At 39.9% G+C, this 857,076-nt stretch overlaps 3 protein-coding genes across 9 annotated transcripts; 1 reads left to right on the top strand and 2 right to left on the bottom strand.

The window, feature by feature from the left end:
* Positions 1 to 20,341: 20,341 nt before the first annotated feature.
* tbl1xr1a (TBL1X/Y related 1a) lies at positions 20,342 to 96,886 on the top strand. Of its 6 annotated transcripts, XM_051672425.1 has the most exons (18): positions 20,342 to 20,636; positions 39,063 to 39,173; positions 54,518 to 54,566; positions 76,575 to 76,640; positions 88,867 to 88,969; positions 89,566 to 89,711; positions 90,906 to 91,125; positions 92,194 to 92,326; positions 92,462 to 92,603; positions 92,709 to 92,772; positions 92,855 to 92,952; positions 93,552 to 93,612; positions 93,748 to 93,869; positions 93,971 to 94,045; positions 94,225 to 94,352; positions 94,830 to 94,995; positions 96,290 to 96,391; positions 96,507 to 96,886. In XM_051672425.1, exons 5-18 carry the CDS (start codon positions 88,912 to 88,914, stop codon positions 96,531 to 96,533), a joined length of 1,542 nt encoding a protein of 513 aa, XP_051528385.1. In that variant the 5' UTR covers positions 20,342 to 20,636; positions 39,063 to 39,173; positions 54,518 to 54,566; positions 76,575 to 76,640; positions 88,867 to 88,911; the 3' UTR covers positions 96,534 to 96,886. The 6 variants fall into 6 exon arrangements, with proteins under 6 accessions (XP_051528385.1, XP_051528387.1, XP_051528384.1 ...); XM_051672427.1 differs by lacking the exon at positions 76,575 to 76,640; XM_051672424.1 differs by lacking the exon at positions 39,063 to 39,173.
* A 2,392-nt stretch (positions 96,887 to 99,278) lies between these two features.
* si:ch211-51h4.2 (uncharacterized) lies at positions 99,279 to 255,713 on the bottom strand. 2 transcript variants are annotated; one of them, XM_051672422.1, is made up of 18 exons: positions 255,539 to 255,713; positions 249,812 to 249,853; positions 249,120 to 249,193; positions 247,751 to 247,819; positions 247,464 to 247,566; positions 213,281 to 213,416; positions 206,563 to 206,628; positions 199,861 to 199,984; positions 172,754 to 172,853; positions 169,866 to 169,924; positions 169,724 to 169,788; positions 152,873 to 153,004; positions 137,208 to 137,250; positions 106,520 to 106,634; positions 103,117 to 103,240; positions 102,858 to 102,927; positions 101,949 to 102,052; positions 99,279 to 100,374 (listed from the first exon to the last, which is right to left on the bottom strand). In XM_051672422.1, the coding sequence occupies exons 1-18, from the start codon at positions 255,672 to 255,674 to the stop codon at positions 100,212 to 100,214; spliced, it is 1,725 nt and encodes a 574-aa protein (XP_051528382.1). In that variant the 5' UTR covers positions 255,675 to 255,713; the 3' UTR covers positions 99,279 to 100,211. The 2 variants fall into 2 exon arrangements, with proteins under 2 accessions (XP_051528382.1, XP_051528383.1); XM_051672423.1 differs by lacking the exon at positions 206,563 to 206,628.
* Positions 255,714 to 276,431: 20,718 nt separating this feature from the next.
* Positions 276,432 to 768,456, bottom strand: LOC127425860 (inactive N-acetylated-alpha-linked acidic dipeptidase-like protein 2). Its single transcript, XM_051672151.1, has 22 exons — positions 768,325 to 768,456; positions 601,411 to 601,909; positions 544,451 to 544,716; positions 529,412 to 529,535; positions 521,806 to 521,969; positions 472,812 to 472,937; positions 462,220 to 462,312; positions 459,854 to 460,059; positions 457,829 to 457,957; positions 418,661 to 418,804; positions 379,765 to 379,860; positions 339,501 to 339,594; positions 318,775 to 318,973; positions 304,638 to 304,689; positions 304,119 to 304,187; positions 302,724 to 302,823; positions 302,545 to 302,634; positions 302,284 to 302,352; positions 300,846 to 300,886; positions 285,491 to 285,549; positions 285,170 to 285,292; positions 276,432 to 276,618 (listed from the first exon to the last, which is right to left on the bottom strand). Exons 2-22 carry the CDS (start codon positions 601,899 to 601,901, stop codon positions 276,432 to 276,434), a joined length of 2,922 nt encoding a protein of 973 aa, XP_051528111.1. The 5' UTR covers positions 601,902 to 601,909; positions 768,325 to 768,456.
* Positions 768,457 to 857,076: the final 88,620 nt, after the last annotated feature.

Raw genomic sequence — 857,076 nt, forward strand, 5'->3', positions numbered from 1 at the left:
GAACCACATTATAGCGACCATGAGGATGTTACCCCATGTGCCTCTACCCTCCCTAGCAACCGGGCCAATTTAGTTGCCTCAGACACCTGGCTGGAGCACTCAGCACGCCCTGGATTCAAACTCACAACTCCAGGGGTTGTAGTCAGCATCTTTACTCGCTGAGCTACCCAGGCCCCCAAATCAAGAGTTTTATATATTCCCATAGTTTTTTATTCAGTGACATCAGTTTTTTAAAGTAAAGCAATAAGCCATGAGAGGCCGTGAGATACAGTGATTTTACCTTTGGCACAATGCGAAGCGAATTCAACGGCTCAACCAGAATTCAGGGTCGGAACTATAAGTTTTGTAATGTATCATTTTTATTTTACATTAATAACTGAAAAATAGTTCATAGTTGTCTCATTCTCTTAACAGTCTTTCCACAAGCTGTCTTTAACACATGAAAAGTTGCAGCCTTGGAAGGAAAGTAGTTGTAGGATGGTTTTTAATTGAGCAGCCACATGGGAGCTCACACTCTCTCAGATCCTGCTTAACTAGGTCAGCGCAGAAATGCCATCTGTGGATATTTCAGTTTGCATATAGACGAGTCGTGTCCCATCACAGTTAAAGGGAACTTTATGTAACTGCGCCGACTACGACCTGTTAAGCAAAAAATTATTATGTTCCAGTGAATTCACACTGCAGAATTCAGATTATGTATGTCTGAGGTTTCCTCTGCCTTCACTGACGTCTTCGCAAATCTCCGCCGGTGTTTATCTGGGCTTCTTTTTGTGGTCTCCAAACCCAAGTATGCAAACAGCAAGTAGTCTGAATCTTTCAGCCATGAAATTACCAGCCTTCCACATGTAGCTTACTCAGCAGCTAACTGAATGTGTGTGCTGTAATATAAATGCTTCATTTTAAACCCAGGGTGCCGTGGTCACTGTTGCGGTAAATATTTTTTGTGAGCTGCCAGCCAGGCTTAATGAAAAATGAATGACAGTGTGATCGAATAACATGGCCTCAAACTGTATCCTTATAAATATGGAGCCATATGCAGTTAAATGCAGCACTGGGCAGAACCAAGTGATTGTATCACATAAAAATGTTCTTTATTTACTGTTGTTTATATACTGTTATTTATAGTCGAACTTGTACCTTTTTCACTTTAAATTTACACAAACAATCAAAATGCACAATTCAGATGGCACCTTCCACAAAAAGGGTACAAAATATGGTATAAAACTCTTTAAAAAAATTATCATTATTATTATTATTATTATTTTATTTATTAAACTTAAAAAAATGTAAACCTCAAATTCATTTAATTTGTTAAAAATGAAAAACAAAATAAGACAATTAATTTAAATTGTTGTATGGTTTTAATTATTGAAAACAGTCGAGAGGGTACAGACATTTGATGTTTTTAAATCTACCTACTTTTCATGCTAGGTCGATCAATATGTACAGAACACCATATACTAACACAGCACACACACACACACACACCAGAGGTAGTCTCACCTCATTATGGCTAGTGCTGGAAGCCTGCCAGCAGAGTGCTTCTTTTGAATCTTTAAACTCCATCTCCTCTGTGATAGACAAGGAGGGCGGCTAACCCCTCCACCCCGCTTCAAGGATGATGGGTTTAGGAAGAATAGTGTTCCCCTTCACCTCCCCCCTCAACATGCATAATGCTTCCCCAGCACCATGGCTGCTTTTTGCCCCTCAATGCCTCATCAGTACAGATAGCGTTTTGCATAATCACAATAAACCCTTTGATAGCTTTGAATGGGTTCGTGTAGCCACGCTTGGTGCTTTAGACAGGGCTTCCCCAGCTGAAAACACCAGCATGAATTTCTATGCTGGTCCATGCTGATTTATGCTGGTTAGTAATGATCAAGCTTGTGGAGCAAGATAGTCTTGCGGGTTAAGATGGTTAAGAAGCCTGGTGGGGACACCAACACATCATAGTGAGCAACTATGCAGGTCTTTTCAACAGGGTCATGAGATCTAATTCACAAGTCAATGACATCCCCATTCCACCAAACTAAAAACCCCCCAAGGTTCCCCTGTTTTGACAAGTTTAATAAGCAACATCCTGCCAAATGTCCCGGATCTTCCAAATTTCTACCTTTGCATTGCATCATTTTCAAAGTGTAACATTTGCTTGTGTAACTGTAATTTGCCAGTTTCCTCAGGTTGATGGATTTGGGAAATGAAAAATGTAAATCCTGAAGTGACACTCTGGGTGTTTCTGGACAGTCAGACAATTTAGACAAAATATTATCAAATAGCTTGACTCTTTAATATTATCCTAACTCAGACCTTAATTTGGAAATCTGTCATTTTCATGGGAAACATTCAATACATGGTTTGTAATCAGTATGACATATTGAGATAGTGTGGGCAATTACCCATTTGCCAGAAGGAACAGTAATGACATCTCCAATACTCTCCAGTTAGTATGCAATATTTTTATTGTATAATTTAAAGACACATCTAGATTGCACAAGTGGGTGTAATGAAGACAATGAGTGCCATTACATGCACTTTAAATGTTCGATTTTAGTCAGACCATCGGCGTAATTTTTCCGGGGCTTCAGCCCCGAATGTTTTGACTGTAGCCCCGAATGTAATTTTAAATGTAGGCTACGCAATAATATTGCTACATTTTGTTTGAAGTTAATGTGACGTGACCCAACCACCCCCCCCCCCCCCCCCGCTAAGCCCCGAACCTTAGAAGTCCTAGAAACGCCCCTGAGTCAGACTAAAGCTATAATTTGTCTTTGTAAAATGTCATGTAAACGCTGAAGTCCGACTGAAATTGTACCAGCCCAGTTTTCGCAAAATCGAACTAACAGATCTAGATAATGCGATTGTAGCTCGTCTTTGTCCAGCATGTATTCACGTTAATCAGACAACAATTGACCTCGGCATTATGCGCATGCTAACCCTAACAGAGATGTATTTGACCCACGCGATGTGTTTTTAACCTGGAAGTGGGACACAACAATACCAAGGACACTAGATATTTTAATTTTTGGACGGATCAGCAGTCTGTAAGCCATTCCTGTGACACACTGATTTGCATCTAATTATTATTCTTTTATTTGTATTCTGCCCATTGACAACCCTTACAAAAAACTTCTACAGAACTACAAAAAAGTTCTGACAAACTTGCTGCAAGCTTCCCAGTCATTATTTTCACATGTAAATGAGCTTGCGATTAACCGCAAATGTTTGCCAGATGTTTGCAGCTCTTCATCTGTAGTGGTGAACCTACAGCAAATCTTTGGCGACATTGAAGAGTTTTCCACAAAGCTCATTTGCCTATGAAAATAATGAGTGGTGAATTTGTGACAAATTTGCAGAAAGTTTGCCAGAACTCATGATTTTTGTAAGGCAGTCAAATTCCATCATAAACCACAATAAAAGAGGGTAACAGGTGCATACTACGGCCAAGGTTAGCATTCTAGCATCAGCATTAGCATTAGCGCCATGAATGCAGAATGTAAACATTACAAAATTACACATAATCAACTAAATATATCTTACATTCAATTATCACTGAGTGGTTATAACAACTTTTACTTATTTCATGTGGATTCCATTCATAGAATAAGGCAGAAAGCATGATATTTATAGAATATGCAGCTTGAAGCAAATGACAGGTTCAGTGACAGTTGCAGAACTGTTCAAGTAAACAGACAACAAACCTATTAAATACCAGCGATTGCTAGGAAAATATAGACAAACCATAGCCTATATTTTCTTAATCGTCTATTTATTCACGACATCTCTTCACAGTCTAAATGTTATTATTATGCTTTACACTGAGTTTATAAGGATAATATCCTTATATATTAAACAAGCTAAGTAATGCAAAGCAGAGCTCGTACAGTTAAACAATACAGGAGCAAATTGCATCGTCTTCTGCCTTTAGATCACCATAAGCCCAAAGGATAACATACATCTGATCTGCACCAAAATCAATGCATAAACAATTTAAGAAATGCATATGGCTGTAAAGTTTTCCATGTTGTTGTGCCTGTTGTGTGCGTCTCACTGTTAAGAAACTAGTTAGCTGGCTTCTTCAACGAGCTAATATGACGCAGCTGAAGTCCTTTCTTTAGCTATTCGATTACGCATGGTGTCAAGTATACTTGGACAGGGGCCTGGGTAGTTGTGCGTGGATCGCGGAGGGTAGCATGAGCCTCCATATGCGGAGTCTCCACGGTGTCATGCACAAAGAGCCACGTGATAAGATGCGCGGATTGACTGACTCAGATGCGGAGGCAACTGATACTTGTCCTCCACCACCCAGATTGAGTAACCGCGCCACCATGAGGACCTACTAAGTAGTGGGAATTGGGCATTCCAAATTGGTAGATAAGGGGAAAAAAATAAAAAAAGTATACTTGGACAGAGAGATGAAGACTGTAGCTTCTACACAAGACTACACAAAAACTCGCGGTAGCTCGATTATAACTGCCCATATTAACATACTCAATGGGATAAAGGCCTCTAGCTGAGAAGTCTCTAACTATTGATTAGTAACTGCAGCCCAGTGATTCAATAGTCTCTCCCCACTGCACATTGTCATTGGTAATGACTTCCTGGATTTTTGAACTAATGAATGTTGCTTTGGGAAATAAGGGATAGTTTTAATGCACAAACTGAGGAAGTCTGTTACGTCGTTGATGAGTAACTTTAGTATAGAAATCATTCAGCAATTACCATGTGGAGGACACATTGCTTGTCATTACTGTTTAAGAGTCATGCATGTTCTTTCTGTGCCACTAGCATCACCAAACTCAATGGCTAAAATAATTGTTTTCAAGCAGTTTTCCTGACCAATCCCCTGTCGGCCATTGGCTGAACAAATAGTCCTGCCCCAAACTCACACCACTGGTTGGGACAGCCAGAGCAATGTTTTGATAATGCCACAGAGCCATAGTGTTTACACTTTTTGGGGCAATTAACCTATGGATGGCTGATAGTTGTTTTCTTATAGTTGTTGCCCATCTCGGATAGAAGTATTTTCAGATAGAAGAAATTACACATTTTAGTTGAAAGTTATTAAAGCTGAAGTATTAATTTTAAGAAAGAAAGAAATAAAGAAAGAAGAGCATCCTTTCTTTTATACCTGCAAATGCATGTGATTCATTTAATTTCACTGCATTCCACATGCTTTTTAATGCACAGTGTCACACTTCCTTGTCCAGATCTGGCTGACCCAGTCTCATGGACATTGAGGTGAGCTTTGAAGAGCAATTAGCAATTAGATCAAAGAGGTGGGCGAGCATCTCAGCATTTCAGCCTCACAGGAAAAAAAAAATGAAATAGAAGGTCTGGTTTTCTCAGAATTAAATGCGTATACCTTATAACAGGTGCTCCAGAGACTCTGTTCAGGGGCCTCTTGATATATTGGTGTCTCTGGCTCTGGCAGGGTTGAGAGGATAAGACTCCCCTGCTAGCTGCTGGAGTGAGAAAACAACCCCAAAAGACTGGAATGTTGAGCCCCACTGTGCCTAATTGATTGGAATTCTGTTGACCATGTGTGTCTATACTGGACCAGCAGAAATGAGCCGTGTTAAATCACATTCCAGGGGCTATGTCAGCCCTCGGCTTTGCACAGGCTACAGCATCTGGAACCAACCTCTTCCCAATACTCTCTATTAGACTCCTTCATGTCTGGCATAAAGGTGGACTGGCTCTGCTAAATTTATGATCTCAAAGAAGATAAGACACTACAGGTGAATTATTAATGTTGACAGTGAAAATGGAACACTCACTTGAGGAGGATTTCAGAGTGTTCGATGTGGTTTTGTTGGAGAAACCCTTGTGGCAACTAAGAAATTAGACTGGTTTCTGTGCAGTTACTGGTCAGTGACACTGCTGAAGAGATTTTGCATTATTCTGAGGCACAATTCTTCACATAGAATCATGTTACTATAGCAACATTTTTAATAAACACTAGGACATAACATGATTTTAATTTGTGCGCTGAATGTTAACGGAATGACTTTTCCTACTTCAGATTGTATTGGTTTTTGGTATCTGAGCATTTTTACAAGCATGAGTACAAAAGTGCGGTATCTGACCCATTCCGATACCAGTATCGGTATCGGGACATCCCTAGTTTAAAGGTATACTCAATAATTTTTTTATAAAAAAGTTTTAATCCTAAAGAAATGAATTGTAATTTTGAAACATATATATATATATATATATATATATATATATATATATATATATATATATATATATATATACATATAATCATGACCACTCACATGAGATGAAGATATCAGTTATATCAGTAACCTTATAAAAGCTGTTTTATTCTACATGGAGAGGGTCCCCCACATGGGGCTGCCATGTTAGAATCACATGACCAGTCGAATCCTATTTGCCAAATCTCAGTAACCACACTGTTATTGGTCAATTTTATTCTTACCTCATCTGTAACTAAAAACTATTGATTTTGAATGATGCTGCATCCACGCAGCTAGGTGTCACTATAAGTCCAAGATGACACAAACAAAAAAGTTACTGAGTGCACCTTTAAAGTTTAGGGTAGGGAGGTAGGTTCTGTTGATTTAAAACTTTGGAGCATTAACCTAAAAAAATCTAATTGTTTTTCATCTCACATTTGCTTTTTATGACACTATCACTTAGTGTTAGGTTTAAGGTTTAGGGTAGGGAGGTAGGTTTTGTTGATTAACAATTTGTTGACAATGTAATATTTAACTTGCATATTAAAATTTATCTTAGAATTAAAAATATATAAAATAGAAAAATATAAGATGTCTCATCTAAATGTCGACTTTTAATTATGTGGAAATATCTTGAATAATACTAAATCATCTGCCTATAGCGGAAGGATTATTGGCTTAAAAAATACGTAGCATGAGTTTGTCACTGTACACTACAAAATACATTGCAACAAATAAGATCTTATCAGCATACGTTACAATAAATACCTTAAAAAAGAGCATACACACAACAAAGGTATATATTGCACATATTTAGATACATTGGTGTCCTCTTCCTTGCATAAAAATGCATATAACATGTAAACGGAACAGTTGTATACAAAGGAAACATTTGTGTATAGATAAAACTAAATTGTGGATTCAGGCCTAGTTCCACAGAAGGTCAATATCTCCTCTGCCCATGCACATAGTAGATGTATTGTAAAGTTTTACTGCAGCGGGCACAAATGACCCTCTGTAGCGCTCCCTGTTGCACCTTGGCTGGATCAGTCAATTGCTAAACGTGCTCTCCATTCCAACAAGCATGTCATGGAGGGGGTGGGAGATGTTGTCCATGATAGCCAACAGATCAATTGTACTAATATATCCAGTATATCAAAATCTTTTCAGAAACATTACCCTTCCATTGTAGTTCTCATACATGTTTACTATGGAAACTTGGTAGTTTACTATGAAATGCCACCACATGATCCATAAATAATGTTATTTTAAAAGGTTAACATTTCTGTTGATAATCCTGTTTCACAGTGCCTGTTTTACCCCAATTTCCCCATATTGCTGTACAGCAGTCAACATATGCAAAACATGAAATAGGTCTGCTGTTTTATTTGTCGCTTTAACACATATAGCCTTTTCCAGAAAATTAACAGCAATTTTCAGATTACAGGTTATGCGTGAACACAACACGTTCGAAAATACAGGTAAATTTTGCAGTTGCTCTTTCCCTAAATGAGAAGTTGTAACATTACCTGAAAGCAGTGTTGGGTGTAATCTAATTAAAAAGTAATTAGTTACTGTAATTGAATTACTTTTTAGTCAAACTAAGTAGTTTAATGCATTACATTTTAAATTCTTGTATTAAGAGTACAGTTACTGACTTTCAATTAATTTAAGTACATTATGCTTATTTTTAATATATTATTTATGTAGAATACATGAATTATGGATATACATAAAATATCGTAGTGTATGATGCTCCATGACTCAAATCTGAAGTCATACAGGAAGTAGCCAATGAAAATCGACCGTGCGCGGCATAACACTGGACCATGAATAAATGGAGATGGCGAACAAGTGCTCAAAGTGGAGAAAACATTTAACGGAACTTACCTCCAACTCGTGCCGCAGTTTCATTCTTTCCTCCCAAGACCGCACCCAAATGCGTTTGGCCCGTTTCTTTTGAGAATCGGAAGAGAGAAGCAACATCAACGGCAGTGCTCCCGTACATCCATGTTTGTTTACATTGGTCATCCGTCTCATAGCAAGTGTTTCAAAGTGAGTTCTTGATCGGATCGACTTGACAGCTGGAATGATCCTCAGTCGTTTAGTGTGTAATACCCAGTTTTTGTCTTTAGCCATTTAGTTAGTTTGTAAGTGTGTGAAAATTAATATTTTTAGACTCGGTTCATATTTTAGAAGTGGTGTAGTGTAATCCAGCCTAAAAGCGCTTCTCTTCATCCGAGCGGTTGAAGAATTTGTCGACTGATAAAATAACTAACTACATCTTAGAGTTTTAAAGGCATTTCAGTGCTGATGCATGAATGTTAGCAAAAATGGAAAAAAAGATGGAAACCGTAGGATGTGTGAATAGCAGATGTGGTACATTTACCAGTAAATGTAATCCAACAATTTTACTGCAATTTACCAGGTTGCATGTATGAAAGGGGATAATGTGAAAAAAGCTGTCATGAAGAAACATAAGGAAAAAAAAATAATGATTAAAGGTCTAGCCTTTGTTCTTTGGAAATTTTGTCCCAGTTCAGTAGCATTTTCATGTTGGTAGCAATGTTGCACAAACAAACTTTCCAATTCTGACCATGATCATAAAAGTAGGTCAATAATAATCTTGCTCTGGTATGACATGACATATTTCCTGTGAAAGAAGATATCACAGACACTTTGTTTATTAACGTGTGCAGTTCCTTTATTTGACATTGTCCCATCATATTTTAAAGTGATGTAATGATTTTCCAACAATCAAGTTTCAAAGTACATTTTGTGAGGTGCCAAGGCCGAGATTACCATTGTATATGTTTGTAAGCAGCATATTTTAAGTGTCACATGGGGTTTGAGAAAGGGTAGTGCATCTTTTATCTGCAAATAATGGTTGCTATAAAGTGTGTGATCTTGCACCCTGAAGCAATACACCAGCCACAGGATTATTGGACCAGTCAAAATGATTCCACATGTAACCATGTGAAGGTCAGGCAGTAATGCCAAATACTGCTCCATGCACAGCCTGCTCAACAAAAGCCTTCACACATTTGTGGTTTCTTCTCATTTTTTGAGCAGTACATGTACCTTAAACAAAGGTGATCTGCTTTTAGCAGATAGCTGGTCTGAGAGCACCAGAGTAATATACAAACCAATGATGATGTCAGCTTGTTATTGACTTTCCAAGTCTGAATGACTGAGCAAAGGAGAGGGGGTGGGGTGGAATCTATTGCAGGCAATGCCCAGCCTGGCAAAAATGAGTTGACAAGCCAGTGTGGGGGATGGGTGGGATTCTGCAGAGTCTCACAGCCCCAGACATAATCTCCAACTGTAGCTGCACTGCTTTTCTGTAGTTTACAATGCTCTGGCCCCATTTTTCTGATGTAAACTCAATTTAGAATGGCAAGGAGGGGCTTCTCAACAGAGGAAATGGCTATGATCTATTTGCATTAAATGATGGAAATATGTTTAACCTCAGAGTGCTAAAAAAGGAACAATCAAAAATATGTGACGTTTGACTTCTGAAGACGATCTGATATAAAATAGGGGTTGAACTGGGTTTGAAAAATGGAGAATTACTTGAGGTTGTTCAACAGGAAATGCCTTTCAGTGTCTGCCAAAACCACAGGCCTGCCTTTTAGACAGTATAACAGGAGAGAAGGGGCGGGGAGAATTTTACATTTCTGCCCAACCCCCACCACACACACACACACACAAACACACACATGTTGGTGCAGCTATCATTATGAAGACTCTACATAGACATAATGATTTTTATACTGAACAAACTATAGATTCTATCCCCTAAACCTAACCCTCACAAAAAACTTTCTGCATTTTTACATTTTCAATAAAACATCGTTTAGTATGTTTTTTAAGCGATTTTAATTATGGGGACACTAGAAATGTCCTCATAAACCACATTTATAGCATAATACCCTTGTAATTACCAGTTTGTTACGTAAAAAAAGTCCTCGTAAACCGCTTAAACCTGCCCACACATACATACAGTACACATACACCTCAGCTAATGGTGCTCTAAAAAATATTACACATCCCATCCATTCTAAGTAACTAATGGTCGTTGGGGGTGTAATTTTTACTGTAATATTAATGCGATTCATCTCTGAAACGGTGCATGTGAGTGTTTGAGTGGATTTATTTTTTCACTACTGCTGTAGCATAGCACTTGTTAAAAACATAACAGTAACTATGAAATATTAGTAAATTATAGATGGCTATTTATTTTGTTCATTAAATATTAAGGTCAATACAAATAAAAAGTGTTAGACAGTTATTTTGTTAATATTACACATTTGATTGAATGCTTTTCTACAGGGATTAATTGCAACACTGAATATGTCTGTAAATTAGGTTTAGGAATACAAATAAAGTGTATATTAAAGGGTTCAGTACAAGTTAAGCTCAGCTGACAGCATTTGTGGCATAATGTTGATTACTACCAAAATTAATTTTGACTTGTCCCACCTTTTCTTTAAAAAAAAGCTCAAATCTGGGTTACAGTGAGTCACTTGGAATGTCAATGGAAATGAATGGGGCCAATCTGTAAACATTAAAACACTAATTGTTTCAAAAAATATAGCAACCAGACGTAAATAATACGCATGTTAGCAAGATTTTAGTGTGATAAAATAGCTTACCTTTTCTGTGTAAAGATACAACTTTACAACTTTGTTGCCATGACAACATGACATAGTCAACCCTAAAATGACCATAAAAACTATGATTTAAATAAGTTTACAGCTCAAATAATGTACGGGTTTTAACAGAAGAATTAATGTTAGTACTTTTACAAAATTGTAATCTTCACATTTCTGTCTTTAAAACCCTAAAAAACATTCCCCCCACCAACAAATTCTGTTGAGCTTAATTTCCATTGAACTTGGAATATTCTTCTGTCAATTTTATGCATTAGTTTCCTTAATAGATAACTGTATTCTCAAGCCAGCAGATGTGAACATACTGAAAGTGTTCTAGAGATTTACTAGATTTTTATGTCAAAGTACAGTCTTAATCTTATCTCTGTGTGTTTTGTCTCCATGATAATGAACCAGAGTTCTCAAAATAAGAGCAAGCACTATCTAATTTCCATTTTCTGTCCTGTTATTTTAATGTACTTACATGAGTTCTGTTACGCATGTTGTTGATGTTGTAAAATGTTCATAATTGTATAAATGCTTTTACCCGCCAGTGGTTTCTTTTGTAGTGTTTTACAATGGCTCTGTTTCAGAATTGTAGCCAATGAATATACTGCTAAGGGCTATTGTACACTTTTCCTCTTCTGAACAGGATGTATAAAACTTTTAATAGACTTGTCATGGTGGTTTTGAGAGCTGGGCAGACTACAAGTAATTGTCAAGTGCTGATTTTTGTCGTCTTTTCTAAACCCAGGGTTGTGCAAGGAACTATAGGACATTCACTGTAGTCTTCTGAGCCAAAGCAGAGACTGTTAAGCAGAGACAGACACTTCTATTAAAATGAATGGGAAAAAATGGAACACCCAGTGGTCAAGAGATGTAAAAAGGAAGTCCCGCCTTACAGGTAAAAGAGCCAAACACCTTTTAGATATAGACTCTGCCTGTCAATCAACTCGAGAACGCGCATGTGCATTAGCTATAGAAGCCGGGAAAAAAATTTTTTCTAGCGTAATCTGAGGTAAAGAAGCACAATTTATGTAACCGGTGTTGTTAGATTTTACTGCTGATTTGAAATGTGTTCTTTGATCATAATCTTGACAAACCGTTTTGGAGATTTCGGTATTTCCCCATTCAAGTAAGTAGGAGCTGCACTTGTATAGCGCTTGTTTACATAACAGCTGCCTGAGAGTGTTCCAAAGATGACCTCCAGTGGACTGACTAGTTGATGCTCAAAGAACATACAGCACAAACACTTTTTCCCTTACAAAAAATTTAAAGTTCTGACAAACTTGATGCAAATTTCCCACTCATTATTTTCACATGCAAATGAACTTGCGATTCACCGCAAATGTTTGCTAGATGTTTGGAGCTCTTCACCAGTAATGGTGAACCTGTAGCAAACTTTTGGGGACAATGAAGAGTTTACTGCAAATCTCAGTTGCATATGAAAATAATGAGTGGCGAATTTGCGGCACAATTACCAAAACAGCCTTTTCTGGTTCAAAGATGCATTTTAATTATAGATGCTACTGCGCAGTAAAGCAATATTTGTTCATTATCCTACTTTGTCTAATTCTGCTTAACTTTATGACTGATCTTCGATATCAATCTTGTCTTACTGTAAATGAAGACAAATTTACCTCTTGAAAGAATAATAATATGAAACCCACATAGGTTTTATAAAACCGTTATTTTACTTGATATTCTTGATAACATTGTGCAAACAGTTTAGCTTGATAACATTGTGCAAACAGTATATGGTCATTCTACAACTATCACATAAGTCATATCATGCAAGTTATAACTACTTACATAAACATCTGGACTTCTGTATACCAGCACATATGGCTCAACATGCATCTACAAACAACATAGAATGGCAGCATGCCCTCATCCACTTTCATTCATTTCTTGTTTGTTTTATTCAGGTTCCAGGGCGTTTGTAGATTAGTGGTTCCTTTACGACTCAGTGCACTTCACATTGTGTCAGGAAGCTGACGCTATGGGGAGTGTCCTTCTATACGACCTAGTTGAAATCTTTCTACAATAACGGTAATTCTAAAATTGGCTAAGGTGTTTAAGCCCCGCCCTTTTAGGCATGAAGCTGTCAGGTATAAAAGCAGGCGTGCAGACAGCATTCCTCAGAATTTTCTTCATTCAAGACAGCGATTCATCTCTCATATAGAAGCCTTCTACTACTTTGCCGTTAACATACACGAGTCAGTGGGTGGGATCTCTGCTCCCCTGCAGTGTTCTGGTGAATATTTACTCCGCCTCGTTGCTTGACGCTTCGCTAGTGAACAGGTGGCTTCTGCATCATGATTCCCCGTAGCACTTCGGCAGGAGTTTTGTATCCTTATAAGCTATTGTGATATTGTGTGTGTGTGTATATATATGTTCTGAGGGACGATTCAGCCTCTCGCTCCCTCCCACCAGCCTCTTCTGTGACTCCCGAGGTCGAGCAGGATGAATTTGAGGTGGATCTCGTGCCAACACACGCCCCTCGAGCCACTCAATCTCCATATACTGTATCTATGCTGATACAGTATACACGTGACGAGCTTCGGCCCTCTGCAGGAGCGCATGGCCAATGACAGGAACATGGAAACAGTTCTATTAATTGCACCAAAATGGCCCAATCAGTCCTGGTTTCCGGAGATGGTAGAAATACTGGACGGGCCTCCATGGGAAATACCGCTGAGGAGAGACCTTCTCTCTCAAACACAAGGCACGATTCAGCATTCCCAGTCAGAGCTGTGAAGCCTACACGTGTGGCCTCTGAACAGAGCACAGTGGAGGTAAGAGCTGGAATTGCTCAGTTATGAATGCAATTTTACAGCCTAGAGCACCGTTCACGAGACGACTTTATGCATTGAAATGAAATGTGTTCACTAATTGGTGCTTTTCAAAAGGCAAAGACCCAGTGAACTGCCCCATACCTAAAATTTGCCAATTTCTTTAAGAGTGATTGGACACAGGGCTCACTCCGTCAATGCTCAAAGTTTATGTATCTGCGTATCACGCACCTGAAGCCGGCACTTCTATAGGAAAACATGATTTAATCATAATTCCTTAAAGGAGCGGGGTGGCTAAATCCCCCTCGCCCGGCTACAGCCCCGACTTGGGACATAACTTTGGTCCTAAAAGTGCTCACGGGGCCTCCCTTCCAGCCTCTGGACTATGTTAAATTGCGTGTGCTTTCTCTTAAGGCCGCATTACTGCTGGATTTGGCCTCAGTAAAATGAGTCAGTGATTTTCAAGCACTGTCAGTTGACAATTCATGTCTGGAGTTTGGTCCGGGTCTTTCAAAAACCACTGTCAAAGCCAGAAAAGGCTATGTGCCTAAGGTTCTAACCACAAAGAGTGCAGGTGGTTCACCTTCAAGCCTTTTTCCCTCCTCCATTTAATTCGGATGAGGAACTGTCCTTGCATTTGCTATGCCCTTTGTGAGCGCTACACACATACGTTGAGCACACCTGCCAATTCAGACTGTCTGACCAGTTCTTTGTGTGCTATGGAGGACGCACAAAAGAAATGTCCATCTCCAAGCAAAGACTTTCTCACTAGATCGTTGATGCGATCGCCCTGGCTTACGAGTTGTAGGGTGTAAATTGCCCGATTGGTGTTAAAGTACACTCAGCAAGAGATGTGGCCTCTTCAACAAGAACAGTGTGTCCTTACAAGACGTATGTTTTGCAGCAGGAACACAAACAACATTCACAGGTTTTACAGCCTAGACGTAATGTCTCTCTCATAGCAAGTCAAACATATACTTATGCCCCTCTTTTTAATTACGGGCTCCCTGACTTTTTACACAACCGCCTGCATTCAGACCGTTGCCTTTCCCAAAAGTCACAGGCACTTTCATTACAAATAAACTTCCTTCCCGACTGGGTTCGTGAAGGCATGATGGGACTCTGTTCTCCATAGCATTAGCTTCCTGATGCAATGTCAAGTGCACTGAGTCGTAAGGGAACATCTCCGTAACATATGTAACCTTGGTTCCCTGAGACGAAGGGAATGAGACATTGCGTAAGCTGGCCATTTGCGCGCTCTCTTTTATACCAGACAGTTTCATGTCTAAAAGGGCGAGGCTTAAACACCATAGCCAATTTGAGAGTTGCCGTTATTGTAGAAAGGTTTCAACTAGGTCGTATAGAAGGACACTCCCCATAGCGTCAGCTTCTTGACGCAATTTCTCGTTCCCTTCGTCTCAGGGAACCAAGGTTACATACATAACCGAGATGTTATGGACCGATCAGATGTCTGCATTTTTTCACTTTTCCTTGTGCAAAGGGCAAAATGGCACATTTACATATTTTAATTAATATCAGATGCTAAAACGACATCGAATTATAGTCCTTACCAGGAATATACTTTAATGTCTGCTGTTGTTTATGCTTGAGGACTTGCTATTGGTTGTTGTCATTGCATAACTAATGAGGTACATCTGTGCAGGTTTTGAGGACTATTTGGGGGTGTTATTAATTAACATTTAAAATGTATTGGGGGTTATAGTTATGTTTTAAGTTCCATTTAATGTTAATTATGTCGTTTTAAGTTATGACATGTTTTTAGTTATCGAGGGTGAGATTAGTGATCCTTTGAGTTAGGTGTGATACTGTTTGATGCAATGATGGCTACTACAGTGCTTTTCAAAGCTCTGAATCAAGTGAATCAATTGATTCGGTAATCGAATTGGTTAATGATTTTTGTTTTGAAGTGCTCAAATCGCCACACACTGGTGACACCTGCTGGTGATATCACATGACTTCACCAGTGTTGTGTACGCTTAGAAGCATTGGATTTGGAACAAATTGTTTATTAAGGTTTCAAAGCTTTATGAAGTGTGTTTCTTTAGCACTCATCACTTGTTAAAGTTTGCTGATGCCTGATCTTTACATTGCTTTAAGGAGACATCAGTTGATAATTATTTTTTATCAAGAATAGGAAAGCAATAACTCAAAGCAGCTAGTAGTCACTCCTTTTCAGTCAATTCCCATACTATACTACTATTAATGTGTGCGCCAGAAGTGCACATATTTTTATGTCAGCCGAAGTTCCGTTGAGGTGTAGGCTAAAAATCAGAATCAGAATCAGCTGTATTGCCAAGCGTTCTCACGTACACAAGACATTTTTTTTGGTGATAGGAGAAACAAGTGCACAGAACATTACAGTGAGACACAGAATATAAAACAAGGTGAGAGTATAAATAGACATACAAATAATAGGACATATAACAGAATGGCATATGTACATGTGCAAGTGGTAATGTACTGTATGTGCAAGGTAGAGGTACAGTGCATCCGGAAAGTATTCACAACGCTTCACTTTTTCCACATTTTGTTATGTTACAGCCTTATTCCAAAATGGATTAAATTCATTATTTCCCTCAAAATTCTACAAACAATACCCCATAATGACAATGTGAAAGAAGTTTGTTTGAAATCTTTGCAAATTTATTAAAAATAAAAAACGAAATAAATCACATGCCTTTGCCATGACACACAAAATTGAGCTCAGGTGCATCCTGTTTCCACTGATCATCTTGAGATGTTTCTACAACTTGATTGGAGTCCACCTGTGGTAAATTCAGTTGATTGGACATGATTTGGAAAGGCACACACCTGTCTATATAAGGTCCCACAGTTAACAGTGCATGTCAGAGCACAAACTAAGCCCTGAAGTCCAAGGAATTGTCTGTAGACCTCCGAGACAGGATTGTATCGAGGCTCAGATCTGGGGAAGGGTACAGAAAAAATTTCTGCAGCATCGAAGGTGCCAATGAGCACAGTGGCCTCCATCATCCGTAAATGGAAGAAGTTTGGAACCACCAGGACTCTTCCTAGAGCTGGCCGCCTGGCCAAACTGAGCGATCGGGGGAGAAGGGCCTTAGTCAGGGAGATGACCAAGAACCCGATGGTCACTCTGACAGAGCTCCAGAATTTCTCTGTGGAGAGAGGAGAACCTTCCAGAAGAACAACCATCTCTGCAGCACTCCACCAATCAGGCCTGTATGCTAGAGTGGCCAGACGGAAGCCACTCCTCAGTAAAAGGCACATGACAGCCCACCTGGAGTTTGCCAAAAGGCACCTGAAGGACTCAGACCATGAGAAACAAAGATTGAACTCTTTGGCCTGAATGGCAAGCGTCATGTCTGGAGGAAACCAGGCACCGCTCATCACCTGGCCAATACCATCCCTACAGTGAAGCATGGTGGTGGCAGCATCATGCTGTGGGGATGTTTTTCAGCAGCAGGAACTGGGAGACTAGTCAGGATCGAGGGAAAGATGAATGCAGCAATGTACAGGGACATCCTTGATGAAAACCTGCTCCACAGCGCTCTGGACCTCAGACTGGGGTGAAGGTTCATCTTCCAACAGGACAATGACCCTAAGCACACAGCCAAGATAACAAAGGAGTGGCTACGGGACAACTGTGTATATCCTTGAGTGGCCCAGCCAGAGCCCCGACTTGAACCCAATTGAACATCTCTGGAGAGATCTGAAAATGGCTGTGATAACGCTCCCCATCCAACCTGATGGAGCTTGAGAGGTCCTGCAAAGAAGAATGGGAGAAACTGCCCAAAAATAGGTGTGCCAAGCTTGTAGCATCATACTCAAAAAGACTTGAGGCTGTAATTGGTGCCAAAGGTGCTTCAACAAAGTATTGAGCAAAGACTGTGAATACTTATGTACATGTGTGTTGTGTGTGTGTATGTGTGTGTTGTGTGGTTTTTTTTTTTATAAATTTGCAAAGATTTCAAACAAACTTCTTTCACATTGTCATTATGGGATATTGTTTGTAGAACTGAGGAAAATAATGAATTTAATCCATTTTGGAATAAGGCTGCAACATAACAAAATGTGGAAAAAGTGAAGCGCTGTGAATACTTTCTGGATGCACTGTATGTACAGTTATTGAATTAAATATGTGAATTTACATATGTACATGAGATTATGTATTTACATTTTTGCACTATGGAGGAGTCCTGAGGCAGTTTAATTGTTCATGAGAAAAATGGCCTGTGGGTAAAAACTGTTCTTGTGCCTGGATGTCCTGGTGCTCAATGCTCTGTAATGAGGGTTACTTTTGAAATGTATTCCATTACAGAATACATGCTGTAAAATTTAATTTGTAACGTATTCCATTAGATTACTCAAGGTCAGTAATGTATTCTAAACACTTTGGATTACTTCTTCAGCACTAGTATATTTTTTTCACTTGTTTTGACTATAAAAACTCTGCCAATACAATAAGACAAAATACACATGTTAAAAATACGTTAACTGAAAAACCTAAATATCTTATGCAGTGTTGTTTCTAAAACAAGATAAATCAAATTGATCTTGTTTTAAGGATTTTTAGATATTTTTACAGGAAAACAATAAAAAAATTATCAAGAATATGATTTTTGCCCTTATATCAAAGGTCTTCCTAGAAAAAAGGAATTATGATCCAACGTGAATTTTCTTGATAAAAAAGATTTCGTGCCTGGTAACGTGCATGTAAAATAGCTAGAAATAGCATTTCAGCTTAGAGTAAAGCTGACAATTTACACAAGTTTTATTATAATATATAATGTTGTATATTAGATATTAAAATGGGTTTTAAATCAGAATCAGAATGAGCTTTATTGCCAAGTATGCTTACACATATAAGGAATTTGTCAAGGTGACAGAAGCTTCCAGTGCAAAGAGAATGCAACCATATATACATACATACAAACATATACATTAAAACATATATACTGTACATATAGTGACTTAAATATAATAATAATAAAAAAGGTATAACAGATAAATAAAAAGAGAAATATACAATAGAGCAATAATGTTGTTCGAATATTTTATATACATATATACAATTATGTGCAGGTGATGTATTGAAGAAGAGGTAGGATATGTTAAAAAATATAAATGAAATATAGATATAAGTAGGAAAGTATTTGGGAGCAGTTTTAACTGTTCATGTGGTGGATGGCCTGAGGGAAAAAAACTGTTCCTGTGCCTGTCTGTTTTGGTGCTCAGTGCTCTGTAGCGCCCTGGAGGGCAACAGTTTGAAAAGGAAGTGTGCTGGGTGAATGGGGTCAAGAGTGATTTTACAAGACCTTTTCATTACTCTGGATGTGTACAGTTCTAGCAGGGTGGGTAGATAATCATGATATAATCATAGGCCTATCATTTGACATTCATTCATAAATCATGCCCCTCCCCCACAATATAGCCTAGACACACCACATAACCCAGGATTAAGAGTAAAATATTTTATAAATAACCAACAACACAAAATACCAGTAATATAATGTTGCTTTTTACTTATTATAAATGGGTATTGAATAATAAATTATATAATCTTATTAACTGGAATGTATTTATTAGTCATGCCCCTCCCCCACACTACTTACACTTCACAACCAAGGATTAATAGTAAAATATTTTATAAATAACAACACAAAATGCCAGTACTATATAATGTTGTATATTACTTATTATAAATGGGCTCTAAGTAATATTTATATAATCTTATCATTTCGCATTTATTCATAATTATGCCCCTCCCCCACACTATACACACACACACACACACAACACACCACACACACACACACCACAAAACCCAGGATTAAGAGTAAAATATTTTATAAATATACAACTGAAAATACCAATAATATATTATGTTGTTTATTACTTATTACAAATGGGTTTTTACATAATAAATTATTTAATCTTATCATTTGGAATTTATTTATAAATCCTGCCCCTCCCCCACACTATTTACACCTCATAACCAAGGATTAAGAGTACAATATTATATAAATAACCAACAACACAAAATACCAGTAATATATAATCTTGTATATTACTTATTGTAAATGGGCTTTAAATAATATTTATATAATCTTATCATTTTGAATGTATTTATAAATCATGCCCCTCCCCCACACTGCATATACCACATGATCATGGATTAAGAGTGAAAATTACAGAAATAACCAGCTGCACAAAATACCATTAACATTTAGTGTTTTATAATTACATATTGCACATTTTTAATTGTTGTTTTTTTCAGCACTATCACTGCTATTGTTACTTATTATGTAGAGGGTTTCTCTATACATCAGATTATTATAAATTTTTTATTTAGGTGATCTTAAAAATGAACCTAAAAGGTAAATCTTCACATACCACAATGTTTAGCAGAATCCCTGCTTCTTGTGTTACTGAAATATACAAATCTACCCATTTATGTAACCCCCCCACCCACTGGAACTCATTCCAATGCAGTGACGTAGATCACGAAAGCGATAATACTAGTTTTAATCATACACCTATAACGTGGTTTACGGTCAAATCTCCATTAAAACTGAACGAACGGGCATATGTTACTGCGATGTCTGCGTTCCTCCTTCAGTTTCAACAAAGCTGCAGAGACAACCGCCCAGGCCTCCCCCATTTTCGCTTGGAAAGTCACCTCTCCAGTGTTTGAGTGTCTGAAGCCGTTGGCTGGTCCTGAACCGTTTGGCTCTTTCTCCACTAGCAAACAGCCCCACAATGAATCTCAATCGCGCTTAAATCTATTTTTTAAACGATTTTATTCAGCTCCACGCCGATGCGATTAGGACCAGACGCTTGTTTGGGAATTTATCTAACGATCTGCCGCCTCAAATCACCTTTATAACGCTTTGTTTGAGCACTATTTTACAAAATAGTCGAGGAGGAGGAAATTCCACACAAGCAGTTCAGCAGTGAAAGGCACCCCTTGCGCTCATCCGGGTATTAAAGTAAGTATTTTCTTCGTTTTTAATCGTAATATCGATAGTAATGTAGCATCGGTGCGTTTATGAACCACTAGGATGTTTTTATAGTGATATATAGCGATTTATAATTTGGCAAGGGCATTTCTTTTAGTGGATCTGGGTAGGTGGGGGATGGGCAGCAGTGTGTGTGTGTGTGTGTGTGCGTGCGTGCGTGCGTGCGTGCGCGCTCATTCGTGTAAGTGTGTGCGTACATAATTGCAGCACCACTTCAGATGGTTTGGTGTGCACAAAAACATATTTCGTCACAAATTGCTATATAATTCTGACATTATTCAAAGTAAAAAAAAAATAAAATATCTATTTTTCATCTCAGGTGTTAATTTAATTATTGGTGTATTTTAATATAATTCAATATTAGTGTGACTCCAAGGCAGTTTAATTGTGATATTTAGTCTGATGGCTGGATCATACATGGGACAATCAGTCTGAATGTAGATATGACTAAAGTTTATCTACTTAAATCAGTGCAATCTCTAGTATTCTGTGGAAGCAGTACACAATTTAAAGCACCAGTGTCCATGTGTGAGTTTGACTCCCTTAATGTGTATTAAATTAATAAAACAACATGTGAATTATAATTCATGTTATTAAAAAGACTGTACATGATAGACCAGCTGAAGCACATGACGGTGTTGTATGAGAGTGGGGGAGGGGAGCTCAACTCACATTCAGATTCAGACAAACAAGAGTATGTTCAGGGATTGGATTATTGATTCTTAATTATAAACACAAAAAGGTGATATTTCTAACTGTGCAGTTGTCAGCATGCAATGCATATGACATCAGTTTACATCAGAACCCAAGAAATATTTGAAATGTCAGATTTGCTAATTTATCTAGTCATTTAGAGAGTGTAATTTCACTTTCATTGTAAAATGCTGATCTATATGACAAATAGGACAGATCATGAAAGGTAAGTGTTTACTTATTACATTTGGATCATAATGTGCACTAGTGTTCAGTTTGTGGTGGGGGTGGGGAGCTCCTGAGTGAGTGAGTGAGTATGTGTAGTCTGAAGGCCATGTGCGTTGGGAAACTCCCATTGTAATGGCTCACATGTAACCTACTTAAATCACAAACCCCAAAAATAATTTATTTGAGTGTTAACCCAGCTCTCCTTAACACACAGCCTGTAAAATGATTCCTGGAATAATGCACTTTAACAAAAGAAAATAAAGGATTTATTTTGTATGAATATGGTCCATCTGAACTTCTAAATGATTTCATGTCTCTTGAGTCTTGCTTAAAATCTGCCTTTCTCTAAGTGGAAGAGTGACATGGTTATGTAACTTGTGCCTGAGAGTGGATTGAAGCAAGATGTGGGGGATGGGACAGACAGATCTGATCTGTTGCATCTGTTTTTTCCCTTCTGCTCTCCGTCATCAAGCAGAATCGCAGTGGGCCAGCCGACGTGTTGAATCGTGACGTTTCTGTGTTTGTGTTCTGTTGCAGTGCAGTGGTGTTGACCCTATTTCTGTAGCGCCTCAAGGTTGTGGGCTAGATACAAGATGGGCAGATAGTGGTGTGAGTTTGAAAATGCCTGCCATGCTTTCTTAAACAAGGCATGTGTTATTTTCTGCAAGGTCATTGAGGAACGCTGTTGGTGTAAATGTTGTATAGTTATGCAGCTGCGCTGTGATTGATACAGTATTTATACTGTAATTGATCATTAATAGAAACTGGCTTTATGCAAACTGGATTTTTGATTTTAGGACTTTTTGCTTGCCTTTTTCGTTAAACTGTGATAAATATTGTTTGATCAGTAGTCTCGATTAGAGGTTGGCCACACATTGTGATAAAACTGAAACTAAAACAAGATTGGTTCATTTTTGGCTTTGTCCCATTTGGTTCGATAAATACCTATGCTGGATTAAAAATAAAACATGGTGAGAGACTTGCTAAGGCTACGTCCACGTTCATCGGGACAAATTTGAAAACGTTTCAAATTCAGCATTTTAGTTTTCGAAACGCTTTCCATTCACACTGCCGTTTTTAAACATTATCCAAAAGTCCAAACTGAAATGTCACATGGCAACAAATACGTCATTGTTTTCGAAAATATCTCTTCTCCCGGTCCACACTACAATGTGAAGACTGCGTTTTCAAATTTATCCACTTGGGAGAGTGTTTCCGAAAAGCTCAGTTTTCGCTGGACAAAAACGGCATCTCAGTGTGGACGGAATTAATACGTTTTCAAACGAAAATATATTTGTGTGGACAAGGGTTGTGCGGTATACCAGTACTAACAAAATATCGCGATACCAAAACATTTGAAATGGTACGATATCATCTTGTTGTTAATTTCAGTACCATATTAAAGTATGTTGCCATTAGCATTATAATTTAAATTGAAATGGTTCTTGGAAAAAAATGTATTTCATCATAAAACACAGCATCTTTTGAATGGCTGTCTATGGAGAAACATGCTCTTTGCCATCTGGTGGTTTAGTTTCAGCTTCTACCAGCAGGTGCTAACAGGGACCTGCCAACCAGCCAATTCCTGACCCCCTGATTTTCATGCAGTGTGTCCAATAGTATCCATCTGCAGAGCGTGGGGCAGTGGGTTTAGTGTATAATCGCCTGTGAACTCTCAAATTACCGTTTTCACCGTTGCAGCTCGGAGATTTCAGCTCACGAGTCGCGGGAAGCTTGATATAACGAACCCTTCACAAACAGGAAGAACTTCAGAGGTCTTTCAAAATAAAATTCCTGCTGAAATAAGAGCTCTATATAACTGGATGAGTGAAATTGAAGACATTACGACAGAAAAATATGATTACTGTATAAAAGTAGTATTCAAAGTAGTCGCAAGAATACTCATAATAACAATAATAAATGGTTATATTATTAATATTATTATCTGTAAGCAATACCGCAAAAGCAAGTGTACTGAATTTTAGAATGTTTTGATATATATATATATATATATATATATATAATATAATATTTTATTGGCTCTATATTTTTGAAAATTATTATATTTTCATTTGATTAAAGCTGTACAGAATGTATTTGATTAAACACAATTTGATCATAACATTAAAAACATTTAACATGATATCCAGAAAAAAACAAAAGAAAAGGCATAATTTGTATCTATAAGACATTATGCAGTTCTTTTAGTCAAGTAATTTTCTGTGTAATCGATACCGATCTACCAGGTCTGGTATCGTACCGAAGCCAAAATTTTGGTATCGGAGCAGCCCTAGTGTGGACATGGCCTAATACTCTGCTGTGATGCTACTTTGGTCAATAAACTTAGGCTAGGCCAGTAGTGTAGTCTGGTACATACGCAGTCATACGCAGTATGCCCACCTATCTTTCTTAGGATTTTGCGTATGCCCAACTGAAATGAGTGATGATAGGTATGGCCGCCAGAACAATGAGTAGTCTTTTGACCTGGAACTTTTTAAATCTACTAATGCGATGCTGCAGCACCGTTGAGTGAATTGTTTATTTTATTTTAAAAAGTGTACGGAGATTCTATCTAAACGCACACAGAGCTGCGGGAGAGATACCGATTGAACTGACAAGACAGACAGTCCGACTAAACTGATCCACCAATCTGAACATTCATTTCAGACATGATTGGATATCTGCAAACCAGTGATATTTTCCGTTTCATTAAGGGGAGGGACATTTCCAGCGTCTGATGCACAAGAATCCCTGGAGTAACCATAATTTGCACTGTAAATTTATTTCCCTGCTAATTTTATTTTTGTGCCTTTTACTGCTATCGGTGGTGCCTTTTTGGTCTTTCATAAATTCACAGTATGCCCACCTCTTCGGACACTACTACACCACTGGGTTAGGCCATGTCCAGACTAATATGTTTTCATTTGAAAATGCATTGATTTCGCTACATTTACGCCTCTCATCTACACTTGAACGCTGTTTTCCGCCAACAAAAACGGGAGCATTTCAAAAGCTCTACATTACCACATACTTTGGAAAATTATGATGTTAGGAAACTGAAAACAGAGTTTTCAAATGAAAATGAATTAGTGTGGATGTAGCCTTAGAAATAAAGATGGAGTTTGAGTCAATTATTTCTGTGTTAAAATGACGTTCGGGTCTGTTTATTCAACAGTTTGTGAAATATATGGTTTGCGACCTGCTATCAGCTGTGTCAATCGTATAGTGTTTTACAGCAGAGTACTGTATCAGTGTATATACTGTAGAATACAAACCTGATTTTTGAGCTAGTATACAAATAGGAGCATAAGCTAGTGAGCTCTGGTGTGATATTGCAAATTTTGAATAATATAGATTGTCATCCAGGTATGTTGCTTATTCTGTTAACTGCTTTTTCTTTCAGTTGTAGTTTGAGTAGTAGGCTATGCCATTTCAAAGACTTGGGCCATGGTTGTGAAACATGCAGGATGAATTTCTGAGTAAATAGTTCATAAATCCATTCTTGCTTAAATTGTTGCACTGAATTATATGTGACCACAAGAATGGGTTTTATGACAATTTACACAAATTCATTCTGCTTGTGTTTATGAATGAGGCCAGTTGATTTCACAGTTACATTAAGGTTTTTGTTTTGTATATTTTTTTTCCTCTAGCTGTTACTTTGTGGCTGCAGTGAAAGAGGGAATATTTGTGAAAATATCAAAATGTTTCAATAAACAGGCTTTTTTATCTGTAACATTATTACCTTCTCGAGAACAGCTCGCTAGTAATTCTAGCTAGTAATTTGACATTTTTCTCCAACTTTGTTACAAATGTAGACAAAAATGTAGGCAATTAAAAAAACAGATGTGAGGCGCTGACATGGAAACTCTACATTAAATTCATGGGACCCTTTCACAGACTGTGATGATGCGTTTTGGCCTGATTTAGAAGCATAAATGTAGTGAAGTTTTTTTTTTTTTTAATTTGCTGTTTTTAAAGGAATAGTTCACCCAAAAATGAAAATTTGCTGATAACTTACCCTCAGGCCATACAAGATGTATCTGAGTTTCTTTCTTCATCAAAACAAAATAAGACTTTTAGGATTTCATTTCAGATCAGGAAGGGCGTCATTGTTTGCAATAGAAACTTGTGCTGTTCACAAACCAAAACCGTCCAAAACAATTTAAAAACAATATAAAATAAAAATAAGAAAATAATTTCCAAATAATAATAATAATAATAAAAAAAAAAAAACAATGTAAACAATGACGCGCTTCCTGACTCCTCCTCCACATGATGCGTGACCTTAACAACAAGCTTACGTCATCCCTCTCATGAGCGCACGTCACAGAGATGTACGGAAGTGAACGTTTGTAGTTAAAAAGTATATAAGTATTGTTTTGTTTCTAAAAATAATCAATCGTTTGCGTTCAGAAGAACTTTATTTGTCGACTGGAGTCGTGTGGATTATTTTGATGCACCCTAAATATGCATTTTGGACCGTCAAAAAATGGAGGACATTCACTTGCATTGTTTAGAGGAGGAGGTCTGAAATGAAATCCTAAAAATCTTAAATTCTGTTTTGATGAAGAAAGAAACCCAGATACATCTTGGATGGCCTAAGGATGAGAAAATTATCAGCAAATTTTCATTTTTTGGTGAACTATTCCTTTAAATTATTTAGTGTAAATTTATAACATTATACTTTGTAGTGTATTAACCTGGAATTAGTTTTAAAAAACGAGTTACCACAGCTGCGATGAGGTTTCTATTACAGCTGTGAGGGAGCGACAGAAAATGTTGCTTCTTTCTCTCTTTTGACTGCTATAATACACCGCGCTTTACTTTTTTCTTCTTTGTGGAAAGTTGTGATGAAAGCGTAATGGTGATTTATATATTTATTTATTTTTTTCAGTATCTGTTGGTAAACTGTTGGCATAGCACGACGTGACAGACACGTCAAGTGTCTACAGCGTCATTGATTACAATTGGAGCGATTTGCATTTGAAGCGAAGTGTTGTGCTGCTCGCTTCCGGTGTTGGCAGGATGTCGGACAAACAGATAGTCCCACCCCAAACTCTTGCGATTGGTTGAGCCAATGTTGCTTTGTCGGGCTGTTTACGATGCTCAAACAAACGGAGCAATGTTTTGATAGCACCACAGTGTTCAGACTGTCTGGGAGAATCACCCTACGAACGGGTTTCTAATAATTGTCTCTGCATATTAAGCTGGGATTGGAGAAACTGTTAACAGTAACACCAACAAAATTTTACTCCTCATCTTTAAATTGTTTTAAGTGCTTTTAAATGGTTAGTGCTGGTTATGCTTAATTTGACACCTATTCTGATAAAGCCTTTTCCAGCATCCCGCTGCAGACTTGCAGTACTGTCCTTGGTGTGATTGACTTCACCATGGTCAGCTTCTCCCTGTGGCTGATTCCCAGAAGCTGCTAGTTGACTAAATTTAGCAATCAGTTACACCGAATTTAAATGTGCTGTTGTGCACAGTTTAGGTGTGTTGTGAATGTGCAAGTATAAAAGAAAATAGTGCAGGATGAGGTGGGGGGAAAAATTCAGTTTGAGGGGGAATAAATAACATTGGCAAAATAAGATAATTAATGATATGTATTTAATTTTGAATGTCTTTTGGTGACTTAGATTGCATATTGGATATAAAGTTTAGATGTGTTTTGCTTTAAAAGAAATGGAAAATGTCAGTTAAGCTTGTAAACTGTTTGGGTGCTTTATAATGGTCATATGTCACTAACTAGCACAAATATGAGGCAGTAAAGCCTCCACCTCCTTTCAGATGTAGGGAGTGATTTTATTGAGCTAGGTTATGATCCAAAATAATGAATCTTGGCATATTATCTTGTCTGGCCTCTGGCTGTTTACTTTAATCTATGCTGACTCAAGTTCTGTGAAACACAGACGTGACGGTATGAGGAAGTAAAATTTTGCAAAAGTGGCTTCCCATCGCCAGTGAGTTAACACAGGCCACTTGTTTTTTTGAAAGGTCTCTAAGATTGTTTGATTATTAATCAGCAGTCATATGATCTCCCACCTCCTTATCAGTCTTGATTTGGATGGTGTGGTATCGAGGACTTTTAGGATGTGTCTAACATTTTTGTATGATTCTGTATGACTTCCACTGCCTGGTTTGTCATTAATGAACTTTGTGTTTTCTTACTCTGGATTCAGTCGAAGCTCGAATGACATTGGATCTACACAGTTCCAGTGATAGTATGCTATGTCAGATCATGTGTTTAGGAGACCAATGTCTTGTTTTGTTTCCCAGAATGAACGTTATACATTAACTGAGAGAAGAGCTGTTTGAATGGGATTTGCTTTTTCAATTCATCAGCTGTGGTAGTGATTGGGGGATGGGCGAACTGAAAGCTAGTCTTACTCCTGACCGGTGCTTTAGCTGTTAATTTTTCTTTTCCTGCTCTCCGACAGACTAAAGGAAGCTCTGTAGAACACCTCCCCCACCCAGATGCGGTTGCATACTTCTGTTGTGTGTGACCTGAAGGTCAAGTTCAACATGTAAAATTGCAGCAGTCCAAAGTATTCTTCCTAGTATAGAGGGCACATTTTGTTTGAGTAATTAAGAGAGAGTTCAAAGGCAAGAAAGCTTTATCAGGAAACGTAATTTTTTTTTTTTATAAACGTGCCAATTCACCTTAGATGACATTTGTAGCCATTTGTGAACATGCAGCCTAATACATTGAGGTTTAGGCTGTGTCTGGGTGGTATTTTGAATATTAATAATATTTTCTTGATGATTTTGCTGGCAATATAAAATTAAGTAACATTGTTAACATTGAGAATTTTATTACTCTTTTTATGTGGTCTTAGGAAATAGGTGTCATTAGACTTATTTTGCAATCCCTTCTTTTATGATGTTTTGAGCATATGAGCGTGTTAAGACGGATATTTTAATAGTAGGCCTGTCGCGATTATTTATTTTCTCCCCTTTTCTCCCCAATTTGGAATGCACCAATTCCCAGTGCGCTCTAAGTCCTCATGGTGGCGTAGTGACTCGCCTCAGTCCGGGTGGCGGAGGACAAATCTCAGTTGCCTCCGCGTCCAAGACCATCAATCCACGCATCTTATCATGTGGCGTGTTGAACGTGTTACCGCGGAGACGTAGCGTGTGGAGGCCCATGCTATTCACCGCGGCATCAATGCACAACTCATATATATATAATTTTTTTAAAAACTATAATATAAATATATATAATAAATTGTTTTTCTTTTTTAAATATTGCCTTAGTCTTTCTTTACTGTTACTGGATGGCCCCAGACCCAGAGACTACAAGAGTGCAAATTGAAAGAAATTCCAGATGCAGTTTATTGTGCTACTCCAATCCCAATCAATAATTAATAGAAGGAGAAAAAAAGTGGTACACAGTACGGGACTTTTAATTATAAAAAAGCCTGAAATACACTTGGGAATCTTATTTTGAAATGTCTGCACACCCAGATGTGAGGTGAAGTGAATCTGATTCAAACTGCTAACCAGAGCTCCTGATTTCAAACCATCAGTTCTTTTCGGGTGATTCATGAAAAAGATCCAGTTCAAAAGAGTCATTTGGTCACGACTTTTGCGCTGGGTTTGTTGTTGCGTGTGGTAAAGCAAGCTCTTCAGAAACAGAACGGGTGAAAAGTGATGCGAGACACACTGGTGGTGCGCGCTCTAAAGATGTATTCAGTAACTCACAAGATGATGTCTGACAAAACCGCATGTGAACGCACACCACCCAACTGTCGCCAGCGGCGACTAGATGTTAAATTATTGTTGCAATCGGTTATTTTTGGTCGCATTTGCAACCGTTTTAGTCGCAGTCAGTCGCCCTGTTAACCACATCTAAACCGGACTTGCTGTGATACCGATATCCAAATTTGTTTTTACATTAAGATCGGCCGATACCGATTTAAAAAAAAAAAAAATGTAATCTTTGCCACACTTTTGCAAGTTATATTGTGCAGTTATGTTTATGCCCCACACAGTTAAATTATGGTAACACTTTACAAAAAGGTTCCATTTGTTAACATTATTTAACAACATTACTGTAGTTATCATGAACTGATGAACTTAATGTTAGTTACAACATATACTATTACATTTTTAAAATCAAAAGTTGTATTAGTTACATTAGTTAATGTACTATGAGCTAACAGTGAACAATTGTAATTTTATTAACTAACATTACAATTAATAAAGGCTGTAAAAATGTATGCTGACTACCACCCCTGGAGTCACGAATTTGAGAGTTCCAGCCAGGTCTCCTAAGCAACCAAATTGGCCCAGTTGCTAGGAAGGGTGGAGTCACATGGGGTAACCTCTGCGTGGTTGCGATTAGGGGTTCCCTCCCTTAGTGGGGTGCGTGGTAAGTTGTGCGTGGATCGCAGAGAGTAGCATGAGCCTCCACATGCTGTGAGTCTCCGGTGTCATGCACAGCGAGCCACGTGATAAGATGCACGGATTGACTGTCATAGAAGCGGAGGCAACTTGTCCTCCGCCACCCGGATTGAGGTGAGTAACCGCACCACCACAAGGGCCTAATAAGTAGTGGGAATTGGGCATTCCAAATTGGGAGAAATGGGGATAAAAATAAAAAAAAAATGCTGTAAAAATATATTGCATTAACTAATGATAACGAATAGAACCTTTTTATAAAATTACCAAAATTGCATTAAAATACATTAATTGTGAATTGCTAACATTTAATTGTTTAGAAACAGTTATGAATAGTTCTGTTGTCAATATCAAAAGGTCATTGTGACATACTGGTAAGTATTAAAGACCATGAGAGCATCACACACAGAAGAGATACATTAAAAAAAAAGAAAGAAAATATCCAATACAAGCTCTAAAACTGCTCCAGTGAGAAATCATTAATATCTATGATTTGTTTATTGTCTTTGGCGTTTTGCTGTAACACATCACTAATTATTAAGCAAATGCGTGAAGACGTGGTGCCGTTATGGTCAAATTGTAATTGCTGTGATTAGTGGTAATGTGACCAACATTAGTCTAAATTGGGATCCTCACAGAATAGCGCTGAGATGACTGACTGATGAGATATTGAGAGCACCTGGAGAGCGCGCATGTTTGATTGACACCGCGAGTGAGCATATTGAAGGGTGTGAAGCTGAAAGTGCTCATGATCGCTCAAACAGTCTCTATCACACAACACAACGTCTGATTGTCACGACTCACATCACATACTCAGATTTGTATGCGCATGATTATTTGTTGTTTAATTCGTTTTTATACCCGTTTGCAGTCTATTTATCCTCTCCGTGCTCGCGGTGCAGCGAGTCAGAATTACTACCGTAATGACTCTAGAAAATGGGCAACTTAATATTCATACACGTGCAATTCTTACACATTTTTAAAAACAAACCTGCAGATTCATCTGAATAACGGCCTGTCTGAAAGATACTTAGAACTGCCAACAATTCATCCTCCAGAGGCCACACTGTCATGCATCAAGGGCTGAGAAAGCACTCATTCATTAGAGGAGCAGTGTATGTGTGATTCCCTGCATGCTGCAAAAAAGATTGGCCCTGATTCTAGGCACGATCGGGCCGATCACAGACTTGAGGCAAAGATCGGCTGATTTAGATCAGTGGCCGATCGACCAGTGCACCCCTAGTTTCCAACTATAAGGGCATGTATCAAGAACCATTATTGTTGATGTAAACCAAAAAGTTGATGAGCCTTTTTATTTATGAGCTGATTATATTTATTATCTAGTTTCTTTTCTAATATTAAACATCATTCAAACAGAACATACTTTACACAGGAGGAAAAATTTGTCCATAATTTAAGTCTTTGAAGTCCAGACTTTAAAGCCCTTTATTAACTTGCCCAAATAGGCCTAAGCACAGGCAAGACCATAGATGGCTTCTTATTTCTGTGGTTAGATCACTGTAGCTAGTCTTTCTAAAATAATAATAATACAAAATTATAGTGTTTAAGGAAAGAAATTGAAGTCTAAATACATTTGGAAACTAAATGCCACAGTTGTAATAAAAATGAGGATAATATATTCTACCTAATAGATTGTTTAATATGAAACTTTCAATTGTTTTTCAGAATATCACAGTTACTGTTACTGATGTGAAATCGTGATCAATTTTAGTAAGGATGATAATGTGAAAAAAACTTTATTTTGCCACATAGCACAGCGTTGCTCTTTTCCTCAGTGCTTTTTAGCATGTCGGGGCTGTCTACAGTTTGAGAGGTTTGACTTCCTCTATGGTGCTTTAAACTAGAAAATTCGCACTAGAATTCAAATGGGTCGCATCGGTTTTGTGGTCTGTGTCGTGATGTTGAGGGAAGCCCACGTGCCATGTGTGCACTCCAGAGATACAGAGTAGAGCACATCATTGGTATGAGTGGATTCTGTGATGGCCACGCGAAAACCAGGCTTCTCGTGCGAAAAACCAGGCTTCAATCGCACCATGAAAATATTGTGTTGCAGATGAGAAGCATATTTAGTGCAAACTCAATATTATCATTAAATTTGCCTTGGTGGCCCGAAATTAAGCTTGGCCAGCTGCTGAATATTTTTAGTATTGGGAGAACCATGGCATTGTTTGTGGAGAGTGACGAATGGTTGAACAGGAGAGGTTGTGCGAAAAAGCCTTAACTGTGGGCACATAAGGATGGTCGATATATATAATATTCACAATGTAATTGCAATGATTTTGCTGATGATATAAAATTAAGTAAGAACGAGCTGCAGAATTGATCAAAATAACACCAAGGTAATTTGTGATATTAAAACTGCAAAAGGATGTGTTTAAAGACAGATAAACATGGTCTGTGTGCGCTTCAGAATAATTGGGTGACATGCTGTCCTGTGCATGCGCGGGGCTCATGGACTTGTGTTTTTATCACTTTTAGAGCAGTTCAGATACATTCTGAAAGAAAAGTACTGCAGGTTCATGCGGATTATTGTAGACTACGCACAGCACTTTCCGTGTCAAAATAAAAGCTCCAGGTAAAGGTGAAGTAAGTAGGACAGATATATATTACTTATACATAAAACAAATCTAATCATCAAAATAATAACAATGATTGACTGGGTCCCACAGTAATAATTTATTATTAAAGGGCAGTCACACTAAGCTTTGAGCATGCAAACTAGTTTTTCGGACAACGTAACGGACCAGGATATGATGTCGCGCTGGAGGGTTTCTGGTGTAAGTAAATAATACATCACAAATAAAAAAGGAATAATTGACGACAGACCGTTGAATTATTGAAAAAATAAGGCACACCAGAAGTGGTAATGCAGTCACGATGTGCAGGGTGTGCATTATTTTTCAGTAATTCAATGGGTCAGAGTGATCTTGTGTTTTAAAGTTCACATTTTTGGTCAGTATTTTCTGCTTTTTTCCACTTTCGGCCAAAAATCGAAAATATCATTTTTTGCCATTTTCGACCGAAAACTTTTGGTGCATCCCTGATGCAATTAATGCAGTTGTTAATGACCCAGTGCATCTTGTTATCTTCACAAGACCATGAGGATGATTAAGGGTCATTGGTTAAACTTATCTTTTTTTCTGAATACATTCACCTCTTCTGTGCTTTTGACTGCACAGAGGAATTTCTAATGCATTTTGTCAGAAAATAATTGAATCAAGGTGCTTAGTCTCCCTGGTTCAGGGTTGGAGTTATTGAGGCATTTGCTAGTTCTCATGAGTTGCATGGATTGGTGGATAGGAGATAGTAAAACAATCACTGAGTGGACTTTACCAAATAGTAGCTGATGAAAGTGTTTATAAAAACTCATATCAGTCTACTCTGTAGTTGGGGTTCCTCAACTGCCACACTGGTCAAACCTCCTGAAGGTCCTCCAGACAACCTTTTAGTTGTCTGAGAACCTTACTCAATAGCCCCTTTCCCACCTAGGGTTCTGGTGCTCCCCAAGAGGGACTTTCACGAAGGACAGCGTTTTAAAGGAAATACATTCCGGAAGAGACTATACTTCTTGCAATCGCACCTGCATAATACCCATTTGATGTTGTAATGTAATGTGGATAGTTTTTCTTCTTGCATTGTTTGCACGTGCGATATAATAGCAACAACAAAAACAACACCGATGAAGGATGCCAGGATTGGAGATGAGCTTTTGTTAGGGTTGTTTTAAGCAAACTGTGTCTGCAGGTTATAATGGGCACGTGAGCTGTGTGGTGCTGCGTCTCTGAAGCTGCAGTGAGAGGAGAAATGGGACGCTTAGCCTATTTTTAACTGCGCAGCACATGCTGAACTCAGTGGAAAACATGTTGAAAATGTGTAATTAACCTATTTATTAACACTATCTTTTACAATATAGGCTTTTATGACTCAAAATAAAATATTGTACTGAACTACTCACCCATTGACTGAAAAAAGACATCTTGATGCAAGCAACATTTCCCACAACACTTTCCTCATTTAAATTAGATTTATAATAGTTCTCAATCACCCGCTCTTGATAAATATATTCATATATGTACATACATTCTAGGGCTGTCAAATTGAAATTTGAATATTCGTTGAATTTAGGAAATATGCACATTCGAATGCTAAAACTGTGCATTCGATGATTCAGACCGATCGCATTCTTGCGCTAAAAAAGTGCAATAAAATACAGTTTAACAGAAACCAAGTGTCTCGAGACATGTTTGAAAGTTCTTTTTAACTTGACACTGCATCTAAAAAACAGTGCTCCTGCACGAGACGCTGAATAAACAAACAAAGTGAAAAAAAAAAAAGACGTTTGTCTAGAGATTTCGACCGTGGCATGATTGTCAGTGCTAGACGTGCTGGTTTGAGTATTTCTGTTACTGCTGATCTCTCGGGATTTTCACACACAACAGTCTCTAGAGTTTACTCGGAATTAGGGCTGCAACTAACGATTATTTTGATAATTGACTAATGTAATGTTTATTAGAATGATTATTTGACCATTCGGGTGATTATTGCAACGATTAATCATTAGCTCTTAACCGACTATTCAGGCCGACTTAAAAGGTTGTTTTAAACATGCTTGCTAACAATAAAGAGGACAAAATCATCTTTTAAAAATACCTCTAAATGACATTCACTGAATTAAAGGGGAAAAAAATGCTTTTTATTAAGTTTAATTTAGTAAAAAATGTATTGCAAACAATCCTATTGCAGGGCTCCAGACTGCGACTAAAATGATTGCAGATGCGACCAAAAATAAATGATTGCGACGATAATTTAAAATCTAGTCGCCATTGGGTTAGCGTTTGAATTCGAGTCACTTTCTTAGCAAATTAGCCATCATTGAGTTCACAACTGGGTGTGCAGACATTTCAAAATAGTAGTCCTATGTGTATTTCGGACTTGTTTATAATGAAATGTCCTGTGTTATGTATCAAATGTTTTTTTTTTTTATCCTGGTTATTATTGATTGGGATTGGAGTAGCACAATAAACTGCATCTGGGATTTTATTCAATCTGCATTCTTGTAGTCTTTGTGTCTGGGCCATCTAGTCACCGTAAAGAAAGACTAAGATGTTTTTAAAATTTATATATACACCAATCAGCCACAACATTAAAACCACCTGCCTAATATTGTGTAGGTCCCCCTCGTGCCCCCAGATTAGTGCCAACACGCATCTTGTGGCTGATCGGTGTATATAATATACATATATATATATATATATATATACACATATTTATACAGAGTGCATCCGGAAAGTATTCACAGCGCTTCACTTTTTCCACATTTTGTTATGTTACAGCCTTATTCCAAAATGGATTAAATTCATTATTTTCCTAAAAATTCTACAAACAATACCCCATAATGACAACGTGAAAGTAGTTTGTTTGAAATCTTTGCAAATTTATTAAAATAAAAAACGAAAAAAATCATATGTACATAAGTATTCACAGCCTTTGCTCAATACTTTGTTGAAGCACCTTTGGCACCAATTACAGCCTCAAGTCTTTTTGAGTATGATGCTACAAGCTTGGCACACCTATTTTTGGGCAGTTTCTCCCATTCTTCTTTGCAGGACCTCTCAAGCTCCATCAGGTTGGATGGGGAGTGTCGGTGCACAGCCATTTTCAGATCTCTCCAGAGCTGTTCAATCTTGTTCAAGTCTGGGCTCTGGCTGGGCCACTCAAGGACATTCACAGAGTTGTCCCGTAGCCACTCCTTTGTTATCTTGGCTGTGTGCTTAGGGTCGTTGTCCTGTTGGTAGATGAACCTTCCCCCGTCTGAGTTCAAGAGCGCTCTGGAGCAGGATTTCATCAAGGATGTCTCTGTACATTGCTGCATTCGTCTTTCCCTTGATTCTGACTAGTCTCCCAGTTCCTGCCGCTGAAAAACATCCCCACAGCATGAGGCTGCCACCACCATGCTTCACTGTAGGGATGGTATTGGCCAGGTGATGAGCGGTGCCTGGTTTCCTCCAGACATGACGCTTGCTGTTCAGGCCAAAGAGTTCAGTCTTTGTTTCTCATGGTCCGAGAGTCCTTCAGGTGCCTTTTGGCAAACTCCAGGCGGGCTGTCATGTGCCTTTTACTGAGGAGTGGCTTCCATCTGGCCACTCTACCATACAGGCCTGATTGGTGGAGTGCTGCAGAGATGGTTGTTCTTCTGGAAGGTTCTCCTCTCTCCACAGAGAAATGCTGGAGCTCTGTCAGAGTGACCATCGGGTTCTTGGTCACCTCCCTGACTAAGGCCCTTCTCCCCCGATCGCTCAGTTTGGCCAGGCGGCCAGCTCTAGGAAGAGTCCTGGTGGTTCCAAACTTCTTCCATTTACGGATGATGGAGGCCACTGTGCTCATTGGGACCTTCAGTGCTACAGAAAATTTTTTGCAGCACTCTTGCCTGGATACAATCCTGTCTCGGAGGTCTACAGACATTTCCTTGGACTTCATGGCTTGGTTTGTGCTCTGACATGCACAGTTAACTGTGGGACCTTATATAGACAGGTGTGTGCCTTTCCAAATCATGTCCAATCAACTGAATTTACCACAGGTGGACTCCAATCAAGTTGTAGAAACATCTCAAGGATGATCAGTGGAAACAGGATGCACCTGAGCTCAATTTTGAGTGTCATGGCAAAGGCTGTGAATACTTATGTACATGTGATTTTTTTTTTTTTTTTTTTTTTTTTTTTTAAATAAATTTGCAAAGATTTCAAACAAACTTCTTTCACGTTGTCATTATAGGGGGATTGTTTGTAGAATTTTGAGGAAAATAATGAATTTAATCCATTTTGGAATAAGGCTGTAACATAAAATGTGGAAAAAGTGAAGCGCTGTGAATACTTTCCGGATGCACTGTATATACACAGTACAGTGCAAATGTTTTAGGCACTTAAGATGTTTCGCAAAAACATTTATCTTAAGATAGTTATTCATATCTTCAGCTTTAGTGTTTCAATAGGAAAAATATATTTTAGACTCCCAAACACTACTTTTGCAAATAAAAAAGATTAGAATAGAAAAACAGGGCGCTCTGCAAGAGATGACATTGCCCCCACAGTGCTCCCCACTGAACATCTTGTCAGTCTGGGATTACATGAAGAGACAGAAGCAATTGAGACAGCCTAAATAGATAGGAGAACTGTGGTGAATTCTCAAAAAAGCTTTGTATATCCTATCTGCCAACAACCAAGAAAAAGTGTGTCCAGGTGTACCTAGGAGAATTGAGGCTGTTTTGAAAGCAAAGGTGGTCACACCAAAAATGTATTTAGCTTTTTAAAAAAAATTTTTTTTATGTTTACTGGAATTGATAAATGAAAACTATTTATGGCATTATTTTTGAAGACATCCTCACTATGCAACATTTTTCACAAGTGCCTAAAACTTTTGCACAGGACTGTACATATAATTTATTTATTTGTGATATGAGATCCAGCTTTTGAAACTTGGGGCCATTGAGGGACTCATACACAATGATTACACAAGGTGCAAACATTCACCGATGCTCAAGAAGGCAACACAGTACTATATGCATATTATACTTTATGTAAATACCTGTTATGTAGATTCTGAATGGCAGTGCTAAATAATAAAAAAATATCTTGTATCTCTTATATTTGTCTAAATTCTGAAAGGGGTGTGAAAATTAGACAATTTGTGCACTTAACTACAGTATCTATATTAAACACCCGATTAATGAGCTATCAGCTGTATTTTCCTTGGCTTTCTATCTTGTTTTTTAACAACAATCTAAATTGAGCAATTCTGTGATGTGGCAAATAAAACAGCCATTTGGCTCCTAAATGTTTCAGTTTAGGAGCCAATGGCTCCTTAGTTATTTTTTTTAGTCAGGAGCTCTGTATTGTTATCAAGTGTTTTTGTCTTGTTTTCCATTTTAAATAGTTAAAAAAATCCTTAAAATAAGATACATTTACTTGAGAAGCAACATTATATATTTAGACTTGCTTTAAGAGAATGTATCTTAAATATGCGTATTTTGTATATAAGTGTATATCACTTGGTTATACTTCTGCGAGTGCAGTAAAGACTAAATATATTTATATTCAAGATCTGTTCTCTAAAAGCTCTAAATATTTTATATGCTGCTTCTCAGGTGAATGCATTTTTTTTTTTTAAAGGATTTTTAGATATTTTAAAATATTTGTATTTTTAATATATTACATTCTCAGATAACAATTTTTTTTTCATCTTGGAAAACAAGTCAGAACAGTTCAAAAACTTATTTTGTTACAGTATAGAATGTGGCGAAGACTACCCTCTCTCGCCTTTTTGTTCACTTCAATCCATCTTTAACTCGCAAAAAAGCAAACTTTCTCTTATTAATAAAGCTGCGTATTAGCAGTTTTCTTCACGATAAGAAATGCATATTGACATATATGATATGATATGATTCAATAAGTTGCGAGCGATCATGTTATAATCCAAATGCAGCAAGCGCACATGAGGGGGCATCAGGTGCAGTTTCAATCTCTTCCCCTTGGATCGGTAGACTCCGCACAACTCATAGAAGAGGCGCTGACCGAACAGAAATGGCAGTTTCGGAGTTTGTAGTCATTTACGTGATCTGCTTCCGTATTATTTGAACTTTAATAAAGCCATAACGCATTCAATATAACTGCATTAAAGATGTAACGCCGGTTTGTTTCCTTTAAAGACGCTCGACACGCAAGTTTTGCTTAAGCGGAGCGGCAGCTCCGGCTCCACTTATTCCACAACAAGAGTGCTCCTGTATTTACTTATTTGGTATTTTTGTATAATTCCCTCAAATTTTGCGATCTACATCACCTGAAGCTTTTTTGAAAGTTTAGAGTGCGTCTGGACTGTGAGCTGTGTTTTCTTCCTCTCCTCAGTCAGGCATGAGCTGCAGTGCTGCTCTCGCGCGCCATCATTAGAGTTTCAAGTGATCTCATGTTACGTGTGACTATTCGACCACTTACATTTTTGTTGACAATTTTTTTTTATTTTATTGCTGACTTTGTGGATATCGTTGACTAATCATTTCAGCCCTACTTGGAATGGTGCCAAAGGCAAAAAACATCTGCGAACAGAACCACCTTGTTGATGAGAGAGGTCAATGGAGAATGGCTAGACTGATTCGAGATGACAAAGGCTACGGTAACTCAAATACTTTACAATTTTAATGAGCAGAATAGCATCTCAGAATGCACAACATGTCGAACCTTGAGGCAGATGGGCTACAACAGCAGAAGACCATGTCAGGCATTTCATTAGGACCGTAGTGTTCCTTAAAGTGCTAAGTGAGTGAATATGTCATTCAGACATGTGTCTTTGGCTGGTGCGTTGAGTCTCGTTGTTCCAGTCTCTTTTCTATTCATTATTATAGGTTGTTAAAATGTAATCTGTAACAATAAGTACAAAAGATGGCATAATCTAATTATAATGCATCATATTTGACATTATGTAAAGACTCCAACTCAATGAAAGCATGCTCAGAAAGCGCAGTTCTCTGCTCTTCCTTTAGGTTACCATAATTATCTTAGCAAGCATGCACCACTGTTTTCATCACGACTGTCTGAACTGTGGCTTGACTGGAGATGCCATAACCATTGTGTTTTTAAAACACCATATTAATTTAAAAATAGTTTTAAAGACCTAGTGTTCTGTTCAATTCAGCTGCGCTCAGGCTAGCTGTTTTGAATGAAGAACTCTCCTGGTGTGTGTGCGCAGTGTTGAGCACTGTCTCTGCCTCGTACAGAAAGTCACGGTGTACTGTGCTCTGTTCGAGTTTATGTGGATTATTTTTATTCTGCTTTCCATTCAACTCGGATTTGTAAACTTTTTACGGGAAAATAGTGCAATGGAACGCCACTATGTTGGACTTAAAACTTGGAATCTCGTGCATAAATCTACAACTTCAATTTCACCGAGATACACGTGTGTGACGTCATGCAAACATGTCGGCACTCAGAGAGATTTATAGAGTCAATGATTAACATTCACTTTTATTAAATTATATACATTATGAGTCAATGATAATAAAACTTGTTTAACAAACCTTTGCAGAGACAGGTGTTGAAAACATGGTTAATTTTACTTTCGGTTGAGTGTCGTAAATCAGTAGAACAAATGCTAGCATTGCAGCATTGATTATCAGTTTGGTTGCAATGAGAATGTCTCTGTTGACAATCAAGGTACTGTTGAAAACCACAGTGTAATCAATCTCAAAATTAAAAATAAGGCCTTTGACACAGATGTCACAAAATATAAAATTGGGTGAAAAGTCTAGCATTTTCATTATCAGTCATCGTTTTTATGATCGATTGTTGCTGTCAATTCTGAATACTCGTGCCCATCCCTGCTTGAAATATAAATTTAAGTTCCTTGAGTACATAGGATATTTGAGGCTCCTTTTTAAAGGGTGTCTGGAGGATCTAAAGAGAGTTTTGCCTGGGTGGTTGACTATTTGACTAGTTGTCCAACATCTGACTAGTTTAGTAGTTAGTAGGTCGACTACAAACATTTAATATTTTTAGTGGTGGTGGTTTTAATGGGAGACACATTTTTTATAAATAAAGAGACGCAACCTCTTGGAGAGCGTTTTTGCATGATGAACACTTGCTATGCTTAACAGTGAATAACAGTAAGCATGGTAAAACCTTCTGCAAGAAGATTAGTTTCTTTAATGCTATAGCTTTAGTCCTTTTTATATGCTGCTGTTCCAACAATCAAAGCACCGAAACAACAATATATTTTAAGATGATCACTGTCGGACATTTAATCCTTTGCTGTGAGTTATACTCCCATATTTGTGAGGTGCTTTGGAGAGATTAAAGTCTTTGCTGATTCTGTCTGACACTGCTTACATAGTTAAAGGTTTAAACTGCTTGATATTGTGAAATAGATGTGTACCTGCAATATTATCTTGCAGTTCTGCACTTTTGAATGCACAGCAAGGATCGCCCTGAAGCACTCCTGTTACATTGAAGCCCTTCATTCTGTGTTCAGGATGTGCATAAGCAGTTTTGTGCAGCTCTGTTTGTGAGCCTTTCTTATTTCTTAGTTTTCTTACTATGACGTTGCTATATGATGTTATAGTTATTTAGCCTATTTATTTGTAGAATATCCGTTTGTTACCATGTTAATGTACTGCGCTTAGCCTTATATCCCTCTGGAACACATCTGATCAGGGTCACATGAACATAACAGAGCCTAATTATACATTATCCTTAACACGAGTAGTCGTTTAAACAACCGACCAACTAGTCGATTATGAAAATTGGTAGTTCTGCACATTCCAAGTTCTGCCAATGTGGACAGACCTCAGACCTGAGAAACCTCAAATGGTGCCTCGTGTATATTTTAAATTTTTAGTGTAGGTTTGACACCAGCCATCATAGAAAAAGTAGTTGATGTTACTTCATCAACAAAACATGCTCTGAGAGAGGGAATCAGATGTAGGTTGAAGGTTTAACATTTTTGCTTGAGGCTTCGAAAACTGGTGGTTTAGTCCAATAAGGCAATAAGCTTAGGCAACATTAGATGGCTCTATAATTTGTTGACTTCCCGTAAAGTGCAGCCCAACCTTTCCCTCAGATTTTTTTGTGATACAACCCCAGCAATGCGATAACAGCACATCCTTATTTATTTATTTATTTTTTTGTGTGCAAATTTTCATGGGTTTATCAGTAGACATTATGGAGGGAGATTATTCTCTCTCTCACACACACACACACACACACACACACACACACACTGTGTAAACGGATAGATATGGTGTATTGTCTGTCTGCCTTCTGTTTTAAGTGAGAGTTTTTGTATTATTTGCTTTTGCCGGTGTCAAGATGTTCTTTTCAGTACTTTTCAGTTGACTAGACCATTGTCTCTTGGATGGCCATGTTGTCTAGACCACAATATCTCGGACTTGCAGATAATATGCATTTAACAATTGCAAATAAGTACCACTGTCACTTAGTCTAATTACTTTTGTCCATTAGACTTGGACAAAGAATGCCAGGCTTTATTATAGGGTATTTGCACTCTGTGTAGGGAATGGGTAACCTTCTTACTAAGCTGTGATAGATGGAGATCACTGTATCAGTTCTGTGAAAGCAAAGATTAAAAGGCCAAGCTTCAGTAGAAGCACATCAGTCATTTGGCATTAGGATTCAGAAATGATTGGCCTAATGTAGCCATATTGCGTGGATGACACCAGCTCTCTAAATTTTTTGCATGTTTTAAAGATTCAAGACCTGGTTTTGAAATGATGAAATCACAAGTAATTGTGGTTATGTTGGTTGTTGGTCAGGAGGCCTATGATTTGGTCAGTGAATTGCATGTTTTTTCCCTTTTTTTTGCGTGTGTGGATTTTATCCCGTTCTCCCCAATTCCCAATGCACTCTAATTCCTTGTGATAGCGCAGTGACTCACCTCGATCCGGGTGGCGGAGGACAAATATCAGTTGCGTCTGCTTCTGAGACAGACCGTGCATCTTATCATGTGACTTGTGCACGTTACCGTGGAGACCTTGCGCGCGAGGAGGCTCGCGCTATTCACCGCGGCATCCACGCACAACTCACCACACACCCCACTGAAAGTGAGAACCACCTTATAGCGACCAGAAGGGAGGTAACCTGCTTGACTCTACCCCCGGGCCAATCGGTTGCTTTGGAAGCCTGGCTGGAGTCACTCGGCACATCCTGAATTCGAACTTGCGATTCCAGGGGTGGTAGTGGCTGTCATTTGCTTGCTGAGTGCATGTTTTTTCTGACCTACATTTTGAAGTTTTAATGAATAAAAAATAATTTAAAGAAAAACTGCTGGTCAGTTTTGCCATGTTTTTATCATTGAGGAACAGTGTTTGCCAAAGAGAATAACAGGCCATTTATACAAGCTGTGGCTGTAGGAGCAAGCTAGAATCACAAACATTATAAGTTGGGAGTTCATGGATTTGTTGTGGAAAAATGAATTGGAGAAATGGGAACATGTGTATACAGGCGTGAACTTACATCAGTTACGCTTAATAAGTGACTGTGTGTGGTCATGTGAATGCCTTAAACAGCTTTCCTTTATCAGGGTTTAAGCAAAAACCGATCACCATAGGTAGATTTTTTTTTTTTCCCCATCAACCTGATTTTGCGTTGCATGTAAACACCTTAACCACCATTCTTGCCCAACTTGATCACACTGGAAGTTGGCATGTTGTTTCTAAGATTTCCAGTACCCTAGGATCGGCTACATTTTGCAGACTCATTGACAAACGGCATCTCCTATAAGAAATGTTTGCATTTTCTCCAGCGTGTTTACCTTCCAATGGGGCGTGACCGAAAGCACGTTGCGTCAGAAGTGTGGGAGACCTGGGTTCGGATCCTGCATTGAAAAAAGAAAGTAATCGCATTCACATAATCAGTGACGCGTGATTCGGGGGTTGCATTTTTCCATTTAACATTACATTTTTAATTCACTGATGGTTACTTTTAGGTTCAGAGTTTGGTTTGGGGGGTTAATGTTTATAAAATGTGCATTCCTCTTCACTGTATCGTAACCTGTACATCTGGAAACAACTCGTTTCATAACTTGCTTTTAGCACCCCTCCATGGACATTACATGTGGAAATGGAACTCACACATGCCTGTACGTCCAACAGCACTTACAACTTTGCCCATATTTGCAATGAATTTAGTTTGGATTTTGATTACCAGAATGATCATTTAAGGTGTTAAAATACTTATTTTGTGTGGAGCATCTGCATTCCATATCCTTTATGTAGGCTTCACATCCAAAACAAGTTGAGAACTGTGTTCCTTAACTACATGATAGCTATTTTACACATCAGTAGGTCAAAACATTGTTTAAATGTTGAACGGTGGCCCTATTACCAGCATGATAATCAAAACTATTATTCAAAATTGTAATCAATTATAGATATAAAGTGTGAAACAGACTGTCTGTGATTGGTTACAATGCTCAAATGTGGCAAAAAACACATTTTGATGGAGTACAGGTGTATACCTAAAAGGAATGCTGAAATTAACACTTTTCACCATTAGTTAATTGTGACAGCTTTAATTATCTTGATTATTTATTCTGTTAATTTTGCAGCCCTACTTATTCCCCTCAAAAACATGGACATGCCTTTTGGTTTCATGGGCACCATGTCTATTTCAGAAAAATAATAAAACCCAATACTTTACCATTGTGAAGTAACACAAGACCTATGCCTGATTACTGCATCACCTCTGATCATGCTCTAATTTTAGTGGCAGATTCACAGCCATTATTTTAACATGGTTATGCTCTTTTGTTTAGCTTTTAGGCAGAATAGCTCTACAAATATAGCTTCTCTTTATCTTGAAACTATATTTAGGGCAGCTGTATTTCTCCCACTTTTCTGCACCCAACAGATATCACCATGCGGTCTAGAAATAAAACAATGATACTATGTGAGCAGATTCTGTAAACATAAACCTGATTTGACTTATCTCTTTCCAGGTTCTTGCAACGTCCTCAGGCTAATCCAGCTCGGTTGCTCTGTAAACAAGATATTAATTGCTGTGATTTTTGATTTAGGGTATCTGATTGTGATTGACCATGGTTTGGTATTTTCACCAGCAAATGATAATTACAAGCATGTGCCTTTTTAAATGGGGTCTAAATACAGACTGTTCAGATAAACAGCTTCAGTGGTAAGGCACCAAACCCTGTTTTCGTTCAGGTGTTTGTGTGTTGGCATAACACAGAAAATCAATCTTTAATCAGTGGACTGAAAATTTGCCAGACCTACTTCTGAAAGTCAGGGTTATAAATAAGAGGTTTACAACAGATTTGATATCGATGCATATGGGTATATTTCAGTTATAATGTCCATTTTGCTTACATACAAAATAAATGATCTCTCACCTAATGCTGTTAATTATACAGGGGACCTACTAACTAGGTACATTACGAAAATATGAATTTTAAAAATTATATTTTATCATTAGTTTTTTATAATATTGGTCACATTTGAGCTTTTTAAAAATGCACACATCTATGTTTTTCATGAATTAATGTGATGTCTAGAAATTGCGTAAATACATGCCACATCCGTGCCTTGTGTGTTTAGAATACATTTTTTATTTGTATTTTAAATTTGTAAAGAACAGAAAAGATAATAAGAGACATTATTCAATGACAAATTGATTGCGTGGATCTCGTCTTTGGACAAACAGAACAGGTCCAACTAAACTTTTACTCTCAGCAGTGAAAGGATCTTAGTGCTAAACTTTTTCTCCACTAAATCATCACTGGTGAGTGAAATCTGAGCATTTACCAGTCAGTGGCTAACCTTAGACATTTGTAGGCACATTGTGCGAAATTTGGTCAAGGTTGCGAGTGATTTACTCACATTGTTGTAGAGGGTTGCGCAACAAGTAAAAGATCGATCTTGGGATTTTAGAATCGATAGCGAGATGAAATGAAGATTGCGATGCATCGGAAAATCAATATTTTTACCCAGTCCAAGTTTACAACTCAGTCGCGTCAATGGTTGAACCAGTGTTGCTATATCTGGCTGGTGTGGAGGTTCAGACAAAGCAATGTTTTGAAAGTCAACAATGTTTATACTGAGGGAATCAACCTATTAAATCAATCAATGACTTATTTTTTATTTTTCATATTAAACTGTTATTAAGTATTTGAACCTTTTTTACATTGTTAAAAAATGACACTTCACCCATGCCATTCCAGAAAATGCATTACATTTTAGACCAATGCAAGCTAAACCTGTAGCTGTTTCATTTGCAGTTTCTCATCGCATCACTATCTGATTCATAATTTTAAGTCCAATTAGAAACCATAATTATGTACTCTGCTCTTTTTGTGGCATTTTGTTCAGTTCTGTCCGGCCCCTCGACCAGTGTGCCTCCTCGTCTTTTTTTCCTCTGATAAGCAGTTTTAAGTGTGAGCCACCTTATCGTTTTTTGCCTCCGTTGACCTTCATCAGTCCCACACGTCTCTTCTGCAGGTCTCCGATGACCCTATTAAACTCTTTCTCTCATTCCACACTGTCGCACTCACCGGACTGAAATCTCAGCCACTGAAAGGGTGAGAGTAAAGGTTCAGGAAAGGGCATCTCCATGCTACTGTGCAAGAAAAATTATGCGGTAATGAAAGTCTAGTTAGAATGTGAGATGCTGTCATATGCATAGATAACCCTGTTTTTTTCTAAATGGGCAGGAGGAACAGGCTTCAGAAGAATTGTTTTAGATGTTTTTCAGAAATCCTGATCCCATAGGATTGGGATGAGAGAGTGAACCCATTGTCTAAAGTTACCAAGATGCTTTTTTCATCTTTGAAAATGTGTTCAAACGTTAAAGGTGAATTGTGGAATTTTTGCACTTCCAGCACCACCACACAGAATTGCAAAAATAATATTCTGCCGCAAACTCATGCCATTGGTTGAGTCTGTGTTGCTATGTTGGACTAGCAATGTTTTGATAGCGTCATAGTGTTTACACTTTCCACAGGAATCAACTTGCAAATGGCTTACTTTGTTGTCTCTGCATATTAAGCTGGGATAGGCTATTTTAACATTTAAAAAATTACACACTTCACCTTTAAGTTTCACTTAAGTTTAATTGGAGAAACAATGTTGGTGGATAGACAGTTTTATATTTCTTCGGAGCACTGTACGCAAATGTACATTTTTGTTTTGTGCAGTGGCACTTTGCTGTTTTCAATTTATTAGTGAGACTGAATTGGAATGAAAGCAGTACTTTTGAATTGCTCAAGTGTGCAAACAGATGAACATTTTTACAAAGAAATGTCTTTGGTGTTCAGGCCAATATCAATGCAAAAATAAAAGAACTATGGATTGTGAACAAATGTGTTTGACAGTTGAAAAGAGCATTATCAATCAAAAGTAACTACTGTCATTTCTGGGTATTGAAGAGGCTTACTTGCTTGGAGAACTGCAAGGTTATATATCCATGTCTGGCTCAGATAAAATACTCAATACAGAATTTTTTAAATAATTGTCAAACTTTTACAAAGGAGCACTACCAAAACAAAAAATTAGTGATTCACCAAAATGAAATTTCTAGGTCGGATAACCAGTAATTCATAGCTCATTGTGGCTGATATCGATAACCGATAATTTGCCTTTTTGCCTTTTTAACCTTTTAAACTGGAGCTGCTAGCTAATTAAAAACTGTTCACTTGGTAAAAAAAAATAGGTGTCATTCAAAAGCTTGGAATCTAGTCCTCACAATCTGACCAACTCTTAACGGCTGCTATTTAAGGTTTTGCAGATGTAATGTGAACCCATAGTATGCCTACATAAAAGATGTATGCTGAATTCAAAGAGAAATAAATGACATTGAACATTATATTATTTATAAATAATATTGGTATTCATGGTGCCCATTTATATGAGTATTTACGGTAATCATGATGAATCGCTTATCACCAAAATGAAATGATTAATTAACAACATGCAACAGACATTAAAGCTGAAGTGTGTAATTTCTGTGCCACTAGCACTACCTAACGTAATTGCCACAATAAACAATGTTTTCCAGGGATTGTCAGAGTAAAAAAAGTTATTGTCCGGAGAGAAAAAAATGTTTTGTAAATATAATTTATTCAGAAGCAGTATTCTCATCGGTGTTCTATCAGTTAATTACACTTTTCACTTTAAAATCCAACTTAAATCTGCAATGGCATGGTCAGATCATGGAAAGAAGACAAATGCAAATACTTAGTTAAAAAAACAAAAACAAAGATGATGTCAAAGTCAGGTGTTGGTTATTTTCCAAATTGAAAACATGGTCTAGCCCAGTCAACTGCCTACTCTACACAAATTACTGAAGTTCAGCCATGTAACTGTGAGGCAAACTGATAGGTTCTTTAAACTTGTTATCTGTTAGCCAATCGGGTTGCTCACATGTGACATGTTAAGCCAGTCGGCTCACATGGTGTAAGCTGAATGGTCCTTTGACATGTAATTGGGTATACAATTAACTTGAGTCTCTCTCTTTGTGTAACATATAATAGCTCAGTTCTGCAGATAAGCCGGTTTCACTGTAGCATTGTAAGAGTCTTTCTCAAATGCTCAGGTGGTTGCTGGGGCTTTTTTCACCAGCTTGCACGATAAGGTCTGCTCTTGGCCGTGACACACAGAAGTGTGTCTTTAACAAGATAAGCTCTGGGCTTTCCAGGTCCAGGTACACATTATGAGTCGGGTCACTAGCTGTTTAAGCCCTTCAACCAAGCAGGCCAAGGCACACATAAAAATGAAGTTCATTTTACTCCTTTAGCCCAAGGGCCATGGCACACCTAGCTTGCATACACTCGGTGCACATTACTTTTTGGAGCAGCAGAAGTACGCAAGTCTTGGCGATAGATGATCTTGGTTGGGGGTTGTTTTTCGTGTTTGTGTCGTGCATTTGTGCAGCTTCCCTGCTTTGTTGGGGGATCGTATGCATGTCTATTTATGTAGCAGCATGTCCTACATGCTTGATACAGCATGTCTTGCATTTTGTGTAATTGAGCAGCAGCAGCATGTCCATGTGCTCAACTCAGTATGTCTGTGTTTGTTCTAGCAAAAGCAAGTGTCCATACTTGCTCTGCAGCAGCAGCAGGGTAGCAGATCTAGTCTGCCAAGACCAATATCCTATCATTGTTTACCCACATTAACATGATACATCTTTACGAGATTGAACTTTACCGAACTAAAATTAACAGGATGGTAACTACCTTGTCATCAAAGTTGGGATGCATTCGACAGACATTTCAGAACAACACTCTGTCCTCCTCCTCATACCGCACACAGTCAAATTAATCCTTCCAGGTAGGGATGAATTTTCTCTCTCTTTTAGATTCGTAACCTGCTGTGTTTGATTCAGTGGTTCTCTTTTGGGGTTTTGCCATTTTAACAGGTGCTTGGCCGGGCTACAGAGGATTGAGAAACATTGCTGCCTGTTGCTAGATCGCTAGCTAATTCGAAAATTAAAACTACGCGGCTCGCTGACGCTGCCTGAAATAATGTCGAATTGAATTCTGATTGATCAAGCAAGGCATTGTTGTTTCTAATCATCTGTTAGTTCCAACCTGTGTGTTCAAAAGACACCTCTGGCTTCCACTCTTATGCAGCAGCCTACGTGCTCTAGAGTATTTTCAATAGCAGAATAAGAAGTTTGAATAAGTGACAAATATCTAGGCTATATCACACATATAGCTGGTTATTTGTTTGATATTGACTTTTAATCAGGCTACTTGTCAGGCAAGTAACATTCTCTTTCACTTGCCCCTTCAAAAATCCAGTTGTTCCGGACAAGCGGATGAGCATTAATATCGAGCCCTGTTTTCAAAACAGCTATCTGAATGCACCCCATGTATGCCGTTGATCGAAGAAACTGAGAGTCCCGCCCCCATTGATTGAGTCAGTGTTGTTGTGTAGAACTAGACAGTTGCTCAGAGCAAACGGGAATTTTCATAGCACCACAAAGACAGAATTTGTTTTTTTTTTTTTGTTTTTTTGTGACAAAATTAACCTATGAATGGCTTACTTATATTTGTCTCTGCATATTAAGCTGTAATAGGAGACAGTATTTTAACACAGAAAAAGATACACACTTCAGCTTTAACCAGAAAATGCACAATACAAACACAAATCTCTGTAATATTTATGCCAGCAGCCAGACTGTATGTGCAGCGGTGGTTTGTGTGTTATGTGCGTGCCGCACACATGCACTTATTCAGTCTCGATTAAAGCCGCTTGTTTCAGCGCTCATCTGTGACAGTTCCATTTTATAACTTATTAAATGTGATCATAATAATCATAATGGGAATGGGTAAAACATCATACAGATCGGATAGTCATGATGAGTCATAACGTTGGAAAAGTCTCAACTCGGTCTATGCACCGTGATATGCTGTCTTTGGGCTTGTTTTTATCGGGATCCTGCTGCAAGTAACGATATGCCATTTATATATTCTGTGTGTTTTGTCACGTTTTCATTTTCATTTTCTGGAAACTTGAACAGAATATGGGAAATGGCTTACAGCGGATGATCCAGAGACCCAAAACATCATTACGAGGTGCAGAGATGTTAAAATAATATTCCCAAAGCGACATGACTTTGCTTGCAAGTAGCAACACTGTCACACACGGTTTGTGTGCGCACACGCACTGCTGCTTGAGTGCCTGCCTAAAGGAGAGAAGCACAAACAGTCAGAGATTCTCAGCCACAAGCAAAAAAACTAACAAATGATCAGCGTAAATCTGCAGTAAATTCACTATCTGCGGAGTGATGATAGTATTTAGATTTTCCCAGTTATTAGTCAGTAATATATTGGCCACCGACATATCTATGTACATATATGTCAGACTGACATCTTTGGCTGCTGCATTGTGTCTTGTTGTTTTTCCAGTGTCTTGGATATTCATAGTTAAAATGTAGTCTGTTGCAAAAAGTACAAAAAATGGCATAATCAAAATATAATGCATTATATTTTGTCATTATGTAAAGACTCGCTTGCCAACTCAATGAAATAATGCTCAGAAAGCTGGTCTCTCTGCTCGTTCTTCAGGTTACCGTAATTATCATAATAAGAGCTCACCACTGTTTTCATCATGGCTGACTAAACCGTGTATTTGCAAACCGCGGTTGGCTTGACCGGAGACACCATAACCATCGTGTTTTTAAAACATTGTTAATTTGAAAATATTTTTTGAAGACCCTGTGTTCGGTTCCATTCCTCTCCTGGTGTGTGTGCACTTCTCCAGAGGGTTGTACATTTGTCTTTGCCCTGGACAGAAACTCAGGGTTTGCTGTGTTGGAGCTTGTTGCTGTGATGATTCAAACCACAAGCTACCGCCAATAATCATGACATAATCAACCTCAAAATAAAAAAAATAAGGCCCCTCTTTGACATGTTTGTGTATAGTTGTCTCTGAATTTCGAATTTAGTGAAAAGTCACGTCACGAATGATCATTATCGATCATAATTTTCATGACCGATCATTGCTTTTACTTCCAAATGCACGAATACTCGTGCCATAACCCATGCTAAAATGTTTTTATCTGCTATGATGCTTGTTTTGGCTTGACAACATCTGAGCATATGTCATACACATGTAATGCATTTCCTTTTTTGGTTAATGCAAGCCAACTGTGTTTTATTTTATTTTTTTTAGTTAGGCCTAAGATTTCAAATCACTGAAAAGACTGGCTAGTGGTTGGTAATTTAGTCCCACCATGTCTCGCAAGAGTCTAGATTTCAGAATATCGACATAAAGTCTGGTATGCATTATAGCTTATTCTGGCCAAGATGATAAATATTGTGTGTTTTATTGATATAGCACTGTTAATTAAATGGAACATTAGGGCTACATAATTCATCGAAAAAAATAATCGAGATTACATATTAAATTTAGGTGCACTCCCATTGTGCCAAAATGTTCTATTTACAATTATTATTTTTTTTTAAGCTGTTGTGTGCATGAATGCACAGGCAAATCTGACGTCTTTAAATTAGTCTGAAGGCATAGCCTGTCAGTAATGCTTACTATCTAAATTATACTGTGTACAATGCAACACTTGTGCAACACTTTAGTTTTTCATACAATTAAAATATTAATGCTATTTAGGAACACGGTTCTCAAGTTGTTTTGATACATAACCTAGCTGTTATTAGCGACTTGCACGGCGATCTCGTTATAGGCGCTTCTGTTTGCTAGGGTGATCTTATCATTGGTGGTGGTGGTGTGTGTCCTCCACCTTGTAAATGCGACGCCATTGTTCACTCTGGTTTTACCCTGTTCTCTGTCTCTGTGTCTTTTAGCAAGTCTTCAAATTTTGGCAAAACTAAATTTCTTTTCCTGTGTACACGTCTGCCATGGATGTTCATATTCCCTAGGCTGAACAAGTAGCCACTGCCCAAACTCATGCTATAGGTCTCACACTACTGTCAAAAATACAAAAAGCAGAAAAGCCTTCACTCTAAAACAAAAGCTTGATTCAAAAAGTAGATGCATGAAATTGAAGAAATCGCGACAGAAATATTTTACTACTGTATAGTATAATATAGTATTTACTGTAATAATAACAATTATTATTATATTTAAGCAATATCTCAAGCAAGAGGGCTTTTTGTACCGAATAGAGGTTTTCATCAATGTTTTCATTTATTATGTGATGCTCTGATGTGTAGCACTTTATTTTGACAAAAATAAGACCAATGTAGTGTTTTAGATTATGCTTTGAGGATCTTTACTAAAGCATTTCATTTGATAAAAAAAAATGCAATGGTGTGTTGAAAAGTAATGGTTCTATTTTCCTTTGATTTAAAGTTTTATGAATTCATTTGATTAGACACTATTTTGATGATGACATTTAGTTAAACTCTAAAACATGGAACGGAAAATGCATAATTTGGGGGGAAAAAACTGAATTTAGAAAAAAATAAAACTGATTTCATAGGGTCCTACTTAAAGAAGCAATATTTTACTTAATTGAGAAACACTTCAAGGAAACATGCAATTGTTTTATTATTTAAATTGACACATTTAACTATGTAAAAGAGGCTAATGGAGTACATTCAATAGCATATTACCTGTTTTTTGTGGGATCGAATAGGATATAAATAATTACCAATTTTCATAAATTTGAACAACTAGCCGGTGTTAAGGATAATGTATAATTAGTAGAGGTAGACCGATATATCGGTTTTACCGATTAATCGGTGCTGATAGTTGCTTTTTGGAACTATCGGTTATCTGCAAATATGTAAGCCAATAGTTGCAGATCTTTTTATTTATTTTATTTTTTTTTAATTCCTACAATATAACAGCAGCATCTAGAAGTTAAATAAAAAACAATTACTGACACCTTGTGGGGATTTATTATATATAAATCTTTCATCATTGATAATATTCATCCATATTTTTATCCTCACTTCAATGCATATTTTGTTATTTTGATTAGATAAATCAACAAGTGTTCTAAATTGAAGCGAGAGCATGCAAAGAAAATTGCGACTATATAGAAAGTGGCACATACATCATGTCTCCAACTTTCTTCTGAATACTAATAAAAATAAAACTCACCTAATGATATATATATAAAATCCTTAATCTGGTGAATATAGGCTATAAATGTTTAATTTGGTAAATACTTAAATATAGAGCATTCTAAATAAGCCAATTCTACATTTCAAAATAAGAGTCCCAAAATAAATAAGTGTATTTCGGGCTTGTTTATAGTTAAAAGTATTTTAAAAAAACTTCCTGGGGATTTTGGTTGCACAATAGACTGAACCTGGAATTTTGGACTTTTGTTGCCTCTTTCTGTGCCTGACATAGTAAGGAAAGTCTGAGAAAAGTTTTTAACATTCTATAAATCGATTTTTAAAAACTATCGACCGATTAATCTGTTATCGGCTTATTCGATTACCTTTAGTTATCATATCAGCAAAATCCACTATCGGTCGACCTCTAATAATTAGGCTCGGTTTTGTTCACGTGACCCTGATTAGATACATTTCTGAGGAATACACGAATGGTTAGTGTGGCACGGATATTCAACAAATAAATAGACTAAATAACTATAACATCATATTGCACAAAACAATCAAAGTAAGAAATAAGAAAGGCTCATACAGAGCGTCATGAAACCGCTTATGCACATCTTGAATGCAGAATGACACGCAACCGGAGTGTTTCAGGGTGATCCTCGAACTGCAGGATAATATTGCGGGTAAACATATAGTTCAATACATTAAGCAGTTTAAACATTTCTTACTGCAACTGTTTATTCAAGCAATGTCAGACAGAATCAGCAAAAGACTTTACAAATATGGGAATATTACTCACAGCAGAGGATTTAACATCCGACAGCAATTGTCTTGAAATATATGGTTGTTTCAGCACTTTGATTTGCTGTAACAGCAGCACGTTAAAGGACTAAACTTAAAAACATTAAAGATGCAGCCTCTTGCAGAGGTTTTACTGTGCTGACTGTTATTCACTGTTAAGCTTAGCAAGATATCATCATGCAAAAATGCTCTCCCAGAAGTTGCGTTTCATAATTCATTTGAGAAATGCTTCTCATATTGAAACCACCACCACTAAAAATAATAATGTTAGTAGTTGACCTCACTAACCGACTAGTTAGTTGTTGGATGACTTGTCGATTAGTCAGCCACCCTGGCACATCCCTAGTTTTGAAATTGGTATTGAGAGTTGTGAAATTTTACTGGTATTGGTACCGACTACTGAAAAGTTGGTGTCGTGACAGTCCTAGTCTCATGTTCTGTAATTGGAAAGAGTAACCGGTAGAGAAACCGATATTTAGATTTGGATGTGATATTAGTTGTTTACAATGCAAGCAAGATTATTATTTACTTTTATAATTTTTTCATTTGTATTTGACACTTGTATTGATTTCAGAATAGCGGTCTTGTGACTTAATTTTAACATGCCACCAAGTAATGGTTTTCTTTTTCTCTTTTATGTCCAGCTGTAGATTCTTGCTAAAGGTTCACATTGGAGCAATACCTGATCACATGGTAAGCCAACAAAAGCTCTCTCTTTCATTCCTGAACTGCAACTGTTTGTTTTTGTTAACTTCAAGGCACCATGAGCCACACACACATATCTTAACTATGTCTTTAGAGCGTTGGAAGTATAGTGGTAATTTAATCATTGGATGCCTGAGGATGCAGTCAGGGTTAAGCCTGGCAGTAATTCATCAATTTTTTTTAAGTCAGAGTTAACTAAATGTCTTGTGCACAAAAAATGCAGACATGGGGTAAAGCAAATTTTGTACAAATACTGTACTTTAAGCAGTCACACATCGTATCACAAGAGATGGTCTATAATTGCATTTAAACATCCTGTACACAGTAATTCACAGTAATTGTTAAATTTCAAGAATCATCTGTTAAACCCAAGGTAGCACACATTTGATAACCTCACCTAAAATTGATATTAAGCATGTTTGATGTCAAAAGCAATTAATAATCCAATGATTTTAAATGTCATGTAAATGCAGGTTTCTTCAATTGCTGTTTTATTTGAACAAGCAGATTATTATTATTTTTTTTGCTTGTAAATGCACTCCACTATTTGCATTTTTAATGTAAAAGAAACCTTAAAAATGATTTATTCCCGGAAAACTGCTTGTTAAGTTCATTCTTGTAACATGAGTCCTTAATTACCATATTTTATGGTAACCAAAAATGCACCAAATGAGTGTTCTTGTTTCACAAGATTTTTGCTTGTACAGTCGACAAATAAAGGTTAGTTCATTATCTGTAAATGCAGGGAACAGCTTCCTCCTTGTTGTTGCCCCGTGCACTACGCAGCCACTTGAGCTTGCTTTTTGTTGTTGTTGTTGTTGTTGTTGTTGTTTCAGAATGGTTCTACTTGCAAGTTGTATTTCATTACAAAGCGAGTTTGAAGCTTGTCATGCATAGTTTGAGAACAAATCATGTACACTAATGAATGAGTTTTTGTGAATGAAGTGCTTGCCATCTAGGCAACAACAGTTTTACTGCATTTTTTTAAAGCTAAAAGTGGTTCTCAACTGGTTTTGCTTCTGGACTCAGATTTTACATTGGACATCAAGTGGTGACCCAACACAGGAAAAAAATGTAACCAGGTTTTAATGTATATTGGTTTGCATTTTCTTTTATCTTGAATAGTTTTGTTCATGGTTCTTTCTGGAAAAATAAAATCATAATAATAGTATTTTGTTATAAAAAGGGTAATGATGTGTAATTTGAAAAAGTTTGAGGTAAAGGGTTCACCCAAAAATGAAAATCCTATCATGATTTACATACCTTTAAGCCATCCCAGGTGTGTATGACTTTCTTCCTCCTGCAGAACCAAAGTGAAGATTTTTATAAGCACATTTCAGCTCTTTTTGTCCATAAAATGCAAGTGAATGGGTGCCATTAAACTGTTGGCTATTTGATGGTCCAAAAGGCATATTTATGCAGCATAAAAGTAATCCACATGACTCCAGTCGATCATTTAATGTCTTTTGAAGCAAATCGGTAGGTTTGTGTAAAAAAACTAAATCGATAATCAAAAAGTTTTTAACTTTCAAAAATCGCTTCCTGCCAGCAGTCGATGCACCAGTGGCATAAGCACAATGGCGCATTGATGCAAGGAGTCGGAAGTTCATGCTTTGTATATAACAGAGGAACGAACGTCATGTGAGTGTTCAAACAGCAATACAGCGCTGGGCATAAACAACGATTTAAGTTTAAAAAAATTTTAATTTTATATTTGTTTCTTACACCAACCTATCGGTTTGCTTCAGTTATTATATGACAATAATTGATCGACTGGAGTTGTGTGGATTACTTTTATGCTGCCTCAATATGCCTTTTGGACCGTGAAATAGCCAGCAGTCTAATGGCACTCATTCATTTGAATTGTCAAATCAAATCAAATCACTTTTATTGTCACACAACCAAATACACAAGTGCAATAGTGTGTGAAATTCTTGGGTGCAGTTCCGAGCAACATAGTAGTCGTGACAGTGATGAGACATATACCAATTTACAATAAACATCAGATTTACACAACACAATTTAAAATATACTATACACATAATTACACACAACACAATATACAAATAATAACAGACAATGTACGGTATACAATACACACAATATAGAATACACATTATACAATAAAAATGTATATATAGTATATATAAAATGTACAGTAGGTTGTATTGTACTGTATTGACATTCAGGCTGTCGGTTGATAGTCAGTTGCCAGTGTGTTGTTAAGAGAGAATATAGTATAATAATAATATAATTTATGACAGTCCGGTGTGAGATATAAGAGTAATAAAGTGCAGTGCTGATGTATTTTGATCGTGGGAGATCAAGAGTTCAAAAGTCTGATTGCTTGGGGGAAGAAGCTATCATGAAGTCGGCTGGTGCGGGTCCTGATGCTGCGATACCGCCTGCCTGATGGTAGCAGTGAGAACAGCCCATGGCCCAGGTGGCTGGAGTCTCTGATGATCCTCCGAGCTTTTTTCACACACCGCCTGGTATACATGTCCTGGAGGGAGGGAAGCTCACCTCCGATGATGTGTCTGGCAGTTCGCACCACCCTTTGCAGTGCTTTGCGGTTGTGGGCGGTGCTATTGCCGTACCAGGCGGAGATGCAGCCAGTCAGGATGCTCTCTACAGTGCAGGTGTAGAACCATGTGAGGATGTGGCGGTTCATTCCAAACTTCCTCAGCCGTCTCAGGAAGAAGAGGCGCAGATGAGCCTTCTTTACAACGGCTTCAGTGTGGACCGACCATGTGAGTACCTCAGTGATGTGGACACCCAGGAACTTGAAGCTGCTGACTCTCTCCACTGGTGCTCCATTGATGGTGATGGGACTGTGTTCTCTCTCTCTTCTCCTGAAGTCCACCACAAGCTCCTTTTGTCTTACTGATGTTGAGGGAGAGGTTGTGCTCCTGACACCAGTGTGTCAGAGTGTGCACCTCCTCTCTCTATGGACCAAAAGAGCTGAAATGTGCTTATAAAAAAACATCACTTCGGTTCTGCTGAAGAAAGAAAGTCATACACATCTGGGATGGCTTAAAGGTGAGTCAATTATAAGAGAATTTAAATTTTTGGGAGAAATATTCCTTAAATGAACAATATGAATTAATTACAATAGAAAAACAAAAATGATTTAAAAGTTGACTCCAACAAGAACCGAAAACAAAGAGTAGAATTCAGTAAGAATCAAAAAATTGCAATTATTGCCATTATATCTTCTCTCATCCAACACTTTGACGACACGCATCCACTGCGCCCCCCAGTGGACTCAGTTGTAACTGCAACATTTGGAGCGAAGATAAAGTGTAATTCAGCGCTGCTCACAGCAGGCAAATGCAGAAAGGAAAATTAATTTGCAATGTTCTAATAGTAATTTTAATACTCAAGTAGCTGTTGCAGAAAGATTACTTGATTACTCGTGCACATCCCTAGTATAAAGTGCCAGACTCGAGATTAATATCATTACAATTGCCTTGGCTGCCTGAAATTTCGCTTGTGCAGCGGAAAAATTTAAATGGATGAAGAACCCTGGCATTGTTCTTTCACTTCTGTCTGAGACCCAATCCGAGCGACCCATTTTTACAATGGCTTAGCCTACCTGTAAGTAATGGTAGTAGTGTCAGTCCATCCTGTTGGACCACTTCACAAATCCCTCAAAGACCCCTAAACCCTTCACAAGGGTTTGCAGATCAATCTGTCTGTTGGCTATTCTCTGGATAATTCCTACCCAACTGGGTATATTGTTTCATGGATCAAGGTGCAAGTGTTTAAGCACTTTAAAAACCAAGTATCATTCCAAAGCAAAGTGCAATAGACGTCAATGTTTTGATCTCACTACATACTACAGTATATAGTGCTCTGCTTTAGCATTCTTGTACGTGGCAAATTTATATTCTCTTTAGTTTTGAAATTGCTATGTTCTATGTGTAATTTTGAATTGTGATAAATGCTATTTTCATTCCAAACTCCTTTTTTCAGGCTTTCTTGAGAGTGTTGCCATAGAAACAGAGTATGTGAGGCAGAAATTGGTTTGGCTATAAGCTGGTGGAGAATGGAGGAAAATAGAGGCCTAATATATCTCTTAACTCTGTGTTTGCTACAAACCTTTTACAACATGATCAACCTACAAAAACATGGGGGTTGGGGATGTGAATGAGTAAGTTGGGACATTTTATATTTATATTAAATTTAAGTGTCATCATAGCCATTTTTGAAATATTCCTTATGTGGTCTCACAAAAGTGTGGTTTATTAAAATTCTCCTGAAATTTAATGAAAGCCAAATTTGACCAAAGCAAAGATACACATATTTTTGAATTGTAAAGGTGCAGTGTAGAATTGAACCCAGAGGAGTTTGCCTTGGTTTATATCCTTTGAGTAATTCATGTGCTGTACACCAGTATTGAATTTCCATGCTTTGGCTTTGGGCAAAAAATTACCTTCATGGTAACCGCACCAGGTTTTGACAGCAAAGTCAGGCTTATCTGTGTCTGGGTTGTTTTTACAAGATCAATCTTTTAGAGATTTGACCATGAAAAGTTCATCCTTATACCCTGTCTATACCAGATGTGTCTGTTTGATGCAAAGCAATGGCTTGAGGTTGTCTACACTGAAAACATCAAAGTGAACATTCTAAATGACGCACAGACAGCATGGACCAATCAACTGTGAGCTCGAGTAGACTTCATCAACATTTGAAACGGCGAATGAAACTAGTATAAACATTTACTTATTATAGAATTATCATTGTAATGTTATCTTTACTAAAACTGTGTACACATTTGGTTTGAAACAAAAGTATTATTAGTAGACCAGAAACATCACGAGCTGGCTTTAATGCAACACTCAGAATTTATTAATAGGTAATAAATAGAATTTATGGCAGAAAGATTAACCTGTAGGGTACTTGGAAAGTAAAATCAATTTAATTCAGATGGACGGGGTATCCGTTTACTGTCGCAATAGACGCTTCCAATTTAGAGACTAAACAGCTTCATTAATAATAATGGGAAAGATTGGATTTTGATGCGCGTTTCACTCGATTGTATTTATTTGTTTTAGTCACTAAATTAGGGCTGGGCAAATGAATTAAAAAGATAACGTGATACTTTTCAGCCTTTCGACAATTTTCAGTACGTATCTCTCTCTCTCTCTCTCTCTATATATCCCTATTTATACATTCGCTCAAATTACTTTATAGGGTGTTTTCCTTTTTTAATCTTTGGAACCATCATTTTGACCAATTCTAAACATTTACTAAAACAAATTGCTACATGAGAACATTTTTACATTATTGGGTGATGCAAACGAATTGTTGAAGAAGTCACTTTTCCACCATCAAGCTGAACAAGTCGAGCACGATTCGACACTACTATTACAAACCTTTCCCGGCACGAGTTTCTCAGCAGTGTTAGCTGACCATACTCAACCGTGCTGGTGAAACTCCTTTAGTGACACGGCGACACACGATTGGTCACTTGTGCAGTCAGTCCATTCTAATCCTGATTTTGTAGCACCATGATGGAAAAAATAAACTAACCGTGTCAACAAGCCCGGATCGGTATGGAACGGCATGGCTCCGCAAAAAGAACAGTTTGGCCCCAGGTTGGAAAAGCAGCTAGAGTGAAATGGACAATTTAAACTGATTCACAGAAATGAATTAAACGTACCAATTCAATTTTGCTTTTGAAGTTGCTGAAATCCGAGATACGACACTTTCATTCTCAAAAGTATGTATTGCAAAATTAATCTAATGACAAACTCTTTAGGAACTTAAGGCCAAATAAAAAGAATGTTAAAATCATTGCAATATTCACAATGTTTAATTCTAAATTGCAAGCAAAATCATTAACATATTGTAAATTCTGCCCACCAAAATAGTAAATACTTATTTAAATGCATATCAGTTGTTGTCGCCCAATCAAGTACTGCCACTATTCAATGAAACATCAATGTCAGTCAAGTACTGTTTTCAGAAAGCTTTTTTTAGACTGTGAAAGGTCCCCCCCCACTCAAACCTTTTGCTCGCCTCAGACGTACTTGCCGTGATTCGTTTGCTGCTATTAGCTTCCCAGATTACTTAGAAGTAATGTTAAGGCAACCGCCATTTAGTGATGAATATGCAAACCATAACCTTTGTTCCTCAGCTGCGGCAGCTCCATCTAAATCACATGATTACAGTCTTCTTTATCTGTCTACTTCCTGTCTGATATAAGATACTCTGAACAATAGAGAAGGTGTTTGGCTTATCATGCAGGTGCTTCAGCAGCCCCCCTCTTTACCCTACTGCTTGTGATGGTGGGGAGAAAGCTCCTGTCGGATGCTCCATTTTTCCTTATGAGCAAAGGAAAGAGTGTCTGTTCCACTGAACCGTCACTTTTGAGCATACAGTGGTGTGTAGGTGGAAGACTAACTGCTCTTTGAAAGGAAACTGTGACATCTGTTTCCTTTAAGCAAGGTAGTATTGTAAAGATTGCCAAAAATGTTTTGTGTGATCAAGTACGCAGAGTTTCATTTTCGGTGGCAGACTTTCAGGGCTCCAAACTGTGACAAAAAATAAGTAATTGTGACCATAATTTACAATCTAGTTGCCATAAAGCTGTTCAGCTTGTAGTACAAAAACCCAGAAGAGAATTCACCATGGGTTCTGGATTTTCCTATGGGTTTTTATAATGGGGTTTTTGAACTGATGAGAAAAATAAGGTCTGTGGTAAACATTACTTGACGATATGTGGACGTTTTGTTCTACAACATATATGACACACTTTCATACCTCAAGCGTGAGTTTTGAAGCTGCTTTGTTTAAAAAAAAAAAAAAAAGGTATATAAGTATGTAATTCAATACAGCTTCAGAATTCACATTTGAGGTATAAATGTGTAATTTATTAACAAAATGTCCACGTATCATCAAGTAATGTTTGTCACAGACCTTATTTTACTCATTAGTTCAAAAACCCCTTTGTAAAAACCCATAGGAAAATCCCGAGGGAGCCCATGGCGAATTCTCTTCCGGGTTTGTGGACTACAACCTGAATTGCTCTATTGGTGACAATCTCGAACAGTTGTGTGTGTTCATATGCAATTTTGTCAGATATCATCTTGTGAGTTATTGAATTACATCTTTAGATCACACTCCTATGTGTCTTGCACCGCTTTTCACCATTTTCTTTTGAAATAATCCCGCAACATTAAACCGCGTGTGCCATGATGTCCGTTTCGTGAACAAATTACTCTTGTTATTTGAAAATGTTCACTTGTATTGTTTACATTGTAAATAGGGATGCATGATATATTGGCGGCCAATATATTGTTGTCTCTCAAACAGGAAAATCTAAATATTATTATTGCGCCAGTAGTGTAATTACCGGCAATACTTTAGCAGTTAATTTGTTACCATTTATTTGCGTGTGGCTGAAAATCTGACTGCCTGCATCTTCTTTCTTCCGGTAGGGACTCAGGCAGTCTCAAACCGCAGTGCGCATACGTACATGCAGCATGTGTCAGTGAGAGCCAGCCTGGTGTTGCAAGCCAAGCTCATGTTGCTCTTTGAAGATTGTTTCAACATCTTTGCACCTTGTTACATTGTTTTGGGGCAGGTTTTAATCTGTATCTTCTGTTGTAAGTAACGATATGCCATTTACCATGTTCTGTTTATGTTTCATGAAGCAATAACCGAAAACGCGACAAAATCATGTAACTATGTACGTTACTCGGGGGCAATAATTTTCGCTTATTACTTCACGAAACATAAGCAGAAATGGAAAATAGCTCATCGTTGCCTACAGCAAAGGGAAGATAGTGTAATGCGGAAAGGACAATTTAATTTGCGATTATTCTAGTAGTAATTTTACTACTCGAGTAGCTGTTGCAGAACGATTACTCGCGCACAACCCTAGTATGAAGTGCCACACTCGAGATGAATATCATTACATTTGCCTTTGGCTGCCTGAAATTTCGCTTGTGCAGCGGAAAAATTGAAATGGATGAAGAGCCCTGGCATTGTTATTGAACTTCTGTCTGAGACCCAATCCGAACAGACCTGAGACCCATTTTTGGGTCGCGACCCACTACTTGAGAAACACTGGCTTAGCCTTCCTGTAAGTAACTGTAGTAGTGTCAGTCCATCCTGTTGGACCACTTCACAAAGACCCCTAAACCCTTCACAAGGGTTTGCAGGTCAATCTGTCTGTCTGGCTATTCTCTGGATAATTCCTACCCAACAGGGGATATTGTTTCATGGATCAAGGTGCAAGTGTTTAAGCACTTTAAAAACCAAGCATCATTCTGAAGCAGAGTGCAATAGACTTCAATATTTTGATCTCACTACATACTACTGTATATAGTGCTCTACTTTAGCATTCTTGTACGTGGTAAAGTATATTTTTGTAAGTTTTGAAATTGATATATTTTGTGTATAATTTTGAATTGTGATAAATGCTATTTTCATTCAAAACTCCTTTTGTCAGGCTGTCTTGAGAGTAAAGGATCGCGATTAAAACGAGCCCAAACACAACACAATATAGTGCATAGATCTTGAAATAATCCTCAGTGTGACATGAGATGGCTAAAAGCACTAGTTTGTGAGTGAAACTAATTTTTATGTTGTATTTTATGAGTTAAGTCTTTTTCTAACGTTATAACTCATTAATATTCGATCTGTCTGTATGATGGTACTTATTTCCATTATGATTATTGTGATCACATTTCATAAATTATTTAATGGAACTGTCACAGATGAGTGCTGTAATTAGGGCTGCACCTAACCATTGTTTTTTTTTTTATCGATTTAATCTAACGATTCTTTTTCCGATTAGTCGATTAATCTAACGACTAATTTGCCGATTATTCTAAAGATTTCCTTATAATTATTACTTGATTAATATAACAATTAATTAGCCCAAAATAAATATAAAAAACTTGTCTCATTAATATTTCAATATTTTATTAAATCATCTCTTAAACACAAACAAATTTACATGAAACAAAGTGTGCACAGCAGGGCATTATTCTGCATCACAAAACAGTGTTACTATTAATGCAAACTTTAATACAGTGAAAAAGACACTCTATTAGCATAAATATATAAATACAAATTTCCAACATTCTTTTGAATGTCCATGTACTAAATTAAAATATTTGATGCCATGATTGTACCTTCATTTACTATTACTATTATTTTGAATGGCCATGGAAAATGAAGCAATGTGATAACAATTTTACCTGGTCGCAAAAAATAGTCCGTTAATTTACCTGATGAACTTTCACCTTTTGCTGACCCTTTATGCTTCGCAGAGCTAATGTGTGCTTCTAAAATCACTTGCACCTTTATTAGCAACTGACACATAAGTGCCAACTTTACATGTCATACATTCTGCTTCCCACGGATCTCGACCTGGACGAAAGCATGGGATTGTTTTGTGCAAATCTTCTGTAAATTTGCACTTTCGTTTGGGCATTGTTTCCACTCAGCTGTCATTTGCTGCTGCTGTCAAGCAACTGTTTGATGCCGAACACAACAGCGCTTTGCGCGTTCAAGGAGAGATTGACAGGCAGGAATTGCTGCAAGCCTCTTATAATTGACCAATTGGTGTACGAGACTTCCAAAGAGGGGTTAAAGCAATGCAAATATGTGCGCACACACACAATTAAGTATTAGACCAGATGCACATCATAATGCAACTAAAGCCGAATCCCGGACATTTTCGCAAATTTAGAAATCCCGGCCGGACGATTTTTTAAGGTCCGAAAAAGAGGACATGTCTGGGAAAAAGAGGACGTATGGTCACCCTAAGTTAGCAGCAGTGCAGAAAATACTTTTAACATGGGGGCGATGAGGAAACATTTAGAAAATCAATTTAAAGTGACTACTACTAACAGAAACGTGTTGTAATACTAATATCTCATAATTGGTGGGGACAAAAAGTAAACAGGACTTACAGTGCTGCCTTGCTGCCGTCTTGACAAAGCGTTCTGGGATGCTTTCGCTTCAAGTGTTTGTTCATGGCGGTTGTACTGCTGTGATAAGCCATTTCCAATTTGCATAGCTTACACAGCACCACATTGTTGGGTCACTGGCTAAAGTACTCCCACGCTTTAGGTGAGTTTTTTTTAGCTGCAGCTTGTTCTTCGGGGGAATCCATACTTAAACCGGGCGCTGCCATTTTAATTACTCCATTGCGACGTGCCGACGCATTTTATGCAAAACGACGTATTTCTGTAATGATTACGTCGATGAATCGTCCCAGCCCTAGCTGTAATAAGTGTCTGTGAAAAAGACGTGCATGCGCACAATGCGCGTACACATAACGCACACAAACAATACTCAGTCTGGCTGCTAGCATAAATGTTACACCATGTATACAGAGATTAGGGTTTGTATTTGTTGTTTTGTTGCTTAATGTTCATTACATGCTTTTAATTTATCGCCTCATTTTGTTTAAATGCATTATTACATCTGTGAGAAGATTATTCTCTCTCTGTTAGTGATTCATCAGGATTACCGTAAATACTCAAATAAATGGGCACATACATGGATTACCATAAATACTTGCCATATAATTTATACAAGTGTATTGCCATTTATTTCTTATTTAAATCCACATACATCTGCATAATATGCACATTTATGGTTCATGTTACATCCGCCAAACCTTAAATAGCAGCAGTTAATTGTTGGTCAGATTGTCAAGTGCAAATTCCAAGCTTTTAAATGACACCTATTTTTCAAATGAGTAGCTTTTAGTGAATTAGCTAACAGGTACAGGTTCAAAGGTACCGATCACAATAAGCTGCGAGTTATCGGTATCGCCCCAGAAATTCCATATCAGTGCATCCCTATTTGTAGATTGTAAGAGTGCATATTTTGTTTCCCTTATCTTTTTGAGAGAGCACCTGGGACCGCAGACATTTCTAAATAAGTTGGCGTGTATTTCGGGCTGGTTCATAATTAAAAGTCCCATGTTATATATGTATGTGTGTGTGTGTGTGTGTGTGTGTGTGTGTGTATAGCTGTCTTTCTTTGCCTTTCTATTTTACATCTGAACAACCATCGAGGAATTCTGTAATTTGGCAACTAAAAACAGCAAATTGGCTGCTAAATGCTTCAGTTAGGAGTCTATGGCTCCATAGTAATTTCTTTTAGTCTGGAACCCTGACCTGAGGGTGTTTTACTAGAGCACATTCTCAGTGTGAATCTGGGCCCCCCGCTCACAATAGTATGACTTTACCGCCGATGACACTCTGTCTTTTCTGTTAACCAGCAACAAATGAAAACAATATTAAACAGAAAAGGCTGTTTAATATTGTGTGTGTGTGTGTGTGTGTATTGATTTAAATTTATCAGGGAAAAGCAGATTGTTTGATATTAATGCCTGTCGTTTGAAGATTGCACTCTGGTATAGCATCCAATAAAGTTAACTAACATTATAGTACATGGTGTTGTTGGCTTTAACAAAAGTCTTGACTAAAGGCTTAACACAAGAATATAATTGCTCACCTGAACTAAACCAGCTATTGTCTAAACAGCACAAATCTGGTGTCCAATGCAAGTTGCAATGGTGATCCCCCTCTAGAGTCAACAGTGCAACATAGGCTTGTTCCAGTGTTAACCCCGTAGTTAGCAGGATAACGATACATGCCTTTTGCGTGGTGCTGTGTGAGCCGAAAATGCTGCTTCACAACAGAGTTCAACCAAATATCACAACTACCTTGTGTTGTCATGGTACCAAAATTTCAGTAGTCGGTACCGATACCAGTGAAATTTCACAGTTCTCGATACCAATTTCGGTACCACAGCATAAATATGCTAATATGAAAATGTTTTTAAAAAGTAACGTTTTCAATGTAAATAATAAATTAAAAGAAATCCATGTTTCCTTAAAGTGTTTCTCAATCAAGGATGCATTGCTTAAGTGTTTTGGTCACACTTTATACTAGGTGACCTTAACTACTATGTACTAACATTAAATACATAGAAGACTATGTATTTACTGTGTAACTACATGTTGTTCTGCAAAATACCCACATTTGCTGCTACTGAGGTTGAGGTACAGGTAGGTTTAGGAGTAAGAGTAGGGATAGGATTAGGGGTTAGAGTTAGGTTTTGGGGTAAGGGTTGGGTTAGGGGTAAAGTTAACAGTGTAACTACAAATGTAATTCAATGCAAGTACTTCAAATGTAATTACAATGCAACAACATGTATGTACATAATAAGTACATTGCATCAAATGATTAAGTACATGATAGTTAAGGCCACCTAATAAAAAGTGGGTCCAGTGTTTTTAAGTAGTGCCCTATTGAAATCTGTTTTATTCTTTACCAAATCATGTTTTCCTTTTTGTTATTATTATTATTTTCCAAAACTTCATGTTTTAGAGTTTAATTTCATCAAAATGGTGTGTAATCAATTTATTTTTATTTCTTTCTGATTTTTCTCCCCTTTATCTCCCCAATTTGGAATGCCCAATTCCCAATGCGCTCTAAGACCTCGTGGTGGCGTAGTGCCTCAATCTGGGTGGCGGAGGACGAAGCTCAGTTGCGCCTGAGACAGTCAATCCACGCATCTTATCACACGGCTTGTTGAGCACATTACCGCGGAGACATAGCGCGTGTGGAGGCTTCACGCTATTCTCCGCGGCATCCATGCATAACTCACCATGCGCCCCACCGAAAGCGAGAACCATATTATAGCGGCCACGAGGAGGTTACCTGTAGTTAGCAGGATAACTCCGATACATGCCTTTTGCGTGGTGCTGTGTGAGCCGAAAATGCTGCTTCACAACAGTTCAAACAAATATCACAATTACCTAGTGTTGTCATGGTTACGCGTCTTTACTCACTGAGCTACCCAGGCCCCCCTTAATCAATTCATTCTTAAAAATTTTAACAAGTGAAAATTTAACTTTTCAACATGTCATTGCATTTTTTTTTTTTTTTGCCAAACCTTTGTTCAGCAGCTTTTTTGAGTCTTGTTTGTGATATATTGCTTAATTATTACTACTATTATTATTATTATTATTAATTATTATTATTATAATTACAGTGAATATTACATTTAACTATACAGTGGTAATGTATTTCTGTCACAATTTCTTCAATTTCAGGGCTCAAGCTTATATTTTGAAACTTGCTTTTAATATGCGGTGTATTTTTTGCCTGAATCTTCACTTTCCCGGATAAACAGTTCGCGACACGGAGACTTTTAAATCACGTCTGAAATCTCATCTCTTTACACTGGCCTTTGAGTCTGACTGTAGGACACAGTTTTGGAGTGTTTGTATTTTGTGTTTAGATTACTGGTGTTTTTGTATGTGGTAATTTGTAAATGTTATGTTTTAAATGTTATTACTGTGAAGCGCTTTGGTGAACTGTTGTTTTAAATGCTATATAAATAAAGTTGAGTTGAGATTAAAGCGAAAATGCTACGATTTAATTATATAGTTTACATGTGCTGCATGGTTCATAGTAGATTAGTGCTCTGCTCTGTCATCTGATACGTGTCGTGAATGATTCTCAGTGTCTGTGGTGTTTCCAGTGTATGATCGGTCAGGTTTATACATTCATTCAAAGTATGCAGCTCTTCCACACAAAGATTGCAGCCTTTAGCGGTTTAATTAATCACGCTAGGATATGTCACGATTTTAATTTGTCCATTTCAGTGTAAAGTGTAACAGAGCACACACTCAAAATGAGCATTTAAAGCAGTTGTGTGTCAGTCATACTGCGCGCTGGTACTAGAATGAGTCGGTGCTCGGTACTACCGGTGTTGCAGAAACACTGGTATCGTTACATATTTTTTTATTTTAGTATTGATTTGGTACCGAATTACCGGTACTTTTGACAACACTACAACTAACTATTACTACAGTACATACAATTGTAATTAATTAAAAGCACTGAGGTACTGTGGGTGTACCGTGAAACTGGTATACCATACAGCACTAAGTTAACTTATACAGTTGAAGTCAGAAGTTTACATACACTTAGGTTGAAGTAATTAAAACTAATTTTTTAACCACTCCACAGATTTCATATGAGCAAACTATAGTTTTGGCAAGTTGTTTAGGACATCTGTTTTGTGCATGACATTTTTCCAACCATTGGATTGTTTCACGTTTAATTGACTATATTGCAATTCCAGTGGATCAGAAGTTTACACACAATAAGTTAACTGTGCCTTTAAGCAGCTTGGAAAATTCCAGGAAATGATGTCAAGCCTTTAGGCAATTAGCCATTTAGCTTCTGATAGACTAATTGGAGTCAATTGGAGGTGTACCTGTGGATGTATTTTAAGGCCTACCTTCAAACTCAGTGCCTCTTTGCTTGACATCATGGGAAAATCAAAAGTCTTGTTTTTTCCCCTAACTGAAATATTATCTTTCAAAATTTGGTATTATTTAAGTGAAAAATTTGAATTTAGTTTCTCAGCCTTGTTGACAGCCCTAGCTGCTTGTAGTTCAGAAATTACATGCTTAACCTTTTTAAGTAGTGATGCACCGACATTTCGGCACCAGAAAATGGCATAAAATGCTCTTTTCGGTTTTTGGCCAAAAGAGACAAAATGGCTAAAAATGTTGGCATACTTTTTAAAATCCGGAAACTAAAAACACTCACGTGGAGAAAAAGCATTGTTTATGTTGCATATTAAAGTCCACATCCCCAGAAGTGAAGTGATCTCTCTCTTGGTCATTAACACATTAATATGGAGCATTTTCTAGTGCTACGATATCGTGTCATGGTTGATACTTTAAGACATACAATAGTTTTGTGAATCCCAATGGATGTGTTTAATTATTAAATATTAGGGCTGAATGATATTGAAGAAAAATGCGGTATGCGATAATCCATTAATTGTGTAAAATCCAATTAAAAACTGAAAATGATATAACACATACATGATTCATGTTCTTTCGGGGAAAAGAAAGCCTCACTACAATTTCTGAAAGTGAACAGTATTTTTTTTTTTTTACTGTAGCATTACATAAGAAGTAATGTCACATTTGACAATGACATCTTTAACATCAATGTAAACAGAAGCATAAAACTTAAAATGAGTGCACGAGGGAAAGTTGTACTGTTTGTCTGTGGTATTCATCAGGTGGACAAAACCCTGTGTCCCCACTGTGGCAATCGGCACTAGAGGTGGGAATCTTCACTGGCCTCACGATTCGATTACGATTCAAAGGGTAACGATTCGATTGTAAAACGATTCTCGATGCATCTTGTCCTTCAATTTCTTTCTTTTTTCAGTTTCTTCAAAATTTATTTTTTCTCTTTCAGCTTTTTATTTAACAGCTGTTTTAAAAAATCAGAACGAGTCACATTACATAAACTGGCCTTTTACATTCAGTATGAGCTGTGAACAAAACATGGAACATCCATAAGATTAAATAAATGTCTTGTATGCACTGTTCCATCTGTTTGCTCTGTGAGTAGAACATCGCACGACCCTGTCGCAAAAGCAACGATGGATTTCAAACCTTTATCATCAGGTGTGTGCACTGTCCTGACAAGCAAGTGACAGGCAATAAAGCAAAAGCCAATGAAATGGAGAGCGTGCAAGAGTAGAGAAAGGCATGAAAAAAAAAGAATTACATGAAAACATCACCAACATCTCCCGAACTGCTGCCTCGTCATTATTTTCTTCTGTTCCCTCGTTGTGTGCAAATCAGTGCAGTAATGGGTGCAAGCTCGTCTTTCATGTTGTTTGTTGTTTGTTGGCTTGTTATCATGAATGAACTCTCCCGTTGCTATTTGCGTGGGTTTGTGAAAGAATTTCGGCATCGTAGTTTCATTCGAGCACAAATGGTCATGTGTTTGATATAGCTGGTCTGCAAACCAGTCATGTTTGTGCACTTGACTTTAGCATATGCACTTAACTCGTGTATTTGTTTCTACATGTCTTCGGCGCACGCCACTGCTCTGCCGTGATTTACACTGAACTCGGAATCGATTCCGATTCTTTTGAAAATCGATTCAGAATCGTTTGAGTATGAATCGCGATGCATCACTGAAACGATTTTTTCCCCCACCCCTAATCGGCACCATATCCTTTGCCAGATTCAGTGTTATGGCGTCTGTTATTTTCATTTGACACCGGGAGCTCGCAGGATATGGTGTTGAGCTCTGAAAACTTGATGCTATGGATTGTTGCTTAAGTTCTGAACGAGGGTTGATCAACCTGTATTTGGAGATTTTTCTGCATAACAGCTGATAAAATTGTTGTGCGTTGACTTGAGGTGACTAAAGTTTTGTAGTGTTTCTTCTTTGTATTGTCACCCACGATTTACATGTTTGTATGTCACTTCAGTCTGCGGTCCTTACATAAACTGAGAGTTCATGGCAGATTTGCCATTGATTCGCCACTGATTATTGTCACATGCAAATGAGGTTTGCAGCAAATTATCCATTGATACCAAAGGTTTGCTGCTGGTTCACCACTACTGGTGAAGAACTGCAAACTTCTGGCAAACATTTGCAGTGAATAGGGATGCCACGATTATTCGGTTTTACTATTAACCATGATTAAAAATGTCATTGTTAATTTAACCGTAAGAATCCACGATTAAAAATGGGAAATGCTTAATTTACATGTGGCGAAATATTATATAATGTAAACAATATATAATATAAAAGAGTTTTTGTAAGCTTAAATGTGAAACAATTTTGCATGTGTGGGTACTGGATCTATTACTATGGTTACGGACGGTGTCTGCGTGGTGCTTGGCCAGGTGTCACGGACTGAATGTGAACTTTTAATTCACGTGAAACTGGGGATACTACACACACTCCAAAATATAACAGAGGAATTAGATCCAGACTCATATCCACACAAATAAAAAGCGACTTAAATCAGATGTTTGGGAACATTTAAATGTCTGAAGATCACGGATGTGAAACATGCAGACAGATGTCATAGAAAGATACACATCCTACTACAAATGGTACAGGATCTCCACTAGTTGTCCAACAACAAACTTGTAAGTTTAATATTTTAGCTGTGGTGATTTTAAAATGATGAATTAAAAAATGCATCCTTTTAAATGCTTATTCGTGCTGACAGCATGCAGTGCACTTGCATGCAGTTACTATCAGTGAGTAAACTTTGAAAAGTTGCATCTTAAATCATCGTCATTATTTAAAGCATTGCTTGTGTACAAATTCACTGCATTTAACAATATATGTCAATTTTAATCATTATAGAACATCAAATTGCCTGCTGTAAGCAATGTTCTCGTTATTATACATAGTCCAAAGGTTTATTTGTGTGGTGTTGTGGACAGTATTTTTATGAAGTCTGTTGCTGATCTTTACGTTGGAGTGTCTGGCAGACAACGGATTGCTATAGTAAACTGTTAGTAAACAGAAGGAAAAAATGTTTGGATGCCGTGAACTATGTTGCGTAGAGGTGGGAAAAAAATATCGATATGTAAGTATCTAAAGTATCTGATATTTTTCCTTGTGCTATTGTATCAATATTTGCATGCCAAATATCAATATTGTTATTTACATTTTTACACATTAAAATTGTAGTGATGGGAAAACATTTTCTCTTTGCCAAATTCAACAACAGTCCCTTAGAAGGTGCCGTTATCATGTACACACATAATCACCCTCCCTTACTAATTTACATATTTTGACAAAATTTTAGTATAATTTAACATATGCTAATGTTTTATGTTAAATCAGTTTGTGTATTGAAACTGTGTTGTAATAAATAATGTTTTTAAGTATTTAGGCTACTATTGTATTCATATATATATATATATATATATATATATATATATATATATATATATATATATATATATATATATATATATATATATATATATATATATATAAATTTATTTTTAGAAAGACTAGCCACATTGACCTAACCACAGACATAGGGAGCCATTATGGTCTTATATGCTTAAGGCTTTGTATTGAACATAGATATTAGGAAATAAACTTGTTTTGTAAACTGGAACTTTTAAATTAATTTAACAATGCATTTGGTGATTTTGAAATAGTTCTCTTAAGTCTGATGAAGACGAATGAGAAACATTGAGTGAAATATTGCAATATATTGTAGTTATAGTGTCGCAATACACCAAAAATAAAAAATCGCAATAATATTGTATCATGACCTAAATATCGATATTATATTATATCGCCAGTTACCCTGTGATTCCCATCCCTAATGTTGCGCACCCACAATAATCTTGCATTTACGCACTTTTGAAACACTCTGGTTACATTGAAGCACATCACTGAGCACGGGATGAACACAGCAGGTGCAATAGCACAAAGAAGTCTCAGAGACCCAGGAGAGATGGACTGGGAGCTGACTGCAACAAGGATGTAGTTTCCATCCTTCCAGAGCACCGTATTTTCCGCTGATTTTTCATTATCTGAAAGGTCCTGCGACTTATAATCCAATGGGACTTACTGTATTTAAATCATTTATACGTAATTATGTCAGCTGGTATTCTTACAAACAGATGAAAACATCAGTCATAGATACGGTAGTAACGTTTTAAAGTAGCCTATTCAGTGTATTTAGCCTTTACAGAGTACTTTATGCAGCCAGCGTGAATATTCTGTTCTATCTTAACATTATTATTCTAACAAACTCTAGATTGCTGTCAAACGCAACTCTTCACATGCCCACAAAATGACGTTTTATCACACGCGCAGTAAAATAAACTTGACTTGAATTGGTGCGTAGAAAAGAGGATTGCAAATATCCACAGATAGTCGGTAATATCGTTAATAAATGAATAGAATACAACTAGCGTTTTGTTTTACTCACAAACTAAAAGCTCTTTATTGTTTTTTTCCCATAAAAGATAAACAGAATATGAAAAGCTGTTACACATGATTACTTAAAGCAGGTGCTCCCGGTTAAAACAGGGCCAAATACTGCATGATACAATGCATAGATCCTGAGATTATCTTCTTGGAACGCATTTTGACTTTTTGAGCGGTTAACAGGGTTCCCGTGGATCCTTAAGTCTTAAAATGTCTTAAATTCAGTTTTCCAAAATTTAAGGTCCTAAAAAGTCTTAAATATCTTAAATGATACAACAAAAGTCTTAATTATCATTTAAACAGGTCTTAAATTTGGGGGCGGAAAGAAAGAAATCGTGATATGACCTAATGTGATTATCAAACTTCAAAAGAATTTGATTTAATTAAATAAATGCATGTGCTGCATCCTTCAGAGTGAAAACGTGGCACTGTTGTATTTTGTCCAAGCATGCGGGGGCTTGTCAGTGTTTCCAGCTGTTGCAAAGCAGTTAGAAATCATTAGGCCATATCGGAAATTTATGACAAGCGATTTTACTATTGATCAGCTGTTGATGATGATGATTTAGTGTTGATGAAATATGACAATATTTACTTTTAATTGTTTATATTGTAATACGTTGTAGATTACTGTAGGAGAGAACATTTTATTTCCCTTATCTGTTTGAATGAGCAGCTGGAAGCAGTGAAGCGCATACATTTCAAAATAAGAGTCCTCTTTGTATTTCAGCCTTTAAAGTTAAAAATTCTGCACTATGAATACATTTTCTTCCCCCTTGGTTATTGCCATTTTAGTTGCACCTAAACTGAATCTGGAATTTAATTCAATTTGGAGTCTTGTAGCCTCTGTCTGGCCCTCACCATCACAGGAAGGAAAGACTAAGAACATTTAAAATAGGCTACCAATTTTAAAAACTATTGGCAGTTTAATTTCCTTTCTTTTAACACATTGTCATTGTCATAAAATCCAATATTGGTCGACCTCTAATTTGTATTTATTTAAATAATGGTACATAAACCAATTTTAATGTGATATATGTGGAAAACATGTCTTGAGTATTTTAAACTTGCATATATCCTACTGTGTTTTACTGATAAGCAATGTTAAGCCCATGCTGAATATGTGCCCCTGCCTGTTTAAGCAAGAGTCTGTGATACATGACTTATTTTGAGATTGTTTTGAGATGGATTTGTTTTGGCATGGGGATAGAGTATTCATTTTATTTGTTCAGGTCTTGAAAAAGGTCTTAAAATATCTTAAATTTGATTTTAAAAACTCTGCAGCAACCCTGGTTTTCAAAAAAAGGGTTGTCAGGCGGCTGCTCACAGGTCCTAGTGCCTACCGCATTCAACCTATATAAGTGCGACTTATACAGAGATGCGACTTGGGGTTTTTTTTTTTTTCACGCATCGCGATTTTCACCAGGTGTGACCTATATTCAGGTACGACTTTATTCACGGAAAATACGCTATCTCTGTTCAAGCTTAACCTTTGCAGACAAGAGACCACTGAAACCCATCAATAGCTGTAAATTACCCATGTTATGTGCTATATGCGTTTCAGGTTATGTCTATGCAAACTAACACATGCATCCTTCAAAAAGTTACAGCACTTACAGTGAGCTGAAGATGATGATTCGTGAATACAGAAATTAATTCCAGACCTAGACTTAATCTGCACCTGAGAAAACTGCCCTAAATAATTGTTGTTTTAACTTATAGGCTTGATATTTTTATTTCTTTTATTTTTTTTATCTGCTGGTATGTGGCAGGGCAAGGTTTTAACTGATGGCCATATTTCAGACACCTTGTTTTGGCAATGTGACAGCAGATTTTCTTTATGATGAGATAGACCTTTGGTATAAATGCTTGCTTGCTTAAAAGTTTGAGTTCATAGTTTGTGTCTCTATACGAGGCAAAATTTTCATCATAGCAATAAATGCAGTTTCAATTAAATGGTTTTACGTTGGGTTTCTTATTTTCTCTTTAATGACTGCCAATGTGATTTCATAACACAACTTTTGACACTGGAATTTAAATTATTCTTCATCAACAAAGCTTATTAGTTACTTTTTAATAATGCAAAAATTTTCCCCATAAGTTTGCTATTGTCTTGGCTATTTTATAAATTTTAAATTATACATTTGAAATGTTTTCCCATCAAGAAGCTGTTGGCCCATTTCAGGAAAAAAATGAAACAATGATTTGTGTAGTTAAAAAGCAATAAACAACATAGCACAAAACGATGCAAACAGGTTTTTTGTCAGTTTTACCTAACTGTAATGAAACCTGTTGTGCCTCTGTCACACAGGTGTAGGTGTGGCCTGATCTTGTAATTGCAAAATGAATGACAGCTATGCAGACATTAGCAAAATCCACCTATTTGTAGCACAACAATCAACAGTTAAGCTTTTAAACGTTACTCTAAATACCTCCTGAACAAGGCAGCATTTGCAGAGGGTTTCAAGCAAAACTATCTTTCTAGTATTTTGTCATGATAAAATGTAAGTGGTACAAAGATACAAGTGAAGAGATAAAGGTACAAGACTATGTACTCTTGTATATTCTGTGTACTTATTCTACTTAAGAAACTACTCTTTCTCTGAAGCACTGTTAACGACTTAAATCAAAATAATGGTACAATATACAACTTTAAACGTACTGATTATAAGTATAAACACATTTTTGAGTTTACTGCAAAATATTTAGATATGTGCAAATATGGGTATGTTCAGGTATGTACAAACTATATGTTGTTTGTAACATGTTTCTTTGTCAACAGCGACTGCTCTGATTGGTGGATCTCTCTTTAGGATTATGGGTAGTGTAGTTCTACACTAGGAATTCGGCAGTTGAACAGAAATTAAGACTTTTTTTATTTTTTATTATTATACAGACGTTTGTGGTTTCTAGCATATATCATCCTTAACAAAAGCTCAGCTCTTGGTAGGTCTGTCTTGAAAAGTTTATAGCTACGTTATTGTTAAAAATGTATTCCTTTATGGGAAAAATATATGGGATTTTTACTTGTGGAACCAGACGGTTGCATTGTATAGAGACTGCCTGAGGGTCACGCAGCAAAGGGGGGGGGGTGGAGAAATCTCAGACAAGTTGATTTAATTTGGGTGTACATTGCAGGTGATATTTTTTCACCAAGTCCAGATGCTTGACAAATTCTGCTTCATTCATCCCTTTTTTAATGTTATTGCAGGTGCTGAGACACTTGGGTTGGATTCTTAAAAAGTGTTTGCCTTGCAGAATTAGAGCTGATAGTGTGGTGAGTATAAATGCATGTTGGTGCTAAGATGGCTTATATTTTTTTTTTCCTCTAAGGAAAATGGTAAATCTATTTTTAACTGGGCACTGTGATTTTGACATGGAAAAGGCACAGTTGTTTCAGAGACTGTTTAAAACAAATATTCATGACAGACTGTTCTCTGCCGTACATACACAGAACTTTCAACCGCAGTTCTAGGTTTTTTTTTTTCTTTACACCTTGTAATGAACTGCCCGGTGACATTACTTCATGACTGTTTCCTCAGTGCAGCTCGTTTTACACAGATTCATTGTATGGTACTTGTTTATGTAGTATGGAAAAGCAGTTCAGTGTATAGGGATTCATGAAATCGTGATATGTAAAGGGTAACTAAATATTTAAATTTGAACAGTTTATGCTCTTCTGTATAAAACACTGGCTGTCCTGTTTGAATATTATGGAAGGTCATAGTTTTTAGGTTCTTTATTTAATATATACTGTGTGTGTGTGTGTGTGTATATATATATATATATATATATATATATATATATATATATATATATATATATATATATATATATTATTAAATAAAGAACCTAAAAACCATGACCTTCCACAATATTCAAACAGGACAGCCAGGGCTATATGTGTGTGTGTGTGTATAATAAATATATATATATATATATAGTGTGTGTGTGTGTATATATATATATATATATAATATTCTTATATTGTTTTCAGACTTCCCGAAAGGATATGGTTCATAATCTAGCCTGAACAGTGCCGTTTTTAATTCAATGAAATTAATTGCTGTTCATAAGTCCTTGTGAAAAGCTGCTTCTTGTGAATTTGAAAGTCATAATTAAGATGTGATTAAAGTACATTTAAGTGATGTTGGTCTGAATAAAATGGATGCTTTGGGGAATTTCTTATTTCTTTCTCTCTTTTTCATTTCCCGACCAAGTCAGGAAACTTTTTAGCCACTGCTACATGCTTTGTTTTTTATTTTTCTCATGCAACCACAGAAAATAATGGGCAATGTATTTTGGCCACGCAAGCCTGTCGCCTCATAAACTGGCTCTATCAGTATTTTAATTCTGGCAAGCTTTATAGCTATTTTTCATCAACTATACACAAAATGTGCACAAACAGTCAACATTTACGACGAAAACAATTCGTTTTCTGCATGATTCTTTAATAGATATGCCAAGACCTTCAGCAGAAAACAGAAGTGGATGATGCCTGCCATGTAATTCATAAATGTAACATTATGCTTTTTATAATGGGCCAAAGTTTACTATTTTATCCTTAGTTGCCTTTATCGGTCACTGTTGCGATTAAGAACAAACAAAAGCTTCTTATAGTAATCACTAACACTAGTGCACTCAGATCCTTACAATGAACGAGTCTTTGTGTACTGGTGCTCTGGTTCTATCCATAGTAACTGATTTTGGCAGGTGGTGATATGATGTAACACTTCTGAACAGCTTGAGCGAGATCATGTTCCAGTGGACCTTTAGGCAGTGCCTATCCCACACAGCCAATAGAGTGTACATATGTTAAAAAAAATTTGCAACTTTCCCAGCAAGAAAATCAGGCCAAAGGGGATATACCTCTGTTATGTAGTTCCTCTATCACTAGATAACGACCCGCCCCTGTTTAACTGGGTCTCAACAGACCTTGGATGTGTTACTCATTAGTCATTTCTCTTCTCCGTGTTGCGTTATGATAAATTCCTGGAAATGCTCTGTGCACTCAGTTCACCTACAGTTAAGAACTCTCGTATGTGTGATAAGAGCTGACTGGGGGTGGTTAAACGAATTTGGAATTGATTATTGGCTTGCTCCGAGCTCCAGCAGATATGACGGTTATTTATTTGCCTGGCCAGTTATCTCTCACTTTCCTCTTCAGTTTATAATATATTGGTTAATTTGAAAAATTCTTGAACTTTCTGGTGTTGTTTTATATTTTAAATTAGGTAGGCCTTAAAAACGTTTTAATGGTTGTTACTGTAATACAGAAATTGTTTACGGTTTATTTCTTATTTAAATTAGCATAAATGAAGTACAACGAATGCTAACATGATGTATGCGTGCTAGGGCTTCACGATATATATACGCATTTTTAAAAGATCGCAGATGTACATATCGCTATATGCATATCGCAAGGGCTTGCGATAACAGCAGAGAATAGACTGACCGGGCGATTGTCACTTGGTGTGTGCGTGTGCAGTGTGCATAGACGCTGACTCAAATGATGGAGCGTGTCACAATTTGTGCAAATTTAGCTGTAACCAGCGCTGTGTCTCACTCTGTGTTGTGTGTGCAGATAATTATGAGATCAGACGCAATGTATACAAATGCAAACTTGGCATGTTTATTGGCCACTGTGGTCTGTGTGGATGTATCAAAGGAAGGGTTTCAAATAATGGATTGTCTTCTGAAATCAAGACAACAAGCACGTTAAACCAAAGCAGAAAGCGAATCTACGGAAAGCACTTCTGGACATCATTTTTAAAAATAAAAGTCCCACATTGACTTAACTAATTTAAATTAATAAGAACATGAATTGCGTTGTTTTAAAATAAAATACTTTACAACACTTTACAATTCTTATAGGATATCCCAAAATATGGTGAAAGTTACTTAATATTCATATACTTTTCACAAAAAAATACAAATGATTGAAGATAAATTTTAATATCTGCTACATAGCTAATGGTAGAAAACTGTATATTTATATGCAGTCAATATTTAGAACAAAAGACAACTACATTTGTGATCTCTGGGTTTATTTGGGCGGTTGGGGTTCCGATGTTCCATACATCCTATGATGACGTCATGAATCGCATTTTCAAACAATTTATCACATATTGCATTTTTCCCCCACATTGTGCAGCCCTAATACATACTTTACAATTTAAGTAATATATAAATTAAATTCCATTTGAATTAAAATGAATTAATAGTACTGAAATGGAAATGAGATTTTTTGTGTTATGCTAATTGGGGGAGGGTATTTTTTAATTGTCATGAAAATAAAGCCAAAATCACAATGCAAAACATCTGATTTGTTCTGATAATAGGCTTTATTTTCTTTTAGGCTAAATATAATTTATAGTTTTTTTTTCTTTTGATTTTGGGGTAATACATGACCCAGAAATATGCTTGACAGATTTTGTGAGATCCACCCCTTATTTATTCCACATTGGATTCCTCTGTTCACTTAGCTCACAGTGTTTTGTCCACTTATATACATATTAGCACCTTATCTTTGGTTGAATCTGGCGTTGAATTTAGTGATTCATACTATAAAAACGCTGTGTAGACATTGAGGGAGTACTTCAACTGGCTTACTCACCGTTTACCTATTTAGCTGCAGGTAATTGGACCACATTTAGTGTCACTCCTTAACAGAGGTAAATAAGTTAATTGAACATTCCCATGACTGTCTCTCTCTCTGCTAGAGCGCACAAAACCAGCCCTCTGGACTATTCATCTAAAGGACACTAAAACCGTGACCTGTTCTTCAAATGGATGCAAACAAGATGCAGAAGACTTAAAATTTATTTCGGTGACTGTGGCACTACAGTAATTTAAGAGTCACAGAGTGCATATGTCTAGAACAAAACGATATAAAATGTACAGTATTTTCCTTTCAGATTATATAATAATGAGGGGTATATTTTTATCTTCAATGCATCTTGTTTGTAGAAAAGCTGGTATCTTTTGAAACTTTTTCTTGCTAATCAATTTTTAATTTATTTTCAAATGACTTCTGCTTATTTTAGTGAAACAAATCTCTCACTTAACAGCTTCTCAGAGTTCTCAAAGCCCTGAAAGAGGTAAAAAAAATTTTTTTGCCCATTCTGAGTGGTCCTCCAGGAATCCAGGCAGTTTATAGCTTGTCTTCATGTTACCCTCCAATTCTTGTTGCCCGTCGGTCAAGTCCTAGTTCGGAGCCGTCTTCAACCTGTGCACCAAAGATTATATCACTGATGTGTGTGTGAGAGTGGGAGTCAACATTTCATTTCAGAAATGCTCTGAGAAGGATTGCGGATATTTCAAACCATGCTTGACCACCTATGCAGAAAATGCAGGTGGCTTTAAACCACACTGTGTGCCGACTCAAGATTTGACCTTTTAGAGGAGTTGCAGAATGACAGTTCAAACTTTTGTTGGAGCTGAAACAAGAAATACGATTCAATAATCTCACTGCTAGCCAGAGGTTGCACTAGAAAAAATCTTTATCTGTCACTCTGACGGACTGAGTTGTAAAATTTCCATTGTGGTCTCTCTTTTATTTATTTATTTATTTTTTCTATTGATTTCACCCCAAGCTAGTGTGATGAAACCAAGGGGTTCTAGGGTGAAAGTTCAACCTGTCAATCAACCACTACGCCAAAGCAACATTTTTAAACAATTTTAAACTTTTAAACTTACGTGCCGCTTTTAAAAGAAATAACTGTTGGAACGGAAAATTTGAAAAAGCACATACATGCAAAAGTTCACGGATCTTCTTAAGTGTGTCTTATATAAACATGCAATGACACGAATAAGAAGCACACACATCTGAAGTTCAGTTTATACCAGTACTCCACTGAAATAACTGACAATTCTTTTCTAAAAAGAAATGTTTGCGCTTAGATTAAATGCAAGTATTACTGGCAGAAACTATGCTTGGCTTTTTTGCGCTTTCTTTTTGATTTGATACTTTTTTGCGCTTTGTTATCATGCAGTTACACACTGACATAATGATTGGTGTGTGGAGTCATGAAATCAGAGACCTTCCACTCAAAATCCATACATAAGTGGTCAAAAGAGATGCATATTACTAGATGTAGGCTAGGCAATGGTGTATGTCCACTTGTGATCGGATCGTCTGAAACGCATCTTTAATACCAGGCAGTAAACAGGGCACTCGCACACAGTGGCAGAGTGAAGTTAGAACTTATGCACTATGACGGATAGCATTTGGAAATATCCTTCAGTGTTTCAAAAAATCGGTAAATGACAGTGATTTTCCGGTTAATGTAACCCCTGGCGCCAGTGGTAATGCTCTTACTGAAAAGCGGTATGGAAAGTGGCAAATAGTGGCAAGTCAACATGTAGAGCAGTTTTGGGAAACGCTTTTAAAATGGGTAATTATTACATTTTCAAAGACCCCATGAAATAAAAATAGCCCATGTTTGTAATCTTTGAGACCAGATGAATGCAGGTGCAGTTCAAAATGTAACAAAAAAAGTTTTTGTTTTTGAATGTTCTGGAGAAAACCGACCAAAAATAGAGATGACTCATCTTGCACACACAGGTGTTTACAACTTGTACAACTTGCCCAATAAAATGTTAAAATAATAAAATAAGAACATTCTCTGCTCCTAATTTATAAATACCACCATGTCCAACTAGTAATAGCAAGTAGCAAATCATGGTTCATGGGTTTAACGTGAACTAAATTGGCTATTTAAAAAACCAACAAGCCCTTTGACATGTATAACCCTTCTATTAGAAATTTGTCAACAAAGAAAAAAACAGGCCATTTCATTTAGTTAAAATGGGTCACTTAACTCAAAATTGGAGTTTTGTGGCTTTTAGTCCATGTTTCTTAACTTCAATATATATATATATATATTCAGACTTAAATAATGACTTAAATGCATGGGTGTATACAAAAAAAAAAGTCAAATTAAATGCTCTCTAGAAGTAGAACTCCCTCTCCTAAATTATAAATAATACTATCTGCTTCTAAATAGCAAAAGCAAGTAGAAAAGCATCATTGTTGGCTGTGATGTAACTAAAGTCTTTTGGCTATTAAAAAAAAGGACAAGGACCTCAATATGTTTGGGAGGTATGTAAACAAAGGGAAAAAACCTGGTCACTCATCAAGCAATTTTATGGGGCCTACACAAGAATAGCCGTTACTATTTTTATAAGGCATCATAATTGTGATATTGACAGATCTAAAATGACAGACTGAAATATTCTGCAGGGCATAAAAGGTTCTTAATAAAAACACTACTACAAGGCATAAGATGGATGTATATGTGTTTGACTACAGACAATATAATCCATTGACCTGCTTCTAGGGCATTTTTACACACCACAAAAAGGAAGAGCAGGGAGATCCATTTATGTCCCTAATGTGTTATATTTTCCCCACCCCTTCATGTTCAGACAGATACTGATGGATCCTGATCTCAAAGTAGGTCAGGTGAGGTGACTCGTTAATCTTACCAGTCCAATTTGATTTTAGTTTTTGCCCTTCGGAAAGTGGGTTGCATCACAAGCAGTTTAGGCCAGCATCTGTCTTAATCGCTTATGACATCATCCGCTAGCATGTGGCATCTAATAAGCAACGGTCATTGTTTCTGCTGGATTGATTAGCCTGCTTTGCCTTTGAACTCGACCTGATTGTTAGATGCTGATGGAGGGATGCTAGCCATATGCTGATTTCTCCACGAACACCTGGTGGAAATGGTGTTGACATAATTGCCTTGAAAATAGACAGAAAAAAAGCACTATTGTCTGGTTTTGTGGTGGATGTAGCACGTCTGCTTTGGAGCTGTTCTGTTGTTTTGTAACAAGTGTTTTTTATTGTAGAAGATTGCAGACTTTAAGGGCCGTTTACACGACAGCGTTTTCAACTAAAAACGGAAAACATTTTATGTGTTTTGGCTGTTCCTTTACATGACAATGGCGTTTTGGGGCCTGAAAACGCAAACTTTTGAAAATGGGTTTCAAAGTGCAAGTTTTTGAAAACTATGCCGTGTAAACATACAAAAACGTGAATTTGTGAAAACGATGACGTCATGCACACGCATATTACGTGTTATATAAAGAATGATGGATTGATAGGCATCAATTTGAGATGTATAATTATCAGTATGAATACTGGTGTCTGTGCAAATAACAATAATCAACAATTAATTCATTTGGAGTGTTTCGTATGGAGTGTGAACATTGTACAGTAGGCAGGACCTGCAGTTTGAAAATCTTGAAACTAATGTATGGATTCAGATGGTAAAAATGTATTTGTGTTTTAAATGTTATTTATTTACCTAATTTTATTTGATGTACCTTTACCCTGCAATTCATTCACCCACAGCTTATGTATATAGCCTATAGACAGAGATGTGATGCCATGTACAGTATTCAATGATATGCTTAAAATATGAAAACATGAGGCAGTGAAAATGCATGTTAGATCCAGTGTACACAAGACCTCTCTCTCCGTCAGAAGATATCCATATATCAGAGTTCTGTCTGATATCCAAAACCAGTCAACATCAACAGCTTATGTTAACTCACTCTCCTACCAGCCCAAGAGTCAGCAGGGGGAATACAGAAGAAGGCAGGAGACAAAGTGATGGTAAAAATGAGCAGAGTTTATTGAATATTCTTGAGAGTTCAGTCTATAGGTATGCGCGCGAGTACTTCAAAACAACACGCGGACATTCAAATCTACAATGGCGGACTACAGGACTGTGTTTATGCTGCTCAAGATTTTGAGTTTATTGATGCTTCTCCAGCAAAGTAATTGTAGTAATAAAGCAACCTCATCGTACGTCCAGACAAAATTGCTCGATGCTTTCGCCATCCTCATTGTTTGTGTTCACCGCTCTGTGGAAGAATGCTTATGTGCGCAGGCGCGTAGTGTTTCTTTACAGAGTGACATCGCCAACTACTGGCCTGGCATGCATAATACAGCCTTTTTAGTCGTTTTCGCGGATCTGTGTGAACGGGGATCATTTTGACAACGTTGTCGTCTGTACGTGAAACTTTTCAAAAACGCAAAGGAAAAACTTTTCTGTTTTTAGTGAATCATTGTCGTGTAAACGTACCCTTAGACTACATATCGGAAACAAAACTCTGGGTGATAGAAGTACAATCCATGAAATATATTACTGTTATGCTGTATGAGGGTGTAAGTTGCTCAGCCAACAGCCAAAATTAGAAATGAACATGGGTCATGGATGTTCTAGGATCTCAAAGCATTATTATATCCGTCCCTCCCGGTCTTATTTATCAAATTAAATATGCCGTTCGTTGGGCTATATTCATCAAACTTTAGCAGAATAAATTTTGTGTGTAAATCGTACGTAAAAACATTCTTGTACAAAATCTCACTTTCAGTTCAACGGGACAATTTGCCTATGAATGATTTCACGAACTATACACAATTCCTTTTGCTTGTATTTCGTGAATGCAGCCCATTGTGTGTATTTAAAGGGTAAAGTTGCATTCTGTTCAGTTGTAAAGTCTGCAAGTTGTTTATAATGTTGCCTGAAAAACAGGTCAAACCTGAGACTGATTTTTAACGCTTATATGTTTGTGACACTTTCTCTTGTTTGTAATTGGTCAAAGAGGAACCCTGCATGTAAAGAGTGTCTTGAGGAATTTGTGCCCAGCGGTCAGTGTTACACAAGAACACAAGCTCTCCAGGCTTCTTATTGTTCCCTGAGGCCCTCCGAGGCTTGATAGGATCAAGTTCAGTGTTGTCAGGGATTCGTGTGAAAAACAGAGTACGACTGCCAAACACGGACACACACGTGTAATTGGCTTATTCCTTAGAGTTAAATGTTTGCAATTTTTCATTGTTAGAATACTTTCTCCACCCAGTTAAAAACTATGAGGAAGTCATTCGTTGGTTGACTTCCTAAAGAGTGGCAATATTGTGGTGGTACTACTAATTCTTTCCGATGACTCGTGCCGTTTGATCTACAGACTTATTGCGCAGAGCTGTGGTATGACTATAGCCCCTGCATAGTTGTGCCCTAGTTATTTTTGCAATTCCATTTGGTGCCAATAGTGGTGCATAAATTACACACTTCACCTTTAAATTGTGCAAGTGGATGTTATTTTAGTTTGTCTCCTGGTCTACAGATCACTGGGGATTTCAGCTTAGGTGTTTATTACAACTAGTATGCAACTAGATGCCTAATTTTTGTAGACTCCTCTCTGTGTGGCCATTAATCAAATATATTTCCTAATTTTAAATTTGCATCTATTTGCTTTAACTGCTATGAAGTTGCACGTTATTATTCTGTAATCCAATAGACATCTGTTACACCTTTCACCAAAACCGGTTAAATAGCGCTTCCTCTTAGACTTCCCACTCAGCCTTAAATAATACAGTTTAAACTCCCTCACCCTGAATGCATGTGTTCCACTGTTACGCAACCCATGCCGCCTTTGATTATACAATGAAGATTACACTACACACTAAGCATCCCCAGCACACCAAAATGTCGTCCAAGGCAGAGGATGGATCATGATATTTGCATTCCTGGGGACGATTTACGAGCCACAGATGGCCATATATCTTTTGGCGGTCCTTGTTTGCCATGAACCCGTTTTGTTTAAAGCTCTTTCTGTGTCAGATCTAGAAGGGAATTTCCCCACCCATGGTTTCTTTACTTGAACTAATGTTGCCGACAGTAAATGCCTGGAGTTCCCTGCTCTGTTTTACAGGCTAGGTGGTCCTGAAGAGCACGGGTGATTTATTGGAAGGTAGCAGTCCTCCTAGGTATTGATTTGGCCGCTCAATAATATAGATGAGCGCTCTGCACTGTTGCAGGGATTTAATTTGGCTATGCTGTGAGATAAAATGCATTGATTCGGTGGCACCGTTCTTCCTGATTTGATTGGATGCTGCAATATCTTTGTTATTTGATTAGCCTTGACACCGTGCCTTTTGATGATGTTCCTATTTGCATATTTTATGAAAGCAATGCAAGACAAAAGACTCCCATGTTTGAGAAATGTAGGCAGATAATTGATCATTCATCTGTAGGCTAAATATTACTCTAAAATAAGCTGTTGTCAGTTAATTAATTTTTCCTCATTAAAAAGTTTTATACCTAAAGAAATTGAAGGAACTGGAATTTTTTTTTAAATCATAGACACTTGCTCGAGATGATACTCCAGTTATTTTAGTAGCCTAATGAAAGCTAATTTATTTGACTCAAAAACACTTTTATGGCCAGATTTTGTTCGAAATGACATCACACTCATTCATTCTTCAATTTGCTTAAAGTATATTGGGCCTTTAGTGTTCACCGATGACAAATGTGTACAAGAATTACATTAATGCGAGTTTTGAATTTTGGGGTCCTCATCTTATATGAGTGCAGTATCAACTAGATTTGTACAACAAACTTTGCTGACTTGACAAAACCTAGCCTGAAAGTTTAAAAAAAGTTTATTCTAAAACAAACAGCCAGATGGAAGGATGGTAAGATGATGGATGAATGAAAGGATGAATGGTTGGTAGGGCTGAAATGATTAGTTGACGTTATTGACAACGTCGACAAAAAAAATAAATAAATTGTCAACAATAATTTTCATTGTCGAATAGTCGTTTGATTTAACTTAACACGAGATCACATTAAACTCTGATGGTGCACGAGAGGAGCACTGCAGTTCGCGCCTGACTGAGGAGAGGAAGAATTACACAGCTCACAGTCCAGATGCACTCTAAACTTTCCAAACAGCTTCAGGTGATGTAGATCGCAAAGTATGAGGGAATTATACAAAAATACCAAATAAGTAAATACTGAAGCACACTCGTTGTGGAATAAGCGGAGCCGGAGCTGCCGCTCCACTTAAACAAAACTGCTGTGTCAAGCGTCTTTTAAAGGAAACACCCTGGCACATCTTAAATGCAGTTATATTTAATGCGTTATAGCTTTATTAAAATTCAAATAATAAGGAAGCATGTAATGTAAATAAGTGAACATTTACAAGGTGGATGACACAAACACACACACCACCAATGATAAGATCGCTCTGGCAAACGGGAGCACCAATAACGAGATCGCCGTGCAAGTCGCTAATACACCGCCGCCTCATCCCCATAAACAACAGCGACCTCACCTAGGGCGCCATAATAATCAGAATTGGAACTGTCCTTACACTTAATAGTTACCAAAAGAACCATCCCACCTCATGTGCTAGATCCCCTGCATACCCAGCTGCCATTCAATCTGGTGATGTTATCGAACGACCGGATTCCTCTGCTATGCGTTTATATGTTATAGTGGTCTTGTTCGTTATGACGTTAAATGTTTATCACCTTTTAATTAGTATGGCCTATTTGTTCATTGGGAATCAGACTGTGCAAAATGGTGTGATGAGTCTAAGGGGTGTTGGCATACATACTCTATTTTTGTAATTCCGTTTGGTGCCACTAGTAATGCAGAACTTTAAGTAGTGAGGTAAGGAGATGGATAGGTGTTACATCACTATTGCATTACCTTCTAGAAATAGACCAAAACCTCATGAGGCTCAAAAACGACCATGAAACAGAAGTGAATATCTCTGGTAGTCTGATCAAGAATCCGAGGACTTGAAAACCGTCCCTCTTGCAAACAAACCACATCCTGTGACTGCAAGTGGTGAGCACTTTTTGCAATGGGGGGAACATTTTCAGTTCACTTCACTACGTGAAATGAGGATGTGATCTGGAATGGTTGAAACCAAAGCTGTTTAAGGCTGATAGGAAATAGGTCACTTTTCAGAATTAGCCAGATAGTGGTAAAGCAGTGTTTCGACGTAGAACTGAAAATATAGTTCTGCTCTCTGATGCTCTTTTTTGGAGAAAGAGCATCTGTGAAATGTTATTCGAAAAAGCAAACCTAGAATGTAAACGAGCAAATATATCCAGAAGTCATTAGACTAAACACATTGTGTTCTTTGGATCACTGTACTATGTTAGAAAGGGATAGCACCTTTGTAAACAATCTGTCCTTGCAATACTCTGGTGCAATATCCAAGAATTGTAAAGTGTCAAATCCAGGTCAGTTTTAAATACATTTTCGTGCTAATAAATACATCTGTAAGTGTAAACTGATGTTTTGGCAGATCCTTAAAGCCAGAGTCATAATAGTGTCACAGTGTGTCAGACATAGTACACAGAAATATTTGGTAGTATCCCTCATGTAAACATTTTCAGTGGCAGATGCATTCGCCTGCTCTGGAGTTTTGATGCAACATCGCCATCACAGGGTGATGGTCACTTTGGGTACTACAACTTGTTATTCAGCCATGCAGGGCAGTGAAGCCCTTGGTAACCTCTGGCAGCAGAGAACACACTCAGGTTCCTGCACTGTGAAAGAGGCCTTTTATACACCAGATGACTCTCAAAGTCCCTTGAGTTGATGCCAGAAAGCCTTGCATTATCAGCTCTTCTGTTCTCATTTTATAGCATCATTCTGTGAGACAACTTTCTGATATCATTATTTTCTTAGGCTTGTGTCCTGTTTGCTGACCTCATGGTGTAAGCAAGTGTGAAGATGAGTATTAGCAGTGATGAGGTCAACTTCCTGGTGTATAGATACCTGCAGGAGTCAGGTAGGTGCTTCTCACCAAAAAAGGCCTCAAAACAGCTCCTTAAAGGAATTGTTCAAACAAAAATGAGAATTCTGTCATTTTCTTACGCTCATGGTGTTCCAGATTTATATGACTTTCATCAGGGGTGCATTAAAGGAGATATTAGGCAGAATTTTAGGGACTTACAGCCTCAGTATCAATTCACTTTCAATGTAAGGAAAAAAGATGCAAAGAAAGTGAATGGGGACTGATGCTGTCAGTCCTGAACATCCTGCTTAACATCACACTTTGAAGAAAGAAAGTCATACATGTTCGGAGCAACATGAGATGAAGTAAATGATGACAGAATTCTCATTTTTGGGCGAACTATCCCTTTAAATCTTGTATATGAAAACAGTCACAACTACACAATTATATAACATACCACAGTCCTGTCCATTTCTTTTACAGTCTTAATCTGTGGTTTTTGGGCTGTAATTGTACTCCGCATTATGAGCATTCACACTCAGGGTGTTGTTTATGGGAGCACACATGAAACCCTCTCCGTAGCCGCAAACTAGAGAGAAAGTTTATCCCAGCAAGCGTCACACTAAGATGTTTATCTTTCCCTCTGGCAGGGTTTTCCCACTCAGCCTTCACATTCGGCATCGAGAGCCACATCAGCCAGTCCAACATCAACGGTGCCCTAGTGCCCCCTGCTGCCCTGATCTCTATTATCCAGAAGGGCCTGCAGTACGTGGAGGCTGAAGTCAGCATCAATGAGGTGAGAAAACTACTCTGATTGCAAGCAACCTGTATTGATCCATGTGCATCGAAAAAGCTTTGATAATTAACATTTATTATTTACAGTCAATATTATTGGTCTATAACTGTCCTTTATGAAACAAGAAATGCAGATAATGCAATTGCTTTTAATGCTAACAAAAATCTTGCAGAAAGCAACAAAAAGTAGTGCTCTAAATCACTACTAGTGAGTCACGAGTCATGACCTAAAAATAGATGTCAGGTCTGTTAATATAAGGTTGTGGACAACAGTGGAAAAACAATGATAGATGCAACTAACAAAATGCAAGTTACCATATAAAGGTTCATAGTTAGAATAGGAAAAAAAAATAGGCTTATCAACTTTGTCACTTGGTAGAAACTTGCCAAAATAGGCAGATGGCAAGATGGGTATTTTGCATGACATGACAACATGACCTATGAACCTCATCCTTGACAACCCAGAAAAAAACTATGCAAGGTAAAAGAAAATATGACCCAAGTATGGATTCACTTGCAACTAGGATAAACATGGTTTGTACCAACCACAATGTGAATTGGCTACCGAGAGCATGAAACCATCTAAATGAGACAATGTTACAAATGATGCATATTATTTGGCACATGCATTTCAATATTTGCCTTTAAGGACATTTTTGTTTCCTTTTGTACAATACTGTATTGGTCAACACTTGATGCCCAATGTAAAATCTGGGTTCTGAACAGTGTTGGGTAAGTTACTTAAGAATTACTTCATTAAAAAGTATCCACATTACTAATAACTCGAATTCAAAATAATGTCTATATTTCTTCCTTGTTCATTGTCATACATTCAGCACCTCACATTTCTCCTTCACAGTGACTCGTTACATGGCCATTATACATGTATTGTACATAAATATTATATTAGAAATAAGCATAACCCTACAATGTATTTCAAAGTAATTAAATTAATTGAAAGTCAGTAACTAATCTGATTACAAGCATTTAAAATGTAATGCATTACACTACCTTTTTTGACTAAGTAATTTTATTACAGTAACTAATTACTTTGTAATTGGATTACACCCAAGACTGGTTCTGAAGCATAGTTAGTTGAAAACCACTGGTCTAAATTATATAATTTATGATTTATGGAATTGTTAACGTTAGATGAGAAGTGCATGGCTAATACATTGTCCTGTCCTGTCTGCAGGACGGTACGCTGTTCGATGGGCGGCCAATTGAGTCTCTATCATTGATCGATGCGGTGATGCCTGATGTCGTACAGACACGGCAACAGGCGTACCGAGACAAACTGGCCCAGCAGCAGGCCGCCGCAGCACCCTCTGCAACCAGCGCCAACATGCAGGGTAACGCCAAAAACGGAGAGAACACCGCAAACGGAGAAGAGAATGGTGCTCACGCCTTACCTAGTGAGTCTAGACCAAGTAACTTTTATTTTAATGTCGTACCTAACGAGTCTAGAAGGCTTTGCAATGTTTTTGTTGTTGTTGATCACGTTTGTTTTGTCATCGTCACCTAATAATGTGACATTTCAGTGTGTATTTCACTCAATATTAAGTTTAGACTCAAGATAAAGTGCTTAGATTTTTCAGTATGATATTGAGGCTCACATAAGCTCTACTGAAAATGTGGCTTTAAATCAAATGCATGTCTATGTGTGTGTTTGAGTGTTTTCTAATTTCTTTGACTCGGGATTGAGTTTAAGATCAAGTTTGCACTCTAGATTAAAGGAATATTCCTGGTTCAATGCAAGTTAAGCTCAATCGACAGCATTTGTTGCATAATGTTGATTACCACAAAAAATTATTTCAGCTCATCCCTCCTTTTCTTTAGAAAAAACAAAAATGGAAGTTATAGTGAAGCACTTACAAAAGTGAATGGGGCCAATTTTTGGAGTGTTTAAAGGCAGAAATGTGAAAAATAATTTTATAAAAGCACTTTTAAGCAATTCTATCGCACTAAAAACATGTTAACAGGCATTTAGTTTGTCTTTTGGCTATACTTTTGAAAAGGTGAGTAGTTTTAACGTTCAAAAATTGGCCCCCATTCACTTCCATTTTAAGTGACTCACTGTATCCCAGGTTTTTGCTTTTTTAAAGAAAAGGAGGGCCAAGTCAAAATATTTTTGTGGTAATCAGTATTATGCCACAGATGCTGTCAATTTAGCTTAACTTGTACCGAACCCGGAATATTCTTTTTAAATGTTTAGGTTTTTCATTACCACATCGAGGCTAGCGACTGAAACTGTCATTTTAAATCAGTTGCCACTGCATGCTATATTGTGTATTTGAATGTTTAGACTCAACATTAGGTTTGGATTCAAGATTAAGTGCTCTTATTTTTCATCACGATATGGAGGCTCACAGCAGCTGAACTGAAAATGGCTTTAAATCAAAAAGCCGTAGCATCCAGCCTCTCAATGATGGATGTCATGTGCTGTCTGCCTGGTATGTCCTCATGGCCCTCTGTTTGTTCAGATAACCATGCAGACATGATGGAGGTGGATGTGGATGTGGAGATCCCTCAAAATAAAGCCATGGTGCTGAGAGGTCACGAGTCCGAGGTCTTCATCTGCGCCTGGAACCCCGTCAGTGACCTGCTCGCCTCTGGGTCAGTTGATTTACTGGCCACTCACCCCTCTGGCTCTTCTCTTTTGCTCTTACTTTTTCATGCTGAGTGATGACGACACAAAGGGAAAATAATAGATGCAGTGTTATTTAATTCTCTCTGTCTGACTTTCTGCAGGTCTGGGGACTCGACAGCACGTATCTGGAATCTGAGTGAGAACAGCAGTAGTAGCTCCACACAGCTCGTTCTGAGGCACTGCATACGGGAAGGTGGACAAGACGTGCCCAGCAACAAAGACGTCACATCATTAGACTGGAATGTGAGTTCTGCTCCGGCAACACTCATCCTGTTCTACATAATCCATCTCTATGGATTATGCAAGACTGAAATTGCCTTTTTTTCTTGTTTGATTGTTGTTTTATAGAGTGAAGGCACACTTTTAGCCACAGGCTCTTATGACGGCTTTGCAAGAATATGGACTAAAGATGGTAAGTAAACAAGTTGTTTACCTTCTGCAACATGCTTTTCTCACTTTGTCAGTTCAGCAATCTGATAAGTGTTTTTTTACAGGTAATCTGGCCAGTACTCTGGGTCAACATAAAGGTCCAATATTTGCATTAAAATGGAACAAAAAAGGAAATTTTATCCTTAGCGCTGGTGTTGATAAGGTGAGGAACTAAAGCTAAGCTATTAAAGTTTGTATTGTTATTAATCCCAGTTAAAGGTGAAGTAATTCTTTCTGTTTAAATACTTTCCTATCCCACTTTATTGTGCAGTGATGACTTGTAGTACATTTGTAGTTAATTTCCTGAAGTGTGTATACACTAGCTATGTGTCGCTATCAAAGCCTTGCTCTGTGTGAGCTGAGCAACATGTCAAGTTCTGGCCCAACCAATGGCGTGAGTTTGGGGTAGTTCTACCTATTTGGCCAAAGGCAATCTTTTGTGCTACGGATATGAATGATGCCCTCAAATCGTGTGGCTTTTGAGGAGAGGTGTGTTGTTTTTCAAGATTAAGATTAAGGTAGACGAATAAACAGGTGAAAAATCACACAGACTTGCATGAAAAGAGGCCCCACATTTATCTAGGGACTAGAATATCATAAAGACATTTGGACCAGTAAGCAACCACCCAGAACACCCTAGCAACCACCTAGCAATGCCTTGGCAACCACCTAGAACACCCTGGGCAAACAGCCCAGTTTGTGATGCAGAAATTGCACACTTCACCTTTAATTCTACTTTTCTGTCACTGTTCTATTTTACAGACAACAATCATTTGGGATGCTCACACAGGAGAAGCCAAACAGCAGTTCCCGTTTCATTCAGGTTAACACACATTCCAGTTCATACTTTTGACATTACATTGATATTGTGACCAATTCACTATTCTGAGAATCTGCTGTAGCAGTTCTGCCTTGCATAAGACACATGAGTAAGTCATGTTTTTTTTTTTTATTACAGCACCTGCTCTGGACGTGGACTGGCAGAGCAACAACACGTTTGCTTCCTGTAGCACAGACATGTGCATCCATGTGTGCAAACTAGGACAGGACCGACCCATTAAGACATTCCAAGGACACACAGTAAGAACTGTCTGCTCATCCCACCTTCCTGCTGTTTCCTACAACTCGAGTCTTCCAAAGAGATGAACTTCTAACCTTCTTATTGTGTTTTTTGTTTTCAGAATGAAGTTAATGCAATCAAATGGGATCCAACTGGCAACCTGCTGGCATCGTGTTCTGATGATATGACTCTGAAGGTAAAAGCCACGTGTTATCTGTCAGTGGGTTGCATCCATGCTGGCTACACAGTATACAAGTAAAAATCTTTTGTTTTGCAGAACGAAGAGCAGTGTAAGCCCATGACACACATTTTAGCATGTGGAAATGCAAAATATTCTTGCAGTGGTCTAAACGATTATTTCTTCAAATGTTCTAGATCTGGAGTATGAAACAGGACACTTGTGTTCATGATTTGCAAGCTCACAGCAAAGAAATTTACACTATCAAATGGAGCCCCACAGGTCCAGGAACCAACAACCCCAATGCCAATCTAATGCTGGCTAGGTAGAGTACCATCCATGAACACTACACGATACCCCACCATGTCATAATCAACAAGTGCTTTAGGTGCTTACATAAAGCATTGTTTTATGAATGTCTCATTGCTTATATGAATGTTGAAAGTCAGCAACTATTGACTGTTCACTATTGTGACTGTAATAGACTGATATATCGTCCAGGTGAACAATAAGCCAATATTTGGTCATTTTGAGTTTTTTGGCTGATGTCCACTTGCCATATTAACAGAAGTGTTAGCACTCCCCCTTGTGTCAGTTCTGAAATCTACCTACAGCCTTCTCAATGGATAATTTAAGTAATATAGTATTATGTTTAAGTAATATAATATGTATAGTATTTTTTCAAATACAAGATAAAGCCGTTTCAGTCTTCACTAATTGTATTTTGTAATTTAATAAATGGGCATACTTTTAAATAAATCCACAAGCTACAAAATCTGATCTTGTACTTCTACAACTCTAGTGCTTCCTTTGACTCCACTGTTCGGCTATGGGACGTAGATCGAGGCATCTGCATCCACACACTAACCAAACACCAGGAGCCCGTGTACAGCGTGGCCTTCAGCCCTGATGGACGCCATCTAGCCAGCGGTTCTTTCGACAAGTGTGTCCATATCTGGAACACACAAGTAAGACTGGTCTGCCTCGTCACAGAAGAAATGCTATATTTGGTTGGCTGTTTATACAAGGCAAAAGCACAGTATCCATCTTTGAAAATTCTTCATTTTTTGGACCAATAGCACAGCAGTGTTTCTTTGCACCGCATATTAAAGGTGGAGTAAGTCATTTTAATCCAGTACACTTTGTCAAATTCCACGAATATCTCTTCACGGTCCGCTAGCTGTCCGTTCTGTGTGCGCTGAAGAAACTTCTGGTGATTGTACACTCAATCTGTAAATGGGAAAATAAACAAAGTGGATTGGACCGATCCACACAACACTATTCCAGCCAACCAGCAACAGGGGGCAGTTGTGGTTATTTGTCTTTTGGTCAGCTAGCCCAGTTGGGGGGGAGCTTCTGAAGGAGCACTGAAGGGAGGGGTGTGTTTGTTTGGCTGTTGAGTTCAATTATCAACAGTCTCAGGAATCGCTTACTCCACCTTTACAGAGATAGTTCATGCAAAAATGAAAGTTCTCTCATCATTTACTCACCCTCATGCCATCCCAGATGTGAATGACGAAGATTTTTAGAAGGACATTTCAGCGCTGTAAGTCCATACAATGCAAGAGAATTGGTACTAGAAACTTTAAGCTCCAAAAAGCACATAAAGGCAGCATAAAGATAATCCATAAAGCTTCAGTGGTTAAATCCACGTCTTCAGAAGCGATATGATAGGTGTGAGTGAGAAACAGATCAGTATTTAAGTCTTTTTTACTGTAAATTCTCCTCCCTGCCCATTAGGAGGCGATATGCACCAACAATGCGAATCGGCAAAAAAGAAAAGTGAAAAAAAGTGAAAGTGGAGATTGATAGTAGAAAATGACTTAAATATTGATCTGTTTCTCACCCACACTTATCATATCAGTTCAGAAGACATGGAGTAAACCACTGGAGTCTTATGGATTACTTTAATGCTGCCTTTATGTGCTTTTGGAGCTTCAAATTTCTGGTAACCATTCACTTGCATAATAACAGAGCTGACAAATTCTTCTAAAAATCTGATTTGTGATCAGCAGAAGAAAGAAAGTAATGCACATCTGGGATGGCATGAGGGTGTGTAAATAATACGAGAATTGTAATTTTTGGGTGCACTATTCCTTTGGGTGTTCCGATCACAAGTGGTTCGGCAAGACGACATCATTGACACCTGGTCGCTCAAGTGCATCTCCTTTGACCACCTGTGTTTACATTACTCGCCCTTTTCTCTGTATTTTTTTGTCTAAAGCCCCCAATAAACCCTTTATGTTGGTGTCATTTCCACAGACTGGTGCTTTAGTCCATAGCTACAGGGGAACAGGGGGCATTTTTGAAGTTTGCTGGAACGCAGCAGGAGACAAAGTAGGAGCAAGTGCGTCGGACGGCTCTGTAAGTTTGCAGATTTATATCACCTGAGTGGACATAAATATATTTATATGTGTCCATGCTCATTGTCTTGTTTGCTGAAGTGTTAAGAATCTTTTCTTTTTTTTTTTTTTTGTAGGTTTGTGTATTAGATCTGCGGAAATAGCACTGCTTGCTGGAAGCCATGGACCGACTATGAATGTGTACATAGCCAAAATGACTGTCCCTGACCCTCAAACTGCTACAGTCCCTAGTGAACCATGGCCAGCAACTACAGACAGACAGACAGACAAACTAACAAAAACAAGCACCCTGATGCACCACACCGAGCAGAGAGGATGTGATTCCAACCAGAGACATTCAAATGACTTTTGTAAGTGACACAGGTGAAAAAAAAAACAATAAAACAGAGGAAGAAGAAAGACAGAAGGACTGGTATATTTACCAAATTTGGAAGATATTTTACTATTTGTTCTTCAAAACCAATCTCATCAAAATAAATGAACGAAAGGATTTTAATCTTCGTTGGTAGTTCCGTTTCAGTGTGTAGACATATCAACATTTTCTTTGTTTTCTCCCCCAACCCCTCTCTTTCTCACACCTTAGCTCTTTTATTTGAAGTCACAGCTGCATGATTCCAGGACTCTTTGTTTTCCTTCATTTGACACAAGTACACTTATTTACTGTCTTTTGGTACTGGGCATTTTGTGATTTCAAACAGTGTGGGGACATGAAAAAAAAAATCAATTTTATCTTTTTCTTCAGTTTTAGTTTTTGATGCTATGGTGGTACTGTTATTTTACTGCAGTCATTTGAGTTGCCACCACCCCCACCCTGTTGTACCCCAAAAGAGAGGTACATTTTATGGAATAAACCAGAAAATGAAGACAAGCGCACACAATTAAAGGAATTTCATCCGTTCACTCATACTACTGTATCTAGTTGTTAGATGTTTCCCTTATCAGTTCAAATTAAATGTAAATGGTAAACAGTTCTAAGATCTAGCTCTCAGATCAAGACATGTGGCCTAACTGTGACCCAGGAACATGCATGACATGCATGTAGATGTAGGTTTGCATTTTGTAAACAAACCATCAGCTGATTGGCTTTTCACACAATTTCATTCTTTATCCTGTTTCACTACAGCAGTGGGTTTCTCTCTTGTTGTATCGGTTATATTTGTGTGCAAATCAAGAATTATACTTTTTTAATATTTGGAATTTTTACTTACAGGTTGTTAGAAGTGGTTTAGTTTCTGCTTTTGTAACTAGTTTGCCTTTTGTCTATCACCTGTGTCAAAAAACAAAACTCGCTTCTCCGTTACACAGGAAGGTTTTTAGTTTTTTCGTATGATCTTGAGAACTTCTTCATTGGAAAGTCTGAAGCTTTAAGCAAGTCTGTGTTGTGCGGGACATTCAACAAACATCTAAGTACATTACTCAGAAAGCCAATGACAAGAATGCTTTCCCACGCTGTTAAGTTTTCATCAATCTCAAAACTAATTTAAAAAATGTCATTCTGGATTTTTGGCACACCATGTGATGTAACATCTGGTCATATGATCGTTCTACCATGTAATGAGTCGTGCTAATGTTCGTTTACCTCACATGCATCAGGACAGCAGTACTAGAAACGACACCTTTCAAAATCTCTTTGACATTTAAAATTGTCCTATTTCTGAGTAGTCGTTTGTCCATATTAATGTGGTTTTGCTTTTCTCAATGTGAAGACATTAAGCTTTTTGATGCCTCAACCAATGAGGAAACAGAATTAGTCACATGCTCCAAGAGTGCACAAATGAGGCTTGTTCGCTCTGTCTCTAAATTTCTTTACTCGAGTTATTTTTAGGACATCATGTGACATTTAACCTTGCATTTTATACCAGGTGTAGTATTTTGAGATCTGTATACAACGGACTTCTTTTAAGTAGATAAAAAAACAAAACAAATCTGAACACTATTTATTGCAGTCTGACAACAGAAGGTATTTCAGTCATACTCTGTCCTCTGTATTCGGCCCAGTGTCTGCCTGCCCACAATTATCACTCTTTCCTCATGGTGTCATTTCTAATCATTATTCTTACTTTGTTTTGTCCCCTGGAATTTTTGTACTCTTTTCAAACTTTTGTAATTCTTATTTCTTTGTAGCTAAAAAAAAAAAAAAAAAAAAAAAGAGTAAAGAAATAAGAAAAAAAAAAAATTCCATATCGGTTGGAGGGTGTACAGCTAAGACCTAAGTTTTGCTCACTCTGAGTCCGATGTGTTCTCGGATGTCCCCTGCACTTGATCTTTGTTTCCCCAGTCAAACGTTTTTGGTTGCAAAATTCCCCCCTTGCATTGCATTGATCTGTTGTCATTTGAATCAGATCTGGAGTCCAAAATAAAGTATATTTTGATATTATTGCTGTTTTTTTTATTCTCTTGATTTATTTGATTACATAGGTCTCTATAATTGTGAGGCTTCAAATAATCTTCAGAGTCATTCAATTCAACATAAAGCAGCATTCACAACCCATTTTAATTCCGTAAGGTGACATTGCCGAGTGAAACTTTATATTTGAGGAAAAAACAAAAGTAGGATGGGACTTGATTCTACACAATTGATTTGGATTGTGAAAAGTGGGTGTCCTGTACCAGAAAGAAGCCAGACCTGGATGCAAGTGTGCAGTTGATTGTGGAGGACTACTGCACTTCTGAAACACCACCCGCACCCACTTTTTAGGAGGCTTTTGGGCAGGGCTCTGAAGGTCAAGTTTACCCTCGAGAGACCAATGGTAATGCTTCTTTTTCAAGTCTGACTGTATTTGCTATGTTTGCAGTAACCTCTATTACATTAACGTAACCTGGCTTTAAATGAATGCGGGAAAAAACGTTATTTCGGATGAAGGGTGAAATTACGAAAAAAACAAGTTTTACTTTGGAATAACGTGTATTTGTGAATCGTGCACAATAAGACCAGGAATGTGTATTTAAAAAAACAAAACAAAAAAAATCAGTCAATTTTGATTTCATGTTGGAATCTGAAAAAAAGAACACTTGTAAACTAGTAGATGAGTTAGTACAAGTACAAGATAGCTTTAAACTTTTATTACATTATAATGTCAATAAAAACAATTTTAAAGATTTGCAGGTGAATAAATAAGCTGTAGTTGAGTGATTTAAATATTTCTACTATAAAGCACATCTCACACCCCTTCCATGTCCTGTGTAGTTTATTCCTTGTCAAAGCTGTCCTGCCTGCTCATTAAAGCACAAATGATATACTGGACTGCAATAATAGCCCATGATTTTTCAAAAGATATCTCTTAGTTTTAAGTAGCAGCACTTCTGGAAACATTCCTATGGTTTGATGGTGCGGCATCAGATTTAATCACTGCATTGTGGTTGTAATCAAAATAATGCTACAAATGTTTCTCTAACTCTGAGGGCTCATGTAATTTACTGGATTTAAATGAAAGAGGTTACATGAAATATTCTTAGCATGTGTGAAAGAGGGGCCATTTTGCTTGAACATCTATAAATCTTATGTGTGGATTGTTAACAGAGAAAAGAAACAATAGTGTGCTCTGCCCAAATTCCACAACTGGTGCAGTACTTTTAAAAAAAAAAAAAATTTAAATTAAGTTTCAGGTCAGGATTGCCTTGGTCTTATCCTATGATCAGTTCCTGATATAGACATGCTATCCTCTGAAGTTTTGGAGACGTCATCTGTGTTCTGCTTGTTTGGCTTGTGTCATTGGCACATTGTGTGGTAATAACTGTCCTTTCCTGAGGGATCTCAGCAGCATTTGGTGCCCCACCTGATATCCAGTCAGAAAGGTCTTTGTTGGTCTTCTCTGCGTTTCTCACAGGAGAGAAGAATTGGCATGGAGGATGTGAGACATGTTCTCTGTTATCTCCAGAAAACTCTGGAAAATGTCATAAGCCACGGCAAACAGGAAGTAGATGGGCAGCAGCCAGTGGAGCCTGAATAGTCTCTCATTCACTGTCAAAGGCACTGTCAGATGTCTGTAAACAGGAAGGAGTGGTGAAATGAGAGGATAGACGTACAAACGTGCACACAAACCACGTACACACTGCAGAGTGGCAATTGACAACTGCCTTAGAATTCAGGAATGAATACCTTAAATTATCGTTCTCTGTGTGTGCAGAATACAGTAGTCACTTTAGAATGGATTCACCAAAGTATTTTTCTTATCTCATTGGCTATTTTCTTTCTTTTTTTCCCCTCCATGTATTAAGCATAAATCTAACCAAATTTGACAAGGTTCATGCTTAAAGCTAGATTTAGATATATTCTCTGAAACCAGTAGTTACTATATTACACAATTTTGCTTCTTAATTTTATACAACAGTTCTACAAGCAAATAATATGAAATAACTTAATTTTCAGGTAAAAACTGGCCGGATAGTTGATGCATTTCTTCTCCGCAAGCGACTATTTTGAAAAAAACAAAAAGCAAGAAAAGCAATGCATCAAACACGATTCACTCTCTACGCTGCTCTCATACTCTGGTTTTGAACCATTACATACGTAAATGAATCGGTGTTTTTGAACTAATCTTTTAAGTGTTAATCGTTCTCGTTTGCTTCCATTGTTTCGGTGGTGAACAGCTGTTTTTGTAAGGAATCAGTTGAATCAGTGATTAAATGACTTATGACTAAATGCTGATTTGTCACCACCTACTGTATATCGCAGCTGTGTAGGTCCTTACAACAGAAATAAATGATGTCCAGAACTTTGAAGTTCCAAAAAAGCATATAAATGCAGAATAATAGTAATCCATACAACTCCATGGGTTAAATCCATATCTTCATAACAAGTGATATAAGTGTGGGTGAGAAACAGATCAATATTAAAGTCCTTTTTTACTATCAGTCCCCACTTTCACATTCTTTTGTTTTTGGCGATTCAAATTCTCCATGCATTTTGCCGCCTACAGGGCAGGGAGGAGAATTTATAGTGAAAAGGGACTTAAATATTGATCTGTTTCTCACCCAAACCTATCATATAGCTTCTGAAGATATGGATTTAACCACTGGAGTCATAAGGATTACTTTTATGCCGCCTTTGTGTTTTTTTGGACCTTTAATGTTCTGGCCACAATTCACGTGCATTGTATGAACCTACAGAGCTGAGATATTCTTCTAAAAATCTGAGTTTGTATTCAGCAGAAGAGAGTCATTCATGTCTAGGATGGCGTGAGGGTGAGTAAATGAGAGAATTTTCATTTTGGGGTGAACTATTCCTTTAAGGATGTTTAGATAGAAATATTTTGCTGTGTAATTTGCTTGCACTGCTCCATTAAAACAGAGATGCACATCAGTGCGCGTTGTCAGTGGCATCACTGTGTTAACAACTAGTTTGGTTCTGTACACACTGCACACAATAAAAAAAATTGATTATCACTACCTGGATTTTTAGTGAGTGATTTTAGTTGTATAATGCAGTTGTCACTCCTGTAAATTACAGAATTGTGTACAAAATGGAATTAAGCACTCAGAAGGGGAGTGACAACCATCTTTAGCTGCAGTGTGTACTTTTGTGTGCCATTTATGTACAAATGCTCAAATTCACCCACTTGAAGCGTTGTGATCTGGAGGTCCTGAGCATGAGAAAGATGAACAAGCCCACTTCAGTGTTTAAGGAGAAGGAAACCACTTTGTCAAGCATTACAACAAATCCCTGTACAATGAAGAATGAAATGAAAAGTTACCTTAAATCGTGTCACTACAAAACTACTAAGAATGGTTGAAATGAGGGAATCAATGAATTGTTTTCACCCTTATAACTAGTGGCTAATTGTAGGGCTGCACAATTAATCAAAATAAAATCGAAATTGCGAAGTGACCTAATGCGATTATTAAACCGGAAATGGATGTGATTTTATTAAATAATGAAGTCTGCGTGAGTTCAAATAGTCAATGGGAATGAGCAGTGCTCTTTCCAAGCACCAGCGGGTCTTCATGATATAGTGTTTTAGCAGTCGTACTATACATACGCATCACGCAAATTCATGTAATTCCACAAATTTTGCCTACTATAATTAACTATACAAATCTAATATAATTTGACGACATCTGGGTTTTGTGTACAGAGATTTACAGCTTTCCACCAGATTTGGAATGAGAAGCATATTTCAAAACTATTGTGAACTACACATAGAAACCAAAGGTCTTACTTCAGTTTTTTGCCAAAATAAAGGCTGGAGTGTTTCAAATATATATTTTATATAATAAAAAAAAATTAAAACATTATAATATCACAATATTTGACAAAATAATCGCAATATGATATTTTGGCCAAATCGTGCAGCCCAAGCTGCTTGCCAGTTTTTTTATTGTTAGGTTAATCTTTGTGCGTCCTTGCTCTTACTGCAATATATCACATTTTAAAACCAAAGGCTAAAGAGATGATTCAAACCCACTTAACATGGATCATCACACATGATGATAAATGTCAACGTATATCAGTTTAAAAATGCACCGACCTTTGGATCACAAGCCGAAACAACAAACATAAGTCCGAAAGCCAGAAAGGACATAAAACCACCAAAGAACCTGGAAAAGGGGAAAGCAAAGGGAAAATCGGGGAATCATTATGATTAATCAAAGCCAGTGCTTTAATGCTCCAAAAGATTTTCTATTAGCAGAGTAAAGGAATATGTTGGCTGTGTGAGCAGAGATGGCAGTAAAAGCTTAAAGATATGGTCTGTAAAATGATCTGCCAGAGCTGAATCCAGAGTTTACCGTTTACAATGCAGCAAGCTCTGGCTTAATGTCCTCCATTGTGCGCTATGGGGAAATACCCTCGTGCTGATTTTTGCCATCCATTCTGCATTCTCCGCCCAGTGTGTGCTGACGAGGCCATCGACTGAAATGAAAGATGATGTTGGGACATGAAATTTGCACTGAGTATTCTGATGGCTACATGCAACAAACAGAAAATAATGCAACACTTAGTTACATTTCCCTCCAGAGGGTAACATTAGGGCACATCCACACTAGAGAAAGCTCTGACAGAGCGTTTAACATACGAATGAGTAACACTGTGCCTTAACCAGATGTGAATTTGTCTGTCCGCACAGAACATGAAACTGTTGTGCAACATGACAAAATCACAGCCAGTCAGAAAATATTTGATGTTTAATGTGCAGTAGTGAGGAGTTGGATTTTGGACCAATGAGATTTTACAGTGGGCAGGGCTACCCATCATGACGCTGCTGACATTGTAACCAAGTGATCGACAAAATGTCCTGTCTCCTGTTTCATGTTGTGGTCTCGGCTGGTTAGGTCAAAAAATCAGATTTACCTGGTAGAGAAATTTTATCACGTAAATGCTTTATTGCGTTGAACAAGACTGATCTCACTGTGAATTTGGCAACAGTAGGTCGAAATTTTTGCTGAAATCAGTCTGTGCTTACCGAAGTTCAAACCACTGCCCCCAGTGCGCGATCAGGAAGAGTTGTTTAACGTATGGGCATGAGTGAGCTCAGTTTCCAGGTGAAACTTTTTTCACGCAAATGACCTTACTCACAGGCACGTATGAACAGACAAGTCAGGGGCTGTTTACAATGAACGTGTTTTTTCATGCGTCTGCGCTGTCTTTCAATTGTTATGCTAAATATGTGCTGAACGGATGTCTTTGACCGTTGTACCATCTCGTGTAGGACCGCCGCATTTTTAAGACAGTGTCAAGTCAAAATGTAAAGAAATACTTTTTTTAAAAATGCATCTTGAGACACCTGCATTCTGTTTTATTCGTTGCGCCTGCTTTTTTTTTAGCACAGGTGTCATTAAGGCCATGTTCACACAGTCGATGTTTGGGATTGACAACCCAAAATTCCAACAGCTGTAACCGTAGTGACAGGACTTATGTAAATATCAAAGATGGTGGCGTCCATACCACCACTTACAAAAATATCTAGAGTTCTGACAAACTTGCCGCAAATTCCCCAATGATTATTTTCACATACAAATGAGCTTGTGATTCGCCTCAAATGTTTACCAGAAGTTTGCAGCTCTTCACCAGTAGTGGTGAACCTGCAGCAAACCTTTAACGACAATTAAGAGTTTGCGGCAAAGCTAATTTGCATGTGAAAATAACGAGTGGCGAATTTGCTGCAAATTTGCCAGAACTCTCGATTTTTGTATAGGGACCGGCAAGACTTATCACAATTGATGACGCATTATTAAATAAACAAGTCTAATTGGGGTGCGAGTTAATGCGTCAAATCATAATTAACCGACAGCTCCTTTTAATGATTTTTAAGCAAGTGTAGTGTCGCTTTAGAGTTGCGCAGCTCGCTCCCAGACCTCAACTCTGATGAGCTCCGGTGAAAGACAGGAGCTGTGTCTTGTTTCGGAGACTTTGTGCTCCAGAGGTCGCATTTGTCGGCTGCATACATCACAGAGGCTGTCTCATTTCAGGAAACCAAGTAGGACACTCTGATTGCAGCCTTCAAATGAAACCTTCCTTCACAGGAATTCGGAAGATGCAGGAGGTGTATCTTCATTGGCTATCTCAACCCACAATTCATTGCGTCAACGGAAAGCACATAATTTCTGTAAAAAATAATGCAGATTTACCCGAAAATATCATCTCTGTATACCGCTGCCTACCTGGCAACAGTACTTGCTTGTCTTGATTATTGGGGGGTTACCTCCCCTTACCCCCCAGAATCTACACCCCTGTGGCATACTGTTGATAACCACAAAAAATTATTTAGACTCATCCCTCCTTTACTTTAAAAATAGCAAGAAATAAGGTTACAGTGAGGCATTTACAATTGCAGTTAAATGGGCCAATCTGTAAAGGGTTTGAAGTCAGAAATGTGAAGCTTTTGATTTTATAAAAGCACACATTAATTCTTCTCTAAAAATAGTGTATTATTTGGGCTGTCAAGTTTTAGGGTTTTAATGTTTATAGCGTTCATCATCATGAAAATGAAGTTGTAAAATTGGATATAACTTTACACAGAAAAGCTTGGTAAGCAATTTTATCACACTAAAATCATCTTGTGGCTATGCTTTTCAAACAGTGAATATTTGAACGTTTATGGTTTGGGTCCATTCACTCCACATGTAAGTGCCTCACTGTAACCCAGATTTTTACCTTTTTTTTTAATAAAGGAAAGGAAAGCCCAAAATAATTTTTTGTGATAATCAGCATTATGCCACAAGTGCTGTTGTTTGAGCTTAACATGAGCTATTGAACATGGAACATTCTTTGTGCTGCATTTTAAATTGAGAATGTGGGATTTTTTTTATTTGAAGAAGACATTCCAGGTTATAATTAACATGTGACAACTCTTTCTCTCACTGACATCTCACGTTAAGAATAATTAGTCTTTTCAATGAACATACTCTGCAGCATCACAGTTACTTCGTAAAGTCTCTTTTTGCAAAACAATACTGTTGCACACTAGCTACTATTAGTCAGTTGTGAGACTGCACTCACTCAAAATTAACAGATGGAATATGTCACATGCAACTCACTGTGATGTGTTACAAAGGCTATTTGAATTCATACGCTGTTGAGCCATGGGTTGTACATAATTCACGCTGACACCCTCTGCTGAGAGCTTTGCTGGACTGGGCCCAGATACAGGCTTCAGCCACTCTGACAGATGCAGCAGGCAGTTTAAAAAAGCCAAGAGCAGTTTGAGTCAGGACTGGAGACAGATAACCTTCAATGGGAGACTGGGGCTCATGTAGGACACAAAGGCAGTGTTTCAAGAATATTCCCACTGAGCAGCTTAATGTAAATCTGGATTTAAGGAATTAGTAAGCATAAAGTTTATTTATTTATATTACCTTTTAAGAGCTGATTTTTATGTTGCCAATGTAAGTGAGGTGTGTAATTATTTATATGCAGAGACTATTACTATATGTAAGCCATTCATAGGTGGCATGCAGAGTAAACTTTGTGGCGGTATCAAAACTTGCTTTGTCGGTTAGATCAAATGTTTTATATTCTGCCTCTGAAATTACTTGCTCCATTCTGGTATATAACAATCACTTTTCACAATCCAAGCAAATCCCGATGGAGATCTGCTTCACTCAAATACATCACATTTTGAAAGTTTAAATGTCGTGATGTGTTATGTTTTTGACACATGCATGACAAAGAATAATAAAATCACAAACACACTTGTGTGCTTCATGGCAGTGCCCATCACAAGGAAGCTGACGGTTATACTGATGGTGATGAAGATCTGGATCAGCTCTGCCACCCAGGAGAACCGGCTGTACCTCTGAGTTATGATCTGTGGAACAAAAAGCACTCATCATTTTATATGTCAGAATTGAAGTCACAATAACTGCAGTCGCCGGCAAGAAACCCCACAAGTTAAGAAAAGCCTTAGTTCAAATTGGAAGGCTACAAGTCACCAAAGGTTTTCTTAAAGGAATACTTCACCCAAAAATGAAAATTCTCTCATCATTTACTCACCCTCATGCCATCCCAGATGTGTATGACTTTCTTTCTTCTGCTGAACACAAATAAAAATATTTAGAAGAATATTTTAGCTCTTTAGGTCCATACAATGCAAGTGAATGGGTACCAAAATTTTGAAGCACTTAAAGGCACCATACAAATAATCCCTACGACTCCAGTGGTTAAATCCATAACTTCAGAAGTGATAATAAGTGTGAGTGAGAAAAAGATCAATATTTAAGTCCTTCTTCACTATCAATCTCCACTTTTACTTTCACATTCTTCTTCTTTTGTTTTTGGTGTTTCGCATTCTTCGTGCATATCACCACCTACTGGGCAGGGAGGAGAATTTATAGTAAAAAGGACTTAAATATTGAGCTGTTTCTCACTCACACCTATCATATCACTTCTGAATATATGGATTTATCCACTGGAGTCGTATGGATAACTTTTATGCTGTATTTGTGTGCTTTTTGAACCTCCAAGATTTTGGTACCCATTCACTTGCATTGTGAGGACCTTCAGAGCTGAGATATTCTTTTAAAAATCTTATTTTGTGTTCAGGAGAAGAAAGAAACTCATACACATCTGGGATGGCATAAGGGTGAGTAAATGATGAGAGAATTTAAATTTTTGGTTGAACTATCCCTTTAAGAGGTTTCTTGCAACTGGGCCCTGATCTATAGATATCAGCTGTAGAATGATATCTTAAATTGAGAAATTGGAAAGCAGTGCAGTTTAATGGCAACTGATAACCAGATTGTAAAAGTATATGTGTGTGTGTGTGTGTGTGTGTGTGTGTGTGTGTGTGTGTATATATAAATATATATATATATATGCATGCTGATACAGTTTTACTCAGCAGTCATTGAGTCTGTCCTCTGCACTTCAATAACTGTCTGGTTTGGTTCAGCTACGAAATCAGATATCAGAAGACTACAAAGGACAGTTCGGACTGCTGAGAGGATTATTGGTTGCCCCCTGCCCCCCCTTCAAGAACTATACACTTCCAGAGTGAGGAAAAAGGCTGGAAAAATCACTCTGAACCCCACTCACCCTGCCCACTACCTTTCTGAACTGTTGCCTTCTGGCCGACGCTTCAGAGCTCTGAGCACCAGAACCGTCAGGCACAGGAACAGTTTTATCCCTCAGGCTATCCATCTCATGAACAGTTAAAATTGCCCCATTGAGCAATAACTATGTGCAATACACAGTTTAGTCTTTTTTATATTTATCCAACACATCCAACCTCTTCTGCCATTTCATTCCTCTGAAACATTTGCACTGTACATAACAGATTTGTATTTACACTGTACATAACAGATTGTATTAGATTTGCACTACCCATGTGTAACTGTGTATGTGTGTGTGTCTACGTATGTGTATAATTAGTTTAATTTTTTTATTATTATTTATGTCTTGCTGCTGTTTTTGTATTGTTTTTGTATTGTTGTACACTGGAAGCTCCTGTTACCAAGACAAATTCCTTGTATGTGTAAGCATACTTGGCAATAAAGCTCATTCTGATTCTGATTCTGAAAAAAGAAGGGGTTTTCAATATATTTGTTGCATATAAAGACAACATATAATCAAAATCGACCCTATTTATTTCTTGCATGTTCCTGGTCTTATTGTGCACAAATCATCAGTGCATATTATTACAAAGAAGAATTTTTGTTTTGTTTTTTGTAATCTTTCATCAAAATATGTTAGCTTCATTATGGTATACACAATCCCACCCTTTATTTAATTATTTTTGAACATTCTGTTTATTAAAAGTGGAATCAGGACACTCACACACATTTTTATAAAAAAAAAAAAAAAAAAAGAAATAGAGAAAGAATTTACTTGGGGAGACCTACATTTCCTAACCCAAATACAGCCCCATTCTGAGTTAAATCCTGATATACTGACGACAAATTACTTTTCAAATCAAACTACACAAAAGAAGAACGAACAAAAAATGTTGCTCTTGAGGAAAGAGGAATTATGACAGGCAAACAGCTCTGCACAAATACACTGTAAAGCTGTAATACCACCAGAGAATCTCTAGATGACGCTATTTGTCTTTTTGAGCACAATTGAACTACTGCAGTGAGTTTAGGGGATGTTGCACAAACCTGCAAAAAAAGAAATCATGAAAATGAAAAGCACAATACACTTCATTCATGAAATTCAAGCAGAAAACAATTCTTACCTAAATTGTGCAGTTTGATTTTAATGTAATAATTCACCCCAAAATGAACATTTTGTCATCATTTACTCACTCTGACTTCTCCCTTTGTGTATACAGAAAACGTTATATGGGTTTAGAACAACATTATAACAAGGTGAGTAAATGGTGACAGAATTCTCATTTGTGAGTGAACTATCCCTTTAAGAATGGTTTTATAAATGATTTACATAAATTCATTCTGCTTGTGTTTCATGATTTTGTCTACTTTTTCATTATCCCACAAAACAACCAAGGCCCAGACCTGATGTACATCTGCTCCAGAGCAAGCTTAAAGAGTTTAGAGCTCTGTAGGGGTGAAGTTTAAAAGGTCAGCACTGATGAGAATTCATTAATTCATTATGCAATTTTTGAGCTAAAGCAAAAACTTAGCTTTTTTAGAGAGAAACAAAGCTAAACTTCATGCTCAACAGTGCTTTGTGCTCTGGGCAAAGGCATTGCACACTGAAAAACACAACTTGTTAAAAGTACTTTGATTCAGAAAGTCATTTTTTCCCATCAATAAAAAAATAATTGAACTCAAACGGGCTCTGTGTGGGCTAGAAAATTCAGATCCTTCCAAGTATAGTCTTTCTCTGTTCTATTCATGTTTATACTACATTGTGGTGACCAAATGTCCCCACAAGGATAGTAAAACCTGAGATCACCTACTTTTTGGTGCCCAGCCAGCGGTCCCCATGAGGGAAATGGCTTATTAAACATACTAAACAATGTTTTTTTGAAAATGTAAAAATGCAAAAAGGTTTCTGTGAGGGTTTGGTTTAGGGATAGGGTTAGGGGATAGAAATTATCATTAGATCTGTATAAAATCCATAAAATGCATGGAAGTCTATGGAGAGTCCCCACAATGATATAAAACAAGTTTGTGTATTCTCTTGGTGTGTGTGTGTGTGTGTGTGTGTGGGTGGGTTTGGGTGGTTTACAAGGACCTTTTTTTTAGGTTACAAACTGGTAATTACAAGGGTATTATGCTATAAAATGTGGTTTATGAGGACATTTCTAGTGTCCCCATAATGCAAATTGCTTAAAAAAAACATACTAACCAATGTTTTTTTGAAAATGTAAAAATGCAGAAAGTTTTTTGTGAGGGTTAAGTTTAGGGGTAGGGTTAGGGGATAGAATCTATAGTTCGTACAGTATAAAAATCATTATGTCTATGGAGAGTCCTCATAAGGATAGCCGCACCAATGTGTGTATGTGTGTGAGTGCCCCGATCTCTTTGTGGTTTGCGGTTCTGACTCATATCTGACATTTCAGTCTTTGAGCCCTGTCTCTGAAATCTCAGCCCGGCAAACCATCCTTGGGCTCTTTTCATGTGTTTCTGTCTCTCTTACTCCAGCTTACATATTTACTCTGGTATCCTGGCTATTCTTGCTCACACTATTGTGATAAATAACCATATTCATAATAATAAATTCCCACTAAAACACCAAACATCTTCAGTGGTCATCTATGAAAGATGCCAACAGTCTGTCATCTACCAGGTTCATTCTTCAGAAGAGCACCAATGCCCTGGGCCAGTCGCTCTGGAAAAGTAAGGTATAGTGCAGGGAGCCAAAAGTCCGCAGTGAGGAGACTCAACGCCTCACTGCTTCTAAATTAGATCACAAATTCTTGCTCATGGCACTGTCTCACTACTGGCTCCTCAGGCACATTATTGTTTAAGACTTTCCCTCTGTTCTGCTGCCACCAAATACTCTCAGACACAGGACTTAGAGCACAATTGCCGCAGAACGACAGAGCTCAATGTAAAAAAAAAAAAACTGAAAGTTTGACTGACATTTTAGCACAGGCACTTGCCAAGCTATTAAAGAGAGGTGGTACTTCACCCAAAAAAATTTCCTCATCCCTCATGCCATTCCAAACCCATTTGATTTTCTTTCATCCATGGAACACACATGGAGATGTCCTTAGCAGAATTTCTAAACTGTTTTAAATATGTGTAAACATGAGATTCTGAGCTATGGGTAAGATTTTCAGCAAAAAATGACTAATTTTCTTTCTGTTTCTCATATAAAGCTATCAAAAGGCTTCAGAAGACTTGTATTAAATTATATATTTTTACTATTTTAAGGTACTTTCATGGTGCTTTTTGGAGCTTGACAGATGTGGCCACTATATGCTTTTGACATATGGAAAAGAGCAGCTTGGACATTCTGCTAATTTTGTGTTTCATGGAATAAAGAATAAAGTCATACAGTTTTGGGATGGCATGAGGATGAGTAAGTAGATGAAGACTAATATAACTGATAAAGAAGACATGATTTTACTGTTTTTGTAGGTGAGTCATTTAACTTTACACAGAAACCTGCAAACGGACCAGTGATGGATAACAAGCTAGTGCTGTTATCTATGAATCCGCTCTCATAATTTAATGTGACTATAATAATCCAGTGTGCCGAAAATCTTTCAGAACCGTCTGTAAATAAAACATATTCTACATCATAAAACAACTGAGATGCAGGCAATTTGTGAGCTTATCTTGTTTAGGGAAATTTCTGAACTGCATGAAAGGAATATAACATCACCTCATCATAAATTTGGGATGCTTCCATGCAAATTAGCATTGTAAAGTTTCTCATCATCTTGCCCCTGAGAGAAGAAACTTTATTTATATTCACGATGCGGTGCCTATGAAATTGTCAGTTTGATACACTGTCTCAGACAAACCATGAGAAGTGGTTGTCTACATATAAATAGAAACAAGCATTCAGATACACTACAAGATCCGAGCCACAGAGTTTTTCAGCGAGATCACAACTTTTTTTAGTTCTCTGTAAACTTTGTTGAAGTTGCTTTGGGAGTTTAGAAACTACAGGGCTGTCTTTCATCACGGCTAAACAGCTGGGCTTCAAAGAACACATTGCCGATAAACTGTAAGGATTTAATATATTTTTAATTTGTGTGTCCTTTCATAAATGATCTCATCATGCCTTTAGCCTTCAGCTCAAACCCTCCATTAAACATCCTCCCATAAACCCTTGAACTAAACTTCTGCCATTTCTTCCTAATACTCTCAAACTAGCTGTTGCTCCTGGCTATTCAGTGAAGGTCTTAAAGAGCCATTACAAAATCATTACAAGTTTGACCGTAAGTTTGGGAAGGACATTTAGAGGGGGTTGTCCCTTTCTTTAAAATAGACAGTAGGCTTTAGTTAGGTCATAGCCATTAACCATGATTTGCATCTTGCACACATTCTCATTCTAGAGAGGATTTAATTGGGCAAAAATCTGTTTAGTGCAAGATAAAGTTATCAAACTTTGCCTTGTTTCCCGGAAGAGAAAGACTGTAATTTTAAAGGAGTCATGTCATGAGGAATCAAACTTTCCTTGATATTTTGAAATATAAGAGGTCATTTTACTATAACTGTAAGTTTCAGAACTCATAACTTCCTCTCCAGTCCAATAAGAGCATTTATTGTTTCCAATCTGCAAAAACGACATTTTGAAATCGGCCACATCGTGACATTAGTATGTGGTGTTCATTTGATTAGCCCTACCTCCACAACAGCAATCGCTGTGGAGAAAGATAAAGCGACTGAGGTACACCAACACTGAAAGTGGTACTATTGTATCTGTAGTTTACTTTTAACCAATGAAAAGATTATGACTGAGTAAGAGTAAGTTGAGTAAAATCCCCAAATATTGCTGTGTTCCTGGTTGTGTATCTCCCCATAGCCTTCGAAGGATTCCAACATTAGGAGTGAGTGGCTTAAATGTATTTAAACAAAGTTTTTGAACACGTCAATGTGGGATAATACATCTGTTCGATACATTTCTCTATGGATTCTATTGAGAACCAATAAGGCCAGGACTCCACCACGGAGCGGATCGTACTTATTACATAGTTACTTAAGGCTAGCACTCCACCGCGGAGCGGATCGTACTTATTACATAGTTACTTACTAAAGAAATACATAATTGCCCACAAAGAATTGATTTGAGATTCAATTATTTTATAATGTAAGAAGAACGCATAGTGCGGAGTGCTATGAAAGACAGTGGTGAAGTATACGCTAGTAAGGCTGCCAGTTGTCTCATATTAGCCAGGACGTCCTGTATTTTAGCCGAAAATGAACACATTGTGATGCACATTGTCCTGTATTTAGGCAGTGAAACGATCGAGGGGGACTCCCTACTCAGCGAACAATCCATGTTTCCATACACCACATGCATATTTGCTGTGCAAAGATGTTAGCCAATCATAACAGTCTTAAAGGGGACATAACACAGAAACTGAGCATTTCAGACAAAGTGCCAAAGACATGGTGGAAAAACGTAATGTAATACTACATTATGACTGTTATTTGTGCAAAACACTTCACTAACATTATAAATGAACCTTAAAGAAAATAATAATAATAAAAAAGCATGACATGACCCCTTTAAATGCATATACTGTACATGCTGAAGGTTAATTTAGTAAACTTTTAGGTTTACATTAGCATAAAGATGGCTTCAAAACTAATAGAAATGGAATAAAATCCACAAAAACACATTTTTTGAGTTTTTGAGTCTTTAAAGGAATAGTTCACCCAAAAATAATAAGTCCTTCATCATTTACCTACCCTTATGCTGTCTCAAACTCGTCTGACTTACTTTCTTCTGCGGAACACAAACAAAGATGAAGTCAATGGGATCCAAAACTTGTAGGCTCCAAAAAGGACATAAAAGCAGCATAAAAGGAATCCATATGACTAGAATGGTTTAATCTATGTCTTCTGAAGTGATATGATTGCTCTGTTTTCACCAAAAAGCTTAAATTCCACCCTGTTCTCCTATGTACATTCATGAGAGAAGCTCATTCACAAGTTTGCATGTTCTCACAAGAACTTCCAGTTGTATCACACATGTGTCAGTTCTCGTGAGAACATGCATGTCAAGCTTGTTGTTTCTGAAGACATGGATTAAACCACTTGAGTCTAATGCTGCCTTTATGTCCTTTTTGGAGCTTGAAAATTTTAGATCCCATTGACTTACATTGTATGGACAAAAATCTTCATTTGTGCTCTACAAAAGAAAGAACGTCATATGAATTTAAGACGGCATGAGGGTGGGTACATGATGAGAGAAATATAATTTTTGGCTAAACTTTCCCTTTAAATGGATGGATGCAAGGAACGTTTCTCATTTGGGGCCTGGGAAATTTCAGAAGAGCCTCATTTGCAAAAGAATACAGCAAAAGACCTGTGACAAATGTAAATAATATGCCTAAAGTCTATCAGTAATATAACATAACAGATTTTCATTGTTCCATCATATATATTTGGATTACTGAGAACTGTAGCTTTTCTGATCTCTACATGACTCAAAGTAAATGTCACCCTGTTGGGCTTTGGTAGACAAAAATTTCGCCATCAGCTGCAGAACTGCAGTTAACAAGCATGAGATTAAGAAAGCACATCCTGTTGATGGAAACCTTTATCATTAATCACACTGTTTGAAATTTGCATTAAAGAGCCATTCTTATCGTTTCTGTTTAAACACATTAAAATAACATCTTAAAGGTTCTGGTTCAGAGCCAAACCCAAGGTCAGCTCCAAGCATGGTTTAAAGAGATAGAGGTGATGTGATTGATGACACATCTTAGGTCAGAGCCAACTCATCGTTATGCTAATCATCTTTAAGACAAACAATCCTCGGCATTGATCCTCTGTTTAAACACAGCGGTGGACACTGATTGGACAAATTTACACTTAAAACGTGAATGTTTGACTGAAAGGTGTGCAGGCATCACAGCTATTTCCAGTAGACAACATCTCAAATTGAGACCACCTAACACATGTCAGGCTGTTATGATTTAGGTAATGATTTTACTATGAACAGTCTTTGAAACTTTGCCTGGAAAGACGAGACTTGTGCTTTGTCTAATTGTTTGGTCCGAATTCGATTTCGATTCCACCCCATTTCTCCTGCCCTCAGTAGGTCTCTTTTCACATTGAACTTTTGGGTTCGAATAGGATTGCAAACTGTCCCATATAAGCCAGGACATCCCGTATCTTGGCTGTTATAAAGACACCTATTGTCCTGTATTTTAGCGTCGAAACGCTCGAGGGGAACCCCAAGCTTCTCATATTCACATGGTGAAAAGTTGGCAACCCTAGATCTGAACCACAGTACATTTGTGTCATTTGAGCATCACCGTAAGATATAGAGGCATTTGTTTAACACTGTAGCTACACTCTCAGAAAAATAGGTTTAGGTACAAGGGCAGTCACTAGGGTGGTACCATCAAAGGGACCTTTTTTGTACCTCTAGTTAAAATCATAGTTTTGGGTAAATAAATGTACCCTAAGGACCTATTGTATACCTTTAAAGATACATTTACTGTATATAGCTGCTTTTCCACCATCAGGTCGAACAGTTCTCATTGCAAAACTGTACTGTTCCGTGCCAATCCAGACCAGTTGGCGCAGTTTCACAGTTTCTTTTTCCACTGTGGTGTTGTGAAATCAGGAGAATGTCCGTAACAGATCCGTCTGTGGCGATGGTGTGAAAAGTAAACATTGGAGTGAGTGCGCTATGGAGGATGATCACATGTTCCAGTTTTTAGGAACCGCTTCCCCCCCCCCGGTTTTACTCTGCTAATACACAGAAAAAACACTGCCCATGTTACAAAATGGAAAGCAATGAAAAAAAGCAGAGAGGTTTATCATCATGAGGGCTCATGTATGCCACCGGACACGAACATGCAGAAAGGTAAAAGTTCCCAGACTAGCTAAAAAGGATATTTATTTACAAAATATTTGATAAGTATTATATGAAAATAGTATATGAGAATATATTGATATTTTTTATTTTTATTTTAATGAGCTCATAATCTACTTCCCTGACGAAAAAGGTGTGTAAAAAAAACAATGTATGCTACTGTAACAGTATAAGGATGGGCAAGGAGGAGGCGGGAACCGGTTTAACAGTCAACATAGAGGTTTAATGGTATAAATGAACTTAAAACAACATAAAACATAAACGAACACAGACACACATGCAGCGCGGCCACGTGCGTCTCTCTCTCTCCTGAACTGGCGTCTCTGGCTCCCCTTTATCTTGCTCTCCCGCTGATCAGCTGATTCAGCGCCAGACGTGTACCCTCACGGCCCGGCCACACCCTCCTTCTCATCACAGCTACAATACTAGTTAAACCATCATTATAAAATCATGAAGATATACTAAACATACACTATTTTTTATTAACTTTTATTAACTTCAGCCAAATATTAGCAAACTTGGCAAGCCAGAAACAAATAAAAGCACTATTAGTTACCTTGGTGTTGGCAAATTGTTCCTCCTCTGAGAACAACAACAACAACAACAACAACAAAAAAAGTACATTTTTGTCTCCTTAATGGCATGCACATGCACGCAAAACAAGGGTACCACTCCCAGTGGCTTAGTACCTTAAATGGTACCTTTTTTTCTGAGAGTAGATATCTCTAGCTTCACTGTGTTTAACCTCCTGTGACCTGAGCGTGACTGCTGTGCGCATTTTCCATTTCTCTTTTTGATTTGTAACGAATAGCACTTAATAAACGTGCAAATAGTTTTCCTAAAAATGTATGTCCACATATGTGGACAGTGGTACTGTTGTGAAAGTTGTGAAATAAGTTGTTTAAATAATACCAAGCTATAGATTTTTTCATCAAATTGTTTATGTTTCCAGGAGTGTTGGTTATTCATGTTTTTGAGAAGTTACAGTTACATCAGATATTAGCATAATGAATTCTGATTCAAAGTAATGGCCAGTATCATCAAATCACTGCCAACAATGTTAAAATAAAATTATACATTATACATTTTGAATCTATGTACTGATTATCATTGTTCCATGTCTGACAAATATGTTGAGTGGTCCTCCATGTGGCAGCCTTAAACTGAACTTTTGGTCAGATTTTATGAGTGAATGCACTTAGCTGCATTGAGAGCTATAGAATGTTGCCTTGCTCCCTTGCTCCATATTTAGTGAATGATTTAACCTCCAGTGTGCTGTCTGTCTGCCCTGATCTCAGAACAGTTTGAAATGCACCTTATTTTCATTTGAACTCCATATAAAACCTCAGAAAGCGAAATGTTTCAGCTTTTGGATGAACCCATTGATTCTCAAAGTGATAATGCACAGTGAACATAAGAATGCATTTACTAATATTAATGAATATAACCGTATTGTACAGTGATAACAAAATAAAATATAACAAAAATATTATAAAAATATAAAAAAAGTGAAATGAACCACAGATTTGTTATGATTGAAAGTTATTCAAAATAACTAACATGTTTTTTCAACTTTTGAGGGAATCATGTCCCAAAATCCACGTATGTGGACATGATGTTTATTAGAGCGCTGACACGGGAAAAATTATAGCATTTTTTAAAAGGGCATGTCAAACAAAACAAGAGACACTATGCTTTACACCTGAATAAGTTTCAATTAAAAAAATTATAGAGGTTTCTTACCAGAGGCACTTTTGTTGGCTCTGTGCCTGTAGAAGCCTTTATGGAAATTAACGCCATGTTGTTGTGTCACGTGACTCGGTGTGGCAGAAATGTCAATCTAGAGTTTTGTGAACAGTATTCAGTCTGTTTAAATTAATTTCAATTATGCATTGTGTATAGCGAAGCCAAAATACAATGTCAACGCATGTGGACGCGGTTTCGCACAAGATTAAAGTTTTTGTCTTTTGGATTATCACAAACATTTTACATGGATGAACAGAATGGTGTTACTTTGCTGTGGATACATTGCAAGGAATGTGTAAAATGTGAGTTGCTTTTCAAACACAATATATTCAGAGACAAGCAGTTATGAAAAATGCATAATACTATAAGTGTGACTGGGAGCATGCAAAGATACAAATTAAACATCACCACATAAACCGTACCCCAGAACACCATTTCAAGAAGATTCCGATATAGCTTGCGGGTACATACGAGTTTTGAAAACTGCTTACAAACCGAATTCTGACCTCAAACAGACTTGGGTCTGCACCAAAAGCTCCAGTGTAAAAGCACCCTAAAACATTAAATGTTTCTGCTAGTTGAAACATTAAAACAATTCATTTTAACATAACTAAGAAACATAATGCAATCCTATTTTCAAGTAAATGTACATTAATTTAATTTGGGATGTACAAAGGTAGGCCTCAGTGGAGACACAAAGCCCGTTGGAGCTTCTTCAGCAAGTGCAGAGGAATAACAGGGCATTTTAATCATAGCTCAGGAGAAAGCATCCTGGCAAGAGAAACTGGGATCTCAGAGTCACAGCGCAATGCTAAACAGCCCTGTGTGTCCCAAACGCCTGCAGCAGAGCCTGAATAGTTAATGAAGTGCTGAGAATGAAAAGACTCAGCGAAATATCCGTACTTGTTCCACGATCAATGGCATAGACCATATTTCTTGACACCCAATTTATCATGTTTACATTAAGAGTCTCAACTACGGCTAATGTTGTTTGATGTTGCTTGGTAAAATCATCTGTTTCAATGGGTGCCCCTGAATTAAGAAGCTCCAGTTCCAGGCTGGGAATGAAAAGTGGTCAATGCAACCCATTCATATGGACATTCCCCATAGAATATAGACTGCATGACCCCATTGCAGGCTTCATTATCTGTCAATGCAAGCAAAAAAAGCTGGATTATACAGAGTTGGTGGCCAGGCTAGGATGTGCATGGCATTCATTTGATTCAATTTTGTTGTTGGCAGTGTTAAACTTGTCAAACAAATTACTGACTAAATTGTTCGTTTACAAAGTGTTTTTTTTTTATTATGTTAATGATAACGAAACTAAAAATACTCATCATGACGATTATAACGTGCTTTTGATTACAACATAGAAATAAACGACACTGCAAGATATTATCAATGATCCAAACTCAAGACCTGATTTCAGTCATAACTAAATGCATTTGCCTTTTTAGGGCAGTATAATGGATAATTACATTTCTAAGAGAAAGAATCACCATTTAATATTATATCATTATTTCTTTAAGCAGTTCACATCTCTGTTCAAACTTTAGGTTCTTAATATTTTATTGATCTCCCCATTACCACATCTAATGTATTTCTCTCCACTCCATCCTTGCATTGGGGGGGACTCTAATTTGCTTTAAGGCTGTAATTCTACTTACTCTAAAAGTGTATGCTATTTCTTTATTTTATTTTTTTTTCATCCTTTATTTAGCCAGGAAAGTCCCATTGAGATACAAGATCTCTTCTTCCAGGGAGTCCTGGTCAAGATGGCAGCACAAACAGTTTCACATAAATATTGCTGTATTTTATTCCTTAGTAATGTAGGTAGTATACAAAGAATAAGGTTGCCAGGGCCCACTTCAATCTTATGATTTATCTGTTTATTTATTTCAATATATTTTTAATATGGGAAATATAGGTGGAATGGGCCTTATGATCTTAACAATTACGCCATGTTATGCCAATTACAGACATGAAAATAAGTAGTCTGAGCACCCCCCCCCCCACCCCCAAATCACAAATACCCACCTATGACATCTCCAAGCCCACCTTAGGGTTAATCACCTCACTCAAATGCATCTTATATAGGCTATATGTTTAATCAGATTACTGATTAATTGAATGGGTTACTCTTTACAATAAGGTTCCATTTGTTAACATTAGTTAACAACATTAGTTAACATGAACTAACAATACTTTTACAGTGTAGGGAATTAGCGACATTGTAACAGGGTACCTTTACAACTGCCAGCATTCATCACCAATTTTATGTAGGGAATTTGCATAATGGTAAACCTATGGCTTTAAGCTTATTCCTGCATCAATTTGCAACCACTACTGCAAGGAATTTAGCTCAATAAGGGGATTACTGATTGATTTGGGGAATATTAATTAATTAAATAATAATGTTTACAGCCGATCAAAGTCTTCGGCCAGCGGTGAGCTGATCAGCACGTAAGATTCATTCTTACAGTAATACTACTTTCATGGCCATTGAAAATAAAATCACAAATAGATTTAAATACGGTTTATGAGCAATGCAGCTTTCTAGGATCGACAGATTTCTAGGGACCGATATGATTTTATAAAATACACAGTCAAATTTTCTTTGAATACAAACAATACTTTATTAACTAATCTACAACATACAACTAAACTAATAAACAACCAAACTAACACAGAGACAAACATAAACACGCGTTGGTAAGTGACCAACACTTGGACAGAAGATGAATTGGAAATAATCTGTAACAGAAAAATGAACTTTATGGAGTCTACAGACCATGCCAGGTGAACAAGCATTATTTAATTTAGCATCCAAAGTCCATGTCAAATGATCATAAATTAAGCTTAATGTGAGCTTGTGAGCCAGAAACATGCTTCATGATTAATATTATAATTTTAAGTGCAGAGAGTTGGTTATATTGAAGAACAATGGAGGTTTCCATGGCGGTCATAGAACAGTCCCTAAAATGATCAGTAATGTGATGAGTTGGGGGTTTATCTGATTAACATAAAAAACCGAGGAGTTTCACTGTGCTTCACCCACAGTTAAGATTTGCCATATGTGACAAACTCAGTATTGCTGGCACCAGTCTGAATTTCTTTATAGCTCAGAGGAATGCCAGTGTAGATTCTAGATTTAAGTAGTTCTGCATGGAATTGTTCAATTTCTCTTAGTTTTCTTCTACATCGATGCACTACAACAGCATTTATTCATCTCAGTTCATGTTAATTTCAACATATACTAATCAATTTTAAAATCAAAACTTTTGTTTGTTAACATTAGTTAATGCATTATGAACTAACATGGACTGACAATGAACAACTGTATTTTTATTAACTAACATTAACAAAGATTGATAAATGCTGTAAAAAATATATTGTTAATTGTTTATTCATGATACCTAATGCATTACCTAATGTTAAAGAATGGAACCTTATTGTAAAGTGTTACCATTTAATGAAATGTTATTCAATTACAAATTGAACAGTATGCATAAAGCTCAAAACATGTTTAATTTCATGAAATATTTGAAGAGTGAAAATTATAGCACACAGTGAGGACAAGGAACCTCTCTTGGTGTGTATATGCAGAATATATTACAAAATATTCTAGGGGGAAATTCAAGCTTGTCAGCTTGTACTGACCGGCTTTGTCAACTTCCTTTAAAAACGTGTTCATCTCTTTGCCTTGTCAGCCGTTTTTTGAAGAATGAAGAATGAGTTACAGCTCCCTCTCTTTTCTAATGCAATCAAGTTTTGCTCACTATTTGTTTTCTGTCAGTTTATCCTCCACCTGTCTTGCTCTAACTGTGCCGCTATCATTTCCTCTTCCGATGCCGTCAGCTCTAAGGATTCTTTGGCTCACCATTGTCATCAGCATAATCCTTGCCCATATTGTGTAGCTCAAGACAGACAAGCTTCCCAAATTACATCAATCTCAAAGCTGCCCAGCACTGACTCAAGGACATTACCTGTTATTAGCCTATGAGAGGCTGTCTGTTAACCAGCATGCAAATGAGCAATTCAAAGATTGTCCAACACGTCTGTTCCTCAAGAACAGGGTTACAGGCTGGCTGACCTGCTGTCTTGTTTATACCATTCCTTGTAACATCCCATGAGAGGGTTCTAATATATTCCTTATGATGAAGGCTACTGAACCAATCGTGCTGAGTCATCACCAGCTTCAAAAGGCTGATGCTCTGTTCATATTTTTTAAGGAACCAAAATTCACTTTTGGGGTGAGTATTTCAAAGTTGTCTTTTCCAAGCTTTAAAGTATTCTTCCAGTGAAATTTCACCCATAAAAGAACATTCTGTCACTATTTACCTCATTTCATTCCAAACCCATATGACTTTCATTCTTCTGTGGTATACTAAAGGAATATTCAGCAGAATGTCCAAGCTGCTCTTTTCCATACAATGAAAATGGGGATCAGGGGCTGTCAAGCTCCAAAAAAATACAAATAATACCATAAAAGTATCCCATATGACTCGTGCGCAATATTCCGAGTCTTATAAAGCCAAACAATAACTTTCTATGAGGAACAGACTGAAATATATGTTATTTTCTAATAATCTTGGTTAGAACATTTGCATTGTATGGAAAAGAGCAGCTTTGACATTCTGTCGTAATCCTTTTGTGTCCCAAAGAAGAAGAAAAAAGTAATACAAGTTTGAAATTATTCCATTAATGTTAAGGATGTGGAAGTATCTGAAAGGTTAAGAATGTGGTACCCATTGAAATGTTTCTGAATAAATGTGAGCATTTCATTAACCCTTAAAGGCATACCTCGAATCTTATAACAATAACAAAATTGTTTTTTTGTGATGTCCACATCTCTTTAGTATTCCTCAATCTCTTTCTTATAAAAAATTGCACAATAAAAAAAAAAAAAAAATTAAAAAATTAAAAAAAACACCAAGAGTGTATAGGGTCATTAGAGACACTAGGTATGTAAGAGTGTCTTTTTTTTGCACTTCCATAAATTATATTTTTATGAATAATTCATATCAATTTAAGTTTACTATCACAGGATATCTATTTCTTTGTTTATTACAAGAGGAATGAGTACTATATTCATACAAATAAACACTATATCACATTGATTTCCTGTGCAACATTAAATTAACAACAATGGTGAATTATCAGTATTTCATAAGTGTATACATACATATCATAATGTATATGAAAATTTGACACTCTACATTTTGTAGATCCATTTTTGATAGATATCAGTGCTGGGTTTCTAAAGACCTGAATATGGAAGAGTGTTTGGTGAAATTCCCATGAATTTAAGGGTTAAAATAGACACATCTCAGAGCATGACAAAAAAAAAAAAGAGTTCCATTCACTCTTGATATGGCACAAAGCAGTGGCGAATTCTCAGGGCCAGCAAAGCCTTCTCTGCTGGCCTAACATGCCAAATAATTAAATATTTTTCATTCTTTCATTCTCAATCACCTTTTTGCTTATATATTTAATCTACAAACAAACAGAGTAAAACGCAAAGTTTATCCAGTCAGAATTTATTCCTTAATTCTTACAAGCGAAGCATAACAACTGTTTCACATATCACATGCCCAAAGCAGCACGTGAGTCTGAGCTCCACCCCCCCAGGCCTTCAGAATTTCTTCAGAATCCCTCAACAGTGCAAATGAATGGGCAACTAAAGTGAGATTATCAGATTCATCAGCCAATCAGACTGATTTATTTGTTCTTGGTGGGTGTGATCTTTAGGAATCTATGTCCAGGTTGAGGCCTTCTAGCTGGCCTTGAGTGACGCAATCACGCTTTAAGTGACGTAATTTGAAAGCGAAGAGCGCCAGATCTTGCTGAGGAGTCGACTGTCATTACTGCCGCTATCGCTATTGAGAAAGAGATCCTTATGGATTTAAAAACACGAGATGTTCTGCATGACTGTGTGATTGCTTAATTTATTAATCAGGAAAGGAGGACTGATTTTCACTTCAAGCAAATTGGTAAGTGCTTTTTGCATTGTTATGGCAACATCAGGAGTTTTCTAAGTGTAAATTAGGCTGCTTGAGCATTCAGTGTCAGTTTTGAAAAGTAGTGCTGCGTTCCATTCAACTCAGAAAGTCGAATTTTACAACTTCCTACTAAGAAAAGTGCAATGAAATGCATCTTGAAGTCAGAATTACAACTTGTAGGCTTGTGCCGATTTCACCGAGATGCAGGGGCATGATGTCACACAAACATGTCCACACTCAGGGAGATATACAAAGTAAGTGATAAACATTCACTTTATTAAGTAATATCGATAAATGAGTTTGTTTCCACATTACATGATAGTAAAGCTTGTTTAACAAAGGCCTGCAGAAACAGGTGTATAAAACTTTATAATCTCTTTTGATAATTGTTCACCTGAAGCACAAATGCATGCACTGCAGCATTGCTTATCAGTTGGGTTGCTAGGAGACATCTCTAAAGAGAGTCAAACCCCTGCTAAGCGAATGGGAGCGTTGCAGTTTTGTTTCCTTAAACGTCATCTTCCAAATATCGGGGAATGGAATGTATTTATGGTCGGAGATATCAAGTATGAATATCCCACATCCAACTTGAATGGAACGCAACATAACCGTGTACCCTAACGAAACGAAATGTAATGCAAGCAACATTTAAATCGCAAATATTATTAGATCGATTTCTCCAGGTATTATAGACCTCCTTGGTAGATTCTTTTGAAAAATTATGATTTTTGAATGTCTGTTCGGGAGAAGTTCATTTCACAAAACAGTCATGCTGCAGTTCAAAATTAGGCTTGCTTGAGCATTAAGTGTCGTTTCAAGTTCTGGCTTTTGTGCGTAGATGTGTTTTTAAAATGTCAATTGGTATTACTAGTTAGATGTGACATAATGTTTGATGCCCAAAGGCATAGGGTGTCTTATTCATTGCGAAACTGTGTTTTCTTAATGGCACGAATCACACTGAATGCCTAGACTTTTAATGCACGGCCTGCCACTGGCACAAAGTGGTGTGGTATAAAGACTCCATTATCCAAACTCCAGCATATTATGGTGGATGAAGCTGATTTAGAAGTGAGGATGAGGCAGATCTTTGTGGAGTTTTGTTATAGCAAACATGGTGCAAAAACTTTGTTTCAAAAATTGGAGCACAAAGTTAATCCATAATCCTTGCAATGTCATAAACAGAGAATATTGAATCCACAGTCAATCACACACTGTGTCAAAGGGTTTTTACTGAAGTCTTGGAAGAGAATCTGTGCAGTAACCATTTTTATATACCAAACCAATAGAAAACATCATAAATAATGGAAAGATAATTGTGAAAATGGATTTTCCTAGTCTACCCCTCCTATCTTTTCCCTACTGCAGTGAGAATAGCCTCTTCTTCACTCTCAATTCTAATATGGTTTATTCTCTTCCAGTGCTGTTGTATTTAGAATTCTTTCTACTCCGATCAATATCACCATTGATCCATTCCTCCTCATATAATGTACATCCTCCTAAAATGAACACCTTTTCATTGCTCATACAGTGGTGAGCTCTTTGCCTCATCTGACTCAGTATCTGAGTGCACAAGTATCTTTGTATCAGTAGTTGGCCCCTTTCAATGCTGTCTACTAATATTTCATCTCTACACTGTAAAAAATTGCCAGGATTTTACAGGATTTAAGTTATTTCTTACAATAAAATACTGTTATAAATATTTTACTGTAAAACGAATGCAGGCTAGGTCATTTTCTGTCAAAACACAACAAATTACTGTGAAAAAACTAATTTGAATATATATCACACTGCATTATGGGAAAATTTTGTTTTTCGTTTGAAATCACCATTATGGTGTTTAGTGTTCCCTTTGGATGGGAACTTATCTTTTTTTTATTTTTAATTAAATTTATTGTACTGTAAAGTATGGAGAAAATAGTCAATTTAGTGGTTGACTATGTCGGCCCATAATGTACAAACTACACCATGTGATGCATTTAAAAGTAAAGAAATAGTATTATTTTACATAAACAACAAGGAAGGGATTTATGCGAAGCTAGGCTATAATATGGTTGGTTTTATCGCTCATTAACTTTTTATCATGAGTTGTCTGTCAGGCACGCAAGATATCAACATTCAGCATACAAAAGTCGATGGTGACAATGAACAAACACTGTAAATAAAATAATACTGATGATTATTGTGATTCTACAGCACAGCACTGCTACATTATAGTCATGTATTGGTCCTGTTCATTGGTCTTTTAATTGTAATAAATTGTAGAAATACTACTGTAAAATATCCTGTGAAAGTCATGCAACTAGTAGCCAGGAATTTACTGTAAACTCACACAAATTGTTTTACAGTGTATCAATGTCTATTCATATTTCCTATAACTGCCACCTTAAACCCAATAATAAAGCAGGCAGGTCAGCTCTCTCACATCCATCCATTTCAACTGACATCTCCCCACTGACTTCCCCTGGACTCGAAGCTGCCTCTGAATAATGAATGGGTCTCAGCTGTTTTAAGATGTGCTCAAATGGTTCTGACAAATATTGACCTGGAGTAATACAGAGGGAATTCTTAATACATCCTGATTGGCAGACAGTGCCCTCCATCACAGTCAAGTCTCCATCGGCTGAATTATAGCACCAGAAACGGTTGAGGAAGAAACATAACGGCTGTAGGGTCATTGAATATCTCAACCTCCATGAATTATGCACTAGAAAGATAAATAAAAATGTGAGAAGCTTTACACATGAATATTATATTGATGCAATGTATGTTACGTAATCTCATCAAGTACATTTGGATACATTTTTCATGAATTTGCTGAATGCTGACTTTTTGTTTTTCAGATTTAGGGATCAATTAGAGCTTATGATGATTATACTGCTTTCATCCTTCAGCACAATTTAAAGAATTAACTTGTTTCTGAACACTTGTTTTTCAGAATGAAAACAACCAGAACACCACTAGGTAGAGCTGGGGTACCGAACTTCGGACTCAGACTCCAGTCCGAGTCACGAGTCCAATTTTAATGGATTTGGACTTGTCATGGACTCGGATGCATTTTTACTCAGACTTGACTCGGACTCGAGCCTTTACGACTTGGGATTGTTTTCCGAGTCCAGCCGAGTCCATGGCATTTGTGATGCAATGACAAACAAACAAGCAAACAAATAACGTAACATAGGGTGACCATACATCCTCTTTTTCCCGGACATGTTCTCTTTTTCAGACCTGAAAAAAGCATCCGGCCGGGATTTCAAAATTGCCTCTAAATGTCCGGGATTTGGCTTTGTCTTCATAATGATGCACTCTCTACAGTTAGTACTATCATACATTCTGTGTATTTGATACTGCATATCAGTTTTCACCCGTATATGTCCTTACGTGTGATTATTCTGGCTAAGAGCAGCAGCGCACTCTTTCAAAGTACTTTCTCTCTCTCTCTCGCCCGCGCGCCTGCTATATGTGTGTGCGTGAAAGAGATCGCCACACGTGCTCTGCCACTGTCATTCAGAAACATCAATAATGTAAGTACAATTTTAAAATTATGTTCCCCAACTCTGCAAATGATTAAATAGAACAAATGTTTTATCAGGCTCACGTTACTACGCAAGCCATTTCTAACTGAAAATGTTAACTATATCGAGACAAAATCAAATATGCTATGTATTAGGTATATTTAAAATAATAAGATGGATGAAATAGACCATGGAAATTGTACAACTCAGTCCGTCACATATTTGTAGTGCAACCTCTGTGTTACTTGTAAAGCTAGCACTTGCGTTTCAATGACAAAAAAGTCAGAAAATACAATGAAGAACACAAGTGAGGGGAGAAGTCTCTATTCACCTATTATCCATACTAAATATAATGTGAAAAGAACAACGTCAGCTCAAGGAGAGTTTGTCATAAAAAAAATGGATCTTAATTTTAGGGAAGTAGGCTACACCTGGACACAGCAGGAGGACTGAAAAGTGTGAAGTGTAGTAGAATAAAAAAAAATTTCTAATGGTTCCTGATTTTAATTCAGATTCATGAACAGATTAATTTGGACTCGGACTTGACTCGGACTCAGCCTGTTATGGACTCGGTCTTGAGTCTGACTCAGCCCCTTTTGGACTCGGACTTGATTGTTTAAAGACATGGACTTGACTCGGACTCGACTAAGGTGGACTCAAACCCAACACTACCACAAGGCACCAGTGATCATTATTGATTTAGTCTTCATTCTGCACAGTATATACAGTATGCTGCAAACCATTATCAGTTTAGCTAAGAAATAACAAAATTACCACAAGTGGTAATATTATTGTCAAAACACAATACAAAATGTTTTGTCAGTTAACCTAAATATAGTGTTTAATCTGGTAACATCTAAATTTACTGGTTTTATTTGTCAAAAATGACTAAATCAACATGACAAATTCGGTTACACCAACAAAGTCATTTTTTATGAGATAGATCAAGTAAAAATAGATCTTTGAGATAAAATAAATTGGTTTTTAGTGCAGTTAGATATGCAATTGATGAAAAAAAAAAGTCCTAATAGCTTTTTAAATGTGGCACAGCACCAAACAGATAAACATAAAGGCAATTTTTCTTGGTGACATGAGAAAAATAACATAACACATTGAGACATTTTGGGTTAACTAATCTCAGCTGTCCATTACAATACAATGGACTGATAAATCAACCTAATTTATGACCTGGTGGAACAACATGTTCATTAAATGTCCTGCGCAAAATAATTGCAGGTTGTTTTGTACTAGCTTACTGTATTTGCTCTTGAAGGTTGAAGGGATGCAATGTGCAAAAGTCATCAGTTCTGATTCATTTTCACTGTTCATGCATACACAATGTACAACATGATTAAAGGTAAGAAAAATAATCTGAATATCTGTGTTGCATTTGAGGTATCCACCTACATGATCACCTCCTCAATAAATGTGCTGCCACTTGCTGCTCTGAGAATATATATATATATATATATATATATATATATATATATATATATATATATATATATATTTTCCCCCAAGATTATCAAACAGGAGTGGTGGTGGCATAGTGGGCTAAAGCACAGAACTGGTAAGCAGAAGGTTGCCGGTTAAATCCCCACTGCCACCACCATTGTGTCCTTGAGCAAGGCACTTAACTCCAGGTTGCTCCAAGGTTGCCTGGGACAACTGTCAATAACACAATTTAACGGTTATTACCATATAATAATATTAATATAATAATATAACGGTATTATTACAAAAAATATATATATTTGAACGCAGAATGCTGCAACTGACTAATCGGAATCAGGTATTTCAGAGAGCAGAGTAATAATGATTAATATGTGAGTAATGTGTCTTGATATTGTAATTAAAATAGTGAATACACTTTCCAGTGTTCATATTACAGTATAATTTAGTGCTGTCTTTTCAACGTGTAAATCATTTAGCGTGATTAATTATATTGAAAATAACGCATTAAAAATGTACACAATTAATCATGTCTCCAGGGCCTCGTTTCCCAAAAGCATCATAAGCCTAAGCAGATCATAGAATCCATCTTATGATTCATCTTAGTTATGCGGCCCGTTTCCCAAAAGCATCGTATCTAAAATAGTACTTGAAAATGCTTGTAGATTTATGAGTGCTCTGGAGTAATTGTACAGCGCTAAGAGCAACTTAAGCACACAGACTTATGCAGACACCTGCAGGACAATCGTGAAATTTCACTTCATACAATTTAAGTACCAATAGCTACACTTTATGCTGAGACATTAATATCAGGATATGTGTTTTATTTATTTGTATTTTAACAGACAAGTTTAATAATAATAATAATAATAATAATAATAATAATAATAATGAAATGCATAAAATAGATAGTCTAAATGGATGAATAGATTAATTAGTAAATAAATATAGTTATTTATGTGGACTAGTTGGACTAGTTGGTAACAACAAAGTTGTGACATTATTTATGCAGACAACTGTATAAATTAATATTTAGAAAAAAGAAATTAACTTGCTGCCGTGCATGAAAATCGTCCGTATATATATATATATATATTTGCTCATAATCCTACATTTACATTTATTCATTTGGCAGATGCTTTTATCCTTGTCTCCTCTTCCTCTCTGACACCAAAGGCTCTCTTGCCAGCACTACAAGCTGTGTAGCACCGCACCTGTAGCATTGCTGTCACCATTATCACAAGAGCAGACCTCCGCTTTTTTGTTTAATGTCCCTAAAGCACATCTTCCAAACGTCTACTAATTTTGTGCTCCGCAATAACAGTGAACCTCATAATATTCAATGAATGCTTGTTATTAGCAGGATCATACACAGGGCCTCCACTGTCTTCACTAATCCTGGAAGCTTTTATATCGAGAGGAATTTGTGAAAACGAAATATTACACATGCACACCTGATTATGGAAGCAGATTGTGTAAAAGAAAAAGATTGTTCTGCAAAAAAATTATTGCAAAATAAAATATGTAAATATGCAATTAATTAGGATGAATATTCAAGAAAATATTTTTTAAAAATGTTAGCGAGGTAAATTACAAATTATTTTAAAGTTACGCACAAATATAATGAAGTTACGATGACGAGCAGCACTATACGGTCACATTTCAGCACTGTGAAATGGACAGAATCTCTCTTAAGTAGCACTTAAAGCACATCCTCGCACATTCATGTTACAAATAACATTCATTGTAAAAATAACGAACGTTGTAAATTTGCTTGTAGAAAACACTCTTTGCTAAGATCGATTGTTATTGGGAAACGCAGCCCTGATCTGTACGGAAATACTGTAATAAAAGTAAGTATTTTCCTACCATCCTACCAAACTTTGTGTTTTTATGAGCTGCATCAGAAAGGTGCAATTAACGCGCCTTAACAAACCTCACAAGCAGCGCAGCCACAGAACAAGATCCAGGACACATTCTTGATAGCTGGACAATGCACAACAGAAGGCAGGGATCTCGAGAGGTGATTTTCAACTACTTTTAACTTGACACAGATAATTTTGTGGGTTTTGTATTGTTTTATAGAGTGAAGAAATACACTTTGATGCAGATGGTAACTACTGTTGTTGTTTTGGAAAAATTTGGTGACGAAACATTATCCCGTCCTCCACCCCCTGACATAATCGGTTCCTGCATGGAGACCAGCAAGCTTTTGGGGCGAACCACGTTTTCGGTCCTGGAATGGCCTTTTCTGTGGCGGAAACGCGTGGAACAGTTCAAGAATTCGCACCGGCCCAGGAACCCACCCCGAACCATGTTGGTGGAAAAAGGCTATCAGATAACCTCTCTGCACAATTGTAGTGAGCAGAATAGCATCTCAGAATGCACAACACGTTGAATCTTGAGGCGGATGGGTTACAAAAGTAGAAAACAACATCGAGCATTATTTGAACCATAGTGTTCCTAATAAAGTTCTCAGTATCAATCGAAATATTTATTATATTATATTATATTATAATATACTGTATATTGAATATATATATATATATACACTACTGGTCAAAAGTTTTGAAACACTTACTCATTCTTTATTATATATATATATATATATATATTTTTTTTTTTTTTTTTTTTCAAATTTAGAATAATAGTAAAGTCATCAAAACTATGGAATAACATAAATGGAAATATGGGAATTATGTTGTGTCTAAACAAAATCCAAAATAAATCAAAACTGAATTATATTTTAGCATCTTCAAAGTAGTCACCCTTTGCCTAGAATTTGCAGACATGCACTCTTGACATTTTCTCAACCAACTTCTTGAGGTTTCACCCTGGGATGCTTTTTAAACAGTATTGAAGGAGTTCCCATCTATGTTGGGCACTTATTGGCTGCTTTTCATTATTATTTGGTCCAAGTCATCAATTTCAAAAACTTTTTTTTTTTATTACATTTTAGTTTTGTAATGAAATAAATTAATATGTTGGCACAATTATATTTTTGTCTACAAAACTAATTTCAAACATTTAAGCATACGCCTTCAGATCAAAATATTTTTAAGATCATGTGAAACATTTCAGTCAAGTGTTTCAAAACTTTTGACCGGCAGTATATATATATATATATATATATATATATATATATATATATATATATATATATATATATATATATATATATATATATATATGTATGTATATACTATATACAGTGCATCCGGATAGTATTCACAGCGCTTCACTTTTTCCACATTTTGTTATGTTACAGCCTTATTCCAAAATTGATTAAATTCATTATTTTCCTCAAAATTCTACAAACAATACCCCATAATGACAACGTGAAAGAAGTGTGTTTGAAATCTTTGCAAATTTATTAAAAATAAAAAACGAATAAAAAATCACATGTAAATAGGTATTCACAGCCTTTGCCATGACACTCAAAATTGAGCTCAGGTGCATCCTGTTTCCACTGATCATCCTTGAGATGTTTCTACAACTTGATTGGAGTCCACCTGTGGTAAATTCAGTTGATTGGACATGATTTGGAAAGGCACACACCTGTCTATATAAGGTCCCACAGTTAACAGTGCATGTCAGAGCACAAACTAAGCCATGAAGTCCAAGGAATTGTCTGTAGACCTCCGAGACAGGATTGTATCGAGGCATAGATCTGGGGAAGGGTACAGAAAAATTTCTGCAGCATTGAAGGTCCCAATGAGCACAGTGGCCTCCATCATCCGTAAATGGAAGAAGTTTGGAACCACCAGGACTCTTCCTACAGCTGACCTCCCGGCCAAACTGAGCGATCGGGGGAGAAGGGCCTTAGTCAGAGAGGTGACCAAGAACCCGATGGTCACTCTGACAGAGCTCCAGCATTTCTCTGTGGAGAGAGGAGAACCTTCCAGAAGAACAACCATCTCTGCAGCACTCCACCAATCAGGCCTGTATGGTAGAGTGGCCAGACAGAAGCCAGTCCTCAGTAAAAGGCATATGACAGCCCGCCTGGAGGACTCTCAGACCGTGAGAAACAAAATTCTCTGGTCTGATGAAACAAAGATTGAACTCTTTGGCCTAAATGGCAAGCGTCATATCTGGAGGAAACCAGACACCACTCATCACCTGGTCAATACCATCCCTACAGTGAAGCATGGTGGTGGCAGCATCATGCTGTGGGGATGTTTTTCAGCGGCAGGAACTGGGAGACTAGTCAGGATCGAGGGAAAGATGAATGCAGCAATGTACAGAGACATCCTTGATGAAAACCTGCTCCAGAGCGCTCTGGACCTCAGACTGGGGCGAAGGTTCATCTTCCAACAGGACAACGACCCTAAGCACACAGCCAAGATAACAAAGGAGTGGCTCCGTGACAACTCTGTGAAAGTCCATGAGTGGCCCAACCAGAGCCCAGACTTGAACCCGATTGAACATCTCTGGAGAGATCTGAAAATGGCTGTGAACTGACGCTCCCCATCCAACCTGATGGAGCTTGAGAGGTTCTGCAAAGAAGAATGGGAGAAACTGCCCAAAAATAGGTGTGCCAAGCTTGTAGCATCATACTCAAAAAGACTTGAGGCTGTAATTGGTGCCAAAGGTGCTTCAACAAAGTATTGAGCAAAGGCTGTGAATACTTATGTACATGTGATTTTTTTTAAGTTTTTTATTTTTAATAAATTTGCAAAGATTTCAAACAAACTTCTTTCACGTTGTCATTATGGGGTATTGTTTGTAGAATTTTGAGGAAAATAATGAATTTAATCCATTTTGGAATAAGGCTGTAACAACAAAATGTGGAAAAAGTGAAGCGCTGTGAATACTTTCCGGATGCACTGTATGTATATGTATATATATATATATATTATTATTTTTATTATTATTAATAAATGATCATGTATTATTTATATAGTTTTTTATTTTTATTTTGAGGCCGTTCCTAGCAAATATTGATATATGTGATTAATTTTGATTAATTAATCGGCATTTCATTTCATATATCAATTTACAGCCCTAGAATACTACTAAAATAAACAATAATAATACCACAGACAATATAAAGGTCATGAGCAATTATTTTTGTGAGGCTTTTTGTTGTTTTATTGTGTTTCTTTATATGTATTACATTTCAATGTATGACATAGCCACTGTAATGTAAAGTGTACATTTAACAGCTATTGCTGTCATTTGCAGGTAAGCAACCATCTCCCTTGTTTCTGGTTATGGGAGGGGATGGAGAACTGTCAATCATGCCACTAACTAGTGAGCATAGTGACAGACTCCCCACAGTAGGGCAGTTTCTGTAGCAATGCAGACAAGCAAACACTCTGTTGTGTATAATAAATACGCAGCACGATATGAATTAGAGGCAGGCTAATTATAGGCTCAATATAGCGCACTGACACTACTCTGGTATAGGCCTGTCACAGGGGGAGTATCTCACACTGGGCGTGTCAATCACTCGTTTAGAATATTCACTGCTTCAAACCTGCTCTCTTGTATTAACCTGGCTGGGTGACAAGTAAACTGTTGTAGAGAGACCACACTGGAAAAAGTGGTAACATGCAACTATGTTACCATAATGATCTAGAGTATTTCTACCTGATCTAACTTTTAAAAATGACTTTTGTTGGTGTCACAATTAAGTAGAAAAAAAATTGACTTGAGACTCAACTTAGAATTGTAGGCAACTTGACTTAGACACCAAATGATATATGTTATATAAGTATAGTATATACTCTATGTTTTTGACAGTATCCTTCAATTGCCAAATAAGTAGTTTGACTTTATAATTTGTATATTTTTCTATTAGATTATTGAATATTCATCCAGTTTTTTTTTTTTAGTTTTTTTATATAGGGTATTTTGTATTAATTTACACTGCAATTTTAATTTTTTAAACATTACTAAATAAAATTCTTAATGCAAGAAATATACAGTGGCCCCACAGACAGGTCTCTCTCTGTCTGCATATTAAAATAGCAAAAACGCAATACTTTTTTAGGAACTTATACTATAAAAAACAGAAGGACATGAACAGCCAGCCACTAGATCTTGTACATTTTCATAACAAGCAGAGTTTGAGACTTTCCTCACAAAGGCTTCTTGTAATACAGCACATCACTGTTAGGCGAAGCATGAAGGTTGCACTCTGTGCACTGCAAATGTCACAGGGAAAGCGAGGACGACAGAGCTTGAAAACCTCCTCAAACAAGCATGTGTTCTGCCAACCCAAATGTGACAGCAAAAAAGAGCAATGTTTACTAACTAGGGTGATGAACCCCCTATCGAGCCACCTCCATCCTCAAGCAGGGCACCACAGTGCTGCCTACTTCAGCAGCTGACGAAAAATATATTCCTCTTTCTGTCTCATTTATTTCATTTTTAACCTACTGTTTTGAGAATGAATGATACAAATGAGGTAACCATTAGAGTCAACATACTCTGAATAGGAAAGTCTGAGTTGGACAGCAGCCAGTGTAATTTGGGCGTGAAGCTACAGCAATGCGAAAAGTAGTAATGTAATAACTCGGCAAACAAACATCGAGTTGACATACATGAGAAATTGAGAGTGAATGTACTGGGAACAAAGACTCAATTAGTGAGATCAACTCACTACAATTTTTATTTTAGCTTTGATATTTTGCACAGTGGAGCTTTAAAAGGCATGAACTTAGAGACAACCTTTCAGAGAGGGTTTTTAGTGTGCTGGCAGTGCATAGTGCTTTAGCGTGCCGTTAGAATGTTGGCACAGTAAAGTTTCTCTAAGGCGTTGCATCTCTAAATTCATCCGATTATTTCGGACTTCAAATCGCCTACTCTGAGCAATGTTCCCGTTATTATGGATAATCGGAAGGTCTCCTTTTTTTGTTGAGTATATTATGATAGTTCTGTGCAACAAAAATTTTGAGAATGTTGTTACACATGCAGATGGATGTATTTGGCTATCGCTTCATGACTAGTGCTGTTATTCCAGTGTCTCACACCAACTTTTAAAAATGTTTAAAGAAATATTCCGGGTTCAATACAATTTAAGCTCATTCGACAGCATTTGTGGCATAATACTGATTACCTTATTGCAATTAAATCGCAAACTAACCTTTTTTGTGTAAAGTTATAGCCAATTTGATAACTTCATTGCCATGATGATGTAATGTCAACAAAGCCCTGACATAAAAATGACAGTTTAAACAACTTTACAGTTAAAATATTACATGAGTTTGAACAGAAGAATTAATGTAAGTGCTTTTATAAAATTATAAGCTTCACATTTCTGCCTTTAAACCCTCCAAACATTGGCCCAATTCACTTCCATTGTAAGTGCCTCACTGTAACCTGAATTTTTGCTTTTTTAAAGAAAAGGAGGGACAAGTTGACATTGTTTGTATTAATAAACATTATGCCACAAATGCTGTTGATTGAGCTTAACCTGTATTGAACCCAGATATTCCTTTAAGACTGGATGTGCCAACAGGAGGACTAATTATTCCAGGCTTCCTTAAGACCAACAAGACATTCAGACAACCCACTGACTAGTTGATTATGATGTGCACATCCCTACCAGAAACACTGAGCAAAACAATTGGCTGAATTCCACAGTTGCTATGACGATGCACATTACCCATAACCCCAAATGAGAAGCCTTTGAGAGAACGTCTTGAGTTGAGACTGGGATCTTTGCAAACTAACAGATTGGAATGGAAATATTTAGCCTCATTACAAGGTTGGTAAGATTCAAGCAAACCAAGAGGAGCACCCAGATACAAGAATGCGCTTGAAAATATTTAGTCATGCATTATTCATTATTGTAATCCACCATGGCACGAGACAGAACAGAATATTTTTTCACACTTTAGCTGCCACAGTATTGCCAAACACTGTTCACACAAGAGAGGTTTCTCCTAAAGGCAAAGGTCTTATCTTATTATTCGGCTGCATTATTTAAAAGCATTTTTGCTGTTTTTGATCTCATGTTGTGCTTTCAGGATGTGGTCTTTTTAATCATATATGAATGTTATGTTTAGCAATTTTATATAAAATTGCTTTAGGTTTGTTGTCATGTTTTAAATGCTTTACATGTAGATATAAATAATGAACAAGCTCAAAATGCTCCGGAGCAACAATCTTTTGAAGTGATGGTATGATCATGTAAAAAGCCTGAGAAAAACAGCTTAATATTCCTTTATATAACAAATAGTTCATGCAAACAATTCTGCTATTATTTTTTGTTTTTTCTAAAGGAACACAGGACAATTTTGAAGAATTTTCACACAGCCTTTTTCCACATGACAACAGTTCATAGTGACCACAGCCTGTCAAGCTCCAAAAAGGACAAAAAACACTATTCAGTAGCCTATACCAGTGTTTCCCAACCTTTTGCCGTAAGTACCTCCACAGCACCAACAGTAAGGTTGAAGTACATGAGCCAACAGCAACCAGATGGTAGTAATGATCTGTGATTATGTAAGGTTATCACAGGCGTGTGGAGAACTGACTGAAGCATCTCATGCATGTCTTTGACTTTCTTGCAAAACACTTGAACTTTGAAAGTCAAAAAGCTCTTAACAAAACATTATAGAAGAAAATCCCCTTCACACAAATGTCTAAATTCAGGAGCAGCATCTTAATGTTTACTCATTCCTGGCCTGTCATATATACAAAGTGCTACAGACATTCCCAAGGCTCTCACAACATTGCTTTGTCTGAAAATTTCTATTTGAGAGGCACTTGACACTTTGAGTGGTACATGATGGCATTTACCTTGGTTAGAGGTATCGTCGCTATCTCCCCTGCCTTTTCTGACCTGCAAAGAAAACCAATAGATAAATATTAAATTTTAATGCCATGGTGAAGATATATGCATAGGGGTTCCCAACCGTTTCAGTCATTATAACCCATATGATCTAAAATATTTACTTGTACCCCTTAAAATTTCAAGTGTTTTTTAACCTTTCAAAAAACATCATGAATTTTACATTATCTTTCACCACTTACAACACATTTGCATGTGTTGTAAGAGGTTTTACACTTTACATTTACATTTAACACTTAATATTTTATTTAACTGAATTCAGCATTGGTATTTACATTATTAGTGTACTGCATCATTCCTTGTTCATGTGTGTATACCACATGGTATTTTAATTAGGCATCGTCAGTAATAGTTGACCTATTATAACACTTATTTAAGTATTACTGTCATATTGAGAGCTGCTTTGACTCTAAGACACTGAATACCAGTTCTTTTATTATACCAGTCACATTGAAGAACATTCTAGTTAAGCAGTTAAAAGCCTATAGGCAAGGCCAAAAGTTCGTTGCACGAAGTGAATCCGTTACAAACCTCCATAAAAATATTTCTAGGTTTGGTCTACAGTGTAAAATGTACTCCAATCTTTCAAACAGTTCCCCTTTGGGAATTTGTGGACTGATTCTCCATTCCATTTTCATTCACTGTTGTGTCTTATAAAGTCCTTGCTTTTGGCTCAGTCCCCATGTCTTTGAAATTCAAATAATTTTTTGTCTTTTTTCTTTGTGGCTTTGTAGCTAGAGGGCTGTATTTCAGAGGTATTAATCTGCTTTTTGGGGAGAGCAAGCCTGCAGTAACACTTGATGTTTGGCCAGTTTTTAAATCATTCGGGAGGTTATGTGTGAAAGCAAATCAACAGAAAAAGAGATTTGACCAGACACATAGTAAAAGCCGCAGAACTACCCAAAAATACTTTCTTTTTTCCTTGTGATTTGGCAAACGCTCTGTATTAGTCCAGCAATGTGGAACAGCTCTGACTTACTGCTGTCACTTTATCTGGGTCATGTTTCAACTTAGTTGAATCAAGTTAACTAATACAGAAATGTACGTTTCTGTCCCTCCAAATGGCACATCTACACTTTCCCCTTTAAGAGGTGAGGGTAGTTCACCTAAAATATCCTCTACTTGTATTAAATACAGTACAACTTCATTGCTCCCAATACCTTTACCTTCTGCTCTTAAAGGGATAGTTTACCCAAAAATGAAAATTCTCTCATCATTTACTCACCCTCATGCCATCCCAGATATGTATGACTTTCTTTCTTCTGCTGAACACAAACAAAGATTTTTAGAAGAATATCTCAGCTCTGTTGGTTCTTACAATGCAAGTAAATGGTGACCAGACCTTTTATGCTCCAAAAATCACATAAAGGCTACATAAAAGTAATACATAAGACTCCAGTGGTTATATCGATGTTTTCAGAAGTGATATAAGTGTGTGTGAGAAACAGATCAATATTTACCTTTCACATTTTGAAAGTGAAAGTGGAGATTTATGGTAAAAAAAAGGACTTAAATATAGATCTGTTTCTCACCCACACCTATCATATCACTTCTGAAGATATGGATTTAACGCCTGGAGTCTTAAGGATTACATCTATGTGGCCTTTATTTTATTTTTGGAGATTCAAAGGTCTGGTAACCATTCACCTGCATTGTAAGGACCAACAGAGCTGAGAAATTTGGTAACATATTCTATGACCCATATTTATAATGCATTGTAAAGGCAACACAAATGCATTATACTACATTCATAATGTTCCATAATACACCTTAATAATAATAATTTATAACTTCTTATAAATATTTATAACTATAGTTATAATACATTATAAGACTACACCCCTATTCATAGTTATACTTTAGAGTATAATGCACTATAACACAAGCAACATCCAATTTTAATGCAGCAGAAGTTAATAAGTTAATCGTATAATTGATGTCATGCAAAAGCAGCATAGTGTAAACAGTTGAAAGGCTTTATGATGTGATCTTATTATAAGGGGTCTTTGCCTGTTTTAAGTAAAGTTACAAAAGCGATAACTTCTTATACACAGCCATAACATAAACTTGCAACATACAATACCTTACAAGTCAAACTTATATAATGGAAGTGGATCTATATATTGGATCTATATATTATTGAAGCAAAAAAGTTATCCAACACCTATATCACCCATGTGAAAAACTAACTGCCCCCTTAAACTTAATAACTGGTTGTGCCACCTTTAGCAGCAACAACTGCAACCAAACACTTTCGATAACTGGAGATCAGTCATTCACAATGCTGTGGTGGAATTGTGGCCCACTTTTCTTTACAGAACTCCTTTAGTTCAGCCACATTGGAGGGTTTGGAAGGTCCTGCCACAGTATCTCAATAGGGTTCAAGTCAGGACTTTGACAAAGCCACTCCAAAACTTAAATTTAGCTTCTTTTGAGCCATTCAGAGGTGGACTTACTCCTATGCATTGGATAATTGTCTTGCTGCATAATCCAGTTGCGCTTGAGCTTCAACTCAAAGACTGATGACTGGGCATTCTCCTTTAGGATTTTCTGGTAGAGAGCAGAATAAATGTTTCCCTCAATTATTGCAAGTTGCCCTGGCCCTGAAGCAGCAAAGCATCCCCACACCATCACACTACCACCACCATGCTAGACTGTAGGTATGATGTTTTTTTTGTGGAATTCTGTGTTTGATTTACACCAGATGTAATGGGACCCCTGTCTTCCAAACAGTTCGACTTTTGACTCATCAGTCCACAGAACATTCTCCCAAAATGTTTGAGAATCATCAAGGTGTGTTTTGGCAAAATTCAGACTAGCTTAATGTTCTTCTGGGTTAGCAGTGGTTTTCGCCTTGCCACTCTTCCATGGATGCCATTTTTGGCCAATGTCTTTCTGATAGTGGAGTCATGAACAGTGACCTTTATTGATACGAGAGAGGCCTGCAGTTCCTAGGATGTTGTCCTTGGCTTCTTTTTGACTTCCTGGATGAGTCGTCGCTGTCGAATGAGTCGTCGAATTTTGGAAGGTCGGCCACTTCTGGGAAGGTTCACTACTGTGCCAAGTTTTCTCCATTTGGAGATCTGTGGTTCTTTGGAGTCCCAGAGCCTTTGAAATAGATTTGTAACCCTTCCCAGACTTCAATCACTTTTTTCCTCATCATTTCTGGAATTCATTTCGACCTTGGCATAGTATGCTACTAGGTGAGACCTTTTAGCCAACTTCATGCTGCTGAAAAATTCTATCTAGGTGTTGATTTGATTGAACAGGGCTGGCAGTAATCAGGCCTGGGTGTGTCTAATGCAGTTTCATAGATTTGGGAATTTAGTAACTAAGGGGCAAATACTTTTTCATACAGGCCCAGTTGGTAATGGATAACTTTTTTGCTTCAATAAATAACATTATCATTTAAAAACTGTATTTTGTGTTTACATAGATGTGTTTAGCCTTTGTTTTATGTTAAATTTTGTTTGAATTTTTGAAACAATTTAGTACGAGATCACACAAAAACAGAAGAAATCAGGATGAGGGCAAGTACCTTTTAACAGCACTGTATATAACTTCCAGCAAGACTTGTAATGTATTATAACCACTTAAAAATATCTTATGGATGTTAATAAGAAGACATTGCTTTTGTCACTTTACTTAAAGCATACCTTTTATATATATATATTACAAATATATATTAAACATTATAGAAATATATTCTATATAAATATATTGAATAAATATTCAATGTAAATGATGCTTGTGCTATAATGCATAATACTCTAAGGTATAACTATGAATAGGTAATTATTACAATGTAACTGTGGTTATAATTATTTATGAGAAGTCGTAACATATTATAAGGTGTATTATGAGACATTACTAATACATTATAATGCCTTTACAATGCATTAAAAATATGGACTTCATAGAAAGTATTACCAGAATTTTTCTAAAAATCTTTGTTTGTGTTCTGAAGAAGAGAGAACGTCATACACATCTGGGATGGTATGAGGCTGAGAAAATGATGATAGAATTTTCATTTTTGGGTGAACTATCCCTTTAAAGAAGGCATCCCACTATCCATTTTGGAAGCAACACTATTTTGGTTGGGATGTCATAACTACTGCCTAAATCTCTACCTCTTTTGTTGGGGGTCTGTCACACTCACTGATTAAGAATGGAATATTTTTATAAATTTTTTATATTGATATTAGTAATATTACTTATATTACAAACTAATATTTAAAATTAATTTGCCATATTTGTATTTGTGTTTGCAAAGGAAAAAGTTTGAATCAGGGACACTGCCCTAAATAAACTGGCAAACGTGCAAATACAGAACCAACCAGTGTAAGGACAGAAGATCAATACAAACACTGGCATTATCAAATGTAGTCCATAATATATAATTATACAAAATACCTCTGCTCTTTTTGTAAAAACGTCTTAATGACTGTAGACATATCAGTTGTATGGCTGACAATATAATTGTCTGTGCTGAAGAAATATTGAGTAGCTGTGCTGTAGTGCTTAAATTGAATTGAAAAAGCAAAGCTCAGAGTCAGTGCATGGAATCCATCAGCTGCATATAATCAATGAATCCAAAGGTTATCAAACAGAAGGCCTTTTAAAGTCAATGTCCAAAGCAGGCTGACCCTCTGTCTGTGGGCAAATGTCTCTGCCTCCTTAAATATATTTCTGTTTCAATAATGGAGCCAGCCAGATGAGAGCTAGTCAGGCCTTTAAAATATTTAACTTGGGCTTTTGTAAGAGAGACACATAATGCAGAGGAAATTACATTCTCCATGACTCCATGTGACTCTGGTGCAAATGAATTTCTCTGGGCTTTAATTATTTCTTTCTTATGACTCCCCTGGAGTCTTCCTCTCTGTAGCCAAAGGATCGTGCGAAAAGTCTTATGTCCGACCTCCATTTTCAAAATTTCATAGACATTTGCTAGGAAACTGAATGCCCCACATTTTCTTTCAAATCCCCTTTGTCCTCACACCCAGGTGTGGGCCACGTTGTCCCCCAGGTGCAACATTTCTGTGGTGTAGGCAAAAACCTAGGGAACAGTGTGCACATTTGAATAAGGCAACCATTCGTCTATAAAACCAAACCTGAGACATTATAAGGAGAGGTGACTAATCACTTGTATAATGAATGGGAGATGGGTGTAGTCCTGCCTTACAGTGAAAACAGCATATAGCTTTTTTCATAGAAGCATCACAATGCTCAATATTGCAACAACTGTATAGGATTGAAAGTCCCGCATTGCAGTTAAAAGAGCCAATCTTGAGTGTGTTTACTCTTGAATGTGTATGTGTATTGATTCACTAGCCTCACAAACAGCGGTATTTGTGTGATTTGAGGTAAGAAGCACAATTTAGGATATGGTACTTCATGGTACAAGTTTTAATGTGGTATAATTCATGGTACGACTGATCAAAAATCAGCGTCTTATTCACTAAACACCCGCAATACAGTTTAACCAGGCACTAAATAGTAGAAATAGCACACACACACACACCTCCTTTCTGTGTAAATTAGGCTCAGTATAGACTGTGCTTTATTCACAAAACTCAGTGCTATTTGTCTGGTAGTAGAGCTGCACAATTATTCGTTTTTTTCCTGCGGTCATGGTTTCTGCCTCTCACGGTTAATTAAACACAACCATCTGTTAGTGGTATCAGTAAGCTAGCAAGCAGAAATTATCAGCCAGGGCCTCATTTTCCAATAAAGATTAATCTTAGCGGTTAAGAGCGTTTTCTACGAGCGGTTTTACGAACATTCGTTATATATTACATGCGTTTCCCAAAACAGCACTTAACATGAACGTGCGAGGATACGCTTTAAGTACTACTAAAGAGAGACGCTGTCCATAAACGTGAAGTGCTGAAATGTGACCGTATAGTGCTGCTCGTCATTGCAACTTCGTTATATTTGTACGTAACTTTTAAAACGATTTTAAAACTTAATTCATCACATAATTGCATTTTGTTTTGCAATCGTTTTGTGCAGAATTATATATTTCTGTTACACAGTCATTGCTTCATCATAAGATGTGCATTTTAATATTTCGTTTTCAAAAACCGCTCTGTTGGTCAAGATTAAAGCTTCCAGGATCAGTTAAGATAGTGGAGGCCCCGTGTTAGGTCCTGCTAATCACAAGCATTAATTGAATATAATGAGGTTCACTGTGTTATTGGGGAGTGCAAAATAAGGAAACATGTGGAAGCTGCACTTTAGGGACATTCACTAATCAAATGGAGGACTGTTCTTTACTCCCAAAAGTGATAATGGTAACTGCAATGCTACACAACATGTGCGGTACTACACAACGCATGGTGCGGGCGAGAGTGCAATAGGTTGTCAGAGAGGAAGAGGAGACGATGATGAGGAGCCAATATACGGACGATTTTCCCAGTTCTCTGCAACAATCATGCCACAACTTTGTTGTTACCAACTAGTCCACAAATAACTTTTTTTGTTTACTTATTAATTTATCTGTTCATCCAATATTGACTTACTATTTTATGCATTTAGTATTGTAATTATTATTATTATTATTATTAATAGTATTATTAGCCTTGTCAGTTAAAAATAATAATAAAATAAAATGTATGTATACTGATATTAAATGAGCATAAAGTGTAGCTATAGATATTTAAATTGTATTAGGTGTAATTTCATGATTGTCCTGCAGGTGTCTGCATAAGACTATGTCCTTACAAATGCTCTTAGCGTTGTACAATAACTCCAGAGCACTAATTAATCTATGAGCATTTTCAAGTACTACTTAAGTTATGATGCTTTTGGGAAGTGGGCCGCAAAACACACGAATCATTAGATGGATTCTACAATCTACTTAGGCTTAACGATGCTTTTGGGAAACGAGGCCCAGGTAAATCTGCACATTATTGTTCATTTTCATTATAGGTTGTGTCTACTGATGATAGGCAAAATCACAAGCTTTTAAAGTCTATTAGTCCATTTTCACCACAACTGACCCTTAACGCTCTTCATATATGTCACTTCAGAGCATGCTCTGAAATACATACACTGGTGGCCCAAAATTTGGAATAATGTACAGATTTTGCTCTTATGGAAAGAAATTGTTACTTTTATTCAACAAACTGGCATTCAACTGATCACAATGTATAGTCAGGACATTAATAACTTGAAAAATTACTATTACTATTTGAAAAAAAAAAAATCATAATAATAATTCAGAACTTCTTAAACTACTTTAAATAGTTCTCATCAAAAAATTCTCCATGTGCAGGAATGACAGCTTTGCAGATCCTTGGCATTCTAGCTGTCAGTTTGTCCAGATACTCAGGTGACATTTCACCCCACGCTTCCTGTAGCACTTGCCATAGATGTGGCTGTCTTGTCGGGCACTTCTCACGCACCTTACAGTCTAGCTAATCCTACAAAAGCTCAATGGGGTTAAGATCCATAACACTCTTTTCCAATTATCTGTTGTCCAATGTCTGTGTTTCTTTGCCCACTCTAACCTTTTCTTTTTGTTTTTCTGTTTCAAAAGTGGCTTTTTCTTTGCAATTCTTCCCATAAGGCCTGCACCCCTGACTCTTTACTGTTGTACATGAAACTGGTGTTGAGCGGGTAGAATTCAATGAAGCTGTCAGCTGAGGACATGTGAGGCATCTATATCTCAAACTAGAGACTCAGATGTACTTATCCTCTCGTTTAGTTGTACATCTGGGCCTTCCACATCTCTTTCTGTCCTTGTTAGAGCCAGTTGTCCTTTGTCTTTGAAGACTGTAGTGTACACTTTTGTATGAAATCTTCAGTTTTTTGGCAATTTCAAACATTGTATAGCCTTCATTCCTCAAAACAATGACTGACTGATGAGTTTCTAGAGAAAGCTGTTTCTTTTTTGCCATTTTGACATAATACTGACCTTAAGACATGCCAGTCTATTGCATACTATAGCAACTCAAAAACAAACACAAACACAAAGACAATGTCAACTGTGTTTGATATAATGGCAAGTGATTTTCTAGTACCAAATTAGCAATTTAGCATGATTACTCAAGGATAAGGTGTTGGAGTGATGGCTGCTGGAAATGGGGCCTGTCTAGATTTGATCAGAAATTATTTTTTTTAAATAATGATGGTGCTTTTTTTTACTCAGTAAAGTCCTGACTATACTTTGTGATCAGTTAAATGCCACTTTGGTTATTTAAAGTACCAATTTCCTTCTAAAACAGCAAAAACTGTACATTATTCCAAAATTTTGTCTGCCAGTGTAGTTTATGAGCATTGTATGTCTTGCACGTGAGCTGCTCTGATCTGCAGTGTTTTACTGTACACATGAGGCTCATGATACGGTGTTTCAGCGATCTCAGAGAGGTTCTGTGCTCGATACACACTTATTCCATCTTGTGCTCTGATTATGTGTTATATACAGAACAAAAGTGCTCAGAGTTCAGTTTGGTGCGCGCAGTTTCGCAAACGTGTGATGACCGCGTTATATTTAACCGCGTGCTATAGATTTACTTCAGCTGCACATTTGCTTAATTCCAAATATGTTTGATCATTAAAAGTTTCTAAACAAATCTAAAGTAACCCCATGACATACTAAATTTGTATCTGTGTTTATGCTTTTACCTGATTTGCATCCTTCTCTTAGTGAATCAGGTGCTAAAACAATGCAGACATCATGTGCACATAAATGACACTATCAGCAGGTGCCATTCATTCTTAGTAAATCCCCCCTAGATATTCTGCGTGAATTAAGCTTTTCTATGATGCTATCAGCAACTAATGTAGAGGTGAGATCATCATATGAAGCTTATGTTGAGAGGCGCATTGAAGTGCTTACGTGAGTCATGTGAAAGAGCCTGAAGTGAGAGAACCACACCAAACAGCTTTAAACAAAACTGAATAGGAAAATGAAACGACACACTGAATGTGAAGCAAATTATGAGAACAGAGGCTCTAAATAATCTAACTACACATGGTGGCCCTGAAGGGTGGCTTTTACTCATTAGTTAGTAGTAGGCCTGGTGCTGAGAATGTATGTTTGTGTGTGTGTGTGTGTGTGTGTGTGTGTGTGTGTGGCAGGTTTAAGTGGTTTATTAGGACTTTTTATTAGGTTACAAACTGGTTATTACAAGGGTATTATGCTATAAATGTGGTTTATGAGGACATTTCTAGTGTCCCCATAATTAAAATCACTTAAAAAACATACTAAATGATGTTTTATTGAAAATGTAAAAATGCAGAAAGTTTTTTGTGAGGGTTAGGTTTAGGGGATAGAATCTATAGTTTGTTCAGTATAAAAATCATCATGTCTATGTAGAGTCTTCATAATGATAGCTGCACCAACATGTGTGTGTGTGTGTGTGTGTTTGAGAGAGAGATAGAGAGAGATTTGACTATAGTGAAGAAAGATGTTCTATGGTAAATGAGGTAGTAAACACTGAGATAATCTCATAAACAAGCAGCTACATATTGATTTAGGTGTAATTACACGACCTTGATATGCATCTATCCACATACACATCTTAATTTAACTATACTTGTGACCTAGTCACATTTTCTGGTAGAGTGAGAGGATTTTATTTACAATGTACCTTATAATAAAGTCTAACCAGTTCAGGCTTATCAAGTAATCATGCAGTATCTCTTGTAAACTCCAGGGGTCAATGTTGCTCTGCGAATCGCTCATTCAGAGTCCAGTCAAGTTCCCTTTTATAACTACCAACAACACCTGTCCTCATTAAAACATTCACATATTTAAAATCAGGGGTATGCAGACAGCTAAATTAAATAACTGTCAAAATACTGACATGAAAATCTGTTCCACAGCAAATAAAAAGGAAATATTTTATCAAAAAAACAAAAAACAAAAAAAAAAACGTTGTGGCCACGATTAAGCGTAAGCCTTTAATTTTCCTCTTGATAGTGTGTTTTCAAAATTATGAGTGATACATAACTTTTACAGGTAGTTTTTGAACAGATAGAATTGTATTAGTCTTTACCAATTATCAGTAATATGATTTATCAATACCATAGTAAAATTTCAGTCTAGTGAAGGTTTATTACATAAAAAACCCCTAAATGATTAAATTGAGTTATGTGGCTCAATGAGTTATGTCTGAGTAAGACAAAAAAACATTACATATCACTGAGTGGCCAAAATACTTCAAACACAATCATTTAGTTCTATTTTCGGTCTATCCACCCTTCCACTAGTTTGGAGCTGGATTACTCCAAAATCCAAGCTGAAAAAAAAAAAAAAAAGGCAGAGGGGAGGGGATGCAGATATCCAGGTGGCAGAATTCATCCACGGAGAGTTCGAGAAACGAGGGAAGGGCCTAAAAAGAGATCATTTCTGAGGGAAAGAGCCTATTTACAATAAGTGCTGTTTAGTTCATCATATGAGCTGTCATCACTGGATGTGTGTGTGCTGGGTTAAAAATTTGTAATGGGGGGGGGGGCGCTAGAGAGCACCATATGGCTTAGACGTGTTTTATCCCTCGATTATTCTTTATTTTCACCAATAATTTTGTAGTTAAACTTTGCTCCTTCTTTACAGTCACAGACAGCATGATGAAGCCAAAAACCAAGAAAGGAGGCAATTTAGTGGAGGAAACAGGCATTCAACATGCCTGTCAGTCAGACGGAGAACAGGCCATTGCTAACACCGCCGACCTGATCAATCTTGCTGACATCATGGAGGCTATCAAAACAATGAACGGCTCGATGAATTAAAAATGTGACTCTTTGGAATCAACGTTGTCTCAGACAATGGCCACACTGTTGGAAATTACCTCACGGGTCACTGAACTCGAAAATGCTAGCTCGGATTACGAAAGCCACATTTACGAACTCGAGGCCCACTGCTGTGACTGGTTCGCAACATGCAAATCTCTGACATCCAAATTGGATGATCTTGAGGGGCGCTCCCAGTGGCAAAACATAAAAATCACCAATCTGCCCGAAAAAGCAGAGAACGGCTGCCTGACTCAGTTTGTAGCTGATTTCCTTGTGCAACTTTTGAGCTGCAGTAACTTTACGAATGCTCTCAAGACTGATCGCACCCATCACATGGGCCAGACCAGAAACACACAATCTCGTCCTCGGACCATGGTGGCCAGACTGCATCATTATCCGGACAAAGAGAAGATTCTGCGACTTGTATAGCTGCGACTTGTTGTTTCTCCTTTGATGTACAACGGAGCGTGCATACTCATCTTTTCGGACTTCACCTCTGATGTTTTGAAGCAGCGCCAGGCTTTCAATGCTTTATGGAAAAGACTCAAGGAGGCTAATGTACGGCATGGGCTGCTTTTTCCTGCTTGCCTCATCGTGACTCACAACTCATCTAAACATATCTTTGACACTGCTGAGAAGGCTCAACAGTGATGACTCTATCACTGTTGAGGGTAGCGTTACGCAACCTGTATAACTTTGCTGTTCTAGCGGTCGGAAGCTAATGGTTTGGCAGGACTTACTAGTGGACTTGAAATTTCTTATCCTTTTACGTCTGCCGAAGTCTGTGAGTGTATTTCCATAGCAGGAACAGATCAGTTTGGTCTGCATTTGCCTGTTCACTTTTTTACCTTTCTTTTTCTTAGAACATAATGCTGGACACAGTATAATTCTGTGTTTATTTATTTGATGACTTAGCCGAGCATTTTTTTTTTCTTTTTGCTAATATTAATGTTCAAGGGGATGAGAAGCACAGTTCAGTCATTGCTGGTTTTTCCCTTCTCTTTTTCATTCTATTTATTTTCTCTGGAAAGCTTTAACTCCTTATGCTGCCTTAAAGCTCCACAGTATATACGTTTTATTTCCCCCACTTGGTTTGGGGAAGCGGTCAGGAGGGGGTGGGTCAGCACAGTTTGTGTTTATTGTTGTTTGTTATCTTACCCTTCGACAGATCTGAGTAATTTTGTTTTTGCTGTTAATTCGGTACATCTTGTAAAATGGCACATAATGTAACATTACAAGTGTTAGGTGCGAGGTGAAAATACTACCATAGCCAGATGGAATGTACGTGGCCTAAATGGACAGGTGAAACGAGCTAAATTGTTCTCATATTTACAATCCATTCCAGCTGACATCATATTCCTACAAGAGATGCATATTATGTATTCCAATCTACTTTCTCATGTAGGGCAAGAGGGGTTACAATATTATTGTGCAAATCAGTTTCGTTTAAACATATATCCACATTAACTGACCCTAATGGCCTCTTCGTTCTTGTCACCAGCTTAATTGCCTCCAAACATTTCACTCTTCTAAATCTTTATGCACCTAACTTTGATGACCCGTCTTTATTCCGAAAAGTATTTAATCTTCTACCCTCTGTATCTGATACTAATTTTATCATTAAAATTACGTTGCATCATCCTACAGATAAGGAGTACTCTTTCTTTTCTCAAGTTCACAAATCGTATTCAAGAATAGATTACTTTTTTATAGATTCTAAATTAATATGTAATGTCTCTACAAATAAATACCACAATATCCTGATCTCCAATCACTCTGTTGTTATGGTATCCTTTGATTTTGGCTTGACAAAGCCAAGTTACAACTGGAGATTTAATACTCTTCTTCTTTCAGATGCTCAATTTTGCCAGCATACTTCAATTTCAATGACCGAGTTTATTGAGCTTAACGATAGGGGTGATGTGCCGGACTCAGTACTATGGGAAACTTTTAAAGTTGTGGGGCCATAAAGGGGGCATATCATTTCCTATGAGTCGGCTGCAAGGAAACAGCGACAAAGAAGCTTGGTGGAGATAGATGCTTGCTTCACTCAATTGGAAAAATTATACAGGGACACTGCACTCTCTAGAGTCCTAAATTATTATCATGTCGCTTAAATATGAATACAGTAAGATCGCCTCTGATCAGGTGAGCAAGATGTTGTTAAAAGTTAAACAGAAACACTTTGAGATAAACCAGATTAATTACTAGCCTGGCAATTAAGGGGTTCCTATGCCAGTAGATCGAGTCATCAAATTACTGATAAGAATGGTAAAATATGGACTAATCCAAAGGATATTAATAATCGTTTTATGGATTTTATGCAGATCTGTACGAATCTAAGACTTCCACATCACCTGAAGCAATCCTTGACTTCCTTCACTTTCTCTCATTTCCAAAACTAAGCAAAGCTGATCAGGAGGTGCTGAATTCTGATATTACTATTCAACAGATATTGGATGCATTTAAGGCCTTCCCTAACAGGAAGGCACCGGGACCTGATGGCTTTTGTATAGAATTTTATAAAAAAATCTGCAGATAAAATTGCACCCCTTATGTTGCGGATGTTCAATCATTCCTTTGATAAACAGAAATTTCCAACATCTTTAAACTCCGCCAACATTTCCTTCTTAGGAAAGGCAAAGATGAGACCGATGCGTCTTCTTTTCGTCCAATTGCTCTTCTTAATACAGATTAAAATGTTCACTAAAATATTGGCAACTAGATTAAAACATTTTATCTTAACTAATAATCATTATCCATCCCAACCAAGTAGACTTTGTCCCTAAAAGATTTTCTTTTTTTAATGCCAGACATCTAATGAATATAATTTACTCAAAGCTTAAATCTCTCACTAAATTAGCAATCATTTTCCTAGATGCAGAAAAATCTTTTGATCAAATTGAATGGAATTATATTTTAACCACCATAAAAGAATTCAATTTAGGAGATAGATTTTTCCTGGGTAAGCATGTTGTATTCCCAACCGTGCACATCAGTTCTAACTAATCTTGATAGATCGCCACAATTTTAGTTGCACAGGGGCACACGGCAGGGATGCCCGCTTTCACCCCTGCTGTTTGCCATTGCCATTGAATCATTGGCAATAGCCATAAGGCATCACCCACAGATTTTGCCCCAAAGCATAGGTCAGTTAGAGCATACCATATCTCTGTATGTTGATGAAGTTCTTCTATATCTTTCAGATCCTGAACACTCTATTCCTCCTCAGTTGGATTTAATAGAACCATTTATTAGATTCTCTGGTTATTCCATTAATTGGCAAAAAAGTGAATTTATGCCCATCAGCGATAACATAGACCCAGTATTCATGCAGAATTTGCCTTTTAAAATTGCAGTGGATATGATAAAATATCTTGGTGTGGTTGTCCCCAAGAATTCAAAGGACATATTTAAACTAAATTTTTTAGCGATATTAGACAATTTAAGGCACAACATAGAAAGATGGAAATCACTCCCTATATCAATGATTGGTTGCGCCAATGCAATTAAAATGGTGACCCTTCCAATATTTTTGTACCTTTTTCAAAGCTTGCAAATCTTTTGATTCCATTTATAAGCCCTTCATTTGGGGATTTAAAGCCCCTCACATATCCAGGACACATGTATATAAACTGTCCTGGTTACTTTCGTAACCTCCGTTCCCTGATGGAGGGAACGAGACGTTGTGTCTTAGGAGCCCCAAACACCTCAGATCTTTGAAAAAAGGCCAATGGGAATTGGCGAGTGGAATTTGCATGCCACTCCCCCGGACATACGGGTATAAAAGGAGCTGGTATGCAACCACTCATTCAGGTTTTGTGCTGAGAAGCCGAGACAAAGTCCCGGTCATTTCAGCGGGTAGTTCAGTATTGTGGCAGAAGGGACACAATGTCTCGTTCCCTCCATCAGGGAACGGAGGTTATGAAAGTAACCAGGATGTTCCCTATCTGTCACTCACTCGACATTGTGTCGATGTAGTGACACTAGGGGTCCCTATACGAAACACCACAATAAGCTGAACTGTGTTACGTGGACTGGCGGTGCGAGACGGGCAGACCGCTGTGTGCCTCGTAACCAGCGCACCAGGCCGTCACGTAACCTCCCCCAACGCTCTTATGAGCATCGAACGGTCCTTCGGGAAAAAGTTGACTGCCAAAATATAGGGACAGGCTAGCCCAGTCGTGGCCTCTTTTCTGAATCATTAGGGCCAAAAATATATCTGGTTGTATTACACATGACACTGAACAGAGCTCATTTAAATATTAATACAAGACTAATCCATAAACAAGTATTGAAATGTATGAATCTCAAAAAAAAAAACAAAAAAAAAAACAGAGAACGTTCTCTGTTTTCCCTGTCACCAATCAAGCCACAGAGACAACGATTAAAAGAGAGTGAACGATGTTCACATTCAAATTCACTGCATTGTCATTCATTGTGCGACTGTTTTTTAAGCAGTAATTCTTCATGACTGGTACCAAACGCACTCTGTTTCGTTATCTGCCATCTTGCATTGCAGAGTGAGGATGTGCTTTTAAACGTAGATGTATAACAGCAGAATACAACACCCACAAACTAAAGTGGCACAGACAAATTTTGATATTTTCTTAGTCATTTTCTCAAAAATACAGTGTGAGGAGGAGGAGGGCGTGGCTGCGCTGCACGTTTGTTTATGTTGGTTTTAAGTTTACCATTAAAGTTTATGTTTACTGTTCAGCCGGTTCCTATGAGAAGCTGCATCAAGCCACCTGAAATATTTGTCTATGTTTTTGTGCAAGGAAGGAGACATGTTTGTACTGTACAATAACCTTGATGCATGTGTTTAAATATGTTCGCATATTTGTGTGCTCATGTGCATGTATACACTCACTCTTCTAGGGAGATGTTTGAGTAGATAAATGTGTGTACAGGCTGAGTCGTCTCTGCACTGCTATTTAATAGTCTCTCCTCCAACAATGACTCCATGGCCATCTGGGGAACAATCTCTAATACTGCCAAACACCTGCAAGAGAGAAAGACAGAGAGAGAATAAAAGGCAGATTTCAGAAGTGTACAAATATATAAGATGCATGTATATACATAAAGAACATAACATAATAAATATGTATATAATACAAAAAAATATGTTATAAAATATACAATTAAATAAAATGAATATAATAAATAACATAATAATAAATACATGATGCTATTTGAAAGGTAAAATATACATACAGTATATATATATATATATATATATATATATATATTAGCGCCTTTGAAATAGCATCATGTATTTGTATTTATTTTATATACTTATACACACACACACACAAACTTGTTTTTATTATTTTTATTTATGAACATAGTACACACACACACACACACACACGCACACACACACTCATTAAATTGAATAATTTATAATAATAAACTAATAAGGTATCATGCATCGGCCACAGCAGATATCAACCATCTAAAAAACAAACAAACAAAAAAACAAACATATTGTTAACCACTAGTCACAATCTAAACATACTTTACATAACCCTGGACACTCTGTGAAGATTAATGTCATGAATCCACTTTACATATGCACCCACTCCCCATGTGCCCATGAAACCTATGCATACTATTCTGTTGATGTTTCATAATGACTTCCTAATATTGGCAAGTTTCATGCCAGCCACATTTCTGGTCGGGAGAATCAGTTCAAATAAGTGATGACTTTGGATTTTACCTCTATCAGTTTTGAAGGACGGATCCCTGAACTCCTGTAGCTCTCATAATCAAAGTGTGGCGGACAAAGAGTAAGTCATTATCGCATGTTTTCAGGCAGACCCTCTGCCAGACAGCCCTCTTAACCACCTGTACCTGGGTGTTCCACGCAAAGCTGATTATGTGCAGGTCTGCGTCTCTCTCACACCGTGAACCTCGCGGTGATATTTCAGCGAGAAAATGGGTCAATGCCAAGCATCAGCAGGCTGCTGTTGCATATTAATGATGAAGCTTGACTGTGAAAGATGAGATAGCCCTACAAGAGTTCTCTCTTTCTAACACTCATGTGCACGCTATATCGTTTTCATTGTCTGTCTTATTATGGCTGTGTCTGAAACCTAAAGCAGCTGCCTTGCTGTTGAAGCTGTCAATGACTAAACAGGCAGCGTTTTGTGAATGAAGGTACCTTCTAAAGAAAACTGGTTTCTAATGCACAATAATGTCAAGTCTAATGATCTAAAACAAATTTAAGTTAGTTTTGCTTATTTTTTGGTAGTAATTGAGTCAGAATTTGACAAATTAATGAAAATCCACATTCTTGCTACCAGTTACTGAACCGCACGCACAGGATTGTGAGAAATACAACCTAATCTCATAGAATGAACGTTACTACTACTACATTTTTGCAAACTGAGTTTAACATGCCACTTTTTACATTTTGCTGCAGTTTCCTGGTGAAATGAACACTAGAGGCGCTACAGAAACTTTGCTTTAACACAAATCATGGCTACTATTGCTGTTTATGACTTTATAAACACTTATTTTTCACTCTATTACTCACACCCTGCGTGTGAGTAATAGAGTGAAAAATAAGTGTTTATAAAGTCATAAACAGCCATAGTACATGACCAAGGCATTATAGTAGTAACACAAACATTAGATTTGGACGTGCTTGTCAGCCTTCCTATCTTTGAATACTGCCTACGAAGGCAGCTTTTTCTTTTTTTTTGGTTTTGGACACAGCCTACATCTCCTCTTTTCTAAGGTTGCATTAATTCTCTCTGTTCCTTTTTGTTCTTTCCTTATCCCAAAATGTACTTTCTTATCATCAGGTTCTCTTTCTGTCTCATTGTCTATTTTTGTTTCCTGTAACTCACACCTGTTTACTCCATTTCACTCTCACTTTCACTCTCACTCTGTCTCCCAGAGTCTCAAGAGAATAAACATAAGACAGACTCTGCTGGCAGAATGTACAGAGAGAGGCTTTTGGAGGCAGTTCAGATGAGACCTTGCAATGACTGAAGAGAATGATGGTACACAGTATAAAGCCATGGTGGCCCGTATGCTTTCCCAGGATTTCAATTGTGCTGCTTTACAGGACTATCCGCCTCTGTGTAGAGTTCAAGGAAGGGGTCAGGGCACAAATCGATATTACCTCGCCATATGAGATAAACTAAACCTTGTGTGTTTCAGTCAAGACCTGTTATAAATAAGAACAGGTTACTATAGTTCAGATGTAAAATAAAAAAAAATAAAAAAATAAGATACCATTCATCTTTCATTATTTTAGGGGTTCCTTTTTTATAAAGTTAATTGTTCTTTGTAAGCTGGTATGGTAAATTGATTTAGCTTGCAACGAATGTCCACAGACAATTCTCTGACTAATTTTACAGTGAATTCTGTGACAATAGGTTGAAAGTTCTGCTGCTGAAATGGTCTGTGCTTTTTGAAATTCTAACCACTGCCCCTAGTGGCCAAAGCTGAAAGTGTTGCTGCATGTCTGGGCATGTGTGAGCTCTAGCTTCTGGGGTGAAATGTCCACAGAGTGGTGCCAAAAGCAAGCTGTATTTTTAGTTGTAAATGATGTAATGCAGTCAACAGGAATTAATATTTTATTATCTCTACCCAGTAACCCAAACCCCAACCCTTAACCTAACCTGTCAGTGGAGTATACATTTTATTTTAGGGCAAAAATGCAACCTCCAAATTGCGCTCACCATATTTTTTTTTTTGGTGAACACAATTACTTTCTGGTTCCCATAGGACCAGAACCTGTGTCTCTGTTGGCCTAGCATGAGGGAGAAAGGTCTCTTTCATTAGGATGCAAAACAATAGCGCAGTAAAACCCGGTTGAAAAGACCAGCATTGTTGGTCACCAGCATATGCTGTGTTTTTCATGCTGGCTTCCAGCATGGGATGCTGGTATGCTGGTGTCAGCTAGCCTCATCAGAAAGACCATACTTGTTGAACAGCATTTTTTGCTGGTGAACAACATGGCGTTATGGCCCATCAGCTAGAACAGAAAAAAAAAACAAAAAAAAAAAAACAACAACAACAACAACAAAAAAAACAGCATAAACCAGCTTTGAAAATGGGCATTGAATTTAATTATGGTCTAGGCTGGTCTTTTCAGTGAATTTCAACATTTAAAATAAATTGAAAAGATGAACAGTTCTGAGACCCATTTGGACCTGCTTAAATTTTAAGATGGCCTTACAGTAACTGGCACAAGCTTGTAAAGCTGGTTCTTCTTGCAGGTAGACTAGACTAACTTTACCAGCATAGCCACAATATGTGACCCGCAAATATTAGCATAAAATTGCCCAAAAATAAGATTTTAACTGGTTATTTAAGCTGGTCACCATCTGAATCATCTAAGAAGGTCTAGTGGGTTTCTTCAGCAGGGTAGTGATTGATGTGTGTTGGTAAAAAAGTGAAAAACATTCACACAAATCACAGACTTGAAGAAAAAAAAAACATTCGGAAATAGAAAAATGAACAGAGACATAGAAAAATATAGCAGGTCTCCTGAAGCAAAGCAAAACAATCTGGTGCTCTTTGACAAACTGCAATGAGCAGGTTTGTGATAACACAGAGTGAGATCTGGGAAACTATGTCAGAGTATCTCAACTGATCCTGATAGAGAGACACACACACACAGAGAGAGAGAGAGAGTTACCTAATAGTGAAGTATTCTGCCAAACATGGAGTCTAGATTAATAACACAGTCACTCAGGGTTAATGACACTCCATGAGTTTTGGATGATTTAAAAATCCTTACACTCCACACGATCAGAGATGATTACAAGCCGTGGCTTTCTCTAACGAGCATTATTATCAATGGTGGCACCATTCATCACCCTCGTACTTCCATCAGGACTATACAGTCGTTTACACGGCAACACATTCATATCAATCACAGTGTCGCTTTTCAAACATCACCCAATTTATGGCACTCCTCAGATGTGATGTGTCACAGTTTGGTGGGTTTGAGCTTGTTTGGAAAACTCAATCATTTGACAAACAGGCTGCGCTGACGTTCCTGATATTCTGTAACATGGGGGGGGGGGGGGGTGTCTCATTTTGGTGACAAATGTAGCATAGTGGGATCCACCAGCAATCAGTCATCAGTCGCAGTCATCATAGCCCAGGCTGCACTGGCTGCAGGGTTCATTAATGCTGTGTCCACAGGCCAGCTCAGTCTGACTGCTCAGTCACTGATGACTCAATTACGATAGGACAGCAGCCACCCATTGCAAACTAAATCAAAAGCAGGAGGTGTTAGCAGCGCCATTCCTCAGTGAAATGACAAAAGAGTGAGTTGTTAAACCTCTGAATAGTGATACGTAATGCAAAGGCTGACAACAGCACCGCTGTGGTGGTGATATATGGTTGAAGGGGCCTATTGTAGCAGATGAGATCAGCGGGCTGACTGAAACAACTGTTTTAGCGCAAATATCTGCTCTGAGGTTTAGAAGGCTCTTAGAACTGGGGGTAAAGCCTATCATATGCACTGTTATATACATGGACCCTTAAAGGTATTTGGATACTTAAAGGAATATTCTGGGTTCAATACATATTAAGCACAATTGATAGCATTTGTGCAATAATGTTGATTACCGCAAAATATCCTTTGGGGATTCAGATTGAAAGGTGTGCATATGCTATTTTTCTTTCAAATAAATGCCACTTTGGTTGATATTTTGCTATCTAATGCTATCTAATAATTGTATAGAGGAGCATTTAAACATAAGATGCACACTGTCCTGTCATCAGACTACATGTCAAACATTAACCAATGTGACACAAAATGTGTAATTAATTACTACATGCCTCATTCTATGAATAGAATCCCCATGAGATCAATAAAATAAGCTGATTTAACGTAATTTATATGCAGTAGATAATGTATAATTTGTCTTGTTTACATTCTGCATCCATGAAGCAAACACTTACGCTAACACTCTACATGTGGTAATATTCACCAGTTACTATCTGTATTTTATTGACTTAATCTATAAAAAAATAAAAAAATAAATAAAAGTTCGGTAACTCTGCACTCCAGTGTGTTTATGTTGACTGATCTCGATCAAAGTCCCTTTCAAGGCAAGTCAGTCCACTTGGCCACCATCTTAGGAACGCTACCGGCAGCTGTTTGCTTTTTGAGATTTTTTAATGGTTTTGCACTTTATTATCATGCAGTAACACACTGACAGTATGATTCATGTATGCAGTCATGAATTCAGAGACCCTCTACTCGAAATCTCAACATAATTGATTAAAAGAGATGCATACTATCAGGTGTACTCGTGATCAGATCACCTGTAACACGTCTTAATACCAGCCAATAAACAGGGCACACACACAATGGAAGAGTGAGAGAGAGTAATTGATGTCAAAACATATGCACTAGGTTAAAATTGTTTTCTTGTATCTTTTTTGGCAGACAGCATTTGGAATTATCCATCGATGTTTAAAAACAAAAATCGGTAAATGAAGAAAATTTCCAGTTAATGCAACTCCTGGTCACACCTGTTCTTTTATTTTGCTCGGAGTATATTGCCACCTCAAGTGTGTCCAAATACTTTTCTGTGTTCCTCAACAAATTCATTTCAATCAAAAATGTAAAAATATTACTAATCTTTAAATTATACTAATCATTATATTTATTATAAAATATTGCCTGCATAGCAAAAAGACTAATCTAAACAGAACAGTGGCATGAATTATAATAATAAGGCATTTTGAGCCAGTTATCAGTTTCAAATACTACTCAGAAGACTTATGTTTCTCCATACATTGCACAACACCCTGGCCTTAAATTACTAGGCACAATCAAAAAGCTTTGAATCCTTTTTCTCAGTTTCAGTGTTTGTGCAGTTACAACATTCTGCCTTTGTAGGGCATTTCAACAAGTCAACTAAAACAGAGCAGAATTAATGATTTTAGCTTTAAAGATAAAAAGGATCATCCTGAAACAGACTTCAAAAAAGCGTTTACAAACTTCAGAGGAAAATAGTCTGCTTCAAAATGCAGTAGACAACTTCATGATTTGCTCCCTTCAGTGGCCACCAGAGATTTATCTGCTAATCTGTACAGGCTATGCTTCAGAAGATCTCAGTGCAAAACCAGTGCAGCTCTCCTCCTTTGCTCTCTCTCTCTATAGAGCAAGCAAAATAGAATTATGCTCAGTATTATAATTAGATATAAAAATTATGATCTGACAAAATGAAAAAAGGAAATCGCTCGGTAGTTGACAGGTTAGGTTAAGAGCCCTGATTAAAAGTGCTGTTAAAAGCATGTAAAGTATTGCGTTTTCACTAACAAAGAATGTATGGGAATTGAACAAAGTTCTTTAGGAAATCTGCACTATTTGTAATTTGAGATTAAAGCTAATTATGCTGAAATGAACACTCATTTATGATGGTGGCCACGTAATACATTGTTTTAGACCTCAGATTGGATCACAAACAGTTTTATAAATGTTTACAATTGATTTACAGTCGTGGTGCATGCTAGGTTGAGGGTTGAGTATGCCAAACAAGGTCAAAAGGACATTTGCTTTTTGAAATTATGCAATAATAAGGTAATAATTTAGGTAATGTGTATTTATTGCATTATTGCAGTGGTTCTCAACTGATTTCCCTTCATGAACAATATTTTACATTGGACATCAAATGGCAACCCAACCATCATGTATCATCCTTAAAATTTATTAAATTCATCATAGCATCATTAACTGAGTTAGCCCAAAAATAAGCAATTTTTTTGTGGCAGCTGGGGCGTGGTTGAGCGCCCGTCGAGGGAGAGAGAGAGAGCGGTAAGGGTGCATACACCTGAGCCAAATTATGACTAACACCTGTCTCTAATTGAAGTAAGATTGGGGAGAGGAGCAGAAAAGGACCATGCCAGTGCCAGATCGAGAGAGAGAGACTAGGTCGAGACCTTTACTGTGAAGCTGAGGAGTTATTGTGAAGCTGAGGAGTTATTGTGAAGCTGATGAGTTATTGTAAAGCTGATGAGTTATTGTGAAGCTGATGAGTTACTGTGAAGCTGTAAACCAGAGAAGTGGTCAATTAAAAGTTCCCTACCTGTGTTTGAAGAATCCTGTTCCCGGCATCCTTCCTTGTTACATTTTTTTATCATGACATAGGTATGAATAGGAACATTTACAATTTTGTATATGCATTCTGTACATTTTGTACATTTTTAGAATTAATTGCACAAAACATGTTTATCATCGTTGCAATTGAACCCATATTTGTAGTATGGGTTGTATGTAATAATTTATGCAAAGTGGATGTATTCCATTAAACTGTGTAATTCTGTGTTTGATCTGACATTTCGATCAGCATCGTTTAGAAAAATAAACATGTAAAAGCTGATGGCGGGATGAGATGTGTGGTATATGTAAAAGCTGTCAAATATTTTAAAAAAGATCTGTCAGGTATAGAAGAAAGTGGATGTAACAAATAGTGAGTAAAAAATGTCCATGGCAGATGCAGGATGCTGGATCAAGGGCCCTTAAGCATGTCTGGCCAGAATTGATGGCATGAGAGTTCAGTCGGTTAAAATTGGGTGATACTGGCTGCAGTTAAATAAAACGGGCATGTTGGCTGACACAAGAGTAAACACGTTTGAATTAGATGTAGCAAATCAAATAAAGCTGCAGAGAGGCAGGAGCTCATGTAACTGGGGCACAGAATGCTAAATCAAATGCTCTGTTACTGTAATGTCTAATATATCAGAATGGGACCTGATGAAATATGCGAGAGAAAACACAGGCTAATAATTTCTTTCCGGATGTATATGTAAAAACAGTGGCCAAACTTGCTGTCAGCAAGGGCTAAAATATCACAGATTCTTTAAGTAGACTGTACTGAGACATCCTGATAAACATTAAACAAGCTTTCGAAGCCGCTGTCAGTTAATTAAGATTTGACGGATGAAATTGTGCCTCGACTGGACATGTTTATTTAATAACGCAGTGTCAACTGAAGCCTAGTTTCCAACCACTTTTCGCGCTATTTTGTTATCGACAAAGTGAAAATGCGTAATTTTTTTTTTGTGCTAAATTTGACGTCTTCTGCCTGTTTCCATTCAAATGGCCTTTTCTCGATAAAAATGGTGTGCGTGATGATGTCATGCCTAAAAAAACACTTTGTCGCATACGTTTTGGTTTATCGCAAAAGAAATATGCCCTTAAGCCGTTTCCATACAGAAATGTTTGTTTATCACTAATTCGCCTCCCAGATATCCCTATAATTTTTTCCTCCGAAGTTTTGGTAAAATTGGGAAGAGTATTGAGACAATTCATTGAAATTAGCCAGCTTACTGTCATTTTAATTTCACAAATAAAAGCAATCAGAAGAGGAGGAATTGCAATCAAAAGGGAACAGTTGCCCTTTTGATAGGAATGTAATATTGGTCCTGATGTTGCGCCTATCACAGGTTGCTACCGGTTCCGACCTGAATGCGAATTGTCATGGCCCTGTTCAAGCTGGAAACCTGCACCAAGTAGTGGGGGAAACTTTTGGTCTTAGTATAAGGACCATCCATTGATGTGTATATGTGGTGTGCACAGCTATTAAAGACAAATTGATGCAGTGTAATATCAGGGTTTACATTTGATACATTCCTGATATTCAATAGGCTATTTTGAACAATCATCTAATCTAAAGCATCGCCATCACAACTGCATTATGTGCCGCATATTTGTCCAGCAACTTTTAAAGACCAACTGAACTTGATTATCATCTAAAATTAATTTTAGTGTCATAATGCAATTTACATTTTCTGAAGAAGCTCAGCAAATGCGATCTGAGGTAAAGAGGGTTAGATTTAAAACATCTGAAAGTTTTAAAATGTTCAAAAGCTAGTTTTCTGAAAGTGAACTCAGCATTGGACAAATAGTTCTGATAGTTTATAATCTTAAAAAAAGTGTAGAACATTCTGATAATGTAATTCAGCTGACTTATTTTGTCTACAGAACAGGGTAAAGCTATTTTAAGTTTGTGTAAAGATAAGGCATACATAGGTCTAAAATATATATATATATTATTTATTTTAATTTAATGCTTTTTTCGTTTGGTCATTTATTTTATTTAATACAGGGAATCTTGCCGGCAGTTTTTCAAATGTAAGCTAAACAATAATTTGATAGAATTGGACTATATGTTAGAGTTCCAAAAAAGCACACTGAAGCTTTTCTCCTAGTATTGTGTATTTATTTTTTTATTTAAAACATCTATGTGCACAGAAATGATATGTTTTTTGTATTGTTCCGTGATTGCCGTCGATTAATTTGAATGGTGTGGAAAAGCAACTTTAATAAATAAACGGATGGCTACTGCGATTAAATTAATCACAAACAGTGGCCATTCATTTGTTCTCCGTGCACTTGTCAATGTGCATGATACAGATATTTGTGTTGGCACTCCTGGAATGTCATGTTTGCAGCATCAGATCTATATGCCGTTAAGATCAATCCATAATCACGTATAATAAATTAGCTTTCAAGGATGTATACCTTGTCATTATGATACGTAACACAGGCTAATGATTGGGGTAAATTCTGTCATGTGACACTACATTAATGGCAATTTTCTCGACAAATGTGTTTCCAAACCAGTTTTTTTAAACATTTGAAGTATCGACATAGAGTTTATGCACTACAGTTAAACGAAAAATGTTATGTTGACACTTTATTTTAGTTTTTTTTTTAGCGATAATTTGTGTTTCCATCAACTTTATTTTGATGCGCTAAATCTTTTTTCGCCAAAAACAATCCTTGGATGGAAACGTAGTTTGTGATAACACTTTCAAGTGATATTGAAGTCAACATCTTTGATGTTTAATGTAACCTCTTTCATCATGTTTTCATATGATTTGTGCCCGGTAAAAGCTCTGTTTATTTGCATGAGTTGTCTGGTTTAGCGTCTGATTCACTATAGGAATTATGCAGATCAAGAAATGGTGCAAACGTGCCCACAAAATCTGTGCTGAATGCAATTTGCATGGCACAAACCCAGCGGAGGATGCAGCAGACCACCACGATCTGACTCTGCTGGGACTGTAGAGTATCACTCCACTACTGTGATCGAGACACCTGAATCAGCTCTTTAACATGTTGAAAGTGTGACTGACTAAACTGCACATCTGGATATATGCCAGGTTATAGGGCTGAACGATTTGGACAACAAATCTAATTGCGATAATTTTGAAAAATATTGCGATTGCAGTCTGAACTGCAATATGATTATTGACAAAAAATAAATAAAAAAATAAAAATAAAAAAAATAAATTATAATGTCAGGTGTATTCTGTTGATTCATGTCTTTTATTTTGAAATTCTAGTTCCTGTTTCATGTCATGTGTTCCTGTTTCCCTAGTCATGTGATTTCTGTTTTCCCTCCATGTTCATGTGTCATGTTTTCATTGGTTTATTGTTTAATTATCTTGTTATCAGTTTTGTTTGTTCATTGGTTTATGTTCTCCCATGTCTTGTATTTAAGCCCTCATGTTTGCATTGTCTATTTGTGGAGTATTGAATGTTATCGGATGTGTTTGTCAAGTCAAGTCAAGTCAAGTCAAGTCAAGTCAAGTCAAGTCAAGTCAAGTCCAGTCCAGTCCAGTCCAGTCCAGTCCAGTCCATGTTCATGTTTTGTTTTGTAGTCAGGGTTATTGGTGTTCACGTTTGAAAATAAACTGCACTTGGGTTCTTCATCTTCACGTCTTCGTCATTGCCATCATTGTCAGCAGCCAGCATACGTTACATATAAGAAATTATATTTTAAGAAATTATTATGGAAATGTATTTTTGTAAAATTCTACCTCTACTACTACTACTACTACTACTACTAATAATAAAAATAATAATAATTATTATTATAAAACAGTAGCATATTCATCTAATACTTTCATGTACTAATTTACACTTGCATGCGACATTGCTATACGGTCCAGTTAAACCCTTAAGCCTTTATTTTGACGGAACATGAAGGAAGATGTTTGTTTGCAGCTGAGTTCACAATGGCCATTTACTGCAGAGAAATGCTCTCATCCACACTTCTGTCAACAAAAATTTGGATGGTAACTTTTAGCAGCCAAGCATATTTGGAAACACGAATAGTGAATCTAGAGTGCTGTAAATTTAACATGCTCAGCTCATTAGCCTTAAGCATAAGTTTGTGTACAGAAAACAGAGCTGTGCACAAACAGCGCTTGCAGACCATTTATTTTAATTAAATCGCAGCCCTTGCGGTTTGCTAATAGCACTATCTCATACTGCGATTTCGAAGCATGCTTGCGAGGAGAAGAATTAACTTCACTTAATTGAAATACTGTAGATGCAGCGTTATTTTACTGAATAAGACACAGGTTTTCCTAAAATAACTGTTTAATTAATTATGTATCAACACAGGTCTTCAGATGACAATCAATTCTGCTGGAATAGAGAGCAGAGATGCTGATGCATGTGTGTTGTCAAACACAAGTTGAAACATTGTCCACTGTCTGTGAAGGAGGGTAAACCACAGAACGAGATGCATGGTGTGAGGGAGAGACAAACTTCTGCCACAGTGGCAGGGCCACAGCAGTGCATTCTGGGTCTCCGCAGAGGCTGACATGAGATCTCATCTCTTAAAGCTTTCTCCTTTCATCTCATCTGCTCCAACATAATTGCTTTGGGTCTCTTGAGTAACAATGCTGATTGGTAACTCAATAACTTCTTTACAGATGATTAGATGGAACAGCAGTGCGTTAGAGAGTTTTTTCAGGGTGTGCTAAAATCAGAGATACATCAGGGACAGAGGACAAGCAGACAGCTCAGCAGGGAGATGGGATACAGACGCTTCCCTGTACTCAAAATGGAAGCTGATCAGTTCAGCTCTTTCTGGGTCAGTTTAAAAACGGTAAGTGCTTTTGCAGGGACAAATGAACAGGGAGGGCTTTGTATTGTAAACTTTGAACTTGACAGTAGTCTGAGATTTAAATTAAACTGAAGGACACATCACCTTTCAAAGGAAGGAAAACTTAAATAAATAGTTCACCCAAAAATGAAAATTCTGTTATCAGTTACTCACAATGGCCAAGCTGCTTTTTTCCATACATGAAAGTGAATAGTGAACATGGCTATTCCTGGTCCTCATACACTTTCATTGCATGAAAAAGAGCAGATTGGACAGTGTTCAATGCAGCTTGTTCAACGCAAGCAAGAAAGTCATACAGGTTTGCAAGAAAGTCATACAGGTTTGCAATGACATGAAGGTGAGTAAATAATGGCAGAATATTTTATTTTTGGATGCACTATCCCTTTTCACAATGACGGTGTTGAGAGTGCTTAAAGGGATGTTCCGGGTTCAATACAAGTTAAGCTCAATCTAAAGCATTTGTGGCATAATGTTGATTACCAAAAAAATGTATTTAGACTCATTCCTCCTTTTCTTTAAAAAAAGCAAAGATCGAAGTTCCAGTGAGGCACTTACAATGGAAGTGAATGGGGACAATGAAAGTGAACGTGGACAATTTTTGGAGGGTTTAAACACAGAAATGTGAAGCTTATAATTTTCTATAATTTTCACTTGCATTAATTCTACTGTTAAAACTTTTGTGTTATTTGAGCTGTAAAGTTGTTTAAATCATAATTTTTACAGTCATTTTAAGGCTTTAGGGTTTGTTGACATTACATCGTCATGGTAACGAAGTTGTAAAATTGGCTATAACTTTACACAGAAAAGGTTTGTAAGTGATTTTATCACACTAAAATCATGTTTACACACATGTCCTTTATGTCTTGTGGTTACACTTTTGAAAAAATGAGTATTTTAACATTAAAAAATGGGCCCCATTTACTTCCATTGTAAGTGCCTCACTGGAACCTCGATTTTTGCTTTTTTTTTTAAAGAAAAGGAGGAACGAGTTGAAATTAATTTTTGTGGTAATAAACATTATGCCACAAATGCTTTAGACTGAGCTTAACTTGTATCGAACCCGGAACATTCCTTTAAAGGGTCATGCAACAGAGACAGTTTAGCAGAAATGGACCAATAGTATTAAAATAAATGGGAGAAATTGGAACGCCCAATGGATGAGCAAAGAAGTCCCGTCTTACAGGTAAAAGAGCCAATCACCTTTTAGATACAGACATCACATGTCAATCAACTTGAAAATGTGCATTAGCTGAACCAACCTGAAAAATAGCATTTTCAGCGTGATCTGAGCTAAAGAATCACAATTTATGATACTTTTGTTGTCAGATTTTACTTCTGATTTTAAATATGTTCTTTGAGCGAATCTTGACCATCTGTTTTGGAGATTTCGATTTCCCCATTTAAGTAGATAGAAGCTGTACTTTTATGCCACTTGTTTTCATAGAAAATAGCTGCTCGGGAGCATTCTAAAGATGGCCGCCGAGTGGACTGACCTTCCTTGAAAGGAACTTCACATGACACCCTTAAACACATTGGTAATAGATATGTACAAGTTGGACATTATAGAAAACAATTATAGCACTCATTATGTTTATTGTTAAGGGTAAAGGGATAATTTTTTGGATCCATTTTGTGCTTCCGGTTTAAAAACAAAACTTGAAGCAACATCAGAAAATAATATTATGCATAAACATAAGTTGTGATTTGTCGTAGACTGCACTAATACATCATTTGATTCTAAGCGTTTCTCCACATTATTAATGACAAGGAATGCTTCCATCCAATCACTGTGCTGCCTCATGCATGAGCTCACAATATAGTGGAGAATTTAAAATCACATGCGGATGTGACAGCGGTTCCTGGCCCAGATATGAGAGCGGACTTTTACACAAAAACACAGTGGTGAGAATGGAATGACTCGTCAGAATGGACCACAGTTGATAAATGGACCAGAGCAAGCACGTTTGTTGTTTAAAGTTATGCTACTCATGCTCCAAACCTGAAGCACATGAAGGATAGCACGATGGATTGTTCAAAAACAGATAACAATGATGAAAACCAAAATCTATAAATTGTCAACACTTTTTTTTTGGATTTCTTTACATCATGCGAAAGTTACCAAGATTTAGGCCTACGGGGTTTATTGGAGCTCTGTTGTCCAGACAACGAAGTTGAATTACTGGATAACTTTACACAGACAAGGTTAGAAAGTGATTTTATCACACTGCAGTAACATACAGTACTTTCATGTGGCCTTTATGTGATATTTGGAGCTTCAAAGTTCTGGTCACCATTCACTTGCATTGTATGGACATACAGAGCTGAAATATTCTTCTAAAAATCTTTGTTTGTGTTCTGCAGAAAAAAGAAAGTTATACACATCTGGGATGGCATGAGGGTGAGTAAATGATGAGAGCGTTTTTATTTTTGGGTGAACTATCCCTTTAAGTTTTGCGGCTGTCCTTTTGAAACAGCATGTAGTTAATGTTTTGTGTACTGCACCCGTTTAGTTTAATTATGTGCCTTACTGAACAATTTTTTTTCTTTAGAAAAAGAGGGATGAGTTGAAATTATTTTCTGTTGTAATCAACATCTTGCCACAAACACGGTCAATAGAGTTTGACTTGTATTAAATCAGAAACCTTCCTTGAAAGAATAAATATCTATTAATTTATATTAGGTTGCTAAGCAGTCCTGGTTTTGGTGGCAATGCCTGCTTTTACTTCAAGTTTGAACAAAATATTAAAATCTTTGATTTGCAAACTGTTCTATCACCTTTACTCTTCTTACGATCCCATAATTAATATACAGCCAAGTGCTCAAATTATTTTTTTTCTTTCACATTTTGATGTGCTGCCACATATTTTCACACTCCTTTCATGAACCTTTTTTTAAAAGTCTGAGGTGTGAGCGACTGGTGCTGAGTTAGGGGTGTTTCATAACACTTTAAATAGATTTCTCACCCAAAAAAGAAAATTCTACTTTCATTTACATATGTTGTGCCAAACCGGAATAATCTTCATTCTTCTGTGGAAGAAGAAAGGAGATATTAGGAAGAGTAACAGCCTCAGTCACCATTCACTTTCATTATATAGAACAAAAATACAAATATAGCTGCAAACAGCGATGACGGACTCAAGCACATCTGGTCCATTTCCACTCTGTGGCTTTCAGAAAACAATGCAAGGTGGACACATGCATTTGGCATTTGATGATATTCTAAACAATTTTTAAGCAATTTGAGTAAATATAAGAGGACTATTTTAAAGTTTGTTGTAAGAGCCACACTTACTGCTGCCAGGTGGTGGCACAATGACTGTGACCCAAAATAGTCAAATCTATGTGATTAGCCCCCAAGACTAAATATACATCTCAATCTAAATCACACATTTCACACAGAAGATATGAGACACTTCCTGTTTCCCATTTTTCGCCATTAATTTAATGCCTTGCCATGGCAACACCGTTCGATATATATTAAAATCTGTTTGTAATTTAGCATCTTCAATGTCTTGGCATAATGTTGTCTAAATGTGGTGACAGTCTCATGAATCACCTAGGAGAAGTATTTAAAAGTTCAGAGACTGCAATATTAAAAAAATCCAAAATGGCCGACTTCCTGTTGGGCGGAGCTAATAACTATCATTATGAAAGTTGTCCGGCTTGATGAGAACTATACATGTACCAAGTTTGGTGACTGTAGGTGGAAATGAGGGTGCTACAGGGGTCTTCTTATATGCCCATTTTACATGCCTGCAGGCCAGACCCCCCCCCCCCAGCAACTTTTGCCTGGCCCTAATGACTCTGATGTGTGTGCAAAATTTCATGAAATTTTAAGCATGTCAAGTGCCTCAAAAACACCCAAATATAGGAAAGGAATAATAACAATTAATGCGTTGCCATGGCAACAGTATTTATGATATCAAACATTCCTTTACAATTTTACATCAGCAGTGTCTTGACATTATTCTTAAGAATTTTGAAGCAATTCATGTAAACATAAGAGGGTTATTTCAAAGTCTGTTAAAAGTGCCATACTTCCTGCTGCCAGTTGGTGGCGCTATGACTGTGACCCATAATAGCTGCATCAATGTGATCAGCCCCTATTCCCAAACATACAGCTGAATTTTCATCAAAATCACAAAATGCACATTTTTTTTTACCATATTTATTGCTTCGGCAAGGGACATCAAAATATAAAAAATCCGTTAGCAATTTAGCATCTAAAATGTGTTGGCATGATGTTGCACAAATTTGGTGCCAGTCACATAAATCCCCTAGGAGGAGTATTTAAAAGTTCAGAGCCTGCAATTTTCAGAAAATCCAAAATGGCCGACTTCCTATTGGGCGGAGCTAATGACTCTGCGTATGAAAGATGTTTGGCTTTATGAGAACTATATATGCACCAATTTTGGTGAATGTAGGTGAAAATGGGGGTGCTACAGTTCCCCCCTTACATGCCCATTTTTAAGGGGGTGCTACAAAGCATGTTAAGTACCCCAAAAGTACCAAAAAACTTGAAAAAAGAATAACAATAATAATCCTTAAAAGAACAATAGGGCCACTGCACTTTCAGTGCTTAGGCCCAAATAAATGGCGACGGAGGCCGCCAAAAATCTCCTTTTGTGTTCCATGGAAGAAAGTCATATTGGTTTGGAACAACATGAGGGTTAGTTAATTATGATAGAAAATACATTTTTGGGTGAACTATCCCTTTAATCACAGAAAAGCAATAGGATAATGGGATAAACTTAACACTGATAACTCAAGTGGATTATAAAAAAGGCCTTAATTATTAAGAAGTCCACACTTACCATAATATATTTAAGAGTGTGCATGTAGCAAGTCCTCCGAGTATGGCTCTCCTGAACCATAAAACCTGTCCGAGATAATTTTATTACAATGCAGAATTCTCTAGACACAGCTGTTTAATGCAACAAAAGGGATTAATATTACCTGTGTTTTGATATGGGAGATTTCTGAAAATAAGAATGGCATGACGTTAACTATCCCACCTGATTGGAAGAAACAAATGTCAGTTAGGAAAATATTGCTAAGAGGCATTGATAAACAGCTATCAAATTGATAAATAGCTATCAAAGCTTAAAGCAATAATCCGGGTTCAATACAAGTTAAGCTCAATTGACACCATTTGTGGCAAATGTTGATTACCACAAAAAATTATTTTGACTTGTCCCTCATTTTCTTTAAAAAACAAAAAACAAAAATCGAGGTCACAGTGAGGCACTTACAATGGAAGTGAATGGAGCCAATTTTTGGAATGTTTAAAGGCAGAAATGTGAAGCTTATAATTTTATAAAAGCACTGATATAAATTCTTCTGTTAAAAATTATGTATTATTTGAGCTGTAAAGTTGCTTAAATCGTAATTTTACAGTCATTTTTGGGTTTATTGAGATTACATCATCATGGCAACAAAGTTGTAAAATTGACAATAACTTTACACAGAAAAGGTTAGTAAGTGATTTTATCACACTAAAATCATGTTTTAGTTTAAGTTTTGTGGCTATACTTTTGAAATAGAGAGTATTTTAACGTTTATGGACTGGCCCCATTCACTTCCATTGTAAGTGCCAATGTAACCCAAATCTTTGCTTTTTTTTTTTTTTTTAAAGAAAAGGAAGGACAAGTCGAAATGTTTTTTTTTTTTTTGGTAATAAATATTATGCCACTAATGCTGTAGATTGAGCTTAACTGGTACTAAACTCAGAATATTCATTTAAAGATGACTGCGAAGTCAGTAGTTCAGTTTCTGATTGGATAAGCTGCATTTTTTAAACCATTATTCAGTGTTAATAAACACACCTGTGACTGCACATTCTACATCAATGTAATTATATTAACTGCTTGGCAACTGTATACAGTCTATAACAGTAAGAAGCCACTCAAGGCCATACATTACAATGATTTTACCATAAGTAATGGTTATTCTTAGGCACAGCACAAAGTGGAGTTCCTAAAACTCTCTTAACCCTGGTAACATCACTGTAACGCATGGCCTCACATGGTATTTTGATTTTATATCTCTTGGGACTTATTTCTCTGCACAATCCTGCAATGAAGAATAAATGAAAATAAAATAAAAGATTGCATAACCAGTCCTAGTCCAAAACTGGGACTAAGCTGTCCAGAAACAACTCTTAAAAGCCTACTTTTTGTTTCAGTAATTGTTATTAGTATTAGAAAATTGAGAGCCCTATAAATGTTCTCTTAAAAGTGCTGACAGTCACAACTGTTTTGTCTTGCATCAATTGAAAATCATCAGTAAGATAAATATGAACGAGGAGCAGGGGACTAAACTCAGTGCTTTACAACAGATGGCGCACAGCGAAAGGTAAGAGCCCTTGTAATTGCAGATGCTCCCAAGAGCCCACTGCCCGTATTTCAGACAAAAAAAAAACAAAACAAAAAAAAAAAACTGCGGGGCCTTGTGAGACTGCTCCACTTTTTGTACCTTTTCTATAGAATCTGCATGAAACAAGCAGTTACTAACAACCTTGTAACCACTGTACCCCAGTATGCTGACAGGTGCATTATAGCATTTTTTCATAAAATGTGCTCTGTTTGACACCAGGCAAGCTCATTCCCTTCTTCTTGTCAGCTGGATTGGAGACAGATAGACTCCCCCTGCTGTCACTGTAAACAAAGCCTGGCCTGTGACTTTTTTAAAAGCAGATGCCCATTAGGGGCCTGGAGGTGCCACAGGGGCATATACTCGGCCCTTTAAAAAAGCCGTCGAGTAAGCAGCTGTCTATTCAAAGGTGTCACAGTGGCCCTGGCTGTAAATGAGAGTAAGACGATGTGTGAGACTCTCGCGGGCAGATTTTGTTTGTTCTGTTGACAGAAGCCTCCTGCGGGCCACTGCGGGTTGGCTGCCTCAGGACCTTACAAAGCTTCGGTGTGGCAGCCAATTAACAGGATTAGAGAGAGGGATGGAGAGAGAAACAGAGAGAATTCCCTGTACTGTTGGCTAACATCTACTTTGTCACAGTGATAAGGTTCGAGAGTAACTTTCATTAACTGCTCAGCACACCGGCTGCAATGAACACACACAATGAACACTGGTGGGTTGTGACACAAAAAATGTGTTCTGATGGGCTCTTGAACAGGATGTAAAAAAAACAAATTATATTATGCAAATAATAAAATAGTATAGTAAGGATAGATAAATAAATAAATAAGACTTATAGTGGAGAAAATGCTTCTCAATTTATTTATTTTGTATTTATTTTTCTGACGTTTTGTCAGACATGGGACTAAATCAAAGGTGTTCTTATGGGCAGGTCAGAATAAATGATCTCTATTATGCCCAAAAAATTAATTGATGCCCTACAAATACTTTAGAGTGAGTAAAACTCATATGTGCAAGTGCGTTCAATCAAACTCTGTGGTATATTGGCCCAAATTCATCCGTCACTTGGTGGAAGCCAGCCAAAGTAGATGCGAAAATGGACAGGTTGCGTGACATTCACTTATATGGATAGTGCACTCAAAAATGAAAATTCTGTCATCATAATGAATAATGTTAGCCTCAGTGTCCGTTCATTTTCATTGTATGGAAAAAAAGATGCTATGAAAGTGGTTTAGTGGAGATTAACATTTAGTTTAACATATTCTTTTTGTGTTCCATGGAAAAAGAAAGTCATACGAGTTTGGGACAACATGAGGGTGAGTAAATGATGAAAACAAATAAAAACAATTTGGGTGCACTTCCCTTTTAACCCAAACACACTGACACACTCATACACACCGCACACTACAGAAACAGAAACATCTTTTTCCCTACATGTCTCATACACAAAAAACAAGTTAGGTCTGTCTTACCAAGAGCAACCGTTCCCATTAGAAAAGGTTTTCCAATTTGGGTGAAGTCGTTCGTGGTCTCCAGGTGAACCTCCGAACCCACAACAAATGTCACGACCACCTTGGGGCAAAAAAAATATGACAGGCTGTAAGACGCACGGCACAGAGCATCCGATGTAATCCAGAACACCAATATATTCTCATTTCATATGACATTTGCAGGGATATACAAAAGCTGAGAAAAAGTGCAATGACAAATATCTTGGTCATTCCTGTCAAGGGTTACTGGAAATGCCTCAGGGGGCTGCGACCAAAAGTGTTTTACCACAAATTGATAGCTTTTAATGTCATGACCATTGAAACTGAGAAAGAGATGGGACACAACAGAGAGAGAGAGAGAGTTTGTGCAAGAGAGAAGGACAATAGTCCTTGACCTGATATTTGTGGTGCCGGTTTGTCTCACAGCTGAGATAATATTTACAAGCATTACCCGGTAAACATGCTGCATCATTATTATTAACTACATTTTTTGAGGCTCCACACAGCCATTTCAGTGTAACTTTTAACCCAGTACAATTAAATTTATTTGTATTTGTATTCCAGAAAAGAAGCATTCATTCCTGTGCATATACACATGGACACTTCCTCAACTATGGGTATTTTTGGGCCTATGGACTTAAAAAATGGAACTCTAAAATAAACTAAAAACACTTTAACATTCTTACTAGTTTATTTAATTCATCCACTAACAATGTCCTTCAGTGTATTTACATGCATTACATTCATATACATGTAATTTTCACCACACCTCAAATTATGTTCTGTGTTTAATCGCATTCTCTAGGGGAAATTACATTTGAAATATTTTAGGAATAAAATGCCAGACTTTCTTTGTCTTGCTAAGCTTTGCTGATGTTAAATTCAGAGCTAGCTTTTTATGTATACTAAATACAATGAAATTATATTATGTTTTTATAATTTAAAACAATTAGAAATGACACACAATAACATATTCTTTCAAAGAAGTGATTTTTAATTAGATTTTTCTTTTTCTTCGCACACCACGTCTCACATTTCATCTCAAGCATGCTCTTCAATGACACTTGTCTCTTTAGTAACCAGTTACACTTACTTTTAACAACACTTTATTAGTGGTAAAGTTGTTGGTCGTTAGTTGTAATCTCTGTAGAAATTGATTTAAATCATTTTCACACAATAAATATTAAAGAAGTTTATTTCTTTTTTTAAAAGTTTGTTTTTAACCTCGTTTTTAACCCCGCATACACATGTGTGGATGTTGTATTTTGGTTTTGCTATATGCAACGTATCATTTCATTTATTTTAAGCCAACTGATCTCAGTTCAGGAGACTCTGTGCTGTCAGTAAAGGGTTAAACTTTCGACATACGGAGTCATGTGACAAAACAACATGGCGCCGATCACAGCGGAGTTTGTCTTTGGAAAAAACACCAACAAAACTACATCTGGTTAGAAACCTAATTACGTTTTTACACTGAAACCTGTTTGAGTCCAAATATTAGAGTCTCTACTTTCATCCGATATGCCATTTAAAAAATGTTAGCATTTTATTGCGAAACACCACACTGTTAAACACAATATACACTATAATCTACAATAGCACAAGGTTTTTATTTCCTATATTTACTGTGCATTTTCACATTGAGAAACAAAAAATACTTTCAGAGGCTTTTTATGGAGTTATGATGAAAATACAGTGCATTTTGAACTGTTCTGACACCAATGCAGACAGACAGCACACTGGAGGTTGAGTCATTCACTAAATATGGAGAAGGGGAGCAAGGCAGCCTCCTATAGCTTTCCTATGAAGCCAAGTGCATTCAATCAAAACTTCCTATCAAAAGTTCAGTTTCAGGCTGCAGATGATATTTAAACCACTCAACATTGTTGGCAGACATTGGACAATGGTAATCAATACTTAGATTCAGAATTTATAATGTATTATTTTATTTTAACATGGTTGGCAGTGATTGGATGATGCTAGCCATTCCTTGTATCAGAATTAATTATGCAAATGTCTGATTAGTAAAATGCTTCAGCACTGGCTATCACATGTTGTTTGAAAGTGCAAAGAGAGAAATTTGAGATTTTGTTGCCAAAGTAGAAAAACAAACAAACATAGTAACATAAAAGTCAAATCAATTCAAATAATTTTTATGTGTATAGTTTTTATATGTGCTTTCCCAATACATATTGTTCCAAAGCAGCTTTACAGAAAATCAGCTGTAATGTCTGTAATGTCTCAAAAACATGAATAACCAATACTCCTGGAAACATAATAAACAATTTGATAAAAAAAAATCTGACTTTCTATAGCTTGGTATTATTTAAAATTTAACAACTTAGTCCCACTGTCCACATATGTGGACATCAGTTTTTAGGAAAATTTATGTTATTTATTTATTTTTTGCATGTTAATTAGGTGCTACTAGTTACAAATCAAAAAGGGAAATGGAAAATGCACACGGCAGTCATGCTCAGGTCTCAGGATGTTAAACGTAATAATATAGTTATGACAGAATTTCATATTTTAAGATTAAAAGTCAGGGACAAGTGTAAAACAATAAAATCTGTACATTTGAACAGATGAACAGAACAGGCATTTGAAAGAAGCAAAAATAAATTATGAAGGCATAGTAGAAAGTTTCCAAGTTTTAATATGACAACAATTATAACAAAAAAGGATACATTTGAAATCTTTTAGTTTTAATATATATCACTGACATAAAGTGTCCCTAGTTGAAGAAACACCAACATAACCTGCAACAGATCTACATTGTTGCAACATAAATACACATTGTTTCATAATGCATCAAGAGACTATAGCTACATTCGCACCACAGCTGAATGTGATCCAAATCTGATTTTTGGCTCAAATCAGATTTTCATTGTAAGGTTGTTCACGTGACATTTTAAAATGTAACCCATATCAGATACTGGTCTGAACAGCTGACACTCTTAAACTGACTCGCATGTGTACAACACTTCCTAAACATACGTATAACAAACCTTGGCATGTTGATCATTAAAATACGAATAATGAGAATAATGAAGAATTAAATTGCATTTAAAAATTTAATTAGCTGTTTTTTAAGCGTATAGAACACTTAATGCCTATACATCTAATAATGTCAGCAAGTGATGGAGAAAGACCGTCTTAATGTATAAAGTACTTTTGAATAGAGTAATTTGCCTTTAACTATCATCAAAGCTCAAGAGTGTAATATTACTTGAGCGAAAAACACCATAATATATATATATATATATATATATATATATATATATATATATATATATATATATATGTAAGGTATGAAGAGTTGTTTACTACAGTAGGATTATTTCTGATTTCCATTGACTCGCTTGCATTCGCGTTTTGATACAATTTGACAAATATAGAAAATGTGTTTTCAGTGCAAATGACCTGAGCATAGAATGCTGTTACATAAATCTATCTCTGTATCTTTTCATGTGCATATTTTTGGATGTGTAGTCCAAATAAATTACTGAACCTAACTGTTGAGCCTATAAATGTATTTTCTTTCCTTAAAAAATGATCTGATTGGATTAACTAGAAAATATATGACTCGGAGTAAAAAGCTATAAACAACTGCACGTCTATATATGCCAGAAATCAAGCGAGCAAATGACAAATGTTGCATATGTTAATATATTGATGTAAAATCACATTAAATCTGACCTGGCTGTTCACACTGATATCACACAAGAAAAAATTTGAAAGCGGCCCAGATCGGTTTTGAAAATGTCAGATTCAATGCGCTTGTGGCTGTTCACTTGGTTATCCAGTTAACAGATCTTTGTCACGTGTGTGAAAATTCAGATTTTGGCCACATTCAGCTGCCGTGTCGATGTAGCCTATATGTCAGCACGAATGTCTCCAGTGATATGCGGAATAAGAAATTAATATCTTATTTGTCATTCTATTATTATTGTGTTCCAGGAAGTTGCAGGACCTTCCTGTTGTGTTAACCTCAATTCTCACTCTAGACGGACTGCCGGAATACATGACCACCCACAGGCGAACGGTAGTACAAAGCAGAGGGGCTGCTCTTCTAGCGAGAGATGACAGCCCACCTGTGCGGCCAGACCCTGTGTGCGATTGAGTCAGAGCTGTGAGATTGTTAATGGAATTTTGCAGCACTACGTGCCTGTGAGAGAGCAATAAGAGTCTCCTCAGAAACACCCTGCCTACATCTTACTGCCCACACATGCAGGACCAGCCAATTACTCCCAATGAAGTCAAACAACACACTCTCTCTGTATTTAGCTTTCTCTCTATCTAGAAAAGAGAAAGAATGACATGTCTGCTTAGACAGACAGACAGATAGATAGGCAGACAGACAGACAGGGCCGGATGTAGGCATGGGCAGGGGTGGTCTAAGACCACCCAAACGTAAGTCTTGCCCACCCAATCAAACATCTGGCAAACACAGTATTAAATAAAATATATATATATATTTTTTTTACGAACTGTGAATTGGTTAAAAGCAATTTGGTAGCTGGACGTGTGTTGCAAACATTGATGGTGGTCTGTAAACCGCCCCAACAAAACAGAAAATAGCACTGGAAATTTTTAGTATTTTTCTGTTTTTGTCATTGGCTGAAAGCAATGACACTTTCTACATTTAAGAGGCAACCGGCACCGGGCTTCACTCTGCTACGGACCAAAGAAGGTCATGCGAGTGACAATGGTAATAAGAGATATTTGTGTGCAATGCAAAGGTTTTAGTGCCTATAAGGAAGCTTGGTGGTGCTTCTAGCAGTGACCGTGGCTTCTGTTAATGTACCATCACAGGCTCCCTCTTCCTCCACCCCAGCTCCCCAAGATCGCACTGCAGTTGTTAGCAAAATACTGGACCTGGGCTGCATTTCCCAAAAGTATTGCAAGCTTAAGTTGATCGTTGAGGCCATTGGTGCCAATGGTTTCCACGATCAACTTAGGCTTACAATGCTTTTGGGAAATGCAGCCCTGAATTGTAAAGCACCATCCCACCCAATATTAGCTAATTATACCGTTCGTAAACATGGCTTGAGATACAGTAGTGTTTTGCAGGACGCGTGCTTCTGTGTCCCCTGTTGAAAGTTTGGTGTCACTGAGAGATGCTGTCTTCACCTCCCGTCTTATGTATGTTTTTTGATTTTTTTTTTGTCTAAATTCCTGTATATTTACCTAAATTACTTTACACATGTTTAGTTTCACTGGTAAAAATACTGTATCAATACACTTTACTCAGTAAATTATTATTTACACCCTAGCATAGCTGGCAGGAGCCGGGCCTGCAGACAGACGGATGGACGGACGAACAGAGATAAATAGATAGATAGATAGATAGATAGATAGATAGATAGACGGAGCATTTGATTTTCAGGGGCATTTTTTTACCTTTATGAGAGCATTGTTTTCCTAACAATTTAAAACTATGTCTCATCCTATTATGTCAAATGCATCAATTAATCTATTCATTAATACAAATTCTCAAGATTGAGATTCATATCCACTTACCCTAAGAATTAAATCAACATCAACTAATACTTTAGGGGATAATCTGTATAACAACGACTAATAGAATATTAAGAGCTATAACAGATGTTACAGATAAAACAAACAAACAAACAAACAAACCACCATCGACAGATGTGCTTGCTAAGCTACTGCTGTTAAACAGTGTGCTTTCTCTGCACCATGATATATGCATTACCTCAAGTTCGCAGGGCTGTTGGGATCAACTAGTGCAGAGAGACACTAGTATCAAAACTGAAGTAGTTCAGTTTGGTTCTGTACACACTACACTGATTTAAAGGTGAAGTATGTAACTGTTTTGATTATAAAACTATGTTCCACTATTCCAGTTTATTGTTAATTGACAACTATAAGTAAGCCATTCATGGGTTTGCCTCCCCCAAAAGTATAAATACTGAGCCTCCCAGACACAATCAAAACATTGATGTTGATATTTTGCCACACTTTCTGTCCGGTGTGTATACAGGTGCATCTCAATAAATTAGAATGTCGTGGAAAAGTTCATTTATTTCAGTAATTCATTTATTAGACACAAAAGCCACATGTGTTCAACTAATGGAATGTCTTCTCAGTAAGCCAGGTCACTCCCCTCTGGTCCTTAAATGCTAGATGCTTACTTTACAGACAATTGCAACCCTCTCCACCAGTGTCTCCTTTTCGGCTCACACAAAAACTCTCTAAATTGCAGTTGCACAGGGGGAAAAATGAGACTAAATGGTTTTCATACAGTGCAAATTTGAGAAAATAATGGTTATTCTCAGAAAATCAAAGGCCACATGCACACTGCAGCTGTAAATTCTGTTTTCGCTCCTCTTTTGAATGCTTAGCCGTGTTCTCTATACATAGTTCGTTATTAAGGGAATGACAATTGCATTCTATAACCAAATTCACTCTTTAAGAATTCAGGTAGTGACAACCAAATTTTAATTAAAGGTGAAGTATGTAATTTCTGCGCTACTAGTGGCACCCAACAGAATTACAAAAATAAAGTATGTTTTCAAATAACCTTTGCCAACACTCCTTAGACTCATTACACCCTTTCACACTCTCTGATTCCCTATGAACAAATAGGCCATGCTAAATAAATGGTAATAAACGTTTAACATCGTAGTCAACAAGACCACTATAACATACAGGTGCATCTCAATAAATTAGAATGTCGTGGAAAAGTTCATTTATTTCAGTAATTCAACTCAAATTGTGAAACTCGTGTATTAAATAAATTCAGTGCACACAGACTGAAGTAGTTTAAGTCTTTGGTTCTTTTAATTGTGATGATTTTGGCTCACATTTAACAAAAACCCACCAATTCACTATCTCAAAAAATTAGAATATGGTGACATGCCAATCAGCTAATCAACTCAAAACACCTGCAAAGGTTTCCTGAGCCTTCAAAATGGTCTCTCAGTTTGGTTCACTAGGCTACACAATCATGGGGAAGACTGGTGATCAGTTGTCCAGAAGACAATCACTGACACCCTTCACAAGGAGGGTAAGCCTCAATATGGTACAATGGTACAATATATATATATATATATATATATAATTATATGATCAAACAAAAATGGCTTTCCATTTCCTTTTTTGAAAAGGCCTGAATGGTGGAGGGAGGCTGAGCAAAGACTGTGATAAGCCTGCTTCCAACTTGACATTGTCAAAGATCAAGTCGGCGCTCTAAGAAATGACGTTTAAAAGCACATATTACCAAACAGAGGCAGCTCGCTCAAATCTCATGTCTTTGTCTGAGAGTGTCCATCTAACCAGCTCTCAACATCTCTCCTCTCTCTTTTCTCCCTCTGCCTCCATTACAGTTGTTTGAGCATGACTGGAGCTGAGGCCAGGGAGGAGAAAGGGTAGTGATACAGAAGTGCTCCCTTCACATCAGGATTAACCCCTTGCAGCAGATGGTTATGCATTAGTGGAGGACAAGAATGCAATTTCCTTCACTACTGGACATATGAGACAAATACTCACACACAGGCACACACATTCTCTCTTGCTTTGTGATAATAAACACACATTACACAAACTGATACAGTCAGACAACAAAAACACACATACACCAACCAGCCACCTTTAGAACTTTATAAGTAAAGCAATCCATTCGAAATGCATGGAGGCCACTCCAGCACCTCCAATCTTCTAATGCACACAGGGGACCAGATGATGGACTGAGTGAATCCATTTCATGCAGGATCAGACTGTTGGGAGGGAAGGTGGTGGAGGGGGAAAGGTAGAGGAATCTGGCCAATGGGCTGATAGCGTGGTTGGGTAAACTGAAACTACCTTGCTATAGAAAGAAGTATGATGATCCTCTCTTCCCTTTTTGTCTAGCAGGGGATTAGTTTTTCTAAGCATGCTTTGCATGGCACTCGACAGGGAGAGTAAATGTTAAAATTAAGTGTTATATACTGTGTCTTTGTGCAAGATGAATGTAAAGGGGGAGACTTGTTAGTGTTTAATGTCTTGTTGTGTTATTTAGAAGAGTTTCTGTTATGTTGGGAGTTTTACGGGTTACCATTATGGTATATAGTGGAGCTTGACCTTAGGTTGAGGACAGGTACTAGTTCAGAATGTTCTATAATGCTTTACTCATTGAGCAATTGCTATGCTAATCTAAGCATAGTGTTAACAATTTAGCATGCTAGCATTTATGGTACTTGCTAATTCTAGCTGGTACTAGTTCGGTTTCCTGTAATTGAAGTATTTAAAGAGTTACATTTAATGTTAAGTGCTATCAGAATGTGAGTTAGCTAATTCAATATTTCAAGTCAAGAGCAATTAACAAAATGTTGTACAAAATTTAAATCTGAAAGTTCTATGACTTTTGAGTTTATTAACTGAAAAACTGATTGCCTCCATTTTTTTGAGTTCTGCTAACTTATAAGGGTTTAGCATGTATTCCCCTTATACTCTGGTCCATTTTTGGTCTGCCGCCAGTAATTTTTCCACACTCAAATTTAAAAGCTCATCATTCACACATATTGTAAACTAATTGCAAAAAATAAAAAAAATTGTCTAATTTTTTCAGAGAATCCTTCTTTTTTTGTTGTCCTGAATTTGTAAACAAGTACTTCTGGTTCTGTTCACACTACCTCACTTTGAAAAGTCTCATTTTATTCCACAAGATAAAAGCAAACACTAGAAAAACATTTTTTTTCTTTGTCACATTATATCACAATATTCAGATCTGAAATGTAGGTGGCACTCTAAAGCATTTTAGCCCTCATAGATGTGCTCCTCCATAGACCTTCAGTCTAATTTTCAGTTCAAGCACCACCCTCATTGTTTCATTGAATATCTCGGCCTATGTGTGGACTAGAAGCTCAATCTAGGTGTCATTAGAAAGCTTTGCGATGATATATAACATTTTATCATCAACTGTCGAAAACATATTTTTCTGATGATTTGTTTTGCATGCTTTTCCTTCTGGATAACATATTATGTTCTGGAAATCTAAGATTTAACATTGGACTTTTCAGCCAAGCAAGCTCACAGACAAGTAAAGAATGGCTAATTTTTTTTAGAAAACAAAAAGTTTTTGGCTACTTGGGGCTTATAACAGTAGTTATTGGAGCATAAATGAGACGTTTGTATTTGATGACTTACAGAAATCATATTTCACTTTGTGATTCTTTTGAAAATCTTTTGAACTGTGGTATTAGGGCAACAAAATACCTGAGAATGAGAGCTTTCATTTGATATATGACTTGTTCATTCAGGTGCTATGTGAAGGACTTTTATTTTCATATAAATATTTCTACCCCATTACCTCTAAGGGGTGCTAATTTTCAACGCGAATGTTTTGAGGCCTTATTTTTGTTATTTTAAATAACAAATGCAGAAGTGATGGTTATCACTGAAAAGTTCTTTGGGAGTTTAAGGTGTTAAAGTAATAGTGAAAAATGTTGTCTTCATTTTCCCACCCTTATGCTGTTTCGACCCTGTATTATTTTCTTTCGTTTAATAAAAAAGGGGATGTTAAGCAGAATGTATGATCTGCTCTTTTTCCTACAATGAAAGTAGATGTCGATTTATATACAGTACAGCTCTTCTCCCAAAAAGTCAAGAAAGCACCAGAAAAGTATGGTTTCAGAGATCTGAGTTAAGGCTCTTTGCAGGTTGGGCACTTTAACTAACCCACAACATCATGACTGATTATATCTCAATAAACATAACAATTTAAAAAAGGCCAAGACATGGGGTAAAATGCTTCATCTGTTCCTAAAAGTGAATGAAAGTGAGGTAAAAGGAATGTGACTGCTTGTTGAGGCATTGATGCAGTGTAAATGGCCTATTTTATCTCAAGCTCTCCAAGGGTGAGGTATAAATACTCTCTTGACCATCTTGCAAAATGGGACACAAACCTCAGGTAAGAGGAAAAGATTGGATGTTATTTTGAGTTTTTGAGAGTGGAAGTACAGAAGAGTGCCACTCTCAGACAAAGAGGTCATTTCCATGCTGTTCATACAATAAAATGAGCAATCAAAAGTGTAGTGAACTCTTTAGGTGTCCATGAAGGACAGCTCTTCAGCTGATGCACACCGGAGTCTTTGATGTTTTATTAATAGAGCTGCAGATAGAGTGTCAAAAACTAGGGGTGTAGATGTACTCTGCAGTAGGTTGTGGGCAGAGCCAGACAGCTGAGAGCACAGCAGAGAGTCTGGTCTCCTAAGATTGATGTGTTTGGTTAGTGCAGCCTTCTCAGCAGGATGGGTATTATAGAAGGTTCGGAAGTGGCTCCAAAACCAGCACAATCAATAAAAGCTACATGCTTTGTTGTTGGCGATTAAATAATTATTTAAAGCTGTACTTGTTCTTATAGTTCAGATTAAGATGTTATGTTTAAAACAAAACCATAAATAGTCTCAAAGTTTTTACTACATATTACCTATTAAATTAGGTCCTCTAACTTGATTCATTAGCTGGTTTTCCAACCAAATGTTTCAAAAAAATATTTAATGCTTTTGTAAAAATCCACCAGCCTCCGTATACTTGGGATCATCCACGCTCAAAACTGTGCTGGCGGAATTTGAGGACCCACTTTAACATCCAGTTGTGAGAAGGAGTGGAAACATGTGCACAAATGGTCGAAACCCGTCATCAACTATTTCCATCACCTTAATGAACATTTTGACTTATGTGAAACTAGTGCATAAACTTTTAAGCAAATTTTAAAAGTATATGCGCATATCAAGCATTTCTAATCTGGTTTTTCTTAATTTGCACAAAAATAGTTGGATGGAAATCCAGCAACTGACTGCCCTCACTTACTGTATAAAATCCAGTATGTTTGGAGAGGTTTAATGAGTTTATTTATGGGCTGGAGTGTTAAAGCTTGGCTTCATATGTGTTTACTGACTCATGTATCACCTCTTGCTCCTAAGCATTTCTTAGCATGCAATGTTTGGAGATGGTAACTGAAAAGTGTTAAAGCTGGCTGCTGAGAAAATGAAAATCACACGAAACTATTAGTCAGTGGTGCAAAATATGAATGACACTACTTAAGAGTACTGCAGTATCTGTAGAAAATATCTCAGTATCTTAACATATCTGATCTCTTTTGTTAAGAAACACTCAAAATGTATAGTTTAAAAAGAGAGGTAATTTCACTGATGTCATCAAATCTTAGAGGTCACACACTGGAATGTACAAAAACCCTTAAATAAGTGTTTAAATAAGTGTTCAATTTAAGTCCACTCAAAAGACCTACTTTGCTGGAAATAAAATGGACAAAGTAGAATTAATTTCCCTGAAAAAAAATAGCGTCTTTCTTTGTACTGCAGTCTTTAAAATAGCAGGGGCATCATTTATGTGAACTGCACAGGTTAGTCATGGAAAAGTATCACATTAGAGCCCCACTCTTCTTATTCGACTCAACCTCGCTGTCTTTAAAAATCACCTCAATAATGTAAATGATCAATTTCAGACTTTCTTGACAAGAGACACTGCGGTGGCTCATGTACATCTAAAGGGCCCTTGTGTAAAAATGAGTAGTGCTGCAACAGTACAGTCCTTAGACAGATCCATCCCCACTTCAGTGTACACAGTCTTATTGTTTCTATTCTTATTTTTTTTTCTGCAGCATGTAGGGCAAAGCTAGGGCAGATATAGAGTATACTTTTTTTTTTCTCCCAATTTGGAATGCCCAGTTCCCACTACTTAGTAGGTCCTCGTGGTGGCGTGGTTACTCATCTCAATCTGGATGGTGGAGGACAATTCTCAGTTGCCTACGCTTCTGAGACAGTCAATCCGCACATCTTATCATGTAGCTCGCTGTGCATGACACCGCGGAGACTCCCAGCATGTGGAGGCTCATGATACTCTCCGCGATCCACGTACAACTTACCACGCGCCCACTTGAGAACGAGAACCACTAATCATGACCACGAGGAGGTTATCTCATATTTCTACCCTCCCTAGCAACCAGGCCAACTTGGTTGCTTAGGAGACCTGGCTGGAGTCACTCAGCACACCCTGGATTCGAACTCGCGACTCCAGGGGTGGTAGTCAGCGTCAATACTCGCTGAGCTACCCAGGACCCCTAGAGTATACTTGTTGAAGGAAAGAGCAGATTGCCTAAAGTTATCCATTGGCGAAGACAGACAGAAGCCAAGCTTAATTGCCGTATCCTGGAACTGGGCCGTGAGCTGACAGGGTGACATTTACATGCTTTGAAAGGCATTTTTGATTGTGGTTTTATGAATTACATGATTAGAGGAGATTTTGCCAGCTATTCTAAGACGTGCTCCGAGCAGACTGCACTGATTAGCTAGATAGTGCTCCCCAAAATGTCAGGCCTCATGCTAGTCGAGACATTTAGGAGAAGTAATTTACCAGCCTGGCAGTGAATTGTTATGATGAGGTTACAACCTTATGGATTCATGGAGTGTGTTTGTGATGGAGTAGTGGAGCTCTTCAGCAGAGACAATAAATAAATCATCATGGAAGGGGAAAATTGATTTCTCTCTCTCTCTGTCTTTCCCTGACTTATTGTGAAATCAAAAAATCGTTTGGAAGTTTGAGGTGGAAAGAAACACAAGTAATCACCATCTCAGACATGAGACAAACTTGATTAACCCTGCTTTATAATGCCTTTAACTACATAGAATGAGCAATCATAGACTATGCAGAATCTAATACAAAACTGATTTTCAACATCCTTAAATAGCACTCACAATAAAATATTATAGGCATCTATGCTTGAAGAATGCTGCTCTGTGCAGACAGTGAATATGCTATTGGGCCACAAACGAAAGCCTTTACACATTGCACTGAAAAAAGTATCTCTAACTGAAAAATACATAAAAAAAAAAAAAAAGAGTAAAAATCTGAAGTAAAAATCCAATAATTTTTTTCTCTGTTTAATGATAAAAAGACAGACCTACCATGAACTCTGAGGTTGCAAATCAATGGCATTTGCTTCTGTTGAAGCCATCAGTCTGTGTAATTGCAAATATTATTATTCTTTTTTAAATAATGTTTAATAGCAGAATTCCTGGTTTAGAACTACACTAGTTGTAAGCAAAAACACACAAAAGGTAATGATTAATGTTGTGGTTATAAAATGGTTATTTTCTCATCAGACACATTCATTTTGAAGTGTGCAGAATATGCAGATTATGCAAAATGAGTTAACTGTAATATTGATGGGAGAGACGAGATGGAAGAGTGTGGATCCAAATGCAGACTATTTTATTTAATGTAACTCAGAAGATGAAGAAGACATAAGATGAAAATAAAACACTTGAGAAAAAGGGCAAATCAAACGTCACAGCAATTTGCTGGTAAATGTGAAAGTAACATTTGAATCAACATGTTAACAAACTAATGGACAAGAACCAACCATGAGGGAAGGAAACCAGAGGGTATAAATACACAGAAGGATAATGATGGAACAGGGAACAGCTGTGGAAGATGGAGGGCAGGTGAGGGTAATCAACAATGGTGCATCCTGGGAAATTAAGTCCATGAATAAGGGGAAAACAAAGGGCAGTTCATGACATTAACACATTTAATGTCACAAATTTGCTTATTTGATGACTGATCACGAAATTGTGTGGAATCTTAAATATTTCTTATACTGTCATTGTAATCATGTAATCACTAGCACGCAAGCAACAGCGAAAGAGAATAAGGCTATTTTATATATATGACGTTTTTCGCACCAGCAATCCAATCTACATCTTGATGTAATCTTTCCTCATTATCACGCAGCGTGTTTTCATCAGATGAATGGGAGGCACTATTAAAGTGTGACGAGACTCGTGCTGCGCGTACAAGCCATTCGCGCATCACAAGCCGATCAACTATTTAGCCCTTTTCGGTGAATCGCACCTGCAAATCATACTTTATTTCCAGGTTTAATTTATATTTTGAATAGACTTGAAAAGATTTTTGAACCCCACGATCTGGGTTTATGTTTTCTCTTTTAATCGTTTAATGTCATTTTAAATGTGTGACCATGGTTTAAGGAGGGTGTACCTGTATGCTGGGTTGGAAATCTCAAGGATTAATAGTGGTGTTTTCCTTATTACATAACGTGTTGTTCTGAAAGCAACAAGAAACAAATGAAACACAGAATGCAGGCTGTCATCCGCGCAGTCTGACCGAAGCAAAGCGGGCCCATTTACATGCAGTTTGGCCTGTCATGTGTTCAACAGATTCAGTCTATGTTGATTGTAAATTATTTACTGTTAGAACTTTAAAAAAAGCTTTTTTTTACCTCTTTGTAAATTTTTAAAGCATAATTCCAAAAGTTAAGAAAAGTGATCTAATTATAGAATAATGTAAGGGCCAAAATATAAGTATCGGACTATGTTTTTTTTTTCTTTTGTGCTAAAATCATTATCGGCCAAAAAATTTCATCCCTAGACAAAACTGTACAAATCTGTGTATTTGACAGCTATCCCAAGTCCCGATCATCCCCATGTTTTTGCACATGTAACAAAAACCATGCTAGCCACACAGTCAAACAGTTTTATTATACTTAAATATTTCAAGGACAAATAATTATTTTCCAGGACATTAAGGTATTTTTCTCATTTTCCATTACTTTTCCATGGATGAGTGGGAACTCTGAAAAAGTGCGTGCCAAATGAGTGCCTCAGTCAATACCCATGCACTTCCATGACACACTGTGAATAACGCAATTGAGTCAGTCTCCTCTACACTCTCGAATTACTTCTATATTTTTATTACACGGCTCTCTGGAATACTCAATTCTGATTGTTCAATGGTGCCATCTAGCGGTCTGATATTTCTCAGTAACAACCGCACATCCATGTATCAGACCGCTCATCCGGGTATTGCAAGCCATCTTTCCTGCTTCTCGGATCACTGTGCAATCTCTACAAGTAAGCAATCAATGTTTCATGTCCATTTATTTGTTTATTTGGCAAGTGGATAATGAGGAGTGAGATGGCCATTTTCACAAAATAAACACCAACAGAACTCGGAGGCAAACCGGAGGTGGAATTCAGCAGTTCAGAGATTTCTTTCTTCTCACACAATTACATACTTTCAATGCAAATCAATATTTTATGTCCATGTTTTATTTGATTAGTAGACCTGTAATAAGCCATTCACATCAGGGTCCTAATCACCCTGTATGAGTTTATTTTGTGATAACAACTGTCTGGCTGTACATTATCTCTTATGTATATATCTGAATGTTTTGTTACATTCTTTGAAAATATTGATTCTATACTTATAATAAACTATTTTAAACCAAATACTTTTATATTTTCCGTAACTTTTAATTTGATGTGTCATGGGATTGTTATTCATTTCTTTTTTTTAAAGATGTTAAGTCAAATCAGAGTTTGTAATGTTGTGATTCACATCAGAACTGCTGGTTTGGTTTGATGGCCTAAAGACGGCTGAAAAAGTGGGCGGGCACTGTTGTGCTCTTTTGTTGTGTTCTTCTCTTTCTAAATTCTATCACAAACCATTTAAAAACTGAGAATGCAGTTCACACATTGTTGTCAATGAAAGAATAAGCTTTAGTGTGATTTTAAGTGGAGAAAAGAGCCTTATTAGTATTGGCTGAGTGGTTTCCTTGATACTGCCAAGTTTGTATAAATATGCTATTTTATGGCAGAGGCCTATTAGTCTCTCTTAGTTTAATCTACAAAACTCATCTTGTAATTATTTCTAACTACTTAGCAGCGCCACAACAATTTAGAAAAGGTCACTTACTTGAATCCAACTACAGTAAAACAATCTCAGTACATATACAACGCTTTTTGACATGTTTTATTCAACAACTAAAACCATTCAGCAGGACATAACAAATACAGCTTCCATTTTTGAGAGATGGGCTAGGCAGAGAAGAGGAGGAGACACATTTTAGACACTTAAATGTATGATGTCTGTGCGTGTATGTGTGTGTGTGTGTGTGTGTGTCTGACAGTCCTCAAGGCATCTTAGCCAAATAGTCATTAGAGAGAGTGAAGGCATTAATGGATCGTGAGCCGGTGGGGTGTGATATGATAGTGCTCTTAGTTTTGTTTTATTAATACCCTTGAAACAGTCACTGACACTAAGAACAGTGACCTGAAAAGTCAAAACATTCACATACACATGACCACACACACAAACAGTGAGCTCTTGTTTAAAATCTGCAGTGCCTTCGCATCTTCCCGGCATCCCCTGTGTCAGAGGCACCATAACAGAGGCAAACTGATTAGAGGCAACAGCTATACCACTTCAGCCAGCACAAGCGGGCAAAACACCATTTGAGGAAGCACCACTGAGGCCTGGCCTACACTTTCAGGACAGCACTTTCCTTCAAGCTTTTGCAGTGTATGAGGCTTATGCATATTTTAGCACATAACAGCCAAACGTCACAATAAAAACCTTCTTCAAAGAGATGTGCCTGCTGAAAAAATGGCTAAATCCAGCCTAAGCCTGGTCAGTTAGCTGGTTTTAAAGGATTTTGGGCACTTTTCAGATGGTCAGGCAGAGAAACCAGCTTAAAGTAGTTTGAAACAGCTAAGACCAACAAACCAGCAGGTTTAAGCTGCTTGTTTTTTCCAGCCTGGATAGCAAGGACAAATCAAACATGGCAAAACCCCTCTAAGACTAAAATATGTATGATATTCTTAGTACAATACTGATTTGAGACTAAAGCTATGAATCATTTTAAGAACAACTGTTTGTTCACCAGCCAGGCATTGTCTTCCACATGAAATATTTCATGGGCCCATCTGAAAGGCATGCCATATGCCTTCTTAATGAATCTACATTTCAAGTTATGATTTTCTCTCAGGAGGTTAAAAGAGGTTAGATCAACGTTAACAATAAATCCTCGGCTAGCAGCAATTAAGGAACCAGCTTCTTATCCATATTCCATTGGAAGCTTGGCACACACCTTCTAAAACTATTTAACATGGCTGCTGACCCACACAAAATGGAACCATGGGAAATCTTGATGGCCATGACCAGAGGTCAAGATTTGGCTGGTAAGCTTCGGCAGTTAGCCCCTGCTGATAGATGCGGTAACAACTCCATTATCAGGCAAAAGCCTGCTTCCCCACTGACAGGTATTCAAAAGTAACAATGTATTCTAAAGAAATACTTTTTTTTTTCAAGGAATATATAAATCACAAGAATGTCATTATATTATACACTTTAACAATAATTTTTATTGTTTTGTTAAAACAACTTTGTTTCCATCCATTTTAATTGTACAAAATAATTTGTCTTTTCTACATGATTTTATGAGTTATCAGAGTTAAACTAAATTTCCTTATTCATTAATTCAATTCAAAGTGGTTGAAAATGTGCAGTGAACTTACCACTGCAGCAATTAAAGGAATAGTCCACCATAATGTCGCTCCAAACCATTTAATGACAAAACACAAAAGGTGAATTTTTTTAAGTTTTAAAGTGAAGACAAAAGGACATCATATCTCCATTAAAATATCTTTGTTTGTGTTCTGCGGATGAAATAATTAGTAATTCATACTGTATTTTTGGTCAGCTTTCTCAAATAAGAAAGTGTAAGGTTTAAATGTACTGTTTAAGAATACACAAGGGTTAGAATGATGAGAGGATTATAATTTTTTTGGTGAACTATACCTTTAAGTTTTCATTTTTAGTGGGTTGGTACATGATTCAGCAGATATATGATTTGGAGGACTCTTAACAGTGTCAAACAGACTTATATTTTGTGTGATTGAGTGATCAGTTAAATGGTATTAACACCTCAGGTGATCACAAAAAAATATATATTATATCTGGAATTTAGTGACCATGAAGAAAAGATGGCGACATCCAGGTTGCACACTTCCAGTGGTGTATGTGCCAGCTTAGCAACTACCATTGTGATGAATGAGGATGCTATCTCTCTCCATGTATTTTAGACCTCCTTGGCCAAGAGGATGATGAAGCCACAACTAATGCCGTCATAATAGACCAGAGCTGTACAACCGGAACACTTGTACATGTTTTCCTGTCATCAAACATCACCAGGCAGTGGCATATTCCAGCTACGCCCCGTAATTAGCACACAATCAAGCCCCCCACACACGAGACATGATCGTTCATGACCTCATTTGAGTAGAAGAGCAATTATCTGCCACTTAAAGTAAAGTGCTAAATTACACCCACTTTAACTGACGATTTGGTGGAGGGCATTTCATGGATCACTGTTGCACTGGGGGTGTCATTAAAATACGTTGCCCGCTGTTAAACGGAAGAGCCAGTCACAGATGATATCTCATCAGAGGCTGGCGAAAGGCTCTTTTGTAGCATCTAGGTAGCATGATTCATGGTGTGACGCAGGAGGGGCAGTCCACGCACCATAAAACCCTAACTCATAAATGATAACTGCCCAAATTATAGATAAGCATGGACACTCCGAACAGGGATAATTCATCACAGCATGTGATTGATGGGCTGGAATTTGACCACTGATGAGACAGGGTTGAGAATTACTGTCAGCCAGCTTAGTGACCAGAGGCTGGGGGCAATCTTGTTGCTTGATGAATGGCCTGCTGTGATTATACAAAGCATCACAGTGGAATGCAGCCTGGCTGCAAAACTTTAAGACTTCTGTAGTGCAAGTGAATGAGTGAAAGGAGGAGGTTGAGGTTAAATTAAAAAGAAAAGGTCACAGAACAACAAACCACCATCTTAATGAGGTCAGCAATGTTTTAGAAAGATTAATGCTTTCTTTTCTCATGTACTGTAGTCTCAGCCTCAGACGGAATGGCCACAGTCATTTCACTGGCCATTTGATGCATGCTGCACACAAAACCGACAATAAAACATCTGAAAATCAGTAGTTCCAATCTGGTGTGCATTTCCCAAAAGCATTGTTAGGCAACTATGGTCTCAAGGTCCATCGTTACCAACATAGTTCAACGATTTGGTGTTTCTCAAAACCATAGTTCAAACAAACATTCGCAAACAGCATCACAAAGTTGCATGTTTCGAACTACAGCTCTCCACCTGTGGTTAGAAGCATAGTTCCTTATTAGTTTGCTGTGTGGACATCATTTGACATTGCTGAGGCTTTTATATCTTTTATACTATTTATATTTTTCATTCTATCAAGACTTTGACCATGTTTACATGCACTTAAAAAAAAATGCTTATTCTGGGATTTTGCGAAAAGCAGCGTTCTGAAACGTCATGTAAGCGCGAATGCAGCTATTTAAGGGATTAAAGGTTGTTAAGAGAAAGTGCTTTAACACATGGCTTTTGTCAGACAACACAGTTTATATGTCCTTTTTAATGCATAAGTGAAGTTCTTCAAGAGTGCGCATGTGCTCAAATGCGTCGGGGGAATCCCCAAGTCTGGTGTAAAGGGAAACCCCTATTGCAGTGCAATGTATTTGTTGCATTTACACAGTGCATGCAACTTTTGAGTCTTCAGCAGCTTTTGCACATTAAACAGCTTTCTGGAGTACGTGTAAATGAGCTATTATGATTTAATATCTGCAGAAGTTATTACTCCATCCCCTCAAGTTTGCCAATGATTTAGTCTATAATGTTTTTTTTTGCTAATTTCTTCTGATATTCTACTTCTTCTACTATTTCAGATAAATTCAAAACGACTAGTGGTTGGTCAATTTTCATGTCAGTTAGATAAAGTGGGTAGTTTCTGTCTAATTGGGCAGTTCTTGACTAGAATAAGCTGTAATGTAGACCATACGTTATGCCGAAAGAAGTGTAAAAACAGTAACCTGTTTGTACCAACTTTTACTTTATCACTGGCTGAAACTGGATATTTATCAAGAGAGAACTGAGATTCTCTTTAGCAAAAAAGGCTCAAAGGAGTATAAAGCCAAGCACACACTATACATGACTTGCAGTCGGTTTCCTTTGACTCACAGTCTTGTTTTCTGTCGTGGCGGTGTGCACACTACAAGACTGATCGCAGACTGGGTGTATCAACTACACAACAATTTGTCCTTGACACTGTGTACACCTGGTATTAAGATGCGTTTTTGGGTAATCCGATCACAAGTGTATGAACAAGACACATGGCAGTTACATCTGGTCGTTTCTTTTGACAACTTGTGTTTGGATTTCGAGGGAAGAGTCTCTGAGTTCATGAGGACATACATCAGTCATTACGACTGTTCATTACTGAATGATAATAAAGTGCAAACAAGTAAAAGAAGCGAAGGAAAGTGTTAAAAACGGTGCACAGTTTCTCTTAATTATATGCAAACATGACTTTTAGAGCAGATGACTATTTATTTTAGTGCAGTACTTGTAACTGAGCTTCTTTTATGAATGCTTCTCATATCTGTGTCCCTGCATGATGATATCAGACACATTTAAAGTTGTATATGTACATGCATTTGCTTTTTAAACATTCCGATCGTGCGGTTATTTTCCTTATTTGCAAAGTTTAATCTCTTTGGTGGTGCTCTGCTGCTGCAGCACTATGAGCCTAATGTCCAAATCTCTAAACAGTTTGGACCCTATTACAGCTGTTTTTAGTGTCGTCCCATTTCAAAAATGCATCTTAAAACTACGATAATGAAATTAATTCACAAACTCGTGCAGTTTATTTGTAATAAAGTCAATAAACATGAAAGAATGGCTCGCGCCTGTTTTTGCAACTGTTTTTCTCAGCATGTCGCAGGAGTGCGCACACTACAAGACCGTTCGGCTTGAGATCTGAGACTTCTTGTCGCAGAAAAGTCACCGACTCAAAACATCAAAGGAGACGAGCTTGAGTTGTGTAGTGTACACTAGGCTATAGGAACACTTTCTGCTGCCCCATGAGGTTGGTGTTAACATGTCACCATCTCAATCACTGCATACATCACAGAGCTCTTGTCCTAAAGGAAAACACATCTAGCGAAAAACTTCTGCTGTTGTAGCCTTTTCGCCTCAAAATTCGATTTGAATTTCGTGCCCATGTGCAACTTTTCTGCAAACGCATTACAGGATTGCTACTGGTGAATACATTTCAAGTCTTTTTCGATTGAGAATTGTTGAACATTGTTTGCAAACACGTGTAAACCATGATAAATGCATGAATAATATGTTTATGATCTGTATTTACCGTACTTTGATGTAGTTTACGTAATGGTTTGTGCTGTTCACTGCTTGTGTAATGTTGTGGGCATATTGCACATATCTAATGTTTTATCGTGTTCACTTTGATCAAATGCTATTGTGTGAGGTATAGTCTATATTCTAATGCTAATATTAGGAATGGGTTGCAATTGAAAGTAGCATATGTAATTCATCAGCAATAAACTCTAAAGCAAAGGCAAAATACACATTTTACAAAATTGAGTTATGACTGAAATCGGGTCTCTTGGATTATGACCTGTCTTGTGTCAGATGGGTTTGGCTCAACTATGCTCATATTCCAACAAACAGAGTATGACAATTGGCTGGACAATTAAAAGCCATTTTTGTTTCTGTGTTGGCATAGTTACTATTTTTGACTTTTGTAATGCAGTATAGTCACACCGTTTCCTTCCATCACCATTAGATGCTCAAATGTGTTACTAGAGTATATAGGGAATATAGAGAAATAGCCACATGATATCAAAAAAAAACATGTTCTTTGCAAGTTCCGTACTACCATTATTCTTAAAATTCGATTTTATTTAATTGTATCTATGCTTTTTATATGCATTTGTTTATAGATAATAAAAGTTTTATTTTTTTAAATATCAATATAATGAATAACAATATAAATATTTTAACAAATAAAAGCAACATAACCATAACAGCTACTAAACAGCATTCATAACATACAATTACATTGCATTTGTGGTAAACAAAAGCCCACAATGCACACATTTCATAGATTATAAACCAATTACAAGGACAAAATACACAATTTACAATACATAACAATGGAAATTTGACCATAACTAACATTTGCTTATTTTATTTCACAGTTCTCAGTAATGCTTCAGTGTGTGGTACTCAACATGGGCTAACACAAAAGGGAGTGTTGCACAGCTCTCATGTACTCAGTGAGTACCTTACTACTTTACTACTCTGCTTTCTCTTTGGTCATTTTTCAGGTGATCATGGTCTTTCTCATCCTATTTGCCCCCCTGTACCACAGGCCCTGTAACATGGCTGGGAGAATGTGGGACTGGTATACCAGTATCCTTCCTCACATTACATCAGACATAGAGATCCCAAGCCCCTCATAATGGTGAATGTCTGTGGTGGATCTGATATAAATAATCATGTCTTGTACATACTCAGTGTGCATGTCACACACACATAATAATAATGTGAAATTGGTTTCTTTTTGCAGGTATAAACTGATGAAATGCCAGTCTGCCCTTCCACTTTGTCACTGATTCATCCATGGAGAGGAACAAAAACATGCTGAAAGGAGTGTTATTCACTTGTAAGTTGTAAATGTCCTGAGTCTGCACGATGTGAAGTACTATGTTACTTGGCTCTGCTTCATCAAGAGGCATAATAAATGACATACTGAATAATGATGAAAGGTTAGTTTTATTACAGTTATTGTTAAACAAAAGACACAAATTTCATACACCATAGTAATTTTAAGAACTACTTACAAATATAATAAAAAAAAACAAAAAAAAAAAACAATATACATACACTATATTGCCAAAAGTATTCGCTCATCTGCCTTTAGACGCATATGAACTTACGTGACATCCCATTCTTAATCCATAGGGTTTAATATGACGTCGGCCCACCCTTTGCAGCTATAACAGCTTCAACTCTTCTGGGAAGGCTTTCCACAAGGTTTAGGAGTGTGTTTATGGGAATTTTTGACCATTCTTCCAGAAGCGCATTTGTGAGGTCAGACACTGATGTTGGACGAGAAGGCCTGGCTCGCAGTCTTCGCTCTAATTCATCCCAAAGGTGCTCTATCGGGTTGAGGTCAGGACTCTGTGCAGGCCAAGTTCTTCCACACCAAACTCGCTCATCCATGTCTTTATGGACCTTGCTTTGTGCACTGGTGCGCAGTCATGTTGGAACAGGAAGGGGCTATCCCCAAACTATTCCCACAAAGTTGGGAGCATGGAATTGTCCAAAATCTCTTGGTATGCTGAAGCATTCAGAGTTCCTTTCACTGGAACTAAGGGGCCAAGCCCAGCTCCTGAAAAACAACCCCACACCATAATCCCCCTCCACCAAACTTCACAGTTGGCACAATGCAGTCAGACAAGTACCGTTCTCCTGGCAACCGCCAAACCCAGACTCGTCCATCAGATTGCCAGATGGAGAAGCGTGATTAGTCACTCCAGAGAACGCGTCTCCACTGCTCTAGAGTCCAGTGGCGGCGTGCTTTACACCACTGCATCCGACGCTTTGCATTGCACTTGGTGATGTATGGCTTGGATGCAGCTGCTCGGCCATGGAAACCCATTCCATGAAGCTCTCTACGCACTGTTCTTGAGCTAATCTGAAGGCCACATGAACTTTGGAGGTCTGTAGCGATTGACTCTGCAGAAAGTTGGCGACCTCTGCGCACTATGCGCCGCAGCACCCGCTGACCCCGCTCTGTCATTTTACGTGGCCTACCACTTCGTGGCTGAGTTGCTGTCATTCCCAATCACTTCCACTTTGTTATAATACCACTGACAGTTGACTGTGGAATATTTAGTAGCGAGGAAATTTCACGACTGGACGTGTTGCACAGGTGGCATCCTATCACAGTACCGCGCTGGAATTCACTGAGCTCCTGAGAGCGGCCCATTCTTTCACAAATGTTTGTAGAAGCAGTCTGCATGCCTAGGTGCTTCATTTTATACACCTGTGGCCATGGAAGTGATTGGAACACCTGAATTCAATTATTTGTATGGGTGAGCGAATACTTTTGGCAATATAGTGTATAATAATATTTACTAAGCAGTATGAAATAACATTACATATTAACTATAAAGAACATTTAAACAACCTTTTACAGGTTCAATAATGTTTGAGTGTGTGGTACTCCTCAAAGCATGGTGTAACACACAAGGGAGTGTTGCACGGCACACATATGTATTTTTTTATATGTATATGTATCTTCTTTGTCTTCCGTGTGCTGGAGACGGATCTTGCAGTGCCGCCTGGTCCTGCAACCCTGGGAAGTGGTTTGAGTAACTTCAGAGGGGAAATGCCTGGGTGTCTGAGGCAGGACGGCCCCTGAACTGTGCTCCTCAAGCAGCCCTCTCATCAGGCTGATCCTGAATTGCAGGGAATCAGTGGAGTGCCCTATCAATAGTAAGGGGCCAGTAAGGACATAACGATGGACCCAGAGATCCCAAGTACCTCATAGTGCTGGATGTCAGTGGTGGATCCAGTGTAACTAGTGAGTACATCGCACAAAACTACAATATAAGCTCAATTACATTAATCTCATTTACATTAGTCAGAACCCACTTTGCCAGCTTTCCTTTCACTCCAGGTGGTGTATTCTCCAGCTGTTCTGCGGAATAGCGGTTTGTTTCCTGATCTCTTCAGCATTAGACCTTTGTGGGAGATGCAGGTGGGGTCTGACTTTGAGGTCCAGGAGGGGTAAAATTGCTGGTAACCCTCCAGCAGGAAGAGCTTACCTCCTCCACCTCCTTTGGTGTGGTGTGTGCAGGCGATGAAGCAGTAGCTGAGACTTCTTCAGAATTAAAAAAATATATATATTTCTCTGATCTCATCTGTTAATTGTTTTCTTTTAAAAGCAGACCTCTTTTTCTGTGGCAATCATGTAAATAAAACTGTAAATGCAGTTAGTGAAATAATTAGTGTAAAATCTGTGACGAGCGCCAATGCGAATCTGAGGTGAAAGTGACATGCTGTGACACTTGTCACTGGGGGAAAGGGAAGACGACAAAGCATAAAAAAAGAAAAGAAAATGAAAACTAGATGTCAACCCTTTATTTTAGATTCTTCAAAACATCTTATTTACATAAAAAATTTGTTATTAGATTCTCAAATATGTCTAACGTGTGTTTATATAACTTTTATAATGATCGTATTATTATCGAGATAAATGTAATTATTGATAGGCTGTGACCATGGCCATGTTTGTTTACATTGCAATGCAGACTTCAGTGTCCAGAGCATGTCAACATAATATATGTTTCATGTGAATAAAACATTGCGTTTGAAAGGTGTTCGTTTTTCTCAGTTATTTGTGCTGCTGTCATATGATTTACGCTGTAAACTTGTATTCTAATTCCTCTGTGTTTTTTAGGATTCCTCCATCGGGAGGGTTAAACCCCAACCCTCTACTGATCAATTTTTAAATGATTTGCCATTTTGAGGAGGAATCCGCATTGCTGCTTGCAGCTATATTGCATACTGTATTTTTGGTCAGCTTTCTCAAATAAGAAAGTGTAATGTTTAAATGTAGTGTATACCTGCTAAAAGTTAATTTTATCAACTTTAAGGCACACACTAGCATAGACAGTAGTTAGCCTCAAACAGACATGGACTAAAAGCCACAAAACTCCAATTTTTATTTCACAGGGTCTTTAAAATGATTTGACATCTGATATGTATATTACTAAACATGTTTTTCCTCAGTTTTAATATTTTCTCTCTACCTTTCCTCCAAGACATTTCAATGCACCTTTTTTATTAAAGTTCTGCATTTGCTGCTGAAGAGTGAGGTGTCACTCACAGATCAGAGTCTGTTCATTAGAGGTGACGTTCTCCTCTCCTCCTTTCATAAGTGGAATGAAGGACCATGCAATGTCTCTCACACATACACACACTCTCTCATTCTTAGAAAACCGCTCATCAGAAACCATTAGTATTTCATAATCATCGTTCATTATGTCCACAGTGTCACATCTTCCCAAATTTTATTCATTTCAGTCCTTCATATCTCCTTCACAGATTAATAAGGCAATACTTTTATAGGCATAATTAACAATATAAATAACAGAGCAATTAAAATTTTTTTGAATTTGTGTAAAATATAAGAATATTAAATGGATCCTTGCTGTTGCATAAGAAAAACGATACAGATAGAGTATGTGCATCAGGGTTGGGGAAAAATTCAGAATTTAAGAATTGGCTCAATTTAAATTCATGAGTTGGAATTTTAATTGAATTGGCCAGACACAACATGATACTGAATTGGAATTTAAATTGGAATCACAGAAAGAGGAAATTACTTTCTAAGAAATTCACACAACAGGAGGTTCTTTTATTAGTCTGCACAACAACATGGGTAAACAGCTGACTTCTTAGGTGTTCTGTTTTGAGTTTTTTTTTTTTTTTCATCTGTTAAGCCTGCTTCATGTTGTTTGGCTCCATTTTGTAGACTTTGGGGTAAATTAAAGCATTCTGGTAAATGAAATGCTCTTGCACTATCGTCCATAATTATATATATTATATATATTATAATATAATATAATATATTATATTATTATATATATATTATAATTATATATTGTTTAATATATATATATATATATATATATATATATATATATATATATATATATATTAAATAAAAATTTCTATAGGTGGCATTTCAAACACTGATTATTAATATAATATGTTTCTGCAAATACCCAATGTGTTGTGTGTTTGATATCATATTTATTGTAATTCATACTAAAAAAACATTATTTAAAGCCTCACTTGCAGCAGTTATTTAAATGTTTATTTTTTTCATTCCACTTTAATTCTTCTTCCTTTGATTCAAATTCTGAATCCCATTTGCCAACTCAATTTAAATTCAGAAGCTGAATTATAATATAAAAGGCATTCTCAATTCAGTTGTAAATGGCGCAAAATCCTCATGTGCATATCTTTGAGAAAAGAAATATCAGTGTATAGTGAAGAAAGGCTTTTTGAAACTGTAACAGATTGGAAGCTCTTATTAGCAGATAAAGGCCAATTATAATTAAAGCCTTTAACACTGGCAGTCTGCAATCTCCATTCACGAGAGAAATGGCATGATGGATGGGGAAAAAAGCTCATTAATCTTACAAAACAATTATAAATAAGTCAGCGCAAAAACAAAGCCATGTGAAAGTATAATTTATTATCCAAATCAAAACAGATTTATCTGTTTTGCACAATCAAGGAAAATACTGCTGAATAAAATCCATCCATTATCTGTCACTTACCGTTATGACCAACAGGATTCCTTTGAGGAGTGTCAGCAGAGACATTATTGGCTGAATGATAACCTGGGCCAGGAGAATACCCAATGAGAGCGTCCACGTAAACGCAGGGATCAAGTAGACATGACTGCAAAAGCAAAAATCAGAAAAACATTCATCTTGTCACCCATTGTTTTCAATTATAGCTTCAGTAACACCAAATAATACAAAACACCACCTCTCTAAATTAAAGACTGCAGCGAGAGGATATGACAACAGCACAATACAATTTTAAGACAAGTATTCTTTACAATTTACATTCAAAACCTAGACTTATTCTCTCTAAATCACATTCTGAATGAGGAGAGGCAGATTTTTCCTCTCTAGAGGAAACAACAGGGGGCAGGTAATTGTTTTGAAGTGTCTGTCTCTATCTGATAAGAACGCTGTCAGATTGAGTGCACGGTAATACAGTGAACTTCACAAAAGCTTTCACTGCTTGAACTGCAAAAATATTCTGAGAAGACTAACACTGTCAAGAATTACACATGATCACACAGAAACTCGAAGTCACGGGACAGGGACATGGGTAGTTGACATGCAGTGTGACATGCTACATGCCATCTAAAACTTTTTTAAAAAGCATATTTCTAATTCTTTTTAATTATGCATGCAGCTTTCATGACCTCTTTTTGAGCGACTACATATTTTTAAAGAAATGGTGACCAGTTATAGCAGTGGCTCTCAACCAGAGGGCCAGGACCCACTAGGAGGCCTCAACAACTTCCAAGGGGGCCTCAAGATGTCTGGAAATTATTTAAAATAAGTTATATTGAAATATGATAACTTCATTTAAATGCTGAAATTATTTAAAGTCATGATGTAGTTCTACAACATATAAACCAAAAGTTCCTGAAACATTTGGAATCAAGAAATTAATCGGTTTTATAGGACCTAAAATATACACTTTCAGTTTTACACATACCGTTTTAATGCTGAAGTGTGTAATTGCTGTGCCAGTAGCTTCACCAAACAGAATTGTGAAAATAATGATTGTTTTTAAAATGGTTTCCCTAACACTCCTCCTGTCTGCTATCTTTTTGTTTGGCAAAAAGATAATCCTACCCCAAAATCCTCACTGGTTGAGCCAAACTATGTCGGACTGATCAGGATGCTCAAACAAACAAATACATTTTTTTATAGTATCACAGAACCAGAGATACTTGTCAGAGAAATCAACCTTCAAATGGAATATTTACAGTGTAGTTGTCTATGCATATTAAGCTGGGATAGGTGAACTTTTATTTTATTTTTTTAAATATTTTTTTATTTATTTAAAAAACTACACATTTCAGCATTAACCTAAAATCTTCATGTTGGTAAAAAATAAAATAAAAATAATAATAAAAAGTCCACTGACATGATAATCAACTGCCAAGACACGCAAATACACACAGATTAAGACAAGGTGACTTTGAGTGACTAATACATAGGTGAAAATATTATCACATTGGTACACTGTAAAAATGTAATGCAAAAAGAATGTAAAAATGCTATAGTAAAAAAAAAAAAAAGAAGTTAATTGTTTAACAATCAGTTAACATAAAATATACAGTAAAATATTATATTATATTTAACAAGACAATATAAGTAATTTTATCTGATTTTTTATGTAAAATTTATAATTTTACTGTATAATTAATGATAATAATGTCTTTTATGTTTAACAAGAGAAAACATATTATATAACATATCAAAACATACAGTAAACTATTGGTAAAAAACAATAATGGGGTGTTCCCAGAAGTCCCTGCGTGACCCATCACATTTTATTATATTTTATGGGAATAGTTATGTTTCTTATTTTTTATATCAGTTATGTACATTGGGGTGTTCTGTGTTATATTTTATGCAGTTTAGTTAATGTTTATTACATTATTTAAGTATCACTGATGGTATTTTGTGTTTGGGTGAGTAACACTGTGCACTGTCTCTACATGTGTATAAATTATTGCTCCTGGAAGGGCCACTCTTGATGAACTTTAAGTCATCATCTGGACTTTTGTCATTACTACGGTGATTAACAATACATTTTAAAGTGAAAAGCAGACTTTTATAGTTCCATTATACTTTATATTATTATATAATTTAATGACATAAAGTGAACCGTAAAATATACGGGCATCAAAATGACAGTCCGTAAAGCCTGAAACATGGTCACCATATTTGACCATAAATGTATTTTTTTTTTTTTTTTTTTTTTTACAGTGTATCTGTTAAATAATATTCTAACATTCTTATCTATGTTAATGGACAGAGATCAAATTCTAATGTCACAAAGCAAACTTTTTTATTAACTTGATTCAGATAAACCACCATATCCCAACAATAAATATGGGATTTTATAATGGATTAAGAGAATGCCGAATACTCTACCAGGGCTTAAATAACCTATTGATTTGTGCTTGCAGGATCACTTTACCCACTCTCTCTCTCTCTCTCTCTCTCACCTCCTTTGGTCTGCCTATGATGTGTTCTTAATGAAGCGTTCAGTTATCGATGTGGTGCAGGTTGCCTTGAGTGAATAATTTTCATGTTAAGTATTTACTTGGTAGACGCAATATAAATGACCTTTGTGGCGATAAGTGCAATTACAAAGAAATTCTGAAGGGAACAGAAGATGCAAGAAGTTAAAATTTTCTGCAGATCAAAATCCATTCCTATATTATCTTGTACGCCTGTTAATATTATGGAAAACTATGTGCAGGCAAGTGGAAGTTTAATTAAATAAATATGTTTAATATGATTAAGAATACTGACTAGAACAGAAAAGCACACTTTGGTAAAATTAGAAAAGTCTTTTATTTCAAAATACATAATAAAAAAGATTGAGGAAATTCACTGAGAATGAATTGTGCCCACTGTTAGTGAGGTATATTTGCGCAAGCTGTCTGAACTGTTTTAGTTCATGATTTACTAAAATAATTAGGCAAATTGCAGTGAATTTTGTGAATAAGGCAAAATCTGTAATAAGCCAAATTTACATAGAAAGGATGTGTGTTTGTGCCGAAAAGTATGACAAGTAAAAAAAGTAAACAGGTATTTGTGCTGAAATACAGTATGTAAAAATGTGCCTGTGTTTCGTAAATTCACAAACTGATCTCACAGTGAATTCAGCGACAGTAGGTCAAAAGTTATTCAGCTGAACTCGGTCTGTGCTTACCGAAATTCGAAACACTGTCCCCAGTGGCCAAAGCAGGAATTGTTGTTGAACGTATAGGCATGTGAGATCCAGTTTCCAAGTGAAATGTAGACAGAGGGGTGTCAAAAGTGAGTTGTAAAGCGAGATGTTTTTAGTTATAAATTATGTAATACATTGACAGTAGCGCATGTTTTATTAACTCTTCCTCCAACCCTAAACCTAATCATCAGCGAAGTAAAAATCTTAGAGCGAAAATGCAACCTCTGAATCACTCTTGTCATTGTGAAAACGACTACTTCCTATTTTGAAAGCAGGACGAGAACCCGTTTCTCTGATGCTGCTGACGTAACGCGCTATCAGTCACGCAATAAAAATAAATACATTTAACTGATGCAAAAATGTTTGATGGGAGATGATGCTTGTCACTAACTCGACAGACTGGGTTGATTTCAGGGTACTGGAACATTAGGTAACAACCTGTTGATTTCCTATGTGATAATGTTGGAATTGCCCCCCCCCCCCCCAAATTTGTAGTATCTGCAGACACAAAAATCCTTAGTGAATCGAATGCAATCTGAGATACCAATCAGTCAGAACTTCCCTTTTGATGAGTTGTCGACTTGAGTTAGCCTTGCAGTTTAAATAACGGCTACAAAGGAATTCACCTCAGAAAAATGTGTCAATGAATATCCAACTCTTTATTTATTTATAATAATTCTAACATATTGATAATGCCCTGTGATATTTAAGATTCAAGCTTCTGCCTTCACTGGCTGATCAAATCTATTTTCATCCATTTGTCACCTTTGCCGGCACATGGTTCTCTGAAAAAAGCTAAACTTTTGAATCGATACACCTCATCTCTCTATGATGTTTTTTTTTAACTTCATTACCACGTTTACTTGGGTGGATTTGGCACTGAGGTGCCCCTAAAGGATTGTGGGGATGGATTCACCTTATGGTGCGAGCCTAAAAGCTGCTAATGGGAGGGAGAATGTACGAACGAAAGAGATGGAGTGATGGTATCCTGTCCCAGATGGGAGTGCTGATAACACACATTTGTCTGTGACACCCCACTCCCACTCCTTGCATGCTGTGACACCCACCTCACCATCCCAACATCCTGAGCTGAGACATGAACCATGACTCCTTTTGATGGTCTGAAATATAGCTGCTCCATCTCCCCAAAGTTAAGTGCAAGAACTATTTGGCCCATAATTATTATATTTAAAAAAATAAATACAAAATAAATAAAAATAAAAATAAACCAGTTGGTTTGGTGTAATCCTATAAGGTCTTAAAGAGATAGTTCACCCAAAAATGAAAATTCCCTAATCATTTACTCACCCTCACATTATTCCAAACCCGTATGACTTACTTTTTTAGGTGGAACACAAAGAGATGCTGAAGAATGTACCATTAAGAAGTGCATTCAACTTGAGCACTATTTTCCAAGTCAAATCAATTCTGAGGCCTTACAGCGATACTGTGGCTCTCAAATCAAAAAAGTCACCAATGACTTCTAAGACGTCTGGTCACGAGACAGGTGAGAATCATAGGGGTGTCATCACACCATTTTTGTAGTCCATTTCAGAGTTTTGGCAGAAGGTTACAGTGGTTTGGGACTCATGAGGGTGAGTAAATGATGACAGAATTTTCATTTTTGGGTGAATTACACCTTTAAGCATTTAAACTATCTAGACTAAACAAACTGAGCTTTATCTTCATGTATTTGCCAATATAAACTCTGTTCTCATGACTTCTTTAAAAAGTTCACCTTGAGCATGATCACTGTAAAGCCTAAACTTTTATCCTGATGATATTCTTTCTCAAAGTGCCAGTAGGTTATTTAACTTTAAATATGGTGATTCATTATTTTTGTATGGGGGTGTTGAAAGTAATAGGTTTAGAAATATACAAGATAAATTGATTTCCTTCTTCACATAAAGCACTGAATGATAATCCTTTTTCCTACTGAAATTGACTCGAGTGGGTGTTTTTGAAAGAGTGTAGTGCGTTTTAATTAAAATGAAAAATGGTTAGGTTAAAAGGTTCAAGTAGCTCAAGGGCAAAGAATACAGCTACTGTCTGAATGCAAGAATCACATCATATCTGCAAAATTAGGCTTTGGATAGATGGTGGTTTGTATCCCATAAATGCTTGTTTACAGCACCATTTTAAGTGATTAATTGTACTGTCATTAAAACTAAATCAAAATGTTGTTCGAATAAATATATCAAAAATATAAAAATGACAGAGGCATTAGAAATTAAAAGTGCAACTAAACAGGAAAAAAAAAAAAAAAAAAAAAAACATAGCAAAACTCAAGCAGGTAGCAATTATAGCCATTCCTTAATTGAATTTTGACACCGTATGCTGCATTTGGAGAGGATCCCATGTCTGCTTATTCAATTTTTCATGTTTACTTCCTGTTCTCCAACTGAATACTAATGCACACATGAGGTTTCTCAGACCTTTTCAGGCACTGAGTGAATAAGAGAGCAGTATTAATGCTTCAATAATCAAACAACAAAAAGATTTTTTCAAGGTTAAAATACTTTCACCTCGTCCAGCTTAATACGAAGAATCCGCTATTAGCAAGCCAACTATTAGTATTCGTATGTTGATTCCCCCCAAAATTTAAACACTGTGGCTCTGTGGTGCTTTCAAAACATGTACTTTTTGTTTGAGAATCCCAACCAACTCAACACAGCAACATTGGCTCAACCAATGGTGTGAGTTAAGGGTGGGACTATCTGTTTTTTCAACCAATAGAAGATGGGGGGAGTGTTCAGAAAACCTGTTTGAAAACTGGTATTAGTTTTGCTATTTCGTTTGGTGATGCTTTAACTAGCAATCTATCTCTTTTACAACCTTTCAGAGTAGTGGTTCAATACTATTTAGGTGACACAGTATCCAGTTTGTACTGTGTTGTGTCTCAATATGTCCCCAATAATTTCCTGCAAAAAACTGAAGAATCTAAAACTTTTACCAGGCAAAACAACAAGGCGAAACTGTGCCAAAAGATGGTGACTACATACTGTATATTCAACAACTTTCCAGTTATCAAAAGTTGTTCTGTTTGGTCCTTTTACAATACATCACAGAGAAAAAATGTGCCTGTAATTTTCGCAGAGAGAAGCGTTAGGAGATCAAAAAACCCACGGGCAAAATTTAATGAACGAATTTCCAGCCCCAATTGCATTTATCAGCATTCCCCATGATTTCAAGACAAGCACAGTGTATAAGTTCTGGGTTTAAAATGAAACATCTAGAGAATAAACAAAGTGATTGAATTGTTTTCTTTCTTTGAGATAACTGAAGCAGTAAGACAAACTGTTAATGAACGCCATTTTACTTCCGTAATCTGACTTATTTCCAAGGGAAACAGGATATTCAATGAGACACACACACACACGCATTGTTGTCTCTCTCATTTTTTTTTTTTTTTTTTATCTCAATGCAGTCCTTTCTCTCCCTTCCAACATGATCTAAAATTAACAGAATTCAGTATACCAGCTCACCTGGTATGAAAAAGTGCAGCGTAGGCCTCACTTCCTGCCAAGACGTAACTGACCCCGATAGACACACTGTTGAAGACACAGTTTGTTATCAGCACTCATTAGAATAATGACTGTCTCTATCACTGATATTCTTATTCATGAGGATCTTAGGCAGAGGGGAATAAAGCAGGAAACTCTTCACCTAGAGATCCAACTCAATGAAAGTGGACAAAGACGGATATTTAATCTTAACAAATTAAAAATCTGTAGCATGTTTTAATAAGGTTTTATGCTGTATGTTAACATAAGTGCATTAGGTATTATGAAGTAATACTATTGATGTATTACTTGATAATACATCTAAAAATGTATTAATATATGTAGAAATATAAATTCACCAAGATCAATAAATACTGTAAAAGTATTGTTCATTGTTAATGTTAACTATTGTGTTAACTAGTGTTAATGTTTACAATTTTATTATAAAGTGTCACCAAAAATATACCCCATTTTTTTCAGGTATCCTACAAATTCTGTTCAACATGTTGGAACTTTGAGTGTTTTATGTATCAGATACAGTGATCAGATCTAATAGTTAGATGAAGAGTGTGAGAGAGAGAGAGTGAAAGAGAGACCTTGACTTTTATCAACATACAGGACAATGCTGTGTGAATCTGTAGTTATTTGACTGGTAAGACATCGGAATATGTCATGCAAGCACATTGATCAAGTGTTGAGCCTCTTGAACACAATAAAGAGAGAATCAATTGGATATGTGTTAGCCAAACCTGTGTAAATGCTGATAACAATGCCTCTTTCCATTCAGTTGCATGAGCAAGCATGCAGAGTAGTGCAACAAATGATTCCCTGTTAAGTGTCAAAGCCTTTTCTCAGTAAATGACCACTGATGCCCTTATTTTCCACAGTAATTCTGGACCCTATATTAAGTTTTGTGATATCAAAGGACACAGGTGTACCAGACTTAATGCATACAGGGGCAGAACAAATCAATTTTGCTTGAAAACCTATCCAAAATGTTTTATTTATTCTTGTTAAAACACAGTTGAAAGCCTTTCAAGAGTACTAGAAAATTTTAGGGCAAAAGTAAAGAAATAGATTAAAAAAAATACTGGGGAACAGGGAGAAGCTAATTTTGTTTTACATCTAGCCCCGTATTCACAAAACATCTTAAGGCTAACAGTAGCTCCTAACACGGAAATTTGGGAGCAACTCTTAAAAATTAGGGGCATGTCACTCCTAATTTTAGGACTCGTAAAATGTTAATCTAAGAGTATTTCATGAAGTATTTTAACGCTAAAAGTAGTTTCTAAACCCACGACCAGTGTGGATAACGTTACTTTTAAAAGTAACTCATTAGAATATTGCATTACTCCTTAAAAAAGTAACTCAATTAATTAAAAAGTTACTTTTTATGGAAAGTAAAGCGTTGTTACTTTTGCATTACTTTTGCATTACTTTTTCTCACCGCCACTCTCTTTTCTCTGTGCATTCAATACAAATACAAGAGATATGTAGAGACATTACAGGTCATGTTAGCTACTGTACAATACTCATGTCAAAACAACATACTAAACAAACCGATATTTAGAAATTCTACAATCAGTAGGTCTTCATGTCATATTTATAATAAAGACTTAATAACTGGAATATGCATGATTTGTTTTTCCATCGACATGGAAGCCAACATGAATAATTAAGAATAACCACTGTCTTACCTAAAGCAGCAAAGTCCAACACTTGAAACTGCATCATACATGTCATCATGTGCTGTCAATGAGTCAACTTGAGATGTTTTTCAGAAGTCAGGATAAAATTGTGGGGAATGCCAACCTAACATGTTCAAGGAATAAGTATGATGAATAAATGAATATTTTTCACTTAAGTCATCTCAGTGCACGCTTGTTTTGAGTTGATCCACTGTGTGTACAGACACCACTGGTTGATCGCATACAACTGCAAACGCTCATGTTGATACAACTTGAATGGAATAGTTTTTAATGCTACCAAAATGTCTTCAAAACTTTGTTTCACGAATCAAATTACTTGTTTATTACTGAATAAAATGTTGAATATTTTAAGAAATTAAGACATTTTGTCTGCTTACGCAAACCATGTAGTACGTTGCTCGCAGCTGCTGATCCAGAGTCAGCTTTTCTCATCCCATTCTCCCAGTTAAAATGAGCTGCAACACGGAGCAGTTTGGCTGCATAAGTCAGTGAATTAAGCAAGTATTTCACTCTGTATATCATGCCGTGGCCAGTGGAAGGCTAGTCTTATAATCACTCTGCCTAAACGCAATTACAGATTTGTTTTAATGCAGCATTTCACTCAACCAAATGTTGAATGTTAAATGCTTTAACACAGAGCAGTTCGGATGCAAAATGATCCTAGAGAAGTAGTTACGAGCAGCTTTAAAACAAAGCAATTCAGATGCACAAACAGTCAGCGATCATTCCACGTTGTATTTAACTGTATAATCATGCTGTGGCCATGGGAAGACTTCTCCCGGCTTATGCCTGTGCTATATTATACCACGAAAATGTGTGTTTACACACTTTTAAATGCAGTCTACATGAATCAATCACGAGAATCAAATTATCACTTACCCAAATGTAAAATTTTTGACAAAATGTTGCCTTATGAGAACACATTTCTTAACTCTTGCTGTGATTGTCATGACAATGGCAAAGTTTATGATGGCTGCTCATTTAAGCTCCAGTGCACAAAAACATCCACCACTGCAAATGATGTAGTACAACTGGATTCTACTGAAGCGTATATATAATAATATATAATAATTTCGTAGCAGTTTTGCGAACAGGTTTTAAGAAAAAACTCTAGCTAGGAACTCTTTGGAGAACTAGTGGTAAGATAAAAATCTTTGTGAATACGGGCCCAGGTAATTAATAACCCTGCATTTAAAGATGAACAGATGGTACAGAATCCAGTTGACCAATAATTCATTATTCTGCACCATTATTCTACAGGTCAGAGGATTTCAAACTTTTTGATACAAATGACCCCCAAATATGAAATTGCACTTGCGGGGACCCCCCTTCCTAAAACATAAATAAAATGTATAAAAACAACAATTTTACTGTGAGAAAAACAGTAACTGTGATTTTATAAATAAAATACATTTGTAATACATTTTTCAAAATTTTCCACGACCCCCTAGAGGTTCTCAGACCCCAGTTTCAGTGGTATAAAGTAACGAAGTACAAATACATCATTACTGTACTTAAGTAGCTTTTTTTCTTTTTTCTTTTTTTTTTTTTTAACTTTCTTGAGTATTTAAATTTGTTGCAACTTTTACTTCGCTAAATTGTTTAGCCAAACAAATATTTTTTACTCTGATACAGACCCCCTCGTTACTTGTTACCTGGATTAAAAAAAGTTTGTTTCATTATATGCAAAAGGAGAGCAAAGAGCATCTTATAAACAGAGTGTGGTGTGTTTGACTGACAGCAGCCAGCACGAGCACACAGACACTCAGCACATGCACTCATGCAGTCTGTGTCAGAACCAGCGAGGTGCGCTGAACTAAACCAGAGACTAAACTTTGACTAAACACGCTTCAAACGCACAGATAAGATGTAATTTATCCTAGCTGTGTACAAACCTGAAGGTCTAAATGTACAGTATTCATCAGTGTTTATAAGCCACAGAATCAGAGGAACACAGAAACAATGGAAGTCTCTTCTAAGATGCTGTGGAATAATTACAGTAGAAGTTAGTTTTTTTACCACATTTTTGAACGATGATGAATGGAAAACTGTGTGTTGCATGCTTTTGGTTCTTTCTACAGGACTGGTAGCACCGAATGTTGACTCAATTTGGTGCGCTGTTTATTGGCTGCTTTGAAACTCTCACAAGCATGTCTGCATAAAAAGCTCTTATTTGTTGCTGAATATTTAGTTAAATGCTGCTGTTCACCACTGTTTTCGATTAATTTATTTACATGAATGTGTTTACACTTATTTACACTGGTGTGTCTGTTCAAATGCTGTTTAACACTAATAATTATATTTTGATACTAATGTAAAACTTTAGTGTATTTAGGCCCTATTGTTAATAGTTTGTAATGTGGTAACTATTTTTTAGCTTCAACCTAAAATTGCTTAAAAGGGACAGAATAAGTAAATATGTTTAATTTATATATAATACAATTATTGATAGTATTGCTTGAATTAGTTATTTCTGTTAACTAAGATGCTTTCAACATAGAGATTATAGCACATGCTAATTTGAATCTCAGGCCCCTAGATAGGCTTTTTTCCCTAGAAAAAATAATAATAATAATTAACAAAAGTAAAACCAGTATTTGAAAATTGAAAAGAAAATATTAACTATAAAAGTTCATATGTACTGTATCCAATATTACCTGTATGAGACTCAATTATATGGCTTTAAAAATAACAACATGAATGGGTCGCATTTATAAGATGAACGGATTTGAATTTGTAGAACTTTTACTTTTTGATACTTAAGTATTTTTAAAACAAAGTACTTTTTACTTTTTCTTAAATAGTATTTTAATGGATAACTTTAACTTTTACTTAAGTAATCAATTGTGTGGTATCTGTACTTTTAATAAAGTATGGAAATTGAGTACTACTGAAAATCCCTGCCATAGGTAAAATAGAACTGACATTTCACACATAAATAACACTTCATGACAGTCTAGAGACAACAGCAGTGATTAAAAAACCTACTTATCGCTCAGATCCAGCGAGGGTATTTGCACCTATTACTCCTCAGCAGACAGAGCAGAGTCATGCTCTAAACAGCATTCCCGGGCCTGATGACTTCATTAAAAATTTTTGTTTATCAAAAATTAAACAAGCCAAAAAGAAGGGGTCCATTGAAATTTTAGTGGAGCTCTGTTCTGATAAGTTTATGAGAGTCTTCTTAATAGAATCGGCTTCATAGCGAACCCTGAAATGAAAACATCAACCTGAGAATGGCTGAGGTCACATGGCCCTGGCTTATAGGTTGTCCAGGGACCAAGCAGAAAAAAGATTGTACAACTGCATCATAATTGGGCTGCATTATTGTGTTTAGGTTGTTGTTTTCAAGCAGAATAGTTCAGCCGTTAATAGAAACATCTATCATTGTTATTAAGAAATAATAATAGAAAGAAAAACAGGAAGGCAATGAGAAAGACATATTGATGAACAATACCTTGTATAATAATGTAATTTGGCAAGTGCAGAGTACAAACAATTTTTGATGTTATAAGACATGTTCTCCCCCGCAGCTGAATGAATAAACAAGTATTTTACGTTTGATAACAAGAGATTTACTGCTTTTTTATCTTTCTGTCTATAAATATTCATATTTTGCTTTATCTTATGTATCCATCCATCATGTACAGTAGTTCTACAGTACAGTACATCTCTACAGAAGATATGTGCAGTGGCCCTAAAAATATTTAGACTTTTAGAAATGTATGAATTTAACTGCATTTGAAACTAAATATTAAACTAAGTGGATGTGTGAAGTTCCCCTCAAGTTCACACAGGTGTCCTAGCAGAGTAACCACAGGTGTAGTTCATAATATTAACTGTAAAAATGTTCAGCAAACTTGAAAACCAAATACTTTTTTTTTTCCTCTTATTTTGAAGAACATATTGTTTTTTTTGTTTTTTTCATTTGAAACATAATATTTTTTTTTTTTTTTTTTTGCGAGAAATGTTTAGCTTGAAAAGTGTGTTTGTGCTATCAGTCTTTAAAATTAATGCCACTTGGTGTGGCATTAGTGTACAAATACATTTAAGGGCCACTATAAGTATTTGCATTTAAGATTGGTACACATACATTTGTATATATACAGTATATATATATATATATATATATATATATATATATATATATATATATATATATATATAGGATCTTGTTTGATCATGTGTCATGTGCCATGATCAAACAAGACACTATCATTTTACAAATAAAGAGCCAAAAAAAAAAAAAAAAAATGATTTGAAAAATACATGCTGTTGCTTTTCCTCAAGCTCCATATTTATGAATTTATGATCTTGTCCATTTACCTCAGGGCACAAAAATAGCTTTTGACTCTTAGCCAGTTCACACATAATATGAGCTCACAAGACCAAAATCATAATGGAACAAAGTCTGCAATGAGTATATGTATGAGTACAATATGTACAGTAAGTTGTTGAATTACAACTGCCAGCATTCACGCTATATATGACATTTCTGAATGCCATCTAGTGTTTCAAGGCCATAAGTTGTGTATAGTCAATTCACAGTGCTCCTATGCAACTGGATGGTGTCTAACATTGCATGCCCCATTTGCATTGCAAGTCACATGGCTTTGGAACAACATTATGATAAGTGAATTATGACAGAGTTTTTTAAATATACTTTTTAAGTTTAGTTTTCCCAGTAAAAAACTCCTTGCTGATAAACTATATAACCTGAATGAACTGCAAGTTGCTTTATATAAAAGCATCTGCCAAATACATATTTTTAATGTAAAATGCAATGCATGAATTTCTATGCTGGTCCAGGATGGTTTGGTGCTGGACTAGCATGACCTTTCTGTCAAAACTGGTTGACCAAAGAGGTTGTGCTGGTAAAGCTTGTAAGCAGCCTGGCAGGGACACCAGCTAACCAAAATATCATGCCAGGGATTCATTTTTTGGTGTTTTGCAGGGCTTTTAAGTAACGGTACTAAATAAGAGGGACTCACAATTGAAAGAGGAGAACAAAGTTGAAGGCACGGCTGGTGTGCTTGCCCAGGAACAGAACTCCCAGCATGTGCAGATTTGGCTGGAGCTCCTCCTCTTGCCTCTGTGCTGTGGCATCCCTCTGCAGAAGACCCATATCTACAGTGAGAAACACAGAGGAACATGTTTTAGCACTGCACATCCGTGAGCCAGAACGTATGGGCTTTTGTCAGGCCCCGTGTCTGCAAAAGATGAGAGGAACCATCCTTCATCCCCTCTGATGTGACACACATCACACCATGATGCAAAGTTCTGCCATAACGCCACCACACAATGCCATTGTATGACTTTCATGTGAGAAATAATGAATTGGAGGAGAGATAAATGTGAGAAACAGGGAAGAAAGAGGAGAGAGATGAATCTGGACAGAGATAAGAGAAGAGTGCAGCAGTGACGAAGCAAATCAGCAGAAAAAAATAATATGCATCCACACATCAGGCCACAACACAGCAGGCTGCTGGGCATAGAAACACTCTGAGACATAAACTTCAACATCACTCACACACAGTAGTTATCATATATCACTCCCTTTGTAAGGCAGCTTTTTTTGTATGCTGGTATACAACAGTCTCAATGCTGTCTAGAACAACAAGAGTAGCTTACATCAAGTACAAGAGGAAAACACAGAGAGGTGGAGAGATACGGAGAGGTGGAGAGAACGAGGGAGGGGGGCACAAAGTTTATAGGTGATACTGGGGCTAGGCACATACCATAGTCTTAGCTACAAAAACAAAACAAAACACTACTGAACATTTCCACTGTTATTACTCAGGAAAAGAGATGATCCTCCTATAGTTGGGCATGTTGTCACACTATATAGGCTAAGTTGTCACTATGGAAACCTGCCATAAAATCAGCCTATTATAGGCCTTTCAAAAACAGCAAAACAATTAAAAAGCACAAAACAATTCATGAAACAGCACAATGTCAAAAAAATAATGGCCAACAGATGTTTGTCAAGTTGGATGTAGATGGAGGACTTAAATGCAGGAGGAACATACAATGATCAGTCTTTATTGAACACACAGCAAAACAAAGATGAATGTTATGTCCAGCACAGGTCGCAATGGTGAATGGGATGATGGAGAACACCCAGGCGGCAATGAAGACGAGCAGACAGGGTAGTAGGAGAGAATAATCCACAGGGAGATGAGATACACAGTCCACAAGATAATTGGAGAAAACAGATCACTGGGTGAGAGATATCCAACTGGATAAGTCTAGGCAAGAAAACACAGACAAAAAATAATACACAGAACTGGCTGGCAGGTTTGACTGAGCAGCAGAGACTCACAAAACAATCCGCTGATCCACAAGACACAAGAGAGAGGTTAAATAGATGAGGTAATGAGGGGAGGTGGAGATGATTGCCTCGTGAGCGGCGCGAATGAGCGTTACCTAGGAAACGCTAATCACGCCGGCCATGCAGCAAAGGAAAACACATGAGGGAACCCTCCCAATCTACCAGATAGTGGAAACCTCTGCCCCTCCACCTCACATCCAAAAGATGTCTGACTGTGAAGACCGGGGCCCCATCAGTTAGATGAGGGGGTGGAGGAACAGAGGTGTCGTGGTGAAGGGGGGAGCGAACAGCAGGTTTGATGTTAAAGACGTGAAAGACCGGGTGAATTCTTTTAACCTGGGGGGGGGGCAATTTGAGCCGAATGGCCACCGGACTAAGCACCTTAGAGACAGTAAATGGTCCAATAAATTTAGTCCCAGCTTACGTGAGGGATGTCTAAATGGAATATCCTGGCAGCCAGACCTTCTGACCACACACGGGGGCCTTGTACAGTGACGGTCTGCCGACGCCTTGTTCCGATTGCCAGTCTGAATTAAGGCTTCCCTGGCGATCCTCCAGCTGCATCGGCACCTCTCAACAAACGCATGCACGGATGGAACAACAGCATCGGGTTCTTGGGAGAGAAACAATGGGGACTGGCATTGGAAGGGTGAGAGACCCGTAGATGAGACGGGAAGGGAATTATGAGTGTACTCAACCCAAGTTAATTTGGAACTCCAAGTTGAAGGTTCCGAGACACCATGCAGCGCAGGACCCTCTCAAGATCTTGTTTAGCCCTCTCAGCCTGACAAACTCACAGTCGCCCCCAGCAGTCGACAGAATTCTGCCCAGAATCTTGACACAAACTGGGGGCCTCTGTCAGAGACCACATCTACCGGGAGGCCATGAATGTGAAAGATGTTGTCAACATCTCCCTTGCTGAAGGTAATTAGGGGAGGGGAATAAAATGAGCTGCCTTCGAGAATCTATCAACCACAGTCAAAATGACTGTATTGCCATTGGATGTGGGTAAGCTGGTGACAAAGTCCATGGCAATGTATAACCAGGGTCTCATGACAGACTCTCTGGGCATTCCACAGGAATAGTGACGCCACGCAAGGCAGAGTGGACTCTGGACTCAATTCCCCAGGTAACCGCCCCACCACCTTGTCAGGTGGGAGGACAGTATCCGGGGAAATCGAACTGTCGTCAGTCTCAAAAGTACGAGATTTTGTGTCAGGCTTCAGATTTTTAGATCCAGTGGTACGAGATGGTGAAATTAAAATGTCTAAAAAATGGTGCCCAGCGAGCCTGTCTGAAATTTAGCCATTTCGTGGAATGAATGTACTCTAACCAAGAAAGGTAACCCTGAACTCTCCAATCAGTGACGCCACTCACCCAATGCCAACCTGACAGCCAGCAATTCATGGTTCCAATATCATAATTCCGTTCTGCAGGGTACAAGTGATGGTAAAAAAAAGACGCATCTTCCCATCCGAGGGAGATCTCTGGGACAAAACAGCCCTAACTCCTACCTCCAACACATCCACCTCCACCACAAACTGACGATATGGGTCAGGGTTAATGAGAATGGGAGCTGAAATGAAGCAGCTCTTGAGCTTGTTGAACGCAGCTTGACCAAAAGAATCATGCTTTGGTGGAGGTTAGATTCGTAAGAGGAGCAGTGATCTGACTAAAATTTTGGCTGAACCGCCAGTAAAAATTGGCAAACCTCAGAATCTGCTGGACCGCTTTGCAAGAGTCTAGAGTGGGCCAATTGGCAAAGGCCTTTACCTTACCAGGGTCCATCCGGATGCCATTGGACAAGAGGACAAACCCCAGGAACGGAACCAACTCTGCATGAAACTCACACATCTCCACCTTGACGAACAGTCGATTCTCAAGCAGCTGCTGGAGCACTCTCCTGACGTGCTGGACATGGGCACGAATATTCTGGGAGAAGATCAGAATATCGTCCAGGTAAACAAATTCAAAACGATCGACCATGTCTCTGAGCACGTCATTGACGAGCGCTTGGAAGACAGCTAGGGTGTTGGATAGACCAAAGGGCATGACCAAATTCTCAAAATGCCCATTAGGAGCATTGAAAGTGATGGAATTTTGGTAGTATAAATGTACACGGGATAGGTTAAAATGCCCACGTACCCCCATCATTATATGTAAGGAAATTTAGTATGTGTGAGCTAGGAATTAAATTATACTGTTCTTATCCTTCTTTATTATGTAAGGAAATTTATAAAGGAATTAGTCGCGTTCGACAACCATTATAAATTCGATAAATAACAAATAACTAGATTATTTTTCTGAATAAAATTCTCTACCATTAAAATCGTAATACAACGTCTCGTTGTATCCGCTCACAATTTCTATTGTAAGGAATTAGCTTTAATAAGCAAATTATGATTAATTAACTTATTGGAGTAACATTATTCTCATGGCTTATTGAAAACAATATCATACATATTTAGGTATAGCTTTGAAGTGAAATCTTTTAAAAACAGGGATGGGATTATTTATCATAATATATCACAGTCAAATTATTTTTGAATACAGAATAACTTTATTGTTATTCTAAACTTAAAACTAATCTAACACATAAAACATGAAACAGGTTGGTGAGTAGTGACAGAATGTGAAATAAATGATCAATACAGAGAAAATGGAGTCTGTTGACAATGCCTTAAGAACAATTTATCCTTCTTTGAGTCTAAATCGATTTGCAATCAGATTACCCAAAGTATTTAACTAATACACCAGCACTTTGAGCAAAAGTCTGGAGATGTACTTGAGTGTCGTTGCGTTTCCTTGTGTTGCGTTTCCTTGTGTTGCTTGGTTCTTTGGCTCTTTGTCGAAAGTTCGTTCCGTCGATATTTTGGATTTCTGTTAGATCGCTGATAGTTTGTTGTCTGGATGAAGCTGGTAGGCTTTGAAATGAGGCCTTCTGCCGGGAAGACTCGCGACTCCCGTAGGGTGTATGAACCGTAGAGCAGAGAGTGAGAGGCTTCCTTGGGACTTTGTGTCTCGAGGATTTCCTTGGACTCTACATGGCACGGAGGATCTGGAAGAGGCACGAGAGGATTCGAAGAGCAAAAAATGGGACAAGAGAGGCAGAAGAGTAGAGAGATGTGTTCTTCCTGTTTAGGAACTTTTGAACTGAAATTGGCCACACCCCAAAGGCGTCCTGAGCCAATCAGAAGTGGCTTTTTAGAGTCACATGGTCGACTGGCCTGTCCTTTTCACAGTTGATTTAAAACCCTTTGTGTGAAGAATCCTTACACTCTTCCCGCTCCAAAAATAGTGAATGTTTAATCATGAACTTTTATATCTTGAAAGCAGTGCAAGAAACATGACATTCATCGTCATCAAAATTCTCTACGTAAACAAGCAAGCATTTCTATACTAAATGTGACATACTTTCATAAATATTACGTATCCCTGGTTACAAATCATACTGGTTAATCAATTGGCTGTACAACACGGATAATACATTACACATTATGAGAAACCTGGTTGTCGGAGTATAGTTACTTGAATAGTTACCATTCTTAGTAGAATGAGATTAATAATATAAGATTGACGATTATACTTATTGATTTGTCAGTTATAAGTGATTACAAATCACTACACATATTTTAAAAAGGTACATCAGGCTATAATCATTAATTTGTCAGTTATAAAATAATCACAGGTCAAAGTAATTTTCAGGATAATCTAGCAAGGCTAGGTATTGTGTACATTGTGGATCTAAATGCATTCTGTACATCTTACAACATTCATGGATTCCTTTTAGATGCTGTTTGTGGAATAATGAGAATCTCATGAAGATCTCATGACTAATTATCATCCAGAATAAAGTCATCGAATTGGCGTCGACAAGACAGGGTGTGTTCGGAGTCTTTCCTGGGAGTTCCAGGGAATGTGTCCTCTATCTTTTATTGCTTGTGACCTCTGCACTTAGGGGACTCTTTGCAGAGAAGTTCTTAATAGCAGTGTCAGGCCAGAACCATTGAATGTGGGGGCATTTCTTCAGATGCATGAAGTTCTCAAGTCTCTTTTGTTAGTTTATTGGCCAGATGTGAGCGTCAGCTAGGCTTCTTGATGTCAGCTCAAGCAGAGTCTTTTAATTTATGACGTTGAGGAATTCCAGGGTTAGAAAGTTGGGTTTCAAGTCATACAGTGCATCCGGAAAGTATTCACAGCGCTTCACTTTTTCCACATTTTGTTATGTTACAGCCTTATTCCTAAATGGATTAAATTCATTATTTCCCTCAAAATTCTACAAACAATACCCCATAATGACAACGTGAAAGAAGTTTGTTTGAAATCTTTTCAAATTTATTAAAAATAAAAAACGAAAAAAATCACATGTACATAAGTATTCACAGCCTTTGCCATGACACTCAAAATTGAGCTCAGGTGCATCCTGTTTCCACTGATCATCCTTGAGATGTTTCTACAACTTGATTGGAGTCCACCTGTGGTAAATTCAGTTGATTGGACATGATTTGGAAGGGCACACACCTGTCTATATAAGGTCCCACAGTTAACAGTGCATGTCAGAGCACAAACCAAGCCATGAAGTCCAAAGAATTGTCTGTAGACGTCCGAGACAGGATTGTATCCAGGCACAGATCTGGGGAAGGGTACAGAAAAATTTCTGCAGCATTGAAGGTCGCAATGAGCACAGTGGCCTCCATCATCCGTAAATGGAAGAAGTTTTGAACCACCAGGACTCTTCCTACAGCTGGCCGCCCGGCCAAACTGAGCGATCGGGGGAGAAGGGCCTTAGTCAGGGAGGTGACCAAGAACCCGATGGTCACTCAGACAGAGCTCCAGCATTTCTCTGTGGAGAGAGGAGAACCTCCAGAAGAACAACCATCTCTGCAGCACTCCACCAATCAGGCCTGTATGGTAGAGTGGCCAGACGGAAGCCACTCCTCAGTAAAAGGCACATGACAGCCCGCCTGGTGTTTGCCAAAAGGCACCTGAAGGACTCTCAGACCATGAGAAACAAAGATTGAACTCTTTGGCCTGAATGGCAAGCGTCATGTCTGGAGGAAACCAGGCACCGCTCATCACCTGGCCAATACCATCCCTACAGTGAAGCATGGTGGTGGCAGCATCATGCTGTGGGGATGTTTTTCAGCGGCAGGAACTGGGAGACTAGTCAGGATCGAGGGAAAGATAAATGCAGCAATGTACAGAGACATCCTTGATGAAAACCTGCTCCAGAGCACTCTGGACCTCAGACTGGGGCGAAGGTTCATCTTCCAACAGCACAACGACCTTAAGCACACAGCCAAGATAACAAAGGTGTGGCTATGGGACAACTCTGTGAATGTCCTTGAGTGATCCAGCCAGAGCCCAGACTTGAACCCGACTGAACATCTCTGGAGAGATCTGAAAATGGCTGTGCACCGACGCTCCCCATCCAACCTGATGGAGCTTGAGAGGTCCTGCATAGAAGAATGGGAGAAACTGCCCCAAAATAGGTGTGCCAAGCTTGTAGCATCATACTCAAAAAGACTTGAGGCTCTAATTGGTGCCAAAGGTGCTTCAACAAAGTATTGAGCAAAGGTTGTGAATACTTATGTACATGTGATTTTTTTTCGTTTTTTATTTTTAATAAATTTGCAAAGATTTCAAACAAACTTCATTCACGTTGTCATTATGGGGTATTGTTTGTAGAATTTTGAGGAAAATAATTAATTTAATCCATTTTGGAATAAGGCTGTAACATAACAAAATGTGGAAAAAGTGAAGCGCTGTGAATACTTTCCGGATGCACTGTATAGCTGCAATTCTTCTGCATCTAATATCCAACAAAAGCCATCTTCCATTCATCCCCTCCCTAATCAGGACTAGGTGGTAAGCATTGTGGAGGTCCAGCTTCGTGAAGAAGGCTGCCACCTGCAAGAGTTCGAAAGTTGAAGACATCAAAGACAAAGGATAAAGATTCTTTACCGTGATGTCATTCAGCCCCCGATATTTTATGCAAGGGCGCAAGGAACCATATTTCTTCCCCATGAAGAAGAACCCTCCCTGGCCGGAGAAGAAGAGGGGTGAATGATACCTGCTGCTAGAGAATCATTGATGTATTTCTCCGTGGCCTCCCTCTTTGGGGCAGAGAGCGAATAGAGACGACCTCGAGGTTGAGAAGAGCCAGGCAGCAGATCAGTGGCACAGTCGTTCGGGTGGTGAGGAGGTAGAGATGCAGCTCTATCCTGTCTCACAGGGTCCTCCTGTGAGACAGGACAAGATAGGGGAGAGAGCAGAAACAAGACACTGAGACAAGCAGAAAAAGCTTCAGGTCAAAACAGAATTCTCAATCCAGTTAAAAGGTGGATTATGTTTTACCAGCCACGGGTGTCCTAGAATCACTGGAGCTGAAGGCGAATGGATAATGAAGTATGTGATCTCTCCGACATGGTTGCCAGAGATGGTGAGAATGAGAGGTGTGGTGGTGTGAATGACTTGAGTACGAGGTGTTCCACAGAGGGTGCTGATAAGGGGATTTGTGGAATGCCCCACTTGGTGACCAGGTTACTGTCCATGGAGTTACCTTCAGCTCCAGAGTCAATGAGGATGGAAATCTGCTGAAGATTATCTTCAAACTGCAACCTGGCTGGGAGGAGTGTCTTGAGCCCAGGGGATTTATCCAGGGGAGCTACGCTCACCAAAAACCCCTTATCTACTGGTGAGTAGCCTCTTTTACTGGACAGGAAATGGTGGTATGCCCCGGTCATCCGCAGTAAAGCCGCGTGTGAGCCGGTAATGTCGTTCCTCTGGAGATAGCTGAGCTCTCCCAATCTGCATGGGCTCCTCCTCTGACAGGGGCTCTGGCGTGACGACCGGAAGAGGTGGTTGAGCAGCATGTACAGCTCTGTTTCTGAGGGGAGAAGATCAACAGTAGGCTAGTTTACATCCACTTTTCGCACTATTTTGTTATCGACAAAGTGACAATGCGTTAAAAACAAATTCAGAAATTTGCCGTCTTCTGCCTGTTTCCATTCAAATGGCCTTTTATCGATAAAAATGGTGTGCGTGATGTCATGCCTAAAATAACACTTTGTCACATAAGTTTTGGTTTATCGCAAAAGAAATCTGCTCTTAAGCTGTTTCCATACAGAAATGTGTATATAACGCTAATTGTGTACCTTTCGCCTCCCAGATGTCACTAATGTTGTTTCCTCCAAAGTTTTGGTAAATGGGAAGAGTATTGAGACAATTCATTGAAATTAGCCAGCTTACTGTCATTATAATTTCACAAATAAATGCAATCAGAAGATGAGTAATTGCAATCAAAAGGGAGCTGTTGCCCTTCTGATAGGACTGTAATATTGGTCCTGATGTTGCGCCTATCGCAGATTGCCACCGGTTCCGACCCAAAAGCGAATCGTCATGGCCCTTATCAAGCTGGCAACCTGCACCAAGTAGTGGGGGACACTTTCGGTTTTAGTATAAGGAACATCCATTGATGTGTATATGCTGTGTGCACAGCTATTAAAGAAAATCTGATGCGGTGTAATATCAGGGTTTACATATGATACATTCCTGATATTCAATAGGCTATTTTGAACAATCATCTAATCTAAAGCATCGCCATCACAACTGCATTATGTCCTGCATATTTGTCCAGCAACTTTTAACAACCAACTGAACTTGATTGTTATATAAAACTTATTTTAACGTCATAATGCAATTGACATTTTCTGAAGAAGCTCAGCAAATGCGATCCAAGGTAAAGATGGTTAGATTTAAAATATTTAAATGTTTTAAAATGTTCAAAAGCTCGTTTTCTGAAAGTTAACTCAGCATTCGACAAATAGTTCTGATAGTGTAAAACATTCAGCCATTCAGACGACTTTTTTCATCTACAGAACAGGGTAAGGCTAATTTAAGTTTGTGTAAAGAAAAGGCAAGTATATAGGCCTAACAATATAATTTTTTCATTTGGTAATTAATTTTTTTAATTTAATGCTTGATTCGTTTGTTATTTTATTTAATTTAATACAGGGAATTTTGCTTGCATGTTTTCTAAAGTAAGCTAAACAATAATTTTATAGAATTTGGCTGTTACTGTTTCAAAAAAGCACACTGAAGCTTTTCTCCTAGTATTGTGGATTTATTTTTTATTTAAAACATCTTTGTGCACAGAAATGATATGTTTTTTGTATTATGGGCTAATTCCATGACTGCCGTCTATTATTTTGAATGGTGTGGAAAAGCAACTTAAAAAAATAAACGAATGGCTACCACAAATTAAATTAATCACAAACAGTGGCCATTAATTTGTTCTCCGTGCACTTGTCAATGTGCATGATATGAGATATTTGTATAGGCACTCTTGGAAGTGTCATGTTTGCAGCATCGGATCTATATGCCGTTAAGATCAATCCATAATCACGTACAATAAATTGGCTTTCAAGGATGTATACCGTCATCATGATTAACACAGGCTAACGACTGGGGTATTTTTCTGTCATGTGACACTACATTTTTGTGATAATGCCAATTTTCTCGACAAAAAGTGTTTTCAAACCAGTTTTTCGCAACATTTGAAGTATCAACATAGAGTATATGCGCTAGAGTTAAACAGAAAAATATTATGTCGACACTTGTGAAATTTTAGCAATAATTTGCGTTTCCATCAGCTTTATTTTGATGTGCTAAAACTTTTTTTCGCAAAAGATCCTTGGATGGAAACGTAGTTAGTGTCTACGACGAATGGCAAGCCGGTTATCGACTCGGAGTGCCAAGTCGATCAGATCGTCCAGGAAAAGAGGAAGGTCGTGCACGTAGATCTCATCCTTAATACGACCTGAGAGCCTATGCAGAAACCGATGCCACAAGGCTGGTTTTTTCCACCCACAGGATGTAGCGAGGTTACAGAACTCTATGGAATAGTCTGAAACTGACTTGTCACCTTGACGAAGATCAGAAGATACCCTCGCCACCTTGCTCCCACTGGCTGATCAGTCGAACACCTTGGAGAGTTTGGCCGAAAATGAGCGAAATGACGAACAGCAGTGGTGTCGGTTATCCCACATGGCGGAACCCCACTCACATAAGCGTAATGACATAAGCCACCTTGGATTTCTCAGATGGGAAGAAAGAGGGCTGGAGAGAAAACACCAAAGAGCATTGAGACAAAAAACGATCTACAAGACTTGGGCTCACCAGGGTACATAGAAGGTGGATTCAGGCAGGGCTCTAAGTGGCTGGGTGTAACGGATACTGCCATGGAGGGGGCGGCATCTTCGGTGGTGTTGGGATCGGATGTGGAAGAGAGCTGGAGTTGTTGTACCAGCGAAGTTAACTCTGCTATCTGCTCGCCCATGGATTTCATAGCTTGACTGGAAGCGATGAGTTGCTCTTGCTGATGACCGAGGAGGGCTCCCTGCTGGACAACAGCAGCACGAAGAGAATTGTCCTCTGCTGAGTCCATAGCGTGGCCGGATTGTTATGTCACGTCGGGTGTAGATGGAGGACTCAAATGTATGAGGAACATACAATGATCAGTCTTTATTGAACAGACACAGAAAAACAGCAAAGATGAATGTAATATCCAGCACAGGTCGCAATGGTGGATGGGATGATGGAGGACACCTGGGCGATGATGAAGACCAGCAGACAGAGGTAGTAGGAGAGAATAATTCACAGGGAGACGAGATACACAGTCCACAGGGTAATTGGAGAAAACAGATCACTGGGTGAGAGATATCCGACTGGATAAGTCTAGGCAAGAAAACAAACAGACAGAAAATAATAAACAGAACTGGCTGGCAGGCTTGACTGAGCAGCAGAGACTCACAAAACAATCTGGCGCCCCACAAGACACAAGAGAGAGGTTAAATAGACAAGGTAATGAGGGGCAGGTGGAGATGACTGCATCGTGAGCGGAGCGAATGAGCATTACCTAGGAAACGCTAATCACGCCGGCCATGCACCAAAGGAAAACACCTGAGGGAAAGTAATATTTATTTATTTTTTTAGATGTTACAGACATTACATCAGAAATTTGCATAATAAATTAGGATTCAAAGTAACTGCCAGCATCATCCAATCACTGCCAACCATGTTAAAATAAAATTAAACATTATAAATTCTGAATCTATGTACTGAGTACCATTGTCCCATGTCTGCCGAACATATTGAGTGGTTCAAACATCATCTGTAGCCTGAAACTGAACTTTTGATAGGAAGTTTGGATTGAATGCACTTAGCTGTATAGAGAGCTATAGGATGTTCCCTTGCTCCCTATTTAGTGAATTACTCAACCTCCAGTGTGCTGTCTGTCTGCACTGGTCTCAGAACAGTTCGAAATGCACCTTATTTTCATCCTAGCTCCATAAAAATCCTCTGAAAGCAAAACTTTTCAGCTTTTGGATGAACCCATTGATTCTCAACGTGATAATGCACAGTAATTATAGGATTTCTAAGGAAAACATGGTCTTAATTTCACTCAAATTTTAAAAATGACATATCAGATGAAAACTAGAGACTCTACTCTTTTGACTCAAACAGGTTTCAATGTAAAAACTTAATTAGGTTTCTTACCAGATGTAGTTTTGTTGGCATTTCTCCCAAAGACAAACTCTGCTGTGGTCGACGTCATATCGTTTGGTCGCATAACTCCATGCGTCTAAATTTACACTTTACTGACACAGAGTCTCCTGAACTGAGATCAGCCAGTTTAAATTAATTTAAATGATGTGTTGCGCATAGTGCAGCCAATATACAACATCCATGCATGTGTACGCGTGAGGTTAAAACACATGAAAACCTGTCCGAACCTGATATTTCTGAAAAATACTCTTGCCCCTCAACACAGTTCAAACTTTTGGTTCATTATATAGTTGACTCTTGCCCAGTGTAGTATAATTTTGTTTAATTGTTGAACCAAGCTGTAATATAAAAATATGTTGATACTGAAATGTTAGTTTAATAGGTAGAATAAAAATAATAATAATAATAATAATTTACAGCAGTTTTCTTCTTGAAACCAATAACAAATGGTGCTGCTTTCAGTATTATGATCACATTCACCTGTCTGAGTTGATCTTCCGGAGGAAAAATAAACTCAAACCCATAATAGAAGTTACATATAATTCTGTTGACACAAGCACAATCAATATAATATATTTAGTCAGAAAAAATGTGAATTAAAAAATATATGGTGCAGAAATCAGTCATCAGGATGTGTTACTAACTTCATGTAAGAGTGCTCAAAAGTAATGGCCAATTCCTAATGCCAAACTAGTTTCTACTTCTTATTAGAGTGACGAATCACTTTTCAAATCCTTTATGTCCGTCAGCCACCAATCTCCCTAATGATACTGTGGCATGGTAATCTGATTGGATTTTTCACATTAAGTTAAGACTACTGTACCTGTGTGCCACAAATGACAGGGAACTGGGCTGTGGAGAGAGGCAGGCTTGAACATTAATTTTTGAGAGGGCCCCATCTGCTTGCAGAAAGGGACGGCCAAGTAATTAGGATAGACAGCTGCTAGATCTCAACACCTGTCATAGATACATCAAGGCTCTGAGTGTAAAGACCCAAACATACTCTACGCAAGTAAGTGAACGCAGACGCACCTTGCTATGCAAGCTCGATTTCACGCGTCATTGCGTTGTGAAATGTGTCAGCGTTCAATTCATAACATAACGCAAATACACGCTGCATTCTCAGCATTGCCGCAAGGGGCGCTAGAGCGGATTTTCTTTTTTCAATCAATAACTGTCATGGTGGACTCGGGCAGCAATTTGAGTTGAATCTTTTCAAAAAATATATGCAACTTTTTGTCCCCAGTCCATTCAAACCAACTTGTTTTTTCTCCGGGTCTCTCCCCACTCCTCAACTATCGACTCATCTACCACATCCGGGCTGCATCCAAAAACGTAGGCAGCTGACTTGCTGCCTAATCAGTTAATGGCTTAACTGACAGCTGTTTTGAATGAATTGAACTCTTAAGGAACTGGTCTCCGAACAGTTTGAAAAGCACCTTATTTTCATCCAGCCTCTATAAACAGTCTCTGAAGGCAGCATTTTCCTGGTTATGCCTAAAAAATCTATTGCCCTCTTGTAGTCTGAGGTTTGTAACCACCAGAGCAACGCAAGAGCGCTCGTAATGTATGTACAACGGGACCATGCGTCGGCCATGCGTTGGCCAAGCACCTGCATTTGCGTATTTGCGTGAAGTATGTTTCGGCCTTAAGTGTGTGTGTGTGTGTGTGACAGCAAGGGAGAGAGAGAGGAACATAGCACTATGCCAGCATGGTTAGTCTCTACATTGTTCTGGATACACAGTAATATGTTGGTTCTCAAAGCAACTGTATTCTTTGATAATTTGTTTTTGGGACTTTTTTTTTTATTTTTGAGTAACCGTATCCAGTTTCCTTGGACGTTTATTTCTATTATTTATTCAGGGCCAAGCACCAAAGGTGCAATAGCACCTATTGTATCCGTTAATATAATTTGTATTATTATTCTGGCAGGGAGTCAATGGCAGCCCTATGAAGCATACATAGAACAATTATGAAATTTGGCACACTGATTGAGGTGGTCATGAATAGCCCCCATACCAAATTTGGGGTCTCTAGGACATACTCTCTATTGCCACCACCATGTCAAAAATTCACTTTTCTTTAGTGCATATCTTGTGAACTATTTGTCCTAGAAACACAATTATTTTTGCATCTGATTACACTCATCATTAATCCAATGAACCCCATACATTAAAACTCTGCCAATTACAGTGGCCGCCATCTTGAATTATGTAGTTTATAATTTTTTCGCTACTCTTCCTTGAAATTTTGTCTGATTTGCCCAAACAATGTCTCAAACTATTCTCCAGACCAAGCCACACAGACTGAATTATACGGAAGTTGTGTTAACACAAAGTTAACAAGGTCGAAGTAAAAACTGATGTAAGGCTATATATCTCGGCAACAGTTTGCTGTATCAAAACGAAACTTGGTATGCTTCATAAGTCCAATGACCTGAGTGCACATGCAAAGTTTGGAGACAGCACCACCTATGGGTCAAAAAGTGCTATTTTTGTCCATAACTTTTGAACCATATGTCCTAATAATCATGAGGTTTGTGTCTATGGATTCTGTGGGTCATGAGGATTTCAACATTACCAAATTCTTATATCAACCATACTGTCCCTCAGCCATAAGTGATTTTATTAAAAAGTGACATCTTTTTAAAGCATTGTCAGATTGCTGCTGGTCACCATTTACTTGCATTGAAAGGACCAAAAGAGCTGAGATATTCTTCTAAAAATCTTTGTTTGTGTTCTGCAGAAGAAAGAAAATCATACACATCTGGGATGGCATGAGGGTCAGTAAATGATGAGAGAATTTTGGGGTGAACTATCCCTTTAAATTGTTTTTAATTGGTCTTGTTATCTGGTTTGCTCTCCCAGTGCTGTTTGTTTTTTCTGCTTTCTCAGTCGTCACTCTTGAAAAAGATCTTTTTAATCCAATTATTATTTTTGTAATTTTTTATAATGGTTATTAACTAACTAAAGTTTACTGAGGGAGCCAATTAAAGAAATGTTCAGAGTTTAATGCAAGTTAAACTCTGAACAAAAATAATAATAATAATTTGACTCGTCCCTTGTTTATATATATAAAAAGAAAACAAAATTCATGGTTACAGTGGAAGTGAATGGGGCCAGTCAATAAACATTGAAATACACATGGTTTCAAAAGTATGGCCATAAGGCGTAAACAATATACACTACCGGTCAAAAGTTTAGGGTCACTTATTCTTTATTATTTTTATTATTGTTTTCACATTTTAGAATAATAGTAAAGTCATCAAAACTATGGAATAATAGAAATGGAACTAGGAATTATGTTGTGATTTACAAAATTCAAAATAAATAAAAAATGATATTATATTTTACTGTAGCATTTTCAAAGTAGCACACATTGCTCTTACTCTTGGCATTTTCTTAACCAACTTGAGGTTTCACCTTGGGATGCTTTTTAAACAGTATTGAAGGGGTTCCCATCTATGCTGGGCACTTATTTGGCTGCTTTTCTTTATTTCTTGGTCCAAGTCATCCATTTCAAAAACTTTTATTTTTATTTTTTTTATAAAATTTTTGTTTTGTAATTAAATAAATGAATATGTTGGCACAATTGTATTTTTGTCTATAAAACTAATTTCTAACATTTAAGCATACGCCTTCAGATCAAAAGGTTTTTAAGATCATGAGAAACATTTCAGTCATGTGACCCCAAACTTTTGAATGGCAGTGTACGTGTTAACATGATTTGAATGATAAAATTGCTTACTAACCTTATCTGTGTAAAGTTATATCCAATATTACAACTTTGTTGTCATGATGACATAAACCCTGCAATCTGATAAACACTGTTAGGCTGGTATATTCCTGATTTTATGATGTTTATGGACTGGCCCCATTTACTTACATTGTAAGTGCCTTACTGTTATCACAATTTTTGTTTCAGAGATTAAATACAAAATAATTCCTTAAGAGCATAAATTTGCATTGTCCATCTTGAACATGTTTTGTCCCAGTACTCAAGAATCAGTGCAAAAATATACACCTACAAAAGTGAAGCAATGTCCTAAAATGTAACAATATTTTCCTTCTCAGAAACCCACTTAAACAAGATGGAACCAGTAACAAGCAAGTCACACCAAAAAGAAACATTAAAATTTCAAAAGAGCTGTCATCACGTCGATTCCTAAAAATGTAGGATGACAGCTAGTCTTGAGGGAGAGTCTGTGAGAGAAAGAGGAAGAGAGAGAGGGAGAGAGAGTTTGTCTGTCTAAAAAAGAGCTTTGTAACTTGATATACAGTATGCTCTATTTCAGAGTTGTTGATGCCTCCTTTGCGACAAAACACTGATAAATCTTCCAGATCATCAACAAAGCTCTCCTTGTCTAGGTGGCTTTCATTCTTGATTTCCATAAAGTGATTCTTAGGAGGTGCTTTTTCAAGTCCTCTGGCCAAGGTAATATGACCATATATATGACTGTAAGAATTCTAAATAATCTTTACACAGCTCTTTTCCAAACGTCAGCCACCAATCTGACCACCCCCCCCCCCAAAAAAAAGCACATTAAAGTAGCTCATATGACTTATGCGCTATATTCCAAGTTCTCTGAATTCATACAATAGCGTTTTTTTAAAGGAACAGAATACAATTAAGTCGTTATTCACTGAAAATCTTCCCCTCTGCTGTAGCTCTCAAACAAATATGGTGCCTATGGCACTGGCTGGATGACAATGACATGAAACATCATTGGTTCTCGTGTGTCTCGTGACCAAACATTATAACTGATGCATCATATCTAATGCCACCATATTTTAATTTGAGAACTGCAGCAGATTATCAGTAATAATGACTTACATTTCAATCCATTCATCACACACAGCTATCATATGGCTTCAGAATATGGCACACAATCATATGGATACTTTTTTATTTTTATTTTGGAGCTTTACAGACATAACTATGAACTGTTGTTGTATTAAAAATTCTCCTTTTGTGTTCCACAGAAGAAGAAAAAAACAGCATACAGTATATAATCACAGGATTTTCCTTTTTGGGTGAACTTCTGTATTCCTTTAACTGGCTTCTGTCAGAAAAGTTGAAGCACTAATTTTCTTGTGGACATGGAGTTTTCTCACTTTAAATCCACTCTTGGCTTGAAGTTCATTGTAATTTAGCTATGTACTGGCTGATGTGTGGACAAAGACAAGTGACGAATCAAATGAAGTGTAGGAGTGCTCAAGCAAATGGCACATGGCCACCACATTATATTTTGGAAATTGCTTGTGCAAGTGTATGCCAGGCCCTACAAATGATTCCATCCCTGTGCCTGAGGTGCAAGGTTATTATAGTTTTGCATTTTCAAATTAGTTTTTATTTTAATATAATTTTCAGATTTGCTATACATTTCAGTTTAGTTTTATTTAGATTTATTCATGACTTTGTTAGTTTTAGTTTAGTTTTTATTTTGTGAACACATTTCGTTTTTATATATTTTAGTTCCCTATCTGTCACTCACTCGACGTTGTGTCGATGTAGTGACACTAGGGGTCACTCTTGGGAGCCCGAAACACCTCTGGTCTTTGATAAAAGGCCAATGAAAATTGGCGAGTGGTATTTGCATTCCACTCCCCCGAACATACGGGCATAAATGGAGCTTGTATGCAACCACTCATTCAAATTTTCTCCTCGGAGCTAAACGGTCGATGCTCACTGAGCTGAATTCCCAAGGCTGTTCATTCACCTCTGCTGGATCTGATGGCGCATTTCAGCGGCTTCTCCCCCCTCTGCACTGGTGCACTGTAGAGAACGCCCCTGGGTGCTTCGGCAGAAATAAGAGAGTATATTCTAAAAAAAAAGAGAGTATTTCTCTAAAAGAGCGGCACACACGGAAAGTCTTTTTAAAGACGCGTCTTTTTAAAGATGCCTTTCCGTTTGTGTGTTATTCCTGGTTGCGGTCATTATCTCTCGCCTTCTGACGGTCACGATCGCTGTCTTTCGTGTCTGGGTGCTGCCCACACGGAGACAGCGTTCGTGGATGGGTCGTGTACTCATTGCGAGAACATGTCCATGGCAACGATGTGGTCGTAGCTTGCCTTCGTAAGAAAGCAAGCCACCCCAGCAGCTCCCTGCCTCGGTCCTTCTACCCATGGGTATGAGGCCAGCGTGGCTAGCACTGGGGGTGATTTGGGGACCCCAATGGGACCACCTCCGCCAAGTATCCCCCCACGGACCTCTCATTCCCAGCACGCTCATCTGCCCCAATCGAGCTTCCGGATGAGTCCGCCGGCTCGTCTCACGGCGAGTTCGACCTGTTGTTCGGAGCCCGCGAAGGTGATGAGCTCTTGAGTGCAGCATTGGAGAACAGGCTCGTCCAGTCGGATGCGGAAGCCTCAGCTGGGCTCCCCCCATTGGGTACGGTCGCCAAGTCACAAGCTGATGTGGAGATGATGGACATGCTTTCCCGGGCAGCCACTCACAGCCACGCCCCGCCCCAGTTCCTTTCTTCCCGGAAGTGCACGAGGAGCTGACAAGGTCGTGGGAGGCACCTTTTACTGACCGGTTCCGATCTTTCAGCTCCCCCATCCTCACTACCCTCGATGGTGGGGCGGCCAGGAGCTATTCGGCGATTCCCCCAGTGGATAAGGTGCTCGCGGTGCACCTATGCCCGCAGAGTGCCGCCACCTGGCGTGGGCGCCCAAAGCTCCCATCCAAGGCCTGTAGGTTTATGTCGTGCCTGACGGCCAAAGCCTACAGTGCCGCTGGACAAGCCCCCTCTGCCCTGCACGCCATGGCTCTCCTGCAAGTCCACCAAGCCAAGGTGCTAAAGGAACTGCACGAGGGTAGTTCCGCCCCGGAATTGATGCAGAAGCTGCGCTCGGCGACCGACCTCACACTCCGGGCGAGGAAGGTCACAGGGCGGTCTCTCGGGCGGGCGATGTCCACCTTGGTGGTCCAGGAGCGCCACCTTTGGCTCAACCTGGTCGAGATGGGAGAGGCCGACAAGGCACGGTTCCTTAGTGCCCCCATTTCCCAGGTTGGCCTGTTCGGCGACACCGTCGAGGACTTTGCCCAGTAGTTCTCGGCGGTGAAGCAGCAGACGGAGGCTATCTGGCACATCCTGCCATGGCGCGGCTCAAGATCCCGCACCCCGCCTGCTCGTCACCAAGGGCGTCCCCCTGCGGTGACTGCACAGGCTCCGCCGCAGCCCGCCCCTGCCCGGCGTGGAGCCCACCGCAGGAAGCAGACACCACCCGTCTCACGGTCGGCTGCCAAGAACCCGCGAAAGGCTTCGAAGCGCCCCTGAGACGATTGACCCAGGGACGACGAAACCCGCTGCTCTGGAGCCTGGTAAGCAGACCGCTCCATCCCCCGGTGGAAGGCCGGGAGGAGAATCTTTTGTTGCCTTTTCATTTAATTTCGCCACATGCCCAAGTGGCTGCGGAACCCAAGAGTTCAGCAAAAGAGCGGTTTCCTTGTACCCTGGGTCACATACCCGGTGTGCACGGCCGTCATCATGACTGCCGTCCACCATTCCATTTTGGCTGGTTTGGCGCTCCAGCGGCAGTCTCCCCGCCCCTGCGTGCCCAGCTGTGGCACAATCCACCCCCGATGTGATGGTCTCCACGGGTCACGAGGACAGGCCTCTTCCTCCCCCATCCCAGGCTGTTCCGGGGGTGGTCACAAGGAGCCAGGTAAGTGCTTCGATGTCCCTGAACTCAGCACGGCCACGACACGGCATGGCACCTCAGGCTCCGCCCCACTGCGAGGCCCCACCCGCCAGTACGTCCGACGAGATTATCCCCTTGGTCCCCCTTACTCCCACAGTTCACTGCCCTCATCACTTCCATCTGTTCCTTATCATCCTCACTTGTCTTCCATTCCCTTATTTAGCTCCTTTTGTATAAATATCCTCTAGTTCTGCCCATTCCTTTGTCAGTCCTTGAAGTGTTTCTTTGTTTTGTGATGTTTAGCATTATCGTTTGTTCCACTCCAACGTTTATAATTAAAAGATTGAAAGTATCTACTCCTGCGTATCCTCTTCCTCACCAAGAACCCAATGCTATTGAAAGATCTATCAAATTTTCAAAAATGAAAGTCAGACTCACAGCTGATCACACCAAACTAACCCTGCATGTCTGGCAGAGCATGAAAAAAATTGTTTTGAATGTTACTGTTAATTTTCTCTGAATGCATATCGACTCTCTATCGTATTTTCTGGAACACACAGTTTCCTATTCAGCACTAAGCAGACAACAGTATGAAATAATTTTTTACACTGTATTTCTATGCTCAGAGACATCTATCTTTTTAATGGGCTTATCAAATGCCAGCGAGCCAACCGTACAACCCAGGCATGAAAGCCTAATTGAATCATAGAATGCCAGGCCATTGCAAAACCTATCTGATGACACTGTCAACCTGCCATATAAATTAAGCAGGGCTTGAACAGAAAATAGTGCTCTGCGCACACAGCCTGCAGTAATAAAGCAAATCTTTATCATTAATGCTTTATTTAAAAGTGCATTAACACAGATAAGTTATTAATTTCAAGCATTTTATGAGTATAATAGCATAGATGGGCATGAAAGGCACCTTGATCATGTGTTAAAAGAATATACCACTGGGCTCAGACTGGGTCTTGCTGGGATATGGGCAATTTGCAGACTGAATTCAAAACTCTTTCTGTCAGACTGCAGTTCATCTGACAATGTCACAATAAATGTATGGTGTATGAATACCTATCACTGCAATGCATCTTCAACTTTGGTTTAATAATTTTGACAGTGTTTCAAAAACAAACTTTAAACTTTACATTTGGGTACATTAACTGCCTTAAAGTAATTAAGCAATCTCTTAAAAAAATCATGTAATCAAGTTCACCTAATATAGTCTTCACAATGAGTGAATTTGAGTTATGTAGTTACCTAAAGTTACCATACTATGAGTAACTCAATGTGTTAACTTGTTGCATGTAGACTTAACACAGATTGGGAACGAAAAGTGTTGCTTTCCTTTAATAACATCAATTGCACTGGCTAAAAACAACAAAAGCTAAGTATTACTGGGATATGAAATGTTTAGATTTCAGCATGCTTTGAATAAAATTGGATGGGAATAGTTTATGTTAGTCATTTTAACTATGTTTTAACTGTGTTAACTGTATTTTTTTTAGGCTGATCTCACAGTGAATTTGGAAACAATAGGTTGACATTTCTTGAGCTAAACTCGGTCTGTGTGAGTTTAATTCAAAGCACTGCCCCCAGTGGCTAAAGCGGGAAGTGTTTTCTAACTTAAGACCATGTGTAAGCTCTGGTTTCTGGGTGAAATGCCCACAGAGGGGTGCCAAACGCGAGTTGTAAAGTGAGTTGTTTTTAGCTGTAAAGGATGTAATACAATAAAGAGGAATGGATTTTTTATTAACACTACCCAGAAACCCAAACCCCAACCTTAAACCTAACCATCAGAGGAGTAAAAAAGTAATCTTAGAGTGAAAATGGGACATCAGAATCACCCTTGTCACTGATTATGCAAACACTGGTTTTAGCACAGAGAACCCGGGTCTCCCACGCTGCTCACCAGTAAATAGAGCTGATATCTCAATTGATTATAAATAACATCTATTTAAAATTACAGATAGTTTAGATAGTAGCGTATATAAAGTGAGTAGGACTGGTCAGATTCAATCAGAATGTCTTCTGGACTCTGATGAGTTCAGCCAATTAACCAGTGAGAAGCATGGGAAACAGTCTTCTTCTAAAACTCACCTTGTTAAGTTAGTTCAAATAAGTACTGTACATTTGGATTATCAAACCAAATAGTGTATACTACTTGTCTACAAGTTGTGAGAATTAACACATCTGTTGTTTACAGTGCACTTTGGTGCAAAATGCTTAATAGAGAGTATAATAATCTTGAGAAAAAAAACAAAAAAAAACATCCGATATAAATCTATAGTCTAAGATCAAGATGCAAGCAATGTTTCTGTTGATTCAGCTGTGTGCATTTTGAGTAAAGTGCAAAACAAATTGCCATAGTCACACTGATTTATGTAAAATGCTTATCTTTTCAAAACCATTTCCTTGATGAAACGCTGACTGCCTGACATTCAAAGTCATTTATTAAGCATAGAGAAAAATATGCAAAGTAGCAAGCTATTTTGAATTATATTCCTCCAGTTAATTTTGTACACTGCTTCAAACTGTATTTAACTGCTGATTTGAAAGCTGTTCAGCACAAACAAATGAAGTGCTATAATCGAAGTCTGCTTCTCTTCAAAGAAAACCAAAACAAATCTAAAGGGAACTTTCATCACCCCCACGCAAGTGGATGCTTAAGGAATACCATAGAAAAAGCATTTAATTAAGATTTCACTGAAATAAAAAATAAAAAATAAAAAAATAAAAATGGAAAGGAGTCTGTGCAGTTTGAAAATGTATACTTGGAACAAAAAGAGAGTTAACCACATAAATAAACTTTGCCATCTCTAATTTCAGGCCTACAAGATCCAAAGTTTTGGTAATTCACTGTTCTTCAGCTTTACGAAGCAATATAAATATACTGAATGATGAAAGCTAATAGTTGCCATGAGATAAGATGGACCAACATGACCACAGGGAAATCAACAGGTTACTTTTGAAAGTTCACATACCCGGATATCGACCCCACACTGCAGAATTACTGACAAGCGTCAAATATTGTGTTTACTGTTCAGATTTGCGTATTTAGTATAGAGGTTTACCATTAAAATTATAACAAGTTTACAAATATTCATAATTTCTGTGTATTTCTTTCTTTTAAAATACCCTCGATATAATGATTCAGAATGACCATTCACTACCCCAGTCAAAGCAATGCACATGTTTCTACTCAGATAGTGTGTTTAAATGACTGGAAAAATTCAAACAATTCTCCATGAATGTATGCTCACCTCAAACTGTTTGTATTATTGTAATTGTTATTATCACTGCATATTATTTATTGTTTAATAAAGTATGTTGCATACCCATCATCTTTGAAACCTCATTCTTTGTGTTATTATTTTACAATTTTATTGTAGCCTGTTTTTATACCAACTTTTACTTGCATTGTCTGATGAGGCTGAAATATAAAAATATTTAACTGATATCCGGCACTGTAAAAAAATCTCCATAATTTTAACGGTAATATACTGTAAAACTGCCACAGTTAAAAACTTTAATTTGTTAATGGGTAGTTACCTTAAAATATACTGTAAAAAATGATAATATATTTAAAAAGACGATACATGTAATTTTACATTAAAATGCTGTAAACATTACTTTTAGATGTAAAAAGTATGATTTTACTGTATAATTAACAGTAAACATTTATATTATGTTTAACAAGAGAGTACATGTACTTTTTACAGTAAATTATTGTTAAAATTACGGTAAAGAAAAAAAAAAAAAACAATACCAGAATTACCTGTGTGACTGTAACGAACTGGCCATGGAGACGGTGTTAGGATCCATGTGCAGGAAGTTTATTAAAGTACACAAGCAAACAATCCAAATCGGCAGGCAAATAGAGGTAGTTGTTAAGCAGGCGGTATAATCCAATAAACCAAAAAGACAGTCCAACAAGGCAAACAAAACAAAGGGGTATCCAAAAGGCAGTAAATCCAGGAAAACGGGCAAAGGTCATAATAAGAAAACAATCAGCAATGGCAATGGAAAAACGCTTGGTAAGGTAGGGTAAACTGGCAATACTTCGCAATGAACAATGGAACAGCATGGTATTTATATAGTTCAAAACAGGAAGTCACCAAAGAAGAAACGGTACAGAGTTAGTATTCGGGAGAGTGTTCCCTCTGGTGGTTGGTAGGAGGGATAACAACCTCGGATGTTACAGAACCCCCCCCTCTTCGAACAACACCTGGTGTTCTTCTGCTGGAACGTCCCCCTTGGTCGTGGTGCTGGACAATTAGGATGGGCATGATGAAATTCTAGGATCAGGGACAGGTCCAATGTGTCCTACCCATGATCTCTCCTCTGGTCCGTAGCCCTCCCAGTCCACCAAGTATTGCATCTGGCTCCCTCTTCGTCTTGAGTCCATGATCTCTCTGACCATATACACTGGGGCTCCATCTACCTCCAATAGAGGTGGAGGCTCAGAATCCGTGGTTTCAGTGCCAGACACCGATTTTCAGCAAGGACACATGGAAGGAAGGAGAGATGCAGTAATTAGCAGGAAGCTCTAAACGGTAGGTAACTGGGTTTATTTGATGGATAATTCTGATAGGACCCACATACCTTGGACTGAGATTCCTACAGGGTAGCCGCAACTTGATCCCTTGTGGACAACCAGACCCTCTGTCCTGGCTGATAGTTTGGATGGGGGCGCCTCCATCAGTCAGCCTGGAAGCATTGTGCTCTGACCGCTCGCTGTAGCCAGACATGTGCGCTGTCCAACACCCTCTCGCTTCGAGAGCGTCCACCGCTGGCACCATAGAAGGTTCTCCTGACCAAGGAAATATTGGGGGTTGGTAGCCCAGCATGCATTGGAAGTGGGTTAGACCAGTAGAGGTATGAGTGAGGGAATTCTGTGCATATTCGGCCCAGGGCAGGAAATCGCTCCACTTCTCCTGTTCACGGCTACAATAACTCCGAAGATATCTGCCTCTCTCTTGGTTTAGACGTTCCACCTGTCCGTTGGCCTGAGGGTGGTAACCAGAGGTGAGACTCACATTGATATCCAGTTGTTTGCAGAAAGCCTGCCAAACTCGGGACGTGAACTGTGGACCTCTGTCTTTGGTGGAACAAAGCATTAGCAGTTTCCATGGCAGTGGATAAACCCTTGAGAGGGACAAGTCTACATGATTTAGAAAATGTATCTATTATTACCGGAATGATAGTGTTACCATGGGAGTTTGGCAGGTCTGTGACAAAGGGGGGCAGTTAGGAGGTGACGGTTCATGCTGTTGTGCTCGTTGTATCTCCTCCATGATGTCCCAACTAATCGGTGCTATGATGACAGATGGTGGCAGAATGGACCCAGGGTGAGGTTGGAGGTAGGGTGGATCATGTCTGCGTGAAAGTGCATCTGCCTTGCTGTTCTTGCTGCCAGGGAGGTAAGTGACTGTAAAATTGAATCTGGTGAAATACAATGACCATCGGGCTTGATGTGGGTTCAATCTCTTGGCTGCCTTGATATATTCAAGATTTTTGTGATCTGTGATAACCTGGAAAGAGTGGACAGCCCCTTCTAACCATTGACACCAATCTTTGAGGGCTGCTTTCATGGAAAGTAATTCCTTATTTCCCTCATCATAGTTACATTCTGCGGAGTTAAATTTTCTGGAGAAAAAGGCACAAGTGTAAAGCTTGCCTGGTGTTCGGTGACGTTGTGACAGGACCGCTCCAATCCCACAATCTGAAGCGTCTACCTCAACGACAAAGGGAAGAATGGGGTCAGGATGTTTCAGTATCGGAGCAGTCATGAAGCTTGACTTGAGGGAGATGAAGGCCTGGTATGTGGCATCGTTCCAAGGCAATTTGTTGGGCTTTTCCTTGAGCAACGACGTGAGTGGGGCTGCAATGATGATGTAATTCCTGATGAAACGGCGGTAGAAGTTGGCGAAGTCCAGAAACCACTGTAGATCCTCGATTTTTGAAGGTCGAGGCCATTCGGCGACTGCTGTTATCTTAGAGACATCCATTTCTACACCTTGATGGCTGATATTGTAGCCTAGGAAAGTGGTATGGGAGGTATGGATCTCACATTTTTCTGCCTTGACAAATAGTTGGTGTTCCTGGAGACATGATAGAACTGTCTTGACCTGCTGGATATGTTGTTCCATGTCTTGTGAGTATATGAGGATGTCGTCAATGTAAGCCACCACACAATGATTCAGTAAGTCTCTGAATATCACGTTGATAAAAGACTGAAAAACCGAGGGGGCGTTAGCAAGTCCATACGGCATGACCAAATATTCACAGTGCCCCCGGTGGTGATGAAAGCAGTTTTCCACTCATCCCCTTCTTGGATCCTGACAAGGTTATAAGCACTTCTCAAATCAAGTTTGGTATAGATCTTTGCCTCACGGAGTTGTTCAAGGGCTGAGGGGATAAGCGGTAATGGGTAACAATACTTTATGGTGACAGAGTTCAGGCCTCGATAGTCGTTACAGGGACGTAGACCTCCATCCTTCTCTACGAAAAAGAACCCTGCAGCAGCTGGGGACATAGAGAGACGGAGGCAAGGGCTTTCTCAACGTAATTCTCCATTGCGAGGGTCTCAGGGCGTGACAATGCATATGCCTTGCTTCTCGGTGGGGCTGTATTGGACAGAAGTTCAATGGCGCAGTCCCATGGACGATGATGAGGAAGTTGTGTAGCTTTGATTTTGCCAAACACATCACTGAACTCTGCATACTCCTTGGGAATCGTGGGCTCCTTCTGTGATTCGGGGCTCTCAATACTGGTGATAAGACAAACATGGAGACAATGTTTGTGACAAAAACTTGACCATTGCGTGAGCTCACCTTGGTTCCAAGATATCAATGGGTCATGGATGGCCAGCCAGGGATGACCCAGGATAAGAGCATGCTTGGGTGAGTTGATGAGATTTTTTTCTACATGAAAGTCCAACCTTGATGGTTATCGGAACAGTCTGTTGGGTTATGCCAGTACAAATAGGAGCGTGGTGATGTTAATCGTTGAGGAGCACTGAATGGTGGGTATGTTGAGTTCTTGTACAATCTCCTGATTATTGAGATTTACAGCAGCACCAGAATCCACTAAAGCTGTAAAACACTTTGCATGATCACCAATTGAGACCTGTTCATTGTACTCACATTTTGCCTTGACTCAGGAGAACCTGATTTCTTGTATGGGCATGCAGCTTTGAGATGACCTGGTGAGCCACAATAAAAGCAAAGGTTTTCATTGCGTCGATGTTCCTCCATGGAAACGCAAGCGTAAGCAACTTGCATGGGTTCGGGTGATACAGTGGATGCCTGGACCTGTACTAAGACTGTAGAATTTGAGGCGAAGTGAAACTGAGGCCGTGAAGCATATTGAAGCAGGCATGGTCACATATTCAGAAAGAGTAGTACCTTCATCCTTGCAGGTCAGCTCCATCCTGAGTTTAAGCCCCTCACGGAAAACAGACTTCAGAGCGACATCATTCCATCCACTCTGAGCCGCTAGTGTCCTGAACAGAACTGCATAATCCGCTGCTGATCGATGACCCTGGCGTAGATGAAGCAGCTGAACAGAGATATCTTGGCCGCCCGCTGGATATTCGAAGACTTCGTCGATTTGTTTAAGTAATCAAATGAAACCTGGATTTCAAACAACGGCGGCCCAATCGAGAGCTTTGCCGGTAAGCAGTGACATCATAAAAACACATTTTCTGGCATCTTGATGAAATGATTCAGGTTGATTTGAGAAATATACTTTGCATTGTTGTAAAAACCCCGGCATTTTTCAGCAGAACCATCAAACTTATCAGGTACAGCAAAGCTTACCGGTTTAGCATGGGGAGCTGGCAGTGAGTGAATGTATTGTGTCAAACATTCATTGGCAGCTCGTAGGTTGTTCAGCTGGTCTTCTTAACCCCTTAATACCTCGCACTGGTGCGGGAATGCGGCCTGGAGCTGTGAAACTTCCGCTGGATCCATGTTAGGCGAAGTATTCTGTAATGAACTGGCCATGGAGACAGTGTTAGGATCCATGTGCAGGAAGTTTAATAAAGTACAAAAGCAAACAATCCAAATCGGCAGGCAAACTGAGGTAGTTGTTAAGCAGGTGGTATAATCCAATAAAACAAAAAGACAGTCCAACAAGGCAAACAAAACAAAGGGGTATCCAAAAGGCAGTAAATCCAGGAAAACAGGCAATGGTCATAACAAGAGAACAATTGGCAATGGCAATGGCAATGGCAATGGCAATGGCAATGGCAATGGCAATGGCAATGGCAATGGCAATGGCAATGGCAATCCGCTTGGTAAGGCAGGGTAAACTAGCAATACTTCACAATGACCAATGGAACAGCATGGTATTTATATAGTTCAAAACAGGAAGTCACCAAAGTAGAAACGGTACAGAGCTAGTATTCGGGAGAGGGCTCCCTCTGGTGGTTGGTAGGAGGGGTAACAACCTCAGATGTTACAGTGACCCATCACATTTTATTATATTTTATGGGAATAGTCATGTTTCTTCTTATTTTTAATATCACTTATCTAAATTGGGGTGTTCTGTGTTATATTTGATGTAGTTTAGTTAATGTTTATTGCATTATTTTAATTTCACATGTGTTACCCTGATGGTGTTTAGTGTTTGTGTGAGTGACACTGAGCACTGTCTCTACATGTTTATCGGTCATTGCTCTTGGAAGGGCCACTATTGATGAACTTCATGTCATCATGTGCCTTTCTGTAATTACTATGGTGAGAAACAATACCTTACTGTGAAAGACCTTTGCTCGTGTGGGAAGAAGGAAGTAGGAGCCGGGTGCACATCCAAACATACAACATTTATTTTAACACTTTCCAGTGTCTTCACAATCACGCAGTGCTTTTCTAGCAGCACACACTTTAGTGGCTTTCCAGCTCACTGACCTCTCAGTCGCTCTGCTTATCAGCAGCAGCTCTCAATCACACACACAGACACACAGCTTTGTTGTGTCTCTCCCTCTCTCCCTCTCCCTACTGCAGCTCTGACATGGCTTTATCCCTCACCCGGCAACAATGCAATCACCAACAGATGGGCGAGATTATTCGCCCCAGGTGACCATCCCGGCCTCGCTCCACACTGTCATCACTTGGCTCCGCCCCACCCGTCAAAATTATAAAGTGAAAAGCAGATTTTTACAGTTTCAGAAGGTTAAAATATTAAGTTTTTTTTTTCATTTAATAATATAAACTGTAATGCACTGCAAAATATACAGACATTAAAATTACACCCTGTAAAGCCTGAAGTGTGGCTACCGTATTTTTTATGATGAATTTCTGGCATCCACAGCTGCTAGTTTTTTACCGTAAATTTAACAGGATTTTTTTTTTTTTACAGTGCAAATCATGTGTCTCACCTCTTAAATTTAGGCCATTTTTATGGGTACCGCCTCCCTGGAGACTACTTTTTAATATTAATATGTGGTGGATAAAACACTTTTATATATATAAAAGTTAATATTCATATTTAATTTTTTGTTTTAAATGGGGTTGATGATAAAATAAAAATAAAAAAAAAAACACAATATCTTAGTCAAATGTGTCTTATATTGCAATAGAATAAAATACCACTGTAAAAATAGCATGTCATAGCTCTGCCCACACTCCTGCCCTGGACTACTGCACTGAAGTTTCTGCCCTGACACTGCTGGTGCTCACACGTGCCAATATGTTTAAAAAAATAACATCATCTAATCTATCCAGACCTTGACATGTGGCCTTGTTAGGAGATGATCAATATTATTCACTTTACCCGTGAGTGGTCATAATGTTTTGGCACATCAGTGTATTTATAAAGAAATTGCTCTTGCGTCTGTCTTATATTTTCAGATGACAAAAGTTTAATCAAGTTACCTAGCTACAGTGCTACACAGCTGCCGCAAGTACTCACAATGTTATTCATGTTGATGACTAACGTACAGCAGTTTGGACCGAAAAATACATTACAATGCTACAAGAGATCTGCAGGGGAGAGGCGTGGAATCAAACTTGTTTTTTTGATGCAATAACATGTGGATTATTCAATTCTAGGTCGACACATTTTTTCAATTTTCAATTAGTGTGTCTGTGTCAGATGGCTATGATTTCCACTGATGTTCACAGGAAGCCCTCTCTTCTCGCCCATCATCTCCACTGACAGGGCGGCCCTCTCTCTTTGCCTCATTCATCTTCATTAGCTGTCTATTCCCTCGATCTTGTGTCAAAAATACTTAATGTCTTTCTTGCGTAGGCCAAGACGAGCTCTGATTAGTTAGTGCTAATACCAATGCATTTCAGCGTAGCCTCTGAGTTCCTCTCCATCTCTGTTAATGGTCGCTGTGCCTTTTAGCATACAAAAAAAAAAATTGCATCCATCTGTTTTCCTGCTGCAATTCCTACTGTTTTATGTGGTCCACCACCTCCTGCCTAACCAGTTAAACATCAGGGAAAACAGGAAGTGCGAAGGCAAATATCACACAAATACAAATTTGTGCCAAAGATACATTAACCGCAGTGCCATGGGCTTTAAACAACAATGGTAAAGTAATACCTACGGAGATGGATTTCTGCGGACGGAAATGCCTTGTTGATGAGAGAGGTCAATGGAGAATGGCCAGACTGGTTCGAGCTGACAGAAAGGCTATGGTAACTCAGATAACCACTCTGTACAACTGTAGTGAGCAAAATAGCATCTAGGAATGCACATCATGTCAAATTTTGTGGCAAATGGGCAACAACAGCAGAAGACCACGTTGGGTTCCATTTCTGTCAGCCAAGAACTGAAAGCTGAGACTGCAGCATAAATCAAGATTCATAAGACAAGACTTTGGTTTTCCAGTCTTTAACTGTCCAGTTTTGGTGAACCCAATGCACCTCAAGGGTTGACGTGTTGTGTCTTCTGAGATGCTATTCTATTCTGAGATTAATTTTTTTCCCCATTCTGATGGTTGATGTGAACATTAACTGAAGCTCCTGTCCTGTATCTGAATGATTTTATGCATTGCACTACTGCCACATGATTGGCTGATTAGATAATGGCATGAATAAGTAGGTGTACAGGTGCACCTAATAAAGTGGTCAGTGAGTGTACTTCTAAAAAAAAAAAAAAAAAAATTGATTCATGTAAAACACATTTAAAACATGAATTACGTTAATACTTATATCCGGAGTGTATGACTTTTATGTGACAATGAACACGGTGAAAATATAGACATTATTTGGAATTCGTTGAGCAGAAAAAAAGATTCTGCGAAAAGTGTTTTAGAAAGTAACTTAAAAGTAAAGAAATAAGTAATGAGATTAATTTACAATTAATGAATCAGTAAAGTATTCTTATTACAATATTAGAGAAGTAATTAGTAATTATTTGAGCATCTTACCCAACACTGAGCATTATTCAGTTGAAAAGATTCTGTGTCAGGAGTATAGCTATGATGCCTTACAAAGTTGCCTCCATAGGCAACTCACTAGGTTTTGGAACAGAGCATGTGTGTACTGCATATACTATACAGTAAAACTTGACACAGTAGTGAACCTTCCCAGAAGTGGCCGACCTTACAAAATTCCTCCAAGAGCACAATGACGACTCATCCAGGAAGTGACAAAAAAAGCCAAGGAAAACATTCAAGGAACTGCAGGCATCTCTCGCATCAATAAAGGTCACTTTCAGAGAGACATTGGCCAAAAATGCCATCCATGGAAGAGTGGCGAGGCGAAAACCACTGCTATCCCAGAAGAACATTAAGGCTTAAACATAAAGATGATCCTCAAACCTTTTGGAAGAATGTTCTGTGGACTGATGAGTCAAAAGTGGAACTGTTTGGAAGATAGGAGTCCCGTTACATCTGGCGTAAATCAAACACAGAATTCCACAAAAAGACCATCATACCTACGGTCAAGCATGGTGGTGGTGGTAATGTGATGGTGTGGGGATGCTAATGTGATGGTGTGGGGATGCTTTGCTGCTTCAGGGCCAGGGCGACTTGCAATAATTGAGAGAAACATGAATTCTGCTCTCTACCAGAAAATCCTAAAGGAGATTGTCCAGTCATAAGTCTGTGAGTTGAAGCTCAAGCGCAGCTGAATTATGCAGCAAGGCAATGATCCAAAGCATAGGAGTAAGTCCACCTCTGAATGGCCCAAAAGAAGCAAAATTTAAGTTTTGGAGTGGCCTTGTCCTGACTTGAACCCGATTGAGATGCTCTGGCAGGACCTTAAACGGGCAGTTAATGCTCAAAAACCCTCCAATGTGGATAAAAATAATAATAATAATAATATATTTTATGATAAAAATAAATATATATATATTTGAAAACTGTATTTTGTGTTTACTCGGGTTGCCTTTGTTTTATGTTATATCTCACTTGAAGATCTAAAACATTTAGTAACAATTTAGTATGAAAAATACACAAAAATAGAAGAAATCAGGAAGGGGGCAAATACTTTTTAACAGCACTGTGTGTATATATATATATATATATATATATATATATATATATATATATATATATATATATATATATAAACTCAGCAAAAAAAGAAACGTCTCTTTTTCAGGACACTGTATTTTAAAGATAATTTTGTAAAAATCCAAATAACTTTACAGATCTTTATTGTAAAGGGTTTAAACAATGTTTTCCATGCTTTTTCAATGAACCATAAACAATTAATGGACATGCACCTGTGGAACGGCCGTTAAAACACTAACAGCTTACAGACGGTAGGCAGTTAAGGTCACAGTTATAAAAACTTAGGACACTAAAGAGACCTTTCTACTGACTGAAAAACACCAAAAGAAAGATGCCCAGGGTCCCTGCTCATCTATGTGAACATACCTTAGGCATGCTGCATGGAGGCATGAGGTTTGCAGATGTGGCCAGGGCAATAAATTGCAAAATCCATACTGTGAGACGCCTAAGATAGTGCTACAGGGAGACAGGAAGAACAGCTGATCGTCCTCGCAGTGGCAGACCACATGTAACAACAGCTGCACAGGATCGGTACATTCGAATATCACACTTGTGGGACAGGTACAGGATGGCAACAACAACTGCCTGAGTTACACCAGGAACGCACAATCCCTCCATCAGTGCTCAGACTGTCCGCAATAGGCTGAGAGAGGCAGGACTGAGGGCTTGTGGGCCTGTTGTAAGGCAGGTCCTTACCAGACATCACCGGCAACAACGTCGCCTATGGGCACAAACCCACCTTCGCTGGACCAGACAGGACTGGCAAAAAGTGCTCTTCACTGGCAAGTTGCGGTTTTGTCTCACCAGGGGTGATGGTCGGACTCGCGTTTATCGTCGAAGGAATGAGCATTACACCGAGGCCTGGACTGTGGAGCGATTTTGGAGGTGGAGGGTCTGTCATGGTCTGGGGCGGTGTGTCACAGCATCATCAGACTGAGCTTGGTGTCATTGCAAGCAATCTCAACGCTGTGCGTTACAGGGAAGACATCCTCCTCCCTCGTGTGGTACCCTTCCTGCAGGCTCATCCTGACATGACCATCCAGCATGACAATGCCACCAGTCATACTGCTTGTTCTGTGCGTGATTTTCTGCAAGACAGGAATGTCAGTGTACTGCCATGGCCAGCGAAGAGCCCGGATCTCAATCCCATTGAGCATGTCTGGGACCCGCTGGATCGGAGTGTGAGGGCTAGGGCCATTCCCCCCAGAAATGTCCGGGAACCTGCCAGTGCCTTGGTGGAAGAGTGGGGTAACATCTCACAGCAAGAACTGGCAAATCTGGTGCAGTCCATGAGGAGGAGATGTGCTGCAATACTGCAGCTGGTGGCCACACCAGATACTGACTGTTACTTCTGATTTTGACCCCCCTTTGTTCAGGGACACATTATTCCATTTCTGTTAGTCACATGTCTGTAAAACTTAAGTTTATGTCTTTGTTGTTGAATCTTTTTATGTTCATACAAATATTTACACATGTTAAGTTTGCTGAAAATAAAAGCATTTGAAAGTGAGAGGACGTTTCTTTTTTTGCTGAGTTTATATATATATATATATATATATATATATATATATATATATATATTATTGTATATTGTATGTAACATTATATCATGAAATAGTGATTGATATGACATGTAAACTGTAATTTTTGAGCAACCAATCATGTCAAATTCATTCTAAGTGTAACTTACTCTGCCAATAAACCTGAACCCAGATTATAATTCTTATTTTATATCGTAATATTGGTTTAGGTTATTACATCTTTGTACAGGTAGTCTAAAGACTTATTAGGAGTCAAAGGCTCAGTCAAGAATTTAAGCTCTTTAGAATATATTCTCATTTCAATTATATGTTAAAAAATTTTGGAATGGATATTATACATTTGCTTCATTCCAAGGCCAAGCTGTGGGATATTGAGTGGTCGATTGAACTGTGCTACATGAAAAACACATGGCCATAACCACAACCACTGGACTGAGTACATCTGGTGTATGCTGATAGGATTATGATAATTTAACAGACATTTCAGAGTAAGGATTTGTCACATAGGAATGCACAGCTCACCGACTGAGTCGCTGCTAATAATTCTACAGCACCAATGGTGCAATTCAACTTCTGTGCTATTATGAAATGTAACTAATTTCTAAAGTGTCATACCTGCCTCTTCTCCTTCCTCCCCATCCTCTTCCTCCTCTGTATTAAGTGTTGGAGGCTCTTCAGAGCCAACATCCTCCATGAAGATTATCTCCGTCTCCGCAGTCTATTGCAGGACAGCAAAACAATCAAATATCAACTCAATCGCCTTCAATTGAATTGACATCAAGTTTAACCATTACACATTTAAGTATTTGCCTTGTTTGTGATTGCATTCAGATTTTTAATTTGTGAAATGAAGACCTAAATGTTCAACATGCATTTAAAAACCAACACACTTTTTCTATTACCTTCACTGCCTCCAGTTGGGCTAAACGACATCTCTGCAGCAGATCTACAAACAGGTATATGAGCAGAGCCTAAAAACAGGAGAATTAATCAAAATTACTCAACACACAGAGATGCATGCAGACCTTAGTTCAGAGCTAAGCTCATTCAATGAGAGCAACAGAACTATCAATGCATATTTTCCATGCATATGCACTGAAAATTAGGCTGCCAAAGCAAATTTAATTATATACATCTCACATCCTGCTAACTTATATGATAAGCGCAGACCACAAAACGTTTGAATTGCTCAGAGATTTTTTTTCTTTAAGCACTATGAAGTCAAACAGCAAAAATGGCTAGATAGCCCAGACATTCAAAACAGCACTGATGAGGAAAATAGGAGAAAACAATGTGCCAAACACACAAACATAAATTAGAGGGCTTTTAAGCTTAACATAACGTAAACTACTGCCAAAGATCACTTTTGACCCAGGAAAAAAACCATGATATTGTGCTGCTAAACAAAAATTGCAAGCAATTTTCTATAAAATGTCAACTATTTGTGCTGAAATTAAAGAACCAAAACACTATTCTGATGGTGACTTCAGGTGGGGAAAAGATGGATAATTATTCTAGGTGTTAAACTGAGCTATAAATAAGACATGAACAAGATTCAAAGCAATTAGCAGCTTTAAAAAAGGAACTGTGTTTGAAAAGAATCAAAGACAGCATGAGGAAGACCTGTTTAAGGACCAAGAAAAAATAACTTTTTGATTCAGACTACGGATGTCAATTTAATATGTTAATTCAGTGCAATTAATTCTATAAAATTACAGAAAGGCTACGGTAACTCTGATAATCCCTCTGTACAATTGTAGTGGGCAGAATAGTATCTCAGAATGCACGACACGTCGAACCTTGAGGACCACGTCGAACGGCAGAAGACCACATCTGGCACTTTATTAGGACCATAGTGTTCCTAATACAGTGCTCAATTAGTGTACTTTACAATAAGTCTCCCTAAATGTCAAACAAAACATATGTCAGTAGCAATGTAATTTTATTGTCAAAAAGCAAAATCTGCTTAAGAACTTTAGATTGTTTGAAGTCAAATTCAACTCAATCAAATGTCAGAAAATGCTTCAACAAAAGAAAAAGATGAAAATATGAATAATAAAAAGGAGCCACCGTATAATTACCAGAACCATGACACTTTTGAAATGTTAAGTCTATTATCACGCAGGTGTGAAATAAAAAAATAAAAAAAGCTATCACAAAACAACAAGCTAAATATCAAACAATGTCAGACTATCAAACAACTACTAATAAATATGGAAAAACACACAATGGAGTGCCTTATTTAAACACCCTTCTATAAATTATTCTTACCTGCACTAGAAAGCCTGTAAGAAAGGAGATCAGGAAAGGCTCCAGACCTGCCCGAGCTATCGTTACTGGCAGTCCTGCAAAGTTATGCCAGAAACAGACACATATCTGATGAGTTTTTCACTGCACACTGCATACATCTGAGGCCTTTTATTAAAGTACAAATATACTCAGCCATTTGAGACTGTTAATGAGAAGACTGAATCATTTAATGGTGGTAATTTTACTATGGCTAGATGAACACCTTAAAATGATTTAAATCAGATAGGAGAAGATAAAAAGAGAAATGTAATTTTAACATCTATTAAATCTCAGTGAAAACAGAACAGTTAAATTCAATGCACCATGTAATTGCAGTTTTTTATAAACATACGTATCTGCAACTCTTCAGACCATAAAATCCAGATATATCATTAATAAAATAGAATATTGCCTTGCTATATTCTATAAAAAAATAAAAATAAAAACATTGGAGAAATTTAGCTTAACTAAATTTTGCCTGGTAATGGTCTCATGCATGGATTTTATTCCCCCATAGAGATACTTAAAAAATTCTCATTTCCTTCCCTTTTGCTTTCCATGGTGAATTAAAGAAAATAAAGCAGTGCTTTTTTAACTGTTTTAGATCAGCTGATTTCAGTGTTCAGATCATGTCATTTATTATGCTTTTAAGTTCATACTGAGCTTTTACATACCAAGGATTCCTGTCCCCAGTATTGTAGCAATGGTTAAAAAATCTGTGGACAAAGAACATATATTATTAAAATACTTAATATAACAAAACTAAAGGAATACATGTATTTATAAAACACAACATCTATGTTTAATAGGTAACAACACAGAAGCTACTTTGTGCGTTGGGTCAAACTAACATCAGAAATTTTTGTTTCGGGGAAATATAGAACTTCTACGTTATCAGCAAACATTCACAAAGAATGAATTGTGCCTAAAGCAGCATTTATTTGCACACACTGTGCACCCTTTTAACGCCTAATTCACAAAATAAATTCTATTTACTGCCTGATTTCTGTGGCCGTTAATAGAGTGATGTTAACTGTGTTGGGCAGACAGCACGGAGTTTATTTATTAGAGCACAATCTGTTATAACCGTAATGTACATAGAAAAAGACGTGTTTGCGCTGAAATAAAAAAAGACAATTACTTAATTTAAATACTCAAAGTACATTGCTATATCAGTGCTGATTGGGCCTGGTTAAACTGGATTGAGGGTGGACAGTGAATGAGATGCAGATTATTTTGATGAAATACTGCACAAAGTGCTGCAACTGTTTATTGGAGATCACCCCACAGAGTTTACACTTTTCGGGGAATCAACCAGCAAATGGCTTACTTATAGTTGTCTCAACACACTTAAAAAATAAGTCATAACCCTTACACACTGAATCTGAGAACATTTCTACAAGCAATTTAATTCCATTCATTCAGATAGTCATTTTCATTGAGCCAACATAATATAGTTAAATTAGGTCAAATCAATGTACTATAGTAGTTTTAACTCAACTTCATTAGGTTAGTCAAAGTCAATTTAATAATGTTTAATTAAATTAATTTTCTTATGTTGGTTCAACTTAATTTATTTTATTAATCAATTTAATTGCAACTACTATCTCCTCCTATTCTCATATTGCTCAAAAATGCATAAAATGACACTTAATAAAAAAAATAAAAAAAATTCAACCCATCCAGTCCCATGCAAAGCATGCAGGGAAATGAAAATCCCCTGCCCAGTTTTATCAATGCAACAAAAACGTATTTATGTAGTCCCAACATAAATGGATTAAGAAAACTAAAATTTTTACAAATTTAATAAGACAGAATGTAACGAAATCAAGTTGTGACAAAATGTTCTAGAATTGTGCTGCTTTAGTTAAAGTAAACTGAACAACCAGCAAAGATCCTTTTTTTGAGCGCATGTTAAACTAATTTTCTAGGAAAAAGTATTTTAACACTGAAAAAAAAAAATCACCTTTAAGGATTACAGAGCAGGCCTACAGTGTAAAGAGAGACAAATTCTCCACCACTAATGCTGTAAAAGCTGTGCAGCATGGAAGAGAAAAAACAATCTATGCACAAACACGTCTCCTCTGGCCTAATTACAAAAATTACACCACAGCTCTTTGATGCATATTAATAAGATGCTTCTGATTAGCCTCTCACAGAGAAATAACAGCAGCAGTCACGAATGAGAAGCCAAACTGAAAAGTTCAAATTGACTTTGCTGACACTACAGATAGCGTTTGATTTTCCAATTACAGTGTAAATGTTTGTGCAGGATTAGTTACAGATGCACGAGTATCGTCTGGGAATAAACACTTATTGTTAAGATGGAAAAATGCTTGAAGTCTTTTTTTATCTGCCTCAATATTCAACAATATTCTCGTCAGTGAGGAATGATTTTACCATTTCAAGTCAAAAATTTGACAAAAACTTATCTGTAAAGTAGCACGGCCCATATCATCAGGCCCCTAAACAAACTCTCAGCTCAGAGATATGAGTTAGTGTAATAATCTGACATGCCAAGAGATGAAATTTGAGAGATGAAAGAGGTTCATCATTGCCATGAGCTAACAAATAACAGAAAGAACAAATCTTTCTCATTTCAGTAAAGCTTGTAAATGGACAGATTTGATTAATTGGCAGAATGCCTGAAATACTGTACACACTCTTTGCAGGCAGAATTATGGGGCAGCTCCTTTGCGAATTTAAATTACGCCCACACTCACAGTCAAGATGATGGATGACAATGAGTACAGAAGTAGAAAAGCAACTATGATGGCATTTTAATGACACCAATATCAGCTTCTCTGGCAATCAACCAAGTCAAGAAACATCCTTGCACAGCCGTTTAATCTAGATAACACACAACTTTTGCAGGAGAATGCACTTTCCTGCAGGTCTCACATATGAGCTCTGATTAATGGATTGTTGTTGAGATTTTATGTACTTTCACTATAAACCTCATTTCCAGAAATCACAATGCAGACAGTAATTGTGTTATCGGCTAACTAAAATCCATTTAGGGATATAAAACAGAAGAAATATTGAAAAGACAATAAAAATAATGCCCAATCCTGTACTGACAACATGAGCCGTCAGTATATACACGATTCTGGTCAGATCAAGTTCCCAATCTAAGCAGTTTAACCATAAAAAAAAGACCTAATTGGTTTATACAGCTGTCACATAACACTGTTACACTACAAAGAATTTTGTGAAGGGAATACAACATTTTCAGGCTTTTTACTAAAACTACACCACCTCATTTGTAACCAGTTACATGATCAGGTTTCAAAATGGTAACAGATACACTGAATAGGCTAAATGTTTTGTCATGTAATGTTAAAACTATGCTTCATGTTGTACTAACATCTAAATTAAATAGTTGTATTCAAGTAAAAAATATGATTTAATATGACTTAATCACACTCACTAAGTTAGGTTACACCAACAAAAGTAATTTTAAGGGTTCAATCAATTAGAAATAGAACCTTATGATAACAATTGCAAGTTACCGGTGTTTACAGTGTACTGGGTTGATACAATAACTGCATTAGGCTATTTGAATTCATTTACTTCCACGCCTGCCTATTTATGCTTTACATGTCAGTCAGATGGTCTCGTTCTTGGCCAGAATAAGCTGCAATGTGGACCTGACTGTCGTTAGTCAAAAGTCTGGCTATGCGTGATGTGACTAATGTCCCTCAATTTCATTTCTCAGGGCTCAAATGACTTCAGTATGATCCTCATCTATGGAAGCACAGGGATGTTTGTTACTATGGCAGTTTATATACACTCATAGACAACCATCAATCCATTACGCAAGCATTTTGGGTGACATTGTCATTAGTGTCAAAGGAATCTTACAAAAAAGACTGAGCCCAGTTCTGCAGTACACTTGAACATGTATTACTTGGAAGCCGATCACAGACTGGTGTCTCATTCTCATTTTTTAAGGATGTCCAGAATTGTGGCATAATTGTGAGTTATCATCAGGATTCCTAAGGTCATGGAAAACCTAGAAATATCACAGAATTTTGAAATTGTAATTTCCAGGCCTAGAAAAGTCATTGAAATTAATAAATCTTAAAGTAATTGAAAAATCAGGGACATTTCTGTAGTAAATATAATTTTTTCTAATTATGATCAGCTCTAAAATATGTAATCGGCTAGATGTGGCTTTTTGAGAGTGCAATCTCCATAAAATGATTTTTTTTTTTTTTTTTAAATCCTGGTCCAGTAATCACAAATGAAAAAGTCATGAAAATTCTTTGGCCAAAAGGAGTGGGAACCCTGTATCACTAAAGCCTGCCTAGGGGCTTAGGGAAGTGTTTGACTCATCATCTATCAATCTTTGAAATGATGCAATCAACAAACTGCAGTCAGGTGTGCATCGAAAAATCACAAGCAGTAGATTTCAAATTATTTGTAAACGCCTATAATCTGAAATAAATTCAATAAGACACTGAATTACATTTTATGCAATTATGTTGATCAACACCATGACATCATAAAGAAATCAGATATATGGCCACAGACTCACTGAGGACTTTATTAGGAACACCTGTACACCTATTTATTCATGTGATTATCTAATCAGCCAATCGTGTGGCAGCAGTGCAGTGCATAAAATCATGTAGGTATGGGTCAGGAGCTTCAGTTAATGTTCACACCAACCATCAGAATGTGGATCTCAGTTATTTCGACTGTGGCATGATTGTTGGTGCCAGACGGGATGGTTTGAGTATTTCTGTAACTGCTGATCTCCTTTTCACACACAACAGTCTCTAGTGGTGTGTTCACACTTGTAATTCGGTTCTCTTGGTTCTCTTGGTCCGGACCAAAAAAGAAAATGATACATTTAGTCCTGGTTCGCTTAGCGTTCACACTGGCATTTTTAACACCAAACCTAATGATACAAACAAAAGGCATCAGGAAAAAGTCACAACCTGATTGGACAGCTTTTATGACATATATTTTGCGACGGAACTTCCCAAACATCCAAAACAATGCTGGCTGCTGGGCTAAATGCGCTCGTTGGATTTATATATGTATATATGGTGGTATTTTTACCAGCTGAGAACAAACTAAGAGCTAATAAAATGTGTAAAGGAGTCAAAACAGCACCAGGAATTCCTCTGTTGTACACACAAACGAAGATATGCTGCAAGGATGGCTGATGGCGGTCCAACTCCTGTACTGAACTGTAATGGGCAACATAGCTCCTATGATGAGAAGAACCAGGCATGCTTGAGGTCAGTATTAGGCAAATTACTTCCTGTTTTTGGTCCGTTTAGATGTCTTTGGTCCATGTTGCTTTCATATATCAATCGAACCGCACCAGAGTTCGTTTGGAAGCAGACCGAGACCCACTATTCAGGCGGTCTCGGTCCGCTTGTTTGGTGCGCACCAAGGTTCGGGTGACAGCATTCACACTTGTTCAAATGAACCGCACTAACAGAGCAATCGCGCCAGAGTTCGTTTTAATCGAACCAAACCTGCCAAGTGTGAACACACCCTAGAATTTACTCAGAATGGTGCCAAAAACAAAAAGCATCCAGTGAACGGGAGTTCTGAGGATGGAACCGCCATGTTGATTAGAGAGGTCAATCAAATGGCAAAGGCTACGTTAACTCAGATAACCACTCTGTACAATTGCAGTGAGCAGAATAGCATATCCGAATATACAAAATGTTGAATCTTGAGGCGGAAGTGCTACAACAGCAGAAAACCATGTTGGGCACTTTATTAGGCCCATAGTGTTTCTAATAAAGTGCTTAGTGAGTGTATATGAAAATATCTATACATTTTAGTTTATATATTTGAGTTTAACATGTACAGTACATATTCAAATTCTAGTAGTATTTGGGAAAATATTTTACATACAGTATATATATTTTTTTTTAAGTATGTATCTGACTTTATGTCAGTGAAAAACATATATAAACACTTATTTCAAATATGTGTTTTGCATATACTGTCTGCGATATAAAAATAACTCATTTGGTCCATCTCAACTAGTGAAAGTGTGAAAACAAGTCAATTTAAAGGTATGCATTTTAGTAACACTGGAAGAGATCCCCCATTAAAGAATAAAACAACAACAACATAAAAAATATTTTTCAATGCATGCATATGTGTGAAGAAGATGAAGTGCATCTGAACATAAGACATTAAGAGAATGACGTCATGGCGTCTCTGATCTCTCGTTCTGGAACTGAAGAACGCGAATCATAAGAGCTAAAGACATAACGTGCTCTGTCAGTGATGTAATATGGTGTTTAACGTTCAATTCGATGATATAGTGAGGGGTGAATATGTCAGACCTTTGAATGAAAGCGTCGTGGAACGCTTTTAACCTTAATGTATTGCTATCACAGATGGATTTCTCCCCTGGTACTCACAGCACTGCAGATAAATTAACCTCAGTTTCCAGGGTCTATCCTGGTTTTTCCTTGCGGTTTTGAAAGACACGGATGTGTCAGTGTTTTCTGAGATGGTACGTTTGGGGCAGATCTCCTCTGCAGCTGTCGCCATCATTGCATTTTTATTTTTTCTCCTTTCCTCTAATATTTTGTCACCCGCGTGCATTCCTGGTGGAAGATTGTTATGTCGCGCGTGCGCGTGGCATTGAGAATGCGCCCTGTTATGTCACTGCTGTAAGTGAAAGGAAAACTTCTCATAATTTAAAAGACAAAGCTGTTGTAAAATGAACATTTTCATAAATTAATTTAATTTTAACTGAGTTGGAACTTTGCTGATGGAATATCAAATTCGTCCACTGAAGAACAAAATAAAAAAATAAAAAATTGGTCTGTGATGCTTTAAAAACCTGATAGTCTATAAATTTGTAATAACTTGTAATTAATAAATATATGTCACGTCTAGATGTGTTTTTGTTCATGTTTTGTGTTAGTCTTTTATTTTGAAAAGTGTTTCCATGCCATGTTATTTCCTATTTCCTTGCCATGTCATGTGATTCCGTTTCCATGTCAAATCATGTGATTATCCTGTTTCCCTCATGTTCATGTGTCCTGTTCCCATTGGTTATAGTCTTGTTATTAGTTCTGTTATGTCATTGGTTCATGGTCATTGTCTTGTTATCTTGTTTATGTAACATTGTTTGGATGTCAAGTCAAGTCCATGTTTATGTTTCTTGTTCACGGTTTTTGGATTTCACGTATATGAATAAACTACATTTGGGTTCTTCACATCACCATCGTCTTCGTCTGCCTGTCATTGCCATCATTTGTTACAGAATACCTAACCACAAAATGAACCCAGCAGTTCAGCTTCTTCATTTACGTCAGGGGAATCGTCCCCTGGAGGATTATGTAGAGGACTTTTGTGGTCTGGCCAGCAGGGTCGATTTTAATGAGATTGCCCTCAAGGACTGTTTTCGCTTTGGGCTGAATGAGCCAATCTCCTTCTTGATGCCAGGCGGCCGGAGTACCTACAGCCTGACTCAATATATCGACCTTGCCCTACTGATATGTGGTTCATCGTTCACCGTGGGGGAGGTGGACACCAAGCCAGAGTCCCACGTCATTGCCGCAGAGCCAGAGTTCCACGTCATGGCTGCCGAGTCAGAGTCCCACGTCATGGTCGACGAGCCAGTGTCCCACATCATGGTCGATGAGCCAGGATCCTACGTCATGGTCGCCGAGCCAGGGTCCCATGTCATGGTCGCAGAGCTTGCGCCACCTTCTGCCCCTGATCCTGAGTCAGCTCCATGCCATGTCACAGCCACGCCAGAGTCAGCTCCATGCCATGTCACAGCCACGCCAGAGTCAGCTCCATGCCATGTCACAGCCACGCCAGAGTCAGCTCCATGCCATGTCACAGCCACGCCTGAATCTGCTTCATGCCATGTCACAGCCACGCCTGAATCTGCTCCATGCCATGTCACAGCAATGCCTCAGCCTGCTCCATGCCATGTCACAGAAGCGCCTCAGCCTGCTCCATGCCATGTCACAGCAACACCTGAGCCTGTCACAATAACGCCTCAGTCTGCTTCATGCCATGTCACAGCCAAGCTTCAGTCTGCTCCATGCCATGTCACAAGCAAGCCTTTGCTCCATGGTCCAGGCCCACCTCTGTTCCACTGTCCAGGCCCACCTCTGCTCCACTGTTCTGGCCTGCTTCTGCCCCACAGTCCAGGCCCGCCTCTGCTCCATGGTCCAGGCCCGCCTCTGCTCCATGGTCCAGGCCCGCTTCTGCTCCACGGTCCAGGCCCGCCTCCGCTTTACGAGCCAGTGCTCATGCCTGCCACTGCCAACGAGTCAGCATCCACGCCTACCATGGCCAAGTCAGGATACTGCTGTACCATGTTACTACATCATGCCAAGTAGCAACGTCAAGTCGCCACGCCATGCTCTCTTGAACTCTGTGTTTTTGTTTTGGGGTGTCGAGAGCCGCCCCTAGAGGGGGGATATGTCACGTCTAGATGTGTTTTTGTTCATGTTTTGTGTTAATGTCTTTTATTTTGAAAAGTGTTTCCATGTCATGTTATATCCTGTTTCCTTGCCATGTCATGTGATTCCCTGTTTCCATGTCAAGTCATGTGATTATCCTGTTTCCCTCATGTTCATGTGTCCTGTTCCCATTAGTTATTGTCTTGTTATTAGTTCTGTTATGTCATTGGTTCATGGTCATTGTCTTGTTATCTTGTTTATGTAACATTGTTTGGATGTCAAGTCAAGTCAAGTCCATGTTTATGTTTCTGTTCACATTTTTTGGATTTCACCTTTATGAATAAACTGCACTTGGGTTCTTCACATCACCATCGTCTTCATCTGCCTGTCATTGCAAGCATTCGTTACAATATAATACAAAAACAAAATATATAATGCTTACCAGATCGCTAATGCACACAAAATCAAATAGTTAAAAATGTAAAACTTTGTTTTTGCTTATATATTGTAATGTACATTGATATTTGAATGTAATGTACATGTTAAGAACTATATAATGTTTTTATTGACATATTCAGTCATGAACTCAAGATGGCGCCGAGTACGACTGCTGCGTTGCGAGCTCCGACACAACATGGTAGTGTTTTGTTTGTTTTGTTTACAATTCTTATGTTTTTTGTCTTGGATGTTGTCTGCCTTATTGTCTACGACAGACAAACACTTTTGGACATTGGTTCAGCAATTACACACCGTAAACCGGACTTCAAATTCCTCAATGCCGACCCGCTGTTTACAAACACCGAGTGCACCAAGTGGACAGAGCGAAAGCCCTCTCAGGTAAAAGCAGAGGTGGTGGTGTATGTTTTATGATCAACAAATCCTGGTGTGATCAGAGGAACGTACATTCTATCAAGTCTTTCTGCTCTCCTGATCTGGAATTTCTCATCCTTCTGTGTCGACCATTCTGGCTACTGAGGGAATTCACAGCAGTCATTATCACTGCTGTGTACATCCCCCCACAAGCCGACACAGACCGGGCACTCAAGGAACTGTACGTGATTATAAGCAAGCAGGAAACCGTGCACCCTGAGGCCGCGTTCATTGTGACCGGAGACTTTAATAAAGCCAGTTTCAAATCAGTCGCACCAAAATACCACCAGCACATTAGTTTCAACACACAAGGGGACTGGGTTTTGGACCATTGCTACTCTCCCTTCCGGGATGGCTACAAATCGGACCACTCTTCCATTCTGCTTCTGCCCGCTTACAGGCAGAAACTGAAACAGGAAGCACCCACTCTCAGAATGATCCAGTGCTGGTCGGACCAATCAGACTCTACGCTACAAGACTGTTTTGATCACATGGACTGGGAGAGGTTTCAGTCCGCCTCTGATGACGACAGTGGCAGCGGGGGCGTGGTCAAGCATCTCTCCAGAGAGAGAAAGCGGTAAGGGCGCTTACACCTGAGCTAAATTATGTTTAACACCTGTCTCTAATTTCAGTGAGCACGGGGAGAGCGGCATAAATAGAGCGACACAACACTCAGTCGGGAGAGAGACTGGATATGACAGAGCCGAGCCAGAGCAAGGTTTTCCTAATAGTGAGAGTTTATTTGTAGAAACAGTGTGTGTTAGTGTTTAGACAGCGTATAAAGGTAAACTGTAAAGTGGTGTCGAGGAAGAGGGGAAATAAAGCCTCACCTGAAGAAGGAAAACTGCTTCTCGCGTCATCTTTTACAACAACATCGAGCTTTACGCTGATAGCGTAATGTGTTTCATCAGAAAGTGCGTAGAGGATGTCGTTCCGACCAGAACAACACGGATCTATCCAAACCAGAAGCCATGGATTAATAGCGATGTTCGCACGGCACTTAATGTGCGGACCTCTGCTTTTAATTCTGGGAACGCGGAGGAGCATAAACAAGCCAGTTATGCCCTCCGAAAAAGAACAGCAAAATGCCGGTATAGGGACAAGATTGCAGTTTAACACCACCAACTCTAGAAGCATGTGGCAGGGAATTAACATCATTACGGACTTTAAAGGGAATAAAAACTCCGCCATGAACACCGCTGCCTCTCTCCCGGATGAGCTAAATACTTTTTATGCTCGTTTTGAGGGAAATAACAGGTCTCGCGGCCAAAGCTACAGAGGTTAGTTCACTCTCCATCTGTGTAGTGGATGTAACCCGATCCTTCCGACGGGTGAATATCCGCAAAGCCGCGGGTCCAGACGGCATTCCGGGCCGCGTCATCAGAGCGTGCGCGAACCAGCTGGCTGGAGTTTTTACGGACATTTTCAACCTTTCCCTCTCTTTGTCTGTAGTCCCCACATGCTTTCAAACATCCACCATTGTGCCTGTTCCAAAGCAATCAAAAATCACTTGCTTAAATGACTGCGTCCTGTTGCTCTGACCCCCATCATCAGCAAATGCTTTGAGAGACTAATCAAAGATTACATCTGCTCTGTGCTGCCTCTCTCTCTAGACCCATTGCAGTTTGCTTACCGCAACAACCGCTCCGCTGATGATGCCATTGCATCTACAATACACACTGCTCTCTCCCACCTGGAAAAAAAGAACACTTATGAGAGAATGTTGTTGTAGACACGGTTCTACACCTGCACTGTAGAGAGTATCCTGACTGGCTGCATCTCCGCCTGGTACGACATGCTTTAATTACTGCCTCAGTTCGGCTTGGCATGGAGGTGATCAGTTTGTGGCACTGTTGAGGTGGTATGGAAGCCCAGGTTTCTTTGACAGTGGCCTTCAGCTCATCTGCATTTTTTGGTCTCTTGTTTCTCATTTTCCTCTTGGCAATACCCCATAGATTCTCTATGGGGTTCAGGTCTGGTGAGTTTGCTGGCCAGTCAAGCACACCAACACCATGGTCATTTAACCAACTTTTGGTGCTTTTGGCAGTGTGGGCAGGTGCCAAATCCTGCTGGAAAATGAAATCAGCATCTTTAAAAAGCTGGTCATCAGAAGGAAGCATTCTAATTTATTGAGATGCACCTGTACATCAGCACTGCACTTTATTACTCTTACTCTTATATCTCACACCAGACATAAATTACATTATTATTATATTATATTCTCTCGCAACAACTTACTATCAACCGACAGCCTGAATGTCAATACAGTACAATACAACCTACTGTACATTCTATATATACTATATATACCTTTTTTATTGAATAATGTGTATCTATATTGTGTGTATTGTATACTGTACAGTGTATGTTATTATTTGTATATTGTGTTGTGTGTAATTATGTGTATATTAGACTTTAAATTGTGTTGTGTTAATTTGATGTTATTGTAAATTGGTATATGTCTCATCACTGTCACGACTGCTATGTTGATCGGAACTGCACCCAAGAATTTCACACACCATTGCACTTGTGTATATGGCTGTGTGACAATAAAAGTGATTTGATTTGATTTGATTTTGATATTTTAGAATGTTATCATAAAGTGTTTCCAAACTCCTTGTGTAGCCTATGTGAGCATGTTTTTTTTTTTTTATATCCTAGTTTTGTTTTCTTAATAACCTTTGCCTTGATTATCTTCCCTTTTATTAGAGTAATTGGATATTAAATCAAAGATCTTCACAATTTAGCATTAGCATTTAAAAGCCCTCCCCATAGAGTTTTTAGAAAAGGCAGTGACCTTTTTTTTTTTTTTTTAGTTATGACTGCTATGATCAAATATATTAATAACAGAAGAGATTAGAATAACTCCCTACTGAATTGTTAGACAAAAACCAGTGATTATTATTTGTGCTTCTTAATAAATAAAATGAAATGACATAGCAGATGCATGGGAATACACTAAAAAAAACCCTCAAAAAATATCTTTAAATGGCTGAAAAACATAATGTCAAAATAGATATTACAAGACAGATTATATAATTTGGATAGTTCACCCAAAAATGAAAATTCTCTCATCATTTACTCACCCTCATGCCACCCCATATGTGTATGACTTTCTTTTTTCTGCTGAACACAAACTAAGAATTTTAGAAGAATATCTCAGCTGTGTAGGTCCATACAATGCAAGTGAATGGTGACCAGACATTTGAAGCTCTAAAAAGCATAAAAGTAATCCACACAACTCCAGTGGTTAAATCATATCTTCTGAAGAGATATGATAGGTGTGGGTGAGAAACAGATCAATATTTATGTCATTTTTTAGTATAGATTTTCCACTTTCACTTTCACACTCTTCTCTTTATAGAGTTCTTCTTGTGTTTGTGGTGATTTGCATTCTTCTTGCATATTGCTACCTACTGGCAGAGAAGATAATTTATAGGGAAAAAGGACTTAAAGGTTATAGTTCACCCAAAAATGAAAACTCTCTTATCATTTACTCTCCCTCATGCCATCCCAGATGTACTGTATATGACTTTCTTTCTTCAGCAGAACACATTTGATGGAAAATAGAAAAATATCTCAGCTCAGTAGATCCTTATAATAGATGTGGATGGTAACACGGTTTTTGATGCTCCAAAAAGCACAGACAATCAGTATTAACATCATCCATACAACTCCAGTTGTTAAATTAATATCTTATAAAGCAATACAATCACTTTTGGTGTGAAAAAGATCAATATTTAAGTTCTTTTTAACTATAAATCATCGCTTCCGGTAAGCAGCAGTACACGTTCACGAGAGGGCTGAGGTCACAAAGTCTTTTCAGTGATGGCATGGCACAGTTCTATTCGTTGCAGCAGACACTCTCTACCTCTGTTGGCATCGCCTGGCATTGCCTACATGTGCACTACCACGTCTCCTGAGCTCTCCGTCTCCCTGGCTTGTTGGTCCAGCCTCCTCCATCACCCTGTACTCCTGGTCAGAGTACTCAGGTTCAAATAAATGGCTGTGCAAAAACTTATATCTCCTCTTCTCCTCTTAAATCAAAATCTTCTGACATCTTTGTTTAAATTTGCTTAAATTTATTTACGGATTTCGGTCTGTACAGCGTTCCTCCTACTCAGTTGTAAACAGAGCTGCTCTTCTGGGTGTGTCGCGCATGCGTCACTTCTCGCGTGAACATGCCAACTCCAATGACCTCAGCCCTCTTGTGAACGCGCATACTGCTGCTTACCGGACGTGATGATTTATAGTTAAAAAGTACTTAAATATTGATCTTTTTCACACCAAAAGTGATCATATTGCTTTATAAGACATTCATTTAACCACTGGAGTCATATGGATGACATTAATACTGAATGTCTGTGCTTTTTGGGGCATCAAAAATCGTGTTACCATCCACATCATTTATAAGGACCTACTGAGCTGAGATATTTTTCTATTTTTCTTCAAATGTGTTCTGCTGAAGAATGGAAGTCACATCTGGGATGGCATGAGGGTGAGTAAATTATGAGAGAATTTTCATTTCTGGGTGAACCGTCCCTTTAATTATTTATCTGTTTCTCACCCTCACCCATCATATGGCTTCTGAAAATATTCATTTAACCACTGGAGTTTTATGGAAAACTTATGGATTACTTTTATGCTGCCTTTTTGTTATTTTTGGAGCTTCAAAGGTCTGGTCACCATTCACTTGCAATGCAAGGACTAGGGATGCTCATATTGGCCGATAATCATGTCATATGACTTGATCTGTGATCGGTAATTTAGCCGATTGCACAAACCAATCGCTCATGTTGCAAAAGACGCACGGCTCGACATCACAGAGTGTGGGTAATACTGGCATTGTGTTGTAAGACAACAAACTTGATTCAGCAGTTAAGAACAATGCAGTGGGAGAGGTATGGCAAATATGAAAAGCTTGTGTACTCTTGTTAATGTGGCGTTTCACACACGACAAGGCAAAGGGAAAACAGAGCTGAGAACGGTCCTTAATATCGTTTATGGCTGCAGCTTCTCAGTCTCTGGCGGGAAAAGGCATCTCCGTAATAATGCGAGTAAAAAGATGTGGTGTAATTCAAACATCTTCATTAAATATCTCCTGATTAAACAGCATTAAAAATAGTAGCACCTGTAGAGTCCAGAAGCATGCGCTCTTTCTCTGCTTTCCTTTCATCTCTTGCCCTCATGAGAAAGCGCATGTTCCCCTCATTAAAGTTCAAGCAGCAACAAGTGAAACATGAACTATTAATTAAATCATCCAACTAAATGAAAAGGCAGGGAAGGAATTTATAAATATAATAATTCTTTATACAATATTAATATACCATAATATAATGTATTAAATATAATTTACAAATAAATATAAATAAAATAAGAAATAATAATAATTATATGAAACAATGACAATGAATCAATAATCAAAAATGTCACATTCCCTATCTGTCACTCACTCGATGTTGTGTCGATGTAGTGACTAGGGGTCACTCTTGGGAGCCCAAGACACCTCTGGTCTTTGATAAAAGGCCAATGAAAATTGGCGAGTGGTATTTGCATGCCACTCCCCTGGACATATGGGTATAAAAGGAGCTGGTATGCAACCACTCATTCAGATTTTCTCTTCGGAGCCGAACGGTCATGCTCACTGAGCTGAATACTACTGTTCATTCACCTCTGCTGGATCTGACGGCGCATTTCAGCGGCTTCTCCCCCCTGGGTGCTTCGGCAGAAATAAAAGAGTATATTTCTCTAAAAGAGTATATTTCTCTAAAAGAGCGGCACACACGGAACGTCTTTTTAAAGACACGTCTTTCTGAAGATGCTTTTCCAATTGTATGTTATTCCTGGTTGCGCTCGTTATCTCTCGCCTTCTGACGGTCACGATCACTGTCTTTCGTGTCCGGGCACTGCTCACACGGAGACAGCATTCATGGATGGTCATGTTCTCATTGCGAGAATATGTCCATGGCAACGTTGCGGTCGCGGCTTGCCTTCTTAAGAAAGCAAGCCACCCCAGAGGCTCCCCGCCTCTGTCCTTTTACCCATGGGTATGAGGCCAGCGTGGCTAGCACTGGGGGCGATTTGGGGACCCCAATGGGACCGCCTCCGCCAGGTATCCCCCCGCGGACCTCCCATTCCCCAGCATGCTCGTCTGCCCCGATCGGGCTTCCGGATGAGTCTGCCGGCTCGTCTCATGGCGAGTTCGACCTCTTATTCGCAGCCCGCGAAAGTGATGAGCTCTCGAGCGCAGCATCGAAGAGCGGGCTCGTCCAGTCGGAAGCCTCAGCTGGGCTCCTCCCTTCGGGGACGATTGCCCAGTCACAGGCTGATGCAGAGATGACGACATGCTTTCCCGGGCAGCCACGAGCGTCGGCTAGAGTGGAACTCACTGCTCTTCTCTGAACCCTCATGGCTCGGTGATTGGTTCCTGGGCTCATGGTGCCGCTCAAAGCCCCGCCCCGCCCCGTTCCTTTCTTCCCGGAAGTGCATGAAGAGCTGACAAGGTCGCGTGAGGCACTTTTCAGCTTCCCCGCCCTCACAACCCTCGATGGTGGGGTGGCCAAGGGCTATTCGGCAATTCCCCAGTGGATAAAGGCGCTCGTGGTGCACCTATGCCCGCAGAGCGCCACCACCTGGCGTGGGTGCCCAAAGCCCCCGTCCAAGGCCTGTAGGTTTACATCATCTCTGACGGCCAAGGCCTATGGTGCCGCTGGACAAGCCACCTGTGCCCTGCATGCCATGGCTCTCCTGCAAGTCCGCCAAGGTGCTAAAGGAACTGCACGAGGGTAGTTCCGCCCCGGGATTGATGCAGGAACTGCGCTCGGCGACCGACCTCGCTCTCCGAGTGATGGAGGTCACGGTGCGGTCTCTCTGGCAGACGATGGCCACACTAGTGGTCCAGGAGATCCACCTTTGGCTCAACCTGGTCGAGATGCTGCCCCCATTTCCCAGGCGGGCCTATTCGGCGACACCGTCGAGGACTTTGCCCAGCAGTTTTCGATGGTGGAGCAGTAGACGGATGCTAGCCAGCATATCCTGCCCCGGCGCAGCTCAAGATCCCGCACCCCGTCTACTCATCGCCAAGGGCATCCCCCTGCTGTGACTGCACTGGCTCTGCCACAGCCTGCCCCTTCGGCCCGGCCCCGGCGTGGAGCCCATCGCAGGAAGCAGACGCCACCCGTCTCACGGCCACCCAGAACCCGTGAAAGGCTTCAATGCGCCCTTGAGACGGGCGACCCAGGGACAACAAAACCCGCTGCTCTAGAGCTGGTGAGCAGATCTCTCCATCTTTTTGTTAACTTTGCATTTTATTGCGCTGCATGCCCAAGTGGCTGCAGTACTCAAGAGCTTAACAAGAGCGGTTTCCTTGTTCCCTGGGTCACGTATCCAGTGTGCACATCCGTCATCACGACCACCGTCCACCACTCTATTTGGCAGGTTTGGCACTCCAGCGGCGGTCTCCCGCCCCTGAGCGCCCAGCTGTGGCACAAATCCGCCCACGATGTGACAGTCTCCATGGGTCACGAGGACAGGCCTCTTCCTCCCCCGTCCCAGGCTGTTCCGGGGTGGTCACAAGGAGCCAGGTAAGTGCTTCAATGTCCTTAGACTCAGCACGGCCACGACATGGTGTGGCACCTCGAGCTCCGCCGCGAGGCCCCACCTGCCGGTACGTCCGATGACGTTGTCCCTTTGGTCCCCCTTGTGCGGAACTTGGAAGCATGGCTTGTGCTTTCCAATCTGTCGCGAGGGCTGGTCCGGACCGTCCGACTCGGCTGCACGGTTCACTTCGCCGGGCGTCCGCCCAGGTTCAGCGGTGTCCACTTCCCCTTGATGGAGGACGAAAACGCTGTTACCTTGCATGGAGATCGCTACCCTCCTACAGAAGGGCGCGATAGAATCTGTGCCTCCAGCTGAGATGAAGAAGGGGTTTTTCAGCCCCTACTTCATCATACCGAAAAAAGGCGGTGGGTTGCGGCCAATCATGGACCTGTGAGTTCTGAACTAGGCTTTACACAGACTCCCGTTCAAGATGCTGATGCAAAAACGCATTCTGGCGAGCGTCCAGCATCAAGATTGGTTCACGGTGGTAGACCTGAAGGATGCGTATTTCCATGTCTCGATCCTTCCTCGACACAGACCCTTCCTGCAGTTTGCGTCAGAGAGTCAGGCGTATCAGTACAAAGTCCTCCCTTTCGGCCTGTCCCTGTCTCCTCGCATCTTTACGAAGGTCGCAGAGGCTGCCCTTTCCCCATTAAGGGAGGTGGGCATTCGCATTCTCAACTATCTCAACGACTGGCTAATCCTAGCTCATTCTCAAGACATGTTGTGCACACACAGGGACCTGGTGCTCTCACACCTCAGCCAATTGGGGCTTCAGGTCAACTGGGAAAAGAGCAAGCTCTCCCTGGTGCAGAGCATCTCTTTTCTCGGGATGGAATTGGACTCAATCACTATGACAGCGCGCCTCATGACCGAGCGCGCTCAATTGGTGATGAATTGCCTGAAATCATTCAGGAGAAGAACAGCGGTCCCACTGAAACAATTTCAGAGGCTCCTGGGGCATATGGCATCCTCGGCGGTGGCCACCTGCTCGGGTTGATGCATATGAGACCGCTTCAGCACTGGCTCCAGACTCGAGTCCCGAGATGGGCATGGTGCCACGGGACATGTTGCGTGGTCATCACTCCAGTCTGTCACCATCTTTTCAGCCCTTAGACCGACCTCTCGTTTCTACGGGCAGATGTTCCTCTAGAACTGGAACAAACTTTGTTCCCTGGTTGACTTTCTCCGAGCCCTGTGGCAGTCGAGTTTTCAGAGATTCGCTGCCGGCCCAGTACATGCGCTAACTAAGAGCCCTGTTCTGGGGTAGGTGCTCCGCATGTGGCGGTTCCCTGTAAGGCTAACCCCATGCGATTATATATCTTCTGCTAATTTGTTTCCCTGTTGGCAAACTGTGTCTTCCTTGGGCAAAGCCCCTCTGCCCCAGTCTCCATGTTTGTAGTAACTCCTCCTCCATTGGGCAGGATCTACCTTGAAGACTCCCCACATGGTTGGAAAGACCATATGACGTATTTTTCCACTTAAATATCCCCCCCTCCCCCCTCTTTGGGCGAGGTGTGGTCTCCGCGGTGTCTTCCCCTTGGGAGGGACACCCCCCGACTAGACCTGGCGGCCCAGTCGAATAATCCCCCTTCTTTTTTAGGGAGGGAAAAAAAAGAAGGGGAAAAGAGGCCACTATTGGGTTAAGCCTGTCTCTATCTTTTAGGTAGTCGACTTGTCCCCACAAAGGGCCGTTCGACACTCATAAATATGTTGGGGGAGGTTACGTGTCGACCTGATGTGCTGGCTATGAGGCACACAGTAGTCTGCCCACCACACACCGCCAGTTCATGTAACACAGCTCAGCCAATTGTGGCATTTCGTATAGGGACCCCTAGTGTCACTACATCGACACAACGTCGAGTGAGTTACAGATAGGGAACATCATGATTTCTTGTGTAACCTCCATTCCCTGATGGAGGGAATGAGACGTTGTGTCCCTCCTGCCACAATGCTGAACTACCCGCTGAAATGGCCGGACCTTATATCGGCTGCTCAGCATAAAACCTGAATGAGTGGTTGCATACCAGCATCTTTTACCCGTATGTCCGGGGGAGTGGCATGCAAATACCACTCGCCAATTTTCATTGGCCTTTTATCAAAGACCAGAGGTGTCTCGGGCTCCCAAGAGTGACCCCTAGTGTCACTACATCGACACAATGTCTCGTTCCCTCCATCAGGGAACAGAGGTTACACAAGTAACCATGACGTTAAGTTTAATTGCACCTATGGGTTATCAGTTTGTCTTCGGTTTGACACTGCTTAATTTTTTTATAGGTCTATCTATCTTAATATAGAGAATACTTTGTTAGACTATACTTGTTTTAAAGTCTTTCTAAATAAAAAAAGAAAAATAGTAATAATTAAAAATTATTTTAAAGGACTTTTTTAAGCCTTTTAAACTTTTTAAACTGTTTTTGTCAGCAAAAACTAGGCAAAGTGATATTACTGGGCAGAGGAAATGACAGAGATCCTGATAAAAGGTGAAATGATCCAGGTTCGGTATTGGCCAATCAGGTGACAAGAAGATCGGCGATCGTATCGGCTGTAAAAATCCTGATTGGAACATAGTAAGAACTACTGAGCTGAGATATCCTTCTAAAAATCTTATTTTGTATTTAGCAGAAGAAAGAAAGTCATACATCTTAGATGGCATTTTATTTTTTGGGTGAACTATTCCTTTAAGGATAATGAATTAGATTACTTCAGTCTAAACACTTTTCAAGACAAGATACATGTGTGAGTGCATTAAACCTGCCAGTGGCTGGGGTCTACAGTATATTGTTATTAAGTTAACACTGCATTCCCAGCTGCTATCAAAATCACTTGTGATACATCCATATTTGACAGGAAAAAAAGGCAATTTATCATTATAAGGTGCTGTTTTATAAGCCAGTGCAGAAATTAAAGGAGATTGATGATCAAATAGATGTTATTCCAGCGTTGGTATTTACTGCTTTAGGATTGGTTTGTGTTCAGTGACATACAAATTCAGCAAAGAAAAAATAAAACAAAACATGTATTTTAATGTGCTCTACCCTTATTTCACTTAAGGGCATTTTGAATATACACATACACTCCAACATACTGTGAATAAAACCTTCCATCAATTTTAAACAGCCACAGAATGTTCCTATTGTCCATCCATTAACTGCTTTCTGACCCATATGGGTCCACAAGACATAAAACTAAAGACAAAGCAATCATATTTAATGCTCCAGTGGGTTAAAAACAAAGTTTAGATCCAACCTGTAGTCCACTGAGGCAAAACACACCTTTCATTTAGTGTACGACTTTGAATGCACTAAAATTTAATTTAGTGTGTGTCAACAAATACAATTAATTGAATTATTCTCAGTTAGAAGGTCTCATTCTCCACACTTGGCTTTTGACATGCCATAGAAAAGAATGCTTTTAACATGCACTGCATTTACTATTCCAGTATAAAGTGATGACAGTACTAGAACAGTACTGGGATAAACAGTATTTTTATATGCATGTTTTTATTTAGAGAGATTTATGAAAAACAAATGTATGTGCAATTTTAAAGCAGTTTCCAAGAAATTATTCAGACAATTAGAGTGAATTGTAATCTAAATCTAATTAAAACTATATTCTCTATCCTAATTTAGTTAAAAAAAAAAAAAAAACATCTCATACAACTGGCAGCTGCAGTCTAAAGAGATTTCACATGATATACAATTCATACAAATGCTGTACAATACAAACAGAAAAAATGATCCAGGCTAAATGATCAGTATTTACATATATTTGGGAAATAAAATAAATAAATACAATAACACTAAACAAAAGACACAGGCAGGGTGAGAGTTTAACAGTTCATTTAAGTGCAATGCAAAGGAGCTGGACTCTTTAAGGTAAACTTTATTGCAGTAAGCTAGCTGTTTAATAGATTGATAACTAAGGAAAGGAGGACTCTGTTAACTGCAGAACTATTGCACAATTTTAAATGGTGCTCAAGAAATGCAGCATTGTGTTTGGGGTCTTTGGCTGCCCTTCAGAAAAAAATATGGTAGAGGAGCTAACAGAACAGATAATAAACAATAAAAACGAATAATAACAACAAAACAGATCTTAAAAAAAAATGTAAAAAAAAAAAAAAAACTGTCAACAAGCTTTCAGCAAAAAGCTTTTTGTTAAATTTGCAAACTTTTTAAACAGCTCCACAAATTAAACATTATAAATAAATACCACAGTACAAACTATTTTGGTAAATGTTTGGTATTTGAATCTTGGAGTGCAAATTGCTGGTCTAAAAGCCTGTATGACTCACTCAAAGGCACAAATAAATGAAAGCTTACTCAAGCTAAATTCCCTGAATCATGTCATCCTAATTAAATTGTTTTTCATTTTTAAAGGCAGGCAGAGTATCTAAAGTGAAAGGGAAGTTATTAATTATCACTCTCAAGACCCTCATTTTCCCAGAAAAGGAGTTATCAGAGAAACAACACTAGTACAAATGCTGAGAACAAAATTAAATTTGAGACATTGTTTTTGCCTGCAATTCAGCCAGTGCCATGACCCCATACAGTCCATTATGGCATCCTAATCCTACAGTGTGATCAGCTACATCTTTTTGGTCTGAACTTTCTCCATCCTGACTTCTCTTTGGTGGAATGTTATCCAATCAGAACAGCAGGCCCATCAGACTCCTCTTGAAGATTCAACTCCATTCGCATTCACACTGACCTTTAATTTATGATCTATACGACTAATAACCTAACCCTGATCTATGACTATTTCATTCACATAAATATTCATATTCTACTGTTATTAACAATACTTCATTGCCAGAGCGTTTTTCTATTAGCAGAACAATTATTACCCTGAACTCTTATTTTGTTGACTTGAGATGTCTTAGTATTTGTACAAGTTAAACTTTGACTGATGTACCTATTCAAAGACAATAAAATGTGCAGCATAAACATTTTTGGAACATTGAAACAAGCATTTCTTTCCATTTCTACTATTTAAACAATTTCTATAGTACAAACCCCTGAGAGATGTACAGTACCACATGCTGCTGCTGCTCTCTTCAAATTATTGCTAATTTCTGATATATTTCTTTTTACTCACAAACAGCTATCAGTAGATTGCTATAATAGATCAGCAAGTCACAAGAAGGCTAAACTTTTTTTTATGTCACCATCCTTAAGATAGTGAACTATACTCAGTATTAAGCAAATTAATTATATTCCAAGAATATATATTAAAAAAGTTTAAAACGTTTTTTTTTTTTTTTTAATTAAATGGAACCTTTTTCCCAAAAGTCCCAAAATCGAATAATCCTCTGGAGTTTATATGACATTGGTTCCCTATCTGTCACTCACTCGACGTTGTGTCGATGTAGTGCCACTAGGGGTCGTACTTGGGAGCCCCAAACACCTCTGATATTTGAGAAAAGGCCAATGAGAATTGGCAAGTGGAATTTGCATGCCACTCCCCCGGACATACGGATATAAAAGGAGCCAGCTTGCAACCGCTCATTCAGATTTTTTCTTCGGAGCTGAGTGTTGTTGAGGAATCCACTGCCGTTCCATTCACCTCTGACTACAAGAGCGAAAGCGAGAGTGATAAGACGGCTGTTGGATATACGACGCATTACAGTGGGTTCTCCCCCTCTCGCACAGATAAGTGCAAAGAACGCCCCTGGGCACTTCAGCAGCCACACTTGAGTGTATTAAAAGAGTACATTTTCTCTAAAAGAGTAGCACTGACGGAGAGCATCTTTTTAAGATGCCTTTCCACTTATGAGCAGTTTCTGGATGTGATCGTTATCTCTCTGCCTCTGACGGCCACGATCGCTGTCTCATGTGTATGGGCCATAGGCACGCTGAGGCAGCATTCGTGGATGGTTCATGTTCTCATTGCGATAGCAAGACCATGGCAACATTGCGGTCACGGCTTTCTTTCTTCAGAGGGAAAGCCACTCCAGCCGCTCCCTGCCCGGTCCTTCTGCCTACGGGCACAAGGCCGCCATGGTTAGCACTGGGGGTGATTTGGGGACCTCAATGGGAGTGGTTCCGCCGGGTGAATCCCCACGGACCTCCCATTCCCCATTACGCTCGTTTGCCCCGGTCGAGTTCATTGAGAGTCAGACGGCTCACCCCAGGGCGAGTTTAATGTCTCATTCTGGGCTCAGGATGAAGATGAGGTCTCGATCGCAGCATCGGAGAGCAGTCTGTTACAGACGGATGCAGAGGACTCGGCTGGGCTCCCACCGTCAGGTGTGGTCACCAAGTCTGAGGCCGACATGCTTGCCCGGGCTACCGCGAGCATCGGGCTCGAGTGGAACCCTCCACCCTGCCCTGAGCCCTCGCAGCTGGATGACTGGTTACTGGGCTCAGAGCGCCGATCACAGCCATGCTCTGCCCCAGTTCCGTTCTTCCCGGAGGTGCATGAAGAACTCACAAAGTCGTGGCGGGCACCTTTTACTGCCCAGACCCGGCTTCCAAGTTCCTCCACTCTCACTACCCTTGATGGTGGGGTGGCCAGGGGGTACACGGAGGTTCCTTAGGTGGAGCAGGTGATTGCGGTGCACCTGTGCCCGCAAAACACTGCCACCTGGCGGAACCATCCTAGGCTCCCGTCCAAGGCCTGTAAGTTCACTTTGTCTCTGACGGCCAAGGCTTACAGTGCCGCTGGACAGGCCGCCTCCGCCCTGTATGCCATGGTCCTCCACCATGGTGGTCCAGGAGCGCCACCTGTGGCTTAACCTTGTGGAGATGAGGGACGCCGACAAGGTTCGCTTTCTTGACGCCCCCATCTCCCAGGGTGGCCTGTCATTGTCACGACAGCTGTACATTGAACACTCGCAGCAGGGGCGCTGCGGGCATGGGTTCTCCGCCTTTGCACATCCAGCTGCGGCACACACACACTCACGCTCAGGCGATTGTGAGTGTCAAGAGGACGCTCAGCCTCCTCTCCCATCGCTGACCAGTCCTATGGTGGGCATGCGGAACAAGGTAAGTGCTCTAACATTTCTCTCAGCACAGCCACGAGTTCAGGATGCGAGGCCTCTCGACGTGGCAGCTCCTGCTCTGCCTTGCCGCGAGACCCCATCCACAGGTACGTCAAAGGCGAATGTCCAATTGGTGCCCCTTGCTCGGAGTTTGGAGGCGTGGTTAGCACTCTCCAACCCGTCGTGCTGGCTGGCCAGGACAATCCGACTCAGCAACGTGAATCAGTTTGCCAGAAGCCCGCCCAGGTTCAATGCCATCCGTTTCAAGTTGGTAGGAGGCGAGGATGCTGCTGTTCTTCTACAGAGGGACGTGATAGGGCCTGTCCCTCCAGCCGAGATGAATAAGGGGTTCTACAGCCCCCACTTCACCGTATCGAAGAAAGGCGGTGGGTTTCGGCCAATCTTGGACCTACGAGCTTTGAATCGGGCCCTGCACAGGCTCCCATTCAAAATGTTGACGCAAAAGCGCATTCTGTCATGCATCCAGCATCAAGATTGGTTTGCGGTGGTAGACCTGAAGGACGTGTACTTTCATGTCTCGATTTTGCCTCAACACAAACCATTCCTTCGGTTTGCCTTCAAGGGCCTGGCATATCAGTACAAGGTCCTCCCCTTCGGTCTGTCCCTGTTGCCTCGCATCTTTACGAAAGTCACAGGGGCAGCCCTTGCCCCGCTAAGGGAAGTGGGCATCTACATCCTCAATTATCTTGATGACTGGCTGATTCTAGCTCACTCTCGAGATTAATTATGTGTGCACAGGGACCTGGTGCTCAGACACCTCAGCCAATTGGGGCTTCAGGTCAACTGGGAAAAGAGCAAGCTCTCCCTGGTGCAGAGCATCTCTTTTCTCAGGATGGAATTGGACTCAATCACTATGACAGCGCGCCTCATGACCGAGCGCGCTCAATTGGTGATGAATTGCCTGAAATCATTCAGGGGAAGAACAGTGGTCCCACTGAAACAATTTCAGAGGCTCCTGGGGCATATGGCATCCTCAGCAGTGGTTACGCCACTTGGGTTGATGCATATGAGACCGCTTCAGCACTGGCTTCAGACTTGAGTCCCGAGATGCGCATGGCGCCGCGGTATGCATCGCATGGCTATCACGCTGATCTGTCGCTGCACGTTCAGCCCTTGGACGGACCTTGCATTTCTATGGGCAGGGGTTCCCCTAGAACAAGTGTCCAGGTGTATTGTTGTCACGATAGACACGTCCAAGTCAGGCTGGGGCGCCGTTTGCAATGGGCACGCAGCCTTGGGCTCCTGGACAGGACCTCGACTGTGTTGGCATATCAACTGCCTCGAGTTGCTGGCAGTATTGTTGGTTATGCGGAGGTTTCGGCCATTGATCCAGCGAAAGCATGTGTTAGTCCAGACAGACAACACGGTGATGGTAGTGTATATAAATCACCAAGGTAGTTTACGCTCACGTTGCATGTCACAACTCGCCTGCCATCTCCTCCTTTGGAGTCAGCAGCAACTGAAGTCGTTGCGGGCCACTCACATCCCGGGCGAACTCAATCACGCAGCGGATGTGCTGTCATGACAATCTATGTGCTGGAGACTCCACCCCCAGTTGGTCCAGCTGATTTGAAGTTGATTCGGTGAAGCGCAGGTAGACCTGTTTGCTTCCCAGGAATCCTCCCATTACCCGGTATGGTACTCCCTGGCCAAGGCCCCGCTCAGCACGGATGCATTGGCATGCAGCTGGCACCGGGGTTTGCGCAAGTATGCGTTTCCCCCAGTGAGCCTGTTTGCACAGACTTTGTACAAGGCCAGGGAGGACAATGAACAAGTTGTGTTGGTAGTGTCGTACTGGCCCACCCAGACTTGGCTGTCGGAGCTCACGCTGCTTGCGACAGCCCCTCCCTGGCGAATTCCCCTGAGGAAGGACCTCCTTTCTCAGGGACAGGGCATGATTTGGCACCCATGACCAGACCTCTGGAACCTCCATGTCTGGCCCCTGGATGGGACACGGAAGACCTAAATAGGCTACCACCGGCGGTGGTAAACACTATAACTCAGGCCAGGGCTCCCTCTACGAGGCAGCTGTATGCCTTGAAGTGGTGTCTGTTCGCGAATTGGTGTTCTTCCCGAGGTGAAGATCCACAGAGATGCGCAGTCAGGTCGGTGCTTTCCTTCCTGCAGGAGAGGTTGGAGGGGTGTCTGTCCCCCTCCACCTTGAAGGTGTATGTGGCCGCTACAGTGGCACACCACGATGCGGTGGACGGTAAGTCCTTGGGGAAGCACGACCTGATCGACAGGTTCCTTAGAGGCGCCAGGAGGTTGAATCCTCCTAAGCCAAGCCTCGTTCCCTCGTGGGATCTCTCTGTAGTCCTGCTGGGCCTACAGAGAGCCCGTTTGAGCCCCTGGAGTCAGTCGAGCTAAAGGCCCTCTCATTGAAGACAGCCCTCCTGACTGTGCTAACTTCCATGAAGAGGGTTGGGGACCTGCAGGCATTCTCTGTCAGTGATATGTGTCTAGAGTTTGGTCCGGCATACTCTCACGTGATCCTGAGACCCCGCCGGGCTATGTGCCCAAGGTTCCCACTACCCCTTTTAGGGATCAGGTGGTGAACCTGCAAGAGCTGCCCCGGGAGGAGGCAGACCCAGCCTTGTCGTTGCTGTGTCTGGTTCGCACTTTGCGTGTTTACTTGGACCACACAGAAAGCTTTAGACACTTTGAGTAGCTATTTGTCTGTTTTGGGGGACAGCAGAAGGGGACGGCTGTCTCCAAACAGAGGATTGCCCACTGGATCGTGGATGCCATCGCTTTGGCATACCAGGCCCAGGGCACGTTGTCCCCCCTGGGAGTACAAGCACACTCCACTAGGAGTGTGGCATTCTCCTTGCCCAGGCAAACGGCGCCTCTCAGACAGCTGTAGAGCAGCAGGCTAGTTTTGTCCCATGTGTTAGCAGGTATGAACAGGTAAGTATGTGGGCAGTTGGCCTGGTGTACCGCTTGCACACAGTGTCTTTCCCCTCCCCGAGGGGATAATGTGCACTTTTTTTGTCCACGTGAGTTCCCAGGATCGGTGAACCCTGGATGTCTTTCCTCCCCCAGCACCCTGCGGCAGGCAAATTCAATGGAGGAATTTGATGCCAAGCCCAGTACTCATGTAAGTATGCCCTGTCAGGTCAACCCCTGTACTGGGATATGTGATCCATATGTGGTGGTTCCCTGTCGGTGACCCCATATGATGTATTTTTCCATGGTGCAGAACCAGTTTTTTAAACACCAATGGAGGGATGAAAACAATGACTTATCGCTTGACTGAAGAAAGTACCTTCAGATACCTCAGGTTAATAGTGCACTTAAGTCTGAGATGTTCTCTGTTTCAAGTGACTTCAGATTCTGAACCTCCTATGTTGGGCAGATGATCCAAGAGTCTGTGCAATACTGAGACACCTTGAGGTGAGGTCTCATTTAAAGTCATTGTGGGATGTCACTGTCGTTCTTAAACAGGTCAAGTCCGCTTTGGACAAGTTTCTCAGCTGAACTGATTGCACTGCATATGAGTGTCATGGACAAGCTGACACTGCTGTGTTGAGGTACCTCCTGGGCATCCTTTAGGATAGAGAAGCGTGGAGTTTCTCTGCTCAAGCCATAAAGAATGTTCCTGTGAGAAAAAAAAAAAAAAATGATAGAGAATGGGTCTGCCATAATTGGGTAAAATGTTCTGAGAATTTGATTATTGACAATGTTAAGCAACTGTAAGCAACAACTGTTAAAGGAATCTTCCGGTGCAATACAAGTAATGCTAATTCGGCAGCATTTGTGGCATAATGTTGATTACCAAAAAAATTATAATAATTTTGACTTGCCCCTCCTTTACTTTTAAGAAAAGCAAAAAGCAAGGTTACAGTGAGGTACTTACAATTGAAGTGACTGGGGCCAATTTTTGAAGGGTTTAAACTAAAGGCAGAAATGTGAAGTTTATAATTTTATAAAAGCACTTACATTAAATCTTCTGTTAAAACTTGTGTATTATTTGAACTGTAAAGCTATTTAAATAATTATTTTTATTTAAGGGCTATAGGGTTTATGGTGTTGTGTCATCATGGCATTGAAGTTGTAAAGTTTACACAGAAAAATTTAGTAAGTGATTTTATCACACTTAAATCATGTTAACACACATATTGTTTATGTCTTGTGGCTATAGTTTTGAAACAGTGAGTATTTTAACATTTAAGAACTGGCCCCATTCAGTTCCATTGTAAGTGCCTCACTGTAACCCAGATTTTTGCTTTTTTAAAGAAAGAAGGGAATTTATCAAAATGTATTTTTGTGGTAATCAACATTATACCAAAAATGCTGTTGATTGAGCTTAACTTTTAATGAACCTTTAATATTCCTTTGAGGGGTCAAATCATGAGAAATAAATTTTTCCTTGATCTTTTGAAATATCTTTTGAAAGCACATTGCTGTCATTTACACATTAATGACGTTTATTTGTTGATCAGAAACTTGCCCGTCATGGTGAGGAATAAGCAGATACATGGATAGACATTATTATTCCTAAACACCAAAATGACTAATATTACAAAAGTAAAATGCTTGAAGATCTGTCAAACCTTGTAAATTTCCATAGAGTGTGTAACACCTACTACACTGCATATCCTCCAAAATGACTAATGTAAGTTTTTTTAGTACTCATTGACTACGTTTATATGGACATCAGAAAGCGGCTTATTGCTAGAAAGCAGCATCTTGCAAGAAAGCAGCGTTCCGGTTTACATGCACAGTATAAGCAGAGTATTCTTTACTCCTATACGTATGTAAAATCCAGGGCCGATTTCTCTTCCCAGTCCACCCCTGATACCATATACATGTGTCTCCATCAGTAAGCAGTTCCCTATCTGTCACTCACTCTATGTTGTGTCGATGAAGCGACACTAGGGGTCACTCTTGGGAGCCCGAAACACCTCTGGTCTTTGAGAAAAGGCCAATGAAAATTGGCGAGTGGTATTTGCATACCACTCCCCTGAACATACAGGTATAAAAGGAGCTGGTATGCAACCACTCATTCAGATTTTCTCTTCGGAGCCGAATGGTTGATGCTCAGAGCTGAATTCCCACAGCTGTTCATTCACCTCTGCTGGATCTGACGGCGCATTTCAGCGGCTTCTCCCCCCTCTGCACTGGTGCACTGCAGAGAATGCCCCTGGGTGCTTCGGCAGAAATAAAAGAGTATATTCTAAAAAAGAGTATATTTCTCTAAAAGAGCGGCACACACGGAACATCTTTTTAAAGACGCATCTTTTTAAAGATGCCTTTCCGTTTGTGTGTTATTCCTGGTTGCGGTCGTTATCTCTCGCCTTCTGACAGTCACGATCGCTGTCTTTCATGTCTGGGCGCTGCCCTCACGGAGACAGTGTTCGTGGATGGGTCATGTACTCATTGCGAGATCATGTCCATGGCAACGATGCGGTCGCGGCTCACCTTCGTAAGAAAGCAAGCCACTCCAGCGGTCCTTCTACCTATGGGTATGAGGCCAGCACGGCTAGCACTGGGGGTGATTTGGGGACCCCAATGGGACCACCTCCACCGGGTATCCCCCCTCGGACCTCCCATTCCCCAGCACGCTCGTCTTTCCCGATCGGGCTTCCAGATAAGTCCGCTGGCTTGTCTCACGGCGAGTTCGACCTCTTGTTTGGAACCCACGAAGGTGATGAGCTCTCGAGCGCAGCATCGGAGAGCGGGCTCGTCCAGTCGGATGCGGAAGCCTCAGTTGGGCTCCCCCCCTCGGGTACGGTCGCCCAGTCACAGGCTGACGCGAAGATGATGGACATGCTTTCCCAGGCAGCCGTGAGGGTCGGGCTAGAGTGGAACCCTCCGCTCTCCCCTGAACCCTCGCAGCTCGATGATTGGTTCCTGGGCTCGCGCCGCCGCTCATAGCCACGCCCCGCCCTGCCTCAGTTCCTTTCTTCCCGGAACTGCACGAGGAGCTGATAAGGTCATGGGAGGCACCTTTAACTGCCTGGTCCCAATCTTTCAGCTCCCCCGCCCTCACTACCCTCAATGGTGGGGCAGCCAAGGGCTATTCAGCGATCCCCCAAGTGGATAAGGCACTCGCGGTGCACCTATGTCCCCAGAGTGCCGCCACCTGGAGTGGGCACCCAAAGCTCCCGTCCAAGGCCTGTAGGTTTACGTCTTCCCTGATGGCCAAACCTATGGTGCTGCTGGACAAGCCACCTCCGCCCTGCGTGTCATGGCTCTCCTGCAAGTCCACCAAGCCAAGGCACTAAAGGAACTGCATGAGGGTAGTTCCGCCCTGGGATTGATGCAGGACCACCATCCACCATTCCATTTTGGCAGGTTTGGCGCTCCAGCGGCGGTCTTCCCGCCCCTGCGTGCCCAGCTGTGACACAAATCCGCCCCTGATGTGACGGTCTCCACAGGTCACGAGGACAGGCCTCTTCCTCCCCCATCACAGGCTGTTCCAGGGGTGGTCACAAGGAGCCAGGTAAGTGCTTCGATGTCCCTGAACTCAGCACGGCCACGACACGATGTGGCACCTCAGGCTCCACCCCGCCGCGAGGCCCCACCCACCGGTACATCCAACAAGATTGTCCCGTTGGTCCCCCTCGCCCGGGGATTGGACGCGTGGCTTGCGCTTTCCAACAAGTCGCGATGGCTGATCCGGACCGTCCAACTCGGCTATGCGATTCAGTTCGCCAGGTGTCCGCCCAGGTTCAGCGGCGTCCACTTCACCTCGGTGAAGGGCGAGAACACCGCTACCTTGCGCGTGGAAATCGTTACCCTCCTACAGAAGGGTGCGATAGAGCCTGTTCCTCTGTCCGAGATGAAGAAGGGGTTTTACAGCCCCTACTTCATTGTACCGAAGAAAGGCGGTGTGTTGCGGCCAATCTTGGATCTGCAAGTAATGAACCGGGCTTTACACAGACTCCCGTTCAAGATGCTGATGCAAAAACGCATTCTAGCGAGTGTCTGGCATCAAGATTGGTTCGTAGCGGTAGACCTGAAGGACTCGTACTTCCACGTCTCGAATCTACCTCGACACAGACCCTTCCTGTGGTTTGCATTCGAGGGTCGGGCGTATCAGTACAAGGTCCTCCCTTTTGGCCTGTCCTTGTCCCCTTGCGTCTTCACGAAGGTCGCAGAGGCAGCCATTGCTCTGTTAAGGGAAGTGGGCATTCCCATCATTGGCTAATCCTAGCTCACTCTCGGGATGTGTTGTGTGCACACAGGGACCTGGTGCTCTCGCACCTCATCCAACTAGGGCTTCGGGTCAACTGGGGAAAGAGCAAGCTCCTCCCGGTTCAGAGCATCTCTTTTCTCAGCTTGGAGTTGGACTCAGTCTCGATGATGGCGTGCCTCACGAACGGGCGTGCACAGTCAGTGCTGACCTGTTTGAAGGCGTTCAGACAGAAGACAGCGGTCCCACTGAAACTGTTTCAGAGGCTCCTGGGGCATATGGCATCCTCAGCGGTGGCCACTCCGCTCGGGTTGATGCATATGAGACCGCTTCAGCACTGGCTCCAGACTCGAGTCCCAAGATGGGCATGGTGCCACGGAACACATCGCGTGGCCATCATGCCGGTCTGTCACTGCCTCTTCAGCCTCCAAAATGGGCTGGGGCGCTATATGCAACGGGCACGCAGCTGCCGGCTCCTGGACGGGCCCGCGGCTATGTTGGCATATCAACTGCCTCGAGTTGTTGGCAATTCTGCTTACCTTGCGGAGGTTTTGGCCATTGATTCAGGGCAAGCATATGTTAGTTCGGACAGACAACATGGCAACAGTGGCATACATCAACCGTCAAGGTGGTTTACGCTCCCGTTGTATGTCACAACTCGCCCGCCGTCTCCTCCTCTGGAGTCAGCAGCACCTCAAGTCGCTGCGAGCCACTCACATCCTGGGTGATCTCAACACTGCAGTGGACGTGCTGTCATGAGAGACAGGTGGTGAACCTGCAAGTGCTGCCCAAGGGGGAGGCAGACCCAGCCCTGATATTGCTGTGTCCGGTGCACGCTTTACGCATCTATTTGGATCGCACGCAGAGCTTTAGAGTCTCTGAGCAGCTTTTTGTCTGCTTTGGTGGACAGCAGAAAGGAAGCACTGTCTCCAAGCAGAAGATTGCCCACTGGCTCATTGACGCCATAGCAATGGCATATCACGCTCAGGACATGCCACCCCTAGCAGGGCTACGAGCCCATTCTACCAGGAGTGTGGCAGCCTCCTGGGCTTTGACCAGTGGCACCTCTCTAACAGACATTTGCAGAGCAGCAGGCTGGGCAACATCCAACACCTTTGCGAGGTTCTACAATCTCCGGGTGGAACCGGTTTCGTCCCGAGTAGTGGCAGGCACAAGCAGGTAAGTCCGGGACAGCTGGCTGGGTGTATCATTTGCGCATAGTGCCTTTCGCCTCCCTTGAGCTGAAAACATGCGCTGTTGACTCCCAGTACTGTTCACAAACTGTGTTCCCTGGATGACTTCCTCCGAGACCTGTGGTAAATGAGTTTGCAGAGAAACACGCTGCCGGCTCAGTACATGTGCTAACTAAGCCCTGTACTGGGGTAGGTGCTCCGTATGTGTTGATTCCCCATAGGTAACCCCATGCGACGTATATCTTCTGCTAATTCATTTCCCTGTTGGTAAACTGCGTCTTCCTTGGGCAGAGGTCCCTCTGCCTCAGTCACCATGTTTGTAGAAACTCCTCCCCCATAGGGTAGGACCTACCATGGGACTTCTCCACATGACATACTTCTGATAAAGCTCGGCAAGACCATGTGATGTATTTCCACTCAAAATACACCCCCCTCCCCCCGGGCAGGGTGTGGTCCCCTTGGGAGTGACACCCCCCCGACGTAGACCTGGTGGCCCCAGTCGGTTAACAACTTTCACTCTTTTTTTGGGGAGAGAAAAAAAAGAGAGGATAAGGGCCACGACTGGGCTAGACTGTCTCTATCTTTTGGGCAGTCGACTTGTCCCCAAAGGGCCATTCGACACTCATAAAAGCGTTGGCCCAGCCAGGTCTCCAGCACCAACTACAAATCCAGCCCTCACACCATCGTTAACAACTCCCTCAGAAGCCTCTTCGCATCAGCCGAATCTCCGAGCCCCTCATCTCACTCTCCCAGAGAGATTCAATGGCATGCCAGGTCAGTGTGATGGTTTTTTGTTACAATGTAGCATCTATATCACTTAAGCTTCCTCCTGTTTCCCCACTGAGGAGTCTAAGGTGGCCTTTATCACCTTCTTGCTCACAGTTCGAGCACTGGACTGGGCTACGGCAGTATGGAATTGGAATAGCGAGATGCGTAACTCTCTTGAAGCTTTCTTTTCCCAATTCAAGAGTGTTTTCCAGAATCCAGTGGATGGCGAAGATGTGTGTGATCGCATCATTCGCTTTACACAAGGGAGTTCAACCGCAACTGACTACGCACTCGTATTCTGTACTCTCACAGCGCAAACTGGATGGGCTGATGCACCACTCAAAACTATCTACCGCAACGGACTCACGCATCAACTTCAGGTAGAGATGGCCAACAGAGACGAAAAGCTTTCTCTCGACCAGTTTATTACCCTCTCCATCAAACTGGACAATTTGAAGTGGAGCCGCACTCCAGCTACCCTGTCTTCACCTCCTCTACTACCTGCCATAACAATGCCTCAACACGAGCCTATGCATTTGGGTTGCTCTTGTTTGTCAAGAGAGGAACGTCAAAGACGCATCCATTACAAACTGTGCCTGTACTGTGGAGAACCTGGCCATTTCCTCTCCTCCTGCCCCTCATGTTCCTCACTACCCACTAATACTTTGGTGAGTACTGATAAGTCTTATCTGTTGGAAAATAGAAATTTACTAGTTGAGGTAAAACTCTGTTCCAGTCAGAATTCTATTTCTGTCAAAGCTCTTATCGAATCTGGGGCTACAGGCAATTTGATTGACTCTGATCTCTGCAATCTGTTATCTCTGGATACTGCCCCTTGTTTGCCTTCTCTCTCTGTTACAGTGCTAGATGGTCGCCCTCTTCATGCTGGAACAGAGCTTCACGTCACTCAACCCGTCTCTGTGCAAATTGGAGCTCTTCATCATGAAACACTACAACTATTCGTCACCAACACTCCCAAGAACCCTCTCATCCTTGGGTACCCCTGGCTCGCTAAACACAATCCTCACATTTCTTGGACTGATGGAGAGATCATCCAGTGGGGGACCTCTTGTTTTACCTCCTGCCTACGTTCGGTGGAACCCGTTTCCCTTCAGACCACTCACATCAACCCCGCTGAGTCCTCTGTGCAACCCACCATCCTGACAGCCTACCAAGACTTCCTGCCCGTGTTTAGTAAAGCTAAGGCCACTCAGTTACCCCCTCACCGCTCTACTGATTGTGCTATCGACCTCCTTCCAGGCACACAACCCCCTGAGAGCCATATCTATCCCGTCGATCCCCGAGACACAGGCCATGGAGGATTACATCGATGATGCACTTCAGATGGGTTTCATCCAACCCTCTACTTCACCTGCGGCAGCTGGCTTCTTCTTTGTGACCAAGAAAGATGGCGGACTCCATCCCTGTATAGACTATAGAGGCTTAAATGCCATCACCATCAAGTTTCCCTATCCTCTACCGCTAGTGCCTGCGGCACTCGAACAACTACAGGATGCCAAGGTCTTTACCAAACTTGATTTGTGTCATGCTTACAACTTCATTCGCATCAAGGAGGGGGACGAGTGGAAAACTGCCTTCATTCAGGGCACTATGAATACTGGGTCATTCCTTATGGCCTTGCCAACTCGCCTTCCATCTTCCAATCCTTCATGAATGAGATCTTTCGGGACCTTCTGCACCGAAGCGTTGTAGTTTACATCGACAAAATCTTGGTTTTCTCCCCTTCCCTTGAAGCACACATTCAGCACATACGCCAAGTACTCCAACGCCTCAAAGATAAGTGTGAGTTCCATGTCTCCACCACATCTTTTCTGGGTTACATGATCAGCCATGAGGGGGCCCACATGGACAGTCTCAAAGTTGATGCCATCAAGAACTGGCCTCGACTGGGTTCAACCAAAGAACTCCAATGTTTCCTGGGCTTTGCTAACTTCTACAGGTGATTAATTCGTAACTTCAGCACCATAGCAGCCCCTCTCACCTCTCTCCTCAAAGGAAAACCTAAAACTCTTCAGTGGACTTCTCCGGCCATAAGGGCCTTCCAGGATCTTAAAGTAAGATTCACCACTGCACCTGTACTCCATCATCTTGATCCTTCCATGCCTTTCATAGTGGAGGTGGATGCCTCTAACATTGGGATTGGAGCGATTCTTTCCCAATGACATGGTAACCCAGCCAAGATGTATCCTTGTGCTTTCACTCTCGCAAACTCAACTTAACAGAACAAATCTATGGCATGAGGAACCATGAGCTTCTGGCCATGAAGGATGCGCTTGAAGAATGGCACCATTGGTTAGTGGGTTCCCAACACCCGTTCACCTTCCTCACTGATCATCGCAATCTGGAGTATTTACACTCTGCCAAATGACTCAACCCTAGACAAGCTCATTGGGCTCTGTTCTTAAATTCAACTTCTCGGTGACGTACCATCCTGTATCAATGAACACTAAACGTGATGCCCTCTCTCAGATTTATTCACCTGAATCTCCTGATCCCCTCTGACCATCCTGCCCAAATCAGTTATCGCTGCTCCTGTCCAGTGGGACATCATGAAGGACATCGAACAAGCCACGCTGACGGAACAACCCCCACCCAATTGCCCTAGAGACCGTATCTACATTCCTACCAAACTCCATCCTCAAATCATGCAATGGGTCCATACCTCCTTGAGCTCTGGTCACCCAGGTGAGAACCGCACCACACAACTGGTTCAGAATAAGTTCTGGTGGCCTTCCCTATCCCAAGATGTTGCCCAGCATGTAAAGGGGTGCTCTATCTGTGCCCAAGCTAAATCCTCCAGACTTCTTCCAGCAGGACTCCTCCACCCTTACCCATCCCACAACATCCCTGGTCTCACATTGCCGTAGATTTCCTCACTGACATAAATGTGTCTCAGGGTAACACCACTATCATGGTGGTGGTGGATAGGTTCTCCAAAGCCTTCCGTCTCGTCCCACTTAAGAAACTGCCTTCCACTCTAGAGATGGCTGAGACAATCTTCCACCAAGTATTTAGGCTCTACAGTTTGCCAGATGACATCGTCTAGGGCAGAGGACCTCAATTCACCTCGCGGATCTGAAGAGAATTCTGCAAGCTTCTGAATGTCAACGTCAGCCTGACTTCCGGTTATCATCCTCAGTCGAATGGCCAGACTGAACACATCAACCAAGAAGTAGGTCAATATCTTCACACCTTCTGTCTCTCTAACCAGTAAGATTGGTGTTGATTTCTCATTTGGGCAGAGTATGCGAACTCCCTTCACAGTTCCTCTACTGGTTTGACCCCTTTTCAGTATATCATGGGATATTGACCTCCGCTCTTCCCCTGGTCGGGAGAACCATCGGAGTTACCTGCGGTTAATCACTGGATGCAGCGCAGCAACCAAGTCTGGGAGTCCACCCATGTTCACCTACAGAGAGCCGTCCATCAACAGAAGATATATGCTGACCGACATCGTCGACCCTTCCCCACTCACCGTCCAGGCCAATGAGTGTAGCTGTCCACCCGAGACCTCTGCCTGCAGCTACCAGAGCATGTGAGTGGAGTGGAGCATTGAGTGGAGCGGTGATAATTCCACCTGAGTGGAGAGTGCCTTTTTGAAGATTCTGCTCCGCTCTCTCAGGCTGTTCAGTGCCACTCGCTCAACCCAGTATGTGCTTCGTGATATGCTGGTTTGGGAATTTGCTAAATAAGCAATACGCCTGAGGTTATGGAGGTCTAACATTGTTTTTGTGAAGTTGCAAACCTTATAACCTAAATAAATGCAACGTAGTAATCAAAGCTAAGAGTGAAGAAATCGAAAGAGAGTGTGGAGAGACCGTGAGAATTAGCAAATATTCCTTTTGGAATCGTATGCATCACATTGCCAGAGAGCATGAGGATGTGCTACACGATGTAGTGCAGCAAAAGGTGAGCTAGTAAGCTACACTACTTTTCGATAATAAATTAATAGATAAGTAAGGTATCTTGTTGTTTTGCTATCATGTCAGTGCAGCTGCCAGTTAGATGCACGCCCGGTTCTGTGGGGTTGCGAATGTTAGAGCACCCTCAACTGAATATGTAAGCTTAATAATACTGTATATTGGCAAAGCATTTTGCCTTGAATCCCGGCTTACACACACACAAAACCAATAAACATGCATGATCTTGCGGATCAGTGTGTCCTAATTTGCAGGCGGAGCATTCTGCTTTCATGCCTCTATTGTACAATTGAGCATATGATTGGTAAAGAGTTCCGCTCTCGCATAGCGGAATTATCTCACTTAATTGACCAGCTTTCGATTTCTGCTTCGGGATAAAGTTGCTCATAACTGCTGGTCAGTTTCCCAAAGCAAATCCACACCTTAACGAGAAGTGAAATTTTAAAAAATGAATCTAGATTTGTGTTTGCAGATAACATCTTCCGACATCCCTTTCTGCATTCATGTGCAGAGAAAAAAAAGCTATAAATGATTGTACATTAGAAAAAAAAAGGCAGTGTAATTTGTGAATTAAATTATTTGTATTTGTTTTAGGATCATTAAACATGATTTCATGTAATATATATATATTGGAAAAAAATCTCACTTTATGCAGGACAAAAACATTTTAAATTGTTAAATCCATGGTTAAACCTTTCTGTACATATAAAGAGTGCATGCACAAGACATGATCGTTTGATGCATATAAAGTCCAGATTCACTTTATAATGCTCTAAAAATATTAAGGAAAAACAAAGGGGGCACATGCTATCTACTAATATAATAATTATTATATAAATAACCACAGTCCTTTAGATTGCATATGATTCATACATATAAAATTGTAGGGAATATTAATAAAGCAACAACACTGAAAAAAAGAAAAACATTAACTGCTGTTTTCTGGATAACTTCATACACCCTTCACCAAAACTGAACTCAAAATTAGGATGATAAATTGCTCATTTTAATTTACAGACCCAAAGTCTGATAGCATTAAATCAGCAATATATTAATGTATCAAATCTATAATATAATCATTCCGTGGAGACTACTGAAAAACAATTCTGAATTTCACTTTTACCTGCAATATTTTTCCTGGTATCAGTCCATGTTTTCATTATTGCCATAAAGGACTCGAACAGACTTTAAAGTTTAAAAGATTGTGGTTTTCTGGGATGGTTGTATCACTCGGGTCCAGTTTAAACTGAAAAGCATTTCCGTGCCACCGCACATATGTTTTATCATTTGTAGAGGCATGTTTGAAGACTTGTTTAAAGTAAATAAATGTAATTTAGAACTGAAATTTTTTAAGCCATTATTTGAAGATGTTCAATGACATATGTGCTAACAGAGAAATATTTGACTGATTACAAATGATAAGGAAGATCTGGTTGACCCGATTATCTAACAGCAGTTGTAAACCAGTCCAAAATAAACAGCGAGAATGTGTATACTAATAAACAATACAATCACATAATTTCAGATGTGTACATTACTAATCATTTGATAATTTAATAAATGTCGGCCTATAGTGTATATATTTCACCCAGAGGGGCACCTCAGCCCATGTGGGCAAAGGGGCAGTTGCTTGGGCCACTGTAACTACCCCCTGCATGTTTGGAACCAAGTATACTACAGAGAAATTTAATGTCTGAGCGGGATTTGAGCGAAAACTCAATGGAGCGGGTTATTGAGCGGAGTGTCACACCACATGCTTCGCTCACATGCTCTGGCACCTACCCTGCAAAAAACTCTCCCCAAGGTATGTTGGCCTGTTCAAGATCATCCTGTATGTTACAAACTCAACTGCCTCCTCACTACCGCATCTCTCCTACTTTCCATGTGTCTCTCCTCAAACCTGTGGCCGAGTCTGCCAGTGCCCCCACTGACAACCTTCCTGCTCCTTCCTTGACCTCGATGGAGAGATTGCCTACCAAGTCAACACTCTCCTTGACTCTCAACGCCGGGGCAGAGTCCTACAATATCTGGTAGACTGGGAGGGCTATGGACCTGAGGAACAGTCTTAGGTCTCATTGGAAGACATTCTGGACCCCTCCCTCATCTCAGAATTTCACCTAGCCCATCCTGAATGCCCTGCCCCCAGGCCCCGGGGCAGACCCCCAGATGCTCTAAAGGGGGTCCTCAAAGGAGGAGTACTGTCACATCTTCCCAATCTGTTCACACAAGATCTCCTTCCCCAGAGTATTAACCCATAACCGGACTACATTTCCCAGAACCCCCTTCCTCCCGCCATTGACTCTCACACCTGATTGCCATTCATTCATCAAGTCACTGTGTATATAATCCCTGCTCAAACTTCACTTCATTGCGAAGTCTTGCCAATTCACCCGTTGTCTTGCATTTCTGAGCGTTATCTTTATCTACTGCCAGCCTGTGTTGATTATTGCCTGTCCCTTGGATTATCCCTTTGTTTACCATCTTTGATTTGTTACTTTGATTGGATTGCTTACCTGGTTTTGCCTCTTTAACTACGATTACATTAAACTCTGCACATGGATATTCATTCGGTGTCTGCCTCTGACTCGTTACACTCTGGGATTCCCTCAATGTACAATCGCATACACGCAAACATGAGGTACCATTGATATTTTACATTGGTGTGTATAAATGTAAAGTGTGTAGCGTATGTGCTTTTCCCACTGTACACCAAGAAATTTTGAATTATTAGGGGTTCAATCGCTTAGCGCTGAAACCCTATTGTAATTTGTAAGATTTGTATTATTATTATTATTACTATTAGGGGTTTTAGCGCTTAGCGCTGAAACCCTATTGTAATTGTTAAGATTTTTATTATTATTATTATAATTATTATTAGAGGTTCAAGCGCTTAGCGCTGAAACCCTATTGTAATTGTTAAGATTATTATTAGGTGTTCAAGCGCTTAACGCCGAAACCCTATTGTAATTGTTAAGATTTGTATTATTATTATTATTCCGCCATAAAACTGATTGGGCAGAGTGTACCGTAAGGCCTAGAGACTTGAAACTTGGTCAGATAGTAGTAGTATTGCTCACTACTCAGAAACACGGACTCGGCCAAATCGGTCAATAGGGGGTGCTACAGCGATCAAAAACGCGAAATTGCTCATAATTCCTAGACCGTTTGTCATAGACCAAACCAGTGCCAAACGATTCTATGGAGTCTCAATATGAAAAGTTATCAAAAAAAGTTTTAACTTTCGACTCGAGTTAGTTACGGTATGCGAAAACATCGGAAGCAGGAGTGGCCAATTTTACGTAAATGGCTATAACTCTTGAAGGAAATTAGATATCTTCACCAACCTTGGCATGCTTATGTAAGAGGTCAATCTTTGATCACCCAGAAAAGTTGGCGTGGTTTTGCCACATGGTGGCACTATAATACCAAAAAAACATGAAATTGTCTGTAACTATGAAACCAGTAATCCTATTGATTTCAAAATTTGCATACATTGTCTTTGTCTCAGCTGCCATCATTGTCTATATGGACATTCACGTATGTTGAAAAACATGGCCGCCATTGGCCAATCAAATTTCAGCAGCTATTACACAAGGTTAACAATGACCGATCGGAAGGAAACTTGGTGGACGTATTTGACTTTTGGTCTGAGAAGGTTGTGCAAAGTTAAAAAAAAAAATCGGCCACTAGGTGTTGCTGGTGTTAGGTGTTATTGGTTGTATATAATGCAGTGTTGTGAAAAAACACAAGAAATATACATCACCTGATAGCTCGTCTCATTCTAAACAACTTTGCCTCAAGAAGCATTGGTGTCTGTCAAACCGTTTGGTAAATATTTCAGATAATGTTAAAAACCTACTTTTGCGAACTAGTCCTAGGTTTTTCGCCTGATCGGAACCAAACCAGTGTAGAAATATACTTTGGAGTCTGATTATCAATAATTATAAAACATTTCGACTCACGGTTGCTAAGGGGTGCCATAACGTTCGAAAAGAGCAGGCCATTTTTACTAAAATGGATATAACGCCAGAACAAAATGAGATATTTTCACCAAATTCTGTACACGTGTATCAATCTGAGGTCACAGTAAAAAAAAAAAAAAACACAGAGTTTGGCCACTTGTTGGCGCTATAACAGGAAAAAAACATGAAAACAGATCTAACTACACAACCGTTAATCTGATTGAGTTGAAAATCTGCATGCAGTGTCTTTGTCCAAGGTGCCGTGCCTGTATATGAGAACATTGGCGTATCTCAAAAAACATGGCCACCATCGGCCAATGAAGTTTGAGCACCTATTAGACAAGGTTAACAGAGGCCGATCGGTGCAAAACTTGGTGGGCCTGTTCGACCCTGGCCCTAGAGGTCTGTGAGAAATTTGAAAGAAATCGGACACCGAGTGGCGCTAACGAGTTTTATGCCTCAGTAATCACGTGGTGTTTCACACATACACACAATGGCTGTGTCCCAGTTCAAAGGCTGCATCCTTCGAAGGACTCGGACTTCAAAGGCCACGCCTTCGAAGACCACGAAGGTCAGACTGAGCATTGTTAATTGGGACAGTCTAGCCTACGGAGGACTGTTCTTGTCGCCTTACTACTGTGACAGCCTTCGAGTGACTGTAATGTTTGTATTGGACTTTTTTGAAAGTTATATTAAACTGTCTGAAAACAAAACAGGGTTCACAAACTGTCTAAATATTTTCACCATGGCCCATTTCTGTATATAATAAAGAGTATAAACTATATATAATCGCATCTTAGTAAAATATGTCAACATTTGAACCACTTTAAAGTTTTTTTTTTTTTTTTTTTTTTGCATCATTAGATATTTGAGTAAGTTGAAACCCAATACTTACATTTAAAAGTATCATTCGGCAATTTCTCTCAAAAAATTCCTGTAGTCACTGGCGTGTAATGAATTCTGGGGTAGGCAAGGCCGCGAAGGATCCATCTGTTGTATCCTTCATTTCACGGGAAACGAAGGATGCATTTGGAGGCCGCATTTGAAGGAGCCTTCGAATTGGGACAGCCTTTGTCGCGCAGCAGTGACGCAATCGGCCTTCGAATGCGACCTTTGAAGGATGCAGCCTCTGAATTGGGATGCAGCTATAATTCATATCATTTGTTAGATCTCCTCATACTGAACAACTTTGCCTCAAGAAGCACTGCTGTCAATCAAACTGTTCATTAAATATTCACAATTATGTAAAAAACTTACTTTTGTGAACTAGTCCTAGGTTTTTCGCTCAACCTCAATAAAACCAATATAGTACAATTCTCTGGACAATAATTATCAAACAAAATGTTGAACTTTACCCTTTGTGTAGCTATAACAGTGTCATTTAGAAAATAGGTGTGGTAAAGTGTACAAATAAGCCCATAATTCCTAAACAAAAACTTAGAACCTCACGAAATTAGGTGAGCAGATGCGACATATGATTCTAAATAAGCATGCAGACTTTTATGGAGATTGGACCATAGGTGGCACTATGAGCTTTAAAAAGCTTTAAAAACCATGTATTTCCTTAGCAAATTGCCTGTATTGGCTGTAAATGATCTATTCCATCAATGATCTAGGTGGTTACATGCTTGCTCAATAAAACATAATATCTTTTTACGCATATGCTTAAAGGTCTTAAACCGCTTGAACCCCATTCATTGCTGCTTACGGCTATATTTTCCATTGTGTTTACTTATTTTTGGGCTCCATCATATGACTTTGTTACATGGTCTGTTCATGCACATGTGCACTCCTCAAAAACCTGTAAGAATGTCACTTATGTGTTTCCATGACCACAAAACTGCGTTTTGCAGCTTGTGCAGAAGAATGTCTGCATGATGACGCCAAAGGTGCCCCCTGGCGTCCTCTCATTGATGTGGTGAGAAACTCCATTGTTTTCAATGAGAAATCTTTGCAGTCCATTATCAATATTTGAATATTATTCTGTGTGCTTAACCTCAATGATTTATTATACTAATAAACATTAGTGTGATATTACATTATACAATCATATATAATATTTTAGATCCCCTAACCCAACCCCATTTCTAAACGTAACTGATAATCAACAATATAAAACATGAAAGAGAAACTTTGATATACATAATTTGATATACATTACACATATACATATTATAGATATTTTTAAGCACACAACTGCACATTTATGCCTAAACCTAACCAGTTTTCAACAATAGAAAAGACGTAACAAGCAGAAAAAGTACAGTGACGATCATTATAAAAAATGCACTATAATAATATTCCAAACCATATAATGGCATTGTGTGAGTAGCAGAGTGAAACTGAAGGTTTTAATCTGTAAAAATATTCCCCCTCTGTGAAGGCATCCTGATCCTGTGTCATCCTGATTCTACTGGCACGTTTCATTCAAAAAATACATGTACATCCGAACTTGAGGTTGTTGTAATCGGTCACAAGACACGCGAGAGCCAATGGCATAATCGCTGAGTCTCTGATGTCAAACTCGTGTCATTACGCTTGAGGCGGCCATTTTTTAATGTGTTATAATGAAACTTGTGCAGGATGTGTTACGGTGAATGCAGGGTGACCGTGATCGGTGACTAAAAACCTACATTTAGGTTTGTTCTTCACATAAAATGATTGTAAGACTCGGAATACACCCAGAATTAAACGGTTCACTTCAGCAGTGCAGGATGTGTACAGACAGATAAAATAGACAGATAAACAACAGATTAAATATTAACCACTGTGAATAAATGCTGCTGATTTCAAATTAAATGAAGATCATTCCCCCAACATATGTCACTTTGACAAAATTTTACCCCGACATATAATTAAACGATGCTTAAATTCTAATGCCCATCGTGTCAGTCAGTTGACATCAAAGGATTCTCATTGAGAAGAAGGCAGATGCGTCATAAAACTGACGCCAGAGGGTGTCTGTAGATTGACGCGCTGGGCTCTTGCACATGCCTTGGGAGTGAGAACGTGTTGGTTCTCCAGGAGAAACCTAGGTGTGTTAAACTGTTTTTTCTTCATGCCTTAAACAGCGTAAGGAAATTGTGGTTCTTGTTTGCATGATGTTTCAGAATGCCGCTTACTGCAAAAACCCTGGAATAAACTGTTTACTTAAGTGCATGTAAACATGCTCATTGTTGTCTGCCTAGTTAACAATGCCAATCTGAATGGCTACAGTATGCTTTATGGCTTATATACCGTTATGCTGAAAATAGATTCTGGATATAATACTCAATATACTGTAGCACAAGTACCTTTTAGCATGCTACAGTTGGCCTGACTTGCCAAAAGAATAAGTGGTACTACAGTCATTTGAAGGAGAAAATAGATAAGGCACTTATATTCTGTTGTCGACCTATGTTCTGAAGAGTGCAATTACCTGTATACTGTATGTTTTGTCATCTACTGTACCTACGAGCGCACATGTTTAGAAAGGACATAGAACATATATACCCCTACAAGAGCAGTCAAATCACAAAATCAATACTAATGTGTCTTGGAGCAACCTTGCACAACCTTGGAGCATCCTCACATGTTTTCAAACTTTAATTTGCAGAGAAATCACTTTAACTCTTTAACTTTTTTTTTTTCATGGTTCAGGGTCATGCATTGATTTTTGTTTTTGGAGGCACAGAGTTTTAACCAGCTTTTCACAGCTGAGCACAATAAATGAGGCAATTCTTTATCTGTGAACAGGTCAACTGAGGTTTAGAATGAAGACTGTAACCTTCAGAAAGCAAACTTTATATGGAAACCTTATAATGAACTTTCTCCTTGTAACCAAAGGTTTAAAGTAACCTGAGAACAGAGATTACTTGCCAGAGATGAACAAAATTATGAACCTTTACAAAGAAGAAAAGTGCAATTACAGTGCAATTAAATAGTGCAGATTTTTTTTTTTCTTCTTCTTGTTTTGTTCGGGTGGCCTCACAGAGAGCACTTCATCAATGTGATTTACTTAAATTGAAAGATTTAGATTTATATGGCCACACTCTGGGCTTTTCAACTCTGCTTCTGAAGGGCCACCATCCTAGCTCCAAACCTAATCACCTTTGAAAAGTACAGGCAGGTGTGTAAAAGCAGGGCCCTCCAGGAGTTGAATGAAATGGTCCCTTTTCACAGACTATGGCTACATTCACAACAGCTGAATGTGACCCATATATGATTTTCTGCTCAAATCTGATTTTTTGTAAGGTTGTTCACATGACATTTTAAATGTAGCCCATATCAGATACTGGTCTCAACAGTCGATGCTCCTAAGCTGACCCAGGTGCCTACAACACTCCCTGAGCATGAGTATAACAAACTCTGGCATGTTTATCATTATAATATGTATAATTATTTAAATTGCATAAAAAATTTAATTACCTGTTGTTTTGTTTTAAGCAGATAGGACACTTCTGGCTAAAAACTTGATTTTGGCTGAGAATGTCACACCTACTGAGGTTTTGCTGAGGTCTCTGTCTCTTCAGTCAGAGTTTTGTGACAGTACCAGCACCCTCCGCCTTTCCCTCCAATTCTTTCCATTCACTTTCAGTAAGTTAAACATTCAACTGTGGTCTCCTGTACTCTCTGTTTGACTGTGGCTTCTTTGTGTATGTGCATCTCTTTAATCTCTCTCAGTTCGATTTTCGAGTACTCCGGTTTATACAAATAAGGCGGGGCATAGAAATGCATCTATTCTTCGAATTCAAACTCTTCGGACATGTTTTGTAAGTTTGGTTCTCTGGTTTGTGTTCAGCTGTGTTGTGTTTTTTGTTGTTAATATCACTGTAGTGGTCTGATTGCACCAAACTTTAGCACCCCATCTCGCGAGCCATGGCTGCGTGAACTACTCTCGTCAACTTGTAAACGTGCATAGGAGAGCAACGGTCGATCAAGATTCTCACTAAAAAATCCATTTGATTTTAGTTTGTTTCTCACCAAATCTTAGCATTAGTCTTCAGAACGAGGCATTAGAGTTCTGAATTATACTTTTGCATCATTTTGAAGCTTGAAGTGGTGGTCACCATCCACTGCCATTGTATGATATTACTGAACAGAATGTTTTAAAAAAAAACTTCCTTTGTGTACCGAAAAAGAAAGTCATATTGGTTTAGATAAACACGAGGGTGAGTAAATAATGAATTAATTTTCATTTTTAGATGAACTATCTCTTTAATAGACTAGCTCTGCCTCTGTTCATTCATACAATTATTCTGCCTCTGTAAACGTGGTTTAGCGAGGGAAAAACAGTGCCTGAGTTGGAGTAATCAACTCGTCATTTTACCAATAACATTTTAGGAACTGCAGCAAAATACATGCTTAAAATCCTAAACCTAACCCAACCCTTACCCTAACCCTATTCTAAACCCTAACCCTACCCAGAACCTACCCGTACTTTAACCTAAGTAGAAGTATAGGTGAATCTTGTGATAATTCTGCAGAATAACATGTAGTTACACATTAAGTACATAGTATTGTATGTATTTTAATGTTATTACATAGTAGTTAAAGACACCTAATATAAAGCGAGTCTGTAATTTCGCTTTGAAAGTGACTCTAAATCATTCTTAACACTGCTCTATCAACACTGCTGCCATAAAATCACACATTTGCCAAAAGCACAAATTCCCACTTTGGACAAAAAATGGGGCATGTTAAGTTTCTAAACCTGTCCAACTCTAAGATGTGCAGGTTGTTAAATCACATTTACTTTGCCCAAAGAGCAAGTATCATCACCTTTTTATGATTTCAGTCAGATCCTGTTGTTAGACTGATGCTAGAAGTCTTTTTATTAAAATCTCCTGAAAATCTTTGAGATATTGATCTGGGCTCTCTTGTAACACCACATACTTGGAAAGAGTTCTCTTGCACAGCAGTTACAAATCAAGTTTAACATACGTAACAGAATCCCCCGCGGGGCTTCAGATATCATCTGTTCTGTTTCTGCTGAATAATTGTAACCAAGGTTACTAAAGCCCATATTAAACCTGTAAAAGAGAAAAAAGAATTATTATAATGCATATATAATATATTTTATTGTATTATTTCAATGTTTAGTAATCAAATATTGCTGAAGAAATGTAGTAAATGTCACAAACTAGAAAAGAAATTAAATTGAACAATTAGGAATAGCTCCGCCCTTAGTGGGTTGCATCATCTCTAGTACTAAGAGGTGAACAGTCTCTCGTCACGTAATAAAGTGAAATAGCCGCTGGAGTAGTGATGCGTGTTAGTAGCAGTTCTAAAGTTGAGAAAGTAAGTGAGAAATACTAGATTAATAATTGAGATTCATAGTTAAGACATCGTTAACAGGAAAAAGTTGTTTAAATAGTTCTAATCGCGTTTGTATTAACTCCAAAGATTGAACGAGAAAATGAGCCGATTCATCTGACGGAAAATGCATAAAACAGATTTTCCTTGATTCATCAGAGATTATTTCAAATTGTTGTCATTTTATTCTTGGTAAGTGAGCTCACAAGCTACCATATTTAGTTATGGTTTTTGTAACTTTTCAGTCTTTGTGAAGTTAAGTGTTTTTAATTGATACTATGATGTATAAATTTGTGAAATATGTTAGGAAATATGAGTAAAGTGATAAATTGAATGTTGATTGCTGTTTAAAAGTGTTTATGTATTTTTGCTAAATTTATGAGGGTAATGAGTGCAACGTAGCTCACGTAGAGTTTTGCTAACCATGCGGGCTCCTGTGCTACGAGCTATAGCTAATCGAGTGCACATACATCATTCCAAGACGATGTTCTTTGTTAATATAGTTATATTTCTGTTAAGGAAATGTGTTAACACAAGGAAATAAGTGTTTATAAGTGTTTGGAAATGTGTATTTATGCATTTAAAACATTTATTGTGTTGAAAGAGATCATTTGAAATGTTAATGTTGTTAAATGGGAATTAATTGTAATTTATTTGTGATTTGTCTGCCTTGTCTTTGCAAGGTTGGGTTTTTTTTCTTGTTTTTTTTTTTCTTTCCACCCTTTTCTCTATTTTGTTTTCCCTGTCCTTCAATATATCCCTTGATATTAAATGAGGAGTCTCTTGGAGTTCTGAGTAAAAACTGTTTCTGCCACCAACAAGGAGTGCTCAACATTGGTAGAAACTGGCGAGCCAACCTGGTTTTTCCTGAGCTTGGACAACATTTCGTGGTTCATCGAAGTGGTAGGACCACACGTATTCATTTTATCCTTTCCCTGGATAATATCACAACTGTGGACAATAACTGTTTTTTTCTTTTTGCATCTCTGAGTTTGCGTATCTGTATTCTTTAAACTGAACACTGAAACAGATGTATGAAAGACACTGAACTGAGCTAAACTCCTGTTTATTTACTTGAGTCATTCCCATCAAAGACATTTAGCTGAAAAAGAACTCTGATTTGGGTGTCATTGTATATTTTACCCAAAATTTATTGTCCAAACTATTGTTTATTTTTTTTGTTTTCCCCATCTTTTATTGAAATTGTTCTGAAAAAGGGAACACGAATGTTATTGAGTCATATAACTGTAATTTGAGTTTTGAATGTTAACCAGTTATACCATTTATGTGGAAAAGAAACACGGTTGTTTAAGGTTCTTTTGTGAAATATTTTATTTTTTTTTTAAACTTTGTTTTTGTTTTTTTGTTGTTTTTTTTTTTTCCAACAAAAATAAGTAATACACAGAAATACAAAAGAAAATTATTTACCTTTTCAGCTATAACCCAGTCTTCTGTGGTTATTTCCCTTGTCTCGCTGCAATGCCGGCTCAAGAGGGAACGTGGCCTTCTGATCTGGTCCAAGGCATTAGAAAGTGGTTTATGCTTAGATTGTAAGCCACGTGTGTCACGTGCTACATAAGTGCTACAAAAAGTTGGCGAGCCAGCCAGGAGCCAGTTCTTGCAGCGAGGGTAACTGTTAAAGAAACCAAGAAGGGAAATTAGGAAACCAAGAGATAAGTTTTGAAATTTTCAACCGTTACAATGGAAATTGTGAAGCGGGAAAATGTTAATGTAGCAAATGCGCTCATAGTCGGAGGCCTTATGTTAACGGAAGTAGACAATGAGCTGGAAATGCACTTGCAGAGATATGGTTCAATTAGCCGTAATATTATCATTGATGATCCAGCTTCAAAGTTTCACAGAAGTGTCATCATAGAATATAACCATAACTCAGCAATCCAAAATTTGTGCCCTTTCTCACCCTTAACTTTGGGGAGTCTCTCTGGCCCAGGTGTAACTTTCCAAGTGCATGCCTTAGCTACTGTCTACACTCAAACTTCTAGCTGCACTGCCACTGAAGGGTATCTTGAGGAATTGAAGGCTATTGCCAAAGAGAGTGGAAGGCCTTTCCAAAGTGTGCTTCAAGAGGAATTGGAGAAACTCAGAGAAACCCATTCTGCAAATCAAGATCCAGCAGAATCTCAACATGTGGGCTGCCATGGCTCTAGCAGTGACTCCCAGAGTGCAGAGGCCATCATCCCACCACCAGTAAGTAGCTCCCGGACTTCCAACCTGACTCATTTAAAAGTAACAGAAACTCAAAGCTCAGAACCTAAAAACCCAACCAAGTATAAAACTACATTTGTGTCTCCCCCTTCTCCAGAAACCATCACTGATGATATTACTGTGACAACCTGCCCTGCTTTCCCCACAAATATTTTGGACCCACCCAGTGTCCAGAGAATGGTGGTTGAACACATAGTGAAAACAAGCGAAGCTACCCTGTCCCAGCAAACCTCAGTCCATCTGAGGGTTTTCTCAGGGAGGTCTCCTCGTCCCCCCAACGAACCAGATTTCGACACCTGGCGTGCAAGTGTAGACTTTTTGTTAAATGATCCTTCCATCTCTGACTTGCACAGAACACGAAAAATCCTTGACAGTCTCTTACCTCCAGCTGCCGACATTGTAAAACACGTGCGCCCTCCAGCCCTACCTGCTGTGTATCTTGAGCTGTTAGAGTCCGTATATGGTTCTGTCGAAGACGGAGATGAGTTGTTGGCCAAACTCATGGGCACTCTACAGAATCAGAGTGAGAAACCATCAGACTATCTGCACCACTTACAAGTAATTCTGAATGCAGCAATCAGGCGAGGTGGCATAGCAGAAAGTGAACGTGATCGTTACCTTTTGAAACAATTCTGCAGAGGGTGTTGGGACAATTGTCTCATTGCTGACCTTCAGCTTGAAAAAAGAGAAATCCAACCACCCATTTTTTCCGAATTAGCAGTGCTTATTCGAACCCAAGAAGACAAACACGCCTCTAAAGAGGAACGGATGAGGAAGCATCTTGGGATGACAAAGCCCCATAATGCCTACCCCAAGTCATGGGCAGTCTCTAACCAAGTGTCAGTCTGTTCATGTGATGTGCCCAACTCTGATAGTTCCGAAACCAGTCTTCTTAAGAAACAAATTGTGGAAATCCAAGCTCAAGTTACTGCCTTAAAGCAGTCTCCTGGTCAGAAGAGTCCAAAGAGTAATTCTGAAAAGGCTGAGTTGACCGCTTTAAAGAAGATGGTGGAAGAGTTATGCATCCAAGTAGCCGTAGTGAAAGCATCAGTCACCCAGGGACTGAAACAAAACCATGCAGAAGAGTCGGAAATAGCTAGGCTGCAGCGTCAGGTTGCGGAGCTGCAAACTCAAAGTGCTGCTCGTAAGATGCCTCGAACTTCTAACATGCAGAGACCGCTTGAAACAGAAACAGACAGGAGTACCAGGACGGGCCAGCTGAGGGTTAACAGACCACGACCCTGGTACTGTTTCCAGTGCAGAGAAGATGGGCACCTGGCCATCAATTGCGAGAATGCTGCAAATCCATCCAAAGTCGAGGAGAAGCGACTTAAGTTAGGAGAGCAACAAAGCCAATGGGACTCTATGCATGGAAGGCCTGCCCTGCCTTTAAACTGAAAAGGGTCTCTGTAGCGGGGGCATATGGAGACCAGACATTCAGACTGTCGCCCTGAATGTTACAAACAGATATCTGATGTGCGCAGCCATGGAGTACCACCATTGAAACGCTTGCCAAAGGGGCTAGTGGGGATAAAATGCACAGCCAAGGTCACCATTGGAGAGAGAGAAGTAGATTGCCTTTTAGACACAGGGTCGCAGGTGACCACAATTCCTCAGTCATTTTATGAATCAAATTTGTCAGACTTCCCCTTGAAGCCATTGGAAAACTTGCTGGAGGTAGAAGGAGCTAACGGACAGGCTGTGCCGTATCTGGGGTACATTGAGTTAACCCTGAAATTCCCCAAGGCATTCATAGGAACTGAGGTTGAAGTCTCCACCCTGGCCCTTGTGGTGCCAGATTTAACAAGTCTTTCCCAAATTCTAGTTGGGACCAATTCTTTAGATGTGCTTTACAGCAAGTGTGCTAAAGAAAATGCGGCTAACTTTCAGTCAAGCTTCCGTGGTTACCAAACAGTACTTAAAGTTTTGGAAGCTAGGTGGAGACAAGCCAGTAATGAGACTCTGGGTTATGTGAAGTTGAATGGAAACTCCCCTGAAGTTGTGCCTGCAGGAAGCACAGTGGTCTTGGACAGCTTTGTCCACCTACATGGCCCCTACACAGAGAAGTGGGTGACTCTTGGGCCTCCTTCGGTCCCTTTACCAAGTGGCTTGCTGATTGCAAACTGTTTGCACACCTTACCCCGTAAACGTCCCTCCAAATTGTCAGTTTTGCTAAGAAATGGAATGCAAACTGACATAAAAATCCCCCCTAAAGCTATGCTGGCAGAGATTCATGCAGTTCAGAAGGTCATCGACCAGCAGCATCAGAGTTTGGATGTCAAAGCTGAGGAAGAAACACTTACCTGTGCCAACCTTACCTTTGAATTTGGTGACTCCCCTTTGCCTACAAGTTGGAAAGAGAAAATTTCGAAATTGTTGAACTCCATGCCTGAGGTCTTCTCCCTGCATGACCTCGACTATGGCCACACTGAGAAAGTCAAACATCAGATAAAGTTGAGTGACGAAACACTGTTCAAACATAGAGCCCGACCCATCCATCCCCAAGACATTGACACTGTGAGAAAGCACCTCCAAGAACTACTAGAGGCCGGTGTCATCCGTGAGTCTGTGTCCCCGTTCACATCACCCATAGTTGTAGTCTGCAAGAAGGACGGTACAGTTCGGCTGTGCATTGACTTTCTAAAGCTCAATTCACAAACAATTAAGGATGCATATGCCTTACTAAACCTAGAGGAGGTCTTTTCAACACTGACCGGCTCCAAGTGGTTCTCGGTGCTCGATTTGAAATCTGGATTCTACCAAATTGAGATGGAAGAAGCCGAAAAGTGTAAAACAGCATTTGTCTGCCCGCTTGGATTCTGGGAATTCAACAGAATGCCGCAGGGGATTACTAATGCACCGAGCATGTTCCAAAGATTAATGGAACGGTACATGGGAGATTTGAACGGAAAACAGGTACTGGTTTTCATCGATGACCTCATAGTTTTTTCAAAGACTCTAGAAGAGCATGAATCTCGGTTGCTGCAAGTTCTCAACCGACTGAAGGAGTATGGGCTGAAATTGTCGCCCAAGAAATGTCGGTTCTTCCAGACATCAGTGAGGTATCTGGGTCATATTGTCTCACAATATGGGGTAGAGACTGATCCGGTGAAGGTTGAGGCCTTAAAGACTTGGACAAGGCCGACAAACCTAAAGGAGTTGAGGTCCTTTTTAGGTTTTGCCAGATACTATCGGAGATTTGTGCGTGACTACTCCAAGATCATTAAACCTCTCACCGACCTTACAGCAGGATATCCTCCACTCCGGAAAAGCAGTAATAAGAATCAGAAGGATGGGGGGTACTTAAACCCCAAAGAAGAGTTTGGTGATCGATGGACTCCAAACTGTCAGAGTGCCTTTGACTCTATAACTGGCAAGCTTACATCTGCACCTGTTTTGGGCTTTGCTAACCCCAAGCTTCCTTGTGTGCTTCACACCGATGCCAGTACCACCGGGCTTGGTGCAGCTTTATACCAGGAGCAGGAGGGGCAGATGCGAGTCATAGCCTTTGCCAGCAGAGGATTGACCAAGGGTGAAAGTAAATACCCCGCCCACAAACTAGAGTTTTTGGCGCTTAAATGGGCAGTCACCTCCAAATTTAGTGACTACCTCTATGGTGCAAAATTTACCGTCATAACGGATAGTAATCCCTTGACATATATCCTAACTTCAGCAAAGCTTGATGCCACTAGTTACCGCTGGCTGTCCAGCTTGTCAACTTTTAACTTTAAGCTGCAGTACAGAGCAGGTGGCCAAAATCAAGATGCTGACGGGCTTTCCCGACGACCGCATGGTGAGCCTCTAGATGACCTGGTCTCACAAAAGGAGAGAGAAAGGATTAAACAGTTCACACTACACCATCTCATGGGGCCAGGAGCTGAGTCATCTGTTCTCATGGCAGACACAATAAAGGCGATCTGTGAAAAGCATCAGGTGGTGAGGTCATCTGAAAATCCTAGTCCCTCTCACTCCTCACTTACCTTGGTTGAATCTCTTACTCACCATGAGGATGCTCTGCCAAATGAGTTCCAACATAAAGATAAACATGGTCTTCCAGATCTTCCTCACCTCTCAGAAGCTTCCTTGGCAGAACTGCAGAGAAAAGATCCAGAAATAAGGATTGTTATTGAAGGTTTGGAGAAAGGCGTGAAACCTTGTAACCTGAGAGGCCAGCCACCTACCATGAGTTTGTGGTCTAAAGAGTGGAACCGACTCGAGCTGAGAAGTGGAGTGCTCTACAGGAGGAGGCAGGAACATGGAGTCTCTCGCTATCAGTTGGCACTGCCCACCACATTGAGAGACATGGTGTTAAGGAGCCTTCATGATGATATGGGTCATTTAGGTATTGACAGGACCCTGGATCTCGTCAGGTCAAGGTTCTTCTGGCCGAAAATGTCACAGGCAGTGGAAGAAAGCGTCAAAACTTGTGAGCGCTGTGTCTGTAGAAAAACACCTCCGGAAAGAGCAGCTCCTTTAGTAAACATCCAAACTAGCAGGCCCTTAGAGTTGGTATGCATAGATTTTCTGTCCCTGGAGCCAGACCAAAGCAACATCAAAAACATACTGGTTATCACGGATCACTTTACAAAGTATGCCGTTGCGATACCAACTCGAAACCAAACTGCCCAAACCGTTGCTAAGAGCCTGTGGGACAATTTCTTGGTGCACTATGGGTTTCCGGAGAAACTACATAGTGACCAAGGGGCAGACTTTGAGTCGCACACGATAAGGGAGTTGTGTAAAGTCACAGGAATTCACAAGGTGAGGACTACCCCATACCACCCGAGGGGCAATCCAGTGGAACGATTTAATCGTACACTCCTCCAGATGCTGGGGACACTGGAAAATGAAAAGAAGTCTCGGTGGAAGAGTTTGTAAAGCCTTTACTGCACCCGCAATGACACCACAGGATACACTCCTTATGAACTCATGTTTGGGTGACAACCCCGCCTGCCCATTGATCTGGCTTTCGGATTGCCAGTAGACACTCCCATAAAGTCCCACTGTCAATACGTGTGGGATCTAAAGAATCGGTTGCGTGAGAGTTACGAGGTGGTACTAAAAACGCTGAGAAGGTAGCAGAATGTAATAAAAGGAGATTTGATGAGCGTGTGGTTGCTTCAACTTTGGAAGAGGGTGACAGAGTTCTTGTAAGGAACGTGCGATTGAGAGGAAAGCAAAAGCTGGTGGACAAGTGGGAACAAGATGTTCATGTGGTTGTCAGAAAAGTTTGTGATCTGCCAGTATATAGTGTCCAACCAGAGGGGAAAGGTGGTCCTCTCCGGACATTGCACGAGATTTGTTGCTGCCCTGTGGGTTTTTGCAACCGAGCAAATTTGAACAACCAAAGCAGAGAGTAGTCAGAAGGCCTAGAACCAGAGCTGCTTCTAATAATGAAGGGATACAGGAGTCTGAGCCTGTTACTGAATGCTCAGAGTCTGAAGATGAGCAAATTCTCTGTTATGTACCTGGAAGGACTTTGGGCTCTGAAACTCAAATTATTATAGACCACTCACCTTGTGTTCGAGAAGGCGCAATTGACTTACCTGTCCTTGATCCTACTGGAGAGAACTTACCGGCTCAGGAACCTGTAGGGAATAATCCTGAAGAAGAACCTGCAAGGGAATACTTACCTGAATGGAAACCTGTGGAAGAAAAATTGGATGAGTCTGTAAAAATGTAAACATGAGAGGATGAGCCTGAATCACATTGTACTGCACCAGATGTCTCTGTGAAGCAAAGACCAGAACAATCCCCTGAGTCCTTGAATGAATTCCCCGCTCAAATGGCTGAGACAACCCCAATCAATTCTGAGTCACAGATTGAAGAAGAAAACATAATCACAAATGAAGTGAGTCACATTGAAAACACCCTAAACGAAGACAGGGGCACTGAAGCTGAAGACAGTGTTGCCCCCAGACGCTCACAGAGAGAGAGAGAGAGACGCCCCCCTAAAAAGTTTGAATATCCCCAGTTAGGAAATCCACTAACCTTAGTGATTCAGTCCTTGTTGCAGGGTCTAAGCGAAGCATTTAGTTCTTTAGAAGAGTCAGTTGTTGCCCCTGTGGTTCACATGTAGATGCAACGAGACGTGCATATATTTCAGAGGGGAGGGTGTAACCAAGGTTACTAAAGCCCATATTAAACCTGTAAAAGAGAAAAAAGAATTATTATAATGCACATATAATATATTTTATTATATTATTTCAATGTTTAGTAATCAAATATTGCTGAAGAAATGTAGTAAATGTCACAAACTAGAAAAGAAATTAAATTGAACAATTAGGAATAGCTCCGCCCTTAGTGGGTTGCGTCATCTCTAGTACAAAATAGAGGTGAACAGTCTCTCGTCACGTAATGATGTGAAATGGCCGCTGGAGTAGTGATGCATGTTAGTAGCAGTTCTAAAGTTGAGAAAGTAAGTGAGAAATACTAGATTAATAATTGAGATTCATAGTTAAGACATCGTTAACAGGAAAAAGTTGTTTAAATAGTTCTAATCGCGTTTGTATTAACTCCAAAGATTGAACGAGAAAATGAGCTGATTCATCTGACGGAAACTGCATAAAACAGATTTTCCTTGATTCATCAGAGATTATTTCAAATTGTTGTCATTTTATTCTTGGTAAGTGAGCTCACAAGCTACCATATTTAGTTATGGTTTTTGTAACTTTTCAGTCTTTGTGAAGTTAAGTGTTTTTAATTGATACTGTGATGTATAAATTTGTGAAATATGTTAGGAAATATGAGTAAAGTGATAAATTGAATGTTGATTGCTGTTTAAAAGTGTTTATGTATTTTTGCTAAATTTATGAGGGTAATGAGTGAAACGTAGCTCACGTAGAGTTTTGCTAACCATGCGGGCTCCTGTGCTACGAGCTATAGCTAATCGAGTGCACATACATCATTCCAAGACGATGTTCTTTGTTAATATAGTTATATTTCTGTTAAGGAAATGTGTTAACACAAGGAAATAAGTGTTTATAAGTGTTTGGAAATGTGTATTTATGCATTTAAAACATTTATTGTGTTGAAAGAGATCATTTGAAATGTTAATGTTGTTAAATGGGAATTAATTGTAATTTATTTGTGATTTGTCTGCCTTGTCTTTGCAAGGTTGTTTTTTTTTTTTTTTTTCTTTCCACCCTTTTCTCTATTTTGTTTTCCCTGTCCTTCAATATATCCCTTGATATTGAACGAGGAGTCTCTTGGAGTTCTGAGTAAAAACTGTTTCTGCCATCAACAAGGAGTAATCAACATTGGTAGAAACTGGCGAGCCAACCTGGTTTTTCCTGAGCTTGGACAACATTTCGTGGTTCATCGAAGTGGTAGGACCACACATATTCATTTTATCCTTTCCCTGGATAATATCACAACTGTGGACAATAACTGTTTTTTTTTCTTTTTGCATCTCTGAGTTTGCGTATCTGTATTCTTTAAACTGAACACTGAAACAGATGTATGAAAGACACTGAACTGAGCTAAACTCCTGTTTATTTACTTGAGTCATTCCCATCAAAGACATTTAGCTGAAAAAGAACACTGATTTGGGTGTCATTGGATATTTTACCCAAAATTTATTGTCCAAACTATTGTTTATTTTTTTTGTTTTGTTTTCCCCATCTTTTATTGAAATCGTTCTGAAAAAGGGAACACGAAGGTTATTGAATCATATAACTAATTTGAGTTTTGAATGTTAACCAGTTATACCATTTATGTGGAAAAGAAACACGGTTGTTGAAGGTTCTTTTGTGAAATATTTTATTTTTTTTGAAACTTTGTTTTTGTTTTTTTGTTGTTTTTTTTTTTCCAACAAAAATAAGTAATACACAGAAATACAAAAGAAAATTACTTACCTTTTCAGCTATAACCCAGTCTTCTGTGGTTATTTCCCTTGTCTCGCTGCAACGCCGGCTCAAGAGCGAACGTGGTCTTCTGATCTGGTCCAAGGCGGTGGAAAGTGGTTTATGCTTAGATTGTAAGCCACGTGTGTCACGTGCTACATACGTGCTACATAATGATGTTTGTTTTAGATGCAGGAATAAACCCTCCAGAGTTTCAGTGAGCACCATTCTTTCTCTTTCAGTCAGTGAGGTCAATCTCTTACCTGATGCCTGACTTCACTAAGAGTTAGGTTTCTCACGCATGTTCAGTTATGATGTAATGCTTCATGGGCACTCAGTTCCGGAGTTAAATTTTTTTGAGCCAGTCAAATGAGCTGTAAATGCTATGTCATTTCATATTAGAACTCTATGCAGCAGACAGTGAAAAACTGTATTTCAAGTCTATTTCAAGTTGTTAAGAGAAAAACACACACACTTATAAATCTATATATTCACATATACTGTACAATAATTTAATGAAATATTTGCGAATTGTATGACGCTTGCGTCTAAATTTATTTGATCAGAATACACTTTTTTTTATTTTTTTTATTTTTTTTTTTTAAGTTGAAGGAGATTTTTTTTTTTGTCCACCTAATGGTGTAGTTACAGTATCTACCAGCAGGGATAACTCCCAAAGTTAATCAGCTGAACCTTGACCCCCTGGATGGATGCTGATTTCACAGGCTTGCAGTTTGTGTGTGTGTGTGTGTGTGTGTGTGTGTGAAGATGCCCCCTTCTTGGTTTGCTAAATATCTTTTTCAGTTTTTAGTTGCATTACGCTAGTGTGTCGTAAAAAGTCTAGCAAGTAAAAACTAAATTAACTAGCCAATTTTGATTCTTTCTCCAATGTGTCCATAGAGGGTTGGTCCTGCAAGCCTGTGAAATCAACATCCATCCAAGGGGTCAAGGTTCAGCTGATTAACTTTGGGGGTTACCCCCTGCTGGTAGATACTGTAACTACACCATTAGGTGAACAAAAAGCATGTTTCTCCTTTTGACTTAAAATAAAAAGGTGTATTCTGATCAAATAAATGTATATGCAAGCATCATATAAATCACAAATATTTCATTACATTTTTATACAGTATATGTGAATATATAGATTTGTAAGTGTGTTTTATATTATATATATATATATATATATATATATATATATATATGACTTCACGCAGTTTAGTATGCAAGATTGTCATGAAATTGTATTTTTAACAATGATACAAGCTGTTGCCACTGTTTAAAATGTCATACACATTTTTAACAAAATATTCACAAGGTTGGGAACCTAATAATGAAAATAGAATTACACATATAACAATTATTTAATAATTATATTATAAAAATTATAATTTAAGTGCTACTACATCAAAGCTCCTATGAAAAAATAAATAAATAAAACTCTAGCCTATGGTTAAATTCTTTAATATTTGCAGTGTTTTCTGAAGTTTAAATATTTAATAATGTATGATTGTGCCTTTAAATATTTATGTATTTACACATTTATTACACTTACTACATTCCTACATTTTGTTACATGTTTGTTTATATGCACTTATGCGATTTACATTTTGTTTACATTGATATGTATAACAAGCACTAAATTGGCACTGTCTCTTTAAGAAAACCGGCAACTCAGCGAGCAAATTTTTACAGTTGAATGAGCTGAAATGGACTGTGTGGATCTTGTCTTTGGACATACCATACACAGAACATATAATTGTATAATGTGCATTGGCATGCTTGTACACATATTTATTGTACAAGTTCTCAAACTCAAATCTGCAAGTTCTCGAGTTTTGCAACACTTTTACCTTCTAACAGACATCCAAAAGGCCTTTTACTGGTCTGTAGATTCTGTAAAACAGAGAATGTAGTAAAAACAGTCCATGGAAAAGTTTAACCAAAATCAGAGTTGACGTCGTCATGCAATGTCAATGACATATCCTGGCTCAACTAAAGTGATGGTGACACCGCAATCCACGACACCTCAGGACCCACTGCAGCCAAATGATGTACAGGTGCATCTCAGTAAATTAGAATGTCATGGAAAAGTTCATTTATTTCAGTAATTCAACTCAGATTGTGAAACTCGTGTATTAAATAAATTCAATGCACACAGACTGAAGTAGTTTAAGTCTTTGGTTCTTTTAATTGTGATGATTTTGGCTCACATTTAACAAAAACCCACCAATTCACTATCTCAAAAAATTAGAATACATCATAAGACCAATAAATAAAAAAACATTTTTAGTGAATTGTTGGCCTTCTGGAAAGTATGTTCATTTACTGTATATGTACTCAATACTTGGTAGGGGCTCCTTTTGTTTTAATTACTGCCTCAGTTCGGCTTGGCATGGAGGTGATCAGTTTGTGGCACTGCTGAGGTGGTATGGAAGCCCAGGTTTCTTTGACAGTGGCCTTCAGCTCATCTGCATTTTTTGGTCTCTTGTTTCTCATTTTCCTCTTGACAATACCCCATAGATTCTCTATGGGGTTCAGGTCTGGTGAGTTTGCTGGCCAGTCAAGCACACCAACACCATGGTCATTTAACCAGTGTGGGCAGGTGCCAAATCCTGCTGGAAAATGAAATCAGCATCTTTAAAAAGCTGGTCAGCAGAAGGAAGCATGAAGTGCTCCAAAATTTCTTGGTAAACGGGTGCAGTGATTTTGGTTTTCAAAAAACACAATGGACCAACACCAGCAGATGACATTGCACCCCAAATCATCACAGACTGTGGAAACTTAACACTGGACTTCAAGCAACTTGGGCTATGTGCTTCTCCACCCTTCCTCCAGACTCTAGGACCTTGGTTTCCAAATGAAATACAAAACTTGTTCTCATCTGAAAAGAAGACTTTGGACCACTGGGCAACAGTCCAGTTCTTCTTCTCCTTAGCCCAGGTAAGACGCCTCTGTTGTCTGTGGTTCAGGAGTGGCTTAACAAGAGGAATACGACAACTGTAGCCAAATTCCTTGACACGTCTGTGTGTGGTGGCTCTTGATGCCTTGACCCCAGCCTCAGTCCATTCCTTGTGAAGTTCACCCAAATTCTTCAATCGATTTTGCTTGACAATCCTCATAAGGCTGCGGTTCTCTCGGTTGGTTGTGCATCTTTTTCTTCCACACTTTTTCCTTCCACTCAACTTTCTGTTAACATGCTTGGATACAGCACTCTGTGAACAGCCAGCTTCTTTGGCAATGAATGTTTGTGGCTTCACCTCCTTGTGAAGGGTGTCAATGATTGTCTTCTGAACATCTGTCAGATCAGCAGTCTTCCCCATGATTGTGTAGCCTAGTGAACCAAACTGAGAGACCATTTTGAAGGCTCAGGAAACCTTTGCAGGTGTTTTGAGTTGATTAGCTGATTGGCATGTCACCATATTCTAATTTTTTGAGATAGTGAATTGGTGGGTTTTGTTAAATGTGAGCCCAAATCATCACAATTAAAAGAACCAAAGACTTAAACTACTTCAGTCTGTGTGCACTGAATTTATTTAATACACGAGTTTCACAATTTGAGTTGAATTACTGAAATAAATGAACTTTTCCACGACATTCTAATTTATTGAGATGCACCTGTAAATTTCCTTCAGAGTGCACGCTCATGAAACATAGCACACAGTAAAAGACAAGGCTGAATCCAGCTTTTTATTTGCCAGCTTCTTATTCAGTAAAAGGATCTTGGTGCTTAAATTCTTCTTCACCACTGCACAACTCAATCTCTGGCTAGTAAAATCTGAATATTTATTAGCCAGTGGCTACTAACAGACATTTTTTAGTCACATAGCACAAATTTTAGTCGCATATATGAGTGATTTACTCGCAATGTAGAGGGCTGAGGGCTTGTTTACACATTTATGTTGTGACAGAGAGCTCTGTTTGACATCTGTCACTTTACAAGACAATTTGCATCCACAATGTGGCAATATCAAAAGGAGCTTAAAGGGTTAGTTTACCCAAAAATGAAAATCCTCTAATGATGTACTTACATTTATGCCATCCCAGATGTGTATGACTTTCCTTCTTCAGCAGAACCGAAGTGAAGATTTTTATAAGCACATTTCAGCTCTGTTTATTCATACAATGCAAGTGAATGGGTGCTATCAGGCTGCTGGCTGTTTTGTGGTCCAAAAGGCATTTTTAAGCAGCATAAAATTAATCCACACGACTCCAGTTGATAAATTAATGTCTTCTGAAGCAAATCGATAGGTTTGTGTAAATAAATTCATTGATAATTAAAACTTTATTAACTTTAAAAAATTGCTTCCTGCCAGCAGTCGACACATCAAGTGACATAAGCACAATGACGCATGCATGCGAGAAGTCGGAAGCGTGCGCTTTGTATACAACAGAGGAACGAAAGTCATGCAAGAGTTAGGTCATTTCAAACAGTAATCCAGCGCTGACCAGAAGCAACAATTTAAAGTTAAAAACTTTTTAATTATCGATTTGTTTCTTACACCAACTTATCCGTTTGCTTCAGAAGACGTGTGGATTACTTTTATGCTGCATAAATATGCCTTTTGGATGTCAAATAGCTAGCAGCCTGATGGCACCTGTTTACTTGCATTGTATGGACAAACAGAGCTGAAATGTGCTTATAAAAATCATTACTTCGGTTCTGCTGAAGAAGGAAAGTCATACACATCTGGAATGGTTTTAAGGTAAGTAAATCATGACAGAATTTTCATTTTTGGGTGATCTATTCCTTTAATTTGTGCACGTGTAGCATAAAAAGCAAGAGATTATCTTCCATCTTCCAGCAGTTTCCTGCTCTTTCTAATCCATTTTCTATTTACATATTGCCAACACATGGGATAAAGCTTTTATTAAACAAAACGGCAAGTGTATAAAACGAAGGGGTTGAAAAAGTAAAGCTCAGTGAGAGGGTGTTGATTCTTATGGGCCAGAACCCAAAGAGAGATAATGAGCAGGTACCCTGATGAGGCTCTCCACACTTCATCTGTTCCCTTCCTCTTCTGTTAATTTAATAAAAATCACTCCAGGACATGTTGATTGCAGCTGATTACAATTGCACAGTCATTTTGATAATAATAGGGCCCTCCTTCAGGCTAGATTAACAAAACCAACAGATGCCAAGAGCGCCATGAAGAGAAAAGGTTTTTATCAAAGCAGAAATGCAGCACCCAGGAAGTCTTGTGGATCGATGGAAGATCAAACTACCATTCACCCAAACACAAAGAGAAATCATCAAAGGTAAAAGAGCAAAAACATCTGGCCACTACATTATGGATCTTGCTGCACTGCAATCCACATGAACAACAGAGGCACATGTGTGTCTCAATTTGTTCCTTATTTAATCTTATTTCCATCTAGGCAGAACAACTGAATAGTTATACACCAACATTAAAGGGATCTCATTTCTTATATTTCTTTTCTATGGGTATTTCTGTAATATTGCCATATTTCCCTTCTCATTTTCATGCATCAAATAAATGCCTTTTGAATTAAGTTGCTGTTGTTAGATGCTTACTTATGTGTAAACAGACTTGACATTAGTGGCTTCACTATGTATTGTCCTGCATCACCAGTGCTAGACTTTCTTTCTGATGGCCAAAGGTGATGACATAAGCAGAATGACTAAATAATGGTTTCTTCAGTCAATCGACCCATGAATTCCCCCTTAGGGGAACCATGGGAGTATGGGCCAATAAATTCCTATAGACTCCTATAATCTTCTTGTGATAATTATGGTCTTTCACTATGAACAAAAATGAATGATCATTCATTTTTATGAACTCATATGACCTGAAGGCAAATTCTCTCTAATGTACAGTAGACGCATAAAATAAAGAGCCACAATACAGCTTTTTAAAGATGCTACAGTATATTGTCATCCTAAGAAATTTGTATATTTCCAAATCGAAAACTATAGTTGATTAAAACCGAGAGGAAGGAGATGATTTTATAAAAAATAATATGCAGGATGAGGCATGTCTGGGGTAACAAAATTTGACGCAAAATAGCATTTCTCTCTGCAGCACTAAACAATCTACCCAAATTTACCAAGTATACCCCAGTATACCATGAGGAAGTGATGTAATCACTTATTCCCCAATGTGAACGTGTGCCACTGTGTACCACTGCCAAAGCCATTTGGCTTGTTTGAGGTACTGATCACCAGTAAACAGATGCCAGGTGCATTCCGGTTACAAATGCTGTAAGATCTTGATGATGTTATGCTAATGTGTGGCAAAATACCTATTCAACAGTGAGGCACAATGCTGGATGGAAACACCAAGATGCCACCAAGAAAAGAAACATATATGCTCACTTGAGGTGGATTTTTTTCCGGTAAGAAGACGTGCATAAACTACAATGGAAACACATTTACAGAATAAACTGACGCCTCCTGTAGAATACCAGTACAATTCAGATACTTATCAGAGAGGTCCTGTATTTATTCATTGCCTTAGCTGCCTTTCCTCTGCATGTATGCAAGCTGCACTTTACACCCTCCTCCATCCCCAGATTCACGCATTTGCCTGCTTTGCCTTTAATTTTCTCTATATCTGTCTTGATGTTCTGTGCATTTATACTACAACTGATTGCCAGTTTGGAATTCCTATCTTCGGTGGGTTATTGTGCCTTGTTCTTGATTTACCATCTTGCAGTATTTGAAGTTCTGTTAAGTGTCCATTTAATATTTTATGCAAATGAACAATTATACCATGTTTCACTGTCAGAATGTTTGAAAGATTGAACAGTGTTGTAATTATTCTGCTGGATCTGTTTTCTGTTACCCCTGGCATTTTGTATTTGCTACACTCCCTGCCCAGAACAGAACCATACTGTCACATCAACAGATTGCTTCAATTGTCTAAGTGAATACAATTATTCATTTAAAGTATTCAAGTCAAATTGTTTATTTGACAGAAGTGGTCCTGATTGAAATGAACATTATACATGTAAAGATGATTTTAGTGTGACAAAATCAGGGATTTACCAGACCTACAGAGTTTACCAGATTACATGGTTTACTGGCGTTATATTGTCATGACCACATAGTTGAAATATTATATATAACTTTACACAGATAAGATTAGTAAGCAATTTTATCACACTAAAATCATGTTAACACATCATGTTTACTACTACTTTGTGGCTATACTTTTGAAACTGTTTTAATCCTCCTGAGACTCCTGAGACACATGTGGACATTACATTTTGGCATCGCTACAGGCTATGCATAATTTCATTTAATTTAAATCAACTGATCTCAGTTCAGGAAACTCTAGGCTGTCATTAAAGGTTTAAACTTTTGATGCACCGAGTAATGTGACAAAACAACATAGTGCTGATCTCAGCTGAGTTTGTCTTTAGAAGAAACAGCAACAAAACTATATCTAGTAAGAAACCTAATTAAGTTTTAAAACCTGTTTGAGTCAAAAGAGTAGAGTCTCTAGTTTCATCTGATATGGCATTTTAAAAATTTCATGAATTTTAATGCGAAACGGCATGCTGTTTAACACAATAACCACGTACATAGACTATAGGCTAATTTTCCTTAAAATATCCTGTATTCACTGTGCATTCAAGAATCAATGGATGCATCCAAAAGCTGGAAAATTTTGCTTTCAGAGGCTGTATAAGGAGTTAGAATGAGATAAGGTTAATTTAAAACTTTTCAGTGAGACCTGTCCACATACATACATACATAGAGAATGTGGACATTTTTTTTTTTTTTTTTACACTTGGATCTCAGGAGGGTAATGTGTATGTACTGACCCCATTCACTTCCATTTTGAATGCCTCAGTTACCAAGATTTTTGCTTTTGTTAATTTATTTTTACATTTATTTTTTGTTTTTATGTAAAGCACTTTAAGTGTATGAAATGTGCTATATAAATAAACTTGCCTTGCCTAAGAGAGGGACCAGTCGAAATAATTTTTTTTGTGGTAATCAACTGTAAGGAAGTTCTTGGAAAAGGAGGATGCTGGAGCCGTCTTGACAAACGTAAACATTTATTGTTGCACTTTTCAATTGCACACAGTAAGGCCACTTTTCAGCAGTACACAAAAGGTTTGCTTTTCAGCTTCACACACAAACTTTGTTGGCTTTTCAGCTCAACACTACACATAAACTTTGTTGGCTTTCCAGCTCAACACACACACAGCTTCGTTGTAGCTCTCTCTCTCTCCCTGTGTCTCTCCTCGACTGCAGATCTTGTCGCGGCTTTATCTCTCGCCCGTTAACGCTGTAATCACCCACAGCTGGGTGAGATAATCCGCTGCAGGTGTCCATCCCGGCCTCGCTCCGCACAGTTGCCGCTCGGCCCTCCCTGCCTTCCACATCAACATTATGCCACAAATGTCAAATGAGCTTAACTTAACCTGGAACATTCAACCTGGAACATTCATGTAATTCTAAAATGATAGTCTGCTCAGTCTCAAATTGTTTTTAACAGAGGTGGGTAGTAACGCGCCACACTTACTCCATTACATTTACTTGAGTAACTTTTTGGAAAAAGATGTACTTTTACATCTGTCGTTACATTACTGGGTTTAATTTTAATTCATGCGTAATTTATTGAGAGATTACTGAATGGGACTTTTATGACAGCGGAAGTTCACACAGCTGCTTACGTTGTCACAGACTGTCACTCAAGGCGAGTCCATCACTGCTGCAGCATCGAGCTCTTCAAACAATGTGAAACACTTTCTTTGCTGTGCACAGTGAAAAAAGAATAGTGTCGTCATGCAATGCCTTCATTTAACACCAAGGCAAGCAGATATTTCAAGATTAAAATTGAAGCTCCAATTTAAGGATCACGTTGAGGTAAGTTGTGGCTCTAATGATAATGCAGGCTTTTCTGTGACATGGTGATGGTCATTTTCAGGGTGATTCTGTAAATATGGGTTCATATGACATCAGTTTTTATGTGTACATTTTTAAATCAGTGCAGCAATATATCAGTGCACTTTGTCCCGTGTACTGCATGTCATGAGCAGTATTTATGCACTTAACCCGTGCCCTCGTGAGGGTACTGGAAACTATTGTAGCTACAGGCTGATTAACTGTATAAATCCATGTAAACATCCAAGTTAAGTGTAAATGCTTTTTGCTCTGCCGTTCGCGTGATTGATAACTGGAGCATGAACAGACAGCATTTCTGCATGTGCACAGCGAGTCAGGCACGTGAGAGTTGTGCGGACGCAAGGTGATCGTATTGTGAAGAGAGTGTTGCACAACCGGGGTTATGGACCCTACGCAGGCTGCAGAATCTGCATTTAGGGAACGCCAGTACAGATGTACAGAACTAATGATCTAAATTCTTTTGGCACTGAAAACTGTAACTATACTGAACTAAGAACTAAAAGCTATGCAATAGCGAAAGTAGGCATTAATAAAGCATGATCTTGCTTTGGTTTACATTTCAGCATTATATATAATGTCCCTCTGGGACATTGTTCATGTTTTCACCGTAATAAACTACTAGAAAGGTTTCCAAACCTCTCTTCTTTTTGATAAATTCATCCAGATCTGACAAGAGCCCTTAAATGGATAGATCACCCAAAAATTTAAATTCTCTCATCATTTACTCACCCTTATGCCACCCCATATGTGTATGACTTTATTTCATCTGCTGAACTCAAATGAAGATTTTTAGAAGAATTTTGGTCCATACAATGCAAGTGAATGGGTGCCAACATGTTAAAGCTAAAAAAAAAAAAAAAAACATAAGTCAGCATAAATGTAATCCATAAGACTCCAGTGGATAAATAAATATCTTCAGAAGCGATGTGATAGGTGTGGATGAGAAACAGATCACTTTCACATTCTTCTTGTGTTTTTGGTGATTCTCTGCATATCGCCCCCTGCTGGGCAGGGAGAAGAAAGTCTAGCAAAAAATGACAAATATTGATCTGTTTCTCACCCACACCTATTGCATCACTTCTGAAGATATGGATTTAACTACTGGAGTCATATGAATTACTTTTATGATTCCTTTATGTGCTTTTTGGAGCATCAAAATTTTGGCATCCATTCACTTGCACTGTACTGACCTACAGTGCTGAAATATTCTTCTAAAAATCATAATTTGTGTTCTGCAGAAGAAAGGAAGTCATACATATCTGCGATGGTATAAGGGTGAGTAAATGATGAGAGAATTTTCTTTTTTTTTCTCCCAATTTGGAATGCCCAATTCCCAATGTGCTTTTTAAGTCCTCGTGGTCACATAGTGATTCGCCTCTGTCCAGGTGGCGGAGGACGAATCCCAGTTGTCTTCATGTCTGAGATCGTCAACATGCACATGCTATCACATGGCTTGTTGAGCGCGTTGCCACGGAGACATAGCGCGTGTGGAAGCTTCACGCCATCCACCGCGGCAACCATGATCAACTCACCACGTGCCCCACCGAGAATGAACCACGAGGAGGTTACCATGTGACTCTACCCTCCCTAGCAACTGGGCCAATTTGGTTGCTTAGGAGACCTGGCTGGAGTCACTCAGCACACCCTGGGATTCGAACTAGCGAACTCCAGGGGTGGTAGCCAGTGTATTTTACCACTGAGCTACCCAGGCCTATAACTATAATTTAATATTCTGTCATCATTTCCCTACCCTCATGTTATTCCAAACCCATGTGACCTTCTGTATTCTGTGGAACCCAAAAGATGTTAGACAGAATGTTAGGGACTGACAGTCTCAGTCATCATTCACTTTCAAAATATGGAGGAAAAAAAACACATTCACTGAAAGTAAACAGTGACTCTAAAATCTCCTCATGTTGCATGGAAGAATGAAAGTCATATGGGTTTGGAACAACATAATGGTGAATGATGACAGAATTTCCATTAATAATAATAATAATAATAATTATTAATATTCTGTTATACATGTTAAATGTGTATTATGTAATGGAATATAGGGGAATTAACGTCCATTATGTCATTTGTGAATGTAATGAGTTACTCACTACTTGAGTACTTTTTTAATTGGATAAGTTCTTACTCTTACTCAAGTAATTATTTTTGTTAGTACTTCTACTGTCACAGTCTGTCTTCCTCATGTCTTCTAGGACTCTTATTTTGGAGTTTTCCCCTGCACTACGTTTCCCAGAATTCACTGTCCTAATCACGTCTATCTGCTCATCATCATCCGCACCTGTCTTCCATTCCCTCATTAGTTTCCTTGTGTATAAATACCCTTTAGTTTTCTTCATCATTTATCAGTCCTTGAAGTATTATGTTGAGTTAGTGAAGTGTTTTGTTAAGATTTATTGTGTGTTCTGCTCCAGTGTTTGTGCCACTCCAGCGATTGTAATTAAAGGATTTTAAGACTCTTCCACTCCTAGACAACAACGTTACATCTACTTGAGTAATTATTTTTTTAACGTAATAGCACTTTTACATGAGTACAGTTTTTGGCTACTCTACCCACCTCTGGTTTTTAATCAGTGTAAATTATGCGTAAATACTCACTATACTCTGACAGTGCAAACTCTATAAAGGCTATTTGATCAAACAATGTCTTTATTAAACTAAAAATGTATGCAAAATGACAGATGTTAAGGGAATAGAATAATCAGAACATTAGATTACCTGTTCATTGTACCCATCTTCAGGTAAAAGTAGTGATATTTTAATTGTATCCGTCTTTGCATACTGCAGATTATGCAAAGACAATTCAATTAAAGTCCTCTATAATTGTCCAATTTAACTGCTCTTTTTGCTTCCTCCTTTGACTGCAACATCCACTCTGGGCTACTTTCAAGGCGATACATGAAGGCAGATAGAGCTATTGTGAACTGCACTACATAAAAAAATAAAAAATAATAATAAAAATTTTTTTTAAGGAGAATTCATGTAAGCACAGAAACGTGCTTGAGAGAAATATGTTAAATAATAATGTCTGTATGATACTCCGAGATTGTAATGTCACTTTTAAGTATTTGATGTATATGAAGGGAAAAGTATGATAAAATTAGGTCCTATGAAGGAATAAGTCTGCACTACACTTGCTGCATTTTTGAGTTCATTAAAGTGTTTTGAGATATTTTTGTGTTATTTATTTTTTCCCCTCTTATCAGTCCTCACAAGAAGCTTAATATTCAGCTTTCATACATCCCAGACACTCAATAATTAAATCTCATAAATCTTATTGTTTCCAAGTACATCAAAGTTTTCTACAAATGTTTCCCCAACACTTTTTACATTCTTTGAAATGTAAGGACTCTGTAAACCATGCTTTTGCATGAAAGACTCCATGGTATAAAAAAGGTATGTATTCATAAAACAGCAACAATGCTTGTGGAGTTCCATGTTTGTGAGTTTTTACATGAGTGAAACTTCAGCCACATGTGTGAAAAAGTTAAGCATTACCTGTAAAAACCAGGCGGTGGGTTTGGGATAAGGAAGCTTTTCTCCAGGTCACGGAGAACATCGTTGAGCATGCGTACATGGGCGGGATCTCTCTCTTTGGGGTCATTAGCAGGACGCATGAGCTCGGATTGAAAGAAGGCTGAGCTGTCCCTCAGAGACGCAGCAGCAGTTAGCAGGTCTGGTGTGCTCAATGGATCATCTAAAAAAGAACAGGACACATAAGAAAAAATTTAATATACTCAAAAACAACCTAAAAATCTCTATTTAAATACTGTATATATATATATATATATATATATATATATATATATATATAATTTAAATATATATATATATATATATATATATATAATTTAAATATGCATTAAGTCACCAAAACAAATATCGGAGGAATGTCACATGTTTATCATGCGTGTTCAATGAGCTTGTCTTATAGCACTCATTGTGCCCAATGGACGTCAAAGATTTGGAATAAGACGCACGAGTACTTTTATGATACATCCCTTATTTTAAGCTCTGAAGTGAGGCACAATCCTCTCCCAATGTCTTGAAAAGACAAAACGAGATATTCACTAAAACACCTATTGTGTTCCGCATAAGAAAGAAACTCATACGGATTGGGCATGACATGAGGGTGAGTAAATTATCACTAAACTATTCCTGATACATGATTTATACAAGTTTGTTTGCAGGAATGTTGTTCTGGGAACAATAAAGGACGTTGATGCAGGAACATGTCCAATGTGCCTTTCCCTTTATAACCTCAACAATATGTTTTACCCAATTTCTCCAGAAACATTGATATTAATAATTCACACTGTTGAAGATTAGCCATTCTGGCACAAAACGGTTGGCTAAATTGGGCTTTATGCATTGCAACCGCATTACAACCACATCTGCCTGTCACTCAAAGCAGCCTTTTATCCGATTTCAATTCATCCTCATGGACCTAATCGTCTCAGAAACGCCCCTCGTCACTGCACTTCACTTCCTTTGTTGTTAGCGGCAACTGTTTTGACAGCTTAGGTGCAACCCTCAAAACTCAAGCAGAGCACTGGCCCTCAAAATTAAACAGACTAGTATTTATTACCAACTTTGTGGGCTAAATAAAGACAAATCACTGGCGTACCTCCATCTGCCAGAAACAAAAGCTAGCAAATGACTCAGACACGAATGCTCATCCATTTCACAAGGTAAGTTTTGAAAAATGTGCTTCGACTGTGAATTAAAATGAGTATAACTTGAAATCTAATGACACCATTGCATCACTATATTGTGGGTTAATCTGATCCCAAGTTTTATGGCTTGAATTCAAAAGAACAAATTAAAAAACTCAGACACATTTTTGCTCTGCCTCGCAACTTGCTTACTCAAGCAAGCGTCTGTCAGGTGTTTAGGTAGGGCTGTTAAGAACTGTACAACCACTCCAAGGAAATGTCAGGGCTGTGACAGGTGGGTGTGCATTTTAACAGGCCAGTTCACCATGTTGCTAAGTTCAGGAATGTTTCACACAATTTCAGACAACAGAGACATTTACTAAAATTGAAATTCTGTTGGCAACACAGATGTGAAATGCTCTATTTATGAAATACAATTCTCATAACTATTAATTCATTACATTAGCATATTGAAATAACATTTTGGCATCCATTTACGCTGTTTTCAGTTGTTTTTTCACAATATGTAAAGATACGCTAGATGGACGTCTTTGACGTAGCGCCACATCTCGTTATTTCAGCACTTTGCGAAGGAGTGCCGGCCTTTTTTCAGACATTGTGTCAAGTTAAAATAACTTTTTTTTTTTTTCTCAAGAAACCTGCATTCTGTTCCATTCATAGCACTCTTGTCTAGGTTTTATTAATTTATTTTTGGTGATTTTTGCAATTAGGGGATGCAATAGTGGTGCAAAAATTACACACTTCACCTTTAAATAACAAATCAATCTTCTAAATAAAATTCAAGAACTTCAAATCCAAACTCAGTTAAACTCATATAAGAAAAGTTACTCCAAAGAATCTGACTCAACCATGCTCATTTTCTAGTGTAATTTCCACCAGGTATTTCTAAGTGCTATATTAAAGAAAAAAAATCACTTGCCAGTACAGACATAGGAGGCATCAGGAGACTTTTTTTTTTTTTTTTTTTTAAACAAATTACTCAATACTATTAGATATTATGAGAAAATAAAGTCATGATACACAGTGATGGAATACTGTGTGATTGAATACTACAGAGAAATGCAACATCCTTGCATACAACAGTTTTAAGGTTGAAATGTTCTTTTGTGTTGCTATATTCTCTCTCTCTGAATGGGTGTGTGTGAGAGAGTTAGAGATTTGGAGCATTTGAGAATATGTGTACAGTTCAACTCTTTGGAGGACTCTTCCATTCCACAAACTTCAACACACATGCATGCACCCACACACCCACACACTCACACTCTCTTTCTCTCTTTACCGCAGAATAAAAAACGCATGCCTTGCAGTATAATTGCTGTAATTCATCAGTCATTGTGACACAGAGACAGAAGAGGGCCCAGTAAAGCTGCCATGATCCCAACAGAGGTTTAGAGTTTCACAAATGAAGAAAAACTTAATCTTTATCACAGACATATCACCTTAGTGTTCCTGCATGTAAGTTTGTGCCAAGGTCTTCAGACAGTGACTACAGGAGGTGGGATGTAGGAAAGGAACGATGGACATTCCAGACAACAGGACAAACATGCAGGCACGAAATGACACACTTTCTCATTTATTATAAAAAAATTAAATATAAAAAAGGTAAAAAAAAAATCTAACATTTAATTCAATTTACAATTTACAACTCTACTCTATTCTGGCAAATGAACACTGGAACAGTCAGGGCACATAGTAAGCTGTTGGCCAAAAGCTGCAGAGAGTAAAACAAATTTAAAACAACTTATTTCTATCTTAACTGGAGAACTGCATTTTACTTTTGTTTTTGCACTAGCACAATCTTGTTTTGTTACAGTGTACCCTTCTTCTTCTTCACATAAAAGCCATACTAAAACATGCTGACATATTCTTCAAAGTTTTAAGAGCTGATTGTATTTTTTTCCCCATCAAAAAACACTTTATTTGAGCTACACATTCCATGACACTCATATCTAAACAGTGTATACAGAACAAATCTGACAGCTCCTTACTAAACTCATACCTAGATATGCCCAGTAGAATATTGTAAAGTATAAAATGTTAGCTAACAGATAAAACAACAGATGAATTCCCTACAAGGGCATTTTTGCCCTCACAGTTTCAATATCTAGGACATTTTATCACTGGTTCATTTCTGACCCTGGCTCTGTGTAAATGTGCAATACATTATTGCAATACTCTGTGCAAAAAACTAAACCATAGAACACTTTAGGCAGATTGTCCCTACTTTTAAAGTACTGTACATAATTTTGTATAAAAACGATTACTAAATAACCTGAAACCCTCCTGATCACAGCAATTTATCTTGCAGCGATCAAATAACTTTATTTCGAAAATTTCAGAAATCTGGCAGTCTTCACTCTGCTGAGTCACTCTGAAATAATCAGAACAACGAGCTGAATCTGAAGGGAACAAAAGATCTCAAAGGCAATTAGCCATGGCACTTTGATCTCACACAATTCATTACATTCCACATGAATACTGTCATTTCATGTGTCTCTGTGAAACTCCTTCCAAAACACATCATGAGGAGAGAGATTGTCCCAACCACCAAGAAATCTTCATCTATTAGCCCTTGCCTCTATCTTGTATATTTAAACACAAGATAAAATGAATCAGACTATGTGGCCATGAGGCTAAAACCATTCAGCCCAGATCAGTGGCCCTAGTAATCCCCAAAAATTTGATTGGCCACCCTGGTTGACACCCCTAAACTATGACTGGTCATCTTCAAAGTCAGAGGTATGACCTGCAATAAAACAAAATGTAGGCTATATTCAGAATGGTATAATACCATAATACTCTTAGTTCTGCAGTACTCTCACTGAGAACTTTATTAGGAACACCTGTACACCTACTGATTCTTGTGATTATCTAGTCAGCCAATCGTGCGGCAGCATTGCAATGCATACAATCATGCAGATACATGTCAGAAGCTTCAGTCAATGTTCACTTCAACCATCAGAATGAGGGAGAAATGTGATCTCATTGATTATGACAGTGCATGATTGTTGAGTATTTCTGTAACTGCTGATCTCATGGGATTTGCAAAAAAAAAAAAAAAAAAAAGATTCCAGTGAGCAGCAGTTCTGTGGACAGAAATGCCTTGTTGATGAGAGAGGTCAACCGAGAATGGCCAGACTGGTTCGAGCTGAGAGAAATGCTACAGTAACTCAGATAACCACTCTGTACAATTGTAGGGAGCAGATTAGCATCTCAAAATGCACAACACATGCTCAGTGAATGTATATAGTATACTGTGCACAGTATGCACATTTAATGTATATATAGAATATCCAGATGACATACTGAATTACATTTGCCATCTTATCAGGTAAGTTTGGAATAGAATACTAAATTACTGGTTATACACTGTAAACCATTTAAAAAAAATTGTATGTGAAACAGTAGGCATTATTCCTCAAAACATGTCAAACAGTAGTAGATATCTTTTAACAGTCCGACCAAATAATGAGTAAATTAGCATAATGTGCAAAGTATACATACTATATACTGCAGAAATAGAAAAACTATGTTAGTATGCTATTCTGAACATAGCCATAAATTGGAGTGGAAAGCAGTTTAAAAAAAAAATGACAGTGGACTTCACTCGAATGGAATTTGGCCCTTAGTAATTTGCATAATAATAATAATAGTAATGGGCAACCCTAGTCAAATAAGTATTGACAGAACCCCCCACACAGTAGAGCAGTATCTGATACAACTGCACAAGCACTGCATTTATACCTGAAAAGAGAACGAAAAGAATGACATACTTCTGGCAGCAAACAGGTGACATTTTGAGTAGACTTCATTCCTTCAATCAAAATTGTCTCAACTAATTCAAACACCCAGTTACACATACTTCACATTGCAGAACATCTGTTAGGAAACAGCTGGCCATGCCACTTACCAAATACATGAAAATGTGAGATCCAACATGCTTGCCAACATGTTTTCCTTTCCAAACAGTGACAGCAAAATTACTTAATGGGCTACATTCACACAGTCAGTGTTTGGGACTGATATACGTATTAAGTAACAGGTGACTCTCAAATTGTCCTGTACACACAACTGCAGACAGGTGTAGATTGAATAATGGGTCTCATTCATGAAACTTTCGTAAATATGAGTAAAATGGGCCTTCCCAAAAACTTTCCGCCGGATTCACAAATGCTTCATACTCACCAGGTTTGTTAGTACAAATTGTGTATGTTAGTGAATTGAAATTGGACTTTGATCTAGTTTTAGCACAAGCAGGAAATAAATTAGGACAGTTGGGGGATCCAGCCAATGTCCCTGCAGCTGGAACTACTATAGGTGGAATCCCAACATCTGACTTTCCCAAGAGGTTTCCCCCAGCTAAATCATTGGCAAGTATAAAAGTGACTAGTCTTGAGGTAAGATGGAGACGATGTAAAGGCACTTCCACAAACCCCATCTCAAACCCTCTAACCAGTACAGGAGTTCCAGTAGCAGTATTGTCAGCCAAAGGCAAAATTCCTTCCAACAGAAAAGATTGGGCAGCCCCGTTGTATCTGAGGATATGTACAGGAACATAATTCTCAGAACCAGGTAAACACACAGTCCCTACAGTGAGAAATGCTCCATCTCAGACTTATCACTCTGTTTAGGTCGCTTTTTAACAAGCTGAGCGGGACTATTACTCACACATGGTGTAGTACTGTAACTAAGCCAACAGGTTTAGCAGACTTTTTTCTTTTTATGAACACAATACTCAGAAATGTTATGTCCTGGCTTTCTGCAATAAAAGTAAACCATCTCTCCTTTTGTGCGTGTAGTGTAACCAATATTATCAGCGGATAATATTCTGACGTGTTACAGCCGCTTTAATATTGACCAGACCACTCAGCTTAGATCGGTGCAAATCATTTGAATGACTGATTGAACTTCGGTTAGTAAGAACAAACTTGTCTGCCATAAGAGCAGCATCTAACAATTTACTCACTTTACTCATTTAAATACATAGCTACAGCATTTGGGACACAATTTTTGAATTCTTCCAAGAGGATCAGCTCTCTAAGCTGTCCTTTAGTGGTCACTTTCATTTAAGTACACCAACAATCAAACATTTTCTTTCTGACAAACTCCACATAATCACACATCATATTTTAAAAAAAAAATCTCTGATGATATGCCTCAGGTGCTAATTCATAAGCCTGCAATATAGCGGATTTAACAGTTTCGTACTCACCACTCTGTTCAACAGTTAGTGCCGAGTACACTTCCTGTGCTCCTCCTGTTGACACACATTGTAACAACAATGTCCAAGATTCTTCAGACCATTTCAAAGACCTTGTAACACGTTCAAAATGACAGAAATATTTTTCTACCTCATTCTCTGAAAATGGCAGAACCATTCTCATGTTATTGTAAACATCAACAACAGGTGTAGCAGGCACTGGTTCAGTAAATGGCACAGAATGAGACATCAGACTGAAGTTTCAACTGCAGGGATGCAAACACATGTATGGTGAAAAAAAAAGAGATAAGCATGATGTCATAACCCTGTGACGAAGGCCTGTGCTATATGCTTAAATAGGAAATTCTATTTAATATAGTCAGATCAATAAGAGATGGACAGATGTTTAGTAAATTGAGTTTTTTATTTTAAGAACTACAAAATAACACAAGCAAAAATGTCAAACACTTGCTGGTTTTAGATGCTGAAATGTAAAAATTTGCTGATTTGTTTTGGTCATATACAAAAGGTAAATTAAATATATTTGAGTTTTACACTGACCAAACAAGAAAAAAAATAAAGACTTTTGAAAACTTCCTAAGGCCTTTACTTGAGGGAAAAGAATTCAGTGCTTGAGGAAACTGAATTCAGCACTTTTTAAGACCTGCAGAAGCTCTGTAATGGAAACATGCTAACACCAACATATAGGCCTGTTTGGGAACCAAAACGACAATGAAAATAAATTTAAGGTCTAAGGAGAGCTACATCCCATATACTGAATAATGTGCTGTTGTAATGTCAGCTACAATGTCAGCAACTTTTTTGAAAGTCATTCAGTGGGAAAGTTTGCCTTACTGATTTCAACTCAGTTGTGGTATCAAGCTTTAGCCATGACTACTTCCAACTGCATCCAACTGTTGCACAAGAAGTGCATCACTTTCTTCAAATTCTCTCATTCTGAAAATAAAAGCAGAGTTGAATGCGTATAGCATAACGGCATGATAACCAAGTTAACTTATCTAATGTTAAAAGATTTAATTGTAACGCTACATGTCCACTTGTTCATTGAGAATTGTTTTGCTGACCGTGCCTCCATAATATTGTGGAATTTTTAGAACTGCTAACGTTAGATCACGAAAGCTAGCATAGCTCAAAGATGTTGGTGTGACTACAGTACCGATAGGAGCTATGTCAGTACGAAGTTAAATCATCTTCAACTTTTCTCGCCGTACGGCTAACTAAATAAATGGGATCCGTCAAGTTTATTTTACAAGTGGAAATTAATCTGGCGTAAGAGAAGCTGCTCTGACACGGATTGCAATTAACTTTAGCTAAAAAGACATAATATACATACCCTACAGAGCTAATGATGTTAAGTCAAAACCATACAATAGTCAGCCAACAGAAAAAAGCGAATGTCCTTACCTCAGGTGATGTCGCCACTCTCTGCTCGAAATGAGGCACCAAACAGTGCAGGGAGAGAGCGGTGTGTTCAAAGGCAAACTTCCTAGCGTTTGCTGCCGTGCCAGGTCCAATGAGACTGGAGTAAACAACCACGTGATATAATGTTTTGACAGTTGAGTAGAATTTTTTGCTCAGTGCAGTTCACTCATATGAGTGTGACAGAAATACACCATAGGAATCGTTAAGGAGACTCGACACCCCCCCCCCACCGCCCAAAAAAAAACTTTGGATCTGGACGATTCACACAAATCACCCAAATTGATGTGAAAAAAGCGACATTCACCGAAAAGTGAGTTGTTTGCATCCTTGCAACTTTTTTAGCAGTCAACTCTATCTAGAGTTTTTTCAATTGAAACTCTCTTTCCTCCCTTTCTTTTTCAAATTGTAGCTCCAACTTTTGCATCTCTAATTGTTGTTGTAATTTCATTACTTCAAAATCTTTTCTAACTCTCTCTTTCAACGCACATGCATCACGCTCGGCACAAAGCTTTTCCGCGTCAACTATTTTTCTTGTAAAGACGTTTTCTTAAACTTTACTTCCCTGTCAATATCATAAAGAGGAGACATTAAAGATTCTTCAGGACCAATAGATTCAGTTCTTACCTCTAAAACACCCCGTTCAATGAGTGCTCTCTTCAAAGTTTTTATGAGAGTTTCTTTAAACATCCTATCATTACTAGTTTTCTCAATGCTAAAATGCTAGGCAACCTGCAACAGCTGTTCCTTCATTTATCTCTCCAGCAATATTTCTGAAGGGAACGCGAAGAAATCTTTGATTATCGAAGACATTTTTGCTAGAAAAAAGTAAGTAAAGCTTACACGAGACAAGACAACAGCACAAACAAACGTGTGAGACACCGCTACGGACTACAGCGTCAAAACTACAAATCCCATAAGACACTTCACCAGGGACCATCAAAGTGTTAAACACACAAATCCTGTTCCTCCACACAAAAGTTGCAAATCCTACCTAATTACAAAAAATTGTAGGACCAGTAAGACTTACCACAAGTTGGCCAAACATCCTTTTCGCACTATTGGTAGTCATAAATGAAGCAACACAGACACGGAAAGTAGCAAAACAAAATGTCACCTTAATGAGCTAAAAATGAGAGACTCCAGTTCCTAACTATTAAACACAAAGCTAACTAAACCTATCTAGTCTTCAAACGTGTACCAGTCTCACAGCGTCATTAAATGCTGAACTCAAGGACAATTGGTATTCCAAACCAAAAGCCTGAAGCGTAACCTGGGCAGAGATTTAAACCTCCATCCAGGATAACCTTCAAAAATAAGAAAGGCAAAACAACAAACAAAAAACAACAAATAGTGTCCTGATGGAAGGATTGTAAATACAACCCAGCTGAAGAAACTCTAACTAACCGAAGGCTACCAATTTACACAGATGAACACTGAAAACATCATATACTCACCCATACATGCAGTATCCCGGACAAGCCTACAATTTTATGTTACGACCAGCTTGTTCCAGGCCGCATCATAAAAGAGAGGTCACTCTAACTAAAGTAATAAAAACTTTTAAAATAAATAAAAGTGGTTTTATTTTTAACAACAATAAATACAAATAATAACAAACAGAAGTCTAGGGTTCAGCAAAAATAAAATGTTAACAAAGTATCTTCTGGAACTACATTGTTAAGGAGCCTATGAATAAAAGGACCAAAACAAAACAAAATGTGACATCTTGATAGAGAACCCCTCCTGAGAGAGCCTGTCCCATAGAATGCCACCCCTTCACAAATGAAACTAAGTTACTTAAATACCCCACTTCTCTAATGATCAATTAACACTTGGGCAAATAAGAATCTCCCGCACCCCACCACCAGGAGGCAGAGAGATGCTACTCAGGCTCACAAGTGCATTCACATAGTAAAATATTAATTTAGCAAACACTTGCATCTAAAAAGAAAGTGAGGAACTTACAGTTATTTGCTGTCATCAGAGGTTCTTTTGTGAATTAGTCAAAGAGGTCAATAAAAATGGTTTGACATGAAGCTTTAGTGTAAAAAAAATGTTAGTTCATGCCAGCGTCATTGGAGAAACTTTTCGAGTAAATCCAAGACTGTACAGTGATATAGCCTACTTAGTAACAACAGTAACAATCTTCAAAAAACTTGATAGAATGTCTGTAGAAGGTCTTTGACTGGAAGGCTGTAAGATACTACAGATTTAAAAGCTATATACGACAATGTGAAGGCTTTTTTTTTTCATTGTATTGTTTACACACCTGCCTGTGTCAACTGAGCGCAATTTACCGATGCCTATTCTAAATTATGAAATCTTAATAAAAGAGCTTAAGTTAAATAATAATAATAATAAAAAGTCCAGCCAGTCATGTTAGAGGGCATTATTTTTGTTTTTGTTTTTTCTCGAGAAAATCAAACGCAAACCCATATCAAGAACTTCTGCTGGAAATAATCAATGAGTTGTGAAAAAAATATACTTAAAATAAATGCAAGCAGCAAAGAAACGTTTCTAAATAAAAGCTTTTTTCTTTTTTTATTATTTGTTAATTGTTAAGGTTAAGTTCGCTCATTTATTTATAAAAAATTTTTTTATTACTTCTTTAATTTTACTTCTATCAAAATGTAGTCACGGCAGTTTGTCTGAAAGAACACATGTTTGGATGTCTTACGCACGATTTACACATGGTCGGGAGCAGGTGTAAATTTTGTTCGTGCCAACTAACGTTTTGAAAATACTAAAACTTTCAAGAATCAGAAAATGTACACCAGAACGGCTTTACGAACGATTTACAAAAAAATTCGTTCTGCTCGTGTTTCTTGAATGTGGCCCAATGTCTCTATGAACAGATAACCAAAGCCTCCTTTTCTAACTTGCAATAACCTGTAATAATGCCTGTAACCACATTGACAGATAACGATAGTAAATTTCAAGACTTTGTATTGTGTCTTTCACTTATCACGCGTAGTTTTCATTCTCTCAAATATGCAGCCACAAACTATGATTCTGTCCAGTTCATTCTTAGTTTTTGTCTTGTATTTTGACCACACAATACTGCTGTTTTAATTTTTCATGACTTGAGAAGTTGACAGCTGTAATGCTAGTGATTGTCAGCAAGGAATACCCTGTTAAGCGCATACCTTATGCCAAATATAAACTCACTGAGCACTTTATTAGGAACACTTTGGTGCCAGACGTGGTCTTCTGCTGTTGTAGCTCATCCGCCTCAAGGTTCGAATTGCTGGGCATTCTGAAATGCTATTTTTCTCACTACGATTGTACAGAGTGGTTATCTGAGTTACCATAGCCTTTCTGTCAGCTCGAACCAATCTGGCCATTCTCCGCTGACCGCTCTCATCAACAAGGCATTTCCGTCTGCAGAACTGCCACTCACTGGATGTTTTTTGTCCAAACTCTAGAGATTGTTGCGCATGAAAATCCCAGGAGATCAGCAGTTACTGAAATACTCAAACCAGCCCGTATGGCACCAACAATCATGCCACGGTCGAAATCGCTGAGATCACATCCCCATTCTGATGGTTGATGTGAACATTAACTGAAGCTCCTGGCCCATATCTGCATGATTTTATGCATTGCACTGCTGCAACACGATTGGCTGATTAGATAATCACATGAATAAGTAGATGTACAGGTGTTCCTAATAAAGTGCTAAGTGAGTGTATGTCAGTGACATGACAGATAACTAGTTGTCGACGTTTTGCTCATACAGTGCATATCCATTGATCTCACACTCCAAATAAGTCTGTGAGTCCTGAAAATTTAATGTCCCTTCAGTTACAGAATGCAGTTGTCACTCTCTTTCATATCCAAACAGTGTTAACAGAACCATATTTAGTGCTCCAAACAGGACTGACAACCGGATTGTGTTGCTGTGTAAACAGTCAGTCTTCAGTCTTTCTGCCCTGCTGCAATTGAGACAGTAAAACAAAAGATCTAATGTGTGTTTGGTGCATGTCTGATGAAATATCAGTACTGCACAGCATTAAAGGCTTTACAAGTCTCCATGTAGCAGGATTATGTAGCAATTACATTTCTCACCTGTCCTATTCTGGGTCTTCATGAATATTTAAACACAAAGGCAAACTGCTCCAGCGGCAAGAAAGAACAGCCTCAGAGGGGGAGCTTTGACTCTCTCTGTAGAGGTGACAATCGGGTGTACCTGGGAGCCACTGTATAATAATTTAACATCATTTAAATCTCTGAAATCCAATTTTGCAAGTTTTTGAAAATGAAGGGAACATTTGGAAATGAAAGCTTGTCAAAAGCTCATTACTACCCCTGGGTTTCTTTACTCTGATGAAGTAGGACAGATAAATGCTGGCCTCTCATAAGAATATTCTCCCTTTTTATTCTACATCTACGGTAGCGCTGTTTGTAAAAATGGATAGCCAATCAGTTCTGAAGTTTATAATCTAATTTGATGAGCCCAGAAAATTTTAATTTTACAAATGCAGAAATCAAGGTCATTCTCCCACCACCCCTGTAAGCTGTGGTAGAAGGATCGATACGTCCACCCAAACAGATGATCTCTCCATAAATAATCTTTACGGGAGGACGGGCTGGCACAGAACTGACTCAGGCTGCAATGGTGAGTTACATCCTCAAACAGACTCACAAATTCTTGGCAACATACTGCACATTTGTTATAAACTAGTGGTCTTCAACCTTTGTGAGGCCAAAGACCCCATGATGGACAGAGTGAAGGAGCAGGGACGCCCATTACATATTGCATTAAATTGAGTGTTGCATTTTCAGGCAACATTTTAGTAGTAAGTACCAGTGCCAGAGCAATTTCACAATTTCAATACCTAAGCAAAAAAAAAAAAAAGTAAAAAAAAAAAGAAAAGAAAAAAAAAGTAAAAAAAAAAAGAAAAGAAAAAAGAGAGCAACATGCTCTTGTAGACACTACTTAAGCTTATTTAAAAAGTTTAATATTAACCTAAATATTCAATTAAAAGAATGGATGTTGAGAGGGATGTTGCATTGATGTTTCCTAATTAAGTTAACATTGCTTCAAGTTGTTTAAAGTAATTATTCAGGTAAATAGCAATAATAATAAAGATGTAAGCGTGACATAAACTAAGAACAGAAATAAAAAAGACAGATTTACTTTTCAATATAGCAATAAGCAATTTTTTTTAAAAAATTGTATGAGTATTGTTGTTTGATTAACATTAACAACATAATAGACAGCCGCTGCAAGGGACTGATATTTTGACCCACATTTTTTTTTTTTTTTTTTGCATTTACCTACATTTGTAAAGTAAAATCTCAGATGACATGAAAATGAAGCACATTTGACCGCTTACAGTGTGTTCGCAGCTGCATTTACCAAGAGAATCAACAACATTTCTGTGGAAAAGGGGTAAAATAGCATGCACTCAAATAAGCAGTATCTGAATGCAGTCTGTCAGTCAGACTGCGTGCGGGTATACTGAATTGAGTCGATACTCGGTACTGTTGAAAACTGGTATCTTTTTTATGTTAGTATCGACTTGGTATCACCACTTTTGACAGACCTACTTGTACATTACATTGTAAATTTACTTAATACATTTTAATGATGGAGGACCAATGAAAAATGTAGCTTTGTTTCCATTTTTTATTATTATTTTCATATCAAACAATAATTGGCATACCCCCTGCAATACCCCCGCGGACCCCTGTTGAAAGCCTGAGTATGTGAGCGGTGCAGAGTGTAGGCAGAGCAGGGTGTGGAGTTATGTGATTTTGTCTGGAGTGAAGATGGAGCATCTGTATTTTCTAGGGGTGTAACGGTTCTCGGTAAAAAAAAAAAAACTTACCGTATGGTTCACCACCCATGGTTCGGTAAGCATTGGCACCGCAATTCACCACACAGTTTATTGATGCATCTGAAGCACAAGGTTTGGCGAAGAAAACAAAGCATCAAAAAGACAAGCGCAGTTCCAACCTACGCTTATACCACTGAATGGATGTTTAAATTGATACACTCTGCCTGTTTTTCACGTGGGTCAACTTGATGACATCATGGTTCTGCACGCGTTGTTTGTAGTTAAAAATGGCAAGCGGAGAGAAAGAGCCTCTGATAGAGAAGCCCCTGAATTAATCAAGTCTCCTATTTGGGAACATTTTCTTTTTGCAGTCAATTACAACAGCGATGGTCAGAAATCAATATAAAGAATAATTTACGCCGACATCACCCAGGGAAAGATAGCACGATGTGCGCACAGAGCCGCAGGTGAGTTGAAACTGCACACACTCCCTTCTTTTTTTAAGCAAGTACTCAGTGATAATTTTGACAGATTTGAAACAATAACTAAAGCGCTTGGGCTGTTCATTGCCAACGACTGGTCAGCATATGATTAAAACACTCGAGCCATGTCACAACATCCCTTCTCATATCCATTTTTATAGGTTATTCCTTCAATAGTAATGTAGGCTACAGCTTCCGAATGTTGAATATATGTTGAGTTGAGTTTAAAATGCACTTTGTTTGTTACGTATTTAATAGTGCAGGTATTACTTTAAAATGTTGATTAAGTAATAACAGAAAAGGGTTTTTTAGTTAAGGATCTTAATGAAAATGAACCATGGTTTTACTATAATAATATTGTAATAACTGTGACTGAAATAACAATGACTGCTGTCAACATGGTTCCCTATCTGTTACTCACTCGACGTTGTGTCGATGAAGTGACACTAGGGGTCACTCTTGGGAGCCCGAAACACCTCTGGTCTTTGATAAAAGGCCAATGAAAATTGGCGAGTGGTATTTGCATACCACTCCCCCAGACATACGGGTATAAATGGAGCTGGTATGCAACCACTCATTCAGATTTTCTCTTTGGAGCCGAACGGTCGATGTTCATTGAGCTGACTTTTCATTCACCTCTGCTGGAACTGACAGCGCATTTCAGCGGCTTCTCCCTCCTCTGCACTGGTGCACTGCAGAGAATGCCCCTGGGCACTTCGGCAGAAATAAAAGTGTATATTTCTCTAACAGAGCGGCACACACGGAACGTCTTTTTAAAGACGCGTCTTTTTAAAGATGCCTTTCCGTTTGTGTGTTATTCCTGGTTGCGGTTGTTATCTCTCAACTTATAATGGTCACGATCGCTGTCTTTCGTATCTGGGCGCGACCCACGTGAAGACAGCATTCGTGGATGGATCATGTACTCATTGCGAGAACATGACCATGGCAACATTGCGGTCGCAGCTTGCCTTCGTAAGAAAGCAAGCCACCCCAGCAGCTCCCCACCTCGGTCCTTCTACCTATGGGTATGAGGCCAGCGCGGCTAGCACTGGGGGCGATTTGGGGACCCCAATGGGACCACCTCTGCCGGGTATCCCCCCACAGACCTCCCATTGCCCAGCACGATCGTCTGCCCTGATCGGGCTTCCAGATGAGTCCGCCGGCTCAACTCACGGCGTGTTCGACCTCTTGTTCGGAGCCCGCGAAGCTGATGAGCTCTCGAGCGCAGCATCGGAGAGCGGGCTTGTCCAGTCGGACGCGGAAGCCTCAGCTGGGCTCCCCCCCTCGGGTACAGTCGCCCAGTCACAGGCTGATGCGGAAATGACGGACATGCTTTCCCGGGCAGCCGCGATCATCGGGCTAGAGTGGAACCCTCTGCTCTCCCCTGAACCCTCACGGCTCGATGATTGGTTCCTGGGCTTGCAGCACCACTCACAAACACACCCGCCCCAGTTCCTTTCTTCCCAGAAGTGCACGAGGAGCTGACAAGGTAGCGGGAGGCACCTTTTACTGCCCGGTTCCGATTTTTCAGCTCCCCCGCCCTCACTACCCTCAATGGTGGGGCGGCCATGGGCTATTCGTCGATTCCCCCGGTGGATAAGGTGTTCGCGGTGCACCTATACCTGCAGAGCGCCGCCACCTGGCGCGGGTGCCCAAAGCTCCCGTCCAAGGCCTGAAGGTTTACGTCATCCCTGACGGACAAAGCCTACAGTGCTGCTGGACAAGCCGCCTCCGCCCTGCACGCCATGGCTCTCCTGCAAGTCCACCAAGCCAAGGCACTAAAGGAACTGCATGAGGGTAGTTCCGCCCCGGGATTGATGCATGAGCTGCGCTCGGTGACCGACCTCGCTCTCCAGGCGACGAAGGTCATGGCGCGGTCTCTCGGGCGGGCAATGTCCACCTTGGTGGTCCAGGAGTGCAACCTTTGGCTCAACCTGGTCGAGATGGGAGAGGCCGACAAGGCACGGTTCCTTGCTGCCCCCATTTCCCAGGTTGGCCTATTTGGCAACACCGTCAAGGACTTTGCCCAGCAGTTCTCGGCGGTGAAGCAGCAGACGGAGGCTATCCGGCACATCCTGCCCCGGCACGGCTCAAGATCCTGCACCCCACCTGCTCATCGCCAAGGGCGTCCCCCTGCGGTGACTGCACCGGCTCCGCCGCAGCCCGCCCCTGTGGCACAGCCCCGGCGTGGAGCCCACCGCAGGAAGCAGATGCCACCCGTCTCACGGCCGGCTGCCAAGAACCCGCGAAAGGCTTCGAAGCACCCCTGAGACTGGCAACCCTGGGATGACGAAACCCACTGCTTTGGAGCTGGTAAGCAGACCACTCCATCCCCTGGTGGAGGGCCGGGAGGAGAATCTTTTGTTACCTTTTCATTTAATTTTGCCGCATGCCCAAGTGGCTATGGTACCCAAGAGTTCAGCAAAAGAGCGGTTTCCTTGTTCCCTGGGTCACATATCAGGTGTGCACGGCTGTCATCACTACCACCATCCACCATTACATTTTGGCAGGTTTGGCGCTCCAGCGGCGGTCTCCCCGCCCCTGTGCGCCCAACTGTGGCACAAATCCGCCACTGATGTGACAGTCTCCAGGGGTCACGAGGACAGGCCTCTTCCTCCCCCATCCCAGGCTGTTCCAGTGGTGGTCAGAAGGAGCCAGGTAAGTGCTTCGATGTCCCTGAACTCAGCACGGCCACAACACGGTGTGGCACCTCAGGCTGTGCCCCGCGCGAGGCCCCACCCACCGGTACGTCCGATGAGATTGTCCCCTTGGTCCCCCTTGCCCGGAGCTTAGACATGTGGCTTGCGCTTTCCAACCCGTCGCGATGGCTGGCCCGGACTGTCTAACTCAGCTATGCTATTCAGTTCACCAGGCGTCCGTCCAGGTTCAGCGGCATCCACTTCACCTCGGTGAAGGGTGCGATAGAGCCTGTCCCACCAGCCAAGATGAAGAAGGAGTTTTACAGCCCCTACTTCATCGTACCGAAAAAAGGCGGTGGGTTGCGGCCAATCTTGGACCTGCAAGTACTGAACCGGGCTTTACACAGACTCCCGTTCAAGATGCTGATGCAAAAACACATTCTAGTGAGCGTCCAGCATCAAGATTGGTTCGCGGCAGTAGACCTGAAGGACACGTACTTTCATGTCTCGATTCTACCTCGACACAGACCCTTCCTGCAGGTTGCATTCAAGGGTCAGGCGTATCAGTACAAGGTCCTCCCTTTCAGCCTGTCCTTGTCCCCTCGCATCTTCACGAAGGTCACAGAGGCAGCCCTTGCCCCACTAAGGGAAGTGGGCATTCACATCCTCAACTATCTCGACGATTGGCTAATCCTAGTTCACTCTCAGGATGTGTTGTGTGCACACAGGGACCTGGTGCTCTCGCACCTCAGCCAACTAGGGCTTCGGGTCAACTGGGAAAAGAGCAAGCTCCTCCCAGTTCAGAGCATCTCTTTTCTCGGCTTGGAGTTGGACTCAGTCTCGTTGACGGCGTGCCTCACGAACAAGCGCAAACAGTCGGTGCTGACATGTTTGAAGGCATTCAAACAGAAGACAGCGGTTCCACTGAAACTGTTTCAGAGGCTCCTGGGGCATATGGCATCCTCAGTGGTGGCCACTCCGCTCAGGTTGATGCATATGAGACCACTTCAGCACTGGCTTCAGACTCGAGTCCCGAGATGGGCATGGCACCGTGGGACACATTGCGTGTCAATCACGCTGATCTGTCACCGCCTCTTCAGCCCTTGGACCGACCTCATGTTTCTACAGGCAGGCGTTCCCCTAGAGCAGGTCTCCAGGAGTGTTGTGGTTACGACAGATGCCTCCAAAACGGGCTGGGTCGCTGTATGCAACGGGCATGCCGCCCCCGGCAGGGCTACAAGCCCATTCTACCAGGGGTGTAGCGGCCTCCTGGGCCTTGACCAGTGGTGCCTCTCTAACAGACATTTGCAGAGCAGCAGGCTGGGCAACACCCAATAATTTTGCGAGGTTCTACAGTCTCCGGGTGGAACTGGTTTCATCCCGTGTAGTGGCACGCATAAGCAGGTAAGTCCGGGACAGCTGTCTGGGTTTATCACTTGCACATAGTGCCTTTCACCTCCCCTGAGCTGAAGACGTGTGCTGTTGACTCCCAGTAGTGTTCACAAACTGTGTTCCCTGGATGATTTCCTCCGAGCCCTGTGGCAGACAAATTCATGGAGAAACTCACTGCCGGCTCAGTACATGTGCTAACTAAGCCCTGTACTGGGGTAGGTGCTCCGCATGTGGTGGTTCCCCATAGGTAACCCCATGCACTAATTCGTTTCCCTGTTGGTAGACTGTGTTTTCCTTGGGCAGAGGCCCCTCTGCCCCAGTCACCATGTTTGTAGAAACTCCTCCCCCATAGGGTAGGACCTACCATGGGACTTCTCCACATGGCATACTTCCGACAAAGTTCGGCAAGACCATGTGACGTATGTCCACTCAAAATACCCCCCCCTTTCTGGGCGGGGTGTGGTCTCCGCGGTGTCTTCCTCTTGGGAGGGACACCCCCCCAACGTAGAGCTGGTGGCCCCAGTCGGTTAATTCCTTTTTTTGGAGAGAGGAAAATAAAGAGGATAAGAGGCCATGACTGGGCTAGCCTGTCTCTATCTTTTGGGCAGTCAACTTGTCCCCAAAGTGCCGTTTGACACTCATAACAGCATTGGGGTTGGTTACGTGTTGGCCTGGTGCGCTGGCTATGAGGCACACAGTGGTCTGCCCGTCACACACCGCCAGTTCACGTAACACAGTTCAGCCAGTTTCTGCATTTTGTATAGGGACCCCTAGTGTCACTACGTCGACACAACGTCAAGTGAGTGACAGATAGGGAATGTCCTGGTTACTTGCGTAACCTCTGTTCCCTGATGGAGGGAACAAGACGTTGTGTCCCTCCTGCCACAACGCTGAACTACCCGCTGAAATGGCTGGGACCTTGTCTCGGCTCCTCAGCACAAAACCTGAATGAGTGGTTGCATACCAGCTCCTTTTATACCCGTATGTCTGGGGGAGTGGTATGCAAATACCATTCACCAATTTTCATTGGCCTTTTATCAAAGACCAGAGGTGTTTCGGGCTCCCAAGAGTGACCACTAGTGTCACTACATCGACACAATGTCTCGTTCCCTCCATCAGGGAACGGAGGTTACGCAAGTATCCAGGACATTTTCTTAGCAGAAATCATGGTTATGATACAATTAACCATGGTTTTACAACTGTAATCCTGTAGTTTCCTTATAGTAACCATGATTTTACTATACATTGTAACCATGACAGTAACCATGATGAATTTGTGTATTACTATGATGTGATGAGGAGGAGGGTGGGGTAATCAGCCCAATCGGGCTAATCAGCCAAGGAGAGGGATAAATGCAGCCAGATGCAGCAGTTCGGGAGAAAGAGAGCCACACGCAGCTGCCGTTTTCATAAATATTACTGTGATGCTTCGTCCGGTTCCCGCCTCCTCCTTGCCCATTTTAAACCCTGTTACATTGGTCCCGAAACCCGGGAAGGAGGAGGGATGCGCTGTCCGCCCAAAGGAGCAGCTGCCCATGAGGGGAGGATGGGCTCGCTGCCGGCAGCCTGGAGCGGTGGAGCCGTGGCCAGGGGCAGAGGGGCTCACTACAGGCCACCTGAACACTGAGGGACATTCCATCCGCCAGGAGTCGGAGGACTCGCTGCTGTCTGCCCGGGGAGGAGCGGCTGTCATCCGCCAGAGGGTGGAGGAGTGGTCGAGGACCAGGCGACGGCGTGTCTGGGAACTGACAAAAATGTTTTCTCTCTCTCTCTCTCTCACTGTCGCTCTGCCTCACCCTTTCCCTCTCCTCTTTTTTTCCCCCCTCCCCAGCTTTAGAGAGGCGGGGAAAAGCCTGCCGGCAGGCGCAGCCAGAAGGGCAATGGATGTACGTCATGCCGGCGGTTCCCCGGCCTGAGGCAAAGGAGGGAGGAGTGTGACAAGAAGGAGGGTGGGGCCGGGCCATGACTACGCATGGCCGGCCCCCAATCGGGCTAATCAGCCAAGGAGAGATATAAATGCAGCCGGATGCAGCAGTTCAGAAGGAGAGAGAGAGCCGCACGCAGCTGCCATGTGTGTGTTTGTGTTTTGTGTCTTTTTGTTTAAGTTTTCATTAAAATATTACGTTGATGCTTCGTCCAGTTCCCGCCGCCTCTTTGCCCATTTTAAACCCTGTTACATATGATTTTACTACAAATATCATGATTAAACTATAGTTACTGTAGTAAAACCATGATTTTTATTAAGGGCAAACCTGTTGAAGTGTTTACCAAATAGAGTACTCTTACTTTGGATTTGGCATTAATATATTTATTTCTTACACATAGCAAATACCGAACCGTACCAAAACTGTGACCCTAAAACCGTGATACAAACTGAACCGTTAGAATTTTTAACTGTTACACCCCTAGTATTTTCCACCTCTCTAGGATCCCTCAAAGCAGGCTTTATCTCACCAGTGAGCATGAAATGTGAAATGGAAAATCTGGAGTAGATTATGGAAAACTTTGAATGGGGAAGGGAAATCGTTCCAGTCTGAGTGTTGCTTAGTGACATTCTAAACTTGACGTTTTGATATTGCTTACATAACCATCAAACAGACGAATATTTTTACCTTTAAGTTTGTTCTGAACATCCAGAGCAATATCCAAAGGGTAAAATGGAAGAACAGGGTCAGTAGCGAGTCGCAGGATGGCCTCAGCTGTTATCTGAATTGACAAAGACAAAAAGCTCCATTAAAATTCTGCCAAACCAATTTTGCTTTTTTTGTTTTGTTTTTTTAACTTCAAAAGTACAAACCCTAAAAAAATGCAACCATAGATAGTAGTGCAAAAATATTAAAACACTTTCTGTTTTAATAAACACAAGGGCTTGGAAATTTTCATTTCTGCTAACAGTTGACTGTTTAATGATAAAATAAATAACGCAATTAATGCAGTATCCATTTCTTTTCACTAATTTTTTTCCACACTTCCTGTGGCTAAAATTGGCATATACTGTAAACATTTCCAGGCGGTACATGCTCAACTTGACTGCACATTCTAGCACAAAAACTGATTGTGTGGAGCAATGAATGCTTATTCATTATGCACAACGCATGGACCGGTCATAATAAACACGCAAGCGGATTTACTGTACGGAGAACGGAACATTCACCCGCAAGTGGTGAGCCAAGTGTGGGAGAGATATGGGCATGCTGTTGAAAACGCAAACTCAATGTCATCACAACTAGTGTCAAAAGTGAAACTAGGCAGGAGAGACCCAGAGTGTGCATGATAGAGACTGAACGGCAGCCAGAGAAAATAATAGTTTTGAGATTTTAAACTTCAGCAAATTAAACTTTAGCATTTAATTTTATTTTATAAGTGTATGTATATTGTCTAAAAACGCATTAGCAATGTACACTTTACAATGTTCTCTTTCCAATAAAGTTTGATATAAATGTAATCTGCCCATCTGATCCTATTATTAAAAATGTCTACTGGAAAACACCAGAAGATTTTGCCCAACTTTTAATTACAGTATGTCCACTGATTTTATGGCATGTATATATATATTTATATCTCTATAAATGTGTCTAATTAACTCTATTAGCAAAATACGGAAACTTTTTGTATTTAAATATTAAAATAATTAAATTAAATGATGACTAAGCAATTTCTTGCAAGTTCTTTGAGACAAAGTATAAAGTCAAATGTTGTTATGATTTTTTAAAAAAAATTTTTTATTGTTCTGGTTTTAATGTAACGTGTACCATGATTAATCGTGATTAATCACAGAAAACTGTGCGATTAATTAGTTAACTTTTTTTAATTGATTCACAGCCCTAATAAAATTAATAATAATAATACAAAAAAAAAAAATAACAACTTTAATTCTTTTGCATGACCAGGGGTGTATAGCAACTACAATAACTCCATAACTTTTAGAAATGTTGAAAGATATACCTCTGTTGTGGGAACTGTTGTGGACAAAAAGGTGCACATTGTCACCTTTTAAAAAAGGGGAAAGGCGCAATGCAAGCGATACACCCAACCGGCCGCCCAGTCTACCTGCTGTTACCACGTAACACTCAGGTCGAAACCGGGTCTATGCGTAGGTTATAAAACCTTGCAAATAAAAAACTGTTGCCAGCTATGAAAAAGCCAACTTTAAGACCAATCAAAACCAAACTTCACATTTTCATTTTTCCTCCAAATGTTTTGCAGCACTGGACTGTACCATTAAAATAATTGTTTCTCACTCAGCAAAGCTATGTTTTAAGTTTTTAATTCTCCATTAGTGCTCCCACAGTGCTTCTTTGTGATGCTTAGATAATAAGTGTTTTTTTTTCAGGATGCCAGGCCTTCAACAATTCAACAATAATTGTTTGTTGTGTTGAGTCTTGTTATTTTTCCAATGCCCTTTCATTGACATTTCAGTCCCTGGTTTGAGTCTGTTACTTTCCACCCCAGCCACTCTGCATTGTTATTCGCTGAGTGATCATAATCATGAAGGTGTTAAGATCTGAACTAAGCTTTTCCTTTATCCATACTGCCCACTGAAAACCACAGTTTGTCATGTCACACCCGGAGGGACGTCTTTCACCACTTTTCATCTGTATGCTGCCCTTCTTCCTCTAGCATCGCTGATCAAACATTATTGATTTGTTTGGGGTCCCTTCAAGTTCTGCATGAGGATAACAGACAGGCTGGGGAACTGCAAAGTATGAACACTTATTGACTGTGGTTCTATCATATGGTAAGTGTCTCTTCTGCCCAACCTCTTCTGACCTCTGAGAAAACCACAGTTTGCTGGCTAGCTGGATCGGGGTTTGGAAGATGGCGATCTCTCTCTCTCGGGATGGGCGGAATCATGACATGTGATAGGGCACCGTAACACACGCCTCAAAGGAGGATTAAGTGTCTGACCACTGACCCTGTCTAAACGAATCAGCCTCAGGGCTGGAGCTTGCTGGCCTCCCACGAGAGCTCAGGATCAGCGGTAAAGTCCACACTGAACACTGAGGTCATCTCGCATTTTCTTCTTTTTAATACCATAAATATAGTTTTTATTATTATTATTATTATTATTTGTATTATTTTTGGTCTTTTGAGACTTATATTTATGCAGATAGTGAATAGAGAACAGGAAATTACTGGAAGAAGAACGGGGAACAGGAAATTAGCCAGTTGTGAGCCATGAGCACCACAGCTCAATGCACCATGGCTCAGTGCAGTGTATCTGTGGTAATCGCTAGGCCACAGCACAAAAATGTATGTCCTTCTTTATAGGGAAAAGTAAATAACAGGAAATGATCAAGAGAAGAAGGAGAAATGCCATGAGTCAGACCTTAATTCAAACCATCTACATAGGCACTACGACTTAACACTGCTATGCTGCAGTGCAAGATCTTCACAGTAAAAAGCAAATGATAAGAAATAATAGTAAAGAATAAGGGAAACAGGAAATATTGCAAGCCAGACTTGAATTCACATCACCCGCATGAGTATAATGGCTCAAAACTGTGCATATGCACATAATTACATTAATATCCATCTTTGCATGAAAAATGACTGGAAATTAAGGGCACAAGATGGTGGAACCGGAAATGTCATGGGGCAAGCTCAAACTCATGTTACCCACATGAGCACTACAGCTCAATGCCTGCATATACACTAACCACTAAGCCACAGTACCAACATAAATATCCTTCTGAGCACGGAAGGGCAAATTAATGATGCACATTAGCATTCTGAACCAGTAAAAGTAGTTTGTACTATTGTTCTAAAACACCTGACATATTCAATAACAACAAGGCATTGTAGATCATAAAATGAGCATTTTTAGTTGTCCTATTTTTTTCTAAATCTGACTTTCTTTTTTTTTGGTTTCTTATTAAACCCATACCATGTAAGTTGGGGTGATGTGGAATCAATCACAGACTAGAGATTCTAGCATTGATTTCAGCAGAGAGCATTAATCAGCACTACAAAATGTGCCTGAACCAAAAAGCTGAATTCTTATTTATAGCCTCACTGTTGCAGTTGCTCTTTAGTTCTTTTGCTCTCTCTCTTTCTACTGGGTTGTAAAAAACAATACTAGACATGAAAGAGGCCACAGAGATGAGGAGACTATAACAATCCTTAAAGATGAAAGATGTACATATCATGCATATTGCATATATACATTCTACATTCTAAATGTTTTTTTTTGTGTTTTTTTTACTCTGGTCTTTCAGAATATTTCAGTCAGAACATATAAAACATTTTTTTGTTAAGATGAAATGTGTTTCTGTCTTCTTGCTTCTGTCGATAATTTAAGGTGGTGAACAGATGCATGTGTTGAGATGTATGTTGGCTATCAGTGAGTAAAAATGAAGAAAGAGAGGGAGTTCAACAATAAACAAATGACGCCATCAAAGTGTGTTCTTAGCAGGGTTGAGTCCCATGACGCCTTGCAAAGTGTTTCTGAACTGGGGGTTCTGTGGATGCAGGTCGTTGAGGTGTTGGATGAGAGAAGAAGATATAATGGCATCTGTGCTTCTAAAGCAATAATACAAGGAAATACTTGCAATTGTTTTATTGTTATTGAATTCTACACTATTTGTATTTGGTTCTTGTTGGAGTCAAATTTAAAAGTTAATTTTAAATCTTTTATATATATATATATATATAGTACACATTGTTCATTTAATTTTTTCGTAAAAACAAAAGTGTAAGTTGAAGTTATCTTATTATGAAATCATTCTTGGTAATGTTTTTGAATAAAAACAAATGATAAATTTCACGTTAAAATTTTTTATTTTTTTTATTTTTTACTTGCATTTTAATTTACCAGTAATTGGATACAAATTTTTTGTGGGTTAGAGTACTCGACTACAAAATTAGTTGAAAATGCCTGTCCCTACATTATACACCCTAAATATGCTTCTCATCTGAAAACGCAATACGATTGCAGCCTAGTTTTTGCTCGAGTGTGCAGCGCAAGCCATCACGCAACCACTTGTGCCAATGATCTGCTCTGCTTTAAATATACTGTATCTCTAGAGCGTGCATCAACCGTCCTTCTCTCAATATCACTGCACAGACCACAAAACTGATGCCACCCATTTGAATTCTTGCGAGAATTTTCTAGTTTAAAGCGCAGAAGTCAAACCACTCAAACAGCTAGACCGCCCTGATATTGTAAACAGCACTGACGAGCAAAAAAAGAAAACACTGTGTATGCACCAAAATAAAGGTTTTTCAAATTACACATCATTATCCTTACAAAAATTAATAAAAAATTGTAATTAAAAAGTACTATAATTTTTTTTTGTTTACTTTTCCAGAAAGACTAACTACATGCCATTATACTTGAAAATGTCTTGGTTACTGATGTAACCTCTGTTCCCTGATGGAGGGAACGAGACATTGTGTTGATGTAGTGACAGTAGGGGTTAGATCTTGAGAGCCCAAATCACCATTGCTTAAAATAGAAAAAGCCAATGAGAATTGGCGAGTGGAATTTGCATGCCACTCTCCAGGAGAGGGAGCACTACGGAGACCACATCCTACCAGAGGGAGGTTAACATGTGGAGAATACCTCACATGGACTTACCAATGGGGATGTTCACATGCATGGAGCACTGAGCCCAAGCACATGGGCTCACCTGAAAAGGGGCATACCACGAATACTGGGCCTAGTGCTGTTACTCCTCCGCCGAGTTTGTCACTGAACAGTGCTTAAGAATTAAAGAGGCATCCAGGGTTCACCGGATATGGGGAACTGTTGTGGACAAAAAGGCGCACATTATCACCTTTTAAAAAAGGGGAAAGGCGCAATGCAAGCGATACACCCAACCGGCCGCCCGGTCTACCTGCTGTTACTGCGTAACACTTGGGTCGAAACCGGGTCTATGCATAGGTTATGAAACCTCGCAAAGGTATTGGGTGTAGCCCAACCCGCAGCTCTGCATATGTCTGCAAGAGAGGCCCCCCCTTTCCAGTGCCCAGGAGGACGCAATACCTCTAGTGGAGTGCGCCCAGACTCCCAAGAGGCAAGGCAGTTCCTAAGATTGGTATGTGAGAGGAATGGCATCCACAATCCAATGGGCTAGCCTCTGCTTAGAGACAGCTTTCCCCTTCTGTTGTCCTCCAAAACAGACAAAGAGCTGCTCTGAGCATCTAAAGCTCTGCATGCGGTCCAGAAAGATGTGCAGGGTGCGAACTGGACACAGCAACGACAAGGCCGGTTCTTCCTCCTCTGAAGGGAGTGCTTGCAGGTTCACTACCTGGTCCCGAAAAGGAGTGGTGGGAACTTTGGGCACGTAACCGGGCCGGGGTCTCAAGATCATGTGAGAGTCTGTTCGCTGGTAACAGAGAGCAACTGCAGGTCCCCCACCCTCTTGATGAAAATAAGTGCCACCAGGAGGGCCATCTTCAGAGACAAAGTGCTGAGCTCGGCCTGCTCCGGGGGCTCAAATGGGGCTCTCTGTAAGGCAGGTAGGACCACAGAGAGAACCCAAGAGGGAATCAGAGGATTCAACCTCCTTGAGGAACCTGTTGATCAGATCGCACTGTCGTGAGGGTCTCCCGTCCAGTGTATCGTAATAAGCTGCTATGGCAGCCACATGCACTTTCAGGGTAGAGGGAGACAGCCGTCTCTCCAGCCCTTCCTGAAGGAAAGACGTAAGCGAAAGGTGAGAGGACGAACACAAGCATGCATTTGGCTCCGAAGAAAAATCTGAATAAGTGGTGCATGCCATCTCCTTTTATACCCTTATGTCTGGGGAGGAGAGTGGCATGCAAATTCCACTCGCCAATTCTCATTGGCCTTTTCTATTTTAAGCAAAGTTGATTGGGGCTCTCAAGATCGAACCCCTAGTGTCACTACATCGACACAACGTCGAGTGAGTGACAGACAGGGAACCATGAACAAAACTATTAAAAATACAACCCAGGCTACATTAAATCCTGGTTATGTTTTTGAAGGTGTTGGGTCACCTGACCCAACGTAAAATCTGAGTCCTGAAGCAAAACCAGTTGAGAACCACTGGCCTTGTGGGCAGGGGCGGATTGGGAAGAGAAACTGGCATAGAAACATACATAGAACATACATAGAAACCAGCCCAAAAGTTGTTGAGCATGATATGCTGTCCTTTTCTGCAAATCACGGCCCCCTTCAGCATATCACTGCGCCGTTTTGCGGCCCTCTTCAGCAAGTCGCGGCCCGTTCTGCATAACGCGATGGCTCGTTTCAGCTTATCGCCGCCCGTTCAGCCCCGTTTCCACCGGGAAAAGTCCAGTTCTCCCTATGACCAGTCCACCCCTGCTTGCAGGCGATGTGAGCGGAACTCCGGGTTAAGCACAAACAATCATTATGGTATGTACTTTTGCAGCATAAAAAATTATAGAAACTTGGGATCAAATGAAAACAGAATTACAGCAAGGCGATATCGTTCTTCCTCACCCATCTGTTGTTGATGACGGGTGGGAGGTTGATGGCCAAATATCACACATATAAGCATTTTAGTTACTTTGAGTTTTTGTCTAGCGAGAAGCTATGAGTAACCTAAATAGCTCTGAAGCCTATCAGTGCATTCACAGCTATAAAATTGGATATGTTTTGAGGACTGTAGATAATTATTTTTATTTAAAAGCAGATACTGAAACTTGTCAGAACTTGAAGAGTCTGTTCTACCGAGCTTGTGTACTTACTCAAGAGACATTGGGAGGTCCAATGCTTATGCATTGCATGGCTCAGAGATGATATGGTCATGCTGCTGTCATTGGATAAAATGCAATTATTTGGCAGGAGATGACTGTGTAGTAGGCTCATTCTAGCTTTATAATTGTTAGGTTCACAAACATAATCTTTGTATCTAAATGCTAGCCTAGATGAAATGTTTTGGTGTTGACAGAACAACTTGATCCTGTTGATTGACAGATTGGACTTTATTGTTCTATTGTAAGAAATCAGGATGCACAAGTGGCCACACAATAAGCTGCACTTTTCAGAAAGGACCACGTGTAATACAAAATAATACATTTATTTGGACATACAAACATTGTACACCAAACTTCATTTTTCTCTGTAAAGTAACTTTGAAACAATATGTATTATGAAAAGTACTACACAAATAAATGACCATATTATTTTCCAATCTTTTTTTCCCCCTTAAGTGAAAACATAGACATCCTGCAAAGACACTCACAAGAAAGTGTAGTGCAGGCAGGGAAATGCAGGACAGAAAAAGTCTAATTACAATTAATTTCAAATTTCATAAAGCATCTCATTACTGTACATGTCACATTTCATTGTTATTGTCTTCCAGTGAACAATTCATCCATTGAACATCACAGCATGAAACAGTAGCAAGCAGTCACTACTGATTTCACTGCACTCATTTGGGAACACAGTTTGTTCTTATACTAAAAATGTCACTTATAGCATTCACAAAGACCGACCCTGGATAGAAATGAACATACTCTTAAAGTTTCGAATGAAATGTCAGCACATGTACACACACCTGTTGGCACAAAGATGATATTGTTTCTATGTAGTTCATAGTGCTCAGTTTCTGGAAGTCTATCATAGTGTAGCCATAAAAGTGGATAGAATAAGTATTCTCCACTGTTGACTTCTTGTCACAAACAAATTATTATGAGGCTTTTTCAAACAAATGTTCCAAAGCCAATCCTTCTGTAGGCAGCCGATGGGCGGAGAAGCATCGGAGACAAGAGCACAGTGCTTTTGCCAGTGTTTTATATTGTTGCTTTAGCCAAAACTTTAGTTTTGCTTGACTTTTAGGACAGCCCTTAACTGCACACATTGTGTGAATAAGTTCTAAAGACATTTACAAATGTTTAAAATACTCTGGCTACCACCCCTGGAGTTCGCTAGCTGAGTGACTCCAACCAGGTCTCCTAAGCAACCAAAATTGGCCCGGTTGCTAGGGAGGGTAGAGTCACATGGGGTAAACTCGTACCCTTGTGGTCGCTATAATGTGGTTCGATCTTGGTGGGGCACGTGGCGAGTTGAGCGTGGTTGCCGCTGTGGGTGGCATGAAGCCTCCACATGCGCTATGTCTCCGTGGCAACGTGCTCAACAAGCCACGTGATAAGATGAGCGGGTTGACGGTCTCAGACGTGGAGGCAACTGGGATTCGTCATCTGCCACCCAGACTGAGGCGAATCACTACGCGACCACGAGGACTTAAAAGCACATTGGGAATTGGGCATTCCAATTTGGGAGAAAAAGGGGAAAAATAAAAAAAATATATATAAAAAAAATAAAAAGCAAGAATCTAATATTATGACACACCAGCTAACAGTTACTAGCTACACACAAAACATCAACCAAACGCACTTCCGCTTGCCTACTGGAAATTCTGCCCACCTGTCCAAATACAGTAGACTCACTGAAAATATTGTGGATTGACGACCAATATGCTGGTCCCCAGATTATGTTGTGTTTTAGATACTGATAAAGTTTGTACAGGTATAGTCTTCCAACTGTAGGTAGATACAGTTAGAGTTATGTAAAATTATTTAAACTGTAACAGAAAATTTTGGTCATATTGCCCACCTCTATGTCATTCATTCAACAGAGATCATTCGTTTCCTATTTTACTTGCTCTGTTCACAGGTATTTATTATAATTTCTAAATGCACATCCACACCTATATGTGGATATATTTTAAATCTGTAGAATTGCATTTAATTGTGTCAACCACAAGTCACTGTGGCCTCCAAGCTTCATTCTGGAGCACTCTGAGCTTGATTACTATGCCTGAATAAGAAAACACACCCCCTCATTAACATATGGACAAAAAAAAAATTATAAATGGGATATAAAGCTTGCCCTTATCTCTCCCACACCTGGCTCACTGTTTTCAGGTGAAGTCTCCATTCTACATACAGTAAATCTACTCCTGTGTTTATTATGTGTTTTGCATAATGAATAAGCATGCATTGCTCCACACAATCAGTTTCTGTGCTAGGATGTGCATTCAAGTTGAACATTGTCACGTTTATGTGTTTTGTTCTTGTTTTCATGTGTTTTTTTTTTATTTTTTTTTTTTACGGTTTTTGGATTCCATGTTTGTAATAAACTGCACTTGTGTTCTTCACATCATCTCATCTTTGTCTGCCTGTCATTACCTTGCCAGCCATCGTTACAGAATACCTGACCTAACCATGAACCCAGCAGTTCAACTCCTATACCTACATCATGGGAATCGTCCCCTGGAGGAATATGTAGAGGACTTCTGCACTAACTCACGTTGCGGTCACCGAGCCAGGGTCCCACATCATGGTCGCCGAGCCAGCGTCCCACGTCATGGTTGCCGAGCCAGCGTCCCACGTCTTGGAAGCCGAGCCAGTGTCCTATGTCATGGTCGCTGAGCCAGGGTCCCATGTCATGGTCGCCGAGCTTGCGCCACCTTCTGCCCCGGATCCTGGGCCTGCTGCATGCCATGTCACAGCCACGCCATAGTCAGCTCCATGCCATGTCACAGCCACGCCTGAGTGTGCTCCATGCCATGTCACAGCCACGCCTGAGTCTGCTCCATGCCATGTCACAGCCACGTCTCAGCCTGCTCCATGCCATGTCACAGCCACGCCTCAGCCTGCTCCATGCCATGTCACAGCCACGTCTCAGCCTGCTCCATGCCATGTCACAGCCATGCCTCAGCCTGCTCCATGCCATGTCACAGCAACGCCTCAGCCTGCTCCATGCCATGTCACAGCAACGCCTCAGCCTGCTCCATGCCATGTCACAGCAATGCCTCAGCCTGCTCCATGCCGTGTCACAGCAACGCCTCAGCCTGCTCCATGCCATGTCACAGCAACACCTCAGCCTGCTCCATGCCATGTCACAGCAACGCCTCAGCCTGCTCCATGCCATGTCACAGCAATGCCTCAGCCTGCTCCATATCATGTCACAGCAACACCTCAGCCTGCTCCATGCCATGTCACAGCAACGCCTCAGCCTATTCCATGCCATGTCACAGCAACGCCTCTGCTCCACGGTCCAGGCCCGCCTCTGCTCCATGGTCCAGGCCCACCTCCGCTCGACGAGCCAGCGCTCACGCCTGCCATGGCCAACGAATAAGCATCCACGCCTACCATGGCCAAGTCAGGATCCTGCCGTACCATGTTATCATGTCATGCCATGTAGCCACGTCAAGTCACCACGGCCACCTCCCTCCAGCTCCCTCACAGTGAACTTTGTGTTTATGTTTTGGGGCATCGAGAGCCACCCCTAGTGGGGGGGGGGGGGGGGGATATGTCATGTTTATGTGTTTTGTTCTTATTTTCATGAGGTTTTTTTGTGTTTTTTTTTAGGTTTAGATCCTGTTCAGGTCATTGGTTCCATGTCATGTTATTTCCTGTTTCCCTGCCATGTCATGTGATTCCCTGTTTCCATGTCAAGTCATGTGACCATCCTGTTTCCCTCCATGTACATGTGTCTTGTTTTCATTGGTTTATTGACTTGTTAACTCGTTATTAGTTCTAGTTTGTCATTGGTTTAAGTTTATTAGTCTTGTTATCTTGTTTATATTTCTGTCTGTTCATCTTGTTGTCTTGTCCATGTATTTATACCCTCATGTTTGCCATGGTCCTTTGTCAGGTATTGTGTTTGTGTAATGTTGGTTCTATGGTCAAGTCAAGTCAAGTCAAGTTGTTTATGTCTGTTTTGTTTCACGTTTGATTTACGGTTTTTGGATTCCACGTTTGTAATAAACTGCACTTGGGTTCTTCACATCATCTCATCTTCATCTGCCTGTCATTGCCTTGCCAGCCATCATTACAAACGTGTACCTCCTAGAAATGTATAAATGCCAATTTTAGCCACGTGAAAAGGGGAAAAAAACATTAGTGAAGTTTCAAGGCTTTAAAAAAAAAAAAAAAACACGGATAATGCATTAATAACAGTCAACTATTAATCACAGAAATTAACGTGTTAAATATACTTAAAATATAGCCCTAAAATATACTTTTGCTCATTGTTAGTTCAAGTTAGTTCATTATGCATTAACTAATGTGAATGTATACAACTTTTAAAGTAAAAAATTATTAATATGTGTAGAAATTAACATTTACCAAGATTAATAAATACTTTAAATGCTGTCATTGTTATTTAATGCTAAAATTGTGTTCATATCATATCTCTGCACTGCCACAGCCATCACAGCAATAAAATCACAATATGTTTGTGTAGGTCTATTTCTTTGTTTGTTTGTTTTTTAAACCTTGCCATTATTTTTTAGCATTACCAACCTCTTTTTGACAACTGTAATCTCTTTTGACATTTGCAAATACTGTCTATCAGTGTGTTTGTGTTTGTAAGCAAGTGCATGTGTGCATGTTTGTGTACTGTTTTTCCATCTTGGCTTGCCTTCTGCTCCAGGACATGTGGGTACTGCAGGGGAATATATTTGTCTATATTAGAGGCAGGCATGTAGCAGAGACGGGGGGTTATTGACAGTAGAGGTCTCCCTCTGAGCAGCTCAACCAGATTGATGAAATGCTAAACACTGATTCACAGAACTGACAGGGAGAACAGAGAGGCCTACTTCTGATCTCAACACCAGACTGAGGATTTTTGTTTTGTCTGTGTTGTATTGTTTTGTTAATGGGGCAAGTGTTAAAAATGGGGTCAAGCATGTGATTGTGATTTGGACATGCACATGCATGGTGGGATTTGTCCATCCGATTTGCCAGACTAGAGGCAGGAAAACGGATTGATGGAGAAATACACATGTACAGCGGGACTTGTTACAAATTTCATAAATGTGTCCAAAACTGTATGTAAAGAACAGATTGTATTCTGTAACGTCAGAGACGTAGACACAGCTTCTGCAAAATTACAAATAAATACAATCCCCGTATAGCAGATCTAGACATGTGCAGCAGGGGAGGTGGAGGGTTTCAGAGAAAACTCGCAGCGTGGTGCAGTATCACTGGCTTACTAGAAAACTGAGCAAATATAAATGTTAGGCAAAAAGGAAGTATGCAAGTTGATTGGCTACCTGATTAAACATCAAAGGACCTATCAGCTTACACCATGTGAGCAGATAGACTTGACATATCGCATGTGAGCGAGCTGATTAGCTAAGAGATAACAAGACCAAAGAACCAATCAGCTTGCGCCATTCAGAGTTTCATGCCTGAACTTGTCATTTCAGACTTGACAACTCTTTGAAAGATTTAACATGTTAAGAAGGTATGACATATTGATAGGATATTGGTCTTGACGGACATGATCTGTTACGCTGCTGTTGCAGAGCAAGTACAGTCACTTGCTACTGCTAGAACATACACAGATATATTGAGTCAAGACTGTTTACATGCTGCTAATGCTGCAAAAGTAGAAAAACATTTACCTGAAAAAATCCCCAGCAACCACCTGAGCAAACATCATTTTCAGAGAAAACAGAGTATGCAAGTTGATTGGCTACCTGATTACATATTAAAAGACCTATCAGCTAACACCATGTGAGCTGATTGGTTTGACATATAACATGTGAGCATCATCAGCTTGCACCATTCAAGGTTTCATGCCTGAACTTAGTCATTCAGTATGCAAGTATTACAGTGATGCAATAACTGTTGGTTACATTTGAACTTTTTGAATTCAAGACAATGGGAGATTTTCTAAATTTAATCATAAATTTCTTATAAAGAATAAAGTCTTATAAAAGTATAAAGTTTACTAAAACCGGTATGGATTTCACATCTATGACTGAAATTATCTGCAGAACAAAATTTGAATGGAGTCTGAACATGAAGTGGTTTGGGCTGAAAAAATTGAAGAAGTTTAATACTTCGGGATAGGAGTTTAGAACAAACCTTAACCAGAACGTTGCCTCACAAGGACTGCAATTAGAACAAGGCAAAGGTTACATGACTGTCAGCCTTTATCATGCATTACATGCAACTCGGAATGGCTCACAGACAAGAAAGCAAATGAACTCTTGTATTGACCTGTTTCATGTGATGTCACTGTTTTGCCCCGCGGCCATGTTTGTGACCATAATTCCATACATTTTCAATGTGCTGCGCTGTGGGATGTGTCAAAAGTTGGCAAAATTTTTGTTTCTATTTATAAATCTTGAAGAAGTGATACTGATGTTTACTTGCCAGAGCCAAAATGTTATTTTTCTTTCAATAAAGCTTTATCTTTTATTTGGCACGGCTTCATTTCTCCAAAGTTAACCCCAGATGAAGGGAGAGAGCACGGATAAAAACACGTGGGTCTTTGCTCATTTATTCAGACATATCAGTTATCTGTACACATGTAAATTATATTTATAACATCATCGATTCGGATACAATTAAACTGTAAGTGCACATAGGACGATGTTATTCTTAACACCCAGACAGTATAAAGGTACATCGTAATTGTAACACATTGTAATAAATAAAAAAGCACTATAAATGTCAATATACAGTCCTACATATTTAATGTGTATATACTAAAGCTAGTCAATAAACAACACATCATAAGATAAAAAAAAACAACAACAAAAAAACAGCCTTTATTCACACCACCAGACTATAATGTAAACATATTTGTCATTTTCACTAATATGCCTCAGTTGCTTTCTGTGTATTCTTCATGAGTTAAAAGTATCTCTTACTTTCATACAGACGGGATCATCACAGATGTTTTGTAATATTCTGTCCAAATCAGAGCTAAAAACAACACGAAAACATGTAACTTCTGAATGAGAGATGTCTACAGTGATACACCGGTAGGCATGTACACTCGCCGGACATACATTATAGTCGCCAGCGTACAGAGGTAAATTGTGGAAACAATATATTATAAAGTCTGTGAAAGTCAAATTTGGCAATATTTCCACTGACTTGAGACCTGTATACACCTTTTCTGTGACTTGGCATGGATCAAAAGCTATTTTTGATGTTTTTCTTGATATTTTCTTTATGGGTGTTTTTCCATTGACCGCCATTACTTTCTCCAGCTGATTGTCACAAATATGGCGGCTGCGAGGAAAAACTGACGTCACTGAAACAGGTCAATACTGCCAACCAAAAAAAGTAAGAGATGAGCAACATCCTAGGTCAAACAAGATAATATAAATAAAATGATAATATACTGTATCTTGAAATAATATAATCCTGATTCAGAATAACAGAAACAAACTTGAATACGTTGAACTATTATTTAAGAGGACATCAATAGAGTGCTGTCTGTTGAAGGACCTACAAAAATTTTAATAGCAACAGACTCAACTTAAGATGGTTTAAGAAGTTTAAAAGTCTATAAATGTGATTCCAAAGGTTCCGTATAAACACTAATTATATAAATGAAAAATCAAATTGACAGTTGCGTTTTAGAGCATGTTCACAATTCCACTTTCATATGAAAGAATACCCTTAAAATTAAAGTTGCTTGTATATTTCAGTGTGTTGTTGTTGCACAGAACTGATAACCTAAAACTCTCTAAAAGATGACCACATGGCATTTAATGAATCAATGCCTTAATCACCACTGTCAGTCAGACTTATTCCTGCAATATGTCTGGGAAGACAAATTTCTTGTCAAGAAGCCTTTTGCTTCTGTCATTAAGCTTTCAGATGGTACTGTTCATTAAGAGTTAACAGTGAACAAAAATATGACTAAACAAGAAGGTAGAAAAGGTCCCATGCAAGTGTAAAAGTTCATGTGTAGAGATTGCAGTGTACTTATTTACACTAAAAAACAACTGGCTTACTGTACCTATGGTACAACAAGGCCTTTAAACATGTTTGGAAAAGCATATTACTATCCTACTTTTACTATTTATGTGTAATGTGCAAAATTTGCAGTATAGGCTACGATCATATGATAGTCTCATAACCCAATGTACTCTGCCTCAATTTACATGTGCCAAATAAGTGATATCAATCCCCCTGCCTCTAGAAAGGGGGCCCCCCTTTCTAAAATCTCCTTCTTGACTCTTTTTATTTATTTATTTATTTATTTTTTATCAGACTGCCAAAAAATGTATTACAAATTCAAAATAGGCCTTTTTAATTTCTGAGATTGTAACTGGACACCACATGTTAAATTAAACATGCAACTTAGTGTAACAATATATATATATTTTTTATTTTATTTTATTTATTTATTTATTTTTTTTAAATGGGCATATTTAATATACTGTATATATATAATTTTATATCATCAATACTGTTTTGCATTAAGCTGCTAAGCCTTCCATTTGGCTAGGAACTAAAAGTGAAAACATGGAAATTATGAAAATTGTTGGGCATTGAAAAGGAGCTTAAGCAGTGTTTCATTCAGACAGTCAAAATTTTTACAAACACACAATGATGGTCTTGCCTAAATTGAGCATAGCAGAATGTGTGACCAGAGTAAAACAGTATAAAATGAAGAAGAAACACAGAAGTTTGTGTGTGTGTGTGTGTGAGTGTGTTTGTTCCATGGTGTAGTGCAGGGAGATTAATTTGTAACAAACATGTTGTCAGATGTTGTGACCAAATAAGCCTCCTGCTAGCAAAGTTTCACTAAAACTTACAAGCTCATAATTTTCCCATTCTGCAAGCATGTTTTTAATTATGATTATTAAACACTAATTATTGTTGCATACAGTATGTTTAGGGGAGTGCTTTGCTTGGATTCGCAGAACAAAAATTATTGGATTTTCTGTATATGTTACAAAACAGCGCAGATCATTGTGTCACTAACAGCATCACATGTGATGACCCAGTTTCTTTCTCAGTGAAACTGCACAAAACATAGTGATATTGATTTATTTACAACAGACAAAACAATGAAACCAGATGAAAAACTGGGTTGAAACCAAAAAAGTTAATGCCTCTAAACGCTGACAGAGGTGAATAAAAGGCACAGCAGGCTTTCAAAGACAAGACTTCTAGGAAAATTACAGTAAAAACTCACAATCATGAAGCTTTGGATTTGGCTCTCGATGTGAGAGTTGCAACTCTCATAGGAAAGATTGAAAATGATGGAACAACAGTGTCAAGAGAAAGTATGTGAACCCTTTGGAATTAGCTGGTTGTCTGCATTAATTGGTCATAAAATGTGATCTCCTTTTCATCAAAGTCCCAAGTATAATAATGTGCTAATAATAAGCTAACAGCACACAAACAATTATAATATTTTAATGTCTTTATTAAATACATCATGTTAAACATTCACAGTGCTGTGGAAAAAGTAAGTGATCCCTTGGATTTAATAACTGGTCGATCCTCCTTTGGCAGCAATAACTACCAAGCGTTTCCGGTAGCTGCGGTTCAGAACTGCTTCAGCTCAGCCATATTTTTAGGATGTCTGGTGTTCAGCCACCCTGATATTATCCTATTCTGCATGTTCTTTCTAAACAATTCAACCTTAGCTTTATCGGTCCACAAAACATTTTTCCAGTAGCGTTGTGGAGTGTCAAGGGGTCTTTGGCAAACTTCAGGCGTGCAGCAATGTTTTTGTTGGGAAACAGTGGCTTCCTTCATGGTGTCCTGCCATGTCATGTCCATGACAGCAGATGCTTCTTGTGAACAGAAAACTCAGTAGCTCTAACCCACACACTCAATCTCGTTTCATTAACTGGATGCCAGGTAGGCCAACTCCTGACTCTAATTAGCTTTTGTTGATGTCATTAGCCTAGGGGTTCACATATTTTTTCAACCTATACTGTGAATGTTTGAATTATGTATTCAATATGTACAAGAAAAATACAATAATTTGTGTGTTATAAGTTAAAACAGATTGTGTTTGTTCATTATTGTAACTTAGATGAAGTTCAAACCAGATTTTTAAGACAAATTTATACATAAATGCAGGTAATTCCAAAGGGTTCACATACTTTTTCTTGCTACTGCATTTATTAAATAGATGCTGCCCATGTCGCCCATGCCTAAATCCGCCACTGCTTATATATATATATATATATATATATATATATATATATATATATAACATATTGAACAAACAAAAGCAATAGCAGAGGAAATTATATGCATGGCAGTTTATCCAACCAAAGGCCTCGATCTTCAGATATCAGATAATTTTTCATGCTTAAAATTAAATGAATTCCAATGAAGTCCATTTATTTTTTTCAAAACCAGGATTGTAGGAACAATTATATAAGTGTCGGGGGTACATTAAAGCATGAATATTTAAAAGTAAAGATAATCTTTGTGAATAATTTTCTAAAAATAAAACTTCAACTTACCCTCACAATTATAAATGCTACGTCCCCGCTGAAAACATTGTAATTATAATGCACAGTATAAGACAGTATCCATACCACACAGATGGAGCCTGGTCCACAATGGGGAAAATAGACAAATTATGCCAAACATAGTCACTCAAAGTAATGTTATGTTACAAATACACAGAGCTGGCTTGGTGTGTTATGATGTGTTAATTTTTCATTTTTGAAGTTCTCAAGATTTGTGCATGCCTTAGAGCTGCTAAGACACTTTCACTAGGGAGTACACAAATAGTGTACACCCATGGCTGCATTTTAGATTTGCATGTTTTTTCTAACAATATCAAATTTTGTGCCATTTTGCTTCATTATAGATGCATATCATGTGCTCAATTGGCTTTAGAGGGATGTCAAGAAACACTGCTTGGTCCATCTACGAAATGACTAAAGCAGGAGTAAAAAATAAATAAATACAGCAGAAAAAGAGCTTAAAGATTAGCTATGAACAAAAAGAGAAGCGATTGCTTGCCTCAAAGTGTTTCTGTGCTCAGAAATTATTTATATCGGGATTAAAATCTCTATCGTTAAATCTGACAAAATACGGTATTCATTGTTATGTGGTTTCACTTATAACAAATCTAAAAGTTCAAGATGACATTTGAAATAAAAACTACTCAGTATGAAGGTCAAGTGAGGTTTCCTGAGTTCCTGCTTGTAAACAGCACAGAAACCAAACTTGCCTGTCAGCAGCAATACAATTACTATGCTGACAACTGTTGAGGTCCCTCAAGCCAGAACTATACGCCAACACTGCTGGGTGTTGTTTGAATTATTACCTTCTCTTAACGATGAAATGTCACTATATATTTTTAGTTTAAGTTTCCAAAGTTTGCTGTCAAAAACAGATGATGAATTATAAATGAGGCAAATTTTGCCAGATTATTTTTTTTTTAGCTATTAGGTTTGTAGTTTATACAGGAAATCATGAGAAAAAGTAATTATGGTGTTTGTTTCATGAACAGAGTCATAATACCTGAACTGCACATATGGCCTTAAATAATCTCGTCATATCTAAAAATGAAGTAATGCTGAAAGAAATTTCCAGTGAGGCACTGGAAAACATCATGGTTACTTGCGTAACCTCCGTTCCCTGATGGAGGGAATGAGATGTTGTGTCGATGTAGTGACACTAGGGGTCACTCTTGGGAGCCCGAGACACCTCTGGACTTTGATAAAAGGCCAATGAAAATTGGCGAGTGGTATTTGCATGCCACTCCCCCGGACATACGGGTATAAAAGGAGCTGGCGTGCAACCACTCATTCAGGTTTTATGCTGAGGAGCCGAGACAAGGTCCGGCCATTTCAGCGGGTAATTCAGCATTGTGGCAGGAGGGACACAACGTGTCGTTCCCTCCATCAGGGAACGGAGGTTACGCAAGTAACCATGACATTTCCTATCTGTCATTCACTCGACGTTGTGTCAATGTATTGACACTAAGGGTCCCTATACAAAACGCCACAACTGGCTGAACTGTGTTACGTGAACTGGCGGTGTGTGATGGGTAGACCACTATGTGCCTCGTAGCCAGTGCACCAGGCCGACACGTAACCTCCTCCAACATAGTTATGAGTGTCAAACAGCCCTTTGGAGACAAGTTGACTACCCAAAAGATACAGACAGGCTAGCCCAGTCGTGGCCTCTTTTCCCCTTCTTTTTTTCCACTCCCTAAAAAAAGGGGGAATATCTGACTGGGCCGACCAGGTCTAGTCGGGGGGTGTCCCTTCCAAGGGGAGGACACCATGGAGACCACACCTCTCCCAGAGAGTGGGGGGATATTTAAGTGGAAAATACATCACATGGTCTTGCCGAACTATGTCGGAAGTATGTCATGTGGAGAAGTCTCATGGTAGGTCCTGCCCAATGGGGGAAGAGTTACTACAAACATGGAGACTGTGGCAGAGGGGCCTCTGCCCAAGGAAGATGCAGTTTGCCAATAGGGAAATGAATTAGCGGAAGATATACATCGCATGAGGTTACCTACAGGGAACCGCCACATGCGGAGCACCTACCCTAGAACAGGGCTTTTAGTTAGCACGTGTACTGGGCCGGCAGCGAGTCTCTCCGAAAACTCGACAGTGGGCGATCCTCTGCTTGGAGACAGTGCTTCCTTTCCGCTGTGCACCAAAGCAGACAAAGAGCTGCTCAGAGATCCTAAAACTCTGCATGTGATCCAAATAGATGTGTAAAGCATGCACCGAACACAGCAACGACAGGGCTGGGTCTGCCTCCTCCTGGGGCAGCGCTCGCAGGTTCACCACCTGGTCCCTAAAAGGGGTCATGGGAACCTTGTGCACATAGCCCGGTCGGGGTCTCAAGATCACGTGAGAGTAGCCCGGACCAAACTCCAGGCATGTTTTGCTGACAGAGAATGCTTGCAGGTCTCCTACCCTCTTGATAGAGGTAAGCGCAGTCAGCAGGACAGTCTTCAAGGAGAGTGCCTTAAGCTCAGCTGACTGCAAAGGCTCAAAGGGGGCTCTCTGTAGACCCTGAAGAACTACAGTGAGGTCCCATGAGGGAACGAGGCGTGGTCTGGAGGGGTTCAGCCTCCTGGCGCCTCTCAGGAACCTGATGACCAGGTCATGCTTCCCTAAGGACTTACCGTCCTCTGTGTCGTGGTGTGCTGCTATAGCGGCTACGTACACCTTTAAGGTGGAAGGGGACAGCCAACCTTCCAACCTCTCCTGCAGGAAGGAAAGCACCGATCCGACTGCGCATCTCTGGGGGTCTTCCCATTGTGAAGAACACCACTTAGCGAACAGACGACACTTAAAGGCATACAGGCACCTCGTAGAGGGGGCCCTAGCCTGAGTGATTGTGTCTACCACCGCAGGTGGTAGACTGCTTAGGTCTTCCATGTCCCATCCAGTGCCAGATGGTGCCCCGTCCCTGAGAAAGAAGGTCCTTCCTCAGGGGAATTCGCCGGGGGGGGGCTGTCGCAAGGAGTGTGAGGTCTGAGAACCATGTCTAGGGGAACGCCTGCCCGTAGAAACGTGAGGTCAGTCCAAGGGCTGAAGAGGCGGTGACAGACTGGCATGATGATCTTGCGATGTGTCCCGCAGCACCATGCCCATCTCGGGACTCAAGTCTGAAGCCAGTGCTGAAGCGGTCTCATATGCATCAACCCGAGCGAGGTGGCCACCGCTGAGGATGCCATATGCCCCAGGAGACTCTGAAAGAGCTTCAGTGGAACCGCTGTTTTCTGTTTGAACCCCTTCAAACAGGCCAGCACCGACTGTGTGTGCTCGTTCATGAGGCGCGCTGTCAACGAGACTGAGTCCAACTCCAAACCGAGAAAAGAGATGCTCTGAACCGGGAGGAGCTTGCTCTTTTCCCAGTTGACCCGAAGCCCTAATCGGCTGAGGTGCGAGAGCACCAAGTCCCTGTGTGCACACAACATGTCCCGAGAGTGAGCTAGGATTAGCCAATCGTCGAGTTAGTTGAGAATGCAAATGCCTACCTCTCCTTCGTGAAGACGTGAGGAGACAAGGACAGACAGAAAGGGAGGATCTTGTACTGATATGCCCGACCCTCGAATGCAAACCGCAGGAAGGGTCTGTGTCAAGGTAGAATCGAGATGTGAAAGTACGCGTCCTTCAGGTCTACAGCTGCGAACCAATCTTGATGCCGGACGCTCGTCAGAATGCATTTTTTTGTGTCAGCATCTTGAACGGGATAAAAAGGTGGACGGTGGTTGTGATGATGGCCGTGCACACCGGGTATGTGACCCAGGGAATGAGGAAACCGCTCTTTTGCTGAACTGTTGGGTACCGCAGCCACTTTGGCATGTGGCGAAATCAAATGAAAAGGCAACAAAAGATTCTCCTCCCGGTCCTCCACCGGGGGATGGAGTGGTCTTCTTACCAGCTCCAAGGTAGTGGGTTTCGTCGACCCTGGGTTGCCCGTCTCAGGGGTGCTTTGAAGCCTTTTGTGGGTTCTTGGCGGCTGGCCGTGAGACGGGTGGCATCTGCGGTGGGCTCCACACCGGGGCCGGGCCGAAGTGGGCAGTCTGTGGCGGAGTCTGTGCAGTCACCGCAGGGGGACGCCCTTGGCGACGAGCAGGCGGGGTGCGGGATCTTGAGCCGCGCCGGGGCAGGATATTGCGGATAGCCTCCATCTGCTGCTTCACCATCGAGGACTGCTGGGCAAAGTCCTCGATGGTGTCGCCAAATAGGCCAGCCTGGGATATAGGGGTAGCAAGGAACCATGTCTTGTCGGCCTCACCCATCTCGACCAGGTTGAGCCAAAGGTGGCGGTGACCTTTGTCGCCCGGAGAGTGAAGTCGGTCGCCGAGCGCAGTTCCTGCATCAGATCAAGGGTGGGACAACCCTCGTGCAGTTCTTTTAGCGCCTTGGCTTGGCGGACCTGCAGGAGAGCCATGGTGTGCAGGGCAGAGCCGGCTTGTCCAGCAGCACTGTAAGCTTTGGCCATCAGGGATGGCCTTGGATGGGAGCTTTGGGCATCCACGCCAGGTGGTGGCGCTCTGTGGGTGTAGGTGCACCGTGAGCGCCTTATCCACCGGGGGAATCACCGTATAGCCCCTGGCCGCCCCGCCATCGAGGGTAGTGAGGGCGGGGGAGCTGGAAATCGGGACCGGGCAGTAAAAGTTGCCTCCCACGATTTTGTCAGCTCCTCGTGCACTTCCGGGAAGAAAGGCACTGGAGCGGGGCGTGGCTGCTTTGAGCGGTGCCGCGAGCCCAGGAACCAATCACTGAGCCATTAGGGTTCGGGGGAGAGCAGAGGGTTCCACTCAAGCCTGACGCTCGCGGCCGCCTGGGAAAGCATGTCTGTCATTTCCACATCAGCCTGTGACTGGGCAATCGTCCCTGAAGGGGGGAGCCCAGCTGAGGTTTCTGCATCCAACTGGACAAGCCCGCATGACGATGCTGAGCTCGAGAGCTTCACGGGCTCCGAACAAGAGGTTGAACTCGCCGTGAGATGAGCCGGCGGACACATCCGGAAGCCCGATTGGGGCAGACGAGTGTGCTGGGGAATGGGAGGTACGTGGGTGGATACCCGGCGGAGGCAGTCCCCAAATCGCCCCCAGTGCTAGCCGCGCAGACCTCATACCCGTAGGTAGAAGGACCGAGGTGGGGAGCCGCTGGGGTGGCTTGCTTTCTTACGAAAGTAAGCCGAAACCGCAACGTTGCCATGGTCATGTTCTCGCTGTGAGTACATGAACCATCCACGAATGCTGTCTCCACGTGGGGCGTGCCCAGACACGATAGACAGCGATCGTGACCATCTGAAGTTGAGATGTAACGACCGCAACCAGGAATAACACACAAATGGAAAGGCATCTTTAAAAAGATGCGTCTTTAAAAAGACATTCCGTGTGTGCCGCTCTTTTAGAGAAATATACTCTTTTAGGAAAATATACTCTCTTTTTTCTGCCGAAGTGCCCAGGGGCGTTCTCTGCAGTGCACCAGTGCAGAGGAGGGAGAAGCCACTGAAATGCGCCGTCAGATCCAGCAGACGTGAATGAACAGTCAGCTCAGTAAACATCGAACTTTCGGCTCAGAAGAGAAAATCTGAACGAGTGGTTGCACGCCAGCTCCTTTTATACCCGTATGTCCAGGGGAGTAGCATGCAAATACCACTTGCCAATTTTCATTGGCCTTTTATCAAAGACCAGAGGTGTCTCGGGCTCCCAAGAGTGACCCCTAGTGTCACTACATCGACACAGCGTCGAGTGAGTGACAGATAGGGAACACTCAGACACATTCAATAAGAGATGAGGCAGTCCATTTGTGTGTGTGGGTCCGGTTTTGCCAACAGTGTGGGAACCAAATGTCCCCACAAGGAAGGTAAAATCTGATCACACATACATTGTAGGAACCAGCCAATGATCACCAAATCAACAAAAAATGTATTAATTTTAATGCAAACTTCTCCTGTCAAAACATTCAATTTTTGAGTCCTTTAGTAAAAAATACGCCTTTAGGCTTGGTCAAATTTACCTTTGAATGTCAAAATTCTGCAGGTGAAAAAGGCACGGGTTAAGCACGTGCAAAACCATCAAAAACTAATTGCCAAGCAGCCTCTTTTTTATGCTGCACTTTATACTCTGGGAGAGTGAAGTTATAAAGAGACATAACACTAAAATTATTTCCTTATCCACTGTGAATATTCAGGGGCAGATTCACTAAACATTTGCAGCACTTTTGTGCATTGTATTTCAGCCAAATACCTGGGTCTTATTCACTAATCATCTGCAATCACGTTTAGCCAGCGCAATCAGCACTGAAACTGCGCTGTCTCTTCAATATTTGAATGAAGTCATTGCCATTCCTTTCCACGCAAACATGCCTCCTTTCTCCTCTTCTACATTAGGCTCATTAAAGATTGTGCTTCATTCAGAAAACTCGATTTATATTGCGTTATTACCGCCAAATGAAAGTAGGTGGTAAAAATAATTTTATTTAAAGGAGATGTTTGTGAACATTTTCAACCGATCATTTCAGCTGTAATTAATCAAATACTCATCGGATCAAAGTGATGCTGTTCAGTCCCGGCAGTGTGGGTCAAATACGATGGTTTGCGGCATCCTCGGCTGTATTGCGCTCAGAATCGTACTGCAAGATCAGAATTACTCATGCAAATTTCACTAATTCCTTTAGTGAATGGTGCTTTTAGCTGGCGCAATTCATTCTTAGTGACTCTGCCCCTCAGTGTAGCCCTGTACAAAGCACTGCCCACACAGAGGTCATTGCAAAACAAGTAACTTCCTATTGATCAATGCTGCTAATTTATGTCAAAGTTCACCAAATTTAAACCCCACATTAGATTTGTGTAGTGAAATTTTCACACCACCGGAAGTCTCATTGAGATGACTGAAGGATGACTGAAGGATGATGGATGTCCTATGAATTTCGGCATGCAAAGGAAAATGTGACCAAGCATTTTGACTGTCAAAAAAAAAAAAAAAAAAAAAAAATATATATATATATATATATATACATACATACATACACAAAAAAATGAAAAAGGTAATATGCGATTGTCATTAATAGTTGTCTAAAACAAGTCTGACTGAAAAAAAAAAAGAAAAGTCAACACTGGTCATCAGCACACCGGTGTTTTGCTAGTGTAGAGGAGATCCAACTATCTAAACTAGCACAAGGAAGACAAGAAAATAGGGTGAAATGGGGGCAGTCAAGGCAATAACGTGCTCTGAAAGGATGGGCAAATTTGTCCTCAAAAAGTGCCAGGCTGGATCCCAGATGTCATGTTGTCTCGATTTTAAGTTTCCAACCTTTCAGCAAAAAAAGCCTCAAAAGTACAGAGGGCTTTTTAATCAGCAGCAGTGATGGATGAGCCATGAGTCTTGTCCACGCTTGGGACGATCCAGTGAACATGAAACAGAGACACTCGGACAGCCTTCGCTCTGTGGACAAATTACACTCCGCCGTTGCAATGCGTGTCAAACGACACTCGCGTCAGCTCTCATACAAAGAAACGCCAATTGTGTTAGCCAGGTGATAAAGCAGTGTCTCAGGAAAGCACCATCCAAACACTGAGTTAAACCCAGGAGTGTCTGGGAAAATTACTCCTTGACATCTCGTCATGTTATGTATTAGGCGGCTATAAACTCCTCCTGATATCCTGCTAGATATTCTGCCATATTCACACCTCACTTCTAAGTTCTGGCCTTTTTTCGAGAATTAAAGTGGAAATGTTAGTAGTTTGCTGATCCATCTTTGGCTCTAAAATGCCAATTTCTCTGATTGGTCTATTAGTGGTTCTAAACTGGTGCTTCGCAGGTCTGTTCGAATAGAGTAACAACAGTTTGGAATAATGTACAGATTTTGCTCTTATGGAAAGAAATTGGTACTTTTATTCACCAAAGTGGCATTCAGCGGATCACAGTGTATAGTCAGGACATTAATAACGTAAATTCAAATTACAGTTTGAAAAAAACTACTTCAAAGAGTTCTCATCAAAAACCCCAGGCTTCCTGTAGCACTTGCCATAGATGTGGCTTGTCGGGCACTTCTCATGCACCATAGAGTCTAGCTGATCCCACAAAAGCTCAATGGGGTTAAGATCCATAACACTCTTTTCCAATTTTCTATTGTCCAATGTCTGTGTTTCTTTGCCCACTCTAATATTTTCATTTAGTTTTTCCGCTTCAAAAGTGGCTTTTCTTTGCAATTCTTCCCATAAGGCCTGCACCCCTGAGTCTTCTCTTTACTGTTGTACATGAAACTGGTGTTGAGCGGGTAGAATTCAATGAAGCTGTCAGCTGAGGACATGTGAGGCGTCTATTTCTCAAACTAGAGACTTGTGTACTTATCCTCTTGTTTAGTTGTACATCTGGGACTTGTACAAGGACATCTCTTTCTGTCCTTGTTAGAGCCAGTTGTCCTTTGTCTTCGAGGACTTTAGTGTACACCTTTGTATGAAATCTTCAGTTTTTTGGCAGTTTCAGGCATTATATTGCCTTCATTCCTCAAAACAATGATTGACTGACGAGTTTCTAGAGAAAGCTGTTTCTTTTTTGCCATTTTTGACCTAACATTGTCCTTAACATGCCAGTCTATTGCAGACTGTGGCAACTCAAAAACAAACACAAAGACAATGTTAAGCTTCATTTAACGAACCAAATAGCTTTCAGCTGTATTTGATATAATGGCAAGTGATTTTCTAGTACCAAATTAGCAATTTAGCATGATTACTCAAGGAGTGATGGCTGCTGGAAATGGGGCCTGTCTAAATTTGATCAAAATTTTTTTTTTTTTTCTCTTTTTCGCCCAATTTGAAATGCCCAATTCCCAGTGCGCTTTTTAAGTCCTTGTGGTCACGTAGTGATTTGCCTCATTCCGGGTGGCAGAGGATGAATCCCAGTTGCCTCTGCGTCTGAGACCATCAACCTGAGCATTTTATCACGTGGCTTGTTGAGCATGTTGCCACGGAGACATAGCGCATGTGGAGGCTTCACACCATCCATTGCGGCATCCACGCTCAACTCACCACACGCCCCACCGAGAATGAACCACATTATAGCGACGAGGAGGTTACCCCATGTGACTCTACCCTCCCTAGCAACCAGGCCAATTTGGTTGCTTAGGAGACCTGGCTGGAGTCACTCAGCATGCCCTGGGATTTGAACTAGCGAACTCCAGGGGTGGTAGCCAGCGTCTTTTACCACTGAGCTACCCAGGCTCCATAAAAATGATTATTTCAAATAGTGATGGTGCTGTTTTTTACATCAGTAATGTCCAGACTATACTTTGTGATCAGTTGAATGCCACTTTGGTGAATTAAAGTACCAATTTCCTTCTGAAACAGCAAAATCTGTACATTATTCCAAACTTTTGGCCACCAGTGTACATTTCTGCTGAATTATGTTATACGACGCACAGTGGCAAAAGTGTTGTTCACTCTGGTGTGCGTAATGACAACAAATTAATAAAAAACACACAAATATAGCAACCTGTGTTGTGTTCTCCATCATGTGCAAATTTCTGATGAAGGAAAATCACTGGGCTTTGACAGGATCTGAGAGTCTGAGACCAGACTGATGCTGCAGGGGGCGGCGGGAACAATCACACTCGGATTCAGAACACAGCAAACGTGCCCAGTATGAAAACCACCTTAATGTTCAATGTAAATCTTGCACTTAAAGAGCCACAAGTATGGATTACTGAGCAACTTTCAAAACAGCCAGTATATGACTGCAAACAGAATATGAAAGAGAGGACAAAAAGAAACTTGAATCTCAGATCAAAGAGTAATTTGCTCTTTTAGAAACATCGAAAGAAGACATCTGTATTCATAATAGAGTGCTTTACACATCCTCCTCATTTGCAGGTCAACAGTTTCTTTGACTGAAAGTACAAAAGAGGGCAGAAGCACAATCAAGGATGAAATTCACCCTTTGTGTTTATAACTATCAAGGTTATTTTCATAAACTAAAACTGAAACGAAAATGAAAATTATTGATTAACAACATTTTCGTAAACTGAAATAAAATAAATATTTCAAAATAAATGAAAAACTAAAACTAAACTAAACTAACAGCAGTTATTAAAAAAACTAACTGAAATAAAATAAAATTTCTCAAAAATAAATGATCATTTTTGTAATCAATGAGCTCTCATCACATGGCGGGGAAATCTGATCTGTGTGTGTGTGTGTTTGAGAGATGTTCATCTTCAGAGCCAGAGCCATACACTGTTGGGCTGTTTAGGTGAACACCTACAGGTGACGTTGTGGCATGTAATACACGAGGTTAGCTGATACTGAAAGACTGATATATGAAGACGTCTTGGATATGAATTATGGCTGGTAGGAAGTCTTTATTTAAAAACAAGTATAAAAGCATTTTTTACGATCTTCTATAGATGAAGTTACTGTTTACAAACAAACGATCCACCCAGCCACTTCCGGGTCCTTTGGTTGCCCAGAAAAAAGCTGCTGTCTATGGGCACTTTGCTCAAATTGAGCTGAAACTGGGGTTGAAACAACTTGTTTTCCACAGATTATTGGAGATTAGTGCTTCTTCAAATTTCCACCTGATCGTCGCATCAGGAAAAACATAAATTATGATAATTTACGGGGTCACCGTCATTGTTATCGCATCTGCTCTATTAGACACAGTTGACCCGCAGCAGCTGTTGGTAGATATAAAAAAAATTATCGAAGAAATCATGCAAACTTCGATCGCAAACGGCTGTTTTTAATTTCTAAAGTGCTGTTGCTGTGATGGATATGAGGTCAAATATAATCTAACGATGATCTTATATGACCAAATGTAACAGGAGGAACGGGACCGTCTCCACCACCGCAGCGCATGGGCTACTGTTTGTGAAAGGATAAGTGAATAAAAATAATGTCATACTGTGAAAATTATGTCAATAATAAATATATAATTTATTTTGAATGCAGTAAATAATATTGTTCTATCGAAAATGGCTGTTATTAAGTTTTGATATGGAACAGGATCATATTGAAGTAAAATATTATTATTTATTGTATGTGGGTTAATAATTTAAGCAGTTAAGACATATATTGCATGTCTGATGATAGTTTTCATTTCTAAGTACACAAATTCTTAGGCATTAGAAGTGTGTTAAATGTGTGAGGATGTGTATTCATCAACCTGTTGCATGTCCAGCATAACAGGCTCATTGAACCAAGTTTTAACTTGTTTTTCCGATAATTCAGAAAAGAACCCACATAAATTCTTCACTGTAAACCATAGATATTCCTTTATAATAACTTTTATTAACATTAACAGACATTATTACATTCTATAAAGCTTAAAAGATTATTAAAACTTTATTAAAAAATGTCCACCATTAAAATCTGCAGCTCGAAAGAACCCAGAAGCCCGGTTTCCTGCGGTGTGACGTCAGAGTAATTTAATCAATAAATATTTTCAGATCCTACTGTGGTGAAGGCTGGCATATTGGGGTAACAGGTGCAATACTATGGCAAAGGTGCTAGCGTGTTAGCATTAGCCCATGTAAACATTACAAATTACACATAATCTAATGCAAATATCTTACTTTCAATCATCATCGAATTGTTATAACAGCTTCTTTTACTGATTTCAAGTGGATTCTATTCATAGAATGAAGCAGAAAGCATAATATGTCTAGAATTTGCAGTCCAGTCCAGTGTCCAGTGCCAGATCCAGAACTGTTAAAAAAATAAACCTATACAAATACCAGCGATCGCTTGGAAAATACTGAAAAACCATACATTTTTGTAGTCATCTATATATTCATGACATCTTTTATCAGACTAAACATAATTTTTTTGCTTTACACAGAGTCTGTTCATGTGGTCTCTGATGTGATACACATTTTTTCTTCATGTCCATATTTAGATCATTTCTGCACTGCAGCGGCTTGTGGCTTCTTGGTTGAATGGATAACATACTATATTTAACAGACGACCATAGATTTCAAGATTATACTAGACACGTATCATATCGTACGCAGTAAATGTAAACATATTTAAACAAAGTGACGGAGCGCCCGCCGTCGGTACAGTGACCGTCAACAGTTTAACAAGAATTCCTGTTTAACATGAATTTGAGTTCATTTGAAATTTTTATACATTTAACTTTTATACTTTTGATTTGCTTTTATTTGGTTCTTTGTGACTTTGTTGAATCTCAAACCATTATGTTTTTGTTATTATGCATAAGTATGCTGAGTAAGTAAACTGTTTCGTAAATTTGCCAAGCTTAAATTCAATTGTCTTGCTTTGGTCTACACTCTAGAAGTGTTCAGTTAACTCTCAAAACTATAATTAGTAAAACTAAAACTGAAACTAATATATATAAAAACGAATTAGAAATGTGTTTACAGAATAAAAACTAAACTAAAATGAACAAAATCATTAATGAAACTAAACTGAAATTTACAGCAAATTTGAAAATGATGTAAAATAAAAACTGATTTGAAAATTCTAAACTGTAATAACCTTGGTAACTATTCAGAACAACCCTGACAGATACATGTCATATAATAAATGACGGTAAAAAAAAATGTAATCTGTAAAAGTGGTCCATGAAAGCAGCTCTTTTTCTTATTAATAGTAGCGAAACACAATGAGATACTAACACTTTCTGCTCTTCGCCTGTCTAGAAAACAGCAGTAAAGAGACAGAGAGAAAGTGAATGATGCAAATCAAAGCAGTCTATGTTGACTAAGTCGTCACAGTGATGAGGTGTTTTTAAACAGCCCAAAGGGAATCACGATGAATTAATTGTTGTCATACAAGAGAAAAAAGTCTAAATAGCAACAAAAGAAAAATTCAATGCTCAGAAGTTGCTCTTTCAAAGCTTAGAATACATTAAAGAGTTCTTAGTTATGGCTAATTTAAAGAAATAGTTCACCCAAAAATATTGATTTTGTCAACATTTACTGAGTCAAATGATTTGCTGAATTCTGTCAAAAAAGTTTTCTGAATATCTAGAGTGCTATTTTTCATATTTGGAACTGAGGCTGTCAAGCTCTAAAAATGACAAAAAAAGGCACCATAAAGTATAATAAAAGTAGTCAATATGACCTGTGTGCTATATTCCAAGTCTTGTGAAGACATAAGGTAGTTTTGTGTGCAGAACAGAGAGAAATGCACGTCATTATTCACTAATAATCTTACCCGTCCTCCAAAACTCTTATAAAATTGTACTTTGACATATCAAGGCAGATTTGATGTCATTAATGTGTTGTATTCATTGTGACACAAGACAAGAGAATGCGTGAGATGAAGAATGAGATCTGAAAACTATGGTGGAGGGGAGAGTTTCAGTGAAAATCACTTCAGTCTGTTCCTATATACAAATATAGGGTACAAGTTATGCGGATTACTTTTTATGGTGATTTTTGTCATTCTTGGAGCTTGACAGTCTCCATTATGAAAAAGAGCACTCTGGACATTCTGCAAAATACCTTTGCTCTTCGTGTTTCAAAAATCATTTGGGTTTGGAATGACATGAGGGGGAGTTGATGATGACAGAATTCTCCTTTTTGAATGAACTCACCCTTTAGGTATCAACATTGTCTCAGAGATTTCTCATAGAAGGAGAAATAAAAATAGTCAGAAATTTAAAACAATTGTTGACATATAGTAAGAGTATAGAGATACAAAAAAAATAAAAATAAAAAAAAGAATGTGGATAGCCTATCTAAGATAATGTTATAGAACTGCAGACTTTGGAATCTTTGCAAATCTGAACAGTTTGTAATATTGTTGAGATCTCTTTTTTAACTCTAGATTAGACCCATGGGAGAGTACTGGAGTCTTTTTCTCAGGAGACCATTTGCTCTTTATTTAATCTCATTACAGTCAGGAAAGTAAATTGAGATACTGAAGAGATCTCATTTGTTATTTAATTTTTCTTATATATGGAATATAACAAAATCCCATGTTCAAAACACAGGACGATGAGAACAGATACTTTATGTGAACCTCAGTATGGCTAATTGAGGTGTTAAGCAGTGTTGGGAATCTTTCCATTCCTCCATCATCTCATCTCTTTATCTTCCCTCTAGTCTCTCACTCCCACTCTCCCATCCCAGCGGACAAAAGCCACATCTGTTACTCACACACATAGTGTGTGCAGCTATACAGGGACAGCACCATCGAGGCCTAAGGCAGAGGACTTGAGTTGGCAAGTTGTCTTTTATGATTAAATCACCTCGATGAGCTTTGTCATGTTCTGTGCTGTACAAGTAGGTCTATAAGATATCAAGATGGGTTTCCAAAAGTAATTTATCAAGTTATGTTCTTCTGTTCTAATGAAAAACTAGATGATGAGTAAATAGAAAGAGAAAAAACATAAAAAGAGAATGAGATGGACATCTCTTTTTGTATTCTACAGCATTGCTGTTTAAATTCCATTTCTTTCCCAATCTTTTTCTTTGCACATCCAGTGTTTTAAAATTCCAGCATCATCAATTGTTTGCCTTAATTGAATTTCATACGATATGTCAAAGCCAGTAATTTCTGGGAAATTAGTGCTATTTTATCATTTCAGACTTTATATTAGAAAAATGGAGTATTCTTAGGCAATTCTTCTGCAATTCTTTATCCTCTAAATGATGAATTCATAGCAATAGAACTGCACAGAGCAGATGGTCCATTTAAGCAATTAAAAGGCTAAAACATTAAGAACTGAAATGCGGGTGATTTCCAACAATGGACAGCTAATGCTCCCAAGCCATCGCATTAGCACTGATGGACTCAGAACAATGTGATCTGAACATCTTTCTGAAATGAAATATCCACTGTTTCTTCACACTCATTTATAACGGCCTAGAGTTCATTTGTCTGAGGGTGTCCAGACGGGGATCCCTGGATGCCCTTTAATCAGTCCAACAGATGAGCTGATTCAAGGGCAAAGAATGTATAATTGAGATGCTTCTCAGGCAGACGTTTCCCACAGAGTCTGTCAGCGATTCCTGGCCTTTCAGTGCCATGTAAGCAGAGCTGGCAGAATCTTCCGTTCACCCTTCTTCCCCTGCCTGGCTAGTGCCACTCAGACTGTCAGAATACAATGCAGAACCTTCACTTTCCTCCGCCGCCTCCGTTTTCATCTGACACATAACAATGGCTGTCCTGGGACATTCAATCATAAGCACCAGCTGCTCTCAACCTCACAGCTTCCTTGCATTGGCAGCTTCTGTTCTCTTATGCCTTCGCCTCCACCACTGTTTCTGGCTGGCTGATTCCCAGGGCAAGCGATGCATGGCAGGTTAATTTTGAAAGAATTTCTTGGTGGGATGACACCATCTCTCATGTAGATTCAAAGAGTTGATGGCTGGCAAAATCAGGGGAGCATTCTTTCAAAAAATGCAAGGGTTACCAAAAGTGGTGCTCCATCACTTGGACTCCATCACAACAAAAAGTTGAGAATTTTTGTTGCAATCTATTGACCAATGAAATGTCAGAGAGGCGGACCCATGTGTGGTTTTGAAAATCCAATTAATTGTATCCCGCTTGATTTCAAATTGACCTTGTTAACCCTAACCCTAAATTTTATATCTGGGTGGGATGACTCCACCTCTCTTATAGATTCAAAGAGTGGATGGCTGGCTAAATCAGCACCACAATTCTTTCGAAAAACGCAAGGGTTAGCAAAAGTGGTGCTCCATCACTGGGACTCCATTACAACCAAAAGTTGAGAATTTTGAAATGTTAGAGAGGCGGACCAGTTGTGGTTTCGGAAATCCAATTAGTTGTATCCCACTTGATTTCAAACTGATCTGCCTTTTTTTCTGCCTTCAAATGCATCTTACACATTCCTACAACCAAATGCTCAGAGCGTTCTATAATTTGTAAGTGCCGTAAAGCAGGGGCACACTTCTTTCAAACATATAGAATATATTTGAAATCTTTCCTTTTGTGAACGCTCCATTAGTTGTCGTACTCACAGGATGATTCTACAAAACTTAACTTGCAGGTGACACAATTGTTATCCAGGTGAGATGAATAGTAAACTATCAAAGAGTAAGCTGATTTCTATCATGCATCAAATCATATATAGGCCTATCAATCACAGTATGGTTCTTGCATTGTGGTCCTCTGAGAAACTATCTTAAATCCCTCTTTATCCCTCTACCTCAGTGAGTCTAATTTGACTGAATCATCCAATCATGACAGTCTCTTTCACTAAACACTGATTTAGCTTCTGATGGTGTCGTCTGTCACCGAGATCACAGTGAGAGAAATATACTCATCACCATAGATGTAAATTACATGAAGAAATGTGGAAACAAGGGACCTTGACAGACAAACCATAGAGCTACAACTCTGCTGGAAAGACCAGCTTGGACCAGCATGAAACTCCAAAGCTTTTTTATGCTTGTTAATGCTGATTTTGGTTCTGATCTAGCAGCTACTGTAGGTAGCTTCACTTTCTTGTGAAGCTGTTTAACCAAGTCTTCTTGGTTAATCTAATAGCACACCAGCATTTACAACACAACAATTGCTGGGTACCATGTTGGTGTTTTGTGCAGGGAATACTGAAAAAGTAGCTGAAATTCTGAAAGGAGGGCAAACTCTCCTGTTAAGGTAAAGAGTCACTTCAGATGTAAATTTTTAAAGCAGTACTCTAGGCAGGATGCAGAGTGGCTCTGAACTCTAGAGAGTTGGTATGCCGCATGTGGGCCCGATGAGGGTGATAGAATGTGTGTATCCCTGTGGCTCAAATGATCGATGCCAGGCTACCTTGCCAGGCTGAGTGGAACTGACTCAAACACACACCATACTAGTCTTCCTCTCTGTTCTCTCCGTCAACCCGCCCCAGCTTTGTTTGTAAAGGTGGGGTTGAAAAATGAGCAGAGAATGTGATAAGCCTCGGTGAAAGAACTCCCAAGGCTTCTAAGCTTGCTGAAAAAGTGAGCTCGACCCAGGCTTGAAGTCCTCTGAGACCTGGAGGCGTTGACAAGTGCGACACCTCCGATACAACAGCGCTGGCCTTAGAGAGGGACATGGGGATTTCAAGTGTGTTTGTACTGCAGTTGGAGACTATCAGACAGCACTGAGACCCAACTCTCACATGCCATCAATTTACGTCTATGTCCACAAATTTAAGCTGCCATCAGGGGGCTATTTGAGTTTAGTTTCCATATAAAATCTAGATCACCAAGCTAATGATGTCGATAGTCGTTGTTTCGCTAGAATGCCATACTGGGGCAGTGCTCTGCAGGTGACTACAGTTCACATGATATAAAAGAAAGTCTCAAGAGGCATTAACATACATTAATAATGGCTTTGCAGTCACAGAGTGCACATAGGCAGAAAATGGCAGCCCTTATAGCACTATTATGGGGCCAATGTGACTTAGAACTTGTGCTGTTTAGAAAGTTGGAAATATTTATACAAGCCGCCCTCTAGAGGACTCGGTGACTGTAGGCGTAAAGCTGAGTACTGTGTAGGGAGAACAAATCAAATGTTTACATTCTATAACATACATGACAAGATTTTGAAGCATTCATGATTCATAACTCTGTATGAAGACTTTCTGTATTTATCATAGAAATTGTATCAACAAATCTCTGCACCTGTTTGAGTTAAACTGACAAAATCACATCTATCACGTGGACTTGATCCATGCCTATTATTGATGGAGCACTATTTTAAAAACTATGAACTGTACTGAATGAAATACTGAATATAAGACTATCTGATGGATGTTTCCTCAGCGTAGCCCATTCTTTCTTCCCAAAGGCTCTGAGATCCAAATTTCTCTGACACCATAGTCACTAGTGTATGTTTGTGCGAGAGTGTGCGTATCTTTGTATGCATTCTGCAACCTGCAATCGTATCCTCTTTGGTCTATTTAGAACCATTTTTCTTAAGAGTGTATGGTATTTTGACACTTCCAATTCAGCACGCTGAATTCAAAACCCCACTAAAGATTTGTCTTGTCGGATTCTGCAGACTGTGGTCATATCTAATGTTCCTGCATTTAATGTTTTGAATTTGTAATTGGAAGAGATCAGACAATGAAGGGACAATTTGAGAGCCTTTCATCTATTGTAGCATCCGTTGTTGTCCCACGTGTCTTTGTGTCATTGCCAGTCTGTCTTCAAGTGCCTGAATAATTCATGGTGTAGAACAATATTTTCTTGACTGTGATGAGGAGCTCTTATTTCTTGCTGCCGTAAATGCTGCAAACATAACTAGTAGAGAGCGAAAAAAGATCCAGCTTGTTTTATCTTTATTTCATAACATTTCATAGGGAATGTTGTTGAATCTATGCATGCATGCTGTTCCTCTACAGACTGCTGAGGTGAGGAACAGGCTGTCAGAAGTCAAGTTTTAGGTAAGCTATCATTGTCTGTTCATTAAAAGTGACCTAGGAGAGCCTTAACCTACTCTAATCACAAACCTTTTTAAGGGTTCTTCGATATTTATATATAATACCTTTTAGGGGTTCCCAACATGGAATCATAACATTTGGCTTTTGGTTCAAAGGGTCTTCCTACAGCATGGTTATAATGAAACACACTGAGTGAGGTCTTTTGGATACAACAAATTACACAAAACTTCACTTCAGCCATCTCTGCACTCTCTGAGGGGTCTGGACACCATATGAAAGATTAGGCTGAGGATGGATGTGCTGATCCCTGTAAGTAAGAGAAACATGAAATAGACATGGTGTCAGTAAGCAGAGTAATTAAAAACAAAGAAATTGGTATCTTTCTAAATTACATCTTAAAACTTACATGAAGAAGAAGAGTGTTGTGTTTTATCTCTATGTAATTAATAAGTAATGCTGCACTCTAGAGCCACTACAAACAAAAAATAATCATTTTTTTGTATTATAAAAACCTTTATGCAAAACAAAATAATTTGCATTATGCATTATTGGGAAAATATATACCTTTTATGATATTGTTTATGTCATTGTTTTGAAGTCAGATGTTCCCTTTGACTTTCAGTTCTCATTGCTCTGATGATGCTGATGTCCAGAACTTCAGAAGTCCTCTCTTAGTTAGGTGAAGGCCTTTGCTAAAACTCACATTAAATTATTATGGCATCTTCAATTAAAAAATGCATAATTATTATTATTTTTGTAAATTACAATAAAACTAAAACACTAAATACTCACAAGTAGAGAAGTTGAAACATTTCCATCACTTCTCTTTGACATTAAACATTTTACGTGCTTAATTCAATGTTTGGCTGTGATGTGCTCCTGGAAACTTGTTTCATTTTTCCCATGTTTTTTAGGGTGGACAGGTTACTAAAGAGAATTTAGTGATTAAAGTTTGAAATTACTACCCTCCTGGCAGAAAGTATTGCAGGCCTGGACGAACTGTTTTGTTGACTTTTCTTCTTTGTGCTTGCTAAAATAAACGTGTAAGTCATAAATGACAAGGAATTACGTCAAAATAAATGAAAACAACATAAATTAATCAACAAATTAATTAATTTCTCTCACTTACCAGGGTAATGTCGCCCTCAAGATTTCAGCTCAACCGACTTTCCATGACAGTTGAAATTTGAAAAAGGATGCTCACGCATTTTGATCACTCACACGTTGCGCATCTGTGAACACGCAGCTTAAATTGCATCTTAGCGATATGTAGATATGACAAAAATTAACCAGCGCTACATGCTCAAGTTGTTTGCTGTTTATGATCAACAGAATTTTATGCATCTGTTGTTGAATTATGAGTCAAGAATAGACTGTACCGTAGACTGTATACTGATACTGAGATAAACCTGTCTTCTTAAAGAGAACTGTAATTTATCCTTTTCTAATTAAACCCAAAGCTGAAGAAGTAAATTGTAAAACTTTTATTTTTCTGCAGCATGAAATGTAAAGTAATGTAGTGTATTGTCCTACATACATACATACATACTCACATTAAGCAATTGTCAGCCTAAAGAACCCTTTTGTGCAAAAAAAGTTTCTTTTTTTTTTTTTTTTTTTGTACACTGGCGGCCAAAAATTGGGAATAATGTACAGATTTTGCTCTTATGGAAAGAAATTAGTACTTTTATTCACCAAAGTGGCATTCAACTGATCTCAATGTAAAGTCAGGACTTTAATAATGTGAAAAATTACTATTACAATAAAAAATAAATTTAAAAAAATCAGAATTTCTTAAACTACTTCAAAGAGTTCTCATCAAAAAATCCTCCACATGCAGCATTGACAGCTTTGCAGATCCTTGGCAATCTAGCTGTCAGTTTGTCCAGATACTCAGGTGGCATTTCACCCCACGCTTCCTGTAGCACTTGCCATAGATGTGGCTGTCTTATCGGGCACTTCTCATGCACCTTAAAGTCTAGCTGATCCTACAAAAGCTCAATGGGGTTAAGATCCATATCACTCTTTAACAATTATCTGTTGTCCAATGTCTGTGTTTCTTTGCTCACTCTAACCTTTTCTTTTTGTTTTTCTGTTTCAAAAGTGGCTTTTTCTTTGCAGTTCTTTCCATAAGGCCTGCACCCTGAGTCTTCTCTTTACTGTTGTACATGAAACTGGTGTTGAGCATGTAGAATTCAATGATGCTGTCAGCTGAGGACATATGAGGCATCTATTTCTCAAACTAGAGACTCTGATGTACTTATCCTCTTGTTTAGTTGTAGATCTGGCCTTCCACATCTCTTTCTGTCCTTGTTAGAGCCAGTTGTTCTTTGTCTTTGAAGACTGTAGTGTACACCTTTGTATGCAATTTCAAGCATTGTATAGCCTTCATTCCTCAAAACAATGATTGACTGTTGAGTTTCTAGAGAAAGCTGCTTCTTTTTTGCCATTTTTGACCTAATATTGACCTTAAGACATGCCAATCTATTGCATACTGTGGCAACTCAAAAACAAACACAAAGACAATGTTAAGCTTCATTTAACTAACCGTATAGCTTTCAGCTGTGTTTGATATAATGGCAAGTTATTTTCTAGTACAAAATTAACAATTTAGTATGATTACTCAAGGAAAAGGTGTTGGAGTGATGGCTGCTGGAAATGGGGCCTGTCTAGATTTGATCAAAAATGATTTTTTTCAAATAGCAATGGTGCTGTTTCTTTTTTTTTTTTTTTTACATCAATAATGTCCTGACTATACTTTGTGATCAGTTGAATGCCACTTTGGTGAATTAAAGTACTAATTTCCTTCTGAAACAGCAAAATCTGTACAAACTTTTGGCCACAAGTGTATATCAGGGCTCCAGATTAAAATTTTATGCTTTGGAGCATTGGCTCCATAACTGAAACATTAAGGAGCCAAATAGCTGTTTTTAGTTGCCACATCGTATAATTGCTCGATTTAGATTGTTGTTCAGAAATAAGATAGAAAGCAGAAGAAAAGGAAGACAGCTGATAAACCATTAATCTGAGGTTTAATAAATGGTACATATAGTTGAGAAGATACATAATGAAGTCTCCACACGCGCTATATCTCTGTGATAACGCGCTCAACAAGCCACGTGATAAGATGCGCAGACTGACTGTCTCAGACGCGGAGGCAACTGAGATTCATCCTCCGCCACCCGGATTGAGGCGAGTCACTATGCCACAACAAGGATTTAGAGCACATTGGGAATTGGGGAAAAAAGGGGAGACAAAAAAAAAAAAAAAAAAAAAAGATTATATCTGACGAATGGACACACACAAGCCCACTGTCGCCAATGGCGACTAGATTTTAAATTATTGTCGCAATCAATTATTTTAGTCGCAGTCTGGAGCCCTGTATATCTGATATTGACTACACAGTCTAAACAAATGAATCTGACTGATAACCTGCAAATTGACTATGCAAAAGTCAGTCCTAAAGGATGGATTTGGAAAACAAATTGGATTTGCATGAGTGAGACATGTCATCAGTATTATAAAGCTGACCAAAAATAAATTATGCCCAAATAACTCAAACACACATAAATAATGACAGACAAAAAGGTTTCTAGCCCCCAAACCAGTTGTAAGTTGATATTGGCAAATCTGAGCACAGGATGAGATATTTTTGTGATCCCTATTGAAACTTTATCTATTCCATTAGAGATTTTTTTTTGTTTTTTGTTTTTTATCTGGAGAGAGAATGACTCAGTTTTTAAATGTTCAAAATTAAATATTATTTAGGTGAAGTTGTATGCATTCTGCAACCTGGGATCTTATGCTCTCTGTCTCATTTTGCTATTAAAGGAAGTTTCCCAACCTCTCTGCCTATTAGCAATATGTTGGTGCAGCTATCATTATGAGGACTCTCCATAGACATAATGATTTTTATACTGTATGAACTATAGATTCTATCCCCTAACCCTAACCCTACCCCTAAACCTAACCCTCACAAAAAATGTTCTGCATTTTCACATTTTCAATAAAACATTGTTTAGTATGTTTTTGTAAGTGATTTGAATTATGGGGACACTAGAAATGTCCTCATAAACCACATTTATAGCATAATACCCTTGTAATTACCAGTTTGTAAACTAAAAAAAAGTCCTTGTAAACCACATAACTCCACCCCCCCCACCCCCCCAACACACACACACACACACACACACACAACATTTTGAGAACACAAATACATATCAGGCTTAAACAAATCTCCTAATGACAATTATAGCCATAAAAGATTGCACCACCTGACAAACCAGCCAGCCAACAACAAAAAACAAACAAACAAAACAAATAACCACTGTTGGACTTTTGTTGAGAAAAGAAGAGGATACTCTTACCTTGGCAATATTCTCATGGAGTTTGAAGGCTGGATCCAAGGTGTCTCTTAATGAAGACTCAGGAGGGAAAAATGCCTCTGAGAGGAAATACACTCTCTAGGTATAAAAAAGAGATAAAAAACATGAACAATCAAAAATGTAAACACTGCTAGCTAGATTTCAACAGCACCCGGTTTTTTCATATGTTAGTTGAGTGACTTTTCGCTAATGTTAATGTTCGAGAGGTGGGTAAGGAAATTAAGCATGGTGAAAAAAAAAAAAAGTTTGAGTTGCTCAGTAGCTCTCTGAGATAATCCAATCTACTTTTTATGCAAAGCCAATCCCGTTCAAACATATATTTATGTTAGCTGATTCCAGCGTCACTGTGTTCTCATTACTGGTTTCATTTTTTTCTAAAAACTGTATTTAATCTGTATGCCTCTAACTTTTATGATTTTAATTTGTTTTGTTTTTTAGAAGTATTTTAATTTCTTACCCTCCACATGAAAAATTATTACTAATTGTCTAATTGTAATCTAATTGTAGGCAGCAACTATAATTATGTGTTGGATTCAATTTTAGACAAATTTCCAGTCCAATTACAATCTTCTCTTAATTCCATTATCAAATACAGTACCTTAATAAATTGTTGGATATTATAAACATCTGAAGGTTACAGTATCCTTCTGACAAGGAGTATTCTTTCTTTTTTTGAGTTTAATGATGTGGGTGATGTGCTGTGGGAATCTGACAAAGCAAAAAAATGTATTGCTCATTCATAACAGAATACACAATGCACTGTAGCTCTCAACTGTGTCAACATAAAATTAGATATTTCTCCTAAAATCCTCAGGAGAAATAAAAATAGACAAAAATAAGACAATTGCTGACATAAAGTAAAGTTAAAGCACCATAAAAAAAATAAAATAAAATAAAATAAAATAAAATGTGAATAGCATAGATAGATCTTGGGAAAATTTGATGAGACAAATTTGAGATATTTTTTTATTTTTCATTGCAGACTTTGGCATCTTGGCATATCTGAGCACAGGATGAGATATTTTTGATGTCTCTTCTGAAATTTTAGATGAGATACATGTGAGATTATGGTGTCTTTTCCCTCAGAAGTTAAATAATGAAATTATAAAAAGAAATAGTGACAAAAATGTTTTTTAAAGATAGACACCTGCCTCACCTAACTAGAGAAAACATACAAGGATACAGTGGAATCTTAAGTGAAATAATAGCACTCAAATATAAAATATCAAAATACTTTTTTAATCAGATGAGCAACATGTTGTTTAAAATTAAGCAAAACCAACACACTCTCATGGAGTTTATCATGTTTACACACTCTACTGATCGGTTAGGTTTAGATATGGTGTTTGGGTAAGGGCATAATATTAATATGCATGTCCTTAATGCCTAGTACGTGGAACTCGCACTTACTTCCGCATTATACATCCGGGAATTTGCACGTGATGAAATCGTACAAATTCATGTAAACAAAATCATACGAAATCACATGAAATAGCCAACTAATAAATTATATAAAACATTTTGTGAGATTGGGTTGAGCATAACACTTTCGGCAAACAGTTTCTGACTTCCTCCAATCCCTCATGCAGAGAGGCACAATAAAGACTGATTCAAATCAAAGATTAGAGCCAATAGATCAAGTGCCTTCACCCACAGCTTTTTATCTAGCTTGAGAGCATACTTTGATGTTTTGAAGCACGGTAGCCACACCATGGGTTAATACGGTGATTGTGTAATGACTTGTCTTCGATGAGCTTGTTCAGATAATCTCTCACAAACAGAACATTTTAATTTGCATTTTACCACTCTTCTCCAACCTGACCAGCAGAGGTCATTTTCCGCACAAAGTGGTGTTTGGGTGTTCGGTTGCAAGAGGAGGAGCTCGACTCTTCATGGGGCTGTTTGAATGAAACCTTGTAATGCTCTCCAAAGATCTGATGGAAGATCAGTGCTCATTAAATAGATAAACAAGGCTCTCAGAAAAATAACCTAACTGCCAGAACTTGAGTACATGTTAGTGATGCTGTGCTTGCATTACTCAGAAATTATTTCTATCAGGAAGACTCGCCGACTTGAGTGAAATTTAAGATTACTTTTATTTGATGAATATAAAACAGAAATGTAATGTCTCTCTTTGGCGTAAGCCCTGTCTGGCGGTCCGAAGAAATTGTACTCGGAACCATCATATCCTGCCGGAGATAGGAGGCAGAGACGAAGATCCTACCCCCGTGCAGGACGGGACTCAACTAGTGGTGGTGGAGTGGTAGAGGTTGCCTTGTTAGCACACTGAAACAGCAATGTGATAGATTGTGAGCAGACTTATAAAGCAATGGCTTACATGTGATTGGCTAAGAGTTACCTAGCTAATGGTGCGATGAAGTACAGCTGCTAGTCTTCCCACTAGTACTACGCTGCACTTACATTTCTTGGGCAGGTGAATTGGCTTCTCCGGACTGAGCAAGAAGGAAAACACAAAGCTCACCTCAGAAAGAGGCTTCGGGATTATATGTGATTTGACAGTCAAATCCTAACTGGCTGAAGCCATGCCACAACAGTTCCTATTTATTCTACGCATCCAAAACTGCCTCTTTATGACTGGAGTGGCCAGTCCACAGGCAATTCTGCAACAAGCAGTTAAAATTCAACAACCGTGTATTACTGTTTAGAGACCCAATAAAACGTAATTTGCAATACAAAATGCTTCTCTCACAAATAAGATAATAAAAATTCCTGGATATCTTTATTATGTCATTAAACCTAAGCATCAATAAACATGTAAACAGGACCTATTTTAACCTCTTGTAAAATATTCACGCTTTACAAATATTTAGACGAGCTTTGTGTTGGCAGTATTACAGATTCTCAAGTTTGATCTTGTTAGATCTTATTGCGTTTTGAAAGAATTAATTTGTGCAATTTGAGAAATAATGCAACTTGAATAGTCATTTATTTACTTATTTCCATCCATCCATCCACTTTTTTGCAACTTTTTTAACTAAGATATTTTACAAGCTTGCAAGTCCACATCTCGATAACAAAAACTACCTCAATTTCAAGACATTTAAGCTTGAATGTTTGTGGGGATGTTACAAGCAACCTACCAGAACTTATGGCAAGAGGAGCTATTTAGTGCTCATGGGTCCAGTTTTGCTTACATTGTGGGTAACAAATGTCACGACAGTAATAGTAAAACATGAAATTGCCTACGTTGTGGGGACCAAACAATGGTGTGGGCAGGGTTGGGGAGCAATGGAATACATGTAATGGATTACATATTTAAAATACAAAATATTAGTAATTGTATTCCACTAGAGTTACACTTTAAATTGTTGGTAACCAGAAAACAGTTACATTCAAAAAGTATTTTGATTACTGAAGATATATATATATATTTTTTTTTATTATTGTCATTTGTTCCATTTAATATTTAGCCTATTCAGTTGTAAAACATTTATCCATATACAGGTGCATCTCAATAAATTAGAATGTCATGGAAAAGTTCATTTATTTCAGTAATTCAACTCAGATTGTGAAACTCGTGTATTAAATAAATTCAATGCACACAGACTGAAGTAGTTTAAGTCTTTGGTTCTTTTAATTGTGATGATTTTGGCTCACATTTAACAAAAACCCACCAATTCACTATCTCAAAAAATTAGAATACATCATAAGACCAATAAAAAAAAAAAAACATTTTTAGTGAATTGTTGGCCTTCTGGAAAGTATGTTCATTTACTGTATATGTACTCAATACTTGGTAGGGGCTTCTTTTGTTTTAATTACTGCCTCAAGTCGGCGTGGCATGGAGGTGATCAGTTTGTGGCACTGCTGAGGTGGTATGGAAGCCCAGGTTTCTTTGACAGTGGCCTTCAGCTCATCTGCATTTTTTGGTCTCTTGTTTCTCATTTTCCTCTTGACAATACCCCATAGATTCTCTATGGGGTTCAGGTCTGGTGAGTTTGCTGGCCAGTCAAGCACACCAACACCATGGTCATTTAACCAACTTTTGGTGCTTTTGGCAGTGTGGGCAGGTGCCAAATCCTGCTGGAAAATGAAATCAGCATCTTTAAAAAGCTGGTCAGCAGAAGGAAGCATGAAGTGCTCCAAAATTTCTTGGTAAACGGGTGCAGTGATTTTGGTTTTCAAAAAACACAATGGACCAACACCAGCAGATGACATTGCACCCCAAATCATCACAGACTGTGGAAACTTAACACTGGACTTCAAGCAACTTGGGCTATGAGCTTCTCCACCCTTCCTCCAGACTCTAGGACCTTGGTTTCCAAATGAAATACAAAACTTGTTCTCATCTGAAAAGAGGACTTTGGACCACTGGGCAACAGTCCAGTTCTTCTCCTTAGCCCAGGTAAGACGCCTCTGTTGTCTGTGGTTCAGGAGTGGCTTAACAAGAGGAATACGACAACTGTAGCCAAATTCCTTGACACGTCTGTGTGTGGTGGCTCTTGATGCCTTGACCCCAGCCTCAGTCCATTCCTTGTGAAGTTCACCCAAATTCTTGAATCGATTTTGCTTGACAATCCTCATAAGGCTGCGGTTCTCTCGGTTGGTTGTGCATCTTTTTCTTCCACACTTTTTCCTTCCACTCAACTTTCTGTTAACATGCTTGGATACAGCACTCTGTGAACAGCCAGCTTCTTTGGCAATGAATGTTTGTGGCTTCACCTCCTTGTGAAGGGTGTCAATGATTGTCTTCTGAACATCTGTCAGATCAGCAGTCTTCCCCATGATTGTGTAGCCTAGTGAACCAAACTGAGAGACCATTTTGAAGGCTCAGGAAACCTTTGCAGGTGTTTTGAGTTGATTGGCTGATTGGCATGTCACCATATTCTAATTTTTTGAGATAGTGAATTGGTGGGTTTTGTTAAATGTGAGCCCAAATCATCACAATTAAAAGAACCAAAGACTTAAACTACTTCAGTCTGTGTGCACTGAATTTATTTAATACACGAGTTTCACAATTTGAGTTGAATTACTGAAATAAATGAACTTTTCCACGACATTCTAATTTATTGAGATGCACCTGTAAATGATGCGATCCAAAGAGCGTTTGAACAGCGGTGAAACACTTTCTTAAGATGTTTTACATTCATATGAGCAGACAGAGAGGTAAGTTTTAAATAAGTTTGGAGCAGCTGAAATAGAAATAAAACTTGTGTAAATTGCCATGTGAACATTTAGCTTTATGCTAAGCTAAAATGCTATTTCTAGTAATTTTACATGCTTCTGTTACCAGGCACGATCATATTTTATTTTAATCAAGAAAATCCATGTTAGATAATAAATATTTTTCTCTAGTAAGACTTTTGATATTAGGGTAAAACTTTTTTTTTATGTAAAACAATCTAAAAATCCTTAAAACAAGATCAGTTTGCTTTATCTTTTTGAAGAACCAACTACCAAATATTTAGGCTTTTTTTAGAGAATGTATTTTTAACATGTGCATTTTATCTTACTGTACTAGCAAATTTTTTAGTCAAAACAAGTGAAAAAATCTACAGGTGCTGAAGAAGTAATCAAAATTATTTAGATTAATACTGTAGTGGAATACATTTTAAAAATTCCAACCCTGGGTGTGGGTTATGTTTGGAAGTAGGGGCAGAATTAGAATTAGCTCAGTATAAAAACAACGGAAGTCAATGGAAAGTCCCCATCATGACTGAGACAAAAGAAAAAAAAAATGTGTGTGTGTGAAAGAGAAAGAGGACCAGTTGGAAATGCTGGCAAAAAGTGGGAGCAGAGAGAAATAATCACAGTCTCACTGTCATGGCGAGCGGGACACACTGTTTATGTAAGCTGGAAAATAAGGCTTTGAATGCAGTAATCAGCATGTGGCTGGATATCTGCCTGCTCATAAAAATCCGCCTCTGATGTAAGGGACACTCTCACCGACAGCGTTCAGAGCAGAACTAATGGTCTGTTGTTGGCAGGCAGCAATATGAATATTCACTGACAATGAGAGAGTGATAATAAGACACAGTAAAATGCAGTGATAGGTAGAGGCTTAGAGAGGAGGATCTCAGCTGTGTTTTTATGCATCTATCAATGGTTTAATCAGCCATATACCTCTGAGGAAAAGAGTGAGCAAGCTCAGGTGATATACGGATTTTATTGCAGCAGCACACACTACACAATCCAGCTTCCCCTCTGAAACTCTGCAATCATATTCGCATCCATGCTAGGGTGGCAAATTTTACAGCTTTTCTTCAATCAAAGCTTTATTTATACAAATTTTTCTTTTTGATGACCAACCGTTCTAATGCAAACATCAACATCGAAGAAAAATTCCTTACTGCAGGAGGAAACATGAAAACATCAAACAGACACCGAAGTACAGTATGTGCATGTAGCCTACTGTTTAAATATAATTTAAATAAATACACATAAGAAATGTGAGAATTGGTATGTTTCTCTTTATATATTTTCAGTTCAGTTTAATTTGTATACATTCATGCTGTTAATAATAACTTGTAGAAGATACAAATTCAAGTTCATTTAAACTTCATGTTGCATCTCCTCTTTGACTTCAAACTCATCAGACATGTTTTGTAAGTTCTAATCTCTGGTTTATGTGCAGCTATGTTGTGTTTTCTGTTGTAAATATATCTGTGATTGTCCAGTTGTAGCAAACAAGTGAGTTTTTGCTTGAATGCCCCATCTCACAAGTGGAGGCAGCGTTACTGCTGCTCTCATGCACTCTCATTAACGTGCACAGGAGCGCAACGGGTTGTCAAGATTTTCATAAAATTATCAATTTGATTTTGGTTTGTTTCTCACCAAAACTTATCGTATGCCTTCAGAACAAGGCATGAGTCACATTGAATTATTTATTAGACTTCTAAATTATAGTTTTGCATACTTTTGAAGCCTGAAGAAGTGGTCACCATCCACTGCCACTGTATGACATCACTGAGCAGAATTTTTAAAACAATTTCTCACTTTGTGTACCGAAAAAGTTAAAAAGTCATATTGGTTTAGAACAACACAAAGGTGGGTAAATAATTAATGATTTTTCATTGTTGGGTGAACTATCCCTTTAATAGCATACCTCTACACTTGTGATGGTGAGATTTCATGTTTAATGTTCATCTATAGAGAAACCCTCCATGAATACATTGACCACCCACTTCTACTAAGCTGTGTTTTTAATTCTGTGTTGCAGACAGGACATGAAATGCAACGCGGCAGTGCACCCTCTAGCGGTGGATGACTGTATAGACAGTATTTTCTCTATCTGCTGGCAATGATAACTGAATGTATTTGTGCTGAAATTGATTAATCGACAATTGATAAGCTTAATCGATAAAATTAGTAACGACAAATAATCGATTATTCAGTAACATCCCTAATCCATACAGAATCAAATATGGCATGATGACGTGCTGCGGCAGGTTTGATGTTATTGAAAGCAGATATTATTGTTTCTTCTGTCATAACTGAACGAGATTGATTCTACAAAATTTCTCCTTTTGTGTTCCACAGGGAAAAAAATAAGAGCATACAGTATTGGAACTACATGGTGATAACCAAATAATGACAGAATGTTTCATTTTGGGGTGAACTATTCCTTTAACAGCACAGCTGCATTACCTCAAATAAAAAAACCCAAACAAATATGTCTATTTACTCTCACGAAATACAGCTTTACTTTTTACAAGTTCCCCAGTTTACTCAGACAGAAATATTTTCAGTTTCAAACACACTAGAATAGACAAAATAAAAAGAGAAATGAACCAAAACAACGTGTAAATGAAAGGACAAATCTGTTGTGAGCAAAACAACTACAACCTAGACCAAAGCAAGTCAATCAAACCATTACAAGCAAACAGAGCCTTTTGCAGCAGCCAAACACATCTGATTGCGTGTGCTTTTTACAGCTATAAAGATAAATGAATGATCTGGAAATGCCGTAAGGTACACAGAAGACTAAATGATGAAAATCCCCTATCTGATGTGGAAAAGAATAAGATCAAACCCACACACTCGTTTTGTTTGTTGCACTAAGATTAGGCTACGAGTTTAGTATATTGAAACTAACAGCAGGCTAAATCTATCTAAAATATTTTATTTGCAATTATTAAATTAGTTAAATATCACTTGTAAAATTATTCTCATAAGAACAAAGCTCAGAAAACCACTTAATAGCTTAATTAATAGCCAATTTTATCAGCTGATTCATAATAATTTTCAGCTAAGTTTAACTTTCCAATACTGGTGTTTGGTCTTTTCATCTAAACACTGCTGAAATTATATAAGCCTCTCATAAATACTAATTAATTAAAAGCTTGTTAGCTCAATCACACACCCAGGAGTCGTGAAAGATTCTGAAATAAATCAGCCCTGCCATTGGCTCCCCTTGATAATGCTCCTCTCTGTTTATGGAACAGTTTCCAACAGGTGATAAGGCAAAGGAATTGAAATAAGTATCTGATCAGACCACAGGAAGCCATCAAAGATGACTATTGCCTGTTTATTGACTGATCAATAGAACCAACAGTGCAGTGTGCATTTTGAAGGATTAACAGATCTTACAGGGTTTAATTATCGAATAAGCACAGTGGGTGGGATTACTGATAAAATGGTGTTATTTTTGTCATTGCACTACACACACTACTTTATAACATCAAGCTGCAACTTTGCATAACCTTGCTGGAATGTGCTGCTTGGTCAGACTTGTCTGAATAGCTGGTTTAAGAGGGGTTTGAGCACTTGTTAAACCGACCAGCTTAACACCAGTTAGACTATCTTAAACCAGCTAAGACCAGCTATTATAGTTTGATTGAAGCTGTTTATTTCAGCATGCATATGAGGTGATAGAGAGTGGTGTTAAACAGGCACCATAGCAAGACGCACAAACCCAGTGAGAGTTCCACTTAGGACACACTGCTGTGGGTCGTCCCGTGCCAATGGCATGCCAAAATGATTAGCTTTCAGGCAGGAGCAGTTTTCCTCAGCAGATGTTTAAGGGCAGCTAGGGCTGGTGAAAGCAACAGCCTCTTCTGTCTAGCTGAACAGATGCCACATCTGCCTGGCTCAGCTGAAAGCTTCTGATGAGGATGGATCCAACAGAAATGGAGAACAGATTTATTGCCAGCACACCAACAAGCTTACATGTCTTAATATTTGATCTTGTTGCCTTCAAACTTTCAGTTTTTGAATTTAAGACTCTGCTGTTTTGTTTAAAAAAAATAACAATAAAAAATAAAAAAAATAATTAATAATCACATTTAACCCTTATGTTCTGTTCGGGGTCTGATCGGGTCAGGTTGAAATATTAGTTTTTCTAATCTTATAAGACCTCATTATCAAAAAATGTTTTTGATAAAAATGACCTCCATGAACAATTTTACATAACTTATGTTTATGGTCCCAGGGACCCCAGGTATGAAACATGAATTTTTTTGAATTTCCACGTTAAACTGCTTTGTTTAATGAACATACAGTTCACTCCTGCCAGTTCTTTATTTTTGATAAATCTTTATACAATTCTTTATCAATTATTTATATTTTTCTACAATGTGTTTATGCCATGGACAAATTTACACCAAACAGAAGTGGAAGTGTATGCAATGTTTCTGGCAGGGGACTTGTAATAAGCATTACTTCATTCATAATTCAATTCAAGCATCTCCTCCAATTGTGATCCAGCCTATGCCTTATAAGTTCCACACAGCTGTTCCTCATCGCTTCGTTAAGAAACAAAACAAAAAATAAATAAATAAATTAATTAATTTGGAACATGTAAAATTTTTACATGTACATCATTGGAGTCTCTGTGGCCATCAACATAAAAATCTCAACAAAAGGATTAAGATGGTTATTGAGTACAGTTGATAGTGCTGACTAAAAAGTACTCATCCCTTTATTATTAACTTTTTTATTTTTTATTTTTTTTATTCTGCTTTCAAGTATCATATGACAAAAGATGGTAGAGACCTTCAAGTATTCAATGCAACTTATTACATTTAAAGTGCTCAGTTTGAAAATGATAACAAAAGCTGTCATAGATATAGAATTCATTTTCTCAAAATATGATTAAGTATTTTTGCAAGTATACAAAGTTGCAATTGAAATTATTCAACCCCCCCCAAGACAGTAAGGATTTACAAAGTTAAGCTTTTCTGATGACCCAGAATTTTTAAACTTTACATCTCTATCAGCTGAGTGACACATTCAGTCATAGTGTGAATATATAAACTAATATTTCTAAATAGAAGGATTTTTTTTTTTAAATACAGCCATGTCATAATTATTCAACCCCTATTGCATGTAGCTGTTTCTTAAATATGTAACGCTACACAAGTAATTGTTTTAAAACAAAATTAAGTAATCAATCTGCAATGGCACTTATTTAAGTTTTCAAATTTAAGTTTAGCGTTGTAAGCAAATATGTATTTCTATGCCAAAAATTCAATTAAATATAATCTGTCTCAAAAGCTAATAGAGGAGATTATTTTATTACACAAGAAAGGTCATGGCTAAAAGTACATTTCCAAGGCACTTCAATTTCCAATAGACAAAGTTGGCAGCACCATTCATACATTTTTTTTTTAAATATGGTACAACAGCAACCTTCTTGGGGTGTGGAAGAAAGCAAAACTTCACCAAGGGAAATGTTGACTTGAATATTCAAGAAGTAATTAGGAAAGACCTGTGGAGTCCTGGAAGAAGGTGTTATAGACGTATGGCACTAAACTGAAAATGAGTTTTAGACCCATGGGTCAGCAGTACGTCTGGAGTAAGATGACAAGGTGATGACAAGAACAAGGTGATCCCCACAGTCATGGAGGATGGTCAGTCCTGTTATGGGGGTGTTTTGCGGCTGCAGGAAATGGCTATCCTGACTATGTGACTGACACCATGGATTCTTTCAGGTATCAGGCCATTTTGGCATGACAAATGTGATGCCTTCAGTGTGCAAATTGAAGCTCGGTGATCACTGGACTTTCCAGTAAGACAGTAACACCAAGAATACATCCAAGTTGTCCAAAATCTGGTTCAGGGATAGGTCGTGGAATGTCCTTAAATAGTCCTTTCAGTCCATCATTAAAATCCCATTGCAAACCTTTGTTGTGATTTCAAGGAAACAGTGGCAGCACAGAAACCAAAGAATGTCAATGAGCTGGGAGCTTTTGCTCATGAGAAATGTGTAAAAATTCTAATAGAGAGGTGTCCGAAGCCTGAGAACACTTACCTAAAAAATGTATTTGCTGTTATAAAGGATAAAGGATGCTCCACAAATGACTGACTTTGGGGGTTGAATATTTTTGACATGACATTTGAGGAGATAATTAGTTTTTTTTTTTTTTTTTTTTTTATTTGGGTAAAATGAACTCTTTGTTCTCAACATCACTCAAATGTTTATTAAAAACTTACTTTGACTGTTTACTGAGGTTTTAGTTGATGTGTTTTAATTCACATCAACAGAATGTATTGCTGGTCAGGGGGGTTGAATAATTTTGATTGCAACTCTATGTCTCCTTGGCAACTGTAATCTCTGTAAACCTTGAGACTACCCACATAAAACAAATTAGTCTAGTCATACCAACATTCATCCATTTACAGATTCACAAAAAAAAAATACAAACATCTAAGAGCAACATCTCAGTAACATTGTGATCTGTCACTCATAGTGGGCCTCTATAAACAAATAATTATCTATCTATCTATCTATCTATCTATCTATCTATCTATCTATCTATCTATCTACACTACCGGTCAAAAGTTTTGAAACACTTATTCTTTATTATAATTTTTTTTCTTCATATTTTAGAATAATAATAATGTCATTAAAACTATGGAATAACATAAATGGAACTATGGGAATTATGTTGTGACTAAACAAAATCCAAAATAAATCAAAACTGTGTTATATTTTAGCATCTTCAGAGTACTCACCCTTTGCCTAGAATTTTCAGAAATGTACTCTTGACATTTTCTCAACCAGCTTCTTGAGGTATCACCCTGGGATACTTTTTAAACAGTATTGAAGGAGTTCCCATCTATATGCTGGACACTTATTGGCTGCTTTTCTTTATTATTTGGTCCAAGTCATCAATTTCAAAAACTTTAAATTACATTTTAGATTTATAATGAAATAAATTAATATGGTGGCACAATTATATTTTTGTCTACAAAACTAATTTCAAACATTTAAGCATACGCCTTCAGATCAAAAGATTTTTAAGATCATGAGAAACATTTTGGTCAAGTGTTTCAAAATTTTTGACTGGTAGTGTGTGTGTGTGTGTGTGTGTGTGTGTGTGTGTGTGTATCTATCTATCTGTCTGTCTGTCCACTGATCAGCCACAACATTTAAACCACCTGCCTAATATTGTGTAGGTCCCCCTCGTGCTGCCCAAACAGCGCCAACCCGCATCTCATAATAGCATTCTGAGATGCTATTCTGCTCACCACAATTGTACAGAGCGGTTTTCTGAGTTACCGTAGACTTTGTCAGTTCGAACCAGTCTGGCCATTCTCTGTTGACCTATCTCATCAATCCCAGGAGATCAGCTGTTACAGAAATACTCAAACCAGCCCACCAATAATCATCCATGTGATTATCTAATCAGCCAATCATGTGGCAGCAATGCAGTGCATAAAATAATGCAGATACGGGTCAGGAGCTTCAGTTAATGTTCACATCAACCACCAGAATGGGGAAAAATTGTGATCTCAGTGATTTGGACCGTGGCATGATTGTTGGTGCCAGATGGGCGGGTTTAAGTATTTCTGTAACTGCTGATCTGGGATTTTCACGGACAACAGTCTCTAGAATTGACTTCAAATGGTGTAAAAACGAAAAAAAAAATCCAATGAGGAGCAGTTCTGTGGATGGAAGTGCCTTGTTAATGAGAGAGGTCAACAGAGAATGGCCAGACTGGTTCGAACTGACAAAGTCTAAGGTAACTCAGATAACTGCTATTCTGAGATGCTGGTCGGCGATGTTTTGGTGACACATGGGGGACCTACATAATATTAGGCAGATGGTTTAATGTTGTGGCTGATCAGTGTGTGTGTATATATATATATATATATATATACACACACACTATATGGCCAAAAATTTGTGGACACCCCCTTCTAATTAACAAATTTGGTTACTCCATTAAATCCAGTAAAGAAAAATCTTAATGTTTCTTTATGTAATGGCTTGGGCTTTGTGTGCTTCCACATTTGTGGCAACTGTTTGGGGATAGCCCTTTCCTGTTCCAGCATGACAATGCTCCTGTGAACAAAGTGAGGTCCATAAAGAAATGGTTTACTGTGTCTGGCGTGGAAGAAATTGACTGGCCTGCACAAAGCCCAGACCTGAACCCCACTGATCACTTTTGGGGTGAACTGGAACAGCAACTGTAAGTCAGGCCCCATCGACCAACATCAGTTCCTGACCTCACTGATAGCCTTGTGTCTGAATGAGAGCAAATCCCTGCAGCCATGTTATTACATACAGTATAGTGGAAAGCCTTCCCAAAAGAGTGGAAGCTGTTATTACAGCAAGGGGGGAAATTGATGCCTAAGGTTTTGAAATCAAATGTTCATCAAGCACATATGGTGTCCACAAACTTTTGGCCATATACTGTATATATACACTACTGGTCAAAAGTTTTGAAACACTTACACATTCTTTATTATAATTTATTTTTCACATTTTAGAATAATAGTAAAGTCATAAAAACTATGGAATAACATAAATGGAACTATGGGAATTATGTTGTGACTAAACAAAATCCAAAATAAATCAAAACTGTGTTATATTTTAGCATCTTCAAAGTAGTCACCCTTTGCCTAGAATTTGCAGACATGTACTCTTGACATTTTCTCAACCAACTTCGAGGTATCACCCTGGGATGCTTTTTAAACAGTATTGAAGAAGTTCCCATCTATGTTGGACACTTATTGGCTGCTTTTTGTTATTATTTGGTCCAAGTCATCCATTTCAGAATTTTTTTTTTTTTAAATTAAATTTTAGTTTTATAATGAAATAAATTAATATTGTGGCACAATTATATTTTTGTCTACAAAACTAATTTCAAACATTTAAGCATACGCCTTCAGATCAAAAGATTTTTAAGATCATGAGAAACATTTCAGTCAAGTGTGTGTGTGTGTGTGTATATATATATATATATATATGTGTGTGTGTGTGTGTGTGTGTGTGTGTGTGTGTGATCTTTTCCACATAATAGATGTCTTACTGCCTCACCCTACAATCTTCTGATAATACACAATAGGGTATATTAGCTTTGTTTTAAAAATATGAAGCCGAATGGCTTAGCCCCTCTCACGGTAACATTATAAATAGCTAAAGATCTCCACGACACTATAACGAGGAACACTGAAAAAATATTAAATACATTGAGTCCCACCTTACCTGTATTAACCCAACACATGAAAGTCATGTCAGTGAGGTTGCATTACACCTTACTCGAGTAAATATGCATGCTACACCCAAGACAAAACAGAGTTACCATTCAAAACAGAGTCACCATCATCCGTAAAAACCAGATGGTTGGCTGTTGCTAGCTAAGACAAGCCTAGTGTTTCTGTCAGCTGTGAGCAGTGAGCTAGCTAGCTAAAGGGAACTGCCATATGATTTTGAAGCATAGAGACCCCATGGATCTACCACATACATCTGCTGCTGCTTCACACTGCTAATTAGATTAGTTGTGCATACTCTAAAATGGCACTTCGGGCCAAAAACTTGAACATGTTGTCTGTTCACGGCCAACAAACCTCTGACTTTCCAGGATAAGAGCCGGAAGGCAACTCTGGAAAGGGAAAGCTCTTGGTGAACAACTTATGACAGATTTTTGCATGGTCAGGCAGATTTTTTATTTGGTGATACATTTTGACCCTCAGCTGCAGTGCTGGAGACTAGAACTGAAATGAAGGCCATCTGGAGAGGGAGTTGCATTAGCATGGGTGAAGATAGATTTCCTAATCTGTCACTCTGCATTAAGGAGCAGTCTTTAGTGCGAGAGACTAGACGATGTTAATCAAAGAGCTTTAAAGAGATTTGCAAAAACGTGTGATTTCTGCTTGTGGCTTCAGCTAGAGCAAATGCATTTAACTTAATTTTAGTTTTAAAAGCAAGAATGGCTTCTATTGATGACATCCATGCTGAAAAGTCCAGCTTGGACCAGCATGAATTTCCAGCATGGATTAACCAGGTTTATGCTGGCATGTGCTCATTTGGTGCTGGTCTAGATGGTGAAACAGCATAGCCATGATGTTTACCTGCAAAAATTGTATGTAAACTAGCATGGTCATCTCAACATGATCGCACGGGAACTTGACATGTTGATAACGAATGTTCTGGTACCCTGATATTGACCTCATTCTGCTGAGTTACTCACAAGCAGCATCTCCCATCAGACATCTATGCATCAGTTCAAATGTGTTTCCCTCTTCCTTTGGTGCATTGCGCAAGCAGTCTCAGAGACTCAGGTTCTGGTCCCTTAGAAACCAGGAAGAAATTGTGTTCGGAATCAATGGCAAGCGCAATTTGGAGGTTGCATTTTCCTATAAAATTACACTTTTACTTCACTGAAGGTTAGGTTTAGGGTTGAGATTTGGATCAGGGTATATGGTTAATAAAATATGCATTCCTCTTGAATATATTACATAATTTACGTTAAAACAACTGGCTGTACAACTCGTTTTGGCGCCACTCTGTGTTCACATGTGCCCAAATGTTCAACACTTCCAGCTTCAGCCACTGGGGACAGTGGTTCGAATTTCGATAAGCACAGACCGATTTCAGCTGAAGAAATTTTGAAGTACTGTCGAACATCCAGAACACACCAATGCCTGTCTTTTTAACAGGGATGTTCAAGTCAAAAAATGCCTTTTTGCTTCAGGCAAGCCACACACACATACACACACCCCACCCAACTACCTCTACAACAGCACATACATGTTAAGACTGTAGCATATGAAGGCTTGGAGCAAGGGTGTCATTTTGATTTTGCTAGTTGGGAAAGAGACGGCTCCTGAGGCTGAGGCACATGGCACAAGAGCAGAGGCAGGGAGACTCAGAGCTGGATGTCACCAAACAGACAGTGCTGTTCCCAAACACACCAGCCACCCCTCAGTGCTAATGCAGCGGATGGTTTAAATGCCAGGAAAAGGTTACTCTCACAGTTTAAGGCACACCAGTATTGCACTGCGAATGCTTAGCCAGGCATGTGTGCTGGATGAGACAGATGTACAAGCCAGCATGCAGAAAGTGTCAACCACAACAGAGAGAAAGAGAGAGTAAGAGAGAAATGCTGAAAAGGAATCCAGAAAAACAAGGAACTTTGAGTGTATTTTTTTGTAAACTCCTTGTGAGTCTTATTCGCGAACAGTGTTGGGTAACATTACTTTTAAAAGTAACTTGTTAGAATATTGCGTTACTCCTTAAAAGTAACTTAATTAAAAAGTTATTTTTTATGGAAAGTAAAGCGTTACTTTACTTTTGCGTTACTTTTTTCTCAGAGCCACTTTCTCTTCTGCTATGCTATGCATTCAATACAAATAAGCCATGTATTGCATACAAGAGACATTACAGGTCATGCTAGCTACTGTACAACACATGTCAAAACAACATAGTAAACAAACAGATTTTTAGAAAGTAGGTCTTAACGTCATATTCATAATAAAGAATCAATAACATGAATATGCGTGATTTGTTTTTCCATTAACATGGCAGCCAGCATAAATAATGAAGAATAACCACTGTCTTACAGAAAGCAGCAAAGTCCAACACTTGAACCTGCATCATATGTCACCATATGCTGTGCCCATCGACAATGCCAGAGTCAACTTGAAATGTTCTTCAGGAGTCAGGATAAAATTCAGTGGGGAATACCAGTCTAACACGTTCAAGGAATAAGTCTGATGAATAAATGAATATTTTCCACTTAAGTCATCTCAGTGCATGCTTGTTTTGAGTTTTCTAAAGATTTTTAGAAGAATATCTCAGCTATGTAGGTCCTCACAATGCAAGTCCTCAGTATTCATGAAGCAGTAAGTGAGAAGTACCCGGATGACATACTACTTCCGGAGAGATTCTGAAGTATGGATCGAATGGACACTTAAAAATCCCATAATCATTCAGGAGCTGAGGTGATGTCATGTTCAAAACTCTGGATTTAAAAGAACAGCAGTGAATCGCGAGTCAGATGGCTCTTCTCAACTGTAAGTGCTCCATATACCAAGATAATTGTTCCTTGTGTTTAAATGGTGCTTGTTTATCAAAACCAGAGCAGACAGTTTTCACGGTTGTTGTACTTACATCATATATGAGGAACACGAGATGACAATGCCCACATCCCTGGATGAAGTATGTCCAGAATCTTTTCATACTACTCGCATGCATGCCTAAAATAACATACTGTTTTGCCGGCAGATAAGTACGTCTTTCATCAAATACAGTACATACTGTGACAGTACATGGTTTCATCTTTTTCTAAATTAAAGTCCCACATTGAATGAACTAATTTTAAAATTAATATGAACATGAATTACAATGTAAAAATACAATATTTTACAACACAGTTTAGAACCATTTTACGATATCCTTTAATATAGTGAAATTAACATTATATTCATATGCTTTACAAAAAATACAAATAATTAAAGATGAATTTTAATATCTGCTACATAGCTAATTGTAATTCGGGAGAGGGCTCCCTCTGGTGGTTGGTAGGGTGGGTAACAACCTCGGATGTTACAGACCCCCCCACCCCCACGAACAACTCCTGGTGTTCTTCTGCTGGGACGTCCCCTTGGTCATGGTGCTGGATGATTAGGATGGGCATGTTGAAATTCTTGGATCAGGGACGGGTCCAATATGTCCTTGGCGGCTACCCATGATCTCTCCTCTGGTCTGTAGCCCTCCCAGTCCACCGAGTATTGCATCTGGCTCCCTCGTCGTCTCGAGTCCATGATCTCTCTGACCATATACGCTGGGGCTCCAGCTACCTCCAATGGATGTGGAGGCTCAGAATCCGTGTTTCCAGAGCCAGAAGCCGGGTGGACGGGTTTCAGCAAGGATACATGGAAGGAAAGAGAGATACGGTAATTAGCAGGAAGCTCTAAACAGTAAGTAACTGGGTTTATTTGACGGATAATTCTGAAAGGACCCACATGCCTTGGACTGAGCTTCCTGCAGGGTAGCCGCAACTTGAGATCCCTTATGGACAACCAGACCCTCTGTCCTGGCTGATAGCTGGGATGGGGGCACATCCGTTGGTCAGCCTGGAAGCGTTGTGCTCGGACTGCTCACTGTAGACGGACATGTGCGCTGTCCCACACCATCTCGCTTCGCCTAATCCAATCGTCCACCGCTGGCACCGTAGAAGGTTCTCCTGACCAAGGGAACATTGGGGGTTGGTAGCCCAGCACGCATTGGAAGGGGGTTAGACCCGTAGAGGTATGAGTGAGGGAATTCTGTGCGTATTCTGCCCAGGGCAGGAAGTCAGTCCACTTCTCCTGTTCATGGTTACAATAGCTCCGAAGATATCTGCCAATCTCTTGGTTTAGATGTTCCACCTGTCGGTTGGCCAGAGGTGAGACTCACATTGATGTCCAGTTGCTTGCAGAACGCCTGCCAAACTCAGGATGTGAACTGTGGACCTCGATCGGACATGATGTCCTCTGGTAATCCATAGACCCTAAATACTTAGTATAATAGTTATATAGTTAAATAGTTAGTCACATCATGAATCAAAGATGGTCACCAGAAGGAATTGCGAACCAGGGTAACAGTTCTTTGGATGCCAGGGTGTCCTGTGCTCAAGGAAGTGTGGAGCCATTGGATAGTCCTCTGACATAGAGCTTGGGGTACGTAGTGCTTGGTCGGGGGGCAGTTAGGTGGTGACAGTTCATGCTGTTGTGCTCGTTGTATCTCCTCCATGATGTCCCAACTAATCGGTGCTATGATGACAGATGGTGGCAGAATGGGTTCAATCTCTTGGATGCCTTGATATATTCAAGATTCTTGTGATCGGTGATAACTTGGAAAGGGTGGACTGCCCCCTTTAACTAGTGACGCCATTCTTCGAGTGCTGACTTTATGGAAAGTAATTCCTTATTTCCCACATCATAGTTATGTTCTGCTGAGTTTAACTTTCTGGAGAAAAAGGCACAAGGGTAAAGCTTGCCTGGGGTTCCGTGATGTTGTGACAGGACCACTCCAATCCCGCAATCTGAAGTGTTTACCTCAACGACGAAGAGAAGATTGGGGTCAGGATGTTTCAGTATCGGAGCGGTCGTGAAGCTTGACTTGAGGGAGATGAAGGCCTGGTATGCAGCATCGTTCCATGGCAATTTGTTGGGCTTTCCCTTGAGCAATGATGTGAGTGGTGCTGCAATGATACTGTAATTCCTAATGAAATGGCGACAGAAGTTGGAAAAGCCCAGGAACCGCTATAGTTCCTTGATTTTGGAAGGTCGAGGCCATTCGATGACTGCTGTTACTTTAGAGACTGATATTGTAACCTAGGAAAGTGGTATGGGAGGTATTGAACTCACATTTTTCTGCCTTGACAAATAGTTGATGTTCCTGGAGACATGATAAGACTGTCCTGACTTGCTGGATATGTTGTTCCATGTCTTGTGAGTACATGAGGATGTCATCAATGTAGGCCACCACACAATGATTCAGTAAGTCTCTGAATATCTCATTGATAAAAGACTGGAAAACCGAGGGGGCATTAGCAAGTCCATAGAGCATGACCAAATATTCATAGTGCCCGCTGGTGGTGATGAAAGCAGTTTTCCACTCATCCCCTTTTCGGATCCTGACGAGGTTACAAGCACTTCTTAGATCAAATTTGGTATAGATCTTTGCCTCACGGAGTTGTTCAAGGTCTGAGGGGATAAGTGGTAATGGGTAACGGTATTTTTTGGTGACAGAGTTCAGGCCTCGATAGTCGATACACGGATGTAGACCTCCATCCCTCTTCTCTACGAAAAAGAAACCTGCAGCAGCTGGGGAGGTGGAGGGACGGATGTAACCAGAGGCAAGGGCTTCCTCAATGTAATTCTCCATGGCAAGGGTCTTGGGGCATGACAATGCATAGGCCTCGTTTCTCAGTGGAGCTGTATTAGACAGAAGTTCAATGGCGCATTCCCATGGACGATGAGGTGGAAGTTGTGTAGTTTTGATCTTAATAAACACTTCACTGAAATCTGCATACTCCTTGGGGATCATGGTCTCCTTTTGTGATTCAGGGCTCTCAATACTGGTGATAAGGCAAGGCATGGAAACAGCAACATGAAGACAATGTTTATGACAGAAACTTGACCATTGCGTGAGCTCACCTTGGTTCCAGGATATCGATGGGTCGTGGATGGCCAGCCAGGGATGACCCAGGATAAGAGCATGCTTGGGTGAGTTGATGACATATAGTGAGATGTTCTCTACATGAAAAAGTCCAATCTTGATGGTTATAGGAACAGTCTGTTGGGTTATGCCAGTACCAATAGGAGTGTTTTCAACGGTGGTGATGTTAAACGTTGGGAAGCATTGAATGGTGGGTATGTTGAGTTCTTGTACAATCTCCTGATTTATGAAATTAACAGCAGCCCCAGAATCCACTAATGCTGTAAAACATCTTACATGGTCACCAATAGAGACCTCTACAGGTAACAGAAAATTATGTGAGATGGGTGATACAGTGTTCATGGTACTAATGCGCTGCCTTGACTCAGGGGAACTTGATTTATTGTATGGACATGCAGCATTGCTTTTATTTTCATGAATCAGTTCAAACTGCCTGTTTCAGTTGCATTAGCTGCTTCTAGGTGCAACCTCTGAAAGGTACCACATCACTGAACTTCCTGTTCCTGTTGCTGATTGCACACTGCATGAGTGTTTGTAGCCTGCTTAGCATTGCTTATTCTTATTCTCATACGTTCATCTTTTTATCCTTTGTTATTTTACCACGTGTTTATGGTTTTTCTGCTTTTCTACTGTTTCATCTGTATGTATTTTACCTGTTGCTGCTGGTGCCTAGCTTGAGTCTGTGTTTGTAGCCTGCTAGCTTTTTTAGCATCGCTTATCTGTTTTCAGCCTTTAATACTTAACATCTGCCATTTTTTCAGCGCGCATCGGGTTTTTTCCCCCGCATTATTCTCTTATCGCGTTTCAACTGTGTGCATTTTCCACGTGAATCCGCTTTCTATTTTTACCGTGATTAAACTACGTGCATTTTACAGCACACACACGTTTTTTTCTCCCCTGTGTTACACGAATTACTGCATCCATCTCAAAGCACCGCTTATCAAGAACAAACATAACAACAAACAATTGTGTGAGGGATTCACGTCGATCTCAAACCCTCACCACTCAGGAACAACCAACAACAACAAACAACTGTGGTAAGTCATGGCATCTGCTCATGTTATTTCTTCCTGCATTGCATGTCACATGTTTACAATAGCCTGTTCCATCAGCAGTGAGGGATTACCATGTGATAAATGTAAGGAATTAGTCAGGCTGACGGAGAAGGTTCATGAGTTAGAGGCACGCATCCAAACGCTAGTGGAGGTCAGTGAGAAAGAGAAGCTGGTAGATACTGTTTCGGATGTGGGAAGTACAGAGAGCAACACACACACTTTGGTTCTGGCTGTAGAGCCCCCACAGCAGGGCGTTTGGGTGAAGTCTCGACGGCATACTCGCTCAGCAAAGCGACACCACTCTCCCGTTCCTGTTAGGGTTTCCAATCGATTCTCCCCACTCAGTGATGCACCCACTGAGAATCATATTGAAAGAGCCTCATCTTATTGGTGATTCTATTGTAAGGAACATGGAAATAGAGACTCCAGCCACTATTGTTAAATGCATTTCGGGTGCCAGAGCGTCTGACATCAAATCAAATTTACAAGTGCTGGCTAATGCTAAATGTAGATTTTCTAAAATTGTTATTCATGTCGGCACTAATGATGTCTGGCTTCGCCAGTCGGAAATCACTAGAGATAATGTTAAAGAGGTGTGTCAATTTGCAAAAAACGATGTCAGACACTGTAATATGCTCGTCGTGGTGATGAGGTTTATAGTAGATTAGTGTCACTGAATGGCTGGATGTCTGAGTGGTGTCTGGAGAATAGAATAGGATTTATAGACAATTGGAAGAGTTTTTGGCGTAGACCTGACCTGCTAAAGAGAGATGGACTCTATCCCTCCAGGGAAGGTGCCGCTCTCCTCTCTAGTAATTTGGCTCATAGTCTTAATAATGATAGTATATGACTAACTGGGACCCAGGTCAGGAAGCAGACAAACTGGTTAATCCGAACGTCTGCTAGCTGCCTTGAGACATCACACAGGTCACTAAACTACAACACATAGAGACTGTATCACCTAGATATTATATAGGGACTGTGTCTGTTCCCCTAACTACCGAACACAAAACTCTCACTAAATTATTTAAAAAATATTTGATTAAGATCAAACTTGAACAAAACAAAAAAAAAATAAAGATAAACACAATATAAAGATAGGGCTACTAAACATTAGATCTCTTTCTACCAAAGCACTAATTATAAATGAAATTATTACAGATAATCCTTTGGATGTGCTCTGTTTGACTGAAACCTGGCTTAAACCGGATGAATATATTAGTTTAAATGAATCTACTCCCCCGGGTTATTGTTATAAACATGAGCCTTATCTGAAGGGTTGAGGAGGAGGTGTTGCTACAATTTACAGTGAAGTTTTTGGTGTTACTCAGAGGACATGATATAAATTTAAGTGTTTTGAACTAATAATGGTTAATGTGACACCGACAAATATAGATATAAATAAAAAAAAATTCTTTCATCTTTTACCCTTGCTACAGTATATAGATCACCCGGGCCTTATTCTGATTTCCTTGGTGAATTTGCAAATTTTTTATCAGATCTTGCAGTTACTGTAGATAGAGCTTTAATTGTTGGTGACTTCAACATTCACATAGATAATGAAAATGACACATTGGGATTAGCATTTATCGATATTCTCAACTCTCTTGGAGTCAGACAAAATGTCACAGGACCAACTCATCGCCATAATCATATGCTAGATTTAATTCTGTCATATGGAGTTGATGTTGATAATATAAAAATTCTACTGCAGAGTGATGACATCTCGGATCATTACCTTGTCTCTTGTATGCTGCAATCAGCTAATGTTACTCAATCTACACCACGCTATCGTTCAGGCAGAACTATGTGCTTCACTAATAATCTTCCAGATCTATCTCATACACTCAGTAAACCCCAAAGCCTAGAAGAACTTGATGAAATAACAGAAAATATAAATACAGTAATCTCTAGCACTCTTGATAGTGTCGCCCCCCTTCGATTAAAGAAAATTAAAGAAAAAAGCCCTGCACCATGGTACAATGATCACGCTCATGCTCTCAAGATAGCAGCTTGGAAAATGGAGCACAAGTGGAAGAATACAAAATTAGAGGTATTTTGCAGTGCATGGAAGGATAGTGTCTGTAGCTACAGACAGGCACTAAAAGTTGCCAGGTCAGCATATTTTAGCAAACTCACAGAAAATAACCATAACAATCCTAGGTGTTTATTCAGTACTGTGGCTAAATTGGTTAGGAATAAAGCATTGACTGAACCAGATATTCCGTCACAGCATATTAGTAATGACTTCATGAATTTCTTTACTGATAAAATTGAAATAATCAGAAATAAAATTGGAATCATGCAATCATCTGTTACAGTACCTCAGAAAACAGTGTCTCATAATTTTCCTCACGTGCAGCTTCAATCTTTCGCTGTCATAGGTCATGAAGAGCTAACAAAACTTATTGAAACATCAAAAGCCACAACATGTTTGTTAGATCCAATACCAACCAAGCTCTTAAAAGAAGTATTCCCAGTAATCTCAGAACCTCTTCTTAATATTATTAACTGCTCGATATCCTTAGGACATGTCCCAAGAAACTTTAAAATGGCAGTTATCAAACCGCTTATTAAGAAGCCACAACTTGATCCTGGAGAACTGGCTAATTATAGACCAATTTCAAATCTCCCGTTTATGTCGAAAATACTAGAAAAGGTAGTCTCCTCCCAAATATGTTCATTTCTACAGAGAAATAGTATATATGAACAATTTCAGTCAGGATTTAGGCCTCATCATAGTACAGGGTCTGCACTTATCTGAGTTGCAAATGACTTGCTCTTATCATCTAATCGTGGCTGCATTTCTCTTCTAGTGCTTTTAGATCTTAGTGCTGCATTCGACACGACAAATCACAACATTCTCTTGAATAGGCTGGAGAATTATGTTGGCATTTGTGGAGTTGCTTTAGCATGGTTTAGGTCCTATTTAGCAGACCGCTACCACTTTGTCTATGTAAATGAGGAATTGTCAAACCAAACAAAAGTAAAGTATAGAGTGCCACAGGGATCAGTTTTAGGGCCTTTGCTTTTCTCCTTGTATATGCTTTCCCTGGGAGATATTATCAGGAATCGTGGAATAAGTTTCCACTGTTATGCCGACGGTACCCAACTTTATATTTCTTCAAAACCTGATAAGATTTCACAATTCTCCAAATTAGCAGAGTGTATCAATGAAATCAAAGATTGGATGGCCAGAAATTTCCTTCTACACAATTCCGACAAAACAGGTACTAATTATTGGACCAAAAACCTCAAAAAATAAGCCACTAAAATATAAGATGACTCTTGATGGATGTATTGTTACATCATCTTCAACAGCGAAGAACTTAGGTTTAATATTTGATACCAATCTGTCCTTTGAAAATCAAATTACCAATGTTTGTAGAACAGCATTCTTCCACATAAGAAATATTGCTAAATTACGACACATGCTCTCTGTTGCTGATGCTGAAAAACTAACTCATGCGCTCATGACCTCAAGATTAGATTATTGTAATGCATTACTGGGAGGATGTCCAGCAAGGTCAATAAATAAACTTCAATTGGTTCAAAATGCAACAGCCAGAGTGCTGACGAGAACCAAGAAATATGATCATATTAGCCCCATTTTATCGTCGTTACATTGGCTACTTGTTAAATTTCATATTAATTTTAAAATTCTGTCAACTACGTACAAAGCTTTGAATGGTCTAGCTCCACAGTACTTAAGTGACCTTCTACCATGCTATATTCCATCACATTCATTACGATCACAAAATTCTGTCCTGTTAATAGTTCCTAGAATATCAAAATCCCCAAAAGTAGGTAGATCCTTTTCATATTTGGCTCCTAAACTATGGAATAGTCTCCCTAACACTGTTCAAGATGCAGACACACTCACTCAGTTTAAGTCTAGACTAAAGACTCATCTATTTAGCCAGGCATACACCTAATTTATCCTTCAACTCACAATTAAGCTGCTTTAGTTAGGTCTGCCGGAACTAGAAACGGTGATCATGATCTATAAATCTGCAATAAATTGAATGGCATCTATGCTAATATTATTTTATTTGTTTCCCTGTCTCAACCTCAGGACTCCTATCCTGAGGTCACCAGAACCGGCCAGATCCAGCTCCGTTCCTGCTTGGTGTTGGACTCCACTGTTACGTGTCACTGTGTGATGATGACTAATAGCAGCCGGTGCCAGCCAAACATTACTTCAGTCTATTACGATTGACTTCAGAGGATGAACTGATTTTTAAACAATTCACAATCGTATTTGATCAAACTACACAATGATGACTCTAAGACATTATAGATATTACAGTTTTATCTTCTGTTAATGCCTGATCTTCTGTAAAGCTGCTTTGAAAGATGCTATACAAATAAAAATGACTTGACTTGACATTGAGATGACCTGGTGAACCACAATAAAAGCAAAGCTTTTCGTTGGGTCGACTTGCCGTTCCTCCATAGAAACACGAACGTAAGCAACTTGCATGGGTTTGGTTGATACAGTGGATGCCTGGGCCTGTACTGAGACTGTAGAATTAGAGGCGAAGTGAAACTGAGGACGTGAAGCATTTTGAAGCAGGTCGAATGAAGCCTGGATTTGAGGATCTTTATCCCAAACAGCGGCGGCCCAATCGAGAGCTTTGCCGGTAAGCAGCGACATCATAAATGCATATTTCCTGGCGTCTTGATCAAATGATTCAGGCTGATTTGAGAAATATACTTTGCATTGTCTTAAAAAACCCTGGCATTTTTCAGCAGAACCATCAAACTTCAGGTAGAGCAAAGCTTACTGGTTTAGCATGGGGAGCTGGCAGTGAGTGAATGTATTGTGTCAAACATTCATTGGCAGCTTGTAAGTTGTTCAGCTGGTCCCTTAAAGCCTCGCACTGGTGCTCGAATGTGGCCTGGAGCTGTGAAACTTCCACTGGATCCATGTTTGGCGAAGTATTCTGTAATGAACTGGCCATGGAGACGGTGTTAGGATCCATGTGCAGGAAGTTTATTAAGAACACAAGCAAACAATCCAAATCGGCAGGCAAATAGACGTAGTCGTTAAGCAGGCGGTAAAGTCCAATATACCAAAAAGACAGTCCAACAAGGCAAACAAAACAAAGGGGTATCCAAAAAGCAGTAATTCCAGAAAAACAGGCAATGATCATAATATGAAAACAATCAGAAATAGCAATGGAAAACCACTTGGTAAGGCAGGGTTAACTGGCAATACTTTGCAAAGTATAAGTGGAAGTGCATGGCTATTTATACAGTGAACACAGGAAGTGAGCAGAGAAGAAATGAGTGATGATCAGTATTCGGGAGAGGGCTCCCTCTGGTGGTTGGTAGGGTGGGTAACAACCTCGGATATTACACTAATAGTAAAACTGTGCATCTCAAACACAGTCGTTTTGCAATTTGGAACAAAAGACAACTATGTTTGTGATATCTGGAGAATATATATAGAGTATATCTGATTTAAGCACTTTCCACCAGTGAGGAACAGAGAATGTGAATGACTGAGAAGGTCTTCAAAATGGTATTAAAAAGTATTAAATTGGATATGCTGATACCTACAGATAGCTTCTGGAGTCTTTTGGACTACTTTTATGCTGCCATTATGCTCTTTTTGGATCTTAAACATTTTGGTACCCTTTCACTTGCATTGTGAGGACCTACAGAGCTGAAATTGTGTTCTAAATTTTTTATTTTATTTTTTTGTTTTCAGCAGAGGAAAGAAAGTCATTTAGATTTTGGATGGCATGAGGGTAAGTAAATGATGAGATCATATTTATTTTTGGGTGAACTATCCCTTAAACCAGGCGCTAAATGAAAGCAAACATCATTTTATTTAAAAGATATGCTTGTGTACATTCTATTGATCATGGCAGCAGTAATTCATCAAATGAAAATCAAATGATGGAGGAGAGCGTTATAACCCACATATCCATACATGCCATGCAGTCAAGCACACTTCCTACATTTTAAAGAGCTGAATCAGATCACAAACTAAACTTCAGAACCTGTCTGCAAGATACATTTTTTAGGCGTGTTTGTGCCTTTACCTGGATCGGGCATCTTAGCAAATAAATGATGCTATCAGTGGGTGCACTTTGTTTTAGTTATTTCCCCTTACTGTGTCATTTTTTTTTTTTAACTCCTACAGTCAACACATTGACACCATCCTTAGGCAGTTGATGGCATGGACTGTAAGACAGCAAAAAAGAGCAACAAAAAAGCGCACTGACGAGCCATAAAAGCCTGTGAGATAAAGATACTATACTGTATGAGCAAAGCTTTCATACGAGCAATATATGGTATGAAAGCAATATAAATGAGAGAACATATGCATGCAATTTATGTAGCAAGCTTCCTGGATTCATTTTAAAGAAAGCGAGACCTCCCTAATGGTTAGAGGAGAGATGGAGGCAGTGCGGCTCGTTGCTCCAGGGATACGCTAACATGTTTCATTTGAAAGGACACCACACACTGAACACAGTCATCAGGTCCGTGACAGATGGAACGCAATGTCGATGACGCTTGTAAAGGAGTCCTGGGGTTTGACTGTGCTGCTGTGTGACTGGGGAAGATGATTTTATAAGACAGGAAGCAGTTCCTCATGTTCTTCATGTATCATAACGAGGCAAATAGGGTGCAAGGGAAGGACATGACAGTATGTGCTAAGCCAGAGAATTCACAAGGATGTGTATGAATGTGTTTTCCATAAGCAAAAATGTGGTGGTGGAGCAAGGGCAGGATATGCCAGTAAATTAAGCATTGACCCTTTATCAGAGAGTTAATAATGGACAAGTGCAAAATTTCTGATATTAATAAACTCAGGTCATATTCATTAAACATTCTTAAAAATAAAATTATATGATCTATGATCTAAATTTCTCACTTAAGAAAAAATTTAAGAATATTTTGTATTCTCAAAAAGACTTCTTTTCAAGGTTTTACATGAATTGCACTACTCACAAACTGCTTATAATTTATCCTAAGAATTTTTTCATGGAGCTATATGGATTACTTTTGTGCAGGGGCATAGATCACTCACCCCCCTCCTCATTATTTATACCAAGATCAATGGGTAAAGACTTCACGCTGCAACCCCCCAATATTCAAGCCAAATCTACGCCCTTGCTTTTGTGCTGCCTTTTTGGACTTTCAAAGTACTGGTAACCATTCACTTGCATTGTTTGCACCTACAGAGCTGAGTTATTCTTCTAAAAATATTTGTTTGTGTTCTGCAGAAGAAAAAAAGTCATGCACATCTGGGATAGCATGAGGGTGAGTAAATGATGAAATAATTTTCATCCCTTTAAATCTCCTGTTTCTTAGATTAAGGTTGCACAGTATTCCGGTAATATCTCAATAAAAAATTTTTTTTAAACGGTACGATATCATCTTGTTGCTAATTTGGGTACCATACTACAGTATGGTGCTATAAGCAAAATCTTAAGAGATGAAACATTTTTTAGACATTTTTGACAATCAAATTAAAATCATGATATGGCCAAATGTGATCATTAAACAGGATGCCATTTGATTAAATAATACACAGTCTAACGAGCTGCACGCTTCAGAATGAACGATAGGTGATGCTCTGCTCTCTGTCATGCTTCTATGACACACATGCACACACACGCATACACAAACAGATCGCATGTGACACACATAAAGCAGTGTGTTTAGTGTTTGAGTTTGACAGTTGTCCTTCTCCAGTGAGATCTCAGCTCGTGAGTATTTCAGCATTTCATTTAGAATATGGACCTTATTAAAAACTACCAAACATGAGAAACTCAAAGGTTAATCAAAATAAATGTCCCGCCAAAATAAAAGCTCTGTTTGACTGGATGCGTGAAATTGAAGACAAAGTAATAACAATAATAACAATAATTATATAATAAATGGTTTTATTATTATTATTATTATTATTATTACATGCAAGCAATATCACGAAAACAAATGTACTGAATATCATCACACTGTAATTCAGCCATAGCAGCCTTGAGCCACAGGTAATCAGATTTTTTTTTTCAATAATGTTTTCATTTATACTGTGAAGCTCTGCTGTGCAGCATTTTATTTGACAAAAAAAAAAAAAAAAAAATGGCTATTTTTGTTGAAAATTAATTATTATATTTTATTTGATTAAAGTTTTATGTATTCAGTTAATTAAACACTGTTTTGATGAAAACATTTAATTAAAACATACAACATGGAAGCCAGAACATTTTTAATGGCAACTGCAGAATTTGCAACTGTAATACTTTATGCAGTTTTTTTTTAATCGTCTTTTTCTGTGTCATTTCATCAGTAACCTGAGGCTATTTATTTGTTGCTGAAATATCAATTTAGTATCGAAACCGAGGTACCAGGGCTGGTATTGGACTGAAGCCAAAATTTTGGTATAGGAGCAACCCTAGTCTACACTAGAATTTTAGGAGAGATCTCACCCATTTTTTAAATTGTGCCCAGAATTGTTCAGACACCAAAGTCTGCAGTCACATATATTTAAATCTGAACATCTCATCAATTTCTCTTCCAAGACCACATTATCTGAGCTATGCTATCCACATTAACTTTATAGCTTCATACTCATGTTCTGAGTCTCATGTTCTGTCTCTTTCTTCTATGGAATTTTAGTTCTAAGGAACTTCTAAGGAAAAAAAAAAAAAAAGAACATAACAGAGATCTCAATTATGTCTCCTGAGCAATGAATGAGCAACTGAGCAATATAACTTTCCTCTAGGTTGTTTCTCTGAATCATAAACATACTTTAGGAATACTTTTTAAAAGCAACATGCTAGGGGTGTGCAGTGAAGTCAGTATCTGTATTTGTATCTGTATCTGTTCATATGACAAAATTATCTGTATCTGTCTATGTATTCGGATAGAACTGGGTGTGGGTGGGGCTTAAACCGGATGTGTGTCTAAACTAAATGAAATGTCCATTTTTATGTGTTACTCTTACATTTATATTTTCTATTAATAAAATATGCCTTGTACAATATATGTATTTTCATAATAATAGCCTAATGATATGTAGGGCTTTACTGGTTGTTTAGATCAGTGTTACTATAAGAAATAATTAATAATTATTTCTTTAGTTATTAATTAATATTTAAATTAATTAATTGAATCTAACTCATTAAAACCTCATATGGGGCTCCAGTAAATGTAGTGTGCTACGTTTAGGAGCGGGTTTGGTTATTAGCAATAATTAATAATTATCAAAGATAATTATTAATTATTAAAATCAATATAACATTGATGAGAATCAATGTTAGCTTTTTTTAATCCTTTAAATCAACAATTGTCAAAGATAATCGTTAATTGTTAACATCGATGGAACATTAATTAAAATTAACACTAGCTTATTGATCATTCAAATTCAACAATCATCAAAGATAATTATCAATTATCAAAAATCAACAGAATATTAATAAGGATTAACATTGACGGGGCACCACCCTGGAATCAGGGACTAATAACCAGATAGTAAAACAGTCTCAATATTAGATTGTTTTCTTAGGAAAATTGACATTCGAAGAATATCGATTTTTGGGGAAAAAAACAATGAATGAAGGTTTGAATCCGAGCACTGACATCCCGTCAGCATGACACAGGTGTATGTAAAACAAACCAAAACACTTCTCTTTATAATATAAACAAAGTTTATTTATGCAGTAATATCAATTAATAATTAATACAATGCAGTCAATAAACTTCCGACTTACAACTACAAACTAAACAGTGATGTGATTAGATATGGAAATCAAAATAATCCTATAACACATAAGGTGTGTGTGTGACAGTGTGTGTGTGTGTAAGGAGGAACGTGCACAAAATGGCAGACGTGACTCTCGTGGAGAGTATGTCACGCGAGACTTCCAGCCAGGGAATATGACCGCGAATGTGGGTGGAGAGAAACCAGTCAATGGCGTCTACCAGTTACCACGTGTATTCGCTTGTACGATAGCTTAGGGACAAAGCTGGGCTTTAGCATTAAGCTATCTAGGAGCCAAAAATGTGTGCCAGAATGTTTGTGAGGGGTCGCGTGCGTGTGTGTGTGTGTGGTTAGTACGAGAGAGAGAGAAGTGACAGCCCTAAAGCCGATTTCGCGATCGTGGGAGAGAAAGCAGCTGTTAGTTCATCGCTCAGAGACGTGGTGGACGGCTCGTAAAAGTCCCGCGTTCTTTGACTCTTTAATGGATGAACTCAGTTTACCTGTCTCACCAGCGATGGCGAAATTGCACAACAGTCCAATTTGGTTGGACCACAATACAGCAAAACAAATTCGTGATAATTAATACCCTGAGTATTAATAATGAGCGGGCATGGCGGTCCGTAAACTGTACGAGCAAAAACCTTGAAACACAAGAATAACACACTATAATATTCTATCTCTGCCCAGACGTAAACCTCTTACTTGAATCGCATGAGGACACAGGTAGAATGTGTTTTCCTCCGTCCTTTAACTCTGACCCGGTTCCTTGAGGCTCGGGTGATGACGGGAGGCCGTTTCCTCGCTCTGTCGGCGGGCGGTACGGCTGTTGATTCTCGGCGGGCTGGCGGAGAACTCAGAAATGTTGACTTGATTGAAGATGGAAGAGAAATCTTTAATCTCTTCACTTCTGTAGGCAAACAGATGAAGATGCAGATTGCTCAGCGGTCTCCTTCGGATCCGTTAGAGTGTTCGGTTGAACACAGAGTAATCTCAACTCGTCCAGTGAGATGGAGATTGTATGGCCACAGTTTCAAGTCGGACGTTACTTCCTTGTGCCACGAGGTTGCACCTGAGAGCAGTGATGAGCTGCGTCTACACGATGCAAACAAAGTTGCTGGAAGCAAATACCGGAAGCATTATTTATCAGAAGGTATTTCAACTCCTGATGATGTCATGTTTGAGGGACGTTCTGTTGTGTGCCTCATGCAATAGGAGTTGAGAGTTCGATCCTTTAGTGAGCAAGGCTTCATGGGATTTGTAGTCTGTTTTGGACTCCCTTTGATTGATTTTGGCGCAATTTTTATCAGTATAATTTACGACTTGGAATGTGAGGGCTTGAGTTAGGTTTTTACGACTGTGTTAGGCCTGCCTTTGTCTTCTATCTGAATACATGAGGCCCAATAATAATAATAATAATAATAATAATAATAATAATAATTATTATTATTATTATTATTATTATTATTATACAATTATTCTTTAAAAAAATATTATTTTCTTCTTTTTGTTTCTTACCAGATGAAGCTGAATTTGTAGGCTACATTATCTGTGGAATATTCTGTGGTTTCTCCTGGTATTTCAGATATTAATATCTGCATGAAACAGAGTTTTCATTTGTCTGTGTATGTATAACAACATTATTCTGGAGGCAGGAGGCGTCAAGCAAAATGTGAAATGTCAAGCACACATTTTGCAGTGAATAATAAATACAAATTCAAACATTAAAATAAATTAAAATAAAATCAATATAGCCTACAAATTCCCATAAGTCTATCAGACATTTTTACAATAGGACACCATTATTTAGTTAAATAATAATAATAATAATAATAATAATAATAATAATAATAATAATAATAATAATAATAATGCTACATTTATATAGCACCTTACTAGAGTTCAAGAACACTTATCATTTTCAAATTTAGCACAGTTTAAAGAAGAAGAAGAAGAAAATATAGTTTCAGTTTCTTCGTTTTACACAAGGAGGAATATTCCTAATAGATGAATACTCTATGGAGCATTTAAACCTTTAAATGGAGCATTTTAATTTTTTTCTGAATAAAATCTTAACCAGATAATTACCTTAATCGCGGATGTGGATATAAATGTGGTCAACTTTAAGAGACGGACAGATGAGCTCCAACGTTAAATCACTTCAGGACAGGAATTTAACATCGCGCTCAGGTTTAGGCTATAAATAAATACATGGGAATCATTACGTGTGAATTGTGTGATATATTAACATAGACATTTCAAGAAATGGAACGTGTATATGATGTTGCATCTTAATTAATGTTACACTTGACAAGCTCCAGATGTGCACAATTAACAGAGACCACAAACTGAGTCGAGACCGCGGCCATCTGATCTGAAATCACACTGTGCGCATTTTCATTCATAAAGTTTACACTTTAGAAATATTGGCTGCACAGATTCATAAATTTGTTGTAATTTTGGATATGTTTATTTAAAATGTTGCTTTATCCTTGTGCTTTTTGGATAATCAGTTATACAAATATTTTTTATATTATTCGTATGAATCCGTTATTCGTTTTAAAGTCATTATTCGTGCCTTTCCAAATAAGGTATTCGGCTTCGGGTACATCCCTACAACATGCATTTTACTGAGATTCCATGTATGCTCAAGAACTCTATCTTCCTCTTAGTTTGATATCAGGAGAAGAGAGGGTAAAGGTAGGGAGAATGTGATGTAGAAAATAAGAGAGAGAGAAAGAGAGAGAGAGAAAATTAGTGGGCAGGTGCATTAGAGGTGTGTGCCTGAGCAATGGACCAAATTGTTGTCAAATGCACAGCTTTCCAGGAAGAGGAAAATATGGTTGTTTTCTGACCCACAAGAAACCGTGAATCTCTACCAATCATAAGTGTCCATAAATGTCTCTAAATTGAAGTTTTCAACCTCTGATTATACCACACATAATATGAAAATCTCATGAGTTGTATATATCAACTCTCGTAGTATATATTGAGGCATTTTAATATGTTCTAGAACATGAAGTGCTGAAACAATAATAACTTGTATTCCCTTTCACACAAATCACAAGTAAAAGGGCAGACTGACTGTTCATAAACACTTTTCACCCTGTTCCTCACATAATGCTATCTTATGACATCAAAACACCTTTACTGTAGTGCATGACTTGTAAAGCACTACATTTTAACATTTGCATTACATACCTTCCACCTACATATCAACTTATTCGAACGCGATCAAATTGCACGGTAGCTTAACTGATAGAGCGTTACACTTGCGATATAAAGGACCGGTATACGAGTTCTTAAGAGCACATAAGTCAACATGAGAGCCGACGATGTCATAAAAGTTAGTGGGCAGTGGTAGCTCAGCGGTTAAGGCTCTGGGTTACTGATCAGAAGGTCGGGGGTTCAAGCCCCAGCACCGCCAAGATGCCACTGTTGGGCCCTTGAGCAAGGCCCTTAACCCTATCTGCTCCAGGGGCGCCGTATCATGGCTGACCCTGCACTCTGACCCCAGCCTAGCTGGGATATGTGAAAAAGAAGAATTTCACCGTATATGTGCAAAATGTATAATGTGTGATAAATAAAGAAAATTATTAATTATTATAATTATTATTATTATTAAAAGCATAAAAAATTATGTAGTTGCTTCAGCAGCTGCGTTTTTCATCTCACATTTGATATTATGACATGATCTGTTAGGTTTAAGGTTTAGGGTAGGGAGGATGGTTTTGTTGATTTAAAACTCGATAGAACTTTAAAAACCTCATCTATTTGGGAGAAAATTCAATTGCTTTTAGCACCACTCAGTGGACATTTCACCTTGGAACTGCCATCATACGTGTTAGAACCCACATAATGTCATTTTGCAAAAATGTCACCACAGTCACGTAATTTTCACGAGATCAGGCTCAAAATCACAGATTTTTGTGTGGAGGTGATTTTCCACGTGGTGCAAGGCCACTTCAAAATAGTTTACAGGAAAAATGGCCAATTCATATCCTACTCAAATTCCTCCGTAAGTGCACTTCAGTTTTCCCTAAAGAGCAGCAAATGACAAGAAATTTCTTTTTTTCCCCTTCAATTACATTTCCATACAGCAAGAACCTTATAACCATTAATAAGAAACACAACTTTTGACGGTTTGCTGCCCTAGCTAGCACTGGTATGGGAAATTGTTGAGCATTTGGAATATATGGTGTCCATTAAGAGATTACAGTATGTGTAAGCTGTTGAAGGTGCAGTGATATATGGAATGTTTGCACAATGTTAGGATCTTCTGGACTTACATTACATAAATGATATTGACTATTGGCAGGGTTGGGAGGGTTACTTTTGAAATGTATTCCACTACAGATTACAGAATACATGCTGTAATATGTAATTTGTAATGTATTTCGTTAGATTACTCAAGGTCAATAACGTATTCTAAATACTTTGGATTACTTCTTCAGCACTGGTAGATTTTTTCACTTGTTTTGACTATAAAAACTCTGCCAGTACAGTAAGACAAAATACACATGTTAAAAATACATTCTCTGAAAAACCTAAATATCTTATGTGTTGTTTCTAAAACAAGATCAATCAAATTGATCTTGTTTTAAGGACTTTTATATTTTTACAGGAAAACAATACAAAACTTATTATAAAGAATAAGATTTTTGCCCTAATATCAAATAAAAAATATTTTTATAAGTAATAAAATAATTATGATCCAACGTGAATTTTCTTGATAAAAAAATATAATCGTGCCTGGTAACGTGCATGTAAAATGGCTAGAAACAGCATTTTAGCTTAGCGTAAAGCTGACAATTTACACAAGGTTTATTTCTGTTTCTTGTGCTCCATACTTACTTCAAACGTACTTATCTGTCTGCTCGTATGAATGTAACACATCATAAGAAAGTGTTTCACCGCTGTTCAAATGCACTTTGAATCGCATCATTTATACAGTGCAACCGGAAAGTATTCACAGCGCTTCACTTTTTCCACATTTTATTATGTTACAGCCTTATTCCAAAATGGATTAAATTCATTATTTTCCTCAAAATTCTACAAACAATACCCCATAATGACAACGTGAAAGAAGTTTGTTTGAAATCTTTGCAAATTTATTAAAAAAAAAAAAACGAAAAAAATAAATAAAAAAATCACATGTACATAAGTATTCACAGCCTTTGCCATGACACTCAAAATTGAGCTCAGGTGCATCCTGTTTCCACTGATCACCCTTGAGATGTTTCTGCAACTTGATTGGAGTCCACCTGTGGTAAATTCAGTTGATTGGACATGATTTGGAAAGGCACACACCTGTCTATATAAGGTCCCACAGTTAACAGTGCATGTCAGAGCACAAACCAAGCCATGAAGTCCAAGGAATTGTCTGTAGACATCCGAGACAGGATTGTATCGAGGCACAGATCTGGGGAAGGGTACAGAAAAATTTCTGCAGCATTGAAGGTCCCAATGAGCACAGTGGCCTCCATCATCCGTAAATGGAAGACGTTTGGAACCACCAGGACTCTTCCTAGAGCTGGAAGCCCGGCTAAACTGAGTGATCGGGGGAGAAGGGCCTTAGTCAGGGAGGTGACCAAGAACCCGATGTCACTCTGACAGAGCTCCAGCGTTTCTCTGTGGAGAGAGGAGACCCTTCCAGAAGAACAACCATCTCTGCAGCACTCCACCAATCAGGCCTGTATGGTAGAGTGGCCAGACGGAAGCCACTCCTCAGTAAAAGGCACATGACAGCCCGTCTGGAGTTTGCCAAAAGGCACCTGAAGGACTCTCAGACCATGAGAAACAAAATTCTCTGGTCTGATGAAACAAAGATTGAACTCTTTGGCCTGAATGGCAAGCGTCATGTCTGGAGGAAACTAGGCACTGCTCATCACCTGGCCAATACCATCCCTACAGTGAAGCATGGTGGTGGCAGCATCATGCTGTGGGGATGTTTTTCAGCGGCAGGAACTGGGAGACTAGTCAGGATCGAGGGAAAGATGAATGCAGCAATGTACAGAGACATCCTTGATGAAAACCTGCTCCAGAGCACTCTGGACCTCAGACTGGGACGAAGGTTCATCTTCCAACAGGACAGCGACCCTAAGCACACAGCCAAGATAACAAAGGAGTGGCTATGGGACAACTCTGTGAATGTCCTTGAGTGGCCCAGCCAGAGCCCCGACTTGAACCCATTGAACATCTCTGGAGAGATCTGAAAATGGCTGTGCACCGACGCTCCCCATCCAACCTGATGGAGCTTGAGAGGTCCTGTAAAGAAGAATGGGAGAAACTGCCCAAAAATAGGTGTGCCAAGCTTGTAGCATCATACTCAAAAAGACTTGAGGCTGTAATTGGTGCCAAAGGTGCTTCAACAAAGTATTGAGTAAAGACTGTGAATACTTATGTACATGATTTTTTTTTTTTTTTTTTCGTTTTTAATTTTTAATACATTTGCAAAGATTTCAAACTTCTTTCACGTTGTCATTATGGGGTATTGTTTGTAGAATTTAGAGGAAAATAATGAATTTAATCCATTTTGGAATAAGGCTGTAACATAACAAAATGTGGAAAAAGTGAAGCGCTGTGAATACTTTCCGGATGCACTGTATGTATAAATTTTTCCATCTGAAAGGACTAAATATTAAATGAAACAAAGTAATCTCTTCAGTAATCAAAATACTTTTTGAATGTAACTGTATTCTAAATACCAATGATTTAAACTGTAACTGTAATGGAATACAGTTACTTATATTTTGTATTTTAAATACGTATTCCCATTACTTGTATTTCGTTACTCCCCAACCCTGACTATTGGTGTGCTTATACTGTCCACATTTGCTTCATCTTCTGTGTTCATTGGCACATTGCTTGATTTTTTTAAGGGTGAATAAGCCTTGCTGTGTTATTTGTAGGAATGCAATGGAACTGTATCATAAATTTGTTCATTTGGCTTCAGTAACAGCCAGGGTCATTCATCCACTGATCTGATTGCCTGTCACTGATGTTATAAATTAGCCAGCTTGGGTAATTGATCCATGAACTACGATACTGACCCACTTATGGCATAGTGCTGGTGCATGACATACCAACACTATATTGCTATAAAAACTGATCTCTGACCTTAACTATTTCTTGCTAAACAAATTATAATTGTATGTGTGCAACATGATCACACGGGAAATCAACATGCTTCTTCTGAATGCTCATGTACCCTGAATTCAACCACATACTGCCAAATTATTGACATGCGCAATGCCAAAATCATACATATTTTGCATCAATTCAATTGTGTTCACCTTTCCCTGTGGTGCTACTGTGCATGCACTTTCTCTGCAACATGAGTTGTGGTCCCATGGGAACCATGAAGTAATTGTGTTTACTACAAAACACAGGTTCTGATCTTGCGGAAACCAGGTTGTAGTCACATTCACAAACAATAGTGAGAGTGATTCAGAGGTTGTATTTTTGCTCTAAAATTTCATTTTTACTCCACTATGGTTAGATTTAGGGTTGGGGTTTGGTTTAGGGAGTAAGGTTAATAAAATGCATTCCTGTTTACTGCATTACATAATTTATAACTGAAAATAAAACTCTCTTTTGGCGCCACCCTGTGGACATTTCACCTTAGCAACACTTTCAGCTTCGGCCACTGGGGGCAATGGTAAGCACCGATTTCAGCAGCAGAACTTTTGACTTACTGTCACTGAATTCACAGTGTGATCAGTCTGGTGTGTGTGTGTGTGTATGTACCTCTGTCTTAGGAAATTCTGAGTAGGTGAACTCCACAATTGGAACACCAAGCTGGTTGGAGAAGTAGCCTGCATCTCCAGGTGTCTGCAGTGAGCTCACATTTGGACTAGGACAACCACCACCTCCACTGCAAATCAAGTGTCTCTGAAACATAAACACACACACAAATGTATGAAGATTATTTGTCATTGTGAAGTTATATGTGTGCAAACATAGATGTATTTGCAAGTGACAAATGCTCTGGGCAATCCAGAACCAAACCAACAATAATGAACAAAAGGATATGGGAATGATAGTGAAATGAAAAATGCTCTGGGTTGTAACATGGACAGTAAAGGTGACCTAGATAAGAGTTCTTCTGAGAATATTTAGGAATTGGAAAACGTGTTCCTCATTCCTTTAGTGTTCCTATAGCTTGACTGATAGAACATAAAACTATCAACACCAAAGTCACAGGGTTAATACCCATGGAACACACATGCTAACAAAATATATAGTGGTAGCACTTCACAATAAGGTTTAATTTGTTAACATTAGTTAATGCATTAGGTACCATGAACTAACAATGAACGATATATGTTTAACAGCATTTATTAATCTTTGTTAATGTTAATAAAATACAATTGTTAATTGTTAATTCATGTTTGTTCATAGTGCATTAACAAATGTTAACACATAACTTTTGATTTTAAAAATGCATTACTATATGTTGAAAATAACATTTAACCAAGATTAATAAATGGTGTAAAAGTATTGTATTGTTCATTGTTAGTTTATGTTAACTAATGTTGTTAACTCATGAAAACGTATTGTAAAGTGTTACCTATTAAGTTTAAATTCACTGTAATTGGATAAAGTACTTTGGATAAAATCATTTACCAAATGTTACCTCCATAATTAAACAAAAGTTGTCTGTAAAAAAAGTTGTTTGCAAAAGTTTGTTGTGGCTTAATTGTAGTTCTGTTGTTGTCATGATTTACTGTTGCTTGCCTTATGTTTCTCCACTGTCATCTGTTCTTCCCGGACAACATTTCCCATAATTCCCTGCCCTCATCACTGCCAGCTGTCCTTGATTGTCCTCACCTGTGTTTCATTAACTCATTAGTCTTTGTGTAAATAATGCCCTGTTGTTTGCTTGTTCTTTGTCAGTTGTTATGTGTTTTGACCTCCCGTGTATAACCAGTGCCCTTCGTAGATGTTTCCTCATGTTCTTGTTTCCCATCGTGGATGTTTTAATTTGTTCCTGTGTTTTCCCCATTATATTTTACTTGTTTATTTTTCATTAAACTCCTTAGCCGCACCTACATCCAGCTCTCGTGAATTCCTTCCAGATCGTTACAGTTGTATTGTGTATTAAATTTGTTTTGATGTGGTTTATTTCCATTGTGTTTTTAGTTTTTGTTTGCTTTGCTAATTTTGTTGTGCATGGATTGAAACCTGTATTCAAATACTTACATTCAGCTGACAAAAAACTTGCTACAGCCTCACAGTCAGCTACACTGTTTGTACATATAGTACACACATACATACAGCTTACAACACTGACAGACAAACATGTTGTTTAGTATCAAACTTTACATTTCTAGGTCACCCTTGCATCAGATTATTGCATCTTCAATTTTTGAAATAGCAACCAAAGATCTTTACCATTCCCTCTCTGAATCACACATTTAAATTAAGTTCACTGCCATTGAGCATAGTGTTGAAAGTATTCATATTCACCTGCTGTATGAAAGGGAAAATATGTGGGTCACCCATGCCTGGGGTCGAACCTGCAACCTTTTTATTAGCAACCCTTATCCACTTTGGTTCAATGTGTGATCTAAATGAGCGATAAATATGTTAATGTCTAAGGCAATGTTTCCACCTCTTATTAACATCCGGTTTGGGTAATCTGATTGCAAATGATCAGCCCTGACAGATTACTATTTATACCTGGTGTTAATATGCATCTCAAATGTGTCTCTAGTGATTACTTGTGATCAGACTTCTTTGATTTCACAACTACATGTATCCATTACTGCATCAGTGCTTAATAGAGTTAAGTCAACAGTCGACTCTGTTTCTCTGTTGACTAGAATGAGTCTACTAGACATTTTATGATGTCCTGGTAAGCTGAGAATCTTCACAGAGATAAATATTGTATTGAAGTATATAAAGTGATATGTGAGAGGTTTTCTTAGTGTGTGGAATGCATTTACATGAAGAGATTTTATTTAAATTCTCTCAGTTTGAGATTAATGATGAAATATTGTGAGTGGGTGATAAATGGGGTTTAAAAAATGGTTTTCACTGTGGTATGTGAGGTGAGTGTGTTGAAGTATTTTTAGTGTGCATTATGTGTTTGTGTAGTGTTCTTTGGATGGCTCATTGAGGGACTCTGAGTGATAATGTGTTTGAAAATCTCATTCCACTTACTGTGTTATTAACAGTTTATAACATTTTAATAACAGTTTATTATTACATGACTCTTTGGAAAACTTGATCCTGATCATCTGTGTGACGAGGAGGAGGGAGTGGCCGGGCCGTAACAATGGACGCCCAGCGCTGAATCAGCCCAATCAGCCGGGAGAGGGATAAAGAGGAGCCGGGGATGCCAGTTTGAGACAGACGCATGCAGCAGTCATGTGTGTGTGTGTGTTTTGTGTTATGCTGGAAAGCAGTTTTATGATGTGTTTTGTTCATTTGTTTATTAAAAGTTTACGTTGCCTGCTCAGCCGGTTCCTGCCTCCTCCTTGCCCATCATGTGAATCCGTTCAGACTGATTGTGGCATTCTTTGGTAAAATATTGTGTATAATAAAAAACATTAAAATAAAAAAACTGTATAATTGTGCCAGGCAACTGATTTCCTACATATCTGTGCTAGTTTCATGTCTTGTATCACCATGTCTCGTATCACTATATGTCCATTTGAAACTGACCCTCATTTGTTAAATTAACTGCAGGTTTAACTGTATTGACTGTAATTCTACTGCTAAATGAACAGATTTTGTTATGTTGAGCAGCTAAACTGACATGTTTAAAGTGACTTTGACAGGGGCCAAATTGTTATGGCCAGACGACTGGGTCAGAGCATCTCTGAAATGGCAAGGCTTGTGTGGTACTCCCGATCAACAGTGGTCCGAGGAGGGCCAAACCACAAACCGGCAACAGGGTGTTGGGCGTTCAAGGCTCATTGTTGCATGAGGGCATCGAAGGCTATCCCATCTGGTCTGAATCAACAGAAGGTCTACTCTGGCACAGAGAGTCACAGCAAATTTTAATAATGGTTATGGGAGGAATGCCACAACACACAGTCATCGCACCCTGCTGCGTATGAAGCTGCATAGCCACAGACCGGTCAGAGTGTCCATGATGACCCCTGTCCACTGTCAAAAGCGCCTACAATGTGCACTCGAGCATCGGAACTGGACATTGGAGCAATGGAAGAAGTTCACCTGATCCAATGAGTTTTCCCTTTTTCTTTTACATCACATGGATGGCTGTGTACATGTTTGCCATTTACATGGAGAAGTGATGGCACCAGGATGCACTGTGGAAAGACGACAAGCCGGTGGAGGGAGTGTGATGCTCTGGGCAATGTTCTGCTGGGAAACCCTGGGTACGGGCATTCATGTGGACGTCAATTTGACACGTACCACCTACCTAAACATCATTACAGACCAGGTACACCCTTTCATGGCAATGGTATTGCCTGATGGCATTGGCCTCTTTCAGCAGGATAATGCGCCCTGCCACACTGCACACATTGTTCGGGAATGGTTTGAGGAACATGATGAAAAGTTCAAGGTGTTGCCCTGGCCTCCAAATTCCCCAGATCTCTGTCCAATAGACCTTTTTCACAGACTGTGATGACGTGTTTCCACTTTATTTAGCAGCGCAAATCTAATCCAATGCATCATAATCAGTTACGAAACACTGAAGAACCAATGACATTCTGCATCATTCAGTAAGTTTACATGCACTTTAAAAGTTGGATTTCATTTGGCCTAAAATAATAATGAGTCTTTTTAAAATGTGTAAGCACAAAAACCCACTGTAGTTTGATGTTATATGCACTTGTTAACATACTAATTTTTATATTGTAAATTCTTTTAATATTGAGTGTAAATTTATAATATTATGCTTTGTGTTATATTACCCTGGAATTAGTTTTAAAAAATGAATTACCACAGCTGTGAGGGGGTTTCGATTGCAGCTGCTGAGAGAGTGACTGTCTTAATCCACCGCTCTTTTTTCCTCTTTTTGAAAGTCATTCAAATATAAGAGTGGATTTCTTCATTTGGTCTTGGAGCAAATGGGTAGTGAAAATAATATTTGCTGTGGTCTCCCATTCACGCCCATTCACCACTGTCGAAGTTTACCCTGCAAACATTTACTTGCACGTTCCAAACCCCGGACTGTGAAAAAGGTCTAATGAGCATTTCTTGGATATGTTGGACCAATAAGTTTAATCCATGGTGGCTCCAGCTCGCAACTTGCAGGACTTGAAGGATCTGCTACTAAAATCTTGGTGCCAGATACCACAGGACACCTTCAGGGGTCTTGTAGAGTCCATGCCTTGGCGGGTCGGCGCTGTTTTGCTGGCACGTGGAGGACCAACATCATATTTGGCAGGTGGTCATAATGTTTTGGCTCATCAGTGTATACATATGTACAGTACAGTATATACTATATACATACACATACAGATTTTGCTCTTATGGAAAGAAATTGGTACTTTTATTCACCAAAGTGGCATTCAATTGACCGCAATGTATAGTCAGGACATTAATAATGTGAAAAATTACTATTACAATTTGATTTTTTTTTTTTTAAAACTACTTCAAAGAGTTCTCATAAAAAAATCCTCCACGTGCAGCAATGACAGCTTTGCAGATCCTTGGCGTTCTAGCTGTCAGTTTGTCCAAATACTCAGGTGACATTTCACCCCACGCTTCCTGTAGCACTTGCCATAGATGTGGCTGTCTTGTCGGGCACTCCTCATGCACCTTACAGTCTAGCTGATCCCACAAAAGCTCAATGGGGTTAAGATCCATAACACTATTTTCCAATTATCTGTTGTCCAATGTCTGTTTCTCTTTGCCCACTATAATTTTACCCATAAGGCCTGCACCCCTGAGTCTTCTCATTACTGTTGTACATGAAACTGGTGTTGAGCGGGTACAATTCAATGAAGTTGTCAGCTGAGACTCTGATGTACTTATCCTCTTTTTTAGTTGTACATCTGGCCATCCACCAGAGAATGTGAGCAAAGCGAGCACGGAGTGGTGACAATTCCACCTGAGCAGAGAGCACCTTTTTGAAGATTCCGCTCTGCTCTCTCAGGCCGCTCAGTGCCGCTCGCTCAACCCAGAATGCGCTTCGTGAGGTGATGGTTTGGGAATCTACTAAATAAGCAATAGGCCTAAGGTTATGGAGCTCTAACATTGTTTTAGTGAAGTTGCAAACCTTATAACCTCAATAAATGCAAAGTATAAATCAAAGTTAAGAACGAAGAAATCAAAAGGAAGTGTGGCGAGACCGTGAGAATTAGCAAATATTCCTTTTGGAGTCGTACGCATCACATTGCCAGAGAGCACGAGGATGTGCTATGTGATGTAGTGCAGCAATAGGCGAGCTAGTAGGCTACACTACTATTAGATAATACATTAATAGATAAGTAATGTATCTTGTTGTTTTGCCATCATGATAGTGCAGCTGCCAGCTAGATGCAAGCCTGGTTCTGTGGGGGTGCGAACGTTAGAGCACCCTCAATTGAATATGTAAGCTTAATAATACTGTATATTGGCAAATCATTTTGCCTTGAATCCCGGCTTACACACACACAGAATCAATAAACAAATGATCTTGCAGATCAGTGTGTCCTAATTTGCAGGCGGAGCATTCTGCTTTCATGCCTCTATTGTACAATTGAGCATTTGATTGGTAAAGATTTCTGCTCACACATAGAGAATTTCATTGCGGAATTATCTCACTTAATCGACAAGCTTTCAATTTCTGCTTCGGGATAAAGTGGCACATAACTGCTGGTCAGTTTCCCAAAGCCAAATCCACACCTTAACGAGAAATGAAACATAAAAAAAAAAAATATTCTAGATTAGTGGTTGCAGATAACATCTTCGACATCCCTTGCTGCATTCATGCACAGATAAAAAAAAAAAAACCTATAAATGATTGTACATTAGAAAAAAAAAAAAATGTTTCTTAAACAAAGGCAGTGCAATTTGTGAATTAAATCATTTTTATTTGTTTTAGGATCATTAAACATGATTTCATGTAATATATATATTGGACAAAATCTCACTTTATGCAGGACAAATATTTTTTATTTGTTAAATCCATGGTTAAACCTTGCAGTACATATAAAGAGTGCATGCACAAGACATGATTGTTTGATGCATATAAAGTCCAGATTCACTTTATAATGTTTTAAAAATATCAAGGAAAAACAAAGGGGGCACATGATATCTGCTAATATAATAATTATTATATAAATAACCACAGTCCTTTAGATTGCATATGATTCATACATATAAAATTGTAGGGAATATTAATAAAGCAACAACACTGAAAAACAGTAAAACATTCACTGCTGTTTTCTGGGTAACTTAATAACTTCAGATATGTACGTTACTAATCACTTGATAATTTAACAAATGTTGGCCTATAGTCTATATTTCACCTAGAGGGGCACCTCAGCCCATGTGGGCAAAGGGGCAGTTGCTTGTGCCAATGTAGCTACCCCCTGTGTACGTGTTTGGAACCAAGTATACTACAGAGAAATATAATGTCGGAGTGGGATTTGAGCGAATGCTTTTTAATCGGTGAGTGTGAGCGGTACTTGAGCGGAGCGTCCGCTTGGTCCATGAGCAGCTGAGTGGAGCGCACGTGCATGGAGCATGTTATTGAGCGGAGTGTCACACCGCTCCGCTTCGCTCACATGCTCTGCCATCCACTTCTCTTTCTGTCCTTGTTAGAGCCAGTTGTCCTTTGTCTTTGAAGAATATAGTGTACACCTTTATATGAAATCTTCAGTTTTTTGTTAATTTCAAGCATTGTATAGCCTTCTATCCTCAAAACAATGATTGACTGACGAGTTTCTATAGAAAGCCATTTTGACCTAATATTGACCGTAAGACATGCCAGTCTATTGCATACTGTGGCAACTCAAAAACAAACACAAAGACAATGTTAAGCTTCATTTAACAAACCAAATAGTTTTCAGCAGTGTTTAATATAATGGCAAGTGATTTTCTAATACCAAATTAGCAATTTAGCATGTGTACTTAAGGATAAGGTTTTGGAGTGATGGTTGCTGGAAATGGGTCCTGTCTAGACTTGATCAAAAATGACATTTTTTAAAAAGTGATTGTAAAGGGGTTAGAGGGAAAGGAGGAGGTGAGAACCGGCTTTACAACAAAAATAATAGTTTAATAATAAACTTAAACAAAAACACACAAACATAAACACATGCAGGGCAGCTGCCCATAGTTCTTTCTCTCTCTCGAACTGTTATCCCTCGTGCGCCCCATCAGACTGATTGGAGACCGGGCATGCGTCATTTCAGCCCGGCCCCGCCCTCCTCCGCTCTACAGTGAAGGTGCTGTTTTTTACATCAGTAATGTCCTGACTATACTTTGTGATAGGCTGAATGCCACTTTGGTGAATTAAAGTACAAATTTCCTTCCGAAACAGCAAAATCTGTACATTATTTCAAACTTTTGGCCGCCAGTGTATATATATATATATATATATATATATATATATATATATATATATATATATATATATATATATATACATACACACTTTTCCTTTTTTATTTTATTTATTTTTTTTTTTTTTAAGGTACTACAGGTATTCAGTAAAGCATTTTCAAATTTTGACATTGTGGAGTCCAATTAATTCAGGCTTAAATAAATAATGTTTTTATTAATTTAAACATTCCAGCAGTAGGTTACTGTGCAATGTGCAGAATTTACCAACCCTCATATAATATTCATGCATAAGCATCATGCAATTATGCAAGAGTCTGATTGATATTATACTGATGAAGAGCTTTTCCCATCATTTTATGTCAACCAACCAAAAGCAAACAAAGAAAAAATATACTAACAGCAAACAAAAGGAATGAACACACAGTCGAGTAATGTAGCTCTATTTTTCCAGAGAAAACAATTTTAACTGTATTTTAATACCTTTAGTCTTTTCAGAGTATTTAATTAAATTAGATTTGGCATTAGTAACATTTTATGGGTTCCCTTCCATAGGAGTTTTCCATAAAACTTTTTTGTCTGATTTTAGTAAAACCTTCCATGAAGCCTGTAATAGAGCATAATATATAACCTTATAGTGCACCAGCACCACATAATCAGTTTTATGCTCTCGTAAATAATCATAACCACAGTTTTCATATAACTAATAATAATTAATTGCATTAAAATACCTGATCAACACCAAACATAATGTATTATTATGCATTATAGTCTTTAAAGGTGTAACCATGAATAGTTATTAGAGCTAGGTATTATTGTAAAACAGTGTGGCAGGGGGGGGCGTGGTCAAGCATCTCTCCGGAGAGAGAGAAAGCGGTAAGGGTGCTTACACCTGAGCTAAATTATGTCTAACACCTGTCTTTAATTTCAGTGAGCACGGGGAGAGCGGCATAAATAGAGCGACACAGCACTTAGTCGGGGGAGAGACTGGATACGACAGAGCCGAGCCAGAGCAAGGATTTTCTAGTAGGGAAAGTTTATTTATGAAAGCAGTGTGTGTTAGTGTTCAGTTTAGTGCGTAAAGGTAAACTGTAAAGTGGTGTCGCGAAGAGGGGAAAATAAAGCCTCACCTTAAGAAGGAAAAACTGCTTCTCGCCTCATCTTTTACAAACAGATTCAACGGACACAACTCTGACCTCACATATTAATGCGACACAATTTTGCTTTGCAGCCATTAACAGCCTACTGTTAAGATAATAAACTATATTACTAGGTGGCAGAATGATTTATTCTGAAAATTATTAATAATAAATTTAACTTCTTATTCAACATTGATATCTATTATCATATAGTGCTGTTGCCGCAATGTTATGAAAGCAGTAAGCCACTTGAGTGAGGGGTAAAATAACTCCATTTCATGCTGTCCCTAAGAACAACTCTTACCCGTGGTAAAAACAGCCTGTTGTAGCTTATTGCTTTATTATAAAAGTGGTTACAATTCTTATAGTTTGTATAATAAGCTGCTAAGCAACATGCTGTTCATATATTATGAATACCTCTGAAATGCATCAAGAATACCTACTGTATGTAATGCATTATGTATACAGGCTTCTTAGAAAGTGTTACCATGATGGGTAACCAATAAGGAATTGAGAACAGAATCAGAGAGCTTGTACACAGAAACTAGAGATTACCTTATCCTAAATGTGTTTAGTTTGCCTGCCTGAACAAAACATACAGTATTTGGTCTCCAATTCAGACACATCAATTCCTAAAACCATCGATTTTTCTAAATATGTTGTTCCCAGTACTTCATTTCCTGGCCATTTTTTATTCATAAATTACACAGGAGATAATGAAAAACCTCTCTTGTGTGTCTATTTTTTGTATAGTGCATGCATTTTTATAACATTCTGTGCATCTTTATTCTGAAAATAAAACAGTGGACTACTGCATCTTCATAGGTGGCAAAAGCCATTAAAGTAAAAATTAGCCAAAATTCCAGAGGTAAAATGTGACAGCAAAACCAGCTTGGGAGCAGAGAGAAAGAGGGAGAATAGGTCATTTCTGCCCAGCAATTTCTTTTCCTGTGAAGGGAATCAATATTTAATTTCTCTGTCTGCAAAGATAATGAGATGGCAAAATCATTGTTTATATATTTGAGCTTGCATAGGCCTGTGTGTTGTGAGGGGTTACTGGCAGACAGCCACACTAAATGAAGCCGGTTATCCACTCAGCTGATGTGAAAGCAAACAACATTTGCCCACTGAAGACCATTAGCAGATGTGCAGGCTTTTACCATGCTATTGTGATCACCCAGATCCTACGACTGAGAACTTCTGCATCCTATCAAATATCCCCAACAGGCTCAGAGGCAGCATAAGGAATGTGTCCATGTGAACAACAATTGGAGAATGAGATATGTCCAGATCAGAGGCACAGAAATGGCCAGATGCTTTGCTGCATTTTTCCCACTGTTCATTGCAAACAAGTATTTCAGTTAGAGGCTTTATGTGTTCAAATTACTTTTCAAATGAATAATAATAATAAAAAAATGACTGCATACTGTATGGGGTACCTGAGATAATTTGTCAGGTCAGAGTTGCAAAATCACTATTTGTGTTTGATGAAAAATGCCATCAAGCTGGAATTTCTCAGAGTACAAAGAGAAAAGGATGGCGAGGGAGAGGGAGAGAAAGAGGGAGAGGGAGAGAGAGAGAGAGAGAGAGAGAGAGAGAGAGAGAGAGAGACTGTCAAATCTCTGAACAAAACTGTTATCTCGTTCTGAATGTGCTTGTTCTCTATGAGAAGGTGACCTTTGGAAATTACATTTGCAGAGAAATGGAATTGGAACTGCTGATTCATTTATAAAATGAAGAGACAAAAAATTATAAATAATGCTGAGATTATTTAAAATAAAAAAAAAAAAAACAAGAGGAATTTCACTGTGCATTATATGAGAGGCACGTCATTTCACAGGTGGTGGCGCATCCGAGCCTTATAAAATGAGAGGACCAATGGATGGATGAGCTACTTTTTGACTAATGCAACCATCTGAATTGAAACAATAACATTTAATTAACTGACAAATTACAAATTATATCAGCATAACAATTTGAGTACGATGTTGAACTGAAAATGTGAATTCCTTTTTGCTTTAATGACAGAATGCACTTGAGCTGGCATGGACTCCACAAGTTTGTGCCAAACCTGATGATATATGTTATCTCAGCATGATTTGAGAATGTTCCAAAAAACATCATGTGTGCTTCAATGGAAGCAAGAAAATCTGACCTTTCGCACAAAGGAGTTAACATTGTCAACATCACAAATTTGCTAAAATTTGATTAATGACCTAGAAATAGCACAAAATCTTAAAAGATTAGTTAACCCAAAAATGAAAATTCGGTAATTGTTTTCTCACCCCTGTGTTGTTATAACCCTATATTACTTTCTTTCTTTTAACACAAAGGGAGAAATTGTGAAAAGAATTGTGCTCAGTGATGTCATACAATGGTAGTTTATGGTGACCACCTCTTCAAGCTTCAAAAGAATGCAAAAGTATAATTCAGAAGTCTTACAAATTATTTCATGAGACTCATGATTGTTATGAAAGAATATGATAAGGTTTGGTGAGAAACAAACCAAATCTAATGTATTATTCAGTGAAAATGTTCACTGACCATTGATCTCCTGTGCACGTTCATGATAGGGCACAAGAGCAACAGTTCACGCAGCTGTCTTGTGACATTCGGGCATTCAAGCGAAAACTCGTTATGTTTGTCTAAAAACAGGTCCTCCACAGCAATAGCGACAACAGAACACAACACAAGTGTACACAAAACAGAGATCAGAACTTACTAAATATGTCTGAAGAGTTTGAAGTCGAAGAATTTATGCATTTCTATGCCCAGCCTTATTTTATTTTAACAGAGTACTCTGAAATCAAACAGAAACATAGAGGAGGCTACAGGCAGCCACAGTCACACCGTGTCCTAACTTAACGGCAAATGACATGCGATAAAAGGGATATTTTGTATGGTAATCAGAATTTTTGTCCTAACCAGCAGTGAAGAGTGACGGTACATTTTATCGATTGCTTGTTTTCTATTTTTGGCATCACGTGGGTATCCGTCCACTGTGAACTGGCACCGGTCAAAAAACTTTCAAAAATTGACAGACTCTTCAGACATGTTTAGTAAGTTCTGTTCTCTGTATTGTGCGCAGTTGTGTTCTGTTGTCGCTATCACTGTGGCGGACCTGTTTTTAGACAAACAAAACAAGTTTTCACTTGAATGCCCGAATACCAGATGTGGTCTCAGACTTTTGGACCCCACTGCATATGAATAAGAAACTTTTATGTATAAATGTAATCATGGTGCTACAATGCTCAACTGAAAAGTTTTTTTTTTTTTTTCTTGTTTCAACAGCTCTGAATGAAAGAAACTGACATAACTGATTTCTAAATGAACTTGCCTAGAAATTATTAGCTTTTAGTCTCTGCTCTTTATCTCACACAAAGCATGCTCTCTGAACACTTTCATCATGTCATTTGCCTAAGTGACCATCTTTTGAAACACAGAAACAATACATTCAAAGGGACATCCGGCTCAAATGCTTTCTTGTGCAAAATTTGTTTAATTAAACACATTGCTACACATGGCTAAACTTCTATTTTTAACTGCCAATGGATCAGGTTAGATTCCCTGCAAAAAAAAAAAAAAAAAAAAAACTCCCAGGATAAACAAGTGTAGTGCAGGCAAAGAGAGGCCGCTAATATGTTGCCTGTTTGGCTATTGATTGGGAACTAATTGATTGCCAGCTGAGTTGATAAACCATGTGCTTGTGCAGACAGCATCACTAATACAGGAAGGGACAGCCTGAAATCTTATTGTGGCCTCTAGTGTGGGAGCACAGCTTGGTCGTTCCACACATGCTACGGTGATGAATGATCTCAATGTTTGAGATCAGGGTCTGCGAGACCCTGTACTGTGCTCTTTATTCAATCAATTATATCTCTGTGTGGTTAAGCCTAAATCTAAGACAAGGATGAGACGTTAATACGAGGAAATGATTTAATCTAGTGAAAGGCACTGCTGTTTTTCAGTACACTACATTTAGCTGTAAAATGGTCCATGGGTTACATTCAAATGCAGTCCAAAAAGCAGAAACTGTATATATATATATATATATATCATATACAGTTGTGCTCAAAAGTTTGCATACCCTGACAGAAATTGTGAAATTTTGGCATTGATTTTGAAAATATGACTGATCATGCAAAAAAACTGTATTTTATTTAAGGATAGTGATCATATGAAGCCATTTATTATCACATAGTTGTTTGGCTCCTTTTTAAATTATAATGAAAACAGAAATCACCCAAATGGCCCTGATCAAAAGTTTACATACCCTTGAATGTTTGGCCTTGTTACAGACACACAAGATGACACACACAGGATTAAATGGCAATTAAAGATTAATTTCCCACACATGTGGCTTTTTAAATTGCAATTAGTGTCTGTGTATAAATAGTCAATGAGTTTGTTAGCTATCACGTGGATGCACTGAGCAGGCTAGATATTGAGCCATGGGGAGCAGAAAAGAACTGTCAAAAGACCTGCGTAACAAGGTAATGGAACTTTATAAAGATGGAAAAGGATATAAAAAGATATCCAAAGCCTTGAAAATGCCAGTCAGTACTGTTCAATCACTTATTAAGAAGTGGAAAATTCGGGGATCTCTTGATACCAAGCCAAGGTCAGGTAGACCAAGAAAGATTTCAGCCACAACTGCCAGAAGAATTGTTCGGGATACAAAGAAAAACCCACAGGTAACCTCAGGAGAAATACAGGCTTCTCTGGAAAAAGACGGTGTGGTTGTTTCAAGGAGCACAATACTTATTGACCCCTCTCCAAACATAGCGCTTATGGTTGTGACCATAAAGCTCTATTTTGGTCTCATCACTCCAAATTACAGTGTGCCAGAAGCTGTGAGGTGTGTCAAGTTGTTGTCGGGCATATTGTAACTGGGCTTTGTTGTGGCATTGGCTTCTTTCTGGCAACTCGACCATGCAGCTCATTTTTGTTCAAGTATCGTTGTATTATGCTCCTTGAAACAACCACACCATCTTTATCCAGAGCAACCTGTATTTCTCCTGAGGTTACCTGTGGGTTTTTCTTTGTATGCCGAACAATTCTTCTAGCAGTTGTGGCTGAAATCTTTCTTGGTCTGCCTGACCTTGGCTTGGTATCAAGAGATCCCCAAATTTTCCACTTCTTAATAAGTGATTGAACAGTACTGACTGGCATTTTCAAGGCTTTGGATATCTTTTTATATCCTTTTCCATCATTATAAAGTTCCATTACCTTGTTATGCAGGTCTCATGACAGTTCTTTTCTGCTTCCCATGGATCAGTATCTAGCCTGCTAAGTGCATCCATGTGATAGCTAACAAACTCATTGACTATTTATACACAGACACTAATTGCAATTTAAAAAGCCACAGGTGTGGGAAATTAAACTTTAATTGCCATTTAAACCTGTGTGTGTCACCTTGTGTGTCTGTAACAAGGCCAAACATTCAAGGGTATGTAAACTTTTGATCAGGGCCATATGGGTAATTTCTGTTATCATTATGATTTAAAAAGGAGCCAAACAACTATGTGATAATAAATGGCTTCATATGATCACTATCCTTAAATAAAAGACAGTTATTTTGCATGATCAGTCATATTTTCAAAATCAATGCCAAAATTTCTAAATTTCTGCAGGGTATGCAAACTTTTGAGCACAGCTGTAAATAAAACAGGTGATTTTTGCCTAGCCTTGATTACAGTGAAGGTAAGCAATCACATTTCACTGAATGCATGACTGATATAACACAATAGCTTTAGTAATGGCATTATTCAAGACCAGGTTGGGTATTCACTATAAAAGTCATTTCATTTCTTTCTGCAATCTTCAATGGGAGGAAAAAAAAGCCCTCAGTTTAAGATGAACAGTTCAACCAATAAACAAATAAATAAATAAATAAAAGAAGAAGAAAAAAAACTCTCCTGCCATTCCAAACCCTGTATGTTCAGAAATAGAAAAATTTTATTTCAGTGTTCTATGTAAAAAAATAAAAATTAAAAAAATAACAGCACACAGAGCCCTTAGAGGACAGGGTGGGGATTTTTTTCTGAAATAGATCTGCGTGCCTTCGCAATACGTTTTGCGTTCCCTCGCAATAGTTTGTTGTCCCTAGCAATAAGTTTTGTGTGCCCACGAAATAGTTTGCGTTCCTTCACAATCATTTTTGTGTGCCCTCGCAACAGTTTGCGTTCCCTCGCAATAATTTTGGTGTGCCCTCGCAACAGTTTGCGTTCCATCACAATAAGTTTTGCGTGCCCTCACAATAAATTTACCAAGGTTTTACTATAGTAACCATATTTTAACCTTGATGTTCATAGTAAAACCATAGTAATGCTACAGGAAAAGGAAAACTATGGTAATAAAAATCATAATTTTGTGGTTATTATGGAGTAACCACAAAAATTACCATGGTTGATCTATAGTAAAACAACGATTACTATATGGGTACAGTATACTGTATTAAAACCAGGGATTCTGCCAAAAACATGGTTACTTTATATACATTTCATAGTTACTACAATATTACTATATTTAAACCATGGTTTCCACCAAAAAACAAAACATGGTTAGCCTACTACAGTCATGGTTACTACAATAATTCTATAGAAAAATGATTTTAGGTGGTGAGGGTGAGCAAAAAAATAAAAAATAAAAAATAAATATATATATATATATATAGGAGACTAAAGGAACTCGCTCATTCTTATTTCTCAGACATTGTGTATAGTCTAAGTTAGCCATAAATAAATAACTCTTATGTATATGCAAACTTGATTCTTTTTAGCAGATGCACAAAATGGCTTCCTAAACTGGAAGTTACAGTACATTTAATATGATGCCCTGCAGTAATCACAAGGGTAATCTATGTTCCCTTCATTCAAAATCGAATACAGCAAGAGACAATTGTGGGTAACAGAAAGCCCCATTTGTGTTGAATAGACCTGGGTGACAATGACCTCAATATCAAAGAAATCTTCTATTGTATGCATAAGATGCATTACACCAAAGCCTGCCAAATGCTTTCACTAATGGCTTGCAATTAGCTTGTAATGACACAAACACACACACACACACACACACACACACACACACAACATGCATTATCTTGATTAAATTCCAGTGAAAAGGGTCTAATCTAGAGAACAGCAGATGATGTTATCGTGTTGTAGACCCGACCAGGCTTTCATTAAGTGTTGAGTGACAGGACCGTGATGCCACAGGATGAAGAGTTACAAAGTGCTGGGAGCATCTGAGCCTTCAGTTCTGCACATGATGGCCATGGAAGGGTCCACCCTTGGTGGCCTTGCCTTCTGTTCAAGTTTGTGTGTGTGTGTGATCAGGTTATTAATTCAAGTGCGATCAGCGGCTCTTGGAGAACACTGAGGAATTCTGCTAAAGTAACAATATGTGTGTCAAAACAATGCTCAGCTGCATTATCAGATGTGGGGCTTATCAGATGCCTGAAACATAATCTTTGGCTCTTTCAGTTCATTTTTACAGTATTGATCGATGCTCTGCTAAGGTCAGTAATCTATCATTCACAGGGCTTCCAAGAATGTCAGTGACTGCCAATTTTTATTTTTATTTATTTATTTATTTTGCAGATACTCTTACTTTGTTGTAGTCTATCGATGAGATGTTTTGATTGGTACTTATGTGGACTCAAGTATTTTAATCGAGTGTTTTATTCTTAAGAAAAAGTCTTTCAAAGAGCATTTCATCAGTCTTAAAAAAGCATCAAAAGAAAGCCAACAGTGTAAGCCAGTCTGAAAAGATAAAATGAAAAGTACATATATAGGTGGTTTGAATTTCAATTCTGTAGGGGTAAAATAATCAGATCAATTGTTGGTGTAAGGGGCTGTTCATACAGAAATAATTTTTGCATCCATCTGGGCTGTTTTTGAATGACATCTTTTCAGCACCTCACACAGAAGTGTCACATTTTTAATCCAAGGTGTATCGTTAAAATAACTTCAACTTTTAAAAACCTGTGTCGAAACACATGCATTCTGTTCCAATCATTGTGCTGCGTTTAGCCATTTTTTTTCCCGCAAGAACACATTCAGTCTAAATGCACCCTATTATGCGCAGAGATAATTCTAATAAAAGAGCAGAAATGTGAGGCCCTGCAATTCACACACATTTGGCTAGATTATGTTTTATGGTACACATGACTAAAAAACTAATGCACTTGGTGAAAGTATCCACCTAAAGATGAGAAAGTTCTGACGGAGCGTTTGACATACAGGAATGCATGAGATCCACATTGAGGGCGTGGAAAGAGTGCAACAGTGCCCGTCCACATTTCCAGTCGTCTTGGTTCCTGATGTAATTTTCCCATTAATTTATTTCCCATAGGGATTTCATTAAATCCTTCATAAAAGAGTTCTTAGCCATGGACCAAAACAACCGCTCCACAGTGATTAACAACAAAGGTACAAGACAGAGTCTTTCATGAGGACAAGGACTACAGTCCCATGAAGCAACTCGAATGATGTAATCGAATTTAAAAAAAAGGTAAATAAATAAATAAATAAATAGAACTATTGGTTTAAAGTTTTTGAAGTATAAAACAATATATCTGCATTTAATGGCAAAATACTCAGACATTAGCTATTATACAACAGTCAGTTCCGGTTCTCAAATCTGACTGGGGTGCATTTCCCAAAAGCATCGTTAGTGAGCTATGGTCGCAAGTTTCATCATTACCAAGTTTGTTCAACGATTTGGCGTTTCCCGAAACCGTGGTTCCAACGAACAGCTCTTCGTCTGTGGTTAGAAGCATAGTTCCTTGATAGTTTGCACTGTCGATGTCATTGATTTTGCCGCAGCTGGAGTGCTGTTCTATTCAGACTTATCACCCCTATGCCCTATTGCTTTCAGAGACTTCACCATCCACTCTGAGAGCTTTGAAAGGATTGAAGTTGTGGTGCTCAAATTTATTTTTAATGGAAATTCAGTTTGACTGTCACAACTGTTCTCCCAATTGTACTCCGAATGCATTATTTATGACGTTTGGAACACAGGATTAGCTTCGTTTTCGCATAGAAAAGGTGAGTTATTTTATTATTTACAAGCGAATATCTTTGTTACAACATATTCCAAAGAGAAATTTCACATATGGCAATATATGTAAAACACAATATGCATGTTAATGGTTTTCACTGATATAAAAAGTTATCTGTACTGGACATACAGTATATGCAACATATCTGCAGTACTTTTAGTATAGTGTCAGAAAACTGCTATGTAAGTGTAAAATTCATTCATTTACATATTTCAAAATATTACAATTTCATATATGTAAAACAGAATTTCCCAAATCAAGTGTAATTTTCTATAGCCAATATGCCCAAATAAATGAACAATAATTGTAGAAATATACATGTATGGCCATATATCTGATTTCTGTTTGGGAAAACGTCATAGTTACTGGTGTAACCTCCGTTCCCTGATGGAGGGAACGAGACGTTGGTGTCGATGTAGTGACACTAGGGGTCACTCTTGGGAGCCCGAGACACCTCTGGTCTTTGATAAAAGGCCAATGAAAATTGGCGAGTGGTATTTGCATGCCACTCCCCCGAACATATGGGTATAAAAGGAGCTGGTATTGCAACCACTCATTCAGGTTTTACGCTGAGGAGCCGATATAAGGTCCGGCCATTTCAGCGGGTAGTTCAGCGTTGTGGCAGGAGGGACCAACGTCTCGTTCCCTCCATCAGGGAACGGAGGTTACACCAGTAACCATGACGTTCCCTATCTGTCACTCACTCGACGTTGGTGTCGATGTAGTGACACTAGGGGTCCCTATACAAAACGCCACAAGGCTGAACTGTGTTACGTGAACTGGCGGTGTGTGGTGGGCAGACTTGCTGTGTGCCTCATAGTCAGCACACCAGGTCGACACGTAACCTCCCCCAACACAGTTATGAGTGTCGAACGGCCCTTTTTGGGGACAAGTCGACTACCCAGAGATAGAGACAGGCTTAACCCAGTCATGGCCTCTTTCCCCTTCTCTTTTTCCACTCCCTAAAAAGAAGGGGGATTATCCGACTGGGCCGCCAGGTCTAGTCGGGGGGTGTCCCTCCCAAGGGGAGGACACCGCGGAGACCACACCTCGCCCCAAGAGAGGGGGGGATATTTAAGTGGAAGAATACATCACATGGTCTTTCCAACCATGTGGAGAGCCTTCATGGTAGATCCTACCCAGTGGGGGAGGAGTTACTACAACATGGAGACTGAGGGGCTCTGCCCAAGGAAGACGCAGTTTGCCAGTAGGGAAACGAACTAGCGGAAGATATAGATCGCATGGGGTTAGCCTTACAGGTCCGAGGTCCTACCCAATGGGGGAGGAGTTACTACAACATGGAGACTGAGGGGCTCTGCCCAAGGAAGACGCAGTTTGCCAGTAGGGAAACGAACTAGCGGAAGATATAGATCGCATGGGGTTAGCCTTACAGGTCCGAGGTCCTACCCAATGGGGGAGGAGTTACTACAACATGGAGACTGAGGGGCTCTGCCCAAGGAAGACGCAGTTTGCCAGTAGGGAAACGAACTAGCGGAAGATATAGATCGCATGGGGTTAGCCTTACAGGGAACCGCCACATGCGGAGCACCTACCCCAGAACCGGGCTCTTAGTAGCGCGTGTACTGGGCCGGCAGCGAGTCTCTCCGAAAACTCGACTGCCACAGGGCTCGGAGGAAGTCAACCAGGGAACAACTTTTGTGAACACTACTGGGAATTAACAGCGCACGTCTTCAGCTCAAAAGGAGGTGGAAGGCGCTATGTGTAAGCGATACACCCAGCCGGCTATCCCGGGCTTATCCGCTTGTGTTGCGTGCCACTACCTGGGACCAAACCGGTTCCACCCGGAGGTTGTAGAACCTTGCAAAGGTGTTGGATGTTGCCCAGCCCGCTGCTCTGCAATGTCTGTTAGAGAGGCACCTCTGGCCAGGGCCCAAGAAGCCGCTACACCACGGGTAGAATGGGCTCGTAGCCCTACCGGGGGCGGCATGTTTTTGGACGAGACATGCCATAGTTATGGCGTCAATGAGCCAGTGGGCGATCCTCTGCTTGGAGACAGCTCTTCCTTTCCGCTGTGCACCAAAGCAGACAAAGAGCTGCTCAGAGATTCTAAAGCTCTGCGTGCGATCCAAATAGATGCGTAAAGCGCGCACCGGACACAGCAATGACAGGGCTAGGTCTGCCTCCTCCTGGGGTGCTTGCAGGTTCACCACCTGGTCTCTAAAAGGAGTGGTGGGAACCTTGGGCACATAGCCCGGTCGGGGGTCTCAGGATCACGTGAGAATAGCCCGGACCGAACTCCAGGCACGTTTCGCTGACAGAGAACGCTTGCAGGTCACCTACCCTCTTGATGGAAGTGAGCGCAGTCAGGAGGGCAGTCTTCAAGGAGAGTGCCTTAAGCCCGGCTGACTGCAAAACTCAAAGGGGGCTCTCTGTAGACCCTGAAAAACTACAGAGGTCCGATGAGGGAACAAGGCGTGGCCTGGAGGGATTCAGCCTCCTGGCACCTCTTAGGAACCTGATTTTCAGATCATGCTTCCCTAAGGACTTACCGTCGACTGCGTCATGGTGTGCTGCTATGGCAGCAACGTACACCTTCAAGGTGGAAGGGGACAGCCTCCCTTCCAACCTCTCTTGCAGGAAGGAAAGCACTGATCTGACTGCGCACCTCTGGGGGTCTTCCTGATGGGAAGAACACCACTTAGCGAACAGACACCACTTAAAGGCATACAGGCGCCTCGTAGAGGGAGCCCTAGCCTGAGTGAACGTGTCTACCACCACAGGTGGGAGACAGCTTAGGTCTTCCGCGTCCCGTCCAGGGGCCAGACATGGAGATTCCAGAGGTCTGGGCGTGGGTGCCGGATGGTGCCCCTTCCCTGAGAAAGAAGGGCCTTTCTCAGGGGAATTTGCCCGGGGGGAGCTGTCACAAGGAGCGTGAGGTCCGAGCTCCACGTCTGGGCGGGCCAGTAGGGTGCTTACCAGGACGACCTTCTCCTCGTCCTCCCTGACCTTGCACAGGGTCTGTGCAAGCAGGCTCACTGGGGAAAACGCATATTTGCGAATGCCAGGGGACCAGCTGTGTGCCAGCGCGTCTATGCCGAGGAAGGCCTCGGTGAGGGCGTACCAGAGCGGGCAGTGGGAGGATTCTTGGGAGGCGAACAGGTGCACCTGTGCCTGACTGAATCGACTCCAAATCAGCTGGACCACCTAAAGGTGGAGTCTCCACTCTCCCTTGAGGGTAACCTGTTGTTACGGCACGTCCGCCGAAGTGTTGAGGTTGCCCGGGATGTGAGTGGCTTGCAGCAACTTGGTGCTGCTAACTCCATTGGAGGAGACGGCGGGCGAGTTATGACATACAGCGGGAGCGCAGACCACCTTGGCGGTTGACATATGCTACCGCTGCCGTGCTGTCTGTCCGAACTAGCACGTGCTTGCCCTGGATCAACGGCCGGAACCTCCGCAGGGCGAGCAGAATTGCCAGTAACTCGAGGCAGTTGATGTGCCAACGCAGCTGCGGACCCGTCTAGAGGCCGGCGGCTGCGTGCCCGTTGCCAACAGCGCCCCAGCCCATTTTGGAGGCGTCTGTCGTGACCACGACGCGCCTGGAGACCAGTTCTAGCGGAACACCTGCTCGTGGAAACGAGAGGTTGGTCCAAGGGCTGAAAAGACGGTGACAGACCGACGTAATGGCCACGCGGTGTGTCCCGTGGCGCCATGCCCGTCTTGGGACTCGAGTCTGGAGCCAGTGCTGAAGCGGCCTCATATGCATCAACCCGAGCGGGGTGGCCACCGCCGAGGATGCCATATGCCCCAGGAGTCTCTGAAAATGTTTCAGTGGAACCGCTGTTTTCTGTTTGAACGCCTTCAAACAGGCCAGCACTGACTGGGCGCGCTCGTTCGTAAGGTGCGCCGTCAAGGAGACTGAGTCCAACTCCAAACCGAGAAAAGAGATGCTCTGAACCGGGAGGAGCTTGCTCTTTTCCCAGCTGACCCGAAGCCCTAGTCGGCTGAGGTGTGAGAGCACCAGGTCCCTGTGTGCGCATAACCCGTCTTGAGAGTGAGCTAGGATTAGCCAGTCGTCGAGATAGTTGAGAATGCGAATGCCCACCTCCCTTAATGGGGCAAGGGCAGCCTCTGTGATCTTCGTAAAGATGCGAGGAGACAGGGACAGGCCGAAAGGGAGGACTTGTACCGATACGCCTGACCCTCGAACGCAAACCGCAGGAAGGGTCTGTGTCGAGGAAGGATCGAGACGTGAAAGTACGCATCCTTCGGGTCTACCGCCGCGAACCAATCTTGATGCCGGACGCTCGCTAGAATGCGTCTTTGCGTCAGCATCTTGAACGGGAGTCTGTGTAAGGCCCGGTTCAGTACTCACAGGTCCAAGATTGGCCGCAACCCACCGCCTTTTTTCGGTACAATGAAGTAGGGGCTGTAAAACCCCTTCATCTCGGCTGGAGGGACAGGTTCTATCGCATCCTTCCGTAGGAGGGTAGCGATCTCCGCGCAAGGTAGCAGCGTTTCCATCTTTCACCAAGGTGAAGTGGACACCGCTGGACCTGGGCGGATGCCCAGCGAAGTGAATCGTGCAGCTGAGTCGGACGGTCCGGACCAGCCCTCGCGACGGACTGGAAAGCGCAAGCCATGCATCCGAGTTCCGCGCAAGGGGGACCAAAGGGACAACGTCATCGGATGTACCGGCGGGTGGGGCCTCGCGGCGGGGCGGAGCTTGAGGTGCCACACCACATCGTGGCCGTGCTGAGTCCGAGGACATCGAAGCACTTACCTGGCTCCTTGTGACCACCCCTGGAACAGACTGGGACGGGGGAGGAAGAGGCCTGTCCTCATGACCCGTGGAGACTGTCACATCGGGGGCGGATTTGTGCCACAGCTGGGCGCTCAGGGCGGGAGATCGCCGCTGGAGCGCCAACCTGCCAAATGGAGTGGTGGACGGTGGTCGTGATGCCAGCCGTACACACCGAATATGTGACCCAGGGAACAAGGAAACCACTCTTGCGGAGCTCTTGAGTACTGCAGCCACTTGGGCATGCAGCGCAATTAAATGCAAATGGTAACAAAAAGAAGATCTGCTTACCAGCTCCAGAGCAGCGGGTTTCGTTGTCCCTGGGTCGCCCGTCTCAGGGGCGCTTCGAAGACCTCCGTGGGTTCTTCTGTGCCTTCTGTGAGACGGGTGGCGTCGGCTTCCTGCGGTGGGCTCCACGCCGGGGCCGGGCCGGAGGGGCGGGCTGCGGCGGAGCCGGTGCAGTCACCGCAGGGGGACGCCCTCAGCGATGAGTAGATGGGGGGGATCTTGAGCCACGCCGGGGCAGGACAAGCCGGCTAGCATCCATCTACTGCTCTACCATCGAGAACTGCTGGGCAAAGTCCTCGACAGTGTCGCCGAATAGGCCCGCCTGGAAAATGGGGGCAGCAAGGAACCGTGTCCTGTCGGCCTCACCCATCTCGACCAAGTTGAGCCAAAGGTGGCGCTCCTGGACCACTAGTGTGGCCATCGTCCGCCCGGGAGACCGCGCCGTGACCTCCGTCGCTCGGAGAGCGAGGTCGGTCGCCGAGCGCAGTTCCTGCATCAATCCTGGGGCGGAACTACCCTCGTGCAGTTCCTTAGCGCCTTGGCGGACTTACAGGCCTTGGACGGGGGCTTTGGGCACCCACGCCAGGTGGCGGCGCTCTGCGGGCATAGGTGCACCGCGAGCGCCTTTATCCACCGGGGGATTGCCGAATAACCCTTGGCCGCCCCACCATCGAGGGTAGTGAGAGCGGGGAAGCTGAAAAGATCGGGACCGGGCAGTAAAAGGTGCCTCCCGCGACCTTGTCAGCTCTTCATGCACTTCCGGGAAGAAAGGAACGGGGCGGGGCGTGGCTTTGAGTGGCACCGCGAGCCCAGGAACCAATCACAGAGCTGCGAGGGTTCAGGGAAGAGCGGTGAAATCCACTCAAACCGACGCTCGCGGCTGTCCGGGAAAGCATGTCGTCATCTCCGCGTCAGCCTGTGACTGGGCGATCGACCCCGAAGGGAGGAGCCCAGCCGAGGCTTCCGACTGGACGGTAGTTGATAATGAAGTAATTACATTGCATGAAATTATTCACACAATAATTACTTACATTTTATCTGGTATTCCAATGCTAATGTGATGCACCAAGTCACAAGTATCACCTATTATGTGCTCATTTCTACATGTTAAACTACTGGATGAATTCCCAGTGTATTAGAAAAGCACTAACTCAAAACACATGTTAAAAATGACAGAGTATTTTTGGTCATCAAATGGGATATTATATTTTGTATTTAAATTCAGATTGTGAAGGGTTTAACTTCTCTGTCACTGAAAAGCACGTTGAAAATCGTATGTTTGTTACCATGCAGTACCACACAGCTTTACCAGAGCCCCATATGCCAGACCCAGTCTGTATCTTTCACTCCGTATATATTTAATTCTATATCTTTCATTGTGTCAAGAATAAAAATGACATTCTTATTGGTTTTTGAAAAGTGTGCATATGTATGTGCTCAAGTGCGGTAAAGTGAGGTAAGAGGGAATTGCCCACTATTGCAGCTCATTGCTGTGAGAGGTCGCGATGAAAACAAACACACAAGCAACAGAGGGGCATGTGAAAATAAAGTGAAACAACGGAGAACAGAAAATAACAGAAGTAGTCCTCAGATGCCATGTTCGTTATTTACAGCATTGTCGCGGGGAAATAACGTTGCTGTGGAGCTACTTACTGACCGAACCGCCTTGTATACTGTAGTAAAGAGTACACCTCTTACAAAGTGCATATAAACGTAAATGTCTATTTCGTGTTTTAAGCAGTTTTTTCATAATAAACGGCTTTCTGTGCGTGTAAATGAGCTGTTATAATTTGATATTCATTCGATCTCTACAGAAGTTATTACTCCACCCCCTAAGTAACGTCATTAACGACAGCTCTACATTGTTGAATCAGTGTGGTTCGAACGATGGATGTGCAACATAGTTACTAGGGTTTCAGGAAACAGTCGTGACTAGCTAGTTAGTTTCTCTAATGATGCATCGAACTATGGTGGTTAAGCAGTAAGTTATGTCGTTGTACGGGAAATGCACCCCTGGACCAGAGGCGTTCCAAGAGTGCTGATCTGATTCCAAGAGAGCTCACTCCATTAGCACTGGGATGCTTTACTGTTTGTAAAACTCCACTTTTGTTTGTGCGGTTGCATTGCAAAGAGCAGGGCAGATGTTTAAGAGTGGCTAGAAATATGCATTTTTAATAATCCCTGTGAGATTTGAGCCAGCAGGTGGTGACAAAAGACCGTCTTGTGTGTGCAATGAGCAAGTTGAGCTAACGTTGACAAATTGTGTCAGTCAGTGAGCATATTTCTTTGAAGTCATCCAGAATTGTCTCTCATTCCATGATTGCTCATATTATTTCTACACTATAGAAAGGGAAAAGAGTTAAACTAACAGCTTCAGCAGCTTTCTACATGGCAGAGGGTAGTGTGGTTTCTGTGTCTGTGTCAAAATGAGTTCCGCAAGAAATATAAAACAATGTGAGTGAAATACATGTAGGATAATTCCAATAGCATGAATTGCAGCATCACTTCACAGCTGGAGCATATTACTATCACACTATATCCGAGGAACAGAGTTAAACTAACAGATGCAGGTAATCACACGCTCAGTATCTCTCTCTCTTGGGTGCATCTTTTGAACTAACAACAGCAGATTCTGCCATTCACAGTGCATCATACTGTAAGTTTGGGCGGTTGCTTCAGAGCTTGTTTGGCATGGTTTGTTGGCTGCTATACTCTGATTGGTAAATCTTTCTCTGCTGGATCATGAATAGTGTAGTTCTTCACTGGGAATTCCACTATTATCACGTGATTTTAAAACAATGAAGTTGAAATTACTTGCTTTGATGGCTTCGACAGAAGCATATACCATCAATTAAGAATCTCTGAGCTCAATGTAGGTCTGCCTTTTAGGATTTATATGTTATTGTCAAAAATCAATTCGCCTATGGAGAAAATTGTCTAGAGGATAATTTTTCCTCTGTCCCACTTTACCAGTGCTGCTTAAAAAAAAAATCTGGGTTTGGTCAAAAGAGGGTCTTCAAATGTTCTACTTCTCAGTACTGAATATTTCTTTATTTTTGAATAAGGTAGAAGACATCCTAAGCTTTCTTCAAAGGTATAATGTTAGGTTATGTGGTGTTTGGATTATAATTCAAAGTGTCAAGAAAAGTTAAATTTCCAAAAGTGTCCAAATTTGCCCTTTTTTACCTTGGTATGTCAAAAATTAAAACTAAAATAAATGTGAGATCATTTACATTTTATTTTAGTTAGTTTTGGAGTTATGAAAAAGTATCATCAAAAAGTATCAAAGTTTCATTTCCCCCCCAATAATTTCACGTTTTTATTTCTATTTCTATTTCATTTTAGTTTGCGTTAACTATAATAACACTGCTACAACCTGACTGTTGTGCTCTATAGAGCAATTTGAATTTCCGAAAGCACAACTGGACCTGCCTCTCTAAAATTCTCTTTGGTCAGCAGATGTCTAAATCAGATTGAGTTTCAACTTTTTGTTGCATGGCTTTCGCACACCCTTGCGTTTTTCCTCTATGTCCTTGTGGTGCACCATCGCCGTTCGCTGGACTCTAGTGTGTAAGCAGTAGGCACACTGACTGCATGCCCAACTGCAAGAATGGCTCCCAATTTCAAATGTCAAGCTAAGCTTGGCTTTGATAAGTATATTCTGATTGCTTGTATACACTGCATTTCTCTTTAATCCAAATATACTTTTTCTGAGAGGATTACATCTTACACTGATTTTCTACTGATGTCTTTTACATCTGAATATAAGCATACTGTCAGGTTTTATATAGGTCAGATTTGCATAGACCAATATGAGGTATAGCATGGGAAAGAATATAAGGTGGGACAAAGAAAACCCCAAGGTTATTACAAAGAGCATAAGATGCAATGTTCTTTATCTGACAGAGAATATGGCATTGTTGATAAAATTGTTTAGGACACCTTATAAGTTATGAATACAACATGCATGGTTCCTTGTGGTTTAGTGTGGCTTACCTTTACGATCAGAGGTAAATCAGATTTAATCAGGAAATAATAACATAACAAAATTGTGAAAATGTGGATGTGACTTATATTTAAAGCTGTGCAAACTCCTGTGCTGTCTGAATAAATTATTCTATGAAAGAGTATTTTGCCTTATACTTAGGTGCAAGAGACATGGATTTTAGAGAGGATTACCAAAAGCTTAACAGGTTTTAAAACACCTAATCTAGACTAAAAAGCTTACATAAGGGAGAAAGCTGGTTATGACAGGTGTCAGGTTTGGCTGTTCAGGAAGCAGAGATAAAAAAAAAAAAAATAAAATTAAAAATAAAAAAAAATAAAAAAAATAGATCCCTAATATGTGATAGTGCCATAATGAAAATGATAAATTGGAAAATTAAAACATTCAATGAAATTTGGGACTGAACAAAGAAACACACTTCCTTTAAATATCAAATTATACCAAAACATGTCATATGACAAAACTCAGGAGGTTTCCCCACATAAAATGGACTATACAGTATATTAATATTTCTTTCTTTTTTCTGTGTGAGTAATTTCAATTTAAAATAGACCAAGTCACTCACATGTTGCTACAACAATACCCAATTAAACAATGAAAAGTCTCTCAGTTTACTTTGTATAGTTTGCCCCGTAATCCCAAAAGCAGTACTTGCTTTATTATAATTGGTTCCAGAGCACCCATTCAAAACATCACTGCAATGGCATCTCTATTCTAAAGACAGCTGCAACGCAAGATAAGTGGAAAGTATTACCTGCATAGCTCCAACATGATTTATAGTGTTGTTAAAATGTCTCAAAATATTGAAAGTGTTTAAGGGTATCTGGTGCCTCCAAGAGAGCATCTTTGAAAGATAAACTGCACAATTGCAGCAATCCAAGATGACTGCAAAAACTGTATGTGCAATTAGAGGCAAGAGCATTAGAAATTAAGTGCAGACAAGAAATTGCATGGCAAATAGGACAAACAGTAATGACTTGAATGAAATAAACCCATGTATGATGGACAGAATGCATTTTGTGCCATGTTTAAGCCGCTAATAATATAGCACTGAGACTAGTATAAAAGCCTGTGATATTGATTTGGTTGGAATAAAAGCATGTCTTAATTATAACTGTTTAATCAGTCAAAGTTTGACAAAACAGCAAAAAAATAAAACAATAATAAAAAAAATAAAAAAAAATAATAATAATAAAAAACCCTTCTTTTAATTTATCACACCTGACAGTAGGAAGTCATTCATCCAAGTCAGCCACAAACAGACCCTGTGCATCTTTGATTGGGTGGCATTCTATTTAATTAGCATGCTAATGAGGGCATCTTGTGTTTCATTGCGTCAAGGCACTGACAGGACAACAGCAATTAGCATAAGCCATTTTCAATTTTCTGAGAGACAGAAAATGATTGGTGGAGGAGAGGTATAGCGGCACAGAGCTGCACATTCAGGCAATGCAAGTGTGATACTGCAGACTAGAAATGCTGATGTTGAAAAGTATTCTTCTTTGTTGTGATCACACTACAGGATAGCAGGGTAGAATTAGCAAATGAGATTGAGAGAGAATATAGTGCATTAACAAAGTGCATTGGATAGAGATATCAGTCTAACTATTAGCCACAGTTCACATTGTTTTTACGTGCCAATTATGGGTAGGTATGTCATAAATTTGAATGTCATGAGACTGTGTTGCCCCACAAAGAAAAAATGCAGTAAACGGCAACACTGCAAATGAGAAGAATGGTTTCAAATTGTTTTATTTTCCATCTTAATTTGGAATATCAAATAGAGAGACATTTTTCTCTGAATCGAAACATTGTTGAGCCGAACTCAACAAATTATAGTTAAGGCACCCGATTTCAGTCATTACTTAATTTTGACAAAATGTGTAGTTTGACTTTTTAGGGCAGTGTAGATCTTTAGCTTAAATTGAGATTTGTAATTTTATTTGCTTATGACATCTTTAGAGGGGGTTGGGTGACATTAGATCGACATTTTGGTGCCGTCAAAAGAGATGGTCATTTAGCTCTGTAACACTCTTTTAGTTAGGGACCATTAATTGCATCTTTAATTGGAGGCTGAGCTGAATAGACATGACAATTCAGATTTTAGGATTGTTCATTCTATCTGCAAATACACTTCACTGAAGATATTTACAGATAGAATAATAAAATCCCTCTGTGGTCTACCTACTCACGACTCAGAAAGAATGCAGATGAAAAGAAACAAACAAGAGCTTCAACCTCTTGAGACCCGAGTGTGACTGCTGTGTGCATTTTCCATTTCCCTTGTTGATTTGTAACTAGTAGCACCTAATAAACAAGCAAATAATAATAATAATAAAAAAAAAAATAATAATAATAAAATAAAATAAAAATTCTAGAACAAATAGTTTTCCTAAAAACTGACATCCACATATGTGGAAAGCGGGACTAAGTTGAGAAATTTTAAATAACACCAAGCTATAGAAGTTTTTATGGGTTTTTTTAATTTATTTTTATTATGTTTCCAGGAGTGTTGGTTATTCATGTTTTTGAGACGTCACATTACAGCTGATTTTCTGTAAAGCTGAATAAATAATTCTGATTTAAAATAATGGCCAACATCATCCAATCACTGCCAAACATGCTAAAATAAAATTTAGCTTTACAAATTTAACTTTATATTCTGAATCTATGTACTGATTACCATTTTCCCATGTCTGCCAAACATGTTAAGTGGTCCAATCATCTGCAACAGGAAACTGAACTTTTGGTCGGATATTAGAAGTGAATGGACTGCACAGAAAGTTAAAGGATGTCCCCTTGCTCCCTTGCTCCCTATTTAGTGATTGACTTAACCTGTTGATGTGCATGCAAATCACTGTACAAATGAAAATGTACAGTGAATATAGGAATGCATTTACTAATGTTAATAAATAGAATCGTATTGTACAGTGATTACAAAATAAAATAAAAATCTTTTTTCATTAAAATGAAGCGAAATGACCCACAGATGAATTAATGTTCAAAGTTATTCAAAAGAACTAATATGTTTTTTCAACTTTTGAGGGAATAATGTCCCAAAATCCATGTATGTGGACATCATGTTTATCAGTGCGCTGACACGTGAAAAATTTATGATTTTTTTAAAGTGGCATATCAAACAAAACTAGAGATGCTACTCTTTACACCCAAACATGTTTCAATGAAAAAAAAAAAACTGAAAGAGGTTTCTTACCAGAGGCACTTTTGTTGGCTCTGCGCCCCTTGAAGCGCTTCACGGAATCAACGTCATGTTGCTTAGTCACATGACTCCGTGCGGCAGAAGTTTAACCCTTAAATGACAGTCTAGAGTGTTGTGAACAGCTGGTATAAATTAATTTAAATTATGCGTTGCGTATAGCGAAGCCAAAATACAACATCCACGCATGTGGAAACAGGGTCAAACGAGGTAAATGGAATATTCCAGGTTCAATACGTTAAAATCAACTCACTTTTTAAAATGTATAGCCAAAAGACATAAACAATATGCCTGTTAACAAGATTTTATTTTAGTTAAATCACTTACTAACCTGTTCTGTGAAAAGTTATATCTAATTTTACAACTTCGTTGCCATGACAACGTAACACTGTAAACCCTAAAACGACTGTAAAAATGACAATTTAAGCAACTTTACAGCTCAAATTATACACGAGATTAAACAGCAGAATTAATGTAAGTGCTTTATAAAATTATAAACTTCATATCTCTGCCTTTATACTCTCCAAAAACGGGCCCCATTCACTTTTATGTTCAATTGTAAGTGCCTTACTGTAACCTCAATTGTATCTTTTTTTTAAAGAAAAGTAAAACATAATTGCTGTCAATTGAGCTTTACTTGTACTGAACCCAGAATATTACTTTAATGTTAAAAAATATTAACAGGAATGGATGGGGTTACACAATTAACCCTTAAAAGCATACCTCGGATCTTTAGAGACCCGGGACTTCATTCCGCCCCCTGTACCTCATCCATTTTTTGGAGTTGTGCCCAAACCTCTTTAGTATTCCTCAGTCTATCTCTTATAAATAGTTTAACACACATATAAAAAAAAAATCAAAATTGCAAAAATTATAATGGTTTATGTACCAAAAGTGTATGGGGTCTTAGAGACCTGAGGTTTGTAAGAGAGTCAGGTTTTTTTTTTTTTTCGCACTTCCATAAAATATATATTTTTTTATGATTATTTCATATCTATTTAAGTTTATTATTACAGGATATCTATTTCTTTATTTATTACAAAACAAATGAGTACTATATTCAAAAAAATAAACACTATATCATGTTGATTTTCTGTACAACAATGAATTATCAACAATGGTGAATTATCAGTATCCCATATGCGTGTTCACGTACACATTATACTTGTTCCCTGTCTGTCACTCACTCGATGTTGTGTCGATGTAGTGACACTAGGGGTTCGATCTTGAGAGCCCCAATCACCTTTGCTTAAAATAGAAAAGGCCAATGAAAATTGCTCAGTGGAATTTGCATGCCACTCTCCGCCCCGGACATACGGGTATAAAAGAAGATGGCGTGCATCACTCATTCAGATTTTTTTCTCCGAATGCATGTGTGTTCGTCCTCTCACTCTTTGCTACACTGCTGGATTCTTACGCCGCATATCAGCAGTCACCCTCACACGGATGAGTGCTGTGTTTCCCCTGGGCACTTCGGCTGCCTGAGTCTGCAGGTGCTAAAAGAGTATATTAGAAAGAGTATATTTCCTTCCAAAAAGAGCTCGCGCAAATGCTTGCCGTCTTTTTAAAGATGTCTTTCCGCATTTGCGCTACAGCATGTGGCCTTTATCTCTCCCCTCTGGATGCCCATGAAATCTGCCCGAGTGTCTGGGGCACCAGCATGACGAGGCTGCTTTCGTGGAAGGGTTATGTTCTCATTGCGAGAACATGCCCATGAGAATGTTGCGGTCGCGGCTCACTTCCTTCTTCATGAAGCAATTTGCCACTGCGGCTGCTCCCCAACCCGGTCCATCCTGGCCTGACGCTCAGCCGGCCGGGTCGGCAAGCACCGCGGGAGATCTGGATGTGGACATGGGAGCGTTTCCGCCGGCTCAGCCTCCGCGGACCTCCCATCCCCCAGCACACTCGTTTTGTCCGGACGAGCTGTCGAGCGATGCAGGCAATCTGCCTCAGGGCGGGTTTAATGTGCCGTTCGCGGCTCGCGATGAGGATGAGTTTTCGGTCGCGGCATCGGAGGGTGGGCTTCTGCTATCGGAAGCGGATGAATCTTCTGAGCTCCTGCCCACGGGTGGTAGAGCACAGGATGGGTCGGACGCTGAGATGGCAGCCATGCTTGCCCGGGCGGCTGCGAACATCGGGCTGAAGTGGAACCCTCCACCCTGCCCTGAGCATTCGTGGGTGGATGATTGGTTTGTGGGCTCTGAGCACGACTCACGGCCGTGCCGCGCCCCGGTGCCTTTCTTCCCGGAAGTGCACGAGGAGCTAACGAAGTCGTGGAAGGCACCTTTTACTGCCCGTACACGCTTCGCAGGCTCGTCCACTCTGATTACCCTCGACAGCGGAGTGGCTTAGGGATATGTTGAGCTTCCCCAGGTAGAGCGCACCATAGCAGTGCATTTATGCCCGCAGGGCACAGCCACCTGGCGCAACCGACCAAGGCTCCCTTCCAAGGCCTGTAAGTTCTCTTCCTCTTTAATGACGAAGGCTTACAAGGCTGCAGAGACAGGCTGCTTCTGCCCTGCACGCCATGGCCATCCTGCAGGTCCACAAAGCCAAGGCGCTAAAAGACCAGCACTAGGGTAGGACCGACCCAGAGCTGATGCAGGAACTGCGCACTGTGACTGACCTTGTCTTCTGTGCAACGAAGGTCACGGCACACGCCCTGGGGCAGATGATGTCCACACTTGTGGTCCAAGAGCGGCAACTGTGGCACAAACTTGCGGAGATGTGTGACGCCGAGAAATTCCGCTTTCTTGATGCGCCCATCTCCCAAGGGGATCTTTTTGGTGACACCGTCGAGGATTTCACCCATCAGTTCTCAATGGTAAGAAAGCAGACCGAGGCAATTAAACACATCCTGCTGCAGCGCAACCCAGCCGCCTTCAGGCCAACGAGGTCCCACACCCCGTCTGCTTCTTGCCAGAGCCGTTCCCCTGTGGTGCCGGCCCCGGCTCCTATACCATCAGAGCCCGCAAGCTGGCCTCAGAGAAAAATATCCTCCTGCCCGTCAGTCGGCCGCCAAGAACCCCAGACAGGCTTTGAGGCGGTCCTGACATGGCCAGTCCAGGGATGAGGTGACCGCTCCTGACCGGTCTGGCCTGGGACATCTCTCCAGCCCCACCATCGTCCCTGGGCCAGCACACTCACAATGGCCAGGCGCTGGAAGACTTTTCCGGTCAATCAGGCGAACGTGAGTACTTCCCGTTCCCTCGTTCTCTGTTGAGAGACAGCTGGCGAACAGGTAAGTGTGCTGGTCTTTGGGGCCTGCGTGCCCTGAACAAGGCCTTACTCAGGCTTCCATTCAGGATGTTAATGCAAAAATGCATCCTGGCATCTGTACGACATCAGGATTGGTTTGAGGCCATCGACCTGAAGGACGTGTACTTTCACGTATCGATCCTTCCTCGACACAGACCCTTCCTTCGGTTTGCTTTGGAGGGACGAGCATACCAGTACAAGGTCCTCTCCTTCGGTCTGTCCCTGTCCCCTCGCATCTTTACCAAGGTCGCAGAGGCTGCCCTGGCCCCGCTAAGAGAGCTGGGCATACACATTCTCAATTATCTCGACAACTGCCTAATTTATTGTGTGCACACAGGGATCTTGTGCTTCAGCTTCTCGACCGACTCGGGCTTCAGGTCAACTGGGAGAAGAGCAAGCTCTCCCCTGTGCAGAGCATCTCTTTTCTCAGTATGGGGTTGGACTTGGTCGCTCTCCGGGCACGGTCTTTTGACCGATCATGCTCAGTCAGTGTTGACCTGCCTGAAGGTAGCAGCGCTAGTGAAACAATTTCAGAGGCTCCTGGGGCATATGGCATCCTCGGCGTTGGTTCTCCCCCTTGCTGGCAGTGTTGCTGGCCCTGAGGAGGCTCCGGCCGTTGATTCAGGGCAAGCATGTGTTGGTACGAACTGACAAGGTGGCGTACACTCGTGTCGCATGTAGCAACTCACTTGCCGCTGCCTCCTCGTTTGGAGTCAGCAGACCTTGAAGTCTCTGCGAGCCACTTACCTTCTGGGCACCCTCAACCATGCACCGGATGCGCTCTCATGGCAGGTAACGCTCCGCGAGGAGTGGAGACTTCACCCCCACATAGTCCAGCTGATTTGGGAGTTATTCGAGGAGGCACAGGTAGACCTGTTCACCACCCAAGACTCCTCTCACTGCCCCCTGTGGTACTCCCTGTCCGAGGCCCCCCTCAGCATGGATGCCTTGGCGCAAAGCTGGCTGTGAGCCTCATTGCACAGACTCTGGGCAAAGTCAGGGAGGACGAGCAGCAAGTCCTGTTCGTTGCGCCGTACTGGTCAACCGGACTTGGTTCTCGGATCTGATGCTCCTGACAGTAGCACCTCCCTGGCACATTCCCCTGAGGTAGGACCTTCTCACTCAGGGGCAAGGCACGCTCCAGCACCTGTGGCCTGGCCACTGACCTCTGGAATCTCCACGTCTGGCTCCTGGACGGGACGTGTGGTAGACATGATCACTCAGGCCAGGGCCCCCTCTACGAGGCAGCTGTATGCCTTGAAGTGGCATCTTTTCGCTAACTGGTGTTCTTTCCGTGGGGAAGACCCACAGAGATGCACCGTCGGGTCTGTGCTGTCTTTTCTTCAGGAAGGGCAGGAGAGACGGCTGTCTCCCTCTACCCTGAAAGTGTACATGGCTGCCATAGCAGCTCACCACGATATACTGGACAGCAGTCCCTCACGACAGCGTGACCTGATCAACAGGTTCCTCAAAGGTGCGAGGAGATTGAATCCTCCTAGACCGCGCCTGATCCCCTCTTGGGATCTCTCTGTGGTCCTACCTGCCCTACAGAGAGCCCCCTTTGAGCCCCTGGAGCAGGCTGAGCTCAGCACTCTGTCTCTGAAAACGGCCCTCCTGGTGGTGCTCACTCTGTTACCAGTGAATGCCTGGAGTTCGGGCCGGCACACTCTCATGTGATCTTGAAATCCTGGCCCGGTTACATGCCCAAAGTTCCCACCACTCGGGACCAGGTGGTGAACCTGCAAGTGCTCCCTTCAGAGGAGGAAGACCCGGCCTTGTCTTTGCTGTGTCCAGTTCACACCCTGCGCATCTTTCTGGACCGCACGCAGAGCTTAAGATGCTCGGAGCAGCTCTTTGTCTGTTTTGGAGGACAGCAGAAGGGGAAAGCTGTCTCCAAGCAGAGGTTGGCCCATTGGATTGTGGATGCCATTTCTCTCGCATACCAGTCTCAGGACTTGCCGTGCCCCTTGGGGGTCCGGGCGCACTCCACTAGAGGTGTTGCATCCTCCTGGGCACTGGCAAGGGGGGCCTCTCTAGCAGACATATGCAGAGCTGCGGGTTGGGCTACGCCCAATACCTTTGCGAGGTTTTATAACCTATGCATAGACCCGGTTTCAACCTGAGTGTTACGCGGTAACAGCAGGTAGACCGGGCGGCTGGTTGGGTGTACCGCTTGCATTGCACCTTTCCCCTTTTTCAAAGGTGATAATGTGCACTTTTTGTCCACAACAGTTCCCCGTACCGGTGAACTCCGGACGCCTCTTTAATTCTTTAGCACTGTCCGGTTACGAACTCGGCGGAGGAGTAATGCCACCAGGCCCAATACTCATGGTATTCCCCTTTTCAGGTGAGCCCGTGTGATTGGGCTCAGTGCTTCATGCGTGGAGATTCCCCTTTGGTAATCCCGTATGATGAGTTTCCACTGTTCAGTTTCCCTCTTAGGTGAAACCTGTGTTTCCCCTCGTCAGAGCTTTCTCTGTCTCGGCCACTGTGCTGCGTATCCTCTCTGTAGATAGGGTCCTCCTGTGGTATCATTCCAAATATGTACTTCCCCATGGGTAAGTCCATGTGAGGTATGCTCCACATGTTAACCTCCCTCCGGCAGGATATGGTCTCTGTAGTGCTCTCCTTCCTGGAGAGGGAAGAACACTTCCCAGCACTATTCTAGAAAGTGCTCGAAGGGAGATTGCTTAACAGCAAATTAAGAAAGGCACCTCTGGTAGCCTACTTGGGTAAGTGCCCTCTTCCCCCTTAATAGACTAGGGAGACACCTTACCTAACTCGCTGGAAGGTCACGACATGGTTGAGCACTCGCTGCGAAGCACGCAGCAGCTTGCCCATGTCCACTCTTCTGTGCCTCATGACACGCTTCAGCACCTGCAGGATTTCCTATAGGAACCCCTAGTGTCACTACATCGACACAACATCGAGTGTGTGACAGACAGGGAACGTCTTGGTTACTGATGTAACCTCTGTTCCCTGATGTAGGGAACGAGACATTGTGTCCCTCCTACCGTGGCACTGAACCGGCCGCTGACATGGTCGGGACTCTCTATTGGCTCCTCAGCATAAATCTGAATGAGTGATGCACGCCATCTCCATTTATACCCGTATGTCCGGGGCGGAGAGTGGCATGCAAATTCCACTCACCAATTTTCATTGGCCTTTTCTATTTTAAGCAAAGGCAATTGGGGCTCTCAAGATCGAACCTCTAGTGTCACTACATCGACACAACATCTCGTTCCCTCCATCAGGGAACAGAGGTTACATCAGTAACCAAGACGTTTTTTCTTACTCAAGGTAGCGCTAATGTCTCAGTGATTGATTTGATTTACATTTGATATGGCTAGCTGATGTAGAAACACTATTGAGTAAACTATAACAAGTGTAACACATAAACAGTATAATATGACTATTGTCATTTTAGTGTACTACTGAAATAATGTAAGCTGTTCATCTATTTAGTGCCTGAGAAAATACATACAGTATTGTGCAAAAGTCTTAGGCACCTAAGATGTTTTACAAAAGCATTTGTCTTAAGATGGTTATTTATATCTTCAGCTTTAGCGTATCAATAGGAAATATAAATGTTAGACTCCCAAACATTACTTTTGCAAATCTCCAAGAAGCTTGGAACATCCTATCTGCCAACAACCAAGAAAAACTGTGTCCAGGTATACCTAGGAGAATTGGTGTTGTTTTAAAGGCAAAGGTGGTTACACCGAATATTGATTTAGCTTTTTTTAAGTTTACTGGACTTTGTATGACATTAAGTGATAAATGAAAACTATTTATGTCATTATTTATGAAGAAATCCTCACTATGCAACATTTTCACAAGCGCCTAAAACTTTTGCACAGTACTGTATGTGTAACTTAGGTGCAGCTGATGTGTATCTTATTTGTACCTTATGTGTTATGTAGCTCAATATGTGTTTGACAGCCAACTGCGTCTCATGAAATTTCAGTGTGAAAATAATGAATCCTGTTCTAGATTTGTCCTGACTAGATTTGCATTATCTCTTTGATTTATGAAAAATAAATGTAAGATGTAAGAGTGTTTGAGAACATTACCATGCATTTAAGGGTTAAAGGACCCCAACCTAGATCTGTCTTTGGCTAAGAAAAATCTGTTAGACATGAACTGAAAAGGAAAAGGAATTAACCATTTGAAAAAAGCCAAGGAAAATGGCTATTTGTTGGGATTGGTGGGAATTACCCAACATGCTCAACCTCTTCTCTTGTAATGCACATTTAAATTTACGATGAAGAATGTAAACCTAAAGCCATGTCTCCTCATTGCACATGTAAATTCCATATTTAGCTGCTCATTGATATTTTCTAATACTTTTCAAACAGGAGCTCAATATTATGCACAGCATACCAAACCCATATTGCAAAATATTTTATGCCTATTCACATCAAATCACAGGCTTATCAATTCTTCTTTTCCCCCCTGTGAACTACATTACAAACATTATGGCCATACAGATGATTAGAGAAATAATTATTCCAGTGAACTCATGCCTTTTCTCTCTCAGATGCTGAGATTTTGCAGGAGAGATTTGGATAGTGCCTGTGGTGCAGGTCAGAGCTTACTTTATTAGGCTGAAATGTCACAGGTGGACTGGCATTTAGGTTAATGAAGAAAATCATTGTCTGGTTAAAAATAATAGGGCGCACTGTCAGTAGATCAGGACCTCTGACATACAGTGCACTATGCAAAGCATGTCCCAGTCTGACTTTGATAGCAAAACGATACATTGAATTTATGAATGAGTTAACCTTTTCGGTTGCTTCGTTCTCATCTGGTACAATTACCTAATGGTGAACAGGCTGTCAGTTTGAGTTAAAACCCACAGAAAGTTGCTCTAAAGTTACACAAAGTTAATAAGCATGTTTCAATGTTTTAAACAGTTTAGGAATGATTTCAGACCAATTACAATGTATTCACATAAATCAGAAATGAACCTGTCAGAATGAGTGAAAGATTCTATATATCCAGAAACTGTGAGCAATACACAAGAGCTAAATTAGGGTAAAATAAGTTAGATGAGTTATATCTCACATTATTGAAAATGCCATTTGAATGAATAACTCAGACTTGCAGGCGATATCATTTATTCAGAACCAACTCAAACAACACATACGCAAAAATCACAGTTTCCTTGTAGCCTTAGACACATGTACTGCATTAAGCCGAAAGGTTCTTTTATATATAATAACATAATAATTTAACAACTAAATTACCCCAAAATAACTCTTATTTCAGAGTAACAAAAGTGAAGTGCACTATAGCTTGATGTGGGATTGGTTCTATATAAAAATGCAGCTAATCATTTGTCAAATTTTGAGAATGGCACACTGGCTTTACTAGAAGATCTTGCTGCACATGCCCTTAAAGCAGGAGAACATCTTAAGATTCCACAAGCATTCATTTGCAGTGAGTGATGAATGGCTGTACATGAGAGATTGTGAGGAACGGCTTTTTTAAGGAGATGGTTTGGGCATGTTTTATGCTAATTAACAACTGTGGGCACACACTCCCACATTTAGAAAAATTTGGATTCGTCAGCATTAGATTGAGGGTAAGAACAAATTTGTGTGTACGGACATTTTGTGTGAGAACCTTATCTGCGCACATAGGCAAACCATTTGTACACAATTATTAGCGAATGAGACCAAGCATGTGCAAAAGGTGAAAACCACTTTGTACCTTTTGGATGTCAGAAGCCAGTTGCAGAAGAGAAGGTGATGCTGTGGACTGTAGGGATCCAGAGGATCTGACTGGACTGTGGAGGCTGACATAAGCCACTGCCCTGCTCTGAAGTACCACTGCATTCTCCTGTACAAATACACAAAGCATAGCCGTCTGGTGTCAGCTGGAGAACTGATGAAATGTCAGAGCATGGTTAGCTATTTTGGCATTAAGCATGAGTAAGCCCCAGGGAGAGACTAAAAGTAGTGCAATGAGCAATGTGAATAATATGAAACATTACTGTCTTCTACATCCTTAAAAATGTACATGTTATTGTGACACTGTTTAGGGCTTCTTAAGATTAATGATGAAGTTTGTATTGCATTTATTGAAATAAACCCCTCTGCCAGACAGAATAATTTCATTAACACTCAGCCAAAGTTACTATCTTCCATATGTCTGATTGAATCTTCATGGCATGCTGATTATGTTAGCAAACTTGTGCACCATTGCTGAAGGGTAGTCTGTAGTATTTTTTATTTTATTTTTTCCTTTGCTTTATATGTTAAACTGAGATAACACAAGAAGAGAGAAAGTGCTTTAGACCTCCCGTTTTTTTTTTTTTTTTTTTTTTTTTTTGTAGTAAAACTTTAATAAGGCTCTGTTGATTAACCTTAGTTAATGTGTTAGGTATCCTGAACAAACAACAAATAATGTTTTGTAATAATGTAACAATATAAGAATGTAATAACATTGGTTAATGTCAATTTATAAATATACTATTATTCATTGTTCTTGTTATTTTATAATGCAGAAACTAATGTTAATGTACACAACTTTTAATGTTAAAAATGTATTAGTACAGTATACGTAAAAATCAAGAGTATCCAAGATAAAAAACATGCAGTACAAGCATTGTTCATTTTTAACTACAATTAATTAACTTCTGTCAGTGTACTGCATTTAACCTTATGGTTAAGTGTTACCATTTTTCAGATAATGCAAAAATTAAAACAAATAAAAAATATAACAAACAAAACAAGGATCTACAACAAAAAATATCAAGAAAACTAAATGTATAACAAAATATATAACAGTATTTTATTTTTCTCAGGGGATTGCAAATTGTGTTATATTTAAACATATTTCCCTTTGGGTTTCAAAGCAGTTTAAAGGTATAGTTCAACAAAAAATTACAATTCTCTCATCATTTACTCACTCTCATGTGAGTGAGAACTCAGGTGTGGGTGAGAACCAGATCTATTTGCAAATTATTTTTTACTGCAAATCTCAGCTTTCACTTTCACTTTCAAAATGTGAAAGAATTTGAAAGTAAAAGTGGAGATTTATAGTAAAAATGATTTAAATATTTATATTTTGTCTCACCTACACTTATCATATCGCTTCCGAAGATATAGATTTAACCACTGGAGTCTAATGGATTACTTTTATGTGGTCTTTATGTGGTTTTTGAAGCTTTAAATGTCTGGTCACCATTCACTTGTATAGTAAGGATCTTTTGAGATATTCTTCTAAAAATCTTTGCTTGTGTTCTACAGAAGAAAGAAAGTCATACACATTTGGGATGGCATTAGGGTGAATAAATGATGAGAGAATTTTCATTTTTGTGTGAACCATCCTTTAATAAGAATGGGGTCTTGGAGTTCATGTATGTTTTAGTTTTATTTCTTAAAGATGAAGTGCAAAACTTTTCTGTGTTAAAATACTTTCTTCCATAAGCCATTTATAGATACATTTTCTCGAAAACTGTAAACACTGTGTCTCTGTGGCGCAATAAGAATTCCTCTGTTTGTTTAGAATGACCTGTTCAGCTCGACACAACAACATTGACTCAACCAACGGCTTGACTGTCTGTTTGTTTGATCAGTGGCAGACGGGGGTGGGGGGGTTGCATATTTGGAAAGCTGTATATAGGGCATTTACTTGTCTTGCTCATGTTCCTGCACATGATTTACTAAGGGGATGTATATTTTAACAGGATAATTCCCATGTTGATATTTGTAGGAGGACATTCAAGTATACCTTCCCCCATTCAGCGGAGCCGATGTTGCCCAGTGATGTTCCCCACCAAGAGCAGAAGACGATGGTACGGTCGAGCTGCCAGCCTGCGTGGGTCTGAGCCGTCATGGAGGCAATGATCTGAGTCATGACTGCAGAGCTGTTCCCCCAGTCCGCCAACGCACCCTCATACCAGCTGCCATGACGACTGCCAACCAGTATATATCGATCTGCAAGAGCAAGAGCACTTACTCACAAAACAAGATACAAATGAATACAACACACATGCTCACACATACACCAAAACAAAATCACTCACACAAAGACACACCAGCCCTGACTCTCAGTCAAAGAAAAAAACAAAAAAACAATTACTCATATAATTAGCCACAGGCTGTAAGCTTCACTTACGGTGGATGTTGAACCGAGTGCGGCACTGGGCCACTTTTGACTGACAGCTTGTGTGGGTAGAAACAGGTTCATAGAGCATAGATATTTGAACCCAAATGCACTTAGGTGTGCTGAAAAGGTCTTAAGGGATGATATCAAATAAATAAACAAGACCATGAGCTGCCAGATAATTTAAAGGTAAAAATGTTATAATTAAATGAATAGTTCAGCCAAAAATTAAAATGCTGTCAGTATTTACTCACTCTCATGTTGTTATAAACCCATTTGACTTTCTAACATGGAACACAAAAGGTGATGTTTAGTTGTATGTTAGGAACTAACAGCCTCCTTCATTGTTCACTTTCATTGTATGGAAAAAAGAACAGCATCAACAATCTTCTAAATTTCTCCTCTTACATTCCAAGTCACACAAGTTTTGAACAGTATTAAGGTCAGTAAGTGAAAGAATTTTCCCTTTAAGCAATATCACACGAGCAAGAGTGCTGTTGCACTGAATATCAGCATGGCATTGATCTGGCTTCAAAAAAATATGGCCATGGTTTTTGTTAATTTTCACTCCGCTAATGAAAATGGTTCTAAAAGAAGCAAAAACAGAGGGGGCCTGGGTAGCTCAGCAAGCAAAGATGCTGACTACCACCTCTGGAATTGTGAGTTCGAATCCAAGGAGTGCTGAGTGAATACAGCCAGGCTTCCAAAGCAACCAGTTGGCCCGGTTGCTAGGGTGGGTACAGTCATGTGGGTTACCTTCCTTGTGGTCAATATAAGGTGGTTCTCGCTCTCGGCGGTGCGTTTGTAAGTTGTGCGTGGATGCCGCCGTGAACAGCATGAGCCTCCACACGCGCTAGGTTTCCGCGGTAATGCGCTCAACAAGCCACATGACAAAATGTGCGGACTGACTGTCTTAGAAGCGGAGACAATTGAGATTCGTCCTCCGCCACCCGGATCGAAGCGAGTCATCGCGCAACCACGAGGAATTAGAGCGCACTGGCAATTGGGCATGCCCCCCCCCCCCCCAAAAAGAAAAAAAGGAAAAAACGAAGCAAAAGCAGAATCACCCATTGCAAGGTGTTGAGTAACGCACAGAAACACAACTTGTTGGATATGCCGCAAACACAGACACGTGCAATAATACAAAGAGTGAAAAATTTCGATGCTTTTATACTAAATATCAGGATTCTTGGAACACCACTTGTCCAATCATATAAGTGGACGGGAACTAACTGTTGCATACAAAGACAAAAGTCTAAGAGAAGAACATCTTATGATTTATGATGCACAATTAGTGACTGGGTAACCAATTATGGCAGGAAAAGAACACTGTAAATCAAGGAGGTAAATCATGGAGGTCTTAAATTCATAGACACATTGACTTTTACAGTCTTAGTGGCGGGGGTGAAAGATAAATGCTTTCATTACATGAGATGTACAATAGGATTAAATCACCCTGAAGGTGAAAATAGTGGTCAGTAATTAAAAGCCTATTTTCGGCAGCCAAGTGACCTGCATTTGGACAGTGGTGGCAGACATTGTTATAAGAGATTAATTTGTCATAGCATATGGAAAAGGGCTGTTTCAACAACCGGGCTCAGATTTGGCTTTCTTCATCTCTGCACTCTCTCTCTTTCAGCGGATGAAGGAGAGAATGCTTAGATTGCACTCCTTTTTCAGGGGACGATCACTACTATTACCAATGTAATATAATAAAGCACTGTGACAAAGGACTGTGTCTTTGTTATGTCAGACAACTGTGGTTTAAATGAGGGCCATGCCTGGGAAATGTTGGCAATATTAAGTGCAGCTATAATTAGAGTGCTTTGTTTTTATTTAAATAATTCTGCATTAATTATGACACAGATTGAGATATGCATATGCTGATTTCTCAGAACTGTTCAAAACAGCCCTATGGGTTTGCAAAGGAACAATTTAAAATATTTAGACAGATAGCACTGTAGATTCATCTTGGTTTTGTGCAGACCTACCTGGATTGGTCTTGCCTTTGAGATACCCAATAACACTGTGCACTGTCTTGATGGACGACTGGTTTTCAATAGTGAGATTTATGATTTTTCTTGCTAAGGAACAAACAGAAATTCCAAAATAATTAGTCAGGCACATGTGTGGAGACATTACTGTATCTTCGTTCTAAAAGAAGTTCTAAGAAATGGTACAAAGTGTTTGTTCAGTCATGTTTGACAACTAAACAGTTGAAATTTGTATCATACAATTAACATATGACCAACACAGACCCATAAGTGTGTTTTACACTATGAGAGACAAATTCACTAATCATGCACCACTTTGTTCACATCAACCATCAGAAAGGGGAAAAATGTGATCTCAGTAATTTTGACCGTGGCATGATTGTTGGTGCCAGATGGGCTGGTTTGAGTATTTCTGTAACTGCTGATTTCCCTTGGGGTTTGTCAAGCACAACAGTCTCTAGAGTTTATTTAGAATGGTGCTGTGATGAGGAGGAGGGCGTGGCCAGGCTGGAGCGGCTGTCGTCTGCCAGAGGGCGGAGGAGTGGCTGAGGACCAGGCGACGGCGTGTCTGGGGACCGGCGAGAGAGTTTTTCTCTCTCTCTCTCTCTTTCTCTCTCTTTCTCTCTCTCCCCCTCACTCTTTCCCTCTCCCCTCTCCTTCCACTCATCTCTCCCAGGGCTCCAAAGAGGTGGGGAAGACCTGCAGGAAGGGAGGGGAGGGGAGTATGTCATGCCAGAGGTTTCCTCAGCCTGAATCAGGTGGTGGAGGAGTGTGACAAGGAGGAGGGTGTGGGCGGCCCATGAGGAATTGTCCTAATCAGCCGGGAGTGGGATAAAGACGAGCCAGAGGCACCAGTTCAAGAGAGAAAGAGAGAGAGAGAGAGAGAGACACGTTGCTGCTGTGTGTGTGTGTGTGTCTGTGTGTTTATGTTTGTTTAAGTTCATTTATGTCATTAAAGTTATGTTTACTGTTCTGCTGGTTCCCGCCTCCTCTTTGCCCATCCTGAACCCCGTTACAGGTGCCGAAAAAAAAAAAAATCGGTGAGTGTCAGTTCTGCGGACGTAAACGCCTTGTTGATGAGAGGTCAAGGAGAATGGCCAGACTGGTTCGAGCTCACAGAAAGGCACATCGAACATCATTCGATGTTCATCCATTGAACCTTGAGGTGGATGGGCTACAATAGCAGAAGACCACATTGGGCACATTATTAGGACCATAATGTTCCTAGTGTATAAAGCAATGAGTAACTGATGACAGAATTTTCAATTCTAACTCAAGTACCTTGAGTAAAGTATTGAAATGTTCCTGAAATGAGTTGAATTCGGCATCAGAGTGACATTTTAAATACAAACAAAGGGTGAAGCTTTATTGATGGAGGCAACGGACAAAGGAGGACATTTTGGTGGCATATATCATTTTCACAGTGTTTTGGGTGGAGCAATGCTATACAGTTCCAGTAAAGCATGCCAGAATTAGGTAGTCTGCTGCACTCTCATAATCAACCCACCTGATTGGGTTTTGTACCTTGCAAATTGCATTCAGTAGAATTTTTTTGGGCATGTTTGCATTGTTATCTGATTTGCACAATTCGTTTAGCGAATCAGGTTCTAAAACTACACAGACAGCACATAAAAATAAACAAAACTATCAGTGGCAGGAATTAATTCTAAGTGCATTCTCCCCTGAGAAGGACATTTGTTTGCCTTCCTGTTTTATCGACCTCAATGTGATCACTAATCTGCAATCAACACAAAAGAGTTCTCCATTGACTTTGGACCCTGAAAGAATCCCCTTTATCCCAGTGGTACTCAGAATGGCCTATTCTTGCAAACTTGAGCATGTTCTTAGCACACTTTTCCTTGTTAAATCTACTACCTTTACAACACACAGCAACTGTACAACAGAGAGCAATCATCCCTCATTCTCACTGACCATTTGTGTCTTACAGAGAAACAGCAGTAATGGAAATGTACACTATCAGAGCTCCAGAGTTGCAGCATAAAAAGGAGCCGCCTCTGCTCGCTCATAGTCTTACCAATTACACATAAAGGCTCAGTGTGTTGTAGTGAATATCAATAAAGCTGATATCCCGGCAGATAAAAAGAGACACCTGATCCTAGTAGACATCCCAAGTCTATCACCCACTCTCTCTTACAGCAATGTGAAGATGTAAAAATCCAACAGTGGACTCTCTCCTGGTTTCAGAAGGAGGCAGAATTGAAAATTCCTTTTCAAGAAAGCCCCCGGATAACAGGCAGATGTGCTGGCCTTGGGGTGTGGTGCAGAGAGTACGAGTTTTTTATTAGTTCCTGAAGATGTGAATATCAGAGAGAAATAAAGATGAGGTTTGAAACTGCAGATGTACTAAGATGCAAACACCACTGATGGTGGGCTGTGTTTACACAACTCTGTTTTTTTACACTTTGAGGGTAATCAAATTCACTAAAAATGCAGTGGGCTTCACACAGCAAACACCATTTATCACCTCTGACAACAGCACAAATGACTTTTGGTAAGGAGCACAAGATGTATATGCAGTTCTATGGGAGTGTTTAAAGTGCTGGCGTGCACACAGGTAGTGGTGTGACAGATTTGCCCATTAATCATCAATAGATATGAGAAGTTACTGGGTATTTGGAGAGGTGACTGCACCAGTTCTCTCTGTGTGAACAAAGTGAAACTGATTTGTAGGAAAATAATGAAAATCATAGTAGACAGTTGTAATGGCATGTTTTACAAATAATTCTGAGTAAGATGTTTTTTAAAAGTATATTATTCTGTACAAAAAGCACACATAGCATGTGAGCTGTGGACCAGAGAGGAAGCTGGAGCAGATTTTAGGACTTCTTTTAGACAAATTTAGCCCTAACCTCTAAGCCAATGATGATACCAATTGTTAATAAAACAATTTAATGATAGCAAATAAGATGCAAACAAAATTTATTAAATTAATGTACTTATAATATTTAATACAATTTCCATAGAAAATAGTTGAAAACAGAAAATGTGCACTATCCATTGACAAGGTTGTTGGTAGGTTTTGAACTGACAGTTAATTAGCCAGTTAGGCATAGTTAATCAGTCAATCAGGCAGAGTTACAATAATCTCAAAATGGCCTAATATCGGACAATTACAAAGGATCTTTGATTCATAAAAAACAACTACATTTATTATTTTAATAATTATAGTTATTTTAATAAAGAATTGTCTTTTTTTAGGTTATGCCATTAGCTTGTGTTCTAGCATTATTGTAAGGCATGTTTCATATTATAACGCAATAATTCAGAGTTAAGATCACTGCAAGTGTGTACTTATTTATCATGTGGTTCAAAAACGAAGTGGGAAATAAAGATAATGAAACCGATACTGGACGGGTTACTTTCGCACCACAAATCAATAGCATCATAATTAAAGGAGCGGCTGTGTTTCGATATAGCTATTCCACTCAGTTTTCAGCCAGCAAGCTGTAATTGCATAGAAATTTATTATAGTATGAGTTTTCTTCTGGAGAAGACAGAGGAGGGAAACAGGAGCCCAGCACTGCAAAGCAAAGCAAAAACATTCATAGCAAGTAATGTGTTTGGGCCCCTTTTGCTCTCTCGATTAGGTTTCTTTGCAGTAAATAAATGGATGATGAATCTGTCCATCTGATCCACTGTAACAAAACACACACATGCATACAATAATGAATAAATCCCATTCAGGAGCATATACTGTAGACAGACACAAGCCCTTTCAAAGCTATGAACATACGTAAATTACCAGCCTCCTAAAAATGGACGGTACACTGTAAGAGTGTGTAAAGAGATAAGCAGATTTAGCTGAGTTACTCAAAAAGTAATCCACTACAGATTACTAACTACTTCTCAAATTGTAATCAGGTTAGAGTACTCAGTACTTTATGGAAAAAGTAATCACACTTTGTAAAACCCCCTACTTACACTTGTGTAAAACAAGTTAAATAATGTAAATAATTTAAAGTTAAAACTTAATTTAAATAATATCTGTATTTCCTCCATGCCAATTTTTGAAAGCAAGCCGTACACCTAGCACCATGTGCTTCTCCCTTGAAATGACTCGTTAAGGTGCGCAGACCTTTCAGATTTCCCAGAAACGCAAACAGATGTGCAAAAAAAAAATGTCTTAAATGTACTCCATGTATAATAAAATACCCAATTAATGAGGCATTGAAAGTTAGTAACTGATTACAAAAGTTTAAAATTTAGTCCATTACACAATTTCTTAAATAAAAACACCATTTGATTACAGTCAATAACTACTTTGAAATTTCACTCAAAACCGGAAATGTGTATGTTGGAGTTTGACTTCAAGTTTGATAGGCTCACATCCATTTGCGGCAAATGCCTCATTTCCCTGGCAGGGAGACACTGGTGCAATTAGAGCATATTGGAGCGATACAGTGAGCCTTAATTGAAAGGGAATAGAATGAAAGAGGGGAGACAGATGGAAACAAATTATTTGAAACCTCTGGAGTGGTCAAAGCTTGGCCCAATCAATAGAGCACAGATTACTAGTTTCAAAGTGTTTGATCCGGTTAATGGAAGAGTGGTGCAAGCTTGGGACCAGGTTGGAGAGGGTCATGGCTGGGAGGTTTATGAGTGTGTCAAGAAAGGGAGGGTGGAAGAGTGTGGAGGGAGGCAGCCCTCCCTCTCCTTGAGATCGATGCCCCTCATGTTGCCACTGCAGGATTTTGGCGGACATTGATTGCTGGACATTGGGCTGGTGACAGGAGACAAGTTGTAGCAGCCCATGTTCCACTCAGTGGTTTAAAGTCACAGACACACACACACTTACAGACTGAATCCAAAAGTCTGAGACCATTAGTGCAATGTTTTCTAATTTATTACATCAGAAATTATTAGTGCTGTCAATCGATAAAAATGTTGTATCAAATTAATTACATGGTATTCTAATTAATAAATATAATTATTCACAATTAATTGCATATAAATATTTGCTGAGAAATCCCCTCAAATAACAATAATTAATTAATGATTAAATAATTATATATAGTTCTGTTTAAATTATATATATAGTTCTGTTTAAATTAATAATAATAAATAATTAATAAATAATATATATAATTAAAATGCATTACATTATTGTGGCAGACAAGTAAAGAATTGATAAGACAATACAAAAACTGGCTTTGGTATTCAATATATTGTTTATTTCCATATTATTGAACTTAAGCCAATCATTGGCCTACAGTTCACAGCAATCCATTTTGCAACTGAATTCGTCAATCAGTCTGAGATTTATTATAAGGGCTTGTCTAAGGACGCGTCACTGTACACCTGCGTCAGACGGAGGCTGTTGGAGTTCCTCACTTTGGTTGCGTTGCATCATAACATACCCTTTTTAGGTCACTGTGTCAAGTTAAATGTAATTTGAAACGTAGAAAAACAGGTCTTGAGATACCTGCGTTCAGATTTGTGTTCCTTAAAGCTTTTTTTGAAAGCAAGAACGTGTTCTCATCTTGTGCTATCTACTGTCGGTGAGTTTGGTTTGTTGTTCTCTGTACAACCTGCATGTTGCCTATACTGCTGGAGTTTTGCTTACTGCCCCCTGGAGAAAAAAGGTGGTACTTCAAGCTTAAATTGCTCCGATGGTAGGAATATTCCTTATTATGGTCCAGGGACATGATTAATTGCTTTATTTTTTTTTAACGTGTTATATAATTAAAGCATTAAATCGACAGCCCTAGAAATTATATTATAAGAATAGCAATTTGAGTGAAATGTAGAATTGAAAAAAAAATTTTTTTTTTTATATTAGTATTTAGTATTAATATTTAGCAGTATTTGGAATGTCCATGTGACGAAGAGGAGGGCGTGAATCAACTAATCAGCGGAAGAGAAAGATAAAGGGGAGCCGGAGACGCCAGTTCAAGTGAGAGAAAGACACACACGGCCGCTGTGTGTTTGCATCTATGTGTTTTATGTTGTTTTAGGTTGAGTTTATGTCATTAAAGTTTACATTGACTGTTCTACCGGTTCCCGCCTCCTCCTTGCCCATCCTTTACCCGTTACACTGGTGCCGAAACCCGAGGAGTAGGGCGTGGCCGGGCCGTGAGGGTACACGGCCAGCGCTGAGTCAACTACTCAGCGGGAAAGAGAGATAAAGGTGAGCCGGAGACGCCAGTTCGAGAGAGACACACGCGATCACTGTGTGTGTGTGCGTCTATGCGTTTTATTGTTTTATGTTGTTTAAAGTTGAGTTTATGTCATTAAAGGACTGTTCTGACATTGTCAAACGTTGACTGTTCTGCCGGTTCCCGCTTCCTTGTTGCCCATCCCTTACCCGTTACATTGGTGCCGAAACCCGGGAAGGAGGAGAATTTGCTGTCATAGAGTCCTCGCCACTGCTGTCCACCAGTGGAGGAGCCGCGTCCGTCTGCCGGGGGACAGAGGAGTCGACCTGGCCTGATTTGGGCAGGGGAGGAGTGTGACAAGGAGTAGGGCATGGCCGGGCCATGAGGGTGCACGGCTGGCACTGAGTCAACTAATCAGTGGGAGAGAGAGATAAAGGGGAGCCGGAGACACCAGTTCGAGAGAGAGAGAGAGAGAGAGAGAGAGAGAGAGAGAGAGAGAGAGAGACACTTGAGTGTGTGTGTATTTAGGTGTTTTATGTTGTTTAAGTTGAGTTTATGTCATTAAAGTTATGTCATTACATTAACTGTTCTGCTGGTTCCCGTCTCCTCCTTGCCCATCCCTTACCCATTACAGTCCAGTTTTTTGACAGCATGCACCCGAGCTGGCATGGACTCAATAAGTTTGTGTATGATTTGAGAATGTTCTTATGAGCATCTTGCAAACTTCAATGGCAGCTAGGAAATCTGACCTTTTGTGCAAAGGAGTTAACATGGTCAGTATCACAAATGTGCTTGTTTGATTAGTGACCTAACATACTGTAGTACAGAATCTTAAATATTTAGTATTTAGTATACATGAAAATGTTTCTTTGTTTTCAGTTTTTCAAATCCTTAAACTATCTTTATTCCAAGGTTTAATTTAAACTTAAATCCCATGTCTTTTTGACATGGGACTTTTTGACCCCACTGTACACAAACTCTTTCACAAAAAGGCAGGCCATAAGCTCTTCTAATAATTTAAGAAAGAGAGTGGTTATTAAAATTATACTCTGTTGTGAAGCAGTGACAGAAGTTAGCTCAAGAAAGCACTAAAATCTGTTTGTCAGGCAAAATGTCACTTTATTGGGTGATTATCACCTTTGTGAAGCCCTTTAGAGACCATTACCAAACAGAGAAAAAGCATTTTAACACAACGCGCAGACAAACAGCTCCCTTGATCTGTGCTCTTTGAGTTTAGGAGGTATTCCAATCTAGCAAACCAATACAGTGCACTATGAGCCTATAATCACCCCAATATTGAGTCTCTTTTACGTCTGCATTGGAACTTTGGCTTTAAGCACATTTCCTTTAGTTTTGTCTCTGGGGCTGTAAATCCTTTACTGCCTATCAAGTCAACAATGGCTCTGCCATGGCAATGGGGTCTCCAGGGCGACCATGCAAAGATAAGAAGCAATTTTCACTCAATAGCAGGAATTAGATACTAATAATAACCCCTCCAAATCTGCCGAAAAAGTCTCCTTGCACACATACACAGTCGAGAGGGAGAGACAGAGCTGACTCAGAGCTCAGCGTGTTTATATGTGTACATGTGTGGGTGGATGCCTGCGTGTCTGTGACTAATGTGTGTGTGCATGCATGCAAAGCAACATCACCTTGCTTTAATGGCGATAGAAACAAGACCCAGATATCTCAACACTTTTGGTAATTTTGGTAATTTTGAGTAGAAAATGTACTTCAGACTTCACAAAACAAGAAGACACTAAACGTAACAATCAAATAAAAAACAAAATTTGTGAAAATCTTCCAACTTGCAAACAGTGAAACTATGCAAGCTCATTAATTATTCAAGCCCGGTGCATGCTGGGAACACCAGCTTCAAAATGTTAAGTAAAATTTACTTCTTTTATTTACCGTTGAAATGTACTCAAATTAGCAAATAAATAATTTCTCCTTTAAGATTGATACATGATGACACATTGTAAAGATAAACTATCATAAATAATATTAACTTGTACGCCAGCTAGAGCATTAATTTGTAAATATCTGAACTGAGTAAAAATGTAGAATTTACTTAATATTTTCAATTTCACTCTTTTAACGAACTTATTCAAAGTAGAAAGTACTTAATCTTTTTCTGCTATATTTACTTCACCACAAAATAATTTTTCAGTGTGTAAAAAGCACCACTATTTTCATTTGCTGAAAATCTTGTCTGACAGCCGTGATAACCTTGCAAAGTGGAAAGTAGTGTTTGGAATGAAACGAAGGTGAGTAAATGATGACATAGTGGTATTTTTGGGTTAACAATTCCTTTAACAACACTTCCATTTTATAATATTTTAAATAATAAAGTGTAAAATGTGCAAACACTAGAGATTGTTTATGATATATACTAACTGGTCTCAAGGACACCATAAACATTGTTATATAACTATTTTATAACAAAGTTGCATAAAATCTTCACAACTTGAAAATGCACAACATGCCAAAGACCTTCAGTGGAGTACTGTAACTATTAGATGAAGGTCAATGAGTAAAACTACATTTTTACATTTTTTGTTTGTCTATAAAAAACATCAGCCCTGTCATCTTTATTTAGCCAGCAACACATACAGCATATCGTGGCTGCCCTGACTACATTCAGAATTATATTTGACCTCCCTGAAAACCCTACAAAAGCGAATGCTGTAAGGTGCCTGACCAGCCTTCCTCTCATGGTTTCAATTAGGTCCCATGGGCACCCACTGACTGATGTGTGTAATGACCTTGGATATGGCTGGCCATAGCTTGGGTGACTTTAAGATTATGTGTAAAGCCAGTGTAATTCATCAGTGTTATGGCAAACTAAGGAGCTACACTCACACTATGGAGCATAAATCAACATGCTTTCCGAGTACTCAACCCTCTCATCCGGAGTACAGGGGAGTCATACCATCTGCAGCCAGCAGGTGGATCACTGATGTACAAAGCTTAGAGAGCCGCTCAAAGAGCCCGGCAGTAGCATGAGACTGAGATGACTAATAAAGATCTCAACATAAAAGATTCAGTTTCAGAGCTTAGTGGAGACATAGGGATAAAAAAAAAAAAAAAAAACACATTTACAACAGTAATATAATTCTAGTATAATCTGTTTCTGAAATAATGAGAAAGTACATTCATACTCATTTGTTTTTTGTTACCTATTTCACGTCCTTTAGGAAATTCTACAGATCAGTAGTTCATACTTATTCATTATGGATCCTATTTTATGAGTTTCACATAAAAAAATGCACTTTACACGCAAAGTTAATGGGCATGGCCAGGAAGTTTTGGTTTTTCATGCACGCATGCGCTTAGTCTAGGTGCAAGTGGGTTTGGCGAAATTATTAAAACACACAAAAAATAAATAAATAAATAAACAAAACAATTTATAAATTCAAATTACACTTCAAATTAAATTAAAATATAACCAAAATAAGAAAGTGATCAAAAAAATCATACCAAATCCAAACATTTTACTCTCTCCAACGGCAACATTTGCAGTGGCTTAAAAATCTATCTACGAAAAACAGGTGGAAAAATACAATTACAAATTAGATCATAAATACAATTGTAAATATTAAAATAATAATAATAATAATAATAATTAAAAAATCATAACCTAAAGATAATAACACAAATCTCATAAATATTTGTTTCATAAAACGGCTACAACAGTGATCATCAGGAACATAATTTGATGTTTCACTATATTTTCAGAGTTTGGACATGAACTTTATTACCACCTGCTAGTGCAATTTCCAAACTGCAAATGCAGTGACTGACTTTAGACTTTGCGCTAAAAACAGACATGCTTTTGAAATGTCTCAGTGCAATGACCTATTTCTTCATTACTTCATTAACATACAATACGTAAAAAGTTTGGGTGCATACACCCACAGATAGAGCAAACACTCCCACCCACGGCCACTTGCGCACTGCCCTGGCACGAAAATTGCACTTAAGATTAGCGTTCTCATGAAAATTGGATAAGACACACATAAGACGCGCACATTTTGTTTTTTTCACGCATAATTCCAAATGAAAAACATTTTCTTTGCCTTTGTAATCTTTCAGCAAAATATAATAACTTGCTCCATCTCTGAAATGACTTTGCTTTTCAACTGGTGTCATTAAGCTCTTAAGCCCCTCCCCTCCAAACACCTGGCTTCATTCCTGTTTCACTTGGAAATACAGTAAATTTGGGAAGTAAAATGGGTTCTGAATGCTGTTTTATGTTGACTTTAAGCATCCATTAATGTTATTTATGAAAGTTATTCTAGAGTGTTACTGATAAATCTAACACAATAAAATATTTCTTCTCATTCAAGGTTGGCAGGATGCAGGGTGATCAGAAAGTTGTGAGCAGTGTTAAGCAGTTTTAGTGTGTGTGGGCAAACAGGTTGTCTTATGACACTTAAGTGTAGCAGGCACAGTTTCTGACCTAGGGCTTACCTGAGGCTGAGGGCATGGACATAAGGATACATGGTTTACCCTGCCCCATGTTGGGGGCAGACAGCAGCACTTTTGCTAAGTAGGCAGAGATGGGCTGAACCAGCAATGATGTGAGGTCTCTCTCAGCTGTGGAGAAGGAAATAGAAACAAAGAGCAAACTGTATTATATTTTAAAGGATACAGAGCATAAATTTGAGTATAAGTCGGTGTTTCCTTAACCTGTTCCTGAAGTCTCCCTAAAATGACATATTTTTGATGTCTCCCTCATCTTACACACCCATTTCAAGTCTTGGAGTACTGAACTAGGAGCTGAATCAGGTGTGTGATTAGGGAGACATCCAAAATGTGTACTTTTTGGGGGGGCATAGCGGTGGGTGATCTACTGATTGAAACAATATACCAGTAGAAATGTTTCCAACACCGCTGCATGGTACAGAATGGGTGTTCCAATCAGAATTTTTTCTGCAAATAAACATTATCCATCACTTGGACGGATGTAAGTTGTAAAATTTCCATCATGGTTATTTACATCCTTCATTACTCTAGGACTGGTTGTTTTAGTGTGGATTTGAGTGTGAGTGTCATGTTCATTTATGCCAAAACGAGTTGAAATAAGAGAGAAAATGCACCAGATTCGGAAATAAATCCTCGAACTCAGCCAGGTGTGAAAACATCCTAAGTATTTATAAAGTCTTTTACCCTAGCGGTTCTCTGGTGGGTCATGCCTCAACAATGAATGGCAGACAGCAGGGGATAAAACAATGCTAAATACAAATAATACAAAACACACAAGCATGACAAAATTCCTCTTTAGAGTTTCACCTGCAGTGTGTCATTTGCATTGGTCATAATTTTCAGTAAGCAATTAAAGCATGTCAGGGGGGCTCTTAACACCACGCATGAGAAAACCAATTACCCAATCAAAGAGCTTTCCTACTGGTTAACATCTCCACAGAGTCTTCTCACACATCTCCATCTATGAGGGCAAATGAATGTCATTAGTCTGTTACGTGCTGCATAAATATAGTTGCAGTGGGGCCAGGCAGAGATGTGTTTAGTGATGTAGGTATGCGAGAAGGGGTAGATGAGAGGGGTGATAATGCGCTGTAAATCAGACAGAAAGAGAAAGGACGACGCAGAGAGAGGAATCCGCACAGCCAGACAGGGATGTCTGGGCTCATATCAAAGCCGTTCCTGTGCACTGATTGCAGCTCATGGGCGGTGGACTAATAGGGCCAGAGATTTTAAGTTTTGAAGAAATATTTTCTAGCAAGCCAATGAGGATTTATATGGACGAATTGCTCCATTGATTCACCCTCATTAAAATGTAGAAATAGTGAGCCTAATCCTGCTTTAGGAGCAAATTTATTGAGGAGCTTCAATTTTCCAGCAGCGCTCCAGCACCGGTGGGATGGGATACAGTCATCCACGAATAACAATCAGCAGACCTTTCTATTACACACTACTCCATTACCTTCCAGAGATAAACGTGTTCACAGGCCAAAATTATTTAACAGCAATTATTCAAAAATTAACGCAAAAAAGGTCCCCTTGAAATTAGCTTTAAAATGTTTCTAGGTCACAGGGGATATAGAGGATGTGATTATTGGGTTTCAGGTGGGTCTTCTGAAGAAATACTGTACATACAATTATCTCTTCAGAATGGTCACAGGGGTGAAAGTTTGGTTTAGAGAGAGGAGATTATCTGCACTCATTACCTTTAACCTTCTAAATGTTATTTTCCGTTTATGTGAGTGTGTGTGACTCAACAGATTCACAGTGACACACACCAAATTGCTTGAAATAAGTGTGTTGTGGGCTATTAACATAATTTCAGTCAAAGCAGCTAATAATGCAATTTAGTACTTCCCATCAAGGGGTCAATGTTTGTCTGATTAGCATGGTACATTAGCCCCTGCTGGTAGATACTGTAACTACACCATTAAAAGTAGCTCTGCATTTTGACAAAATTTTTGTATTTATTTTTTTAAATGGCAATTATGTCTCAGGTGATTGGCAAAAAAATATGTGCCCACAACTAAGAGTCCATGAGCAAAGGTGGGCAAGCAGGTGAAGTACTTCCAGGGGTGCTTTCTTGAGGTGTTACAGACATCCTTGCTTCACACAGGTTTTCGCTGTTGTTGTCGGGGCATTGCTTACCCTTAACACGTCTGGACCTGATAATGGTTGCAGAGTGAATTTAATGAAATGGAGGTTTTGAGCAACATAAAGTGAGAACTTTTTAGTCCAATTCTTCAGGGACATGTCTAAAGCACTCGCTGATTCACCCATGATTCTTTTACCATGCAGTATAAGAGAACTTCTATTTGTGTAGATAAATAAATTACAGACAAGTTTATACCTTAATAGCTCCTGTTGGTTCTATCTATAGCAAAGTAATTTTTTTTTTTTTTTTTTTTTTTTAAGTATTTTATTTGTCACAAACATATACACACAGACAAAGGCAGATAAATTCTTTGAAATTCTTTGGAATATAATTAGAATACTTATAATAAAGGAAAAATTAAACAGTATATAAAGTATGCATACAGTTTACATACTGTACATACAGTGTATTCAGAAAGTATTCAGACCCTTTCATTTTTTCACATTTTGTTATGTTACCGCCTTATGCTAAAATGCTTTAAATTATTTTGGTAATACTTTATATGAACCCCATATTTATAATGCATTGTAAAGGCATTATAAATGCATTATACTGCATTCATTATATCTAATAATACACCTTATAATAAGTTATAACTTTTCATGGATAATTATAACTACAGTTATAACACATTATAAGATTTCCCTATTCATAGTTATACTTTACAGTATAATGCATTATAAAACAAGCAACATCCAATTTTAACGCAGCAGAAGCTAATAACTTTAATAGTATAAGTGCCATTATGCAAAAGAGCATAGTTTAAACAGTCAAAAGACTTTATGACGTTATCATATTAGAAGTGGTCTTTGCCTGCTTTAAGTAAAGTTACAAAAGCAATATCTTCTTATAAACAGCCATAACATAAACGTGTAACACACAATACATTATTACAGTGCATCCGGAAAGTATTCACAGCGCTTCACTTTTTCCACATTTTGTTATGTTACAGCCTTATTCCAAAATGGATTAAATTCATTATTTTCCTCTAAATTCTACAAACAATACCCCATAATGACAACGTGAAAGAAGTTTTTGAAATCTTTATATAAAAAAAAAAATGAAAAAAAAAAAAAATCACATGTACATAAGTATTCACAGCCTTTGCTCAATACTTTGTTGAAGCACCTTTGGCACCAATTACAGCCTCAAGTCTTTTTGAGTATGATGCTACAAGCTTGGCACACCTATTTTTGGGCAGTTTCTCCCATTCTTCTTTGCAGGACCTCTCAAGTTCCATCAGGTTGGATGGGGAGCATCGGTGCACAGCCATTTTCAGATCTCTCCAGAGATGTTCAATCGGGTTCAAGTCTGGGCTCTGGATGGGCCACTCCAGGACATTCACAGAGTTATCCCGGAGCCACTACTTTGTTATCTTGGCTGTGTGCTTAGGGTTGTTGTCCTGTTGGAAGATGAACCTTCACCCCAGTCTGAGGTCCAGAGTGCTCTGGAGCAGGTTTTCATCAATGATGTTACTGTACATTGCTGCATTCATCTTTCCCTCGATCCTGACTAGTCTCCCAGTTCCTGCCGCTGAAAAACATCCCCACAGCATGATGCTGCCACCACCATGCTTCACTGTAGGGATGGTATTGGCCAGGTGATGAGCAGTGCCTGGTTTCCTCCAGACATGACGCTTGCCATTCAGGCCAAAGAGTTCAATCTTTGTTTCTCATGGTCTGAGAGTCCCTCCAGGCGGGCTGTCATGTGCCTTTTACTGAGGAGTGGCTTCCGTCTGGCCAGTCTACCATACAGGCATGATTGGTGGAGTGCTGCAGATATGGTTGTTCTTCTGGAAGGTTCTCCTCTCACCACAGAGAAATGCTGGAGTTCTGTCAGAGTGACCATCGGGTTCTTGGTCACCTCCCTGGCTAAGGCCCTTCACCCTCAATTGCTCAGTTTGACCAGGCAGCCAGCTCTAGGAAGAGTCCTAGTGGTTCCAAACTTCTTCCATTTACGGATGATGGAGGCCACTGTGCTAATTGGGACATTCAATGCTGCAGAACTTTTTCTGTACCCTTCCCCAGATCTGTGCCTCGATACAATCCTGTCTCGGAGGTCTACAGACAATTCTTTGGACTTCATGGCTTGGTTTGTGCTCTGACATGCACTGTTAACTGTGGGACCTTATATAGACGGGTGTGTGCCTTTCCATATCATGTCCAATCAACTGAATTTACCACAGGTGGACTCCAATCAAGTTGTAGAAACATCTCAAGGATGATCAGTGGAAACAGGATATACCTGAGCTCAATTTTGAGTGTCATGGCAAAGGCTGTGAATACTTATGTACATGTGATTTTTTTCGTTTTTTATTTTTAATAAATTTGCAAAGATTTCAAACAAACTTCTTTCATGTTGTCATTATGGAGTATTGTTTGTAGAATTTTGAGGAAAATAATGAATTTAATCCATTTTGGAATAAGGCTGTAACATAACAAAATGTGGAAAAAGTGAAGCGCTGTGAATACTCTCTGGATGCACTGTAAGTCAAACTTATATAATGGAATTGATTTATAAAATAAGTCTTCAAATAAGATGCACAAATATGAAAGTTTATTGAATAGTGTTCATTATAGAATCAGTTTGATTTTTGTTTACACACATGAAGATTGGCTACATGTGTGATCAACATACATATTGTTTTTTTATTCTGATATATTTTAACCTAGTGTATTTTGCTATATCTCAAAATGGACACTGAATGTGTGTTCTTTAGTATTTTGTGCATATGTAATGTATATAACTTCCAGCATGACTTGTAATGTCTTATAACCACTTAAACATATCTTTTAAATGTTTATAAGAAGACATTGCTTTAGTCACTTTACTTAAAGCATACATATTAAATATATTACATTATATATATATATATATATATATATATATATATATATATATATATATATATATATATATATATATATATATATAAAATACATTATAACTTCTGCAGAATAAATTGGATGTTGGTTGTGTTAAAATGCATTATAATCTAAGGAATAACTATGAATAGGTAAGTATTATAATATATTATAATTGTGGTTGAAATTATTTATGAGTTATAACATATTATAAGGTGTATTATGAGACATTACTAATGCATAATAATGCCTTTACAATGCATTATAAATATGAGCTTCGTAAAAAAATTGTACCATTCTTTTTTTTTTCTAAACATCAATCTACACTCCATACCCCATAATAACAAATTGAAAAACAGGTTTTTGATAACTTTGCAAATTTATTAAAAAGAAAAAACTGAAATATCACACTGACATAAGTATTCAGACCCTTAACTCAGTATTAGTTTAAGCACCTTTGGCGGTGATTACAGCCTCAAATCTTTTTGGGTATGATGTGACAAGCTTTGCACACCTGGATTTGGGGATTTTCTGCCATTCTTCTCTGCAGATCCTTTCAAGCTCTGTCAGATTGGATGGGGACCATCATTGGACAGCCATTGTCAGGTCTCTCCAGAGATGTTCGATTGGGTTCAAGTCTGGGCTCTGGCTGGGCCACTCAAGGACATTCACAGAGTTGTCCCTTAGCCACTCTTGCATTGTCTTAGCTGTGTGCTTAGGGTCATTGTCCTGTTGGAAGATGAACCTTCAGCCCAGTCTGAGGTCCTGAGCACTCTGGACCATGTTTTCATTAAGGATATTTCTGTATTTTGCTGCATTCAGCTTTCCTTCAACCCTGACCAGTCCCCCAGTCCCTCCTGCTGAAACACCCCCACAGCACGATGCTACCACCACCATGCTTCACCGTTGGGATGGCATTGCGCAGGTGATGAGCAGTGCCTGGTTTTCTCCAGACATGACACTTGGAATTGAGGCCAAACAGTTCAGTCTTCGTTTCATCAGACTAGAGAATCTTTTTTCTCACAGTCTGAGAGTCCTTTTAGGGCTTTCATGTGTCTTGCACTGAGGAGAGGCTTCTGTTTGGCCACTCTGGTGGACTCCAATAAAAAGTGTAGAAACATCTCAAAGATGATCCAGAGAAATGGGATGCACCTAAGTTAAATTTGAAGTGTCATAGCAAATGGTCTGAATACGTCAATGTGATATTTCAGTATTTTTATATGTAATACATTTGCAAAGTTATCCAAAATCTTTTTTTGTTTTTTTGTTTTTTGTTTTTTTCCTTTGTCATTATGGGGTATGGAGTGTAGATTCATGTGAAAAAAAAAAAAAAAAAACATTTAAAGCATTTTAGCATAAGGCTGCAACATAACAAAATGTAGGTAAATACTTTCTGAATGCACTGTATATATATATATATATATATATATATATATATATATATATATATATATATATATATATATACATACAGTACATACATACACACATATACACATATGAACACACATATAAATACGCACATACAAAAAAATAATCACATGTACTGTATGTACATGTATGCTTTAATATGTATTATACATAAATAACTAAACAATAAATTAACAAATGTGCGAAAGTGTTGGTGTTGGTTGAGAAGCAAAGTGTCATAGTGCATTAGGTAGTAAATGGTAGTGTTCAAAGTAGTATTGGTATTGTCCTTGATGTATATATATATGTATAGGCAGGAATGTACTGTAGATGCCATGGAGTATTGTGGGTTTTAGAGTCCAAATGTTGTTTAGGGTGCTGTCCCCTGGCAGTGTCTTTATTCAGGATCTGAATTTCTTGAGGAAAGTAGCTCTTCCTGAGTCACTCCATGCTCACCTTGAGACTGCCGTAGCACTGTTCTATCCACATCAGTGTGAACAGGCCATTATTTTTGTGGGGACTGGGATCCTTATTTATTTTGATTGCTGAAAATCGTTAAAAAAACAAGCTTAAAAGCACGTTACATTCAAAACACATCGAGTCGTGCTCCAGCTGGATATATTATAGTGCTGAAAATAAAGTAGAACTGACTTCGATGAACTTCAGGACAGAATGTGCACTCACTGTTTCCGTTGGATACAGCAAGCAGGAGAAAGGTTGATGTAGTGGAGTCTACAATTGGGGTGCGTGAGAGGTACATTTCATAGCTCACATGACAACTGACATGCTAGTCTCTCAGTCCAAATGATTTATGGTGCTGGTGAAATATGTATGCACTAGTTCTACCTTCCATGTCCAGAGGACAGATGTGTACTGGATGCAAAAGTTACAAGGGACTGTGTTTCTCTAATCTCCCTGTGTTGGTGGTACCTACAGGGCCGCCGCTCCCTATATGCAGATTAAGCAATCTGCGTAGGGCACCAACCCCCAAAAAATGTCCACTGGCTGCCCTTCCTCGCACATTGTATGTTATCGGAGGACCCGGAAAACTCTTACCATCAGATCACGTCACCTCCCACAAATAAATGCTGCTACTGTATAGTGTAGTGTCAATTGTTACTTAAACGTTTAGGTCCTGGTGAGAGTTATTTGCTAGTTTCTACCTTGTTTCTATTTGCTGTTTATTAATATTCTTAATATTTTTGTTTTTCTTATACAGTATACAGTACACTCATTGAGAATTTTATTAGGAACACTATGGTCCTAATAAAGTGCCCAATTTGGGCTGTTGTAGACCATCTGCCTCAAGGTTCGACGTGTTGTGCATTCTGAGATGCTATTCTGCTCACTTCAATTGTACAAAGTGGTTACCTGAGTTACCGTAGCCTTTCTGTCAGCTCGAACAAGTCTGGCCATTCTCCGTTGACCTCTCTCATCAACAACGCGTTTCCGTCTGCAGAACTGCCGCTCACTGGATGTTTTTTGTTTTTGGCACTATTTTCAGTAAACTCTAGAGACTGTTGTGCGTGAAAATCCAAGGAGATCAGCAGTTACAGAAATACGTAACTGCCTGTCTGATACCAACACTCATGCCACGGTCTAAATGACTGAGATCAAATTTTTTTCCCCATTTTGATTGTTGATGTTAACATTAACTGATGCTCCTGACCCGTATCTGCATGATTTTATGCACTGAACTGCTGCCATACGATTGGCTGATTAGATAATTGCATGAAGAAGTGTACAGGTGTCCCTAATAAAGTGCTCACTGAGTGTGTATTCCTAGTAGTAGTAGTAGCAATTGCTATCATAGTAGTAGTAATAGCAATTAATTAGAAATTACATAGCATTTTGCATTGTCTGTGCTGATTTTGAGGGAAAATCTGCAGAATTCTGTGGAAGGGATTTATACATTGTTAAATGTGTTAAGTGGAGCTGAAAGTGCTAAAGCGCTAAAGAGATCAAATTATCCAAAATATTTAATAATCAAACATGTCAGTGGTGGGGAATGTGTAGAAAGTTTGTGAGTGACAGAGGCTGCAATTCTGCTGAAATCTGTGGAGTTTTTTGGGGAGTTCTACATGCACAGATTCCATATGGGCCTGTAGTAAATAGTAATAATGATACTGCAATATGGAAATATTGACCTAAATCATTTGTGTTTTGTGTTCAGTTTTATTATATACTTGGCATGCTATGGATTCTGCCTATATATTTTTCATAATATCCATATATATTTATATAAACATATGTTCATTCCATATATCCATATTACACACACGTGCATATAAGGACAATATGAAACATATATACAGGTGCATCTCAATAAATTAGAATGTCGTGGAAAAGTTCATTTATTTCAGTAATTCAACTCAAATTGTGAAACTCGGGTATTAAATAAATTCAATGCACACAGACTGAAGTAGTTTAAGTCTTTGGTTCTTTTAATTGTGATGATTTTGGCTCACATTTAACAAAAACCCACCAATTCACTATCTCAAAAAATTAGAATATGGTGACATGCCAATCAGCTAATCAACTCAAAACACCTGCAAAGGTTTCCTGAGCCTTCAAAATGTTCTCTCAGTTTGGTTCACTAGGCTACACAATCATGGGGAAGACTGCTGATCTGACAGTTGTCCAAAAGACAATCATTGACACCCTTCACAAGGAGGGTAAGCCACAAACATTCATTGCGAAAGAAGCTGGCTGTTCACAGAGTGCTGTATCCCAGCATGTTAACAGAAAGTTGAGTGGAAGGAAAAAGTGTGGAAGAAAAAGATGCACAACCAACCGAGAGAACCGCAGCCTTATGATTGTCAAGCAAAATCGATTCAAGAATTTGGGTGAACTTCACAAGGAATGGACTGAGGCTGGGGTCAAGGCATCAAGAGCCACCACACACAGACGTGTCAAGGAATTTGGCTACAGTTGTCGTATTCCTCTTGTTAAGCCACTCCTGAACCACAGACAACGTCAGAAGCGTCTTGGCTAAGGAGAAGAAGAACTGGACTGTTGCCCAGTGGTCCAAAGTCCTCTTTTCAGATGAGAGCAAGTTTTGTATTTCATTTGGAAACCAAGGTGCTAGAGTCTGGAGGAAGGGTGGAGAAGCTTATAGCCCAAGTTGCTTGAAGTCCAGTGTTAAGTTTCCACAGTCTGTGATGATTTGGGGTGCAATGTCATCTGCTGGTGTTGGTCCATTGTGTTTTTTGAAAACCAAAGTCACTGCACCCGTTTACCAAGAAATTTTGGAGCACTTCATGCTTCCTTCTGCTGGCCAGCTTTTTAAAGATGCTGATTTCATTTTCCAGCAGGATTTGGCACCTGCCCACACTGCCAAAAGCACCAAAAGTTGGTTAAATGACCATGGTGTTGGTGTGCTTGACTGGCCAGCAAACTCACCAGACCTGAACCCCATAGAGAATCTATGGGGTATTGTCAAGAGGAAAATGAGAAACAAGAGACCAAAAAATGCAGATGAGCTGAAGGCCACTGTCAAAGAAACCTGGGCTTCCATACCACCTCAGCAGTGCCACAAACTGATCACCTCCATGCCACGCCGAATTGAGGCAGTAATTAAAGCAAAAGGAGCCCCTACCAAGTATTGAGTACATATACAGTAAATGAACATACTTTCCAGAAGGCCAACAATTCACTAAAAATGTTTTTTTTTTATTGGTCTTATGATGTATTCTAATTTTTTGAGATAGTGAATTGGTGGGTTTTTGTTAAATGTGAGCCAAAATCATCACAATTAAAAGAACCAAAGACTTAAACTACTTCAGTCTATGTGCATTGAATTTATTTAATACCCGAGTTTCACAATTTGAGTTGAATTACTGAAATAAATGAACTTTTCCACGACATTCTAATTTATTGAGATGCACCTGTAGACATATTAGACACTTTAGAAATTAGATAATTATTAGATACTTTTTAAACCAGTGGAAATAATTTTCTGCTTAAAGCTGTTTATCTTTTGCATAATGTAATGCCTGTCTCACTGCAATTCTTTGCAGTGCAACACTGGTTCTTTCTACTTGCATTATAGTATCTACAGTATCTAAGTGTAATATGTTAAAAAAAAAAAAACACCCATCTGCCTAGCTCACTTGTATAAAGATGATACTTGTAAATTGTCTGTATTTGTTTCTATACTTATTGTCTGTGTCTGCTGGTCATGTGTGGTAAGTGTTGGTCTTGAAAAGACCTGACATATGCTAAATGTTTCAACTCTGTTGTTCAGGAGACACTATATTTTCTTTCATTTCAGGAGTTAAATGGAAATAAAACAACTTGACTTGGTATTGATAGTAACAGTAGCATTAGTAAAGGTTGTAAAAGTAGTAGCAATACTGGTAGTGGTAGTAGAAGTATAAATAAAATAGTGGTAGTGGTGTGGCAATAGCATCATATACTCATTGATTGTAAAATGCAGAATTCATACAACAATGCCCATGCTCACTGCTATAGATACCTCCCTGCTGATATAATGGGTTTTGTACTTTTATGCTGTTTAATGTTACATTATGTTTAAGCAAGATTAGAGAAATATTATGCAACTAAAGTCGCTACTACGAAAGCAGAAGTCAAGGTAACACAAATAGTTAAAGGAATAGTTCACCCAAAAATGAAAATTTGCTGATAATTTACTCACCCTCAGGCCATCCGAGATGTATCTGAGTTTCTTTCTTCATCAAAACAGAATTGAAGATTTTTAGGATTTCATTTCAGGCATCCTCCTCTAAACAATGTAAGTGAATGTACTCCATTTTTTGACGGTCCAAAATGCATATTTGTCACATGGAGGAGGAGTCAGGAAGCGCGTCATTGTTTACATAGTTTTTTTTTAGTTTTTTTTATTATTATTATTTGGAAATTATTTTTTATTGTTTTGAAATTGTTTTGGACTGTTTTGGTTTGTGAATGGTGCTTGGTCTGTGCTCTGTGCAAGTTTCTATTGTAAACAATGACGCGCTTCCTGCCTCCTCCTCCACGTGACACATGACATGTGACCTTACCAACGAGCTTACGTCATCCCTCTCATGAGCGCATGTCACAGAAATGTATGGAAGCGAACATTTGTAGTTCAAAAGTATGTAAGTATTGTTTTGTTTCTCAAAATAATCAATCGTTTGCATTCAGAAGAACTTTATTTGTCAACTGGAGTCGAGTGGATTATTTTGATGCACCCTAAATATGCATTTTGGACCATCAAAAAATGGAGTACATTCACTTGCATTGTTTAGAGGAAGAGACCTGAAATGAAATCCTAAAAGTCTTAAATTCTGTTTTGATGAAGAAAGAAACATCTTGGATGGCCTGAGGGTGAGTAAATTATCAGCAAATTTTCATTTTTGGGTGAACTATTCCTTTAAAGTCTTGGGAACATAAACATGATTGTACTTTACTGTCTCTACAATAAAACATCAATACTTCCAAATACACACATTGAAGATCAAAAAAAAAAAAAAAAATTTAAGAACATCCATTTTTTAAGCAAACAAGCCTCCCCCAGCAAGAGTTATTTGCTGAAGTGCGATTACCCACAGGGCTTAGACTCATTCCCTGCACACAGAGATGCTCATGAGATAAATATTACGCGCCTGCGGTGGGGCCATATGTGCACTTTGAAGATAACAAATACTTCAGTAGTTCACGTACCAACTTCTCATTCATGCAGTCTCGGTGTGTTACAAATCAAATCTATGAGAAAGATTGTAGCCATGTCACGCTCATGTCAATAAACAGTAGTGGCCATCTCCTGAGCGATGAAACATTAGAGCTTAACGCACACACACATGTGCTGTGTTCAAAATAACACATCATACTACTGGAACTTTGAAATAAACACAGTATGCAATAGCATTTATATGTGATAGTATGCACATTTTCTTTAAACATGTGACATCTTATGGCCTTCTGTATATTTTTTGAAATTTGCAGAATACAAATGGAGCTGACTACTGTAGCAGTGAAGCTATTTCTCACAATGCAATGTATCTCCAAACTTATGGATGAGCTTTTAAGAAAATACATTCGGTGAAGCAGCAGGTTGCATTGCATTTAAATAAATATGCAATGTGTCACATTTCCAGCATATGTGCCAGCTCTTACTGTTGTTTGTTTTTCTCTCTCCCTCGTGTCTCACAGGTGGAGCCGGCAAATGTGATCAGAGTTTCTATTAGGACTGTCCCAGGGTAATCGTTCTGTAGCCGATTATGCGATAGAGTTTCGCACCCTGGCCGCTTCCAGTGATTGGAATGATCGCACCATGTGGGACCTGTTCTTGCGAGGACTTTCTGACATTATCCAGGACAAGATTTACTCTTTGGACCTCCCCTCTCGATTTGATGATTTGGTGGACCTGGCTATCCGAGTCGATCAACGCCTGACTCAGCGCCGTGATCATCGGTGACACTGTTCTTCGCCCTCTTGGGCAGTAGACTTCCGGTGTTGCATAAAGGAAAGGTAGCGACGGCCAGAGGTGGGTAGTAACACGCTACATTTACTCCGTTACATTTACTTGAGTAACTTAATACTTTTAGAGTAGGTGTAAAAGTGGGTAGTTTTTACTCTCACTCAAGTAAATTTCTAATGAATTGTTTTTTTTTTTTTTTTACTTCTTTACAATGGGCGCCGTTCCTGTCGTTATATTACTAGGTTTAATTTTAGTTAGTGTATAATTTAATGAGAGATTAATGAATGGGAATTTTACAATAGCGGAAGTTCACACAGCTGCATGCGCTGCTGTCACAGACTGTCACTCAAGTCATCAATGCTGCAGCATCAAACTCTTCAAAGTGAAACACTTTCTTCACTCTGCACAGTGAAAAAAAAAATAAAAAATTTTTTTTCATAATATCTCCTTATTGTGCTGCATGGAAGAAAGAAAGTCATATGGGTTGGAACAACATGATGGTGAATGATGACAGAATTTCCATTAATAATAATAATAATTCTGTAATACATCTTAAATGTGTATTATGTAATGGAATATAGGGTAGTTACGTCCATTATGTCATTTGTAACGAGTTACTCACTACTTGAGTACTCTTTTAATTGGATACTTTCTTACTCTTACTCAAGTAATTATTTATGGTAGTACTTTTACTTCTGCTTGAGTGTTTTTTTTTTTTTTTTTAAGTATTTGTACTTTTACTTGAAAACAGTTTTTGGCTACTCTACCCACCTCTGGCGACGGCTTCAAAAGGGCTTGTGCTTCACCTGCGGCCGATCGGGCCACCTCGTTGCTTTATGCCCATTAAAAGACAACGCTCATCAGTAGTTAGGGTGTTACTGAGTTGCACGCCCCTGTCAGTCATCACCCATTCCAATAAGCCTGTCACCTTTGTCTCCAGTAACCACTCTGAACAGTTGTCCTTCTATCTCATCCGGTCCCCTTCAACCCCAGTTGTGCTGGGACATTCTTGGTTGGTAATGCACAACCCACACATAGATTGGGCAACCAACACTGTCCTTGCCTGGAGCTTTTTGTTCCTCACATTATCTTAACTCTGATGTCTCCTCTGTCCAGTCTTGTGTTTCGTAGCAGGATGAGCCGGCAGATTTGTCTGGAGTACTGCTGGCATACCACAACTTGAGGGCGGTGTTCAGCCGGTCCCATGTCACGACACTCCCTCCTCATCACCCATATGACTGTGCTATTGAATTGCTTCTTGGCTCCTCTCCTCCTCGAGAACAGCTGTATTCACACTCTGCTCCCGAGAGGGAGGCCATGAACAGGTATATAAATGAATCTTTAGCATCGGGTCTCATCCACCCTTCCTCATCGCCCGCAAGGGCGGGGTTCTTCTTCATGGAGAAGAAGGATGGCTCGCTTAGACCCTGCATTGATTATCTAGGGCTGAATGACATCACGGTGAAGAATTGTTCTCCTTTGACTTTGATGTCCTCAGCCTTCGAACACTTGCAGGGGACGTCCGTCTTTACGAAGTTGGACCTACGCAACGCTTATCACCTGGTCCGTATCAGGAAGGGGGATTAGTGGAAGATGGCATTTAACACCCATAGGGGGCACTTTGAAGATTTGGTCATGCCTTTCGGATTGATCAGTGCCCCGCTGTCTTCCAGGGGCTCGTGAATGATGTGCTTAGAGACATGGTTGATCATTTTGTTTTTGATTATCTTGACAATATATTGATCTTCTCCTACAATATGCAGGACAATGTGTGGCACATCAGGCAGGTGCTTCAGCGGCTGTGGAGAAGTGCGCTTTTTATGCACAGTTGGTTCCATTTTTGGGATTCATTTTTTCGTCCGAGGGAGTATGTATGGACCCGGCCAAGGTGAAAGCCTTCTATTAGTGGCCAACCCCAGATTCCTGCAAGCATTGCAGAGGTTTCTGGGGTTTGCCAATTTTTACCAGAGGTTTATTAGAAATTATAGCCAAATCACTGCACCCCTGATGGATCTCACCTCCACACGCACTGACTTTAGTTGGTCTCCACGGGCTGAAGCCATGTTTGCTAAACTCAAGGAGAGGTTTTCCATTGCACCCATTTTAATTTCCTCTGACCCTGCTAGTCAGTTCGTGGTGGAGGTGGATGCGTCTGAGGTTGGTGTTGGAGTGGTCCTCTCACTGCGCTCTCCCTCAGATGGAAAAATGCATCCGTGTGCATTCTTTTCACACCGACTGACTCCAGCAGAACAGAATTATTACGTCAGTAACTGGGAATTATTGGCTTTCTGGTTGGCTTTAGGCGAGTGGCGTCATTGGTTAGAGGGTTATAACTCAAGTATGCTCATAACTCGTTGCCGCCATCTACGGGGTTATCACCCTTCCGGTGTAGCCTCGGCTACTAGCCCCCTCTGTTTCCCGCATCAACCGTACTGTCATGCTCTTACTGTTGTTTGTTTTTCTCTCTCACTTGTGTCTCACAGGTGGAGCTAGAATGTGTGATCAGTGTTTCCATGGGAAGATGGCAAGACTCTGATCATGGCTATGATTTACTCACCCATTCCACCTGCTTCTCTCTGATTGCACTCCATACTTATTCCTTGTGTTAACCCTCTTTCTTTGCCCGTATTATTTGCTGTCGAATGTTAACTGTGCTCTCTTGTGTAGTTGGAGCTTGCTCGTGTCTCTGTTGGTTACCTGTCTGTAGAGATGTGGTTACCTTCCCGTTTGCCGCCGCCTTCGCCAGTCCTGTTGCCCAATTCCTGTGGAGAAGGATTCCTCGGTCTCTGTCCGTGTCTCAGGGGAGAATATCTTCTGGGCTTTGCTTCACACCACACCAGCTTCAACAGACTATCTTCGGATTGCTCCTGACTTCCACAACGCACAAACCCATCCTACGAACACACTCTTCCCTTAGCCCATTGAGCGGCTCGCTTTGACTCTGCTCTCTGCAGCCGGTGCTGGGTGCACCTGACATCATTATCTGAGAACTTTTGTGTTTAATAAATCTTTTTGAACTGTCATCTCTGCCTTTGGGCCCCTTGTCTCCCTCACCCTCTAACAAAGTCTTTAAAAACAGTCCTGCAATATTTTATTTAGAATACAAAAGTCATTTGAAGTAAATGAAATTGATATCTCCTTAATTTTCTCACTGCTTTAAGATATTACACACAGCCACCAAAATTTACATGCAAATTGATTTTCAAAGAGGTTATTGATTTCCATAAGAACAATGGCAGTAGTTTTCATGTCGAGAATTCGCTCATCTCTCTTGAGTTCAAGTGTTTGTAGAATCTTGCTTACATAACTGCAAGTCTTTCATGTGCTAAAGCTGAGGTGAAACAACCATAAATTAGAGGCTTATTGTTCTAAACAGTTAAATGCAGAGACTATAGCAGCTTGAAACTGTACTAATACATTATAAAAGACAAGCACAAGATCATGGGCAATATTTGATTGTATATTTGATCAAATATCTATTTGAGATGCTTCTTACCAATTAATATCCCTCCTCTTTTTGTTTTGTTTTTTAGATGAAAAGATCTTTTATGATAATGAATTACAGACCCAAGCTACTTGTGTGATCTGTGGCATAATATTGATTAGCAAATGTTTGAATATATTATAAAAACAAACCAATGAGCAATTAAAAGAGAGAGAAGAAGGCGATGACAACTGAGTATGTCTGAAAGTACAGAATGTTGGTCAAACATGTGTAATGTTTTCTGAAGAGGAACTGGAGTAGCAAAACTACACCCTTGAATTGTGTGGCACATATTTTTCATCCTTGACTCTCTTTTAATGAAAACACAAAGAAAATCCATCTTATATTTGAAAGAGTTATCAAGGTACAAAGGCACTGAAAGATCAGTAAGACCAAAGAGGCAGAGGAGGCATAATGCATTACTTTGTCCAGTAGTTTTGAATTCCAAATTACTGATGTGGGAATGAGATATTTATGAAACAAAAATAAGAGAGAGTTCCAAAGTACAGCAGAAGAGAATTTATGAGGCATCTATAAAGTAGGAGCAATGCAGAGATCAGCTCTAATGATCAAAGCTTCAAGTTGCTTTGAAATACAATATGACAGAAGGCTTTGAAAATGTCATAATAATAAGCTCATAATAGCCTTAATGTATATAAGATTGCTTTCTCTAGTGAATCACAGAACTGACTCATATCTGTAAAGATTATTCTTTTTATTAAAATAATAATAATAATAATAATAATAATAATAATAATTATTATCTGTACCGGATAAAAAAAAAAAAAAAAGAACATAAGCCATTTAGAGGATCATGGTGAGTAAGCTGGTCCGAAGAATTGTGAAAATTGAAGAGCATGAGTAGCTCTGTTCCAAAACCTAGTTAGTTGCTTACCTATACTGCCTTTAAGTGTCACAACACTACACAACAGTTGTCATATCACAAGAGTTTTGAAATGTAGGCATAGCAATCAGTGGATGGGGGAATGGGAGAGAGAACATAACAACTGTCTGCACTACAGGCAGTTTTATTTCACTTTAAGAAGTTAACAGCAGCAAAGGATCTCACAAATGCACACAGCAATTCACAACTGCACGAAACAAAATGCACAAATATATGAGGCTATACCTTTTATTTATTTATTTATTTTTTATTATTATTACAATACATTACAAAAATCCACACAGGTAATTTTACATCTGTAATTTAATAGACAAATAAATGTCTATATGCATCTATTGCTATTTGCACTTAGTTCAAATAGCATCTTCCTTACTATTATATGTTGTAAATTGAGGTTTTCATAAAGAATAATAAAAAAATAAAACAAAATTAAAAAAAATCCCATGCAAAACAATTATGTCTGTTAACATCTAAAAAAATTAAGTTTAGCATTTCATGACCCTTTAAGGCATCACAAGTGCACTCCCGGCAAAAAGCTTTTCCAAAAGGTAAGCAGCAATGTCGTCTTCTTTGACAACTCACTTTGGCCACATTTTAAGGCACCATTTCATGTATCACTCACTATCCACTCACTGTGAGATTCTGTGATGGTTAGGATGCTGCCTTATGAAGGCTACTGCCACTGAGTTGAGAAAAAAGGGCATGTTTATCTAATCTGTCTTTTTGTAGTTGAGAAACAGGCCACACACTAATGTCTCATTAGGCACATGCCTCACACCCCTACTACTCTGTCCCCACTTTACGACCATTCACCAAAGAAAGGATGCACAAACACAGCCCACAATGGTTAAAGAAGAGGCTGCATGCATCTGAATACCTTTTACCAGTTCGTGGATGACAAAAAAAGGATGATTTAAAAGTGTAATTGCACTGTGCGCAGTTACCACATCAATAGTTCCCATTTATAACGAGCAAACAGAGAACAGAGAAGCACGCACGCTGTGGCAATCCCGGGGCAATCCGTGAAGAGTGTGTTCATAGAATGAGTGTTTGCATTGTGGAAGTCAGGAATAGATTCGTGGAATCCTCCATTGAAGCTTAGTGAGGTGCAGAATGACGCCCAGCAGCGTAGGGCGATCTAGCTCCCGACACGTGGGAAAAGATGAGGTATCCTCTGTGGAAACCCAGCTGACACACAGCGAACTGGAAGGCAACCACACACCCGACATGTGGCCAACCAACAGATGCACAAGACGGGACCAACCAGGCAGAGAGCGTGAGGTTAGTTACTTCACACCAAACAACAATCTAGCAAAGATACTGAGAACACAAAGGGCTTAAGAAGGGAGTGAATTAGAGGAGAACAGGTGTTGCTTGGCATGCTAATCAGTGACATGATCAGCGTTCCCCCAGGAACAATCAATGTTCCCATGGAAATGCAAATCATGCATGCCATCCATGCCTGCAAGACATGAGGGAGAGAAAATAACAAAACATACCAAAAAAAAAAAAAAAAAAAAAAAAAAAACAACAACGGCAAATTCACTGGAACCGTGACACCATTTGGGATTGGACTAAACAGTCTCTGAGATGGTGTGGAAAATTTACTGCGGAATTCGGCATGGACTAAACGATCTTTTAAATGTTTTGCCCATTTAAACAATAAGAGGAGGGTGCTGAAATAAAGCATTTAGCTCTGGATCAGATGTTAGAAAATGCCAGTGTTTTTTGAAAATGGATCTTATACGATAAGACGTCGATGAATATGTTGTAATAAATTTACTTTTTTTTAAATTTGTTTTAAGTAAATCAGAGAGTGTTTTATGAAGAGCTGTCCTAAAGGCTTCTTCAATCCAATCAGGTGGGTAACCCCGTTGAACTTGAATATTATATTATTGTAATGTAATAATAATAATAATAATTTTAAGTTAAGCAATTAATAAAGAAATATATTTGTAATGGAGCAGACAACACCATACAGATGATGAACCCAATAGCAGGACTTTAATGAGGTAAGAGGATGTAGACAGGAATACAAATGGATGAGGACAGAAGATTTGATATTTACAATCACCAGATATAATGGTAGTAGATATGCAGCGAGAATAACACTAGCCTGAAAGTGCAGTCAAAATACACATTGTGAGACTAGACAAAGAGCATGGGGAAGGGGCAGGTATATATGCTGTTCTTGATGGGCTGGATAATAGTGTTCAGGTGCAGGTGATTAATAGGCTGGGGGGAGTGAACGCTGTATGGGGTGAGAGGGCGATTCTGAAGGAGGCGTGACAGTACCCCCCCCAAGGCCTGCTCCAGAGGGCCTGAGGACGACCCCTAACACGTGGTGCTGGGTGGTCTGGAAGGTTGGCATGAAATGAGGTAAGTAGATTGGGGTTGAGGATGTCGTCCCGAGCTACCCATGATCTTCCCTCTGGGCTGTAAACCTCCAAGTCAACGAGGTACTTGAGATGACCCCTCCGGAGGTGGGAGTCCAAGATGCCATGTACAGCATACACGGGGCTCTCATCGAGTGGCAGTGGTGGAGGGTGTCTTCTGTCATCAGACTCTGGGGAAGAAGGTGAGACAGAAGGGTGGTGAGGTTTCAACAAAGACACATGGAAGGTAGGAGTGATGCGATAGTGAGATGGAAGTTGTAACTGGTATGTGACTGGGTTTATTTGTTCAATAATTGGAAAAGGTCCAATATAGCTGGGACTTAACTTTCTACTAGGGAGGCGCAGACGGATATCCCTGGTGGAGAGCCAGACCTTCTACCCGAGCTGGTACTGGGGGGGTTCCAAGCGTCAAACATCTGCCTGATTCTTTTGGTGGTTAATTGCCCTTTGTAGGTTCATGTTTGGGGTGTCCCAGACCCTCTCACTCTCTGTAAACCAGTGGTTAATGGCTGGGATGTCCGAGTGCTCACCCAAACATTGGAACAGAGGAGGCTGGAAGCTAAGAATGCATTGGAAAGGGGTTAATCTAGTGGAAGGCTGGTTCAGGGAGTTCTGGGCGTACTCGGCCCAGGGAAGAAAATGACTCCAACTGGCTTGATGGTTGTGGGAATAAGTTCTTAGATACCATCCAATTTCCTAAATCTTATGTTCTGTTTGGCCATTGGTTTGTGGATGGTAACTAGAGGAAAGTCTGACGGAGACCCCAGGGAGAGAGAAGAATGCCTTCCACACCCTGGAGATGAATTGTGTGTTCCATCTGTGTGTTATTCCTGGTTGTGCTCGTTATCTCTCGCCTTCTGACGGCCATGATCACTGTCTTTCATGTCTGGGCGCTGCTCACACGGAGACAGCGTTCGTGGATGGGTCATGTACTCATTGTGAGAACATGTCCATGGCAACGATGCGGTCGAGGCTTGCCTTCGTAAGAAAGCAAGCCACCCCAGAGGCTCCCCGCCTTGGTCCTTCTACCCACGGGTATGAGGCCAGCACGGCTAGCACTGGGGGCGATTTGGGGACCCCAATGGGATCACCTCCGCCGGGTATCCCCCCACGGACCTCCCATTCCCTAGCACGCTCGTCTGCCCTGATCGGGCTTCCGGATGAGTCCGCCGGCTCGTCTCATGGCAAGTTCGACCTCTTATTCGGAACCCGCGAAGGTGATGAACTCTCGAGCGCAGCATCGGAGAGCGGGCTCCTCCCTTCGGGTGCGGTCGCCCAGTCACAGGCTGATGCGGAGATGACGGGCATGCTTTCCCTCGCTCGATGATAGGTTCCTGGGCTCGCGGCGCAGCTCACAGCCATGCCCCGCCCCAGTTCCTTTCTTCCTGGAAGTGCACGAGGAGCTGACAAGGTCGTGGGAGGCACCTTTTACTGCCCGGTGCCGATCTTTCAGCTCCCCTGCCCTCACTACCCTCGATGGTGGGGCGGCCAAGGGCTATTTGGCAATCTCCCCAGTGGATAAGGCGCTTGTGGTACACCTATGCCTGCAGAGCGCCGCCACCTGGCACGGGCACCCAAAGCTCCCGTCCAAGGCCTGTAGGTTTACGTCATCCCTGATGGCCAAAGCCTACGGTGCCGCTGGACAAGCCGCCTCCGCCCTGCACACCATGGCTCTCCTGCAAGTCCACCAAGCCAAGGCACTAAAGGAACTGTACGAGGGTAGTTCCGCCCCAGGATTGATGCATGAGCTGTGCTTGGCGACTGACCTCGCTCTCCGGGCGACGAAGGTCACGGCGCGGTCTCTCGGGCGGGCGATGTCCACCTTGGTGGTCCAGGAGCGCCACCTTTGTCTCATCCTGGTCGAGATGGGAGAGGCCGACAAGGCACGTTTCCTTGGCACCCCATTTCCCAGGTTGGCCTGTTCGGTGACACCATTGAGAACTTTTGCCCTGCAGTTCGCAGCGGTGAAGCAGCAGACGGAGGCTATCCAGCACATCCTGCCCCAGCGCAGCTCAAGATCCCGCACCCCGTCTTCTTGTCACCAAGGGCACCAGCTCCACCGCAGCCCGCCCCTGGTGTGGAGCCCACAGCAGGAAGCACACGCCACCCGTCTTACGGTCGGCCACCGAGAACCCACGAAAAGGCTTCAAATTGCCCCTGAGACAGGCGACCCAGGGACGATGAAACCCGCTACTCTGGAGCTGGTAAGCAGACCACTCCATCCCACGGTGGAGGGCCGGGAGGAAAATCTTTTGTTACCTTTGCATTTAATTGCGCCACATGCCCAAGTGGCTGCGGTACCCAAGAGTTCAGCAAGAACGGTTTCCTTGTTCTCTGGGTCACATACCCAGTGTGCACGGCCGTCATCACGACCATCGTCCACCACTCCATTTTGGCAGGTTTAGCGCTCCAGCAGTGGTCTCCCCGCCCCTGCATGCCCAGCTGTGGCACAAATCTGCCCCTGATGTGACAGTTTCCACGGGTCACGAGGACAGGCCTCTTCCTCCCCCATCCCAGGCTGTTCCAGGGGAGGTCACAAGGAGCCAGGTAAGTACTTCGATGTCCCTGGATTCAGCACGGCCACGACACGGTGTGGCACCTCAGGATCCGCCCCGCCGCGAGGCCCCACCCGTCGGTACATCCAACAAGATTGTCCCCTTGGTTCCCCTCGCCTGGAGCTTGGATGCGTGGCTTGTGCTTTCCAACCCGTCGCAATGGTTGGTATGGACCGTCCGACTCGGCTACGTGATTCACTTCGCCAGGCATCCGCCCAGGTTCAGTGGCATCCACTTCACCTCGGTGAAGGGCGAGTATGCCACTACCTTCTACAGAAGGGTGCGATAGAGCCTGTCGCTCCGGCCGAGATGAAGAAGGGGTTTTACAGACCCTACTTCATTGTACTGAAAAAAGGCGGTGGGTTGCGGCCAATCTTGGACCTGCGAGTACTGAACCGGGCTTTACACAGACTCCCATTCAAGATGCTGACACAAAAATGCATTATAGCGAGCGTCCGCATCAAGACTCGTTCAAGGCGGTAGACCTGAAGGACACGTACTTCCACGTCTCAATTCTACCTCGACACAGACCCTTCCTGCGGTTTGCATTCGAGGGTCGGGCATATCAGTACAAGGTCCCCCATTTCGGACTGTTCTTGTCCCCTCACGTCTTCATGAAGGTCGCAGAGGCAGCCCTTGCCCCGCTAAGGGAAGTGGGCATTTGCATCCTCAACTATATCGACTATTGGCTAATCCTAGCTCACTCTCGGGATGTGTTGTGTGCACACAGGCTTTGGGTCAACTTGGAAAAGAGCAAGCTCCTCCCGGTTCAGAGCATCTCTTTTCTCGGCTTGGAGTTGGACTCAGTCTCGTTGACGGCATGCCTCACAATCGAGCACGCACAGTCGGTGCTGACCTGTTTGAAGGCATTCAGACAGAAGACAGCGGTTCCACTGAAACTGTTTCAGAGACTCCTGGGGCATATGGCATTCTCAGCGGTGGCCAATCCGCTGGGGTTGATGCATATGAGACTGCTTCAGCACTGTCTTCAGACTCAAGTCCCAAGATGGGCATGGCACCACAGGACACATCGCATGGCCATCACGCCGATCTGTCACCGCCTCTTCAGCCCTTGGACCGACCTCATGTTTCTACGGGCAGGCGTTCCCCTAAAGCAGGTCTCCAGGCACGTCGTGGTTACGACAGACGCCTCCAAAATGGGCTGGGGTGCTGTATGCAATGGGCACGCAGCCGCCGGCTCATGGACGGGCCCACGGCTACATTGGCACATCAACTGCCTCGAGTTGCTGGCAATTCTGCTCACCCTGCGGAGGTTTTGGCCGTTGATCCAAGGCAAGCATGTGTTAGTTCGGACAGACAACACGGCAACGGTAGCATATGTCAACCGTCAAGGCGGTCTGCGCTCCTGTTGTATGTCACAACTCTCCCACCGTCTCCTCCTCTGGAGTCAGCAGCACCTCAAGTTGCTGCGAGCCACTCACATCCTGAGTGACCTCAACACTGCAGCGGATGTGCTTTCACAGCAGGTTATCCTCAGGGGAGAGTGGAGACTCCACCCTCAGGTGGTCCAGCTGATTTGGAGTCGATTCAGGCAGGCACAGGTAGACCTGTTCGCCTCCTAAGAATCCTCCCATTGCCCGCTCTGGTACGCCCTGACCGAGGCACCTCTCGGTATAGAGGCGCTGGCACAAATATGCCCTGGACTTCGCAAATATGCGTTTTTTCCAGTGAGCCTACTTGAACAGACCCTGTGCAAGGTCAGGGAGGATGGGGAGCAGGTCATCCTGGTAGCACCCTACTTGCCCACCCAGACATAGTTCTCGGAACTCACGCTCCTCATGACAGCCCCCCGGCAAATTCCCCTGAGGAAGGACCTTCTTTCTCAGGGACGGGGCACCATCTGGCACCTGCGACCAGACCTCTGGAATCTCCATGTCTGTTCCCTGGACGGGACGCAGAAGACTTAAGCGGCCTACCACCTGCAGTGGTAGACACGATCACTCAGGCTAGGGCCCCCTCTACGAGGCGCCTGTATGCCTTTAAGTGGTGTCTGTTCACTAAGTGGTGTTCTTCCCGACGAGAAGAACCCCAGAGATGCGCAGTCAGATCAGTGCTTTCCTTCCTGCAGGAGAGGTTGGAAGGGCGGCTGTCCCCCTCCACCTTGAAGGTGTATGTAGCTGCTATAGCGGCACACCACGACACAGTGGACGGTAAGTCCTTAGGGAAGCATAACCTGATCATCAGGTTCCTGAGTGGTGCCAGGAGGTTGAATCCCTTCAGACCGCACCTCGTTCCCTCATGGGACATCTCTGTAGTTCTTCAGAGTCAACAGAGAGCCCCCTTTGAGCCCATGAAGTCAGCTGAGCTTAAGGCACTCTCTTTGAAGACTGCCCTCCTGACTGTGCTCACTTCCATCAAGAGGATAGGAGACCTGCAAGTGTTCTCTGTCAGCGAAATGTGCCTGGAGTTCAGTCCGGGCTACTCTCACATGATCCTGATACCCCGACCGGGCTATGTGCCCAAGGTTCCCACGACCCCTTTTAGGGACCAGGTGGTGAACCTGCAAGCGCTGCCCCATTCTCTGCGTTCTTAGAATTGAGAAACACCCATTGTTCCAATCTCCCCTGACATGCAAGTCACTTTCCCAAAGGAAATAGCTTATGTGACACAATACATTATGAAATAATGCAGTGTTTCAAAATAACCATAAACCCTCTCTGACTGAAACCAAGTTTCTATCTGTTAGATGAATGTGTGTGCATGAGTGTATTTGTTCAAATCATCCTTTAGATAATTCCATTCCAGATATGACCAAACCATTATATCATCTGTTATCCATTAGTAGGGTGGCCAGACTCCCGTTTTTCCTGGGACAGTCCCGTATTTAAGCACTTTTAGTGTCCCAAATTATTCAGAAAAAAACGTGTCTTGCCCTGTATTTTCCCTCTCATAAAATTTCTCTATCGCCTATGCAGCTTTCTCAGTCACGTGAGTATTCTAATCAAAGGTAGCCAAGGATACATCTTGTAAAACCAATAAAATCACACCGTGTTAATGAAGTACATGCTTGGATTTAACTATCCAATCACAATCCCCTATCAATATATGTCCAGTTAGTGAACTGATTGAAGAGTCAGTTTGAAAGATCACACAGATTAAATTGTGGCTGGAAAAATGTCAAGGAAGTGTGCATGTACATTTAATAAGGATCTTCAAAAAGAGTTTACATTTCTAAAAAAGGAGTCACAGACAGAGCTTAATAAAGTGAGGTGTGAGATTTGTGGAGCTCACTTTTCCATCGCATATGTTCATACAAAGAAAGCATGTGGATGCTTCTAAAAGTAAGTGTGCCACACCAAGTATTAGTGATTTTTTTGTGAAGCAAAGTTCAGAATCTGACAAGGTGCATGCAAGTGAAGGACTATTTGCTTATCATTCTGTTGTGCACAGCCATAGTTTTCGTTCAGCTGACTGCACTGCGAAATTGATCTTGTATGATCCGAAATTTTGAAATTGAAATTGTATGATCCGAAATTTTCTTCTGCCCGCACCAAATCTGAAGCTGTCATATGCAATGTACTAGCTTTTGTGCAGCTGGACTATCAGAAATGACTGCAGCATGGCAACACGTTTCCTCTCTCTTGGTCCAGCTCTTGAAAGAATTCTACACATTTTCAATAGTCTGCGTGCATACTTTCTTAATCAAGAAAAATGCCCAAAGTTTCTAAGAAACATTCTCAAGCAAACAGTCACTTATAACCGTGCACTGAAGATAGTAGAGCAAGACCACATATCAGCCACAGAAGTGGATTTGCACATTCATGACCTGAGAAAAGTCTTGCAGGTCAGGTTGGAGGAATCATTCATACCCTCTGACATTAAAAAGCAGTTGGATGCCCTGGCTGAAGCTGGTGACATGCGAGCGGATTATTTATTTTGTGCAATGAGAAACTTTTATTCAGCATTGGGGAAGCCCATTGGATAACACAGAAAAACTTGAGTGGGCCCTACTGACGACATCCACAAACAACATCCCAGAATGGGAAGACATTGAGAGCAGCCTCGAACACTTCTACTCCAGAATCCCCGCTCTCAGTTTGATTGATGAAACCACGCTCTTTGATGAGTGGGCTTGCACAAAAAACATTGTCACTCGTCGTATCACTGAGTGGAACATGAACAAGATGGCCATGTCTGAGAGATGGACAGACGTTTTTCGTGAGCTAAAGAGCAAGACTATCAACCTCAGAGTCTTAGCCAAGGTTGTGGAGTTTGTTTTATGCCTGCCTGGGACATCTGCACCTGTGGAGCATGTGTTCTCATTAATGAACGCAGCATGGACACCAGATAAATCTTGACTCAGTGTAACTTTTATGCTTTTTGTACATCTTAATTTTGAACTGGACTGCTCTGCATTTTACGATAAACTCTTGAAAGACAAGCGCACACTGAGAAAAATTGCTGCCAACAAAAAGTACAAGGTGACAACAGTTACAGATGCGGATGCACCCTCTACTTCGCAATGATCTGTGCCTAGGTAAGGATATGTCAATACATTTTTGCTGGGAGGGGGCTGTGCCTTTTCCACAAGTAGGATTTCTGGTCACTCTATACATTAGACACTATAAAGTGAATGTGTGTAGCTCCATTGCTCTGTGTCAGATAAAATAATAAATAAAAAAAGAAAATAGATAAAAATAATAATAATAATCCACAGACGACATCCATGCAGACAGAAATTACACAAAGACTCAACACTAACTCATTGCAGATGTCTGAGCTGTAAAATGGACGAGGGCCCTTGGTCCTCAGTGTAGCATCCATGGTGTTTAAAATGGCATTATTCTTTAATTTACCTTTATTATGTTTTTTTATTATTATTATTAGTCACTGGAGTATCAGGAGACCTAGGGGAATGCAAATTCTCATTTAATGGTGATCATGTTTTAATGATAGCTTAATGGCTTCTCTCTTTGTGTTCTCACCATACACAATGCAGAGATCATTACATACCCTTAAAGTCACAGAGTTCCACATATACAAAGGAAAAGTAAATATTCAAGTTTTTCAGAGTATGGCACACTGAAAAGCAACCTTTTTTTTTATTATAAAAAAAGAAAGAAAAAAATATTTTCTCTGTTCGGTATGGTTGCTTGCTGCTTAAAGTGCACTTACTGAGCACTTTATTAGGAACACCTGTACACCTACTTATTCATGCGATTATCTAATCAGCTGATCATATGGCAGTGCAATGCACAAAATCAGGCAGATACGGGTCAGGAGCTTCTGTTAATGTTCACATCAACCATCAGAATGGGGAAAAAAAGATCTGATCTCAGTTGTTTCGACTGTGGCATGATTGTTGGTGCCAGATGGGCTGGTTTGAGTATTTCTGTAAATGCTGATCTCCTGGGATTTTCACACACAACAGTCTCTAGAGTTTCCTCAGAATGGTGCCAAAAACAAAAAACATCCAGTGAGCGGCATTTCTGCAGATGAAAACACCTTGTTGATGAGAGAGGTCAACAGAGAATGGCCAGACTGGTTCGAGCTGACAGAAAGGCTACAGTAACTCAGATAACCACTCTGTTCAATAGTAGTGAGCGAAATAGAATCTCTGAATGCACAACATGTCAAACCTTGAGGTGGATGGGCTACAACAGCAGAAAACCATGTCGGGCACTTTATTAGGACCATAGTGTTCCTAATAAAGTGCTCAGTGAGTGTAAAACTGTGAATATCTCTGTTAAGTTTGCCACAAGGCAAAATTGATACTGTACATAAACATCCTGTGCAAGGCAATCAAGTAATGGAACAAGCCCTGCATGTGAGATTTCTCTTATTTTCCCAAAAGCTCTATGATCAATAAATTTGATATGGCCTCAAATGACTTCCCCTTATTCTCTAGGCTGTTACATAACACCTGAATAGAAAGATCAATAAAGAATACAAATAAAAAAGCAATTATGAAAAAAAGCAATAAAAAAGAGAAACATTTAGTATGAAAAATTTTGTCACACTGCAGCACTCTGTCAATGTTTGCTGAATTATTTCTGCTATGATCGATAGAAAACGTGCACAAACATCACTTTTAAAATAATCCAGTTTACCGCCTGCTTTTCTTAGGTGGTGAAAGCGGGATATTTTGTAAACAAAGCTCAATTTATAATGACCCTAATTTACTTTGTAACAAGGCATGTTTGCACGGAAAAGTATGGCAATGACGTCATTTATATACTATACTATATATAATACTATACATTATATATATTTTATTCTATCAAGACTATGACCACGTTTACATGCACTAAAAAAAAAAAAAAAAAAAAAAACTGCTTATTCCAGGGTTTTGCAGAAAGCTGTGTTGTGAAACGTCACATAAACGTGAATGCAGCCATTTCAGAGTTTAAAGGCTGTTAAGAGAATGCACTTTAACACACATGGCTTCTGTCAGACAACACGTTTATATGTCCATGTTAAAGCAAAAGTAAAGTTCTAATATGTTTTTGAAGTTTGCGCATGTACATTAGCTAGTTAATTTCTCCAACGATGCATTGTACTATGGTGCTTAAGCAGTGAGTTATGTTGTTGTATGGGGAACACACCCCAGGATGATTAGAGCCAAAGTCTTGGCTACGATGTGTCTCGTACAGTCTGACACAATGTTGCAGAATGTGCCATGGCTTTTACCCAAGATCTCACTTTGATCAGATCGTACAGTTAGACAAACAACAATTGTAAATGACATAGACCACATGCAAAATTGGCACAACATTTAAAAAAATTCACCTCTCAAATTTCAACACATGTTTGATGAAATAACCACATTCTGCACCTTGCTTTTTTTAATCTTCCAATGTTGTTAAAATGCAAGCACACACTCGCACACATTCCCACTTAGAGCAAGCACACTGCCTTCCACATTACTGCCCATTTCTAAGGTGTAAATTCTGCTGCTGGCTAAGGCCATAATCTTCACATGCACAGCATGCTAAGAGAAGAATGGACTCAGGGCCAGAGGGCTTGCAGAAAGGCACAACAGTAAATTCTTGGAGGATAAAATGATTCCCTATTTGCAGAGGCTAAACTGTGGCCATGTCTCTCAGTATATATGGCAAGGGCCAGGCTCTGCAGGGTGAGGACTATCTCGACAGCAGAAGGGCTGCACTAAAGTAAATAACCTTAGGAAAAGGTGGTCCTGTATATACTGGGCTGCACTCTGCTGTACACTAAAAGCAGAGACAGTGTGATCAAAAGAGAGGAGTGGGTCTTTCTCACAGATCTACAGCACTAGAGCAGTGTTACCAAACTTTGCACACCTTTCTTCTCTTTGAAACTGTTAAGCACCTCCATTTCCCTCCCTTGACATGAATAATCACATTTTTAACTAAACTAGCAAAATGCAACTTGTGCATGACAATTTGTCTCTGTATGTATCAAAAAAACAATTTCAACAATTATTTTAGTGAGACCTGTGAGTAATGGAGGACCTGGGCTTTAACCAACACCCTACAATATTCAGATTTCTGGCTGATCAAAACTGGTTTTTCAATGAAGTTTTACCTTCGCTTTACTCTGAAATATTTCTCATCAATTGTTAAGGTTAGGTTGTGATGGACTTCAGGAGAAACTCCGTTGACCACCTCCCACTGACCACTGATGGCTCGACCATGGAGAGAGTCAGCAGCATTCAATTCCTGGGGGTGCACATCACAGAGGACCTCATCTGGACCACCAACACCACATCAATCTCCAAGAAGGCACAGCAGCGCCTCTACTTCCTGCACTGGCTAAAAAGAGCAAGTCTCCCTCCACCCATCCTCACCATATTCTACAGGGGCACCATTGAGAGTGTGTTGACCAGCTGCATCACCGTCTGGTATGGGACCTGCAGCACTGCAGACCACAAGACCCTGCAGCGGACAGAGAATACAGCTGCAAAGATCATCTGTGTCCCTCTCCCCTCCATTCTGGACATTTTCCTTGCACGGTGCTCCAGCAAAGCCACCAGAATTGTGAAGGACCCCACCCATCCCTCCCACAGTCTCTTCCAGCTCCTGCCATCAGGAAGACAGTACCAGAGCACCTGAGCCAGCTCTGCCAGAACAACTTCTTCCCTCAGGCTGTGAGAGCCCCCCGAACTGAGAACATTTCTCTACACACCCCCAGTCCCACCCCACTTGACACTTTAACCTCTTGCTACTATCCTGGTTCACCTGGGACACATATGTTTACAAGGACTCTCTGTTATTGTGTTGTATACATTGTGTATTTATGGCCCTTAATGTCCTTTGCATTGTTTGCACTTTTGGCACTGTCTATATTGTTGCACTATGTGTAGTTACATGTAAGTAAATTTGAAAGTATATGTTTAGTTAAAGTTGCACTATGTAAGATTTTTTGGTTAAAAATGAACAAATTGCCATTATTGATTAAGTACATAAACAATCAGTGTTCAAAACAATGTCCTTACCTTACCCTGATTAATTTCGGTAAGCCTATAAAAATAATTTGTATTTTGAGCTGTCGGATTTGGTGGATTTGGCTTATGTCATTCCTCTTTGCATCATGACCTCGTATCCGTAAACACAGGAAAGATGTACCGGCTGTCACGTGTTCCGGCTGAGGACACTGTTCAGTTCAGTCAGTCACTGTCACACATTTCAGGATGGCATCGCTGCAGTTTGGATGGATGTTTATCTGTTATCCGAGAAGTTGTTTACCTGCTATAATGCTTGGAATTGGATACAGTATGTTGTCTGGTAGGGGTAATGCTTTTATGAATTGAACATTACTCATGTGTTTACTGATCACGATCCGTTGTCAGGGGAAGTTACTGTGCATATTTACTAATACTTGTGACTTCTGAAATTGACTTCTTGTACATATTATTTTCATGTTTAATAAAGTATACTTTATCCCCATTAATGCTCATCTTATATTTTTAGTTTACAGTGCTATTAGGCCTACAGTTTCACTTGCTTTATCAACTGCTGTGTTAATTTTTTCCATTTTATCGTTTTAGTCAAAGTTTTAGTCTTTTGACAAAAATATCCTTTAAAAATAGTCAATATTTCATCATGTTATATTAATTAATTTTAGGCAGTTTTACTCTGACAAAAATGACAAAATTTTAGTCAATGAAAATAATATCTTTTACTTGATGATGACGTACAAAATGGACAAAAAAGTGTCAAACTGTAACAGACCAAACTTATCAAATATTTAAATATTTAATAAACTTTTTCTAATGTAAACACGTATAAAACATACAGTATAAATGTACATTGGTCTACTGTCCTTGTGAAAAACCTGAGCTCCTGAAATAATAATGTATAGATGGAAGTATTAGCTACTTTTTAAAAGTTATCCTGTATTCTGAGTTCTTCATGCTTTAGACACTTATTAATTTTCCGTTAACACATTGCATGTAGCGTGTTTCTTATGGAAACCGCGTATTCACAATGCAAGTTACTCATCGCAAATTACGATTATTCTAACTAGCACATAATTTAATTCAAGTTCACGTTCATTTGTTTCGTTGTGCAGATGTAAGTTGTTCCATTAATGTTGTGGATATATTGATGAATCTCGTATATAAATAGGAAGCATTTGAATACCCCATTTTAAAGTGGTTCATTTTGCCGGTGTTAGCGCGTTCAACTCATGCAGCTCAAGGAGAGACATCCCCAACATACTGAATTAATGAATTAAAAATAAATTTTTAAAAAAAGAAGATGTTTCTTCTTCTGTTTATATCTAGCACTGTTAATATCTTGCAGTATATTTTTATCGTCATATTTTCGTAAACAACATGCTTTAATAAAATCATTTAATAATCTTCATGATGTGCCTTTTTCATCTCATCTTCATTATTGTTGACGAAAAAAAATATTTCATCAACAAATGTTTTCATCATTGATTTCGTGGATGAGACTAATAATGTAAAAATAATGATGTCTTACATTAAACTCAAATCAGCAGTATCATGAGTTTCACCTCTTAAATTGATAAGTATAATACAATACAAACATTAATAAAGTCGATAAAATACTTGAATAATCATTTTAAAATATACTTGTAACTGGTGGTGATTCAGAAGAGTTCCCTGTTCTGTATGTAAAAGCACTTTGAGTGTAGTGTCAGAAAAGTGTACAATTCATTCATTCAAAATATGTAAATAAGAGTGTTGTTTATCTTAATCAAAGCGGGTAATATTTCATTTTTAAATGTTTAATCGTATAACATAATAATATCAACATGAAAATAGCATGTTATGACTCTGGCTCTGAATTTCTCCCAGTCATGATCACACACAGGTAATGTCCAGGTAACCTCAAATCATGAGAATCATCCGCCAGAGGAGCAGTGTCGAAACACGACGGTTGTAAAGTGGTCTTCCGCAAATTGCTTGCAATTTTACATTTCAACTACAAATGTCACTAGAGAGCACAAAGTTACGTAGTGCAGCTTTAAATAATTCTTTTATATAGGCTAGATATGTGTAAGAGATCTGCAACCTGACCCGGGCCTGACGGGACCCGAGAACCCGATGGTTTTCGGGCTGGTTTGGGGTCAGTTTTTCAAGTAGGTCTTCGGGTTCGGGTCGGGTTCGGGTTTGTATGAATGAAAAAATAAACAGGCTTACCGAACTTGTTTCACGCACATGCTCTCACTCACAGACATGCACGAATGGACGCGTTAGGGGCCGTTCACACCGAACGTGTTTTTGCACATGTCTGTTCTGTTTTCCCATTGTTTTCCTATGTACAGTTGTGCTCAAAAGTTTGCATACCCTTGGAGAATTGGTAATATATGTACCATTTTTAAAGAAAACATGAGTGAGCAGGCAAAACAATCATAAAACAAAACATGGCAACAAACAAAAAATGAAATCACCCCTGTACAAAAGTCTGCATACCCTTAGTTCTTAATACTGTGTATTTCCCCCTTTAGCATCAATGAGAGTGTGCAGTCTTTTGCAATAGTTGTCTATGAGGCCCCAAATTCTTGCAGGTGGAATAGCTGCCCATTCGTCTTGGCAAAATGCCTCCAGGTCATGCAAAGTCTTTGGTCGTCTTGCATGAACCACACATTTGAGATCTCCCCAGAGTGGCTCGATGATATTAAGGTCAGGAGACTGTGATGGCCACTCCAGAACCTTCATCTTTTTCTGCTGTAACCACTGGAGGGTCAACTTGGCCTTGTGCTAAGGGTCATTGTCATGCTGGAAAGTCCAAGAGCGTCCCATGCACAGCTTTCGTGCAGAAGAATGCAAATTGTCTGCCAGTATTTTCTGATAACATGCTGCATTCATCTTGCCATCAATTTTCACAAGATTCCCCGTGCCTTTAGAGCTCACACACCCCCAAAACATCAGTGAGCCACCACCATGCTTCACAGTGGGGATGATATTCTTTTCACCATAGGCCTTGTTGACCCCTCTCCAAACATGGTGCTTATGGTTGTGACCATAAAGCTCTATTTTGGTCTCATCACTCCAAATTAGTGTGCCAGAAGCTGTGAGGAATGTCAAGGTGTTGTCGGGCATATTGTAACTGGGCATTGGCGCAGTAAAGGCTTCTTTCTGGCAACTCGACCATGCAGCTCATTTTTGTTCAAGTATCGTCGTATTGTGCTCCTTGAAACAACCACACCATCTTTTTCCAGAGCAGCCTGTATTTCTCCTGAGGTTACCTGTGGGTTTTTCTTTGTATCCTGAACAATTCTTCTGGCAATTGTAGCTGAAATCTTTCTTGGTCTACCTGACCTTGGCTTAGTATCAAGAGATCCCCAAATTTTCCACTTCTTAATAAGTGATTGAACAGTACTGACTGGCATTTTCAAGGCTTTGGATATCTTTTTATAACTTTTTCCATCTTTATAAAGTTCCATTACCTTGTTACGCAAGTCTTTTGACAGTTCTTTTCTGCTTCAGTATCTAGCCTGCTCAGTGCATCCACGTGAGAGCTAACAAACTTATTGACTATTTATACACAGACGCTAATTGCAATTTTAAAAGACACAGGTGTGGGAAATTAACTTTTAATTGCCATTTAAACCTGTGTGTGTCACCTTGTGTGTCTGTAACAAGGCCAAACATTCAAGGCTATGTAAACTTTTGATCAAGGCCATTTGGGTGATTTCTGTTATCATTATGATTTAAAAAGGAGCCAAACAACTATGTGATAATAAATGGCTTCATATGATCACTATCCTTAAATAAAAAACAGTTTTTTTGCATGATCAGTCATATTTTCAATATCAATGCCAAAATTTCACAATTTCTGCCAGGGTATGCAAACTTTTGAGCACAACTGTAAACACATGCTGGACGAATGTCTTTGTCATTTACACGTGTCTAGCTTTTTCTGCATGGTCTTGCGCAGGACTGGCACATTTTAAACACGTCAAGCTAAAAAGAACTTGTAGAGACACCTGCACTCTATTTCATTCTTTGCGTTGCATCTAGTTGTTTTTAGTGCAGGTGTCACAAAGATTCAACGTTCTGAACATGTTCAGGCTGTAAAGAGGGGACTCTTGCATTGTTTCATATTATTTCAGATTGTTCTGCACCAAGTGAATTTTTAGCACATAAACAGTAAGGCAATGCTTTTTTCCCCCTTCTGCTCTAGTGTACTGATGGGCTGCTGTGCCTTGTTAAAACTGTGTATGTTTACTGTTTCAGTACTGTTACAAATGTTGCCCATATGCTTACATAAAATACAGCATATTGCAACAGTACTTGCTAGGAAAAGAAATTAGATAGCAAGCGATTTTGGGTTCGGGTCGGGTTCAGCTTAAAATCTGAAGGTATCGTTCGGGCCACACGATCTCGGGTACAGGTTGGGTTTCATTTTAAGGCCCATGCAGACCTCTACTATGTGTATGTCTATAAATGTAGCACCGTGGTCCTGTTAGGCATGACATTTTGATCCTTGTATGCCTCTACATACAGCGGAATGACAATAAAGATCAACTTGACTTGGACTTTACTCAATTTCTTCATAAGGCTCTATATATAAGCTTCTGCAAGCAAATTAATTGTCAGCAAGCACCAATTATGAAAATGGACGTGTTTCTAACTGTGAGAAGAAATTATAATGTATTGCTTGAACAGCTGCTATCAGTAATCCTAGTTATGTAAAATTGTATGTCAATAAAACACATGTCAGCCTATGTCAAACAGGTAAATTTATAATGATATTAATTATTCGGCATTTCAACCACTGTTTGGGAACAGTTTATGTGCACTAGAAGATTCAGCTTCATATGAGGTGCTGTGCATGTATATGCTTCACTTTGAGTGTGTGTATGTTTCCTATGTTAAATCCATTTCTATATATTTTAATGTCAAGCATTTCTTCAGTCCATTTCTCAGTGCAATAAGGCCAAATGTAAAGCCATTTGACAGGAGCCAAATCTCTGATACGGTGTTAAACAGCAGGGGTCCGAGCAACAGAATAAACTAAGCAGGACAAACAGAGCAGCTCTCCCTCTGCAGAAGAGATAAGACAACAGTCCTAGCCAGGCCAGGCAGGGAGTAGCCCCGACCTTCTGAAAAGAGATGGTGGAAAGCTTATGGCCCACAGAGCTGCTGCATCGCCCACCCTCCATCAAAAGCACATCTAGACCACAAAATGCCATTCTCATGTTTCCATGTGCTGTGAGTGACAGTCCTTTTTTTCAGTAGAATGTGTGATTTTGGGCCTGATGAAAATGTATTCCATAACCCTCTATGGTATGGTGTTGCCATATGGCAACACATCACCTTTCACTTTTGTATTTTTTTTTTAATTATTATTATTTGTATATTTACATAGCACTTTTCTGACACTACACTCAAACTCTCCTCACCCACCACCAGTGTGCAGCATCCACCCGGATAATGCGATGGCAGCCAAAGAGCGCCAGTACGCTCACTGAACACCAGCTGTTGGTGGAGAGGAGGGAGTACAGTTATATAGCCAATTCAGGGATGGGGATTATTAGGAGGCCATGACTGATAAGGGCCAATGGGGGGAATGTGGCCAGAACACTGGGGTTACACCCTTACTCTTTGCGAGAAGTGCCCTAGTATTTTAGTGACCACAGAGTGTCACTAAAAACAATTTATTTCAGAAATATAAATAAATAAACACAATAAATTTTATTGTTGGAATAAAAAGGACAGTCTTTAAGAAACCAATAATATGCTGGTTTTTTTTTTTTTTTCGTTCACCCATGCAGGGAAGACACATGATAAAGTGCTCCTCAAATTGTAATATTAAACATATTTCTGGATCAGTTAGATGTTTTTGTCAACAAATCAACTTTAACATTTATTTATTTATCTGGAAATGTTTATATTCAAATAATAATAAATGACACAATTAAGATTTCAGTTTCATATTTTCAAAAACACAAAAAATAAATAACAGTTATATTCTACTGAAAGGCCAAGTAGAAAAGTGCACAATAGACTAACAATGAGGGTTGTACATATCTCAAAATTTTGTGATTTTTGCTATATATATAAACAATAAAAAATGTTTTTGTAGAAACATCATTACAACATTTGAGCATTTTAACACAATGTGCACCATAAAGGGGTAATGCATAAGCTGTAGATTGTTATAAAGTTAATATCCTTTCTGTATAACAACTTGAAATTTAAATTTACATAGCAGCACCTCTTAAGAGTTCAGCATGAAATATATAAAAACACTCTTCACTAATGCATTGCATCTGCATTGACAGGAAACGTGCAGTTCAGCATCAGACTGACATATTAATCACGGTAAATGGGAAGAAGTGCCACTATTGAGAAAACATTTATGAGTGACAGCAGCAGATAGTCCAAGTAATTTCCTCAACTTAAGGCCCTTGTGCACTTTGGCAGCAGCGCTATCACACTCAAACAAAGAGCTGAAGAAGTAGAAGCAACATTTCCATAATGTTATTGACCAAGTGCCATGTTTTTGTCTGGAATGCAATGCACCCTCTTTTTTATTTGCATGTCTATTTGCTGGAATACTAATCAAATGATAGTGATGGCAGAAAAGGCAATTTTCAGCCTGAGTGCATTCCAAACGCTCATTGGTTTAAGGGCAGAAAGTAAAGAGAACACATGAGGATCAACTCAAACATGCAGGAACGTGCTGGCAAGGGCGTCGCTGCAGTAAAGCATTCCTTTAATTAACAGAGCCTTAAAAAGCACCTCGAGCCCAAGTAATCAAGCTACTCATCAGGCAAACTAACAACTCTTTGAAGTATAATCACGATATATCAAGCTTCTTCAAATATAATCATAAATTGTAGCATTTTATTCACATACTACTGTGATGCTCTTTGTCTTTTTGCATGGATGAATAAAAGTCCCTAATATGTGCCTACTAATGGGTGCAAATGCTGAATGAGTGAGCGATATAAGTTGTTACACAGAGATTGTGCAAAGTGAATGACAGAAAATTTATAATTGGAGAGCAAAAAGTTCTAGCTCATTTCTGAGAGGAAGAATTACAAAATGGCAAAAAAGGATGTGTAATCAAATCGACCACAACTCTAAACATCCAAACCTAAGCTAATGAGCTATTGTGCTTCCTCTCTGTGCATTCCTCAAAAAACTGTAAAGTAGTAGATTGGTTGCCAACAGGGCCAGCTTGCAAATAAGCCTTAAAGCTTAAGTGTGTAATATTTTAGATGTTAAAATACTTTCTCCTTTCCCAGCTTATTATGCAGAGACAACAATAAGGAAAAATGTAAACACTGTGGCGCTTTCAAAATAGCAGTTATTTTCACAATTCCGTATGGTGATGCAGAAATTACACTGTTCAGCTTCAACTGTAGTGCAGAGTAAAGAATTTAGTGACACCCTTGAAAGTTGAAAGTTTTGTGCTTATGCAAACTAATCCTTTGGTTGGTTAAAGTATTCACAAATAAGAATCTTTAAAGCTACATCTTCAAATTGTTTCAGTGCCAGTGGATTATGAAACAGTCAGATGTTATGGAATGCTTAAATATCTCTTGCTAAGAAAAAAAAAACCGCTAAGAAAAAAAAGTCAGTAAAGACTTGTCCATATCCAACCAAATGGTCAACGGAAAGAAAGAAGGAACAAAGTATAGAAATTAAATGGTGCATGAATGTACAAATAAGTAAATAAACAAGCAATCAACGGAAACAATCTTGCCAGTGTTCTCTTAAACAGATCTGGTGTACTCCACGTATAGGTCAGTGTGCACTTTTTACATCTATTGATTTTTATGTGTGACTTGTAGGACTTTGATGCAGAAGATAACTAAGAGAAATTCAACAACTCTACACAGAATGATTTAAATACAGAATCTACACTGACTTTCTCCTGAGCTATGAAGAGATTCGGACTGGCACCAGCAAGTCTGGCTAATCTTAACTGCTGTAAAAACAGTGGGGAATCTTGGGAAAGGCACAGTGAAGCTCATCTGCCTTTGTTATTAATCAGATAAACCCCCACTTAACTCTTCACATGAATGTGCTTAAGAAACTTCCCAATGGTTGCCATGGGAATTTCAGAACAAAGACATTCCATTGTTCTTCAGTATAACCAACTATCCACATTTAAAACTATTATACTAATCATGAGGCATATTTCCAGCTCACCAGCTCACATGACTATACAGATGATAACCCTGACAATTATGTTTTTCATAACATGTAATGTATAATCCATGTTAAAACTAAAAAAACGAATTAGTAGGATGTTCTATCATGCATTATAACTGTAAATTAATAAGAAAGTACAAGTGTTTGGTATGTAATTGATTGTCTCTTAAATTCCAGAATGATGGGGTGAAGTATATTAGGGCTATTTGCAGTTATAGTTTCTCTTCAAAGATGAATTAACTGTGGTATATTTTGATAAATAATCTCATCACTTGATTTTTCAAAGATCTTGCGCCGAAGCTCAGAACTATATCTAAAATATTTGTGATATTATTTTCAATAAGCCATGAGAATAATATTACTCCAATAAGTGAATTAATCATAATTCCCATATTAAAGTTAATTCCTGACAATAGAAATTGTGAGCAGATACAACAAGACGTATTACGATTTTAATGGTGCAGAATTTTATTCAGACAAATAATCTAATTATTTGTCATTTATCCTTATGATGGTTGTCGAATGCGGATAATTCCATTATAAATTTCCCTACATAATGGCGTAGACATGCCGACAGTTTAATTAAATTCCTAACACACGTACTGTTCCCTACATAATGATGGAGGTGCATGGGCACTTTTACCCATACTGTGTACATTTATACTCCCAAATTTCATACAGACTCTTACATGAATAGAAGCAAAAAGAAATGACATGAAAAAATAAAGAGGGTGGAAAAAAGAGAGACCCAGAGGAGAAGCCAGACCAAGGGTGAGAGACAGGACACATTGTGATGGTTTTGAGTGACAATGCACAGAGGATGTCTCTCTTCCTGACAGCAGTAGTAAGCATTTGTTCATTAAAGTTTCCTACATGGGTCCCATAGCTGTAGCGCATTTAAATAAATATGCAAATGACTACATTTCTATTCAAAGGCTTCTTTCACTTCCACTTGGGTTTCTAAAAAACCCAGGGACACAATTCTTTCCATGTGAATAAAACCACCTGTCAGCAACTTGAAATTAACATGTACAAATTGTTTGAAGTTGCCCACATATTTTCTGTTATCTCTCCCTCAGATATGTGACCGGCTTTAAATGTTAACGAAATTATGCAATCAAAAAATAAAAAAGTCAGCACAGCAGAAGGCTAATAAAGAAAGCGATGCTTTTATATGCCAGGATTCTGTTTATGTCCTCCAGCATCTCATTGACTCATTTCCCAACCAGGAGAATTTATCCAAAATAAATACAATAGAGTCATGGCTCAATAAAACTGCACAACACGTGTTCTCCAGAGGCCACAATTCAGGTACACAAACAATTTCCCTTACTGAATCATTTCGGTAGGCCTGCTCTGTTGGTATTGGACACAGAAGAAATGTTTCCGTGAGTCTTAAAGGCATCACATTAATTGTTGTGTTTCATTCAGAACCATAAGCAAACAAGATCCTGGAATTCATTTCAATGTCTGAGGAAAAAAACAGAACAGGAGAGAGACAATAAAAAAGTGCTTTCATGAAAAATCAACAAGCAAAACAATCAAGTGTATATCAATTAAATGTCTGTCTTTGCTGTTTTTTTTTTTTCTTTTTTTTTCTTTTTGTTTTTTTTTGCAGATATGTATATCTGATTCTCTCTTCTGTAAAAATGCATCTCACTGGGGCTACAGCAATTTCATTAAGCAGGAGATTAAACAGGAATATGTTTTCAAAAGCCTCAGCTTTGATTTAACTTAATCTGTCCCAGCAGTTGGCATGTCAACTGACAAATTAAAATGCAAACACAACAGACACAACAGCTTAAATTGTACAGCCCATAATTAAGCAAGAAACAAAGGAAAGTAGAGCTCTTGCACAAAACTCGCAGAAAAATATTTGCAAACTTTCTACACACTTTTCATCACCTAGTGTGGTCAATATGTTTTACCAGCAGGGGGTTTAAATGACAATTTTTCATAATTCATTTACACTGGGTGAAAGACCAAAAAAAAAAAAAAAATGCCACAATTCAATGCCTAAATCAATGCCACAAATCTCTGAATGATGAAACATCTACAGTTGTTGATCAAAGCGGCACAAGTGTATTCTATTTATGCACACACACACACACACACACAAACACACACACAAACAAATGCATGTTATAAATGTACATAACAGTTATTTCCAGTCCTCTAATCTTATTGGACAAGCAGTGTTCCAACAATGCTTATATTTAGTATTACAAAATTGAGACATTTAGCTGTTCACACTTGCAAGAAAACTATGTGAACCCTTTGGAATTGGCTGGTTTTCTGCATTAATTGATCATAAAATGTGATCTCATCTTCATCAAAGTCACAAGTATAGACAATCAACAATGTGCTTAAGCTAATAACACACAACATTCACAGTGCTGTGGGAAAAAAAAAAATATATTAAATGACTTGGATTAAATGACTGGTTGGTCCTCCTTTGGCAGCAATAACCTCAACCAAGCGTTTCCGATAACTGCAGATTAGACTTGCACTACAAATTTTGGACCATTCTTACGTACAGAACTGCTTTAGCCCAGCCATATTCTTAGGATGTCTGGTGTGAATGGCTCTCTTGAGGTCATTCCACAGTATCTATATTGTGTTAAGGTCTGGGCTCTGACCTGGCCACTCCAAAAGATGGATTTTCCTTCTTTGAAGACATACTGTAGTGGATTTACTTCGATGTTTAAGGTCATTGTCCTGCTGCATCACCCAACTTAGCCTCAGCTGGTGCAAAGCCACCCTGAAATTATCCAGTAGCATATCTTGAAAAATGATCAAATAAATGTTTCCCTCGATGATGGCAAGTGTTCCAGGCCCTGATGCAGCAAAACAGCCCCAAATCATGATGCTCCCTCCACCGTACTTCACCACTGGGATGATGTTTTCCATGTTGGTATGCGGTGTCCTTTTTACGCCATACATAGTGCTGCATGTTCTTCCCAAACAATTCAACCTTAGTTTCATCAGTCTACAAAACATTTTCCCAGTAGCATTGTTGAGTGTCAAGGTGGTATTTGGCAAATTTCAGGGGTGCAGAAATATTTTTGTTGGAAATCAGCGGCTTCCTTCTTGGTGTCCTGCCACTGACACCATGCATGTTTAATGTTTTCCACATAGTAGACTCATGAATAGAGATGTAGACTAGTTTCAATGATTCCTTCAAGTCTTTAGCTGTCTATGGTTCTTTTGCTACCTCATTGAGCATTCTGCAGTGTGCCTTTTTAGTCATCTTGTCTGGACGGCCACTTCTAGAGAGAGTAGCGACAGTACTAAATCATCTCCATTTATAGAAAATTTGCCTAACTGTGACAGATGAATATCTAAACTCTTTAAGATAACTTTATAACCCTTTTAAGCTTCATTCAAAGCAACATTTCTTGATCATAGGTCTTCTGAGATCTTTTTTTTTTTTTTTTTTTTTTTTTTGCGAGGCATGGTTCTCGTCAGCAGATGCTTTTTTTGAATAGCAAACTCAAAATGTTGAGTGCTTTTTATAAGTCAAAGTAGCTCTAACCCACACCTCTGATCTCGTTTCATTAATTGGATGCCAGGTTTGTCAACTCCTGACTCTAATTAGATTTTGTTGACATCATAAGTCTAGGGGTTCACTTACGTTTTCCACAAAACTGTGAATGTTTAATGGGATGTGTTCATTAAAGACATGAAAGATCATAATTGTTTGTATGTTGTTAGCTTAAGCACATTTGTTGTTTGTCTATACTTGTGATTTTGATGAATATGAGATCACATTTTATGACCAATTAATACAGAAAACTTCTTGGTTACTGATGTAACCTCTGTTCCCTGATGGAGGGAACGAGACATTGTGTCGATGTAGTGACACTAGGGGTTCGATCTTGAGAGCCCCAATCACCTTTGCTTAAAATAGAAAAGTCCAATGAAAATTGGCAAATGGAATTTGCATGCCACTCTCCACCCCGGACATACGGGTATAAAAGGATATGGTGTGCATCACTCATTCAGATTTATGCTGAGGAGCCGATAGAGAGTCCCGGCCATGACAGCGGCCAGTTCAGCACTGTGGCAGGAGGGACAAAACGTCTCGTTCCCTCCATCAGGGAACAGAGATTACATCAGTAACCAAGATGTTCCCTGTCTGTCGCTCACTCGATGTTGTGTCGATGTAGTGACTATAGGAAACGCCGCAGGTGCCGAACCATGTCACGAGGCACGGAAGAGTGGACACGGGTAAGCTGCTGCATGCCTCACAGCGAGCGCTCAACCACGTCGTGACCTTCCAGCAAGTTAGGTAAGGCGTCTCCCTAGTCCCGTTAAGGGGGGAGGAGGCACTTACCCAAGTAGGCTACCGGCGGTGCCTTTCTTAATTTGCTGTTAAGCAATCTCCCGCCGAGCACTTTCTAGAATAGTGCTGGGAAGTGCTCTTCCCTCTGCAGGAAGGAGAGCACTACGGAGACCACATCCTACTGGAGGGAGGTTAACATGTGGAGCATACCTCACATGGACTTACCAACGGGGAAGTACACATGTGGAATGATACCACAGGAGGACCCTATCTACAGAGAGGGTATGCAGCACAGCGGCTGAGACAGAGAAAGCTCTGATGAGGGGAAACACAGGTTTCACCAAGGGGGGAAAGCGAACAGTGGAAACTCATCATACAGGATTTCCAAGGGGGAATCACCATGCATGGAGCACTGAGCCCGAGCACATGGGCTCACCTGAACAGGGGAATACCACGAGTACTGGGCCTGGTGGCATTACTCCTCTGCCGAGTTCGTCACCGAACAGTGCTAAGGAATTAAAGAGGCGTCCCGAGTTCACTGGTACGGGGATCTGTTGTGGACAAAAAAGTGCACATTATCACCTTTGAAAAAAGGGGAAAGGTACAATGCAAGCGGTACACCCAACCAGTCACCCGGTCTACCTGCTGTTACCACGTAACACTCGGGTCGAAACCGGATCCATGCGTAGGTTATAAAACCTCGCAAAATTATTCGGTGTAGCTCAACCTGCAGCTCTGCATATGTCTGCTAGAGAGGCCCCCCTTGCCAGTGCCCAGGAGGACACAACACCTCTAATGGAGTACGCCCGGACTCCCAAGGGGCTCGGCAAGTCCTGAGATTGGTATGCAAGAAAAATGGCATCCACAATCCAATGGGCTAATCTCTGCTTGGAGACAACTTTCCCCTTCTGCTGTCCTCCAAACAGATAAAGAGCTGTTCCGAGCATCTAAAGCTCTACGTGCGGTCCAGATAGATGCGCAGAGTGCAAACTGGACACAGCAACGACAAGGCCGGGTCTTCCTCCTCTGGAGGGAGCACTTACAGGTTCACCACCTGGTCCCAAAAAGGAGTGGTGGGAACTTTGGGCACGTAACTGGGCCGGGGTCTCAAGATCATGCGAGAGTGTGCCGGCCCGAACTCCAGGCATTCGCTGGTAACAGAGAGCACCTGCAGGTCCCCCACCCTCTTGATGGAAGTGAGTGCCACCAGGAGGGCCATCTTCAGGGACAGAGTGCTGAGCTTGGCCTGCTCCAGGGGCTCAAAGGGGACTCTCTGTAGGGCAGGTAGGACCACAGAGAGATCCCAAGAGGGGATCAGGCGCAGTCTAGGAGAATTCAACCTCCTCGCGCCTTTTAGGAACCTGTTGATCAGGTTGCGCTGTTGTGAGGGTCCCCGTCCAGTGTATCATGGTGAACTGCTATGGCAGCCACGTACACTTCCTGAAGGAAAGACATCACAGACCTGATGGCGCATCTCTGTGGGTCTTCCTCATGTGAAGAACACCAGTTAGCGAAAAGACACCACTTCAAGGCATACAGCCACCTCATAGAGGGGGCCCTGGCCTGAGTGTTCATGTCTACCAACGCTTTACGACCTAGCAGGTCTTCCGCGTCCCGTCCAGGAGCCAAACGTGGAGATTCCTTAGGTCCACCTGCAGGTGCTGGAGCGTGCCTTGCCCCTAAGTGAGATGGTCCTGCCTCAGGGGAATGCGCCAGGGAGGTGCTACTGTCAGGAGCATCAGATCCGAGAACCAAGTCCGGTTGTGGGTCCGGTTGCGGGTGAGTTGCGACATGTGACGCGAGTGTACGCCGCCTTGGTGGTTTATGTACGCTACGGTCGCTGTGTTGTCGGTTCGGACCAACACATGCTTGTCCTGAATCAACAGCCGGAGCCTGCTCAGGGCAATAAAAACCACCAGCAACTCCAAGCAGTTTATGTGTCATTGGAGCCATGGTGCCATGCCCTGCTCGCGACTCGAGTCTGTAGCCAGTGCTGAAGCGGTCTCATATGCATCAACCCGAGGGGGAGAACCGCCGCCGAGGATGCCATATGCCCCAGGAGCCTCTGAAATGTGCCAGTACGGCGCAATGAGGCTCACAGGAAATGCATACTTGTGTAGCCCCCGAGGCCAGCTGTGCACAAAGGCATCTGTGCTGAGGGGGGCCTCGGACAGAGAGTACCACAGGGGGCAGTGAGAGGAGTCTTGGGAGGCAAACAGGTCTACCTGTGCCTCCCTGAATCTCTCCCAAATCAGCTGGACTACGTGGGGGTGGAGTCTCCACTCCCCACGGAGCGTTACCTTCCATGAGAGCGCATCCGCTGCACGGTTGAGGACACCAAGAAGGTGAGTGGCTCACAGAGACTTCAAGTTCTGCTGACTCCAAAGGAGGAGGCGGCGGGTGAGTTGCGACATGTGATGCGAGTGTACGCCACCTTGGTGGTTTATGTACGCTACGGTCGCTGTGTTGTCGGTTCGGACCAACACATGCTTGTCCTGAATCAACGGCCGGAGCCTGCTCAGGGCAATAAAAACCACCAGCAACTCCAAGCAGTTGATGTGTCATTGGAGCCATGGTGCCATGCCCTGCTCGCGACTCGAGTCTGTAGCCAGTGCTGAAGTGGTCTCATTTGCATCAACCCGAGGGGGAGAACCGCCGCCGAGGATGCCATATGCCCCAGGAGCCTCTGAAATTGTTTCACTGGTGCTGCTACCTTCTGCTTGAAGGTCTTCAGGCAGGTCAACACTGACTGTGCATGATCGGTCGTAAGACGTGCCCTGAGAGCGACCGAGTCCAACTCCATACCGAGAAAAAAGATACTCTGCACAAGGGAGAGCTTGCTCTTCTCCCAGTTGATCCGAAGCCAGAGTCGGTTGAGGTGCTGAAGCACAAGGTCCCTGTGTGCACACAATTGATCTCATGAGTGAGCTGGGATTAGCCAGTCATCAAAATAATTGAGAATGCGTATGCCCTTCTCCTTCAGCAATGCCGGGGCAGCCTCTGTGACCTTGGTAAAGATGTGAGGAGACAGGAACAGACCGAAAGGGAGGACCTTGTACTGGTATGCTCGTCCCTCGAAGGCAAACCGATGAAAAGGTCTGTGTCGAGGAAGGATCGATACGTGAAAGTACGCATCCTTCAGGTCAATGGCATCAAACCAGTCCTGATGTCGTACTGATGTCAGGATGCGCTTCTGCGTTAACATCCTGAATGGAAGCCTGTGTAAGGTCTTGTTCAAGGCACGCAGGTCTAAGACTGGGCGCAACCCTCCCCCTCTCTTGGGCATGATAAAATAAGGGCTGTAGAAGCCCTTGCTCAACTCAGCTATGGGGATGGGCTCTATTGCTCCCTTTTCCCGGAGGACGGAGGCACCCTCGCCCTGCACCATAGTGGAGAGGATGCCACTGAACCAGGACAGGCATCTGGTGAGTCCAGAAACCAATCATCCAGCCGCGAATGCTCAGGGCAGGGTGGAGGGTTCCACTTCAGCCCGATGTTCACAGCCACCGAGGCAAGCATGGCTGCCATCTCAGTGTCCTTCTCATCCTGTGCTCTACCGCCCATGGGCGGGAGCTCAGAAGATTCATCCACTTCCGATAGCAGAAGCCCACCCTCCGATGCAGCGACAGAAAGCTCATCCTTGTCGCGAGCCGCGAACGACACATTAAGCCCGCCCTGAGGCAGACCGCCTGCATCGCTCGATAGCTCGTCCAGACAGAATGAGCGTGCTGGGGGATGGGAGGTCCGCGGGGGCTGAGCTGGCGGAAACACTCCCATGTCCACATCCAGATTGCCCGCGGTGCTTGCCGACTGCTGAGTGTCAGCCCAGGATGGACCGGGTCGGGGAGCACCATGGTGACTCCTTGCTTCATGAAGAAGGAAGTGAGCCACAACCGCAACATTCTCATGGGCATGTTCTCGCAATGAGAACACAACCCTTCCACAAAAGCAACCTCGGCGTGCTGGCGCCCCAGACACTTGAGGCAGATTTCATGGGTATCCAGAGGGGAGAGATAATGGCCACATCCAGTAGCGCAAACGCGGAAGGACATCTTTAAAAAGATGCCCAGCGTTTGCGTAAGCTCTTTTAGAGGAAATATACTCTTTCGAATATACTCTTTTAGCACCCACAGACTCAGGCTGCCGAAGCGCCCAGGGGAAGCACCACACTCGACCGTGCGAGGGTGACCGCTGATATGCGGCGTAAAAAATACAACAGCGTAGCATGAGGTGAGAGGACGAACACACAAGCATTCAGCTCCGAAGAAAAAATCTGAATGAGTGATGCACGCCATATCCTTTTATACCCGCATGTTCGGGGCAGAGAGTGGCATGTAAATTCCACTCTGCAATTTTCACTGGCCTTTTCTATTTTAAGCAATGGTGATTGGGGCTCTCAAGATCGAACCCCTAGTGTCACTACATCGACACAACGTCGAGTGAGTGACAGACAGGGAACCAGCTTTTCCCAAAGGGTACACATACTTTTTGCCACTAGCACCACCGAAAGGATTTGCAAAACTGAACATTTGTTTTCAAACAGCCTTCAGAAATGCCTTAATTGTCTGCCGAGTGAACAGACATAGAGCTATACTGAAGAGGGAACAGGCACGAAACATCTGCTAAGACATCTGTTTGCAGTCTCCATCGTGCCCTGACTTGATGGCCTGCTATAAGCCCATGCTATCACTTCAGTAATGACACGTCCCAGTGATCCTGGCTGCAGCAAGCCAGGGTCAGCCAGGGTTGCGCTAAGGTCTTCTGTCATGGGCAGCACTCCTAAATATAGTAGTCTCAATTCAGCACCATGGACAGCAGCAATGCTTGTTTGTAAGAACACATGCACACCAAAAACAAACTTTGTAAGGTGCTGAGTCAAAAAAAATAATACTATCAAAAACAAAAACTCACACACTTAATGCTCCAACAATAATTTTAATCCAAAACCATGTGGTTAACGTTTCACATGGTTTTGGATTCAAATTATTGTTGGAACAGTGAGTGTGCAAGTTTTTTGTTTTTGATAATACTGTGTACACAAAACAGAGAATCTTAGCATGTAGAAATGTGTTTCATACCTGGGGTCTCAGAGCCCAGACGTAATGTAATATATATACAGAATATTTTTTTTTTTTCAATGGAGGCTGCTTGAAGTATGTTATCAAGGTTTTTTTTTTTTTTTTTTTTTTTTTTTTTTACTTTCTTTTCCTTCTTTTTTATAATAAAGTTTTCTAAACATTAGGGAAAAAAAATATGTAAAAACCTGATGCATCAATGTTTTTTAAGCTATTGAAGCAGCAAAAAAAATAAATAAAAAATAAATTTAAGGACCAAGGACAGAGATTTTATCAGACTAACTTTTAGATGCACAGTCTAGATGTCATAACTCTAGTTATGGCCATTTGTTTCATCATTTCAGAAATATATTCTGAAATGGAATGTTGTTAATTAGTAAATAAGTAGTCCAAGTTCATTATGTCATAAACATCCAACAATTGTAGTCATATTTCTCTCATTCACTGTTCCTTGATGTGATTTTATCTTTTTTTGCAAAAATTAATAGCATAATCAAAATTATTTGCCTTGAAAGTAAAGCTGGACCACCAAATTACTAAAGATATGAGACATTCTTTAATAAATTCATATTCTGAAAGATTAATCTATGAATGACTTCACTGTGAAAAGGAAAATATTTTATTGATTTCTGAATTATACTTCTTAACCAATTAAATGAGTTTGCAATCTACCTGTCAAACAAACTGATGCAAAACAAAGATCACTTTCTCTCCACATTCCTAATTGTGCTGCCCTGGTCTCAGAGGACCATACCTCCATTAGACTCATAGATTACATTCTGAATATCAGTCTATATAAAAAGATTTTTAGCAAGACATGTCAAAGTACAAAGGAAGTTGCAGAAACATACCGCTCCTGGGGAGTTCTTGAAAAGAGGGGTTCCCACCTGGGTTCAGAGTCACCCCAAATGTCTTATTCCCAAAGGGGCTGTCACAGGGATCCACATACAAAAGAGAACCACCAAACCCAATCTCTGCCAGGAGAGAGAGCTGTGGAGATAGAAATGAGCAAACTCTTAAGGCACAAATAACACGAACTATACACTCTTAACATATAACAATGTAGACAAGTGAAATAGACAATCAGTGGCCCTAATTTATTTATTTATTTTTTTAACACTCTTGGACACTTAACTCACACTTAATGTAGCTGTATTATAATTCTTTTTTGTTGTTGTTGTTGTTTGTTTGATTTCTCAAAACTAACTTTTTCTTTTTTTTTTTTTAATTACTTTTGACCAACTGGTCAAGTCAGTTCCCCTTCACATGTATTTTACCCGAGTAATCACAGGTGTAGTTTATCTCATTAACTATGGATATGTTACACTATGTTTGGTGACCAGAAAGTGTCCAACTACTTCTTGTCTTAACTTTGTTGGGTGCCCAAGGCTTATCGATGCGCGAGAGCAACGAAGGCAATCCCGCCTGGACCGAAACTACAGAAGGTCTACTGTGGCACAAGTCACTGAAAATTTCAATGATGGCTATAGGAGAAATGTTTCACAACACACAGTGCATCGCATCCTGCTGCGTATGGGGCTGTGTAGCCACAGATCGGTCAGAGTGCCCATGATGACCCCTGTACAGTCGAAAGCGCCTACAATGGGCACGTGAGTGTCAGAACTGGACTTTGGAGCACTGGAAGAAGGTTGCCTGGTCCGATGAGTCACGTTTTCTTTTACATCACGTGGACGGCCGTGTATGTGTGTGCCAATTACCTGGGGAAGTGATGGCACCAGGATGCACTGTGGGAAGACGACAAGCCTGTGGAGGGAGTGTGATGCTCTGGACAATGTCCTGCGGGGAAAACATGGATCCGGCCATTCATGTGGATGTCAATTTGACACGTGCCACCTACCTAAACATCGCTGCAGACCAGGTACACCCCTTCATGGCAATGGTATTCCCCTGATGGCAGTGGCCTCTTACATGATCAGGATAATGTGCCCTTCCACACTACACACATTGTTCAGGAATTGTTTGAGGAATATAATGAAGAGTTCAAGGTGTTGCCATGGCCTCCAAATTCCCCTGATCTCAATCCGATTGAGCTGGACCAACCGAGTCCGATCCATGGCGGCTCCACCTCGCAATTTACAGGACTTGAAGGATCTGCTGCTAATGTCTTGGTGCCAGATACAACAGGACACCTTCAGGGATCTTGCAGAGTCCATGCCTCGGCAGGTCGGCGCTGTTTTGGCGGCACGAGGAGGACCAACTGTTTTGGCTCATCTGTGTATCTATTGTTTTGAAATATGAAATTCTTGTTGTGAAATGTTTTTTCTCAGAAGGGGTGCTGAGAAGTGCTATTTTCCTTTAAAATAAAGGACACTTCATGTGATATATTTGTTTTTAATAATTCACTGACATTCATAATTATTTTTATTTTTTTGTTTTGTTTATCTCAACCTTCTTCCTGGAGGCCCTCCTACATGCACATACTGTGCTTTTATCATAAATAAAGTGCAATCTATATAGTTTGTGTGAATCAAAGTGTCTGGTTGACACCGTGGGAGGACAATAAAAAATTATAAGTAATGAGTCTACCCATGCAATTTCAGTATTGGTTTGTGTCGGAGTGTGTGTTTTGGAATACGAGAGCCAGGAGCACTGAGCCATTCTGCTGTTGAGAGCTTCCAACAACTCAACCAAATGGCCAATCCACATTGTCTCACACCAAAGCTCAATAAATCTAAAATATAACATGGTCTACGTTACGGTGTAACATTAATGTGTTTCACTAATATTCTGATTTGTGTGTGCCATCACAATTTAAAACGTGTTTACGTTTTAGATGTTGTCAATAAAAAAAAAAAGGTCTGTTTGCTAGAACAACACTTTGTGTAAGCATACTTAAGAATATCAATGAGTTCATGTTGAAATCAATGATCTCTATGTAAATAAACTTAAACTGCATTCTTACTTCTTAGGGGTAAAGACATTTGTATAATCTGAGTGACTGTTCAAAGGTCCCCTTTTGCCTTGAATGTCTAGTCAACAATCCCACTCTGACCGCTAATGGTGCCGTATGCACAGCGGCAAGTCATTTATGTTGATCGTGCCAGCCGTGCCAGTGGTTAGACTTTGTGTCAAGCAGACAGGCACATTTGATGTGAAGGCAGATGCACCATTGGGTGATGTGTAAATGAAACTCCCTAGCACCTGACGTCCATATGAAAAGCCAGCCAGAACCCTCTCCCTGGGATAAAGATAAACAAGCATGTAATAGGCTGAAAATGAAGCTTGGAAACCTTTTTCATTTACAATTAGTGTGGGTTGGTTAAGTGCTCGCGGAACAGATGTGTTTTAAAAAATAATAAAGTAGTTTTAATGTTCAAAAATATTCTTTAATATGACTGAATCAACCTGACTACATTAGGTTAAACCAAACAAATTAATTTTAAAGGATCCGATCAGGAAGAAAACCATTTTAAAGGGATAGTTTACCCAAAAATAAACATTCCGTCCAAAGTGGTTCTTCTGTGGGCTTTCTTCCAAAAATAATAAGAAAAAATGCTTGGCAGAATTACAACCTAAGTCTTCATTCTTTATCATATCTTTTTCATATCTTTATCTTTATACTTTGAATGAAAAATAAAATAAAAATAAAAAATATAAAGAAAGCGGATGACTGAAGCTGTCATTCTGCTTAACATGTCATTTTGTGTTCCACACAACACAAGGTTTGAAACAACATGACAGTAAGTAAATTTTGACAGAACTGCATGTTATGACTTTTAGTCTAACTAATTCCATCAAGACGTATTGAAACATTGCATACCATGGTAAAACCATAATGTTGGTCTAAAACTAATGCTTATTTGGTCCATATATCTATAGATTCTGCCCATATATCTAAATATACTTTCAAGTATTGCTTCAAGAGGTAATTTTGAGGTGTGACATTAGCATTATTTCAGTAGAAAGGCTCCATTTTTAGCTGTTGTTGATTTACTCAGGGGAAGCATGTACAAAAAATACAGTAAATGTTTGTACTCCTAATATATTTCCATTTCTCCCCTTTCAGGGCAGGACAGAAACTTTCCAGCACCCTGGGGAAATCTTCTGGGGAAAGTAGGGAGAACAGAATAGCAAATACTGTAGAAAGACTAAAACATAAACAAGACAACGATATTGGTGTCAAACACACACACACACACACACACACACACACACACACACACACACACACACACACAGCAAATCTTTCATTACAGAGCATTTTAAGGTGAAAACAATCTTTTTTTTTTTTTTTTTGCAATTCCATTTGGTGACCAAGTGGCACAGCAATTACACATTTTAGCTTTAAGGTAGCCTTATCCCCATTAAAAGCACAGGTTTAAATGTGAGAGCATTTTTCAGACAATTTTCCTATAACCTAGGGCCTGCTAACAAGAAAGTACCTGGAAGTAAATATTGTTATTGTATTTTTATTTTATTTATTTATTTTATTTTATTGTTTCATGCTGAAAAGCATAACAACATGAGTTATAATTCTTGATTTATTGTGAAAGGATATGCAGACATGTACACAATAAAACTCCCAAAAACATATACAATTGTTAATACCAAAAACATAGTCAAATGTGTTTGTTTATTTGTGCTATGATCTACTTTTCATGCAGTGCAGGAGCATATTTTGCAACAGAGATGGTAGATTAGGGTCTCAGATCAAAAGAGCCATCATTCTCTGGGCTAATTGTCTGAGGAGGAGCAGTCAAAAAGCTTGATCCTCGCAGACTAAGCATAAGCACTCACTTTAAAGAAAATCAATAACTCTTCCCAAGCAAATGACAGCTAAGAGTGCAGGCACAGGGCTAGAATTCAAATCAAGAGTCTGTTAGTCCCAAAGGTCAGACAATATTACCTTAATCAATACAGTCAGAACAACTGAAACTATTATAGAAAAAAATAAAAAAAATACTGCAAGTAATAATAATAAGAAATAATAATAAAAAAACATAGGGAGTAACGTGCTTCTCTTTTGAACTCTATAAGGCAGGCATCCCACTAGTTGAATTTTCAGCCAAAACTGAGTCATAAGCTTAATTTAAGTAGTTGCTGGACAGCTTCGTATTGATTATCTGATGCATTGCCATCCGTGATAGGGAATCGAAGAAAAATGTAAGTTGTTTAATCTATCACCCCTCTTCCATTCTTAATCACTGAGTGTGACAGACCCTTCGACAGAAGAGGGTGCGATTTCAGCAAAACAATCAGAGGGTGTGGTACCACCACCAAAATCAAGACTTTTGGTCAGCTAGTGGGATTTTGCCTCAACAGAGTATTTTTTTTAAGTCTTTGTTAGAACCTTGCCAATGTCTCATATCTTTCATCAAGTTTGTGTGTTAATTATGCTATTTGAATGAGACGAGATATTGTAACATTGTTAAAGGTGGCAAGCACCTATACAGATTTCACTGATGATTTATTTAAATGAATTCTATGAGGAATTCACTGTTGCACTGTAAGTCATGGACACTTCATGTATTGCATCGCTATGTTCATGTTAAGACATGCAAAATTCAACCAGAAGTTATTTAAAATTTTAAATGTAATATCAAAAGACCTTTCTTTGTGTTCACTTTCTAAAGGCTATTATTCCTGCGTCCTTGAAGATGGGATGTACATTGAGTATTTCACAGCAGAAATGTGGAGCCCCAGATCTCTGGAACTGTACTTATGAGGCATCTGAATTCATTACAAATCTAATGAAAAGCTGAAATCTTATGAAAAATTAAAACATACTTTTATAACCATATCCTGCTTTAATTAATGGGCTTTTAAATATGCTTTAAATGACATGAATTTCTTTGGGATTAAAAATAGTACATACATTTTGAAGATGTCACTATAATAATACTGTATATTAAGAGTAAAACTATAAATATTTCATCTCTCTAATGCACTGTAATAATGGATCAGGTTGAACATTCCTCAAAAGAGAACAACTTATTGAGCAATGAAAGTCATAAAGACAACAAAGCCAACATGTGTCTTTCCTTAAGTCAGCGGTTGATAGTACATCACCCATCACCTGGGTCTTACCCACTAATAAATATCAATTACAGAGAACTCTGTTACAGTATTGACAGAAAAAAAAAAAAAAAAAAAAAGCTAAAATCAATCAATCACCTCTGTTTAAAGTAATGGTCTTGGCGGAGGTTTTCAGAGATGGGTTCACATTGTAAGTAATGGTAAAATATATGACTTTACAACATTTGTTTACTCATTAATCACAACGATTTCCCAAACAGCTGCACAGTAATTTAATTATGTAACCTGATTAAATTTATGTCATGATTAAAAGCAACTTAAATAATCATGGAGACTTAAGTCAATCAAATGTAATCATTAATGAGTGACTAGCATCTATTTAAATGGTTTAATGCATCCTCTTACAATGAATGAGAATGTCAGAAAAATGTTGATGATTACTTTGTAGTACAGTCAAAGTACAGTGATTCTTTTGTGATATATATATATATATATATATATATATATATATATATATATATATATATATATATATATATATATATATATAGGCACATAATAATGCAAAACTCAATTACAGTGCCTGCAAGACAGTTAGTTAGTAAGTTAGTAAGGATAGTTTTATACCTTCCTGATAATTTGGGCTCAATGTACGGACTCTATTCAAACTTTTGTTGATTGTTTTGTTTTGTTGATAATTACAGATGTGTTATTATTATTATTAGGGGTTCAAGAACGAAGTGCTAGAAACACTATTGTTTTTGCTCAGATTTTTTTTATTAGGAGTTCAAACATGAAGTGCTAGAAACCCTGTTGTTTTTGCTCAGATTTGTATTATTATTATTATTATTATTATTATCCACGACCTTAAAACAGATCGTGGAGCCCAAACCATAAGGCGTAGAGACATGAAACTTGGTCAGAAGGTAGTACTCACTGTCGCTACTCAGGCACAAAGTCTCGCCCCGATTGGCCAGACGGTGGTTCTATAGTGAGCAAAAAATTTTATTTCGAAAAATGGCCATAACGTTTTAACCATTTGTCTTATATCAATGGAATCTGTGGCTCAAGATGAAGAAAATGTATGTCTCCAATTTCATTTCTGCCATGAGGTAGGTTTTTTGAAAAACCTACTTTTGCGAACTAGTCCTAGGCCATTCGTCTGATCAGGTCCAAAACAATGCCAAACGATTCTATGGAGTGTCAATATCAATAATGATTTTAAAAAGTTTGAACTTATTCACGTTAGCTACGATACATGAAAACATAGGAAGTAGGCATGGCCACTTTTTCGTAAATGGCTATAACTCTAGAACGAAATGAGATATCTTCACTAAAATTGACATACTTGTGTATAGGCTCTGAGGACGCACAAAAAAATATGCGTCGTTTTTCCACTTGGTGTCGCTATAACAGGGAAAACCATGGCTGTAACTATGGAACCATTGGTCTGACTGACTTCAAACTTTGCAAGCAGTGTCTTTGTCTCAGGTGCCATCAATATATATGAGGACATTTCAAGCTTTCAGCTTTCAGCAGCTATTAGACAAGGTTAACAAAGGTCAATTGGAATGAAACTCAGTGGAGCTATTTGACTCTTGGCCTAAGAGGTCTGTGCAAAGTTTAAAAAAATCTAATATCACTATTTTTGTGCGTGTTAACAGTTGTATATAACACAGTGTTTTAAAAAAACACAAGCAATTCATTTCAGATGATAGCTCTTCTCATTCTGAACAACTTTGCCTCAAGAACCAATGATGTCCGTCAAACCATTCGTTAAATATTTGAGATTACGTAAAAAATCTACTTTTGTGAACTAGTCCTAGGTTTTTCACTCAGTCCCAACCAAACAAGTGCCACAAGATTCTCTGGAGTCTATTTATGAGTAATTATTTATTTTTTTTAAATGTACTTTTGATTTTACGTGTCAACGGCATGCAAAATATAAGTAGTTGACTTAGTCACTGCTACTTCAACAGCTATAACTCTTAAACGGAATGAGATATTGTCACGGAATTTGGCACACTTATATAAGGGCTCATTCTGAGGACAAATGTATAAAGAAATGGGGCTCGGCCACTTGGTGGCACTATAACAATGACAAAATTATAGTGGATGTAACAACATTACTGTTTTTCCAATTGAGTTGACATTTTGTATGCAATTTGTGCATTGTCTTTGTTGCATAATGTTTGAGAAATGCCTAATATAGTCCAGAACATAGCCTTAAAGGCCCTGCGGTGCTGTTGCTTGTTGCCCGATAATTGCTTATTATTATTATTATTATTATTATTATTATTATTATTATCTTACTCAGTTTTTAATGTCATTGGGAAAACTAGTTTATTATTCTTACTCCATAGGCAAAACAATAAGTGAACTGATACATAAGTAGCACATAATTAAACATACTGAGCTCATATTGGCTAATATACAGTATATATATTAAAAAGAAAATACCTTGTAAAGCAAAGGTGCAAAGGTGCTTGTCCGAGCTTCAGTAGTGCTATTTTACTGGTCACATTTGTTCTAGCTTGGACTCGTCTCAAATCCTCTGGGCTCCCATACTGAACGCCCACCACTTCTGCATTTACATTTTAAAATGGAACAAGGTAGTGTCAGATTGACCCCTCTCGCTGTCTAGGTGTGAAGAACAACAAGCCTCAGATTTGTAACTTTGTGCCACTTTGTAACTTTCCCCACAAAGCTTGTTGTCACATTCATTACATATAGCATTACAAGACTAAAAACAAAGTGAATATCTCAAGATGTGTATAATGGGGGACAAGTACATATGTTAGCCAGCTATGAATCATGCACCAATACAGCATTGGTGTCAGAGCACTGAAATAATTCAAAACAAATTCATGGCAGATGGGGGTCGTGGCATCCCTTTGTCATTATTACTTTTAAACCAGAATCCAGTTTGTTATTTAAAGTAAAGCAAGTATGGCTGGCTGATGACATGGGGTCAAATGAAATGCTATTTAAGGCCTGGCGACACAACATGGGAATATAGCTGAGCTCAATTTATTTTTCATTGGGCCTGGGGGATATTAAACATGATTACAGGCAGTAGAGTACATCTCGTTGATATCGAGAAACTATGAGACCATTGAAAGGTGAGATTTATCAATAATGTCTGCATTTGCATTATAAAAGTGCTCTGTCTAACCCCAAAGAAGAGGCAAAACATTTGGAATGAATTATATGTACTTAGAAGTTGTCATTAAGGTAATGAAATTAACGAGGGCATGCATTTCAGAGAACACATCGCTCCTCTAGACGAATGTTGGCTCCTTTCACAAGTCATCTCACCCCGGCGGCTCGAAAGAGCTAGAGGAAAATAACAATTGTTTTCACATCTATGTGAATGAGGAGCAGAAAGAAATATCCACTCTGTAATTAAACATTATTTTGAGAAGAATGTTAAATACCACCCTTATTATGCAGAGCCATTAGAGGCCACACAGAGAGTGGAGACATGTCCTCTATGAACAAAAACTCTTCACTTTAATCCTCAATTCATTTTTTAATTTGCATTCCACAACTAGATGCAGTAATGCATTATTAGAGTGAAGAACTCTTTACATTTCAAAGGAATATAAAGTGCTCTCCTTCTGTCCATCTGATTGCACTTATTGTAAATATCCATGTAAGATTACATTTATAACCATGTTAACACACTAGCTTTATCTTTGTCAGGGTGTTGAAGAAACATTTCATCACTGTATAACTTTACATTTTTATATAACACAATCAATGTTAAATGAGTACAAATGATCACTCTCAACAGCTCAAGCATCAAAAAGTAATCACCATGGCACCAATTGAAATGAACTGGGCCTCATGCAAGACACCAAAGTATGTGGTGATTTTTGATCACACTTCACTTAAGGTGTATGTGATTATTAATATCAGATGGCCCCTTCCTCCATCCTCGGGGCACCAGCTAAGGAGTTTCACCTTAACAGTAAAAGAATGATCCAAATGGACCATTCAATAAATAAAAATGTTGTAAATTGGAGGGAGTTGGTCATCTGAATAATCTGAAGGATTCATGAGATTCGGCCTAACCCTTTATAGATCTTCTGTATCATCAACACAAAGAACACACAGTTGTAATAAAATGAGTTTTATTTACAAAAAGATAAACAAGAATAACTAATAAAAACTACAAAATGGTACTAATATGCTAAAGGTTATAATAAATAAATTGGTAAATACAGTGCATAAGATGGAAAAAATGCAAGTGGTTGAACTGTGTTGGGCCTCATGTATTCAGATAGAAGACAAAGGCAGGCCTAACACAGTCGTAAAACCTAACTGAGGCCCACATACAAAGTCATAAATCTTACTGATAAAAACTGCGCCAAAATCAAACAAAGGGAGTACAAAACAGACTACAAATCCCATGAAGCCTTGCTCACTAAAGGATCGAACTCTCAACTCCTATTGGATGAGGCACACAACAGAACGGCCCTCAACCATGACGTCATCAGGAGTAGAAATAACTCTGAGATGCTTCTCGCCTCCTCCTTCCACTGAGAAGTGTTACACTGGTGCCGAAACCCTGGAAAAAGTTTGAAGATGGATGGAATTCGCCCCGTAGAGTCCTCCCAGTTGGCTGAGATCTTCCAAGCCCTCGCTGGCTTGCATCGGAGCCACCAGCAATCCCTGCTTGAGCTCCAGCAAGATCAAGACCGCCGGTTTGTGGAGCTCATGCGTGCTCAAGCAGAGGACTGACAGGCGATCCGGAGCCTCCTCATCCAGGACCCCGGACACCCACACACCCTTACCCCCGCCTGCGTTACAGAAGATGGGGGCGGCGGACAACCCAGAGGCATTCCTGGATCTCTTCGAGCACACCGCCGAGATCTGGGGCTGGCTGCTCGGCCAGTGGGTGGCCCAACTCATACCGCTGCTGTCCGGGGAAGCCCAGCTCGTGGCTCAAAAACTACCAGCGACGAGCCTCCTGGCTTACGGAGACTTAAAGAAAGACATCCTGCAACGGGTTGGTCGGAGTCCGGAAGAAAGTCGTCAACTCTTCCGGAGCCTGAAGCTGGAGAGCTCCGACTGCCCGTTTGCCTTCGCCCAATGGCTCCGCGACGCCTGCCGAAGATGGTTGCTAGCGGGGGACCGCGGCATCGACAGGATCATCGACCAGGTGGTACTGCAGCACTTAATACATCAACTGCCAAAAGGGACAGCGGAGTGGGTCCAGTGCCACCGCCCGGTGTCGCTGGAGGAAGCCATCCAGCTTGCGGAGGACCACATGGCGGCGATTCCGAGGGCGGAAGAGCCCTCCCACTCTCTCTCTCTTCCCCCTGTCTCATTCCCCTCCCCTATCTCCTCTCGTTCTGCTCTCTCTCCAGGTCTCGTTCCTGATCCACGCAGACGAGGAGGACTTCAGCCACTGAGACTAGTTCCCCGGGTGTGGGAGCCGACACCTTCCCCTATCCCGATGCCCTGCCGCTCTCCCCCTCAGGGGGGGGGCACCCGCCGACCCAAGTGCGGGCATAGCACCTGGGCCAGCCTGCTGGAGGTGTGGGGACCCGGACCACATCCGGGATCAGTGCCCTCTGATGGAGCTGGGGACGGTGGTGCGGGTCTCTGACCTCCCCCAGGCTGCCCCCGACCAAGCCGGAGCGTACCGGATACTGGTAAGTGTCAAGGGGGGTATTCACCAAGCGTTGGTGGACACCAGAAGTAATCAAACCACTATCCACCAATGCTTGGTTCAACCCGAGGCATTGGACACAACTAAAACGGTGAGGGTGAAATGTGTGCACGGGGATATTCACAAGTATCCGATGGTGACCCTGACGATTAAATTCCGGGGAAAAAGCATAGAGTGGAGGCCGCGGTTAGTTCCTGCCTCACCCATCTGCTGATTTTGGGGACTGATTGGCCTGATTTTAGAGTTTTATTAAAGGGAATTTGTGCGGATGGGTCCTGTATGAAGTTAGGGAGATGTGCAATGTGCGATGCTCTGGCAGGAGAGGCGGAGCCAGGGCCGTCCTCGACAGCTCCACATCATAATGATGAGAGAGGGGGAGAGGCTGCAGCCCCTCCTCTTCTCAGGGAATTCCCTGAGGGGGATTTCCCTTTGGAGCAGTCACGAGACGAAACCCTCAAACACGCATTCGACCAAGTGATAGTCATCGATGGTCAACAACTCCAGCCAGACATCGCCCTTTCATACCCCTATTTTGCGATTATAAATGAGCGGTTGTATAGAGTGACACAGGACGCTCAGACTAAAGAGGATACAACCCAACTTTTGATTCCACGGAGCCATTGGGAAATGGTTTTCCAGGAGGCTCATTATAATCCCATGGTGGGTCACTTAGGAGAAAGGAAAACACTGAACCGTCTAATAGCCCGTTTCTATTGGCCGGGAATTGGCGGCGATGTCCGCAGGTGGTGTGCGGCATGCCGCGAATGCCAGCTGGTTAACCCACCGGCCACCCCAAAAGCGCAATTGCGCACTCTTCCTTTGATCGAGGTCCCCTTTGAGAGAATTGGAATGGACCTCGTCGGGCCATTAGAACGGTCAGCACGTGGACATCGCTTTGTATTGGTCCTAGTGGACTATGCAAAGCGATATCCGGAAGCAGTGCCTCTTCGCAACATCTCAGCAAGCAGTGTTGCGGAGGCACTCTTCAACTTAATCTCCCGGGTGGGGATTCTGGAAGAAATCCTCACCGATCAGGGCACAACGTTTATGTCACGGACTCTACGTGAACTGTACGAGTTGTTGAGTATTAAATCGATTCGCACCAGCGTATACCATCCTCAAACGGTTGGCCTGGTGGAACGATTTAACAAAACCCTCAAAAACATGATTCGTAAGTTCGTGCACGACGATGCTAAAAATTGGGATAAATGGCTCGACCCCCTCTTTTTTGCAGTACGAGAGGTTCCGCAAGCCTCCACTGGCTTCTCCCCATTCGAGCTGCTGTATGGGCGATGCCCACGCGGTATGCTTGATGTATTGCGAGAGGCCTGGGAGGAGGGACCTTCAAAGAGTAAAAATGAAATTCAATACGTTCTTGATCTTAGAGCAAAACTCCACACTTTGGGGCAGCTAACACTGGAGAATTTGCTCCAAGCTCAAGAACGACAGCGCCAACTGGATGACAGGGGAACTTAGCTAAGGGAATTTGCACCGGGAGATAAAGTGCTTGTATTGCTTCCCACATCGAGCTCTAAATTACTCGGCAAGTGACAAGGACCCTTTGATGTCACACAACGAGTGGGAGATCTCGATTATGAGGTTAAACTAACCGATAGAGGGGGCACACATCAAAAATATAACACCTCAATCTCCTGAAATTGTGGAGGGAGGCGGTCCCCGTGACGTTGGCTATGGTAGTTCCCGAGAAGGCGGAGCTCAGACCGGAGGTGAGTTCAAAACATAAACAGTTCACCCCGATCACTTGCGGAGACCACCTCTCACCGAGTCAACTCGCGGAGGTTGCTAGGTTGCAACAGGAGTTTGCGGATGTGTTCTCCTCTCTACCAGGATGTACAAACCTCATCCATCACCACATCGAGACTGAGCCGGGGGTCATGCTACGTAGCCGCCCCTATCGATTACCCGAACACAAGAAGAAAATCGTTCGGGAAGAATTGGATGCAATGCTCTATATGGGGGTAATAGAAGAATCCCACAGCAATTGGTCCAGCCCAGTTGTTCTAGTGCCTAAGAGCGATGGGTCTGCACGGTTCTGTGTGGATTATAGGAAAGTCAACGCGGTGTCTAAATTTGATGCATATCCAATGCCTCGCATTGATGAGTTGCTCGATCAGTTGGGCACTGCTCGATTTTATTCAACATTGGATTTGACGAAGGGTTATTGGCAGATCCCCTTGATACCAATTTCCAGTGAAAAAACCGCCTTCTCCATACCGTTTGGATTACACCAATTTGTGATACTTCCGTTCGGTTTGTTTGGAGCCCAGGCTACGTTTCAGCGTCTCATGGACCGAATCCTCAGACCGTATTCAGCTTACGCCACTGCCTATTTAGATGAAATCATCATTTATAGCAATGATTGGCAGCGGCACATGCAACATCTGAGGGCGGTTCTGAGATCGCTGCGCCGAGCGGGACTCACAGCGAACCCAAAGAAGTGCGCGATTTGGCGGGTGGAGGTACGGTATCTGGGGTTCCACTTGGGCCATGGGCAGGTGCATCCCCAAATTGACAAGACTATTACGACCTGCCCGAGTCCCAAGACCAAAAAGCGGGTGAGACAGTTCCTGGGGCTGGCTGGCTATTATAGAAGGTTCATGCCTAATTATTCGGATGTCACCAGCCCGCTGACTGATCTCACTACAAAGGGAGCTCCAGACCCGGTCCAGTGGACGGAGCAGTGTCAGCGGGCGTTCACGCAAGTTAAAGTCGCACTTTGCAGGGGGGCACTTTTACAGTCACTTGACTTCTCTCTCCCTTTTGTTTTACAGACAGATGCTTCAGACAGGGAGCTGGGGGCCATACTCTCACAGGTGGTGGAAGGGGAGGAGCGCCCGGTGCTGTACATTAGCCGTAATCTCTCGTTGAGGGAAACTAAGTACAGCACCGTGGAAAAGGAGTGTCTCGCCATCAAGTGGGCGGTCCTCACTCTCCGATACTACCTGTTGGGGCGGGCCTTCACCCTCTGTTCCGATCATGCCCCACTCCAGTGGCTCCACCGCATGAAAGATACCAATGCCCAGATCACCCGTTGGTATCTGGCTCTTCAGCCGTTTAAGTTCAAGGTGGTCCACAGACCAGGAGCGCAGATGGCTGTCGCCGACTTCCTTTCCAGGAATGGGGGGGAGTGGTAGGCAGGCCGGATGCTGCCCCGGTCTGAGTCGGGCGGTGGGGATATGTGACAGCGGGGGCGTGGTCAAGAATCTCTCCGGAGAGAGAGAAAGTGGTAAGTGCGCTTACACCTGAGCTAAATTATGCCTAACACCTGTCTCTAATTTCAGTGAGCACAGGGAGAGAGGCATAAATAGAGCCACACTGCAAGTAGATGAGAGAGAGAGCCTGGGCACCAGAGACCCTATTGTGAAGCCAAGAGTTTATTATTGCGAAGCTGAGAGTTTATTATTGTAAGTAGTTTGTTTATTTTTAGAGTGAATTATTGAACAGCGTGAAAGCCCTGAAAGAGTGTATTTGCTGCAGTGAGGAGAATAAAACGCTTACCTGAACCAGGAAATCTGCTTCTCGTCGCCTCCTTTCCACTGAACCCCCTTACACGGTTCTATGCGCAGGTTGTGGAACCTCACAAAGGTACTGGGTGTAGGCCAACCCGCTGCTCTGCATATGTCTGTTAGAGAGGCGCCCCTCGCCAGTGCCCAGGAGGATGCAACACCTCTAGTGGAGTGCGCCCGGACTCCCAAGGGGCACGGCAGATCTTGTGATTGGTAAGCCAAAGAAATGGCATCCACAATCCAATGGGCCAGCCTCTGTTTGGAGACAGCTTTCCCCTTCTGCTGTCCTCCAAAACAGACAAAAAGCTGCTCAGAGCATCTAAAGCTCTGTGTGGTCCAGATAGATGCGCAGGGTGCGAACTGGACACAGCAACAACAAGGCCGGTTCTTCCTCCTCTGAAGGGAGCACTTGCAGTTTCACCACCTGATCCTGAAAGGAAGTGTTGGGAACTTTGGGCACTTAACCAGGCCGGGGTCTCAAGGTCACATGAGAGTGAGCCGGCCTGAACTCCAGGCATTTGCTGGTGACAGAAACCGCCTGCAGGTCCCCATTCCTCTTGATAGAGGTGAGCGCCACCAGGAGGGCCGTCTTCAGTGACAGAGTGCTGAGCTCGGCCTGCTCCAGGGGCTCAAAAGGGGCTCTCTGTAGGGCAGGTAGGACCACACAGAGATTCCAAGAGGGAATCAGGCACGGCCTAGGAGGCCTAGGCTCTTGAGGAACCTTGTGATCAGGTCATGCTGCTGTGAGGGTCTCCCATCCAGTGTATCGTGATGTGCTGTTATAGCAGCCACGTACACCTTCAGGGTGGAGGGATACAGCCATCTCTCCAGCACCTCCTGTAGGAAGGACAACACAGACCTGACCGTGCATCTCTGAGGATCTTCCCTGAAGCAAGAACACCAATTTGCAAAGAGACAGCACTTCAGAGTGTACAGCCACCTCGTGGAGGGGGCTCTGGCCTGAGTGATCACGTCTATCACCTAGCAGGTCTTCCACATCCCGTCCAGGAGCCAAATGTGGAGGTTCCAGAGGTCTGGCCGCGGGTGCTGGAGTGTGCCCTGCCCCTGAGTGAGAAGGTCCTGCCTCAGGGGAATGTGCCATGGAGGGGCTACTGCCAGGAGCATTAGGTCTGAAAAACCAAGTCCGGTTGGGCCAGTACAGCGCAACCATCAAGACTTGTTGCCCATCCTCCTGACTTTGCACAATGTCTGTGCAACGAGGCTCACTGGGGGAAACGAGTACTTGCGCAGTCCCCGTGGCCAGCTGTGCTCCAAGGCATCCGTGCTGAGGGGAGCCTCGGACAGGGAGTACCAAAGGGAGAAATGAGAGGACTCTCGGGAGGTCAACAGTTCCACCTGCACCTCCCCGAATCTCTCCCAAATCAGCTGGACCATGTGGGGGTGGAGTCTCCGCAGAGCGTTACCTGTTGTGAAAGCACATCCGCTGTATGATTGAGGACGTCCGGGAGGTGAGTGGCTCGCAGAGACTTCAATGTCTGCTGACTCCAAAGGAGGTGGTGGTGGGCGAGTTGCGACATGCGACGTGAGCGTACACCGCCCTGGCAGTTTATGTACACCATGGTTGCTGTGTTGTCCATCTGGACCAACATGTGCTTGCCCTGAATCAATGGCCGAAGCCTCCGCAGGACCAGCGATACTGCCAGCATCTCTAGGCAGTTGATGTGCCATTGCAGGCGGGGACCTGCCAGAGCCCCGATACTGCCTGCCCGTTGCACACGGCACCCCATCCCGAATTCGAGGCATCCATCATGACCATGACGCACCTCGAGACCTGCTCTAAGGGAACCCCTGGCCGTAGAAATTCCAGATCTGACCAAGGGCTGAAAGTATGGTGGTACCGTGGCGTGATAGTCACACGCTGGGTGCCGTGGTGCCATGCCTACCTCGGGACTCAAGTCTGTAGCCGGTTCTGGAACGGTCTCATATGCATCAACCCGAGGGGGAGTACAGTCTCCGAGGATGACATATGCCCCAGGAGCCTCTGAAATTGTTTCAACGGCACCGTTACCCTCCGCCTGAAGGACTTCAGGCAGGCCAGTACCAACTGCGCATGCTCGTTCGTAAGGTGTGCCATCATGGTGACTGAGTCCAACTTCATACCGAGAAAAGAGATGGTCTGTGCAGGGGACAGCTTGCTCTTTTCCCAGTTGACCTGAAGCCCCAGTCGGTTGAGGTGCTGAAGCACAAGGTCCTTGTGCGCACAATAGATCTCACGAGTGAGCTAGGATCAGCCAGTCATCGAGATGATTGAGAATGTAAATGCCCTTCTACCTTAACAGGGCCAGGGCAGCCTCCACGACTTTGGTAAAGAAGTGAGGAGACAGGGACAGACCGAAAGGGAGGACCTTGTACTGGTATGCTCATCCCTCAAAGGCAAACCAAAGAAAGGGTCTGTGTCTAGGAAGGATCGATACATGAAAGTACGCGTCCTTCAGGTCGATGGCCGTGAACCAATCCTGATGTCGTACTGATACCAGGATGCACTTCTGTGTCAACATCTTGAACGAAAGCCTGTGTAAGGCTTTGTTCAAGGCACGCAGATCCAGAATTGGGCGCAACCCACCCTCTCTCTTGGGCACCATAAAATAAGGGCTGTAAAAGCCCTTGTGTGACTTGGCTAAGGGGACGGGCTCTATCGCTCCCTTCATTAGAAGGGTGGCGACCTCCGCCCAAAGGACCAAGGCATCCTCACCCTGCACCGCGGTGGGTAGAATGCCACTGAACCTGGGTGGCCATCTGGCAAACTGGATTGTGTAGCCAAGACGGATCATCCTGATGAGCCATCGCGACGGGCTGGAAAGCATTAACCAGGCTCCCAGCCTCTGCACTGACGGCACCAGGGGGGCGATTGGTTTTATCACGCCCGGGGTGGGAGGTTCACAGTGAGGCAGAGCAGATACCCCACCGGGAAGGACGTCCTGGGGATGCGTGCTGCCCCGCGAGCCCGCAATGGTGGCCGGAGGCTTGGGAGGGTGAGTGGCCCCAAGAGCCGCAGCACTTACCTGTTTGTGGCTTTCTTTCGATGGAGAACAAGGGAACATGAGATACTCGCATTCTGCTCATTGACCGGAAGGACTTTCAGTGCCTGGCCGTCGTGAGCACGAGGGCCGGAGGGGCTGAGCATAGGAGGATGACCCAGGGAATGAGGAATCTGCTCTTTTATTGACAAATTGGGTGCCAGGGCCCAGAAGGCACCCGGCGATGTTATGAAGGTACTCACCTCGTGCTGGCCCAGGGGCGGGAGTGGGGCCCGTACGCTCACCTGGGTCAGGCCAGTCAGAGTCAGTAGCCGCATCGCCTGTCTCAGGGCCGCTTCAAAGCCTGTCCGGGGATCTTGGCGGCCAGTTGACAGGCAGGCGGTGCCGCCTTCCCGCAGGAGGATCTTATTCTCAGAGGCCAGCGTGCGGGCTCAGATGGTGGGGGAGCCGGAGCCAACACCGCAGGAGGACAGCCTTGGTGAGAGGTAGATGGAGCGTGTGACTTCGGAGGTCTGTAGGCGGCCGAGTTGTGCCATAGCAGGATGTGTTTAATGGCCTCCGTCTGCTTCTGCTTCTTCTCAAAGTCCTCGACAATGTCACTAAAGAGCCCCCCTTGGGAGATGGACGCATCGAGAAAGCGGACCTTCTTGCCGTCACACATCTCCGCAAGGTTGAGCCACAGGTGTAGCTCTTGGACCCCCAAGGTGGACATCGTCCAGCCCAGGGCACGCGCTGTGACTTTCGTCACCCATAAAGCGAGGTCAGTCGCAGTGCGCAGGTCCTGCATGAGCCCTGGGTCGGTCCTACCCTCGTGTAGATCTTTAAGCGCCTTGGCCTGGTGGACCTGCAGGATGGCCATGGCATGCAGGGCGGAGGTGGCCTGACCCATGGCATTATAAGCCTTCGCCATTAATAATGAAGAAAACGTACATGCCTTGGAAGGGAGCCTTGGTCGGTTCCTCCAGGTGGAACAAGTCTGAATGAGTGGTGCACGCTATCTCCTTTTATACCCGTATGTCCGGGGCAGAGACCGGCATGCAAATTCCACTCACCAATTTTCATTGGCCTTTTCTGAATAAAGCAAAGGTGATTGGGGCTCTCAAGTGTCACTACATCGACACAGCGTTGAGTGAGTGACAGACAGGGAACTGCAATTTACATAAACAGTTCTGTGAACAAACATGGATGTGGATGTGTTGCAGTTGGTGTCCATGTTAGGAATAAACGTTTGTGTGTAAAGATTTGTCTTTGTGGCTTCTTTGTTTCAGCTTTTGCAACATGGTAAGTTAATGCTGCTTTGAGAGGTCTTGAAGATATTTATGGTCTTTATCTCAACTCTAGTATTAAGGCAAACCTTTGGATGGTGGGTGTGAGAGGTTGCTAAGAAACCACTTATGGACCAATGAGAAGTATTTTCCAACGTGTTGGAAGGTCCAGGGCCTTACTTTCTGAAGTATCTGGTAGTTGTGCAAGCAGCATCTCTGATGGCTATGCTTGGCATTTGTTTGTGTTGGTCTTGCCATGATCCAATCAAAATTCTTTGCCTTGACAGTTAGAGAGGGGCTCTGTCATAAACTGGCTCATGGAATGTCATCTGGTCCGATGGTTCACCACAGAAGGAAGCAGTGCTCACAACCTCAGTGTTCAATTAAGTGCATACAACCAAAGCAGAGAGGAGGCCCTTTGTATCTCCAAACTCCATCACCCAGCAGCTATGGGACCAAATCCCCCAAAAGACCAATGTAGGGGAGAGCAGGGATAATTGAAACACGATGTGTTTTTTTCTCTGTGAACGCTCGCACAGATATATGAAGTATACTTGACAAGCTCGCATTCGACTGTATGTATACGCTAAGCGTTTGTGTCAAAACCTAAGTATGCTTTGGGCTTAAAGCTCCACCCAAACCAAAAATTAAACATGACAATATTTTTACTGAAACTGCTCAAAACAGGTTTTTAAAAAATAATTGTGTTCATTTTTTACTGACACAATCCATTGTTCGATTAGGTACAGTAGAGGATTGAATTGTGCGTCCACATATCTAATAAGGCCACAATGAATTCATTGCCATGTGCATTATGTTATTACCAATGTTACATTATTTACATTTATAAGCATTAACATTTTCTCTGCTCTCCTCTACTTAAAAAAAAAAAAAAAAAAATTGAATTTTTTTTAAGCAAAAAGGCTTAGTGTTTCTCTAAAATATATGAAGAACAGAGACTAACATTATTAACCTAAAAGAAAAACAAAGGAAAGTTTAAATCTCACTATCTGACTTATCTTTCTTGTAAACAAAATTAAAGGCAGTAATTGTCCAGGGCCTGCACCTGATCATCACTTATATGGTGTGGAAAGAAAGGGCTAGAAAGCACAGAGGATTTAACTCAACAGAACAAATTACCCCTGGGAGCCACTCAAACTCATTAATGACCAGAGGTAAAGCTTCCACTGGAATACCACAAGCTATCAAATTACCTGCAGTTTTCAGTTTGTCATGATCATTTCTTGTCTGTTCTTTAAATGATTTGGCCATTTGAGTCAGGGAAAAATGCTAAGGACAAAGTGACACTGATGAATTCTGTGGAGAACTCCAGCAGCAATGCTTAGAAATGGCTGGACTAAACCAGCATGGGATTTACTTGTTTTCTGAACTTTGGTAAGAACTAGGGGTGCACCGATCGATTGATAGATCGATCTAAATCGGCCAGTCTTCAACTTAAATCTGTGATCGGCAATCGGCCGATCATGCCTACATTCAGGGACGATCATTTTTGCAGCATGCAGGGAATTAACATACACTGCTACTCTATTAAATGAGTGGTTGCTTAGCCCTCGAAGCATACAGTGTAGCCTCTGGAGTGAGTTGTTGGCAATTCTAAGCATTCTAAGCTTCCAGACATTCTGCAGTTCAGATGAATATGCCAGTTTGTTTTAAAAAGTGTGTAAGAATGACATGTGTATGAATATTAAGTTGCCCATTTTCTAGAGTCATTATGGTGGTAATTCTGACTCAGTAAGCACGGAGAGGATAAAGATCCTACAAACAGGTATAAAAGCGAATTAAACAACAAATAGACATGCTAAATCTGAGTATACGTGATGTAACATGAGTCGTGACAATCAGATGGTGTGTGGAGCGATTGAGACTATTTGAGCGATCATGAGCACTTTTAGCTTCACTCCCTTCATCATGCGCTCTCTCTCTCTCCCTGTGTCAATCAAACATGCACTTTCTCCAGGTGCTCTAAATATCTCATCATCAGTCACTTATCCTAGCACTATTCTTTGAGGATCTCAATTTAAATCAGATTAATGTTCGTTGCAATACCACTAAACAGCTATTACAGTTTAACCTTAATGGCACCACGTCTTCACGCATTTGCTTAATAATTAGTGATTTGTTTTACAACAAAAACCGAAGACATTAATCAAATCATAGATACTAATGATTTCTCACTGGAGCAGTTTTGGAGCTTGTAATGGATATATCTCTCTTATTTTTTTTAAACATATCTCTGCTGTGTGTGACACTCTCATGGTTTGTTTTGGTTGCCAGTATGTCACAATGACTTTTGATAGTGACACAACAGAACTATTCATAACTGTTTTCAACACAAATTAATGTTAGCAATTCACAATTAATGCAGTTTTCAAGTAATTTTCTGTGTGGGGCATAAACTTACAACTGCAGCATATAACTTGCCAAAGTGTGTCAAACGGCACTTAAATTGTTTTTTGATCGTTATCGAACGAAAAAAAAATGAGTGAATGATATTGGCCTCAAATTTCCTGATCAGCACACCACTAGTAAGAACAAAGCAGTTTTTTCCTTTATTTTATTTTTTTACTAATGACAATTTTCGGCATCATTGACTCACAATTATCTATTTATACATGGTTGACTTAATGAAGATGTCAATATCTGCACATATTATGCTTTTTGGTAAGTTTACAGTACATGAAGATTACAGTACATGTTCCTACAAATGTATGGCATATATCAAGAGTTTATAAAGTCAGCAGGGCTGCCACTCCCTATATGCAGATTACTCAGTCTGCTTAGGGCACCAACCCCTTAGGGAGGCACCATCTTACACTAGAGGGGCACCAAAAAGTCCACCAGCTGCCCTTGCTCACATATTGTACATTATTCAAGGACAAGATAGCAGTCACAGAACACTCTCCCCATCGGACGATTGCCTCGCAACACCTAACTTGAGTACATCTACTGTATATGATTTCAGTGGGAAATGTGGGAAATTTTGAAGACAAGCTGTGAAACTGTGAGTTGGTATGAGAACATAATGTGAAAAGCCTAGTGACCTCTGAGCTGCTCAGCATAGTTGAATGATTCACAAATGATTCGGCATAAGATCCCTGGTTATTTCATCCATCACGCCAGTCATATTTGTTTTCTCTGCTGATTTCTAGACATTGCAAATGCTGTTTAATTTATATGAGAGCCTTGAGAGTGTGCAGCATTTTGATGGATGACTTTGACCCCCCTTGCAGAGGACAACATCAAAGACCGACTGCCACTAACTCCAAGAGCAACTTTTTAACGCAGCTTATCCCTGTTAGATACCGTGCGTCTGTCTTGAAAGGGATAATGGCAATGCATCCTCCTTCGACATTTCTTTCTCCCTTCAGAGATCGAAAGCATAACCTCTAAAAATAGCTGGAGAATATATCACATATGTGTGTGAAATGGGTTCAGTCTTGCATAATGGATTTATTTTAACCTTCAGATGGGAGGAAGTGTTCAGGGCAGTGAAAGTGATTTGTGTGAGTGTATGTTTGAATGGAATTTCCAACACTAATTTAGCTACAGCTGCCAACAACACTGGGTTTATTGAGCAGTGCACAATCAATAAAGTGACAGATAATGTATTATAAATTATACATCAGTTAGTTAAATTATTTGGCTGGACAAGTGGCGTTCCAAGAGTGCTGATATTTCTTATAACAACACAGGAACATTTTACTGTTTGTATCACTCTGCTTCTCTTTGTATGTGGCGTTCCAGACCGGCTGTCAGTCCGTGCATTGCTTGGTGTCATGCAATAGTTAATTCTGCTTTGGCTTTGTTTGTTAATCCTGCTTTGGCTCTGTTTAGCAAAAAAAAAAAAAAAAAAAAAAAACTGGCCATATTGTGTCTAAAAGTTACTCGTATTAACTTCTGGTTTATATGTAGAGCTGTATATAAGCAATATCACAGTCACAATAATGCTGATATTCATTACAACATCACTCTTGTTTGTGTGATATAGTTAAATAGTACAATATAACTTACCTCTAGATTTCCCACAGCTGAGTAGGCTGCAAAGGTGAAGGGTTCAGTTGTGGTTGTGGATGGTTGGTCGCATCTTGCTCCGCTGGGCAGATAACACTGGTTACTGATCTTATCGACGATTGTGCTGTGGGTAGGTACAGGATAGCTCAGAAGAGCCGTGTGATTGGTCACCTGGACATCTTTTAATCCAAGCTCCTCCCACCGCTGAGCAATATACCTCACCTTTGATTCCTCACCAAGATCAGACAAGCTATCAAAGTCCCTGTGGTGAGGCAAAGATATAACAGTAAGGAAACATCAATAAATGTGTCCGGTATTTTGAAAAGCCTCCTATCACAATAAGCTGACGAAACAGCACTAAACAAAGCATTGATGAATATGTGCAAGTCTAATTATCATTAGCGTAATTAGTACATTGTTGACTTTAGGTTAACATTTGTTTTCCTCAAAGGTATTTACATGGTCTATTGATGTGAAACTGCAGCTAAAATCATGAGACAGAAATGGAGAAAAGGCCTCCATATTTCATATTCTGGACAAGCTTCAGTTAATGTAACTGATGAATATGGCAGTGCAGGGAATCAATTGTCTCTTCAACAAACGGATGCACTATAAAAAAAAAAAAAAGGATTGCCGGGAGAGAAAGTAAATTAGCAACAGACGGTTAAACATGAGAGAGAGAAATGAAGCGCTGCTAAGGTGCTCTGGCAGCTCAGCTTCGCGATTTCTTACCCGTCACGGCACGTGGAAGGCACAAAGAGAAACACATTGTTATCTTGTAACATTCAAACTTTGAGAGCTCTCAAACCCATCAGCATGCTGAAGCAATGATTTTATAAGCAAAGCACAGCAGGCCAGCCCATTCTCTCAATCTTCAAAACAAAAATTAATTGAAGTGTAGAAGGAAGCCAAGACCCTCCAGAGACTATAAATAATTTAGCTGCATTTTCCCCTCTACCCACTGCTATATGTTAAATTTGCAGATGTTAACAACCTTGATCATTGCCATATGACATTAACAATATCCGTTACCCAAATGCACACTGGGACATACTCATGTCCTCTTCCATACTAATAAACTAATCTTTTAAAATAATGCTTTTTCAAGTGAGAGAAGTAGTCTTTCAAAATAGCTCTTTTTTTTTTTTTTTTTTTTTTGGCACAACAACAACAACAAGAAAAAAAGGAATGTTGGCTTGACAAAACCTTGTATGAAAGTTTAAACATTTAAAAGTCTTCCAGTTGGAAGTTTATGTCAGCTGTACAGGCAAAGAGATACAGAGGCAAATGTGATACTGATACAGATGCATAATTGATCATGAGCTAGAAAATTTGGTAGTCCGGTAAATTAGAAAAAATCATAGGACACCAAGTCCGAACAGACTGAAGGACTGTGATAAGTTTGGTGGATGCACGAGGGGGATGGCGGGTCTACCTGTTTCTTGTAACTAATCAAATAAGTTTTTCATTGACCAGTTCAATCTGACCTGGTTGGTTAAATAACGTGACAGACAACTTTTTCTTCATATGGCTCAGCTTAGAATGGTATCTTTTCTCTCTTATATGTAAAATATAAACATTAAAACACATTATTTTATTGTTTGTGTAAAGTTGTGCCAACACCATTTACTGATATACATATGAATCTTAATCTGGTGTTCAAATGTTTATTCTGGATGGATGGATGGATGGATGGATGGAATTGGCTGGTATCATTGAACTCATAGCAGAAAACAAAATAGTAAAAATAAGTCATATAAAACTAGACTCTCTGAACATTAAAAGTTAACCGTAAAGGTTTTTACTCTTTCTGCTAATTGTGTCATTTTTTTTTTATAGATTGATCCATCCATCCATCCATCCATCCAGAATAAACATTTGAACACCAGATTGAGACTCATATTTATTTTAATAAATGGGGTCATCTCAACTCTGCACACACAATAAAATAATGTGAATTAATGTTTAAGTTTTATATTTAAGAGAGGAAAGATACCATTCTGCCAGAGGAACGACGCTGAGCCATATGAAGAAGAAGCTGTCTGTCATGTTATTAAACCAATATCAGAGTAAACTGGTCAACGAAAACCTAATTTGACTGGTTAAAAGCAGCAGGCAGGCCTTGCCCCTCGCACTTGCAAAACTCTTTTGAGTGAGAAAGTTGTGCCAATAGAGTGAGTGCAACGAAAGAGAAGATGGAACAATGTATATTGGATTATTTCTGGAAAATATTTTCACGATCAGTCAATCCATGACACCCTTTCTTTGCTTGCATATCGCTGATTGCAGGTTTGCAATGCTTTTGGCCATGTTTAATCATAAAAACAGTGCCAAAAGTGTATGTAGTCAGAACAATATAGATCAAATTTATTTATTAATTTGAAATTACAGATTTACAACACACGAATAACACATATGCAATGCATTAAAATATTGCAAAACTTTTTCTTACGCTTGCAACTTTTTTTACACTTGCAATTTAATTTGCGCTCTCTCTGTGCATGTCTTTCTATCACGCTTGTAACCTCCTTTACACTTTTACAAATCTTACTACTAAAATTTCTGGTATCCTAACAAGCCTATTATATTTTGTTCTGCTTTGTATTGTGCTGCTTTCTTGCAAAGTACTGCATTTAACATGCGCATGAGCATACAAGAGAACAATGAATAGATTAATAATCAGATACCTGATAAATGGCAAAATGCTTTCTACAGAAGGAAAACAAAGAGACCAGTTGATTTCGACTACTTCTACCAGACATTTATCATAGCAGCCTCAGAATAAAGACAGTCTTGTATTGGGAATCAGCATTATTGTCTAGACGAACTCAGTCAACATACTTCAAGAATAGCTATAGTTCTTTGATACAGTGTATCAAACTTTGGACAATGTGTTCACAAAAAATAAAATAAAAAAACTGCCTTATATTATATTATATTGATATTACTCCTATCCCAAAATGTATCACAGTTACAGCAGCAAGTACTTTTTTCGAGTTTCCTTCTAGCTTCACAAGCACAGACTCATTCAGTAATTCAGGAGAGTGAACAAGTGGTCCAGCCCAACATTCAACTACTGTGACCTGACAGAGTGTGTCCAATCCCTCATGGCTGTGCATGGGTGCCTGGGTAATTTAATTAAAAGCATGCTCTGCATGAGTGGAGATGATGATTCCTAACCTCTCTCAGGTAATGCTTCTTCAACTTCCACCCCCACTGCAGCTGGCACAAGACTTAACCCAGGAACCCAGGATATTATTTATGGAGGGACCATTCCCTCAAAATACTGTGTGACCGATTTTAGAACAATCTATTTTAAACAAATTAAAAAGAAATGTCAATTTTTGGTGAATTAGAATGTGTCTAGACATCTTGTCATTGGGATGAGTATGGAATACCTGATCTTTTTGACTGCCTGACGAAGACCCACGTGGTTGAAACATTGTCTTCTTATTATACTAAATTACATGGGAGCATTTATAGCAGTGTGCCATTCTTTTCTTATTTTATGGAATAACTTAGACCATTAACAGGTATTGGTAACACTTATTTCATATTTGCTTTCATCAGCAAGCCATTACTAATTAGCCTAACAGTTAAATTCAATGCACTTTATGTGTATTTTGCTTTTCACAATACATATTTCCCAAAGCAGCTTTACAAAAAAAAAAGTTTGTTGCCGTCAAATTGCTTTAACCAATAAGGTTTCAGTATTTCAATGAATTAATTATGAATGTGAAAAATTAAGGATATATGGAATAAAAGTTGTAAAAATATTACAAATCAAAGTCAGTTGAAAGTAAAATACTTCAGACGATTTTGGTAAAATAGAATAAATCAGCTAAATTAAAGAATAATAATAAAAAAAAAAAAAAAAAAAAAAAAACAATTAGTCTCAGTACTTTTATTGAAATCAGTGCTTCAGCTCAAATAACACCAATTATCAATGCAATGTCAGATATATCTATGTAGGTCTATCCCTCACAGCTTCGTTTTCATTCACGTCCAAAATCAAAATTGCCGCTACTGTAAACAAGGTCTATGGAAAACACTCATACAAAGAGCACAAAGGGGAAAATGTCTCTTTCCTCACTGGCCAATAACAGCCGTGCTGATTGATAGACAATACAGCATGATTCCGAGTGTGATATTGCTTTTATACAACTGTTTAATGGACAAGTATATTAATAAGTAGGGAAAAACTAAGGACTGTCTTACAGTGAAGAACTGTTCTGCTGCAGCTGTTATTTTAACTCTATTCCTCAGCTGTAATGTGGCAGTAATCCACGCTGATCATGAAGTGATGCTGCCATAGGTGCTATATCAATCATCCTGTGATTATTTCAGTCACGTTCAAGCATTTTGTTGTTTTCTTGCGGAACTCTTTTATTTTGCACCGACATAGAAACCAGACTATCCTCCGCAATGTTGAAAGTTTACATCTTCTCCCAACTCGGCGGGTATTAGGTAGATGCTCTGAGTGTGTTTGATTACTCCATCTGTGGCAACTCTCAGCTGTGTTCGGCAGTAATGCTGAAGCTGTATGTTTAACTCTATTTCTCAGCTATAGTGTAGTAGTAATACGAGCAATCATGGAGTGAGAGACAATTACGGATTAATTAAAAGAAACTTGTACATGTACTGACAACACACAGTTTGTCAATGTGAGCTCAATTCACTCATAGCAGACAAAAGACGGTCTTTTGTGGCCACCTACTGGTTTAAATCTTTCATGTCACAGAGATGAATGAAAATTCACAAATCTACACTGCTCTTACATGTTAGTTTGGAACGCCACCAACACAAGCGGAGTGATACAGTATGAGTGTCCCAGTACTGGTGGAGTGAGCTATCAGCACTCTTGGAACACCTCTTGTCCAATCAGATTCGAGGACCAGAACTAACTGTTGTATAACATGCTATATATAATAGTACTAAACAATTGTTAAGTGAGTAGGTATGCTAATCGCACTTAGCATTTCCCCCATTTTTACACCATATGGATTTACATAAAAACATAAAACATCACAGAAACAGCATAAAGGTTTGTTGTCCTATAGATTGATGGATAAATGACCAATTAAAACACTAAAGGTGCAAAACAAACTTTAGGTGTCAGGCAGCTGTGTAAAATACAACAAAACTTTTAACACTTTATGGTTTGTAACTTTTTTAATGTTATAATAATAATAATAATAATAATAAAAAAACAACACTCACTGAGCACTTTATTAGGAACACTATACCAATACTGGGTAGGGCCTCCCTTTGCTCTCAAAACTACCTCAATTCTTGGTGGCATGGATTCCACAAGATGTTGGAAACATTCCTTTGACAATCTGGTCCATGTTGACACAGTTTCATCATGTAATTTCTGTAGATTTGTCAGCTGCACATTCATGCAACGAATTTCCCATTCTACCACATCCCAGAGGTGTTCTATTGGATTCAGATCCAGTAACTGGTAAGGCAACTGAAGAACAGTGAACTCACTGTCATGTTCATGAAACTAGTTTGAGATGACTTTTGCTTTGTGACATGCAAAAGTGCATTATCATGCTGGAAGTAGCCACTAGAAAATAGGTAAATTGTGGCCATGAAGGGTCAGCAACAAAACTCAAATAGGCTGTGGCATTCAAATGATGATTGATTGTATTAACAGGCCCAAATTGTGCCAAGAAAACATTCCTCACACCATTCAACCACCGCCACCAGCCTGGACTATTGACGCAAGGCAGGTTGGGTCCATGGATTCAAGCAGCTGGCACCAAATTCTGACCGAAATTCATCAGACCAGGCTACGTTTTTCCAGTCTTCAACTGTCCAGGTGTTCCTAATAAAGTGGAGTGCCTATACAAAATTAATAAAATTTTAGTCTGGACTATAATTGTGTATTACAACCTCCAAGTGAGCAATCCATAATAATAATAATAATAATAATAATAATAATAATAATAATAATAATAATAAAACTTCATAGGATGTGTAAGTAGATAAGAAATAATCAGTTGAGTTGAGATGATGTATATTCATATATGAATTTAGATATTAATATACATTAATTCCTCTCATGGACTGACAGAGAAATTATTACGGTCATGGTCCAAACTTTAATCAGCGTTAACACAAAACTAACCAATTTTGCCACAAATCCACATTAATGGCATCCATTTCTACCATCAAAGCAAATCAAATCATGAAAAGAAGAAAAGATGTTAGGTTGGTTTTGTTTGTCAGATCTATTGACAGATCTTAAAAATGCTAAATGATCCGAAGAAAAATTTATGGCATGATACTCTTCAGAGTGAGCCCTGTTAAATCTGGTTTAGTTACTGGAAATGGAAAGTTCTGGATTCACTATGAAATTCATCATATGAATTCATTTGTGCAGCATGTGCACAGTGCAAATTACTTGGCTTTAGATGTGCAGGTGAAACAAAACAGGCCAGTGAATGTGTAATGTGTGATTACGTAGCTCATTACTCAGTTACTCAATAGCGTCAATACTATGCCACTAAGGTCAAACCAGTGTACTCTGGGCCCATTTATATCCAAGATTTATCATCCACCTCTACTGTCTTTTCATTGACCAATCACAACAGAGATCAGAGTGCTGAAGCTAATCACTGTGTAAAAGCTACTGGGCACAGCTTGACCACATTGTCAAGCCATGCTTGTGGAGTGTGGTGCTATCAACAGCATGACCTGATGATTGATGCTTCCACTTGTGTCTGGAGAAAAGATCAGTCACTCTCTTGCACAAGCCCAGCTCACTGGCTAAGCCACTGGCTAGAAACAAGAGGAGCTTGCAAACCCTTGCAATACCAAATCATTAACTCAGCACCATCAGTTACTGAGATGACTAATATAGACATCAGGATAGGAACCCTGCACTGCTGTCAAGCAGCAAAAATCTGCCATTTTCACAAAGAAAGCCTGTCAACAAAGCAGCCAGATGAAGTTTTATCTCTCCAAGGTTCAAAGCAATTATCCTATCATACTGAATTTACTTATGTCAAACTTATGCATGCACTGTAATTCCCATTGTTAGAAATATGCCTCTGAATAGTGCTTTTGTGGAAGCAATTCTACATCTTAATGTTGAGCACATATGGGAGGGATGAAGCCCTAGCCTTCTTCTGTGACATTTGAGGCCTTTAATTAAATACGGTTGAGTGCAGATGATTGACAGCTGATGTATCTTGTCTAAGAGTGCAGGTGGCCACCTGGGTTTTCCTGGTGTGCTTGACAGAGGGTGCCTGGGTGGCTATTGAACTGTGGCAATGCTATTATGGATGATAATACTGGTGATAGTGAGTCCCACACCATTTAAAAATGCTTGGGTTTTTTTTTTTTTTTTTTGTCCCCCAGGGCACTCGAAGGGGCTATAGTGTGTTAAAGCAGACAAAGAAAAAGATAGAAGCTATCTGTGGAAGTTTTCATTCCATAGAAAAATGTCTGACCCTTCTGTCCTTCTTAGCCACATTTCTAAAATAGTGATCTTATTCACTGTGTTCGGAAAAAAAATATCTAGGGCCTCGTTTCCCAAAAGCATCGTAAGCCTAAGTAGATTGTAGAATCCATCTTACGATTCATCTTAATTTTGCGGCCCGTTTCCCAAAAGCATCGTAACTTAAGTAGTACTTGAAAATACTCGTAGATTAACGAGTGCTCTGGAGTAATCGTACACCACTAAGAACATCGTGAGGTCACAGACTTATGCAGACACCTGCAGGATAAATGCAAAATTACACCTAAAACAATTTAAACGCCAGTAGCTACACTTTAATATCAGTATACATATGTTTTATTTTATTTATTTTTAACCAACAAAGCTAATAATAATAATAATAATAATAATAATAATAATAATAATAAATGCATAAAATGGTGAGTCAATATTGGATGAACAGATAAATTAATAAGTAAACAAATAAAAGTTATTTGTGGACTAGTTGGTAACAACAAAGTGGTGGGATGATTGTTGCAGAGAACTGTAAAAATTACAATAAGAGAGAGAAGGAAAAATGTCAATAACTTGCTGCAGTGCATGAAAATCGTCTGTACAGTATATTGGCTCCTCATCCTCGTCTCCTCTTCCTCTCTGACTTCTCGCCCGCACGTTATCACTTTTGGGAGTAAAGAGCAGATCTCCCTTTGATTGGTGAATGTCCCTAAAGCGCACCTCCCACACGTCTCTTTATTTTGCGCTCCGCAATAACACAGTGAATCTCGTTATATTCAATTAATGCTTGTTGTCATTAGCAGGACCATACACAGTCTACACATTTCCAGTCTTCACTGATCGTGGAAGCTTTAATCTCGACCCACAGAGCAAATTTTGAAAACGAAATATTAAAATGCAAATCTGATTAACGAAGCAGTGATTGTGTAAGAGAAAAAGCCTATATTGTTCTGCACAAAACCATTGCAAAACAAAATGCAATTATGCGGTGAATTAAGTTTATATTTAAATATTTCCAGTGAGGTAAATTACAAATGTTTTTTAAAGTTACGCACAAATATAATGAAGTTGCAATGACGAGCAACACTATACGGTCACATTTCAGCACTTCACATTTATGGACAGCGTCTCTCTTTTTTTTTTTTTTTTTTTTTTTTTTTTTTGGTGGGGGGGATTTTTCACCCAATTTGGAATGCCCAATTCCCAGTGCGCTCTAAGTCCTCGTGGTCGCATAGTGATTCGCCTCAGTCCGGGTGACGGAGAACGAATCCCAGTTGCCTCCGCGTCTGAGACAGTCAACCCGCGCATCTTATCACGTGGCTTGTTGAGCGCGTTGCCACGGAGACATAGAGTGTGTGGAGGCTTCACGCCATCCGCCGCGGCAACCACGCTCAATTCACCATGCGCCCCACCGAGAACAAACCACATTATAGCGACCACGAGGAGGTTACTCTATGTGACTCTACCCTCCCTAGCAACCGGGCCAATTTGGTTGCTTACGAGACCTGGCTGGCACTCAGCACGCCCTGGGATTCGAACTAGCAAACTAGCGAACTCCAGGGGTGGTAGCCAGCGTATTTTACCACTTTGGCCGGACAGCGTCTCTCTTAAGGTAGCACTTAAAACGCACGTTCATTTTAAGAGCAGTTTTGGGAAACGCATGTAAAAAATAATGAACATTCGTAAAATCGCTCATAGAAAATGCTCTTAACCGCAAAGATCTATCGTTATCAGGAAACGCAGCTCAGATCAATTTGATTAGCTCTTTATGTCCAAGAGCAACTCATCTATTCGCTGAAATTTGCATCTAGCATATAAATTACGAAGTCATCACTGAAGCTTACACATATTTCTGCTTCACATGTACTGTTTGACAGCAACACAGGCCATGGAAAAAAAAAATGGTGCTGTTTTTGATGCTGTCTGATATGAATGTATTTTGCATGGCTAGGGACATTCAGTACATCTAGAATGGAGATAAAACAGAAAAGAAAGAAAAAGATCAACACACTCTCACGGAGGAATCGTACAGATTAGTACGAATTGGGTACGACTTGGCTAACTAAACGAGCTAAACATTTTCATGAGTTGGCTACGACTTTGCTATAGCTTATGAAATTGTATGAACTGGGTCCTACGAATTCGTACGACTTTTGCAACAGCCTATCCGGTGACTCTCCCTCATCTCCTTCTAAAACATGTCAATTACTTTCTTCCATCATACAAAACATACTCTTTACACTTCAAATCATCCTTACAGACTTTACTATATGGTTAGGTTTATATATGGTGTTTGGGTTAGGGCATAAAATTAATAAGCATGTATACTATGTTTGACCCGCGAAATCTTCACTTACTTCCGCATTACACATCCGGATATTTGAACGTCTAGAATAGATTTACCCAACTCGTACAATTTTGTGCGACTCTAATGAGATTGGTTGGAAAGATACAAAAATATGTTTTATGTGTTTCATAAAGCAGATGGAAAACATAAAATGACAATACCTTAAATATGCTTATACAGCATCTACAAAGTCATTCACAAATATATTCACATAATGACTCTTAAAGACATTATGAAATCACTTGATGAATACAGTTTTCTTTTCAGTGTTGACATTTTTCCTATTGAAACAGGAAGTTAGGGCATGGCATCGAAGGCCTCATTCCTTGCTATTGCTAACCAGAAGTAAGTAGTATTATGCCGAATTTACACTACACAATTTTAGGCCGACAGTTTTGTGGAGATCGCCGACAAAAGCCCGAAATCATAGGCAAATCAGAGCTTGCTCCCGTGAGTGACAAACGCAATGTATGAATTATCAAAGACATGATCTGAGAGAAGTGCTGGTGCGTCGCCGATATCAGCGAGATATCTATCATGTTAAATATCTGGACCTGTCTGCGATTCCAAATCACGCAATGTGAAATGTGTTTTGACTGAATACAACTGCAGCGTTGATCTACAGCCAATGAGAGAGCAAGAAACGGGGCAAGGGAAGTTTCAGTGGGAGGAGTCCTGATGTACCTGCAACAGAACATCAACTAGCACGGCTGTGGTATCAAGAAATTCTTATTGGACCGAAGAAATGGAGGAAAATTTTGTGGAACATTGGCCTATTTGATGTTTCCTCTGAACTGTACCACAACCGGGTGGAGAAAGAGAAGCATTGGAGAGAAATGGCCAATTCTCTTGGACAGCCAGGTAAGCAAATAGGTAGATTTTTCAGTAGGAGGTACTTTTTCATATTGTAACCAATAAAATATATGATGCCTTTAGGCGATTAAAAACATACACATCATATTCCGAAATGCATAATATATGATCATGCATTTGTATCTCGTATCACTTCTTGAGTGTACTCTGTTGTGCAAAGTAATTTGGAGTCCAGGCAGAGTCGTTGGGGATTCGTCAATAGTGAAATGTTTTGTAATGTGTTCACCCCTGTCGCCGATTCCTCGTGTAATTTGAAAACCCTACGACTTCCATGACAAGACAGACAGTTGTGTAATATGAACGGTACCACAATCCGACATCTTTTTTATGATGAGTGTGTTTTATTAGACAATAATTTTGTAAGTAAGATATTTCATCAAAAATGTTGGTCCATTTTCACATAAGAGGAAGACTTTAAATATGTGTAGGCTATATCTGTGTTTGTTGTTTGTTTGTTTTTAATGCCGTGCCAGCTTCTATGGCTATTTCCATGGTGAGAAATGTGTAAGGAATTCTATAAAAAGTTTTTAAAATCTATTTTTCCTAAAAACTCTAAAATTGCATTTGGTTTAAAATTTCTTCCATAGTGCTGACTGAATAAAAAAGGTTTCTCATGGGGTTAAGACCAGTACAGCCTAATAAAATGTGTTTCAGGGATAATGGATTCTGGCAGAAGGTACATGTTGGTGAATCTTCTCCCAATATTAAAAACTTGTGTGTCATCCTGGAGTGACCTATTCGACAGCGGGTGTAGACGATCTGGTCCCAGCGATTTGAAAACAGAGAGGAACTTCTTTTGCCAACAATAGGGCTGATTTCATGGAGTTTGTTCATGGTGCATTGATCCCACTCAGTTTGCCATTTGTTTTTAATATATTAATTTATTATGGGTTTTAGGTCAGTGGGAGGTATTGGACACTTTTTGAAATCCGCTGATAAGTCCTCTTTTGCAGCAGTGTTGCTTCCTCATTTCCTGGGATTCCACAGTGTTCAGGTACCCAGCAGAAGCAGATATTGAAATTTTGGGCCTCCAAATCCAGCAGCTTGCATAGAATCTTTTCAAGCATTGGGTGATCGTTTTTTTAAAGATGACATTGCCTGAAGACATTATTTTGAATCTGAAATTATCAGAAAGTTTCTCTGCTGCATAGTCTTTATGAAGTCCAGTGCTAAGACGATAGGGTTTGCCTCTGCTGTAAAAATTTAGCTGTGATTGGGGATAGATATTCCCCTTTTTTTGATGGTTGATCACAAATGCAGATGATACATGATCCTCAGATTTTGATCCATCTGTATATATAGGGATATGTGATGGAAATATTTCTCTAATGAAAAGGAGTTGTTGTTGAAAGTAATTTGAGTGGGTTTCAGATTTTTTGTTTCTTGTTAAGTCTAAGATTATTTTTTGTTTTTTAAAGTTCCAGGGGGGAATTGTACTGAAGTGTGTCTGGTCCAGTATGCTCAGATCTATTTTGAGATTTAGTAAATGTGGTTTGATCCGTAGTCCAAAAGGACGGATATGTCTTGGATATTGTTCGTATAGGCTTGACAAAGGGGTTGAGAAAACAGGATGGTAGGCTGGGTTTTCTTTGTTGGTCTTCAGCTTTATTGTATACTGTAGGGCTAGTTTGAGGCATCTGTTCTCCAGAGAAAGTTCATTTGCTTCTACATGCAAACTTTGAATTGGCAATGTCCTAAAGGCCCCTAAAGCCAGACGTATGCCTTGATGATGTACTGTGTCCAAGAGTCGGATATATGATTTCCTGGCTGATCCATACACTATACTTCCATAATCCAGGCATGATCGAATTAGTGCTCTGTAGAGATTTAAAAGAACTGAACTTTCTGCACCTCATTTTGTTTTAGCTAAAAACTTTCAAATGTTCAAGGCTTTAAGACATTTATCTTTTAAAATCTTTATGTGAGGGATAAAATTCAGTTTACTGTCAAGAGTTACTCCAAGGAATTTGGTTTCCTTAACAACTCTGATGTGTTCACCATCCATGAATATCTCTGGGTCACGATGACGAGAGCATAGCTGGCAAAAATGTACACAAACAGTTTTAGTCTTTGAAAACTTAAAACCATTTGATACTGACCAGGACTGCATTCTGTTAATTGTCAGCTGGATTTTCTGTTCAGTGTTTTTCATGGATTTACTTCTGTAGCAAATACCGATGTCCTCAACATAAAGACTGCAATGGATACCCGACGGCTTTTGCAATGCCGTTGATTTTGATACTAAAAAGGGTAACTGATAAAATGCTTCCTTGTGGTACTCCTAGCTCTTGCTTATGAGGGTCAGATAGGGTATTACCTACTCTGACTTTAAAATGTCTGTCTGATAGAAAATTAGCAATAAAAATGTGTAAGTGTCCTCTAAAACCAAGTTTATATAAATCCTTTAAAATAACAAACTTCCAAGTGGTGTCATACGCTTTCTCCAAGTCAAAAAAGACAGCCACTGCATGTTCTTTTCTGATGAAAGCATCTTGTACGTAGCTTTCAAGGCTGATGAGGTGATCTACAGTACTTCTCCCTTTTCTAAAGCCACACTGAACTTTACTTATGAGATGTTGTGATTCCAGGATCCACACTAGACATTCATTATCCATTCCCTCCATGGATTTGCATAAGCAACTTGTCAGGGCTATTGGGCGGTAATTGTTGGGGTCATTATGATCTTTCCCTGTTTTTGGGATGGGAATGATAATCACTTCTTTCTAAGAGAGTGGAATATTCCCTGATATCCAAATAGAGTTATAAAGTTTTAAAAGTAGAGACAGGATAATGTGAGGCAAATTTTGTAAAAACTGATAGTGTACATCATCTGGTCCAACTGCCGTATCATGTGCTCTGTTTATAGCTCATGTCAATTCTTCCATTGTGAACAGTTGATTATAGGGTTCCTTATTATTAGATGAAAAATTGATACCTTTCTTTTCATCCTGTGCTCGAAAAACTTGGAAGGGATCAAGGCAATTCTCAATGGAAGAGTTCTTTTAAAAATGTACTGCTAGGGTATTTGCAATCTCTTGTTTTGAAGTTAGAATAGAGTCTTGATAATTGATGTGCTCAATTTGAGCTCCATCATTCCTGCCCATCATACTTTGAATCAGATTCCAGACCTTTCTTGTTGAGGTACTTGATGTCAGACCAGATACAAATTGTCTCCAACTTTTCCTTTTAGCTTCATTTATTATTCTTCGAGCTTGTGCCCTACTTATTTGAACCTTAACAAGATTTTCATTTGTTGGCCTTCTGAAGAATAATCTTTCCGCTTTCTTCCGTTCTTTTATAGCTGTCTTGCATTTATCATCAAACCATGGCATCCGTTTGCATTTTGCATTTAATGATGTTTTTGGAATGGTCTCATTTGCTATGGAGATGAGTGTGCTGGTGAACTGTTTAACAGCATCTGGATCATCTTCAGAGACTTCATTAAACCTTTCATAGCAAAGCGTTTGAAAATGATTTTTAGAGCTTCTTCTTTTCCTTTTAGGGTTAGTATTAATGGAAAGTGGTCACTACCACATACACTATATTGCCAAAAGTATTCGCTCACCTGCCTTTAGACGCGTATGAACTTAAGTGACATCCCATTCTTAATCCATAGGGTTTAATATGATGTCGGCCCACCCTTTGCAGCTATAACAGCTTCAACTCTTCTGGGAAGGCTTTCCACAAGGTTTAGGAGTGTGTTTATGGGAATTTTTGACCATTCTTCCAGAAGCGCATTTGTGAGGTCAGACACTGATGTTGGACGAGAAGGCCTGGCTCGCAGTCTTCGCTCTAATTCATCCCAAAGGTGCTCTATCGGGTTGAGGTCAGGACTCTGTGCAGGCCAGTCAAGTTCTTCCACACCAAACTCGCTCATCCATGTCTTTATGGACCTTGCTTTGTGCACTGGTGCGCAGTCATGTTGGAACAGGAAGGGGCCATACTGTTCCCACAAAGTTGGGAGCATGGAATTGTCCAAAATCTCTTGGTATGCTGAAGCATTCAGAGTTCCTTTCACTGGAACTAAGGGGCCAAGCCCAGCTCCTGAAAAACAACCCCACACCATAATCCTCCCTCCACCAAACTTCACAGTTGGCACAATGCAGTCAGACAAGTACCGTTCTCCTGGCAACCGCCAAACCCAGACTCGTCCATCAGATTGCCAGATGGAGAAGCGTGATTCGTCACTCCAGAGAATGCGTCTCCACTGCTCTAGAGTCCAGTGGCGGCGTGCTTTACACCACTGCATCCGACGCTTTGCATTGCACTTGGTGATGTATGGCTTGGATGCAGCTGCTCGGCCATGGAAACCCATTCCATGAAGCTCTCTATGCACTGTTTTTGAGCTAATCTGAAGGCCACATGAACTTTGGAGGTCTGTAGCGATTGACTCTGCAGAAAGTTGGCGACCTCTGCGCACTATGCGCCTCAGCATCCTCTGTCATTTCACGTGGCCTACCACTTCGTGGCTGAGTTGCTGTCATTTCCAATCGCTTCCACTTTGTTATAATACCACTGACAGTTGACTGTGGAATATTTAGTAGCGAGGAAATTTCACGACTGGACTTGTTGCACAGGTGGCATCCTATCACAGTACCACGCTGGAATTCACTGAGCTCCTGAGAGCGGCCCATTCTTTCACAAATGTTTGTAGAAGCAGTCTGCATGCCTAGGTGCTTCATTTTATACACCTGTGGCCATGGAAGTTATTGGAACACCTGAATTCAATTATTTGGATGGGTGAGCGAATACTTTTGGCAATATAGTGTAGGTCCTGCCATACTTTCCATGAAAGGTCCAAAAATAATTCGGGTTCACAAATTGTTAGGTCAATTGCCGAGTGTGTTCCGTGCCCTTGGTGTAGGTAAGTGCTGGATCCATCATTTAGAAGACATAAGGCGTGATTATCTAGGAATTCTTATATCCTCTTCCTCTTGGTGTCACAATGGGTATTTCCCCATAGAGTGTTGTGACTATTAAAGTCTCCCATGAGTATATATGGAGAAGGGAGTTGGGCTACTAGGCCATCCAGGTCCAGGTGTGTTACAGTAAGATTAGGGGGAATGTATATGGAACATATTGTAATGGTTCTAAATGCACTGCTGTTACCTGTAAATTACTGTTCACATTGATGCGACTATGAATCACATTGTTTCTGATTAAAATGGCTGTACCGCCAGAAGTCTGTCTATTAGTAGGACCAAAAGTATTTAAAATTGTAAATTTTTTAAAAGAGAAGATAAAATCTGGTGGTAGTTTTGTCTCCTGAAGACAAAAACCAAGGGGGTTAAGAATTGTAACTAGGCGTTGCAACTCTGCAAAAACTCTGAGTCCACGACAGTTCCATTGGATAAAAATATTTTCCATTCTCATATAGGAAAAATAGGAATATTTCCCCTGATTTTTCCTTTTGGGGATGGACTTCTACTCCGACTATCCCTTTCTTTCATTTTGACATCTTTGGTTTGTTTTGTCTTTGCTATTTCATCTTTTGCTTGCGAACAACTTGATCTTCTTGTATTTCTATTTGTAGTTTGATTTTCTATTGAGTTCTGATTACACTGAGTATTGATTGAGGTAGATTCACTTTGGGTTCCTGTATTCTTGGTCCTTGGGAGAGATTTATTGCCGTTTACATTTTGAGGTTTATCTTTGTGCATCCAGGTGAAGTCTGTCTGGCATTCCGTGGTCTTCACAGATTACTTGACAACAGAAGCATATGTTTTACTCAGTGTAAAAGAAGGGATAGTGTCTACCATTTTCCTTGCCTTGGGATAGCTTATCTTCTTTGTGCATCTGATTTTCTGTATTTCCTTCTCCGTGATCCATGTAGGGCATTCTTTTGATGCAGCCGAATGGTCTCCTGAACAATTACAGCATTTTGGTGATTTTTGACAGCTCTCCATGTTGTGGTCTTCTTCACCACACTTGCAACAGATGCTTTTATTTTTGCAACTGTTTGACCCATGTCCATATTTTTTACAATTAAAACATCGTAAGGGATTGGGCATGAATAAATCCACTGTGACACTCAGATATCCAATTTGAATTCTTTCTGGGGGAAGAGGCTTATTAAAAATGAGGATGTATGTACCAGTTTTGATAACTCGGTCCTCTCTTTTGAATATTATTCTTTTCACTTTTACTACTCCTTGGGGTTTGAGCTCACAGGTAATTTCATCTTCATCTACATCATCCAATTCTTTAATGCGGATCACTCCTTTGCTGTAGTTTAATTTTGGATGAGGTGATGCCTTTATTTGAACTCCAGCGAGTAGTGTGGCTCGTAGTAAATTCTCTGCATTTGCCTTTTTAAAGCATTCCACTAGAATTTGTCCAGATCGTAACTTTTTCACTTCTTTCACTGTTCCTGCTATTCCTGTGATACCCTTGTGAATAGCAAATGGATAAAGTTTAGTGATTGGCAAATCTGGTGATGCTGCTTCGAGGATTATAAACCTTGTCCACTCTTCACTATTTGGCATGAGTAAACATTTACTCTCTGAAATACAGTCTGTTTCTAAGTCTAAAAATCGTTTTTTGGAAGTGTGTTTTGAAGCCATATTTTAAGTTTTATGTTTCATCATACTTATTCCCCACCCACCTTGGAGCCCCAAAAAAAGGGATGCATAGCACCGCGGAATTCCAGCAGAATATGCATCAGGGCTATAAGAATGATATACTCGAGCAGATAGAGCAGATTGTAAACTGCTCCATCCACTCGATTGACCCTTAGCCAATGCTTACCGGGGATTCAGGAAAGTTAGCAAGTCATGGTAAAAGTCATTGGACACCAGTGACATTATGAACTGCGACTGCGAGTAGGTAGTACTATTCAAGAACAAAGGCATAAAATCTAAAGCCATTGCATTGCCCACTCCTACATTTCCCAACACTTACTACACTGGAGGCCAACAAAAACAAATAGTACACAGGTAAAGTGCAAGTAAAGTGAAATGTCTCAAAGTTTTTGTTGTTGCTCATTCACTTCAGTTACACTGAGTACTGTGGTTATTTTGTGATCTTTTTGGTGGTGCTTTTGTCCAAAGACACATTCTGATTTATACAGAACTCTGCTACGTGTAAGCTGTGTAGGCTTACCTCTGCCTTTTAAGAATGTATAAAATGTAAAGGAAATGAAGATGAATGAGAAAATTGACACAAAAAGAGAAAAAGGGATAAACATAAATTAACTAAATAAATAAAAATTGTTCACTAACAGCCAGACTACAACTATTATTCCCTTAGAATATAAAATAAAATAATCTTCTTGAGAGAAAAAAAACAAAAACAAAACACAAACGGTTAGAAAAATTTGGAGATAAACTCACATAAAGAAACTGATACAAGAACAAACAAGAGTGCAGAGGAGTAAGACATTTAAAGGGAAGAGAAAAGATTAGATGTTGAAATAGACTGAGCAAAATACTTTCTCTTAAAGAGAAAGAATAGATGTGAGGTGAGAAGCCAAAGCCTGTATGTGATCTGTAAAATGTGAGACTCCTCAAAGACTCTCTTGGCAGTTGACAGTTAACAGTTTTATGTTGACCTTCTTCCACGTAATGCCATCATTACACAGCTGTTGAACAACAGTGGGCTGTAAATTAAATCTAATACACTGAACATGAGAGCAAGGCCACTGTTAAAACACAACAAAGCAACAGTGTAAGAGCCTTCCAGACTGTTTTATTATCTTTTTAAGTAAAAACAAGAAACTATGGTGAGAAATACCAAGCTTTTTGCAAACCAATCAATGAATGATTCAATCAATCCACCAACCAATAAATTAATCAAACAATGGATAATTTGATCAAAGTTTACAGATACAGTAAGTACATTTACATTTCTAGTACATGCATTTGCTATCTTCTGTGTAACTGTGTGCAGAATGGCTTTGTCCACAAACTGTTCATGATTGCATAGCTATTCTTATAAAAGATTATTTTAAGGCATAGTTCACCCAAAATGCTGTAATAATTTACTCACCCTCTTGTTGTTCTAAACCTGTATGACTGTATTTCTTATGTGGCACACTTAAGAAGATGTTTTAATGCATATTGAGGGTCAACTTTCCATACAATGGCAGTGGATAGTGCTTCATTTAAAGCATAGGAAAATGTGGCTCGTGGGTCATATTACAAGTCTTCCGAAGGCATTGATAGACCCCAAAACGTATTTACATTTCCTTTTGTGCTTCACATAAGAAAAAAGTCATACAGGTTTGGAACAACATGAGGTAAAATTAAAAGAGTTAAAAGAGATTATGACAATTTTCATTTTTGGGTGAACTTATCCTTTAAAGGTGATGTGTGTGTGTCAGGGTTTGTGTATTGATGAGGCGAACTCAACAAAGAAGGTAAACAAACTCCACAACAGTATGTTGTCTTACAAATCTCTACATTCAGACAAAAACCGACAAAGGAACAAGAAGACACAAACACACATGCAAATCTCTACATACAAACAAAAACCGACAAAGGAACAAGAGGACACACACACACACACACACACAGGCTAACAAGACAACGAGGAACACATGTGATACAATTAGGACAATGATCAGGAAGACAGACATAAGAGGAATATACAAAACTTCAAACTAAGAGTCTTTTAAAAAAAAAGTTCATGGGGAATACATAAGAATGATGTGACATGACAGGGTGAGTTCGGGGCAGAACTATCTGGAGGAGCGTGTTAGTATTGCAAGTTTTGTGATGCAGCAATTACACATTTCATATTTAAATTTAATCAAACAGTAATCTTATCTCTAAAATAATTGCAATAAGACATCAAATTTAATTTGATGATAGGTGCTCTAAACATTTTGTTCTAACATGAAAATGGAAACTCTGAAGATGAATTATTAAACATTAATATTTTACGCCAGGAAAACTTTACAATTTCAAACATTCAGAATCTTTTCATAGAAGTCACTTGGCACACCTTCAGCCACTGTGACCAGATCCAGAAAATCCCCAAACTCCCAGCTGCAGTGCTTGCAGGAACACATAGGCTACAGATCAATAAAACAACAGTCAACGTGGTAAAATGTTTGGGGCTCTAATTACCATTATAAATCAATTGTTCCTATGCTTAAACCATCTCCACGGTGGGTCCACTTGGCCATTCCCACATCTCTATTCATCTTCATGAGAATGATATAATTGGCTTAATTCTTGAGTAACTTTTTAGTAGTTTCAGCCTCTAATTACACAAAACTCTGCTTGCAGGGATGGAGGATGATTGCAGGGGCATAGAAGGACACACCTCATTAAAAAAGGTAAAATCTGGAGTAAAATTAACCATAGTTGACGTTATTGTAGACCATATTGTTCTCAGTTAAATGTTTTATCTCTCAAGGGGTGTTTACAAATCAGCCTGATCTCATGAAAATTACATGACCGGGGGGGAACACATTTTGCTACAGTTTCCCAGTGAAATGTCCAAGGTGAATGTTAGATAAAATATTTTATTTTAATGAGTTAAGCGTACCTCCCTAACCTAAACCTAACCGATAGTGTGCTAAAAGCAAAAGAGAGGTAAATAAAACAAACATCCTTAACCTAAACCAACACCTAAACCAAACCGATAGTGTTCTAAAAGCAAATTTGACATCAAAAGCACATTTTCTGAAGTAACCACATAATTTCTTGTTGCTTCTATGACACTTTTGGATTGCGATTTGCTTACATGCTTGGCTGGGTTTGAGCCTCAGTCCTGCAAGTTCAAAGTCTGACACTCTATCAGATGAGCTACCGTGCAAGCTAATCACATTGGAATAAGTGTGTAAATGTAGCTGGGTCTATAATACAAGCATTAAAAATATATTGTTTTTGAAATGATGTGTTAGAGTAAAAGTGTTTCGATATAATAACATAGCAGTGTGTGAATAATAGAGTGAAAAATACGTGTTTTTAAAGTCATAATCAGCCCGTGTACTGTGATTTGTGTGAAAGTGAATAAAATGCAGAACTGTTGTAGCACCTCCTATGACTGTTCCCAGGTCTAGATTTAAGCTGAGGGGTGACCATGGTTTTGCAGTAGCTGCCCCAAAGCTTTGTAACAGCCTACCTGTGTTCATCAGATCTGCTCCCACAGTACATTAATTTAAATCAAAGTTAAAAACGTATCTCTTTTTAATGGCTTATAATCAACCTTAGAGTTGTATTGTGTGGTTTTGTATGTAAATTCTTATTGTCAAATCCTCAGTGTATTCCTTTTGTATATGTGGTTGTACAGCACATTGGTCAAATATTGCTGATTTTAATTGTGCTTTATAAATAAATTTGACATTGAACATCCCTTGATAAAAACCTATTGTACAGACTCACAAACAATGTTACAAATACATTTTCGTCTTAATGTCAAGTGTTTTCTTGGGAATAAGCAGTGTGTTATTGATTGTAGCGCTAGTGAGAAAAAAGTTCTTATTAAATGTTATGATTATGTCTTAATTGGCCAAACAAAATTGGAGGAAACATGGAAAATTGACTCTGATATTAAGAGGAACAACGACCGTTGCATGTTGATGCTTCCACAAGCTCAGAATGCATGTTAATGTGGATCAAGGAAGGAGGAGTAGTGTGTCCACGTAAGTGTATGTGTATGAGGACTTATGTGTGTGTGCGTGGGTGATTGATGTTCTGAAAACCATAGCCCTGTGTGCGATACCCTAGGGACCTGGCCGAAAACACACAGCCGCAGCTCAGCAATGTATCTGATCCTCTGACTACCCTCCTTTCCTCTCTCCTTTCCCAATACTCTTTCAACCCCTCACTCTCTTTGCCTCAGTACAGGTCTCTCCCACAGATTCTTCTTTAATTTCCTGTTTTTTACCACATTAGCACCAAGGGCCACATTAAACCCCATTGTGTGTGTGAACAGTGAATGCATTATGGATCAAATAATGCAAAGGGGTGGTTAGGGCTTTCATGAGACTAATAGCACTTCAATGGGCAAACAGAGGCGGCACAGTGTAAACACAAAATGGCGGCAGAGATTAGACAGGCAGGTGAGGGAGAAGTGAGGAGCTTTCTGTGTGAGGGGTGACTGTTACCACTCTCTGACACTTACTGCCAGTTTGTGGGATTAGCCTAAGGTCTTTTACAACAAAATTACTGAAAGTAGATCTGTTTTTTTTACTGAAGGGGAAAAAATAGGGTCTGAGGGAGTAAACACTGCTGAAAAGACCAGCATATGTTGAAAATAGGACGCAATAGTTTGGTGTTCCTGTAGCTTGGCTGGTAGAGCATGGGTACTAATTCCCAGGGTACACAAATATTGGTCAAATGTATACCTTTATTGCACTTAAAGTTACTTCGGATAAAAAGGATACTGTTGTCCCCGCCAGGCTTCTTGTCTAGTTTAAACATTAAGTCTACCTGATCTACCAACTTGAAGACCACCACAAAAAACATGTTTCCCATTGTATTTGGCTTAGGTTTGCTGGTGAACTGTAGGCTATGGCTATGAAATTTTAGCAGAAAGACATACTCAGAGGCCAAATCGATGGAGAGGTCCTAAGTTTTTCTCGCTGAGCTCACATCTGGTCTTTCCATGGGTTTAAAAGTGTGGAAGTGACATTCTACTTGTGTGAATGAGTACAGTATCAGTGGTCATTCAGTCTCTGTGGAAATTGCTGGAGATTATTAAATCAAAGTACTGAAAGTAAATGGCCCGGGTTTTCTGCACACATAATTGGATTTAAAATTGTGATTCGAATCTGTTGTTCAGATTTTCAGTGGGCCACAGCATGTTAGCTGTAGGATACAAAAGAAAATAATTCAGCAGAAAATAGGGAAGGTACAGGAAATTATAAAGGGAAAAGAGTGGGGAACACAACCCAGGCCAGATTAGAACCTGCGTCTTGCTCAAAGCAACAAGTGCAAACCACTAAATGATGGTCATTTCTAGATGGTAACCTAATTCTGCTGTTCATTTACTTTTTATTTGGAGTCCTGCAGCACCCCTACTCCTTACCCACCTGACCTTGGTGGCAGCAAATGCTAATTTTGTGGGTTTTGCAGAACTGAGTTTAACATTTAGACAACCCTAGGTCAAGGGCCTGAAATAGGTAAACACAGGTCTTAATGTGTTCTGAAACCAACAGGAACTGAATCCGGCACCTATTTCAGTGGATCCCCATCCCATATGGCCCTGAAATAAATGTATAATATGACCTAGTGTATACTTAAAAAATGTTCCCTCCCTGATGGAGGGAACAAGATGTTGTGTCGATGTAGTGACACTAGGGGTCACTCTTGGGAGCCCGAGACACCTCTGGTCTTTGATAAAAGGCCAATGAAAATTGGCGAGTGGTATTTGCATACCACTCCCCCGGACATACGGGTATAAAAGGAGCTGGTATGCAACCACTCATTCAGGTTTTGTGCTGAGGAGCCGAGACAAGGTCCCGGCCATTTCAGCAGGTAGTTCAGCGTTGTGGCAGGAGGGACACAACATCTCGTTCCCTCCATCAAGGAACGGAGGTTACGCAAGTAACCGGGACGTTCCCTATCTGTCACTCACTCAACGTTGTGTCGATGTAGTGACACTAGGGGTCCCTTATACGAAACGCCGTAACTGGCTGAACTGTGTTACATGAACTGGCGGTGTGTGATGGGCAGACCACTGTGTGCCTCATAGCCAGCGCACCAGGCTGACACGTAACCTCCCCCAATGCTGTTATGAGTGTCGCACGGCTCTTTGGGGACTTGAGGGTGGAGTCTCCACTCTCCCCTGAGGGAAACATGCTGTGACAGCGCGTCCGCTGCAGCGTTGAGGTCGCCTGGGATGTGAGTGGCTCGCAGCAACTTGAGGTGCTGCTGACTCCAGAGGAGGAGACGGCGGGCGAGTTGTGACATACAATGGGAGCGCAGACCGCCTTGACGGTTGACATATGCTACCGTTGCCGTGTTGTCTGTCCGAACTAACACACGCTTGCCCTGGATCAATGGCTGAAACCTCCGCAGGGTGAGCAGAATTGCCAGCAACTCGAGGCAGTTGATGTGCCAACGAAGCCGCAGGCCCGTCCATGAGCCGGCAGCTGTGTGCCCGTTGCATACAGTGCCCCAGCCCGTTTTGGAGGCATCTGTCGTAACCACGACATGTCTGGAGACCTGCTCTAGGGGAACGCCTGCCCATAGAAACGTGAGGTTAGTCCAAGTGCTGAAGAGGCAGTGACAGATCGGCGTGATGGCCATGCGATGTGTCCTGCAGTGCCATGGCCATCTCGGGACTCGAGTCTGAAGCCAGTACTGAAGCGGTCTCATATGCATCAACCCGAGTGGAGTGGCCACCGCTGAGGATGCCATATGCCCCAGGAGCCTCTGAAACAGTTTCAGTGGAACCGTTGTCTTCTGTCTGAACGCCTTCAAACAGGTCAGCACCGACTGTGTGCGCTCGTTCATGAGGCGCGCCATCAACGAGGCTGAGTCCAATTCCAAGCTGAGAAAAGAGATGCTCTGAACCGGGAGGAGCTTGCTCTTTTCCCAGTTGACCCGAAGCCCTAGTTGGCTGAGGTGCGAGAGCACCAGGTCCCTGTGTGCACACAACACATCCCGAGAGTGAACTAGGATTAGCCAGTCGTCGAGATAGTTGAGGATGCGAATGCCCACTTCCCTTAGCGGGGCAAGGGCTGCCTCTGCGACCTTCGTGAAGACACGAGGGGACAAGGACAGGCCAAAAGGGAGGACCTTGTACTGATACGCCCGACCCTCGAATGCAAACCGCAGGAAGGGTCTGTGTCAAGGTAGAATCGAGACGTGGAAGTACGCGTCCTTCAGGTCTACTGCCGTGAACCAATCTTGATGCTGGACGCTCGCTAGAATGCGTTTTTGCGTCAGCATCTTGAACGGGAGTCTGTGTAAAGCCCAGTTTAGTACTCACAGGTCCAAGATTGGCCACAACCCACCGCCTTTTTTGGTACAATGAAGTAGGGGCTGTAAAACCCCTTCTTCATCTCAGCCGGAGAGACAGGCTCTATCGCATCCTTCCGTAGGAGGGTAGCGAACTCCGCATGCAAGGTAGCAGCGTTCTCGCCCTTCACCGAGGTGAAGTGGATGCCACTGAACCTGGGCGGACGCCTGGCGAACTGAATCACGTAGCCGAGTCGGACAATCCGGATCAGCCATCGCGACGGGTTGAAGCGCAAGCCACGCGTCCAAGCTCCAGGCGAGGGGGACCAAGGGGACAATCTCGTTGTACGTACAGGCGGGTGGGGCCTCACGGCGGGGCGGAGCCTGATTTGCCACGCCGTGTTTTGGCTGTGCTGAGTTAAGGGACATTGAAGCACTTACCTGGCTCCTTGTGACCATCCCTGGAACAGCCTGGGATGGGGGAGGAAGAGGCCTGTCCTCGTGACCCGTGGAGACTGTCACATCGGGGGCGGATTTGTGCCACAGCTGGGTGCACAGGGGCGGAGAGACCGGTGGTCATGATGACGGCCGTGCGCACCGGGTATGTGACCCAGGGAACAAGGATACCGCTCTTTTGCTGAACTCTTGGTTACAGCAGCCACTTGGGGATGCAGCGAAATTAAATGAAAAGGCAACAAAAGATTCTCCTCCCAGCCCTCCACCGGGGGATGGAGTGGTCTGCTTACCAGCTCCAAAGCAGTGGGCTTCGTCATCCCTGGGTCGCCCGTCTCAGGGGTGCTTCAAAGTCTTTCGCGGGTTCTTGGTGGCCGGCCATGAGACGGGTGGCGTCTGCTTCCTGCGGTGTGCTCCATGCCGGGGCCAGTCCACAGAGGAGGGCTGCAGCGGAGCCGGTGCAGTCACCGCAGGGGGACGCCCTTGGCGACAAGCAGGCAGGGTGCAGGATCTTGAGCCGCACCAGGGCAAGATGTGCCGGATAGCCTCCATCTGCTGCTTCACCGCCGAGAACTGCTGGGCAAAGTCCTCGACGGTGTCGCCGAATAGGCCAACATGGGAAATGGGGGCAGCAAGGAACCGTGCTTTGTCGGCCTCTCCCATCTCAACCAGGTTGACCCAAAGGTGGCGCTCCTGGACCACCAAGGTGGACATCACCTGCCCAAAAGACCGAGCCATGACCTTCGTCGCCCAGAGAGCGAAGTCGGTCACCGAGCGCAGCTCCTGCATCAATCCCGGGGCGGAACTACCCTCGTGCAGTTCCTTTAGCGCCTTGGCTTGGTGGACTTGCAGGAGAGCCATGGAGTGCAGGGCGGAGGCGGCTTGTCCAGCGGCACTCTAGGCTTTGGCCGTCAGGGACGACGTAAACCTACAGGCCTTGGACTGGGGCTTTGGGCGCCCACGCCAGGTGGCGGCGCTCTGCGGGCATAGGTGCACCGCGAGCGCCTTATCCACCGGGGGAATCGCCGAATAGCCCCTGGCCGCCCCACCATCATGGGTAGTGAGGCTGGTGGAGCTGAAAGATCGGGACCGGGCAGTAAAAGGTGCCTCCCATGACCTTGTCAGCTCCTTGTGCACTTCCGGGAAGAAAGGAACTGGGGCGGGGCGGGGCTGTGAGCGGCGCCACGAGCCCAGGAACCAATCATCGAGCCGCGAGGGTTCAGGGGAGAGCGGAGGGTTCCACTCTAGTCCGACGCTCGCGGCTGCCCGGGAAAGCATGTCCATCATTTCCGCATCAGCCTGTGACTGGGCGACCGTACCCGAGGGGGGAGCCCAGCTGAGGCTTCCGTGTCCGACTGGACGAGCCCGCTCTCCGATGCTGCGCTCGAGAGCTCATCAGCTTCACGGGCTCCGAACAAGAGGTCGAACTCGCTGTGAGACGAGCCAGTGGACACATCCGGAAGCCTGATTGGGGCAGACGAGTGTGCTGGGGAATGGGAGGTCCGTGGGGGGATACCCGGCAGAGTTGGTCCCATTGGGGTCCCCAAATCGCCCCCAGTGCTAGCCGCGCTGGCCTCATACCCGTAGGTAGAAGGACCAAGGCGGGGAGCCACTGGGGTGGCTTGCTTTCTTACGAAGGCAAGCCGCGACCGCAATGTTGCCATGGTCATGTTCTTGCAAAGAGTACATGATCCATCCACGAACGCTGTCTCTGCATGGGTCACGCCCAGACACGAAAGACAGCGATCGTGACCATCAGAAGTTGAGAGATAATGACTGCAACCAGGAATAACACACAAACGGAAAGGCAATATATGTGGCAATAGTGATGCATTACACATAAAAGCATAAAAGCAAAAACTGTAAAGGTTATTTCAGCAAAAATATATCAGCAAATTTAGTGTTTGATGTTTTTGATGGACTTACAGCATAACTCGAATTGTTATCAAGACACAGATATCAACCCTCGGCATAAAAAACGCAAAAGTGGTGACAATTAACAAACATACTTTTACGTAAAAATGTAAAAGCTGAACATTAAAATACAAGTAACTTAGACTACAACAAAAACAACGTCAAAATAAACCAGTAAATAGTAAAAAATCGAATAATTTCTTCATGCTGCAGTGCATGCTGGGAACATAGCTGTTAATTTCAACAACAGTAGATCATATGTAATTTGACAGCTTTATGCTGCTAAATTACAGTTGTATACTGTAGCTGTAAAAACAGTATCTAGCTGTTAATTTCAGCAACAGCAAAACACCATTAATTTTACAGTAACATGCTGGCAACCCTGCTGCCATTTTTTTTTTTTTTTTTTTTTTGACGAGAAAATCTTTAAGAGTGTAATAAAAGCCCATTACGCTACTATGTATTTGAGTCCTGCCATTTCCTCAACCCAAACCTGACATTTGTATTTAAATTAACTAGTCACATTTTGCTTCATCATTATTTAGCATGAAATAACACCAGATGATGTTTACTTGTCATTATATCAGAAAAGTATCTGCTTGTGTTTTTAAGCAGTTCTACGCATTAAGATGAGCAAAAGGAGTAGTTCCTATCCTGAACAACTCTTTGCTTATGCAGTTTGTCTTTTTTCACTTTGAATCTAAAGAAAAAATAATAAAAATCAATATTTCATAAAATAAATAAACTTTTATTACCGTTCCTCTCGATACAACATCAGTATCATAAGTTTTGACATTCCCATTCCTATCATTTCCCCTAATACAAGTTATTTAAATTACTAACCACTACAGTAGTACCATTGTCTATGCAACTATACCGACTCAACAGATGCAACATAACTAAATCACTCCTGCCATAATCAACCAAGTTATCTACACTGAACAGGCCAGATATCACACTGCTTACAGTCTAGACAGTATAGAATCAAACATCTGGGAAAACCTGTCTAATGACTTAATACTGTTAAATTACATTTTAATTATTTAATTACAAACATAAACAATAGATAATGCACTTTGCTGAAGGTCTATTTAAAGAAACACCCATTCCTGATTAATGTGCATTTGATACAGCATTTGTTTCATATTTGTTTTATTATACTCAAACACCTCTATTAGTTTCAGATATTGTGTGCTAATCTCTTCATCATTTTAAAGGAACTCATTTGGCTGGGTCTTGCAGCACACTACAATTGCTCAGAAACCTCTGGGAACCTGTTCCAGCATTGCAGAGTATTAATCAATGTCATCATCAGGGGGAAGCAATTAAAACCCAGGGCTAGGAAAGGTAACTGCGTAGGCTAGATGCACAGCGAAATAGGGGATATGAGAGAAAGATTGCCCAAGGTTCACTTCAGTTAGTTATGGACACAATTATCTCCTCCAAACTTTGTTGGGAATAAAGCTGTAAAGCGATCTCGAATATCACAAAAAAACAAAAACAAAAAAAACTAAGCCAACATCAATGACAAGGCAGGCACTTAACGAATGTGCAAGTGGTAAGCGGTAAATTGTACATCCAGTGCCCACTGCTTTTCATCGAGACTGCTTTTCATCAAGACTACTGGGCAACCAGAGTCAAGTTTATTGTAATTTTTTAGACATTGCAGAGCAATGAACTAAACAAAATGAGGTTCCTTCAGGAAACTACAGTGCAACATTTAACATACGACCAAGCAGGCATAAGTAACAAAATGATCTACATCTGCATGGCAGTAAAAAACAGCTACAACCTTAAATCACAAATAATAAATTGGACTGAACAAAACAGAATTTACTCAAGAAGATGGTATTAATATAACTAATATGACAGAATATAAAAAAATGTACTATCATAAAGTTACATCACCTAATTAATATTAATGAGTCAAGCTGTTGAGTCAAGCCCCAACACAATCACAATTTTTAGATCGTTTCCTACTCCCCTGATGACAACAAGAAACCACCAGAAAAAAAAAAAAAAAAAAAAAAAAAACACACGAGAGAATCAAAGGACCACAGCACAAAGAAAGACCTTGAATGCTTATTATAACTCTCCCAGCCAATTAAATGGCACCTAAGAGCTGATGAGGTCAGTTCGGGAGCTCTTGACTGGAACTAAATGTGCTACAATGTTCCCCTCGACACACTCTTTCATCTTTAGCCTCTATCACATCTATAGACGCAAGCATTTCCACCCGAGCCCTGCTTGTACTTTCCATCATAAATATTTTTTCCCCATGAAATAAAGGTCATGTTGTCTCGAAGAAGACATACTTATGCAATGATTTAGAGGAAGACAGAGCAGCTCTGGAACATAATTGGGACACTGTGTACTCTTACATACACATGGCACCAACATTAATATTACGTTAATAAGGAAGATTCTGTCCAACAAAAAGGATGGCAAAATTTCTGCCTAGTAATGAACAGGTGGAACTCTTGATAAAAGGGCACTGAGAGGTACAGTCTCAACCTCATTATGCTTTTTGGACAAGATCACTCTCACCCTGATTCTTACAAGGAAATTGAAAGCATGCCTTTTGGGGTAATTATAACAAGGAGAATGATACAGTTTGGAGGCCTACTGAAAGTACGACTTTGATCAAAGGAATTTTTGAAGAACCAGCTTCTCTGAAATTTTGAATAATCTAATGAAACTTCCAAAAATTTCAAAGATATAAGTTCTACAAGCAGGGCATCAAATCAAAATAATTTATATCCATTATTTAGGTCTAAATTATGAGCCATATCTCTAGCAAACAGGTTTCTGAACATGCTTACGCTCTCTGTCTTACTCAAATGAGCAACGTTGCCCTTTACTTGACAAGATAAGGCATATAAGACTTCCTGCCTTGATGGCCTAGATAGATATTTTTGTGTGTGACAATCGCTATCAATCTCCACAGCCCCTAAGCCATGCACGCTTTAAAAGAGAACGTTACATATGGTTTGTCATTGTAGGAGCATAGAGGATATTCAGGCCCTGGGGTGAAGGTTGTCTCTCTATAAGTAGGAGAAAAAGCAAGATGCTTATTCGCTCCAGGCACCTTAACAACACTATCTGCAAACCCAGAGACCCACCCGTCCATACACACACACTCTAGCAAAGTCTCTACAGTTGCGTCTCTACAGAGACTCTATTGCCAGGTTCCACAAGTTAAAAAATCTGCACCAAGACTATGTTTAATATGTATAAAACAATTCCTGAAGTGAGCTCATGCAGTCTTCCTCAAGATTTTCCAGTCAGTTTGTTCACAATAACAATTCAGGCTTGCTGGTTCCTCAAAACACAACCATAAGAAAACAGTAACAAAAATGACTGATTTTTAATGCCCAAGAGAAAACATTACTACTGCTTAAAGGAATGTTTTTTGTCATTAGAATTTCTCTCTTCCACGGAACTCAAAAAAGTTGATGGTTCTGTTTTCCATAGAATGAAAGTGAATGGTGACCAAGACTGTCAAGCTCCAAAAATCACAAAAATCACCATAGAAATTGTCCATACAACTAATGTGCTATATTTCAAGTCTTCTAAAGCCATACGATAGATTTGTGTGAGGTAAAGGTCAAAATTTATGTTGTTATTTACTGATAATCTAATACTGATTACTGCAGTTACTCTAAAATCTCATTCACATTTGCTTATATTCAATTATGATGCATCAAGACATGTCATACAAGGTTTAACATTAATGATGCCAAATTTACTGGTTCTTGTGTATCTCACAACTAATTAAAACATATTAAATTTGAATATATTAAAGATAACATATATGAGATTTGAGAGGTATGGTGATGATTTTTAGTGATACAATTGTTTAGTTTTGTTCTGTTCCTCACATATGTAAACCCATTGTATGGCTTCAAAAGACTTAAAGGAGACCTTCAGGAGGAATATAGCACATGAGTTGGACTACTATTATGGTAATTTTATGGTGTTTTTTTTATTTTATTTTTTTTATATAATTTTTGGAGCTTGACAGCCCATTCACTTTAATTGTATGAAAAAGATCAGTGTGAACATCCTTTTTGGTCTATGGCAGAAATTAAGACAATAAGATCCACACTCAGTAAATCCTCTTTCCAATTACCAATGCTGAAGTTAACCCCAAACCTGAAAACATGAACAACTGCATATGTAGCATTTAAAAGCATATACCTGGTTAGCACAAGAATACACTGTAAAAAGGGATATCTGCAGTGGAAGTATATCTTCCAGTCCCTGCCTGGATTCACCACAGTGCCATCTAGTGAGATTACCACATACTGCCAGAAAAAATATTTGGAATTATATAGTTTAGATTGATGATTGCCAACCTAATGTGGGACACAGGAGACACTGCATACATAAGCAAAATATGCATAAACAACACCTTTTGTGAGAAAGCGTATCTTGTTGATATAAAATGTTTACTGAGGTCTCTGATTTCTTTGCAGGAGAACTACCAGAATGAAATATCTGTCTATAACTATAAGCTGTGTAAAACTTTTTTGAAAATAAATAATAATTAGGTGCATAGAATATGCCCTTGAGACTTCCTTATAAAACCCCTTAACATGTGGCATTTCTGTAAACAAAATATGACATATTTCATCTACTGTGTCTTTGTAAAATCTAATAAGCAGAGACCAGCATTCCCACTGACAGAACTTTAATAAAGATGATTAAGAAATGCACCATGCCAAAAGACCGTTGTCTAATAAATAAATGTATTTTATGGCATACCTGAGATTTATGTGTAGAGCTAATTCTTCACAACCAGTTTATTTAGTCTTGAAGGTTGTGCTAACTGAAACAGAAGTATGTGTGTAAAAGATTCCAGTAGGAAGGAAGCAGGAAGTGGGGTTGCAGTCCAGGTAAATAAATCTTTAATGGCTTTTCAGATTCACAAACACAGTCTTTGGCTTTTCAGCTTCACAACAAGTATCTTGGTTTTGGTACACCAAGATTTTGGTTTGCAGGACCCATCCACACATAACATTTTTAATAATCTCTTAAACCCTGGCCAATTGGTTCCTAGAATCAGCGGATGTGTGAGGCGGGAATTAACCATGGCCTCCACTCTATGCTTTACTCCCTGAAATTGAATAACGGTAGTCACTACCGGATATTTGTGAACATCTCCATGCACACACCTCACCATCACCTTATGGTTTTTACCCAAAGCCCCATCATGAACCAAACCATGGTGAATCAAGGTTTGATTACAACCTGAATCCACCAGGGCTTGGTATGTACACCTCTTAATCTTTACCGGAATCCTGTATGTCCCTGCTCGATCAAGGGCAGTCCGTGGTGTGTCAGGGACCCGAATCCACGTCTCCACCCTCATTACTGGACGCCAGTCTTGGACACATCTTGGCCCCCCGCCACTCTGACAGACTGGCACAGGCTTCCCGGCTGCACCCGTGGCGGTGTAGACATCAACCTGGGAAGGATGACGGAGTGGGGTAGGAGAGGGGGCCGGCGCATAGTGAAGCCTGCGAAGGCAGGGTGCCGGTTTGGGTGGAACCACTCCTCGTTGCCGGGGAGTGGGTATAGGGCGAGAGGGAGGAGAGGGAGGGGCAAGAGGAGGAGGAGAAGCAAGAGAGGGAGAGAGAAAGAGAGAGTTGGACTACAGCTTGCCAGCTTCTGGGTAGGCCGTCATGTGGGCTTCGGCCAGCTGGACGGCATCATCCACCGACATGGGGCGATGGCACTGGATCCATTCTGCAGTTCCTTGGGGCAGACGAACGGTTAGTTGTTCCAGCACCATCAGGTCGATAACTTCCTCCACGCTGCGCCCTTCCTCTGCCAGCACCCATCTTTGGCAGGCCTCATGGAGCTGCTGGGCAAACATGAACGGGCAGCTGGCATCGCTCAAGGTGAGGGAGCGGAATCACTGGCCATGATGTTCGGGGATACGGCCAACCCATTGCAGGACAGCAACCTTCAGCTTGACATAGTCCAGGTGGTCCTCAGCTGGCAGTTGCTGCACTGTGAGCTGGGCCTCCCCGGAGAGCAACGGCAGGAGGTGGAGGGCCCACTGAGCTTGCGGCCAGCCAGAGGTGGTAGCTGACTATTCAAAAAAGCTTATGAACGTCTCCGGATCATCCTGGGGGCCCATCTTAGTGAGTAGGAGGTATGGACTCTTCTCTGCCTCCAGAGGACCTGCCTGGAGTTAACCAGCTTCGTAAGGCCTGCCGATCCTCGGCCTGGGATTGGAGGAGCTCCCGGAAACATTGCTCCTGGGCAAGGAGGGCTTGATGGTAGGTCTCCTGGGTGCTGGCAAGGGCACGGATGACTTCATCCAGCGATGAGGTGTCCATGGTACCAGTCTTCCTTCTCCCAGGTTTCAGCACCAGTGTAAAAGATTCCAGTAGGAAGGAAGCGGGAAGCAGGGTTGCAGTCCAGGTAAATCAACCTTTAATGGCTTTTCAGCTTCACAAACACAGTCTTTGGCTTTTCAGCTTCACAAGTATCTCTAGTCTCTATTGTTTAGCACACACAGATTCACTAATTAAACTAAACAGCACACCGTCGGTCACAGTAACAGCTTTTCGGCATTCAGGTTCGGTGTGTGTGTGTGCCTCGGCATCTCTCTCTCTCTCTCTCTCTCTCTCTCTCTCTCTCTCTCTCTCTCTCTCTGGCATTCTCGGCAGCCTTTTCTAGCCCGTATCCATCGTCACTGTAATGAGACAGGTGTTAAGCATCAATAATCACCAGGTGATGGCCCTTACCGCTTCCTCTCTCCCCAATGACAGACACACGACCACTTCCCGCTCCACAATGTGGTCAAGATCAATGTGTGTTGTTACTTGTTTCTTGTTTTTACTGTATAATATTTTTGGAGATGTGCAAATCTTTCTTTTTAAAGTTCAACAGTCTGACCAGTGAAAACAAGACTAAGGCTGCCATAGAAAATTATGACATTCAAGTTATCTCTGTTTTATTAAACATTTCATTAAAATCAAATGAGAGTAGTGGAAATGCACAGAAAAAAAAGAAACACCCACATGCTTTGCACATCACAACTTAAACCAGAATAGTAAAATAAAGGGATGGTTAACAACTGTGATTTAAAAATGAACAAAAAAGTGAAAAGCTTTCAGCATACTAGCAGAGAGACTCTATTATTGTTATGCGAACATGTTAAATGCACGTTGGCCTGGAGCACGTTGGCTGGGTGCAGTGGCCCACTGACGGTAATATACTGTAACAGCTATTCAACTGACATAGAGGAGCAATAAAAAATGGATTCACAATCTGTTTGTCGCTGGCGGAGATCCATCATTCTCCCTCATTTCCTTGTGGACACCTGTCCTGCTCTCTAGCACAGCAGGAAGTGGGACTTGGGTTGAAAAAATAAAAAATAAAAATAAAAGAGTGAAAGTCTGTTTATCTGTAAAACATCCTGTGACTGAGCGTGTGCATTTTCCATATCCCTTTAAGATGTGTAACTAGTAGCACCTAATAAACATGCAAAAAATAAACAACAATAACAACAACAACAATAATAATAATAATAGAGAAAATAATGTAGTTTTCCTAAAAATTGATGTCCACATTTGTGGACATTGGGATTAAGTTGTGAAATCTTAAATGATACTAAGCTATAGAAATATATATATATATATATATATATATATATATATATATATATATATATATATATATAATTTGACATAAAAAGAATGTTTATTATGTTTCCAGGAGTGTTAGTAGATTGTGTTTTTCTGTAAAGCTGCTTTGGAACAATGTGTATTGGGAAAAGCAGAAATAAAAAAACTATACAAATGAAGATTATTTGACTTTTATGTCACAATGTTTTTTTCTACTTTGGCAACAAAATATGTATGTTCTCTCTTTGCCCTGTCAAAAAACAAAAAACAAAACAAGTGATAGCCATTGCTGAAGCAGTTGACCAATCAAAAATAAGCATAATTAATTCTGATATAAGTAATGGCCAGCATCATCCAATCACTGCCAACCATGTTAAAATAAAATTATACATTATAAATTCTGAATCTAAGTTCTGATTACCATTGTCCCATGTCTGCCAACCATGCTGAATGGTTGAAACATCTGCAGCCTGAAAATGAACTTTTGAAAGGAAGTATGGATTGTGTTTGGCTTCAAAGGAAAGATATAGGATGCTCCCTTGCTCCCTATTTAATAAATGACTTAACCTCCAGTGTGCTGTCTGTCTGCACTGGTGTCAGAACAGTTCAAAATAAACCTTTTTTCATTCTAACTCCATATAAAACCTCTGAAAGCAAATCTTGTTTTAACAATGTGGACTTTGGAGTTGTTGCACTCAAACTAATCAAAATAATTTGGCTTCAGGTGCGTAGAGCCAAAAAGAGTGAGTCAAAAATCAAAAGTTGCTAGACCCTTTTTAGACTGTTTTGCAATATAGTGTGTGGTTAGCAACTTTTGAGTTTTAACAATGTGAAAATGAACAGTAAATATAGGATTTCTAATGAAAACCTAGTGCTGTTGTCCACTATAGTGTACATTGTGTCTAACACTGTGGCGTTTCATGACAATTAAAAAAATGGCATATCGGATGAAACTAGAAACTCTAATCTTTTGACTAAAACAGGTTTCAATGTAAAAACTTAATTAGGGTTTCTTACCAGATGTAGTATTGTTGTTTTGTTTTTGTTTTTCCTACAAAGACAAACTCTGCTTTGATCAGCACCATGTTGTTTTGTCACATGACTCCATGTGTCAAAAGTTTAACCCTTTACATCCCAGAGTGTTCTGAACTGAGATCATTAAATTAAATTAAATTATGCATTGCTTATAGCGAAGCCAAAATGCAATGTCCACGCATGTGGATGCGAGGTTGCACGAGTACATATATATACAGTTGCAACTGAAATTATTCAACCCCACCAAGGCAGTAAGGATTTACAAAAAGTAAGCTTTTCTGATGACCCAGAATTTTTAAACTTTACATCTATATCAGTTGAGTGACACATTCAGTCATAGTGTGAATATATAACCTAATATTTCTAAATAGAAGGATTTTTTTTAAATACAGCCATGTCATAAGTATTCAACCCCTATTGCATGTAGCTGTTTCTTAAATACATAAGGCTACACAAGTAATTGTTTTAAAACAAAATTAAGTCATCAATCTGCAATGGCACTTATTTAAGTTTTAAAATTTAAGTTTAGCGTTTTAAGCAAAAATTTCTTTCTATGCAAAAAATGCAATTAAAAATAAGCTGTCTCAAAAGCTAATAGAGGAGATTATTTCATTACACAAGAAAGGTCATGGCTAAAAGTGCATTTCCAAGGCACTTCGATTTCCAATAGACAAAGTTGGCAGCACCATTCATACATTTTTTTAAATATGGTACAACCACAACCTTCTTGGGGTGTGGAAGAAAGCAAAACTTCACCAGGGGAAATGTTGACTTGAATATTCAAGAAGTAATTAGGAAAGACCTGTGGAGTCCTGGAAGAAGGTTTTATAGACATAAGACACTAAACTGAAAACGAGTTTTAGTCCAATGGGTCAGCAGTACATCTGGAGTAAGATGACAAGGTGATGACAAGAACGACACCATCCCCACAGTCAAGCATGGATGTGGGTCAGTCCTGTTATGGGGGTGTTTTGTGGCTGCAGGAAATGGCTATCCTGACTATGTGACTGACACCATGGATTCTTTCAGGTATCAGGCCATTTTGACATGAAAAATGTGATGCCTTCAGTGTGTAAATTGAAGCTCGGTGATCACTGGACTTTCCAGCAAGACAATAACACCAAGGATACATCCAAGTTGTCCAAAATCTGGTTCAGGGACAGGTCATGGAATGTCCTTAAATGGCCCTTTCAGTCCATCATTAAAATCCCATTGCAAACCTTTGTTGGGATTTCAAGGAAGCAGTGGCAGCACAGAAACTAAAGAATGTCAATCAGCTGGAAGCTTTTGCTCATGAGAAATGTGTAAATATTCTAATAGAGAGGTGTCCGAAGCCTGAGAACACTTACCTGAAACATTTATTTGCTGTTATTAAGGATAAAGGATGCTCCACAAATGATTGGCTTTGGGGGTTGAATATTTTTGACATGATATTTGTGGAGAGAATTAGTTATTTTTTATTTTAAAATTTGGGTAAACTGAACTCTTGATCACTCAAATGTGTATTAAAAACTTACTTTGACTGTTTACTGAGGTTTTAGTTGATGTGTTGTAATTCACATCACCAGAATGTATTGCTGGTCAGGGGGGTTGAATCATTTTGATTGCAACTGTATATATAATGACCAAGACTGTGTACTTAAAGTCTTCTATGTGGAAGTGAACAACAATAACATTACAAATTAATTAATTAAAAGCTATGTAATAATAAGTGCTGATACAATATAAAACTATATTGACTATTAATTATAAATATGAAGTATTAAAACTTTATTGCAAACTCTTCAGATATATGCAAAAAAACATATAAGTTGTTTGAGTGTTTATGTCATTCGCAATGCTTTATTGGAATATATGGTCGATGCCGAGCACTTTTGCTGCAGTTTCTGGATTATGGGTAGTATAATTTTTCACTGGGAATCTGGCTATTAAAGTTTTTTTTTTTTTTTTTTAAACTAAAGGAATATTCCAGGTTCAATACGAGTTAAGCTCAATCAGCAGCATTTGTGGCATAATGTTGATTCATTTGGACTTTTCACTCCTTTTCTTTTAAATAAGCAAACATTGAGGTTACAGTCAGATACTTAAAATAGACGTGAATGTGGCCAATTTTTGGAGGATTTAAAGGCAGAAATGTGAAGCTTTTAATTTTATAAAAGCAGTTAAATTAATTCTTCAGTTAGGACTTGCGTATTATTTGAGCTGTAAATTTATTTAAATCTAACTTTTTATGGTCGTTTCAGGGTTTTACAGTTTAAAGCATTACGTAGTCATGGCAATGAAGTTGTAAAATTACACAGAAAAGGTAAGTAAGTGATTTATCACACTAGAATCAAGTTAACATGTATATTGTTTACATCTTTTGGCTATACTTTTGAAACAATGAGTATTTTCATGTTTAAGTATTGGCCCCATTCACTTCTGTTGTAAGTGCCTCACTGTAACCCAGATTTTTGCTCTTTTAAAGAAAAGGAAGTACAAGTCTTAATAAAGTTTGTGGTAATCACCATTATGCCACAAATGCTGCTGATGATTGAGCTTAATTGTATTGAACCCAGAATATTTATTTAAGTTAAAATCACACAGACATTTGAATTCTACAGAAGCATATTCTGTCACAGTTCATAGTTCATTCTGTCACAGAGTTCATAGTAGGTCTGTGTTGAAGTTTCATACATTATTGCTAAACATCAATTTTTCTATAAAGAAAATAAATGAAATTATTTCTTGAACCTGACTGTTAAACTCTATTAGGACTACCAGCAAACTGTGTCAATTAAATATTACTATTGTTCATACTTAGGGTTGGGGGTTTGTTCAAAACCCTAACCCCAAATTCTAAACTTTGGCACATAATTACCTTTCTATGATTAAACTTATGATTTTTACTTTGTGGACAATAAAACGGGCAAAAAAATTCCATAGGCTTACGCAAGGTCACAGCTAGGAAAATTCTCTTCCCCTATCAATGTTCTCTTATTTCTATTCTTTCATCTTTTAATTTTTTATGTACTGGATGTGTTATTTGATTGGATTATTTATTTATATTCCTCAGTGTTATACCTATTCTTTTATCTCTGTTATCTAATATCTGATCAAATTTCTTATGGCTTATCATTTACCTAACTCCAGTTAAGATGAAATACATGAATTTATATGCTTATTTTGTCGATTTAAATCAATTGTAAGGTTCAGTGATGATTTTTTTGTATTATTATTATTTTTACATGTTCAGCATGTTGCATTTTAACCTGAGTAAAAACGTATGGACCTGGACCTGTGAGCCCCTAGAATTGTTCCCACCTTTCAGCGATGACGACTCTGGACTAACAACAAAGAAGGGTCCAGAATTATATCTCATGAGATTATCATAGAGACTTGGATTAGGCTCTTTTGATTTGGATCCGTAAGCAATAACCTAGCAACCACCTAACAACCACCCAGAACACTCAAGCAACCACATAGGAACACATTAACTCAAAATAGTCATGGGCAAGCACTAATTTTATTTTTATTTTTTTGTAAAAATGTAAAAATATTTTAAAAGTGCAAAACTAAAGTTCCAGACATCACTGCAGTTTAGTAGTTGGTAAAGCTGGGGCATGCAGGGAGTTTGTTTGAGTGTTTTGGACTGGTCTGTCTCTGTACAAGTGTGAGCAGTTGGTATTAGGCTGTTTAAGAGATCATTTGTGGGGATTTATTTCAAAGCCACCTGTGAGACACATCACTTCCACTCAGATGTCCACTGCCTCTCAGCTCTGACCTTTGTCTGATTCCTGTCTGTCTTGTCAAGTTGTAACAGTGTTAGGGAACAGGGGCTATGTGTGGTTTGACCTGACAGAAGCACAAGCATGTGTATATATACGTGTGTGTATTTGGCACAGGTTGGTAGACGGTAACGAAAAATCTGCAGATTAATTTTTTACACCCAGACTGATTTAGCAGAACAGATTGGCTTTCTTGCACAAGATAGAGAGTAAAAGGCTTCTTATAGTAGCCTATATGTATATGTATAGTGTCCCCAAAATGTATTTGGACACCCACAATGACCGAAAAATAACAACAAAAAAACAAGTTTGTTAGAGTTTAGTGTTACCTTTCCCCCTCTTCCACCAATAATTTCCTGTCCTTTTGTTACTCTACTGTAAAATAAAATAATAATAAAAAAAATAATAAAAAAAACATAATAATAATTTGATTTTCACATTTTCTGAAGAAAGTCTGTGAAAATATTGGCACCACATTTTTTCTACAATAAGTGGTTGCTAGATGGTTTCTTACTGGCCCAAGTCAAAACAGGCCCACCCCAGAGTCTCTATAATATCCTGGCCCTTAAAATTGGGTTCCTTGGATTTTTTGGCCCAGTCGTAAGTCAGTTCACTTGGTAAAAGCACATCTCTCCTCAACAAGCCACACAAATTGAGGTATCATTCATGGACACAGAACAATAAAGTGAGGGACTACTAAAGCATCATAGTTTAAGCTTTGAGGCTGTCTACACTAAATGACATGCAGATAGCAAGGACCAATCAGCTGTGAGCTCGAATAGACTTCAGCAATGGTCAAATGGGAAAATAACCTGTATCCTACTTTATTTTCAACAGCAATCCACTGATATAAATACTTACTTAATATAATACATTTTCTTATGTTACTGTTGCTCAAGCTGTGTATAAATGTGGTTAGAAACAAAAGATTATTTTAATGTCAGTTTCTGCATTTATAAATCCCGTTTCGTTTCTCACTTTTGATGTAGGATCAAATCTGATAGTACATACGTTTAGTAAATCAGGCCCCAAGGGTATGCTTGAAGAATTGTGTGCCATGGTCAGGCCTTTCGTTGGGCCAGTCACATCAAGCTATCAGACACCTATACCAACCGACGAGCACATTGCCATCTCGCTTTACAAATGGTCAGTACATGTCATTGTTTACGTGAATAAACTATTTCCATCACCTTAATGCACATTTTTAATTATGCAAAACTTCAGAAAATCCACTTCATCCTAGCGTATATACTTGTAAGCAAATTTTGAGAGTTTTTTCACATATTAAGCATTTACAGACAGGTTGTCTTTTGTGCAATTTCAAAATTCGCAAAAATATAGGGGGATGGAAACCCAGCTTGTATGTTTTATCCAAAGATCTATATGGCAATTATTAAAATTAGTTCTGACCAAAACTAAACCTTCAGTCAGGTGGCTTCTGGCTAATCTACTGGTGGCCAGCAACATGCATGAGACTTTAATTAAATATGTTGCATATATGATTCAAACCAGCAAACAGTGACACAAAACCAAGGTGCCACTGCAGAATGTCTATCTGACGCATAGCTATTGACTGTCACATCCACTGGCAAATGCTACACTAAACCAAGATTTATACATCTAAATCACAGACACACACATTCACACACACAAGCTAACACCTGTGTAAACAGATTTTACACAGTAAGAACTGTATCAAATCCAAAAAGTTATTTTTGAAAAACTCCACTCACAAGCATCAACATTTAGTCAAGGACAATTGAATTTCACTAAGAAAGCCACAATTACCACAAAAAGAGTGTAATCACACTGGGATCAAAAAAGATATCTCAGTGAGTGAATTTAAATTTCCACTGCACTTTGAGACATGTCTTTATATTCCTTCAGACACGAGTTAAACAAATGTAAGTATGTCCTGAACTCGCTCTTGGCATGCACATCCACTGTTGTTGTTTTCACCTTTGTCAACTGTTGTTTAGTGATAATTACATCTTCTAGTGCTTCTTTGTGACTGCAACATCTCAAATGTGAGTGTTGCCACCTTGTGGACCCACCAATTAGTGCAAATAATTCCAGACGCATGTGCAGACTGCCTGTTCAAAGTATGCACAGTTAGAAAAATTGGTCAGCAAGCGTTTAATGCTCGAGCATTTTTCTGATGACAAAATTTATGTAATACGTTCTGTACATAGGTGCATAGTGTTCGCGTGTAACCGAACTATACTTTTGGCTTAACAGACCCAATTTCAAGTTTTTGTCCTTACAATCTAAGTTTTTGTCCTAATAACTACAAACATGACAAGCAACATGCAAAAGGACAGTTTAGTTACTCACTAAATCACTGTCAATATTATTTTGCCACCATTGCACTGGGTAACATTGCCCACAGTGAAATTGTATTGGCCCACAATCCAGCTCAACATAACTGAACATCTACTGTAACTAAACATCAAACATGATCTGATTGGCTGTTATTGCTACATTGCACCATTTTGCAATTTCTTGTTACTGGAAACCAAGCTAGGACATGGTGTTATCAAGCCTGACAAGTACACTTTACTAGTTTGTAGTTGTGTACAGAAGCATTATAAATGGAGCATTTGCACTTTGTCAGGGTCACGGTGGGCAACGCACTGGTGGAGTTGCTCACAAACAAAAAAACTCCACTCACAAACATCAACATTTAGTCAAGGACAATTGAGTTTCACTAAGAAAGCAACAATTACCACAAAAAGAGTGTAATCACACTGGGATAAAAAAAGATATCTCAGTCAGTGAATTTGAATTTCCAATGCACTTTGAGGTTTTTACACAGCCTGAGGGTCAAGGCTTCAAGAGCAAATCTGTTTAATTTTTACAAATAGTTAATAACTACTGAATCATGAAATGTCAAGGAATCATCTTCTAAACATTCCAACCACCCAATATCCAGACGAAGTCTACCACAACAATTTAGAACAGACAAAAAACATGTTGCATGATTCTAGCATCACACTGATGATAATTTGATATGAAGGTCATAAAAGGTGGAGAGATATCTTCATGATGTTGAAAACATTATACTGTTATCTAGGTGCTGTATCCTGTACACTTTTCTTTATCTGAGATCTGTGGCCAAGACTAAATAAAGAGGTAAGTATCCTGATGATGTTGCCTCTGGGCTGATCTGGGGAGGCTCTCCTTATCAACACACTGCATATCCGATCTATGTTTCTAGCTGCTGGAACACCACTAAAAAAAAAACAAAAAAAACATGATTTATGATATTATGTTTCTTTAATTTTCTTGTGGGTGGACAAGGAGTCCAACAAGAAATACATTTAGTTAGGATGATCCTTGATACACTCACTGGGCACTTTATAATGAACACCTGTACACCTACTTATTCATGCGATTATTTAATCAGCCAGTCATGTGGCAGCAGTAAAATGCATAAAATCATGCAGATATGGGTCAGAAGCTTCAGTTAATGTTCACATCAACCATCAGAATGGGGAAAAAATGTGATCTCAGTGAGTTTGATCGTGGCATGATTGTTGGTGCCAGATGGGCCCGTTTGAGTATTTCTGTATCTCCTGGTATTTTTATACACAAAAGTCTCTAGAGTTTACTCAGAATGGTGCCAAAAACCAAAAACATCCAGTGAGCGGCAGTTCTGCGGACGGAACTGCCTTGATGATGAGAGAGGTCAGTGGAGAATGGCCAGCCTGGTTCGAGCTGACAGAAAGAATACGGTAACTCAGATAAGCACTCTGTACAATTGTAGTGAGCAGAATATCATCTCAGAATGCAGAAGACCACATTGGGCACTTTATTAAGAGCATAGTGTTCCTTACAAATTGCTCAGTGAGTGTACATTGCTGAGTCAGTTTTAGCTTAGGTTGAATCAAAAATGTCCAACTCAAGTCTTTTACACTGTGTCCTAACCAGACACAATGCTATTAAGTGACAAGCAATAAAAGCTACACTGCCCTACAAAGCCAAAATGCATTAACTACGACAACAAAAATTGTTTCAAAAATGGCTTCAAAGTTTTTGGTCCAGCCAAATGTGTATTATAAAATAGACTCACTCCATTTTCTCTGAATTTGAGGAACTACTGTTCAAGTGTTTTTAGACCCATAAATGTGTCTTTATATTCCTTCAGACACGAGTTAAACAAATGCAAGTATGTCCTGACCTCCTCACACACTCGCTCTTGGCGTGCACATCCACTGTTGTTGTTTTCACCTTTGTCAACTGTTGTTTAGTGATAATTACATCTTCTAGCACTTCTTCGTGACTGCAACAGCTCAAATGTGTGTTGCCACCTTGTGGACCCACCAATTAGGGCAAATAATTCCAGGTGCATGCGCATACTGACCGTTCAAAGTATGCACGGTTAGAAAATTGGTCAGCACGCGTTTAGTGCTCTAGCATTTTTCTGATGACAAAACTTGTATCATTCGTACATAGGTGCCTAGTGTTCACGTGTAACCGAACTATACTTTTGGCTTAAGAGACCCAATTTCAAGTTTTTGTCCTTACAATCTAAGTTTTTGTCCTAACAACTACAAACACAACAAGCGACATGCAACAGGACAGTTTAATTACTCACTAAATCACTGTCAATATAATTTTGCCACCGTTGCACTGGGTAACACCGCCCACAGTGAAATTGTATTGGTCCACAGTCCAGCTCAACATAACTGTACATCTACTGTATCTAAACATCAAACATGATCTGATTGGCTGTTATTGATACATTGCACCATTTTACAATTTCTTGTCACTGGAAACTAAGCTAGGACATGGTGTTATCAAGCCTGAAAATGACACTTTACTAGTTTATAGTTGTGTACAGAAGCATTATAATGGAGCATTTGCACTTTGTCAGGGTCATGGTGGGCAATGCACTGGTGGAGGCCAGCATGAATTATGGGACATTTGCCTGCATGTGGCAGCCATTTGGATCCTTGGTGTCACCTTCCTACTCCCATGACCTGGAGAGAGTCACATTGGTAATTCTCTGATAAATCAGTGTTTGTGTTAATGTCACGGGCCTTACAAGGAGAGCTGAGAGGATTTGTGACTTCTGATGCCCCACAATGCAAAGGTACACCTCCTCACACACTGCACACAAGATCGTTTATGCAAAAATGAAACTTCTGTCATTTTTTGTATCACTAAAAACATTCTGAATCATTCAGAGCAATTTAACAAATTGATCCAAATGTCTCATCCCTCATAAAAATGACTACCTTTTAACCTTGCACTTTCAGTCATCTTGTCTGTGCCCATCAAATGTACTTTGCTGTGATTAACAGTCTCCTGACCACACATTAAACTCTCAGCATTCTGTGGTGAAGTGTTTGGGTCTTGGACCTAGAACATCATTATTATCATACAATCATAAGCAAAATTATATGCTTAACCACAAACCAATCTTTAAAACCCCAGCCCTAAGCAGTAAACTCTATAGGAGGCCATTCAACACGCTTTAGCATTCCATCTGCACTGTTAATTGTTGGTCCATGTAAACGTGTCTCTCAGACTTCTTTGGCCATTTCACCTTGTTTTGTGTGGTGGGAACCAGTTACAAATAGTTAAACTTTTCACACACAGCACAGCGAATCAATGTCAGATTGGAAACAATGGTCCAATAAGATGAAACGTCTCGGTTATGTGAAACATAAACCTGGTTCCCTGAGTGGGAACGAGACGCTGCATAATCACTATGGGACACATCTGAGTGTCAGGTGGTCTGAAGCCCTTATACAATCATGCCAATTTATTGGCAGATGGCGTTTAAGTGACACCCCTAGGGAGCTAATTCACAGGTTCCATAAAGGTGCTCGCTTTTGTGCCATCGAGTCAAATTTTCTGCAGAAGGCATGAGTATATGCAGCTGCTAGAGAGTATGGCCAGCTACACAGCATCTCGTTCCCACTCAGGGAACCAGGGTCAAGCTGCGTAATCGCTATGGGAACAATATACATTCACACCATGTGAACAGTACCTGCCAACTGTCTAAGCCCGTGTGGCAAGAATATAGCGGCGCACAAGTGAGCTAAAGCATCTGAATAAAAAGAAATTATGAGGTTACTCCTGTTCCAACAGAGAAAACCAGGGAAGCAGGAGTCAAACCCTCATCCAGATAATAAAATCTAACAAACGTATGCGGGGAGGATCACCCTGCCGCCATACAAATGTCCTCCAAGGACACACCTCTAGCCAAATCCCATGAAGATGCCATGCTCCTCATAGAATGGGCTTGAATACCCGAAAGCGAAGGTAAACCGCGTGCTTCGTAAGCACTTGAAATTGCATCAATAAACCAATGAGACAGTCTTTGCTTAAAAACCCCTGTTGCGGTCACCAAAGCACACAAACAACAGCTCTGACTTACACCACTAGTACGGTCAAAATAATCTCACAGCACCCAAACTGGGCACAGCATATATAACCTTCCATGCTCCTCTGACTCAAATGGGGAAGGATAGAAAGCCTGATAAATAATAGTCTGCAAGTGAAATTATGTCAAAATAACCTTGGGCAAATAGCCTAAATAAGGTCTTAACCCCTTGAACACCCTGGTGCAAAATCCATACATAAGGGATTGATCAACAGGGCATGCAAATCACCACTCTTCTAAACGATGCCAATGCCACCAGCAGGGCTGTTTTAAGAGTCAAAAACTTATCAGTGACCATTGCCAAAGGCTTAAACGGAGCACTCGAGAGCGCCTCTAAAACAACAGATAAATCCCATAAAGGAATGCGGACAGGTTGAAAAGGTCTAAGCCTGTGTAACCCTGTGCATAAAATGAACGACAAGAAAATGTCTACTGACAAAGACTCAATTGATAAGCGCATGCTCAGTCGCTGTAGTGGAAACATAGACTTTAAGCGTCACCTCGCACTGTACACCAAGAAGCAAAAATACACCAGCCTAATGTTTAAAGCCTCCTAGTTGATGGAGCTCTAGCATTTAGAATGGTATCAACCACAGCGGGGGATAACCCATCATTCAAAAGAGTATCCCGTTGAGGGGCCATAACTTCCACAAGTCCAGCCAGGGGTGCCAAATGCTGCCCCGTGCAGCAGACTGTCTGAATGGAAAGATGCAAAATTGGTACGCTTTGCCCCTGAAAGTGAATCTGAGAAAATGCCTGTGCTTCGGTGCAATCTGAATATGGAAATTTGTTATAAGCGTCCTTCAAATCTATTGTCACAAACCAGTCTCTTGGCTGCACTTGTGACATTATTTGTTTCTGCGTCAGCATTCTGCATTGATATTTCATTAGAGTGAAATTCAAACGTCTCAAATCCAGAATGGGACGCAAGCCGTCTGAATTGAATGACATAACCATGCTTATCATTCGAAGTACCCAGCTCGAAACACCATTCAGCTGCTGCCAAGCCGGCAGATGGTCAGACAGAGGAATTAATGCATGGCTCTTGCCTGCAGCATGACCTGTAACCACTAGATGGCACACTTGGTTTACTTTTGGCGACTGCCCCAGAACCAGCGGCACAGCGGAGGGAAGCCTTCGCTCCTCCAATACTGTGGCTGGTTGAAAGGAATTTGAAATTTGTTGGCATTTATTGTATTTAGGCATAAATAATGAGCGCCGTGAAGTGTATCTACAGCAGGGATGCTGACAGAATAAACCTTTTCCCTAGTATTTTAAACAGGGAAAAGTGTATGAACATTGGGGGGGAATGTTTATTTGAGCAAACTGGTTCGCCACAACGGCTCAAGCATTCTTTATGGGGGACAATGTGTGGTGCTTATGTTCACTGTGTTTTGTGTACACTTGTGTTTGATAAACAACAAATTCTGTTATGCATGTCTCAAAACCTTTGGTCATGGAGACAGAGGCTGAATTTGATCAGGTAATTATAAAAAGCGGTCACTCTGAATGTATTTACAGCAGAGAATGCCCAATAAACCATCTTCCCTAGCATAGAATGGGGAAGAATGTGTGAACATGGAGGGAATTGAGAGAAAGTAGGTTCACCAAAATGGACCCAGCATTCTTTATGGGGGGGGGGCAATGTGTGGTGCTTATGTTCACTATGTGTTTTCTGTACACTTGCACTTGATGAATATTGAATTCTGTTATGCATGTCTCAAGTACTTTGGTCATGGAGACAGAGGCTGAGTTCAGAAGGATTTTTTTTTTTTTTCAATGTTCGCTCCCCAGCAAGCTGTAGGGGGAATCTGAAGCATATTTGGTTGTCGGACGTTCGAGGCATGTACAACGGTGAACTCATCCTGATACTGACCAAAGGGCAAACAGGAGAGAAAAGGATATATTTATATGGTCAAATTTTGTTCACTGAATGGGGGCTCATCCTACTTTTCACAGTAAGCCCGTCAGGCTCATGTGTAGACCTATTTTTATTATACGTTGATTTATATTACATGTGCAAAACTCAAGCTAAAAATATTCAATGTTTGTTCGCCAGCGTAAATTATGTGGGAAACTGAGCTAATTTGGTGTACTGAAAAACTGGTTAGACACTAAACCGGTCCAGGCATATAATGGGGGAAAAACGTGTAGTACCCAGATAGCATGAAACACCCTCGTGAACAAAAGCATCGCCCTGACCAACTCATTCCCCAGTGCGAGCCTCGAGGGTGAAAATGAGGGAAAGTCCAAACGGAGCCGATATTAACTCAAAGGCATTCCTTATTGCGATGCGCTTAGTTGGACTGCAAAACCATTGTGTGTAGATCCAACAGCTGACTGAAAAGAGCGACATCCATGCCGCCACCAAAATTTGAGCAGAGATAGCAATCTCTTTTCTCCCCAGAATGTCCGCATGGTCCACACACGGGCTAAAGAAAAATCTTCTGATAGAATCCCGAAAGAATAATTCCACCTACGAAGCACTCCACGCGTTGGTTTGCCATCACTCCTTTGGGGAATATTCTCTTATTCCAGCCCCCTCGTTCTGCGGCCGGGCTAACCAGTCAATGCATGATCCCCTCCGCCGCTAGCAGTTTGCTTTGTACGTGGAGGGGAGAGAGAGAAAGACCGAGGCCACTCCTCTATTGCCTTATTCATGTGCATCCTCCCAGAATGACACAGAAAAAGACAATAGGGACAAAGGGGCCAATTTGTTCTCTTCCACGAATTCCCTCACACAGCGTTTTTTAATGGCAACGGCTCAAGATGCTCGTGGTATCTATTTTGCATGCTTTGTTTGTCAGAAAATGGCAGCCGAGCTAGGCCTCAGAGCATATCTATCAAGACTCACTGTCACTCAGGGGGATGGTGACAAACATGAGAAAGAATCCGATGTCCGTTAGCACTCCAATTCTCTCAGACAAAAAGCCGAAATCCCAAACGGCTCCCGCACATGGAGCGCCAAATCTGGAGGCCGTGGAACTGGAACAAGTGGGGATAACACCTCGTGGTGAGGAAATGTGTCGAGCTTGTCCCCGTCGGACCCTTTTAATGTTTGAAAAAACCCAATTAAAATTGCTCTGAAATTTATGCTGCATAAACGACGTCCTTACGTGTTTGCCACTCAAAAGGCAGAATTAATAATCCTTGCTACGACATGAGTTGCTAGAAACAAACACGGCCTTAGACAAAATCGTGCAGAAAATCTGACTCGATGGCGTAAAAGCGAGCACCTTTATGTAGCCCGTAACGTAGCTCCCAAGGGGCATCGCTTAAGTGCCATCAGCCAATAAATTGGCGTGATTGTATAAGGGCTTCAGACCACGTGACACTCAGACATGTCCCATAGCGATTACACAGCTCGAGTTTCAACAAAAGGGAACTGGGGGCCAGAAAGCATCTCAGTGTATTGTATACATTAGCAACAGTGTATGGGAGTTAATGTACTTGTTAACACCTTATGTTCAATTCCAACCCTGTTTAAACGTACTGTACCTTAACCAAACCCGAAAACCTAAATGGTTCATTGGAATGTTGTTCCAGGAACATGTCCTACCTGGGCGAATCATGTTAATCCTCATGCACTTTCAGATGGAAACCCAGTTTCCTAGAGCCTATTTACGCTTAGCTGCTTCACGTGTTTTGATCAATCAGATTGCTATAGATTAGACTGATCTCACTGTAAGTTTTTCTGCCGAAATTCAAACCACTGCCCTCCAGTGACTAAAGCTGGAATTGTTGTTGAATGTATGGGCATGTTTGAGCTCCAGGTCCCATGTGAAATGTGCCAAAAGAGAGTGGTATTTTTAGTTGTAATTGATGTAATACAGTCAACAGAAATGCATAATTTATTAACTCTACCCCCAAACCCAAACCCCAACCCTAAATGTCAGATTTAATTTTAGATCGAAAATACAATCTCCAAATCGCACTCATCATTGGTTGCGAAAACACAATTACTTCTTCGTTTCAATGGGATCAAAACACATGTCTTTGAGGATGCACGCACAACACGCTACCAGTAGAGCTAAAGGAAAAGGATCATGTCTGAACTTATGCAAAGGGGGTGTTCCTTGTCAGTAATTTGGCATAATGGGGTTGATTTCAGTGTACATGAACTTTCGGAAGAAACATGACGATTTCCTGTGAGCATGTTGATTACTGGACAGTCAGGAAAAGAACGATACTTGTTTGATCTCACGAGAATCCTAGAAGAGGCATTGATCACCAAAAAGGTTGTGTTCACTATGAAGACAGAGAATCTTGTAGATCACTGTTATTTCACAGCCAACTACAAATCCATGTGAAAACGAGCAAAAGTCGCAACTGTGAAGCATAATTCAACTGTCTGTTTGAGTTTAACTCAACCTTAAGCATGGAGAGACTGCATTCTATTTCTTGGAACTGACAACTGGAAGACGTTACAGTGCTACTTATTAGATGGCTGGTGTACCACACAGTTATTAATATTGATTTCCTCCTCAGGGAATATCAATTCTGTTCTACTGCTGCATACATATCATACATATGGGACTTAGCCTTCAGAGAAAAGCCCACTGCAGACTCAGCAAACTGCAAGGGAGACCTGAGAGACCACATACCCTTATATAAACAAGATAATGTTGCAGTGAAATCATCCAGCCTAATACCCATACATATTTGTTCTGACAAATACTAGCCGGCCATATCTGCATGTTCTCTTATTGCATTTCCTCTTTACATGCAATCATTCGCAGCAGCAAACATGCAATTATTGTTACTTTTGTTACACAATAATAGCATTGTTCTTTCTCGAGAATGGAACATGTTGACACCCAATTGTATCATTATTCAATTCCCCATGGTTTCCAGACAGAAGTAATGTAGGCTGTAGCAATTCTTAAAGTTGGGCACAATATTCCCAGGATGCTATGCAGTGCTATTTATTCAAAAGCATTCAGTCATAATGTCATGGGTGTTATAGAATCTGTTATTTCTCAAGGTTTCCAGTCTGCGTGAAAATGAGAGCTATTCCATATTTTGCTTACAGATGAGGGCAGTTTATTTTACTTTATGAAAGTCATTCTGTGGGGAGAATTTTATCATATTGACGACAAGACATATCTGGAGAGACTGGAGGTTATGATTAGTTCTTGTGTTTTTTACACTTATGGCTATACATGTATCTACTGTATATTAAACACAAATGGCTTCTATTTTAAATATAATTTTTTTTTTTTTTTTTTTTTTTTAATTCAAAATGGGATTACTACACATTTTTAACATAATTACAAAAAAAAAAGAGAGAGCTTCAGTGATGTGAGCAATTTCTGTGCCACAAAAACAGCGGGGAAAAAATGACTTTTTAAAAGCAGGTTTCTCAAACATTCCTTTATTTGTGTTTACAATTTCAGTGTTTATAGTTTTTGGGAGAATAAACCTTCAAATTGTCTTGTTTTTGTCTCTGCATATTAAGCTGGGTGAAGAAAAATCCACACTTCATCTATAAGCAGTGTTTTAATTGCAGGAAATACCTTCAGCATGGTTTGGGGTACGTTTGTGAGTCTGTCTATAAGAATTGGAATGGTGAGGGTAAATTGGAATGGTAAGAGTAAATATGACAGGACATATAAGGTTTGCATAAGTCTACCATTAGATTATTTAAATATTGTATATCAGAAAAAACAATCACTTCAAATAGAAATACAGTGATCTTGTACTTGCACATTTCAGAAAGTCAGTTCTCTTAAAGCATAAGTATATGGTTTAAGCACACAATTACCACTTCTCAAGCCTTTAGTATAAATCTCTTTATAATGCATAGACTATGTACTTATGTTCTAAAGCATAGCATTTATGAGTGACTGCATTCCACATTTTACAGTAATATAATGAGTTTAAAAAGCAGCCCCTTGTTCTGCTTCATCAATGACTGACACGTCACCAGAAAGGTTATTACCTGAGTTGAATTGATTAATGATTAATCGTTTAAATACATTTCATCTGGCTGAGACCCAATGCAGATTCTACTCTCCAGTATCTATTGGGTTTGCAGATGTCCACCAGCAAGACAAAATAAAGAATCAATATTCTCCTACATAGTAAATCTATGAATAAAAACCACAATATTTTATTTTTATCAGCTACAGGCATGTTATTTTCCTTAACCTTACTGGCTTCTTTATACAAATGAAGAAGAAAAATCAAGAAACAAACTGCTGCATCATGTATAATTCATGTTTGCTCATCACTGCAGAATGTCACAACAGTCAAGACTCTGTCTCTACACACAAAGCTCTGCCTGTCTTATCACTTTGCTCTTACCCCTAATGACTGTGGTGGGGATTAAGAAGGATGAATCTGACCCACAACTCAAGGGCCCCATCACTGTCTTCTGTGTAGGACAGACCAGTGGCTTTGAGTTCCCAGCACCTGACTGATCCAAGGCAATCTGATCAAGTGGAGCACTAAATAGAGGTGAAAACGGGGCCCAAAATGTTTATGACCAGATCACACAAATCACATTTGAAGATAATTCGAAAACGCATTTGACCATTCTTTGTGCTTTATCATCATGCAGTATCAGAGACCCTCCCCTCGAAATCGATATGCATCTGAGATGCAAATTACTACCAGGTTTAAATGTTGATGTGTCTTGCCTCTGTCTTGCAAGTGTGATAAAATCACCTGAGATTGATCTTAGACTACGTTTACACCTGGTATTACCGTAAGATGTATTTAGGGTGATCCGATCACAAGTGGTCAGCACTAAATATAGGTCTAAATGGGGTCTAAAAACCACATACGAAGGTAGTCAAAAACGTATGTGACCACATCACATTTGTGTAGTAAAGGTTCTCTGTCCTGAATGTGTACCCCTCATCTGTCAATTAACTGCTGTGCTAAAACAAGAGTTTAAACTTTGCCGGTTATGAGCGACATTATAAGGAAATAACTGTCAGATCAGAAAATATAAAAAAGTGGATACATAAACACGAGAAATTTATGGATCTTCTTCAGTGTGTCTGATATCAGCATGCGGAGACACAACTGACAAGCACACACATCTAATACTCAGGTTAATACAGAAAATCCACTAAAATAATAGATAATTCTGATCGAAATGTTGCGTTTGTGCTTAAATAAAATTTCAGCAGCATCTGGGAGAAACAGCACGCCGTTTTTTTTATTGCGCTTTCTTGCCTTTTCTGACTTTGTTGCGCTTTAATATTGTGCAGTAACACAGTAACATAGTGATTGATGTATCCCGTCATGAAATCAGAGATCCTGCCCTCAAAATCCAAACACAAGTAGTCACAGGAGATGCATTTAGCATCCAGGTCGTAAACAGTTATGTGTCTCGATTGATCACATTTGATTGAAGCATTTTAATACCAGGTGTAAACGAGGTCTTAATGCCAGGTGTAAACAACGCCTAAATCTGACCTGAGTACCCTACATCTAAGCAGTCCCAGATAAAGAATGCACATTGAAAGACTGACTTTATTAATTACATCCACTAATAAAGAGTGTGTCAACAAGAGATAAAGAGCAGTTTTAAAGAGGCCCAAACAGTAGTAAACACACTTCTTCATGAAATTGTAGGCTAATCTCATTTTGCTGGATCTGTTCTTCCCCCACACTCACCTTTGATGTGTAAATTAGGACAGAATCGAAGAAATAAACACCACCATGAGCCAAGAGAAAATGGAGGATTTGGCAGAGCAGATATTTGGAAAAAACAATGGCATGAGTACAGCATTTCTGCATCATCATGACTGAATGTTACTATTATAAGGGATGTTTTTTTAACTCCACCAAAATGGTTATTGCAACATTTGCTAGAGTGTGTGTTTATATATATATATATATATATATATATATATATATATATATATATATATATATATATATATATATATATATATATATATATATATATATATATATATATATATATATATATCCAGATAATGCTCTCCCAAACTTTTTATGACATTAACCAGGCATCTTCAACAGCAGGGCTGTGTTTGATTTCAAACCCCCAACATTTTTTTGGTAAAAAATAAAAAATAAAAATAAAAAATGCACAAAACATACTGATATTAAGTTAACGTCAACCAAATTTAAAGAGTCTAACGTTCAGCTAATTCTTTCTTTGTCCCTCTCACATCAAAACGTATGAGTAAAATGTAAATTAAATATGACACTCTACCTCAAACATTATTACTTTAAAGGTTTTGCAATGAAGGCATCATAACAAAATATGTTAATACTGTACATGTTAATACTGTATATTAAAGGGACAGTTATGCCAAAAGGGTATAAGGGTGAGTACTGTAAATGATGAGAGAATTTTTGGGTGAACTATCCATTTAATATGGTGCTATACGCAAGCTAATAATAGGCTTACAATGCAACACTCAAGTTTATACAATACAGTATGTAACAGGGGTACCTGTTCAATCACTCTATTCACCAAGGGTTCCTTCGCCTGATAAAGGTTAAGACCCCTGTTATAAACTAATATTGTGGTTTGCACTTTAGATCTTGTTCTGAGAATCAACAGTACACTGACCCAGGTTAAAGTGTCCTGATTGTTATTATTTATTTATTTATTTATTTTTTTCAGATAAGCTTATTAGCATGTGTATTGAACCAGTTTGGAAAGGCCTTCAAAGGCTTTTCCGGGCTCCATCCAAACATCTCAGATGGCCTGAAGAGAGACCTCAGCTTAACATCAGAGACAAAGAGATTTACAGTAAGATTTGGAGTTTAATTAAAGCACCGGTCTCATCTTCTTTAATTTAGACATCCCACAGAGCTTCCTGCCACTGAGCAGACATTTTCCACAGTAGATTGTAACCATTTCAGCTCTGTCTAAAATTATTTAGTAAATAATTAAATGATCCTCACACAAATTCCTTTTTCTCAGTCTGCAGTGAATATTAAGAGGCACATATTCTTATTTCCTCAAGCTGCAGAGTGAATTTTAAGAGGCTGCATGAATGTGGGGTAAATAATGCCATGAAAATGATTTGATTTCTCGCCTTTGCAGTCTCGCCGCATTGTAAGATTGCCCGCTTTTCTTTGCTCGAAAAAGGATCTTAGACGAGCAGTTGCTGCTGCAGCCTGAAATATAAATGTGACAAAATAAATTATAAATTGACAATACTGCAAAGCCTCTTTCGGGAGTCGGGCGGTTGTGGTTCAGAGGAAACCAAGTTATCTTTTTGACACGAATATACATGCTCCCCATGATCCCCTGCTCCAAAAACAATGTGTTATCACTTGAGGTTTGTCTGCATTTAATTTTAACATCAGTACCTGCTTGCGACTTTAGTCTGCCTGTCAGAGACTACACAGCTGGGCTCTGAGCGATCATGACAGCCTTGTCACTAGTGGGAATAAGCTGTGCAGAACTTTGGCTTTAGGAGTGTTTTTGTCAGAGGCATGAAGCTCCCAAAGAGCCTGTCCCAGGAAAGACTGTCCCTGCATCTGTTTCCTCTGCATGGCTCACTTCCCCTCACCCGGCAGGAATGCCCTTGAAGCCCTACTTCCTCGACTCACTCCATGAATGTTTGTTAAAAGTAATGCATGAGCATTTGATTTTTTGGATGTGTGCCAAGCACTGACAATGACGGGCTGTTCAGACCGGATGCATTCTTTGGCCAAAGCAGACACAGAGCAACAAATAAAACAGAACTGACACTGTTTCTTATAAAATGCAGTGCTCCTGCACAAAATGCTGCACAAAACGGCGATTGAAGCATTTCTTTTCTCATTTTTCTTCTTTACTTAAGATTTGATAAAATGAACTGGCTAACTTTCACACATCATTTTATGCATTTTTGTTAACAGCCAGAAATTTAAAATAATAACTATACACGGTGCTGTTTGAATTATATTAGATTAATTTAGCCCTCTTGTGGATGTAAGAGACAACGTCGATTTGCAAAAATCAGATGTCTTGCAGCTACTTTTACACCTACTTGAAATAATGTTTTTAAAATTCTTATTTAATTTGAATTTTGTTCATATTAAAGAGGAAAATTTCACTTTAGTTTTTCAGCAGTGTTGACAGCCCTAGTACCAGCTAATACTAAACATTTCTTATAATAACATAATACATTCATACATTTCGTGGCCGGCCCACCAGGAAAAGTCCCTGTTCTCCCTATGGCCAGTCTGTCCCTGTGCATTTGTTCATATACTGTTTGCAACCGTATGGCAAATGTGTTGGCACCTGGGTCCTGTAAGAATACACTCACTGAGTACTTTATTAAGAACACCTGTACACTACATGTGATTATCTAATCAGCCAATCATGTGGCAGCAGTGCAATGCCTATATGGGTCAGGAGCTTCAGGTAATGTTCATATCAACCATCAGAATGGGGGAAAAAATGTGATCTCAGTGATTTTGACTGTGGCATGATTGTTGGTGCCAGACAGGCTGGTTTGAGTATTTCTGTAACTGCTGATCTCCTGGGATTTTCACACACAACAGTCTCTAGAGTTTATTCAGAATGGTGGAAAAAACAAACAAAAAACATCCAGAGAGTGGCAGTTCTGCAGACGGAAACGCCTTGTTGATGAGAGAGGTCAACGGAGAATGGCCAGACTGAAAGAAAGGCTACTGTAACTCAAATAACCATTCTGTACAAATGTAGTGAGTATAATAGCATCTCAGAATGCACAACACTTCGAACCTTGAGGCGGATGGACTACAACAGCAGAAGACCACATTAGGCACTTTATTAGGAACATAGTGTTCCTAATAAAAGTGCTCAATAAGTGTATACTGTAAGTAAAAAACGTATCCTTACACCATCTCCTAACATGTCTTGCCAGATGTGATCAGAAGATATTTGATGTTTAATATATTGTTATGTGGAACAGCATTTTGGACGAATAAGATTTCACGGTGGGTGTGGCTACATATCGCGATGCAGCAGACAACCACACGCCACTTAGTTAGGACAAAAACTCTAATTTACGTGGAAGATATAGCTTTAACCGATTATTGTTGCGCCTGGTTAGGACACGGTGTTAATTTACTTTGCTGAACTTCATTTTATTTTTGCCAAAAAGGGGTACCCACTATTTAAACTAAGGTGCAAACCTCATTTCTGTATTTTCACTATAAAAGGTGTACCCTATTATTTCAGCATTATTTTAAGGAAAGCTAAATAAGACAATGATGGACTAAAGGGGGACACATTTACCTCTCCAGTGCTTGGATCTTTTCTGCTGTAATTCCCTGAAATATCTTCTCCAGTACATCTGTGTCTGCGCTTGGCTCTACTGCCCCTTGCTCCCTGTTGAAGGAGTATCGTCCAATGAGCAGCCCCAGAACAAACACGACCACCCCTGCTAACAGGTATTTGGCCAGGCAGGTCCCACTCCGCCACTGGCCCTTGGGTACCGACCGGCTGAAACGAGAGATGTAATTAGGGTCCTCCTGGAGACGCTCAAATCGTCCATGGGGGGAGACAGTGGGTTGAATGGGTTCGAGATCTGGGTCCATGGCCCTGCCAGAAGAGCTGTTCACAGGTTGATGCTCCACACACTCTAGCTGGAAGCGGTTCAAACTTGGTTCCTCCAGTTCCTTCTCCAGGTCCCATTCCAATTCCAGAGAGGCTGCATGCAGATTCTCACTCTCCACATCTCGAACATGGAGAGAACCGTGGCCAGCACGCACCTTTCTGTACACCATGTCTGTAACTGTACACACACATGGAAACACACATGCAAACAGACAGAAAGTTAATCAGATACTAAAGTCATTAGAAATGAACCATTTAAATAATATGACTTTATTATTATTTATTACTTATTAATAATATGACTTCATAGCAAAGAACTGTATTAATTTATTAAATGTAAAATTATATATAAAATGATTCCAATATATTTCTGATAATATTTAACTATAATTGTAACAATAATAATGTGTAATTACAATCTGTTCAATAATATTTATTCAGACTACTTACAATGTTATTACACAGTAATTACAAACATTATGCTGTTAAACGATACTAGACACACTTTAAACAAACACAGTCACTGGTATAAGTTATTAAAAAAACACTGTAATCATTACAATGTTGTTACAATGTAATATCAATCAATAAACTTGAAGCTCAAATACATTCAGATAATAGGCAATTAAAATATATTCCCTTACTACAGTGTTATAAATACTGGGACACGTTGTCACAAAAGGTTGACATGTCTTCAATGAACTGTATCTTTTTCCATCAGCCGTAGTGGTGGGAATGTTCAATCATTGTTTATAGTCAAGACTTTAAAATACAGTATGTGGCTTTACAGAAATTGACTTTCAAAAACAAGTGTGACAGCTAGCCCCATCATCCCCTTTAAATTAAGCAGGATTACTTTGTCTTCTTTTTAGTATTTATGTGGCCAGTATTCTTTACCCTGGACACAAACCATTCTACAGACCAAGAACATTCTTTGGGAGTGTTGTACAAGCTCTCAATTTGACTTTTACTGCTAAAAAGATCATTAAGGGTGATGACTTGGTTGGTTCAAATTCATAAAAAAGAACCCATTGTGTCAGTGTACCATCAAATTTAACTATCCCTTTAACAGACACCGCCATCAAACTAAAAACAGCCCAATCGATAATAACAAAACTTCAAACTGCCCAGAAATTCAAGACCGCACACAAGGCCATTATCCAGTCAAACTGAGTTCTTGAAATAGAATAGAATATCTGCTGTTGGCACTAGGCAGAGCGAAGAGAGCTTGAGAAACATTTAATGGTCAAACTTACTCATTTAAAGGTGGGAGAAGTCTCTGATAGAAGGAAATAACTTTGCAATGATTAAACATTATCATTCGAAACACGTTTCAAGGAAAATGGTGCTGGCATAGATTTTTACAACACATTTTGTACATTCAATTTGAGCATGTTCTCTCCCTCTGCCTCTTTTATATAATTTGCAGTACAGAAATGTTTCTGTTCTTACTCCTTTATGGGAATAAAAGGATATGGTTTCTTTTTGTTTTGTTTTTTTTTTTCACTTTTAAATAAGCACTTCAGAATGTGAGAAGAGAAACCTTAGGTGGAAATGATGTGCTTTTGTCTATCAATCTTCAGTGCCCCAAAAAGCTTCCACTTTTCCAGGCCGCAGTTCTGAAAGATCTGCAACAGAGCTTCATTTATACTCTAACCCCTACAATGTTGGGTTCCCTATCTGTCACTCACTCGACGTTGGTGTCGATGTAGTGACACTAGGGGTCACTCTTGGGAGCCCGAGACACCTCTGGTCTTTGATAAAAGGCCAATGAAAATTGGCGAGTGGTATTTGCATGCCACTCCCCCGAACATACGGGTATAAAAGGAGCTGGTATGCAACCACTCATTCAGATTTTCTCTTCGGAGCCGAACGGTCATGCTCATTGAGCTGAATACTACTGTTCATTCACCTGCTGGATCTGACGGCGCATTTCAGCGGCTTCTCCCTCCTCTGCACTGGTGCACTGCAGAGAACGCCCCTGGGCGCTTCGGCAGAAAAACTAGAGAGTATATTTTCTGAAAGAGCATTTTTCCCCTCTAAAAGAGTATATTTCTCTAAAAGAGCGCACACACGGAACGTCTTTTTAAAGACGTGTCTTTTAAAAGATGCTTTTCCGATTGTGTGTTATTCCTGGTTGTGCTCATTATCTCTCGCCTTCTAACGGTCACGATCACTGTCTTTCGTGTCTGGGCACTGCTCACGCGGAGACAGCGTTCGTGGATGGTCACATTCTCATTGCGAGAATGTGTCCATGGCAACGTTGCGGTCGCGGCTCGCCTTCGTAAGGAAGCGAGCCACCCCAGAGGCTCCTGCCTCGGTCCTTTTACCCACGGGTTTGAGGCCAGCGCGGCTAGCACTGGGGGCGATTTGGGGACCCCAATGGGACCGCCTCCGCCGGGTATCCCCCCGCGGAACTCCCATTCCCCAGCACGCTCGTCTGCCCCGATCGGGCTTCCGGGTGAGTCCGCCGGCTCGTCTCACGGCGAGTTCGACCTCTTATTCGGAGCCCGCGAAAGTGATGAGCTCTCGAGCGCTGCATCGGAGAGCGGGCTCGTCCAGTCGGAAGCCTCGGCTGGGCTCCTCCCTTCGGGGTCGATCACCCAGTCACAGGCTGACGCGGAGGTGACGACATGCTTTCCCGGACAGCCGCGAGCGTCGGTTAGAGTGGATTTCACCACTCTTCCCTGAACCCTCGCGGCTCTGTGATTGGTTCCTGGGCTCGCGGCGCCGCTCAAAGCCACGCCCCGCCCCGTTCCTTTCTTCCCGGAAGTGCATGAAGAGCTGACAAGATCGCGGGAGGCACCTTTTACTGCCCGGTCCCGATCTTTTCAGCTTCCCCGCTCTCACTACCCTCGATGGTGGGGCGGCCAAGGGTTATTCGGCAATCCCCCGGTGGATAAAGGCGCTCGCGGTGCACCTATGCCCGCAGAGCGCCGCCACCTGGCGTGGGTGCCCAAAGCCCCCGTCCAAGGCCTGTAGGTTTACGTCGTCTCTGACGGTCAAAGCCTACGGCGCTGCTGGACAAGCCGCCTCCACCCTGCACGCCATGGCTCTCCTGCAAGTCCGCCAAGGCGCTAAAGGAACTGCACGAGGGTAGTTCCGCCCCGGGATTGATGCAGGAACTGCGCTCGGCGACCGACCTCACTCTCCGAGCGACGGAGGTCACGGCGCGGTCTCCCGGGCGGACGATGGCCACACTAGTGGTCCAGGAGCGCCACCTTTGGCTCAACCTGGTCGAGATGGGTGAGGCCGACAGGACACGATTCCTTGCTGCCCCCATTTTCCAGGCGGGCCTATTCGGCGACACTGTCGAGGACTTTGCCCAGCAGTTCTCGATGGTAGAGCAGTAGATGGATGTTAGCCGGCTTGTCCTGCCCCGGCGTGGCTCAAGATCCCCCCATCTACTCATCGCCGAGGGCGTCCCCCTGCGGTGACTGCACCGGCTCCGCCGCAGCCCGCCCCTCCGGCCCGGCCCCGGCGTGGAGCCCACCGCAGGAAGCCGACGCCACCCGTCTCACAGCCGGCACCGAAGAACCCACGGAGGTCTTCGAAGCGCCCCTGAGACGGGCGACCCAGGGACAACGAAACCTGCTGCTCTGGAGCTGGTAAGCAGATCTTCTTTTTGTTACCTTTTGCATTTAATTGCGCTGCATGCCCAAGTGGCTGCAGTACTCAAGAGCTCCGCAAGAGTGGTTTCCTTGTTCCCTGGGTCACATATTCGGTGTGTACGGCTGGCATCACGACCACCGTCCACCACTCCATTTGGCAGGTTGGCGCTCCAGCGGCGGTCTCCCGCCCTGAGCGCCCAGCTGTGGCACAAATCCGCCCCCGATGTGACAGTCTCCACGGGTCATGAGGACAGGCCTCTTCCTCCCCCGTCCCAGGCTGTTCCGGGGGTGGTCACAAGGAGCCAGGTAAGTGCTTCGATGTCCTCGGACTCAGCACGGCCACGATGTGGTGTGGCACCTCAAGCTCCGCCCCGCCGCGAGGCCCCACCCGCCGGTACATCCGATGACGTTGTCCCTGTGGTCCCCCTTGCGCGGAACTCGGGTGCATGGCTTGCGCTTTCCAGTCCGTCGCGAGGGCTGGTCCGGACCGTCTGACTCGGCTGCACGATTCACTTCGCTGGGCATCCACCCAGGTCCAGCGGTGTCCACTTCACCTTGGTGAAAGATGGAAATGCTGCTACCTTGCGCGGAGATCGCTACCCTCCTACGGAAGAACGCGATAGAACCTGTCCCTCCAGCCGAGATGAAGAGGGGGTTTTACAGCCCCTACTTCATTGTACCGGAAAAAAGGCGGTGGGTTGCGGCCAATCTTGGACCTGCGAGTACTGAACCGGGCCTTACACAGACTCCCGTTCAAGATGCTGACGCAAAGACGCATTCTAGCGAGCGTCCGGCATCAAGATTGGTTCGCGGCGGTAGACCCGAAGGATGCGTACTTTCACGTCTCGATCCTTCCTCGACACAGACCCTTCCTGCGGTTTGCGTTCGAGGGTCAGGCGTATCGGTACAAGTCCTCCCTTTCGGCCTGTCCCTGTCTCCTCGCGTCTTTACGAAGATCACAGAGGCTGCCCTTGCCCCGTTAAGGGAGGTGGGCATTCGCATTCTCAACTATCTCGACGATTGGCTAATCCTAGCTCACTCTCGAGACAGGTTATGCGCACACAGGGACCTGGGGCTCTCACACCTCAGCCGACTAAGGCTTCGGGTCAGCTGGGAAAAGAGCAAGCTTCTCCCGGTTCAGAGCCTCTCTTTTCTCAGTTTGGAGTTGGACTCAGTCTCCTTGACGGCGCACCTTACGAACGAGCGCGCCCAGTCGGTGCTGGCCTGTTTGAAGGCGTTCAAACAGAAAACAGCGGTTCCACTGAAACATTTTCAGAGGCTCCTGGGGCATATGGCGTCCTCGGCGGTGGCCACCCCGCTCGGGTTGATGCATATGAGGCCGCTTCAACACTGGCTCCAGACTCGAGTCCCGAGACGGGCATGGCGCCACGGGACACACCGCATGGCCATTACGTCGGTCTGTCACCGTCTTTTCAGCCCTTGGACCGACCTCTCGTTTCCACGAGCAGGTGTTCCGCTAGAACTGGTCTCCAGGCGCGTCGTGGTCACGACAGACGCCTCCAAAATGGGCTGGGGCGCTGTTGGCAATGGGCACGCAGCTGCCGGCCTCTAGACGGGTCCGCAGCTGCGTTGGCACATCAACTGCCTCGAGTTACTGGCAATTCTGCTCGCCCTGCGGAGGTTCCGGCCGTTGATCCAGGGCAAGCACGTGCTAGTTCGGACAGACAGCACGGCAGCGGTAGCATATGTCAACCGCCAAGGCGGTCTGTGCTCCCACTGTATGTCATAACTCGCCCGCCGTCTCCTCCAATGGAGTTAGCAGCACCAAGTCGCTGCAAGCCACTCACATCCCGGGCAACCTCAACACTTCGGCGGACGCGCCGTAACAACAGGTTACCCTCAAGGGAGAGTGGAGACTCCACCTTCAGGTGGTCCAGCTGATTTGGAGTCGATTCAGTCAGGCACAGGTGCACCTGTTCGCCTCCCAAGAATCCTCCCACTGCCCGCTCTGGTACGCCCTCACCGAGGCCTTCCTCGGCATAGACGCGCTGGCACACAGCTGGTCCCCTGGCATTCGCAAATATGCGTTTTCCCCAGTGAGCCTGCTCGCACAGACCCTGTGCAAGGTCAGGGAGGACGAGGAGAAGGTCGTCCTGGTAAGCACCCTACTGGCCCGCCCAGACGTGGTGCTCGGACCTCACGCTCCTCGTGACAGCTCCCCCCAGGCAAATTCCCCTGAGAAAGGCCCTTCTTTCTCAGGGAAGTGGCACCATCCGGCACCCGCGCCCAGACCTCTGGAATCTCCATGTCTGGCCCCTGGACGGGACGCGGAAGACCTAAGCTGTCTCCCACCTGCGTTGGTAGACACATTCACTCAGGCTAGGGCTCCCTCTACGAGGCGCCTGTATGCCTTTAAGTGGTGTCTGTTCGCTAAGTGGTGTTCTTCCCATCAGGAAGACCCCCAGAGGTGCGCAGTCAGATCAGTGCTTTCCTTCCTGCAAGAGAGGTTGGAAGGGAGGCTGTCCCCTTCCACCTTGAAGGTGTACGTTGCTGCCATAGCAGCACACCATGACGCAGTCGACGGTGAGTCCTTAGGGAAGCATGATCTGATCATCAGGTTCCTAAGAGGCGCCAGGAGGCTGAATCCCTCCAGGCCACGCCTTGTTCCCTCATCGGACCTCTGTAGTTTTTCAGGGTCTACAGAGAGCCCCCTTTGAGTTTTGCAGTCAGCCGGGCTTAAGGCACTCTCCTTGAAGACTGCCCTCCTGACTGCGCTCACTTCCATCAAGAGGGTAGGTGACCTGCAAGCGTTCTCTGTCAGCGAAACGTGCCTGGAGTTTGGTCCGGGCTATTCTCACGTGATCCTGAGACCCCCGACCGGGCTATGTGCCCAAGGTTCCCACCACTCCTTTTAGAGACCAGGTGGTGAACCTGCAAGCGCTGCCCCAGGAGGTGGCAGACCCAGCCCTGGCGTTGCTGTGTCCGGTGCGCGCTTTGCGCATCTATTTGGATCGCACGCAGAGCTTTAGACTCTCTGAGCAGCTCTTTGTCTGCTTCGGTGCACAGCGGGAAGGAAGCGCTGTCTCCAAGCAGAGGATCGCCCACTGGCTCATTGACGCCATAACTATGGCATGTCTCGCCCAAAACATGCCGCCCCCGGTAGGGCTACGAGCCCATTCTACTCGTGGTGTAGCGGCTTCTTGGGCCCTGGCCAGAGGTGCCTCTCTAACAGACATTGCAGAGCAGCGGGCTGGGCAACACCCAACACCTTTGCAAGGTTCTACAACCTCCGGGTGGAACCGGTTTCGTCCCAGGTAGTGGCACGCAACACAAGCGGATAAGCCCGGGATAGCCGGCCGGGTGTATCACTTGCACATAGCGCCTTCCACCTCCTTTTGAGCTGAAGACGTGCGCTGTTAATTCCCAGTAGTGTTCACAAAGGTTGTTCCCTGGTTGACTTCCTCCGAGCCCTGTGGCAGTCGAGTTTTCGGAGAGACTCGCTGCCGGCCCAGTACACGCGCTAACTAAGAGCCCGGTTCTGGAGTAGGTGCTCCGCATGTGGCGGTTCCCTGTAAGGCTAACCCCATGCGATCTATATCTTCTGCTAGTTCGTTTCCCTACTGGCAAACTGCGTCTTCCTTGGGCAGAGCCCCTCAGTCTCCATGTTGTAGTAACTCCTCCCCCATTGGGTAGGATCTACCTTGAAGGCTCTCCACATGGTTGGAAAGACCATGTGATGTATTCTTCCACTTAAATATCCCCCCTCTCTTGGGGCGAGGTGTGGTCTCCGCGGTGTCCTCCCCTTGGGAGGGACACCCCCCGACTAGACCTGGCGGCCCAGTCGGATAATCCCCCTTCTTTTTTAGGGAGTGGAAAAAGAGAAGGGGAAAGAGGCCATGACTGGGTTAAGCCTGTCTCTATCTCTGGGTAGTCGACTTGTCCCCAAAAAGGGCCGTTCGACACTCATAACTGTGTTGGGGGAGGTTACGTGTCAACCTGGTGTGCTGGCTATGAGGCACACAGCAAGTCTGCCCACCACACACCGCCAGTTCACGTAACACAGTTCAGCCTTGTGGCGTTTTGTATAGGGACCCCTAGTGTCACTACATCGACACCAACGTCGAGTGCGTGACAGATAGGGAACGTCATGGTTACTGGTGTAACCTCCATTCCCTGATGGAGGGAACGAGACGTTGGTCCCTCCTGCCACAACGCTGAACTACCCGCTGAAATGGCCGGACCTTATATCGGCTCCTCAGCGTAAAACCTGAATGAGTGGTTGCATACCAGCTCCTTTTATACCCGTATGTTCGGGGGAGTGGCATGCAAATACCACTCGCCAATTTTCATTGGCCTTTTATCAAAGACCAGAGGTGTCTCGGGCTCCCAAGAGTGACCCCTAGTGTCACTACATCGACACCAACGTCTCGTTCCCTCCATCAGGGAACGGAGGTTACACCAGTAACCATGACGTTGTCAAACTCTCTGGACAGCACTAACCTTCTTTTCCTTTTCTCCTCATCTCATTTCGTCTCCCCTCCTCCTACCTCCATGTGTTCATTACTTTGCATACTGACTGACAGCTGACGTTCAATCACCAGAAACATCAGTAATTTAACGCCTTTCGACTACCCAACAGAGCCATCAATTAAAGTTAAAGGGAATACACCATCTTTGACATTTCTTCGGTGATTGATGTTTCCATGAAACCGGAAAAGATGATTCACTGCATGCTGTGTTTCCAGCCTGCTAGAGACAACCCACACCTAATATTTATTAGTGGGTCTCATTCACTAATGATCACATACACATGTTCGGAAATTATGTGTGCATAAAGAATTTTCATGCTAAATTTCCACTGGAATGTGTTCTTACCCTCATTCAAATATATTGTAGTCCTAAACTACACATGATTGGCTGCATTTTAATGTAAAACCAATCCCAGATTGAGCTATAATGCAGATCATTTTTGTTACTTTGAAAAAAGTACGAATTATTTCAGGGTCACTTAGTTATATCATTTCTAATAATATAGAGGGGACCGGGGCTAGTTGTCACACTTTTTACTTCAGTGAACATTTCTCAGGGTAGGTTTATTTTTGAAAGTTAATTTCTGTATCCACCTTATTTTTCAGCAAAACTAGGGCTCCGCCATTATCAACCTTGAATGTGGACCACTTCTGGTATAAGCCACTTCCAGCTATTTTAGCTATTCAAAAATACTACATTATGCTGCTTCATGTTGCAGGCTGCCAATAATAATAAATAAATAACAATAAATGTCGACATATTATTATCATTAATTATGATTAATTAGCATATAGTTTTGCCCATGTGGCAATGTCGGATAATTTTCTAATGTCAGCATTTATAGTAAAAAAGTAAATCATTCACTTGTTGCTGTGTGCTGTTGTATTGAAGAGATGGTAATAAAATCTGCTTCTTTCTTTACCGAGACTTTGACGATGCAGTCTTTCTTGTCTCCATGTAAACCGTTTATATGTAGGCTACCTGCATAACCTCCGATGATGCCTTTATTTATTTATTTCCAAAGGCGATGTTTCATAAGCCATGCTGAATGCGAGATCTGCGTGTCTGTTTATTATGCACCGCTAAGAAAGAGGGAATGCTCTCTGACAAGAATGGAGAGTAAAATGTGTTTATTATTTTGCCAAGATGAAACAAGATGCAATTTTGGTGCATAGAAAGTTGAAGCATAATTTTCCCAGCATCTTTCTTCTCTCTGCTGGTTGTGTAAAGTTTGTGGAGGCATGTCAGATGGCGCCCAAGACTGCCCGTTTTAGTGCTTGATTTAATTCATTCTGCCAGTGCAACAGTATGTGATTAAATGATGGACAATGAAAAAAAAAAAAAAAAAAAAAAAAATACTTTTATTCTGGTAACAATGTCAATCTCTAAACCAGTTACTACCTTGGTCCATTTGCCTGCTAGCTAAGTTATAATAGTTTCCACCAGTTGATTTGATCTGATTTGACTACCAATTTTTATGTCTAATGTCATCATTTCCTAACTTTTGTAACACTATTTATTTTAAAACAACTGTTTTCAATAAGTCAAAACAACAGCGGAAGATATGCTACTTACCTGCTCATAAGACATATTTTCGGATATCCGTCTCTTTCTTCCTTTTGATATTTATTTATTTTTTGAGGGGAGGGGGCATGTTTTGTCGTTAGTGACATTTGCTCTGATTAGATGATCACCTGTAACCATGGTTACTCCTCAAACCATAAGATTCATCTGCACAGAAGAGCAGAGTCGAAGCACAACTCACTTAATTACCAAAACAATGTTCCTCCGCAAGTAACCTGCAGTTTTATGCTTCAACCACTAGAGGGCCAAAAGTTACACAGTGTAGCTTTAAGAGTTTGATTTAAGCTAGGAACTACACTGTTACAGGTACTCCGTGAACTTTGGACCCTAGATAGCAAATTACTTGTGTTTCTGGATTTACCTTTTAAATATTTATGAAACCCATCAAGACAGCATTTATGTTTTCCAGGAATAAGTATAGACAGGCTGAGTAGATCATGTCACTCCCAGTGGAGGAAGGCCCAGGTACTGCTTGGGGCAGGCAAGACAGCATGCAGGGAAAAGCAAGAGTAATGGCATCTATCAGAAGATACCAGAGGATTCTTGGCCTGACTCCCACAACAATCATCCAGCATGGACTGTGTCCCCCCCCCCCCCCCCCCCCAATATACACCTACATTTATTCAAAATATATTTCATTGAAATAGTAGGTTTCCATTAAATCTAAAATAATAGCAACAATACACCAGTTTCTATGTGCACATTTAATATTCTCAGAGGCTAGCATAGGTAATTAGCAAGAAATAGGTATTGATTACTTTCTAATTAAACAGAACAAAACTAAACTACTGGTACAAGGAAGCATTAGTGAAAAAACAAAAATACAGACGTCTTTACTCACAGTGCCTATTCTTCTCCTATAAAAAAAAAAAAAAAAAAAAAGGGAAGAACAGAGAGACATCTCAAAGTGTTGTCCCGCTTACCTGTAATCACTTCTGACATGACCTTGTCAGTTACCTTAGTTAGAAGGCATGAAACAAGCTGTCAATCATGCCAGCTGCTCATGTCACATATGGCCAACAAATATGGGCCCAAAAGAATAAGCAAAGTCAGGAGCTAATAATGACAGCTATTCTCCACCCTCCTACAGCAACTCACAAAACAGTTATTTTACAAATGGTTTGATAATAGAAATATGTTGGAAATAGAGTGAAATACAAGAGTATTTCTGAATTATGTCAAAGACAGGACGTCCACATAAAAACTCACAACAAAAAATGATTCCAAATTCTTATAAGGACATGGGATTTACAATGTCGGAGTTGATGGATTTAAATTCTGAAGCTTCTTAGCATGGGCTCATAGAACTAGACATCTACTAAATTTACAGAAACATGTGTTTTAGCCTACAAAGACAATTCAACTCATACAAGGTGAAGCACAACATAAAGCCATGGCAGAAATAGGCCAGGCCACAGAAAGCATCTCCAGGCCCAAGACACCATAGAAAAGCACTATTTTCATATCACATATGAATAAAATATGCATCCTCAGGGGTACATGGTACATGTCTCGCATGCCTCACCCACATTAAATTCTAAAATATTCAGGCATTTACCAGAAGGTGGGACAAGACTGTATGTGTTTTCCCCTAAACCACAAGGTGAATATAAGTGTTTAAATATTGTTTGCTTGTGACCCCTCCAGCTATTTCTGTTAAAATAACACTTATACATCTTTTATGTTTTTCCCCATGAGGGGAAATTGAAAGAACAACATAGAGAGAAATTAGATTTTATAGTAGTGAGGGATTTTTTTTGGAAATGAATGTATCTGTTTTAATCAAAAAGTATCTGATATTTCTATCTCTATAATGTGAGAGTTACACATTAATAAAAAAGGTTTTATGAAATAGGGTCACTATTTAAAATGTGCCAATATTTTTGATAGTTTTCTTAATCTCTTGACTATGTTGGGAAAAAGTGGTCCTACAAACGACAGAATTTTTTAATCTTTCCTTTTAGGCAAAGGAGTAATGTTGCATTCTCTATGCAGAGCATAGAGGCTAAACATTAAACTACCTCATCTCAAAATCAGATTCTGTTGTACAGGTGCACTTCATTTGCATGTTAAAGACAATTTTTGTCAGTGGGCTTTGTGTATGGAGTATAAGAAATTAACCCATATGTAATCTGACTCTCGTATCGAGAAAAGAGACTGAATTTGGGTCAGTTTTGGCATTAATAGAATCCACCATTATTCAGGAAGTGTAAAAAGTCCCCCAAAATGAGTATCCTGAAGTTACAAAAAAATGTTATTTAAGTATCTTTTTGACATTAAAAATTTGTTACACCAACTATATTTCTGTTAAAAAAAAAAAAAAAACATTAACAGGCATGCATAGTCTGGAGAGAATTTTGACCCCATAGCCACTCCCTGGATATTTGTACAGTACATAACATTTTGGTACATTGATATAGACACTGAAAAGTAAATTATAAATGTATTGACTACCTAAAATGGAACCACTTTTAAATACATACAGCTATAGAGACAGCTTTACAAATCTTTATGAATCCTCTGGCAACAGTTTGGAACTAAAATTCAAAAAGCTTTCACGAGGATACTGCTGAAGGAGAACACGTGGGTCTTCTATTTACCAATCAATGATGGAGAAATGCTGAATGAAAAATACACTTTTAATGGAATATTTATGTATAAATTACATCCAGATGGGACTAATAAAAGTATAATAATTTGCACTCGCTGTGTGGCAGAATTTAATTATCATCAAAGCTCAACAAGTATGAAATATAACTTAAAGATTCTTTAAAACCCAAAGGATTAATTAACATTTGTAAATTTCTAAAGCTGTTCAAACACAAAAGGGTATATGCTTTAGATGTTTACTGTCTATGCAAATTTACACAAATGCCAAAATAATCTCATCACAACTATGTTCTATGTTGAAAATCAAGATGGGGAAATATTAAGATGATTTGCCTCGTATGAAAAAGGTCCAACTTTTATTCCCATAGAGACCAACCATTCAACAATCTTCGATCCAACAGTTTATTTTAAGATAGAAAACATTTATAAACAAATTGATTTACTCATGTCATATGTATTTATGCAATACAAATTACTGATGTATGTTAATAACCTGTAATACAAATCCTTTGCCTCCCAATGTTTTCTTTCTTCTGTAGTACATAAAAGATACTTTTGTATACAATTAATGGTTAAGTTTAGAGTTTAGGTAAGGGGTTGAACTTGAGAAAAACTGAAAGAACGCTCGTTCATAATCCTAATGTTACTCTTTCTTCCGTGATACACAACTGTTATTTTCCTATTACAATTATGGTAAGGTTTAGACTTTGGGTAAGGTGTTAGACCTTATGGTTAGGTTTAGGTTTGGGTCAGGGTTTATCCTCAAGAAAAATGATGAGAACGTTGTTCGTTGGTTTGATAATTTTTCTCAATGGGGGTAAAAGTCATACAGTTTTGTATGCGTTTGCTTGTACGATTTCTTAAGATTTCGCCATCTCATACTATTATTTCGACTAGTCATGAGACCGCGGTTCGAAACGCATGTTTGATATTGCACGCATTACACTATTAAACTGGTGTATTATTTACAAGAGGGAAAGTTCCAGTGAAACTAATGCTGCCCAGCAATGAGCCTGTCAACAATATTTCAGTTGTGTATTGAGATCAATATGTGCAGGAAAGACAGACACTAAAACGATGAAATCCAAAGACAACACTTGTTGCAAAAACACATCGGCCCAAGGATCCTTTTAATTACTCATGTCCATTACATTCAACAAGAAGAAGAGGAAACAGACAGAGAGTCCGAGCAAACATCCTTTTGAATGTCTTTACAGAAACATTAGGGTTATTGAGGACATCTATCACAGTAAACTGCACAGAGTGATATTGTATCTACCCGTACTGGCTGAAATACTGCATCAGATACATTTGCTAAAAATGCAGACAATGTAGCTTGTATCATTTAAAATGGATTACAGCTTGCACTCAGATCATTAAAGCTAGAATTAGACTAAGAATCATTCATTAAAATTCTATGAAATGCAGAAGGAATGGTTTCCTTCCATGGAGGCACACTGCAGCTAATGGTGTTGGCAGAACAACATGACTGTAGAATACCAAACATGCTCACTGCTTAAGGTGTAAATCAATAGCATGGAAAAGCAGAGCATAAAGCTTAACAGCTAAGGCCTGGTGATCCAGAGACTCTTAAGTTTTCCGCTTTCTCCCATAGGTCCCTGTTATAAACACTTATGGACCTTTTTTTTTTTTTTTTAAGGATTGTCATCGCCAAAAAACAAACAGTAAAAAGCCATTGTTTAGATAATTTGTACAGTATCATGGGGCACAAAAGGATGAGAGCTGGTTTTAACAATCTCATTCAGCTAGTACAAAGGATCACCCCTTAGATATGAAGACATATGCATACAACTAAGAAAATATTTAGTGTTTAGTCTATGTTTATCTGATGCTATGCAATAGATTCAAAGAATAATTTAAGGCTAAGAAATGCACAATGCAAAGTAAGAAATTATCCAAAAGTCTTACACTGCTTTGTTTGTAGAGCTCAAAGCTTGTGTGTCAACAGAGATCAAGGTCAAGCGTGTATACGTCTGCTTGTTATCCCTGTTTCCAGGAAGCCATGAACTCCTCCAGGATTGATTGTGTTTATATTATGATGCATTGTGCTTTTAAAAGAGTATATTATTGATTCTACGCTGATATGCTAATAGAAGTGGAAAACACTTCAATACGATCTTTCAATGAGCTAATGAATACAGCCAATTATTCTGCAAAAATGCATCCTTAAATTAGAGAGAAAGAGAGAGAGAGAAAAAACGCCAGTAACTTAAATAACTTAAAAAATAAAATTCAATTTAACATAAAAAGAAGAGCTTTTACAAAAGCAAATCAGCATAGATTTGCTGAATCAAGTAGCTGCTTAATGGCTTTATTTATATTAAAAACGAGTAAATATACACCGATGAGCCAACACATTATGACCACTCACAGGTGAAGTGAATAACATTGATCATCTCCTAACAAGGCCACATGTCAAGGTCTGGGTAGATTAGATGGCAAGTGAACAATCAGTTCTCGTAGTCAACGTGTTGAATGCAGGAAAAATGGGCAGAAGTAAATACCTGAGTGACGTTGACAAGGGCCAAACTGTTATGGCCAGAAGACTGGACCAGAGCATCTCTGAAACAGCAAGGCTTGTGGGGTTCTCCTAGTCAGCAGTGGTGAATACCTACCGGCAATTTGGCAATCCCGTCTGGTCTGAACTGAGAGAGTCTCTACTGTGGCACAAGTCATAGAAAATTGTAATGATGGTTACGGGACGAATGTGTCACAACACACAGTGCATCGCACCCTGCTATGTATGGGGCTGCGAAGCCGCAGACTGGTCAGAGTGCCCATGATGACCCCTGTCCACCATCAAAAGCACCTACAATGCTGCCGTGCAAAGGCAAAAGGCCCTAACTTCGTTTTTGGTCGAAAATGAGATTTTCAAGACCTCCTTTATCATGTGGATAAGTATCTTGAGTCAATTTCGTTGTTTTTTCGAGAAAATAATGGGTTGTCTTAACAGTAACTTCCAAAAGCCCAAGAGAAACCAAGGCAGAACTCCGTAACTCCAATTACCGCTCTTTGACTTTGTTTTGGAACGCTCAAATTGAGTTAGGGTACTCTGCCTTTGTTTAGCCGTGCATCAAAATGAAGTTACTGTGCCGGCATGGAGTTACTGTACTCTGCCTTTGTATTTACATTAAAGTTTACCACATTTAAATTACGGTGTAGCCTGTATACTGTCATACATCTGTCATTGAAGCAATCTGACACACACGATACCTGAATAAAAGTGTAGTAAACAAATATTGTTGAGTGTTTTTCTATAGCGTTTAAGGGAAAATGATGGTTGAGATGGCTTTGAAACGCCGACATCAAGGTCAAGGTAAGAAAGTGTATAACACAAAAGATGCATTAGACAAACTAATTAGATAGACAGATTGCAATCTACTTCATATAGCTAGCTAGCAGCCTATAGCATAAATAGGCTACTTGGCTATCCAATGAATAGGCTACCAAACTGCTCCATAAAACAAAGCACTGTAAACAAGCAAAGACTAGATAACTTGCCAGCAATAAGTAATCATAAATATTCTCAAAGTTGTTTTTTTTTTTGTTTTTTTTTTTCATATTGCAGATTATTCAGTCAGTGCCAGCCTATCAGTGACAGCTGTCAACATCAGTGTCAGTGAGTCTGGGGCTGCCCACTAGTTGCACGAGTGTGGACTCGAATGCCATGACAGCGTAGCATGTAGCATGATCACACATAAAATCAGTAGTAACAGTTCACAATTAAATCTGTCCTACCTTTTCTAGTAACCCGATAAAATCCATGGCAATGAACGTCATCGCAGATGTTTAATCCACAACAATCCACAAGCATTCTGATTTCTGAGCATTATTCCTACTTGCTGGCATTCTCATCAATCCACAAGTCGATGTTTTAGGCTAGGCTACTTTCATTCAATTCGATGTAAAAGCACTTAGGCTAACTTATGTCTTGTATCCTTTTATGTAGGTGAACACTGCAATAAATAAACTGATTTCAAATCAGATTCAGAAAAACAATTAATATAGTCACATACTCAATATTATAGCCTTTGAGATTGGCCAGTCCAGTCCATCAGTCAGAGAGCTGTGCATTGGAGCATGGTAGCTAAATTTAACCCTTGATTAACCAGCTGTGGCACCAACTTGTAGGCCTGTGGCTGTATTTATTATCTCTTATTCCAATCCCATGCATTTTACATTTTTACATGATTTGTTATATCTTTGCATTCCATTATTAATTAAATTATTATGTTTACTCATTAGAAATATGCTTATCTTGTATTTATTCATATAATTAAGTGTCATCTATCTGCAGTCAACCTGTTAGTTTTGCTGCACACCAATTGAAGATATTCTTTACCGCTATGGAGGTATGTGTCATGTCTAATGTATTAAAAATGCCATCAGAATACAGCCAAAGCACAGGATAGCAATAAGTATATGGCTATAATAATTGTAAATCATCCAAAATAAATGCCATGATCACTAGATTTTATACAGGTGTTACTATAATGATTTTGTAAATGGTGATCAGCAACAAAATATTGATAATGTGGAAGTTACTGCCTTTTGCCTTGGCGTGAATTCTCACTTTTTGCAGACAATACAAAGGCAGAGTACAGTAACTTCAAAATAGGGGTCAAAAGTAAAGTCTGAGCTCAAGATTTTTTTATGTAGATACATTTCATTACTAAAACATCTAATTGCCAGATTTTCAGTGTCCTACCTATAATACATTTGGCTGGACAACTAAAACACTTTAAAGTCATTTTTCTCAGTTCCACACTCTAGCGAGTTAAGGTCTTTTGCCTTTGTAGGGCAGAATGGGCAAGGGATCGTCAGAACTGGACCTTGGTGCAGTGGAAGGAGGTCACCTGGTCTGATGAGTCCTGTTTTCTTTTACATCATGTGGACAGCCGTGTACATGTGCACCATTTACCTGGGGAAGTGTTGGCACCAGGATGCACTGTGGGAAGACGACAAGCCGGTGGAGGGAGTGTGATACTCTGGGCAATGTTCTGCTGGGAAACCCTAGGTTTGACACATGCCACCTACCTAAACATCGTTGCAGACCAGGCACACCCCTTCATGGCAATGGTATTCCCTGATGGCAGTGGACTCCCTCAGCAGAATAATGCACCCTGCTGCACTGCACACGTTGTTCGGGAATGGTGTGAGGAACATGATGAAGAGTTCAAGGTGTTGCCTGACTTTCAAATTCCCCAGATCTCAATCCGATTGAGCATTTGTGGGATGTGCTGGACCAACAAATTCAATCCACGGTGGCTCCACCTTGCAGCTTACAGGACTTGAAGGATCTGCTGCTGATGTCTTGATGCCAGATACTAAAGGTTGGTGCTGTTTTGCCAGCACACGGAGGACCAACAACATATTAGGCAGGTGGTCATAATATTTTGGCTCATCAGTGTATATACGTATAAAAGTATATTTATGTAAATGTATGTGTGGAGGCGGGGGTGTGATCAAGTGCCAATCTGTGGAGAGTGCGGTCCGGGAAAGTTGAGTGGTTAAGGATTTACACCTGTGCTAACACCTGTTTTGCATTTCACTGAGCTGAGAGTCAGAGATAAAAAGGGAGGAGACAGCGGCAGATGGGAGAGAGAGACGAGCTTCAGAGCTGTGTGTGTGTGTGTTTAAAGAAGTGTTCAGCTGAAGAGCGAGTAAAAGGAACAATAAAGAAATATTATTTGAATGAAGTATGCCGTCTCCCACTTCCTCATTCCCTGGAACCAAGGGATTTGTTACAGTGGTGCCGAAACCCGGGAAGGAGGAAGATCGCCATCATGGAATCCTCGCCGCTGGCTGAGATTGTCAGAACCCTCGCCGGCATCCACCAGATACATCATCAGGAGCTGCTGTCAGAGCAGGAACAACGGCTCCAGGCCATGATGAAATCCCAGGTGGAGGACCGACAGGTGATCCAGAGCTTGCTGCCACAGGGGTACTCCAGCAGCGACCCCGACCCCACCTGCTGTGCCTCAGATCATGCTGGTGAAAATGGGACCACAGGACGACCCAAAGCCTTCATAGAGCTTTTTGAGCATGCCGCGGAGGGGTCAGGGTGGTCCCAAGTGCAGTGGGTGGTCCGTCTGTTGCCGTTGTTGTTGGGGGAGGCTCAGCTTGTGACACAACAGCTACCTGTCACGGGTCTACTGGAGTACTCGGACTTGAAAAGAGCCATCCAGCAACGGGTTGGCAGTAACTCTGAACAGCACCGTCATGCTTCCGGGTACTGACATTCATTGAGTTCGGAGTGTGTCCAGTGCCACTATCCGGCATCGCTGGAAGAGGCCATCCAGCTGGCAGAGGACCACTTGGCGGCATATCCGGGAGACAGCAAATCCTTTTCTCTCTCTCCCTCTCTATCTTCCCCTTCCCCATCCCATACTGTTCCTATCCCTACCCCCCGGTGATGGGGGGTCCTTTTCCCGAAATAGCCGGGGTTTCTATTGCTCTGAGCCCCTCTGTTTCTGTTCCCGCTCCCCGCCAGGTTGGTAAATCTGGGGCCGCAGGTGTGAAGGTAAGGTCTGGGCCGGTGCGCTGGTGCTGCAGGGGAACTGAGACACATCCAGGATCAATGCATGGTGATGGATGTGGGGCCTTGGGTCCGGGTTTCTGACATGTTATCAGCCGCCCCCGATTGAGCAGGGATGTACCGTATGCCAGTGAGTATTCAAGGGGGTACATACCAAGCCTTGGTGGATTTGGGTTGCAATCAGACTTCAATTCACCAAAGCTTGTTCAAGATGAGGCTTTGCGTATAGCATGCCAGGTGAAGGTGAGGTGTTTGCATAAGGATAAACATGACTACCCTTTAGTGCCAGTTATTTTTCAATTCCAGGGAGAAAGCATAGAGGCATCAGTTAGTCCCCGCCTCACCCATCTGCTGATTTTGGGTACGAATTGGCCAGCATTTCAGACATTACTCAGGGGAATGTGTGCGGATGGGTCCTGTAATAGGGTAGTTTGGTGTGGTACAGCAATGGCTAGGGATGCATTGCCGGAGGGAAGTGAGGGCTCCGCCCCTCCCACCCTCCGGGGAATTCCCATGGGGGATTTCCCACTGGAGCAGACAAGAGACAAGTCTCTCAGGCATGCCTTTGACCAAGTGAGAGTAATTGATGGTCAAAAGCTCCAGACCGGTGTTTTGTGCTCTCCTATCCCTACTTTTCAATTATTAAAGATAGGTTGTATCATTTGACACAGGATGCTCAATCAAAAACAGATACAACCCAGTTCTTAATCCAAAAAATAAATAAATAAATAAAACGCCGGGAAATGGTTTTCTAGGTGTCTCATTATAATCCGATGGCAGGGCATTTGGGGCAAGTTAAGACACTGAACCGTCTCATGGCCCATTTTTGTTGGCCGGGCATTTGTGGGGATGTGCTGCATTTCGCGAATGTCAGTTGGTGAATCCACTGCCACTCCAAAATTGCCATTGCACCCTCTTCCATTGATCGAGGCCCCCTTCAAAATAATTGGTATGGACCTCGTCAGGCCATTAGAATGGATGGCAGGGGGCATCGCTTTGTATTAGTCTTGGTGGATTATGCAACACGATACCCTGAAGCAGTGCCCCTGCGCAACATTTCAGCATGCAGTGTTGCGGAAGCACTCTTTAAAATGATCTCCCGAGTTGGTATTCTGAAAGAGATCCTAACTGATCAGGGTACCTTGTTTATGTCACGAACACTCCACAAACTTTATGAACTATTGTGGTGTAGTCAATCCGCACCAGCGTTTACCATCCTCAGATGGATGGCCTAGTCGAATTATTTAATTGGACCCTTAAAATATGGTTCAAAAGTTCGTACACGAAGATGCGCAAAATTGGGATAGGTGGCTAGAACCCCTGTTATTTGCAGTACGAGAGGTCCCACAAGTCTCCACGGAGGTTTCCCCCTTTGAATTACTTTACGGCCGCAAGCCTCTGGGCATCCTAGATGTTCTGAGGAAAAATTGGGAGGAGGGACCTTCAGAGAGTAAGAATGAAATTCAATATATTCTGGACCTGAGAGCAAAACTCCACACTCAAATGTTGAATGGTTCCCCGGCCTGATATGGGCGGTGGGGGTATGTGGAGGCGGGGGTGTGATCGAGCACCAATCTGTGGAGAGTGAGGTCCGGAGTGATTAAGGATTTACACCTGTGCTAACATCTGTTTTGTATTCCCAGTGAGCTGTGAGATAAAAGGGGAGGAGATGGCGGCAGATGGAAGAGAGAGCCGAGTTTCAAAGCTGTATGTGTGTGTTTAAAGAGGTGTTCCACTGAAAAGCGAGTAAAAGGAACAATAAAGAAATATTATTTGAACGAAGTACTTGTTACAGTATGACACCCCCAACCAGTCTTTATAAAGCAGATAAAATAGAATGAAAGCATTGTAATGCAACATGATCACACAGTAAATCGATGTCAGTGTCCACACTAACATGTTTTTGTTTGAAAACTAAGTTTTAGCCCGCAGCTATTCACCTTATGTGCCAAAGAAACTAGCGTACAGCCATCTTGAAAATCTTGTCTTAGAACTTCCGGTCTAGCGGTTGCTATATAGAAATCTATGGTGTTGGTGTCAAAGTGTAATTAGCTAGCAAAATGGACTTACAGGTTATAGAATTGCCAAAAGTTATCATGAGTGTTTTAAAGTGTTCAGGGGATGTCATAACAACTGAAAGCAGATCGGGAATATTTTAAAACAAGAGTACTTCATTCATAAATACACAAGATCCTACCCTCACGCTGTGGATGTGCTGATATGCCTCTGTGCACATGAAACTCCAAGAGACAACACAAAGTCATTAAAAATATCTCTGTACGACACCTCTGGCCATCTTCTTATGTCATTTACCCATCGCCGTTGTTAAGGTGAGCAGATTTTTTGAGTGTTAAACCAAGACGCGGGGAGGGGTGCTACTATATTTATACACACACATACACACAGATATACATGTGAACGTTTTATTTTATATTCCGTTTACAACCGTTTTAATAACATTTAAGCTTTTTAAAAATGTGGGGTGTCAAATTAATTTTAAAAAGTACAAATGTAATTTTCTTTAATGTCATAAACTTGCATGTGAAATAATACAAGCTGTCATTGTTTGAAATTTCATGTCAACTACACATTTTAACAATTTATTAACAAGCTGAAACCTAAAAATCTAAGCAGAATTACACAAATAACAATATAACGCTTGCATCATGAAATGTCCGAATGTGATCTGCCAGGTCCAACTTACCTCCGCAGTGTCGGAAAAACAAACATTTACAGTGACAGAAAAAAAAAAAAATCTCACTAGCATTTCACGTAGTAAATTGGTGGTGTAGACTCACAAATATTTTCTGTGCTCCCACACATAATGCATTTTGATCTACTTTTCTCAGTAGCTTCAATGAAAACCACAGGTTAAAAGACAAAACACGGAAACGCTGTGCACTGAAAAGGGGCGAGGCTGAATAAGGTGAATATCCTTCTCATTCTAATGGCCAAATTCAAGGAATAGTTCACCCAAAAATTTTAATTCTGACATAATTTACTCCTCATGTTGTTCAAAACCCATATGACTTTCTGTCTTACAGTATACTGAACACAAAATGAAATGTTTTAATGAATATATTAATATATTTTTGACACTTGAAAGGTTCAGTCATCATTCATTGTAATGGCAAAGGAAAAAAAGTGACTAGCACAGTTTTCACATTTTTCCTTTTATGTTCAAAAAAACAAAAACAAAAAAAATACAAGTTTGGAAGAATACAAGTTTGGAGCAACATGAGGGTGAGAAATTATGCATTTTAATTTTAGGGTGAACTATTCCTTTAAAATGCTTTTCAGTGAATTACATAATTTGTAGTTGTACAATATGCTGCCTAGTTTACTTATATACTTATATAAAGCTATAGTCATAAGGGTATGGAGCGACATTAGGGAAACATATAGCAAAGCAAATTGTCTTGTTACCAAGAATATTTCTTTATAATTTAAAAGTTCATTGTGATAATCAATCCCAACAGCAAGTGCTCCACATCAGCAACTGAAGTGGCAAGATGGTGCAAATAAATATCCCTGGCCTGAATCCTCGTGTCACCTCCTCCATCAGGGAGTTTGTGGATAAAAGTTTGCAAAATTATTAATTTACATCAGGAGAGTATGTTGTGCTCAAAAGATTTTATGTAAGAAAGTCTTTAAGTAAATGACTGCATTTATTCAGGAGTGTTAAAACACTATCAAATGAAACAATCTTGCACATGGTTGAAATGTCATTGCAAGGATGAAACTGCTTACATGCCTGTGTGTCTGGTTTATTAGTATGGGCATACATAAGTGATAAAGTAATTTAAAGCTCTGATTGAAACTGTAAGGAGTGGGAATGTAGTTCATTATACAATGAAAAAACTCATGATTTGACAACATTTGAAGATCCATTGAACAATAAAAACAGTTACTGAACTTACATTTTGTTGTCATATTTCTTTATTCACTGGCATTTTTTAATTACAGTAATTCTATAATGTGTGTATATTTTGTATTACAGTAAATAAACTGGATAAAGTAAAAAATAATTTACAGTAAACCTTACAGTGTAACAGCGGTGAACTGCGAGTCAGATGGCTCTTTTCAACTGTAAGTGCTATATATAGTAAGAAAGTTGTTTCTTGTGCTTAAACGGTGCTTGTTTAACAAAACCAGACTAGATTATTTTTGCGGCTGTTAAGGGTAGTGAGCTTTGGATGTAGGCAGTATGCCTAGACTTCAGAGAGTTCAAACCATTATCCGCTCCAATTTGCAGTGACAACCTCAAACATGTTTGTCCAAACAATGAAACCACAACCTTCAGTTCCATTTAATTTAAACCAGGGGTTCTCAACAAGGGTGTTCAAAGGATGCCAGGGGGTGCTGAGAGCAAATTAGTTGAGAGGGGGGCTCGTTGCATAAACACATTTATTTAGACATGGAATATACAAGTTCTCCATAATACGGGTTGGTATGCATTTGTACCGCGGTCATCTGAAGTATCTGGATTAATGGCGTCAAATAGACAAGTGGAGTCACAACCTCCACTAATGCAACTGTATGGCTCTGAAGATGGCTTTATGGACAGAGCAACATGAGCCCAGAGCAGGTGCGTTTTTATTTGCAGCCCGGTCTCGATCTTTGAAACGCGCACCTCTGATCATTACAAGAACCACAGTGCGAGATGCGGAATCCATTTGCATTCGGCACAGAAATCTGGTGCAAACCTCTATGAAAACCCTCGGTGAGTAAACTAGTTTAAAACTATATTAAATATTCTAAATAGGATTGACAAGATGAACAAGAGAAAACACTGTGACATGCACAAATTACAAGTCTTTTCACACATCACCACCTTTGAATTTACTATAGTAACACTAAATGTACTTTAGGCAGAAACAAATACATAATAAATATGATCATATCACTTCAGCTCTATTGTAATAGGCAACATTAGGGGAGTGAAGGAATAGAATTCATTTTTTACTACTTATAAATGTCTGTATTTTGTTTTAATAGTTTTAAAATGTGTTTAGGTTAGACCTACTGTTTATAATTACAAAAATGCCATAGTTTGTTTTAATCATGTTACATCTAACCATGGTAGTGAACATCCATGCTTCCATGTGCTTACCATGCTCTTATTACAAATACCACTGTTAAAAAAAAAAAAAAAAAAATTCATAAGGGCAAAATGCACTCATTGTTTTTTTTTTTAAGATGAAATAGAAATGCCTAAATCCTAAAAAAAAGGCTAAAATATTTTTTCATTAAATAAATTATAACTTGTTTAGTTTGCCTTCAGACATTCCAAGAGATGACTGAATTTGAATCAATAAAAACCTGATGAGAGTTACAACTGTCATACATTAGGTGTTAACATTTCATAGATGTCATAGATAACCTTACTGTTGTTAATATCAGTAAATTTACATCTACACCCAACTCAAAATCAATGCCGTACTGTAGAATGAGCATTTCAGTGGGACAAAGAATGCAATATTATTAGTGATTTCATTTATTTTTGAAATAAATATTATTAAATAACAAAACTGTAAAATTGCGCAATGCATCAAAGTTGTATTGAGCAAATTAAGCAAATAACACAAAGTTCTGTGTTTTTTTTATTTTTTTTTTAAATTATTATTATTACTATTATTTATATATATATATAAAACACAAAGTCCCAGCTTTCAAATTATCCAAAAAAGTTTGAGAACCACTGATCTGAAGGTTGTATTCCTGGCTCAGTCATCCACCAAATAACAAACTGTCTAACCCATCTCATCATGAGTTAGAAAGTGTTTGATCTTTGCCATTCATGACTGCCATTCATGATACTGCCACAATGCCAATACAACAGACCATGACATTGGGCCTCATTTGTCTGTGCTGAGTATGTGGATCCCCATGATGAGGCAAGTCCACATATACTTGGTATTCTAAAAAGCTTCATTAGATAAAATCAACCTATAATCATATATCACTGGGTGGTTTTGGGCCCAATAATGAAAGTTTCTCTGCCTAATTCTGCAATCAAGTGTTGATTTCTATAACCAGCTTTGATGTGGGGGAATGTTTATTAATGAACTTAGATAGAGCAATGATCAAAGACAACATAGCCTACTTTCCCAATGGCCATACGTCTTATCAAGTTTATCTTTGTTTAAAGTCACCCAGTGCCAAGGAGAGAATATATACATATACATATATATATATATATATATATATATACATACATACATACACACACACACATACACACAGAGCCACACTGCTGCTCCGGTGTACACAGATCAGTCATAATCTTCCTTCAATGTCACAAATAGAATGTCACCTTCTGGTGTAAATGCAGTCTTTCCCATCTGTCACATACTGATAGATGGACACAGTGCCTGACAAACATCACTGGCAAACATACAGAAATAATGAAGGAGCGTTTTGATCCAGCAAGACCAACCTCTGGGGCTTTTTCAAAAAAAAAAAAAAAAAAGATAATACACCCGGGCAATCATACACAAAGACAGAAGTGTTCACTGACATACACACAATGCACATGACACACAGGCTGTTGACTCAACTGTGATGTGTCAGGCAGGTGTAATTGGCCGTCATCTCAGAGAGCTCACTGGTGACTGGAGTTTCAGGGGTCTGATGAAGAGATCTGGCAAGCTCATGCGTCTTTCCCATCAAAGCATACGGTATGTGTCCCAGAGTTCTCTGACACTAACCAGAGCAGCAGAGACAGCTTAGCCTACCACATCAATGTCATCCTAACATCTTGTTGTTTTTAATGTTTAACCAGTGTGATCTCATTAGTATTTGTAGGTATTCAGACGTAAAGTGTGTTTCGAGCATGTTTACTATCGTATGTTTGGATAGATACTGAAACGTACAATATCAGCATATTGACAGCAAACATAAACCTTTAAACTTTATAGATGTACAGATGTTGAATTCACTGAATACATTTTAAATGTATAATTGGGGTTTTCAATTTAAAGGGGTACATTTTTATAGTTTTATTATCTTCGCTGAGGTCCACTGATAATGTTAGTAGAAATGCTCGGTTTTGACCTAAGCACCTCCTTAAAATTTCAACGTAAACGCCCACTTTTCTGATTGGCTAACATCGTGCAGCCCCTCGATTACAGCCATTTTTGAAACTCAGTTGGAAGAGAATGAACCAGCTCAACAAATTATAAACTAAATGTCAGGGTTTACACATTATGCACATCCAACATATTGCTTCTGAATATATTAAACTGTTCATCTCAAGCACAACTGTTAACACTTGCACCCTGTCTACACTGTACGCGAGAGTCGTGTCACGTCAAAAGCAATAGAACCCATTATAATCAATGATGCTGTCTACCATGGAAGCATCCGTTGCATCCACATGAATGACCCCTCAAGTTTTAATTACATCTGGAACACTCAGAGATAATTTTGATACCCGAGTTTCTGAGATGGGAGGAGTTGTAAACTTACAACATGGTGGAGGAGAGTATGGTTTTTGTCGAGAATGGCAGGTTTCATTAATTTTTTCGAAATACAGCTAATTGTTAACGTTTGCAGTTTCGGTGATATACATTTATGTATATCAGCAACAATTTGATGCATGTTGTACATTTTTACACCGTGAAAATAGCTTGTATTTGATCAAAATTCCATTATCGTCAGCAAGCTAACTGAGTAATATCTATTATGCTGTCAATAAAAGTTACTCAAAAAATATGTATGAATGAACCTGCCGTTGTCCATGTTTCCTGTTCTTACCAACAACAAAGCACTTGAACGCAACATATTCGTAATTACCACTTCAGAAATGGGAAGTAGGGTAATTCCGATAGCACATGAAGGCATCATTACTGACAGCCGACAGCTCAAGATGATGACGTGTTGTTGCATTCAAACACACCTGGATAGAGCACAACTCAGAATGCAGGGGTCTCTTGTCTAAGTTTTAAACTACGTTTAGCTTCACACAGCATCCTAAAAATGTTGTTTATGACTGACCCAACCAAAGTGAGACGATCCAAAAGTGTCAGTCTGACACATTTGTACATATACACATCCTTAGAAAAGCCCTTATGCATAGTTTACTGATAGAAAAATAGAGAGATTTAGCAGAGAAAGTGGAGAAAGAGTGCAAGTTGTTAGGAATTGCATTGTCTCCTGTGTCTGAAGCGTAAGTGGCGAGTGTGAGTAACACTTCTTAGTAACAAGTTCTTAGGAACTGCCAGTCAGATGTAAACAAACTGATTTCATTCCTGCCATTGCTAGTCAATTAGGTCTCAACATCCTGGACTTGAATGAGACCTGGATTCGACCAGAGGGGACAGCCACACCCTCTGCCCTCTTCACCAACTTCACTTTCTCACACACTTTCTGCCAAATTGGGACTTCAATATTCACCTGGACAAACCTCAGTCCACAGACTTTCGTTTACATTTACATTTATTGATTTGGCAGATGCTTTTATCCAAAGTGACTTACAAAAGAAGAAGAATACATCATAAATGATTCTTCTTAAGACAGTGGTACGAAAAGTGCTGCATTACAAAGTTTCACTAGCATCAGAATAGTAGTAACCAAGACAGATTAGAGTGCATCAAGAATATATATATATATATATATATATATATATATATATATATATATATATATACACACACACATACACACATATATATACACACACACACACACATATATATATATATATATATATATATATATATATATATATATATATATATATATATATACATTGAGTTGGGAACAACAAAGTACCGCTCATGGTGGGAACATAGCTCTGCAGAAATTATTTTAGGTATGCTGGAGCACACCCAGTGACTGTTCTGTATGCCAGCATCAGAGCCTTGAATTTGATACGTGCATCAGCCGGCAGCCAGGGAAGAGAGACAAGGAGTGGTGTAACATGCAGGCTGGAGATCTGCAAATGGGGGCGGAATATCCAAAAAAGAGCGAGTTACTCCAGAAGGGGCGGGGTACTCCAAATGGGGTTTGCGCCAACTCCAAAAGGGGGGCATCACTTTCACACATGGTTAAGTTTAGGGAGGGGGTTTAGTTAGCTCCCTATTTCTTTGCTGGCGGTTTGGAGCTCTTGCCCCTTTTTGGAGATCTACCTGCAGCTATATCCTTCTCGACCAGGAAGAGAAGGTCCCGCCCCTTTGAAACCCTCCTTTTCCATCCTTCACATATCCCCATTTCATTGCAAGGACACCAGATTTCCCCTTTGTTTGAAAACTTTTCCCATGGACACATTATGTGCCCCCTTTTGGACTTTTGATGTTGTTTATTATTTAAAATGGTCTGATGCCACACATTTACATTTATGCATTTGGCAGATGCGTTTATCCAAAGTGATTTACAGTGCACTTATTACAGAGACAATCCCCCTGGAGCAACCTGGAGTTAAGTGCCTTGCTCAAGGACACAATGGTGGTGGCTGTGGGGATTGAACCAACAACCTTCTGCTTACCAGTTGAGTGCTTTAGTCCACTACGCCGCCACCACCACTCCATGCCACATCCATTGTGTCTGTCTCTTGCTCACTCCGCCACAGCATTCAAAGGGTAATACAGTATACATTGCATGTTTTGCTTGAAAATTTTTATTTTGAGCTCTGCATTTTTGCCACAAGTTGCAACCTATCCCAAAAAAATATCTTCAGAGCTCCTCTTTCAATAGGATAAACAGCTTAGTTATATTTCAAGGGGCTACTCTTAAATATGTCCAGGGCCGTTTTGCAACGTGAGGAGGCTGGTCTCCCTGGCCATATGGCTGGTGAGGCTCTTCCCCCATGTTCCTCTATCCCATACCCACATTACAGACCCCTGAGTTTCAATCCACTTCAGTGCTCCGGCTACCTGGCAGCCATCTCCCTTAGATCTTGCCAACAGATGGCTCTGCAGCAGGTAATAATGACCCAAGACAAACTCTTAAATTGATTATGCCATCGTTAGGGCATAAATTCAAAGTATCTTCCCTGCAGTGGAAAGATGGCTCTGAGTCAACAGGCACTCACACCAGAAGCACTGACTAAGTATACAAGACTAAGTATACAAGATGGGGAAAAATACATAAAATAAAGGAATAGGAATACAGACTGATTGACTTAGCAAACATGGTGTCCTCTGAGTAACCCAGAAAGGGAATAATTAGAAATCCTAATCAAAACTCACACACAAGCTTTAATTGAAACTTCCAAGTGAAAAAGACCTTGAAATGGGATGTGGTGTTAATGGAAGGGCCCTGTGAGAATTCATTTAGGCATAAGGTGCAGACCAAAGAGTCCTTCCTGTGAGACCAGTAAGTCCCTCCCTCCAGCCAGGGAGGTGTGTGGAAATAAAGATCTGGGCTAGTAACCAACAAGTTGTTGGTTCAAACCAAGCAAGGAGCGAGAGATCCTCGCATCCTTAATAAGAAAAAAGAGAAGAAAAAAAATCCAGTTTTTCATAAAAGCAGAACTTTTACAACAGCGAATATGCACAAAGCTGTGGTTGCCATGTATTTAATAGCTGTTTCATGGCATGGTTGAGTGCTTGAGTTTCATTGGTTGAAAGACATTCCGAAGTGTTGATAAATGTTTTATAACTGCAGAACTATGAGGTAGTTCCATATAATTTCACCACTTTCTTTCCGAATTGTCACAAAGTTTCACTTGAATGGAACTAAAAAGAGCCATACAGCCTCCCTTAACAGGAGAAACCAAAAAAACAAAGATGCTGATATATTAATTTGAAACTTTTTTTCTGAAATTACTTTTAATATCTATAGGAAAACCACAGCAATTTCAGCAGTGGTGTGTTAGCTAAATAAGACACAAAAAAGACTGTCTAGCCAAAAACTTCAATAACAGTTAATGGGGTCAAACTGACCCCAAAGATAAAAGGAAGGATAATAATTTGATTGATTAAGCTTATTGATCTTTGATTAATCAATATCAGCACAAATATGTTTAGTAATAGAGAAAAGAATGTCTATACCGTCAAACATTGCAAAAGGGTGCCCTGCTGCTAACGTGCTGCATGTGACGTCTTGTCAGCAACATAGAATTAAAAACACAGTATCCTTTCCCTTGGTGGTGGTTGAGGAGAGTCCCCTGTTCACAATGTAAAGCACTTTAAGGGTAGTGTCAGAAAAGCACTATATAAATGTAACGTTCATTCATTCATTACAAAAAATCAAGAGTTCTAGCAAACTAGACACAAACTTGCCACAAATTTGCCACTCATTATTTTAATATGCAAATGAGCTTTTGAAATGTCACAAATGTTTGCCAGATGTTTGCAGCTCTTCACCGGTAGTGGTGAACTTGCAGAAAACCTTTGGCAAAAATTGACAATTTGCCGAAAGTTTGCGGTAAATTTGCCATGAACTCTCAGCTTTTGTAAGGGTGTGCTTCTCAATGCTTACAATGCAGAGAATGGACTTGCACTATTATAAAGACCCATTTTGTAAGAATGAACTCGGATGGACAGGAGGACATAGAACACATATTGTGAGTGTTGAGAAGTGCTGCAATCTTCCTGTTGCGCAATTACCTGTCCCAGCACATTTGTATCCAGTGAGAGAACTACTGGCATTATCACACCAGTGACAGCATTATTATTATCACACCAGTGAGGTTTTGGAGGACTAATGACATGTTAAAAGAATAACATTTGTTAACACTCGTTTCCTCCATGTGTTTATTATTTATTACAATGATGCCCAACAAAACAAAACATTTTTGACGGAGTATGACGAATCTTAGAAGTGCCATGAACGCTATGAATGCTGGGACTTCAAATGTTTTCTTGCCAACAAGGCACCATCCGTTGCATCCTCGATATTCGAGCTGATTAAGAACACATCCGGGTAATTTTATGAATTCTCAGTGCTTGCATTCTTGAGTACTGGAATTGAACTACGGCAGTGGATGATGACGTTGAATGTGTCCACAAGAATGTAAGAACACATAAGAGCACACATTGAGAAACACCCACAGACACACGGCCTTTACTTCCTTGCTTATAAAGATGGAGCATTTCTCTACAGATGAACATTACATTTACTGCATAGACCATGATAATGTGTTAAAGTACAACACGACAACACACACTGTTGATCCGCCGTTCTCCCTGTATCATCCACACCAACAATCATGTCAGGTCTCCCCGGGACAGCATGCAGCCACATTCACCTGAAATCTCACCATCACCAGTGTAGAGTTATGTTATTAACTATATTCACTCAGAGTGCTTAATTAACAAATTTCAAATAAAAAGGTCTGAAATATCCCACTATCTGCATCATTAAGTTACAATGATCTCTAATCTGTATATTTTATACAAGTATTATTAACAGTAATGCATTAACAGTAAATTAAACAATTCAGAAATTCATACTAAACAGCCTAAAGGTATTAAAAATACACAAAACTGAAAATATATTAACACCATTACTCGCATTTCTAAAGTGTATTTATTTAAATGACATTTAAACAGTAGGCTACATGCACATACTTCAGTTTCATTTTTTCACATATCCTTCTACAGAAAGGAATTTTTCTCAGATGTAATGTTGATGTTTTCAAGTTAGCATGGTTGGTCTGTCAAAAATCTAACTTTGTATAAAAAATATTTGTTGTAATCTAAATATGTTTCTTGTATTTTTCAAGTTCAAACCATCCACCACTTACAGTTTATTATTGTTATTGTTAATGATTAATTGATTTTCATCCATTAACGTTAATAATGGTAGATTAAAGAAAATATCTTAAAATTTGCAACCGCAATCTGCATAACTACCATGTATTACCAAATGGTGACAAATACTTATGGTTGTCATGATCCTGCCTGGTCTGCCCTTTTTCTGTGAAGTTTGTGTGTTGGTCTTTGTCTTTTGTTTGAACACATGGCTTCATGTGTGTTTGTTTCAGCCATGTGCTCCCTTGACTCCAACTTCTTGTATCCCCTTACCGCACCCACTCGTCTAGTCCTTGTTGAGTCCTCGTTGTGTTAAGTGGTATCACCTTTTCTTTGTGTATGTCCCTACCTATATATTGTGCTTCCTTCCCTCATGTGTTGGCCAGACTGTTCTGTCATGAACTTGGAGTGAGGACTCAAATGTGGGATGAGAATCAATGGGCTTTTATTAACAATACATTGAAAAAAAAAATACTCTAACTGGAGAAACAGAAAGAAGCATAACCTAAATGAGTAGCAGACTGAAGTTAGATTGGAACTGACTGAAGACACAAAACTTAAGAAACAAGTCTGGGCAACACATGAGAGAAGGAAGCACAATACTACAGTATACACTCACTGAGCACATTATTACAACACCTGTACACCTACTTAATTCATGTGATTATCTAATCAGCCAATTGTGTGGCATCAGTGCAATGCATAAAATCATGCACATATGGGTCAGGAGCTTCAGTTAGTGTTCACATCATCCATCAGAATGGGGAAATCTCAGTGATTTGGACCTTGGCATGATTGTTGATGCCACATGGGCTGGTTTGAGTATTTCTGTAATGGCTGATCTCCAGGGATTTTCACGCACAGCAGTCTCTAGAGTTTACTCAGAATGGTGCCAAAAAAAAAAAAAAACATCCAGTGAGGGGCAGTTCTGTGGATGGATATGCCTTGTTGATTATAGATATCAATGGAGAATGGCTAGACTGGTTCAATCTGACAGAAAGGCTATAGTAACTAAGATGACCACACTGTAATTGTAGTGAGCAGAATAGCATCTCAAAAATGCACAGCACATCGAACCATGAGGCGGATGGGCTACAACAGCAAAAGACCACATCTGGCACTTTATGTGGACCATAATGTTCCTAATAAAGTGTTCAGTGAGTGTATAGGGAGGGAAGCACATGAGAACCAGGTGATACCAATTAATACAATGAGGATCAACAAGAACTAGACAAGTGGGTAAAACAAGGAGGCAGAGTCAGGGGAGCACATGGCTGACACAAACACACAGCCATGTGCTCAAACAAAAGACAAACACCAGCACACAAACACCACAGAAAAAGAATAGACCAGACAGGATCGTGACAGTGGTATGAAAGGGCCCTACAGCTTTTCTTTGTCTCTCTTCTAAAGCATCCTGTGTCACAGTTCGCGCTCTATTCATACTCTTAGATATTCAGAATGACAAAGGGCACAGCCATATTTCAGAGCCCTAAACATGTCTTTAATTATGGGGAGAGTCCTTCTGCTTGGAAAGCCATGATTTGAAACTCCAGTGTCAGGTGCAATGAGAGCTGATAGCTGCTCTCTGGGTAAAGTGTTGGATCATTTAGAGAAATCTATATTTTCTGGCCATTCATTTTGCTGCAGAAATGAAGCATTTCCCCAGAGGGACTAAGAGAGAGCTATCTCAGCAAATAGTCCCTTCTCAGCTACTACTTGTGTAAGAATCACCTTCAGGTATTTATATTCTTTTGAAGGAAATGTTTGCATGTGTATCATAGGCTGACAACATAACCTTATACAATTTGTAGTGCATCTTTCTTTTCTCCAACTTTAAAAGATCTGCTAGTCTAATCAAAATGAAAGAAAGAAATGGAAAACTATAAAACATATACTGAAGATCAGTGTTTTGAAACTGTAGCATGTCAAATTACAAGCATGATTTAATGTAACTACAGTCAAGCTACACATTAGAAGCACTACAAGCTATAAGTATATAGTATTATTTATTTAATTCAATTTATATTTCACCATAATTTAAATAAACATTTTGTGGAACATACAGTTGCAATCGAAATTATTCAACCCCCCTGACCAGCAATACATTCTGGTGATGTGAATTAAAACACATTAACTAAAACCTCAGTAAGTTTTTAATAAACATTTGAGTGATTTTGAGAACAAAGAATTCAGTTTACCCAAATTTTTAAATAAAAAATAACTTATTCTCTCCACAAATGTCATGTCAAAAATATTCAACCCCCAAAGTCAATCATTTGTGGGGCATCCTTTATCCTTAATAACAGCAAATAAATGTTTCAGGTAAGTGTTCACAGGATTCAGACACCTCTCTCTTGGAATTTTTACACATTTCTCATGAGCAAAAGCTTCCAGCTCATTGACATTCTTTGGTTTCTGTGCTGCCACTGCTTCCTTGAAATCCCAACAAAGGTTTGCAATGGGATTTTAATGATGGACTGAAAGGGCCATTTAAGGACATTCCATGACCTATCCCTGAACCAGATTTTGGACAACTTGGATGTATCCTTGGTGTTATTGTCTTGCTGGAAAGTCCAGTGATCACCGAGCTTCAATTTACACACTGAAGGCATCACATTTTTTATGCCAAAATGGCCTGATACCTGAAAGAATCCATGGTGTCAGTCACATAGTCAGGATAGCTGTTTTCTGCAGCCGCAAAACACCCCCATAACAGGACTGACCCACCTCCATGCTTGACTGTGGGGATGGTGTCGTTCTTGTCATCACCTTGTCATCTTACTCCAGACGTACTGCTGACCCATGGGTCTAAAAATCATTTTCAGTTTTGTGTCATACGTCTATAAAACCTTCTTCCAGGACTCTACAGTTCTTTCCTAATTACTTCTTGAATATTCAAGTCAACATTTCCTCTGGTGAAGTTTTGCTTTCTTCCACACCCCAAGAAGGTTGCTGTTGTACCATATTTAAAAAATGTATGAATGGTTTTGCCAACTTTGTCTATTGGAAATTGAAGTGCCTTGGAAATGTACTGTTAGCCCTGATCTTTCTTGTGTAATGAAATAATCTCCTCCATTAGTTTTGAGATATCTTATTTTTAATTGCATTTTTGCATAGAAATACATTTTTGCTTAAAACGCTAAACTTAAATTTTAAAACTTAAATAAGTGCCATTGCAGATTGATGACTTAATTTTGTTTTAAAACAATTACTTGTGTAGCCTTACATATTTAAGAAACAGTTACATGCAATAGGGGTTGAATAATTATGACATGGCTGTATTTAAAAAAAAAAATCCTTCTATTTAGAAATATTAGGTTATATATTCACACTATGACTTTGAATGTGTCACTCAACTGATATAGATGTAAAGTTTAAAAATTCTGGGTCATTAGAAAAGCTTACCTTTGTAAATCCTTACTGTCTTGGGGGGTTGAATAATTTCAATTGCAACTATATATATTGTATATATATATATATATATATATATATATATATATATATATATATATATATATATATATATATATATATAAAATTGTCTGTGGAGGGGGATGTGGTCGTGTATCTGTCAGTGGGGAGAGAGGAAGCGGTAAGAGCTGTTGGGCCTCATGTATTCAGATAGAAGACAAAGGCAGGCCTAACACAGTCGTAAAAACCTAACTCAAGCCCCCACACACCAAGTCATAAATCTTACTGATAAAAATCGCGCCAAAATCAAACAAAGGGAGTCCAAAACAGACTACAAATCCCATGAAGCCTTGCTCACTAAAGGATCGAACTCTCAACTCCTATTGGATGAGGCACACAACAGAACATCCCTCAAACCATGACATCATCAGGAGTAGAAATACCTCTGAAATGCTTCCGGGATTTGCTTCCAGCAACTTTGTTTGCAGTGTGTAGACGCAGCTCATCTCTGCTCTCAGGTGCAACCTCGTGGCACAAGGAAGTAATGTCCGACTTGAAACTGTGGCCATACAATCTCCATCTCGCTGGACGAGTTGATTACACTCTGTAATAACGGATCCGAAGGAGACCGCCGAGCAATCCGCATCTTCATCCGTTTGCCTGCAGAAGTGAAGAGATTAAAGATTTCTCTTCCATCTTCAATCAAGTCGACATTTCTTAAGTTCTCCGCCAGCCCGCTGAGAATCAACAGCCGTGCCCGCCAACAGAGCGAGGAAACGGCCTCCCGTCATCACACGAGCCTCAAGGAACTGGGTCGGAATTAAAGGACAGATGAACACACATTCTGCATCCTCATGCGATTCAAGTAAGAGGTTTATGTCTGGGCAGAGATAGAATATTACAGTGTGTTATTCTTGTATTTCAAGGTTTTTGCTTGTACAGTTTATGGACCGCCATGTCCGCTCATTATTAATACTCAGGGTATTAATTATCACGAATTTGATTTGCTGTATTGTGGTCCAACCAAATTGGACTGTTATGCATTTTTGCCATCGCGGGTGAAACCGGCAAACTGAGTTATCCATTAAAGAGTCAAAGAACGCGGGACTTTTACGAGCTGTCCACCGCGTCTCTGAGTGATAAACTAACAGCTGCTTTCTCTCCCACGATCGTGAAATCGGCTTTAGGGCCATCACTTAATTCTCTCTCTCTCGTACTAACCACACACACACACACTCGCTCTCTCACACACACACACACACACACACCCTCATGTGTTATAGAATTATTTTTATTTCCATATCTAATCATATCACTGTTTAGTTTGTAGTTGTATGTCGGAAGTTTATTGACTGCATTGTATTAATTATTAATTGATATTACTGCATAAATAAACTTTGTTTATATTACAAAGAGAAGTGTTTTGGTTTGTTTTGCATACGCCTGTGTAATGCTGACGGGATGTCAGTGCTCAGATTCAAGCCTTCATTCATTGTTTTTTTTCCCAAAAATCGATATTCTTCGAATGTCGATTTTCCTAAGAAAACAATCTAATATTGAGACTGTTATACTATCTGGTTATTAGTCCCTGATTCCAGGGTGGTGCCCCGTCAGTGTTAATCCTTATTAATATTCTATTGATTTTTGATAATTGATAATTATCTTTGATGATTGTTGAATTTGAATGATCAATAAGCTAGTGTTAATTTTAATTAATGTTTCATCGATGTTAACAATTAACGATTATCTTTGATAATCACCGGGTGATTATTGACTCTAAATACCTGTGTCTCATTTCAGCGATGGCAGAGATGGGCTTTAAAAGGCCGGCAGAATGCCAGACCAAGAGAGAGAGTCCGAGTCACACACACACAACCATAACTGGAGCTGAATGCTTTAAAGCTGTTTATGTTGTATCTAATGAGTTTATGTTGACTGTTATCACTATATGGACTGTTACCATTAGAGCGGTCAGCACGCGGATATCAGTTTGTATTAGTCCTGGTGAATTAGGCAACACGATATCCAGAAGCGGTGCCTTTGCGCAACATCTCAGCACGCAGTGTTGCGGAGGCACTCTTCAAAATTATCTCCCGGTTGGGGATTCTGAAGGAAATCCTCACCAATCAAGGCACAACGTTTATGTCATGTACACTGCATGAACTTTATGAATTGCTGGGGATTAAATCGATTCACACCAGTGTTTACCATCCACAAACTGATGGGCTGGTTGACTATTAATCGAACCTTAAAAAATATGATTCGTAAATTCGAACGCGAGAACGCTATAAACTGGGAAAAAATGTCCTGAACCTCTATTATTTGCAGTCTGGGAGGTCCCACAAGCCTCCAGGGGGTTTTCCCCCTTCGAGCTCCCGCAAGCCCCGTGGGGTGCTTGACGTCATATTGGAGGCATGAGAGGAGGGACCTTCCCAAAGCAAAAATGAAATTCAGTATGTCCTTGATTTTCGAGCAAAGCTACACATGCTGGGTCGGTTATCATAGGGAAATCTGCTCCAAGCTCAAGAGGGACAAAGCCGGCTCTATAATAGAGGTGCCCAGCTATGGGAATTTGCACCGGGAGACAAAGTCCTTGTATTACTGCCAACTTCGAGCTCTAAATTACTCGCCAAGTGGCAAGGACCCTTTGAGATCTCATAATCAAGATCTCAAAGGATCCTTGCCACTTGGCGAGTAATTTAGAGCTCGATTATGAGGTCAAACGAATGGATAGAGGTGGAGCACGTCAAATTTACCACCTCAACCTCCTTAAATTATGGAGAGAGGTGGTTCCCGTGTCCATAGCGATGGAAGTTCCAGAGAGGGTGGAGCTCCAGCCGAAGGTGAAGTTCAAAGCCAATCCATTTAACCCAGCCCCTTGTGGAGACCACCTCTCACCATCCCAGCTCGCCAAGAAGTGGCCAAGATGCAAAATTAATTTGCAGACATGTTTTCCCTCTCCCTGGTTGCACAAACCTCATACAACACCATATCGAGACTCCGCCAGGAGTAGTAGTACATAGTTGGCCGTACCGCTTGCCCAAACAAGAAAAAGTGATTCGGGATGAATTAGAGTCAATGCTTGAGATGGGAGTAATAGAAGAATCACACAGTGATTGGGCCAGCCCGGTTGTTCTTGTACCTTAGAGCAACGGGTCAGTCCGGTTCTGTGTAGATTGTCAAAAAATCAATGCAGTGCCTAAATTTGATGCATACCCAATGCCCCGAATTGACGAACTGCTCGATCGGTTGGGTGCGGCTCAATTTTATTCAAGACTGGATTTAAAAAAGGGGTATTGGCAGATCCCCTTAACTCCATTGTCCCAAGAAAAAATTGCATTTTCCACACTGTTCGGATTACACCAATTCATCACTCTTCCGTTCGGTTTGATCGGGGCTCCCGCCACATTCCAGTGCCTCATGGATAAGATTCTCCAGCCACACGCCACTGCCTATTTATGATTGACGATTTTATTATATTCAGTAACAATTGGCAGAAGCATATGCAGCATCTGAGAGCTGTCCTGAGGTCGCTGAGTTGGGCAGGGCTCACGGCAAACCCAAAAAAGTGCACAACTGGATGGGTGAAAGTACGGTATCTGGGTTTCCACTTGGGTCATGGGCAGGTATGGCCTCAAGTTGATAAGACCGCAGCAATAGCGGCCTGCCCACGACCCAAGACCAAAAAAGAGGTGAGACAGTTTATGGGGCTGGCTGGCTACTACCGAAGGTTTGAGCCTAGTTTATCTGATGTCACCAGCCCCTTGACTGATCTCACTAAAAAGGGGGCACCAGATCCGGTCCAGTGGACGGAGACCTTCCAACAGGCTTTCACGAGAGTGAAATCTGCACTCTGTGGCGGGCCGCTTTTAAATGCTCCAAACTTCCCTCTCCCCTTCATTTTGCAGATGGATGCATCAGAGAGGGGGTTGAAGGCCATGCTCTCGCAGGAGGTGGAGGGGGTGGAGCGGCCCGTACTGCACATTAATCATAAACTCTCTTTGAGGGAGATTAAGTACAGCACAATCAAGAAAGAGTGCCTGGGTATCAAATGGGCTGTCCTAACACTCCACTATTACCTGCTGGGGTGGGCCTTCATCCTCTGCTCGGACCACGGCCGCTTCAGTGGCTCCACCGCATGAAGGATACTGTCGTGCGGATAATTTGTTGGTACCTGGCACTTCAGCCGTTCAAGTTTAAGGTGATCCACAGGCCGGGGCCGCAAATGGTTGTGGCTGATTTCCTCTACAGGAATGAGGGTGTGTGTGTGTGGGGGGGGGTATGTGGAGGGGGATGTGTGTCTGTCAGTGGGGAGAGGAAGCGGTAAGAGCCATCACCTGGTGATTATAAACTCTAAACACCTGTGTCTCATTTCAGTGACGGTGGAGATGGGCTTTAATAGGCCGGCGGAATGCCAGACCGAGAGAGAGAGTCCCGAGTCACACACACACAACCCTAACTGGAGCTGAATGCTGTAAAGCTGTTTATGTTGAATCAAATGAGTTTATGTTGACTATTATCACTGAAGCTGATGAGTGTTAACTATAGTTCTTGTTGAAAGACGAAGTTTGAGTGAAACCTTGAGAATAAATAGAACACTCATGTGGACTGCAATGTCGACTCCTGCATCCTCCTTTCCACCCTGATACTGAGAACGTTACATTGTCCAAATGAACCGATTCACTAAAATTAATCAGACTTCCCAATTCTTCATATGAGACAGATAATATTTAGCGATGTTTTTTTTTTGTTTTTTGTTTTTAAGCTTAACCAGTGCTCATTGGAAGAAATAGCTTCCTACTAGAACAACTACACTGTTTTTAAAATGGCCACACTACTGTCACACTACAGAAGAATAGTTAAGTTAGTAGATATAAGAAGTAGATATAAAAATAACCATAGAACACATCTTTTTGAAAAGAAGACATCTTTAGGGAGAAATTCTGCTTATTTTGGCTTCAAACCTAAGCAAAGGTATGTTTTCCTATCTGTTCAGTTTTATCTCCCAAGCTTCTCTTTGAAATGCAGCTACAGGGGTCACCTCAAATGGCCTTTCCCGCTGTGGGCTCTGTGACTGTAAAATAAGGTTTCTTATTTTTAGCTCTTCTTTCACTGAATACAAAACTTTGAGCCCTCTTGGTGAGACACTACTGTCTCACCAAGTATCTCTAATTTTCACACTACATTGGGGAAACAGGGTCTAGTAGTGAATATAGTAATGAAGTGGACTCACTGAAGGAGGCGGGAGCCGGTCAAACATCCAACATAAGATACTTTATTGTCAGCACTTTTCAGCAGCAAGAACACACATTAACGAGGTGCTTTTCAGCTCCACATAGACACACAGCTTCATTGCATCTCTCTCTCTCCCAGAGTCTCTCTCGACTGCAGCTCTCGTTGCAGCTTTATCCCCCACCTACCAACACTGCAATCACCAACAGCTGGGCGGGATAATTCACTCCAGGTGTACATCCTGGCCTCGCACCGCACAATCGTCGCTCGGCCCGCCCCGCTCTCCACAAATATTTATATATTTATTTTTTTTAATTTCTGTAAAGCCACATACCTTGAAGTAGAGAAAAAAAACACTTTGAAAATTCCCACCATTATTGCCCAGGAATAAAGATTTCATTAAACAATTTGATGTTCTGTCAAGCAGGGGATGTTGTCACACTGTATGGAGTAAGTTCTCACAATGGAACCTCATAGGTTTTCATCTGACCACCACCAAAACAAAATCTACACCTCTCATTCAATCTTCGCTTCTATTAAACAGCCAATAGGATTTTCTAAATGTACTGTAAACAGTAAAACACTTAAAGCACTGAACTATTCATGTAGCAGCAGAAATGCAAAGGCTAATGTTCAAAAATATCAAACCATTGTTTTGTCCATGAAATATTGTAAGTTATAAATTGTATACATTTATGACATTAAAAACATACACTATATTGCCAAAAGTATTCGCTCACCCATCCAAATAATTGAATTCAGGTGTTCCAATCACTCCCATGGCCACAGGTGTATAAAATGAAGCACCTAGGCATGCAGACTGCTTCTACAAACATTTGTGAAAGAATGGGCCGCTCTCAGGAGCTCAGTGAATTCCAGCGTGGTGCTGTGATAGGATGCCACCAGTGCAACAAGTCCAGTCGTGAAATTTCCTCGTCACTAAATATTCCACAGTCAACTGTCAGTGGTATTATAACAAAGTGGAAGCGATTGGGAATGACAGCAACTCAGCCACGAAGTGGTAGGCCACGTAAAATGACAGAGCGGGGTCAGCGGATGCTGAGGCGCACAGTGCGCAGAGGTCGCCAACTTTCTGCAGAGTCAATCGCTACAGACCTCCAAAGTTCATGTGGCCTTCAGATTAGCTCAAGAACAGTGCGTAGAGAGCTTCATGGAATGGGTTTCCATGGCCGAGCAGCTGCATCCAAGCCATACATCACCAAGTGCAATGCAAAGCGTCGGATGCAGTGGTGTAAAGCACGCCGCCACTGGACTCTAGAGCAGTGGAGACGCGTCTCTGGAGTGACGAATCACGCTTCTCCATCTGGCTATCTGATGGACGAGTCTGGGTTTGGCGGTTGCCAGGAGAACGGTACTTGTCTGACTGCATTGTGCCGACTGTGAAGTTTGGTGGAGGGGGATTATGGTGTGGGGTTGTTTTTCAGGAGCTGGGCTTGGCCCCTTAGTTCCAGTGAAAGGAACTCTGAATGCTTCAGCATACCAAGAGATTTTGGACAATTCCATGCTCCCAACTTTGTGGGAACAGTTTGGGGATGGCCCCTTCCTGTTCCAACATGACTACGCACCAGTGCACAAAGCAAGGTCCATAAAGACATGGATGAGCGAGTTTGGTGTGGAAGAACTTGACTGGCCTGTGCAGAGTCCTGACCTCAACCCGATAGAGCACCTTTGGGATAAATTAGAGCGAAGACTGTGAGCCAGGCCTTCTCGTCCAACATCAGTGTCTGACCTCACAAATGCGCTTCTGGAAGAATGGTCAAAAATTCCCATAAACACACTCCTAAACCTTGTGGAAAGCTTTCCCAGAATAGTTGAAGCTGTTATAGCTGCAAAGGGTGGGCCGACGTCATATTAAACCCTATGGATTAAGAATGGGATGTCTCTTAAGTTCATATGCGTCTAAAGGCAGGTGAGCGAATACTTTTGGCAATATAGTGTATGTGACAACAAGCCTCAATAAAAATTTGCCTCCGACCTCTTTTTCTTAATTCCTCCAAGGTCTAAACTCTATGCTGTGGTGCAAGTGAACCCATGTTCTGCAAATGAAAGATGACAGTGGGAATAAAGAGCTGCCATGGGGCTCCACTGACCTTGCATTTATTCAGAAGTACATAATGCAATAATCACCTCCACATGTGTGATAGATTTTAGCCACCTCGCACCATTAATCATCAGCAGTAAATGGAAATAAATTGAATAAGCATGATGAAAAGCTCACTTTGCTCTAAACTGATAGCAATGAAAAACAATTAGTGCGTTTGATTAATAAATATTTGATTTCGGCTACCAATGATGATTTTGTTCGACATATTAACACTGCTGTTCTATAATTAACCTCAACATACTTTAACTAATGTGAACACGATAAATACATGGGCTTTTAAATTGTTCTTATGTCCATCTAAAGTGTGATTAGAGCTTATGGTGTAAAAACCACTGCTAACCCAGAAGAACATTAAGGCTCGTCTGAATTTTGCCAAAACACACCTTGATGATCCTCAAACCTTTTGGGAGAATGTTCTGTGGACTGATGAGTCGAAAGTGGAACTGTTTGGAAGACAGGGGTTCCGTTACATCTGGTGTAAATCAAACACAGAATTCCACAAAAAGAACATCATACCTACAGTCTAGCATGGTGGTGGTAGTGTGATGGTGTGTAAGCTTTGCTGCTTCAGGGCCAGGGCGACTTGCAATAATTGAAGGAAACATTAATTCTGCTCTCTACCAGAAAATCCTAAAGGAGACTGTCTGGTCATCAGTCCGTGAGTTGAAGCTCAAGCACAACTGGATTATGCAGCAAGACGATGATCCAAAGCATGGGAGTAAGTCCACCTCTGAATGGCTCAAACGAAGCAAAATTAAAGTTTTGGAGTGGCCTAGTCAAAGTCCTGACTTGAACCCGATTGGGATGCTGTGGCAGGAACTTAAATGGGCAGTTCCTGCTCGAAAACCCTCCAATGTGGCTGAGTGGGCCAAAATTCCACCACAGCATTGTGAAAGACTGATTTCCAGTTATTGGAAGCATTTGGTTTCAGTTGTTGCTGCTAAAGGTGGCACAAACAGCTATTAAGTTTAAGGGGGCAGTTAGTTTTTCAAATGGGTGATATAGGTGTTGGATAACATTTTAGCTTCAATAAAATATATATACACTACCGGTCAAAAGTTTTGAAACACTTATTCTTTATTATATTTTTTTTCTTCACATTTTAGAATAATAGTAAAGTCATCAAAACTATGGAATAATATAAATGGAACTATGGGAATTATGTTGTGACTAAACAAAATCCAAAATAAATCAAAACTGTGTTATATTTTAGCATCTTCAAAGTTGCCACCCTTTGCCTAGAATTTGCAGACATGTACTCTTGACATTTTCTCAACCAACTTGTTGAGGTATCACTCTGGGATGCTTTTTAAACAGTATTGAAGGAGTTCCCATCTATGTTGGGCACTAATTGGCTGCTTTTCTTTCATCAAAAGTCATCAATTTCAACTTTTCAAAAGTTTCAAATTTTTTAGTTTTATAATGAAATAAATTAATATGGTGGCACAATTATATTTTTTGTCTACAAAACTAATTTCAAACATATAAGCATATGCCTTCAGATCAAAAGATTTGTAAGATCATTAGAAACATTTCAGTCAAGTGTTTCAAAACTTTTGACTGGTTGTGTGTGTATATATACAGTATATATATATGAAAATTGAATTTTGTGTTTATTCAGGTTGCCTTTGTTTGATGTCATATGTTTATTCAGGTTGCCTTTGTTTGATGTTATATCTCGTTTGAAGTTCTAAAACAATTTAGTATGAAAAATACACAAAAATAGAAGAAATCAGGAAGGGGGCAAATACTTTTCATATGCCTGTAAATTGACACCCAAATGCTAAATACCAATTTCTCACTAATTAATGACTAACTTTTAACTTTTTGCTTTTCATTCTGTTAGCTATACTGTTCATTTTCTTGTGATTGTTTACATAATCAAGTTATATTTAACAGTAATAAATTACTGTAATATAATTAGTTTTTAGTCAAAAAAGTAATGTAACGCATTACATTTTGAATTATTCTAATCAAAAAGTACATTACTTATGCTAAAATAATACGTATAATACATTTAAAATATTAATTCATATGTAAATCTGTTAGTGTTTTCTGTGACAGCTGAAGAGTTTGTGAGAATGAATGAGGAGAAAATATTAGAGGTCGACCGATATGGGTTTTTTAATGGCCGATGCCCATGCTGAAATCCAGAGGGTAGGGTGGCCGATATAATACCGATATATGACACAATGTAATATAGTAAATAACACATGAAACTGCAAAAAAATGAATAAACTCTTATTTAGCACTATATTTACTAAAAATTTCACACAAGACTTTAACTTTATAAAAAATATATATATTTTTTAATGTTTTTATAGATTGTGTTTTAAATGGTAGATAGCAGTTTGTTCTGATTTAAGTCATCCAATATAAGTAATTTATTTGAACATAAAAAAAAAGCTACATTGTGTAATATATTTTTCAGAAGGAAATAGTGCACACAGTCGTCTAGCAACCATGGATGGAATGCGCAGATTCACATTTGCATTTTCTCACAAAAGACCAAATCAAACCAATTGTACATAAAGTGCACAGAGAATATGACATTTACTTATAGAGCACGTTAAGCACTTTTACTTTGTTGAGATGCTCTCACTCATAGAATGCATGCTTTAGAGGAAGAAATATGAGCGTTAAACAGGTGGACGTTGGATTTGCGTAAGTTAGTGAATTACATCTGTTTAAATGAGATATCCGCATATTTGCAGACGATACAGTATATGACATAAGTTTTATTGATATTTGCCTTTTTATCATTAGACAAGACAGTTAAAAGTTATGGGGAACTTTTGAGGAGAGAGAGAGAGAGAATGAAACAGACCAGCACTTTAATATTATGAGCTCACATGCATCTTTGATATGTGGGACCGTTTAAATGAGTTGTTGCACGTCGGCCTATTATTGTAGTAAAATGAAGGCACGTAACAATAAAACTAACTGTGATTGGTTGTTTACATATCTCAGATGGCTCCTTCGCGTGCAAGCAGGCGATTCTCTGCATCCTCGCCAAATGGGAAATTTATCGGCCGATATTCTTATTTTTTTATTTATCGGCCAATAAATTTCCCATTTGGTGAGGGCGCAGAAAATCGCCTGCTGCTCAGTGATATATCGGTCCACCACTAGAAAATATAGACATTTTTAATTTGAGAGCAAAACCAAAAACTTTTCTAGGAAAGGTGATTTAGAAAGTAACTTAAAAGTAAAATAATTAGTAATGTGATTACTTTTTAGATGAAGTACTGTAATCAGTAAAGTAATCTGATTAGATTAATAATTAAATTAATAATTCACATTTAGTGGATTACTTATTCCTAGTAACTTACCCAACACTAATTAATGAAGTATACATGCATGAACTTGACCAGTGCTTGACTAAAATAAAAAATCACCTTGATGTTTACCACAAGTCATCTTGCTTTAACCTGGTGCATGCCCATAAACAGGATATGGAACTCACCCAAGAATGTTAATTGCTTGAATTACTTCATATCATCCTTTCAGGCCCAACCCTTTTGTATTTGCAAATACAGAGCATCTCAATGAGCTGTGAACCTAAGACTATAGTCTTTAATTTCATGGCTCCTTAACTTTCATACAGTTAATTTCTCCAGAAACTTTCAATATTCCTATCATTAGTGTGAAATTTCACAAGAAATTATGAGAAATAGTGGGTACATCAACAAGTTCATCTACTGTATAAGGACAGTGGGACCTGGTTCCCAAAGTATACATTTACATTACAATATGTCACATAAATTCTAAAATAATGAAGAAAAAGAAAGAAACAACTACTTGTGCCCGAACAAAGGCCTAAATTGACAATTTACAAAGAGTGCAAAACACAGAAAGCTACAATGGAATATAAAGTATGATGTAAGACTACAATGAAGAAAAGAAAAAGGACATAAGCTATTTTTGCAGTGTGGGGTTTAGGCTAGTAACTATTATCTGTGTCTGTTGCTATGCTGATGAAATTCCCTGCAGAATGCTTAATCTATTTGTGATCATATCACTACAAGTTGAACAAAGGTGGAACTGCAAGCTGTACATTTTAAGAGGTGGTAATGAGATCCCAAAGACCCACAACTTTTTTAAAGAGGAACAAAATAAAATGGCCATACTCTTAAGACTTCTAGAGAGTGAATGAAAGAAAAAGGAATCTATAAAGACGATAATATAAGCAATAAATGCCGCAGTCATGCACACTATATTTTCCAGCCACATCCCACATACATTATTGAGTTCAACCTTTCAACCATATTAAAATGTTTTGCAGTTGGTCAGTTGAGCTATTACAGTCTTCTGACAGCCAAATCAATCCAAGCATGACAATTTCTCCAAGAAATTCAGAGAGATAAGAAAGACCTCTGGAGATGACAGTTATGCATATTGGCTTGCTTATTTATTTATTTAACTGAGAGCTTCTTATTCAAGAATCATTCTTAAATCTAAGACTTGACAGGAAAATACTTCTTTGGGATACAACAGATGATACACAATATTTTGACACTTTTTGGCATTAAAAATGTCAGAATGTCATTTCATTAGATAACAAAATATCAAAACAAGTGTCATCTGCAAACAAATGTTGTTATAGTTTTTTCTCAGAACTATTTTCACTTTTCTGAGCCATTTTGAAATTACATTTAAGCAACTGTCTGGTGTCAGTGTCATTTTTAGTGGATGTATTATGTCAGTTCCTCTCAATGTCACACAGGTTAGACTGATCTCACAGGAAAATTGGCTCAGGAGGGCAATAGTTTTGTCTGCTAAAATCGGTCTATGCTTTCCAAATGTTTGAACTGACCCCAGTGGCTGAAGCTGGAACTGCAGGCGTGCAAATGTACTGAAATTCAAACTATGTTCTCACACTTACTTCTTTGAATGGATGTGAAATAAAAGGCACAGTGTGTCCGATATTCTGAAACATTTGAGTAGTAATTACACTAATATTGTCCTAACCATACCCAAACCCTACACCTAACCCTAAAAGTACTGAGACCAAAACAGCGTACTTTCACTTCTGTGCAAATGTAGTATTTCACTAGCTGGAGATCAAAAGGGATGTGACAACAAAGGTACAAAGTGGGAGATTTTCAAGGCATAAACAATAGCCGCATGTTGGTGCTTGTCCAGAATTTGGCACCTTGGGTCCAAATTTGGGTGGATAAAAATGTGGAACTAACATGGCAATTTGCTGTGTGATCATGTTGCACAGATGTCCTTGCAGGCAGTGGCATGCATAGAAGGGCAGGGGCGCCAGCCAAATCTAAAGGTGCTCTTCTGGTCATGCAGAAAAAGGGGGGATATTTTAATAATAAACATAAAATTATTAAATAAAACAAAATTTAAATATCTTAATAATCTCAATAACAGTAATAATGTGTCAATGTGAGATTTCCTTGTAAATTGCAGAAGCATTAAAGAAAACTAGGTGGAGGTGGAGGTGCAGAACGCATTACAGCAGATCGGTGCAAATTCCTATCAAAAGTGATCATCCCAATTCCCTACTCACTCCAAAGGCAGAGACTTTTAAGTAGGAACATGGCACCATTACTGCAAGAATGTACCTTTTGCTAACAGGAAAAATTAGTATATGTATATCATAAAAGAAAATGCTTAAACACTGTAAAAGAAAGGGATTAAGTATAAAGAAGTACTCCTCATTAAAAAAAATAAAAAAAATAACAGCAAATAAATAAATAATCAATGCTCTTTTTAATCCTTCCACCCTATCCTATACTTTTTGAGGGACAAAAAGCCCTCCAAAATCTTTGTCATGAAGGTAATCTACATTCCTCAAAAGAGGAGCTGTGTCGTTCATAAATTGGATTGCTATCACCAAGCTGCAAACTTCAAACAGGTCAGTGAAAGAGACCTGTGATCAATGCAGCAGCAGTAGGGGGTTAAAAATGGTGTTTGTGGCAGTAGAAAGGACAGCATATACTGTACTGCTGTACTGCGGTCTAGCTGTAGATTGTGATCTGAGGTGTATGCCCCAGGTATGGGAAAAGTAGAGCACGATGTTTATAATACTTGACTGAAGCAGCCATGGCTAAGAGACATTCATGGTTGTCTGCCTACAGCTGAGACCTCACATCTGATATCCAACTATGGCATGATGTTAAAGGAAGTTGAAGAGTAAAAAAAAAAAAAAAAAAAAAAACAGATTTGTAGTAAGAAAACTAGCCATACTTATTTAGAATCTTAGCTAGGAATTTCTAACATGTTTTAGCATGTTGCTAGTATGTTTTAACACTTTTTTAGGCATTGCTAGCAATAGTTAGCATGATGCTAGCATGAGACTGAGTCAAAACAGGAAGTTTCTACAATGTTCTGGTGCACAGATATGTGTTTTGCTACTTGGTTGCTAGGGTAAGCCCATGTGGTTGCTAGGCAGTTGCCAGGGTGATACTAAAAAGGCTGCTTGCTGTCCTGAGTAATACAAGCCAACAATGAAGTCTCTATGACATTCTGATCCTGAGATACCCATCTAAGCGATTTTGAATAGAAGTCAATGAGGTTTGTTTGCTAGGGTGCTCTAAATTGTCACTAGAGGCAAGGCTAAGTATTTTCCATGATGATATTTGAGGACTGAATGCTCACTAGGGTGTGGCTAGTCAGTGACCAGATTTATTCTTATTGGCTGCTTACTAACCTGACTCAAAAGAACCAATCTTCAAGTATCTACAACATTCTGTTCTGAAGATATACTTCTGAGCCATTTTGAATGGAGGTCTATGCAGGTGGTTTCTAAGGTGCCATAAATGGTTGCTAGGGTTGAGATGCATAAAGACTGATTGGCAGCCCGAGTGACATGACCCCATCTCCATGTCTCTACGACATTCTGATTGGGAGATATGATCCCACAAATTTCAGTGTCTTGTCATAGTAGGAAAAAAGGGCACTGGTCGAGACCCTTGCCATAGTATGCCTATGAGGCATTTTTGGGCCGTTTTTACCCCTCAGGGGTACATCTTACCCCCAATTTCATGTAAGGCTCCAAAACTGCTAGCTAGGCTGGATGAAATGAGTCCACCCACATGTCTCTACAAAATTCTGATCCAGAGATATGATCCATAAAGGTTCGTCGCAATGCAAAGTCTATGAGATTTTTCAGGACCGTACCCCCATCCCAAAAAAATGTCATAGCACAGATGTCGTCAATAGGCCAGTTGATTTGACACCTAATTTGTGGGTCTACGAAAAACGGTGTGGAAGTTTTGTACAGAAGAAAAAGAATAACTAGATAGGTACATTTCCTGAAGAATATGTGAGTGGTGCTTGCCATGACAAAATTTGTCACCACAATGTCCCACCATCTGCCCCAAGTTGAAAGAGGCCACCCCCATGACAGTAGGATATTCTGGTGCAGAGATATTGGTGTTGTTCCATGGTTGCTAGGGTGAGCTCATTTGGTTGCTAGGCAGTTACCAGGGTGATACTCCATGCTAGCCTGAGTCAAATGAGCCAACCTGGAAGTGTCTATGATGTTCTGGTGCAGAGATATGTGTTTTGTTATTTGGTTGCTATGATAACCCCATCTGGTTGCTAGACAGGTACCAGGGTGATACTCAAAAGGCTCCTTGCCAGTCTGAGTCAAATGAGCCAACCCCGAAGTGTCTACAATGTTCTGGTGCGGAGATATGTGTTTTGTTCCATGGTTGCTAGGGTGAGCTCATTTGGTTGCTAGGCAGTTACCAGTTTGATACTCTAAAGGCTCCTTGTTGTTCTGGTGAAGAGATGTGTTTTGTTACTTTGTTGCTTGGATAACCCCATCTGGTTGCTAGGCAGTTACCAAGGTGATACTAAGAAGACTGATTTCTGTCCTGAGTCATACAAGCCAACAATGATGTCTCTACGACATTCTGATCCTGAGATACCATCTAAGCGATTTTGAATGTAAGTCAATGGGGTTTGGTTGATAGGGTGCTTTAAATGGTTGCTAGGGCATGTCTAAGTAGTTTCCATTATGGCACTTGAAGACTGAATGCTCACCCAATTAAAACAAGCCTAATCTCATGTCCCTAGGACATTCTGATCCGAAGATATCAAAGTCAGCCTTTTTGAATGGAAATCAATGGGGCTGGTTGCTTGGGTGCTCTAAATGGTTGCTAGGGCATGGCTAGCCAGTGACCAGAGTGATTCTTATTGGCTGCTTTCTAACCTGTCTCAAAAGAGCCAATCCCCAAGTGTCTATGACATTCTGTTCTGAAGAAATCCTTCTGAGCCATTTTGAATGGAAGTCTATGGGGGTGGTTGCTAGGGTGTTATAAATGGTTGCTAGGGCGTGGCTTCACCATTTACAAGATGATACTTAAAGACTGATTGGTAGCCCGAGTGAAATGAGCCTGCCTCCATGTCTCTACGCCATTACGAATGGTAGATATGATCCCACAAAATTCAGTGTCTTGTCATAATAGGAAATAATAAATTTTCATGGGCGAGACCCTTGCCATTGTATGACTATGGGGCATTTTTGGGCCGTTTTTACCCCCCAGGGGTACATCTTACCCCAATCTCATGTAATGCTCCAAAACGGCTTAATAGGCCATATGAAATGAGTCCACACACGTCTCTATGAAATTCTGATCCGGAGATATGATCCGTCAAATTTCTTGCATTGACTTGCCATAGTAGGAAAAACAATCCCTTCCCATAGTACCCTATGGGACTTTTTGAGATGGGTTTTTGCCCCCTAAGGGTGCGGCGTATCCCCCATTCCTTAGAAAAGTCATAGCACAGGTGTCCTCATGAGGCCGGACACTTTAACACCTCATTTGTGGGTCTACGACAAGTGGTGGGGGATGAGTTAGGTGCTGAAAAAGTGTACAGAAGAATAATAAGTAGGTGAGATTATAATTGTGATGTTTTGCTTCGCAAGCAACACTAACTAGTACAAAACCTTACAAAATTCGGCACCTAACTCGTCCCGTATTGTTTGGCATAGATTCATGAATGAGGTGTCAAATCGACTGGGCTATTGAGGACACCTGTGCTATGACATTTCTAAGGGGTGGGAGGTATGGTGCACCCCTGGGGGGGCAAAGAACTGTCCCGAAAAGTCCCATTGACTTAACATTGGCAAGAATTTGTCGGATCATATCTCCGGATCAGAATGTCATAGAAATGTGTGACTTGGATCATCTGAATTGGGATACAAAGCACTTTTTATGCATCACTGTGGAAACTTCTTAGCCATGCCCTAGCTACCATTTAGAGTACCCTAGCAACCAGCCCCACTGACTTCCATTCAAAATGGCTGGGTGTGAAATCTTCAGATCAGAATGTCCTAGAGACATGAGAGTTGACTTGTTTTACTTGGGTGAGCAATCAGTCTTCAAGTATCATCATGGAAACTACTTTGCCATGCCCTAGCAACCATTTAGAGCACCCTAGCAACCAAACACCATTGACTTCCATTCAAAATCACTTTGATGGATATCTCCAGATCAGAAAGTCGTTGAGACTAAATTGTTGCTTTTATGACCCAGGGGAGCAAGAAGACTTCCTAGTATCACCCTGGCAACTGCCTAGCAATCACATGTGCTTACACTAGCAAACATATTGCAAAACCCATATCTCTGCACCACAACTTTCATTTCTCTAGGACATTCTGATCCAAAGATATCACTCTAAGCCTTTTTGAATAGAAGTAAATGGGGTTTGGTTGCTAGGGTGCTCTAAATGGTTTCTAGGGTGTGGCTAATTAGTTTCTCAAGTGGATACATGAAGACTGATTGCTCACCCAAGTGAAACAAGCCAACTCTCATGTCAATAGTACATTCTGATCCAAAGATATCCCTCTCAGCCATTTTTAATAGAAGTCAATAGGGCTGTTTGCTAGGGTGCTCTAAATGGTTGCTAGGGTGTGGCTAGCCAGTGACCAGAGTAATTCTTATTGGCTGCTTACTAACCTGACTCAAAAGAGCCAATCCTCAAGTGTCTATGACATTCTGTTCTGAAGATATCCTTCTGAGCCATTTTGAATGGAAGTATATGGGGGTGGTTGCTAGGGTGCTATAAATGGTTGCTAGGGCCTGGCTTCACCATTTACAAGATGATACTTAAAGACTGATTGGTAGCCCCAGTGAAATGAGCCCGCCCCCATGTCTCTACAACATTCTGATTGGGAGATATGATCCTACAAAATTCAGTGTCTTGTCATAGTAGGAAAAAAACAATTGTTTTCATGGCCGACGTTGTTTGCGCCCCAGGGGTGCACCGTATCCACCATATCTTAAAAAAGTCATAGCACAGGTGTCCTGAATAGGCCAGTCGTTTTGACACCTCATTTGTGGGTCTATGACAAACAAGTTAGGTGCCGAAAAAGTGTACGGAAGAATAATAATGAGTATGTGCTTCGCAAGCACCACTAATAATAATACGTTTAAATAGTAGATCAGTAGGTTGGATTTCCCAAGCCAACCTAATTATGTCATCATTTACTCACCATCAGTAGTGTAGTCTAAGGCATATGCAGGCATGGTATACGGTATGCCCACCTATCTTTCTTAGGATTTTGCGTATGCCCACCTAAAATAAGTGATGATATGTATGGCTGCCAGTACAAGTAAGTCTTTTGACCCAGAACATTTGAAATCAAATAACACAATGCCGCAGCACCGTTGAGTGAATTGTGTGGTTTTTTTATTATTATTATTTTAAAAAGTGTACAGAGATTCTCTCTAAATGCGCATTGGAGCAACGTGAGGTGGGAGCGCAACTGATTGCACAGGCAAGACAGACAGTCTGACTAAGCTGATCCACCAATCAGAACGTTCATTTCAGATGCGATTGGATATTTGCTAACCAATCATATTTTCTGTTTCAGTAAAGGGCAGGACATTTCCAGCGTCTAATGCTGATGCACAAGCATCCCTGGAGTAACCATAATTTGTGCTGTGAATTTATTTCCCTGCTAAATGTAAATATATAAATATACATTCAAATATAACTTATGCAATTAAACTTTGTGAAAATACTGCATGCTATTGCACCCATGCTAGTTTTTGATGCTCTTTGCAGATGCTGGACAACTGTGTCCCATAATTATACTGTAGCATTGTGACTTTTATCAAGAAAGAGGCAGGAGGCAAGGGGTCCAGTTCATAAACACCCAAATGGGATGTTTTTTTTTTATTTTTATTGCCTATAATTTTACAAATTAACCAAACGGGTATCAGGAGGTGTCCTAAGTTACACAAAACAATAAACACCAGCTCCTACGCTGCTAACGGGTGGAATCTCGGCAAAAATTGTTAACACGCACCTCTTCAGCCACACACAGACACTTCCTTCTCCTTCTCCGTCCTCATCATCCAACAGAAAAGTCCACAAAAACAATAACCCCACCCCATTATTCATGCTAACCTATCTAATTCTATAATTATTCCCACCGTGACACCTCCCCCCAATCAAGAGGTAAACACAGAAAATGATGAACACCAATAAGGGAAGAGAGGGGGGTGCTACATGCACACATTATACAGAGGGGTGACCAGCCCTACTGTTGCTTGGGCCCATAGATCCACACCAGATCCCCAGCAGTAAAATCACGTCCTGTACAGTGATGGTCCTAAGCCTATTTCTGGCGGACGCCAGCTTGTAAGGCCTGGCAGTGGGCAAACTCATGGGCAGACTGTAGCCGGTCCTGGAACTGATGGGCATACTCCAAGCCTGGCAGTGCCTCCAGTGTATCGGGTGGTTGACCCATTAGCAATGAGGAGGGGGTATGCAGTTTCCTACCCAACATGAGAAGTGCCAGTGTATACCCGGTAGTCTCCTGTACTGCACTCTGACTGGCAAGGAGAACTAGTGGCAACTGAAGGTCTCAGTACTTCTGATCGTGTCCCACACAAAGGGTCAGCTGGGTGGCAAGTGTCCAGTTGTACCTTTCTACTAACCCATCACTCTGTGGTTGCAGAGGTGTCGTTCTTGACTTACAAATGCCCATCTGCCAGCAGAAGTCAGTGAACAGGTGCGACTGAAAGTTCCTGCCCTGATCCATGTGGACTTCTGCAGGGACCCCAAATCGAGTGAGCATGCCCCCCAGTAAGGCATCTGCCATGGTTCTGGCTTCCTGATTTGGTACAGCATAAGCCTCTGGCCATTTAGTAAAATAGTCCAATCCGACTATTACAAAGTGGTACCTCCTCGGAGTTTGTGGGAAAGGCCCCAGCACACCCACTGCCACTCGGTCCATGGAACAGCCAACCCGCCATTGCTGTAAAGGGATGTGAGATTAACCCAGCGGCCCCTTTTTGGTGGTGCACGCATCACATCTACGACAGTAAGACTCCACATCTCTACGACAGGTGCCCCAGTAGAGCTCCTGCCGTACTCGCTTCAGTGTCTTGTTCACTCCAAAGTTTTCCACCCCAAGTCGACCATGCAAGGCTTCCAACACCAAACAGTGACAAGACTTGGGCAACATGATCTGCCATTTGGACGCACCAGTGGCCAGCTCAACCTAACATCTTTTAAGCACACCTGAACTTAGCACCAGTCCATTTTCATCGACCACAGTCCCCTGACTACTGGTCCGTGAGCTGCCACCTTTTCCCAAGTGGGCCTCTGTCCAGATTCCAGCCATCAGCTACTTGAAGATCGGGGTCCTTGTGCTGTTCTTTTGCCCATGATGCACTTGAGTCAGGTAACACTGCACAGTAGTGTACTTCTGTCCCTCTTTCCATGGTCTTGTCCTGTGTTGCTTCTGACTCCTGCCCAGCAAGCTGCTCACATTGCCGGCAGGTTGGCAGGCAGCCACGCCTTGACAGTCCATTGGCATTCTGATGGCTCTCCACTTTTTGATGCTGAATGGTGAATTAGAATTCCTGCAACTACTGGATCCATTGTGCTACCTGACCTTCTGGCCCCCCAGAAGTAAAAAAGCCACTGCAGCATATCATGTAGGGAAGGCCACACAGGTGATGCCTAAAGTGGCGGACTGCCTGTACTACTGCCAACAACTCACGTTGAGTCACACAGTAGTTGCGCTCTGCTCGATTGAAGGCCCAGCTATAGTGTGCAATGACTTTTTCCCCTGTCGCTCCCTCCTGGGAAAAGATGGCACCTAAACCAACATTTCTCGTGACAGTATCCATCGGGATGAATGGCAATTTTATGTCTGGGGCGGCTAGGACAGGAGCATGGCACAGTGCTGCATTCAGGCTGGTAAAAGCCTGCTGTTGCCAACTGATTGAGGGGAGCAGCGAATGTAGCAAAACCAGGGACAAATCTTCTATAGTAGGATGCGAGTCCGAGAAAGGCTCTCAGCTGTCTTAAACTGCATGGAACTGGACAATTATGAACAGCTGCAGTCTTTTTGTCCTCCATAACCAACCCCGCCATACTCACATGGTGGCCCAGGAAGGTAACAGTCTTCTGCATCAGTCAACACTTGTCTGGGTGTACTTTCAGACCACCCTGGGCTATCCTATTTATAACCAGGTTGAGGGTGTTCAGAGCAGATTCAAAGTCTTTTCCATGTAACAGGATGTCATCCAGGTAAACCAGGCATGCACTGGAGTACCTGCTCTATCAGCCATTCAAAGATCACAGGAGCACTGCAGAGGCTGAAGGGTATGGTTCTAAACTGACAGTGGCCTGTCCCCATAGTAAAAGCAGTCTTCGGTTTTGCACCAGCACTAAGGGGAACTTGCCAGCGCCCACTCCGCAAATCTAATGAGGAGAACTATTTGGACCCAGCTATCTGATCTAGTGACTCGTCGACTCGTGGGAGTGGATAAGAGTCCTTCACAGTCACCTCATTCAGCCATCTGACATAAACACAGAAGCACCAACTGCCATACTTCTTAGGGACAATACAACTGGTGAGGCCCACGGACTTTCTGATAGTTCTATCACCCCCACTGCCTTAATCTCTTCCAAACAGTACTCTGTAGCTGATTGCTGTTGTTGGAGGTAACCTTTGTGTGCGTTGACGAATGGGGGAGGAATTTCCAGTATTAATGCTGTGCTGTACTAGCTGTGTTTGTCCAACCTCACTGGGCGAGGTGGAAAAAACAGCATGATGATGCTCTAGTAGACTCCACAACATTTGTTTCTAATGTTCCTCCTGGCTGCTTTCCTCCCAGACAGTCTGTGCTGTCTGCAGTGATGTGGGGGCTTCCAGTGTTTGGGTGATGGAGCCACAGCCGTAAGGAGATGGAGGCTGGCTGTGTGAAAAGCGAACATCTGTACTTGAGCACGGCATTTCCGGGGGCAGCATCTGTTGTGTTGAGGAAACAGCAGCTGGTTCTTGGGGAAATGGTGTGCAGGACACCCTGGGTCCAACGTGCCCACGTAATGCGATTGTGCCCCTCCTAAAGTGGGATGGAACTGAATCAGCACTGTACACCTCCCTGAGAATGATAGGGTGGCGGCCCCCAAGTTTAACACAGCAGCCGCGCTGTGCAGATAATCAATTCTCAAAAGTCAGCTCTCTGGAATATCCGCAGCCCAAACCCACAGCATAGCACGATGGCCAGCCACCTCAATCTCCACCTCACAACAGCCCTTCATGGTTCACCAGTAATTGTAACCAGGGAAAGATGGGTAGTTTGAATAGTTCTATTTGTCAAAAGTTTAGGATGGATAATGGTGACTGTGGAGCCGGTAAGGCTCGCACGGTTTGTCCATCCACTTTGGCCTCTACGCGACAACACTCAACGTGACTAATTGACTACTTCTGGTTTGTATGGAGCTTTCAGGGGGACATCAGGGCCAGGAGCACCTCCCTTTACTCTGGCCTATGCCCGTTTCCAGATGGCTTAGAGGAAACTGCCACATCCAACATAATGCACTCCCAGTGCAGGTGGCCCGCTGCAGTGTGGCTGCTGTGGAGTGATGTGGCAGATTTTGCTTGCCTGGGTAAGCAGCATAAACTCTGGGGCAGCTGCCATAACTGACTTGTTGCCGAATTCACTGAATGTAGGGCAGTTGCGGTGGGCTAGGTGTGGCAAATCAGTCATAAACACACCCAAGGGTTACTTTAGGTTGCATGTGCACTCTTGAAAGCGCTGCCGTAGTGGCATGGGGGTGCGGTGTCTCCAAAGTGGTGTGACAGGTCCTGTTGCAGCACCTCAATGCTGTGGACCTGACTTCCTTGGACATCTAAAAATATCTGATGGGCATCACCATCTAATGCAGCTGCCAACTGGCCCACTTTCTCTGTCTCATCCCATCCTTTAGCTTTAGCCACTAATTCAAACTTCTTTCTGAATGCCTCATATGAAGAATGTCCATCATTTTGGCCCAGTTTGAGAAAGCCACAGGCTTTATTAGACCCTGAGTCAGGCATGGACTATGCTGGGGGGCTGAAAAATGTGGGGGAGGGTGTGCACTGACATACAGTAGGCTGTGTGTGCAATGCTCGTTTCACACTGTTTTCCATGCCACTAGGTATCAATGGGTATCAACTGGGTATCTAGGAACTGCTTGTTAACAAAGTCAGTGTGGCAATTTAGGTACTTTTTAACCGCCATAGAGGATTCAGATGGAAAAGCAGCTTGTAAATGAAGACTGTTATGGGAGTCGAGAAATTTCACCCAGAAATTTCACCAGGAAAGGGTTGGTAAATGAGAATGATTTGACCAACACATTTACCTTCTCCTGCACTAGCTCTCCCTCAGGACTATGGCTGTCGAGCCCATATCAGGGCTTGTCCCTTATTTGCTCTGTTTCTTGATCGGATAACTGGAGCAGGCTTACCGGCTTTTTCTCCATTTTCATCTGGGAGTCAATATGAGGGAAACAGTGATTTAACATCCCACTTCAGACACCAGTGTAGCATTATGACTTTTACCAGGAAAGAGCCAGGAGGCAAGGGGTCCAGTTCACAAACACCCAAACGGGATGTTTTTTTATTGCTTATAATAATACAGGCTAACCAAATGGGTATCAGGAGGTGTCCTAACTACCTCAAAACAATAAACAACAGCTCCTACACTGCTAACGGGCGGAATCTCTGCAAAAACTTTTAACAAAGCCGCACACACACTCTTCATTTCCTTCTCCCTCCTCTTCATCCAAATTCCCCAAAAACAATATTCCCACTACATTATTCACGCTAACCTATCAAATTCTCTAATTATCCCCGCCCTGACACCTCCCCACAATCAACAGCAACACACAGTAAATGATGAACACCAATAAGGGAAGGGAGGGGGGTGCTACATGCACACCTTATACAGAGGGGTGACCAGCCTCGGCGCCACACTATCAAATGTCTTTTTTGTGTGTGCCTTTTACTGCTGTCAGTAATGACTTTCTCGTGATATCAAATCATTTAAATTTATATTTCAAAGAAGGAAAACAATTTAACTATACATAGAAAAGTACATTATAGTACACAAATAAAACAAATAACCATTAATTCTTATGTTGGCTATACATGGCAATACAAGACTACGTGTTAACGTGAACACACTCATATAAGCTATACAATGCTTAAAAGTTTATTGCGTATTATGTATGTATTAGTTTATTAATTAGAGTAATTTTCATAGGAGCCTAATGAAAGGAACATTAATAAGACCGATACATTTAAATGCATATTTAACGTCACGTTGCCATATCATGGTTCTTCTCACTGCTACACCACTGCTCACCACCATGTCATTTCAAACCATATGACTTTCTTTTTTCCATAGAACACAAAAGTAACATTTTCAAAGAACGTAACAGTTACTTTTTTGGAGCTTTCAATCTTTAAAAGCACCATAAAAGTAGCTTAAATTAGCCCATGTGACTTGTGTGCTACATTTCAATTCTTCTAAGGTCATATCATATCTTTGTATGAAGAACATAAAATTTAAGCTATTATTTTCTGAAAATCTTGACATCCGCCCCTAGAAAATTTGCTGATAATTTACTCACCCTCAGGCCATCCAAGATGTATCTGAGTTTCTGTCTTCATCAAAACAGAATTTAAGACTTTTAGGATTTCATTTCAGGCCTCCTCCTCTAAACAATGCAAGTGAATGTACTCCATTTTTTGACGGTCCAAAATGCATATTTAGGGTGCATCAAAATCCACAAGACTCCAGTCGACAAATAAAGTTCTTCTGAACGCAAACGATTGATTATTTTGAGAAACAAAACAATAATTATATACTTTTTAACTACAAATGTTTGCTTCCGTACATCTCTGTGACGTGTGCTCATGAGAGGGATGAGTAAGCTCGTTGGTAAGTTCTATTATTCCTTTAAATGAATTGACTGATCCAGTTCAGGAAAAAAAGCTTTGAATGCAAATTAAGGGAAGCTTATCAGTGAATAACAACAAAAATTTCAGTTTATGCCTCACTCAAAGCTATCATATGAATTCAGAAGATCTGGAATATACACACAGTTGTCATATGGACTATAATCATATTTTATCAGTGCTTTTGAATCTTTTTTGAAGCATGAAAGCTCCAGTCCCCATTCATTGTAATTACACAGGAAAAACAACCATTTAATTCTTCCAACAGGTTTGAACGACATGGGGGTAAGTAAATTATGACAGGATTTTCATTTTGGGGTGAAATATTCCTTTAAAATTGCAGTTATTGTCTTGTGCAGATAAGTCTTTTTTTGTTGTTCAGATGAAATTTTGGTGTTTTCTTATATTGTCAAGACTGAATCAGGAAAACATGCATCTAGCAATATCTACAGCTTTGTGTGAACAGGTTAACATCTTTAAGTCCTATACCTCATTCGTCAAATGACATTTACCAGTAATAGGTCAAGCACAGCTTTATTAGAGCTAAACAAGTGGATCTAACACGGCTCCGTAGTGGTTCATGTCTTGTAATACGACCGTTATTATATTCATGTTGTTAATCACGAATCAACATAGCATCCTGTTTATTACCAATTTCGTACCAGTATCCTGCCGCTTCTGCTGTTGTGATTTAAATATTCCCCTTATTAACTTTATAGACAAAAGTAAATGCTCACTGGATAGTGTTTTGCTGACTCATGAAGAAGACAGGGACCACTGGTTCACACAAAGGAACTCCTATAACTGCAAACAATCAATTAATCGGCCGGTAGGGAACCAAAGAGAATAGGGGAGGAAGGATGGGTTATATGAGAATTATGTTTTTCTCTCTTTCAATATTATTCCCTTTCTGCTAATCCACCTTTTATTGGCATTGCTTATAGTAAGACATACAATTACAAGTAGGGAAATTTGATTAAAAAGATATTAGATGTGGTAGCTGGTAACTAGGAACACACAGTTCCTGTATTACAGTATACATATATTCTGAAGATTGAGCATTCTGATTTGTGAGGAAATTAATGTGTGTGGCATGTAAAGCATGTTCATGAGGTGTTCAAGGAGAACTAAGGCTCATGGTCCAGCATAGCCACTGCCAATTAAAAGCATGTATAAGTTAATAAGTCTGAGGTGAATGTATAATCTTCAAAATTTGTTTAGTCCTGGCTTGACTATTTTATCTAAATTACTAATTTGTCTTCTCTGTAAGTTTTCTGCCATGGTGGATGTCTTTCGCGAAACATGTTAATATTTCTGAGCAGTGGCGTATCCAGGACATTTTTACTGGGGTGGCCAAGATGGGGCACAGACCTAGTGTGGGGTGGCGATACCAGGAGAACCTTTATGAATGGCACATGATCAAAATGTGTAAATATCGCATTGCTTTGCTTCAACATCTACACATGTAGAATAAATGAATTCTTAAACTCATGTTAGCATTCACTGAATTGTTTGTATTCAATTTGACAGTTTTCTATTCCTGTTCTATTTCAACCTATTACAGTTTCTGGGAATCTCTGGTTATTTTAACAAAACATCCATTTTTAAATCAGTAATTGTTTAGGAAAAGTCAGTTACACATTTTTAAGAGCTATTCTCATTGTAGAGAATTAATCTGCGTATAACATCAGGTATAGTGTATAATCATAAAAAGATACAGGTGATAACTGATTGAGGCACAATTCAATCAATCATTCAATCAATTATTCATTCATTTATTAGCTATAACTGCACTGTCCAGCAGAAATATTGTTAAATTGGGTACAAATCAGTGTGTGAAACTGGCTACGAGGGCTTATAGGTGTCTGTCTGGAAACCCCAAAATTGCAGATTGAGCTCTGAATACAGTAAAAAACAAAACTCTATTTACAGTGTCTACTCAGGTTTATTTTCCACATGTTCTGATAGCTTCAATTACTTTGAATATTACCAAATAAAATAGTTAGTCAAATCATTTGCATCATTTAAGTGCAATTTGCCCTGCCACTGCATATTTAAAATGTCAAATAAGGTATAAAAACTTTGAACATTTTATTGGTCTGACTGACCAATAATACACATAAAGAGCTCATAAATAACTCATGTAAAAATTTTAAGTACAGTCACAGCACAAACACACAGGTTAGCCATATATATAACTTTAGCTATTGAACATATACAGTACATCTGTAAAATGCTTTACACACCTCCGTCATTAAATCAGAAAACATGGCATTTCATATTTCATGTCAATATAAAGATAACATGCTGAATGTGGTGTAGGGTCTAGCTTACTCTTTAACCTAGCTACTGTAACAATGAAAAAATGTTTTCACATTCACATGGAAATTCAGGATAAATTAAACGATAGATTAGATGAACATACCTCTCAAATAACGGCTTTCTTTTTGACCACAAATCGACGTCGTCAACTCATTGGAAGTTGGAGGTAGACGCTAGCTCGTGTCAGCTTCGTGCTTCTGACCGACCATTATACTCCAGACCTGGCCGCCCGCAGCCTGCCCCTCCCCCCACTGATCAAAGATCAGCTCACACAGCTTCAGTCCCACGACTACTATAATGGTCAGAAATATAAAACTGACCCTGGGTCAGTGTGGCTCTAAATCAACAAATGACCTGAGATGTCATCTTTGATTGACAGGTGTTTCTATTGGTTCTTCGTTCTTGTGTTGATGAACTACCAATCAGTTCTGGGGTGGCCACAGGGTGGCCAATGAGATTTCAGGGGTGGCCCAGGCTACCACAGGCCACCCCATAAAATTGCCACTGTTTCTGAGCATGTTTGATGTTATGTTTGATTAATATTGATGTTCACTAGAAACAAGTAAATTCAGTTTAAATCAGTAATTCTCAAACTTGGCAGGCCAATTTGATCAAATCAAATCAAATCCCTTTATTGTCACTCAACAATATGCACAAGTGCAACAGTGGGTGAAAGTCTTGGGTGCATTTCCAAGCAACATAGCAGGATGACAGTTACAATAAACATATGATTTACACATAACACAGTTTACACATTTTGTTACACACACAATATACAATATACACCTAATAATATACAATCTACAGTATACACAAAATAAGACGACTGTATACAATAAAAATAAACTGTGCTCCTGGCACCAGCGCGTCAGAGTGTGCACCTCATCTCTGTAGGCTGTTTCATCATTGTCAGTGATCAGACCTACTACCGTCATAACATCAGCAAACTTAATGATGGCACTGGAGCTATGTGTTGCCACACAGTCGTGTGTACAGGGAATACAGGAGTGGGCTGAGAACACAGCTATGCGGGGTTCCAGTGTTGAGTGTCAGTGATGAGGAGATGTTGCTGCTCATTCTAACCACCTGGCGTCTGCTTGACAGGAAGTCCAGGATCCAGCTGCACAACGAGCTGTTTAAGCCCAGAGCCTGGAGTTTCACATCAAGCTTGGAGGACACTGTGGTGTTGAATGCTGAGCTGTAGTCTACAAACAGCATTCTCACATAATTGTTCCTTTTTTCCAGGTGTGACAGAGCAGTGTGTAGTGAAGATGCAATGGCATCATCAGTGGAGTGGTTGTTGCAGTAAGCAAACTGCAGTGAGTCCAGTGAGGCAGGCAGCACAGAGCAGATGTAATCTCTAATTAGCCTCTCAAAGCATTTGCTGATGATGGGGGTCAGAGCAACAGGACACCAGTCATTTAGCAAGTGATTTTGGATTGCTTTTGTATAGGCACAATGGTGGACGTTTTAAAGCATGTGTGGGCCACAGACAAGGAGAGGGAAAGGTTGAAAATGTCCATAAAAACACCAGCCAGTTGGTTAGCGCACGCTCTGATGATGCGGCCCGGAATGCCGTCTGGACCTGCGGCTTTACAGATATTCACCCGTCAGAAGGATCGGGTTACATCCGCTACAGAGACAGAAAGTGAACTAACCTCTGTAGCTTCGGCCGCGGGAGCTCTCTCCGCGAGGGTGGTGTTGTTTCCCTTGAAATGAGCATAAAAAGTATTAACATCGTTTCCATCTAATAAGCAACAGTTACTTGCTTCTGTCACATACAACAGCTTTGTATCATGTTTACACACTCTACTGATTGAATTCGTACGAGTTTATGTGAACAACATCATGCGAGATCATATATAACTTGTAAATTATGTACGACTTTTCATGAGCTCGGGTTGTGATTAACCAACAAATTTGTGTCTTTTCCAATTTGTAGATTTGTTCTTGAAAATGAATTTCTTGCAACGGCACAGCTAATAATTTTTTTATTTTATATTTTATTTATTTACTGTATTTTCTGGAAATAAAGTCACACAGGGTCAAAATCGGGTTGTTGATAGAGAGAAAATCCCTCCACATAAGTCGCACTGACAGAGGTTGGATGCGGCAGGCACTAGGACCCCGGAGCAGCCGCTCAGCCTCCATTTACTGGTTCAGATGTCAAACCCTGTGAAGATTACAGTACCTCAGAATCTACACATCGTATCATGGTGTTTTTGGACTTTGCTTTTAGTAATCATATGTAACAGTTTCTCATAATCTCTTTATGTTTCATGAGAGAAACGCGACAAGTAAGCCACATCTGTTCATAACATCTGTAACTCTATGCTGTGCACAAATAAACAATACACCTGTTGTATTCTATTCGTTCATTCGGTTCACTGACTGAATGTTTTTACTACAAGTGTGATGATGAAGCATCATTTTGTGGGCATGTGAGGAGTTGCATTTGACAGCGGACTAGAGTTTGTGAGAACATACCATTATGATGGACAAAATATTTCAACGTTGCATAAAATACTTTATAATGGAAAATATACTGAATTGGCAACTTTAAAACTCTTCTACCATCTCTATGCCTTCACTAAAATACAAGAAAAAAAAACTGTATTTATTTATTTTGAGGAATTTTATAATTTTCCACAGCACACCTGACAATCTTTCATGGTACACTACTGGGCACAGTGTTTGGGAAACACTGGTTTAGGTAGCCAAATTGTATTATAGAAGATTTGGCTGATATATCTCAGACAGCCACAGTTTCTTCTCCTGTCTCCCGCATTCACTTTCTTGGAGTGCGTGTGAAGGGGGCGGGGAGGGGTGACAGCCATTAACAGTAACAAAAATGTCAAATTAGAAATGAGTCAAGTTATTGCTTGCATTTGAAGCAGGAAGTTTTACATCCAATCACAGTAATGATGTTAACAAATAAATCATACAATGCACAGGCAATTTAGTGATATACCCACAGTTGTGGTCTTGACCGCTCTTGAAATAAAATCCTGAGTCCTCTTTGACTGAGACCGAGACAAGACATAAAAATTTGGTCGATTCCAAGAGGAGACCAAGACCTTCAAAAAGTAGTATCGAGACCAAGACCGATCCTGAGTACTACAACACTGCTAGTCACTAAATCAGACCTGTGTCATTGTGCCTTTCATTGTGTGTCTGCCCCAACACCTTTATTCTTAATTCTACTGCAATAAGAGATGGGAGGACCACTGTGCATCATGGGAGTCCCTTTAGACAGACCATTCACCTGGCAACCATCAGTCACTTTTTAACTCCATTGAATTTATTAATGGGAGACTATCTGCACCAAAAGACAAACAATACATCAAGACTGAGACCTCTCTTCAGCAAATGAGACTGCTTCAAAAGTTCAAGCAAAAAAGTAATGTGTAGTGTGTGATGTGGCATTTGATATTTGTGAGAAAAAATGTAAGGCTGAAGCTATTGATAGATGGTACGTCTGAAGTGAAATGTTGCGGTTGCTAAAGACGCTGCCAATAAGTTATGTTAAAGTAACACTTTGTGTTGGTGTGTGATGGAGCATTTTGACAGAAGTATTTTGAAGTATTTGTAACGTCTGTCTCATTGTTTCTCAGACATCCTCTCTGAACATAGATACATACATATGATGTATGCATGGTTAGCATGGTCCAGTTATCCCCTGTTGGTATGTGCTGTGACTACAACATCTGGACCCAAAAAGCCATTCAAATGTAGCCGTGTATTCTGTATATATATATTTTTAATAAATCACAAATCAACATTTTGATCAAAAATATTTCATTATAAACTCAGCAAAAAAAGAAACATCCTTTCACTTTCAACTGCTTTTATTTTCAGCAAACTTAATGTGTGTAAATATTTGTATGAACATAAAAAGATTCAACAAAGACATAAACTGAACAAGTTTCACAGACATGTGACTAACAGAAATGGAATAATGTGTCCCTGAACGGGGGGGGGGGGGGGGGGGGGGTGCATTAAGTACTGCAGTGCATCTCCTCCTCATGGACTGCACCAGATTTGCCAGTTCTTGCTGTGAGATGTTACCACACACTTCGATCAATGCACTTGCAAGTTCCTGGACATTTCTGGGGGGTATGGCCATAGCCCTCACCCTCCAATCCAACAGGTCCCAGACGTGATCCGGGCTCTTCGCTGGCCATGGCAGAACACTGACGTCCCTGTCTTGCAGGAAATTGTCATGCTGGAGGGTCATGTCAGGATGAGCCTGCAGGAAGGGTACCACATGAGGGAGGAGGATGTCTTCCCTGTAATGCACAGCGTTGCGATTGCCTGCAATGACAACAAGCTCTGTCCGATGATGCTGTGACACACCGCCCCAGACCATGACGGACCCTCCACCTCCAAATCGATCCCGCTCCAGAGTACAGGCCTCAGTGTAACGCTCATTCCTTCGACGATAAACACGAGTCCAACCATTACCCCTGGTGAGACAAAACCGCGACTCGTCAGTGAAGAGCACTTTTTGCCAGTCCTGTCTGGTCCAGCGGAGGTGGGTTTGTGCTCATAGGCAACGTTGTTACCGGTGATGTCTGGTAAGGACCTGCCTTACAACAGGCCTACAAGCCCTCAGTCCAGACTCTCTCAGCCTATTGCAGACAGTCTGAGCACTGATGGAGGGATTGTGCATTCCTGGTGTAACTCGGGCAGTTGTTGTTGCCATCCTGTACCTGTCCCACAGGTGTGATATTCATGTGTACTGATCCTGTGCAGGTGTTGTTACACGTGGTCTGCCGCTGCGAGGATGATCAGCTGTCTTTCCTGTCTCGCTGTAGCACTGTCTTAGGTGTCTCACAGTACGGACATTGCAATTTATTGCCCTGGCCAAATCTGCAGTCCTCATGCCTCCATGCAGCATGCCTATGTTCACGCAGATAAGCAGAGACCCTGGGCATCTTTCTTTTAGTGTTTAAAAGTCAGTAGAAAGGTCTCTTTAGTGTTCTAAGTTTTTATAATTGTGACCTTAATTGCCTACCATCCGTAAGCTGTTAGTGTCTTAACGACTGTTCCACAGGTGCATGTTCATTAATTGTTTATGGTTTATTGAACAAGCATAGAAAACATTGTTCAAACCCTTTACAATAAAGATCTGTAAAGTTATTTGGATTTTTTACAAAATTATCTTTAAAATACAATGTCCTGAAAAAGGGACGTTTCTTTTTTTGCTGAGTTTATTATAATAGATATTTTACCAGATCCCAAAATTTTGAAAGGTTCTTAAAAGCATGAACTGGATGTATATTTGTCCCTGTCAGCTGCTTTTCATGGCACAACACAAAAAAGCAAAAAATTGAGCAATGAGTGCCTATGAGCAAATATAGCACATTTCAAATTGCATAGGCCTACTTCCGGTAGGGGCATGATGTGGATAGCTTTCTCCAGGCATAAATATAGTATATATGCACATACTTACACTACCGGTCAAAAGTTTTGAAACACACTCATTCTTTGTTATATATTTTTTCTTCACATTTTAGAATAATAGTAAAGTCATCAAAACTATGGAATAACATAAATGGAACTATGGAAATTATGTTGTGACTAAATAAAATCCAAAATAAATAAAAACTGTGTTATATTTTAGCATCTTCAAAGAAGTCACCCTTTGCCTAGAATTTGCAGACATGTACTCTTGACATTTTCTTAACCAACTTATTGATGTATCACCCTGGGATGCTTTTTAAACAGCATGTTGGGCACTTATTGGCTACTTTTCTTTATTATTTGGTCCAAGTCATCGATTTCAAAAAAAAATGTTTTATTACATTTTAGTTTTATAATGAAATAAATTAATATGGTGGCACAGTTATATTTCTTTCTACACAACTAATTTCAAACATTTAAGAATACACCTTCAGATTAAAAGATTTTTAAGATCATGAGAAATGTCTTGGTTACTGATGTAACCTCTGTTCCCTGATGGAGGGAACGAGACGTTGTGTCGATGTAGTGACACTAGTGGTTCGCTCGAGAACCCCAGTCACCTTTACTTTATTCAGAAAGGGCCAATGAAAATCGGCGAGTGGAATTTGCATGCCACACTCCGCCCCGGACATACGGATATAAAAGGAGATGGCGTGCACCACTCATTCAGAGTTGTGGTGAGGAGCCGAGAGAGAGTCCCGACCATGTCAGTGGTCGGTTCAGAACCGCGGCAGGAGGGACACAACGTCTCATTCCCTCCATCAGGGAACAGAGGTTACATCAGTAACCAAGACTTTCCCTGTCTGTCACTCACTCGACGTTGTGTCGATGTATTGGCACTAGGGGTTCCTATACAAAAAGCCACAGGCGCTGAACCGTGTCACGAGGTACGGAGGAGCGGACACGGGCAGGCTGCTACGTGCCTCGCAGTGAGAGCTCGACCACGTCGTGACCTTCCAGCAAGTTAGGTAAGGCGTCTCCCTGGTCCCGATAAGGGTGGGAGGAGGCACTTAACCGAGGTGGCTACAGGTGGTGGCCTTTCCTGATTTTTGTATTAAGCAATTTCCCTGCTAAAATAGCGCTGGGGAAGTGCTCTTCCCTCTCCGGGAGGGAGAGCACTATGGAGACCACATCCTACCGGAGGGAGGTTAACATGTGGAAAATACCTCACATGGACTTACCGATGCGGAAGTTCACATATGGAATGATGCCACTGGGGAGGACCCTATCTACGGAGAGGGTACACAGCAACAATGGCCGAGGCAGAGCAGAGCTCTGACGAGGGGAAACACAGAGTTCACATGAGGGGAAACAGAACAGTGGAAACACATCATACCGGATAACCGAGGGGGGAATCACCACGTATGGAGCACTGAGCCCAAGTACACGGGCTCACCTGAAAAGGGGCATACCACGAGTACTGGGCCTGGTGGCATTACTCCTCGGCCGAGTTCGCCACCGAATAGTGCATAAAGAATTAAAGAGGCGTCCAGTGTTCACCAGTTGTAGGGAACTGTTGTGGACAAGATAGCGCACATTATCACCTTAAAAAAGGGGAAAGGAGCAATGCAAGCGATATACCCGACTGGCTGCCCAGCCTACCTGTTGTCACCCGTAACACTCGGGTCGAAGCCGGTTCCATGCGCCCCCACCAGTGCCCAGGGGGACGTAACACCTCTGGTGCCAAAGGGCACGGCAGGCCTTGTGATTGGTAAGCCAGAGAAATGGCATCCACAATCCAATGGGGCAACCTTGTTTGGAGACAGCTTTCCCCTTCTGCTGCCCTCCAAAGCAGACAAAGATCTACTATGAGCGTCTAAAGCTCTGCGTGCGGTCCAGATAGACACGCAGTGCGTGAACTGGACACAGCAACGACAAGGCCCGGTCTTCCTCCTCTGATGGGAGTGCTTTCAGGTTCACCACCTGATCCTGGAAGGGAGTGGTGGGAACTTTAGGCACGTAACCGGGCCAGGGTCTCAGGATCACGTGAGAGTGTGCCGGCCCGGACTCCAGGCATTCGCTGGTGACAGAGAGCACCTGCAGGTCCCCAACCCTCTTGGTAGAAGTGAGTTACAAGAGGGAACAAGGGGGATTCAATCTCCTCACACCTCTCTTGGGCACAATAAAATAAGGGCTGTTAAAGCCCTTGTGCGACTCGGCTAAGGGGACGGGTTTTATCGCTCCCTTCGCCAGAAGGGTGGAGACTTCCGCCCAAAGGACCGAGGCATCCTCACCTCGCACAGCGGTGGAGAGGACACCACTGAACCTGGTCGGTCGTCTGGCAAACTGGATCGTCCTGATAAGCCATCGCGATGGGCTGGAAAGCGCTAACCAGGCTTCCAGCCTCTGCGCTAACGGCACCAGGGGGATGATAGGATTTATCACGCCCAGGGTGGGTGGTTCGCAGCGAGGCAGAGCAGACACCTACCGGGAAGATTTTCCAGGGGAGGTGTGCTGCCCTGCGAGCCCGTAATGGTGGCCGGTGTCTGGGGTGGGTGAGCGGCCCCAAGAACCAACGTACTTACCTGTTTGCCGGCTTCCCTTTGATGGAAAACAAGGGAACGCAAGATACTCGCATCCCACTCATTGACCGGAAGGACTTCCAGCACCTGGCTATCGCGAGCATTGGAGAATGACCCAAGGAATGAGGAAATTGCTCTTTTACTGACAAACTGGGTGCCGGGGCCCAGAAGGCACCTGGTGATGTTGTGAGGGTACTCACCTCATGCTGGCCCAGGGGCGGGAGTGGAGCCCGTACGCTTACCTGGGTCAGGCCAGTCAGAGTCAGCAACCTCGTCCCTGGGTCGCCTGTCTCAGGGCCGCTTCGAAGCCCATCCGGGGGTTCCTAGCAGCCGGCTGACGGGCAGGTGATGCCGCCTTCCTGCGGGAGGATCTTCTTCTCAGAGGCCGGCGCGCGGGCTCCAATGGTGGGGGAGCCGGGGCTGACACCGCAGGAGGACAGCCTTGGTGAGAGGCAGACAGGGCGCGGGACTTCAGAGGCCAGTAGGCGGCCGAGTCGCACTGTGGCAGGATGTGTTTGATGGCCTCCGTCTGTTTCTTCACCATCGAGAACTGATGTTTCTTTTTTTTTGCCTAAGTCCTCGACAGTGTCACCAAAGAGCCCCCCTTGGGATACGGGTGCATCGAGAAAGCAGACCTTGCCGCCTGCCTCGCTCATGAACTTTACCGAGCAGAACGAGCGTGCTGGGGTATGGGAGGTACGTGGGAACTGAGCCGGGAGAGATGCTCCCATATCCACATCCAAATCGCCCACGGCGCTCGCCAACCCAGCCACCTGAGTTTCAAAGCAGGATGAACGGGGTCGGGAAGCAGCCGCAGTGGCTCTCTGCTTCACGGAGAAGAAAGAGAGCCGCGACCGCAACGTTCTCATGGGCAAGTACTCACAGTGAAAACATGACCCATCCACAAAAGCTGCCTCAGAGTGCTGGCGACCCAAGCACTTGAGACAGATTTTGTGACCATCTGGTGGAGAGAGATAACAGCCACACCCAGTAGCACAAAGGCAAAAGGACATCTTTAAAAAGACGCCAATTGTTTGTGCAAGCTCTTTTAGAGAAAATATACTCTTAAATATACTATTTTTTTACAGTGCATCCAGAAAGTACTCACAGCGCTTCACTTTTTCCACATTTTGTTATGTTACAGCCTTACCCCAAAATGGATCAAATTAATTATTTTCCAATTTTTTTTTTACAAAGAATACCCCATAATGACAACATAAAAGAAGTTTGTTTGAAATCTTTGCAAATTTATAAAAAAAAAAACAAACAAAAAAAAAAAAACACATGTACATAAGTATTCACAGCCTTTGCTCAATAGTTTGTTGAAGCACCCTTGGCACCAATTACAGCCTCAAGTCTTTTGGAGTATGATGCTACAAGCTTGGCACACCTATTTTTGGGCAGTTTCTCCCATTCTTCTTTGCAGGACCTCTCAAGCTCCATCAGGTTGGATGGTGAGTGTCGGTGCACAGCCATTTTCAGATCTCTCCAGAGATGTTCAATCGGGTTCAAGTCTGGGCTCTAGCTGGGCCACTCAAGGACATTCATAGAGTTGTCCCGTAGCCACTCCTTTGTTATCTTGGCTGTGTGCTTAGGGTCGTTGTCCTGTTGGAAGATAAACCTTCGCCCCAGTCTGAGGTTTTCATCAAGGATGTCTCTGTACATTGCTGCATTCATCTTTCCCTTGATCCTGACTAGTCTCCCAGTTCCTGCCACTGAAAGACATCCCCACAGCATGATGCCGCCACCACCATGCTTCACTGTAGGGATGGTATTGGCCAGGTGATGAGCGGTGCCTGGTTTCCTCCAGACATGACGCTTGCCATTCAGGCTAAAGAGTTCAATCTTTTTTTCATCAGACCAGAGAATTTTGTTTCTCATTGTCTGAGAATCCTTCAGGTGCCTTTTGGCAAACTCCAGGCGGGCTGTCATGTGCCTTTTACTGAGGAGTGGCTTCCATCTGGCCACTTTACCATACAGGCCTGATTGGTGGAGTGCTGCAGAGATGGTTGTTCTTCTGGAAGGTTCTCCTCTCTCCACAGAGAAACGCTGGAGCTCTGTCAGAGTGACCATCGGGTTCTTGTTCACCTCCCTGACTAAGGCCCTTCTCCCCCGATCGCTCAGTTTGGCCGGGCGGCCAGCTCTAGGAAGAGTCCTGGTGGTTCCAAACTTCTTCCATTTATGGATGATGGAGGACACTGTGCTCATTGGAACCTTCAGTGCTGCAGAAATTTTTCTGTACCCTTCCCCAGATCTGTGCCTCGATACAATCCTGTCTCTGAGGTCTACAGACAATTCCTTGGACTTCATGGCTTGGTTTGTGCTCTGACATGCACTGTTAACTGTGGGACCTTATATAGACAGGTGTGTGCCTTTCCAAATCATGTCCAATCAACTGAATTTACCACAGGTGGACTCCAATCAAGTTGTAGAACCATCTCAAGGATGATCAGTGGAAACAGGATGCTCCTGAATTCAATTTTGAGTGTCATGACAAAGGCTGTGAATAATTATGTACAAGTGATTATTTTTTTTATTTTATTTTTTTCATTTTTTTGTTTTAATAAATTTTCTAAACTTCTTTCACGTTGTCATTATGGGGTATTGTTTGTATAATTTTGAGGAAAATAATAAATTTAATCCATTTTGGAATAAGGCTGTAATATAACAAAATGTGGAAAAAGTGAAGCGCTGTGAATACTTTCCGGATGCACTGTACACCTGTGGACTCAGCGTCAAGGTGACGGGACGAACACAAACATGTGCTCAGCTCCGAAGAACAAGTCTGAATGAGTGTTACACACCATCTCCTTTTATACCCGTATGTCCGGGGCAGAGAGTGGCATGCAAATTCCACTCACCAATTTGCATTGGCCTTTTCTTAATAAAGCAAAGGTGACTGGGTCTCTCAAGAGCGAATCCCTAGTGTCACTACCTTGACACAACGTCGAGTAAGTGACAGACAGGGAACATTTCAGTCGAGCGTTTCAAAAGTTTTTACTGGTAGTGTATGTGTACTATATATATATATATATACAGCTGTATCAGTGAGTATTCTATAAATCTCTGCATGTCACACAATCGGTCATCTTTCTCTTCATAATTTTCTCCATAGGTCTGTCTAGATTTTTCACAAACATCCCACCTTTTGCACTTTTGCTGATCAAACAAAGCTAAATAACACATAAGCACAAGTACTTAGGGAAGGTAAATGATGTTGACTGGAAACAAATAGGTTATCAGGAGATGAATTCATCCATCATTATGGGCAGACGTACACAATGGGACATTACTGAGGCAACAAAATTATGCCAAAGGAAAAAAATAAATAAGGCTGAGAAAGAGACAGAAGACAAACACAATCCTGCTTAAAATCAATGTAAGATGTCAGTGAAGTGAGGAGCAGAGAAAGGAGAAAGTTTTTTGGAGGGGTAGGAGAGGGGGGTGGTTGGATCAGATCTTTTCTAGCTTTAATATTTCACTGTGCTGATAAGTAACCTGTCATATCTCCTTTCCTGCCTGTCAGCAGCTGTTGCCATGACAATGAGTAGATGGCTGAGTTGTGTGTGTGACTATTTCAGAAGTATTAGCCAAATGGTGACTGGCAAAGACAATGACATCTGTGCAATATGGAGGAATGAGATACCAATTAATGCTTGATGAAAATGGATACAGAGGGGGGGAAAGCTCATAACAAATAACATATCCCAGTAACTCCACTTAGACAAATGCTCATCGCATGTCTGGGTATAAAAATAATTCTGTAATTTGGTATTTTGCAATTGCATGCAAATATTCCCCAATCACAATCTCCATAAAAAAAGAAAAAGGCAATGGCTTATAGTTTAATATCCAAGCTAAAAGTCACTAAGGAGAGACCTGATAGAAGATTTCTTATGGGTCTCTCAAACCCTGGGCCTGTTTCTGAAGTTCACAGGCTGCATCCACCGACAATTGCCTGGCCTTTGACTCTTGGGTATTTGTATCTTGCTCTGATGAGCTCCATCCAATTACAAGGTCTCCACATCTTTTAAGTGTCATGGTAACCAAGGGGGCAAAAATCAGCCAAGCATCTCGGGATGCCAAAGCTGGAATTATCACCTAATACCTCCTGTGCACACAGAAGCAGGTAATGCATTCTATACTGTACTGCTTCGTATGGGAAATCTTTAGCACTGAAATTGTTATTACCATGCTTGGGCTGGCTGCACGACAGACTTGACCTTGATTGGGACGCTTAAATCGCATGCAGTTATTTTTTTCTCCCACCTGCTGGAATCTATTTGCAAATTTTGCAAGCAATGTAATTATTTCCCAATCTCGAAGTGAATTGATTCTCTTTGCTGTGCTAAGCCACCAAATAGAGGATAGGGAAAGCTCTCAACTCTGAGCCAAGTGTGTGTCAAGGTTAATAAAAAAATTAGTGGACAGATCTGAAAGGGTGGAAATCATTTCATTCATTATGTAGTGAACATCTCCCTTTCCAAGCTCTGAAGAAGAATTCCTGGTAACATCACCAATGATGATTCCCTAAGTCCTTGTTGAAGATCTGCGAAGCAGAACTGTCTAGTAGGGCTGGGTAATATATAATATTATAATATTCAAGAAATATCTCAATAATTATGTATTTGATTTGTTCTCTCATCATTTACTCACCCTCATACCATCAAGATGTGTATGACTTTATTTCTTCTGCAGAACACAAACAAAGATTTTTAGAAGAATATCTCTGCTCTGTCGGTTCATACAATGCAAGTGAATGGAGATCAGGCCTTTGAAGCTCCAAAAAGCAGATAAAGTCAGCAATAAAGTAATTCATAATACTCCAGTGGTTTAATCAATGTCTTCTGAAGTGTTTCAGTTGAAAAAAGGGTTATATTATGGTCTGTTCTCACCCAAAACAAACTGGATCGCTTCAGAAGACATTGATTACACCACTGGAGTTTTATGGATTACTATATTGCTTATTTTATCTGCTTTTTGGAGCTTCAAAGGCCTGATCACCATTCACTTGAATGGACCTACAGAGATGAGAAAATCTTCTAAAAACCTTAATTTGTGTTAAACAGAAGAAAGAAAGTCATACACATCTGGAATGGCATGCGGGTGATGATTAAAGATTTTTCATTTTTGGGAAAACTATCCATTTAAAGGGGATTTTATTCTTTTTCTTAAATTTGATAATTAGATTAGAACTATTATTTCAACCAAACAGCCATTGTAACCAAGTAGGTTAAATAGGTTTAATTTAAGTATTAAACACATAATAAAGACATGACATTTCATTAAATGAACACAACGAATGAATGATATTTAATCATTTTCATTTATAAGCACCAATATAACTTTACACAGTAAACATTACCTCCATATAATCTGATGTATGAAAAATGGCACACAGAGAATTATGAAAATTGTTGAGTGATAATGCAAACAACTTGTGGAACCGATTAACTGAAGACAGTTTGGAGGGTATGCAAAACTAGTCTAATGACATGCTCTCTAGGAAACTAAATGGCTAAAAAAAAAAAAAAAAAAAAATGGTTTGTAAGGAGCTTGTCAAGCTAGTCCTGTCAATCATAATACAAGCACATATAAGCAGCTGCTTACCTCACTACTGTGATGATTCTTCCAGCATCCCTCCACCACCCCTTCTCCTCCTTGATTATTAACCTTAACTAACTTCAGTTAAGCAGTCCGGAAGTGGGGGACAACCTGGTCTCATAGAATCATGTTACTATACCTAAATTTTTTGCAAAATGATTTTTACATGGCTCGTTGTACATATGGGGGCAGTTTTCTGGTAAAATCAATTATAAACTGGTTCAAACATGATCAAATTGTGCTGTAGCTCAATTGATAGAACATTGAATTTGTAATGCAAAAAGCAGGGTACAAATCCTGAAGAGCACGCGAGTCAACACATCAACCAAAAGTGTCATAGAAGCACCACAAAGTGATGTATTGCTTTAGCTATTGCATTTTTCATGTCACATTTGCTTTTATGATTCATGTTAGGTTTAGGATTTAAAGTTTAGGGTAGGGAGGTCAGTTTTGTTGATTTAAAACTCGACAGATCTTGGAGAACATTTAACTTGCCTTTAGCGCCACACAGTAGACATTTCACAACTGCCACGATACGTGCCACATAATATAATTTTGCAAAAACATTGCCAAAATCTCTTAAATTTGGCAATCACAACATGAGATCAGGCTAAACTTTACATAAATAGAATATGTTCAGCGATCATCCATCATAGTTCCTTGAAACAACATTGCTATCAACCAATATCAATAACCATAACACTAACCCTACACTAAAATCAGAGTAAATGATCGGCTGATAGGATGGTGATCCAGGAAAATGTACTTCTTGTGCCTTTTAATGCCAAAGCAAGGTTGTACACACCCACAGTCAAGCATGTGATTTACACAAAGTAAATTACAACAGTTTCGTTTGTGTTCCTCCTAGTACTCTCAACCAGGAAACTCATAACTCAAACCAGGTTTGAGATCATCGACTGAACCAGATATTCCATTGCAGCACAATAGTAATGACTTTATGAATATCTTTACTGATGTTGGGCCTCATGTACTCAGATAGGAGACAAAGGCAGACCTACATACAGTCATAAAGCCTGACTGTGGCCTGTAGGAACACACAAAGTCTGATAACACAAACTGCACCAAAATCAAACAAAGGGAGTCAAAAACACACTACAGATCCGATAAAGCCTTGCTCAGTTTACACCTAGGTGTGAAATTCTGAAGGACTGAACTCTCAACTCCTATTGGATGAAACGTATGACAGAATGTGTCCCTCAACCATGACGTCATCGAGAGTATAAAACTTCGGAGATCCTTCTAAGCTTTGCTTCCAGAGACAGTATGAGCCGCATCTAGTTGCAGCCCTGCTGCTCCCAGGTGTAGCCTCATTGCCCAAGGAAGTATTGTATGTACCTGTACTTTGGCCATACAATCTCCATCTCGCTGGATGAGCCAAGATTTTTCCTGAAGGATCTGAAGGAGACCGCCTAGCAATCCACGTCTTGCCCTTTTGCCTGCAGAAGTCAACAGAGTCAAATTCGCTGATTTCTCCGCCAACCCGCCGAAAATCAGCCGCCGTACTGCCTGCCGACAGAGCGAGGAAATAGCCTCCTGTCATCACCCGAGCTTCGAGGAACCGAGTCAGAGTCAAACGACGGACAAACACACATTCTACTCATGTCCTCACACGACTTAAGAGGTTTACGTCTGGGCAGAGATAGATTATTATAGTGTGTTATTCTTGTGTATCAAGGCTATTGCTTGTACAGTTTACGGACTGCGGAGTCCACTCATTGCTGCTAATAATAATCAAGGTATTATTTTAACTTACTGTTACCACGAATGAGATTTGCTGTTTGTGCATTTCCGCCATCACGGATGAGACCGGCACACTAAGTTTATCCATTAAAAAAACCAACGACCACGGTGGACGGACTACAAGCCATTCACCGCATCTCTGAGTGATAAATCTAATGGTTGCCTTCTCTCCCACGATCGCTAAAACCGGCTTCGGTGCCGTCACTCTGTTATCTCTCTCTCTCTCTCTCTCATACTAACCACAAACACACACGACCCCTCACAAACATACCTGCAAGCACATTTGGCGAGCAGATAGCTTGGCAATAGAGCCCAGCTTTGTCCCTAAGTTATCGTACCAGCGGAGACACGCGTTAAACGGGCAGATGTCATTAAGCAGTCTCTCCGCCCACATTTGCGGCCACATTCTCTGGCCGGAAACCTCGCATGACGTACTCTCCACGAGAGCCACGTCCACCATTTTGTGCCCTCCTTCTTTCCTTGCATGCACACATACACACATACACCCATTCTCTCTCTCACACATACATACACACACCTACTCTCCTCTCATGTATTATAGGTGTATCTGTTACCATATCTAATCATGTTACTGTTTAGTTTGTAGTTGGAAGTCGGATGTTTATCGACTGCATTGTATTGATTATTCATTGATATTACTGCATCAATAAACTTTGTTATACTTTAAAGAGAAGTGTTTTGGTATTGTTCTGCATGCACCTGTGCCAAGGGCTGGCAGGGGATGTCAGTGCTCGGATTCAAGCCTTCATTGTTTCCTTTTGAATGTCAATGTTCTCTGGATGTCGACTTTCCTAAGAGAACAATCCTATATAGAGACTACTACACTGTCTGGTTATTAGTCTCTGATTCCAGGGTGGTGCCCCGGCAATATTAATCCTTATTAATATTCTACTGATTTTGATAATTGGTGGTTATCTTAGATTATTGATGATTTGAAGGATTAATAAACTAATTCTGATTCTAATCAATGTTCTGTTGATTTTAATAATTAATAGTTGTCTTTGATAAAAATTAATATTATATTGATTTTGATAACTGATAGTTATCCTTGATGATTGTTGATTTGAAGGATTAATAAAATAATGTTGATTCTAATCAATGTTTATTGATTATCTTTGATAATTATTAATTTTTTCTAATAACCAATCCCGCTCCTGAACGAAGTTCCCAACACTGATAAAATTGAAATAATCAGAAATAAAATTGGAACTATGCAATCAACTGTCACAGTACCTCAGAAAACAGTGTCTCATAATTTTCCTCACGAGCAACTTCAATCCTTTGCGGTCATAGATCATGAAGAGCTAACAAAACTGATCAAAAAATCAAAAGCCACAACATGTATGTTGGATCCAATACCAACTAAGCTCTTAAGAGGTATTCCCTGTAATCTCAGAACCTTTTCTTGATATTATTAACTCCTCACTATCCTTAGGACATGTCCCAAGAAACATTAAAATGGCAGTTATCAAACCACTTATTAATAAGCCACAGCTTGATCCTGGAGAATTGGCCTATTACAGACTGATTTCAAATACACCATTTATGTCGAAAATACTATAAAAGGTACTGTCCTCCCAACTACGTTCATTTCAACAGAGAAATGGTATATATGAACAATTTCAGTCAGGATTTAGGCCCCATCACAGTACAGAGACTGCACTTATCAGAGTTAGAGATGACTTCCTCTTATCATATGATCGTGGCAGCATTTCTCTTCTAATGATTTTAGATCTTAGTGATGCCTTCGACACGATAGATCACAGCATTCTCTTGAATAGGCTGGAGAATTATGTTGGCATTAGTGGACCTGCATTAGCATGGTTTAGGTCCTATTTATCAGACCACTACCACTCTGTATGTGTAAACGAGGAATTGTCAAATCAAACAAACGTTATGTATGGAGTGCCACAGGGATCAGTTTTAAGGCCTCTGCTTTTCTCCTTATACATGCTTCCCCTGGGAGATATTATCAGGAATCATGGAATAAGTTTTCACTGTTATGCCGACAATACCCAATTTTATATTTCTTATAAACCCAATGAAAATTCACAATTCTCCAAATTAGCAGAATGTATCAATGAAATCAAAGATTGGATGGACAGAAATGTCCTTCTACTCAATTCTGACAAAACAGAGGTACTAATTAATGGAACAAAAACCCCTAAAAATAAGCCGCTAAAATATAATTTTACTCTCGATGGATGTACTGTTACGTCGTCTTCAACAGCAAAGAACTTGGGTGTTATATTTGAAATTACAAATCTGTCCTTTTAAAATCTAATTTCCAATGTTTGTAGAACAGCATTCTTCCACCTCAGAAATATTGCTAAGTTACAGAACATGCCCTCTGTTGCTGATGCCGAAAAATGAATTAATGTGTTCATGACCTCAAGACTAGATTATTGTAATGCATTACTGGAGGATTTCCAGCAAGTTCAACAATAAACTTCAATTTGTTCAAAATGCTGCTGCCAGAGTGCTGACTAGAACCAGGGAATATGATCATATTAGCCCCATTTTATCGTCGTTACATTGACTACCTGTTAAATTTCATATTAATTTGAAAATTCTGTTAACTACATACAAAGCTTTGAATGGTCTAGCTCCACAGTACTTAAGTGACCTTCTGACACGCTATATTCCATCACTTTCATTACAATCACAAAATTCTGGCTTGTTAATAGTTACTAGAATATCAAAATCCACAAAAGGAGGTAGATAATTTTCCTATTTGGCTCCTAAACTATGGAATACTCTCCCTAACACTGTTCGGGACACAGACACACTCACTCAGTTTAAGTCTAGACTAAAGACTCTATTTAGCCAGGCATACACCTAATTTATCCATCAACACACAATTAGGCTGCTTTAGTTAGGTCTGCCAGAACCAGAAACATCTATTATGATCTATAACTCTGCATAAAATTGAATGACATTTACGCTAATATTATTCTATTTGTTTCCATGTCTCAACCTCATATCCCGAGGTTACCAGAGCCGGACAGATCCAGCTCCATTTCTGCTTGGGGTTGGACTCCACTGCTATGTGTCTCTGAGCAATGATGACTAAATGCAGCCAGTGCTAGCCAGACACCACTTCAGTCTTTTACGATGAACCTTGGATTTAGAATGGACCCCACAAAACCTCACAGAAATGACCTGCCGGTTGAACTGCAATGCACCTCAATGATCTCTGCCTTCATCACCTTTGCCTATTGATGGACTACACCCTTGAAATGGAATAGACTATCATTTAATTGCCAAAAAAAGCCTTCATCAGCCAATTTACAAAGGACAATGCATCTATGTAAACTTCTGCAGTTAATCCAGGATGGACTTCAAAGACATTAGTCATTAATCTTAGGTAAAAAAAAAAATATATATTTTTTTTTTTTTTTTAAAACACTGGACCTTAACACTTAGTTTACTAATCTTAAACCATGACCTGTACTGCACATAAATAACTAATATTGGCATTATATTAATGCTGGTTAGCCAGAGGGGAACTGGCCCCCACAGTGAGCCTGGTTTCTCCTAAGGTTATTTTTCTCCATTAACCAACATGTTATGGAGTTTGTGTTACTTGCTACAGTCGCTTTCAGCTTGCTCTTGTTCTAAATACAATTATTATTACATTTTTATACACAATTTACAATCATAATCAAACTACACAATGATCACTGTAAGACATTATAGATATTACAGTTTCATTTTTTATAATGCATGATTTTCTGTAAAGCTGCTTTGAAACGATGTGTGTTGTGAAAAGCGCTATCTAAATAAAAATTACTTTACTATTACAGACCCACATACATTTACACATGTATTCCAATATGATTAGCTTCTGCTCCAGCTCACCTGATAGAGTGCTGGATTTTGGACTTGGAGACTGAGCCTGGAGCCCACCCAAGGATGCTTTGAGTGAAAGTGAAGAGAAAGTGCCATAGAAGTGTTTCAAAATGAAGTGGTTGCTTCAGTAAATATGCTTTTCATGTCAAATTTGCTTTTAAAAAACTATCATTTAGGTTTTGACGTTGGTTAAGCATAGGAATGCCTGTTCTGTTCACCTCTCATTTATCTTTTAGGACACTATTGGTTAGGTTTAGGCTAAAGTTTTAAGTGAGGGAGGTAGTATGCTTTACTCATTAAAATATCCATCTTATATTCACCTTAAAAACCTTGTCTTATAACAACATAATTTCACTCACTTTTGGCACTTCAACATAAGAAAGACATTCAAACCATCAATATAAGTGTCATGCATTTTCTAGCAGCTTACCTCGTGTGAAAATTTATCAACAGAAGTTTATCTAAGATGCTTAATTTTTTTCTCCAGAACTTGTGGAACATTCTTCTCATTAAGGCACCAAAATGAAAATATGGGGTAAAAAATCACAACATGTCTTTGTTTTCATTGTAATCTTTCAAATTAAACAGCAAACTTGGTGTTTAAAAAAGCAATTAAAGTTGAAATCAACATCTTAAAACCTGTTTTATACGTAACAGTACATTACCACGTTAATACCACTTCAGCAATAATCACGATATTAAAATTTTATACCAGCACATCCTAACTGCAATGCTTGTTCCTCAGTAGAAATGGTTCATATGTTGAAACACTTTAAAAAGTGGACATTTATAGGCTAAATAAATTACTCCTTTCAACTGCTATATCAGATGCTATTTTTATTCTTTCAACCAACCATCAATCTGCACACACAAGACTGTTGGGTTTCATAGGTAGCTGGACACATCTATAGTGCCTTCAAAAACAATCAGGCATCTTTGAAAACAGGATGTTACACAAACACTGAATTCAGGCATGCCTTGTTGCCTTCCTCCCCCATATACTGCCTGCGAAGGTAGCATTTTTCAACATTCGGACATAAGTCACTATGTCTGTCACACTTGTGTTTCTCTGTTTATAAATTAATTCTCCTCTTTTTGGTGATGGTGCACTGATGACTGGAAATCTCCACCCATTACTCAAAGCCATCCAACACTCAATTAACAGGCCATTTGCATTCTGGCAGCACTCTGCATCTAGCTCTTGATAAATAACTCTTTTCCTCTCGTGCTAGTCAATCATGAATCATCTCCTCATCTGCGCCGTGGCAGCCAGAATCCCTTAGGGAGCGACTGACGATTTTTTCTAAGCATCGGCTCCTAAAGAACTTTCATGATCTCAATAGAACATGTTCAGAACCATACTTGAGAGAGACCAATGAAGGTTTGATGTGGAGATAGGAGGGAATGGTGGTTGTAGATGAACACTCATCAAAAAATAGTTTTACTGCTTGATACTTAAAAAGAGCTAATGCAACACAATTCTTCAGCATTTAAAGTCCAACACAGTATCAGTCTAATATTTTTTGTGTTTTACTCAATTCAGTTAGGTTTCTGCTACATAAGGTATTTGAGTAGAGTTTACAGTTTGATTAAACATGAATACAACTCATTTCCAATGTGTGGGATCATGTCCACAATTACATTAATTTCAGCCAAATAGTTTTTTAATTTTTTTGAGTGAAGAACAAGATTGATGTTATACTGTGCATAAACAAGAAAGCTAATTGAAAAACAGGAGAATGCAAAGCTCCCGAGGCTAACTTTTTATTTTACATACCAATGTACTTCACAGGCCATGTCTGAATTAAATTATTCCAGCAATACATTAAAGATGATGACATAAATGTGTTCAGCTACTGTATAACATATGCTGTTGTTGTTCCCAGTATGTCGGCGAGGAGGAACACTTATCAGCTGAGACAAGTGGTGTAGAAATGCCTTAATATTTTTTACAAACTCCCCCATCCAGGTTCCAGGCCAATCACTCCCATCCATTTTCTATATTTGCCATCTTGTGAATTTTTCATTAGTCCATCCACTATAGCCTGAGCACATCCAGGTGGAAAACCCCATGAGACTCCACAACAAATGCAATTGCCTTAGACACTTGAGTGTTAACTCATCCTGGTTTTTCCACTCACAACTTGGTGCAAGGCCAAATGGAGGGTCTGTTCAAAATATCCAGCAGACTGGATCTCTAAAAGTCTTTAAAAGCCTCTTCCAAAAAGTGCTCTTACATGGATAATGGATTTCTGTATACAGTATGGATGGATATTGCCACCTGCAAAAATAAATAAATAAAAATAACACTGGAAATCTAACACTACAAATTAAAAACAGCCCAGCTAATGGAGCTGTATTACCTACATTTGGCAGTATCTCTTAATTGCTTTGAGCATTTGGGCTTATATCTATTCTATTTCCATTATATATATATATATATATATATATATATATATATATATATATATATATATATATATATATTATATTTGGTGGTATGGTGCTGAAGTAAACTCTGTGACACAGAGTAAATTACAAACATTAATCATGCCGAGTCATTATCAGGTTTTGCAAGGACAAAATCAACAAAAACTGCTTATCAGACATTGTGACAGAATTTAATGAAACTGATTCACATTATAGACAGGGTTTTAAATTACCAATAAGCAAATGTACAAGTTCACATATTGCGGTATAGTAACTCGCACCCTGATGACTTGCTGTGTCTGGTTATTTGCCCAGAACACTCACGGTGCATATTATTCTATGAACCTATGGACTGCAGCTCTGTGAAACATTGCCATTACAATTTTCCATATATTAATGACAGAAGTGCAGACATCAGTGTGTGATATAGTACACTTGATAGAAGTTAAGATTTTAACAAAAATAATTGCTACAGCTAGACTGATAAATATAGGAGCAAATACTGATTTTCTCCTTTCACTTGATAGATAGATGGATAGATTTGTTTTGCTTTATATAAAATCTTAAAATAAATAAATAAAAAATTCGAATATTTCATTGGGCATCGTACCTTATTTATTTTAGCTGTCATTTTGAAAGGTATGTGGCACATTTCTTGAACACTTATTTGAACACTAATTTGATCACTAATTTGATTGCTTTTCTCAACCCATTCTGCATGCCAGTGAAGAGGGAATTGATTGTGTATAGCAAATCTATCTAAAGTGAAACTGACAATGATGGTAAGTGAGATGCAGAGCAATGACCCTCAATCTGATTTCTAGTAATTCTTTGTGATATTCTACACATTTCATCCTGACAGAATAAAATGCTAAAGATAATCTTTTGCTCTACCCTTCCCTAATTCAAAATGTCAGTAAAAGCCAGATAAACTACAAATGTAATTTAATATATATATATATATATATATATATATATACACACACACACACACACACACACACACACACACACACACACACACACACACACACACACTGTGGATATTTATGTAACCCTCCAAAAAGTCTCCTTGGTGCTCGTGATTTCAAGCTTGATTACACTTCCTGTAGTGTCATCTAGCACTCTGCACATGTGTCAAGCACTAGGAAGTGTAATTGAGCTTGTAATCATTATCGTCCCTAGAGACTGCAATGGCAAGATTTACAGTGAAAAAGGACTTTTTGGTCTGTTCTCACCCAAAACGTCTGGATCGCTTCAGAAGACTTTGATTAAACCACTGGAGTCATAAGGATTACATTTATGCTTACTTTATCTCCTTTCTGGAGCTTCAAAATCCTGATCAGCATTAACTTGCATTGTATGGACCTAAAGAGCTATGATATTCTTTAAAAATCTACTGGTTGTGTTCAGCAGAAGAAAGCCATACACATCTTAGAAGGCATGAGGGTGAGTAAATTAGATCATTTTCACTTTTGGGTGAACTATCCCTTTAAAGATGAAGAGTATAATTTTTTCAATGTTAAAATACTTTTTCCTATCCCAGCTTAATATGCAGTGACAACTATATCAAAACATTGCTGTGTTTGTTTGAGCTGAGGATCCCAGCCAGCTTGACACAGCAATATTGGCTTACCCCATGGTGTGAGTTTGGGGCAGAACTAAGTGTTTCCAGCACTTTGCGCACAATGGAAAAAAAGTGTTTGGAAAACCTGTTTGAAAACAGTAATTATTTTTGCATTTCCATTTGGTGATGCCAGGGGTGCAGAAACTACACACTTAAGACCCAAGGTTTCAGTTGTACAGAGGCCAACATGCTTTAGGTCTACAGTCACCATCACTCCAAGCCATGCTCACTAATGAAGATAAACCAGTTAGAATTTTAATTGCTATCCTTGAGATCCCAATATGTTGTCTCTCACCCAGGGGTCTGCGATTAAGTGGGTAAACTGCATTCTGTATTGATGGCTCTGTGCTCTTGTGGTTATTAATCCTTGCCATGTGCAAATCACCCCCATATTGCCATTTTTATGGCTCCACAAGGTGGATTATAATGTGTCTCCATATGGCTCGTCTTTGCCACATAACTGAGAATGTGAGCGTGCAAATTATAAATATTCTGGGAGAAATCTGAGTGATTCAGTGCACCCTTGACAAAGATACATTTGGGGTGCTAATTACTGCACTTAACGGGCATAAATGTGTCTGGTGGGATGGGGTGCCATGTGAATGTCATGGTCCCTGCAAAATTATGCTAATGATCAGCATGACATTGGGGACAATCAGACTATTATTACACAGATTTATGGCCTCAGATTATCATCACACACCTACAGCACTTTCTGAGTAATGTAAAATTAGTGATTTTTGTAAATGACATCCTGGCCTTGAATAGATTATCAGTAGTCTGACCTTTGACCTCACTCTGTCAGATAGACAGATAGATTGAGTTTCAGACTTTAAATCGCCCCTTGGATTCAGCCCTGTGCTATTTTTAACTTTTGGTCTATATGTACTGATACAGACATACAGTTTGTCAAAGGCAGTTGCATTGCATCTCATTGTTTTGTTGTCTCACACCAGGAACACTGAGTTTTTAAGATGGCATGTCAAGTTAAAAGTAGTTTAACTTTTAATCACGTCTCACTCTTTTCCACGAACTGGTTCTTTCGGACAGTTCGTTTCAATGAACCAGTTCAAAAAACCAGTTTGTTTACGTTTATCACGCAATGACATCACTAATATTATCCCTATTATATTGCTATTATAATGCTATTATCCCGGCAGATGAAAATACACGTTCAAAATACATTCAAATAAAGCTGTGTGTAAGCGCATATAGCTGATTTACATTTTATTCAATTAATAATAATAATAATAATAATCTTGGATAAGTTTCCTACATTCAAGTTTTTCAACTAAAGCACCCAAAAAGGGCAATGATGTGCAAACAATGCTTTAGCTACATGTCTAAAGTATATAAAGTAAAAAAAGTCTTCTTAATCAACTCAACATTTTACAGAAACCATGAGAAACCATAAAGAAACGTACATTTCCCCCCTCATTCAAGTCATCAGTTCACGCATGCTCGTTATGAGCAGCTAATCGGTTCTCAGCGGACATGGCCGAGACTCCTGAGCCCGAACTGTTTTCTCAGTTCAGTGTACTGGTGACTCATCGGTTCTTCAGACACGAACCGGACATCACTAGTCTCAAGACTCCTGTATCTTGTTTCATTCAGTTGCGCTCTGTCCAGCTGTTTGTAAATGCAAAACAAGCCCTGGGTGAACACCCCCTTAGAAACATGTCTGATTGATGTCTGGTGGACCCATTGATTGGCTTCCTTCAAGAACCCGTATAACTTTATCTTATGCCGAAAACAAAAGGAGATGTTTTAATGAATATCACAGTCTGTCTTCTCAATACAATGGCAGTGGATGATAGAGTATGAAATTATGACAGAATATTCATTTTTGAGTGAACTATTACATTAAGACCCCCCCCCAACTAACTAGTTGATTTAAAAAATATATGTACAGTAGTTTTGCACATCCCTAATAGATACTGTAATAATTTCTGTTTTTTAAATGGAAAAAACATACTCTTCATGCTTTATTGGCTGCATGCTCTTGCATGCAATCTCGACACAAGCTTCCTGAGTTACATTTAAAAAGAGAGAGGCTCTCCAATTTTTAAACCCCAGTGCATCTGCACACACTTGTGAGTTTATGTATGATAGACAGTATGAATAAGTCAGCAGAGTGGATAGGCGACCCCAGAAATCCGCACGACTCTCCAGACACAATCTGATCATAATACTTGACTGGGCTTAGAGTGAGTCTTAAGTACACAGCAACATGGATTTTGTCTTTGGCTAAAGGTCAGTGTGACAAATAAAAGGGCTACAATTATTGTTATCCACATAGAAGACACTCAAGAACCAATGTTCTGTTTCACAAAAAAAAAAAAAAAAAAAAAAAGATAATTAAAATGAAATAATATTATATTCATAATATATATATATATATATATATATATATATATATATATATATATATATATATATATATTAAAACACACACGACTGCAGTGCAGAGTGTCCTTTTTTTATTTTTTTTACAATAAACAATTGGTAATTTTTACATATTACCATAGGGAGCACAAGGAGCGGTGGGGGGGAGGGGGGTGCTACTGGGCCTGTTTTTAGTAATATAACTTATATTTTTATTAACTTGTCTTTATCACTAAATATCCATACCCGGTCATTTTTGTCAATCATTAAAACATTCAGAGCTGCAATTCTGCTGGCACCTGAATACTGTATAAGTTACACCTGGTCAAAATCATAGGGAGCCCCTTAGAGGACAGGGAGGTAATTACTATAGTACTAAAAATCATAATTTTGTGGTTATGGTTTTACTACAAATACCATGGTAAAACCTAGTAACCACAAGATTAACCATGGTTAATCTATAGTCTAATATTTTGCAATTATGTACTGGTATTCTGATATGTTTTTGATATTATGGATTCAATGGGGAACCTGTTTTTAGCATCTAATTGGTGTCCTTTCTTGATTATATCTCCTGATATGTATGTGTAACGGGAGCCAGCTGATAGATAGCTGTGCAGTGTGTATAAACTTCAATCTCCTGACCTCAAGGGGTGCACTAGCAACTGGTGCTAGAGGCTGTAGCCTTTAGCCTCCTTGTTAGTGCACCCACCTCCCATGCCGGAGATGCCGGTTCGAGTCCCGTATGGAGCGGGTGGAACAGGAGTGTCACAATGGTGCCGTGACCTGGATGGGAGTGAGGTTTAGGGGGGTGAGCGTAACAGGAGCCAGCTGATAGATAGCTGTGCAATGTGTATAAACCTCACTCTCCTGACCTCAAGAGGTGCATTAGCGACTGATGTTAGAGGCTGTAGCCTTTAGCCTCCTTGTTAGCGCACCCGCCTCACATGCCAGAGATGCCGGTTCGAGTCCCGTACAGAGCAGGTAAAACAGGAGTGTCACATATGCGTAGATCTTGTGCAATATGTGTGTAAATGCTAGTATACCATATAAAGACAAAATTAAGTCTATGACATTTTTTTAACATTTGTATTTTTAAGTTTATTCAGTTAGAATAATTACGGTAAATGGTCTAGTCTGACTTATAAATGGAATCAGTTGCGCTGCTGTTATTTGGACACTGATGACGATGTAAATCGAAAACGTTTTGTTTCTGTTTCTGCACTGAGCACTTTTTGGCTTCTTAATAAATTCCATAGTCAGTACAGTATACTGTAGGCTATTAAAATCATGGTTTCCATCATAGCCTACAACAGTCATGGTTATTACAATATTACTACTGTAAAACAATGGTTTCTGCCAAAAAAAAAAAAAGAAAAAAAAAAGAAAAAGTTACTACAATCACGGTTACTACAGTATCACTATAGTAAAATCATGGTTTCTGCCAAAAAAAAAAACAAAAAAAAAACAACAAAAACAAAACATGGAACTGTCATCGGTATCATACATATAGTGAAACTATGGCTTTACGACAGTAACCATAATTAAACTATAGTATTTGTGAAGTAGAACCATAACCACAAAATTAATTACCACAAAACTATTTCTGAAAAAACATTCCCACCCTGTCCTCTAAGGAGCTCCAGAAAATCACATTGTTGAGGAAAAAACAAAAACACACACAGAGAAGTTGCACCTGTGTTCAAGTTGCACTGACAGCCTGAGGTTGCAACTGAGGTTGCTTGTGGCAAGCATTAAGACTTTTGACTACCACTCATAGTCTAGTGCAGATATCCCTGCATATAACTACAAGTCCCAGTTCTAACAATATACCCACCTAATCTCAACAAATGGGCCTGAACTAACTTCGCCAATGGAAGCTAGTGCTGGTAGGCATGTAGGCCTAACTGTACTTGGCATAACTGTGAAATAGCACTTAAACCTTTGCCTCTGAGCTGACAAAATAAGTTCATTGCTCCCTTTCTTTCTCCCTCCATCTTTCTCTCTACCTCCCCCTCTTCCCCCACCTGACAGACAATCAGGGTAATGGACTCCAAACATTAACAGGGAAAAAAGACAGGACATTGTTGGGAGCTTGGTTTCAGGGTTGGGTTCATGATAATATATACTGACAACATTGGAGGCTGAGGGGAACTATAAATGAAATGGAACTATAACGATGTATGGTTTCACATGTATGTAATGTACCATATACAACAACAATGCACTGCATTTAGCTACTAACTCCATTGCAGAAAGAAAGAAAGAAAGAAAGAAAAAAGGAAGGAGGGAGGGAGGATACATTTAAAGCAAGGCTCTTTTTTCCCTTTTTCTTCCAGGCAGAATGTTAGGCAGAAACAGATATGATCTGGAAAGTTTTTAACCACATTATCACTATGTTATCACACAGTTTCCCGAAATGCAGTAAGAACTCTTGAGTGTTTTAAACCACACTCACTAAGAACATCTTATTGTGAGAGCAAAAACGAAACAAATTATTCAGAGCCCAGATTCACAGCCACAAACTGTGGAGTGGTGTAGTGGACTAAAGCACTGAAAAGGTAAGTGGAAGGTTGTTGGTTCAATCCCCACAGCCACCACCATTGTGTCCTTGAGCAAGGCACTTAACTCCAGGTTGCTCCAGGGGGATTGTCTCTGTAATCAGGGCACTGTAATTCGCTTTGGATAAAAGCGTATGCATAAATGTATATGTACAAACACGACTATTGAAATTCGATAAACATGCCATCACACCACACGACAAATGATTCCCTATAAGCAGCCTGACAGTCACAATAAGTTAAATTAAAACTTTGTTGCCTGTCATAACACTAACAAACTTTCTAGAGGTTTACACAAAGTATTTCAGCACATATCCCTACTCACCATCAGTTGTGCTTCTACTCTTTGTTCCGATTCGCGTAAGAAACGGGCCAAGCACAATTAGCTGCAGTCTTGGGTGGGACAACGTGGCCAGTATGGCCTTTAGATATTGCAACATGAGTTTGAGGTGAGTGGCATTTAAAGTCAGCTAGTTAGTGCTTGTTTGCCATCTCATTCCTTGAGCTTTGTGGTGTTGCATTCTCGATTTTCATCGGCTGCTCACCGTATGACTTCAGATTTTAGTTGTATAACCTCCAGCTAGATGTGTAGGGCTTTACTGGTTGTTTAGATCAGTGTAACTATCAGAAATAATTAATAATTAATTAATTAATAAGTTATTAATTAATATTTGAATTAATTAATTTAATCTAACTCATTAAAACCTCATATGGGGCTCCAGTAAATGTAGTGTGCTACGTTTAGGAGCAAGTTTGGTTATTAGCAATAATTAATAATTATCAAAGACAATTATTAATTATTAAAATCAATAGAACATTGATGAGAATTAATGTTAGCTTTTTCTAATCCTTTAAATCAACAATTATCAAAGATAATCGTTAATTGTTAACATCGATGAAACATTAATTAAAATTAACACTAGCTTATTGATCATTCAAATTCAACAATTATCAAAGATAGTTATCAATTATCAAAAATCAATAGAATATTAATAAGGATTACATTGACGGGGCACCACCCTGGAATCAGGGACTAATAACCAGATAGTATAACAGTCTCAATATTAGATTGTTTTCTTAGGAAAATCGACATCCGAAGAATATCGATTTTCGGGAAAAAACAATGAATGAAGGCTTGAATCCGAGCACTGACATCCTGTCAGCATGACACAGGCGTATGCAAAACAAACCAAAACACTTCTCTTTGTAATATAAACAAAGTTTATTTATGCAGTAATATCAATTAATAATTAAAACAATGCAGTCAATAAACTTCCGACTAACAACTACAAACTAATCAGTGATATGATTAGATATGGAAATCAAAATAATCCTATAACACATGAGGGTGTTTGTGTGTGTGTGTGTGTGTGTGAGAGAGTGAGTGTGTGTGTGTGTGTGTAAGGAGGGACGTGCACAAAATGGCGGACGTGACTCTCGTGGAGAGTATGTCACACGAGACTTCCGGCCAGGGAATATGGCCACGAATGTGGGTGGAGAGAAACCAGTCAATGGCGTCTACCAGTTACCGCGTGTATCCGCTTGTACGATAGCTTAGGGACAAAGCTGAGCTTTAGCACGAAGCTATCTACAAGCCAAAAATGTGTGCCAGAATGTTTGTGAGGGGTCGCGTGTGTGCGTGCGTGCATGTGCGTCTGTGTGTGTGTGTGTGTGTGTGTGTGTGTGTGGTGGTTAGTACAGAGAGAGAGAGAGAGAGAGAGAATTAAGTGACGGCCCCAAAGCAGATTTCGCGATCGTGGGAGAGAAAGCAGCTGTTAGTTTATCACTCAGAGGCGCGGTGGACGGCTCGTAAACAGTCCCGCGTTCTTTGATTCTTTAATGGATAAACTCAGTTTGCTGGTCTCACCCGCGATGGCGGAAATGCACAACAGCCCACTGTGGTTGGACCACAATACAGCAAATCAAATTCGTGATAATTAATACCCTGAGTATTAATAATGAGCGGACATGGCGGTCCGTAAACTGTACAAGCAAAAACCTTGAAACACAAGAATAACACACTATAATATTCTATCTCAGCCCAGACATAAACCTCTTACTTGTATCACATGAGGATGCAGAATGTGTGTTCATCCGTCCTTTAACTCAGACTCGGTTCCTCGAGGCTCGGGTGATGATGGTAGGCCGTTTCCTTGCTCTGTTGGCGGGCGGTACAGGTGCCGATTCTCGGCGGGCTGGCGGAGAAATCAGAAATGTCGACTTGATTGAAGATGGAAGAGAAATCTTAAATCTCTTCACTTCTGCAGGCAAACGGATGAATATGCAGATTGCTCGGCGGTCTCCTTCGGATCCGTTAGAGTGTTCGGTGGAACACAGAGTAATCTCAACTCATCCAGTGAGATGGAGATTGTATGGCCACAGTTTCAAGTCGGACATTACTTCCTTGTGGCACGAAGCTGCACCTGAGAGCAGCGATGAGCTGCATCTACCCACTGCAAGCAAAGTTGCTGGAAGCAAATCCCGGAAGCATTCCAAAGGTATTTCTACTCTTGATGATGTCATGGTTGAGGTGAGTTCTGTTGTGTGCCTCATCCAATAGTAGTTGAGAGTTCGATCCTTTAGTGAGCAAGGCTTCATGGGATTTATAGTCTGTTTTGGGCTCCCTTTGTTCGATTTTGGCGCGATTTTTATCAGTAAGATTTACGACATGGTATGTGGGGGCTGAGTTAGGTTTTATGACTGTGTTAGGCCTGCCTTTGTCTTCCATCTGAATACATGAGGCCCAACAGATGGAAGCATAGTCTGAGGGTAAGAAATCAGAGTCGTCATATACTATGCGATTTTCTGTTAATGCTGTCAAACCCGACTGGCCCAAAATCAACAGACTGCAACCAACTAGTGGCAGGGAGCACCAACTCAGCCAAACTGCAAATTGGGGCTGAAATTGGTGTTGAATTCGGGTAATCAAGCCTTTACAAAGTGAAAGAAGATGTGTTTGTGCTAGAAAGATTGACAATCAGTTACAGTGCAATGTTAAACCAGTGCAATTAGCACCTGATTATACTGGAATGTGGGTGTTTATTGAAATACTCTAAAGTGGGACAGCTAATTAGTGAATTTCCCCTTTGTGTCAGTCTCGAAGGTACTCAAGAAAGAAAACATTCTCCCATGTTAGAGAATCTCAAATGTTTCTGAGACTGTAATCTTGTCCCTACAGACAACAGTGAACTGAATATTGCACCTGATGCACTGAAGCTGTTAACTGCAAAGTCTTAAGCACATAAACACAAGCGCAGACAGCACATAGTCCAAGGTGCTGACACCTCTTAATGTAGAACCCTACATGCAGGCCACAGCAGAGCAGTCTAATCTCAGGGAGCTTTGCACCTCTGGCCAGGCCGTTATTGACTGTACTGGGGGCCATAAATCATGTGGGAGACATGTAGTGTAAGGCCTGGTAACTCAGCCAATGTGAGCCTTCACAAGCTGCTTTCAGGCCACTGACGCAGTGCAGCATGCCCAGATCAGATGCTAAAGTAACCATCATGGACTCCACACCAAAACACATGCAGATGCTCAAAAGCAGGGATGGGCAACTTTGAAGGGGGCGAGGGCCAACATTTTTTCTCCTTTCTACCAAGGGCCCGGATTACAAATCCGCACTCTAACAATGTTCACCCCTTTACTCAATTTCCTCATTATTGTGGGTAATCTATGCACAACTAATGCAATGTTCTTTTAAAGATTTTGTTACCTATATTAGCATGTTTATTTAACAATATTTATATAAACTAATAATTATTTTGTAACTTGCATTTTTACTAAAACATGCCGTTCACATGTACAAATTCATGGTCAACTGACAAGCAATATACTTCAGACTTACATTTTCAAGACAATTTATCTCTTTCGCATTGTCTACATTTCAACCCCACCTCATAAAACAGCTTATTGGTATTAGTTAAAAATCTAAATATTTTCATCAATAACAATACTGGATACAAGAACATAACATTTCAGTGCATTAATACAAAACATTTCAGCACCACAACATACACGCAAGGACCGAACAGTCCCGTGCGTCAGAGAACATCCTCTCTATTCGCAAAACTTTTCAACAATCAGTCAGGCAAATCAATCGCACATTTCTTCAAAGTTTCTCCCTCTTATAACAACTTTTTCGTTTTTCACAAGCACGAGCGAAACAGCATTAGATGCCTTTGGTGATTCCCACACTGTCACGGATTTCGTAAAAACTTTTGATGCCTTTAACCCTTGTATTTTATTTACCCTTTACATCTGTGAGGAAAGCAGCTCTGGTGTATGTCTCTCTCATACTGTACGACTCTTTGATCACTTGATCAATGGTGTATTTGCAAATCAAATTGAAATCTTTAATGACAGATTTCGTATCTAGGCAAACAAAAGACATGGATTCCACCTGTGTACATTAACAAAAGCGCACTCTGTCGCTGACAAGCTGAGGTAAAATTTAGCTCAATTTACCTTATAAATGATGAGCAAGTGTAAGATGTTGCATGCTAGAATCCTAGAGTGATCAGCAGGTCTGCTAAGATCAAGTGACCTCTTCTAGTTAATAGTAGTAATAACATAATAAACTGCTAATCCCTTTTTCAAAGAAATAAAATCAATCCTCAGTCTTGTCCGACAGGCCGTATTCAACGATACAGAGGGCCGTCAGTTGCCCATCCCTGCTCTAGAGCTACGGTATATCCACACACACACACCAATACCTCCAAAGCACTCTAATTCCACCTCTCTGTCAGTCATTTGAGGTAAGGTGGGGTGGAGGGAGAGAAATAGAAATGTTTACTGGAAGCTATTGACATTACTTTGCATTACAAACAAATGGGGAACCTCATGCAAGTCTCTCAGTCAGCCAACACAGGGTACAGTACGTTCCAATCACCGGACAATACCCTGTAAAGTGTACTTAAAGGGATAGTTCACCAAGAAATAAAAAATTCTGTCATCATTTATTCACCCTCATGTTGTTTCAACCCCATATGACTTACTTCCTTCTGTAGAACACAAAAGGAGATGTTAGGCAGAATGTTAGCCTCAGTCATCATTCACTTTCATTTCATGGAAAAAAGATGCAACACATTCATTTATAATTTTATGTATGAAAATATGGTTATTTATGGTTATTATATCCTATTAGATACAGACATCGCCTGTCAGTTAGCTCGAGAATGCGCATGCGCATTAGCTGGACAAGCCTGGAAAAAGCATTTTAGTGTAATCTGAGCTAAAGAAGCACAACCCTATCCTAACCCTGACCCTAAAAATAATTTATCATTTTTATGTATGAAAATATGGTTATTTATATTTGATTTATTTACATGAGTAGACTACATTATATCATCATTCTTGAAACATGATTACACAGGAAATCTGCATGTTAATGTCCAAATGATTTTCCACCCAAATTTGAAACTGTTTTGCAGAATTCTGGACAAGGATCACCATGCGGTGAATGCTACCCCAAAAATCACCAGTGCTGTTCCTTTGACGTCACATCCCAGATACTCTTTGCAAAGAAGTTATTGCAGTAACAAGTCAGTGTTGGTCTCAGTATGGTTATGGTTAGAGGTATTGCATATATTAATGTATGAACTACTCAAATGTTTCAGAACATCACATGCAGTGTGCATTTCACATCACATCCATTCATAGAAGCAAGTGCTTGCACTTGTGCAGTGCATTGTAACTGTAATTCCAGCTTTGACTACTGGTTCTCCAGTTTGGACCCATACACCAATTTTAGCAGTCAAAACATTCAACCTCCCTATGCCAATATTGCATGAGATCAGTCTGAACCCTAATCCACGCAACTAAAAATGTGTCTATGTTTGATGAACAGATCTACCCTGCTGAATGTGTAGGGAGCAGTGAACACCACAGAGTAATGGAGCACTTGTACTGAAATGAATGTGAGGAATTGAAACACCCAGTATGGCGGATGTAGAAAGGGAAGTCCTGCCTCACAGGTAAAAAAAAAAAAAAAAAGCCAATATCCTTTTAGATACAGACGTCACCTGTCAGTTAACTCGAGAAAGTGCATTGGCTGGACCAGCCTGGACAAATAGCATTTTTAATGTGATCTGAGCCAAAGACCCTGCTAAATAGACCAGCTTAACCAGCATGCAATTCCTATGCTGGCCTAGGCTGGTTATGCTGGTTAGTGCTGGTCTAGCTGGTGGACCAGCATAGCCATGTTTTTCACCAGCAAAACCTAGCTGGTAAAGCTGGTTGACCAGTATTGTCTTTCTGATGAAGCTAGTTAAGCTAGTTTAAAAGTCTGGTGGAGATACCAGCACACCAGCATCCCATGCTGGGGGACCAGCACCCAAAACACAACAAAGCTGGTGACCAGCAATGCTGGTCTTTTCAGCAGGGGAAGCACAGTTTATAATACAATTGTTTTCAGATATTACTGCTGATTGGATATGTTCTTTGATTGTAATCTTGACCAACCATTTTGGAGATTTTGGTCTTTTGCTTGTCAAGCAGATACATTCATGCTTCTTGTATCCATAGAAAATAGCTGCCCAGGAGCATTCTCAAGATGGCTGCTGAGTGGACTGACTTGCCTTGAAAGCAGTCCACTCAGTCTGTTTCCCACTAGCAGCCTGTCTGGACATCTCACCCATTTCCCTGGTGTGCTATATAGGACAACTACATCTGCGTCAAAATGCAACGGCATGATTAAGTCGTTTGCCCTTGTTGGCATAAAGTTAAAGGAGGTGCTGGGACACTGTGAGTGAGTGTATGCATGTGTCAGATATTTGGAGTGAGTAAGGATCAGTCAGTGAAGATCAGCACAACAAATATTCCATCAACGACGAATGAAGATGCAACAGCCACACGTTACGGTGCCTGCAGACAACGGTGTGAACTTGAATGGTCAAAATAATAACATTAGTAACCCTCAAATGGACAAAGAGTAAAAGAGGACATTGCAAGTCAAATAAGATTAATGAAATCATCAGGTTATTTTCTTGTTTTGACGTTAAAGCTTAAATAGTCATGTGTATAACATGTGTGCACATTGGATAAGCTGGTAAGAACTCTGTGAAAGGTGTTCACATGCAGAGCAAGATCAGGCAAAAATGTATGTGCCCCGATGGGTTTATGCTTAAACAGGTACTGGCATTACCAGAATAAAAGGACACAGTTTAAGACATTTACATGACCAGTGTTAATTTTTTCACAGTTGTTTTTTTATAGTCATAGTATGACTGAAGTATTAGCTACTTTTTAGAAGTTAGCCTACTGTACTCTGAATTCTTCGTGCTTTAGAGAATTTTCTGTGAAAGGATATTACATTGCGTGTAGCGTGTTTCTTACGGAAACAGCGTTTTCACAACGCAAGTTACGCAATGCAAATTACGCATATTCTGACTAACACGCCATTTAGTTAAAGTTCACCTGTTTGTTCGATGCTTTGTGCAGATGTAAGTTGTTATATTACATATACACTACCGGTCAAAAGTTTTGAAACATTTGACTGAAATGTTTCCCATGATCTTAAAAATCTTTTGATCTGAAGGTGTATGCTTAAATGTTTGAAATTATTTTTGTAGACAAAAATATAATTGTGCCACCATATTAATTTATTTCATTATAAATCTAAAATTTAATAATAAAAAGTTTTTAAAAAAAAAGTTTTTGAAATTGATGACTTGGACCAAATAATAAAGAAAAGCAGAAATTAAGTGCCCAGCATATAGATGCATCCCAGGGTGATACCTCAAGAAGTTGGTTGAGAAAATGTCAAGAGTACATTTCTGAAAATTCTAGGCAAAGGGTGACTACTTTGAAGATGCTAAAATACAACACAGTTTTGATTTATTTTGGATTTTTTTAGTCACAACATAATTCCCATAGTTCCATTTATATTATTCCATAGTTTTAATGACTTTACTATTATTCTAAAATGTGAAAAAAAATAAATAAATAAAAAAAGAAAATTATAATAAAGAATGAGTAAGTGTTTCAAAACTTTTGACCGGTAGTGTATGTTGTGGATATTGGCTACTATAGTGATTAAAATCATGTATAAATATAATGCGTTTGAATGAGGTATTTACCCCGTTTTGAAGCGGTTCATTTTGCCTGTGTTCAACTCACGCAGCTCAAGCGCCGAAATCCCAAATTATTAATGGGTTACATGAATCTATGGCTGTGTCTCGTTTCGAAGGCAGCGTGCTAGGTAGGACGCGTCCTTTGAAGGCTGCAGTATACCAAGTGTCCTCCTCTAAACAAGCCTCGTTTAAATGTGACGGCCTTCGTAGGACAACCGGAAACAGAATGTAACATGGTTGCTATGACAGCACGCCACTCTTTAACAAGCACGAGCGCTTTGAGTGAGAAGGGAACAAAGTCCCTCTGGAAAGGAATATATGAGGTACATTTTAGGAGCATTATAATGATGTAAAGAGAAGAAAATAGATTTTACAGGTGTACTTTTAGTCTAATACTTTATTTTAATTATATATTAATATAATTATACATATTATATACTCTGCACCCATCTACTGAGGTACTTCAACTTCACGAATTAACATTCCTTGTGTTTGAACATCATATTTACGGGCAAATTGGCGTCTTTTTTTTCTTAGACATTTCCATTGAAGCAAAGAATTGTGGGTTGTGAGTGCCCACGTAGGATACACCTCATGCATCCTCCGAATTCCCGTGAAATTCAAAGGCTGCATTCGAAGTGTCCTACTCGCTTTTCTGAAATGAGACAGCCTTGATGACGTATGCAGCCGACAAATGCAACCTCAGAGGATGCAGCCTTCGAAACGAGACACAGCCTATATCTACTATCTTAGATTCGATAGATGTTTCTTCTACTTTTCATATCTCGCACTGTTAATATATTGCAGTATAATTTCTATTTCGTCATATTTGTCAATAGTTTGTTTTAATAAACTCCTTTAATTATCGTAATTATGCACCTTTTTCTCATCTTCATTATCGTTGTTGAAATAAAAATAAAAAAACCTTCGTCAACGAATGTTTTCGTCAGTTATTTCGTTGACGAGTTTAACACTGTACATAACCTAAAATGTTGTTAGCTTCTAAGCATAATCAGTATAAGATCATGCATGTAAGATTCTGCTTTGGCTTGTCTTGGAAATATTTTCTTTGGTGGAGCAAACATAGACTAAACAGCTGGCCATATTGTGTCTAAAATGTACATTAAACTGTTTTATAAAAGCAAGATCACATAGCCTAGCCTATTGCTTGAAGGAATATTTTGTGTTCTATAAAAGTTAAGCTCAATCGACTGCATTTTTGGCATAATGTTGATTAACACAAAAATAGTTTCTCTGCCCCCCCCCCCCCCCCCCCCCTTTTCTAAAAAAAACAAAAACAAAAAAACAAAACAAAAAACGAGGTTATAGTGAGGCATAATTGAACTGAATGGGGCCAATTTTTGGAGGGTTTAAAGGCAGAATTGTGAAGCTTATAATTTATAAAGGCACTTACATAAATTCAGTTAAAACTTGTGTATTATTTGAGCTGTAAAGTTGTTTAAATAGTAAGTTTTACATTTGTTTTAGGGTTTACACTGTTAAGCCATTGTGATATTGAATATGTCTTCATACAGCTAAGGTTAGGTAGCAGTTATCACACTAAAATCATGTTAACACGCATATTGTTTAAGTCTTGTGGCTATACTTTTGAAACAGTGAGTATTTTACCGTTTACTGACTGTCCCATTCACTTCCATTATAAGTGCCTCTCTGTCACCCAGATTTTTGTTTTGTTTTTTAAAGAAAAGGAGGGACAAGCTGAAATAAATTTTTGTGGTAATCAACATTATGCCACAAATGCTTTCAATTGAGCTTAACTTGTATTGAACACAAAATATTCCTTTAATTACATAATGAACAATCAGGTTGAAAGAAGAAAGTTAGACCAGTTGTTATAAAATTGCATCCATTGCAAAAAAGTCAGAGGAAAATTTCAGAGGTTTTAGCCATTCATTTTGCCCAAAACTGATAACTTTGCAGCAACGTTCCGCTGCTGCAGGGTGCATTTGCTATGGTGTTATTTGTTCAAAAGCCTCCGCTTTCCTAATGGTTGATTAACCAAGCCCTAAAGCATCCAAACAATTCCTTTGAAATTCACAACATTTCTATTATTAAAATACATTTATTGTTTTATTGCAATGCATTAAATATTTCTGAATAGTAATGTTCTTTGAAATGATAGCATAAAAATATGGATTTGTAAAATTAATTCAAAGGATTTTGAAGATTAAGGTGCTCTGTAAGAACGTAGGCATGCATGTGACACACACACACACACACACACACACACACACACACACACACACACACGCGCGCACGCACTAATGGGCAAGTGGGTCAGATCATTTTGGGAAGGAGTACAGACAGGGTTTAACACTCACTCACAGCCAAGGCCTAATAACTCATTTTAGACTCAGGAACAGGGCCGGCCCTAGTATTCTGGGGGCCCCAAGCACATTTTCAAAATGGGGCTCCCCTATCTATGTCACATTTATGTGTTTTGTTCATGTTTTGTATTCATGTCTTTTATTTTGAAAGTTTAATTCTTGTTTCATTGTCATGTCATGTTATCTGTTCCCTCATGTGATCCTCTCTTGTTCCATGTGTTTTGTTCTCATTGGTTTGTGTTCATGAGTCTTGTTATCTTGTTATCAGTTCTGTTATGTCATTGGTTTATGTTTCATTGTCTTCTTATTAGTTCAGTCTTGTGATTGGTTGTCTTGTTTACTTGTTACCCATGTCTGTGTATTTAGCCCTGATGTTTGGCATTGTTCAGTATCAGGTATTGTTTTGTGTAACATAGTTTATAGTCAAGTCTTATCAAGTTGTTTGTTTTGGATTCATGTTTTTGGTTAATACTTATGTAAATAAACTGCACTTGGTTTCTTCACATCGTCTTCATCTGCCTGTCATTGCCAGCGACCAGTTACAATCTACTGGTACACCTAACCAAACACACCCAACATCAATAAGTAAGCAACCTTAAAATTATGCATGTAAATAAGTTAATTTATTCAGAATAATAAAGCTTATAAATGCAGAAATATCTTCTGTAGTTTATTAGCGCATCAGGCATAACTTCTTCGGAAGTGAAAAAATGAAAGAACATACACTGATCAGCCATGACATTAAAACCACCTGCCTAATATTGTGTATATACCCCTCATGCCGCCAAAACAGTGCCAACCCGCATCTTAGAATAGTATTCTGAGATGCTATTCTTCTCACCACAACTGTACAAAGTGGTTATCTGAGGGGTCGTTTACACGACAACGTTTTCAACTAAAAACGTAAAACATTTTATGCGTTTTGGGGCCTGAAAACGCAAACTTTTGAAAACGGATTTCAAAGTGTAAGTTTTTGAAAACGATGACATCATGCGCACGCGTATTACATGTTCAGTCTATAGGCATGCGTGCAAGACATTCAAAACTACAATGGCGGACTACAGGACTGTGTTTGTGATGCTCAAGATTTTGAGTTTATTGACACTTCTCCAGCAAAGTAATTGTAGTAATAAAGCAACCTCATCGTCCATCCAGACAAAATTGCTCGATGCTTTCGCCATCTTCATTGTTTGTATTCACCGCTCTGTGGAAGAATGCTTATGTTTTGTTTAATTTGGAACAATAAATACATTAAGCACAGAAATAAATTTTTTTTGACAGTTGGTTTAAAAAAGATATTTTATTGGTGTCACAACTATTTAACAGCAATGGTAATTTACTCTGAATTCTCTGGAAAATATTCCTTCCCAGTATTTTTTAAAGGAATTTATGACTGTGATTGATGCAATACCTTTTGAACTTATTGAATTAAAATATTGTTTTAAGACCAAATATTGACTTTACTGTTAAGTTGGAAGGTATAAGTATTACAGCTAAAAAAATTAATAACTATCTTAGGAAAATGTCAAAATTGTGCAGCTCCATCAGCCAAATGTTTTTGGAATGCACAATTTCAAAATATTAATTGGGAAGAAATCTTTAAAATTACAAGACGATATTGTGTGACCAATAAGATTCGTGAGGTCTCGTTTAAGATTATTCACAGGATTTAAACTGTTAAACAAGTTATTGCAAGATTTAGGAAAGATATTGATTTAAAATGTGCTTTTTGTAACATTGAAATTGAAAGCATTGTACACCTCTTTTTTGACTGTATCTATACAAAAATGTTCTGGTGTGATTTAGAATATTTTATTAAAATGAATATGGGTATTGATATGCATTTAAGGAAAGAGGATATTTTGTTTTATTGTGATAGTAAAATTGAACAAAGCATGGTATATTATAAATTTATTGTTGATTTATGGCATTGTTTTTTTTTTATTCATAAATGTAAATGGTCATCACAAAAACCAAACTTCACACACTTCAAAATAGAATTGCTTTACATTCAGCTGTGCTGTCTTGCTGTTGTGCTGCTTGAAGGTGTCCTGGACCGTTTTTACACCCATCTGTGTTATTTTTAATTGTTGTTCTTTTGTAAACATGTGAACATCTTTGATTGTTTTGATGAATTTCCGACGATGTATGCTGCGTTTTAAGAGCGGTACAAGTACATCTTTTAAAAATGTGTCTCATTCTGCTGCTACCACTGACTGGGACAAACACATGCAGTCCTGTGTGTAAACAAACGGGGAAAATGTGAGATGTGAAGACCAGCGTCTCTGCTTTGGCGTGTATTTTATTAAGTTTGTGTATTCAGCAGATTTCAGTGTGAATTGCTTTTGAAACATTCACAATATGATTCAAGCTTTGCGAAGGAACTGTTATTGAAAGATGGGGCAGTTAAAATTGGACTATTGGACTAAGTAACCAATTTCATTCATGAATATTTCATATGTCATGACTGTTTGATATTTTATCCTGTGCTTGAGTGAACAGTTTGATACATTCAGATTAAATGTGTTAGGTGTACATTATGCGTTAACCCTGAAATGTAGTTTTAATGATGTGTGGAGTTTGTACATTTTCTGTGGATTGCATTTCAAATATGCCTGTATTGGAAGGGCTGCATGATGTTAGCCAATCACAACAGTGAGCGTTTACATTGAAGGGCCAGTCAGCTTAAACCCGAGCGTTTCAGACAGAGGGCCAGAGACAGTGTGGAAAATTATTATATTTGAATAAATGACTGTTTGGTGCAAAAAAAAAAAAAACTTTAACATTCTAAGTGGACCTCAGGGAACATAAAATTATAAAACATTTTTTTTTTTTTTAAATACAAAAAAAAAAAAAAAAAAAAGAGTATGTCCAATTTTTTTTTATTCTTCACAGTACGTGCACAATGGTGTCATCGCAGGTCCAGGGAACAGGTAACCGCATTCGGATTTGCGCTCCATCACGCTGTTTGAATGCAAGAATGCAACCTCATCTTGAGCTGTCTGCTGTCAGTGAGTGTTGCATGATTAATTGCATTCATTTTTTAACACGTTATTTTTTATCAAATTAATTGCACAGAATTAATGTGTTAAATCAACAGCCAAAGTTATAATGTACGAAAACACCCGCTGAGTGTTGCATATTTGCATGTGCTGTTGTTTTAACACCCAATTTACTAAAGAAATAACGTAAATCAGGCAAATGTACGAATACACACACAAAACACTAGAGTTGCTTAAAGAACAATGTGTATTCCCTTTCACACAAATGAGAAAAATGGCAGATTACCAGTTCACAAAGACTCACTTTTAGCTTCGTTCCTCACACAATACTATCTTATTGCATCAAAACACTTCCACAATGGCGCATTACTTGTAAGGCGATACAGTTTGCATTACATAACCAACTACATTTGCAAGCTTGTTCAAACACAATCAAGTTATGTGGTAGCTCAACTTATAGAGTGTTGCACTTGCAACATGAAAGATGGGGGTAAGAGTCCAGAAAAGCACATGAGTCGACAAGAAAAGCCAAAAAGTCATAGAAGTGCCACAAATTGAAGTGGTTGCTTCAGCAATTGTGTTTTCATCTCACATATGCTTTTATGATATTATCGGTTAGATTTAGGTTTAAGGTTTAGAGTAGGGAAATTTAAAACTCAATAGTGCGTTGACCTTAAAAAGCCTCATCTGTCTGGGAGAACATTTAACACGCTTTTAGCACCACAGAGCTGCATGACATTTTACCTCGTAACTGCTGCTATATATGTACCAAACCACGTAATGTCATTTTGCAAACATTTATCACAGTCACATCCTTTTTCTGATCAGGCTGGTATTTAAGTCAGTTTGGTAGGAAAATCACCAGCCAAAAACATAAATGTAAAATCATTCTGCAATAAATATGCAGTATAGACAGTAAAAAAATTAAAAAAAATGGATTAGAAGACTATGAAGCAAACCTTCCCCCAAGACAGGCCTAATGAGACACACTTAATGGACTATCCAAGGTGGAAACTGAGACTGATTTCAGGAAATAAAGACTAACATCAATCTTCAGTTCTTGCTCCTCTAACCATTAAATTTTTGAGACAGGGTCAAGTTTCTGGAGCTCATCAGGTAAGTGTTTGTGTGAAAGTGAATCCCAGTCCACTCCTTTGAAAGCCAGAAGGCTTTCATTTGGTTTTGCAAACTATAGACAACAACACTCTTGCTCTCTATTTCTCTTTGTTCTTCTTTGTCTAATGGTCTCTTGGTCTCTCTCTTATACTCACTTACAGCCACTCACTATCCAACACATATCCATCCAAGAGTGCATCTATACTCCAGAGAAACAAAATAGAGAGCCATTAAATATTGATATAAAATATTGTGAGGCTGTCTCTTACGCTGAGTACGCCTCCTCTCCAACCACTTATTTTTTCAAAAGATTGCACAGTTTCTATATGTGAGAGGGTGAGAGAGAGAAAGGGAAAGGTACATGCAAAATATCTAAAAATAAAGTAGTAATCTTTGCAATGGTGACAAATTATCTTTGAAATTGGAGGATCATTAGATATGGAAGTCTGCTCTAATACTCATTATGGCACATTCATGAAAATCTCAGTAAAATATCCTGAAGGTCTCTAAAGTAGGAGCACTGCCCTGGTGTAGATAGAGCCCAAGTGAAAAATCTTGTTTTTAGTCATACCAGGCTAAACAAACAAACACACACACACACACACTCTCTACTGGTCAAAAGTTTTGAAACACTTATTCTTTATTATATTTTTTTTTTTCTTCACATTTTAGAATAATAGTAAAGTCATCAAAACTATGGAATAACATAAATGGAACTGTGGGAATTATGTTGTGACTAAACAAAATCCAAAATAAATCAAAACTGTTATATTTTAGCATCTTCAAAGTAGTCACCCTTCGCCTAGAATTTGCAGACATGCACTCTTGACATTTTCTAAACCAACTTCTTGAGGTATCACCCTGGGATGCTTTTTAAACAGTATTGAAGGAGTTCCCATCTATGTTGGGCACTTATTGGCTGCTTTTCTTTATTATTTGGTCCAAGTCATCAATTTCAAATGTTTTTTTTTTTGTTTTTTTTTTTTAATGAAATAAATTAATATGGTGGCACAAATATATTTTTGTCTACAAAACTAATTTCAAACATTTAAGCATACGCCTTCAGATCAAAAGATTTTTAAGATCATGAGAAACATTTCAGTCAAGTGTTTCAAAACTTTTGACCGGTAGTGTATATGTAATATAACAACTTACATCTGACTGGTAGTGTGTGTGTGTGTGTGTGTGTGTGTATATATATATATATATATATATACACATACATACATACACACACACACACACACACACACACACACACACACACACACACACAGGTGGCCAATAATGTACAGATTTTGCTCTTATGGAAAGAAATTGGTACTTTTATTCACCAAAGTGGCATTCAACTGATCACAATGTATGTATGTGTGTGTGTGTGTGTATATATATATATATATATATATATATATATACACACATACACACACACACACACACACACACACAGTATATATTTAAGCAATATTACACAAGCAAGAGTGTGATATGGCCCTATATCAGCACTGCTGTGATTCGGCCGTAGGTAATCACAGCAGTGCTGATTTAGGGCCATATAGCAAGATTGCGAGTGTGATACTGCTTATATACAACAGTTCAATGAACAAGTTAATTTTAAAAAATTAGGAAAAACTGAGTACGGTCATAAAAAAAAAGCATTTGTGCATGGAACCACTTTCTTACACGACTAATCAGAATCTGCCGTTGCTGGTCCAAACCAAATGATGTGTCCAAGCCTTCATTAGTAATTCAAAAATGTCACTTTAGAACTAGTATCATGGCTTGGGCTGTTTCTAACAAAATATTGGAGAAACAAGGACGTGTGTGTGTGTGTGTGTGAGAAAGAGAGAGATGGAGCGTGTGCCATGCCCTGTTGCCACTCCCAAGCAGAGATGCTGTCAGCTTTCTGAAGATCAGCTTTCTCAGTGGAAAAATAGCTGTTCAAGCGGGGGTATTCCTCCCTATTTCACAGTAATTGGTGAACAAATGTCTTTCACTATAGAAACCGCAGTCTCCTCCGACATTCTGAACAACACGTTCTCTCCAATAAAGTGGTGGTAATCGGTGCGCAAGAGTCTTTCACTATAGAAACTGCAATCTCCTCCGAGATTCTGAAGAGCACGTCCTCTCCAATAAAGTCGCGGTAATCAGTGCGGAAGAATCTTTCACTATAGAAACCGCAATATCCTCCGACATTCTGAACAGCACGTCCTCTCCAATAAAGTCTGGTGAGAGGTAAGCGCCTTGAGTTTGTGTAATTAATCAGTCTGTTGTGTCACTCAGCTGTGATGAGCCTTAATGCTGAAGTTGTTAGTTTAAAGCCATTTAAAGCTATTTCCAAGCTTTAGTAGTGTAGTAGTAATACCAGTGATCATGGAGCGCTGTTGAATATAAACACTGAGTGACACTAACTCACGTCAACAACTGGCTCATATTACACACAAAAATGGTCTTTTGCCTCCACCTGCTGGCTAAAATATGTAATGTCACCAAATTAATATAAAGAGACAGATGGCTCTTAACACATCTGCACTGCTCTTACACTTTTGTTTAGAATGGCATGAACACAAGCGGAGTGATACCAACAGTGAAGCGCCGGAGTGCTGATGGTGTGAGGCCATCAGTACTCATAGATCGTCTCTCGTCCAATCAGATTCGAGGACCGGAACTAACTGTTGTGCATATATATATATATATACTATATATATATATATATATATATATATATATATATATGTGACTACGCACGCCCGGCCCCCAATCGGGCTGATCAGCTGAGGAGAGTGATAAGTCCAATGAGAGTAGAGAGCAGTTCGGTAGAGCGAACTACAGGAGACTGCCCTGTATGCGTTTATGTTTGTGTGTCTTTGTGTTTAAGTTTATTAAAAACATTACTTTGATGTTTCCTCCGGTTCCAGCCTCCTCCTTGTTACACACACACACACACACACATATACACTATATTGCCAAAAGTATTCGCTCACCCATCCAAATAATTGAATTCAGGTGTTCCAATCACTTCCATGGCCACGGGTGTATAAAATGAAGCACCTAGGCATGCAGACTGCTTCTACAAACATTTGTGAAAGAATGGGCCGCTCTCAGGAGCTCAGTGAATTCCAGCGTGGTACTGTGATAGGATGCCACCTGTGCAACAAGTCCAGTCGTGAAATTTCCTCGCTACTAAATATTCCACAGTCAACTGTCAGTGGTATTATAACAAAGTGGAAGCAATTGGGAATGACAGCAACTCAGCCACGAAGTGGTAGTCCACGTAAAATGCAAGAGCGGGGTCACCGGATGCTGAGGCGCATAGTGCGCAGAGGTCGCCAACTTTCTGCAGAGTCAATCGCTACAGACCTCCAAAGTTCATGTGGCCTTCAGATTAGCTCAAGAACAGCGCGTAGAGAGCTTCATGGAATGGGTTTCCATGGCCGAGAAGCTGCATCCAAGCCATACATCACCAAGTGCAATGCAAAGCGTCGGATGCAGTGGTGTAAAGCACACCGCCACTGGACTCTAGAGCAGTGGAGACGCATTCTCTGGAGTGACGAATCACGCTTCTCCATCTGGCAATCTGATGGACAAGTCTGGGTTTGGCGGTTGCCAGGAGAACGGTACTTGTCTGACTGCATTGTGCCAACTGTGAAGTTTGGTGGAGGGGGGATTATGGTGTGGGGTTGTATTTCAGGAGCTGGGCTTGGCCCCTTAGTTCCAGTGAAAGGAACTCTGAATGCTTCAGCATACCAAGAGATTTTGGACAATTCCATGCTCCCAACTATGTGGGAACAGTTTGGGGATGGCCCCTTCCTGTTCCAACATGACTGCGCACCAGTGCACAAAGCAAGGTCCATAAAGACATGGATGAGCGAGTTTGGTGTGGAGGAACTTGACTGGCCTGCACAGAGTCCTGACCTCAACCCGATAGAGCACCTTTGGGATGAATTAGAGCGAAGACTGTGAGCCAGGCCTTCTCGTCCAACATCAGTGTCCGACCTCACAAATGCGCTTCTGGAAGAATGGTCAAAAATTCCCATAAACACACTCCTAAACCTTGTGGAAAGCCTTCCCAGAAGAGTTGAAGCTGTTATAGCTGCAAAGGGTGGGCCGACGTCATATTAAACCCTATGGATTAAGAATGGGATGTCACTTAAGTTCATATGCGTCTAAAGGCAGATGAGCGAATACTTTTGGCAATATAGTGTATATATATATATATATATACTTTATTTTATTTATTAAACTCTTCATAAACACACACATATATACAGTTGTGCTCAAAAGTTTGCATATCCTTGGAGAACTGGTAATATATGTACCATTTTTAAAGAAAACATGAGTGAGCAGGCAAAACACATTTCTTTTATTTCTTATGGGATTCATATTCAACTGTAGGTTATAACAGAATGGCACAATCATAAAACAAAACATGGCAACAAAGAAAAAAAATGAAATGACCCCTGTTCAAAAGTCTGCATACCCTTAGTTCTTAATACTGTGTATTGCCCCCTTTAGCATCAATGACAGCGTGCAGTCTTTTGTAATAGTTGTCTATGAGGCCCCAAATTCTTGCAGGTGGTATAGCTGCCCATTCGTCTTGGCAAAATGCCTCCAGGTCATGCAAAGTCTTTGGTCGTCTTGCATGAACCACACGTTTTAGATCTCCCCAGAGTGGCTCGATGATATTAAGGTCAGGAGACTGTGATGGCACTCCAGAACTTTCACCTTTTTCTGCTGTAACCACTGGAGGGTCAACTTGGCCTTGTGCTTAGGGTTATTGTCGTGCTGGAAAGTCCAAGAGCGTCCCATGCGCAGCTTTCGTGCAGAAGAATGCAAACTGTCTGCCAGTATTTTCTGATAACATGCTGCATTCGTCTTGCCATCAATTTTCACAAGATTCCCCGTGTCTTTAGAGCTCACACACCCCCAAAACATAAGTGAGCCACCACCATGCTTCACAGTGGGGATGATATTCTTTTCACTATAGGCCTCGTTGACCCCTCTCCAAACATAGCGCTTATGGTTGTGACCATAAAGCTCTATTTTGGTCTTGTCACTCCAAATTACAGTGTGCCAGAAGCTGTGAGGCATGTCAAGGTGTTGTCAGGCATATTGTAACCAGGCTTTTTTGTGGCATTGGCAACTCGACCATGCAGCTCATTTTTGTTCAAGTATCGTCGTATTGTGGTCCTTGAAACAACCACACCATCTTTTTCCAGAGCAGCCTGTGGGTTTTTCTTTGTATCCCGAACAATTCTTCTGGCAGTTGTGGCTGAAATCTTTCTTGGTCTACCTGAGCTTGGCTTGGTATCAAGAGATCCCCGAATTTTCCACTTCTTAATAAGTGATTGAACAGTACTGACTGGAATTTTCAAGGCTTTGGATATCTTTTTATATCCTTTTCCATCTTTATAAAGTTTCATTACTTTGTTACGCAGGTCTTTTGACAGTTCTTTTCTGCTCCTCATGGCTCAGTATCTAGCCTGCTCAGTGCATCCACGTGAGAGCTAACAAACTCATTGACTATTTATACACAGACACTAATTACAATTTAAAAAGCCACAGGTGTGGGAAATTAATCTTTAATTGCCATTTAAACCTGTGTGTGTCACCTTGTGTGTTTGTAACAAGGCCAAACATTCAAGGGTATGTAAACTTTTGATCAGGGCCATTTGGGAGATTTCTGTTATCATTATGATTTTAAAAAGGAGCCAAACAACTATGTGATAATACATGGCTTCATATGATCACTATTCTTAAATAAAATACAGTTTTTTTGCATGATCAGTAATATTTTCAAAATCAATGCCAAAATTCCACAATTTCTGCCAGGGTATGCAAACTTTTGAGCACAACTGTGTATATATATATATATATATATATATATATATATATATATATATATATATATATATATATATATCCCTTGTGTTGTCTTAAGGGTCAAAAATGACCCACAACTATGTTTACCAGCAGAGAAAACCAGCTATTTTATTTTATATAAAACCAGATTTTTTTTTTCAACTTGAAATTTGATGACATTTCCTAGAGTGACCCCAACATTAGAAAAAGTGAAACATTGCCTTTGTTCATATTTCCATGAAAGCTGTAAACCACCAGGGTACAAAGATTGTCTTAGGGTCATTTTTGACCCAGCAGTTATAAAATAATTTACACACCATAAAAACCACAAAGAGAGAGACACACACACACACACGAGAAATTGGGATTTTGTGCTACTGATTGAACTCAGACAAAACTAAAATTTCTTGTGCATGTGCAGCATCTCCCCTCCACGAACCCACACATGACTCAAGTTCACAGACAAAATAAAAACAATTTCAGACAAAATAAACTAAATTTCAGACAAAATAAAAATTTCTTGAAAGCACTGTTTACTAATGGGGAATGCAGTCAGAGGCTATAAAGGTGCTGCAAATGACAGTACCCCCAGTTCTCTCTTTGCTGAAGCCATGAGTGCACATTTCAGTGCCCAACAGGTCATAGATCTGATTTTTTCAGATGTCCAGGAGGAACAAGAGAACAATGATTTAGAAGAGGAGGTATCTGAAGAAGAAGATGGGGAAGAATACAACCCAGAGCACGATGCATCATCTTCAGATGAAGAAGAAATCCCCCAAGCTGAAAGAGACATTTTTGTCAAAGAACAGCAAAATAACATGGTCCTTGTCACCATATGACAACCAGGGCAGGATGGCAGCATAAAATGTCATAAGGATGACCCCAGGGCCCACAAGACATGCAGCTGCCCATGCCCAGGACATTGCCTCAATATTCTACATGTTCATCACACCAGCCATCGAAAAAATAATCCTAGAGATGACAAATTTGGAGGGTTTCCGTAAATATGGAGACAACTGGAAAAGGATGGATGAGATTGACCTGCGTGCCTACATAGGGCTGCTAATCTTAGTGGGTGTGTATAGGTCCCGAAGTGAGGCTACATGAAGTCTCTGGGATGCAGAGAGTGGAAGGGCGATTTTCCGTGCCACAATGCCACTGAAAGTCTTTCACACTTTCTCAAGAATGCTACGATTTGATAACCGTGAGTCAAGACCTGCAAGACCTGTGAGAGACAAACCGGAGGCCATAAGAGAGGTCTGGGAGAAGTGGGTGGAGCGTCTGCCATACCTCTACAACCCTGGGCCTGAAGTAACAGTGGATGAGCAACTGGTTCCATTCAGAGGTACATTTTTATTTTCATATCTGTAATGTAAGTGATTTTCACTGTTAATTTTATTATGTATTGCTGTAATATCATTGATTTATGTGATCGTTTTCTGTGACACTGATACTAATTACTGATAGTAATCCCTTTTTTCAAAAGGCCACTGTCCTTTCCGGCAGTATATGCCCAGCAAGCTAGCAAAGTATTTCATCAAGATATGGGTGGCCTGTGATGCACAATCCAGCTACGCTTGGAAGATGCAAGTCTACACAGGGAAGCTGACCAGTGGAGGCCCAGAGAAGAACCAGGGGATGCGGGTTGTGCTTGATGTGACAGATGGACTGAGGGGGCACAATGTCACGTGTGACAGTTTCTTAACCTCTTATGAACTCAGCCAGCAGCTCCTGAAGAGGAAGATCACCATGGTTGGCACAGTTAGAAAGAACAAGCCTGAGCTCCCCCCTGCACTCCTCACAACTTGGAGGAGAGAGGCCTTCTCATCAAAGTTTGCCTTCACCCCCACCACCACTCTAGTTTCTTACCTTCCAAAGAGGAACAAGAATGTGGTCCTCCTGAGCACACTGCACAAAACAGCTGAGATCAGTGATTGTGAGGACAGAAAGCCAGCCATCATCCTGGACTACAACCACAACAAAGGAGGCGTGGACAACCTGGACAAGGTGATTGGAACTAACAGCTGCAGGAGGATGACTGCCCGCTGGCCCCTGGTCATCTTCCATAACATCATTGATGTGTCCTCACACAATGCCTTCATGATATGGAACAAGATCAAACCTACCTGGATGCCTGATAAGCAGAACAAGATGAGGGTGTTCCTGGAGCAGCTGGGAAAGGCACTTGTAACCCCACACATTCAAAGAAGGGAGCGCCTCCCCCGCACAGCAACCTCTGCAGTGCCTGTGAAAGCTGTTCAGGGGGCTGAATCTTGTCCTGATCCACCTGAGGCTGCAGCTGAGGCAGGCAAGAGGAGGAGATGCCAATTCTGCCCCTCAAAGAAAGACTGTAAAACAAATACTATGTGCTGCACATGTGAGAAATACATCTGCAAAGTCCATGCACACACACTTGCATACTGTCCTACATGTGCTAATTAGAGTTGATTGATTTATGTTCTTCACGTTTTTGTTTTGTATCTATTATCTTCTTTTATTCTTATTTATTGTTGTTGTTTATACACCTTGTGGGTGGGGGCAATGGTTCGAAAAATGGGAGAAGACTAGTATTTTGTAGTTGAATTCCTCATTGTACAGTATATAAGAATATATCACTATTTTGCCAAAAAAGTTCAAGACTGTTATTGTTTCCCTTCAATAAAATGCATTCAAAATTACTTTCTGCACATTTCTGCTACTTTCTTAGGCTATACAAGTGCTATCTCTTGCTAAAAAATTAATATTTACACCTATGCAGTACCTTTAGCAATAATAATAATAATAATAATAATAATAATAATAATAAACCTCTACTTTAGTAAAGAAAACAATTATGACAGGTGTGTTGTAATAAAAACGAGTGGTGTCCACTGATTAAATGGAGTCTTTCTGCACTGTGAAGAGGTAAAACCCACATATTCACAAAGTTTGTGATGAATGACAGGTTGTTTCTTCATGCAAAATAGATTTGGGGTTTAAAATTCAATTAAGCTGCTTTATTTTAGGGGTTTGGTGAAGGTGGGTCATTTTTGACCCTTAGGACAAGGGGAGTATACAGAATGTTAAGACTACACAAGGGATATATATATATATATATATATATATATATATATATATATATATATACACACACACACACACACACACACACACACACACTGTATAAATTAAGTTATTTGATAATTTTCACACCCTCGTTTCGTTCCAAACCCGCATGCTGTTATTTTTTGTGTGAAACAGAAAAGGAGATATTTTGAAGAATGTAAAAAAAAATAATCCATACGTCTCGTGTGCTATATGTATTCTGAAGCCATATTTGATAGCTTAGTGTGATGAACAGACTGACATTCAGTGATAATTTTCCACTCTGCCATAGCTCTGAAATCTTATTCAGATTTTCATAGATACCAGATTTGACTTCGTTGGTGCCGAAGCGCCATTGTCTTTTGTGTATGTTGCTACTGATTGTGATACACCAGTTCAAAAATGCAGGATGGAGAATGAGATTTTAGAGCTGCAGCGGAGGGGAATCATTTCAGTGACTAATGTCCTAAATTTCTGTCTTTTTCTGACAACTACTATGGTTCTTTTATTTATTTATTTTTTTGTCCTTTTTGTAGCTTGACAGCCGTTGTTGTATGGAATAAAGCTGTGTGAAGATTCTTCATAATTTCCCTTTTGAATTCCATGGAGAAAATTCAAATTTGAACAGCATATGAGTTTGAACTATGACAGCGGTGAGTAAATAATGCATTTTCATATGGGGGAACTATTCCTTTAATAGAAACATTTAAAAAAAAAAATGTTTCTTGGGATACTTGTATCCTGAGGCAATTAATATACTACATTCTGTTTGGTGCTTTCATTAAAAAGTCAATAAGACTTTAGTCAGCAAGCGGGTGGTGTGAAATCAAAAAAATTGTATTAGACAAAAAATTGCACGTTTTCTTTCAAAGAGAAATAATATAGGGGTTACTTTATTTCAAAGCTTTCTTGAAGTCTATTATGCTTCAAGCTTGCTGTGAAGTGAATTTAAATAAAATGTTCATTAAATCACTTCTCAGAAATGCAAATACGAATTCTTGGAAAACAAGCTGTATAATTAGCTATTATGTCGTTTTTGATTCACTATACATATGAGTATACATATTTGTGACAAATTCAATGACAGCTGCATCAAAATAGCATAGTCTCAATAGTCAGGTAGTGTCTCTTCATTGGTGTAATAATGCAGAGGTGCAGTTAAATTTCACTTTAGCTGTACTCTAAGAAACATAGCAACAGTTCTCATGGGTTGCCTAGCATTTGGCCCCCTTGAACTGCATTCTCGGCTTGTCTCCGAGTGAGTTGCCTGGTGACTCTTGTAGCCATGTGCCTACAGTTTTAACGATGCCACTTCTGTCTGATTCATGAAGGTCATTATGCATGTTGACTTCCTCTAACGTACGCAAGGCAGTGCACCTGCTGTGTGTGAAACATGCTTGTGGCAGATCCAAAGTCACTGAAAGTAATTGAGCAGGAATAAACTAAATTTATAAATGCTAATGAATAAGTTTCATGTGAATACATAGTTTGATTTATTTGTTTATCTGAATGTTAAGACTGGATATACAAAGTATGGTCAAAAGTAGGTGGGTACCCCCTTCTAATTAATATGTTTGGCAATTTCTGCTGCATCCATTACAAACAAGTACAATAGAGGTGGTAGACATCAACAGGAAAAGAGAAAAAAAAAAAAAAAAAAAAAGGATGGATAATGGGGGTCAGAAAAGAGACAGGTCAGAATGTCTTTTATTTCCTTAAATGCAAATCGGCATAGCTGCAGGGCGGAATCTACAAAAGAGGCTGGGGTTACTCCAGAAGGGGGCGTGGCTACTCCAAAAGGGGGCAGCACTTCCACTCACATTTAAGGTTAGGGAAAGGGTTAGGTAAGGGGCTTCCTGTATCTTTAATGGTGGTTTGGAGCTCCCGCCCCTTTTTGGAGCAATGCCTGCAGGTATATCCTTCTCAGTAAAAGAGCAGATTAACAGTTCATAAAGATTTATTTTTCACCCTGATCCTAAACACAATGCTATCTTAATGACATTTTTACTTTAGTTCATTGCTTAAAAGGTACTACATTTCATAATCAACTACATTTATAAGCTTGTTCAAATGTGATCAAATTGCGCAGTAACTCAAATGAAATGATTTGCAAAGGACCAGGAGTTTTGAAGAGCATGCAACAACACATAAGCTGAAAGTGTCATTGAAGCACCATAAAATTTGGTTTTACTTTTGCGTTTTTCACACTCAGTTAGGTTTAAGTTAGCCAGGTAGGTTTTGTTGATTTAAACCTGAATAGAGCATTCAACTGTTAAAGCAGCAAAAGGAGGGCCAACTCACTTATAATGCTGATTATCTTTTTAAATAACATGTTCAACAATGTATGCAATTTTCGGGGGTTCCCCAATCTTTTGGCTATATGCATTTAGTATTTAGCATTTAGTAATTGTGGAGTATGGTTGTAGCAAGGAGACAGTTACAGGAGTGATGCATTGGAGATTTGAAGGGGACAGAAGGTGGATAAATGTGGCTTACCCAATTTCAATAAACTGTGGACCATCCCAATAAACAGCAGAGGAAAGTGAGAATATTTCATCTTTTACAAGCACCCACCACCTTCTCTGAATGTTAAATCAAGCCCACAACCTCTGCGTCTAATTCAAAACCATAAATCACGTACTATGATCTCCTTCTTAATCAACCTAAGCACAAGCTTCTAATAAAAGATGATAGTGCCACAGTTTTGTAAAGTCAAGGTAAAATATTTAGCCTGTGAAGCGAATGGGCAGGACACTTTGCATGTCATATAAAAATGTGTTCCGTTGTGAAATATTCCACAAAAAGTAAAGCCATTCACAGTCACAAAGGTACACCGTGTTCTCTAACACCGATGCAACAGTAAATTGCCCTGATGAGGTATATATGGCAGAATAAACAGTAAAAAATATCTCAACATATTGTAACAAAAAAAGAGCCAATTTCCCCAGTTTGCACGTACACAAGCACCCGCAATTGTGCATAAAACAAAACAGTAAGTCACCAAAGCCAAGCTTCAGTAATTACCTCCACAGTTCAGCAGAGAGGTCTAATATCCATAGCCCCTTGACTATTTCTGGAGTGGAGGCTGCGTATGATTGATGGTTTATAAAACATTTTTTTACAGTTCTGACATTTCAGTGAAACAAGTGGGGTCTGAACTTTCCATCTGGTGCTACCTGCCTGGTCCCCACCCTCCCCCAGAGTCCTCCACTGTCCTTGAGCTCCACCATCAAGCTTTGATCAGAGCTCTTTAGGGAAAGGGCAGGAACCCATAAGATTAATGCTTTCCCAGGGCACATTACAGGCCAGCACCAGCTAGCCTAATCACTAACAACAGCTTATTGTTGATTCAGAGAGTGTGCGGGGCTGCTTACCAACACAACTGCCACCAATGTCATATTTGCAGTGCTCCCCGTCGGGCACTTAGCAGCACGGTTCCTCAGTGCATTAATGCTCATGAGTCTGATGAAAGAGGTATGAAAACGGAGAGGAAGAGAAGTTCACTTCACCCCATCATATCGCTCCTCTGTAATTGAAGTAGTGCTACGTTTACATAATGCCTGAAATTAAGTGAATGATGAAACCATGGAGGTTTTCTGACACATGTACTTTAGATCCTCTTCTCAGTAATTAAGTAATTAGAAACGTTGTCCTTTATTTATAAAGCTAATAACCAATTTACATGAAAATTATACTGATTTACGGATACCAGACGAAAGACTAAGTGACTCGGAAAATCTGTGTTGACTGTTTGGTTGATAATAACAATAGTAGTAGTTTAGTATTATGGATTTTGTTTTTGTATTTCAATTTGAACCATGAACAAAGGAGAAAACATTTCACAGACAATGCACACAGGCTGGTTAACTTTGAGTTGCAAGTAGTGTTGGGGAGTAACTAAGGTTACATCCACATCAATCCGGATACATTTGAAAACCACATTTTCATTTTGAAACACTGTCTACACAGCCATTTTTAACCATTTTCTTAAAGTTGCTCATCCACACTGAAACGTATGAAAATGCTCAATTTCACTTTCGCACATGCGGAAAAAACATAAACGTGGCCCTGCATAATTTCCGTGTCTACACAGAACACAACTGTACTCGTGTTCCACTGCCAGGCAGCAATTCCGAGTAAACTTACCAACGCCTTTGAAGGAATGCAATGTGAAGGTAGTACAGATAAACATTTATCTTTAACAATGCTATCAAAGTGCATAGCAGGCTCAACAATGCTACTAGAGTTGTGCTCAAAAGTTTGCATACCCTGGCAGAAATTGTGAAATTTTGGCATTGATTTTGAAAATATGACCGATCATGCAAAAAAAAAACAAAAAAACAAACAAAAAAAAAAACATCTATTATTTAATGATTGTGATATGAAGCCATTTATTATCACAAAAGTTGTTTGGTTCCTTTTAAATCATAATGATAACAGAAATCACCCAAATGGCCCTGATCAAAGTTTACATAGCCTTGAATGTTTGGCCTTGTTACAGACACACAAGGTGACACAAACAGGTTTAAATGGCAATTAAAGGTTACATTTCCCACACCTGTGGCTTTTTAAATTGCAATTAGTGTCTGTGTATAAATAGTCAATGAGTTTGTTAGCTCTCATGTGGATGCACTGAGCAGGCTAGATACTGAGCCATGGGGAGCAGAAAAGAACTGTCAAAAGACCTGCGTAACAAGGTAATGAAACTTTATAAAGATGGAAAAGGATATAAAAAGATATCCAAAGCCTTGAAAATTCCAGTCAGTACTGTTCAATCACTTATTAAGAAGTGGAAAATTCGGGGATCTCTTGATACCAAGCCAAGCTCAGGTAGACCAAGAAAGATTTCAGCCACAACTGCTAGAAGAATTGTTCGGGATACAAAGAAAAACCCACATTTCAGGAGAAATACAGGCTGCTCTGGAAAAAAGACAGTGTGGTTGTTTCAAGGAGCACAATATGATGATACTTGAACAAAAATGAACTGCATGGTCGAGCTGCCAGAAAGAAGCCTTTACTGCACCATTGCCACAAAAAAGCCCAGTTACAATATGCCCGACAACATCTTGACACACCTCACAGCCTCTGGCACAATGTAATTTGGAGTGACGAGACCAAAATAGAGCTTTATGGTCACAACCATTGGAGAGGGGTCAACAAGGCCTATAGTGAAAAGAATGCCATCCCCACTGTGAAGCATGGTGGTGGCTCACTGATGTTTTGGGGGTGTGTGAGCCCTAAAAGCATGGGGAATCTTGTGAAAATTGATGGCAAGATGAATGCAGCATGTTATCAGAAAATACTGGCAGACAATTTGCATTCTTCTACACGAAAGCTGCGCATGGGACGCTATTGGACCTTCCAGCATGACAATGACCCTAAGCACAAAGCCAAGTTGACCCTCCAGTGGTTACAGCAGAAAAAGGTGAAAGTTCTGGAGTGGCCATCACAGTCTCCTGACCTTACTATCATCGAGCCACTCTGGGGAGATCTAAAACGTGCGGTACATGCAAGATGACCAAAGACTTGCATGACCTGGAGGCATTTTGCCAAGACGAATGGGCAGCTATACCACCTGCAAGAATTTGGGGCCTCACAGACAACTATTACAAAAGACTGCATGCTGTCATTGATGCTAAAGGGGGCAATACACAGTATTAAGAACTAAGGGTATGCAGACTTTTGAACAGGGGTCATTTCATTTTTTTCATTGTTGCCATGTTTTGTTTTATGATTGTGCCATTCTGTTATAACCTACAGTTGAATATGAATCCTATAAGAAATAAAAGAAATGTGTTTTGCCTGCTCACTCATGTTTTCTTTAAAAATGGTACATATATTACCAATTCTCCAAGGGTATGCAAACTTTTGAACACAACGGTACATGGGCCGCCATCTTGATTGTTTTGGGTTGAATGGATCACATGGCTGCATCACATGACAACAAATATGTCATTGTTTTCAAATATCTCTGTTTTTCCCTGTCCACACTACAACGCATAGACAACGTTTTCAAATTTATCCACTTGGGAGCGCTTTTTCGAAAAGCTCTGTTTTCGCTGGACAAAACACCTGGAACGGAAGGCCAAAACGTAGCTAAATTAATGCATTTTCAAACAAAAACTTAGTGTGGATTAGTAGCTTAAATACAGATAACAAATTTTTGTTAGTAGCTTGTAATGTAGCTAACTAGGTTTTCAAAAGTGCTTCACTAACTACGTTTCTATCCAAGGATTTTTTTTGAAAAATCTTTAGTGCATCAAAATTAAGCTGATGGAAACGCAAATTATCGCTAAAATTTCACAAGTGTCTACATAATATTTTTCTGTTTAACTCTAGCGCATAAACTATGTCGATACATCAGATGTCGCGAAAAACTGGTTTGGAAACACTTTTTGTTGAGAAAATTGGCATTAACGCAAAAATATAGTGTCACATGACAGAATTTACCCCAATCGTTAGCCTGTGTTAATCATGACGACAAGGTATAGGATCCTTGAAAGCCAATTTATTATACGTGATTATGGATTGATCTTAATGGCATAAAGATCCGATCACTGCAAACATGACACTTCCAGGAGTGCCAACACAAATATCTCGTATCATGCACATGGACAAGTGCACAGAGAACAAATTAATGGCCACTCTTTGCAATTAATTTAATCATGGTAGCCATCCATTTATTTATTAAAGTTGCTTTTCCACACCATTCAAAATAATAGACGGCAGTCACGAAATTAGCCCACAATACAAAAAACATAATTTCTGTGCACAAAGATGTTTTAAATTAAAAATATATGCACAATACTAGGAGAAAAACTTCAGTGTGCTTTTTTTAAAACACAAACAGCCCAATTATATTAAATTATTGTTTAGCTTACTTTTGAAAAAATGCTGGCAAAATTCCCTATATTAAATTAAATTACCAAACGAAAAACGCATACAAAAAAAAATAAAAAAAATACCAAACGAAATTTATTTTTTATTTTTAGACCTATATATGCCTTTTCTTTACACAAACTTAAATTAGCCGTACCCTGTTCTGTGGACGAAAAAGTCATCTGAATGACATTTTCTACACGTCAAGACTATATACTATCAGAACTATATGTCCAATGCTGAGTTCATTTTCAGAAAACTAGCTTTTGAACCTTTTAAAACATTTAAATATTTTAAATCTAACCCTCTTTACCTCGGATGGCATTTGCTGAGCTTCTTCAGAAAATGTAAATTGCATTATGCACAAATTAATTTTAGATGATAATCAAGTTCAGTTGGTCGTTAAAAGTTGCTGGACAAATATACTAGACATAATGCAGTTGTGATGGCAATGCTTTAGATTAGATGATTGTTCAAAATAGCCTATTGAACAACAGGAATGTATCATACATTTAAACCCTGATATTACACTGCATCAATTTTTCTTTAATAGCTGTGCACACCACATATACACATCGATGGTTGGTCCTTATACTAAGACCGAAAATTTCCCCACTACTTGGTGCAGGTTGTCAGCTTGAACAGGGCAATGACGATTCGCTTTCGGGTCGGAACCGGTGGCAACCTGCAATAGGCGCAACATCAGAACCAATATTATAGTCCTATCAGAAGGGCAACAGCTGCCTTTTGATCGCAGTTCCTCCTCTTCTGATTGCTTTTATTTGTGAAATTAAAATGACAGTAAGCTGGTTAATTTCAGTTAATTGTCTCAATACTCTCCCAATTTTACCAAAACTTAGGAGGAAAAAAAAAAATAGGGACATCTGGGAGGTGAATTAGTGATAAACACACATTTCTGTATGGAAACGGCTTCAGGGCAGATTTATTTTGCACTAAACCAAAACTTATGTGACAAAGTGTTTTTTTAGGCATGACGTCATCACGCACACCATTTTTATCAATAAAAGGCCATTTGAATGGAAACAGGCAGAAGACGGCAAATTTCGCAAAAAAATGTTTACGCATTTTCACTTTGTCGATAACAAAATAGCACGAAAAGTGGATGGAAACTAGGCTACTGTTGTTTTAGAGCTTTAAGTTAGCTTGGTAAGTTACAATTTCAAAGCAACTTCCCTAACACTGCTAACAAGTAACAAAAGGGCAGAAATATTTCTTTAGATTAAATTTTGGAATGATTTTCTCCCCCTGCCCTTGTTTAAGGTTACCACTGCTAATCTGTACCTGAGCAGGAGTTATAAATCAATTATATGGCTGAGTGGTGTGGGCAGCTAGTAGGGGCTAACCTTTGAGCAAGGGTCAATACCGTGTCTATTTGACAGCTGTAGGAGATATTAGGCTAGTATTGGGAGAGTAAATATTTCCATCTAGGGCTGTGTGTGTGTGTATATATATATATTAGTGCATTCAGAAAGTATTCAGACCCCTTCATTTTTTTCACATCTAATGTGCAGCCTTATGCAAAAATGCTTTTTTTTCACATCAATCTACACTCCATATCCCATAATGACAAAGCAAAAAAACTGATTTTTGATAACTTTGCAAATTTATTAAAAAGAAAAAAACTGAAAAATCACATAAGTATTCAGACCCTTTGCTATTGTAGGTGCTACTGTTTGTTTAAATCAGTTTTACTATCAGAAATAATCAAAAATTAATTGTTATTATTTAATTGTTATTTGATTATTCCATAACTAAATATTAAATAGAATTTAACTCATTAAACCAATTAGTAGAAATAATCAATAATTGTTATTAATTATGGAATAATCAAATAACAATTAAATAACTAAATAGTAATTAAATATAATTTAATTCATTAAACTCTATTCTCGGGGCACCACTCTTTCAAAAGAGAAAAATGATAGCAAGTTACTGATTGAGTCTCATAAAACAAAATCTACCCTGTAGGTTGAGTATCTTAATTGTTAATCAAAATAATCAAAAAGGGGAAAAACTAGTTAAATTATTGGTATACAAATCTAATAGTAATCTAGTTACAGTTAGTTTCTAACACCAATAACACAATAGTACTCTGAGGTAACTTGGGAGTTCTTCACGTGGCAGAGGTTGGCTTCAACACAATATTCAAACAAAAACAAACAGGAGTACTTATTATAACAAGATTTATTATAATCAAGCAGTAGTGAACACAGCCAATACTATCTGAATATAATCCAAAAATAAAATCAAGGATATTCTAAGCTAACAGTGGAGCTACATGCTAGTGTGTGTGTGTGTCCAGGTGTGGTAACAAAGGAATCAAAATGGAGGATCAGGTTCAAAATGGAGGGTTAAGTCCAAAATGGAGCTGATACCACGTGCGGAACAAAACAAACATAACCCCAAAAGAAACTAAAACAAATCTCCCAACTCGAAGCAGCGAGCAGAGTTTAACATACAAATATACTCAAAACATCAGCATTTAGAATCAAAAATACGATTTAGATTCACAAGAAAAATCACAGTTTCTAAACTAAATCTGCCCAGATATCAAGCCTTACTTGGGAAATCCTGTGTGATTTCAGTAGGTTTGTCCGTTGGAATTCCTGTTGCATTGAGCGGTCAGGAGAAACGGTCTGGATGGTCCCTTGTCTTACGCTCGTCAGCGAAAAGACGCGTCTCTGCTTTATTCTTTGGATCCAGCGATGAAGAAGAATGCAGAAAATAGTCAACGTTGAATGCAAAAGAGGGAGAAGGGAAACTGGTCGCCTTTCCGTTTTTCAAAATAAATTCACTGTTGCTTTACAGTGAAACTGAACCGGTTGATATAAGTATACTATAAGACTTGAACAAAGCTAAGTTAATCTTACTCTACCGTGGCCAAATGGTGAGGTTAGAAAAACGTGGTCTCTTTGTTCTCAGTCCAAATGGAGGGAAAACTCCTTCAGTACGTGCACAGTACAGATGTCCCTTAACAGCCAGGCAGAGCTTAGCACAGAGAGGCCAAAATTCATCTGTCCGCGGGTTTTGTTGACAAGATGACGTCATCGGTCGTAGGCCGCTCGACCAATGGCGTTTGAGACTGGGTCCATGGGCGGGACTTCGCATCCAGTTGTGAATTTGTGAAGGATCCTGGGAAACTGAATTCAATGTCTCTCCTTTTGATCATAGAACAAAGGGCCATGCGGTCTCTGCTGCCATTTTAAGTGGGCCAAGGCCCTACACTATGACACTTTAAATTTCACTCAGGTGCATCCCATTTCTCTGGATCATCTTTGAGATGTTTCTACACTTTGATTGGAGTCCACCTGTGGCAAATTCAATTGATTGGACATGATTTGGAAAAGGCACACACCTGTCTATATAAGGTCTCACAGCTGAAAATGCATATCAGAGTAAAAGCCAAGCCATGAGGTCAAAGGAACTGCCTGCAGAGCTCAGAGACAGGATTGTGTCGAGGCAAAGATCTGAGGAAGTCTACAAAAATGTTTTGGCTGCATTGAAGGTTCCCAAGAGCACAGTGGCTTCCATAATTCTTAAATGAGAGAAGTTTAGAACAATCAGGACACTTCCTAGTGCTGGCCGCCCGGCCAAACTGAGCAATCGGGGGGAGAAGGGCCTTGGTAAGAGAGGGGACCAAGAACCTGATGGTCACTCTGATTGAGTTCCAGAGATCATATATGTGGAGATGGGAGAAACTTGCAGAAGGAAAACCATCACTGCAACACTCCACCGATCTGGGCTTTATGGCAGAGTGGCAAGACGGAAGCCTCTCCTCAGTGAAGACCCATAAACAAAAAGCACTTAAAAGGACTCTCAGACAATGAGAAACAAGATTCTCTAGTTAGATGAAATGAAGATTGAACTTTTTGGCCTCAATTCCAAGTGTCATGTCTGGAGAAAACCAGGCACTGCTCATCACCTGTGCAATACCATCCCAACGATGAAGCATGGTGGTGGTAGCATCATGCTGTGGGGGTGTTTTTCAGCGGCAGGGACTGGGGGACTACCGCTCCAGAGTACAGGCCTCGGTGTAACGCTCATTCCTTCGACGATAAACGCGAGTCCGACCATCACCCCTGGTGAGACAAAACCACGACTCGTCAGTGAAGAGCACTTTTTGCCAGTCCTGTCTGTTCCAGCGAAGGTGGGTTTGTGCCCATAGGCGACGATGTTGCCGGTGATGTTTGGTAAGGACCTGCCTTACAACAGGCCTACAAGCCCTCAGTCCAGCCTCTCTCAGCCTATTGCGGACAGTCTGAGCACTGATGGAGGGATTGTGCCTTCCTGGTGTAACTCGGGCAGTTGTTGTTGCCAACCTGTACCTGTCCTTCAGGCGTGATATTCGGATGTACCGATCCTGTGCAGGTGTTGTTACACATGATCTGCCACTGCGAGGACGATCAGCTGTCCTTCCTGTCTCTCTGTAGTGCTGTCTTAGGCATCTCACAGTACGGACATTGCAATTTATTGCCCTGGCCACATCTGCAGTCCTCATGCCTCCATGCAGCATGCCTAAGGCACGCTCACGCAGATGAGCAGGGACTCTGGGCATCTTTCTTTTGGTGTTTTTTTTTTAGAATCAGTAGAAAGTTCTCTTTAGTGTCCTAAGTTTGTATAACTGTGACCTTAATTGCCTACCGTCTGTAAGCTGTTAGTGCCTTAGCGACCGTTCCACAGGTGCATGTTCATTAATTGTTTATGGTTCACTGAACAAGCATGGAAAACATTGTTTAAACCCTTTACAATAAAGATCTGTAAAGTTATTTGGATTTTTACAAAATTATCTTTAAAATACAGTGTCCTGAAAAAGGGACATTTCTTTTTTTGCTGTGTATATATATATATATATATATATATATATATATATATATATATATATATATATACACACACACACACACACACACACACACACACACACACACACACAGTATATGAGTAGATAAACTTTTTCTCTGGGGTGAAGTATCAGATGTAGAGAATGTCCTTTAAGACCCATTAACAAGAGCGGAAAAAAACACATTACTTTAAAACTGTAATTTTTTACAGATCAATGCTTGAATTATCCCCAGACTGCATTTAATGTCAGATATCCAAGTCAAACTCATAAAACCATGTTCTAACATGACATGTTTTAAAAGTTAAAGGCCCATGTAACAGCCTTCCACGAGGAGCTGCAAAGCCTGTGTGGAGAGGTTTAACCCCTTTCATTTGCCAAAGAGCAAGTCACCAGAAAGAGCAAAAGATCATGGAACAGGCTTGAACAGTTACTGCAAACACAGCACTAGCACTAGTGGCAGAACAAGCCATTTTTGGCAGAGCCAGGGTTTGATGCAAGGCCTAGCCAGAAAGAAAAGTGAGTTTGAGAGTGGCCAAGCATGAGAGGCCTGTATTACTGCCCCCACGACACACACTCCCCCAGACACACACTCCCCCACTAAAATATCCTATGGTGAAGGAATGAATTAAATTTAGATTAGATCCCATGCTTGACCTAGTCGCTTTCAAAGCCATAAAGAAATTGTGGCAGGATGATATGGGATAAAGAAAAGGAGATGGAGAGAGTGGGTGGAGTGATGTGGACAGGAGAGGAAGAGAGAAAAGAGAGCCTTGAAAAAGAGCAGTATGGTGCTGTCTCCCAACAGAATCACCCAAGAGACATACCTCCTGCCAGGGCTTTGGACTAAGCCAGGATGTAACATGCAGAAAGACACGCACACTAAGCTAGGCAAAGACCCCAAAACCTAACAGAGTTAAATCAATCAGATTTTGTATGCATGAAATGTATCAAGTCAGTGACTTCATGTATTTTTTCAGCTCACATATTAAAACATAATGTCAACACATCATTTACTCAAAATCATATTGATTGAAACTTGTATGACTTTATTTCTTCCATAGAATAATTAAAAATAAAAATATGTGATTTTGCAGAATGTCTGAGCTGCTCTTTTCCATACAATTAAAAAGAATTGGGGCTGGGGCCACTGAGGTTCACACATGACAAAAAAGCACAGATAAAATTAGTTTATACAACTTGTGTGCCATATTCCAAGTCTTCTAAAGCCGTATGATGGGTTTGTGGGAGGAACTGACCGAAATTTAAGTCACTAAAGTCATTATTCACTGAAAATCTTCCCCTCCGCTGTAACTCAAATCACATTTGTGTTTATATAGTCAATTATGCCACATTAAGACAAGTTGCCACAGGTTTAAAGTGCTGTCCCATTCACCCTCACTGTATGGAAAAGAGCAGCATGAACATTTTGCTAAACTTCTTATGTGTTCAGTAGAGGAAAGAAAGTTTCTGGGGTTTCGAGCAACATGAAATAAATGGTGAGAGTTCATGGGTTCTGCAAATGTAACACGAGTGAAACAAACAAACACTTCACTCATGGTATTAATAACCGGCACAAATTACAGCAAACTAACAATAACTCAGCAAAACTTTTTTAAGTAATAATAACAACACTTAACGAAAAAGCAGACTAAAGATGGAAGGATGGTATCACTATTATCCTGCATGTTCTTAGTACCAGAGAGATCAAAATTGTAAAAGTTTTTGGTGAATAATTATGCATCAGAAGGCTTGAAGTAGGTTTAAATGTGCTGCCCTTACATCAAGGAAATACTTAGATGTATTACACCAAACGCTGTGACCCTCAACCCAACCTGCACAGCATTTAAACACCTGCATGCCAAAAAGCAGGAGGTGATGCATAATGCACATAAAAAAGCCAGTGGGTTAGATAAGCAGTCTTTCAGGAGAGGAAAATGGTTACATATAAAACAGAATAACAAATAAAAAGCCAGACACAATGCCAAAAGCTGTTTGTATCTGACCTCTTTAGCAAGCTCTTAAAGCACAACAAATAGCATTGTCACATATTTAGGTATAAACCCCTGAATGCTAAAGTAGGCCATGCGCAGGTGTTAGAGGAAGATAAGCGCTGTCCTTTCCCTGCATTTTAAGGGATTCTGCTGAAATTATAAGGGGACACATATTTCCACACGCAGACACTGTCAATCATCATGGTTTCCCTGTGCATATGTAAGTTTGTGTGGGGCTGTCGTTTCAAAACCATTCAAGACTTAGATAACTGACAGCCACCTGCACATAGTGTCAGAGGTCACCTGTGATTCCTCTGGGACCTACCATTTTTATTTAGTCTTCAAAAGGATATGACACTTCTAGAATGCATTACAAAGAGGGAACAAATTGGCTAGAAATGATACTCTTACCCATTAAGAACAGTCTAAATTCCCTGTGGGAAATCACATGGCTTCTTCATTATGCCAATGTCTTTATTAGGTTTGAGTTGCTAGTGGCTTCATTTGAATTCTTTCCCCATGTGACAAAAGGATTTGGCTGAGAATGACAACTATACATGAGACGAACAGCACATTTTCAATGGGGTTAAACTGCGTCACTGGCAACTGTTATGGTGCATTGTCATAAGAGCATGCTTAAATCTGGGAAGCTGTCACAAATAATTGATGTTTTGTAATTCACAGTAAATTAATTAGACTTTTTGGTCTGTCAGTTGAATGCACACATCCAAATTCATCATTCACAATTGCACTGAAGCACTAAGACTAGGGAGCATTGACAAACTGCGGACTAGGGAGCATCTACAAATTATGAATCCCCACAGCTGGAACGAGAAAATGGTGCAGAAAATCTGTCATATTTAATTATAGCCTGATGTCTATTCTTAAAGCCAGATAGTAAAACCATCCAGCTTTTACTGAAATGTGCAAGGCACACAAAGACAATAACAGCTGACAGTTCACGAATCATCACATGACAGTAAATGGTTGAGTTCAATGAATTACTTAAAATAAAAATCCACGCAGGAGCTGAACAATTCGCCTGGGCTGGTTGTGTTCAAAAACTACATGACATTCATGTCAAGCTAAGCGATCAATTATAGATCCGGAAATAAACTTGTGCAAGGACAGAAAATTAGATTAGATATTAAAATTCTAAGGAGAATTAAGACAGCTAGTCAAATCTTAATCTAGCCTCTAAGTTTTTTTTTTTTACAATTGTATACATTTTTTTTTCTCCAGTTTTTAAAATAAAAATTCTCTCCCAAGAGAGGATACCAGGGACAATTACACTTATGAGCCAAAAAATTATGACCACCTACCTAATATGCCATTGGTCCTCTGCGTGCCGAAACAGTGCCAACCTACCGAGGCATGGACTCTACAAGACCCCTTAAGGTGTCCTGTGGTATCTGGCACCAAGACAACAGATACTTCAAGTCCCATAAGTTGCAAGGTGGAGCCGCCATGGATCAGACTTGTTGGTCCAGCACATCCCACAGATGCTCAATCGGATTGAGATCTGGAGAATTTGGAAGCCAGGACAACACCTTGAACTCTTCATCATATTCCTCAAACCATCCTCGAACAATGTGTGCTGTATGGCAGGGTGCATTATCGTGTTGAAAGAGGCCACTGCCATCAGGGAATACAACCATGAATGGGTGTACCTGTTCTGCAACAATGTTTAGGTAGGTGGCATGTGACAAATTGATGTCCACATGAATGGCCGGACCCAGGGTTTACCAGCAGAACATTGCCCAGAGCATCACACTCCCTCAACTGGCTTGTCGTCTTCCCACATGCATCCTGGTGCCATCACTTGACCAGGCAAACTTCTTCCACTGCTCCAAGGTCCAGTTCCAACGCTCGTGTGCCCATTGTAAGCGCTTTTGATGGTGGGTAGGGGTCATCATGGGCACTCTAAACCGGTCTGCGGCTACGCAGGATGCAGTGCACTGTGTGTTGTGACTTTCCTCACGTAACCATCATTAAAATGTTCTGTGACTTGTGCCACAGTAGACCTTCTGTCGGTTTGGACCACCCTGTCGCCAGTTTGTGGTTTGTCCCTCCTCGGACCAATGTCGGTAGGTACTCACCACTGCTGACCGGGAGCAACACACAAGTCTTGCCGTTTCAGAGATGCTCTGACCCAGTCATCTGGACATAATAATTTGGCCCTTGTCAAAATCGCTCAGGTCTTTAATCCTGCATTCAACACGTTGACTATGAAAACTGAATGTTAACTTACCATCTAGAGAGATGATGGCCTTGTTAGGAGATGATCAATGTTATTCGCTTCACCCGTGAGTGGTCATAATGTTTTGGCTCATCAGTGTATAACATTTTTACATTTCCTTTCATAACTCACAGTACTACTGCAAATTTGTATATGGAATAAGTCTACCGTTAAAAGACTTATAATGTGGAAAAACTTAATCATAATATAGAATTAAAAACAAAAATTTAGAGTGTAATAATTGCCCCCATTACGGAGGTTGTAACAATGTAACAATTTAAAAATAAATTATATTAACCTACTGTATCTTGAATAAGAACATGCTGCAAAGTAATAGTATTGATTTAATTCTTATTAATGTACTGCATAGTTTCCACCTTTATATGGTACTGATTCTCTTAGCTGTCAGGAATAACGTGTTTAAAGCTAAAAGCTTAAGTGTTTAAAGTCTAAGTGGTACCTACTGAACATTATAATGATCTGAAATAGGTAAAATCCTTGTTACTACTGTAAAATACAGTGATCAGCTTGCAGAGTCAAAAATATAAATGTATTTTTCACAATAGCACTCCTTTTTCTCAGTCAGAGAGAGAACTTTACTAAGCATTTGTGGAGTGAGTGTCATCACTCTTATTTATTATCGAATACATTTTGTGTTACTTTCTAGATGTGTTAATTGATCCTTGTTACTGTGCAATTTCCCTTGGTCTCCACTACTTATCCATCCTGCAGTACACTGCAAAGGACACAGTCACTACCAAATTCAGTTCAAATGATTGCCCGTTCAGTTTGAAATGTCATACATGTATTTCTCCCAATGTCCTTTAAGTCTTGGGTGTGAAAACGCATTTCAGAGCAGAGGATGAGAATATAGAAACTGGAAAATTGAGCGAGATGACCCATATTTCCATTAAACAGGCTGATATGAGAAAATACTGTAGCTATAATGGTCACCTTCATTTATTTGTGCCAAGGCCAGAGCCTTCCGCTCCCCTTTAAAATATCAGCTACATTTATTCTCTGAAGACCACAAACTGACAACCTTTACATATATATATATATATATATATATATATATATATATATATATATATATATATATATATATATATATATATACCTCAGCAAGAAAATAAACATCCTTTAACCTTCAACTGCTTTTATTTTCAGCAAACTTAACATGTATAAATATTTGTATGAACATAAGATTCAACAACTAAGACATAAACTGAACAAGTTTCACAGACATGTGACTAACAGAAAATCAAAAGTAACAGTCAGTATCTGGTGTGGCCACCAGCTGCATTAAATACTGCAGTGCATCTCCTCCTTGTGGACTGCACCAGATTTGCCAGTTCTTGCTGTGAGATGTTACCCCACTCTTCCACCAAGGCACTTGCAAGTTCCCAGACATTTCTGGGGGGAATGGCCCTAGCCCTCACCCTCCGATCCAACAGGCCCCAGACGTGCTCAATGGGATTGAGATCTGGGCTCTTCGCTGGCCATGGCACTGACATTCCTGTCTTGCAGGAAATCACGCACAGAATGAGCAGTATGGCTGGCAGCATTGTCATGCTGGAGGGTCATGTCAGGATGAGCCTGCAGGAAATGTACCACATGAGGGAGGAGGATGTCGTCCCTGTAACGCACAGCATTGAGATTGCCTGCAATGACAACAAGCTAAATCCGATGATGTTGCGACATCCAACTATGTCCAGCGAAGGTGGGTTTGTGTCCATAGGCGGCGTTGTTGCCAGTGATGTCTGGTAAGGACCTGCCTTACAACAGGCCTACAAGCCCTCAGTTCAGCCTCTCTCAGACTACTGAGACAGTCTGAACATTGATGGAGGGATTGTGCATTCCTGGTGTAATTCGGGCAGTTGTTGTTGCCATCCTGTACCTGTCTTGCAGGTGTGATATTCGGATGTACCGATCCTGTGAAGGTGTTATTACACGTGGTCTGCCACTGCAAGGACGATCAGCTGTCCTTCCTGTCTCCCTGTAGCACTTTCTTAGGCGTCTCATAGTACGGACATTGCAATTTATTGCCCTGGCCACATCTGCAGTCCTCATGCCTCCATGCCACATGCCTAAGGCACGCTCACGCAGATGAGCAGGGACCCTGGGCATCTTTCTTTTGGTGTTTTTCAGAGTCAGTAGAAAGGTCTCTTTAGTGTCCTAATTTTTTATAACTGTGACTTTAATTGCCTACTGTCTGTAAGCTGTTAGTGTCTCAATGACCGTTCGACAGGCGCATGTTCATTAATTGTTTATGGTTCATTGAACATGCATGGAAAACATTGTTTATACCCTTTACAATAAAGATCTGTTAAGTTATTTGGATTTTTACAAAATCATCTTTAAAATACAGTGTCCTGAAAAAGGGATGTTTCTTTTTTTGCTGAGTTTATATATAAAACATACTTTCCCTAACTTAGCACAACCACCAATCCATATACATTACTTGGACATTTCTAGTTAAAGAGATAGTTCACCCACAAATGAAAATTAGCTTGCCCTCATGCTATCCCAGATGTGTATGGCTTTCTTTCCTCTGCAGAATACAAACTAATATTTTTAGATTATCTTAGCTCTGTAGGTCCATACAATACAAGTGAATGGTGATCAGGACTTCAAAGCTCCAAAAAGCACAGGCAGTCATAGTAAAAATAATCCAAACAACTCCAGTGGTAAATTAATGTCTTCTAAAGCGATATGATCGCTTTGGGTGAGAAACAGTCACTGCAATGCATGTTCATGAGAGGACAGAGTTCATGCAGCCTCTTGCTTGACACAAGCGCATGTTCCAAAAAAAAGGTCTTCTCATGAACCTGCATTGGAGAGCGACCAGAAGTAAACAATTATAGTTAAAAGGACTTAAATATTGATCTGTTTCTCAACCAAAGTGATCATATCACTTTATAAGACATTAATTTAACCATTGTAGTCATATGGATTATTTAACTATGAATGACTGTGCTTTTTGGCACTTTAAAGTGCTGATCACCATTCACTTGCATTGAATGGACCTACAGAGTGAGATATTCTTCTAAAAATCTTTGTGTTTTGCACAAGAAAGAAAGTCTTTCACATCTGGGGTGGCATGAGGGTAAGTAAATGATGAGAGATTTTTTAATTTTTGGGCAAACTATACAATGCATCCATTTGTCTCCATCAATATAAACAGACATATCATACTAAATGGTTTTATATATATTTACATTACATACATTGCATTTTTGTTCTTAGTAGACGCTTTCTTCTCAAAGCAGCTTACAAAAAAAGAACAAACATCACGTTATCCATGCATATTCTATAAAGCCTTTCATAACAGCTTAAATGCAATCAGCCGAGCTATTCATTCTAGATAACAAGGACAATCACTTCTCTTAATGTCAGACTGTGAACAAAGACCTGATAAAAGCAAAGGTAAAGCCACAGAGGAATTAGTGAACATTTAAAGTCATTTTCACCCGCATTAATATAGGTCTGTCTTGTTTGTTCTCTGCTTTACACAATGTCATATTTTGCCTAAAGACATCTGACAAAACATCTGAAAAATCTGGATAGGCTTTATTTCTAGACAAAGGCCCAAGAAAAACATTTGATTTTAAAATCGACTCCAGGTCTTATGTAACCGACATCAACATGTATTGAAATATTGTAAGATATCCAGTGCTGTAATATAGTAATTATAAAATGTATAGTTCCATCTCTAAACTGATTGGACAAGCCATTGTAAAATGACTATAAATGCACACCTGTGCCCGTATACATTCCTGCAAATGGCCTACAATACAGCAAATAAATTATATTACTTAGTGGAAGAATGGTTTATAATATAATATTATAATATTTGTTGTCTTTGCTATTGCCGCTGTTTTATAACATCAATAAACCATATAAATCTGCGTGTTACAGTGATTTTACCATGGGTAAGGGGGTATTAGGAACTTCTGTTTGTTCCATACCTAAGAACACTCCTTACCCATAGTAAAATCACTGTAACATGCAGTTTCTTGTGGCATATTGCTTTACAATAGACCAATGGCACATCCAATCAATTCACTGCTAATTCCCACTCATTGATGCTGAGAATTAATTTGTATTGTACTACTGTTTCATCATTTACTGTACAAGCATACAACTGAAAGAATGCAGGTCAGACACTGTTCCTCTACAAATATGAATGAATTTCTATAATTACACCAATAAATAGATGATAATTTTAATTGTATGTGTTTGTAAGACAGCCAGTGGCGTATCCAGGACATTTTTACTGGGGTGGCCAAGATGGGGCACAGACCTAGTGTGGGGTGGCGATACCGGGAGAACCTTTATGAATGGCACATGATCAAAATGTGTAAATATCGCATTGCTTTGCTTCAACATCTACACATGTAGAATAAATGATTTCTTAAACTCATGTTAGCATTCACTGAATTGTTTGTATTCAATATCAGACTGTTGTTTTGACATTTGACAGTTTTCTATTCCTGTTCTATTTCAGCCCGTTACAGTTTCTGGGAATCTCTGGTTATTTTAACATAACATCCATTTTTAAATCAGTAATTGTTTAGGAAAAGTCAGTTACACATTTTTAAGAGCTATTCTCATTGTAGAGAATTAATCTGCGTATAACATCAGGTATAGTGTATAATCACAAAAAGATACAAGTACAGGTGATAACTGATTGAGGCACAATTCAGTCAATCATTCAATCAATTATTCATTCATTTATTAGCTATAACTGCACTGTCCAGCAGAAATATTGTTAAATTGGGTACAAATCAGTGTGTGAAATTGGCTACGAGGGCTTATAGGTGTCTGTCTGGAAACCCCAAAATTGCAGATTGAGCTCTGAATACAGTAAAAAACAAAACACTATTTACAGTGTCTACTCAGGTTTATTTTCCACATGTTCTGATAGCTTCAATTACTTTGAATATTACCAAGTAAAATAGTTAGTCAAATCATTTTAGTGCAATTTGCCCTGCCTCTGCATATTTAAAATGTCAAATAAGGTATAAAAACTTTGAAGATTTTATTGGTCTGACTGACCAATAATACACATAAAGAGCTCATAAATAACTCATGTAAAGATTTAAAGTACACTCACAGCACAAACCCTTCCATTTCACACACAGGTTAGCCATATATATAACTTTAGCTATTGAACATATACATCTGTAAAACGCTTTACACACCTCCGTCATTAAATCAGAAAACATGGCATTTCATATTTCATGTCAATATAAAGATAACATGCTGAATGTGGCGTAGGGTCTAGCTTACTCTTTAACCTAACTACTGTAACAATGAAAAAATGTTTTCACATTCACATGGAAATTTGGGATAAATTAAACGATTAAACGAACATACCTCTCAAATAATAGCTTTCTTTTTGACCACAAATCGACATCGTCAACACATTGGAAGTTGGAGGTGGATGCTAGCTCGTGTCAACTTTGTGCTTCTGACCGACCATTATACTCCAGACTGGCGCCCGCTGCCCACGACACCTGCCTGGCCACCTGCGGCCTGCCCCTCCCCCCACTGATCAAAGATCAGCTCACACAGCTTCAGTCCCACCACTACTATAATGGTCAGAAATATAAAACTGACCCTGGGTCAGTGTGGCTCTAAATCAACAAATGACCTGAGATGTCATCTTTGATTGACAGGTGTTTCTATTGGTTCTTCATTCTTGTGTTGATGAACATCAGCCCAGGCCACCCCCTAAAATCGCCACTGAAGACAGCGTCTAAGCTACTGATTTGAAATATAAGGTAGCCCAAATAGCCGAGAAAATAATTATAGGCTGAAGGAGGGTTTATGGGAAGGAGGCAGTAGAGTTCACCAAACAAGAGCACATCCGCTACAAAAGAGGGGATAAATATAGCTGTCTGGTTGATGCCTTCACCTCACAAGAGCAAAAAGAGAAAAGGTCATCTGAAACTACAGCATTAGGCTGAGTGTGTGACTGGTATGTGCAGGAAAACAGAATCTTTCTTCAACTTTCAGTGCACAGCAAACAAAAAACAAACCAAATAATAATTAAAAAAAAAGTTTTCAAACACATTGTTAATCCTTATGTAGAGAATGCAAGAATTTTCTCTTTTAAAAAAAAGACTGGCTGGTTTGAGTATTTCTGTAACTGCTGATCTCCTGGGATTTTCATGCACAACAGTCTCTAGAATTTACTCATAATGGTGCCAAAAACAAACAACATCCATTGAGCGGCAGTTCTGTGGACGCAAATGCCTTGTTGATGAGAGGTCAACAGAGAATGGCCAGACTGGTTAGAACTGTCAAAGTCTATGGTACTCTGTACAATTGTGGTGATAAGACTAGCATCTCAGAATGCTATTCTGAGATGCGGGTTGGCACTGTTTTGGTGGCACGAGGCAAAGATGGCGCCGCAGATGGCCGCCTCTGTGTGGAGCTCTCCAATTCTTTTGTTGTTTATTGTTTGTTTGTCCTGTGTTTAATAATTTTTTTTTCCAATCAGTTTTACCAGGGACGAACTGCTGAACATTCAGCAGCACATACCAGACAATCTTTTCCCAGTTTTTGAATATTCGGACGTTTCTCTGGACATTTTAGTTGGAGGCGCAGCTGTGTTGTTTAAGCTGCTATAAGACGCAGGTGAGAGAAGTGAGCCAGCCACGCTGGTCAAGCTCCGTCAGTGCGGCTTTCGAACAGCGCTGCTGAGTATTCATCTAGTGAATCTCTGCTCTCTCCCTAACAAAATGAATGAACTCTCTCTTCACATGTACAAACAAGGACTTTTCAAACTCTGCTGCCTAGTGCTTCACAGAAACCTGGCTGAGTGAAACCATTCCAGACAGAGCGTTACATTTGCCAGGCTTTCAGCTGTTCAGAGCGGATCACATTGCGGAGTTAACAGGGAAAATGAAAGGTGGTGGAAAGTGTTTTTACATCAATGAAAAGATGTACAGATGTAACAACGTTAAAGAAGATGTGCTGTCCTAATTTGGAAGCGCTCTTTATCAACTGTAAGCCTTTCTACTCACCGCGGGAGTTTTCCTCATTTATTCTGGTGAGTGTTTATATTCCTCCACATGTGTGCGTGAATGCAGCGCTGCAACAGCTGGCTGATCAGATCACAGACACGGAGCAAAAACACTCTGACTTGAGATGGACCAATGAAGCAGAGCTGGAACTACAAGCCTGCTTTGACCGAAACTGATTGGAGTGTTTTTGAAGCTGCAGACACCAATCTGGACGAGCTCACAGATACTGTGACATCATATATCAGTTTATGTGAGGATATGTGCATTCCTACTAGGACTTATTTAACGTTCATCAACGATAAACCACAGTTTACAGGAAAACTCAGACAGCTTCGTCATACCAAAGAGGATGCTTACAGAAGTGAGGATAAAATCTTGTATAATCAGGCCAAAAACACACAAGCCAAAAACACACTGACTAAGGAAATTAAAGTGGCTGAAAAACAAGCTTTTAGCTAACGACCCTCCATCAGTGTAGAGAGGCCTGAAAGACATTACTAACTTCAAGACACCATCCCCCAACACTGTAAGGAAACAACAACTGGCTGACGACTTGAATGTGTTTTACTGTAGATTTGAAAAGCCCAGTCTCACACCCGCTTTGACCTTCACTTCACACAAACACCAACACCTCCTGCAACCTTCTGCCTACTGGCCTACAGAGCACTGAGCCCCAGAAACGTCAGGCACAAGAACAGTTTATTCCCATCAGGCTATCCATCTCATGAACAGCTAAAACTATACTATAATTACATGCAATACACAGCCTAGTCAATTATATTATTTAACATATCCTACCTCTTCTGCATTACATTCCCTTGCACTGTATATAACAGATTTGTATTTGAACATACTATATGTATATTTTTGTCTTATTGTGTATTACTATATATACTAATATTTCTATTCACTCTTCATTTTTATTCTATTTATTATCTCTGTCTTGTTGATGTATTGTTTGTGCACTGGAAGCTTCTGTCACCAAGAAAAATGTCTTGTATGTGGAAGCATGCTTGGCAATAGCTCATTCTAATTCTGATATATACATAGATGCAGCATGTATGTATGTATATACAGGTGCATCTCAATAAATTAGAATGTCGTGGAAAAGTTCATTTATTTCAGTAATTCAACTGAAATTGTGAAACTCGTGTATTAAATAAATTCAGTGCTCACAGACTGAAGTAGTTTAAGTCTTTGGTTCTTTTAATTGTGATGATTTTGGCTCACATTTAACAAAAACCCACCAATTCACTATCTCAAAAAATTAGAATACATCATAAGACCAATAAAAAAACATTTTTAGTGAATTGTTGGCCTTCTGGAAAGTATGTTCATTTACTGTATATGTACTCAATACTTGGTAGGGGCTCCTTTTGCTTTAATTACTGCCTCAATTCAGCGTGGCATGGAGGTGATCAGTTTGTGGCACTGCTGAAGTGGTATGGAAGCCCAGGTTTCTTTGACAGTGGCCTTCAGCTCATCTGCATTTTTTGGTCTCTTGTTTCTCATTTTCCTCTTGACAATACCCCATAGATTCTCTATGGGGTTCAGGTCTGATGAGTTTGCTGGCCAGTCAAGCACACCAACACCATGGTCATTTAACCAACTTTTGGTGCTTTTGGCAGTGTGGGCAGGTGCCAAATCCTGCTGGAAAATGAAATCAGCATCTTTAAAAAGCTGGTCAGCAGAAGGAATTTCTTGGTAAACGGGTGCAGTGACTTTGGTTTTCAAAAAACACAATGGACCAACACCAGCAGATGACATTGCACCTCAAATCATCACAGACTGTGGAAACTTAACACTGGACTTCAAGCAACTTGGGCTATGAGCTTCTCCACCCTTCCTCCAGACTCTAGGACCTTGGTTTTGAAATGAAATACAAAACTTGCTCTCATCTGAAAAGAGGACTTTGGAACACTGGGCAACAGTCCAGTTCTTCTTCTCCTTAGCCCAGGTAAGACGCCTCTGACGTTGTCTGTGGTTCAGGAGTGCCTTAACAAGAGGAATACGACAACTGTAGCCAAATTCCTTGACACGTCTGTGTGTGGTGGCTCTTGATGCCTTGACCCCAGCTTCAGTCCATTCCTTGTGAAGTTCACCCAAATTCTTGAATCGATTTTGCTTGACAATCATAAGGCTGCGGTTCTCTCGGTTGGTTGTGCATCTTTTTCTTCCACACTTTTTCCTTCCACTCAACTTTCTGTTAACATGCTGGGATACAGCACTCTGTGAACAGCCAGCTTCTTTGGCAATGAATGTTTGTGGCTTACCCTCCTTGTGAAGGGTGTTAATGATTGTCTTCTGGACAACTGTCAGATCAGCAGTCTTCCCCATGATTGTGTAGCCTAGTGAACCAAACTGAGAGACCATTTTGAAGGCTCAGGAAACCTTTGCAGGTGTTTTGAGCTGATTAGCTGATTGGAATGTCACCATATTCTAATTTTTTGAGATAGTGAATTGGTGGGTTTTTGTTAAATGTGAGCCAAAATCATCACAATTAAAAGAACCAAAGACTTAAACTACTTCAGTCTGTGTGCACTGAATTTATTTAATACATGAATTTCACAATTTGAGTTGAATTACTGAAATAAATGAACTTTTCCACGACATTCTAATTTATTGAGATGCACCTGTATATATATATATATATATATATATATATATACACATACATATACATACACACACACACATACATACACACACAGTTGTGATCAAAAGTTTACATACCCTTGAATGTTTGACCTTGTTACAGACACACAGGGTGAAACACACAGGTTTAAATGGCAATTAAAGGTTAATTTCCCACACCTGTGGCTTTTTAAATGGCAATTAGTGTCTGTGTATAAATAGTCAATGAGTTTGTTAGCTCTCACATGGATGCACTGAACAGGCTGACACTGAGCCATGGGGAGCAGAAAAGAACAGTCAAAAGACCTGCGTAACAAGGTAATGAAACTTTATAAAGATGGAAAAGGATATAAAAAGATATCCAAAGCCTTGAAAATTCCAGTCAGTACTGTTCAATCACTTATTAAGAAGTGGAAAATTCTGGGATCTCTTGATACCAAGCCAAGGTCAGGTAGACCAAGAAAGATTTCAGCCACAACTGCCAGAAGAAGTGTTCGGGATAAAGAAAAACACACAGGTAACCTCAGGAGAAATACAGGCTGCTCTGGAAAAAGACAGTGTGGTTGTTTCAAGGAGCACAATATGAAGATACTTGAACAAAAATGAGCTGCATGGTCGAGTTGCCAGAAAGAAGCCTATACTGTGCCAATGCCACAAAAAAAGCCTAGTTACAATATGCCCGACAACACCTTGACATGCTTCACAGCTTCTGGCACACTGAAATTTGGAGTGACGAGACCAAAATAGAGCTTTATGGTCACAACCATAAGCGCTATGTTTGGAGAGGGGTCAACATAGCCTACAGTGAAAAGAATACCATCCCCACTGTGAAGCATGGTGGTGGCTCACTGATGTTTTGGGGGTGTGTGAGCTCTAAAGGCATGGGGAATCTTGTGAAAATTGATGGCAAGATGAATGCAGCATGTTATCAGAAAATACTGGCAGACAATTTGCATTCTTCTGCACGAAAGCTGCGCATGGGACGCTATTGGACTTTCCAGCATGACAATGACCCCAAGCACAAAGCCAAGTTGACCCTCCAGTGGTTACAGCAGAAAAAGGTGAAAGTTCTGGAGTGGCCATCACAGTCTCCTGACCTTACTATCATCGAGCCACTCTGGGGAGATCTAAAACGTGCGGTACATGCAAGATGACCAAAGACTTGCATGACCTGGAGGCATTTTGCCAAGACGAATGGGCAGCTATACCACCTGCAAGAATTTGGGGCCTCATAGACAATTATTACAAAAGACTGCACGCTGTCATTGATGCTAAAGGGGGCAATACACAGTATTAAGAACTAAGGGTATGCAGACTTTTGAACTGGTCATTTAATTTTTTTTCTTTATTGCCATGTTTTGTTTTATGATTGTGCCATTCTGTTATAACCTACAGTTGGATATGAATCCCATAAGAAATAAAAGAAATGTGTTTTGCCTGCTCAGTCTAGCTGCCTGATGAAGTCTAAAATGACAAGATAATATAATAAATAAAATTAAATGCACCATGTTATTTTGTTTATTGAAAACTATATATATATATATATATATATATATATAAACACACACACACACACATATACACACACACAGTTGTGCTCAAAAGTGACACCTGAAGCGAAAATTACAAGCAATAGTCTGAGCATTGGTTTGTATTTGAATTTATTGGATGGAATTAACATCAACAATTAAAGGAATAGTTCACCCAAAAAATTAAAATTTGCTGATAATTTACTCACCCTCAGGCCATCCAATATGTATTTGAGTTTCTTTCTTCATCAAAACAGAATTTAAGACTTTTAGGATTTCATTTCAGGCCTCCTCCTCTAAACATTGCATGTGAATGTCCTCCATTTTTTGATGGTCCAAAATGCATATTTAGGGTGCATCAAAATAATCCACACGACTCCAGTCGACAAATAAAGTTCTTCTGAACGCAAACTCAGATACATTTTGATGGTCTGAGGGTGAGTAAATTATCTTCAAATTTTCATTTTTGGGTAAACTATTCCTTTAAGTTATCTCCTCATAAGCACCTTTGCATTAGAAGTGTGCAGCAATAGGTAGGCATACATCGAGCTATAACAGCTAAAAGTGAATTTCTTAACATTTAGGTGGTTCCTCCTTTTGCCGCAGCTTGTTCTGATTTTTAAAGGCAGGGCCCTCTTATACTCTCTGGAAGGACTTAAAGATGTTTGAAGTGGGCATCTAGTGTGCAGGCGACAATGGGATGCATTCTTTAATGTCATAGAATTCCAACATCGAATCGCTTTTCTAAACTGAAATATAGCGAATAGCAACCAGGTAAGATGTCCCAACACAAAGTTGTGCTGATCTTGTTGAAAATCGTTAGCTAGTGTCAGCGGGTGCCATTTTAAATGATTATGCATAGTACTAGTATATCTGTTATATTTAAAGGTGCACTCAGTAACTTTTGTCTTTGTGTCATCTTGGACTTAGTGACACCTAGTGGCTTGAATGCAGCATTATTTAAAATCGATAGTTTTCAGTTTCAGATGCCATTATAGAAATTTAGTATTCACAGTAAACCATGATTACTTTAAATAATTAAAAGTGTAAAATAACAGGACGGTTACTGAGATTAAGCTAGTAGTATTCGGCTGGTCATGTGATTCTAACATGGCAGCCCCATGTGCGGACCCTCTCCATGTAGATTAAAACAGTATTTATAAGGTCTCTGATAGGAGTTTTCATTTTATTGTGAGTGGTCATGACTTCCTAAATATATTGCAAAATTACAATTCATGTCTTTAGGAGTTAAACATTTTTAATGAGGACAACATTACTGAGTGCACCTTTAAAGGTCAGTTTGCATATATTGCAGGTCATCATAGCATTTGTGTCATCTTTATCAAAGTACTTTAGAGCCACGTAGCTTTTTCAGTGTGGAGCCTAACTGCTTTATTTTTTTCTTTTATGTTTTGGCTATTTGCATTGTACGTGCATATCAACAACTACTGGGCTATTGTGCAATCATGGTTTATTTTAAGATTTTCCACCCGCTCTATTTAATACGTACGCTGTTTTATAAATCACGTGTTAAGCGACTAGTCAATTTGAGGCTGACAGTGTCGACTACATTTGTTAAAGTTGACTAGTCTGTGCAACCGCTAGAGGTCAATGTATTATTTTATTTCCATGTCACTGAAAATAAGCCTGGCCTAGAGTCACTGGCCTTCATTCCACAGCAATCCATTGATTTTGCAATCTGTCCGAGGTAAACTTAGGGTCTTTTTCATGCAGAACATGTTCTTGTATTCTGCTGGTGCTATTTTTTAATTCTTGATCTACGTATACTAACTTAGCACTTTATTAGGAACAACTGAACACCTACTTATTCATGCGTTTATTTAATCAGCCAATCGTGTGGCAGCAGTGCAATGCATAAAATCATGCAAATATGGGTCAGGAGCTTCAGTTAAATGTTCACATCAACCATCAGAATGGGGGAAAAATGTGATCTCAGTGATTTTGACAGAGGTATGATTGCTGGTGCCAGACGGGCTGGTTTGAGTATTTCTGTAACTGCTGATCTCCTGGGATTTTCACGCACAGCCTCTAGAGTTTACTTAGAATGGTGCCAAAAAAAAAAAACAAAACAAAAAAAAAAGAGAGAAAGAAAACATTCAGTGAGCGGCAGTTCTGCGGATGGAAACTGCCTTGTTGATGAGGGAGGTCAGCGGAGAATGGCTAGACTGGTTCGAGCTAACAGAAAGGCTACGGTAGCTCAGATAACCACTATGTTAGCAGAAAAGGATCTCAGAATGCACAACACATTGAACCTTGAGGTGGATGGGCTTCAACAGCAGAAGACCATGTCGGGAACTTTTTGGACTGTGTTCCTAATGAAGTTCTCAGTGATCGGTGTGCACGTGTCAGATGGACACATCTTCTCACTGGTTCTCAGTATCTTGCACAATAAACACTGCATTTTCTAAGACGCTACTACTTTATATATTTGTTTTTTCATTTTAATTGGTTTTGACAACCGACTATTGACAAGTCCTGGTGCTCCCTATGGCTAGTCCATTCCAGCCCCTGTGTACCTAAGACCAGATGAGCTTATAGCTATGCTGCAGCTGATACCTATCTGAAAGTTCTATCATGAGACTATGAAATGAGCACATGCCTGACCCATTTGACACCTGTGGATTGTTAATCAACTATTGGTTTTGCAGCTAACATTAAACAAACTTTAAATGGGAAAGATTTTTCTCCTCTAGATCTGTCATGTAACACTTACTAAATAACTTCAGTATCACAACTAGTGAGGAAAAGTAACCATACAACATTACACCTGATATAGTTTTTATGCATATATTTAAAGATTTTAGTGGAACCAGTATAAACATGAGCCACATAAAACCAAGCAAAACAACAGTGACAGTGTCCATTGACATAGGTATTGTAGAGTGGCCCAACGGTCAGAGGCAAGACAGTGATGAAGTGGATCCCAAAATAGACAGTGATGAAGTGGATCCCAAAATGGTGTTTAATATGGTGCCAAAAATTATTTACAGTAAAAAAAAATAAAAAATAAAAAAACTGTACAAAAACAAATGCAACAATGTGCAAAAATTGCTAAACCAGCAAATGGCCCAAATTCACAACACTGGAGGAATGAAAACAAACAAAACTAATATACACAAAGAATGACAAAACAACCAGTAAGCACACGGATAATACAATATATGTTAAAAGAAAGAGTACTTAACAACAAAACTAAAGACAAAAACCCATTGTTATTAACTTCCCCCCTCTGAAAACATTAACAAATGGTATGGACTAATTGGAGGGGTGTGGCTGTTGCTTTAAGAACTGGTTGAGACCAGATGCAATGTTTGTTTGTGCTGCATGTGAACCCGAAATGTAACAGCAAAATGGATGGTTTGGAGGCATGTTCAAGAAATAAAGGTAATTTGACTGAAATGACGATGTGTTGTGGCATTATTTGAAAATATAAGATATTAAACAGACATGTTAAACAGGAAAATATATACAAGAAAACAAACAATAAACACCATGACCTCTTACTTTGGACAAAAGCACCACAAACGATCACAACACATTTCTGATATAGTAAGATGTTGAGTGCCGGTATAAATCAGTGTAGGTGTGTGCATGTGTGTGGGTGTCAAATAGGTTTGCAACGGTATGATATTTTCACGGTACGATAACAGTCTCAGAAAATATCATGGTTTCACGGTGTACGGTATTACGCAATTATTATTATTATCAGTTACAATGACCCCTAAAGGAGTGAAAACAATTTTATTTTTATTTATTTTATTTTGTTTTTGGTTGAACAAATGCTTTATAATAAACTTGAAACCATTTTTATTTTTATTTTTTTTTTAAATGGAAGTATGTGTAAAAAAAAAAAAAAGTCTCCATTTTGAAAATAAAATAAATAGCATGTAAATATAACATGTTATATAACTAAAGCATGTTAGTTTACATGTTAGCATAGCATGTTAAATTAACTACTAAATGAAAAATAACATCAGCTGTGTGAGCTTTTAAAGTAATGTCCTACGATTATTCACAATTAATATATACTGTAGGTGCGCGACAGCGCAGCCAAACTGCTCCTGTCTGTCCCTTTAACTCAGTGGTTCTCAACAGGTTTTGCTTCAGGACCCATAATTTACATTGGAAATCAAGTTTTTTTTTTATGTTGCATAGTTTTGTTCATGGTTTTCAAGTACAAGGACATGCATCAAGTGACATCTTTGTTGTTGATGTCAACAACAAACCTACAGGAAGTTTTCTTTCCCCCCTTTTACAAATACAAGAGAATATTTACTTATGAGCCCATTATTATCCCGTTTGTTTCCTAATTTCAAACATAATTCAAACAGAACATACATATTACACAGGAGGAAAGGCTCCTCATTACCATGGTTAGGTCAGTGTAGCTAGTCTTAAATAATAGTAATAACAAATTATAGTATTTATGAAAAAATACACTGCTGTTCAAAAGTTTGGGGTCACTTGACTGAAATGTTTCATGTGATCTTAAAAACCTTTTGATCTGAAGGAATATGCTTAAATGTTTTAAATTAGTTTTGTAGAGAAAAATATGATTGTGCCAACATATTAATTGATTTAATTACAAAACTAAAATGTAATTTAAAAAAAAAAAAGTTTTTGAAGTGGATGACTTGGACTGAATAATAAAGCAGCCAATAAGTGCCCAACATAGATGGGAACTCCTTCAATACTGTTTAAAAAGCATCCCAGGGTGATACCTCAAGAAGTTGGTTGAGAAAATGTCAAGAGTACATGTCTGCAAATTCTAAGCAAGGGTGACTACTTTGAAGATGCTAAAATTTAACATTTATTTATTTTGGATTGTTTTAGTCACAACATAATTCCCATAATTCCATTTTTTGTTATTCCATAGTTTTGATGACTTCTATTATTCTAAAATGTTAAGAAAAAAATAATAAATGAATGAGACCCCAAACTTTTGAACGGCAGTGTAAATACTAACTGAAACACATCATGAAACTTTAACTACAACTGCCACTGTTGATATAAAATGAGGTCTAATAGATTCTACCTTTAGATCATTTCATATGAAACTATAACTTTGTCAAAATATAACAGTTACTTTTACTCATGTAAAATCATGAAACAATTTTGTAAAGGTGATGTATAATGAAAAACAAAATTATTAGCGCATAGCAGTGTTGCTCTTTTCCTCAGTGCTGTTTGGCATGTCAGGGCTGCCTACTGTTTGATGGGTTTGACTTGACTTTGTAATGCTTTAAACTAGAAAAGTCTCAGCTGAATTGAAATTGGTCACATCAGTTTTGAGGTCTGCGCTCTGCAACATCGAGGGAAGCCTGGTTGTTGCACACGCGCGTCAGAGAGCAGATCATTAGCGCGAGCTGGTTCCGTTACACTTGTGCGAAAGTGCAGATGAGAAGCCTTTCGCTGATTGCGAGATTATCATCAAATCTGCCTCGGGAGTCCTAAATAGGCTATCACTTGGGCGGCCGCCGAACTATCTTCAATGGGAGAACCATGGCATTGTTCTTTCCCTGCTGCCCGCGACCCACCAGTTGAGAAACACTGCTTGAACTCACACACACTCACTTATGTCAGATCCTCTCGCCTCGCTTCTCTCTGACATTTTCTCCGCTGCATGTATGTGTGTGGCACAAGTTGACGAGTTTGACAGGCAGACGAGGAGAAAAGGAGATGCGCACATGCAGGTGAGATTCTCCGTCCGGTTGTATTTTTTTCTCAATACCGTAGATAAGCAAATGTACATGGTATGATAACCGTCAACTTTCATACCATGGTATACCGTGAAACCGGTATACCGCTGCAACCCTAGTGTCAAATCCATGTAAGAGTTTAAAACGTCAACAGTCTTAGCCTGTGACAGGAATACTCAACATAATTTCAGTCCATAATTCAAGGTTTATAAGGTTTTCCTTGACCATATAGTTCATAAGTCCATATCTGATTAAAAAACATAAAAAAAATAATAAAAAAAAGTTAATTCCTCACCAAACCTTTGGTACCCTTATGGCAAGGCCTGGAGGAGATTGTAAGGTAGACTTCAACGAATAATCCATGCAGAGAGTAAAGTCCATCATTGCACAATGTTATAATCCGTAAAGGGAAAGTTGAAGTCAGCAATGTAAATCCCAAATTATAGTTGATCAGAGTCAAACAGAGAATAACAATAAAAACAATGAAAAAATAAATAATAAAAAAAAAACCTCTGTGGACAAACACAATCAAACAAGCAGTCAAATAGGGAAATACTCTAATATACATATACACAGAAACTAAAAACACTTACACTGAGCATAGAACAGAAATGTTCCTCAAAGTAGGGTTTGGCAGCTAGCAGTGGTGAGCTAAACTCATTGCTAAAGCAGACATGTGCTTGTTCCTTACACTTCTCCTTACATAGAGACTGAGCTCAAAGAGGATAAATCTCACTAGTGCTCTCTAGTGGCTGGGATGAAAATTACAACAACGACAACAAAAGAATAGTAACAGGAAGAATTGTTACATACCCCACCCAGCGAAAGAAGGCTGGACCAAGCCGTAAAACCTTTTCCATTTCTCGACATGGTAGGTATCTAACTGGTTGGGGTGGTCTAACATCTCTACTCTGTAATTGGTTGTGTTTACCTGCTGTACTATTTTGGCAGGACCTATCCACTTAGGAGCTAGCTTGGCCATGAAGGCATCTTCAGCACGAGACAGCGGATGACTATGTACCCATTCCATGTCTCCAACCTCTGGTCTCCGTCTAAGATGTTGTACTTCTCTTGGCGTGCTTGAGCTCTTGTGAAATTTTCCTTTTACCTTCGGAAGTAAGGCTTGCTGGTGTTCACCCACCTCATATGCCATTTGTTCTGGTTTTGGTAGGTGCTGTATAAGACGTTCCAGTGGTCCTTTCAACTTACGTCCCAGGGCAATTTCTGCTGGTGAGTATTCAGCCATGCTGAATTAATAGTGAACCTGAACTCAGAGATCCACCTATCCCAACTTTGATGGTTCTCCTTGACAAAAGAGGCAATCATGGTCTTGAGGGTTTTGTTTATCCTCTCTGTCAGGTTGGTCTGTGGGTGGTATGCATTGGTCAGCTTTTGAACTACACCCCACTGCTTGCAGGTAGCATTCAGGAGTTGATAGGTAAACTGTGGACCTATGTCAGATACAAGGCAAGCTGGGGTTCCCTAACAAGTAAAAATCTCTTTTATCAGGGTATTGGCAATCAATTGTGTCTTGGCAGATCATATTGGGAACAACTCAACCCACTTGCTGCAATAGCCCACAGTGACAAGAAGATACTCATTTAGATTTGAGCTTTTTGGAAAAAGACCCATGAGATCTATACCTAACAAATGTCCTGGCTCAACCACTGGAGTACACTGAAGGTAACCGGAGAGTTTAGTAATGCAAATGTTGTACTGCTGACAGGTTTGGCACTGTTTACAGTAGTTCCACACATCCTTTCATATCTCAGGCCAATGTGTCACATTAAGCAGGCAACGTAGAGTTTTCATTTGACCTAAATCAGCACTCACAGTTTTATCATGTGCAAACTGTAGAAACTGTTGCCTGAGTGATGCTGGCACAACAACTTGAAGGGTTTGTTCTTTCTGAGCATCTGGAATGCATCTGTTGTTGTTTTTGGTATTTATTGCCATATCAGCATCAAGGGCTATATCATGGCAAGAACAAGTTATAATCAAAAAATAAATACAGCAAAAAAGATTAAATATATTAAAACATGAAAGACTAATATATATATATATATATATATATATATATATACACATACACACACACACACACACACAGGTGGCCAAAAGTTTGGAATAATGTACTGATTTTGCTGTTTCGAAAGGAAATTGGTACTTTAATTCACCAAAGTGGCATTCAGCTGATCACGAAGTATAGTCAGGACATTACTGATGTAAAAAAACAGCACCATCACGATTTGAAAAAAGTCATTTTTGATCAAATCTAGACAGGCCCCATTTCCAGCAGCCATCACTCCAACACCTTATCCTTGAGTAATCATACTAAATTGCTAATTTGGTACTAGAAAATCACATCAAAGACAGTCAAAAGCTATTTTGTTCGTTAAATGAAGCTTAACATTGTATTGTTTTTGAGTTCAATCATTGTTTTGAGGAATTAAGGCTGTACAATGCTTGAAATTACCCAAAAAATTGAGATTTCATACAAAGGTGTACACTACAGTCTTCAAAGACAAAGGACAGCTGGCTCTAACAAGGACAGAAAGAGATGTTGAAGGCCCAGATGTACAACTAAACAAGAGGATAAGTACATCAGAGTCTCTAGTTTGAGAAATAGATGCCTCGCATGTCCTCAGCTGACAGCTTCATTGAATTCTACCCGCTCAACACCAGTTTCATGTACAGCAGTAAAGAGAAGACTCAGGGGTGCAGGCCTCATGGGAATAATTGCAAAGAAAAAGCCACTTTTGAAACAGAAAAACAAAAAGAAAACATTAGAGTGGGTAAAGAAACAGACATTGGACAACAGATAATTGGAAAAGAGTGTTATGGATCTTAACCCCATTGAGCATTTGTGGGATCAGCTAGATTGTAAGGTGTGTGAGAAGTGCCCAACAAGACAGCCACACCTATGGCAAGTGCTACAGGAAGCATGGGGTGAAATGTCACCTGAGTATCTGGACAAACTGACAGCTAGAATGCCAAGGATCTGCAAAGCTATCATTGCTGCACGTGGAGGATTTTTTGATGAGAACTCTTTGAAGTAGTTTAAGAAGTTCTGAAATTCTTTTTCTTCAAATTGCAATAGTAATTTTTCACGTTATTAATGTCCTGACTATACATTGTGATCAGCTGAATGCCACTTTGGTGAATAAAAGTACCAATTTCTTTCCATTAGAGCAAAATCTGTACATTATTCCAAACTTTTGGCTGCCAGTGTGTGTGTGTGTGTGTGGGGGGGGGGGGGCGGGGGGTGTACATACATATATATATATATATATATATATATATATATATATATATATATATATAAAATATAATTCTATATAAGATTCTTTAACTGTATTTGTGTTAAAAATTCTAAATGTTTTCCAGGTAACCCTGTATTCAACAAATCCTTCTAAATATTCTTAAATGCATTTGAACAAATAACCAATATGTACAGCATAATGAATGTGACTTGAATCTATAGGGTCAAGTTTGGCTGCATCCCATAGAGACTGAAGAGAGATCATCTTTCTGACCCTTGCCTATTTCTTCCCAATGGATGGGCAAATCTTCATGCTTACTTTTTGCCTGGTACATCACAATTTGCACTGGATCTTCATTTACGGTAACTCTTCGTGACACAGAATCAGGCACAATATTACACTGGCCTTTCCTGTACTTTACAGCAAAGTCAAAGCTCTGGAGTCGTATGGTCCACCTAGTCAGATGGGATGAAGGTCGAGGTTGATTAAAAACCCATGTCAAAGCAGCATGTTCCATCAGTACCTCGAAGTGTCTTTCTTCTAAGTACTGTCTCCACTTCTCGACGCCCCAAACATTCTTTGCAAGGCATTCTTACTCTGCCACGGCATATGCCTTCTCAGCACCCTGTAGTAAGTGGGAAGCATAAGCAATCATGTGTTCTCTCTTATCTGTCTCTTGGGTTAGCACAGCTCTGAACCCGATGTCACTTGCATCAGTCAGTACTTTAAAAGATCTAGTGTTGTCAGGTGGAATGAGCACTGGAGCTTATTGTAAGGCATCTTTCAAGGCTTCAAAAGTAATTTTACACTCCTCAGTCAAATTCCATGGTATGCCCTTCCTCTCGAGGTTATGCAAGGGAGCTGCTCTCTCTCTGAGAAGTGTGGGATAAAACAATGATACCAACCTGCAAGTCCGAGGAGTCATTGTATGTCCTTTACACACTTGGTCTCTGGAAACTTCCTTACAGCTTCTACCTTAGCATCTTTGGCACTAATCAATTCCTCAAAGATAACATGGCCTAGGAACGACAGGGATTTTTTGAGGAAGTTGCAATTTTTGAGATTGAGCGTTAATCCTGCATAGTCTAGATTGTGGAACACTTGCTTTAGGTCTGTGAGATGTTGTTGAACATTCTTGCAATACACAACAATGTCATCGATATAAAAAAGCAACATTTGCTGATGAAATCTTGCAAGAAATGTAGCAGCGGAATTTTTACAACCAAAAGGAAGACGTACAAATTCATACTGTCTATTCTTGGTGACAAAAGCTGTTTACTGAATGCTGCAGCCATCCATACTCACTTGCCAGTATCTGCTACATAGGTCCAATGTGCTGAAGACAGAGGCACCATGCAAATACTCAAGAATGTCTTGGATTTGAGACATAGGAAATCCATCCAAAGGTGTTTTGTCATTCAAAGCCCTATAGTCGACACAGAGTGATTCCATCTTTTTTGGGGACTAGGACAACTGGTGCTGCCCATGAAGATGTGGATAGTCTTATTATTCCTTTCTTTAGCATGCTCACTATTTCATCATCAGTTAATTGTTGTTTGGTAACTGGAACTGGATAAGCCTTATTACCACAGAAACAGTGGTTATAATCTGGTGTTTATTAACAGCAGTATGACCCATTTTTCTGTACAGACAGTCTAGTAGTAGACTTTCAAGTTGCATCTTCTCTCTATGAGAGGCATCTTCTATACCCACCAACTCCTTAATGACAGTGACAGCAGTACTGGAGATTGGAACCAGAGGTAAAGCAATATGCAACTTCACTAAGGCTGGTGACTGGCAAGTAGAAAATGGTCGAGGGATTTCTTCCTTCTCGGATAAGGTGCCATTGCTAAAGTCCAATGAAATTCCCGCAGAATTTAAGAATTCAAGGCCCAGAATGAAAGAAAATGGCAAGTCTTGATCTCTCATGATGAATACCTTCACGGGATAGTGGTACCCATGAATTGAGCATTCCAATGACACTTTGCCCAGTGCATACTGGATCTGTCCATTGGCTAGATCAAAGGTTTGTCCTCAACATGGTTGCCAGTTCTCTTTATCTAACTTTAGCTGATTCCAGAGGAATTCTTTCATTAGAGAATATGTACTGCCTGTGTCGACTAAGGCTTTATGGTGATGGTTCCTTATCTGTACGGTAAGAGCCAACAATTTTGGAGAAAATTCAGTGAAAATAGAAATGTTGTTTCTTTGATGTTGTCCTCCAATTGGCTTTTGCGGCCTGCTTCCTGTTGAAGCTTGTCCAGCATTTTGTTGTCTCCAAAATTCTCTCTCTTCTGAAATATCTCGCTCTACCAGGGTTTATACTCATACCAGTTCATCAATGGTAGACACTGTACCTCTAAGATTGCTAGCTATGCGTGGGTTGCAGTTTCTCAAAGTGGCTTGGAGAATCTCCTTCTCCGACATCTTTGGCTTTAATCTTAAACATAAGGCTCTGTACTGAAAAGCAAACGTTCGAATACTCTCATCTATTCCTTGCTTTCTTTCTCAGATCCTTCTCTCTACTTCGACTTCATGGACGACTGGCAGGAAGGATTGCAATAAACGAATTGACTCCAGGTCTTAACATGATTTCTTTCGGATATCCACCAGTTTTTAGCTTTATGAACCAATACAGATGGTAGAGTGGCTAAGATTTCACCATCAGACATTGGACGTATAGCTAGACACTCCTCACATTTTTCTATGTAGGCAAGGGGATCTTCACTCTGTTGGCTGACAAACTTTGAGAACTCTAATTTAACTGCTGCCTGGTAATGGTGACAATGTGTACAACTGTTTGACGGGTGCTGGTTTGAAGAACTGAAGCTGTAGGAGCTGAACCAGTGGCAGGAGTAGAGGCATCCATGGGAGTAGACCGAAGCAGTGTCTTTATCTGATCATCTCTCTCTCTCTTTTTTTTTATTTAAAGAGTCCATCACCAACTTTTCTAACTCTTGCATGTTATCTTCAAAAACCTTTTTCAGAGTGTGGCATTCTTGTCTCACCATGCACTCTAACCTTTCTTCTAAATCATGTTTTCTTTGATCTCGCACAGACTTTTCACTCTGCTGGTGCTGAAGGAGATTTTGCATGTTGGTTTCAATATCCTTCAAATGAGCCATATTGTCCCACTCAAAGCTATTAAATCTCACTTCTAATCCATTGACTTTTGCTGCAATGACCAGGCTGATGAGACTTTCCTCAATCTCCTCTACGGGTGGAGGTGGTGGGAAGAGTGTTAAATCTGGGGCATCTTCTTGAGCCTCTTCCGCTGCCTCAACCTCAGAATTTAAACTACTAATAGAATGGATCAGGTCTTGAATTGAGTCACGGTGTGTAATGAAAGGTCCATCAGTAAAGTCTGGGTCTAGATTGGGTACAGACTGACCCTCTATCTCTGCATTGGATGGGTCCATACTTATAAATGTGAAACTGTGCATATATAAGAATGCATGAACTTGTTAATGTGGTATCTGCCTTCCTTACTCTAGATCACTGGTTCCCAACCCTGTTCCTGGAGGCCCCCCAACACTGCACATTTTGTATATCCCTTTTCTGACACACCCAATTCAGGTCTTGGAGTCTTCACTAATGAGCTGATAGTTGAATCAGGTGTGTTTGACTAGGGAGATATCCAAAATGTGTAGTGTTGGGGAACCACTGCTCTAGATAGTCAGAATAACAGATGAGACACAGTTCACAAAAATCAAGAGATAAACAGCAGTTTAACAAAAATAGAAATACTGACCACATAAAACAAAAGGGTTAAACAATGAATGATATAGCTGGTTGGTAATGTTTGAATTGTCTAGATGGTCCCTGTTTAGGTGCCAAATTATGTAATGCTACCTAAATATCTTATTCAGTAAGTATCAAAACTAGTGATGAAAGGTAACCACCCAACATTACACCAGATATAGTTAAGCATATATTTAAAGATTTCAGCGGAACCAGTATAAACATGAGCCACATGAACTCAAGCAAAAGCAACAGTGACAATGTCCATTGACATAGGTATACTCAACATAAATCTGACATTTAGTCCATAATTCAAGGTTTATAGTCCATAAGGTTTTCCTTGATCATACAGTTCATGAGTCCTTATCAGAATGAAAAACATAAAGTCAATTCCTCACCAAACCTTTGGTACCCTTATGGCAAGGCCTGGAGGAGATAGTTAGACTTCAACAAATAATCCATGCAGAGAGTAAAGTCCATCTTAATATGATATAATCCGTAAAGGGAAAGTTGAAGTCAGCAATGTAAATCCCAAAAATAACTTACAGTTGATCACAGTCAAACAGAGAAAAACAAAAACAAAAAAACGCCTCTGTGGACAAACACGTAGTGATGTGACGTCAACACCAAAGCTTCGAAGCTTGTGTCGAAAAACCAACATATTTTGCATTGAAGCACTGTATCGGAGCTTGATTCGTATTGGGAAAGTCATGTGATCTGTGATGTCCGAAGCTTCATTTGGCTAAAAACCTTGTGACTGCTTCAGTATCTGGTTCAAAAGAAGTGCAAATCCTAGTGCAACTTTGAACTCAATAGGTACATTAGCACGGGTACATCTCATGTTAATAAAATAGTACTGTCCAGCCCACAAGCATATTTATTTCCCAATCTACTTGTTGATATTCAATTATTACTCTAATACATTGTTTTTATATTTATTTTTTATCTATAAAAAAGTATCTTCATAACTCATGTAAGCATCCCTTAAGGCTTGAGCCTTAACTAGTTTATTTCTTATTTATTTATAAAACCTTGTTTTATTGAATGAGAAAAAATAAAATAAAAAATACACTATAGCATTCATAATACATTTAATTTCTTCACAAATGTTGTCATTCACAGTGGGATACTAGTTATGCTTCATTTTTTTTTTTTTTTTTTACCATCAGATGGCAGTATTTTGAACCTTGAACTGAAGCTTCGAGTAATGGACCCATTTTCAAAACATTTGTATTGAAAGCCGCTTTGCTTCATAAGGCTTCATTTGCCCTTCACGACAAGCAAATAAGCAGTCAAATAGGAAAATACTCAAATAGACATATGCATAAGCACAGAAACTAAGAAAAGGAAACACTCCTCAAAGTAGGGTTTGGCAGCTTGCAATGGTGAGCTAAACTCATTGCTTCTGCTGACTCAGACATGTGCTTGTTCCTAACTCTCCTCCTTACAAAGAGACTAAGCTCAAAGATGGTAAACCTCCCTAGTGCCCTCTAGTGGCTGGGATGAAAATTACAACAACAACAACAACAACAACAACAAAATAAAGAATAGTAACAGGAAGAACTGTTACAATGTGATCAGTGGGTTTTCAACTTTATTTTTAATATCGTGTCATCCTATATTAACTTACTACTGCTAACAACCTGGAGCTGAACATGCTCAACACGCTGAACATGCTCAAAACGGTGGAGATGATTTTGGACTTTAGAAGGAACACCCCAACATTGACCCCCCTCACCATTCTAAACAGCACTGTGGCAGCAGTGGAGTCATTTAGGTTCCTGGGCATTACCATCTCACAGGACCTGAAGTGGGAGACCCACATTGACTCCATTGTGAAAAAGGCCCAGCAGACGTTGTACTTCCTTCGCCAGTTGAGGAAGTTCAACCTGCCACAAGCGCTGCTGATACAGTTCTACTCAGCAGTCATTGAGTCTGTCCTCTGCACTTCAGTAACTGTCTGGTTTGGTGCAGCTATGAAATCGCATATCAGAAGACTACAAAGGACCATTCGGACTGCTGAGAGGATTATTGGTTGCCCCCTGCCCTCCTTTCAAGAACTGTACACTTCCTATTGAGTATTTCTATATATACTTTATTTTCTATTCACTTTTTATTTTTATTCTATTTTTTATTATTATCTCTGTCTTGTTGCTGTATTGTTTGTACACTGGAAGCTTCTGTCACCAAGACAAATTCATTGTATCATTGTGTCAAGCATACTTGGCAATAAAGCTCATTCTGACTCTGATTCTTCCTGTTTGATCCTGAGAAAACATCATCAAAACAAATGTACATTTGCAAGTAAATGTACATAATCTTGTATAATCCATGTACTATTAGTCATAAAAACCTTATGCTGACACATGTAATGTAGGTTCTTCTGTTAAGAGCTGAATCTCTTTCAGGGATTGTTTCTGAGTAAAAATGGCAAACCTGCTTTCTGACAGTCTCAGCCCCCCACCCTCCAGCTCTATTAGCAATCAAGCATGTCATAGCCAGTGATGCAGTCTCTAATGACACATTCATAAATCTGCTAGTGGGAAGCCAAGACTAACTGCCATCTCCAGCATTTTGCCATCCAAGCAGAAGTGCATCCACAAATATATGCGTGTAATGAATTTGAGAATCTGTAGGTGTAACAGTAGTGGGCCGCCAGTTTGTGTGACTGTGTGTGCATGTGAATGTGTGTTCTGTAATAGTCATAATTTACAGCAGGACGGGACTATCCATTAATACAAACAAGACTGATGTGGTTTGCCAATGGAGCTCCTGCCAACCGTCCTTAATGCCTATTTTCACCATCCAAAACAACCCACTAACAGTTGTGCCATCATTCAAATATCTTGGCAACATACTTTCAGATCTCTGCAGTATTGATCTTGAGGTTGAAAGCTGGATTAAACGAGCCTCAGTTGCATTTGGAAAGCTTAGACGAAGGGTCTTCACTAACAAAAATATAAAACTTTGTACCAAAATTGCTGTCTGCATTACCAGACTCTTCTATGGCTGTGAAGCCTGGACAACATACAGCCATCATTTCAGGGTGCTAGAAAGGTTTCACATCGGATGCCTTCAGCACACCCTTAAAATCAAATGGTGCGACCATGTGCCTTACACTGAAGTTGTGTGCTAGAGCACATTGCATGAGTATCAAGGCCAGAATTGCTCAGCGACATCTGCGGTGGGTTTGGCATGTTATCAGAATGTCATAGGACAGACTTCCAAGATGGATCCTGTATGGCCAGTTACATCATGGTCAGCAAGGGTTCTGAAAAAAATGGTACAAAGACCAAATAATAACCGTCCTGTGAATGTGTAATATTCCACCAAAGGATCTGGTGCTTGCTGCAGCTAACCGTAACACTTGGTGGCAGCACTGCCAGCATGGATTCGAGAGGCTTGAGGAGGAGAGGACAGCCAGGAGACAACAGAAACGTCTCAGGCGACACACACCTGTGGCCACTCCCACACATTTAGCGTACATTTGCCCCACCTGCAGCAAAGCATGTGGTCCCCGGATTGGGCTTTTTAGCCAATCTGTTTTATAAGTCAGGTGAACATTAAACCTAAAAAATAATAATAATAATAATAAATATGAAAAATAATGTGAAATATTTGTGATTCACTCTTTCTCACACAAAAGTTCTCAAACTGTTTGAGGGCTGTGAATTAACTGGGACACAAAATCAAAATCAAATCACTTTTATTGTCACACAACCATATACACAAGTGCAATAGTGTGTGAAACTCTTGGGTGTAGTTCCGAGAAACATAGCAGTCATGAGACATACAGGTGCATCTCAATAAATTAGAATGTTGTGGAAAAGTTCATTTATTTCAGTAATTCAACTCAAATTGTGAAACTCGTGTATTAAATAAATTCAATGCACACAGACTGAAGTAATTTAAGTCTTTGGTTCTTTTAATTGTGATGATTTTGGCTCACATTTAACAAAAACCCACCAATTCACTATCTCAAAAAATTAGAATATGGTGACATGCCAATCAGCTAATCAACTCAAAACACCTGCAAAGGTTTCCTGAGCCTTCAAAATGGTCTCTCAGTTTGGTTCACTAGGCTACACAATCATGGGGAAGACTGCTGATCTGACAGTTGTCCAGAAGACAATCATTGACACCCTTCACAAGGAGGGTAAGCCACAAACTTTCATCGCCAAAGAAGCTGGCTGTTCACAGAGTGCTGTTAACAGAAAGTTGAGTGGAAGGAAAAAGTGTGGAAGAAAAAGTTGCACAACCAACCGAGAGAACCGCAGCCTTATGAGGATTGTCAAGAAAAATCGATTCAAGAATTTGGGTGAACTTCACAAGGAATGGACTGAGGCTGGGGTCAAGGCATCAAGAGCCACCACACACAGACGTGTCAAGGAATTTGGCTACAGTTGTCGTATTCCTCTTGTTAAGCCACTCCTGAACCACAGACAACGTCAGAGGCGTCTTACCTGGGCTAAGGAGAAGAAGAACTGGACTGTTGCCCAGTGGTCCAAAGTCCTCTTTTCAGATGAGAGCAAGTTTTGTATTTCATTTGGAAACCAAGGTCCTAGAGTCTGGAGGAAGGGTGGAGAAGCTCATAGCCCAAGTTGCTTGAAGTCCAGTGTTAAGTTTCCACAGTCTGTGATGATTTGGGGTGCAATGTCATCTGCTGGTGTTGGTCCATTGTGTTTTTTGAAAACCAAAGTCACTGCACCCGTTTACCAAGAAATTTTGGAGCACTTCATGCTTCCTTCTGCTGACCAGCTTTTTAAAGATGCTGATTTCATTTTCCAGCAGGATTTGGCACCTGCCCACACTGCCAAAAGCACCAAAAGTTGGTTAAATGACACCAATGGTGTTGGTGTGCTTGACTGGCCAGCAAACTCACCAGACCTGAACCCCATAGAGAATCTATGGGGTATTGTCAAGAGGAAAATGAGAAACAAGAGACCAAAAAATGCAGATGAGCTGAAGGCCACTGTCAAAGAAACCTGGGCTTCCATACCACCTCAGCAGTGCCACAAACTGATCACCTCCATGCCACGCCGAATTGAGGCAGTAATTAAAGCAAAAGGAGCCCCTACCAAGTATTGAGTACATATACAGTAAATGAACATACTTTCCAGAAGGCCAACAATTCACTAAAAATGTTTTTTTTATTGGTCTTATGATGTATTCTAATTTTTTGAGATAGTGAATTGGTGAGTTTTTGTTAAATGTGAGCCAAAATCATCACAATTAAAAGAACCAAAGACTTAAACTACTTCTGTCTGTGTGCACTGAATTTATTTAATACACGAGTTTCACAATTTGAGTTGAATTACTAAAATAAATGAACTTTTCCATGACATTCTAATTTATTGAGATGCACCTGTATACCAATTTACAATAAACATCAGATTTACACAACGTAATTTAAAATCTAATATACACATAATTTCACACAACACAATATACAAATAATAACATACAATGTACAGTATACAATACACACAATATAGAGTACACATTATACAATAAAAAATAGTATATATAGTATATGTAAAATGTACAGTAGTTTGTATTGTACTGTATTGACATTCAGGCTGTCGGTTGATAGTCAGTTGCCTGTGTGTTGTTAAGAGAGATATAATTTATGACAGTCCAGTGTGAGATAATAAGATTAATAAAGTGCAGTGCTGATGTATATTGATCGTGAGAGATCAAGAGTTCAAAAGTCTGATTGCTTGGGGGAAGAAGCTGTCATGAAGTCGGCTGGTGCGGGTCCTGTTGCTGCGATACTGCCTGCCTGATGGTAGCAGTAAGAGCAGCCCATAGCTCAGGTGGCTGGAGTCTCTGATGATCCTCCTTTGCCTGGTATATATGTCCTGGAGGGAGGGAAGCTCACCTCCGATGATGTGTCTGGCAGTTCGCACCACCCTTTGCAGGGCTTTGCGGTTGTGGGCGGTACTATTGCTGTACCAGGCGGAGATGCAGCCAGTCACACAGAGTGAAAACGCAAATCAAATCAAATAGAAATGATGAACAAACTGCATTTGCGAATGGGGAAGTTATTATGTTCAGTTCAGCAGCCAGAGTTAGGGCAGAGGGGAATTAAGTGTACATCCAGTCAAAACATTGGGAGTTTTTTTTTTTTTTTTTTTTTGAATATTCTTCCATTACACATTTATTTAGCTGAAAATATAGCAGGGCCAAATAACTCTTTGCCTCTCACTGAATTGGTGAGTTCAGGCACTTAAATAACTATTCATTAAAACATCTTTGTGCTCTTCGCCAATACCTATATGCAGAAAATGGCCGTGGCATTAAAGCAGTGCAGGTAGGTTCAGAAACAAAATATGTAGGAGGAGACGGACCGCTCATAAAAAAAAAAATAATGGGACAAATTACAACACTCAATATCATGGCAGCTGCAGGAAGGGATGCCCCACCTTTAAGCTGAAGGTGCACACAGTATTGCTTTCCTTAATAAAAAGTTTTACTCACAAAGAAATTAATAGTAATTTTGAAACATATCTATTAAAACATGAAGACTCAAGTCATATAAATAATGCTAAAAGATGTTTTATTCTACATCTAGTGGGTCCCCTCATGGGGGCAGTCATTTTAAAATCACATGACCAGCTGAATATAACTTGCTTACTCTCAGTAACCGCCCTACTATTAGGCATTTTCACTAATGGATTAATGGCTAACTGTGAATAGTGAATTTTTACAATGGCCTCTGTAAATTAATTCTATTGTGTTTGAATGATACTGCATCTAGGCCCCTAGAGGTCAGGGTAAGTTCAAGATGACATATTCAAAAAGTCCATCTTTAAAAGAGCTAAGCGTAATGTTGATAAAGACATCATCTGTTTCTTTACTCAAGCGCGTGTATGTGCATTAGCCGGACCAGCCTGAAAAATCCACTTTTACCGTGATTTGGTAATAAAGATAAACGAGCAAAATTTATAACATCACTGTTGTCATATTTTATTACGGATTATGATGTTATTGAAACATAGTCTCGACAACAAGTTTTGAACAATGAATTACCTTAAAGACAGCATAAAATAGTTTGACAATTGCAGGTTTTTATTTTATTTTATTTTTTATAGTTGACATATCGTATTAAAACAGGAAGTTTGGCTGGGACACTATGAAAGACTTTTATTTATTTATTTTTTTTTTTATCAAAAGCCTATCAAAAGCCTTTTGGCTATATATATAGCCAAAAGGCTTTTGATAGGTCATAACCATGATTTGATACTTGTTAGTTGGTTGCAGAAAGTATTAGTGGGAGGGACATTGTCATTTGATTGGACAAAAATCTGTTTAGCGCAACGTGCCCATTTTCCTGGAAATGTAAAAACTATAAAATTAAAATGCATATATCTGCTAAAGGTTAATTTTGTTCATTTGAACTTTTAAGAGTACACTAGTATGGCTTCATAGTTAATAGATAGGGACAAATAAGCCACAATACTCCAGTTTTTATTTCAAAGGTTCTTTAGGAGACTTTGAACAGTGATTATGTTAGAAAAAGAAAGTGGTCATAGATGCTGACTTCCATTAAAGAGCCTGCAAAACCCAGCACTGTAGGAACTTTCACTACTGTATGTATTTAAACTGACAAATTTATAGAGTGCTAGAAAAACAAGGGTTCAGCTGAAAGCAGTTTAACATTTCTTTCTATGGATGGGGGAAGACCCTTCTCGCACTCACACTGCTCAAAGATCTGTTTGCTTTCTTTCTTCATGGCTCCTGGTAACTTTTTAGCCTTCAAAATCCATGACAGACCTGACAATTCCTTTACAAACCCATGGAGAGTTTTTAATCTGCAAAAAAAGTTGGGGGGAGGTACATTATTTTCCTTCCGACTGTCGAAGGAATATCATGAATAAATCAGGTGCTCAAGATGACAGTTGCAAAGTGTCATGCAGAAGATTCATGCAAAGGAAATAGCTTAACTGTGATGCAACAACCAACCATTTACAGCTGCTCTATTGAACTAGTAGACACCATCTCATTTGTCCTGCCAAGCCTGTTCCAGCTACAGCCAGCCTGAATGGGATATTTCCTCCCTGTATGATCCCCTGCAGCAGAGCAGACCGGCAAATGTGAGGTGACACGGTGTGAATTGAGTCAGGTTGTTTTGGGCTCTTGTGGTGATCATGCAAAATTAACTCTGAAAAACCGAGAAGAACGAGACAGGAGAAATACTGAGCCTGAACTGATGCCAAAATAAAACTTCAAGAAAAACAAAGGAATGTACTATATAAATCTATATCTCGTTAAACCTCATGAAAACCTGATGTCTACCCTCTATATTTAAAGATATAGCTCAAAAATGAAAATTCTATCATCATTGTCTGACACTCAAATAGTTCCAATCCCATATGACTTTTTTTCTTTTGTGGAAAAGAGTAATTTTTTAAGAATATTGGCTTCTTTTTTCTAGATAATGAAAAAGAAAGCAGACTGGGGCTGTCAAGCTCAGAAATGACAAAAAAAAACAAAACAAAAGTATAATAAAGTATAAAAGTATAATAAAATTAATCCATTCCAAAATCTTGCACTTTGCCGCAAATATTAGGCGCATCAGGTTGGACATCAATGACATAAAATATCATTGGTTCTTGCGTGAATCGTGACCAAACATCAACTTAATTTACGGCCTGTTCATCACACAAAGCTATCGTGGGGCTTCAGAGGACTTAGTCTCCATTCACTTTCATTATATTAAAGAGAGTGTCCAATACATTTTTTCTTTTGTGTTCAGCGGAACCAAAAATTCATACTGGTTCGGAACGACACCAGGGTGAGTAAATTACAGAATTTTCATTTTTGTGTGAAATATATCTTTAAAACAGGACAGTCTGCCTCTAACCGTTTTTTTTTTTTTTTTTTTTTTTTTTAAGCTGAAATAAGAAGGTCACCATCTTCCACTTAATCCACATAGTATGTCCATCCTTTCTGTTCCATGTGCTGACTGAGGTGAAACAGGTGCAGAGGAAATTAGGTATATTTTGGTATTTGCTCGCCTTTGTAAACCAAAGGTGCTCTGAGCTTTGCTTATCAATGGCCAAGGAACAACCGATCTGAGGACAGATAACAAAGGACATCCCACCAGGTTTTAGATACCTGGATAGAGCATTGCTTTTCTCTTTGCCTTTGAAATTCAAAAGACCATGTTTCAAAAGGAAGCATTTCAAAAGGGGGCGATATGTGTGGTAAAGGAAGGATGATGTGCTCTTTTGAGCAATGTGTCAGATAGCATTGTGGGAGAAGGAAAGGGCAAGGCTAGGTCATTACATCCCCACACCTGGCTGTACTTCAGAAGTCTGTCCCTTATCATTGAGACTACAAATAAAAAAAAGGATCTGGCTGGATAACCCTAAATATACGTTTTCTCCTAAAAGGCAAGGGAGGCAGTGTAATTGATAGTACAAAAATATGAGCACAAATAGTGTGTAAAGTACTCATTTTTCTAAAGTATGCTGTCCAACACAACAAGTGGATAAAGGTGTCCTAGGATCCATCCTCATTGAGATCCTAAAGTGTGGCATGAATCTGAGGGGTAGTGGTCAAAAACTGGCAAAAATGAAGAGGAAACAGCTCTGTGATTGGCTAATTACCCTGCCAATGTAATAATACATATTATACAACAATTAGTTCCGGTCTTCGAATCTGATTGGACGAGAGGTATTCCAAGAGTGCTGATAGCTCACACCATCAGCACTGGGACACTTGACTGTTTTTATCACTCCGCTTGTGTTTGTGGCGTTCCAAAATGACATGAAAGAGCAGCTATATGTGCGAATGTTCATTTGTTCCTGTGACATAAAACATTTGAGCCAGAAGGTGGTGACAAAAAAATGTCCTGTTTGTACTATGGGTGAGTTGAGCTGAAGTTGACAAACTGAGTGTTATCAGACAGTCCGCGATTTTCTTTGAAGTTATCCGGAATTGTCTCTCACTCCATGGGCCCTTGGATTTCTACAAAACTATAGCTGAGAAATAGAGTTAAACTAACAGCTTCAGCATTACTGTCGATCACAGCTGAGGGTTGCGACAGACGGAGTAATCAAACACGCTCCAAGGCGCCTACCTGATACCCAAAGTTGCCAAATTGTGAGAAGATGTAAACTTTCAACATGGTGGAGATGAGAACACTTTCTGTATGGTGTCAAAATAAGAGTTCATCAAAAAATGAACAAGAATGAAACTGGTGTCCTCCATGTTTTCTCTCTGACAACAAAACTCTTGAACATGGGTGAAATACTCAAAGGATAATTCTGATAGCATGTATGGCAGCATCACTCCACAATCGGAGTGGATTACTATCACACTACAACTGAGGAATAGAGTTAAACTAACAGATGCAGATAATCACACACACAGTCACTCACTCTCACTCATCTCTCTCTCTCTCTCTCTCTCTCTCTCTCTCTCTTTCTCATACACAAACATGTCCTTGTTTCTCGAATAACTTGTTATAGAACCATTTTCACTAGTTAACCCCACTGTATATTTGCTAGAAAACAAAGATTACCAAAAGATAAATAAATATAGAAATAAATAATAAAAAATGGATTATGCACATACTGTAGATACATTTACAAATAACAGTGTGTAATGTGCTTTTTAATGGGGATAGCTTGTCCAGTTAGTGGCAGTAGAATTAGGGTGTGTTCACACTTGTAGTTCGGTTCTCTTGGTCCGGACCAAAATAGAAAATGATACATTTAGTCCTGGTTCGCTTAGCGTTCACACTGGCATTTTTAACACCAAACCTAAAGATACGAAACAAAACGCATCAGGAAAAAGTCACAACCTTTTGTGCTATTTTTACCAGCTGAGAACAAACAACGAGCTAATAAAATGTGTAAAGGAGTCAAAACAGCGCCAGGAATTCCTCCGTTGCACACACAAAGGAAGATATGCTGCAAGGACAGCTGACGGCGGTTCTGACGCCTGTACCGAACTATAATGGGCAACATAGCTCCTATGATGAGAAGAACCAGGTATGCTTGAGGTCAGTATTAGGCAAATTACTTCCTGTTTTTGGTCCGTTTAGACATCTTTGGTCCATGTTGCGTTCATACATCAATCGAACCGCACCAGAGTCCGTTTGGAAGTGGACCGAGACCCACTATTCAGGCAGTTTTGGTCCACTTGTTTGGTGCGCACCAAGGTTCGGATGGCAGCGTTCACACTTGTTCAAATGAACTGCACTAACAGAGCAATCGCACCAGAGTTCGTTTTAATTGAACCAAACCTGCCAAGTGTGAACACACCCTTAGTCAGAGACTCACAACATGGCTGGCATTCCACATGCAAACACTCCACTGTCAACATTGTTACTAAATAAAAAATAAAAAAAGAGCAACAGAAATATGAAAGCTTCCGTCCCCCGCAGACATGCGATGTGCACCGTTTGCGATCACTACGTAAGCTGAGTGCTCAACGGAAAAGGAAACCGTTAAGAGTGTGCTGTTCTTGAAGGGGCAATATGCAGTTCTAACTGTTACAAGTGCAACATTTTCAGTGTGATGTTGTATATTATGATCTTATTCAACCACTGTCGAATATGCTGCCTTAACCAGCATCAGCAACTGACTAGAGAGAAGCATAATGTAACAAACTTGAAAAGTTTTTTTCAGCAAATACACATGCTAAATGGGGATGGAATGTGTGAAATGGATCAAACAAAACCTGCACACAATAACTGAAATGGATTGACAAACTTGCTGCCATTTTATTTTATTTATTTATTTATTTTTAATCGAAGGTGCCGGAATGCTGTTCCGGCCCACTTTAACCCCTGTATATAAAATAGTTCCCAGCAAGAGGACATACAGTCCACTACAGGCCAGTTATACATGAACAGTTATCTTGTATTCCTCATGTCTCTACTTTGTGATACACAGTCACTCAAAGAATGGATGCTTGCTAAAACTGATCAGGCTTACACCTTTTGACCTGTGACCTTTAGGGCAGGACAGCAAGAGGAGTGTGTTTCATCAAAATAACAAGTGTGGACAAGGTGACCTGACTCTTAAACAGAACAGGCACACACACACACACACACCTGTCCCTCTATTGTCCACCTCTGAGATTAAGAGGGCTGAATTAATGACCTACCTGGATGGAATGCAAGTGTAAGTGAGAGAGGTATTAAATAGTCGCTGACTGTACTACACAATCCCATCTATACATGTGCATGCCAACACATGTTGGAGTGATCACACACATATACACAATGGGACACACATACACATCTATATATATGTATGTATGTATGTATGTGTATGTATATGTATGTGTGTGTGTATATATACACACACATATATATATATATACACACATTACATTTACATTTATTCATTTGGCAGACGCTTTTATCCAAAGTGACTTACAAAAGAGGAACACATAAGTGAATCATCTTAAGGAGACAGTGGTACGAAAAGAGCCATATTACAAAGTTTCACTAGCATCAGAATAGTATTCAAAACATTTAAAGTGCAACAATAATTATATATATATATATATATATATATATATATATATATATATATATATATATATATATACACAGTATATATTAGTATATATACACAGTATATATTAGTATATATACACACTCTTTAAACCAGTAGCATTTAAATTGTCAAAAGGTAATGCTTTGAAGAGTACAGTACTGTCCCTAGAACTGTATGTAAAAACAATGCAGAAACCAGTCACATTTCATCTTCCATGTGTCTTTTAACTGTGGGCATCCAACATCCAGGCCACAAAATATTCCAGTAGCTTTTTACATGCTGTTATTACTATTTAGGACTTCACTACATTCTGTTATATTGACAAAACACTAAAGGAAACATTATGCCTCCGTTTCTTTTGCAGCAACAAAAGAGAAACTGAAATACAGCTTCCATCTCAACTAATGAACATTACCTAAAAAAAACCTAGGAGGCTCCTTTGCCAAAGCCATTGGAAACAGACCATTCTCTGCATGAGTCTAACAGACCAGGAAGCCTGTTGCACCTGCATAACTTCCCATTCAAACAAGGCAGTGAGCAAAACAAGCTCTGCACTCATTACGAAGACAAAAATAGGGGTGGCAAAATAAATATTTACCTTGTAGGGCTGGGTTTCAATGGAATTCCTGTGTGTTCACCATTGCAAGAACACTCTCTCTCTTCCTTCCCTCTCTCTCTCTCTCGCTTGCTTACTTTCTCCCCCTGTGAGGCGGCTGACAGGAGAATTGGTTATCTAATAGGTTCTCATGTAGCTCTGTCTCCCTCTCTCAAGTGCGGCTCTAAGGAGGATTTCCTCTCATGTTGATAAATTAGCATAAGCTCCTTCCTGGCTCACCTGTACTCATCCAACCTGTTCTGCGCCTCATCCACCCTGCTGCACCACACGCACCTGCTGAAACTGGACACACCAGCTCAATAACTTACTCTGTAGCATGGTAAAACAGTTACTTAACGTGGAAAATGATTCAGTTACACACCTGGGAAATACTTCCTGGGACACTAAAATGCCCAGCCTCTTTATTTGTTACAGTAGACTGTTTGTGAAGTAATTGCTACTTCTTAAATGGTGAGATTAAGGGGAGAAGACAAAAAAAAAAAAAAAAAAAAAAACAGCAATAAACCTAGAGCTTCTTTTCCCCTAAGGGGAATATAAACCCTATTCAGACTTTCTATTTGCCTTGTAAGCAGACACGACAATGAAACCAATTCTAACAGGAGTAGAACTTTCACATAATGGCCCAAAGGCATGAATCACCAATGTTATGCTTTGTTTAGTCTTCAAATGTACTTTTATAACCCAAGGCTGCAATAGTACAAATGGTTTAAATAGAACAATGACAATCAGATATTAGAAAACAATGTTTTTCTAATAAAATCTAAAAAAAATGAGATTTTATAAATGCATAATACCATATCCTAACTGCAACGTGAAACTGGGACACTTTTATAGGTTAATCAGAGTTTTTGCCCTGACCAGCTGCAGTTAAGCTACTGATGCTTTGTTTAAAATAATTAGACTGCTTAAATAATGTGGTGCACTTTCACAAAAGAGACAAACAACACACAGCTGTTTCAAGCCAGTAATTTGAATATATACACTGGTGGCCAATAGTTTGGAATGATGTACAGATTTTGCTCTTATGGAAAGAAATTGGTACTTTTATTCAACAAAGTGGCATTCAACCGATCACAATGTATAGTCAGGACATTAATAACATGAAAAATTACTATTACAATTTGAATAAAAAAAAATTCAGAACTTCTTAAACTACTTCAAAGAGTTCTCATCAAAAAATCCTCCACGTGCAGCAATGATAGCTTTGCAGATCCTTGGCATTCTAGCTGTCAGTTTGTCCAGATACTCAGGTGACATTTCACCCCACGCTTCCTGTAGCACTTGCCATAGATGTGGCTGTCTTGTTTGCACTTCTCAGGCACCTTACAGTCTAGCCGATACCCCAAAAGCTCAATGGTGTTAAGATCCATAACACTCTTTTCCAATTATCTGTTGTCCAATGTCTGTGTTTCTTTGCCCACTCTAACCTTTTCTTTTCATTTTTCTGTTTAAAAAGTGGCTTTTTCTTTGCAATTCATCCCATAAGGCCTGCACCCCTGAGTCTTCTCTTTACTGTTGTACATGAAACTGGTGTTGAGTGGGTAGAATTCAATGAAGCTGTCAGCTGAGGACATGTGAGGCGTCTATTTCTCAATCTAGAGTCTGTGATGTACTTATCCTCTTGTTTAGTTGTACATCTGGGCCTTCCACATCTCTTTCTGTCCTTGTTAGAGCCAGTTGTCCTTTGTCTTTGAAGACTGTCGTGTACACCTTTGTATGAAAAAGCATTGTATAGCCTTCATTCCTCAAAACAGTGATTGATGAGTTTCTAGAGAAAGCTGTTTCTTTTTTGCCATTTTTGACCTAATATTGGCCTTAAGACGTGCCAGTCTATTGCATACTGTGCCAACTCAAAAACAAACACAAAGACAATGTTAAGCTTCATATAATGAACCAAATAGCTGTCAGCTGTGTTTGATATAATGGCAAGTGATTTTCTAGTACCACATTAGCAATTTAGCATGATTACTCAAGGATAAGGTGTTGGAGTGATGGCTGCTGGAAATGGGGCCTGTCTAGATTTGATCAAAAATGACTTTTTCAAATAGTGATGGTGCTGTTTTTTACTTTGTGATCAGTTGAATGCCACTTTGGTGAATTAAAGTACCAATTTCCAATTTCTTTTTCTGAAACAGCAAAATATGTACATTATTCCAAACATTTGGCCACCAGTGCATGTTGTCAAAAACAAATGCAAACAACGAGGAGGCCAGTTAATTTTCTCACAGTTTTTTGTTGTAGTCATAGTTTGTCTTTTTACAAAAATGTGCTTTAAAATTTGTCAGTATTTCATCATGTCATATTCATTTAAGTCAGTTTTAGTCTGACGAAAATTACATATAATTTTAGTCAACGAAAATAAAATCTTTTAGTTGATGATGTGCAAAATGGACAAAAACGTGTCAAACTGTAACAGACCAAACTTTAATCACATATTTAAACATTTAGGGGAAAAAATTATAAACATTTTCTAATTTAAAAATGTATCAAACATATACATAGGATACACATATTTGTTGTGAAAAAAAAAAAAAAAAAAAAACTGAGCTCCTAAAATAATAATGAATAGACTGAAGTATTAGCTACTTTTTAGAAGTACTCTGAATACTTCATGCTTTAGAGACTTATTAATTTTCCGTAAAAGGATATTACATTGCATGTAGCATGTTTCTTATGGAAACAGTGTATTCACAAGGCAAGTTAAGCAACGCAAATTACACATATTCTGACTAGCGCGTCGTTTAGTTCAAGTTCACCTGTTCATTCTCTTCACTGTGTAGATGTAAGTTGCTTTATTACAAATATGTTGTGGATATAGACTACTATAATGATTAAAATCATGTATAAATAGGATGCGTGTGCTGAGGATGAGGGCATGACCGGGCTGTGATGGAGCACAGCCGGCGATGAATCAGCTGATCAGCGGGAGAGCAAGATTAGGGGTGGCTGGGGGCAGATGTGAACTTTCCTTAGTCGAATTCATTGACTATGCTTTGAGGCTCACATTCTCCCCTTACACTGTGGGGTATGCAGTAATCCCGTGCCGCTGCCAGCACCCACGCCTGCCACAGTCAACGAGCCATCGCCCACGCCTGTCACAGTCAACGAGCCATCGCCCACACCTGTCACAGTCAACGAGCCAGCGCCCATGCCTGCCACGGTCAACAAATCAGCGCCCATGCCTGCCACGGACAACGAGCCAGTGCCTGAAGCCTCGACCATCCCAGAGCCAGCACCTGAAGTTTCGACCGTCCCAGAGCCAGCATCCTCGTGGCCGTTCCCACAGCAGTGCTCCTGGCCATCCAGAAGAGGAGGAGGAGAAGGGCCCCTGCTCTTCAGTCGCAGCCTGTACTCATGGCCAGAGGCCGTTCTCCAGTCGCTGCCAGTGCTCCTGGCCATGGAGGCCATTCCCCAGTCGCTGGCAGCGCTCCTGGCCACGGAGGCCATTCCCCAGTCACTGCCAGTGCTCCCAGCCACAGAGGCCGTTCCCCAGTCGCTGCCAGTGCTCCCAACCACTGAGTCTATTGATGAGGCTGTCCAATTCCCCGAGGCTGTCCAGTTCCCTGGGGCTGTCCAGTTCCCTGAGGCTGTCGATGAGCCTGCCCAGTTCCCCGAGGCTGTCCAGTTTCCCGAGGCTGTCTGTAACACTTTCAACCACTAGTGGCCACTAGAGGTCACTAGTAGGATAAAGACTTTTAGTTTGAAGATTGGTTTAGGTATTTGTTGTGTCTCTGTTCTCTGTGTTCCCCTTGATTGATCCCAGCTGTGTCTTGTTAACCTTGTTAGTTCTTGTGTATATATTGACCTTGTGTTCTCTCTGTCTTTGTCAGTTGATAACCTTTCATGGATGTAACGGTTTGTTCTGTTGTCATGTTTTGAGTTATTTTATGTTTATTTCTAAGTTTTAATTAAAAAGCCTGCACATAGATCCTCCTTCTCTTGCCTCTTTCCTGAAAACGTTACACTCATGCAGCTCAGTTGGAGAAATCCCCAATTATTAATGGGTTAGATGAATATGTATCTAATATATTCTTCTGTATACAGATTCTATAGATGTTTCTTCTCATTTTCATATCTTGCACTGTTAATATCTTGCAGTATAATTTTTATCTCATCATATTTTCATCAATAGTATGCTTTATTACAATCATTTAATTATCATCATGATGCGCCTTTTTCATTTCGTCTTTATCATTGACGAAATCAAAAAATCCTTCATCACAATCGTTTTTGTCAGTGATTTCGTTGACAAGATTAACACTAGAAAAAGCCTAAACAGATCAACTACACAAGTTATTTTCTGTGCAAGAGCATTTTAAAGGGATAGTTCACTCAAAAATTAAAGTTCTCTTACAATTTACTCACACTCATGCCATCCCAGGTGTGTATGACTTTCTTTCTTCTGAACACATGATGTACAGTGAAACTTTAGTTACATTTTGGTCTGTTCTCACCCAAAACCAACTGGATCGCTTCAGATGCCATTGATTAAACTACTGAAGTCTTATGGATTACTTTTATGCTGTAGGGACCAGCAGAGCTAGATAGTCTTTTAAACCTTTCCAGCAAGAGCATTCAAATTTGGGAACAATTATTCCCATGGTTCCTGTCTCAATATCTTCGCCGTCCAATCACCGACTTTATTTCTGAAAACTCAGATACTCATGACAATTTAAGCTAACAGCACATATGATTGGTTAAGGGGTTACTGGGCGTGAATAATAAATGTATCGTCATCAGCATCATGCTCCATTTGCCTGAGCGGAGCCAGAGAGGATATCCCGGGAGATGACCTCCAGTGTTGAAATTACTGCTTCAAATTGAAAACTGAGTTATTTAACATGTGTTGTCAATGTTGTCTATTGAAAGTCAAAACGTTTTAATTACGAAGCATTTATTTGTAGGAGTAACGCTAGTTATTTCTGTAAAAAATGACATGACCGTCGGCGTTCATCGGACAGGCAGCCAGCCTCTATTTTTAAGCAAATTTCTGTGAAACTTGCTAAATAAATATTAGCTTGCAATACTATGTACATTTTTAGCTAAATATCAATAACTTTTTTTGCCAATTTTGTCGCTTGTGGAAGATAGTCAAACCTTTTTAGTTTTTATAGCATTTGTTTGTAGGAGTAGCGCTAGATATTTTTTCTTTATCTTTTAAATTTTTTTTGGGAAAAAAATGTGACCGTCATCAGCGAGCCTCTTTATATAAACGTTTTTTTGGCAGTTTCTATGAAACTTGCTAAATAAACATTAACTAGCAATACTATGTACATTTTTAACTAAATATCAATAACTTTTTTTTCCAATTTTGTCGCTTGTGAAAAATCCGCCTGAAGTAATTTGAGGCAAAGAGCAGACACTGCTCAGACTTTTTTTTTATGCTGTTCAGACCTGCCTGGAAACTGGCCTGCTAGTTAGACAAGTTATCTAGCTTGTTGATTTTCCCATGTAATAAAAAAATGGTAGATATCTTTCTATAATTTAGCAGATAGCCTTACCCATCCATCACACAGACATGATTTTAGATTGTGTGTAGCTTCCTGTTCACAAGGAAAGTGTGAGAGGGCTGTCTGCAGTTGGACATTCTGCTTAGTCTGCAAGCCTTTGGTGACTATTTAGTATATGGATTTGTGAAGAACACACTGCTGGCTACCAATTGTGAACTTTTTTCTGTTGTAGAGTTGGATAGAGACTATGGCTCCCTGCTTTTGAGGGCATGAGCACACAGGAGGAAGATCTGTTGGACCAGGAACTACTGCAGGAAGACCTGGACCACGAGGAGATGGAGGATGAGACGGAAACTGATCCCCAGCCAAGACCATCAACTGGCTATATATGAATGTGTATGTATTGTTTGTTTCTATTTCTCATATGACTGATACTCACAGTAACACTAACACTGTTACTCTTATTATTTTGGGTATGGCTAGCCATTCTCGCATAGGTCCCAAGTCAGCTAGAAAGCGTAAACGTTTCCCTGACTCTGTTTCTTATCCCTCGTACTCTGATATCAATTCACAGGCACCAAAACCTCTCCCATTTAAGCCTAGCCGTCCATTCGGTATTGACTTAGGTAGCGTGCGTCAGGTTGTGCGGTCAACCTCCAATATGATGTTGCGAGAAATTAACTTTTTCACGCTGTTTTTTTACTCAAGTTTTAGTTGCTGAGATATGCAGCTTTACAAACTGTCAGGGGTGGGAGCTCGTCCTAAACTGTCCATCATATTCCAGCTACCAAGGAGCTTGGATGGAGGTGACCCCCGATGAATTTTAAACATTTCTTGGGTATGCTCATTTACATGAGGTTTTCAATTCTCCATGATTCCCATCATCATTGGGGAACCAAGTCACTTCAGGGCTCGTGGGCAAGGGGATTTATGTCACGTGACCGCTACAAGGCTCTTTTAGCAGCTCTACATGTTGTAGACCCTACCAAAGAGGTTAATCAGGATCGCATTAGGAAGTTGCATTATCTTATGGACCACCTCAAACAAAAATGTCAGCAGCTCTTTCAGCCTAACCAAAATCTCACAATAGATGAACATATGGTCAAGTCTAAAGCTCGGTCAGGATTTAAACAATACATGAAGGGCAAGCCTACTCGGTGGGGTTTTAAATTATGGGTAATTGCAACATCAGACTCAGGGTATACTCTCGACTTTAATGTTTACACAGGTAGTCATGATAGGCATGTCACTGACTTGGCCACCAAAGTAGTTGAATCGTTACTGCAGCCATTCAAAGACCAGGGCTACAATGTTTGGTTTGACAACTTTTACACGTCCCCAGCTCTTATGGTTAAGTTGTTAGAAATGGGAACTAAGCCTGTGGGACATGCAGGGTGAATCGTAAACTGTTTCCTGCAGAATTTAAAGACATCAAAAGAATGGAACGCAAGACAGCTCGTGGGGATACGAGGTGGTGTAGGATTAAGGAGAATATACTTGTAATTCAGTGGAAGGACACGCGTGCAGTTACATGCCTCTCCAATTTCCACAATGCGAATGGCTCAACCGAAATTATTAGGTTTGTAAAAAATTATGCTGACTGGACAAACGAAGAAGCCCTCCAGCCCACTGTCATCAGCGATTATAACAAAAACATGGGCGGTGTTGATAGGTCAGACCAAATGATAAAATCTTACGATGTCCTACAAAAAACTCAGAAGTGGTGGAAGACTCTTTTTTCCACTTCAGAGACATTGCCGTCATCAATAGTTTCATATTGTTTAAGAAATGGCAACACATTCATGCAGCACCAGGGGATGAGCGTTGACCGGTGAACTTATCCCAGATAGATTTCAGAGAAATCCTGGCTCATCAGCAGGGAGGTATCAATATTCACGCAAGTTTCCCTTTGCATACACTAAAGCCTGTAGTCCCTCCTTCATCATCACTCAACACAGCCCATGTCCCTAAATTTGAAAAGTCCTCTAAGAGATGTTGGCTATGCTATCGGAAAAGTAGGACTGAAAATAAAACTAAATTAGCTTGTTGCGTGCCGGAATGTAATGGCAAAAGACTTTGCTTGGTTCGCGATAGGAACTGTTTTCAGTCTTGGCACTCAGCTGAGTGTGACCAGTTTCACGAAGAGGCCTAGGTTGGGCTGTGTTTACTGGTGTTGTCCTCCTCCTCCCCTCTTTTCTCCCTCTCTTCTCTCCACAGGTATTGCAGTTGTTGAGTATTTATGAATTTATATATATTCTGTTCCTGCACTCTTTATTAAAAATGTATTTACTGTAGATAGTTCAAAAGTTTGATTTTGTATGTTTTGCTGTGTAATTCATGTGTAATTCTAATGTTCAAATTAAATAAAGTGTGTGTTTTATTGAACACATAAAATGTATATATAAGTGTTTGTGTCCTTCAATTTCAGATGCAATCTCAATTTATTATTACAGGTGCTCAAAAGGAGTATTTGAGGAGTGGTAATGTGAAATGTATCTTAACATTCTAAATGTTTTTTTTTTTTTTTTTTTTCTCTAATCACTAGAATGGTCATAACTTTTAAAAAATATATTATATTTCTAATCTGTCTGCTATTCTACATTGCCCACAACATTATGTATATTTCAAACACTCTAAGTTTCTGTCTAGCTTGTAATTAAAATGGTTGAAAATGCAGTTGTCTGATGAAGTATGGTGGCTGGAGAAGATGTTTGTAAAAATTGCTGTGTGAAATCTTATTGATAAAGGATGATTAGCCTTAAATAATCATACATATATTTATATCATTTGAAAGCCCTAGTTCTTCTCTTCAATATGGTATATACAGTTCAGGTGTGTGATGTTATATGAATATGAATATAATATGAATTTTGATATGAATATCATATTGTGGTACAGAATGGAATTTGGGGCTCAGGCTTTAAAGGGTTAAAAATCTTCGCTTGTGTTCAGTAGGGATGGACGATAAGACCAAAATCTTATATCATGATATGAGTAACTTTATATCACGATAACGATATATTTTGGAGAACAAAATGGTTTAATTATTAAATTACCATATTTTAATGCCTATTTTTGAAACTCCAGTCAGGTTATTAAATACTTCATAAATGAAAACTACTTCCTCTTTATTTGGAACAAGACAAACAATGTCAAAATAAGTAAATAAATAAATAAATACATATAAATCAACATGTTTTCAAAATTCAAGCTTTCCAAAATGCTAAATTTCACAGTATGTCACATTTCAGTTTGAAATGTTGTTGACCAATATTATTATTATTATTATTATAATCTTTGCTCAAGAAACAATACTTATATACTTTTTAACTACAAACGTTCGCTTCCGTACATCTCTGGGACGTGCGCTCATGAGAGGGATGATGTAAGCTCGTTGGTAAGGTCACGCGTCATGTGGAGGAGGGGTCAGGAAGAGCGTCATTGTTTACATTGTTTTTTTAATGATTATTATTTGGAAATTATTTTTTATTTATTTTATATTGTTTTGAAATTGTTTTGGACTGTTTTGGTTTGTGAAAGGCACAAGTTTCTCTTGTAAACAATGACACGCTTCCTGACTCCTCCTCCATGTGACGCGTGACCTTACCAACGAGCTTACGTCATACCTCTCATGAGCACACTTCACAGAGCTGTACGGAAGTGAACATTTGTAGTTAAAAAGTATATAAGTATTGTTTTGTTTCTAAAAATAATCAATCGTTTGCGTTCAGAAGAACTTTATTTGTTGACTGGAGTCGTGTGGATTATTTTGATACACCCTAAATATGCCTTTTGGATCATCAAAAAATGGAGGACATTCACTTGCACTGTTTAGAGGAGGAGGCCTGAAATGAAATCCTAAAAGTCTTAAATTCTGTTTTGATGAAGAAAGAAACTCAGATACATATTGGATGGCCTGAGGGTGAGTAAATTATCAGCAAATTTTCATTTTTGTGTGAACTATTCCTTTAAGATCTTCTCAAAGCAATGCGCCAAAGAAATTACAACTTAAGTAAAACAAATATCTAAAGAAAATAAACACTTCTTGAAGAAAATAAATATCAAATAAATATAACTTCTTGCAAATAAATAAATGACTGAATTAATGTGGAGTTCATCTTTTAGCTTTCATAATATTATTTTGCATGCTTCATTTTGAGGTGATTAACAGATTGCTTGTATTACGAGTGATTATCATTGTGCGAAACAGTTTGCAGATTTTTATTTTTATTTATTTATTTATTTTGCTCTGTGCTGGCTTTTGTAAACCTACACCACAGATGTCACACCTGTTTTAATAACAAACTCCTTTTCATTTTCTTGACCTGTTTGGGAGCTGTCCTGTTCTGTGGAGATTTCTTTCTCCATTTGGGGTTTTCCTTGATTGAAAATGATTGAGAAGCACAAGTGATCCTGCTCTGGCTCTCCTGTCCCTGGAGCATACACTACCCTTCAAAAAAAAAATTAAAAAATGTGAGCCGCGTCTTTCGAAAACAAAGGATAAGGAAAGCACAGGCTCCAGATGGCGTTTCACCTGCATGTCTTAGATCCTGTGCTAACCAGCTGGCCCCCATCTTCACACAGATCTTCAATAGAACTCTGGAGCAGTGTGAAGTCCCATGCTGCTTCAAACATTCCACTATCATTCCCATCCCAAAGAAACCAAAAATCACAGGACTTAATAACTACAGACCTGTCGCCCTGACATCTGTGGTCATGAAGTCATTTGAGAGACTGGTGTTGGCCCACCTGAAGGACATCACTGGACCCATTCTAGATCCCCTTCAATTTGCTTATTGAGCAAAGAGGTCTGTGGATGATGCAGTCAACATGGGATTGCATCATATCCTGCAACATCTGGACAGACCAGGGACATATGCAAGGATCCTTTTTGTGGACTTCAGTTCGGCTTTCAACACCATCATCCCAGCCATTCTCACCAACTCTCTGTTCCCACGTCTATCTGTCAGTGGATTACCAGCTTTCTGACAGACAGGCAGCAGCTTCTGAGACAGCTGAAATTCACTTCCAGCACCTATACAATCAGCACTGGTGCCCCCCAGGGATGTGTGCTCTCCCCACTACTCTTCTCCCTCTACACCAACGACTGCATCGCCAAGGACCCCTCTGTCAAGCTCCTGAAGTTTGCAGACGACACCACTGTCATCAGTCTCATCCGAGATGATGATGAGTCTGCATACAGAATGGAGGTTAAACAGCTGGCTGTCTGATGCAGTCAAAACAACCTGGAGCTGAACACGCTCAAAACAGTGGAGATGATAGTGGACTTTAGGAGGAACACCCCAACACTGACCCCCCTCACCATTCTAAACAGCACTGTGGCAGCAGTGGAGTCATTCAGGTTCCTGGGCACTACCATCTCACAGGACCTGAAGTGGGAGACCCACATTGACTCCATTGAGAAAAAGGCCCAGCAGAGGTTGTACTTCCTTTGCTGTGTGTGTTTATATGTATGTGTATATGTATGTATATGTGTATGTGTATGTATGTGTGATATATATATATATATATATATATATATATATATATATATATATATATATATATATATATAGTCTATTGTGTATTCTATATATACTTTTTTCTTTTCAATATTTATCTATTTTTATTCAATTTTAATTATTTTTTTAAAGTTTTTGTATTGTTATTGTATTGTGTACTGGAAGCTCCTGTCACCAAGACAAATTCCTTGTATGTATAAGCATACTTGGCAATAAAGCTCATTCTGATTCTGATTCTGATAACCCTATGCTGCGCACATGGATATTCACATATCGCGATATACACGATATAGTAAAATCTCTATCGGTTGACACTTTATATCGTCGCCACAATATATATTGTCATATCACCCAACCCTAGTGTTCAGTAAAAGAAAGAAAGTCATACACATTTGGTATGGCATTGAGGTGACTAAATGATGAGATAATTTTCATTTTTGGGAGAACTATGCCTTTAAACACATTAAGGCAGTATACACTGTATACGTTACACATGAAAGCATTTGCTGTTATTTAAAAAAAACAACAAAAAACAATTATTTTAAAAAATTATATATTTTTTGTCATACAGTTACAGTTCATAATGACCATGTCTGTCAAGTTCGAACAAGGTCAAAAACCATAAAAAAGCACCAACTGTAGCATAAAAAGCAGTCCATACGACTTGTGAGCTACACTCCAAGTCTTGTAAAGCCATATGTAAGCTTTGTGTGAGGAACAGAATGTAATTAAGTCATAACTCACTGATAATTTAGCTCTCCACCAAAGCTCACATGTAGCCTGCGGTTGCATCCAGTATTAAAAAATGGTGCAGCAAGTGAATAACAAGATACGTGAGAATCAATGGCATTTTAATGATGCCAATACATCGGGTGCTTTTATGTTTTTATTTATTTATTTATGAATGTTTATTTGTTAGTTTTTATGTTGTATGGCAAGAGCTGTATAAAGATTCTTCATTTATGCTTTAATGTTCCACAGACAAAAGAAAAGCTTACAGGTTTGGAACAATGTAAGAGTGAAAAAATGACAGAAATTTAAGTTTAGGGTGAACTGCTCATTTAAATAAATGTTCAGGGTTGAGTAGAGTGTGCTCATGAAAGCCATGAGACAAAACTCTTTGGATCATCTTCAGTGGGCAGCAACAATTATGAATTGCAAAGTTGACTCAGTGGTCCTCACACAGTGTGGCTGATTCGAGAGAGAGGTGAATATGAGGCTTTTCACCTTGAGTATCTGGGTCTAGACTGTATTTTTAAAGTAATATGGAAATCTTTTGATCTACAGAATGCAAATCTACTTGCCACCCAAATAAACAGGCCAGGCGTAAAGGGCTTTAACAAGAGGGTCCAAGGAGCGGCCCTTATGTTTAATGAGTGTACAATGGCACACGCCTCTCTCCTCTCCTCTTTTCTACCCATCTATGGAAAGTGTTCTATCCCACTTAGTCTATGGAAAATGCATTAGACCAATGCATGATTTAATAAAGTGAAGAGACTTTATAGAGCCGCCCATTTTCAATATTCATCAGATTGCAGAGAGAACTACATCACTCACTGTGCATACACACCAAATATGCTCTCAACATTAATAACATTATGACAGCAAACATCCCACCATTCTGTAATGTAATGACAATATGGTTCATGTACTGTGTGCTCATATTATGTTTCATATTCATGAATAGGGCTAGGCAAAAAAAAATCTATTTTTCGATGAATCTTTTTTAAAAATGTGGTCAATTCGATATCGATTCTCAAAAGCCATGAATCAGTCTTTTTCTGTATTTATTTTCACAAACGTTTAACATAAGATACTACTGGATCTGATGTACGTGAATCCTATTATTAACAGTCTTCTCCTCTAGATGTCACTCTCTTATTTATATCTCCTCTAGATATCACTCTCTATATATGGCTAGCCAGCAGCCATATCACCCTGCAGCTCTTGCCTGGTTGCCCACTAAAGCTAAGCAGGATTGAGCCTGGCCAGTACCTGGATGGGAGACTTCCTGGGGATAACCAAGGTTGCTGCTGTAAGTGGTATTAGGGAGGCCAACAGGGGGTGCTCACCCTGTGGTCTGTGTGGGTCCTAATGCCCCAGTATAGTGATGGGGACACTATACTGTAAAAAAGCACTGTCTTTCAGATGAGATGTTAAACTAAGGTTCTGACTCTCTGTGGTCATTAAAAATCCCAGGGCACTTCTTGTAAAAGAGTAGGGGTATAACCCCAGTGTCCTGGCCAAATTCCCCCCATTGGCCCCTATCTCTCATGGCCTCCTAATAATCTCCATCCCTGAATTGGCTACTTCACTCTATTCTCCTCTCCACCAATAGCTGGTGGGTGTTCTGGTGCACTATGGCTGCTGTTGCATCATCCAAGTGGATGCTGCACACTGGTGGTGGTTGAGGAGATTCCCCCTATACTATGTGGAGTGCTTTGAGTGCCTAGAAAAGTCCTGTTGATTAAATCATTCAGTGCTTAACATGGCAGATGCAAGTGCCTTGTTATCGCCTTCAAATAAAAAAGCAGTGGTATGGATGCATTTTGGATTTTGCAAGCATGACAGCCAAGATACTGTTGACAGGAGCAAAGCAATACGCATGATTTGCAATGCTGAGGTTAAATACAGTAGTGATACTACCAATCTATGGAACCATTTGACAAGACATCATCACCCAGACAGGCAGGTTTCAACACCCCCACAACCGAACAGAAAATAGAAAATGTGTTTATTAGCAAAAATCAATTGCAATTTTTATTTGCAAAGATATAAGACAATTCAGCATTGTGGAAAACAACGGATTCTGTTACATGCTGAATGTGCTGGAACCACGTTATTCTATCCCTAGCCACAAACAGATGAGCGAAGAGATAATCCCGAGACTGTATAACGAGGTAAAAAGAAACATTGCTCTGTCCCTACAGTCAGTGGACAGGGTGGCCCTCAGGTGTGAAGGTTAGACGTCAAGGAGTCAAGACACTTATGTCACAATTACCTGTCACTATGACTGGGTTCTCGTTTCAAATGTGTTGCAGACTAGGGCTATGCAGGCTAGCCACACAGGGGAAAATGTATCTGCAATGCTTTCACAGGCTTTGGAAAAGTGGGAGCTCATTAAGTAAGATCCGGTCATTGTGACCGACAATGCTGCCAACATGATACGTGCCAGGGAGCTGCTCCATATTGACTCCTTTGCTCACACACTAAATCTGGCATCACAAGCTGTGCTGAAACTTCCAAACCTTGGTCGCTTGGTCGAGTTAGGCTTATAGTGACATTCTTTCATAGGAGCGCTTACGCTAACAAAGTTTTCAAAGAAAAACAAATGTTTCTGAACTTACCCTGTCTCAAACTTAAAACGTGGTGACCAGGTGGAACAGCGTGCTGGATATGTTCGACAGATTTGTGGAACAACAACCAGCAATCTCAGCCACACTGCTTTCACCTGAAGTCCGCTGGAGCGAATATGATATTTGCTCCCTGACAGAGGCAGACATAGCAGTGGTAGAGGACATCGTGAAAGCTCTTCGGCCGATTAAGGCTGCAACGCTAGCGATGTCTGAGGAGAGTTCCGCTACCTTATATGTCATTGCACTGTTGCACGCACGGCTACTTGAGGAGATGCACCAGACTACCAGTGATTCCAGTCTTTGTATTGCACTAACTCATCAAAAAAAAAAGAAAAAAAAAAAAAGTCAGTAGAATATTAGAGGCTGGGTCTCTCATTTCTTGCAGTGTCTGTACTCCACTGAACACAAACAAGTCAATTCACCAAAGATCAGTGATTATGATTAAGAGCTTACCACACAAAATGGAGCAGAGGGGAATAATATTTTCTGCTGTCTCGTCTTTGCAACCATGTGAAAAAGTGGACAGTGGAAACAAGGAAACAATTTTTCTTGACTTTTATCCATCCTTGTCTTTCAGAAGACCATAGCAGGGTTTCCTAAGATGGCAGAATGCAGACTAGCTTTGATTTGCATGCTATGTAAGAAAACAGTGCCAAATGTGCTTTAGTTGTTAAAATGTATAATACAGAATCATTTAAATTGATCTGAGAATTGATCACTGCTAACATTTCCTGATCATATACTGTATTATGCATTATTCAGAATCAGAACAACTGTCATAACCTAATAAACTGTTGTTATTTCTTTTATGAATAATTATATACAAGCAATGTTACAATGTAATTACATTTTATGCAAATGTTTTGTCAGCACTCACAAATATAATAGGAACCATGTTATGATCATGATCCAATCATCTTTCTGTTAATACATTATTAAATAAATGATTCACCGATTCACTTGAACCACTGTGCAGTCACTACATTTCATTTGACGGAGTAAAATATTTATTGTAGTTAATTACTGCTGTTAATGACTATGTTCCCTATCTGTCACTCACTCGACGTTGTGTCGATGTAGTGACACTAGGGGTCACTCTTGGGAGCCCGAGACACCTCTGGTCTTTGATAAAAGGCCAATGAAAATTGGCGAGTGGTATTTGCATGCCACTCCCCCGGACATACAGGTATAAAAGGAGCTGGTACGCAACCACTCATTCAGATTTTCTCTTCGGAGCCGAACGGTCATGCTCATTGAGCTGAATTTCTACTGTCCATTCACCTCTGCTGGATCTGACGCTGCATTTCAGTGGCTTCTCCCTCCTCTGCACTGGTGCACTGCAGAGAACGCCCCTGGGCGCTTCGGCAGAAAAAAAAGAGTATATTTCTCTGAAAGAGCGGCACACACGGAACGTCTTTTTAAAGATGCGTCTTTTTAAAGATGCCTTTCCGATTGTGTGTTATTCCTGGTTGTGGTCCTTATCTCTCAACTTCGGATGGTCATGATCGTTGTCTTTCGTGTCTGGGCGTGACTCACATGGAGGCAGTGTTTGTGGATGGTTCGTGTTCTCACTGCAAGAACATGACCATGGCAACATTGCGGTCGAGGCTTGCTTTTCGCCTCAGTCCTTCTACCTATGGCTATGAGGCCAGCTCGGCTAGCACTGGGGGCTATTTGGAGAAAGTCTGCCCCAGTCGGGCTTCTGGATGAGTCCGCCGGCTCATCTCATGGCGAGTCTGGCCTCTTGTTTGGAGCCTGCGAAGATGATGAGCTCTCGAGCCCAGCATCAGAGAGCAGGCTTGTCCAGTCGGACACAGAAGCCTCAGCTGGGCTCCCCTCCTCGGGGACGATTGCCCAGTCACAGGCTGATGCAGAAATGTTGGACATGCTTTCCCGGGCGGCCGCGAGCATCGGGTTAGAGTGGAACCCTCCGTTCTCCCCTGAACCCTCGTGGCTTGATGATTGGTTCCAGGGCTCGCGGCGCTGCTCAAAGCAGCCATGCCGCTCCAGTGCCTTTCTTCCCGGAAGTGCACGAGGAGCTGATGAAATCGTGGAGGCACCTTTTACTGCCTGGCCCCGATTCTGCAGTTCCCCCGCCCTCACTACCCTCGATGGCAGGGCAGTCAGGGGCTATACGGCGATTCCCCCAGTGGATAAGGTGCTGGCAGTGCACCTATGCCCGCAGAGCACCGCCACCTGGCGCAGACGCCCTAAGCTCCGTCCAAGCCCTGTAGGTTCACATCGTCCTTGACAGTTAAAGCCTACAGCGCTGCTGGACAAGCCACCTCTACCCTGCACGCCATGGCTCTCCTGCAGGTCCACCAAGCCAAGGTGTTGAAAGAACTGCACAAGGGTAGTTCCGCCCCAGATTTGATGCAGGAACTGCACTTGGCAACTGACCTCGCTCTCCGAGCGACGAAGGTCACGGCGCGGTCTCTCGGGCGGACGATGGCCACATTAGTGGTCCAGGAGCGCCCCCTTTGGCTCAACCTGGTTGAGATGGGTGAGGCTGACAAGACACGGTTTCTTGCTGCCCCCATTTTCCAGGCTGGCCTATTCGGCGACACTGTTAAGGACTTTGCCCAGCAGTTTTTGGTGGTGAAGCAGCAGATGGAGGCTATCTGGCACATCCTGCTCTGGCACGGCTCAAGATCCCGCATCCCATCTGCTCGTCACCAAGGGCGTCCCCCTGCGGTGACTGCACCGGCTCAACCGCAGCCCACCCCTTCAGCCCGGCCCCGGCGTGGAGCCCACCGCAGGAAGCAGACTCCACCCATCTCACAGTCGGCCGATGAAACCCACTCACCTGGAGCTGGTAAGAAGACCCATCCCCCGGTGGAGGGCCGGGTGGAAAATCTTTTATTGCCTTTTTGTTTGATTTTGCCGAATGCTCAAGTGGCTGCGGTACCCAACAGTTCAGCAAAAGAGCGGTTTCCTTCCTCTCTGGGTCACATACCCAGTGTGCACGGTCGTCATCACGACTACCGTCCACGGGTTTTTCCTTGCAGGATTGGCGCTCCAGCAGTGGTCTTCCAGCCCCTGAGCGCCCAGCTGTGGCACACAGCCACCCCCGATGTGGCAGTCTCCACAGGTTACGAGGACAGGCCTCTTCCTCCCCCATCCCAGGCTGTTCTGGGGGTGGTCACAAGGAGCCAGGTAAGTGCTTCGATGTCCTTAGACTCAGCACGGCCACGATGTGGTGTGGCACCTCGAGCTCCACCCCACCGCGAGGCCCCACCTGCTGGTACGTCCGACGACATTGTCCCCTTGGTCCCCCATGTGCAGAACTTGGATGCGTGGCTTGCGCTTTCCAATCCATCGCGATGGCTGATCCGGTCCGTCCGACTCGGCTACGCGATTCAGTTCGCAAGGCGCCCGCCCAGGTTCAGCGGTATCCATTTCACTTTGGTCAAGGACGAAAACGCTGCTACCTTGTGCGTGGAAATCGCTACCCTCCTACGGAAGGGCGTGATAGTACCTGTCCCTCCGGCCGAGATGGAGAAGGGGTTTTACAGCCCCTACTTCATCGTACCAAAAAAAGGCGGTGGGTTGCGGCCATTCTTGGACCTGCAAGTACTGAACCGGGCCTTACACGGACTCCCGTTCAAGATGCTGATGCAAAAACGCATTCTGGCAAGCGTCCGGCATCAAGATTGGTTCGTGGCGGTAGACCTGAAGGACGCGTACTTCCACGTCTCGATCCTTCCTCGACACAGACCCTTCCTGCGGTTTGCATTCAAGGGTCAGGCGTATCAGTACAAAGTCCTCCCTTTCGGCCTGTCCCTGTCTCCTCGCGTCTTCGTGAAAGTCGCAGAGGCAGCCCTTGCCCCGTTAAGGGAGGTGGACATTCGCATTCTCAACTATCTTGATGACTGGCTAATCCTAGCTCACTCTCAGGACATGTTGTGCACACACAGGGACTTGGTGCTCTCACACCTCAGCCGACTAGGGCTTCGGGTGAACTGGGAAAAGAGCAAGCTCCTCCCGGTTCAGAGCATCTCTTTTCTCGGTTTGGAGCTGGACTCAGTTTGACAGCGCGCCTTACGAACGAGCGTGCCCAGTCGGTGCTGTCCTGTTTGAAGGCGTTCAAACAGAAAACAGCGGTTCCACTGAAACTTTTTCAGAGGCTCCTGGGGCATATGGCATCCTCAGCGGTAGCCACCCCGCTCGGGTTGATGCATATGAGACCGCTTAGCACTGGCTTTAGACTCGAGTCCCGAGATGGGCATGGTGCCACGGGACACATCGCGTTGTCATCACGCTGGTCTGTCACCGTCTTTTCAGCCCTTGGACCGACCTCTCATTTCTACGGGCAGGTGTTCCCCTAGAACTGGTCTCCAGGCACGTCGTGGTCATGATGGACGCCTCCAAAATTGGCTGGGGTACTGTTTGCAATGGACACGCAGCCGCTGGCCTGTGGACAGGCCCGTGACTGCATTGGCACACAAACTGCCTCGAGTTGTTGGCAATTCTGCTTGCCCTGTGGAGGTTTCAGCCATTGATCCAGGGCAAGCACATGTTAGTTCAGACAGACAACATGGCAACGGTATCATATGTCAACCACTAAGGCGGTCTGTGCTCTCGTTGTATGTCACAACTCGCCTGCCGTCTCCTCCTCTGGAGTCAGCAGCACTTCAAGTCGCTATGAGCCACTCATATCCTGGTCAACCTCAACCTCCCAGGCAACCTCCTGGCCCCCTTGCCTGCGCAAATATGTGTTTCCCCCAGTGAAACTACTTGCACAGACCCTGTGCAAGGTCAGGGAGAACGAGGAGCAGGTCGTCCTGGTAGCACCCTACTGGCCCACCCAGACATGGTTCTTGGACCTCAAGCTTCTCACGACAGCCCAACCCCCCCCCAGTGAATTCCCCTGAGGAAAGACCTTCTTTCTCAGGGACGGGGCACCATCTGGCACCCGCGACCAGACCTCTGGAATCTCCATGTCTGGCCCCTGACAGAACGTGGAAGACCTAAGTGATCACTCAGGCTAGGGCCCCCTCTACGAGGCACCTGTATGCCTTTAAGTGGTGTCTGTTCGCTAAGTGGTGTTTGTAACACTACTTACAGGGAAAGGAGGAGACGAGAACTGGTTTGACAACTTAAATAATAATTTAATGAACAACTTAACCAAGAACACACAAACATAACCACACACATGGCAGCTGCCTGTAATTCTCTCTCTCTCTCGAACTGTCGACCCCGGCCGCATTTATCCCTCGCGCACCCAATCAGGCTGATTGGGGACCGGGCGTGCGTCATTCCAGCCCGGCCCCACCCTCCTTGGCTCTACACTCCTCCCGGCGTTGCCTCAGGCCAGGGAGCCCCTGGCATGACGTACATCCCCCCTTCCTCTCCGGGGGGGTGCCTTGCGCCCCGACTGCCGGCGGGACATCCCCGCCTTCCTCGACAGGAGGGGAAAAACAACAACAAAAAACAACAAAATAGGCAAGGGAAAGGCCGACACAGAGTGACAGAGAGAGAGAGAGGAGAGAGAGAGAAAAAGAAACTCACTCACCGGTTCTCTGATGCGCCTTCGCGTGGTCCTCGATCACTCCTCCACCCTCTCAGGTGGACGGCAGCCACTCCTCCCCGGGCGGACCGGAGTCAGACCTCTGACCCCCAGCAGAAAGAACGCCCCTCTGCATTCCCGGCATCCTGTGGGGACACTCCTCCGCCCCTGGCAGCGGCCTACCACTCCAGGCGGTCGGGGAGTCGATTCCCTCCTCTCCTCGTGGACGGAGGTCTTCTCTCGACCCCTCTGCATTTCTAGGGGACGGCAGGGCACTCCTCCACCCCTGGCAGTGGCTCCATCGCTCTAGGCGGTCGGGGAGCCAAGTCCCCACTCGCCTCGTGGACGGCGGCCATTCCCCGCGTCCGGGTGGTCGGGCTACTCCGTCCCCTGGCGGATGGCATCAGCGCTCCGCTGGGTGGATGGCAGTGTTGAGGACTCTGCGACGGGCATCCCTCCTCCCTCCCGGGTTTTCAGCACCAGTGTAACACTACTTACAGGGAAAGGATGAGGCGAGAACCGGTTTGACAACTTAAATAATAATTTAATGAACAACTTAACCAAGAACACACAAACATAATCACACACAGGGCAGCTGCCTGTAATTCTCTCTCTCTCTCGAACTGTCGTCCCCGGCCGCATTTATCCCTCGCGCGCCCAATCAGGCTGATTGGGGACTGGCCGTGCGTCATTCCAGCCCGGCCCCACCCTCCTCGGCTCTACAGTGTTCTTCCCGACGGGAAGACCCCGAGAGATGTGCAGTCGGATCAGTGCTTTCCTTCCTGCAGGAGAGGTTGGAAGGGAGGCTGTCCCCTTCCACCTTGAAGGTGTATGTTGCTGCCATAGCAGCACACCATGACGCAGTCGACGGTAAGTCTTTAGGGAAGTACGACCTGATCATCAGGTTCCTGAGAGGCGCCAGGAGACTGAATCCCTCCAGACCGCACCTCATTCCCTCATGGGACTTTTCTGTAGTTCTTCAGGGTCTATAGAGAGCCCCCTTTGAGCCTTTGCTGTCAGCCGAGCTTAAGGCACTCTCCTTGAAGACTGCCCTCCTGACTGCGCTCACTTCCATCAAGAGGGTAGGAGATCTGAAAGCGTTCTCTGTCAGCGAAACATGCATGGAGTTCGGTCCGGCTACTCTCACGTGATCCTGAGACCCCAACCAGGCTATCTGCCCAAGGTTCCCACCACCCCTTTTAGGGACCAGGTGGTGAACTTGCAAGTGCTGCCCCAGGAGGAGGCAGACGCAGCCCTGTCATTGCTGTGTCTGGTGTGCGCTTTACACATCTATTTGGATCACAGGCAGAGCTTTAGGATCTCTGAGCAGCTCTTTGTCTGCTTTGGTGCACAGCAGAAAGGAAGTGCTGTCTCTAAGCAGAGGATCACCCACTGGCTCACTGATGCCATAACTATGGCATATCACGCCCAGGACATGCTGCCCCCGGTAGGGCTACGAGCCCATTCTACCAGTGGTGTAGCGGCCTCCTGGGCCCTGGCCAGGGGTGCCCCTCTAACAGACATTTGCAGAGCAGCAGGCTTGGCAACACCCTACACCTTTGCAAGGTTCTACAACCTCCGGGTGGAACCAGTTTCATCACAGGTAGTGGCACGCAGTACAATTGGATAAGCCTGGGATAGCCGGCCGGGTGTATCACTTGCACATAGCGCCTTCCACCTCCTTTTGAGCTGAAGACGTGTGCCATTAATTCCCAGTAGTGTTCACAAACTTTGTTCCCTGGTTGACTTCCTCCGAGCCCTGTGGCAGTTGAGTTTTCAGAGAGACTCGCTGCCAGCCCAGTGCACGTGCTAACTAAGAGTCCTGTTCTGGGGTAGGTGCTCCGCGTGTTGTGGTTCCCGGCCGCGTGTCTCTCTCTCTCTCTCTCTCTCTCTTTCTCTCTGGCATCCCCGGCTCCTCCTTTTATCTCTCTCCCACTGATTGGGCAACTCAGTACTGTCATGCATCCTCTCAGCCCAGCCACGCCCTCCTCCGCATCACAGTTACCTATCCCTGCCCACTGATAGCCAAATACATTTTAATGCAGTACGGTATATCAAAATATCTACTGGCTGACACATTTCTACCATTAAACCACCCAGCCTTCGAACACTGTAATGTAAAGTGTGGCCAAGTTTGGAATTACAAGTTGACTTTGGCATCATCAATGTAAACATTTTAAGGGCATAATTTCAGAGGTAAATGATAAGTTTAATTGCTTAATTTCACCAGCACTGACACCTTGCATCTGATATATGGGCGTACCCTGGTTTTCTCTACAATTAATGTCAAGCTGCTACCGTTAACATGTTTGTACAGTGTCACAGCTAATGCTCACAGCAGGAAGAGATAGTGGGAGGCAGCACATCACCACTGCAGTCACTTGTTACTCTCATAATCTGCTGTGATGTGATCGCAGACCCGATCGATGGTTCAAGATGCTTACACTTATAGAAATGTGTACAAGCAGCTCAGCATCTGGCACCACACTCACTTCAGACATGAATAGTCACTAACACAAGAAACTGACAAGTGGCTGGACAGCATGTTATGTATAATAAACAAGGTCAAAGGCTTCTTATTTCATTAAAAGTATATTTGCAACAGGAGAAGTGCAAGTTGTTTGTATTTTTTTCTTACGTGAACCTATTTAAAGCAACCACTGTCTAGAATGAAGTGTCGTTCAGCTTGTGACATACAGTATGGTTACCCTCCAATCATCTTCATGCCAACTTTCCATTCGTTAACCCATGCCCAGGCAACCAACTTTTTAGTATGGTGTAATATTTGCCCCCTGGAATTGATTCTTGTGGGCATTCTTTCCTTCATGAGGATATATTTATTCTCTAACCATAAAAAAGATACACTAGAGCATGTGTTTATATGAAATACTTCAATTAAAGATTTTTTTTTTTTAAATATTCTGAACAATAATAATAATGGCTGTTAATTATAAAATCAAATAAAAGCCACAGTAAATAATGCACAAGATGTCATAACATAAACACTTAACATGAATGCATTTTAATTGGCCCATCCCTGTATAAAATTTTACAGCTTTCTACCGTTTCCAGTCATAATAGATTGTGTAGCTTTGAAATGCTTGGCCATTCAGTGGTTTTAAAGGTTTTTCATCCAAAACAACTCTGGGGCATTTCTGGCCCCCACATTTTAAATATCTGCAGTATTTTTGTCACTTTCGGTGGTATATTTGCCCCTGAGACTTGGTTAATTTCTAACCCTGGACTAAGAGAAGCAAGAATTCATAACAGTGCATGATAGGATGCTCCAGCTAAATGTTGCTCATGACCTCTTGCCACAGAGGGGAAGGAAAGCTTTCTATGATTAGTAGTGTATGATTTAGAGGTGATTATAAGGATAACAGGACTTCCACTTGTACTTGTCAGACAAGTTTTTTTTTTTTTTTTATTAGAACAAAATATGGGAATACAACAACATAAATACAGGACAAACAAAACAATAAACCACAACCAAACAAAACAGGTTTTACATGTGATTATGTGAAGTGTAGGTGTGAGGTTGTGTTGTGCGTGTGTACATCTATATTCAGTATGTATGTAAATATATATGTAAGGCAAGCTGTGGAATAAAGAGTAGAGAGGGGAGAAAAAAAAAGAAAAATTATGTATAATATAAATAACTACGAAAGAAAAAAAAAGGGAAAAAAATAAATAAAAAATAAAGGGAGGAGGCATACCGAGGAGATACGGGGATGGGCCACCATTCAGGGGGGAATACTGAGTAGGACAGTAGGGCACCCCCAGCCAAGGCCCAGCACTCTGATGCATCTTCACGACTGAGACCAGCATGCATGTGGCCTGCAGGTTGCCTTCAAACCCCACTAGGGAGGGCCAACCCACTGGACAATCTCTTTCAGAAACCTCTCCCAAACCCTGCGGGGGGAGCCAGCCCACTAGGGAGTCAGTGTAGTCAATATCCTGCTGTCCGAATCAGGAGAACTGACCCACCACACAGTTCCCTCCAAGACCCCTCCCAAACCCTGTGGGGGAGCCAGCCCACCAGGGAATTAGTGTAGTCACTGTGTAGTCCTGGATGAATGGCAAACGACCTCCGAGGTCGCGAACATGGGAAGAGACTCGGGAACGACCTCTGTGGTCGTGGGCATGGGCGGAGACTCGGGAACGACCTCTGTGGTCGTGGGCATGGGCGGAGACTCGGGAACGACCTCTGTGGTCGTGGGCATGGGCGGAGATTCGGGAACGACCTCTGTGGTCATGGGCATGGGCGGAGACTCGGGAACGACCTCTGTGGTCATGGGCATGGGCGGAGACTCGGGAACAGAAACTATTCTTCTCCTTCTCCTCCTCCGGATGGCCGAAGCTCACAACGCTGGCTCTGGGACGGATGAGACTAGCAATGCTGGCTCTGGGATGGACGAGGCTGGCAACATTGTATCTGGGACGGACGAGGCTGGCAACATTGGATCTGGGACAGACGAGGCTGGCAACGTAGGATCTGGGACGGACGAGGCTTCTAGCTCATTGGCCGTGGCAGGCGTGGGCGCTGGCTCGTTGGCTGTGGCAGGCGTGGGCGCAGGCTCATTGGCCGTGGCAGACGTGGGCTCATTGGCCGTGGCAGGCTTCGAGACCAGTGAAGCCGGAGTCAGCGTAGGGAGAGGAGGATCCTAAGATTCCAGAGTGTCCTGGGTTAACCTCACATATTTCCTCCATGTGAAGTCTCCCATCTCAGGCAATTCCCTCCACCGATAATAGGTTAAACCTATTCGGTATATTGCCTTGAGATGGGAGTCCTCAAACCCTGTGAGGCTGGCAATGGTGCAGAAGAAATGGGAGTATTCCCTAATGGTATATCCGCCCAGCTCAATTGAGTGAACATGGCTGCTAGATCCATTTTTTGGTCAGTCTTTCTGTGACGAGGCAGGTGAGGAATAAGGATCTAAACGCAGCTTTATTAACAAAAGGATAAACAAAGAAACTCAGAATATAAAAAAAAAACCACGGGAAACCAAGCACAGAACATGACAACACATGTAAAGACTGACAAACTAAACAGGGGAAACAAGGGCTTAAATACACAAGGGAAGACAAGGAACACCTGGGGAAACAACCAGAGAATGAGGAACACATGGGGAAACAATCAGAGAGAACCAATCATGAAAAAAACTACAAAGGACTACAAAACCACAGGAAACAGGAACTAAACAAGAATTTCAACATAAAAGTCTAAGCAAAAACACAGGGAATACGTGACAAGGATAATACAGTCATAGTAATCAGAAAACACGTATTAAATAAATTATATATAAAGGTATTTCCATAATTGTGTTAATAATAATGACGGTGATGACAATGCTGACAATAGTGATTATAATATTGATTGTAATGGAATAGTATTAATAATCATAATGGTAATAATAGAGATGGTAATAATGACAATAGTGTTATAAATAATAATAATATGAACAATATATAATATCAACATGTATATGCATATATACGGATAAAAACACAAATATATAAATATTTTTTAAATATTTTTATCCTTTCCCCTTATTTCTTATAAGTTTGTAGAGATATGATTGTGAGAGTGCGTGGGTCCGGTTCCAGGTGTTTGATTTAGATTAAAATAAATTTAAAATGGGTTCCAGATGTCATTAAATGTAAATATATTCTTCTTGTGGGTGAATGCAATTTTTTCTAATGTGATGTATTCTGTAAGAAGATTGATCCAATGATTGATATGTATAGATTTTTTTGATTTCTAGCTTGTTTTTATTATTGGGTGTATTACCTCCACCCCCATCCCCACTGGAATCTACGCCCCTGAGACTAGTCCAAGATTACTGATAACAGCCAACATTAAAATTATACAGCGCTGCATAAAACATGCCATGTTTTCATGGTGGACTCTCATTAAAACACATAATATTTATGTTCCACAGTTCCCTATATTTTAAGTATCATTGATGTCTGCTTACTGTGAAAGTTATGTTGCATATTAGATTTTGAATATGAAGTTCTCAGTAAGAGTAAGTTATTTTGAGCAACTAAAATTTTATTTTTATTTTCACTAATTAAAGACACCATCTAAATGGGAGATTTGTGGCTATTAGTTATGTCTGTTAATTTTGAAGCTATCTACTTATATGCTAAGGCACTCCTAAAAATTATCAAAAATTAACTTTAAGAAGATAATAAAAACGCACAGTCTTTCACTTCTGGAGACAACAGACCTAAAATGTATCATATTGCACACACAGGTCTATACAACTTTTTGTCCAGGAAAATGCATTCTAGTATTAGAACATCCCCTCCCACCTGCCACTGACTAGCAATAGCAAGTAGCAAATTATAGTTTACTTCTGTGATGTAAATTAAAGGCTACTGGCTATTTAAAAAAGGGGAGAACCCTTTGATATGTCCTCCCCAATTTCCTGTTTCCATTGCATGAAATGAAAACTGTGCTTATCATGCCATTTCATGGGTCTTTAACAGCAGACAAGTGTAGCATCTCTCTCTCTCTCACCCACTGTCATCCGGCATCTCTATCTGAGGTCTTGCATTTGCATGACTGGGGTTATTGCACTTGATTCACCCCATTGATGAATATATCTATCATTCTAATTGCATTTCAACACTGTTTCCAGAGAGCAAAAGATAATAAGAAATCCAGGGTTACTACAATGCATCACTCTGAACATGCTAAAACCAAAGCCACTTCTGGCAATATGCTCCCCCCAAATAAATTAAAGAAGCATATGAACATATGTATATCCTTTGCATGATACGATCTATGTAGTGCATCACAGTCAGAAAGCTGCACCAGCAAAATGTAAGCAGGATGAGTTTTCGAGATTAACAGATTCTGCAGGGCTCAACGCGTCCTTGTGTATATTAAATTACCAGAAACCATGAAAATGGTACCATATTGTCTAGAATATGATACATTGAGAGCACTGCACATCAAAAACTTAAAAAACAATGAATCCAGACATCTGTCTTATCTTCAGTTGTATTTCAAACACAAATTGACAAATATTATTTTTTGTGGACTACAATAACCACTCTCCTTTCCCTGCCCATAAAACCCTAGAGTAAACCCTGTTTCTATTTGAGTAACGGGACCTAGTTTCTAACTATCAGGAGCCCAGAGTTTGACAGCATATTTAGAAAATAATTTTATAAAGTGAACCTAACAGCACAGCTAAAAGACTAAATTTTTGTTAAAACAGCACCCAATTCTGATTTCTTTTTTTAAAATCAAATCTTTAGAATGGACTGTCTGCACTGTCATTTAAGTAATGAAATTGCATGTATTTTTTCAGACAGTGTAGTACATGGTACATCACCATCGGTTGCCATAATAATGACTTAAGTGTCAGCACGATGTCAAGAGTCATTTTAGAGTAGCTTTTATTGTGGAAGGAGAGGCTGGAAAACTGGACATTTTGCCCATGCTCACACCGATTATGACATCTCACCACAGCACTGAACTTATGGAACACATCATAACATACTGTAAGCATCAAAGGCATTACTGTATTTACGCATTCATTCATATGCTGTTTCTGAGATTGCTCAATTGTTCCCTCATTTGCCATTCTATATATAGTAATGATACATATGAGTGTAAATGAGTGAATTCAGACAGCTGTAGACACTATCGCGCATTGTGTATGTTGAAAAAAATACTTGAAGTCCGATCTGGTCCGACTGAAACAAATTTCCATAAATCTGATTTTTATCTTATTACAAACCATGTATGGATGTGGTTTGGATTGGGTTTGTAAAAATCGTATTTCAATTTGCTGTTCACACTACAAACAACTAGATGGATCTAAGTCAAATATGCCAGAAAATCAATTTTTGCTGCCCCTTTCTAAAACAAGCCTAAAAATAAAGCACATATGTGTTTGAAAAAAATTAAGTTGGAACCACTGTGATATACACACATTACTCTTTACAAATGTGTCTTATCCACTCTAAAATTCTAGTGAGGAAAAAAGCGCCAAAGCATTCTTTTCTGAAGCAGCCTTCTGTTTCGGAGATGGCTTGAAGATAAGAAGGGTGACATGAATTCAGAGCAGTATGGATTAACTTTGTAGATCAGTGATGACTGTAGAGGTAACTTAAAACAGCGACCTGCCCTGTCACTTCAGCCCCTTCCCTTCCATCCTCGGCTCACAGATCTTTCTTTCGCCGGTCCAGTAGACTGCCTGCTCCATCAAAACTAGTATCAAAACCCTCTGAATTAATCACTTCCCTGAGTCTTGGCTTTATAATGAGTCTCTTAGGGAATTATAAACTGAGGTGGTATTAGGTCTCAGGAATGTTCTTCATGTCTATTGTATTCCTTTACAACACGGGCAACAATTGACAGCAGCACTCAAATAAAAGCATGAAACACTTCAGCACTCTTGTAAATGTCAATAACAATGGAAATGTATTCAAGACACCTGACATTTCATAACAACTGGGTATTAAATACTAAATAATTGATAGGTATTACCAAACATTTGAAGTATTACTGATCAACATGATCACAAAGGACTGATATTGCTTCCGAATGTTCATGTACCCTGAAATCGACCCCATTCTGCTGCATTACTGTCAAGCGCCATCCCTATCAAACATTTTTGCATCAATTCAAAAGTGTTTACCTCTCCCCATTGTGCTACTGATAGTGTATTGTGCACGCAATCTCCAAGACATGGATTCTGGTCCCATGGGCACCAGGAAGTCATTGTGTTTACTTTAAGACACAGGTTCTGGTCCCGAGGAAACCAGGAAGTGTTTGCATAAACAATGGTGTCCACAGTTTAGAGCAGGGTTCCCAATTAGTTTTCACCAAGGATCAAATTCTGTCAACAATACAAAGTCAAGGGCCACGGCCGTCGATGTAATGACAATTTTCTTTGTGCTGCTGCTATTATTATTATTACTATTGTTGTATTTATTAAAGACATACTTTATGAACTTCCGTTATGAACTTTTCAAGGGTAACTTTTAGCTATTAGCTCATTCCAGCACAGTTTTTAGATCAAGAAGCACTAGTTGGTTGCTTTTCTCCAGTGCCTCCTCTTTTTGTCCACAAAAGCTACCCTAACGTATAACGCACAATGCATTGATTGCATCTAAAATGTAACACCTTTTTGCGTATTATTCATTAATTTGTTTATTTATTTTGTCAGAATCATATTGACCTATACTATTTACTATATTGGATAACAGTCATATTTCTGAAAAGTACATGTCTACTTTGAAATAGAGGGTATAAATCATAAAATGGGGTCTCTGGGATTCAACAGAACATGATAGTTAACTTTAGATTAAGTTTTTAACTAGAGAGTACAAAGAATGTTCGTAACTCCAGAGCTTCTTTCAGTAAATGATCTGCATTGCGTGTAGTCACAGTACATGCATTTATCTTGGACAACTTTCATTAACTTTTCTGAAACCCCATCTTACCAGAGACAAAATAATTTATTCTAATTTATTCAGTAATATTTACTCTTTTTCAGTGTCTTCACAAGATAACATGCGATTTCTACTGTATATTTGGCAGTATTTTCACACAGTTTTCGTGTTAGGGAGAAAAACTTTTAGAAGTACTCACACTGACAGCTTCTATAATGATTCACTTAAAGGAATAGTTCACCCAAAAATGTAAATTCTCTCATCATTTACTCACCCTTATGCCATGTGTATGACTTTCTTTCTTTAGCAGAACACAAATGAAGATTTTTAGAAGAATATCTCAGCTCTTTTGGTCCATACAATGCAAGTGAATAGGTGCCAACATTGTGAAGCTCCAAAAATGTACATAACTCAGCATAAAAGTAAACCATATGTCTCCAGTGGTTAAGTCAATGTCTTCAGAAGTGATATGACAGGTGTGGGTGAGAAACAGATCAGTATTTTTTACTATAAATTCTCCTCCCTGTTCAGTCAATGCCACTTTCACTTTCACATTCTTCTTCTTGTGTTTTTGGTGATTCATATTCTTCATGCATACGCCCCCTACTGGGCACGGAGACAAATTTCTAGCATAAATTGACATAAATATTGATCTGTTCCTCACCCAAAACTATCATATCACTTCTGAAGATATTTAACCACTGGAGTCATATGGATTACTTTTATGCTCCCTTTATGTGCTTTTTGGAGCATCAAAATTTTGGCACCCATAAACTTGCATTGTATGGGCCTACAAAGCTGAGATTTTTTTATATAAAAATCTTAATTTGTGTTCTGCAGAAGAAAGAAAGTCAGACACATTTGGGATGGCATGAGGGTGAGTAAATAATGAGAGAATAATTATCTTTGGGTGAACTATCCCTTTAAGTTCTACTTAATAACAAGCAATCTTCATGCTGGTCTAGGCAACAGGTTTAGGTTGCTTCACTGCAAAATAATGGACATAATTTAAGATGATCTTAAAAGCGAGATTTGCAATGCTATTTGGCAAGTACTTTTTAGACATGAGGCTTGCTATTTACTGTTTAGTAAATCCTACTATTAATTTATCATGCATGGCATGTCTCATGTTTCCTTCCATCTACACCTTCCTCAACTTGGTAAATAGATGTTCATGACCTTACTACTGCATCAAAGAATCAATGTCTTGAGGTTTGCACTGTTTTTCCAATTGGCCGGATGTCAGGATTTATAGTGAATGAGGATTTACATTTTGGTCGGTTTCTCACCTAATACAATGATATCGCTTCAGAAGACATTGATTAATCCATTTGAGTCATATGGATTACTTTTATGATGCCTTTATGTCATTTTTTGGTGCTTGAAAATTTTGGACCTCATTAATTTACATTGTATTGACAAAAGCACCTCGTACATCCTTTGAAATACCATTCTTTGTGTTCTGCAGAAAAAAAAGAAATTCATATGAGTGTAAAACAGCATGGATGAGTAAATTATGAGAGAATTAATCACTTTTCAATGAACTATTCATTTAAAATGATCACACTATCTGATTCCCACATTAAACAAGAAAACAGGCCTCAAGTCCATTTGATAAAAGATTTCCGCAAATGTCTAAATGAGAAAAATAACAGCCCTGCATCTACACAAAAAACAACATGCCATCCCATAATTCCATGCTCTTTAGATGCGCCCTTAACCTGTTGACTTTAATAACACTTATATACCCTTGTTTTTTCTTCAAAGGAGAAAGAATGTGCAATACTTCATTAATCCTGGGCGCTATCTGGGGAGAGTGACTTGTAAATGGTAAGCAACGTTATCAATCACGAAGGGATGCTTGTGATTCATCACAATGCATTTCCATTAAAAAGCCCCAGGAGAACATCTCTTCTGTCCTGCATCCCCAGCTCGACCGATACCTGCAGCATGGAAAGCCTTCTGTGCAGCTCTGCTAAGATGCATTAAAGTGTGTTTAGATGTAAAATGAAAGAGTAAAAACATAACTCACTCAGGAAGAGCTTCTTTGAATACGTGCCACAAACAGGGAAATGCAGATCAATAAGGAATCATTTCGTATCATTCATCTAACAATAAGCACTGAATGAAATATCAACAACACCCAGTCTTAGATTTGGTCTGTTTAGAGTAAAAATTGTGTGGGGCATTCGTGCAAGTAGCTTTAGTAAGAAATCAACTTTGATATACTTTAATGTAACTGTAAACAGACAAAAAGAACATCACCTATCCGTTTTAATTTGTTTAGATATGTATTGCCCTATAAACAAAACTGTGGGAATACAAGAGAAGTCCAAGAAGTTTTATTTTTATTTTAGTTCTAGTATTAGTAGTATAATTTTTATTTTTATTTTTATTTATTTATTTATTTATTTTATTCAGTATGAGAAATCATTTTAGGTGGAAATAGCAGAAAAGAAAAAAAAAGGCTTGCTCTGACCTATAACTGTATTAAAGATGCATGAAAAACAAAAAAGTCCTGATGACCTCATAACAGTAATTTCCTCTTTATTAAAGAGCATTTCCTAGCAATACTTAAAAAGAAATTATTGAAAGCATATTTCAAATTCGATTGTCTAAAAAAAAAAAAACAGACACAAAATAACAAGCATAAGGTCAGGGAGTTTTGTTTGGAAGGCTACTGATATATCTTAAAATGTCTGTATGATGAAAGCAATGTTTTGAAAGTCTAGGGTTTTGGGGTGACTTAATCGCATAATAAAAAAGTGCTAGAAGATAATCTCTTTACTCATACTCTAAACAGCCCCAATAGGTGCAGTTTATTTCCCTGCTTTATCTTTTACTCATTTCGCCCTGAAAAGCGGCTGCTTGTCCTACATAACACTCATGGCCAGCAAATCCTCTTAGCATCTAATCATTGGCTTTATTCATAATGGAAGATCTTGGTGTATTGATGGAACTGAATTCACCAATCTCACTTGTGCTACCAGCTGGACTCCTGATTATAATGTCCCCACACTACTGGATGATGCCTCAGTAAGACAATACAATTCATGTTGCTGAGATATCAGTGTTGAGAGTTATTAGTATTGCCAGCACAATAATTAAGGTTTAGAAAGTATGACAAAAAATACAGGTACAAGATAGCACAATTTTACATACAATAAATACAAAGCAATATGTGTTGAAAATAAAGTTATAGTTTATAAAAGGACAATACACCCAAAAATGAAAATTCTGTAATCATTTACTCACTCTCATGTTGTTTCAAAACACAAACAGATATTTTGCAGACTGCTTACGCTGCTTTTCCATACAATGAAAGTGAATGATGAACAGGGTCTGTCGAGCTCCAAAAGTGACAAAAGGCAACATAAATGTAATCCTTATGACTTACGTTATATATTTAAAGTCATCTGAAGGATTTTATAGCTTAAAAGGCTGACATTTAAGTAGTTATTCACTGAAACTTCCCTTTTGCTGCAGCTCTCAAATCTAATTTGTGCAATTTTAAAATGTACAAGACATACGGTTACAAGACACACAAGCACTAATGACATTGGTCATTGTTGACGTTAAACCAGGCATGGCACATCTTGACGCGCCATCTTTGAATATACGTAAATGTGAATGAGATTTCAGAGCTGCAGCGGAGAAGATTATCAATGAATAATGACTTAAATTTTGGTATTTCCTATCGTATAGCTTTGTGTGTGGAATGCATTTAGAATTATATTTTTGTCAACAGTGTGATGTGTGACACAGCTGATGTGTGAGCTGAAGAAAGATATTTTCTTTGTACATCTATGCAATGGCGTTTTAATCCTTACAGTATCCTTTTTTTTCCCCCTTCTTTCTTTAAAGGGGTCATGAAATGCAATTTTTTTTAAATAATTTATTTTTTTAATCTTCCCTGAGGTCCACTGATAGCGTTTTTAGTCAGTCACAGTTATTTACATATATAGCACATTTTAAAACAACGACTGTTGACAAAAGTGCTGTACAATTAAACCAGTTTAAAAGAACAAGATTTTCAAGATTTCCCAAAGCAAAACATACACAAAGAGAGATTAAACAAAATATGCAAGGCAGTAAACGTAATAATGCTACACTTGCATATTTTCAAATGTTAAACCAAACAAGTACATTTTAAGGAGTGATTTAAAATCATCAAGAGTTGGAGAGGATTTAATATGTTGAGGCAACTTATTCCAGAGCCGTGGTTCTGCAACTGAAAAGGCTAGATCACTTTTCAGTTTTAAGCGTGATCCTGGAACAGTTAAATGCTAGCTATTTGATGACAGTAGAGGTCTAGAGGACTGATGTAGAGAAGTGAGATCAGAAATATAATGAGGTGCTAAACCATGCATGCTCTTATAAAAAAACATTAAAACTTTGAACTGGATCTTGTATCGAACAGGAAGCCAGTGAAGAGAAGCCAACACAGGAGAGATACTGTATCTCTTTTTCTGGTTCCAGTCAGAAGCCTAGCAGTAGCATTTTGAACCAGCTGAAGGCGTGACAGAGAGGATTGAAAAACACCCACCTCCTTTAAACTTCAATATAATTCACTGTTATGACTGGCTGACATTGTGAAGACCGTCATGGTTACTTGTGTAACCTCCGTTCCCTGATGGAGGGAATGAGACATTGTGTCGATGTAGTGACACTAGGGGTCACTCTTGGGAGCCCGAGACACCTCTGGTTTTTGATAAAAGGCCAATGAAAATTGGCGAGTGGTATTTGCATGCCACTCCCCTGGACATACGAGTATAAAAGGAGCTGGTATGCAACCACTCATTCAGGTTTTATGCTGAGGAGCCAATATAAGGTCCGGCCATTTGAGAGGGTTGTTCAGCGTTGTGGCAGGAGGGACACAGCGTCTTGTTCCCTCCATCAGTGAACGGTGGTTACACAAGTAACCATGACGTTCCCTATCTGTCACTCACTCGACGATGTGACACTAGGGGTCCCTATACGAAACACCACAATTGGCTGAACTGTGTTACATGAACTGGTGGTGTGTGGTGGGCAGACTACTGTGTGCCTCATAGCCAGCACACCAGGTCGACACGTAACCTCCGCCAACATAGTTATGAGTGTTGAACGGCCCTTTTTGGGGACAAGTCGACTACCCAAAAGATAGAGACAGGTTTAACCCAGTCGTGGCCTCTTTTCCCCTTCTTTTTTCCACTCCCTAAAAAAGAAGGGGGATTATCAGACTGGGCCGCCAGGTCTAGTCGGGGGGTGTCCCTCCCAAGGGGAAGACACAGCGGAGACCACACCTCGCCCAAAGAGATGGGGGGGGGGGGATATTTAAGTGGAAAAATGCGTCACATGGTCTTTCCAACCATGTGGAGAGTCTTCAAGGTAGATCCTGTCCAATGGGGGAGGAGTTACTACAAACATGGAGACTGGGGCAGAGGGGCTCTGCCCAAGGAAGACGCAGTTTGCCAACAAGGAAATTAATTAGCGGAAGATATATAATCGCATGGGGTTAGCCTTACAGGGAACTGCCACATGCGGAGCACCTACCCCAGAACAGGGCTCTTAGCGCGTGTACTGGGCCGGCAGTGAATCTCTCCGAAAACTCGACTGCCACAGGGCTCTGAGGAAGTCAACCAGGGAACAAAGTTTGTGAACACTACTGGGAATTAATGGCGCACGTCTTCAGCTCCAAGGGAGGTGGAAAGCGCTATGTGCAAGCGATACACCTGGACAGCTATCCCGGGCTTATCCGCTTGTGTTGCATGCCACTACCTGGGACAAAACCGGCTCCACCCGGAGGTTGTAGAACCTTGCACAGCTGTTGGTTGTTGCCCAGCCCGCTGCTCTGAAAATGTCTGTTAGAGAGGCACCACTGGCCAGGGCCCAGGGAGCCGCTACACCCCTGGTAGAATGGGCTTGTAGCCCTACCGGGGGCGGCATATCCTGGGCGACATATGCCATAGTTATGGCGTCAATGAGCCAGTGGGTGATCCTCTGCTTGGAGACAGTGCTTCCTTTCCGCTGTGCACCAAAGCAGACAAAGCGCTGCTCAGAGATTCTAAAGCTCTGCGTGCAATCCAAATAGATGCATAAAGCACGCACCGGACACAACGATGACAGGGCTGGGTCTGCCTCCTCCTGGGGCAGCGCTTGCAGGTTCACCACCTGGTCCCTAAAGGGGTAGTGGGAACCTTGGGCACATAGCCCGGTCACGTGAGAGTAACCCGGACCGAACTCCAGGCACGTTTCGCTGACAGAGAACGCTTGCAGAAGAGTCTTCAAGAAGAGTGCCTTAAGCTTGGCTGACTGCAAAGGCTCAAAGGGGGCTCTCTAGACCCTGAAGAACTATAGAGAGGTCCAATGAGGGAACGAGGTGCGGTCTGGAGGGATTCAGCCTCCTGGCGCCTCTTAGGAACCTGATGATCAGGTCTTGCTTCCCTAAGGATTTACCGTCGACTGCGTCATGGTGTGCTGCTATGGCGGCAACGTACACCTTCAAGGTGGAAGGAGACAGCCTCTCTTCCAACCTCTCCTGCAGGAAGGAAAGCACTGATCCGACTGCACATATCTGGGGTCTTCCCGACGGGAAGAACACCACATAGCGAACAGACACCACTTAAAGGCATACAGGCGCCTCATAGAGGGTGCCCTATCCTGAGTGATCGTGTCTACCACTGCAGGTTGTGGCCGTGCAGAGTCTAAGGACATCGAAGCACTTACCTGGCTCCTTGTGACCACCCCCGGAACAGCCTGGGACGGGGAGGAAGAGGCCTGTCCTCGTGACCCGTGGAGACTGTCACATTGGGGGCGGATTTGTGCCACAGCTGGGCGCTCAGGGGCGGGAGACTGCCGCTGGAGCGCCAAACCTGCCAAATAGAGTGGTGGACGGTGGTCGTGATGACGGCCATGCACACCGGATATGTGACCCAGGGAACAAGGAAACCACTCTTGATGAGCTCTTGAGTACTGCAGCCACTTGAGCATGCAGCACAATTAAATGCAAAAGGAAACAAAAAGATGGAGAGATCTGCTTACCAGCTCCAGAGCAGCAGGTTTCGTTGTCCCTGGGTCACCAATCTCAAGGGCACTTTCAAGCCTTTCACGGGTTCTGGGCGGCCGCGAGACGGGTGGCGTCTGTTTCCTGCGGTGGGCTCCATGCCAGGGCCGGGCCGAAGGGGTGGGCTGTGGCGGAGCCGGTGCAGTCACCACAGGGGGACGCCCTTGGCGATGAGTAGATGGGGTGCGGGATCTTGAGCCATGCTGGGGCAGGATATGCCAGCTAGCATCCGTCTACTGCTCCACCGTCGAGAACTGCTGGGCAAAGTCCTCGACGATGTCACCAAATAGGCCCGCCGGGTTTCATTGTCCCTGGATCACCAATCTCAAGGGTGCTTTGAAGCCTTTCACGGGTTCTGGGCGGCCGCGAGACGGGTGGCATCTGCTTCGTGCGGTGGGCTCCACGCCGGGGCCGGGCCGAAGGGGTGGGCTGTGGCGGAGCCGGTGCAGTCACCACAGGGGGACGCCCTTGTCGATGAGTAGATGGGGTGCGGGATCTTGAGCCACGCCGGGGCAGGATATGCCAGCTAGCATCCATCTACTGCTCCACCATCGAGAACTGCTGGGCAAAGTCCTCGACGATGTCACCGAATAGGCCCGCTTGGGAAATGTGGGCAGCAAGGAACCATGTCTTGTTGGCCTCACCCATCTGGACCAGGTTGAGCCAAAGGTGGTGCTCCTGGACCACTAGTGTGTCCATCGTCTGCCCGAGAGACCGCGCCATGACCTCCGTCGCTCGGAGAGCGAGGTCGGTCGCTGAGCACAGTTCCTGCATCATCCCGGGGCGGAACTACCCTCGTGCAGTTCCTTTAGCGCCTTGGCGGACTTGCAGGAGAGCTATGGCGTGCAGGGCGGAGGCGGCTTGTCCAGTGGCACCGTAGGCCTTGGCCGTCAGAGACAACATAAACCTACAGGCCTCGGACGGGGGCTTTGGGCACCCACACCAGGTGGTGGCGCTCTGTGGGCATAGGTGCACCGCAAGCGCCTTTATCCACCGGGGGATTGCCGAATAGCCCTTGGCCACCCCACCATTGAGGGTAGTGAGGGCGGGGAAGCTGAAAAGATTGGGACAGGGCAGTAAAAAGTGCCTCCCATGACCTTGTCAGCTCTTCGTGCACTTCCAGGAAGAAAGGAACGGGGGCGGGACGTGGCTTTGAGCGGCGTCGCGAGCCCAGGAACCAATCACCGAGCTGCAAGGGTTCAGGGAAGAGCAGAGGGTTCCACTCTAGCCAACGCTCGCGGCTGCCCGGGAAAGCATGTCGTCATCTCCGCATCAGCCTGTGACTGGGCAATCGTCCCCGAAGGGAGGAGCCCAGCTGAGGCTTCCACTGGATGAGCCCGCTCTCCGATGCTGCGCTTGAGAGCTCATCACTTTCGCGGGCTCTGAATAAGAGGTCGAACTCGCCGTGAGACGAGCCAGCGGACTCATCCGGAAGCCCGATCGGGGCAGACGAGCGTGCTGGGGAATGGGAGGTCCACGGGGGGATACCCGGCAGAGGCGGTCCCATTGGGGTCCCCAAATCACCCCCAGTGCTAGCTGCGCTGGCCTCATACCCGTGGGTAAAAGGACCGAGGCGGGGAGCCTCTGGGGTGGCTTGCTTTCTTACGAAGGCGAGCTGCGACCGCAATGTTGCCATGGACATGTCCTCGCAATGAGAACATGACCATCCACGAACGCTGTCTCCGCGTGAGCAGTGCCCAGACACGAAAGACAGTGATAATGAGCGCAACTAGGAATAACACACAATCGGAAAAGCATCTTTAGAAAGACGTGTCTTTAAAAGATGTTCCATGTGTCCCGCTCTTTTAGAGAAATATACTCTTTTTATTTCTGCCAAAGCGCCCAGGGGCATTCTCTGCAGTGCACCAGTGCAGAGGGGGAGAAGCCACTGAAATGCACCGTCAGATCCAGCAGAGGTGAATGAACAGTCAAGGGAATTCAGCTCAGTGAGCATGACCGTTCGGCTCTGAAGAGAAAATCTGAATAAGTGGTTGCATACCAGCTCCTTTTATACCCGTATATCTGGGGGAGTGGCATGCAAATACCACTCGCCAATTTTCATTGGCCTTTTATCAAAGACCAGAGGTGTCTCGGGCTCCCAAGAGTGACCCCTAGTGTCACTACATCGACACAAAGTCGAGTGAGTGACAGATAGGGAAACTCAAATACAGACATATTTGAAACTTAATAGGAAGAGGATGAACAAAGCTCCATAACATTATAAAACTAAATTTCAGGGATTACACATAACACACATCCAACATATTGCATCCAAATATATTACACTGTTCATCTCAAGCACAACTTTTAACACTATCAAACAGTCATGACATTTTAAATATTCATGAATGAAATGTTTTACTTACAATTTTGATCAGGTCCAAGTGTTTTTATCTGCCCCGTCCTCCACCTCATCTTTTAAAAGTAGCGAGATACATGACAGCAGTCAAAGAGAATTAACATGTGTAGGGCATGTTAATATACAAAATTCATAAAAAATAGTCCAGATGTGTCCCCTTTGGTGTTCAGGAATAGTTAGCCACACTAGGCCTGTTTGTCCTGCTCTCTCAAACTGAGCCAAGGGTGCGATGACACATGTTGTGGGATAATTAAATACAAATGAGCAATGTCTTGAGACATCACAAACACACAGATTTCAAAACGAGATGTTTCAGCAGGATGTTAACTATAAATGCTCTTTTTAGACTAGGGAGGAAGTTTTGAGTTCTCAAATTTACAGTATGTTTTTATAGTACAGTGTGGAGCGGGACGTGGTCGTGTGTCTGTTACTGGGGAGAGAGCAGTCGCGTGACAAAACCCTTAGACATGCCTTTGACCAAGTGAGAGTAATCAATGGCCAGCAGCTCCAACCGGACGCCGCCTTCACATACCCGTACTTTTCAATTATTAGGGACCGGTTGTATCGAGTGACGCAGGACACTCAAACCCATGAAAATACAACCCAGTTATTAGTCCTGAGGAGCCGTCGTGAAACACTTTTCCAGGTGGCTCACCACAATCCTATGGCGGTTCACTTAGGACTGGAGAGAACACTACACCGTTTAATGGCCTGCTTTTATTGGCCGGGCATTCACAGGGATGTACGTAGATGGTGTGCGGCATGCCATGAATGTCAGTTGTTGAATCCACCGGCCACCCCAAGAGCGCCATTGCACCCATTACCGTTAGTCGAGGCCCCCTTCGAAAGAATTGGAATGGACCTTGTTGGGCCATTAGAACGGTCAACACGCAGATACCGTTTTGTTTTAGTCCTGGTGGATTATGCAACACGATATCCAGAAGCAGTGCCTTTACGCAACACCTCAGCACACGGGGTTGCGGAGGCACTCTTCAAAATTATCTCCCAGGTGGGGATTCCGAAAGAAATCCTCACCGACTAAGGCAACGTTTATGTCACGAACACTACGCAAACTTTATGAATTGCTGGGGATTAAATCGATTTGCACCAGCGTTTATCACCTGCAAACTGACGGGCTGGTGGAACAATTTAATCGAACCCTTAAAAACATGATTCGTAAGTTCGTACACGAGGACACTAGAAATTGGGACAAATGGCTGGACCCCTATTATTTGCAGTCAGGGAGGTCCTGCAAGCCTCCAAGGGGTTTCCTCCCTTCGAGCTCCTGTATGGACGCCGGCCCCGTGGGGTGCTTGACGTCATATGGGAGGCGTGGGAGGAAGGACCTTCCCAGAGCAAAAATGAAATTCAGTATATCTTTGATCTTCGAGCAAAGCTACACACACTGGGTCAGTTGTCACAACAGAATTTGCTCCAAGCTCAAGAGATACAAAGCCGGCTGTGTAATAAGGGTTCACAGCTATGGAAGTTTGCACCGGGAGACAAAGTACTTGTATTACTCCCCACATCAAGCTCCAAATTACTCGCCAAGTGGCAAGGACCCTTTGAGGTTACACAGCGAGTCGGGATCTTGGTTATGAAGTTAAACAAACAGATAGAGGCAGATAGAGAGGGGGTTGGGGGCCATGCTCTCGCAGGAGGTGGAGGGTGTGGAGTGCCCCATGCTTTGAGAGAGACTAAGTACAGCACCATTGAGAAAGAGTGTCTTGCCATCAAGTGGGCAGTTCTAATCCTCTGCTACTACCTGCTGGGGCAGTAAGGGCCATCACCTGGTGATTAATGATGCGTAACACCTTTTTCTCGTTACAGTGACGACGGAGATGGGCTTGAAAAGGCCACCAAGAATGCCAGTGAGGCAGAGAGAGTTGCGTGAAGCTGAAAAGCCACGTCTGTATCCGAAAGCCTGTTTGGTGTTGCATGAAGCTGAAAAGCCTGCTCTTTATTTATGAAGCTGAAAAGCCTGCCCTTTGTTTATGAAGCTGAAAAGCCTATACTTTGTCTGTGAAGCTGAATGCTTGAATAAAACCTGATTTACCTGGACTGCCAACCCGCTTCCCGCTTCCTTCCTGTTGGAACCTTTACATACAGTTACCTCTTTTATGTCTAGATATCAAGCAAATTTTTATTCTCCATTTCAAGACCCCTTTAATATGTAAGTCATGTAATTTTAAGTGTGTCTGTCATTATATCACTACATGTTTTCACCAACAGAACTATCTGTCTTGCTTGTGTGTAGCTTTATGTGTGTGTGTTCACATGCATGTTTTTCTTTTGTTCTTCTCTCTCTTGCATGGAAGAGTGTGATGGTTGACACAGCTGATGTGAGAGCTGAAATATATTCTTTACGCAGACCGAGCATGCTGTTGTCCCATCTCTTCCTTCCATCACTCCACTATATAAATCACAACACAACAAAGAGTAAAGAGGACAATAGGTTACATCAACATTCTGCTAAACTTTGAATGTTATGTTCCACAGAAGAAAGAAAAACACACCGGATTGGAACAACATGAGTGAGATTAAATGATGATAGAATTTTTCATTTGTCATCTATTCCTTTAACTATTGCTCATTCACAAAGTTATTTCTGTGTCATTTGATTGTTATAGACAGCTGGCCTTTATTGTGTTATTGGAAAAATAAGGTGCTGTCACATTAATTAGCCCTTGTTAATCTATCATCAGCATGTGCTCATTCATTAAGTGATTAGTCTCTGAGCAGTTTGCAATGCAACAGCCTAATGTAAAGCTGAGTCTTTATTAACAGCTGCAATTACACACAAAGACGAGCTATTGCTTAAAGGATGCAAATCAAACACACTAAAACCTTGAACCCTGCTAATTAAGCATGTCTGGTTAAAACCTCTTCTACATGACAGTGAGGAAAAGCATTTATGTCTAAACATACAATATGTAACCATGCATCATTTCACAAATACTCAATATAAATTTTTTAATGTCTACTCCAGGGAATTTCAGGCCTGGCAACAGCCTGTAGCTAATCTGAGAATCTAACACCAAATTCACATATCCTCCATGATGGGGCATGAGCAGCGCGTTTTCGTTTCGATACCCATGTTAACAGATTACACCCTTCACATTGCAAGCATGAGTCACGAGGTGAAGCGTCCCAGAAATGTCCCAGATGCGGCAGTGAGCGGATAGTTTCGGCACCAAGCCTATTTTTACTGCGCGGCTCACACTGAACTCAGAGGCTCTGGGTGTAGCAGAAAACTAAAATAATCAGGAGATTATACAAAAGACGCAAAAGCAAATAAACAATATTTAAAGAAGTTTTCACGACTATCAGTTCCAGCTATAATTAACAGCTCATTAGCAAGTGGAGTTGTTTCAAGTAGTTTTAAACATGCAATTCTACATCCTTTGTTAAAAAAAACTTTTTTGGATCTGGCAGTACACAACAATTACAGACCAATTTCCAAACTGCCTTATATTTCCAAGATTTTGGAGAGAGTTGTTTATTTGCAGCTCTACTCCTATCTAAATACATTTAACATTTTAGATACATTTCAGTCTGGTTTCAGACCCTTGCACAGCACTGAATCCGCATTGTTGAAGGTCACTAATGATATTTTTCTCTCCATGGATTCAGGTTCACCTGTCGTCTTAGTTTTATTAGATCTCAGTGCCACGTTCGACGCTATCGCCCATACTATTCTCCTCAATCATCTAGAATGTATGGTTGGCATCCAGGGTATGGCCCTCCAGTGGTTTTCCTTCTATCTAAAAGAAAGGACGTTCTCTGTAAATTTTGGTAATTTTTCTTCTACGTCGGCTCAATTACAGTGTGGTGTCCCTCAAGGGTCATTTTTAGGACCCTTGTTATTTTCACTGTATATGCTTCCTCTGAGCTCTATTTTTCAGAAGTACCGCATACCTTATCTCTGTTATGCTGACGATTCCTAATTTTATTTTACAGTGAGTGTAGACAAGAATTGTTCATCTGAGAACACCCTAAATTGCTTCAAATATTAAACATTGGCTGGCAAACAATTCCTTACAATTCAATGAAAGCAAAACCAAAGTTCTGATTGTAGGTTCCTCCATGTCCTCCTTGCCTGGCCTGGTTGCCCAGTTAGGTCCTCTGTCGTTGAATGTACAAGATCATGTGAGGAGTCTTGGAGTGATTTTAGACACCTTGTTACTTTTCAATAAGCAGATCAGTGCTGTTGTCAAGGGTAGCTTTTTCCACCTGAGATCTATCGCTAAAAAAAAAATTTTCTTTCCCATAAAGACTTACTTATTACATCAAGGTTAGACTATTGCAACCCGTTGTACATTGGTCTGCCCCAAACTGAGTTATCCTGCCTACAGCAAGTTCAAAATGTGGCAGCTAGGCTTTTAACAGGGTCAAGAAAAAGGGATCACATTTCCCTTGTTTTAGCACCTCTACACTGGCTTTCAGTGAAATTCAGAGTCGAGTTTAAAATTCTGATTTATGTCTATATGCACTATCTGGTCTCGCGCCCCAATATATCAGTGACCTTCTACACCCTTACTCCCCCACCAGAGTGCTCAGGTCTTCTGATCAACTTTTATTAAGGGTTCCTCATTGTCGCTATAGATCTAAGGATGACTGTGCCTTTTCTGTGATAGGTCCTAATCTCAGGAACAGTCTCCCTTTCCATGTGAGGTCAGCTTCATCATTAGCCATTTTTAAATCTTCTTTAAAAACATATTTTTATTCTGTAGCTTTTGAATAGATCATTGAATAGTTTGAAATGGATAAATTCATGATGTTGTATTTTAAATGTTTTTATTTATTTTATTATGTTTTATATTTAAATTTAAATTTAAATCAATCTGTTTTTATATCACTCTGTCATTTGTTTGTTTGATCTGTAAAGCACTTTGGGTCAACTTCTGTTGTTTTTAAATGTGCTTTATAAATAAAGGTTGATTTGACTTGACTAAATAGCTTCAATGAGTGTGTTTACATGTACACCAATACAATGATAACTGTCAAGAAATCATCTTATTAAAAAAAAAATATGACAGTGCAAAAAACGTCTCAGTTATGCCCCTTTCACACCATCTGCAACAAAGAGCAACAAAGAGACACAATCTCGTTGCACACATTGCAAACAATACAATTACATGGAAGTGTGCAAAGGAAGCACTTTTCTGTCGGAGCATGCAGGGAGTTCTGCCCATTGACCAGTTGTTGGTTTAGGGTTCCAGGGCATGAGAAATGTCTATGCAACTGAAAGAGGAAAATTCTGATGGTGTGGCTCTGTGTTCCAGATTATATGCCAGCAATGACACAAACATAGGGTGGAGCGCCAAGTGCCACCAGCCAATCAAATTGGCATGATGAAATAGGGTTTCAAGGTCGCTACCCCTAGGAGGAGCTCCCATAGTGTCAGCTTCTGACGCAGGGTCGATGTGACTGACTTGAAAGGCAAACAGGTTTACATGAGATTATGAATATGATATGAAATCATTGGGTTATTCCTATTTTTTATGTCAAAATGCAACAACACAAACACACATTGGATATGCCACCAGAATGCCTTTAACACTGTCAGGAGTACAGTGAAGGTATCTAAGCAAAGAGAAAGTAAAAATCTGTCCTTTGTCATCTTTGACAGAAGCGGCTGTATTATGTGATGTGCTCGTTATGATAAGGGGCTGTAGCAGTGGTGTCTGGCGATTCCACCTGTAAACTGACGCTCTCTGTTCATCAGTTGAAATGTTATGTGAATTATAATGCAAAGCTAACATTTGTCACAAAGATTATTGAGCAGATACCTCATCTTATAATACAGAGCAAACTGTGGCAATTGCTCCCCGTAGTGCACTAAAGTGCACTCACAGTTCCTGCTAGGAGATACCTGGAGAATAAATTCTGAAATCATTCACTGTCCATGTCAGTTTTTTATGAGAGGGGCAGTTAGGACACCTAATGCCTTGACCGAGGTTTAAATGCTACAGTCAGAAGTAATTTTACTTCATCATAGTAATCCAATCCAAACATCCATTCTAAAGAGACTTAAAGGTCAATATGAAGACACTTTTTGCCAAATTTATGTGGAGACCACAAAAACACCACACTGATAGTCGCTTGTTGAGCATTAAAGCTGAAGTGTGTAATTTCTGCACCACTAGCATAAAAAACAAATACAAATAAAATAAAAATAAACTGCAAAAATAATTGCTTTTTTAAAAACAGTTTCCAGAAAAATTCTTCTATTGGTTGAAAAAAACACATCCTGCCCAAATTCACACCACTGGTTGAGCCAGTGTTGCATTGTCAGGTTGGACACAATGGATTAATAACTTATGTATAGAGAAAAACATTGTATCTGCCAGCTCTGCTGACATACAGTGACCAATTAAAGCTTCCAGCTCTAACTAGGACATGATTCTAACTTTCTAACTTTATCTAGGACCTTAAAAGCAGAATTTAAAGTGAATTCAACATAAACAGGACCCTCAGTAGTTGATTTAGTGATCTTGTAACTTAAAGCTAAGCGCCACCAAATGGAATTGCAAAAATAAACTTTGTTTTCAAAACAAATTTCTGAATACATCACCGGTCTGCTGTTGGTCATACAAAGAGATAGTCCCAGCCCCAACTCATGCCATTGGTTGAGTAACATTGTATGGGCAGGTCTAAGTGGTTCGCTACAAGCAAACAGAGCAATTTTCATAGCACAACAGAAACACAGTGTTTTCAGTTTTCGAGAAAATTAACCTATGAATGCCTTACTAATAGTTGTCTCTGTATATTAAGCTGGGATAGCAGAAAGTATTTTAACACAGAAAAAGTTACATACTTCAGCTTTAACAACAAGGAAGTCATTAATGATCTGGTTAAAATGATTGAATTTGATAGAAATCAAAGTGCTGTTAACACTTTAAAAATGAGACTGAGCTAGTCAAAAATCTCTGTTGATAGCACAATTACACTCCCATTGGTTGAGCCTACATTGCTATCGTATGCTGGGTAAGTCAGCACTCTCAGACAAAAACAAAAAACAATCCTATATATTTTATAGTGTCACAGAACCATGGTGTTTACACTTTTGAATGAATGAATGAATGAATGAATGAATTTAGCATTAACAGTATATAGTGCTTTTCTGATATCACACTCAAAGCGCTTTACACAGTGAACAGTAAATCAATACGCTCAGTGGTAAAATACGCTGGCTACCACCCCTGGAGTTCGCTAGTTCGCTAGTTCGAATCCCAGGGTGTGCTGAGTGACTCCAGCCAGGTCTCCTAAGCAACCAAATTGGCCTGGTTGCTAGGGAGGTTAGAGTCACATGGGGTAACCTCCTCGTGGTCGCTATAATGTGGTTCGTTCTCGGAGGGGCACGTGGTGAGTTGAGCGTGGATGCCGCGATGGATGGCGTGAAGCCTCCACATGCGCTATGTCTCCGTGGCAATGCGCTCAACAAGCCACGTGATAAGATGCGCGGGTTGATGGTCTCAGAAGCGGATTCATCCTCCACCACCCGGATTGAGGCGAATCACTACGCGACCACGAGGACTTAAAAAAAGTGCACTGGGAATTGGGCATTCCAAATTGGGTGATTTCCAAAAAGAGTTCATGTCTGCAGATTCTAGGCAAAGGGTGACTACTTTGAAGATGCTAAAATATAACACAGTTTTGATTTATTTTGGAATTTGTTTAGTCACAACATAATTCCCACAGTTCCATTTATGTTATTCCATGTTTTTGATGACTTTACTATTATTCTAAAATGTGAAAATAAATAAATAAATAAATAAAAAATAAATATATATATATATATATATATATATATATATATATATATATATATATATATATATATATATATAATAAAGAATGAGTAAGTGTTTCAAAACTTTTGACCAGTAGTGTATGTAAAAATAATTTTGTAAAAATTTAGGTATAGTAACGTATTTCTGTGAGACCAGTTTACTTGAATGGTTGCAGCTTACTTACAGTACAGTTGTCTCTGCAAAGTAAACAGGGAAAGGAGAATGTAATTCGAAAAAATTACACACATCACCAGAAGAATACCTAAAAATAAACAGGCAATGAAAGCCATAACTTTTCCACTCAAGTGATACTTCTTTTAAGGTATGATTTTTTTTTTCTAATATTACAATATTATGAAATATTATGTGCTTATTCCTCATGGTTGGTCAAAACAGATGGGTAAATCTCATGAAAACTGTTACAGTCTGTCATGGCTTTATTTACTTTTATTGATTTTGGAGTGAAATGTGACCTGAACATGTTTTTGTGAGATTAACCCAATCAGACTAACATACTTCTCCATTAATAATCTGCCGCCTTTTTAAAGATAATGATGGCATCATTATTTAACTTTAACACAGACTTCTTGAACATAGTGAGCATGAACTTGCATTTAAAACAATGTCAGAATGTAGGATGTCTGATGGAACACTTAAGTTGTGTTGCATCCAGATGCTGAGGCTTTAAAGCATACCTAATTTGACCTTTATAGTGTCTAAAACAGTTCAAAGAAGCTTAGATTTAGTGCATTATTACCTAAGGGCTGCAGCTGTCAAATATCAATCAAGGCTTTCAGAATGGTTTGTACATGTATGTTAAAATCTCTCAAAAAATCCTGAAATGTAACCTTGACAAAGGAACTTTCAGACTAATAAATTTTTTATAAAGATCCTCTATGGATTGTGCAAGCCCTCTGTTATAAAACGCTTTGTGATGGAGTTAATTTTGGTGAAAAGCCACTGTCTCTCCTGTCAAACTTCAACAAACCCCAGCTTTGAAATGCTTTAGCTCTGTGATCAATGGAACAGAGCATTCCAAGCCGGCCCTGGGGAGAGCTGATTGAGCCCCCATGTTTGAACAATGTCCAGAGAAGACAGAATTAGTCTTTCATTCTCTCAGCCTCATTCAGCCTTGTGTCATGGCATGTCAGGTGGGGAAAGGTCACCACAGGTATTCCATGATGTCCCCTTTTAAGAGTGCTTGGCTCTCTTCCGTGGTTACCTCGGTGAATGCCATGGACCATTTCCAATCTCTGAATGTACAAATACTGCGGATCTTTTTCTTCACATTACTTCTTCTTTTCCCCGGTATGACCAGGGTCAGAACAGGACAGTTGGTGCACTATGGGGTTGTTATTTTTTGCACAGGGGGACTTAAGTGCTTGGTGGCCCTTGAGTGAACATATAGGTACGTACGTAAAGATGCAACTACCTTTAACTAATGTCTTGTTGGGAATTGAGTAAAAATATATTGCTCTGGGTGTTGTTGCTTTGTAGTGTAGTTTAGCTTTCTTCCTTTTATTTTTTATTTTTTATTTATTTTTCATTTTTTAAATAAAAAACCTTTCTATATATCCTAACCTATTCTATAGTACTTGATACGTTGCTTCTGATGGCATGTAACAGGTGTTGAGCTGAGTATTAAGCCCTTACAACACTAAAGTGTCTGATTTATATCAGTTCAAGTCAAGCTGTTTTATTGTCTGTCTTCTCATTAAGAGCAAGAATGAAACACTCTTTCTCTGGCACTATAGTGCAACATGTAACAATAACAGCTGGCCGTAAGATGCCACAATAAAAGAGATATTATATATTCACTGGGTGGGTAATGATAACAAAGAGCAATAAACACAACAGTGTAGGAAATGCTTTGCTTTTGTCAAAATTGGATAGCTGCAGGTGTATTGTGTGATGTAGAATGTTTAGTGCAATGAACATGAGCTGAGATGTGTAATGAATATTTATTTTGGTAACATTTTAGTGAAATATGAAAAACTGTTATGTGCCAGAATATTTTAAAATGGTGACAGGAGAGATTATGCAAGAAAAGATTAATTATTATCCATATTCTAGGCAATATTTCGATGTTGTGGGGAAAAATAAACCAAAGAATACATGTTTAGGTGATTCGATTGAAACAAAAACAAAATAGTTGGCTATTGTAAAATATTGTATCGGGGACACAACATCAGGGGCGAATTAACAGTAATAAATGTGATAAACATTGCATAAATTGTGATAAAAATTGCCTAACAACAGCTTTTATAGACTGGTCGATAGCAGAGACACAGATGCATGAGGATATATAAGCTTGGAATGATGGAAAAGCTTAGCAATTTTACAGCATGTTGGGACAAAGAAATAATTCCACCACTCACTGAAGCTGTGTGGTCTTCTGCACCCAGCAGGTACTGATATGGCCATTCAAGAATTATGTCATTCAAAGGAAGATCGCATAGCATTTTTAGCATTTTAGGGTTAAAGCCACAACTCTCGAAATTGTGCTTAAAGCCCCTGACAGCAAGCAACACTGCATCAACATTTCCCTAGAAGCCAGGGAAGCTTTTCAGACATGTTTCATTGCAAGGGTTAAAAACCGTACTACGCTTATACTCCTGTCAGCATGCCATGCCATTTTCCTGCTTTATTTCCTCCTGCTTCCATCTCTCTGCGCTAGTGTCCCCTCCTCACCACCGATCAGTAACGTATTTTCAGCCAGAGTACTAGACACACAAGATATAAAAGCAACACAAATAAAAGGTCATTGTCTGAGGGCTTACCAGAGCTGAAGTGGAAAAGGGCCTGGACCAGTCAGTAACTATCGACCACGTGCGGGCGCTGGACCTGGAAGACAGAGAACAACAAAGACAGTTTGTGACAAAGCTGACACGCTGTAGTCTTGGAAGAGTAAAATCAATTGTGACATTTTTCATTTATTTGTAAATGCCTCTTTGGTGGCAGACTCACTCGAAACGACAAACTGGCTCTTACAGAATAGGAGAGGTTAGAGTAAAATAGAAGAATCCTGACAGTAGCCTTAATGAGATTCCACATTAGGGCCGTGCTCACACACTTTTTTCTCTGAGCCAGGAGCACACCCTTCACTTTCAATCTCACACATAAGTAATTTGGGGAACGTTAACCCTATAAAAAATTAAATCCAGACAGCATCGCTGACGCTTTTCTCAATATACCAGGATTTAATGCAAGACAAGAGCATAATGCTGTAAACAGTTTGCCCAGCTCTGATCAACAGATAAATAAATGTGGATGCAGAATATCAAATCAGATATTTAGAAAATACACTTGATTTAAAACTTGATGTTGACAAGATTTCTGACTTGCAGCCCCCATACACTGTGTGAATGTTTACACTGGTTTGTATTAATATACTATATTATACAGGTGCATCTCAATAAATTAGAATGTCGTGGAAAAGTTCATTTATTTCAGTAATTCAACTCAAATTGTGAAACTCATGTATTAATTAAATTCAATGCACACAGACTGAAGTAGTTTAAGTCTTTGGTTCTTTTAATTGTGATGATTTTGGCTCACATTTAACAAAAACCCACCAATTCACTATCTCAAAAAATTAGAATATGGTGACATGCCAATCAGCTAATCAACTCAAAACACCTGCAAAGGTTTCCTGAGCCTTCAAAATGGTCTCTCAGTTTGGTTCACTAGGCTACACAATCATGGGGAAGACTGCTGATCTGACAGTTGTCCAGAAGACAATCATTGACACCCTTCACAAGGAGGGTAAGCCACAAACATTCATTGCCAAAGAAGCTGGCTGTTCACAGAGTGCTGTATCCAAGCGTGTTAACAGAAAGTTGAGTGGAAGGAAAAAGTGTGGAAGAAAAAGATGCACAACCAACCGAGAGAACCGCAGCCTTATGAGGATTGTCAAGCAAAATCGATTCAAGAATTTGGGTGAACTTCACAAGGAATGGACTGAGGCTGGGGTCAAGGCATCAAGAGCCACCACACACAGACACTACAGTTGTCGTATTCCTCTTGTTAAGCCACTCCTGAACCACAGACAATGTCAGAGGTGTCTTACCTGGGCTAAGGAGAAGAAGAACTGGACTGTTGCCCAGTGGTCCAAAGTCCTCTTTTCAGATGAGAGCAAGTTTTGTATTTCATTTGGAAACCAAGGTCCTAGAGTCTGGAGGAAGGGTGGAGAAGCTCATAGCCCAAGTTGCTTGAAGTCCAGTGTTAAGTTTCCACAGTCTGTGATGATTTGAGGTACAATGTCATCTGCTGGTGTTGGTCCATTGTGTTTTTTGAAAACCAAAGTCACTGCACCCATTTACCAAGAAATTTTGGAGCACTTCATGCTTCCTTCTGCTGACCAGCTTTTTAAAGATGCTGATTTCATTTTCCAGCAGGATTTGGCACCTGCCCACACTGCCAAAAGCACCAAAAGTTGGTTAAATGACACCAGTGGTGTTGGTGTGCTTGACTGGCCAGCAAACTCACCAGACCTGAACCCCATAGAGAATCTATGGGGTATTGTCAAGAGGAAAATGAGAAACAAGAGACCAAAAAATGCAGATGAGCTGAAGGCCACTGTCAAAGAAACCTGGGCTTCCATACCACCTCAGCAGTGCCACAAACTGATCACCTCCATGCCACGCCGAATTGAGGCAGTAATTAAAGCAAAAAGGAGCCCCTACCAAGTATTGAGTACATATACAGTAAATGAACATACTTTCCAGAAGGCCAACAATTCACTAAAAATGTTTTTTTTATTGGTCTTATGATGTATTCTAATTTTTTGAGATGGTGAATTGGTGGGTTTTTGTTAAATGTGAGCCAAAATCATCACAATTAAAAGAACCAAAGACTTAAACTACTTCAGTCTGTGTGCATTGAATTTATTTAATACAAGAGTTTCACAATTTGAGTTGAATTACTGAAATAAATGAACTTTTCCACGACATTCTAATTTATTGAGATGCACCTGTATATTACATGTAATGTATACTAACATGTCACAACAAATGCTGTGCATAAGAGTATAAAAACAATTTCAGGTGGATTTAACTGTACAAATTAGCTCTAAGTGTAAACCTTGTAGTGTTAGTAGTGATTTGTTTCTGTTAGTAGTAATATGTGTATACAGTTAGACTGAATACATGTATAGTCATTTTTTTTTTAATTATAATTTGTTTTTATTTTTTTTATACATAGCCAAATTACTACTTCAGTGACATCCCATACTAGTTTAGAATGAACGTAATGCTGCTGATTTCCACTTCATGCTAGAATAATATACAAATAATGATTGACAATAAAGCTTAAGTGATCCATTAACAGTTGTTCCACTTTATCTGTATTCATCCTACATACTGTAATACATAATACATTGTAGCAACAATGTGATATGACATTTGTAATATTAATAAAATTTTGCAATGTTGTTTTTTATTAGTAATATATATATATATATATATTAGCTAATTCTAAATTACCTAATTCTTATATTTGTCTATTTGATATTGTCAGGCATGTCTTTACAACTAATAATGAATAATTACAACCCAAACCTCAGCTAAAGTAAACAATTACCACATAAACTACATGCTTAATAAAGAAGTATTTATTATATGTAATAATAGAAAATAACTAGTCCACCCATCTAAAGACAGCGAGGAATCCATCCATCCATCCATCTGTCAAGCTCCTGAATTTTGCAGATGACACTACTGTCATTGGCCTCATCCAAGATGACGATGAGTCTGTATACAGAAGGGAGGTTGAACGGCTGGTGCAGTCAAAACAACCTGGAGCTGAACACGCTCAGAACATTGGAGATGATTGTGGACTTTAGGAGGAACACCCCTAACACTGACCCCGCTTACCATTCTAAACAGCAAAGTTGCAGCAGTGGAAATCGGACATCAGAAGACTACAAAGGACAGTTCGGACTGCTGAGAGGATTACTGGTTGCCCCCTGCCCTCCATTCAAGAACTGTACACTTCCAGAATGAGGAAAAGGGCTGGAAAAATCACTCTGGACCCCACTCACCCAGCCCACTACCTTTTTGAACTGTTGCCTTCTGGACGGCGCAACAGAGCACTGAGCACCAGAACCGTCAGGCACAGGAACAGTTTTTTTCCCTCAGACTATCCATCTCATGAACAGTTAAAATTGCCCCATTGAGCGATAATTATGTGTAATACACAGCTTAGTCTAACTATATTTATCCAACATACCATTCCTCTTCTGCCATACATTCTCTTGCATCTGTATATAACAGATTTGTATTTATATATTGTACACACACACACACACACACACACACACACACACACACACATATATATATATATATATATATATATATATATATATATATATATATATATATATATGTTGTCTTATTGTGTATTTCTCTATATACTTGTTGTATTATTATCTCTGTCTTGTTGCTATATTGTTTGTGCACTGGAAGCTTCTGTCACCAAGACAAATTCCTTGTATGTGTAAGCATTCTTGGCAATAAAGCTAATTCTGATTCTGATTCTGATCCATTCATCCGCCTAAAGGTAAAACAACCAAGCTCATTAGTGTTGTGAACAAAACACCTCCTGCTCGAGATGACATTGAGTAAATAACAGGGGGATTGAGAAACACTGATGCAGAGTTCAGTGAGTTCACTCTGACAACTCAAACATGAATCTCAAGGGTTTAACTTATATAGCCCTGCAATCTAAAAGCACAGAGAGGTACATAACAGATGATCATAAGATTGATGACTGTAATATAACTTGATCTTCAGCTGATCAGTAAAGTTTTTATTTAAATATTTAAGGTGAGAATTGCTATCATAATGAGTATCATTGTTATTGTAAAAATTTAATTTCTATACTTTTACACTTATACACTTGACAGACGATTCATCCAAAGTGATTTACATGCATTTGGGATATAGCCAACATTTTATCAGTCTCAAGTGTTGCCTGGCAATCAAACCCATTACCTTGCATTGCTTTTAATCATTACTATCGCCTGATTCACATGAGCTGGGCATAAGCAGACCAAGAGCAGCATGATTTCATTTCGGCGCCCATAAAACAGATTAGAGCCTTAACATTGCAAGTGTGAGAGGCGTAGGCATCATTTAGTATATTTTGTGAATCAAGTAGAAATATTTAGAGAGAAAAAAATCACAATATTATCACAATGATTGAACGGACACCAAGCCATCAGATTTATAAAAATGTATGTAACATTTATGATGTAAAAATACTTTGTACTATTCCATTTTATTGTTCATTGACAAATATAAGTAAGCCATTCGTGGATTTACCTCCACCAAAAGTATAAACAATGAGCCTCCCAGGCACTATCAAAGCATTGATATTTACGGTATACTTTGAGTAGCCCCCTCAGCTCCAACCTTCCCTTTCTAGCTTAACCTATAGCATGAGTTTAGGGCATGGCTACTTGAACTAGCTGTTCAACCTGGGGAATATGAACAAACATGGCAGACGTTTACACAGGAAAAGAAATTTAGCTTTGCCCATTTCTTTTCATTTTTAAAGCCAAAATTCGAAGACTTGCTAAAAGAACAGTGTAGAACCATAGGAACATTGGCATCTCATTTACAAGGTGGAGGACACCCACACACACACACTCACACCACCACCAATGATGAGATTGCGCTGGCAAACAGGAGGGCCAATAACGAGATTGCCACACAAGTCGCTAAGACAGTGCCGCCTCCCCCCCATCAACAACAGCAATCTCACCTAGGGCACCAAAATGGTCAGAAACGGCACTGTTGTTATGCTTCCTAGTTACCAGAAGAACCATCCAACCTCATGTGCTGGATCCCCCATGCACCCAGCTGCTGCTCAATCCGGCAATCTTAACGGACAACCAGATTCCTCTGCCATGCTTTCTGCCTCTGCAAAAGGGCATGATGAGTCTGGGGGTGCTGGCAAAGGTTGTTTGTAATATTTTTGTAATTCCGTTTGGTGCCACTAGCAGCGCAGAATATAGACTTCACCTTTAATGCAAGAAATGGAGGTGGAGGATTTAGCTAATACATCATTTAGGATAGGAGTTAGCAATAAAGAAATCCTTGGTCTTTTGGTGCATCGGCACAGAGTTATTATTAATATCCGGACACTGCACTGCTTATGGTAGGAAATCGAATTTATTCAGGAAAAAGAACCAGACAGACATTTGCGAAATCCTGCTTGGCGTGGGTGATGCTTGGTCTGTTTTTTTTTTTTTTTTTTTGCACTCAAAACAATACTATAACTGAGGGGATGCTACCACAGGTATTGATATGGACATTCTGTATAATTTACAGCAGTTCCAGTAATTTTTCACTTCAGTTGAGTGTAAGCCTATATCTCACACCTCCCTTGACAGGTGCCCACAGGTTGAAAACCTGTACTGTACTAATTCACACCTCATTCATGAACAAAGAGCTCACAAAAACTTCCTAACTTGAACATAAAGCTGTATATCCAATGTTATCTCCCTGATTAGTGGTCTTTACTGTATCCAAAGACAGACACCACTTTGCTGTTCTCCACCGCATCACTTTGATGTTACTTTCCTTATGACTTAAGGCCTTTTCACACCATTCGCGATGCGATTATAAGAGGCGAATTGTCGGCGAATGGTCCTTTCCCATAGAAAGCGAAGCGAATGTTCATCATTAGCACATTCACGCCTTTACAAAAGGTGGCGCTAATCAACAAGCAATTTAACCCGGTAGAATAGGTGGCTCAATGCACCTTTGAGCTGGTCCACACTCCGCCCATCACTGGGTAAGAAGAAATAACCACTTGACAAGTTTGCAAAACAAACAAGAAAAGCAAACGATTCTCTAGGGAGCAGATTGAAAAAATAAAACGCATTTCTCTGCCAGCTGCAGCAGCGATAACGAGTGTGTTGTTGATTTGCTCAATGAGAAAGAAAACTTTCAAAACACCTCACAAACTATTTCAGTTCACCTGCTAGACAAGTTGACTGACAGTATTATCATGTATGCACAGTCTGAGGGGTGATTAGAAAGAATAAAGTTTTAAAAATTGTTTAACGGTTAAAACGTTATCATTTGGAACAATATTAATTATATGCCACTGTCATGCATACTGTATATACTTGGGATAAGTGCATTTGTTAAAACTGACACTGCATTATGCACACTTATAATGACTGTTAAAACATTGTCATGTACATCTACTTGTGTTATATTTGCTGAAAACCCTGCATGTTGCTAATTAAACAGGATAAAATGTAAATGCTCCAAGAGTGCAAGCAATAAAACACAGATCTCACCCAACAAATCCCATCTTAATTCTGACCCATTATTAGATGCTTTAATACTGCTAATGACTATTAAAAATAGCACAGCAATAACAATTTAGTTTTTGGTATTGAAAGGCACACAGAGAGCACTGTAAGTCACAGCATTAGTATTAATATTATTAATATTTGGCGAAGAAAAACACTTATGATCCGTAAAGTTGGTTATTAAAAAAGTGATACAAAGGCAAAGATGTCGCGATATATATTATATTAAAGATATAAGAGAACTGATGTAAAATTAAATGCAAAAGCATAACAATGCAGCAATATGGAATAAATTATGAAGACAATCCACGTAAGACTAGATACATTTTAAAGGGGATGCAAGGCAGTGATGCAGCAATATTGTTTACATTTTAAGAAGAACCTATATGAGACTTTTGTTTATTTATTTATTTATTTCAGTTTTTAAGGCATTTAATGCCAATGAACTACACATACTCACTGCTGGTTCAGGATTTCTCCCTCGAGATACTTCAAAGTTTAATGTCAGTGGTCAAAACAGCTTCCTGTGCTTTAGTGCCACAAGTTGCTCTGGTTCTGGTAACTGCAACGACTTCTGACACGTCGTGTAAAGCTTATATATTATTGGTCAGGGCATTTCTTCAGCAAGTGAAGAAAAACAATCGGCACACTCACCGTAATAAAAAATAAAAAAAAATTAAAACCTTTGCATTGTCTCCCATGAATCGGCGTGAATGTTCGGTCCAGGAGAGAATGGCTTGTTAGGAATCCATTGTTTTGATTAAAAATGTTCAAAATAGCGCCGAAAATTCGCATTTGGTGTGCAAAGGCCTTTATCCTCAAAATATTAAAATTTAAATGTCATAATGAGACAACTTTATTCTTGTATTTTTTACTTTGTTCTCAAAATATGACGACTTTATTCGCATAATTTTGACATTATTCTAAAAACATTACGACTTTATTCTCAAAATGCTATGACTTTATTCTCAAAATGCTATGACTTTATTCTCAAAATCATAAAAAAGTTTTTGTGTGTGTGTGTTTTTGACTTGGCACTAAAACACCGTCATACAGAACACTCTCCCTGTCTTCCATTGGTTAAAAAAAAAAAAAAAACATATCATCTTTAACTTTTTGCACTTCAGTGGAGCCCACTAGAATAAAAAGGATTAAAGAGACAGTGGTCTGGATCTTGTGGAAACATCTCCCTTATTTCCTTAAGTTGCTGTGATGTGCTGGCATAAATAAAAACAGATGGCTATTATGAGAAAGCTTTGCGGTGAAGCATAGCAGCATTATGCCAAAGACCCTGTCACATTTACTATCCATCTTTATTTGAAAAGCATTTCAACTCATTTGTTAGATTTACTTGTGTTGTAATCTGATTTGTGGGTCAAAAGTCTTTCTTATAGTAAGGAACACCTGTTCCCCTTTCTCTTTTTCTAACTAATGGACCTAATGGAAAACCTTATGAGGTTATTTACTTATTGTTTTGTGTACTAAATTGTCCAGAATAAAAACAGATAGACGTTAGTTTCTCAATTTCTTCTTTCTTTTCTTTCTTTCTTTTTTTTTCTTCAGAAAAAATAAATGAGAAAAGTTATGCATTTGGTAGATGCTTTTATCCAAAGTGACTTGTAGTGCATTCAAGGTATACATTTTATAAGTATGTGTATTCAATTCCATGTCTTTTTCATTGCTAGTATGTACTGTATAGGAAGCTAAAGGAAATATGTATACAGTAGTAGCTACCGGTTCTCTGTGAAATCTACTGTGATGGTAAAGTTATATACTCTGTGGCCATTATTTCACAGACCTATTTTAGGGAAGAGTATCAATTTTTGTTCAACATTGTCAAGATGTTTTCTGGGTAGTGCTCCTCCTCTCTTTAACTCTGCAGTCCTGGCTCAAAGTGAAGTGGATTTACTTGCACACAGAGTGAATTTCAGAGGTCAGCTCTTTCTCGCTACCCCTGTGGCGAGGTCAGGGAAGCCAGACTGTGGTAGTAATGTGCCTAATGCGTCCCTTGGAGCAGCCACCCATAATCTACAGAGGTTGGGGAGGAGGCCAAAAACCTGTCAGTAAGACACTGTGGTTCAGGCTATGGAACTGAGTATTCTGTAATGAGAAACACAATAAGGGACCACAATATATGAAACAATATATTTGAACTTTGAACACACACACACGCGCACACATTTAAGAAAGAGGAATGGTTTATCCAAAACGTAATACCGGTACATGGTGGCATCTTTTCCACCGGCGTAAGGCACAATAGGCAGCTCCAGACCCCTTTAGTCTAGAATGAGTTGGTCTCTGGAGACTGATGCTCCGACCTTGCTCTCTCTCTCTTTACCTTATTGTCACAACTGACAGGCTTCTCCTCTCTTCAACCAGCAAAACAGTGACACTGACTCTGTCCTGTCAGTTATTTATGTGTAAGTGCCCAGCCTTGAGTTGTATGGCTGTCTCCTGCTCACTGTCTGGGCTTCAACTTCGGAGAGACCCTTATATTCTATGCAGGCTTCTTCAATTTAGGGTCGCCCACTGGTATCCTCATGTCAATACTTAGCAACATACTGTATTAGTTCAGTTTTTCACCATGCTGTTAAAGGTGCAATATGTATGTTTTTTTTTGCCACTGTGTGAACGGCTTGTAACGCAACTTAAAAAATGAGCCCTTCCCGGACTTCCTTGGTTGTCTATTAAAGCCTGTAGACTGATTTTCATGCGAAGGGAGCGGGTCGCTTTTGCCGGGAAAATCCAAAGGATGTGATGTTTATGTATGCTCCCGAGAGCCTTGCCTCAGACAGTAGCTTCTCTTCCGCTATTCAACAGCGTCAACAGACAGTCTGCAACACTAGGTAATGTTATCTTAGAGATGTAATCCAGCAAACATCCAGCTCCCATCATAACACTGACTCCTGCACAAACTCTGAGTAAGCTAAAAATAAAAAATAAAAATGTATCTACTGAATCCTGTCTGGCTAAGCGGGAATGTGATCATGGTCAAGTGAAAACTAGAGTGAACATCGGCAGGGCATTTGTTTTGGCGATCAAAACCGGTTTGAGGGATCAAAACAGACCCTGAATTGGCATTCCTCTTATTGGACAGGTAAGCTTTCATAACTGCAAAGCATGTGAAATATAGTGCCATAAGGATTGATCTGTGTAATTTTAGCTAACTTGATCTTGCCTGCTAACGCTGAAGAATTGCAAGCTACCTTGCTTCATAACTTTCAAATAATTTAAACGATCTTCTCTTTATACTAAAAGTCAGGTTAATGTCAATATTAATCTGTAATTATTCAGCAAGGTAAACTACAATAATACATTAAATGAATGCTAGACAATGTTCAAGATAATGCAAAAAGCTCCATTCATTAGTGTAACATAACTTGGTTATACAGAAAATATATACATTCTATTATTATAAAACAATAGCGCATCGATATATCAAAATGACAGTTGTGATGGAATCACATCAATACTGAACTGTGTCAACATATTTATAATGTACAGTCTATTTTATAAACAGCTACTGTCATCATCCACTAAATTTAGCTAACAGCTACTGATAAAGCTGGCTGGCTAGTGTAGCAAATTAGCTCAAAAGGGAAATATGTATAATTAATCATAACTCGTTATAATTATTATAAATATTTGGATCAGTTAATAGAATTAACTTGATCTAGCTGAATTAATATTACAATCAATTAATCTGTTCGTCCAGCAAACACTCAGTATTGATCGTCTATCAACTCTCAGAAAGGATATTTTTTGTGGCCATAGAAAAATAACTCTTTCTTAGCATGTAGCTGTGATCAAATCGTTAAATTGATGTTGATTTACAAGAAGACCAGAATCAACTCGCAAGAATGTACACAAAAGCTTTATTTAACTAAATCATGAACACATAACTAATCTAAACAAACACATACACACAAATCAAGCATACATGGGAAATGGAAAAGTGAAAGTGAATGAAACTGGAACAGAACAGGGGAATGAAGCCATGAAAAGAGTAATTTAACCATCTGAAAGGACCATCAGTTTCTTACTTCAAAGCACCTTTGTTAACAAAGAGGTTCACAGCTTATACTAAACCTCTGTTTAGTTAATTGCACAATACTTGCAATGCCTTGGCTGTTCAGAGAGCACCCGGATGCAGTCTCAGGAGTAAGTCTTGATGGTTCGAGTCGATGGTGTTGAAGTTGCAATCAATTTCTTCTGCGTTGAATGAAGAAATGATGATGAACTTGCAGTGTTAGTTTGACTCTGTTATGGTCGAGGAAGTTACACATGGCTTGATGTGTTGAGGCCTGCTGGCCCGCAACCTTGTGGTCAGACTGGGTGTTTCTGGTCCCACACAAACAGCAACCAGGAGAAGAAGGAAGAGCAGGGGGATGTCACTCCGACAGTGCCCATTAACTCCTGAGGGAGGTCACTCCTCTCGAGTTTGGCTTGACCAATGAGAAAGGTGCAATTTTCCAGTGGGAAAAGTTCCTTTGTTTGGAAGCTGACTCATCTGCATGATTGGAGTATGCTGGCAGTTTGTGCCCCTTTATGCTCTGATTAATATAACAAGCGTACAATGCATGCTATAAGGAGGTGATATACACCAATGTGCAAGGCGTCACACAAGGATTAATTTGATAGGAAGCATGATACCAATAATTTTACATTATCTAGTGGTTCTGTCATAAAGCATGCATAAAACAGTATACAGTACAAAAGACACTATACGAGACAGTACTAATCATACACACAATGTCCTGGAAATATGCATGTTCATTTATAGAACAGTTTGTCTATAAATGAATGAAGAAAAGTCTGTTTTATGGCCTTTATGTGTCTGTCCTATGGGGGAATGGAGTGAGTTACTCTCCCCACATTCCTTTGCTTTTGCATGTGGCTACCTTCCCCCACCAGGAATGTCTCTGAGGTCCACTAGTTGCTGGACCAGTGTCAGCAAGGGGGAGTAAAAGCTGATAATGATCAATGGGAGAGCAGACATCTCGGAGTCTGCTTGGGCCTACGTGGACCTTTGCTTGTTACGGTCTTGAGACGTCTGTTGGATTATTCATTAAATAATGAAAAATTGTGTGTCTGATTGTTCCAGATGCTACACTAGCTAACTCTGACATAGGCTATTTTATAAATGCAGTCAATGTATCATGCAAAGAAAAGTGATTACTTCAATCTACAGCCTTGCATAATCAGACCTATATCCACACTTTGTTTTAGTCCTGTACCAGCACTGGAGATAATATGTAGTCTCAAAGTTTGTAGTAAAACAATCATAACTGTGTAATTTTAATTATGCTACCTCATCTGTCAGTGAATCATGTTCAGCCTCTTTGTACGTTACGTCATTGTTTTGGTCGATGCTCTCTCTCGTCCCTATGGAGTGTGTGCACGAGCATGAGCAACAGGCTGCAGTTCACTTAATGGCCACAGGTGTCATTAATAACAAGGGTTTCTGAATCTTACTGCACCTTTAATTTAATTTTTTATTGTAAGCAATTTGAATAAAAAAAATTAAATGAATTTAAGGATTTCATAGTATTTGCTATGTTCACATCTGCTTATAGCATGCACTCGAGTTGGCATGGACTCCAAGTTTGTACACCTTATTTTATCTAATTAAAAGTTTTCAAAACTTACAGCTTTCTAAATTACAGTGCATAGTTGTTCGGTGTTAAGACTTGGCACTGGATGACCTTTTTTCACACCTGTTAGTGCAGTGATGACCTTGTCATTGCATTGTAAAAGCAGAAGTATTTATGAGAATGGAGGACAGTGTTCTGGCTTGCAGTCTGGCATCTGACTCAGCATCTACAGTGAGACACTCTAAGCCAGGCTTACATTATAATTTTTTAAGAAAGTGTATACATATTATACCTAAAAATCCCTCAGAATGTTCCCTCAGAACATTATCAATTCACTGATTTGAAACAGATGTGAGACTGGGAAAAGTGCTGTCATTGATAGACGAAAAGTATTTGTGCCAAATATCTGATCCATTTTGGCTCACAGTAAATCTTCCCCTTAAAAGCCATTATTCTGAAATATTTCTATCAGGGGGTAGCTGCGGCCCATTACCTCCCACCCTTTTTCAGACAAAGTACATTCAGTTGAGTATAATTGCTCTCAGCCTCATAAAAAAAAACACCATAGGCTTGCATTAGAGATGTAAAAGTAGCTTGGTAGCCACCTTCAATCAAAGAGGCCCATGTTTACACAGAACACCTTAATATTTATGTTACAGTTGCATTGTTTTGCACTTACCTAAAATCACATTACTTTTGAATATTATTCAAAGCAAATTATTGTCATGAATCACTTGTTTAGACATGCATAATGCAAGGTCAGAGTATCATAAACTAAACAACTTTTGTTTAGGAATATACAGTAACACTTTAAAATAAGATTCTATATACAACAGTTAGGTCCGGTCCTCGAATCTGATTAGATGAGAGACGTTCCATGTGTACTGATGTCTCAGAACATCAGCACTTGGACACTTTGTGTGGTTCTAAACTAAAGTGTAAGAGCATTGCAGATATGTTAAGAGCTACACTGTATGTGTCTCTTTACATTTATTTTTGTGACATTACTGATTTTTGCCAGCAGATGGTGGCAAAAGACCATTTTTGTGTGTAATATAAGCCAGTTCAGGTGACATGAAGTGAGTCAGTCAGTGTTTTAATTCATCATGATCACTCAGATTACTACTACACTACTAAAACTAGGAAATAGCTTTAAACAGCTTTAAACTAACAACTTCAGCATTAAGGATCAGCACAGCTGATCACAACAGACTGATTAATTACACAAACTCAATGCGCTTACCTCTTACCAGAGTTTCCACATCGGAGAGGACATACTGTTCAAAATGGCGGAGGACATTCTATAGTAGTGAATGACTCTTGCGCACCGGCAACCACGAAATAGGGAGCAATACCACCGCTTTGGTGGCTATTTTTTCCACTGAGAAAATAGGATGCATTTGACCAAAATTACATTATCTTCAGAAAGCTGACTAACACACTACAGCATCTCTGCTTGGGAGTGCCAACAGGTGATCGCACACGCTCTCTCTCTCTCTCTCTCTCTCTCTCTCTCTCTCTCTCTCTCTCTCACTCTCTCCCACACACATCCTTATTTCTCCAATAACTTGTTAGAAACAGCCCAAGCCGTGATACTAGTTCAAAAGTGACATTTTTGAATTATTAATGGAGGCTTGGATACATCATTTGCTTTGAACGAGCAACGGCAGATTCTGGTCAGTTGCGTAAGAAAGTAGTTCCATGCACAGATGCGTCTTTTATGACCGTACTCAGTTTTTCCTTTTTTTATTTTATTTACTTGTTTATTGAACTGTTGTATATAAGCAGTATCACACTCACAATCATGCTACATGGCCCTAAATCAGCACCTCTGTGATTACCTACGGCACTTGGCCTGTAGCCTCCCGAATCACAGCAGTGTTGATGTAGGGCCATATCACACTCTTGCTCATATGATATTGCTTAAATACGTTAGTTAATGCATTAGTTATAATGAACCAACAATGTGTAACAGTATTTATTTAACTTGGTTAATGTCAATTTATACTATTGTTAATTTGTTAGATCATAATGCATTAACCAACTTTACAATAACAATTTTTTATGTTAAAAAATGTATATGTAAAATGTTACCAATACAAAACCAGTATAAATTCTGGCACACACAGTGTTCCCAAATTGTTTATAAATTCAAATTGCCTTAAAACTAAAGTATTGTGCTCCTCTGTTATGGATTTCATGCTAATCCCACTAATTGACCGTTACTGAATAACAAAAATTGACCAAAACACTCATCAGCTCATACAGAGAGTGAAAATAGTGATTTTTATATAAAGTACAACCTTCTCACTTTCATCAAACCCACACATACAATAGTTATTTGAAAAGCTCTCATAAAAGCATTCATTTCATCTCGACAGGATTCACAATGTCACATTTGATGATCTGTCAAAGGTTAGAGAACATTGGGAGGCTGTGAGGCGGCTGGACCTGAAGATGCTGCATTTTCTCGTTCAGCCCGACCTTAACAAGGTGAGAAGAGAGCCTCCATACCGCTGCTTTACAACCCCTGTGTCATTTCATCTGTCAGGCCACACAAGATCACAACACAATAAACTTGTCAACTTTCAAGAAATTACTGCAACCAAACTCATTCCCTCTCACTCAGTGAAAGAGCAGGTGACATTGTGTATTTTATAAGACCATGTGGAGGTCATAGAATCTACTGCTTGTACGTGTGGAATTAAGGTTCCAGGTCATCCCTGATTCATGGCCCAAGGTTCTATTTAAACTTCTGATTAAGGTGGCTTGAGCAAAACTGATTGAGATTGGTTATGATTACACTTGCTATGCTACAAGTCATAATTTTAACTCACAAGAGTTGCACTGACACCTCCTAGAACATTTATTTACTGATTGCAATTAAGAACAAAATAATGGTGTTCTATCAGGAAGACTCGCAGACTTGAGTGAAATTTAAAATGACATTTATTTGATGAATATAAAACAGGAATGTAATGTCTCTCTTTGGCGTAAGCCCCGTCAGGCAGTCCGAAGAAGTTGTACTCGGAACCGTCATATCCTGCCGGAGATAGGAGGCAGGGGTGAGGAGCCTACACCCATGCAGGACGGGACTCAACTGGTGATGGTGGGGTGGTGGAGGTTGCCGTGTTGAAACAGCAATGTGAAAGATTGTGAGCAGACTTAAGCAATGGCTTACATGTGATTGGCTAGGAGTTACCTAGCTAATGGTACGATGATGTACAGCTGCTAGTCTTCCCGCTAGAACTACACTGTGCTTACATTTCTAAAATGGTCTGTATTCAATGATGATAGGTGTAAATGCAGATAGTATGTTGTAGATTTATTGAAGGATTTTGAGTATGATTATTAGACCATTACACAAATAGAGAAATACGTTGTGAATGCAAAAAAAGCTATTGATCCTCTTATTATTGCCAATGGAAAAATATAAAGTTAATCTAACATGCACTGACCTTTTGTCTTACTATGATACAAAAGCTGCATTTCCACCATCTGGCCAGTGTGAGCCAGGGCTATCAACTGGTCAGCCAGGACCAAAAGCCTCTGACCTCGAGCCGTGAGACCAAAATCAGTCTGCATTGCCATTATCGGGCCAATAGCCCTGCAGCACTGAACTAAAACCTGCCCTTTATGTGCCATCCTAGTGCCAATGTCACACAACCCGCCCATTTCACAAGCAAGAGGGAAGATCAAGCTGAGGTATCTGGAGTCTAGCTCAATGTGCCCACAGTTTTTATATTTTTTTCCCAAACCTGTACCACTGTGTGCTGGATACAGAACTTGGCAAGTTTGGTGACAATATACTTAATCGCATCTTTGTTGCAGCAGACACTGTCGATCTGACGTTGCAAATTTTTATTAGCCCAAATATTCAGAAAAGTCCTGATATAGCTACTGACCAATACTGATGATTCTCCTTTCTCCATTGATCTGTTGAGGTAAGCTGGTAGCTAGATAGGACAAATTGGGAAATTAGTATCTTGGTGCTGACCCTCTGACCTGATTCAACTAAACTTTACATTTGACAATCGTCAGTTGACCTTTTTTGGCCCAAGGGTAATCAGCTGGCCAAAGGCGCTTGGCCATTGGCCCAGAGGAGGCACTATGAAGCCCCAGAAGTGACACTGGGAATGCAACTGGCTCTGGGATGCACTGGCACGCCCTCACTTGATGCGGTAGTGGAAACCCAGACCCATTATTGTATCAAATATTTTTACGAAATATTTTATTCAAACAAGATGACTTCTGTGCAAAGACTCAGTTGATTCAGCTAATCATTTACATGAACTGTCCAAGTGAAGCGATTCATTGAATTGAACTTCCTAATGCTAAATATAAGCACATCTGAAAATCATCTGAATTAACTGATTAACTGAAATTCATTTAATTTCCCAACACATATGAGAGAGCACGGTTTAGGTGAGCCTTAAGCGCATTTGCAATACAATGTGACAAATATAGGTTTTTTTTACGTTATACTGCTACTCATTGGAAAAGGTAGCTTTTAGCTTGGAAAAGCTACACTATTTTGAAAATAACTGAACAAATGTAATATTACCGAAAAATCTAGTTAAGCTAGTAGAGTCACTGCAGTTAGTTACTCCTTAACACTGGAAATATCAACATATAAAACACACGAGACAACCTGCCCTGACCTGACATTTATGAAAAATACCCTTGTCCTTTCATTTAAAATCTACCTTCGTCATAGAGTTAACCCTTGCCTTAATGTGAACCAGTGTGATTTTGCTGTTTTCTCTTGTTTACCCAACACTATTACAAAAATATGATGATATTGTAATTTTAGTTTAGAGATTACAATTCACATCAAGTATTCTAATTCAAGAAAGTGTTGATCTAAATGTTTGAAATCACTGCTATTTTTTATTTTATTTTATTTATTTTTTTATGGACTATTGACTCAAAAAGTGATATAGCCCTTGAGACAAACTTCCTTGTGATAAAGTGTACTGTTAATTCAGTGTTCATTATATGTTTATTTAATGTCTGACATGTTAAAATGAGATATAATAAACAAATAAAAAAGATGAAAAAATCATTTTGTTCAAATAATCATCAAAATAATTTTAAAGTAAAATAGTGAATAAAAATTATTTTAAAAAAATTATATCTGCTCCGATTCTGCTTCTGTAAGCCCCAAATTGCCACAAACTCTACATTAGCTCTAACCTTAGGTTGTTTTCTACAAAATTAGTCTATTTACACTTGTCTCTCAGCTTGTTTGGGTAAATAATCCACTGTTATGTCTCAAATGTCCAGAAAAACAAAACAAAAAATGTAGTTCAGCAAAAAGTATTATAAGCAAATCATTGTTTGAATATGTTCCTGAAATGGTGTACATCACTGCAAAGCTGAGGTTCTTAGCTTTCAAATGACAAGATCAAGTTTGTAGTCCATTCAGAGGCCAAGATAGGATGTATATGGGCAATCACACAACATGTTGGGGCACCCCCTGCCTTTCAGATCTATATATTATGATAGAAGGTGATGGAGAACAAAACAATTCAAGCATTTGCTGCCATCTAGTGGAATTATCTAAGACTAAAAGTAGGAAGATAGAGCAAACAGAGCCTTTATTACAAGCTTTTGAAGCTTTTTTATTACAAGACTTTTGCAGCTGCATTGGGGTTCCCCCTGCCTTACAGATCTGAATTTTGTGATAAAAGGGGATAGAGAAGAAATATTTTTTTTCTAATGTTTGCTGCCACCTAGAGAAGCTATCCATCCATCCATCCATCCATCCATCCATCTCTACATTGCTTCTTAGCTCTTTCACATTTGCAAATGCATTTAATATTTAAATATATACAATATAGTGGTGTCTCCACATTAGGGGCAGGTGTGGCTGTGCCCTACCAGATGTGGCACTGCTGTGCAAAATGTGTGGCGAAATCATACATTTATTTTTAGAAATAATATAATTTTTTGCATCTTGTTAAAAACAGTACATATGTTTTTGAGAAATTTTATAATTATTAAGGTCTTTTGCATTAAAGGTGCTGTAAGTGATTTTTTCATGGAAAGGTATGTAAAAAAATGTTCCTACACCCTGAAAGATATCACTGATATAAGTGTCATGAGATATCTAACCAGTCTCTGTGACAGCTCTAGATTTTGTAAACAGCAAAAAAAATGTGTCCGCAGACCGCGGTCAATGACGCTTTCTGCCTGTCAATCATTTTGAGCGTTCTCATAGTATTGTAGTTGCAGCTAATTGAGGTTCACTGCCAATTTTAACAATTGTCTATTGAGGGCGCTATTTTGCTGCTGTTGTTTTAAACAACTGTTTCTGCAAAATGTTGGTCTCAAAAAAGCAATTTTTGTTATCTTTGGAGCGCAGGGATTTGGAAAGAGGGGGTGTGGCTAATTCAACGGCTCAGTCTCATGGAAGTAGAATGGCTAAAATCACTTACAGCACCTTTAAAGCCATTTAATCGTTCTCATGTGCTATGTGTGGGGCAAGTCCGTCGTCTTTCATGTTATTCAAGGGAATGCTGGAGAACGTCATGTGCATGTGCAATGAGTGTTTAAAAGACAGCCTGAGGGGTACATTTGCCTCTGTCCCTTAGCCAATTAAAAACATGATTATATGTATGTCAAACTGACATGGTCCTCAAAAGTTACCGCTCTTCAGTGCAGATCTGTGTAGTGAATTTCATTGGTAAGTTAAGCTATTTTATTCTATTTTATTTATTATTATATGTTGCTGGTTGGCTTAGTTAAAGCGCACCACTCATCATTTCAGTGAATGTTTTACTATTGCTTGAAGTGTTGATGCATTTGTTTGTATTAGATTACAATAACTGCAAAATATTGAGTCTTTCATTTAGATTATTTTTGTTATTGTTCATGCCAATTAGTGAGATACTATGCACATTATTTGACGATTTGCCTATATCTGGTTTGCTTTCATGGTCACTTGAGCTTTTTGACATGGATGTGAACGTTTTAGTAGTGTTTTATGTTGAGATGAAATTATTAGTGATATTTGTGTGTGCCATCATGTCCAGAGGTTGCACTAGAAAAATCTTTATCCATCATTCTGATGGACTGAGTTGTAAACTTTCCATTATGGTCTATTTTATCCATCATGTTTTTATTTTATTAGTACTAGGGCTACATTCAGGGGTGTACAATATTATAATGCCATAGAAATGACAGTGGATTGGCCTGTATAATAGATTTTTTTATTTGACTTTTTTTTTTTTTTTTTTACTCCCCAAGTGAGAGTCTAGAGAAACCAAGGAGTTCTAGGGTGAAAGTTCTATCTGTCAATAAAACTTTAAACTTTGCTGATGTTGTGCCGAAATCTGAATATTACTCCCAGCCCCTTGATTGGTCCCTATCCCTAAAGCTCAGTTAAAACAGGTACTCCACTAAAATAACTTACAATTCTGCTTTAAATGTTATCTTTGTACTTAGATTAAATTCAGGTATAATTGGCAGAAACAATGCACCGCATTTTTGCACTCTCTTTTTTGTTATTATATATTTTTAAGCTTTATTATCATGCAGTAACAGAGTGTCTGTCATGTTACGTGGTGCTGAGAGAAGGAAGGACCCAAATGCAGGAAGGCAGAATAGGGCTTTTATTTAAATAAACAAATAAAATACAAAATACAAATCAAAACTCTCACAAGGGAGAAGAATAAACACCAAAAACAAAACAGAAACTAGGTGACTGAAACTGGAGACAGAAAACAGGGAACAGACCAGAACACGCTGACAGAGTTGCAACACAGCAAAACAATCCAACAAAGACAGAACAACAAAGGTGAGAATACATATAGGAGCTGGTAATTGGAGGCAAGTCCCCCCCCCCCCCACAGATGCCTCATGGCATCCAATCTGGGCAGGACAGGACAGGATGGAATGACCAAGGGCAGGAGGGTGGGGGGTGGCCAGGGCAGACTTTTAGGGAGCCAGTATAGGTCAGGTGGTCAGCTAGGAAACCAGGGCAGACAGGTTGGACAATTGAGGAACCAGGATAAGTCACGAGGATGGCCCAGGAAACAGGACAGACTGGGTGGACATTTTGGGAGCCAGGACAGTTTTGGTGGATGGCCAGGGAAACAGGACAGACTAGGTGAGGGAATGGGAACCAACAAGGGAGCAGACCTAGTGATGAGGAAGGGACCAGAAAGGAGTTTGGTGCAGGATGGAACTAGAATAAGGCTTAGGTCAGGGAAAGTGGTAGGGCAAGTGGGAACTTGGGAGAGAATGAGGGTAGTAATGATGGTGAAAAAGGTAGGATGAGCCTGGGTGGTAACTGGGTAGCGGGAGATATCAGTGATGGCTTCTGGGTGGAGGGAAAGGTCTGGGCAGAGGGTAAGGTCAGACATGGCCGCAGGACAGATGGTGAGGTCAGATATGGCCACAGAACAGGGATTAGACTGGGCACCGGCCGCAGGCAAAGAAACGGCCGCTGGTCATGGGTCTGGCTGACCATGGACATCCACTGGACTAGGGTCAGACTGGACGTGGGTGGCCGCTGGACTGGGGTCAGACTGGATGTTGGCGGACACTAGGCAGTGATCAGACAGGACGTGGGCGGCCACTGGGAAGTGGTCAGACTGGACATGGGCGGCCGCTGGACAGTGGTCAGACTGGACGTGGGCAGCTGCTGGGCACTGAACAGGCTGAGCAACAGATTGGTAACTAGTGTCTGATGGGTGCTGGTTACTAGGCTGAGCAACAAACTGGTGGCTGGTGTCTGACGGTTGCTGGCTACTGGGCTGAGCAACAGACTGGTAGTTAATGTCTGACAGGTGCTGGCTACTGGGCTGAACAACAGACTGTTAGTTAGTGTCTGGCTCGTCAATGGCCACAGGGAACAGGACAGACTTGTCGACAGCCTCAGAGAACTGGACAGACTCGATGACCACGAGGAACTGGACAGGCTGTGCAGTGACCACCATGGTCGGGAGCGCTGGCAGTGACTGGGAAACGGCCTCCGTGGCCAGGAACGCTGGCAGAGATTGGATAACGGCCTCCGTGGCCAGGAATGCTGGCAGCGACTGGGGAACGGTCTCCATGGCTGGGAACGCTGGCAGTGACTAAGGAATGGATGCCTTACTTGGCTTCCTTCTCCTCCGCCTCTGAACGGTAGGAATCACTACAGCAGGAATGGCCACCGCCTCCTGGCAGTCAGCAGCGGCCTCCTCCACCTCCTGGCGGTCAGCAGCAACCATGTTTGAAAAAAATCTGTAAATGACAGGGATTTTCGGTTAATTGCAATTAATCGTGGTACATGATACATTACAAGAAACATTAAAAAAAAAAACAATCATAAATATATTATTTTATATTTTTTTCTCAAAGAAATTGCAATAGTTGTTTACTCATCATTTATTTTAATTATTTAAATATGTACATTTTAAAATGTTTAAAAAAACAATTTGCAGATAGGGTTAATGAGACACATTTTTACATACTTTTATACAAGTATATGTATACATGCCACAAAATCAGTGGACATGCTCTAATTAAGAGCTGGGCAAAATCTTCTGGAGTTTCACAGTGGACTTTTTTTTTTTTTTAATGGGATCAAATGGGTATATTTAATTCATATCAAGCTTTATTGGCAAGAGAAACTTAAGTGTACATTGCCAGTGCATTATAAGACACTATACATACATGTATCAAACTCATGTTATGCTGATGTTTAATTTGCTGAAGTTTAAAATCTCAAAACTATTATTTTCTCTGGCTGCCATTCAATCTCTACAAGTATACCTGGCTGCAGCTTGCTGAACGGCCAGGTCTTTCTCAGTCTCTGTCGGATCTCTCTTGTGCAGTTTCATTTTTGACATTGGTTCAGTGAGTGTTTTCGGGCAATGTGAAGAGATACGGCAGCTTGCCTGTATCTCTCCCACACCTCGCTCTCCACTTGTGGGTGTAGTCTCCACTCTCCATACAGTAAATCCACTCCTGCGTAATGAATAAGCATGAACTGCTCCACACAATCAGTTTCTGTGCAATGATGTGCAATCGAGTAAGTGTGTACCTCCTGGAAATATAAATATGCAAATTAGCCACAGGAAGTGGGGAAAAACTTGTGAAGTTTCAGTAAGTGATAAAAAAAAAAAAAGGATACTGCATTAATTGTATGTATGTATGTATATATATATATATATATATATATATATATATATATATATATAGATAGATAGATAGATAGATAGATAGATAGATAGATAGATAGATAGATAAAGAAACACCAGTTTTAGTGTGTGTATCAAATCTGTCTTGTACATTTTTTCAGATTTTAATTTTTAAGCTGTGACAAAAGGCCTTTGGGTTACAGTTTAATTACTGAGTTAAGATGCTTGTAATTACACATTGTTAATGTTATTTTAATAGTAATTAATTTAAGTAAAATGTAACATATGTAACACATGCTCACTATAAAAGTGTTTTCTGCCATATTCCTCTCAGGGATCAATCTGGTGAATTTTTCTGGTACAATACACTGGCAATAAATCCACTCAAAAATTACAGCCTCAATAAATGTATTGCTCCATCCAAGTGTATATAATCTCTTATCCACTTGCTGATACCTGATCTTTCAGTCTTGGTCTTGAAATGTCTTTCTAAATAATTGCAGATAGGATGTCCTCTGCAGCCCAGGTCCAAGGAGGCAACATAACGGATGACATCTGCAATTAAATTTATAGTGAGGGATGGTGGTTGTCTTGTTACCCTGTTTAATTGAAAACAATGAGTCTTCTACATATGGTACACATTGACACATTGACCTGGATAGACCATTCTGTCTTTTATTATCCCAAGAGCAGGTTCTTCAGCTGGTTTACTATGAATGAATGCTACTCTCCAAGACAGACATAAAAACCTGCAACATCTTCCTGCAACCAATAGGCTTAGCAGTGTTGTGGAAGTACTTCAAAATTTTAGCTTCATAAGCAAAAAACACATCTGAATTTATGCAAAAATATTTGAAGGAATATGACACTTGTGTCTGGAATATGATGGGACCTTATCTTTTTTATTTCTAATTAAATTTCTCCCAGTTGGTGCAACTGCGTTAAAAAACACAATATAAAACGTGGAGAAAATTGGTTCAATTTATTGGTTGATTTTGTCTTGTTGACTTTTTTTAAAAGTAAAGAAATAGTATTATTTTAAATGACTAACGAGGAAGGGATTTATGCAAAGTTAGGCTATAATATGGTAGGTTGTATCGCTCAATAACTTTTTATCATTAGTTGTCTGTCAGGCACGCAAGATATCAACATTCAGCATACAAAACTTGATGGTGACAATGAACAAACACTGTAAATAAAAACAAATACTGATGATTATTGTGATTCTACAGCACAGCACTGCTACATTATAATAATTTATTGGTCCTGTTCACTGTGAAGTCACAGTATACAGCTGTCTTTTAATTGTAATAAATTGTAGAAATACTACTGTAAAATATCCTGTGAAAGTCATGCAACTAGTAGCCAGGAATTTACTGTAAACTGACACTATTTTATTTTTTACAGTGTGTTAACTCTGCAAAATGGGTCAATGTCAGGGTACTGGAAAGTTTGGTAGAAACAAGTTGACTTCCCATATAATCATGTTTACACTTATTACTTAGTAGCTAGCCAAACACACTAAACATTAGCAATAAAAGTATACATGGAGGTTACACTATTTATTAATTTACTATTAAAAATTATAATAATATATACACATTATTAAATAAAACATATTTCATATCTATAAGTCTGGCCTAACAGGTAAAAAAGTCTCATTAGCTGGACCACCTCTTAAAAATAGCTGTTTTTGTGTGTGTGTGTGTGTGTGTGTGTGTGTGTGTGTGATCTGAGCTAAAGAAGCACAATTTATGATACCTTTGTTGTCAGATTTGACTGCTGATTTGAAATTTGTTTTTTGATCATAATCTTGACCAACCGCTCTGGAAATTTAGGTCTTTCCCCATTCAAGTAAACAGGAGCTGTACTTTTACGCATAGAAATTAGCTGTCCGGGAGCACTCCCAAGATGGCCGCCAAGTGGAAGGACTTGCCTTGAAAGGGATTTTGATGACGTTTAAAACAGATATATGAGACACTTAATTTAGGCTTAAGTGTCTTATTCAAAGCTGTTGTGAAAATGACCGTAAACGCACAGCTGTGACCGCACATTCTATATAAATGAGCCAAACTCCTATGAACAAGATTACTTGACTAAAAAATCACCCTTAAAATCACTGCAATGCATGGCCTTTTGTGGCTTATTACATTAATAACTAAGTTTTGCAACCAAAGCCGTATTTATCTGACATTTGAAAAATAAGGTATATCAGAGATGGTCGAAGGCACCTGTGCAAAAAAACTTCCTGGTTACTTTAGTAACCTCCATTCCCTGATGGAGGGAACAAGACATTGTGTTGATGTAGTGACACTAGGGGTCACTCTTGGGAGCCCCAAACACCTCTGATTTTGAAAAAAGGCCAATGGGAATTGGCAAGTGGAATTTGCATGTCACTCCCCAGGGCATACGGGTATAAAAGGAGCTGGCTCGCAACCACTCATTCAGGTTTTGTGCTGAGAAGCCGAGACAAGGTCCCGGCCATTTCAGCGAGTAGTTCAGTATTGTGGCAAGAGGGACACAACGTCTCGTTCCCTCCATCAGGTAATGGAGGTTATGAAAGTAACCAGGACGTTCCCTATCTGTCACTCACTCGACGTTGTGTCGATGTAGTGACACTAGGGGTCCCTATACGAAATGCCACAATAAGCTGAACTGTGTTACGTGGACTGGTGGTGCGAGACGGGCAGACTGCTGTGTGCTTCGAAGCTAGCACACCAGGCCATCACATAACCTCCCCCAATGCTCTTATGAGCATCGACTTGCCCAACAAATAGGGACAGGCTAGCCCAGCTGTGGCCTCTTTTCCTCTTTTTTCTCCCCAGAAAGAGTGGAATTTTGTTTATCGGCTGGGGGCCATAAGTGTCTACGGAACCAGCGCATGTGGAGCACCTACCCCCGTACAGGGCTTAGTTAGCACATGTACTGGGCCGGCAGCGAGTTTCTCCACAAACTCGCCTGCCACAGGGCTAAGGAAGAATGTCATCCAGGGATCACAACTTGTGAACACGAATGAGAGTCAAAAGCACACGTCTTCACCTCAGGGGAGGGGAAAGGCACAATGCACAAGTGGTACACTCAGCCAGCTGCCCTGGAACTCACCTGCTCGTATCTGACAATATACAGGACGAGACCGGCTCAACCTAGAGATTGTAGAACCTCGCAAAGATGTTGGGTGTTGCCCAGCCTGCTGCTCTGCAGATGTCTGCCAAAGAGGCACCATTGGTCAGGGCCCAGGAGGCCGCCACACTCCTAGTAGAGTGGGCTCGTATCCCCACGGGGGGCGGCACATCCTGAGTGTGATATGCCATCACGATGGTGTCAATGACCCAATGGGCGATCCTCTATTTGGAGACAGCGCTCCCTTTCCACTGTCCGCCAAAGCAGACAAAGAGCTGCTTGGAGCATCTAAAGCTCTGCATGTGATCCAAATAGATGCATAAAGCACGCACTGGACACAGCAACACCAAGGCTGGGTCTGCCTCCTACCGGGGCAGCGCTTGCAGGTTCACCACCTGATCCCTAAACGGGGTCGTGGGAACCTTGGGCACATAGCCCGGTCGGGGTCTCAGGATCATGTGAGAGTAGCCCAGACTGAACTCCAGGCATGTTTCACTGACAGAGAACGCCTGCAGTTCCCCTACCCTCTTGATGGAAGTGAGTGCAGTCAGGAGGGCAGTCTTCAAAGAGAGTGCCTTAAGCTCAACTGACTCCAGGGGCTCGAAGGGAGCTCCCCGTAGTCCTCGAAGGACTACAGAGAGGTCCCACGAGGAGATGAGGCACGGTCTGGAGGGATTCAACCTCCTAGCGCCTCTCAGGAACCTGATGATCAAGTCGTGCTTCCCCAAATACTTACCATCTACTGCATCGTGATGTGCCGAAATGGTGGCTACATACACCTTCAAGGTGGAGGGGGACAGCCGCCCCTCCAGCCTCTCCTGCAGAAAGGAAAGCACCGATCTGACTGTGCATCTCTGGAGGTCTTCGCATCGGGAAGAACACCACTTAGCGAACAGAAGCCACTTCAAGGCATACAGGCAGCTTGTAGAGGAAGCCCTAGCCTGAGTGATCATGTCTACCACCACTTAGGTCTTCTGCATCCCATCCAAGGGCCAGACATGGATATTCCAGAAGTCTGGTCATGGGTGCCAGATGGTGCCCTGTCCCTGAGAAAGAAGGTCCTTCCTCAGCGGAATTCGCCGGGGGGGGTTGTCGCGAGGAGCGTGAGGTCCGAGAACCACGTCTGCATGGGCCAGTAGGGTGCTACAAGGACAACCTGCTCCTCGTCCTCCCTGACCTTGCACATGGTCTGTGCAAGTAGGTTCACTAGGGGAAATGCATATTTGCGTAGTCCCGGGGGCCAGCTGTGTGCCAGTGCATCTATACCGAGGGGTGCCTCAGTCAGGGCATACCAAAGCGGGCAGTGGGAGGATTCCCGGGAAGCAAACAGGTCTACCTGTGCTCGACCGAATCAACTCCAAATCAGCTGGACCACCTGGGGATGGAGTCTCCACTCTCCCCTGAGCATAACCTGTCATGACAGTGCGTCCACTGTGGTGTTGAGGTCGCCCGGGATGTGTGTGGCTTGCAGAGACTTGAGGTACTGCTGACTCCAGAGGAGGAGATGGCGGGCGAGTTGTGACATGCAACGGGAGCGTAGGCCGCCTTGGTGGTTGATGTACTCTACCGTCGCCGTGTTGTCCTTCCGGAACAACACATGCTTTCCCTGGATCAATGGCCGGAGCCTCTGCAGGGCGAGCAGTACTGCCAACAACTTGAGGCAGTTGATGTGCCAACACAGCCACGGGCCAGTCCAAGACCTGCAGCTGTGTGCCCATTGCATACGGTGCCCCAGCCCGTCTTGGAGGCATCCATTGTAACCACGAGGTGCCTGGAGACCTGCTCTAGGGGGATCCTCTGCCCACAGAAATGCTAGGTCAGTCCAAGGGCTGAAGAGGCGGCGACAGATCGGCATCATGCCCATCTTGGGACTCGAGTCTGAAGCCAGTGCTGAAGCGGTCTCATATGCATCAACCTGAGCGGTGTGGCCACCACTGAGGATGCCATAATCCCCAGGAGCCTCTGAAAAAGTTTCATTGGAATCGCTGTCCTCCATCTGAATGCCTTCAAACAGTTCAGCACTGACTGTGCGTGCTCATTCGTGAGGCGCGCCGTCATCGAGACTGAGTCCAACTCCAAGCCGAGAAAAGAGATGCTCTGAACCGGGGAGAGCTTGCTCTTTTCCCAGTTGACCCGAAGCCCCAGCTGGCTGAGGTGCGTGAGCACCAGGTCCTTGTGTGCACACAACACATATCGAGAGGGAGCTAGGATTAGCCAGATGTTGAGATAGTTGAGGATTCGGATGCCCACTTCCCTTAGCGGGTCAAGGGCTGCCTCTGCAACTTTTGTGAAGATGCAAGGGGACAAGGACAGGCCCGGTTCAGTACTCGCAGGTCCATGATTGGCTGCAACCCACCGCCTTTCTTCGGTATGATGAAGTAGGGGCTGTAAAACCCCTTCTTCATCTCGGCCGGAGGAACAGGTTCTATCGCACCCTTCCGTAGAAGGGTAGCGATCTCCGCACGCAAGGTAGCCTGGCAAACTGAATCGCATAGCCGAGTCGGACAGTCTGGGTCAGCCATCGTGACGGGCTGGGAAGTGCAAGCCACACGTCCAAGCTCTGTCCCCTTGGTCCCCCTCACCCAATCTCTTCGGATGTACCGGCGGGTGGGGCCTTGCGGCGGGGCGGAGCCTGAGGCGTCACGTCGAGAGGGCTCAAGCCCCGTGGCCATGCTGAGTCCAGGGACATCGAAGCACTTACCTGGCTCTTGATACCCACCATAGGATCGGCCGGGGAGGGGGGAGGAGGAATATTGTCCCCGCAGTCCGTCGGAACCAACCTGGTGTGGGTGTGTTTGTGCCACAGCTCTGTGCGCAGGGGCAGGGGGGCCCCTGGAGTGCAATACCTGCCATAAAGGAACGGTGGCCGGTGGTTGTGATAACTGAATATGTGACCCAGGAAATAAGGAAACCACTCCTTTTCAATGAAAAGGCAAATAATTCTCCTGCCGGCCCTCCACCGGGGGATGGAGTGGTCTGCTTACCATCTCTAGGCCTGCAGCAAGTCTCCACGTGCCTGGGTCGCCCGTCTCAGGGGTGCTTCAAAGCCTTCCTTGGGTTCTTGTCAGCCAGCCATGAGACGGGTGGCGTCTGCTTCCTGCAGGTGGCTCCAAGCCGGGGCCGGGCTGCGGCGGAGCTGGTGTTGTTGCGGCAGGAGGACGCCCTTGGCGACAAGCAGACAAGGTGTGAGGTCTTGAACTGTGCCGATGCAGGATGTGCTGAATGGCCTCCGTCTGCTGTTTTACTGGCGAGAACTGCTGGGTGAAGTCCTCGACGGTGTTGCCGAACAGGCTGATCTGGGAGACGGGGGCATCAAGGAACCATACCTTGTCAGCTTCCCACATCTTGACAAAGTTGAGCCATAGATGGCGCTCCTGGACCACCAGTCTGGACATCGTCCGAGAGTCTGCTCCGTGACCTTCATCACCCGGAGAGCGAGGTCGGTCGCCGAGCGCAGCTCCTGCATCAATCCCGGGTCAGAACTACCCTTGTGCAGTTCTCTTAGCGCCTTGGCTTGGTGCACTTGCAGGGAAAGCCATGGCATGCAGGGTGGAAGCGGCTTGTCCAGCAGCACCGCAGGCCTTAGTTGCCAGAGACGATGTAACCCTACAGGCGCTGGACGGGGGTCTCAGGCAGCCCCGCCAGGTGGCGGCGTTTTGCGGGCACAGGTGCACCGCAACCACCTTATCCACCTGGGGAATTGCCGAGTACCCCCTGGCAGCCCCACCATCGAGGGTAGTGAGAGCGTAGGAGCTCAGAGACCGGGTCTGGGCAGTGAAAGGTGCCTGCCATGACCTCGTGGGCTCCTCATGCACCTCCGGGAAGAAAGGGACCGGGGTGGGGCGTGGCCATGAGCGGCGATCCGGGCCCAGGAACCAATCGTCAGGCTGCGAGGTTTCAGGGGGGGTGGAGGGTTCCACTCCAGCCCAACACATGCAGCCGCCCGGGCAAGCAGGGCTGCCAGCTGCACGTCAGGCTGCAACTGGGTGACCGCACTCGAAGGTGGGTGCCCAGTCGAGTCCTCCACGTCAGACTGGACAGCCTGCTCTCCGATGCTGCAATCGAGAGCTCATCCACTTCGCGAGCGCCGAAACGAGATCGCGAACTAGCCGGCGGTCTCATCCCAGCGGGACAAACGTGCGTACTGGGGAATGTGAGGTCCGTGGGGTGTTTCCCGGCGGAGTGGCTCCCATTGGGGTCCCCAAATCACCCCTAGTGCTAACCGACTTGGCCTCAAACCAATAGGTAGAAGGACTGAGGTGGGGAGCCGCTGGGGTGGTCTTTCCCTCTAACGAAGGAAAAACCGTGACCACAACGTTGCCATGGTCATGCTCTCGCAGTGAGAACATGACCTGTCCATGAACACTGTCTCCGCGTGGGCAGCACCCAAGCACGTAAGACCGCGATTGTGGCCATCGGAAGCGGAGAGGTAATGACCGCAACCAGGAAATACACACAAACGGAAAGGCATCTTTAAAAAGACACTCTCCGTTAATGCCACTCTTTTAGAAGGGAAAATATACTCTTTCAGTAGGAAGAATATACCCTTTTAGCTGCTGAACACCAAGCACTGTAAATCCAACAGCTTTTCGAGGTGAATGGATCGGCAGAGTAATTCAGCTCGCTGAACACAACCGCTCGGCTCCGAAGAGAAAATCTGAATGAGTGGTTGCGAGCCAGCTCCTTTTATACCCGTATGTCCGGGGAAGTGGCATGCAAATTTCACTCGCCAATTCCCATTGGCCTTTTTTCAAAATCAGAAGTGTTTGGGGCTCCCAAGAGTGACCCCTAGTGTCACTACATCGACACAACATTGAGTGAGTGACAGATAGGGAACATGTTCACATGTAGACACGTAGAGCTGACCTGAAATCCCATCAGATTAGTTGTAGTTCATCTATGTAACAGTTCCAGTATGAAGTGATTAAATTATTGTATTAATAATAATTATATATGAAATATGCTTCTGTCAGATTCCCAGGCAGTTTGACAGATTTGGGAGCAGTATTAAACTTGACAGGTAAATCCTTGTCTGCTAGATCTGATACTGGAACTTACCAGAGAGCTACAAGATTAAGTTTTTAGAAATTATTCCAAGAAATATTGTACAATTAAGGAAACATGAAGTCAACAATTAAAAAAGGAATTTGTTGTACAGGGTACACAGTTATTTGTATAGCTGATCTAAATGCCCTTAGTGGACTGCAATAAACATTTCCATATACAGTGGGGTTCAAAAGGTCACTTGTGAAAATTCTTCTATTCTGCATTTTTCTAATTTAATAAAGTTTTATTATTATTATTATTATTATTAAAAGTTAGATTATTGGCATAATATAACAATTAAACTAGTAAAAAGTTGAATTACAAAAAATAAAATAATAATCAGTATTTGGCATGACCCCTCTGACACTTGAACAGGCATAGACTCCACAAGTTTGTGCAAAACCTGATGATTCATGTTATCTACAAAGGAGTCAACATGGTCATTGTCAAAATTTGCTATTTGATCAGTGACGTAGAAATAGTGCAGAATCTTAAATATCTCATTCATGTTTTAAAACTGTCCAAACCCTAAATAGTTTATTTCTATATTTAAATTAGATTTTCAATGTGGACTCAGATTTTGAACCCCACTGTATGGCTAAGTTTTTGTTTTTGAATATACTGTAAGCTCCGAATTTCTTTTGAATTTTTAACAGATTCTCTGGCAAATTTTTAGGATGTAGCAAAAGCAGTAAGCAGCTATTTTTCAGATATTATTTACAGAAATGTTCATAGGCCTTATGTTTTGTAAAACTATAAACAAAATGCTAAATACAGTGGTTCTAATCCTGTTTGATTTATAGCAAGTGCTGCTTTCGACAAGGCCGACCATGACATTATGTGATTTGCAGGGTTGGGAGGATTACTTTTGAAATGTATTCCACTACAGATTACAGAATACATACTGTAAAATGTATTTTGTAACGTATTCCGTTAGATTACTCAAAGTCAGTAACGTATTCTAAATACTTTGGATTACTTCTTCAGCACTGGTATATTTTTTCACTTGTTTTGACTTTAAAAACTCTGCCAGTACAGTAAGACAAAATACATGTGTTAAAAATACATTCTCTGAAAAACCTAAATAGCAGTGTTGTTTCTAAAACAAGATAAATGTTGTTTTAAGGATTTGTAGATATTTTTACAGGAAAACAATACAAAAATTATTATCAACAATACGATTTTTGCCCTAATATCAAAGGTCTTACTAGAAAAAAAGAAATTATGATCCAGCGTGAATTTTCTTGATAAAAAATATGATCGTGCCTAGTAACATTTGCATGTAAAATGACTAGAAATAGCATTTTAGCTTAGCATAAAGCTGACAGTTTACACAAGGTTTATTTCTATTTCATCTGCTCCAAACTTACTTCAAACTTACTTCTCTGTCTGCTCGTATCACATCATAAGAAAGTGTTTTGCTGCTGTTCAAATGCACTTTGGATCGCATCATTTATATGTATAAATGTTTTCCACCTGAAAGGACTAAATATTAAATGAAACAAATGGCAATAAAATGCAAAGAAATCTCTTCAGTAATCAAAATTTTGAATGTAACTGTAATCTAATTACCAATTATTTAAATTGTAACTGTAGTGGAATACAGTCATATATATTTTGTATTTAACTGAAAGAATGTTTTGAATTCATATTAAACATTTGTGTTCCTAATCAGCAACCCTTTAACTGTGGGGTTCCTCAGGGCTCAATCCTTGGGCCTATTTTATTCTCACTATACATGCCCTCTTAAAATTTTTATGCTGATGACACACAATTGTACATTCCACTTAATCCAGGAGATGGTCACTCTTTCAGTTCCCTCATTCAGTGCCTGGAAGACGTTAAGTTGTGGCTGGTGAGAAACGTTCTTCAGCTTAATAGTGATAACATAGAATGTATTGTTTTTGGTTCTTCTTCCTCCACCAATGAGATTAGGAACAGATTAACTTCTACTTCAATTAATGTGTCCGACCATGCTAAAAACTTGGTGTAATCTTTGACCCAGCCTTGAAACGTTATAAACGAATAAATAGTATTGTCAAAGGTAGCTTCTTTTAACTGAGAGGTATTTCTAAACAAAAATCTATTGTATCTGTCAAAGATCTGGAAACTGTGATTCATGCTTTATATCCTCTCGACTTGACTACTGTAATTCCCTATACATGGGAATTTCACAGTACCATCTGTCTGTACCATCTGCAACTTGTATAGAATGCAGCTGCAAGGCTTATAACAGATACTACAAAGAGGGAATATATTACACCAGTTCTGGCATCTCTCCATTGCCTGTCAGTTCAATACAGAATTGAGTTTAAGGTGCTGTTGTTTGTCTTCAAGGCTTTACATGACATATACATTTTGGATCTTATTTGTCCCCATCACTTCTCCAGACCACTGAGATCTTTGGGTCAAATGGTACTTTCTGTCCCCCGGTCTCGATTAAAATCTAAAGGTGATCGTACCTTCTCTGTTGTTGCTTCCAAGCCGTGGAACAGTCTCCCAAAAAATATTAGATCCTCATTAACTAAAGAGATTTTTAAATCTCACCTTAAAGCAGTGTTTCCCAACCTTTTTTCTGCCACGGCACACTTCTTACAATTAAACAAATCCCATGGCACACCTCTATCCCACTGTCCCACATTTAGATTTGTTCTTGCAAATTAATTCTTGCAATGCCACAGCAAATAATTTTTTATTTATCTATTTATTTACATGGTTCCAGACTAACATTTAAGAGTGGTTGCACCGGTGTTAAATTCTACAAATGGTCGCACCAGCACTAGAGTTGGTCGCACCGGTCCAACTGAAAGAAAATTAGTTTTATTTCACGGTTTCTTTGTTTTTATCAGGATCTTGATGATTAAAATACAGTCATCTGAAGACAAACAAAGCCTTTTTCTACAATCAGAGGGCATTAGAAATGATTTTACACAGAAGGCAAGTTCCATTGTATCCATAGTTTTAACTGGCATTTGCAATAAGATCATAGTAACCAAAAGTATAAATAAAACCATGATTAGCAGTAGGCTAACCATAAAACAAATTATGGCATTTATCGTAAGAAAAACACATTCTGAAATTAAATTGTATTTTCTCACTACTTGATATAAGTTCATGGTATTTTTTTTTTTTTTTTTTTTTTTAATATTTGTGATGTGTGGATTGAAACTGTACAATTTCTGTCTTTTCATTGTGCAGATTTCTCCTTTATTCCTTTTCAATGCTGTTTAGAATGTCTGGGGGCGTTTAATAAAATTTTAAACTGGTATAATCATCGACTAGTGGTGTGACGATATCTCGTGCCACGAGATCTCGTGATATTAAAACGTGACGATATTTCTCGTTGAGGTGAAAAGCTGTCTCACGATATCAGCATGACGGAGTGTGAGAGTGAAATTAGCATAGAAGATGCCCCCACCACTTTTAAATCGTTTGTGTGGCAGCATTTTAGGTACCCGGTGGAAACGATAAAGGGCAACAGAGTGACAGACAAGACACGAACAAAGGCTGTGTCTCGTTTGGAAGACTGCATCCTCCGGAGGTCGCATTTATCGGCCACATACGTCATCGAGGCTGTCTCGTTTAATTTTTTTTCGATGACGTATGTGGCCGACAAATGCGACCTCCGGAGGATGCAGCCTTCCAAATGAGACACAGCCAATATGTAATCACTGTAAGAAAATGGTGCCGTACACCGCGGCTAACACAAGCACTATGCAAAGACACCTACAGAATCACCGCAGCTCTCAACTAAAATCAACCAGGTCTGAAGAGACTCATGTGAAATCATACAGGAGAGAAGCCAGTCAGTTTAGTTTGTGGCAAAACCTTTTACAGTGCTTGCATATTGTTCTGTCTTTTACTGCATATGATAATTCATACTCAGAAAGTAGAACTGAAGTGACATTCATTACAAGATGATTAGTTAAAACATTTCAAAATGCACCTGCATTGTTTTGCATTTTGTGACTTTCAGTCGAATAAAAGACTATTTTTCCAGTCATATACACTACCGGACAAAAGTTTTGAAACACTTGCCTGAAATGTTTCTCATGATCTTAAAAATCTTTTGATCTGAAGGTGTATGCTTAAATGTTTGAAATTAGTTTCATAGACAAAAATATAATTGTGCAACCATGTTAATTTGTTTCAAAACTAAAATGTATTTAAAAAAAAAAGTTTTTGAACTTGACCTCAAAAAAATGACTTGGACCAAATAATAAAGAAAAGCAGCCAATAAGTGCCCAATATAGATGGGAACTCCTTCAGTACTGTTTAAAAAGCATCTCAGGGTGATACCTCAAGAAGTTGAGAAAATGTCATGACCCAGCATGCTTCTCGCAGCTCTGTTTATGATGATCTGCGCAGCTGAGCGCTTAAGACCGGTCCACGTATAAATGCACGTCTCTGCGCTGAACTGTCCATTGAGCAGCGCTGACTGATCTACGTAAAGCTGTTTCCTTTCTCATACGGAACAAAAAACAACAGAGCATAATCAGAGAGTCAGCCAACTTTGTAGTCACACCAATGCGACCTCTTGCAAAGTTTAATCGAACTGTAAGGAAAAATGGTTGAAAAATTAGTCTCAGTCCGGAGCCCTGATTTATTTTGTGGAATCTGATCATTTTCCACGGCACACCTGACAATCTTTCACAGCACACTAGTGTGCTGTGGCAGAGTGGTTGGGAAACACTGCCTTAAAGAGGTCATGAAATTGAGAATCAAAATTTTCTTGATATCTAGACAAATAAGAGGTAACTGTACTATAAAAACATACTGTAAATTTCAGAACTCAAAACTTCCTCCCGAGTCTAAAAAGAGCATTTATAGTTGCCACCCTGCTGAAACGTCTCATTTTTAAATCTGTCTGTTCGTGACGTAGTGAAACATTGCTCAGTTGTATTTACACATCACAGAACATGCGTCATCGCACCCTTGGCCCAACACCAAAGGAGACCCATCTGGACTATTTTGAAATATTTTGTTTATGAACATGATCTATACAGACTCTCTGACTGCTGCCATGTATCTCGCTGCTTTTAAAAGACATGGTATCAAGTTACAACTCTGAAATGGAGAAGCAATTCTCTTTCATTCAGCTGCTGCCTCTTGTTGTTTTGAGCACAAACATGTCATGGACACATTCTTTCACCCATCTGCGCTATTTTTAATTGTTGGTGTATGTAAAAAAGGACGTCTTTGATGATGGACGATGAATGTCTTTGACCGTTTTGGTGTGTTTCCAGCGATGTGCACATCAGTGCACCTACAGTATGTGTGTGCATCATTTGACCATTCTTTGGACTACGATGTGTTTGTTTTTTTTCAGCTCATGTCAGCGTCTATTGTAGTACGAACATAATGCAAATCAAGCTGTGCAAAAGAACTGTTATTGAAGGATGGGGCAGTTAAAAAACACTTCAAAAATTTAAGTAAACAGTTTCATTCGTGAATATTTCAAATGTCATGTCTGTTTGATTGTTTATGGTGCTGAGTGTTAACATTTGTGCTTGAGATTAACAGTTTAATATATTCAGATGCAATGTGTTGTATGTGCATTATGTGTAAACCCTGAAATTTATTTTTATAATGTTGAGTGTCTTATTCATTCTCTTTCGATTGAGTTTGCTGAATTTGAGGGGCTGCATGATATTAGTTAATCATAACAGTGGGCATTTATGTTGATGTTTTAAGGAGGCGCTTAGGCCAGAACCGAGCGTTTCAGACAGAGGGCCAAAAAACAAGGTGGAAAATGATCATGTATTACAAAATTGTGACTGTTTTGGTGCTTTTTAAGCTGACCAACGACAATGGTGTTAATGAGTCTTTTGAATGCATGATGTACAGTATGTTAATTTTATGTTTCTTATATGTCTTATATGTTTCTTAATGATCTGAAAAGCACTTTGGTCAACTGTAGTTGTTTTTAAATGTGCTATAGAAATCAAATTACTTAAAATCCAGTTTGTTTATATTTTTAAATTAGATTTTCAATGTGAACCCCACTTTATGGCTACAGTGTGATATATTCATGTTTATAGTGTGAAGTTATTTCCTGGTGTTCAAATAGTCCTGACAGGCAGTAGATTTTTTTTGTAAGAGTTGGGCTCTAATCTCAATAACTGCTGTTGTACTGGAAAGAGTGTCCTCATGACTAAGTTAAATTGAATATTAAGAACATATAGTGTAATACTAAAACATCATCACAGAGAACATCAAATGAGGAGAAAAAAAAAAAATGCTTTGCTCACTCTGTTGTTTATTTTGTTTTTCCATCACATTGAGATACAGTATTTGGTTTTCTAGGAAGGAAATTATGTGTAGACATCACAACCATCAATGCTCATGTTATCATGAACCTTCAAGAGCTCTCTTTGATCAGCGAGTGCTGTCATGCTTGTGTTCTTAAGCAATTGTACATGAAAAGAAATACCTGTACTTCACGAGGGGGGAAAATAATTTGCTCTTTGCTTAATTTCCTTACCTTGGGAACCAAAGCAATTCTGCTGGTGGAGATTGCAGCGAGCATGTAAATTCTAATTCAATTTAACAAACTGGAGATGAAAAGGGGCACTTATGAACGATTCAGAAGCACACAGTTGGTATTTTCAGTGCAAAGCCAGGGATACCTATTTGTGGATTCAAAGAACCCAGTCAAACATCACAGCACTCTATATTATACTAATTATTTTGGATGACAGCATGTCCATTTAATTTATGTATCTATATGTTTGTGGTCTAGTCATCATGGACAAAACATGTTGTATCTGTAAAATAATTTAAACTTGGGTGGAAGAGGATTTTGTTTCGCAAAAAAGAGCTTCCTGGGAAGCTTTTTTTAACTTTGCATGGTGTAGTATCATCATATAATCTACATAATCCACAAACTGCAAAAGCTTCTAGATCTAGGGAGAGGTCTACTTGACCAATTACACTACTATATGACATTTTACCTTTAGTCTAAGGCAATTTCAGGTAATTAAGAAATCAATTTACAGACAAGGTGCATTACACCTAATTAAGTACTATATTCAACACAAAACAAATTAAATACAAAGTGAAAAGAGTCCTCACAGTCAGCTACTGTAAGTGAAACAGAAAGAGATAACCAGACTTTCCCATTTGGACAGACATTTCATTAAGGTCTGGTTTAATTTCATCATGGAAAAAGATGAAAATATGATACTATTCATTAATGAAAATGCTCATTAAAGCTTTGGTAGTCCAAACACATTGAAACCATTGAGGGCTGACAAGGGCCTTCGAGTTATAAAGCATTGCTGTTTGTGGTGTTTTATTCAGCTCAGAAGAACTGTGCTAAGTCAACCTCTTAAATTCAGTCCAAAAATCCGTATTTGCGAAGCAACACCTAGTATAATTATTACGCCGTGAAAGGCTGTGATTTAATAAAATAAATAATTAGTCTTTATGCATCACACGCTTTACAGTGAATGCAGCCCTGTTTTCAAGCACAAGTGGGGCACATGATGCAGTGTTTAAGTGGTTGCACTATACACCCACATATCACACAAATTCATGTAATTCCAAACACTTCGCCAACTACATGTACTGGAATGTAAACTTCTTTGGAAAAACACAACTGCCAAATGCATAAATACAGGTGCATCTCAATAAATTAGAATGTCGTGGAAAAGTTCATTTATTTCAGTAATTCAACTCAAATTGTGAAACTCGTGTATTAAATAAATTCATTGCACACAGACTGAAGTAGTTTAAGTCTTTGGTTCTTTTAATTGTGATGATTTTGGCTCACATTTAACAAAAACCCACCAATTCACTATCTCAACAAATTAGAATATGGTGACATGCCAATGAGCTAATCAACTCAAAACACCTGCAAAGGTTTCCTGAGCCTTCAAAATGGTCTCTCAGTTTGGTTCACTAGGCTACACAATCATGGGGAAGACTGCTGATCTGACAGTTGTCCAGAAGACAATCATTAACACCCTTCACAAGGAGGGTAAGCCACAAACATTCATTGCCAAAGAAGCTGGCTGTTCACAGAGTGCTGTATCCAAGCATGTTAACAGAAAGTTGAGTGGAAGGAAAAAGTGTGGAAGAAAAAGATGCACAACCAACCGAGAGAACCGCAGCCTTATGAGGATTGTCAAACAAAATCGATTCAAGAATTTGGGTGAACTTCACAAGGAATGGACTGAGGCTGGGGTCAAGGCATCAAGAACCACCACACACAGACATGTCAAGGAATTTGGCTACAGTTGTTGTATTCCTCTTGTTAAGCCACTCCTGAACCACAGACAACGTCAGAGGCATCTTACCTGGGCTAAAGTCCTCTTTTCAGATGAGAGCAAGTTTTGTATTTCATTTGGAAACCAAGGTCCTAGAGTCTGGAGGAAGGGTGGAGAAGCTCATAGCCCAAGTTGCTTGAAGTCCAGTGTTAAGTTTCCACAGTCTGTGATGATTTGGGGTGCAATGTCATCTGCTGGTGTTGGATCATTGTGTTTTTTGAAAACCAAAGTCACTGCACCCGTTTACCAAGAATTTTTGGAGCACTTCATGCTTCCTTCTGCTGACCAGCTTTTTAAAGATGCTGATTTCATTTTCCAGCAGGATTTGGCACCTGCCCACACTGCCAAAAGCACCAAAAGTTGGTTAAATGACACCAGTGGTGTTGGTGTGCTTGACTGGCCAGCAAACTCACCAGACCTGAACCCCATAGAGAATCTATGGGGTATTGTCAAGAGGAAAATGAGAAACAAGAGACCAAAAAATGCAGATGAGCTGAAGGCCACTGTCAAAGAAACCTGGGCTTCCATACCACCTCAGCAGTGCCACAAACTGATCACCTCCATGCCACGCCGAATTGAGGCAGTAATTAAAGCAAAAGGAGCCCCTACCAAGTATTGAGTACATATACAGTAAATGAACATACTTTCCAGAAGGCCAACAATTCACTAAAAATGTTTTTTTTATTGGTCTTATGATGTATTCTAATTTGTTGAGATAGTGAATTGGTGGGTTTTTGTTAAATGTGAGCCAAAATCATCACAATTAAAAGAACCAAAGACTTAAACTAC

The sequence above is a fragment of the Myxocyprinus asiaticus genome, chromosome 35 (assembly GCF_019703515.2).
Source record: "Myxocyprinus asiaticus isolate MX2 ecotype Aquarium Trade chromosome 35, UBuf_Myxa_2, whole genome shotgun sequence".
Classification (NCBI taxonomy): Eukaryota; Metazoa; Chordata; class Actinopteri; order Cypriniformes; family Catostomidae; genus Myxocyprinus; species Myxocyprinus asiaticus.

Coding starts and splice junctions, on each gene's coding strand:
- si:ch211-51h4.2 (XM_051672422.1), bottom strand. CDS start 255,674: ATGATGGCGACAGCTGCAGAGGAGATCTGCCCCAAACGTACCATCTCA. Junction 102,928..103,116: donor AGCTTGCTGCATTGTAAACG/GTAAACTCTGGA, acceptor CCCCTTTTCCAG/GTTCTTTGGTGGTTTTATGT. Junction 100,375..101,948: donor TCCAGATCACAACGCTTCAA/GTGGGTGAATTT, acceptor TCCTGTTTACAG/ACATCTGACAGTGCCTTTGA.
- LOC127425860 (XM_051672151.1), bottom strand. CDS start 601,901: ATGGTGTACAGAAAGGTGCGTGCTGGCCACGGTTCTCTCCATGTTCGA. Junction 544,717..601,410: donor AAGATCCAAGCACTGGAGAG/GTAAATGTGTCC, acceptor GCCTCACCACAG/GGACTTTGATAGCTTGTCTG. Junction 300,887..302,283: donor TGATTTTGGCCACCTGCTCT/GTACTGCAGCTT, acceptor TCCAACTTGTAG/GCAAAGGGGAGTCACCAAAT.
- tbl1xr1a (XM_051672425.1), top strand. CDS start 88,912: ATGAGTATTAGCAGTGATGAGGTCAACTTCCTGGTGTATAGATACCTG. Junction 92,953..93,551: donor TTAGCGCTGGTGTTGATAAG/GTGAGGAACTAA, acceptor TCTATTTTACAG/ACAACAATCATTTGGGATGC. Junction 94,996..96,289: donor TCCATATCTGGAACACACAA/GTAAGACTGGTC, acceptor TCATTTCCACAG/ACTGGTGCTTTAGTCCATAG.